Source organism: Felis catus, chromosome D2, assembly GCF_018350175.1.
Source record: "Felis catus isolate Fca126 chromosome D2, F.catus_Fca126_mat1.0, whole genome shotgun sequence".
Lineage (NCBI taxonomy): Eukaryota > Metazoa > Chordata > Mammalia > Carnivora > Felidae > Felis > Felis catus.
This window is the reverse complement of record NC_058378.1, coordinates 57,189,423-58,342,855: the sequence shown is the minus strand read 5'-3', so window position 1 is coordinate 58,342,855 and position 1,153,433 is coordinate 57,189,423. Positions and strand designations below refer to the sequence as shown.

The window sequence follows — 1,153,433 nt, the reverse complement described above, 5'->3', positions numbered from 1 at the left end:
ACATCATACAAAGTGTCTGCCATGTACTTTTGTCCCAATCATTGAATCCTCTGGAAATTCCATGGATTCTGTTTCACAGAGACTGATTTAATTTGATGCCAGTTTGGGGATTCATTCAGTTTTGATTAGAAATCTGGGAGCCCCTTCAGTTTTAGAGACAAAGTTAGTTTCCACCTTTCATAGTCTCAAGGCAAATGCTCTTTCCCAGAAATAGAGCAGCATTGATTACAAATGTTACTTCTGCCAAGAGTTTAACCTACAGGCTCAGCTGCCAATGCCAAATAATCCATGAAAGTCAGATAATCATCAAAGATGTAATAAAGGATGAGCCATCGTCTCATTAGTCAGTATAGTGTGTGGTTAGGAAGCAGGCCCAGGATCAACCTTCAGAAATAAGGCATAATGTTGTAGACAGTAAATAGTTGACTTTAGAATCCATTTGTAACGAACTCTTGGCCTGGGTTTATTAAGGCACAAAAGCAACATCTCCTGAAACAGGCTTGATATTTGTTGCTGGGGCTATGAATCATTTCAGAGTTCAAGCATACTTCCTAAGCAGTTATATTCTTGAGAAAAGAATGGTGTTCCCTTCATAGATGACTAGCAAAAGGTCCAAGCCTTGGAAAGGTCAGACATAGATTTGGGAGTAAAACTGGGTGCCAGGTAGCACTCCCGCACATTGGCATGATTCCACAGAGGAGTGTCCCAAGCCTGAGTGCTGAAGTTACAACGTTGAATGAGAAGTTGGCATCACTGACATTGCACTTCTTTCTGTAATTTCAGACCCGGATGCAGAGCCTACAGCCTGACCCAGCCGCCCGCTATCGAAATGTGTTGGAGGCACTCTGGAGGATTATAAGAACAGAGGGGCTGTGGAGACCCATGCGGGGGCTAAACGTCACAGCAACAGGCGCAGGGCCTGCCCATGCCCTCTATTTTGCCTGCTACGAAAAGTTAAAAAAGACATTGAGTGATGTAATCCACCCTGGGGGCAATAGCCATATTGCCAATGGTATTGAGCCTTCCTGTGCTGGTTCCCCCACTTTCTCAACTCTTTGGGCTTTGCTGCTGTCAATGCTTTCCAGTCTCAGCATGGTTTGGAGCTGAAGCTTTGGGCTGGGGTAGGCCAGAGTATAGGGGAGGGACTTCCAAACCTGACGTTCTCAGACAATGGGCTGCTTCAACCCCACCCCTCTTTTGGGGCACCTCAACAAAGTGTTACGGTATCTTCCCTTACCTACCAGCTTGACTTCTTTCATCTCCCTGCATCAACTTCTAATGCCCTGGTAATGTGGAGACACACTGAAATACTCCCACTGTATGTATCTTGATAGTCGGGTGGTGTCCTGCTCCTTGGGGCAGGATCTGAGGTGACCCAGCTGCCCAAGGAAGACATTAATGGAGCCCCAGCTCTTTGCATCACCTTTTCAGGATCCTAACTGACCAGTGGCAGTTTGTGTTGTTGAGGACATGACAAGGCCTCAAGTGAACTGGGGTTGAGCCAAGAGACTTCTGCACAGAAAAACCAGAGGGTTGAAGGTTATGTGAAAGTAAGGGAAGGGACAGCAGCCTGATGCTTGAGGATTGAAAACCAGACTGAGAGGATATTTGAGGGATACGGTGGTTAAGGACCTCAAGGAAAGGTCTAAATGGATAGATGTTAGAGTTTGGAGTTGGAATGGGCAGCTCAGGGGCAGCAGGATGACAGGTGAGATGGTGTGGGACAGATCTGACCACCGCCCCTCATGTTCTCCCTCCACTGGAGGCAGTTGGTGCTGGCATCCCTTGGCGACAGTGTACCTGCTTCCTGTCTGGGGCATAAAGTGCATTCATTCTCAGAAATGTCCTTATAAAATCTGGGTTGTTTTCTTTGACTCTTCTGGCCTTCTATTATACATATGGAATGTAGACTGGTAACCTTACTAAGTTGGTGGGAACAAATATCTTCATTTTTCAGAACAGGGGCTCGAGAGCAGTGGGTTCCCTCTCCCTGCTGTTGTTTAGCCTAGCCACTCCCTTCACTCTGGTGCCTCAATCAGTTGCCCTCTTCTGGCCTCATGTATGGCGATTGTTTTCTCCTTTGCAGGTGCGGCCGGTTGTGTAGCAACATTACTGCATGATGCAGCCATGAATCCAGCAGAAGGTAATGATTTCTCCACCTTTCCCCCTGTGGGCCACTACACCTGCATCTGTAGGCTTCTCCTTTATTTCTGGTTTGCGGAGGAAAGACAGGGAGCACCCCAGCCATTTTGGTGGGGAAATCCTTTTGTGTTACCGTTTCTTACCAGTAGAGGGCGCCCCCCCCATATTGTCAGTGGGTAGGAGGAGCCCCTTAGGAAGCAAATTCATTGAGCTTTAATTCATCTTTGGGGCTTCCCTGAAAAAAGATATGGCTCTACTTGGCCTATTCCTGGGCTTTCTCAGAAGTCCTCTTTGTAGTGGATTTGATCTCATCTGAAAATTTAACAGACTATTTCACTTTTCTTCAAAGAGGTAAAGATGGATTTTGACATTTAAAAATCCTGCCATTCTTATTAGAATGAAGATAGTCGAAATAGGAATGAAAGGGTAAATTGTAGAGCTCAGTTCCTGCCCGGCTGCTTGGATCTTGGCTTCTGAGTTGGAGAATGAGGTACTCAAACAAACGTGAAGGGATAGCACAGTTGCCATGCTCTTTAAGCTCCAGCTCTTTACCAGTCTGGGCAAGGCCATGGTGTGGAAAGGGCCAAAGCTAAGCTGAAGATCCAGGGCTCATACCATGTTATCTACTCGAGAGAGTAGATGTTTGGAAACTAAAGCCACAGTCTTCTTGGTTAAGAACTGTGTTTTCTTTCTGGTAGCCCTTCTCCTGAGGAGGATAACCATCCTCATGTCATAAGAGTTGGGTGCTCTGCATACCTGAGGATTGGGATTGTTAGGGCTATCTGTTCATTATCATGTTCACTGCCACTGAGTCATTTCTTCCCTGGGGTTTTATGAAAGGGTAAGATCATAATAGGTTGGTAATTTTTTCAAGAAAATCTACTGGAGTTTCTAAACCATAGATGTATCTTGTGTGTTCACTGGTTGGTTTTAAAGAAATCCTACTATAAGTCAGTCTCATTTTTTGGCCCTTTATCAACCTTTTCCTATCCCCTTCTCTCAAAAAAAGGGAAACTTTAATTTATTAGACTGATAGCTCACTCATACTTTTTTTTTTCCCCTCTCCATTCCAATGGCTGACCCGCTGACTCGGGACTCTGAATCTGGACACTCTTGCTCACCGGTTGATTGCTGGCATCATTTCCTTCCTTCTTCTTGTTGATGGCACTACCAGTGGTCAAGCAGAGGATGCAGATGTACAACTCCCCATACCACCGGGTGACAGACTGTGTACGGGCAGTGTGGCAAAATGAAGGGGCCGGCGCCTTTTATCGTAGCTACACCACCCAGCTAACCATGAATGTTCCCTTCCAAGCCATTCACTTCATGACCTATGAATTCCTGCAGGAGCACTTTAACCCCCAGAGACGGTACAACCCCAGCTCCCATGTTCTCTCTGGAGCTTGTGCAGGAGCCGTAGCTGCCGCTGCCACAACCCCACTGGACGTTTGCAAAACACTGCTCAACACCCAGGAATCCTTGGCTTTGAACTCAAACATCACAGGACATATTACAGGCATGGCTAGTGCCTTCAGGACGGTGTATCAAGTAGGTGGTGTGACCGCCTACTTCCGAGGGGTACAGGCCAGAGTAATTTACCAGATCCCCTCCACAGCCATCGCATGGTCTGTGTATGAGTTCTTCAAATACCTAATCACCAAACGGCAAGAAGAGTGGAGGGCAGGCAAGTGAAGTGAAGTAGCACACGATGCAGCCAGGGGTCCAGCACTGCTGCGTCCTGCCTGCTCCAGCCACGTTCTCGGTCTCCTGGCATGCTCCATCTGGCCTTGAGTGGAGGTGGAAGGAAGGTAGAGGGTTCTCCCCAGGTTATTGGTGTTTTGGCTAACACCAGTTCCTGCCAGCCTCCGTTGCCGCCACCTTTCCTTCCAGGCCCTAAGCAAGTGCAGCAAAGCACACCACAGTACCTTTGCTAATAACCTTTCTCCATCTTGGGCCTGATGACCTACTCTAGACTGTTACAGAGGGACAAGCAGCTCATTCCCCTGGTTCCTAATAAAAAGCCTTTAAATTACATGGTTTCATTGGATTTGTTATGCCAAAGGGGAAGTGAAATGCTTTTAAGTATTCTGACTTGAAGCATCAGTCAAGGGGTCCAAAAGGAAGGTGTGTTGTATATGTCTGCAGTCTGGGTTCTTGCTGGTTTTCATAGTGACTCAAGGCTTTGGAGCCCTACTCCCCCTCGTTTTAGTATTAAGCTCCAAGGAATCTCCCTGATGGCAGGAACAATGGCCTTTGACAGATCCTAGCTAAACAGGTGTTCTTGATCCCCACTCTTGCCTTTTCCAGGGGACAATGGCACAGCACAGAAGAGGCAGACCTCTCTGCTCTCTCAGCCCGGCCTGCCAGAGTAAAACCTGGCACACGGCACTTTGTTTTCTAATGTAGTTGCAGAACAAGAGTTATTTAGTGAAGCTGCAAGACCTAAGGATTATGTGGTAAATAATCGGACCTTTCATTGGGCCTTAAGGCTTTTACAAAGTACTTTATTTAATGTGTGTGACTATGCTTTGCTCTCACAAGGTCTGTGAAATAGGCAGTGCAAGCATCACCTCTATTTCACAGGTAAAGACAGCTCAGAGAGGCTGCCTCTTGCCCCAGTTCTCACAGTAAATGCAGAGCTGATACCCCAACCCAGATCTTTGGCTCTCAGAAGTGGATCTAATTGGGTCTCTGGCAGATGGGAAATGAATGGAGCGCACGTACCCCAACCTGCCATCCCCTGAAGAAGCTCCCTCCCGAGGACCACGTAGGCTGTGTCTGCAGACTTGCAGGGATAGGACTTTAACTGCTTTGTGGGTTGGTCTGTTCCCTTTTTTGGATATTACCAGTATATTAGCAAGTTCTTCAGTGCACAGAGTGGAAATCTACCTCCAAAAAGGTCCATCTGTCATCCTTGTTATGTCATCTGTCATTCATTCATTCACTCATTCATTCATTCAATAACTATTGAGTGTCTGTCAGATACTGGTGTTGGGGTTATGGTGGTAAATAAAACCATCCCAGCCCTCCAGGAGCTTACTGTCTGGAGAGGAAGACAGATGTAAACAGGTACCTGTAAGATAAAATGGCAAGAAACATGCATAAGGATACCCAGCCTGGCCTTGGGTGACTGGAGGTAGCTTCTGGAGGAAGTGACATCTGAGGCGATGCCTGGAAGGCAAATAAACTAAAAGGTGAAGAGAGGAGGGGAAATGTTCTAAAGACCTGGAGGTAAGGGAGAATAAGAAGTGTCCAGGGTCAGCACACAAGGGATTTGGTAGGACTGGCAGTCTGGGCAAGGCATGCACCTGGAGAGCTAAGCAGGAGCTGAGTCTTAAAAGCAATGCTAAGGAGTTTAGAGTTTATCCTGAAGGCAGCACAGAGGCATTACAGATTTTAAGCAGAGGTGTGGTGTGATCAGATTCACAATTTAAACAGATCACTTAGGCTCTCTGGGAAAGGATTAGAGGAGCAAGACCGGATGGGCAGGTAGACCTGATGGGAGACTGTCACAGTCATGCAGGCATGGCTGCACGGTGGTCTTAACCAGGACTGTGGCAAGGGAGACAGAGAAAGTGCCAGACTAGAGCAGTGTTAGGACTGTAGAAGCAATAGAAATCCATTACAGAATAAATCTTGTCCTTCCTTACACCTGACAGCCCTTCAGGTCTCTATGGAGAATCACGTCTGAATGCACTTGGAAAAAAAAAAAACAAACATCAAGAAAACAGCAGGGTCTCCTGTTCTAAGCCTTATTTAAGGAAGCCATGCTGCCCCTTTGGTTTAGTGATGGAAAAGAGAGATGTTAACAGTCCTAAATTGTGGTCACTGGAGTTTGAATCGCCTATGGAGTAAAAAGAGCATGCTGAAATCATTGCAGAGGTCATTTGAGAGGGTCTGCTAGTAAAAATGTAAGAGAGCAGCTGCCTCCCAGCACAGATGAGGCATGAGAACAAAGGGATGCCTCTCCAGACCTGTCCCTGCAGTCGGCTTTACAAAGCTCCTGTTCTGGCAGGGTATCCAGAGCACAGTGGGCACTGTGGCAATAAGGCCATTTCTCAAGAACAGGATACAGGTAATCTAAAAGAATGATAGTCACTAAAGATTCTCTCAGCTCTAATGTTGTTCACAAGCAACGAGAAAAGAATGCAAAAGTCACCTTCCAATCTCCACTTGTGCCCTAGCTGCTGGAGAACAGCTGGGTTAGAATTCGGACAGCCCCTCAGGTTCTTCAGGTCTCTCGATCCAATCACCAGAGGAGACAGAGGCGGAATAGTGTGATAGGGCTGAACATTCTTGGTTCCTGAATCCCTGGGTCAGGAACCAATCCCCATGAGAGCTATGGGCGTTGGGAGCATTCCCAAGTCTAGGTCCTCTCTGGAAAGCCAGGTAAGTCATGTGGTACCTTAAGGATCAAGAACCAAACCAGTTTAGCCAGAGAAAACTTAACTGTAGAGACAAAACTAACATGAATGAAACAATCTTAGAATAACACAAAACAGATTACAATCATGTACTGGATTATACAAAACCAACAAGATATAGGGGCACCTGAGTGGCTCAATTGGTTAAGCGTCTGACTTCAGCTCAGGTCATGATCTCATGGTCTGTGAGTTCCAGCCCCATGTTGGGCTCTGTGCTGACAGCTCAGAACATGGAGCCTGCTTCAGATTCTGTCTCCCACTCCCTCTGCTCCTCCCCCACTCACACTGTCTCTCTCTCTCTCTCTCTCTCTCTCTCTCTCTCTCTCTCTCAAAAATAAACATTAAAAAAAAAAAAACCAACAAGATTTAGAGTCAGAAAAGGTAAGTGTAGGTCAGAGTTACAGGGAAAGAGGTGGTTTTGATAAAAGGTAGAATTAAAAAATACTTTCATGGGGCTCCTGGGTGGCTCAGTCGGTTGAGCGTCCGACTTCAGCTCAGGTCATGATCTCACGGTTCATGAGTTCGAGCCCCGCGTCAGGCTCTGGGCTGATGGCTCAGAGCCTGGAGCCTGCTTCCGATTCTGTGTCTCCCTCTCTCTCTGCCCCTCCCCCATTCATGCTCTGTCTCTCTCTGTCTCAAAAATAAACATTAAAAAAAAATTAAAGCACAGGTCATGACCTCACAGTCCGTGGGTTCGAGCCCGCCTCGGGCTCTGTGCTGACAGCTCAGAGCCTAGAGCCTGTTTCAGATTCTGTGTCTCCCTCTTTCTCTGACCCTCCCCTGTTCATGCTGTCTCTGTCTCAAAAATAAATGTTAAACAATTAAAAATAAATAAATAAAATCAGAATTTAAAAAAAAAAAAAAAAAGGGGGCGCCTGGGTGGCGCAGTCGGTTAAGCGTCCGACTTCAGCCAGGTCACGATCTCGCGGTCCGTGAGTTCGAGCCCCGCGTCGGGCTCTGGGCTGATGGCTCAGAGCCTGGAGCCTGTTTCTGATTCTGTGTCTCCCTCTTTCTCTGCCCCTCCCCCGTTCATGCTCTGTCTCTCTCTGTCCCAAAAAATTAAAAAAAATACTTTCATAAAAGCCAGTACCAGTCAAATCACGCTAATTTTATAAAATTTAGAAAAATAGCTCTAATCCCATTACCCAGAGAATATGACATTTTGATGTATACATCATCCAGTATTTTCTCTATGCATTTTTGGTTAATATTTAAAATTCAAGTCACACTGTAACCAGCTTCTTTCCCATAATAGTATATGGTGCCCATCTTTCCATGCTAAATCTTGCATCACCTGAATGGAAATAGCTACACAACATTCCATTATATGAATGTACAAGAGCTTATTCTGTCAGTCGCTTGTCGCACATTTGTAATAATTTATTATCAAGAGCATTGCTGTGGGTATGAAGAATCTGAAGGACAAAAAGGAGAGCAGGGTAGGTGTGCCGAGAAGGTTCTGAGTGGGGAGACGGTTTGGCACCACCTCTCTGCAGACACTGCAGAAATCCAGGCTAGAGATGTGAGGCTGGGGCAGGGGAGGCTGGCCTGGGGAGAATGTCAGAAGTTGGATTCTTAGAAGTCATCTTGCTCAGCATACCTCCTCGAGTCCAACTTCACTCTGCAGCATCCCTGACAGGGGGCTCCCCATCCCTACTCCTGTGTCTGGGAGCTCATCTCTGCTGGAGGCCATTTGTGACACTGCTGCCAAGTTCATTGCTGTTCGAAAGTTCATTCTTCGTGGTCTCCTGCTTCCATTCTAGGATCATGTCACTGCCCTGCTTCAGTTGCCAAATTCCTCACCATGGCCGACAGGGCTTCACAGAATTTGGCTCCCACCTCTCTCTTTAACACAAACATTCCACACAAACATGAGGCATTCAAAACAAATACGTATTTTCTTGAGAATCTAAAATATTCCTCCTGTTGTCTCCATTCATTGATTTAGGAGGCTTGGTAAACAATAGTCTGTTGAAACTATCAGAAATTTCACACGATTGATGTTGGGACTGGATGTGCAGTATTTTGTGACTTCCTGCCACCTGTGACCGGTACGTAGAGAACAAGTACTGTGGGTGCTGCACACAATAATATTCCCTACATCGTCAGACGTCCAGAAACACAACCTTTACCCCACCACCCCCACAACCCACATTCACACACTAAAAACAGAGGAGAAGAATTCTTTGTATTGAGGCACCAAGGTTTCCCTGTAGTTTCCACCTATGATCTCCGTCTGCCTGCTGGAGCAGCAAAGAATCAGACTAATCCTTCTTCTCTCTGACAGCCCTTCACCAATATGAAGACAGCTGTCGTGTCACTCAGGGAGGGTCAGATTATGGGGAGCCTGAAGGCCAGGCAGAGGTGTCTAGACTTGACTTGGCTAATGAGGAGCTCTTGTGGTTCTTAAGCAGGGAGGCAGATGACTAAAGTCATGTCTGAGGACAACTCCACCAACAGCCCAGACACAGGACAACCTGGAGGGGGAGCAAGCTAGACAAAGGCACCCCAGCCAAGGGGCTGTCACAGCTAGAAAAGAGGAACCTGAGAAAGGTAGTTACAAGAAGATGAAAGAGACTTGGTGGTTTAGACATTCGAGTGGGAATGCACCTGTAAGTTGTCTTGCACTCATCTGGCCGTGTTTCGTTTCCCTACACTAGGGGGTCTATAGAGCTGTGCCTTTTTGGTATCATTTCCTGCACTGTGCTTGATAACCACCTGCTGACAGTAGAATGGTTGTGATCAGACACTGAGGTTTGCCTGGGAAAATGGTGCTGGGGTTAGGAATGAGCCATTTCACTGCACAAACATGTACTGAGCAGGTAGGGGCCCTGGGGTAGATGCTGGGATTATGGGATGGTCAGGTTTTTTGTGACAATGTGGCAAGGTTACAGTCTCCAGCTTTTCAGTCAAATACTAATCTAGACATTGCTGTGTAGGTATTTTGTGGATATGATTAAAGTCTATCATCAGTTTATCTTAAGTAAGGAAGATTATCCAAAATAGTCTGGGTGGGCCTCACGCAATTAGTTAAAAGGCCTTAGGAAAAGAACTGAAGTTTTCCTGAAGAAGAAATTCCAGCTGTGACCTGGAGCTTCAGCCTGTTCCCAAGAGTGTACGTGTATGAATATGTACGTACATATGTATGTAGATGTGTATATGTGTGTATGTAACATGGATTCAAAATTATTATCTGATTCACAGTTCATATGCAAATTTCGCCAACTGTTCCAATAATGTCTTATTTCATAGCTATTTTTTCCCCCCTGATCCAGTGTCCAACCCAAGATCACACGTTGCACTTACTGTTTATTCACATCTCTTTAGTCTTCTTTAATCTAGATCAGGTCCTCAGCCTTTTAGGAGTCTCATGAACTAGATTTTTTTTTCTTTAGATTACAAGTCAGTCGAATGGGCTTCAATTTGATTTGCGTGATGGTTCCCCACAATTAGATGCAGGCTCTGCATTTTTGGAAGATGCACCACCAAAATGATACTGAGTCCTTCTCAGGACACCACATCAGGGAGCACATGAGGTCAGTTTGTCTCCTTATTGGTATGGTTGTGTTCACCAGGTGAACCCATTGTAAAATTACTAATTTCACTTTGTAACTGATAAGTAATTTGGAGAGAGGTGCTTTCCATTTATGTAAATATCCTGTTCTTCATCAAACTTCCAAGTTTTAGCATCCACTGATGATTCTTGTCTCTGTCAATTATTACTATAATGGTTGCATAATGATTATATTCTAACTTCATCATTCTTCCTACATTTATCAGTTGATATTCTTCTATAAGGGAGAGTTCTCCCTTCTTATTTATTTATTTACATTAGTATGAGCTCATAGATTTTTTAAAGTTTTTTTTTTAATTCCAGTACATTAACATACAGTGTTATATCAGTTTCAAGAGTACAAAATAGTGATTCGCCAATTCTGTACATTACTCAGTGCTCATCATGGTAAGTGTAATTCCCTTTACCTATTTCACCCATCACCCCACCATCTCCCCTCTGGTAACCATCAGTTTTTACTCTCTAGTTTAGAGTCTGTTTTTTGGTTTCTCTCTCTCTCTCTCTGTCTCTCTCTCTCTCACTTTTCCTTTGTTCATTTGTTTTGTTTCTTAAATTTGACATATGAGTGAAATCATATGGTATTTGTCTTTCTCTGACTGATTGGTTTTGCTTAGCATTATACTGTCTAGCTCCATCCACGTTGTTGCAAATGGCAAGATTTCATTCTTTTGATGGCTGAATAATATTCCATTGTATATATACGCTACATCTTCTTTATCCATTCATCTATCAATGGATACTTGGGCTGCTTCCATAATTTGGCCATTGTAAATAATGCTGCTATAAACATATGGGTGCATGTATCCCCCTGAATTAGTGTTTTTACATTTTTTGGGTAAATACCTAGTAGTGTGATTACTGGATTATAGAGTAGTTCTAGCTTTAACTTTCTGAAGAACCTCCATACTGTTTTCCAGAACGGCTGCACCAGTTTGCATTCCCACCAACAGCGCACAAGGTTTCCTTTTTCTTCAAATCCTCACCAACACGTGTTATTTCTTGTGTTTTCTATTTTAGCCATTCTGACAGGTGTGAGGTGATATTTCATTGTGGTTTTGATTTGCATTTCCCTGATGATGAATGACATTGGGTGTCTTTTCATGTGTCTGTTGGCCTATGGGTCTTCTTTGGAGAATGTTCATATATTCTGCCCATTTTAAAAATTAGATTGTGTTTTGGGTGTTGAGTTATATAAGTTCTTTATATATTCTGGACACTATAAGTTCACAGGTTCTTATTTTATTCTATGAAAATTCTATGGTAATATTACCATTGTTATTTATTTTAATGTTCAGATTGCCCCAGATTTGACCAGTGAAGCCCCTTCTGATCCCTCTGTCCTTTTGACATATTGCCACTATCTTCTTAGCACTCCCTTGATTTCTGGAACAACATGATACTCTAAGTTCATCTTGTACTTTGCCTCTCTGAGTCCTGAAACCAGCCATTTCTCCAAGGAGCCCTGTTTCCTTTTAGTGCATAATGGTATTTAGAAAGCAAGATCTGGATGCCAGGTGTGCTCAGTGCTACTGGGTGTCCACGTCTAAGCCTTTTAGCAGATGGAACTAAGAAATATAAATCAATATTTATATCTTAATTTATTTCTATATCTGTACACACACACGCAACCATGAACTCATACAGATACCTCCAGTTCTAACTCAACACCACAAGATTCATTTTAGTCTTCCTTCTCTTTACATCTGTAACTCTCTTCTCTAACAGCAAGAACTGGCTCCCATTATCCACAGTATATTTATTCATTTGCTCAATTCTCCAGCACACAAAAAGCATTTTAGGTTTGCTAACCCATGCTACCATAGGAAAAACTCCTTCAACTAGAATTTAATTAGTTTTTGTTTGTTTACTCTCCCTGCAGTGTGGTAATGTTATTTATTTGAAATAGAATTAGGTTCATTAGTTTCCATTTGTATTCTATTTTTAGGTTGTTTTGAGGTTTTTTTTTTTTTTCCCCCTTTCCTCATCTTTGTTAATTTTTTTTAAGAGGAAAAGTATTCTTTACCTAGGGCCTGTGGGTTTGTGGATGGGCTTCATGGGGTCTGTACACCCTCTGGCTTTTATGCAAACTATTGGATATGCGTGCACCTTTCTGGGGACAGAATCCATACTTTTGAAATATTCTTAAAGTGGTCTTTAACCCAAAAAGTTTAGGGAAGTGAGAAAGGAGACCAGAAATCCAGAGGCCCTCTTTAGAAGCCTGTCACCACTGGGGAGGGGGGTGGGGGAAGTTCCACCAGATTGTAAGACTCTCCAGAGAAGACAAGTTCCTATTTATCTTATATCAGTGCCAAGTGCCAAGCATACACACAAACGCCAAGTGAACAGAAACCAAAGGAGAGAAGAGAAACTTGGGAGCTAATCTGCACATGGAGCTCAGGAGTGCTCTTTCCCGGGTAAGCCTAGAACCAAACCAGAGTACGGGGAGGTGGGTGGGAGAGGGGGAGACACAGCCTGGGCATCTGTCTATAGGTATACACAGAAAAATAAACTAGGAGGAAAATGTAAGCCTGCTGAAGAGACACTGACCCAGGGCTCTGACGTACTCCTTGCATGGCTTTCTTTTGGCTTCAAGGTCCCTGCCAAATTAGAAAATAACAGCAATTATACCTGAGTAAGATAGCTGTGAGTCATGCAGGGTTTACCCCTTGCAGGCATCAGGTGAAAGCTTTCCCTGGGTGTGGTGGGAGGTATGGACTCACCTCGGCATCAGACCTAAGATGTTTCATGGAAGGGTGGTGTCACTCCTCAAGGAATTTCTGCTGCTAAAAAGGGGCCTAGAATGTAGATGATGAATTGAAAGCCTCATGGTCAAGGACAGCCTCCTCGGATGTGTGCAGCACATCCCACTAAGTGCCAGCCGGGAATCCAAAAGAAACCAAAGACCTAGTCCCTGCCACGTGGCTCAAAGAACGTTTAGAAAGCTCTGGGCAGGAGAAAGCAAAATTGTAGAATGAAAACTGAGCCCACATAAACTGAGTGGTCTGTGGGTTGGGTAAACCACAGGAAGCTTCCCAAAGGAAGGAGCTGATGTGGACTGTGAAGGGTTGAGACTGAGGAAAGGTGAGAGAAAAGAAAAGGGTATTCTACACAGCGGTGAGAGCTCAAGGGATACGCAGAGGTATGGGGGAGAGATGGCCGATCCTGACAGCAGAAAAGGGCGGTTGCTTCAAAGACCAATATGGAGGATGCTGAGGTCATATGCCCATAAAGGACACTGTTTTTCAAGAGAAACAATGAGACGATTATGATGTTTGAGGAAGAGACTGGAGCTGAATTGGGGAGTGGCCAGATATAAGGAGGATGGCAGGGGGATTACTAAAGTCACCTGGAGGGGAGTTATCTGCCTGGGCTGGAACAGATGGCATGTCACCAGGATAATAAAAATGAAAATAAGGGGGGGGGGGCGCCTGGGTGGCTCAGTCAGTTAAGCGTCCGACTTTGGCTCAGGTCATGATCTCGCAGTTCATGGGTTCGAGCCCTGCATCGCACTCTGTGCTCACAGCTCAGAGCCTGGAGCCTGTTTCAGATTCTGTGTCTCCCTCTCTCTCTGACCCTCCCCTGTTCATGTGCTTTCTCTCTCTCTCAAAACTAAATAAATGTTAAAAAAAAAATTAAAATAAGGGGCGCCTGGATGGCTAGGTCAGTTGAGCATCCAACTCTTGATTTCAGCTCAAGTCATGATCTCATGATTTGTGAGATCAAACCCCTTGTCAGGCTCTGACTGACAGCACGGCACCTACTTGGGATTCTCTCTCTCCCTCTCTCTGCCCTTCCCTGGCGTGCGCTCTTTCTCTCTCAAATGAAATAAATAAACATTTTTTAAAAATGAAAATAAAAAATCACATTTTATATGGCTCTGTGGTGTAGGATCACATTTGCACATACAGAATCCTTATGAGCAACAATGAGAATTATTTATGATGCTTCATTGAACATCTATTATGTGCTAGTCATTGAGTTAACTGCGTGGGGGAGTCTCACAACCGCTGTGTGAGGGAAGCCATGTATTTCCTACCACTTGATACCATGCGTTGTAAATTTGCTTAAATGTGAATCTCATAAGTACCCCGTGTGTCGGGTGTGGCAGGAATTATTCCCATTTTATAGAAGAAAAGACAAATGCTAAAAAAGGTTAAGGCCCTTGCTTACGGCCACAGAGCCAAGGGATGTCAGCCAGTTCTTTGGACTCTTATTTTGGGGATCCTTATACCTTATTTTCTCCCTGGTTTCACATACGCATTTTTTTGTTTGTTTGTTTTATTTATTTTTTGGGACAGATAGAGACAGAGCATGAACGGGGGAGTGGCAGAGAGAGAGGGAGACACAGAATCGGAAACAGGCTCCAGGCTCCGAGCCATCAGCCCAGAGCCTGACGCGGGGCTCGAACTCACGGACCGCGAGATCGTGACCTGGCTGAAGTCGGACGCTTAACCGACTGCGCCACCCAGGCGCCCCTGTTTTATTTATTTTTTGAGACAGAGAGAGACAGAGCAAGAGCAGGGGAGGGGCAGAGAGTGAGGGAGACACAGAATCTGAAACAGGCTCCAGGCTCTGAGCTGTCAGCACAGAGCCAGACGCAGGGCTCAAACTCACGGACCGTGAGATCATGACCTGAGCCGAAGTTGGACGCTCAACCGACTGAGCCACCCTGGCGCCCCTCACACACCCGTTGTTAACAGAATCCTCCAGCGTAAAACACCACTTTGGCCGCGATCTGCAGCCCACTTCATTTAAACACACCAAATTCCTAGCATTGATATACCAAAGGTCAGTAATGCAGCTCATTCAAGGGTCACTCAGTTGAGTCCAGCCTGCCTGGACAAAGAACCCAAGGAACAGAAGTAGAGGTGAGGGCAAGAGGCTCAGGCCTCCGGGTCACCTCCCCATCTTTCAGAAGACATAAACACTCTCCAGTTCCCCTACCCCTGACTCAGAGAAGTGGGGGGAGACACATTCAATCTGCATTACATCAGGTTGCACAGGACAGAGTGAGGGCAAGTTCTCAAGGTCGCCATTATTTTTTCATGCTAGGGCTGGGTCTTAGGAAAGCAAACAAAATGCTGCCGGTTGCTTGGAATTAGAACAAGCAAGGTGGAAGTACCTGGGGAGACACTTTCCTAGGCTTGTACTGCACGTGCCCCTGCCAGCCACTCAGAACCTACTGCCACTCCCCAGTTGCCTCCTGCCATCATCCAATTATGGCCATGCAAGCACCGAGTTCTTCCACTTGAAGCGTTCTCCCCTTTTCCCCTCAAATCCCCTTTTCCAGCTACTTGTTTCAATGTTTCTAATCCACACAAATACATGGGCAATTATGAACCGAGATGGTTTTTGCTGGGCTCACCTTTGGAACATGTGAACTTAAGGTATATTTTACATCTGGCTAAATCCTGAGATTTCTGCTTTATCTTCTGTCTGTCTCTCCTGACTCTAAGGCTGCGTGGCACAAGTCACAGAGATGGTCACAACACAACACTGAGGGTCGGGGTGGGATGAGTCCAAGGCCCACATGAGGCTCCAGAGAGGGCTGAGGGGAGACCCCACGTGCAGAAGCCGGAAGACAGCCAGTGCCTAGGTGGGAAGCAAGTAGGCTGTTTTTTTTAGCTCCAGGTGAATATCAGGCACTGTATCTGTTCTTATCAAGTTAATGGTTTGACATGTTTTCCATCTGATCACAAGACAGTAAAACAGGCCCCAGAGCAAGATTTAGACTCGAGGGTTAACTCTGCTTGCCTGTCTCACAGGTGCTCCAAGATGATGGCTGTGTCCCTCCTGGGGACACTGCATATCCCATGGGTAATAGCAGCAGCTCTAAATACGAAATCCTTCATGCAGCATTTTCTTTGCTAAAGCTTTCATTCCACAAAATTTATTGAGCACTTCCTATATGCCAGGCATCTGGAATGTGGGCATTGTCAATGAACAACTTATAATTTTGTACTTATTACATGCTAGGCCCTGTTCATTCTCACAGCAGTCCTGTGAGTTGGCTATAAAAATGCCCCCACTGGGGCGCCTGGGTGGCTCAGTTGGTTAAGCGGCCGACTTCGGCTCAGGTCATGATCTCATGGTCCGTGAGTTCGAGCCCCGCGTCGGGCTCTGTGCTGACAGCTCAGAGCTTGGAGCCTGTTTCAGATTCTGTGTCTCCCTCTCTCTGACCCTCCCCCGTTCATGCTCTGTCTCTCTCTGTCTCAAAAATAAACGTTAAAAAAAAAAAAACGCCCCCACTTCACAGATAAGAAACCAAGGCTCAGGAAAGATAAGGAACATACCTGAACTCACACAGCAAGTATGTGACAGAACCAGCACTACAACCCAGGATTCCAAAGGCTGTGTAGCTCACCCCTAACCACCCCCCACCCCCTGCCCACCACAGGACTCTTGACAGGTGAGAGGCAGTCCTGCCTCCAGAAACCACGTCCCAGCAGGGAGACTGAAATGTAGACAAATCATGAAATTTAAGGTGCTCCTGGCTCTGGCATAAAGAAAGTGTTTTCTTTTTCTTTCTGCCTATTCCTGAGGTGGTGCTCATGGGTAGGACCCCAGGGACCATTAGAAATGTCAAGTTTAATTCTTGTCTTTCTGTGCTCACTTCTTTGTTACTCACGGGGTCAAGAGATCAGTGAGGAGGGTCCTTTTGTTCCCATTGATAGGTTAGGACTGTTACATCCACTGCCATGCTTAAACCCACGCTGCTGCACTTGGCCATTCCCTCTGCATTGAATGTGCTTCCCAGATGCCACCCGGCTCACTCTCTCCCTTCTTCCTGGCCTCTGCTCCAGGGGCACCTCCCTGGAGAGGTCTTCCTCTAACTCCTTATCTAAAATAGCTTCCTGGGGACACCTGGCTGGCTCAGAGCATGTGATTCTTGATCTTGGGGTTGTGAGTTTGAGTCCCACGTTGGGGGTAGTGATTACAATAAACAAACAAACAAAAATAGTCTCCTCTACCCCTTTATGCCTTTTACTCAGCTGTATTTCTCTTATTGAACTCATCAGTCTGAAGTTTTATTATACACTTACCTGCTTATTGTCTGTCTCCCCACATGAAGGCTGGACTTATTTCTGTTTTGGTCACTGCTCTACCCCCAGCACCTACAACAGGATCTGGAACACAATAGATAATAAATAATTTGTTGAGCAAGTGAATCAACTTAAACCTTACACAACCCTGCAAGAAAAGCATTGCCAACGTCATGAACCTCATCACCATTTTAACAATAAGGGAACAGGAGTATAAGTTACACGGCAGGTCAGGTCACACAGGACATGCCTGTGAGTCTGGATGTATGCCCAGGCCCCACTCATTCCCACACCACCCTCCTGGCCCAACATTGGCTCTCTTCTCCTCCCTTGATTCAGTCCATTGTTCTGTGGTCCAGGGACTGTTACCTGATCACAGAAGGAAAGAAACCCAACACCACCCAGGAGAGCCATTTACAATCCCTGGGCAGGGAGAGTGGCAACCTCTGAGAAGCACAGCACAGCCTCACTGTCACCACCTCCCTTCTCTCTGCCACCTAGTGTCCATCCAGGGCAGTGTGGTGGCTCACGCTCCGGTCGGCCTCCAGACAGCAAGTGGCTCAACCTCCCTTATGCTGCAAGGGACACTCTCTCCCTCTTGGCCTTTCCCTGGGAGGCCTGCAGGAGGGCACCCACACTCCTGTCTCCACACGCCCCACGTTGAGTGAAAGAATCCATCTCACTGATGTGTGGACATGCACCCCTATCGTGGGCAGCAGGCTGCTCCCAGCACTGCAAAGGTGGAGACACAGGGAAGACCCACTTTTGGGTTCCTTGTATTAAGGCAGAGGCCACCCGAGGGAGGGGAAGTGAGGGCAGGACCACAGGTTTGTGTGTGAGGCAGGGGTGTTGCTCCAGAACTTAAACAAACAAACAAACAAACAAACAAACAAACAAATGCAAGGTCTCAGGGAAGGAAGAAATGTAAAAAGCAGCTGGGAGGTCTGGGTTTGTGTCACCTCTCATAAGCTGTGTGATGTGACATTAGGGAAGTTACTTCCTTTTTCTAATGGGGATAATAAAAGAATACCAGCTCAGAGTACTTTTACGGAGTAAGAATAAATCCACTAATAAGTGGATGCATCTTAGAAACTCTAAAGTATCTATAAACCCAGAGATGTGTTACATGTATATTTTCTTATTAAAAAGGGAAAATGACTCATTATAAAAAATATAACCAATAAAATCAATATATAAAAAGTATCAAGAAGAAAATAAAATCATCTATAATTTCACTACTCATAATTGCTGTTAAAATTTCATATATCCCTTTCAATCTCTTATCCAAAGCCCATGTATGCAGATATACATTATACATGCCCATGCCCCCTCACCACAAGATAACACTGCACAGACTACACCCCAGGGCTTCTTAGAATTTTCATCATTAATTTCATTAGAGTAGTAACCTCAGTCTACACTGGAACTTTACCATTGTTCCAGCTAGGTAAGAAGTTATAGAAACTTATTGTTAGTAATTCCTCAGTCCTTTAGTTTAATAAACATACAGTTCTCTGCAACATGGTACACTGGGAAGACCATTACACCCGGAATCAGGAGATCTGGACTCTTGCCTGGGTGTGCCAGTAAAGAACAGTGTCTACTCTGGCAAGAAGCCTCTGTGTCTCAGTTTCCCCATCAGCGAAATGAAGGTGAAAATCTATGTCCTAAAGATCAGATGAGATCACAGAGGGGAAAGTGCTTAGAAAATGCATGAAGCACCCCCATATGGGAAGTCCTGTTTATACCCATTTCCACACATGGAAGTACAGCCAGTATTCCTGCATTAATCCCAATCCCCTTTGACAAGTCCTGACAGCCAAGGGCAAAGGCAACCTTGAGAGAGTCTGCTACTCTCTAAGATGCTAATGTACCATTCCCTTGGCCTCCAGCACCTATCAACAAGCCATTCCCATCTAGATCAGAGCTATGTGCCCCAAAGTGGTTGGCTGTTACCCCAAGAGGTGAGGAACACTGGTGTGCTTCCCGGTCCCAGAGTCTCATCCTTCAGGAGCCAGAGCATCCTATCTGAAGTCTTAGGGACTGGGCTCAGGAACCTGCATCGTTAACTGTGCCCCTGCCCACCAAAGACTTGGACACCCCCACCACCGCGATTCAGATGCAATCATAAAGTCAGAACTGACTGCTCAACCTCGCAGTTGGGAAGACTGAGGATCAAGGTTACAAAGCCATGAGTTGCCAAGTTGGGGCCACAGGACCAGAACTCAAATTTCTTTCTCAATCTTTCTCTACTTCTTTCTCCTTCTTTCTGTCTTCCCTCCCTCCTTCCCATCCCCCTTTCTTCTTTTCTCTTTTTATTTTGAGAAAATAGACTTTTCTCACCACATACAGTTTGGCACTGGGGTTCCCATTCACTGGGCAGTTCTGTTCCATATGGTTATAGAATTCAGATTTCTTGTTTACAAATAACATTCTAGGTTTTTTTTTCTTTTAAAGTCATAACTCTTTTAAAAATCAGTAACAAGGAGGGGCACCTGGGTGGCTCAGTTGGCTGGGCGTCCAACTCTTGATTTCAGTTCAGATCATGATCCCAGGGTCATGAGATTGAGCCCCACACTGGGCTCTATGCTGAGTGTGGAGCTTGCTTAATATTCTCTCTCTCTTCCTCTCTCTCCTTCTCTGCCCCTCCCTCACCTGAGCATGCTCTCTCTCTAAAAAATATATATATTTATTTTATTAAAAAATTTTTTTAACATTTATTTATTTTTGATAGGCAGAGAGAGACAAAGAGTGTGAGCGGGGGAGGGCAGAGAGAGAGGGGGACACAGAATCTGAAGCAGGCTCCAGTATCTGAGCTGTCAGCACAGAGCCCGATGCGGGGCTCAAACCCATAAACCGTGAGATCATGACCTGAATCAAAGTCGGACACTCAACTGAGATGTCCCAAAAAATATATATATTTAAAAATCAATAACAAGGAAAGATGGTTTGACACAGCAATGAATGACCATACTTTTCATCTGCCAGTGGGAGCTAAGATATGGGAAGAGGAAAGCAGTGATGTGGGAATGAATAGAAAGAGTCATTCATTTATTCATGCATGCATGCATTCATTTATTCATCAACATCACTAAACGTCTAGTAGGTAACTGGTGCTGAGAATTCAACAGCTTTCATTCCAAGTCAGCTCACGTCACAGCACCACCGTCTAAAAAATGAAACAGAGGACTCAGTGAGTAAGCCCTGGGGCAAAAGGGGCCAAAGCAGCTTCGAGGGAAAGAGAACACGTCCTAAGCCCAGCTTTGTTCTCTAATGTGACCACCCCTCTTGGCTTCCGTCTTCTTGGAGCAGAATCTATGGTGCAAGAGTCACATACGGTGTTTTTATTCCCAGACGGGTCACATCCTTGGCTCAAGAACAGAATTCAGGGTGGGGAAGGAAGGGGACTTCCTCCCTCCCAGAGCATCAGTGCCTGGTATGCTGGGAATGCCAGGGAGTCGATACGTGGCATCCCCTGGACAGATCAGCAGGCTTAGCAGACCACGCAGAGCCAATAAACACCATCTCCCTGGATTTTAATAAGGTTTTGAATGGGTTCACACACTTAAGTAGTCCTTGAGAAACTTAGAAAAGATGACTGAGTCTAAAAGTTTTATTAAGCAGGATGTTGGGCAAACTAGGGGTTTGGTACCCCCCAAAATCATTTTTGCCATTAATTTGCTGTGCCCCACGTGGTCTCCTGGTCATTGTTGTCTTCTTCCTCCTCCGTCTCTCTCCTGATCTTAGTGACCCTTTAAAATTGTATGACGTCTTTCAAGAGGCATATGCAGCTTTGAGCAGGGCTTTGAACTGGGACTTACATAAAGCTGGGGTCAAGGGAGGTATAACTGAATGATCTCAGCGAACAGAGGCCACTTTATGTTCCAACCTTAATGTTGAAAACATAAAACCATTCTTAAATATATGATGCTGAGTGTATGGAGAATAGAACTTCCTTCTGAAAATAAACTTTGTTTTCCACATTATACCCTGTCATGGAAGTGTGGTCCAGGCAGAGGGGAAAGCACTGCAAAGGGAGATGAGGGAGCCGAAATTGACCCCAGTGGGGTCAGAGTGGGGAAAAGTCGGAGGCACCAGCCCCCAGGCACGAGAGGACTGGGACTGAGGAAATTGCTCAGGGCTTGTCTCCCTCCTCAGTCAGCCCAGAAACTGACAACTATCCACCTGTAAGACACAGAAAACAATGGAGAACACGACAGATTTCAATCTTTACAGCCACCATTACTATGTGTCTCCTAAATGCAGAGCATTGTGCCAAGAGATTTCTCACTTTCTTCCGCTGTATGTTCTCTCCCTGGGTTTCCTCAATAATTAAGTGAGGAAGGCATGACTCCCTACTTTACAGATGATCCTTCAGCCATCGTTATGCAGCAAAGATGAGATTCCAACTCAGACACCAAGCCCCCCAACACTCAAAAGCCTATACCTTTTTTTTAAAACCACGTCATAGGGAAGATGAATGTAAGTATCTATGCCTGTGATGGCATGAGTATTTCTCATGGTTTCCCCACATATATCTTTGTTTTTGAAAAATTACTTACTTTTTTAAAAAACCATACAAGTCGTGCATAGTTAATACATTCTTATAAAGCCAAACAATTCAGAGTAGGATGAAAAGTAAGACTTCTCCTTGACATCCCCTATAATTAAAGAATAAATGTAACCAAAGCATATTGGGGAAAAAAACTTTAAGAGAAAAGAAACAAAATCTAGAGTCCTACCACTTTAATGGAGTAACTGGGAGTAATCCAGAATATTACTTTTTTCTACATATGGGGTGTTTTGTTGTGTGAAATACACTCAATGTATTTTGCATCCTGCTTTCCTCCTGTTATGTCTTGGGCATTTCTATGTCATCTGTCTGGTCTTCTTATTCCTCAGAGTTAATGACTGAGTAACATGGAACTGAGAGCCACAGTTTGCTTAACCATCCTCCTGTGGCTGAGCATTTAGATTGTTTCTAATTATTTGCTATCATCAAGTGTTCTGTGGTTAAAATCTCCATGCATTTTTTTTTTTCTTTCTCTAGTTTGGATTATTTCCCTAGCATTCCCAGAAAGTAGAATTACTGGGTCAAAGGGTGTGAACATTCTTAAGGCTCTTGATCCATAGCGCCAAATTGTTTTCCAAAAGGATTGAACCAATTTTCACTATTTGGAAGCTTGCTAGTTTCTCTGTGTGAGAAGTTCCGGGGAAAGACTTTGTTTAAGGCTTCTTATTCTGCTTAACTGAAATCACTACACTTCAATTTTGCTGTATCATACGGCCCCTTTCAAAGTCTGTTGACAGTGTTTGACCATCTGATTACTGGGTGGAAGATTTATACTGGTCTCTCTGTCTCCAGGCTCTTCCTGCCTTCAATCTGTTTTGCATACTTCAGCCAGATTCATTCTTTTGGAAACATCACTTGCCTTGTGCTGCTGCCCCCTCTCAGTAGCTCTTCAGGACTCTGTTTCCTCCGGGATCAAGTCCAAACTACTCTACTGGGCCTTGAAGACCCTCCATAATAGGGACCCACCCCACCCCCTTCCCAGCTCAATCTGATCTCTTACCACCTTCAGCAGGAGCCTGCAGCCACTTCCCATCTAGTCCCCAGTTATGCTCCATCAGCTCTTCCCTCCCACCTGGAGTACTTCCCCCTCCTTTCTCCCGGAGTCCAAATCCTCCTCTGCTTTCAGGGTACTTTAGTCTCACCTAGTCAGTTGAGAATTCTTCAAGAAGAGCCATGGAAAGTGGGGAAAGACCTAGAGTCAGGAATGCACAAAGAAGGGGAAGCAGAGGAGGGGATGCCATGCATGTGTGTCAACGGGGCCAGGATGACACAGTGGCCCCCACGTTAAAGGCATGAATGGATCTGGCAACAGAGATCAGAACCAAGGCAAAATTTGTCGTGCTATGGATAACATTTAGGCTGTTTCTAATGGCCTAAAAAAGGAATCTGTGAGGGAGCAGGGTTGTGGGCTGGTGCTAATAAAATGGTGATGACAATAATAATTATAGTATATTAGTTAGGATTAGCTTCACTTAGAGAAACTAAGACCTAAAAAATAATGGTTTAAATATGAGAAAAATTAATTTCTACTTTATGAAAAGAAATCCTCAGGAAGTCCAGAGCTGGAATGGCAGCTCCTTACTCATCAAGGACCCAAGCTCTTTAGCTCTCTGCAATCCCACCCTCGGAGTGCGACCCTCCTCCTCATGCTCCAAAATAGCAGTTGGGGCACAAGCCATCATGTCCAGAGTCTAGACCAGTAATAGGCAGAAGGATGATGAAGGACATCTCCTCTATATAGGGAGACTTCCTGGGAAGTCCCATGCAATGCTTCTGCTCAGAACTCATTGGTCTAGTCACATGGCTGCACCTACCTGCAAAGAAGTCTGCGTGTTCAGATGAAAATCAAGGTTATGTTACTAAAAGAAAGAGAATAGGTATGGGGGCACACAGGTAGCAGTCTGTGCTACTATTTATTGAAGCACTGTGGTAAAAAATTTATACTATTATCTCTTTTAATTTTTACACCAATTCTATGAGCAAGTACATGGTGGAAAGGAGAATAAACCTGGACTGTGTCTGAGTCCACAACCTGGATGGGCTTTTTTTTTTTTTTCCTTTTTGGGTTTCATGGAGACTTATTTTTCATGATATAAAATATAACAAAATAATTGGTAAATATCTTTTTTTTTTTTTTTTTTTGGCTTGGCCAAACACACACACACAGAGTTCACCTTTACAAGACTGAGTCTTATAACCTCCCCATATAGAACTCTCTGGAGTCCTTCCTCTAGTTATGTGTTTAGTTATATTTTTTAGCATATTGTAGGTATTATTTGTGAACGGTATATAAGATTTTCTCCATAGGTTGTAAAACACAACAGTTCTCAATAAATACTATTGAAATGATGTACAAAAGGGAAACAATAGCAACATATTTTTGAGGACATTCAAGGTAAATAGTTCCCACGAATGAGAGGTTAACTACCAGTTGTGAACGTGAAGGAGGGTAAGAGAGATGAAATTCCTTCTCCTTCAGTTTGTATTGTTTTGGATTGTTACTCCAGTGTTCCTGTAAAACAAATGAATGGAAAGACTGCCAGATACAGAGGCTGGGCAGGTTTGCTAACGCTGATTTTGTGATTAATTGGTATCCATGACATTAGGAAGCATGAACCCTTGGAGTTGGACGAGTATCCTGGCTCTGGTTGGGAAGGCAAGGTGAGGGCAGGGCTGGATGGTGGTGTTGGGGGGCATATTTGATTACAAAAGGAAAGCTATTTGGCAAAAGAGTTTCATACTGATAGGGAATGCTGACAGAGAAGGAAGAGAGAGCCCAGGGCCGAGACTAGTTTAAAAAAATACAGTGGACATGGGAGCAGGGTGGGTGGAGGGGCCAGTTCAGGGTTTTAGTATTTGCAGGTAAGGCAGTTTCAGCTTTGTACCAGGGACTACCCTTAGTTTCTCCCAAGGCCGAATTACACTCAACGAGCACAGCTGAAGAATGATCAGGCCCAGTAAGTGTCAACATCTTGTCTTTGTGCACTGCCTTCTGTGGCTTTGTGAGCCTGAGTTGTCTGCATGCTGCAATAAAGGGGCTTTTGCATTCTGGACGAATGACTAAGCCTGGGTGTTGCCGAGGAGGAGAGCCAGAGAAAACCACAGGGAAAGGCTAGTTCCTAGAATTTAGGCAGCTGGAGGTCAAGGACAAGGTCAGTTTTGCTCTGTGCTATATCCCTGTACCAACCTCAGTGCCTGGTCCATGCTTCCCTCTGCCCTTACCCAGGGAAGTTTTGGTGAATGAGTGAAAGAATGAATGAATGAATAAATGAATGATGGTGGCCCCAAAGTCACAAGCTAAGAAGGATCCATAAGCACCCTCCCTCTGGCGCTTTAAGATGACCCGTTGGGAATGTCAGGAAACATTTTGTAGGAGGCCCTACTTCATTACACGGGCAGGCAACTGCCAGTCAAAGCCAGGGGCTCGGTACAACAATGTGGTGGGTCTCCGGTGTAGGGTCTAGGGCCTCAAAAGGCAGAGACTGAGAAATCATTGAGATAGAATAAGGCAAAGACTTTGTACTTTGTCTCTTTTTGCCCTCTTCCTACCATATAGTAACCCCTTACTAAGCCTCAGGCATCATCCTAAATACTATACATGTATTATCTCATTTAATCTCCCTGTATTCCACAGAAGTCAACATTCACATCCTCATTTTCCAGATGAAAAAAGACTGGAACTTGAAGAGGGTTAAGTAACCTGTTCAAGGTATGACAGCTCTTAACATGGGAAAGCAACAAGCAACCCTCACTGTCCCTGACCCCAAAGCCCTCATCTTAACCACTTCACTTCCTGCCTCTGTCTGTTCCACGCTGTTCCCCATGTTCTTGCTTACTTACCCAATCAGTTTGCAAAACACATTTTGTTTATCTAAAAAACATTTTATGTTGAAATATTTTCAGATATCAACAGATATGCTGCAAAAACAATATGAAGAATCCCCATGTACTCCCCATCCACATGCCCCAAATGTTGGCCTTTTACTGCCGGGAGTAAATATTAATTACATTTTCGGACTGCCTTTTTATATTCCCTTGGGCTTAAATTTTCATTCCCTTTTTGAGGATGGCAGACACTTTCCAAGGGTGATGAGAAGGAGCAGAGTGGCAGCTGGCTGGTGGGCAGCAGGCTCCACCGACCATGTGTCAACCCTGAGCCCCTGGAACAGATGTGCCGACTCCCAGCATTCCCCCAAAGGACAAGAGGGTCATCCAGTGACTTGCCTAATGGGGAGGCTTCTGAGGAATGTCCCAGACTGCAGGCTTGAAAGATTCCTCAGCTACAAAAGATGTCTAAACAAGGGAAACATTAGTGATGACAGCCCCACAGAATAATTCCGCCTCTTACTCCCTTGCACTGTCAATTCAGGGCAGAAAGACTTAATGTGAACCTACTACTCATCAGGACTGAATTTTAAGTACTGGGGTGAATGAGAAGACCGTCCATGATGCTGCCCTTTATCAACAGGCAAGCAAGACAGTTGACTAGAAAAGACAAGGGAGCCTTGGTAGGAATTTCCCTGCTAGTAGTCAACCAGGGACCCTCAGCTGGAGAAAAATCTCACAACTATTTTGGAAACAAAATTAGAGGCTGGGAGGTTGGGGGAGGGAGGCAGGAGAAGATGGGGCAAGTTCTTGCTTGAAAACAAGATGATCCAGCTCTGTTTCCTGCCTAATGCTGGTGGTCTTTGGAAGGGGAGGGGGGGAGCTCAGGGGGAAGGGGGCCCTTTGGGTGTGGCCCCAGAAGCCAGGGGGCCAGAACACGGCAGTTCCAAAGGTGGAACTGACTAGCAATGCAGGTAGAGCCCCAGTTCAGCCCCCAAGCAAATCTACAAACTTTAAAAGGAAAAGGGGATTTGGCTAATGCTTCTGGGACAATATTCACATGCAGAGTAGAGGCGAGAGCCAGTGGAGAGGGTGGAAGAGGCTCCACTAACCCTCCCACTCCCCAGTATCATTCATTGTCCCTCTAAGCCTTCTTGGCCTTTTTCTCTTGCATGTTTTCTGTGCCTCCCTCATGCCCAGTTTCATCCTGCTTTCACTGACCCCAAAAAACCCCAGTGGGGACCAGCTGAGGCTCTCAAAATCAGACAGATTTGAAGTCCCAGCTCTGCTACTACCCAGCAGAGTGGACACCCAACCTCTCCAAGCCTCAGTTCCTCAAGTGTAAATCTGATGTGACCATTGAAGGGGATTATGCATGCAAAGCCCAACACAGCCCCCTGAGAGCAATCTTCTTTCTGATTTCTCAAGCCACCTTTCCCTCACACCTGCCTGCCCCTGATCTCTGATAATACTGATGGCCAAGGTGCTACTTACTCTCTTATTGCCTGTTTTTTTTTTTCCTTTCCCCAGGTTATAGTGGAAACAGACCAAGGGGCCTGAATCTGGATTTTATTCTAGGTTCTCTCACTTAACAGCTGTATGATCCTGGACAAGTCACTTAACCTCTCTGAGCTCCAGCTTCCTCGCTGGCAAAATAGAAATTGTACCCGCCTCTAATGAGACCATGTAGAGAAGTGCTTTACAAGAGCTGAAGCACTATATGAGATGACTCCCCTTCCCATCTCCCCCTACACCACCCCCACATCAAGCCCAACTCGGGTGGAAGGAGCACTGGACAGAGACTTAGGATGCTATGAGCTTGGATCCCAGCCCCATCATCAATTTGGAGTCCTTCAGCAAATCATGATCCTCCCAGAGCCTCAGTTTCCTCACATGTAAACTAAAGCATTTGAATAGAATATCCTTTATGGTCTCTTCTCCTATGAGCTTCCACACATTTGTTGTTGAAGGGGTCAGGAGTTTATTTTCCAACAAGAGACAGTTGGGCTTTGAGGACGTCACTGCTTCTGTGCTCAAGTCTGCTCTCACTGAATTCTTCTATTCATTTGACTGGGATCAGGCACCTCTGGGTCATGTGTGGCTCGAGGGTGTCTCCAATACACCGTTTAGGGTAATTAGTCTTTTTGACCCTTAGCAGGGGAAATGTCTCCAGTTGGGGGGAAATGAAGTTGTCAAACATGGTCCTTAAGGAGAGGGAGATTTATAGGGGGTCACATACAAAAGCACAGGAATTAAACAAACAAACAGGGAAAGAGCACTTAAAAGCTCAGACCAAACAATATATGCTGCACGCTATGCTCAGGCAGGTCAACCAGTGGTCCGAAGTCTCCCCAAGCACCACCCAGGCGTAACAGCCTGGACAATTGTTCACCTTCCAAGAAGCCTTCCCAGAAACCATAGGGTTGCAGGAAGGTAAAGCCAATGACTTCATCGAGGGGAAGAAACAGTAGTGGTCAGTACAGTCCTTGGGTGACCATTGGTTTTTAAAACTCGCCTTTGTGGAGCCCAAGATTTGGGCCCTGCTATTTCTCCCACCCCCGCTCATGGCACCCTGCCCCCTGACTGCCCCAGTCAGTTGTTCTTCCTTGTGTCCCTCCACCTCTGCTCCCTCTTTGGTCCTCTGTCAGGTAAGGTCTCCATAAAACACATGATGTTCAGTTATAGTTGAATTTTAGGTAAACCACCTATACTTTCTTTAGTAGAGTATGTACCATGCAGTATTTCAGACATAATTATACTAAAAATTATTCATGGTTTAGCAGAAGTTTAAGTGAGCATTTTGTATTTTTATTTGCTAAGTCTGGCAACCCACTTTCAAGGCATTTGTACTTGCTGTCATCTCTGTCCAGAACACCCCACCCCCACATCTTCCCTTGGCCAGCTCTTTGCCACTCAGTCTCCACTCAAACGCCTCCTCCTTCAGAGGCGCTCTCTGACCCTCCCTCTCAATTCAAAGTAGCAGCCCCGCCCCCACAGTGCCTCTCTGGCACATTCTCCTGTATTACTTTTGTCACTCTGGAATGAGTGTGTCTATCGGTTTTCTTGTGCAATGACCATTTCCTCCAGCTGGAATGGCAGACATTGCTGTGTTTTTCCCTGACTGTTCTCCATCACCCAAAAGTACCTGGCACATGGCATGCATTTAATAAACATTGGTGGAGAGAATAAATTAGTGGAATGTATGCTTTAGAGCAGTGCTTCACAAACTTGAAGAAAATCCTAGAGATTTGGGGGCACCTGGGGGGCTCAGTCCATTAAGTGTCCTACTTCAGCTCAGGTCATGATCTCACGGTTCATGAGTTCGAGCCCCATGTCAGGCTCTATGCTGACAGCTCAGAGCCTAGAGCCTGCTTCGGATTCTGTGTCTACCTCTCTCTCTCTGCCCCTCCCCCACTCACACTCCCTGTCTCTCTCTTAAAAATAAATAAACGTAAAAAAACCAACCCTCGAGATTGTGTTCAATTCTGTTAAAATCCAGATTCTGATTCAGTAGGTTGGGCACTGGCCTGAGATTCTGCATTTCTAACAAGCTCCCAGAGACGCCGATGATGCTAGTCCACAGGCTACACTTTCAGAGACAACAGAATTCTCGGCAATGACAGAAATATTCTACCTCTGCACCATCCAACATGGTAGCCAGCAGTACGGAGTAATTGAAGTGTGGCTAGTGTGACTAAGGAATTGAATTTTAAATTTTACTTAATTCTAACTAATTTAAGTTTAAATAACCACATGTGGCCAGTGACTACTCTATCAGATGACAGGGCTCTAGGGAAGAGGTTCTCAATCAATGGATACAGAGGCCCAGGGCCCACTCCAGATCAGTTAAGTCAGAATCTTTGGGTTTGGGTCTTTTTTTTTTTTAAGTTTATTTTTGACAGAGACAGAGTGTGAGCATGAGCTGGGGAGGGGCAGAGAGAGAGAGAGGGAGACACAGAATCCGAAGCAGGCTCCAGGCTCCAAGCTATCAGCACAAAGTCTGACGCGGGGCTCAAACTCATGAACTGTGAGATCATGACCTGGGCCGAAGTCAGACACTTAACTGACTGAGCCACCCAGGCGCCCCTGGGTTTGGGTCTTACAGCATTGGTTTTGTTGTTGTTGTTTTAACCACCCTCCCCGCCCTCTGCCAGGTTATTCCAAAATGAATCCCGAGTTGAGAACCCTGCCTTAGAGCTTTCGGATAAGTCATGCTTTCCTTTGCTCATTTAATCCTTGCTACAGCCTGGATAGCAGATAAAACAAATGTGACTAAACATCATCAGTCCTGTTCTAGTGGAGTTACTGAGGTTCAGGAAGATGAGGGCATTTGCCCAAGGCTACACAGCTAGTAACTGATGGAGCTAGGACCCACACAGCCCTCAGGTTTCCACATCTACTCTATGCCTCCAATTCTCTGTGGAAAAGAGGCAAATGTTTATCCATCAATTACCTTTGATTATTTTACTTTATTTTTTTAACAAATGTTTTTATTTATTTTCTATTTTTTTAACGTTTTATTTATTTTTGAGACAGAGAGAGACAGAGCATGAACGGGGGAGGGGCAGAGAAAGAGGGAGACACAGAATCGGAAGCAGGCTCCAGGCTCTGAGCCATCAGCCCAGAGCCCGACACGGGGCTCGAACTCACGGACCGCGAGATCATGACCTGAGCTGAAGTCAGACGCTTAACCGACTGAGCCACCCAGGCGCCCCTTAACAAATGTTTTTAATGTTTATTTTATTTTTGAAAGACAGAGAGACAGAGCATAAGTGGGGGAGGGGGGCAGAGAGAGAGGGAGACACAGAATCTGAAGCAGGCTCCAGGCTCTGAGCTGTCAGCAGAGCCCAACACAGGGCTCGAACTCATGAGCTGAGAGATCATAACCTGAGCCGAAGTCGGCCATTTAACTGAGTGAGCCACCCAGGTGACCCCATCAATTACCTTTGTGAAAAGAGGCACATGTCTGTCCTTCAATTAGACAGTCAGGCAAGCCCATTCTCTTTCCATAGCTGCCACCAACTTCGATCTGCCTTTAATGCCCTCTTTTTTCAGACTTTGGTCATCATTCCTCAGGGTGGCAAACTGATTAAGAATCCTCACCCTGTTTTCATCAATGATCTATAAAAGAATGGGTCCTCTCTACCAGAGAGGAAGGAAATGCCACTTTGAGTGGAAGAGGGCACCTTGCCGTGGAACTCACCACTCCCAGGGTGGGGCCTCAAGTGGAACAGACCTGCCTCTTCCTGCCACACCTGCCCACAGGTGCAGACTGAGTGGTTTTAGAGAAAGAAGCCTACAGTGACAACACGGATGACCCAGGAGTATCTCCTGAAGAGTTTAAAGACTTGCCGGGGTTTCTTGTGACAGGGATCGGATACCACTTGGGGGGGGGGGGCACACGGGAGAGTGGTTTTAGATGATCCATGGGAAAACTTTGAAAATGTTTAAAACTTGTGTATTTATTTTAATGTATATTGGGAAAAATGCAGCTCACTAAACCTGTAATTTCACAGATAGTTCTGACATAGTTCCTAACAAAATTAATTTAAGAGCAAGGGGAGCAGATTGAAAGCAAAATATTAAGGAAATAATAGGACAAGCAGGACAACATGGTGACAATGGCCTGGGTATACCCCAAGGGTGCAGTGGGACCAGGTAGACAGTATCCTTTGTGTGGAAGGTCAGAGGTGGAAGGGAAGGCTTTCCTGAAACATTCTTGTCAACAGCATGTCTTTCCACACTAAAGAAATACTGTTGCTGACGAGAAGGTCATTGTCTTGGAATCGTGGCCAGGAATGAAAACAGCACAGCCTCAAGCCCTCATGGGCCTATAGCGAGGTCCAGCTGAGAGAGGGAACTAGCAGCTTCTGCAGCCCTTTCAAGCCCCAACGAGCCTGCCAGAGACCACACTCAGCCCAACACCTCAGTGCTGCTGCAGACTCTGTGCTCATTCAGGCCCAGTGTCTGAAGTCAGGTCCTAGTGCAGGCCAGAGAGCCTGATCCCAGCTGTCCAGGTTCAAGATCTCCTCAGTGTCACCAGTCCCTGCCTGGAGCCTGGGTGGACTAAGCTCAGAGTGGTTACTGCCTAAAAGGCCACACCCATATCTACAGGGCCAAACTCAGGTACAACTCAATTCACACCTTTGTCAGTGGGACTCAGTTCCCTGGGGTATGGAGGATCCTGGACCCTAGGATGGGGAAAGGATGTGTGTTCAGTTTAATGAACTGACAGTCACACTCTGACAATGAAAAGGAACTGGATCCAGTTTTTAGGAATGAGAGTTTCCATCTTTAAAATGTCCCAAGATGGGGGGAGGTGTGAATGGGTGGAGCACAGGTATTTTTAGGACAGTAAGAATAATCTGCCTGATATTATAATGGTAGATATGTGTCATTATAGCTTGTCCCTACACTATGGACCCTGGGTGAGTATGATGTGTCAATACGTATGCATCAACAGTAACAAGTGCCACTCTGGTAGGGGATGTCACTAAAAGGGCAGGCTATGCATGTGTAAGGGCACGAGGTATGTGGGAAATCTTTGCACTTTCCTCTTAATTTTGCTGTGAACCTAAAACAGCCCTAAAAACATAAATTCTTAAAAAACAAAAACGTCCCAGGAAAATTTGTGAACACCAAAATCCACTCAAAGTAACTTGGAGGCGAGGTGGGGAGGGCAACTTCCGGAAGACCCAACTTGATTGTGGGTATAACTGAGGCAAGCTTAAACTGTTTATGTTTTCTGGGGCTTCCAGCCTCTAAGCTGAGGTCCAGGCCCAGGTGGCGCGGTGGGGGGTACTGCGGGCCTCACCAAGGCACCAGCCATCTGCTGTGAGAGCCACCTCTATAGGCTGCCACAGGACATACCGGGGATGCCCTGAAGCTGCTAATGTGCTTGTCCTTGAAGGATTTCCTTTCCTTTAAGAAAATTTGTGTTGAATAATATTAACATATAATCACAAACTGTTAACACCATGCTTGTTGGATGTGTGCCCTCCTAGGCATTTTCATATAGATACCTAGAAAAAAAAGGTGGGATTCTGTTTTACGAACTACTTTTTCCCACTTAATATATGATAGAAATCTTGCCATGTCAGAATACATAGCTCTATATAATCTTTTAATTTTTTAAAGTTTATCTATTTACTTATTTTTGAGAGAGAAAGTGAGTGAGAGAGACAGAGAGAAGCGAGAGAGAATCCCAAGCAGGCTCCATACTGTCAGCACAGACCCTGATGCAGGGCTCAAATCCACGAACCGAACTGTGAGATCATGACCTAAGCTGAAATCAAGAGTCACATGCTTAACTGACTGAGCCACGCAGGTGCCCCATATCCTTTTTTTAATGCTACATAGAATGCAACATGCTTTTTAAAAACTGGTTAAGGAAGATTGAACATTTTTTCTTTTTACTCATCTACATTTTATAATTTTTCAACCATGAAGATATATTACTTATGTAAAAAAGAAATCACACATTCTTTACAAATAGTATTGAAAAGATAATGTAACCATACTTTAAAAGTGAACACAGTGACTTTCATTTTTGGTAATTATTTTCTAGTTCTTGTCTGCTTACAAGAACCAGAGCAAGTATTTTTTCCTAGACATAGCCATGCTGAAATACTCCGTTAGCATGTTGTCTGAAACATTTGTCCATGTTTCTACAGAGCTTCCTTAAATACTTGTATCAAGGGGTGGAGGGCATGGGGGTGGTGGAAGGTGTTGGGCTATTCTACAGTGGACTATCTAGAACACAGCTCCAGGGACAGAGCCCTTAACAATCAGGTGAAGCCTCAGGACCCCTTCTCAGAATAATACTTTCCAATGTACAAAATAAAATATATAGGCTTGCCAAAGAAACCAATTATACTGAAATACAATTAGCAAAATAAAAATACGTAATATATCAATAACATACTTCTTTGTGTATTAAGGAAGTCTAATCGGTGAGTCTAATTTCTATCGTAATTTCAAAGTAACGATGGGCACAAACATTTCATGAGATCTACAACACAATAATGTGATTTGAAAACATCTGTGATTTCTATCAGTGACAAGTCTCGGCTTCACCAATATAGCTGGTCTGTTGTGTACATTCTGTAATTGAAGGAAATGCTGCATTTCATTTTATGTTGGCAAAAAATAAAGATGTCCTGAATTCTACAAGGAATAGTAGGTTCTACCTCAGTGGACATCTACTCCACAGAATTTCTATGTTTAGTAGCCTAGGAAAGGTGAAGGGAAGAAATTATTTCCAAATCTTTCCCTTTTCATTTTTTTTTTCTATCCCTTCTACCCAAACCACCAGCTGCTCCTGCTCCCCTGACTACGCAATCATTCAGAATTAGTTTAGGGGTTTCTCTCATCTCTAGCCATCAGCCCAGCCCCCAGCCACTTCCCCTCCCTGGTCATGTTCTGCACATACACAGAAAGAAGCTCGTCTTCCAACTCAACACGCTTCATATTTGCACTAGATTTAACACGTACATCCCTCCCTCTTCCTTCCTGACAGTTAAGAAGTCGTCAAACAAGTCCAGTCACTTCTGAACGAAGGAAGCTGGATAATCTGCCTACTTATTGGAGGCTGCCTAATCCAAAGAGATGTTTTTCATCACCGAAGGTGTGTTCCAGGACTCTGCAAATCCAGAGGATCAGTCTCCTTCCTTCACACAAGCATCAGCACTGGATTCATTTTTGAAATCACCGGCACCAGGTTTCAGAAATGATCTGCAATTGTACTTTCTTTTCCTTCCACTAATAATTATAACATATTGTAATTGTGTGGCAACTTATGGGTCTCAGAGTGATGTTCACGTACAGAGTACTGTTATCCCAGAGGCAGGATGTGGACCTAGAATTCCAGATTCCTAACTCATTCCATGATGCCACGATTCAGTGATTATTATTTCTGTTATGTAGCAATAAACTTGTGTTCTCCTTAGCTAAACATGAAAATCGTATGCTTTTCTTTAATATTATTTGAAGATTTAAAATACTTAAAATATTGTGGCTAAAACAAATAAAAGCAATGGGGATTTTTAAAATAAATACTCTATTTTATTTTTTTAAATACCACTCTTATTTCTACTCATTATATTCTTATACTACTTGCTTTCGTTGCCACGCCTGTGCTGCTCCACGGAGATGTGGTCCCACCCCACCAGTGCTACACTAGATGGTCACATTTAGCCAGATAGAAAAATTTGATCCAATATTCATTTCTCTAAATGATTTTTATAATTAATTTAAATGCCAGAATGCTTGTCTTCATTGGTTGTAAGCATCAGAAACCAACTCTCTCCCACTTAAGGAAAAAGAAGAAGAAGAAGAAGAAGAAGAAGAAGAAGAAGAAGAAGAAGAAGAAGAAGAAGAAGAAGAAGAAGAAGAAATTTCTTCGAAAACCATGAAGTAGCTCATAGAATCCAAGAAAACCCGAAGAATCAGGGTTTGGAATGCACAGGAACCAGAAGAGCCCATGGGATTTAGGTAGCAGGAATTAATGGGAAATAACTTTAGGGCAGAGATTAGCAAACGTTTTCTGCAGAGGTCTAAGTAGTGAACATTTTAGGCTTTGTGGGACAGTCTGTATCATAACTACTCAATCTTGTCACTGTAGCATGAAAGTCATAGACAACAAATAAATGATTTAGTCTGTGTCCCAATAAAACTTCATTTATGAAACTTTCTAGAGAGCCAGTTTGGTCCATGGATATAGTTTGCCAACTCCTTCTTTAGGATATACCTTTGATGTGGATCTTCTCTATTTTCAATCTTTACATCACTTAGCTCAAGATTCAAATTCAAGGGAGAGAGCATCATCTGAGAGCAGAACTTGGGTCACTTGCTCATTCTTTGGCCAGGGGAGAGGGCATGCCTTCACTGGCTAGACTTTGTCCAATTAGGAGGGGTGATTCCCCAATGCAAAATTAAGAACAGTCACCAGAAGAAGGGTGAATGGATGCAGGCAAAGCTGAAATAACAGATATCTATCTGTTAGTTTCTACCACTTTACTCTCTAGGGAGAGTCGAAGAAACCCAGAATACAGTGTTTTTTTCAATCAGCACTTACTGAATGAACTGTGTATGCCAGGATCCCATTTTTTCCAGTGTGGTGCTTAGAAGCAAGTCACACCTGGGGAGCCTGTTCTGTGCTTCTTTATTCTAGAAGCAAAGCGTTCCCAGTCTCCAATGTCCTGGAGTCATCCTACCTTGTGTTTCTGTCTAGCTCTATTTTGACCACCACCCCCACTTCTCCTCTCCTTACACCTTCCCCTTCTTGGCAGTGGGAGGGGGGCTCTTTGATCTTGGATCAGGTGGAAACCAGAGGAAATCCTAGATTAGGCTCTGATGGACAAAGAATGTCTACAAGCCCTGGCAGGGGGGAAATCAACTGGAATGAGATAAGAGCATGGATTTTATGTATATGAAAAAAAATTGCATATTGTGATATATCTATAAAAGTTGAGCTTATCAATGTAGGTACTGAGTAGTGTGGTTTTGATGGAGGAAAAAAAAACCACACACTGCACATGGCAATAGGTTAAGGGTGACCAAACACTGCAGTTTTCTCAGGACTAAGGGATCTTCCAAGACTTGGGACTTTCAGTGATAAAACCAGGGAAACAGTCACCCTATGGGTAAACAGTAACAACAATTTACTGTGTCAGGCACTGTTCTAAACATTTTACATTCATTTACAACCAACTCAATGAGACAGCTACTATATTTATTTCTGTTTTACAAATGAGGAAATTGAGGATCAGCTAAGGCAAGTAACTCAGCTAAGGTCACACAGCTAAGTAAGTATGGAACTGGGATTGAAACCCTGGTCTATCTGACGCCCAAACCCATGCTCTTAACCATCATAATGATTGTGTTCCTTCAAATACTTATGAAAGTAAACATATATTAGCCTTTTAGGGATTATTATGTTGAATTAGGAGGCTCTGGACAAGCCACATCTCTCTATGACCATTCCTCAAACTAGGAAAAGGTTTATAAAAAAAATTTTTTAACACATTATACTGAACAATTCTTGTAAAAAGGGTGCCTGGGTGGCTCAGTCATTAAGCATCTGACTTTGGCTAAGGTCATGATCTCACAGTTGGTCCCACATCAAGTGAGCACAAGTCCCACTTCAGGTGAGCTCCAGCCCCCTTTGGATGAGCACGAGCCCTGATTCAGGTAAAAACACGAGCTCCAGGTGAGCCCCACTTTTCTCTCTCTCTCTCCCTCCCTCTCTCTCTCTAAAAAAAAAAAAAAAGACAAAAAACAAAAACAAAAAAAACCCAATTCTTGTAAATGAAATAAAATGTTCAGAAATGGGACAATTAGGTAGCCATCTGGAAACAAAATAAAGCTGGATCCTTATTTCACACTTCATACTGAAGTAAATTTCAAATGGAGTAAATGTTTAAGTGAAGGAACGAAGAAATCAAAGGAACACTTGTAGGAAGTATGGGAGTAAAGGTGTTCTGAGTATGATACAAAATTCAGAAGCCATAACAGAAAAATTGACAAATTCAACTACATTTAAAAAATATTCCGCATGGCAAAACAAAGTCAAAAAGATAAAACCAACCAAGGGAAATATTTTCAATGCATCACAAACCAAGAATGATTTTCTTCAATGGATAAAGCCATTTGAACAAATCATAAGAAAAAAAAAATTAATGGGGGTACTTTGCGGGGTCAGTCAGTTAAGTGTCTGACTCTTGATTTCAGCTCAGCCATGATCTCACAGTTCATGGTCCGAGCTCCACGTTGGGCTCTGTGCTGACATTGCAGAGCCTGCTTGGGATTCTCTCTCCAACTCTCTCTGTCCCTCCCCCGCTTGCTCTCTCTTTCTCAAAATAAATAAATAAACTTAAAAAAAAAAAAGAAAAAAATTAATGAACAATAGAGAAATGACAAGGACAAACAGTTCACAGAATAGATGGACTCCCAACCATTTGAACATATATTCAGTTTCACTAATAATAAGAGAAATGAAAATCAAGGCTAGAATATACTGTGTCCCACCCATGGGACTGGAAAAGATCCAAAAATCTGGTAATTCTGTATTGCTGAGGGTATATCTTGGTACAATCTCTTTAAGGGGCATTTAGCAAGATCATCACAGTTGAAAATAAACCATACCATACCTTTGATTTGACAATTCCACATAAACACTCACATTTGTAAAGAAATGACCTGCAAAGATTTTTGTTACAGCATTTTTGGTTACTGAGAGCAACTTCTACATCCACCGAAAGGAACTGGTTAAATAACTGTGTTACAGATACAGGGTGGAACATTAGGCAGCCATGGAAAAGAACTATGTGGTGATAAGGAATCATCTATAAGATGTATTATTAAGAAAACAAAAAATGCAGAAAATTGTGTAAAGAATGCTACTGTTTGTATGAATGTGTCTTGAAGGAGGACAGATAATACATTGTGTATATGTATGTTGGCAAATGAATGAAATCACTGGAAAGACACACAAGAAATGACTAAGAGAGATTGGCCTTCCCTAAAGACTTACTTTTTTATCTTTTAAATTTTATAATATTTATTTTTTTTAGTATTTATTTACTTATTCTGAGAGAGAGAGAGAGAGTGCACGCAAGTGTGTGGGGGGGGGGGGGGGCAAAGAGAGAGGGAGACAGAGAATCCCAAGCAGGCTCCCAGCTGTTAGCGCAGAGCCCAATGCGGGGCTCGATCCCATGAACCATAAGATCATGACTTGAGCCAAGATGGAGAGTTGGAGGCTTAACCGACTGAGCTACCCAGGTTCCCCTAAATCTTATATTTTAATGTCTTAGCTATAAATAAGTAAACACTTTTTAAATGTAAGACAGCTCCAGGCCTGTCTTCACAGAGGTACAACCTGTGCACTTGCAAAGGGCCCTGCACTTGGTTTAATGCTCTGATGTTGCCATCTTGAAATTTTTAATAATTTTTGAGCAAGGAGCTCTTCACTTTCATCTTAACTGGGCTGTGCAAATTATTTAGCCAGTCCTGGAGAGATCCTTGGTTTACAAGTGCTACCTGAGGCAACTCAAAGACATTTTCATCTTTGTGCGGCCACTAATGCCCGTCGTTAAGCAATCAGTGTCCAAATAAATCTTTGCGACTTCAATGCCAACGACCAGAATCGTCAGTATTTTCCTGACCACTGAGAGCCACACGTTTATCAGCAGGAATACCTACTCTCAAAAGCTGAGGTTCGCTCTGCCCGAACTGAACCGGAAATGCCATCTGTAACTCTTCAAAGGCTACCTGACAATTCAGCATTTTGGGAAAGAAAGGTCTGCACCATAAAAACCTCATGTGGTTTCTGCCTGCCGAGCAGACCAAACAAGATGGCGGTTCTGTTAAAACACAGAGGTGCGAGGTATTTTGCTTCTAGGAATTCTGTCATGACAACCTCTGAGGCAAACACACACCACAGCCTTAGCTCCTACCTGGCCAGTGTTGCCATGTCTGCCCATCTCAAGTTGAAACAGTCTTTTCAATCTGGGCGGTTGCAGTGAAGGATGTTATCCACAAGGGAATGGATTTCAAATATATTTTCGTGTAGGACTAGAATAAGTGCCAGAAGCACTAAAGCAAAGTGAAGCAAGGACAAAACTCAAAGGATAAGGAGGGAGGAAACTGGAGCTTGGGCAACTGAGAAGTGCATCTACCACGCATTTCGTGTCTCAGCTGTAAAATGGGTGCGATATTACCTACTTCACCAAACCCTGCCACGGGTCCAATGAAAGAATGGATGTGAACATGCTTTGCAAATCGCTAATTAGAAGGTATCATCATCCATATTATTATTTAAGCGTATTATTTTGAGTGGCTATTTGTGTTTTTACTGCCAGTCCTGTTTGGAATGGGCAAGGGCAGCCACACTTCACACCCACAACACTAACTAAAAATACCCTTTTGCTCGGGGCACCTGGGTGGCTCAGTCAGTTGAGCAACCCACTCTTGATTTTGGCTCAGGTCATGATCTCATGGTTCATGAGATCGAGCCCCATGTCGAGTTCCTCTCTCTCCCTCTCTTTCTGACCCTCCTCTGCTTGCTCTCTCTCTCTCTCTCTCTCTCTCTCTCTCTCTCTCAAAATAAATAAACATTAAAAAAAAAAAACCCTTTGTCTCCCTAAGTACAAAAGTAATACAGGGCCCCACAGTATAAAATAAACACAACAACCTGGAAGGAAATAGGGTGACGAGTGAAAGTTCCCCTTCACCCTTCTGCCACAGAATCTTACTCCTCTGTTAACACAGTATGAATGCTTCCAGATTTTTTTAAGTTTATTTTATTATTTATTTTGAGAGAGAGAGAGAGCACAAGGCAGACAAGGGCAGAGAGAGAGAGAGAGAGAGAGAGAGAGAGAGAGAGAGAGAGAGAGAGAGGGAGGGAGAGGGAGAGAGGGAGAATCCTAAGCAGGCTCTGCACCATCACCACAATAGCCTGATGTGGGGCTTGAACCCACAAACTATGAGATCATGACCCGAGCTGAAGTTGGATTCTTAACCGACTGAACCACCCCGGTGTCCCCAGGAGATTTTTTTAAATGCATTTGAATAATTTAAAATAAACCCACTAGCACTTTGTAAGATGTATCACAACCCCCTCCGTCACCTTACAGAATGTTTGTTGCTTCTCAGGGGATAAGATCCTTACCACTAAACCCTCCACAGAAGCATAGATGACTCTAACTCCTAACCCTGCTTCATTAATTAAACTCACTAATGAAATTGCAACTGCATCCTGGCCCTTGAGAATATTCACAGTCATGTAAAAAGTAGATCCTGCCATTAAGTGTTAGAACCATTTAAAAAATCACTTTGCATATATGTCAACTCTTCCATTTTTTTTTTTTTTACAAAGACCCTCTAAGGTAGGTAGGATTATTGGTCCCATTTTTAAGACGAAAAATCTGAAGCACAGAGAGATCCAGTGGCTTCTCACACACGAGTAAGTGGCAGTCTGTACTTTAAAGCCCAGTGGTGGATGATCCTCATGCTGGGCTTTGGGGAAGCATGAACACAGCCCGAGGTACAGAAGCCAATGTTTCTCCAAGGTCACCTGCATCAAAACCCCCAGGGACTTTAAAAAGGCAGATTCCTGGGCTTCAGTCCACACCTATGGAATCAGTAGTGTGAAATGCTGCACTTTAAAACTTAAAAAAAATTTTTTTTAATGTTTATTTTTCAGAGAGAGAGTGAGTGAGGAGGGGGTAGGGCAGAGAGAGAGAGAGAGAGAGACAGAATCTGAAGCAGGCTCTGAACTCTGAGCTGTCAGCACAGAGCCCGACACAGGGCTCGAACTCACAGACTGCAAGATCATGACCTGAGCCAAAGTGGGACACTAAACTGACTGACCTACCTAGGAGCTCCTAAAACTTTTTTAAAGACAGTTTTTCGGGGCGCCTGGGTGGCGCAGTCGGTTAAGCGTCCGACTTCAGCCAGGTCACGATCTCGCGGTCCGTGAGTTCGAGCCCCGCGTCGGGCTCTGGGCTGATGGCTCAGAGCCTGGAGCCTGTTTCCGATTCTGTGTCTCCCTCTCTCTCTGCCCCTCCCCCGTTCATGCTCTGTCTCTCTCTGTCCCAAAAATAAATAAAAAACGTTGAAAAAAAAAATTAAAGACAGTTTTTCATTGTGCTAACATAAACATAACATAAAAACTTACCATTTTAGTCATTTCCAAGTGTACAGGTCAGTGGCATTAAGTACATTCACAATAATGTGAATTCACACTATTGTGAATGTACTTAACTATCACCACCATCCATCTCCAGAACCTTTTCGTCATCCCAAACTAAAACTCTGTACCCATTAAGCAGCTCCCCATTGCCCTCCCCCTCCAGCCCCTTATAACCACCATTCTACTTTCTGTCTCTATGAATTTACCTATTCTAGATATCTCATGTGATTGGAATCAAACAATATTTGTCCTTTTGCATCTGCCTTATTATCATATGGCATAATGTCCTCTTCATCTATGTTGTAGCATGTGTCATAATTTTATTCCTTTTTAGGGTGGAATAATATTCCCCCGTATGGATATACCACAGTTTGCATATCCGTTCATCTAGTGATGGACACTTGGGCTGCCTCCACCTTTTGGCTATTGGGAAGGATGCTGTTATGAACATGGGTGTGCAAATATCGCTTCAAGATCCTGCTTTCAATTCTTTGGGATGTAAACCCAGAAGTGGACTTGCTAGACTAAATGGTAATTCTATGTTTAATTTTTTAAGGAATCATAACTCTTTTCATCAGCAGCTGCGCCATTTTACATTCCCAACACCAAGGCACAAGGGTTCTAATTTCTCCAAACCCTCCGTTTTTCAATTAAAAAAAAAGTTAATGTTTATTTATTTTTTGAGAGACAGGGTGAAACAAACAGAGCATGAGCAGGGGAGGGGCAGAGAGAGAGGGGGAGACACAGAATCCAAATCAGGCTCCAGGCTCTGAGCTGCCAGCACAGAGCCCGATGTGGGGCTCAAATTCATGAACTGTGAGATCGTGACCTGAGCTGAATTCAGACACTTAACTGACGGAGCCCCCCAGGTGCCCCAACACTTGCTATTTTCTGGTTTGTTTTGTTGTTGTTGTTGTTTTTTAATGTGATACTAGCCATCCTCAGGGGTGTGAAGTGGTGGAATCTGTACTTTTAAAACATGATCGTCCACATGATCCCTATTCCTACCAAAATCTGAGAATTGCTCAACAGTCTTTAGAAATCTTAGCAGCAGAAAGGGAAGGGGCAGTGAGCCTTCTAAATCTGAGAAGCAAAGAAGGGATTTGGCTACAAATGTCATCATCAACAGTAGATTGATCAGGAAAGCTTGACCAATTCCCAAATGAAAAAAAAAATAACACCTTTTAAAGGAATGGTGTGAAACCACTGGCTAAGAAGTTGGAGGGTTGAAGAAAAACAGGGAGGTGGTTTCTGTGGTAGCCATGCTGAGCTGGCTGTTTTCAAAGCAAAGAAAAAAAGTCCTTCAAACCAAAGAGTGTTCCACAGCAGCCTTGAGCAGTGCTCGGAAATAACATATCACATTCAGCCATCCAGTCCACGAAGGGGAAAAAAGTTCCTTTCTGGCAACACGTGGCTGAGTAAGTATAGTGAGACACCACAGACGAGGGAAACTGAGGCCATTTATGATAGGACAAAAGGAGGCAGGAGAGAAGAAATCCATAAAATGGTGGAACGATGAGCCTGTGACCTTGGCTTTTGCTCCACCTGAAAGCTTCCTTAATACTTAGGTTCATACTCAACCTAATTTTGGGATGGAAAAATGCACAGGTTAACAAGTTGGACCGAGGCTGTCCAGTGATTAAATTGTGCCCTCTAGTGGTTGTTCTCTAGGACACTCGAGTCATTCAGGGTTTGCAGGCGAAGGTGAGGAATGAAAGGTGGTGCAAGTAACAGTTTTAACTTAATTCATTATGGTTGGCTGGAATGGGGACGATTTTGAAAATATTCCCCTCAACCCTACTTCCAGTGGTAATCTGGATGCTGGCAGTGCTTTCTATGGTGGAGAGTGACTGACATCAGCTGCATTTTGAGTGCTTCCATAGCCTACCGTGCTCCTCTGTACAGCAGCGAAAGGTAGGTCTTATGATTGTTGTTATTATTATTACTCTTCCCATGTAAAGGGTAAGGGAACAGAGGCTCGGGGAGATTAAGTGACTCTTCCAAGGGCATGGGCTCCACTCTTGAGCCACAGCTCCTCTCAACATAGAAGCACACAAGAACATAATGGAAAAGAAACAGTAAGAGTGCTCGCTTCGGCAGCACATATACTAAAAGAAACAGTAAGATCAGTAGAAGGAAAATCCCTATCTCCTTATTTGAGTTCTCTACCATGGCAAAGGGGAAGCAGAGATACAGACTAGAAAACAATCTTATGTAATTTTTGTACCACACAAATAATAAAACAATTTGTAGAAAAATTCAAAGATACAAATAAGAAAATAAAAGAAAAAGGAAATTATTCATAATCCCACCACGCAGAGCTATTCACTATTTGCATTTTGGTGATGACTACCTAAGACTTTTTACCATGCATATATATAGCAGTAAAGAAATAATAGTCTTTTGTTGTTGTTGTTCATTAAGGCATTGTATTGGTATGGATGTATTACATCCTTATAAAGGAATCCCAGGATTTTCTGTCCTGTGGGTTTTAGTGTTGCTCCCTCTTGGTCTATGATGCCATCTGACGTCCTTAGCACAATGAAACCAAACTGAAGGGATGAGAGCAGATTGTTCTGTCCTTTTTCTACATCACTGAATTGCATACCAAATCTGGGGTTGATCACTCCACACTGGTTTAACCTGACTATAGATTCACGACAATCCCCCCAGCTCTGTGATCATTAATGGTTTCACACCGACCACTGTAAGCACACTTGAGCATCAGTTAGAAATGCCTTTGGAGTAGTCTAGTACTGTAGAGCCTGGTGTTTGTCTCTCTTAGCAGCACTGATGCCTTTGAGAGCAGAGCATTGGCCAGGACGTTCATGCACATCATTATGGTAGCACGGAAAGACAGTAGAAAGAACATGACAGTTTTTTATACCCTACCATGCCCTTAACATATCACAACATTCTTTCTGAAGGCTGCCTTAAACTTTTTTGTAGTGGGTTTATTCATAATAGTCAAACACTAGAAAGAAGCCAAATACCCAAATGTCCACCAACCAGTTGAACGAATAATTTATGATATAAGATAAAATCTAGTGTTTACTAATCCAGCCATTTTGAGTGTACAATTCAATGGCATGAAGTACATTCACACTGTTGTGCAACCATCACCATCTATACAACTTTTCATCATCCTAAACTTTAACTCTGCACCCATTAAACAATAAATGTCTATCTTCTCCTCCTCTCAGCTTTTAGTAACCATTATTTCTATTTTCTTTCTCTACGAACGTGACTATTCTTAGTACCACGTATAAGTTAGGTTATACAGCACTGCTCTTTCCGTGACTAACTTATTTCACTTAGCATAATGCCTTCGAGTTTCGCTTATGTTATAGTGTATATCAGCATTTCATTCCTTTTTAAGGTGGAATAATATTCCATCGTATGTACATACTACCCTTTTGTGTATCTATTCACCCACTGATGGACATTTGGGTTGTGCCTTTAACTTTTCAAGTTTCTTTTCTTGCCACTTATATAATTACAAAGCCATTAGAACATCAAGGAGTGATGTGTACCTCATTTGTAAACCTGCTATATGGTGGTGGAAAGACAACATTAAGTGAGTGCTTTGAGGAAGTTACCTCTTAAATCTTTACTGCAGGTTGAAAGAATCCTTCCTATCTTAGAAGGCGCCTGCTGGGCATTGTTGGAAAAACCACTAGAAGTAAACTGGAGAGTGTTCTGTTGATCTATAGCAGACTACGGTGCGTGTTGCATGAGGTTCTGACCTTGAGACCTCAGTGAAGCACAAATGAGTTGAAACAGTCCTGAGAAGGTGACCACTGGAAAAACCAAAGTTCCAGGAAGGCATGAGTATTAGGAGGAAGACTGAAGGAACATCTTTTCAAGTTAGAGCGATTATGACAAACAAAAGTATACAATGGGTAATAAAAATGTAGTGGTAGTTACCTTAAGAGGTAGCTGAGGTTAAACTTTAACTAGGTACTCGTTCATGTCTGTGGCACGAATAGATGAATGAGTTTAAATGTATCCAGGCTCATAATAAATCATCACCCACCACGTATTCTTCATTTTAAACAGTGTGTTCATCCTCAGTTCCTTATTTGGTTTGGTCCTGATAACAACCAAGTGAGTCAGGCAGGGAAGGGATCCCTCCCCTGACTGCACAGATCAGGAAACCAAGACCCAGGAAGGCGAAGTGATTTGTGGCATTGTGGAGGGAACAGAGTTGGACTCAGAGGCCAGAGTTGTCTGTCTGGGCTCTGCCACCTGCAGCTCCGGTGACACCGTGGTATGGAGAATTGAGGAGCAGACCCCTAACCGTTAGTGTCAGATGTAGTAGCACAGAGTAACTTCTTCCTCCACTGGGTGTCCCTAGAGGCCATGTCAGAGAAGCTCAACAGATGGACCTCGGCCCAGCCCTGAAGGCCACTTCTGTGTCCACAACACTTCCCTCTGCAGCCTCAGCAGTAAGGGTTTGCCTCTGGCTGTTGTTAAAACTATGGAGCGACCCCTTCTTTTCCTCCTCTATAAAAATGCTAGGTTGGACTCTGCGGGTAACCTTTAAATTTAAGGCTATAATTCATCTCCCAAGTCTAATAATCTCTCCTTAAAACAGTTTAACATTTTTAAATCAGGGGTTATCTTACCATCAATGTCAAAAGAAACTTCCCTGCCACCACTTCCCCTGCTGGTGGGATTCTGGCTGGGCTTTCCAGAACTTGGATCCCACCACCCGTCTTTGGTGAGATAGATTCCTGACTGCTCGCCTAAGTCCCAAGCCAGGCTGAAAGCTTTGTATGTAAAAAGGGCTTGAAGAGCTAGCTGTGCAACCACAATGAGGTACCACCTCACACCTGTCAGAATGGCTAAAATTAACAACTCAGGCAATAACAGATAGATGTTGGTGAGAATGTGGAGAAAGGGGAACCCTCTTACACTGTTGGTGGGAATGCAAACTGGTGCAGCCATTCTGGAAAAACAGTATGGAGCTTTCTCAAAAAGTTAAAAATAGAACTACCCTACAGGGGGCACCTGGGTGGCTCAGTCGGTTAAGAGTCCGACTTCGGCTCGGGTCATGATCTCACAGCTCGTGAGTTCGAGCCCCATGTCAGGCTCTGTGCTGACAGCTCAGAGCCTGGAGACTGCTTCAGATTCTGTGTCTCCCTCTCTCTGCCTCTCCCCATTCTCATACTCTATCTTTCTCTCAAAAATAAAATAAAAACATTAAAAAAATTAAAAAAAATTAAAAAAGAAAGAAAAGAACTACCCTACGACTCAGCAATTGTACTACTAGGTATTTATCCAAAGGATACAAAAATGCTGATTCGAAGGGGTACATGCAGCCCAATGTTCACAGCAGTGCTATCAACAATGGCCAAATTACAGAAAGAGCCTAAATGTCTGTTGATTCATGAGCGGATAAAGAAAATGTGGTATATGTACAATGGAATACCACCTGGCGATGAAAAAGAATGAAATCTTCCCATTCACAACAACATGGATGGAACTAGAGTCTATTACGCTAAGCAAAATAAATCAGTCAGAGAAAGACAAATATGATTTCACTCATATGTGGAATTTAAGATACAAAACAGATGCACATAGGGAAGCAAAAATAAAATAAAATAAAAATAAAATAAAATAAAAATAAAATAAAATAAAAACAGAGATGGGGCAACCAATAAGAAATTCTTAAATACAAACAACAAACTGAGGGTTGCTGGAGGGGGGTGGGGGGGATGGGCCAAATGGGTGATGGGAATTAAGGAGGGCACTTATTGGGATGACCACTGGATATTATATGTAAGTGATGAATCACTAAGTTCTACTCCTGAAACCAACACTACACTGTATGCTAACCACCTTGAATTTATTTTTTTTTAATTTTTTTTAGTGTTTATTTACTTTTGAGAGAGAGAGAGAGTATGAGCGAGGGACAAGCAGAGAGGGAGGGAAGACACAGAATCCAAAGCAGGCTCCAGGCTCCGAGCTGTCAGCACAGAGCCTGACGTGGGGCTTGAACTCCTGAACCGTGAGATCACGACCTGAGCCAAAGTTGGACACTTAACGGACTGAGCCACTCAGGCGCCCCAAACCAACTTGAATTTAAATAAATTAATTTTAAAAAAGAGCTAGCTGTGCAAGGGCCATCCCACTCCCAGATACAGACATGAGAGACCTGAAAACATGTTCACACAAAAGTTTGTTCACAAATGTTCACAGCAACATTATTCATAACAGCCCCAAAGTGGAAACAGCCCAAATGTCTACCAACTGATGAATGGATAAACAAAATGTGGCATATCCATAGAATGGAATATCATTTGGCCATAAAAAAGGAAGTAAATTCTGATTCATGCTACAATATTAATGAACTTTGAAAACAATATACAAAGTAAAGGAAGTCAGTCACATAAGACGGCATATTGCATGATTCTGTAATAGGCAAATCCATAGAAACAGAAAGTAGATTAGTGTTTGCAGGAGCTGGGGGGACAGGGAATGGTAGTCACTGCAAATGGGTATGGGGTTTCTTTTGGGGGGGGTGTGATGAAAATGTTCTGGAATTAGACAGTAGCAACGGTTGCATACCTCTGGGAATATACTAAAAATTGTACATACTGAATTGCACATTTAAAATAGTGAATTTTATGGTAAATAAAACCTCAACAAAAATTTTTTAAAAGGCAAAAAAGAGTTCTGTAAATAACTGTATAGGTTATAGCTTAATTGAAAATAACAGTGGGGTGTCTGGGTGGCTCAGTTGGTTAAGCATCCAACTTTGGCTCAGGTCATGATCTCACGGTCTGTGAGTTTGAGCCCTGCACAGAGCCTGCTTGGGACTCTCTCTCTCCCCCTCTGTCTATGCCCCTCCCCCACTCTTAAAATAAATAAATAAACTTAAAAAAAATAATAGTAAAGGGGAGAGGGTTTTAGCAGCTTCCCCTTTTGACTCTGGAAAGTTGGTCAGGGAGTACCTCTTTGCCCAGAGGACAGAACAAATTCCAATAAAGCCAAAGTCTCTCAGGTTCCAAAGCTTCTAGTGGGGTGACCTGCAGTATCTGGAAAGATCCCACATTATATCTCAAGGTATCTGACATCCCTAGGTCCTTCCAAGAGAACACACTTAGTGACACATGAACGTATCCTAATGTAGCTTAAGGGTTCTCACGTGACACAGGGACTGGGCTTCTCAGTGACTCCAGTGAGCAGTCAGGACCAGTGGATGGAGTGACAAGAAGGCACAGTCTGGTCAACAAGAAGAAAGACTCCCGAGGGACTGGGGCCTTCTGAACGTGGCTCCACTGCCCGATGTCGGCTGCATTCAAGCAAGGCTGAACGAGCGCCGGGACCTGGTGTACTCATGCATTCTCCCAGCAGGGGACTCGACGATCCAATGCTGACGTTGTAGGAGTGTATATGAAGGATGAGGGAGGAAAACCGGAAAAAAAAGAAGCTGTGAAAGAGAGGGTCAGGAGGGGGCTGTTGCCAGAATTTATGACAGAGGCATCACTGTGAGGCAGCTCCCTCTTAGTTGAAGGTGGCTGTTTCTTAGCAGGTGGGCACTGAGATGAGGAAAGCATAGCGGTTAGCAGAGCCAGACTACAGACTGACCCTGTTTGAGGAGAAAAGGGGTTCAAGCTCAAACCCTCAAATACTACTGGGAAGTCCCGCGTAGTGATTAAGTGCCAGGTGTCTGGGTTCAGCAGGTCCTAGATTCAAATCCTAATCCATTACTCATTAGTTACGTGACCTTGGGCAATACAATAAGATCCCTGGACTGGCTTTTTTTACTTTCTACCTCCCAACTTTGCTCTGAGGCTTAAATAAGGTAAATAAAATCCTAAGCCCAGATATATATTAACAGTAACTGCTGCAACCTGACCTAAACACATTTAATTATGAACAAATTATTAGGTTGTTTTTGGTAGACATTATGGGATCTTGACAGCTAGCTGCTCACCCCACAACTTCACACAAGTTTTAGATCAAATTCCACCACATCTTGGGCATTTATTAGACACTCTTTTATCAGCAAGTAGACACAAAATCTGTCCTGAGAGATAATCATAACTCTTTGCTTCCAGGAGCTCCAACCAGACCTCTCATGGTTTGTTCTAGGAAACCCCATGATCTAGAAGCAGAATTAACGCTAAGGCTTCAGGCAAATTAAATTCTTTGACATCATAGCTGGACACAGGACCATGTTAGAATGTAGCCTCAGCTACCATCCAGAAAGGTGAAATGTACAGGGCTCAGAAAATTCTTTTTTCCTACCGTGCAAGGTGGGGAGTGACTGTAAACTATCTTTGTCAATGTGCATATGTTCCATACCACTGATTTTAATGATGAAAACTCATTTCTAACTGGGTTTATCAACAAGTCACATTTTCCTCCCTGTGGATACCTATCTAATACACTTATTGACCTAATTAAAATGCTCTGGTACTAACTAATGGGAGATATTAATGGCTGATGTCCTTACAGTAGCAGTGAACATTTGATCAAAAACTAGCTAAGCACTCCTGTCCTGTATATTCTTGATTAAGGCACCGACCTTCCCTGGAGCACAGTTTAAATGAGCACATATATACTAATCACATTATAGACCACAGACATCCGGGAGCTGACTGCATTTCTCCAGTGCCCCGGTACCTCTAAAATAGAGACCTGTTTTAGTAGGAACTAACCACCTAGGTTATGGAATGCCTCCTATACGCTAGTCATCCCTTTAAATCCTTTAGCTCATTTAGATTCTCAAAACAACCCTTTGAGATGTTGGCCAGGACTCCCATTTCATCAAAGAGGAAACTGAGGTTCAAGTCAGGGGGCTATAGTATATTTGGCAGAAATAAAGTGAAGAAATAAGAAATAGGAATCTTTCTGCTATAAACATGGTCCTTACCTTAGATGAGGAGCAAGAAAGAGATTAAGTATGTCCACCAAGCCTGGCAGACAGCCTTCCCATAGTAAAAAGGACCGCCCAACCTGTCACATAATCTAGCACATTTCCTTTATCTCCATTTGAGTGTTAATTTCATACTTTCAATTGACTGCAGAAGATGCACTCTCTTCCTGCTGCCTGACTTGGGACCTCGATGGTCTGCTCTTGCTGCCCTGTCCACACCCAATCCCAGACCACCTCCATCTAGAATTACAGCAAGCCAACGGCTAGGGTTACTGCACTTAGCACTGAAAGGCTGCCTCATTCCAGCCTTTTAGAGCCAGGCAGCTAATCACTCATCACTTGCCAGTTGGCTGGTGTATTTTGGCCTTGCTTTGTTTCTGTCAGGGCTGAAAACAAGCAAAGGGTGAGTGGCCATCAGGAATGGAACAGGCAGAGCAGGCAGGGCTGGAGGATCTGAGTGACATGGGAATTCAGAGATCCAACATCCCCAGGGTGTAAGGGCTTGTGGGCAGGTGTGAGTGTCTCCACAACTGACACTGTGCATGTGACTAAGGGCCTGTATGTATTGTGCCCAACTGGGATTACTGAGAGCCTACTATGTGCAAGGCATTTTTAAATGGGAACGTCGACACACTTTCGGCCTTTAAGGGAGCCCTACAATAGGGAGATTAAGAGTCCTCCTAATTTACCGCCCCCCCCCCACACACTCTCAATCAGCCTCTCCAGTCTTCATGAAACATACTCCCATTCACCTTCTCCCCTAGTCCAAGAACCGGGAGTCACCCTGGAGTCTCCCCGCCTTCCTTCATCTCTTACATCCGATAAACTGTCACATTGTACACGCGCAATCTCCTTTTCTGTCCCATTTCCATGATCCTAGCTCATCATTCCTCACTTGGACCACTGCAGTAGTCCCCTCCCCACCTCCACTAGTTTCCCTGACTCCAGGGTCAGCCCCACAACCCACCCACTCCTCACCGTAGCCAGAGTGATCTCTATAAAATGTGCATCTGACCATGTTGTTTCCCTGCTAGAAATCCTTTGGCAGCTTCCCATGCCTGCGGAATAAAGTCTAAGCTCCCCATGCATTCTGTCACTCTTTCAGTGGACGCTTGATGGGCACTCTCTGTGGCACTAGGCTAGGAACGAGTATATAGGCATGAATAAAACAGAAATGGTCTTCGTCCTCAGGAAGCTTGCAAACGAGTAGCAGGGACAAACAAAAGAAACACACAAGAACACAATATAACATCAAATTGTGATAAAGAGCTACCCAGTGAAGGAACTGAGGGCTAGAAGACAGAATCACAGTGGGCGCCTACTGGAGACCAGGCATGCAGGGAAGGCATCTCTGAAAACTGAAGGCTGAGTAGGAGGCAGTCAAGAGTGGGCAGAGTGTAAAAGAGCATACTGGGTTTTAGAAACTGAAGGAAGGTCGTGTGGCTGCACGGTGATGAGCTAGGGGCAGACGCACAGAGAATTTGGGGAGCTTGCAGGGGCAGATCGTGCCTTGTAGGCCATGGGGAAGGGTTTGGATTTCACTCCAAGTACACTGGAAAGCCACTGAAGGCTTTTAAGCAGTACGTAACTCGGTCTGACTTACATTTTCGGAAGATGACTCTGGTGGCTGCTTGAAGAATGGCCAGAGGGACACAGGGATAGAAGTAGTGTTATGTGCTGATGTGCATCCCCCCCTCAAATTCATATGTTGAAGTGCTAATCCCCAATACCTCAGAACGTGACTTTATTTGGAGAGAGAGGTCTGAAAGAGCTTTATTAAGTTAAAGCCAGTTCCTCAGGGTGGGCTCTATGCCACTATGACTGGTATCCTTATCAGAAGAGGCAATTAGGTCACAGATACACATGGGAGGGAAGACCATGTGAAGACACGGGGAGAAGAAGGTCTTCTACACAGGGAGGGAGGCCTCAGAAGAAGCCACTCCTGCCAACGCTATGATCTTAGACTTCCAGCCTCTGGAATTGTGAGAAAATACATTTCTATTGTTTAAGCCACAGATCTGTGGTACTTTCGTTAGGGCAGCTTGAGCAGACTGATACAGGTGGGATGTGTCCTTAAGAGGCCACTGAAGAAGCCAGACTGGGAGAAAGAGGATGGTGGCTCGTTCCAGAGAAGAAGGACATGAGCAAGCAGGATGATTGCAGAGAGAGTTTACAGCACAATCTACAGACCTTGGTGATGGCCTAGATGTGGGGTGAGGGAGACGGAGGGACAAAGGATGATCAGATCAGGTGGCCTGAGCAGGGGAGGGCGGTGCCCTTGGCAGAGGTGGGAAAGGACGAGGGAGAAACAGGGGTAGGAAACAAGCAAGGCTCCTTGTCAGACCTCCATGGAACATGGAGTTCCATGTTTTTGGTGACGATGAAGGTAACACTGTCCAGCTGTCCTGGCCCTCCCAAACAAAGTAGGTAACCTAACATGGGGTTTGTAAAACATTAATAGACTTTAGGGGCACCTGGGTGGCTCAGTTGGTTAAGCGTCCGACGAGTGATTTCAGCTCAGGTCATGACCTCACAGTTGTGGGATCGAACCCTATGTCGGGCTCCAGGTGGGGCGTGGAGCCTGCTTAGGATTTCTCTTTCACTCTCTCTGTCCCTCCCCTGTGCTCCCCCTCAAAAAAATTTAATAGACTTTAGTTTTTAGAACATTTTTAGATTTGCAGAAAAACCGAACAGACTGTACAGAGTTTCCCTGTACCCGTCTGCTCTGCACAGTTTCCCTTACTATTCCAACGTAAGTTTTAAAGCTAAAGGAAACTGTTCCTAGAGTCAAAACAAAACCTATGCATGTCGACTTATGTCTCCGGAACACAGAGAGAGGGAAAACTTCATAGTGATACAAGTGAGCATCACTTGTCTCCAGCTCTCTCTTAACCCCCTCTCCTACCAACTTCCCACTTCTCCTTCCACAGAAATAGTTTTACTTCACTTACACTGACTAACTCCTATTCATGCCTCAAAACTTGGCTCATCTCCTCCTAGTCCTGACCCCTCCTGCTTGGGCTAACAGCATCCTGTGCAGCACACAGGTTATCACTTCCCACCTAGAGGGAGGGAAATGTCCTGTATGAATGCACTCCCCCCACCCACCATGACACTATAACCAACTGGAGAGAAGGCACCTGCCTTATTATACCTGTACTCCTAGTGCCCAGCACAGCGCTTGGCTACAGTAAATACTCCATAAAATGTGTTTTGACTGTACAGAAAGTGATTGGTGCCATTGGAAAAAGAAAGAGAACTAAGTGCTCTGGAAATTCAGGACTTAAAAACTCAAAGCCAGTCAACAATATGGCCTGCTAATTGCATGTCATAGCCTACCGGGGGAAGAGGAGGCACATGGCTTATTGCAGAAGGTACTTAGAGGAGGCAGAAGGGCGGACAGTAACAGGAGCTGTTGTCTAACATGTCAGCAAGGGAAGCGCTGGGTGTGTGCTGAGTGCTGAAAGGAAAACAGATCATCTTCTGTGTCCACAGCCCATATCTCTGATCCCTCCATTAGCGTGACATATTGTGTGTGAATGTGAATTTGACATGTAATCTATAGACTTTAGGGTTGAATCTGATTTTGTCCACCTGGTAAGTGAGTGTTGGTTTAATGATCTCTCTTCTCCCTGGAGCTCATAATTCCATTTAAGTGGTAACTGTGTCTTATTAAGCTCTTAGAATCCTTGGAGCTCCTATAGCATCCTCACATTATATACCCTGTTATATACTTGTGTTCAACAAATAGGTTCTACTCAAGGTTTTCCCATGAACTGGCTAGTGTGACTTTGGAGAAATCGTGTAACTTCTCTGGCCCTCCATTTTCTGTCTGGGGGGCATTGACATGATCTATTCGCCTTCTCCAGAAAACTCGAGGTGGGGGAGGGAGAGCCTGGAAACAAAGCAAGGAGTGTGGAGTAGAGGATCCACCTTCAACACTCTACAATCCGAAACCTTCCCTGCTGCTGGTCTGAGGATTTCCCCCTGATGCTAATCAGATGAGTGCCTCCTTGCTGGCTTCCTTCCCACCCTCCCTCCCTGGTGCTGTAAGAACTCTGTGTGTGTGTGTGTGTGTGTGTGTGTGTGTGTGTGTGTGTGTGTGTGTGTGTTAGGGGGAAGCTTTTCTTTTTTTTTAATTTTTTTAATGTTTTTATTTATTTTTGAGACAGAGAGAGACAGAGCATGAGCAGGGGAGGGGCAGAGAGAGAGGGAGACACAGGATCCGAAGCAGGCTCCAGGCTCTGAGCTGTCAGCACAGAGCCCGACACGGGGCTTGAACTCACGGACTGTGAGATCATGACCTGAGCTGAAGTCAGACGCTCAACCAACTGAGCCACCCAGGCGCCCCAGGAAGGAGCTTTTCTTTATCAGAGATCACTGATGCACAGAAAAAGTACTATGGTTTATATACAATTTAACACAGTTGCTATTTCTATGAGAGAATTATGACTGGTTCAAGTTGTCTCATTTTTAAATACAAATAATAGAATACATAAGGCTATGGAGTACTCTTTAGTTCCATATTATAAGTCAGTTAGTGGATAAAAGGGGAAGTGAGGGAAGAAAGAGGAAGGGAAAGGGAGAGAGGGGAAGGCTGAACGACCTGCAGAGGTTTAGAGAGGAAGAGGCAGAGAGGGAGAGAGGCAGATGGGCAGAGGAAGAGGAGAGATGGGGAGAGGAGGGAAGAGGAAGGTAGAAGGAGAGAGAGAAGAATACATTCTAAAATTCCCATGATAGGCCTGCTGCTCACCAGGGCTGCCATGTCACCATGGGGTTACTTGTTCTTGCTTGCCCACAAGGGTAAGTCTCTAACTCATCACTGTCCACAAGCCAAGTTTTCATCTAGTGATGAAGCTAGCTAGTTAAGTCTAGTTAGTTAAGCTAGCTAGTTAAGCCTAGCTTCTAGTGACTTAAGAATTAAATCCTCTGTGGGAATTTCAGTCAGTTAAGGGACGAATTCTCCAGGCTATTGGGGCAGTGACAAGAACAACCTCTGTACCAGTGCCTGAGGGTGTCAACAAACCCAGTAAGAGAGCTGGAGAGAGCTTGACAGAGGCTAAGTCACTTAGTTATTGCTTAATTTTTCCTGAAACAGTGATTGTCTGGATGTCCTGTAAAGGTGGCCAGCATGTCCATTCAGTGCCGTGTTATTCGGGGAGTACAGGGATTTGTAGATGTCTGTGGTACCTACAGGTTTGGTTGTGTGGGTTGTTCACTGAACATGGGTGCTCAGTCCAAGAGACACCCATATCTACCAATCAGGCCAAGCACCTGGCAAAGCCACGTACACTTGGAGGAAGCAATGGCTTTTTCCAATTTACCCAAAGGCTTCAATGGTCCCGTGTGACCCTGAATCCATTCAGAGCAAATCTGTTATTTATCTGAAAAAATTCTGAGAGACTGTGAGCCGCTCTGGAGGCTGGATATGCACATGGGCTCCAATACCACCAAGATGGCAGTGGGAGAGGAGGGTGGGCGGCCTCAGCCTTCACCCCCATTTTATGTTTGCTCTATGGCTTGATCCTCATCACATTCCTGTGGGGGAGACGAGGCAGATGTTTCCCACTGTTACATGGCCACTGTTGCTCAGAGAGACTGAGACCTACTCAACAGCACACAAGATAAGTACATCTGGGAACTTAGCGCAATACCAGGCATAGGAGCATCAATGAACAAAGAACTGTGGACGCTAAGAATAGACATCAGTTTTATAGACTCTGAGTCAGATGCTCTTGCTGACTCTCTGAAGAGGAATTTGGGGCTGATGCCAAGTCCCTCTCCTACTCTAATTTTGGTCACTGTCAAGCATGGGTGGGTCTTTCTTAAAGGACTAGAAGGGGTGGAGGACCCAGAGAATCCAGCTCTTTTCTCAGTCCAGGGAAGCCTGGGAGACTTATGCACCTCTGAAGCCTGATTCCACATGGCCTTGGGTCCCTAGCCAACACCAGATCCTGCAGACAGGTCCTTGGAGTGCCTGAAAGGGCTGTGCATTTCCCTGTGACCACTAGAGGGCGCAGGCAGTGCACTGCATCATGGGATCAAGCTGCTAAACAGACGGGAATCAGAGCGAGAGCCAGGGTAGGGAGGCAGTTCTTAGAGGAGAGACTTCACCAAGAGCAGTTGTGGAGGAGCCAGTGGGTATCCAAATGAAGCAGCCAACACTTACCCGGTGTGTCTCAAAGCCAGTGTTTCTGGAGAAGGCAAATAAATCCATTCAATCCTCTGCTCTGATACTAGCTGAGTAACCTTAAGCAAGTTAAACTGAACCTCAGTTTACTCATCTGTAAAATGGACCTACTAAGGCTTGGGGTTGCAGAGTTGCCATGAGCCTTCTAGACTGTCTAGTCTAGACACTGGCACTTGGGCAGCTGGACTATGGATCGTTATAATAAAAATCCCACTATGTTTCTAGACTCCCAGGAATTCTGAAAAGATTTTTGAGCCCTAGAGAGAGCCCCTGAAGGGATTCCGAACTGTAACTTCCTGCAGGAGGTTGTGTTCCTCCCAAGCAGTCACACATTGTTAAAGTGTGTGTGCTCACAACCTCGGAGGTATTTTTTGTTTACATTCCCAAGAGACACTGTTGTACAGCATTAAACACAAATTGGGGGTATGCAGAGTGCAGAGCTGGGAGAGGGGATGTGGGGAAGGAAACCAGCCAGAGAGGAAAAAGGGCTGGGGATGGCTATGGGGACAGAACATTGAAAAAAGGGAGTCCGTGAAATACAGTGGGGGGAACGCTGGATTGGACACTGTCAGAAGGCCACAAAGAGGAGGGGTGACCTGGGACACTGTAAGACATTCTCCCCTCTGGGATCATTTTCTCATCCTTAAAATGGGGAGGTTGGGCTGATGTCCTTCGAGCTCTGACATTTTCTCATTTCACATGGGAAGCAGGAAGAGAATCCCAAGGGAAGTGGAAACGTGGGACAATGCCAGCATCTGCTCCTAGTCATATCTCCAGTTCATTGTTTTGTCAAATGTGTACCAAACATCCAGCATGTTCTGGGCGCTGTACTAAGGTGCTGAAAAAAAAAACGAACAGACAAGTGCTCCTTGTCCTTGAAGCCAATGATCTAGTGAACAACGTAGGGGTCTCTCCCTCTTTTTTTTTTTTTTTTTAATTTAAACCCAGTTAGTTAACATACAGTGTAGTTTTGGTTTCAGGAGCAGAATTTAGTGATTCATCACTTATATGTAATACCCAGTGCTCATCCCAACAAGTGCCCTCCTTAATGCCCATCACCCTTTTGGCCCATCCCCCCACCAACCTCCCCTCCAGCAACCCTCAGTTTGCTCTCTGTATTTAAGTGTCTCTTATGCTTTGCCTCCCTCTCTGTTTTTATCTTATTTTTGCTTCCCTTCCCCTATGTTCATCTGTTTTGTTTCTTAAATTCCACGAATGAATGAAATCATAGGATATTTGTCTTTCTCTGACTGACTGGTTTCACTTAGCATGACACACTCTAGTCCATCCGTGTTGTTGCAAATGGCAAATTTCATTCTTTTTGATGGCTGAGTAATACGCCATTGTATAGGTGCCTCTCCTCTTATACGTTCATGATGAGAGGGCAGGAAAGAGTTGTTAAAGATTAAGTAGGAGGAGGAAGAGAAGGTACTCTGGGTCTGGCTTTTATTTATTGAGTCCCTCAGGTTTATGCGGTTTGCTGAACATGCACCCAATATCAATCAGGTAATAAATTTTGCCAATGTCTGTGATGCTAGTATTTTAAAGAAGTATATACTTAACTTATATTACCCTTTAAAACTTTCTAAGCATTTTCTCCTAAATTTCATTTATATTTATTTATTTCATTTATATGTACTTCTGTGGGCAATAAAAAAAAAGCGTAAGATATGATCCTTATCCTCAGTGAGCTTAGTTTATTTTTTTTTTAAGTTTATTTATTTTGAGAGTGGGGTGGAAGGGTAGAGAAAAAGGGAGAGAGAGAATCCCAAGCAGGCTCCCTGCTGTCAGCACAGAGCCCCATGGAGGGCTCCATCCCACAAATGTGAGATCATGACCTGAGCTGAAACCAAGCATCTGACACTTAACCAACTGAGCCACCCAAGTGTCCTCAGAGAGCTTACTTTATCACTGAGGATGGAGATAATGAGACAATAAATAAAACCACTTGGATCATCAAAACTAAGTTTCGCAGCGGAGACCATTTAATCTATGTTAAGGGAATGTGATACGTAATTGCTATGAGATGTGGGAACTGGAAAAGACTTCATAGTCAGGAGACAGTGGACTTGGGATTAAGAAGGGTGAGAGCTCAGAGGTTCCCCAAGAATGAGCACGGCAGATAAATGGGTTGGGAAGAGGGACAGTAAGAAGACTGTATACATCATCTAAAAATAATGAGACATTTGGTTGATTAGGCATGGTAATGAGGGTTCACCAGTGGTCTTGAGAGTACATTTGATCCTACACGCAATGAGGAGACACAGCATGATTGAGAAAACAAAGGGACCTTTAATTAAGAGGCATGTGAAGAAAAAGAATCTGATGCTAGTGTGAGGATGAGTTTTATCAGCAATCCGCCCACGCCATGTTGACAAATTAGGAGGCTGTTGTAGTATTTAGGCTTTAGAATCAGACTTTGATTTGAACCCTGGAGACTGTCACTTAAGAACTGGGCAAGTCCTTGGGGCACCTGGGTGGCTCAGTTGTTAAGTGTCTGACTGGCTCAGGTCATGATATTATGATTCGTGAGTTGAAGCCCCATATTAGGCTGTCTGCTGTCAGCACACGGCCCACTTTGGATCTTCTGTCCCTCTCTCTCTGCTCCTCCCACCCCTCTCAAAAATAAATAAACTGTGTGTGTTTCTTTTTTTTTAAGAACTGGGAAAGTCCTTGAGCAAGGCATTTATACTCTCAACTTTTGATTTCTTAACCCATAAAATGGAGACCATGGTACTTACTTTGCATGCTGGTTACCATATTAAATGGGTCAGGATATGCAGAGCCTAGTGCCTGAAATGTATTAGGTTCTCCCGCTCCTTCTGCTCTACGTGAAGATGTTTAGGGAAATCACTCGTTGACTGATTCCAACCAAAGAGACGAGAAAAAGTAAAGGTGATGCCATTGGCAGAAGTTGAGATGTGAGTAGTCTGGGGACATGGTAATAAGCTGGAGATGACAATGGCACAGGTACAAGTAGAATTATTCCCAAAGCATGTGAAAATAGAACATCAGAGGGAGACCAAGCTAAAGCTGTAAATTCGGGGCTCCTAAGTATAAAAGTGATCATTGACGCTGGATGTGCTGACAAGCTTTAGGACAGCAAGAGTGTAGAAGAGACTTGGAAGGTTCCATTGAGTGGAGCTAGAGAAGGAAGAAGAATGACTACTCAATGGGAAAAAAAAAAAAAAGCAATCAGGACAGTACAGGGTGTCAAAACCACAATAAGACTTTCCAGAAAAAAAGTCACTATGCAAAACACTAAAGAGAGGTAATAAAGCACAAACCTGAGGAGAAGTCATTTGATCTCAAAGAATGAGTCCTAGATAGTCAAGGAGGAAATGACAGGACTTAACTCCTCGAGAGTGCTAGAAAAGGTAATCAGGTATCAGGGAAAGAGTTGAACCAGTTGACCACAAAGGTAACTTCCAACTGAGCATCAGTACCCCCCACATGGGAGGTAAGCATCATGCAGGCTGAAGGAAAGGGAAGGAGATGGTGAAGACATGTATTCACAAATCCGACCCAAAATGGGGAGGAAAGATATTTGAGGAAGGGGCACCAGTGTCAAGAGGAGACAATATGGCAAGATAGCAACATGTTTCAGGGTGAAAGGAAAGAAGACGGAGAATACCGAATTGTAAGGTAGGGGAGGGGAGCCCTGAGAACTCAGAAGAAGCAGCATTGTTTCTAGAAGTAGGAAAGAAAATATATCAAAGCTTTAAGGGGTAGTGTTACTTTAGAAAGAATGGATGTTCATCAGGGAAATACAATTCAAAACCACCATGAGATACCCCCTTACACCTGTCAGAATGGCTCACATTAACAACTCAGGCAACAACAGATGTTGGCAAGGATGTGGGGAAAGAGGATCTCTTTTGCACTGTTGGTGGGAATGCAAGCTGGGGCAGCCACTCTGGAAAACAGGATGGAGGTTCCTCAAAAAATTAAAAATAGAACTACCCTACGACCCAGCAATTACACTACTAGGCATTTATCCAAGGGATACAGGTGTGCTGTTTCAAAGGGGCACATGCACCCCCATGTTTAAGCAGCACTATCAACAATAGCCCAAGTACGGAAAGAGCCCAAATGTCCATCGACGGGTGAATGGATAAAGATGTGGTATATACATACAATGGAGTGTTAGTCAGCAATCAAAAAGAATGAAATCTTGCCATTTGCAACTACATGGATGGAACTGGATGGTATTTTGCTAAGAGAAATTAGTCAGAGAAAGACAAATATCATATGACTTCACTCATATGAGGACTTTAAGAGACAAACAGATGAACATAAGGGAAGGGAAACAAAAATAATACAAAAACAGGGAGGGGGACAAAGCATAAGAGACTCATAAATATGGAGAACAAACTGAGGGTTACTGGAGGGGTTGTGGGAGGGGGGATGGGCTAAATGGGTAAGGGGCATTAAGGAATCGACTCCAGAAATCATTGTTGCACTATATGCTAATTTGGATGTAAAGTTAAAAAATAAAATTAAAAAAAAGAAAGAACGGATGCTTATTCCTCTGAAGATGAATAAAAACATAAATTGAGGAGAGCGGCACCCATGCAGGACAGCCTCCCAGTGGGCCTCAGCCTTCTCAGAAGAGTAGGGGAAGATGAAGATTTAAATGTTCAAAGGCTTAGGAGGAGGGGACCACCTTGAGGAATACACCAGAATAGACCAGCACAGAAGAAGTGGGAGAGCTAGAGAACATCCACTGAAGAATGGCCAGGAGGCAGAGAATAGTCAAAGAAACTGAGAGTATTTCACCCGGAGAAGAAGCAAAGTCAATGGCTGGCTTCAAATATTTGAAGAACTGACACGCAGAAGGAGTGGACATCTGTGGGAATTGGAGGAGCGGCTGAGGGAAGCTGCAGGAGGAGGATTTCATGTGAACAGAAGGCAGAACTCCCTCACACATAGGGAGTAGAGAGGCGAGTGGTTCCCCCACGGGTGCTGTCCAGGAGACATGGACAGTTACGTGCCCAGGATCACATCAGGATTCAGCATCAGAAAAGAGATGGACTCTGGCAATTTCTCAGGCCCTTCCTACCAGGACAGCAGAAGTCTGTGCTGGATCTATAGGTATGTAACAAATTTAAAGAATCTCATGGCTGAAAGAATCTCAAAGCTTAAAAGTCATCTAATCCAATAACCAATTTTACTCTTGAGCCCCTTTGTTAGAGGCTCACTGAATGATCAGGGACTGTAAAACCCACCCAAACTAAGCCTGAATCCACCAGTAGCCACTGGGGGTACTGGGTTTCTAGTTACTTCTCTCATCTGGATAGAGAACTAATCTGTGGACCTCTCAGAGAACTCGAGATGTCAAGATGGTCCAGGTGAAACTTTCATGAGAGCCCTTCTTAATAAGAAGTACATGCGAAATGTTGATGAATCTTATACATAATTTTGAGTTGCTCTTGTTTATTATGTGAAAACCCTGTGTTATTATTCATATTTCAAAAGGATCCTTCCCTTTACAAAATAATTCATTTTGGGATACTTTTAGGCAACAAATTCCAGGAATAAACTTAAAAATGTATTCAATTTTTCTCCCTCCCCACAAGCAAAAGGCTCTTTGTACACAACTTTCCAAGAATTTGTGTGTCACACAAAGTGGATTCCACTGTTATTACAACATAACAAACACTTCCTCTGCTTAACTAGCAACAGACAAGTGGTTAATGATCAATTTGGTTCTGTCCAAAGGGAGTCTTCACAGAGGACATCTAATTTGATTCAGAATTTCAAGATCTGCACCAACCAGGGCTCTGTTTACCCAGGGAAGGGAGATAAAAAACATCAGAAATGGTCTGATGGCACAGGCAGAAAGTCCTATTGCGGTTACGGCTGCTTACTAGCCGAGTGGCCTAGAGAAGAGTGGTTCAATGTCTCTCAGCCTCAGTTTCTGCATGTGTAAACAAGGAATACCTAACTCACATGGTTATTCTGAGGATTAGAAAGTCATACACACACACACACTGACACATAGTAGGCAGTTTCTCCGCTGGCTCCTCAGGACTTACTTTGCTTCTCAGCAAAACGGTGAGGTAGCACACCCAAAGGTTGTTAATGCCATTTTATACAAGGCAGAGCCAAGTTGCAAACTAAAACTGAGCCAGCATAAAACCTGGCTTCTCTGCCATGGCTGCAGCCTGCCTAACAATCTCATCATCTCTTCTGGTGGGATATTCCAATAAATAACAGTAAAGGAAGAGGGGCACTGATTTTAAGAAGGCATAACGTAACAAAGAATTATGGGAAATGGATCACCTCCAAACACATGGCCCCTTCGTAATGCTCTGCTAACCCTGGTCCAGTTTCTAGGGGAGAAGGCTGATTGTGTGGGAAGTCTGCTGGCAAGGGTGGGGTGGTATAAAGGGTAAATTTAAGACCCTTATAACAACTCTCAGTCCACAAGAACCCCTCCAATCATCATCATCACCTTTACTATGGGGAAGTGGCAATTTTCATAATCTTACTTGAAAGTGAACAAAAGCCCCCTTTTAACTACATGCTCAGCACAATGGCTAAAATGAAAAAATTAAGAATTGAGGAGCATGTGGTGCTACTGCCCGTGGGAGAGAAAATAGATGCTGCCAACCTTAGAAAACTGCTTGGTACAATCTGAAAGCTGGTATTCTTTCCCTATGACAAAACGTTTGCACTCCTAGGTATATACTGAATAGAAACATTTACCACAGTCATCAAAAGACATACTAGAACCCCGCTGTCCAATACATATGGCTCTTTATATTTAAATTAATTACAATTTTAATGAAACTAAAAATCTAATTCCTCAGCCAACCACATTTCAAGTGCTCAAGAGCCAAATGTGACTTGTGGCTATCCTACTGGACAGCACAGATTGAGAACATTTCCATGTTCACAAAGTTCTATTGGATGCTGTTGGAGAATGTCTGTGCAGACAGTTCTGCAGAAAGTTCTATTGGATCCTGTTCGAGAATGTCTGTAGTAGCGCTATTCACAACAAACACCAGAAACCACCCAAAGGCTTATCAGCAGCAGAAAGTATAAATTATTTCTGGTGTATTCATACAATGGGATACTCCAAGATCTACAAGTGCACTCAGCAAGATAGATACATCTCACGAACGAAAGAAGCCAGGCACGTAAGACTACATACTACAGGATTTCGTTTATAGAATGTTCCATATCAGGCACAACTAATCTTTACTGTTAGAAGCCACAACAGTGGTTGCCCTTGGCGGTGGGGATAGTGCCAAGAAGGGAGTCTGTGGGGACCCAGGCGGAAGGAGGAGGGGGTGGGGACCCGTAACGTTCTGTTGCTTCATCCCGGGAATGGTCTCTTGGGAATGTTCGCCCCGTGAAGAGTCAGGGAGCGGTAACACGTCTTTTCTTCATGCGTTTCATACTTCCATACATTTTTCTAAACGCCTTGTCAGAAAACTTTGCTGTTATTAATGTTACCGACAGGCTGGGTTAAAAAAAAAAAAAAACAAAAACGCGTCCTGTCCGCAAAGCAAATGTGGCTTTGGGCTCAGTGCCCCCTCCCGCACAGAACTCCCCGGACTCCCTCCCGAGGCCTTCTGGATCCGCCGCACCTTTCCCGGGGTATCCTACCTGGGCGCCCAGGCGCATGGTTGGGACTGCCGGCTGCGCAGGTTTGGGCGGTCACCGCGAGGGGCGGCCAGGCTCTCCCGGGGCTCGCGGGTGCGCTCCCGCGCCAGGCCGGTCCGGGAGGTGGCGCCCGGCCCCGCGGCACCTGCGCTGCCCGCCGCCGGTCGGAGGATCCTCCCCCTTCGCGCCCGGACCTGCCGCGGACGAGCGCTGAACTCCAGTGTTGGAGAATCCGCCGGCCTCCCAGCGCTCGGGCCCTCGAGTCGGGAGAAGGCGCCGGGGAAGTCCGCTGCGGGGCCCTGAGCCCTAAACGCCGGAGGCGGAGGCTGCGAGAGAGGCCCCGAACCAACCCGGGCCCCGCACGCGCCTTTCTCCCGGGAAGCGCCCGCCCACACTGCCCCACCCTTGCGGGGTGGCGCGGCCCCGCGTCCTGCTGGCGGCGCCCGGGAACAGCGGGGCGCGGGACCCCGGGGAAGCCCTGACCTGCCGAGAGGAGCCGGGTTTCCCCTCCCGACTCTTCCTGCCACGCACTGAGGAGCTAGAGGGGGGTCGTCGCTCGGCCGCAACCTCCTTTCACCTTCCCCTTCAGTCGAATTCCCCAAACACAGCCAAGGTCCAAGCCTCTTCGAAGCTCTCCGAGCCCTGCAGGCCCCGCCGGGCTCCGCCTGCCCGTGGTGACGCGCGCCTGCGGTGTTGGGGTGGCAAATCCTCCCGCCTGCCGCGCTCCCCCTGAGGACCTGCGAATGCCGCAAAGGCAGAACAGAGTCCTGGGCTTCTAAGCATGCACAACAGCTAGCGCCGGCCTGGCCCACGCCGTTGATGCATACCAGACACTGTGCTAAGTTGCTTTTACAAGGATCACTTCATTTAATTTTCAAAGCCAAGGTGATTGGCACATAAGTGTTTACATATATAAACATTCATTTGATTGCACACTTATTTGTGTGTTGTGCTTCGGTAAAAGAAAAACCTAGGAGAGAAGTGTTACAAGTATACCCACTTTATGGGGGGGGGAAATCTAAGGTTCAGAGTGCTCTTAACTTATTCAAGTCTCTACGACTGGTTGTGGTGGTACTGAGATTAGAATGGAGAAAACCTGGCTCCGGAGCCTAGCTCTTACACCCCTTCAAGATGAGGCTTTGCAGAAAAAAGTTGCTGGCCTTAACCTATTCCACCTCTGTCACCAGTAGTACCTACCTGCTTCTTGAGCCCAGTGTGGTACCAGTCATGGGTAGGGAGGGATTATCCATACATTCAGGGAAGTAAAGAGAGTTTGAGCCAGAAGTGACTTCTAAAATCATATGATCTATCCTTCTCTGCTTTAGAGCTCAGAAACCAGAACCCCAAGGGATGACTCACTTCACCTGCTCAGAGTCTCACAAAACAATTGAAAGAAGCAGCAATTGGGGCTGGGAGAGGATATGTCTTTTCCCTGCAGAGGGAGAGGGAGCTCAGAGGGAGGTAGCTGTGTTGGTCAAGGGTTGTCACCCTTTGATGGCCAGGGCCCTAGAACCCTAGCAACTAGCAGTAAGGAAATCCTTCAGCGAAGAGATGGGAGCTATTTATACGCGGGGACTTCAGGCTCTGGAGAAGAGTAGGGAGTAGGGAGGGAGGTGGTTCAGTCTGACTTAAGTATCTCGAGACACGCAATCTTTGTGGAAGCCAATCCATAGAACCAACTCTGTTTCCTCTACCACAGTCACACGCCTCTTTTCCAAACAGGGAGGATGCAGAGTGGAGGAAGATTAACTCGGGCCAGGAGGAAACCGGGCAAGGAAGGTGGGGATCTGGCGCTGGGAGCATCTAGAGGCCATGGCCTGCAGGATACAGACTAGGTGGGAGAAAAAGGAGCTGCTTACCTAGGAAACCCCCGGTGGAGTGAGGGCAACCGCTCCTGGAGCCTTGGGTTCCTAGAGCGCAGGCGATGAGATCCAGCCTCAGAAGTGAACACTCCTAGAGTGCAGGGCAGCATCTTGATCACCTACCATACCCTTCGCCTAGCAAATATTAGAGAAGCGGATTGGGTCCCAGATGCAGGTCCCAGATTCATCACACACATCTTGGCTTTCCACCCCTCTCTGCCTGAGTCCTCACTCTCTTCCCTATCTCTGTGTCCCTCCCATGCCCTAAACTTTGTGCCCTGGTGTGTCAGGTCATCACCAAGTTCTCAGCTTCCTTTCCTACGGTTTAAACTGTAGGGTGAGGGGTGAGAATCTCTTGCAGGAAGCTGGGTCCCCAGGCAGCATTGCAGGGTACAAAGGCAGGACATATCTCTGGGATCTGCATGGGTTGTGTGTCCTCTGCAGGCAATTTCAGGTGGTTGGCCCTGCCCAGGTGGGTCAAGAGTCCAGCTCAGCATTTCCCTTGCAGCCAGGACTCAAGGCCGCAGCTCCACATCACTGGGGCCTCTGCATGTGCTGGGGAAGGTGGTGCTTAAGGACACTGGCCCCCTGATCCGATACTTACTGTGTTATCTGTCCCGGAGGAAAAAGATGTCAACCTGGTCCCCCATGACCTCACTAGGACCTCATGAGGAAGGAGAGAAACAAATAACTCTTTGCAGGACACTATGTTGTGATATTGGAAAGTACCTAAGACTCTGGTGGCATATATGAGGGAGTGATTGCCCCCACTTGGGTGGTTCAGGAAAGAAGCTTGGCCTTGAAGGAGGAGCAAGAGTTCACCAGAAAGACAGGGTGGAAGGTCATTCCATTCCTTACCACCAGGAGGGCGAGTGCAGAGACGTGGAGGTTACAATGGCAAAGCACTATTAAGACTGGCTTCCCTTTTGTCATTCAGGTATTAACTTAAATGTAATCTCAACTTGGCTTGCTCTGATCATCTACTCCAAAAAAAACCCACTCCCTTCAGCATTTGGTTTTATTTCCATTTAAAGAATTTATCTACTATTTTTCCATTTACTTGTTTGTTGTCTAACTCCGTCCCCCCCCCATGCACACTCTTTAAAATAAACTCCACAAATATAAAATTAAATTAAATTAAATTAAATTTAAAACTCCACAGGCCTGCAGACATTGTATTTTTTTTCACCATCCCCAGCATTCAGAACAGTGCAAGTGAACATATATTAACAGGTGCTCAGTAAATACTGTTGGATGGATGGATGGATGGATGGATCAGTGGTTCCAGGCTACAGGTAGCGAGAAACGTGTTAGGAAGTGAGAATTCCCTCCCCAGCCTTTACCCTAAGCAACTTATGGGAATGTAACAGCTTCAGAAAAGAGGGCTCCCTAGGAAGGGGGTTGGGGGCGTCCCGGCGGCTACAGGGGTGGTGGGAGGAGTTGCCCTAGCTCCAGGGAGGCGTAGGAGAGAAGGGAACTGGCGGCAAGGAGGTGAGGGACCGCCAAACTGGTGCACTATAACTCACGCTCAACTCCAGGGTTTTTCTGCCTCGGAAGAGGTGAAGGGAGGGAGGGTCTTCGCCCCTAGGCGCCGCCTTTCCAGCCTCCCGCTAGGCCTCTTTGGACTTGTCCAAACCTCATCCTGGGCGGTCAGCAGGTTTTGGAGGATTCCCTTGCCTGCCTGCCTCCCTCCTTTCCCTCCTTTCCTCCCCTCCTTTTTCTTCCTCCACCAGGTCTCTGCAGATTCCCCAACCCGGCGGCCCCGCAGCAGCCAAGCAGCCCCCGCCCCCTCCTGTAAGGGCGAAATTGCTAAACTTGTAGCAATAATGACCCTGCATTCAGGCCGCCGACTCCCGCTGAACGTCTCCGCGCCGCGGCCGGCCGGCCTAATCAGTGCGCCCCTCCCTGCTGCCCGCCCAGCCCCCGTCCCCCCTTGCCGCTCCCTCCCCCAGCGCACAAAAAGTGGGGAACAAAACCCCCGCGCATTTCTCCGTCCCTCTGTTGAGCAGACTGCTACACAAAGCCCCCGCTCTGAGAAGCAATGGGGAGCTCGGGGGGGACGTCAATCCCGACGCGCTGGGGTTTTTGTTCGCGCAGGGGACTTCGCCTTCCTACCACACCTTTTGTTCGGGACTCCAATAAAAAGCCATTCTTTCCGCACCTTCCCGGCCCGGAGCCGTCTTTCAGCGAGGCCCGGCCCCACAATGGCGCGGCGCTCTGAGGCCTCCCCATTCACCCGCCTTGGCACGCTCACAATCGGCCGTGTGGCAGCACAGACCTCGCACAGGCATTCTCCGCAAGTGACAAGGAGCCGCATAAAGCCGCGGCCGCCGGGGGAGAAGGGAGGGCGGCCGAGGGGGAGAACTCGGCCGCGGCGGGGCGCAGCGCCCCTGGGCGCGCTAGAGGCCCCGGCGGCGGCCGCTGAAGGAACCGCCTTCCCGCCGCCTACAGCTGGGCCAGGGGGCGAGGTTTCCTTTTCCCTGGCAACCTTCGAGGTGGGGCAGAGTCTAAGTCTTGGTCTAACGCAGGCCCAAACACTAGCCCAAGCATCTGGGTAAAACTTGTGGGGATTACAAAGCCGGGACCTCAAAAGGCCCTGAGTCTCCGACCTGTCCTCCCACAAGAGAAAAGAGAAATTAATGAACAAAACCAAGAGGACACAGACTTGCAGCCCAGGGGCTGGCCCAGGAGAGGCCAGGCCTGCGATCGCCCAGGAAAGATTGTTTTCCCTTATGCACCTTTTCATTGCCTATCCTTCTCCCCCCGTTTAAAGGATCCCTCTCCACTTTGGGGAGCGAAACAAAGTCTGCAACCAACGGTTTGGAAATATTGCACCTTGTTTATTGACTCCTGTAGTGTATGGCAGCGGGTGTGTACACGGCGTGTGGATATAGTTATAGATATATTATATGTGCTGAATACAGAATATGAAACAGAAAGGAAACCTGGTAACACCTCCGGTGGGCCACCAGCTCCCGGATTTGTTCAGACCCCCTAATGTTTGATCGTGCCTCGCTTGTTTATCTCGCAGAGTTCTACCCCCTGACAATCCGGAGATCCAGGCCGAGGTATCTGCTGCGGAGGGCAGGCGGTTGGGAAAAGGAAAACTGACTGTGGTGTGGCGCTCCGGGCCGCAAAAGGGGCAGAGGGGTGGGTAAGGCTTGGGGATTTCTCAAGCCACGACACCCATTTTTCTCTCCTTCATGCCTTCTTTTTTTTTTTTTTTTTTTTTTTTTTTTTGTCCTTGGGTTTTCTGCCGACATTTCGCGGAAGCCGCGGGAAGGCCAAGGGGAAAGAAGGCCTTCTTGGTTTGGGAGAACCAAACGGCAGCCAGAGTCCCAGCCTCTCGCACTCACTTCGGGGCCAGAGTCGGGGCCATTGTCCTCCCCGGCACCCAGCCGGAGTTTCTGCCTCAGAGACAGTCTCCGCGACCGGTCTCGGGCATCCTCCTCGCCCCTCATCCCCCTTCCCCAGGCTTCGCGCGAGCTGTGCTCCGGGGCCCTGGGGATCGAGACGTGTCTTTTGTTGTTGTTGTTGTTTTGTGTGGCTTTTTTTTTTTTTTTTTTTTAACGAGGGGACCTGGCCCTAAGGTCCATCCTTTCTCGCGCTTCAGTCCCGCGGTGCCAGGCTGCAGTGGGGCGACTGCCGCGTGACCAGCCGCGTGCCTACCAGGCCCGGATGCCCTGCAAGGTGCCCTGCGCGCAAGCAGCCCCGGTCGCCGCACCCTGGTGCAACGGCTGCGCGCCGCCGCCACCGCCAAAGCCGCCTAGGTTGCTCACGTTCACAAAGGGGCCGCCTCCGGCAGCGCTGCAGGCGGGCTGCATGGCCGCGGCCGCCGCGGAGGCCCCGCCGCCGCCGCCGCCGCCGCCGCCACCGCCTGCCGGGTACGCACAGCCGTAGCTGCCGCTGTAGGCCGCCGCGGCGGCGGCGGCGGCGGCAGCGGCGGCGGCGGCGGCGGCGGCCGAGTTCCCATAGCCATAGGCGGGGAAGCTGTTGTAGGAGTAGGCGCCCGCACCCACGCTGTAGGGCGCGCCGTAGGCTTGAGCGCCCGGCGTGACGCACGGCTTGCCGTCCCGCACCAGCACAGGCACTGCCACGCGGCGCGGTGGCGGCGGGGGTGCGTGCGCGCCCAGCTCCAGAGACTTGTCCTGCCGCTGTCTCTTGCACTTGTACCTGCGGTTCTGGAACCAGATCTTCACCTGCGTGGACGTGAGCTTCAAGCTGCTGGCGAGGTGCTCGCGCTCGGGCGCCGACAAGTACCTCTGCTGCTTGAACCTGCGTTCCAGCTCGAAGACCTGGGCTTGAGAGAAGAGGACCCGGGGCTTCCGGCGGCTGCGTGGCTTGGGTCTCTCGCTCTCCTCCGCCGCCTTACAATCCCCGGCCGCCTCCAGAGGCTTCTTCAGCTGGCAGCTTTCTGCGGAAGAAGCAAAACAAGAGCGTCTCTTAGCAGTTCCCAGCTTAACCGCGGTTCCTATCCCAGCACACTGTGGCCCTTTGGGCGGCAGCGCAGAGCATGCGGTAGTAAATGCCTGGACTTTCTGGAAAGTTTGTGGCTGCTGGCGCCATGGGACCCCGCGACATCCCAAGCACCCTCAGAACGCCCTTAGAGGGTGGAGGCACGTTCCATGGGGAGGGGTAGTTCGCCTTTATTTAGAACTTGAGCATCAGCGAGAAAGAGATTACTCTGTATTAAACGTGCGGCTCGGCGTGCTAATGACTGTTTTCAGGATGAAAGCTTGCAACTATATCATAACTATAGAGTATTTGCAAGCTTGTTAGCCTTCCACTATGTTAAGGATAGTCAAAGGTGTGAAGCATGTTGGTATTTGGGGGCTGGTGTGAGTTGCGTGAAAAATCTTTCTGTTAGAAAATGCTTGAGTGTAACGCTCCTGTATTGCCTAGGAACTTTTTTTTTTTTTGCTTTTAAAAGACAACATGCCCCCGGCTAGATGCGTGACGATGAGTGTGTTACCTTTGAGAGAAAAAAAGAAATTTGATTAACTGATTTAGACCGTATTATGTGGGTTTTAGGCCCAGAGGAACTGTCAGGAGTATAGGCCTTGCTGCTGCCACATCAGACCTCCTCTTGGGAAAGACGTTCTTTGATTCTCTCCCCTCAGAAGCAAACACTTCCTTGGAAGCTATATTCAGTTATCCTGTCTTCCCTACCCAATTCACCTCCCATCCGATGTGAGCAGCTGGGATCTAGGACTAAGTTCGGCGCGTTTTTCACTCAGCCTGCAGCCCCACAGCCTGGGACACAAAGCATAACATTATGAATTTTCAAAAAACTCTCCCGTGTGAACATACTGCACACGGGAATGGACTGGGTTCCCACGCACTCGCCCGGACTGTCCCTTCCCTCTCTGCCCGGTGCCTTGGGGTCCAGGACACTGAACTCCAAGCAGAGAAGTGAGGAAATCACTTGGCTGGTCTCTACCAAAGTTCCTGCGCCCTGCCAACACAACCTGCTTGGATCATCTTTTTTGGAGAAGAGGGACCTCTGTCCCGGCCTCAAAGAACTCGTCTCCTGCTAGGGGGAAAAGAGGAAGAGGCTCAAGCTGTCTCTCTAGCTGCCAGATCCTGACTACTGAACCCGTGTTGCTTATCGGCCTCAGGGCAGCAATTACTTTCCCTTCCTTCCCTTGGGGGCTTGCATCGCCTCTCCTCTCCGGGAGGCGGGAGGCGTAGTTGTCGGGGTCACCTCGTCCTTCTCCCTCTGACCCGGCTCGCTCGCAGGCACCTGCGCTTTGCGGAGCTGTCGTTGACCAGGGCGAGGCATGACCCCAGCCAAAGGTTAAAGGGGCGGGAAGCACTGCTGACAAGGTTTGTGGGCTGTTTGCGGGCGTTCCGCCATTGCTCCAGATGTGCAGGGGCTTTTCTTTCCCCCTCTACTCACTTTGGCTCCGGTCCCTCACGACCTCGGGCTCCTCTTCATGTTCCTTAGGCCCGCTACACGAGTCTCGCAGGACTGTGTGGACGTAGCTCTGGGGACAGAGCCCTGAGCCCCCGTGGCCATCGGCTGTGGCTAGTGAGTTCAAATAGGACAGTTTGTCGCCCTCTTCTTCCTCGTCTTCTTCCCCTCCGTCAGAAAATTGAGTCCCCTCGGTGGCGGCCAGCATGCACGGTGCGGAGTGGAAGTGGTGCTCCAAGTCCGCCTGCAAGTGCGCGCCGTGGAAGTGCTGTTGCTGCTGCTGCTCCAGATTCAAAATGTCTTTGACTGAGAAAGGGGTGGAGGTGACCGGGCTTGGTAACATCATCAGGGCCACTTAATTGTCCAGTCCAAATACTCAATAAATCCCGGCGGGGGCGGGGAAGTAGTGCAGCGGCTCCAGCTCTCCTTCTGGACTCTGCCGCTGCTGCCGAGTCGGGTTTTTGACAGACGCGGTCCCGCTCCAGTCTAAATCGCCTCCATTGGCCCGGACCTGGGGGTCTGGGTTTTGTTACAGCCACTGCAGGGACTGGAGCCGGGGCTGCGAAGCCTGTGTCCGGGGGTCGTGCGTCACGTCGGGGGCGGGGCTCTCGCCTCGGCCTCCCTCCGCATTGGCTCCGGCTCATGTGGACCACGCCCCCCGCATCCACTGTGTGGGGTGCTGTGGCGCTACCAGAAATAAAGGACTAGTATAGAGTCGTGAAGTCCAAGTCGTTGTGGGTAAGGCTGCAATGCCCCGGGTGCCCGAACTACCGATTCCCGCCCCGCCTGGCTGTACCTTCCCGGCCGGGGCCAGTTCTGGGAGGCTTCCTGTCCATGAGCCAACTGCCAGGAAGAATGGCCCAGGAGCGTGGCTTTTCCCAGCTGCTATGGGGCAAGAAAACTTCCTGGCCCATAAATACCGGCCACAGGATTCCCAAGAAGACGGATTGTTTTGTATATCTATGGATGGGCAACGTGTCTGTTCCCGACTTGTTGACTTTGCTTAAGCTGTTCCCTCCACTTGGAACGTCTTCCTTGCCCTTGTTTCCATGAATGGAAAGCTGTTCTCCAAGGCTCTGCTCAAATACTACCTCTCGGAGGAAGCGCTCCCTGATCGCCTAGCCGGAAGTCATCCCTCCCGCATCTGAACTCGCAGCGCGTGTTAGTAAAGGACGCTCGTGTCACTTATCACTTCTCACCCAGTAGTATATATTGCCGGCCTGGTGGCCCTGGGTAAACTATGAGCCCTCGAAGGAAAGGTCTCCGTTGTATTTGCCCTTGTAGCCCTTGCAGCTGCCGCGCGAAGCAGGTATGTGAGAGACAGGAGGATGGAGTTGTTAGTAAACTTGGTTGTCTGACCGCTCTTGGTTCCAATCCTGACGTAGTCAGTGGCCTTGGGCGTTTCTAAGCCTCAGTGTCTTTGCCTGCAAAGAGGAGGTAGTAATACTTATTCAGAGGTTGTTGCCAGGGATAAAAGACAAAACATGCCAGGAGTTTAGTGCAGGGCCCCACACATATTAAGTGCTCGGTACACCTCAACTACCACTATTCTGCATCAGAGATCAAGCAGTGTTTGTTGACTGCATTGGTGATGGCGTGGCTGGATTGCTGCACACACTGGGTGGCTTCTTACGATCTTGAGAGCAGTATCTGTGACCCAGCCATGGAGGCCTTCTTTTCTGCATATTCAAACCGGGAACTTGGATCTAGGCCCTTACCCTCGGAGGCGGCTTTCTAATTTCTCCAACCCATACGCCTTCTGGCGCCCTCGTGTGGCCCTGGTTGTTTTCTGGGCGAATCTGTGGGGTCCCCTGAAGGTCTGGAAACTCCGCGCCGGTGGGGATCATCTTCTGCACAATAGGCGCTCGCCAGCCACCACGCCTCGCCCAGTGAGGAGCAGCGGGAGCTACTGTGAGGCCCACAGAAAGACCTGGCTCAGCACTGGCCTTGGAAAAAACAGAGACCGGTTCCAGCCCAACCGAGGCGCCCCATATCCGGCCCTGGCCGCCCCAAGCATTTTTTTTTTTTCTCCGCCAAGATGGTGGGAGACCGGTCTCAGCTGGAAGGGGTGGATGGAAGGTGCAGGGACTGTGGACAACGCCCCCGGGCGCGGCACACACGGCTAGAGTTGGGGCGAGCCGTGGAGAGCTGTCCTGCGGGTCCCGCTGCGTTGGGAGTTGTGGGTGCCCAAGGCCAAGAAGAGAAAGGCGGGAGGGGAGAGAGGCGGGGCTGTTCGGCAGCCAGCGGAAATGGTGCGGGGAGTCAGCCCCTGGGGCCGCCCGGAGAGCTGGGATGCGGCGCGGGCCACGTGCACCCGGGAGTACTTAGGGTGGCGGCGGCCCGCGTGTCGTGGGGGAGACCCTCTGTGGGAAGAGCCTTGCCGGTGCCTCTCTTCTCAGAATTGAGACTATTGACGTCCCAGGCGGGGCCGGCTTCTCCAAACCAGGCCAGGGGCTGCAGGGAGAAGAATGCACCTGGTATTGCTGCGGATCGCAACCGCTCGGGCGCAAAGATCAAGAGAGAGAGGTGGGGGTGAGTGCGCGGCACCGTGGGGTGGGGGTCCTTGAGGGTGTGCGTCGCGGTGGCAGTCAAGCCTAAAAGAAGGAAGCTGCGCTCCAGCCGCACTCCTCCACTCCCATTCCCCGGAGCTAGACCATCTCCGACAACATTTCTGGTTCCCAAATTTTTCCAACTCTTTGAGCGTTGGTTTTGTTTTGTTTGAGTGATTTTGAGTCAGGAAAAGAAAGAAAGAAAGAAAGAAAGAAAGAAGGAAAGAAAGAAGGAAAGAAAAAGAAGAAAGCTACCCGTTGCATTTCTCCTTCCTACCTTCTCTTGCTTCTCTGCAGCACTTCGTTCTTAAGCCTTCCCTAAGTCCATTCCTAAGAACCCCCATCTTAGAACCCATGGCCGGGGGTGCTGGGAACAAGTCCATACGCCCGCTGCTGCTGCCCGGAGGCCACCCGGTTGCCCCCTCACTGAGCACGAAGAAGGCTGTCTCCTCCCCACTTGCAGGCCCACGCGGTCGGCTCTCCCCCAAAGCCACTGCCACCCCTCTCCGGCCAGGTGCCCTTGTGCTAGGCCTGAGTGGTTCTCTCCTGCAGCTTCTGACCGCTTTGTTCCTGTCCCGGCCGCCCAGGGACATAGTTCAGTTCTGCCCGGCTGGAGGTGGGTGAGGATCCAGAGCCTGGGCAGCCCAGGGGAAGGGGCCTAGCGAGTGGTTTCGGTGCCCTGTCCCCCCTTTCTCTTTTCCTCTCTAATCCGGCTCAGGGCTGATCTAGCTGGCGGGAGGAAGACTTCTACCCGCTACTTAGAGCTGGTTTTGGCCTTAACCCCCCGCTTGCGTTTAGGATGTTTCCAGCTCTGCTCTCCTGGTTGTTCAGGCTCCCTTTGGTCGGTCTGGTTCCCCTGCAGCTGAGCTACGTACCAGGGATCCCCACCAGGCCAATCCCGTCTAGGCAGCCTGCCTTTCCTGCGCCCGCAGCCTGGGCAACCGTGAGCGTGTGAGCCGCCCGCTTCGAGCTGTTGTCCTGGAAGAAAACGCCAGGGCGGTAGCTACACTAAGTTACATTACCGCAGCGGTGGGTTCTTGGGAGTTACTTATCAGAATGTGGAATCTGGGTCCAACGCGGGTATTTAGTTACCATCGCATTCTGGGGCATTTGCGTTCTCTGGTCTGAAAAGAGGATCTTTGAAATCCTGGAGTTGTGCTCCAGTAATAATAGGTTTTCGTTCCAGTCAGTTTAGCTAATTACTGTCAGATAAAGTAAATATAGCTGCAACCAAGGACACATTTGATGTTGTTTTAATCGAGTGTGTCTGCCTACTTACCTTCGGCTTTTGTCACATTACACATTTTTGAAAATCTCCCTCCTCCCATATATGATCAAAGATCATAGTAAAATGATGGCAAATTCAATGAAGGGGAAGGGCTGTATAGACGCATAAGCGATGTATAATATTATTCGTTTTCTGGAGAAAAGCCATATGCTAGCCATCCCAATAAATATATTATCAAATTAAAATGTGATGATTCTTTGAAACTGTGAAGTGTTCCCATAAGTTACTATTCTGTACACAAAAATTGCTTAATTAATATACATAGAAATACAGGCAGATAACCAATCATTTTGATTATATATGCCACTGCTTATGTTATTTCCTTTCAGCTATTCAAATAACCATTTAATGTAACCACAGTCACAAAAAAGTTTAAAGTTATCACGGCTTTCTACTCTAAATGTAGCACCACAGTCAGAAGCTCTATTAAAGCATGAGAAACAATCCCATGATGTACACAGCTAGTCAAAACTATATATTTCAGGTAGGTTTTTTTAAATTTACAGTTTCATTTTTTACTGCTTTCCCAGAAATTTCATTTTCCTTGACTTATGAAAGAAAGAAGGAAGGAAAGAAAGAAAGAAAGAAAGAAAGAAAGAAAGAGAAGAAAGGCATTTCTTCTTTTTCTGTAGCACTAAATATATTCCTGTTATTTTGTTTTCGTTGTTGATGGTGGCATGTAAGTATGTGTTTTGGTTTGATTTTTAGTTGAAGGATGTTAGAAAGCTATCCTTTTCTTTCTTTTTTTGAGCAATGTAGAGGCACTCGTGTTTTGTGAGAAGAGTAAATACTTTTTCCACTTTTAAAGAAATGCCACCTACATAGGTGAGTCCCAGAAAGCATTAAACTGATCTAATCCCTTGAGAGGAATTTTCCCCAAGTTTCTGTAATTGTGTAAGATTTTAAAATGGAGTTTTGAGCATTTTAGTGTTTTTTTTTTTCTCATGTGTTTGTATAAATGCCAGATTTCCCCAGATTGTGTTTGGAATGGAGTTTTCTAAGCAACCCACCACTTCCCTTCCCTGGGAGAAAATCAGTCCAAGTTCAATAACCCAAGTAGTTCTTCGTAAATTGCAGGCCCTTACTGAGGATGTGAGTTTCGATTTCTCAGGGAGAGGACCTTCCACATCTATCTTATGTGTATCTGCTCCACTCCAAAAAGTTTTTAAATAATGTAAATACAATGTAAATACAGCTTTTGTCAACAAAAGCGGTTCTGTTCTGCTGATAAAACACAAGGAAAAAAGCCAACTTTGTTGAATGAAAATTCAATATTTTAAAAAACAAAATACCTACATAAAGGATGCCTATACAGACATTTATTTATGCTATTTGTGTGTGCTATTTGGAAGTGCAGTGAGCAATTTTAACTTGGGGATTAAATTGGAATTCTGGAGGCATTCCTTACGTTTTATTATTTGTGTGTGTGTGTGTGTGTGTGTGTGTGTGTGTGTGTGTGTGTGTGAGAGAGAGAGAGAGAGAGAGAGAGAGAGAGAGTGAGTTTAACTTCCTTTAGCGAAATTTCAATGTCTATAGACCTTTTAAAATATAATCTAACTTCAGAAGAGCGGCTGCAGTCTTTGGCAGATTAATTCTGCTAAACCAGAGCGCCTGCCTGCTCGTGGGGATCTCTGAGCACTGAGTGTGGAAGGGCGGGGGGGATGTGGTTATCACGTTCCAAGAAGCAGAGGTTCTTCCTAACTCTTTCTAGCGCGATCTTTCCAACCCTATCTGCTCTCAACCACAAGCCACGGGACTCCGGCTTCCTAGAACGTAGAAATCTTTTCCCAAGTCTCACTGGGGGTCACGTTGAAGCGAATAACTTCAAACCGTTTGAGAACGAAAAAGACGTTTTTCTTTTGGAAAGAAATGTTTGCCACAGTCTTATCGCTTCAGTAGCGTCTTATCCTGCCCTCGCTGCGTCCAGCCTGGCGTTCCTGGTCTTTGGTCCGCACGGGGAGAGCAATGGCCAAGATCCAGGGGGAACCTTTGCTCCGTCAGTGGGCATCCGGGTCTGCTGGCTTAGCCGCCCACCTGCCCTTGGTTTCCTGAAGCTCTGGGGGTACCCACCAATTCCCACTACTCTGGCGACAGTCTCAGCTTGTCTGACTCTGCAGGGATGTTGGGGGGTGGGCAGCTGGCCTTGCTCGGAACCGATCAAGGACCCGACCTGGAAAGGACCGAGGTGCGCGAGGGCGTACAGCCACATGGACGGAAGGCTTGACTCGCCTGAGGAGCCAGGCCCAGGTCCACATCTCTGGGTCTCTGGGTTTCGCAGTCTCGCCCTTAGAGACGCCGGTGTGTCAGGTCGGAGGTCAAGATTTGGGCGGCACCGAGGCTGTGGGGAATGTAAGGCTGCCAGGCCTGACTCCGCCCTGCCAGCGTGGGCGCCACGTCGCCAAGTCGGCGCACTGTGTCCGCGCCGGTCGGGGCCGGGAGTGCTGGGCTCTGTCCCTGGCGCGCTGCTCCCCAGCCGCCGGCCAAGAGCCCGGACCGAGCAGGTCCGCGGGAGACATACGCTGGGCCTCCGTCCTTGAACTTGCCAAAGGTTCTGGAACTCCTCTCAAGCTCTCAGCACTCCCGCCAATGGGAGAGAACTACCTTCTTACCTCTCTTGGCTCCCGGCATCCAGTCTTGGCAGAGCCTCCGAGTCTGGGACCCCAGAACTTCCCTGGCAGCCTCTTACCCCTTGCAGCCACCCCTTTCCCCTTTCTCCTCCTTCCTCTTGCACTGGGCCCATCTACATCTCCACCCCTTCCTTTCCTCACTCCCCCTTTCTCCCTCACCTCCTCCTGTCATGGGCCTCCTTTCTCACTGGGTCTCCACTCCTCCCTACCTGTTCCATTCTTCCTTATTTTTTCACTCTCTCTTCCTTTCCCCCTTATCTTATCTCACCACACCCTGGCCCCCCTCTCCACTCAGAAGCTCTCCTGCATTTTTGTCCTGGCCCCTGCAGGTGTTTGATGCTGCATAGGGCGGAGTTAAACCAGTGGATGACGGCCTCACTTCTGAGTCCCGGACCGTCTCCCCCATTCTATCCTGTACTACTCTTATCTCAGGAGCTGCTCCTAATGATGCCCAAGCACTTTGGAGTTTGTGATAGGGACACTACTCTGCACCCTGCTTCAGCTTGTAGGACCTCTCCCACCCCCCAGTCCCCCAGCCCCCAGCAATCTCTGCTGAGGGCTCTGGTGGGTGTGTGGGGCTCCAGGTGGCAGGCTTGGCCACCCTCCCTGTGGAAATCCCCGCTCCAGGCAGATCCTGCGGAGCCTCCGTTTCCTACTATTGTGGCAGTCTGGAGAGGATCACAGCAGAGCTGAAGGCGACCATAAGGCCTGGGCCCCAGGCATCCCTTGAGAGCACAGATGGGGGCTCCCAGATCAGGACTACCCCCTCCCCCACCCCACATGAGCAAGATCCAGCTGAACTGATCTTTCTTTCTGTTTCTTTCCTGCCAGCCCCACTTTAGATTAGGGGCCTTGAGATCACCCCAGCTGGGAAGTGTTTCAGGGACTGCCTTAAAATGCAGGGGCCAAATCTGGGAGAAGAGAGTAGGATCCTGGCTCAACCTAGCCAGCAGTTGCAAGGACTGAGCATTCTGTAGCTGTTCTAGGCCCACCTATACTCTCTTACCCTCCCCCAGCTACTGGGTATGGGGCCAGTGGGGCCACTGAGTCACTGGCCTCCAGAGAGGTGACGGGGTCTGGGGCGCTCTCCCCTGTGAGTCAGGCTCCCATGCTGCGTGGAAGGCAGCCAGCGACCTCTACCCTTTCCCGTTCCATCTGCAACCACCATGTTTCTGAGGTTGATGACAGTTGTATCACTCTGATAAATACGGGTTTCCAACAGATGGACACAGGCCTGATATATACGTTTCTATGGACTTCTCTTTCTCCTTGAATGAAAAGGAAGGTGCTTTCCTGTGTGAACACATCAGTGCGTGCACATGTGCAAAGGCATGGGGAAGAAGGCTTTCAGGACTGTGCCCATAAGTGTAGACTCCACATTAGGGCTCTGCTCTTTCAGAGAGTGTGGTCAAAACGAGGGCTGGGCCAACACTCATTCTGAATCCCTCTCCCTCCTTTTTTCCTCACAATAGTGTGATTGCTGGTAGTGACATGAGGTTTGGAGAGAAATGTTTATATGGTCCAAGAATAAAACCAGCTTCCATGACTATGAGATGCACTATTTCCATACAGGCAATTTATGGGATCATTACAATTAGTCTAGTACAAAGTGGTCCCACAGGACCTATTTAAGCTGCAGTCAGAGAAGAGGGGATAGGTTTTATTACTAGGGTTGTAATCACTGTGTGTGTTCTTGAAAGTAATAAAACCACATTGAAATTATTCCGTAATTTAGACTTTTAAAAACTTTACATGCTCCTCCCCCATTAGGATAGTAATGAGTGGCCTGGTGTATGTTTGTGCCCCCCACCCCTGCACTGAGTGAGCACAGATGTGGGCACAGATGAATGTTCACAGCACTCACAACCAGTAATCCAGTAAGTGTGAATGTGAATGGATGCACGCAAATGTCACAAGCATGCAAGTGTAAGAGGTAGCAGGTATGACACCTTCTTCCGCAGGGAGAGCCCACAGAGTGGAGGAGGCTGGGTTTGGGGCATGGGGGGAGATGTGGCTTTCTCTAAATCAGGATCACACCTCCTGTCTCTTGGGCCAAAGCAGTGACCCTAGAGTCCAGCAGAGGTTTGGAGCCCAGTTCGGCCACTTTTGTAGTCTTGTGTAACCTTGAGCTGTCCCTCATCCTCGGTAGGTGGCAGCTTTCTCACCCACAAAAGTGGTTTGGACTTTATAAGCCTGCTGTAGGATTAAAGAAATGATGGAAGGAAAGTGCTTACAGACCTCTGAGCTTAGAGAGGGACGTAGTAAATGTTGTGAAGGTGGACTCAAGGGGTGGTTGTTAAACTCAAAGAGGGAAGCTCTGAACCTCTCCTCCACTGAGCAGAGATCAGGGAGTTGGACTCCCAGGCATTCCTTTTCCTTACTTGGGGTGTGTGTGTGGGGGGGGGGAGAGCATTATTAAACTATCAAAGTGTGTGTGTGTGTGTGTGTGTGTGTGTGTGTGGCTTTTTGTCCCCAAACAAGGAGACCAGTTCTCTTAATCATTGGAGTTTTAGGATATACTCTTGGAAGCACCAACAGCCTCTTCTTGGCTTCCCCTCTACCCACTCCCCACCCTCTGGAGCCACAGCAAACAAATCCCACACCCAGCCTGAGCTTCCCGCTCCCACAAATGCATCATTTTTTAGCAACAGTAAACAAATCCCCAAAGACTCATGTCATTGTTATCATGTTTAGATAAAGATCTGGCCAATTGGTGTTCACGCTGGAATGTAAATAAATCAGCTGCCCTGGACCTACCCCAGTGGGGGGTGGGTGTCCCTCTCCTACCCTGCCTCAGCCCACTGCCCTGCACGCCTCTCCTTTTCTCTTCTGGTGTGGGAGAACATCTGGTCTTCAAAATCGCATGGTTTCTAATCTCTTCGCTCTGTCGCAGATCTGCTGTGTGACTTCAGGCAAATCCCTTATCCTCTCTGAGCCTGTTTCCTTCTCTGTAAAGAGGAGTTAATGATTACTGCCTCTCAGGATTGGGAAGGAGCAGCGGTAATCACAGAAATAATACTGCTGATAACAGTCACAACAATAATCCTCCCATCGGGCATGTGGATAACACTGCCTACCATTCAGGGCTTTCCTACAAGCACACCATAAGGCTCAGTGACCAAGAGCCTCCCCACTCACCAACTCAAACAGAAACAGTCAGACTGTGGGCAAGCTGCCTTGGTGGGCTTGGGAGAGTCCTGGGTATGAAGATCGGAGAATGGTACCAGGCCTATTGTAAACTCTTCTCAGTGTCCACCGTTGTTATTGTTTCTGCTTCCTGCAACAGGTCTTATCTAGAGCCCTAGTAATGTAACCCCTATATAGAGGAGGAAACTGAGGCTTTGGAGAAGGTAAGGCGACTAACTCGCCCAAGGTTAAGTTCCTTGCCTTCCACACTGAGCTCTCTGTCTTTGTTCCTCTCCCTTCCCTGGCCAGCCCCAGTGTTACCAGGCTGAGCATTTTGTGAATTCCTGCTGGGTACTGGATAGCTCATCCCCACCACAAATTTTCCAAGGCCTAGGCAGTAGGCCACAGGCTCTGGGATTTCCTTGAAGCTGCCTTGAAGATAAACATGCCTTGGCGGTAGGGCTGAGCTTCGTGTAGCCCCCTCTCCTCTTCTCCCTATCAGCACGCCCTCATAGCTGCTTCCTTTCTCCCCATCTCTGTCCTTTTTCGCTTTCTCTTCACAAAGAAGAGGGCCTGCCTGCCCTCTGTTCTGCCTTCTGGGCACATGCCATGAAGTTAATATTAATCATGATAATAAACCTTCTGCCGGTGAACAAAGCATTCCACATGCATCATCTCTTCCCTATTGTTACGAGATCCCCATGGTACAGACATTATTGCTTTCTCCCCCTCATTTTAGAGTCATGGATATTGAGGCCCACAAAAATGAAATGACTTGTCCAAGGTCACAGAGCAAGTAAGAGGTGGATGCGAGACTTCCAGGCCTGTGTGCTAGATGCCATGGCAAGACTCCAAGACCTGGGTGGGCTGGAGAGAACGCCTTACTCCATCCCAACTCCAGGAACCTGGACTCCATGGCCACCTGACCTCAAGGAGAACTTCCCTTGAGCAGATCTTCCCCCACAACGTGGGTCTGGGAGCAGCTCCTCCTGGCTTGGCCCAGGAGTCCAGTGTCTGCAGCTCCGAAGCCAGAGCAGGGCCGCTGAGGCCTCTGGGAGCGCTTTGAACCACCAGCTCCTGGGCTCCCAGAACAGGCCAAGGGCTTCTCTAGGCGTCTCCCCTCCTTCTTTGTCCCGACATCCCAGGCCACTTTGCCCACGCCCTCCACAGAAGTAGGAACTTCCCACTGGAAAATCACCACAGCCCGGCGGGGCCAGGGACTCGCTGGAGCCAGGCACGTCCTAATCTGAGCCAGTGCCTGCACTTCGGGTGTGCGCCGTGCGCTTCCTGGCGGAGAGTGGTGGGTTCAAATCCTGTCTCCACTCTCTCTCTGGGTGAACTCATTACTGCTGAGCCCTGCTTTCCTGGTTTGTAGACCTGGGAGTACTAGAAGTACCTACCTCATAGAGGATTAGAGATCGCCTTTGTGAAGCACTTAGCGCGGTGCTCAGCTCACTAAATGTTAGTTTTTATTGACCCCGGGACTAGTGGAGGTTGATTTTTCCTGTTTCTGAGTGTGAGCTCTGCGCCCCTGAGCGCACCGAGGTCTCGATGGGGCAAGGTGGGGAGCCTGGTGGCACCCGGGGGCTGGACACTTAGGCGCGCGAAATTTTGGCGAAGAGCCGGGTTGACTCCCTTCGCGCTGTGTTTGGGGCCGGGCTCAGGCGGTGACGTTAACTGGAGCCCCTGGCGACATGGCGTTCTGGGCGTGAGCGTCTGTCCCGAGCCGCGTGCATGTCCAGGCCTGTGCGTGTCAGGAGCCGGGTGGCCCTTGACGCGCCTGCGGGGACCTCACCTGCGCTGGATTTAGATTTCAGCGGGGACAAGGACCTCCGGTTTACCTGACAGATGCGTGGTGTCCACGCTGTGTACACAAACCCGAGCGAGACTGGAGTCCCGGGTGTTCCGCCTCCTGCTCATCGAACAATTTTCGCTATTAATGGTTATTTTATTTATATCGTTAGAATTGTCCCCCCGGGTCTGTTTACACCAACGTCTGGCCGTCCCGGCCGCAGTGTTTGGACAGCGGATTACACTAATGGATGGCGAGCCGGGAGGGGGGTAAGAAGGCGAGGCTGGAAAGGCGCTCCGGGCCGCCGCGCGGGGTGGGCCTCGAGGGAAGAGGCACCAGGCCTCTCCGGGGCTCGACCTCTGACCTTAGGAGGGAAGGAAACGTGTCTGCTAGCGATAGGAAGCTTCGGCCTCCGGTGAGGTGGAGGCTGGAGGTGCCTGCTCCTGGGTTGTGTGTGTTGGGGGCGGGGGGACCTCTCTTCTTTCAAGGCTACTCAAAACTCGAGGTCGTCCCGCTTGGGTGCGCACACGTCAACAAGTAAACAAGACTTGGAGCTACCAGGACGGCGGCCGCTTTGATTCCCTCCTGTCGGTGGCAGCCAGCTTAGTGCTCTGGCCTCCAAATCCGGATTACGGCTGAGCCCTGGGCGCCTGGCGGCCGGCAGGGTTAGAGCTGCCTTCAAAGGGGGCCGCCCAGGAAGCGCACAGCTCCCCAAACTGAGTCCTAGGTGCGCACCCCCATGCCTAATGAACACTCTGGGGGCAAACCGAGGCCTGCGCACCCACCAAGCGCAGTGGAAAGTTCGCCATGGCAAAGCGGGCAAGGGGCATGCTCCGGGGCCCAGGGCCAGTGAAGGTTTGGGGGGATCTGGCAACCTTCAGCTTGAAAAGACTAAGCCTGGAGTTCCTGGCTTTAGAGCCAAATGTCTTTGCTACAGGACTAGGGCATAAAAATATCTAGCATTTAGTTAGCATTTACTATGCGTCAGACACCATGCCAAGGATTTGTACCGTCCCCAACAATCCTGGGAATTATGATCTCATTTTACAGAGGAAGAAACAGGCAGTTTAGGTAATTTGGGCAAGGCCTCACAGCTAGTGTGGGAGTTAGAACCCTAACATTTAATCCAGCCACAGAACTAGTGCGCTAGTTCTCAACACTTTGGGGTTGGAGCACCTGTTTGGGACCTGATGTAAGCCATGGACCCGCTCCTCGGGAGAATGATCCTGGGCTCGTGCAGCCATTTCAGGGGCTTCTCAAAATCCCCCAGGCCCGCCCATGGCCATTTGATAATTTTGGCTTTACAGGCTTTACAAATTGCTTTTGATATAATTTCTTAACAGTGAACATAGACTACGAAGGTAGTACTTTTTATATACGTTTTATAACTGAAGATTCTTGGAGCTCAGGTCACACAGATCTGGGTAAATGACGAGTTGACCTCTCAGGTCTTTGGACTCCTTAGCGTCTTCGGGTGCGCTGCTTCTCCAGTCTCCCCAGACAGTCTCCCCAGACCCTGACGTTCTCCTTTTCCTTCTCGCTTGGCTCTCACTTTTTCTCCTCCGCCCGGAGGATCTGGGTTTCTTGGGGGCCTCTGCAAGGTACTCCGCTGGTGGGGGCGCAGCGCCAGGACCCCGTTGCCCTGTGCTCTGTGGGCCGCGCTGCCAGGACGCGCGCTCCGGTAAACGGTTTATCTAAAGAGAACTTCTGTTTCTCGTTCGCTGTCGGGAGTTGCCCTGCAGCCAGCAATGAAAAATGCGCCTTTTCCCGAGACTCTGGCGCTGGTGATTTATGTGGGAACCGTCCTCACCCTCGAGGCCTGGGCTGCTCAGCCGGGCCTAGGGGTGGAGGGCGAGGGCCCGCCTGGAAAAGAAGCCGGTGCCTCGTCCCCTTCCAGCGCCCGCTTTTATGGCGCCCCCCTTCACCTCTACCTCCAGGACATTTTACAGCCGCTCCCCCAGGGAGCTGAGCGCTTTATCGCGGTAAAGTAAACACCATTATCCCAGGTCCATTAACACGGAGGTTTTGGCGTTGTAAATAGACTGTGAGAGGGAGAAGAGCAGCCCCCGCGAACTCCCTTGTAAAACGGTAAAGGTTCTCCAAGATTTATGGTTGCTGATTGACACCCCAACCTCCTAAGAAATCCCAGTCTTGGACAGAGCCAGAAGGTAGGGCATTCCCCCAACCTAGGAATCCCTCCCTGGGTGTTAGGACTTCAAGGATAGGGAGTCCCCAGGACGTGTCTAACCCAGTCATTAATTTCCTGTAAGTCACAAACCCAGGAATGCTGATTCCTTTCTGGCTGTGGATGCATGGATAAACTCCGCAGCTCCCCAGGAGCTCCTAGAGAGCAACCAGTGTGGATGGTGCCAGGGGCCAGGATGCTCGCCTTTCAGGCTCCTTTCTCATTTGTAAACCGGATAGTGCTTTCACCAGCTACTTAGGAGTCTATAAAGCACAGGAGAGTTATAACTGGTGGGCACTGCCCAAACACCCTGTCACCTGGCAGTCATTTTGCTAGTCTGTATGGTCTTGCTTTTGCTTCTCTTTCCAAAAGGGAATGCCCTCCTTATTCACTCTCGGGCCAGTCTGTATAGGAAATCAAGTAAGGGTGATGGTGCTGGCACACAGCAGAGTAGACAGTCCTTGCTCTCTGCCTCAGTTTCTCTTTCTGATGACTGGCTAGTAACCTGTTCCAGGAAGTTTCTGTTCATCGAGGGTATGATTATGATTTTTTTACCCACTCAGGTCAATATTTATACTGACAAAACAGAGGACTTTGAACTAGGAGAGGTAGCTCTGGTTGATTGAGAAAACAAAGGGACAAATTCTCCAGGCCAAGGGAAGCTTCAGTAGAACCCAGACTCTCCTAATCTTTGCCAAGGTCATTTTCAGGACACAGTCCATGCCGGGAGGCAGCTCAGTAATTCTTGTGAGATCCTCCACCTGGCTAATGAGTTGGCTTTTGGGAAGAAAGGGCAATGAGGAAAAGCAGGGAGCAGAAGGTGCCAGAAATTGTTTTTGGTCTTTGGCATAACTAGCTCTATCTAAAGGAGCTTTTAACCATTTCTTTTTCTGTGCCAAGGACCTCTTTGACAACGTTGACAAAAGTTGGTCTGGTGAAGCCTATGAGACCCCCCCCCCACCCTCAGAATAATATTTTAAATGCATAAAATGAAATACACACAATAATATTAAATTACAGTTATCAGAATATTTTTTTTTTTAAATGGTGGTATATTGGGCACCTGGATAGCTCATTTGGTTAAGTGCCGGACTCTTGATTTCAGCTCAGGTCATGATCTCATGGTTTGTGACACTGAGCCCCATGTCAGGCTCTGCGCTGATAGTACAGAACCCACTTGGTATTCTATCTCTCCCTCTCTGTCTGCCCCTCCCCTGCTGGTGCTCTCTCTCTGTCTCTCTCAAAATAAATGAATTCATTAAAAAACTAGTGGTATAGTATTATATGTGCATTTTTTTGAGAGAGAGAGAGAAAGAGAGCAAGCAGAGGAGGGGCAGAGAGAGAGAGAGAGAGAGGGAGAGAGAATTTCAAACAGGCTCCCCTCCCAGTGTGGAACCTGATGTGGTGCTAGATCTCACAACCCTGAGATCATGACCTGCGCCAAAATCAATAGTCTGACGCTTAACTGCTTAACCAGTTAAGCCACCCAGTCACCCCTGTGCTTCTTTATTAATTGATTAAATAACAAAAGCTAGTGGCAGGTCTAAAACAACCATAATTTCAAAGTAGTGATAAATACAAATTGCCTTCAAGGTCTGCAGCAGCAGTAACGTGCGGACAATATTAAGGATTTCTATTGGTGACAAAGTCACAGGTACTACTAATACTACTGAATTTGTTGCCTACGTTCAAAAGTAAAGGAAATGCTAAATTACAGTTAGAGCTAATAAAACATAGGGGTGCCTGGGTGGCTCAGTCGGTTAAGCATCTGACTTTGGCTCAGGTCATGATCTTGCAGTTTATGAGTTCGAGCCCTGCATGGGACTCTGCGCTGACAGCTCAGAACCTGGAGCCTGCTTCAGATTCTGTGTCTCCCTCTCTCTCTGTCCCTCGCCTGCTCGTTCCCCGTCTCTGTGTCTATCTCTCTCTTTCAAAAATAAATTAACATTAAAAAAAGAACTAATAAAACATAAAGATGTATTTTTCCCCCTTCAAGTTCGTGGATCTCCTGAGTGCAATCCTCAGGTCCCTTGGGAATCAATAAACTGCCAGGGTAAGAACCACTGGTCCAGGGTCAAAGTTTAGACCACTTAATCTCAAGAAGTGGTCTTTGGGTCACCTGCAACAGAATCTTCTAGGGGTGTTAGAAAATTCTGGGGCCCCTCCTGAGATCTGGGTAGACCCAGAAAAGTGTGTTTTAAACTTAATAATCAGAGGACTGTTTTCATGCAAAGTATGAGAAGAGCTGCATCAGGGCCTCACTTTGGTTGGCTGCTCGGATGTGAGAGGAAGGTCCCATGATGAGGGGTGGGACAGCAAAGTGGGGATTCTGGGTGGAAGCTCTTCCATGGAGACAACTTTGAGGTGGTGCTCATCAACTTAGGGGGTACAGCAAGCTGGGGCACAGGAGGACACCAGGGAAAGAAGCTGGAATAGGACATTTTGGTGAAGGGTTCCAACGTGATGGCAGAGGCTATGGAAAAAATCCAGGTATTAAATGGTCCCCTGTATTCCACATCAGAATAGAAACTTGCCAAAGGCCACATTGCTAGTGGCAGAAGTAGGTCTATCAGTCCACTCTACTGAAAGGCCAAGTTTAGTCCTCACAACTGCTGGTGTTGAGTTCAGGGCACAACACATGGTCAGTGGCAAACCACATCCCTGTGGCCCTATATAAACTTCTCCATCAGCTCTCTTCACTGGCTTCCTTTTTGCTTCCAGTGCTCCTGAGTTCTGAGCTCCTTTACAGTGTCTTACCACGTTAGCATATTGGGAGGTTTCATTCATTCACTCACTCAATGAATGCTACAGACCAGGCCTGGTCCCAGGTAACTATAAAAGATACATAAATGAGTAAATAGATGACTACTATCCTTAAGAGATTTTCACAGACACCTGCTCTTATCACCACCAATCTTAAGTAACCCTGATAAGCAGCAAACCTCTTTTGACCCAGGTCTGCAACCACCAGAGACAAAAGAGGTCTTACTGGAAGGGAGGAAAAGCTTACAGTATAGTGATTGGTTGGGGACCTGTCTTTTCTATTGTAAAAGGTGACTAGTTAGACCATGAGGTTTGATGAGCACCGGTATAATGTCAAAATGTTGAACCAAGTGGTTCTGAATGTAAGAAATGTGCGAGATATACCCAAACGTGACACTTGAGGATAGTTACGACATTGCTGGCCCCAGATCAAGCAAGTGATTATAACAGACAGTGCAAGAGTGAACACAACTCTACCTAACCAATTTTCACCTGGCACGAGCTTCAACAGTAACAGTACTGTTTGCCTCACTCTGTATTCTCACACATGTCTTCATCAGGGTCTCACATCACACTCTCATAGATAGCAGGTGGGTCTGTGTGCAGAATTTAGAGTTTAATAAAAACAGGAAAGAGTGGAAACGGAATAGGGTCTAGAGTCAGAAGATTTGGGTTCAGTTCTGTTCTGTCACTTAGAAAATTTCTGACCTGGGCAAATAAGTTGAATATGAGTTTTCTCTGCTAAAATGAGTAGAACAATGCCTATTTCAGAAACTTGTTGGAAGTAGTCAGATAATGTATGCTAAAGGTGCTTTGTAAACTGTAAGCCACTCTACAATGTGAATAGTTTATTATATGCTTTTGGAGCCAGACAGACCTGGATTCCAAGCCTGGCATGGACCACTTACTTGCCATTTGTAGAAGTTATCTAACTTTGCAGGCTGAGTTTCCTCATCCATTAAATGAGGCTCATAATACCCATTTCTCTGGATCATTCTTCTAAGAGTTAAATGAGATCATTGTGTGTGAAAGAGTATCCATCAGGGACGCCTGGCTGGCTCAGTTGGTGGAATGTGTGACCCTTGATTTCAGGGTTGTGAGTATGAGCCCCATGTTGGGTGTAGAGATTACTCAAAAATAAAATCTAAAAAAAAAAAAAAAAAAAAAAAAAAGAGTATCCATCATATTGTAAAGCAGTCAACAGCCATTCCCAGGTTGTTAGCACTGAGATGACAGTGACTGTGTCCTATTTATCTTTGTGTCCTTAGAATGTAGCAGAGTACTGCAAACAGTAGACTCTTAACTTTGGTTGAATGAATGATTAAGGAAGCTTTGTATATCTGTCATCAGGCACAGCATCAGCTATACTTACACAAAGTCCTCATTGACCAAGCAGAGCTACTTCTGGGTCAATTTCAACCTCAGTTTCACCCTAGTTGGCCCATTGCATTCACCCCTCTCCCTGGAGGAAGATGGGTCATGATGATACTCAGAGAGTCAGTAGTAGCAAATGGTTCCCGCACATGGCTTGGGAAAAAGATACAAGTTTCTAAATTAAATTCATCAATCAAGCAGTCAAGCAAGAAATGTTTATTGAGTTACTCCTGTGTACTAGTGCTGCTCTAGATGCTGGGCATTCAGCAATAAATAAGACAGACAGATTTTCTGTCATCAATCCTTTTATCCAGTACAAAGAGTAACACCTAGAGTTGCTGTGTCTTTACTGACTTTCTTTTTGTGATGAGTGCACTTGAGAATCTAGAGGTTGAAGCGCAGGAAAGTTGCGGTAGTGACTGTGCCAGGAAGGGTGGTCTTTGAGGAATTCAAGGATATACAAAGGACTGCCGAATCAAGCATAATGCAGTCACACACACTAGTCAATTAGGACACAATTAACAGAGGGAAAAAGAGGAAGAGGGAGAGAGGGCAGAGGGAAAATTGAATTCATTTTCTATCGTTTCTGTAACAAATTACCACAAACTTAAGGATTTAAAACAACACAAATGTATTACCTTACAGTTCTATAGATTAGAAATTTGACATGGGTCTCCCCCAGGCTAACATCAGTGTTAGCTCTTCTAGACGTTCAGGGGGAGAATCTATTTCCTTGTCTTTTCCAGATTCTAGAGGCTACCCCCATTTATTGGCTAATAGCCTCTTTCCTCCATCTTCAAAGCCAGCAATGACAGGTTATGTCCTCCTCAGCTGCCACCTCAGTGGTTCTCTCCTGACCCTTCTTCCTTAGTCAAGTCTCACTCTGACCACACTTGGTAAGGTCTCACTCCTATTAAGGTTTCATGTGATTAGGCTGGGTTCACCTGGATAATCCAAGACAATCTCCCCATATCAAGGTATGTACCCTTAATCACAGTGCAAAGTTGCCATGTGAGGTAACATATTCGCAGGCTCCAAGGATTAGGGTATGGGCATCTTTAGAGACCATTAGTCTGCCTATCAGAGAGGGAGGGAGAGAGAGAGAGAGAGCAGGTGCAGGGGGTGGGGGAGGGGAGAAAGAGGGGGGCAAGAAACATTTGCCTGGCGTCTTTTACAGAAAAATGGACTTCCAATAACTGAAAGATGAAGAAGTAAGAATGCATCAAAAAGACAAGACATAACAAGTGTTGGTGAGGTGAGGATGTGAAGAAAAAAAGAACCCTTGTGCACTTTTGGTCAAGAATGTAAACTGGTACAGCCATTGTGGAAAATAGTATGGAGGTTCCTCAAAAAATTAAAAATATAAATACTGTATAATCCAATAATTCCACTACTGGGTATTTACTCCAAGAGAACAAAAACACTAATTCACACAGATATATGCATCCCTATGTTTATTACAGCATTATTTACAATAGCCAAGATATGGGAGCAACCTAAGTGTCTATCAGTACACAAATGCACATAAAAAGATGTCACACACACACACACACACACACACACACACACACAGGAATATTATGCAGTCATATAAAAGGATGAGATCATTCCATTTGTGACAACATGAATGAATCTAGAGGGAATTATGCTAAGTGAAATAAGTCATACTAAGAAAGACAAATGCCATATAATTTCACTCATATGTGGAACATAAAAAACAAAATAAACAAATAAACAAAAAGCAGAATCAAACCTATAAATACAGAGAACAAACTGATGACTGCTAGAGGGAAGAGGGGGGTGAGGTATGGGCAAAACGAGTGAGGAGAGTGGGAGATACAGGCTTCCAGTTATGGAATGAATAAGTCATGGAAATAAAAGGTGTAGCAAAGGGAATATAGTCAATGCTATTGTAATAGTGTTGTATGGTGACATGTGTCCTGAGCATAGCATAACATATAAAGAAGTTGAATCACTGTGTTGTGATCTAATCATCTGAAATTAATATAACATTGTGTGTCAACCCTACTCAAAACAAATTTGTCAAAGAATTAAGAATGCATCTAACATTCAACATTTTCTAGTAGATCATAGTTTACTTTTGCTACACATTCAGTGGCTGTAGACATAACACATGATACTCAAAGCACAAGCCAGTGCTTCTACCCCTCTTCTCCTTCAGGGGTACTGTGCTACATGCGGGCTACCTTTGAGTGTGCAGGAAATCAACTCCTTGTTAATTATGCTTTATCTGTGTCATATTTCCAGGTTTCCATGTGATACAAGATGAACCCCAGGCAAAGCTGCAGGAGAGCTGATGTTTGTCTTTGGTGCCACTCTTGTCTTTACCATTAAACAGACTCCTCTGCTTAAAAGCTTATATGCAACTGTCTGAGGATTCCCCCCCCCCCCTTTTTAGAGGTACATATATGGAAAAAAGGCTGAAAAGAGTACTCCAAAATGATAGTATTTGTTAGGTGGTAAGATTGTGGATTTCCTTCTTATTTCTCTTTTAAACGTTGTCTACTGTTCTTTTTATCAATCAATATAAAGGTATGTTCACAAGTGTTAGCCATTTGATGGAGAACTCACTTTAAAATATGGAATTGAGAGTTGGAGAGCAAGATTTAGATTTTATACTTTTATTTCTGAGGAGACAGCTTTGCCCAGAAGTGAGGAGTGTGAAGTCTGGGTTGGAGTCCTAATTCCTCCAATGTACAACCTAGTGGACCTTGTACAAGGGACTCAGTTTCTTCAGGTGTAAAATGAGGAAACTGAATAGCTTTTATCTCATGGGGTTGCTTTGAGAATTAAATTGCAAAACTGTATACAAACCACTTAGGCTGGTGTGCCTGGCACATACCAGGCTTTCAATAAACATGAATTGTTGCCTTTAGAGCTGGAACATTCCTTAATCCAGCCCTCAAAGCAAATAGCAAATTTAATATTAGGGACAATGGGGGTGGTCATGTTCACAATTTCTGAATGTGGCAATTGTGGGTAAACAGAATGTGTTTCCATTTGAGAACCTTCAATTTGGGTGAAAAGCCCATAAGTGACTTAATTATATAGACGAATCCTATTGGTAATGCAGGATATTAACGCAAAGAATAAAAAAATAGTCTTTCAAGTTTATTCACTTATTATTTATGGAGCCCTTAATATTTTCCAGGCTCTCTGGAGGCATGCCTCTGTCCCAATAAGTTATAGTGTACAAAGAGAGAGAAGAAATGAACACAGATAGCTACAGAAAGAGGTAGAATAGATAACAGGTAGCCTGGAAGGTTAAAGAAGGAGGTTTCCCTGGAGGGTGGAGAGATTTGAGCAGGGCCTTGAAGAAGGTGGGTTTTGACGAGGTGATTTGGTGGTAGGAGGACAGTCTGGGTTATCCTGCCAACATTTTCAGGGTACAAGCTTTCAGGGTACAAGCTTTCACCAGCGCAAAGATTACGAGCATGTCATTCCCAAGAGCTATGGTTTTTGAAACAGGGCAGAGTTTTGATATACTATTATAATAGTTCCTAAAGTGATAAATACACAAAGAACTTAATAACATAAGATGCCTGTATTATACAGCCTCTCAAAAAAGGCGTGTATCAAAAATGTATTCACAAAATGATCTCAATGATGTAAAATGCACAGAAAAAAAGATGATGGGAAATACTTAAAAATGTTAATATTTATTGAATCTAGGTGTTGGAATTATGGATTTTCCCTCCCCTTCTATATAGTTATTAGTGTGTATGTGTACTAAGTACCCAGAAAGGAGTGTGCAAAACACACATTTATTAATAACAATAATATAAAAATTTATGAGCTCACCACCAAAAAAATTATAGGTGGCACAAAGTCTCCTGTGTGTTCATCCCCAAATGTATGCCTTCCTTTCCCCTTGGATAGTATTAACTATTTCCTTAGAGTTATTCAACCTATGTGTGTATCCCTAAACACAATATTGCTTAATTTGGGGGAAAAACCAAGTGTCTAACAAATCTAGCTGTGTGAGAAAAGGACAACGTTGCCACTATTTATGAAGGCACTATTTATGAAGGAGGGAAGGTGAACAGTCTCTGGGTCATAGTCCTCCTATGGCTTTCTTATTTTTGAGAGAGAGAGAGAGAGAGAGAGAGAGAGAGAGAGAGAGAGAGAACGAGCACGTACGCACAGTGCAGGACTCAATGTAGGGCTCAAACTCATGAACCCTGAGATCATCACCTGAGCCAGAGTTGGATGCTTAACTGACTGAATCACCCATGTGCCCCCTCCTATAGCTCTCTTAAAAGTTTACCTGAACCACCTGGAAGAAGTCAGTGGGCAAGACCACAAAGGAGTCCTGAACTCTAAGGGCTCTGGGACCAGGGAATCTAAGGGCTGTAGTATGAGATAGGGAGAGGATGTCCAGTCGATAAACATGCTCTGTATGTTTTGCTTCTAAGCACCAACAGTTTCTTTCTAATGCTCTGGATCCCAGAAGATGTACATGGGGTGAAACGAATGTCTTCTGTTGGCGCGTTTGGCTAGCATGGAAGAGAGAACTAGGATTTGATCCACACGTGACCAGTGCAGAATCTGGACCAGGCTTACCTGGATACTCTCTCCTCAGGTTAAAAAGATGATATAACGGCAGAGGAAATCCTGGCGATGCCTGTGCTAAGAATGTCTGGTCCTTGGATCTCATTGCTCAGCCTGAACTAGGATTCCCTCTTGGGGGAAAACCGTTCTCTTGGGATCTCCAACAATTGGGGACCTCTTAGACATTCCATTCACCCCTGTTCTAGGTTGACTTACTGGTTTACTTTATACCATGTTACTGCTTTATTTTGTTGGAGCCGTTTCCAAGAGCTTTTGAAAAAAGGGTACAAGGAAGGAAGTCAACAATTTAAGACATTGAGTATCTTAAAATGACTCTTACATTCATATTTGATTCATTGCTCAAATTGTTTCTATCTGAAACTAGTTTCTATCTGAAACTAGAATTCTTTTTGGAAAATATTTTTTCTTCAGAATTTGGAAAACAATGCTTAATTGTCTTCTAATTTCCTTGTTAGTGTTGAGAAGTTCTCATCTTAGTCACCTGTATTTTCTCTCTGGAACCTTGTAGAAACTTTTCTTTTCACCCAGTGTTGTGAAATTCCACAATAATGTGCCTAATGTGGGTCTGTCTTCATCTATTGTGTTAAGCAGTTGGTAGACCCTTTAAGTATATCAATTTGTGTCCTTTGGTTTTGGAAATTTTCTTGGATTATTTTATTGATTATTATCTTCTCCATTTTTTCCTCTTATATTATTTGAATATTGAGACTTTCGGATTGATCCTCTATTTTATTTTTCTTTTCATTCCTCTTTTTAATCTCTGACTTTTTGCTCAACTTTCTGGGACTTTTTTTATATATGTAATTTATTGTCAAGTTAGCTACCATAGAGTGTGCTCTTGGCTTCAGGAGTAGATTCCCATGATTCCTCACTTACATTCAACACCCAGTGCTCATCCCAACAAGTGCCATCCTCAATTCCCATCACCCATTCCCCCCCCCACTCCCATCAATCCTCAGTTTGTTATCTGTATTTAAGAGTCTTTTATGGTTTGCCTCCCTCTCTGTAACTATTTTTTCCTTTCCTTTGCCCCATGGTCCTCTGTTAAGTTTCTCAAATTCCATATATGAGTGAAAACATATGATATCTGTCTTGCTATGACTGACTTATTTCACTTAGTATAAGACTCTCCAGTTCCATTCACATTGTTGCAAATGGCAAGATCTCATTCTTTTTCATTGCTGAGTAGTAGTCCATCATATATATATATATACCACATTTTTATCTTTTCATCAGTTGATGGACATTTGGGCTTTTTCCATGATTTGCCTATTATAGCACTGATATAGACATTGGGGTACGGGTGCCCCTATGATCAGCACTCCTGTACCCTTTGGATGAATTCCTAGTAGCACTGTTGCTGGGTTGTAGGGTAATTCTATTTTTAATTTTTTGAGGAACTCCACACTGTTTTCCTGAGTGGCTGCACCAGTTTATATTTCTGTGAATTTTCTTGAAATAGCTTAGCTTTTCATCATTGCTTTTATTTATGCTTTTAATTCTCAAGAGTTCCTTTTAATTTTGTCCTCTGAATATTCTTTGTTGAAACACACATCCATTCTTATTTCATGATTGCAATCTATTTTCTTATTTCTCTGAAGGTAATATTGATAATCTTGTTTTGTTGTGTTTTCTTCTGTCTGCATAACTGCTGTTTCTACCAAGTTACTTTTTTTTTTTTTTCTGCTTTAGGTTTGTTTGTTTGGCTCTTTGGTTTATGTTTTGGTCTTTGCATTTCACAACAATGGCTTTCCTCAGATGTCTGGTCATGCTTAAATGGTGGTGATTAGGAATGGGCACCTAAGATGCTGATCAGAGCTTCTGACAGGAGTGGAGTTTTGGACAGTGAGCTTCACCATCGCAGTGATCTGGGTGAGCTGTCTGTTACAGAGGTCCCGTGTAAAAATCTTGAGGTATTTCCTCTTGGGCTGGTCAAATTCTCAGGGAAGAATCTTCCAGTGTCCTACCTAATGCTGCCCGTTCTGAGATTTTGAGGGATTCTCTGGTATAAACTGGATTGGTTCTCATCTTCCCCCACTGCTAGCTTGGGATTCAGTTTTCTTGATTCTGTTATCTGTCCCTACTCTTCCCATTGGGAGGTAAAAAAAAAAAAAAAACCCAAAGCACAAACAAAGGTAGTACTATGGTGGGAGGTTAAATTCTGTATTTGCCATCTAATTTTCATTTCAGAAAGGAGTCAGACATGAAAAGAGGATGCAAAAACATCAATTAAAATTAAAATTATCTACATCCTAAATGTTCAGCTAACTCTTTAATCACCTGGGTGTAATGAAGGGACTCCCAGATTACCATAACAGCAGAAGGTCAAAATTGGAAGTCACTTTAGAACTAATTCAAGCCTGACATGTGCTGAGCCAGTCACCCTGTATTTGATCCAGTAAACATTCTCTGAGCCATGTTTGCTTGACCTAATGCATGGATAGCTTGGATCCTTGAGCACACATCTCCCAGGGGAAGAGAGAACTCCCAGAAGTCTGGATCTTGAGGGATTTCAGAGGTGATCAGGGCATCAAAGCAAGCTGTACACAAGTTGCCTCATTAGGTTTTGCCTCTGTGGTAAAGTTCTGAACATTTGGGAAGGACTTGGTCCTGGAGGAGCAGATGATAGTGCGATTACAAGAAAAAATGGTGGAGGAACATCTTACCTCCTGTTGCCTCACCAGGGACAATTCAAAGCTAGAACCCCAATTTCCAAACCCATCATTAAAACCCATGCCATACAGTAAGTCAGTACAGAGTGTTGTTATTCCCAGTAGCCTCCATTGGTAAAATCATAGGAAAAAATAGGAATCAGAAGCTTCTAAAATTACTTTTGATGTTATTGTGGTTGTTCTTTCTTTAATAATTTCCCTTACCTGGTAATGTACTGACTTGGTGCCACATTCTCTCTCTCTCTCTCTCTCCCTCTCTCCCTCTCTCTCTGTTTCATTATATTATGAATGGGTATTAAATTCACATTTTTCAAATTTCAAGATGTATGAATCTCTTCTTTTGCAGTGTGCCCCAGCTCCTAGTGTCCTTGTCTAGCAGCAACCAGTGCTACATGCTTTTAAAATGTATCTTTCAAAAAAAAAGTATCTTTCAGAAGTATTTTGTGTACATACACATTCTTTTTTCTTCCTTTTTGCCTGTTGCACAGGTGGTAGCATTCTACAGTTTAACATAGTATTCCATTGTGTGAATAAACCATAGTGCTTTCTGTCAACTCATTATTGAGGAGGAGTATTTCATCTCTACTTTTTCTTTTGAAGGTTTTATTTGCTGGTCTTTTCCTCACTCTTCTTTTAAATTTCTGTTTTTTTTTAATTTTCTAAAATAGGCTATAAACATTTAGAATTTTAATTGCCAAGTTATACATTAAAAAGGTAAAAATAACTCTAACCAAATATATGAAAATGCCTATTTTGCGTTATTCACAACAGCCAAAATATGGAAACATCCCAAATGTCTATCAGCAGTTATGAATGGATAAAGATAATATAGTATATACATACAATGGAATGTTATTCATCCTTAAAAAAAAAAAAAGAAAAGAAAACCCTGCCATTTGCGACCATATGGGTATACCTGGAGGACATTATGTTAAGTGAAATAAGCCAGTCATAGAAGGACAAATACTGCATGATTCTACTTACATGAGGTGCCTAAAACAGTCAAACTCATAGAAGCAGAGAATAGAATGGTGGTTACCAGGGTTGGAGGAGAGGGGAAATGGGGAGTTTTTGTTCAACTCGTATAAAGCTTAATTTAAGCAAGATGAAAAAGTTCTAGAGATCTTCTGTACAACATAGCACCTATAGTTAACAATATTGTATTGTGCACTTAAAAATTTGTTAAGAGTGTAGATCTCATATTAAGTATCGTTGACAGACATATACACACACATGCATGTGTACGTGCAGACACAAGCAAACTTTTAGAAGTAATGGATATGTCTAGTTCTTTGTTTGTGGTGATGATTTCATGGGTGTATGCATATGTCTAAATTCATCAAGTTGTATGCATTAAACATGTCCAGTTTTTTGTATATCAATAGTACCTCAATACAGCTCTTAAAAAGAGAAAGTGCCCTTTTTTCACAGTTTCACCAGTACAAGTTGGTCTCAATCTCTGAAATATGTGTTCATCTAATAGGGCGGCTTTCTTTCTTTCTTTTTCTTTCTTTCTTTCTTTCTTTCTTTCTTTCTTTCTTTCTTTCTTTCTTTCTTTCTTTTTTTTTCTTTTTTAAAGTAAATGCTATGCCCAGCATGGGGCTCGAACTCACAATACTGAGATCAAGAGTCACATGCTCTACTATCTGAGCCAGCCAGGTTCCCCAATTATTTTTTATTTTTAAAAAATGTTTATTTATTGGGGCGCCTGGGTGGCGCAGTCAGTTAAGTGTCCGACTTCAGCCAGGTCACGATCTCGCGGTCCGTGAGTTCGAGCCCCGCGTCAGGCTCTGGGCTGATGGCTCAGAGCCTGGAGCCTGTTTCCGATTCTGTGTCTCCCTCTCTCTCTGCCCCTCCCCCGTTCATGCTCTGTCTCTCTCTGTCCCAAAAATAAATAAACGTTGAAAAAAAATTTTTTTAATGTTTATTTATTTATTTTTGAGAGAGAGCACACTCGTGCAAGTGGGGGAAGGGCAGAGAGAGAGGGGGAGAGAGAATCTCAACCAGGGTCTGTGCTGTCAGTGTAGAGCTCCATGTGGGGCTTGATCCCATGAACTGGGAGATCATGACCTAAGCCTAAATCAAGAGATGGACACAACTGACTGAGCCACCCAGGTGCCCCTTTATTTGTTTATTTTTAAATAACATTTTCCACAGTATAATTATACAAAGAATAAATGATCGCTAAATACAATTTGCAAAGTACGGAAAAACAAAATTAGACAATTAAAAGAAATAATCATAATCTCACCCAGCAACAACCAAGCTACAATCTTGGGGGAAATTTACTGCCAATGTTATAATTTATACTCTTTTATCTTCTTCTTCTTCTTCTTTTTGGAATAAATATGGTAACATACACTCTGTTTCTTAACTCACTTTTTAAAGTTAGTATCATATGATGAACTCTTTCTGTATTATCACTTCCTTCTCTGTCTTTAATGCATTAACAATTAAAAAATTGTTTATTTTTGAGAGAGAGACGGAGACAGAGACAGAGGGTGAGTAGGGGAGGGGCAGAGAGACACGGAGACACAGAATCTGAAGCAGGCTCCAGGCTCCATGCTGACAGCATAGAGCCCGATGTGGGGCTTGAACTCACTAACCATGAGATCATGACCTGAGCTGAAGTCGGACACTTAACCAACTGAGCCTCCTGGGTGCCCCAACACATTAACACTTTTTAATAAAAATTTGAAACATGTAAAAGTAGAATATCATAATGAACATACACATACACACTGACTAGATTTACAAATTATTAACATTTTCCCATTTCACTCCATTTGTTTCTTTTTCTTTGCTAAGTATTTAAACATACTTCTTGGCCATTATGAAATTTTACCCTATATATGTTTTTCTGATTTTTAAAAAGTGTTTATTTACTTAGAGAGTGTGTGTGTGCAGGGGAGGGACAGATAGAGAGGGAAAGAGAGAATCCCAAACAGGCTCTGCGCTGTCAGTACAGAGCCTGACATGGGGCTTGATCCCATGAACCATGAGATCATGACCTGAGCCAAAATCAAGAGTCGATGGTTCAACCAACTGAGCCACCCAGGGACCCTTGTTTTTCTAGATTTTAGTAAAACCATTCTTCCTCAGTTCTCTCCTGAATCTGTTATTATTCTAGATGGTTTTATATGTGTGTGTGTGTGTGTGTGTGTGTGTGTGTGTGTGTGCATACACACACACACACACACACACATATATATATATATATATATAATTATGTGATGTTATATGTGTAATTACGTGATGTTACATTATTTATCTATAATCTACACAACAGAATTATAGGGCTTCCCTGAAGCAAAATGGTAGACACAAGCAAGCTCATTGTCCTGAGGTACCCAGCACTTTTGTCCTTTTTCTAGGGACCCTACAAAACCATTCACACAAAGTGGCTGGGAACCTAAAAAGAAACAATAAATAATGAAAAGCATGTACGTTTTTAAGATTTTTTCTCAAGGCAACGTTCTCTGCAAAGTACCTAGGGAAAACCTTAATATTCTTATTTCACAGACCATAAAACCAAGGTTCCATGAAGTTGAGAACTTGCTAGAGGCTACATACTAATGCACAGGAATTCAAACTCATCTTTTTACTTCAAAATCAAATGTTCTCCCCCTCAGGAGTTTTGTATCTTTAAAAAGGACCCTAAGAGGAGTGATGGCTTTACACACAGTGATGAGTCGGTAGTGTGGGATTCTCTGCTCTGGAGGAAGATATTTTGGGAAAGAACCACCTTTCCAAAGATCAGTTTCTCCCTGTTCCATCTGGAGTGGGGGGCAAACGCATGAGGTTCTTAGGGGAGGAAGCAGTTTGGGGAGATTTTGCAAAGGGACAGCTAAATGGTTTTGGGGATTTACTGGATGCTGGGAAAGAGGAAGAGGCATAAGAGAAGATGCCAAGGCTTGAGCCTGGATGAAAGGAAGAATTTGTGCTTGGAGTTGATTTTGGAGAAAGGATGACAGTACCGTTGACTTTGACATATTACCTTTGGAAAACATCTAGATAAAGGTGTCGAGTGGTCATTTGGAGATTCAGGGTTGCAGGTCAGGAAAGGAAACTATTAGTCTGTAAAGTTGGGAATCACTGAAGTAGAGATAATGGTAGGTAGAGGTCATGGCAGGAGATGGATAGAGACAGTGGAGAGTGAGAAGAGGAGAGTGCCAAGGATGAGGTCAAATATAGGGTCATCAGGAGAAGGAAGGAGAAAACCAACAACAAATGAAGGAGACAGAGAAGAAGCATCAAAGAAGAGAATGATAGCGAGATGGTGTAATGTCACCAAAGTCTGATGAAGAGTCCCACCAAGGAAGGCAGGGCTTATGAACAGATCAAAGGTTATAGGATGGTGGAGGAGGATGAGAACTGAGAAAGGTCATAGGATGTGTTGAGAGCTGAGCGTTCATTACTGAGTTAAGTAGTTTAGGGAAAGGAAGCATCAGGTTAAAGGGTTGTGAATGGGTTGAAGTATGGATAAAATAAACATGTATCACTCCATCACCTTATGCTCCTCTGGATACATAAGGGGTCAGTGGCTCAAACCAGGACAAAGTAATGGGACACTCCTTTCTGTCTCCCTCCAGTGCCAAGTCTCAGCTTCTGTTCTCTTGCAAGTACATATTACATTCAAATCTGCTATCGTTGTTCATTTAAACTACCTTCCTCCTAAATAAAAGTACTGGCAAGAGGTTATAAAACAACGTTCTTTGCCCCTCACCCCCTATGTCCTACATAGTTTGTATGCTTCAAAATATTTATACTACCATAGTCCTGGTAATAATGAGAGGGAGGGAGTGAGAGAGGGAAATAGGGAGAGGGAGAAGAGAGGGAAAGAAGAGAAAGAGAAGAGATAGGAGAGAGAGGAGAGAAAGATAATGTGTGTGTGTAAATAAGGTATGACATTCACATAGGACAGTGCATACAAGTATACAGCTTAATGAATTTTTGTGCAGGATGTGCCTGGGTAGCCACTATCTACATCCTGATATAGAACATTTTCAGCACTCTAGGGGTGCCCTCAATGCCCTTGGCTGTGATTGCAGAGAACTGGCCCAACTCCAGGGGCGAAACCATGGTAGGGAGAAGTCCTGACTTCAATGTTTAACTGCCCCTGAAGAGCAGGATGGCATAATGTGGGAAAGTGTGGACACTGGGCTATACCGGCTTGAATCTCAGTTCCATGACTTACCAGCTCTGTGACCTTTGGCAACTTACTTAACATTTCTGAGCCCTGATTTCCCCTGTAAAACGAGGCAATAATGGTACCCACTTGAAGGGTGGTGGTGAAATGAAATGAGGCACTGAGAATACAGTCTGGCAGATAGTAAGCACTTAATAAATGTAAGCACTTTTTAAGCCCTTGGTGGGAATTCTACACACACTGCCAGAGCCAATGGAGCATATATTTGGCGGGAAGGGGGGGCATGTTGACCCTTCAAATCCCACGCTTAGCCATTTCCACTTGACAAGGAGCCAGGGCTTTCCACTGTGTCTCCCCCGTCTCTCCATAAGGTTTCTGTTTTGTCCTATGCCTGGGCACTGCACACACAGCTGAGGGAGTAGAGACGCCAAGCCAGGCTCTGGTGGTGACCTTATCAAGAATTTTCCATCATACCCACTGTGTCATCGGAAAGGCTTGCTCACTGTGCCGGCTAGTCAGCTTCCAGGGAAGTCATCAACAGGCTGGAACTGGGGTGTGTGTGACCCTTAGCTGCTCCCAGGGCTTTCCCCTTCCTTCTCCCCACCCTGGGCTCACCTCTGGAATTAGACCAGTTCTCCACAATCGCGGCCAGGGTGACAGCAAAGTGTGATGGATGGACAAGGAGCTGTGGAGTGGCAGGGTGCTTGGTCAGGAACCCAAGGCTGTGTTTATGAGAAGGAAGAGGCTGTTTCCTGGAGCAAGCATAATGCAGCTCTAAAAAAGGCAGGGGAAATACATCATGCGAGGGAGCGTAACCCTGGGAGGGCCACTGGGAATCCGAGTACCACAGAAACCCTGGCAGGTCAAGGTGCCTCTGACAAGGCCTTTTTTATAGGCCATTTGCGTGAGGGTTTGCTGCTGTTCCCTACAGAGCTGACAGCCACTCAAGGTCTCAGTGGGGAGGTTGGAAGCTAATCTTAGCTGTCATTTTCCAGACCTTCTCTACTGGCCCTGCTGATGCATTTAAAAAAGAAGTAACAAACTCTATTGTTTTTTTTCTTAACTACAAAAATGATAATTTTGGCTGTTGACTCTCATACTGCTACAAATAGATTATCAGCTCCTTTCCCTCCTTCCAAACCCAGGGCAAAAGAAAGTTTAATGGGATACCCCCAATGGTCAAGAGAGGTATGAGAATGAGTTTCCCTCAAAGAGTGCTAATATTTCTGTTTGTCTCTATGGATTTGTATCCCTCTGACTTCCCTGAAGATCAGGCTAGGCTATAAAAAAGACTCAGGATAAAATAAGCATTCTGTATTAATTTCCTATAGCTACTTAACAACCTACAAAGCTAGTGGCTTTAAACAATAGAAATGTATTCTTTTAGATTTCTGGAAACCAGAAGTCTGAACTGAGTCTTATGGAGCTAAAACCAAAATTCCAGGAGGGCTGGTGCCTTCTGGAGGCCCCAGCGGATAACCCAGTCCTTGTCTCTTGCAGCTCTGGTGCTGGGTGGGAGGCATTTCTTGGCTTGCAGCCCCTTTCTCCATCCTCAAAGCCAGCAGGTATGGCATCTTCTCTCTCTCTCCATCGCTTGCCTTTGCCTTTGCTCCGTGGTCAAATCTCTCTCTGCCTCCTTTTTTTTCCCTCATTTTTTTTATTGTGGTAAAATACACATAATATAGTTTGCCATCTTAATCATTTTTAAGTGTAGAGTTCAGCGGTATTAAATACATTTATAATGCTGTGAAACCATCACCACCATCCATCTCTATATCTCTTTTCATCTCATAAAACTCCATACTCATTAAACACGAACTCTCCATTTCCTGCTTCTCCCAGCCCTGGCAACCACCATTCTACTTTCTGTCTGTATGAATTCAACTACTCCAAGTATCTTATGGAAGGAGAATCGTACGGTATTTATCGTTCTGTGACTGGCTTATTTCACTCAGCGTAATGTCCTCAAGGTTCATCCGTGTTATAGTGTGTGTCAAAATTTCCTTCCTTTAAAGGCTGAATAATATTCCATTGTATGTGTAAACCACATTTGGCTTATCCATTCATCTGTCAATGGACACTTGGGTTGCTTCCACGTTTTAGTTACTGTGAATGACGCCGCTGTGAACATGGGTGTGCAGGTATCTCTTTGACACTCTGCTTTCAGTTCTTTTGAGTATATATCTAGAAGTGGGCTTGGATCATATGGTGATGCTATTTTACTTACTTACTTACTTAATTAATTATTTTATTTTTGAATGAGAGAGAGTACACACGCAAGCAGGGGACAGCAGAGGGAGAGGGAGAGAATCGTAAGCAGGCTCCATGGCGAGCGCAGATCCCACGATTCCGAGATCGTGACCTGAGCCGAAAGCAAGGGTCGATCACTTAACCAACTGAGCCACCCAGGCACCCCTCTGTTCTTATTTTTTTTTGAGGAACAATCAGACTGTTTTCCATAGCAGCTATACCATTTTACATTCTCACCAACAGTGTACAAGAGATTCCTTTTTCCCACATCCTTACCAACACTCGTTTCTTTCTATTGTTTTGATGGGTGTGAGTGAGGTGGTATTTCACTGCCACAGTTTTGATTTGCATTTCCATAAATGATCAATGCTATTGAGCAAGGTGCTTATGGGCCATTTAAATATCTTCTTTGGGAAAATGTCTATTCACGTCCTTTCGTCATTTTTGAATTGGGTTCTTACAGGACACTTGGGATTACATTGAAGGCCCATCTGGATAATCCAGAATAATCTCCCCATTTCAAGATCCTACAAAGTCTCTTTTGTCATACAAAGTAACATTCACAGGTTTCAGAGATTAGGCCCTGGATATTTTTGATGGCCATAATTCAGCCTATCACAACTTGTAACAACCATAGGAATTTATGGAGCATTTACTGTGTGCTAAGTATGATGTTACCTGTCTTAATGCAGGTACCCTTCTAATTCTCCAAATCTATAAAGTATGTACTGCTCCCAATTTGCAGACAATAATAGCTAATGGTCATTGGATTCTTAATATGTACAAGCTTTCTTGGACTTTGGATGTATTAACTCTTTTAACTCTCACAGCAGCCTATGAGGTAGGTGCTGTTATTATCGCCATCTTAGAGATGAGGAAACTGAGGCATAGATAGGTTAAGTAATTTGCCCAAGATCTTCTAGTATTAGAAGCAAAACGGGAATGTGAACCTAAGCAAAGAGCTACTAAACCTGCCAATTCAGCTTTGTTCTTCATACTTCCTCACAGAAGGTTTACTTGACTCTTCATGGTCTTTACTCCACTGTTGAGGTGAAAGTGGTAATGTGATCTGAGGGTCACCTGGAAGGTCAACTGGCCAAATATTAGGGTTTTTTTTTCTTTATTGCCTGGGCATATTCCTTTGCATTTGATATTGCCCCAACGCCTCCTTTGAAATTAAACATTCTTAGAGGAGTAAGATACTGAGTCATTAATATCTATGTGAATAGGTCTACTGGGTATTTTTTCTAGTAGAAAGAGAAGCATGAACTTGGAATGTTACAGAAGAGAGAGATGGGATGCTGGGGTCAAGAATCATGGAAGGGATGAAGGAATGGAGAATAAAATGGCCCAGCTTCTGCCCTGCTGAGGAGGGAGGGAGGATGTGAGAGAGCATGGCAGATGAGAGCTGGAGGGGTTTGAACCCACTGAAGCCAGGTTTGCTTCAGGACAGCCAGGCTGAAAGTGTGGAAATGAATAAAGAGCCAACATTGGAACAGGCACTTTACTGGGAAGCAAGGTGGAGAGAAGAGATGATAAAAGGGACTCAGTCCATCATATTTTTCAGCCCAATAAAATCCCGGTCTATCACTACAGTTTAGTACTTCAAGAAGTGTTCATTCAACTCTATTATGAGTATAATCATGAGGTAACACCTGGACTGCAAATTGGCAACCCAGAGGCCTAATTGTGGAAGCAATATATTTTTTAAAGTCTTTTTTTTAATGTTTATTTATTTATTTTGAGGGGGACCTCGGTAGCTCAGTTGGTTGAGCATCTGACTCTTGGTTTCGGCTCAGGTCACGATCTCACAGTTTCATGGGTTCGAGCCCCACATCTGGCTCTGTGCTGGCAGCACAGATCCTGTTTGGGATTCTCTCTCTCCCTGTCTCTCTGTCCCTCCCTGCTGGCACTGTCTTTGTCTCTCTCAAAATAAATAAATACTTTTTAAAGTTTATTTATTTTGAGAGAGAGAGAGAGAGAGAGAGAGTGAGCCGGGGAGGGGCAGAGAGAGAGGAGAGAGAGAATCCCAAGCAGGCTCCTCACTATCAGCATGGAGCTCGACATGGGGCTCGAACCCACAAACTGTGAGATCATGAGCTGAACAGTGTCAAGAATCCAGTGCTTAACTGACTGAACCACCCAGGTGCCCACTGGAAGAAATATTTTTGCCAAACAACATATAAAAAATTGAATTGGAATTTTTTTTTTTTAAGTTTGAGCATGCCCTGTCCAGGTCACCACTCTTACTTCTCACATTCTGTATTGGCACAGTCCCAGCCCCCTTCAGCGAGTAATCATCCAGTCGCTGAAGGCACTTGAGTTTACAACCTTTGGGATAAGGCAGTTTGCCCTGTGACAGAACCACTGAACTCTTAGAATGAAAGCTGTTAAGCCAAAGAAAACTATGCTTACAATCATCTTAACTCTGGAAGGTCTCACACCTGACCTTTCAGCCTCATTTGTCCACTAAGTGTACTCCATTAGAAGACCCATAAGTCAAGAATTTTACTGCTAGAAATTGTAGGGTCAGATCTTTCCTCATTTTGTCCTCTACCATTGGCTCTCCTGAGAGGCTGGAGGCCATTTTCCCCTTTGAGTAAATGGGAAGTGTTTGTCGCAATGGCTTTTAATGGATGGGCAGGATTAATCTTTAGGTTTTGCATGTACATGGGTTGTGTGGCAAAGAGGTAGTTTGGGCCAAGACTGGGACCCAGTTGCTATCAGGGGCTGGCAGGGGCTGAGGAACAAACACCGTATCAGGCGATTCTGCCCAAAGTGGTAGGATGTCAGAGCTAGAAAAGACCTGAGATTATTCATTCATTCAAAAAATATTTATCAAGTTCTAGTATTTTGCTAGGTGCTGGGGTCACCGCAGTAAAAGACAAAGTCCCTGCCTTCATGAAACTTACATCGAATAATGTAGCTACTCAGAAATCATGTCTGTAGTCTGATGCCTTTATTATACAGACAAGGACATCAGGATAATGGAGTGGACACTTGGACTGCCTAAAGTCGTGTGGCTTCTTAGTGACAAAATCAGGACTGAAAATAAGGTCTGACACTGATTTCCAGGCATTTTCTACTTTACCTCCTTTCTTCCGCCACATCTTTCCAAATGTTTTTCATCTGTCTTCATCTTCCCCCAAGTCCATCCCAAACCATCCTTCTTCTGAAGTTGGTCTTATTGAGGTCACCTGAATTTAATTATTAGTTGATTCCATATCTTAAAGGATTCAGCCCATATTTATAGAGCAGATTCCCTTATTTATTTCCAGACTTTGTTCCTTTTCCCTTTAAGTTACATTCAAAGGCTTCACCACCTATAGCAATTATTGTATTTCTTTTATTTTTTAATTTTAATCTAATGTGTTTATTTTTGAGAATAAGAGAGTGCGAGTGAGCAGGGGAGAGAGAGAGAGAGAGAGAGAGAGAGAGAGAGAGAGAGAATCCCCCAAAGTGCAGAGAGAGAGAAAGAGGATGAGAGAGAGGGAGAGAGAGTGTGGAGCCTAGAGCAGGGCCTGAGCTCACCTGATGCAGGGCTCAAGCTCACTTGATGTGTGAGATCATGACCTGAGCCAAAGTTGGATGCTCAACCAACTGAGCCACCCAGGAGTGCCCCAATTATTATATTTCTATGAAAGACTTAAACTCTTGTTTAAATGGGTCATTTTCAAGAAGAGTACATATTGTATGATTCCATTTATATGAAATTCTAGAAAATTGTAGAAAGGAGAAGTGTATCAATAGTTGCCTAGTGTCAGCGGTGGGGATTCACTACAAAGGGCACGACAGAGCTTTCTGGGGTGATGGCAATGTTCTATCCTTTTAATATGGCAGTGGTCACATAAGTGTATACATTTGTCAAGTTAATCAAACTGTGTACTTAAGATGGATGTATTTTATTGTTTGTAGACTCTATGTCCATAATGTCAATTTTTTACAAAGGGATTTTTTGGAAACAGGCTTGCCTGTCTGCAAAGAGGCAGATAGGATCTGCCAGAGTAGAGGTCTGGGACTAAAAATGCAACAGCTAGCTGGTGTGGATGATTCTGCCCTGGAGGAAGTGAGGCCAGGGCGGTGAGTCTGCTCTTGGAGCCTGTGGTCTCATTTGCCAGGTGCCTGTCATAAGGTGAGCACTGTGGTGCAGTGAGTGTGATCCTGGGGTTTCAAGATACCTCAACCGGTGAGGCCAACTATGTCTTTAGAGAAGCGTGTAAGTACGAGCACAGCTGTTCTACCTGATAGCTGATTTAAGGACTTTTCAAGCATAGTTTTTTAATCATATGTGATTTTTTTCACCATATGAGCTAAGTAGAAACCTTATCTGCTTTTTTTTTTTTTTTTTTGGCCAGAACCACCATTTTCCAGTAATTTGTCACAATGACCAACACAAAGGGAAAGAGGATAGGAACCAATGATATGTTCTTAAGGCTTTTAAGGAAGCATGGAGTTGTTTCTTGGGTCACATACGTGGGAATCTACAAGAAAGGTGATATTGTCAACATCCAGGGAATGGGCACTCGTCCCACAAATGTTACCATGACAAAACTGGAAGAGCCTACAGTGTTACCCAGCTTGCTGTTGGCATCATCATAAACAAACAAATTAAGGGCATGATTCTTGCCAAGACAATTAATGTATGTGCTGAGCATATTAAGCACTCCATGTGCTGAGATAGCTTCCTGAAGTGTGTGAAGGAAAATGCTCAGAAAGAGAAGGAAGCCAAAGAGGAAGGTACCTGGGTTCAGTGAAGTACAAATCTGCTCCACCAAGAGATGCTCACTTTTATGAGAACCAACAGAAAGGACCTGAGTTGCTGGTATCCATTCCCTATGAATTTGTGGCATAAAGGTGTTAAACAAAACAAAATGAACAGACCGTAACTATCCCATGGAAAAATCAACTCCATTAATTTTTTCTCAGCATGCTTGGGAGTAAAGAACAGAAACTGAATTCTATGTCTATCGCAGTCTATTCCTCCAGCCCCTTGAGGTATTTGACAGAATATTTTCCTGAGGTCTTGAATCAGTTTTCAAACTGAAAATAAGCATGACCCTTTCTGTCTCTGACTATGGGTGTCTGTGTGCATGTGCGCTAATAACTGGTGGCCTTGTCTTTTATACCAACTTGGGATCACCTCCAAACTCTTGGAAGTGAGAGGTTATGTTCATTTTTACAATAATATGAGTATTTACAATGGTGTCTGTGATTACTTGATAAATACTTGTGAACCATTTGATTCCCTCTGCTTTTTTAACTTCAAATTGTAACTGCAGGTTAATTTTACTTAAATTTTATTTAAAGGGATCTGTTAAACATCCTTGGTGTGCAAATCTCCCCCATGGAAGCACCACAGAGCTGATGAAATCATCCCAGAGTGTGTGTGCAATAATTAGTTCACCTAAGTAACTTAGTCTTCTCCAGCCTTACCTCAACCTCTGGGTGATGGACATACTATTTTAGGGAGTGATACAAATAGGGCTTAGTCCTAATACCTTAGATTTGCTGGGCACTTGATGCATTTCATGGTACTTTCACATGCACTATCCTCCTAACCAGCCTGGGGATATATTGGGCAGACATTATCCCCATTTTATTGCTCGGAGAGAACATGAGATTTGCCTAAGGTCATATGGTGAATCATCAGCAGAGTTGGAACAAGGACCAACAGTCATGGACAATTAACAAAGACAAAGAAAAGAAAACCTGTAGAGCTATCATAAAAACATTCATTAGACAAATATATGAGGAAGGCACCCACAATTTGCTGAGTACCTACTATGTGCCAGGCATTGCGAGAGATGTTTTATGTATATTACCACATTCAAGGTCATAGAATATGGGAGGTTGTAGATTAGGTCGGGGGGAGGGGACAAAGTTTTTTTTATCACAGGATGAGTGATATGCTCAATGCTCTCAAGTACTAGAAGGAAATCCATTCACCATCCCTTTTATAAAAATATCCCAGAAGGTAGAGGTGACTACGCCCTAGTTATTCCTCAGTCTCAGCTTCTACTTCCTTCTTAGCCTCCACCCTCATTATTGATCTTCATTTTCACTTCATCTTCAACTTCATTTCTTCTCAATTGCAAACTAATTTTCAGTCTTAACTTCTTCTCCCCAAGATCAGGGAGAATCAGTCTCAATGATTAGTAGTTGATGATAAGGAATTTCATTTTCCTGAGTAGCCCCACCTAGTCTCCAACCTGCCAGCATAATTTCTGAAATGCCATCTTCCTCACGCCAGTCTGTAGATAACTGTTTTCAAATATTTCTATTGAGTAACCTCGTGTATTGTTTTCTCCATTAATTTGTAAGCTCCCTCAGGACAGGAATTATGGCTATTCTTTGCTCTCTAGACTAAGAAGATAGCATAGTTATTTTTGCATGGTGGGAAGTTAATGTACGCTTGCTCCTGATGATGATGTGATTATACTTACACTGGGTGCACAAGATTTCCTCACCGATCATTTTCATTTGCTTTTTGCATTGATTCCAAAAGTTCATCACTCTTTTTATTTTCATTAAACATTGTTACTATTACCATTAGATTTTATTAAATGTCCTCATTTATTCATTCAACAAACACTTATTTGCTAGGTAACAGGAATAAAAAAACAAAACACAGCAAGACGGTCTTAGACTTCAAGTCCCAAGGTATCCACTAATAAATAATATGGCTGAATTTACTCTTTCAAGTGGCATGACCTGTATTTCTCTAGCATTCAATCAGGCTCCTCTATCTAATTATTTCCTCTATATGAGGAAAAAGCTTAGGTTAAAGCTTAGGATAAAAGGGGATCCCCAAAAGTACTAAGCAGTAAGATGCCAAAGAAACATTAGGAACAACTGTACCAAGTAAGAGAGAGAGAGAATGAGAGAGAGATGTGGGGGGAGAGATCTCTTCATGATTCATGATATTTATTTACTACCTTAGGATACCTCCATCTACAAATAGTTGCAAGATGCCCACGGTCAGGGAATATGACAGACTGGAATTGTGGGATTCTAACCCCATAGAATCTTGGTGAAGGATGTGTAGTGACATGTGCTGCCTTTTCTTCTCAGTGTGCCAATTTAATACTGGAGTAGGTCAGTGTATGAAAGAAAAGAGAAGTACAGGTTTTCCTTTCCTAGAACTTTCTAATTAGGAAGCTGTATTGTTGCATCTTTTAGAAGACGTCCAACTAGATCAACGTCATTTTGATTTTGAGAGCTTAAAAAAATAAAATTTGAAGTATCTCTTCCCTACATATAGCATCCATCAATGTCACTGTTTGATTATATTATCATTATTGCCATAATTATCACTGTCCGACATAGTTCACTATGGAGGTTTTGCAGTATAGATCAGAGCAGTAAATATTTCAGAATACTGAAGTATTGGATATATTCTGTGGTACATGCAGGTAAGAAGCTGGTGAGCATCCTTCACCTCATTTCTTTACCATTTCTTATCTCTTTGTTTTTCTAGATTCTTCATAATCAGAGTCTCCCTTATCTCCTTTAACTTATTTTCCATATGGTTCCTCAATTAAAACCCCTCTCACAGGTTAAGTCAAGTTTCCTTACTTTCATCCCTCCCCCACAGGATACAAATCCCTCCCTCAGTTCCCCTAGGGAGGAATGCCTTTTCTGCTTCCCAATCCTTTCCTTCCTCCAAGGTCCACTTTAGACCAATGTCCTCCATCAAAGTCCTCCCTGACAGCTCCTGCCCAGTTCCCTCTTCCTTCTCTGACCTCCTAGTACACAATGGCATGGGATAATAATAGCCCTCACTGGCCCAGTGGTTGACAAAGCACTGCACTAACTTGTGATTTTCACCAGCCCCTGAGGTTGGTAAGGAGAACTTTCTTGACCCTTCAGAGAGAATGAAAAACCATCCCAAGACCATACTGCAAGTGGCAAAACTGGAATGTCAGCTCAGATCCTGGAAGTCCAAAGCTTTTCCACTACAATCTTTTGCCTCTCTCTCACACTTCTATATCCCAAAGGTACCTGGTTCAGAGTTGAGAAAAGTTAGACACTCTAGTAACTATTTGTAGATTATTCTATTGATCTTGTCAAATATAAATCTTTCTTCCTATAGTCCAATTGCTCCCAACCCAAAATGACTGCTTCCACTTTTCATGAGCCATGAGTCTACAAAGCACCCGAAGTGGAAGTTCTCTTTCCATATTTCATCTGTGATGGGATCTGTCTCTGGGGAGTGGGGCTGGGGTTTCTTCTTCAGAGATGCCATCTGTGAGGGGCGTGGTCTCCCTGAAGAGCTAGAGATGGGGGGATATCTCTAAAGCATGGCAGAATGAGGACATGATTTCACTTGTTTGTATAAGATTTTTTTTTTGAACCAAAGAAAAGAGGTCTTTAAAAAACACTAGCAGAGAAAATCTCTCTCCTTTGGCTGAGTGACATTTCATGCCTGTTCATATCGTTATGTCAGTCTTTGAAAAATGAAGAGCTAAAGCAGTCTCTTTCCTCACTAGACAAAAGGAAGAACTGGGTGTTACCCTGGTAGGAGAGCCAAATGTGATGAGTGAGGCACTAGGATTGAGGCTGAGTCACTGGGAGGCATTGGGAGGGTGGGGGTGGTGGTCAGAGCCTTCTCCTGAGCTTTTAAAGCCAGCAAATGTACTTAGGGATGTAGTTACACACACCTGTTGGCTATAGCCAGTGCTAGTATTATCAGCATCTGGGACATGGCTCAGAGAAAACCTTCGGCTGTCTTTAGTTCTTTTGAAATTGACCTTTTCCAGATCATGTGGACTAGCGTTTTAGTTTTTAACGACTTAAAAAATAATACTTTAGGACCCAAAATTGCAAAATTGTGCAAAGAATTCCTGTGTACCCTTCACCCAGCTTCCCCCAATGATAATATCTCACTTAACCATAGTTGTTTTTGATGTAGCATCTAAGAACAAATAATTTATTATTATCAATGAGTTCCGTTGGTAGTTCTCATATGGATTCTTTTAGTTGCCATCAAATGGCAGCTGAGGCTAGAGCCATCTGAAGGTTTCTTCACTTATGTGAAGCTGGGTTTGTAAGGCATCTCTTTCTACACATGGTCACTCCAAGTGGGTAGCTCCAACTTTTTAGCACAAGGCAGTCTCAGGGTAATCAGATTTTTATATGATGTCTGGCTAGTTCCAGAGCAATTGTTCCAAGAGGTCTGGGTGGAAGTTGCAAGGCTTCTTTAAAAAAAATTTTTTTTTATTTGAGAGAGAGAGAGAGATCTTGAGTAGGGGAGAGGGGCAGAGGGAGAGAGAATATCAGGAAGGCTTGATGCTCTGTGTGGAGTCCGATGCGGGGCTCAACCTCACCACCCTGGGATCATGCCTGAGCTGAAATCAAGAGTCAGATGCTTAACTGACTGAACCACCCAAGTGCCCGTAGGAGTTGCAAGGGTTCTTAAGATTTAATCTTGAAAGTCCCAGAATATCACTTCCATATCATTCTATTGGTCAAGCAAGTCACTCAGGCCAGCCAGATTCGAGGAAATAGGAATCAGACTCTACATCACAACAGAAGTAGCAAAAAAAAAAAAAAAAAAAAAAAAAAAAAGGATAGCTATCCTTAATCTTTAACTGGAGGGCAGTTGTGGTGATCTCCAAGTGGACAATCATGCTAAGGGAGAGCTCATTAGAAATGTTATTTATGTCATTGGAAGGATAAGTCCTATGTATGAGAATTTTCATCCAGTCATAGTATCACAGCACCAGTAGGCAGTATATGCTCAATAAATGTTGTCTCACAGAGCAATTGAACCATCTTCTAAACCCATATATAGTAAACAGAAATAAATAGAGAAGTAGTGAATATCTCTGTGGACTTTTGGGTAAATCCTGTGATTGGCCTTGTCCTGGTATAGCTTCCATTCTCCAAATAGACTGGAATTTATCAGACATTTTTTGCTATATCTGTGTCTGTTATAATCTGTCTGGATTAGTTAAGGCACTGTACTAGGTGCTATGTGGGACACCAACATGGCTTAGGCATGGCTCCTGATCTCAGGAATGTTGATAACAAGTCCTCCCTACCTTTCTATTGGGGTCTTACTTTCCAGCCTAGGTGTTAAGCATGACTGGAAGAATGGAGAGGACCTGGGTGGTGAGGGGAGATGGTTGGGGGTATAATTGCCACAATTGTTGTGATGGTTAAACAGGTTACCATGGTTATTCCATGAAGGAGTGAGCAGGTTGCCTCTCAGCATCAGCCTTAGTCGGAGAGTAGGAATGGGGGCTGGCAAGTTGGATCTTGACTTTTTTCCTAAAAAATGTACCCTCTTTCATATCCGGATGTCAAATTACCCAGAGGACAATTCTTTGTGCACGCACTGTCTGGGTGGAAAGAAATCTTCACCAGGGGATGGAGAACACCCAACTCACGTAGGGGGAAGTCTTTTAGGTAGGAGCACAATGGACTTTAACGGAAGCTGGTGAAGCAAGGGGAGAGCTAAGAATGAACCCCTGAGTCGCCTGAATTAAGGGAAAGGCGCAAACCGAACAGCTCAACTTGGTTTGTGTATTGAGCACGCTTCCTGTGATCCTCTTCCTCAGATTAAAGATGATTACACTTCCAGTCCTGGGGTTGTGGGGAGGAAATTCAGTGAAGAGGAAATTAGTTGGGAATCTAAAATGGGTGTGTCTGACAATAGCAGAAGAATGGAATGTAAGGGCTCCACCTGGTGGTAGCAGAAAAGTGAAATCGGGTGTGTCTGGACAGTGGTCTTGGGTCTTGAAGAAGAGAGGAGGAGGGTTCTTCACCTGAAGAGCTCTTCCAACTCTCTGGTAAGGAGTGGCAGAATTGTGGAGTTCTGAGTTGACAGAACGGACTGGAAGAAAATTGTGCATGTCTTACTGAACAATGAAGAGTGTTATGAAGTGTAAGGGGGAAAGGCTGCCTTAAGCATGGAGGTGGAGGCCAGGGAGAAGCCGTTGGACAAATGCCATGGGTTGGGCTATGGGAAGCCCCATGGCCTGAATGTGCCATGCTCCTTCATACCTCCATGCCTTTGCCCTGTGGCTTTTTCTGCCTTGAGTACTCTCCCTTCTTCTTGGGCCTGGATGATATAAGGTTTTAAAATGCAGTGGAAGCTTCAGGACCTTTGGGGGAACTTTTCTGATCACTCTCAATTTGGATTAGGGACCCCTTTTCTGTGTCCCTTGTGATTTGGGGTTTTCATTGAACATGAATATCACGAAGTTGGGATTGTGTCTGTCTTGCTTATTGTAACATTCCTGGTGCCTAAAACTTCTAAATTCTCAATAAATACCTATTTACTTAAAGGAATATCTCTGTTGTAGCAGTTATCCTATGTAATGAAAATGTATATAGGCTTCTCTGACTCTTCTGCTAGAATATGAGCTTCATGAGAACAGGGACCTGGCTTACTCATCTCTGTATCCCCAGCACATTATCACAGAGTATGGGAAATAGAAGATGGCTTATCAATATTTGTTGAATGGATATTAGAGGGGGCAGGGGCCATCTGGGAGTACACACGAGGCTAGTCTGAGATTCTAAGCTCTGGTTCACAGAAAGATCACCAGAGAGCTTTAAAAATACTGATACCTATACCCCATGTCAGACTAATTAAAACAGAGTCTTTCAAGTGGGGCCCAAGCATCAGTATTTTTTTAAAGCTCCATAGAAGAATCTAATGTTGGAAACCTCTGGGCTAGGCTCTAAAGGAGTGTAGGAATCTAGGCTACAAGAGAATAAGGGAACATTCCAGAAAAGAGTCTCTTTCTGCTGGAGAGGGAAGGGCTTTAGTTTCCTTGCAAAACTGTTTAAGTATTAGAGCAGAAGATTCCATCTTATCACTCGATGGATTTTCTCTGGGAGAACTGAGGTAGCTAATTTGCTCTGCTTTTAAGAAGTTAGGATGTTTCTGGGGCACCTGAGTGGCTCAGTTGGTTGAGCATCTGACTTTGGCTCAGCATGATCTCACAGTTTGTCAGTTCGAGCCCCACATTGGGCTCACTGCTGTCAGGGTAGAGCCTGCTTTGGATCCTCTATCCCCATCTCTCTGCCCCTCCCCCACTCATGCTCTCTCTTTCAAAAATGAATAAAAAACATAAGGATGTTTCCAAGAATGGTCTTCACCATAATTCCCAGAATCAGTACCACCCGGAAGCTTATTAGAAATGCACAATCTCAAGCCCCGACACTCCCAAACCTACTGAATGAGAATCTGTAGTTACTCAAGTTCCCCCAGTGAGCATACGCTCATTCAAGTTTGAGAACCATTGTTTGGAAGTAGTTGTTCTCAAAGTATGGTATACCAGCATCATCTGGGAAAGGGGTTGTGGTGGGACTTGTGGTTCTCACACTTTAGTCTGCATCAGAATTACCCAACTGGTTTCTAATCTCAGATTGTAGGGACAACTCACAGTCCAAAGGGAAACTGGTAAACCCATAAACCACTTCATTCGGTAGGTCTAGGGTAGGGTAGGAGAATTTTCATTTCTAACAAGTTCCTGGTGATGTTCATGCTGCTGGCTCAGAGACAACTTTTTGGCTGCTTACAAATAAGGTTGTTATGACCATTCATGTATAAATATTTGTACAGATACATATTTTTTCTCTTCTTTTGGGTAAATGCTTTGGAGTGGAATTGCTAGATCATGTGAATTATATGTGCAATTTTTAAGAAACTGCCAAACTATTTTCGGTAGTTGTTGGACCATTTTACACTCTACCAACAGTGGATGAGAAGTTCTAGTTCCTCCACATCTTCACCAGCCCTTGGTATGGTCTGTATTTTAACTTTAGCCATTCTGATAGGTGCATGGTGGTATTTTGTTGTGATTTTAATTTGCATTTCCTTAATGATTAATAAAGTTCACCATATTTCCATATACTTATTGCCATCCATATGTACTCTTTGGTGAAGTGTGTGTTTAAATCTTTTGCTCTTTCCTTATTGGGTGGGTTAATTGCTTATCAACGAGTACTTTTCTTATTAAGTTTTGAGAGTTCTTTATTCTGGATATAAGTCCTTTATCATATATGTAATTTATAAGTATTTCCTTCCAATCATCCATGGATTGTCTTTTCATTCTCTCAGCAATGTCTTTCAAAGAGTAGAAGTTTTCAATTTTGATGATGTCCAACTTATCAATGTATTTTTTATTTTTATTTATTTATTTATTTATTTTACATTTTTTTTCAACGTTTATTTATTTTTGGGACAGAGAGAGACAGAGCATGAACGGGGGAGGGGCAGAGAGAGAGGGAGACACAGAATCAGAAACAGGCTCCAGGCTCTGAGCCATCAGCTCAGAGCCCGACGCGGGGCTCGAACTCACAGACCGCGAGATCGTGACCTGGCTGAAGTCGGACGCTTAACCGACTGCGCCACCCAGGCGCCCCTATCAATGTATTTTTTAATGGAATGTGTTTTTGGGGTTGTGTCTAAGACATCTTTACCTAACCCAGGGTCACAAAGATTTTCTCCTAGGTTTTCTTCTAGAAATGTTATGGTTTTAGGCCTTACCTTTAAATCTATAATTCATTTTTTATATGTAGATATTTTATTTTTTCATGATCCTATGTTGAAAAGACAATCTACTGAATTGCCTTCCCTTTGTTGAAAATCAGTTGTCTATAAATGTGTGGGTCTATGTCTGGACTGTATTCCGTTTCATTGATCTAATTGTTTTACTCTCATTGTCTTAATTACTGTAGCTTTACAATAAAATAATGTCAGTCCTCCCACTTCTTTTGTTCTTCTTCATTTCTTTGTATTTCCAAATGAATTTTAGAAGCAACTTTTTCAAACTAAGTTTTCATTTTCTTCCCGTTAAAAATATTTTTTAATACCCGTTTTGATTTCTCCTTTGATTCATGGGTTATTTACAAGTTGTCATTTAATTTCTAAATACTTGGGGATTTTCCAGAGATCTTTTGGTTTTTATTTATATCATAATTCATTGTGGTCAGAGAATATACTTTGTATAATTTGAGTTCTTTTGAATTTATTTAGACTGGTTTGTAACTAAGTGTATGATTTATTTTGGTGAATGCTCTATTTACACATGACAAGAATGTGGATTCTGCTGCTGTTGGGTGGAATGTTCTACAAATGTCAATTAGGTCAAGTTGATTGATAACACTGTTTAACTCTTCTCTATCCTGATTTTCTTTCTACTTTTGATAGAATTGATAAAATCAATGGTGAGAAAGGAGTACTTAAATGTCAAATTATAATTTAGGTTTGTCCATTTCTTCTTACAGTTCTATCAGTTTTCGCTTCATATGTTTTGAAGCTCTGTTATTAGGTATATCAATATTTAGGATTGCTATATTCTTTTGAAGACTTGACACTTTTACCCAGTAATGTTCTTTGCTCTGAAATCTATCCTATCTTAAATTAACATAACCAGTCAAGATTTCTTTTGCTAAGTGTTAGTATGGTGTATCTTTTCCTATCTTTTTATTTTTTTTTTCAAAAAAAATTTTTTAACGTTTATTTATTTTTGAGACAGAGAGAGACAGAGCATGAACAGGGGAGGGGCAGAGAGAGAGGGAGACATAGAATCTGAAACAGGCTCCAGGCTCTGAGCGGTCAGCACAGAGCCCGACGCGGGGCTTGAACCCACGGACTGTGAGATCATGACCTGAGCCGAAGTCAGACGCTTAACCGACCAAGCCACCCAGGCGCCCCCTATCTTTTTATTTTTAATCTATTTGTAGCTTTAGTTTTGAACTGCATTTTTCATAGAACATATAATTGGGTCTTGCTTTAAAAATATCCCGTCTAACAATCTCTGATTCTTAATTGAGCTATTTAGACTGTTGTTATTTACATGGTTAAGTTTAAGTCTACCATCTTGCTATGTGTTTTCTATTTGTTTCATCTGCTCTTTGTACCTCTTTCCTTTTTTTCCACCTTCTTTGGGATTAAGTAAATTTTTAAAGGACTCTATTTTGTCTTTGTTGACTCATTACCTATAATTATGTTTTAGTTTAGCATTTGCTTTAGGGTTTACAATATACATCTCTAATACATCAAAATGTCCCTTAAAATGATATTATACCACTTCACAAATGGTATAAGATCCTTACAATAGTATACTTTTATTTCTCCCCACCTAACCTTTGTGCTATTGTTGCCATATATTTAATTTTATGTATGTTATAAACCTGTACTATATTATTATTTTTGTTTAGAAATTCAATTAATTAGCTTTCAAAAAGTCTTAAATAATAAAAAGAAAATTTATATAATTAGCCACGAGTTAACCATTTTCAGCTTTCTTTATTACATTGTATAGACCTGTACTTCCATCTGTTATCATTTTTCCTCTATCTGAAGGACTTTCTTTAATAATTCTCTTAGTATGGATCTGCTGGCGATTCTTTCAGCTTTTATTTTAGAAGGATATTTTCACCAGAATGAAATTCTTGGTTGACAGTATTTTTTAATACTTTAATGATGTTGCTCCATTGTCTCTTTGTTTACATTATTTCCAAAGAGAAATCTACTGTTGACCTGTCTTTGTTCCTCTGCACAGCAGTGTCCTTTTTCTCTTTTTCTGGCTACTTATAATATATTCTCTTCATCATTGCTTTTGAGCAACTTGTTTATGATGTGCCTTGGTATAGTTTTTCATGTGTCTTGTGCTAAGAGTTCACTGAGCTTCTTGGATCCATAAGTTTTCCTAATGTTTGGAATTTTTTTTTTGCCATTATTTATTAAACATATTTTCATCTCTCCCTCTCTCCTTTCCTTAGACAATTCTAATGACATGTATTTTAGACTCCTTGAAGTTGTTCCAGAGATCACTGCTACTTTTTTAAAAAAATGTTTTTTAATGTTTGTTTTCGAGAGAGGCAGAGACAGAGTGCAAGTGGGGGAGGGGCAGAGAGAGAGAGAGAGAGAGAGAGAGAGAGAGAGACAGAATCTGAAACAGGCTCCAGGCTCTGGGCTGTCAGCACAGAGCCCGATGCAGGGCTCCAACTCATGAACTGTGAGATCATGACCCGAAGGCAGATGCTTGACTAAGCCACCCAGGCACCCTGTTTTTTTTTTATATAAAAAAATTTTTTTAATGTTTATTTTTGAGAGAGAGAGAGAGAGAGAGAGAGAGAGAGAGAGAGAGAGAGAATGAGCAGGGGAGGGGCAGAGAGAGAGGGAGACACAGAATCTGAAGCAGGCTTCAGGCTCCGAGCTGTCAGCAGAGAGCTTGACCCAGGACTCAAACTCACGAACTGCAAAATCATGACCTGAACCAAAGTTGGACGCTTAACCAACTGAGCCACCCAGGTGCCCCTCTGTATTTTTTTTAATTACCATATTTCTTTCTGTTTTATTTTGTATAGTTCTATTGCTGTATCTTCAAGGTCCCTAATCTTTTTTCTCATGTCTAACATGCCATTAAGCTCATATAGTGTATTTTTTCATCTCACATATTGCTGTTTACATGTCTACAAATGTGATTTGGATCTTTTTCTTTTCAAAATATATGTTCCTCCTACAACTCAACAACAAAGAACTAAATAACCCAATCAAAGAGTGGTCAAAGGATTTAAATGAACATTTCTCCAGAGATGATATACAAATAGCCAATAAGCATATGAAAAATGCCCACCACCATTAATCATTGTGAATCAAAACCACAATGAAATATCACCTCATACCCATTGGGATACATATTATAAAAATGCAACAATAGAAAATAGGTGTTGGTAAAGATCTGGAGAAACTGAAACACTTATGTGCTCTTGGTGGGAATGTAAAATGGTGCAACCACTATGGAAAATAGTAAGAAAGTTCTTCAAAAAATTAAAAATAGATTTAGCATGTGATATAGCAATTGCACTTTTGGGTATATATCCAAAAGAATTGAGAGCAGGACCTCAAAGAGATGTTTGCACACCCATGTTCATGGCAGCACTACTCATAATAGCCAAGAGGTGGAAGAAACCCACGTGTCTATCAATGGATGAATGGATAAACAAAATGTAGTAAATACATAAGTGGAATATTATTCAACCTTAAAAAGGAAGGAAATTTTGACACATGCTACAACATGGATGAAACTTATAGACCTTATGCTAAGTAAAATAAATCACAAAGAGACAAATACTATTTGGTTTCACTTATATGAGGTATCTTGAGTAGTCAGATTTAAAGAAACATAAAGTAGAATAGTGGTTGCCAGGAACAGGAGGGAGGGAGAAATGGGGAATTGTTGTTTAATCAGTATAGAGTTTTAGTTTTGCAAGATGAAAAGGTTCTGGATCTTGGTTCTAAAACAATGTGAATATATTTAACACTGCTGAACTGTACACTTAGAAATTGTTAACATGGTAAATTTTATGTTATGCATTTTTTACCACAATAAAAAATCCACAGCAAAACACAGAATAGATTATAAAGCAAAAAGATAATAAACAAGGAGTCTATTAACATAATGCCAAAATATTTTTGGAAAAAGTAAAATATTGTTCATCCCTGTAGTCTATTTTAAAAACATGTTCTGGGGCGCCTGGGTGGCTCAGTCAGTTAAGCATCTGACTTTGGCTCAGGTCATGATTTCACAGTTTGTGGGTTCGAGCTCCGTGTCAGGCTCAGTGCTGACAGCTGGGAGCCTGGAGCTTGCTTCGGATTGTGTGTTTCCCCTCTCTCTCTGCCCTTCCCCCACTCACGCTCTGTATCTGTCTCTCAAAAATAAATAAACATCGAAAAAAATTAAAAACATGTTCTTTATAAGCATATAATTAAAAATAAAACAAATGATACTTGGTTTTTTTAAATAAATATATCTTTCATGTCTTTATTTAATTTTTGAAACATGAGTAACACAGTTATAACTGTTTTAATATCCTTCTCTGCTAAATCTAACATCTATATCTGTTTTGTATCAGTTTTAATTGATTGTTTCATCTTCTCACTGTGGATTGTACTTTCCTACTTTTTTTGCATGGCTAGTAATTTTTATTGGATTCTAGGCATTTGAATTTTATTTTGTTGAGTGCTGAATATTTCTGTATTCCTATAAATATTCTGGATCTTTGTTCTAAGATTTGGTTAAATCACTTGGAAATAGTTTGATCCTTTGGGTCTTGTTTTAAAGATTTGTTAATCAGGACTGGAGCAGTGTTCAGTCTAGGACTAATTAATCCTTACTACTGAGGCAATACCCTTCTAGATACTCTATGCCTAACCCCCCCCAGCCACCCCCACCCCCCAGCCATACATGAATCTTGAGGTTTTCAAGTCCAACTGGTGAGGACAGATCCTATTCCCACCCCTGTGTGAGTGCCAATCAGTTACCTGTAATCTTTTTGGATGGTTCTTTCTCTGGCCTCAGATATTTTCCTTACATGTATGTGCTGGTCAGTCCTCAGCTGAATCCTCACGTGGGAACCCTCTGCAAACCTCCAGTACTTCCTCTCTGTCTGCCATTCTCTCCTTTCTTATACTCTGCTAGCAGCCTTGATCTCCTCAGACTCTTAGCTTTGTAATCTCAAGTCACTGAGTTTGCCTGGCTCTGCCTGGGTCCCCCTCTTTGCACTGGGACCTGGAAACTCCCTTAAGGCAGTAAGTTGAGGCAACTGTGGTGCTTACTTCATTTGTTTCGCATCTTTCAGGGATCACTATCCTCTCAATATATGGTGCCTTTCAAACTGCATTTCAGCTATTCTGTCAACTTTTTGGTTGTTTCAGATGGGGGAAACCAGTCCTCTATCTTGGGACTTCCGGAATGGGATGTCTGTATTTAAGTTTCAAAGAAAGCTTTTATTCTGAAAGTTCTTTATATGTTTAAAATAATTAAAAAGAATTGATTTTTGTATTTCTCAACTAAAACTTTCGTTTTCTTCACCTGAAAACGATTCCTGACCAAGTGAATTGCCTTCCGCTCTCATAGCAATCCCATTGCTCACTCCAAGATGTTAGAATAGAGCTGCCTCTGAATATAAACCAAGCTGCACTAAATCACTGTGTGTGTACTTCACAATGACTGGCAAAACACAACTGTAGTTCTAGGTACAGCCACTTGAATTAGAGCAGCAGCATTAAATCTTTGCCTCACTCAAGTATGGCCATTCTGTGGTTTGCTTTACAGCTGACACGTCAAAGACATTATGAGGAAGAAGATGAAACTCAAAGGTAAGATTTATAAACATAGGCTCCCTGCTCTTAGATTAAGTGTCCCTTAAGACTTCAACCTAAAGTGGATCTCTGTAAGTCAAAGTCTTGATCATGCACATGCTGATGTCTTCTATTTGGATGCCAGTGGGAATTGCTAAGTAACTATGTAAATCTGACGATAGTGAAGCACAAGCACTCATCTGACAGTGTTGAATGGGGGGAGGTGCAAAATGCAAAGTAGTAACAAATGAAAACGTCTATGCCTGTAGACATAGAGGAATGACAAGGACATTTCAGGCATGTACTGAAGTGTTAAAGTGTCAGTGCTCTATAGCAATGATGCAGACTGTAGGGATTCAGATCCTATCTGAGTCAATGATAGCTTTTTAAAGTGGGAAAAGTCACTTACCCATCCTGTCTCAGTTCCTACCGTACTATCTCATAGGGTTTTTGTAAGAATTAAATGAAATCATATGTGCAAAGCATTTACAATGGTGTGTGCACATAATAAGCTCAGTATAATGTTAGCTGTTGGTATCATCATCATTATTACTGTTGATTTCAGAATGATGTATGCAAGAGCAGGAAGGAATGTAGACTATGGAGCATTGAGAGGGAAGGTCTCCTTGAGAAGGTAGAATCTGAGCTGGGCTTTGAAGCATGGAAAGAACTTAAAACAATGGGAATGGGCAGTGATTCTGGGTGCAGGAAACAGAATGAGCTGAAGTCCAAAGGAAAAAATGTTTGAGATATGAGGAAGTCAAGCTGGCATGTATGGTGTTGCTGGGCAGTTGAAGAGTGGTAAGCCTAGAAGGGAAAAAATTTACAAGGTTTGGCAACCGTTTAGATATGACAAGTGGGGAGGAAGGGGGTGTCATGTATAACCCAGGTACAAACTGGACATCCACATGACCCAGTCTCAAAGCAACTATCATCTGAAAAAAGCCTAGCAAACAAAATTGTTTTAAAACTAAACAAGAATTTTGCTTGCCATTCTCCGAGAACATTAAAAAGCATACCATTCATAAGCTTTAAGAACAATTCTTAAACATCACTTTTGTCTTCTCAGTAATTCTTACATTTCATTAGCTCTGGAGTGTCTCATTCTCTTAACCCTTCACTTTCCATTTCTCCTGTCCTGAAACACTCAACAGTGTCAGCTCATGAGACTCTGTCTTCTATTCTCCTCGCCCTTTCCTTCTGTCTTGTCTCTGTTTATCCACTCTCCCAATTTTGAGTCATGAGGCCTAGGGGCCATCCTGAGAAAAAAGGCAGAACTCTCCTTACAGGGAAGGCTTAGCAAAGCCATCAAAGACAATATTCTCTTCATGGGTAGATGGTAGAGAGGTTTATGTCAGGGCAGAGAAGTTATGTATTAACATTCTTGTGTCAATACATTTAAAAAATCATCACACAAAGAGAACACTAAAGTTTCGAGCCTTGGTGGTAGGACAGTGAAGGGCATATCATCACAGAAATGGGGAAGCCAAGGGATGAAATAGCACTGGGGCAACATGTTGAGTTTAGAACTGGGCACGTACTGGAGCTTCAACATCGCTCCGGGTGGAGATAGAAAAAGAAAGAAAAGAAAGATCAGGGACTTAGATTTGGGCATCATCCCCCAAAATGTGATAGTTAAAGAAGTAAAAGTGAATGAGAAGGGATATATAGAGGAAATAAAGAGAAAGATGAGAACAAAAAGCAGAACTTCAGGAAGCACATGTCAGTCAGGGTAGGAGTTGGCAAGAGGATTCAGAAAAGGAGAGAGAAACCCGGAGAAACCCTGGGCCTCACCCAGACCAATTCCATCAGACTCTCTGGAGGTGGGATTCATGCGCTAACATTGTCGGCAGCAGCTTCCCAAACAGTTCCTGCGCAGCCAACATGGAAAACCATTGTTCTAGAGGCTTATGTGATGCTTGATGCATTTTAAGGTTGGGCAGGAAAGCAGTTATACAGGAATAAAATCCTGTCTTATTGGATTTAAAAACCAGAAACTCTAATATTCCCATTTTTCTGAGGAACCTGAGGCTAAAAGAGATTAATTTTGTGACCTTAAACAAGAAACTTAATTTCCAACCTCGTGCTTTCCTCTTACTGTCATAGACACAAACTCATCTCCCTCATGTTCTCTCCTGTCTCCTCGTCACTTTCAGCTCCAGTTCTCTACTGCCCCTGTCCTGAGACTTTCTGTCCCTTGTTCCACAACTGTGCATTCCTTAGGAAGGCTCTCAGTTCAGACTGAGAACACCTATAGTTCTGTCAGGTACAAGACTCACCTGAGGTACCTTCTGCAGACCAGACCACACAGGGCAGAGGAAAACCCTTTAAGGAGCTCTCTCATCGTTTTGTGAGCCTGGAGGGAAGATAAACCTCCAGAAGAAAATCTAAGTAGGGGACATGCTCTTTTCTGAGGTGCTGGAGGTGGAGCTGCCTGACTTCTAGTACAGCCCCCTCCTCAGAGCTCCCAGCAGCACCCTCTGTGCTGTTTATGAATTGGCGTCAAAGTCTGGGGCTGTGGTGGTGAGCCTGCCAGAGCTGATGAGGCCATAGCATTTGTGGGAATTCTGTGACTCCAGAAGGCAAAAGGTCAGTTTCTTTTCATTGACAGTGTTCTTGCTGCCCGAGGGTTTATCTCTGGGAATCTTGACTGGTTTCCAGGGTCAGGCTTCACCTCCATTGTTATCTGGAAACACAGGAACAGCCTTTTTGTCGGGCTAGACTGGGTTATACATTGGACCCTGTTCCTCACGGCTCTGTAATCACGCCCTTCCCCCATGAGTAAAGTTCTACACTCTTCCAAAACAGTGGGAAGAGATTTTTAAAAAGACTCAAACCTGCTCATATTCCTCTCCTACACATATATTTGAGCTTGATTTATACTCCCCTCTCCTTTTCTCTCTGGGCGCTTCAGAAGTCCCCATGAATGTGATCCAACGTTGGAATGCACTCTGGAGTTTGAGGACACGCCTGAGATACCCTGCAAACACTTGTCTTTCACCCATCCTCATACACAGAAAGGATGTGCACATATAACCCCTGAACTCACACATGACTCCACCAGTCCACAGCCACACTAAAAGTGGGCTCGAGTTACACATGTGCTTTCTTACACCTCAGCTCACACACTCCCACCTGGAGGCTTATGTACACAGGGCCTGTTCATTCCCAGTAGAGCCAACATCTGTGTTCACAGACACATCAAAAACACATCTTTGGGTTTCTAGGAAACAAATGGCAATAGAGAAGGGAAACAGGGCATCTGAAAGAATGGCTCTGCTCCTTCCTCTTCTGTCCTAAAGCAAAGCAACCAGGATCTTTTGGGCTAATTTGGTGTGCTGGGCTGCAGTGTAGACTCTTACAATAGCTCTGATCTGACTCCAAGACTAAAAGCAGCAGTCTCCTTCCCTGCCATGTCTGCTGGGTGCCTCCAGCTGTCCTGGGCGATTCTCCCTAAACACAAACTATTAGCATTTCCTGTTAAAACATTTCTAATAAATAAATGAATACATCATCTTCCCAACCCGAAGCAGGTCTGAAAGCTACTAGGAGCTCCTCCGAGCTAAGAACGGACATGGACCACCCAGCACCAGCCCACTGGCTTAGGGCCAATGCTGCTTTTGTTTGAATTCCTGTATGAGTAACTGCTCAAGCTGACGCCAGCCAAACTCAGTGAAATATTATTTTTAATATTAAATAAATAGATGGTGGGATGTGTTGATCTTTTTTTTTCCCTGTAAGTTGCAGCATCACACAACATAGAAACCGGCTCTTGTATCCAGATTTCCTCAGAGAGCAGAAAGAAGGTTGACATTGTCTTTGACCTTCTTCATGGAGCCTTTCCCCCCACCCCAGGAGACAGAAAAGACCCAGTTGGTGTTGACAGGACCCTATTTGGAGTCAGCTGGGACTTTAAATTATAGCAAAGCTTGCATAGGTTCACTAACTACTTTTGTTCATTTTTCTCACTTACTGTTTCCTTCCAATAAACAGAAAGCACATGTTCTTTATATAAAAATCAGAAGGCACAGATCAATAAGAAGCTGCTGAAATCCCACTATCCACGAAGAGATAATTACTGCTAAATTTTGGTGAATACTCTTACATTTTTATATGTATATATCCCACTCATGAATGTTGATTTCACAAAAAATGGGCTCACATTGTGTGTGTGTGTGTGTGTGTGTGTGTGTGTGTGTGTGTGTGTGTGATTTTTACACACAATTAATTTGGGGCTTCTATTTCATAGTCCCCTAAAACTCTACTTGTAAGGACTGCACAATGCTCCACCGTTTGCATATGCCACAGGATGCTCAACCAGACTCCCACTGTTGTATATTAAGCTTGTTTCCAAGTTTTTGCAATACAAACAAACTCCAGTAAACAAATCCTTGCCTAAATCTTTGCTTACATCCTTAATTATTTTCTTAGGATAAAGTCCCCAAAGTAGCATTTTGAGACTTTGGGTACATACTGCCAAATTTCCCCTCTGGAATGATTATACCAACTTACAGTGCCACTAGCAGGAACTCCAAACCTTCCCCTGCTTGTTGCCATGCTGCATATTCTTCTTCTTTATTTATTTTTGAGAGAGGGAGAGAGAGAGACAGAGTGCGAGCAGGGGAGAGGCAGAAAGAAAGGGAGACACAGAATCCAAAGCAGGTTCCATGCTCTGAGCTGTCAGCACAGAGCCCAACCTGGGGCTCAAGCTCACAAACCAAGAGATCATGACCTGAGCTGAAGTCAGATGCTTAACTGACTGGGCCACCAAGGTACCCCTGCATATTATTCTTTAAAAACAATCTTTGACAATTTGTTAGGCAAAGAAACCAAAATACAAAAACTGATCAACCTTAAATATTTAACATGAGAGGTGAACTGTATGGAACTTTTTAAGTCTCGGAGGTGAGTCCTGGTGGGTGGCTGCAATGTTGGGCAGTGAAGGGGACAGACAGAAAAGGACTGGCTGTGATGGCCTTGAGGAAGGCTCAGACAGGTGAGAAGACTCTTTAACATCAAGCAATACTGGATGAAGTCAGTTCTCTGAAGTTCCAGGGTGAGTCAAGACAAGAGGCTCTACCATGAGAGGATTCCCAAAATGTACTCTCAATGAATTTCATTTATTTGGAGGGAAAAGACACTGAGGTCAAGGAGGTTTGGGGAACGTTGGTATAAATCAGGCTAGACCTATTTTTTCATAGCAGGATTTCTCCTGCAAAATGCTAATGAGGGATGCGGAAGCTCCAAGCGTGGAGGGGTGGTTGTATACAATGGTTCCTGGTTCCTGAGCTTATTTAAGCACAGATCCAGACCCACCTTGCATCTTTTTTATTTTCCACAGTACATCTCATGGATCTAGCACTTGGTGGAACATCCTTTAGAAACCACAGACTGATGCTGTAAGTGGAAAATAGTTTTCACACAAAGGGCAGAGAATGGGAGATGGGACAAGAAAGAGGGGATGGGGGAAGAGACAATGAAGAAAACGAGGAAGCAGGAGAATGGAAGGAAAATGAGAAAAAAGGGACAGAACAGAAACACAAAGGGGAAAGGAAAGGAGAACAGGATGTAGAGAGAGAAGGGGAAAATTTAAGAGAATGAGGAAAAGAAAGAGTGGAACAGGAAGTACCAGTAGAGAGGCCCCCTAGGACTAGAACCACATCCCCACTGCTTTTAGGAGAGACCCAGGGGCCTGTAATCTCCTCCATGCTCAACTCCTGTTCAGGCCACCCCAGCCCCCAGCGTGTCACTCTCTATGGAGGGTTCTCTCTGGCATTGTTACCCATCTTGCAGCCCCTTGTTCAATGGTTGGTACTTAAAATGCAAGAATTCATTAGCAAGGGAAACTCAGAATATAGAAATAAATGGTGGCTCCTAAAAAAACCTAGAAAAAAAATAATACATAGAATAAGAAAATCCAAAAATTACTACTTCTCTTATTGATGTCGTGTAGCTTCTTGTAGCACAATAGGATGTGACCAAAACTAAACAAACATTCTCTACTCAGCCAGGAAGTCTAGTTGCCTAAAGAAACTGACAGCTTTTAAATGCCAGCTGAGCCTTTCACCCAAGAGAGCCTGCTTTCAAACAAACTGAAAGTACCAAAGTGGTAAAATAAATTCCTAAAAGCTTAAGTGCAGTGCATGTACACAGTGCTGAATCCTTTAGAATTCCCCAACAAAAAGATATTTACTTATTTAATGAAAGCTATTTGCTATTAAAAAAAAAATCTCACGTAACACATGCTAAGGTAGAAGTAGGCATTTTGAAATAAACTCATAGAGTCATCCAAATTGAAAGCCTCTAGAGTTCTCAGTAAATTTAACACCAGATTTCATTAGAACAGTGATTCCCAACCTCTTAATCACTGTGACTTTTTTTTTTTTTTTTTGGATTGTTCTTTGAAGCCACTCATTTATCTTAGGTCTTTGCTCTATTCAATTCCACAGTTATTCATGAGTTCCATGCTGGACTGTCTGGTTGGCCAATGATACTCCAAAAATTTCTGTAATTTCAAAAATGTAAGTTACAGTGACTAGTGTGATACACCTAGGGTCAGTGAATACAGTTGATACTATTCTATCCAAAAGAAAAGAAACTTGACATTTAGTTAACCTAGTCAACCTCATCAGAGGCAAGGAGTTGGCCCTTCATACTATTAAAAATAAGACATAAGCCATTATTACTGAATTTATAAATACCCCACCAATCTAAGACCCCAAGGGTGAAAATCCTTGCATTTGAGATTTTTCTGGAAACCTTCCAGCTTTCAATATTTGGTGCATACTTAAGAGTTGACTCATCTTAGGCCTCTAAACCAGGGGTGACCAGTGACAGCACATGTGTTCCTGTTCTCACTTTCTGTGCCTGTCGCAGGCGACTCTAATCCATCTCTACAAACTTTCCCATTGAATGACTTTGTCGTTGTTGTTGTTGTTGTTACTTCTTAATACAGTGTTTCAAGCAACCAGTGAATCAGAGCTGGTGCTGAAGATGAAACCAGCTTGTCTTTCCTGCTCTACCCCGTGTTTTAGGTGATTTGTTCATAAGGCAAGTGCAGGGGATACAGGCTCAGAATTCCTCTGAACAGGGATACTTGAGATTCCATAATAAGGGTGGAAGATGTAGAAATGGGAGAAACTAAGGCATGCCAAGTCACAGAGAATAAGATGACTTTTATCCCCATTGGCAGCTGATTATAAATAGCCCTTTATCATTCTTTTTGCTTTCTGTACTCCTCTTCCTAACATAGGTGCAAGGATTGGATAAACAGGTATGGAAATAAACAGGAAAGGTTAGTTCAAGAATGGGTTAGTCTAGGCTGGGGAAACTTCCAAAATGGTCTTGGAATAATACTGGTACCACCCTGCAGGGCCATGGCAATCAGAGTTTCCTGGTCTCCCAAGTCCTTTCTCTCACATTAATTCCTTGGAGCTTGCCAGCCCTGTGAGAAATGCAGAAAAGATGTCATGTTCTCTTTTTATTCATGAGGCAAGAGAAGATTAAAGAAGGTGAGTGGTTTTGCAAAGTCACATGGCTAGGAAAGGATGGAATTGGAAAAAGAACTCAGATTTGAACATTTCGAGGTCAACGCTCTTTCTGATGCATTTGTGTTACTCACATTGGGGTATAAATGGGCCAGGACAGGCAGGGTAGGGCCAGGCGATTATTTCAAAGATTTGGGATGAAATGGCACCTCTCAAGATTTTCTCACATCTTGATATAAAAAGTGTAAAGGCACATTATGAAGTAGAACACAGAATTTGCAAACTTTTTATGATAAAAATACAAGATTTTGAAGCTATTGGCTCTATGTGGACCCATTGTGGCCCTTTCCCAGACTTCTGATGATGCTTTCACTGGTCCCTTCTGGTGGTAACAAGGGAAATGGATTATCCTTCACCACACTACCTCTCACCTCTTCTTCCCTCCTCCTCCTTGTTCTTCTTTGTCATTTTTATTTACGTAAGTGATGTTGCCATTCTCAGAAACCCCCAAAGGTAGCTTGCTTGTAATTCATCTCAGAGGCCTGGGGCTGCCATGGTCAGGCCCTGGTGAGGCTCTATCCCTGGATTACAGACAGCTGCCTTCCTGCTATGTCCTTACAGGGCAGAGAGAGAGAGAAAGGCTCTCTGCTGTATCTTCTTATAAGCACACTAATTTCATCATGGAGGCTCTGCTCTCATGGCCTTGTCTGAACCTAATTTCCTCCCAAAGACCTCATCTTCAAATACCATCACATTGGGGTTAGGGATTCAATAAATGAATTTGGAGGGAACACAATTCAGTCTATAGTGATTAGTTAGGATGATTTCAATTGTAAGTAATAGAAGACCCAACTCAAGAGGCTTAAACAATAAGAGGCATTTGTTGGCCCAGATAACTGGAGGGAAATTAGGGTGAGCCCCAGGATTAGGTGATACAGATCCAGAATTAGGTGAACCATATCATCAAGGACTTTGATGTCCATAGCGTTGCCTTCATACTAACACTGTTTATTCTCTCAATGTGGGATGTCTGAAACTTTGGGCTTCCTGGTTCACCTCTGTGAACATGTCTCATTAACCAGAATTATGGTATGGACTGATTCCCAAACCAGTCACTGTGGCCAGTGTGATGGACTTTACTGATTCACTTAAACCAAAGTTCACTCCAAGAGCTGAAGGAAGATTCTGAATTCCACAGCTGCTTCAAAATCTAGGAGAGAAAGGAGCCAATCTGGGAGGTGACTATGGTGTCCACTACAAGTTCCTCTTAACAACTCTCCACTTGAACTGTTGGCTGTAGCTGGTACATGGCAAGTTCTAAGTAAGTATGATCTGTCTAACTGACTATCTGCCTGCTTATTATGAGCTAGAGTGAAGATCCTGGGAAGGGTAATAATGGGATGGACCCTACAGAAAACATGAAGGGAAAGGCTATGAATATTAAGGTCAACACCCCTCTGGGCTCTTATCTTGTGGCAACACAAAAGAATTCAAGAAAGGGATGGAGATCTCTGGTCCTGAAGACTGCATTTGGGGTTTCACTGGGTTCACACTTCATTTGCATCCACTCCTTTCTCCAGGTCTGGGAAGAGCCATATTTATATTTCTTCCACACAGAAACTGGCATCATATCATGCCAGCTTTCTAGGATCTGAGTTTTTATTTAAATCACTTTGCAAATGATTTCAGAATATAGATATGAAAATATAAATATGAATATAAATATACACTTATATATAATAATATAATAAAATAAATATATGTATGTTGGGAATTCATTATACTAAGTGTAATAAGCCAGTCACAAAAGGAAAAATACTGTGTGATTCCACCTATGAGGTATCTGGAGTGGTCACATTCATAGAGACAGAAAGTAGAACAGTGGTTGTCAGAGGCTGGAGGAAGACAGATGGGGAGCTACTGTTTAGTGGGGACAGAGTTTCAGTTTTGCAAGAGGGAAGAGGTTTGGAGATGGGTGGTGGTAACAGTTTCACAACAATAACTACTGCTGAACTGTATACTTAAAAATGGTTAAGGTGGCAAGTTTTATGTTATATGTATTTTGCCACAGTTTTTAAAAAAAAAAAGTCAGGAGTCATATGTGGGCTTCGCTTTCTTTTACCTTACTGTCACCATCATTCTTTTTTTTTTTTTTAATGTTTATTTTTGAGAGAGACACACACAGAGTATGAGCGGGGGAGGGGCAGAGAGAGGGAGACACAGGATCCAAAGCAGGCTGCAGGCTCTGAGCTGTCAACACAGAGCCCGACACAGGGCTTGAACCCATGAACCGTGAGATCATGACCTGAGGTGAAGTTGGGCACTTAACTGACTGAGCCACCCAGGCGCCCACCATCATTCTTTAATAGCCTCTTTTCTATTTCCATTATAAACATCTTACTTGAATGGCCAGCAAAATTTTTTCCCACCTCAGGCATCTGGACTTTTTTTTTTTTTTTTTTTTTAATGGTTAAATTTAGACTTTCTATTGAGGTACTCTATATTTCTTTCTAGATTTACAATGTTTTTTTTTTCCCCTAAAATGTGCCTTTCCATTTTTACCCTCCGTGACAGTAGAGTTCTTTTGCAGCTTTTTTTTCTTTTTTCTTTCCCAAATAAACTAACTTTAGTTAATTTTAGCCTAACCACATTTTGGGTAGGATTTAGCAAAAGCCAAATTCTACCACTTATTGGGGCTGTAGCCTGAATGTTCCATGCCCCCCTCCCCGGGTGCTTTCTCAAGGGTTACTTCCTCTGCCAGGCCCTTTATGAACATAATTTCACTGGGTTGCCCAGCTTCCCTAAGAGGTCTGTATATCACCACCATTATACACAGGGACACTCAGAGGGGGTTAGGTAACTTATTCAAATCTCTCAGGTGGTGTCTTTGGCTCCAAAGCTTTGTAATGTCTTTCTTTCTGTACTACACTGCCTGCACTCTGTCTTTTCCTTCTACTCCAAGGCATTAGGATATCTCTATTTCCGACCCCTTGGAGCACCGAATCCCTTTGTGGGGATTGAAAAAGCCTGCTAGTGAGAGCTGGCAGTAGAGTCCTCTGCTGTAGAGATGGGTCATCAGAGCTTTCGGACTCACCCCTTCTGTCTCCCCTGTCCAGCTGCCCAGGTCTTGCTCTCACCCCAATTCTCCAGCAGCCATCACCACACCTAACCCAATGGACACTTCAATCCTCTCCTTGAGCCAGCCTGGGTGGAGACAAATTCCCATCTTCCCTGTTTTGAGCAGAAACAAGGAGAGAACATATCAAAGGAAAGGCACATTTACTGTGAATGTAAGATGAAACGAAATCAAATTGCAACCAGGAAAGACAAAAGGAGGATCTTTTTCATAATTGAACTGCAGTCCTTCCAGAGTGGCTGAGGATTGATCTGGCTGCAGCTCTATTCCCCATCTGCCCTCCAGATCTCCTCAAGGGGAAAGAAGCCAAATTTTGACTCCTTCATCCTTCCTGGGCCAACAGTGGGTCTGGGGGCCAAACGGACCATTGCTCCTAGAGCCAGAACCCTCACATCTCTCCAACATCAAAGTGACATGATACCTGGAACCTACTGTCCTGTCTTGGAGGGGAGCTGGTAAAGGAAACTAACATATTGAGCATTAGTGTGAGAAGAGCATGGGATGTGAAGGCATGCCCACAAACAAGGCATTGCAAGGAAGAGTTAAGAGTGAGTTCAGATTCCAACAGCATCCACCACTAGTGGTGAGATCTCAGGCTGGGCAAATCATCCCACCCCTCTGTGTCCCATTTCCCTCTTATGTTGGGTATCTGAGAGGATTGAAGAGGTAAATGCACACAGCACTCAACAACATCCCAAAGTGTTCACTTTTATCAATGACCCTATGCATTAGGTGTCAGTACTCCAACTGCACCAATGAGGCAGCCTTTGAACGCAGGTCTGCTGTGGTCAGGGCTCACATTCTTTCCATTTCCCTATTGCGGTGGCCCTAGTATAAGGACTTGTTCTCACACTGTCTTGCACCATTACCAAGCTGCGCATTTGTGGAGTCCTTAACAGCCCTAAGTAAATAGCTGTTTGAATTGAATGCATGAATGCCCATGTTAGTGAAAGGAGAGGAAATGATTTGAATTTGAGAGACAGAAAAAGCATTTATATCAGAAGCAAATAGATTAATTCATTTAGACAGTCAGTTGGTTAATATTTACAGAGTATTCATAGGATACCTGGCCCTATTCATATAGGTTATACCATTGAGGATGCCTGGAGGAAGTGGGGCAGGTGGGGAGGGGGCAGAGGATTGGAGGCATGGGGAAAGTTCGTCTAAAAAAATAAAAGTCTGAATTATAATATTTAATATTAATATTACTTTATAGTCTTCAGGCAATTGTAATCCTCAAATTGAGCTAAAAAAAGTGTTAGAGAAAGTAAAAACTGATAATGTGACTTATAATAACTGTATTAATAGTTGTTATATAAAAATATTTATGTCCTCTTCTATCCCCAAATCCTGGTTACACGAATGCTTTGTATAATCTCTCAAAGCTAGTGATTTTAAATTCTAAATTAGCACAGACCCCAGGTGAAGGTTTTTATTGGATTGCTGCTATGGGCAGAAAGTACTTATAAAAAAGACACCATGCCTTGGATTGAAGGACAAGATTCTAGAGAGCAGGACTTTGTGTCTTTTAAATATTTTTCATTAACTTATTTTTAATTTTTTTAACTGTTTATTATTTTTGAGAGAGAAAGAGAGAGACAGAGTGTGAATGGAGAAGGGGCAGAGAGAGAGGGAGGCACAGAATCTGAAGCAGACTGCAGGCTCTGAGCTGTCAGCACAGATCCCAACATGGGGCTTGAACTCACAAACCATGAGATAATGACCTGAGCTGACGTTGGCCACTTAACCAACTGAGCCACCCAGGTGCCCCAGAATCTCATGTCTTGAAGGAGGTTTATGTTCCTTGATTCAATCATTCATTAGATTTATGAAGAGGACAGGCAGCAAATAGGAACCTCAAAGGTCAGAGGCATGTGCAGTTAGTTGGGGGTAACACCACCATACCTGGGAAGGCTTGATGTAGTTAGGATTGTGGGTGGATTGGTGGAGAGGGGGGAAGAGAGAGAGGAACCTGGGCCACAGATCCCTCAGTGTGGGCATCTGCAGGTTCAGACAGGTGAGGGAACAGACAGGTTGAAGCAGGTTAGATCACAGGTGACACAGGAAGAAAGGGCTCTTGGGAGTGGCTCTCAAGCATGAATCCTTGAAATAAGTGTTGAAATAGAAGTGAGATGAATCTGGAGACCTCACTCCTCTAGCAGCCAATCTTGAGTCACTAAATGGATTCTGGTTGTTGCAGAAAGGGGACTCTCGGAGGAAGTCTAGTAAAGTGCCTCCAAGCATATTTGAATCCCAATCTGTCACAGGTTGAAGAATCTTGGTGAATCACTTAATCTTTAGGCTTCTACTTCCTCATCCATAAAGTGGGGATGACAACAGTATCTGCCTCACTGGGATGTTATGAGGATTAAAGAACTTGATGAATGTCACAAGCTCAGCATTGTCCCCAGCACCTTGGTGCTCCATACCAGGCAGTGATGATTATTAGTGCACTGGAGAGACCTAGGGCTATCACTTTTGGTTTGTGAGCCCCGCAAGGGCAGGTTCTATGGTTTTATCTTTAAGTACTATTAAATTACTTAGTTGATCATTGTTATTGTTGCTAATAAAATAACATTTAGCTTTCCTGAAACACGGCTTCTGCCTCTAGTGGTGACTAATACCTGATAACAAGCAAGCTCTTTGGAATCAACTCTTCCAGGGTTTTTTCAACCAGAAAAAATAGATGGCTGAGGAATAGCCATACAGTTAAGCTGTCATGTGAGTTTTCCCCACTCCCATTGCTTGTCTTCACTTTATTCCCTGAACCCCAGATCCCAATAAAGGAGATAGCATAGATAGAAAGAAGAAAGAAATATGAAAGCAAAAATAGTTTTTGACTCAGAGGGTTGGAAGGCATTGAAGGTTCTCCAGACCAACCACCTCACAGTCAACAAAGAGTGATAACAGTGATGTCAAGAAGGAAATGGAGAGAAGTGGAAGGAGGGAGGGAGCCCTCCAGAGAGAAGCAGGGGTAAAGGATATAAAGTGGCTGGACAGAAGCTTTGCTCCTAATTACAATGTTAACAACTGATTGGTGTCATGCTGGATAGGCTGAGATCCTCGGGGAGTAGACAGGAGGTCTCTTCTCCCTATCCTCTCCCACTTAAATTTCTTAGTACTTGATGCATCTTTCCATCTTTCTTTGCAATCTTTTTCCTTTTGAAATGTCTCTCTACATCTCTTTTATTCTGAGCATAAACTTTTTTTTTTAGAAAAGTCCCTTCACTTCTTTATTTTCTCTCCCTCTGCCTCTCCAACTCTCTATCTCCTGCCCTTTTGCCCTTCTGTTCTGGTTGCTTATTTCCTTTTCTGTCTTACTTGCCATCCATCTTGCTCTAACGCCACATGTGAGTTTTTATTCATCCTCAGCCCAAGATAACTCCATCCCTTCATGGAGAGGAAGATCTAGGAAAAATCCAGAGCCCTGGGTTCTGGCCCTTCTCTTATTGTGCAGTTCTGTTATTCCTTTAGTGTTTTTAATTCTCAGTCTCAGCATTAAAAAGAGAGAATGAGCTAGGATACTGCTCAGTACTGCTCTCCATGAATTACATTTCAACTAAAGGCTTAGAAGACACAGCTTCACTGTTTAAGATGCAAGATGTTCCAGCCAATGTTATGCCACTGATGTTATGCTTTTATGGGATGAGATATTCTGGTGGAAACCCAGCCTCAGCTACTCTGCAGCCTACAGGCATTCGGACACTTTGTAATATTTGGTAGACTTTGCTTTGGAATTATGGAGACTTTGGCAGAAAGTTCCTTCAAAGTCAATGTAGTCTACCCTGTCCCCTGATGTCTGCATCCCTGAATCCAGGGAAGGGGACACTCACTATTTCCCAAGGCAGCCCAGTCCATTTCATGGCCAAGTAAGAAAGCTGAATTTTCAAAGAAAACATTCTCATGTTTGGTCATGGTGGTGGTTTGCTTAGCAAACTATCCGTCCGTGAATGACAGTTATTCTCAATTCTCAGCAGCTACAGATCATTCCCCTCCAATCAAGTTCTTTGCAAGAGAAAGGGCTCTAAAATTATCAGAATACTGGATTGTTTGTCTTCCTGAAGTTTACAGATGTAGAGATAAAAATGTGTTTGTCGTGCAGGGATCCATCCTCGTCAGCCTCATCATCAGGCATAATAATGTCTAACACTTCTGTAGACTTACTAGGCACAAGGCATTATTCTAGCCATTTGTATATATTAAATCAAGAAAATATGATTTCTCTAAATAACCTTCCTATTTCCTTCCCTAAAGGGGTTTGAATATAATGACACATCAACAAGAGGAGGAACCTAAATGTCATCTGGTCCAATCCCCAGCTTTGCTGATAAATCCCAGAGAGGTTATCTGCCTTACCTTAGGTCACCCAGCTATAGTGGTAGAATGGGACCTCAAGCGTTTTAATAACAAGCTCACTATTTAGAGCCAGGATCAAGGAAGGTATTTAGGGAACCTGAGATTCTTTTTCTGGAATACTCTGCCTCATTCTGCTTTACCTGTGGCTAGTACTCAGCCATAAAGGTGCCAAAATCACCCTTCTATTTTTCCTACCTTCTTATCTTTTCAAATAAGCCCTTCTTTGAATCTCCTTTCAGCACTTGTATCATCTGTCCTTTCATTTCCCAGTATACTTAAAAACTTTTCTAATGTAGCCAAGTGAGTTTCTCTCCAGGTTAAAGTGAGATTTCTGGTTTTGGAACAAAACAATCATTTCAACTTCATTGCCATTGACTCTTATCAGAACAATTGCCAAACATAGTTTGGTTGACTAATTCAAGATCTGTTGGATCTTTTTCCTTTGGTGGCCTGTAGGAAAGGATATAAGAAACAGTGGGAGGGCAGGTGTCATGGAGAGGAGACCTTTGGGTAGAAAAGGAGATGGATAGTATCTTTTCTGGTTACATGTTGAACAGAACATCTCTCTGGAGGGAGAAAAGCAAGCTGCCTCCCTGTTTGCTTTGATGGAAATCCATCTAAATTTTGCTTCTGGTACAACCCAGGAGCACAGTATGAAACTCTTGCCCAACTCTGACTGTGAACATTTCTTCCCAAGAAGCTCTATCTGTTTCCAATCCACATTTGGAACTAGGTCTGGCAATATTCATAGAGAGGAAAGATTTTGTCCTCTCAGAACACAGGAATATTCTATGTCAGCAGTTGCCTTTTTTCTCAATATGATTTTGGTGCATTGGTGTGTGGGCTACATACAATATTTTAAAATCATACTTGCCTTCAAATGTTGACAACTTTATAAACAGTATGGACATGGACAGATAAATCAAATTCGATTTATAACTAATGCTAAGGTAATTCCCAAACTATTTTATTGTACAGAATATTATTCAGAATGTTTGTTGGGTTTAAGTTTCTCTTGTTTTTTATTATTTACTTTTATTTATTATTATTATTATTACTTTTAGAGATAGAATGCAATTGGGGGAGAGGAGCAGAGGAAAAGAGAGAATCTTAAGCAGGCTCCACATTCAGCGTGGAGCCCGACCTGGGGTTTGATCCCACGACCCTGGGATCATGATCTGAGCTGAAGTCAAGAGTTGGACACTCAACCGAGTCATCTAGGCACCCCTTCTTTTATTTTTAATATAGACATAATTATAGTTGTATTTGTTGGGAAAAAGTAGTTGAGAGATTCGTTGGTTTTTAGTTAGGTTTTGGGCAAAAGTGTGTTTTCCTTAGTTGTACGAACTTTTCTCCACTTCCTAGCTAGAAATATGGGGTTTGTGTGCATTTTAGGGTCACACATACCTGGGACTGAATCTTCATTCTATCACTTACAGTTGTGGAAGTGTGTGTGTGTGTGTGTGTGTGTGTGATTTAGTCCTTTGAACTTCGACTTCCTTCTATGTAATAGCACTTCTCTCACAAGCCAACCTGAGTGTCAAACAAGATATTTGGAAAGCACATGGAATAAGTTTGCATAGTGCTAGGTATACCGACACTCTGTAAATGTTAGCTTCCCTGTTTGTGTGTGTGTGTGTTTGGAGTGAAGAGGGGAAACTAAGTTGACGAGTAAAAATTGGAGGACCATTCCAGAAATAAACAATCAAACTAACAAAAAAAATCAAACACAAAACAGAAAGGAACTGAGGGGTGAGAAATGGCAAAAACATTTAGAAAAATGCTATCAACAGGTATTTACTAAGCTATTTATATGTTTAGGTCCTTTACCAGGTGACCAACATGTGGGACTCAAGGATACACTCCGTTTGAAGAGATAAGATTTATTCATTTGTAAAATAGATAATGAAAATGCAAAGAAGTTGTTCCTCCTGGAGTTGAGAGGAGAGAGCAATCTCTGTGCTTATGGTATCTTTGAAGACAAGAGAGAAGTTCAGTGGTGCTGAGGGTGGGAGGCAAGGGCAGATGAGAAAACCTTGACATGACCAGCCTTTTGAGTCTTATGACAAAGGCTTGGGAATGGCTGAACAAGGTGAGACAACTGAGTTGTTGTTGTTGTTGTTTAAATAGCAGTGGTGAAAAAATGATCTTGATATTTTTTTGAACAACAGAAAATCCCAAACAAGCCTAAATGGGGCTGGATAGTCTCACTGCATTTATGCTAAGGGAGTGGTGGTAGGTGGACAAGCTGAAGCCATACAGTGCACACTCCTGGCTTCCTTATTGGGACTGAGAGATACCCATACCCTTTGTTGAGTTACTTATCCAGATCCTCCTTAAGCTCCCTTTCTTTTTTCCCAGCAGATCCCGGGAGAGATGTCCTTTCAACCCCGTGTCTCTGCTAAATGCCTTTTGGATCCAAGCAGTGGAGCCCATTGGATGACTGGACTAACTCAGAGACTATTACTGAGGCTTATTAGGCTGGCAAAAAGAATTCTAGCCAAATCTTCCAGGTTAGAAGAGAAATGACAGCTGCCCCTGAAGGGATTCCCAGGATGGAGCACAGCAACCATCCTACAAAGGGTTAATACTCCCCCTCCCCTGGCCCCCAACTTGCTGCCAGAGATCAGCTAATCTGATAATTACAGCAACAAACACAGTTTAGACAAACAAGACCTGACCCTGAGGGTTTGGAATGAAAACATTTACTCTCTCCCTCCCCAGAGAGACGGTGCCTGGAGCATACACACAGAGACACTGGGAAAATACCCCTGTGCTGGAGCGAGGGGTGAAAACATCTGTGTTCCTGAGCTGCTTGGGAAGATAGCTTTAATGGGGAGGGGGTTCAGTGGGGGAGGCGGAGGAGTGGGCAGTGGTGCAGCGGGAGGGTGTGCAGGCTGGGAGCAGATGGAACATGTACCCATAACTGGAGCTATAAGCCAATTGTAATTGATTTTTACAGCAGAGGCAGAGTGCAGGGAGAGGTACGTAGGAGACTCAGCGATTCAGAATTCTAGTGAAAAACCTGGAAAATGGCTAAGTGGGGAGAAACATCCTATGACACCAAAGTGGGGTCTATTGTTTTTATTAAAAAATGTTTTTAATGTTTATTTATTTTTGAGAGAGAGAGAGGGAGAGAGAGCACGCATGGGAGAGCGGGGGAGACACAGAATCCAAAGCAGGGTCCAGGCTCTGAGCTGTCAGCACAGAGCCTGACTTGGGGTTCAAACCCATGAACCATGAGATCATGACCCCAGCTGAAATTGAGCCTTAACCCACTGAGCCACCCAGGCACCTGAGGATCTATTCCTGAGAGCTAGAGGCGAAGAATATTCAAAACAGCCCGATTCTAAGTCAAGTTGACATCTGCCCACCAGGGAGTGAGGGGTTCATCCTTTTCTCACCCCAAAAATTTGGCTTCAAATTCTGCCAGCTTCAAAACATGTCAAACTATTTCCCCCCCCTTTTACTTCTAAATGCTGGTTCCTAGAAGAAACCTTTCCGGGTTGCTTAAACGGGAGGGGCTGATGTGCCTTCAGTCTGGAATTCCAGCAGTTACTCCTTCCCAACTCCACCCTCATCATTTCTTTCTTACACTTGGCTGATGGTGTGTCAGCCCGTAAACGCTTCCTGGCCACTTTGAGCTCTCCAAATTATGGTGAGGCATCCAAATCCTTGGGGGATTGCAGATCACTGTATGGATTACACCCAGCTAAGAGGAATAACTGTGATTGATGATAGGATCAAGGTTTAAAGTGAATTCCATAAGGTGAAAGATGGTCTAAAATCAATAAGATAGGATGTGCCAAGAATGTGATGCACCGCATTTAGGTCCAATAATCAACTGTACAAGTATGAGATGGAAAGACCTAGAAAACAATAGTTTATGTAAAAACAACAACAACAACAAAGCAAAACATGTTTTGGCCAATAACTGGTTCAATATGAGATGAGCATATTTGCTTAAAAAGTAAGTATTAATAAAAGTATTGTGATCACATTGACATTTTACTGGGTTCTTAACAAAGACTGAACAAATCTTTTTTCTTTTTTTAAAAATGTTTATTTATTTATTTTGAGAGAGAAAGAGAGAGCGAATGCATGTGTGAGTGGGAAGAGGGGCAGAGAGACAGGAGAGAGAATTCCAAGCATGCTCTGTGCTGTCAACACAGAATCCAACATGGTGCTCAATCCCATGAAACGTGAGATCATGGCCAGAGCTGAAATCAAGAGTCGGATGCTTAACCAACTGAACGACCCAGGCGACCCTCCTTTTTCTTTTTTAAGTATAACTGTTGGCTGACCAAGCACAGTGGGGAACAATTTTATTTGTCTGTGCTTTAGTTTAATTTCAAATTCAAGTCCCCTATCGCAATCTCTACAGGGTCTACTTTGCAGTTGTCAGTGGCTTCCATACCTTGTTCAGCTAGGTTCACTCGCCACATGGTTTGAATCTCCTGCAGGCCCTTGTAGGTGCTCCTCTGCTCATCTGTTGGAGAGCCCCCCAGTCCTCAAGGAGACATCCTTCTTTCCAAATAGGCCAGTCTTCTTATGGTTCTGCACACACGCTATGGCCATTTGCTCTTTCGTTCATTTGTTCCTATACCCCTTGGCCAGCCACTATGTGCTAGGCACTGTTGCAGGAACCGGGTGTTCAGTAATGAACAAGGCACGGTCCCTGCCCTCATCAAGCTAATGCTCTCATGTGGGTAGGCAAATCCTAAACAAAAACTAAAAAAAAAAAAGATTAAAAAAAAAAGGTATGAAAAGTTACCAGGTACTTGAAAAGCCTTCCACTTGCCTAGACTTCTCTGAATGTCACCTCCTGCCTCCTAATCCAGCTCAAGTGCTTTTCCCTTGAAAGCAGAAAACTGCCCCAGCTCTGTCTTCCCTGAACTTCTGGTGCCCAGGGGCTTGTAACACATAATTAACACTCAACTGGTCTCTAATTGTTTCCCCAGCTAATTTTGCCTCCCAACAGACTGTAGGAGACATAAGCTCTTTGAAGTTATAGGATATACCTTCAATTTAAATATATTCAGTTCATCTCTGTCTAGAGTGCTCTTTAAAGGGAAATGCAAAGCACAGTTAAAACACAAGGAGGTTTTAAAGCTGATTCCCAGATAACAAGAGAACTTCCAGTGTCTCTAAATTCCTCTAGAATAAGAATGTAAAGTTAGAACAATAGTTTGTTTATTTGCTGAACCTACCTCCTCCAAAGAGTCCTAGACTCTGTAAGGAGATCCTTAAAGCAACAAACATACCTTACATGGAGTAGTTGTCGGATTAGAGGGAACAGCAGGAGAGAAGCATCCACCAAGCTCAAAAAGGGAGGAAACATAAGGGCAAACAATAGCAAACCCAGAAAAATGCTCAATCCAAAGCTGAGGCCAAACAACATTCTTTGGGGCCCTCATGTTCTATAGAATAAAAGCGCCAAACTGCCCCCTACTGAAACAATACAAATGGCCATCAATGGAGGACCGCAAAGAAATAGTGGCACCTTCAAATGGTGGGCCGGCATGTGGGAGGAGTAAAAGTAGGTGAAGCGACATACACTGACATGAAGAGATGGCCACTACTACTTGCTTTAAGAAGCACATCTCAGAACAATGCAGATAATATGATCCTTTTCATTTAAGAACTATGTTTATATATGTGTAGAAAAATGCACATAGAAATATATACCAAACTATTAACAATGGTATTTCTGGGGATGGGGTTATAGGCAATGGTGTGGAGGAGAGAGACAGGCAGGGGAATTTAAGAATTTTTATAACTTCTGGGGAGGGGCCAAGATGGCAGAACAGCATGGAAGTCTTTCTTGCATCTCATGTCCATGAAATACAGCCAGATCAACACTAAACCATCCTGCACACCTAGAAAACTGATTTGAGGATTAACACAACAATCTGCACAACCTGAACCACAGAACTCAGCAGGTATGTGGCAAGGAGAGGTGAACTGACGAAGAGAGAAACAGCGGAGGGCAGGAAGCTGTTTTTGCTTGCGGACAGAGGACGGAGACGGAGGGGAGAGTATGGGAAAATCACCCCCCAAAAGCAGCTGGAGAGAAAGTGGAAAAGTGGAAACAGCCGCAGGGACTGAACAAAAAAGGGAGAAAAGAGAAAGCAGAGGGTTTAAATTCCATGAAGACTCTATAAACAGGGGGAGTGCAGAGTCCGAAACACCACAGCTCAATACCTGGCAGTGCTCTGGTGAGAAGGGTGAATCCCCAGGAGCAGAGTGAAGTCCGGAGGTCTTTGGGCCACATGGGAGACAAGGTTCCCCTGCTGGAAGGACATTTGGTGGAAGCTGTGTGGCCACCCAGTCCCAGCAGACCCCAGAGAATGGCCGCATTCGCTGGTGCTGGAAGAAGGTCATTAAGGGTGAAGACTGGTGCCAGATGTGTGTTGTGATTTTCCATAATCCCTGAAACGCTGCTGCTACACAATCGCATGAACTTTTTCTGGGGTGGGCTGGCACCCAGCCTTAGTCTCTGGGCGTCGGCAGCAGCATGGTCCCGTAAATGTTCCTGAGTGCAGCCTGCACCTGGCCTTTGCTCGGTGAGACCCTTCCCCAGAAGGTCTGAGTGTTTCAAAGCCGCGGTCCCTCAGAAGTAAGGGGTTGGGAAACACAGCCGCATCTGAGATAAAACTCAGGAGGGAGGTGCTGCCTGGCAACCTGATGGCTTGGTCGCGGAGAGTGTAAAAGTAGGGCGTGACTGGAAGCCGGAGACAAAAGGTGTATGATCACCGATCGGGGAGGACAGAGATACTAGAGACTGGGTAGCTGGGTGTCGCCATTTTCATCCCTCGGGCGCATGCGCATAGACACCTACAAGCGCGACAACAAAACCACCCCAGTAAGATAAGCAGCGCCATCTAGTGGAGAATGGAATCATCACACTAAGCCGTGCCCAACTGGGTCAACCTCGCTCTTCATGAACACCACAACTCTTTCTGCCTGCTTAGTTTGTGGACTATAAAGTGCTTCACAGTTTGACTTCTCAGGGAAAGCAATGTAATTTCAATCGTATTTCAGTCTGTTCGCTGGTCCATGTATTCAATTTTCTCTCTTTTTTTTCCATTTCATTTCTTTTTTTTTCTTAAGCACAGAAAGAGAAAAAAATCATTTTTATTTTCAATTTTTATTAAAAATATTTTTCTTTTTTTTAATATATGAAATTTATTGTCAAATTGGTTTCCATACAACACCCAGTGCTCATCCCAAAAGATGCCCTCTTCAATACCCATCACCCACCCTCCCCTCCTTCCCACCCCCCATCAACCCTCGGTTTGTTCTCAGTTTTTAAGAGTCTCTTATGCTTTGGCTCTCTCCCAAAAATATTTTTCTTTAATTTTTTTCTACTATATTTTTTACTTTCTTGTAAATCTCTCACACTCTATTTTACTTCCAACATTTCATATTATTCTATTTCATTGTATTCATTTTTTAAAATTTTCAAATGTGTTCCTTTTTTTCTTTTTCTTTTTTCCTTTTTTCTCTAATCTATCAAGCTCCTTTCAACAACCAGACCAAAGCACACCTAGGATCTAACGTCATTTGAATATTGTGTGTGTGTGTGTGTGTGTGTGTGTGTGTTGTTTTTAATTTTTTAATTTAAATTTTTTTTACTTTATTCATTCCTTTTCTTCCTTCAAAATGGCGAAATGAAGGAATTCACCCCAAAAGAAAGAGCAGGAAGAAATGACAGCCACGGACTTAACCAACACAGATACGAGCAAGATGTCTGAACCAGAATTTAGAGTCATGATAATAGGAATACTAGTTGGGGTTGAAAATAGATTAGAATCCCTTTCTATGGAGATAAAAGAAGTAAAATCTAGTCAGGATGAAATAAAAAAATGCTATAACTGAGCTGCAATCTTGAAATGATGCCACGGCAGCAAGAATGGATGAGGCAGAGCAGTGATTCAGCAATATAGGGGAGAACCTTGTGGAGAATAGTGAAGCAGAAAAGAAGAGGGAGACTAAGGCAAAAGATCACGATTTAAGAATTAGAGAAATCAGTGACTCATTAAAAAGGAACAATATCAGAATCATAGGGGTCCCAGAAGATGAAGACAGAGGAAAAGGGGTAGAAGTGTTATGTGAGCAAATCATAGGGGAAAACTTTCCTAACCTGGGGGAAGACACAGACATAAAAATACAGGAAGCACAGAGGACTCCCATTAGATTCAACAAAAACTGACCATCAACAAGGCATATCATAGTCAAATTCACAAAACACTCAGGCAAGGAAAGAATCATGAAAGCATCAAGGGAAAAAAGTCCTTAACCTACAAGGGAAGACAGGTCAGGTTTGCTGCAGACCTATCCACAGAAACTTGTCAGGCCAGAAAGGAGTGGCAGGATATATTCCATGTGCTGAATCAGAAAAATATGCAGCCAGGAATTCTTTATCCAGCAAGGCTGTCACTCAAAATAGAAGGAGAGATAAAAAGTTTCCTAGACAAACAAAAATTAAAGGAGTTCATGACTACTAAACCAACCCTGCAAGAAATTCTAAGGGGGAGTCTCTGAGGGGAGAAAAGATGAAGGAAAAAAAAAAACAACAAAGACAAGAAAGGACCAGAGAACACCACTAGAAACTCTAACTCTACAGGCAACATAGTAGTAATCAAAAATCTCCCCAAAAACAAGAGTCCAGGGCCAAATGGCTTTCCAGAGGAATTCTATCAAACATTTAAAGAAGAGTTAACACCTATTCTCTTGAAGCTGTTCCAAAAATAGAAATTCTCTTGAAGCTGTTCCAAACTCTTTCTATGAAGCCAGCATTATTTTGATTCCAAAACCCCACTAAAAAGGAGAACTATAGACCAATTTCCCTAATGAACATAGAAGCAAAAATCCTCAACAAGATATTAGCCAACTGGATCCAATAATGCATTAAAAAAATTATTCACCAGGACCAAGTGGGATTTATACCTGGGATGCAGGGCTGGTTCAGTATCTGCAAAATGTGATTCATCACATCAATAAAAGGACAAGAACCACATGATACTCTCAATAGATGCAGAGAAAGCATTTGACAAAATACAGCACACTTTCCTGATAAAAAACCCTCAAGAAAGTAGGGATAGAAGGATCATACCTCAAGATCATAAAAGCCATATATGAAAGACCCAATGCTAATATCATCCTCAATGGGAAAAAACTGAGAGCTTTCCCCCTAAGGGGAAACAAGACAGGGATATTCACTCTTACCACTGTTATTCAACATAGTGTTGGAAATCTTAGCCTCAGCAATCAGACAACACAAAGAAATAAAAGGCATCCAAATCAGCCAGGAGGAGGTCAAACTTTCACTCTTCACAGATGACGTGATAGTCTATATGGAAACCCCAAAAAATTCCACCAAAAAACTTCTAAAACTGATCCATGAATTCAGCAAAGTCGCAGGATATAAAATCAATGCACAGAAATCGATTGCATTCCTATACACCAATAATGAAGTAACAGAAAGAGGAATCAAGGAATCGATCCCATTTACAATTGCACCAAAAACCATAAAATACCTAGGAATAAATCTAACCAAAGAGGTGAAAAATCTATACACTGAAAACTATAGAAAGCTTATGAAAGAAATTGAAGAAGACACACACAAAAAAAAATGGAAAAAGATTCCATGCTCCTGGATAGGAAAAATAAATATTGCTAAAATGTCAATACTACCCAAAGCAATCTACATATTCAATGCAATACCTATCAAAATAACACTAGCATTCTTCACAGAGAACAAACACTCCTAAAATTTGTATAGAACCAGAAAAGACCCCAAATACCCAAAACAATATTGAAAAAGAAAACCATAGCTGGAGACATCACAATCTCAGATTTTAAGCTGCATTACAAACTGTAATCATCATGACTGTATGGTACTAGCACAAAACCAGACACTCAGATCAATGGAACAGAATAGAGAACCCAGAAATGGACCCACAAACATATGGCCAACTAATCTTTGACAAAGCAGGAAAGAATATCCAATGGAATAAAGACAGTCTTTTCAGCAAGTGATGCTGGGAGAACTGGACAGTGACATGCAGCAGAATGAACCTGGACCACTTTCTTACACCATACACAAAAAGAAACTCAAAATGGATGAAAGACCTAAATGTAAGACACGAAGCCATCAAAATCCTAGAGGAGAAAGCAGGCAAAAACCTCTTTTACCTCGGCCCCCGCAACTTCTTACTCAACACGTCTCCAGAGGCAATCGACACAAAAGCAAAAATGAACTATTGGGACCTCATCAAAATAAAAAGCTTCTGCACAGCGAAGGAAACAATCAGCAAAACTAAGAGGCAACTGATGGAATAGGAGAAGATATTTGCAAACGACATATCAGATAAAGGGTTAGTATCCAAAATCTATAAAGAACTTATTGAACTCAACAACCAAAACACAAAGAATCCAATGAATAAATGGGCAAAAGACATGAATAGACACTTCTCCAAAGAAGAATCCAGATGGCCATGAAAAAATGCTCAACATCACTCATCATCAGGGAAACACAAATCAAAACCACAATAAGATACCACCTTACACCTGTCAGAATGGCTAACGCTAACAACTCAGGCAACGACAGATGTTGGTGAGGATGTGGAGAAAGAGGATCTCTTTTGCACTGCTGGTGGGACTGCAAACTGGTGCAGCCACTCTGGAAAACAGTATGGAGGTTCCTCCAAAAACTAAAAATAGAAAAACCCTATAACCAATAATTGGACTACTAGGTATTTATCCAAGGGATACAGGTATGCTGTTTTGAAGGAGCACATGTGTCCCACTGTGTATAGCAGCACTATCAACAATAGCCAAAGTATGGAAAGAACCCAAATGTCCATTGATGGATAAATGGATTAAGAAGATGTGGTATATATATACAACAGAGTATTAGTTGGCAATCAAAAAGAATGAAATCTTGCCATTTGCAACTATGTGGATGAAACTAGAGGGTAGGTATTATGCTAAGCGAAATTAGTCAGAGAAAGACAAATATCATATGACTCCACTCATATGAGGACTTTGAGACAAAACAGACGAACATAAGGGAAAGGAAGCAAAAATCATATAAAAACAGGGAGGGGGACAAAACATAAGAGACTCTTAAATATGGAGAACAAACAAAGGGTTACTGGAGGGGTTGTGGGAGGGGGGATGGGCTAAATGGGTAAGGGGCATTAAGGAATCTACTCCTGAATACTATATGATAACTAACTTTTATGTAAATTAAGAAAAAACAAATAAAGAGAAAGGGGGAAAAATATTTCTGTAAAGGGTTTAATATCCAAAATTCATAAGAACCCCTGAAAATGCAACAGAACAGGACTGAACCAAAGACTTGAGCATGACCCCAGGACTGATCTAGGTGGAAGTGTGTGTGGGTGGGGGAAGGTACCAGCTCTCTTCTCTAGGATTGCTAATTATGAAGATGAAACAAACCTAGGGATGCCATGTGAGGAAAGCCTACCCTAGAGCAAAGCCAACAGAAAGAAAAGCAGTGTTAAGATGAAGAGAAAGCCTAAGCCCTGAGACCATACTCCTTGAGCTGAAGCATGTCTAAAGCCAGCATTCCAATTAATTGTCCAGTTACATGAGCCAATAAAATTTTTTTTGTTAAGCTAAAAAAAAAAAAAAAGATATTATACATGACCCACAGATGAAGCTCTTCCTTCCACTGCCATATTGAATTGTGTTATTTAGCTTTCCTTGTGCCCCTGGCCTATCCCAGTGGTTAGTATCGTGTTTTGCATGTAATAGACACAGAAGAATGTTTGTTAAATTAAGTGACACCATTAAAATATCTTTTAAATTCTTTCCTTAAAAAAGGATTTTTATAACTTCTGAGCTCTTGTACATTTTATATGTATATATATATATATATATATATATATATATATATATATATATATAGTTTTCTTAGCATGAACATCTATTGCTTTAGTAAAATAATAAACAGTTAACAAAAGCGGCCAGAGTTTTCATTAATCTGTCTTTTGGAGAAGACACACATGTTGTAGAGAACTAGATTATTACTATGTTTGGTTTGCCCCCTGGAGAATTATAGATACTCAGAGTGGTTCCTGGATTTGTACCGGTGCCCTGATAGCACATGGAAGGACCTCTGAAGAGAAAACCTAAGCATTTGCCCACAGGCTGTACATGGCTATGCCCTAGAAGACATTCTTAAGCAGAACAAAAGCATATCCAAGCCAGAGATACGGCGGGGCACACAGCAGAGAGACGAGGGGGCAACTAGAAGCCTGTTTCATGAGTTTGCTTCCTGAATGCAATTCAAGGATCCACTGAACTGATTCCTTGACAAGTTTTTGTTTTGTTTTGTTTTGTTTTGTTTTGTTTTTAAATGAATGAGCTACTGGAAAAATACGTATAAATAAGATTTTTTTAGGATTTTTTTTTTTTTTGAGAGAGAGAGAGCACGAGAGTGCGAGTGGGGGAGAGGCAGAGAGAGAGGGAGAGAGAGAATCGCAAGCAGGCTCTGCACCCAGAGGGGCTCCATCCCACTACTGTGAGATCATGACCTCAGCTGAAATCGAGTTGTACTCTCAACTGACTGAGCCACCCAGGTGCCCCTAAATAAAGTTTTTATATCAACCATAATTTTAAGTAGTAAGGGAAAACAATATTTAAGAGATGTAGGGGTCAAGAACATGGCTTTAGAAAGATAGAGACGTTTTGAATTCTGAGTTTGCCACTTACTAGCTTTGTGATCTTGGGTAAATTGAGTCACCTCTCATTGTCTTCCTCTTACATCTCCTGAGTCTCTTCTGGGGGCTCTTCCTCCTCTTTCCAGCCCTGGAATGTTGGTGGTCCCAAGGCCCTGGTCTTCCCCCTTCCCTGGGTGATAGTATCTCCCTGTGACATGCACATCAACAAATCAGGCCACACCTCACCCTTCAGCTATGTGCTCTGACTGACACCTTTCAATGGATCTCCATTTCCCACACACTAACATCCTTTAACATGCTTTACATGGCACCTCAAAATCTAGTTCTGGTTTCTCTCTCCAGTCTCACTGTTCACACATTGCCCTCTTCCCTCCCTGCTCCAATTGTACCAATCACTTTTCATTTCCTAGACTCACCATAGTATGTGTTCTCTTAACCCTGGGCCTTTATAACTACTGTCTCCTCAGCCCCAGCTCTCCTCTCTCCTCTTCTCTTGGCTAATTCATCATTCTTTAGATCTTCACTCATGCCTCACTTTTTGCGAGAAACCCTCCTTAATCCTCCTGGTCTAGGCTGTGTCTTATCACCCAACCCAGTGATTTCCTGGTACCGCACTCCTCATGCTGTACTGAATAACTTGTTGACACATTCAGATTGTTCAACAGATCATGCACACAGTGAAAGCAAGGGCTGTGTTTGTCTTGTTTGTCACTGTATACTTAGAATATAATATATAACCCCCAATCCTGGCACTCAATAGCATTATGATAGATACTTGTTGAATAAAGCACTGTTATGATTGCTATGATAATATCAGCAAGAAATAATGGTTGAAAATTGGTCTCTGGATTCAAACATAGCCCTACTGCTTAACAGTTGTGCAATGTTTGGCAAGTAAATTAGTTTGTGTGTGTCTCAGTTTCCTCATCTGTCACCCCATCTAAAATGCTTAGGTGTGGGGCACCTGTGTGGCTTTGTCGGTTGAGCATCCAACTTTAGCTCAGGTCACTATCTCACAGTTCATGAGTTCGAGCCCCACATTGGGCTCTGTGCTAACAGCTCAGAGCCTGGACCTTGCTTCGGATTCTGTGTCTCCCTCTCTCTCTGCTCCTCCCCTGCTGATGCTCTGTCTCTGTCTCTCTCTCTCAAAAATAAACAAACATTAAAAATTTTTTAAAAAAATGCTTAGGTGAAATGACAGACTAAATGAAATAATGTTTTTTGTTACAAAGCAAGTGCTCAATAAATACTGGTTATTTTAACACTTAGAAATACTTAGAGCAGTACGTGGCACATAATAAGAACTTAATAAAAGTTATTATTACTATATTTTTTGTAATGATAAAAATAATCTCTAATTAGTTTTAAAAGTTTAGATTTTTGAGTATAGATGTTCTCAAACCGCAGCATATTGGCACTTAGCAAGTCAGAATGTCTAGCAGCTATTTTCCTCTAGGAAAGTATTTGACTTCTTGGATAGAAAATTATTAGGGACATTGAGAGAGTGAGGAAGGAAAACCAATTGTGTTCAGTGGTAATAATATTTCTCAAGTTTTGCAGTACAATGGTTGGAGTTTTACGAGGCCTTTGTTCTAAATGATGGTTCTCAAACTCTGGTGAGTATCTGCATCTACTGGTAGCTCGTTAAACTACTGATCAATCAGCTCTATCCTGTGGGTGGTTCTGGGATGGGGCCTGGGTCCATGGACTTGAACCAAGCTGCCCTGGTGATTCTGATGCACGCTGAAGTTTAAGAACTTGTGATCTAATAAAAATCAACTGGTTAAAATCAACCCTTATGCCTTGTGGCATAAGAGCAGGGGGCTCTTTGTTTCAAGTCTTTGTTGGGAGTTGTCTTCTAGGGGCTCTGAATGGCTGGTCTCTGGGAGATGTCTCTCTGCAGGGAGTGGCCTCTGAGGACTACTGTTACCTGAAGAAGAATCCTGGAGACAGCTGGCTCCACTTCCAATTGAAATGGCTGCTGAGAACCGGCTCTGGGACTGTTGGCCAAGGGGGAGAGGAACTCCCCCGCAAAAAGTGCTGGGAACACCCTTAGGAGCCCTTGCTGGAGGTGCTGGTGCAGGTAGCAACAGGGAGCAGCAGTGCTTCTCAAAGTGGGGCCCCAGGATCACCTGCATCCAGAATCACCTAGAGAGTTTGTTAAAATGCAGATTCCTTGGACCCACTCACTCCAGACCTACTGAATCAAGATCTGCATTTTAAATGAACGTCACAGATTTTTCCAAGGCGTGTTAAAGTGGGAGAGCCACTGACAGACGGTTGAAGAGACCTTGAGATACCAGCGTGTTCAGTCTCTGAAGTCTGGAGCACAGTGGCGTTTCGTTTCCTTTTATCACACTCCCTTTCCCAGTAATTTGGCAAAGTTGGAGGCCCAGACACTCTGCTCAGAATCTCAGACAGACTTCTCAGATCTTAACTGGTCACCAGCCCTCAAAGACCAAGAGGAGGGTGTAACTCGGAAAAGGTTTTTGCTAATCAAAGCATAACTTCCTTGGAGTTATTAAGTGTTATGCACTTTTCTGAGGACTAGAGTGGGCATTCAGTTTCCAGGAGCTGTCTGGTTACAATGATTTTCTTTTGAGAGAAATCTCAGTTGTGGTCGGTGGGTCTTGTCTGGATCACTCTTGAGGGAGGGCCCTGCAAAGGGCGGCACGGCCGTCCTGGCTCACTTGGCTCAGGTGAGCAAAACGTTTTGTAGATGACATCTACTCTCCTTATCTGTCAAACACAGATAGATGAGCAGGGACTTGCTTGCCACAGGGGATCTTACCGCCTTGCTTTTCCCATCAAAGTCTGTCAGGATTTGTAACTTGAAGAAATGAAAGGGGGTTCAGGAGAGAGACAGTTTCTAACGAGCTGTCAGCAGGGCCCCCCTGTGGGCTGGAAGCCTTGCTCTGTGTCGGTCGGCCTCTGCACTGACTTTATTCCAATGCTATTAGGGTAAGATCCTTGAGTCTTTCTCAGAGAAAGTGGCCTGGGGCTGAGAGGGACAGATTCATAAGTAATTTCTCTCATTATACACTTCCAGTGCCTACTCACCATTTCAAAGAGGAAGAGCTATCCCAGCCGACTCTTGAGAATTTTTCCCTAGACAGGATGCACATCCCTCCTACAAAGGCTTAATCGGCATGCTTTTTGCAATTACCTAAAATGGAGGAGACCTGGCTCTCAGCAAGGCTCAGTTGTAGAGCCCTTCTGTCCTTAGTGACTTCTAGAGCTGGACAAGGGAGAATTTACATAGTGCTAATATAGACTCTTCTAGAAGTAGGATCTACTTACATGGGTGAGTTATCCAAGGAACTAGAGAGGTTGTTAGTGTCAATGCCAAGTATATCATTGGATTGGATGGTATCTAGAGAAGTCAGAACAACATAATTCCAGTAATCCCGGAGTCGAGAAGTGACAGGTTGAATAACAAAAATGCCAGGTGCCCTAGCAGTTTTTGTTTTGTGTAGGTATTATAGATATGTTTTATTTTTGTCAGCCACTATAATATTTATTATAAAATTATGCATTCAAGATTATAATATTAAAATAATAATTAGTTTAAATAGTCTATTATCCAGGATTACAAATGGTATGACAGCCAGCAGCCCTGGAATGTATTTTGAATACTTACACAAGTAGCGCATGGATACATTCTTGTAAAATATTTGGAAGCTTACACAGTGAAAAGCCCCTTACCCACCCATTCTTCTTCCCAAAGGTAACCACTGTCAACAGTTTGGTAAGTATCCCTCAGTGATCTTTCTAAACATTTACATACCCACGGATGTATATATGCACACTTATCTTTTCAGATAAATGAGATCATATATCACATGTTGTTAGGTAACTTTAAAGAATTTAACAATACATACCTTGGAGATATTCTCATGGCAGTAGATATAAGTCTTCCTCATTTGCTTTATTCGTTGGCACAGTATTGCATTATATGGATGTGCCCTGCTTATGTGATCATTCACTAATTGGCGGACACTAAAATTGTCTCCAACATGTTTGCTCTTACAAATAATGCCGCAATGAGCCTTTGTGCACATACATCTTTGTATACATATTCTGGTAGAATGGATTCCTGAAAACAGAACTACAGCTATTTTTACATGTGTTTATTATACCCTATATCTAACTCTCCTCATCTCTTATTTTTTTCCATCAATGATTCTTAACCCTACCAGTACATTAGATTTACCTAGGGAACTTTAAAAAGTTAGGGCACCTGGGTGGCTCATTTGGCTAAGTGTCTGACTTCGGCTCAGGTCATGATCTCACAGTTCGTGGGTTTGAGCCCCACATTGGGCTCTGCTGTCAGCTCAGAGCCTGCTTCGGGTCCTCCACCTCCCTCTCTCTCTGCTCCTCCCCCCCCTCAAAAATAAATAAACATTTAAAACAAATTACATAAGCCCAAGCAGCACTCTAGACACACTGAATCAGAATCTTTGGGAGTAGGACTCGGGATTTAGATTTTCAGAAAAAAATCTGAAAATTCTCATATGCAGTAAGGATGAAAGAATTGTTGACCTATACATTAAACAAAATAAAACAGAACTCTAGGGTATTTTAAGATAGAACAACCAATTATTACAGAAACAGAGTCAGTCAAATAGGAGTAATCTTTGTTTACCTCTGAAAACAGCTTTAGTAAATCAAGTTATCTAGGTGAAAATAAATAACATTAAATCTGATGTTTAATAGTTGTATTGCATTTTTATCTCCTGAAAATGCCTTTTGTTATTATTGTTTTAAATCTCAGAGCATCTTCAATTCAAAGCTGTGAGCAAGGTGGGCTGGGCAGGAATGACCTTGTCCATTTTACATTCCTGGAAGCTGATGGGGGTAAAATGATGCTTCTCAATTTTAATGTGCTCAGAAAAAAATCTGAGGATCTTCTCAATGTGCAAATGCTGACTTAGTAGGCCTGGGGGTGGGGAGCTGAGATTTTGCATTTCTAACAAGCATCTAGCTAGGTGATGCTGATGCAGATGTGGTCCAGGACCACACTCTGATTAGTAAACACCTAGATAAAAGGTAATGAGCTGAATACAATGGGGAACCCAATCCAATAGCAGACATGGGGTGTCATCAAAACAATGAACACATGACACAACAAAGAAAAGAGTGTAAGGAGAAGGAATGCAGGGTGGGCAAGGATGGAGGGCAAAGGATCCCTTCTCCTACATCCTAGAATCCCAAGCCCTAAACAGGGGCACATTCGTAAATCATTTAATAAAACCAATTAGATCTTTAAATTAAAACATATGTGTGTGTGTGTGTGTGTGTGTGTATACACACACACACACACATATATATTACTAATGGAAATTAGATTTTTCAATTGATGTTTTGGTGTTTTTGTCTTTTGGAAAAAAAGGACTAGAAGCAATAAGAAAATAATAAATTAAAGATATTATTTTTAATGGGCCATTTTTTCTTGAATACATTGGCTGCCTAAATGGATTCCAGAAATGTAAGCTTAATATGTGCAAGTTGTAGGATCTAAGAGGTGCTGCTGGGGCAGGAATTAGAAGACGGATTCTATCCATGCTGGAGGGAATGTTCTGAGAGGGGGAGAATCAGCCTCAACTACATTCATTCCCCCTATTATATACTTTCATGTCCCTTTTCCACAAAGCTACATAGCACTTACCAAGGCTGTGATGTTCATAATTTCATTTATGCAGTGTTATTATGTGTCTTCTCCATCAGATTAGAGAAGCCATGAGGACAAGGACTTAGCCTTTTTGTTCACCATGTTATCCTTAACACCTAGTGCAATGCCTGGCGGATAGTAGATGGTCAATAATTATTAATTGAATGAATTAAATGCATGAATGAATAAATCATGAAAAAGAAAAGGTAGTATTATGTTATGATTTGAAGTTAAATTAAGGTTAAAACTAAAAAAAAAAACCAAAACTCTCAAGAAGTCTATAGGTCCATTGCGTTAGCCACATGGAAGATTAAAACTCACACACACTATCTTTCCCCTCTAAATAATTTTGATCTTGTTATGTAATTCTTCTCTGTAAGCCCTTATGCCTCTTCCATTTCTAGAGCAGATGTCTTTCTGTTTAGAACTTGGAACTGTTGTATGGAAAGTTTATGATGTCAGAAAACAAATATAGTGACTTCCTCGAAGGAACAAGGACTGCCTGTGGTCTTTTAAAACACAATTCAAGAACTAGTAATACATTTTTAAATTAAATTAAATTAAATTTTATCTTAGTTTTATTTGAGAGAGAGAGAGAGAGGGAGCACATGTGAGAGCTAGTGGGGGAGGGGCAGAGATAGAGAGGGAGAGAGAGAATCCCAAGTGGGTTCCATGCTGTCAGCGCAGAGCCCAATGCAGGGCTCAATCTCACCAACCATGAGATCATAACCTGAGTCAAAATCAAGAATCAGATGCCTAACCAACTGAGTCACCCGGGTGCCCCAGTAATACATTTTAAACATTTAAAAAATATGCTCTACCTCAAAGGGATACTGCAGGATTAATTTTCAGGTATGATTTAACATAACATATTCTCTAGAATAAAAGCACAATGTAATTTCTAATAAGCATAACATCTCATTGATTCTTTCATTGGATAAATTTTTATCACGTGACTGGCAACATGGCACAGTGGAGCAGGGGCCCTAAAGCTAGACTGTATGTATTCACATCCCCACCATTGTGTAGCTGTGCTAGCTTGGGCAAATTGCTCAATTGCTTTTTGCTTCAATTGCCTCACCTGTTAAGTGGGATAATAAGACTAGCTACTTCAGCTTTTACTGCAATTTGTTAGTGTTTGTTAGTGTTACGTTTGTAAAGCACTTAGGACAGTACCTGGCATATAGTAAGCACTATATGCAGGGTTTTAAATAAACAACCCCCTGTGATGTGCCAGGCAGGTATGAAGCTCAAACTGGCCTCCAGGAAAGTAGTGAACTAGTACCTACTAAACACTTGTTATGTATCAAGTACTAATCCTTAGGCAATCTTGCATCAAGTCTTATGACAACCCTCATGGAAGTATTATTTTCATTCATTCATTCAGCCAATATTTATTGTCGGGAACTGTTTTATTTACATCCTGGGATATAGAGTCTGGGATTTACATTTTTAAAAATCACTATTTTATCAACAAGTGATTTTTAATAGTTCTCTTGATTTCCAGGTTAGCTCTAAACCACCACATTATTCTTTATTAAAAGTAGTTTCTCATAACTTCTGAAGTTTTAACTGACTGTATCTGTCGTGCTTTGGAGAACTATTTTTTTCCGGTTCTACTTATTTATTGTTAGAGACTATCTTTTTTAAAAAATAATTTATTTAGGGGCACCTGGGTGGCTCAGTTGGCTAAGCATCCGACTTCAGCTCAGGTCATGATCTCACAGGTCGTGAGCTTTATTTCTGAAGGAGAGAGAGAGACAGAGAGTGAGCTTTGGATTCTGTGTCCCTCTCTCGCTCTGCCCCTCCCCTGCTCATGCTCTGTCTCTCAAGAATAAATAAACATTTAAAAAATTCATTTATTTTTATACTTTAGCTAGATAACATACAGTGAAATTGTTTCAGAAGTAGAATTCAGTGTCTCATGACTTATATACAACACCCAGTGCTCGTCACAAGTACCCTCCTTAATACCCATCACCCATCTCCCACTTACCTCCCTCTGTCAACCCACAGTTTGTTCTCTCTGGTTAAGAGTCTCTTGTGATTTGTTTCTCGTTCTTCTGTTTTTCCTTCCTCTTCCCATATGTTCAGGTTTTGTTTCTCAAATTCCACATGAGTGAAATCATATATTTGTCTCTGTGATTGACTTATTTCGCTTAGCATAATACATTCTAACTCCATTAACGTCTCTGTATTCTTGTGAAATCTCTTTCAGATATGTTATTTTTTTCAATAAAAACTTGATTTTTTACATTATAAAATGATACATTTGTTGGAAAGTGTCACTGTTCACTATTTTTCTATTAAAGCAACACTGCAATGCACAGCTGTATACACCTCTGTACCTACCTATCTTGTCAAACTTATACGTATAAGTGTCTTTAGGATAGATCCCTAGAGGAGAAATTGCTTGGTAAAATGGTATGCCTATTTTAATTTTCACCAATATTGCCAAAATGCACTCTGAGAAAAACTTTCATGAATCAACATCCTTACCAATAGTGCATGAAAGTGCCTTCTCTCCTGTACTCTCAACAATGTCATTTATCAATATGTAAAAATTTTTGTCAGTCCGGTGGACAAAAATGGGTAAATTGGTATGGTTTCAATTTAATAGTAAGGATGATTTGGGTTATGTTTGTTTGCCATTTGTATTTATTCTTTCTTGATTCATTTTTTATATCCTTAATTCATTTTTCTATTGGTACAATGAAGCTCTGAGCATATAATAGATATGACTGATAAGCACGCTCCAAATATTTTTTCCAAGTCATCATATTTCTGTTTATGGTGTCCATCACCATACAAAGTCAGCTTTGTTTTTCTTTATGGCTTCTGAGATTGTGTCATGATTGGGAAAGTCTCTTCTACTCTAATTCTGTTTTTAAAAATCTCCTTTATTTTCTGGGGCACTTGGGTGGCTCAATCAGTTAAGCGTCCAACTCTTGGTTTCATCTCAGGTCACAGTCTCACAGTCGTGGGTTTGAGACCTGTGTTGGGCTCCTTGCTGTCAGCACAGAGCCTGCTTGGGATTCTCTCTCTCTCTGCCCCTACCCCACTCGCTCTGTCTCTCTCGCAAAAATAAACTTAAAAAAATAAAAATCTCCTTTAGTTTCCATATTTTGCTAGTAGTTTAAAATATTTAAATCTTTTTTAAAAAAAATTTTAATGTTTATTTTTGAGACAGAGACAGAGACAGAGACAGAGACAGAGACAGAGACAGAGTGTGAGCTCTGAATCTGAAACAGGCTCCAGGCTCTGAGCTGTCAGCACAGAGCATGATGCAGAACCCATGAACCGTGAGATCATGACCTGAGCCAAAGTTGGATGCTTAGCTGACTGATCACCCAGGCATCCCTAAAATATTTAAATCTTAAATCCATCTAGAGTTTATTTTTGTTTTCACTTGGTGCAAAAGAAAAAGCCAAATTTTTTTTATCTTAAATGAATGTGACAAGATAATTAACAGTTACTTATGATGAAGCTCTGTGCTTGAAAAGATGCAGTTTCTAAAAGCACATGCTACCCTGAAAGAGTCCTAGAAGCACACATATCTATAGCCAAAGCAGGGTCTTTGGGGAGGACAGTTTCCCTCAATATGCCAGTCCTCACCCATACTAGCTAAATAAAAATGCTACTGTGATACCATTAATGATTTAAAATAGTACTTTATTTTCAGTAATTAATAGAAGTCAAGATTCTGAAAATCAATTGGCAAGCGTTTATATTTTAATGTAATAGTTTCCTTCATATAAATGTTTAATTATATGTTAGATGCAAATGACTTGTGAATGTACTTTATAGAGGCACTATCCTTTCTGGCATATGTTCCCAAGTTTATAGAAAATGACTCATCTGTGGGCTAGAGAGCCACTAGGACAGAATCTCTATGAGGGCAGGAAAGATTCAAAAGAGTGGACATCTTTTGCTTTCCTTGTTCCACACATCCCTAGCCACAGGGCCATAGTCCTACATCAGTTTCCTGTTTTTGTCCAGTCAATCAATAAAGAAGCACTTTGGACACCATGAGATGTGGAAGATAGTTTTGAAGAATTCTGGATGAAAAAGTTCGAGAAATCTGTTGCTCAACAATGTGCAAACAGTTAACACCATTGTACTATACATACATTTAAAAATGGTTGATAGTAAATGTTATGTTTTTTCTTTTTACCACAATTAAATAAAAAGTCAATTCTGCCTTTTAGTTTTTGTTTTTCATCAAGCAACACTTATTTGAGTACCTATTATGTACTAAATATATTCTTATAGAGGATACCAGGAAGTATAGTTGATAGTTTCAGTTCTCAAGGAACTAACAAGCAATTGAGTTGGAGGAGAAAGTTAAGTACCCATGAAGATGAACCATCTCAGGTAATATAATGATACCACATGAGGAGAAAAGACACACAGTCTTATTTTTAGAAAAGGCAGGAATCTCTTTGGGCTACAGTTATAGAAATATTCGTTAGGTACTTAAATGCCTTTCAAAGGGCTTTAATATGTACTTTCTAAATTGACCCTTTTACTGCTAGATCTAGAAGACATTATCTCTGTTTAACAGATGAGGAAACAAAGGCTCAGAGGTTGTAATTTTTCCAAGTTCACACAGGGAGCTGGGAACTAGACCCCGTCTTCCAGCTCTTACTCCTGGCAGAATTTATTTAAATTGGCACCAAAGATTTGCTGCCAAAAACGTTTTGAGGGTTAGAGCAGAATCCAAATGTGCTATGGACACTACGGTTATATATTTGCTGAAATTAAAGATTATTCTCTCCCCTGTCATCCTGCCAAGGAGTGTGAAGTAACTTTTAGTACAAAATACGTTTTTTTTCTTGCTACTTACAGGATAGAGAAACTCAAATCACAGTCCAATAGAATGAGGACCAGATACAAGCTTTCAGTTTCCCCGCCAGATATACATAGTCCCTTAGACAGCTACAGTCTCATGAAAGACATTCCTTACCATCATGTCTGACATCATTCTTTAAGGTCATAATACAAGTGGTATAACTGAGGTAGGTCTGATCTGATCCAAGTGTGACAGAGAGGAAAGCTAACTCAGACAGCAGAATAAAGTCAGTGAATTAGGATTCAAAAGCAGTTATCAGGGCTAAGCCCATATGAGTTACACACATTTTTAAAACCACATCCTGCTAGTTCAGATTGATTTCTATCCAGAAAGTGCAGGAGAATTAGGTCTGTTCATACAATAACCCTATCTGATTGCACAGGGTCAAGCTACTGTTTATCTTTCCTAGGCAGAACCCATATCCTGAGCATACTCTATGTTTTTCACCAGTTACTTCAAGGCAATACAGGCTCTGACGTTCTTTCTACCTAATCACCTAAACAATAAGAAAAAGACTCTAATTTTTTTTTCCTCTAAAGTATTAGGTAAAAGTAAACACACAGACACTGTAGTCAAGAGTGTCTTTTATTTTCCTTCTTATGAGCACTCAGCCTTTTGCAAAAGAAAGGCAGTGCTGCCCTCTACTGCTGGATGTTGAAATGTCAGCAATACGCTTCTATATACCTCACACTAGCTGTGTGGAATAGATTAGGACAGTACATTACACTGCTTTTGACTATCTCTTTAGGAATTGTTTAAAAAGAAATATGTTCTTGGAAGGCCCATTTAATGTTTCCTTCATTATCTCTTCATCTACCTTCATCTTGTATCAAGCATAGGACGTTTGAACACGACCCAATTTAAAAAAGAAAAGGGGGGGCTCCTGGGTGGCTCAGTCGGTTGGGCGTCCAACTTCAGCTCAGGTCATGATCTCTTGGTCTTGTGGGTTCAAGCCCTGCGTCGGGCTCTGTGCTGACAGCTCAGAGTCTGGAGCCTGCTTCGTATCCTGTGTCTCCTGCTCTCTCTTTGCCCCGCCCCTGCTCATGCTCCCTCTCTTTCAAAAATGAATAAATGCTAAAAAACAAAAAATTTAAAAAAAGGATATCCCAACCTGGGTGAGGGGTTAGGGAGAGGGAAGCTTAAGACCTTCTCTAGAAGTAAGAGGCTGTATTTGTCATGCATTTAGGGAGAAACAGGACAAGAAGAGGAAATTTTCTTATGACTTAAAGTCTACAGTCTTCCCACTCTTCTGTTATTTGAAGTGTCTTCATTTGCTTTTTGCTAAGTCTATCCATTTCCTTTGTGTTTTTTGACAGGAGACAATAGTCACCTTGAAATGTAGAGGGAATAGTGGAATAGTGTTTCTAAGACACTTCGTATTCTTCAGAAAGAGATAATATGGAAACACAAAGAGTTATTATTAACATTGTTATATTTTAATTAAATATTAAGTATGCTGTCTTGTTACGTTTAAGTTGCTTTGAGATTTTACAGATATCTACAGAGACTTTTTGGAGGACTCTAAATATTTAAAAACTTGTGTTCTCTGCTTTCTTTTCCATCTTTAAAAAATTTCAGAGTGTATGCCTGCAAGAGGCCAGGGCAGAGAGATTTCAGAGTTAGTCTAACCATTACCCTACAGCTACACAGGGACCAAAGTATAACTATATAACAACAACAACAACAACTTCTACAACTGTGTTAAAAGTGTGTGTGTTTCAACACTAAGCAAAAATCTTTTCGTCCCAATTTACACTCAGCTATGTTAAGAGATTTACTCCCAAGTTTCAAAACTATTAAGAGGCAAAATTAGATTTTGATTGTGGGTGCAAAGCCTATGCATTGTTCTACTATGCAGCTCCTCATTCAAATCTCAAAGACAAGCGCTTGTAAACAACATCTGTGACGATGATGATGGTGAGAGCGAACATACTGAGTACTTACTGAGTGTCTTGCACATGTCAGTGTTTTAAATTCATTTAATTACATTAAATCATCTAATCTTCACCTTGTGAGGTAGAACTATTATTATCTCCATGTTACAAATGAGGAAGCTGAGGCATACAGAGGAAATCTAGTTCCAGAGGCCATGCTTTTAACCATATGCTATACTGCTTCTTAAGTACAAAAACTATATAGCACAACAATTTCTACATTGTGGCCTGGAATTTAATTATGTTCACCAAGTGGATAAAATCATCAATAGTTGTCACCCTATTGATATCTCTGTTATACAAATCTCAGCAGCTTTAAAAAAAGTTCTGCTCATGGAGGTGCCTGGTTCAGATGCTAATATTAGACCCTCAGGCCTTACTGGACATACCCTTCTATGAATTAGGAAGCAACAACAGAACTTCACTTGGTCCAATCCTTGTATGCTGGTGGGGAGAGGAGTCATACATATGGGAGGGAGGAGAGAAATGAGGGATGAGAAGCAAAAGTAGATGATAGTTCCACTAAGTCATGCCCAGGAAACAAGTCAGCTAATTTGAAGGAAGAGGTTGATAAGCAATCACTTTCCTTAACAACAGTGAACTCAATACAGTGAGAGAACAGCACAGCCTTAGGGTCTCTAAGCTTATCTTATTGCTCACTATTTAGCCACACAGTGGCTTTTTTTCAAGTTTATTTATTTTGAGAGAGAGAGACAGAGACAGAGAGAGAGAGAGAGAGAGAGAGAGAATGCGAACGCACAAGATGGGGAGGGGCAAAGAGAGAAAGGGAAAGAGAATCCCAAGCAGACTCCACACTGCCAGTGCAGAGCCTGATGCTGTGATCGAGCTCACAAACCGTGAGATCATGACCTGAGCCGAAGTTGGATGCTTAATGGAGAGCCACCCAGGTGTCCTAGCCACACAGCGATACTTGAACAGATCTCCTCTTGCAGCTTTGGTTCTTAAAGAAATGCTTGTTCAGCACACAAGTCAGCTTCTAAATAATATCCTACCCTTAGTAACAGCATACACCTAAATGTAACTATTCCAAAGCACTTTGCACTTGAAGTCCAAAGTGTGGAAAAACTCCTCCCTTATCTGATTTGTTCCTAAGTTTAGACCTCCTGGGTATCAGGGGCAAGATTGAGTACAACAAGCAAGTGCGGACTTGCTTAGAGGTTCATGGAGTGGCCACGGCTGACCCAGCCTGGCCTGTCTATTACGCTATGGGGCACGCTGCTCAGCCCTGAAGGCTTCAGATTTCCCAGAGAGTATGTTCTAAAGAAATTTATTCCAGATGAATAATTGGAACCCAGATGTGTGGGTTCTAAGTTCCTCCCTCCCAATTGTTTTGAAGAAAAAAAGGAAAAGGAAAGCACCCAGGAGGAAGATGGTAGTGAGGATGCTTGAGTAGACGTCATAGCAAACTCATAAGGCAGGAAGAATACTAGTCCTTCTTTCTTTTGGCCCTATTGCCTTCTCCCTGGACACTCACTTTACCTGGCTGCCTGCTTGTCTGGGCAATGTTCGCCTCTAGAGTCTTTTGCTTGATCTATCCATTCAGCAGGGAGGCAGTGTTGCTCAATTCCAAGTCAAAGTGTTAAAATTAGCAATGGCCTGGAAAGCATTTTGTTTATTTCAAGATTGGCATTTTGTGTAGAGGGGTAGCCTGCAGGACTCAAGACAGAAGGATACTGAACATAATCTAAAAGAACCCAAGATGGCCAAGGAAAAAGTTTGAGACTTGGATCCCACATAATATGTAGTTCGCCTCTTTGCTACACCAGTTAACTGTTTGCTCCTTTCCAAAATTTGGAGCAGATATTATGAAGACATGAAGAAAAACTGCATATGCCACTTTCTTTGCCCCTATAAGCGTTGACTTGGTTATGGAGCTGCTTAGATTGCCAATAAATATTTATTTGGACTTAGCTAAGTTGATGTTTAGGTGGCCATGGGTTGATTTTTTTCTCCAGGGAATGACGTAAGAAATGGCCATGATATTGTTGGCCAATGCTGTGAAACTCATGCTTTTCAAACTCTGCGGAGGTTCGGCTATAGGACACCGGTCTTGGCAGTTGCCCTTTGCCTCTGCTTTTGGCACCACTAAAAGTTCATTGTCATTTCACCTTTGGTGTTGAACTTGGAATCTTAGAGGGAAGCATTGTTAATGAAACACTACGGGCAGTTTACCTTTAAAAGCAGAGGCAAAGCTTCTGGAAAAAAGCAGGCGATACAAAGGTTGGCTGGTGTTGCACAGAGATTTCTTGGCTTGTGTTCATTACTTTGAATGGAAAATTCATTTTGAGATTTGTCCTATTATCCAGTGAACAGAGGCTGAGGTATTGTTTTCTTCTGTAATACCAAGGGAATAGATTCTTCCTTCCACCATTTACTGAACACTTACTAAGTGCAAAAAACTGGGGGATACTATATAGAGTATGATCTCTAGCCCAAAGAAGCTTACCGTCTACAGGGGTGTGGCAGATGTGCAATGACAACAATAGCTAACATTTAGGGAGTATTTCCTATATGCAGCCAAACACTTTATATGTATTAACTCATATAATTCCCACAACAACCCTGAGGACAATACTATTATCTCCACTTTACAGAGCAGGAACAGAGAGGTTAAGTAACTTGCCTAAACCTGCCCAAGTCAGTAAATGACAGAGTCAGAATCTAAACCTATGTGGTCTGGCTCTAGAGCTAGGTTCTTAACTAGGGCATTTTCTGAAATGGTAATATTGTCAACAAGGTACAGAAGCACAGGAAATGAGACGGATCTTGACCAGAATGAGGATTAAGGAAAGTCTTTATGAAGGAGGCATTTACTTTGGGTCTTGAAGATCACCAGGTGAAGACGGGAGGTGGGGAGGTACAGCCCGACTAAAAGAAGAGGCAGTTGGGGTACCAGCCAGCTGCTGACAGCGGGATCTGGTTGAGTGCGTGCGTGGGAGGAAAGCTGGAGAGGGACGCTGTGCCCAGATCCTGAAGGACCTTGAAGACCAGGCCTCCTCTGTAAGGAAAGGGGAGCCAAAAAACCTCAAAAAAGGGCTGCGAAGGGAATTCCTGGTCACTCCTCCACTTTTAGCAGGCTGTCCCTTGCCTGACACTCAGGCAGGAGGCCCACCCACATTTCCCTCAGGGGGAACAGCCGACCTGGATGGTCAAGGTCGCCCGCGAGGGCTCCGGAGCTGCACGTCCTGGCCAAGGACTCTCGTTCCCGAGCGCAGACGCCGGGGATTTGGCTGCCAGCCGCGGTCAGGTACGCGAACGCTGTCGGGCCTGGCAGCGAGAACGCCTGCTTCATGGGGACTGGAAGGCCGGTCCTCCGGGACTCCCGCCGGCCTCCTAGCTCCTTTCTTGGCCCTCGAAGGTCATGGAGGCCACTTCCAGCGCACCCGAGCCGCTCAGCTCCTCCCCTCAGCACCTGAGACCCAAGGAATGTCGTCCTCAACCATAGGAGTCTGCTCTGCCAATCAATCCTAGCCCCCGCCCCCATCTTAGCTGGCGTGCAGTGCATTGGTTGCATCATCACTGGCCTCCGATAAGATTCTTTTCTTGGATTGGCTAATAGCATACCCTCCCTCCCGTCCCTGCTGCGTCAGAAGCTCGCGATTGGTTCACCGCGTTGCCAAGTTCCGGACGCAGCTAGGCCATTGGAGGCCGCGGGCCCGCCCCTGCCGGCTGGGTGAAGGTGAAAGTCTCCTCCAGTCGCCCGGGCTAGACCGGACCGGTGGCTCTGGAAAATAGACTGGAAACTCTCTGTTGTCTCCAGTTCTTCTGCAATGGCGCCTCCTTCTGTGTTCGCCGAGGTTCCGCAGGCGCAGCCCGTCCTTGTCTTTAAGCTCACTGCCGATTTCCGGGAGGATCCGGACCCCCGCAAGGTCAACCTGGGAGTGGGAGGTAAAGATGCTGTGCTTAGGGAGTAGGAGCATCCTGGGGAGTGGAGCGGACCTAATCCGCGCCGCGGGGAGTGGGACAGGCTGAGGCCCAGCATGGCCTCAGGGGGGAGCCCCGGAGAGAAGGCAAGATCTACGAAGCTTTTTCAACCTGCCCGTTTTACAGATGAGCATATGGAGTCTCTGGGAAAAGGAGATGTGCCCAAGGTCCACAGTACAGGTCTAGCAGCCAGGACACAAACCCAGTTTTTACGATTCCTCATTCTGTGTTCTTTATACCGCATCCTTTCGCCTGTTAGTAAATGGGGTGCCCAGAGATTGGAAGGAGAGGGAGGAAGCTAGGAAGCCTGATAGGCTCGAAGTTCTGGCTGCTGGGGAATGGATGACGGAGAACTCTAAGCCTTAGGGAGCTCTGGTCTGGGTCAATAAATATTTGAGTGACTACCAGGTAACAATCAGTACTTTACCAAGCCTTGTGGGGGCGAGGAGAGGAGACTGAGGGTTGGTTTTGGCCTCAAGGATGTTAAAGTCAAGATGTGATATAATAGAAATTTAGAATACTTCTGAGACAGGTTAATGCTGCCTGGGAGGATCTGGGAAGAATATTCTGGCCTTCACAGATGTGGTAGGAATGGGTAGAGATGGTGGGAAGGAGTGGAAAGAGTGTGGAGGTAGGAGCTCGCTTTTCCCACATTCTTGTCCTCATTTCTTGTTTGTATTTCTTGGACCTTTGACAGCTCAGAACATGGGCCTCAGTTTCCCCTTCTGCAAGAAAAGGGTTTAGACCGGAGTGCCTTAGAATAACTCCAACCTTTGGTGAATTTGTTGTTTCTGTCACTGTCATTTGAACGTTTGAAGCCCCACAGACACTCGACCACATACAAAGGCCAGCCACGTTGAAGAAAATGAGTATGATGTTCTGTGCTAAGGAACACACTTAGAGGACTACAAATTTTGGAAAGAGAAAATCAAGGGTGGCGAGAAGGAGGTTCAGAATCAGGCTTCCCACAGTGTACATAAGACCTGTTAAAAAAAAGTCTTTACCAAGGAGCATGGGAGAGGAGTGAGAAAAAAGCCATTAAAAAGTATAATTTGTTGAAGCTAGGTAATGGGTAAATGGAACATCCATCATATTATTCTTGCAACTTCTGTATATGTTTGAAATTTTCCGTAATAAAGCATTTTTTAAAAAGTAAATAGTATGTAGTTTAACTCATGGAGAGAAAGTGATGTTTTCAACAGGCAGCTGAGTGGGAGAAATATTGAAAGAATGCCTTGAATTGAATTGGAATCGGGCAGTATTCAAGCTCTTAATGTAAATCCAATTTAAAACCTTCAAGTACTTATTTAGGGCCAGATATATACGTTGATGTTGATTTAAATACATCTTTTAAAATTTTTTGACTCAGTTACCTTCAAACTATCTTACAGAATTTTTGTGAGAGTTAAATACATTTAAAGTACTTAGAATAGTGGCTGGCAAATAAGTAGGAGTTATGTAAGTATTAGTCGTTTTGGCATTTCTGTTACTTTTGTTACTATTATTGTTGTTTTGGCAGCTCTTAGGTTGCATAGAAGATGTTGAATAAATTTTTCAGCTTAAGAACTGCAAAATGAAATCATTTCTGACATCCCTTAAGAAATAAACTGCTCATGCAGAGAAAAAGTGCCCTGCCAGCCCAGGCCAGAAATGATTGGCTCAGAAGTATGGTTTGTAGTTCAGGTGGTCACTTCACCTGTGACAGTGCCTTTTTCATGGTTTCCAGGAACCCAGGAACTTTACCTCCTTACCATGAACAACTGATTTATGCATTTAATCTTTTTTTTTTTAATTTTTTTTCAACGTTTATTTATTTTTGCGACAGAGAGAGACAGAGCATGAATGGGGGAGGGGCAGAGAGAGAGGGAGACACAGAATCGGAAACAGGCTCCAGGCTCTGGGCCATCAGCCCAGAGCCTGACGCGGGGCTCGAACTCACGGACCGCGAGATCGTGACCTGGCTGAAGTCGGACGCTTAACCGACTGCGCCACCCAGGCGCCCCAAATCTTTTTTAAAAGTTTATTTATTTATTTTTGAGAGAGAGCGAGAGAGCGTGCTCAAGTTGGGGAGGGGCAGAGACACAGAGAGAGAGAATCCCAAGCAGGCTCTGCACTGTCAGAGCAGAGCCTGATGCGGGGCTCAAACTCTTGATCAAGAGTCGGAAGCTTAACTGACTGAGCCACCCAGGCTCATTTAATGCTTGCAACGACTCTGAGGGTTGTTTTAGACCTAAGGAAGTTGAAGCTGAGATGGATGAAGCAGTTTGCCCCAAGTCATATGGCCATCGGTAAGGGAACTGTCCTCTATTTTGGGTCCTTCAGGTGGTCCAGAGGCTGCCAGTGCACTGTAGTGGCAGGTGCTTTGCATACAGGTCAGCCCTGCAGTTTAGTGACGTGACCTTGGGAGGGCTAGTTAAACATCCTAGGACTCAGTCTGTTAAATGAGGAGCAGGGATGGAATGACCTCTCTCTAAAATTGTACTCTAAGATTCACTAACATATTATATGTAAGATAATGATGTTACTGGCCTCATCAGTTGACTGAGGATGAAATGAATAATTATGTATGAAATGTGATATATAAGTGAAAAGTGTGATATAAATATTATTTTTCTTTTTATGATCACCTTGACCAGTTTTTGTTGTTGTTGTTTTCTTTTTTTGTGTGTGTGGATGGCAGGGGCTCAGGTGAGGGTCTCCTTCATCTTTTGAATGTCCTGTCTGTAGTTATACACATCACCAAGTATATCTTTTGTGAAGGAAATGTAATTAATCAGTGACTTTGGGGAAGCTACTTTCTCCCCCCCCCCCATGTTAAGATAAAGCTCAGTGGGAATTAACCAGCTCAAGTTCTAGTGATGTTGGATGTGTTTAAAATAAACTACAACTATAATTTTACTACCTAGTTCCTACTTGCTGATAGTTTCTCCAGAGATATTCTTCTTGCTGTTTCCATAATTTCCTTTCAGTTAAAGCAGAGCATCACATGTAAGTATGATATGCTCTGAGTTGATCATTTTAGTGCTTGTCAGAGTTTCAGACAAGTGGCTTTAAGGGCACAAGAGACACAGGTCCATCCCGATGTAGCTGAAGCAAGACATTTCTTCATAGGCTTCAGTCTGTTTATCGCATAAACTTAGATTCCTTTTGTTCCAGATAAACTGCTCTTATTTTAAGGTCTGTTGCTGTTTTTAATGTGGATTTCTAGCATCTTCACATAAAACAGTTGGATAGATGTGCTGTATTAGGTGTTTCTGAGTACTCGCTGGCCCTCTTCCCAGGAGCCTAGATGGAGAAGGGCTTTAAGAGGTGTGCATATGTGCCCGGGCTCTTGGGTAGTGGTGGGTGAGGGAAGTGGGGATGTTCAGAGGAGAGGAGGGGGGCGGTCTGATCATTGCATTCTCCCATGTTCTTCCTTTCTTCTGGAAAGCAGCACTGCTGCACTGCCCTGAAACTTGGGTGCCTCCTCTAAAAGAGGGGTGCCTGGGGCTGGGAAGCCTGCTGGCAGAGGCCCCTCACACAGTGCTCTGGGGCCTGCTTGCTTCGGGCTTTCCCTAGACATCTCTTGTCCTTAAAAAAAAGTACATGGATCCATGAGCGTAATATAGTATGACAGCCTAGCTCTTACAATTCTTTGATCTTGGACAAATTATTCAACTTTTCTGGTCTCAGTTTCCAGATCATAACATCTGTTTTATGAGTTGTTTATAGGAATTAAACAGGGGTTAAAAAAAAAAAAAAGGTGAAGCATTTAGGACAGTGCCTTGTGTGTACTAAGCATTCAGTAAGTCCTTGTTATTACTATGGCTCAGGTACCGTCGATGTCTATTAATTGTGAAGTCTTTCTTTCTATCCAGAACCTCTTCCCTGAATGCCAGACCCATGCTTAATACAGTTTGCTAGACACACCAAATTCAGCATGTTTGGAACACAACTGGTCATTTTTACCTTCCCTTCAATCTTTTCTTTTTTTTTTCTTTTCTGCTTATGTTTTATATCTTGGTTGACCCTCCCTGCCCTCCATCACCACCAGTCTTTATCCAGACTAGAGAGACTTTTGAGTCATTTGCCATCCTTCCCTTGAACCCATGTCAGTTTATTTGGTCACTGGGTTCTGTATTATCTATCTGTCTCATAAATCTTATGACTGTCTCCTCTTTTCTTTATCCTTGCCATCACTACCTTCATTCAAGATGTCATTTTTCCCTTTCTGGATTATTGCAGTAGCCTCCTGATTTAACTGTCTGCCTGTGTTCTCCTTTCCAGTTTATTTTCTACAGTGTCACTCAAAAGATCCTTGATGTACAGCTGTCAACATCACCCTGTTTAAATGCTTCCAGTGGTTTCCCCATTGAAACGACGTTCCTTAGGAGAGACTCAGAAGAGACTCCAAAGACTTTTTTAGCCCCTCCTTGCTATTCCTCCTTGGATCTTATATTCGAACCATGAAAATGCACGTCCTCAGAAACCTCAGGTCTCCAGGCCTCCTGGACCCTGCACAGGTGTTCCCGCAGTCTGGTGAAGGGGAGCAAAATTTGCCACCCTGAAGTATGGCTTAAGCTGGTTATTTTTAAGAAACTGCAGATAGAGGAGAAGCTCTGAAAACCATGTAGAAGTTGCCCTTTAGTAAGAGACATTTATAGGGGAAATATCCATTTGTAAGAGTGCCTCTCAGATGACTCTAAATATCTAGAAACTTACCAGTGGAGAGGGCTGGGCTTAAGTCTGCGTAACAATCTTACTCTTGTTCACTGTGTTTTAATGATCATCTTCCATAACTGACTCCCCACCCTTTTTGTCTCTAGCTGAAGGTGATATTTAATGTGATGGCTTTGGCCATTTTGGGGAGTTACTCAGTTTTCCTGGATATACAGGGAAAACCGAGTAACTCCCATGTATACAGGAGGTACAGGTTATTAAACTTTTTTCTCCTGTTAACCTGTCTTATGTCAATTTAATTATTAGACCACCAAAGAACCTAAAAGGGTGGAAGGGAAAACTTCTCTGCCTCTACACTAGAATGCCCTTTCCTTGTCTACCTTTTAAACTTGTATTCAACTTTCAGACTTCATTCTCTGTGAAATCTTTCCTGACTCCTTACAGGAGAATTAAGGGCTCCATGTTCTGTTTCCTTGAGGGCAAACAGTATCCTACCTATTTCTGTGTAGCTACTTGTAGCCAGTGCCTTGTTCTTGGTAGATTCAGTAATGAGTAATGAATGAGTGAATGAAAGAATGAGTGAGAAACTCCTGGCTCCAAGTAGGAATAAAAATCCCCTGGAAAGCAGGAATCATAGTTGTTAATCATGTTTGACTTCATTGCTCTAATCACAAGAGCAGTCTGCTGTTCTGCTTCATTAGGACAGTTAGGCAAGGCACTGGAAATAAATCTGGAACTGAACCTGGGAGAAACTGGGTGGTGAAGAAGGAAGGGGAGGTATCAGTTGGCCAGTTTCTCTTTTGTCCCAATATAGATGCCTCCGTGCCTCCAGTCATGTATAGGATTTTTTAGAGTAGTACAGAATATGCAGTATGGGTAAGAACAGCAGTACTGCAACTTTTCATCTTCCTATTTTATTTATTTATTTATTTAACTGTTATTAAAAAAAATTTTTTTTCAACGTTTATTTATTTTTGGGACAGAGAGAGACAGAGCATGAACGGGGGAGGGGCAGAGAGAGAGGGAGACCCAGAATCAGAAACAGGCTCCAGGCTCTGAGCCATCAGCCCAGAGCCCGACGCGGGGCTCGAACTCCCGGACCGCGAGATCGTGACCTGGCTGAAGTCGGATGCTTAACCAACTGCGCCACCGAGGCGCCCCATAGTTAACTGTTATTTTTTAAAGGATTTTATTTTTAAGTAATCTCTACAGTCAACATGGGGCTTGAACTCACAACTCTGAGATCAAGAATCACATGCTCCACTGACTGAGCCAGCCAGGCACCCCCCCCCCCATTTTATTTATAATATGTGGTTTACAAATAACATTATTATCATAAATGTAATATATATGGCATAATTATGTAATAGATATATAGCATCCCAACACAGATGTGAAGCATAATAGAACTAGTTTTTCTATGAATACCCACACTCTTGTACATCTAAATAGCATCCCTTCTGTGTGTGTAGTGAAAGGTGTGTTTGCTGTTGCTACAAGTATCATTTCCAGCAATCAGATTTGCTTTCAAAGGACAAAGATTTGGCACCAATTGAGGATATTCAAAATAATGAGATTTCTCTAATTCCAAAAGAAGAATTCCAAGAATAAGATGGACAATGGTAGCATTGTGATTATAGATAGCGTGATTCCCTTCAGGGACAACTCTTAACTTAAAAGTGGTTATTTTGACATCTCTTTAAAAAACCAGGGGCACCTGGGTGGCTCAGTGGTTAAGCGTCTGACTTTGGTTCAGACCATAATCTCACTGTTCATGAGTTCGAGCTCCACATTGGGCTCTGTGCTGACAGCTCAGAGCCTGGAGCCTGCTTCGGATTCTGTGTCTCCCTCTCTCTCTGCCCCTCCTCCATTCATGCTCTGTCTCTCTCTCTCTCTTCCAAAAATAAATAAACATTAAAAAAAAAATTAAAAAACCAGACCACCTGGGTGCCTCAGTCAGTTAAGCATCAGACTCTTGATTTCGGCTCAGGTCATGATCTCACCATTTGTAAGATTGAGCCCATTGCTGGGCTTTGTGCTGACAGCATGGAGCTTGCTTGGGATTCTCTCTCCCTCTCTGTCTCTCTGCCCCTACCCCGCTCGTGCTCACTCGAACTCTTTCTCCCTCTCCCTCTCAAAATAAATAAACATTTAAAAAAAGGAATTAAAAAAAAACCAGACCAAATCCCACCTGATAAAAATAGGCTTTTTAACTTGTTTGGAGGGAATTTAGTGGGTCAGGGGATAGTATGTGAGCATTGTGACAGTGTTACAGCCTCCTACCCAGAGACTATTGGTTGGTTAGTGGCTGTGTCAGTCTGAGCTCTGTCTACATTCTTATTACCAGTTTGATGTGCTTATCAGATCTGCAAATGACACATTCCTAGAGGGTAGAGTTAGTTGATAGAAGACAAACCCCAAATCAAAATGATCTTATAAAGTCTTGACTTATTTGTTGTATAGCTTTTGACCTGTAATTTTACATCTAGAAACATTTTTCTAAGGGAACACTCATGAATATGTGTGAAGATACAAGAACATTTATCACAGTATTTATAATATCAAATAATCAAAAGCAACACAAATATTTAATAAATCAATCATGGAAAGGAATGTTGTCTAGCCATTGTGTTACAAATTGTGTTGTAAATGGATCATAAATATGAAAAATGCCCAATTGCATTTATAATAAGAGAAATGCAAATTAAAACTACTCTGAGGTACCATTTGCATCCTTACACTGGCAAAAATTTACTCTGGTGGAGGCTGTGTTAACTGATAAAAATCCCTGTGGAGGCTAGTTTGGGTATATCTGTCAAAATTACAGATACACATACTTCTTATCCACTTCTTCCATTTTCAACCTGCATCCTACAGATATATTTGCATACATGTTTGATGACATATGTATGAGGTTGTTCATTGAAGTATTGTTTTGTAATAGCCAAAGATTGGAAACAACTCAAATGTCCATCAGCAAGACACTGGCAAAACAAATTATGGGACATGCATCAGTTATGCAGCTGTAAAAAAGAACAAAGACATTTTGTGTACAAACAGAAAAAGAAAAGATCTTTAAGTAGAAAAAGCAAGGAACAAAACAGTGTATAGTATGTTGTATGTTACCTTTTATATAAAAAGGGGGAACATAAGCTGTACTTGCTTGCAGTTTTATAGGGAAATTCTGGAAGGATACAAAAGAATGCAGCTGTTATTTATTGGGGAGTGAGGAGTTGGAACTAGGTAGATGGAGAATAAGGATGGGTTGGAGACATGTGAATATATTACCTATTATAAGAATAGTTAATGACAGTGAAACTACTCATATTTGTTAAGTGGAAAAAAGCATGTTGAAAATTTTATATACGGTGTGAAGCATGTTTTATAAAAGAATATACTAATGTAAAATAAAGCTTAAGAGGGTTGTACACCAAAATGTCCATACTCTATCTCTGAGTGCCAGGATTATATATTAATCATAATGTTTATCATTTGCTTTCTGGGTTTTTAGAAAATTTCTACAGTCAACATGTATTGTTCAGTAAATAATATCAATAACCTTTCTAAAAAGTGATTTAAAAAAAAAAGTCAGGGATTAATGTTGGACAGAAATGAGCAAGATAAAACAATCAGAATTACTCTGAATATTTCAGTTTCAGGGCGCCGGGGTGGCTCCAGGCTAAACCAGTTGGTTTAGTGTCCAACTCTTGATTTTGGCTCAGGTAATGATCTCATGGTTGTGCAATCGAGCACCATGTAGGGGTCTGTGCTGAGCGTGGAGCCTGCTTGAGATTCTCTCTCTCTCCCTCTCCCTCTCTCTCTCTCTCTCTCTCTCTGTCTCTTTCTCTCTGCCCCTCCCCCCTCAAAATAAATAAAATAAACATTAAAAAAAAAATAAAATAAAATTTTCAGTTCCAAAATCACTTCCAAAGTGTGGGTCTGTTGGAGACATAAACATTCCAGCAAAGTCAAATGACCCCTGTCAGGAATCTGCGCAGATTGTTGGCTTGGGTGCAAGCCACAGCAGCTGCCCTCTAAAGCTATAATCCTAAGATAATCATACGTTAGTAGTGGGGAAAAAGTCAGCGATAGGATAACTGGACTAAAAATACTTTTGGTGTAGAGGTGCTTAGAAATTTGCTGTAGGCAAGACTGTAAATATTATGAAATAGATACATTTAGATCAATAAACGTGTGAAACATGAAGTAGGAGGAACAGTGAAAATGGCCAGCCCTGGCGGAGAGAGGACAAAAACGTGTGCAAATATCAAATAAGTTGCTGAGTGATTGTGTAACCATTTGCTGGAATCTTCAGCCCCGGGGCATTTGCTTGCCACTTGTCCCGTTTCTGTTCTTACAGGACAAGAGGAAGAGGTGGGCCTTCTGCCATGCCCCTCTCCACATTTTATGTTAGAAGGTGCAGCATTCGTGTGAAGTAGCACCTTGCACTTTCTGGAAATCTCTTGGGGAGATGCAGAAGGAGGGAGATTCGGGGCCCATGGCTATACAGACCTCGGCGCGCCAGTCGTATCGACACAGCATCTGTAAGATGTAGCTTAGTGTGCAGAGTGCTTTCACGTGCACTCTTTCTCTCAGTCAGGCTCTCTGACGCCCCAGTTGTGTTTCAGCATTCTGTCTTTTAGAGCTCATGCGTTTAAGGGCTCTAACTTCCATAAGGGTAGGAACTATGTCTGTCCTGCCTGCCCAGCATATAGCCCAGTGGCTGGCCCAAAGCAGGCAGGCAGTCTGCGAATGAACTTTAATTTCCCTCGCAGTTCTGTTTGGTTGAAAGATGGTGGAGTGCTCCCTGTTTGCAGGGCTAGCTCTTTCTTGGACGAAGCCTGACTCCTCCTCTGTTACTAACTCTTCCCTGTCTTCCAGCTTATCGCACAGATGACTGCCAGCCCTGGGTTTTGCCAGTCGTGAGGAAGGTGGAGCAGAAGATTGCTAACGACAATAGCCTAAACCACGAGTACCTGCCGATCCTGGGCCTGGCGGAGTTCCGGACCTGTGCGTCCCGCCTTGCCCTTGGGGATAACAGCCCAGCTCTCCAGGAGAAGCGGGTGAGTTTTGGGTGAGTTTTGGGTGAGGGTGTACAGTTGACCCTTGAACAGTGTTGGGGTTAAGGGTGCTGACTCCATGCCACACTGAGTCGAAAATCCTTGTATAACTTTTGACTCCCCCAAAACTTAACGGTCTACTAGAAGCCTTATGGATAACATAAAGTCAACTCATGTATGTTGTATGTATTCTATACTGTATTCTTACAACAAAGTAAGCTAGAGAAAAGAAAATGTTATTAAGAAAATCATAAGGGGGCACCTGGGTGGCTCAGTCAGTTAAGCCTCTGACTTCGGCTAAGGTCACAATCTCACAGTTTGTGAGTTTGAGCCTGGAGTCCGGCTCTGTGCTGACAGTGCAGAGCCTGCTTGGGATTCTCTGTCTCTCTCTGCCCCTCCCCAACTTGCACATGCACTTGTGCTCTCTCTTTCTCTCTCAAAATAAATAAGTAAACTTAAAAAAATCATAAGGAAGAGAAAATGCATTTACAACACGGTACTGTATTTATTTTAAAAAATCCAGGTATATGTGGGCCCATGCATTTCAAACCTGTGTCATTAGGGGTAGACCGTATTTTCTTTAGATGCTACGCAGGGGAGAGGAGGTTGAAAACTCAGTTTGGTTAAAAGTGTCAGGTGTTATGTCTGTTGAACTGTCTCCTGACTGGTAGTGCAAACGGTGTGGCTGTATATCAAGCATGGCTTCTTTGATTGTTTTGTTTTATGCAATAGATGATCAGATTTTAGCTGCTGGGTTTGAAGCAGTCAGGGAATTTAATGAAATGATGAAGAGATCAGGGTCTGGACCCAAATCTGCCCCTTTGGCCATGGGCAAGTCATTTACCCTCTGACCCCAGCATCTCATCTACATGTTACGAAAGACTAGTTTGTGGTTCATGATCCCATTAGGAGCACTTACATAGAGGGGATCATTTAAGAGGTCTCTGACCCCCTGAAATTTTATGCAGAATTCTGTGTGTATGTGTATTTCTGAGGAGAAGGTTTTAGCTTTTATTGGATTTTTTTTTTAAGGTTTTTAAGGAATATCTATGCTATGCCCAATGTGGGGCTTGAACTCACAACCCCCAAGATCAAGAGTGGCATGATGGTGGACCAGCTGGTGGACCAACCGAGCCAGCCAGGCGCCCTGCTTTTATTGGACTTTCAAAAGGAGTCTGTGTCCCCAAAAGTTCAAGAGCCACTAGTCTAGATGCTTTCTGAAGTTCCTGCCAGTTCTAATGTTCTTTAATTCTTCTAGCCTTGACTTCATCTTCTCCCATTTAAGTGCTTCCTAGTAGGTATTCTGTGTATAGCTGGAGATATATGGAAGAACATATTTGGAAGCAGATATAGCGAAATAGGCTGTATGTGGCTGGAAGTGGTTTGGTAGAGATTCTCGGTGTTGTAGGGACTCAGAGGACAGGGATGGTGGTATGGATGGAATTGGGATGTGAGCTGAACTTTGGGGAATGAGGCCAGGACACTGGCTATACGTTAGCATCACCTAGGGAATTTTACATACATATAGGTGGGCGGACCCTAGTCCAGACCAGTTAAGTCAGAATCTTAGAGGGTACCACCCTTCCCTGCCCTTTCACTCCCTGCCCCACCCACCCCTAACTCCCTTCCCTGCTTGGGCATAGTTTTAAAAGCTCCCCAGCTGATTCCAAACTACAACCAGGGTTGGGAACCTCAAAGTAGAGGGGAAGCAAAAAGGAGGGGTCCTTTTTTTGGAGTAGAAGGAATGCAGGGACAGAGATAGGAGGTAAATGGGTCTAGGTTGTAGAGACACCTACCTGATTGGAGCTGGGAACATGTCACATAGATCGGGCAGGCTGATTTGGCACCCTGGGCAGGGGAAATCATCTGAAGGTTTGAACAGAGAAGTTACCCAATCAGAGTGTTTGAAGAAGATAAACCTGGCTGCATGGGGAAGGCTCAGGTTTTTGCAATAGTCCAGTTAGGTATTGTGCAGTTTAAACCAGCTGCCCTACTGCTCCCCTGGGCCGGTGTTGTAGTGCAGCCTTTGTGCACGGAATGGACCAATTCTTGGAATCATCTGATTTATTCTCCATCTGCAGTTACCCAGTTGCCTCCATATGCAGAATGGCAGGGTGAAAATTGAGGGTTGGACACAGGCACAGTCTTTTGTGTATCAGGTGGCAGGGAGGCTCTGAGTGAACATCCTGGAACTCAGGTCAGTGATCAGGCAAGTCATGAGTGGATTTTGGTGACTGACACTGGAACGTTGAGGAGAGTCCTGATGAAGTTTGAGAGTGGAGGACTTTGGCAGCTGGGGGTTATCTTGTGAGACGCTGCTGATAGATGGATGGAATTCTGTTTTTGACAAAGGAAAACCGAGTTTCTGTGTTGGGGACCTTCTTCCTCTGAGACTGCACATTTCTTGTACACTTAATATCTGTGTCGGGTGGATGCTTGTTTCTCTGCCCAGTGCTCCCGTTTTGATTTCATTCTGTAAGACGTGTGGAACATGGCCCTCCCTCTTTGTCTGGTTCATCCTGTGTTGTGTTTTTGATCAGAGAACAAATTTAGATGGCAGTCCATAAATATTTGAAGGCTTTTTTTTTTTTTTTTGAGGGGTGTGGAAGATGGTTTGGGATGCTCTCTTGGCATCTGCATCACCATAGGTACTGGCTGGTTCTGAGCTCTGAGTCTGTCCTTTCTCCCTGGACGTCTTCACCATCCCCAAGTTCAGCCCACTGTTCTCTCATTTGGATTCTTATAATAGCCTCTTGTCTCTAGTCCCTTCCCCATCCTATTACATTCTGCACAGTGCAGCTAGGATGATTTTCCTTAGCAAAAAAAGCTGATAATCATGTCACCTGCTCCCTGCCATACACACACACACACACACACACACACACACACACACACACACCCTTCCATTATCTACAGGGCAAATCCAGACTTTGAACTTGGCATGTGGCATATTTCATCCTGTTCTCCAGTGACTCACAGCCCCCCCCCCCCCCCGCCCATTCCCCTTGGGGTCCCTGCCATTCCACAGACTTGTAAGTCCTGCAAGGCCCGGCCAAGGGTCACTTCCATGCTGAGTCCTTAGCTTTCTCGGGCAGAGCTGAGTTATCACAGGACTTTGTTCACAGCTCAGGAATAATTGTACTTATTATGCTTACTATAATGTATAATTTTATAAGTCTGTCTCCCACAAGACCATGACTTCCCTCAGGGCAGGGATGATGGCTTACTAATTTATCTTGTAAATTTTCAGCATTTAGCTCCCAGTCTGACACATCAGAGATTCTCAGATGTTTGAATTCCCTCATTCATTCAGTCAACAGATGAGTGGTCACCATTAAGGGTAGGCACTGTTCTAGAAGCGGGAGCACAGCGGTGACCAAAAGACCCAAAATATTCTGCCCTGGCTTACTGTTATGTGGGGAGAAGGAACTGTAAACATAATAAATAAGAACATGATAGAGTATGTTAAAAGAAAATAAATGTTGTAAAAAGAAAGTAGGAGAGGCACATTAGGAGAGCTGAGGGTGGGAGTAGGGGTAGAATTGGTTTTCACTGGGGTGGTCATGGTAGAAATAGAAATGGCATTTCAGCCAGAACTTGAAGGAAATGAGGCGTGAATGAGTAAACCAGAAAACAAATAATAATCATGCCTTCCCCTAGATTTTTCTTCTCAAGATTCAATGTTACCAGGTCCATCAACCATTTTGAGGAGACCTATTTTCTATACTCGTCACTGCCTCTTACTGCTTTCTATTTTCAGACCTTGTACCGTATGTCCAGTTTTCATCTCCAGCACTGTAATGTTTCAGCTTTGGGAATTCCCAAGCCACCATCGGTAGGAGGGCTCGTAGGCCATGTGATGCTATCCCAGTTTCTCGCTTTGACTGTCACCTCTAGGAGGCTTAGGCTTTCACTGTGGCTTATCTTGTCACCGTTGTCTTCTTCATCCAGTTTGCCCATGCTTAGCACCCTGTGCCAGAGACCTGTGCGAACTGCTAGCAGTGCCCAGGTTCATGCATCATGGCCTTGGTTGCAAGCAGCTTCTGCTCAGCTTTCCTGCTCCTCATTACATCAGCAAACCGTGATCTCAGACAAATGTTGTCGCGTGTGGCAGGGATTTCTTCAGGCCATGTAGCTAAATCAAGATCACAGATTACCTACTGGCATCATTCACACCACATGTTACTGGATTTTTCTAGTTCTGGACACCCCAGTTTAGCCGCCAGGTTGGTTGCCTGGTTCGTTTTGAACTTCGCACTTGTTTCCTTCATCCCAAATGTAGGGTTTCCCTGGACTTTAGAACAGTTTGCCAAAATTCAGTTCACAGAATGACCAAATTGATACATTATTGGTTTGCCCCCAATTTCTTTCTTTTAATTGCTGATACATTTTGTGTTTCACTGAAGCCGTCCAGTATTCAGTATGTTTTTAGGGAATGATAATTTCTTGAGAATTTGATGTCAAGTGTTACATAAAAGGATTAGGTCACGTTAGTGAAGTGGATGTATCTCTTCCGAACGTGTTTTCAATCTAATCTACTGGCTTTTTGACTTCTTTTAGTTAATGAATTTGCATCTTGGAGTGGGAGAGAAAGGAAATAAAAAATTACACCTGAGAACATTTTCACTGATGTCCACGTACACCTGTCACATACCCGTGATAACTTAAAACCAGGTTCAAGGGAAGCCTTGCTCATCTGTATAAAGTGTCAACATTCCAGAATTGCCTAGGTGTTTGAAATGTGAGATAATGAATAAAGTTGACATTCAACTTAGCTCATGCCAGGTCCATGAAAAATAAATGCACATATGGCTTAACATCACTGACTAACCATCTAACCGACTTAGCCACCCAGGCAGCCCGCAAAACCTTTATAAAGTAATGGGAGGGGCCTGGTGCTCAGTGGAGATCACTGTGGAGAACACAGAAGTTGGTGTGCCCCATCTGACCGGCACTGACCGTTTTCACCCAGTCCACTGCCCTTGCTTTCCTACAGCGCACAACCATGCTCACTTCCTCGTTTGCTTGAACGTCCACTTGGCTTCTGTTTCACATTTCAGACCGTATTCTTTCACAGATGCTCAGACCTCTGAATACAAATAGAACACTGGGGAATAATAACAAGTGGTGATAATTGGTATCACTGCCTCGTTCCTGGCTCAAAGAGGATTTCTGCTAATGACTCATTGTTCATCAAAAAGCTGACTTATTCATCATGGCTGAATGAATTTTTCCTGTTACTTTTGAGAAGTATCCATTATTTCCTGTTTTACTGAGCATCAAAATCAGGGATGTCTATGATTTTCTTATCTGTCATGAAGATCATTTGGGTTTTCTGTACCTTAGTGGCATGACACATTTTATATCTCTTAACAATCTTGCATTCATGGGATGACTGTCACTTGAGAAAGGGGGTGTTTTTTAGTGTACTGTTGGGTTCATGCTGTTCATTAATGTTTATCTGGAAAGTGAGTATCAGTGTTCATGAATGAGTTTGGTCTCCCTTTTTTCTGTTTTTTTTTCCTTTGTTATCAGCATCAAAGTTTTGTTACTGTTTTAAAGAAGATTTCAGGAGCTTTTCTACTTTGTCTAGGGAGATTTTTTTTAACCTTTCTATTGTGGAAAATTCCAGATATTTACATAAATAGATAATGCAGTGTGATGAAAAAACCCCATGTATCCATCACCGAGCTTCAACAATGATCTGTATTTGGTCAATTTTGTATACCCTCCCACCCCCGTGCCAAAGGTAAGTTATTGTACAGCAAATCCCAGACATCTAAATATATTTTAAAAATTATTTTAAAATTTTGCAAATAATACATGAATGTGTTCTCCTTTTTTTAGAAAATCACTTACACATTAGGCCAAACAAAGTCCCCTTGATCACTATTCCCCCGTCCCAGGCCCCTCCCCAGAGGTTGCCAGTGTTGTTAGATTGCTGTGCCCTTCCTTTTATTTAGATAGATTTTCTCAGGTGATCTTTTTCTTTCTCCTTAATCCTTTAGACACATTGAGCAATTTATGACATTTCTCTACTGAGTCATGCCAAAGCCTACTAAGAATTGTGAGAGGGCGGAACGGAAGGCATGTAGGCAGAACAGCAGAAGCAGGGCAGGTGACTAGATCTGAAGCAAGAAGGCCTGGAATCATTCCCAGCTCTGCCTCTCACAGCCGCACAGCCCTTTGAGAGACCCCTTCTCTGCATCGATTTCCTCACGTATGAGTTGGGGATCTATAGCTTACTTCATAGAGTTGTGCAAGGATTGAACAAGAATGTGTGTGAAGGTATTTTGTAAATGGGACAACATAGGACTCTATTATTGCCCATGTGGGGTCATTTTAAGATGCAAGGAAGTTAAGGAAAGTTGTCTTGAGAGGCTGGTAACCGAGCAAAGTGCTTCACTTCCCGTAGCCTCAGTTTCCTCATTTGTAAACATGGGCAAATATAGTTGTGAGGTTTTGATAAGATAATACATTTAAAGGGCTTAGCACAGAGCAGGCACAAAGTAAGTGCTCCTTGGTACTAATAACAAGTGCTCGTTGTTTCCTAATAATCATCTGACTTCACTATTATCAACCAGTGACCTTGCTTCTCTTTCAGGTGGGAGGTGTCCAGTCTTTGGGGGGGACAGGTGCACTTCGAATCGGAGCTGAGTTCCTAGCGCGATGGTACAATGGAACAAACAACAAGGACACGCCCGTCTACGTGTCCTCACCAACCTGGGGTGAGTCCTTTAGCTGTAGTGAGAGGAGAAACAGAGGAGCCCGGGGGGGATTACCCTCATGAATGTCACCGCTTATGCAGAAGATGTAACCCAGCCTGGATCAACTGACATTTGTGGATGGCTCGAGCAGTGGATTATGGCAGTACATGAGTAACCTGATGCTCCAGTTCAGAATGGCAATACTCATTCTCAAGTTTCTTGGTAGACTTGTGTTTTAGCATATGTTGAAATTTCCCAGAGGAGGTATAAAATGTAGACACAGGAAGTCCCATTGTGGTGTAGGATATAAATTTAGCATGACTGACCAGTTGAACTTGTTCTTGGTTACAATCATTTTTCTAAGTCTTTTTTTTAATGTTTGTTTATTTTTGAGAGAGAGAGAAAAAGTGCAAGCAGGTGAGGGGCAGAGAGAAAGGGAGACACAGAATCCAAAGCAGGCTCCAGGCTCTGAGCTGTCAGCACAGAGCCCGATGCGGGGGGCTCGAACCCACAAACCGTGAGATCATGACCTGAGCTAAAGTGGGAGGCTTAAACTGACTGAGCCCCCAGGCGCCCCTCATTCTTCTTAACTCCTTACCTCGATGTTGCCCAGGGAATGTTGAACCTGTGAGGGCCCTGGAAGCTGACTTGTGTCCTTTCCAATTAAGCTTCTGTATTTGTAAAGCATTTAACTTTTTACCCCTTTGCTTACAGAGAATCATAATGGTGTATTTTCTGCCGCTGGATTTAAAGACATTCGGTCCTATCACTATTGGGACGCAGCGAAGAGAGGACTCGATCTCCAGGGTTTCCTGAATGATCTGGAGGTGGGCGATTAGATGAAAAGCAAACAGACCCCCATGGTGTCAGGAGGAGCAGGGAAAGGTCTTTGGATCAGTTGATAAGGGAGAGAGTCTGAAACATCCTACCCAAACCAGACAGTGGTTTCTGAGTTAGCACATAAGGAAGAAATATGCTGCCCCTTGCCCAGTGTGCCACTGACTCTGACAGCACCCCCACCATATTCCTGCTAGTGTGGCAGCTGACATAGCTTCCTTCCCCTCAGAATGCCCCCGAGTTCTCCATCTTTGTCCTCCATGCCTGTGCACACAACCCAACTGGGACTGACCCAACTCCGGAGCAGTGGAAGCAGATCGCCGCCGTTATGAAGGTAACTGCCTTTCCAGAGCATCTCTTGAAACATAGTATGTATTATTATTTTATGTATTCAAAAGCAATATCTGTTCACAGAAGAGTTTGGAAAATGGAGAAAAGCCCAAAGAAGAAGATAAATATTAACTGTAAATCCTATTACCCAAAGAAAGCCATTGTTAATATGTTACACATGTAAATATATTTATTTCACAAAGATGGGGTCATTTTCTTTATGCTGTTTTGTAACATACTTTGTCTTTCATTTGGATTCCTTTATGTGCCATGGAATGTTTTATAGCGCCATTTTCCATGCATGGCTACATGCCATTAGGGATTGATTAAATCAATTCATGGACATTTAGATCTCAGGTTTCTTGTTCTTCTGAACAGTTGTGTATAAGACTCCTTGTTATTATTTCTTTGGGATGACTTTCTAGATTGGAATTTCTATCTCAAAGGGTATATATTCTTCATTAATGTGTTTAAAGAATACTCACTGAGAAACTGCTATGCAGCAGGCATCTGGAGGATATAATAGTGAGCACAGCAGAGACCATCTCTGCTCTCAAAGAGCATACAGCCTGTTTGGGCAGACAGCCAAATACTGTGGGACAGCAGTGTTGATGGGGTTATGTAGAGGCACGTAGCCCAGACTTTGGTGTGTGTGTGTGTGTGTGTGTGTGTGTGTGTGTGTGTGTGTGGAAGGCAGTAGTGGCAGAAGAAGCCATGTTGAGACTTGAAGGATGAGGACAGGTGGGGGCTGGCAGGGAAGGAATGTTCCCTACAGAGGGAGGAGTGTGGTCAAAGCCCAAGGTAGAAGTCATGGCCCATTTAAGGAACTGAGAATAAGTCTCAGTACAGCAAGAGTTCTAAGGGGTTGCAAGTGAGTTAAAGGTAAATGGGGGCAAGATCCTGTGCTGAGCCATTGGACTTTATTTGGAGGGCAGTGGGGAGCCACTGGAGAACATCTATGTCATGCTGTGTTGTGAGCAGATTTGCGTTGTCTTCAGGCTACATAGCAGGGAGTGGATCCAAGGGAGGCAAGGTTAGTCAGGCTGAGAGAGCAGTTAGGAGGCTGTTGTCATGATCCAGATGGGAGCTGTTGGGGATCTGAATGAAGTCAGTGGCAGGGGCAGACCTGAAAGGATTCTCAAGCCCCCAGGAGATGGGGGTGATGGGAATCGGGATGTGATTGGATGTGAGGGATGAGCTGCTGGGGTAGGAGTGGAGGATGCACCCTGGCCTCTGGCGTGGACAGTTGGGGGCATAGAAGTGGTGTCCTCTCAGACAATAAGCATAGTAGGAGGGGCAAGTTCAGTTGTGGGGAGTTCTTTGAGGAGGTTGGAGGGGTGAGAGTAGGGACTACACGGTCTGCTTTGTCTTCAGTGCCCAGTAGACGAGGGCTGGGGTTGTCAGGGACCCCTGGGGAGACCAAGCTGACTAAGCTTATCACACCGGGAATTCTGAGGAAAGAATCCTCCACCAACATGGGACACTACGTCCACGCCTCACAAATAAGCCCTGTTTGGCAAAGCAGCATCATGATACTCTAGGAGAGTGTACTTTAAAAGAATAAGGTTTACTGAAATAGTTAGACTTATTGTTAGCTTGATAGTCTAGAATATCCAACTGCATACTGGTATTTAGCTGAACAGAGGAACAGATGTAAGTGGCAGTTGAATGCAGAAAGGGGAGAGATAGGAGAAATGGGTAGTGTTAGAAATTTTGTGCAGGCACCAGCTGGGGAAGGAAGGCTGGTGTCTGAGGTTGGTTCCAGAAGGATCTCCTGGCCTGACTCACTTTCCTTCCTCACAGCGCCGGTTTCTGTTCCCCTTCTTTGACTCAGCCTATCAGGGCTTTGCATCTGGAGACCTTGAGAAAGACGCCTGGGCTGTTCGCTATTTTGTGTCTGAAGGATTTGAGCTCTTCTGTGCTCAGTCCTTTTCCAAGAACTTCGGGCTCTACAGTGAGTGCTCTCCTGAGTTACAGCCCTGTCCCGCCCCACCCCACCCCCATCACAGCTCCCAAGCTGACTCTCATCCCTCCCTTTAGATGAGCGAGTGGGCAATCTGACCGTGGTTGCAAAAGAACCTGACAGCATCCTGCGGGTCCTTTCCCAGATGGAGAAGATAGTGCGAATTACTTGGTCCAATCCCCCTGCTCAGGGAGCGCGAATTGTGGCCTGTACCCTCTCTAACCCTGAGCTCTTTAAAGAATGGTAAGGGGCGCAAAGCCTGATGGGTGAGTTGTGGGAACATAGGACAGTAATTGTCCCATCACATTTAACCATCTCTTCCTTTTATTTTGGCAGAGGCAGGACAAAATGACTTTGAACTCTTTGAGTCACAGATATTTCTGTAGAATAAGGCTGGCACCTGCTCACACGAGCGTAATACAACACACGTGAATAACACAGAACCAGGAACATAGGAGGAAGCACTCAGTGAATGGGGAGTTTCCTCCATTCTCCCACCACCCAGGCTTCCCCCCTAATAGTTGGGAAACACAGGAAGGAATTCCTCATAGTCTAGAGTATCCAACCGCAAGTTAGTGGGACAACTTGGGGACTCTTCATTTGTATCTAGTTTGCATATATTTTGCCTTATTTTGAAACAATTTTTATGTGGTAGCTATCTACAGTCTACTTAATTAGGCCTGATAAAATACATTAGCCTGTCTGGGTCAGTCCCTAGGTGAATTCTGGGTTAAAACATGAGCAGTATCACAGCCACTATACCCATGACTAGTGCTAAATTCCCATCAGAAGCTCAGTTATTTCCTTCTGCCTGGTAAGTCTCTCTGTGGTCTTTATCTGTGGGTTTATCTACCCATCTAGGCCTCCACATACTGTCATAGCCAGGTCGTGATCTCATCTGCAGTTTATAGATTAAATTATATTTTTTAAACTTACGTGTTTCTGTGTGCCATCTGTCTTGTCTGGACTGATATTTATACTGCTGTCCACTCAGGACAGGTAATGTGAAGACAATGGCTGACCGGATTCTGACCATGAGATCTGAACTCAGGGCACGCTTAGAAGCCCTCAAGACTCCAGGAACCTGGAACCACATCACTGAGCAAATTGGAATGTTCAGCTTCACCGGCTTGAACCGTAAGTGTCCCCCCAGCTACCTGGAATGCTCCATCCTCTCATTGTTGGGTTTGGCCCCTTTACCTATTTGGTCAGCCATAAAACTGTGGGCCAGAACAAGTTAGGTTTTCTCAGTGTGTCCCACTCATCTGCAGAGCCATAACTAAGTTAGTTTCATTTTTGTGGACTGGGAAGTAACAGGATTTATAGCTTGGAGACTTGCTTTATAAAAGGTCTCTCATAAATGCTTGGGTACCTTTTGGTTTTTCTTTAATCCTAAGTATAAATATCATACATGATTATTCAGGGACCTGATTTCTTTTTTTTTTTTTAATTTTTTTTTTTTTAATGTTTATTTATTTTTGAGACTGAGAGAGACAGAGCACGAATGGGGGAGGGGCAGAGAGAGAGGGAGACACAGAATCGGAAGCAGGCTCCAGGCTCTGAGCCATCAGCCCAGAGCCTGACGCGGGGCTTGAACTCACGGAGCGTGAAATCGTGACCTGAACTGAAGTCGGACGCTTAACCGACTGAGCCACCCAGGCGCCCCAGGGACCTGATTTCTTAACACGTCTTTCCTAGTCTCCAAGCATTACCCTCAAAAAAGAGGTTACAAAGTTCTCTCTCCATTTCACAAATAAGAACTTAGGTTGGTAGCTGGAGTTCAGAGCCGATTGGAAGTCTAGCGGGCAGCCATGTGTGATCTTGGTCAGCGGTCAGTAGGGCATATCAGCCATTGGCTGTCCCTTCTGATGATAGAGGATTCATTCATTTAATATGTGATTACGGAACCCCTGCCAGCCAAGCCACGGGTCATATGGTACAGATGTGGCTGCCCACTGTGTGTGGAGCTTGTGTCTGAGTGGCTCTGGGGACAGTTGTATGCCTGACTTGGGTAGCGAGTGGGACATCAGAGGTGCTAGGAAGCACTGTAAACCAGGGCCTTCAGAGTGCCTGTGTGAAATGGGCTCAGAAAAAGCCAAAGGAAATATAAACAAGAAAGATGGTACTGTATATGGTAGACCCCGGAAATACTTTGGGGGAGAAAGAGACTACCCAAAAAGTAAAGGGATGTCTTAGTTAGCCATAGGTGTCCTCCTGATTCTGGAATGGGGCATTAGTTCACTTAGTAAAATCATCCTTTGCAATTTTAAAAAATATTAGGTATAATGGAAGTGGTATTTAGTAGCAGTATTCTAAAGGCCCAGAAGGTGGGTGTGTCTCCCCATAAGATGTATATATTACCCCACTCTCCAGAGTAGGAAATTTGTTTTATTATGAATTAGAAAACAGTGAGAATAGACGGGTGCTCATAACACGTAAGTCATATTTTTAGCACTTGGCACTACTTACTCTGTTTAAAAACATTTTTTTCCCCTCCCAACATTTTATTAAGGAAAACTTTTAAAACAGAACAGTTGGAGGAATTGTGACAGTGAACCACATATACCACCACCTGGGTTCTACAGGGCTCATGCCACAGTGCCTCCTTTATGATATTCTGTCCATCAGAACAGGGGATTGCAGCCTGTCATTTGTGGTGTACTCTAAGAGATCTCTGAAGCCCCTGAAATGATATTTTAAACATTGTGTATGTGTGTATTGGCTTTTTTCTAGGGAAAGAGTTCATAACTTTAGTTTCTCAGTTATGATGCTTCCTTTCCTGACAAAAGTGGAGAGGTTTCATCTTTATTTAAAAAAAAGAAAACAGGGTTGGGGTGCCTGGCTGGCTCAGTTGGCCGAGTGTGCACCTCTTTTAAGTTTTTTTTTTTAATGTTTATTTATTTTTGAAGGAGAGAGAGAGACAGAGTGTGAGTAGGGGAGGGGCAGAGAGAGAGGGGGAGACACAGAATCTGAAGCAGGCTCCAGGCTCTGAGCTGTCAGCAGAGAGCCTGATGTGGGGCTCGAACTCACGAACCGTGAGATCATGACTTGAACTGAAGTCAGATGCCCAACTGACTGAGCCACTCAGGTGCCCCAAGAGAGTGCAACTCTTGATCTTAGGGTTGTGAGTTTAAGCCCAACATTGAATGTAGAGATTACTCAAAATCTTATAGACAAAAAACCCAAGGTTGGAGCCCTATAACTACATCTTTACAGGTGGTGGTGTGCCTGTGGCTCTGTGGGTGGTTGAGGTTAGTCTTTATCTCCTTGGGTGACTGTAATTCACACGGTTAAAGCTGGTCAATGCTACTTCTTTTTTTTTTTTTAATGTTTATTCTTGAGAGAGACAGAGTGCGAGTGGGGAAGGGGCAGAGAACGGGAGACACTGAATCTGAACCAGGCTCCAGGCTCTGAGCTGTCAGCACAGAGCCCAACGCAGGGCTTGAACCCACAAACTGTGAGATCATGACCCGAGCTGAAATCAGACACTTAACTGACCAGGCGCCCCTGGTCAAGGCTACTTCTGAAGGTCACTTTGTTTGCAGGGGTCCAGAGTAGCACTGACTACAGGGTCCAGATTTTCCATTTCCATACAGAGGCAACTCAGCATCCTGGCTAAGAGCTCAGACTCGGGAGTTACATGGCCTGCCTTAACATCCCAGATCTACCACTGACTAGCTATATGACCTTGGGAAAGTCTTTTAACTTCCCTGTGTACCATCTATACAATGGGAATGATAAGGTTATCAAGATTGACTGAGTTAATATAAGGTGCTTAGAATACTGCCTGGCACATAGTGTTTGCTCCTGTGATTATTATGATTTTATCACTATCTTCATTGGGGCTGCTATAACAGAATAGCATAGGCTATTTATTTATTTCTCACAGTGCTGGAGGCCAGGCAGCTTGAGATCGGGACACCAGCATGGTCAGTTATGGTGGGGGCTCTCTTCCTGGTTTGCAGATGGCTGCCTTCTTGCTGTGTGGGGCTGAAGGGAAGAGAGAGAGTGTGCGTGCATGCTTGCACCAGCTTGTCTCTTCTAAGGGCATTCCTGCCAACACAGGGACTCTACCCTCATGGCGTCATCCAAACCTCATTATCTGACAGAGGCCCCAGCTCCTAATTCTATCACTTAGGGGTTAGGGTTTCAACATATGAGTTTTGGAGGGACATGAATATTCAGTCCATAACAATTATCCCATTCCCTCAAATTAATGGTGCTAATTAAGGGTGCTATTTATTTAGGGAAAAATCAAATAAAATTGTCTCTTGGCTTTGCAATAAACCAGAAATCTCTAGAGATTGTGGCATAAGGGAAGAATAGGCCGTTCCTTCCTATTTCCTGCACAAGCATTTCTACAAATACGGGAAAGCCCTCCTGTGTGTTTGAACAGGGGACCTGAGAAGTGCCAGATCACAAGCGTCTTACCAGTTTTTCAGCCTGTTGGTTCATGCACACGGCATTTGCCCAGTCCCTCTAGCACGGGGTCTGTACAATGTGCTGTGAAAAGGAAATGTTAAAGGAAGTTTGCTGCTGTGTGCTGGGATACAGGTTAAGGAAAAAGAAGCACTTCATACCAGCGTTTCGTATCAATGGGATGTTCTTAAGTCTGAGGGTTGTTTTAATAGGTTGTTCTGGTGAATGTAACGCGCAAGCTTCGGTCGGGAGGTAGTCCCAGGTGAAAATTCCTATCGGGAGGAGCTGTATTAAACTTCCTGGGGCTTAGAAAGTTAGCTAATAAGTGGTTTCCAGAATCAATTCAGCATACTTCCCTGTGTTTTAATTGGACAAAATAGCTCCTTTTATTTTGCTTCTCTGTGTTGGGGGAAAGAAGGAAACCTGAAACTGTTGTGGAATCTTTGACCCTCAATGGCTGAGAGGGTTCCTACTACTCTCATTATATCTCTTTTGGTTTTCAACAGCCAAGCAGGTTGAATATCTGGTTAACGAAAAGCACATCTATCTGCTGCCAAGCGGTCGGATCAACATGTGTGGCTTAACTACTAAAAATCTAGATTATGTGGCCACCTCCATTCATGAAGCAGTCACCAAAATCCAGTGAAGAAACACCTCCCCAACCAGCACCACCAAAGCAGTCCTGTCACCTGTGTTCCCTGCGTGTGCAAGCCTAGCTGTACGTGTCATGGATAGAGACTACGGAGGGCTGGAAGGCTGCTCTGGTGAGGCAGCCCCACATGAAGAGAATGTCCCTTGTAAAGAAATGGGGGCCAGGGATTAGAGCCCCTTAGGAGGCCAGAGCATATTAAGGTTTTAATTTACGAAGAATAAGAAGGTACTTTGATCATGACACGTAGATATCTTGCCCCCTCACTAGAAGCCAGAATGTTGCCTCTGTTGCTCATGTGCTTCTGTGTATCACTTGACTCTGCACAAAGTCTTGTCCCAAAGATCAAGTTGTCTGAAGAGCCAGCTGTGATTGTGAGTGTTGGCTGTGTCATTAAAATTCGTCATCTCTACTCAGAGTGTCTGTCTCCTGCTCTTTCTGCATGGTTGTGTCCCTAGCCCTAAGCTCTAGTTCTCTAGGGTGATCAAGGTAAGAAATAGATTTACCTCTCTCTTACACACACACACACACACACACACACACACACACACACACACACACTTAACTGACACAGAAGTTTAAGCAAACAGTATTTACCCTTGCTGGGAGCAGTGCATTCTGATGTTTTCCATTCTATTGTGTTCTAACTAAAGAAATAAAAGTTGATTGAGACCCATGGAATTGATTTTGTGATCCACTAATGGGTTGTAACTCATAGTTTAAAATGAATGCTCTAGAGGGATTTGCTAGTTGCTAAAGAGAAAAACTAAACTGCATTCTTGAAGTATGCCTCCCCTTAGTGACCTCACCTACCACAACTCTGGTAGTTTGGTGGGCTTGTCTTTCAAAGGCCAGCTGTCTTCTTCTGTACTTAAGAAACTGGACTTCATGGATTCATGGAAGGGTTGGCATCACTCAGGGTGATTCTAGAACACAGCCCCTCCCACTGCAGGTGGGATACCTCTTGGTCTGTTGAAACAATGAGAGCCACATAAATACAGTTCACATTTTCCAGAGAGTCCAAGTGACTCTCCAAATGACAGTTTTGTAGACTTTGAGTTTTAAAATAAGAGGGCTACTACTTGGAGTTTTTAAATATTGAAAGATAACTCTTATTATAACAGGATCTGCCCTTTTCTGGGATACCTTTGAGTTGTTCTAAAATTCTACAGTCCTGGGCTATGACTGGGGTCTTATCAGCTCCAGTCTGTCTCCCCCAGTGTGGAAGTCTCTTCTGTATCATCCCTGACTCCTCGTTTGCAACTGGACTGGGTGGGAGATGGATTCTTCCAGTACTTGATGAAGCATCCCATTCTACTGGTGAGCACCTTAATTAAAAAGACCTTTACCTTGACCCAGAATTTGATTTGTCTGTCCTGCTCCTCTGTCCCCTCCTCCCCTCCTTTAGACAATGGACACCACGTCTATTGGCATTTAGGTTGGACCTTTCAAATAGTTGAAAGTAGCAGTTATTCCTTGTTTTTGCTTTTCCATGAAACTCCTCCCTCCCCCCATTTTTCAGTGTTTCGGTACAGGATACGGTTTCCAGATCCTTCAGGATACAGCTGGATCCCAGGCAGTCGTTCAGAGAACACTGTGTGATTGGGCCTGGTGGGTGTGGACAGATTTGAAGAGATGACCTCACACTCATTTCTTCATTACCTCCTGTCCTATTTTCCTTTTCATCAGTGTTTGTTCTTCCTATTTAAAGATGCTGGTCATTTGTAAGGGAAGACACAAAACTGGGATCAGTAATCCTACCTGCTGTCACTCGTCTGTCATCTTCTCTAAGCACAGCTTTAATCCAGGAATTCTCAACAGGGTATAGTACCTCAAGGGAGCAAAAGAAGTCTGAGAGTAAAATGGTGTGTGGCCCTCCAAAGCACAGTCCTACCCCACAAAGTCTTAGTTCTTAGTATTTCATTTCTCTTGTTAGGGAGAATTTAAATTCAATTTTTCTCTTGGGGGAAGACACTAGTGCAAAAACTGGTTAAAAACACTTCTTTAAACCAGAACGTCCCTATGAAAATGCTGAAATATTTTTTGCATAAAAGAAAGCCCCAATCAATGGGAATTTGGCTCTCATTCTACCCTGGCATATAGGCTAGTGTTTCTCTCAGTGTGTTCCATTGTCCCCATGCTCACCCAAAAAAGGGTTTTGTGTTAAAGTTTGGGAAAAGCTGGGCTTAGTGAGTTCCATAGGTTTTGCGGTAGGGCTTCTCAGGGCCTCTTCTGCAGGTGCGCCCTGCGAAGTTCAGAGGTAGGACTGTTTTTTTTTTTCCGTTTCCTTTGCTCAGGAGGAGGACACTTACCTCCAGGGCCTGCCACTTCCTGGCTGCGTAACCTTGAGCAAGCCACTTGATGGCTCAGAGCCTGTTTCACAGACTAAAACCTTCACAGGGGGGTTTTGAGACAGAAATGAGTAAATGTATACCTAGCACAATACCTGGCACATAAAGACTTCACCAAAACAGCTGGTGTTTTCATTTATTATTGCTAGTAGGGTTAACAGACTGGAGAGTCTTAAATTGTCCACAGGCCACTAACTGACCTAAGTCTCAAATCCCAACCTTCCTTCCACAAAGATGTTAAATGCCCAAACACACCCTCTTACCTGTCTGGCTGCTCCGTCCTTGCGTTAGTTGGTTGAAAAATCAATATGCCTAGCTCTCTCCTGTTCCTTTTCTCAGCCTTTGGTTGGAAAACACTGGATTTGTACCACTTTGGTTCCTCTCCAGAGGGTCTGCAGAAGGGAGCCAGTGTGGACCAACACATTGTTTCAGGGGCTTTCCTGGGTCTGGCCCCCAAGACCTTGAAGTTGGAAGGTGCCCAGCCCAGTGCCTCACCCATCACGTGGGTTCAACAAATGCCAGCCCCTTCTCATTATCGGCTTGGTACTTCCTGTCCTCATTCACACTTGGGCTTCTCATTTGGGTTTTACTTTCCATTGCTGGCATTTGTTCCAGCAAAATCTTACCCATCTGGCCTCCAAAGTAGAGCACCAGTGCTTTCCTGTAGCCTTAAGTACAGCTTTGCACCTGGCCTTGAGAGCCTTGCCTCTTGAGGCAGGTGGGCCTCAGGTGAGACCATCCCATGTGTGCTCCGACCCAACCAGCATCTCAAATGTGAAACCGCTTGAGAACTGAGCTATTTCAGGGGCAAGAAAAACATTCCAGGAAAAGCATTTTCATTTTATTTAAAAATTATTTACAATTAAGCCTTCATGAATGCTTTATTTTAAAATCCTTTTTTTTTTTTTTTTAAACTTTTTTAACCTGAAGGAAATCTTGGGGAATAGAGTGGGGAATAGGGAGGGGAGTGGTGACAGGCTCCTTTGGGAATTTGCAAAGGGATGGGTGTATGCAACAGCAGTGGCCTGAGCCCCATGGCCTAAGCAATAATGACAGGTAGACTAGCCAGGCAGGCCCCCTTGGGCCAGTGGCCAGCTGGGCAGGAAAATTGCACAATGACAGTTCTTGTTGAAACTCAGTGTTCACCGGTTTGGGTTTGAGGTGCCCGGCACTGAGGGCTGACACTTTGCCAGTTCCTATTAGGCAAGAGTAGGTGTTGGGAGTAGGTGGCAGCTGTGGAATCATCTAGGAGTCATGCACTGCTGAGCCTCAGGCAGAACTGAGCAAGGGGTGAGAAGTCAGGCATACACTGCTGGAAAGAGCATCTCCAGTGGGAAAATCTTTACTTCCAAATGCTGTGGCCCTCTTGTCTGCAACATCTGCTCTGGTTTGGTGGGGAAGCGGGGACAAACGTGTGGGGGTGTGGTATGATACCCTAGGTTGTGCCAAGGATCTCTGAAGACTTCCACTTCTTGGCAGGTCCTAGCTTTCCCCATTGATTTGCTAGACACTAGAGAAGACCACTTGTATCTGTCTCGAACTGCCCACTGTTCACTTCACTCTGCATTGCAGAAAATTTGGGCTGAAAGTTCCACTGAGTTCAAATAGTGGTTTTTAACTCTTTGTGGGTGTGAGACATTTGAGAATCTCATGAAAGCGTTAGCCCTCTGGAAAACACACATAAGAACACATACACTAAATTCTGACAGTCGTACGGGCTTCATAGACCCTCTGAAGTCCAATAATGGAACCTCTGGGGTGACTGACCCCTAAATTAAGAACCCCTGAGTTAAAGATTCCTATGGGTAAGCATTTTCTTTTGAGATGCAAATAACCCAGAGGAATGAATTATCAGTCTCCTTCCCTCTCCGTGTGATTACTGATTGAATGGGTATGGGGGTATGGGAGTGACAGTTTGGGGGGAAAGAGGGGGTAAGCCTGGATAGTATACCCCAGGGGAAGCTTTGGAGATTGAGCAGGCACCAGGGGATCACCGGATCCCTGATTGAGGGAACTCAGGGAATGGGAGACAGAAAGGGAGACAGGTGTCCCAAAGACAACCTTCACTTATTTCTACATTTTCCCAAAGGTTGGTTGGCTGTGTGGTTAGTGGTCTGTGTGATTAGTGATTTTATTCTTGAATTAGGTATGTGGAGTTATTTCGCCACCTAGTGGCCATACTTGGAATTGACTATGCCCCATCATCCGGGTGAAAAGAGATCTAGTAAATTCTTGGAGTGAAGTACACTTAGCTGACCTGCTGGGGAGGAGTAAGGGGTGGAGTGGGGGGAACAGATGAAAAAGGACAGCGATTCTTCAATGTTCCTGTTTAATGCACATTGAAGTCCCATGAGAGCTTGCATCCTTCTTGGCTGACCTGGGCACTCTTTGGTTTGTCATGGCTATACTTGCTTTAACAGCTTAGAATTTTTCTACATAAGTTTTTGTTTGTTTGCTTTGATTTGAACTTAACACCTGAAATTCCATCTCTGGCTCCCAACTGGGTCTCTGCTCTCTGCTCCTTCTCTTCCAGAGCAGATTTATTGATGGATTGATGACTGCTGATAGGGAGCCAAAAAGATGTGTCCCTGGGCAAGACGGTGACTTGATGTTCCATCTCATTGTCTTTCCATTCCAGCTGAGACACACTTCCCAGGCTGCTAGAATCCTTATCTACAGGAAACTGGTCACCGACAGTTTTCTGTTCTGTAACATCACATGCCACCATTGCCGAGTCCCACAGCTCTAAAGTCCTGGAGAAACTCTTGGTGTATCTCCTGAACTGACCTTCATACCTGCTGCTCCAGCCGCCTATACTCCTGTCTGTCGGTGGCGCCTTCTGAGCTAAGCTAAGCATGAAATATGGCATGGGGGGAATCCCAAAGAACAAAAAGGGAGTCGGGTCCCAGAGTGGCATTGTCAGCTTGGGGTCATTTCTTCTCCAGTCCCAGACTGTGCCGTGGAGAAGATCATTTCTAGCATGTTCCACCGGAGGCCCCTCCATCCATGATGGGCACAGCAAGGCTCTGAGTCAAACTGGAGGCAACAAGGGGAAATCTGCCAAACTGACTGCTAGGGGTGAAGAGGTGGTAAGGAAAGCAGAATGCTCTGTCACCTGTGGGAGGCCTCGGGAGACACAGAAGATGGGAGGGTGGGTTCTCCCTCAAAGCTCTTGAATCTCATACACCCAGCAAACACTGTCTGCCCTGTCATGTGATCAGAGGCATTAAATTGGAGTTCTCCTCAGAGGCTCTCTCTCCGTCAGGTGACCTCTTCCTTTTTCGACCACCTGAAAAACAATTTGTAAGGATCAATCTCTGGCTGGAAGGACATTCCTTGATATGGACTCTCTCCAAAACAGATGCGGAAATGGTGGCAAAGCCCTCGACAGTTTTGCAGAAAGTAATCTGCATTGCATCCTGGTGTTGATATCAGCATATTTACATCTACCCGGGATGACATCTCCAAAAAGCCAGGCTCGTGCCAGTGGAATGGAGATTTCCTGAGGGGATTGAGTAAAGCGCAGGTAATGCCTCAGAACCAGGTCTTTCCATCTCCTCAGAACCAGGCCCAACTGCCTGGCAGACACCTCCTGTGAGAAGGCTGGTCTCACAGCCTTTGGTGTTCCATGAGCCAGGGTTTTGGTGGGTGTAGCTGGGGGCCATTCCCACACACCTACGTTCTGTAGCTTGCAAACAACCTTCTTTCTGCATTGGGGCAGGTGGGGTAATCATACCATTGTCCTCAAGGATGGAAGGGCACTGTGTTCCCAGCTCTGTTGTTTTTAGGGAGGAGTATTTTTCTGCTATTGACTTCCTTCCATGAAAGATACTGCTTTCCTTTCTACTGAGTCTCTGGGACACAAATTCTTTCTTTAAAGGACCAGACAGTAAATCTTACAGGTTTTGCAGGCCATTTGGTCCCTGTTGCAACTGCTCAACTCTGCTATTGTGGCCACAGATAACAAGTGGGTCTACGATCCAGTAAGTCTTTATTTACAAGAACGGGCAGGAGAGGGAGGCCAGGATTTGGCCGTGGCCATGGCTTGCAGACTTCTGTCCTAGATGACAGCCAACTGAATGGGATGCATCCCCCCCTCCCCCATTATCAAGGGCACAGTACTGGCCCAAGCCCTGTTACAGATTTCCATGATTATACCTCATTAGGTTCCCACAAGGAGTCAATGGTTCTTCCTCCAGCGGTAATATCCTAACATAATTTTTCTACTAACTAGCTGGTGGGAGGCTTTCATCTAGGTGAAGAGCTACTCACTCAAGGTTCTCAGCAGCTTCTTGCCCACGGTTTCCTCAAAGTCGCTACTGCAGGGGCTGGTCTCTGTGTCCAGGTTGATATTGCAACATTCACTATCTGATGCTGAGAGAAAGGAAAGAAGAAAGAACTCAAGTCTTCCCAACCTACACACCCAGGGATGTAGGAAGGGTGATTCTGAGTGATGTTCCTCAGCAGGTGAAAGTTCAAACCCAGAGCCAAGGCAGCGGTGGCTGTAACAGGAGGGGATGTCCGGGAAGCTGTTGGCTCTCATTAGTTAGCAAAGGGCAGTTTAGTGCCACAAAAGGAACAAAGAGACCAGGAGCGAGAATCTAACAATATAAATGTTATTTGGCAGGAGAGAGATGAAGAGGACAAGATGTTCTCTGTTCAGTATCTTTGCCAGACAAAAAGCACATTTGAGGACGCTGAGGTGGGGATACTTACTCAGACCCTGGGAAATCACAGGACTCAGTAACAATTAAGCACACGTCTGTTATCTTTCCCACCGAACCCAGTGGGGATTTAGAGAGGCACAGAATCTCAAAGCCAGGAAGAGGCCCAGGCCCTTAATACCAGTGAGGTAAGAACCTGACCTGGGAGGCAGAGTGGGGTGGTGGAAACAGCATTGCACGCAAAGGTATGAGGCTGATCCTGCTTTTAGTGCAGTATAGAGACCAGCCAAGTCTTTTCTTGGGGCCTCAGGGTCCGCATGCAAGGTCCCTGTGTCATACAAGGAGGATGGACTAGATGAACTCCAAAGACTATTTTCTCCATTCTTACTCCTTTGATACAATTTCTTGCTACATGATTTAGCTACTGAATTCAGTGTGTGAGGGAGAAAAAGAACACCAGTTCTAAATTCCGGTCCTTGCATGGTGCTTATGTATGTCCCAGATATTCTGAGTTAGCCACAAGTTCAAATACGTTGTTGTACTGACTGCAAAAATTGATGAGCACTTGTTGGGTCATTGCTCTGGACTCAAGGGGTCTCAGACTATGGACTGGGGCAGGTCTGGGAGGTCAGGTGTGGGGGCACAGGCACTGCTGAAGGCCTGGGGAAGTAGATCTCAGTGGGGCAAGGACAGGAGGATCTCAGGACAGGTGGGACATTGGGAGCTCAGAGCAACACCACTGCCAAGACAGAAGCGTTGAGAGACTCAGAGATGATATGCTCTCAGAACTCAGGACAAGTTCTACAGATTACCTCCTCTGGCCCAAAAGAGGGGAAGAGTGCTGCCAGTAAGAGTGCTGGCTGACTTCAGGTTCCTCATCTGTAAGGCAGGTCTCTAAGAACTACCTAATACAGAGAGCATGGTACCACGCACTGCGATACACCCTCTGTATAAGCTATTTCATTTATGCCCCAAGCTACTTCATGACCTAGCCACCATGGTTTACATCTATTAACATAAGGAAGAAACTTATCTGTTAAGATAAGGAAACAGCATCTTAGGTTAAAGTAACTTGCTGAAAATCGCATAGCTCCTAAATGAAGGAGCCAAGATCTGAATCCAGATGGAAACCTAGCTCCTAACGCCACCCTACACATGGTCTTCCTGGGAGAATGGATCGACAGGCCTGGTGAGCGGTTGGCGCTTAGAAAAGTGTGAGTTTCCCTTCCCTCGCTCACTGTGTGAGGAGGTGGTAATATTACATGGGGGCTGGGGTCCCTCCTTGATTTTCCCCGGGCCATCCCAGTGCCCGACGGTGATGACCCCAATTTCCCTGCCTGACCTGCTGTCGTAGGAATAGCTGCAGAAGACAGTGAGAGCTGCTGTGTGCTCTGTTCCTCGAGGTCCGTCATTTCTTCCTGGGTGAAGGCCATCTCCTCCATCCTCAGGTACACGACCTCGCCGGGGCTTCTCAGCCCATCTGAGCGGCTGCCTGGGGAGGATAGCAAGTGTGTGCCCATCTGCTCTGGAGAAGACCTGCGGCTCCAACTGCTACAGGATGGCAGCTCTGGGCAGGGTTGAAGGAGGAAGGTGGGGCTGCCCTCACCCTGCAGCAGCCCAGCCCATCCACCCAACGGACTTACACGGCAGGCTGTTTCTGTTGCTCAGGAGGGTGATGGCAGGGTCATCCTTGGGGGTCTGGGGTGTACCCCGGGTCGTAGGGGCTTTGGTGGAGTCTCCATCAGCAAAGGCCTCCATGTCGGGGGACTGGGGTGAGCTGTCCATGTGGCAGGCAGTGAGTGCATTCTGGTACTGCTGCCGAGTGATCTAGAAAGAAGAGGCAGAGAGGGGAGGAAGCTCAAGAGGGGCTGGACAGAGCCCTCCTTGGATGTGGTCAGCCTCTCCGAGCTCAGAAGCAGCCCTACTAGGGTGCGTTGGAACCCCTGACCTCTGTGGGTAAGGATCCATGAACCGGCTCCTTTCCCAAGCTGTACCAGCCTAGCAGTTGAGGGACAATGAGTCCCCACTGTCATTTTTATTGGCTCTGGACTTCTACGGTGCCCATGGAGGAGCCAAGCCTTCTCCTGAGCCTCGGAGGAGGTTGGAGGGCACCTTCAGGTAGCAGAGTACTTGCCCACAGAGAAGTTTTAAATATGTGCTTCCACTATTGCCAAGGGACCTCTTCCTAAGGGTCCACAGGGAGTGAAGTGAGGGAAGCTTTGCTGCTCCACGTCCTGTTGTCAGAAAGCTGGATGCTGAGGCCTGAGAGTGCACAGTCATTTCTCATTTGGACTTGGCCCGCCACCGGATGTGGGATCATGCTCCTATGTGGGAAAAGTCCACAGCAGAGGTCTCCGAGCTCCTTCATCAGATCATGGGAGTCTTCCTAGCGACTTTCCTGATGTGTCAAGCCTCACCCACAAGTAAAAGCATCTGGAGAATCAGGCTTAGCCAGACCAGAAGGGAATTCCCATAATTCCAGGAAGGAAACAACATGGATCAAATGTCTTTTCTGGAATACAGAAAGGTTTATCTGTCATCTCTGTTCTCTGGGTGTATGTTGCAGACTCATGCCTCGCATCCTTGTGTCCAGTAAAAACTGGCTAGTTTTTGTGCCACCCAGGATAGAAATGTGCTACCATGAATCCATGAATGGCACGGGGTGAAAAGTGACAATGGCACTTAGTGCCACACCATGTCTTCTCAAGCACTATGGTCACCTCAAATGTTTTCCTCCCTTCTTTACTGCATTTAGCTAGAGAACAGGCAAAACCACACACTGTTCATGTTCCTTCCCTTTCCTTTCGGGGCAGGATTGGTATTACATGTTGGAACAGTAAGGCTGCGTGCCTGGTAATAGGAGAGGGATGGTTAAGATTTCCACGTTGGAACGGAGGTGGCTTGAAGCTGGTTTGGTATCTGGCAAGGGCTCTTTTAACAGTGGCCCCTTGTCAACTGCCCACTCTCCAGCACCTGCCCTCTAGACCCTCCCTTCCCCGGTGGCTTGGATGCCTGGCCTCCCTGGGGGCTGTGGGTGATGCTCAAACTGAAGTCATGGAGTCAATCCTAGACAGCTCAGTACTCACATTCTCAGGGAGGTGACTCTCCATCACTTCTGGCTCATCCCACTTCTGCTTTCCTCATACACCTATGTTTCTCCTTTCCTTTCTGTACAGGCTGTTGCTCTGGTCATTTTTATTGAGTATTTTATTCTGCTTTATTATCCTCTGATGTTCTTTCTACATTTCCTAGATCCTATGGTCCTCTAATTACCGCAAAATGTTTAAAAATTTAGCACTCATCCTGAATGTTAGGTTATAATCTTCACCAAAATATCTAGCCTCGACAACCATTCAGGCAATGTTTTCTCATCATAAAGAGAAATCTTCTATTTCCCCTCAAGTTGGGAACTCATTACTTTGTTGGACATTATCAATCTTTTCTTCTCTGACAAACTTCAGGATGTCTTGCATGAGGATCGAGCAAATTCCAAGCACAACTAATCTAATCACAAAACACCAATTAAGAATGTATGTCTTTTTGCATTTTGTACGGGAGACCCACATGCAGAGATCCCAAGCTTCTAGCTATACTACTGCCCATTAGAGGGGACAAAGATAGTTCTCTTGATAGTTTAAAACCATTATTCTCAAATTTCAGCATCGGAATTACCCAGAGGCCTCGTTAAAAACAAGATCGCTGGGCCCCATTCTCAGAGTTTCTAATTTGCTAGGTCTGGAGTAGGGCCTGAGAGTTTGTAGGTCTAACGAGTCCTCGGGTGATGCTGATGCAGCTGGTTTGGAGACTGCACTCTGAGCACCACTGACTTAAGACCTAGTTAAAATCAAACACAGTCCTCCTACTCAGGTTTTGAATCCTTTAAAGGATCCAAATGGATAAAGTGGCAAAGTGTTAACTGGCTTTGATATTTTTCAGGCCCAAATGGCATGTTCTCTGCTTTATGGCATGCAACGATGGGGGTCTCAACTTAGCATTTGCCTAAAGTCTTCAATAGATTCAATGTTACTGTAGACTTTTACAGCCCCCTTTGTTGGGAAGTGAGAAATCAGGTTCCAAAATTTCCCCAAGAGATGTCAACTCTGGAGCCTACCCTCAGACTAAAACCTTACCTTGAGTCAATCACAGAACATCAGGCGTGTATTAGAGATTTCACCATCAATTGACTGTGATGCTGCCCATACTGATGGTTCAGCGACTTGCAGTGTTTCAGAGAAAGGATCAAAGTGACACGCTAATTATTCATGCCTCCCGGGACAGTGGTTCTCAACCTTGGCAGCACATTTGAATCACTTGGGAAGCTTTAAGATATCCTGATACCCAGGCAACACCCTTAAGCAATTATATCCAAATCTCTGAGAGTGGGGCACAGACATCTGGATTATTTAAAGCTCCCCAGGTGATCCCAATGCACACCACGGGTGAGTCCAATGCTCTGGACTCTTGGAAATGCCCCTGTAACCAATTATTATCTACACTCCCCTTAATAGTTGCCTTCACTGATGTTTGATTTTCATAGTGGACCTCCAGCTTGCATACAGGGCTGAACTAAAAAAAAAAGCTCCATGTGAAGAACATAAACTGGCAAAACTTGCAGATGAGGCCAATATGTACTATTTTTTTCTGATGTCTTCCATAGTCCTGTAGTAATCCATTTGATAAATACTTCAAGAAATTACTGCCAGGAAAAAGTTCCTTTCTCTAGAAAAATGATATACTTGATGAGAACACAAATGTCCACTACATTTGCCCTCTTTGCTTTTAGGACCAGGAAGCTCACAGATAAATTTATTATTTACTTACAGTAACAAACTCATGCCTTATTGCTTTTTCACCGAATTGGTTTGCAATTTCTTTTTAATTTCTTATTTAAAATATTATATATCATTTTTGGAATCATATATATTACTGGAAGTGCTATCAATTTCATAAAAGAGATGGAACTGATATTAGGTTTTAGGATGTGGGTGGGAGGTCTAGTGCTAGTGTTACTAACCCATAAGAGCTTGCTCTTGCAGGTAGAGGTTGGGATAGGAGGGTGGAACCTTCCATCCATAGGGTATATTATGGCTTACAGAGCACTTGGGTATGTGTTACCCCTTTGCTCTTCATAGTGACTGTGTTGGGTAGGCATGAGGGCTCTTTTGATCCCCATTTTACAAATAAGAAAATGAGGTCCAGAAAGGTTGAGGGATTGCCTCAAGTTTGACAGTTAGCAAGCTTTCAGAGTCCTAGCCAGGGCACTGTCTCCACTGTATGGGTTTTGCCTGGGAAAGTGCTATTCACTCATGGGAGCCAGGGAGGTGGCAGGGGAAGTGAGACTATGAAGCTCCAAATTTTCAGAGGGAGAAACTCCAGAGCCTAACAATGGTGCCCCTGTAACCTGGATATTGTAGTTTAAAGGCCTTTAGTCTTGCTCTTCAGGGACAACGATCTCAGCCTGGGCTCTGCACTGTGAGTGGGTGTGCCTGGCTGCACTAGGCTGTCTTTTACAATCCTTTAGAGGAGGTGTCCCAATAACTGCTTTGTAGCTTGGGGTCTATAGGCATCTGATGACCGAAAGCCAGCTGGCACACAACTGGAACCAGTGTCACCATCAAACCCAATTCTCTAATGTGTCCATGGGCTTCCCAAAGGTGGAGCTTTCTTTAGAGTCTTACAGGTTCTTCTGGCTTAAAGGACAGAAACATTTCCTAAACGACTCTTGATAAGCTCACCAGAGTACTTGATATTACTCTTTTTGGGTTAACTAGTTTAGATTTGGCTTCTAGTTTAGTCCCAGTGTTGCCACTTTCAAGCTGGCTTGTAACAGAGGCCCAGTGATAATGAGATAACGCCACTGAACCTGCCATCCAACTGTTAGAAATGACTGTTTAAAACACGTCCACATCGATCTCTCACAAGTTAACTCTATAATGGGCATACATTTCGAAGAAAAGCATCAAATCTATCATCATCTCATTTCATCTAAACTGTGCATGGCACATCATGAGGTGGGGAAGGGGCAGGAGCAATGGTCCCTCTGCCCCCGGAGTAGGAGTGAGTGGAGGTGTTGTCAAGGCAGGATGAGGTCTTAGGGAAGTAAATCCATAACTAAGAAAATAAAGTGAAAGACAAAGTAGGGGAAGGAAGGGGATTCCAAGTAGGGACAATGACAAAAGGAAGATGGAGAGGCAGAGATGATGAGTGAAGGGAAGACGGGAGGAAGGGAGAAGGAAGGGGGTGTGTTCTTGTTTGACTGTGAGATGGATTTATGGGCTCAGTTGGGACATTAGCTGTTCTGCCCAAGCTAGAAGCCTCTCAGGAGTGTTGCAAAGTGCTGTATTTAGTTTATTTCTGGACAGGTTCTGTCCAGGCCACATGCACAGTGAGCTGTACCATTCTCTCTTTGTTCTTAAGAAAAAGTGATATGTCCCTTCAGGAACCTGGGAGCAAGGATCCGGGAACTCTAACCCTCTTTAAGCATTGTTCTGGAGCAAAAGAACGAGCTGGGAATAAAACATTACATCTGGTAACAATCCTGAGTAAATGTACTCCTTCCTTATAAGGTACTGAGTTCCGTGTCATGGAGGCATTCACACAGATGTTAAATAACCACTTGTCAATGATGTTAGAGGGAAGATTCAGACAGCTACGGCCAGGACCTAACATTAGAGGGAAGAAGCATGGTTCTGCGTAGGGGGAGCAGGGTGGTTGCCCAGTACAGGGGTAAGGGCAGAGGTTGGGGGCGGGCCTATACTGTTGGTGGATGGTTGTATAGAAGGAAAGGTACTACCCACTAGTTACCTTCTCCCTAAGTCTCACAGCCTTGTTTTCACAATGCTTCCTCTTTTTAAATATATATATTAAAAAAACCCATAATCATAAACTACTGACATGTCAATCTGTCGCCTTGAAAGAAATTGTTGATAAGGCACCACTCTAGAAAATGTGTTCAGGAAACAACCTCTCACCAGCTGCATTTTCTAGATTCAAGCATTACTATTTTTTTTAATTCAGTTCTTTTATTGTTACTATTTTTTCACATTTTTGATTCAAGCATCACTTTTCATCACCTTGCTTCTTTTGTTCAACCATGTGAGAATTTCTTACTATCTAAAACAGTACTGTCCAATAGAAATATAATGAGTTGCATAAGTAATTGAAAACTCTCTTGTCACATTAAAAATAAGTAAAAACAGGGGCGCCTGGGTGGCGCAGTCGGTTAAGCGTCCGACTTCAGCCAGGTCACGATCTCGCGGTCCGTGAGTTCGAGCCCCGCATCAGGCTCTGGGCTGATGGCTCGGAGCCTGGAGCCTGTTTCCGATTCTGTGTCTCCCTCTCTCTCTGCCCCTCCCCCGTTCATGCTCTGTCTCTCTCTGTCCCAAAAATAAATAAAAACATTGGAAAAAAAAATTTAAAAAAAAAATAAGTAAAAACAAATAGAGGGAATTAATTTTAATAGTGTTTTGTTTAAGCCAACATATCCAAAACAATTTCACTTCAACACAGAATCAATATAAAAGTATTAATGAGGAATTTTGCATTCTGTGTTTGTACTAAGTCCTTGGAATCCAACGTGTACTTTGCATGCACGGCACATTGATTTGGATGAACCACAGTGTGTTTGGCAGCCCCGTGTGGCTACTGGCTACTATGTTGGGCAGCAGAGGTCTAGCAGATCAACCTGAATCTCTCTGCCCAGTTCTGATAATCCGGCCTTGTGCCCAATGGTGCTCCCACTGCTCGCACACGCAGAACCACTGGGCCAGCCCAGCTCCTCTCTTCACACTCCCTTGAATGCACTGTGCTTACTCATCTTCCATATGCCTGTTTATTGGTATCCCTCCTCCTGTTCTTTCCTAATTCTTAAAGGTCTGGTCCATTCGCAGCAATACAGTGCTTAAAATAAGTGTCACACAAACTCTTAATCAATTAGATACTACCCTGCTTTGGTCACTATTGCTTAACCTACATTTCTTCTCTCTTACTAGATTTTAAACTCATTAGGCAGAGGATATGTTTTACATTTCTTAGTATAGCCACTGGTGTCTAGATCCCTCGTTAATGCTCAACCTACTGATTGGCTCATTGAGGAAGTCAAACCACTGCTCAAAAGCCAACATGTTTTTATTCTCTCTTTATTGCTGTAGATACAGGCATTTCTTAGTGCAGCTTGAGTTCAAATTGTCTTCTCTTACACAGCAGCCAGTTAGGAACTCAAGCATCCTCTAAATTACAAAGGAATGGAGACCTGTTTACCTTGAAACTAACCGAAGTAACTGTACACTTTTGGACATTTTTGAGTTGGCAGCCAACGTGTCCAGAAGTTAACCTTCAACCAGTGTGATGACTCCTATCATTTAATGAAGTTCATCTCTTACAACACAATCTTGCAATTTAGGGATTCTGCCACCAGATGGTGATGGGGCATTTTGGTCACGGTTACACAATCTAGACTATAAGACATGGGCCAAATAGTCTTAGTTTAATGATGATATTTACCAAAAGCATTGTTAAAAAATGTATAAGGATTCTTTGGTACCTTCATTCATAATTTACTAACTATGACTAATCGTGGCTTTAATATCTCTCCCAGATAATCGTTAGATACAACTTTCTAATTTTGAAGCTTATCTTAAAGTCAAATTACTTCCGGACTTAATAACGTTCTGGAACTTTTGTTGGACATGAAAACCCCTTGCAAGCTCTCCATGCAGCCAATCACAGGAGCCTGGGCTGTGAGGACACCTCTCTTCAACAGTCTTTAGCTTCCTCAAAAGCTCCCCCTCTGTTAAAAAGGTAGGGGGGCAGGTGGGTGAGGGGAATAAAAGGGCAGCCCTAACAAGTCTATTACATCAGCATAAGGGAATTTTCAACTTTAGTCTAAGGCATCAACTTAACTTATATATACATATATAAAAATAAACAAACAAACAAGTGCACGTTCAAACAAGAGCTTGAACTCCCAAAGTTCCCTTCTATAGAATTGTTACAATTGAAGTTTTTAAGAGACTGGGGCAAGGATTTGAAGGAGGTTTCTGAATAATACTTTAATTGGTTTCTAACCTCCCCTCAACTTCTACTTTTGACATTTAGTCTTCTCAATGTCAACATGTCAAGGTGGGAAAAGGGACCATGTTCTGTGCCACTTAGCCGCCCTGGGTCACAGCAAAGTCCTCTGGCCTGACCAAAAGGATGACACCTGCACCTGAGAACTGACCTCGGGTTTGGGGTTCTCAACATCAGGAAAGACACTTCCCTTTTATGTTCCTCATTAGCTGTAGAATGTCCCCTTTCCTTATGTTCTAGGCATGGATATCCATGAGCTCATCTGTAAGTTTCAAGAAAATCCTTACAAACTCCATGCCAGGTATTCATCTTAACACATTCCTCTTTGTGGAGCTGTCCAATACATCCCCTGAAAGTGCTCCCCAATCCAGGCACACCTAGACATGTTCCAGAAAACTCTGGGCTCACCAGTTGATCATTAAATAGGATGCCTCAAATTCTCATTCATTCTCCTCCCCAAACCAGCAAGCAAAATCTTCATATTGATTTCCTAAACTTAGGATGTAAATAACATTAGGGACTGAAAGTCTATGTCGCTCCCCGCCCCAAATTCCTATGCTGAAATCTTAACCCCCAGCGAGATGACATGTGGAGGGGGCGCCTTTGGAAGAAGTTAGGTCCTGAGGGTGGAGTGCTTGCGAACGGAATTAGTGTCCTAATAGGAAGACAGCTTGCTTCCTGTCTCTGTCTCTTCCCCCATGTAAGGATACAAGGAGAAGATGGTTATCTGCAAACCAGAATGTGGGATCTCACCAGACACTGGATCTGCTGGTTCCTTGAACTTGGACTTCCAGCCTCCAGGACTGTGGGAAAGAAGTGTTTGTTGTTTAAGCCACCCAGTCTATGACTATTTGTTATGGCAGCCTGAACTAAGACAAATGCGAAGACCTAAGAAACAAACTTAATTGAAAATTCCCAGTGCACTTATAGTAGAATTAAGTGCCTTCCTCTGGCTTAAAGATGCCAGACAACATTGCTGCTGACCGTCCACTGTCATTTCATGCCAGCCTCTGTCTTTGCACGCTGCGTACCAGCACTCAGATCCACGAACCACCGAGCTCTTTCCTGCCTCTGTGGTTTCTCTCTTGAACATTCTCCTCCCCTCCCCTTTCAGGTCCCAGAAAAAATGTTGTTTTGTCAGTCTGCTCTGATAACCATTCCTAAAGGAAACCCCTTGCCAGCTCTGCCCAATCACTGTTTATCCCGCTACCTTGTTGGTTACCTTCCTACCCTTTATCACTACCTGAAATTAGGTTCTTCATGATGCGGTTACTTGTTTATTCTCTCTGTCCCCCTCCTAGCACAGAAACTCTAGGAAGGCAGGAGCTTATGGTCTTGTTCACCATAGTATCTTGTCAATATCAAGCACAGAGTAGGTATTCAGTCAATATTTGTTGAACCGCTTACTCATATTGTGACTTTCAAGTTCTTTTTCCACAAACCGTGTGACCAGTACTACCAACCAGGAAGAGCTAGCCCAGTAGAGTTTCTCTGTTCTCATTTCTTTCCTACCTCCACTTCTGAGGAAGGCCTGCAATGAGAGGGCTTCAGGACAAGGAGGCAGGGAGGAGAATCATGGACTTTAGTTTTCTGAGGTTTAACTTTAGTGTCACATTAGATTTGTTAAGTGTCCCCAGTCACACACACCCATGAGTATTGCTGGGCTAGTTGCCACAAGTTATTTCTTCCTGGGGCTCCTTCAACTCTGATTTCCCACAACTCTTCCTAAAGACTGGGGTTTTGAGGGTTTGGACTCTGGAGACAGACTGAATTCCAAAGCTTGGCTCTGCCACTCGCCAGCCATATGAACTTAAACTCCTCAAGCTCCAATGTCTTCATGTCTCAAATGGTTATGACAGTAGTACCTACCTGACAGGGTGGTGATCAGACAACCTGGATCATTCAGACAAAGGAGTCCCAAAGCGCATGCACAGAGCACCCCACAAACAGTTATTATCCCACCCCACCTTCCAGGCTCAGCCCCTCCCTTTGGTAACTTTCTATCTTTATGTTTCTATCTTCACCTCAGGGTATCTGCAGAGTTCTGGAACACAGAAAGCCAGACAGTGCACACTGCTCTCAAATTATCAGAGCTTGTGTTCTGGACAGAAGGAGAGAACCTCCTCCCTCCTTTGTGATAAATATATCTCTCATAATCCAGGTTGCGACGGGACAAGATATACCAGCTCAACTCATTGGGTGTTTTGTTGGACTTGGATAAATGGGGCTCACTCCAGGCATGTAACAGGTTGCAGAATGCTAGCAAATAAAACCTATCAAAGCACAAGAAGGAGGACATTTTAGAAGGTTTCTGTGCAACACCAATCTTCATGTGAGGTATGAAGCAATGGCCCCCCTACCCTTTAACTACAAGGCAATGAGCACTGTGGCCTCTCTCTCCTGCATGTGCAAAGTGATGGATGTTCCGAGCTCCACTGAGCTCAGTGATTGCTAAGGGTGTAATGGTTACACAAAGGGTTTTTGCTTAACATACCTGCCAAATTGCATTTTAGACTTGAAACAGAAAGACATAAAAATATACTATCTTAGGGAAAATCACAGCATGGTTTCTTCCATATACTTGGTTTATTAATCACTCGCAAATTTATCTCGGAAAAACAAATCAACCTGGTGGCAATGGCAGGGGGTTCAAAAGAAACAGTTCACTGGCAACTTGTCTCAGGCAACCTAATTCCGCACTGGTTTATGCCTCAGTTTCCCCACACAGAAAATGGGGATCAGGAGATCTTAAAAGGGTGACAAATTAGTAATCAAGCTAACCGAAAACAGGGCCCTTGTAAAGCCAGGGAACAATTAGCACCCAGCGTTATCTTGGCGCATTGGATTGCACATCCTGTCCTGCTTCCCCAGCCGGCTGGCAAGCCGGGGATGGCCCTCCCGGGACAGTTACCTTCACAAATTGCACATCGCTGAGAATGTGCACTGAGTAGTCGGGAGTGTAGAGGTTGTTGCTGCTGCTGCACAGCTGGGTGTTGCTCCCCCCAAAGTCACTGCGCTCGCGGTTTGGAGACTCAGAGCGGTTCAACCCGCTGCAGCGAGAAGGGGACCGGTTTACTGCAGACAGTGAGGGAGAGGTGAGGGAGAAAAGGCAAGGAGAGGCGGGTGGGGAGAAAAGACAGGAGAACAGAAAGAGCGATGGGGAGAGGGAGGGGGAGAGACAGAGAGAGAGAGAGAGAGAGAGAGAGAGAGAGAGAGAGAGAGAGGTGTTGTTTACTAAGGGCCCACAGGACTTCTAGGCGGTGGTAGAACCAGGCCCTCACCCTTCCCGTCAGAGCCCAGATGCTCAGTTTGTTACAGGAACTCACGGCTCCACTCTGCGCAGGCTCCTCCTGCTCCCCACAATGTCCACCAGGGAGGGGCTGGGGCAGAGGGGTCCACAGCCTTTCTCAGTTCTGGTCTTTGGGTTAAGTGCTGGAGATGAGGACCGAGCTGTGAGCATGGTTAGCTACTCCAAAGCATGAGATCCTCTATCAGGATATAAACTCTGTTCACGAACCTTGTTTTACAAAGGCGAAGGCCTTGGGTCTGACAGCACATAGAACCAACCCTTGCCATGGTGAGCCGATTTGGCAGGGATAACTCAGGTCTGCCCTAACACTGTCAGGACACTGGACAAACGGAGACCCACAGACCTATTCAATCACATGGGTACCTATTCAAATCACATGAATAAACTGTTAAAATCTGTTCTATCCTTGTCCTTCACAACTATACCTTCATAATACAACATAATGTAACGTAACGTAACGTAACGTAACGTAATGTAACATAACATAACATAACATAACATAACATAACATAACATAACATAACCTGGAAGGCCAACTCCAACTCCTTAGAGTTTTCTGCTAAAATATAAAACATAAAACAGGGTTGTATGGGGACAAATGGCCCCTACCCTAGGGGCTTCCCAGCCTCCTTATCCACCCCACCCTGCCCCCACCGGGAGGTTTAGGTGAGGAATTTCAGGATTCTGTATCTGAAATGTGGTCCTGAAGGAAGAACAAGGGCTCTCAATGGGCACATCTCTTTGGCCCTATGAACTCCTCACCTACACGGAGGGCTGGGACTAAGAAGGACTACACGGGGGTCCTCTAAAGTGTGTCTAGGGCAGGATTCCATCTAGGCCTAAGTGGGGGTGGGGGAACAGAATACTGGAATAACCCCCAGGACTTCTGTCAAAGGCATCTCAATGTTCAGAGTCAGTTTTGTTTTGTTCTGTTTTGTTTTGTTTTGTTTTGCTTTTTTTGTTTTTTTAACCACTTTCAAGAACCATTCCTAGGGAAAGTTCAATTAAGACCACATCACTTGGTTTCAAAATGGATTGTGTGAACTATCCTCCCCAGATCAATGGAAGAGAGGGTCTTGTGGTGACCCTAGCAGAATCTCAACCGCAGAATAAACCTGGAGAGACTGTCAAGCCCCCTCCACCCCTCTGCTTCCCAACAAATGCCACTCTGCATTTCTTCCCAGAAAGGGGAGGGTGTGCCGTCAGCCTCTCCTGACAGATTTAGTTCAGGGGCTCAAATGCAGAGTCCGCTTCCTCAGAGATTCCGCTCCTTGTTCTTCTAGGGCAGGACCTCGGGAATTTAATTCTGTCTCCTGAGATAATGGTGCCATCAATCAAGATAATTGATTAGCATGTATTTGGAGCTGAGTCCTTGAGGGTTGATGGTCTGTTTAGCTGCAAGCTGTTATTGTTATCTGGCAAACTAGTGCAAAGGGTAAAATAACAATAAGCTGAATCATTTTTTCTCATTAGAGCCATAACAATCGCTGCCTTGATAGGATTATAGAATTGAGGATTTTATTTCCAGCCTCCCCTTCTCAGTAAGTGCCCTTTACATATATTCTGTCACTTATACCAGGAACCTGGGGGGTGCCCTTGACTCCTGCCGCTCCCCAGTCCCACACCAGGCCCTCTCGCCTCTACTTCTGACATAATAAGCCCTTGGGTATCTATGTCTGTCCCCACTCAAGTCCCAGTTACCTGGACCACAGTCCCATCTCCCCGCTTATAAGCTTATGATACCTCAGCTGCCAGAAGCACATTAACTAAGCTTTCTTTTATTTAGTCTGAATAAAATCTAAATTCCTTGCTTCATCCCTAATGTCCCCCATGACCTGACTCCCGATTTCCTGTCTGGTCTCATCTTGGGAACTCTCTTCCCCTCCCCTGCCTGCTCTGCTCCTCTCAACCATGCAAGTGTTCCCCTTCCCTCGCCACCTCAGAGGATGGCATTTCTACTGCCCACTCTGCCCCTTTCACCCCCACCCCCACTGCTTGGCTCTCAGTCATTAGGTCTCAGCTGAAAGCCAACTTCTCTGAAGACTTTGGCTGAACTGAGGTTTCCTGTTTTCTTCTATCACTGTCCCTTGTTCATTCCTTCAAAGTACTTTTCACACATTTTAATTCATCATGTGTTTGTACTTGTTACGTCTACTCAGTTCAGTGCTAAATTCCGTGAAGGCAAAGACCTGGTCTTTTCTGGTCATTGTTGTACACCCAGTACCTAGCACTGTGCCTGGCCTAGAGTAGGTGCTCAATAAAAATGTACAGAATAAATGAATCAGCACCTAAGGGTCCACTGAAGAGGTTTTACTTAGAATCTAAATTTTGTTGGGGCGCCTGGGTGGCGCAGTCGGTTAAGCGTCCGACTTCAGCCAGGTCACGATCTCGCGGTCCGTGAGTTCGAGCCCCGCGTCGGGCTCTGGGCTGATGGCTCAGAGCCTGGAGCCTGTTTCTGATTCTGCGTCTCCCTCTCTCTCTGCCCCTCCCCCGTTCATGCTCTGTCTCTCTCTGTCCCAAAAATAAATAAACGTTGAAAAAAAAAAATTTAAAAAATTAAAAAAAAAAAAAAAAAAGAATCTAAATTTTGTTTAAAAAAAGATTTCAGAGCTCTCAAATCATCCTGGATTAGAAAGCCTTTCCTTTGCAACTTAAAGCCATTCTGGGGAAGTTGACTTCTCCAAGAAGCTAGGGGTGGATAGAAGGACACTCCAGAACTGTAGCTGGAGAGAGTCAGAGAGTGGGCAGTGAGAATCCAGGGCACCAAGAGGCCTCAGGCTTTGGCCCAGTAACTCGAGGAAGAGGCCACAGGGAAAACAAGGACTTTGTCTGTTTAATAAAAGCATGTGAAACCAGGAATCCTGGACTCAGGTCTCTAGGGCCCTACCTATCCACAGGCTGATGGCAGGCCAGACCCCCCTCCACAGTGACCAAGGACTGAGAAGGACAGTGGTGGTGCCACAAAGAACAGAGCAAAGCACCCAGGTGATTGGGCAGAAAAGTATGCATTTCATTTCTCGTTCTGGCCCCTTGAAAACAAGCTGATGGGTTCTGGTGTGGCCAGACCCTCTGTGGCTTTTCTGGGGTGGTGGCTGCTAAGTAAGTCGATGGTGCTTCCTCAGGGGAGCTGCTGTGGAAAAGCAGGGCCAGCAGTCCTGCAGGAGGGGGACTTCTTTGTCGTGTGCGTGGAGTGTGGAAAACCCTACCCTGACCTGGTGGTCAAGTACCCTACCCTACCTTACCTCAAGTCCATTTGGAACAAGGGGACAGAGTGTGAGCAGGGCTGTAGATGCAGCCTCCCTGAGAAATAACCATCTCTCCCCGATAACCATCCACTTTGCCTGGTGGGACACATTCTTGACATACCTCACATTTGCTGTTCCACAGCCTCATCCCTTATATCACAATCCCAGGCACATTCCAGAAGGATGGCAGAGAAACACAGGCCCATCTATGTACTAGACCACTTCCATCCATAGAAGGCTCTGCCTGAACCACATTCACACTGTTGGACACAGGGGCCACCACTATATCCCCGTTCCCCCCAGGGCTCTTGTCCTCACTGCCACTCTGCTGTCACTCACAGGGACCACACGTCACATGCAAGACCGCAGTTGGGCTAGGAGGAGAAACATGTTTTGTTTTGTTTTTTAAAGTCAGAACAATGCTATTGAAGGTTCATTCAAAATCCCAAAGGATTCCCAACACCAAAAGATACAACTGTCTTACAAAGGTCAGGCCTATAAAAGCAATTTTTAAAAGGAAAAGAGCCCTCATTTCATGACAAAGAAAGTCCCAGCTCATCTGAGTGCTGTGCAAGATCAGTGTTTTCGTGTCCCAGAGCCTGACATTCCTCAATAGGTAGGATGCTGATGACTCGGCATCTTGGTAATTGTGCACATACACTCAGAGGTTTCTGAGCAAGGGGAATGGAAATGCTTTTAATAAAAAAAAAGAGAAGAAATCAGTAACAGACGAGTGCCCCAGCAGCATGGCAAACTAGTTCAAGTTGTATAATTCCCCTTGGCATTTCCTAAGAGCAGGGGCCCAGTTGGGGGAGTACAGAGGAAAATCCTAACTACAGTCCGAGAGGTCTAAGAGGGGACTGATCAAACAGTGATCATAAAACTGACCACAGAATCCCTCAACAGGAGGGAACAGCCAACATATCCCTTGTTCACTGTTGCTATTATATTACACCCTCGAGCTGGCCCTGGAGAGACTGGGTGGTGGGGAGCAGGGTTTTCTGCTCTAGACTCCTAAGTGCTGGGGAGAAGTGTGATAGACCTCATTCCTACAGCCTTTTCATGGTAAGTCTACAAGGGATATCTGTCCTAGATAGTAAGCTAGAGTTACTGAGGTTGGGTGGAGAAGGCCCTGGGGTAAAATTGGGTGTGGGGTTGGAGAGGGGGCAGAAGAGGACTTTACACTGTAACTGGGGCTGGATGGAATCTCCTCTGCACCGATAGATGGGGCCCCATGACTCTATACACAGCTCTGGGACACTTGCCTCACTCATGACACCTGTACCTGGAGCAGAACCCATGATACAGAAGAATACCCCACTTCTCTTTTCAGTCTGGGGATCCAAGGGGAAAGTAGGCTTCAGTGGCTTCCTGCTTCTATCTTTTGGAGCATCAGTGAGGGGCAAGGGGGAACAGCCCTCTTTGGTCATGGTCACTGTGCCATGGGCCATCTGTGTTCCCCAAACTGGATGGGGAGCTTAATTACATAGACCTAGAATAGTACAAACTAGGAATATTAAAATTCATCATTCTGGGGTAATATTCAACATCAGACAACCAAATGCCAAAAGCTCTCTGTCAGAGCTATAATGTGAACTCTGCAAATCAGCCCGAGTTAGGAGCCCAGATGAACTCGCTCACATTACATGGAGCTTTAATGGTTCCCAAATGTTTACTACACAAAAGCCAAACCAAAGGAATATTTCCACTTACCACATTTCACAAAGTAAAAGGATTATTTTTAGAGACTCCCTATATATTCTGGGAGGAAACTGTCCCCATCGATCTCAAAGCGCATTTCAGATGGTCAGTTGAACACTGAAAAAGACTCACTGCTTCTGACCTCTCTCCTGCCTCTGTGCTTTTGTGGATTTGGAAGGATTGTCATGGGGAACTCAAAATCATCTCCCCTGAGGAAAGAAAAAATGGATGACTCTGGGAGAGGGAATGGTAACTGCAATGGAGCCGTGTACTCTCAGTGGGTTGATCAGAAGTTTACTTTTTAAATGAAAGCACCTGCAAAGCTGGCTAACTACATCACGCACTGCAAGCAATGCACAAAACCACTCCGCTCTCCTTATTTCAAACCTAAAGTTCAAATAGAAAGAAACTGCTATGGACAATGGTGGCAATATTTGGCACAGGGACTGGTAGCCTCCATCCGCTGTGAGCACCATAATTCATTAGCACAACTGCTTTCAAAATGCTAATAAGTCACAGCCCTCTAGGGGGCACAAAATGCCCATGTTCAGAGGGGCAGCCAGGTCCAGACAATAGGAGAGCGGGACCTAGAAGACTTGGATTCCATACATCACCGGGTGCTCATCAAGACAAGTGCATTCCTTGATCCCCATCACCTATTTCCCTCTTTCCTTCACCCCTTCCCCTCTGTTAACCATCAGCTGAACTGTTCTCTATAGTTAAGAGTTTGTTTCTTGATTTGTCTCTTTTCCCTTTGCTCATTTGTTGTTTCTTAAATGCCACATGTCACCATATCGTACACCTGAAACTAATATAGCACTGTACATTAACTACACTGGGATTTAAAATAAGAAAGAATTTTGCAATACATACCCGTATATATCACATACATCTTAAACTTACACAATGTTGTATGTCAATTATGTCTCAATAAAACTGGAAACTTTTTTCTTTTTTTGAGTATAGCTGACACACGGTTATACTGGTTTCAGGTGAACAATTCAGTTTATATCTGATGACAAGTTTATATCTGATGCTGTGTTCACAAGGGTAGCCACCATCTGTCTCATTACATCGCTATCACACTATCACTGACTGCATGTGAGTATGCTCTGCCTTTGATTCCTGTGACTTATTCTTTCCAATTGGAAACTTTGGTTAAGAATAAAAAAACAATTGGAAAAATTTGAAAAAATAAACGTAAAATTAAAAAATAGAGAGAGATTTGGATTCCAGTCCTCACCCTTCCACTTCGTCACCACACCTGTGATACTGATCGATGGCTTTAAGTTTTCGGAGCCTGTTTCCTTATCTATTGTTTTCCAACAATAATTCCTTCGCATCTCCTAAGGTGGTTGTGGGGATCAAATAAAATGATAGAGTTCTTTTTAAACTTAAAGGCCCTATTGATTTCCACGATTTCTCATCTCCTCTGTGTAAGATGGGGGTAAGACATAATATATGTAAATAACTGTATCTGGATCATAAATCAAGTATGGGGCCAGGCAAAAGGGGACTGGATGAAAGGAGGTGAGGAGGAAAGAATCAAAGGAGAAGCAAGGCACCCATGACTTTTCTTTCCTCTTCCTGCACAGTCACTGCTCCACTCTGCAGAGGTAAACCGAAGGTTGGAAGAAGCTGGCCATGCTGTGTGGCCTACCAGTTTCCTTCGGGTTGAACAGCCAGTCATGGAAAATGAGGGGGGGTGGTTAAAAGAGCTCTCAGGGGCAGATGGCACCAACCAGGGTTGCATTAGAAGTAGCAACAGCTCCTGAGGGGGTGTGTGTCACATAGCAGGAACGAATCACCCTCATCTTGGTCTGACAACTGGGTTACCATCAAGTTTTTCATAATAAATATCAATGAACTAGAGTGAACCTTCCTTTAACCGGAAAGTTAAAATGAACTGACTTGTCTGGTTAACTGAGGGTTATTTAAAAGGAGACTACAACCTTGCTTTGATCCTATTTGGTTGAAAAATGTGCATCTTCCGTTTCGGCTGAAACTTCCTAACACACTCTTCATTTGCTGAGACTCCCTGAGTGTGAAGGATCTTGAAGGTCCATGATGTGGTCATTTCTAATTGTGCCAGCAGGCAGAAGCAGACCAGTTAGCTGGTGAAGGCACCAGCCTGGCATCCCACATTGACTGAGCTGGCCTATGGTCATCATGAAGGCATGAGCTCTCACAAAGTGAGAAAAATTTTATTTCTTGGTGGAAGATCACCATTAAGTGAGAGAGGAAACCTTGGTGAAATCTGAGAAGGTGACTGACTTGTCTTGTACAGATAAACATGGGAACCAGATGATTTTTGATGGGAAAAATGTGATTTGGGAGAAAGCAGGAGTCAACATAAATATTTCTGAAATTGCAAACTTGGGGGCTTGGGGTGTCAGGGCATAGCCTTTTTGAAAGTTGAGGGTCTACTGTACAGATAGCAAAACATAACTGGATTCTTGATGACTGAGGTTATGGTAAGGCCTCAGAATCATACTGTAGCATTGGGATAAGGGAGACAGATATGGAGGATACAGGGAACTGGACTGTGTTTTCACATTCCAACTTTTAACAAGTAAATTCTTGGTTTCGTCATTACTTACTCCATGAGCCTAAGAGAGCAACCTCTAGAGATGAAAACAATACAAACACTTAATTGCTTATTTAGATGTATTACATTCTACTCAGTCCTTGAGTTACTATATAGTTCTGTGAGGAGCTGCTTGACCCAGTTAAAAAGAAACCCAGCATCTTTTATTTAATTAACAACAGAGGTTAAACCTAATGAAAAGTTGTTTTGAAATTTTACACATATTCTTTGTATGAGTAAGGCCAGAGAGAATATGGTCACTACTGGGCAACATTATGAGGAGGAGGAGGAGGAGGATGGGTTAGCTAAAGGCAGAGACCGCATAGAACAAAAGGTGGAGGAAAAACAGGTAGTAATAAAGAACAGTATTCCATTGTCTCTATTTCGCTCCTGCTGCACTCCTCCTCTTCCATTTTGCAGTCAGACAAATGACAGGAAAGCTCACACCATCTCTCAGCCCATCACTTCTCCCTGTACACACACAAAGACATCCCGGGGAGCTGAACTCAAGTGTCACCATTGAACCAGCAATCCCTGGGCTGTATGTGCAAATGAGTGTTACCTGTGTGGCGTGCTATGCCTTAGTCATGGCTGTGCCTGCTGGGAGAGACTAGTTCTCTCACAGGATGGTGACAGAGACCAAAGGCCTCCTGCGAACCCTACAGGATCTACGGACACCCGAAACACCCATGCATGTTTACCTGGGGAGCCCGCCAGAGAGTCCCCTCTGCTGAAGGCGAAGGTACGAGACACAGAGACAGGCACTAAAGAGTCAAGGGCCAAGGATTTGTGAGATGCAAAAGGGAAGATAAACATAAAAGAAAGACAAAGAGCAAAGTGTGTAAGTCATGCTGTTCTTGAATCTTCACAACGTTACATTTCTCCGCTTCTGAAAACAGGGAAATTGCATCCTCTCACAAAGTCACTCTCCAGAAGGAGGAACATAAAACAGAGTTTGTTGAAAGTCTTCTGAAAAGATGTGCAGTAATCTTAGAGGGAATGAGACCTGTCAAGAACAGGCAGTGTCCTGGCAGGGACTGTGTGTATGCAGCATTCTCTCTGAGCCAGCAAATGCACTGGGAGTCCAGCACCGCATCAGCACCAGGCTCTCCCAACTGCCAGACCTGTGGGAAGGCTAAAAGCAAAGTGCACGCTCCTACAAGGGGCGGCCTTAAGGAAGCGGAATCCTCCTGCCTCAGGCTCCTAGGAGCTCCTCGGTGGTCACAGCACTGGGGAAGAATGGTGCATTGCTAGGTCGAGGGGTGTTTCTGTCTGGGAATCTGTCTTCCGTGTTCTTACACGATTATTCTGAGAGCCACCTTCCTTGGGGACTAAATGAAATCAGTCTGCAGGTAACAGCACACTGAAACATGCAACTTCTGTAGCCTTATCTGCTGCACCAGATGATTTTACTGAAATTACCCATATACGCAGGGGAGTGGGAGAGCTTTATACCTACCTGATAATCATTTACTCTAACACCAGATGTCGAAGAATATTGGCTCCTAATGCAGTGAGACATACTGGAATAAGAAACTCCATAGTCTCAAGAAGCATCCTAGAGCTTCCTGGGCTGCAAATTAAATGTATACTCCACCAAACAGGTGGGAGACAGTCTATCCCTGCCTACCTCACTCTGTGGGCAGCCGTTCCCTCTACCCTGAGCTCAAGCCTGGTTCCTTCAGAGTTCTAGGCTCACTGTGGTCCTCCTGGGTTCTTGGCCATCAGACCCAAGATAGAGGAGACAGTGCTGGCTGTGTTCCCTTTGCCCTACACAGGAAAACCAGGGGGACTTACTCATAACCTCAAGTTCAATTCTGAGGCATAGGTCCCCAGGACGAGTGCTCTGGCAAATCTGTCATCCCATTTATCTCCTTCAAAGGCTAACAAAGCTACAGGCTGGCTTTGAGGACAGGGGTAGTTTGCTAGACCAAGACCCTATAAGAATGTACTGCCTTAAGCTCTCCTTTGATTTCAGGTTGACGTTCTTGGCCAGTGAAAGATGCCAGGTGGCTGGATCCCTGGGCTGAGGACGCATCTGGGACAACTGTGAGGTGTGGAGGCCCTGGCAGGTATTTCACACTGGGGAGGGCTTGGGGGGGGGGGTGGACAACAGAAAATATTTCCATACCCATACTGCTAATTCGATTTCTTTTTCCTTCTGAAGATTTATAAAGATGCTCAGAAGTGAGGCGAGGGAAAGAGTTTAATGCTACTTTTTAGTTAACCAGTTTTGAAGGAGAGGTCAGTGTTGCAAGTTTACTCCTGTCTCACTTATAAAATGGAAGGATTTTGACAGAAAGAACTAGAGACAGGAAGAAAGGGAGGGAGGAAACCAGATAACATCTTTCTACTGCTTCTAATATATACATGTGTATATATACACACACACACATATATTTTTTAAGAAAAGCCATTCCAATTAGGTGGGCTGGGAAGTCTCATGTAGCTCTTTGTTTCCACCTCCTTCGGTCTTCTGAAAGAGCCAGAACAAGGCCAACAGAGGTAAGTAACATTTAGAATCCTAGGAATTACTCCACTTTGAGCAATCCCTAATATGATGGATGGAAATCTTTAAAGAACCAAGATTTACCTGGTCCTCTAGCCCATCCCTCACCCATCCAGAGTTCTTGTTCTAAGATGATGAGCTTCCTTCATCAAACTTGAGATTTGTTGGCTTATATAAGTATATAATCTTACATTTTACAGATCTTCAGCTCATGGTGGGCTATGTCTTAGGTATGGGCAGGTACTTCAACTTCATTTCAGCCTCCTGCTGGGCTAGGTTGTGAATTACACTGTAAAGTGTTCCAAACTTTCCACACAGAAGTTGCATTCTGGAACGTGATGGGTCTCAAATGTGTATTTCATTGTGCTATGTGAACTAGTCTGGACACTGGAATGTATCTGGGTGTCATCAACTCACTGGGTAATTTGGAGCAATTCTTCAGTATCTCTGTGTTAAAATGGTATCTACCTTTCATATCCCAGGGATTGTGATATCAAACTTTGGAACCCTCTGATAAATACTGATATAGTGCACTTTGTAAAGTATCTTTTATAATGAGAGAAAACACCCCATTTGGCATTAAAATAGCCACCTTTGTAAACACCAACAGCTGAAAGCAATGCAAAATTCAGACCAGTGAATTAATAGGCAATCTAGAGAAATAATTCTTTCTGGATCACACTTACATTCCAATAAATGCCATGCCTTCTAAACGCAAGGGCAATAACTACACACATGAAACAGCAAGAAGGTAGAGCACAGAAGGGGCAGAACAGACCAGCCATCAGCCCTGGGCCAGCCCCCAACCATTCACATGCACAGCCAGCTGGCAGCCAGCTCTCTACCAGCTAAGATGTGGTGACAAGGAAAGAGATGTAGATAAGCAACATATTGCACCAGCCTGGGACTTACATCCTAAGATCTTGCAGTCACTTCCTACTGACCCCACAGACACAGCAATGACTTACTAGGGTTTTCAAATAAAGGCCAGTGGGTGAATTATATCACAGCAGAGAAGGAAAGGCTGAACCTCCACCAGAGCACACCAAACACCTGCCTTCATTCCCCAACATGTGACAACACATGGTGTCCCGCCCTGCCCCCTCCCCCCGCCCCCATACTTTGCTCCCCGTCACTCATCACTTGCCCATGAGCAGAGAAGCAGCAGAAAACATTGCAAACGCAGAAACTAAGCACCTGTGGTCTGTGGGTACCTGGCAGGAGGCAGTGTTCTTGGCAGAGCATTACAAAGAGGCTGCCAACATTTGTGTCAGCCCCAGCCCAGGCTCAAAGTGCTCAGTCCAGGTCCCCAGAGTGGGCTGAGGCAGGACTACGATGGGGGCAGATGAGGGAGGGGTTTAAGAGATACATACGAAAGACAGAGGATCCAGCCAGACTTCCAACCTTCCGCACATCGTTATCTAAGGACAGAAGGATGCAGTGTGTTTCAGAGGCAGTTCAGAAAACACGCCTTCTTATGGGAATGCCCCCTCTTCCACCCCACCCCCAGCACCAATTAACCCTGCAAAAACCAGGCGATCAGATGGAAGTGTAAAAAGCAAAAGAAACTTGTCTTTTTGGATGGAAAAATATCCACTATCCACTCCTAACACTTGATAATGTTACAGTCTACCATGTACTTCTACAAACAAACTCTCTTAATAAAAAATGACTCTTATACCCATTTTACAGAGGGGGCAACTAAAGCCTAGGAAGTTAAATGGCTTGTTCAGGGTCCCTAAGAGGAGTCAGGACTTGAACCCAGATGTTCTTTCCTATAATATTCCATTGCTTCCCCAATGACCTGAGACTTGGGAACAGGAATACCTGAGCAAGCAGTGGTCATGATGGCTGGGACACCATAGTAGGTGAAGGCTCCATTCTCGAAGCGAAGGCCTTCCTTACCAACCTCCACTTCTACTTTACCCTGGAGAAAGAAGGAACTGTGCTAAGGGTGCGTACGAGCACCTCCACTCCTGTTACTGACTATGACCCTAAGCACTTTTGTCTGGATAACAAGTGGACTTACGTTCTTATCCCAGGGAGATGTGAAGTCTGTCCAGACTCATTTCAAAAATAGTGCCTCCAACCTCAGTAGCCCTTTGCAGTGAATTAACTGCTTAGTCCATAAAGGAGCATCCAGTCCTGAATAACCAAGCTCTCTTTGCATGCTATGATGGCCCTTTCATGATGAATGGCCAGGCACCAGCTAGCCCTGGGCTCTGTAAACTGCCCCACTGGTTTAGTGGGGTCTGAGTAGACCATCTCTAAGTCTGGTTGAGACAAAATCTGATTCTGTGTGGAGCTTGTTTGTTACCAGTGATAATGACAGCTAATGGGTAGCATGTAGTGTGTGTCTATGGGCCCAGTACAGTGTTATGCACACGCATAGATTCTTGTTCACTCAGTCCCACAACCTTATGAGGCCCATACTGCTTTTATCCCTAGTTTATGGAAGAATCAATTAGAGTCTCAGAGAGATTAAATGACTTGGTCAAGGTTAGTTAGGAAGTGGCAATACTGGAATCTTAAAGCCAGATCTTTCCAATTTCTGAAGCAATACTCTTGCCACTACATTTTACTCCCTCCAGCTTTTATTTGAAAATGGTTAAGTTTACATTAAGCGTAAAATAGATTACATGAGTTTATTATGTTATATCAACAATTTAACAAGACCCTCCTTGATTTTCAGCAGTGAAAATCTCTACTTTTGGAGAAGGGGGGTCATGTTATTGAGGTTATTTGGAAGGATGCGTGTGAGGCCCATCACAGGGTCAGAGCAGACAGGCCGTAGGTGGACTGTAACAAAAAGAGGCCATGTCTAAGTCGATTGAGTTTAATTAAGATTTTAAGGCAATCACTATATTTAGGGTCCATAAGATTCTGTTGAGGAGAGATGGGAAATAGTGACAGCACTAAGGGTGGAGCCAGGCCAGAGAGCCAGCAGCGTCACAAGCTGGAACCACACATGATGTGTATTTACACCAGGCCTATTCAGGCACTCAGGCAGAAGACGATGGTACCTATGTGAGCACCAGGAAGATGCTGCACCTCTTTCATCTGGTCTTCAGTTCCCTTCCTGGTCCTATTAAGGAGGAGAAGATCTGAGAGAGTGCAAAGGCTGACATGTGGCAGAGAGAATGGATGTGTTCCACAATGCCTCCAGGGAGTGGAGCAAGGAGTGGGTGGGAGTCCGATACGGTGAGATTTCAGTGTGACAGAGGGAAGGGCTTTAAACAAGAATCATCTACAGGTTGGGGAGGGGGGGCAATGGACAGTTCCATTTCTGGGGATTTCTAAGCAGACAAGGAGGCATTTGGGATTCTATAGGACAATCGTTTTGGAAGTTCAGCCACAGAACCCCTCTGCTGGAAAAGTACCCACCCCACCCCACCATCGACACTGCTGACTGGTTAGACTAAATGCCATCAAGATCCCACCACCCCAGGACACCAGCCAATCATACTTGGCCCCTTCTGTGGGTCATGAACAAACGTCCTCCCCAACTGGCCTTGCCCTGAAGCAGCAAGCTCAGTCTTCGAACCTGGCACTGGGGAGGCACGGCCATTCCTCTCCAGCCTGGAGATGCCCTTGTCCTGCCCTGAGAGGGTCTCCAAATTTCCCACTCACCTGGAGAAGCAGCACGAAGTAGTCCACGGGGCGGTTGCGCTGGTAGAGGTAGTGTTCTGGGGCCTTCTTGTTCTTCTCGTCAAACTTTAGCTCCTGGATCACATTGGGATGTTTCAGGAGCCGGAGCAGGATCTTCTCCGAAAGGTACAGAGATTTAAAGGGTTCCACCTCTAGGGGAGATAGGGAGGGAGGAAGAATCGCAGGTGGAGGAATCAGGATGGGCAAAACCAGGGCATGTATCTAGGGCCACCTCCATTCATGTTCCTGGGCACCAAGCTGACAGGGCTCTTGTGATTCTCTCAGGTGGAAGGGGTGAGGGTGGCTCTTAAACCTGAGTGTGTGCCTCAGGTTTTCGCCATGCCCTCTGGGGAGCGTATCTCTGTGCTGGCACACTGGAGAACCAGGTCACCATTTTGGAAACGTCAGTTTTGCTACTTATTTTTTTCTTGATTTTATTTACAGTTGTACGTGGATTTAAAAAAGAAGGCAGTTTCGCCATCTGCAACAACATGGTTGAACCTGGACGGCATTATGCTAAATGAAATAAGCCAGACACATAAGGACAACTATGTATGATACCACTTACATGATGAATCTAAAATAGTCAAACTCATAGAAGCAGAGAGTAACAGCATGGTTGCCCAGGCCTAGTGGGAGGGCGACTTGGGGGAAGTATTGGTCAAAGGGTGCAAAATTTTTTATGCAGGATGAATAAGTCCTAGAGATCTCCTGCATAGCTTAGTGCCTATAATTAGCAATACTATACTGTATACTTAAAATTGTGCTAAAAGCATAGGATCTGATGCTAACATATAAAAAATAATAATAAATAAAGAGGGTGGGAGGAAACTTTTGGAGGTAGTGGATATGTTTATGGCATAGACTGTGGTAATAATTTCACAGGTGTATACTTATCTCCAAACTCAAGTTGTTTGTGCTAAATATGAACCACTTTTTGTGTGTCAATCATACCTCAATAAAGTGGTTTAAGAGGAAAGAGTAATGATAAAAAGAGCACAGATAAGTAAGCCATGTGAACAACAAAGGCTTTAATGCTATGATCAAATGAAATACAGAAAATTCAATCTGGCTTATTTGTAGGACATGTATTTGTTGAGTGAAATGAAATTCCAGGGCGCCTGGGTGGCTCAGTCAGTTAAGTGTCCGACGTCTGCTCAGGTCACCATCTCACAGTTCCTGGGTTTGAGCCCTGTGTGGGGATCTGGGCTGACAGCTCAGAGCCTGGAGCCTGCTTTGGATTCTGTCTCTCTCTCTCTCTCTCTCTCTCTCTCTCTCTCTCTCTCTTTCTCTCCTCTCTCTCTCTCTCTCTCTCTCTTTCTCTCTCTGCCCCTCCCCAACCTGTGCTCTCTCTCTCTCTCTCTCTCAAAAATAAATAAACAAAAAATTTAAAAACAAAGAAATGAAATTCCAAGTTAATAATACAGAGAGTTAATTACTGGATAAGGTCTCAAAAATGTGAAGCACTGTTGTACCCTATTTACATATTAACTAATATTATGTGGGATGTGATGTGATGTGATGGAAAACAGGCAGGCAGTAGTGAAATCTGTATTCAGAACCAGAAAACATGTTGAACACTACTTTAAAGAAGCTCCAATTTAAACTTTTCTACTTGTTGGCACCCGGAACAGTATTAGCACTCATTATATTCTCAATAAATCTATGTTGGATTAACTGACAACAGAACTTAGTCATGGGTGTGATCATTCTAAGTCAGCACCCTAATTAGGCCTGGATCAGAGACGCATTTTAGCTGCTTTACAAGAAGGAGAAATTTGTATTTGGATCCTCTCGCTTTTTTTTTTTTTCTTTCTAGAGATTTCAAGATTCACAACTGACTTCTGTATTTTAAGAATTTGAAGGTCACAAGCCTATCTGGTCCTAGGAGGTTATGGGACCCCAGGCCTTGTGGCTAAGTGGGACAGGGCCTTTCCCTCTTCAACAGGAAGATCCTTGGGGGCACCCCAGCTTCAACAGGATGGAGCTCGGCTCGTGCCAGGAAGCAGGTGGAGGAAGGGAAAAGAGCAGCAGTGGTTCCTTTAGCTCTTTTCTAGAGTAAAGGAGAGAAAAGCAGAGTTGAGTTGTACTCACTTCCACCCAAGATCAGGCCTGGGACTGAAAAAGAAAAGTACGTGGCATCCTGTGGCCCTACCTAAGGCACCCCATCCCCTGGGACAGTGGTTCTCGGTCTGTGCTGCACACTGGTTAGGTTAAGAATGATTGGTATGTGGGTTTCACCTTCTAGATTCTGCATTACTTGCCTGGGGAGGAGACACAGGTGGGCAGAGTCATACCTGTGGCCATGAAGCGGTGCGTGGCCAGCAGAAGCTGTGGGGAGATCTTCACCCTCATCTCCGAGTCGGAAAGCTTAAACAAGGAGAAGTCATGCCTCTTCCTCTCCCGGTGTGGGACCCTCTGCTTTTTCCGATTGTCGGCTGTAGGATCACAGGAGACAGGTGGCGACTATCTCAGAATCGCTGGTGATTTTTGGAAGTTTCCCCAGAGTCACATGGGACAAATAGACCCTTTGGGATCACATGAATTTCTGCAAAGTGTCAACTGTAGGTGACATCACAACTTCTTTCCCAGGAAGCAGAAGGATGTTGACTGAAGGTGGGAGACAGACGCTGCCATGTCTCAGTATTATTTACACTTAGGTGGTGTAGAGTGGAAAAGGGGACAGGCTGGCCTGGCACCCCCAAGGCTGGGGCTCTAGTGCCAGCCCCCTTCTTTACAAGCTGTGCAACCTCTCTAAGCATCAGAGTGTGTGTGTTTTAATCAATACAATGAGGTTAATAATCAGCAATAACACTTCTACGTGTGCCATGCAGTTATTATGAGACTCCAATCAGAACCTACCTGTGAAATGATTACAAAATGGCATTCATACATGAGGGACTAGCATTCTCAGCATAAAGGGGATTGGCAGAGCCCAGGAGGTTTCTGCCTCTGCCCTTCTCTCGTCCCCAGAGCTGGGCTCACCAGGTCTCTTCCTGCTGATTTAAACCACACCCTGAGCACCCAAGGCATGTCACCCAAAGGACATAGGTGGTCACCTCTTCCCACTGACAGTTCTGCTCCAACCCTAGCCTCTCCCCTAGGAGAGACTTGAGAAAAAATCAAGGGAAGAAGAAAGGAGAAGGAATGGGGAGAGCCCTATGACTTACAAAGGGGGTTCTCTAGGCAGGGCTCTCAGACGACCTAGAGGGGCCCTAGACAGTCTGTGATATTGATTGAGAATATCTGCTTTTTCCAATTTAATTTTTTCTCCCTTATTTTTTAAAGCTTGTGTTAAAAGATATTTTTTTAGGGGTAGGGAGAATGTTTTCTTTGGTCATGTGTCTTTTGCTTTCCCTTAGGTTTTGGGTAAAATTTTGAACTGTCTCACCTATTTCATAGCGCTAAGGGGGGGCAGAGAAAGGGATTTTGGGTTTTCTCCAAACTTGGCCTGGAGACAAAAAGGGCTGCAGGGAACTTTCAGTGCAGGCTGAGTGGATGCAGTGTAAATTAAAGAGAATGAACCCCAAGGAAAAGAACCAGGGCCCCAGAATCTGGCTCCCTGGTATTGTCCTTCTCCTTTTGGAGCTCACTTCAGCCCCACTGTTTGGGTTTCCTTTTAGAAGTCAGAAAGTGCCCTCCTATCGCGCTGCTGTCTGGTGGGCCTATCTTGGACTCTGGGCTGCTGCTTGAATGCTCCTTTTGCTTGGGTAGCAACAGTGGCAAGAAGCAGACCCGGCTGTCCTGTGGGTCAGGGTCAAGTGAGTAGAAACACCGTATTCCCGGTTCCTTGGCTTTCTCACAGCTTTAAGGAATCATGCCAGAAGCTTATTTATAAGGGCAGGAAAACCCTCGCCTTCTCCTTTAGATAGAGGATTGCTTAGCAAGAGAGCAGCAAATACATGTATCGGATCAATTCTTTTGTTCTCACTGGTGAGCAACCTTCGGATTTATAGGACATGCTTGCGTAACTATCCCCTCTCCCTTCTCCATCAGAATGTCACTTAACATTTCATCATTGGAGAATCATTCCTCTGATCTTCCTCTTTGTTCCCATTATTTTAACAGTGAGTATTGGGAGCATTAAAGTTGTCAAATGCTGAGGTTGTTAAATGCTGGAGGAAGGAATGTACTCATTTAGACTACTATCATTACTATTAGCCACTAACACTTTAGTGTGAATGCCTTCTTCAATATATCTCCTGAGACACTTGGGAATTTTTAATCAAGAGTGGCGGGCAGAGGTGAAGGGAGAAGGGAATGGGGGTGGGGGGTGTAGAGGTTAATCCCTATTGGAAGAAGTTGGGCCTGGCCATGGTATCACAATAAAACCAGATACTGTGACACTCTTGCTATGTTTTGTCAAGGCCTGGTCCACTTTTAACTTTGATCTCTTCTAAGTCTAAAGGGAAGGTAATCTTTCTGCACCACTCACTGCCTTACAGCATGAAAGCTTTTTCTACTGGGAGCTAGTTTCTGAATGGCTGCTTCTAGCAAATAAGGGCAGGGGTCTGGATGGAATGGGCTATCCAAGGCAAGGAAAAGGGACTGCTGTCCCATGAAGTGAAATTTGGAGAAGGAAATACTTCCTGGCCTAGGGATTCCCACAGATTTAGATAACACTCCCATCCCACAGACACAGCAAGCCTTTGTAGTGTTTGCAACCAAAGCTTTGACAAGGCTCAGTAACCAAAAGCAGTGTCACTGTCTACATAGAGTCCATATTGTTCCTGAGGGCTCAGGGGGTGGGAGGGTGAGGAGAAAGGAGATAGGGTGGGTGCTGGGGATGGGAAGGGAGAATGAGAAACCAGGCTGTAGGGCTGAAAAAGCATGAGGGAGAAGAGAAGTATCGAAGAAGGGGTATTTAAGGTTTTGGCTTAGGTTGTGTGTGGGCAATCTCATGGCAGTCTCCACGCATGCTGACGCTGCGGTGTGAGCCGACTATGGGAACAGTTCCAGGGAGTGCTAGGTTCTGCATCTAGGCGGATGAAGAGACAAAACAAAACAACACCGGGGACAAAAACAAGGGCAGAGTGGCCACCTGAGGCACACTTGGTTTCCTCTAGTTCTTTTTCCATCCAAAGGCCAGGAGGTCCCCTTCTTAATCTTGGCTCGGTTCCTGAAGGTTCTCTCCTGATAAACATCTAGCTAGCATGTTCTCAGTGACTCAGGGTGATTCAAGCCAGGGTATCTTGCCATGCCAGCACCTGGCATTTGGGGGATGACACACAGCAATGATAGGCTTGTCCTGACACCCTCTCACAGCCTATATCAAACTAAGCCAGCTCTGACAGTCTCAGAAGAAATAGGATGACCTTAGACAACAGCCAAGGCCATGCACTTACTGTAGAGGTCAGTTTCATCCAGGATCTCCGACTTAATGATCTCCTCTATGATGTCCTCCAGAGTGACGATGCCCATCACCTCATAGAAGGGGTCCCCTTCTCCCTCATTATTCACCCTCTGGACAATGGCCAGGTGAGATTTTCCTAGAGAACAAATGAAGTCCCAGTTAAGCTCTGGTACATTTTTAGAAATCTTTCCTGATGAGAAATTACACAAAGTTGCTCTGTGACCAATCTTGGGACTGAACTCATCTTAGGACCTCCTTGAAATATGAAGTTTGTATACAAGCTCTTATAAATGCAAACCTTGTACTTCTGGATCTGTCTCTTTTTTAGGAAAGTTACCTAATATACATAAAGGCAGTTACCTTTTTTTTCTTTGAACTTTCACAGATTAGTAAGTGTATCTAAGTTGAAGGAGGATGAATAATCTAATTGAAAGAATGAAAATTTGGAATCAAAAGAATTAGGTTTGAAGCCCTTCTCCTCCTCCAAACTTCCCCTATCCCTTCTCCCTAACTATTCTGGTTACTGTATGTGCAACTGACCCTAGGCAAATCATTTAACCTCTGCTGAGTCTCAATTTTCTCATCTAGAATTAGGGAATAATACCAGTACGGTGATTTTTAAAAAAATTTTTATTTATTTTTGACACAGAGAAAAAGCACAAGCAGGGGAGGGGCAGAGAGAGAGAGAGGGAGACAGAAGATCCGAAGCAGGCTCCATACTGTCAGTGCAGAGAACCCAATGTGAGGCTCAATCTCACATGGGAGATCATGACCATAGCTGGAGTCAGACGCTTAACCAACTGGGCCACCCAGGCGCCCTACCAGTATGGTGATTTTAAAACATGATTCCAGATTCTTTGATACATCTCTTAACGAAAGGTGTGGTCTCTGTCTCCTTCCCTTGAATCTGGGTGGGCCTGTGACTGAGTCAACCAACAGAGGACAGGCACATGTCTGCAATGTGACCTCTGAGGCTAGGTCATAAAAGGCACATGGCTTCTGCTGCAGAAATGCTCTAAGAAGGCTGAGGCCACCATGGTGGAGAGGGCACATGTGGACGCTTAGGTGACTGTTCGAGCTGAGCCTGGTCTTGCAGCCATCCCACCAAAAGTGCCAGATAGGTGAGCGAAGCTGTGTCCAGTGGATCTGCCATCCCAGCTGATCCAGCCCCAGCTGCTGGGTTTCCTCACCCCCACCCCCACCCCTGCCAGCCATTTGAGAGTCTTCTCCAGCTGCAGGTATAGACACTGTGACGCCGAAGTGAGCAAGTCCTGCTGTATCTTGTCCAAATTCCCAACTCAGAAAACCTGTGAGCTTAATAAAATGGTTGTTGTTTTACATTTCTAAGTTTCAGGGTGGTTTGTTAGCAGTCATGGCAGCTAGGATAACCAGTAGCCATAAGGTGATCATGGAGCTTGGGTGACTTAGTGGCTGTGTGAAAGTGCTCTGTAAACTATAATGTGTCACAGGCAGTTAATTTTTATTGCCCAACAATGAATAATAAGAGTCAACACGTATGGAGCTCTAATTATGTGTCAGGCACTATTTGGAGCACTTTGTGTGTACTGATTCATCTGATCCTCCTAACAATCCCTGAGACAAGTACTATCACTATCTCCATTTTATAGATGAAAGAACTGAGGCACAGATTGGTTAAGTGACATGCCTAAAGTTACACAGCCTATAAGTGGCAGAGCTGGACTGCAAACCCAGGTAACTGGATTTAGTCCTAACCTGAGGACTGAGTCTTACCTAACAGTCCTGCAATACTGCCTCACCTTGGTTTGTTTTTATCTGCTGATAAACACATTTCCTGGTCCTGTTTTTAAAATGCAAATCTGGGTGGTTCTTTTCCTTGGCTAAGAGACATTTAAGGAGAAAATCTAGGGTACTGACTTAGAAGATATCTTGCCAAAAAAAAAAAAAAAAAAGGAAGTTCATGCTTTATCAGTGTTATCCTTTATAAGCTTGGCCAATGCTAAAAATATCAGATAAGAGGAGTAGTCAGTTCACTGGAGGCATAATTAACCATTGAAATCTAAACACATGAACTTCTGTTTCAGATACCTCAAATCACAAGATAGCTACCTCTTGGGCTTTTTAATTATGAGATGGGTTTTGTATCGCTCAAGAATGGTCTTTAATTTCTTCTCCACCTTCAACCTATCCTTCAACTATCCCCAAACTGGTCTGATCATGCCACTACCCTGCTCAAAAACCCTCCAAATCTCCTTAATATGCACAGAATCAAATCCAGACTCATTGGTTTGGTATTATCAAGACAGCAAAATGCCCTGCTACATTCCCTACTCATTCTATACTCCAGGTGCACCATGTTAACTTCACTCTCTCAACCCTGTCTATGTGTATTTTCAAAGTCTTCGTGCACATGGTCTCCACTGGCCCTTCAAGATCCATCTCAGGGGCCAGCTCCTCAAGAAAGTCCTCAAGAAAGATCTGCCCCATTCTGAATCTGAACGCATCTCTCCTGGCCTGTTTTTGAAGCCCTTGATAACTCTGTTAGAGCATGTGTCAGTTTGCTGCTTCTCATAACTAGCAATGTATGTGTTCTCTACTGGACCATGTTTCTTCCTCAGGCCATAAGATCCTTCAGGATGTACACCAAGACAGGGTACCTTCCATATAACAGGCAGGCAAATAAATGCCTGATGAATGGAACTGAGACTGAATGAAAATCCATAGTTGATACAATAGATGATATTAAAACCAGACACTAAAACCTTTATTTTCTAAATAAAATACAATGTATTTAAGTTAAAATTTAAACTCTACACCAGTGGTTCTAAAATTATCCTTCTTTGAAACAACTGCAACTGCATTTTATAGCTTAAATTAGCTTATGTTAATTGTTAGAATGTGATCAATTTAAAGGAGTTTTTTCCTCAACACATTGTTCTTAAACTTATGGCACCTGTTCTCACTTTTATGCTAACACGTGCTAACAGATGACAGAACAAATGGCTAGTATAATGAAGAACTCGGAAAAGTGATTTCTTAAAACTATTTTCTGTAAAACTGTATAATTTTTATACTGTGGAGCTCAGAATATATATAATGCAGCCATGCAGCCATACAGCCATACTTCTGGCCGCTAAGAGATTAGTTCATATAATGGGATTAAATACTAACATTTTATGATGTTTCACAAAGAGTACCGTAACTTCCATCTGAAAATCAGCCACTGGTCTACACTTTATAAGGCTGATTTGAGGACACACCATGTGATTGCCAGGGAATAGAGATTTTAAGTCCTAATTATGTAATATTCAAGACAATACTCTTATGTACTTGATTAGAAATACTTTGTAATTCACAATTGGCCTTTCTGATTCCCTCAAATACCTATAGAGATCTACACACAAATGAAGGAAGTCATTCTTTCTTGGGAAGAGACTGAAAAGGAATCAGAAATCACATAGTCTTGTTCACATAACCTCTATTCAAGAGACCAGCTATGTCCATAACACACATACCTGAGGTCCACTCTCTCTCAAAAAGGTTGCCCTTTAAGAGACCTATTTCCCTATACTCCTGTTTCCTGGGCCCCGGAAGGGTTGGGGGTGGCTACCAGTGAAGCCAATCTTGAAACATGGAAAATGTAGTCACTTCCTCCTGCCATAGTACTTTGTATAAATCTCTCTTTTGACATTTATACTAACAACAATAATAGCTATTATTATTATAGCAGCTACCATCTGCTATACCACTCTAGGGGCGAGACATAATTTCACCATGCTGTTGTTCTCTACAAGTGATTCCCTCTACTATGATGATAAGCTTTCTGAAGGGCAACAGCTATGTTCTACTTAATCTCTATTTCCCCAGAATCGAAGAATAGCACCTGGCACAGCGTAAGAACTCCGTAACTAGCAGGTGACAAATGGATATCCATATGCAGAAGAATGAAGTTGGATGCCTACCTCACATTATGACACAAAAGTTAACTCAAAATGGATCAAATGCCTAAATATAACAGTGTAAACTACAAAACTCTCAGAAGAAAACATAGGAGTAAATCTTTGTGACCTTGGAATAGAAAATGTTTTTTAGATAAGACACCATAAATACAAGAAAACAAGAAAAAAAATAGATAAGCTGGACTTTAGAATACTTTTAGGATGTATTTAATGACTACCAGCAAATCATATATCTGATAGAGAGCTTGTATCCAGAATATAAAGTGTATGACACATAAAAACACAACTCAATTAAAAAGGGGGCAAAGGATGTAACTAGATAGTTACCTGAGGAAGATATACAACTGGCCAATAAGCACATGAAAGGATGCTCAGCATCTTCATCATTAGGGAAATGCAAATCAAAACCCTAAAGAGACAAGACTTCACACCCACCAGAATGGTTAGAATAAAAAAGATAACAGCAAATGTGGATGCGGATAAACTGGAACCCTTAGACACTGCTGGTGGGATTGTAAAAGAATCACCTGCTTTGGAAAACAGTTTGGCAGTTTCTCAAAATATTAAACATAAATTATCATATGATTCAGCAATTCCACTCTTAAGCATACACCACCCAAGTAAACTGCAAACATATGTCTTCACAAAAATATGTACACAAAGGTTCCTATTATTCCTAATAGCTAAGCGGTTGAAACAACCCAAACGTGCATCAACTGCTGAATGGATAAATAATATGTGGTATGTCCAGACAATAGAATATTATCTGGCCATAAAAAGGGAACGAAGTACTGATACATGCTACAACATGGACAAACTTTGAAAACATTATGCTGAATGAAAGAAGCTAGACCCAAGGGAGCCACACCTTGTATGATCCCATTTATATGAAATATCCTATGAATAGGTTAAATCTATAGAGAAAGGAAGTCGACTAGTAATGTCCAGGAGCTAGGGGAAGAAGGAGGTGGGGAGAAACTGTGGGGTTTCTTTTAGGGTGATGAAACGTTCTAGAAGTATACAGTGATGGTTGCACAACTGATGGTCCACTGAATTGTATACCTTTAAAGGGTGGATTTTATGGTATGTGAATTTTATCTCAATAAAGCTCTTAATTTTTTAATGTTTATTTATTTTGAGAGAGATAAGAGAGAGAGACCGAGTGGGGGAGGGGCAGAGAGAGAGTGGGACAGAGGATCCAAAGCGGGCTCTGTGCTGACAGCTCCAGAGAGCCCGATGCGTGGCTCAAACTCACGAACCGTGAGATCATGACTTGAGCCAAAGTCAGATGCTTAACCAACTGAGCCACCCAGGTGCCCCTCAATAAAGCTCTTATTAAAGCGAATTGGAAAGAAAGAACCAGTGCTTGAATGAACAGGAAGTCAGTGGGTGAGTAAAAATAGGAACTGTTTCACAAAAAGAGAATAGGCTGAAATATAAGGGCAACACTGGTTTGGACACGGGTGGTGATGCTGCTGGTAAAATGCTAGTTTAGAGTACTTGCCGTCATTTTGTGCTCTAGGACATGGCAAAGACCAAAAGTGGGCACAGGCAAGGCCATCAGGGGACTAGGAATGGGGAAGAGGGCACCACCTTATAAATTTCGGTGGCTGTGGAAAAGCTGAGCAGGGATGAGGGCTTGTCACAGCTGAGAGGAAGGAAATCTAAGAACAAAGATATCATTAAGATATAATGAGGCAAAAGGTAAGGTAATGTTTTAAATGGAAAACTCATGAATGCTACTGCTTTCTGAGGTATTATGAGGTCCGTGTCCCTGGACCATATTATTGCAGCACTGAACACCAACAGATGGGAAATCTGTGAGCTGAGTTGAAAGATATAGACACTGTGGGTTTTATGCAATGCACTTTTCTAAAACTTAAGGCTACATTTGCCTCTGTTGTAAAGAGTATATTTAAAAAGATAAATAATAAATATTTTTAAAAAAGAGTATATTTTATTCAGGTTACTGGTGTTCTACTCCTGGACTGGTAACTATAGAGTCTCTGGCCTCTGGCTTGAATCCCTAACATGTTCCTAGTGTGCAGCCTCAGCAGAATCCCCATCTCTGTCCTGATGGTTTGACTTGCCAACATACCTTTCCTAGCTTCTAGCAGCTGTGAGCTCCTTAAGCCTTGGTTTGTTTCCCTCCAGCCTGGGCTACTTTCTCCCAGCTTTGGATTTACAGCCTCTAGTTTCAATGCTGTCCACATCCTGGAAACACAAAGTAGAGAATACATGTCTATGGCCTGAGCCTTGATTGGACCACAGCGTTAGGATGGTTTTGTTTGGAACTCTATCCTCAATGAAACATAAGGGGTCAGTCATAACTTTCTGGGATCTTAAACAGGGCTATCTGGAGAGACCCTCCAAGCCCAATGTTTTGGAGTACACTTCACTAGTTCAGTGCTTCCCAATGCTAGTTGTACATGAGAATCATCTGAGAAGAGACACCTGGGTGGCTCAGTTGGTTGAGTCTCTGACTCTTGACTTTGACTCAGGTACTGATCCCAGGGAAATGGGACTGAGCCCCATATCGGGCTCCAGGCTTAGTGTGGAGGGGCTCCCTCTGCCTCTCTCCTCCACTTGCACCCTCTCTCCAAAATAAAAAAAAAAAAAAACCTGAATCATCTGAGAAGCTATAAATACATTCTAAAGACCGGATCTCACACTCTGAGAGTCTGGTTTCAACAGTATGGGGTGGGGCCATGCCATCAATAGTTTAAAATGTTCCTTAGGTGATGTTAATGTTCAGTCAAGGCTGAGAACTAATAGTTGGTTCTCAAAGTGTGCTCCCTGGACTAGCAGGATCAGCATCACTTGAGAACCGAGTTAGAAATGCAAATTGTCAACACCCACCCCACACCTAGTAAATCAGAATCTCAGGGGTTGTGCCCAGTGATCTGTGATTTTAACAAACTTTACAGCTGATTCTGATGGAGGCTGAAGTTTGTAAACCACTGGTTTATGGTTAGGCTCTATGGCGCTCTGGTTCTTTGCCTGATGACTTACTAATGAGGAAAAAAAATAAGCACTGAGATGTCTAGTAAAATCCTAGTCTCTTTGGTGTACCTGGTTTAAGTCACCAGATGCTAAGAACTTACTAAAAGACAGAAAAGAACTGCCTGGAACAAAGGGTAGTTGTAGTAGCCAGCTGATGAGTGCTCTCTCTCATGTGATGTGGTGGTTATGGTATTTTGCTGACATTGGGCAGGGAGTATGTGTTGGCTGTTTAATGCTGAGTTTGAAAATGGGTTTCTCATAGTTTTTGTATCGATCACCTCTGAAACAAGCTTGAGGTGCTGCACTATCAAGGCTTCTGATGTATCTTGGGTCAATAAAATTTCCCACTACTGAAAATCAAATTAGTCATTTCTGTTGTCCCCCAAATCCAAAGGATGAGTGCTAGTACAGGTTGCTGGTAGTAGTCTATCTCAACACCAATTGCATCAACATACCCAAACCACACGTCAGATTTCTTAGAAGGGCAACTAGGTTTTCAGGCATTGCTTTAAATTTTTTTTAATGTTTATTTATTTTTGAGAGACAGAGAGAGAGAGAGAGAGAGACAGAGTGTGAGTGGGGGAGGGGCAGAGAGGGGCAGAGAGAGAGGGAGACACAGAATCTGAAGCAGGTTCCAGGCTCTAAGCTGTCAGCACAGAGCCTGATATGGGGCTCAAACCCACGAACCGTGAGATCATGTCCTGAACGGAAGCTGGATGCTTAACCGACTGAGCCACCCAGGTGCCTCTCAGGCATTGCTTTTAAAGTAGAGGGCAGGGATGCATCTAAACATCCTGCAATGCCCAGGACAGCCCTACAATAAAGAATATCGATCGTGCTGAGGTTGGAAACCTTGCTTTAAAGAGACAGAAAGTTAGCAAGTGGCAGCAACATCACAACTATATTTCAGTATTTGAAGAAGCTGAATCATTCTCCAAGGGTCTTTAATAGATATAGCCTCTAGATGGTTTCGGCACATCACAGAGAAGAGCTCCTAAGGCCCCTGTTAGCATGCGCCTTGAAAAAAAAAAAAAAAGCGAAGAATTGATTTGCTTCCTCTCTCTTTTAAAAATAGCTACAACACTTTGGTAAGGTAACTGTTCCCAAGATAAAATATAGAAGCTAGGACAAAAGCATAATTGCTTGGAAATAGAGAACAAAGGAAAGCAGAAATCATTTTATGCTTTCATGGTTCCTGCCTCACTTATGACCTTCACCTTGTAAAACACACTGACATTTGCTACATTTTTATCCTCCCTGGTGTCACTGCAGCATCTTTCATTCATTTAGTAGACAGTACTGACTCTTTTTTCTTCCCTTGGTATATCATTCTACCTTGGGGTTACATTGAACTTGAAGCGTGTTCCTTGAAGCAGCAGCACTGACCATCACCTGGGCACTTCTTCAAAATGCAGGTTCTCAGGTCCTACCACTGACTTACAGAATCAGGATTCAGGTGGTGAGGTGGCGTCCAGACAGCCGTTTCAGTGATATCCCCGGGGAGTCTCATGCACACTGAAGGTTGAGAAGCACTGCTTCTGACACTTGCTACTCAAAGTGTGGCCCTTGGACCAGCAGCACTGGCATTGCTGAGAAGCCCATGGAGGCAGCCATTCAGCCTCCAGCTCAGCGGTCTGAGTCAGGGTCTGCATGTCCTCAGACCTCCAGATAATTCTTATGGGCTTTCATACATTGAAGTATGAGAAGAATTGGTTAAGACCCTGGTTGCTTCCCAACTTTATGGCTGACATTTTTCTGTTTCCACTGAGGATTCCTTTATCTTCATCTAAAGATAAATACATGTCAAAGTCTCTAGCTCAGTGAATCTCAACCCTGGCTGCATGTAGGAGCCACCTGGGGAGCTTTAAAACCTATTGATTACCTGGGTGCCACTCACAGAAGTCCTGATCTAACTGGCCTAGGGTACAGTGCAGGCATTGGGATGTTATGTTTCAAACTTCTTCAGGTGACTCTACTGGGCATTTGCAGTCAAGAGCCTTTGCTCTGGTCCTTGATCTTCTGTTCCCCTCTCTTCCTGATTACAGATCCCAGCAGAGCCCATCACCTTAAATATCACCACCACCTCTTTCCTGAGGACTAAATTTATATCTTAACATCAGTGTCTATTTTGAACTCCTATCCTGCTTTACACATTTTGCCTGAGCTCTCTCCTTGTCTTGTCAAAATCGCTTATCTCAACAGGAACACGTGATCTTCAAGAGCCATTATCCCCCATCTTCCTGCCGCTTCACTATAGTAAATGGTACCATTAACCTTCTAGTTACCCAGGGTCATAACTCAGGAGTCATTTTTTACTTTCTTTTTCTTTGTTTCCTATTAGGAAAAAAAATCCCCACATTCTTGCAATTCACCTTTTCTTCCTTCATTTTACCAATAAGTATTGTTGATACATGACTACTACTATGTACCAATCATTATTCTAGGCACTAGAAATGCAGCAATGAACACAACTAACAAAATCATTTTCCTTCTGTAGCTTACATTTTAGTAATTGGGGGTGAGAGATAATAAGCCAGATAAATAGTGTTACGTAAAGTCAGTATCACAGCACTAAGATGAAAAGCAAAGCAGGGAAGAGCAATGGGGAAGTGTATAGGTGTTACAATTTTAGGTAGCAGAGGGCAGGGATTAACTCCCCAAGAAGGTAGTACTTCAGTAAAGATCTGAAGGTGGTGAGGTGGGGAGCCCTGTGGATATCTGGAGGATACCTTTGCAGTAGAACAAAAAGCAAAGGCCTGTAGTAAATGGAAGTACAACTGATGTGCTTAAGGAATGGCAAAGATGCTAGTGGGGTGGCTGCTGAATGTGGGAAAGGACAGTAGTAGGAGCCAAGGTCAGGGAGGTAAGGGATAGGGTAGGTACACCTGTGATAAAGCCTGGACGGCCTTTGTAAGGACTTGGCTCTTCAAGTGACATAGTCATTGTAGAGTTCCGTGTTGGTGTGTTTTTGTTTTTTGACAAAAGAGTGATATGATCTGACTTATGTTGTTTTTTTTAGAGAGAGAGAGAGAGCATGCATCTGTATGTGCATACATGTGCAGGAGAGGGGAGGGGGGCAGAGGTGGGAGGGGTAGAGACAGAATCTTAAACAGACTCCATGATCAGTGTGGAGCTTGACACAGGGATCAATCCCATGACTCTGGGATCATGATCTGAGCCAAAATCAAGAGTCAGATGCACAACCGACTGAGCCACCCAGGAGCCCTGACTTATGTTTATGAGACTCTTTTTAGCTGTTGTGTTAAGAATGGACACAAAGTGGGTGGGGGTAGAAGCAGAGACACATCATAGGAAGTTCTGGCCGTCAACCAAGTGAGAGATGGGTGGTGGCTTGGCTGGGAGGCAGTAGGGGAGGTGGTGAGATGTAAGCAGATTCTCCAGATATGCTGAAAGCAGAGCCTACATGAGGGACTGGATGTGGAGCAACAGTGAAAGAGAAGTTTGGGCCTGAATGACAAGAATGGAACTGCAATTTCCAGAGTTTGGGAATACTGTGCAAGGAGTCAGCTTGGAAGAGGCAGCAGGAGCTCAGTTCTGAACAGTTTAAGTTTGGGATGCCTTTCAGACCTCTAAGTGGAATGTCAAGTAGGAGCTGGAACCATAAATCTGGGACTTATGATATCTTTGGGAGAATGAATGAAATAGTCATGGAAGTGAGACTAGACAAAGATCCACTTCTGAGCCCTGAGGTGTTCTAACATTTAGAGGTCACAGATGCAACATTCATGCAACAAATATTTGAGTATCTGATATGAGAAGGCCCTGCTCAGTGAATGTGATGTAGGAGGAATCAGTAAAGGAGCCTGAGAAGGAGCATCCTGAAGGCAATGAACTCTAAGAGATTTTCTCCATTACAATTGCAAGTGCACAGTCCTTAGTTTCCACCTCTGCATTGGATCCTGGACAACTGCATTAATTTCCTAACCGATCCTCCCTGTGGTTTCTCCAGTTCCAATCCATTCTATCCACCAAAACAAGATTGACTGCCCCCACAAAGCATTCATGAGCTTACTCCCCGCTTCAGTAACATGTACAAGTTACCAGGGAGGATTATTCCTGAAGTCTTCTTGCTGCCATTAATGGCCTCCATGTGTGAGGTTTTTTTTTTTTGTTTTTTTTTGTTTTTTTTGTTTTTTGTTTTTGGTGTATACCTTGCCTTCTTTCACACTACTCTATCAAAATGGATTGTGTTTATTCCCCATTCAGAAAATAACTGGTCCAAGGATACTCAGCTAATAAGTGGTAGAGCCAATATTGAGCTCAGGGAAGTGAACAGGACTCACCTAGCTGGGGTTTGTGAAAAGCTTCAGGACAAGTAAATGAGACTGGATATTTGAACTTCAAGCCTCTCAGACCCAGAGCCTATCTTGGAGGCAGCCTATGGGGCCAGTTTGTCTCTCTCCAGATTCAGGCTAAACATAACCAGAGTCCTTAGCTTAAAAATCACCATGATGACCTGGCTAAGCTTTGACTAATGGTGACATTCTCAGGTCATGAACCAACCTCAGACATGAAGAAAGACACTGAAAGGCAAATAGGCCCGCCTAAGTTGCCTAGAGATCATACAGTTCTGGGCCAGCCCAGGGGCTATGACTCAACTAGGCTGGTCCTAGGGAGGAGAGAGATGTGGCTCTCAGGGGTTCTATTCGAAGTAAGCCAGACTCCAGAGGTAACCTTAAAACCCACCCTTTTGAAGGTTCTCATTCCAGGTAAAGACAGTCTACAGCTACTCCAACATTCTCCTCCACTGTTTCTGATCTAAATCAAGCTGACTCCTGAGAGCACACCCCATTTTCCAGTTTTTGCCCTAGCGGTAACTGCCATACCTATTAAACCCTAATCTTTATAGTATCTCTGCCAAATAGGGATTGTTACTACTACTATATGGATGAGAAAATGGAGACTTAGAGAAATAGTGACTTGTCTCTAAGAAGCTCTCACTTCTGTTCATTATGTACAGTCACGTTTACATGGGTTGGATCAGAGAAAGCACTTGTTACACTAAATGACTAACTAGATACAATTCATGTAATTAGATCAGGGAGGTAGAAGGCAATGGTGGAGTGTCTTGAATGTGGTACAGGCATTATCTTCAGCCTTTGCAGTAAACTTACAATATAGTATCATCATTCCCATTTTAAGAAGGGAGATAAGCCTCATTCAGAGTCGTAGAGTGACCTTCCCTAGTCACACAGCCAGGAAACATAGAAGCCAGGATCTAAGCCCAGGTGTTTAGGAATCTATGTCTGTGGCTCCGTGGTCTGAGGTAGTTAAGTCATAGATGTGGCTTCTGATTCTGCCTCAGTCACTAACACTGAACAGGACACTCCTGTCTCCAGATCCCAGGTGCCTCATATACAAAAAGGGAAAAAATTCTATTGACTTCACATGCACGGTGGGTACAAAATGAGTTACTGTTTTGGAAAGATCTTTGCAAATGTAAAGATTAACTATAAGGGATTATCATCACTATTTTTATTATTTGTCTTTTCTGGGCCTCAGTTTCCTCCACCTTAAAATTAAAGGATGAGAGCAGGTGACCTCCAAGGTGCCTTTTTTGGCTCTAAAATTCTCTACTTTTATTAGTCTAAACAGTCCTGGGGCTACAAAAACAGTTTTGTTTTACAGGATGCTTCTTTGTGATAATATATGATAACACGGGAATTCTAATAGTGCCAATAGTTACAGCATCTCGCGTTTACAAAGCGTTGTGAACTCCTAATGTTTATCTAACGTTTACATCTTAATATTGAAGAATTCCACTGGAGTAAGATGAGAAAAAGATGCTTTGGCACATGATAGATTTTTTTTAAAAATCTACAGAATCAAATCAAATCACTTTCTATCAAATCAGGAAGAGAAGCACAAAAATGTTACCTTACCTAACCAGCCTTGTAGCAACCCCCTTGATTTGGAAAAACAAAACAGTTCCTTTCCCTAGTTTATTAAAATAAAAAGGCTGTACTTTGTAGTAATTATCTTTTTTTTTTTTTTTTTTTTAATTTTTTTTTCAATGTTTATTTATTTTTGGGACAGAGAGAGACAGAGCATGAGCAGGGGAGGGGCAGAGAGAGAGGGAGACACAGAATCGGAAACAGGCTCCAGGCTCCGAGCCATCAGCCCAGAGCCTGACGCGGGGCTCGAACTCACGGACCGCGAGATCATGACCTGGCTGAAGCCGGACGCTTAACCGACTGCGCCACCCAGGCGCCCCTTGTAGTAATTATCTTACTCTACTTCATCTAAAATAGAATAATCAATACACTTATCACAAAAAATTTTCTCGAGCCACTAAAAGGCAATTATAAAAAAGCCAACAGTGTAGAACACCATGGTAACCAGCATCACCAGGGCATGAAAACATAGTTGTTAGTCACTAGGATCTAAGCTGGTTGGCAGTTTGGCTTGCTAAGCAACACTCAAAAATAGCAGTGTAACAGCCCATTATCTGGAGATATGACTTTGCACAGCTTTGAACCTGCCCAGAAGGAACTACCCCAGGTCCATACACCAACCTCATGCACTACTAGGCTCCCAGTCAAGGCCTAAGTAGTCATTTATTCAACAAATACTTATTGAAGCTTACTATATACCAGGCACATCATTCCCAACACGTGTATTTACTTGATTTCTCAGTTAAACAGAAGCTCTGAAATAGACACAGAAAGAGTGGTTGTGTGATGGGTGAGGTTGGGGGATGGATTTGCTTGAGGCTGACTCAGAGAGAAATAGCAGCTGATAGCCAGAGCCAGAGGACAGAGAAAAAGAGAAAAAGTAGACAGTGGACTGCTTTATAATACAGCATAAAATAACTACATTCTCATGACCATGATCCTGCGTCATCAAGAAAAGATTAAGTTATATTTAGGATCCTTTCCTAAGGAAGGCAGGAATGGGCATAAAACATTTTAGAAATATCACCACCAAAAATGGTTAAAATATACAGTTTTGGCCTTTGGAGAGAACAGAAGGTATGTTTGATGAATATCCCATTCTGCCTAGTTCCCCACTTTGCTGGGAGAAAAGCAGCATTAAGATCATTGCTTTACCAGCATTCAAATACAGGGTTGGCTCCCTTTCTGCTTTTATTTTTCTAGTTCAAGCTCCTGCCTCAGCTGGAATGCCTTTTCCCTTCATAAACGCTTATCAGAATCCCTCTCCGTTGACTTCCTCAGAGTTTTCCCAGATCCTCCCAGGGAATTTCTGCCTTCTCCCTTCCCCCACAGAGGTCTGGATGCCCTTGCCTGTCTGCCAGGCTGTTTGATATCATTTCCATCAAGGCTCTTCCTACTTTCATGCTCCTGGGGGCCAGGCTCTTTCCCATATTCATATCCATAGCCATCTCCCAGAGGCCTGGCAGCCAGGCACTCAGTGAATATTTGTGAACTCAACTGTCTACACAACCCCGAGGGGTAGAGGGAAGGTTGGCTGGGAAGGTAGCACTTTCCCTAATGGATATTAAATGGCTCAGGAACCCACATGGCACCCACACTGGCCCCCTTTCCTTGGATCCTTTGCACGTCTGCTCCCTTCTGGAAAGCTCTTCCTCTAGTGAACTTCTTCTTGCCACCCTTTTAGGATTCAGCTCAAATATCACTTGGGGACAGGGAGGAGTCTATCCTTAGCCACAAGACCAGGTCAGAGCCCCTATTATATGCTCTCATGGCTCTATTTGTTCTTCAAATTACTTGTTACCACTTGTAATCAGTTACTGGTTAGTGTATATTTTCCAACTGCATGGCAAGTGCCAGGAGGGCAGGAGGCCTGATATAGAATGATGTATATGGAAGGAAGGAAGGAAGGAAGGAAGGAAGGAAGGAAGGAAGGAAGGAAGGAAAAAAGGAAGGAAGGAAGGAAAGAAGGAAAGAAGGAAGGGAGAAAGAGGGGAAGGAGGGAAGGGAGAAAGAGAGGAAAGAATGAATTGAGAAGAATCCTAATGTGGAAAGGAACAGACAGCAGAAAATAAGAAGGGAATTGAAGAGTTGTTATGGAAGGTCCAAGGGTCCCCAAATGTGGGCCTAGAGGTAAACCAGTTGAAGAAAGTACTAGGAACATTTACAGACCCCCCCACCCCCCACCGTGATACCCAAATGCTTTAAGGGCTCCAGAAACACAACCAAATGGATTTGACTGTTAAAAAATGGAATTGAGGTGAGCTACTATACTCTTCAGATAAGAGAGGACTCAACAAGGATGATAAAACAAGGAAATGGAATTTAACTGCAGCCTGTGGGATTTAGATTAGATAAAAAGTCTGACAGTGAAGGCTGTTATATTCTGGAAAAGATAACTAAATCTAAAAATGAATGCGTGAATTAGATTCTCTGTCAGGTTTTTCAGGGCCCCTTACAGCTAAATTCTACTGTTACCTGGTATTTCTTTTGCCAGGCTGAGAAAAAAAAATTATTTCAGAACCATATTACAACAATCATAATAAAAATTTTTAAAGAAAGAAATATAAATCAACAATTGAACACTTTGTATATTTAATTATTTCTACTTTTTCTTGTTCCTTTTTGTTCTGCCTCCCTCTACATGATGGACTATGCTCTGTTTACTGCTTGCTCTAATTATTGTTTAGAAGGTAAACATTCTAAATTTCACTAATTACTATCTAACAATGTTTAACACATTTTTAAACATATTACACTTAATTATATCAGCAAAATATAACTTTGAGTGAAAAGAATTTTTTATTTTCTTTTATGAAAGACAAAAAATGTAGCGCTAATGTTTTAGCAGCTTCTTATAGAATAAAACAATGGGATAATTATTCTTTTTTAAAACTTTTTTAAAGTTTATTTATTTATTTTGAGAGAGAGAGAGAGCACATGTATAACTGGGGGAGGGGCAGAGAGAGAGAGAAAGGGAGAGACAGAATCCCAAGCAGGCTCCACACTGTCAGCACAGAGCCCGATGACGGCTTGATCCCAGGAACCATGAGATCATGACCTGAGCCAAAACCAAGAGTCAGGCCCTTAACCAACTGAACCACCGAGGTGCCCTGAAGGATTATTCTTCCTGCTAAAATATCACACCTGAATTGGGAGTGATAAAGCAAAACACTGACTTTCCAACCAGATTATTCCTCAGTGAAAATGTTACGTGGCATATCTATGCCAGCAGCACTTACTGGCTGGCTGGATGTCTTTTGAACAACAGATCACATGCGGTAGAACCAAAGCTTGAAGAGGATACCTTTCAGCTCCACAGTGTCTGTCTTGTTCACCATTGTATTCCCAAGGCCTAGTACAGTGCCTGGTCCAAAGCAGTTCAATATTTACTGAATAAATGAAAGAATGAATCAACAAATGAACAAAGACTGAGTATGAAAACTGTAATAAGCCGCTTTACAGCCACATTAGTCTATAGATAGAATAACCCAACAGTATGTGTACTGTGCCATCTTTTGTTTAGGAAGATGGTGTTACTAACCCAGCAGAGCGAAATTGTCTAACTGTTAAATATTACAGCAATTGCACCTAGAGGCCTCTGACTTCAGAACAAAGCTTTATTCCTTCTCCCTGTTTTCTGCATAGGGTTGATTTTCTCCTAATAACAATCCGATAAGCAGAGTAGTGAACTTTAGAAATTAAGTTCAACAAATCTTTAAGGATCTATTTCATAAATTTGTCTTCCCAAATTATAGGACTTACTCCCAAGGAGGCTACAGTGAAAATAATATCATCATATAAAAAAAATCACTTTTAGGATTAGAACAGGATATTTTATTAGTGGAAGAAGGCAAGATCATGGGTTTTCCTCTTTACTGTCTTTTTAAGAATTAAGGTTGTTGGGGCACCTGGGTGGCGCAGTCGGTTAAGCATCCGACTTCAGCCAGGTCACGATCTCGTGGTCCATGAGTTCGAGCCCCGCATCAGGCTCTGGGCTGATGGCTCAGAGCCTGGAGCCTGTTTCCAATTCTGTGTCTCCCTCTCTCTCTGCCCCTCCCTCGTTCATGCTCTGTCTCTCTCTGTCCCAAAAATAAAAAAATAAAAAATAAAAAAACGTTGAAAAAAAAGAATTAAGGTTGTTAGTTTGGGTGCTACACTCAAAAAAAATTTTTTTTAATGTTATTCATTTTTGAAAGACAGAGAGAGACAGAGCACAAGCAGGGGTGGGGCAGAGAGGGGGACACAGAATCTGAGGCAGGCTCCAGGCTCTGAGCTGTCAGCACAGAGCCCGATGCGGGGCTTGAACTCAGGAACCACGAGGTCATGACCTGAGCTGAAGCCGGATGCTCAACAGACTGAGCCACCCAGGCGCCCCGGGTGCTACACTTTTAACATGACAAAATATTAGGAGTCATTATTTCAGGATAGTGGGATGATTACCTTCAGGTGATTTTCATGCTTTCTAAAATTTTCAGTTTTCTGTAACGAACATGCAGTATAGAAACTTATAAACTTAAGTAAAATTTTTATAAAAGTAAAATTTTATAAAAATTTTATAACCTAACCATAGTCATTCTCTTCTCCATGTTCTCACTGAATTTTTATGTTTCTGTTCTATCACTTTTATTGTAATGATTTATACACAGGTCTGTCTTATCCACATAGGTCCACAACTTGTAAATTGTAACGTTGTTAAAGTTGGAGGAAAGAGGAGTCCAACCTGCCTCCTACCTTTCCAAAGGAGAACAGTATTCTTTCACGCTGTCGGCTCTTTGGGAGCAGGGACTATATCTCATACATCCAACTCTGAGCATAGTGCTTTGAACATGAAAAAGGGTAAATAATTATTACAATATAGGTTTACCTAAAAATGTGGAGGAAACATACATGCAGCACATTTCTTCTAAGACTTAAAATTTGCCTTTGTCCTGCATCGTCCAAAATGATTGGCTGGAGATCATTAATGATTCATTTACTAGAGCTCTGCAGAGCCTTTCTATTATATTAAAGTTTAACTCCTTCAGTTATTCATTCATTCAACAAACATTTACTGAAAACTTAGCATGTTTCCTATCCATTGTTAGGTACTACAGCTACAAAGACAGATAAGATAGTCTTTGCTCATCTTGGGGGTGAGCAGCATTAATAAGCAAAAAACCAATAATACCACTTGTTAGTTCAATAAGAGAGATATGGGACAATTAACTTGGCTCAAACTGGGGTTTACAGGAGAAGCTTTCCAGAGGACGTGGACCCTGTGCTGAGTGTTAAAGGAGGAGCTGGAATAGGGATTAATCAGGCAATGCATATCGTGAGGAAAGAGACAAAGGCAAACGACAGCAGTGGGGCCATGAAATTCAGTTGCTGGAGCACAAAGCTGTGGCAGGAGTGGTGAGGGATGGGCCTGGAGGGGAGGGCAGGAGGAGGTCAGGAGAGCACAGCTTAGACTTTATCCTGCAGGCAGTGGGGAGTGCAGCAGGGTTTTAAGAAGGGGATGACGTCACCAGAGATTATTTTGGTGGCACTGCAGAGGATGGATTTGAGGGAGACAAAAATTGGAAGACACAAAATTTCTTAGGAGGCATCTGCACAGAGGAGTAACAGGTTTGTGTTTGTATTTAAGAATCTTAGCTAACATTTACAATGACAATTACTAAATATGCATTATAAAGCAATACTGTATTACTATTTCAAACAACTCTATGAGTAAATGCCAATATTATCCTCATTTGACAGCTAACAGAATAGGTAATTAGTCCCAGAATAAGTAACAGAATAAGTAACTGTCCCAAACCTCAGGCAGTCTGGCACCAAAGCTTATGCTCTTCATCACTACCTCATGTGCTTAATTTCAGTCTCTCACTTTGGATGAAAGCTCTGTGCAGACAGGAACTGTATGTCCTCCACTGTGCCTAAACGGTACACAGTAACTATTTCTTGAATAAACTCAATGACTCACCTAAGCGAAAGAAATAGTGGACTATATTATATATAGACAAGAAATATTTTAGATGCAATCTTGGCCAATTTTTGGCAGACTTTGGTGATTGTTATGGACTGAATATGTCTCTCTCCCCACCACCCAAATTCATATGTTGAAGCACTAACACCCCCCACCCACTCGGATGGGGCCTCAGAGGAGATAGTTACAGTTAAATAAGATCATATGGGTGGGGCCCTAAACCAGCAGGATTGGTATGTTTATAAGAGGAAGAGAGACAAGAACTGGCTCTCTCTGTATACATGCACCAAGGAAAGGCCATGTAGAGATATAGAGAGAAGCTGGCCCTCTACAAGCCAGGAAATGAGCCCTCACCAGAAAACAAATCAGGTGGAACCTTGATCTTGGACTTCTGGTCTCCAAAACTCTGAGAAAATAAATTCCTGTTGTTTAAGCCAACTAGTCCATGGTATTTTGTTACGGCAGCTGAAGCAGAGTAAGACAGTGGTTAGTAGCATGAGGGTGAAGGGTAAAAGGGGGGTTTTTAGCCTGGGAGACTGGAGGAGCAGCGCCACTGACTGGGGTAGAGAATCTGGGAAGTTGAAGAGGAAAGGTTGGTTGTGGTCAACGGAACAACACTAATTATTTTATACTTTGGGTTCACCTCACTCAAACATAAAAATATAGTAGAAATTAGCTACTTAAAACCATTCATTCAACAAATACCTATTCATCCCTTTGCCATGGTTGCCACTGTGTTTGTCCTGAGAATGTAAAGTAAGTAAGATTCATTCTCTGCCCTTAAGGAACTCGCAGTCCAGTTGGGGAGAAATACTGTTACCTTTTGTAAAACTACCACGCTAGCTAGAAAGACCTTTTTCCTTTTTCCCACTTCTAAAGACCTGGAGCTCATAAGACGTATAGAGGTGAAATCCCATATGGACAAGAGCTTTGAGTCACATGACCTGGATTTTAATCTGGGCCTTGGAATACTAGCTCAGTGAAGGTCCTAGGTAGGCCAAGTAACCTTTCTGGGTCTTATGGGCCTCACCTGTAACTGCAGAGTTATTTTAAGGATCAGATAAGATGGGTAGAAATGTTTTGTAAAATGCAATATACATGTTAGCAAGTATTGTAATTATAAAAGTTCCATTTCTAACCTTTGAAAACTAGAGATAAATCAGACATGGGCAGCAAGTCAGAGGTGAAAGGCCAGCTTTGAATCCTGCGGGTGGCAGGAGTTCTGGGATGGAGGCTGGATTAAGACTGGTGTAGTGGGGAAAAGAACAGATTCTGGTGTCCACAGATCTAGTTCAAATCACAATTCAGTTATCAACTGTGGAAAGTTGAGTAAGTCATGTAAGGGGTCTGAGCTTTAGTTTCTTCACCTGTAAAATGGAGTTGATAATATCTACCCAGGAGGGTTGTTCTGAGTGTGTAAAGGGCTTGGCAGGGTGCCATGCAGAGCAAGTCGCTCAATTAATGGTAATTGTTGTTCCTATTTGTCATTTTCCTCCCCTACCTCCTAATGGGTTTGTTTAGGTAGTTAAGTTACTTGAGATGCAAAGAAGTGAGGGAAACAGAAGGGCTTTTATGACTTACTTTAAAAGTTATTTTTAAAGGTAAGGAGAAGTCGTTCAGCTCTTTTCCTTTACTAACCTATGGTGCAAACATAATGTTTTTGGAAAATGACCACTGTGTTACATGGCGTGAAGCCAGAGAACACTCAGCTTGATGCTTACTTCTGGTATTTATTCTAAGTAAGTCTACCAATCACTGTTAATAAGGGTTCTCTGAAGGCAGTGCTTCTCAGACTTTAATGTACATGAGTCGCCTGGGGGATTGTTAAAATGCAGATTTTCATTCAGTGGATTTAGAATGATGCATGAAGTTCTGCAGTTCTAACATGTTCCCAGGTAAGGCCCATGTTGCTAGTTTTTGGACCGCACTTTGAGGAAGGAGAAATGCTCTGAAGGGATGTGGAAATCTCTTTCTTGGCATGGCGTTTGATGTGGGAAACAAAGGCAAAAGAAAAAAATTAAATGTCCTTACTACCTACAACCCATTGACAAGTCCTTGAAACAGGTAGAGTGACCTTCCTCTGGGAGTTCAGCTGCCTCGATGATGCCACTTTGCTAAGGGCAAAAGGCAATCTTAGCTTAACATTATCCTGACCCCCCCAGGATGCTGTAAGTCTACTTTAACACATAAAAATTCCTTTGGAAACTTCCTTACTCTCTACCCACCAAGATATGTTAGCAAACATCCTCTAGGCAAATGGCCCACTGCTGTACACTGGAAGGGTCTCATGACTGAGGATTTACTAAACAGTAATAAATGACCTTTTCCTATTAACAGCTAGCCCCCCTCGGGGTCCTGGAAACCTTGTTTCCAAAAATACCTTGAGGCTTGTGTTATCCCTAACTCCCTCCCAACTTAAAAGTATATAATCGGCCATTTTTTATGACCCCAGTGCAGCTCTTTGGGCCCACAGTCCTGTCCCCGGCTTTAATAAAAGCACCTTTTTGCACCAAATATGTCTCAAGAATTCTTTCCTGGCTGTCGGCTCTGAGCCCCAACATTTCCAAATCGTGTTCACCATAATTCCCTGCTTCTCTTTAGTGATCTGCCTAATTACGAACTAATGATACAACACTGACAAGCCTTTTTCAGACCAGATTTCAAAATTCTTCAGCAGGACTCATTTCAGATCAATATTGACTTTTTTGAGCAGCCTACCTTGTGCAAGGCACTGTGCAAGGTGCTAGGGACCCAAAGGTTAGTGAGACACAATTCCTGCTTCTGAAGACTGTCCTTACTCTGACACTACCCCTTTGTAGACTGTTAACTTTCTAAGGGCAGTGTTGTTGTCTCGCATTATTGCCTATAATGCAGAAGCTCAATAAATAGTGAATGAATGAATGAGTTTATAGTTTCCTGAAAAATGTCCTCCAGTAGCACATGACAATGAGACACTATCTTAACTGCACTCTGTCCTAACTATCACATGTAAGGGATAGATAAGTTATAATCAGGCTGATAGGCCGGGCCTTAATCCAATCTGACTGGTGTCTTTATAAGAAGAAATTATTAGAACCATAGAGATTCTAAGAATGAGCTCACACACACTGAAGGAAGACCATGAAAGGACACCGAGAGAAGCCAGCTCTCTGCAAGCCAAAAATGAGTCCTCGGGAGAAACCAAACCTGCCAACACCTTGATCTTGGACTTCCAGCTTCCAAAACTATAAGGAAACAAATTTCCATTATTTAGGCCACTCAGTTTATGGTATTTTTTATGGCAGTCCTTACAAATTAATATACAGATTTTTACAGTTTTTATGCCCAGATCCGAGACTCCCTTCTGCAGGAGTCTTACAAAATGTAAGACTAATTCTAAGAGTGGATGGATGAACCTTAGGTTTCAGTGGGAACAAGTCATACAGGGACTTAGGGGAGACAGAAGAGGGGGAAAGAGTAGGCCAGATTGGGCTAAAACAGCTATAATGTATATACATTTTCCTTCCCTTCTCATGATGCCAACACAAAGTTTACAGCTTGGATAGAAAGTCAGTTTTCAACTTTCCCCTGCTTTTCAGGCTACACTTGGATACTTAAGACAATTTTACTTCTCTAAAAAAATTGTGGCAGGAGGAAGATCCAAGATTTCTTTCTGAATGAAAGTTCTAAAGAGTGCAAATGATAAAGTAATGAGATTGAATTTTTGATAAACAGAAAGATGTGTCAAGATGTGCCAAATGGGATTCCTGCTAGCCATAAGGAAGCTACATTTGAAGCTTGATTCTAAAGTCAGGGGATTGATTTTTTTGTTTTGTTTTTAATAAACATGCTAATTCATATGTACAGATGAAAACCTCCTTCAAAATGGTCATTCTAGAAGGTTCTACACTTATTCTAACCATGTCACTGTTCTCAACTCATTTCTGGAATTGTTTTCAGGGTCTGTGAGATAGTCTTCTGAACTCAATGGTGACTCTTGAAGGTAGATTTGATTTTCAAAAACAATCAAGTGTCTTTCTGGTTAACTAGGAGAACCAGTCAAACTGTGCAATTCCAAGAAAACCCTAAAGAATCCAAGCTGATTTTTCTTGAGTGAATCGTACTCAACTCCAGAAGACAGTTTCTAAAGACAAACCCCAGACATGCATGTTATACACATGACACTGGCAGGGTGGTGACTGCTCTGAAGGAAACCCCACTCATTTACATATGCAAATTTTCTGGTGGTTCCCTTTACCAGAATATTTCCTTACACCTACATTTACCCTATCACATGGGACCCCAATTCCCAGAAGTACAAGGACCTCACCACCTTGGTCAACATTTAATCTCCAACCTGGTTACCTGACATATATCAAATGAACAGCTGATGGAAAGTTAAAGAAGAGAAAAAAAAACAACTAAGGTGTCTGTGTGATTCAAAGGGCAGAACTAGGACCCAGAGAGCAGTTCCTAAGACATAGCTTTCTGTTCCATGTAAGAAGGGCATCATCAGCAGCTGGAGCTGTCCAACAACAGAGTTAGTTTGCCCTGGAGATTGTGAGTCTCCAGCCCTGGGAAGAGTTTAAAAGGAAGGCTGCTAGCTATGGGAGGCTGTGAAGGTTCCTCCTGTATTGGGTGGGAGCTACCCAAAGACCTCCAAGGACTATCTCGAGTCCAATCTGCACAATAATACCTGCCAATTGTTAGATCCTGAAAAATACTGAGAGGGAATGAATGAGGAATATGGGGCATCTTAAGGGCCAAGTAAAAGGTTAGAGGCTGGGGCTCAGTCAGCTGCAAGGAAGGTAGGGAGAAGTGAAATGAAAATAGCTGCCATGAGGTGGGTCGGGCCTTCCTTGGGTTTTTGCTAGTTGCTTTGCAACTCTACCTGAAACTTCACATGTTTACGAAAGGGTATTACTTTTGAAGGGGGAAGCAGTTGAGAGAGGAGATAGACCACTGCTCACCCTTCTTAAACTCCTCCAGCACGGTGTCCAGCCGAGTATCATTGAAGACGCAGTGAAGGGGCCGGTTGTAGAAGCGGGTGACGGTGAGGAGCGGCGTGCAGTCGTCGGGGTCCACGAAGGCCAAGTCCTTGACAAACAGAATGTCCACAATGTTGTGCCGCTGATCGCCCTCATACACGGGGATGCGAGTGTAGCCGCTGCGCAGGATCTCCGAGACCGTGGCAAAGTCTAGCACCGCGTCAGAGCGCAGCATGAAGCAGTCCCCGAGGGGGGTCAGCACCTCTTCTACCACCTTGGTGCGTAGCTCCAAGGCGCCCTGGATGATGTTGAGCTCCTCCTTCACCAGGTCGCTGTAGGGGTCCGCGGCCCGTAGCGTCTCCAGCAGCTTCTCCCGCGTGTAGAAGGTGCTGATCTCCTGACGCAGCGCCCAGTCCAGTAGACGGCCCAACGGGTAGCACACGGGGAAGGCGGCCGCCATCAGGAGCCGAGTCAGGCACACGCTGTGCGAGGCGATGGCCAGCCCGTGGCGCGAACACACCGAGTAGGGGCAGATCTCGGCGCCCAGAAACACGGCTCCGGTGCACACGAGAGCCGGCAGCCACGGGAAGTGGATCCCTGTCTCGCTGTAATCTTCCCCAGTGCCCCCGACGCCCGGCGGCAGCGAGGCGTACAGCCAGCCAGCCAGGGCAGCGTTGGCTCCGGCTTGGCCCAGGAGCAGGGTGCAGAGCAGATGGGTCCCCCTGCCGCGCACGGCCTGCACGCGGCGCGCCTGTTCCTGCTCTGCGGCGGAGCCGCTATTCCGCAGCACCCGTAACTCCACCGGGTCCAGCGAGAGCAGGCTCAGGCGCAGGCCGCTGAAGAGGGCAGACAGGGCGAGCAGCAGGAGCGCCCCGAGCGCTCGCAGCCACGCGGGGGGCAGCAGGTCCCCGCCGGGGCCGTACAGCCGAGGGCGGACGCGCAGCAGGAAGCCGCCGGCGGCGCCGTGGTGGTGCCAGGCGCGCCCATCCCAGGCGCACAGTGAGAAGAGCTTCCCGCCACCGCCTGCACCGCCCCGCTCTGCCTCGCCCTTACGCAGCTCCCGCACCCGCACCTGGACTAAAGCCGAGCCCGCCACGCCTCCGGGTCGCAGGGGCCCCAGGACCTCCACGTCCGACGCCCAGTCGCTCTGCTCGCGGCAGCGCTGCGGCCCCGGCGGGCGCGTGGGGACAGCGCTGGGCGCCACGCCGCTCGCTCCCGGGGGCTCCTCGATAAACACGAGCCGCGGAGCCCAGTCGCCGGTGCCGTTCTCTCCCGGGGAAAGGGTAGGTGCGGGCATCGGCGCCGCGGGCGCAGCGGGCCCGGGCTGGAAATAGACGCGCAGGAGGAAGCTGGTGCCTTCCGCCGCGCGCAGGGTGCCCCCCTCCAGGGACACGCGGCCTCCAGCGGTATCCTCGGGCCGCAGGCCCAGCAGCCAAGCGGCGGCAGCCGGGGGCTGAGGGGACAGGGAGAAGAAGAGCAGGAGCACAGCGCCTCGGCTGCAGCAGTCCCGGAGCCTGACACCCACCGCTGTTGCCGCAGCCGCCATCCTGCACCCGGCGTGGTTGCACGTGATACTGCAGAGAACGGAGCGAGATCTGGAGGAGGAGCCGGAGCCGAGAACCCGGGCGCGGGCAGGTCACCACGTGTACGCCCCCTGCGTATGTGGGCTGGAGGTGGTCGGGGTTCAGACTATGCCCCCGCCCGGGGTCCCCGCGGGAGGCGAGAGATGGCCACGCATCACTGCACCGTGCATAACTCCTGACGCGCTTCGGTATATCTGAGCTGCAGTCTAAGGAAAGCTTATCTTGGAGCACGGCCTCCTGCTCCAGCAGTAGGGCGCCCCTCCGCGAACTCCTACCCGGCAGTAATTCTCTGTCTGCCCCAGTGCTTCCCGATTGGCCAGGGATATTTCCCAGCGTTTCGCTGCTTCTTCTGCCTCTTGCGTTCCCCCTTCTGGTCAAAAGATATTAGGGAGATAAGTTTTGAATCTGTAAAAATTGTGCGTTTGGTCTCAACTCCGGCTGACCTTCGAGGTTTAAAAAATTTCCAGATTACGTAAGTTCAACTCCTTGTTAAGATCCAAATGTCCATCTATAAGAAGCTGTTGAAATAAATTGTGACACTACTATGTGATGGAATACTATGCAGCAGGAAAAAAAGAATGACGTGGATCCATGTGTTTGTGATATGGAAGTATCCCCAAAGTAATCGTTGAAAAATAGCGACATGCAAAACAATATATATAACATGCTAGTTTGTATTACAAGTTAAATTTAGGGGCGCCTGGGTTGCTCAGTCGGTGGAGCGTCCCACACTTGATTTTGGCTCAGGTCATGATCCCGGGGTGGTGGGATTGATCCAGGTTTTGGGCTGGGCGCTGAACGTGGAGCCTGCTTGAGAGTCTCTCTCTCTCTCTCTCTCTCTCTCTCTCTCTCTCTCTCTCTCTCTCTCTCCCTCTCCCCAACTCATGCTCTCTCTCAAAAAAAGTTAAATTTATATGTGCATATATACACATATAAAATATTATATGCAGAAAATACACAAGAAATTTCTGAGTGTTAACTTATGGGGAGCAGGACTAGAGTGGAAGTTTGGTTGAGAGATACTTCCAAATATATATAAACAGGAAGTTGCAAAGAAAATACAGAGATCCTAGTAATCTTCATCCTGTTTTCCCCAGTGGTTATACCTTAACTATAGTATAATACCAAAAGCAGGAAATTGCCATTGGGGTAATGTATATGTATAGTTCTATCTCATTTTATCACGTGTGTAGATTTACGTAGCCATCACTGCAAATCAAAATGCAGAATTTTCTCTATCACCATAAAGCTCTGGGAGGGAGACTTTTTTTTTTTAAACTGGATTCTTTGCATTGTTTGAATTTACTAGGGCCTGTTACTTTATTTTTACTCTTATAAATTTATTTTTAAAATTTATACAGTAAAATTCACTTTTTGATGTGCTGTTCTGAGTTTTGACAAATACATATTCATGTATCATACTCAAGAATAGTGCCATCTTGGGGCCCCTGGGTGGCTCAGTCTGTTAAGCCTCTGACTCTTGATTTCAGCTCAGGTCATGATCTCACAGTTGGTGAGTTGGAACCCTGTACTGGAATTTTCTGTCTCCCTCTCTCTCTGTCCCCTGCCTCTCAAAAATAAGTAAACATTTAAGAAAGAATAGTGCCATCATCTTCCAGTATTCACTCTGAGTCTCTCTTTGTGGAACCCCTCCCTCAATCCCATCCTCTGGCAACCAATGATTTGTTCTCCCCCTGTAGTTTTCCTTTTCCAGAATGTCACATAAGTGGAATAATACAATTAAAGCCTTTTGGATCTGGCTTCCCTTATTTAGCATAGCACATTTGAGAATCATCCATGTTGTTGTGCTTATCAGTAGTTCATTTCTTTTTATGGTTGGGTAATATGCTATTACATGGATGCACCACAGTTTGTTTATCCATTTACCAGTTAAAGAACATTTGAGTTATTTATAGTTTTTGGCAATTATAAATAAAGCAACTATCAATGTTTGTGTACAGGGTTTTGTGTGAACATATGTTTTCATTTGTCTTGGGCAAATTTATCATAGATCTGTATTACTATTAATTAATTAATTTTAATTTGAGAGAGAGTACATGTGGGGGAGAGGGGCAGAAGGAGAGAGAGAGAAAGAGAGAGAGGGAGAGAGAATCTTAAGCAGGCTCCAAGCTCAGCACAGACCCTGACATGGGGCACAATCTCAAGACTCTGGGATCATGAATTGAGCTGAAATCAAGTCACTCAAATGACTGAGCCACCCAGGTGCCCCTATATCACTTTTTAATATGTAAAAGTAACAGTAATTTGACATACTACTTTTGGTGCCTTTGACTAATTTAAAAATCATTGCTGTATGTAAATTTTATTTTCCCTAGGATTTGTGAGACCCCAAAGATATTCAGAAAGATTTACAAAGGGTAAAGCTCAATACAAATGGTTCTAACTAAAAGTTACCTTGTTTTCATTACAAACTCTTATCCAGAGTGGACGTAGCCCCTTCCCAGTTTGGGACTGGACAGAGAATGTGAAATAGGATGTAGGGACTGGAAAACAAACCTGCCATTGCCTCAAAATGCACTAGATCCTGTATACCACAAGCTGCCTTTTTGCATGGGCTGCTTAAGAGACAGAAGGAAGATTTAATCTGAAGAGAGAACATTGAAGCATGTATGGGAAGTATAAGGGAAAGGGAGAAGAGGGGTCAAGCATGTGATTGTTTCTCTTAAGTATTGGCAAGAACTGTTTTCATTTTTTTCCTGACACTTAGATCTCTCTCTTCTCCCAACCTAAGTTCCTCAGCACAGAGGTACCTGCTATCCTAAGGGTTCTCCCACCTCATTTAAGCCATAGGACTTTGCCATCATTATAATACCACTTAACAGCTTTATCAAGTTTTAGTGCTACAAAGGAATTTCATATATATTATTTCATACACACACTCACACACACCAATAGTCCTGTGAAGTAGATATAATTCCACCCATTTTACAGATCAGGTGAAATGACTGGGTAAAACTTCTTTGGACTCTAGATTGATGCTCCCTCACCTCTCAGTGTTTACCAGTACCAGAATAAAACCTTTCAAAAATTAGATCAGGAATTTAAAAACCTAAATTTCTGATTATAAAGTATGACATGCTCACTGAAAATAAAATTTTAATTCAGAAGAGCATTAATAAAAATAAACTATAACCTCACCATCCAAAGGTAAGCATTGTTAATATTTTGGCACATTTCCTTTTTTATTTTCTACATAGATAACAGAAATATACACACACATACACACACACACGCCCTAGTATGTTTGTATATTTTATAATTGAATGCATATTATACATACAATTCTACTCTGCTTCTGTCACTTAATATAACAAGAGCATTTTCCTGAATATAATAAAAAATTCTTTCATAAACATAATTTTTTTTTTAATTTTTTTTTCTTTTTTTTTTTTCAACGTTTATTTATTTTGGGGACAGAGAGAGACAGAGCATGAACGGGGGAGGGGCAGAGAGAGAAGGAGACACAGAATTGGAAACAGGCTCCAGGCTCTGAGCCATCAGCCCAGAGCCCGACGCGGGGCTCGAACTCACGGACCGCGAGATCGTGACCTGGCTGAAGTTGGACGCTTAACCGACTGCGCCACCCAGGCGCCCCTCATAAACATAATTTTTAATGAATGATACTATTACTATATCTACCTGTATCTATTATATTGGGAGAGAGAGAACTGTGAGAATGAAACTATTTCCAGTGGCATCAGCTCTATTACTCACAAGTGTTAGGTGTAGGAAGGTGAATCCACTCTTCTGGGCCCATTTCCTCATCTGTGAAATGAAAGACAGTTTTAAGGCCCCTACCCTTTCATGAGTCAGTGAGTAAGGGCTAATGCACACTGGGTGAAGATAATCTAGAGAGACTGAGTACTTTTCCTTTACTGAACAGGAGATTCTGGAAAAGTACTGGGTTTCCAGAGCTCTACTATAACTGAAAGGACACCTGGAGACAGGTTTAGGCAGTATGATTCTGGTAAGGAAGATCTGCCAAAAATAGCTCCATGGAATCTGAATGTTGACTATCTTCCTAGCTTATAAAATGGGCACTTCATAGTTTATAAGAAATTCCTCACTTTCCAGAGAGATGGAGGAAATGATACTTGCTTTTAATCTCATGACTATGCTATTTCAGAATGTTCATGTTAAAATGCCTTTTGTTATTTCATTACTTGTTCATTCATTCAGTAAATTTTTGTTAGTCAACAAAGTACCAAGCCCTGTGTTAGATACTGTGCATAGACAGATACCATGGTTGCCATCATGGAGCTAAGATTCTACTGAAGGTGACAGACATGAACCAGAAATTGCTTACCTCCCTAATTAATTAATTAATTAATTACTCCTATGAAGGAGATGGTCAAAGTGCCATGTGAGTATATAATCTGGGAATTCATTTAAAGAGGAAGGTTTGTAAAGATTAAACCCCAAAATAGAATTTAATGAAAATGGAAGAATTTATACATGAGGAAGAAAAATATATTTTGTACCTTCTATCCCTTTTTGTACTACTTTAAAAATATGACAATGTATTAATACCATTCCTAATAATATTAACATTTATTGAGAGCCTACTATATGCTAAGTACATTATCCTTTTTAATCCTCAGAATAGATAAAAAAAAAAAAAAAACAAAACAACTGAGGCTCTGAATGGGTAACTGTGAAAGTCATGTCATTAATGGGTAGTGGGGTCCAATTGGATACACAGTCTGAGTCTGGAGTCTACAGGTTAAAAAACCAGGAAAACAGTAATACCAGGGAACCCTTACTTAAGGTTTATACATCAGGCATAAATAAACTCCTTTAATTCTCAAAAGAATCTTTGGAAGTAGGTATTATCATTTCCACTTTATGTGAGGAAATTAAGCTACAGACAGATTAAGTATTTTAGTAGCCAAGATTATACAACCAGTGGCATAAGCCCTATACTACACTATTTTACTCTGCACATAGTATTTCTACGTGTCACATTTTTGCCTGTTTACGTACATTGTTTTATATAGCTTGCACTTATAGTGTTCCTATAATTATAATAGTCCTTTTCTTTTCATTCATTATAGCATATTTCCTTCAATAAAAGTATTTATAAGCATTTTTTTCCTTTTTACTACCCTCTCCTCAACCTCTATTGTTATTGTGGTTGTTGTTGATTTGTTGGTTTTACCATAGGCCCAGAAGATTGAGTTAATCACTTGCCTCAGTTCATGGGCTGTAAAGAGTCCTTCTTTACTTCATCCTAATCCCCAATCCCAATACCTCCCCCTTTAGGTAGCTACTCCAATATTTTGATATGTCCTTAAACATACGTATCCTTGTGAAATATATAGTATTGGGGTTTTTTGGTGTTTTTTATTGAGATATGATTAACATATCATAAAATTCACCCTTTTAAACCAAACAAGTCAGTGTTTTTTAGCATGTTCATGAAGTTCTGCAACTACCATCACTATCTAATTCCAGAATGTTTTCATCACCCCCAAAAGATATCCTGTACCTGTTAGCAATCACTCTCCTTCTCTTGCCCCAGGGTCTAGCCTCTGCTGATATACATTTGTCTGTGTATGTGCTTTTCATTTTCATTAAATGTGCTATGGAACTTGTGTTTCCTACATTTTCACTCAACACTATATTTGTAAAATCTGTCCATGTTGCTGAATGTATGCCTGGTTTAATGTTCCTAAATGCTGGGTGTCTTCCACAGTGGATAGCCATTCCCTTGGTGGTGGACACTTAGATTACTATCAACTTCCCACTACCATGCACAAAACCACAGTGAAAACCATGGCCACTCACTACTGGACATATAGGAGATTCCTCTGGGATGTCACTGCTGTGGCACTGTTGGGTCACAGTGTATATATACACTTAATTTCACTCAGTATAGCTAGATTATCCTCTACCGATAGTGTCTGTAGTTTCCTGTTTTCCTACATCCTAGCTAAAACTTAGTATTATTCACTCTTCAAATGTGGCCAAGATGATGGGTGTGGAGTGCTATCTCATTTTAAAAATATGAATGTCTTTGCTTCCTAACAATTTTGAGCATCTCTTCATATATTTGTTAGCTTTTGGGTGTGAAATTGGGTGGAATGGGGCTAAAGTTTTGGGTTTGCATTTAAAGTATACCCACTCTTGGGGCGCCTGGGTGGCGCAGTCGGTTAAGCGTCCGACTTCAGCCAGGTCATGATCTCGCGGTCCGTGAGTTCGAGCCCTGCGTCAGGCCCTGGGCTGATGGCTCAGAGCCTGGAGCCTGTTTCCGATTCTGTGTCTCCCTCTGTCTCTGCCCCTCCCCCGTTCATGCTCTGTCTCTCTCTGTCCCAAAAATAAATAAACGTTGAAAAAAAAATTAAAAAAAAAAATAAAGTATACCCGCTCTTTTGTAGGACATACATTCAACCTTGGTTTGTATCTGAAAACACTGACCCAGCTTTACTCTGCTTAAAGCTGTGGACCCTACTCAGACAGAAGCATAATATGTAGCTTCCCAGTATAGCAGGGGTAAGGCAGTCTGGATTTGTTAATGTCCAGACTTGGGTGCACAGCATTTCTGAGATACAGGCATTTCTATTGTTAATAAGAAAAGCTTTTGCCTAGGGAAGGGAGGGCTCCCCCCGCTCCCCCCCCCAAAAAAAGGTCAAGGGGTTTTTTTTTGGAAATGATTAATCTCCAGTATCTGGGCAGTCAGAAGGTCAACCCCACATGATCATCAGCTAATCAATTTATTTAACACTGAAATCAGGTAATTCAGTGTGGGGTACTAGAGTGGGTCACAAAGATCTGGAAACAGAGGGAAACTCTAGGTAAGCAGAAAAGAAGATTGAAGATGTTTTCTTTACTGAGAAGAAATGGGGAAGATGGAATGTTACTCAGATGTGATCAGCCTGAGTATTGTTTTTCAGGATAATATGTTCTCAAATGGGTAGGGAAAAAAATCAATCTCATTGAGACAGTCTTTAATGTGGGAAAACATATATTTTTTTATTTTTTATTTAAAATTTTTTTTAACATTTATTCATTTTTGAGAGAGAGACATAGACAGAGCATGAGTGGGGAAGGGGCAGAGAGAGAGAGGGAGACATAGAATCAGAAGCAGGCTCCAGGCCCTGAGCTGTCAGCACAGAACCTGACGTGGGGCTCGAACTCACGGACTGCAAGATCATGACCTGAACCCAAGTCGGATGCTTAACCGACTGAACCACCCAGGTGCCCCTGAAAACATAATTTTTTATAGAGCAATGTTTCTTTAATTTTATTTGGCGTAATAATCGTAAAAATCACCTGGGAGGTTTGTTTTTGTTTAAACAGATTCTAGAAGAATACATAGGAAACTGGTAACAGTGGTTGCCTCTCTCAAGAGAAACTGGTTAGCTGGGAAATGGACAGGAGAGAGACTTTTTCCTTTTGATCTTTTAAATTTAGTACTATTAACATCCATTTTTGATTCAAAATTATTTATATTTAATAAAAATTCACATTCCTATTTCCATTTTGAATTTTTTATTTTTTTTACATTTATTTATTTTTGAGAGACAGAGAGAGACAGAGCACGAATGGGGGAGGGACAGGGAGAGAGAGGGAGATACAGAATCCAAAGCAGGCCCCAGGCTCTAAGCTGTCAGCACAGAGCCTGATGCGGGGCTTGAACCCACAAACTGGGAGATCATGACCTGAGCCAAAGTCAGATGCCCAACCAACTGAACCACCCACCCAGGCACCCCTCCTATTTCCATTTTGATTCTGTGGGTCAAGAATCTGCATTTTAACAAGCATCTCATGTGATTCCAACACAGCTGATCTGTTGGCTCACTTCTGGAGAAAAAGTGATACAAAGAAGTGGTTCTTAATCTTTTTTGGATTTACGCATTCCTGTGAATTTTTAATGAAAGCTATGGGCCTTTTCCCTAGAAAACTGCACATGTACTCAAAGACACAATAATGTGAGTATGTTGTGATTACAGTTATAGAGGGTTCATGGGAACCTCAGCAGCATCATGTCCATGATCCTCATGTTAGGGACCCCAATACAGAGGTATTGTTCTATACCTTGGCAAAAAGTTATTTTTATTTTTTTTAACGTTTTATTTATTTTTGAGACAGAGAGAGACAGAGCATGAATGGGGGAGGGGCAGAGACAGAGGGAGACACAGAATCGGAAGCAGGCTCCAGGCTCTGAGCCATCAGCCCAGAGCCCGACGCGGGGCTCGAACTCACGGACCGCGAGATCGTGACCTGAGCTGAAGTTGGACGCTTAACCGACTGCGCCACCCAGGTGCCCCAAAAGTTATTTTTATAAGAAGTTTAGAGACTTGAGAACAATTTTAAGTGTGTGTATGTGCGTGTGTGTATGTCTGTGTGTACGCAGGTGACCTGTGTGTGTGTATAAGACAAGAACAGAAGTGATTTCTGCTTTTGATGAAGGGGGTCCTTCTCCATTTCTAGAAGTAGTTCCTGACTAATAAAGGAACAGAAGATGGATCCCTCAACAATTCCTTCTAGCTACATCCTGTCCACAAACATGTTAATGAAATTTGCAGATGACCCTAAAAGAGGATATGCTGCAAACACCAGGAAAGCCAAAGAAATTATGTAAAACATTAGCAATATGGCAAAGAGAATGACACTCAACTTGGAAAAATTTCAGGTAGAGGCATCTGGGGAGAAGTAATTGGAAAGAAAATTTTTCATGGGGAGGGCAACACCTGGAAAGTAGTAATGGCTGTAATAGGCCCAAGGGTGATGCTAAATGGCAAATTAGATATATGTCTGTTGTATAATATTGCGAGAAAAATATGACACTGGCCTCTTGTTACAAAGCAGGGAGATAATGCTTCTTTCTGTTTGGCCCTTGTGAGATAGCACCTGGGATGCTGTTTTTAGTTTTGGACACTTCATTAGTGGAAAATTGTTGGTTAGCATTTGGGAATTTGGAGGCAAGAGACAGGAACAATTAAAAGCATTTATTTGACATGACACAACGTCACAGAGGGAAAGAGGAATAATGAAACTCTATACTTAAATTGTGTTGCTGAGAAATCAGAAGTTCTTTTCACTGTAATTTCAGCATAGAACCGTTGATCATTGGAGCAGGGAGGAAATTTGGAGATGACTTTCGGTGACATTTAAGTTCCTGGGCTGTGCTAAAATTTTGTTGGCTGAGCAGGTTGCTCTTGGGTTATGCATTTCACAGAGGTCTAGAAAGGGTCCTCTCAAAACATAGATCTGATTATTATTCTCTTGATGAAAACCCTCCAGTGGATTCCCATGGCATTTAGAATAAACCTAACTTTTTAACAGGGCCCACATTGTTCTGCTGAATATGACGTTTGCCTAAATCTTGGCTTCTACCACTCTCCCCTGGGCTTACCAATCTTCAGCCCCACTGGCGTCCTTGCTGTTTCTAGAACTTTCCAAGATCATGTTCTTTGCATTTGCTGTTCATTCCTCCAGCTTCTTGCATTATTGATTCCTCCTCATCTTTCTTCCTTTCATAAACCTGTTATCTAAAGTCCCCATCCCCACACCACCATCCAGTTTATAGCACTATCTCCATCTGTAATTATATTTCTTTACTTATTCATTTATCATCTTTCCCCCCTATTAGGACAACCTAGTAAACACTAAGAAGAGCAATTGTTGGGTCATATGATAAGGGGTAAGCTTTGTAAGAAACTACCAAAACTGTCTTCTGAGGTGGCAGTACCACTTTACCTCCCCACCCAGCAATGGATGAGATTTCCTGTTGCTACACATCCTTTCTAGCATTTGGTGCTGTCAGTGTTTTGGATTTTGGTCATTCTGATAGGTATGTGGTAGTGTCTCTTTGTAGCTTTAATTTGCATTTCCCTAAACATATATGATGTGGAGCATCTTTTCATATGCTTGTTTGTCAACTGTGTATTTTCTGTGGTGAGGGATCTATTTAAGTCTTTTTAAAATCTCGTTTTCTTACTGTTAAGATAAGACTGACAGATAAAATTGTATATATTTAAACGTACAATGTGATGGTTTGATATACATATACATTGTGGAATGATGACCAGGAACAAGTTAATTAACATATCTGTCATCTCACATAGTTAACTTTTTGTGTGTGTGCAATGAGAACACTGAAAATTTATTCTCAGCAAATTTCAAGCATAAAATACTGTATTATTAACTATAGAGACCATGTTGTACGTTAGATACTCAGAACTCATTCATTTTATAACTGAAAGTTTGATCTACGTCTCCCCATTCCTCCCTTTTCCCAATCCCTGGAAGCCACAATTCTATTCTGTTTCTATGAGATTGACCTTTTTTTTTTTTTTTTAATTTCACATATAAGTGAGATCATACAGTATTTGTCTTTCTCCATCTGGCTTATTTCACTTAGCATAATGTATTCCAGGTTCATCCATGCTGTTGCAAATGGAAGAGTTTCCTTTCTTGTTTTTTAAAGGCGGAATAATAAAAAAGGTGGAATCCATTGTGTGTGTGTATATCACATTTTCTTTATCCGTTTACCTGGACACTCAGGTTGTTTCCATAAATTGGCTATTATGAATAATGCTGCAATGAGCATAGGGGTGCATATATCTTTTCAAATAAATTTTTTTTTCTCTTCAGATAAATATCTGAAAGTAGGATTGCTGGATCACACAGTCATCCTCTCTCTTGCTCTTTTTTTTTTTTTTATTTTGAGGAGTCTTCATACCATTTACTTTTTTAAAAAATATTTATTTATTTATTTATTTATTTATTTATTTATTTAATGTTTGTTTATTTTTGAGAGAGAGAGAACATGAGCAGTAGAAGGGCAGAGAGAGAGGGAGACAGAATCTGAAGCAGGCTCCAGGCTCTGAGCTGTCAGCACAGAGCTCAACACAGGGCTTAAACTCAGGAACCATGAGATTCTGTCATGAGCTGAAGTTGGAGGCTTAACTGACTGATCCACCCAGGCGCCACCATACCACTTTCCATAATGACTATTCCACCAACAGTGCATAAGGGTTCCCTTTCTCTACATCTTCACTGGCACTTGTTATCTCTTCTCTTTTTGATAATTGCCATCCTAACAGGTATGAGGTGATGTCTTGTGGTTTTGATTTTCATTTTCCTAATGATTAGTGATGCTGAGCAACTTCTCATGTATTTATTGTCCATTTGTACATCTTCTTTGGAAAAATGTTCATTCAGATTCTTTGCCCATTTAAAAATTGGATAGTTTTTCTGCTATTGAGTTGTATGAGTTCCTTATATATTTTGAATATTAACCCTTTATCAGATATATAGTTTATAAATATTTTCTCTCGTTATGTAGGTTGCCTTTTAATTTTATAATTTCCTTTGCTGTACAGAAACTTTTCAGTTTGACATTGTTTCACTTGTTTATTTTAGCTTTTGTTGCATATGCTTTTGGTATCACATCCCAAAAAATCATTGCTAATACCAGTATCAAGAAGCTATCCCAATACATTTTCTTCTAGGAAATTTATGGTTTCAGGTCTTACATTTAAGCCTTTAATCCACTTTGAGGTTTTTTTGTTTTGTTTTTTGTTTGCTTGTGTTTTGCTAAGTGGTGTAAGATAGGGGGTAAGTTTCATTCTTTTGCATGTGGCTGTGCAGTTTTCCCAACACCATTTATTGAAAACACTATCCTTTCCCCATTGTGTGTTCTTGTCAAAGAATAGTTGACTGTCGATGTGTAGGTTTATTTCTGGACTCTCCATCCTGTTCCATTTGTGCATGTGCCTTTGTTCATGCTAGTACCTTACTGTTTTAACTACTGTATCTTTGTAATATTCTTTGAAATCAGGGAGTGTGATGACTTCAGCTTTGTTTTTTTTCAAGATAGTTTGGTTATATGGGTATTTTGTGGTTCCATATGAATTTGTTGATTGTTTTTATATTTCCATGAAAAATATATTTGAAATATTATTAAATAAATAAATTCTATCTCAGATATAATTGACATACATCACTGTAAGTGTAGGGTATAACAGAATAATGGTTTGATTTACATATATTGTGAAATGATGACTGCAGTAAGCTTAGTTCACATCCATCATCTCATATAGACACAATAAAAAGAGAAATTTAAAAAAGTACGGAGGAAAAGAAAAAAAAGAGTTTTTTTCCTTGTGATAAGATCTCTTAGGATGTGCTCTCTTAACAACTTTTATATATGTCATATAACAGTATTGACTGTAGTCATCATGCTGTACATTACATCCTTAGTATTTATCTTGTAACTGGAAATTTATACCTTTTTATCACCTTACTTCAATTCCTCCATCCCCTCTCCAGCTTTTGTATAGCTGCCCCTTTTCTCTTTTAGTTTCTGTTTGCATGGCATATCTTTTTCTTTTTCTTTTTCTTTTTTTTGATTTTTAAAAGATTATTTTCATTAGTTAATATACAGTGCAATATTCGTATCAGAAGTAGAATTCAGTGATTCATCAGTGACATACAACCCCAGAGCTCATCACAACAAGTGCCCTTCTAAATACCCATGACCCATCTAGCCCATCTCCCACCAACCTCCCTCCATCAACCCTCAGTTTGTTCTCTATCATTAAGAGTCTCTTGTAGTTTGTCTCTCTCTCTTCTATTCCCCCCTTTCCCATATGTTCTTCTGTTTTCTTTCTTAAATTCCATGGCATATCTTTTTCTACTACTTCACCTTCAGCCTATGTTTGTCCTTAAAGTTAAAGTGAGTCTTTTGTAGGCAGCATATAGTTTGGGCTGTTTGTTTAATCCATTCAGCCTCTTTCTGTGTCTTTTGATTGGAGAATTTAATCCATTTACATTTGGAAAAATTACTGCCAGATAAAGATTTACTATTGCCATTTTGTCAGTTGCTTCCTGTTTGTTTTGTAGTCCACCTGTTCCTTTCTTCCTCCTTTGCTGTTTTCCTTTGTGATTGGTAATTTTTTTTTTTGTAATAGTATGCTTTGATTCTTTTCTCTTTATATTTAGTGTAGCTACTGTAGGTTTTGCTTTGTGCTTACTATGAGACTTTCATAATACATCTTATAATGGTCTATTTTAATCCATCATCTTAAGATAAATTGCATAAAAAAGCTCTACATATTTACTTGTCCTCCCACACACATATTTTATATTGTAAATGTCACAATACAACTTTTTACGTTGGATATCCACTACAAGAATATTCAGCTATAGTTATTTTTAACACTTTAGCCTTTAGTCTTTACACTAGAATACAAAGCAATTTTTACACCATCATTCCAGCATTAGAGTATTGTAAATTTGACTATATATTTACCTTTACCATGAATTTCAAGCTTTCATATGTTTTCTGGTTACTAATTAGTATATTTTTGCTTCAGCTTGAAAAACTCCTTTCTTTTTATGGAGTTCTCCCTCCAGTTCTTGTAAGGAAAGTCTAGTAGTGATGAATTCTTTCAGCTTTTGTTTGGGAAGAGATGTATGTATGTATGTATAAAACAGAAATATGATTACATCAACCCCTGCCTCCAATGGTTCTCTATTGGTTTTAGGATAAAATACAGATCCTTTAACATGGCTTATCAAAGTCCTCTGTGGACAGCTTTCTCTTTGTTTCATCATTCTACTTCTCAGTAGTGCTAAGTGACAGAACTGGAATTTGAACCCAGATAACTGACTTCCCAGGACCAATATTCTTAACTGTTTCCTTGCATTGTCCCAACAGTCAACCATAATGAACCTCTTTTATCATCTCCCATGAACTAATTTTCTTATCTTTATATTTTGTTACATTCTGTTGCCTCTGCTTGGAATTTTCTCTACTTTTCTTGACTTGGAAAACTCCTCCTTTATTTACCCTTCAGATCTCAGCTTAGAAGTTTCCCTATCTTACATACAGCTTTACATAATTCCCAAAGTCTGGGTCAGAAGTCCCTGCCTTACATTCCTTTAAATCCCCTTTCTTCCCTTGACATACAATTTATTCATTATATTATAATGGCTAGTGTATTTACTTCCTTGACAAGAATTTAGTTTCTGTGATTTCAAGGACTGTGATTATCTTATGGGTCATTACATCCCCAAGGCCTACCACATAGTAGGCACTGGGAACATACTTATATAATAAACAGAAGGTTTACAATTCCTTTAAAGGGTATTCTCTTATTGTGGACATTTTTATATGCTTAACACTGGGGGTCGGTAAGGTAATACTAGAGTTATTTTCCTGTTAGGCTCTCTTGTGGGGGCGAATCAAAGCACAACCTGGAAAGAACTCAAAGGCAGCAGAGATGCTCAGGTGAGACAGAGACAAACGGAGGCCTGGGGTGGGTGGAAGCTGGCACCGCTTTGTTCCTAGTGTTTCCCCTCAAGGGCCTTTTTTGCCGCTGTAAAGGTATTTTGGCTAGGTGCGGCCACACCTTCCCTAGGGGGCGTCTGTGAGCCCCGGGAGGACGGCTACTTCTCAGCCAGGACCCACCCCACGGCCCGGCCCGTAACATCGCGATACCTTGTCACCAACGAAGAAGCGCCCGCAATACCTCCTCCTCAGCCCTGAATGATCCCGTTTGGCAGCTTCCCCCGGGTCATAGAAAGTTCGGGAACTTTTCTTAGGTCTTCGAATGTGCAGTGACCTCCCAACACGTGTTCACCTCTGCGCTTGTCTTTCGTGGGGCCGAGGACACCGGATTGGACCCGACAGAGCCTGCGGGAGAATGGTGGCCGCCTGACTGGAGTCCCTGACAGGAAAAATCCCTTCCAGGGAAGAAGAGCGGGTCTGCCCTCGGTGGAGGTCGTCGTGTGCCCCGCGAGGGCGGAGGGGCGGGCAGTAAGCGGGAAAGTCAGGATTGGCAAGCGCGGGAAAGCTCTGCTTCCAAACAAGAGGGACCCAGGAGGCCAGCAGTGGAGAAGAGCCCTGGGGCCGGTGGACCCAAGAGGCTGACGGACCTGACCCCCGGACCGGCCGAGGGACCCTGAGGTCAGGGAGCGGCAGGTGGTGGCCAGTGGACAGGTGAGCACCGCCTGCTTTAGAGGACTCTAGAGGGACTTAGGAGAGAAGCGTGTTTCCCGACAACATATGGAGTCCCTGTTAATAAGGAGGGTGGGGACTGAAAGCACAAGATTTGGGGTGTGGCCTTAACCGGATCAGATTTATAGTCACCTTAAAGGAAGACCGCAGAAAATACTGGTTGTATTTGGACTTAAAGTTGCTGCATTTTGGTGACTGTAGAACTGAGGAAGAGGTGAGTAGGTAGTACTCCACTGAACAACCTAATTCTGTCTTACGATGTTGATATGAAATCACCAGAGAACTATAGCACTGGGAGTGAATATCCAAGCTTATTTGCTTAGCTTGAGTCTAGAGATTTAGATATATATTTTTCTTGCTTGCCCTCCTTCTCTTCCCCTCCTCACTTGTCACTCCTTCCCTTGCTTGGTTGCCTCATCGCTCCCACTTCCATCACTTACATTTTCCCAGGCGTTAGCCCTAGAATTTTGGAGATTCGTGAACTAGGATGAAAAGAAAATCACATCTTTATTTTGTTTAACATCCATCTAAATCAACTTTTGCATTTTCATCAATTATGAAATTGTAAACCACAGAAGTATTAGCAGTGCCTGTGACTATGTCATTAGTAGAAATCCCATAGTAGTAACAGTACTTGTACATTTGACCATAGAAATCACAGATGTTGTCCTTCACATTGTGGGTACTGAGAAATATTTTTGCTTTTTACAGTGAAGTTATATGAGTTATTTGACTGGCAACCTGACCTTTTATTCATTGCATTAACATTGAAACATTTAATACTATGCCACTAATTTAAAAAATATTTTGATAAATATAATTCAATATAATTGGTTTCCTTTGCATATTTCTCATCCATTCCTAATCTTACTATAGTGCATAGAAGGAAAATTGGTGCTGATCTTTAGGAAATGAATGACCCAAACCATTGTACTTTTACAATTTAGGTGGTTTCCAGTTCTTTCTTAAAACACAATTGAAGGAGCACCTTCTATACTTGTTAATTGATAGATAATTAAAAGTAATTTTTAATAAGAGATCACTGGGATTTGGCATATAACTCTAGAGGAGATCAAAGAGTTATGTGATGTTGCCATAAGAAAATGATTACTATTCCTATTATTTATGTGAACAAGCTTTCTCAGAGCTCATATTTAAAAATAAATTTAAAAAAGGAAGGTAATTGATTTTGTACATTGACTATCAGTAAGTGCTTAGATTTATAAAGTAAAAGCTACATTTCATCTAAGATATATCATGCCAGTAAACATTTTCTTAAGCTTAATAGCTGTATAAATTTTGTTTATGCTGTTTTGCTCAATTGGGTACCACTAGTAATTGTAATGACAGTGTCATTAAAAATAAAATTTTTAATACTTTGAGTCTTAGGGTCACAGTAGGTGATACCTTGATTTTGGACTTCTGGCCTCCAGAACTGTGAGAGAATTAATTTCTGTTTTAAACAATCAAGGGTATGATAATTTGTAACAGCAGCAACAGAAAACGAATACATAGGGTATATAATATATGCAAATGTTTAGTTTTAGTAGATAATGCCAAACAGTTTTCCAGAGTGATTGCACTGATTTACACTCCCAGTAGAAATGTGAGAGTGTTCTGGTTGCTCTGCATCAAGGTTTGGGGCCAGGTATGAAAGAGTCAGCTAGTAAATATTTTAGGGTTATAGGCCATATGGACTTGTGACAAATACTCAGCTCTGTCATTGTAGCATGAAAAAAGCTGCAGACAATACATAAATGAATAAGCATGGCTGCTTTCCAAAAAAACTTTATTTACGAAAATAGGTTACAAAATACTGATCCTTACTCTGTATCCTTACCAACACTGGGTATTTTCTGTTCTTTTCATTTTAGCCATTCCAGTCAATGTGTAGTAATATTTCATTGTGGTTTTAAATCACATATCCTTGATGGCTGAAGTTGAGCATCTTTTCAGGTGTTGCCCATTTTTTTTTTAACATTTTTATTTATTTTTGAGACAGAGAGACAGAGCATGAATGGGGGAGGGGCAGAGAGAGAAGGAGACACATAATCAGAAGCAGGCTCCAGGCTCTGAGGCATCAGCCCAGAGCCCAACGCGGGGCTCGAACTCACGGACCGTGAGATTGTGACCTGAGCTGAAGTCGGATGCTTAACCAACTGAGCCACCCAGGCGCCCCTCAGGTGTTGCCCATTTAAATGTACTCTTTGGTGACATGCCTTTTAAAGTACTTTGCTCATTTTAAAAATAACAATTTGAGATATAATCCATATACCATAAAATTCATCCTTTTAAAATAAGAATTCAGGGGCACCTGGGTGGCTTAGTTGGTTTGCTGACTTTGATTTTGGCTCAGGTTATGATCCCAGGGTTGTGAGATTGAGCCCACTGTCGGGCTTCACACTGGGCATGGAGTCTTTTTAAGATTCTCTTTCTGTCCCTCTCCCCTGCTTGCACTTTCTCTCTCTAAAATAAAATTAAAAAAAATTAAAGTAACAGTTCTGTGTCATTAGTATATTCACAGAGTTGTGTAACCGCCACCACTACCTAATTTCATAACATTTTATCACCCCCCCAACACCAAAAAAACAAACCATACCCATTAACAATTACTCTCCATTCCTTCTGCTCCTAGCCTCTGGCAACCACTAATCTACTTTCTGTCTCTACAGATCTGCCTTTTCTTAACATTTCATATAGGTGGAATCATAGAATATGCGTTCTTTTGTGTCTGGCTTCTTTCACTTAAGATAATGTTCTCAAAGTTCATCCATGTTGTAACATGTCACTTCTTCATTCCTTTTTATGGCCAGCTAACATTCCATTTTGTTTACCCATTTGTCAGTGGATTGGGCATTTGGATTGATTCCAGTTTGGCTATTATGAATAATGCTGCTATTAACATTCATGTATAAGTTTTTGTGTGGATGTATGCTTTTAATTCTCTTGGGTATATATACCTAGGAGTAGAATTGCTGGATCATATGGTAGCTTTATGTTTAACATTTTGAGGGGACTGCCAGACTGTTTCCCAAAGCAGGTGAATCATTCCACAATCCTACCAGGAATATATAAGGGTTCCAGTTTCTTCATATCCTCACCATCGTTTGTTATTGTCTGTCTTTTTTCATTATGGCCACCCTAGTGGGTGGGAAATGGTGTTTCATTGAGATTTTGATTTATGTTTCCTTAGTGACTAATGATGTTGGGCATTTTTTCTTTTTGGCTTATTAGCCAATTGTATATATTCCTTGGAGAAATGTCTGTTTAAATTCTCTGGCCACTTTTTATTTGAATTGTCCATCTTTAAAACAATTTTTTAAATGTTTATGTATTTTTGAGAGAGAGAGAGACAGACAGAGCATGTGAGCAGGGAAGGGGCAGAGAGAGAGGGAGACACAGAATCCCATCTGGATCTGAGCTGTCAGCACAGAGCCTGACACAGGACTCAAATTCACGAACAGTGAGATCATGACCTGAGCTGAAGTCGGCTGCTTAACTGACTGAGCCACCCAAGCACCCTTGTCCATCTTTTTATTGTCAGATTTCTTTATACATTCTAGATACAAGTTCTTATCTGATATGTGATTTGCAATATTTTCTCCCATACTCTTTTTTTTAATGTTTTTTTTTTTTTTAATTTATTTTTGGGAGACAGAGTACAGTGGGGGAGGGGCAGACACACACACACACACGCACACACACACACACACACACACACACACACAGAATCCAATGCAGGCTCCAGGCTCTGAGCTGGAAGCACAGAGCCCAATGCAGAGCTGGAGCTTGTGAACTGTGGGATCATGATCTGAGCTGAAGTTGGACGCTTAACGGACTGAGCCACCCAGGAGCCCCTGTCTTGTCACTTTCTTGGTGGTGTTCTTTGAAGCACAGGTATGTATTTTATTTTGATGAAAACTGATTTATCTAATTTTTCTTTTGTCACTTGGGTTTTTAGTGTCATGTCTAAGAAACCATTGCCTAATTCAAAGTTACGAAGGTTTCTATCAATGTTTTCTCCTATGACTTTTATAGTTTCAATTCTTACATTTAGGTATTTGATCCTTTTTGAGATAACTTTTGTATAGGGCATCAGGCGAGGGCCCAACTTCACTCTTTTGCATGTGGATATCCGGTTGTCCCAACATTTGTTTAAGAGACTTTTCCCCATTGAATGGTCTTGATGCCATTGTTGAAAATCAGCTGACTATATATGTAAGGGTTTATTTTTGGATTCTCAGTCTGTTTTGTTGGTCTGTATCTGTCCTTACACCAGTATTACACTTTATTATTGTAGCTTTGCATTAAATTTTGATGTCTGGAAGCATTAGTCTTCCAACTTTGTTCTTTTTCAAGGTTGTTTTGGCCAGTCTGGGTACTGAAAACAAGTTTTGAGAAAAAGACAGCTGGGATTTTGGTATAGGTTGTGTTGAATCTGTAGATCAATTTGGAGAGTATTGCCAGCTTAACAATATGAAGTTTTTCAATCCACAGATGGTGGAACAGGTGATGTTCTTCCATTTATTTAGGACTTCTACAGTTTCCTTCAATAATGTTTCATAGTTTTCAGTGTACAAATTTTATACTTCTTTTGTTAATTTATTCCTAGGCATATTATTCTTGTTAATGCTACTGTAGATGGAATTGTTTTCTTAATTTCATTTTTAGGGGCTCATTGTAAGTGTATAGAAACACAATTTATTTTTATGTGTCGATCTTGTATCCTGCAACATTACTGAAATTGTTTATTAGTTCTAATTGTTTTTGGTGGATTTCTTAGGATTTCCTCTGTGTGTGTGTGTGTGTGTGTGTGTGTGTGTGTGTGTGTGTGTGTGATAATGTCCTCATGAATAGAGATCATTTTATTTCTTTTCCAATCTGGATGCTTTTAAATTCTTTTTCTTTCGTAATTGCTCTGTATAGGTTAAAACCTCCAGTAAAATGTTGAATAGAAGTGATGAGAAGAGATATTTTTGTCTTGTTTCTGGTTTAGGGAGAAAACTTTCAGACTGTCTCCATTAAATATTATGTTAGTGGTGGGTTTTATGTAGATGCCCTTTATCATGTTGAGGAAATCCCCTTTTATTTCTAGTTTGTTGAGTGCTTTAATTATGCAAGAGTGTTGGAATTTGTTATATGTTTTCTCTGTATTTACTGAGATTGTCATGTGGTTACTCTCCTTTATTTATGTGTATATGATTTATTACATTGATTTCCATGTGTTGATAGCCTTTTTTATATGTTGCTTTTTGTTTATTTTAAAGTTGAATTTTTGTTTTTTATTTGTAAGAGTTTGTTATATCTTCTTTTTGTGTCATTGCACTCTTAATGATGTCTGTTAATAAGCACAAGTTCTTATTCCTAAAATAATCCAGTTTACCATTTTTTTCTTTATGGTTAACACTTTTGTGTCTTATTTAAGAAATCTTGGTCTACACCAAGATTATGAAGATGTTTTCCTGTGTTCTTTTTCTTGAAAGCTTTATTGTTTGACTTTTCACAATTAGGTCTATAATCCATCTGGAATTGATTTTTAGGTGTTAGAGGTCAAGGTTATTTTTATTTCTATATGGATATCCAATTCACTTTTCCTTTTTTTAAAATAAAGTTTAGGGGCGCCTGGGTGGTGCAGTCGGTTAAGCATCTGACTTCAGCCAGGTCACGATCTCGCGGTCCGTGGGTTCGAGCCCCGCGTCGGGCTCTGGGCTGATGGCTCGGAGCCTGGAGCCTGTTTCCGATTCTGTGTCTCCCTCTCTCTCTGCCCCTCCCCCATTCATGCTCTGTCTCTCTCTGTCCCAAAAATAAATAAACGTTGAAAAAAAAATTAAAAAAAAAATAAAGTTTAATTATTTATTTTGAGAGAGAAAGAGAGAGAGAGAGAGAGAGAGAGAGAGAGAGAGAGAGAGAGAAAATATCCCAAGCATGGGGCTCAATCCCATGAACCATGAGATCATGATCTGAGCTGAAATCAAGAGCTACCCAGGCGCCCCTAAGTTGAATTACAGACTGTGTTACTTTTTGTGATTGGCTTCTTTCACTTAGCAAATGTTTTCTGCTTTTATCCACATTGTAGCATGTATTGTTATATTAGTTTTTGTTTATCCTTGCACCAGTGTCTTAATTCGTAGAGTTTTTAAAAAAATTAAAAAAATTTTTTTTTGAGAGAGAGAAAGAGAGAGAGAGAGAGAGAGAATGAACACAAGTGGGGGAAGGGCAGAGGGAGAGGGAGACACAGAATCTGAAGCAGACTCCAGGCTCTGAGCTGTCAGCACAGAGCCCGATGTGGGGCTCAGACTCACAAACCATGAGACCTGAGCTGAAGTTGGCTGCTTAACTGACTGAGCCACCCAGGAGCTTTTATAATGGACCTTGTTTTCTGGTAATTCAATCATTTTATTTTATTTTTTTCAAGATTGTCTTGGCTGTTGTTGGTCCTTTGCATTTTCTTATACATTTTAGAATCAGTTTGTCTATTATATATTAAAAAAAACTGGCTAGGATTTTAATTGGGATCTAGGAGGCTTTTTAGGGAAAGCAGGGCTAGGCTCCCAATAGGTCCAAAAATGACTTGTAAGAACCAGGAGAGGTGACTGGCTTTGGCTTTTATTGTGGTTAGGGGTTGAGCTAGAGTAAGGTTTTTTAATATGTAGGCCCGGGCTTGTGTATTTTAAATTTCCATCTGTACCAAAGGAAGGAGTTCATCTACATTGTTATCAGCTTTCTCAGATATGGGGTTTGAAAGCCATTAGTAGTCAAATGTCAAAAATTGGAGTCAGACTTCTTTATTATAATTCAACTCTGATATTTGACAACTGAGATGTTTCATGTTTCATTTGATTGAATTTGAACTTGTTTAAGCCATGTGGCATTTTTTTGAGACCTGCAGCCTGTGGCTGGTAAGGGAGTTACAGTTCTTGAGCTCAAGAGCCTAGTATTGTGTATTTTGAGAATTGAATTGTGTGTCTTAGTCACTGTAAATAATGTTTGGAACACCAAAGGGAATAAAAAGTGTCTTAGTGAGACCTTGTAGTGTGTCTTGCAGTGTGGCATTAGGATGTGAAGAGATATGAGCGATTTTGATACATATTTTGGGTATCAGTAAGGCATGAGATTCTGAGAGTTCTTTACCTCAAATGGGGCACTCTTGGATAAGAAATTGTTTTCTTGTACCATTTGCAGTGACCAAGAGTCTGTAAAAATGGGTAAAAGGGGCAAATTGTGACTAGGGCATCCAGTGATAACATTGCCTGAAGTTTGGCCAAGTTTGCTGACCTTTGGGTTGTATCCTTTTTATTAGTGATGTGCTATTAAGGGATGAAAAGCAGTAGTTGTCCATTAAACTCCATCATGTGTGATGGTGGTCTGCTGTCTGTAAAGTATATGAGCTCTCTTCGCTGTTCACTCGTTTGATCCCAAGGGGCTCCCCAGGTATCTGGGAGATAAGTGACCTTTTCCAGTAATGTGGCATTGTCAAGGGACTTAGAACAAGAGAGGCTACCAACTCCAGCAAATGGGGTATGCCACAGGGCTCAGATTTGTTTCTAACTTGTAGGTACTATTTCCATTTTAGCAAGGGGGCCTCACTGGTCATGCTGAATTTGTGGGTGCTACTTCCATGACCAATGGCATAATGAGCAGCTGGGTATGGGGAGTAACTAGGTTAGGGTCTGTGAGAGCCTCTGTTTCCAGAAGAGCCCAGCAATGAGCCAATAATTGCCTAATAGTGTGTAGTGTGGGGTTGAGGAGAGCAGTTTCTTGCATTGAAAACTCACGGACAGTTTATGGCTATCATGATTGGTCCTGAGCTCTAGGATCTATGAGAGGAGGTTGCTAAAGCATTTTTGTGGTAGGCAGAATAATGGCTCCAAAGATGTCCATGTTCTAATCTCTGGAATACTTTACATGGCAAAAGGGACTTTGCAGGTATAATTAAGTTAAAGACTTAATTGATATAGGGAGATTATCTTGGGTTGTCTAGCAAGGTCCAGTCTAATCACAAGACTCCTTAAAAGTAGAGGACCTTTTTGACTGTAATCAGGGGAGACTTGATTGTGGAAGAATGGTCAAAGAGGTGCAATATTGCTGATTTTGAATACAGAGAAAGGTTCCATGGGCTAAGGAATGTAGGCAGCTTCCAGAAGCTGCAAAAGATAAGTAAATGAATACTTCTCAGAGCCTCCAGAAAGAAATGTAGCTATACTGACTGCTTGTTTTAGCCTAGTGAGAGCTGTGTTGAGTTTCTGACTTAACAGAATTCTAAGATAATAGGTTTGTGTTATTTTAAGCCGCCAAGTTTGTGGTAATTTGTTACAGCAGCAGTAGAAAACTAATACACTGCTACAGTACAGGCTCTGTTATACTGGAATTTGGACAGATTCTAGAGCCTTTTGTTGGAGGGAGCTCTATTTCAGTGAGCCAGTGTGTGATCAATAGCGTAAGTAGGCTTAAGTAAAATTTGTTAGTGAGAAATAATGTTGCTTCTAGAACCTCCAAAGGCCTAAAAGCTTAACACTGTAGGTGCTGAGAGGATTAATAGCTTTTGGCAGTATCAGGAAGGAAGGCATACTTGTTTGTCCTTTTGTCTTCTATTTTATTTTTCACAAGTCCCCTAGGAGTATCCCATTTAAATTTAGTGGGATTGGCAGGTTTAAGTGTAATTTGAGCCTCAGTATCAATTATGCCACACAGATTTGCCAATTGGTATATTTCAGCAAATGTTAATGTTAATTCAGAACCTGTGTTATAGAGGCACAAAAGCCAACTGGCACTCTTTTTTTTAAATGTTTATTTTTTTGAGAGAGAGAGAGCGAGAGAGAGACAGACAGACAGCGTGAGTGGGGGAAGGGCAGAGAGAGAGAGAGAGAGGGTCCAGGCTTTGTGCTGTCAGCACAGAGCCTGACGCAGGGCTGGATCTCATGAACCGTGAGATCATGACCTGAGCTGAAGTCGGAGGCTTAACTGACTGAGCCACCCAGACACTCCATCAATTGGCACTCTGTTTTTCTTTTTGTTGTTTTTAGCAAATTTTGAATTTTCACTTGGATTAAAGTGTGAACTTCTGTTCCAGAATTTTGTTTCTGCCCTCTGTAACCATGTATGTGTGGTTTGCCAGATATATTGCTGATGTGGGAGTTATCTCTACTAAGCTTGTCTTTGTAACTTTATTTTTCAGGAGATTCTCAAATCCGTAACCATCAGGATTAGGGGCCTACCCCATGGCAATGGTAGTTTGGTTGGTTGAAGGATACTGGGCTTAACTCAAGTTAGAATTAACTCCTTGGCTGTGCCATGGGGGTCCTATGAGTGTTTTCTCCATAAATCTGAGGGTCAGGATTTTTTTTGGGGGGAGGGAAACAGAGGCGCAGCTGGCACCAGCAGACTCAGAGATATTTAAGGCATAGGGTGCTGGTGCTCTTAGGAGAGTCAACCTTAGCATGCTACATGGTGATTATGACTTTTTCACACAAGTGATGATGTCAGCTATGTATTGCACAGTATATCATTTTTTTTTCCCTCTGAGTGTTCTATAGAGTAGTGACTAACAGTTGTTTGAGATACACAACCATTGGCAATAGGGTAAGAGTCATTTTCCTGAGTCTAGTATTCATGATGGCTTATGCTAGAATTGAGATACAATTCAGTGTGAGACACAGTGATAGGTCCTGGTCAAGACATATGATCCTGGGGTACTTTAAGGAGGGACCCACTCCCATATTCCTGTTTCTAGATGTCAATTATTGAAACTCTCAATTTAAGTCAGTTAAATCTCAAATAGAAGCTTAGTAGGCATCAGAAAATGCAGTATAAAACAGCACAACGGAACTCTAAGTGCAAGTTCTCTAGCAGGCAGCAGCTTGAAGTTCATGTTCACTAGCAAACAGCAGAGCTAAAGCAAGAGAAGAAAGCTGCCCCAATCCCGCGCCCCCCCCCCCCCCCCCCCCCCGCCTCCCAGCGTCAGTGGTCATCATCTTAACATCCTGCTCACAACACCAATTTTGTTATGAGTACCCTTTAGGGGTCAGGGTCAACCCTCTCCACCAAAAATTTCATTCAGAGGTTGAGACTGGTTTTATGTGCATGAATATGAAGATAGAAAACGATGTATTATTTTCATAATGAGGCTTTCTGGAAGAGAGCAGAGCAGGCAGGTCCCAGAATGGCGTGAGAGAATGAAGAGACACTGGCTTTAGCTTTTATTGTTAAAATAAGGCAGGGATGGGGTGAGAGTAGTTACACATGGGCCAGGGCTTGTGTGATTTGAACTTCCTGCCAGTGCCAAAGGAGAACTCTTACTGACTTGCCCATAAGACTTGTCACTCTTACTGACTAGCAAGAAGGTAAAAGGGAGGGGTAGGGCCTGAAAACAGCCCCAGAGTCAAATGTTTTATTCCAGTGGATCTTTGATCAATTTTAGAAAATCCTCCATCATTATCTCTTCAGATATTGCTTTTTCTCTCCTTCTTTTGGAACTCTACATGTATGTTAGATCTTTTGGCTGCGCCCCCCATGTCCCTGCGCTCTGTTTGTTCTCTTTCTCTTCATATTCTCTCTCTCCTCTACCATCACCAGCAGTCTGTTTGTTTGTTTGTGCTCCAGTTTGGATATTTTCTATTGATTTCCCTTTGAGTTCATTTCCTGTCTTCTGATAGCTCAATCTATTTTTAAACACATCTGTTGAGTTCTTAATTTCATGTATCTTATTTTCAGATTTTTATTTTCCATTTTAGAATGTCCATTTGATTTTTATATAAATTCTACTTCTTTGTTGAAATTTTTTATCTCTTTCATCTCTTTTGTCCACAATTAACCTAATTTTCTTTAATATATCAATCATTTAAAGTCCTTGTGTGCTCTCATATCTGCTCTTATTGGTTATCAGTCAAGTGGTTCTGTTTTCATATTCTTAGTAATTTTTGTTTAAATGTCAGATGTTTTAATTAAAAAATACACCTACAGCTCACACACACACACACACACACACACACACCAACACACCAACAACTTTAGAGGTTTCAGAGTGATAGTATCATTCATTAGAGAGGTCAGATTCTAAGAAGATAGAATGGGTGTCTTATCAACTTAATCCAGTTGTGAATTTATTTAGGTCAAGACTGGTTTGCAGTCTTGGTCAGATCTAGCCTACATTTGTTTTCTTTGTTCCTAAGACATAGTCCTTCATAGCTTTTCATTGAGAGCATGGGTGGTCTAGGAAATTGCACTGTGCTTTTTGAATGTTTTGGCTGAATTCAGAATTCAGCAAATAACTCGAAGAAGAAACTGGCCTTGTATTTGCATTTCTCAAATCTTCATTTTTATCACCTCAGCCCAAGCAGCTGTCAATAATTTTGCTCATTTCTTTGTCCTATATTCCTGTATTTGGCCCAATTTCAGATCTCAGCCATTAGTCTGTGCCCCAAAATGGGAAATGCCTCCCCAAACTTCATAGACCTTTAGATCACCTCTGAATGGTTCTTTGCTCTCTGGAATTTTGACCTTGATATTCCTTATTGCCTTATCAGCTTTTTACTTTTAAATACTTTTAAATATGATACTTTTAAATATGTCATTTTAAAAAATTTATCCAAGTTTTAGTTGTTAAGTAGTAACGTTACATGCTTCAGACTACTCCATTCTACATGAAAACATAAGTGTTGAGACATCCATATTTTTATAAAGTCTTTTGGAGGGCTATGTGAGTAACCTTTGAAGGCCTGTAAACTAGAAAGTGATTAAACAGGCAGTGTGATAAGTGTTGTGACATGTTTAGGGGAGTAAGGGCTACCTGAGCCAGGGTTAAAGAAATTAGATTTGGGGAGTCAGAGAACACTTTCTAAGTAGTGTTGTCTAAGGTGATAACCTAAAGATTAAGTAGGAGTTAATCAGGCAGGGTTGAGGGTAAATATTTTGGATATTTTCTTGTAATTTCCCACTTTAGCTAGCAGATGGTACCTGGCCTATACCTCAGACTTTCCAGGTAGTCATGAGCCCTTGGAAACTGTATACCATGCTTTTGGTGTCCTGCAGTTTGCATGTGCTCATACCACACTTCCTATCTGCTGTTTTCAATTGACCCACCTTTTTGAAAATCCTTATTACCCCATATAAATTTAGGTGTTAGCTTCTTGGAAGCAGAGTATTTTAAATTGGATCTGGATTAAGCTTTGGGTTTTAATTCCATCAGCCTAGGATAGCATTATTTTAAACAAACTTCTCAGTGAAGAAATGAACTTTGGTGGGACACCAGGATAAAGGAGAGCAAAGATTTGCTAAAGTTCTTTACTGTGCTATGTCAGAGAGGATGGTGAGAAAGTGAAAAATGTTTTCACAGTCCTTGAAGTTATGAAGTAGAATGTGGTACCTGTGAAAGTTGAATTCTAAACTGGACTTTTCTGTGTCTTCAGACACCCATGTTTATCTTCTAATCCTTAAATATTATCCGGGATGGCCATAGGTAAAGCTATGAAATTATTAGGAACTTTGATGTTATAAACCTCCCCTCTATACTCTTTTTTTTTCAGTTTTACTCTTTCACCTTGGAGATCAAAAAAAAGGAACAATAGCAGTCTTTATAGTCAGATCACCAACACTTATAAAGCATTTTCATGTCATGTGCACTTTCTTTATACTCATCTTGTGAGGTCAGTCTGGCATTTTACCAGTGAAAAACAGCTCAGAGAAAGTAAGGGACTTTGTAAGGGACAATGATGGGCTTTTCTTTGTGTCTTTAGTGGGCTCAAATGGTCTGGTGGAGTCTGGAATATATTAGACCCTATTGTGAACAGATTTAATTTCATTACAGTTTTTCTTATTCTGCCATTCTGTGGTCCAGTGTTTTTAATGCATTTCTCACTACTTAATTTTTTTTTAAGCAGGCTTCATGCCCAGTGCAGAGCCCAACCTAGACTTGAACTCATGCCCCTGAGATCAAGATTTGAACTGAGATCAAGAGTCAGACACTTAAACAACTGAACCACCCAGGTACCCCTTGCACTCTTTTAGATCATGGTTTGATCTGCTGTCAGTTATTTATGAGTTTTATCTGCTGTCAGTCATTTATGAGTTTGAATAGACTGACTCAAGCAGGATTATTAGAGTTCTGTTCCCAGAAACTACTTGTTGAGATCTTCCATAGATTTAAACTGTCTTATTTTGTTTTCCCTTAAACATATGGTTTTTATTTTTTATTTTTTTCCCCAAGATTTCATTTAAATTCAAGTTAGTTAACATATGGCGTAGTATTGGTTTCAGGAATAGAATTTAGTGATTCATCACGTACATATAACACCCAGTGCTCAACCCAACAAGTGCCCCTCCTTAATGCCCATCACCCATTTAGCCCATCTCCACACTTATCTCCCTTCCAGCAACCCTCAGTTTGTTCTTTGTATTTAAGAGTCTCCATGGTTTGCCTCCCTCTCTGTTTTTATCTTATTTTTCCTTTGCTTCCCCTATGTTCATCTGTTGAGTTTCTCAAATTCCACATGTGAGTGAAATCACATGATACCTGTCTTTCTCTGACTGATTTATTTCACTTAGCATAATACCCTCCAGTTCCATCCATATTGTTGCAAATGGCAAAACGTCATTCTTTTTCATTGCCTAGTAGTATTCCATTGTATAAATATACCAAATCTTTATCCATTCATCAGTCGATGGAAATTTGGAGTCTTTCCATAGTTTGGCTATAGTTGATAGCACTGCTATAAACACTGGAGTGTATGTGCCCCTTCAAATCAGCATTTTTGGATCCTTTGGATAAATACCTAGTAGTATAATTGCTGGGTTGTAGGGTAGTTCTATTTTTAACTTTTTTTTTTAAATTTTTTTTCCAACGTTTATTTATTTTTTTGGGGGACAGAGAGAGACAGAGCATGAACGGGGGAGGGGCAGAGAGAGAGGGAGACACAGAATCGGAAACAGGCTCCAAGCTCTGAGCCATCAGCCTAGAGCCTGATGCGGGGCTCGAACTCCCGGACCGCGAGATTGTGACCTGGCTGAAGTCGGACGCTTAACCGACTGTGCCACCCAGGCGCCCCTATTTTTAACTTTTTAAGGAACCTCCATACCATTTTCTAGAGTGGCTGCACCAGTTTGCATTCCCACCAACAGTGCATAAAGATTCCCCTTTCTGTGCATTCTTGCCAACATCTTTTGTTTCCTGGATTGTTAATTTTAGCCATTTTGACAGGTGTGAGGTGATATCTCATTGTGGTTTTGATTTGTATTTCCCTGATGGTGAGTGATGTTGAGCATCTTTTCATGTGTTTGTTAGCCATCTGGATGTCTTCTTTGGAGAAATGTGTCTTCATGTCTTCTGCCCATTTCTTCACTGGATTATTTATTTTTTGGGTGTTGAGTTTGGTAAGTTCTTTATAAGATTTTGGATACTAGTCCTTTATCTGATATGTCATTTGCAGATATCTTCTCCCATTCTGTTGGTTGCCTTTCAGTTTTGTTGATTGTATCCTTTGCTGTTCAGAAGCTTTTTATCTTGATGAAGTCCCAATAGTTCATTTTTGCTTTTGTTTTCTTTACCTCTGGAGATGTGTCTAGTAAGAAGTTGCTATGGCTGAGGTCAAAGAGGTTGCTGCCTGTATTCTCCTCTAGGATTTAGATGGTTTCCTGTCTTACATTTAGGTCTTTCATCCAGTTTTAATTTTTTTGTGTCTAGTGTAAGAAAGTGGCCCAGTTTCATTCTTCTGCATGTCTCTGTCCAGTTTTCCTAACACCGTTTGCTGAAGAGACTGTCCTTTTCCCATTAGATAACTCTTTCTTGCTTTGTTGAAGATTAGTTGGCCATATATTTTGGGTTGGGTACATTTCTGGGTTCTCTATCTGTTCCATTGATCTATGTGTCTGTTTTTGTGCCAGTACTATACTGTCTTGATAATTACAGCTTTGTAATACAGTTTAAAGTTCGGAATTGTGATGCCTCCAGCTTTGGTTTTCTTTTTCAACACTACTTTGGCTATTTTGGGTCTTTTCTCATTCCATACAAATTTTAGGATTGTTTGTTCTACCTCTGTGAAGGATGCTGATGCTGGTGTGAAGGATGATATTTTGATAGCGATTTCAAAAAATGTGTAGATTGCTTTGGGTAGTATAGACATTGTAACTATTTATTCTTCCAACCCATGAGCATGAAATATTTTCCCATTTCTTTGTGTCTTCAGTTTCTTGCACAAATGTTCTATAGTTTTCAGCATATAGGTCTTTTACCTCTTTGGTTAGGTTTATTCCTAGGTATCTTATGGTTCAGGTGCAATTGTAAATGGGATCAATTCCTTGATATCTCTTTCTGCTGCTTCATTATTGGTGTATAGAAATGCAACCAATTTCTGTACATTGATTTTGTATCCTATGACTTTGCTGAATTCACGTTTGCTTTTTTTCCTATTTGCTTTGTATCTATTTTACATCTGTGTGCCCTTTAGATTTAATGGTGATTCTCAAATAGGCGTGGTATGTGTGTGTGGTGGTGGGGTAGGGAGACAGGTAGCTGCATTTCAGGTAGCTGCTTATTATACTTTACAGATAGTGGGTCACATGTACCTTGGAAAAGCATGGAACTTCTGGCCCCCTGTGCTAGCTGGCAAAACAGAGATTACCAAGTGAGTGGGGATAGAAAAGGAGAGGTGAAAATGGAGAAGGAATTTCTCCTTGAACAAGGGGTTAGAGTGAGGTGGGAGCAGACGGATATATATCAGAAACTTAAGAGGTGTGTGAGATGTTTAGGTTTATCAAAGAAGTTTGAGAAGTATTGCTCTAGAGCCCTGGTCTCCGATAAGGTAGCTACTAGCCACATGTTGCTTTTGAGCACTTGAAATATGCCTAGATTGAATCAAGATGTGCTGTAAGTGTAAAATAAACATTGGATTTCAGACTTAGTATAAAAATTATGAAACATAGAATATCTCATTAATTTTGTATTAATTATATGTTTAAGTGATATTTTAGATATATTGAGCTCTATGAAATATAGTAAAATTAATTTTACCTTTTTCTTTTTACCTTTTTTAGTAGGACTACTCGAGAATTTAAAATTACATATGTGACTCATATTTGTGGCCCTCGTTATACTTCTGTTGGGCAAAAGCACTCTAGAATGCAAATTCTGAGTGTGGAAATGCCTCTTTCATCTCTGTAATACCTAGCATCTAGCACTGCGCCAAGCGCATGATAAACACTCCTTGAATGCTTGTTTAATCATGTCTTCCCTTCCAACTAGATTAAAACCTTCTGACAACTCACCTTTGCATTTTAATGTTTTGAGTACCTCCCCATAGGCTTAGTAGAGTGTTAACACGCATAGTAGGCATTTGGAACATGTTTATTAGATGAATGAACACAATAATGCTTTCTGATGGAAACGTCCCAGATGTTTACTTCCTCTGTTATTAGCCAGTTCCCAGCTGGGTTTCAAACATTTCCAGTGTGATGTGTCTGGCTATTCCCTTTCCTTTTCTCTCCTTTCTTCTCTCTTTCCTCTCTCCCTGTCCATCTAAATTCTTGGGTATCTTTAAACCAACATGGTATGTGGTTCTGACAAGCTTTTATTTATTCCCTCAAAAGCCATTTAGTTGGTTCCCACTTGTTTCTTGCTATTTTTTCATCTTTGCAAATTTCAATTAAAGTTTACTGGAGGGGAATGGAGCCTGCCAATGGCTGGGAGGAAGATCTAGCTTTCCTCTCTCTCTGCCCAGACACCTGCACAGGCCTTTCTCAGTGGGGCTCACTACAGTGTGTTTTACTTGGCAGATTGGAACTCTCTACAGGCCATTATCTATTACAAGAAAATAAGTGAATGGGAGTGAGAACAAGAGAGAAAAGAGAGAGAATGTGAGCACAAAGCCACGGAGAGTCTGAAGATCTGGATGATGGTGCCATTCCTAGTCCTTACTAGGAATGTAATTGGGGGGAAATCTCTTCTCAGAATCTCAGGTCTTCATTTGAAAAAACCAAGGAGATAGGATAATTTCTAGAGTTCCTTTTGGCACTAACACTTAGTAATTCTCTAACCATTAATAAGAGAGGGAAGAAATGAGAAACAAATGAAGATCAGACCATTGTGAATTCAGGATGGGACCTTTATTTGTTCACTCATCCTTTGTGACTTTGTGTCTATTAGTCTAACATCAACATTGTAAAGTCTCTTACTCTTTAATCCTACTTGTTATTCTTTCTTCCTCTGGAAGCAGAATACCAATAAGAAAGGAGTTCCTCAGGGATTCGCTTTAGCTCTAATTATTTTTGGTTGTTCACCAATTGCTTTTCCTTTATTTTTTTATTGTGTTAAAATATACATAACATAAAATTTACCATCTTAACTATTTTTAAGTGTACAGTTCAGTGGTATTAAATACATTCACCCTATTGTATAGCCATCACCACCATTGTGCCCATAACTTTTTAATCTTGTAAATCTGAAACTCTATACCTATTAGACAATAACTCCCCATTATCTCCTCTCCCTGCACCTGGAAACCACCATTCAACTTTCTGTCTTGATGGTTTTGACTTCTTTTAGTACTTTATACAATATTTGTCCTTTTGTGACTGACTTATTTCACTTAGCATAATGTCCTGAATATTCATCCATGTTGAAAGATACTATAGAATTTCCTCCTTTTTAAGTTTCAATAATATTCCATTGTGTATATAGACCACATTTTACTTATCCATTCACCAATGGACACTAGGATTGCTCCCATATTTTAGCTATTGTGAATGATGCTGCTATGAACATGGGTGTACAAATATCTCTTTGAGATCCTGCTTTTGATTATTTTGGATGTATACCCAGAAGTGGAATTGTTGGGTCATATGACCATTCTATTTTTAAGTTTTTGACAAAACTCCATAACTGTTTTCCATAACTGTACCATTTTAAATTCCCTGTACCATTTAAAATTCCCCCCAATAGTGCAAAAGAGTTCCAATTTCTCTACATCTTCACTAACACTTGTTTCCTGGTTTTTTATATTAGTTCTTCTAATGGTTATGAGGCAATATCTATCTTACTATACTTTTGATTTGTATTTCTCTAATGACTAGTGATGCTGAGCATATTTTCATGTGCTTATTGGCCATATGTATATCTTCTTTGGAGAAATGTTTGTTCAACTCCTTTGCCCATTTTTGAATTGGGTTGTTTTTTTTGTTGTTGAGTTTTAGATATTGTCTATATATTCTAGATATTAATCCCTTATTAGATACAGATGATCCCCTACTTATGACTGTTTGACTTACGACTTTTGGACTTTATTATGGTGTGAAAATTGTACACTTTCAGGAGAACCCATATTTTAAATTTTGAATTTGAATCTTTTCCCAGGCTAGTGATATGTCGTGTGACACTCTGTCATGATGCTGGGCATTGACAGTGAACTATAGCTCCCAGTCAGCCATGCAGTCATAAGGGTAAACAACTGATACACTTAAAATCATTCTGTACCCATATAACCATTCTGTTTTTCACTTTCAGTATATAGTATTCAATAAATTACATGAAATGGTTAACACTTCATTATAAAATAGATTTTGTATTAGATTATTTTTACCAGTTGTAGGCTAATGTAAGTGTTCTGAGCATGTTTAAGGAAGGGTGGCTAAGGTATGATATGTGGCAGGTTGAGGTGTATTAAATGCATTTTTGAGTTATGACATTTTCAATTTATGATTGGTTTATCAGGACATAACCGCATTGTAAGTCAAGGAAGATCTGCATGTGATTTGCAAATATTTTCTCCCACTGTGTGAGTTGCCTTTTTACTCTGTGGATAATGTCTCTTGATGTACAAATTTTTAAAATTTTCATGAAGTTCAATTTGTCTGTTTTTCTTTGGTTGGCTATGCCTTGTCATAGACAAGAAATTATTGCCAAATCTAGTGTTGGGAAGCTTTCATCCTATATTTTCTTTTAAGAGTTTTGTTTTAGGTCTTGCATTTAGGTCCTTGATCCATTTTAAGTTAATTTTTGTATATGGTGTTAGGTAAATGTCCAAGTTCATTCTTTTACATGTGGATGTTCAGCTTTCCCAGCACCATTAGACAAAAAGACCCTTTCACTATTAGACCCTTTCACTATTGAATGGTCTTGGCACCATTGTCAAAAATCATTTGACCTGACATGTGAGGGTTTATTTCTGGGCTGTCTATTCTATTCCCTTGGTTTATATATCTGTCTATGCCAGTACAACACTGTTATGATTACTGTAGTTTTATAGTAGGTTTTGGAATCGGGAAATGTGAATCCTCCAGATTTGTTCTTTTTCAATATTGTTTGGCTATTTGGGGTCCTTTGAGATTCCAAAAAAATTTATGAATGAGGTTGTCTAGTTTTGCAAAAAACGTCATTGGTATTTTTGATAGAGATTTCATTGAATCTGTTGATTGCTTTGGGGAACATTCACATTTTAACAATATTAAGTATTCCAATTCATGGGAAAATGGGGTGTGTTTCTATCATGTCTTCCTTAATATCTCTTAGCAGTGTTTTGTAATTTTTGTTGTACAAGACTTTCACCTCCTTGGTTAAGTTAATTCCTAAGTATTTTATTCTTTTTGATGCTCTTGTTAATGTAATTGTTTTTGTAATTTCCTTTCCAGATCGTTCATTGTTTGTGTTTGGAGATGCAACTAATTTTTGTGTGTTGACTTTGTATCCTGCTAGTTTGCTGGATTAATTTATTAGTTCGAACATTTTTTTTTGTGGAGTCTTTAGGATTTTCTACATATAAGATCATATTATCTGTAAGCAGCGATAATTTTACTTCTTCTTTTCCAATTTGGATGCCTTTTATTTCTTTTTCTTGCCTAATAGCTTTGGCCAGAACTTGTATTATTATGTTGAATAGAAGTGGTGAAGGTGAGCCTCCTTGACTTTTTCCTAATTTTAGAGGAAAGTCTTTCAGTCTTTCACTATTGAGTATTACGCTTGCTGTGGGTTTTTCATCTATGGCTTTTTATTATGTGAAGGTAGCTTCCTTCTATTCTTATTTTGTTGACTTTTTTTTTATCATGAAAAGGTATTGAATTTTTCAAATGCTTTTTTGTGCTTCAATTGGGGTAATTCTTTGTTTTTTCACCATCATTTCATTGATCATATTACATTGATTTTCATATGTTGAGCTATCCTTGCATTCCAGGAAAAAAAATCCCACTTGGTAATGGTGTATAATCTTTTTGATATGCTGTTGAATTCTGTTTGCTAGTATTTTGTTGAGGATTTTGACATAACTGTTCATATGGGATATTAGTCTGTAGTTTTCTTGTAATATCTTTGTCTGGCTTTGGTATCAGATCATGATAACTTCAAGTGAGTTAGAATGTGTTCCCTCTTTTTTAATTTTTTGGAAAAGCTTGAGAATGATTTTTATTAGTTCTTTTTTTAAATGTTTGGTGGAATTCAGTGAAACTATCAGTTCCGGGGGTTTTTATTTTTTTGAACATTTTTTTTCTTATTAGTTCAATTAGTTATAGGTCTATTTAGATTGTCTTTTTCTTTGTAATTTAGTCTTGGTAGGTTTTGTGTTTCTAGGAATTTGGCCATTTCATCTAAGTTATTCAATTTATTGGCATACAGTTGCTCATAGTACTCTTTTATAATCTTTATTATTTCTGTAGAATAATGTCCCCACTTTCATTCTTATCTCTTTTTTCTAATTAACTTTTTGTTGCATTCATATTTTCTATTGTTTTTCTGTTCTCTGTTTCATTTATATCTGCTCTAACCTTTATAATGTCTTTCTTTCTGGTAGCTTTGAGTTTAGTTTCTTCTTTTTCTATTTCCTTAAGTTGTAAAGTTAGGTTGTTGATTTGAGATCTCTCTTGTTTTTTGTATTTGTGTTTTAATTTTTTTAATTATAGCATAATTAACATACAGTGTTATATTAGTTTCAGGTGTACAATATAGTGACTCAACAATTGTATACATTACTCAGTGCTAATTGTGGTAACTTTACTCTAAATCCCCTTCACCTATTTCAGCCATTGCCCCACCCACCTCCCCTTTGATAACCATAAGTTTTTCTCTATAATAGTTGAGTTTGTTTGTTTCTTTCTTTCTTTCTTTCTTTCTTTCTTTCTTTCTTTCTTGTCTCTTTTCTTTGTTCATTTGCTTTGTTTTTTATATTCCATATGTAAAGCACATTCATTCATATGAATAAAATCATATGCTATTTGTCTTTCTCTGATTGACTTATTTAACTTAGCATTATACTCCTAGATTCATTCACGTTGTTGCGAATGGCAAGATTTCATTCTTTTTTATGGCTGAATAATATTCCATTGCATGTGGGTGCGTGTGTGTGTGTGTGTGTGTGTGTGTGTGCCGCATCTTCTTTATCCATTCATCTATTGATGGACTTGGGCTACTTCCATAATTTGAATATTATAAATGCTGCAATAAACATAGGTGTGCATATATCTTTTTGAATTAGTGTTTTCCTGTTCTTTGGGTAAATACCCTATAGTGGAATTACTGGATAATATGGTGGTTCTATTTTTAATTTTTTGAGGAATCTCTATACTGTTTTCCACAGTGGCCACACCAGTTTACATTCCCACCAACAATGCACAGGAGTTCCTTTTTTGTCTGCCACAAGGGTTCCTTTTTCTCCATGTCCTTGCTAACATTTGTTGTTTCTTGTGTTTTTGATTCTAGTCATTCTGGAAGATGTGAGATGATATGTCATTGTGGATCTGATTTGCATTCTCCTGATCAGTACTGATGTTGAGCATGTTTTCATGTCTGTTGGCCATTTGTATGTCTTCTTTGGAGAACTATCTGTTCATGTCTTCTGCCCATTTTTAATTGGATTATTTGTTTTTTTGGTGTTGAGTTGTATAAATTCTTCATATATTTTGGATATTAATCATTTATCAGATATGTCATTTACCAGTATCTTCTCCCATTCAGTAGGTGGTCTTTTAGTTGTGCTGATGGTTTCCTTTGCTATGCAGAAACTTTTTATTTTGATGTAGTCCCAATAGTTTATTTTTATTTTTGTTTCCCTTGCCTCAGGAGACATATCTAAAAAATGTTGCCACGGCCAATGTCAGACAAATTACTGCCTGTGCTTTCTTCTAAGGTTTTATGGTTTCAGGCCTCACATTTAGGTCTCACATTAAGGTCTCACTTTAATGCATTTTGAGTTTATTTTTGTGTCTGGTGTAAGAAAGTGGTCCAGTTTCATTCTTTTGCATATAGCTGTCCAGTTTTCCCAACACCATTTGTTGAACAGACTGTCTTTTTCTCATTGCATATTCTTGCCTCCTTTGTCGAAGTTTAATTGACCATATAAGTGTGAGTTTATTTCTGGGATCTCTGTTCTGTATTTTTTATCTATGTGTCTATTTTTATTCCAGTGCCACCTTTCTTGTTTTTAATGTTAACATTTGTAGCTATAAATTTCCATCCTTGCACTGCTTTTGCTGTATTCCCTAAGTTTTGGTATATTGTGTTTTCATTTTCATTCATTTCTAAATATTTTCTATTTTCCCTTGCGATTTCTTCTTTGTTCCATCAGTTGTTTAATAGTTTGCTAATTTCCAACAATAAGTGATTTTTGCAGTTTTCTTTATGTTACTGATTTCTGATGTCATCCTTTTGTGGTTAGAGAAGAAACTTTGTATTACATTTATATTTTTTAATCTATTGAAATGTGGCCTAACAGATAGTTTATCCTAGAAATGTTCTATATGTACTTAGAAGAATGTGTGTGCTGTTGTTTGGTGGAGTGTCATGTGTGTGTCTGTTGTTGTTGGTTTTGTATTATTTAAGTCCCCTGTTTTCTTTACTTTTGTATGATTGTTCTATCCATTATTGTGAGTGGAGTATTAAAGTTTGCAACTGTTATTATAAAACTGTTTATTTCTCCCTTCAGTTCTATAGTTTTCACTTTATATATTTTGATGGTCTGTCATTAGGTGCATGTAAGTTTATAATTGTTATATCTTCTTGCTGTATTGAACCTTTTATTAATACATAGTGTATTTTTTTGTCTTTTGTAATATATTTTGGTTTAAAGTATATTTTTGTCTAATAGTGGTAGAGCTACTTCTGTTTCCTTTTGGTTACTATTTGCATGGAATATAGTTTCCCATCCTTTATTTCAACCTTTTATATCTTTGTATCTAAAATGAGTCTGTTGGGGTGCCTGAGTGGCTCAGTCACTTGAGTGTCTAACTCTTCACTTGACCTTAGCCAAAAGGCCGAGAAGCGATTTGAGTGTCTGACTCTTGATTTTGGCTCAGGTCATGATCCTAGGGTGGGATCAAACCCCATGTTGGGCTCCATGCCCAGTGTGCTTAAGATTCTCTGTCTCTGTCTCTGTCTCTGTCTCTGTCTCTCTCTGCTCCTCTTCCCCAACTCATGCACGCTCTCTTTCTCTAAATTAATAAAAAGGAAAAATAAATAAATAAAATTAGTCTGTAATAGACAATATTGAAATGGGTCATTTAAAAAAATCCATTCTGCCAGTCTCTGCCTCTTAATGGAAAAGTTTAGTCCATTCACATTTAAAGAAGGGCCTACTTCTGCCATTTAGCTATTTGTTTGCTGTGTGTCATACATGCTTTTGATCCCTTAGTTCCTCCACAGGCTTCAAATTTTGGAGGAAATGAAATCATGGTTTTAATACTTAATAGTTAAATGTACTTTTTGAATGCATGCACATTATATGATTCGGTACCAAGATGAGAGAGCTAGGTTATCACATATTAAATAGTCTTCAAGGAAAGTAGATCATTCTTGAAAAAGGTGAAGTCATTTAAGTGTTCATTAAAAAAAATTTTTTTTTAATATTTATTTATTTTGAGAGAGAGAGAGAGAGGGAGAGAGCAGGGGAGGGGCAGAGAGAGAGAGAGAGAGGGAGACACAGAATCCAAAGCAGGCTTTAGGCTCCAAGCTGTGAGCACAGAGCCTGACATGGGGCTCGAACCTATGAACTGTGAGATCATGACCTGAGCTGAAGTCGGAAGCTTAACCAACTGAGCCACCCAGGCGCCCCATGTGTTCATTTTTTAAGCAACAATTTATTAGATACTTAATATTTACAAATTACAATGCTTGGCTCTGTAGAGATATAAAATATAATAATAATGGCAGCCACTGTTTGTTGAGCAAAGATAAGCACAATGTTAAGCCATTTAAAATATTAATCCTTATAACAACCTTATGAGGTTAAGTAGTGTTATTCTCTTGTTTCCTCACTCCATCAACCAGTATTCTTGGCTCTACTTTCAAAATAGATCTCATTTCAGTTCACTTCTTGGCATCTTTACTGCTACTACTTTAGTCCAGGCCCAGTAATTTATCATGTGTCCCACTCATCTCCTTGCTTGCATTCTTGTCTCACTACGATCCTCCCTCCACACCACAGCCATCATAAACTTCTTAAAAATTTGTATAAGATTTTGTAATTCTTCTGTTAAAAATCCTTCAATGACTTTCTGGTACATGGAGAATAAAGTCCATACTCTTTACCATGACCTACAGGGTCTTACACAATCTGTTTCTTGCTTATCAAGGAATTAAAAGGGACTTTGAAGAACTTCTGTTCTAGAAAGCTGAAGAGACTTGTCAGGGTCATTCAACAATTAATGGCAAAACTAGTCAAGAATCCAACTCTCCTGGACTTGTAGTCATAGGCTCTGTGCATAACCCCAGTCTGCCTCATTTTTAGGTTGCTGGAAGCAGTCTCTAGAGGATATGCTGCTTAGAGGACCTCTGGGTCTCCTCTGACATCAATTTAAAAATATGTGGCAATGTGAATTTTCATATGTAGAGTATGGGATTTTTCAAGAAAGTCACGTATGTTGTATTTACTCAGTGGAGTTCCTGACAGCGATATGCAAATACAGAATTTATATAGTCTGCTTCCCCTGGTGACTTGCCAGTCTCTGAGGTGAGAGGAAGACATTTTATGTCTCCCATGGGTTTTGTTTGTCATAGCTTGATATTCCATAATGAAAGGAGTCCTGGGAAGGCCCATATGGGACAAATATGGAAGTTATTAAATGCTTCTGTCTTGTGTACATTGGGCATTCGTATTTACTTATGAAGTTCCTTCATGCATTGAATTTAGAACTTGCCAAAATCTATCACTCAAAAATTGGTTTGTTGAGTATTCTGATGAACTATAGTATTTGACAAAGGAAAGTTAGTCTTTTAGTTACAGTATAGGAAATTAGAACCTGGGTTTTATTTACAATTTAGGAATCTCTTTTACCTAAGTGGACTCCTCCTTCAGTAAAGAATAAAAGCCTCAATTTTTATTGAAAACTGTAATTCTTTCACCTCTGTTTTTCCAGTGCCAACATGTTCTTTATCAGAGAGGATGTTCTTGGTCTAAAAATCCAGCTTCATCCTGACTTTCTGTATGTAATTTGCTTGTAGCATTTCTCTGAGATAGCTCATTTACATGCCATCACCTTCTGTGGTATCAGTAAAGAACAATACAAACTTTTCATGAAAAAAAAGCCATTTTTTCCTTCTTCCTAATTGCTTCTGTCATCTATCGAAAAAGAACAACAGGGTTTTGGAAATGAGACTTCTTTTTTTCTGAAGATAAATGAAGATCCAGGGAGTTTGTGAGTTCAGTGACTAGGAGGGAAATAATATTTTTTACAAATTGTGATTTTGATGATGTAATCAGTTACTTTGGCATTTTGAAGTCTAGAATCAAAACAGGCATTTAAAAGAATATTTATTTTGAGAGAGAAATAGAGAGTGCATGAGAGAGTGCAAGTTGGGGATAGGCAGAGAGAAAGGGAGAGAGAGAATCTCAAGCAGGCTCTATGCCCAGCGCAGAGCTGGATGCTTGGCTTGATCTAATGATGGTAAGATCATGACCTGAGCTGAAATCAAGAGTTGGATGCTTAACTGTCTGAACCCCCCAGGTGTCCCAAAACAGGCATTTTAAAAAGGGAAATATGTGTCTAGAATATAATTCCTTTTAAACATTTCACTATTACTCGTGTCTTCCACTGCAGAATATACACTTGGTACTTTCAGTAAAGAAATAATTTGAATCTTTCATTTATTTAACACTACTGTGTAACAGCTACTTTTACTTACATACTTTAACTCATTTATTATTATTATTATTTTTATTTTAGAGAGCGAGAGAGAACATGAACAGGGGAGAGGGGCGGTGGGGGGGGGGGGAAGAGAGAGAGAGAGAGAAGAAAAAATCTTAAGCAGCCTCCATGCTCAGTGTGGAGCTTGATGTGGGGCTTGATCCCACTACCCTGGGATTATGACCTCAGCTGAAATCAAGAGTTGGACTCTCAACTGACTGAGCTACCCAGGCACCCCCATACTTTAACTCATTTAATCCCCTTACCAACTTTATGAAGTAGTTATTTTTATACCAATTTTTACTGATGAAGATATAGAAGGTCAGAAAGTGCAAGTAATTTGCCTAAGATCGCAGACTTAGTGTGGTAGATCTGGGATTTAAACCTAGATTTGTTGAATTCTCTGGTGGTGAATGCCAATTTGCCCACTCAATATTCATCCTCTCCTCTTTCATATAAACAGAATCCCAATTTTATTTGAGGCAGCAAAAGACTATTTATCAATCTTCTTTTCAGCTAGGAGTGGCCATGAGAAATAAATGGGAAATGGTTGGATGAGCCTTCCAGGAATGACTCAGCTGGGCTCCTCTTCTCATCTTCCTTGTTCCTGTCTAGAAATTAGATGTTATCACATGGATTCCAGCACCTGTTCTGTGAACATGAAGGAACCTTGAGAATGGAAGCTACATGCCAATGCTAAGGATAGTGGAGTAGAAAAATAGGAGTCTGAGACCCTAATGATAATGTGGTGCCACTGTAACAGTCCTGGACTGCCTACCTTCAGACCTTATGTTAATGAAAGAGAGAGAGAACACCCACATGTCAGAAGTAGCTGAATGCAGTTCCTAGTTAAAACAGACTTCAAGAACCATTCTACATTTACTATACTAGATCAGTACTGCTGATCCGCCTGCTAACTTTTTAATAACTGGGGGAATAGCTTTGTAAGTTTAATATAATCCATTGTCTTACTATTTAAATTATAGTGGGTGGACCAGCACCATCAGCATCACTTGGTAATTTGTAAGAACTGCATCATCTTAGGCACTTATAGACCTATTGAATCAGAATCTGTAGTTTAACAAGATCCCCAGGCGATTTGTATGCCTATTAAAGTTTGAAAAACACTAGTTGTCTTATAGTCAGTTACAAGAGGTTCTCAACTGAAAATTAATTCTACAAAGTATCCTTAAAGTATACTTACAGGTATGTAACAGATGGATAATTGGAGCAATTGTTTTTTAACTTTTTTTTGTGGCTGGGGTACCTGGGTGGTTCAGTTGGTTAAGCATCTGCCTTCAGCTCAGGTCATGATCTCACAGTTCATGAGTTCGACTCCTGCATCGGGCCCTCGGCTGTCAGTGTGAAGCCTGCTTTGGATCCTGTCTCTTTTTCTCTCTCTCTCAACAACAACAAAAAAATTAATATTTTTGTGGCTAACATCTACTATGTGCTAGTAATTTTGTTAAGCATTTTACTTGGATAGTTTCTTAAAACAGTCCCATGAAGATAGTTGTAACCCTCCTTCACTTTCTCGTCCTCCTTACCATTGCCATTTATAAGTGAAGTGAAGCCATTTATAAGTGAAGAAACTAGAGATCAGAGAGTTTAAGTAACGAGCACCCTCTCAAACAGCTAGTTTATGGCAAAACTGGGATTTGAATTTAAATCTGTCAGATTCCAAAACCTTTAAATGCATTCTTAAGCATTTAAAATAATCTCATGGTGTAATCTTTGGAAATCTCTCTCTCTCTTTGTAAATAAAATGACCTCTAATCTTTTTCCCTCACAGATTTTGATATACTGAAAGTAGTAAGTATAAGAAATAATACAAAGTTATGTATGTATGTATGTATGTATGTATGTATTTAATTTTATTTTAGAGGTGGATGAAAAGGAATGCATCAATTTTATTTTGTAATTCCTTTTATTTTCTGTTGAGGGCTTTACTTCCCAAAGGGGTATAAGTGAGGGTTACTGACTTTCATAATTTTTACTAATGTAGTGGCATTTTCAACTAACTTATACATTTGGAAACAACCATAATACTAAGTTACTTATTAAACATCAGTTATTATTGGCATTGACAGCACTATTTCCGCTAGACTTTTTATTTGAACTTACATAAAGTAATAATGATAATGTTAACAATAAAATTTGCATTTTGGAAGTTCCTAATTACCCTTCTTTAATCTTGTAGTTTAAATTTTATTTCTTCAAGTAATGTTTTTTTCTGATTACATAAGTAACATGTGTTTATTATAGAATGTTTTGGAAATTTAGTAAAGTAAACCCAGAGGGGCGCCTGAGTGGCTCAGTTGGTAAGTGTCCAATTTCTGGCTCAGGTCATGATCTCATGGTTCATGAGTTTGAGCCCCATTTCGGGCTCTGTGCTGACAGCTCAGAGCCTGGAGCCTGCTTCGGATCCTGTGTCTTTCTCTCTCTGCCCCTTCCCCACTCGTACTCTCTCTCTTTCTCAAAAATAAAACATTGAAAAAAATAAAAAAAAAGAAAAGTAAACCCAGAAATAGCCAAGTATACCTTTCAAACTTTTTTTTCTGACATACATATTGCTTTACATATATTCATTGTCAAAGTGTTATGGTTTTACTGTCCCTAATAAGTTTTGAGTTTTACATATTAGTTTTTCATAAAGTGAGGTGTACACATATTAAATTGCATTATGTAATAGACGTCTTGAAGTTTTTATCCTCTTATTAGGAATTCAAGAATTTATATTATCTTGTGCATATGACATTTCTACTATTAAGAGTCAGCTAACTGTTCCAAAAACTACCAGGGTGCACAAATGCTAAGGATTTCTATTAAATGCCTTCTAACAAACATGGAGGGCAGGGTGCTGTCTAGAGTACCCTCAGTGGTGGAAGGGCTTATAGAGATCTCACTTGATGAATAATCAACCCCCTTCCATTATTCTGTCTTTGCATGGTTTCATCCAGTGAGGCTTAACTTATTACCACATATGGCATCCATTCCATTTTTGTTGAACAGCTGTCCTTGGTAGATTTTTCTTAGATTGAGCCCAAATTGTATTTTCCTATGCTTTTTACCTTTTGGTCTTCAACAAAGTACTTCAGCTTCTTTTTGATTTTTCTCAAAGTGGGATGCAAGTGTCTCAAGGGAATGAATGAGATGATCTATGTTTTTGATTTATACTTGTGTGTATTTTTAGTGTGTCATAGTAAATATATATAATATATATAATTAATAAGTTAATAATATATGTTTGATCTATTAAAAGTCAAAAGTCAAAAAGTTTGGAGACCACTTTTCTATCCTTTCAATATCTGAAGCCTCTCTTTTGTAGTCCTTTTCCAGCAAAGAAGTCCCTTAGGGCCTTTCTTTGATTGACTTTTAAAGGTGTTGTATTTAGGTGTCTACCACCTGAATTCTCTCCTCAGAAGCTCTCTAACTTATCCTTGTCCCTCCAGATATGGCCTGCCTGGGCAGAACACTTTGTGAGGATAGACTCTAATATTACATTGCACCATGAGTTATTTAACTATATTTTTATTGTTAAACATTTATTTATTGTTTTCTTCTCATATTTAGGGTTAATGTTTATGGCCAAGGTTAGGGTTAGGATTTGGGCCAGGATGAGGGTATGTGCCTAGTAAGTTTAGAGAACTCTCCAGAGGCTTCAATTTAAGGTTAGGGGATAAGGTTAGGGCTTGGGCTAGGGTTTATGATTAGGATGAGAAGTTAGAGATTAAGATTGGAGTTAAGGGTTAGTGTTAGGGGGCTAGGGTGTTAGCAGTTTTATATTAATGAGAGAAAATGTTACTTGAACAACAGTTTATACACAGTGTTAGACATTTAGGTTCTTACCAACTTTAAATAATGCTCTGTACTAATATTTGTACACAGCTTCTTGTGTATCATTCTAATTATTTCCTTAGCATGACTTCCTAACTGGAAATATTACCTTAATAAATAACAATAGTTTTAAGGCATTTGATATATATTGCCAAATTGTTCCCTAGAAAGGTTATATCATTTTATTATTCCACTAGAAATAGATGAAAGTATTCACTTGTCATAGACTTGGCAAAAATTAGTTATATCCTGGGTATTAATATTTTATTTTACTCTATTATATGGACAAAATGAAATGGTTTGATTTTTAATTCTTTGATTCTTAGTGTTCTAATTATTTTCTGTAATTAATTTATATGGTACTGAATGCTGTCTAGTATGCACATTATTTGTTCTGAATGTTTATTGTGCTCTTTGCTAAGTACCCTTTTCCTTGATTTAGTTTTTTGGGTCAACAATAGGTAAATGGAAACATATTTATTAAGACATCCCATAGAGGTAGGTTTTGTCTCCGTAGGAATAAGAAAAACGAATCCTAATATTTGCAGGTTTGGATTAGTGCACCCATGATTTTAAAAGTAGACCAGCAGATTATCTGAAGAGAAGTATAGAAACATTTCACTGGTGTAAAGTTGGGGTTTGCTTTCTTGCAGGATCCTAGTAAAATTGTTTTTCTCTCGGTCACAACATATTCTTCTTCTTATTTTTTAATTCAAGTTACTTTCTAAGCCCTGAGTGTCTGTAATGTGTGTGTACTTTATAATTCCATAACATGGAATTATATGCTATTTCTCTTTCCACTCTCTGGGGAATATCTTGGTTTGAATGGAGAATAAATTTAGTACCAGCAGTTTTCTATCATGTTTGCTTTAAAGTTTTTTTTTTTCAATGTTTTTTATTTTATTTTTGGGACAGAGAGAGACAGAGCATGAACGGGGGAGGGGCAGAGAGAGAGGGAGACACAGAATCGGAAACAGGCTCCAGGCTCTGAGCCATCAGCCCAGAGCCTGACACGGGGCTCTAACTCCCAGACCGCGAGATCGTGACCTGGCTGAAGTCGGACGCTTAACCGACTGCGCCACCCAGGCGCCCCAATCATGTTTGCTTTAAATATTTTCTGTGTAATTAGATAAAAATCCTACCAGATGACAGTCACTATTCATTTTCTACTCTTTGTCTCATGCTTTCAGAATTGGACTGGTAACTTAAAGGTTGTGACTTTGGGTAACTTAAAGGTTATTACTTGGGTGTTTTAGTATTTCTGTTCCTAACACATAATCTGAAAATAATGCAGGTGGTTGCAGTCATCATTGTTCTGCTTTATTTTAAAGTTATAAATACTTCCCACTGTTATAGTAGGATAATATTTTTATATTACAGTATTCTTTTCAGTACCCATGTCATTTGCTGGCATTTGATTTGTTGTACTAGGGCACTTCCATTGAACTAAATGGTACCCCTGTGGGTTGAAAAGAATGAAGTTGCCTCTCTGTGTACGTGTGTCACTGTCACTGATTTAATAACCCCTGCAGAGAATAGAACTCAATATTGTTTCTTGTCTGCTGTTACTAATAGTTATATTCCTTGCCGGTTATGGGATTTTCAAGACTCTAAGCACAAATTAAAAAGAAACACAGATTTAAAAAAAAAAAAACTCTAGAATACATAAAAGAGCATTAGATGTAATTTGGATGAGGCTATGAATGCCCAGGTGAGAGCACAGGAGAAGGGGCTAATATGCTCTTTGAGACTGATACATATTAAAGGGATTAATATGTAGTGAAAAACCCTGGGCTGGAAGCAAAATTCCTTTAAAAAGTATGACTGGATAATCATACTAAGCAAGTACCCAACTATGAAATTTTAATATTTTCTGTAGGGTTTTATATGCTAATGAAATAAAGACATTTATTGATACATAGAACAGTTCTTGGGTTGTGGAGAAAGTAGGCATTAGTAGAGAAAATGTATATGAAGCACAGTGTAGTGTCTGGCTCATTATAGGTGTTAGTCAATGAAGCTACTATAATTATTATTATAAGTAGTAATATTGTTATATATATGTGATAAAATAGCACAAACTTAGTTTTATTCATTTTGCAACTAACATTTATTGGGCACTTATTGTAGGCAAAGTACTAAGTGTGATAATAAGATGAATTAGATGCTATTGTTTTGGACATAAAAACTATCATCACAAAAGATTCTAATAAAATCAAATTTTTAGTATCTCAGTTTGCTGTTTTTTTCATATATATATATGTTCATGATACCATGCACTTTTTAAAAAATTTTCTTTTTACTGTTTATTTTTGACAGAGAGAGAGAGAGAGAGAGAGAGAGAGAGAGAGAGAGAGCGAGAGCGAGCTGGTGGGGGGCAGAGAGAGAGGGAGAAACAGAGTCCGAAGCAGGCTCCAAGCTGTCAGCACAGAGCCTGATGCGGGGCTTGAACTCACAAACTGTGAGATCATGACCTGAACCAAAGTCAGATGCTTAACTGACTGAGCCATCCAGGCGCCCCAATGATACCATGCACTTTTAATCATTATTATCATTACCAGGATTTCACATCACACACATACACGTAAATACTCTCCTATAACAGACTCTTCCCTTCACTCCCATTGTAAGGGTTCTCTTATAGTCCCATGTCCTCGATATTCTGGCCTGAGGAACCTGGTTGGGCTAGTACCTGGGATGATGTTGGCTGTCCAAGGGGCTATACTATAGTCATCTTTTTGGGGGGGAAGAGGGGATGAAGAGGAGGATACTATAGCTGGAAAAAGGGATGATTCAAAGTCAATGGGCTTTATATATCCCCAGGATGGGGACTCCTAGGACTCCTTGGAATGGAGGTGGGGAAATGAAGGTGGGGAGGAAGGAGTATTCAGTAAGATGAGTCAGGATTAAATAAGGAAGGAAGGTAGAGGGCTGACTCTGGATCCTTTATGGCCTAGACAAGCAAAGCAGGTAACACTTCAGTAGGGTGACCATATGTTCCAGCTGTCCTGGGGAGTCCAGTTTATATCTTGGTCCTTGTGTACTTATTAGTAATAACTCTGTAGGTCTCAGAAGTATCCCAGGTTGGATGATAAATTATATGGTACCTACCCTTAGGGTACTAAGGCGTAGGTATCCAGAAAGTTCCCCTTGGCTCATGGCATCTACATGACCATTTATAGAGAGAACAGGATACACTGAGGAGAAATGATAACAAAAAGAGTTCACTGCAAACAGTAAGATAAACTTTAAAGATTTCACCTTAGCTTGTCTTCATCCTGATAGGAAAAATTAGAAGTTGAACTCAAAAGTAGTCCAGTTCTCCAAGAGCCATAATACTGGGTTTTAGAAGAACTGGATTCTAGATCTAACTCAGTCACCGACTTGCTATGTGACTTTTCCCCTCTGGCCCTGCAAGAGCCTAAGTTTCCACATCTGTGAAAATGAAGGACTGAATTAAATTATTTCTAAGGTCCCTGCAGTTCTAATAATTAAATGATTTATTTTTTGAATGAGAAGTAGACCAGAAATGAGTACTCTTGCAGAATTTTGTTCTAGTTTAAAAAGTTATATCCATGTAAGTGAGATTCTATGAAGTCTGTTTCCCAGCTGAGGGTTGTGTGGTTTGACTTTATATTCCATAAGGACTTTCTCCAGTTTTCTCTCTGGAAATTGAGGAAAAAAAATGTTTTTCAAACAGCTGTCGTACCATCCCTGTTAGAGAATGTCATTAAACTGCATTTAGCCTCCTGAGAAGTGATCTCAGACAGAATGGGAAACTCTGAAAACATTGAGCTGCCCCAGAGATGTTATCTCTTGCTAAGGCAGTTCTGATGCAGGAGCTAAAAGGCCCCTTTTTGTCTCTGTGTCCATTGATTGATAGATTATAGTTGGGGAGCTCCAGGTTTTAGTTTCTGTTCTGTCTCCTTGGACTTCTTGCCTCACACTGTTAACAGACGTTTAGCTATTTCTTATTTATACGAATGGTATCAGAGAAGTTGTATACAAGACCCCAAATTGGTTAGTGATTTATTTGCCTTTCTTTTCTTTCTTTTCTTTCTTTCTTTCTTTCTTTCTTTCTTTCTTTCTTTCTTTCTTTTAAATAATAGAAATTTATTCTCTCATGGTTCTGGAGGCCATAAATCCAAAATCAAGTGTCATGAGGTCTGTGCTTTTTCTTCTTCTTCTTTTTTTTAATATTTATTTGCTATTGAGAGACAGAGAGAGACAGAATGTGAGCAGGAGAGGGGCAGAGAGAGAGGCAGACGCAGAATCTGAAGCAGGCTCCAGGCTCTGAGCTGTCAGCACAGAGCCCAAGGTGGGGCTCAAACTCACAAACTACGAGATCATGACCTGAGCCAAAGTCTGTCGCCCAACCGACTGAGCCACTCAGGCACCCCAGGTCTGTGCTTCTTCTGAAGTCTCTAGGGGAGAATCTTTCCTTTCTGAAGGTGGATCCAGGTATTTCTTGGTGTGTGGCTGCAGAACTCCAATCTCTGCCCATGTTTTCGTATGGTCTTTTCCTCTGTGTCTCTGTCTTCTGTTTCTTATAAGGATACTTGTCCTTGGATTTAGGGTCCATCCAGATCATCCTGAATCACATCCTCATCTCAGGCCCTGTAATTTAAGTAACTTAATTATATCTGCAAAGATCTTTTTTTTCAAATAAGGCAGCATTCAGTCTTTTACCATATAAGGTAATAGTTATAAGTTCTGGGGATTAGGATGTGGATATATCTTTTTTTGAGGTGTGAAAATGATATTTTAATCTAAATTTTCTTTTTTTTTTTTTTAATTTACATCCAACTTAGCATATAGTGCAACAATGATTTCAGGAATAGATTCCTTAATGCCCCTTACCCATTTAGCCCATCCCCCCCTCCCACAACCCCTCCAGTAACCCTCTGTTTGTTCTCCATATTTAAGAGCCTTTATTTTCTATATGGGCTTGCTTCAGATTGGATTTTATAAATCATGTTCCTGGTATCAGAGATCGGGCACATATCCTCACTAGCCAGGGTGTCATGGCTTCCTTTTTTGTCACCATTGCTAATGGCCACTCCCTTTCTCTGTACCATTCATTTTTTTAAGAGGCTCCATCAGTTACTGGATCCTTTATTTATCTATGAGTCCCCCTGTTTGTCCATCCATCCATTCATCCATCCATCCATCCATCCATCCATCCATCCATCCATCCCTCTATCTGTCCTATTGCCCATTTTATGTGTGCCCTGCTAAAGATCTATATCATGTGACTTCAGGAGAGAAGACTTACATCCTTTGTTTCTCTGGGAAATCAGTCCTTTTCTTAGAGGTGGTTTTATGTCTTGCATCTGATTCTTCCAGATTTTAGTGCCTAGATTTAGAGCCCTATTTTCTTAGGTTCTGTTTTCCTTGTCTATAATTAGTTAAACATATATCTTTAACTTGCTTTACAGTCATTACATTTGGGCTAAAGACAGAGGGAGAAGGAGAATTCTCAGGCCATATATATATTTTTTAACTTAAAAAAAGCCCCTTTATCGTGGAGAGTTCCCAAGACTATAAAAATAGGATTATATAATGAACCCCATGTATTATCATCTAGATACAATAATTACAACATTTTGAGAACTTTTTTTCAGCTATCTTCCCTCTCTCTGCTTTTTTATAGAGTATTTTAAAGCAAATCCCAACATGTAATTCCACTTATAAATACTTTAGGATGCATCATTAACTGAGGACTTTTTCTTGCTTTTTAAACATTACCATGACAACCTAAGTTCTGTTTCATCTTTGATGCTCTAGTTTTTGCTTAAAGGGAACTTTCATAATGGGAAGAGTTTAAGGAAAGAATGAAGGGTAAGTTGGGGTATGAATATGGGGGTATGGGAGCCTAGCAGTGAAGGTTAGAATTGATGTTAAAGGGAATTTTAATTCTTCTTTTAAAACCAGATATGGGTGATCAGATTATTCAAATCCTAACTGATTACCCCTGATATCACCTTGTTATAGTTATTATTTAATCTTACTTGTAAGCATTTGCCCTTCTAGGGCTTTTCCACCCAGGCTCAGGGCTTGAGGACATTTTCATCAATATTTCATCATGTATCTCTAAAAGAGAAGGTCATTTTTAAAAAACATAACTATTGGGGCGCCTGGGTGGCGCAGTCGGTTAAGCGTCCGACTTCAGCCAGGTCACGATCTCGCGGTCCGGGAGTTCGAGCCCCGTGTCAGGCTCTGGGCTGATGGCTCAGAGCCTGGAGCCTGTTTCCGATTCTGTGTCTCCCTCTCTCTCTGCCCCTCCCCCGTTCATGCTGTGTCTCTCTCTGTCCCAAAAATAAATAAATGTTGAAAAAAAAAATAAAAAATAAAAAACATAACTATTGGGGCACCTGGGTGGCTCAGTCGGTTATGTCTGACTTTGGCTCAGGTCATGATCTCACGGCTCATGAGTTTGAGCCCTGCATGTGGGGGCTCTGTGCTGATAGCCCAGAGCCTGGAAACTGCTTTGGATTCTGCGTCTCCCTCTTTCTGCCCCTCCCCTGCTCATGCTCTGTCTCTGTCTCTCTCAAAACTAAACTAAAATTTTTTTTTTTTTAAAAACAGAACTATAACTATGTAGTTATATCACTTATAGAATCATATCACATAAAAGAATTAACATCGAGTCCTTAATATCATTATATAACCAAATTTCCAATTGTCTGATAAATACTCTGAATTTTTTTCATTTTATTTGAATCATGTTGTCATTAGGTGCTATATTTTTTAAGTCTCTCTTAATCTAAAGAGGTCCTCTTACCCCTTGCAGTTTTTTTTTTCTTTTTCTTTTTTTTTTTTTTGTGGAAGAAAATAGATCATTTGTCCTGAGAACTTCTCCATGTTTGGATTTTCCTGTTTGCATTTCCTTGATGTTTAATGTATTCCTTTGTTCTTTGTAATTTCCTGTAAACTGGTAGTTGCATTTGAGATCCAGGTTCTTTTTTCTCCCTTCGAGACTTCTTCATGGATGATGCTATGTTCTTCCATCAGGAGGCACATCACATATGATCGTTTCTCTTTTTGCAGTGTTCTTTTCCCAAGGATCTGTGATTCTGCATGGTAGAGAAATTTGTGCATTAAGGGTGCTCATTGCTGCTAGGTTGGTCATTGTTTCTAGGCTATGTTTCTACCCACTTCTAGTGGGTGGAACCAGGAAATATGATTTTTTAAGGATAAAATACATTTTGAATTCTTAGTATACTTCCAATTCAAATTTGCTACTATAGGATTTTAACTTAAACTCATCTTATTTACCTGTTATTCCAGTTTTCTTTCCTTCAATGCTGAGAGCTCTGCTTGGTTCTTAAGAATGCTAGATATGATAGTATAAAATAGAATATTACATAAAAGTTTATTTGCTTTATTTCACATTACACACATAACCATCTAAGAATAATAATACCAACACTACCACCAAAAATTATTACTATTAGAGATGTATAAATTACCAGGCTTTGAAGTCACTTAAAATGGTTCCTCTGTGTATAATTATTCCCCCACATGGGTATACATTCAGGTTGATTTGTTTCCTTTTATATTCAATTTTTAAGGGCTGCTTTGGAAATTTTTTGTTTTATAATTAATTAACATATCTATATGGTTCCAAGTCAGATCAGTAAAACAAGCTAATTATAAGTTTAATATCTCCACATAATATCTTAGTCCACTTGTACTTTGATTTTTGTCTGTCAGCTTTCTGTGTGAACAGATAACTTCTTCCCTTCCCCATTTCTTCTCCCCCAGCATCTGATTAGAAGTAATAACTTTTACTTCCAGTTAATCAGCAAAGTTATTCTACTTTTTTCATCATTTCCCATGTTTTGGATGGTTTTACTGAATCTACATTGTTAGACCGTATAGCCATTGCCTGCTATATTCTCTCCCTTACAGTTATCATTTAGTCTTAGTTCTATACATAAATATATTGTTAATATAGTTCTTAACATAGATTTCTCTCCAGTTTTTGAGTTATCTAAATAGGTAACTAAAATCTAAATCTTTAATAGATTTCTCTGGAAGGCCTCAGGAGAACAATATTCCTTGAGTTCTTATGTGTCCCTAACAGTTTTTCTGTGCATCACTTAAAAGTCAGTTTGGCTTGATATAGAATCTTTGGCTACTATTTTCTATCCTTGAAGATCTTACCTATACCATTATTGTCTCCCAGCATAAAGAGTTGCTGTTAAAAATTGACAATAAAATTGATTTCCTTTCCCTTATTAGTAATTTTATCTTTTTACCTATGACCAAAGAATATTATCTTTTTCCTCCTAGCTTTATTGAGCCAAGATATTTTCTTTACTTTTTTATCCAGTATTTTACTAGCGTATGTCTAGGTATTGGTCATTCTTGATGCACAGTGTCCTTTCAATATGTAGTTTTTTTTTTCCAGGCAAGTTTTATTGAATAATGGTTTTTCATGTTTATTTTGTTCTGCTTTGGTTTTCTTCTTCAGGATCTCCTATTATACATTTGTTAGATCTTTTCTCCCCCTGTCTATTTCTGTGTTTGTCACTTTCTCTGAAATTCTTTTAAAATTTTTTTATCTTTTTCTCTTTTTTATCTCATTATCTTTTAAAATTGAATGTTTCCTTAAACATTTTTTTACTGAAGTATAATTAACATAGAGTTGTTAATTAGTTTCAGGTGTACAGTGTAATCATTCAACAATTCTATACATTTCTCAGTGTTCATAAAGATAAGTGTACTTAAATTTTTTTTTAATGTTTATTTATTTTGAGAGTGAGAGAGAAGGAGAGAGACGAACTGAGTGTGAGCAGAAGAGGAACAGAGAGAGGGAGACACAGAATTTGAAGCAGGCTCTAGGCTCTGAGCTGTCAACAGAGAGCCCAATGTGGGGCTTGAACTCATGAAACATGAGATTGTGGCCTGAGCCAAAGTCAGACACTTAACTGACTGAGCCACCCAGGCACCTCTATGATAAGTGTACTTTTAATCCCCTTTATCTGTTTCACCCATCTCTCAATCCACCTCCCTCCTTAAGGCAATATCTTTTATATTTATTTATTCTTTCATTTCTCTTGTTCTTTATTTATAAAATGATGTTTTTCTTTTATTTTTAATTCTTTCCTGAGTTCTGTCATTCCATTTTATAGAGTTTTTCTATTTGTGATATATGCTTTTCTTCTATATCTTCTACCATTTTCTTAATTCTCTTCACTGTGATTTGAAATATTAGGTTGTAGTTTTTATGGGCATGTCTTTTCTGGAATAATTTTGTTATTTCTAAAGAGGTTATTCAACCTTTGTTCTCTTTTTTCTTACAATATTTTTGCATGATGTTGATTGTGATTCTTTTTTTTTTTTTTGTTCATTTTTATGCATAATTAGTTTGCCTGGAATTTTAGAAAGGAGAGGTGGATTAGGAGAGCTTTTCTAGCTTCATAGCCATAGAGCTTCTGTATGTGTGTGTGTGTGTGTGTGTGTGTGTGTGTGTGTGTAGGGTTAAAAAGTATGGCCTATTGCTTTTGGAGATATCCTGGTTTTGTTCCCCTTCCTCTAATTTTATCTGAGTTTTCTTTTTCCTTTACCTCAATTATCTATATGCTGTACCATGTAGATTCTTTTCCCAAAACCTTTCTCCTTATTATGGGGTTTGTTTATGGAAGGGAGTTTTGGGTAGTTGGTTTTTTGAGTTCACAGGGCCCAGAGTGCTTCAGGCTCTTCAGACTTCCCATGGATCCTTGAACCTACCCACAAGTTGGATTATACAAAATCTTCCTGGTTGTCTGTACTGTTTTTAAATATGCCTGCTACTCTTTGCCGTGTGTGTATGTGCGCTCGTGTGTGTGTGTGTGTGTGTGTGTGTGTGCGCGTGCATGTGTGAGAGAGAAAGAGGGAGAATGAATGAACATAAATCAGAATGTGTGCATATGAATTAAGGGATTTCTGTGGCTTTGGGAGCCATATTCTATATGCCTTACTCTCTATTCACAATATGCTCAGTAAACGTACACATAATTATGGGCATAGATTTAGTTTTTATACATTACTATACATTGTATAGCAAATTCAAAGTCTGTAGAGAAAATCAAATGATCAATATTGCTGAAAAATAAAATATGTTTTCTTCAGACTGTATCCTCCGTGATACAGAAGGGGGGTGCCATTTAGATTGAGGAGAGAAAGTTAAAAGATAAACTATATTGATTTAAGTGTTTATTAACTCTAAATATATGGTCCTACCCTACTTATATGCGACATAGACTGGTTTAGAATATCTGAGTAATTAACCAGGGTTGTGGGATCAAGCTCCACATTGGGCTCCATGCTGGGTGTGGAGCCTGCTTAAGATTCTCTTTCTCTCTCTCTCTCTCTCTCTCTCTCTCTCTCTCCCCCTCTTCCCCACTTGCTTGTGTGCTCTTTCTCTCTCTCTCTAGGAAAAAAAAGTTTAGCTTCTGGAATGACAGACCTAGATTTGAATCCCCCAGCTACATCTTACTAGTTACTTCCAGCAGTTTATTCTCTCTAAACTTCAGTTTTTTTCCCTCTTAAAATAAGGCTAGGAGAACCTGCCTATTAGTTTTATTGTAAAGATGAAATGAGATAATGCATTAAAACACTTTGCACAGTTCCTGGTACTTAATAAGTGCTCAAGAAAGTTACTTATTTTATATATTATTATTTATCTACATGGGTGGGTAGATGGATTTCAGACTTGAAATGATGAAGGGATTACATTGACATCAGCTTTATTTTCATATTGAGTCTTTCATATTAAATCTTCATCTGGCAAAAACAGTTTTTGCCTGTTTACCTCTGTGCATGCTACTGTGTGCCTATTCTTTCCCTTTGATAGTGTGACTTTGTTTTGATTCCATCATGCCTTGCACAGAGTGGATACTAAATAAATATTTGATAACTGCTTTGTCTTCACAGGATAGAGTAACACAGTACTTGTTTTTAAGAGAATCTGATTAAAAGCTCAGGTGGGCCATGCCCAATTTTGTATTCATGAAGTTAATGCTTTTCCATCACCTGAACTTCCAGACTTCCCAGCAACTGGGAGTTGTTTCCCTAGCTGGTGCTGGCTGTTGCTAAATTTGACATTGCTGCTTCATCTATCATTACTCTCACAAAGATGCATAGACACATCTGTGGACATTAATTTGCATGATGTTTCGGACTGATCTGTTCCATATTTTACAATTGCTTTTTCATCATCAGTAACAGAAACCCTGCAACTTCATTCCTTGTACTATTTACCCTGTCAATTTCTATCTTCTTTGGCTTTGGAACATCATTTTAATGACACAGTAATATTGCATTTTCCTTTCTCCCTTCTTTCCATGGGTTGTGATGTTAAGTGCTATGTGTTATGCAAAGAGTAGTTTTAAGAAACTGAAAACATTTCAGTACTTAATTACTAAGACATAGATAAATTTAGCCAAGAGGAGCAGAGCAGCTAGTTCTGGAAACCTCTTCTGAAATAATGGAGCTCAGGTTCTATCTGCTGTCCCCTAAAGTAATGCTTCTCAGACTTTAAATCAGAATTGTAATCACTTGAAGAACTTGTTAAAATGTAGATTGGAAGGGAGCCTGAGATTCTGCATTTCTGTTATGTTGACGCTGCTGGATCTGTGGACCACACTTTGAATAGAAAGGCCTTAGAGCAGAAGTATGATCTGACCAGATGTACAATGAACTATTAAAACACATTTTGCCTTCCGTTTACATTTTTATGGGAATTAATTGTATGGAATTTCTTAGAGCTGGCAAATTATTTATATTAAATATAAATATCAAATATAAATCAGAGGAAGAGCTAACATCATTGAGGATGGATTAGAAAGCATGCTTAAATTAGTATTAGAGGCTTATTTAGCCATTAAATATTTCTGTGACTTTGCTAGGCATTTTATTTTTACATGTACTCCCACAAATTATTATGGTAACTCTGTAAATTAGATCACTATTCCTATTTTACATATAAAGAGATTGAGATTCAGGGAAGTTAATGAACTTTCTTAAAGCTTCTTAGTAAATAGTAAAGCTAAGGATCGCTTGTTTAGCACTGCAGTAAGCTGCCTTCCGAAGATTGTTCTCCTGGGAAATGAGCTCGTATGAATATATAAACATGTCTATGGACCCCTCTTTTATATGTTTATCTGGGAAATTTTAGATAGTTTAGGTTCGTGAGTCTTTACTATAGAGTTCTGTGAAGCTGTTGCAGTGGAGACAGAAGAGGTTGTGTGAGAGTTTGTGCATATGTATGCATTTCCCTTAAATTAGATGCGATCTTGTAAGGAGATATTTGCCCCTCTCTAAAACCAGGCACCTGAGATAGATGATCTCTAAGTTTCCTTCAAGCCCAGATATCCTATGATATATGTCATAGTTTTTTTTTTTGAAAATGGATTGGGAGATAGATGGGCAATTTAAAACATTTCCACCAGCAGATGGCACTCCAACATTTCTACTACTGGCAACCCTTCGCCATTACCAAAGCAGAGAGATAGGAGAAAACCTAGAAGACAGGTTAAAAATAAGAAAAAGAAAAAAAAAAAAGACCAACTCATTAAAGTATGATATATTTATCATCATTGTGATGAAAATTACATATGTATCAAGTAACAGACAGATATATATATATATATATATATATATATATATATGGCAGTTTTCACCACAGCATTTTTCACCAAATTCTACCGTAGCACTTATCAAATGGATTTTTGTTAACCTGTTATTTTCCCAGCTAGACTGTGAGATTTCCAAGGGCAAGGATATTCTTTGGACCCCAAAGGTGGGGGAAAGACACACTACCTAGCCTATAGTCAGCACTCAATATTTCTTTTGTTTCATTTTGTTCCTTTGAATGATTACCTCATAGGCATCAGATGTGTTTGATGTATGTCCTTTGATATTTTTGTATCCTTGTAACATATATTTGTGTGTGTGTTTAATTTGTACTAATGTTATTATGCTATTATATCCTGGGTTTTTTGTTCTTATCATTCTTTTTAAAGCCCATCCATGTTCTTGTGTATACATTCAGTTCATTGTTTATAACTGCTGCCCTCATCATTTCACCTGTCCGTTTCCCTTGTGATGGACATCTAGGTGCCTCTAATTCCTCTGTATTAAAATCAGTGCTTTACTGACCACCCTCGTTCAAGTCCTTTGTGAGTCTTTTGTGAGGTGGTTGGGTAATTTATGCCCATCGTGGGATTGCTGGGTCTTAGGGAATATACATATGTAATTTCATTAGATATTGCCAGATCACTCTTTAGAATGGCCCAACCCATTTGAACTCTCATTGGGGTGCAAGAAGGTTGCATTCTCCTTGCAAAATCTCCCCACATCCACAATTAGTGTTATCCAGTATTTACATTTTGCCAATCTGATGGTGTAAAGGGAAAACCTTTTTTAAGGGAAAACATTTCTTGAATAAAGGAATAATTATTTGAGAATCTATTAAAGCTAATAGGATAAATGGTGTTTACTTGCATAATTTTCCTCCTTTGAGGATGGTCTCTCACTATCTGACTTTCATTGTCTGAACTTAGGAATAGAGTAGATTCTGATAATTTTTTTGAGATAACTCTTGCTCCTTATTACCTGAAACCTAAGAATCAAATAGATTGAAATAACATGATATCCCTTGCCATCTAAATTTGTTCTCTCGGGGCACCTGGGTGACTCAGTAGGTTAGGCATCCAACTCTAGATTTCAGCTTAGGTCATGATCTCAGGGTCATGAGATTGAGACCCATATGCTTGTGGTGGGCATGGAGCCTGCTTGGGATTCTCTCCCTCCCTCTCCCTCTGCCCCTCTGTCCCTAAGATTAATTAATTAATTTGCTTGCTGAAACTAGAAACCAAATAGAGTTGTATAGCAATGGATCCAGGATATGCTGAGGCCCCACACCAAATCAGTTATCAGAATATCTGTGAGTGTACCCAGGCATGATTATTTTTAAAAAGCTCCTAGGTGATTTTAGTGTGCAGCCACAGATGAATGTCATTGACCCTAGACTATCAAATTATTTTTATTTCTTCCTCAAAAGGAAAAACATAAAAGTATTTAAACACAGTACTGTGTTGGTTAGGCTTCAGAAAATCAAGACAGAAGTGTAACATTTAAATGTCTGATGGAAATGAAGCATACTTTCTAAAAGTTACAGCACATCATTGTCTCTAGGTGACCAAAAGAACTAGAAGAATCAGAAAATTTGGTGAGAGTTAATGTTGGTAAGGTTTAGCATAATTGATTTTGAACCAAGGAAGAACTTGGATTGCTTATATGGCAACAGAACTACTTCAAAGAGTTAGGGATCTAGATGTTAATATGGGCAGAGGTAAAATATTCAGTTGTATATACAAATAGTCTATCAACTGATTTTGATTATTGAGGAGTAGACTGAACCTGTGGTAGGCTTTCTATTGCCAATATTTGTTTAACTCTCATTATGAACTAAACACATTAGGGTATTTAAAAAGGTCCAAGTGTGCCATTAGCTTAGGGAACAGAAGAAAATGCAATCGCAGTTAGTTGCTCTTTGGGGGTCAACAAGCACACCTGTGTTCCATGCAAATGTCTTATTACAGTTTCCACTTCTCCATGTAGCTACTAAAATAGGAGATATATTGAGATAAATAAATAAGATTTATATATTTCAGCTTCTTAGAAATTATCTTTAGCATTAATTCTTAGAATTGTCTGACTAGGAAAGTGGTATAGTGGAAACTGCAGGCAAATTATAGTTGTTTGAAGGTATGTATAAACAACTTATAGTTAATGAAGTCACAGAATATGTGAAAGGCAATCTGAATTTTTGTCCTGGGACATTATATGTAAAGTTCTCGGGTATTTTCAGTAACAAACATGCCAAAAGCATAGTCTAATTATCAGTCAGTAGAACTGGCTTTCACCTCAGATTCTTCAAGAAACAGCATTTTAAACCTTTTGACTCTGTATTTCCTTACCTGAGTTATGAGGATAAAGCTTGTCCTATTTGTGCTATAAGCATAAAATAGAAGGTATACCTATAAGTTATTATATTACTTCAAAACCTTTGGTTTCAGTATATAAATTTCTTCCCACCTTATATATGCAGATTATATTTATCTCTACCATGAAACCCAACCAGTGAAAATGACAGTTGAATAGTAACTATATGCCAACAACTAAAGACATTTACCTCATTTAATTCTCAGAGCACACGTGGAGGGAAGTATATTTTGTAGATGGGGAAATTGGGGCTCAGCAAGAGTAAATGACTTGTTCAACTTGTTTACAATAAATTGTGAAACCCAGTTCACAATTTACTCTCATGTGAGAGCAGAGAGTAAATTGTAAACTGGGTTTAATCAAAGTCTATTGAACTCCAAAGCCCATGCAATTTCCAGTAAAACATGATGCTTTTCAGGACTAATCTGAATGTACAAAAGGCAAAATGGGCTAGGATGGTTGTTTTACCATCATGTGAATGTGACTAAGGACATGAATCAACTTAATCTATTTTTCTGTTACTTGGTTTTCCACCTATAGCAGTTCCTCAAATAACTGTCATCCCTACCCCCAAATATGCTAAGGGATTTTGAACTGAACTCTTTAGAGTCATTTACACTTATGGTTATGAGTTTATGTATATAATGAGGTAGAGCAATCATAGTGTTGAAATTCCTTTCCTTTTCAACTTTCCATGTGGAGAAAGTATTGTTATCCCTTGTTCCTCTAAGCATGACAGAGACAGCTTTTGTTATTCCCTAGCACTGTCCTTTGTCCACTCCTTTGCTTTCTCCTGTCCTGGTGAAAAAACGAAGAAGGCATGTAAAACTTAACTTCTTTTTTTTCCTTTTTCAGATGCTGGTCACAGGCAGAAGTGTCTGCATAGTTAAACTATGTGGTATGTACTTGTTTTATTTCTGCATTTATTGACATCATTATTAGAGTTGACCTTTTGTTTCAACTTTATCACTAAGTTCTTTATATATATCTTAATTCTTGCCTCAGTCATCAATTAAGGGGATGTATTTGTGGCAAGTATGGGGGAAAGGGAGTAAGAGATAACAAGAAACCAATAGCACAATTGTATAATATTTTGGAATTCATAAAACATTTTCTCCATATATAACCTTATTTGCTTCTTACTCTAGGGTATTATATTAGTTTTACAGGGTAGGCAGCTGACACAACAGTTAAAAATTTTATTCAAGGTCACAAAGCTAGGGTCTGGCAAAGTCAGGACTTAAACTCAGGTCTTCCAACTCCTAGTCCAAGGTTTTTTCCACTGTACATTAACAAGTTGTTAAAGGGTATGCAACATTTTAGCCACTTACAGTAGAATGTGTTGGTTAGGAACACAGACATAGGCTTTGGAGTCAGGTAGCCCTAGGTCTCAATTCTTGCTACCACTTACTGGCAGCGTCATGAGAAGTTGCTTAATATCTCTGAGTCAATTTTCTCATATGTAAACTATGTATAATAATGAATTATATTTGCCTCTCAGAGTTTTTTGAGAAGATTAAAATAGCATGTGTATAATTCTGGGTACCCTGGTGTGACCACAAGAGCTGAATAAATAAGTCATCATGAACAAGTCTACAGGCAATGATGAGACAGCAGATTGGCTGCTATAACTTCAGAGTGCTTCTCAGTTGCAGTTACTGTGGCAAGAATTTTTTCTTGTTATTTGAAATCTAGGTATAGTTCTTCCAGAAGGGGAAAATGAGTATAGACATAACTATAGCTCTGAATATGTAATAGAAAGGGAGGTGGCATTTAGAGTCAGTGAGTTTGTGAGAGGCTGAAAAAAGCATAGGAAAAGTGGGTGGAAATTACTGTAGTAAAGATGACCATCATTAAAAAGCATGCACATCTTGCAGCAATACTGTATACTATAAAGTGGAATTTGGCCATAAACACAGGGTATAGCATTAGTCCCAGTCATTAGTCCTGGTACCATATTGGTCACTGGCATATCTCTATTGGTCTGAGATGAAATGACAGAAATACTGTAGTGATTTTTCATGAAGCTAAATTTATTCAGTTTAAACACTTGCTTTTTATTTTTGAAATACCATTTCAACTTTTTTTTTGGCTGTTAAATGTTTTTTTTTCTTTTGGGAAGTAATAGTGATAAATAGTTGATAGATTTTTTAAGGTCCTTGCTAGACAAAATAAAAAGTTGGCAAATATATATCAGTTCTTCTCCACTAATATTTATTTTGAAACAGTCTAGAAATCACTGAACAAATTAATCTTCAAGATTTTTTTTACAGGTTTGGGAACCTAGACTCCTAGATATCAAAGGAATTTATCTATGAGGACCATTCAGTAACATCAGGAAGAGCATTTCCAAGGAGATGCATCTAGTTCACAATAATTCATATTTTATACTGAGGCCCAATTCTTGTCCCCTAGGAAATTACAATTTAAGACAGAACAGAGGTACAGGTGGTTGCCACTCAGCACATAGAAACTAAGGTAGAAACCAATCTAATATACAGATTAATAATGAGCTACTTACAGCATATAATTTAGGATTAGATGGGAAGTAAGACAAAAACCATGATATGGGGAAGGGAGGCTCTTTGGAAAGTGTAGCCCTGTGAAGATCTTTATCCACACTAGACCAAAGGACCAAACAATCAGGTCATCTTGGAGTCAACCAGGGCTATCTGGAACTCCTTAAATGTTATTGAATTGCTTTCTTTGCCTTGATGTCCTGAGGCTGTATATGACTAGAATTTCAATGGCTAAAGAAGACGGTTTTCATCAGGAATTTTTTTAAAAAATCACGGTTTTGTTGGTTTTGATTTTTGTACTACATACAGGTTCTGATGAGAACGTTAAATAGTGGTTAAAGTAACTAGGACACCAAACAATTATAGAATAGTTGGGTAAGTAAGCAAAAATCATGGATAAAGTTAATAATTAAGCAGTTTCTCATTGATCCCAAATTCATCCTGAGCCCCAAGAGTACATATTTTTGAAAGGTATGTTAATTATACACATCTAGTAGGTGAGTGATCTGTTTCATTTATGTGGTTGTCCTCTGGTCCCAATGAATGTGGTTTCTAAAAGTACATTCACTTGTAAGCCAGGGTGTGTTTTGGCCCTTGGAAAATCTGACTCCTTGTTAAACATAAAGAATTGGTTTTAATTCTGAGTATAGCAAATAAACTAATGGCTTCTGAATTTGTAAGATAAATATTTCCTAAAGGAGTTGACCAGAAAATACTAATAACTGGGAAAACAAATTACTGAACAGAAACCTAAAACAAAGGTACTGTGACAAGTAAAAGTCATATTATTTTCTTATTTATTTCTTCCTGAAAGCAGTACATGATTTTAGTGTGTTGAGCATGATTTGATTTACCATTAATTTATTTCATAGACATTTATTGAGTGGCTGCTAAATGTCTGGGTCTTGAGATACAAAGATAAATAAAAATCTGCTCCAGGCCGTCACCATCTTAAGGAGGTACTCAGTACACATCTTAAAATTACAATAATTTTTACTGGAACTTACACCATACCATACACCCACACACAAGAAACACATACATATCTTAAAATTTTTTTTTTTAATATTTATTTTATTTTTGAGACAGAGAGAGACAGAGCATGATCAGGGGAGGGGCAGAGATAGACACAGAATCTGAAGTAGGCTCCAGGCTCTGAGCTGTCAGCATAGAGCCAGACATGGGGCTTGAAGCCATTAACCGTGAGATCACGACCTGAGCCAAAGTCGGACACTCAACTGACTGAGCCACCAAGGCGCCCCAAAACCATACATATTTTAAAGGATTTAGTTGTGTTAGAAATTTTCAGGAACCAAAAGAAGCAGGCAGGCCTTAAGGGCCGAAGCCTACATGTAATAGTTCGGTGTAACATCTTGGTTTTTAAAATCATCTTTAAATAATATGCCTTGGATTTTCTTTCTCCTTTGGCCTTATTTTATCCCGGTCTACTTCTATGAGGTCTTCATGGCACTTCCCAGTTTAACCCAACCTAACCTCTGTATTTCTTTGTTGCTTGGTTTGAAAGAATCTCCTCAGGGAACCTCAGCTGAAGGTCATATATTCCAGCCCTTTTCAGATTCCTGAATCCTGTCTGGGGGGAAAGAAGGGGAGACAGGTTGCTATTTCAGTTTTTGTGGTCTCTGAGACTGCCATTTGCACATCCACATTTGGGGAATCTGCATTTTAGAATTTTGCCTGTTTGATGTCTGGAGGCCCTTGGGATGCTAATGCATACCCATTGTGGGTAGAATAGTGATCTTCATCTACCAAGTAGAAGGCTCATTTTTTTTTGTTTCAGAAAGAAGTTGAAAGTGGGGCCCAACCATGTCACTACAGCCAACTGGGCCTTTTCACCCTGTGCTTGGGTATGGGACCCATGGCTCTGCCTGAGAGGTGTGGGTCAGGGTCTGTGAGCTAGGGCCGGTGGTGTACCATGAGGCTCCTGGCTGTTCTGGAGCATCCAGGGACTATGTCTGGTGGGACACTGACTGTGACTCCTGGCCGAGTTTGAAAACCCTGCTGTGTTACTCTGTTCCTTTCCCTCACCATAAAGGCGCACTTCCGTGCAGGAGGGATGCCCGTGGTCGAGGGACTGGAGGGACTGGAAGGGCAAGTCTAAATGGGCTTGTGCAGCGGAGTGGCCAAGCCTTGGCTCAGATGGGCGAAGCCCCGCCCATAATATCCAAGCACCGACCAAGTGGCTTTGACTTGAACTAAGTCAGCGTATATTGAAGTCCCCAAGACACTTTCTCCTTGTCTGCAGTCAGAACGGAGCCATGCGCAGCCTGGGCCCTTTGCCCCTACCGGCGGATAAGCCCTTTGACCTGGTCATTCTTTGTATTCCTTCTGGCCACTGTTTTTCCTAACGAGGTCAGAGGATGCTTCTGTGTGGCTGCCCAGCACGTCGCAGAGGTCCATACTTGTGTCTATGAAGTGCACTCTGTGCTCTGGCAGGAATCACCATCGCTACCGCAGGACCCCCTTTGCAACTTAATCACTCTAGCTGTGGCTGCCTCAACCAAAAGGAAAGGGCCCAGCGCGGATGAAATGCTGTCCGGAGAAACAGGCGCACGGCGAGTGCGCAATCTTTACTCCAGCGCGCCCAGGGCTGGCGCTGGGGCTTTCCTGTCGGGGTGGAAGCTAGAACCGCCCTCCCCAGAGCCTCCCTGGGAGGGAAGTAAAACCAAGACGTCCCGCCCCGTACCCAAAACGTTACAACCACACAGTTTCGATCCATCTCTCCGCTTCCTGACCCTAGAGGGTTAAATCAGGAGGGTACAACGCCACCCCTTCCTCCTACTTCCCGCCTCCCCCCTCCACCCCCTTACCTTTAAAAAGTTAAAAAATGTCTGCAGTTGAAATCTCTTAAAGGGGCGGTGCTGGTGAACGAGTACTCTTGGCACGAGTCGCTGAGAAGGCTGGCTAGGGGCGTGAGTTCGCTCCACCAGCACCAAAACACTGAAAAAAAAAGAGAGAGAGAGAGAAAGAGAGCAAGAGAGGGGGGAAAAAAAGGAAAGGAAAAAAAAAACGGGGGGGGGGGGAGGCAGACAGACACACACTTTAGATAAGGACAATTAGTCACCAGTGAGACCCTGTAGGAAGAGAGGTTTAAATCAGAGGGATTTAATGAGGGTGCTCTGTGCCTTCCCTGAAGCCATGCCCTCTAGCAACTCCCGCCCCCCCTCGTGCCTAGCCCCGGTGGCTCTCTTCTTGGCTCTGTTGCTCCATCTCTCCCTTTCCTCCCAAGCTGGAGACAGGAGACCCTTGCCTGTAGACAGAGCTCCAGGTTTGAAGGAAAAGACCCTGATTCTACTTGATGTGAGCACCAAGAACCCAGTCAGGACAGTCAATGAGAACTTCCTCTCTCTGCAGCTGGATCCGTCCATCATTCATGATGGCTGGCTCGATTTCTTAAGGTAAGGCAGGGGCTTCCATGGATCATTTTTTTTTTTTTAAGTAACACCCCCCCATCCCCCATTCCAAAGGGGGAAGAAGAAGAAGAAAATAAGCCAAGCGCATCTCACAAAGAGAAGAAAAGAGGTTTTCCTTCTCCTGGAATATTTGCTGTGAGGCTTTAACTGGTGATTGAGAAAAGCAATGTTTTCTATTAAGATGCACATGTTTGCAATGCAGAAGGCATTTCAGAAACTTATCAGTTATGACTGAAAAAATGTTGTGCTTACATATATCCACAATTAGCCTCCCTGTCTCCTTCTGAAAAAGAAACAAGAGGTTCAGGGCAGTTACAAAAGTGAAGAAAAGGTCTCGAGCAACAAAGACCCGAGAGGAATGGGTGCGTGTGTGTGTGCCTGTGTGTGTCTGTGAGTGTTCAAGCGGGGGATAGCACGAAAGTGGAATTTTCCACGAAAAGATCGATTTGTCCGTTCTCTCCCACTCCCAGACAGAAAACGAATTTAGGCAGAGGCTTGAGCGGTGGGCAAGTTAGATCGGATATTTTAAGTTTTCTTTTATATACTCCGCTGTCCTCTCCAGACTTCAGGACTTTGTAAGAGGCTTTTTTATAGACCGAATGGCCCCCCAGTCCCTCCTCCTTAAATCTCCTGCGGTAACTGCATAGTTTGGTTTTTCTTTAAAGAAAAAAAAAATTCTCGCTCCAGTGATAGGGTATATAAGCAGAGCGGAAAGGGTCCTAGAAATACTCCGGGGATGTTTCAGAGGTCTGAACCTGGCACCAGCGGATTACCGAACCCCGTGGTTTGTACCATGGACTCCCCTCTTATTCAAGGGCTTGGAATCTAATTGGGCTCACTCTCTCCCTGGGTTGTTACTGTGTAGCAGTTAGACAACTAATCAGGGACAGTTGCAGTGCAAAAAATAAATAAATAAATCGTCTGCAATGTCGAATCCAAGTGTTGAGTTATTAAAAATTCCCTCCGAATGGGAGCCTCAGCTGTGGGCTCTCCCGAAGAGCCCTGAGCGCTCTCCCAGTCCCACTCTTCTGCCGGGAGGCCGCGTCCGCCGCGCGTCTTTCGTGAGTATCTTTCACTCCTTTCGAAATCCGCTTTGGTGCTGGCGCGCTCTCGCCCTTCGGTTGTGCGGGACCGCCGGGGCCTCGGCCGGGTCAGCGGACGCGGCAGGTAGCGGGAGGCGCCACGTGGAGCACTCCTTCCACGTGGAGCACTCCTTCCAAGTGGAGCGAGCGTTGCAGGAGGACCAGCGGCTGGTGTTGCTGCCGCTGCGGTCGTTTGTTTATGCCCGTGCCTCCGCTGGGAAGGCGGGAAGAGCTCCGCGCCGCCCGGCGTCCTCCTCGGGCCCTTGCAACGGAGCGCGTCTCTAAGCTCGTGTGTTGGTGGGGGGGCGACGGGGTTTTCCGAAAAACACGCCCCACCTGCACTGCACTACTCCAGCTGCGCGGACGCCCCCAGGCTTCTTTTTCCTACCTTCCTTTCTTTTTAAACCATCTTGTTAAATGCTTGCTGCAGAAAGGATTCCGGTAGGAAGCTTTTCGGGGAAGAAGCCGTGGCGGGGCGCATTTGCATTAGCTGTACAGGCTTCCGGACGGATGGTGGTTGGAAATGCCTTTTCCGCGGGGCCGCACCCGTGCCGAGGCCTCTGCCCGCCGCGGGCCCGCGCGACGCCCGGCCGGCGCCGGCCCCAGAACGCAGTCTTGGAGTCCTCCGCCAGACGTTCCCGGCCACCGGGCTTCTCGGTGCGGCAGTGCGCGGCTTTCAGGAACTCTCCGAAATTGGAGTCCCCAGCTTTTTTCTCTCATACCCACCTCCGTTATGATCCTCTGTAATTTCTCCATTTGGATTTGGATTTTCAGAACCCGAGCCAGCAAAGCGTTAAAAATAACTTACAGATCCAGATTCAAATTCTTTGGTGCTAAGAGCACTTGCACTGCTCCTTCGTCACCCCTTCCTGAAGTAGCGGTTGGCTTTTAAAACTGCTTACTTACGGAAATCCTGAAGCTAAATAAACGTAAATGCTGGTGTTCTGATGCTCCTCCAGTGCCCTCAGACGAGCAGGTCCACATTTCGGCAAACCTCACTTTTCCAAGAGTTGGCTTCCAAAGGGCGCCACGAAAAAGATGGAGTGGAGGGAGGATGTTACCCCTCCTGAGAGCCGGCTGAATTATTTTAGGGGCCAAAGAGACATTGCTTTTACCGTGCAAAGCCCGGATGGGGAAAGTTCTCAGAAAAGCAGGGATTTACCCCGGCAGTCTCTCGCCCAGTGTTAGGGAGATGGATGCAGTTGTTACACGACAGTAGTAGTAAAGGAAGATCAACTTTAGCATTAAAAAAAGAACCACCCTGACCTCAGGTACCTGCTCGGAAAGAAAGGAGGCCTGTTTCACCTTCACCACTGAGGTTGCAGTGCCCCTGGGGCAGGGGATGCAGATTCCGGCTTCCAGCCCGTAAGTTTGGCAAAAGTCGGAGCTCTGCAGTCCACGCGCTGCGCGTCTCCGCCAGGAGCGCTTTCCCGGCAGTGGCAGAAGCTGGGCGACTGCGCCCAAGCCCCGTGTTCTCAGCAGAAGTGCCCCCCCCTCGGCCCCCCACACGCACTGCATTAACAGACAGACTAACCGACTGGGAAGAAGTACCTTTGGCGAGCGGCGTCGGGTTGTCTGAGGGAGGGGGCCGCGGCCGGCTGGGCGCAGGAGGCGTAGCCCGGGGAGCCAGGCGCACGCGAGACGCCGGGGCCCGCGCGGGTGGCGGGCTGGGGCTGACACGGCCCGTGGCCTCGGCCGGGTCGCTCTCGGAGAGTGGGGAGAGAGCCGTGGTCGGCGCTCCGCTCCGGGTCGCCTCTCCTCACCCCGGATCCTTTTCTCTCTCTTTCTGTACCCCTGCAGCTCCAAGCGTCTGGTGACCCTGGCTCGGGGACTTTCGCCCGCCTTCCTGCGCTTCGGGGGCAAAAGGACCGACTTCCTGCAGTTCCAGAACCTGAGGAACCCGGCGAAAAGCCGCGGGGGCCCCGGCCCGGATTACTATCTCAAAAACTATGAGGATGGTGAGAAACGACTTACTTCCAGTCTAGCGGGATGGGGGACGTTTGAGGAACAGGAGCGAACTCTTGCTGTGTATGGGGGGGGGGGGTGGGGGAAGGTGGGTGGGTAGCCGGCTTGGAGGAGAGCCTGGTAGAAGCTCCTCTGAGAAGCTGGTAGCTGCGGGCTAGGGGACACTGGCGTGTGGCGCTTCTGACGCGATTACGCAGAGGGGGTCACCAAGTTGTCCTGGTCCAGGCTGCCGGCCTTTCGCTGGGCGGCTGCGCTCCAGGGCCGAGAAGTGGTGGCCAGAACAATTAGCAGGCTGGTCCTGTGGGGAGATTAGCGGGTTTTTTGAGAAGATTCAGACAAGTTCATAGGCTACTAAGGGATCAGGGTCACGTTTGATTCCTAAAACTCTAGAAAAAAGTGCCTTTCTGTTTTTTTTTTTTTTTCTTATTTCTTGCTTTCCTGAGATGAGGATATGGGTGATTCAGCCTCTTTTGAAACCCACTCTAAAGTTTTGTGGATAATACCTTTTAGATTGGACCTTTGTTAGGGGATGTTTGAAAATCTCCACGGTGGGTTCTCCTTCAGACTGCCTAATGTCAGAGTCGCATTTTTTTTTTTAAATGAGATTGTGTAAATGCCAGCCTTCTTTCTTGCCAGGATCGAGTAGTTAAGTGTTGGAAGGGCTTTGAAAACTCCAAATCATATTACAGTGTGAGAGACCAATCTTTTTAGGTTTGAACAGTCTCATTTTTACCAGGAAGAAATGAAAATGGCATTTTAAAGTTTTGTTTAGAGGGTATAGTATTAATATATATGAACTTTCTTTGCGGAGAGGGGGACATAAGTCTTTCAAATAGTCAGGATGGGAATTGGTGGGTCCTCAGCTACTGAGGCTGTTTAGATTGTATAAAAGAGGTATTGGTGTCCATTCTTGGAGGGTTATCTCTTCTCTGCTGTCCTTTCTCATAAGTGAGCCTCAGTTTTATTTTTAAAGGGCTCAAGGACAGGTTCTTAGAGCTCCCTGGATTTTGTCACATCTTGTCCTTGTAAATCAGCAAAACAAGGAAACGTCGTTGTATATTCTGGGGTTTCACTGAATGGGAATTCTGGAGAGATATATTTCAAGAGTGGCTGAGAAACTTTTTTTTTTTTTTTTAAGTGTCAGAATGGAGAAAGAGCAAAGCTGAGACTTCTTGAGTTTAAAGCAAGAATAGGACTTACTCATAACATTTGCCAAAGTGTATAGGAGTTTAAGGTGACATCTTTTCAAAGGTAAATGTCACTACCATAAAAATGTGGATTGCAATAGATTTTGCTGTCACTTAGCATAAAATGCTGAAAGGTAAAAGCTAATCCTGAACAGCAGCTCTGATGGTAACTTGACCCAGGGCCTTATAGCTTCCAGGGTCACTGTCAACTCTGTGCTCAGACATGAGAAGGGAGAATATTACTGGTTTTCCTGATGAAACAGCTCTGGTTTGAATCCGTGTGAACTACTTCTTTGGTTTGTGGAAAAATGTAGAAGAGCCCCAAGAACCACTGACCATTATAAATTATAGGAATTGGCCTTTTTCTCCCAAACATGTACCTAGGATTATATTACCAATTCATTGAGAACATGAGATCTGCTTAAAACGAAGGATACAATTTGTTTCCCTTTGTGCAAGGAGAAAGTGGGCATCATGGGGAGAAAGGAAATTGGCAGAAAGCCGTGCCCCATAAAACTTCATAGCATTTAGAAAAAATCAGAAATCGAAAAGATCTAAGAGGTCATCTTCAATCTTCCCACCATTTCAGGGGCCAGTACAGGATCATTCCATATGGAATCCTTTTCTTGTTTTGTCCAACCTGGTATTAAATATCTCTAGGAATGTAGTTTTTATCACACTTATGGGAAAGAGTTCTTCTGTCCCATAGGTTTCTGCCAGCATATTTATCCTGAATTTTTTTTTTTAAATACAGTATTCTCTAAATATTTGTGACTATTTCTTTTTCTTTCTTTCTTCTTTTTTTTTCTTTTTTTGCATTTTTAAGACATCTGTCTTCAAACTAATTTGTCTTTGGTGTGAGTATCAGCTTCAAAAAAAAAAAAAAAGGTTTCCTGATAGCTGTTTTTTATCTAGACTACCTGGATTTAATTCCTTTAAAACTTTCTTTAAAGTCAGTACTTCCAGACGCTAATCTGTTTTATTGCTCCTAGCTGAACTCCTTTTGATTTATGTCTCTCCAGTAATAAGATGCTCTGAACTATGTCAGTATTTGAGACCTTAGCAGAGTTAAAGAGAGTAGGAGTGCCCTATTTCTGCCCTTTGATGCTCAGATATCCTTAAATCACCCATATCGTCTTTGTTGTTGCATGTTGCATTACAGAATTTAAGGCAAAAATGTTTTCGGTAGAGTCTTAGTAATTTTGCAAACATTATACTTTAGTTGTCACTCTTTATCCAGTGATAATTATCTCATCATGAACATCTTAAAAATAATTAGGTCTTCTTAGCAAATGGCCCTGTAATAGGCACTTGGGCATAAGCACCTTATTAAAAAAAAGATGTATTGACTTAAACATGATACAGAGTAATGACATACATTTTGAGTAATAAGATACCCTACTGGCAAATTATGAAATTGAATGCTATAGTTAAGAGAATATGGAATTTGGATTTAGAAAGCCTATATTGCAGGCCTCACTCTATCACTTTTGATGGTGTGGCCCTGGGCTTGCTGCTTCTCTGTAGCATATGGATGATGATAATACCTGCTGTGCATTGCTTCTGTGAGGCTTTTAAGAAGTAATGTGTGTAAAATATTGTGTCAGTTACAAAGCACTATATAAAGACTAAGGATCTTACTTTTATTAAGGGCAATTTCAGAATATTTATAACATTTAATATTTTAAGGTGGGATTAAGGAGTGAATAAGATTTGATGAGACAGAAATTTATACAGAAGAAAGGAGATAGAATTGGGGAATTGGTAAAAAGGATTAAGTGAATGTAGGGAGAATTGTTTTTAAGGGACCCAGGTTGAGAACAGGGTGGCTTACTTTTTTTATGGTAATGAGACAAGAGACTAATCTTTAGTTTTGTTATATGCTAAGAGTAAAATGAACCAATAGTACTTGGGTAAAATACACTTTTATAGTTAATGTATTCATGTAACCACCTTGCTGTGATTTGTTGTTGTTTCCCCCTGAATTAATAGGGCAGTTAAGTCAAGTGGCTTCTATTTTCCAAATACTTTTAAGCACTTTAATGCCACTGCATTTTCTCTAACTTTCTAAAACTATTGTTTACGTATCACTTTGGGATGATCTCTGGTTACTCTTTTAATACAGTTATCTACTCTATGCTTAGGCAGCTTGAATTTCATACAAACATGGTGATGATGGAAGAAATAAAAATAGGATTGTTTTTTTATACCTTGGAATCTTACCTTTTTCCTTACCTTTTGTACACACCATTTATTATGCACATCAAAAGACAGCTTAATATCTAAAATATCATACATATTATATCACTATTCTCAGAATTTCTGATTATTTTTGGATTGCTTTCAGAAAATGTTCAAACTCCTCAACTTTACATTCAGAACCTTTCACATTTCAACTTCAGCTTACATTTTGGATCCTGTGTTTTCATATACTTTTTATTACAGTCCTTGATTTTCATGGTCTCCTTAAAGCACCCTCATTATTTCAACCCTATACCTTTGTTCAGCCAGATATCTCTGCTTCGAATGCCTTTCTCTTGGCTCTGTTCAAGTCTCACCCCCTACCCAATTCCTGAAGGCCCATTGCAAATGCCCCTTATTTTCACAAGGCCTTTCCTGAGCATGTCATTGTGTAGTGATCTCTTCTTTCTGTGGACCATTGTAGCTTTTACTCTTTATGTTGTTCTTTTTGGCTCCTTCTGCCTTGTTTTACTCTTTAACTTTTCACATGTATATGAAAAGTTTTCCTTTCCATTAAATGCTTTACCTTTTCAATTAGAATACACATCTTTATAGGAAGGGACCATATCTAATTATTGTCTATTCTGAAATGTCTAGCATTATATAGAGCTTCGGCAAATATTTTTGGATATATATTGGGTTAAGAGCACTGTTAAAGCCCTAGGAAAATGGAGGTGATTAATGAAGAAATGAGTGAATTAGTATATGAAGATTCTATTCCTTTTTTACTTTCAATGCACAATCTTATAAGTCCATTCTTAATGCTTATTTTAATGATATTCTTCATTATTTTAACCATGTACTCTTAAGTAGTCTAAGTCATCTTGGTTTCATGCTATGCATTAAATCAACCTTACCACCTGGTTTAAAGCTTTGCACTGGACCTATACTGTTTTTATATTGTATCTGTTTCTTCTTTGCCTTGACTTTTGCTTTTCCTTGTTAGCGTCTTATATAGTTTTATGCCTGATTTTCCAATTCCTGATTTAATAGTTCTTTTTCACAAACTTTGAAAGTTGTTTTTTTTAATCTCCCTCATCTTGAAGATTTTCTCTTCAGAGACCTTCTCAAATTCTAAATGATGAATGTGAGTGCACTTTATACACTCTAAGGCACTATATGACTATTATTATTGTTTGTCTTTCTCCTGAAAGTTTTCCCAGTTTTAGAGGTGAGGTCGTTAATTCTTTTTCTTTCTATTTCCTTTCCATCAATCAAGACATAAGACCTAAGAATATCACAACTGCCAAAATACATATTTGCTTTGAACTTCCCTACCTTTTACCATCTCATTTTATTTCACAGAAAGGTTTCTTGAAATTCAATTACATTTAACAGGTATTTATTGATTATCTACTCTGTTTAGTTTCATGCTGGGCAAAGAATGGCAGAATATTGAGATAGTGTCCCAAATCACCATTAGAACACAACAGTAATAATTGCTATAGGCAAGATCTACTAATCAGTGTTAAAATAAGTAGGTGAGACCTTAACATAAAACTGGATATTTGCATAACTTCACAGCATGTCTCCCATAATATTTATTAATGAGTTGTTGTGGTGGTTTTAGTTTGTGTCCACAAAATCTTCTTTGTCTAGGAGGTAGAACGTAACTTTTGTCCCTGTAAGTGTATGCTGGATTTGATGATTTGCTTCTGAAGAAGAGGGTCTGTAAAAAGGAAAAAACTAACTTGACAGTAGAGAAGCGGACAGACATCATTTCAACAAAGTGATCAAGCTTAATATAAACAGATAAGTTATGTTGATAATCATGTATTCCCTGATAAGATATGATGAGAAGGCACATCACCTTTATGATATTCTTTGCAAGAATTTCTAATTCTCTGTAATTATGAAAAACACTAGTGAAAACAAACTGAAAGACATTCTACAAAATAACTGACCTATACCCTTCAAAAGACACTGTCCCTACTGTCAATGAATAACTTAATTAGTGAGATAATGTTTATACTGATAAAACTTAAGAGTAACTCAGAGACAACATGGAAAGAAGTACTAAGTGAGACATAATAGTTTGCCAAGTGTAACAGGAAAAGTAGAGATGAATATGGGCCAGATTTCAATAGGAGTTAGGTTGGGCCTTGTGAAAGATAGGTAGACTTTAGGCAGGTAGAGACAAGAAGAGAGGACATTTAACTGAAGGGAAAGAGCATGAGGCAAAGTCTAAATATGTGTTTGTGTAGTAAGGAGACCATCCTGGCTGCACAGAAAGTACATGTTAGGAATTATCTTAGTTCATGTTGCTACAACTATGTCATTTTTCTTTAAAAAAATTTGTTTTTAATGTTTATTTCTTTTTGAGTGAGAGAGAGAGAGAGAGAGGGACAGAGCATGAGCAGGGAAGGGGCAGAGAGAGAGGGAGACACAGAATCTGAAGCAGGCTCCAGGCTCTGAGCTGTTAGCACAGAGCCCGACACAGGGCTCAAACTCACGAACCGTGAGATCATGACCTGAGCCAAAGTCGGACGCTCAACTGACTGAGCCACCCGGGTGCCCCATATGTCATTTTTCTATAGAAGCCTATTTGCACATTTTTTTGTTAATTCAGAAATGTTTGTATTTAAAAAATATAAAAAATAAAGTACATCTTAGAAATGATTCTAAGAAAAGCTCATATTATTAGAATTATGTCTAAATTAAGTTTTAAGAAGTTCTAATGTATTTTTGTTAGCTCCAAAATATGTAATTGAAGAAGAAGAACAAGGAAGTACATGTTTGAGGGAAAAAGTTGGTTGGGTCAGTCTAGATTAGATTATGAGAATCTTGAGTTTTAGGCATAGCAAAATAGTATTGTTCCTATACAAAAATAGAGGCTGTTATAAGTTCTCTTATTCCATTGAAGAGGAGAAGGACATGTTTTCAACATGGGCAGTGATCCTTGCCCTCTTTTTAAAATTACTATACATGTTCACATACTCTAGCTGAAGTGTTTTATAATTGTACTTGGTGAAGTTTGAGTTATGAATCATGATTGAATTTAAAATTGCACAATTTAAAATTTAAATTTAGGGTATATAAAAGAAAAGGCTTTGGAACTTGCTTGATAAGTTTTACATTATCCTTCTTATAGAATAATAACAGGCTAATATTTTATAATATTCATTCATTCATGAATTTACTCATTGAGCAGGCATCTAGTTCCTCTTTGACACTGAGGCTGAGAAGATGAATGGGGCTGAGGCATTAATGTCAAATTACACACTACTGATCTCTTGTCACTTTAGCAGTCGCAGCCAAAAGCAGTTGCTGGAGATTTTTAGGCTGAAGAAAAACTTCCAACTTCTTCATTTGGTATTTCATAATTTGTCTGCCAGCAACCTTAGAAGGATTTGATTCAATTTAATATTTTATTAAAGGGTGTCAGAAATCACCTGAAGTTTTATATATGTTTTATTCTGCCTTTTAGAAACAAAATGGATGCATTTTCTGTAATGTTTAAAATTTGGTACCCAAGTCCCGAGTGCTAGCTGAAGCTCACTGTGAATTTGAATATGGCATCTCACAAAGATGTAGTCATCCTCTCATTTAGCCACAACTTAATCATTGTGGCCATCTGTAGAGTGCTGAAAATGGTAGAGATTAGGAAACTCTGGGATCTGTTACAAGTAAAGGTAGCTTGGTTATTTCAGGGAATCAGAAAGTCCAGTAAATAAACCTTACAGTCACAACCACATTTGTATAATTTATCACCTGGTCGTTGGGATCAAAGGTAATGCAGACAGTTATGTGTTCCTGAACAACACAATTGTGCTACTGTTGCCAATACCAAATATCATTTCTCTTGCCAAATGAGTTTATTTTATTTTATTTAAAAAAAAATTTTTTTTTTCAACGTTTATTTATTTTTGGGACAGAGAGAGACAGAGCATGAACGGGGGAGGAGCAGAGAGAGAGGGAGACACAGAATCGGAAACAGGCTCCAGGCTCTGAGCCATCAGCCCAGAGCCTGACGCGGGGCTCAAACTCACGGACCGCGAGATCATGACCTGGCTGAAGTTGGACGCTTAACCGACTGCGCCACCCAGGCGCCCCCAAATGAGTTTAAATTCTCTCCTGTTCTCCCAAGCCCTCCTGATGGGATGAGTACTTCATAGAAGAAGAGACATTTCTTTCATGATTCCCTGGGTCTGATCAGGCTGCCAGTCACATGGTTCGGGTTCCTAGAATCAGGAGCCTCTTCTGTGAATCCTTCATCAAAATGGATTAACTTCGGTGCTTTGTAGTGCCTTAATCAAGTTTTCAGCTATCTCAGTCTATGAGGCAGTGGATTGGGAACACCGAAGGGTGTGTGTGTGTGTGTGTGTGTGTGTGTGTGTGTGTGTGTGTATGTGTGTGTGTGTGTGTGTGTGAGAGAGAGAGAGGGAGGGGGGATACTAGCATGAGAGAATTTGATGTGTTTTATTTCTTGCACTCATCTGTGGATAGTGATGTAGTCAGGGTAAATACATATTTCTAGATTAGTGGCTGGTGTAACAAGGTATAGGTACCTTGTTGAACTCTGCTGTCCTTTGGTTTCATGATTTGGTTGAGTGAGGTTCAGTTCTGTCAGTTTTCTTCAATTTAGTATAGTGAAAAACTGTAATTTTTCTTAATTTCATAACGTTTTAATATAATCAACTCTGTGCCAAGCTTAGTGCTAGGTATTGGGGCTACCAAGAGGAATAAAGCATGAACTGCAGTCTCAAAGTGCTATGGTCTTGTATATTTGTAGAATTTCAGAGTGGTCTCAGTATTATCTCTCTACTTTAGTCAGATTAATCTTTGCTTAGTCCCTCCACTTTGCTTATATATCCTCCACCTTGAGCATTCCTCTTCCCTCCTGAATTGAAAATTTTACTTGTCCTTCAAAGCTCTGCCCGTCTTTTCTCTTATTAAGCCTTCTGTTAAGCCAATCCCCATTCATCCCTCCTCATTTTCTGAATTTTTCTGAAATTCTTCTCTGAATACTCAATCTCATTTAGTCCAAGTGCCCCAGAATTGATGTTTGATTAACTTAAGCAGACATCATTTTTGTCTCTAAGAATTTACAATCAAAACACACTGGTATTGACACACATAAAAATCCATATAGAGATAACTATCAACCCACTGCATGGAACAGACACTTTAAGTCAAACAAAGTGTTTATGTTATTTACAAACCTTAATACATGTGTTTTGCTTTTTATGGCAAAGAATAAAGAGTAAAAAATGTAAGCTGCATATAGGAAAGATGGAGTACATAGCTATATGTATATATTTGTATTGAGGATGTTTGTATTGTTGGGGATTAAACCAGTGTCTTATTCTCACTTGCCCTGGAAAGGCAACAATGCCTTGAAGTATCGAAGGTGAGATTGGAAAGCTGAAAAAAGGTAAATTGCCCAGAGTTGTGGCATACTCTGAAATAAGAGTGGATATTTTTCTGTAGCTTAATGATAGTAATGATATATTAATAATATTAATGTTATTGAGTGAATATTATGTGCCAAGTATTATTTTAAGGAATTTACATGCATTAACAAATTTAATTCTCTTATCAATCCCATGAGGAAAGCACTGTTTTTTCCCACTTGACAGATGGGGAAACGAGGCACAGAGTGGGTAACTTGCCAAAGACCACCCAGTGAATGAGTTGGGTGACATCAGTTATTAAACCTGCAGGCTTAAATATCTTTTCAGGCATGTAAGACATACAAGAAATAATAACAACAAGAACTAGATAGGATACAGTCAAATGTTAAATGATGTAGGACAAGCTGTAAGGACTACAAGAGTTGAGAGGAGGTTAAGTGAGAGCTAGAGTAGTCAGGACAGGTGCCTTAGGAGGAGGGCTCTTGACCTGGCCTTGAGGATATATAATAATAATGCCAATAATAGCTACTGTTTGTTGCAGTCTTAACTGTGCTTTACATATGTTACTTTGTTTAGTTCTTAAATCAATCTGATGAGAAGCCTTGTGTGTGGGTACGAAGAACCTGAGACTCAGAAAAGATGTGATTTGCTCAAGGTCATAAAGATGAGTAGTTAGTAGAGCCATAATTAGAACCTAGTCCTGTCTTCTCTTTACCCTGCTTAGGTAGGAGAGGGGTCCCGTCTTTGACTCACTCATTGTTTTATTCATTCATCCATTCATCTGTCTGGCACTCAGAAGCCCTATGTTAAACATTGTCAGTCATTAAAAATATGTGTGCCATAGTCCTTCCCATGAGGATAATTGAAAGTCTTGTGGGTTAGAACACAAAATAGTTGTTAGGTAAAACAACAAAAGAATGTAACCATAGACACATGAACAATTGAAAGAGATGGTTGTCACACTTTATGACATATTGAAGTAATAGAACAACAACTGAGCTAATGTGGAATAGAACTTAGTAATTTCTCTGGGAAGGAGGTATTTTTTGAAATGGATGCATTGAAGAGAATAATAGAAATGGATAAATAGTGTAATTGACAAACGGGAAATGGCAGGATAAAAAGCAGAAAAATAAGTATATTTGAAAAAGTTGTTGGAAAGTTACAATCAAACTGTTGGGCAGTTTTAGAATTATTATTATTTATTTTTTTATTTATAAATGGAACTATACTCTGCTTTAAGTTCTAGGCCCAATGAAACCCCGTGAAGAGTAAGGGAATGGAGAAGGGTAAAGTTTCAAGAAAACCCTTTATACCTCCCTCTGTGTCTTTTTCTTTGAATTGAGGTTGTGTTAAATTCAAGTGGAGAACACTTTTATAGTCACTTAAAATGAAGAAACCAAGGAACAAAGAGGTTTATAATTCTACAAAAAGTCTCAGGTGTGATTTAAGTAACTCTGCTGTTAAGTGGCAGAACTGTTGTTGGACCCAGGACATTCTCAGTCTGAAGTTGGTCATTGTCACTCTCCTTATTATAGCCTAACAGCACCATGTTCCTTGTTCTTCTACCAACAAAGCTTCCAAGGCCTTTCCTCGGGATTTATATTAGCTTGAGTCTGATTTGAAAGTTTGAGAATGGGGCTATATGAAAAGTATATTTCCTTTGTGGCAGTTTCCATCTGGTTTGGTCACTTGTCACCTCATTCTGTCACTTCTCTTTCAGTTCCCTGTCTCTGTCCTCTCTCTGTCCTGCTGCCTGATTAATCTTTCTGAAGCTCCACTGTCCCCCTTTAATTGCCCAGCTAGAACACTTTAGAGACATCTCTTGTCTGCTCACTCAAGTTCTCACTCTCCTCTAGCTTTCCAAGGCCCTCGAGAGTCAGCCTCTCTCTCTGCCTTCATTTCTAACCCTTGGATTCCCCACTCTATCATCTGTTTGCCCACTTTCTACCACTTTCTGAATTCTTCCTACCTTGCAAATCTCTGCTCAAATTTGTCCTCCTCCTCTATGAATTCTTCAGTACTCAGCTCAAAGTGATTTGATTAATTTATTCCCTCATGAAACATTCATCAAGCCTGACTTTCTGAGGCTTTTATTATCTAAAAATCACTCCTTTGCCATGCTCTACCCTTAGATTTTAGATCACTGCAAGAGTGGTCATTGTATCGTTTCTTTTGTTTCTATAACATCTAGTGGAGTGCCTTTTACATAGTAGCTCTTCAGCAAATACTTGTTGACTTATTATCTGCCATTTATTTGGTAGCTTAATATACTAAAGGGAATAAGCTCTCTTATGTTCATTGTTTTTGCTTTATAAAAATATTATAGGATATTTCTGGTTAATGCTTAACTTCCTTATTCATATTTTTACTTTTAAAAGTTTATGCTTTTATTTATTTTATTACCAATCTAATATATACTCACTAATATCAATTTGATGGTACACATACTAAATTGACCCCCAGTCCCACTTTAGAGATATAGTCACTTAAAATTTTTTTTTAATGTTTATTTATTTTTGAAAGAGAGAGAGAGACAGAGCATGAGTGGGAGAAAAGCAGAGAGAGAGGGAGACACAGAATCCGAAGCAGGCTCCAGGCTCTGAGCTGTCAGCACAGAGCCTGACGTGGGGCTCAAACTCACAAACTGAGATCATGATCTGAGCTGAAGTTGGACACTTAACCAAATGAGCCACCCAGGCACCCCAGATATAATCACTTTTAATGGTCTGGCATGTAACTTTTCAGACCTTTTTCTATGTATACAGATGTATATAAACTTTTATATATATAATTGCGATCATATTGTATAACTTGCTTATATAGATAACCTTTTAGTCAGTAACCATGGTTTCTTTTTTAGTGAGTACATAATCCACGTGTGCATGAGCTGTAATTTAACCATTCTCTTTAATTCTTTCATTGATACATTTTTGCAAGAGCTTCTGTTTGCTATTTGACTATAGTTTGTAACAGAGCAGTGCTGCAGTATCATATTTCTTTCTTCATATTTGAATTTGATTTAAATTATTTATTTTCCTCTAACATCTTTTTAAACACCCTTATCCATTTTAATCCTTTTAGCTATAATACATTCTTTGAGTAAATGTCAAGAAAACAGCCACAGCAAAACTAATTCTGTGCATCAAAGTATGGTTTCCTTTAGTGAAATAAGTGCTTTGTAAAGTTTTGGATACAGATGGAAAGTGACATGCAAAATATTTTGAGTTTTTGTTCAAATGTTATATCACTGTGTGATTTGAAAGAAATCCTAGGTGAGGATTTCTTGATTCTCTTTGAATGTCACTCATCTCATTAAAGCTGCTCTGTGGATTTGAATATCAGTCAGCCAAAGAAGTGAGGTTTATGAAGACCTGGCATGATGTTTTGTTGGAAACAAACTAAAAAAGGCAGAAGGTAGCCATTTTTGAATAGCTCCCTACTCAGTTGTTTGCAGGAGAAAAATGATTACACTTTACATTTGTAATGTTCTTTAAAGATTATAAAAACATTCCTGATCCTTACCGGGACTGTGTATGGTAAGTTTATTTTAGATTTTGTCATTTTCATTTTATAAATGAGAAACAGACTCAAGGAAGTTGTTCAAAGTAACATGGTTTTTAAGTGGCAGGGCTGGGATTAGAATGCAGCACCTCTGCCTTCCAGCCGGATGCTGTTAAATGAGGCACCGTAGCTAATGACGGTCCCTTTACTCCACTACAGTGAACCAGGTGGGTGCTTGTATTCTGCAGTGGTTGGGACACTCTGAAACAAGTTGTATGGGAGGCTGGAATGGGTCTGTGGCTTTTGTGAGAGGCTGTGTTTGCTTGAAGGTGTGCTGGAGTCCAGTTTAGATTCTTGCAGTTTGGATTCTTGCATCTTTTTGAACTGGTTTTCATTAACCCCTGAACAGGCCACAGAATGCCATTCTCTGAGATGCCACCTGAATCTTAGACTCCCTTGAGACCGAGGTCCAAACCCAGGGTGAGGTTAGAACTAGCCCAGAGAATAGGACCAGGGGACTTTTGAGAGCACTCTGTGGGATGCCAGTATCTCTGAGGAGACTTCCAACAAAGAATTTAAAAGCCGACATTCATTAGCTATCACAGTGCACCCAGTGAAAGGGAGGAGGAGTCTGTTTCATTTACTATGAGCAGGCCCCCTGTGAGTAGGCAGAGAGGTTGAAATAGAGCATGAGCTTTTTGGTGATAATAGTCACTAAACCATGCACAGTTTAAAAAAATCTTTGTAATCGCCTTTGAGATAAATCTTTACGTGTCTCTCAGTGCCTTGATAGGTATTCTGTTTTCATCTGGGTGTTTATTTCCTTGCAATTGTTGAAAAACCAGATTGTGGAATTATTTGCCAGGCCATTATGAATCCCTTTGGAAGAGTAGACTCAGGTTAATTCCAGTGAGATATAAATTCAAAAGGAACTACAGGCCAGGCTTAGCCAAGTTAAAATCCATAGGTGAAACTAAACATGTAACCTAAAACTATTACAAAAATAAATGGTATTGTTTCATAGACCATTTGTAGAAGCAAATGAATGGCACCCCAGTCCAAAGGTCAGGAGTTTCAACAACTTGCAGCAGAAAACTTACACTTATTAAATGTCTTCACTAGGGGTTTTTGTGTTAGTAGATGACTGAGGTCTTTTGTTTCTTCTGTTTCCTCATGGCAATAAAGTTGAAATTTAGCAAGCTTTCAAAATGAAATTTCTCGTAGAAGGTATAACCACAGGTTTTAAGTTTTCATCACCTAAATGTGGAACAGAATGATTGAAAACTTGGGGGGGGAGGGGAAAAGAGTTGAGGACACATGTGGTGTGTATCAAGAATCAGTGTAAATCAGGAAGGTGTGGTAAGGGGGATTTCCTGTGTTACAGAACTGCTGAAATAGTCGCCCCCCCCCCCCCCCGCCCCATCGGTACATTCCAAGTAAGGGTGCTGGCCTTTTCTGACACCTTGCAGAGAAGGTTTATCCCTTACCTGACACACTGTAGTTTCCTTGAAGCTTCAATCAACAGTTTGCTGCTAAGGAAAAACTCATCCTGGGGATAATGCATTCTTTGATTGTGTCCTTTCTTTGGTGCCTCATGAGTTTGGCAGGTACCTGCCCATAGGGTGGGGCCAGACTAGTACATTTGAGCCTGTTTTTTTTGTTTTGTTTTGTTTTGTTTTGTTTTAATTCATTCTCCAGGACAGTTATTTTTTCCAGTTTCCAGGTATGATGATAATAACTACCAATTATCGAGTACTTACACATTCCAAGTACTGGGCCAAAAGCTTTTCAAAGGGATCAGTATTTTTTCTTCACAACCCCAAAAAGCAGGTACTCTTAACTGTCCCATTTGATAGAAGCCTAGAGATGTTAGTCAGTGGTTCTCAATTCTGGCTGCACATTAGAATTTGCCAAGAAAGCTTCAAAAAAATATTAGGCCCTTGGGGTTGGGCTGAGGCATTGTGATTTTTAAAAATCTCTGCAGGTGCTTCTAAAGTGCACGTTGTAGTAAGAACCTTTGGGTGAAGTGATTTGCCTAAGGTACCCAAGCTGGTCTGTTGTGGAGTTCAAATCTACACAGTCTGACTCTAAAGCCCAGGCATAGCCAGCTCTATCGTAGTGATGCCTAAATTCTTATATGCATGTAAATCACCTGGATCTAGTTAAAAATGAGATTCTGCATTTCTAAGAAGCTCCTAGGTCTTTCCTATGCTGCTAGTTTGGGGACCATACTTGGAGTAGCAAAGCTTTGCTACTAGTTACTAATATTGGTACCTATGGTCGCCAGAAGGGGAAACTGTTCACTGAAAGGCAGCAGCCTGATGAGGAACTGGGAGGGGCTTCTCATCCATTTTACTTTAGTGATGGTGACAGAGATCATGGGCTGATTATATAAACTTTTCAATGTTTTCCCAGGGCTAAATAGTACATCAACAATCTACATTTATTGAGCTCTTCCAAGGCGCTGTAAGCATTATCTCATTTAATCTTTTAAAAAAAGTTTCCTTGAGATATAATTTACATTCAGTATGGCTCACATTTAAAGTATATGCTTTAATGGCTTATAGTATATTCACAGGGTTGTGCAACCATCACTACAGTCAATTTTAGAACATTTTCATCACTCCAGAAGGAAACCTTGCACTGCTTAGTTATCTCCCCCTAGATTCTCCCCTCCCCTAATCAAGGCAACCCCTAATATACCTTCTGTCTCTGTGGGTTTTGCCTATTTATGAACGGAATTGTACAATATGTGGTTCTTTGGGACTGATTTCTTTAACTTAGCATAATGTTTTCAAGGTTTATGCTTATTGTAGCTATATTGGTACCTCATTTGTTTTTATTGTCAAATACTATCCCACTGTATGGATATGTCACATTTTGTTTATTGCTAAAAGAATGTTTTTTTTAGTTGATGAGTATAATGAAGGCTTTTTGATGCAATGCTTTTGCCTTTGGTATTTCTCACTTTCCATTTGGTCTTACTGTTGGTCTTACTGTTCTAGGCCTTCTATGAAAATGGTAACCTCTTAATGAGGGTTAGTGTCCTAATTTCTTTGAAAGGAAGAGAATAAACAGTTCCTGAGCACCTACCCTCTGCAAGGCACTTTATTTTACATCTCATTGAATCCTCACAGCAACCTTACTAGGCAGATTTTCCATATACCACCGTTAAATAGGAGGAAACTGAGTTCAGGGAGATTTAGTAACTTGTCCAAGTCTACAACTAGAATTTGACAGAGTCAGAAAATCTATGTTTTTCTGATACATGGTTGCTTCCAATCCATTTTAGAATCTCATAATACCCAGTTCAGTGATGAGTAAATAGTGGATGGTCACAACACTTATTTATGTGTATTGAATTCTTGTTTTAACACACTTTTACAACATTTAAAAGATAGAGAGAGACTAATGATCCTCTGACTGTAAAGTAATGATGCCTAAGGACTCACTCCACACTTCATCTTAGAGTAGATCTCTGTCTTTTGCATGTCTGTTATTGAATGTATGGTGGTATTTTAAAAATCAGTGTATTTTAGTGAACCTGAACATAGTATATGCTCAATAATATTTGTTGAAAGAATAATGAATGGGTTAGGTTGTGGTGGTCTGGAATCCATTAAAATGGAGAACAAGTCTTTAATTCATGTAACTTGAAGGTGTTGTCTTTCTAGGAGTTGTTTCTGGATCTGCATTTGCAATCCCCATTGACCAGAAGAGCCCTGGAGTCTAAAGAGAATCTACAAGTCTAATGTATTAAGATACTCACATGTAGAAAATAGAGGTCTTGTGAAACTTCAGCTTGCATGCGAAGAAGGAGCTCTTACATCTTGAGAGTCTTGCTGTCTTAGAGCTAGCTTGTTTACTCAAAAGGAAAAAAAATTACAAGGAACAACTAAAAATTTTACAGACAAAAGCTAAATGGACAACTTTTAGTAATTGGATATGAAGAGGACTAGAATTCCTGGATTCAGTTCCCAGCCTAGCAACTGATTTTCTACACTGCTCGCAGTTCCTGGCTTGCTCCCCTAGTGATCTCATTTGCTGTACTAGTACAGGAGAGGGCTGTGGTAAGGGCATGGAAGTGAGCATTGTGAAACCGTAATCACTTTGGTAGGCTGATGAGTTACCACCATGGAGAACAGTGTCATGCTCATCTTCTGGCAGTCTTGGTTTATTGGAAGTTGGAAGGACTCTGGAAATAACTGTGAGCAGTTTTACTGAGAAGTAAAATTTTCTTGGGAATGAAAAAATATAGGGTAGGTTTTGTTTTATGAGTATTAACCCTTGATCCCTTTACTAGTGTTTCTAGTCATAGTACTTAGAAATGAAGGGATGCTCTTTATCTTTTGTTTATTTGTTCCAAAAATAATTAATGTTTGGGACACGATGAACTAAAGGTTAACGATCATGTGCCATTGGGCCAGTCCCATTTCCAAGGCCATTTGGGAACCAATTATAAAAGGCTTTCCTTGAGAAGTGAAGTTGGATTGGGGTTTGGGATTAGATTGTGGAAGACAATTTTATAGTAAACTTGAGAGTTCAGGAGTTGGATTTTATCCTTTAGACAACAGAGAATCAAGGAAGGATTTCAACTAGGAAAATTATGTGTAATCTTTTAGGGAGACTTATCTCATGGTTCCTCACAGCACAGAATAAAAACAGTGGTAGGTTGGTAGCTGCAGAGGGACCAATGAGAGGCTGGTAAAGATAACGAAGAGTGAGATGAGAACAGATTACATTAATGAAGCAGCAGTGGGAAAGAAAAAAACAGGGAGTCATTACAAAGGAAAAATGGACAGGACAGGGAAATTGATTTGATACGGATAGTATCCTTTGCAATTAATTTGTGCCCCAGTTCTAACATGAAAGGGAGAGTTTTTTGCTTCTTATTTTTGAGATTCACTGGGATCAAACTATGCTATACACTGTGGGATTAATAGCATTAGCATGAGTCAAACTTAATTTTTAAAAATTTAGTGAGTGCAAGCAGGTTTTTGGCTCTGTGAGTTCAACTGGAAATAATCCCCTTTCCTACTGTTTATTGATTGATTTACTTACTTATGTATTTACTTAGCCTGATTCTCATACCCAAAGGCAAATAAAGCCAAATTGGATAGTTGGGGAGGGGTTAAAAAATGTTTTCCACATATTAGTACATGGGCAGAAAACACTTTTGTATTTTAGCCTTTCTCAGTATTTGTGACATATTTATATGATAGATAAGTATGGATCTAGTTAACATATAGGGGAGAATTTTTTTTCCTGTAGGTAATCTGCACTGTTAAACCTGCCCTGTTGTGCTACAGTTATATGCTCTTGCTTGTAAATAGGGACTAGGTGAGTGAGTGGATGGGACATTTCTTCTACTTCATCATCATCATGATCATCACTGTTGTCATTGTTACCATCTGTGCTATTTATTACTAATGACTTTTGTTAAATACTTAGTATGAGTCAGATGTTGTACCCACGTGATGCCTCCTATTTTACTTAATTTTCATAACCATGTTATGAGGTGGAGGTAACATTTTTATTATTGCACAGATGAGGAAATTCAGGCTCAGAGATATTAAATAACTTGTTAAAGATTATACAGCTAGTAAGTGGCAGAACTAGGACAGGAATTCAGATCACTTTGACCCCAAAGCTCTATTATGTCTAGTAAAATATTTCCAAGTACCTCCAGCAGTTATATAGGGAGCATCAGTATTAGAGTAAAAGTAAGCACTGTAATACTTTCGTAACTCCTAAAGAAAATCTGATTCTAGAGGCAAGGAATTATTTACAGATAATTGGATACAGTGTTCTAGGTGCCTATTACTTTGCTACACACTGAACACATTTTAATAAGTCAGTGACTAATAGTAATGAGTCATTATCTGCTCCAGTAGGATTGTTTTTTAATTGTGGTAAAAAACACATAACATAAAATTTACTATCTTACAACTAATATATGACTATATGAATGCAAAGTTGCAAGATAACAAAATCAACATACAAAAATCAGTTGTGTTCCTGTACACTAACAATGAACAAGAAAACAATCCCATTTACAATAGCATCAAAGAGAATAAAATACTTAGGAACAGAGTTAACTAAAAAGGTGAAACACTGAAAGCTACTCAGCATTGATGAAATAAATTAAAGAAGACACAGGTAAATGGGAAACATCCTGTGTTCATGGATTGAACGAGTTAATTTTGTTAAACTTTCCATATTACCCCATGATTTGAAGATTGAATGTAATCCCTATTAAATCCCAATGGTACTTTGATATCTATTTCTATGCTGAAATAGATAAAACAGTCCTAAAGTTCATTTGGAACCACAAGGGACCCTGAATAGACAGAAAGAAAAACAAAACTGGAAGTATCACACTTCCTGACTTCAAAATATTACATTTCTCCTAGATTGTCTCATTTGTTGCGTACAGTTTTTCATGATAGCTCTTACAATTTGTATTTCTCTGGTGTTGGTTGTTATTTTTTCCTACAAAATCATTTGTGATTTTGGGCCCTCTATCTTTCTTTTTTTTAATGTGTCTGGCTACAGGCTTATCACCTTTGTTGATCTTTCAAAGAGCCAGCTTCTCGTTTCATTGATGTGTTCATTTTTTAGTTTCTGTATCATTTATTTCTGCTCTAATTTTTATTATTTCCTTCTTCTGGTTTCGGGTTTTACTTGTTGTTCTTTTTCTAGCTCCTTTAGGTGTAAGGTTAGGTTGTTTGAGATTTTTCTTGCTTCTTGAGGTAGGCCTGTATTGCTATACAATTTCCTTTTAGAACTACTTGTGCTGTATCTCAAAGGTTTTGTATTGTTGTGTTTTCATTTTTGTTTCCATGTACTTTTTGAGTTTTTTGATTTCTTGGTTGACCCATTCATTGTTTAGTAGCATGTTATTTAACCTTCATGTACTTGTGGTCTTTCCAGATTTCTTCTTGTGGTTGATTTCTAGTTTCATAGCATTGTGGTCAGAAATGATGGCTGGTAGGACTTCAGAGGAGGTAGGTGGGAGGACAGGTGAAACAGGGATGGGGATTAAGGAGGGCACTTGTGATGAGCATTGAGTAATAATATGGAAATGTTGAATCCTTGTATTGCACACCAGAAACTAATGTAACACTGCATGTTAACTATACTGGAATTAAAATAAAAATATATTAAAAAGCTACAGTAATGAAAACAATGTGGTACTGCCATAAAGACAGACACATAGACCAGTGGAGCAGTATAGAGATCTGGAAATAAATCCACGCATATATAGTAAACTGATCTTCAACAAGCATGTCAAGAATACAAGATGAGGTAAGGCCAGTCTCTTCAATAAATGGTGTTGGGAAAACTGGATATCCACTATCTAGATGCAAAAGGACAAAATTGGATCCTTATCTTACACCAAACACAAAAATCAACTCAAAGTGGGTTTGAGACTTAAATATAAGACCTGAAACTGTAAAAACTTCTAGAAGAAAACATAGGGGGGATGCATCATAACATTGGTCTTGACAGTGATTTCTTGGCTGTGACACCAAAACAAAAGAAAAAAAAAAAAAGGACAAGTGGGACCACATCAAACTTAAAGTTTCTGCATAGCAAAGGAAACAACAAAGTAAAGATGCATCTTACAGAATGGGAGAAAATATTTGCAAAATGTATATCTGATAAGGGGTTACTATCCAAACTATATAAGGAACTACTTCAACTCAATAGTAAAAGCAAACACAAAACCAGAAATGGATACCTGGGTGGCTCAGTCGGTTAAGTGTCAACTCTTGATTTCAGCTCGGTCATGATCTAATGGTTTGTGGGGTTTAGCCCTGTATCGGGCTCTGTGCTGGCAGTGCAGAGCCTGCTTGGGATTCTCTCTCTCTCTCTGTCTCTGTGTGCCTCTCCCCTGCTCTCTCTCTCTCTCTCTCAAAATGAATAAATAAACTGGAAAAAAAACCTGATTAAAAACTGGGCAGATGACTTGAATAGATATTTTTCCACAGAAGACATACAAATGGCCAGAAGATATACAAATGGCTAATCAAGTATATGAAAAGATGCTCGATGTTACTAATAATCAGGGAAATGTAAATCAAAACCACAATGAGGTATCACCTTATACCCTTTAGAATGGCTATTATCAGAGAAACAAAAGATAACAAATGTTCGTAAGGATGTTGAGAAATTAGAACCCTTGTACACCGTTGGTGGGATGTAAAATCGTGTAGCTACTACGTAAAAACATGTAGAAGTTCCTCAAAAAATTAAAAACAAATACCATATGATCCAGCAATATCATTTCTGGGTATTTATCCAAACAAATTGAAATCAAGTCTCAAAGATACTTCATTCCTATATGTTCATTGTAGCATTATTCACAATAACCAAGATATGAAAACAACCTAAATGTCCATTGATGGATGAATGGATAAAGAAAATGTGGTATGTACATACAATGAAATACTATTCACCCTTAAAAAAAGAGAGAAATCCTGCTATATGTGATAACATGTTTGAATCTTGAGGACATTGTACTAAGTGAAATAAGCCAGTGACAGAGTAACAGACACTGTATGATTCCACTTATATAAGGTATCTAAAATAGTCAAACACATAGAAGCAGAGAAGAATGTGGTTGCCAAGGACTCAGGGGAAGGAGGCTTAGGGAGTTGCCGTTCAGTGGGTATAAAGTTATGCAAGATGACTAAGTTCTAGAGTTCTACTGTACAACATTGTGTAACATCTATAACAATATTATATTGTACACTTAAAATTTTAAGAGGGTTGGTCTCGTGTTCTTACCACAATAAAAAAAGATTTCTACATAACAATAGTATAAAATCCCAAAGTTTATTATATAAATATAGTAGGGTTTTAAAGTGTACTCTGTGACTATTTTTGGCATCTTAACTTAATAGTAAGCTCTGGAGTCCATGTCTTTAATTTCTTTAATACCTTGTGCTTTTAAAATGGTGAAGAACCACATGATTAATGGATAGATTTACTAATTATGAGGAGACTAAGGAATTTAAACTAATGGAAACTGATTTTTAAAATAACATTATCATTTTTCTTTTAAGTTTTATTTAAGTAATCTCTATATCCAACGTGGGGCTCAAATTCACGACCTTGAGATCAAGAGTTGCATGCTCTTCTGACTGAGCTAGCCATGTGCCCTGGAGACTAATTTTTTTTTTTTTTAACTTTTACTCTGTGCCAGACACTATGCTAAATGTTTATTACAGTTTGTTTTATTTAAATAGTTACAGAACCCTGAAGGGAAGTTATTACTACTTACCTTTTAATGAGGAGGCATCTGAGATTCCGAAACAGAATTGTGAGATGATATGGTTAGTAAGATTTGAAACCAGGTCTTTGTTATAGTTTTGATTGTTTTTTCTTATTCCAGAAACATATCTCTATAGCTAGTAAAAGTTATTGTGACCTTCGGAGAAAATTACCATCTTAACCACTTTTTAAAACAATTTTTTGAGAGAGAGAGAGAGAGAGAGAGAGTAAGTGAAGGTGGGGAGGGGTGGAGGGAGAGGGAAGGAGAGAATCTTAAGCAGTCTCCATGCTCAGCATTGAGCCTAACGTGGGGGCTTGATCTCATGACCTTGAGATCATGACCTTAGCTGAAATCAAGAGTCAGACACTTAACCCACTGAGCCACCTGGGTGTCCCTCGATCTTAAGCACTTTTAAGTGTACAGTTCAGTAGTGTTATGCCCAGGTAGTTTTGAGTTTATGAAAAGGATACATCCTCTTTATCTACTTCACCTTAGACAGATTCATGTTTTACAGTAGTGATTCTATATTATATTTATCTGGTATATTATTGTTTACTAAGGACGTGGCATATAGATGTCATTTAATCCTCAGACAACCATGTTGAGGGGGCACTCTTACTGTTTTCCATAAAAAAGAAAAAATAGACTTATAAATTACATAACTTGTTCAAGTTCACACAGCTATTAAATGGGTCAGAGCTGGAACTTGAACTTGGTACTTTGAACTCTATATTTGGTACTTTTTCTATTGTAACCTATTAAAGTTAGTAGAGTGTTTTTCCAAGAGTTAGAGGAAAGGAAGTTTGGTAATGCTGATGATTCAGAGATGAATAACACTATGCTTGCTTTTAAGGAACTCTTCTTGTATGAAAGACAGATAGGCACCTAATGCATGTGAAATAGAATGTTAATGTTTACCTGGAGAGATGGACAAATTCTGGTGTTAACAAGGAGCCATAAAAAACAAAGTCATCCTTAGACAGACTATAAATTTTCATCTCTCCTTATATGTGTATAGGACAGGATTTCTCTTAACTGGAATCTGAGGACTCTTGGAGAATTGTGTGTGCCTGTCAGTGTCCTCTCAGGTGTCCAGGAATTCTTTACTAGAATTTAAAATTTTTATGTCTCATCTTAATGATAACTTAATAGATACATTGATCTGGCTACATTCTAATTCATCTGGATGAACACTTCTGCCATAGGATTTTACTATCTGTATTTATTGGTTTTTAGGATTGTGTTGGTGCCAAGACATACTACCTTAATTGTCTCAGATTTATTGGGAAAGAGCAGAGGCAAACTTAATACATAAGTTGATGTGATTAGCTCAAAATCATGTCGGAGAGGGCTCTAGGAGCAAACATTTAAAATTAGATCCCATAGAAAAAAGTCGTAGGGGAATTGAATGATCCATAGGGCCTACACCACGTTTGAGATAATCATGATGATGATGATAATGACATGGATGATGATACTGATTATGATAACAGTTAATGTTTTGGGGTGCTTATTATGTCCCAGATAATGTGCACTTTACAGGTATTAGCTCTTTAACTTATCATAACTCTATAAGCTAAGCATTTTTATTCCCATATTTTCTATAAGAGGCATAACTTGTGCCATAAATCTTAGCTGTAATCAGGTCATGAATCTTGATTTGGCATCTCAATAAAGTGACACCATCCATCATGTTAAATTGCTGTGGCAATTTAAATTTTATGGATTTTTTTTGGTGGTTTCTATTTGGTTTATAAATTTGTTTTTTGTAGTTGCTTAAGAACTATAGGTAAAGGGTGATTTTTTAAATTAAATATTTACATAACATGATGAAAATAATTTAATTTTGGGGGTAGTCCATGAGAATTTCTTTTTCCTCTCTTTGTCTTTAAAAGGAGAGTTATATCTGAAAGACACTGCCAGGGAATGTTGTCGATATTCTACTCCGTCTTCTCTTGTTCTGTCATAGCAGCATGTCATTTTTTGGGTGTAGAGATCGAAATAGTGGACTGCCAACTTTTTGACAGTGCATTTCTGTTAGTAAAAAGTTTTGAGCACACCCACAAATTTTGTTGGTGAATGTATTTATTTATAACTTATATGTTTATATTATTGTATTAGTTATAATACTAATATTGCATATCCCCAAAATGGAAATTATAACATATTAATAAGTTACACAGATGTTACCTTATTTTCTCCTCATAGATCACTGGTATAGAAGACAGGGTGTTAGACTAAGATTCAGAAGACTGGGTTCTATTCCTGGCTCTGTTGTGTTGGACAAATAATTTATTATTTCTGGGCCTCTTTCTTTTTTTTTTTTTTTTCTAAATACTGGTAATATTTGTTTAATCCCACTTTTTTTACTCTTCTTTTAAAAAAATCTTAGTTACCTTTATATATGTTAAGAATATAAAATACAGCCTATAAAATTTAAATTCCAATAGAGTTAAAAAAGATAAAATAAGTTGTTGAATTTACTTTAACAAAAGAAGCATACTAATAACAATTATATCTTCTCCCCCATATTATTTGATTAGTCCTACTTTCAATTTTTACTGATTGCCACTGTTAATTGTTCCTATTGTTTCATTTAAATAGCACTCATGTTACATAAAAGTAGATAATACAGAATAATATGTTCTTTCAAATAGGTACTGTATTGGTTTACTCAGGCTGCTATAACAGTACCACAGACTGAGTGGTTATCCAAGAGAAATTTATTTCTCCTAGTTCTGGAGGCGAGAAGTCCAAGATCAAGATGTCAGCAGCTTTAATTTCTTCTGAGTCCTCTCTCCTGTTGCTACCTCTTCGCATAATTGTAATTCTGTGCATACTCTAGGCCTCTGTTCTTAAAACTTGAACTTTATAGGTTGCTTTTTCTGTAAACAAGTTACACTTTTGCTCTTTCTACACTTGGTACATGCTAGTCATGTTAGTCTACACTTGGTACATGCTAATTGTAGAAGTCAGGACATTTAAAATAATTCTTGCCAACATTACCCATATTTTATTTGTGATGGGTTAACTCCTTAAGTTTTTAGCAAAGGTTGTCCTGATGATCCTGAATGTCTATGAAATAAAATTTATCAAATATGTTTATGAAGCATTAGGTTAAAGCAAATTAATTTTTTAGGAGCTTTTAATATACTAACATGCTGTGTAAATCTCCAGAAGAGGGATAAAGTTTGTATTTTGTGAGATCAGTGCTCCACAAAGCATGCTTTGAGAAACCCTGGGTCTGAGGTTTTTTTGGTTCTTGTTTTTGTTTTTTGGCATCAGTGTGATATAGCAGTTAAAGACATTGGCTTTAGAGTCAAGCAGACCTCTATTTGAACTCTAGCTGTATGATCTTGGACAAGTCATTTAATTAAATTAATTAATTTAATTTTTAATTTTATTATTTTACTTTAAATATACACAATTTTATTTGTCAATTATACATCAACAAAGCTGAGAAAAAACATTTTCCAGGTGTACTACAGACACCACGTCAAAAATAGGTCTTAGTTTTTATATCTGTCAAACAGAAATAATGAATGGTTAACATTTATTGAGGGCTTCATTTAATCTTCACAGAAATTATGTGAAATAGGCTTGTTCTCTCATTCTCTCTACAGATGTGGCAACTAAGGAACAAAAATGTTATGTAACTTCTCCAAGGTTATTTAGCTTATAGGTGGTGAAATTAAAAAAAAATCTAACTCAGGTGGTCTGATTCTAGAACCTGTACTTTTAATTATCCCTCCATACTGCCACGTTGTATTTCGTGGAATGAAATAACAGTATATACATGTTATGATATGACATGTTAAATGACGTGATGTGTAAAGTATTACAGTGCCCAGTGCATAGTAGATACTTAACAAATTATACCTATTCTCTTCATTTAGATGAGTCATTAAATGATTGCCCCATAAAGTTGATATGAGGCAGGAAAGACTCTATACTGAATTGAGTTAGAAAAACTCCATAGGGAGGCAAGCACTGAGGGGGATTCATGTAAGGTAACAGAAGCATCTGTCTAGGCTAGTTCTCAGAAGGTTGAAGGGACTCTGCTTCCTAAGCTGGCCAGATTCTCTCTTCGGTCCCCTGTGACTAACAGGACAGTAAGAACTCCCCATCAGGTGGTGTGGTCGATTAATTCAGAATAAGGCAAGACATTCTAGGATATTTCAGGGGTCTCCTTCTATCTCAAAAAGGACCCACATGAGATGCACTATTCCCTTCAGAGCTCATTCAGAAGATTATGTGCTACATAAGCAAATATAAACAAACAGACAAACAAAGGCAATAAAAAAAAACATGCTTGACATGGAATTGTACGATGCAGTTAAGTTCTTTCAGTATACTAACTTTGATTCTTCCCAATTTAGGGTTAAGCTGCAGTCTTCATGGGGGTCTGATGTCGTTTTGTATATAGTCCCCACTATGCAATCATCAAACTTTGCAGCAGAGAGCACTTTATTAGAATTTCCACACAGTGACAAAACCACTTGAGTGAGTTCATGCTTTTTAATGAGGGCTTCTCCTCTCCTCCCAATCATGGGGTCCTTTTCTCCTCAGTTGTCTACTCTGACATGTAGAAAAGGTGCGAAAGGTAGGTGTCTCTGCCTTTTGGGAAAATGTGGGATCTTCCATTTCAACTTGCTCTCCTGCGTGTTTTGCTTTCTTGACCTGTTTATATAAATATAAGAAGCCAGAAGCCAGTGAAAATAAAACTCATGAAACTATCCATGAGACGTGGCAGAAATGGCCGTGTTGGATGATAAACAAGCTCAGCTTCAGGAAGATCTGTGGTCTGATACTCATTACTGAAAAACTCCCATTGGATGGACAGTTTGTCCAGATGAGTTAATTAATTTTAAGAGTTCTTTGTCCTCTTAGAAATATACCATTCCAGATTGGCTGAAAACATGTTTACTTTGAACATTCATCAGTAATTCTGGGTCAGCCACCCCACAGCTTGGTTTGCTTTGGTGCCAGCTGCATGTGGCAGCAAAGTTAATTAAATGTCTCTTGTTGTGTTACAAGGGGGGAAAGTCATGTGGGCGAATAGGACTCTTGCAGAGAGAAAGAAGTGAGGAATTTCCAGTTCTCAGGATTGGGAGACAGTGAGCGCAGATAGTCCATATGAATCCATAAGGAATTCAGGGGCTTTTTCCAAGGATAGCTTCTCATCTCTACAAATGAATTTCTATTTTGATGTTCTAAAAATATTTAAGCAAATTATTTCATTTGTCCAAAGACTCTTTTTCTTATCCTGGATTTACCCTGCCTTTCAAGTTCTGTTTGTGTGCTGCATTCCTTCACTCCCAGTCTTTCTCTTATTGCAGTGACTATATTAATACCTTTTTCTTACCTGAAGTTCCAAAGCACTAGGGAGGTAATATTTGTGCTGTTTTCCAATGTATCGTACTATTTGCTGGTATTTTAAGTGTGTTAATAGTTCTCTCAATTAAATTTAGGTGAGGAATTACCTTGTGAGTGGGTAGAACACTGAAATCATGCAGTAGATAGCCTTATATCATTGGGCTTCTTTCACTTAGTACAACACTTTGGAGATTTGTCCGTTTTGTTGCATGTATTGGTAGTTTCTTTGTACTGGTAAATAGTTTCCATTGAATGAATATACTATAATTTGCTTAACCACTTACCACCTGACGGAAATTGAGTTCTTTCTAGTTATTGGATATTATGAATAAAACTGCTTTGAAAATCCCTATCTTTGCATGGACGTATGTTTTTATTTCTTTGAGCTACATGCCTGAGAGTGGAATGGCTGGATTGTGTGGTTAGTGTATGCTTAACCACTTAAGGAATTGATAGTAAGTAACATTTATTGAGTGCTTACTACATGATAGTGTGCTATGCATAAAAGAAAGTTTTGAATTTTGATGAAGTCCAACTCATCTTTAAAAAAACATTTTGGAGGTGCCTGGGTGGCTCAGTTGGTTAAGCGTCCAACTTTGGCCATGATCTCATGAACTCATGATCACAATGGTTCATGAGTTCAAGCCCCGCGTTGAGCTCTGTGCTTAGAGTTCAGAGCCTGGAACCTGCTTTGGATTCTGTGTCTCCCTCTCTCTCTGCCCCTCCCCCACTCACTCTCTGTTTCTCTCTTAGAATAAACATTAAAAAAAAATAAAAACGTTTTGTGCTTTTTTGTATTCTAGGGTTTCAAAATACATTTTAAATGATCAGAATCTGCTTTTAATTAATGTTATTGTTTCGTGTGGAGTGTATCATACTTCTCCTTCCCACTCCTCATGCCATCAAATCATAATTTAATTTTAGCATATGCTAAACACAAAATTCATTACTCCTGTATTTGCTTGAATAATTCAGCTATCTCTTAAAGAAAGTAAAAATAAGAAAAAGATTTTGTTTTGCCTTCACTTATTCCATTTCTGACTCTGTTCAATGTGTTTTTTACATCCAAGTTTGTGACTTGTCTCATATTCTTTTTGCCTGAAGACTTTCTTTAACCTTTCTTAAGGAGTATGTATGCCAGCAATGAATTTGTTTGTCTGAGAAAGTATTTCTCCCTTAGTTTTGAAGGATATTTTTGCATACTGTAGAATTCTGGGTTGACCTTTTTTTTTTTTCCATTTACCACTTTAAGATGCTTTCTTCTATGCTTTCTGATGAGAAGCTTGCTGTAATTCTTATTCTTGTTCCTTTGTAGGCAGTGTATCTTTTTTCTCTGACTGCTTTCAAGATTTTATCTTTGGTTTTTAGCATTTTGACTTTGATATGCCTAGGGGTGTGTGTGTGTGTGTGTGCGCATGCGTGCGTGTTCACCCTTCGTTGTTGTTGGTATTTACCATGTAATTTATCTGAGTTTATTGGATCTGGTCATGGTTTGTTGTCTGTCACTAATTTTGGAAAATTCTTAGCCATTATTAGTTTATCTCTGTTGTCCCTTCCTTTGCCTTCCAGGATTCCAGTTATGCATAAATCATTTGATATTTCTCCTCTGCTCTTGGGTCCTCTGTTCTGTTTTTTTTTTTTCCCCACTCTTTTTTCTTTTTGCATTTTCTTTAGGTAATCTCTATTTGGCCAGTCCTCTCTTGCTTGCTTGCATTGTTTCTGACAAAAAATGTGCTTTCATTTGGAGATTATAAATATACATATATACACACACACACATATATATACACACACATACATATAGACATACACACATTATACATATATGTACATATATGTATATGTATACATATACATATATGTATAATGTGTGTATGTCTATATGTATGTGTGCATATATATATTTACTATTTTTTTCTCTTCATCTTTGGTTTTCAGCAGTTTGAATATGATGTGCTTTGGTGTAGTGTTCTTCCTATTTCCTCTTCTTGAGTTTGTCTAAGTTGTAGTTTTCGTCTAATTCAGAAGTGTTGACCATTATATTTTCAAGTATTTTTTTCTGTTCTTCTCCTGCTCCTTTTTGGCAGCAATTATTCATGTCTTAGGCTGCTTAGTATTGCCTGATGGCTCAGTGATGCTCTGTTTCTTTTCAGTCTTTTTTTCCTCTCTATATCTGTCATTTCGAATAGTTCCTACTGCTATGTATTTAATTCCATTAAAATTTTCTTCTGTAGTGTCCAAGTGATGTTAATTTGATCAAGTATAATTTTGTTTTCATTTATTACATTTTTTGTTTTTAGAAATTCAGTTTGATTTTTTTCTCATTTTCACTCTTGTGCTTTCTGTTCCTGAACATAGAGAATATATTTTTAATAGTTTTTTATAAAATCTTTGGTTACAACTTTCATCATTGTCATTTCTGTGTCTGTTTATGTTATTGATTTTCTCCTGTTTATGGGTCATATTTTCATGCTTCCTTGTTTGCCTAGGAATTTTTAATTGGATGTCAGACATTTTGAATTTTATATTTCTGGATGCTGGATATTCTGCGTTCCTTTAACTATTTTTTGTCTTTTTGGGTGGTGAATTTAAGTTCTCTGGAATCACTGTGATTTTTTCCAGGCTTTATTTTAAGCTCAGAAACAGTCTTTAGTCTGTGGCTAATTTAGCCTCTCTATTGAGACAGTACCTTTCTAAGGCGATACCTTTCTATATCCACACCCTTTTTACTTGATGTCTTGTTTGTTTTGAGGTCTTTTTAGTCTGGCTGGCCAGACATGAACATGAACTGTTCCTGGTTCTGTGTTCCACTTACTTTTTCCCAGAAGTTCTATTCCTTGCCTTGGTAGTTTTCTCACATATGGCTCGTCATTACCTAACACTGTCAGGTGACTCCATTGTAGGTCTCTGGAGCTTTTTGTGTAGCTCTGTCCTCTCTGTATTCTGTTCTGTAAAATCTAGTTGCCTTGACCTCTCTTAACTCTGAACTCTGTCTCTTCAAGTCAGCAAGACTGCTGAGTTCTGTTTGGGTCCCCCCTCCTGTACTACAGTCTGAAAGCCCTCTCTAGGTTGTAAGATGGTATGGCATCACAGGGCTCACTTTGTTTTCCCTGTTTCAAGGATCAGTGTCCTGAACTTTCTGTTTTCCTGTGTCTGAAGCCATTATTTTGTGTATCTCGGTCCTTTTTAAAGTTATTTAATGTAGGAAGGTTAACCTGATTCCTATTATTCCATCATGGCTGGATGCTGAAATTTGTGATATGATTTTAAATTTCCCTGAATCCTGTCCCCAAATATCTTCCTTAATTGCTTTTCAGGGTGCTTATAATTTTACCATTAAATAATCACTGATTTGGATCTTTTGGTATTTGAATATCCTATTAAGATGCAAAACTGCCCCATGGGAAAGGAAGCGTAATAGCACAAATAGCTCGCCAGGTACTTCTGGGGTATCTGAAAGCATAGACATGTTACAGAACTGGAACTCTTGGTACCTGGGTTTAGTCTGAGATCTACCACAAAGTACATGTGAATCCCTGGCTCAAGTTATTTAATTTGTCTGGGCCCCATTTTATCATTTGTAAAATATAAGGGAGGTGAAATGAATGATTAGTTGAAATGTGATTAGTTGGCCTCTGGTTGAAAGCAGAAGTAGGGCTATGCCTCACTCCTCAAGGGACTTACATAGAGTTGGAGAAGCACAACTAAATCTCCTTAAAAATCTAGCAAATCATAAGGTACAATATAGTAGAATATTATCTGTGGAAGTCCAGATATATTAACCTAATTGATATGTGTTCTGAAAGAATAAGATAAGGCTTTATGGTAAAGATGGAGCTAAAAGTATTCCTTGGAGGATGGGTATTTTTGGATAAGCCAAGGGGACAAAAATAATGGGAATGAGATGTTCACCTTTGTTAAAATTTTTTTGCTGTATAATGAGAGTTTTCCACAGTTGGAGATATTTCAGGATATTATTTATGAAAATGGAAGTAATTGTTCTTTTTCATACACCACTAAGAGGTAACAACAATATTTTAATAGTGGTTATAACTGTTGTGGTTATTCTGAGATGTTTGTAATATAATTTGTTCAGAGTTATGAGTTTTGCAGGTATTTTCTAGTGTTTCTTAAATAAATCCCAGATCTAATTTGTTCTCCAAATAAAATTTACTGAAGTCCCCCTGTATTACTCATCCTCTTGATTTTTCCTGTGTTCCCTACCTTGATTAATGGCATCACTGTCTAATTTGTCTCTTGAAGAACACTTTGGACTATTTTTTATTTCTTTTATAAGCCTAGTTTCCCATATTCATTTGGCTATTAGGTATAATAGTTGTCCTTAACTCTGGAATTCTCTTTCTTGCTGCCGCTGTGCTGCCATCCCTTCTTATCCCTCTCCTGAACTATTATGATAGATTAATGAGTCTCTCTTCTCCCCAGCTCTCCTAATATAAATCTCCTATTGCCATCAGAGTTATTTCTGAATAATATTTAGTAGTCACATCTCTTATTCAGATACTCTGACATCTCTTCAGAGCCTGGAAGATAAAGCTCAAACCATAAAGGCACCGATAAGTTTGCTTTTAGCCAGTTTTTTCAAGTTTCTTCCCACTCTACTGTACTCTAGTCTTAGTATTCTAAGTATAATGTGTGGAAAAGGGAATATTTCAGACAGGAAGCCAAATTAGCAAAGACATGAAAATTATAATGTACTTGGATTCTCTATCAGATAGTCATACTTATCCTTTAATAAAGACTTGGCTGAGAAGTCATCCTCCTTTAGTACACACGCTCGACTTCATCTGCCTTCCCTATATAGGCAGATTATAAGTGTTCACTTCATTGTTTCAGAGTTATTTCTGTTCTTACTTGTTTGCATAATAGGTTGTGAGCTCCATGAGGGTAGGAACCAACATTTATTCATCTTTGCATTCCTAGTGTCCAGTACAGTGTATTGAGAACATTGTAGGAGCTGATGAGTTTGTTTGAATTGATCAGCAGCATACTAGCTTAACACTGTCTCTTGAATGCCTGGTCCTTTCCAGAACTCTTAGTTCTGTAGGTCCCCTGAGGCTGCCACTAGGAGGCTCCAAAGCCGTCCACATGAGGAAATTTGGTTTGCTTCCAAGTTAGGCAAAGAACTGATGATGCTTGATAAATTCTTATCACAAGTTCAGATGTCAAAATCTTTGTTTTAATTTCTTTAGAATTCCGTTTTCTGGTTGACTTTGACATTTATCAACTTTGTATTACACATTGACCTTTGGAGAACTTATATCTAAATGGCTATAAGCCAAAGATAGTCTGTGCCAGTCTACCCATATCATGGGGAGAAGTCAACTCTCCAAGAAGCTAAATTAGTTTTTTTCAGGCACAGAATAAAGGCAAGTGCTACTGACCTCTAATCCATGCCTAAATATTTCTTCTCTTCTTCATTAAAAAGCATGTATTAACTATAATTGTTGGCTCTTCTCTTTGCCTCTTTCATTTATCTAGCTTCGAAAGATTTGAATATATCAAATTCCATCAGAAACTGCCATTTAGGATTATTGCTTCTCAGTGACCAAATATCCTATGCCATTGGTTCTAATTGGCATTCATGACTGCTGCTTTGATGCAGTAAATTCTAAACCATTTCTTAGAAGGTTGTCTCTTTAGGGGCTTCTTGAGCTTCAGTTTAGATGTGAAGAGGAAGAGAGTAGCCCAGTGGTGCAGAGCTACACTGATCTCTTCATGCACTTCTGTCTTCTCTTTTCACATCTAAATTCTGTTTGTTCTTCATGGTTGAGGTCGTCTTCTATGAGAGTTTCACCAGGATGTAATATTCTGTCTTCTTTTTGGATGCAGGCTAACTGAATGTTAGAGTTGAAAGAATTTCAGTTCATGTAGTCCCAGTATCCTACCCAATGTGTGAATTCCACCAAGTGTGGGTAAAAATACTCAGGTGTACTGAGTAAACCAGCAAAAGTTTTGGTTTGGCCAAAGCTGGTTATGTAGCTGTCATTGTCTGTGTCCATTCCTCTTCTAAAAACTAATGCCTTGTTTACTTCAAGCTGTGTGTATCACTGCTAACAGCTATTTATGATTACATAGTCCTTCTATAAGACTATTTAGCCCTTTTGTAAAGAACCAGTGAGGTCAGAAATTAATATAATACAGTATATTAACTAACTGGAATTAAAATAAAAGCTTAAAAAAAGAATCAGACCAAATAAAATATCTCTGTGGATGGAATCTCAGCAATTGCAGATGACAGAAAAGGAGTAGATGTGATACATTTTGATACTTTGTATACATTAGTATTGGATCTAGTTCTGTAGGGACTCTCACTTGAAAATAGACTTCACATTGATTGGGTGTGAGTCCTGGTTTGCAGATGAAACATCAGGGCTGTGGTCAATACTGTGAGGATGGCCTTAGAAATATTTAGTAGATGAATGATTTATGGTGAGTTGTTTTGGAAAGTCTCTGCTTATGAGTTCAGTGTACAACCCAGTTGCATTGCATGTTTTCATGAGCATACTTGAGATGGAACAATGGTGTCTTCATCTGAGAATGATGCAAGACTAGAGATATATTGCAGACCACAGAGGAGGGAGCTGGAGCAGAGACTTGAATAGTCATGGACATCCGCCAAGTATTCATATATATATTTACGTACATTTAGTAGAAATGGATAAAAATACTTACTGAGGCAAATTATGCCAGCGTGTCATTGATTCTGCTGGGTGATGTAGTGGGAAGAGCACCAATGGTTAGGAGGTCTAGGTTCTAATCTTCGCTCTGTACAAAATGCTGTGCAATCAAGATGCTGGCCAAATCGCTTCATCCTTGATATCAGTTTCCTTATCTGTGAAATTTGAAAATGTTTTACTCTCTACCCATCCCTCTAGACCAGGAGTCAGAAAAGTACAGCCTGCAGGCCAAATCTTGCTACCATGTGTTTTTTATTGGAATAGGGCCTTGCCCATTTATTTATGTATTGTCTCTGGCCGCTTTTGCGTTTTGACAGCAAAGTTGCAACAGGAGGCAGGATGGCCCACAAAACCTAGAATATTTACTGTTTGGCTTTTTATAGAAAAAATCTGTCAACCCCTGCTCTGGAAGACGTTTGAAGAAATTGGAAGGTTTTCAGCCCTTGAGACTAGGGATGCGACTGTTTTATCTGGTTGGTAGGGGCCAAGAATGTCAGATGTCCTGCAGAGCAGGACATAATAAGAAACTGTCTTACCTGAAATTCCAGTAGCTCCCTCCTAAAAATTCCTTTCCTATTTTTAAATTCTAAGGAGAGCCACTTTTTGAAAGCTGTATCGACTCTTTTAGGCCACTAAGGCAACAGTTTCCCAAATTAATGAGTTAGGAATTTTTCTAACCACTCCCCGTAACCTAAAAAGGAGTATCCACTAAGAATCTAAATCAATTTTTATGCTTAATGGTGAAATGTTAGAAGCATTCCCTCTAAAATAAGGAAGAAGCCAACAATGCCCATAAGTCACCTTTGCACTGCAGGTTCTAGCTGGTGCAGTTATGTCAAGAACTGTGAGGGTCTATGGTTTTACCCTACTTGCAAGCTAACAAGGTAGCCTTGCAGCAATAGCAGTGGACAGAATGTCAGTAAATTTTTTTGTACTGTTTTCTTGAATCTCAGTTCCCAAAAGATAATAATAAGAATGCTAGGTGAGGGGTGCCTGGGTGGCTCAGTTGGTTGGGCATCCGACTTCAGCTCAGGTCATGATCTCATGGTCCGTGAATTCGAGCCCTGCATCAGGCTCTGTGCTGTCAGTTCAGAGCCTGGAGCCTGCTTCGGATTCTGGGTCTCCCTTTCTCTCTGCCCCTCCCCCACTCACACTCTGTCTCTCTCTATCAAAAAATGAATAAACGTTAAAAGATGTTCAACGTCGCCTCTCATCAGGGAAATACAAATCAAAACCACACTCAGATATCACCTCATGCCAGCCAGTGGCCAAAATGAACAAATCTGGAGACTATAGATGCTGGAGAGGATGTGGAGAAACAGGAACTCTTGCACTGTTGGTGGGAATGCAAACTGGTGCAGCCACTCTGGAAAACAGTGTGGAGGTTCCTCAAAAAATTATAAATAGACCTACCCTATGACCCAGCAGTAGCACTGCTAGGAATTTACCCAAGGGATACAGGAGTACTGATACATAGGGGCACTTGTACCCCAATGTTTATAGAAGCACTCTCAACAATAGCCAAATTGTGGAAAGAGCCTAAATGTCCATCAACTGATGAATGGATAAAGAAATTGTGGTTTATATGCACAATGGAGTACTACGTGGCAATGAGAAAGAATGAAATGTGGCCCTTTGTAGCAATGTGGACGGAACTGGAGAGTGTTACGCTAAGTGAAATAAGCCATACAGAGAAAGACAGATACCCTATGTTTTCACTCTTATGTGGATCCTGAGAAACTTAACAGGAACCCATGGGGGAGGGGAAGGAAAAAAAAAAAAGAGAGGTTAGAGTGGGAGAGAGCCAAAGCATAAGAGACTCTTAAAAAATGAGAACAAACTGAGGGGTTGATAGGGGGTGGGAGGGAGGGAAGGGTGGGTGATGGGTATTGAGGAGGGCATCTTTTGGGATGAGCGCTGGGTGTTGTATGGAAACCAATTTGACAATAAATTTCATATATTTAAAAAATATTAAAAAAAAAGAATGCTAGGTGATACGTGTACACACAGTGGATTGTATAACAGGAGAAACCCTGAGATTAGGGAAACTGAATCTTTTATGATGAGAAGTAAACAGGCCTGCCATTTATTCTGGAAAGAGATGCTGTCTTTATTATATTGGACACTAAGTATGCCTGCCCTTTGCTCTGGAAGGAGGCACTATCTTTGTCTTCTAAGACTGTTGAGTATACAAACATCTTTGAAAAGATAATCTGGAACAAAGGCAGCTAGTGTCTCTGATTGTAAGAGAAGCAGAAATGCAAGAAGCCAATGTCTTCTAACACATGAGAAAAGTAAATTAAAGATTTGGTTACTTTGTGTGGTGACAGATGATGACTAGACTTATTGTGTTGATCATGTTGGCAGTGTACACAAATATTGAATCATTATGTTGTACACCTGAAACTAGTATAATGTTGAATGTCAATTATACTTCAACAAAACAGTAAATAAATAAAATATATAAGAATTGAGGAAGAAAAAAATTTGTTTTTATTGGCAGATGTATGATTCTTTACAGAGTGGATTCATGAACATCTATTCACAAATGGTTAGGAAAAAGTAAGAGAGTTTGCCAGTTTGCTGAGACTGCTGGATTCAAGCTCTGTATAGCAAAACGGGTTACATTTTTATAAACTAGGGACAAAAATTTAGAACATATTATAAAATAGATATTTATAAAATTAGTAAAACCATAATATCTTTGAGTAAATCTAAGAAATGTTGCACCACTTTTTATTTTTATTTATTTATTTTGCTTCATTATATCTTGTTTATTTACTTATTTATATATTTTTCTTCCTTTTTTTAAAATTTAAATCTTAGTTAACATACAGTGCAATATTGGTTTCAGGAGTAGAATTCAGTGATTCATGACTTACATACAATACCCAGTGCTTGTCACAACAAGTACCCTCCTTAGTACCCATCATCCATCTAGCCCATCTCCTACCCACCTCCCTCTGTCAACCCATAGTTTGTTCTCTGTCATTAAGAGTATCTTGTGGTTTGTTTCTCTCTTTTATCTCTCCCTCCCTTGCTATATATTCATCTGTTTGGTTTATTAAATACCACATATGAGTGATATCATATGGTATTCATCTTTCCCTGATTGACTTATTTCACTTAGCATTATACATTCTAGCTCCACCCATGTCATTCCAAATGATAAGATTGCATTCTTTTTAATGGTTAAGTAATATTCCGTTACCACATTTTCTTTATCCATTCATCAGTCAGTGGACATTTGGGCTCTTCTGTAGTTTGGCTATTGTTGATAATGTTGTTGTAAACGTTGGAGTGCATGTACCCTTTCGAATCTGTATTTTTGTAACCTTTGGGTAAATACCTAATAGTGCAATTGTTGGATCATAGGGTAGTTCTATTTTTAGTTTCTTAGGAAACTAAAGCCACTCTTTAGTTCTCCAGAGTGGCTGCACCAGTTTGCATTCTTACCAACAGTGCAAGAGGGTTCCCCTTTCTCTGCATCTTCACCAACACCCATTCTTTCTTGTGTTGTTAATTTTAGCCATTCTGACAGATATGAAGTAATATCTCATCATGGTTTTGATTTGTATTTCCCTGATAATGAGTGATGTTGAGCATCTTTTCATGTGTCTTTTAGCCATCTGGATGTGTTTTTTTTTTTTTTGGAAAAGTGTCTATTCATGTCTTCTTTCTGTTTTTTAGCTGGGTTATTTTTTTGGGGGGGGGAGGTGTTGAGTTTGATAAGTTCTTTATAGATTTTGGATACTAACCCTTTATAAGATATATTGTTTGAAAATATCTTCTCACATTCTGTAGGCTGCCTTTTAGTTTTGTTGATTGTTTCCTTAGCTGTGCAGAAGCTTTTTATCTTGATGAAATCCCAATAGTTTATGTTTGCTTTTGTTTCCCTTGCTTTGGTGTTGTGTCTAGTAAGAAGTTGCTCTGGCCGAGGTCAAAGAGGTTGCTGCCTGTGTTTTCCTCTAAGACTTTGATTGTTTCCTGTTCCATATTTAGGTCTTTCATCCATCTGAATTTATTTTTGTGTATGGTGTAAGAAAGCAGTCCAGTTTCATTTTTCTGCATGTCGCCATTCAGTTTTGCCAACACCATTTGTTGAAGAGACTGTCTTTTTTCCATTGGATGTTCTTTCCTGCTTTGTTGAAGATTAGTTGATGATAGAGTAGTGGGTTGCACCACATTTTAATACAGAACATTGTAAAATTTTATTGAAAAATGTAAAAGAAGACCCCCTGGAAATGCATAATGTCATGGATAAGAAGAGCAGGGGCGCCTGGGTGGCTCAGTAGGTTAAGCGTCCAATTTCAGCTCGGGTCATGATCTCGTGGTCCGTGAGTTTGAGCCCCGCATCAGGCTCTGTGCTGACAGCTCAGAGCCTGGAGCCTGCTTCGGATTCTGTGTCTCCCTCTCTCTCTCTGCTCCTCCCCCGTTCATGCTCTGTCTCTCTCTGTCTCAAAAATAAATAAATATTAAAAAAAAGAAGACTAAATATCTTGAAATTGTCTCCAAATTAATGAATCAGTGCACTTAAAACTCTTAAAGACTCTGTGTGTGTGTGTGTGTGTGTGTGTGTGTGTGTGTGTGTTGTGTGTAACTTCAGGGTGATCATCTCCATAGATGCAGAGAAAGCATTTGATAAAATTTAACATCTATTCATGATAAAAGCTTTTGCCAAACTAGTAAGAGTAAGGAACTTCCCTAACCAGATAAAAAGAATCTGTAAAAATACTACTGTAACATTATTCTAAATGATAAAAAAAATTAATACTATCTAAGATTGGGAAGAAGGCAGGATATTCATTGTCACCACTGTTATTCCTCATTATACTTGAAATCCTAGCCAGCACGATAAGGCAAGACAAAGAAATGAAGGGCATACTGACTAGGAAGGTAGGCATAAAATGGTCTCTATTTGCTGATAACGTGGTAATATACATTAAAAAGTTCCAAAGAATCTAGAAAAGTCCTTAGAACTAATATTGAATTTACCAAGCCTGCAGGATACCATGTTAATATACAAAAGTGAATCATGTTTTTATGTATGCACTTATAATGATCATTGGAATTGGAAATTTACCAAAAGTACCATTTATAATAGCATCAAACATTATAAATATAACAAAATATATGCAGAATATTTATGCTGAGAACTATAGAACGGTGGTGAAAGAAGTCCAATAAATGAAGAGAGAGAGATATGTTTATAGATTAGAGGACTCAATATTGTTAAGACATCACTTCTCCCTAATATGTGAGGTATAGATTCAATTCAGTCCTACCTAATCAGAATCACAGAAAAACTTTTCTATAGATGTATCTCTATTAAAATATATGAATATGGGGTGCCTGGGTGGCTCATTCGGTTGAGTGTCTGACTTTGACTCAGGTCATGATCTCACAGTTTGTGAATTTGAGCCCCACATTGGGCTTGCTGCTGTCACCATGGAGCCCGCTTCGGATCCTTTGTCTTTCCCTACCTCTCTGCCCCTCCCCCACTCACACATTCTCTCAAAAATAAACAAACATTAAAAAAATTAAAAAAACATGTAAATAATTAAATACACACACCACATATATATACATACAGGCATACACAGGAACTAGAGTAGGCAAAACAATCTTGAAAAAGAACAAAGTTGGAAGACTCACATTGCCTGATTTCAATAATTACTGTAAGCTACAGCAATCAAGAGAGTATGGTATTGGTAAAGGAAAAATACATAGGTCAGTGGAATAGAATAGAGAGCTTAGAAAAAGATGCACAACAGTACTGTCAACTGATTTTTGACAAAGGTGCAAGGGCAATTCAATGCAGAATAGAAGTTTTCAAACAAATGGTGCTGGAATGATTAGAAGTTCCTATGTGAAAAGATGAACCTTAATACATACCTCATATTCTACAAAAATTAACTAAAAATTGATCATATATACCTAAATATAAGACATGAAACTTATAAAACTTCTAGAAGAAAAGGTAGGAGAAATCTGTATGGCCTTATAATTGGCAAAATGTTTTTAGATATATCAAAAGTATGACTCATAAAAAGTTGGTAAATTTAACTTACCAAAATTAATATCTTTTGCTTGGTGGGTGAAAGACCCTACAAAGAGAATGAAAAAGTGAAGCCACAGACTGGGAGCAAAATTTTAAAATTACAAATATGATAAAGGATTTGTATTCAGAACTTACAAAGAAATCTTATAATTAAAAAAAATTAGAAATCGAATTTAAAAATGGGCAAAAAAGGGGCGCCTGGGTGGCTCAGTCAGCTAACCGTCCGACTCTTGGTTTTGGCTCAGGTCACAATCTTGCAGTTCATAGGTTTGAGTCCCACATCAGGCTCCACATTGACAGTCTGGAGCCTGCTTGGGATTTTCTCTCTCTTCCTCTCTCTTTCTGCCTCTCCTATGCTCATGCACACTCTCTCTTTCTCTCTCTCTCTCTCTCAAAATAAATAAATGAACTTTAAAAAAATTTTAAAAATGGACAAAATATATGAACATACACTTTACCAAAGAAGATATTTGGATGGAAAATAAGTATATGAAAATATGTTCAGTATCATTGTAATTGGGAAATGAAAATTAAAACCACGCCAATACAAATCAATTAGAATATCTAACAGACAAACAAAAGTGACAATACCAAGTGCTGTTGAGCATGTGGAGCAACCAGAAATCTCATACATTGCTGGTGAGAATGCAAATTTGTATAATCACTCTGGGAAAGAGTTTGGCTGTCTCTTACTATGCCAAACATATACTTACCATATGACTCTGCAGTCTCGCTGCTGGAAATTTACCCAAGCCAACTGAAAATTTATGTTCACAGAAAAACCTGAATGTGAATGTTTATAGAAGATTTACTCATTGACCAAAACTGGGAACGACCCAGATTTCCTTCAGTGGATGAATGGGGAACCTATTGTGGTACATTCATCCACTATAATAATATTCAGCAATAAAAAGGAATGGACTATTGGATGAATCTTAAATGCATTTTGTTAAGTGAATGAAGTCATATTCTGAAGACTACATGGTGTATGATTCCTTTGATATGACATTCTGAAAAAGACAAAGTTATAGGGACAAAAACGAACCAAAAAACAACATCAGTATTTGCCAGGGTGAGAATCGAGGAAGAGATTGATAAGGGTTAGCATGAGGGGATTTCTTTGGTGATCAACCTTTTGTATGGTAATATGGTCCTAGTGCATACTCAATTCTATGCAGTTGTCAAAACTCACAGAACCTGTCACACCATAGAGTGAATTTTATAGTCTTCAAATTAAAAAAAAAGTCAACCAGGATGTTGGGGAAACCATTGATGGAATGTAGATTTAGAAATGAATGTAACTGTATTATAGTGACTGGCAGCACCACATTGAAGGCTCAGAGAAAAAAGGATATGACCTAAGTAGCTTTATTTTGACTGGGTTCTGTAAGGCTAATGGAAAAAGAATGGAAAAACAAACTACATTGTAATGTACTTGGTACATTTCTCATAGATGTATAGATTAGCAATTCTGAAACTGCATGTATACTACTGTTAAACAAGGAAATAAATATATTTTAATTGAGGACAAGCAAGTTTCTCACTGTTAGAAAAAAGAAATTACAAATGAGGAAATGGGAATGCTAGAATGAACCCTTTGGTACTGAATTGGAATTGGAGACATCAATATGAACTAATGTGGTTTTTTTTTCCCTTTCAATAGGTAGATAGATACAGTAAATATAGATATATCTGTATACAGCAGTTAGTATGTACATACACATTTCCTAGCAGTGAGCACATGATCTGCATTTTAAAATATCATTCTCAATCAAATGGAACCTGGGCTCCTTGGAGAAGTCTATGATTCCAGGATTGGGGCAAGGAAAATACAAGATGTTCCTGGAACATTTGTGGTGTTAGAAAGTAAGGAAGAATTTAAAAAATTATGGGGGTATATCAAAGGACTCAAAAACTGACCCGAAAGAACTCCAAATAGCTAAAGCTGGAACAATTTTTGCAACAAAATAGATAAATATGATGACTTCATAAAATACTTGTAAGTCCATACTAATATAAACAATCAATCAATAAATAAATGGAGAAGGGATAGCTCTTCCTTACAGAATTAATAAATGTAGAAGGAATGAGAAAAATTGAAAAACACCATTGGAATACCAGAGGAATAATTGACGTAGACAAGATCCACTAATGAATGCTAAAATTAGTGGGCAGAAGTTTACAGAAATGTGCAGTATTGCGTGGCCTCAAAGTTTCTCCTATAAAATATTCATTAATTACAAAGACAAAATAGTAACTTAACGGTGAAGAAACCTGTCAGACCACCTTAACCAAGTGATCAAGGTTAACATCATCATCAACAAGACCTAAGAATACCTCTCTGGTATCCTTGTCCCAAATCCATAATTTATTCCAACATAAAATCTTTAGCCAACCCAAACTGAAGGACAGTTTATTTGAACCTGATGAGTAACTGTTGAAAAGCGATAAAATCATGAAAGACAAGGAAAGACAGAGACTGTCACTCAGTTCAGAGGATATTAAGGAGACATGGAAACTAACGCAACATGTTCTTGGATCTTGGATCAGGTTCTGGAATCCAAAAGGGTACTAATAAACTGGTGAAATATAATAAAGTCTGTAGTTTAGTTAATCGTATTTGTGCCAGTGTTAGTTTCTTACTTTTGATAATTGTCCCTTGGTTGTAAAAAATGTAAACTAATAACTTTTTTATGTATATAAGGAAACCATACACACAAACATATATACATAAATACACATACATATACAGCTGCGTAAGTATATTACTTATAGGATTTAGGTTGGTAGTTATCTTTCTGAAGGTGGCAAGAGGAAGGAGAATATTATTGCAGACAGATAAACAGAGGATTTCATGTATTTCTGAACTGTTTTTCTTTAAACAAGTCTGAAGAAAATACGGTAAAATGTTATGTAGAGATAGAGCTGAGTGAGGGTACATAGGTGTGAGGGGACATTGTACATTCCTCTGTTTAAAACATTTTACAATTAAAACAAAGTAACAATGAAGGATTTTTATTTTTCTGGAAGTGATATGCTGAATGGCTTGGAGATCTGTGGATGGATTTGTGGATGCTGGTTTGCACTGTTTGAGTTACCTCATATGAGGTACATAGTGCTAATTAGAATTGAAAAGAAGGTGACAACTCTAAGAGACATTTTAAAACTGAAGTGGATTAATTTGGTGCCTTGAAGGGACAGGGAGAAAGAAAGAAGAATAAAAGATGAGATCAGAGACTAGAAGATTAGGCTGACTAAATCAAGGAAATGAAAGGACTAGCCATTTGGAAGGAAAAGAGTGTAGGCAATGAGTACTTTGACTTGGGGTTTATAAAGGCTCTCAGCACAGAGGCTCTTCTAGCATCTGTCAACCTCTTTCAAGGGTTTGCAGAATAGTCAGGATCTTTCTTTTCCTGCTGCTATTGTAGTGGCTACGTTGAAGCCAGGAGGGAAGGGAGTGGCTCTAGTCTCATGTTTGATCCATTAGTGTGAGAATAGCCAAAGCATTCTCTCAGCACTGCGCCTTTTACTTCTGGATCTGGCAGTTCAATAGCAGCATACAAAATTATATCAAAGTTGTGCTGTCTGATCTCATGTAATCTACAGAGAAAACTGAATGTAGCCTGTAACAATGGCATTGCAGTACCAAAGTTCTAAGGTGATTCTTGTTTTGATTTTTGAAAAGCCCTATATTTCTGGTCATTTTTATTACTTTAGAAAATGTCTAATTGTATTAAAATGCACATAATAAAATTTACCATCTTAACCATATTTAAGTGTGTGATTAAATGGTTTTAAGAACATTCACATTGTTGTGCAACCATCACTATCATCCATCTTCAGAACTTTTTTCATTGTGTAAAACAAACTTTGCAGCCATTAAACAACAACTCCTTTTGTTCTCCCAGCCCTTGGCTGTGTCTACTTTCTTGTGTCTATAAATTTGACCACCCTAGATACCTCATACAAATGGAATTATTCAGTATTTCTTTTTTTGTGACTGGCTTATTTCACTTAGCATAATATCCTTAAGGTTCATCCATGTTGTAGCATGTATCAGGATTTCCTTCCTTTTAAGGCTGAACAATATTCCATTATATGTGTATACCACATTTCATTTATCTATTTATCTGTGGAAGGACTCTTGGGCTGCTTTTACCTTTTGGCTATTGTGAATAATGCTGCTGTGGACATGGGTATATTATTTTTGTAACTTTTTAACAGCTTTTTTTGAGCTATAATTTGCATATGATAAGGTTCACTCATGTAAGTATATCATTATTTCTCTGAAATGTATATAGAGTTGTGCAACCATCATCACAACCTAGTATTAGAACATTCACATGCCTGTTTGCAGTCAATCTTTGCTTTCATACAAGCCTCAGGGAACCACTGATAGCTTTCTGTCTCTGATTAGCTTTTTCTAGAAATTTTACAGAAATGGAATCATACAATACATAGTCTTTTTGTGTCTGGCTTTTTTCACTTAGTTTATGTTGTTGAGGCTTTCCAGGCCTAGCATTTATCAATAGTTTGTGTCTTTTTATTGCTGAATAGTATTTGATTGTATGGATCTACCACATTTTGTTTATCAGTTTACTGGTATATGGACATTTGGGTTGTCTCTAGTTTTGACTGTTGTGCACAATGCCACTATAAATATTCATGTGCAAGTTTTTGTGTGAACATGCTCCTTTATTTGTTTTGGGTAGGTTTCTAGGGGTAGATTTGTTGGGACGTAAGTATGTTTATGTTTATCTTTTTAAGAAACTGCTAAAGTGTTTGCAGAAATGGCTGTACCATTTTACATTCCCACTAGCAATGTATAAGGGCTCCTATTTCTTTACACAATTGCTAACACTTGTTATGGTCAATCTTTTGGATTATAGCACCTTATTGCAATTTTATTTTATATTTTCCAAATGACTAATGATTTGAGCATCTTTTCATGTGCTTATTAGCCATTTGTGTATCTTCTTTGGTGAAATATATTTTCAGATGTTTTGCCCATTTTTAACGTGGGTTGTAAGTCTTTTTATTAAGTTGGAAACATTTCCTTTATATATTTTATCATATATATGATTATCAAATATTTTCTTTCAGTCTATGTCTTAGCTTTTTATTTTCTTAATGATGTTTTAAAAAGCAGAATCTTTTACTTTTGGTAAAGTTCAGTTCATTATTTTTTTCCATTGTGAATTGTACTTTTGGTGTTACAACTGAGAAATATTTACCTAACTTAAGGAAACAAAGACATTTTCCTATATAGTCTATAAAATTTATAGGTTTAGTTCTTATATTTAGGTCTGTGATCCATTTTGAGTTAATTTTGTGTGTGTGTGTATGATGTAAAGGTCTAAGTTCTTTTTAAACTTTATTTTGGCCGGCGGGCCGCCCCTCCGCCCCGGCTCCCTCCCGCCAGTCCGTGGAGCGTGCACCGCCTCGCCGCCCTTCCTACCCTCTTCCGTGGGCCTCTCGTCTGCGCTTGGCTCCGGAGACTTCGTTCTGCTAGTCTTCTGGTGGTTTTCTGGGTTAGTTAGGCAGGTGTAGGTGGAATCTAAGTGATCAGCAGGATGCGCGGTGAGCCCAGCGTCCTCCTACTCCGCCATCTTCCAAAAGATCCCCTGTGAATCTAAACTTTATTTTGAAATAATTTTAGATGCATAAAAACTTGTGAAAATAGTACAGGAAGTTAACTAAACTGTAGGCCTTATTCGTATTTTGCCAGTTTTTACATGTATTCATTTCTTCTCTGTGTGTATAATTCCATGAAATTTTACTACATTTTTGAATTTGTGTAACCAATATAACTATCAGAATACAAAACTGTTGTACCACCCGAAAGCAACAATCTCATGCTACTTGTTTGTGATCTGTCCCTCACACTATGATTTTGTCATTTTGGAAATGTTGTGTAAGTGGAATCATACAGTATATAACAATTGGGATTGCCTTTCCTCCCCTATTTTTGGTAATTTGTGTTTTCTTATTTTGCCATTCCATCTTAAAAATTCTCAATTTTGTTCATCTGTTCAATGAAGCACTATTTTGTTTCATTGATTTTTGCTGTTGTTCCCATTTTTTATTTCATGATTTCTGTATTTCTTTCCTTATTTTTTATTTTAGAGGAAGAGAGAGAGAGCATGTGAGCAGGAAGGGGACAGACGGGGAGAGAGAGAATCTTAAGCAGGTTCCATGCTTAGCATGACGTGGGGCTTGATCCCACAACCCTGGGATCATGACCTGAACTGAAATCAAGAGCCAGATGCTCAACCAACTGAGCCACCCAGGCACTCCTATTTCATCGATTTCTATCAGAATAGAAATCAATAGAAGTCTTTACTTTCATCTTTCTGCTTGCTTGTGTTTAATTTTTTCTTATTTTTCTAGTTTCTAGGTGGGAACTTAGATTATTGATTTGAGATCTTTTTTCTTTTAATATCTATCTATCTATCTATCTATCTATCTATCTATCTATCTATCTATCTATATCTATCTATCTAGAGAGAAAGCGAGTGCCAGGGAGGAGCAGAGAGAGAGAGAGGGAGAGAGAGAATCCTAAGCAGGTTCCGTACTATCAACGCAGAGCCCAATGCTGGAGCTTAAACTCACAAACTGTGAGATTATGACCTGAGCCAAAATCAAGAGTCAGACACTTAACTAACTGAGCCACCCTGGTGCCCTTTTCTTTTCTAATACATTGTATATAAAACTATAGTTTTCTTTTCTAAGTACTATTTAGACTCTGTTCCATAAATTTTGATATCATGTGTTCCCATTTTCATTCAGTTCCAAATATTTTCTAATTTCCCTGTGATTTCTTTGATCCATAGGTTATTTAGAAGCATATTGTTTAGTTTCTTAATATTTGGGTATTTTCTAGAGGTCTTTCTGTTATGGATTTCTAATTTGATTCCAGTGTTGTCAGAGAACATACTTTATATGACATAAATCCTTTCAAATTTATAAGACTTATTTTATGGCCTAGCATAAGGTTATTCTGATTATGTTTCATGTGTGCTTAGAAAATATGTGTATCCTGCTTTTATTTGGTATGTCCTATAAATGTCAGTAAGGTATATTGACCCTTGCTGATTTTCTATCTAGTTCCAGCAAATATAGAGTGAGGTATTGAAGTCTTGAACTATAATCATTGAATTTCCCATTCAATTTAGTCAGATTGTATTTTATGTATTTTGAAACTTACTGGTTCGGTGCATATACATTTATAGTTGTTGTATCTTCCTGGTATATTGACGCTTTTATCACTATGATCTGTCTCTGTTTTATCACTCTATCTGTCTCTCTGGTAATATTTACTATCTTAAAAGTAAAAAAATTTAATGTTTTTATATATTTTTGAGAGTGAGCGAGAGAGAGACAGAGCAAGCAGGGGAGGGGCCGAGAGAGAGAGGGAGACACAGAATCTGAGGCAGGCTCCAGGCTCTGAGCTGTCAGCACAGAGCCTGATGTGGGACTTGAACTCACAAGCTGTGAGATCATGACCTGAGCCAAAGTCAGACTCTTAACCAACTGAGCCACCCAGGCACCCCAATATTTATTACATTTACTATTTACAAATTTGTCGTGCGCAGCAAAGGAAATCACCAACAAAATGAAAAGGCAACCTACTGAATGAGAGAAAATACTCGCAAATGTATCTGATAAGGGTTAATATCCAAGATATAGAAAGAACGCTTACAACTCAATAGCCAACAACAATCTGATTAAAAAATGGGCAAAAGATCTAGATGGTTTTCCAAAGAAAACATGACCAATTGGCACATGAAAAGATTCTCAGCATCACTAATCATCAGGGAAATGCAGACCCAAACCACAATGCAATATCTTTTTGTCACACCTGTTTGAATGGCTATTATCAAAAAGATAAGAAATAACAAATGTCAATGAGGATGTGGAGATAAGGGAACCATTATACACTGTTGGTGAGAATGTAAATTGGTGCAGCTACTACAGAAAGTAGTATAGAAGTTCCTCAAAAAAATTAAAAATAGAACTACATATGATCTAGCAGTTCCCCTTCTGGGTATTTATGTGAAGAAAATGAAAACTGTAACTTGAAAGAAAAAATATATGCACCCCCATGTTCATTACAGCATTATTTATAATAGCCACAATATGGAAACAACCTAAGTGTCCATCAGTGGATGAATGGATAAAGAAATTGTGAAACACACACATACATACATACACACAATATGGAATAGAAAACAATGAAATTTTGCCGTTTGTGATAATATGCCTGGACCTTGAGGCCATCATGCTAAATGAAATATGTCAGATAAAGACAAATACCATACGATCTCACTTACATGTGGAATTGGAAACAAAACAAAATACACAAGCTCATAGATACATAGAGCAGATTGGTGGTTGCCAGAGGCAGCAAGTGGGGGTGTGGTAAAATGGGTGAAGGAAATCAAAAGGTACAGTCTTCCAATTATAAAAAAAATAGGTCATGGCAATGTAATGTATAGCATGGTGACCATAGTTAATAATACTGTATTGCATATTTGAAAGTTGCTAAAAGAGTAAATCTTAGGGATGCCTCGGTGGCTCATTCGGTTAAGCAGCCACCTTTGGCTCAGGTCGTGATCTCACAGTTTGTGAGGTCAGGCCCCACGTCAGGCTCTGTGCTGACAGCTTGGAGCCTGGAGCCTGCTTTGGATTCTGTGTATCCCTCTCTCTCTGATCCAACCCCACTCACAGTCTGTGTGTTTCTCTCTCTCAAAAATAAATAAACATTAAAAAAAAGAGTAAATCTTAAAAGCTCTCATTACAAGAAAAAAATTGTGACTATATATGGTAATGGATATTAATCAGACTTATTGTGGTACTCTTTGACAACATATACAAGTGTTGAATCATTATGTTGTACACCTGAAACTGATATGTTATATGTTAATTATATGTCAATTATACTTAAAAAAAAAAAGCAGATTACTGAGAGCTTAAGAAAAAAAAAAGTTCAGGGGCACCTGGGTGGCTCAGTTAGTTAAGTATCTGACTCTTGATTTTAGTTCAGGTCATGATCTCATGGTTCATGAGATGGAGCCCTGCATGGGACTCTGTGCTGACAGCATGGAGTCTGCTTGGGATTCTCTTTCTCCCTCTCTCTACCCCTTCCCTGCTTATGCTCTCTCTCTCTCTCAAAATGAATAAATAAAAATTAAAAGAAAAGAAAAATAAAGTTAAGTGGGTTGTCTTTTTTACCCCATTCTTAGGGAGTGTTGTCTAGAAGTACTTATCCATTGTGTTAAGTAGTGTGAAAGAATGGGAAAGCAGATTAGGGCAACCTACAGTCAAAATCTGCATCTTTGTGAATCTGAGCCACAGATTCTTTGACTACAGGGAATGAGAAAGGAACCAAGTTTTTACCCTCCCAGTACAGGAGAGCAGTTATTGAAGAAAAAGGAAAATATTTTTCTTTCTTTCTCTCCACAGCAAAAACAAAACAAAAAAACCAAAACAACAACAACAACAACAACAAACATGATTAAATAACAACACAATGGGTGCCACAACCTATATTTGTCTTTAAATCTAAAATGTGTCTCTTCGGGGCACCTGGGTGGCTCAGTCGGTTGGGCGGCCGACTTCGGCTCAGGTCATGATCTCGCAGTCCGTGAGTTCGAGCCCCGCGTCAGGCTTTGTGCTGACAGCTCAGAGCCTGGAGCCTGTTTCAGATTCTGTGTCTCCCTCTCTCTGCCCCTCCCCTGTTCATGCTCTGTCTCTCCCTGTCTCAAAAATAAATAAAACGTTAAAAAAATTTTTTTAATAAAATGTGTCTCTTCAACAGCATATATTTGGATCTTCTTTCTTTCTTTCTTTCTTTCTTTCTTTCTTTCTTTCTTTTTAATTTAATTTTTTATTTTTTAAAATTTACATCCAAATTAGGTAGCATATAGTGAAACAATGATTTCAGGAGTAGATTCCTTAATGTCCCTTACCCATTTAACCCATCCCCCCTCCTACAACCCCTCCAGTAACCCTCTGTTCTCCATATTTAAGAGTCTCTTATGTTTTGTTTCCCTCCCTGTTTTTATATTATTTTTGCTTCCCTTCCCTTATGTTCATCTGTTTTGTCTCTTAAAGTCCTCATATGAGTGAAGTCATATGATATTTGTTTTTCTCTAATTTCACTTAGCATAATACATAATACCTCTAGTTCCATCCACGTAGTTGCAAATGGCAAGATTTCATTCTTTTTGATTGTCGAGTATTACTACATTGTATATATATACCACATCTTCTTTATCCATTCATCCATCAGTGGACCTTTGGGCTCTTTCCATACTTTGGCTATTATTGATAGTGCTGCTGTAAACATTGAGGTGCATGTGTCCCTTCGAAACAGCATCCCTGTATCCCATGTGTGAATACCTAGTAGTACAATTGTGGGTCATAGGGTAGTTCTATTTTTAATTTTTTGAGGAACTTCCATACTGTTTTCCGGAGTGGCTGCACCAGTTTGCATTCCCACCAGCGGTGGATCTTGCTTCTTTAAACTCAGTCTGAACATCTGTAGCTTTTGATTAGAGTGTTTAGTCCATTTACATTTAATACGGTTATTGGTATAGTTGGATCTATGTCTGCTATTTTGATATTTTCTATATTTCTTACCTTTACTGCCTTTCTTCTGTTAAACCAATTTTCTAGATTTTTAAAAATATCATTTTTAGGGGCGCCTGGGTGGCGCAGTCGGTTAAGTGTCCGACTTCAGCCAGGTCACGATCTCGCGGTCCGGGAGTTCGAGCCCCACGTCAGGCTCTGGGCTGATGGCTCGGAGCCTGGAGCCTGTTTCCGATTCTGTGTCTCCCTCTCTCTCTGCCCCTTCCCCGTTCAAGCTCTGTCTCTCTCTGTCCCAAAAATAAATAAACGTTGAAAAAAAAATTTAAAAAAAATATCATTTTTAGATTACTTATTTAATTTCTCTGTTGATTTTTACACTGCATAATTTTCTGTTATTTTCTTAGTGGCTGCCCAGGAATTACACTGTGCATCTTAGCTTATCACAGTCCAATTCAACTTAATACTAACCTAATTTTGTCAAGTTATAGCAACTTGCATCAATATGCCATATTTTCCTATTCCGTCTATAATGTCAATTTTTATATATTATATCCATATATTATAACTATAATATTGTTTTCTGTATATAATCTTATGTATTTTAAATAAATTAAGAGTATAAAAGTTCTATTATATTTACCTACATATATACCATTTCTTTTTAAAAAATCATTTTTTAATGTTTATTTTGAGAGAGAAGAGAGAGAGAGAGAGAGAGAGACAGAGCACGAGTGGGGGAGGGGCAAGAGAAAGAGGGAGACACAGAATTCGAAGCAGACTTCAGGCTCTGAGCTGTCAGAACAGAGCCTGATACAGGGCTTGAACTTATGAACTGCGAGATCATTACCTGAGCCAAAGTCAGACACTTAACCACTGAGCCACCCAAGCACCCCTGTACCATTTTTTTTTTTAAATTTTAATGTTTATTTATTCTTGAGAGAGAGAGAGAGGGAGAGAGAGAGAGAACGAACAGGGGAGGGGCAGAGTGAGAGAGATACACAGAATCCAAAGCAGGCTCTAGGCTCTGAGCTGTCAGCACAGAGCCCGATACAGGCTTGAACCCACAAGCTGTGAGATCACGATGTGAGCCAAAGTCAGATGCCTAACCAACTGAGCCACACAGGCGCCCCTCCCCTATACCATTTCTAATGTATTTTATTTCTTTGTGTGTATTTGAGTTAGCTGGTATCATTTCCTTTCAGTCTGAAAGACTTCCTTTAATATATCTTATATTGCAGATTTGCTAGTAAAGACCCAGTGTTGTTTTTTTTTTTTTTAAATATGGAAGTGTCTATTTTGCTTTCATTTTTTGAATGATGGTTTTGCTGGATTTAGAATTCTTTGTTATAAGAATTTTTTTTTCTTTCAGCACTTAGAATATGGTGTTCCACTGCTTTCTGGCTTCCATTGTTTCAGATTAGGAGTCAACCATTAATTGTGTTGCTAGTTCTTTTTTTGAGATGAGTTTTTTCCCTTTTGTTTTTAAGATTTTCTTTTATCTTGCAGTTTCAAGAGTTATACTATGATGTGTCTAGGTGTAGATTTCTTTGTAATGATTCTTTTTGTTGTACTTCTTGGATCTGTGGATAAATGATTTTCATCAAATTTGGGAATTTTTTGATCATTATTTTTTGAAATAATTTTCTTCCTTTCTCCTTTCTGTTGGATTGCTTCATTTTATTCCATAATACTCTGAGGCTTTGTTTATTTTTCCTTGGTCATCTTCTCTCTGTTTTTCTTGTTATTTCTATTTATCTGTTTTCACATTCTGATTCTTTCTCTTGCCCTTTCAGATCTGCTGTTAAAGCCCATCCTAGTGCATTTTTCATTTCAGTTTTTGTGCTTTTCAACTCTAGAATATCCATTTATTCCTTTTTTTTTAAATAAAAGTATCTGTTTCATCCTCCTATTCATTGAGTCTTTGTTAGGTTTTTCTTTAATTATTTAAACATGGTTTCTTTGAATTTTTTAAATGTATTTATAATCTGTTTTTTGAAGTCTTCATCTGCTGGGCAGTATAGAGTTAGCTCTAATTGACTGCTTTTGTTTTTATTTTTAAGTACGAGTCACACTTTCCTGTTTTTTTCCATGGCTCATAATTTTTTATTGGAAACTGAACATTTTAGATATAGCCAATCTGTAATTTTATTTTTTCCTATGAGAATTGTTGTTTTGCCTTTTTAAAATAAATTAATTTCACTTACGCTTTTAATCTTGTGCTGCCACTGATATTTCTTCTGTCTTCAAGTAGCTCCTTTCCTTGTATGATAGCTTCTGTTGTTACAGTTCTCTCATGTGAAACTAAAGTTTGTCTTTTGGTTGCTCCCATAATGCTTGGCTTTCTGGATTTATATAGAATAATTCAGTTTTCTCTTCTATATGAAGCAAGTCTTCTTTAATGTTTTCTTTGCTGGGCTCAATACTGTTTTTTCAGCTATTTTAAAAAAATGTTCTTTTTATTTTTGAGAGAGAGAGACAGAGAGACAGACAGAGAGTGAGGGAGACATAGAATCTGAAGTAGGCTCCAGGCTTTGAGCTGTCAGTACAGAGCCGGATGCAGGGCTCAAACCCACAAACTGTGAGATCATGACCTGAGCTGAAGTCAGACACTTAACCGACTGAACCACCCAGGTGCCCCTTTTTTCAGTTATTTTTAAAAAATAAAATAATTTCCCATTTTGGCACTTTTCTTTGGGTGGACTCTAGATGATTAGTATCCTATGAAACTATTACAGGTGAAAAAACATATAATGCTACAAGTAGAGTATTATAATAATAAAAATAGTAATAGCTACCCTTTATACAGTTCTTATTATGTGGCATGCATAGTGCTAAATCTTTAATGACTCTTTACAATAACAGTATGAAGAAATAGAGGCTTACAGAGTCATTGTTGTCTGTCACTTCTGTAGCTAATAAGTGATCACCAACCCAGAATTTGAACCAAGGTCTGCTTTAACTCCAACTCTTTACTTTGCTGCCCTTGGCTGGCATGGAATTCAGGGTGGCTATGTTACTCCTTGTATTCTGGATATGCTGGTTCCATTAATTTGATCTAAGAATTGCCTTAATCTTTTGGGCAGCAATATTATATATGGCAGCATATCACTGACTGACATAAAGCTTGTATTCAACTAAAATGTACAAAACTTAATAAGATCTTAAATATTTGAGCTTGTGTCTGGCCTGGACTTTCCCTCTTATGTAATTACTTTTCACTATAAATGCAGGACTTCGTGTTCTTGTCTGCGTCTTGGAGATTTCAGCCTAAGTTCTAGGTTGGCAAGGTATTTTTGAAGTTTGAATCTGTCATCTACGATATTAGCTCTTCCTCCAGATATATGTGGCCATGTACATCTTTGATAAGTATTCTTTTTTGTGTATTTACTTAGTCTTTGATACAATTTCAAATAAATCAGGAGTGAATAAAGAGTGTATACAGCATATCTATATTTTCCCCAAACATTGTTGTTGTGTACACTTCTGAAGTCTCAGACAGGTTTGGCCATGCCCATGGGTTTCTCTTCTTACTGTTGTTAAGACAATAGGGGTGCCTGGGTGGCGCAGTCGGTTGAGCATCCGACTTCAGCCAGGTCACGATCTCGCGGTCCGGGAGTTCGAGCCCTGCGTCAGGCTCTGGGCTGATGGCTCGGAGCCTGGAGCCTGTTTCCGATTCTGTGTCTCCCCCTCTCTCTGCCCCTCCCCCGTTCATGCTCTGTCTCTCTCTGTCCCAAAAATAAATAAACGTTGAAAAAAAAAAGGCAATATGATCACTGTATTTTAAGGTTCTGGTTGGAATGATGTTGAGGCTATTAGTTATAATTATTGCTTTCTCTGCCTTCTGAGCAATACATTTATTCCATAGGAAATAGAGAGTTTGGTAGGTGTTCTACTTTTGTATTAGACTCCTATTAGAAGATATCTGAATAACTGAAACTTCTCTTTACCCCATATAGTATGTTTTGGTACAAGTTTTGTAATGTTTTCTGGGAAAGTATCATACATATTTCTTTTCTGGATAGACCGCCTATGGTATGCTGCTGTTACAGTATAATTAGGTTTTTCTCTTAAGTTCCTCACTTTTATTATTTACTGTAATTTACTATTAAATTTATGAGTTTCTATATAAGAGTAACTTTTGGAAAGGTCACTGGACTTGACTTTGAAAATTCCTGGATTTGGGGACTGACCACGCAATGTGAACTTCAGCAAGTCACTTAAGCTTTGTGAATCTCAGGAATCTACATATACACAGTAGGGATAATAATATTATTCTTTACCACTTAGGATTTCAAAAACAGGTAAGGATTTTAAAAATAAGAAACTAATATTTCATATAACAAGAAATCAAAAGATGTGCGGTCTGGGACAAGTATGGTAGCTGTCATAGCTCATTAAAATCTTCTGATCTTTCAGTTCACCATCCTTAGTGTGTAGTCCTTTGCTCTCTTGCTTCTTGACTCATTGCCACAAAATAGCTACTTTAACTCTGGGCTTCATATCTATGTTTTAGACACAAAGAATGGGAAAGGCTAATAGGTTGAAGGACAAAAATCCTGGTTTTCTCTTAGTGAGGTTTTGTCACTAAAGTTAAGTCCCTCTAAGGATGTCTGCCTGCAGCTCATTGGCCAGAACTATGTTACATGTCACCCCTTGCTTCAAGGAAAGCTGAGAAATTGTTTATTTTTGTGTTTTAGTCTTTGCAGTAGAAGGAAGCAAAGAAGGGATTGGGTTTACGGTTTGGGTCAGCTGGTCAACAATATCTACCACATGCTTTCATAGGATTATTGGAAGGATTCAGTGGTACAGTGTAATTAATATGTTTCCTCTTGCTTTCTACCGGTGGTCTTAAAAACTAGAGTATGTCTTGAATTAATTTATTCTAATTTTGTATTCAAGCCTTAGAAAATCTATGAGAGTAGTTACTTGAATGTTAAATGAGTTCAGTTTTTACCTATAGTCTAGAAATTGTCATAAATATGTTTAGGAATAGATTGCATTGTTCCCAACCAGCTCTCCTGTTTTCATCCAAGGTTAAGTGAGAGCCATTCCCACATCTGGCTAATCTTTGTGTACTACACATACTAACTCTCCTTATCATGGGCTTGTATTTATATCTGGGCTTCTCTATTATAGGGCTCTGTTGATGGGTTTGAAGATTATTTGTCTACAATGATGTCTCACCTTTGATGCCACATACTCTTATTTTCTCTTTGAGCATTGTTTAAAATCTTTTCTATTGCTACCATTAACATGGGCGTTAGTTTGCTACCATTAACATGGGCATTAGTTTTTTCTTTCCAAAGCCATTGGTGTCAACAGTGGCAGAACATTTTTTTTCTTAGCATTTTCCCCTAAAATCTTTCAATTTGCTATGTAAAACTTGGAAGTTTCTAGAGCTGTTATCCAGATTGCTGCTGATAATTATTTGTTTATATGATAATAAGCTGAATTATATTTTAATTTACAAAAATAAACAAATAACTTTAGGGTATCAAAGCTCCCTGCTAATTGGGAAACATTCTAGCTGACTGTTTTTGAGGGTGACTATTTTCTGGAGAATACTTGGTCTTTGAGTAAAAATCATATTGAAGTATAAAAAGCAGCCTGTCACCAATGGGAAAATAATTGGGAAAGAAGCAGATCTGCAAAGTGACTCTAGTCCTACTCTTGTTTCCTTCACTGACTTACAAAATACTTCTAGATTTTGGGGCGCCTGGGTGGCGCAGTTGGTTAAGCGTCTGACTTCAGCCAGGTCACGATCTCGTGGTCCGTGAGTTCGAGCCCCGCTTCGGGCTCTGGGCTGATGGCTCAGAGCCTGGAGCCTGTTTCTGATTCTGTGTCTCCCTCTCTCTCTGCCCCTCCCCCATTCATGCTCTGTCTCTCTCTGTCCCAAAAATAAATAAACGTTGAAAAAAAAATTAAAAAAACAACAACAAAATACTTCTAGATTTAAAGAGTTATTGGGGCGCCTGGGTGGCTCAGTCAGTTAAGCATCTGACTTTGGCTCAGGAGAGTCATGATCTCACAGTTCATGAGTTTGAGCCCTGCATCGGGCTCTATGCTTAGAGCTCGGAACCTGGAGCCTGCTTCAGATTCTGTGTCTTCCATTCTCTCTGCCCCTCCCCTGCTCGTGTGCCGTCTCTCTCTCTCTCTCCCTCTCTCTTTCTCTCAAAAATGAAATAAAAACATTAAAAATTAAAAAAAGAGTTATTAATGAGTCAGAATGCAGCTAGAGGCACATGAAAAATAGCAGCAGAAATCCTGAGCAGCTAAGGAGAGAATGGTAGCCCTAATGTGAGCTGAATAGGCTGGCTGGTAAATTTGAAAGCAGGTCACATATCCTGAATATATATACAGGAGCTGTCACCTGGTCCTACAGCATGAAGTAGAGGAAATAATCATAGTCACTAGTTTTCAAAGTTGTATTATTTTTTTCCATGGAGAATGGTAAAAGATGTTAAGAAAAGGCCCCAGGAAGTAAATAAGTCCTGGAGGTGAGCTTAGAGGAGAATGGAGGAGTGAGCATCTTAAATGAGGTCAGAGTGAGATAAGAAAATGGAAATTGCAGAGGATTTGGAAGTGACTAGAGAAACCTACAGGATGTATCATGAAGTTGGAGACTCTTCAGGTTTATTACTTCTGAATCTCTTCATTCTGATGAAATATGGTAGTTTATAAATTCTGTCATTTTGGGTGAAACAAGAGTTTGATGTGTATATGGTTATTTGTTTTGTTTTGTTTTTGCTGCCTACCTTTATTTCTTTTTGTAGACATTGTTCGAAGTGATGTTGCCTTGGATAAACAGAAAGGCTGCAAGATTGCTCAGCACCCTGATGTTATGCTGGAGCTCCAGCGGGAGAAGGCAGCTCAAATGCATCTTGTTCTTCTAAAGGAGCAATTCTCTAATACTTACAGTAATCTCATATTAACAGGTAAGGCTATTGGAGTCGTTTGGAATCTTAAGCATTATAGATTGATGGCCTCCATTAGTTAACAACTTGACGTTTGGTAGACACTAAAGTGGGATCTAGATGAGCCCGTATCTGTCTGTCTCCATCCACTATATCCCTTTTTAAATTGTGATTACTTTTGTTTTCCTATAAAAAATATTTCTTGTAGTTTGCAGATGTATTTTGGCTTGAAGTTATAGGCAACTCAGCATGTGTGTTCTCAAAAGACAGAACCAATGAAAACCTAATGAAGCCTTATAAAAATATGACTTTTAAGATGTGTGCCAGTGGATTTGAGAGAATTACTAAATTTGGTGTCTAAGAAGCAGCTATTTTCCTCTTTCTGTGTATGCCCTTTCTGTGAACCCAGTGAACATAAAGATGAAATGTAAAAGAGATAATGATCCACAGGCTGAGCTGAGAATGTTCTATTCCTGGTGGAGTTTGAAAGTATCTGGAGAATTTGATTTTCGTTTTAAGAGCAAAGAGGCTATGAGACAGCCATACTCCCTTACATCCTTGGTTCAAGGAGGGAAGTGAATTTGTGTGAGAGCTCAAAGGAGAAAAAGCTTTTTGCAAGGCTGCCTGCAAACTTTGCTGGTACAGAGCATGTGAGTTGCATGCTTTCGTCAAGTTTTGGAGAAGATTCTAATAGCAGACTCTAATGTGAGAATAATGGAGTACTTGAGATGAAGAAGAGCGGCCTAAGTTACTTCCATTTTCTTGAGGGCATGCAAGGCATTCCTGCATTATATTGCTCCAAGTAAAGTTTAACAAATCAAAAGTGTGTGTTTTCCCGTGTTTATCAATATTTAATATTCAAAAGATGGAATGTCTGACAGACTATGAATATCTCACTTATTTTTGTAAACTCCAAGTTAGGACAATTTTAATTTTTTTTATAGGCTTCCTGGCATTTCACCAGGAATTGCTGAGTGGCAACCAAATTGTTTAACTTCTGAAAAAGCACAAGTCTCTTCCAACTTTTCTTCTTGTACCTGGTGGAAAACCCAACAGCATGAGGTGAAAGCCAGATTTAAATGTGCTTTGGTGAGCAGAGAAGAGGATTATAGATTTCATAATTATAGGCTTTGTTTTTTGCTCTTTGATAAGTTATTAAGGAGGGAAAACTTAAAAGTGATTTATAGCCAATGTATTATTTCCCTAAGTTGGTTTCCCTAAGATGGTTAGTTTAAGTTTAGATATTTGGAAAGAACATAGATTTTTATCCAAATTTCTTCATTCAGTCTCAGGCATACAGATGTACATATATTAATATTTTCCAATTCAGTTATTAGAAATATTTTTATTCCACCCTTATGTTAATTTTAGATCTATATTAAAGAGGTCAGATCTTGTGTTCTTTAATGTGGCATAGAAAGGGCTTAAGGTAATTCTAACCCTAAACTGTGGATTCAGAGTGTGGCTTGAAGGCATATTATCTTTGAAAACACAAGTGTTCTATTGAGTTCAATGGAATCTTTTCTAATTCTCAGTAACATAATCCCTTTGAATGTTTATTCGCAGTTCAAACTGTTGGAATCAACATTGTCAACTTTTACCCTGACAACTTGCTTACTTTCCACTAAACAAACTTACCCTAGAGAAGAGCCTCTTTCCTGCTCTTACTTCTCCCAAGCTGCTTCAAAGAGTCCTCAGGCATTTTCCACATTTTTCACCCAAATGCTTGTACAGAGGTGGTACCTTGCTACAGACAGAGCATTTGGTGTGCCCCAGTTTGTTTACATGAAAGTTCAAAAGGTTTTGGTTCCAGGTGTTGGGAAGAGCTGTAGCCATTTCAATTTAGCACCAGTGGTAAAACTATTTTAATGTCCTTTAACTAAGTCTTTGATTTTACACAGTGTGGTTTCCTAATTGTTATGAAGTTTAATCCTTGATTTCTTGTATAAATTTTGAGAACATGGTCTCCAGACAGCTAAACATAATATTTAAACATAACTAAACTAACTTTTGTAAATATTTCCCTTTTCAGTGATGAATGTATATTGGTAAGGAGGGTGAGGTTGAGGGGGCAGAGACCTCTCAAATGAAGTGACTCTCTTTACCAACATGTTCAGAACACCTACTCTAGGATTTCTGCTTGGTGATGTTCCACTTATTTTGTGTAACTCTGGCATAATATTTGAAATGTCTGCAATGAAAGTATTTATGTGGAACAAGATGAGGAAACTAGGCCTCCAAAATCTTAGAAAGAGATCATTTTCTTCATGACTCTGCCCTCCCCTCAACCCTTCTCAATTATTTACAGAATTTCATGTATATGAGTAGCAGTGTATCATAATAGTTTTCTGGTCAGTTAGTGGTATATTCTTTATTTTAAAATTGGTTGACTAGGATCATAGTATAGGAAAAAATAAAGCGATTGAAATATCAGATGGTTAAAAGCATGGTTAAAAATGATAGTTGTTGCCTTCCACCTCACAAGCAAGCCCCCATTCTTAGATGTTCCATCTTTAGCTGATGTGACTGTCAGCGTTGAGGTGAGAGGCATGCCTTCATTTTCTGCATTCCAGCTCATCTTCTCTCTTAAACAGCCACCCCTCAGATGAGAGCAGATTATATTCTAGCTTTGAAGGTCTTCTGACTGTTCAGTAAAAGGAAACAACCCTCCAGTACTTAGTGACAGCCCAGTTAACAGAAACTAGTAACAATTCTTTAATGTGTATATCTTATTGAAGTATTCCTCCTTATATCACATTTTTAGAAAAGTGGAGTGTATTTTTGCATGATATTAAATATGTCTTGGGGCGCCTGGGTGGCGCAGTTGGTTGAGCGTCCGACTTCAGCCAGGTCACAATCTCGCGGTCCGGGAGTTCGAGCCCCGCGTCGGGCTCTGGGCTGATGGCTCAGAGCCTGGAGCCTGTTTCCGATTCTGTGTCTCCCTCTCTCTCTGCCCCTCCCCCGTTCATGCTCTGTCTCTCTCTGTCCCAAAAATAAATAAACGTTGAAAAAAAATTAAATATGTCTTTATGTTATCATGTGAATGATTTACATAGCAATGGAAATAATGTTAGCCTTCCCTAATATAGTGGGTTTTTGCAGTGAACTCCAAGGTTTTAGGAAGGTGATGGAGTAATACCAGTAGAACATCAGTGATAGAACTGTTTTAAATGGTGATGAGTTGCATCCTGTACTTTTCACACTGACTCAACAACACGTGGATGTATCTTATCTTGTCCTGTAGCATCCAGTTTGTCCTGGAGCATTTAAGAAAGAAAGGGGATTATTCTTCCATTTCTTTGTGTTCTCATGACTCTTAATGTAATAATGTTCTATAAGTTCATTGAAAATGTCCTGCTGTTTATATGATAAATGAATTGACTTGGGATAATTTTGACATCTAATTAATAACTTTAATAGGTTCAGATTCAGTATTCATTTCCCCTCACCTTGCTCCACCCCCATACTTTTTGAGGTATAAATTGAAATTTTGTGGTGGATTCCTATAATCAAATGAAAAAGTCAGCTTTAAGGGGCAATGTATTTTCTAGGATTTTGTTTAGAACATAAGCTTCTGGAGGATAAGGAATATCATATTTTTACAGCATTCTGCACAATATATAGAACATAGTGAGTGATCTTGAAATGGGGTCAAATTAAAACAAAATTTATTTATGCTGTGAAGTCATAGTCAACCCTCTGTAACTAGGCAGCCTGAACCAAAGCCCTTATAAAAGGATGGCATTACCTAAGATGCTTTCCAGGATTCTTTTATGAGGACTCTTGCCATGTTAATTGCTGCTACTTTTTGTTTTATACACCCTCTCAGTCATTAGATTCCAAAGTGGATTGGGATCCTATGGTCAGCTTTACTGTGTTACTGTGGTAGATGAATTGAGCAAAAGAGGCTTGTACTTCCCTGTTGTGGCCCATTCTTCTAAATTTAGTTGAGCAAATCAGGGCTCAAATCAGTGGAACGAGAACTGTTTTTCAGTTCCCACAAATCATAATATTAGCTCATATTATTTCCGGTTCTTTTAAAATTATTTGCATTGGGGGCATCTGAGTGGCTCGGTTGGTTAAGTGTCTGGCTTTGGATCATGTGTGATCTTGAGGTTCCTGAGTTTGAGCCCCAAATCGGGCTCTGTGCTGTCAGATTCTGTGTCTCTTCCTCTCTCTGCCCCTCCCCTGCTCGCGCTGTATCTCTCTCTCTCTCAGAAATGAATAAATATTAAAAAAATTTAAAATTATTTGCATTGTATTCTATAGCATTGAATACAACACACTTTATTTAACCATTTCTCTATCAACGTACATTAATTTATATACATGTTGACACATTTATTTCTGTAGAATAGATTCCTCAAAGTGGGGTGTCTGGGTCAAAAGGTATGTATTTTAAAATTTTATAGAATCAAGTTTTTTGTGGTATAATTTATATGAAGAAAAAGTAAATTTTGACAAATGTATATATCATAGAGTCATATAGCCACCACCACCTCACGATAAGATTTCCCTCACTCTAGGGGTTCTCTTGTCTCCCTTTGCAGTTTCCTCCCACCCCCTACCCCCAGTCCTTAGCTGTATGTGATCTGGAATTTGTTCCTAAATGTCATATAAATGGAATAATAAAATGGTTGTGTGTCTTATTTCTTTCACCGAGCATATTTTTTTTGAGATTCTTTCACTTGTTGCATATATCAGCATTTCATTCCTTTTATTGCTGAGTGATAGATATTTCATGTTGTGAATATGCTACAACTCATTTATCCACTCCTCTGTTGTTGGACATTTGGTTTGTTTCTAGCTTTTGGTGATTATGAATAAAGCCACTATAAACATTTGTTCTTAGCTCTTTGTGTTGACATATTTTTTTCTTTTCTTTTAGGTAGGTACCTAAGAGTGGGAATGCTTGATTTCATGGTGTCTATGTAACTTAAAAGAAGCTGTCAGATTGTTTTCCAAAGTGGCTGAAACTGTCTTGCATTCTAGTAGTATGTGAGACTTCTCGTTCACCCATATTTTTTGCCAACAATTAGTATTGTATGTCTTTTAAATTTTAGCTACGCTAGTGAGTACGTAGTAGTATCTCATGGTTTTAATTGCAGTTTACCTTATGGCTAATGGGATTGAGCATCTCTTATGTGTTTATTTGCCATCTATATATCTCCTTTGGTAAAGTGTCTGTTTAAGCCTTTTGCCCATTGAAAAAAATAGTGAGTTATTTTCTTACTATTGAGTTTTGAAAGTTCTATATATATTTTGGGCTGTAAGTCCTTTTTCAGATATACGATTTGAAAATATTTTTTTTCCGTGACTCTTTATTAGTAGTTTCTTTTAGAGAGCAGAGTCTTAATTTTGATGAAGTCCAATGTATGAATTTTTTATGGTTTGCATTTAAAATTGTGATGAACCTTGCCAGATAATTTTCAGAAGAGATTATAGCAGTTTCCATTCCCACTAGCAGTAAGAGAGCAGTTATTTCCTAGCATTCTCATGAGCACTGGCTCTCAGTGCTCTTTTCCAGCTTTCTCCGCCTAACAGGTGAGAAATATTATCTCATTTTTGCAGTTTTCTGGTGATAACCAGAGAGAGTATTATTTTCACATACTTATTGTTGACTTGCATTTTGTTTTGTGAGTTACATATTCATGTTCTTTGCTCTTTTTTTATTTTTGGTGTTGATCAGTTTGTAAGTACTCTGTGAATTAGGAACGTTAATCCTTTGTCAAATGTATTGCAAACCATTTTCCTCCTTGAATATCATTTATTTTTTTACTCTTTTTAATTTAGAGCTTTAATCTACTATAACTTGAATTTATGTTTATATTAGTGTGATGTAAGTATATCACATTATTTTCTTACAAGCTATGAATGCACTGTTTTAAAAATAAAACATTCTTTTGCCACTGAACTGAAACATCATGTATGTTATATGTTATACTCCTACATATATGTGTATTTATTTGTGAACTCTCTTTTCTGTCACTTTTTCTGTTTATTTCTGTGCCAGTACTGTACTGTTTTGATATCTGGTAAGGTTTGTTAACCACTCTTCCATTTTTCCCTTCAAGGTTTTCATAGCTATTGTCATATAATTTTTGAAGGGAGTTTTTCATTTCTTCTAGTTCAAGATACTCATCACTATATTCTTTTTTTTTTTTTTAATTTTTTTTTTCAACGTTTTATTTTATTTTTTGGACAGAGAGAGACAGAGCATGAACGGGGGAGGGGCAGAGAGAGAGGGAGACACAGAATCAGAAACAGGCTCCAGGCTCTGAGCCATCAGCCCAGAGCCCGACGCGGGGCTCGAACTCCCGGACCGCGAGATCGTGACCTGGCTGAAGTCGGACGCTTAACCGACTGCGCCACCCAGGCGCCCCCTCATCACTATATTCTGATTGGAATTGAATTCAGTTTACAACCTGATTTGGAGGGGATTGATACTTTTCCGATATCAAGTTTTCCACTTAAGATTATGGGATATATCTCTTTACTTGTTCAGTTCTTGTTTTATGTCATTTGAAATATTTCATAATTTTTTTCCTGTGCTTTTGTTTAACTTGTTCTTTAATACTTTATAGTTTTGCTGATGTTGAGAGTGAACTTCTTTCTCTTTATAACTTATTTCCAGGGTAGAAATAAGCTGTTTATCAAAAACAAAGGTAGATTTTTGTCTCTTTTCTAGATTTTTTACTAAGTATTTTCCTTTAAATTTCTAAAAACCTCACAAGCAATATTAAAAAAATAGTGGTGATGGTTGCTTTTCACATGATTTCAATGAAATGACTTCATTATTTCATATATGTAAATATCTGAATATTTATCTACTAAATACTTTAAAGTCAAAGTATATTTTTCAAAATGAGAACTTTATTCATATTTATTAGTATAATATAGATAAAAATAATTTTTATCAATATTATTCTAGACATCCCTCTATCCACACACACATGTATACCTAAGTTATAAACGTTAGTAAACACACACATACCTTTTTATACAAATGAAGTAATATAATTATAATACATGCCTGTTATTTTGCTTTGTTTTTTTTTTTTTAACGCTTATTTATTTTTGAGACAGAGAGAGACAGAGCATGAACAGGGGAGGGGCAGAGAGAGAGGGAGACACAGAATCTGAAACAGGCTCCAGGCTCTGAGCTGTCAGCACAGAGCCTGATGCAGGACTCGAACTCACGGACCGTGAGATCATGACCTGAGCCGAAGTCGGACCGCTTAACAGACCAAGCCACCCAGGGGCCCCTACATGCCTGTTATTTTGTAACATTCTTTCTCTTAATGTTTTGTGAACATCTTTCTATATCAAAGAACATCTTTCAATATCAAAGAATATAGGCTCATATTCTTTTTAATGGCTACGTTAGAATTGCATTTTATGAGTATATTGTAATTATTTAACTGATCTTCTGTTGGTAGACATCATGGTTGTCTTTAATTTTTCATGATTTTAAACAATGTTGTGATGAACATCATTACATAGATTTCTTTTTATTTTTTTTAATGTTTATTTATTTTTGAGAGACAGAGAGAGAGACAGCATGAGTGGAGGAGGGGCAGAGAGAGGGAAGGAGACCCAGAATATGAAGCAGGCTCCAGGCTCTGAGCTGTCAGCACAGACCCTGATGCGGGGCTCAAACTCACAAGCTGTGAGATCATGACCTGAGCCGAAGTTGGACTCTCAACTGACTGAGCCCCTACATATATTTCTTTGTACAATTCCTACAAGTATGAGTGCTATGTCAAAGGAATGCACATTTAAAATTTTGGTACATTTAGTAAATGGACTTTTTAAAAATAGTAAATGGACTTTTAGGAAGGTCATGTCACTTATACTAACAATGAATGAGAGAAAACTCATTCATACTGTCTTTTGCTAAGGATGATTATTTTCCATCTTTTTATATGTGTTAGTAATAATTAGATAATTAGATAATAATTGAGATGGTGTGGTTGTTTCTAATTATAGTTCACAATTACTAATGATGTTAACATTTTTTTAATATTCTTTGTCATTTTTATTTCTTCTGTGAATTTTTCATTTCTTTACCCTACATTTTTATTGGGTTATTGGTCAATTTCTTATGAAATCCTTTTTAAAAGATCCTTATTAGATCCTTTTTATATATTAGTGTTAGTAATCCTTTGTCATGTATATTGCAAAAAATGCATTAAAATTTATTTTTGTTGTGCATAGTCTTTAAATTTTGTTTTTCTTTTCTGTATCTCACTTCCTTTTTGCTCACCTCTGGCAGGGTAGCAGTTTGGATCTTGTCTCTATTGCCCTTGGTTTTCCTAGCTCAGAACCAGCTTTTATGGTAGTGTTTGGTTCTGCTTTTGGTGATATTTAGGGTGTTGTATATCTAGCCTCTGGGCCACATGGCCTGCCTGAATTCTAGGTGCCCTGTAGCCCCTCTTACCACTTGTCCCTTGCCACCTCTCATCAATTCATGTCTCTGGGTGTCAGGTTAGCAGAGTTTTTTTTAATTTTTTTTTTTTTTTCCACTTAACGAGTCTAGCTCTGGTCTTCCATATCTCCCAGGGCAATTTTTATCTGCATTATCTCTTAGCAGTCAAACTACTGGCTGCCACTGTGACAGTGATGAGGTTGGCAGGTTTGGAGCATAGACTACTTTAGATATGACAGTCAGGGAAGGCCTCTCTTAGCTGAGATTTTTCCAGCTGTGTTATCAACTATTAGTATGTTCTTTTTTTTTAATTTTTAAAAAGTGTTTATTTATTTTTGAGAGAGAGAGACAGCAAGCATGAGGCGGGGAGGGGCGGAGAAAGAGAGACACACGCAGAATCCAAAGCAGGCTCTAGGCTCTGAGCTGTCAGCACAGAGCCCAGTGCGGTGCTCAAACTCATGAATTGTGAAATCATGACCTGAGCTGAAGTCAGACGTTCAACTGACTGAGCCACCCAGGCATCCCTCTCTTTCTTTTTTTCTAAGTTTATTTATTTATTTTGAGAGGGGGGAGGGTAGGGAGGGGAGAAGAGAGAGAGAGAATCCCAAGCAGGTTCCATCCATCTTTCCAGTGCGGAGCCGCATATGAGGCTCCATACTTAGGAACCATGAGAGCATGACCTTAGCCAAAATCAAGAGTCAGATGCTTAATAGATTAAGCCTCCCAGGTGCCCTGACCATTAGTATGTTCTAAGCATAAATGTTCCCATCATTAATAGGTTGGTAGTAATATGTGCATTGCTGTTTTGCTCTTTTTTTTTTTTTTTTGAGTTACTTTTGGAAATCATTGTCTCAGAGTGTGTGAAAACTAGAGGAATAGTGTCCTTATCTTGTGTTTGATTAGTAATATGAGTGTGAAAATATTTCATAAATGAATCTGCTTCATCTTTTTATTAATGAAGGAGCTGTAGTGTCTCTTGGTGCAGAAATGTGCAAGTAATTGGGTAGCTTTTAAGTCCACTAGTACGTTGGCTCAGCACGCAAACTTTGGAATCAGACAGTCTGAGTCTGACTCTAGAACAGCAGCTTACCAGCTTTCTTATCTTGGACAAGTTTTTATTCTGTCTTTAGCTTTGGTTTCCTCAAGCATAAAATGGTGTTTATATTTTACCTACCTCAGAGAATTATTTGAGGATTAAATGAGATTGTGTACATAATGCTTTAGTACAGTGCCTGGTGTATAATAAGTATCCAATATTTGTCAGATTTATTGTTATGATTAATTTACTATGCTTTCAAATGCATATATATCTCTTGGGTAGCTGAGTTTCTTTTCTGGTACTGAAATTTGTCTGTTTTTAAAATGTCCATTGACACAGTATGGTAAGATAAAACCAATCAGAAACAATTTTGAGCTCTGCTAACTTGTGGTAACTTCATGATAAATCTCCCTACTACTCTGAACCTTGAATTTTTCAGTTATCTAGGATGTGTATAAGCATCAGTAAAATAAAGCACAAAGAGTCACTCAGTCTCCTAGAAAAGAAAGGCCTGAAAATTGTGGGAAGCGTTCATAATTTTTTGGTCAAGCATTTTGAGTTCCTTGAAGTATGACACTAACTAGATGAACATTACTTGGTATTAGAATTTTCCTGATTACCCCAAAATGAAGCTCTGATGCTGAGCAGAACATAAATTAGAATGAGCCTAATGCTGTTATCAGCATAATGAAATGTCTGCATGAAAGTCAATGACCATATACAAGTGCATAGTCATGAGGTTAAATAAATAGCACATAACTAGAAGTTCCCCTTTTCTGCAGCTGCTTTATGGTTTTAAATACAAAGATATATTAAGTTGCTTGCAAGTCCTCTGTTGAACCATCACGTAAGTGAAAAAAATTTTTTTTATGAACTCAATTTCTTATTACATTTAACAGACATAAAATTACACTTCAATAAATATCAGAAAATATGTAACATAAGAAAAAAGGATATAATTATAAAAACTACACTTTACACATTAAAATCATTGTATTGACAATATAAATGATAAAGGATATCTTTTTATTTATTTTTATTTAAAAATTTTTTTTAATGTTTATTTATTTTTGAGAGAGACAGAGACAGAATGCAAGTGGGTTGGGGCAGAGAGAGAGGGAGGCACAGAATCTGAAGCAGGCTCCATGCTCCAAGCTGTCAGCACAGAGCCCGACACGGGGCTTGAACTCACAAGCTGTGAGATCATGACCTGAGCGAAGTTGGACACTCAACCAGTCAACTGAGCCACCCAGGCGCCCCTGGATATCTTTTAAAAAGTGCTCATGTTCTGCTTCTCTCAAAATTAGATTTGGGAGCATTGATTGATTTCTCTCCCAAGTTGATGGAAGCTTTGTATGAATCACAGAATTAACCTCCTTGTTTTCAGGAGTATTTGTGTTAGGAGATTATTTCTGTCTTTTCATCCATAGTCTGTAAAAGATGATATGGGAAGGAATCCTTTGAATTCATTTTTTAAAAGAATTTTTTTTAGTTTATTTTTTGAGAGAGACAGAGACAGCGCTCATGGAGGGTAGAGAGAGAATCCCAAGCAGGATCCATGCTGTCAGCACAGAGCCTGATGTGGGGCATGAACCCTTGAAACTGTGAGATCATGACCTGAGCTGAAACCAAGAGTCACTCAACTGACTGAGCCACCCAGGTGCCCCATCCTTTGAATTCATTTTAACTTTAATTTTCTTGTTCTCTCACTATGAAAGCAGTTTCTCATACGTTCCTTTATTTAGATTGATGGCATCACATCAAACATTTTATATCAATTTGATGTCATCACATCAAACAATTGAATAATAACAATTTTTTGGATTAGTGAATTAAATGCTGATAGCTCTGTGTAGGTCTGGTTGGACCCAATGGTGGATTTTAGAATGTTTAGGTCAGTGATCTCCAAGGGTTTGGGAGAGGGTGTATAGGCACATGTGCACATAAAACCCCATTGAGAGGGGGAGTTTTGCTAATAATTAATTACACAGCCATCTTGTCAGACAATTATTAGTTTTGTACATATTTTTATTCTGAGAATGGAGTGAGAATTTTCATAATTGGGAAGAATTGATAATATACATCATCTGTTAGTTTATTTTCAGTGTATTTCAACATATTGCGGCTCACATGTGCCCAGGTAAGTGGATTTAAAGAGATTTTGGAAAAGAAATTGGATTAAATATGGTTCTAGTAATGCCAGCACAAAGTAACAAAAAGAAAATTGCAAAGCTGATGATTTTTTTAAAGTTTTTATTTATATTCCACTTAGTTAACATACTGTGTGATGTTAGTTTCAGGTGTACAATTTAGTGATTCAATGCTTACATACAATCTTTGTCAGCTAGATAATGTGGTAAAAATAATATGGCAAGAAATTGTCCAAAAATTTCTGAATTATCAAGAAGACTATTTGAAAATTAAATTTACATATTTTTTTCTTTTCTTTTTAAAAACTTATTTATTGTTTAATTTACATCTAAGTTAGTTAGCATATGGTACAATAACAATTTCAGGAGTAGATTCCTTAATGCCCCTTACCAATTTAGACCATCCCTCCTCCCACACACCCTCCAGGAACTCTCTGTTCTCTGAATTTAAGAGTCCTTTATGTTTTGTTCCCCTCCCTGTATTTATATTATTTTTGCTTCCCTTCCCTTATGTTCATCTGTTTTATATCTTAAATTGCTAATATGAGTGAAGTCATATGATATTTGTCTTTCTCTAATTTTGCTTAGCATAATACCCTCCAGTTCCATCTACGTAGTTGCAAATGGCAAGATTTCACTCTTTTTGATTGCTGAGTAATACTCCATTGTGTGTGTGTGTGTGTGTGTGTGTGTGTGTGTGTGTGTGTGTGTATCTTCTTTATCCGTTCATCTTTCGATGGACATTTGGGCTCTTTCCATACTTTGGCTATTGTCAATAGCGCTGCTATAAATATTGTGAATTTACACATTATTTTTAATAATGTGTCTTATTGAAAGTTTGATAGTATCCAGATATTATTGTTAATACTATTTTAAAAATAGGAGTTAAAAGGTTTTTGAACCACCATGAAAATAAAGCAGAACTGTAAAATATTGCTTCTTTAATTTTTAGCTAATGATTAATGAAAAGTTTCTATTGTGACCTATGTTTTATACTGTAACTAAAATATAATTGTAGTAGGTGCATGTGTAATATATATATATATCATATATGTAATTATATATTATATATTAGTATTTGTAATATATATGGATGATTATGTTAAAAATATTTTACTGATGTGCAGTCAAATTTGAGACCACCAACCCATGAAGTTCTTTGTCCCTCAAAGCATCATAAGAGGGTAGATGTGAGCAGGAACTTTGGGGTTAAACAGACCCAGGTTTTGATCCTGTGCCGACAATGTACTAGTTGTGTGGACCTTGTCCAAACTACTTAATGTCATTACCATTTTAATATCTTTTTTGAAAAACATTTATTTATTTATTTATTTATTTATTTATTTATTTAGAGAGCCCCTGTGAGCAAGGGAGGGGCAGAGAGAGAGGAGGAGAGAATCCCAAACAGGGTACATGCTGTCACACGACACGGGGCTCAAACCCACGAACCGTGAGATCATGACTTGAGCTGAAATCAAGAGTTGGTCGCTTAACAGACAGCCACCCAGGTGCTCCAAGAGAAAATAGTACCTTAACATGGTCTGTGAGGTTTAGATTAACCAATATTATAAAGTGCTTAATACAAAGCCATATACTCGGTGAATATTAGCTATGTTGTTATTATAATTATTATGTTATCAACAGAGAGATTGTCCCTAGAGAGGGAATCTTTTATAAATAAGCTCATGTCTCAGATACTATCACAATGGAAAGTGAAAAAGAGCTAAATAGATTTCAAAAGAAGCAAGTCCTTAAGTGTCATGATTGTTGTCAGGACTAAAGTTTTTCATGTATCTGGTGTGTGTGTGTGTGTGTGTGAGTGTGTGTGTGTAAGGGCCTAGGCTTTGGAGGAAGTAGAATTTATTCATAGAGATTATGAGGGCATGGCACATGAACACCTTGACACACTTTTTCCCTAGAGCAACTCTAGTCTCTGTTGGGGTTCTAAAGAGAAGTTCAACCATCCTACAATTTCTTTAGTCTTTGGCTTATATCCTTTGAATGTAATGACTTCAGCTGTTATAGATTACCTGTTTCTTTCCTTAGTATGAAGAAAATTTACAGATCTGCAGATAAAGCTTCACACATAATCTGGGTGAGTGAAGGTATGGTGAGAATATGAAGTGATAAATTGTACTATGCAGCAGGGAAAAATTACATTTTGTTCATTTGAAATAGCCAGGTGGTTTGTGATTCTCAGGTGGTTTATGTTGTAGAATATATTATTGTTACAGTGATTGATGGTTAATATATTAGGGAGGTTTTTATTTTTTTAAATTAAAAAAAATTTTTTAATGTTTATTTTTTGAGAGAGAGACAGAAAGACAGAGCCCAATTGTGGAGGGGCAGAGAGAGAGGGAGACACTGAATCTGAAGCAGGCTCCAGGCTCTGAGCTGTCATGACAGCACAGAGTCTGATGCGGGGCTTGAACTCACAGACTATAAGATCATGACCTCAGCTGAAGTTGGTTGCTTAACCAACTGAGCCACTCAGGTGCCCCTTAAATTTTTTTTAATGTTTATTTATTTTTGAGAGACAGAACAAGTTGGGGAGGGGCAGAGAGAGAGGGAGACACAGAGTCCAAAGCAAGCTCCAGGTTCTGAGCTATCAGCACAGAGTCTGAAGCGGTGCCCAAAGTCACAAACTGTGAGATCATGACCTCAACTGAAATTGGACGCTCAACTGACTGACGCTCAACACCCAGTTGCCAATATATTAGGGAGGTTCTTAGAGTTGAGAGACCTGGATTTCAACTTTGCCATTTGCTTCACATGTATCCTGGGGCAAGCCTCAGTTCCCTCATTTATAAATTTGGAATCATAGTACCTGCCTTTTGTCAATATTCATTCAACCCATATCTGAGCATCTATCATATGCTAGTACTGTGGTGTCTGCTGGGATATGTAGATAAGGCATGAATTGATTCCTGCCCTCCCTGAAAGTACAGCCCAATAAGGAGACACACATGAAAACAATTGTAGCTCAGTGTTATTAGGGCTGTATTAGAGGAATAGTCTGAGTTGGCCTAGGGAAATCAGAAAGGTCTTCATGAAGGAAGTGGTGGTAATGATCTCTAAGTTTTTACTCTTAACATAAAAACTCTCGTTAGCATTTGTTTCAGAAATTAAGGACTGTTTGACAAACTAAAAGGGAAAAGCACAGGAACGGTTTTCTTCAGATTTGTTGGCACACTTTGGTGCCTTCAAATAAAAAAATTAGTTTAAAGGTAAGTAACATAGACTTTTGGAAACTAGAATTAGAGATATTATATGCATGTGCCTGTAGATGTGGTTTGGAATTAGAATTGTTGAGCAACTTGGAAGATCTCAGTCTTTCTTTCTTCTTGTTTTTTTCCCCTTCCCTCTCTTTTGCTTCTGTGAGGATATACATCAGAGCCTCACTCTGCTTTCTTCTCCAGGTTTTAATTCACACTTGTGGCTTGAACTGTCACATGAAGGCGGGTTCTGGTTTTTTGGGATTTGTATCATACAGAATTTCATTTTCCCTCTTTAAGACCAAGGATACAAAATTATGAACTCAAAATTACACATAGAAGTTTATATGGAAAGACAAAGATTGAGAATAGCCAACACAATGCTGAGGAGGAACAAAGTCAGAGGGCTGATACTACACAACTTCAAGACTTGCTGTAAAGCTACCATAATTAAGATAATGTGGTATTGGTGAAAGAATAGACAAATAGATTGTGGGATGGAATAGAGAGCTCAGAAATAGACCCATACGAATATCTGATTCGGTCTTTGACAGAAGAGGAAAGATAATTCAATGGAGAAAGGTTAGTTTTTTCAACACATGCTGCTGAAACAGCTAGACATCCACATTAAAAAAAAGAATCTAGAAACAGACCCTTTACCTTTCACAGAAATTAACTCAGAATGAATCATAGATACAAGTGTAAAACATTATAACACTTTTAGAAGATAACATGGTAGAAAATCTAGGTGACCTTAGCTTTGGTCAACAGCATGAGTTATGAAATAAAAAGTGGAAAAGTTGCAATTCCTTAAAATTAAGAACTTTTATTCTTCAAAAGACAGAGAATGACTAAGTAGGTCTAGAAATCCTATGAATCTCAATTTTTAATTTGGAATAATATATGTTTGATTCATTGAAAAATTATCTTTTCTCTCCATATATGTTGTGGTATGCATTTCACAAGTGAACTTGTATTTTAAAAACTTTTCAGAAATTTCTGGTTTATGAAAGGAAAAATGACTAATAATGAAGATTTGAATGATGCTTTTATGAATCTTTTGGGTAATTTCAATAGAATTTTTGCGTTTCCTAATCGATTAATAAAAGATGGAATAAAAAGATCATTTTTCTTCTATCACAAGAACTTAAATAAAAATGTTCATTTGATCCATTAAAGCCTTATTTTTAATTGCCAATTTCTGTATATTCTGAAAATATTTGTGAAGATAGGATTCTATACATCTTCATATAGATGAGTCTTACTCATAAATCTTACATTTCCAGTGTGTTGAAATCATACCTGTTAGAAGGGAGGAGGATACTCATTATCCTATGTTCCTAAGGCAAGGAGGACATGGTATACCTAAGGGTGGAGCTCTGCACACACAGTGAGGAGTGGTTTCCATATCTGTTCTGTGGCAGCTGCCCCTTTCTCTTCAGAGAGAGCTCTGGGCTGAAGAGCCAACAGGGAGCTCAGAATGCAATCTCCTTTTGAAGTGGGCCTGTTCAGAAGAAGACTATGTGCTAAAGCAGAAAACAGTACAGGAAACTAATGCTAAGGAGTATGCCTTTTTCTTCTAAAATAGCTTCATGATGATATTCTCTTAGGAGGAGAACCCCCCAAATTAACATTCTTGTGTCTATGAGTTAGATAATTCTACATACGATGTTTAAGAGATAAGAGATGTTTGCCTATGACTTATTTGCTAGCAAGTGATTTTTTGGAGAATAAATTGGTCTTTTCCTTAAAGATTGTTTATTTATGTTCCTGTCTCCATCACATCACTCTCTCCAGGCCTTTATTTCTTGAATCTCCATATGAGTAGATTTACAGAATGTGATTTTTGTGAACCTCACACAGCCAGTCTTCTATTCAACAGTGAGGTTTAGTACTTTTATTTCTTCCAACTTAATTGTTGTATCTGTGATGAGTCCTTCTTCTTTTTTTTTTTTTCCACGTACTGGCAATATCCAGTCTAATGTATGGAAAATTTTTCTGCATGTCTTTTTCAATCTCTTTGTAGAAGAGGCTAATGGAAGAACAGTGTCCACATTTGTTATGCAGCCAAAACACATTCTGGAGTGTCTGGGGGGTATTGAATGCTGCCATTTTGTTCCATTTTTTTTTTTCTCATAAGAAGAGGTAGTAAAGAGCTATCCCCATATAACACAAGAGCTTCCTGTTTAGCATTATCATTCCATTCTTGGAGTCACCCCATTTTTGGCTGGGAAATAATCCGTTCTACCCTGTACCAGTTGGGAATAACTCATTTGCCTGGCTGAAGTTGCCATTTCAGCATTTAGTACTCTAGGCAAGAATTCCCAGAAACTCATAAAAAGCTAACCAGATAAAACATGTTCCAAATTAAAAATAAATTTATAGCAGGAGTGTCATTAGGAATCAAGTTCAACGCTGCCACATTACAGGTAAATAAACTGAGGTTGCTTGTTCAAGGACACACAGCTGCCTAGATGAGACTGAAATCTCAGCTTTGGATTCATGAGTTTATTGCCACTCCTTCTACCCTGCAAAATGCTTTCTCTCATGGAAATGTAATATCTTCTGTCCAACTGAAAAAGAATTCTATAGTTAATTAATTTATATATGTAGTCCAAAAATTTTATTGAGGGGTAGGCACTCACATTGTGGAGGTGAATACATCAATGTTTCAGCTCCCAGAACAACCTGCTGTCTGTGGGTGCGACTGACAGGCAGATCTATGATAATACAAGGAGAGAATAAGTGCTCTACTCTCAGATGTGGGGACTTGGAGTAACTTGGTCTGAGGAATAGGGAAGTAGAAAGAAGAATATGAATTGTAAAATGAATAAGATGCAGCTTAATTTTATTGAAAATGTGATATATCATTTAACTCTTTAAGGACTACTGAGACTTCCAAATTCCTGTAGTAAAACTGTCAGTTACAGGAGTATCCAGTTTAAGAAAACTTCATGCTAAGAGCATTAAGGATACAGGATAAATCCCAATATTCATTTTTAGTGGCTTGGTGGTAGTTGCTAATATGGTCTCTTTTTAGGGTAACGATTAGATTTTAGGCATGGACAACAGAGAGAAACAATATTCCTCTGTTATATGCTTATATTTTTAATATAATTGTTTACCTAAGTGATAATATAAATTAGCCATGAAATGCTATGTAGAGAGAAATGAGAAGAAACAGATTTCTAAATAGGATGGGTATGCTGTGTGTTACTGTATTATTAAAATAAACTGATATTTTTTTCTGTAAACAATGTCTTCTCTTTTTCTTACTTGTGGGTTGCTGCAGATCATTTTCAGTGTTCCCTCTTTTCAGTTTATTCCATTAGTGTAAAGTTATGAAATACCTGTTTAGTACTTTCTTGGTAATCTCTCTGAACACAATAAACCTTTTAACAGACTCTTAAGATTCTCTCAGCACAAGTGTGTTCTCCAACTGCCTAGTTTTGTGTCTCTGTATTTCTTTGTTCTCAGCTGTTAAGATGACAGTATCTTCTTTTAACTCTTCAGTAGCTCTGAACTGTCTCTTAAAGAAGAAATAGGCAGTATCATTGTCTACTTCAGTTATTTATAATTTCTTCATTTAGAGAGGAATGTTATTTTACAGGAGTTGGATAAATTTTTTTTATGTCCTCTTTGAAAAAGCAAAACATTTAAGCTTCTAAGAAGGTCTCCTTACAGTCTAGTCTTATCTTGCTTCTCTGTGGAATATTAATATTTGCAAAAAACTAGTGGGCACCCTCTTAGAAAGATGAGTCCAGGAGATACTTAGTGTTCACTTTGTTCCCCTTCTTCATTCCAAGAAAACCTAATATGTTCAGTGTGCAAGTCCCTGAGAGATACATGTTGAATGTTCATACACAAGTTTCATGAAAATTCCAGTAATATACTCTTGGGATATTGAGTCGTCTTTTGTCAATCAATCCTTTATTAACTGAAAATCAAATGTCTATAAGGCACAGTGTAGGTGCCATGAAGAAAAAGAAGTTGAATAGATGTTCTTGATTTCCAGTGTTAAAGTGTTAAATATTGATCTAAGAATAAATGTCAGTATAAAAATATTTAAAGCTACAAAGTTAACAGCAAATGTGAAATTAAATTGTTAGTGTTGGTTAAGGTACAGGAGACATGGTTTTTTTGGGATAGGAGTCTGTGGAGAGAAAACTAACTCATTTTCTGAATTAGCTGAGAAGCGATAAAAGGCTGGAAAACCAATGACAGAAGTTAAAAAAAAATTACATTGTCATAGTAGATACTGATTAATTTATAATGGTATAGTTAGCCTTTCAGAGCTAATGGATCTGTTTAAGGGAAAATTCAAATACTGTGTTTCAAAAGATGCCTAGGGGCTGCTGGGTGGCTCAGTCAGTTGAGCGTCCGACTTCCGCTCAGGTCATGATCTCGCAGTTTGTGAGTTCCAGCCCCGCGTGGGGCTCTGTGCTGACAGCTCAGAGCCTGGAGCCTGCTTCAGGTTCTGTGTCTCCCTCTCTCTTTGCCCCTCCCCCGCTTGTACTCTGTCTCTCTCTGAAAAATAAGTAAACGTTAAAAAAATTAAAAAAAACCCACAAAAGATGCCTAGACTATTAGATTAATGTCAGAGGAAAGTATATGAAGCATGTTCAAAAAATTAGTGGAGAGTAGTAATTTCTTAAATTTAGGAGTCAGGCCAGCAAGACTAGAATTCGGACTTTAACGTCAACAGTAGGACTTTGGAAAATAACTTCTTTAAGCCTCAGCTATAAAGTGGGTATAATAATAGTATCTATTTCATAGGATTGTTGTGAGGATTGAGTAATATGTATGTTTAGAGCTTGGCACAGTGCCCAGTTTATTGTAAGTCTTCAAGTAAGTGGCAGCTATTGTAAGTATGATATAATTAAAACTTGGAAAAAATAATAGGGGTTTAAACAATATAATAATAATTAATATTATAAATAACATATTATTTATTTTATAATAACTATAATATATAATAACATATTACAGTATATGAATATTATACATAATATTTTTATAATAATTATAATGTACAATATATTTTGTAATAATATATAATATAATGAATATAATTATAAGTATTATAAATAATATAAAATTAATATTTTAATTTTGATTTTAAAACATGTTTATTTACTTTCGAGAGCGAGAAAGAGAGAGCGACCACAAGTGGGGGAGGGACAGAGAGAGACTGAGACACAGGATCGGAAGCAGGCTCCAGGCTCTGAGCTGTCAGCATAGAGCCCAACATGGGGCCTGAACTCACAAGCTGTGAGATCATGACCTGAGCTGAATTCAGACACTCAACCAACTGAGCTACCCAAGCGCTCCTATTTTTTAATTTTTTAATTTTTTAATTTTTTAATTCACACTGTTTTCTCTTACATTAAAATCAGAATTGCTCTTAACAGCAGTTCATGAGAACCCTAGCACCTTAGTCAGCTGATGCAGGTTTTAAAAAATGGTTGTGAAATATTATTGATAAGATGTCATTAAACTGTATGTAAATTGCCCCTAAATCCTTTAAAAATCTGTATCAGTAAAGTGATAATCATAATTGAAGTGGATTCTAAGATTTTTTTAACAGAGATTTCAGAATAGGTTTCTAAATGTGGTAAGTGGAGTTGTTGGCTATTTTAAACTTTTTAAAACCTAAGGTTTTCTACAAACTTCAATAGCAGTGTGAGAGGTATGTTTTGCATTCTTTAATGATTCAGGCAATAAGGTGGAATTAAGAATAAAAGGGGCATGTAAGAAGCACTCATCTAGTATATATTTTGTTATGTTGTGTTAAGGAAATCATAAGAGATTCAAGCTCTGTGAAAGGAAAGATAAAAAGCACTGGAATTGAAATCCAGCATATTTGCTAAGTATAAAAGCTCTTTAAAAATATGAAGTGCGTATTTTTCACTCACTTGTATCTTGCATCAGTATTTAATGATGAAGGGATAAGATTGAATCAGATTTGGGGTGCCTGGGTGTCTCACTCGGTTAAGTGTCCGACTCTTGATATTGGCTCAGGTCATGATCTCATGGTTCGTGAGATCAAGCCCCACATCTGGCTCTGTGCTGACAGTGCGGAGCCTGCTTGGGATTCTCTCTCCCTCTGCCTTGACCCCTCCCTGGCATGCCTGTGTGCTTTTTCTCTCAAAATAAATAAACGTTAAAAAAAAAAAAGATTGGATAAGATTTGAAAATGGAAAAGATGGGAAAGAAAGACAGGCTCAGTGGGAGGAATAAAGTCACCAACAATAAGTTATAGCTGTAGAAGTCTCCCACCCCTACTTCAGAATCTTGACAACTCCATAAGGAGACAGTGACTTTTCCTATCTGCATTTTTGGAAGACAGAAGACCTGGCACTAATTTCTAGCTCCTCTACTTATTCATGTTTTGATTTAGGCCATGCCCCTTAATTCCTGTGAACCCATTTTGTTTTAAATCTGTAAAATGGGAATAATGATTTCTGTCTAGCTAGCTCATAGGGTTGTTTTTAGATTAAGTGAAATAATGTACATATAAGTACTTTGCAAATTGCAAAATCCTATTGTGAGGGAGTACTATAATAAAGGGATATCCCTATGTGTTAGCTATATTGTGTTTAAGGAAATAGTTTATAAAGATTACTGATTCATAGAGGCACATGTACCCCAATGTTTGTAGCAGTGCTTTAACAATAGCCAAATTATGGAAAGAGCCCAAATGTCCATCAACTGATGAATGGGTAAAGATGTGGTTTATATATACAGTGGAGTACTACTTGGCAGTGAGAAAGAGTGGAATCCTGCCATTTGCAACAACATGGATGGAACTGGAGGGTATTATGCTAAGTGAAATAAGTGAGTCAGAGAAACACAGCTATCATATGTTTTCACTCATATGTGGAACTTGAGAAACTTAACAGAAGACCATGGGGGAAGGAAAGGGGAAAAATAGTTTCAAACAGAGAGGGAGGCAAACCATAAGAGACTCTTAAATACAGAGAACAAACTGAGGATTGATGGGGGGATGCAGGGAAGAGGAGAAAATCGGTGATGGGCATTGAGGAGGGCAGTTGTTGGAATGAGCACTGGGTATTGTATGTAAGTGATGAATCACGGGAATCAACCCCCAAAACCAAGAGCAAAATATATACACTGTATGTTAGCTAACTTGACAATAAATTATTTAAAAAAATATTACTATTGCAACGGTACTTAATAACTATGTACTATGCAACTGTAAAAAGAAGTTTGTAACCTTGTAGCAAAATAAAAATGTTTGACCTTGTTTTGATTTTGTTAATAGAGATAATTAGATTGTGAGAAGAGAATGCAAGAGTGTATTGTGAAAAGAAAACCATAGAACCAATTGGGATGAGTCAGTTATTTCCAGATCTCTTAGAGAAGCCTAAAAACATATTAAAGATATGGAATTTTCTGGGGTGCCTGGGTGGCTCAGTCAGTTGAGAGTCCAACTCTTGGTTTCAGCTCAGGTCATGATCTCATGGTTTGTGAGTTTGAGTCCTGTGTGGGCTCTCTGCTGACAGCGCAGAGCCTGCTTGGGATTCTCTCCCTCTCTTGCTGCTCCTCCCCTGCTCTTTCTCAAACTTAAAAAAAACATGGAATTTTCTAATATTACTGAAATAACCAGATGCCCCTTGCAATGTAAAAGAGGCTTTGCTTATTATTAGCTTTATAGGGATTCAGGAGATGTAGATGTTCTTTAATCAAAAGTATGCTTTTTTTTCCCTCTGTGGAGAAGAAAAATTTATTCCAATTTTTAGTTTTTATTTTTAAAAAATGTTTATTTATTTTTGAGAGATAAAAAGAGCATGTGTGCAAGTTGGGAGAGGGGCAGAGAGAGTGGGAAGGAGAGAGAGAATCCTAAGCAGGCTCCATGTTGTCAGCACAGAGCCACACATGGGGCTCAGTCCCATGAACTGTGAGATCGTGACCTGAGCCAAAATCAAGAGTCAAACGTTTAACTGACTGAGCCACCCAGGAAACCCTATTCCAATTTTTACAGTTCAGAGAGAACACAATTCCTGGAATATATTTCAGTGTCCCAAAGTATGGATTGTTCCCAGTTGTCCCAGTTGTAAATATTTCATCAGTCAACTCAGAAGAGATATACTAAGATGTGTGTAAAACCTATACCATATAGAAGGATGAATTAATACAGCAGAAGGGGACCACGTATTAAGAACACTCGGCTCCGTAAATTGTAGCTCTAGTATTATTTTCATTGTTGACAAAATATAGTAGAATGCTGGATAAAAGAACACATTTTTAAATTATGTACTACTGTATGTTCAGTGGAATGTTATACAGCTATTAAATTGGCTTTTTAAAATTGAAATTAAGAAAAAACCTCACCATATTACAAAACCAACTGCTGGATGATTTCAATTTTGTTTCAAAAAGGGACATATACATAATTTTGTGAAGATCTGAAGAAGATATATAAAAAATACTGTTTATATTTGAGTGATACACTATGGATGATTTTAATTTTCTTTATGTTTTTTGTATGGACTTTACTCACCCAGTTAAAAAAAGAATCTTTAGGTTAATGCAAAACCATACTATGTGGTATACAAGAAAAGTACTTAAAATTTTTTTTTTAGTGTTTATTTCCTTTTGAGAGAGAAAGAGACAGAGGCATGAGTGGGATAAGGGCAGAGAGAGAGAGAGAGAGAGAGAGAGAGAGAGAGAGACACAGAATCAGAAGCAGTCTCCAGGATCTGAGCTGTTAGCACAGAGACCGACGCAGGGCTCAAACTCACCAGGAGATCATGACCTGAGCCGAAGTCGGATGTTTAACTGACTGAACCACTCAGACCCCCCAAGAAAAGTACTTTAAAATGTGATTCAGAAAGATTGAAAATAAAAGCATGCAAAACATGTATTAGGGTGTCCACACAAAAACTAGTACACAAATATTCATAGCAGCATTAGTCATAATAGCCAAAAAGCAAAAAACAACTCAAATTTTCAAAAAGGACAAGTGAATAAAACAATTAGGTCAATGCTACAACATGAATAAATCTTGAAAACATTATGCTAACCTAGTCACAAATGCCACATTATTGTGTGGTTCCATTTATGTAAAAAGTTCCCATATAGTCAAATCAGTAGAGACAGAAAGAAATAGATTAATGGTCATTTAGGGCTGGAAGCTTGGGAAGCAATGGGGAATTACTGCTAATGAGTACAGAGTTTCTGTTTGAGGTGATGACAATGTCCTAAAATTGAACGTGGTGATGTTTGCATAATTCTGTGAATATTCTAAAGACATTGAATTATACAATTTAAATGGGTGAATTGTATGTGAATTAAAGCTGCTTAAAAAAGTATACTAGGAAAATATAAAAAAAAAGTAGGAGTCACAGTAGAAGAAATATCAGGCAAAGTGAATGTTAGGCTAAAAAGCATTAAGTAAGACAAAGCAAACTTTACCATGCTAATAGATACAAAATGCAATAACAGCTGTGAATATCTATGTACCAAATAACCCCAAACAGTTTTCCTAAAGGGGAAATTTTAGAGATAAAAGAACAAGAGATTTAAGAGATAAAAGGAAAATAATTAGAAACATTAGTATTCACTGCTTCACCTCAGTTCAACATAGATCAAGTAGACACCCAAAATATGTGTAAATATAGAAATGTATATGTATATAAATATGCAGATATACTTTTGCTTTGAAATAGGGAATATATCATCATTTTAAATGCCATATGGAACATTCTCTGAACTTGATTGTAAAAAAGTTCACAAAGAAAATCTCAATTCAGTCCCTGAAAAATAAATAGTATATAATGCAATAAAACTAGAAATTAGTGAAAGAATAACAATGAAACTCTGACCCAACCTGGAAATAAAAAATAAAACAACAACAACAACAACAACAACAAAAAAAAAACACAAAAACTCAAGAAATCTTTCTTAAACAATTCCTGAATCAAGTAGAAAATACAAACAATCTAAAGTAAAAAAACTTGTTGAAAACAATGGTAATGAAAATACTAGATGCCAGAAACTATGGGAAAGGCTAAAGAAAGTTTGGAGACTTAACTAATTATCTCAGTCAAGAAAGAATGAAAAAATGATAATCCACTGAACAGTTAACTCAAAAAATTCAAAAAAGTAAAAAAAAATATATCTATACACATTGATAATAGCATGTATTTGCATAAAGAAATTCAAGAGGAAAACAAACAAAAGCAATGATCTAGGGATAGACTCAGGCAGGGGCGTGGGATGAAAAGAGGTTGAGAGGGAAACTTTATATGCCTTTTTATGATGTTTTACTTCTTAAATTATGAGAATGTATAGTTTATTAAAAAAGTAAAGAAATTTTAAAAGTTGTTACTAGTTTTTTTCAGGAAAATATGCAAAAGCTTTAACAATTATGATAGCTAGCTAGTTAACACAGCTGTGAGAGGAATTCTTGAAATGTGGAGTGGGCTACACTTTTTAAGAAGTGTTTATTTTGGAGAATGAAGTGAGTTTGCTTGGCCAAACCTATATTATATAATTTAAGCTTCTCAGAAGTCAACAAGTCTAATTGGAACTACAAAAGCAGTGAATCTTTCTTCTTAGTGCCTGCTATGTCCTAGGTATGCTATTTCTAATTCTTACAACAACTTAGCAAAAATTGTTGGTGATATCCTCAGTTTACATCTTTTTAAATTTTTTTTTTCAACGTTTATTTATTTTTGGGACAGAGAGAGACAGAGCATGAACGGGGGAGGGGCAGAGAGAGAGGGAGACACAGAATCAGAAACAGGTTCCAGGCTCTGAGCCATCAGCCCAGAGCCTGACGTGGGGCTCGAACTCACGGAGTGCGAGATCGTGACCTGGCTGAAGTCGGACGCTTAACTAACTGCGCCACCCAGGCGCCCCATCCTCAGTTTACATCTTAAGAAACTATGCCACAAGCTTAAGGTCCAGGCTGGTTTTAAATGTTTGACTCCAAACTCAGTTGGACTCCTTCTTTCACACTACACTCTCCCCAAACTATTACTAATTATGTTTTCAGGTATCCTGAAGTTGTAGCATTTCAGAACTATTGTTGCTCAGGTTCCTGAGAATTTTCTGAATATTTTTCCTCTGAATTTTTTATTGAAAATAGTAAACTGACGTTATTTCCAAGGGTCAGTGGAGGTACTTTGGGTTGAACAAATTAGGACCACAGTCCTATCTTAAGAGTAATGGATTAGCTGAGTCATGACATTTACTGACCTGCTTATTAATGATTACAACAATAATAGCTACCACTTAAGGAGAACTTCTTATACAGTAGGCATTACATATTTATTGGGTCTTCTAATGTTTACCATATAGTAAATTCTGTGGGATGTGTAGTTGGGGGAAAAAGTTGCATGGTTAAGCCGGTTTGGGACATACTGAGTAAAACCATTTTTTCACTGAAAGCTTTTAATATCAGAGTTTTTAATATGCTGATATACATATGAATTTCAATGAGGTAGATATAGAACGTGGTTTTATTTGACCAGTAACCCTTTCTCTCCCACCTCCCACTTTCTGTACATGTCTTGAGAGTCGGATAATCTGAAGAATATACTTTCAAAAACTGTCTAAATGGGTTTGTTTGGAAACCTCAGGATTCTTAGCATTTGAGCTCATGCATGTAACAAGAACGAAAGCAGCTTTTGAGTTAGATTGAAGAACATTTAAAAGGAAAGCTCAGAGAATTAAAAACCCACAGTGAATTTTGTTTTAAGTTAATGGACAAAGTAACATGTCTTTTATTGAAAGAGAATATGGTAAAGAGACCAGAAAAAAAAAAATGATATGGCAGAACTGCAGCATCAAGAACATTTGAATTAGGGACATAATAGTGACATTCATGCCCCCATAAAAGGGTAAATTAAAAGCAGCTGGGGCAGACGAATATGCTGGCAGAGCTGTCAAGAAACCCCACAGTAGGGAATGGAGCACAGAATACCAAAAGGAATGTGTGTAGGAGACTTCATGTCCTTCATTTTTTTTTTCTTAATCAGAACTCTACTTTTTAAAAAAAAAATTTTTTTTTAACGTTTTTATTTATTTTTGAGACAGAGAGAGACAGAGCATGAACGGGGGAGGGACAGAGAGAGAGGGAGACACAGAATCAGAAGCAGGCTCCAGGCTCTGAGCCATCAGCCCAGAGCCCGACGCAGGGCTCGAACTCATGATCGTGAGATCGTGACCTGAGCTGAAGTTGGACGCTCAACCGACTGAGCCACCCAGGCGCCCTGGAACAACTCTACTTTTTAAGGAAACAGAGAATTAGGCCAAAATCACAGGAAGTAGTGGCTGTGACTTTAAAAAACTTATTTATAGATTGATGAAGCTGTGAGTATTCTAGAAATAATCATGGACTTAGAGTCTGGAGTCATGGGTTCAGTTTTTGTTCTGCAAGTACCAGCTAAGTGGCTCTGGACAAATAACTATGTTATCTGCCCTCATTTCACAAGTTTCAGGTTAAATGAGGTGTAGTGAATGTGATTTTCTGTGCTACACAGTAGGTGCTTAATAAGTTTAGTTGTAGCGCTGTGCCTCTTGGAGTATATAAAAGAAGGTTAGGATACTTTAGAATTTCTATTTCATTTTCTGATTTTATGGGATATTATTATAAGAGGCTGCCAAGGTCTAATAATTTAAAGGTAATATTTTTATCACTGTTAGCGATGTTGGTCTGTAAATAACATCTCTGAAGGCTTATTACCATCAAAAGAAGAAAAGTTTTTCTTGAATCCTTAGTTAAGGTAACATCCATGTGTTTAAATTGAAAGATTATCTGGACTCAGGGAGAGTCCTGTGGGAGGGAGGCTAAGACAGAGAGGGCTGCAGTGGGTTTTGCAGACTGAGGGCCTAAAGCATTAGTTCTCAAACATAAGTAAGAATAAAGATCCCCTGGGAACTTGTTAGAAAAATGCAGATTTATAGGCCACAGCCCCAGAGCTCTTAAGTGGAGGCAGGAAATTCCATTTTACCAATAGGCACCTCAGATGTTTTTGATGCAGATAGATCTTTGATCACACTTTGAAAATATTGAACTACAACCTATATAAAACTATCATAATAATAATGGAATAAGATACAATAATGATGTGCAGATGAAAGAATGGTTTTTAGAAAATTTATTAATATTTTTACATATTAGATCACCACATTAAATTCTTTGAAATATTTTTTCTTATCCTAGTCACATGTTTATTGGTTTATGTATTTCTCATTTAAGCATATATACTGAAATTTTATTTAACATTTATAGATATTTAAATTTATGTGAAAGGAGACTATTCTGATAATGATTTACTGCTTTGGGGAAGTCTTGTTGCAGTAGAACTTCCCAAATGCTCCAGGTACTTCTTGAGCAAGTTCTTTCATTCATTCAGAACATATTTACTCGGAATTTAGTAGGTATCAGGCACTGTTTTAATTGCTACATAATATAACAACGATCACTTTAGAAGGAAGAAAAAACTAAATGAATAAAGTATGTACTTTGTTAAATGGTGATAAGTGCTGTGGACAAAAAGAAAAGAAACGGGAGCTAGGAGTGTTAGGATAGGTATTCCATTTTAAGTAGGCTTGTGAGGGAAGAACTCACTGGGAAAGTGACATTTGGGAAAGATTTAAAGTAGTTGGGGAACAAGTCATACAAGTAATAGAGGAAGAGTGTTTCAGGCTGATGGAGTATCATGGGCAACGACCCTGAGCCATGAGCTTGACTGCTGTGTTCAGGGACACCAGGAGCCCAGTGTGGCCAGAGAAGTATGAGCAAGGGGAGTGTAGTGTAGATATGTTCAGAGAATTATTGAGAAGGGAGGTTTGGGAAGCAAGGGGTAGGAGGGGACAGATGATTTATGGTCTTGGGAATTTTTCAAGTTAGAGTAATGATTCTAAAATAATCAGAAGGCATCACAACATTCTGAGTTGGATTTTAATAATCTGGTTAAGAATTGACATACAAGACCATTACTGTGATAAAATAATTTTGGAGGGCGGGGAAAATGTCATATTCCTCTTTGAAAATCCAGTGCCTGCGAAGTAAGTATTTAATAAATATTCTGTTGAGCTGCAGTTTTGAAACCAATTGCCAGAAATGGGGTTTGGGATTTAGGGGCGAAGTGTCTGACTTTGGCTCTGGTCATGATCTCACAGCTTGTGAGTTTGAGACCCGTGTTGGCTCTGTGCTGACAGCTTGGAGCCTGGAGCCTGCTTCAGATTCTGTGTCCCCCTTTCTCTCTGCCACTCCCCCACTCATGCTCTGTCTCTCTCTTTCTCTCTCCCTCAAAAATAAATAAAACATTAAAAAAAAAAAGAATGGGATTTGGGATTGAGGTGTCCACCTGAAGAATTTTTAGAAGAAATTATTTGCAAGTTGATTTTGATAATAAATGCCAAAGTTCAGTTAAATTTTGATAATCAGTTCTTGATGTGAACTCCTAGTTCTTAGATATGAGTTAATTCAAGGCCTATGCAATCACAAAAACATTCCTTTGGGATAAAAGATATGTTTTTTCCTCAGTAATTTTTTAAAAAAATGTTTATTTACTTACTTTTGAGAGAGAGAGAGTGTGTACCTGCAAGCAGGGGAGAGGCACAGAGAGGAGGAGAGAGAGAATCCCATGTAGGCTCCATCTGTCAGCACAGAGCCTGACACAGGGCTCAAACCCACGAGCCGTGAGATCATGACCTGAGCTGAAATCAAGAGTTGGACACTTAACCGACTGAGCAACCCAGATGCTCCTCCCTTCATAATTTTTAAAACTGAAATCTGTTGTGTATATTTTCAGTTTTTTAATTATGCATGGCACCCAATTCTACAAAATAGCATGTTTGTTATCACTCAGGGTCTTAAAAAAATTGTGAAGAATTCAGAGCTTAATTCTGAGTTTCTAAATCTATTGAACTTGATGGATGGGTTGGTGGAAAGATCTAGATTGCTGAATTTGCAGTTTGTTGAGAGTTCAGATAATGGACTGTTAGGTATTGCCTGAACCTAATGGAAAGCCACGGGATTTTATTAATGAGAGTATCATTCTTATATTAGGCATTTGGAGGAATTATTCTACCACCCGTGTGGAAAATGGATAGTGTTCAAGATTAGGGGAACAGGAGACCAGAACAATGAGACTATTACAGTTGTCTGGGGAAAAAAATGATCAGGGCTAAGGATAGTGGAGCTGAAGAAGGGAGAGGCTCGAGTTATTAAGGAGATAGAATTGAAAGGTGTTGGTGACTAAGTGTGTAAGCGTGATTTTGTGTATGTGGACAAGATGGAGTGGAGATCAGATAAGAGTGATGAGTATGGGATGAGTCTCAGGTTTCCAGGTGGTTCCAGATTGCTACTTTACTAGTTTGTCTTTATTTGGATGCAAGTTCAAAGATGTCCTGGAATTATTAGGTTTACAGTTTAATTCAGTGAAAAACAACAAGTAAAAGATACCATAATTTAGTGGCTAAAGACAGACAGATTACTTTGGAATTGAGTGCAGCTTTCATTCTAACACTCTTAACAACTGTTTTAAAAATTATTAGCATTAATTAGAATCTAAGTCTTATTTTCTCTTTAACCAGGAGATGGATCTGGAAATGAAAAGTCTTTCTCTGGGCTGATCATCAGGGCAATAACAGACCGTGAAACAAAGAGGACTTAAAATCTAGTTCTTTCCTTAGGTCAGAAGGCCACACAGGATCCAACCCGGCTCTGAAGTTCTTCATTTGTTCACAGCCTTCATGCATCACTTCTGGTATTGTGTGCACATTTAAGAGAAAGGGAGCCAAAATCAGACCAATCTTAGCAAAGAGAATTTCAGCAGTCACGTTAGGAATATGCAGAGGACCATGGTCTGCCCTCAGATGCACACCCAGAATTTCCATTGACGTCAATACTTACAACTCACATGTATCCAAGGGCAGGATCTGGCCCTTAGAAATTAAATTAAATAATTCCCTGTGTGGGACGCCAGAAAGTATCATAGATCTGCTGAGAGGGACAGACTACTAACCATGAAAGGGAAGTTTTTCTGCGGTAATGTCAACACTGATGGATTAAGATGGCACAAGGATGCAAAATATGGCCCCTGTCCATTATTGTTTAAGTTTACAAACATTTATGATTTGCAAATGTGTTTTTAAGAGTACACACGATTTTTCAAATACCAGTGCATGGCTCTAGTTTTCATCGTTTCCCTGTTATATGCTTTTAAATGCAGTGAAAATAAAATTCTAAACCCTAACCTTCCAAAATCATTCTCATTCTGCAATTTTAGACTTGGAATAATACAGAGAAAACCAAACATTCTCCAAACTAGTGATACATACATTTCATCCATAGGTGGCTGTGTTTTTCTCAATGAAGATGTCTAGAGTTTGGGAATTGCTAGGAGTCTTTTGGGTTCAACAAATGGGAAAATGATTCTTTGCATGATCTTATTTGGGAGTTGGATGGAGTTTGAACTCTTGTCAATCCTCAGAAGGAGAGAAATGGTTCTCTTTTTTTTGTGTAGTAGTAAATAGAAAGGAGTCTTCGTTTTGTGACAAAGTCACAAGATGTGGAAAACATTTGTTCTTTGAGTGAAAGCTGAGATAAGGACAATTTATTTGCTGTAAGAAATCCAATTCAAATATATACAGAAGTCATCATCATTTAAACTCTTTCGATTAAAGTACTCTTGTGTATTACCATATGTGGATTATTTCATGCTGATTAATAATATTTCCTTCTTTCTAAATCTGCAGTTCAATGAAAGAAACATTGTGTGGCTTCTTTGGGCTAGTCTGAGGGCTGGCACTCTGGGCTGGAAACTGATTCCCAGCTATTCAGGTACTCAGCCTCTGCTGATAGAAGCAGACGTACTACACTGTGCACGGAAGACGGAGTGTGTAAGTTCTGAAATAGACAACATTCTGGGAAGGAATAAACTGGGATAGAAAAAGTTCACATTTGTCTGCTGTTTTGGAAAGGCCTCAAGTAGCCTTGATCATTTGTGGTGCACTTTGAGTGTGGTTTTTCCTGGTCACAGAGGTGTGGGTGGGACAATGACAGTATTCCAGACAGAGCAATAAGCCTAAACAAGGAATTAGATGAGTGCTTGCTATGGATACTGAGGAGGGATGAGATGTCTGGTATGGTTAGAACATAGAATGCTGTGGGTAGTAGTAACAGAGATAAAAAAGTTGGGAGCAACCTTTGGCCCTTGAATGCCAAACTGAGAAATTGGGATTTTGCTCTGAAAGCACTTCTCATTTCTTAGTGTTCTTGTCTAATCTCAGTCCATATCAGGATAAAATTCCAGTCATTTCTCTTCATAAAAATAGCTTCACAGATATTATCTCTAAGCCTCTTATACTCATATCCAGTTTTTATTTTTCATTTCCTATCAATGTTTTTAATAAGTATCGCTTCTTGCTCATTTAGGAAAGTTTTAATATTGAATAAATAGATTTGTGTACCAGTATTACCGATATCTTAGAAGGAATTCAAGGTGGAAAAAGATAATGTGAAAATCGTTGGGTGAGAAAAAGAGACACATGAAGAAAAAAACAGTGTTTAGATCCTATCTTTTTATTGTAGTTTCCTGTTGCTTAGAAATGAGGTAGACAACTAGTCCTGGCCTGGCCAGCTGAGGTACTGGGAAGTAATCTTGGGTCTCTGCATTAGCCCCAGCACATGGACTTGGACAAATTACTCCATATCACTGGACCTCACATTCCTTATTTTGAAAATAGGAGTTGATCTGTATAAACTCCAGGTTTCCTTCCTCTTTCATGATTTAATATTGAGCATTCATGGCTGAACTTAGCAAGAGAAACCTCCTCTTGGATTTTTCTTTGCTGCTGCTGGGCAGTGAGGCACACTAGCATACATTCTGGATATACTTACAGATTCTTGCCTTTGGCTTGCTTTGCAGGCCAAGTGAGGGGGTGGTAGAGGAGAGGAGAATAAGCAGTGCTAGAGGTAGAATAGTTGGTGGTCAAGATATACTTTGAGCTGGAGGTGTGAAGGATATAGACCAGGAGAGGGAGAACTACAAAATAAGCAATGCTGATCTTTCTCACTGCTCAGTTTGTTACTTTTTATGTACCTTCTGTGTGTTGGGCAGCACTGACTAAGGGACCAATTGGTTCATTGACTTGTTTTTGCAGCTCCTACTCTGTTAACTTCTTCAGATATAATCACACTGATTTTGCTAGCATAAATTTATAAGAGGTGCAATCTCTGGTCTTAACAGGTTTTCTTATTTTTGCTTTTGTTTCTGCTTTTTATAATATTGTCCCTTAAGGAATACAATTCAAATCATTTGCCTCCTTCAAATCAATTTCTAACCAGTGGAGCCAACCTGCCCAGCAAAAATGGTTCCCCAGGGAGACTCAGAGTTGGCTTGTTTGCAGAAATATCTAACTTTAAAAATAACTCTCTGAGTATAAGGGGGAACCCGTGCCCTGAGAAAATTTGGATCCTTGTGTGAGGGCTTTTGACCTACCTGGGAGCTAATGTGCACCAAGTGGTTTCTTAGTGAAAGGGGTCAATACATATTTGCTAGAAAAAAAACCATTTTACATCTTAATTTTCTCAAGCATTTTCTTTAGGAGGAAAAAAGCCTGAAATCATTGTCATTGCCCTTAGTTCTCTGGAATTGAAAATATGGACTTCAGTGCCCTTAAATGCACTGGTTACCAAGAAAAGCAAATGTTTCTCTGTGGCATTCTGTTGACATTCTGGGAACATTATTCTGCCTAGCATTTATTTCAGGATGGGGAGGAATGGAGTTTTATGGTCCTCTCTGCAAAGGGCACAAGCCAAACAAACCTCGGACTTTCTGACCTGGCTGTGAACAGCAGACTTTTTCCAATAGCTGTACCTTCTGTTTCAGATTGAAAAAGGGGTGACTAGGCCTGAAATGACTCTTGGGAGAAAATCTTGAGCAGTTACTTAAAAAAAAAAGCCTTTTGCACATTCCCATACAATTTTGCAGGCCTTTAATTTATTTAGACTTGCAAAAGAATAATGCCTTCTAGCTCACAGGCATTTTCAGCTTTTTGCAAAATTCTCACGTCTTTGCCATTTGTTCTTTTTTCTTAAAGACATTTTCTTATCCATTATTGACACCAAAAACGTATTTGTTGGAGGAAAAGGGTCCCTCCCAACAAACACCTCTTTCCACGCAGAAATGAATGCCCAGATGGTTGGAAAGGATGGAGAACTCTCCACTGCCCTCTGGAGTACCTACAGTGCACCCTAGAATAGTGTTGTCTGGCCTGAGGAAGAAAAGACCTTGACTGCTGGTTAGTAGTCTCTGTGCCCTGGATCTGTCTTCGCAGTCTTGTCCTTCTGTTTGTCTTTTACTCTGTGAACCTACACTGTCCATCATATATGAGGCCTTTGTGAGTTTCTGTTCTAGGTTTATTTAAATCTAAGACTTCTGATCTGTTCTCATCCCCTTTAACCTTCAAGCTTAGGCAGGCGATCTGGGGTATCATGTCATAATAAAACTAAAGGTGAAAAACATGAAAGTCCACTGTAAATTGTGAAATACTATTTAAATGTAAGATATCTTAGAAAAAGTGAAATGGAGGATTAAAAAAGTTTTTTCCTAGACATGTTATTTACCTTAGGTACTTGGAAATGTCCTATTTTTCACAGTTGCTTCTGCTTCAAAAGTTTTTGGAAATAATGATCTTGAGGTTATCTCAAGGAAAGTTCACACTTTCCTTTTGAGCAGAAATCCACTTAAATAATCTTAGAAAGATGGATACTTTTTTTCATCAAAGTCTGTAGACTTGAAGAATTCATATCTCTTTTTGGCAGTCTTTGCCAGTGTTTCTTATCCCTTGAGATATGAATTTGGATTTTCAGTATAAAGATCTCCTATAACTGAAGGTGGTTCCTTTTGTTCTGTTACAATGGAAACAGAACAGCCATTCACCATTATTAATGTAGTATTCCTTTAAATTCTTGAAGGCTCAGCTTCTCTGATGAAATGTACCTGGTTTCTTTTGATTTTAGATATAGTGACTATTTCCAAAACTTAATTTTTCTACATGTCTTCTTACTTTTCTAACTCTTGTTTTAGTTGTAGAGCCGTAAATTAGAGATCTCTAATTAAAGGCATGCTCAGTGCTGGAAGATAAAATTGTCTCTCTGTTATTCTCTTCTTTTTATGTGTTTTTATAGATAGCAATTACATATTAGAGTTTTTTGTTTGTTTGTTTTGTTTGCTTTTTGCTACCAAACGACATAATGTAATTTTTGACATTCAGATATTTTTGTATCTTGCATGTTAAGGCCTTAGTTTAGGACCTGGGCAAATATGAACTTTGAGGTTCCTACAAAATAGGGTGGAAGTAATGACATACCTAATGGTGCTTATGCTCCCTGTGAATTTGTTTTTTCATTCATTCAACAAATAATGTGTATCTAGTATGAACCCAGAAATTTAGCAGTAAACAAAGGTGACAAAATCTCTGCCCTCCTGGAACCAAAAGTCTGGTCAAGAATTTTTCACCCCCAAAGCTTTCAGTTGAAGTTCATATGGCCTGAGAATGTGGCTAAGACTGGCTATGTAAGGTGGGTGATATCAAGTTACCTGCTTAGGTATAACACAGAGTATAACACAGAATACCGGTGAATTTCTGAGGGAGCAATATCAGCCAACTGTGCAATATTCAGGGGTTTAACTGGAGAGTTCAGCCTTAGCAAAGACATTGAATAGGCTGTGCAGCAACTCTTTAGTTCTCAAAATGACAGACCCTGTCATTGTCTTTCATCTAAAGAGCTGTGGAGGAAGGATTAACCATGGCCTGTAGAGCCTAGGACCTCATGGAATAGGACTGGTATAATTTGAAAAGAGACATGCTTTAGTTCACTGTGTGGAAGGACTCTGCAATAAAACTGTGTACAAATGAATTAGTTTTAGAAAAGTGTGTCATCGTCATCATTATTTTTCACAGTAGAATAGTACTCTAGTACTACTTACTGAATAACTAATATGTCCAGATAGTGTACTAAGTAAGGGCTCTAAAGACATTATTTTTAATCTTCAAACCACCCTGTGAAGTCTCAATATCCCTATTTTACAGATAAGGAACCTAAGACTTAGAGAGTTTGTGAGTTCCCCATTTTGGATCTAGGCTAAGTGATAGATGATGTTGTAAAGAGATTGAAGCAGTAGTGGGAGGAGGTGGACCATTATTCATCTTTACATTGCACAATGTGAGTTTTAAATGCGAATGTAAGGGTATTTGACTTGTATGCAGAACCACAGAAATTTTATGATTTGTATTTTGTGGCTCACACATGCGTATGTATTTTGATCTTACCATGACAGTAGAAATGATGTGCAGTCCACTTCAACAGTTTTTACTTCACTCTTTGATAGTGCACACATTCTACCAACATTCTCTACCTTTGGCTTACTGATGAATAAGGAAGAATCAAAAGGAAAAAGAACTATGGGTTGTTCTGTCTTTCCCTTTCTTTTTACGTCCTCATTTACATTGTAAGTAGTTGGATAATATGGGGAAGGAACATGAGTAACAGGGTATGATAGGTTTCCTTGGCTGTTCCAGTTTCTTAGGATGTCACTGCATTTTTCCTGCATTCAAAGCAAGTTCTAGTTTGAATGAAAAGTGTGTCTTCTGAAGGCTATTAGTGCCTCTGCTTACTCAATCATAGACGTAAAACATGCTTATTCTGGACTCACTATGGTCTCCCTAAACTTACACATATTGTGGATCCGTCAGAATTCTGTGCTTGTAGAGATCACAAAGGCTGTCCATGAAAGAGGTGTCAGGGTGGGGTAGGGTAGGGATATGCATTTTGTGCATATTGCCTCTATTCATGTGTGTATGCTGCATTGTCCCTCCCATGGACTTGACTTAATGAATACAAGTTAAAAGATACAATCATTTAGAATTTAAGATAGTGACATTTAAACTAAGCACAGAGGTCTTATGAGCACAGGGCTTTGAATGTAAGGTAAGCGTGTTATAGAAGCTGTGTAGTGAGCATCATGAAAGCTATATGCTAATGGAACAACAAGGAACTGTGGCAGATACGCGTATTGTGTGCATCTCCTCTGCTCACACTCATGTTCCATTAGACTTCACTTATAGAACACAAGTTCAAAGATAAAATTATTAAGAATTGTAAGATGGCAACAATAGAGATTAAACCAAGGATAAGGCTCCTCTTCTGAGTGTGGGCCCTGTGTGATTGTATACATTGTATGCCTACAAAGCTGGTCCTGGCTTCTTCACTTACATTTCTGATGCCTGGGATAGGATAACTTAAAAGTTGAACTCAACTGGGCCTGTTGAATAGAGCGCCTACATATGGCCTCTTGTGGTGGTTGGGTACCAAGCAGTAGAGTACTTAGAGGGACCTTTCAGAGTACAAATATTCCAAAAGAACCAGATGGAAGCTGTTTGGCCTTTAATGACCTAATCTTGGGTATCACATAGTATCACTTCTGCCATACTGTACTGGTAGAAGCAGCCAAAAGACTACTGTGATTTAAGGGGAGAGGACATAGAGCCAACTTATTGATGGGAAGAGTGTCAAAAATCTTTTTAAAACTGCTTTAGTGATAAAGGTACGCAGGTATTTTCATACTCTTCTTTTTCTTTCCTCTTCATTCTTATTTCTTCCCATCTAGTACTTTCTCATCTCCCTTTCTCCTCTTCCTTCTCCTCCTCCTCCTCTTCCTTCTTTCTCTCTTTTTTAAACTCTCATTGCACCACACTTGTTCTTATTGTTGAATAGAACAAAACATTTAGAGAGTTGTAGAATCATGAAAGTGGGTGAGAAACTAAGAGAGAGGAAGAGAGAAAGTGGGATTAGCACCAGTCTCTCTATTTAGCTATGTGAATATATGGCAATATTTAAAAATTCCAGACACCTAGATTATCTCCATTCACTCCATCTCAGCACCACCTTCATTTTGAAGAAAGATCTGTGCTTATTATACACATTGTTATTTCTTTCTACTTATTTCTCATCTATTTGCCTTTGAATGTGAGCACTTCTACTAGCCCTGGTCTCATGTTCTCTGTACGTCATTTCCCTATCAGCTCTGCTACATTTCTTGACTCTTCTAGAATTCAAGCAACATGACTTCAAATATCCCATAATCAGCATTATATAAAAGAGATAGAAACTTATTCCAAATAAACTGAAGCAAGATGTGGCTGAAAGAGGAATTTTGGCCTATAAATGTGAAAAAAAAATCTCATTGTATATTCTAAGAGAATGCATTTGGCAAGAGCATAGACTTCAGTGGAAACTGATAGAGCTGGTTTGTATAAAGCATCTTTAACCCATCTGCCACTTGAATGATGGCTTCTGACTCAGTCTCCTTATTTCAAAGGATACCAGTTGGGTATTGCCTTAAATCTCAAACAGCATTCATAAAGCAGCACTTTGATTTGCTAAGTGGAACTAAATCAGAAACATGTAGACTTGGCATCACTCAGATTTACAAAATGATTGAGCAGTGTCAGGATAACGCCAAGCAAAACAATTTGATGAACTCTAAACATTATTTTCTCATATAACTAAGAGCACTTGGTTCCAGGCTGTCCATAGTCAATGCCAAAGATACCCTGACCCTGACAGAATCTGTGGCTTTAAGAAGGAAATGCATCATGGTATTTGTCCTCAAAGCCATTATTTCCCAAATGCTATAGACCTGGTTTATATTGTTTGCTAGAAAAGTAAGAAACAATGAAAGCATTTTATAAGTATTATTATTACTGTTTTTTGCCAATATAGTTCAAACTGGTGCATATTAAAGTAGTTTTCCACAAGGAACAATAGACTAAAACCTTAAAACCCAAATGAAATAATTTTATAATATGAAATTATCTTTTTCTTTTTAAAAGATAATTACAATGTCATGACCATACCATAGATTAGAACAGTGTAAAGAACCACTTTTCCCATAGATTAGAACAGTGTAAAGAATATGGGCTTTGAAGACAGACAGATCTGGGTTCAAATCTAGGTGAAATCATTACCACAATCAAAATAATGAATGCATCTGTATACCCCAAAAGTTTCCTCATGTCCCTTTGTAATACGTTCTTTCTGCTTCACTCTGGCTCGCCCGTCATTAGGCTACCACTGACCTATTTTCTGTCATTCTACATCAGATTGCATTAAAAATTTTTTTATACAAATGGAATCATACAATATGTACTGTTTTTTGTTGGCTTCTTTTAATCAGCATAATTATTTTGAGATTCATCCATGTTGTTGCACATGTCAATAATTTATTCCTTTTTATTGCTGAATAATTGTTGTATCACTATACCACAATTTGGTTATCCATTGACCTGTTGATGGACATCTTTTGTTTTTGTTTTTGTTTTTGTTTTTTTCAGTTTTTAACTATCACAAATACAACCAGTATTTATATTCTTATGCAAATCTTTGTATGGATGTATCATTTAATTCTCTAGCAAGTGAATGTTTAACTTTTTAAGAAACTACCAAACTGGTTTTTTTATAGTGGTTGTAATCAATTTACTTTCCATTATTATTGTATGGAAGTTTTAGTAGCTTTACATCTTTGTCAATACTTGGTATGATCAGTCTTTGTAATTTTAGCCATTTTAATAGAAAGACAGTGATATCTAATTATGGTTTTAATTATCATTTCCCTGATGAAAAATGATGTTAGCATCACTTCATGTGCTTATTTGTCAATAGTAAATGATCTTTGGAGAAGTAATATTTTGCCCATTTAAAAAATTGCTTTGTTCATTTGTAATTGAGCTTTGAGAGTTTTTCATATATTCTAGATAAAAGTGTTATCAGATATGTGATTTACAATTAGTTTCTCCTGGTCTGTGGCTTGTCTTTTCATTATCCCAACAGTGTCTTTCAAAAAGCAGAGATTCTTAATTTTGATGAAATACAGTTTATCATTTTTTTTCTTTTATGGGTCATGCTTTTGGTGTTGTTACATTATTCACACACAGAAAAACTTAAAAAAAAAGTCTTTAGGGGTGCCTGGGTGGCTCAGTTGGTTAAGCATCCAGCTCTTTTTTTTTTTTTTAATGTTTTTATTTACTTTTGAGAGAGAGAGAGAGAGAGAGAGAGAGAGAGAGCGAGCGAGCATGAACGGGGAAGGGGCCTACAGAGGGAGACACAGAATCTGAAGCAAGTTCCAGGCTCTGTGCTGAGCTGTCAGCACACAGTCTGATGCAGGGCTTGAACTCACAAGCGGTGAGATCATTACCTGAGCCAAAGGTGGATGCTTAATCAACTGAGCCACCCAGTTGCCCCAAGCATCTGACTCTTGATTTCGGCTCAAGTCATGATCTCATGGCTCATGAGTTTGAGCCCTCCACTGGGCTGTGTGCTGACAGCTTGCTATTCTCTCTCTCCCTCTCTCTCTCCATTTCTCCCTAACTGTGCCCTCTCTCAAAACAAATAAATAAACTTAAAAAAAAGTCTTTAAACATCTCTCTCTAAATTGCTGTGGGCAATAGTCCTGAAAAACCTTGCTCTGTTCTTTCCCCCAAATCTCAATACCTAGATATGTAGACTCTGTTTCTCTACCTCTATCCCAGTTTTATTAATATCCCAATCTGATTTGTCTAAGTAGGCATAGTTTTTTTTCAGTTTATCAGATAAGAGGCTGTTACAGTTATAGTAGTTGCAGTAGCTATATAACCCTCTTTAGATGAGAATAAACATGGACAATGTAAACATTAGATGAGATGATACATGACAGCACTGAGTACTAAGTAAAAGTTCTATATGGCTATCATATACATCATTGCCATTTCATGCTGATTTAGCTAATCACTTTTCAGTGTCACTTGTAACTATGAAGTTGAGTATTGGTACTATATGGATATAACTATGGTATGCATGTAATTAAGTATATAAGAAGGAAGAAGAGAGGGAATAAAAAGGGTTTTTTTGTTTTTGTTTTTGTTTTTTTGCAATATAGTCTTAAATATAAGTTTTTTTTAACTGGAAAATCACTTGTTTTCCATAGATGTAGTAACTTCAAATATGAGATATCACCTAAACCAATAAGGATGTCCAAAAACTACAGTTATTTGAGAACTGAGACACCTAGCTCCCATGACTTGGTCCTAGTATTGCCCTGCAGGCCAGAATATTTGTTACTAACCTTTTTGGGCAGAAATAGGGGAAAAGGTCCTTTATGGCTTAAAAAATGTTATCTATCTATCTATCTATCTGAGAGAGAGAGGGAGAGTGAAAGAGAGAGAGAGAGAGAGCGCAAGCTGGGGCTGGGCAGAGAGAGAGAGAGAGAGAGAGAGAGAAAGAGAGAGAGAGAGAATACCAAGCAGACTCTGCAATTTCAGCACAGAGCCCAATGTGGGGCTTGAACTCAGGAACCGTGAGATCATGACCTGAGCTGAAATCAAGAGTCAGACTCTTAACTAACTGAGCCACCAAGGTGTCCTGTTTATGGCTTTTTTTTTCAGTTATTTTTCTTTTCCTCTTTATTTTTTATTTATTTATTTATTTTTTTAATATATGAAATTTATTGTCAAATTGGTTTCCATGCAACACCCAGTGCTCAACCCAAAAGGTGCCCTCCTCAATAGCCATCACCCACCCTCCCCTCCCTCCCACCCCCCATCAACCCTCAGTTTGTTCTCAGTTTTTAAGAGTCTCTTATGCTTTGGCTCTCTCCCACTCTAACCTCCTTTTTTTTTTTTTCTTCCTTCCCCTCCCCCATGGGTTTCTGTTAAGTTTCTCAGGATCCACATAACGTTTATGGCTTTTTAAGGGAGATATTCTCAATTTTTCCATGAGATAGTCTTAAATTTTTAAAGGACTTTTGAAGTCCAGGTTGGTTCTAGAGCTTTCATAACATGTATTTGGACATTTCCAGCTTCCTATCTGGCCTTATGAATCCATCTGGAACCTGAAGATATCAGCATTAACTGAGTTCTGTGATCTTAGGTTTTGTTCTGAGCAAGTTTAGAAAGCACTCTTGGAGGAATACTGACGTCCTATGAGTTGGGAAGTATTCCCTCCTCCTCCATTTTCTGGAAGAGTTCATGAAGGATTGGTGTTATTTCTTCTTACATGCTTAATAGAATTCACCAGTAGAGTCATCTGGATCTGGTTTTGTCTTTGAGCAAAGATTTTAAATTACCAATTTAGTGTCTTTACTCATTATAGGTTCATTCAAATTTTTTATTTCTTCCTAAGGCAATTTTCGTCATTTGTGTCTTTCTAGGAATTTGTTCATTTCATCTACATTATTTAATTTATTGACATAAAATTGTTCATAATACTCCTTTATAATCTTTTAATTTCTGTAGATTCAGTGGTTATGTGCCCTTTTACATTCCTGATTTTGGTGCTCTGTCTTCTCATCTTTTTCCTTAGTGGGACTTGCTAAAAGTTTGGAAAACATTTTTTTAACCTTTTCTGAGAAGCATTTTTTGGTTTTATTTATTTTTTTCTACTGCATTTTTATCTTCTACTTAATTGATTTACAGCGTAATATTTATTATTTCCTTTCCTCTCTTTGCTGTGAATTGAGTTTACTCTTCGCTTCCTAGGTTCTAAATGTGGGAGCTTGGGTTATTAATTTGAGATTTTTTTTCTAGCAGAGACATTTGAGGTTATAAATTCCCCTCTAAATATTGCTTAGCTGAAAATGGATAAATTTATTACTGGCTATTTTTTATTTGAGAAGTTTTTTTTTATTTTTTTAATGTTTATTTTTGAGAGAGAGAAAGAGAGAGAGAGAGAGAGAGAGAGAGAGAGAGAATGAGAATGAACAGAGGAGGGGCAGAGTGAAAGGGAGACACAGAATCCGAAGCAGGCTCCAGGCTCTGAGCCGTCAGCACAGAGCCTGACATGGGGCTCGAACTCGTGGACCACGAGATCATGACCTGAGCTGAAGTCAGATGCTTAACCAACTGAGCCACCCGGGTGCCCCTTTATTTCAGAAGTTTTTAATCTTGGTTTGGCAGAGACTATCCAGATATTTGTTCTGTTTGGACATTGGGTTGAATATTTACTGCCCTATCAAAACTACAGTCTTTAGGGGCATATACACCGTTGCTGGGAATTTTGTTTTGTCCTAAACATTTGTCCTTCAGAAAAAAGTCTTACAAAACCATTTCCCCAGCTGCCTGCCTATACCTATTCTCTTTGTGCTCTGCATTTGTGATCTTCTGTGACTTATCTTTTTACCAGTTCAGTTGTTTTCCATGACCACTTGAAGCTGAAGAGAGGAGAGGATGCAAGGGATAGAGTATTCCAAATGATGAAAGGAACTGGAAGTTAGAAGGTTTGAATTTTGTTCCCACTTTACTGCTCATCAGAGTCAGACATATATTTTGGATGAATTGGAGTGATGTGATTTCAGAAATGTCAGGAAGGCATTCTTCATGCCTTCATTCTTCTTCCCATGTACCTTTGTCTAGTTGATGTTCACTCTTTACTCCTTGGCCTAGATATTTCTTCTAGAATTCTCTGACCCTTTGCACTTGGTTAGACCTTCCCTCTTATAACACTGTGTCTTAACTCTATCATAGCAAACCACACTTTAGTCTAACTACTTGTTTATTTATCTGTTCTTCCGTGTTTTCTGAGGGTAGGGCCCATCAATTTGGTTCATATCATATATAGTACCTGGCAATATTGGGTACTCATGTGTAATTTTAAAAATCAATTTCTGAAATTTAACAGTTATAGCTTTATTTATTTGTATGTTTTTTACTCATGAATTTACTTTTCAGATCCTTTCCAGAAAGCAGGCTTTGTTGGGAGGGTGCTTGGGATAATTTGGGAGGCAGTACTAAAGGAGAACCAGGAACAGAAAAGGGCAAAAAAACAAACAAACAAACAAACAAACAAAAAAACTCTATTTGCCTCTGAACTTAACATGGTTTATTGGAATTCTTGTTTTTTGATGAACTTGTAACATTTTTATGTTACCTTGAATGATGAAATGGAAAGCAATTGTGTCTAATTTGCTTATCTCACAAAATTGAGCTGGTGATCTTGTTGTACCTGAGAGAAATATGTTCAAATTTAGAATGATTTAATAAACTGAGAAAAGGGGAAGATATAAAAAGAAGGAAATTTTAGTTTGGGGTAATTACTTCAGAGGACAAGTAGGTAGTGATGGTGTCATGTCTTAAGAATAGTATTAATGTCTATAATATGCTTTAAGCATGAGAATAACAGTTAAAAAGGGTAACTAGACTTGATAAAGTTTACAAGGAAATTTTCTAGAGCTATAATTCTATACCTTAAACCTAGAATTACTGTATTTTTATGTATATGGAAGACTTGACACAATTTTTTTTTCTCGACTTAAAAATAATTTTAAGTAAGAAATTCTGGTAATAAAGAATAACACTTCACATCTGTATGTCATCCTAAATTTCTTTTGGTTGATAAGGTATATTTAAGAAAAATAACACCCTGGGGCACCTGGGTGGCTCAGTTGGTTAAGTGTTTGACTTCAGCTCAAGTCATGATCTCATGGCTCGTGGGTTCGAGCCCCACGTTGGGCTCTGTGCTGAATGCTTGCTCAGAGCCTGGAGCCTGCTTTGGATTCTGTGGTCTCCTTCTCTCTCTGCCCCTCCCCTGCTTGCACTCTGTCTCACTTTGTCTCTCAAAAATAAATAAATGTAATTAAAAAAAATTTAAAAAAAAGAAAAATAACACCTGTGCTTTGCTTTATAATCTGCAAAACATTTTCTTTTTTTTCTTTAAAGATTATGAAAGAATTTCATTCTATTGGAGAAAATTCTATGCTATGTACATATTTAATACATTATAAATGTATATAAAATATAAGGCCCCTCCTCCCCATGTTCTCTAACCCCACTTCCCTGGAATTGATACCATTAACAGCTGTATAAGCTTCCAGACCTTTTCTCTTCACATATAAACATATTTATGTGTGTGTATGTAACATTTATAGCAACGTTATGTTAAAAAACAAAATTCAGGTGAGTAAATTTGAAGATCTAATTGGTTTTATTAAATGATTCAAGAATCGGCAGCATCCCATCTAGCAAGTAGAGGGGAGCTCCAAGAGTTGCACAAAATGAAAAATTTTTATAGAAATGAGGGTGGGGTAAGAAAGTTATTAGCAAATGAAAAGGATTGTTCCAGGCAAGGTCACTTTCCCTTAGAGGGGAAAGTAGGTGGTCAAATAACCTCATTGGCACTGATCAGAAAAATTCTGACTGACCTGTTAAGACTTACATTTCGGTGAGGGGGCGGTGGGTGCCTGGGTGGCTCAGTCGGTTAAGTGACTGACTTTGGCTCAGGTCATGATCTTAGAGTTCGTGGCTTCGAGCCCCACATTGGGCTCTGTACTGACAGCTCAGAGCCTGGATCTTGCTTCGGATTCTGTGTCTCCCTCTCTCTCTCTGCCCTTCCCCTGCTCGTGCTCTGTCTCTGTCTCTCAAAAATAAATATTTTTAAAAAATTAAAAAAAGACAAATTTCTGGAGGATGTTGAAACTGCAACTAGATTAGGTATTAAGCTGTGGTATTATGACAGCCTAACTGATGCCATTTTGGACCTGTGGTTTTCTTTTTAGCCAGTATAAATATAAAATATCTATATATAGGCACACATATATATGCAACTTAGTTATTTTAATGCATATCCCGTACATATATTTTTATGAATTTATGATAGTATTTCTGATTGATAGTTTACTAGCAGTAGAATCGATGGAATAAAAAGTCACGTTTTAAATGTTACAGGCAAATTGCCTACCTAAAAGCTTTCTATTTCCTCCAACTGTGTTATAGGAGTATCCTTTTGCCCATATCCTTGCCAACATGGGTATTATTAGTCCCTTTAATTCTTGCCAAACTGAAAGGTGGTACCTCCCTCTTTAGTTTGCAGTGCCCTGATCCCCAGTGTGGTTGAGCAAATTGTATTTTTTCTGTGAATTACCTTTTAATTCCTTGCCATTTTTTCTGTGTGTGTTATTTATATTTTTCATCCTGATTTTTGAATTATTAGGGATATTAACATTTATCTTTTAACTTTGTTTATAGTGTGTCTTACAAAAGCTTCACTTGTATTTTGTCAAATCTTCAAGATTTTCACATGTATTCCCATGCAATCTTTAAACCAAATCTATGAAGATAAAAATTACTATTATCGTTGTGCAGATGAGCTAGCTGGGGTTCACAGAGCTTAAATTACTGGCCCAAGAAGGAAGAGATTCACGTCTAAGCCTACATTGCTAGAAATAGCACCATGATAAGGGAAACTAGAAAATAGGAGAATTGACTAAGGAGCCACAGAACTAAGAATGTTCCCTTCCAAACTGACTGTTCCTTATGGCTCAGCCATTGGTCAGTGGTCTTTAAGGAGACTGTGCCTAAAGCAGCAGTAACAGTTTGCAATGGACTCTAGGTGGTTCTGGTAATATGAGGTGTTTGTAACTCCTTTGGCTTAGCTTTGACACCCATTTCCCTTCCTCGCCTCTCCCTGCCAACTTTGTTTTATGGCTCTTGGCTTAGGTCTTGGATATTAATTTTGCTTACTTCATGACTGCTGGCTCTGACCATTGGCTATGCCTATGGACAGATTACTGGCTGTAATCTCAGTGGATCTCCCAGTTCCAGATTTAGGATTTTGGCTTTAGTTGAAGGCCATCGTGCTGATACTGGGCTCCTAGGCCTTTGTACCTGTGGATAACAGAGACATGGAGAGTTGGGGAAAATGCAGCAGAAAAAACTTTATTTAAAAATTCCTTCAAGGGGCACCTGAGTGTCTCAGTTGGTTAAGTATCTGACTTCAGCTCAGGTCATGATCTCACGGTTCATGAGTTTGAGCCCCGCATCAGACTCTTTGCTGACAGCTCAGAGCCTGGAGCCTGCTTTGGATTCTGTGTGTGTGTGTGTGTGTGTGTGTGTGTGTGTGTGTGTGTGTGTCTTTGCCCTTCTCCCACTCACATTCTGTCTGTCTGTCTGTCTCTCTCTCTCTCAAAAATAAATAAACATAAAAAAGTAAAAATAAAAATGCCCTCAAAATATTTAATGAGAAAATTCAGCTACTACATACCAAATATCTGTGAGAAAGTAGGGGTAGGTTGGAAGGGTGGTACATTTCATTCTTCTCTTTGACTGGAAAGAACTAGTTACAAGCAGTTTAATTATGCACAGAAAACATCATCATAGGGATTTTGGTGGCCCATTCTCCTCTCCCCCTCCAAGACCACCACAAGCTTATTATAAGCATATATTGTCACTATCTCATACCTAACCATGGGGAAAAGCCAAAATTTTCTCTTGTACTTCTCAGCGGATGCAAGTTTCTATAGGTTAAAATTTTCAATTAACAAATGCTCCTATTAAAGCATTTCTATTTTTTTAAGATATTGTTTGCATACAATATCCCACTTAATCTTTACAACAACCCTATTTAAAGATAGGGAATGTGAGACACAGAGAGTTTAATTAATTTTCCCAAGCTCACACAGTTAGGAAGTGGTATAGCAGGGCATCCAGAGTCTATGCTCTTTACTGTCCTAACCACTAGGCTGTGCTGCTTCTCATGGGCATAAATAAGAGAGAGAGAGAATATTTTCTTTAACAGTAGCAAACACTTGTTTATTATATTCTGGGACATATACTACATGCTTTATATGTAAAATGTTACTTAATCTTTACCATAGTCCTTTGTGTGAGGCACTATTATCTTCTAGATGTAAAACCTGAAGTTTAGAGGGTAAAGTAACTTGCTCAAGCCTATATAATCAGTAATGGAAAGGCTATAATGATAAAAAACAAACAACAATAAAACCCAGTTACTTTTATTCTCCTAAGCATTGAATTTACAGGCCTACAGTTGTAAGTTCAAATACTGAAAGCAACTTGCAAGAAAGTCCTGAGAGAGTAACAGAATGGACAACTCACTTGAGGACTTGGTATGGAGGCAGTGTAGTGCAATGGACAGCATATTGGACTATCTGGGAGTCCAGACTAAGTCTATACCTGTCACCAACTCATTATGTGACCTTGTGTAAGATAGTTCCCTTCTGGGTTGAAGATTTATCTATAAAACTAATGCATAGGATTAGATAATCTCAAAATAACTTTATGATTCAAATGCTCATTGATTATTGTCACAGGTAGATTATATAGAAGAGATGTTAGATTATCTTGAGGTTTGGTTTTCCCCTGCTGTCTGGGTCTGGCATTATTTTGTTTGTTTGTTTTGCATTATTTTCCAATGGATTGACTCCTTTTGCTGTGGGGCAGGCAGCTTTCTTTCCTGCCCAAGTTCACTCCCATCATCACCGTCTGTGGTGTGCCACCCCTTCCTCTCAACATCTGGGTTTCTTTTCTGAAGGGCTCTCTGTGTAACTGTATTCTGTAAATCACTGCTCCAGTCCTCAGCCTTCTCTGAGTTCCTGGATTATTTGTCTTGTGTACCTGTCACCAGATACTTAGTTTCCTTGAGTTCTTTGCTGTTGCTCATGTTGGCATTTTCTTTCTTTCTTTTTTTTCCCCCCACTTTCAGAAACATCTTTATTGTTTGCTTCTTTAAACAATTTTCTACATATATTTCAACATGGTTTGTACATCCATTCATTTTATTTTATTTTATTTTATTTTATTTTATTTTATTTTATTTTATTTTATTTTATTCTATTTTATTTTTTTCATGATAAGTGTACTCTTTAATCCCCATCACCTATTTCATCCATCTCTCTCTCACTTCCTCTCTGGTAACCATCAGTTTGTTCTCTATAGTTAAGAGTCTTTTTCACACACAACCACCACAAGGAGGATTACAAATTTATAACCAAAGGATCTCACAAAATAAGTAGGTGTTTCAACGTCTATTAAATTAAGTGAGATCCACTATAAATACTTCTAACAAAATAAACAGTGAATATTGAAAAAACAGAGTCTGTTTCTTGGTTTGTCTGTCCCTCTTTTTTCCCCTTTGCTCATTTGTTTTCTTTCTTGAATTCCGTGTATGAGTGAAATCATATGGTATTTGTCTTTCTCTGACTGACTTATTTAGCTTAGCATGAAACTCTTTAATTTGTCCATGTTGTTGCAAATGGCAAGATTTCATTTTTTTAATAGCTGAGCAATATTCCACTATATATAATACCACATCTTCTTTATCCATTTATGTATCAGTGAACACTTGGGCTGTTTCCATAATTTGGCTATTGTAAATAATACTGCTGTAAAAGTAGAAATGCATGTATCCCTTTGAATTAGTGTTTTTGTATTTTGGGGGTAAATACTCAATAGTGCAAGTACTGGATCGTCGGGTAGTTCTATTTTTAACTTTTTGAGAAACCTCCATACTGTTTTCCACAGTGGCTATACTAGTTTGCATTTCTACCACGTTTGCATTTTCTGTAGAATTTTAACACTACTAGCTCAAACTTCTAAATTCACTGTTGACTTTAAACATAAGAATATATCTCCCAATATATGCCACAAGGACATTTATTTATGTCCATATTATCATTTTAGTATATCTTTTGTGCTCTATTTCTTATGCTTTACTATAGTTGTAGTAAGTGTCTTTTGCTCTTAAGATGATCCTTATTTATTATCCGTAGGTTTTTTGGGGGGGAGTAGGTAAGGGACATACACTTTATTATTTTGGGGTATTTTTCTAATTTCGTTTTTGCTAGGCAGGAAAAAATTTTCCAACATGTTTTTGAGTTGGAATTTTTCTCATACAATTTCTCTAAGCTTTCATTTTTAGTATATCTGTGTGGGATTCTATATTGCTGTACATTTTAATATATATTAAAATATTTAAAGTGTTTGTGGTTATTATATTACTCTTCTTTGGGCCTCTTATGTCTCTACAACTAGACTGTAAGTTTTTTGAGGGCAGGACCATATCTGTAGCACCAGCTCCTGGCTTGGTACCTTTGTGTAGGAAGGGTCCCTTCAGTGAAAACTCTTGTGAAAAGTTCCATGCCCAAACTTACAAGTTATAAGCTGGTCTTGCTTTTTGCACCCAATTCTTTTTCCTCTTTGAAAATGACATATGAGTTTGTTGTTCCCAGCAAATAGTCTGCTAACATAGAGATGCTAATTTGTTTGGTGGACATATTAGTGTTTTCATTTAAAAAAAAGGCAGGGGTAGAAAGAGAAAAGAAATGTACTGCTGTCTATATTAATCTATATCATCACCAAAGTAAAGTACTAGTAGATACTTGAAAACGTTTATGGTCATCAAGAGTCTACCCTTTCTTGCCAACAAGAGTGAAGAAGATTCATAAAAAGAATAGATGAAGGACAATTTTGTAAGTTTAAAAGTGGGAAGGAATTTATTTTAACACACATGTATTTACACCCCTAGACGTCTGTGATCCTGAGAATGAAAAGTTCGCCACAGTTCCTCATGGTATAATGGAACACTTCAAGTTTGAAAATCTCTACTCTGAGTTCTTCCTGAGTAAGGAATTATGTGAGACTCCTGCTGTGGTTATTGTGTAGTTCTGGAACTGAACCTTTATTAGAGGTGCTGTTCATTGGTATTATACAGGGATTGGCAAACTGTGGCCCATGGGCCAAATATGGCCTGCTGTTTTTGACCATGATTTTTAAGCAAAGAATGGTTTTTACATTTTAAATGGTTCTTAAAAACCACAATAATAATATTTCATGACATATGAGATGTATTTGAAATCTAAATTTCATTATCCAATAATTGGAACAAAGCCATGTTCGTTCATTTATTTATTGTCTATGGTTGTTTTTTTTTGCTAGAATGGCAGAGTTGAGTATTTGTGACCCAACCCGCATGGCCCATAAAGCCTAAAATAAAATAGTTGCCAAGTTTTTATCTGGCCATTTGTAGAAAAAGTTTGCTTTATACTTTTGGTACAAGATAAGAGACCAAAAAAAAAAAAAAAAGTCAGCTGGAGACAGAAATGAGGATAGAGGCAGAATTCCTTTCCTGCTACTTTTTTATTCCTTCCCTGACCCCTTCTATTCCCCAGTAAGCTCTATCACTTTTTCTCTTGCATATACTCCCCCACTGTTCCCCACCTCCACATTCACAGGGACATATATATTGTGAGAAAAAGAAAATGAAGGTCTTTCATTTTTATGACAGTTTAGTTTGTGGTTGCTCTTAATTTTTAAAATTGCATTTTCCTTTATTTTAATTCTGAAGTTTAGACCATCTGGGGAAGAAAACTGGGGACCTCAGTATGTATGCTCTCCATTTGGCAACAGCTAAAAGTAGTGCTAAGACCAGTCAAGAGGAGTGAGACTGAAAATGAAGCTTTGTTGGCCTGTATTGAGAAATTGGGGCCAGAACTGACAGTTGGAGCACCATTTTTGCCCATTGTGCTGGGAATCCTGTTTTGTTCCACTGTACAGAAAACCTTTAGGGGTTAAACTCCTACCATTCAATTTTTTTTTTTTTTTGAGGAAACAACAACACAAAACTAGAGGCTCAATTTGGAGGAGAAGCTGAAACTGATTCAAACAAGATTTCATTAACTAATTTGGGGAGCATTTGGAGCTGTTCTGAGCTATACAATTACTTCTTTTCTCATCTCCACTGGCACTCTGAGAATCAGATCACCTGGGGAAAGCAGATTTAAAAAATTCCAGATGGTGTGTGCGATGCTCCAGCTGTGGAGAATCTCTCCCAGTCAGGCAATCTGCCTTTCTGCCGGAACCCTCTAAAACTGTGCTGCCCATTTGTCATGCTTCTCCAATTGCAGCCTTCTGGATAGCTTCTCTTTGCCTTGTCTGACTCTTCCTTTCCAGTTTTTATCATCCCCCTCCATGAGCTAATGTAGTAACATCTCTTCATTGGCTATAAATCCATAGAAGAACCCGATATAAAATATGGTTTTGTGAAGGATAATTGGAAAACATCTGTTTTTTACCCATAAGAGTCAGTGTTCACTTGTCTCATATGACGACGTGACTGTTTGTGCATGTGTGAAAAAGAAAAGAAACAGGAAGAGGAGAGGGAAAGGCTAGCATGAGGGTGAGCAAGAAAGATTTCATGCATGTGTTTTTGTAGCCAGCTGGACAAAATAAGTTCATCTCCATGTCAGCTTGATTAGAATCCTGGGTTAATGTTGAGAAAGGTTAGTCTCACTGACTTGAATGACCTTGATAGGGCTACCAAAGAACTGATTGCTTTTGGGTTGGCCCTGGCTATTGTTTTGATGATAAGTTTTGTCTGGAGTTGTTTCTAGCTTATGGTGGCAAGGCCTGAAAGCTTATAGGCATCTTTTGGTCTCCAGAGGGTTCAGGTGGATTTTCCTTAGAAGTTGAACACTATGGGAGGTGAAGAAGCAGGTAACAGATGACACTCCATGCTGTTGCTACCTGCTGTTCTTGTTGTGTCTTTTTGTAGTGAGTATGCCTTTTCTAATCTGTAGAATATTAGGTGAGTAAACTTTGAAACCTTTCATTTTAGCTGTGTTAAGAGTCTATAATTGGATTCATGTAAGGTGTATGGGTCATTTGAGTTATATTTTACTTGGTACTTGGTGCCTTTTGAAATCTAGGTGCCTTTTGGTAGGAACTAAAATTCCTCCCCCCCATATTGTTACTTTAAAATGTGAATAAAATTTATATGTCATAAAATTGCAAATATCTGAAGTGTACAGTTTGGTTGCTTTTGATAAAAGTATGCATCTATGTAACCATCACCTTAAACATGATCTAGAACATTTCCATCATCCACAAAGTCCCTTACAATAGGTCCCTTTCTGGTCCATCACATCTTGCAAAGCAACTACTGTTCAGATTTCTATCACCATAGATTATTTTGCCTGTTCTTAAACTTCATATATATTGTTTTGTGTCTAGCTTTTTAAGTTTAGCATAATGATTCCAGTGCTCATCTTAGTTATGTGTTATCAGTAGTTCATTAAAAAATTTTTTTTATTCTTTCCCATCTTGCAAGATGGTGGATGAAAAAGCCAAGAAGCCTGATAGTAAGGAGAAGAAACTTGAAGCCAAGAAAGCTGATCCTGGTGGCAAGGTTAAGAAGGGTAATCTCAGGGCTAAAATGCCCAAGAAGGGGAGGCCCCATTCTAGCTGAAACTCTGACGTAGTCAGAGGAATTGGTGAATACTCCCCATCAGCTATATATTCCAAAAAGGCCATGTACAAGAGGAAGTATTCAGCAGCTAAATCTAGGGTTGAAAAGAAACAGAAGGAGAAGGTTCTTGCTATAGTCAAAAAACTAGTTGGTGGTGACAAGAATGGTGATACTTGAGTGGTTAAACTTTGCAGAATGTCTAGGTATTTTCCTACTGAAGATGTGCCTCAAAAGCTGTTGAGCCAAGCAAAAGACCTTTCAGCATGTGAGAAAACTGTGAGATAGCATCATTTCTGGGACCATTTTGATCATCCTCACTGGGTGCCACAGAGGCAAGAGGGTGATTTTCCTGAAGCAACTGAACAGTGGCTTGCTGTTTGTGACCAGATCTCTATGTCCCTTAGTTGAGTTCCTCTGCATAGAACACACCAATTTGTTGTTGCCACCTACACGAAAATTGATATCATTAGTGCAAAAATCCCAAAACATCTCACTAATGCTTACTTCAAGAATAAGAAGCTATGCAAACCCAGACACCAGGAAGGTGAGATCTTTGACACAGAGAAGGAGAAATACGAGATTACAGAGCAGTGCAAGGTTGACCAGAAAGCTGTGGATTCACAAATTCTGCCAAAAATCAAAGCTGTTTCTCAGCCTCAGAGCCACTTCTGCTCTGTGTTTTCTCTCACAAATGGAATTTATCCTCACAAATTGGTGTTCTGCATTTCTTACCAAGAACTTAATGAAATAACTGATCCATTTCAAAAAATAAATAATGAATAAAATTTAAAAATTCTGAGTTGTTTTTCATTGTATGACTATCCCACAATCTGTTTACATTTTCTCCTGTTAGTGAACTTCTAACTTTTAGTCAGTTTTACAGAGCAGAAAGTTTTAAATATGGTAAGTCCAGTTTATCAAAAAAAAATTTTATGGTCAGTGTTCTTGGTGTTCTATCTAAGAAATCTTTGTTAACTCTCAAGGCCACAAAAAATTTCTTTCATGTTTTCTTCTAGACATTTTATGGTTTTGCTTTTACATTGAGGTCTGTGGTCCATTTCACATTAATTAATTGTGTCAAGGAAAAAAAATAATTGTGTCAAGGAATATTAATATTCATTTTTTTCATATGTTTATTCATTTATTCTGGCAACATTTGTTGAAAACACTGTCTTTTCCCCTTAATTAATACAGTTGAGTCTTTGACATATTGGTCTGTAGGTTTCTTTTTTTGTAATATCCTTGTCAGATTTTGGTCTCAGGGTTAAGCTGGGTTATAAAAATTAAGTGGAAACATTCTTTTCCCTTTTATGTTCCAAGTTTGTATAACATTAAGTCTTCCTTAAAGGTTGATAGAAATTTCTAGTGAACCCCGGTGGACATGGAGTTTTATTTATGCAAAATTTTTATTATAATTTCTTTGATAGATATAGGGCTATTCAGATTTTGTATTTCTTCATAAATTTTTAAGTCTTTTTTAAAAAAAGATTCTGCCCATTTTATTTAAGTTGTTGAATTTATTACAATAAAGCTCTTCGTAGTATTACATTAGTATCCTTTTAATGTCTGTGGGATCTGTAGTGATGCCTCTCTCTTATTCTTGATATTGTTAACTTGTGATTTTCTTCTTTTTTCTTTGTTATTGTTAGGTGCTTATTAATTTTATTAATACTTTGAAAAACTTTGGCTTTGTTAATTTTCTCTATTTGCTGATATATACTCTGATCTTTATTATTCCTTTCTTTTGACTTACTTTGGATTTAATTTGCTCCTCTTTTTTTTCTAGATTCTTAAGGTAGGAACTTAGATAATTGATATTAAATCTTTCTATTTTCTCTAATGTGTGAATTTAAAACTACATTCCTCCTTTAAACATTATTTGGTTTGTGTTCCACAAATTTTGCTAAGTAATTTTTTAATTTGAAGTATTTTTAATTTCTCTAGTGATTTTTCCTTGACCATTGGCTGTTTAGAAAAGATTTAATTTCCCTATAATAGGAGATTTTCTAGATATCTCACTTTTTATTTCTAATTTTAGTTTTCCCTTCAGAGAATTCACTATGTAAGTTTTCAACCTCCTGGTTTTTAGATTTACAGTTAATACTTTTCATCAAAATTGTCAAGTTTTGGGCTATTCTCTTCAAATATTTTATCTGCCCCAATCTCTAGGACTCAGTTATATGTTTGATCATTTCATACTGTCCTAAAGATCCTGAAGGCTCTATTAATTTTTTTTAGTAATTTCTTTGTTCTCTTCTTTAACTGGATTTTAAAAACATGCCTTTAAGTTTATTTCTCTTTCTTTTCCAGTTTTCCCTTAAGCCCTTGTGAATTTTTTATTTCCATTCTAAAATTTCTTCTTGGTATCTCTCTGTCTCTCTGTCTCTTCCTCTCTCCATTTCTCCACTAAGGTGCCTTATGTGTTATTAGTCATTAAAACTATATTGTCTTTTAATTCTCTATGTGTTTATAATAGGTGCTTTAAAGTCTTTGCTAATAGGTGCTAATAGGTGCATTAGAGTCTTTTGCTAAATCCAACATCTGGGCCATTTCTGATCTAGTTTCTATTAACTTATTTTAATTTTTGGTTGTTTATTTATTTTTGACTATGGTGATTTTTTAAATGAATACTGATATTGTGATTAAAAATAGTGTAGAGTGTCTGTATTCTGTTGTCTTTCTCTGAATGGTATTGATTTTAATTTTAATAGGCAGTTATTGGCTGGTCACCTTAAACTTTTGTAGACTTTGTTTTATGCTTTCTTCAGATCTGTGGAAAGTCCAGGATGTTTCTCAAGCTCCTCTAGCTTGTCAGGACTTAACTTTCAAACTCCATCTCCCTTGTGGGTATTATTAAAACTCGATTTCATACTTTGTTAGGGTGGATATAGAGTAGGTCTTACACTAAAGCTTGGTCCTTACTCTTATGGTATGACCTTCTACTGTCTCAGCTGAATGCCTCAGATTTATCAAAGTATTAATAGAATCTCTCCACTCTGAAAGGGCCAAGAACTATGCTCTTTCCTCTAGCAGTGCTTATTCTCTAATATCTCTGTTTTCCTCTCAACTCTATCATAACTGCTACCTGGTAAACTTTCATGGTCTTAACTCTGAACATATATAGCCATATATAGTCCTCAGGTACTTATACAGGACCTCCCACAAGGACTCCTGTAGCCTTCTCTGTACAGCCACCTTTTCTCTGTTGTCTTGCCTCATAGATTACAGCTACTTCAGCCAAGCTGAACTCTGATTTCTGCCTTCTCAGATCAGTGGGATCACTTCAACCAACTCAGGCTCTAGCTCTCTTCTTTGTAGTTGGGAAATTGTATCATTAGGGAGCTGGGTGATCATGGGATTCACCTCATGAGTTTCCTTTTTCTCAAGGATTACAGTCACGTGCCTGAAAAAGTTGCCTCACGTGGTTTGTTCGGATTTGTAGTTATTTATTTCAGGAGGGCTGATTTAGTACCGGTTACTTCAACATAGGTGGAAGTGGAAATCCAAGTCTACCATTTTGCTATTTGCTTTCTATTTGTCCTGCCTTTTTCCCACTCCTTTTTTTCTCCTTTCATGTTTTCTTTTGGGTTAATAAAATTTTTTAATGTTTTGTTTTAATTATTTTAATGACTTTCTGGATATAACTTACATATTATTTTTAAGAAGTTGTACTAAAGATCACTAAAGATTGCAGTAAATATTGATCTTTAACTTGCCGCATTCTACTTAGAGTTAAAATAGTACTATTTCCAATAAAAATTTTTATAACACTATAATTCTACTTAGCCCCCCATCCTTTGTGATATTGTTTTATATTTTTTATATCTATGAATATTATAATCCACATGATACAATATCATATGTTTTTCATTAAATAGTGAGTCATTTTTTATTGTGGTAAAAAACATACAAAATTTATCATCTTAGTTATTTTTAAGTTTATAGTTTAGTAGTGTTAACTATATACAATCAGGGTTTTTTTCAAGAAATTAATATAATATGCAAAATATCATCTGTTAAGATTATCTACGTATTTACCACGTCCACTTCCCTTTATTTCTCTTTGTGTGTATGAAGTTTCATCTAATGTAATTTCTCTTTAGCCAAAGAACTTTTCAAACTTGTGATTTTCTCAGGGAGAGAGGGAATGGCTTTAATCTTTTGCTAAGCCTATCTATTGAATTTTTTATTTCAGGTATTGCAGTGTTCATTTCTAGAGTTTTTGTTTGGTTCTTTTTCATAGTTTCTATTTTTCTGCTTAGATGTTCCATATTATCATCCATTATGAGCATCTTTTCCTCTAGGCTTGATTATATTTATAATAGCAACTTTAAAGTATTTATTTGTATGGTGCCTGGACGACTCAGTCAGTTGCGTGTCCAACTCTTAGTTTCAGCTCAAGTCATGATTCCACGGTCATGGGATTGAGCTCCATCCAGATCAGGCTCCACGCTGAGTGAGCATAGAGCCTGTTTGAGATTCTCTCTCTCTCTCCATCTGCTCCTCTCCCCTACTTGCATGCATGCTTTCTTTCTAAAATAATTAAAATTAAAAAAAATAAAGTACTTGTCTGCAAACAGTATAGAGGTTCCTCAAAAAGTTAAAAATAGAATTATATGATCCAGTAATTCCACTACTGGGTCTTTACCCAAAGAGTATGAGAACACTAATGTAAAAACATACATGCACCTGTATGTTTATTGTACCATTATTTGCTATAGCCAAGATATGGAAGCTACCCAAGTGTCCATTGATAGATGAATGGATAAAGATGATGTGGTGTGTGTGTGTGTGTGTGTGTGTGTGTGTACATATATATGGAATATTTACATATATATGTGTATATATATATGGAATATATATATATATAATGGAACATTACACAGCCATAAAAAATGAAATCTTGTCATTTGCAATAGCAAGGATAGATCTAGAGGGTATAACGGTAAGTGAGTGGTATGTTAGCCAGAGAAAGACAAATACCATATAATTTCATTCATATGTGGAATTTAAGAAACAAAACAAGAAAAAGAGAGACAAATAAAATATAGGCTCTTAAACATAGAGAACAAACAGGTGGTTGCCAGGGGGTAGGTGGGTGGGGAATGCATGAAATAGGTGAAGGGGATTAAGAGTACAATGAGTATTGTATAGAATTGTTAAATCACTATATTATACACCTGAAACAAATATAATACTGTATGTTGACTACACTGTAAATAAATAAATAAATAAATAAATAAATAAATAAATAAATAAAGTAAGTAAGTAAGTAAGTAAGTAAAATTTTGAAAGTCTGCTAATTCCAACATCTGCATTATTTTGGAGTTTTTGTTGACTACTTTTTCTTTTAATTATGGGTCACATTTTTCTGTTTCCATGTCTAGTAAGTTTTCAATTGTGTCTGGACATTATGTTTGATACTGTAGAGAATCTGGATGTTGTTCTCTTTCTTTGAAAATGGTTTTTAAAAAAAAGTTCAGGGGCGCCTGGGTGGCACAGTCAGTTAAGCGTCCGACTTCAGCTCATGATCTCGTGGTTTGTGAGTTTGAGCCCCGCGTCGGGCTCTGTACTGACAGCTCAGAGCCTGGAGCCTGCTTCGGATTCTGTGTCTCCCTCTTTCACTGCCCCTCTCCTGCTCATGCTTTGTCCCTCTCTCTCCTTCAAAAATAAATAAAAACATTAAAAAAAATTCAAACAGTTCAGTTATTTTTTGGTCACCTGGAACTAATGTAGGCTTCATTTTACACTTTGATAGAGCAGGTTTGTTTTAGTTTTTCTTTTAGTCTTAGGGTGAGACATAGTCTTTACTCTTTGGCATTACTCTTTCCTGCAGTTTTATTGGAGAGTCTAGATGTTTATCAAGCTTCTCTAACTTAGCAGAATTCAAACTCAAAACACTTTCTCCCTGAACTGGGCAGAGGCTGAAACCTTTGCTCAGCCTTTTCAGCTTTCCAGCTATTGCTCTTCCACAGACTTTTTGGAGTCTCACAGTTCAGTGGTCAGTTTATACTTAGGTTTTACACCTAAATTATAATTTTAGTCTCAGAATTTATTCATAGTTTTGAGAGTTCCCTCTTCTGTGGCTTTTTACTCTCTTGGATTTCCTTTCTCAATTTCAAGACTCTTTGCCAGCCCTAACCTTGTGCCCTGAGGATTTCTGCACCATTCTGCACAGACTAGGGAGTGCCCTGAATACATTATTGGGTAAATTATTCTATATGGCTCTTTCATTTTCTGTCTCTGGACTGAATCAATGTTGCATGAGTAATAAGAACAATGTTTCATTAAAAAAAAACAGTTGTGCTAATAGACACTTTGTCATGGTGGCAAGCCTACATGGCTCTTCTGTGACTGGCCTGGGAAATGATTGGCACACTGTATCTCACTAGTAGCCAAATGAGGATCTGTTAGTACAGATCACTGAGCAACCTGTATCACCAGGTGGTGGTGGTGGTTGTTTCTACAAGATTCCCGTGAAGAGTATGTTTGTTTACCCTTTGTTTGGTTGTAGTAAATGGGGAATGATAATTTTCCTGATGAGTTTCCCAGATAAGTGGCTTTGTGAAACCTCACATAGAATTCGTATGTCTTTTTTTCTGATTTGTACAATTCATGCGTAAGGGTTTCTGGTATATTACCCAACATATTCTATTTTATTCTTTCTGATTATAGTATTTCTTTTACCATGCTACTTTTCCTTTGGGAAACTGTAATGTCATTTACGTGGAACACTCGGTCTTCATACTTGTGTTCTTTGTCTGCCATTCTGATCCACACCTCATCTTTCTCACCTCAAGGGTGGAAATGTGGTAACAAGTTATCACAGTGATTGGTTCAAGTGTAGGCCAAGATATAAATAAGACCATATATAAAATTTTCCTCAGGATATTTCTCTTTAGCTTAGACCATGAGCTTCTAAGGCAAGAACCATGTTTACCATGCATCCTCTGTACCAAGCCCAGACCTGGAGAAATGTGAATGAATGTTGAATAGAATGAGTGGCCCTTGGCAGAGTCATGCAATGATTGTGACTTTGGCTTTCCAAGACTGGATTCTTTTTTTTTAACCTGGTAGCATCTCTCTACCGGGTATAAGTCAGATTTGTTTGTTGAAATTATAGAAAGAGTTCAAATGTCCATTGACTGATGAGTGGGTTACGAAGATGTGGTATACACACACACAGACACACACAGGAATGTTACATGGCAATAAAAAAGAACGAAATCTTGCCATTTGCAACAACATGGATGTAACTAGAGTGTATTATGCTAAGTGAAATAAGTCAGTCAGAGAAAGACAAATTCATATGATTTCACTCCTATGTGGAATTTAAGAAACAAAACAGATGAACATAGGGGAAGTTAAGGAAAAATAAGATAAAAACAGAGAGGGAGGCAAACCATAAGAGACTCTTAAATACAGAGAACAAACAGGGTTGCTGGAGGGGATGGAGGTGGATGGACTAAATGGGTGATGAACATTAAGGAGAGCACTTGGTGGGAAGAGCACTAGGTGTTATATTGTTAAGTGATGAATCACTGGATCACTGAATTCTACTCCTGAAACCATACTCCACTGTATGTTAACTAACTTGAATTTAAATCATCATCATCATCATCATCATCATCATCATCATCATAATGATAAAGATATAAGTCAGAAGTTGGCAAATCTATTCATGAAATGGACCCCACCAATATATAGTTGAGGGCGTGACTGAGAGAGAATGAATTCTCAGAGAAAGTACATTTTGAGATTAGACCCTCATTTCCCCTAGAGCAATGTAATTTTGATCTTTGAAACAGGTGTGTGCACGTGATTCCTTCATGTCTTTGTACCCCACTCTGCTCCCAGGACATCAAAAGACTCAGGAAGCTGTTTCACTAGAAATACCTGTTTCAAGTATATCAGTTCTCTATCTTGAACTTTGGAGAAGTACCATTAGTGTTATTGAAATAACATTTGCGAATTAGGAGACCTGGAGGATGTCACAGACTGGTCAGGGGGAGAGTGATTCAGGAAGTGGGAATGATGGCACATGGTTAAGATGTGTTGTTACTTTTACAACCATTTTCCTCCATTTTCTTCCTCCATTTTCTTGTTCTTCCCTCTGCTGTTCTCAGGTCCTCAGTGATCTCAGAATTATAACTCTCTTTGTAGTGGTTTTTGGTGAAATACTGTTACTATACTATGGGTTAAGTAAGAATAGACTTTTTGGAAAAAAAGTTCTAAACATTATTAAGTTCTAAACATTCAGCCTATATATGGATATTTATAAAACAACCTCCTTGTAATTTGGAGTGGTTCTCTGTCAACAAATTAAGACTCAACAAATGGTTAAGTCCCTGAAGTAGCCACCATGCTAGGGGCTTTCACATATGTTATCTGGCATAATTATAAAAACCTGTGTGCATGTAGGGAGTTATTCATCCCTATTTTGTAGAGAGGAATTTTGCCAACAATTAGAATTAAAAATAAACATCATGACTTCTGATTTCTGGTCTGGCATGTAAGTAGCTTTAGACATCTCCACTGTAACAAGAAATAAAAAAACTGAAGAAATGGAAAAATCAACTCTTTTTAGATTCGTCAGAGAAGTGAGGTCACAGGGCAAACCAAGATATACCTTGTGCTTTATTCCTTATGGATCATCTAATTTGGAACATACCCAAGTCTAACCCAAAGAAATCTGATATCCAAAAAATGAGTAATAATTGGAAAGCTGCTGTCAGATGACACCTAAAACAAACCTTTTAACAAATACCAGAAAAAATAAATAAATGAGCCTATTCACCATTAAAATTTCAATGATTCTAGGGGCGCCTGAGTCGCTCAGTCAGTTGGGTGTCTGACATCGCTTCAGGCAATGATCTCATGGTTGATGGGTTTGAGCCCTGCATTGGGCTCTGTGCTGACAGCTCAGAGCCTGGAGCCTGCTTCAGATTCTGTGTCTCCCTCTCTGCTCACACCCTCTCTCTCTTTCAAAAATAAGTAAACATTAAAAAAATAAAAATAGAATCTCAATGATTCTAGGAAAATATAACTCAAAATCCACTAATGTTCTTGTCCCTGAGTAAGACTCGGAGCCCTCTCTCTTAGAAATGGTTTGCCAGCCTCCCAGTGGAATAAAAAGCTCTCATCTCCTTCTGTTTTCCATCTTACTTTAAATCCTACTTCACAGATTTTGTTAAGGGTCAATTTGACATCCATTTCTCAAATCAGACTTCTCTAGTGCTCTCTGTGTATCTTCAAAGCACAATTCTGGAAGAAAGGCTACTAATTCAAGTTTGAAAAATGTACTCTTTGGATGATCTCAGAAGTGTTTGACAACAACTGCATTATTAGAGAAAACTGAAATAATCATGAAGCTGAGAAAGCTTATTTTATATATTGGGTAGAAAGTTAAATAAACTAGTTCTACATATTCTAACATTGGTTGGTGTCCTGACCTTTCTAAATATTCAACCAGTAAAGACATTTGAGAAGCCTAAGACTTGCTCCCTTGCTCTCTTCAAAAATGATAGATTTCACTTGAATTTTACAATGGAGTCGCAAGTACAGCAAAGGAGCAGCTGTCTTACCAGGTACAGAACAGGAGAAGATGGTTTATCAAGAGCTCTGGAAATTTTTGAGGCTTCAAAGTTTGTGGAGAAAATGAAATTTCATTTGTTTGTTTTTAAATGAAGAGTCTACATCATGATAATGGGCTGCTCTGGAAGCAGTCCTTCCCAATTTTCTCTCAGCATGCTGCTGCATGTATTTGCTTAATTCATCACAGAAATGTGTCATCAAATAAATTATAAAATTACCATTTAAAAATAAATAAGCAGTTGGAATTTTCAGGAGAATCATTTCCATGAGATTCCAAATTTTATGAACTAATGCCAAGCATTTTCAAACCAATTGTTTCAAGGATTTGAAGAAAATTTATTACTATTAAATCTTTGCCAGATGACCAGTGATAGAAAGTTAAATAGTTTCAAAATTTTTGTTTTGAATCATCAGAGATTAAGTACAATGGAATATGTTCTGGGAAATGAGAAGTAGGAATAGAACAAAGAGTTCTCAAAGAGCTTGGTGTTCTGGAAGGTTCTCATCAGAAATGGTAAGGAAGGGTGCCTGGGTGGCTCAGTCAGTTGAGTGTCTAACTCTTGATTTTGCCTCAGGTCATGATCCCAGGGGGTGGAATCGAGCCCTGCATCAGATTCCATGCTGAGTATGGACCTTGCTTAAGATTCTCTCTCTCTCTCCCTCTACCCCCCCCCCCCCCCCCACTGCCGCCGCTCTTGCACTCTCTGTCTCAAAAAAAAAAAAAAAACAAAAAACAAAAAAAAAAAACAAGAAATGGTAAGGAGAATATAGAATGCTACCAACAAAGACTCAGGGCACATAACTTCCAAATGTTGACTGTAGGATTCTGCCTCATTTCTGACTAGATTAATTACCAAGTTATCTCTGGTCAGCTAGCATTTTGGAAATGAGTGAATATATTTAAAGAAAGAGCCAAATATCCTGGGAACTAGAGTTCTCAGCCTCTTTCTTATAGTTGCTTCATAATCTGATTGTTGAGTAGAGGCCCTGGCCTGTGGACTCTTGGAATTATATGGAGATTGAGCTACACATTTTACATTTCAGAGTATGGAATTATAGCAACACATTAAGTTAGAAGTTTCTACTAAGGCATCAATATACAATAGATGTTGCATACCAAAGCAAAGTATCAGTCCAAGGTGCAGAAGGATAAACCTGGAAACTGCTCACATAATCTTAGAGACTCCTCATCTATAAGGAGGGTATTAAATTATGTATTGTTAGATATTTGAGGAGGATTTTTTTTAATGTTTATTTTTGAGAGAGAGAGAGACAGACAGTGAGTGGGAGAGGGGCAGAGAGAGAGGAAGGCACAGAATCTGAAGCTAGCTCCAGGCTCCAAGCTGTCAGCACAGAGCCTGATGCAGGGCTGGAACCCACAAACTGCGAGATCATGACCTGAGCTCAAGTGGGATGCTTAACTGACTGAACCACCCAGGCGCCTCTAAGGAGGATTTTTAAAGGAAGCTTTATTGGAGAAAGTGGTACTCTGAATCTTTTTCTTCCCACCTATCTCCCAAGAGTAGGGTGGAGAATGCTTCCCTCTTCACCTAAGGTTAAGAGAGAGGGCTACCTGAAGCACTTGATATGGATTTCCTGTCACTGGTATGGAAGAATGAAGTGAGCTGACTTCTTTCCAGGAGATCTAGAGGATGAAAGAGAGATGGCTTAGTTGCTTTCATGGTGGGACAAAGGAGAATTGCTACTGTTTTGGAATTGGCTTGTACTTCTCAGAGTACTTGGGGGGAAAGAATTCATGGATGTTTCTAGTGGGTCAGATGTGGGGTCATATATACAAGGACCAGTATAGGAGATGTCTTAGATCTAGTTTAATAGAAGTTGCTAGAAGGGCAAACAGACCTCAGCAAGGTGGACCCTATGGTATACTTGGAGCCCAAGGAAGAAATAAATGACTGCCAAAATAAAATGCAATCCTTCAAGTTGAGGGAAATGAATGTGATAGACTGCCAGCATTTGGGGGTGTGTGTGATGCTTTGAAATACCTGTAAAAGCGCTCTCACCTTCAGAGAGCATGGGTAACTTACTTAACTTCTTTAGAATCAGTTTCCTTATCTGTAAAATGAGGATAATAGTAGTAACTACTACAAAAGGTTGTTAAGATTAGATGAGATTAATGCAAGTAGAATGGGCACTTTGGTGTCTAGCTCAAAATGTTAGCTTTATAACAAGTTTAGACTTAGAAGATGTTAAATGGCAGGAACTTCTTACAAGATATGTCTCCTCAGGAAAGGGAAATGAGCAAAATTAATCTATTGGGACTTCATCAAAATAAAAATCTTCTGCACAACAAAGGAAACCATCAACAAAACTAAGGCAACCTATGGAAAAAAGAAGACATTTACAAGTGATATGTCTATAAAATTCAACACCCCCAAAATAAATAGTCCAATTAAAAATGGGCAGAAGAGGGGCGCCTGGGTGGCTCAGTTGGTTAAGTGTCTGACTTTGGCTCAAGTCATGATCTCACGGTTTGTGAGTTCGAGCCCCACATCAGGTTCTGTGCTGACAACTCAGAGCCCGGACCCTGCTTTGGATTCTGTGTCTCCCCGTCTCTCTCTGCCCCTACCCCACTTGGACTCTGTCTGTTTCTCTCTCTCAAAAATAAACATTAAGAAAAAGTTTTTTAAATGGGCGGAAGACATTAATAGACATTTTTCCGAAGAAGACATACAGATGGCTAAAAGATATATGAAAAGATGCTCAATCAACATCATTCATCATCAGGGAAATGCAAATCAAAACTAGGGGATTATCACCTCATACCAGTTAGAATGGCTAAAATTAACAACACAAGAGACAACAGGTGTTGGCAAGGATGTGGGGAAAGGGGAATCCTCTTAACACTCTTGGTGGGAATGCAAACTGGTACAACCACTCTGGAAAACAGTATGGAGGTTCTTCAAAAAGTTAAAAAAAGAACTACCTTACTATCTGAAAATTGCACACTAGGTATTTACCCAAAGAATGCAAAAATACTTATTCGAAGGGATACATGCATTGCAATGTTTATAGCAGCATTATCTATAATAGCCGAATTATGGAAAGAGCATACATGTCCATTGACTGATAAGTGGATAAAGAAGATGTGGTGTAGGGGCACCTGGGTGGCTCAGCCAACTGAGTGTCCAACTCTTGATTTCAGCTCAGGCTCAGGTCATGATCCCAGGGCTGTGGGATTGAGCCCCATGTCCAGGTTCATGCTGAGCATGGAGCATGCTTAAGATATTCTCTCTCTCTCTCTCTCTCTCTCTCTCTCTCTCTTTATCCCTCTTCCCCACCCTCTCTAAAATAAAAAAAAAAGATTTGATGTATATATACAATGGAATATTACTCAGCCATAAAAAGAATGAAATATTGCCATTTACAGTGACATGGATGGAGCTAGAGAGTATTATGCTAAGTGACATAAGTCAGAGAAAGACAGATACCATATAATTTCACTCATGTCAAATATAAGAAACAAACTCTCATAGGGGAAAAAGAGAGGCAAACCAAGAAACAAACTGGTTTATAGAGAACAAACTGATGGTTATGAGAGGGGAGATGCATGGGGGGGGGATAGGTTAAACAGGTGATGAGGATTAAGGAGTGCCCTTGTGATGAGCATTGGATGTTGTATGTAAATGTTGAATCACTGAATTGTACACCTGAAACCAATATTACGCTGTATATTAATTAACTGGAACTTAAGTAAAACCTTAAAAAATAGAATAGCAAAAATGTATATTTTTTTACAGTAAGGAAATTTAGTCATATAGATTTTAAAGTAATAGCTAATTGTGAGCTGGATTGGTTTTTAATGTTTTGCTGTTGAAAACATTGTCTACATATATATATATATATATATATATATATATATATATATGTTTATTTACTTTTGAGAGAAGGAGAGAGAGAGAGAGAGAGAGAGAGAGAGAGAGAGAGAGAGAGAGAGAGAGGACACGGGGAGGGGCAGAGAGAGAGAGAGAGAGACAGAATCCGAAGCAGGCTCCAGGCTCTGAGCTGTCAGCACAGAGCCCGACGTGGGGCCTGAACCCATGAACCGGAAGATCATGGCCTGAGCCAAAGTTGGATGCTTAACAGACTGAGCCACCCAGGCGAACCTGTCAAAATATTTTTAATAGACATCATCAATAATTATTATTTGTATTATTTTTAAAAAATTCGACACTATAAACCATGCTAAAGATATGTGAATAGACTCATTTCTTAGAGTAGATTTATTTCTGTAGAGTAGGCTTCTCATAGTGGGATGTCTAGGTCAAAGGTATATGTATTTTAAAATTTCATAAAGTCAAGTTTTTTAAGATATAACTTACATGCAGTAAAAAATGATTTTAACAAATGATTGTAGAATATAGTCATGGAACCACAACCACCATCAGGATAGAGATTTCTATCATTCTGAAAAGCTCTCTTATGCCCCTTTGCAGTCAATCTCCCGACCCCAGTCTTTAGTTGCCTTTCATTTGATATCTGTTCCTTAAGTTTTCCCTTTTCTAGAATGTCATATGAATGCAGTAATAAAATGACTTCTTTCACTTAGCATAATGCTTTTTGAGATTCCTCTATCTTGTTGGATGTATCTGCATTTCGTTACTTTTTATTGCTGGATTGTATTCTGTTACATGAATATTCTACAATTTGCTTATCCATTCATCTGTTGATGCACATTTGATTTATTTCTAGTTTTTTGCAGTTATGAGTAAAATCATTATAAATGTTTGTTCTCAGATCTTTGTATGGGCATATGCTTTCATTTCTGTTGTGTGGGTACCTGGGAGTAGAATTGCATAAGCATTTAATTGTATGTTTAACTTTTTAAGAAATTACCAAATTTTGCCAAAGTAACTACCATTTCACATTTTCATCAGCAATGTGTGAGAGTTCTGGTTTCTCCACATCATTGCAAACACTTGGTATTGTCAGTCTCTAATTATTGACATTCTAATGGGTATAAAGTGGTATCTCATTGTGGTAGTTTACATTTCCCTAATAACTGATGATGCTGCACATTTTTTCAAGTGCTTATTAACGATTTGTATATGGTGAAGTGTCTATGCAGATCCTCTACCTGTTTTTTAATTGAGTTTTTATCCTATTATTAAGTTGTGCAAATTTTTAAAAATATATTCTGAGTATAAGTCCTTTATCAGATAAGTGATTTGGAAAAACTGCTTCTTCTAAGCTGTAGCTAGGTAAAAACATTTTTTTAAAGACATCTTTTGAAGAGCCTAAGTTTTTATTTGATGAAACCCTTTTAATCCATTTTTTTTCTTTTGTGCTGGTTTATCAGAGTTTATCTTTATTTCACCTTCACGTTTATAGTATAGTTTTGATGGATATAGAATCTTTGGTTGATAGTCTTTCCCTACAGCATTTTGAATATGTCATTCTGTGTTCTGTCTTCCACTGTTTCTAATTAGAAGTCAACTTTTAATGGTATTATTATTCTTCTGTTTATGGTGGATATTTTTTCCCTTGAAAGTTTCAAAAATTTATTTTTGCTTTTGCCTTTTGAAGTTGGATTATGATGTGTCTGTGTTTGGATTTCTTTGTGTTTATCCTACTTGGGGATTCTTGACCCTTTTTGACATTTATATTAATGTATTTCATCATCCTGAGGCCATTTTCAGCTCTTGTTTCTTCAAATACCTTTTCTGTCTTACAGGTATCTGAAGTTTTCAAAAAATATTTATTTATTTGTTTGTTTGTTTGTTTATTTATTTATTTAGAGAAAGAGAGAGCAAGTGAGCACATGCACACGAGCAGGGGAGGGGTAGAGAGAATGGGAGAGAGAACCGCAAGCAGGCTCCACTCTATTAGCGCAGAGCCCGACACAAGGCTCCATCTCACAAACCATGAGATTAGGTCTGAGTCAAAATCAAGAGTGAACACTTAACTGACTGAGATACTCAGGCAACCCCATGTCTCTGAAATTTTGCTCACTTTTCTTTGTTTTTGTCTGCCTTTCTCCTTCATATTGTATTGTTTCTAGTGATCTGTCTTCTAGTTCACTGATTCTTTTGCCATCTTCAGTTTGATATTGAGCCCACTTAATGAATTTTTCATTCTAGTTAAACTTTTCAACTTTAGTATTTCCATTTAATTTTTTAAAATTTCTGTTTCTTTCTCGTGGTTATCTTCATATTTCTCTTGAACTTCCTGAAAGGCTATTTTTTAAAGTTTTTGAACATATTTACAAAAATGTTTTAATGTTTATTTTTGAGAGAGAGAGAGAGAGAGAGAGTACACACAAGTGGGGAGAGGCAGAGAGAGGGAGACATAGAATTCTAAGCAAGCTCCCCGACATGGGGCTCAAACTCATGGATTGTGAGATCATGACCTGAGCCTAAGTTGGATGCTTAACTGACTGAGCCACCCAGGCACCCATGAATATATTTGTAACAGTTGCTTTGAAGTCTTTGACTGCTAAGCCTCACGTCTAAACTCACCCAGTTAGTCTCTTTTATCTCCTTTTTTCCCCTGGGTGTTTCTTTGCATACTCTATAGTTTATTGTTGTTGCCATTGAAATCTGGGCTCTTTATTTATTGGTTTGAAAGTGAGACTTTTTTTAATGCAATATAATTAATGTACAATGTTACATTAGTTTTAGGTGTACAATATAGTGATTCAACAATTATATTTATGACTCAGTGCTCATTCAGATAAGGATATTCTTAATCTTCTTTATTCATTTCACCCATCACATCACCCACATCTCTGGCAACCACTGGTTTGTCCTCTGTATTTAAGAGTTATTTTTTGTCTCTTTTTTCCTTTGTTCATTTTTTTTTTATTTCTTATATACCATATATGAATGAAATCATATGGTATTTGTCTTTCTCTGAATGACTTATTTCACATAGCATTATACCCCCTAGGTCCATCCATATTGTTGCAAATGTGAAATTTCATTTTTTTATGGCTGAGTCATATTCCATTTTGTATATATATATACACATCTATATACCACCTCTTCTTTATCCATTTATCTAGCAATGGATACTTGGGTTGCCTGTATCTTGGATATTGTAAATAATGCTACAGTAAACAAACACAGGGCTACGTATGTGTTTTGAATGAGTGTTTTTGTTTTCTTGGGGTAAATAGCCAGTAGTGAAATCACTGGATCATATGATATTTCTATTTTAATATTTTTTGAGGAAACTCCATAATGTTTTTCACAGTGGCTGCACTAATTTGCTTTCCTACCAGCAGTGCTTGAGGGTTTCTTTTTCTCCATATCCTTACCAACAGTTGTTTTTTGTGTTTTTGATTTTAGCCATTCTTACAAGTATGAGGTGATATCTCATTGTTGTTTTGATTTGCATTTCCCTGATGATTACAGATGTTGAACCTCTTTTCATGTGTCAGTAGGTCATCTGTATGTCTTCTTTGAAAACATGTCTATTCATGTCCTTTGCCCATTTTTAATTGGATTATTTGGGCTTTTTGGTGTTGAGTTTTATAAGTTCTTTATTTATTTTGGATATTAACCCCCTACTGTATATATCATTTGCAAATATATTCTCCCATTTGGTAGGTTGCCTGTTTGTTTTGTTGATGGCTTCCTTTGCTGTGCAAAAGCTTTTTATTTTGGTGTAGTTCCAATAATTTAATTTTGCTTTTGTTTTCCTTACCTAAGGAGACATGCCTAGAAAAATGTTGTGAAGGCTGATGTCAAAGAAATTACTGCCTGTGTTTCCTCTAGGAGTTTTATGGTTTAAGGTCTAACATTTAGGTGTCTAATCAATTTGGAGTTCGGGTTTGTATATAAAAATGTAAGAAAGTGGTTTCATTTCATTCTTTGCATGTAGCTGTCCAGTTTTCCCAATACCATTTGGTGAAGAGATGGTCTTTTCCCCATTGTTTTTCTTGCCTTCTTTGTCATAGATGAATTGATCATATAAGTGTGGGATTATTTTTGGGCTCTCTATTCTGCTCTGTTGATTCATGTATCTGTTTTTGTGCCAGCACCATACTGTTTTGATGTCTATAAAAGCTGGACATTTTAGATAATATATTGTAGCAGCTCTGGACTCTGAATGTTTCCCCCAATGAACAGGTTCTGTTTTTTCTTTTTTGCTTTTTTTTTATTGTTTGTTTTTAGCAACTTGCTTGTACTTACACAGAAGAATGTGTCTTCTCTGTGGTGTTCAGCTATAGATATCCCGGCTTAGTTTTTTGTTCTTATTTTTATTATTTATTTATTTATAATTTTTTTAAAGTTTATATTTATTTATTTTGAGAGAGAGACAGCATGAGCTGGGGAGGGACAGAGAGAGAGGGAGAGAGAGAGAGAGAGAGGGAGAGAATCCCAAACAGGTTCTCCACTGTCAGCACAGAGCCCGATGTGGGGCTCGAGCTCATGAAACTGTGAGATCATGACCTGAGCTGAAACTGAGAGTTGGATGCTTTACCAACTGAGACCCAGGTGCCCCTTATTTTTATTTTTAAAATTTTGGCTTCCAAGGGGTTGCCTTGTGCCTGTGTAAGTTAGTGGTCACTTGTAGATTCAGAAGATACTGTGTCCAAGTTCCGTCAAGCTCATAAGGTTTTTACCTTCTGTTGATGAATTAGTATGTGGAAGAGTATATTCAAAGTTTATCCAGTTCACAAGTCTGCCTTCACTCTCTGGTATCCTCTGTGCATGCCTGTTGCCAAGGTTGTATGATGAGCTTATGTCTTTCATTTCCAGACTTGTTCTGTTCAGTTTCTACCTAGTCAATTACCTGCACCTGCTAAAACTGCTCTTTGGGGAGAGTATTTGCTGATGTTTTAACCCACTATTGTGGGAAACTGCACTTGTCTTGATATTTTAAGATTCTTGACCCATATTAAAAATTTGTTTCATTCTTCTGTCTGTCAGTCTGTAGGTATATGTCTACAACATATTTCTTAAAATTTTTTTAATGTTTTATTTATTCTTAATCGAGAGAGAGAGAGAGAGAGAGAGAGCATGAGCGATGGAGGGGCACAGTGAGAGAGAGACACAGAATCCGAAGCAGACTCCAGGCTCTGAGCTGTCAGCACAGAGCCCGACATAGGGCTCTAACTCACGAGCTGTGAGATCATGACCTGAGCCGAAGTTGGACGCTCAACTGACTGAGCCACCCAGGTGCCCCTCCATAAGATATTTGTAAAGGTGGACAATTGAGTCAATTATGGTGTGAGCCCATAAATATCTGAGAAAATCTTTTTGTTTTCTTTACATCTGAATGATAACTTGGCTTGGTATAAAAAGTTGTGGTTGCAATCATTTCCCCTTAATTAATTCTATAATACATGGTTGTTTTGCATTTGGTATAGAAGTGAAATAGAACTTTTGTTCCTTTACATACAATTTTTTTCTTGCTTGAATGATTTAAAGGATTTATCTTTATTGTTTCAATTTCAAACTGGAATATATCTAGGTATAAGCATTTAAAAATTAATTTGGCCTAAAATTGAAATAAATTTAATCAGAAAGACAAAATCTAAATTTGAAAAACAGTAAACTTTTACTGAAGTTTGTAAACTTGATCTGAATAAATAGCAAGGCATGCCATATTCCTGGAGAGGAGAACTGAATGTTATTTCTTCCCAAATGTTGTGTTATTTTATCTTTCATAATAGTAGGAGACACATAATAAATATATGTTTGTGTGCTCGCTTCGGCAGCACATATACTAAAAATGTTTGTCCCACATGAGTAATACAATTATAATCTGAATCTAAAAGGGTTGTGGGAGGATGAAATTTGACAACTTGAGGTTTTAAGTTCATTTATAATAGTAAATATGTGAGTATCCAAGAAATTTTGGGAAATGAATATATTGCTAATGTTTTTTGTTTTTTGTTTTTTGGGTTTTTTTTGCTAATGTTTTTATAAAATTGAGATAGATGAAAAGATCAATGCCAAGAAAGAATGAGTCTAGAAGAAAAAGTAAAATAGGGGCGCCTGGGTGGCTCAGTCAGTTAAATATCTAACTCTTGCTTTCAGCTCAGGTCGTGATCTCCTGGTTTGTGGGATTGAACCCGACAATGGGCTCTGTGCTGATGGTGTGGAACCTGCTTGGGATTCTCTCTGCCCCTCTCTTTCTTCCCCTCCCCTGTCAAAATAAATAAATAAACTTAAAAAAAGAAAAAGAAAGTAAATATATATGGAAATTTAGTATATAAAAAAGTGGCATTTCATTTTATTTTTAAAATTATGTTTATTTTTGAGAGGGAGGGACAGAACATGACTGGGGAAGGGATAGAGAGAGAGAGATAAGCAGAATCCAAAGCAGGCTCCAGGCTCCACACTGTCAGCACAGAGCCTGACACAGAACTCAAACTCACAAACTGTGACATCATGGCATGAGTTGAAGTTGCACACTTAACCCACTGAGCCACCCAGGCGCCCCAAGGTTGTGACATTTCAGATCAATGAGGAAAAATAGATTTAATAAATTGTGCTGAATAGTTGGCTATGCAACTTTAAGAAAATACATTTAGATTTTTTCTATTCTATACCACATACAAAAATTAATTCCTGATGAATTAAAAGTCTAAATATAACTTTTTCCAACTATAGAAATGTTAAGGAAATGTGGAATAATATTGTTACAATTTTGGGTGTAAACACATTATTTAAAACTTCATGATAAAAGAAATGAGTGGTAGATTTGATTACATCAGGATACTCTTCTGTTTTACAAAATACTATATACATAGTTAAAAGATTAACAACAGGGGTGCCTGGGTGGCTCAGTCAGTTGAGTGTACAGCTTCGGCTCAGGTCATGATCTCGCGGTTTGTGGGTTTGAGCCTCACGTTGGGCTCTTTGCTGACAGCTCAGAGCCTGGAGCCTGCTTCGGATTCTGTGTCTCCCTCTCTTTCTGCCCCTGTCCTGCTCATACTCCGTCTCTCTCTATCTCTCAAAAACAAAACAAAACAAAACAAAACAAAACAAAACAAAAAGATTAACAACAGATGGAATAAAACGGACATAAAATAGAGAAGATAAAATGTTGGGGAAATATGTGAAATATGGATACTGTTGGTGGGAATATATATTGGTTTAAAAATTAAGAGGCCCATTCTAGCAATCTTAAATCTGGGACCATATCTTATGGAAATAATTCCATGAATATGTTAACGTATATTTTCTTTGTAGTATATTAAAAACGCAAAATGCTGGAAGTAACTATATATGCATTAGCAGGAGAATGATTAAATAAATTTGGTACATCTATTCAGTTAAAATACATACAGCTATTAAACAAAATGCAATAGAACTATGTGTACTGGTACAGAAAGATGCCTGTAACATATTTTTTAGTGAAAACATAAATTTGAAGAACATCTGTATAGCATGATTCAATTTTTACAAAAAAATATGCATGATAAGGTATATATGTGCATATGTGCCTGCATATAATCTATAATTTTCCTGTATAATCAGAAAAAATTATGGAAAGATACATATTTTATAGTTAACAGTAGTTATATCTAGTATGTGGGTTTTAACAGATGGAGGTATACACTTACACTTGAAAATCATTTTTGGAGAGTAATTAAGGATATGTAAATATATTCAAGATATAATTAAAAGCATAAAAAGTACAACCCTGACTCTCATTATTTTAGTTTAGCTAGGTCAGAAATAAGACTATTGGATCAAAGAGCCAACTTCCTTCCTTTCCTTTTCTTCCTTCCACTCTTAGCATTAACTCTTCTGTTGTTTAATTCTAAGACTCCCAGAACTCATTTCCACTAACTTGTTCTTTTTCTCTCTGCTAATGTCCCTAGTTTGGATCTTTCATAACCCATTGTATTGCAATATGATGATCTTGCTGAAGCTATACTTGGAAAGGCCAAACACAGTATCAAAGTGCAGAGTACCTACCTCCTGCTTCAGAGGGGAAATTACAAATATATATATTTAATGTCCTTCATTTGTGTAGATTTTACATACATTATCATCTTGATTATTCCAATAATCCTGTGAATTGGAAAAGGCAAGTATTCCCATTACAACAGAGGTTTGACGTGATTGGTGTCTTATTAGAGACAGGCAAGAAAGGAAGTAAAACATAGATCTAGATATTTACTCTGTTAGAACAAGAGCATGATCAAATAGGAGTGAAATAACTCTAAAGAAGAGGTAAAGTGCTAGTGGGAATCAGAAGCCTGTGCTTTGCATATTTGATTTGCTACGTCAGACCCCTGCTTTGAGCTATTTTAAAAGATTAGTCAGAGTGGCAAACTCAAATGCCTTTAAGGATTAGACAGGAATTTAAATGAATGGAGCACAGAGTATAGGGTTATAAAGGAGTGGAAACTGCTGAACCAAAGCTCATAATATTCCTCCAAAGACTTTGAAATTAAAAAAAAAAATTAATGCTGTTAATACCAATTAAAGCAAGTCTGTTGGCCATATCCACTTTGTAACTTCTAGATTAGTTGATTTCTTTTCAAGTCTAACATCCTCTTACCCTTTTTGTAACATAGAAAAGTAATTGAATGAATGAGGGAAGCAGTTGGTAGAGGGTATTGAATTTATAATATGATTGGATTTTTAAAAACTTTTTATTTGAAAACATTTTAGTGATTAATGGTATGCAGGTAGTAACAAAGATAGTACAGAGAGGTTTGGGTATCCTTCATCTAGTTTCCCATATTAGCTACATCTTGCATAAATAACTATAGTACAACATCAAAACCAGGAAATCAACATTGGTGGGAAGTGTGTGTAAAGTTCAATGTCATTTTATCACATGGGTAGATTTGTGTAACTGTCACCACAATCAAGTTATATAACTAATCACTCCCAAATCTCCTTGTGTTACCTCTTTATAGTCACACGTACTCCTTTGCCCTCCACCCCCAATGTGTATTATGTACCACAGTTTGGTTCATTATTCATCTATTAGAGCACACTTGGGTCATTTCCAGGTTGGGGCTGTTGCAACTAATGTATGAACGATTGTGTACAGATTTTTCTGTGGATAGTTTTCTTTCTGGGATAAATACCCAGGAGTGTGATTACTGGGTGGTATGGTGAGTGTATATGTAATTTTTTAAGAAACTGCCAAACTACTTTTCAGAGTAATTGTACCATTTTATATTCTTACCAGTAATTTTTCATTGCATTCTTGCCAGCATATAGCATTGTCACTACTTTCATTTTAGTTGTTCTAACTGGTATGCAGTGATATCACCATGGTCTTCATTTGCATTTCTCTAATGACAAGTGATGTTGAACTTCTTTTCCTGTGCTTATTTGCCATCCATATATCCTTTATGTGTTGTGTTCATTTTCTAATTGGATTGCTTATTTTATTGTTGAGTTACTTTGAACTGTGTATATATCACCTTATATGGCAAAGGGGAATTTAGGTTGTAGATGGAATTAAAGTTGCTAATCAGATGATTATTCTGAATTACCTGGGTGGACTTGATGTAATTACAGGGATCCATAAAAATGGAAGACCAAAGCAGAAGAGTAAGTCAGAGAGATTAGATGTGATATGAGAAGCAGTCAACCTGTTGTTTGATATAATGGTAGAGGAAAGGGGTAATGAGCCAAGGAATGTGAATAGTCTCCAGATATTGGAAAAGGCAAGGAAATAGATTCTTTTCTAGAGCCTTCTAGAAAGGATTGCAGCCCTGCCAACACCTTCATTTTAGCTCACTGAGACCTATTGCATACTTCTTAGTTCCAGTAATAAATTTGTATTGTTTAAGCCATTTAATTTGTGGTAATTTGTGACAGTAGCACTAGAAAAATTAAATTACATAATATTCTTCTACATCAAAAAGTGTTTATCTATTATAAGAATTTTTAAAAATTTTTAAAAAGCAGAGGCATAAATAAATATTAAAACAGATAAACAGGAATTTAGAAGAGATGGGGAAGGGAGTATGTATGGATCCTGAGGTACTTAAGTGGAATCTTTGGGGTTCCATGATATTCACTTTGAATATTATTTACTTTTTATTGAAGTATAGTTTACAAAGAGTATTATATTAGTTTCAGGTGTACAGCATAGTGATTCAACATTTGTATGTATGAAATAATCAGAATAAATCTAGCTACCACCTGTCATCATACAAAGTTGCTATTCATTATTAACTATATTCTCAATGCTGTATATTGTATCCCCATGTCTTATTTATTTTATAACTGGAAGGTTTACACTTTTTATTCCCTTTCAACTAGAAGATTATTGATTTTAATGCTTAAATAGTGGTGTGTTTTTCTGATTTTGTAGATCTTCAGTTTCTTATGTGCTGATGTTTTTTTTCTCTCCACCTCTTTTCTCAAGCAGTGGGTGAACAGAAGGGGGACCTCATGATCTCAAGAAGAGAACAGGTTGAAGACATTTTCTAAACATTGCCCTATGTGCAAATATGTGTCTGTTGAATCTAGATACAACAGCTGTTTCTCACTTTCTTATGATGTGCTCCAAACATTCAGCAGTATCTATAAAAAACACCTTTAAAATGTCTTATTTATGAAGTGACAAGTGGAGATTAAGATTATTGTGCTTATATTTGAGCCAGATATATGTGGTGTGACTGATGGAGACATTCAAACTAAGGCTAAAAGCCTAGGTTGATACGTGCATATTTTGTGAATGTTGTGATTGCTCTCATACTTAATAAGGTAGTGGAAATCCCGGGAACAAAAATTACAGACTAATAGCTTGCCATATTTGAACTTCTGGCATTCTCCATAAGTCTAAAAAGTGCTGAGTCTATTCCCTTTTCATTGCTGATAGTCGCCTTTACCTTAGAGATGGACCTACTAACTTAACTGCAAACTCTTTATCCTTGTATTTGGGGGCTTGCACAGCCTTCCCTGTTTTACCTCCTATATATTAACCTATAAAAAACAAAGTATTATAAAAATTTGTTGTCTTCTGATTCCTCAACTAGCTGTATCTTTTCCATTCCATACCTCACTCTACTTAGAACTTTCTCCCATCCTTCCTCCATCCAAGCCTACAGAAAATTCACGCATTTTACAAACCCCAGCTCAAGTTCTGTCTCCTTCCATGAAGTCTCCTTTTATTTCCTCTGAATTGGAAGGAATTTGTCTGTCAGAGAGAGGTTAATTCACTTTGCTGTGTAGTATGGAAATATATACTCCTTGAGATAGGGACTTTATGAATTATTTTTTTCATTTCTTTAGGACCTAGTATAGAAATTTAGATTCTCAGGAGATATCGCATGAAGTTATATGAAATAACTGTTAGAGTAGAAAAACTAGGACCATTGACATGGATCCACCCACACAGAAAATTCTTCACATTTTAAAACCAGCTTATGGCAACTTGGTATCAATGTTTATATGTGTGTCTTTTATTTTGTATTAATGTATTTTTATTCCTAACACACAGGTTTCATGTATTTGATATGGAAATTTCAAAGAAATAGACTACTTAAGAGTAAATAGTATATTAGTCTCCTTGGTAATGTGACTTTAGAACAAAGAAGGGGAAAATTTGACTATACTATTTCTGAGCTCATCTCTTAATTAAAGAACACTCAAGAAATTATTATTCTCTCTTAAGCCTTGGGAGGCCAAGAGGGGGAAGGATGAAGATTCTTCCAAGGTTTCTTGTTCTATTGTAGGCAAATTCTTTCTTGTTGAACACGTTCTTATTTCTCCCTTCAGCTGCTCAAATTAAGCAAAAACTAGCTTTCAAGTGAAACCAGATAGGTCTTTCGTACATAACTCTCATTCCCCCATTTTCATTTATTCAAGAGGAGAGAACAAAAGATCAGCTTTGACTGTATTAATTCAGCAAATACTCATTCAACATAAATGTATATCATTTATAGATACCTAGAAGGGTGTCTGGCCCAGACATCAGTGACTAAGACAGAGTCCCTGCCCTCATAGTGCAATCATTGTAGTGGGGACATTTTCCAGGTCGTTAATCTATATTTTATCATTGAAAGTCCATGCTTTCTTATCTTTCCATTTTTCCCAAATCTTTGCTGACCTCAGCTGCCATAATGGACTTACCTCTACCTTCCTTTGTGACTTCACCTTATTTTTGCTGTTATATAGCACTTAAGAACCCATGTTGTCCGGATTCTCAATTCACTGTCATTCTTGATCTTCATATACAAATCATTGCTCTGCATGGTCAGAACTTGGAGCTTGCCATCAAAAGAGACTGAGGACCCCTGCTTCTGACCAAGAAGGAGTAATAGGGACTAGATTTAACTTCCTACCTGAAAACATCTCCAATACTGGGCAAAATAAAAGTTTTGAAAACATAGCACAGGCAACTCAGGACAGTGATCTCTAAGAAAAGGAAACAAATGTGTTAAGTTCTACAGTTATGCCATTATACTGTTTTCAGAGAGTTTTGGACTTCACTGGAAGCAGCAGGAAACCAAGGCTAAGTCCACTGGTTTTCCTGAGATGAGATTGAGCGGGGAGTCCAGGAAAGCCAAGGTGGCCAGAGTTCACATCTGTGCATAGAGAGAGAGAGCCTCAGAGATATTCAGAGGGTCCCCAGTGAGTTTTTAGCTGACTACTGACCAGCATATGTGTGAATTGAAACTGTCAAAGGCCAGGGAATGTCTGCCTAAAAGAAGAAGGGGGAATAATCTATGGGGTTACCGAGGTCTGGTAATAGCTCATATTCTTACCAGCCATAGTGAAAAATCTCACATTTAATGGGGCATTGGATAAATTACTCCGGTATTGAGCGGTATTACCTCATTGGTGGGGTAAAATAAGTGTTAGGTCAAAGGTTTCTCTGGTCTTGCTTAGCAAAACTAAAAAGCAGGCATCAAAAGAATAAAAATGATTCAAAGAGAGAGGAATTCAGGGGAGTGACTGAGTTTTTTATGTGTGTTTCAAGGCTCATCCCTGAGATGGGCATGCATGAATCTGATCCTACATACCATATTAAAAACTTTGAGAACCGAACTAAGAGCTAGACCACTGATCCAGTTTTATACTGGCTACTGGGGAAAGCACAAATGTAGAATATATTGAAATAGCACTGTAAAGTCTTTAAGAACAGAATTTTCGTTGAAATCCTTACCCAAGGAAGACTGGTTTGGACTTGTGGCCTTAAACTCATTCGGGTTGATTGACTACTAAAACAAAAATATCGACATTTTCCATAGGACTGAACAAGACCCAGAGACTTAACATCATATAATTCAAAATGCCTAGGATATATCCAAAATTACATGGTGTAGAAATAACCAGGAAAATCTCAACTTGCACTGGAAAAAGTAATAGATGCAGATGACAAGACAACACGGAAGTTGGCATTATTTATCAAAGACACTAAAGTAATATTATGATAATGCTACAACAAGTAAAGGTGGACACACAACAAATGGAAGCAAAGGGAAACATAGACTGTCACAGTAAAGAAATAGAAAATATAAAGCAGAAACAAATGGAAATTTTAGAACTGAAAAATATAATCAGTGAAATAAACTCATTTTAGTGGCTTAGTAGCAGAGTGAGATGGCAGATGAAAGTGTCGGTGAATATGTAGATAGAACAAGAGAAATTATCTAATCTGAACAAAAGAGAGACCAAAATTTGAAAAAAATGATTTAACAGATCCTCAGGGATCTGAAAGTCAATACCAAAATATCTAACATTTGTTTCATCTGAATCTCAGAGGGAAAGGAAGAGAAGTACAGTTCCAAAAAATATTTAAAGAAATAATGTCTGAGATGTATCAGAATTTTTGAAAGACATAATCCTGCAGATTCAAGAAGCTTAGAGAATTTTAAATAGTATAAATTCAAGGAAGCTACATTGGATGTGTTATCTGCTGAAAACGAAAAGCAAAGAAAAAAACTTCAAAGCAGTCAGAGAAAAATTATGTATTCTTTACAGGAGATCTACAATTTAAATAATTGAAGATTTCTTATCAGAAACCATGGTGGCCAGAAAGAAGTGGGACAGCATTATAAAAGAACTGCTAACTGCAAATTTTTTATCAGGTGAAAATATCCTTCAGAACTAAGGTGAAAGAATGGTGTTCTCAGAAAAAAACTAGAAGAATTCATTTCTAGGAAACCTCTTCTAAAGGAATTTCTAAAATAAGTTCTTCAGGCAGAAGAAAATTGGAAAGACCAGAAATGAAAGAAGAGCAACAGAAATGGTAAATTTATGTTCTGTGTATTTTACCACAGTAAAAAAATATAAAAGGATGAAGGTAGTTATATTGTAAAAACACTAATAAAAAGAAAGTTGGAGAAGTTACATTAGTATTAGACAAAATGGAGTTCAGAGAAAAGATTACCAAGGACAGAGAAAGATATTACTTAATGGTAAAAGGATCAGTTCATCAAGAGAACATAACAGTCCTAGATTTGTAGGCACCTAACAATAGAACTTCAAAATACATGGAGCAAAAAGTCAATAGGTACATTATTTAGGAAAGTTACATTTAAAATTATTGTATTTATGTAAAATTGTACAAAAGGTAGACCAATTTACAGCAATCAGATGAATGGTTGCCTGGGTACAAGAAAGTAGGTTTACCAAGGGACATAGGAAAACTTTCAGGGGTGATGGATATGCTCATTATCTTCATTGTAGTGGTCATTTCCTATGTATGTACATATTATAAAATTTATCAAATTGTGTATTTTAAATATATATATGTATATTGTTTATTATATATTAGGCTTCAATAAAGCTATATAGAAACTTAGATAGACTCTAATAAGATTTAATCTTACATACTCATCTTAATTTATAGACTCCAAATTTCTCCCTATTCCTACCATTCTTCCCTACCAAATCTTCTGTTTACCTTTTTTGGATCTCTGGAATCTTGATGCCTTGAAGCTCCTTCTTTGTTTTTGGATAGCCCCTTTCTGGCCATACATCAAGGAAAGTCAAAGTACTGAGGGAAGTTCTCAAATATCTGACCTTACCATTCCAGCTGAGAAACTACAATCTAATCTCAAGGGAGAGAGTGTGAGAGGGACAGATATTTAAAAAATTTGTTTAAGATCTTGAATCTTGAAATCACAAAACTACTAGTTATTTATAAACTTGGTCTACTGCAAGTAAGCCAATCCCCCCAACCCCCCCCCCCAAAAAAAACCCCAAACATATGAAAAGATGCTCAATATCATTAGTCATTAGGGAAATTCAAATAAAACCCCAAAGAGATTCTACTTCATGTTCACTAGGATGGCCATAATAATAATTTTCAAAATGGAAAATAACAAGTGTTTGCAAGGATGTGGAGATTCTGGAATCCTTATATAATTCTAGGAAATTGTATGCTTATGGTGAATGTGTGATGTGATATCTTTGGGATGTGGTCTGTGGTTTGTTTTAGTTGATGTCATGTGTGCTTGTATTTGTGTTCATAAAATGATCATAGAAAGGCTTTGTAAGTAAGTGCTGCCTCTAGGACATTGTAAATTTGTGAGTAATGTAAAAGAGAGAGCCCAGGCAAGTGTTAGGACTCTAGAAGAATCCTAGAAAGAAAAAAGTATTCAGAAGATTGTAAGTTGACCCTTGTACAACATGGATTTGAGCTGTGTGAGTCCACTTATACATGGATTTTTCTGGATAAATACAATACAGGACTGTAAATATATTTTCCTTATGATTTTAATAACATTTTCTTTTCTCTAGCTTACTTTATTGTAAGAATGTAGTACATAATAAATAAAATATAAAATATGTGTTAATTGACTTTATATTATCAGTAAGGCTTCTGGATCAATAGTAAGTGATTAGTAGTTAAGTTTTTAAGGAGTCGAAAGTTACACACATAATTTTGACAGTGCAATGGTGGGAGGAAGGGTCAGTGCTCTTAACCTGCATTGCTCATGGGTCAACTTTAATTAATTGGAAGAGTAAAGTGTGTATTCATAGAATCTTACTAATTAACACTTCTATGAATATTCTGAACCTTGAAAAAGATTTTACCATATGCAGTCTCATTGATTCTTATAACACCTCAGTAATGTAAGTGGCATTATCCTTTTTTTTTTAAGTTGCAATATCCTTATTTCATGAGGGAAAAAAACTACTTACATTTCATTGGACGTAATGCTAACCTTCTGAATTTTTTGCTTGGCTAAAGATCACTTAATGCTACCAAAATCAGCAAGAGATGATCCTTTTCCAACTGAGTTTTCTCTACTTTTCCTTGAAGGATAAGGTCCTTCCTAAGTCTTCTAGAACTTTTGAAGTTCAAGGTAAACACTTGACCCTATCCCTAAAATGCTTCTGGGATTACAAAGCAATTGGAAAATAAATGTTGATTTGAAGACTACTACTGTTGCTGGGAGAAAACAATACAGAGTCAGACACCTTGGGGCTCATGGAGAGAGACCTTCAGGATAGGATGTGTAGAGGTAATGGGCAGGCCATTGTGTGTCCACTATGATATGTACTATGTCAGGTATAGAGATTTAGAGAGAAAAAGGCTGCTGTGGAATGTGAACTTATAGATATGGGTGATTTGATAGTGATTTTCACTCTATGTAATCCTTGGCTGTGTTATTTTAAGTTGATGTTTTCTCATCTATAAAATAGAGATAATGATAGTGTCTTTCTCAAAAAACTTGTCTTGAGGATGAAAAAAGATCATGCATTACAAATCAGTTAATGTCAGACCTGATGTAGACTAAACAATTGGTACATATTAGCTATTAATATGAATAAATCATCATGATGAAGACAAAGATTACATACTCTAGTAGTTTAAAATCTGTTAGAGAACACTTGGAAGTGGTGGGAAGACAGGCACAGAACACTTTTAGGTAGACAGGAAAGATTTGGGGGAAAGAAAGACTCATATGGGAAAATTTCCATGAATGGACATTAGGAAGACCAGCTGTGTAGTCTGATCCGAATTAAAGGACAGGTCTTAGAAGAATAAGAGAGGAAATATCTCTACATCTAAGTAATCATGAAACAACAAGATAAAGTATTCTCTGGACTTAGGGGTGGGAGTGGAAGGAAAGAAGAGTGGCCCTAGGAAAGGAAGTAGGCATTCTTGGGTGGCTCAGCTGGTTAAGCATCCAATTCTTGGTCTCAGCTCAGGTCGATCTCAGGGTTGTGAGTTCAACCTCCACCTTGGGCTCCATGCTGGGCATAAAGTCTACTTAAAAAAAGGAAAGAAAGTGATAGCCTATAGAAGTCTTATCTGTGCATTCATCTTTATCAGGCTGCATTAGGTAAGGAAATTTTGTTTTTGCAAATAATTTATTCTAGGTCATCAGACATTGTAATTAAATAGAATCAGAATTATTTAAAAAATGTTTAACATTTATTTGTTATTGAGAGACAGAGCATGAGCAGGGGAGGGGTAGAGAGAGGGGAAGACACAGAATGTGAAGCAGGCTTCAGGCTCTGAGCTGTCAGCACAGAGCCCAACACGGGGCTTGAGCTCACAAACTGTGAGATCATGACCTGAGCTGAAGTCAGTCGCCTAACCAACTGAGCCACCCAGGCACCCCATAAAAATAATCAGAATTTAATAAATAGATATTTATTTAGCACCTCTTACATGTAAAACAATGTCTTACGTAACTTTGTTAATCTTGATATATTCATGTAAGGCAAAGCCCATATTCTTCAGGAGCTTGCTTGAATAAGCAAATGGATATGCAATGCAGATGACCAGTTTTGGATAAGAGGTACGAAAGGAATTGATGAGGAAGGAATACATTCTTTCAGAGTCATGATCTAAAGAAGAAAAATACCAGAAATCATTCCTGTTTCCTGAGTGTTGTTGGTAATAGAAAATGATTAGGATAAAATGTTAGGGGGTCTTATTTTGGGAGACTTTCCAATTTGTTTATTCACATGCTCTCTCTGCTGGAGATGGTTACACTTTGAGCACTGTATTGGTTTGTTATTGTTATGTTACAAATGACTCCAAAATTCAGTGGCTTTAAATAGCAAATATTTATTATAGTTTTTAAGTCTGAGAGTCAGCTTCCCGTAGGTTAGCTGATCTAGGTTGGGCTTGTCCTAGGCATCTTTGCTCTTTGGACTAGTGAGCTAAGCTGAACATGTTTTTAATGTGATAGCAAAACAGAAGATAGCAGGTGGAAACACGCAAGAGCTCTTAAGGCCTATGTTCAAGTCACTGTCATTTCAGTTTCATTCAGTTGGCCACAGAAAATCACATGGCCAACCAAACCTAGGGCCAAGAGGTAGGGAAGTACACTTGACCCATGGAGGTGAAGGAGAGTGAGTGAAAATTTCTGAACACTTATCTAATCTATTAGCCACAAGCTCTGAGAACACTGAAAAAGGTTTGTCAAAAATCCAAATAGTTTGGGGCCCATTACACTGATTTCTACCATGTAAGTCATGCCCCTAGGGTAGAATCAGAATTTTGAGCAAACCTTTCTATTTACATAGCAAGTTCAAATTCATGAAAACATATATGTTATTTCAGAACCACTTATTATTTTAAGAAGAGCTTATCATTCCTAAATGAAAGGCCAAATACATGATATGGCAATCCCAGGTTAACATTTTCTAGGAATGAATAGATGGGAATGGTTTCCATTTGATTTAATACAGAAGAAATTCTGAAATATAGTTAATCCTCAGGAGCCATCTTGGGCCCTTGATGCATGACGTATTTCTTTGTCTTCTGTTAAAGGATGGGGATATCGGAAGAATGGCTTCTACATCCTTTTCTTTTTCTAAAGTCTAGATTCTACACTAAGAAGGAAACTAGGTTTTTTTTTTTTTTTTTTTTTGACATCAGATGGATGGAAAACTGATTATTTTGGTTGCTTCTATAATTTTCTCTCATTCCAAAAGCCTAGAAGATTGGAATTGATTACCACTTTGCATTTAACATAACTAGATTTGAAAGCATTTGCCAGCTAGTATTTGGCAGTGGTTAGAAAATGCCTCAGTTGATACAGCTTCTAGTTTCACTTACGTGGTTTGGGTATGTGGCAGTTACTATCAGTTTCCCACCTAAAAGCCATTCCTGCCCTTCTTCCTTTCTAAAAGGGCCTCACTTTTGTTCAGGGACAGGCAGCTATATGCCTCAGGGGAAACTGATTCCTTCCCAACCTTCTGTAGGTAGATCTGAATTACTCTAAATAAATCATGGTAATTCTAATCTCTTGACCAGCGATTGACTTGGTAATGGCCAATGAAATAAAAATGGAAGGCTACTGGGGGGCTCTGGGAAAGGTTTCTGAGAAAAACAGTCCGTTTTCTGCCTTTAGACACAACTGTGTGAGGAGGCTATGCCTGCGGCTGCTGCAGCCATTTTGCCACCATTAAAGAACAGGCAGGTGTGAGGACAAAAGCCTATACTCTGAGGTCAGCAGAGCAGAAATTGGAAAGGATTTGCATCATTAAAGATAATCACTGAGCCACTGAATTAATAAAACCTAAAAACACCCCCTTCAGGACTTCTTATGTAAGATATTGTTTTTCTTTTGTTTGCTTCTGAAAATGCCCTGATTGATTGAAAGTAGGACTCTGTAGTGAGATGCCCTACATCTTGCCCTGCCTTGACCTTCAAGGAGGCAATAAATATGGTGATCAGGAACATGGGTTTTGAAATGTGCCAGACCTATGTTTAAATCCTGGCTCTTGCCCTTTGTTAGCTGAGTAACTTTGGATAAGTTATTTAACCTCTTTAAGCTTTCTTTTTTTATCATCTGTGAAATGGGAATAATAATATTAGCTATCTTATAGGTTTATTAGGATTAAGTAAGATAATGCGTTTGCAGCCTTAACATAGTATCTATCACAAACTAAGTACTCGCTAAATTCTTATTATTTATTAATGTTCGAAAATCCACTGTCTACACCATTTGTGCATTGAGCAAATATTGATTAGACACATAGTTTGTAAATTGAGTGTTGGGGACAGCTTGCTTTTCTCTTCTGGAGACAGAAATCTAAGCTGTGAGAGGAGTTATATTTATGGGAGAAAGTTTTATAGTTTACAAGAAATTGTAAAGCTCTTAATGGAGGGATCGGATAGCTAAGAGTTCTTTATTCTGTGTCCTTTTTTCCTTCTCTAGGGGAGGAGGAGTTGGACTACCCAGTCCTGCTACTCTGACTTTTGAGATAATGCTTCAGAGGACTTTGGCTGCGCTCTCCTAGCCAAGTAGCACACTCCTATGCCATAGTTGGTTGTTCTGGTTTGCCATGTCATGTCCAGGCTATGTTCATTATTCCTTAAGCTGAACTGAGTTACCCTTTTCAGCCAGTATTTAAGACCGAAGTTGGTGGTTATTCTAGAAAATCACTTAGAATGTCACCTTTCACCTACCTCCTTTTCTTTGAGGGTAGATTATCCCTAAAGCTAAGCTATGTGGACACTGCCATCTTCTACTTTTACTGGTGTAGTCTTATGTGTTCTTTACAAAAGCTTAGGATCCCTCCATCATGATGTCACCACTAGGCACCCATCCTCACCTATGCCCCTCAAAGCATAAACATACACCTATCCTGCCCTTCCAGGTATGCCTCAGCAAAAAGCAAAACATTTTATGGTTGTGGTAGGAGGTAAAAGGCTTGGAATATCCTTCTCTAGAGAAGCTGGTATAAGACTGCCTTGGAAACAGAATGTCAGGTCATCTTTCAGTCCAGGGGAAGCACCCTGAAATGCACTGGGGTACAGAGTGAAAGAGAACTGTACTGGAAGCTAGGACACTGGCATTTTATAAGAGACTGCCTTCAGGACCTTAGGAAGTCACCTGTCCTTTCCATGTCTGTTTATTCTGTCCCAGTTAATAACTGTACATTAACTTCATAATAACTTATTTAACAATAATGAATATTTAATTTATGAGTATACATTTATTTGGATAATTATTTAATGTTTTATTATATAATTAAGTGCTTCCAAAAGATCAGGGACCATGTCTAGTTCTATTAGTTATTGTAACAATAGCACAATTCCTAAATTACAGTAAGTGCTCAAAAATGATCATGTATTTAAAAATTTTTTTAATGTTTATTTTTGAGAGAGAGAGAGGCAGATTGCAAGCAGGGGAGGGGGGGTGGAGCAGAGAGAGACGAAGACACAGAATCAGAAGCAGGCTCCAGGCTCTGAGTTGTCAGCACAGAGCCCGACACAGGGCTCAAACCCACAAATGGTGAGATCATGACCCGAGCTGAAGTCAGTTGCTTAACCGACTGAGCCACCCAGGTGCCCCAAAAATGATTATTACTGAAGAAATGATTTTGTAATATGAATAGGCTCTGAGAGAGGATCCCTAAAGGTCCCTTCCTGTCCTATAAATAAAGGGAAAATTCTATTTCCTCATGCCCTCCTTAATGTGAAACTGAATAATGGTTTCTTGAGGAGTACAGATGCCATTATATTTCAGTTCCTGAAGCATCAAGATACTGGAGGCACTGGAAAGAACTTTTGAGGAAAATATGGCTATTTAAACTTGAGAAGAGTGAATTTGGCAAAGCTTGAGACTGTATGTATGTCTGTTCTTAAAGACCAATGTAGGATCATATAAAGATAAGATTATTACCTTGGACTATTTGGTCTGAATCAGGAATAAGAGAAAGTCCACAATTTTTCATGTGTTGAAATAAATTTGGGAGCTTCCATAAAGTAATTGGGAAACTGAAGAATTCTGTAGGAAAAATTGACTCCTATATGTGAGATGCCTCTGATACAGGGACATCTTGAAGTAATATGCAACTCTTGATGACACCTCTTCAACACTTAGTAAATCTGACCTTTCCTTTCATCTGTCATTATGCTGAATCACATGGCCCAGCAAGCAGCTAACACATTGCAACCAAACTTCCCAATTGCCGGCTGGGAACATGTGCTCTCTCAACTTGATTAGTGATATTACCAGTGTTTAAACCCATTTCCTGTCACCTTGGAGGGTGGAGGTTACTTGACAGGAAGTCATTCTGCTGTCATCCAGCAGGGCTGCCAGTGCAATTCTTTAAACTTACCGGTGAGAGAAAGAGGCAGCCAGCTTTACTCTGGTCTAAAGCTTTTGCACATGTTGAGTAAAGAAGGCATTTAGCATGTCATGGAAGTACCTAGTTTTGATACTAATGGAATCTGCATTTCCTTGAGATTTTTAAGTTCTCAAAGGTTTTGGCAAATGCTGACATGAAAACTGTTTCAGTTAAAAATGAGCTTATTTTGTGCTTAAAGGGTCATTTTGCATTAGCTGTGTCTTCAAGTAGATTTTGAAAAATCACCTCTTTGGGGAGTGGGCAAAAAAGAAGTCCCAAGAGGCAGCACATTTCCTCTAATAAATTTAAGCAACTTTTTCTTTGTATTGAAGATATTATTTGTCATACATTTTCCTTGTCATACTGAGCATTCCCAGACCATCATTTAAAACAGATTGGTAATTTGGCCCTTAATTTTGGCACCTGTACATCTTTTAAAGCTCTGGTCTGTGTTTGGAGACTTAACTACTCTGTAAGTTAATACCCTTTTAGGGCCTAAACACCACCATTAACAGCAAATTGGCCTCTCAGGATGCTGGATAGAACCATTTTTTATATTTATTTGTTTAATCTTTATTAGCCAAAGGTTGTCCAACAGCTCTAAGGGAGTGAATTGCCCATGAGGCTTGGAGGCATGTTAAATCTTTCCCTATAACTTCAGGGTTAGGACCATTGTAAGTACTTTGGACTGCTTGTGATTGCAACCTCCGTTTCTAGGCAGCCTTGAAAACCCAGCCATAGGTTGCTCACATTCTCTCATCTGTTGGTCTAGTAGCTCTTAAATTTTCAGAGCCAGAGGAGACCTCAGAGATCATCTGGTCAAACCACTTATTTCACACATAGGGAAACTGAAGTTCAAAGAAGGGAAGTGATTATGTAGGCGCCTATTCCATCTACTTTTCCTCCTCACTAGAACTAACTCATCCTCTGCTAGGGAGGAAGACTCTTTACAGTTAAAGAGGCTTCATTCCACATAAAATCTGGGTATGCTTGTTTTAGGACAAGACCTAAGCACAGTACCTGGCATGAAGTAGGTACTTAAAAATGTGTACTAAAAGCATATATCAAAATGGCTTTAAAGATTCCAGTCTAATGAAAAGTAACATTCTATTGAAGGAAGAGCATTTTACATTAAGAGTCCAGATTTTAAACCCTAGTAGTAGCTCATCCAAACACAAGTGATGATTGTTGAGTTGTCAGTATTCTGAAATTTTGCAGTTAGCCATTCATCTTCATGGAAGTTTTCTGTTTATTTTGAAATATTGGACTAATTTTTTGCTGATTCTTGGCTGGTAGGGGTTGGGATGAGAAAAGAATCCTAGATTCCTAGAGTTGGATCGCTTCTTAGAGGTCTAGGCCTCATCTAGGCCAATCTACTATCAAAGCCTTGCTTAATTTCCCTTTGTAAAAGGGAACTTTTCAAATTGTTAACCAGGTTTTGCTTAAAGCACTTCCAGGATAGGGCAGCTCCTCATACCATGAGGCGGTCCAGCCATCTTTGAACAGACTTAGAAAGCTATGCCTTTGAAGAAAAGTTCCTATCTTTAGCAATATCTTGCATCCTTTAAAATTTCTGCCCATTGGTGGTAGGCCTGATCTATGGAATCAGAAAAGTCAAATCTAATTCTTTCACAAGTTGGCAATTCATAAGTTGGCTTTATTCCCCAAGCTTGGAGGGTATATTGTTAACATTATTCCTGCTTCTAAGGGAAGATGAAGATTCCTAAACAGACTGATTCTGTAGTTACTTTTCTTCAAAAGTATGTTTTATATTTACTTTTTTTAATGTTTTGTGCTTACCGATTTTCAAAGTGGTAGCTAATAAACACATTTACTTTCCTTCCTAGTCTTTTGGCCTTCCAAAATGATGGTTGCTTTATGTTTTTGTTTGTTACTTTCAGCATTGATAAATATCATTTGATGTCCTCTGTAAACCGAGTAAAGAATTTCATTCCCCCCCAAATCTCACTCCATTTTGAATTCTTTCTTTTTTTTTTAATTTTTTTTTTTACATTTATTCATTTTTGAGAGACAGAGACAGAGCACAAGTGGGGGAGGGGCAGAGAGAGAGAGGGAGACATAGAATGAGAAGCAGGCTCCAGGCTCTGAGCTGTTAGCACAGAGTCCGATGTGGGGCTTGAACTCACGAGCTGTGAGGTCATGACCTGAGCCGAAGTTGGATGCCTAACCGACTGAGCCACCCAGGCGCCCTGAATTATTTCTTTATGGGAGATCAGCTGTGGTCACAAAAGAGAGGATTCTATTTTTTTTTTTTATTTGTATATTTTCTTTATTCCTTCAATGTTTTCTTCTAGACTTTTATATTTTTTTCTAAAATCACTATGAGCATGGATTAGTCTTTTGGAGATGCAAATCTTATTAATGTATATTTAGTACCTATTATTTTTTTAAATTAATTTATTGTCAAATTGGCGAACATACATGTACGTGTGTAAAGCGTGCTCTTGGTTTTTGGAGTAGATTCCCGTGGTTCATTGCTTACATACAACACCCAGTGCTCATTCCAACAAGTGCCCTACTCAATGCCCATCACCCATTTTCCTCTCTCTCCCACCCCCCATCAACCCTCAGTTTGTTTTCTGTATTTAAGAGTCTCTTATGGTTTGCCTCCCTTCTCTGTTTGTAACTTTTTTTTCTCCCCTTCCCTTCTCCCATGGTCTTCTGTTAAGTTTCTCAAGATCCACATATGAGCAGAAACATATGATATCTGTCTTTCTCAACTGACTTATTTCACTTAGCATAATACCTTCCAGTTCCATCCGCATTGCTGCAAATGGCATGATTTCGTTCTTTCTCATTGCCAAATAGTATTCCATTATATATATAAACTATATCTTCTTTATCCATTCATCAGTTGATGGACATTTAGGCTCTTTCCATAATTTGGCTATTGTTGAAAGCACTGCTATAAACATTGGGCACATGTGTCCCTATATGTCCCTATGTGTCCCTATATGATTCAGCACTCAACAGAGAGGATCTAAAGGTCTGTCATTAAGAATTAATCTTTGGGTAATTTTTTTTCTGTCCAAAATAAGTGAATGGATAGGCAATAAGAGTGTATCACTCCACTGCTCAAAAAATTTCAATCGACCATGACTGTCTTCCACTTATGTCTAAATGTCACAGTGCTACTCACAGTGTGATCCACAGATAGGCAGCATCAACATTACCTAGGAGATTATTGGAAATGAATTCCTGGGCCCCACCCAGACCTTTGTGATCAGAATCTCTGGTCCCAAAACTATCTGTTCTAGTAACTTCTCAGGGGATTCCTATGCACACTAAAGTTGGAGGTGTAGTGGTATAAACTTCTTAGACTGACATTCAGTATCTACTGAAATGTCCAAACAATCTTTCTTTCTCTTGCCTATCTACTCTTAAGCTTTGTTCAAATTCAAATATTCAATATTCCATCATAGAACCTTAAGATACTTTTCTACCAAGTTTTACTTACACCATTCACTTGACTATGAATATCTTTACTGCCTTTTATTTTATTTATTTATTTTTTTTAACGTTTATTTATTTTTGGGGCAGAGAGAGACAGAGCATGAATGGGGGAGGGGCAGAGAGAGGGGGAGACACAGAATCGGAAACAGGCTCCAGGCTCCGAGCCATCAGCCCAGAGCCCGATGCGGGGCTCGAACTCACGGACTGCAAGATCGTGACCTGGCTGAAGTCGGACGCTTAACCAACTGCGCCATCCAGGCGCCCCTTTACTGCCTTTTAAAATTAAGGTCCAACTCAAATGTGTCCTTTTCTATAAAGATATCAGAAGGTCCTGAACTATAAGTGGCTCTTCCTATTTTTTTGAACTGTCATAGCAACTTGCATCTCCCTGCACATTGCATTCTTTTCTAAATTAGAGGTATTATTTGTCATTTCTCCAAGCTTCTATCTACCTCCCTATTCCACACTGACTTAAGGAGAGGTCTCTTTTTTAACTTTCCATAAGCCTGTATTCAGAGATTAGAAAATGTTGAGCAAATGCAGTGATCTGCTATGAATGGAAAGGCAACATACTCAGAATTTAGACATCTGGGTCCATGTCTAAGCTTTGCCATCAGTCATTTTGATTTCTTTGAGCAAGTCTCTTTGTTTCTCAGAAAGTCAGTGTTCTCATCAATAAAGTAAAAGGGCTGGTCTAAATGGTTGTTTCCCAAACAATGGTCTATAGATGAATGTCAGTCTTTGATGAAGTTTTTAGCAACTTAGGATGAAATGACAAAATAAGAAAAATGTGAGTTTTAATGAGGCTGCATCTATTTAATTTTTGAGTTCCAGCTTATGTCTTTCCCACATTTCTGTTATTTAAATGTCTATAACATTATGAAACAGTACTCATAATTGATGGTAGTTGCCATGTTAAATGTCTTCATTTTGCTAAAGCAAATGACTATGAGAAAATGAGCAACACTGTTTTGGTGCCCTCATTAATTATTTTTTTGAAATGTTACTGGTCCATGAAATCCATACATATGTGAATCACTGGCTTAGATGCTCTTCAGATCTCCTCACAGGGTTAGCTTTCTGTAGTCTGTGAATTGTAGTTGGATCAGGCTTGGACATGAAACCCCAGTGGAGTACCCAGGTGCTACAGAACTGAAGTTCGGAATCCTACAAGAGACTGACTACATTGTCCCTGTGTTTCACTGTATAATCAGTACTTCAGGATGGTAGCAAGGATATGTGGCTGCTAGTAACCATGCTCTGGAGGGAGTCTGAAAGCTGGCCCTGGTGCTTGGAACTCTTTTAAGATCCTTCAGAACATCTCTAAAAGCATTTACACTGAAAAACTGCATGATTGAACCAAAGTGGAAATTTTCACAATTCCCCCTAACCCTTGAAAAAAGTTTTTGATTCATATTTGACAGGACTAGAGCTTCCAGGTATAAGTTAAGGAAGTGGTATCAGTAGCAATTCTTCTAAAATGATGCATGTTTTCAGATATAGGACTGAATTTTATTGCAATAATAAAGGGACCATTTAAGAAAAGCTTATCAAACTGTCTTCAAGATTGCTTCATTCTATTTCCATTTCAGTTGCCATATCTGTTACAGTCCCCCAAGCACTGAGTCTTGCTGCTTTAGTATTCGAGCAGACTGACTCAAGAGGCTTTCTGTATCTAATTTTACAGTAGCATATCTCTCGATTATTAACACATTAAAGGCAATATACTTCTAGCATAGAAATCTGATACTAATTGGCTTTGGGATATTTTATTTAAAAAACATTTTCCAAATGGGGCTGTGAATTGTTAAGTTTCTTTATCCAGGACTAAAGAAAACATTAATTCTGCCAGGAAAAGTTTGTCTAGCAGGGCAGAAATATTAGAGTCTTGGAGTTTACCTGTCAATCTTATATTTTCATGTCCTTTGCCTAGAAACAAGCCTACAAGCTAATTGACTTCTGTTCCTTTCCTCTTGGCCTCTCATTTTTCTGAACATGGAGACTCAAATTAAAACAAAGATAAAATTCCAAGGGAAGCTGGCATTGATCAAGGTTTGGATTAAATTAAATTAAGTGCTTTTTATTGAACTCAGCAGTATTAGTTATTAAAACCAGAAGGCTTTCCCCTGGCTAGTGTAAAAAAAGAAAACAATGACTCATGCTGCGGCACAGATTTTACTGGGAAATTCAAGCGCTCGTTTTCTCTTATTCCATTAAAACTTTTGCAGACAAACACATGTAAACAAGATCAGGAGATGGAAAGCGGTGAGGAGTCAGTCTTTCTGGGTCCTGGTGCTTCATAAGCTCTAGCTTTCAGTTGCAGGAATTTAGGGAAAACATCTGGGAAGAAAACAGGAAGCATAGTAGGATTTTCTTCTTTGGAGGGCCTAAGTCAGATGAATTGCCAAAGTGCTTCTTTGTTTCTGTAGTGACCTGGAGTTGTGTATATAGGGAAAGGGAGAGGGGCGGTAGTTAGTGTAGCATAAAGAGCATCAGCCAGAAAATTAGACCCCCAAATCCCAGCTTTAGTTCTACCACACATTGGCTGGTTGGCCTTGTGTAAAATGCTTAACCTCTCTGCTCCTGTTTTCTCTGCTGTAAAATAGGGGGCTAGTCTGTGTAGTATCTAAAGACCCTGCTCTTATTTTGTCATCTATTTCTACGTTTTCTTTTGTGCTATGGGAGACCACCATGACCTATAGTGAACACAGCAATTAACCTAGGCTAGTCCTGGCCAAATCTGGCCTGCTATCTATTATTATTATAATTATAATAACTATAATGATTATTGTAAATTAACTAAAAAATTCCATACTCTATTTAAATTTCTTTAGTTTTTACATATGTTCTGTTTCTGTTCAAGATACCATCCAAGATACCATATTACTTTTAGTTGTCATGCCGTTTTTAGATTCCTCTTGATTATGGCAGTTTCTCAGAGTTCCCTTTGTTTTTTATGACCTTGACAAGTTTTGAGGAGTGCTAATCAGGTACTTTATAGAATGTCTTTCTATTGGGAGTTGCCTGATGTTTTTCTCATCATTAGACCGGTGTTATAGGTTTTGGGAATAAAACCACAGAGGTAGAGGGCCATTCTCACTATATCATATCAACAGTATGTATTATTAACATGACCTATCACTGTTGATGTCAGCTTTGATCACATGGCTGAGGTAGTGTTTGTCAGATTTCTCCACAATAAAGTTACTCTTTATTTCCCCCCTTTTCAAACTGTACTTTTGGAAGGAAGTCCTTAGGCACAGCCCATACTTAGATGATCCATCTTTTTGAGAATGGAGTATTCTTCTGCATGAGGGATTTGCCTCTTCTCTTCCATTTATTTATTTATTTATTTATTTATTTATTTATTTAGTCATTTAGTCATTCAGTTATTCAGTCATTAATAACAGTATGGACTTAATATTTATTTTATTCTTTTGTTTCTAATCCAGTATTACTTTATCTGTTTCACTGCTCAAATTGTTCTTTCTAGCTTTGACCATTGGGAGTTCTTTCAGTTGGCTCCTATATGCCTCTGAATACTCCCATCACTGAATTTTGTTGTTGTTGTTTTTGAGCACTTCCTTTTCCTACCTGTTGTTGTAAATAAAGTTTTATTGGAACATGGCCACACTCATTCTTTAACATATTCCCTATGGCTACTTTTACACTACAAAGGCAGAATTAAATCACTGCTGCAAAGACCATATGACCTGCAAAGCCTAAAATATTTATTGACTAGAAAAATGTTTGCTAACTCTTGATTTGGACCATTCTCTCTGTTTTCCAGTAATGAATTATAGCTGAAACTTGATGGAATATAATTTCCAGGATTTTCAGATTTAACTTTATGTCATTTTTTTCATGATCTAGACCCTAGATTGTGACCTAGAATATGATCCTCATTCGGAAGTATAAATCACCAATCGTATCATCAACAAGCCTTTGCTAAATACTCAGAGATTTGGGTGGTTATGTTCCTTCAGCTATGACTGCTTCCTTGCCCAGGTACTTGACCAGCTGCAGAGTGCCTTTTCTGGTAGCAGTTTTTCCATTGAAAGGGAAGATGTAAAGATCTGGTCTATTGTGTCTTTATTACTTTTACTAACTTGGAATTCATATAACCAAGGTCTGAGTTGTTTAAATGGCTGTGTATTGATAAAATCCTTATTGATAGCACTAGATCTTCCCAAGGAAGTAGATAGGTGGAGACCTTGATGTGAAGAATGTCGACTAGAGTTTTGTATAAGGCCATCAAACTTATTTCATTGGCAAATTTACTCAAATTCGAACCAAAGCTTCCAGTAGTGAAATATGAGTGCATTAGCCCACTTCTCTTAAGTGTTCTCTAAGCCATATGCTCCGACCTATAGTGAGAGAAAATAAATCCTCCGTCTCCACAGTGGTTTAATATGTCTAAACATCTGGACTTAAACATAAATCTTATTTCAATATGGTTTTCACAGTCCAACATCATCATCTCACCAAATTAGTAAAGTTGTCAATAGAGGGTGATTAGAGAAATAGGGTGATTTATTTCAAATAATAAGAGTATTAAAGTCCCAATGAAGCAACATTAATGTTATAAATTCAAATTATAGTTCAACCTTGTAATAACACAGATAAGAGTAGAGTGGACAAGGATAATGCTCATATTCATTCTCTGGTGTATTGAGACTGATATCCTATATAACACCATGCACACAGGGGACAGGATTTGACCTGTAGTATGGCCTGATTCATATTCTAGCATAGTGGTACTTCATAATATAATTTTATTATAAAAATAAAAATTAAAATAATGGACTGAGAAAGTTAAAGTTCTCTCAGGTACCTTAAGATTAGCACATAATATAAAGTCCTGTTTCTTTCTTTGTTCACTGCCAGTCTTTTCAAATGTGTTGTCTGTCTCATAGCCTCTACTTTTAGACCATACTCTCATTAGTTGTCTGAAATCTATCATTTTCTCTGATTTCTTGCCTGAACCAGAACTCTTGAAGATCACCATGACCTCCTAATTGCCAAATCGAGTTGTTTTTTTTTCCAAGCCTTAGTTTCCTTGATCTGTGTGCAACATTCGATACTGTTTTGCACCTCTGAATGTGTGTATATGCACGTGTGTGTGTGTGTGTGTGTGTGTGTTTAAGTCCAGTTCTTAGTCTTTAGCTTTTGTCATTCTATGAAATTTTCCTTGGTGATTTTGTTTCCTACTTTGGTTCCACCTCAATGCAGAAGATGGTCAAATCTAAATCTAAATCTTTTCTCTCTCCACCAGACATTTTCCTGTGGTGTCTTGAAATCTCAAATTCAGTGTATTTTAACCTGTCATTTTTCTTTCTTAAATTTGGTTCCTATCTCCTAAATTTCTTATTTATATTAATAATACTACCGTTGTTAGGGTTGTCTGGGCCTTATCTTAGAGTGACATTTAATACACCTTTTCTCTTGTTTTCCATAGCAGTGAGTTAACAAGTGTTCATGACTTTCTCCTTGCACTGCTTTTTTTTCCTGCTCTGTCTTTCTGTAAATATTTACCTATTACTGTCCACCATGTGCTAAAAATTGTTTTCATATTTCTCTTCCTGTCCCTTCTATCTTAGTTTACCACTCCACATTTACACTGTTACAATGACTATCTCTGCTTTATTCTTTCTCTGCTAATCTATCTATTATACCCCATGCCAGATGACATTTCTTAAAAAAAAAAAAAAGTGAATCCCATAATGTCATTCAATAAACTATAGTGGCTCCCCACTATAAAGAGGATAAGGCAAAACTCTTAAGATTAATGGTACAATCCTTCCATGATTTGGCCCAGGCTTGTCTTTGGAGTGTCAGTTCCCCCTTCTTTTCTATATAATCCTCTTTTTCCAAAGCAAGCTTCTTTTAACCCTCTTAAGTACCTTTTATTTGGGCTTTGCCTCTTGCAAATCATGGCAGTTAGAGTCTGCTTACCTGAAATGCCCTCCCCATTCCATTCCTCGGTGAAATGTGCACATCTTTCAAATCCTAGCTCACATTTCATTTCCAATGATATTATATCAGTACAGAGTGGCAGCATGAAAAGGCAGCATGATATATAGATGGAAAACCAAGAGATTTGAACACAGAGGATTTACCTCTGCTAGTCATCATCTGGGTGACTTTGAACAAGTCACTTTGTCTGCCCAACCTTCTTTTCCTTATGTATAAAAGATAGAGCATACTGTTCTGTTTACAAGGATGTTAAGAAGATTAAAGAAAGATATGCAGACTCTCCAGGCATAGATGTGGCACCTAATGATTGTCTACAAATGTTTGTTGCATCTGAGTCTCCAAACCAAATTGCTATACCATTGTTTGCACAAGTCATTTTTCCCTCTGTGTATTTACTGCCCACTATGGTGAGCTATCTCTTTGTAATCTATCTCTTCTCTCTCTCTCTCTGTCTCTCTCCCTCTCCCTCTCCCTCTCTCCCTCTGTCTACTGCTTGCAGAGTACTTTGGGCATAGCACGGGAACAGTGAATATTGACTTGTATATTGTTTCCACTGATGGTACAGAATTTAACTGTAACTATGTCTCTCCTTTTCCCCCAACCTCAGTCATCCCCCCGCCTCCCCACTATCCCACATATCCTCCACACTGTCCCCACCCCCACCTCCCACATACCCTGTGATACTCAGATTCAAGCAATAATAGATCTAATTCTAGCCTCAGTTACTTCTATCTCAGTTAATTCTATCTTTGACCTGCCTTGCCGTTTGGGTAGAATGGAAGGAGGAAAGTTCAAGGACAAGTTCTTTCCTTGTTCGTTGATAATGATGAATTAATTTACAAGTTGGAATCCCTTTTGTATCCTCTGGTATCCAGGAGTTGGTGCTATAGCCTTATATTGATTGTTAAAGGAAAGAATGTACTTTTTGCATGAGTGGACCTCTTATTGTAGGATGGAACTCTGGGCACTGGGTTATCTTCAACTGGCCTTTCAAATAGTGAGTGCATGATTATCAAGCAGGAAGCATTGAAATTAAAAGCACAAATCCTTACATAATCCTGAGAAGTGATGGGGAGTTGCTGGAAGGCTGAGTGATTTGGTTCAGTTGTTGTGTATGGAAAAAATGATATGAGGTCTAGAATCCAGAACTATTTGGAGTTAAATGAAGGAGGATCTGTGTTTCCAAGGAACTGAGGCCAAGGTGTGATGATTATTTACAGGCGTGTTCATACCCTTCTTACAAGAAGCATTCATAGGGATAGTACTGGCCAAAAGCACGTGAAGAGATCTGTGGTCTTTCTTCTCTTCTGCATCTAGAATTCTCCTCTAGGTTAAACAAAAACTAACCGAGCTTTCCACTGGGTAGATACTTGAAGGCTATCACAGGGGGAAGAAAAACACTCAAAAATTTCTCCTTTGATTTGGCAAAACAAAAGTTTTCAAAAAGTTCCTGAAAGAAGAGAAGAGAGATGGCAATGTGTTTGTCTGTACTCCCATAACACACATCACAGCTTTCTCTGTTCTATTTGCTTGTGATGAAATACATCAAACTAAATGTTGGCCTTACCTTAGATACAGGATAAAGACTTTGTAAAATTTCTACACAGCTAAGCTCATGTGCAACATTGTACCTGGAAAGGAGACCTCAGAATGGAATGGTTTGGGCATAGCTAGTGGAAACATTTTTCCTGTTGTATTAGAAATAAACCAGTGCTCCTGATGGAAGGAAAAGGTACCGTGCTGTGGAACGTGCCCTCTGTGAGATGAGGCTCTGACCACTAATGACACTTGTGCTTTTCATTATGACAGAGGTGTTAACCACATCGTGCTGGCTGTGCTCCAGCCCAAGCCATTGCAGCCTCCTGCTTCTGCAGCCTTCTTCGTCTTCGCCTCAGTTGGCTGTAGAATTCTTTGCTTCCTGTCCTAAACTTTTGTGAGGTGTCATGGCTGTTAAACAGCTGCCATGTTGCAGGCCAGATGTCGCTGCACTTTAGTGCGCATGAAATGTTCCTCCTATAAAATATTAGATAGTTTAAAAATCTGTTTTGAAGGTTTGTAAAACACTTAGGATTCCTTCAGATAAGAAGGCTATTTGTATATTCTTAAATTGTGTGTGAAAAATGTGCCAAAGTATAAAATACAAAGGTTAGAAGTACTATACTTCCTCAGTCTTCTGATTGTGAAGGTAAGCTGCTGGCTATTTTGAGGGGAACTAGTAGATATGATCCAGTTAGATTTTCAAAAATCTATAACAAGATTTCTAATCAAAAGTCTTGAAATGTAGTTGTTGCATTGATTTAGGAGTGGGAAGAGTCTGTTTTGAGTGAAGTGGGGACTTTAAGAACAAGGAACAAAAAGAAGGAATAATGCATACTTAGGTTATTTTAAAAATTGTTTTATTGAGGTACAATTTACGTAGAATAAAGTACAAAGATCTTACAATAACAGTTTTCTCAGTTTTCACAAATGCATACCCTTGTGTAACCCCATCTCTGTCAGTACCCAGTATATTTCCATCACCCCCAGAAAGCTTCCTTATGCCCCTCCAGGCTGTCCTTATCCTGCCGCACCCTCAAATAACCAGTGGTCTTATTTCTATCACTGCAGATTGAATCTGACTATTCTAGGATTTCATAGCAGTAGAATTATGCAGCGTGTACTTTTTTGTGTGTGGCTTCTTTCACTTAGCGCAGCGTTTTTGAGATTTACTCATGTTGTTTTTTATATCAGTAATTTGCCCTCTTTTTTGTTGCTGAGTACTATTCCATTATGTGAATATACCACAGCTTCTTTATCTATTATCCTGTCGATGGACATCTGGGTTGTTGCCAGTCTTTGGTTGTTATGAATAAAGTTAATATGAACGTTTGTGTGCAAGGCTTTTTTTAGACATACATTTTCCTTTTTCTCATATAAATATATAGGAGTGGAATTCCTGAGTCATAGGGTAGATAGATACATGTTTAATATTTTAACAAACTGCCACACTATTTTTCAAAGTGGTTCTATCTATCACCTTACACTCCCACCAATAATATATGAGAAATTGTCTCACATCCTCTCCAACTTTAATTCTTTATCATTTTACCAATTCTAGTGGGTATGGAGAAACATCTAATTTTTCTCAACTTATTTTCAAATAATTTTGGATTTACAGAAGTTTTGAAATGTATGAAAGTTTGGATTTGAAGGTTCTTAGAAACCCTTCACCTAATTTCCTTAAATGTTAACATCTTATATACCCTGGTACATTGATCAAAATAAGAGATTGTCAGTGTTACAATACTGTTAACTAATTCACAGTTTTTATAATTCACAGTTTTTACTTGGATTTCCTTAGTTTTCCACTAATGTCCCCCCCCCCCCACTTTTTTTTTTGGTTCCAGGATCCAGTCTGGGATACAGTATTGCAATTAATATTATTATGGTTTTAATATGTACTTACCTGGTGACCAGTGATAAGCATTTGTCATTGACCGTTTGTAGGTTTTATTCTGTGCAGTGTCTGTCAAAGTGTTCTGCCTGGTTTTTCTTTGGGAGAGGGATTATTTGACTTTTTATCACTGATGTTTTTAGGAACTCCTTATTTGTTCTGGATATGGGTCCATTGTTCAATACATGTGTTGCAAATATTTTTTTTCAGTCTGTGGCTTGTCTGTTCTTTGTGGTGTCTTTTGATTAGTAGAAGTGAATATTTATCTTAAAGGGAAGTATTAATATTAGAGTTTCCATGGATCCAAAAGAGGACTCAGATTTAATAATTTTAAAATTAATCTGAAAAGAAGAACATAATTTTATTTTATTTTTTAATTTCTTATTTCTGTTTAATGTTTATTTTTGAGAGAGAGAGAGAGAGAGAGAGAGAGAGAGCGAGCACAAGCAGGGGAGGGGCAGAGAGAGAGAGAGGGAGACACAGAATCTGAAGCAGGCTCCAGGCTCTGAGCTGTCAGTACAGAGCCTGATGTGGGGCTCGAACTCAAAAACTGTGAGATCATGACCTGAGCTGAAGTTGGATGCCCAACCAACTGAGCCAACCAGGTACCCCAGAACATAATAATTTTAAAATTAATCTGAAAAGAAGAACATATAATGACTCTTCAAAGAGATAGGTTGAATTAAGTTTGTCCAGATATTGAAATATAAACCAGAAGGGGGATATATCAGAAATGAGCCTAACAATAATAATAGCAATAGTAATTGCTAATACTTGCTGGGTGCCAACTATGTAGTGGACTCTTTGTCTACTGCTTCGTAGGTGTTACCTTATTTTATTTTCACAACAATCTTATGAGGTAGGATTATTAATCTCCACATTTAACTGTGAGGAACCCAACATTAAAGAAGTTAAAAATTTGTTCAAATTATGGCTAGAAACAGTGAATTCAGGGTTTTAATCCAAATAGTCTGACCCCAGAGCTTGCAGGCTTAATTTCTGCAGCATTCTGACAGAAACAAAGAAAATCAGTAAATATCAGTATATGTGGCTATAAGCATAAAAATTAAGAGCTATGGAATACTGTTTCATGATGGGGTTGCTGTGGCAAAAGGTGCATATTGATAATTTTCTGGAAAACACTATTTTATCCTTGGGCAAAACAGGTGCCCAGAGTACCATGTGTAATTGTTTTGTTCACCAAACTTCAAAGTGATAGAATTAGAAAGGTCAACTAAAATAACAGAAGAGAGGGAGAGGTGGTGGTGATCAATATATTCAGGAATAAATATACAGGGTGTATCTTTGAAAAGTGAAGAAATCTTTCCCAGAATCCTCCCATATTAGACTTCCATTTTTATTTCAATGGCTATTCCCAAACCAATCACTGGTGAAGAAATTGGAATTACTATGATTAAGTAGTCAAGATCTACTTACCTAACGTTGGGAAGGAATCAGCTTCCTACATAGCTGTCAGGTCTCGAACAAAACTGAGACCCTTTTTATAAAGGAAGAACTGACATATGAAGCTGAGAGGGAGCATAACCAAAATGTCTAAGTACCCAGAGTATGGACAAAATGAGAATGGTTCTTAGTCACTGTATCCCAGGACTGTAGCATAAGGGGGCCATCATTAAAACTTCTTCCATTGATGGAAGCATGAATATAATAATAGGAAGAACTCTTTTATATAACTTATGGGACTTATTAACTGAAGAGGTAGTGAAGAATAAAAATAGAAATACATTCAGAAGAAAGGTTGCAAGGTTTAATGAATCGTAGTTATATGAGTTTTTTAAGGGAGCTAGCCTGTGACAGAGAGGGGACAGGGTCATTCCAAAACTTTGATGTCCAAGAGGACAACTATGTTCAATTTTAACAAATCCCACTGTAAAATTATAGGACATTCTATATGTCTGAACAACTTGTCTTTTCCAGAATATGACTATTGTATTTTTATGTGATTGTATATGCAGCCCTCTCTGGCTCTCCTCATCCTTTAAGACTCAGCTCAAAAGGTGGGTCTTTTGTGAAGCCTTACCCAGCATTTCCAGGCAGTTAGTCTCTGCTTTGTGTTCCTTGCAGTTTCTTCTATTTTAGCACAAATTTCAGAGTTTAGGCAGTCTTATAGCCTAAATTTTTACTGCTGAATAACTGGGTGGCAAATCTTGAGGCAAATCTTGAGGTCAGAGAGATCAAAGAGAGCACAAGAATGTCTAATCCTCCCATATACCCAGAACTAGAAAACTGGATATTGGTTAACTATAGCAATTCCTAATTCAAACTATTATCCCTGTTGTAAACTAAGACTCCAAGAAGTTAAATAATTTGTCCAAAGTCAAACAGCTCTAAAGAAGGATAACCAGCAGGATTTTAACCAGGATAGTATGAAGATTTTTTGACTCCTACATCACATCTTAATTTACTCCCCACTTGGCTATCACCATTGAGAATACCTGTAAGGAAGAGGGATGTTATTCCTTCCCTTTAGCACTTTGGCTCTCCTTTACACACATTGTTCTACTCTTCCTTGTGAGTCCTTTCTTGTATAATAAGTTTTTCAACTGCAGGGCTTTTCTTATTCTTCATTATGTCCTCCACAGATCTAGCACAGTATTTTTCCATATTAGGTACTCAATGAAAATGAATTAATTGAATTATATCTTACTTTGCTTCAGTGATTCAACACAGAGCTGGGCTGTGGCTTGGAAATAAAACCATCATTGCCTCAGCTTCCCTTAGATCTCCTCAGTAAATGATTGGCAGCAACATAATCTCATGCCTGTGTTCTGGAATACATTAACATTTTATATTTTAAAATGTCTTATTTTGGCCCTTTTAGAGAGTTATTACTGAAGAAGTTGTATTAAAAAAAAAAGAAACCAGTTACTATGAAAAAACAACTATTTAAATTATAGAATAGTTCTAAGGAAGGTGGAAAGCTAAAGGGGAAAGGGACTGTTCTAGTTCTCTAAAGCCCGAGGGAACACTAAACAATTTTATGTAGTAAAATATATTTTTGTCATTTTTCACATTTATTTTTAAAAAGTAACCTTCCTTTACATATGAGTCTATCCTGTATTTAGGAATATGCACTAATATATTATCTCTGTCTTTAAGAAAGTTAAGATCTGGTTGGGGAGGCAAGATAAAGTTAAACGAAACAATTGATAAAAGATGCAGTTGGTTTCTTTATACATGAGTGGAAAGAAGTCAGTGCTGTATGTCCTTAGAGAAATATTTGTAGAACCGATGAAATTAGAGGTTGAAGCCTGAATGGTCAGGGAGAGTTTTGGAGAGTGGAGTTGTCTGGGTGCAGCTTTAGTTCTGAAGCAGGTCATGCCTGCTTCAGAACTGCTCCCAAGCAGTTTTATGTGGCTAGAGAAAAATATGCCGCCTTCCTAACCAGGCTCACTTTAATTTCATGATTTCAGTCACTTGAAATAGGCCTTAGTCGTGTTCAGCACTCTTACTGTTTTTCTTGTCTATTTATTCTCCTTTTCTCCCCACTTTCTCTTCTCTCAAAACATACAATACTTCTTTCTCCCTCTTTTATCCTTTACTTTCATTCGCATAAAAACATGGATCCTTGTAAACCTAAGTCAGAGCATGCAACTCCTCTGCTCAAAACTTGCCACTGGCTTCCTGTTTCTCAGAGCCACAGTTCTTATAGTGGCCTAGAAGGCCCTGTGGTCTGCCATCTGCCACCCAGCCCACCGTGGCTACTGCTTGCTCCCTCTCTCACCTTTCTCTTACCCTCACATTTGTCACCCTCACTGACCTCCTTGCTCTTCCTCGAAAATGTAGAGTATGCTTTTATGTAAAGGTTTTTGCATTAGCTATTTTTCTGCTTATAAATTTCTTCCCTCAGATGACTGTGTGACTTGTCTCTCACTTCCTTCCAGTCTTTGTTCAAATGTCAGGGAGACATTTCCTGGCTATTTACGTAGAATACCAGTCCTCACTCTGACCTCAACACTCTCTAGCTCCCTTCTTCTGCCTTATTTCTCTCTATATTTTCTATTTTTTTGTTTATCCCTTTAGTGTCTGCCATTTCCCATTTGAATATAAGGGACTGTGTTTTGCTCTGTGTTGTATTCTCAGAGCCTACATGTTGTAGATGCTAAATTTTGAGTGAATGGGTGAATGAAATAGACATTTGAAAAATGGATATACATTTGATAGATAAAGGCTAGGAAAGTCATTCCGTGTTAGCAAATGGTATGAGGAAAAAAGTAGAGGTGGGAATATGGATGATCAATTGTAGAGATAGTATGACTGGGGCATTGGATTTGAGTTGAGAAACGGTAGGAAAGAATTTAGAAAGTTCTTTTGGGGTATATTGTGAAAAGTTCTGAAGAACAAGCTAAGGTGTTTTATATGTATGTGTAGATAATGTGAAGTGATTGCATGTTTTAGAATAGAGTATCTTTCCTATCACCAGAACAGAATCTTTTAAGCATATCCATGGAAGCTTATAATCTCTTCAGTGTCCCTGTTGCTAGGGCCCCAGAACCTTGCTTTATTTTGGAATACAGATGAACAGATTTTAATTAAATTTTGAGCTGAAAGACACATTTGACATGTTTTCTAAACTACCACGTTCCTATAAGTGCTTTTATGACAAGAACCATTGTTTAACATATTATCTGGCACCCAGTAGGAGCCAGTAAATATTGGTTGTAGGAATACTATTTGTTGAGTGGAAACAAGTCTCAAAGAGTTTGAGTGACTTACCTCAAGGTTACCCAACAGAGTGGTTCCCAACTCAAGTTTTTTGGCAACTGTTCTTCATGGTTTCTTTACAGCAAGTAATTCAAGTAGTTAGCCACATAATCCAGACTCTAGACTTAGAGTTTTTTGCCCTTAAATAATTAACTATTAAAATATAACAGTATTGGTTGAATTAAAGGTAAAAAAAGTGAAAGATATTTTGGATTAAAATGGAATGGAATAGAATTGTAACTACAAGTTACCTATTCCTAATTTATTTTTTATTAGGATTATAATATTACCTGGAATGCATAGTGAATTTCCTTTACCATGATTTTGTCTTGGCCTTTGACTGATTGGTTATTGGCAACTCTGACATTGGCCACATCTGTTTTTAGATGCTTAAACACTCTTTCTCCCTGATTCTTGACTTTCTTTTATTCCTTCTTTTTAGGAATTAATAAGATTTATTTCCTTTGCTTTTAAATATCAGGTGTTCAATGACTACCCTAAAAACCGAGCCAGGAATTTATTTGCCTGTATGTGTGTGTTATAAGTGCTGGGAATCTATTGAGTTCACTGAGAAAACTTTCTCCATAGGGCATCCCAGCTGCCCCACCCAGGTCTCAGCTCTTTCATCTGTTTTTATTGTTGTTTTCTGGTTAACTTAAATATCTTGTAACTTGGCAACTTTACATCCATCTCTCCTCACTGCCCCCAGGTTCTTTACAAGAGAGCATTTTTGTGGGCGCATTCCATATCAGTTGAAAGAGAGCTTTAGATGACATTATTCAGATCAATGGGAATTTTCTTTTCTTTCTTTCTTTTTTTTTTTTAATGACAGGTGACCTTTTATCTCGTTACCTGAATTGCTAATGGGGGCCGCACCTTTTTCTTGAAAAATATTTTGAAATGTATATTGATCAAGATGAAACAAAACCTAATTTTTGAGGGGAAAAACAGAAGAGGCATTTTCTCGCAGTTATAATTTAGAAGCAGTGATTTCAGATAAGTACAAAATTAATGAGGCCAGTGAGGAAGATGCTATTTAATCTAGGACTCACGTATTAGTTAAGGAGACATTAGGGAAAATAGAAAAGAATGTATGAATGCAAGGATAGGATTGGCTTTTTAAAAAGAGCAGTAAGGAAGAAACAATAATAGTGGTAGACACAAGATATTCAAGAAGACGAACTGGTTTTAGATATATTAGTTGGGAGGGGAGAAGGATATAGGGGTAGAAATAGCCACTATGCAGGTGACAGTAGTGGACAAGAAATTAAAAGAGATGTCAGGGGTGCTTGGGTGGCTCAGTCGGTTAAGTGTCCAACTTCGGCTCAGGTCATGATCTTGCAGTTTGTGAGTTCGAGCCCCATGATCTTGCAGTCTTCTTCTCTCTCTGCCTCTTCCCCACTTGCACTCTCTCTGTCTCTTAAAAATTTTTTTAATGTTTATTTATTTTTGAGAGGGAGAGAGACAGAGCATGAGCAGGGGAGGGACAGAGAGAGAGGGAGATAGAGAATCTGGAGCAGGCTCCAGGCTCCAAGCTGTCAGCACAAAGCCCGACGCAGGGATCGAACTCACTAACCACGAGATCATGACCTGAGCTGAAGTAGGAAGCTCAACTGACTGAGCCACCCAGGCACCCTCAAAATAAATAAACATTTAAAAAAATTTTTTTAAAGATGTCAGTATTGGAAATGGACTTTTAAACTTTCCGTAGTCGAGAGTTCTTTTACCTAAAGACTGTTTGTATCTCCTCATGGAACCAGAGGAATGAACATTTCCTGAACCCATCAGTAAATTGAATACTATGCTATCCTTTCATATATGTTATTTCAATGACTCTCACACTAACCCTGTGAGGGTATAAGCCTCATTTTCCGGATGAGAATGTTAAGGGACTTGGTAGCATGTGGTAAAGCCAGAGTTAAACTCAGTATTTTGTTTCCCAAGTTCATGTTCTTCCCATTTACATCACACTGATTCAGACATCTAGGAAGAGGAACACTGGATAGGAACTTTGGGAATAGGGATTAAGAAATACACAAGGATAGTAATTTGGGGATGAGAGGGCAGGTGGTGAGCATGAAAGAGTTAAGTTGTTGAGGAAAACAGGGAGTAGCGTAGGCAGTGTGAGAATCTGATTATTTGACAAGTAATATGTTATGCAAAACCAGGTTATATAAATGTGGATTTGATTGCACACGAGATCTTCTTTCAATTGTCCGATGGTTGGACAATTTCTCAATATTTCATATACTTAGTACATTGGAAAGTTGCCACCTAAAATAAACATATTACTATCTTGGCTAATGATTTCATGAGGGATAGCTACTGAAATTGTCAGCATTTGGAGAGGTTCTAATTATAATATCCTACTCCAAATTCGTAGTCAAACCACAGCAGAGATTAAACCATAGGGGAAAAACATTTTGACTTGTCAGCCAAAATATATAGTTACTAGACAAAAATATTGTCTTCACTGTTTATTTAATACTAGACATTGGGCTGTACAATAATGCTGGGTTCAGCTGTATGGAATTTCCAATATCCATCATTTTAACAGAGGAATAAAAAATAATAACAATGATCTACTGACATTACTAAATCTTTATGATGTGCTGACTGCTTACCATTGATTATCTCATTTAATTTTTCAAGCAAGCTATGCGATACTATTTCCTCTTTTTAGAGATGAGGCTAAGAAGTGTTGAGTTGTCCATAGGCATATAGGTCAGAATGTAACAGATATTTGAACCAAGATCTCTGACTGTAAATGCCCGACCTTTCAGTAGGCTGAGTTGGTTTCGTATGGAGAACTATCAAAATGAAGACACTTGTAGTAATAATTACCTGTCTGTGGTATTCATCTGATATGGAATGTGTTACATTTTAGTTAAGCCATGCAAAAATGAGTATCTTGCCTCTTTCTTCAAGTTTAGAATAACTTTATTCCAAGGGCAATCCAGTGTGGCTTTCCCTTTTTTTCTTTGCCTTGTAAATTCCTTCTGTAGACATTTCTCCTTTTGTTGCTTCAATATTCTTTTGGAAAATAGAGATGATGTTTGAAAAGTGTATCAATAAAAAAGGATTTCTTTCTTTATATTTGTTTCTTTTTTTAATAAACTACTGTAGTAGTTATGTTCTACTAGCTGAGAAGGATGTAACATCTTCCTGACCCTGGGTAATGTGACTGCAAATTTCTTTGGCTTTCAGCCTCACAATGATGCTGTCTTCTATGCTTTCTTTCCTTTCCTTTCCTTTCCTTTCCTTTCCTTTCCTTTCCTTTCCTTTCCTTTCCTTTCCTTTCCTCTTTTCTTTTCTTTTCTTTTCTTTTCTTTTCTTTTCTTTTTAACTGATCATATCATGAATCCACAAATTTAGCTGCTTTTCCATTTTTTCCATAGCTTTGCCACATACAATAGATATTATTTTAGCTCTGTTTGGAGTGGGTCCCTTTTCTGGAGGCACTCTGTTATTGATTCACTATCACTGAACTCAAGGCCAGCAGCACCAGAACTCATGCCTGAAGGAAGCTCATCTACTATACCTATTTCCTCTGAAAGGCACATCACAGAGTTCTTGCACTTCGGAACACTAAAGAGCACTTAAGCACTATGCTTGGGAGCCATCTTAAATGGCAAAATCATCAATAAAAGGCACAATAATGTGAAAATGTAGCATAAAATAGGCTAGGAAAAGTACACTTGCTTACAGTTTAAAAGCTGATCATCTTGTTTGGCCTCCATTGGGAACATGGGAGTCGGACATCCATTTTTTTTGTGGTTTTGCACTTGTTTGCAAATGACCACAAGAGCAACATGAGTATCGACTTTAGGGATACAAATACATTTTTTAGCAAGTGGACAGATTTGTACATACAGAATTGGCAAAAATAAGAGTCAGTTGTAATTGGATTTATTAAAAGTCACAGACATCGCTACATTCAATTTTTAGGACTTTTAAAATGTTTGAATGAATTAAGAAGAGCAGGTAACATCATAAAAGTTACCACATACTGTATTACTGTCTATTTCTCAGAGTAGACTTATAAAGGAAAACTTTGAATTTATTATCAGGTTACTATTAGAAGCCAAAGTAAATAAAATGATTATTTTCAAATCACAGAACAAGTCAGTGGTTAGTCAAAGTGCAACTTTGGTAAAATAGCACCGGATTGCCAGGTTATTTTTGCCACTTTTGTTGGTACTACCCTACACCTCTTTTTTGTTTGTCTTTTGAGGGCCTGCTGATGGAAGATGACTTCTTTGAGACTGTATAGCGTCTCCTTTATCTTTTACACCTGCTCAGAGGTACATGTTTATTTAACAAATACTTACCGAATGCTTTAGCAATATTTTCAATTTTTAACATTCATGTAATAGGTATGATGTAGTGGTTACAACCTGAGGCTTTTAAGCCTGGTTCAAAGGCTGGCTCTACCTTTTACTAGCTGTGTAGATTGGAGCATGATATTTATTGTCCCTAAATCTATTTCTCTTTTTTAAAATTTTTTTTAATGTTTATTTATTTTTGAAGGAGAGACAGTGTGGGGGCAGGGGGGTGGCAGAGAGGGAGGGAGACACAGAATCCTAAGCAGGCTCCAGGCTCTGAGCTGTCAGCACAGAGCCCGACGTGGGGCCTGAACCCATGAACCGGAAGATCATGGCCTGAGCCGAAGTCGGTCGCTCAACCGACTGAGCCACCCAGGCGCCCCATGTTTCTCTTTTTATAAAATTGGTGAAATAATAATATATTGTTTCATATATGCTGTAAATATTTGAAATATACATTCACAAATATGAAAATTTAAGAAACCTGCATTTCACATATATTATAAATAATTAATATATCATTTATATAGATAAAATAATTATTGTGTTGTGAGAATTAAATGAGATAATTTGTATAAAATTATAGCACAACAGCATGAGGAATATGGTCAGTGATACTGTAGTAGTGATGTATGGGGACAGATGGTAGCTTCACTTGTGAAAATAACATAATGTATAAACTTGTTGAATTACTTACTTTGTACACCTGAAACTACTGTAACATTGTGTGTCAACTGTACTAAAATTTTTTTTTAAATACCTACCACAATGCTAGGTACATATAAGCATTTTATGAAACATGTATTATTACAAAGAGCCTATTTTAAATGAGAACACAACAGTTCTCTAAGGCATATGGTATTTATCTCACCTCTGCTATTTATTTTATGTTTTATAATGAAGTCTCAGAGAGGTTAAGTGACTTCCTTCCAGACTCTACCACCTTTAAGTTGGGTTAGCTTTCCCTCCTGTGAATTTACAATGAATCTTCTTCTTACACTGCTAATGTATTAATTATAAGATAATGTAATACGTCATTCAGAATGACACATGGGCAGAGATCATGTTTGTTAGCTTAATTTCATAGAAGACTTCTGGTTACCCAGCTCACTGCCTGGCACAATAGTAAGTCTCCAGTGTATGATTATTGAGTGAATAGATTAATTACCAAGGTCACAATTTTTATGTAGTAAATCAGCCCTCCTATTTCCTATTTCCACTCTTATTTACAAATACTATTGGCATTATAACCATGCTTCTTAGGCACTACACTAGATTGAAAGAGTGAAGACTGTAGAGATACATAAGACACACTTTCTGTTCCAGGAATGTGTGTCTATTACAGGTAGGAGATGGATAGTATAGTAGCTTCTTTTGGCTCCAATAACAAACTACTATAAACGTGGTGGCATAAACAATAGCAATTTATTTCCTCATGGTTCTGGAGGCTAAAAGTTCAAAATCAAGGTGTTGTCAAGGGCCTGCTTCTTTGAAGGCTCTTGAGGAGTCTCTGTTCCTTGCCTCTTGGAGCTTCTGGTAGTTCCAGACATTGCTTGGCTTGTGGCTCCATCACTTCAATCTCTGCCTGTGGTCACATTGCCTCCTTCTTTTCTATCTGTTCTCTGTGTATCTCTTATAAGGACACTTGACATTGGTGTTAGGGCCCTCACAGATACTCCAAGAGGATCTCATCTTTGTTCTTTAATTCAATCTGCAAAGACCCTTTTAAAAAAATAAAGTGACATTCGTAAGTTCCATGGATTTGACATGATGGATATTTTGAGGGACCATTTTTTAGCCTACTACAGACAGTAATCACTGTCAACTCCATTTTTATGAAAGTACAAACAGTTGCTTACTTCAAGTGTGAGGAATGATTATGTTGCCAACCATAAACGGAGGGATGGCAGTATCTACAAAACACAGCTTAGCCATGCTTAAGGATTGTCTTTTTAAAGTATATTAAGTTCTGAATATCTTTCTAGCCACCGATGCTAAGTTCTTACTGAGAAATTTAATATGCATTCATCCCTCCCTGCCCCCCAACCCCCATCATAGAAAATAATGGAATACAGAGTCTATATTTTAAATTACTTGGCTACAACTCCCTCACCCTATCTCCATCATTTCCAGTCATGTGGCTTTGGGTAAGTCTTGCCTGTAAAATAAGAATTAAAATAGTACTACCACATTGGGTTATTTTAAGGATTAAATGAATTAATACACAAAAGGCATTTAGAACAGTGCCTTACACATAGTAAGTCTTTAATTAGTTGATGTATATTAACTACTCTTAACTATTGTTGTACTTGGCTTTATTGGGGATACAGGAGAAATATAAGACATGGTTCCTTTCCTTGAGGGGAATATAGAAATTTCATTTAGGGAATATCTGGAAAATATAGGACTAACATAGTTGAGTTCTGGGTGAGGGATGAGAGACCAAAATCATGAAGTCTGTTTCAGAGGTTGTTATGGTAAATCATATGTGAAATAAGGGCGCCTGAAATGGAGCTGTAGAACAGAGTAGAAAGGTTGGGTAAGTAAAGAATTTTAAAGAACAGTGGACCAAGTCTTGGAAACTACTCTACTATGTTATGGGAGAAAAAGTCTTTTTCTTAGTTCCACTGTCTTTCTAAAACCAGTATTGATTATCCTTGATAAGATTCCTTCCAGAGCTCAAGTTTTCTGAATCTGAACTCTTCTGAATTTTGAGGAAATCTAATAGGTCCAATAATTTGTTCAGGTGAACTGAGTGCTAGAAGCCTAACCTAGTTCCAGCCTGTATGTTGTCTGAATTATTCTCTGCTGAATAATCTTTCCTTATCCTCACTCACTTCTACTCTTATAGCTCTTGAAACACATGGACTTGGTGACTCTATATGAGAGAAAACTTCCCAAAAAATTACATCTGCTTACATTTTTCTTTGAATACTTACTCTCCTTCTAGTTCATTCCTCTGATAGAAATACAGACAAATAGCCAGGAAAAAGAAGGGCAAAGGTCTTGAAAAAAGCGATGGCTGTTGTTTCTCTTCTTTGAATGATTAGTGTGATCTCACAGTAGATTTTTAGTTTGTAAGTATGCAGCTGAGTACAACTGATTCAGCCAGATATAGCAACATTATAATCTCAGCATCTCTTGCAGTTTCTCTATTAAATTTAATAAAATTGCATGAAAGGCAGTCACCCAAACACAAGTGAAAATTTTAAATAATTATTTAATTATTTTATAATTACTATAATTCAGCTTTAATGTAGCTGTTATTCATTCAAAGAAGATAAATCTAGCATTTCATCTGCTCTATTGAATACCAGAATAACAAAACTGATAACGTTAAGCTTTCCCACTACTAAAGGTTTGATGTTATCTTTATTTAGCATCAGTTCCCTGCTTCCAAAATAGTACATCTATAGTCATCTTCAGTTAGTGCTTTTAGCTGGAGAGAGTAAAAGTTACCAAAGCAGTAAGGTTTTCAGTTACTTTATAATGAATATATTGGGCCCAGAGTTGAATTATCATGCCTAACATGTAACTCAGAATTTTCCATGATCTCTTTCTTTGATCACCAGGTAATTATTTTCTCTATAAAGTTGCAGTCTTTATTTTTTCTTTTCTTTTCTTTTAGAGAGAGAGAGAGTGGGGGAGAAGGGCAGAGAGAGAGAGAGAGAGAGAGAGAGAGAGAGAGAGAGAATGCCAAGCAGGCTCCATGCTCAACTCAGAGCCTGATGCTGGGCTCCATCCCAAGACCCTGGGACTATGACCTGAGCAGAAACCAAGAGTCAGATGCTCAGCAGACTGAGCCACCCAGGCACCAACCCGCCCCCCCTCCCCAATCCAATGCAGGCTTTTAAAATCCCACGTTAAGATACAGGTTTCCCCTGCTGTCTGAAAGTGTCTTTTAAGCTACTGTGCTTTTATGAAAGACCTACATTAATACCTGCTTTTGCAAACCTAAAAAAGGGGATTTTCCCTTTTACAAAATGGTAATCATTTCTTCACTTTATGCCATTCTGACTTACAAAAGGTTTCACAGGAATGCCAGACTTTCAGCTAGCAGGAGGAACCTGTATTTTATTTAGCATTACAGATTATTCTCTTTACTCACTCAAGCTCCCCTATATTTTGAACTTCTCTTTTGTTACTGTGTATGTGTGTGGTGGGGTTGGTAGTGGGGATATGGTGCATGATAAGGATGAGTATAGTTTTTTTTTATTAAATGAATTATTTTGCTTTTGCCCATTTTGCTAATTATAGGCAATTTTCAGAATACAGACAGGTAGAAAAAAGGCAATTTGCAAAATACAGACAAATTTAAAACATTACCCAAATATACTTTTGGAAAATTCCAACGACAAAAATGAGCATATTAGCCAAGTGAAAAAATGCTGTATTCTTGTTCTTATAAGTTGTTCATGTTTACTAAAGCAAATTTGGGATTTACCTTTTGATACCACTAAGATGTGATCATCAAAACCATCTAGTTCAGAAGTAATATATTTACATCGCAGGTGCTGTTTTATGTTTTGTGGACTTGGGTATTTTACTTTGGAGACAGCACTTTATTAGATGTGAGAAGTTACCTTCAGAGACAAAGATGTTTGTGGGCAGGAAATTCTTTGAGTATTCTTAGATAGCAATATATTGGAGGGATATTTTGAAATTAGTGTATCAGCTTAGCACTTTTACTTGGTTAACAGCTTTTTATGAAAGATTTTTCTTTCTTTGTGGCAAAGTTGTGACTTGTAGTTCACCTAGACAGAAGATGGCTTATTTATTCAGGTAATTTTGACATACTGGCAATCATGCTTATATAGCTCAAACAGAAAATTGCAAACACTGTCATTTTTTTGTTACTACTTTGTTAAGAGTTTTCTTGGTAAGGGTTACCACAACTGCTGATTGATGGAAGGTACAATTAACCTTAAATTTATAGTTCATTAGTGTAGTTTATTATTCTCACTTGATTTGTACATATCATTGCAAAATTATATTCTACAGTGGAAGCCTCTGCAGTTCTTGTAAGAAAAAAACATTCACAGAATTTTTTGGGTTGCTTAGTAAAATCTAGAAGAATACACACACAGTTCAACATGATGATGTTACTATTACATGACTCAGGAATCCAAATATATAATTTATCATCTTAACAAAAGATCATGTAGGGGTGCCTGGGTGGCTTAGTTGGCTAAGTGTCCGACTTTGGCACAGGTCGTGATCTCCCAGTTCATGAGTTCAAGCCCCATGTTGGGCTCTGTGCTGACAGCTCAGAGCCTGGAGCGTGCTTCAGATTCTGTGTCTCCCTCTATCTCTGCTCCTGCCCCACTCACGCTCTGTCTCTGTCTCTGTCTCTGTCTCCCTCTCTCTTTCTCTTCCTCTCTCAAAAAATAAGCATTAAAAATATATATATATATAAATCTTGGGTGCCTGGGTAGCTCAGTTGGCTGGGTGTCCAACTTCGGCTCAGGTCATAATCTTGTGGTTCACGAGTTTGAGCCCCCTTGGGCTCTGTGCTGACAACTCAGAATCTGGAGCCTGCTAAGGACTCTATGTCTCTCTCTCTCTCTCTCTCTCTCTCTCTCTGCCGCCCCCCCCCCCCATACTCTCTCTTTCTCTCTCTCTCTCTCTCTCTCTCTCTCAAAAATAAATAAATGTTAAAAAGTAAAAAAAATCATCTTTATCAAAAGTGTTTTTAATCTGTAAATAAGGAACATGCCCATATGGAGTTGTCCCCCAAAATATATATCTTATAAATACATTGAGAGATAACTGCATCAAATGAAACTACATTTCTAGGAACTAAAATGCTTTCTGCTATGTTGATAGGGGTATGACTTGATATAAAAATAACACTAGGATTATTGTCTTCCTTCTGGTGACAATCTTAAGCTTTTTAGGATGGGAGTTGTTAGGGAGTTGAGCTAAGTGAGAGAGGAGAGGAAGAAGGAAAGACAGTAGCAAAGTTGCTTTATTTATTGCATAAATGATGATGCAATGCCAAATAAACAGCCCAATGGGGCAGAATAGACATCTCAAAGAACAATCCATCTGTGTGTGTTACTTATGTATGATAAGGTGGCACCATAAATCAGTGGACCTATATGTGAACGGTAAGTCCATGAAGTTAATAGAAGAAAATAGAAGTGAATATATGTGTGATCCAAGGGCTCAATAAGTGACTTCTTGACAAAATTTTAAGGCACAAACCATAAGGCAAACAGTGGTAAATTAAAATTAAGGGTTTTTAATGCAATGAAACCTCCAGGGCCAAAGTTAAAGGCAGATGACAGAATAAGAGAATATATAGGTGATGTGTATAACCAATAAGAGATTAATATCTTGGTTATATATGAAGCTCCTGGAATCAACAAGAAAAGAAAAATAAGTGAAGGATAGGAACAGAAAATTTATTTTGGGGAAAACCCTAAAATCTAGGGAACCTGTGCTCAAAATCATTAATAATTTTGAAGATACACATTGTAAAAGCAATGGGATACTACCTTCTACCTGTTAGACCAGCAAAGTTAGAAAGTTTGATAAAGCCAAGTGTTGACAAGCACAAGGGATATGGGGACCCTCATGTACTACTGGTGAGATTATAGGCTAGTACAGACATTCTGCAGAACAAATAAAGAGTATCCTTACTCTCTGACTTTGAAATTCCACTCATGTTTTTTTACTCCAAGGAAATTCTCATGTGGGTTTATAAAGGGACATGTACAGGGTATTTGTTGAGTTTTACTTGTGGTGAGGGAGTTAGGGCAGTCTGGGTGTTCATTACTGGGAGAATGCATAGATAAAATGTGGTGATTACACAACAAGTATTATGCAACAATTAACAACCAGTTTGTTGTTATACATAGCAACATGGATGGATCATAAAAGCATTGCAAAAGAAAACAGCAATAAATAGTACAATACCATTTATATGAATTAAAAATACAAATGTTCACAAAATAATGTACATTTATAAAAGCACATGCAAAGAAAAATATGTTACACACATTTAAGTCATTGTCTGTCTTAAGGATAGGAGGACTTGAATGTGGTATGAGTATAGAGAGAAATAAAAAAATAAATGCAATAAGAGAAGGGCTTTGCAAAAATTGACAATGATGATATGTCAAGAACTGAGTATAATTATTTCTACCCTCTGCACCTGAGATGGCAAGCAAAACAACACAAAACAATGTTAGGACAATAACAGAAATTAAATAATAACAGATATTAAAAATAAAAATTATAATTCCTCTTCAGATTCACATTGTTTGAAAGAATGAAATTTGTTGTTGATGTTATTGTTGTTGTTACATTTATATTATATAATGAGTGAAATACGTTTCATTTATATTATATAATTTCATTATATTATATAATTATAATATGTTATAATTATATTATATAATTTCATTATATTATATAATGAGTGAAATAAATTGAAAAAATACAACTAATTATTTCTCAGTAACCCTGTGTTCCTTAGTTGTTATCTCCAAGGTTTAAACTGCTTTGAATCAGGGAAGTAAATATAGCTTCCATTTTGGTGGCTCTGTGCACCATATCACAAATGATTGTAATTTAATTAGAGACATCTATATAAAATACAAATTTGATTACTCCCATGGTCAAATTCTTTATTGGCTCCATTTAAGCTTTTCTGGGAGGGGAAAATGACTTTTAAAAATGTAACATACACATACTTTGGTTCCTGACTACATCTTTTTGCTTCATCTCTCTCTTCAAGCACCCTGAGCTCCATGCTATAAGAAGCTTCTTTTCTTTCACAAATGTGACATGTTGTTTGATCACCATTTGCCTTTATACATTCTGATCCTGAAATAATCCTCTTTCACTCAAGAAATTTGCAAGGTGGTTTCAGATACTTGGGGCAATTAAAAAGTCTGTTTTAGGCCAGTTTTTTGTGTTAAGCACTGCCCTGGTTCAAGGGATGTAAAGATAAGAGAAAAGGATGCATTACTTAAGTTAATGTGCTTTTTAGTATCAACGCACTTGATTGAACAGAGTTGCCAAATCATTAATTTTCCACTAATTTAACTTTATCCTTGCCTTCATTGAGCTAGAGAAGTGTCTGTAATTATAAAATGTTAGAGTTGCAAGGGGCCTCTAAGGTCAGACTAGTGCAAATTCTTGGATCAATGGTTAGGAACTAAAGACAGTATGGAGATGTGAATGGCTTAATGCCATAATACATTTTGTCTTCAATCAAGGATAACTTCTAGAACCCTCATCATGCTGCTTTTTAGTTAACCTCAAGGAAGGACCAACATGAACACTTACCTACCTAGAAAGACAAAACCAGACACATAAAGAAGAGAAGGTTAAAGTACAGACTTGTTCATTTGCCACCTTGAGACTTCTTGTGGCATTTTTCTTTTCCTGTAGAATAAGGGGAGTCTGGGCAAAAATAGTTGTTATTGGGCCTCAGACAAGTGCAACTACTAACTATCTGAAGTAGGAATGAGCAGTGGACATTTCCTTTCTAATGCTGAAGAGCAAATGGAAAAAGGAAAGGTTCATATAAAAAGCCTTGGTTTGTTAAGACTTGGCTTATGTAAACTTGGCTTTACGTAGTTTTCTGTCAGCCAAGATAAATTTTTCCTGGTGAATAAACATATACATTATGTTCAGCCTTGAGTAGTTAGTTTGTTATGTGACAAATGAGAAGACCCAATAGGAATCTCATTGGGAAGTCATATTACCCCCACCCCCTTTTTATTGTAGATAGCCACTTAATTATCTGGTAATATAAAGTGACTTTGATTTATGTAAACATGTACTTTCATAAGAGTCTCTATAATAGATGGTCCCTGACTTAGGATGGCTTGACTTATAATTTTTCGACTTTACCATGGTGTGAGAGTGATATACATTCAGTTGAAACTGTACTTTGTTTTTTAAATTTTGATGTCTTCCTGGGCTAGCAATATATAGTATGATACTGTCTACTGATGCTTGGCGGCAGCAGCAATGAGCCACAGCTCCTGGTCAGGCATGGGATCTGGGTGGGGTGGGGGGCAGCTGCAGGGGGTGGAGGCTAACAATCCATATACTTATAACCATTCTGCACCTATACAACCATGCTGTTTTTCACTTTGAGTATTCAATAAATTACATCAAGTATTCAATACTTTATTATAAAATAGGTTTCAGGTTAGATGATTTTGCCCGACTATAAAGTATTGTAAGTGTTCTGAAGACATTTAAGGTCAGCTAGGCTAAGCTAGGGTATTTGGCAGGTTAGGTGTAAATGATTTTTTGACTTAGGATATTTTTGACTTATGATGGGTTTATTGGGACATAACACCATTGTAAGTCAAGGAAGATGTGTAGTAACTTTACAGAAGTCAGGGAATGTTGATGATCAGAAACCCAAATAACATAGCTATGGGGATCCAGACAGTGCTGATTACCCAAAAGGAAAACTATGCATATGCTTAGGGTGCTAACAAAAAAAAGGTTCGCCAGAAAAATATCTTTTTTAAAAAGGCATAAAAGTGGCCACAAAGGAGAAAATTAGAAATTCGTTGGGCTTCCTTATACTTTTTTTCCTTTACAGGTTAATAATTGTTTTTATTTTTAATTACATGGTGAGAGATATGTAGGACTAAGTTTTCAGTCCTATAAAGATTTTAGTCAGTCCTTGATCTAAAAAATTCATTATTTAATCCAGGAATAAATGAGTCATGTGAATGATAGACTTGTTTCCAGTACTCTCTAAGGCCTAAGCATTTCAATCTTGAGTGGATCAGATACTCCCTCTCCTCTTGCTTCTAGCCCCTGGTCAGTTTGGAAAGACACCCACCATAATTGGGTCATTTCTGAACTCTCCCAAGTTAAAATCTTACAAGGCATCTATCCGTAACAAGTGGCAGTTTGGGGTCACTAGTGGTTACTCAACTGAATCATCATCCAAATATTTTACTTTACTTGCTTTACCAGTTCATTACTGAAATTATTTTTTTTTTTCCAAACTTAGCTTAGAGTCTGTCTGAAGCTTGACCACATGTGAAGTTTGACATTTTAAAGGTCAGCTGGTTTGAGTTATTTGTATGTAAGTCAACAGATTTGTTTTTTCTTTTAAACAGGGAAATGTCTATTGTTTTTCCACTTGAAAAACTAAATAAAACACACAAATATCTCATGAACTCTCCTCAGACTTTCCCAGAAAGAGCCTGTATTTGTGTTGAGACAAAACATAGGGAAGTTTCAAATTTAGATGGTTTGGAGACAGTTCACATTTCAGTAGCTCAAGGCTTAGATAAGGGAAAACCTGTAGAAGGAAGCCTTCCACTAGCTTTAAGTGGAGAGAAGAAAATATGACCTCCTCATGTGTGTGTTGTATTCATATCATCTTTTGAGCTTATTGGAAACTGAAGCTTAAAACGCAGAAGAAAACATTTTGGAGTCTTTTACCTTCTCCTGACTGCTCTCTCTTCTAAAGCATGGCTCATATGGCAGAGATAATCTTAGAATGTAAACCAGATCATACACTCCCTTTCATAAAACCCTAACTTTTTTTTCATAGCCCAGAAGATCCATGATCTGCATGATCTGAACTCCAGCCTCGAAGGAGGTCTACACGTAACCCCAATAGAAAATTTAAGGTAGAAGATGATTTCAATTTGTAAAACGTTTATGGGTAACAGAGTAATGTCAAGATTAGGTTTAATGACTGTTCATAAAATAGGCACTATCAGAAAGTAAAATATACCAAGACCAGTGAGATAGAGAGAGGCAGTATAAAAATCTATTGTTTGTCCACATGCAAACAAAGCCTCCTCTCTGCTCTTCTAAAGATTAGTCCCTTGTCATTAGTGACTGAGATCAAAACATCGCTCTACTTTAAGTGACTGAAATCAAACCTGTATCAGCAAGTTAGAAAGAAAAAAAAAGTCAACTGAGTTGGAGTGGGGAGGGTTAGGGAGGAAGTAGATTGAGGGAGCCTTACCATTGGTTGGTAGAATAACTGTAATTTAAAAAAGCACCACCATTTAACAGCCTCCTTTTTTTGTCACCTTGGTAGCTTTCATATTGCTACCTCTGAAGTCTTCATTGTAATATTAACAGCTATAATTCAGTGTATTACTGGCATCTTTAAAAAATGTGGCACTTTGGTAGAATATGCTCGGGGAAGGAACTACTTCTTCTTCCACCTTACTTTAGTCTGATTCCTTTCTGTTTCTCTACCTCATCTCTTTTTTTCAGTTACATAAATTGCCAAGCTGTTTGTTACTGGCCCCAGGACCTCCACTCTAGCTATTCCTTCCATCTGGAAGCCCCTCTTCCCTCTATTTGCCTGGCCAACTTTTGCTAATCCTTTAGAACTCAGTGTAACTCAGTGCTCATCAACAAGGACTTTCCATGAGTGATTGAATGAATGAGAGATATAAAGAGGAACAGTGCAGAAGAGTAGCCCTCAAGGACATGTAATACTGCTAGGGTGATACATTCTGAATACATGAAAAGTTCATGATACAAGACAAGGATAAGTTAAGAGAGTTGAGTGCTTAGAAGGAACAGTGTCTATTTTTAACTAAGGTTTTGTTATAGACTTTACACAGTAGGGTAGGTTTTGAAGAGAACTTGAAGAATGGTGATATCTGTGTAGATGTAGAGGAGGGGCACTAGAAAATGGAAGAATCTTCTTGTTTTTTTTATTTTTTATTTTTTAGTGTTTATTTATTTTTGAGAGAGACAGAGACAAAGTGTGAGCGGCGGAGGGGCAGAGAGAAAGGGAGACAGAATCCAGAACAGGCTCCAGGCTCTGAGCAAGCTGTCAGCCCAGCAGAATTTCTTGTTTGGAAGAAGTAAATATGGGAGACCGATTGGGGAAGGGAAACCTTGAATTTTATAGGTAGAAGAAACCTGATACTCATATTCAGCTGACTTCAACTGAATACCTACCATGTGTCAAGCATGTTAATTTTGCTTTTACTTAATTTTTATTTACCCCAACTATATGAAAAAAATATTACTTATCTTTATATTATAGGTAAGGAAACAGATTCATAGAGGTTAAATAACTTGCCCTCGATCACCTGATTAGCAAGCAGCAAAAACTGGTATTTTAGCCCCTTACCTCCTGACTCAGAGTCTAGTACTCTTTTCTACTTTCCTGTGCAATTTCTTACAAACAGTCCCAAAATAAGAATGTTTGGTGGAAATAGGTTTCAGAGGACCTGAATGTGAAATCTGAACTTCGTTTTTTAGCCAACAGTGCCTATTAAAGATAGCGTGATAAGGGGAATTACATGATGAAAATAGTATTTATGAATCATTATTTTATATTTATATATAAATTTATATACAATTATTTAGATAAAATTTATATATAAATTTATAAAGATTATTCTGGTGGTCGTGCGGAGGATAGGTGAGAAGTAGGAGAGTCCGTTGACAGAGAGACTAATCCACATCATTACCAAAACAATAATTGAGGGCTGTGTCCTTGGTTGGGCACTGGGGTGATGAAAAACTTTTGCGTGGATTGAGCTATGCAGGTGCTCCTCATTTAATAATAGATATGCTCTTCTTAGGTTGTGTGAACATTCACCTGTGTTTCCCATTGACTTACATTATAATGTAAAATATTTTATCTCCATCTGGCATTGAGGCTAGATAATAGAGCCTGCTGTTCCTAATGAGTGTTCTTTACTAGGTCATTAACTTTATTTTGACCTTTGGTTCCTAGTCTATAAAGGCATTTCTTAAGCCTTTTTCCAGCCTGCACAGTCCATGGTTCTGTGACTAATCCTTAATTGGAAACTGCCATCATTGCTGTTCTCCATCTAAAGAAACATTTTAACACATCTTTTTTGAAACTCCTTATGTTTCCTGTTAAGTTATGGAATGCCTCTACTCGGCAAAAGTCTAGAAGGGTCATTTATACCCATACTTCAGTATTTCTTGATGTTTCTATATATTTAGTCATTCGTGTTGCTGGTACATAGAAAACAAGTAAAACACAAACTGGCCCAAGAGTGAATATGCAGGTGAATAAGATGAAAGGCGGAGACACAATTTAATACACAAATGCATTCTCAGTGCTGAAAACAAACCAGCAAAGAAAAGAGGCTGGAAGAAAACATTCTAAAATGTTAATAGTAGATATGTGCAGATGTGGGAATTGTGGTTTATTTATGTGTATTTATATACCTCTTTGTCTTTGCTTTTTGCATCATCTAAATTATCTACAGTTAGCATATTTAACTTTTATAATCATCAAAAAATTATAAAAGTATCTTGTTATTTATGCATATCCAAAAGGGCTTTAACATGATGGAAGTTTAGTAAGTCTGTCTTGATTGTTTATTGACTGATCTTTATCTTTTCTTTTTTTTTTTTTAACGTTTATTTATTTTTGGGACAGAGAGAGACAGAGCATGAACGGGGGAGGGGCAGAGAGAGAGAGGGAGACACAGAATCGGAAACAGGCTCCAGGCTCCGAGCCATCAGCCCAGAGCCCGACGCGGGTTTCGAACTCACGGACCGCGAGATCGTGACCTGGCTGAAGTCGGACGCTTAACCGACTGCGCCACCCAGGCGCCCCTATTGACTGATCTTTAATGCAAGTAGTGAAGATTGTGTGCTGTAGAGAAATCTTATGTTTTGTTGCTCCTGAGGATTCTTAAAGTGACTCCCAATACTCTACAGCTGGGACCAAGGTGAATTAGGTTCCCAACTCAACAAACATTCACAATGTACTCTGTAACAGAGAGGGGATCTATAAAAAATGGACAAGATTTCCAGGAGCTAACTCTATTAGGGATAATGAGAAATGTACATAGCTAACTATAATTCAAAGAAGATGAATTCATGCTGTATTACAGGTACAAACAGAGCTGTGGGACCACAGATGAGGGAGAGATTAGTTTTGCCCTAGGGTAGTAGAGGGATACATTTTTAAATCTGTTTTCCAATTATATAGTAACTAGTATCTTCCACAGTTAATCATTTTCAACCCACCTACATAATTTTCCCCTTATCTGCATACCAGTTTTATAGTTGATTCATCTTTTTAACTTAAATAATTCAAATAAATGAATTAAGAAAGTAAACTTTATCTTGCTACTATAAATGGAAAACTAGTTCTCTTGCCATAAAAAGACAGTAACTAAAAATAAAGACAGTATAAACAAAATAGGGTTATTAAATTCTATGTAGGTAGTGTTGCCTGTTCCTTGGCACTGAAACCAAGTCCTTAAAAAAAAAAAAAAACCTTAACAAGTGTTGGAGACATGCTAATGACACTATAGCATGGCACTGGGACTTCTTAATAAATCAGAAAATCAGAAAAAGAATTATTGAAAATGGAATGGCTTTCTCACCCTGTGATTCAATGCTATTTAATGACTTCTCTTAACCACTCATGATACCAGTCTCACTTCTTTGGAAATACTTTGCTGATTCAACAGTCCAGATTTTAGGTCTGATAGATTTGATCTGAGTAGAAAAGAAGCAGATTTCATGGAAGAATTGGTGTCTGGGACTTTTGGCTGGTAGAATCTGAGGCAAGGATAGTCCCGTGAAAAAACTGTGCACAGAAACATACTGGTTTCTATGGTGACAGTAGAACGAGAAGGAGGAAGACTGGCTTCTATTTTACAGTTCTGTTTTTCTGCCCCAGAACTCATTTAGGCTCTAGAGGTAAGGATGAGCTGGATGGTAGTTTTCTTGTGTTTCTAAGGACTTCTTAGTTGTCTCCATCTACAGGAGGGCCTCCACCCCCTATCCTCTGTGAGTGGGCTTTAGGCTATGAATGCTTCTGCAGGATGTGAATAATTGGTGTTTTTTGAATGCAGATGGCATTTATATACTGAAAATGGTCTTCACTAGTAGGGTTTGGGGGAGTTTATCAGCTTCAGAAATACAGCCTTTCAAATGTAGATCATTGAACACATTAGTATCATTTAACAAAACATCTTGGGCACCAACAGTGCTTTGATACTTTGAAATCCAAGATAAATGCTGTCAGTCAAGACAAAGTGATATTTCTTTATGGGCTAGACCTTTGAAGAGATACGGGTGTTGGACTTGGCAACATATCAGCAGCCACTGGGACTCCTTTCCCACTGACTGTTTTTTCAGAGATAATTTTGACAAGAGACTGGAGAGAGTCCCTCTTAGTTCTCTGGGGAGTGTGAAATTACTAGATTTAAAAGATTTATCTTGTTTGCCTCAGAAGAGCTCAACCTTAAACTTGGTATGAATTGTGATTTGTAGCAGAATGCAAAGCAGTTATGAAACCACTCCCTTCGAAAGTGTGAATTCACATCTCATACTAATGTTCAGAAAGCATGATCAATACCCTAGTCGTCATCCTCTCAGAATAAGAGTCATAAATATATTGGCTGCCATATTTTTAGTGCCTTTTCTGTTTGCTGTATGCCAGACACTGTATTTTTCCCTTCATACACATTATCTTCAGTCTTCACATCAACTCTGTAAAGTAGATATTTTAGTCACTTTGCCATGGAGAACTTGAGGTTCTCATAGGTCACATAGCTATAAGTAGTGGGAGCCAGTACCTCCTAACTCTTCAAGTCTGTGTCTTTAAGTTTTGGTCCTAAATTTGACATGATACTTCAGGTGAGCTGTGATAGGAATATAATCCAGTAGAAATATTATAAAATTTTAATATTAATGTAGCTAAATTTTACATTTTCCTCCCTTCTTCCTAACCCCTATGGCACATGAGTATCACATAAGCATGAGAAGCCTAAGACTCAGACAGATCTGGTTTGAGTCCAGCCACATCACTTACTAGTTCTCAGACTTGGCAAAATATTTAATGTCTCTGCACTCAGTTTCCTTAACTGTAAATAGGTGTAATAACAGTACCTGTCTCTTGACATTATTATTTTAAATGAGATAAGGTAATTTAAGTGTTTAGCACATTGCCTAGACTATAGTAAATGTTCAATAGTAGAGTGTATGAATAATAATCATGTAATTTTCATTCATTTAATTGAAGTTTGACTGTTCCTATTGCATCACCTTCTTTTTTGTTTCATGGTTCTCTGTGTGACCTCGTTTTCCTTGTGTTTTTTTTTTTAAATTCTATTTGTTTGTTTGACTAATCCTTGACTTTAACTTGTTCTCTAGAATGCCCAGCTAGGTTCTACAAATGCATTAAAAATATGTCATATGCAAATTAATTGGCCTGGTTTAGTTATTGTATATGTATTTAAATGTATACAAGTATGTGTGTATGTGTGTGTGTGTGTATGTATATTTGAGTGTGTGAGTGAGTGACATTTGTGGAGACAATGAAAGACCTCTAAGATACTCGCCTTATAGGGCATTATTTTATTAACAACTCTACTGATCTTTTGGGAATCTAGATCCATCTTTAAACAGCTAAACTTTCTTAAAGTTCTGTGACTCCAATTGTCAAAGCTTATAGAGAACAAATGCTGGAAGATGAGACAGCCTCTCCAGCTGCTCCCTTTCTTCTCTCTGCAGATGTGAACACTTCCCACAAACCCCAATATGAAATGTGGGAGAAACAGAAGGGAAACTGTTGAGCTGTTTATTTTATTGCAAACAAAGGTTAAGAGAGTCTTTTCTGAGTATTTTTCTTGGATGCTGAGAGTGAAATCTTATCTTACTTGGCCGATTGTTTATTTTGAGGGAATTCAGGATTTAACTACCTTGAATTGTATTTCTGTTCATGACATGCTTCCACAGTCTTCTTAAAGCCCAAGCCTTCCAATGCAACAACCGAGAAAAGTTGCCAAGGAAGTCGGGGGAGGAGAGTGGGACTCAAGAACCAGAAGCCACTTTACTGATGGAGTATGTAAAATGAGAACACTGCTCAGCAGGCCTGTAGGCACCACAATGGAGCGTAGATAAATCACATGTCTTGGGCTAATCACATGTTTGATGGTCTCATATTCATCCTTATCACAGTGAGGATGACCCTTTTAAGGGGACTGAAAATACCCCAATTTGAATTCATCACTGTGACCATCATAAGGTCTAACATGCTAATCTCCTGACTTCATGTTGTAGCATCCTTTCCCTCAGTTTTTTCAGTGCCCTAGCTTTCTTTTGATTCCAGAGATATGCAGAGTTCATTCTCACTTCGGGGATTTTGCTCTTGTCCTTTTCTCTGATTGAAATGTTCTACCTCCACATCTTTTCATGGCTGTCTCCTTCTCATCATTGAGGCTTCAGGCCATGTTAGCTCCTCAGAGAGGCCTTTCCAGACCACCTTCAGCAAGAAAGATCTTTGCTTTCCAATATCTTCTCTCCCTTTCTCCCCTTGTTAGGCACATTGCCACACAGCCAAAGGGCTCTATTACCCAGCCTCTCTTACAGCTGGATGCTGTCCTTTAAGTTCTGGCCAATGAAATGTAAGACAAAGTGTAATGTGGTGCTTTGAAAACGGTACCTAAAAGGAAAAAGATATGTCCTTCTTTCTCCCCCTTTCCATCTTGTTCCCTGGAATATCAAATACAGTGACTGGGCTCTAGCAGTCATTTTGGGTCATGGGGAAAAAGGGCATTTACTAAGGATGGTACAGCAGAGATCTGGAAAGCCTGAGTCTCTGATGAATTTCTCAAATAACCCAGGGTTGTGTACTTACAGGCCTCTTTTAAGTGGGAGAAAAAGAAACTTCATCTCATTTAAGCCACTACTATCTTTTGTATATTCATCCAAACCTATACCAAGCCAATTTAAATATCCCTCCCCTGCCTACACACACTATGCTTTATCATAACATTATTCTCTGGTTTGTCTTCTTAATGGAACTTTTTAACAACTGGAATTTCTCCTTTCTTTCTTTATTGTTTGTCCCTTCCATCTAGAATGTAAGGTCTGGGAGATGGGCTTTAGCTTCCCTGTTCACTATGGTGTCTTCAGATCCAAAATGATGTCTAGTAGGTACTCAATAAAAATTATTGAAAATTATTGAAATTGTTGAAATTGTTCTGTAGGCTAAAATTCCCCCTACTTATATCAGTATTCCTTCTGTGATTCTGCTCCTATAGCTAATCAGTCTTCTTCTGATCACAACTTCTTTCTTTGGATATGGTTATGTATTTAAATAGGTCTTTCTAGTCTTAGAGTTTTATATATCATTGATATTTTGATCCATTGAGTTTTAATATTCAATTTAACCGTCATTTCTAATTTTGTTTTGAGGGGGACATCTATTATCCTCTCTAAGTACCTAAAACAATCAAATTTGAATTATTTTTAGTTTACTACAATATAACCTAAAGTATACATACATTAGAAAGAAATAGGTAGGGGCACCTGGATGGCTCAGTTGGTTAAGCGTTGGACTCTGGATTTCAGCTCAGATCATGATATCACAGTTCATGAGATTGAGCCCCACATCTCATGGGGGCAGAGCCCACATCTCATGGGGGCAGAGCCCCTCTAATAGTGCAGAGCCTCCTTGGGATTTTCTTTCTCCCTTCCTCTCTGTGCCCCTCCCTCCCTCTCTCTCAAAATAAATAAATAAACTTTAAAAAAGAAAGAAAGAAGGGGCACCTGGGTGGCTCAGTTGGTTAAATGTCCGACTTCAGCTCAGGTCATTATCTCACAGTCCATGAGTTCGAGCCCCGCGTCGGGCTCTGTGCTGAGCTCAGAGCCTGGAGCCTGCTTCAGATTCTGTGTCTCCCTTTCTCTCTGCCCCTCCCATGCTCGTGCTCTGTCTCTCTCTGTCTCAAAAATAAATAAAAACATTAAAAAAATAAAAAAGAAAGAAAGAAGGTGGAAAATGCTTGGGTTTATGTAATACTTCAAACTTATACTGCTGCTTTAAATAGAATAAAAGATTTTAATAGAATAAAAGATTTTAATTTCATTTATTTCTCACTAATGTGCTAAATGGGACAAAGTTGATGCTTTGTAGAGCTGTGTTCCCAGGATTCCAGTGACTGAACATTGATACTGGTGTTCAGCTTGTCATCTCTTTTGACTCCATTCAGAAAAGCACATGAGATTTCCCTAAAAGTGATTCAAAGACAACCACTCTTGTTATGAGAAAATACTTAGCCTACTTTGCAAGTAGTGGAGAACCAAGGAATATTTGTTAACTCCAAAATATTTCTAATGTTTTAAGGGAGGAAAATGAGGAACAATCCAGAACCAAATGGTATTAATGTGTTTAGGGAATCTGTGAGAAGAAATGATAAAATATATTGTGCTCACAGACATGAGAATGAAATCTCCACACCTGAAAGAGTGAGGGTAGATTGTGAAGGGTAAGAGGTTTCAGGGTTTTGTTGGAGCAAATATTGGAGGAGGATTATGAGAGTAGAAGGAAATGTGGAGAGAATGCAAGAAGATATTATGTCAAGGACAGAGTTGGAGAGCACAGTTATCCCCTTAGGACTCCTTTAACTCAGTCTCCTCGGCTTTCACACAAGGCTCACACTTAGAGATGCTTAGCAAATGGTATATTTAGTAGAAGAAGTATAGTCTGTCACTTCTGTGTGGGCACCAACAATGCCGTACTTTATCTCACATTTCAAAATGAAAGAAGCAGTCTCTTTCATTACATTTCTTCAGAGACATCAGTAGGCTTTCTACACCAAAGTTATAAAGACCATAGGAAAATATCTATACTGAAATCAATCTGAAGATTTCCTTTCTTTTGTAGAAAAATAAAAGCATAGGAAATAAAGAACCTTCAGAAATGTCAGAAAGTAATTTCAACCAATTGGTGACTTTTAAAACTTAAAGCTCACTGTGTTCTACCTAATGCTATTAGTGTTGTCATTTTTGAAGAAGCTTTGGTATCTTACTAAAATGAATGTTTAATCAAGAAGAGTTTTAGTGATATATTTGGTGACACTAGGGCTCTCAGTGGAGATTCTTAGGCCTTCCCATTTTCCTGCACTTCTGCAAGCTCTTAGGGCTCTTTTCCTCTATCTTCATGATTCTTTTTAATAATAATGACTACTACTTAGTGAGTGCTTATTATAGATTTGATGTTATAGTCACCACTTGGCTAATATTACATTTTTAATCCTGGCAAAAACCATGTGAATAAGTATCATGCAGATAAGTCTTATCTATCTCCCCCAATTTCTTAAATTACAAAATAGTCTATCCTTTCCACTACCTCACTGTGGACTGGTGTTCTTTTGCTCTAACCAAGTGGGCCCAGAAGTCTTAAGCAGAGCTGAGTGGTTAATATAGAATATCACAGTGCATCGACCTGGGTTGGGGGTGGGGAGAAGGGACCAGGCTCAGGCAGTGTGAACACTGAAATGGCTGTCTTCCAGGTCCCTGCTGTGTTGGACAGAAGCATGGTAAGGTATAAGCCGGCACTTACAAGGCCAAAGGGTTGCTAGTCATGGTGGCAGAACTGAATTAGACATACCCGTGTGGCTATGAGGCCAAGTCAGCAAGGTTCCAGTCACATAGAAAGACAACTATCCCATGGCCCTTCTCCCCCAAGGAGAGCATCAGATGAATTCTAATTCCTGCTGATATCTTACAAATGAAGACTTTTATTGGATATCTCAGAACTGCCAGGTCAATCCTGCTACCAGAAGGAAGATTAGCTCTCTTGCATAAGAAGCAACCCCAATGCCCACCAGGCATCTTTTTGACCAGTATGTAACTATACCTTTTGGGAGCATCTTTTTTCAACTATATAACAGTCCCTTGGACTTATTTGGAGCTCTGGCAGAAGAGGGAGAAGAGAAAGTGTGGGTTGGGTGTTATTAGTGAATGTTCTTTCTCAGAACTTATTACCACTACTGCTATGGACAGAATTGTCTCCCCCAAATTTGTATGTGAAGTTCTAACCACCAGTATGATTGTATTTGGTGATAGGGCTTTTAGGAGGTAATTAAGGTTAAATGAGATCATAAGGATGGGGTCCTAATCCTATAGAATAGGTAGCCTTATGAAAATGAAGAGCTAAGAGATATCGTTTACACACAAGCACTGAGGAAAGGCCATGTGAGGAACAGCAAGAAGGAGGCTGTCTGCAAGCCAGGAAGAGAGCTCTCACCAGAACCTGACCATGCTGGCCTCCTCGTCTTGGAATTCCAGCCTCCAGCACTGTGAAAAAATAAATTTTTGTTGTGTAAGGTACCTACTCTATGGTATTTTGTTATAGCAGTCTGAGTTGGTAAATACAACTACTTTATCATCAGAGCCTTGGTCCTCAGTTACTAGTCATTTTCTTTGGCCAGAGCAGCAGGAATTCTTCAGTTCTAAAACAAACTGATCAAAGTAATTCAGAGTTGTGAATAACTAATAACTTTAAGTTGGAGGAGGAAGGATTTATCATTTATTTTACTTTTTTAATGTTTATTTATTTATCTTGAGAGAGAGAACACGTGAGTGAGCATGCGAGTAGGGGAGGAGCAGAGAGAGAGGGAAAGAGAGAATTCCAAGCAGACTCAACATGTGGAGCCTGACACAGGGCTCACTCTCACAACCCTGAGGTCATGACCTGAGCTGGTAGCAAGAGTCAAGTGCTTAACCAACGGAGCCACCCAGGTGCCTCAGGATTTACCATTTAAAGTAAGGTTTGTTGCAGCCAGTCTCTCTCTCCTTCCCCACTCCCCCCATCCCCAGTCTTGTCACATTTTGCCAAACACACACACACACACACACACACACACACACACACACACTAAGCCTTTTAAGCAAGGAATCTTTCCTCAGTGACCCTCTGCTTTCTTGATCACCTTCTTTGTACACATATGGTATGTGGTGGGAATGGGAACGAGAGGTGATCTGCTTAGTACCTCATTTGTGAAAGGCAGGCCACCTCTGACAGTGAGTTGTTCTTTATGTCCGTGACACATGAGAAACAAAATCCTGTAAAACAGAATCCAGAAGAGGTCACTCATCATCCCCCTCTATAATTAAGAACAATGATTCAGGTTAGCAACCATTAAGTATAGAATTAAGAGTGGTTAAGGCTTTGGAATCAGCTATCTGGGCTTGAGTCTTGGCTCCACAGATTATAGCTACATCAACTTGGGCAAGTCACTTTATTTCTCCAAGTCTTCATTGCCTCATCTGTAAGATGGGGTTATGATAATAGCTATTTAAAGTGTTGTGGAGACTTAGTTGGGTAAACTATATTAAACTTGGTTATCTGAGAGAATTTGGTTATCTAAGTCATCAATAAATGTTAACTTTGTTATTATTTATTTACTAATCACCTCCGGTATAGGACACTATACTTGGAAACACACAGAGGAATAATGCTCTGTTCTTGCCCACGGGGAGCTTATAAGGATGAAAAACAGCACACAGGATTCCTATGAAATTAAGAGACCCTCATAGATAGCAAGTCTTTTAAAACATCTTCAAAATTCCTATTTTCTTAATAAAGCTACTGTCATGTTTTGCTGCACACTCAGTTTATCTGTCTTCTTAAGCCTTTTGAAGTCAGCTACACTACGCTTTTTTGCATCTTTCCTTCTAGCCCTGTGCACAATATGGCCAAATATTATACCTCATGTATTATTTTTTTTTGTCACTTCCCTGGTGCTTCTCCAAAGCAGACCCTTTTCTTGCATGCAAAGGAAGGAGACTTTCTTGGAAGAACATCTTGTCCAGAGGCTCCACGTATTACATATGGTGACTTTGTCATTTCTTTACAAAGACAGTATATTTTCTCAGAAAAAAAAAAAAAAAACACCAGCTCTGTAAGAATGATCAGCATATCTTAGTGGTACTGGGTAGGATAAAAACTCTGCTTCTCTGTTAGAGCCAGCGCTGCAGTGTTTCTGTAGTTATGCCGTTGTCCAGATAGAGTTATTGCAGCAATCAGTGTGTGTGTGAACAGCGATGCCAATAGTTAGACCAAGTAAAGGGGAAAAAGTCTTGCCACTTCTTAATGTGCTAAAAATTGCCATGCTGCTATGTGGTTTTAGCATATTGTTAGCTCATCATGTATCTCTTTTTTTATTGAATTTCTCTTTTTTTTAATATGAAATTTACTGTCAAATTTGTTTCCATACAACACCCAGTGCTCATCCCAACAGGTGCCGTCATCAATGCCCATCTCCCACCCTCCCCTCCTTCCCACCCCCCATCAACCCTCAGTTTATTCTCAGTTTTTAAGAGTCTCTTATGGTTTGGCTTTCTCCCTAACTATTTTTTTCCTTCACCTCCCCCACCATGTATCTTTTGAATTGCTCATCTTCTTGCATGAGTTATTTGAGATGGAAATGTTGATTTGTTTATTGAGTGAGCACATCAGTATTGCACTGACAAAACAAGAATGTCAATTTTAGGGAAGTTGGTACAACCACAGAGATGGTCAGAAACATTTAGAAATATTGATAACGTAGGAGGAAAATTATAATTGATTCTGTGAAAAAGGACAGTAACATTTTATCTTTTTCATTCATTTTAATTGTTCAACAAATATTTACTGTACTTCCTACTGTATTTCTTTTTTTTAATTTTTTTTAACATTTATTTATTTTTGAGAGACAGAGAGAGACAGAGCATCATCAGGGAGGTAGCAGAGAGAGAGGGAGGCACAGAATAGCAGGCTCCAGGCTCTGAGCTGTCAACACAGAGCCTGACACAGGGCTCGAACTCATGGACCACGAGATCATGACCTGAGCGGAAGTCGGATGCTTAACCGACTGAGCCACCCAGGTTCCCCCTTCCTACTGTTTTTCAATGAACCTAAGACTTTATCCATTATAAGAAACATCACCATTTGAGGTAGCAAGAATGGCCAGTTTTGAAATGTCTTACCATCTCCTAGTATTCATGCCCTTGGCTAATCACTCTGTGTGGGCAGGACCAAGTGACTTGTAAAGAATAGAATATGGGAAAACATGGCATGTCACTTCAGAGCTAGGTTGCAGAAGACCATGACTTTAATCTTGCTAAGACTTTCTTTCTGGCATTCTCATTTGCCTTCTTTCTTGCTTGTTTAGAAGCAAGCTGACATGTTTTATATCTCCTATGGAAGGGCCCATATGAGAGACCTTGAGGCAGCGAGAGCCTTAAGCTTCTGGATACACTGTACATAAAAAAGAATAAAGGAAGCAAGCTCTAGGATGGAATCAGCTGTTCTCAAAAGTTTTGTGTCCTAACTTAGTATAGAAACACTTTATCTTTTCTTAGTTTCAACTAGACATAAATGATGTTACTATATATGTGTGTGTGTGTGTGTGTGTGTGTATGTATGTATGTGTATATATATGTGTGTGTGTGTGTATATATATATATATATATATACATACACAGATATATTTAAATGTATATTTATTATTTTTTTTACTGGTATTTTTACACATTTTTTTCCCATTTGCTATGCTTCTGCCTGTTTTGTGTTTTCCCTTTTTTATGCCTTTTTCATTTAGCTGCTTTTTTCTTTCCAGGGATGCAGTTTGTTTTTATGGAAAAGATTTGTGATTACTCATTTTGTAATACTATTTAATTTTTCTGAAACTTAGGTTTCCTATGTATAAATTGGGAATAATAACATCTGCTATATTAGAAATGACTTTTTTATTTCAAGTGACATAAATCCAACTCAGACAAATTTAGGCAGCCAAAGAAAGTAGAAATTCATCAATTCTGTTAACTTCAGAAAGGAGCACAGTTGAGGAAGAGATTGCAATGTCAGGAGAACTGTCTCTTTCCATGTATAAACTCTGTTAGTCTCTGGTCAGCTTCATTTTCTTAGACCAGCTTCTTTCACTTGGCTGGAAGCTTGCTCACCACCAGGTCCTATTTCTTACATCTCGAGACACCTTTGCCACCAGAAAGGGACTGGATTTCCTTCCCAAGTTCCATTTTAATAAATGCCAAGGAAAGACTGATTGATCCATCTTGGTTTATGTTGGTTGTGGGAAAAGGCAGAGGCCAAATTTGGCAATCCTCAAGAAAACTACCTGGTTACAATGTGTGTGTGGAGTGTTATACCAGGTTTTGGAGGATGATCTGAGAGTTAGAAACAAAAATCCTTCTAAAGTACCTGGTTTATGCTTTTGTTCTTGTTTTTCCCTATGAATGTAAAAGGCATAGTCTCATCTGTATATTTGTAAAATAGAGACTCTTGTCTCTACTCTAGCTTCATCGCCAGCCAGTTTGGAGAATTGGGCAAAATGAAATATTACAGTGTAGACTATAAATGCAAAACAAGAGACTAGTATTATCTAATTCTCTCCCTTTAGATATAATTAAGTTTCCTCTAAAAAAGGTTTGACATTAAAAAAATCAATATGAAATTAAAGAGAAACTTTGAGGAGGGAAAATAATTACCCACAATCCTATTTACTTCATGGATTTTTGTATATTCTCTTCCAGGCCTCTTCCACATCACCCAAACATCTACAGAGTTATAGTTGTATTTACCTATGCTTTCTATCTTGCTTTTAATATTATGTAATAAATATTCCACATCTTTCGAGGTAGCAATCAGAATGATGACATAATGGCTACATACTATTCCATTATGTTGATGGATCATAGTTTATGCTGTACTTCCTATTTATTGGTTGGATTTCACAGTTGAATATAATTTATTTTTGACTCATGGATTTTGACATTGTAGATTCTTAGGAGTGTACTGGATTAAAGATAAGTTGTACTAACATAAAGTTGTTCACAAATAGGCAATAGTAATACTGTTTGGTAAGTGTGCAACAAATACTTGTTGCATGAGTGAATGTGTCAAAGAATGGGTTTTGTGAAATAAGCACACTTGAATATGGGAAGAGCATTTGGCTGAGGATAAAAGGAGAAGTGAAGTTATGTGCACTTGAAATTGTGTGTGTGTGAGAGAGATATTGTGTTGCAATATAAGATACCTTTGGTGTCAAGAACTTTGACTTTTTATCTGCCCAGTTCTGTGACCTTAAACAAACCCTTTACTTTCCTTAGCCTCAGTTTCTAGAGGATTCCTAAAGTTCTTTTCAAATAAAAATTATTTGATTATCCGATGACTGTGTACAGATTGTCTGACTGGAGAGAGGATATGGATACTTTCCTAATACAGATTACAGAGCTTAATAGAGCAAATTATAGTAATTGTGAGAACTTAACTGTCTTGATGGCTGCTGGAAGCTAGTGTCTGCCAAAGACAGTAAGGAACTTGTTTGATTGATAGTTTTAGAGGATAAAGAGGGTAAAGAAAGAGGGAGACTAAAGAAAGCAGAAAGAAAGAAAGAAAGAAAGAAAGAAAGAAAGAAAGAAAGAAAGAAAGAAAGCAAGCAAGCAATGAGAGAATCTTTCTGTGTCATCTACAAATGTGATAAGTAGGGAAAGCTATCGGAAGATCAAATGTGAGCCAAAGGTCGTTTTTTAAAGAGAGTGATTTATATGTTCCCATATCTGTGAAAACAATGTAGTGAATTATTACGCTTGTGCTTTGTAAACATTTAGAAGAAATAGTGATTAGTAAGAGCCACTAAGAAGAAGGCCTGCCAAAACAAATTTGTTTCCTTTTTGGGAGGAGTTAGTGGATTGATATATGAGAGAATTCCATACACAAAGAGTATATTGATTTCAGCTAATCAATTTACAAAGGCTTCCATGTCATACATCTTGTAACTAAAATGATGAATTTGCACCTAAGTGAATTTGCAGTTGATTGAGCAACCATTGTGGTGTGACAGCAAAACAATCTAAGCAATCTTAGGCTCCATTAATAGATGTGTAATGTCCATAAAAAGGGAAATAATGGTCTCCTGGTTATTAAAATTAATAGTGCACAGGAAGGTCCTTGGTTCTCCAGGTGCCCTTTCCTTTCCAAAGTCAGTACTGTGGAGAAGACAAAAGAATAGACGTACAAGCTTAAAAAGGTCAGGGATGAAGAAACTTGAAGCTAACTAGAGATTTTAGGGATGGATGAAGGAAAGAGGAAACTTTCTACTTAAGCCCAAAGGCAGGTATTGTGATAGTGTCAGGCCAGGCAAAATGAGTGTATTATGGGTTTCCTGAGGAATGGTATTATGTCTCACTGACCTTTTAAATCCATTCTTACCCTTAAAGCTGAGTGCACTATGCCTGGAACAGAGGAAATACTCAGTAAACAATTACTGAATAAGTGGTAAATGCAAATGCATGAATGGGTTGCCTTACAAGCAGAGAAGATGCCCTGCTCGTACTTCTGTCCCTCCAGACCACTGAAACAGAATAGATTGTACTTCACCCAGGGCAGTGCTATTGCCTGCAACATTGTGCAAAGAAGATACTCCAATGATAGAGTTTATAAACATCCTATCCAAATCTTTTTTTCAGATAAGGAAATGGAATCCCCAGAGACACCAAGAGACTTGTCGAAGATTCCATAGTTAATTAGGAACACAATTGGTTTAGGAAATGCTCGTCTCTTGGATCCTAGTCCAGCAAATCTTTTTCCGTCTCTTTTCTACTCTCTTGCTCCCTGCTTCACCTGTTTTATAGACAAATCCCTTAATACATTTTCCACCTGAGCACTTGTTATAAATGGACTTCTGTCATTCATTTCTGAGCATATTCCCTGCCTTCACTTTTTGCCTTCTAAACGGATCTGTATACTTATTTTTGTACTGGTTTGGCCTCTTTGCATCTTCCCTGCACCCCTTACTTCTCCCAATCTGAGATTTTGGCCCTTAATGCTATCCCAGTTATTTCTTTTTCTCTTAAAAAGCCAAGGATAATGGTTTTATAAATTATCTATTTCTGTGTAACAGACTACCCCAAAGCTAAGTGCCTTAAGCTACAAACAGTTATCATCTCAGTTTCTATGGGTAAGGAATGTGGGAGCTTCTTAGCTGGGTGGTTTTGATTTAAGGTCTCTCATGAAGTTTCAGTCAAGATATTGTCTGGGACTGCAGTCTCATCTCAAGGCTCAACATGGTGAGAATCCATTCACAAACTCATTCACATGGTTTTGGGTAGGCTTCAGTTCCTCACTGGCTGTTAGTCAGAGGCTGGACCGTTCCACAGGTTGCCTGAGTGTCCTCATGATATAGCGGCTGATTTCACCCAGAGCTAGTGAGCTAAGAGACAGGGAGGAGAGAAAGAAAAAGAGGGAGAGGGAGAGAAAAGCCATTGCCTTTTATAACCCAATCTTGGAAATGACGTACCACCTGCCACATGTTATTTGTCACACAGATCTTCCTGGTACAGTAAAGGAAGAGACTATACAAGAGTGTGCATACCAAGAGGTGGGGACCACTAGGGTCAATCTTGGAGGCTGGCTGTACAAGAATACAAAGTACTTTTTGGCAAGGAGATCCAGAAACAATTAAATTTATTTAAAAGTTATCTTAAAGGGGGAACACATTTATGTAGTCCAAAAATAAAGTATAAAAAGGTATTGCCCTTATCTTTTCCCCTTCTCATAGGTAACCATTTAAAAAATTTCTTGTATATTAATTTAGAGCAGAAGTTGGAAAATTATCTTACAAAGGGTCACATAGTAAATATTTTAGGCTTTATAGACCATATAGTCTTAGTTGCAACTGCTTAATTCTGTTGTAGCATGAAGTGCTCATAGACAATAGTTAACAAGAGAGGATGGCTTGGTGTCAATAAAACTTTTAGACGTTGAAATTTGAATGAAAAAATTTTGTGTTATGAATATTGTTATTCTTTTGATTATTTCAGCCATTAAAAAATGTCAAAATCGTTCTTAGCTTGTGGGTTGTATTAAAGTAGGCTGATTTTGCCCACTGGCAGTAGCTTGCCAACCTGTTCTAGGCTTTCTTTATGCAAATAAAAGCAAATATGAATATACAGTCTTATTTTTTCCCACTAAGAACATTAAACAATTCTGGGTCACTTCAGAGCAAGCCTCTTATCTGTAGTCTGTCAACTTTCGGTTGTTAGAAATTCTGCTGACAACTACCTGCATCTTCACAAAGCTGGGCTTTTCCTCCCTTTTTCTGGAATGAGGAAACTTTTAGTATGTAGTATTTGGATCAGTAGGGCCAGAGGAGATCTTGGATATAATTTTGTTCACTTCCTCACTCCTTTTTCTATTTTATAGGCAAGGAATCTGAAAGTCTAGAACTTTTAAATTTTATTTTAGCCAAGATAGAGCTAGTACTACAACCCTGGTCAAAAGAAAGCCTTTCTTTGCTGTAGGTCATAAACAGCAGGAAAATGGAAGATTATAGGATCTGAGGTAGTCACTGTTATTGAAGCTTCCAATTTCTCTGTTCCTTTGCCTGGCATGATGATAATGGTGTATGTGTCTGAAACTTTGTGTCTGTTGTGTTTGTTTATGAGGACACATTCAGTGTACCAAGGATATTAATAGGAATGTGGCAGGATGTTGATGGCTGCATCAGGGTCCAGGGAGGACTAAAAGAAGGGGTGGGTTTGTGGAGGAAATGTGGGATTTGATGTTAATAGATAAATAAAAGCTTTGTGCAGTTGGCTTTTTGTTTGGTTTGGTGGTTTTTTTGTTCTTGTTGTTGTTTGTTTATTTTTTGTTTTTGTTTTTAGAGTTTGGGGGCAGGGTTTCATTGTCCTGTAAAGAATAAGGATGCTTAAGGGAGGAGTTGTATTATAACTTTCATTTAATGTGTCCTAATAACTGCCTTTTTCATCCTTCACCTTGGTGAGCTTGGTGGAAGAAGCATATCTCAGATTTAAAGGTGCCTTAAAGACATGTGAATGTTTTGTTGTCAGTGCTGGGAAGTGGATGATTAGGAGGGAAGGCATTAAGATTAGAAGGTATTTAGGGAAATAGGTTGATGACAATTAAACAGATCAAACTTTTCCCACTACCTAAAAAGCTAATATGAAGCATGCCTCCTTTTTCTCATACTTCAGGCAGTGTTTGCTAATCATGAGGTTCACTAAATCAGAATCTGTTTCCATGAGTGGGTAATCTTAGCTCTATTATACCTTTTTTTTCTCCCAGTTCAGCTGTATGTGCTCTATATGTTTCAGTACTCTCTAGTCATATTATAATTTTGTTTTCTACATTTAATTCTTTTTTTCCTACCTTTAATTCTTGTTTAGACTTTTCTTCACTCCTCCTATTCACCTTTAAACCTCCTCCCACTGGCAGAAAACTAGTTTTAAAAATCACAGTTCTTCTATTATTTCTTTTCTGAGAGCACTCATTTTGTGGCTTTATAAATTCATTCAACAAGCTACTACTTCCAGGAAAAAGCCCTGATGTTTTGAGGTTTGCTTTCTAGCAGGGGAAGACAGACAATAAATAATAAACATTATCCCTGAATAAATAATAGTATTTTAAAACGGTAACGTAGCCTAATCCCACTTTCAGGAAGATGGAGTAGATGTATTTTCCGCTAGTATTCTTGTTTAAATACAATTAAAACCCTTAATATATATAATAAATATAAAAAGAAAGGTAGGAGAAGAAGGCAGATCAGGACCCAAGCAATGACATAGTGATGAATTTCTGGGGTTTTCATTTGCTTCATATGTCCCAGACTTGAGATTGAAGAAGCCAGCAACCTAAAAATGCTGATGCATGCACACAAAAAAGCCCCAACAAAACCAATTCTCTCTAGCCAAAGGATCAGTAAAGGAGCAACCTAGTAAGACAGAAAACTTTTAGACAATAACTACTCTACTCCAGCTAAACAGGACACAAAAAATTGTGTCCCTCCTTACCATGTTAACAAAGGCTGAGTGGAGATTCTCTACTCTTGTAAAGCTCTAATGCTGTTCCCCAGCACTCTTGTCAAAGCAATGTCAGATAAGTTCAAGTAGTGAACCTGGGCTGTCATTCCTCGTGACTGTTAATGAGGCGCCCCTTTCCTTTTCCACTGTGATGTCAATAGAGACTAGAGAGCTGGAACTCACACCCCCACCCAGCGGTGACAAAGAGCTCCCCTTGGGTGTCAGTGGAGGCTGATTGGGTAACCTGTACTTTTACTTCCACCTGGTAGTAATAACGCAGTGCCCTCACTTCTATCAAAGTGGTGTCCAAAAAAACCAAAAAACTAGTTAAATAAGGTTTAAAGAAGACTCAGAGTCTCATAACATAATATAAAACTGCCTAGGTTTCATTTGGAGATTATTTGTCATAGCAAGAACCATTTCTTAAATTGAATGAAAAAAGATAATAGAGTGCTATCTTAGTCAATTTTTTGTGAAGACACTAATCTCATTCATGAGGTCTCTGCCCTCATAACCTAATTACCTTCTAAAAACCTCACCTCCTCATATCATCACATTGGGAGTTAACATTTCATGATATGAATTTTGAGGGACACAGACAATTCAGTCCTTTATAGATGCCAATAATGAGATAAAAAGAGATGTTAGAATTATCTGACAAAGATTTTAAAGTAACTAGGAGAGAAATGCTTCATTTAGCAATTAGGAATATAGTTGAAATAAATGGAAAATAGAAAATCTCTGCAAAGAAATAGAAGGTATAAAGAAGAATCAATGGGAATTTTAGAACTTGAAAATACAGTAACCAGAATAAAAGAGCTCATTGGCTAGAGCAGAGTGGAGAAAACAGAGGAAAGAATCAGTGAGCTGGAAAATAGAACAATAGGAAATATTCAATTTGAGCAAAAGGAAAAAAAAAACACTTAAAAAAAGAGCAGAGCCCCAGGGACTTGTGGTATTGTAACAAATGAGCTAATAATTTTGTCATTAGAGTCCTGGAAGGAGAGGAAAAGGGAGCTGATAAAGCACTTGAAGATATAATGGCTGAAAACTTGGCAAGAGATGTAAACCTACAAATTCAAGAAGATAAGTGAACCCCACATAAGACTAGCCCAAAGAAATACACATCAAGGCACATCATAATTAAACTTCTGAAAACTAAAAACAAATTTTGAAAGCCTCTAGAGAAAAGAGACACCTATAGGGAAAAGCATTACAAACGATAGCATATTTCTCATCAGAAAACAAGGAGACCAGAAGGAAGTGGCACAGTATTTTTCAAGTTCTGAAAGAAAAGAAATGTCAATCCAGAAATCTATATCCAGTGAAAATATACTTCAGGATTAAGGGAGAAAACAAGACACATGCAGATCAAGAAAAATAAATAGAATTTGTCACCAGCAGACCTATCCTAAAAGAATGGCTTAAAAAAAGTTCTCTAAAGACAGATACCATATGTTTTCACTCTTATGTGGATCCTGAGAAACTTAACAGAAACCCAGGGGGAGGGGAAGGAAAAAAAAAAAAAAAAGGTTAGAGTGGGAGAGAGCCAAAGCATAAAAGACTCTTAAAAACTGAGAACAAACTGAAGGTTGATGGGGGGTGGGAGGGAGGGGAGGGTGGCTGATGGGTATTGAGGAGGGCACCTTTTGGGATGAGCACTGGGTGTTGTATGGAAACCAATTTGACAATAAATTTCATATATTGAAAAAAAAAGTTCTCTAATTAGAAAGGAAACGACAAAAGAAGGAACTTGGAATATTAGGAAATGAGAATATCATAAACAAAAATACATGTAAATACAATAGACTTTTCTTCTCTTGAGTTTCTAGATTATGTTTGACAGTTGAAACAAAATTTATAGCACTTTCTGATGTGGTTCTAATGTTAGGTAGATGAAATATTTTTTAAAATTATAAATGGGGGTGAGTACCTGGGTGGCTCAGTCAGTTAAGTGCCTGACTTCAGCTCAGGTCATGATCTCACAGCTCACAAGTTGAAGCCCCGCATCAGGCTCTGTGCTGACAGTTTAGAGCCTGGAGCCTGCTTCAGATTCTGTGTCTCCCTCTATCTCTGCCCCTCCCCTACTCGTGCTCTGTCTCTCTTTCCCAAAAATAAATAAACATAAAATTATAAATGGGGGATGGTAAAGGGATGTAAAGTGAAGTAAGGTTTTTATTTTTCTCTTGACCTGGTAAAATGACAACACTAATACTTATGTATATATAAGGTAATACCTAGAGCAAACACTAAAAGAGCTATACAAAGAGACAAAGTCAAGGGGCACCTGGATGGCTCAGTCAGTTAAGCATCCAACTTCACTCAGGTCATGATCTCATGGTTCGTGGGTTTGAGCCCTGCATTGGGTTCTGTGTTGACAGCTCCGACCCTTCAGATCCTGTCTTCCTCTCTCTCTGTCCCTCCCCCACTTGCACTCTGTCTCCCTCTCTCTCAAAAATAAATAAACATTTAAAAAAAGAGAGAGAGTCAAAAACACCAAAGATCAAATGGAATTCTAAAAAAATCCTTAAGTAACTCCTAACAGGGTCAGAAGAAAATAGAGAAAGAAAAAAAGAAAAATGGAAAACAAAAAATAAAATGGAAGACTTAAGCCCTAACATATCAATAAACATACTTATTAAAAGACAGAGATTGGATAAGTGGATTCAAAATTGTGACTTTTGGATGCCTGGGTGGCCCAGTCGATTAAGTGTCTGACTCTTGATTTCTGCTCAGGTCATGGTCTCACAGGTTTGTGAGATTGAGCCTTGCATCAGGCTTTGCACTAATAGCACCATTGGGCCTGCTTAGGATTCATTCTCTCCCTGTCTCTCTGCCCAACCCCAACTCCCCCAGATAAAAATAAACTTAAAAAAATAAGTAGGAATTTAAAAACATTGTGACTTTTCTACGCTGTCCTCAGAAAACTTATTTCAAATATAATGACATAGGTAGGTTGAAAGTAAAAGGATGGGGAAAGTCTACTACGCAATCATTAATCAAAGGAAAGCAGGAGTAGCTATACTAATATCAGATAATATGTCAGCTGATGGATGTGTTAATTAACTTAATGGGTGATCCCTTCACTGTTTATATGTACATCAGATCATCATATTGTGTACTTTAAATACTTATAATTTTGTCAATTCTACCTCAGTAAAGCTGAGAAAAATCAGATAAAATAGACTTCAAAGAAAGAAAATTACCAGAAGCACAGAGAGACATTGCATAGCGATAAAAGGGTGAAAACACCAAGAAAACAACAATCCTCAGTGTGTATGCATGAAATAATATATAATTGCAAATATATTAAGCACAAAAACCTGATAGAACTGAAAAGAGAAATAGATAACTCCAGTTATAGTTGGAGATTTCAAAACCTTTCTCTCAACAATTGATGTATTGACTGTACAGAAAATTAGCAGGATGTAGAAAGAACTCAACAATGCCATTAATCAAGAGGATCTAATCCTTTATAGAACATTCCACCCAACAACAGCAGAATAAACATTCTTTTCAAGTGCCCACAGAACATATGCTAAGATAGACTATATCCTGGGTCACAAGACAAACTCAACAAATTAAAAATAATTGAAACCTTATACAGTGTGTTATCCAACTACAAGAGAAACAAGATGAAGATCAATAACAAAAAGATAGCAGGAAATTCTCTAAACACTTGGAAACTAAACAATATACCAAACACTAACCAATTCATAGGCCAGAGAGGAAGTCTCAAGAGAAATTTGAAAAATCCATTGAACTGAATGAAAATACAACATTTTAGAATGTATGGGACACAGTTAAAGCAGTGCTGAGAGGGAAACCTGTAGCACTAAATGCACACATTAGAAAAGAAGGAAAGTCTTCAGTCAATAATCTAAGCTCCCAATTAAGAACATAAAAGAAAAGCAAAATAAACCAAAATTTGGGAGAAGTAAGTAAATAATAAAGAGCAGAAATCAAGGAAATTGAAAATGGAAAAAAAAATAGAAAAAAATCAATGAAACAAAATGCTGATTCTTTGAAAAGAGCAATAAAATTGATAGGCTAGTAAAACAGAAAAAGAGAGAAACACAAATCACCAATATCAGGAATGAAATAGGCTATTACTAAGCCCATGCAGACATCAAAAGTATAATAAGGGAATACTACAAACAACTCTACATGCATTAATTTGGCAACTTAAAGTAATGGACTATTTCCTCAAAAAACACAAGCTACCACAATTTACCCAATGTGAAATAGCATCTGCATAGTTGTGTACTATGAAAATTGAATTCATAATTTTAAAACTTTCAGGAAAGAAATTTCCAGGCTCAGATGGTTTCACTGTAGAATTCTATTGAAGTAACAGCAATTTTTTTGCAATTTCTTCAGAAAATAAAAGGGACCATTTCCCAATTCATTTTATTCATTTCAGTTCATTCAGTATTGCCTTGATATTGAAACTAGAAAAACAGTACATATAAAGAAGACTAAAGAAGAACATTCTTCCTTAATGTAGATGCAAAAATCCTTAACAAATTAGCAAATTTAGCAATGAGAATTCAGCAATATGTAAGAAGAATTATACACCATGACCAAATGGGTTTTATTCCAAGAATGTGAAAGCTGGGTCAATATTCAAAAAGCAATCAATGTAATCCACCATATTAACACACTAAAGAAGAAATATGATACATATCAACTGATGCATAAAAAGTATTTGACAAAATTCAACATCCATTTGTGTTAAAAACTCAAACTAATAGGAATAGAGGGGGACTTCCTGAAATTGGGAAAACACATATAAATCCTACAACTAACATTCTGCTTAATGGTGAAAAACTAAATACTTTCCCCTGAAGACTGTAAAGAAGACAAGGGTGTCTGTTCTCAAAACTCTTGTTGAAGATAATGCTGAAAGTTCTAGCTGCTGCAATAAAATAAGAGAATGAAATAAAGGCATACAGAACAGAAAGAACAAAACTGTCTCTGTTTGCAGATAATATGCTTGCCTATGTAGAATCTTCAGGAATTTACCAAAAATGAAAACCTATATTTCACATCTTATACAAATAGTAACTGAAAATGGATCCTAGACTTAAAAATAATGTAAAACTCTGAACTTTATATTTATTTGTTTGTTATTTTTTAACTAGGCTTCACGCTTATGAGGCTTGAACTCATGACTTTGAGATCAAGACCTGAGCTGAGATCAAGAGTCAGATGTTTGACTGACCACCCAGGCACCCCAAAACTACAATATTTTTTAAAATATTTTTGTCTTTTATTTTTTTAATTTTATTTTTTTAAATTTACATCCAAATTAGTTAGCATATAGTGCAACAATGATTTCAGGAGTAGATTCCTTAGTGCCCCTTACCCATTTAGCCCATCCCCCCTCCCACAACCCCTCCAGTAGCCCTCTGTTTGTTCTCCATATTTATGAGTCTCTTATATTTTATCCCCTCTCTGTTTTTATATTATTTTTATTTCCCTTCCCTTATGTTCGTCTGTTTTGTCTCTTAAAGTCCTCATATGAGTGATGTCATATGATTTTTGTCTTTCTCTGACTAATTTCACTTAGCATAATACCCTCCAGTTCCATCCACATAGTTGCAAATAGCAAGATTTCATTCTTTTTGATTGCTGAGTAATACTCCATTGTACATATATACCACATCTTCTTTATCCATTCATCCACCGATGGACATTGGGCTCTTTCCGTACTTTGGCTATTGTTGATAGTGCTGCTATAAACATTGGGGTGTATGTGTCCCTTTGAAACAGCACACCTGTATCCCTTGGATAAATGGCTAGTAGTGCCATTGCTGTGTCCTAGGGTAGTTATATTTTTAGCTTTTTGAGGAACCTTCATACTGTTTTCCAGAGTGGCTGCACCAGCTTATATTCCCACTAACAATGCAAAAGAGATCCTCTTTCTCCGCATCCTTGCCAACATCTGTCGTTGCCTGAGTTGTTAATGTTAGCCATTCTGACAGGTGTGAGGTGGTATCTCATTGTGGTTTTGATTTGTATTTCCCTGATGATGAGTGATGGGGAGCATTTTTTCATGTGTCAGATGGCTATCTGGATGTCTTCTTTGGAGAAGTGTCTATTCTTGTCTTTTGCCCATTTCTTCACTGGATTATTTGTTTTTGGGTGTTGAGTTTGGTAAGTTCTTTATAGATTTTGGATACTAACCCTTGATCTGATATGTCTTTGCAAATATCTTCTCCCATTCTGTCGGTTGCCTTTTAGTTTGGCTGATTGTTTCCTTCGCTGTGCAGAAGGTTTTTATTTTGATGAAGTCCCAGTAGTTCATTTTTGCTTTTATTTCCCTTGCCTCTGGAGACGTGTTGAGTAACAAGTTGCTGTGGCCAAGATCAAAGAGGTTTTTGCCTGCTTTCCCCTCGAGGATTTTGATGGCTTTCAGTCTTACATTTAGGCCTTTCATCCATTTTGAGTTTATTTTTGTGTATGGTGTAAGAAGGTGGTCCAGGTTCATTCTTCTGCGTGTAGCTGTTTAGTTTTCCCAGCACCACTTGCTGAAGAGACTGTCTCTATTCCATTGGATATTCTTTCCTGCTTTGTCAAAGATTAGTTGGCTATATGTTTGTGGATCCATTTCTGCATTCTCTCTTCTGTTCCATTGATCTGAGTGTCTGTTCTTGTGCCAGTACCATACTATCTTGATGGTTACAGCTTTGTAATGTAGCTTGAAGTCTGGGATTGTGATACCTCCTGCTTTGGTTTCTTTTTCAAGATTGCTTTGGCTATTTGGGGTCTTTTGTGGTTCCGTACAAATGTTAGGATTATTTGCTCTAGCTCTGTGAAGAATGCTGGTGTTATTTTGATAGGGATTGCATTGAATATCTAGATTCCTTTGGGTATTATAGACATTTTAACAATATTTTTTCTTCCTATCCAGGAGCATGGAATCTTTTTCCATTTTTTGTGTCTTCTTCAATTTCTTTCATAAGCTTTCTGTAGTTTTCATTGTATAGATTTTTCACCTCTTTGGTTAGATTTATTCCTAGGTATTTTATGGTTTTGGTGCAACTGTAAATGGGATCGATTACTTGATATCTCTTTCTGTCGCTTCCTTGTTGGTGTATAGGAATGCAACTGATTTCTGTGCATTGATTTTATATCCTGCAACTTTGCTGAATTCATGCATCAATTCTAGCAGTTTTTTGGTGGAATCTTTTGGGTTTTCCACATAGAGTATCATGTCATCTGCGAAGAGTGAAAGTTTGACCTCCTCCTTGCCGATTTGGATGCCTTTTATTTCTTTGTGTTGTCTGATTGCAGAGGCTAAGACTTCCAATACTGTGCTGAATAACAGAGGTGAGAGCAGACATCCCTGTCTTGTTCCTAACCTTAGGGGGTAAGCTGTCAGTTTTTCCCCATTGAAGATGATATTAGCGTTGGGTCGTTCATTTATGGCTTTTATGATCTCAAGGTATAATCCTTCTGTCCCTACTTTCCTGAGGGTTTTTATCAAGAAAGGATGCTGTATTTTGTCAAATGCTTTCTCTGCATCTATTGAGAGGATCATATGGTTCATCATGACATGATCATATGTTCATATGACAACATCAAAGGTTCCTTCCCTTTCTTTTATTGATGTGATGAATCATGTTAATTGTTTTGCGGATATTGAACCAGCCCAGCATCCCAGGTATAAATCCCACTTGGTTGTGTTGAATAATTTTTTTAATATATTGTTGGATCCAGTTGGCTAATATCTTGTTGAGGATTTTTGCATCCATGTTAATCAGGGAAATTGGTCTATAGTTCTCCTTTTTAGTGGGGTCTCTGTCTGGTTTTGGAATCAAAACCAGAGTTTGGAAGTTTTCCTTCCATTTCTATTTTTTGGAACAGCTTCAAGAGAATAGGTGTTAACTCTTCCTTAAATGTTTGGTAGAATTCCCCTGGAAAGCCATCTGGCCCTGGACTCTTGTTTTTTGGCAGATTTTTGATTACTAATTCAATTTCCTTACTGGTTATAGGTCTGTTCAAATTTTCTGTTTCTTCCTGTTTCAGTTTTGGTAGTGTATATGTTTCTAGGTATTTGTCCATTTCTTCCAGATTGCCCATTTCTATTGGCATATAATTGCTCATAATATTCTCTTATTATTGTTTTTATTTCTGCTGTGTTGGTTGTGATCTCTCCACTTTCATTCTTGATTTTATTTATGTGGGTCCTTTCCTTTTTCGTTTTGATCAAACTGGCTAGTGGTTTATCAATTTTGTTAATTCTTTCAAAGAACCAGCTTCTGGTTTCATTGATATGTTCTACTGGTTTTTTTTTGGGGGGGGGTCTCGATAGCATTAATTTCTGTTCTAATCTTTATTATTTCCTGCCTTCTGCTGGTTTTGGGTTTTATTTGGTGTTCTTTTTCCAGCTCTTCAATGTGTAAGGTTAGGTTGTGTATCTGAGATCTTTCTTCCTTCTTTAGGAAGGCCTGGATTGCTATATACTTTCCTCTTATGACTGCCTTTGCTGTGTCCCAGAGGTTTGGGGTTGTGGTATTATCATTTCATTGGCTTCCATATACCTTTTAATTTCCTCTTTAACTTCTTGTTTAGCCCATTCTTTCTTTAGTAGGATGTTCTTCAGTCTCCAAGTATTTGTTACCTTTCCAAATTTTTTCTTGTGGTTGATTTTGAGTTTCATAGCGTTGTAGTCTGAAAATATGCACGGTATGATCTTGATCTTTTTGTACTTGCTGAGGGCTGATTTGTGTCCCAGTATATAGTCTATTCTGGAGAACGTTCCATGTGCACTGGAGAAGAATGTATATTCTGCTTTAGGATGAAATGTTCTGAATATATCTGTTGAGTCCATCTGGTCCAATGTGTCATTCAAAGCCATTGTTTCCTTGTTGATTTTTCTTGATTAGATGATCTGTCCATTGCTGTGAGTGGGTGTTGAAGTTTCCTACTATTATGGTATTACTATTGACGAGTTTCTTTATGTTTGTGATTAATTGATTTATATATTTGGGTTCTTTCACATTTGGTGCATAAATGTTTACAATTGTTAGGTCTTCTTTGTGGATAGACCCCTTGATTATGATATAATGCCCTTCTGCATCTCTTGATACAGTCTTTATTTTAAAGTCTAGATTGTCTGACATAAATATGGCTACTCTGGTTTTCTTTTGTTGACCATTAGCATGATAGATGGTTCTCCATTCCCTTGCTTTCAATCTGAAGGTGTCTTTAGGTCTAAAGTGGGTCTCTTGTAAACAGCATATAGATGGATCTTGTTTTCTTATCATTCTGTTACACTATGTCTTTTGATTGGAGCATTGAGTCCATTGACGTTCAGAGTGAGTACTGAAAGGTATGAATTTATTGCCATTATGTTGCTTGTGGAGTTGGAGTTTCTGGTGGTGTTCTCTGGTCCTTTCTAATCTTTGTTGCTTTTGGTATGTATGTATGTATGTATGTATGTATGTACGTATGTATGTATGTATTCATCTTTTCTCCCCTCAGAGAGTCCCCGTTAATATTTCTTGCAGGGCTGGTTTAGTGGTCACAAACTCCTTTAATTTTTGTTTGTCTGGGAAACTTTTTATCTCTACTTCTATTTTGAATGACAGCCTTGCTGGATAAAGAATTCTTGGCTGCATATTTTTTCTGATTCATCACATTGAACATATCCTGCCACTCCTTTCTGACCTGCCAAGTTTTTGTGGGTAGGTCTGCTGCAAACCTGATCTGTCTTCCCTTGTAGGTTAAGGACTTTTTTTCCCTTCCTGCTTTCATGATTCTCTCCTTGCCTGAGTATTTTTGTGAAATTGACTATGATATGCCTTTTTGTTGAATCTAATGGGAGTCCTCTGTGCCTCCTGGATTTTGATGTCTGTGTCTTTCCCCAGGTTAGGAAAGTTTTCTGCTATGATTTGCTCACATAACCCTTCTACTCCTATTTCTCTCTCTTCCTCTTTTGGGATCCCTATGATTCTGATGTTGTTCCTTTTTGATGAGTCACTGATTTCTCTAATTCTTAAATCAGGCTCTTTTGCCTTAATCCCTCATTTTTCTGCTTTGTTATTCTCCATAAGGTTGTCCTCTATATCGATGATTCTGTGTTCTGCCTCATCCATCCTTGCTACCGTGGCATCCATTTGTGATTGCATCTCAATTATAGCATTTTTTATTTCATCCTGACTAGTTTTTACTTCTTTTATCTCCGCAGAAAGGGATTCTATTCTGTTTTCGACTCCAGCTAGTGTTCTTATTATCGTGATTCTAAATTCTGGTTCAGACATCTTGCTTGTATCTGTGTTGGTTCAGTCTCTGGCTGTCGTTTCTTCCTGCTTTTTTCTTTGGGGGGAATTCCTTCGTTTTGTCATTTTGAAGGGAGAAAAGGAATTAATGAGGTAGAAAAATTAAAGTTAAAAATATAAATTATAAAAAAATTAAAATTGAAATTATAAAAAATTTAAAAAATTTAAAAAATTAAAATTATTTAAAAATATTAAAATTAAAAAATTAAAAACAAAACCACAAAAAAATCGAATAAATGATGCTGGATCCTAGGTATGTTTTGGTCTGGGTGTTGAAAGTTGCTTGATAGATTAGAGAAAAAAGGGGAAAGAAAAAAAAATCATTTAAAAATTTGAAAAAATGAATACACTGAAGAAGACTAAAATGAAATGATGGAAGTAAACTAGAATTTGAAAACAATTTACACAAAAGTTAAAAATATAGTAAAAAATTAAAAATATTTTTAATAAAAATTAAAAATAAAAATGAATTTTTCTCTTTCTGTATTCAAGAAAAAGAAAAGAAACAAAAAAGACAAAAGAGAAAAAAGGAAACCATTTGAAAATTTGAAAAAATGAATATGTTTAAGTGGACTAAAATAAAATGATGGATGTAAAACAGAATTTGAAAAAAAAATTACACAAAAGTAAAAAATATAGTAAAGAAAATTAAAGAAAAAAATTTTTTTTACTTCAAGATTTTTTTTAAAGTTTATTTATTTTTGACACAGAGAGACAGCGAGCGTGAGCTAGAGAGGGGCCGAGAGAGAGAGGGAGACACAGAATCCGAAGCAGGCTCCTGGCTCCGAGCTGTGAGCACAGAGCCTGATGCGGGGTTTGAACTCACAAACTGTGAGACCATGACCTGGGCCGAAGTTGAACACTTAACTGACTGAGCCACCCAGGCACTCCAAGAAAAATATTTTTAATAAAAATTGAAAATAAAAATGAATTTTTTCTCTTTCTGTATTCAAGAAAAAGAAATGAAAAAGAGAAAAAAAAGAAAAGAAAGAAAATTGAATATAGATGGACCTGCTAACAGACTGAAATACGTCTGAATTACTTCATTTTCCCCTAGAAATCAGACTATGAAGCTCTTTATAGCCCATAAACCAAGTAGGAGGTGAGACTTCTGTTCTTCAAGAGCGAGTTTGGCCCAGTTGGGCAGGGCTTAGTGTAACGGCTGTGTTCTCCACTAGATGGCGCTGCTAGCCTACTGGGGTGGGTTGTTGTGTCGCTTGTAGGTGCTTATCGGCTCGCACAGCACGCGCAGAAGCGGTGAAAGTGGAGTCACTCAGCTACCCAGTCTCATAACGGAACTCTGTTCTCACCTATCAGCAATCCACACCTGTCCTTTGTCTTCAGCTTTCGTCCTCTCCCCTCTTTTACTGTCCGTGACCAACCCCCAGGTAGTACCTCTCTCCCAAGTTTTGTTTCAGATGTGGTTATTTTCCCTGGCCTCTTATTTCTGAGGGACTGTGGCTTTGACCCATTCCGCCCCTCTGCAGAGGGTCTCACAGAGCAATGGCTGGGTGCCGGCCGCACCCAGGAAAGTTCATGGGACCGTGCTGCTGCTGATGCCCAGAGACTGGGGCCAGGTGCCAGCCCACCCCAGAAAAAAGTTCACAAGATAGTGTAGCAGCAGCGTTTCAGGGATTATGGAAAATCACAACACACATCTGGCACCAGGCTTCACCCTTAATGACCTTGTTTCAGCACCAGTGAATATGGCCATTCTCTGGGGTCTGCTGGGCCCAGGTTGCCTCACAGCCTCTGCCAAATGTCCTTCCAACAGTGGAACCACTTCTCCCCGTGTGGCCCGAGAACCTTCTGGACTAGACTCTGCTCCTGGGGATTCGCCCTTCCCACCAGAGCACCACCAGGTATCGAGCTGCAGAATTGCAGACTCTGCGCTCCTACAGTCTTCATGGAATTTAAACCCTCTCCTTTCTCCTTTCTCCTTTCTCCCTCCTCCCTCTTTAGTTCAGTCACTGCGGCTGTTTCCAATTTCCACTTTCTCTCCAGCTGATTTTGGGGAGGGGTGCTTTTCCTGTATTCTCCCCACTGTCTCCGTCCTCTCTTCGCCTGCAAAAGCACTTCCTTGCCCTCCGCGGCTTCTCTGTCCCCAAGTTCACCTCTCCACGCCATGTACCTGCTGAATTCTGTGGTTCAGTTTGTGCAGATTGTTGTGTTAATCCTCAGATCAGTTTTCTAGGTGTGCAGGATGGTTTACTGTTGGTCTGGCTGTATTTCATGGATGCGAGACACACAAAAAACTTCCATGCTATTCTGTCATCTTGGCTCCCTCCCCCCAAAACTACAATCTTAAAAAAATAGGAGAAAATCTTCAGGATATGAGACTAGGCCAAGAATTCTTAGACTTGGCACCAAAAGCATGATCCATAAAAATAAAAAGTCATAAATTGGAGTTTGTAGAAATTACAGTTTTGCTCTGTGAGAGCCCTAATACAAGACAAAAAGACAAGCTATGGACTAGGGAAAATATTTAAAAATCACATATCTGACAAAGGACTAGTATCTAGAATATATAAAGAATTGTCAAAACTCAACAGTAAAAACCTAATAGTCCAGTTAGAAAACTAACAAAAGATAGGAATGGATACTTCACTAAAGAAGGTACATAGGTGCAAATAACCACATGAAAAGCTGTTCAATACCATTAGCCAGTAGGGAAATGCAAATTAAAACCAGGAGATGTCACTACAGACCTATCAGACTGGCTAAAATTAAAAATAGTGATAGCACCGGTGGCAATTCTGGTGAGGATGCAAAGAAACTAATGTTACTGATGAGAATATAAAGTGGCACAGCCACTCTGGAAAACACTCTGGCAGTTTCTTAAAACAAAACTAAACTAAACTAAACTAAACTAAACTAAACTAAACTAAACTAAATATGCTACCACCACTTGCCCTAGCAATTGTACTAGAAAAAATGAAGCATTATTCTAGAAAAATGAAAACATGTTCACACAAAAGCCTGTATATGATTATTCATGGAGGCTTATTTGTAATAACCCCAAACTTGAAGCAACCTAAATATCCTTCAGTGGGTTAATGGTTGAACAAACTGGTGCCTCCAAACCATAGAATGCTTCTCAGCAATGGAAATGAATGGACTATTAATACACACAAGTTGGATGAATATCCAGGGAATTATTCTGAATGAAAAAAAAAAGCTAATAACAAAGATTATTTATTATATATTTTATTTATGTAACATTCTTGAGGTTATAAAATTATAGCAATGGAGAACAGATTAGTGGTTCCCAGGGGTTAAGTTGCAAGATGAGGGGTTGGTGGAGAAGGGAGGTGGATATGGCTAAATAAAGGAGTAAATAAAGAATCCTTGTGATGATGGAAATGGTCTGTATCTTGACTCTATCAATGGCAATATTCTAGTTATGATAATGTACTATAATTTTGAAAGATATTGCTTTTGGAGGAAACTGGGTACAGGTACATGAGATGACTGTATTATTTCTTATAGCTGTATGCAAGTCAACAATTATCCTAATAAAGAGTTTAATTAAAATTAATTAATGCGATGGGAAAAAAAGTAGGACAGGATAAGGGGAAATGGGAATTCTAGATTTGCATGGAGGGGGCATGATTTTAGAGTGGTCAGAGTATGCTTCATTGAGACAGTGAGAGTGACATTTGAACAGGTTGAGAAGTTAACTACATGCCTATCTAGGAGAAAAACCATTCAGCTAGAAGGAGCAGCCAGTGTAATCAGTAGTGTGATTGAAGGACTTATAATTAACTGCTGGTATGTTGTCTGTGTCTAGGATATGAGACTCTTAAAGACTAAGTCTATGTCTTATTTGCATCTGCATATCTGGTACTTAACACATAAACATGGAATAAATTCCTTAATTCTGTTCTTAAAAACCTTGTTTTTTATTGTATAGATGGAACTCTCTCACTTTTCTTCCTAGAATTTTATTTGAAATATAACAAGTAGGATTACCCACATAACTTTGCGGTTGTGCAGGCATATTCCATCACAGAAACATATTCTTGCTCTTGGTCAGTCATAGATACATGTACTGAGAGCCTTGAGGAAAGGGCAAATCACTTTTGTCCCTTTATTTTTCTTTTCATTTCACAGAATATGATTTAGATAGGAACTTAGAATTCTTTTATTTGTACTTTCTCTTTCCATTTTTTTCTTTGCCACCTTCTCATAGTGTGTCAATTTCATGTTGCTGTCATGTTTGTACCCAGTGATTGTGAGAATCTTCTCCCTTTGTTGTCATTTATCCCATATTTCAGATTGGAACACCTCCAAAGCAAAGGCAGGCATACCTATTTTACTTAGACTGATGGCCTTTTGTAGTCTAACTGCAATATGCTAGGCTTTTAGACACCCTACCCTTCACTAAGGAGTGAAGATGGATTACAAAGAAGTAAACAGAATACCCTGTCTTGTCATTGTTGATAATCATAATAGTTGAGCATTTTATATCAGCATGTACTATGTACCAAGTGCAGTGAAAAGAACGTGACACACATTATCTCTATTAATTCTCAACTACCCTTACAAGGAAGATACTATTATTGTTCCTACATATACAGATGAGGAAATGGGGATTCAGAGAGACTGGGTGGCTTGTTCAGAGTAACAAGGCCAGTAAATAAATGGTAGAACTGAGACTTGAACCCTTGTCTGCATAGTCTAAAAATCTGAATAGGACATTACTTTAATTTTTTCATCAGTTTGGATTCCTACTTGAAACTACAGAACTCACTATAGCTAGTTTAAGCATAAAAAGAATTTATTAAAAGATATTAGGTAGCTCACAGACTCTCTGGGCATGCCAGAGAGGTCATAGGTTTAGCTCTTTCCTTACAGCTGATCACCTGATTCCACTACACAAGTCATTCCCCACAAGTTGTCACCTACTAATTAATAGTTACCAACCCTTTAAAAGAAGAGCATTAAGGTATATGGAGCATAAGGTATAAGGAGAATAATGGAAAATATTCCCTTAATAAGGTTCTCCTGCACAGATAGGAGGAGGTTTGTGTCTACCCTCATTTCAGGACACTGGCTCCAACTGCTGGGGAATGGGCTTTGAAAAGCAAAGGTCTGTGCTGATAAGTGATGTCACAGTTGGGCCAAGGAGTATGTGCTAATGAACCATGCAAAGCCCCAGTCACTAAAGTTGGGGTTTTACAGATGTGTTTTTATGGATCCTTATTTACCATGAATGTTTAGATGGTAATTGGAGCACAAATTGTCTGTTAAAATAGTTATTTCAGCTTTTCCTTGACCATCGTAATCTTCTGGTAATCCCTCTTTTGGCCCTCTCCAGCTGTCTGCCCCTTGTTCAGAGAGAGGCCAGCTTCCCCTTTGCTGCTGTGAGTGAAGGCTGAGACTCAATGTGTGGCCACATACATAGCCTCTCAGCTTTCTACTCAAAAAAGAGGCCAGATCACTTTATATGGTCACTGACTTCTCCAACGTAGAGAGCAACTCTGTCCACAACCAGAGCAGATGTTCCCACTAACAGCAATGGCATAAATAATAGTGATTTCCAGATACTGAGGACTTGGTATGTGCCAGGAATTGTGTTAAACACTCTCTCTGCCTTGGCCCATTTATTCCTCACAAGAAATGTACAAGTATACGTACTCTTATCATAATCAGTTTACAAATGATCCTAATCTTCTGGAGTTGAGGATTAGAGAGGGCAAAAAAAAAAAACTTGCCTAAGGTCACCTGGTTTGAGCACCCATTGGAGCCAGGATTTTAGACCCAAGTGTGTAGGAGTACAGAGCCTGTGCACTTAACTATAATGCCAGACTGTGTGCCTTAACTAGAATTCTTGCGTGTTGACTTTGAAGAAATGTCATCCAAATATTCTCCTGGCAGCTGGCTGAAGCTGCTTGCAGCAGGAAAGGCAAATTCTCCTGAGAAGTGGATGAACATTGTACTCCAGAGAAGACTGTTGTCTGCCTGCATGGCTGGTGCCCCTGGGACTCAAAGAGAAGATTATGATTATTTAGGTTGAGAATTCACTTGGTTCAAAACAAAATTCTTATGGATAGAGGTTTTACTATTTTTAGTTCAATCCAGTTTTTATGGGAAGTTTAATCTAATTTAACTCAATTATATGAAATGTTAGTAAAAGATGTTCTGGAAGTTAGAATGGAACATATGACCCAAGGGAGATGTGTATGTCATTAGGAATAAAACGTCTGACTATGAGGGCTGTTAAACACCGGGCCGTTGTATAATTTCTGAAAAATCCTGAGGACCAGCTACATCTCTGTCTCCCAGAGGTGGCTGAGGTGTGAGCTTCTCTGAGGAGGGTTTCACATTGCCTGGTAACTCTTATTCTTCATAAACTTACTTATAGTTCTGTGTCAGAAGGCCCCTGAGAAGTAGAGACCAAGAAAAGAATTAGGCATGCACGAATTTTATTTAGAGAAACCCCATGAAGAATAAAGGGGAAAGGAGCAGGAGTAGACAGGAAGTGCCTTCAGATGGAGATGCAGGTCTGACACTTGTGAAGGCAGCAGGAGAGGGGAAGAGAATTGGGTAGGAAGAGCTTCAGACCACAATGCAGTTCTGAGAAAGTCTTGGCCAGGCTGATGGGGAGGAGTGTCCAGGCAAAAGTTGCCCATTAGAGAAATCCTGTGTTGGGGGAATAGCCCAGCTCCCCTGCACTTTCTGTGCTCAGTTACTGCCTGGGAGCAGCACAAGGCTCAGAGGGTGGGGGTGGGGAGGGTAGCATGGGCTCAGAGTGAATGTTGCAGTGGATCTAAAGGTCAGCAGCTGGAGGCTGTCAGACATCTATGCTTCTCACAGTGGGTTCTCTTGAAGGGAGAGCTGACTGGGGTATCTCCATGTCTGCCACAGTTACATATTCCCTTGCCAGACTGGAGTACTTTCCTAAAACTTACTGTGTCAAGTGAACCAAGAAGAAAACTTTACACATCAGTGGTATTTTCTCCTAAAAGTAAATCCCCTGGCATCAAAGTGCATTGTTTATAAAAATCTCTTTGTCCCTTCCCTCCTGGACACCATATCCAGCTATCTGGCTTTTTTTTTTTTCCCTGGAATCTCTTAAAGATTTGCCATTTTGGTATCTAATAATTTTTCTAAATGTGTTAAATGTCTATTTTGATGTGAGTAGAAATAACACTCTGGTGTATATTCTCCACTTTCATTTTCCATAAATATTGATTAATCTAAAATGATTATTAATTTTTTCTCTTGAATGTATTCAAAATTTGTTCTTTGTCTCTATTCCCTGTTATTATTAGTTCAATTCTTTCATCCTCACTTCCTTGAGTTATTTTAGTAGCTTTCCATCTATTCTCTCTGCCTCTGTCTTGTCACTGTTTAGGTCACCTTCTGTATAGGTACAAAACACAAATCTGACCTGTTTAGAAAGCTTCAATAGCTTCCAAGCATTACTAGAGAAAAAAAAAAAAGAGTCCAAGCTGCCTAGCAGGGCAAGTGAGGCAATTCAAAACTTATCCCTGACCACCTTGCTAGCCCATCTCCTTCTGTTCTCCCCCATGTGCTTTCTATTCCAGTACTATGGAACCAATTATATGCCTGCCTTCTTTGTCTGCTGTACTTTTTTGTGTCCACTTGACACACTGCTGCTACTCAAAATCTGGTCAGGTGTCACATTCTTTTTGACGTGTTTCCTGATTTCTGTTCAGAACTGATCACTTCATCTTTTGTATTTCTTTTGAGTCTCCTACCAGTCTGTAATTGCAAGCTGCATGTTTTGTGTTATAATTATTTGCACCTTTTCCTCAAGGGTCCAGGTTGTGTCTTATTTTTCTTTATATCACTTGCATCTAGCACAGTGGTTGGCCCATGAGAGGCGCTCAATAAATGTTGGTGAACTGAACCAAAATTGAGTTTCTTTATTAGTCAGAAAGACTAACAAAAAAGGAAATGAAAGTTCTTTGCTAGATGCCTACCAGAGACCCTCCTTTACAAGTATTGCTAGATGTTTATTTTCCTTCCTTTCTTCATTTCTTTATTCACTCATTCATTTATCTTTAAGTTTACAGTGGTAAATAAAAACAATCCATGAGGAAAATGTTGCATATGCTTATGTCTGATGCTCATTCAGGCATCAAACTAGGGGACTTAATCCTCAAAACAGCTCTCTGAGGTAGCAAATATTATTTTCATTTTATTTATTTATTTGTTCATTCATTCATTTAAATATTATTTTCATTTTAAAGATGAAGAATTGGATGCTCTGAGAAGTGGTGGAGGTAGGATTTGAAAGCAGGAAACTGTGCTTTACAATAGCCGAATTCCAGGATTGATTTCAGAATCATCTATTCCATTCCCATTCCCACCTACTCACCCAAAGATTGCCTATGTAATTTATATTGCTGAGTTTTTTACACTCAATCTAGGAATATGATGATACCAACTTCTAAATTAGATGATGACACACAAAATAAAATTCTGAATTATCATATTTATTGAACAGCTAATGTACATTGGTAGAGCATTTGTAGTTTAGTCCTTATTTTGCCTACAAGAATTGTTTCTATTAAAAATGCTAGTGAGGGGCTCCTGGGTGGCTCAGTTGGTTAAGCGACTGACTCTTGATTTCGGCTCAGGTCATGATCTCCCAGTTCATGAGATCAAGCCCTGCATCAGGCTCTCCACTGACAGCACAGAACCTGCTTGGGATTGTCTCTCTCCCTTTCTCTCTCCCCCTCCACTGCTATGCTCTCTCTCTCAAAATAAATAAATAAACATTTATATATACATACATACATACATACACACATACTAGTGATTCTTCTTCAAATTCCTCCAGTTTACCAGCAACTAGTGGTGGTGGGGAGGGTGTCTGCATTTAAACTGACAATGATAAAATAGTCTTGGGTGGATCTGTACTTATGTGACATTTATAAATGGCTTCCTCCTTCCCTACTTCCCCCACCAAAAAAACAAGAATTGAAAAACCTGGCACAATCTGGAATAGTTGCCAAGTCCCTATGTAAGGCTTTTATTTTGCTTTTAATAAAGACAGACCACAATATAGCCCAAGGGGAACTCCAGTCAGGCCTATAGCAGCCTCATTTCCTCCCAGTAGGAGGCATGGCAAGGAACCTTTCTGAGGACAGATGCTCTAGAGCTCCTCCCAGCAGTGCTAATGTGGAAAGGGCTAACTAAGGAGAAGACCAGGGCTGAGCTCTGTGTAGACACAGAGGCCAGCCCTATTTATGTGTTAAGGCTGATCAGAATAGATGATCTGATTATCTCCCAGAGTATAAATACCCCAAAACTTAATGGTTCTATTTATGTTGAAAGAAATCAAGAAACAAACTTTGTTATGTTATTTGGAATAAATCTGTGCAGATGGTAAGCAGAGCCAGAAACTGTTTGAAGTTTTGTGACAAGCCAGGGGCATACGTGAATATGATAACTTTTCCTTTTTTCGAAAGCATTTGATTTTATCAGCTTGTTTACCTATCTGTCACAACAGAGCATTAAACCAAGAAATGCTTGCATAGACTGATATCTGAGAAATATGTTCCTGGTAGCTGAGAAGCAACAAGAGAGTCATATATCAGTTTCCTGCTCTTTGTTAAATGCAGTAATAAACTAGTTCTTCAAAAATCACCTAACTGGATGTCAAATAGAGTGTGACAGTGGACAGATTTATAGCAAGGAGTAGACATTGTCTGTGTAACAAATTGCTCTCTTGCACCAGTATTTCATGCCCTGTGCAGATAAATCAAAAGCAATTTGTCACATTCTTAAAAATTCCCTCCCATTAAGTTGTTAAACAAAGCAAATAATTGTGGTACAGAGTTTTCTATTCTTTAATCCTCAACCAAAGGACACCATTTAGGCCTCTGACAAACCTGGGTGGTTATCGCAGCCAGAGCAGAACTGGTTAAATCTTATTCTGCCTTCCAACAGGGAGCTAGAAGTAATTGCAAAATATTTCGTCCCCCTTGGCTCTGCGTGTAGATTTAAAATTAAATTGGTTCTGGTTAGCAAGCTAGAACAGGGCAACTAAATTGAATTTTCTGAGGAATGTTGTGAATCCTATGTGGAAAAAAAAAAAAGCCCCACACATACAAAGTTAGTATATTTCCCGCTGTCCTTTGTTTTGTGCTCTGCTCTCTCCTGTCCATTGTCATCCTTCCATACTCTTCTCCCTGTTGTTCAGGGCAGCCTCAGTCGCATCTCATTTAGGGTTTTAAATGCATTTGGACCCGTGTATATTTATCTGAAAGTTTCAGTCACTCTTTCAAACACTTCTCCCAAGTGCAAATTTCTCTCTTTCTTTCTCTTCTCACACACTTTTCATGGAATAAGATTATTGTCAGCATTTTGTCGAGTTTGCACAGAGGAAAAAGCAAACACAGTAACAGTAAAGACAGGTGTGTGAAGTCTTAGGCTGTTGATTATGTTTTCGAAGCACAATCACAGACTTTTGATTATGCTAACTTCCAGAGTAGATGATGACCTTCTAAAGAAGAATCTAGAATTATCTTCTAAGAACTTAAGTTTCTGTCTCTCATTTTTCTTCTTCCCTTTTTTAAGTTTATGTATTTATTTTGAGAGAGACAGAGACAGCATGGACAAGGGAGGGGCAGAGAGAGGGAGAAAGAGAGAATCCCAAACAGGCTCCATACTGTCAGCGCAGAGCCTGATGCAGGGCTCAAACCCACAAACCGTGAGATCATGACCTGAGCCGAAACCAAGAGTAGGGTGCTCAACTGACTGAGCCATCCAGGTGCCCCTCATTTTTCTGTTATTATTTTAACATCTATTTTCTTACTGTAAAACTAGTACTTCCTCATTGTAAAAAAATATGGAAAATTCAGAAAAATAAATAGAAAATGTAAAAATTATATCAGAGTTTATAAAGATAAATAGAAGTACATAGAAGAAAAAATAATCTTACCATTAAAGACAAAAGCAATGAATAATTTAACATTAGCTTCAAATTTTTTAAGTGCATATTACTTTTTATATTGTTGAGATTACACTGTGTATATGCTTTTGAACATTGCTTTAACCTTGGGAAATTGTGTTTTTTTCCTTACACTGATCTTTGGTGTAGGGGCCAGGCCTTGGGGCAATGTCTACCTCAATGTTTAGCTAGCAGGATATCTGGAATGTGATTAAATTGGCTTCAGGTGGATGTCATGGCGACAGATGGATGTCCATTTTCTAAGCTCTTCTCCCTTCATTCTTGAGTGTAGAGGGCAGATATCTTAGTGCTGCCACATTTCAGGTTTTTTAGTTTCTACCAGGGTGCTTTTCCATAGGACCTGAGCAGCTTTTCTTATTGAACATTATTTTGTATGTAAGAAGATACTGTGTCAGAAATACATCTGATGTTATAGCAAGTTACTAAGTATGGCTGTCTGGGTTAAAAATGTTTGCTATTTGGCCTTTAGTCAACATATTGGAGCTATCTTGATTTTTATTTTATAGCTCCTTGCAGGAAAATAAATGCCCCAACTGATACTAAATTGTATGGATTTGAGAAATTCATAGTTTTTTGTTCTGTTTGCCCTCTTATTTTTGTTGAGGAAATAGCAGCAGGTCTCACAATGCTGAAATCCTCCAAGTTCAGCTACTAAAATTTCATTTACCTCATTGATCTTATGAGAAAGGGGAAAATAATCTGTTTGCTTTATTCCTTCCCTCAATTATTTGTTGATTGGATGCTCTGTATGTCATTTAATATGGTACTTGCTTGCTTTTATTAAGGAACCGTCCTATCCTTTTTACATTGTTAAATACTTCTCTTACAAGAAATCTATTAAAATTTTTTGAAGATCCATCTCAGATGCTTTCATTGAGAGCTTTAATTTCATTTTATTTGCTGTGAGTCAGGTATTTCCAAGCCATGGTGAGTACTCAGTGAGCCACATCCCTGGGCTCTATCAATGGTATTTGGGCTTTTTGTTTGGGAAACTGTTTTAGACCATTTTTTCTCACAAATGAAGAGTCTTTAGGCTGGTGTTTTCTGATATTTCAGAAGGAAACCAAAAGCCAGGAATATTTCAGTCTTGTCTGTGGCAAGTTCTTTTTCCAAGTATTTTTTGGTCTGTACTTCACCTCTACTGTGCACAAACTGAAGATGCCAGAAGGGGTTATAGAGATTTATACACAGTTTACTTTGCTACATGAAGATAGATTACAAATGATTTTGTCCTGCAGTTCATCTCAACAGTTTTCCCATTAGAGCGGATAAATAATTTAAGTTGGTGATTGACTTCCAATGTGTATAGTACTGCAGTTTCAAGGATAGTGATGTTATGCCCAGAATTCGTGATCCCCAAAGACCGCCAGGGAGCCAAGTCCCATGTAAAAGCAAAAGAGCCTTTATTCGAGCTAGCTCGAGCTCAATCCCCTACCTGCACCGGCGCGGCGGTGAGATACCAGGGAGAGAGAGCGAGTTTCAAAAGGACAAAGGTTTTATTGGGGCCTAGGGGCAGTTGGTGAGGTAATGGCTGTGGCCTCAGCCAATTGGCTGGGGAAGGGTCCGAGTCCTGTTAGGCAGGTGAGCAGGAGGTTACTCAAGGGGAGGAGGTGTGGTCAAGGTGAAGGACACAGAACAAGATGGAGTCGGCCGGGGTAGGCCTGCCCTTTCAGTGACTTTGGTAATTTCAGTTTGGTTGCAGGACTTCTCAAGGTTTCACTATACACAGAAGGGATGCTTTTAGCATTTCATAGCTGATATTGTTGCTAATTAGATTATAACTCTACCATGGATATAAGTTACTTAATATAATTCTGTAATATATTTCTTTGAAATGTCTGAAATCTTTGAATAATCTTAATGTTAGCCAATGAAGTAGAAAGCAATATAAGAAAAAAGAAATACCTAAACTCACACTAATGGCATTGCTGATGATTCTGTTCTACTAGACACGATGTCTAGCTGATGTAGATGTTAGCAGTTCAGTGGGTTGGTATTAGACATGTTTATTACTGAGAACAAAGTAGCTGCTAAATACAGGACTTTTCTCTCTCCTTGCATCTTCCACAGATTTCGTGTCCAGTCAGTCCCCTAATCCTGTTGATGGTGATCTGTCTTCTTATCCTCAATACCACTGCACTATCACTGTATTTGTCACTATCATTTATTACATAATATGTAACCATATGCTATAGTAGACAGAATTTTGTATTTAATTCTTACAATAACAATTCTGCAAATGTAGGTATTGTTATCTGTATTTTACAGAACAGGAAACAAAAGTTTGGAGAGATGTAATTTCTCAAGGTCAAACAATCTGAACATGATAAAACCAGGTTTGAAGCCCGGATCCATCTGGCTCCAAAACTACTTCATCCACTGCCTTCTCTATTTGCAACAGCCTCCTAGTTTTCCTGCCTCTACCTCCCTCTCATTTCTATGTCCCACCCAAACTCTGGAGTTGGGATTGCCTTTCACAGTTGAGGCAAGAGAGTTAGAACTTTCAGACTCCCACATCAACTAGTCATTGAATGCAGGCTGCGTGACCTTGGAAGATGTGGCTCTTTATAGCCAAGGGCAATTCCTTTTTTGCAATACTACTATATTAATATTAAAGTATAGAAACATCAATGTGCCCTCAATTACCTAAACAATGAAATATAAACCTTTTAGTTTGTCTTAACCTGATCCCTGGGTCCCTACTTCATCTCTGACTATTCTTCCCCTCACTCCCTGTCTCCCTCCCAGTTCCTTATGTTTCAGCTGCTTGTGCTTCAAACTAGTTGGCATTATCTGAATGTTGCTACTCTTTAACATTTCTGTGCTATTTCAATTGCCTAGAACACACTCTCTGCCTGTCACTTCTTAGTCTGTGAACTCCTATTCATCTTCCAAGGCCCTTCCCCAGTGTTATGTCCTTTGTGAGGTCTCTCCTAGCTTTTCCAGGCAGAATTAGTCATTCTGACCTCTGTACTTATATTACACATGTAAAAATCCTTGTTTGTGCTCCTTTTTTTCCCTCCCAAGCCTGTGAACTCCTTAAGAGCAGAAGCCAAGTCTTTCTTTGTACTGTTTCCTGTAGCTCTTAGCAAACCGTCTGGCAAGGAGCACTAATTAACATGCTGCTCCTAGAAAGCTAGGAACCTTATCATGTCTTAAAGAAATACAATCCAGAGACTAGAGCAACATTTGTTATAGACCTCTTTCCCCTCTAAACCACTTCTTCTACTATTATCAATAGAATTTGGTCTACTGGAAAGATCATTGGGTATGATCAGCTGACCTGGGTTCAAGGTCTCTGTTGTGGGTCATTCTGATTCTTAAATGTGGTATGCTTTGTAGAAGCGCTTTGCGAGCTCCAAAGCAGTACACGGACATTGAGTGATAAATTGTTCTTTGGGCCTACATTGAACATTGTCCCTTCCTGCTTCTAAAGTCTTCCGTCTCATCTAGGAAGATAATGGTGCTGGATTTTTAAAAATATACATATTTTGTTATTAAATATAGCATACAAACTAAAAAGTGCCTAAAACGTATATGTACAGTCTAACAAATAGTTTTGCATGAAACTTATAACTAGCAAAGGAGCAGAGAACATTATGGGCACTCCCTGAGTCCCTCCCCAATCAGCCCCCATATGATTTTTCAAACTTTTAGCACTGGTCTCTTTATCCCTTTTTGTTGAAACTTTTTTTTTTCTGGCCACTCAGAACCCTCCTTGGATATAACGCTATACTGAACACCGTGTATCTGTCTGGCCAGGGAAAGCTTAACCTAACAAAGCAGCCCCATCTCACTGCCCCAGCTCCTATTTGGTCACCATGACTGCTATTTCCCTCCCACAACTGTCATCTTCTTTCCTTAATCCCTGGGAAGGTAAGCAGATGGTCTCCCTTTAGTCCCATTGTATCAATATAGATGTTTGCTCATGTTATTAAAATTCTTCATTAAAATCATCTTAATGGTTGCCTAATATTCTGTCACATGGATATAATTTACTAAACTATTCCTTTATGAATGGCATTTAAATTGTTATTTTGTTGCTTTTAAAAAAATTTTATAAGTAACCTTTCAGTAAACACATTTGTGTGTAATTTTTTACATTTGCATTTTACATTTCAGTTCATTGACTTAGGCTAAATTCCCCAAAGTGAAATTATTGAGTTAAAAAGCATGCATTTCAAAATACAACTTTTTTTTTTTTTTTCTGATTGTGGCAGTATTCTATGCTCCTTACTGGAATATTGGAAAATATAGGAAAAGAATAAAAAGTATTACAAAAGTTACCTTTATCAGTTACTGATGTAACAAATTAACCCTGAAATGTCAATTGTTTAACACATTAGTAGTTAATTTCTGTCTCAAAGAAAATGAATTAGGCCTCTTCTACATGACTCTCCTCAAATGATCAAGGACCCAGGAAGGTTCTTTGTGGCTACATCATTTTGTGGCTTTAAAGTCACCTTGTTGTCACAGATGATTGACAGGAGGGAAAAGAAAGTGTGTAAGATCACATATAGATTTAGGGCTGGAATTGACATTTATCTCTCCCACCCAGGTTTCATTGCCTGAACTCAGTTACATGGTTAAGGGAACCACATAACTACAAGGGAGAGGGTGTTTAGGGCAGAAAATTTGCCTTTTTTGTGCCAGGAGGAAAATAAAATGGCTCAGAGGATAATAGCATTGTTTATGGTATATTGCCCACAATCTTATCTCTTAGAAGTAATCCATGGTAATGTTTGCTGTGGTATGAATATGTCCTCCCCCAGATTCCTATGTTGAAAACTGAATGCCAAATGTGATAGAATTAGGAGGTGGGGCCTTTGGGAAGTGATTGGATCATGAAGGCTCTGCCCCCATTAATGGGATTATTGCCCTTTTAAAAGAGACCCTGGAGGGATCTATTGCTCCTTCCACCATGTGAGGATACTAAAAGAAGCTGGTAGTCTGCAACACAGAAGAGGGCCTTCACAGAACTTGACCATGTTGACATCCTGATCTTGGACTTCCAGCTTCCAAAACTGTGAGAACTAAATTGCTGTTGTATGTAAGCCATCAAGTTCATAGGATTTTTGTTATAGTAGCCTAAATGGACTAAGATAGCATGCTTAGATACATTTCCTTTTAATCTCTTTATATAAATACACTGAATATTAAATAAAAAAGCAATTATTTTGCATATATGTCTTATATCTAGTATTTATTTCCTAGCATCTTAGGGACTTTTCAATGTCATTAAATATTGTAACTTTCAGTATTTTGGGAGCTCTTGATGTATAACAACACATTGTTTTTACAAAATGTGGCACTGGCACAGTATGAGAGTGACCTGCATGGTTCTTAATTGATTCATGTCTTGCCCAATCTCTTTGGGCTTTGGTTTCCTCATTTACCCACTTTATATGATTGTTGTGAATGTTTAACAACTTAGTGCAAGCAAAGATCTTAAAAATAGTGCCTAGCACAGAATAACTGCTCAGTAAATATCATCTATTTTTATTATTATTGTGTGAAGAGACTTGAACTATCAGTCAACTATAAGTCTTAACGCTTTAACTTTGGTATCTTGAATACATTTTGCTTTCCTTTGTGTTTGGTATTGAGTTTCCCAAGCACTTTTTAAATAATTAAAAAAAAAATGTTTATTTATTTATTTATTTTGGAAGAGAGAGTGAGGGAGGGACAGAGAGAGGGAGAGAGAGAATCCCAAGCAGGCTTGGAGCTGTCAGGGAGATTGTGTGGGGCCTGATCTCATGAACCACGAAATCCTGACCTGAGCCGAAATGAAGAGTTGGATGCTTAACCAAGTAAGCCACCCAGGTGCCCCTTAAGTAATTGTTTTATTCACAAAATAGGGTGATCCCTGTCAAATTCACTACAGTGGTGAGATTTTCAATAAACACTGAATGGTCGTTAGGGATACAGGGAAGGAAAGGAAGTTATTATTTGTTGAACACCTACCATATGTCAGACACTATTTTTTTACTTCCAACTTTTTAAAATAATTTTTTAATGTTTATTTTTGACAGAGAGAGAGACAGAACATGCGTGGGGAGGGGCAGAGAGAGAGGGAGATGCAGAATCCGAAGCAGGCTCCAGGCTCTGAGCTGTCTGCACAGAGCCTGACATGGGGCTCGAACTCACAGGCCGTGAGATCATGACCTGAGCCGAAGTCGGATGCTTAACCGACTAAGCCACCCAGGCACCCCAGACACTGTTTTTTACTCTCATACTGAAGCTCATGTAATTCTCCCAGCAACTCTTTAAAGCAGGTATTATTTTTTTTTAACATTTTTTTTTCAACGTTTATTTATTTTTTTGGGGACAGAGAGAGACAGAGCATGAACAGGCGAGGGGCAGAGAGAGAGGGAGACACAGAATCGGAAACAGGCTCCAGGCTCTGAGCCATCAGTCCAGAGCCTGACGCGGGGCTCGAACTCACGGACCGCGAGATCGTGACCTGGCTGAAGTCGGACGCTTAACCGACTGCGCCACCCAGGCGCCCCTAAAGCAGGTATTATTAACTAGATTGATTAGATAAGAAAAGTGACTTTCATGTAACTATTCCAAGATCATAAATGTTAGTAAATAGTAGGACCAGAATTTAAACTGAAGTCTGTCTCCCATCAAAGTCTCTCTACTATCCCATGGTGCCTTCTGTTTATACTGTTTTCCCTGTTGCACTTGTGGTATGTTAATATGGAATAATGTGCAGTTCTAGGCCAGGCAGTGTCAGAGCAATTACAGTGACTGTTGTGAAGCACCCAAAAAAGAAATCTGAAGCACCTTTGAAAATCCTTTAAGGTTGAGAGCTTGCTTCTTTACTTTTACATCTTTTTTTTCTTTTAATTTTTTCAGTTAAGAATCAGAAAGAATCCTTCATTTTGGTTTACAAACATTCAAACAATGTACCAGCATTAAAAACAAGGGGGAATGTTGTACCTTCCTATTCTGAATGTATTGGCAGCATTGCCCTGAGACCTCAGCTATGAATGTATATCAAAACACAAATCCAATTCTCCCTCAAAATTTTACATATTAACTACTTGCCTTGCTTGCCATTTAAAACTCAGGCTGGACTGATGGAGAAACTTGGGAAAGTTTGAACACAATTGCCACTTAACTTCTTTCCCATATCCAGTCTCATCAGCTCTGCTCTCAGTTTTACTCCTGCCACCCTGATTGGGGTCTCTATAAGCTGACTCCCGACTGTAGTAATAGCCTTCGAATAGGTCTCCTTATCTTTGGTCTTTTTTCCTTCTACTTTATCTAGATCAGTCTGTGGACCAAATCTGGCCTCTTGACCAGTTTCATTGTCCTGAGAGCTACAAACAGTTTTTACATTAAAAAATTGTTTTTTTATTTATTTTGAGAGAGAAAGAGAGGGAAAGCACAAGCGGGGGAGGGGCAGAGAGGGAGGGAGGCACAGAATCCGAAGCAGGCTCCAGGCTCTGAGCTGTCAGCATAGAGCCCAACGTGGGACTCGAACTCATGAACCACAAGATCACCACCTGAGCCAAAGTTGGATGCTCAACTGACTGAGCCGCCCAGGTGCCCCAGTTTTTATATTTTTAAAGGGATGGGAAAAAGAAGAAGAATATGTGACAGATACAGATGGTCAAAAATATTTACTATCTGGCTTTTTACAGAAAAAAGTTTGCTGACCCTTGATCTAGATTATCTCTGGCAGATGAGTCTGTGGAAAAACCGCTCACAGAGGAAATGAGGTATATGGCATAATGGGATGAATACTAGCTCTTGGCGGTAGAATCTTGGGTTCTAGTCCCAGACTAACCTTCCTCTATTTGTATTCTTACTTAGAAAGGGAAGTGAAATCATATGATCTTTAAGATCTTGTCTTGACATTCTAATGTTTGGTTTAAAAAATTTTTTTAATTATATAAGTAGTTCATGTGTATGAGAAATGTTTAATGCACTATGGAATATATGTATGCATGTGTGTGTATCTTAAAAACTGCTAGATGAATCCAAACTTTTTATATACACACACATATACATACACATATAAATATGTATCTATAGTTTTCTCCAACTTAACAATACATTGTGGATATCCTAATTTGTCAGTGCATAAGATATTTCATTGTAAAAAATAGCAATACAGTGGCCTGTTAATCTTCCCTGTGTGTACCCTGGCAAATGGAAGATTCGCACTGGGGCCTTGAAAACCTTTGCAAAGAGCACTGATCTGTGCCATTCCCCAGCCATCATAAAAAGATGGTATCAAGTTATTACATATGGATGAAAGTTATTCTCTCATAACTCATAAGTCTCTTCAAAGACTTACCTTCCTCAGATATGCCATACTTATTTTTGATCCTGATCATGTTATTCTGTCTTGCTTGAATGACCTGCCAGCTGTATTACCTCACATCTATCCTGATTCTACCAACCTTTCAATGTTCATCTTTATCTCAAGGTATCTTCCTTCCTGGGAACTTTCACATTCCATTGCCCAAGCCTAATTTACTCTGTTTACAGAATTCCTACTCTCTTGATCTTTATTCTCCGGAAGCTTAAGACTTGTCTTTTACTGGGCTTGCTAACACTATTTCTGTCCTCAATTTTTTCTAAATCACTCACTTAGAGCAGTTCCTGTAAGTGAATTATACTGTTTAGTTTCTCAAAAGCTTGTAACATTCTGAAAATTTTTATTCTATTCAACCAAAAGTATAGAATCCTAGATTTTCTCGGTAAGAGGGGCGTCAGGCCATCATTTGTTTTTCTGAATGCCTTTAGGCAAAAGAGGCATCATTATGTCTGCTTAACACAGATAGCCACAGAGGCCCCCAAATATTCTATGATTGGTCAAAATCTACATCAAATAGTCATTCTTCCCTCTGGATTGATGAAAATTAAGCATCTTCTCAGATTCTAATACAGTACACAATATATATAAACAAAGAGGCAGTAATTCAGAGCATGAATTTTAGAGTCAGAAAAACCTGGGTTTGACTCCTTCATTATTCTTAGCTGCGTAATTCTAGACAGGTTACTTTATTTTTGTAAGCCTTACTTTCTTTATCTTAAAATGGGAATAATAATAGTACTTCCTCATAGCATTGTTATGAGAATTAAAAACTTAAATATACTATATAACATACTTGGCATAGCTCCTAATGTAGAATAAACTCAAATTATTATTAATGATATTAAGTGAATAAATTACCTCCATTAGCAAGTTGTTCTAATATTCTAGCACTTTTAATTATTGGCAAAATGTCTTTATGTCTAACCTATATCCTTTATTCTAAAAATTTACTTTCTCTTCTTATACTGTTGGTTTTCTCCCTTTCACTTGTCTCTGAAATAAATAATTCCAATTCCTTGCACTTTCCTCCAATGTTCCTTTCACATCTCTGACTCCTCTCCACATTTTATGTAGCCTATTCAGTTGTTGAATATTGAATTGAACACCATAACTAAGAAAGAACCTGATCAACTGCTTAGTGTCCTGGGTTGCCTAGAGACAAATGGTACTGCTATTATCATAGTTTCTTGACAGTGAAACTTCACAGCAGTGGTTCAGTATCTCCTTGGCTTGCTGGTTGGCTTTCCCAGAGGCATATTCTGAGACAGAGATTAGCATGGAGGAATGCTTTCTGGGGAGTGGTCTCAGGATCTATACTTTTTGGGGTAAGGGAGGAGGCAGAATTGGAGAGAGTAGTTGGTCTGCGATGCATGCTAAAGAAGGGCTCAGCAAACCCCGCCATACTCTGGAGTTGGGATTGCCTTTCACAGTTGAGGCAAGAGGGTTAGAACTTTCAGACTCCCACATCAACTAGTCATTGAATGCAGGCTGCGTGACCTTGGAAGATGTGGCTCTTTATAGCCAAGGACAATTCCTGGAGAGGGCATTTGGCTGAGAGTTGTCAGCCAGCAGCAAGCACTGTCAGCAGCTGGGGAAGTAAGTCCTTCAGTCCTGAAGGAGCATTTGGTAGGTGCTAGACAACATCCACAGTAGCTTGTTTTATGGAGTTGTTTCCCATGAACCTGAAGGTCATTGTCTTCCATTGTCTCTGTTGAATATCATTCTTTTAATTTCCAATTCTGTCCTTAGTTTGTGTCCTTCTGGTCTAGCCTATACAGTTATAGAGTGCATCTGATCATAGCAAAGGGCTTTTAAACCCAGGGCCAGTAACTCTCAACCTAGTCAACCAGTCTTTGTTGAATAGTGCATGTTAGTGCTATTTATAGCCAACTCTAAGAAACTCTTTATAGCCAATTGTTCTTAATGCTGATCTTGGAAGAAAGGCTACCAAAATGCCCTGGGTGATAGTTGCTGCTTCCATATGTATAGCCTGGCCTGAACATTTAAGTGTTTCTCTAGGTTATTTAAATAAAATGTCTCCCTTTTCCTAAGTTTAGCTTAGTTTTTTTTATGTTTGTTTGTTTGTTTTTCCCTTTTCTTTTCATTCTTACCTATCAGTTCTAGGCTCCCATCAGAAGTACTTGGAGGGGCACCTGGGTGGCTCAGTTGGTTAAGCATCTGACTTCAGCTCAGGTCATGATATCATGGCTGGTGAGTCCAAGCCCCACATTGGGCTGTCTGCTGTCTGCTGGCAGCACATAGACCGCGTCTGATCCTCTGTTGCCTTCTCTCTCTGCCTCTCCCCCGCTTGTGCTCACGTGCTCTTTCTCTCTCTCTCTGTTTCTCTCTCTCTCTCAAATAAACATTAAAAAAAGTAAGTACTTGGAGTAATGATAGTAGTATATTTTATGTTATTTGTGGTCTCTATTTCCCTCCTATCTCTTATCATGTCCAGATAAGTGAGAACTGCCAATAATGTATTAATGTTAAAAATTTTTTGAAAATATCTTACATTTATATGCCATTAAGATTGAAATATAGGTATGTGAGAGTTGGGACATTGAAATATTAAATGCCAAGTAGTACTATTAACTCCATTTTATTACAGAGTATTATTTGAGATTATAATTTAAGTCATTTACCTAATATAATCTGGAGAGCCAGTTTACTTTTACCATTTTTAAAAATTTCTTCACTTTATGTAGATTTATTGATTAACTTATTTGTTATCTTATATTTTCCTTGGTGTTTTTTTAAAGATAAGGGAAGGGTAGAACATATGCAGAGAATCCACAGTTTTTACCAGAAGCCACCATTGTAAAGATAAACAAATATTAAATCAACCAGAAAACACATTGTTCTTATGTCTGTGTATGTAGCTGCTTTGGCCCTCATTTGTGAGGGATTTGAATTTCAGTAGAACTTTGTTTAAGTTATCCTAGGAGAGGATATTGTACTCACTGAGATAACTTCATTTTCACCTTTTTAAAAGAAAATGCATGTTATTAATATGGGTAATGCAAGCTCATAGTTCTCACTAAAATTCCTCTTTACTTTCAAAGCCCTGCCTTTAAAGCTATGTTTTCTATCACACCTATGTTCTGTTCAAGCTTACTATCCAGTTGGCCTTTGTCTTTTCCAACCATGCTATAACCCTTCTTCCACATTACTCTCCATCTCCCCAGTCAGTCTTGAAATCATTATGTTTTAAGCTATTTCCTTTCTTCCAGAAACTATTAAAATTCCATCTGTTACTCTCAGTTATAGGGAAAATATTGTATTTATTATTTTTCTCAGATCCCAGAGTACATTATGTACTTTACCTCCAGTAATTTACAAAGAAAGTTAGACGAAACAACAATGATTTCTAAAATATGACATGTCACAGTGTAACATAATATATAGTTTACAAAACACATAATAGTTACAAAACACAATGCAATACAAAACATATACATATCATGTTTGTATTGAGTTATTATAGTAACCTTGTGAAGTGGGTGGCATTTTCTTCATTGTACGATTAAAAAATGGGACTCAGGGTAATTAAATGTCTTGTTAAAATCACAAACTTGTTAAACCTACTTCATTTAATTGAGGGTTTCTGACTCTAAGTCTAATGGCAAAAGTGTGTTCTTACTTAGCACTTTTACATGGTTCACTTGTGGTATGTATTGATTTATATCTTAATTATGTATTTACGTATTTGTTTCCTTTACTAGAGTGTAAGCTTTTTGAGGGCAGGCACCTGGTCCCTTTTTACTTTTTATCTTAGGTGCTTCACAGAATGTCTGACACAATAGAATTACTCTATATATTTGTCAAGTGAATGAATGAGATCAGAAAAGCCTCACAAATTATTGTAGTCCAAGAACAAAGGTGAAATAAAACCCCAAAGGAAAATCTGAGGAGTTTTCCAGGAACATATAAGAAAATTTTAAGTGCCTTTAAAGCAAAACACAAGAGAAAGAGTCAGTGAGGCCACTTCTTGATCATAATGTTAAAGAGGTATAGGGTAGAGGCAGACTAGATAAATTCTTTGACTTGATTTTTTATTTTTTAAACAGTTTATTTAAACAGTTTTATGCCACATAATTCACCCGTTTAAACTATACCGTTCAGTGACTTCAGGTATATTGACAAAGGGTGAGTTTGCATCTATCCCCATAATCAATTTTAGAACATTTTCGCTACTCCAAAAAGAAAATCTGCATTCATTAGCCATCATTCTCTAAACCCTCATTTCTTCTAGCCCTAGGGTACCATTAACCTTTTCTGTCTCTATAGATGTATTTATTCTGGACATTTCATGTGAATGGAATCATACAATATATGGTTTTTTGCAACTGTTTTTGTTCACCAAGCATAAGGTATTCAAATTTTATCCATACTGTAGCATGTATCAAAACATTCTTGGGGCACCTGGGTGGCTCGGTTGGTTGGGCATCTGACCCTTGATTTTGGCTCAGATCATGATCTCGCAGTTGTGAGATTGAGCCTCATGTCAGTCTCTGTGCTGGGCATGGAGCCTGCTTGGGGATTTTCTCGCTTCCTCTCTCTCTGCCTTTTCTCTCTCAAAATAAATAAATAAACGTTAAAAAAAACTTCCTTATGATGGATGAATAATATTCTATTATATGAATTTATCACATTTGTTTATCCATTCATCAGTTGATGAATATTTATAGGTTGTTTTCACCTTTTGGCTATTATGAATAATGCTATTATGCACATTGTGTTCAAGTTTTTATAAGACATATTTGCATGTCTCCTAGGTATATATGTAGGAGTAGAACTGTCAGATCATGTGGTTACTCTGTGTTTAACCATTTGGGGGACTACAAGACTGTTTTCCAAACATGCTTCACCATTTTACATTGCCACCAGCAGTGTGTGAGAGTTTCAGCTTCTTCATATCCTTGCTAACACATGTTATTATTATCTTTTATTAGCCTTGTTTTCTTATATAAGGGACTAAGAAACTAAGCAGAAAAGATTAGGAAAGAGAACCTTGCCATGTGCCAGGGGTTTATAGAGTATAAATATGTAAGAGGAATCAAGACTATAGAGTATTTTTCCTGATATTTAAAAAGTTACTTAACTGCTGTTTATTTTCAACATTTATTAGAAAATTTCATACATCACCATGTAGATTCTGTCATTAACATTTTTGTACATTTTATCATCTCTCTCTCTTCATCCCTCTCTTCTTCCCTTTCTCTATTCATCTTGGTAGTGCATTTTAACATAAATTGCAGAAATCTGTATACTTCAACCCTAAATGTTTTAGCATGAATATCATTAATGAAAGTTTATTGTTTGTATATGGGATTTTTTCGTTTCACACAAAATTTACCTAGAATTAAATGCAGAAATAATAAGCATATATTCAACGAGTTTTAACAAATGCATACACGTGTATAACCGAGGTTACAGGTTTTAAGTTAGAAGGGACCTTTGGAAGTCATTAAACTAATCTTTCCCAGCTTACAAATAGAAAAATGAATGTCCAGAGAGGGGAAATAAGTTGTTCAAAATCAAAGAAAGAGTAGAATATCAACTTAGCATACTCTGACTCACATTGTCATCCCGACCTTAGGTATTGAGCTTGTTATGATCCACTGGCAGGCCCCTAACATGGCAATGATGTTAGGCTGCAATCTCATGCTTATTGTACTTAGGTTTAAAGGAGGCAGGACTTTATATGTGAAGTAATAAAGTTCCTTTTCAGAGCACTTCATGAGACAAAATAAACACTGGAAAGGCTAGCAAAATCACGTTAATTTCTCACTTCAGTCAAATGCACCTTTATTCATATACTTTTTAGTTTGCAAAATCATATTCAAGTACTGCTTCCACTAAAACTTTATTCCAAATCTCTGTCTTTTCTAATCCTCTCACCCTATGGTATGTCTCACATAAGTAATACCTCTTAAGTCAGCATTTTGTGATTGTGGATTCAGATCCTGAGGCATCTTGAGTGCTGAAAGAAATAATTGTTGACTGTGTGGGTTGTGATTACATTAACAAATTATAGCATTTTTAAGCAACTTCGATGTTAAGTGCTCTGGAATTAAAGTCTTAGAGATTGAGGTACCTGGTGTTGATTAGCCTGGGTAAGAAAGATAAGGAAAGCTTGTAATAACTGAGGATATTACCATACACCAGGTATTTTATGAAGTGCTTTACATGCATTATCTCCTTAATCCTCATAATCCTCATAGTGCTGTTATTACGAATATTTAACAGGAGGAAACAGCCTAGAGAGGTTAGTAACTTGCTCAAGATCACTCACAAATGATATATATGGCCAGAATTAAATTCCAGACCTGTCAGATCTCAGAGCCCATGTTACAATAATTCTGCTGTACAGTCTCCAAGATAGGTATTTTTGAATATTCGAGGGCTGTCAAGAAAGATTATATATATTAAGGCAACTGCAGAGGGCAAAACTTGGGCCAAATATGGTCATTAGAGGGAAATATATTTAGACTCAGCATGGGAAGTTTTTCTGACAAAACTGTCGAGAAGTGGACAAGGCAGACTTATGTAACTATAAACTTCACACATGAGAAATATTCAGGCAAGAATAGGTGACTGTTGTAGAGAAGATAATTTGCATACAGTTGGACATTAGATTTGTACAGAGATTTCCCCAATACTGGAATCACTTGGAGGAAATCCACCCCCCCACACACACCAAGTAACTGTATTGAGGTAAATTAACATACAATAAAATGTTCCCGTTATAATTGTAAATTTTTGACAAATCTATACAACCATGTAACCACCACTAAAATCAAGATATATAACATTTCAATAAGCCTCCAAAGTACCCTTGTGCTCCTCCCTATTTAATGCCCTCTATATCCCCATCTTCAAGCAGACACTAATCTAATGATCTCATCATAGACTAATATGGTGTTTTCTAGAGTTTCATATAAATAAGATCATACTGTATGTTGGGTTTGACTTTTTTCACTCTGCATAGTGTTTCTGAGATTCATTCATGTTGTTACCTGTATCAGTAGCTCATTCCTTTTATTGCTAAATTAGTGTTCTATTGTATGAATATACCACAATTTATTTATACACTTGTTGATGGACATTAGGGTTGTTTCCCATTTTTGGCTATAATGAGTAAAACTGCTATGAATATTTATGTATACATTTTTGCATGGACTTTTTAATTTATTTTTTATTGAGGTATAATTGACATATAACATTTTTTTGGACATGTGCTTTTATTTCTCTTCAGTACATACCTAGGGATGTATGGTAAATGTATGAAACCGCCACGCCGTTTTCACCATTTTACATTCCCATAAGCAATGTATGAGAGAGAGTTCCAGATGTTCTGCATCTTCACTAGCATTTAGTATTATAAATTTTAAAATTGTATCCATTTTGATGAATATTTAGTAGTATCTCATTTTGTGTGTTTTTTATAATAGCTTTTTTGGGATAAATTGACATACAACAACTGTACCTAATTAAAGTATTCAAGTTGGTAAGTTTTGATATCCTTTGATACCTGTGAAACCATCACCACAAACAAAATAAAGAACATATTGGGATATATCTAATATCCCCAAAATTTTCTTGTGCCTTTTTGAAGTTCTTCCCTCTTTCCTTCTTGACCTTCACTCTGTCCCTGGGCAAAATTGATCTGCTTTTAATTACTATAGATTAGTTTGAATTTTCTAGAATTGCATATAAATGGAATATTATAGTTTGTACTCTGTTTTTGTTTGGCATCTGTCACTCAGCATAATTATTTTGATATGCATCCATGTGGTAATATACCTTTTTATTGCTAGTGGTATTTCATTGTATGGCTATACCACATCTTGTTTATCCACTAATCTATTGGTGGACATTTTGATCGTTTCTAATTTTTGACTATTATAAATAAAAGTGCTATGAATGTTTTTAGACAAGTCTTTATTTGTTCATATGCTTTTATTTCTTTTGGGTGATACCTAGGAGTGGAATGGATGAATCACATGGTTAGGATATGCTTAACTTCTTAAGAAACTACTAAAATGTTTGTAAATGATTATACCACTTTACATTCCCACCAGCTGTGTATGAGAGTTCCCCATTCCTTCACGTATTCTCCAAAACTTGGTATAAGCAGTCTTCTATTTTTAGCCATTCTAATAAGAGTACTTCATTATGGTTTTAATTTTATCTTCCTAATGACTAGTGATGTTGAGCATTTTTTCATGTGCTTATTTTCCATCCGTATATCTTCTTTGGTGGAGTGTTTATCCAATTTTTTAAAGCTTGAAGTTTAAAGTTTGGTTGTTTGTTTTCTTATTACTGAAATTTGAGAATTTATGTAGTCTAGATAGAAGTCCTATTTCAGTTAAATGGTTTGCAAATATTTTTCTCCCTTTGTGTCTCGTCATTTCATTATCTTGATGGTGTCTTTTAACAAGCAAAATTTAAAAATTTTGATGAAGTCTAATTTATCTTTTTTTTTTTTTTTTATAGACTGTGCTTGTGGTCTTCTCTCTAGGGCCCATGGGCCAAATCTGACCTGTTGTCTGGTCCTGCCAATGAAGTTTTTTTTAAACACAGCTATGACTACTTGTTTACGTATTATCTATGACTGATTTCAGCTACAACAGCAGGGTTGAATAGTCAGAATAAAAACCACATGGTCCGGAAAGTTTGCTTAACCCAAGACACGGTTTTTGTTCTGTGCTTTCTTGTACAAGTTTTATAGTTTTAGATTTTACATTTAGATGTATGATCCATGTTAAACTGATGTTTTTTTATGGGTAGAGAATATGGATAGAAGTTTACTGTTTTGCACATGGACCTATGTTTAAGCAAAATTTGTTGAGACAATTTTCTTTTCTCCACTTTACACTTTTGTTGAAATCAGTTTTCCATATATGTCTTATTTTATTTCTGGGCTCTGTATTATGTTCCATTTATCCATTTTTTTGATTTTTACATCAATGCCATACCTTCTTGATTACATTTAGCTTTATAATAAGTCTTGAAATCAGGAGGTATTAGTCTTCTACTTTATTCTTTTGTTTTCTTTTTTTAATTTAATTTAATTTAGTTTTAATTTTAGTATAGTTAACATACAGTGTAATATATTAGTTTCAGGTGTACAACATAGTGATTCAATAATTTCATATATCACCTAGTACTCATCACAAGTGCACTCTTTATTTAATCTCCTTTGCCTATTTCACCCCTCCCCCCCCTCACCATCTCCCCTATGTTTTTTCAAAAAATTGTTTAGGAACACCTGAGTGGCTCAGTTGGTTAAGCCTCTGACTCTTGGTTTCAGCCTCAGGTCACCATTTCATGGTTGGTGAATTTGAGCCCCAAATTGGGCTCTGTGCTGATAGCACAGAGCCTACTTGGAATTCTCTCTCCCTCTCTCTCTGCCCCTTCCCAGCTCGCTCTTTCTGTGTTTCTCTCTCTCAAAATAAATAAATAAATAAATAAATAAATAAATAAATAAATGTAAAAATATTGTTTAAGTATTCTAGGTCCTTTGTATTTCCTCATTTCTATTAAAAAAAAACAAACAAAACAGAAGCCTGTTGGTATTTTTATTGGAATTGCATTGAATTTATTGATAATTTTTTGGAGAATTTGTATCAGAATAATATAATATTAAGTCTTCCAACCTATACACATGGTATATTCTCCAGTTATTTAGGTCTTTAATAATTTTCAGTAAAGTTTTACAGTTTTCAGTGTACAAATCTTTCACTTCTTTAGCGTTTATTCCTAAATGGTTCAATATTTTGATAGTATTATAAGTGGTATTTAAAAAATTTTAATTTCTGATTTTACATTGCTAGTATCTAGAAATATATTTATTATTTTGTATTTACTTCATACCTTACAACCTAGTAGCTTTTGTGTAGATTTAATTGGTTTTTCTATGTAAACAATTTTGTCATCTGAGAAAAAAGAGTTTTGTTCCATCTTTTCCGATTTGAATGCCTTCTATTTCTTTTCTTTCTTGGTTTATTGCACTGGCTAGGATCTCCTGTCTAAGTTGAATAAAGTTGTGAGAATGGGCAGCCTTTTCTTGTTCTGAATCCTATAAGGAAAGCATTCACACTTTTACCATTAAGTCTGATATTAGCTCTAGATTGCTTATCAACAACTTTTATCCAACTAAGAATTATCTTCTATTCCTATTTTGTTGAGAGTGTTTATCAGAAATGGGTGTTAAATTTTGTCATGTTTTTTCATATATTAAGTTTATGTTATAGTTTTTCTTTAAGGTCTGTTCATATGGTTAATTACATTAATTTTTCAAATGTTGTAATAACCTTGTACTCCTGGAACAAACCTCATTTGGTCATGATGTATTATTATTTTATATATTGCTGGAATTTTCCTTTTGGAAAGTTTGAAGTTATAAATCAATCTTTAATGGATATCAAGCTATGCAGGTTTTCAGTTTCTTCATTAGTCATTTTTGACAACTTGTTTTTCAAGGAATCTTTCATTTAACCTAAATTATCAAATTGATTGGCATATAATTGTTCATAATGTTCCCTTATTACCTTTTTTTCATATTTCTAAGATCTTTAGGGATGATTCCTTTTTTGGTGCCTGATATTGGTAACATGTGTTCTTTCTTTTCCAAGATAAGTCTAATTTGTTTTATTTATTTATATTTTCAATGAACCAGACTTTGGTTTACTTACTTTTTTCTATTTTTATAATTTTAAGGTTATTTGTTTACTTTTAGAGTGACAGAGAACACTTGTGCATGTGAGCACAAACCATGAGATCATGACCTGAGCCCAAATCAAGAGTTGGATGCATAATTGACTGAGACACCCAGACACCCTAGTTTTCTATTTTTAAAATCTTTTTAAAATTTTCATTTATTTCTGCTCCTATTTTGATTTTTGCCTTTCTATCTACTTATAGTTTAATTTACTTTTTTCTTTTGAGCATTTTAAGATAGAACCTTATATCATTGAAACATTTCTTCTTTTTCTGATGAAAGCATTTAAAGCTATCAATTTCTCTTAAGAACTGCTTTACCTGTGTTCCACAGATTTTGGTATGTTTCTGTTTTCTTTTTCATTCAGTAAAAAAAAAGTTTTCTAATTTTTCTTGTCTTTTCTTCTTTTATCCATGAATTATTTAGAAATGTGTTGTTTAATTTTCATGTTTTTGGCAGTTTCCCAGATATTATGTTATTGTTCACACAAAGATTTAATACAATTGCTATAAAAATCTCAGCAAGATTTTTTTGTAGATATAGACAAGGTTATTTTCTAAAAGTTCTATGGAAAGGTAAAGGATCTAGAATGGCCAAAACAATTCTGAAAAGAAGAATAAAATGAGGGGAATAGCCTACACAAATTCAAGGTTTATTATATCACTATTAGTACTCAAGAATGTGTGTTATTGACAGAATGATAGACACATAAATAAATGGGACATAATAGATAACCCAGAAATAGACTCACATAAATATGCCCAACTGATTTTCCTTTTCCTTTTATTTTGATCAAAGTTTAGACTTACAAATAATGCTGCAAAAATAATACAGAGAATTTTGAATAGCCCTCATCCAACAACTTACCCTAATGTTAACATCTTGCATAACCACGGTACAATGATAACAACCAGGAAATTAACATTTGTAGAATTTAAATGTCACCAATATTTCCAGTAACTTTAGTTTTCTGTTCCAGGATCTTATCCAGGATCTAATATTATATGTAATTATTAATTTATCTTCATTTCCTCTACTATGTAAAATCTCAACCTTTCTTTGTCTTTCATGATTTGAACACTTAAAAATATTTTTTTAAATTTTAGTGCAGATTTAGAATTATAGAAAAATTGCAAAGTAGTATTGACAGTTCCCATTTGCACCTACTTTTTCTTATTAATAGTACAATCGTCATCATCATCATCATCATCATCATCCACAAGGATAATTCTAGCCTTCTCTCCATGTTTATTCCTTTCATTGCAGTATGGTACACCTGTTACAATTAATAAACCAATATTGATAAATCATTATTATATAAAGTTCATACTTTATTCAGATTTTCTTATTTTTACTTAATGTCCTGTTTCTGTTCCAGAATCTTGTCCAGGATACCATATTAACATTTAGTTGTCATGTTTGCTTTGGCTCTTGGCTATAAGTTTCTCAGGTTTATCTTGTTTTGATGGACTTAACAGTGATCAGGTATTTTATAGAATGTCCCTCATTTGGATATGTTTGATATTTTTCTCATGATTAGACTGGGGTTATGTGTATTTGGCAAGAAGACCACAGAGGTAAAATGTCATTTTCATCAATAATATCAAAGGTATATATTATCAACATGACCTCCCACTGTGTTTGATCTTGATCACCTGGCTGAGGTGGTATTTGTCCAGCTTCTCCACTATAGAATTACTACATCTGCCCCCCTGACACCAAATTGTACTCTATGGAAGGAAGTTATTATTCACAGCCTACATTTAAGGAATAACAAGTCAGTAATATAGATATTCCTGGAGGATAGACTATCTATATAAATTATTTGGAATTCTGAATGGGAGATCTGTCTCTTCTCCCCATTTATTTATTTATCCAGTCATTTATTTATATCAGCATGGGATGGAATGTTGGATACTTATTTTATGCTTTGACTTATAATCCAATATTACTTTATTTCATTGCTCAAATTTTTCAGCTTTGGCTAATGGGAGCTCTTTTGGTTGGCTTTTGTATCCTTTGATCATCACTATCAGTGTGTGTGTGTGTGTGTGTGTGTGTGTGTGTGCACGCGCACGCGCGCAAACTTGTGTGTATATGTGCAGCACTTCCTTGTATTCTGGCACTACAAAATACTCCAGGCTCATCTTGCATATTTCCTTCTCCAGACTGGAATCATTTATTTCTCTAAGAAGCTGTTATTCCTTTTATTGGAGGATGATTGTAGAAACCAAGATCTGGGCGCCAGGTGCCATTTGTTCCTACTGGAGTGTGTTGCTTCTAGGACTTCTCACCAAGATATCAGGAAATATACATATATGTATGCATATACACATGTCTATAAATGTGTTTATATGATACACCTTTATTTACATTACGATAAACAAGTTCATACTGATGTCTCCAACTCTGTTACCACATGGATTGTTCTAGTCTTTTCTCCTTGTTTATCTGTAAATTTCCATGCTGACAGTGAGAAATCTGTGTCACACCATCCTCCATCCATTTACTTATAATGTTCAATGCCAGTATATGCGTATAGTGGTATTAGAATTGCTAGGCCATATCCCCATGGGACCAGCTTGATCAACTGTGCTATAGCGTGTATGTATAGTCTCTTTTACCTTCAATCTTATAGACTCCACTCAGTTTTGAAGTTACTTAGATGAACATCTTTTCTCCTACTCCCTTCGGTGAAGTTATTTCAGACATTTGTAATACAGTTAGATTATATTCTCACGTTGTGCATTCCATTCCTGGATCTTCTGACCTCATAAATAATTTTCTAAAATATGCGTGAAATTTTCTAACATTTGTGCTAGGTTCTATGGGTTTTGTTAAATAGATAGTGTCATGCATCCACCATTTTAGTATCATACAGAGCAGTTTCATCACCCTAAAAAAACCACCTGTGCTGCACCTATTCAACTCTCCTTCCGTTTTCCTGAGCCCTTAGCAACCACTGATCTTTTTACAATCTTGATAGGTTTTCCTTTTCCTAAATGTCATATATTTGGAATCGTATAGTACACAGCCTTTCAGACTGGCATCTTTCAGTTAGCAATATGCATTTAAGATGTATCTATGTTTGTTTTTTTGTAGCTTGATAACCTATTTCTTTTTTTCACTGAATAACATTCCATTGTATGAATGCACCACATTTGTTTATACTTTCACTTGTTGAAGGACATCTTGGTTGCTTCCAGTTTTTGGCAATTATGACAATTAATTAATTATTAATTAATTAAGCTGCTATAAACATTCATATGCAGGGATTTTTGTGGACAGAAATGCTCAAATCAGTTGGGTAAATATCTATGAGTCTGATTGATGGATTGTATGGTAAGATTATGTTTAGCATTATAAGACAGCTGCCAAACTATCTTTCAAAGTGATACTGTCATTGTATATTCCATCTGCAATAACCTAATAACAAATGGATGTTGAGCATATTTTCATAAGCTTATTTACATTTGTATATTTTTTGATAAGGTGTCTGTTTATTGATTGATTTATGAGGTGTCTGCTTGTATATTTTGTTCATTTTTAAATCAGGTTGGTTTTTTTTTTCTTATTGTTGAGTTTTAAGGGTTCTTTGTATATTTGGATGCAAGTCATTTATCAGGTACTTTATCAAGTATGTGTTTTGCAAATCTTCCACTCTGTGGCTTTTCATTCTCTTAATGATCTCTTGCTGAGCAGAAGTTTTAATTTTAATAAAGTCTGCTGTCAATTTTTTCTTTCATGGATCATGCTTTTGGTGTTATATCTAAAACTCATTGCCAAACCCAAGGCCTCATACATTTTCTCTTATATTTTTTTCTGAAGTTGTATATATGATCCACTTTGTGAAAGGTGTAAGGTCTGTATCTAGGTTCACTTTTTTATGGCACATGGATGTGCAGTTGTTTCAGCATTATTTGTTGAAAAGACTATCCTTTCTTATTAAATTGCCCTTTTGCAACTTACTATAGATCAGTTGACTATATTTGTGTGCGTCTTAGATCCATGCTGTCTAGTCTGTTTCATTGGTGTATTTGCCTATTCTTCTGCCACTCACATGCTGTCTTGATTATAGTAGCTTTATTGGTCTGGATTACTGTAGCTTTATGTAACTTTACTGTAGTATTTAAATCAGATAGTGTGAGACTTCCAGTATTCTTCTTCTTAAGTATTATGTTGGCTATTTTAGGTCTTTTGCCTTTCCAGATAAGCTTTGGAATCAGTTTGTTGACACCTACAAAATAGCTGGTGGAAATTTTATTGGGAATCTGTAGATGAAATTGGGAAGAATTTACATCTTAACAATGTAGAGTCTTCCAATTCATGAACACAGAATATCCCTGTATTTTTATCTGCTTTGATTTCTTTCTTCAGAGTTTTGTCTTTTTCATCATGAAGATACTGTACCTATGTTGTTAGATTTATACCTAAGCATTTAATTTGGGGGGCCTTATTATATATGAAATTTTAGGGGTGCGTTGGTGGCTCAGTAGGTTAAGCGTCAACTTCAGTTCAGGTCATGATCTCATGGTTCATGAGTTTGAGCCCCACACTGGGGACTTTGGATCCTTTGTCTTCCTCTCTCTCTGCCCCTCCCCTCTCATGCACTCTCTGTCTCTCTCTCTCTCTTTCAAAAATAAATAAGCAAAATAAATACATGAAAATGTTTAAAATTTAATTTTCAATTGTTCTTTGTTGGCATATTGGAAAACAATTGAGTTTGTATATTAACATTATGTTTTGTCACCTTGCTATTTTCACCTGTTATTTCCAGGATTTTGTTGTTGATTGTTGATTCTTTGGGATTTTTTAAATACAGATAATTATCTCAACTACAAAGACAGTTTTAGTTTTTCATTTCCAATCTGAGTCACTTCTGTTGCCTTTTCTTGTTCTGATACACTTGTTTAGACCTCCGGTATAAAGTTGAATGTGTGGTAAGAAAGGATATCCTCGCCTTATTCTTTTTAAAAAAAATTTTTTTTCAACGTTTTTTATTTATTTTTGGGACAGAGAGAGACAGAGCATGAACGGGGGAGGGGCAGACAGAGAGGGAGACACAGAATCGGAAACAGGCTCCAGGCTCCGAGCCATCAGCCCAGAGCCTGACGCGGGGCTCGAACTCACGGACCAGACCGCGAGATCGTGACCTGGCTGAAGTCAGATGCTTAACCGACTGCGCCACCCAGGCGCCCTCCTCACCTTATTCTTGATCTTAGGAGGAAAGCATCCAGTTTCACACTATTAACTATAATACAAGCTCTAGGGATTTTTTTTATGATCTTCTTTATCAAGTTGAGAAAGTTTCCCTCTTTTCCTACTTTGCTATGAGATATTTTTATTGTGAATGAATGCTAGATTTTTTTCCATATGATTTTGCTGCATAAATTAATATGATCAGGTTACTTTCTTTTTCTTTTTTAGCCTGTTGACTCCGTGGATTACATTGATTTTCAAATGTTGAACTAGCCCTGCTTACTTGGGATAAATGTCACTTGGTCATGGTGTATATTTCTTTTTATGCAATGTTGCATCCATTGGCTAATATTTTGTTGAGGAGTATTACATCTATATTTATGAGAGATATTGATCGGTAGTTTTTCTTTTTGGTAATGTCTTTATCTAGTTTTGATATTAAAGTACTGTGGCTACACAGAATGAGCTAGGAAGACTTTTCTACTGTTTTCTGGGAGAGATTGGAGAATTGGTATCATTTCTTTCTAAATGTTTGGTAAATTTAGCAGTGAAACCATGTGATTCTGATGCTTTGTTTTTTAAAAAGTCACTAATAATCAATTCAAGTTCTTTAACATATATTGGCCTATTCAGATTGTCTATCTTTCTTTGTGTGAGTTTTGATAGTTTGTGTCTTTCAAGTAATTGGCCTATTTCATTTACATTATCAAATTTGTGGGTGTAGAGTTTTACCTGGTATTATTTTTCTGTTACTCTTTTAGTGTACATTGGATTACTAGTGATCCCTCCTTCTTGGATTTCTGCTATTGGTATTTTATATCTTCTCTTTTTTTTCCCTAGTTAACATGGCTAAAGGTTTATTAATTTATTGGTCTTTTCAAAGAACCAGCTTTTAGTTTCACTGTTTTTCCCTTTTATTTTCCTAATTTCAATTTCATTGATTTTTGCTCTATTATTTTCTTTAACATTTTTAATGTTTATTTATTTTTGAGAGAGAGAGAGAGAGTGTGTGTGTAAGTGTTAGTGGGGGAGGGGCAGAGAGAAAGGGAGACACAGATTCCAAAGCAGGCTCCAGGCTCTGAGCTGTTAGCACAGAGCCTGATAAGGGGCTTGAACTCATGAACCACGAGATCATGACCTGAGCTGAAGTTGGACACTTAACTGACTGAGCCACCCAGGTGCCCCAACTTTTTAGCATTTTTTTTATGTTGCTTAAGGTTTGAATTATTCTTCTTCCTATAATTTCTTAAAGTAGAAGCTTAGGTTATTGATTTTAGACCTTTTTCTCTTTCTAATACATGTAATTTAATGCTAGTCTCTTTGAGCCACTTAAAGCATCCAAACAGTGCTTTTCTTCCATCATTTTTCCTGAATTTAGACAACCAAACTTATGGTTAGAACTAGTCTAAGCTGCACAGTCTATTACATTGAATACAGAATCTCTGATGAATTCACCCATAGCCACAAATTAGCTAATCTGAAAGTATCTTTCTTTCTTCCTGATCTATCACCCTCACAATATTTTCCCCTATGTAATTTTCACAAATATACAGTTAGCAATCATTTTTGGTGTTCAAGCTTCTCTTGGGTTTGATGTTGCAGTTTGCCACCAGGAAATATGCTGGGATCTACTCCACAGAATAGCAAGCAACAAGAAATATTTAGATGGAGTCTGAGAAAAACTGTTATCCCCTTATAAGGGAACTACTTTAGAAGAGACACAACATGTGAATCTTTAAGCATGTCAGGACTAGCCATCTCAAACATGGAGGTGGAGATTCTGTCGACAATGTAGGCAGAGTGGGGTTTAGAATATCTGCATACTTAGAATTATCTGAATTTTCCTAAGCTTTTTCAATGTGTTAAATTTTACACAGAGGTCTGGTGAGGTAAGTTAATTAAAAAACACAAGATTGGATTCTGCATACAGTTTTCAACCATGCGAACTCTGTGGTTACAAGAGTTTCCTACAGGGTGATCACAGAAACTGGTGAGATCATGACCTGAGCCAAAGTTGGACGCTTAACCCACTGAGCCACCCAGGTGCCCCCTTCACTTGTTATTTTTGAGAAGTCAAACATCAATTTCATTGTTGTTCCTATGCATACCAGCTTTCTTTTCTCTCTGGCTACTTTTTTAAGATCATCTCTTTGTCTTTGATGTTTTGCTATGATGTGTCTTAGTGTAGATTTTGTTTATCTTGTTTGGTACTGTTGTTATTCTTCAATCTGAAAATTCAAGTTTTCATCAGTTCTGAAAATTTTACAGTCTTTTAAATATTGCTGGTCATCCTTGCTGTCCATTATTTCCTCTGGAGTCACTTTATACTCATGTTAGCCTTCTCATTTAAAGCTCGTTGTCTTTTAACTTCTTTTTTAGATTTTCTATACCTTTGACTTTGTATCCATCTTTCTAGGTAAATATCTTTAGCTTTGTCTTTATATATTTCATTATTTTTTGCCTTATTCTTTTGCCTTATTATTGTTTTTTTCCATTAATTTCTATTTAAATGGTAACATTTTTAATTTCTAGAAGTTCTACTTGATTCTTTTTCAAATTTGCCTCATTATTTCAGTTTTAAAAATATCCTGTATTATATCTTCAAAGATAGAAAACATAATTTTGTCATATTCTGTACCTGATAATTTTAATATCTGAAATCTTTTTGAGTCTGATTCCAATGTCTTTTGTTCTTGCTTCTTTTTGCCCATGCCTGGTTTTCCATTGTTATTATTAGGGGAGATTCTTTCAGTCCTGACCTGAAGACCTTTTCCTTCAAAGATTATTTGGATGTGGTTTTACCAGTTACCTTTGGGCACCAGCAATTCATGACCACTTTAAAATAAATTGTAAGACTGAGGTTTTTTTCAACCATACCACTAATGTGAGTTTACATTATTACATATTTATGTGAAAGTTAATTTGTGGCATGTGTTTTCAGAAAATATTCTTTTCCTCTATCCGTCTTGTCAAGATTAAGAAATGCAGTTTTCTCTGCTGTCACCTTTTATGAAATGTTTTTTTTGTTGTTGTTGCTGTTTTATGTTTTAACTTTTTTTCTAGTTTTTTTTTTTTTTTTCTGTGGTAGAACCCTTGGAGACCCCAGTTTTATGGAGGGATCTTCTATCTGACTCCATGCATTGAGAAACTGGACTTTTTCTTTAAAAAATTTATTTATTTATTTATTTATTTATTTATTTTGAGAGAGAGAGAGAGAGAGAGAGAGAGAGAGAGAGAAAGGGGGGGAGTAAGACAGAGAGAGAATCCCAAGCAGGCTCCACACTGTCAGTGCAGAACCGGACGCAGGGCTTGAACAACTCACAAACCACGAAATCATGACCTGAGCTGAAACCAAGAGTCAGATGCTTAACCGACTGAGCCACCCAGATGCCCCTGGACTTTTTCTTTTGTCCTTGTACTCAATATTATCATAAAACTAGTACTCAAAGTATCTAGGCATTGGTGGATGTTACCAGGGCTTCTGCCTTCAGTGCTTGTTTTTCTCTCTGGATTCTCTAATTTCCTCCTTTGATTTCTTTTATTTTCTTACCACATCAGTAAAGCATTTTTGAGATATTTTTATATTTTATTCAGAATTTAATTTTTTATGCACGTCAAGTAATGTTCAGGGTATCTGATTTGCTGTTTGACTAGAAATAGAGTTCAGGCATTTTCTTTTATTATTTGGTGTCCTAGCTTATGGCTTTTTTTGTTTGATTCTATAAATGCAGATGTTTGCCTGGAATGCATACTCTTTCATCTTTAGGAGAAAGGGCTATCTTTATTAGCTTTATGAATGTGTACCAGTTACTTATCCTTTTAAACCTCATTCTAAAAATGATGGTGATAATTATAGCTACTTCATAGTATTGTTTATATAAAGCACTTAGACTCGTGTATGGCATCTGTAAGTACGCAAGTTAGCTATCCCCTTCCTCCCTGTTTCAGGAACGAGGACAGCTCTACAAAGGTTTAACACCAAAAATAAAACAGAGTTAATGGCTTTTTCAACAATGTACTTCTCACTTCTGTCACAGAAGTTAGTCACAATTCTTGGCTACAGGGATAATTAAAATCATTCAGGGGAAACAAGAGACTTGTCATAAGGCAATTTATTTTAGTTGTCAGACAGAGTTAACTGGTTGATGAATTAGTTTGTGGTTTTGGAAGTTGGGACTGAAACTCAATTCAGCAGAAAAAGGCACTGGCCTGGTTGTGAATATCTTATTTGTTCCAAAAGAGATCTGTAAAGGACTGCTCAAGAAATGTCTGAGAGTTCATAAATTGGGTGCTCAGGAGAGAAAGGTTCATATTTGTTCATTTCTGGTTGATTTCCTATACCTAGTTTCATGCTTTGTACATTATAAGCACTTAATAAATATTTGCTGAATTAGGAAGATGGACTTGGTGGTGTCAGGGTAATATTAAAGAATTTTTAGTCCAAATTTATTCCAAAGCCCATTTAGAATCTTTGGAATCATGATGGGGCCTTGTTTGTTAATACTAGGTCTTGACCTTTGGCAGTTGAAGATTTGGATAATGCAACAGATACCAGGCACCTAATCCTGAGGGCCCTTTTATTTTTGATAACATTTATTTTACTTAAGTTTTACTTTTTTGTTTTCCTTTCACTTAATTTTGACAAGAATATTTTTTCAACCGTTAGCTCATATTTTTTTTATGTTCCCCACACCTAGTTTTGTGTTTGAAAGATTCATGACCACATGCTAGAAGTATAAATAATTCCCCCACACTCTTGATTTAAGAATACAACTGTTAATTCCATTACTTAAATTTCATCAATCAGTTAGAAATAAATGTTCCACATGTATGGGCTTTCAGCTGCACTGATTCTATATGGTTTTAATTATTTATTTAGTTTATTTTTTTGTTTTTCCAAAAAGGTTTTTTTAATATTTATTAGGAGCAGAGGGAGAAAGGGAGAGAGAGAATCCCAAGCAAGCTCTGCACTGTCAGTGCAGAGCCCAACGTGGGGCTCTATTTCATGAACTATGAGATCATGATCTGAGAACTGACTGAGTCACCCAGGTTCTGCTATTTAGTTTAAGTTTATTCTCTTTTTTTATTTTTTGGAGATACCAAGTTTTATTTATTTTTTTTATTTACATCCAAGTTAGTTAGCATATAGTGCAACAATGATTTCAGGGGTAGATTCCTTAATGCCCCTTACCCATTTAGCCCATCCCCACTCCCACAACCCCTCTAGTAACCCTCTGTTTATTCTCCATATTTAAGAGTCTCATATGTTTTTCCCTCCTCCCTGTTTTTATGTGATTTTTGCTTCCCTTCCCTTGTGTTCATCTGTTCTGTGTCTTAAAGTCCTCATATGAGTGAAGTCATATGATATTTGTCTTTCTTTGACTGACTAATTTCACTTAGCATAATACCCTCTAGTTCCATCCACATAGTTGCAAATGGCAAGATCTCATTCTTTTTGATTGCCAAGTAATACTCCATTGTATATGTATCTGTATATGTATATGTATATGTATATGTGTATGTGCATGTGTATGTGTATTTGTATCTTCTTTATCCATTCATCCATTGATGGACATTTGGGCTCTTTCCATACTTTGGCTATTGTTGATAGTGCTGCTATAAACATTGGGGTGCATATGCCCCTTCGAAACAGCACATTTGTATCCTAACCCTTCCATGTTTATGGGATCATTTTGAAGTTTTGATGACCTATTGTTCAAATGGTATTTTGTTGACTCTTGCTGCTGATTTGGATATGGTTCTTTGTTGTTGTTTTTGTTGTTGTTATTTTCTGAGTTCAACTGATACTTGTAGTAAGTACTTTGATGGAGTGACCAGAAGAGTTTAAAATTTAGTCCTGTCAGTAAAACAGCCATGTCAAAAGCATACCCTCTAATCACCCTATGCACACAGCTTAGAGATGTGTAAAGTTCTCCCTAGCTATTAGGATGCCCTGAGCTTGATATCCCTTTTACAAACCCAGTGAGCCAGAAGTGTCATTTGTTAATGTTATTCTTTACCTAGAAGGTTTTTTTTTGTTTGTTTGTTTCATTTGTTTGTTTTTATCTACTGAGTTAATTTTTGAAATGCATTTTATAACCATACCACACTAATACTGAAAGAAGTTTTTAAAAAGAAAAATAAAATGGTAGCTCAATTTATCCAGATACATCAACTCATTTCATCTTTGTGTATTCTTTTCCAGCTTCTATATATACATATACATACATATTTTTATAGAGTTAAAATAATAATGTATAAGAAATTTGAATCATGCTTTCTTCACTTAACATCATGCCGTACATATTTTCTCATAACATTATCTACCCCTGATAATAATAATTTCAACAGCTTCTTAATTTTTTCTCATTTTCTTACCACTTTTCAATTGTTGAACATTCAGATTGTTTGAAATTTTTTTCCTACTATTGTCAGTGATACCACAAATACCTTGTTTCTTCTTTACAATTATTTCTTAAGGATAAATCCCCAGGAATTAAATTACTGGGTCAAAACATAATAAAAAAATAATAGCTTATATGTCTTTGGTACTTGCCGTGTGCCAGGTTGTGAGTGGAACCAGCCTTTACCTGAATTTAATTTAATCTTCACAATAACTCCTTCAATAGCTACATTAGTATCTTTATCATACAGACAAGATAACTGTGGTAAACAACTTAACTAAATGGGTATTGGAACGCTGCCACTCTAAAAATTAGAGGCTGCAACTTGGAACCACTGTGTGAATCTCACTTTGTGGAGTCTCAAGTTCTGGATGTATTTTACTAAATTGATTTTCTAAAGAGTTATGTTCATTTGTAGTAGTTCTCCACCTTGCCCTGTCCAGCCAAGCTGTTAATGAGAGGACAGAATCTTAGAGGGTTATGCCTTCCTGTCTCCCCTGCACCACTGTCCACTCAGTTTTGTTAATTTAATAAAAGCAAAAGGTTACCCCATAGTTATGGTTACAGAATTTTGGAGCTGGGAGGAAAGAAACTCCTGGAATATAATTTTACTGATTAATAAATTGAAGTTCAGAGGAGTGAAGTAATTGTCCAAGACCAACCTGGGATCACTGATTTCCTGGACCCGTGCCCTTTGTAGTATACTTTGCTGCCATCCAGCTGTTTGTGTCTTTTCTTCTCTGTTCTCTTTCTTGTTCTCACTTGGTCCTTGCCCCCAGATACCAAATACAAATTTTGCAGTGTAAGCCCCAAAATAAAAGTTTAAAACTGAAATAAATCCAGTCTGTAAGACTGAATCAACTTTATTTCCACTTAATTTGTATTGAGAAGAGACAAGAGAAACAAAATCTAAAACAAAAATCCATGTTGTTTTGGAAGGGAAAGTGATTGATCTGACACTGGTATCACTGGTGAGAGTACTAATTCTGAGAATATGGCTCCAAATTACTAGTTTTTACATATTTTTAAAGCAATTCCACATTGAGAGAAGTGTCAAATTTAAATGGCTTCCCACAATTCCTTGTTTTTGTTGGAGAAATGCCTTGTTGATAGTTAACAAAAGATTTACTAAGGCCTGCAGACTGTAGAGAATATTTTTTTCTGTATATAAGTGAATTTTATGTGTCTTCATGTTTATGCCATCAAGTTTGAGGAGGAGGAGAAAAGGAGAGGGTAATTGAACACTTAATATGTGCCAGATTTGTGTTTAACATACCTTCACTTATGTAATCACCAAACCAAGGATATTATCATTCCCATTTTACAGATGAGAAAACTGAACCTCAGAGAAGCTAACTGACTTTCTCAAGTTCACAACAGATAATTAAGAGGTGAGATAGTATCTATGTGATTCCACTATGGTTTTTTTTTCTCTCATTGAAGCTCATTGATATTTTTCCTTAATTTCCTAGTACCAAAATTGGGATAGTCCATTATAAGTATCATTTTTTAATACATAGAAAAAAATAATTTATCCTTTTCTGACTTTAGCAAAGGTGATTTCTGAATAATGACCAAGGGTATTATGAGACAATTTCCTTAAGTATGAGGATGTAAGTGATTAGGCTCTACCAACATATTTCAAAGGAAAATAAAAGTAGAGATAACAGAAAGAAGACTATTTACTAAATTTCCTTCAGGGCCAATTACAGTGTCCTTCTGGGTTTTCATTAGAACTTATCCTGGTGTGTGGGTGTGTATTTAAAGGTTTATCTCTATTAATTTTTGCATCTGGTCTTTTCGTGTGTTCATATTTCCATCTCAAAATCGCTTTAATTATATTTTCCTATGTCATATTGCTTTCACCAAGACTCATATTTCCTGTTTTCTGAAGGGTGCATCTGCACCAAATTTGACAAATACTTATTTTTTGTCTCTCCTCCATGCAGCTTCTCTTACTTTCTTCTTGGTAGGTTCTCTCTTTATTTCTTCAAGATTGCATAATTTCTGCCCCTCCTCCGTTTATACTTTTTCTGTTAGTTTCTTGTCTGCCAAATTGTTTTTCTTCAAAGCTCGTCCCCATGAATATTTCTTGGATTAATCCTGTTTTACTTTGAAACTCCTGCCACACCTTGGATGCTTGCTTTGCTGACCCCGTGACTTTCATCATGCCTCTCTGTCTGTTCTTGCATCTCATTAACTAGACTTGCTGATCCTGTGTTGTCCACATGGTTCACATTTTTCAAACCAGAAACATCTGCATGGGGAGGAGACACTAATAATAAATAATTAAACTTAGCACTTTCCATGTCTTAGACCTCTTTACAAATGTTATTTAGTTACTTCACACAACAACAGAGCTAGTAGATAGTATCAATTTTTTCCCCCACTGAAGAAATAAAGGGGGCTAATGACAAAGAAATTGAGGTAAAGTGAGATTCATCCCTGGAATTTATGCAGTCATTAAGCTGATATTATGATTCCCAGATTTGACCTGAAAAAATTAACTTATGCTGTATATTTATATTCTAGAGGACATTAATTAGAGGTGATTGTGTAGATTTTTGAGATACAGGAAAACTCATTGTTTGAATCTTAATCATTTCAAATTTGTGGCTGTTTTGACTGTCAGCACTGAAGCATTTCTTTGTGGTATCTGTATAAATTTATAGAGGAACCAAAACCATAAGACTCTGCTTTGCATTCTTCAGAAAGCAGAAGATTGAAAAGGATCTGACCATATTGTCTTTATGTGGATATGACTACTTGCAAATGAGGCCCATAATTTGGAAACTGTTTTTAAACAGTTAGTTATATTATTGTATCTTCCAAATTCATGATTAATCCTATCACTCCCCTGCTTAAACAAAACAAAACAAAACAAAACAAAAACAAAAAAAAACAAAAAAACATTCTGGGGTGCCTGGGTGGCCCAACTCTTGATTTTGGCTCAGGTTGAAATGGTTTATGATCTCATGGTTTGTGAGTTTGAGCCCCATTTTGGGCTCTGCACTGACAGTGTGGAGCCTGCTTGGTATTCTACCTCTCCCTCTCTGCCCCTCCCCTGCTTGTGCTCTCTCTCTCTCTCTCTCTCCCTCCCTCTCAAAATAAATAAATAAACATTAAAAAAAAACTTTCTGGTTTATTCTCATTCCCTGCTGAATTAAGAAAGTACTTCAGGAGCCATACCTGGCTGGCTCTACATTAAATACATTCATCTTTTCTTATGCTTTTCTGATCCTTTCAACCCTTTTCTCTTTCCTAATCTCCATTTCTTATCCACTGATAAGTTTACTCATCAGGCCATTCCAGTATCTAGCACTAAGCCTGGAACAGGTTAGGAACTCAAGTTCTTTAACTCTGTTGAATGGGTGAACTTCACTATCCCTTCTAAGGAATTCTTTTATCTTCCTTCGAATCTTCCTAATTCTGTAGGAGCTTTCCCTATAGTACTCTTAGTAAACTTTGTATTCAAGTCATTAGCATGCATCTCTTCTGTGCCCTGGTGGACCTTTAACTCCCTCTGCCAAAAATTGTGTTGCCATGGTGTTAAGGCATTATATATAGTAAATCCTCTGTAAACTTATGTGGGGTTTGACATATGTGAAATTAATAAATCTTTATCAAATAAATTCTACTATATTAGATTGGCATGACTTTAATCCAAGTAACTGTGGGTTTACCTTATGTATTTTGAATGTATCTATGTATATAGTTCAAATATAGCATATACACAGAATATATGAGTATTTACGATACTTATTCTCTAGTCTTATTTTTAGAAAACCATGTGCCAGGAGATTTATGAATGAGTAATATAAGAACTCATGGCAAAAATAGTCTTAGGAGGACTAAGAACTCTTCTATAAACATCTTTATAAAATTCTTTATTTTGCGTATCTTATATTGATGCCTGCCTCACAAGAAACTTTTCAGATTCTTTTCATCCTAAAGTTTTAACAAGAAACTCATAAACTGGTTATGCTTTTTTTTTTTTTTTTTTCAGATACTATGGGTATGAAGAGGATGTTTAGTTTTCTATAGCTATTCTTTCGTTTAAACTTTCAACACCTTCCAGGTTGTATGCTCTGTCTCCAGGTATCACCATAGTGCCAGAGGTTAAAATAATTTGGATATTTTGAATGGAAACACAAAAACAAAAACTACAGATAGCCTTAATTTAACATGCGCTGCAGAAATGATTTGACATTTCCCAATTCTCCTAGGCCTTAGCTCTGTCCATGCCAAAGTATGTTTTTTGAGCCCTGGTTCTACATATATAGCTTATTTTTTCCTAACAAATTAAGCATACGGTTCTAAGTGCTGGATTTACTTTCTATAGGTTCCTTTATGTACTTCAAGTCAGCCTGGCAACATTTCTCCTCCTGCTCTGCAAACATTTTTACTTTTTAAAATTCCCAACACCATCCCTTTTTTTTCCTGGAGTATTCCCAAATTAGCTATTCATCATTTGCTCTCTTTGAAGTTTTGGATGTAGATTTTAGCATCTATTAGAATCTCCTCACCACCTCCCCTTAATTTAGTTGCTCTAAAGTACCAGTAAACAATGTAGATTCTTATGAAGATTTTCTGAAGGAGCAGAGGAAAGAATTTCTATCACTTATTTCATAACCAGTATCTTCAGAATCCCTGTTAGATATCACTATTCTTTAAAACTTCTCCTTAGGTTTGCTACCATCAAGGATTTTCTTCTCTTATTTTTTTTTCCATGAATACCTCAGCTTCCTTGGCTCCTTTCTTTACCAGAGTATCCTTGAGAATTCTTAGTTCCTTATCACTTTATTATGTAAAGTTTTTGAAGTCAAGTCTATCTCCTAACTGCAAATTTATGTATCTAAATCCATCACAGGGCTCAAAAAAAGCAAAGGCCCTTAACAGGATCTTTGTTGCTTAGGAGGCATGGTCTTCTTTTATTACTTGTGCAGTCTTACTCCAAACCCTAAATGTAAAATATTTATTTCAATTAAGTTCTGTGCTTTCCCCAAAAGAAGCTTTCTTACTATTTTCAACAGATAAAAGAATGAACATCTATATTGTTTATACATCTATATTGTTGTTACATCTAATTTTTTCATAGGAGTGGATTAAAATTAACATATTTTGGAAAAAATTCACTGGAAAAAGAAAGATACACAGGAATAGGCTACAACAGAATTCTGTCCAAAGTACTAGGTGCTGTGGAGGAATTCCTGTTGGAAGTATCTAATGAGACAACATGTAGTAAGTGCAATGTTTGGTTATTCTTATTATTTATTATTCTTGTTTATTGCTTTATTATAAATTTTGTTAGATAACAAACTAAAATGATACATGCAAGACGTTTAAAAACAAACATACTAGAACACTAATGTCCAAATGAGTTTTAATCCCTTTAAAGTACTTCTTAGAGATCAGACACACACTACAATGATGCTGTTATGAAGCTAAACATTTTTGTCCACGGAAATTAGCTTTCAGACAGTTATTTTAAGGTCTCATCAGAAGAAAATCAATTTCACTGTAATGTAATTAAGATTGGTTTTTCTACACCAAATGTAATTGGTAGTTTAGTCACAAACTTTTTTTACTAACTTCGCTCCAAATTGCTTTAGATTTACAACAGCGAGTGTTTGTTTAAAATAATGTGCCACAGGCTCAGAAGGCAGTGCCCAAGGAGAACCAGTGGTAGCAGATTTGGAATAAATATGCCATTTACTCAATACTTGTGTGATCTTGGCCAAATCATATCCTCTGGGCCTCAGTTTTCTTTAGTGTATTGAGGGGGTACTGTCTAACTCAGTCATTCAGTGATCACAGTAGAAAATCAATAGCATATAAAAGCAACAACCTGAGGCAACTTGAGTTGGCACTTCAAGACAGGGAGAAGAGAGAATGGATGTTTATCAGGAGTATGTTTTCATTTTTGTTTTTGTTTTTTGATGCTATAATTTAAATTTTAACTCGATTTGGAAAAAAATAATTCTTGCAACTGACATTTTTTTAAAAGTTTATTTACTTTGAGAGAGAGAGAGAGAGAGAGAGAGAGAGCAAGCCAGAGAGCTGGGGAGGAGCAGAGAAAGAGAGCAAGAATCTCACGTAGGCTCCATGCTGTGAGCATGGAGTCTGATGTGGGGCTCTATCTCGTGAACTGTGAGATTATGACTTGAGCCAAAATCTAGAGTCGGAGGCTTAACTGACTGAGCCACCCAGGCATCTCGTCTTATAACTGACATTTTATTAGGAGGGGCACGTCTGAAGTGTAGAGCTAAGAGTAGGTATTATATTATCTACAAGGCTATCAGAAATGAGTTATCTGGTGAATAAATGGTTAATTGTGAAATTTTTCTTTTTTAAAGTTCGTATTTTTATTTATTTTGAGAGAGAGATAAAGAGCAGGTGGGGAGGGGCAGAGAGAGAGGGAGACAGAATCCCAGGCAGGCTCCATGCTTCAGCACAGAGCCTGACTCAGGGCTCGAATTCATGAACGGTGAGATCATGACTTGAGCCCAAATCAGGAGTTGGATGCTTGACTGACTGAACCACCCACGTGCCCTTGGATATATAACTTAATGGGCAGCCAAAGTAGATAAGATACCCTCATTGTCAGAAAAATGCACAGCCATGAAAATTAGGAGCTGGCTTTCAGAATACCAGTTAAGCAGCAGCCAGGGCTAACGCTACAGGGTCCCAGAGAAACCCTCTTAGAAGGGTAGAGCAGTGGAAAAAATACAGGCTTTAGAGTACGATATGATCTAAGTATACATCCTGGCCCTGCCACTTGAGTTCGTGGCCTTAAGAAAGTGATCTCATTGCTTCCAACCTCAGTTTCCATATTCGTATGATGGGAGTAATTCCACCTGCTCAGCAGTATTGTCATGAGAAAGTGTATGCAAAACATAAATGCTCAATTAATGGGATTTTGAGTATATACCTGGTATATTCTTTGGGACTCATGAAAATGTAATTCTAATCTGTATGTCCCCACTAGTGGTCAAGGGCAGGTGAGACATAATTCTTTTGGCTACATCCCAGCATAGTTACATGGTAAGCAGTTAGGAACTACACCCAAATGAGGTTTTTACCCTTCCACATCAGGGCTATATAGAACCAGATGCTTTTTCTCTTTGTATTCACAGAAATATTGGTATTACTAGGTCTTGGTCTTAAAATAAAAAGCCTATGTTCTTTTTAGTTAAAATGACTTTGATTCTTAGGCATGTTGGAATAATTTAATAATATATCATGTTATTCATAATTTAATGACATTTAATAGCAAATGTTTCAAAGTTATGATAATTATGTTATATAATATTCTTTAATTTTTTTCCCATTTTAACCATTTTTATTTTCTTTTTTAATTATAGTTGGCATGTTATATTATGTCATATATATTATATACATATATACACATATTATATCAGTTTCTGGTGTACTGAACGTGGTGACTGAACAATTATATACATTACAAACTGCTTACCATGTAAGTGTAGTTAGCATCTGTCACTATACAGAGGTATTATAATATTATTGATTCTATTCCCTATGCTGTACTTTTCATCCCTGTGACTTATTTTAGAAAGGGACGTTGTGTCTTTTAATCCCCTTCACCTATTTCACCTGTCAACCCACCTCCTTCCCCTCTGGCAGCCACCACTTCGTTTTCTGTATTTATGACTCTGTTTCTGTTTTTTGTTTGTTTGTTCATTTGTTTTGTTTTTAGATTCCACATATAAGTGAAATCACATGGTATTTATCTTTCTCTGTTTGACTTATTTTTCTTAGCATAATTAACCCACTAGGTCCATCCATGCTGTTGCAAATGGCAAGATTTCATTATTTTTTATGGCTGAGTAATATTTTATTGTGTATGTATGCCACATCCTTTTATACATTTATCTATCAATGGAAATTTGTCTTGGCTATTGTAAATAATGTCTCAATAAATACAAGGTGTGCGTATATCTTTTCAGATTGGTGTTTTTGTTTTGTTTGGGTACATACCCAGGAGTGGAATTACTAGATCATGTGGTATTTCCAGTTTTAATATTGTTTCATTTTAATTATAAAGAGGTGGTGTATTTTTGTATGTATGTATGTATTTATGTTTAGTTTCAAGTTTTATTTAAATTCCATTTAGTTAACATACAGCATAATATTAGTTTCAGGTGTAGAATTTAGTGATTCATCACTTACATACAACACCCAGTGCTCATCACAACCAGTGCCCTTCTTAATATCCATCACCCATTTAACCCATCCTCCTTCCCACCTCCTTTCTGGTAACCAGTTCATTCTCTATAGTTAAGAGTCTGTTTAGTTTGTCTCTCTAGCTCTTTTTCCTTGCCTGTTTGTTTTGTTTCATAAGTTTCACATAGGAGTTAAATCATACAGTATTTTTCTTTCTCTGACTGACTTATTTCACTTAGCCCTGTACTCTAGCTCTATCCATGTCCTTGCAAATGGCAAGATTTCATCCTTTTTAATGGTTGAATAATATTCAATTCTATATATACACCACATCTTCTTTATCCATCCGTCAATCAGTGGACACTTGGGCTGCTTCCATATCTTGGTTATTGTAAATAATGCTTCTATAAATACAGGGGTGCATCTATCACTAATTGTATTCTTTGGGTAAATACCCAGTAGTGAGATTGATGGATCATAGGGTAGTTCTGTTTTTAACTTTTTGAGGAACCTCCATATGGTTTTCCACAGTAGCTGCACCAGTGGCTACATTGTCACCAAAACTGCAACAAGGTTCCCTTTTCTCCACATCCTCGCCAACACTTGTTGTTCTTGTGTTGTTAATTTTTGCCATTCTGATAGGTGTGAGGTGATATTTCTTTGTAGTTTTGATTTACATTTCCCTGATAATAAGTGATATCAAGCATCTTTGCAGGTGTCTGTTGGTCATCTGTATGTCTTCTTTGGAGAAATGTCTGTTTATGTCTTCTTCCCATTATTTAATTGGATTATTTGGTTTTTTTTGAGGTTTAAGTTGTATAAGTTCTTTATATATTTTGTATACTAACACTTTACCAGATACATCACTTGCAAATGTCTTCTCTCATTCTGTAGGTTGCCTTTTAGTTTTGTTGATTGTTTCCTTTGCTGTGCAGAAACTTTTTATTTTGATGTACTCCCAATAGTTTATTTTTGCTTTTGTTTCCTTTACCTTAAGGGACATATATAGAAAAACGTTGCTACAGCTGATGTCAGAGAAGTGACAACCTGTGTTCTCTTCTAGGATTTTTATGGTTTCAGGTCTCACATTTAGGTCTTTAATCCGTTTTGAATTTAGATTTGTGAATAGTATAACACAGTGGTCCAGTTTCATTCTTTAGCATGTTGTGTTCAGTTTTCCCAACACCATTTGTTGAACAAACTGTCTTTTCCCGATTGGATATTCTTTCCTACTTTGTCAAAGGTCAACCATATAATTGTGAGTTCATTTCTGAATTTCCTATTCAGTTCCGTTGATCTATGTGTCTTTTTTTTTTTTTTTTTGCCAGTACCATACTGTTTCAATTACTATAGCTTTGTAATATAACTTGAAGTCCAGAGTTTGATCCCTACAACTTTCCATTTCTTTTTCAAGATTTCTTTGCCTATTCAGTGTCTTTTGTGGTTCCATATAAATTTTAGGATTGTTTGTTCTAGTTCTGTGAAAAATGGTGTTAGTATTTTGATAGAGATTGCATTAAATATGTAGATTGCTTTGTGTAGCACAGACATTTTAACAATATTTGTTCTTCCAATCTGTGAGCATGGAATGTCTTTCCACTTCTTTGTTTCATTTTCAAATTCTTTAATCAGTGTTTTATAGTTTTTAGAGTAAGATCTTTCACCTCTTTGGTTAGGTTTATTCCTAGGTATCTTGTTTTTGGAGCAGTTGTAAATGGAATTGATTCTTAATCTCTCTTTCTACTGCTTCATTATTGGTGTATAGAAATGCAACACATTTCTGTAGATTGATTTTGTATACTGTGACTTTAATGAATTTGTGTATCACTTCTAGAAGTTTTTGGTGGGGTCTTTAGAGTTTTCTCTATACAGTATCATGTCATCTGCAAATAGTGAAAGTTTCACGTATTGCTTACTGATTTGGATGCCTCTTATTTTTGTTCTCTGATTACTTTGGCTATTAATTCCAGTATTATGTTGGATAAAAGTGGTGAGAGTAGATATCCCTGTCTTGTTCCTGACCTTAAGGGAAAGGCTCCCAGTTTTTCCTTATTTAGGATGATGTTAGCTGTGGGTTTTTTTATATATGCCCTTTATTATGGTGAGCCATGTTTCCTCTAAACCTACTTTGTTGAGGGTTTTTATCACAAATTGATGTTGTCCTTTGTCAACAAGTGCTTCCTCTACACCTGTTGAAATGATCATATGGTTCTTATCCTTTCTCTTAGTAATGAGATGTATCAAGTTGATTGATTTGTGAATATTGAACTACCTCTGCATCCCAGGAATAAATCCTACTTGATTGTGGTGAATGATTTTTGTAATGTATTGTTGGATTTGGTTTGCTAGTATTTTGTTGAGGATTCTTGCATTTATGTTCATTAGAGATATTGGCCTTTAGTTCTCTTTTTTTGTGGTGTATTTATCTGGTTTTAGTATCTGGCTAATGCTGGCCTCATAGAATGAATTTGGAAGTTTTCCTTCCTTTTCTATATTTGGGAATAGTTTGAGAAGAATGGCTATTAATTCTTCTTTAAACGTTTGGCAGAATTCACCTATGAAGCCATCTGATCCTGGACTTTTGTTTGTTGGGAGTTTTTTGATTACTGATTCAGTTTCCTTGCTGGTAATCACTGTTCAAATTTTCTATTTCTTCATGCTTAAAATTTTTTTAACATGACTTACCACCTTTAATGTTAACTTTAATTATACAGCTGAGATTGTCTGTCGAGTTTCTCTATTCTAGAGTTACTCTTTTCCCCCCTCTTCATATTGTTTTGAAAAGAAGCCACTATGTCCAGCTCACACTTAAAGGAGTGGGGAGTTATGCTTTGTTGTCCAAATCATCCTAAAATATGATCACAAATTTCCTAGGAAGCTGTAGCAGCATAATGGTAGCACCTCAGCACTAGCCATCACCTTTGACACAGAGGTAATCACACGTTAGGAGTGCTGTCATATTTGGGTACCGTCCCAGCTCCCAACCACGTGGCTTTTTTCTTTCTTTCTAGTTTTCTTTTTTAATATGAAATTTATTGTCAAATTGGTTTCCATACAACACCCAGTGCTCATCCCAACAAGTGACCTTCTCAATACCCATCACCCACCCTCCCCTCCCTTCCACCCCCCCGCCCCCCATCAACCCTCAGTTTGTTCTCAGTTTTTAAGAGTCTCCTATGTTTTGGCTCCCTCCCTCTCTAACCTCTTTTTTTTTTCTTCCCCTCCCCCATGGTCTTCTGTTAAGTTTCTCAGGATCCACATAAGAGTGAAAACATGGTATCTGTCTTTCTCTGCATGACTTATTTCACTTAGCATAACACTCTCCAGTTCCATCCACATTGCTACAAAAGGCCATATTTCATTCTTTCTCATTGCCACATAGTAGTCCATTGTGTATATAAACCACAATTTCTTTATCCATTCATCAGTTGATGGACATTTAGGTTCTTTCCATAATTTGGCTATTGTTGAGAGTGCTGCTATAAACATTGGGGTACAAGTGCCCCTATGCATCTGCACTCCTGTATCCCTTGGGTAAATTCCTAGCAGTGATATTGCTGGGTCATAGGGTAGATCTATTTTTAATTTTTTGAGGAACCTCCACACTGTTTTCCAGAGCAGGTACACCAGTTTGCATTCCCACCAATAGTGCAAGAGGGTTCCCATTTCTCCACATCCTCTCCAGCAAGTCTCATGATTTGTTCATTTTAGCCACTCTGGCTGGCGTGATGTGTTATCTGAGTGTGGTTTTGATTTGTATTTCCCTGATGAGGAGGGACGTTGAGCATCTTTTCATGTGCCTGTTGGCCATCTGGATGTCTTCTTTAGACAAGTGTCTATTCATGTTTTCTGCCCATTTCTTCACTGGATTATTTGTTTTCCGGGTGTGGAGTTTGGTGAGTTCTTTATAGATTTTGGATACTAGCCTTTTGTCTGATATGTCATTTGCAAATATCTTTTTCCCATTCCATTGGTTGCCTTTTAGTTTTATTGACTGATTCCTTTGCAGTGCAGAAGCTTTTTATCTTCATGAGGTCCCAATAGTTCATTTTTGCTTTTAATTCTCTTGCCTTTGGGGATGTGTCGAGTAAGAAATTGCTGCGGCTGAGGTCAGAGAGGTTTTTTCCTGATTTCTGCTCTAGGGTTTTGATGGTTCACATATTGGGTCACAAAACAGCCCTTCATAAGTATAAAAGAATTGAGATCATACCATGCATACTTTCAGACCACAATGCTATGAAGCTTGAAATCAACCACAGGAAAAAGTCTGGAAAACCTCCAAAAGCATGGAGGTTAAAGAACACCCTACTAAACAATGAATGGGTCGACCAGGCAATTAGAGAAGAAATTAAAAAATGTATGAAAACAAATGAAAATGAAAATACAACAATCCAAATGCTTTGGGATGCAGCGAAGGCAGTCCTCAGAGGAAAATACATTGCAATCCAGGCCTATCTCAAGAAACAAGAAAAATCCCAAATACAAAATCTAACAGCACACCTAAAGGAAATAGAAGCAGAACAGCAAAGACACCCCAAACCCAGCAGAAGAAGAGAAATAATAAAGATCAGAGCAAAAATAAACAATATAGAATCTAAAAAAACAGTAGAGCAGATCAATGAAACCAAGAGTTGGTTTCTTGAAAAAATGAACAAAATTAATAAACCTCTAGCCAGCCTTCTCAAAAAGAAAAGGGGAGATGATCCAAATAGATAAAGTCATGAATGAAAATGGAATTATTACAACTAATCCCTCAGAAATACAAGCAATTATCAGGGAATTCTATGAAAAATTATATGCCAACAAACTGGACAACCTGGAAGAAATGGACAAATTCCTAAGCACCCACACACTTCCAAAACTCAAACAAGAAGAAATAGAAAACTTGAACAGACCGATAACCAGTGAATAAATTGAATCAGTTATCAAAAATCTTGCAACAAATAAGAGTCCAGGACCAGATGGCATCCCTGGGGAATTCTACCAGGCATTTAAAGCAGAGATAATACCTATCCTTCTCAAGCTGTTCCAAAAATAGAAAGGGAGGGAAAACTTCCAGACTCATTCTGTGAAGCCAGCATTACTTTGATTCCTAAACCAGACAGAGACCCAGCAAAAAAAGAGAACTACAAGCCAATATCCCTGATGAATATGGATGCAAAAATTCTCAATAAGATACTAGAAAATCAAATTCAACAGCATATAAAAAGAATTATACACCATGGTCAAGTGGGATTCATTCCTGGGCTGCAGGGCTGGTTCAACATTTGCAAATCAATCAATATGATACATCACATGAATAAAAGAAAAGATAACAACCATATGATCCTGTCAATCGATGCAGAAAAAGCATTTGACAAAATTCAGCATTCTTTCTTAATAAAAACCCTTGAGAAAGTTGGGATAGAAGGAACATACTTAAACATCATAACAGCCATTTATGAAAAGCCCACAGCTAATATCATCCTCAATGGGGAAAAACTGAGAGCTTTCTCCCTGAGATCAGGAACACGACAGGGATGTCCACTCTCACTGCTGTTGTTTAACATAGTGTTGGAAGTGCTAGCATCAGCAATCAAACAATAAAAGGAAATCAAAGGCATCAAAATTGGCAATGATGAAGTCAAGCTTTCACATTTTGCAGATGACATGATACTATACATGGAAAACCTGATAGATTCCACCAAAAGTCTGCTAGAACTGATACATGAATTCAGCAAAGTCGCAGGATACAAAATCAATGCACAGAAATCAGTTGCATTCTTATACACAAATAATTGAAGCAACAGAAAGACAAATAAAGAAACTGATCCCATTCACAATTTCACCAAGAAGTATAAAATACCTAGGAATAAACCTAACCAAAGATGTAAAAGATCTGTATGCTGAGAACTATAGAAAACTTATGAAGGATATTGAAGAAGATATAAAGAAATTGGAAAACATTCCATGCTCATGGATTGGAAGAATAAATATTGTTAAAATGTCAATACTACCCAAAGCTATCTAGACATTCAATGCAATCACAATCAAAATTGCACCAGCATTCTTCTCGAAGCTAGAACAAGCAATCCTAAAATTTGTATGGAACCACAAAAGGCCCCGAATAGCCAAAGGAATTTTGAAGTAGAAGACCAAAGCAGGAGGCATCACAATCCCAGATTTTAGCCTCTACTACAAACCTGTTATCATCAAGACAGCATGGTATTGGCACAAAAACAGACACATAGACCAATGGAATAGAATAGAAACCCAAGAATTAGACCCACAAAAGTATGGCCAACTAATCTTTGACAAAGCAGGAAAGAATATCCAATGGAGAAAAAGACAGGCTCTTTAACAAATGGTGCTAGGAGAACTGGACAGAAACATGCAGAAGGATGAAACTAGACCACTTTCCTACACCATTCACAAAAATAAACTCAAAATGGATAAAGGACCTGAATGTGAGACAGGAAACCTTCGTGCTTCAATTTTGGGAGGTTATATGTTTCTAGAAATTTATCTATTTCTTCTAGGTTGTCCAATTTGTTGGCATAATTTTTCATAATATTCTCGTGATTGTTTCTATTTCTGAGGTGTTTGTTGTTATTTCTCCTCTCTCATTTGTGATTTATTTGCTTGAATCCTTTCTCTTTTTTTCTTGGTAAGTCTGGCTAGAGGTATATCAGTTTTGTTGATTTTTTCAAAGAACCAGCTCCTGGTTTCATTGATCTGTTCCACTGTTTTTGTTTGTTTGTTTGTTTGTTTGTTTGTTTTGTTTTGTTTTGTTTTTCAATCACTTCTGCTCTAATCTTTATTGTTTCCTTCCTTCTGCTGCCTTTAGGCTTTGTTTGTTGTTCTTTTTCTAGGTCCTTTAGAAGTGTGAGGTTACTTTGTTTATTTGAGATTTTTCTTCCTTCTGGAGTTAGGTCTGTATTGATATAAACTTCCCTCTTAGAGCTGCTTTTGCTGCATCCCAAAACTTTTGGACCATTTTTTTTTTTTTTAATTTTCATTTGTTTGCATGTATTCTTTCATTTGTTTATTTCCTGGTTAACCCATTTATTGTGTACTAGCATGTTATTTAACCTCCATGTATTTGTGATTTTTCCACATTTTTCCTTGTGGTTTACTTCTAGTTTCATAGCATTGTGGTCAGAAAAGATGCCTCGTATGACTTCAATCTTCTTGAATTTGTTGAGGCTTCCTTTGTGGACTAATATGTGATCTGTTCTGGAGAATGTCCCATGTGCACTTGAAAAGAATGTGTATTCTGCTGTTTTAGGATGAAATGTTCTGAACATATCTATTAAATCCATCTGATCCAATATGTCATTTAAAGCCACTGTTTCTTTGTTGATTTTGTTTGTATGATCTATCCATTGATATAAATGGGGTATTAAAGTCCTCTACTATTATTGTATTACTATTGATTACTTCCTTTATGTTTATTATTAACCATTTTAAGTATTTGGGTGCTCCATATTGGATTAATAAATATTTACAATTGTTATATTTCTTGTTGGATTGTTTCCTTTATGATTATATAGGGACCTTCTTTATCTCGTTACAGTCTATCTTAAAGTCTAGTTTATCCAACATAAGTGTTGCTAGTCCAGTTTTCTTTCAACATCCATTCATATGATAAATGTTTCTCTATCCCCTCACTCTCAATATGCATGTGTCTTTAAACTATTCTTTCATAGTCAGCATATAAGGTCTTGTTTTTTTTATCCATTCTGATACCCTGTGTCTTTTTATTGGAGCATTTAGATCATTTATATGCCAAGCAACTATTGATAGATATGTACTCATTGGTATTTTATTACTTGTTTTGTGCTTGTTTCTGGACATTTTCTCTGATTTTTTATTGTCTCTTTCATGGTTTGCTGGTTTTCCTTAGTTATATATTTGGATTTCTTTCTCTTCCTTCTTTGCATGTTTATTAGTGGTTTTTTAAAAAAGTTTATTTATTTTTTTGTGGCGGGGGGAGGGGCAGAGAGAAAGGGAGAGAGAGAATCCCAAGCAGGCTCCATGCTCAGCATAGAGCCCGACATGGGGCTTGATCTCATGACCATGAGATCATGACCTGAGCCAAAATCAAGAGTTGGTTGCTTAATCACCTGAGCCACCCAGGTGCCCCTATTAGTGGTTTTTGATTTTTGGTTACCATTAAGTTTTTATAAAACTTCTTCTCCATATAGCAATCTATATTAAGTTGATGGTCAATTAAATTTGAAACCATTCTTTTCTCCTCTCCTCCCCATGTTTAGGTATATGTTTTTGTATTTTATATCCTGTTTCTGTGAGCTCCTTGACTGATTTTTTTTACAGAATTATTCATTTTTACTTCTTTTGTGTTTCATACCTTCATACTATCACTTTCAGTCTCGCCTTTCCATTCAAAGAATTCCTTTCAATATTTCTTGCAGAGCTGGTTCAGGGGTCATGAACTCCTTTAGTTGTTGTTTGCATGGGAAACTCTTTATCTCTCTTCTATTCTGAATGATAGCCTTGCTGGATAGAGTATTCTTAGCTGCAGATTTTTCCCATTCAGCATTTTGAATGTATAATGCCACTCCTTTCTGACTTGCAAAATTTCTGTTGAAGAAGTATGGGTTTTCTTTTGTAAGTGGCTAACTTCTTTTGTATTACTACTTTTAAGATTGTTTTATCACTATATTTTGCAAATTAATTATACTATGTCTTGGTGTGGGGCTACTTTTGTTGATTTGATGGGATTTTGTTGATTTGATGTACCTCCTAGATCTGGATATCTGTTTCCTTCCCCAGATTATGGAAGTTTTCAGCTATTATTTCTTCAAATAAATTTTTTGCCTACTTTTGTCTCTCCTGGGACTCATATAATATGAACTTTATTACATTTGGTGGAGTCACCAAATGAGTCTCTTCTCATTTTGCATAATTCTTCTTTCTCTCTTTTGTTAAGCTTCGTTGCTTTCCATTACTTTGTTTTCTAGGTCATTAATTCATTCCTCTGCTTCTTCCAGCCAGCTGTTCATTGTATCAAGTTTGTTTCTAATCTCATTTATTGCACTCTTCATCTCTTTTTGATTCTTTTTCAACTCTTTTGTCTTTGCAGTAAAGGTATCACTGATATTTTCCATGCTTTTCTCAAGTCCAGTGAGTATCCTTATGATTGTTGTTTTAAATTATCCATCAGACATGTTACTTCTATCTATTTGGCTTAGATCTCTGATTGTGGCCTTATCTTCTTCTTTCATTTGTGAGAAATTCCTCTGTCTTCTCATTTTGTCTAAGCCTCTGCATGCTTCTCTGTGTTAGAAAATACGGTTATGTCTGCTGCTCCTGAAAGTAATGACCATATGAAGAAGAGGTCATGTAGTGCCCAGAGCCTTGTGCTTTAGGAAGTGTCTTTGGTGTGTGCAGTGTACACTCTGCTGGTGTGTTCTGGCTGGTCTACCCTTCAAGTCCGTCATCTGCAGAAGCTCTCCTGCCTGCTGTGGGCAGTGTTTGGTCCCTGGCCTGAATATGGTGAGTTTTAACTAGGTGTGCTGTTGTCTTCTTGTGAAAGAAAACCTGTCACCACCTCCACCAAAACTGAGGCTCTGCAAAATCCTATGTTTGGGAGATATGGTATGAGCAAGGGTTTGTGCTTGTCTTCTGGTAGCAGGGCCCATCATGCTGGGACTGAGGTAGGCGTGACTGAGAAGGGCGGTTCCACCAGAGTGCATGGGGAGGGGCTTAATGTAAGCAAGTTAAGCAGCCAGTGTCTGTGCTGTGCTGCTACCTACAGTTGTCTCTGTGTTTGTGCTGAGGAGCTTGGGAGCAAATGGTGCCAGCCAGCTTCTTTGTTCCTGGAGAGGTCTCTCTCTGAATGCTGTCTCTCAGGGGCATGCTCTGAGAAGAGCAAATGATCTCCCCACTGTGCACCCTAGGGACTCTTCAGATTATTCTTCCCTTGCTGGACGCCCCCATGCGGTTTTCTTGCCTTGTCTTCAAGAGCAGCGCAATGCCTTCCAGGCTCTGTCCCAGTCATGCCTGCTGACCTTTAAATCTCCAGACTATAAGCCCTGCTGGTTGTAAGAACTCATGATATTCAGCTCGTCTCATTTTACATATGAGAAAACATATTTGTTGTGTGTCCCTCTTTGTTCCTCTCTCTCTCTCACACTTCTCCATGACCATGGCTCCCTTCCATCCTCAGCAGCCAGGATCTGTTTCTCCCAACCACATCTCCATACTTCCTACCTTCTTCAGTGTTGTCTCTTCTGTCCCTTTAGGTGTGGAGTTTGTTCTGTAAGTCTTCAGGTCAATTTCTGGGGTATTTAGGATGACTTGATAGTTACCTAGTTGTATTCATAGTATGAGGTGAGCCTAGGGTCCCCCTACTCCACTGCTATCTTCCTGTCTCTTTGCTATTATTTCTTCAAATAGAATTTCTGCCTCATTTTCTCTCTCTTCTCCTTGTGGGATCCCTATAATGTGAATGTTTGATTGGGTTGCTGAGATACCTGTGTCTATTCTCAGTTTGCGTATATTTTTTTTTTTCTCTCACCCGCTCAGCTTGATTACTTTCCATTACTCTTTCCCCAGGTTGCTGATTTATTCTTCTGCTTCCTCTGGTTTGCTATTTATTCCATCTAGTGTAGTTTTAATTTTGTTTATTGTGTTCTTCCTCTCTCATTAGTTTTTTTTTTTATCTCTTTGTTAAGGGTCTCACTGATATCCTTATTTCTTTTCTCAAGTTCACTGAGTATCTTTATGAACGATTACTTTTATTGTCTATCAGCCATATTACTTATTTCTGTTTCGCTTAGGTCTCTTCCTGTGATTTTCTCCTGTTCTTTAATTTGTGGCATATCCTTCTGTCTCCTCATTTTGTCTAACTCTCTGTCTATTTCTCTGTGTTAGGAAGTCACCTGTGTCTCCTGCTCTTGAAAGTAGTGACCTTATGTAGAAGGGGTCCTATAGTGCCCTACAGTGCAATGTCCCCTGTTTACCAGAACCTGGTGCTTCAGTGGTGCCTCCTATGTGTGTTGTGTGCAGTCTGCTGTTGTGGCTAAGCCACTTTTGCCTTCAGCCTAGTCATCTGCTGTGGCTCTCTTGCTGTTGTTGGCAGTGTTTGGTCCCTGTGTGGTTAATGGACAGTCTGGGACTGCCTTGGGCTTGAGTTGAGTCATTGGAGGTGTTGTCCAGAGATGCTGTAGCACCAAATTGCAGGGTGCTTTCTGTGTTGTCCCCTGAGTAGCCTTTGTTGGTAGGTTGGGCCTGCAATCAGACCAACTGCCTGCCTCCAACCTACTCCTGGGTTGCAGTCTGACTGGTGTATGTGGTTATCTTTCCCTCTTCTCAGAGCAGGACTCACTTTGGAGAAATGTTAGCCCTTGTTTGGGCTGTTTGCATACTGTCAGGCTTGTGGCCCAGGTTTGAATGGGCTCTGGCCAAGAGAGTATTTGGAGGGAGCAGATCTGCAGCATGCATGGGGTAGGTGAGGCAGTGGTGTTAGCAGGGTTTGTGTGTGTCAGGTCCTCTGTGGTAGGGGCCCTGCAGTGCCAGGACTGAGGCAGGCCTGTCTGGAAGGGACAAATCCACAGAAGCCAGTGTGTGTGTGGGGGGTGGGGGTGGGTAGCAGTTGAGAATGCAGTGGGAGTGTTGGGGCACAGTGTAAGTTAGGTAGTAAATGTTGGCACTACACTGTTTCCTGCAGGTGGCCCTGTGTTTATACTGGGAGATGAGGAAGGAAGATTGTACCCACTATCTCCTGGTGATGGTGAAGGTGACCTCTGTCCCTCTGGGACACACTCTGAAATTAGTAGATAACTCTCCTTTCCATATGCCCCAGGCATTTTTCAAACTGCTTTTTTTATGCTGTATCTCTGCAGGCTGTTTTTTGTGCTGTCTCTTTAAGGGTGGAGACTTAGTTTCCTCTCACCCTCCCATCTCTCCCAGAGCCAAATCTGCTTGAGTTTTAAAATTCTAGGCTTTAAGTCCCACTGGTTGTAAGAACTCTTGAAATTTTGCCCCTCTGGTTTTCAAAGCCAAATGTTATGAGAATTATTCTTTCCTATGTGGGCTTCCCAGTGTGACAGTCTGTTTCTCTCTCTTCTCAACACTTGCAGGTCCCTCCCACCCAGGGATAGTTGCGCATTCTGTTTAGTTCCTCACTGCATTCCTGCCCTTCCTACACTTCCCTGTGGCCTCTTCTCTACATTTAGTTGTGGTGTTTGTTCTGCCAGGCTCTGGTCATTTTCTGGGTTATTTACGTGGATGTGAGTGTTATCTAGTTGTATCCATGGGACAAGGTGACCATAGGGTCCTCCTACTCTACCATCTTCCTAGCAATCACATAATTATATTTGAATAGCATTGTTTTGTTTTCTGCTTGTATCTGTGTTTCTAGAGCAGTTTATTATACTGGTTAGTTATTATTGTAGTTACTTGGCCTGGTTTAAAAATACCAGGTCTGCTACCTACTGGCTGTGAGGTCTTGGGTGTGCTACTTAACTTCTCTGTGTCTCTTTGCTCTCAAATATATATATATATATATATAGTGAAGGTGCTTACTTCATGGGGTTCATGTGAAGATCAAAAGAGTGAATACATGTAAAGCACTTAAAATAATATCAAGCACTAGCTAGAAAATACTCAATGAATGTTAGCTATTGTATTTAGTTTTTGCAAGTGATAATAGTTTTCCATTATAGTAGGAAATTAATTTTATGTTAAAACAAAATTTGAGAAGTAAAAAATTGATGAATATAGAGAAAGAAAATATTAAGTAAATACTAGAGTAAGTAGTAAGAGACTATAGCTAAAATCATGAAGGTGGATGAATAAACTTTGGAAAGTAGTATGCTAGGGTATTAGTTATAAGTGAGTTAACCAGTCTAGTAGAGCCACCAAGAGGCAGTTCCTCCCAAATCAAATGTTACATGGAACTACTTTGTGACCAGTGGATGTAACATACAGCCTGACACTTAACAAGAACTCCATAGGTATTTGTTGAGTATTGAATGATTACAGATAACTGGTACATAGACTAATAGAATTTCCTTGGCTAAAATTCATTTTTTCTTTTTTACTTTTTGAGGGAAATGTTGAGCCTATTTTCAGCCACCTTGTAGCCCATCTCTAAACAGACTAGGGGTTGATTTTTCTGGTTGTTTTTATAATAAGATGGCAACTTTGCCAGCTGTACATTAATATTCAAAACATATGGAATTTTTTTGCAAGCAACAGCCATAGAATATCTTTACTGCAGGCTCTTAATAGAGAGCTTTGTCCTGAAACTGTTGCCACAATCTTAGCTGAGATCATTAAAATTTGAAGAAAATGGGCCAAAGGACATGCTCTTGCTCTCTCTCTCTCTCTGTCTCTCTCTGTCTCTCTCTCTCTCTCCCCCTTTCTATGAATTCCAAGTCTGTTCTCAGATCAGATAAAACCAACAGATGAATATTTATCTGAATCTCAATACTTATTATTCTGAATATATGCTTTCATTGAGGTTTTGTTGTTGTAGTTATACCTCTGGAGTTAATTGGACATGGCTTTATTATAGGGATGCAATTGAATATTTTATAAAACCATTCCCCAAAACATTATTTCATTGTGAAATATCTATTACATAAGAATATACTATATAAAATCCCTTAGAAGATGAATTAGCATCCTTCCTTTTATTATAAAATAAAATTTATTTTGCATACTCATTGAGATTCCTCTTTCTTTTTAGTGATGGGAGACTTGGAACTAAAATTGATGTTCTTTTACAGAAACATAGATTAGTCTAGATTTTAAGGAACTACATGCTTCCTATCACTATGACTTTTATTTAAAATTTTTATTTTAATAAAATATTTTGTAGTATCTTTTATTATAAACCATCTATAATCCTGCTTAGAAGTAGAAAGTACTAGGAGGCAGTTTAAGTAGTGATAAAATGTTCAAATTGTCTGTGTTCAGATTCTGGCTTCATTGGGTTCCAGCTGTGTTATCTTGACACTTCACTTAATCTTTTTGTGCCTCATTTTCTCATTGGTTAAATGGGAATAATAATAGACACCATCTCATAACTTTGATGACATGATTAAATCAATTGGTGTAGTGCCTGGCAAACCATAACTGAAAACAAACGCTAGCTGTTTTTCATAAGTAAGAAATGTGATAAATAAGTAGTATTTATCATTATGAAAAGTAAACTTGAGAAAGAATTGAAATAGTTAAAAATTAAATGCGCATTTTTTTTCACTTTCAAAACCAATATACCAGTTATTGGTAGGATTGTGATTTGCCAAGGTGGATATGCAAAGAGTGAGGGTATTTGGGGGAGTAATTTTCATTCAACTTTTAACTTATTCAGTGTTCCCCAATGTTCATGTTCCACATGTTGCTCTGGGCCCTGGTGGTTCAGAAATAAAGTCCTAATCTAATGGAAATTAACATCTAGACTTAAGAAGGTATCAAGGGAAGAAAGCTAGTTTCAGAGGTGAAATAGAATCTAAACCACAGAGAATGATAATAATAATAATTACAAAGCAAAGTGTTTGAGGTCTAAACTTTAAAATTGACCCAGAATCTCCACTTCCAGCCCAGATGAAATAATCAGGCACCAGAATTATGCTCTTGATTTAAATAACTAGAAATCTGGACAAAATATAGATAGGTTTCAGATCTTAGACAATAGGCAGCACAGGAAGGACTGTGATCACTGAGAAAAAGGAAACAAATGTCTCCAACTTATTGCCTGGAAGTACTTTCTAGGTGACAGTCCATCATGCTACAGGATTGTTTAGTAAGGGGATTTTTTTTTTTCCCCCTCTGGGAAGAATAAAAGGTCTTCTTGAGGAAGTGATATTTATTCCAAGACCTAAAAAATTAATTTATTCATTCAACAAATATTTATTGAGCATCTATCATGTGTATGCATTGTTCTAGCTGTTAAGGTGGCAAGCTGAACAAGGTAGGTAACTTGCTCTCATGGACTTTATTTCCTGGTAGATGAATAAGAGATAAGCCAAAGTGGTTAGGGGTGATGAAATATTCCAGACTGAAAAGAGAGAAAGTTCAATGATTGAGAAGTGAGTGAGGTCCTAGTATGCCTAAGAGTTTAAACATTTAGTTTGATTATAATGAAAATAGAGGGAGTTGACAGGTAAGAAGCTAGGATGATGCTGGAGAATGATGCAGGGATCAGAGAATGCAGAGGACCATGGACCATTTTAAGAATGATGCTTTATCCCAGCAATAGTGGGAAACCGCTGATGTTTTTTTAAGCAAAAAAGAAATGGGATCAGTTTTATATTATTAAAAGATTATCCTGCTTTAAGTCAAGAATGAATTAGAATAGGCAAGTGGCAGGAAGATCAATTAAGAGGCTAAAGCAGATGCCCCAGTGAATGGTTAAGGAGACTGATTACAGTATGACAGTGGGAAGGAAAGAAGTAGACGAGTGAGACAGCTGTCTGGGAGAGAGGAAAGGAGAGAGAGAAGTGAGGGATGACTTCCCCTGTTTCTGTCTTAGCAATTGGGAGAATGATGTCCTTTACTAAAGAGACAATTCTGAAGGGCAAGATAAGTTTTATCTTTGGACATACTGCATCCGAGATGCCTATGGAATATCCATGTGGAATTGTCAAGGCAGTGAATACACAGATCTAGAGTTCAGGTGCTAGCAAGATTTGGGAAGCTTCTGCATGTAGATAGTAATGGAAGTCATGGATGTTGGTAAAAGTAGCCCATCCCCCATGATGTACCTGAGCACCTTCTGTTTGTTTTTGTTTTTGTTTACTTCTCTGTATGCTTAGTAGTTGCTTTAAGGTGTTCCACACATACCTGTGTTCTTTGTCTTTAATTTCCTTTGGAGTACTTCTACTTCTTCCTAGCTTCTGGTATAAACTTTTATACTTAGTACATGCACCCTGAACATTTTAAATAGAGAAATCATGAAGAATTTTTCCTCTTCCAACCTGTGACTGGTAAGGACCCACTTTTATCTCTGACAGGTATATCTTTCTACATTTGAGGCAATAGATTTCTTAGGAATTACAGGAATTTTGAAGGTTTTTTTTTTTTCTTCTACCATGATGTGTATCCTGGCAAAATAAATATGCATTCCCTTATTGATTCAGGCAGCCAGGAATGTAGAGCTCTGGGAAATCCCTGAAGTAATGAGCTCTGCAGTGTAAAGACCCATGTGAATCATTTTCAGGCACAAGTTGATTGAGCTTGTCCCCAAATTGGCAGTGGCTTTATGAAGCAAACATCTGTGGCCTTGGTGGACCTCAAGAAAATAGACTTACAGCTGACAATTTTTGAGTTAATAGTGGGGAACAATTGTAGTGCTGTGTGTGTGTGTGTGTGTGTGTGTGTGTGTGTGTGTGTGTGTAAGATGCATTTCTGCAGAATTCTATTATTCTATTCCAACAGGGAACATGAGTTTTACATTACGGTTGTTTGCCTTTCTGTGCATGATTTTGCCTTCAGTCTTTCTCTTGCTGAAGCTGCAGTGCTGGTGTACTCTGATGTTTCTTCAGTGCAGCTGGAGGCATGTCTTTTGGCAGAGGTTCTGTGTTTATTATAATCTCTGTGATGTGCAAAAGTAAATTTCTTCTTTAACTTTCTCTTTAAATACTTAGAATTATGAATGTGGTTTTAATTAAGGATTTCAAATAGAAACATTTCCTTTTTCTTAGGACAGTTTTCAGTTAGAATGTTTTAGGGTTTTGAGAAATACCAGATCCCCAACTCACAAAGTGCAAAAAAATAAATAAATAAATAAATAACCTCAATCTTCAGTTGCTTTGAGCTGTTATGGTGTGGCTAAGGTTGTAGGGCATGGATTTGGGTCACAGTCACAACTAAGTAACTCTTTTTCGCCCCTACACATGTCTACAGCCTACTGTCAGATTTGGAAAGTCTTCCCTATATAATGTGGTGAGTATTTTTCCTTTGTACAAACTCAATACCTTTTAGGCTCAGGTCTTATTCCAGGCCTGGCTTTTCAGATCTTACAGTCTTATGATCTTGGCAAGTCAGTTAACCTTTGTGAACCTCAGGAGCTTCATATGTATAACTCACATGTTCTGCTTTTACCAGATACAAAGTGAATATTCAAAATTAAATGACTCTATATGCTGTGCTTCCTGTTGATTATTAAATCAATCTATCTATCTATTTGTCTGTCTATTATCAATACACTTGTAATTCCATGGAAATAAGTCTGCAGAGCTTTTATAGAACTTGAGTAACATTTGGTGACTAAGAGTTGGCTAGAGGTAACAGGTAGACTTATGTTTTCACCATATATCCTTTTGTACCATTGAAATTTTTTTCACATTCAAGTATCACTTTTTAAAAATAGCAAAGTAAAATCAATATGAATAAAAGCCCCTATCTTGTGAATTGTGAGAAGTATTTTCTATTCTTAGAGTTTGCCACTTCAGATATTCCTAAGATTGCTTTGCCAGTCCTAAGTGGTCAATCTTCTTTACTGTCATTAGAAAGTCTACAATGCCAGGAAAGGATTTGTACCCTGCTGTTGTTGCTACTCTATTCCATAGTGTTTCTCCTTTATTCGAGGACAGCTTGTAGGACCCATTAGTTCCTGCCCAGAAACATAGTTTTGTTTGCTTCCAGATTTGGGCCTCCACCCTTCTCTCCCCACAGTCTCATGGCCTCAGCACAGGCTGTGAGCAGCTGCTCAGGAAGAACACAGAAAGAATGATGAAGTCATAGAATTGCTAGTGTTTCAGGAGGTCTACTCTTGCAAGAAGCTGTCAGTTCTGTTTTTATGGGTAGGGATTCCACAGCTTCCCTGGGTAGATACAATCCAGTTGAGTCAGTCTGTCTTGTGTTGTCAGTATAACATTTCTCTCGATGACTTGGATGAAAATAGAGAGTATATGTATGGCCATGAAGGTGATAAAATGAGGAACCAAATATATCTGAATAGGCTTCAACTAAATTAGATATAGCAAGATGGACTTAAATATACATATAGCCAAATGATTTATCACTTAATGGGAAAAGATATTTGAGCATCAGTCTGAATAAAAGAGAAACAGGATTTAAGGTGAAAGTGATGGGCTACCAAAATGTTAATGATTAGGCTGGCATAAAATAAGAAAAGTACCTAGGATGAGAACTATGATAATCTCTTCTATAAGACCATATATAAGCTGTTGCTTTCTGCATCAACATCTTATTTTTGAGGGGGACAATAACAAATTGCATTTGTAGGATAGTAACAAAAATGGAATCTGAATCATTGTGATAATGTTTAATTGTGATAACTAACATCTGTTTACCAGTTTCTATATATCCGACATTCTGTTAAGAGCTTATATTAGTTTTTGCTACATAACTGTGGTAGATTAGATTATTGTTTCATAAATATTCATTCCTCCCTCTCCCCAAATCCATTAGAAGAATAAATTTGCTTCCCCTCCTCTTGACTTTGAACATGGGTACTTGATTTTCTATGACCAATGATTAGCTAGTAGATGTGACAGGCAAAAGCCCAGCTTTTTTGCATGTGTTTTCTTTGTTGGGTTTGCCTTCTTTACATTCCTGCTTCTTACCATGAGATGAACATGTCTTGGGTAGGTGCTGGTCTGAGGAAGATAGGATATATTTGGAAAAGACTCAGATCCAATCTGTAGATTTTGGAGTAAGTCACAGCCAAGACCAGCATGAACTCCAGTCAACCTACAGACAACAGAGCTAAAATAAATGCTTATTATTATACTCTATTGAGTTTTGATGTGACTTGTTATGCAGCATTATTGTGGCAATACTTGATCAATATTGTAACAGACAACCTCAAAGTCTCAATGGCTTACACCAAAAACTTTTTTCTCCCTTAAAAGTCTATGAACCAGCTGTGGCTCTACTGGACTTGGCTGAGATAGATGAGGCTTAGGTTCAGATTGCAGGTTGGGTTCAAGTCTGTTGTGTATATTTTATTTTCTTAGGACCAGGGACTCCCTGGGCATGTATTCTTCATATGGAAGATCATCACAGCACAAGAAACCAAGCAAAACATGCAATCATGTTTAAGGTTCTGATGGTATCACTTATGTTACATTGGCTAAAGCAAATCATTTGGCTAAACCCATTATCACTGGGACAAGGAAGTATGCTCCACCCACAGTGGTAGTCTCTGCATACATGGAAAAGAGCATGAATGTATACTTCTAACACAGGGAGAAAGGGTATAAAATTTAGGAACAATGATTATCCAGTCTACCCTAGTTCTTGACACAGAATTTATTTTAATCTTTATGACAGTACCATTCCTATTTATCTTTCACAGTTGAAGGAAACTGAGATACAGCAATGGTATTAAGTATCCAAATATCACATAGTCAACAGGTTGTGGCTGTGGGGTTTGAACATTTGGGGTATGACACCAAAGAATGTATTCCTTACCACTATGATTCACCTCCTCCTGAACATGTCATATAAGCAATGCCTAAAGAATTAGAGCTGCTTTGCCTGGAGAGGAGAAACCATGTATTCACCATCTTCCTAACTCTAAAGAGTTATTATATGGAATAGAGAGATAAGGTACATTTTATGTGTTTTCAAAATGTAGTACCCTTGGTAGGGATAGTGGGTAAAGAGATCAAAAGGATATAAGTTTTGGCACAATTAAAGAAATCTTTTTTAACAGTCAAAAGTTCTCAAAGACAGAATGTATCCAAGAAAATACCTAGGTTAAATTTTTATTAACTGAGAATGAGTATCTACTTTTAGAACAATTTACATTTTCATAGGATTATAGAATTTTTTGGCTGAAAGGATCCTTAAAGTTTCAATCCTCTCTCAAGCTAACCTGATTCTCCATATGATACTGGAATCTTCTATATAACTTCCATGCCTAGTGGCATTAATAAAGCAGAGATTTCTGATGTTTAAAATGGCTAGACATTTTTTAGAGCTAGCTAGCTAATAAGAGCCATGCTCTGAATCAGCTATGCTCCATTCCATAATATTCCAGATGTGGGCAACAGATAACTTAGACATGGGTTATTAATGACAGTGAGGTATAAATATAATTCATTGAATTTCAATTTGTTTAAGTCACTAACTTACCTCCTTCTCTCACTCTGGAGCTACATTTCCTCCTACATTATGAAAAATGGGTAGTGTTAAGCTGGATAGTCTTTAAAGACTTTCAACTTGTCTCTGATAGTTTGTGATTCCGTGTATGAAGTATGAAAAATTTAAGGATTATTATTTGCTTATTTTAAAAATAATAGTAATTTGGTGCATCCAGAATTTAACACTGTTGTTCTTTTTTTTTTTTTTTAACAGCCCTATCTATACCTGGGCATCTAAGAGAACAAGTATGCAAAACAAAGTATGATTATCTATCTTTCTAGGTGGTACACAAGAATCTATCTTTTCTGCTCATTTATCTTCTTCATTGGATTTTGTGACAAAGTTTTTATTTTAAAGTTGATAATTAAAATTAAAAACTCATAATAAAAATAGCATTTAAATTAAAAAAAATTTTTTAATGTTTATTTATTTTTGAGAGAGAGAGACAGACAGACAGTGCGAGCGAGGGACAGAGAGAGAGAGGGAGACACAGAATCTGAAGCAGGCTCCAAGCTCCAAGCTGTCAGCACAGAGCCCAACGTGGGGCTCAGACTCATGAACTGTGAGATTATGACCTGAGCTGAAGTTGAACGCTCAACCTACTGAGCCACCCAAGCACCCCCAAAATAGCATTTAAAGTTTCTACTACCTGCTTCACTTTAAAAGAGTACTTTGTTAACAATAAAATATGCTAAAATATGTCCATAGAAAGTTACAAATTCTCATGGAATTCTTGCCCAGTAAAATGTTCTTTGATGTGATGAACTGTAAAATTTGTTGACAGGGTCACATATTCATGTCCTCCTGGGTTGATTTCATATGACCTTTCCACTATTGCAGTCTCTTACATATGTGTATAACAGAGGCTGTCAGCTGAAAGTCAGAGGATGTCAAAGACAAAAAAAATACTTGGTTGCAACAAAAGCACCACCTTACACTTTATATTTCAGGAGAGAGGTCAAGGGACCAGCCAGTGTAATGATATTTAATCCTTTTGTTTCTGCTGAATACATTGGTTAGAGAAGAAATATCAATTTCTTTGAGAAGATGTGTCTTGCTATGCTTAAATGGCATGACCTATCACAAAAATGTTCTTGTCATAACAAATTATAGCTTCCTGAAGTTTTTGTATATTTAAAACTATATAATTAATGACATAGCTTCCCATAGAAATAAATATGAAGCCTTATAACCATTATAGAAAATTTTTGGCTTCAATGATGCTTTTTATTCTCCTAATCTTATCTCAATATATTAGAATTAACTCAGGAGAAATTGCATTTTCCTAAATTAGCAGTGTGACATACTGTGGTGGTTCTCAAGCATTCTGTATGCCGTTTTATAAGATCTAATTTTCTTAATTATACTGTTAAGCTGTTTTATAAGATCTGTTTTATAAGATTTTTATAAGATTTATACTGTTAAGCCGTTTTATAAGATCTAATTTTCTTAATTATACTGTTAAGCCGTTTTATAAGATCTAATTTTCTTAATTATACTGTTAAGCATGAGTTCCACTACTGAGTAAATTGACAGAATAGCATTGTTATAAATAAAAATTATTTTAAATTGCAGAGATGGTCACTATTAAAATAACTGCACAATAGTTACCAAAACATCTTGCCCAAAATTAATGCAAATGAACAGTATAGTTCTTACCTTACTAATATCAGTGACTGGTCTGTTTACCAGCTCACATGTCACCACTATGAGGCAAATTTTAAACTGTTTACAATTCATTTGCTCTGCTAACTTTGAAATTTCTTGACTTTTTTTTTTCAAAATCTGCACATAAACTGAGGCTTTATTTCTATTTTTATATCAAACTTTTTTCAGATTTTAATAATTCAAAGTGCAATGGCACTGTACCTACATGCTGCTCATAAATGTATGTTTCCAGTAGTCATGCTGGGATTCTTTGCTGGAATATCTTTTTGAGAGGTAAAAAAGGGATTTGAGGTTTCCCACCCTGTGTTTCACATGATGGGTTCTAGTCTCAGATAGAAGATCAGCACATTTATACTTGCAGAGAGAATAACACAGGAATTACATTCTTATAACAAGCATGCGGATTCAGTTGATCAAACAGCCATATAAATGGTAGCACATACAAATGTACATACTGGTTCCTTCTTGTTCAAATGCAGTGAAACACTGATGAACCCCATCTTTCAAATAAAGGTGTGGAGGCAGTGCTGTGGCACCTGTGTTGTAGAAAGCTAGAAGGAGAATCAATCCTATCCTAACAACAACAACAACAACAACAAGATAATATAAAATGTCGTAACTTTTATTGAACCTATCAGTGAGCTGAGGTTGCAAGGAAACCATCTAGCTTGAATCTGAGGAAAGGCAGGTGCCACTAAGAAAGCACGGCTTGTATGTAGCAGAGCACAGGAAGAAGATGGGGCCATCATCAAATGGGTAAGATGAATTCAGGTGGAATTTTTAACAAATAATTAAGTACTGAATATGGCTTAACATGAAAGTGAGAACCTGTGGGAACTTCAGACACATGGAGAGTTCAGACCCAATTGCCACCTCTTCTCCATAGACCTCTTGAGTTCTCACAAGAAACACTGGCTGTAATGAAGAGACTGAAGGAGGGGAGTGGCTGCCACTGCAGGAAAGGTAAAAATTCCCATTTGGACCCTTTTCCCCTAAGGAACAGAAACCATAAGTCATTGAGAGAAGGGCAACAATAGGCGTAGGATAATTATAGCTGGCAAAAGAGAAAAAGAAAAATATTTCTATTCCCTGGTGTAAAGAAAGAAAACTATGTTGGGCCCAAACCAACTGGGGAACGAAGGATCACTAAGAAATCCCTGCTTTCAAGACCCAAGAACACAGGGCTTGCCTAAGAATGAGGACAACAGAGAATCCTACTCTCAGCCTCCTATCACCAGGGCTGCTGCTGCACTGAATAATAAGCAATATCAATATATTGTTGGAGGTGGGGATGGGGTAAGGGAAAGCTGACTTTAGAGAGTTAACAGAGACTCTCTGTAAGGCATAAGAGCACAAGGAAAAATTAAACTCATAGGTGGAGCAAGAACATTAAGAAAAATTCTCTAGCATATCAGCCCAACCCTAAGCACAAGATAAAGCTGGAGTGATTTGAAGCTGGTGTCACCTGGAGAGTAACCACCACCATCACAAAACCCTAACTCAACTGAGTTCCTTACTAGGTTGATTCACACACCCCTCCTCTCCCCCCCCCCCCATTTCAATAACCTAGCAAAGAAAGATATGCACATTTTCAAGCATAAATACTGTATACTTTAGTCTCTAAAGTTCTACACATAGTGTCTGGAATTCAGTCAAATACAAGACATACACACAAGCAAGGACCAAACAACTCTTTGTTAATAGACAAATGGGTTAACAGAACCAGATTCAGAGATGACTCAGATGTTTGAACTATGACTGGGAATTTAAAGTAACTATAATAAAATGTTTAAGTCTTGATTGGAAATGGTGGGAAGTATGAAACAGATGGGGAATTTTAGAAGAGATAGAAATGAAAACAAAGAGTTAAATGGAAATACTAGAAATTTGAAAAAATAACATGGTAAGAGAGACAAAGAATGCCTTTGATGGGTTCCTCTCACAGGCAATAAATGAATTAGTGAACTTAAAGGTATATCATTAGAAACTACCCTAACTGAAAAGGAATTTTTTATTTTTATTTTTTTATTTTTTTTTACTATGAAATTTATTGTCAAATTGGTTTCCATACAATACCCAGTGCTCATCCCAACAGGTGCCCTCCTCAATATCCATCACCCACCCTCCCCTCCCTCCCACCCCCATCACCCCTCAGTTTATTGAAAAGAGAATTTTTTAAAACTAAAAATAGAGCAAAGCAGGAAGATGGCAGAATAGGACACTAAGTTCATGTTATCCCATGGATGCACTAGAGAACAGCAACATCAGTGTAAATAACCCAGAAAATGACCTGAAGACTGGCAGAAAAAACTCTCCATAGCTAAATGTAGAGAAGGGCCCTACATGGAAGAGAGTAGGAAGGGTAGAGACATGGTCAAGAGCTAAATGGACCTGTGAAACTGTTGCAGGAGGAAAGGATGCTGTGAGGATTGAGAGGGAAGAGAAACAGACTTTCACACCAGGGAGCCCACATGGGGAAGATGAATCCCTATAACATTTGGTTTTGAAAACCAGAGGGGCCTATTTTGTGAGTTCTTAAAATCAGCAGGACTTAAGACCTGGAACTTTAAAAACCAGCAAGCTCATGAGAGAGCAGGGAGGCTGAGAGGAAACTGAGTCCCAACATCCCTACAGAGATACAGCATAGAAGCAGCAGTTTGAAAAACGCCATGGGTATACAGGAGGGAGATTTGTTTACTCATTTCAGAACTTATGCTAAAGAGGCAGGGATCATTGGGAAACTTCTCCAGAAACAAAGGAGCTGGTGGGAACCATTTCCCTCCCCCAACCCCAGCATAAACACACAGACACCTGAGGGAATCAACGCTGTGCCAACACTTGACACTGAACTTGCTAACAGTACCCCTCACCCATGTGTTCTGTGGATAGTACCCCTCCAGCCAGGCCTCAGCTCCGGGTCCTTTCCCATAGTAGACCCATGCAAACCTTGCTACAGTAGCAACATGTTTCTGTGGATCCACCCACTTCAGTCTGGCGGCAGCAAGGTCTCTCCTGATGGCACTGCACAGCCCACCCTTTGTTCTCCTACATATCAGTTCTGGTGCATCTCTGGCAAACACCAGATCTGACTGAACATAGGCTCAAGACAGCCCCAGACTAGCCCACTAACAACACATAGAACAAAACATTCCCACAACAGGCAGAGAGCCATAGAAGATGACTGAACTAAAGGCAAAACTGGCTCAGCCACAATAGCAGGGTGCATGTAACACACATAGGAGACACTTCTGAAGAGCCAGGTTCCAGCAAACAGGGGACACTGCACTGCAAGGCACAACAGGACCTTTTCTTCATAAGGCCACTACTTTCAAGAGCAAGAGATGTAGCTGATTTTCCTGATGCATAGAAAGAGACACAGAGAATTAGACAAAATGAGGAGACAGAGGAAATATCCCACATAAAAGAAAAGGACAAAATCACAGCAAGAGACCCAAATGAAATTAGAGGTAATAATATGCCTGATAGAGAATTTAAAGTAAAGATCATTAAGATACTCAATGGCCTTTTCTCAACAGTGGAGGACATCAGTGAGATCCTTAACAAAGAGATGGAAAACATAAAAAAGAACAAATCAGAGATGAAGAACTCAATAAATGAAATTAAAAATACACTAGATGGAATAAGTAGTAGATGAGAAGAAGCAGAAGAATGGTTGGGGGAACTGGACAACAGAGTAATGGAAAACCATTAAGATGAACAGGAGAGAAAAATAAAAAATAAAATAAAAACTTAGGGAACTGAGTGACACCATCAAGGATAATAAGATTCAAATTCTAGGGATCCCAAAAGGAGGAGAAAAAAGGGGCAGAAAATTTATTTAAAGAAATAACAACTGAAAACTTCCCAAATCTGGAGAAAGAAACAGAAATCCAGGTCCAGGAGGCACAGAGAGCCCCCAACAAAATCAACCCAAGGAGGTCTGCACTAAGACACATGGTAATTAAAATGTCAAAAAGTAGTGATAAAGAGAAGTTTTAAAGCAGCAAGAGAAAAGAAAAAAGTTACACACAAGGGAAACCCCATAAAGCTATCACATGATTTTTCAGCAGAAACTTAGCAGGCCAAAAGGGAGTGCCATAATACATTCAAAGTGTTGAAAGGAAAAACCTGCTGCCAAGAATGCACTGTCAAGCAAGGCTAGCATTCAGAATAGAAGGAAAAATGAAAAGTTTATCGGGAAATAAAAGTTAAAGGAATTCATGAACACTAAACCAGCCTTACAAGAAATGTTGAAGGGGAGTCTCTGAGTGGAAAGGAAAGACCATAAGTAGGAGTGAGGAAAGTAGGGAACACAAAAGCAGTAAAAATAATTATATCTATAAAAATCACTCGTGACTCAAAATTTAAAAATGTAAAGTATGATACCATATAACTAGAACATGGGGGGAGGGGAGTAAAAAATGGATTCAAACTTAAGCAACCATCAACTTGATATAGCCTGCTATACGTGTAAGATGTTATATTCAAACCCAATGGTAATCACAAATCAAAAACCAATAATAGATATACAAAACATAAAGGAATCCAAGTATATCACTAAAGAAAGCCAACTTATCATGAGAGAAGAGAGCAAGAGAAGAATAGAACAGAGCAGAACTACAAAAATAACCATAAAACAAGTAACAATGTGGCAATAAATACATACCTATCAATAATTAGTTACAATGTAAATGGACTAAATGCTCCAATTACAGGACATAGGATGATGGAGTGGATAAAAAAATAAGACTCATCTATATGCTGCCTACGAGAGACTCACTTAAGACCTAAAGACTTGTGCATATTGAAAGTGAGGGGATGTTGTATGGAAGTGTTGAAACACTATATTGTCCACCTGAAACTTCTATTCCACTGCATGTTAACTAACTGGAATGTAAATAAAAATGTAACAAAAAAAAAATAAAGGAAAGAAAGTGAGGAAATGGACAAACATTTATTATGTAACTGGAAGTGAAAGGAAAGCTAGGAGACCAATACTTATATCACACAAAATAGACTTTGAATTAATTGTAACAAGACAAAGAAGGACACTATATAATCATTAAGGGGACAATCCAAGAAGATATAATGATTGTAAATATTTATGCACCCAACATGATAGCACCCAAATACATAAAACAATTTATGACAAACATAAAGGAAGTAATTGATAGTAGTACAATAATAGTAGAGTACTTTAACACCCCACTTACACCAATGTATAGGTCTTACAAACAGAAAATTAACAAGGAAATAGTAGCTTTGAATGACACATTAGATCAGATGGATTTAACAGATATATTCATTACATTTCACCCTAAAATAGCAGAATACACAATTTTCTCAAGTGCCTGTGGAACATTCTCTACAATAGGTCACGTATCGGGCCACAAAAGAGGCCTCAACAAATTCCAGAAGATAGAAGTCATATCATGCATCTTTTTTTTTTTTTTTTTTTTTTTTTTTTTTTTTTTTACCACAATGCTATGAAACTCGAAATTGACCACAAGAACAATCTGGAAAACACACAAATACATTGCTAGTACATAATGGGTGGGTCAACCAAGAAATCAAAGAGGAAATTAAAAAAATACATGGAGACAAATGAAAATGAAAACACAAAGGTCCAAAACCTTTGGGATGGAGCAAAAGTGGTTCTAAGAGGGAGGTTTGTAACAATACAGGTCTACCTCAAGAAGGAAGATATATCTCAAGTAAACAATGTAAACTTTCATCTAAAGGAGCTAGGAAAAGAACAAAGAAGCAAAGTCTAAAGCCAGCAGAAGGAAGATAATACTAAAGATTAGAGCAGACATTAATATAGAAGCAAACATACAGAAAATAGAACTGATCAATAAAACTAGCATGTGGTTTCTTGAAAAGATAAAGAAAATTGAGAAACCTTTAGTCAGACTCATCAAAAAAAAAGTAACAAAGTAACAAAAACAAAAGAGAGAGGCCTCACATAAACAAAATCAGAAATGAAAAAGGAGAAATAAACTACAGACACCACAGAAATGCAAATGATTGTAAGGGGATATTATGAAAAGGTATAGTCAACAGATTGGGCAACCTAGAAGAAATGGATAAATTCCAATAAACATATAACCTTCCAAAACTGAAGTAGGAAAATGGAAAATTTGAACAGACCAATCACCAGGAAGGAAATTGAATCAGTAAGCAAAAATCTCCCAAGAAACAAAAGTTCAGGACCAGATGGCTGGCTGACAGGTGAGTTCTACCAAACATTTAAAGAAGAGTTAACCTGTTATTCTCAAACGAACCCAAAAAATAGAATAGGGGGAAAAACGTTCCAAATTCATTTTATGAAGCTAGCATTACTCTGATACCAAAACCAGATAGAGACTACAAAAAGGAGAACTATAGGCCAATATCTCTGATGAACATGGAAACAAAAATCCTCAACAAAATATTAGCAAAACAAACACAGCAATATGTTACAAAAATCATTCACCACAATCAAGTGGGATTTATTCCTGGGATGCAGGGATGGTTTAATAATTGCAAATCAATCAATGTGATACATCTCATCAATAAGAGAAAGGATAAAAAGCATGCTATCATTTCAGTAGATGCTGAAATAGTATTTGACAAAGTATTACATCCATTCATGATAAAATTCCTCAACAAAGTAGGTTTAGAGGGAGCATACCTCAACATAATAAAGTCCATATATGAAAATCCCACAGCTAATATCATACTCCATGTGGAAAAACTGAGTTTTTCCCCCGATGTCAGGAACATGAGAAGGATGTTCACTCTTACCACTTTTCTTCAACATAGTACTGGAGTCCTAGCCACAGCAATCAGACAAGAAAAAGAAATAAACATCCAAATTAGTAAGGAAGTCAGACTTTCAATATTTGCAGATGACATGATAGTATATGGAGAAAATCCTAAAGACTCCACCAAAAAACTAGTAGAACTGATACATGAATTTAATAAGGTTGAAGAATACAAAATCAATTTATAGATCCCTTGCATTTTTATACACTAATAATGAAATAGCAGAAAGAGAAATTAAAGAAACAATCCCATTTACAAATGCACCAAAAAGAATAAAGTATCTAGTATAAATTTAATCAAGGAGGTGAAAGATCTATACTCTTGACACCTATAAAACATTGATGAAATAAATTGAAGATGACACAAATAAATGGAATGATATTTTATGCTCAGGAATGGAAGAATAAATATTATGTAAGTGGCAATGATACCCCAAGCAACCTATAGATTTAATGCAATCCCTATCAAAATACCAATAATATTTTTCTCAGAACTAGAACAAATGATGCTAAAATTTATATGGAACCACAAAAGGCCCTGAATAGCCAAAGCAATCTTGAAAACAACAAAACTGAAGGTATCACAATCCCAGATTTCAAGATATACTACAACGTTGTAGTAATCAAAACAATGTGGTACTGGTACAAAAATAGACACGTAGATCAGTGGAAGAGAATAGAGAGCCCAGAAATAAACTCAAGATTATATGGTCAATCATTCTTTGACAAAGGAGGCAAGAATATGCAACGGGAAAAAGTCTGTTCAATAAATGGTGTTGGGAAAAGTGGACAGGTATATGCAAAAAAAAAAAAGAAAAAGAAAAAAGAAACTAAACCATTTTCTTATACCATCACAAAAATAAACTAAAAATGGACAAAAGACCTAAATGTGAGACATGAAACCATAAAAATTCTAGAAGAGAGCAGACAGTAACTTCTCTGACATTGGCCATAGCAGCATTTTTCTAGATGTGTCTCCTGAGGCAAAAGAAGCAAAATCCAAAATAAACTATTAAGACTACATCAAAATAAAAAGTATCTGCATAGCAAAGGAACCATCAACAAAACTAAAAGACAACTTATTGAATGGAAAACATATTTGCCTTTGACATATCTGATAAAGGGTTTGAATCCAAATATATAAAGAACTTACACAACTCAACACCAAAAAACCAAATCAATTAAAGAATGGGCATAAGACATGAATAGACATTTCTCCAAAGAAGACCTACAGATTGTCAGCAGACATCTGAAAAGATGCTCAACATCACTAATCATCAGGGAAATGCAAGTCAAAACCACAATGAGATATTAACTTACACCTGTCAGAACGGCTAACATCAGAAATACAAGAAACAGCAGGTGTTGGCAAGGATGCAGAGAAAAAGTCACCCTTGTGCCCTGTTGGTGGGAATACAAGATGGTGCTGTCACTGTGCAAACAGTATGCAAGTTCCTGAAAAAATTAAAACTGGAACTACCATGTGGTCCAGTAATTTCACTACTGGGTATTTACCCAAAGAATACAAAACCACTAATTTGAAAAGATATATGCACCCCTAAGTTTATTGCAACATTATTTACAATAGCCAAGATATGGAAGCAGCCCATGTCCATTGATTGGTGAATGCATAAAGAAGAAGTGGTATATTATATATACACAATGAAATAGGACTGAGCCATTAGAAAGAATGAAATCTTAACATTTGCAGTAAAATTGACAGATCTATAGAGTATAATGTTAAGTGAAACAAGTCCATCAGAGAAAGATAGATACCATATGATTTCACTCATATATGGAATTTAAGAAACAAAATAAATGAACAAAGTAAAGAAGAGAAAACCAAAAACTAGACTCTTAACTATAGAGAACAAAATGATGATTACCAAAGTGGAGATTCATGGGGGGATGAGTTTAATATGTGAAGAGGATTTAGAGTAACATTACCATGATGAGCACTGAAGAATGTATAGAATTGTTGAATCACTATATTGTACTCCTGAAACTAATATAACGTTGTATGTTAACTATATTGGGATTAAAGTTAAAACAAAGAAAAAAGGGAAAAAATATAGAGAAGAGCATTTGAGAGCTGTGAGATATGTTAAACAATCTAACATACCTATAATTAGAATTTGGACTGAGAAAAGGGGAAAACAGGGCAGAAGAAATATTTGTAGTGGCCAAGAATTTTCTGTACTTTTAAAGGAAACAAGTTCCATTACAAGGAGAACATTGCATTGAGAGATAAGGGCATCAATTGCTATAGCTATCTCACCCTTCTCTACTTTTTGTATATTTTATAGGGGATGTTTTTTTAGGATGATTGCAGGTATGCAAGAGTGGTAAAGAGAGGAGAAATAGGTTGTGGGTAGGAGTTAATTGCTTTGTCTAAGATGAATGCTATGGTTTAAGTTCCAAGCAGTTTTTTAGTTGTCCTGTTACATACTAATTTACCTCTTGGAGTTAGGGCACTTTTCTTTTAGATACTTTTTAAAAAATGAAATTGTTTCATTCAATAACTAAAGAAAATGGAACCCTTATTTTATACGTGGCACTATGCCATGACTGAAGGTGATTGAAAGATGAATGAGCCCCGTCTGTTAGGAGGGATAACAAATACTTGTTTTTATCTCTTCTCTCTTTGAGTGTTAAAAGAGAAACAGTAATCTACTTCATTTTCTGAATGCACACTATATACCAGGCACTTGGTGAAGGATCTTATGTTATATTTTCTTTTACAATCATTACAGAATTCCTTGGAGCAGATATACCCATCTTATAAAAGAGAAATTAATAAAAAGAGATGTTAAGTGCTTTGTCCAGGGTTACACAGCTGGTATAAAGCCAGAATTTGGATCTAGACAACTGAATTTCAGCTTCATCTTTTAGTTATTATGTAATACTTTCCCATCTTGAATAAAATGTCATGCAAGATTTGGAAAAGAGATACCAAATGATTAGTGGACATGTGAAAAACTCACATATGGGAGGTAATATTTGAGATGGAAACATTAAGAATGTGATATTTGAAGGAGGTGATATTTGGGATGATCTTTCACAAGTATGCCATTAGATTAGGACAGATGGGGGACTAGTTTCAAGGGAACACCATGAAAAAAGATGGCAGTGGTAAAGTACAGATCTTGTTCAGTGATCAAATGGTTGGCAAGGACTTGGGGCATCTTTTCCCAACAAGGACAATACCATTTAGAACATTATATAGTTATTTGGTCCTATATTGTAGTTAATTTATCCTGCCATTTCCCAGATGAGGAGGCTGAGATCCAAAAAGTGTAAATTACGTGTTTGATATCTTCCACACATAACTCTCATTCAAAAAAAAAAAGTATTTTCTTAATTAATTGTACTTAAGGTTTTAATTAAATTTTGGTACTTCATTAAGAGTAAGGTGTAACTGTACGTGCAGTTGATCACCCACCATAAGGCATGATTAACAACGCAACCTTGCCTTTTCCCCCCACAATTGATTTTGTGAAAGCCCTTTTTCCCTTTAAGCTTGCTTAAATATTCCAAATTTATAAATCTTAAGGCAGCCTACAGAGAAAAAGAAAGAAAGAAAAAGGCCACAAAAGTTCCCTCTCTCTTTCAGTAAATAAAATAACAGCAGCAAACAGAAATAATGAAATAAAATAAATGAGATAAATATTTTATTGTGAAGCATTTAAAAAATCAAAATAAAGGGGCACCTGGGTGGTTCAGTCCATACAATATTCAACTCTTGCTCTCAGGTTGTGAGTTTGAGCCCCACATTGGGTGTAGAGATCACTTAAAAAATAAAATCTTTAAAAATAAATAAATAAAAATTAAATGTGGGCAAAAAAGATTTTCTGAGTACCTTTTATATACTGGGGCAATAGATGTCAACAAAATAGATAAAGTCTCCTCATGGAACTTAAACTCAGAGGTAGAGCTTAACTGACATAATGTTTGTAAAGTACCCAGCAGAGTTCCTGACACATAGATATTAGTTTATTAGTTTATTTTGTGGCTCTTGTGTATATTGTATATATGACCTTATTCTGTAATTTTCCTTCTTTCCCAGAAAGGTAATAATCACTTTTATTGATCTTACAAGATGTAGTAGGATTTTGAACTGATTCAATCCTACTTTCTCTTAATAAATAAATAAGTTCATTGTGATGGCCCTTTCCTTTTAATATCATTTACTAAGAACAATGTAACATGAGGGACTTTCTATCAGTTCTATGCTGTTTTTCCAAGTAAGTATGTCTGCGTTTATCTGCAAAGTATTTTTCATCTTATCTACAATTTGTTGATAGCTCTTTTACATTTTTAAGTATTTCTCTTTCCTTTTATGCACTACAATAATTGTTTTTTTTTAATATAATTTGTTGTCAACAAATGTTGTTAGCTAATGCTGTTAGCTAACGTATAGTGTATACAGAGTGCTCTTGGTTTCGGGGTAGATTCCTGTGATTCATCACTTACATACAACACCCAGTGCTCATTCCAACAAGTGACTTCCTCAATGCCCATCACCCACTTTCTCCTCTTCCCTGTCCACCCCATCAATCCTCAGTTTGTTCTCTGTATTTCAGAGTCTCTTATGGTTTGCCTCCCTCTCTGAAACGATTTTTTCCCCTTCCCTTCCCCCATGGTCTTCTGTTAAGTTTCTCAAGTTTCACATATGAGTGAAAAGATAATATCTGTCTTTCTCTGAGTGACTTATTTCACTTAGCATAATAACCCTCCCCCACCCCCGTTTCATCCATGTTGTTGCAAATGGCAGGATTTCATTCTTTCTCATTGCCAAGTAGTATTCCATTGTATATATAAACCACACCTTCTTCATCCATCCATCAATTGATGGATATTTTGGGTCTTTTCATGATTTGGCTATTGTTAAAAGTACTGCTGTACACATTTGGGTACATGTGTCCCTATGAATCAGCACTCCTATATCCTTTGGATAAATTCCTAGTAGTGCTATTGCTGGGTCATAGGGTAGTTCTATTTTTAATTTTTTGAGGAACCTCCATACTGTTTTCCAGAGTGGTTGCACCAGTTTGCATTCCCACCAACAGTGTAAGAGGGTTCCAGTTTCTCCACATCCTTGCTAACATCTGTTGTTTCCTGAGTTGTTAATTTTAGCCACTCTGGTGTGAGGTGGTATTCAATGTGGTTTTGATTTGTATTTCCCTGATGATGAGTGATGTTGAACATTTTTTCATGTATCTGTTGGCCATCTGGATGTCTTCTTTGGAAAAGTGTCTAATTCATGTCTTCTGCCCATTTCTTCACTGGATTATTCGTTTTTCGGGTGTTGAGTTTGGTAGGTTCTTTATAGATTTTGGATACTAACCCTTTATCTGATACGTCATTTGCAAATATCTTCTCCCATTCCATCAGTTGCCTTTTAGTTTTGTTGATTGTTTCTGTTGCAGTGTAGAAGCTTTTTATCTTGATGAGGTCCCAATAGTTCATTTTTGCTTCAGAGAAATGTCGAGCAAGAAATTGCCATGGCTGAGGTCAAAGAGGTTGTTCCCTGTTTTCTCCTCTAGTGTTTTTTGATGGTTTTCTGTCTCACATTTAGGCCATTCATCCATTTTGAGTTTATTTTTGTGTGTGGTGTAAGAAAGTGGTCCAGTTTCATTCTTCTGCATGTTGCTGTCCAGTTTTCCCAGCACCATTTGCTGAAGAGACTATCTCTTTTCCATTGGATACTCTTTCCTGCTTTGTCAAAGATTAGTTAGCCATACATTTTTGGGTCCAATTTTGGGTTCTCCATCCTATTCCATTGGTCTATGTGTTTGTTTTTGTGCCAATACCATACTGTCTTGATGATTACAGCTTTGTAGTAGAGGCTAAAGTCCAGCATTGTGATGCCTTCGGCTTTGATTTTCTTTTTCAATATTACTTTGGCTTTTTGGGGTCTTTTGTGGTTCCATACAAATTTTAGGATTGTTTGTTCTAGCTTTGAGAAGAATGCTGGTGCAATTTTGATTGCGATTGCATTGAATGTGTAGATTGCTTTGGGTAGTATTAACATTTTAATAATACTTGTTCTTCCAGTCCATGGGCATGGAACGTTTTTCCATTTCTTCGTGTCTTTTTCAATTTATTTCATAAGTTTTCTATAGTTTTCAGCATCCAGATATTTTACATCTTTGGTTAGGTTTATTCCTAAGTATTTTATGGTCCTTGGTGCAATTCTAAATGGGATCAATTTCTTGATTTCTTTTTCTGTTACTTCATTATTTGTGTATAAGAATGCAACTGATTTCTGCACATTGATTTTGTATCAGTATTTCTCTTTCCCATGCTTCCATATTTCTCTTTCTTAGAATTCTATACAGAAAGACTAAGTGTTACAACAGTGACTCAATCCTGCCAGCCTAATATATTGTAATCATTGCTCATCAACCCTTAATATTCAACACCTCTTCCTAGATTTAATCCATTTCTTTTGTCAAGTGCATTCATTTGGTACCTGGTTTCTCTTATTCATTGTGGTTTTATTCATTTGCATCCTTAATCTTGTTTCCTAGGGACAGTGTATACTTTCACAGGGAATAAAGTATTTCATGTGTTCTTAGTTGTGAGTTCCTACATTTGTATAGAGTTTTTCACTTTGCAAAGCTTCTCATACATTGCCTCACTGAAGTGTCTTGGAGCTCCTGTGAAATGAATATCACAGATGTTATTTTTCCCAATATGCAGATGAGAAAACAGGGAGCCAACTGGGTTTATAGGACTGCAGCTAGTTAGTAATAGACTTGTGCCTCAAATTCAGTTTTTATTATTTCAAATCTAATGTTCTTTTAACTATATTTTCCTGCTATATTCTATGAAAAGAAATGAGCTTCCCTGAGTTTTGTTTTACCATACTGTAATGTCCTATTTCTGCTGATGCAAAAAATCACTATCTTTTTATATTCATTTTAGTGACAAATTTCAACATACAAATTAATTCAGTAAACTTTCCCATCTCTGAATCTGGCCTTTAAGCTCTAAGTTAGGACTGACTTTATTTTACAGGAGTTAGGGTTTTGGAGACAACACTTATACAAGACTATACCCTCTGACAGAGGAGTGATGGAGACTTTTCAGTTTTCCAAATAAATGGTCAACTTCTAGTGACCCATGACTCAGGTTTACCAGAGGCAGTTAGGTGGATGGCAGGCTCCTTGCTTGGGATAATGGAATCAGAGGAAATTAGAACTCTAAGTGACTTTGCTAACTTGCCCTTTCATTTCATGGATGTGTAAACTTGGGTCCAAAGAGGTGACTTGCCCCAAAGTATGTACTGATTAGTAGTAGGATCAAGACTACCATACAAAGTGTACCTACTATTAAATCCTCCTCATTAGTAACTATGGACTCTTGGGGATTTAGGCTAATGTATTGAAGACAGGGACCAGTACGGTTTACACGATCTTAGAAACATTAGTAGAATTGACATCTTAGGAGTAGTGAAGGTGACATCAGGGTATGTAGAGAATTTATATTGATTTCTGATATATTTAGGTTTGAGTCTGCCATTTTATTTGTTTTCTATGTGTCCCATTTTGCTTTGCCATTTTTCACTAACTTCTTTTACATTAATTGACTTTTTTATTATTCCATTTTGTTCTCTTTGTTGGCTTATTAGCTATAATTCTGTTTTTGTCATCTTAGTGATTACTTTTAAGGTTTAAAGCATACATCTTTAACTTCTCATAGAATACCTTCAAGTGATATTATACCACTTCATGTGTAGCATTAAGAAATACAATACTTTACATCCATTTGTCCCCTCTCAGCCTTTGTAACACTGTTGTCATGTATTTTACTTTTTTATGTCATAAACTCCACAATACAGTGCTATTATTTTTGCTTTAATAGCAAATTATCTTTCAAAGATATTTAAGTCATTAAAAATATAATATATGCTTCCAATATAGTACTCTATGTTCTTTTGTATGTATCCAGATTTTCATTTGATCTTTCATGTATCTGTAAAGGTCTTTATTTCAATTTTATCTTTTGAAATATGTTTTTGCCAGCTATACAATTCTATATTGACAGAGTTTTGGGGTTTTCTAAATTATTTTTTTGAGCACTTTAAAGATGCTGCTCCTTTCTTTTCACTTGCATTGTTTCCAGTAAAAAACCTGAAGTCTTACTTATCTTTGCTCCTCTATATGTAACATGTATTTTATTTCTTCTGGTTGCTTTTAACATTTTCTTTTTTGATTTTTATTTTTTTTAAGTTTTTATTTAAATTGCAGTTAGTTGGGGGCACCTGGGTAGCTCACTCAGTTGAGCATCCAACTCTTGATATCAGCTCAGGTCATGATCCCTGACTCGTGGGATCAAGCCCTGCATTGGGGCTGTACTGAGCATGGAGCCTGCTTAAGATTCTCTGTCTCTTCCCCTCCCTCTGCCCCTCTCCCCCACTCACACAGGGTCCCTCAAATACATACACACATACATTCATTCATACATACATACATACATACATACATAAATTCTAGTTAGTTGGGGCACCTGGCTGACTCAGTTGGTGGAACATGTGACTCTTGATCTCAGGGTTGTGAGTTCAAGCCTTACATTGGGTGTAGAGATTACTTAAAAATAAACTCTTAAAAAACCAAATTCCAGTTAAAATGGAGTGTAATATTAGTTTCAGGTGTGTAATATAGTGATTAAGCACCTCCACACAACACAAGTGCCCTCCTTAATCCCCATCACCTATATAACCCATCCCCTACCCACCTCCCCTTTGGTAACCATCAGTTTGTTCCCTATAGTTAAGAATCTGTTTCTTGGTTCATCCCTCCGCCCTGTCTTTTTTTCCCCTTTGCTCATTTGTTTGTTTCTTAAATTTCACATGAGTGAAATCATATGGTATTTGTCTTATTATTAGTTTTGAGCAATTTGATTATGATGTGCTTTGATGTAGTTTTTTTTATGTTTCGTATGCTTGGGGTTCTTTGAGGTTCTTGGATCTGTGCTTCTGTAGTTTTCATCAAATATGGAAAGTTTTCATCCACAGTATTTTCACATGACTTTATACCTTCTCTCTGTTGCTTCTTTGATTGACATTAGCTGTGTATTAGCCTTCTTAAAATTGTTCTGCATCTCACTGATTATCTTCCCATTTTTTGGATCCTTTTTTTCTCTTTGTGTTTTATTTTGGATAGTTTTCAGTACTACTCCTTCAGTTCATTAATATTTTTTCCTGAATTGTCTAGTCAACTGTTAATACCATCCAGTGTACTTCTAATCTCACATGTTGTAGGTTTTATCTTTAGAAATTTGCTTTGGGTCTTTTTTGTATCTTCCATGTCCCTACTTAACTTTCTTTCTTTCTTTTTTTTTAAATATATGAAATTTATTGTCAAATTGGTTTCCATACAACACCCAGTGCTCATCCCAACAGGTGCCTTCCTCAATACCCATCACCCACCCTCCCCTCCCTCCCACCCCCCATCAGCTCTCAGTTTGTTCTCTAAACATATAGACTACAATTACAGTAATGGTTTTAAAGTTATTGCCAATTCTAATATACCTTTCAGTTTTGGTTTGATTTTGATTAACTGATTATTTTACTTGTTTTGGGTCATGTTTTCTTGCCTCTTTGCATACCAGGGTATCTTGAATTGAATACCAGATATTGTGAATCTTACCTTGTCAGGTTCTGTATATTTTTACCTTCTCATACATTGTTTTGATCTTTGGTTCGGGATAGAGTTAAGTTACATGGAAATAGTTTGACCCTTTCATGGCTTGCTTTTATGATTTGGTTGGAGCAATGCTCAGTCTAGAGCTAATATTCTCCATAACTGAGGCACTTGACACTTATCTGCACACTGTATCCAATTTGCTATAAATTATGAATCTTTCCACTCTGGCTGGTAGAAATTAGCATTATTCTCAGTCTTAGTGAGCATCAGGCACTATTCCCTATAATTTTTGTATGGTTTCTTCCATGGCCTCAGGTAGTTTTTTCATACCTATATGCTGCTCTGTACTTAGCTGAGTACTGGAGGAGGACTTTCTCCAGATGTCTAGGGTTAGGTCTTTCTGCATGTCTCCACTCTTTGATACTCTGAACTAGGTGCCTTGGCCTCCCCAAATTCTCATTTTCATCTCTTCAAATCAAAGAGTCTTCTTCCCTGTGGCATAGCCTATAAATCCTCTCAAGGCAGAAAAAGGGGAAATTATAGTGCCCACCTTATTTGTTTCTCATCTCTCAGGGTTCACTATCCTTTGTTGTCTGATATCCAGTGTCTTGAAAATCATCATTTCATGTATTGAGTCTGGTTCTTGTACTTCATCTTGGCTGGAACAGAAGTCTATCACATTTTTCTTAAAATTTAATGTAATTAATTTTATTTTAATTTCCGAATACATTTAGTGACTTACTAATCTAGAAATATCTTAGGAATTAGTCAACATACCGTCTGTTTTTTAAATATTTAATTTTATTTTCTTTTTGTGGCCACCTAGATTAAATTAATTCTTCTAGTTGAGAAGAGAAAGTTCTCAGCTTTAATTGAAGTCTTAATTCCTCCCCAAATGATTGTTGGGATTCAGTTGAGATTTCCTTCTATGAACCTTTTTAACACCAGCATTTTATGCATCTCTTCTCATGTGACAATGGTCACAAACTGTTTTGGTAACAATTTACAAAATAATAATAGTAAAAAAAATTAATTTGACCTAGTTAAATATCATTGCTGCTTGTAAAATTACCTAGTGGTAAAGCCTGTTCTCACTTATCCTCTAAGTTGTTAAAGGAATAAATGATCTGAGAACCGTATTTTTAAAAATTTATTGGATTATTAGGAAATGAAAATTTCAAAACACTTAAAGGTATTGTTAAATAATGTACACTTAATCAGTACTGCTCAAAAATTACTCTAAAACCAAGCCAACATTTTCCAGGCTTAGTCAAATAAGAATATCAGAGTAAGAAAACCTGGAAATTTATGTAGCAGCTTTTCTGGATGCAGAATACATGGCTTTGACACTGCTATTTTTTAAGAGCAACCTGTATTTGTGGGTATCCTATTGTCTGGCCTGGGAAATGTGCCATATATGGTGTTTTCACACAGTCCTCATGTAGGCTAAATGAGTCTGACAAATTGGATAAGTTTATTTAGCCTCTCATAAGCTCACTGTCTTTATCTGTAAAAATGGGAATAATAATAATACCCATCTCAGTATAAGGATTAAATAAGATAATTCCTTAGTCTGTACATTCTCAATATGGGGCAATTTAAACCTTAGTTTTTAGGGGAATGTGTATGAAAAAAACTTTAGACATTATAATGGTTTATGTCCCTCTAAAGGGCTACAGTAATAAAACATATACAGTATATGTGTGGTATTAAAATTTCATGGAGGAGGAGGGTGATTAAATAAACTAAATGTCTTAAAGGATTCCTGGGGGAGATGATAAGGAGAAAAAGTTGAGAATCACTGCTTCAGTCTAATATTTAACCATTATCATTAGTTTGGTTTGATTGATTGATTACATCCCAGAATGCATTTTCTGTGTAAGGTTAATGTTATAAATCTAAAAACATGTGGAATACAGTTTTGGGAACCTCAGAATTAGAAGAGGTTTTTTAGTCCATTTACATACCAATTATTACCTGTAGGCCAAATAAATTTTATGTTTTTTTATCATATATATAACTTCCCAATTATGTATATGTATTTATTAATTGTATATATCAAATATATATTTATTAAAAAAACAAATATATATTTATTATGATGAATAAAAACTGAAATTCATTTAAAAGCTTTGAGTTCATAGCATCTTTCTTCATTACGTATTTTCTCAACTAATTGATTCTTTTTTTTTAATGTTTATTTATTTTTGAGAGAGAGAGAGAGAGTGTGTGAGCAGGGGAGGGGCAGAGAGAGAGGGAGACACAGAATCAAAAGCAGGCTCCAGGCTCCAGCACAGAGCCTGACGTGGAGCTCTAACATTTGTGTGTGTGTGTGTGTCTGTGTGTGTCTGTGTGTTTAACCAGGTTTATTCCTGTTTCTTAACCACTGCAATTACTGTCAAGATTTCTCAGAAATAATGTCAATGATTTGAGTATTGGAATTTCCTAGATCCTAACTACCATGTTATTTTTTTTTCCCATATTTTTCCCCCAAGCTTGGGTCTCATTGCCTGTGTCTTTTTGTGGGAATCAGTAGTCAACAAAGATTCTTTCTTTTCCTTCTCTTTTTAATTGCTGTCACATGTTTCATTCTTGAGGGAATCAGGATTTTCCTTTCCACTTATAAACAATATTATTTCCACCTCTTGTCCTAAGAATTCTAATTAGGCTTCCTTGATAGTTGTCTATTGCTTGCTGTACCCTTTGGGGACTTCATGCACAATGTAAGTGTTTTGTTCAAAATTTTCTCTAGGGATTCTGCTCTATTTTGCAAACCCTAACATATCTTTCCACAATCATTATTCCAGAGGCATAGGCAAGAATAACTGTAGATTCTAAACTGATGATCTGATAATAGCATTAAATAGCAGTTAATAGCATTAAGTTGCATATTTTGAAATTTATCATCCACATTTTAATATGAGGTTAAGAAACGCCATGAAATGGGACAAATATTATTAACCCAACCAGACAAATCTGAGGGGTAAATTAACAAGTCACACATCTAGTAAGTGGAAGTAACAGGACTTCAAAGCAGACTTTCTGAATCCCAAACTAGAGATTTTTTTAAATTTCCAAGAATTGAAATTTGGAATTGAGACCTTCAGGTATTTAACAACTTGAAGATCATGGATAAAGCTCCTTGATGCCATTTCTCCCTATTTTTCTCTCTCTGGAGGTCAGCTTGCTGCCTCTTCTCATGGGCTTCTATGCTGTCAACCTGATCTCCAGTACCCTTGGGGCTCTGGTTCCAGAATGCTAAAGACCTCACCTAGCTCCACACAGTGTTATAGCTGTCTGAGCCTTGGTTCCAACCCAGCCATTACCCCTGTTATGGATTCATATGGAACACTTTCTTGATATGTCTACTAACCACTATTTAATTAGGAATACATAAGTAATTTTTTTTCATCGTAAGCATGGGTTTCTACCTTGATATCATATTGGACAACTCATTATTCTTTAGAACACTAGAAACTTATCTTTTAAATGTTCACCCCCTGCCCCATAGATGATATTTAAATCATGAGGCATCTTGGAGTCATAAGTAACAGTAGCCACATTCTTTACCAATGGTGGCTCTAGGGTCAACCTGCTGCAATCCTGAGATGTGGCCCTCTGAGTCCTTTTTTTCCGCATCCCTCTCTTAATAGTGCCAGGGTAATTATCTTTTGGTTGTCCAGTGATTCTCTGATATGGTTGACCTCTTATGCCTATCTTCTCCTGGATTCCTCATGACCTTTTCTTGACCTCATATCCATCAAAATTTATCTTCACATTATGTCAACAGGGCAGATATTGAATGATGATTGCTTTGAGGCCCTATTTTGTTCTAGGTATAATTGATGAGCTAGTAATATAAGTACAGTACCAATGTATGAAAATGCATGAATGAGTTAACATTTACTTCAATATGGTTTCTAAGCCAAATTGTGCTCTGTGTCCTATATGCTCTGTGGTGGTACTCCAGGGGTCCCATTCCTTACCTCTCCAACTGCCACCGCTTCAATCACAAATTTTAGTTTTGTCTGTTTTATAATTTGCATTTCTGTGTAGGATTTCAGTAAATAAAATATTGAGTGAATAAAAACGATTGAAAAAGCACTGTCTTAGTCCCAAAGAAAGATGAATGTTGGGACTTCTTTTTTTTTCTGGTTAGATCTTACGATGAAAAGAACTTCTTCAAGCTCCCCCACACAAATCCCCCTATGCTGTATTTGGCTGTATTTAAGGCCTGCTTGAGATGGTTATGTGGGTCAGAGAAGAATTTCTTGATTATGACTCACTTTGAACAGCAAATTAAACCAAGCTTTCTATCTTTCGTAATGAAGATATTTTAATATATTTACCAACTCAGGAATTTTCTTCATTAGCATATTTTATTTAATATCAGAAGCCAACTGCTTCTACCTTAATCTACTCAATTAGAATGCATTTATAAAGTACATACTATGTATGATATAGAGAACTATAGTTCCCTGCCCTCAGTGAGCCTAAAATCTACATTTTGTTTTGTTTGTGCCTATGGGACGAAGGATGGGGACATATAAATTAGAAAACAGAGTAAGGAATACTTTTATAGATGTGCAGAGGGCTGATAATATAATTAATGTAGTTATTTTGAACTTGTGGGCATAGGGAATCCGGGAGAAAGGCTTCATGAAGAAGCTGGCATTTGAATTAAGTCTTAAATGTTGAAAGTTGTAAAAGGGATATATCCCATGGTTTGTGGATAATAGCACAATATTCAGGATTGTAATAGATTGCCAGGGTTTATATCCTGGCTCTCACACTTGTTAGAACTATCACTTGGAGCCAGTATTTAACTTCTTGTGGTCTCAATTTCCCCATTTGTAAATGGGCATATTAATAGTAATTATTTTACTGAGTTATTGTGAGGATTAAATAAAGCAGTGCATGTGCAGTACTTAAAACAACTAAAAAGTGCTCAATTTGCTAACTCATAAATGTTAGCTATTTTTATTTATTTATTTTTTTTGTTGGGGGAAGGATATTACAAGTTGCCTGAATGGTATAAGCAAAGGTAGGAAAGTAGGACTTTGAAAAGTTTGCTCTGATATTCAGTGCCCACCTAGCTGGAATGTCACCAGACATAGACTTGGTGTTAACACTATAGCACAATCATATTTTGAATAGTATCACTTTTTGTAAGCCAGCTTGGGAATGTAGTAATAATTTATCATGAGGATGAGCATATTTTTTCTGCAAAGGGACATATAGTGTGTGAATGCAGTGTTTTGGGTTTTGTGAGACATAGGGTCTGTGTCGCAACTCTGCTGTTATATGTGAAAGCAGCCTTTGACAATGCATAAACATATGATTGTGTCATATTCCAATAAAACTTTATATATGGTCAATGAAATTTGAATTACATGTAACATTTATGTGTCATGAAATATTAGTCATCTTTTGATTTTTTTCAACCATTTAAGAATGCAAAAGCTTTTTTCAGCTTGTGGGCCCTACATAAATAGGTTGTGGTCTGTATTTGGCTTGCAGGCCATAATGCTGATTCGAGATTTGGAATATTGTTTCCTTGGTGAAAGGATTTCTGCATTCTTATACAATTAACTTTGAAACTAACTTTTGTAATACAGCCTATTGGTAAGGTCGGGGCTATGTAACTTCTATGTTCTTTTGGAGCCCCCGTGCTGGTTAATTTAATTCACAAACAACATTATGAACAAATTTCTCAGGAATTCATTCTCCTTACAAATAATTTGTAATACCACTTCACATATACTAGTAACATGGAGTTTGGCATCCTTCCACACAATTTCAAAGAGGCCTTTTCAACAACTCTCCATCTCCAGCTTTCAGTGTCTAGTGTGGACCACTGTTCCTTCTCTATCTTACTTTTCTCTAACTTCCTAATAATGTATTAATGGAGGTTGTGGCTTTAAAACCATAGACGTCAACCTATCAAGTACAGAAATGAAATTCCTATGACAAAATTTGGTTTTCTATTAATTGACCTAAAAATGTCACAGATCTTTAAAGGATCTGGCAAGGAATCAAAACTTAATAATCACGCTTCAGGGTTTTGTTGTTGTTCTTCTTCTCATAGTCTGGTAATTGCCAGCACTTAACTCTGTTCTAGACAGTTAAGGTCATGAGTGGAAGAATACAATTTTGGAGTCAATTCTTGACTTCTATATGAAAAACCAAGTTTCAGTCTCCAGAGATAGTGATGCTAATGATTTAGACAGATTCATTCATGTAGACATTCAGCAACCACTGTTGTAGTGTTGGGCAAGCTACTTAAACTTTGTGAGCCTTAATTAGCTTGTCTGTAAAATAGGAATAATAGCTATTTTGAAGGATTATTAAAGGTTAAATGAGAAAATATATGATACCTGATAACTATTGATATTTATGACTATTAATTTATAGTTATTATTATTTGTCTCTAAGACCCATGTTTTTCCTTTATAAAACTATTTAAAAATTCAGTCTCCACTTTTTTTCCTTCTCATAATGTTTTGTGAGGTCAAATTATATTTTCTCTTCATTTCTTTGATATATTAAAATCTCAAAAATTTTCTATACTCTGCAAATGTAAGGTTTTCACTCTGCATTTCCTGTTTCTAATAATGCTTAAAAATGGTAAATGATCCAAACTGTGTTATATTGGATCTCATAGTAACTTCATTATTAATACTTCTTTATTAGGATGTGGAGAATGACATGATATAGATAAAATGTAGTAAGGAAGAGTAAAAATTTAGGGCTTTGAACCCATTCTAGGTTTCAAACTTAAGTGACCATCAACTTTAGACTGTTATATGCATATGATGTTATATATAAATCTAATGGTAACCACAAATCAAAAACCTATAATAGATACGCAGAAAATGAAGAGAAAGGAATCCAAGCATATCACTAAAGAAAGCCATCAATGGCACAAAAACAGACACATAGACCAATGGAATAGAATAGAAACCCCAGAACTAGACCCACAAACGTATGGCCAACTCATCTTTGACAAAGCAGGAAAGAACATCCAATGGAAAAAAGACAGCCTCTTTAACAAATGGTGCTGGGAGAACTGGACAGCAACATGCAAAAGGTTGAAACTAGACCACTTTCTCACACCATTCACAAAAATAAACTCAAAATGGATAAAGAACCTAAATGTGAGACAGGAAACCATCAAAACCTTAGAGGAGAAAGCAGGAAAAGACCTCTCTGACCTCAGCCGTAGCAATCTCTTACTCGACACATCCCCAAAGGCAAGGGAATTAAAAGCAAAAGTGAATTACTGGGACCTTATGAAGATAAAAAGCTTCTGCACAGCAAAGGAAACAACCAACAAAACTAAAAGGCAACCAACGGAATGGGAAAAGATATTCGCAAATGACATATCAGACAAAGGGCTAGTATCCAAAATCTATAAAGAGCTCACCAAACTCCACACCCGAAAAACAAATAACCCAGTGAAGAAATGGGCAGAAAACATGAATAGACACTTCTCTAAAGAAGACATCCGGATGGCCAACAGGCACATGAAAAGATGTTCAGCGTCGCTCCTTATCAGGGAAATACAAATCAAAACCACACTCAGGTATCACCTCACGCCAGTCAGAGTGGCCAAAATGAACAAACCAGGAGACTATAGATGCTGGAGAGGATGTGGAGAAACGGGAACCCTCTTGCACTGTTGGTGGGAATGCAAATTGGTGCAGCCGCTCTGGAAAGCAGTGTGGAGGTTCCTCAGAAAATTAAAAATAGACCTACCCTATGACCCAGCAATAGCACTGCTAGGAATTTATCCAAGGGATACAGGAGTACTGATGCATAGCGGCACTTGTACCCCAATGTTCATAGCAGCAGTCTCAACAATAGCCAAATTATGGAAAGAGCCTAAATGTCCATCAACTGATGAATGGATAAAGAAATTGTGGTTTATATACACAATGGGATACTACATGGCAATGAGAAAAAATGAAATATGGCCTTTTGTAGCAACGTGGATGGAACTGGAGAGTGTGATGCTAAGTGAAATAAGCCATACAGAGAAAGACAGATACCATATGATTTCACTCTTATGTGGATCCTGAGAAACTTAACAGGAACCCATGGGGGAGGGGAAGGAAAAAAAAAAAAAAAAAGAGGTTAGAGTGGGAGAGAGCCAAAGCATAAGAGACTCTTAAAAACTGAGAACAAACTGAGGGTTGATGGGGGGTGGGAGGGAGGAGAGGGTGGGTGATGGGTATTGAGGAGGGAACCTTTTGGGATGAGCACTGGGTGTTGTATGGAAACCAATTTGTCAATAAATTTCATATATAAAAAAAACAAATAAATAAAAACAATTAAAAATAAAAAAAAGAACGCCATCAAATCATAAGGAAATAGAGCAAGAGAATAAAAGGAACAGAGAAGAACTACAAAAATAACTATAAAGAAATGACAAAATGGCAATAGTTACAAACCTATCAATACTTTGAATATAAATGGACTAAATTCTCTAATAAAAATACAGAGGATGACTGAAAGGATAAAAAAGCAAGATCCATCCATATATGCTGTCTGTAAGAGACTCACTTCAGGCCTAAAGATACATGCAGATTGAAAGTGAAGGGATGGAAAAACATTTATCATGTAAATGGAAATAAAAAGAAAACTGAGGTAGCAATACTTAATCAGAAAAAAAATCGCTTTAAAACAAAGACTATAACAAGAAACAAAGAAGGACACTACATAACAATAAAGGGAACAATCCACCAAGAAAATATAACAATTGTAAATATTTATGCACCCAGCATGGGAATGCCAAAATAATACATAAAGCAACTACTAACAGACATAAAGGAAGAAACTGATAATGCAGTAATAATAGGATACTGTAATACCTTACAACATCAATGGATAGGTCATCTGGACAGAAAACCAACAAGGAAACTGGCTTGGACCAGGTGGATCTAACAGATATATTCAGGGAACATTGCATCCTAAAACAGTGAAATGCACATTTTTTTTCAAGTACACATTTAACATTCTCCATAATAGATCACATATTAGGCCACAAAACAAGTCTTAACAAACTCAGACAGATTGAAATCATATCATGCATCTTTTTAGAGTACAACGGCATAAAGCTAGAAATCAATCACAAGAAAACATCTGGAAAGAACAGAAATACATGGAGTAACATGCTACTAAACAATGAATGGGTCAAGCAAGAAATCAAAGAGGAAATCAAAAAATACATAGAGACAAATAAAAATGGAAACAGAATGGTCCAAAATCTTTAGGATACAGCAAAAGCTGTTTTAAGAAGGAAGATCATAACAACACAGGTCTACCTAAAGAAGCAAGAAAAATCTGAAACAACCTAACCTTACACCTAAAGCAGCTCAAAAAAGAACAAATGAAGCCCAAAGCCAGTAGAAAGAAGGAAATAATAAAGATTAGAGAAGAAATAAATGAAATAGAGACTAAAAAACAAAACAAAACATAGAAAAGATCAATGAAACCAGAAACCGGTTTTTTGAAAAGATCACCAAAATTTAGCCAGATTCATAAGAAGAAAAAAGGACTCAAATAAATAAAAACAGAACTGAGAGAGGAGAAATAACTGACACCACAGAAATACAAAAGATTATAAGAGAATATTATGAAAAAGTATATGCCAACAAATTGGACAACCTAGAAGAAATGGATTAATTCCTAGAAACATATGACCTCCCAAAACTGAATCAGGAAGAAACAGAAAATTTGACGAGACCAATCATGAGCAATGAAATGGAATTAATAATTTAAAAAATTCCCAACAAACAAAAGTCCAGGACCAAATATTTAAAGAAGAGTTATTAACTATTCTTCTCAAACTATTCCAAAAAATAGAAGAAGGAAAGATTCCATATTCATTTTTTTGAGACCAGCATTACCCTGAGACCAAAATCAGATAAAGATGCCACAATAAAAGAGAACTACAGGCCAATATCTCTGATGAACATAGATGTAAAAATCCTCAACAAAATATTAGCAAACCAAATCCAACAATACATTTAAAAAATCATTCACCACAATCAAGTGGGGTATATTCCATGGATGCAAGGGTGGTTCAATATTTGCAAATCAATCAGCATGACACATTACATCAATAAAAGAAAGGATAAAAACCATGTGATCATATCAATAGATGCAGAAAAAGCTTTTGACAATAGACAACATCCATTCACAATATAAACTCTCAAGAAAGTAGGTTTAGAGAGAACATACCTCAACACAATAAAGGCCATATATGAAAAACCCACAGCTAACATCATACTCAATGGTGAAAAAATGAGAACTTTCTTCCTAAGATCAGGAACAAGATAAGGATGTCCATTCTCACTACTTTTATCCAACATAGTGCCTGAAGTCCTAGCCATAGCAATGAGACAAAAAGAAGAAATAAAGGGCATCCAGATTGGTAAGGAAGAAGTCAAACTTTCACATTTGCAGATGACATGATACTGTATGGAGAAAACCCAAAAGACTGCACCAAAAAAACTACTAGAACTGATTTATGAATTCAGTAAGGTCACAGGATACATAATCAATGTACATAAATTCATTGCATTTCTATACACTACTCATGAACGAGCAGATCAAGAAATTTATTAAACTATCCCATTTACAGTTGTAACAAAAAAGAGTAAGATAACTAGAAATAAACTTAATTAAGGAAGCAAAAGACCTGTACTCTGAAAACTATAAAACACTGTTGAAAGAAATTGAAGACAACACAAACAAATGAAAAGATATTCCTTGCTTATGGATTGGAACAACAAATATTGTTAAATGGCTGTACTACTTAAGGCAACCTACAGACTTAATGCAATCCCTATCAAAATACCAACAGTATCTTTCATAGAACTAGGACAAATAATGCTAAAATTTCTATGGAACCACAAAAGACCCTGAATAGTCCAAGCAATCTTGAAAAAGAACAAAAAGAGATATCACAATCCCAGATTTCAAGATACACTACAAAGCTGTAAGAATCAAAACGGTGTGGTGCGGGCACCAAAATAGACACATAGATCAATGGAAGAGAAGAGAGTCCAGAAATAAACCCATGGTTTTATGGCCAATTTACAACAAAGGAGGCAAGAATATACAATGGGAAAAGACAACTCTTTCAACAAATGGTGTTGGGAAAAGTGGAGAGCTACATGCAAAAGGATGAAAGTGAACCACTTTTTTACACCATACACAAATAAATTCAAAACAGATTAAAAACCTAAATGTGAGACCTGAAACCATAAAATTCCTATAAGAAAACATAGGCAGTAATCTCTTTGACATCAGCTGTAGAATCATTTTTGTAGATTGTCTCCTGAGGCAAGGAAAACAAATAAAAATGCAAAATGAAACTATTGGGACTACACCAAAATAAAAAGCTTTTGCACATTGAAGGAAATCATGAGCAAATAAGAAGACAACTACTGGATGGGATAAGATATTTGCAATTGATATATCAAATAAGGGGTTAATATCCAAAATATATAAACCACTTATAAAACTCAACACAAAAAAAAATATGCAATTAAAAAACGGGCAGGTGACATGAATAGAAATTTTTCCAAAAATGACCTACAGATGAGCAAGAGACAAATAAAAAGATGCTCAACATCACTAATCATCAGGGAAATGCAAATCAAAACAATAGTGAGATATCAACATCTGTAATAATGGCTAAAATAAAAACCATAAGAAATAACAAGTGTTGGCAAGGATGTGGAGATAAAGGAACACTTTTACACTTGTGCAGTGACTGGAAAACAGTTGGGAAGTACCTTAAAAAATTAAAAATAGAATTACCTACCATATGACCCACTAATTCTCCTACTAGGTATTTAGCCCCCCAAAATGAAAACACTAGTTCAAAAAGATACATGGGGGTACCTGGGTGGCTCAGCTGGTTGAGTATCCGATTTCAGCTCAGGTCATGATCTCACAGTTCAGGGGTTCGAGCCCCGCAATAAATAAATAAATAAAATTATAAAATTATAATTATAAAATTATAAAATTATTTATTTTCGAAGGAGAGAGAGAATGAGAGAGAAAGAGAGAGAGAGGCAGAGCGTGAGCTGGAGAGGGATAGAGAGAGGGAGACACAGAATCCGAAGCAGGTTCCAGGCTCTGAGCTGTCAGCACAGAGCCAGATGTGGGGCTTGAACTCACGAGCCATGAGATCATGACCTGAGGTGAAGTCAGTTGCTTAACAGACTGAGCAACCCAGGGGCCCCCAATTTGTTGAACTTTTTAGTTGAGTTCTTACCAGCTTGTATGATGCCTGGCATCTCCTACACCCACGTTCTGCCCCAGGTAAGCAAGTGTAGGCATTCCATCTCTGCTAGGAAATGCATGTCTTTGCTTAAAATTGAGATTAGTTGGTGGTCCTGATATTTCTGAAGTGTCTGTGATGAGTTCAAGAAATAATTTTATAGGTTATCTGCTGTTTTCTTGTCATTATGATGGGAGTGAAGCTTTCTGTATTCTAAGAAGACATCAAAAGTCCAGTGGGTTGACACCAGAACTTTTAAAGATGTTGAATAGATTAATTTCTCTTCTTTTGTTATTTTTATTGGTTATTATAGGTGAATATTATATATAAGGAGCTCAGTGGTTTAGAATAACTTCCTATAAAACAAATATAAAAAGTTTGTTTGTCTCGTCCTTCACTAGTAGTGAATGGTCCCTCCTTCTTCAGTTCCCATCAGTCCTGGTTTTCATGTTTCTCAGTATACTCCATATATGTTATATGTCTTTCTCTTTTTCTCCTTACTAGAATTTTAGTTCCTTGAAAGCAGCAGTAATATCTATTACATATATTTGTTTTCCCCTATCATGCTGCCTATGCATAGCAATAGGTTCATACATGTTTGCTAAATTCCAGTTAAAGGAATTTACCCTTAATTATAGATCACTAGACTATTGGGTCTTTAGAGTTATTTCATTCCCTGAATGGGAAGTTGAAATGTCATAAGTTGGCCTTGAAAAGCAAAGAAATCCTGACATTAATGACTAATAATACATTTTAAAAACAAAAAAACATATTTCAGTCTTCTCTGTGTGAGTAGTACATTTAGGAATTCATAGTTGGATTTCTTGTAAGTGAACCTTGAGACAATTCTCTCTCTGCTTGATTACACAGTAAACCATTTCTCATAAAAGAATCATCAACTCATAAAATAGTCATTATGGTGTAAAGTGTGCATGAAATGTGCAATAGAAGGAAAGCAGTCTAGAGGAAATTAAGAGAAAGAGCAGAGAACATTCAGGAAAACATTACTTTCAAATTCTCATTTTTGCCTTTAATTTTTAATTCTCAAGGTAAAGGAAAGGGGGAAACTTTTTCTTGTTATATTAGTCTGGATCGCTTTTCTTAATATACTTTAAAAAACTATTAAGACACACAAGTCATCCTTATTGTCTGGATTCTTCTGATTAGCCAACCTAGAATTATAGAAAAGACCAGAGGGAAAATGAAGAAGATAAAATTATTCCCTTTAACTTGTGTAGCACTTTACAGTTTACAAAATAATTGCATGTATCTCATGTGTGAGATAGGACCTTTGGTCCCATTTTACAGATAAAGTAACTGAAGCTCAGAGCAGATACTGAGTGGCTCAGAGTCCTGCAGTTAGTAAGAAGTAGAGTTGGACCATGTCTTCTGGCTTAGCATCATAAACTGCCTCTTTCTAATTGCTCTGGATTCTGCTCTGGATTTCGTTTGGATTCTTTTATATATACATTCAAGTTCCAAATGTATGAAATAGTTTGTGTTGAGGAGATTACTATGGGTAGGTGAGGTTCATGAGGGAGACCGCAGTTTTACTACTTCCTGGCCATTTTACTCTAAACCATGCCATCTCACCAAGCCAAAACATTTTTTCTAATGATATATGTGTAGAGGAGAGGAAGAAAGAAAAGTTAATAAGATGAGACAAAAGAGAGAGAGACAGAGAGAGAGAGAGAGAAAGATCAGAAGTTCTGCTTTCTTTCTGTCTAATGTTAACACCAATGGCAGTAACATTGACTGGGAAAGCTTGAGTTAGAACTCAAATCTCAGGGAGTTTTGTTTGCTGAAGCACCTTGCTTCTCCATAGAAGAATGGAACAACTTGCTCCAATGCATTACTTGGCTTTATGACAAATAAAAGAAGGAAAGCCCCTCTGCTTTGTCTATGTTTTCTTTAAAAGCCTTCCACAAATGCTCAGAACTTTTAGGGAAAGTTGCTATTCCTTCTTATTTAGCTATGAGAATAAAATGGCTCAGCCTTCCATAAATTGCCTATTGCATAAGAATTTTTTCAGAGAAGATTAATGACAAAGATATTTATGAAAATGTCTCTGTGACTTTCATTGTAATTATTCAGATACGTGGCTTTTGCCATTTGTATTTAATTTACATTTTAAAACTTCTTTTTTTGAGCTCAGCCAGACAACATATAACCCAGCAGAGGGCTTTGAAACTGTAAACAAGTAAATAAGTGATCCAATGAATGTTATATGCATATAAGAAACTTCTCAGCTCTTGTTCAAGGAAGTCAGCAGCTCTCCAGTGGCAGGTGGGTAGAAAAGCTCATCTTACTTTCCCCAATTTCTTTTCTTTGGCTTCTTCTTTGAGTTTGTAGGTTGTTAGAAAAGATACAGGGTTATAAGGTTTGTGAAGTCTTCATCTAAAGAGGATTAGTTCCTTCAATGTAAATGAAAACGGGGGCTACTATAGCTGGACGCCAGTCTTGTTGACATGGTGGATTCAGGATAAACCCTAAATTTTTAGAGTCATTTTTAGTCTTCATTTCCTGGTTTACTTCCTAATCACAGCATCTATTTCTCACAATTCTCTTAGAAGACAAGGAAAGAGAGAAGCCTCAACAAACTGGCTTTCACTAGGTCATTCTGATTACTTAGAACATTTGGTTGTAGAGAAGAAGACTCCAGAAATAATTGGTCTGATCCCATATAGAAACTCTCTTGGAAGTAGAAGTGAGCACAATTAAAATAAAAACTAGTTTAGGCTTTGTCTTAATGACCTCAAGAAGCCAGTCTAGGGGCGCCTGGGTGGCTCAGTCGGTTGAACGGCCGACTTCGGCTCAGGGCATGGTCTCGCGGTCTGTGAGTTCGAGCTCCGTGTCAGGCTCTGTGCTGACAGCTCAGAGCCTGGAGCCTGTTTCGGATTCTGTGTCTCCCTCTCTCTGACCCTCCCCCATTCATGCTCTGTCTCTCTCTGTCTCAAAAATAAATAAACGTTAAAAAAAATTAAAAAAAAAAAAGAAGCCAACATTCTAGCTAGGCCTTAAAGGAGACGAATGTAGGATTAGAGAACTTTTTAAAGACAGAACCCTTCAAAATGTGAAGAAAAATCTGGGAAAGACCCAAGTGGTGAAAAGCCAAGGAGAAACTACAGAGAAAGTGTTGTTTCATATGAGAGATGCTTGCTCTTTTCAGAAAGAAGAACAGAAGGATCTGGAAGGATGCTACAAGAGAGGCATGAGTTGGTTATGGGACGTATTTTCTTGTGGAATACTTTTCTGGCTTTGTGCCGACAAAAATGTAAAAACCTTTCCACTTTGTAAAAATCTCTGCAGCAGGAGTTTAAGGACAGGTGGAAGGAGGGAGTGGGCAATGAGACATTCCAGAGGAAAACAGTAGCAACTACAGCATCACTAAAATTCAAAGCTTGCTCTGTTCAGTAAGGCTCCCTAAGTCTTAGGTAATGCTCTGCCTCTGTCATCAAGACCTTTTGAGGTTTAGGGGTGCCTGGGTGGTTCAGTTGGTTAAGTGTCTGACTCTTTTTTTTTTTTTTGCTTTTCATATATTTACTTTTTTCCTCAAGCATGAACCTTTCAGTTGTCATTTTATTGTATTTTGCCCCTTTAAAATTTTTACTGAAGTATAGAATACAATGTTGTATTACTTTCAGTTGTACAACATACTGATTTGACAAGTCTATACATTACTCAGTGCTCACCATGATAAGTGTAGTCACCATCTGTCACCATATGATATTGCAATATTATTGACTGTATCCCCTACACTGTAATTTTTGCCTCCATAACTTATTTGTTTTATAATTGCACAAGTGTCTGACTCTTGATCTCAGCTCAGGTCTTGATCTGAGGGTAGTGAGTTCAAGCCCCATGTTAGTCTCTGTGCTGGGTGTGGAGCCCACTTAAAAATAAAAAGACCTTTTAGGGTTTCACTTCCAAAGATTATATAAGGTCCAGATCACATGGATATCTCTCCTGTGGTAACTTTTCCCTTCCAAATTTAGCTCTACTCACCATGCATAGTTGGCTGCTTAAGTCAGGTTATTAGTATGTAAAACAATCTCAAAATGTAGACTATACCACCTTCAGATATTTAGTTTTCATCACTTTGCCAACTCAGTTTGACATGGATTTATAACAAATCCTAAATTTTAGAGTCATTTCTAGTCTACCTTTCTGGTTCACCTGCTCTAAGTCAGTATCTACTTCTTTCAGCTCTCTTGGAAGACAAGATGAGGGAAAAGCAGTATCCACCTGGTTTTATTTCAGAAAGTTATTCAACCTTTCTGAGCTTTCTTACCTTAAAAAAAAAAGACAATGATAATATCCATTTTTCAGGCTTACTAGAAGGATTAAGGTAATAATTCTAACTCATTTAACATAATACCTGGATTCCAGTAAACATTGGAGTCTACCAATTTATTTCAGATAATTACTTCTTCTAAAGTTGCTAGGACTCTTTTTATTAATTCTGTTCTCATTACTTCTAAGCTGTATTTGTCATTTATGTAAGGGCTTGGGAAAACTATTGAACAATGTTGAATAGATGTAGAATGTGCACTCCATATGGGATGATTTGTGAAGTACAGAGAGGCCTTTTCTATCAGGAAACTTCTCTATCGTTAGATTCTATTAAACTAGCCCTTCTTACAAAAGGGATGTCATTGGTATATTTGAATTCACTTCTTCATATATCAAATAAGAACAAATATTTTTGAATTCAACTTTCTTATTACTTTTAAGCCAGCTTATAGTGAATTATCATAGCTTTATATTTATCCGTCTATTTAGAAAGAAGAAAGAGTCTGCCCACTTTTCTAGTTCCCAATTTTTTTCTCCCTTTAGAAGATCCTATGGTTATATTAAAGCCTTGACTTTCATTTCCAGAGCCTGTGGTAAATCTGTTCCTTAACTTCCTGGTGATGAATACAGTACTTTCCTACCTTGGAAGACCTAGTTCATTCCTTCATTCATTCATTCACTCATTATTTTTTAGAACCGGTCAGCCCAGCTAGGTTTCCTGAACCTAGAAATGTATTGTATTTTGGAAACAGAAGAATGGTTGGCAGATATTTCAAATCTTAGCTTAATTTTTGCCTATTTACTCTGATTCTGTGTAATGATGGTGTCAATTTATACTTGCTTAGCCTTTTGCAAGATGCAGAATGCTTTCACATATATCTAGCATTATCCTTTACAAACATTTGTTATATGTGTGTATGTATATGTATACACATATGTCAAAGTATATGCATATTAATTATGCAGCCTGTGGTGGAACTTAATTATCCGGAAGGGAAAGAGGATATCCTTCAATTTCTTTTCACTCATTCATTCCTATTCTGCCTTTATCACCCATATTCTATACTAGAGGTTTGATATTGAACAATTCACTTAACCTGTTTGGACTTCACTTCTTCATTTGTAAAAGGGAGATAGTAATTCCTGCCATGTCTGAGAAAGTGCTTTGTAAAGTGCTGTGAAATTATAATGGGTTATTTTTCCTCTTCCCCATTGGACTTTGAGCCGTGGAATGGCAAAGTGTGAATTTGATCTGCTTGTATAAACCCAGGGTTCTTGGAATATAGCAGAACCTCAACAATGTCTTGTAAGAGGAAGGAGAAAGTAAAGAGGAGAGGGAAAGGCAGCAAAGGGAAGGACAGAAGGGAACATAGAGTTAAGAAGAAGGGGAGAAGATACAGGAAAAATTCTCAGTGCATTTGAACTTTCTCATCTAAGGTAAGACTGTGTTGCAGCTAAAGGAATCTAAAGGAATGTATTGGAGGGAAAGGAATGCTAACAGCCTGACTTTCCTGCCATTGTCTCAGGACTTGAGCACTCTCACCCATTTCCATGGCCTGTGAAATGTACGTTCTATTCTTTGTGTCCACAAGACTAATTCTGACCCATCTGCTTTGGTACAACGATAAAAATTGCCAGAATATAAGCAGTGAGTAAGTAATCCTTTCTTTAGAGTAAGATATGGCTTTTATGAATTTCCAGCTTTGATCTGATTCTCTTTTTTTTAACCTTACTACTCTTTTTTTCCCTTTCTTAGTTTTTAATCCCTTTGCTTACATCTTGCTAAATCAATTTTCCTTTTTAGTTTCAAATCCTGAATTAACTCCTTTAGCTGTGGACAAGTCTGCTTCATCTTAGTCTTAATCTTTTTAGGACTATTTTTTCACCATAATTATTTTGTAAATGATATGCACAGAAAACATCTAGCTAGTCCATGAAGGTTTATTAACATTTAAAAAATTGATGTGCTGGTTTCTGTTGTTCTCATACCCTAGTTGAGCTGTCACATTTATATAGAGAAAGCAAGGCTGGTCCCTGTTTCCCTCAAATAATACAGTAATCATATAGCCTGGGTATTCTGATAAAATTCTGATAAGGAAATTCTGTTTAAGTTGACAAACCAAGTATTCTGATATTAGTCTGGCAAAATATGGTCACATAGACATGACATAAGCTGGTCTACAAAGTAGATCACATACCATATGTAGAGAGAGTAATACTTCATAGAGGAAGCATTACCTAGGCAGCATTGGCACATACCTGATATGTATGTTACTGCTACCACTTATCAGCCCCTACTCACAGCATATATCAATAAATGATCACAATTCTTTTTCTAGTTGAGGTCATACTTTGCCTAAGAATCCAAGAATGTATTCCCAGTCCAGGGAAATGGGCATATAAAGTGAAATCCAATAGCAGTAACTGGAGTATTAGTTAAAACCACAGGCTTTAGTGTGTAGGCAAATTTGGGTTTAATCTCAGCTCAACCATTTATTAGCTGTGTAGCCTCTCTTTGCTTTAATTCCCTTAGCTATAAAATGGGAATAATAAATGCATCCTAGGGTGTTGTAAGTATTGTATGAGATAGTATGAAGCACTCAGTGAGGACCTGACATATAACAAGTGTTCAATAAAAGGTAGCTGTTATTGTGATTAGAAGTAAAGGAGTTACCAGAGTGCCTGGGTGACTCAGTCAGTTAAGTGTCCGACTTTGGCTCGAGTCATGATCTCATGGTTCGGTTCCTGAGTTTGAGCCCTGCATAGGGGCTCACTGCTATCAGTACAGAGCCTGCTTCGGATCCTCTGTCTCCCACTCTCTCTGACCCTCCCCTGCTCACTCTCTCTCCCTCTCAGAAGAAGAAGAAGAAGAAGAAGAAGAAGAAGAAGAAGAAGAAGAAGAAGAAGAAGTTGTAGTAGTAGTAAAGTAGTTAACAAATGCATTTTGGGAGACAGTATGACCGATGTGTGACTGAAAGGCCAGGGAACATAGATTCCACTCTTAATTCCACATTCACATAGCTCTGGGAAACCGCTTAATAATTTAGAGTTTGTATTTCCTATCAAATGTTGTTATTGAATCTGAAGGGGGATGGTGAATTGAAGAGGTAACTGTGTCAGATTGTTAAGGATATGCCTGCGCTACCTTCAGCCATCAGTATTCTTCCTTGTATTTTATACTTTCTTGAAACTTCTCTAGGTTGTTCTGTAGGTACACACTCTCTGACTTGCACAGGACATTATGGAATTCATCTCTTGCATTCATCAGTGCAAACCCTGTCATTGAAAACAATGTGTCATTACAGCAATTTGGAAGCTACCTTAGGGAAGTTCATTTTTATTTAAAAAAATTTTTTTTAATGTTTATTTATTATTGAAAGTCAGAGAGAGTCAGAGCGAGAGCAAGGGAGGGGCAGAGGGAGAGGGAGACACAAAATCTGAAGCAGGCTCCAGGCTGTCAGCACAGAGCCTGACGCAGGGCTCCAACCCACAAACTGTGAGATCATGGCCTGAGTCGAAGTCGGACGCTTAACCGACTGAGCCACCCAGGCGCCCCGGAAGTTCATTTATAAAAAGCATTTGTTTATTTGCTTTTTAAAAATCTGTTTCTCAGCTTGGGTTTCAATAGCTTATTGATTTTTTAGGTTTTACCAGAAGTTTTTTCCTTCATGATGAAGATGTTTGACTTGTAGATCAGTTATTCCAGAGATATCTCTGACGGATGCTATCCCATTCCTGGGTGCCCTAGACAACAAGGAAAAAAATGTGTGTAGGTGATAAATAGCAAGAGAGGTCTCCATGCTCAGCATACTCACATACAGCCATGTGCTGTCTTTCCAGGTTCCTTTTCATCTGAACTTCAAAACCCAGGTGATGATGAAAAAGAAATATATAACCAACTGTAGAAAGTAGCATAGCAGAGCTAAAAGATCCAGTAGACTTTGATCCTAGTTGTTTGACTTTTCTTGTTTAAATCATGTAACCACCCTGGGCTCTAATACCTTTGTCTCCTATATGAAAACATAGGTACACATTACTTATTCTTGGTGACTTGGGGGAGCCTATGGGACACTTTAGAATGTGAGTGTCATAAAAGTAGTCTGAAAAGGTGTATTCAATATTGTAATGCTATATTTGAAAAACAAAAAAAAAAAACCCACATCATTCTCATAAATAAAATTTCAGAAACTAAGACTCAAAAAGCGCTTGGTTAGTAGGACATGTGTTTAAAAACAGAGAGGAAGTCAAACCATAAGAGACTCTTATATACAGAGAACACACTGAGGGTTGATGGGGGGGACTGGGGGAGAGGGGAAATGGGTGATGGTGGTTAAGGAGGGCACTTGTTAGGATGAGCACTGGGTATTGTATGTAAGTGATGAATCATGGGAATCTACTCCTGAAGCAAAGAACACATTGTATACACTGTATGTTAGCTAAGTTGACAATAAATTATATTTTAAAAAAATAATAAAAATAAATAAATAAACAGTAAAAAAATTTAAATACATAAAATAAATAAAAAGTTTAAGAACAAATTTTGCAGGTATTTCAGACCTCATCTACATTTATTTGCCATGTAAGAGATATAGGAGTTGGTTAGAATTGGCATGTTCAAATGTGAGTATAACACAATTTCTGGCCTGTAGTAGCTAGTTAACTGGACAGTAATACCCTTGCACCTTTATTTTCTAGTCTCTGCTCCTTGAATTCTTAAATTTTTAAAAATTATTTCCTATTAATTTTAAGCCATCATTTCTAGGTAATATAGCAACTGCCACATCAACTGCTTTATGTTTTCTATTTCAAAAATCCAAAACATGAAATCTGAAAATAAAATAGCAGTTATGCTTTTAAATTTCTAACTGATGCTAAAGAATGTTCTACTTGAAAGAGTATGGAGGTTTTTCATTTTTTTTTTTTAATTTTTAAAAAATGTTTTTATTTATTTTTGAGAGAGAGAGACAGAGCGTGAGCAGGGGAAGGGCAGAGAGAGAAGGAGACACAGAATCCAAAGCAGGTTTCAGCTCTGAGCTGTTAGCACAGAGCCTGACACAAGGCTTAAACCCGTGAACTCCAAGATCATGACCTGAGCTGAAGTTGGATGCTTAACCAACTGAGTTACCTAGGTGCCCCAAAAAGGGGTGGGAGTTTTAATTCAATATTTCTTAATATAACTATCCAAAGAGAACTTAAAAATAATTCATATGTGAACATGGTCAATAAAGTCATTAGGTTTAATTTTCTTCCTAGTCAAGAAATTATATGTTAGATCTAAACAGAACGTTTTGTTTATAAAAGCATTTTTCAGATAAATATATCTGTATAGTGATCCTAGGAGGTAGGCAGGCAAGGCATTATATAGCTATCAAAAATTTCCACTGCTATTTGTTCCTTTTTAAAATTCTCAAAAGCTAGTATAAGCTTTTTACCCAGCTATTTTCTTCTTAAGCTGTATATAGACAAAATAAAATTTTTCTATCAGTGAGTTTATGATAATATATTTCTCTGCAGAATCAGCCATGACAAAAACTCATCTGATGGTGAATAAATTCTAGCCTGATAGAAAACAAAAATCTCATACCACATGCCAGGCCCAAGGCCCCTTTTTCTACATCTGTTCAAAGGGGAAGTACTTGAAATGGAAAAGAATTCCACTTGATTGGGAAACCCAACTACTGGAAATTGCAAGCTGTGATTCCTTTGCTGAGCAATCCCAAGACAATCAGTAGGAGCTTGTACTCTAAAGACTCCAGCTGCCTTCAGCCTGCAAATGACCCAGTTCCCAGCCGTATGTTAGTCCATGACACACCTGTGCACTGGCCAGGACACTCTAGAGAGTAGACGGGAAGTCCCTTGTTCAGCCTGCTCACAGCCACATCAGAGACACACACCAGGTGTGACTGGAATATAATGAGGCTCACTCAGAAACAAAACAAGCAACTGGACCAAAAACAGGATTTATGCATCCAAGTGAGGATTGTTCCTCAAAGTGGTCACCATGGAAAACATAAAATGCTGCCATTGCTCATAACACTTTTAGAATGTCTCCTTCAGAGTGGCCTTTAGAGAGTATGATCTTCTCAAGAAAATTTGTCCATTTCTTTATGCTCACATGTCAGTCTTTTAACCAAAAACTTTGTGATTTGGTAAATAAATGTGGTGGTACTCTGAAGAGAGACATTTACACAGGAGATAGACACTATCAGAGATGCCACCATTGCCACTAACCACCTGTTAGAAACAGTAAAAGGAGTTGAGAAACTGACACTGAAAGTCATCTTAAGGTTACTCACCTAATCTCCAACACTGTAGCATTGGCTTGAGTGGACCAAGAAGAGTAAAGTAATAAGCTCTCCTCCCTTGATCCCATGCTCCTAACTTAGTTTGGCAGATTACTTTCTATTTCCCTTTCTCCAGTCTTCTTCATCCCCACCTAGCTCCAAAGCTGCTCCCTTATTCCTAGTCATCTCTTATCACCTCTTCCCTCCCAGGTACAACTTTAGGAGTTACCTCCATTTCATTTGTGTCACACTTGGCAATGTTTTCAGCCAGGAAATTAGAATCTTAATGACATTTAACAACTGCCTTACCTTCCATATAAAAGAAGTAAGTATTCTTTATTTGATATAATTTTCTCATGGAGAAATGCACTGGAAGAAAGTTGGGGTTTTCAGTCAGAAGGCCAGAATAAGAATTTTGGGGTTCTCAAGTAATGTCAACAATCTAAATTTCAGATTTCTCATCTGTACCATGGGAATAGCAATACCTACTTTTCAGGATTTGTTGTAAAGATTAAATATTAGAAATATATATGTAATGTAAACCTATATAATGCCTCATACATAGTATATATTTAATATGTGGTAGCTATTAATTAAAAGTAAATGCTGAAGTTCACAGAAGATAAGTGACTTTCCCAAGGTCACATGGCTGATTGATAATCCTGATATGAACTGGGTTCACGTGTGTTGAATCTATGATTACTGCTATTCCATAGTGCTTTTTCATTTCATTAATATATCTCTGTCTTTGTCTCTGAAGCTTTCTGTGCATAGGTCAAAACTTGATAAAAATCTAAATTCTTCAATCTCCTATCTAGTTCTAAGGAAATTATTGTTGGACGTACTACTATCATTTAAATAACTATCAAAACCATATAAGAAAATGAAAGCTTCATATCATAAACTCAAGCAAAGCCCCAAACCCCAAAACAAGGAGTTCTAAATGAAGATTCTTGCAGTCTATAGAGACTGACCACTCCATACACCCTCCGTTGTTTTTAGTGGAGGCTTTAATCTTGCAAATGCCTTCTGAGGAAGCTCCTCTCCCCTTCTTTCATACTTATGAACCCAGAGAATATCGGAGCTGGAAGAAGCCTCAGAAATCCTATAGTCAACTTCCAGTTTACAGATGAGGAACCTTGGGCCCAGAGAGGTAAAGTGACTTGCCTAAGGTCACATAACTTAGAACCAGGTCAATTAATACCTAATTTATTTTATTTTTATTTTTTTTTTTTTTAATATGAAATTTATTGACAAATTAGTTTCCATACAACACCCAGTGCTCATCCCAAAAGGTGCCCTCCTCAATACCCATCACCCACCCTCTCCTCCCTCCCACCCCCCATCAACCCTCAGTTTGTTCTCAGTTTTTAAGAGTCTCTTATACTTTGGCTCTCTCCCACTCTAACCTGTTTTTTTTTTCCTTCCCCTCCCCCATGGGTTCCTGTTAAATTCTCAGGGTCCACATAAGAGTGAAACCATATGGTATCTGTCTTTCTCTGTATGGCTTATTTCACTTAGCATCACACTCTCCAGTTCCATCCACGTTGCTACAAAAGGCCATATTTCATTTTTTCTCATTGCCACGTAATATTCCATTGTGTATATAAACCACAATTTCTTTATCCATTCATCAGTTGATGGACATTTAGGCTCTTTCCATAATTTGGCTATTGTTGAGAGTGCTGCTATGAACATTGGGGTACAAGTGGCCCTATGCATCAGTACTCCTGTATCCCTTGGATAAATTCCTAGCAGTGCTATTGCTGGGTCATAGGGTAGGTCTATTTTTAATGTTCTGAGGAACCTCCACACTGCTTTCCAGAGCGGCTGCACCAATTTGCATTCCCACCAACAGTGCAAGAGGGTTCCCGTTTCTCCACATCCTCTCCAGCATCTAGAGTCTCCTGATTTGTTCATTTTGGCCACTCTGACTGGCGTGAGGTGATACCTGAGTGTGGTTTTGATTTGTATTTCCCTGATAAGGAGCGACGCTGAACATCTTTTCATGTGCCTGTTGGCCATCCGGACGTCTTCTTTAGAGAAGTGTCTATTCATGTTTTCTGCCCATTTCTTCACTGGGTTATTTGTTTTTCGGGTGTGGAGTTTGGTGAGCTCTTTATAGATTTTGGATACTAGCCCTTTGTCCGATATGTCATTTGCGAATATCTTTTCCCATTCCGTTGGTTGCCTTTTAGTTTTGTTGGTTGTTTCCTTTGCTGTGCAGAAGCTTTTTATCTTCATAAGGTCCCAGTAATTCACTTTTGCTTTTAATTCCCTTGCCTTTGGGGATGTGTCGAGTAAGAGATTGCTACGGCTGAGGTCAGAGAGGTCTTTTCCTGCTTTCTCCTCTAAGGTTTTGATGGTTTCCTGTCTCACATTTAGGTCCTTTATCCATTTTGAGTTTATTTTTGTGAATGGTGTGAGAAAGTGGTCTAGTTTCAACCTTCTGCATGTTGCTGTCCAGTTCTCCCAGCACCATTTGTTAAAGAGGCTGTCTTTTTTCCATTGGATGTTCTTTCCTGCTTTGTCAAAGATGAGTTGGCCATACGTTTGTGGGTCTAGTTCTGGGGTTTCTATTCTATTCCATTGGTCTATGTGTCTGTTTCTGTGCCAATACCATGCTGTCTTGATGATGACAGCTTTGTAGTAGAGGCTAAAGTCTGGGATTGTGATGCCTCCTGCTTTGGTCTTCTTCTTCAAAATTCCTTTGGCTATTCGGGGCCTTTTGTGGTTCCATATGAATTTTAGGATTGCTTGTTCTAGTTTCGAGAAGAATGCTGGTGCAATTTTGATTGGGATTGCATTGAATGTGTAGATAGCTTTGGGTAGTATTGACATTTTGACAATATTTATTTTTCCAATCCATGAGCAGGGAATGTCTTTCCATTTCTTTAAATCTTCTTCAATTTCCTTCATAAGCTTTCTATAGTTTTCAGCATACAGATCCTTCACATCTTTGGTTAGATTTATTCCTAGGTATTTTATGCTTCTTGGTGCAATTGTGAATGGGATCAGTTTCTTTATTTGTCTTTCTGTTACTTCATTGTTAGTGTATAAGAATGCAACTGATTTCTGTACATTGATTTTGTATCCTGCAACTTTGCTGAATTCCTGTATCAGTTCTAGTAGACTTTTGGTGGAGTCTATCGGATTTTCCATGTATAATATCATGTCATCTGCAAAAAGCGAAAGCTTGACTTCGTCTTTGCCAATTTTGATGCCTTTGATTTCCTTTTGTTGTCTGATTGCTGATGCTAGAACTTCCAGCACTATGTTAAACAGCAGCGGTGAGAGTGGGCATCCTTGTCGTGTTCCTGATCTCAGGGAAAAAGCTCTCAGTTTTTCCCCGTTGAGGATGATGTTAGCTGTGGGCTTTTCATAGATGGCTTTTATGATCTTTAAGTATGTTCCTTCTATCCCGACTTTCTCAAGGGTTTTTATTAAGAAAGGGTGCTGGATTTTGTCAAAGGCCTTTTCTGCATCGATTGACAGGATCATATGGTTCTTCTCTTTTTTTTTGTTAATGTGATGTATCACGTTGATTGATTTGCGAATGTTGAACCAGCCCTGCATCCCAGGAATGAATCCCACTTGATCATGGTGAATAATTCTTTTTATATGCCGTTGAATTCGATTTGCTAGTATCTTATTGAGAATTTTTGCATCCATATTCATCAGGGATATTGGCCTGTAGTTCTCTTTTTTTACTGGGTCTCTGTCAGGTTTAGGAATCAAAGTAATACTGGCTTCATAGAATGAGTCTGGAAGTTTTCCTTCCCTTTCTATTTCTTGGAATAGCTTGAGAAGGATAGGTATTATCTCTGCTTTAAATGTCTGGTAGAACTCCCCTGGGAAGCCATCTGGTCCTGGACTCTTATTTGTTGGGAGATTTTTGATAACCGATTCAATTTCTTCACTGGTTATGGGTCTGTTCAAGCTTTCTATTTCCTCCTGATTGAGTTTTGGAAGCGTGTGGGTGTTCAGGAATTTGTCCATTTCTTCCAGGTTGTCCAGTTTGTTGGCATATAATTTTTCATAGTATTCCCTGATAATTGTTTGTATCTCTGAGGGATTGGTTGTAATAATTCCATTTTCATTCATGATTTTATCTATTTGGGTCATCTCCCTTTTCTTTTTGAGAAGCCTGGCTAGAGGTTTGTCAATTTTGTTTATTTTTTCAAAAAACCAACTCTTGGTTTCGTTGATCTGCTCTACAGTTTTTTTAGATTCTATATTGTTTATTTCTGCTCTGATCTTTATTATTTCTCTTCTTCTGCTGGGTTTAGGCTGCCTTTGCTGTTCTGCTTCTAGTTCCTTTAGGTGTGCTGTTAGATTTTGTATTTGGGATTTTTCTTGTTTCTTGAGATAGGCCTGGATTGCAATGTATTTTCCTCTCAGGACTGCCTTCGCTGCGTCCCAAAGCGTTTGGATTGTTGTATTTTCATTTTCGTTTGTTTCCATATATTTTTTAATTTCTTCTCTAATTGCCTGGTTGACCCACTCATTCGTTAGTAGGGTGTTCTTTAACCTCCATGCCTTTGGAGGTTTTCCAGACTTTTTCCTGTGGTTGATTTCAAGCTTCATAGCATTGTGGTCTGAAAGTATGCATGGTATAATTTCAATTCTTGTAAACTTATGAAGGGCTGTTTTGTGACCCAGTATGTGATCTATCTTGGAGAATGTTCCATGTGCACTCGAGAAGAAAGTATATTCTGTTGCTTTGGGATGCAGCGTTCTAAATATATCTGTCAAGTCCATCTGATCCAATGTCTCATTCAGGGCCCTTGTTTCTTTATTGATCGTGTGTCTAGATGATCTGTCCATTTCTGTAAGTGGGGTGTTAAAGTCCCCTGCAATTACCACATTCTTATCAATAAGATTGCTTATGTTTATGAGTAATTGTTTTATATATTTGGGGGCTCCGGTATTCGGCGCATAGACATTTATAATTGTTAGCTCTTCCTGATGGATAGACCCTGTAACTATTATATAATGTCCTTCTTCATCTCTTGTTACAGCCTTTAATTTAAAGTCTAGTTTGTCTGATATAAGTATGGCTACTCCAGCTTTCTTTTGGCTTCCAGTCGCATGATAAATAGTTCTCCATCCCCTCACTCTCAATCTAAAGGTGTCCTCAGGTCTAAAATGAGTCTCTTGTAGACAGCAAATAGATGGGTCTTGTTTTTTTATCCATTCTGATACCCTATGTCTTTTGGTTGGTGCATTTAATCCATTTACATTCAGTGTTATTATAGAAAGATACGGGTTGAGAGTCATTGTGATGTCTGTATGATTTATGCTTGTAGTGATGTCTCTGGGACTTTGTCTCACAGGGTCCCCCTTAGGATCTCTTGTAGGGCTGGTTTAGTGGTGACAAATTCCTTCAGTTTTTGTTTGTTTGGGAAAACCTTTATCTCTCCTTCTATTCTAAATGACAGACTTGCTGGGTAAAGGATTCTCGGCTGCATATTTTTTCTGTCTAGCACCCTGAAAATCTCGTGCCAATTCTTTCTGGCCTGCCAAGTTTCAAAAGAGAGATCAGTCACGAGTCTTATAGGTCTCCCTTTATATGTGAGGGCACGTTTACCCCTTGCTGCTTTCAGAATTTTCTCTTTATCCTTGTATTTTGCCAGTTTCACTATGATATGTCGTAATACCTAATTTAAATGAGCGCCTGCCTTGGTAATTCCTTTCAAGCACCAAGGAATTTCTGTCTTCCAATGAAACTACCATCCTAGGAATGAAAGAGAATTCATCTTTAACCGGAATTAGAATTGAGGTAATAATATTTTCTAAAAATAGAAGAAATATATATATCTACAATTGAATCAGAAGACTCAGGATTTTTTTTTTTTACCTTTCCTTACCAGGCAGTAAAGTCATCATACAGAGGCTTTATAACCAAGACATTTGAATTTCCTTTCTCCAACCTGGAGAAGGAATAGTACACGGATGGAGATGTTTGGAGAGAAAGGAAGTTTATTATTTGTAGGTTTCTTGTAGAACTCTAGTTTTTCATGAGAGATGATGTTATGTTTACTTTCAACAGAGTAGGGGTGGGAATATCTCTTAGCAGGAAGTTAAGTTAGTGAATTTGAAGAAATTTTCACTTCTTTTTCCATCAGTCTTTATGTTATGGTTTAACTTAATTATCAACATTTTATATGGTTTAAAAATATCTCCATACTCAAACATAAGTGCCCAAATACTAAAGCCAGATACAAATAACTTTTGAATTGTTTCACTTCATTTCTGTCATATGGAGAATGTCTTGTGTTCTGTATTGTATTCTTCCCAGTATCAACCATTTCCTTTATATTCCAATATAAAATTTTATGTTAGAAAGGATATTAAATCTCAGTGACTCCAGGGGTGCCTGGGTGGCTCAGTCGGTTGAGCGTCTGACTTCAGCTCAGGTCACGATCTCACGGTCCGTGAGTTCGAGCCCCGCGTCAGGCTCTGGGCTGATGGCTCAGAGCCTGGAGCCTGCTTCTGATTCTGTGTCTCCCTCTCTCTCTGCCCCTCCCCCTTTCATGCTTTGTCTCTCTCTGTCTCAAAAATAAATAAACGTTAAAAAAAAATTTTTTTTACAAGAGTAAATTCATGGAGGCAGAGATGATAGCTATGGTGGACTTGGAGTGTGCACTGGATTGTTGCTGCTAGGTAAGCACATAAAAAGAGAGAGTATCTTCTGATGACCTACTCTGTCCTATGCCACTATTTCCATATACTAGTTCCCATTACTTCAATGCACATGAGTACATTATTTACTCATTATTTATTTCTTAAGTGTCTATTATAAGCCAGGCAAGCAGATACAGCAGTGAATAAGGAAGACTAATCCCTGGCAAAGCTCATGAATTTTCATTCTACTGGGGAAGAAATATACATTTTGTCATGTCCTTAACAACTCTCAGGTTAGCATATTACATGAGAATTATTTAAAAAGGAATCATTATGGAGAATATTCTCAGGAGGAGTGATTGCAGCACCCTTTTTACTCACAAATACAATTCTGGGGGCAAGACTGAATATGATTTCACAGATGCATTGTAACTACACAGAAGTAAGGATTAACCTTAGCAACACTATGAGTGAAAAATGTAAGTTACAGGAGATTACTTAAAGCATGAGTGTAAAAAGTCATGATATCTTTTTTATGAAGCTAACTATAACTAAAAATAGAAAATATCCTTTTTAGGAATATATGTCTGATCAACTTATATTCTTAAAAAAAGCTAAGGGAATCATAAACAAAATCAAAAACAAACAAAAACATAAACAAAAGTAGTTACCTGAGAATAACTACTGTCAAAGAGGTGGAGGGAAGGGATAAAGAAGGAGCATATAGGCAAATAAATGTGTGTTACTATCAGTGAAATACTTCTTGTGTTGAGTGTTGAGTTATAAGTGTTCATTAGTTAACTAAATAATTTAAGTGTGCCATGAATTAATAATTATGATGAACCCAATGATGTGTACTGTAGATTATAAAAATCTTTTTTCTTAATGGTGACAGACCTTTAAGTAAACATGGATATCATGATTTCCTTTCATTTTCTTAGTTCTAGGCTAAACATGCTAATTTCTTTTACCATTCTTACTTACGGTCTCATCTCAGTATGACTAAAATATTGAATTATTACCTTCTTTCCAAACATTTTTTCTTCTTCATTTCATGTTTTAGATGATGACACTATCTTCCTCTGAGTCACTCAGACCTGAAAATTTGGAATCATCTGTGAAGGTTACTTTTTCTTTTGTCTCTTTCCAAATCCAATGTTTTCAAACCCTGTACTGTCTCTCTCTGTATCTCCTCTTCTCTGTTCCCAGTGTCATCACCCTAGCCCAACTCCTAATTATCTTTCTCCTACAATATTAAAATAGCTCCCAACTTCTCTCCCCTGCTTCTAGCCTGTCACCTCCCCCATCCATCTTCACTGTGCTGTCAGATTTATTCTCCCTTCATACTTAATGGCACACCTCTGCGCATCTCAGGATACAGTGCAAGCTCAGTACCTCATTCTTCTAGATCTGCCATCTTTCTCTGCCTATTTTCAATCATATTTCCTTCACTTTTCCTTTACCCATTGTATAATCCAGCCCAGCTGAGCATTTAATTCACTTTTCCTCAGAAATTACTTCCTACCCTATCCTGTTAGGAGGTTTTCTTAATTAAAGGATAATTTGCTTACTGGAGTGAACAATGGACATGAAAATAAGACAATTTGAGTTTAAGTTCACCATCTGTACGATGTTGGACAAGTCACTGAATTTTTCCAAGCCCCAGTGTCTTTATTTGAAGAAAGAAAGAAAGAAAGAAAGAAAGAAAGAAAGAAAGAAAGAAAGAAAGAAAGAAAGAAAGAAAGAAAGAAAGAAAGAAAGAAAAAGAAATTGAACTGAAGATTGTTCTAAACTTTAAATACAAATATATATCGGGGTACCTGGGTGGCTCAGTTGGTTAAGTGACCAACTCTTGATGTCAGCTCAGGTCATGATCTCACAGTTCTTGAGATTAAGCCCTGTGTCAGGCTCTGTCCTAACAGCATGTGGAGTCTGCTTGGCTCTCCCTTTCTCTCTGCCCCACTCCAACTTGTGAGTGCATGCACATGCTCTCTCTTTCTCTCAAAACAAATAAAATTTTTTAAAAGTATGTATCTTGGAATGCCTAGGTGGCTCAGTTGGTTGAGCGCCCGACTCTTGATTTTGGCTCAGGTTGTGATCTCACAGTTCATGGGTTTAAGCCCCACTTTGGGCTCTGCACTGATAGTGCGGAGCATCCTTCAGATTCTCTCTGTCTCTACACTTCCCCTGCTCTTGTTCTTGCTCTCTTTCTCTCTCAAAACAAATAAACTTAAGTAAATAAATAAAATTTTAAAAAAGAATATATATATTTTTTTAATTTTTAATGTTTATTAATTTTTGAGAGAGAGAGAGCATGAGCTGGGGAGGGTCAGAGAGAGGGGGAGACACAGAATCTGAAGCAGGCTCCAGGATCCATCCTGTCAGCACAAAGCCCAACATGGAGCTTGAACTCATGAACTGTGAGATCATGACTTGAACCAAAGTCAGACACTTAACCGACTGAGCCAGTTGGGTGCCCCAATAATATATCTTTAAATGCAAGTGTGTATTTTTAAAATGCTTTATAAAATATTTTTTCAGGGTGACTAATTTTTTGTTGAAGTATAATTATATATAATGTTATATTAATTTCAAGTATACAACATATGATTGAACAATTCTATACATTACTCAGTATTGACCATGATAAGTGTGGTCACCATCTGTCACCATGCAATGCTATTACAATACTATTGACCATATTCTCTATGTTGTACTTCTCATCTCTATGGGTGATTTATTTTATAAGTGGAAGTTTATGCACTTTTTTTAATGTTTAATGTTCATTTACTTTTGAAAAAGACAGATAGAGTGCAAGTGGGGGAGGAGCAGAGAGAGAGGGAGACACAATCTGAAGCAGGCTCCAGGCTCTGAGCTGTCAGCACAGAGCCTGATGCGGGGCTTGAACCCATGAACCGTGAGATCATGACTTGAGCCAAAGTCGGACGCTTAACTGACTAAGCCATGTAGGTGCCACTTGTGCACTCTTATAGCAACATTACTTACAATAGCCAAGCTATGGAAACAATCCAAATGTCCATTGACAGATGAATGGAATAAAGATGTAGCGTGTGTGTGTATGTGTATGTATATTTGTGTGTATGTTGAAATGTTACTCAACCATAAAGAGGAATGAGATCTTGCCATTTGCAACAAGATGGATGGACCTAAAGGGTATGAAATAAGTCAGACAGAGAGAGACAAATGCCACATGATTTCACTTAAATGTGGAATCTAAAAAGCAAAACAAATGAACAAACAAACAAAGAGACAAACAAACCAAAAAACAGACTCTTAAATACAGAGAACAAATTGGTGGTTGTCAGAGGGTAGGTGAGTGGACGGATGGGTGAAATAGATGAGAGGGGATTAAGAGGCTTTGTAAAATATTTTAAAATGTAATTCCTTTCATTTCTGCTTCTCAAAGATGATCTTAAATGTCACTCTTAGACATTTTTACTGTCACCTCTTCCTACAACAGAAAGTAAATTCACCCTTTTTTGAACCCAAACTGTACTTTGATTAATACTTTGCTTGGGTCACTTAACTGTATACATTTTATCATTTTATTATAATCATTTATGTATATGTTAGCTCTCCTACTTAATTGTAAGGATCTGGACGACTGGGTTCCAGATCACTTCATCTTTAAATCTACCTCCTAAAACTATGTATGGAGTATTAAACACTGTAGATGTTCTATTATACTTAATGGATCAGTGATGAATTTGAATTTGATTACAAAGTTATTATTTACCTTTTTATAATTCATTTGTTTTCTAATCTCATCTTATCTTTCAAGAGCAGACTACTGGTGAGGTTTTGGAGGGATTTGAATCTGTAAGAGCCTTAAAACTGATATCAAATGCAATAGCAGAACTATGTGAGTTGAGTCACCAGACATCAATAACATGAGAAAACTATCTCTCTTAACTTCTGCATTCAAATTATCTCTCTTAACTTCTGCATTTTCAGTCTTAATGTTGCATGGTTTGGCCTTTAATTTATAAAGTTTCTGTCTTTTAATTATGCCTAGATGAATGAAGTGAGTGTTCTTTATATGGCTCATTACCTACATTAGTAAAGACATGCTATAGTAAAATATGAATCACATATTTTTCACTGGCCTGTTTCTAGAACTGATCTATTACAGTTTTATATTAACTCTCTAGATGGTTTATGAATTTTAAATTTAAAGTAGATCATAAATTTCTAAACTCCTCCATCCAGGTAGACTATATAGGGGATCCACAGATGTGCCTCTGTGTGTGTTGTCAGGAGAGCTCTGTGTCACAGGAGGTCAGCTGAGGGCTTAGGAAGCCAGTAGCATGGATAAACCAGGGGAATGGGCACTTCCCACATTCTTTTATATTCATTTGAATACCTTTCACTATGCTAGGTGCTGTGAGGACTATAGAAATGAATCAGGCCTGGATCCCTTTCTAAAAGAGATGATGAAAATGTAAAAAGATAATTATATTACAAGGTAGGCAGAAATAATACATTAAGTTCTTATGTGTCAGGCTATATGTACATTATTGTTATATTTTAATGTAGTTAATCTTTACAGTGAAAGGGTGTGAGATACACACAATTGTCTCTACTTTACAGATTAGAAGACTGAGGCTCAAGGAATAGTCATTTGTCTGTGGTCATCGAACTAGTAAGCTACAGAGCTGGGATTTAAACCTAGGTGTGACTTGAAAGTCAATTACAGCAGGATTTGAACCAGAGGTTACAGGTACAAACTACTATGGGACATGAGAGAGAAAAAATACTTCCAACTTACAGTTTTAGGGATAATTTCAACTATTTTTGAGAGGAACTTGTCTGAAGTAGGTAATATATTTTCCTGATTCCTTTTTAAAAATTATGAAATAGTTCAAACATACAAAATAATGTAGAGAATTATACAATTAATATCCATGTATCTGCTACTCATATTTGTCATATATTAGTATTTTTTTCAAATTTTTTTCAGATCTTTTTTTTTTCTTTTTTAACAAAACCTTACCTACACTTTAAGCTTTCTTTGTACACCTCCTAGATCCAGTTTCTTCTCTCTCATGTCCTGATTTTGGTATTTGTTCTGAATTTTATCTTTTTTTATTCCTATGCATAGAAAAATAGGAAACAGTAGTGCCAAGGAAATAGTAGTAGTGTCAAGTAGGTAGGATTGAATAGCAGCCTTAGCATCTCCCATCATTTTCTGGTACCTGCCCCATTCACTGAAATAAATAGACAGTTGCATTTCTCTACCTTATATAGGGTACAAATGCTCTTGAAGCTCCCATTCTAACCAGCTTACTGCCCCTAAGCCTCTCCCACACAAAAATTCTTGAGTCACCACTGATTGAAAATAACGCATAAATTTCTTAATGTTGCTAAGTCTGAGTATTCATTAATACTATGATGCCGTGTATTATGCCGTGATTATGCACGAATATTATGCCGTGATGGTATTTTGATGTATTTGGCAAGGCTAATTAAGTCCCCAGCTTTCAATCAAATGCTAATGTTAAGTATTGCTGTAAAGATACTTAGTAGATGTGATTAAGTTTATAGTCAGTTGACTTTATTTAAAGGAAATTATCCTAAGACTCTGGGTGGGCCTGATGAAATCAGTTAAAAGGCCTTAAAAAGCAAGGTTGGGACTTCTGAGGGAAGAAGAAATTCTGCTTATGGACAGCAGCTTTAGTCTGTGCCCAGTGATTACTATGGCCTGTGGTATGCATTTCAGACATGCTGGCCAGACCCCACAGTTGCATAAACCTTGTAATAAACCTCTTTATCTTCTACTGGTTCTGCTTCTTCTGGTTGAACTCTGAATGATACATATACTATATTGAAAAAAAATTCTCATAGAGTGTCTGTTTTTTGTTTCTTTGCCACTTCCTCCCTTCCTTCCTTCCCTCCACCACCCCATCCCTTCCTCCTTTTCTCCTTCCCTCCCTCCCTTTTTAAATGTTAGGTATGTTTTTATTATCTAGTATTCAAAACTTATTATTTTGAGTTGTTTCTCTGTCTCCCCTCTTATTTACTTTTATCTTCCATTATTTAACAGAGTATTGCACATAATACACAATACACATTTGCCGAATTGACAGTTATAGTCATCCCTCTCCATTTCTATTTGTCAGTTCTAAAATACTATAAGCTTATAAATCAGACAAGTATTTAAGAGAAGTGCATGAAGTAAGAATAGATAAGGTCTAAGTGAGTGTTGGAGGAACAGAATAAATGGCATGGATTTCTATGCATCTGGCTCATTAATCTGTGAGTTTTTATCAGAAACCTCTTTAAAATTTGTCAGATAATTATGTAACTGATTTCCTGAGAACCTGTTCTGTGCCAGTCTACTGCAAGATAAAAGTGGATAAAGATAGCAAAAAATTCCAGGTTCTGTGCTAGAGTTTTGCATGGGATACTTGAAGGGTCTGAAGGAGGCAGAGATTGCTTTATAACTTAGGTTACTGACTAAACACGTGAAATGTTACTTAATTTCCAAAAGTGGCTTTAGATTCCAAAGAAAGGGTGTGAGAACCCATGATTAGAGTGCAAGAACTGGAGAAGCAAATAGCTAGTATCCCATCTTCTTTCAAATATGGGCTTCAAGGTTGGTATTTTCAAGTTGTAACACATCTATTAGTAGCATAATGGTTAAGCAGACAGGCTCTGCACTCATTTCTGTCCGGGCAAGGATTGAGTAGCCCAGGAACTTGCCCTGTCTTATTGATTTTACGATGAACTCTTTAGGGCATGGGAACCCAGGGTGACTCAGTTGGTTAAGCATCTGACTTCATTTCAGGTCATAATCTCACAGGTTGTGAGTTGAAGCTGCATGTAGGTCTCTCTCCTGTCAACACAGAGCCCATTTCAGACCCTCCGTCTGTCTCTGTCTCTATCTTTGTCTCTCTGCCCCTCCCTGACTCTCTTGTTCTCTCTCTCTCTCTCTCTCTCTCTCTCTCTCTCTCTCTGTGTGTGTGTGTGTCAAAAATAAATAAACATTTAAAGAAAAAAATATGAACTCTTTAGGGCTTGATGAGTTATTATATGGTGGACACCTTTATAACAATGACCAAGGTCAAGAAGTAAAACATTTTTAGCCCCCTGAATCAGTGTGCCCCACCCCACTTGATTCCCTCCCTCCAAAGTAATTACTCTAAGAATCACTTCCTTCTATTTCTTTATACTTTTATCACCCAAGTGTATATCTCTAAACACTATATAGTCTTGCCCATTTATAAAAATATTCATGTTTTGAAGTCTCTTTTAATAAGTTCTCCCTTTATCCTTTTCGGTTCCTTATATTTTGTCTGTGGAAGAATCAAGGGCATTTGACCTGTAGAGTTTCCCACAGCCTGAATTGTGATGATGGCATAATTATGTTGCAGTGCAACATGTTTCTCTGTCCTCTGTATTTCCTGAAAATTTACAGCTGGATCTAGAGGCTTGATCAGACTCAGGTTCAATATCTTTGGCAAAATTAACAGTTCTCAACATTTTAATTTCAGGATGCTTTCATTAAAATTTTTTGGAGACCTCCACAAAAGATTTTTTTATGTAGATTCATATTTATCAATATTTTCCATATTCAAAATTAAAACTGAGATTTAAAATATTTATGTAACAACTCATTTAAAAAATAACAGTAATAAACCCATTTCATGTTAACATAAATAGCATTTTTAAATCATAAATAACTATATTCTACAGAATGAAACTAATGTCTTGTGAGAAGAATGACATTGTTTTACATTTTTTTTGCAAATCCCTTTAATGTCTGGCTTAATAGAAGACAGCTGGATTATCAGATCTGCTTTTGCATGCAATCTGTTGCATTATGTTGTTTCATTTGAAGTGTATGAAGAAAACCTGGCCTCACAAAGATATGTAGTTGGAAGTGTAAGGACCTCACAAATCCCCTGAAAGGGTTCCAGGATCTTTAGACCACACTTCAAGTCTCTGGACAAGTCTGTAGGTGGTTTTGAGTTTTTTCATTAAGAGGAACATGATGTATGGTTGCCCCTCCTTATGGTGATAGCAGCTATCGAGGTCAGGGACCAAATGGATTAAATCATTGGAGGTTGCAAAATGGTGATATTCTATCATTTATTTTTAATGTATTGGTTTGAATACTTTTATAAAAATTTGTTTCTCACATCTACTGGTTTCTCAGTGGTATAGTTAATGTAGGGAAAGTGGGATAAGTGATTCTTTTCCCTTATTTACCATTTTTCAAGATAACTATTGGTTCTCTGTCATCCTCCAAAGGTGACCAGTTGAATTTTAAAATATCACTATGGGTTAATGGATTTAAATATATTTTGTGTGGCGTGCCTGGGTGACTCAGTTGGTTAAGGATCTGACTCTTGATTTTGGCTCAGGTCATGATCTCACAGTTTGTGGGTTCGAGCCCCTCATCAGACTTCAAGCTGCCAGTGTGGAGCCTGCTTGGGATTCTCTCTCCCTGTCTCCCTCTGCCCCTCTTCCACTTGCTCTTTCTCTGTCTCTCTCTCAAAATAAATAAATAACATTAAAATGTGTGTGTGTGTGTGTGTGTGTGTGTGTGTGTGTGTGTGTGTGTTCCAATCAATTGCAATTATTATCCTTTTTGAAGCTTATATTGCTCCTTCTTTAACTAGTTGGAACCTCTTGAAATTGCCACTTGAGTCCTGGTAGTGAGGAAGCTAAGTCTTGTCCTTTTTCCACAATCAACATCTGTGAAATAAGGGGGATATCTTATAATTTGGCAACATTATTTATTTGGCAACTTTTTTTTCTTTTTTTTTATTTAGTGATACTAAAATTATCAGTAAGATCTTAGATTTGTGGAAATACTTTCACACGATTAAAATTTATTTCTTGCTTAAAGTTTGATTGAAGCATGTTAACAGCCCTCTTTCATCTTATATCATCCAATATCATTGTATCATCACCTAAGCTTACTGTGGCAGGGTTATAAAAAATCTGAGGATTGTACCAGATGCTTTAAAACTCTAGGCCCAGGGGCTCCTGGGTGGTGCATTCGGTTAAGCTATGGACTCTTGATTTCTACTCAAGTCATGATCTCATGTTGGGAGTTTGAGCCCTGTGTTGGGATCCGTGCTGACGGTGCGCAGCCTGTTTGGGATTCTCTCTATCCCCCTCTCTCTACCCTTCCCCTGCTCATGTGAGTGCTCTCTCTCAAATAAATAAATTAAAATACACACACACACACACACACACACACACACACACACAAAATTTAAAGTCTAGGCCCCACAGTGGTATGTATCACTCTTACTCACATTTCTCATTGGCTGAATTTAATCATGTGATTGCAAATTAATTGCAAGGAATACTGGGAAATGTAGTCTTAATGCCTCTGCAACATTAGGTAACTTGCTTAACATCTATGTCTTAGTTTCCTTATCTATAAAATGAGGATAATAACAAGACCTACTTTATAGGGTTATGTTAGGTATTAAGTAAGTTAGTGCATGTAAAATATTTCATACAGTACCTGATGTATAATAATTGCTCAAAAAATGTTACCTATTAATATTATTTCAATAGCAGTGTCTTAAAACAAATGCCTAATATGTTCCAGAATTCTGAAGCATGGTTATTCCTTAAAAGGTATTCTTTCAGAACATACTCAGATTCAAGAAGCACAGAAGGTTTTGGCAGATATATCCATGCTCAAAACCAGTTCCCTAATGAAGCCATCTTTTTAAAAATCACCTTGAATTGTCAAGTCAAGGAATAAAGATCCAGGAAGAAAACTAGTTGGTAGTCATGGCTTTATTTTTGCTTCTTCCCTAATGAATCATTTCCATTTTTGTCTCTAAGAGCCTCATGAGGTGTTTGGAGAGCTGTCTGCCCCTTGACTATTTGAGTATGCTTTTAAAAGTTTCCAGAAACTGCTGTTTGTTGATAAATCAGAATAATCAGAAAGAAGAGTATTAGTGAAACTGTAAAAGTAGGAACAAGATTTTATGCAGTGGTGCCAGCTGTCATCCCACTTAGAAACACACATCGTAGATTTCAATGCTTTTCAGACATCTGCTCTCCTAGCCATATAAAACAGTCGTTCTGTCAGCAAAAGTCCTGGCAAAAGAGCTCCATTATTTCAAGAATCACATTCCCAGGCCTGGTGCCTGTATCTCCATAGTTATGGACATGGAGAAGTCCCATAATATTCTTTTGAAAAATTATCCCATGATCTGGTACTTGTATACACATTTTCTTACCCCATGGCTGGAATTCAAGCTTCTTGCTTCTTTAGCTAAATGTGTAGCCCTGGATCAATGGAATCTGGGCACCCTCTCTATCTCATAATTTGAAAAGAGTAGCCACTGTCTAAATCCTTTCCCACATGGATCATGACCACAAGTTGTCTCTAATCATCTGGTGCAGATTCTTAGCTACCTCACCTATACTTAAGAATCCTCCGAGCTGAACTCATTCCTCATGACAATTATCTAAACCCTTAACATTTCAAGATTGAACCCAGATCTTACAGTTTATTTCAAGCTGTTTGTCAGCTTTCACTTGAACCTAGAAACCATTGTTGTCATTTGAACTCTTTACCATCTGACGATTGAAACCAGACCCCAAGCTGGTCTTCCAAGCTTTTTAATGACAAGAGATTGAACCCAGACCTCATTCCTGACATCCAGAACTCTTACCATTTGAGGATTAAATTCATTCCCAAATATTGTCCAAGATCCATGCCATTTGGGGACCAAACTTTAGGTCTTAGGACTTTTATCTAAGTACTTTACAGTTTCTGGATTTAACCCATGCTGCTCATATGTTATCAAAGCATTATATCAATTGGAGATTGACTACACACTACAAGGCTGACAGCCAAGCTCTTTAGCAGTTAGATATTGAACCCAGACCTCACTGAGGATTGTCTTCCAAGTTTTGTGCCAGCTGGATTTCCAGCTCAGTCTATGGCCGCCATCCAATCCCCTTATTGGTGGGGGAGAAACAGAGGTCCCCAAACCACTTTAAGCATTCTATCCCGAGGGGTCAAACCTATCTCTGGTCATTATCCAACCTCTTTACCAGCTGTGGATTGGACTCGGTTGTCAGAAACCAAGTGGAAAGATTGGTTGAAAGCCTATTTATCTTTTTCAGCTGCTAAAGATCTTGAATGATGGTATTAGCAGCTCTGAGGAACAGTATTTCTCAAAATGTGGTTTCCCACCACCTGTACCAGAATCACCTGAGGCTGCTTATTAAAAAGGCAGATTTCTGGGCTATATCCCAGTTCTTCTGGCTCAGAATTCTTAGGCCTGTGACTATGGAATCTGCATTTTTAGCAAGCACTCTAGTGATTCCCATGCACACTAAAATTTGAGAACCACTGCCCTTGAGCAAGGTCTCCCTTATCTGTTGAAGAACAATCCCAGATCTCCAGCTGCCATCCAGCTGCTCACCAGCTGGGTCTAAAATGCAGGTTCTTATTAATATACTCTATCAGTACATTACTTTATTAGCTTAGATATATAAGCCAAGTTTTTCCTAACTGTTATTCAGTTATGCTAGTTTATAGGAGGGGGACTCATTTCCCTGGTTCCCCTCCTTTAAGGGGAGGCGAGTAAGTTGAGTTGTGGTATAGCATAGCCAACTGCCACAGAGATGTTATTTCCCTCTCAAAGAGGACCACCAATACAGTATTTGCCCTGGGGGAAGTACACCAGCAGTCCTGAATGCATGTTCCTTAGGATGACACCACCCTGCAATTATAGAGAGGCCAGTATGACTTCTGTGAAGGTAAAACTGGTCCTTCTGCAGCTTCTCACCAACAGACAAACTGGTCAAATTGGCATAGCAGGTGAGACCATAAACTTCCTACCCACCCTACTTCCTGCTTTCTTGCATTCACTCTCCCATATGAAAAATCAGAACATTTAAAAATGTACTGTTTTTTAAGGAAATGCAGAGGGGTGGAGAATGAAAAACAAACAATCTAGATGTTAACATCTGGAGCAGACCAAATTAAGACATAAGAACTCATTACTGCCACAATTACTTACTAAGTCTGGGAAACTTAAACCTAAATCTGGGTTGAAATTTTTCAAGCATGCCTTAATATAAAAATAACTTGGGAAAAATCTGCATGGACTATTGTGAATCAAATTGAATTTCATGTCCACTATTGAAAATGCATGGCCCTGCTTTCCCATTGATTCTGAGAGGAGAATCATGCTCTCTAGGGCTGAAATGTTTGTGATTGCTTTTAACCAAGGGATGTTAAGTTAAAGAATATTTTAAACCATCAAGTCTTTTTCCCACACACAAGCTGGATGTTCATTTTTTTTAACTTCTTGGTTAAAGTGAAGCAAAAATTCTCATTATGTTAGAAATTTTGTTAACAAAGGTTGCTTGTATCTACATGAGCATTTTTATTATAAGGTCAGATTCAGGACATGTCAAGTGTAATTCTTGTAAATTCTTTTTCTTCCCAGGAGGTGTAACGCCTGAGTTTTAGGGTTCTGCCGTGGAACCTACTGTTTTCAGACTGAAGCCTTTTGTTTCTGAATCATAGGTGTCTTTTGCCCATTAAGTAGAGGAAGGCATGATGCTGAATGAAAGGGAGGGAAGGATGGAGGGAATTCCTACCGTTAAGGAGTCTACAGACTACTAAGCAAGATAGAGAAATCAGCAAACAAATTCAGTGCATACTTCTAAGAGCTATAGGGTTAGATATTAAAAGGGTTTTAAGAGTAAAAATAGCAAAAGCTAATGCTGCCTCAAGGGTTTTCCTGAAAACAAAGCCCACTCATGAAGTGGTTTTGATATTCAAGGCAATTTCCATCGCTTAATTTGGTCTTCAAATATCTGAACTGAATAGCTTAAGGGAATAAAATAGTAGTATGAGAATGAGAACGTGACTAAAAATTTCTCCCAGTTTATAGAATCATAAAAGATTAGGTGGGCATCTGAAGTCATCTAAAGATTAACTCCTTCATTTTAAAGAAAGTAAATGAAGTGACACTTTGTTAACCTAGTTGGCTGTCTGTGATGATAAGAGATGTTAGCACACATACAAAATCTTCAAGTACCACATGAAGGAAAAATGAGTATTCTGATTTATTTTAAATAAATTTTTTTTTGCATAAAAACATACATGCAGAAAAGTGCACATGGCATTAGTGAATAGCAAGATGCATTTTTACAGTGAGCACACCTGTGTGATAGCCATCCAGATCAGGAAGCAGAGCCTTACTAGTATTGACAAGGTCTTGCCTTGACCACTCTGTCTTACTAACCTTAATCTTTTTGAAGATAACCACTGTTTTGACTTCAAACACTATAAATCAGTTTTGCATTGTTTGAACTTAATATATATGGAAACAGAGTATATATTTTTTATGTTGGCTTCTTTCACTCAATAATATTTTTGTGAGATTTGTGTTCCATATAGCTATAGTTTGTTCATTATTATTGCTATATAGTATTCTAATATTTCAATATACCAAGTTTATTTAATGTCTATTGTTGATGAACATTTGGATTTTCCCAGTTTGGGGCTACTAATAATAGTACTTCTACACATTTTTAGATTTTAGTGAACATATGTTCACATTTCTATTGGATATATGCCTAGGAGTGAAATTGATAGATCACAGAATATTAGGCTTTATACATTGTCCAACAATTTCCCAAAATGGTTATCTAGTTTACAAACCCTTTAGCTGTTTCAGTGGTCTATATTCTCATCAACACTTAGTATCAACAGTCTTTTTCATTTTAGCCATTCTTGTGGGTACAGTGTTACCTCACTGCATTTTCCTCATGACTAATGAAATTAAGTACCTTTTCAAATGTTTATTAACTTTTGGTTATCTTCCTTTATGAAGTGTACTTGTTTCCTATTACCTGTCTTTTTCTTATTGAATAGGTATTTGGTCTTTATATATTCTGAATACAATCCCTTCTGTTCATTATATGTATTACAAACATCTTCACCTATTCTGTGTTCTGTTCACTGGCTTAGTGGTATCTTTTGATAAAAAGTTCTTAATTTTGTTGTAGTTCTATTTATCAATATTTTACCTTTCTGGTAGTGTTTTTCTATTCAGGAAATTATTGCCTACCCCATGTAAAGAATATATTCTTCTGTGTTACTGTGTTTGTTTTACCCTTTACATTTAGACCTGCAATTCCATTGAATTGATTATTTTGTATATGAGGTGAGAAAGGGGGGTAGGTTAATTTTTTTTCTATTTGCAAAACTGGCTGACAAACCACCATTTTTTAAAAAGATCATTCTTTCCCTGCTTGTCTGTAGTGTAACCTTTATCAAAAAGCAAGTATCCAGATATATTTAGGTATGCTCCTGGGCTCTGTTCTGCCTACACTTATGCCACTATCACACACTCTTATTTATTATAGATTTATGAATCTTGATATCTAGTAGAATAGATTCTACAACTTTTTTTTTTATGGGTGCCTTGGCAATTCTTGGCCTTCACATAACCATATGAATTTTAGCAGTAGCTAATCAATTTCTACAAAAAGCCTGCTCATGATTTGACTGAGAAAGCATTCAATCTATAAATCAGTTGGGGAGAATTAAGTTTTCCAGCAAATGAACATGATATATCCATTGATTAATTTATCTTTTATTTTTAGCAGTATTTTATAGTTTTCTGTGTAGATGTCTTGTACATCTTTAAATTTATTCAAATTTATTCAAAGCAATCTGGTTTCATATGCTTATGCTATTTGAAATAGTCTCATGTTTTTCTAATTTTATTTTCTCATTATTTGTTGATGGAATGTAGAAACTTATTTTTATATGTTGACATATATATCTAGTGGCTCTGCTTAGTGCACTTATTCATTCTAAAACTTTATCTACAGATTTTTTGGATTTTTTTTATGTCTATGCTAATAGAATCTATTAATAATGAAAGTTTTGTTACTTAAAGGGAGAAGTTTATCAACTATGTATTTAGTAAGTATTTAAAGAAAAAAAAAAGAAAGGAGAGAAAATTTGAGGTGACTATCATAACCAAAGATGTTCAGAAACATTGCTTTAAATCTGTGCTGTTGCAGACAGTAGCCACTAGCCATGTGTGGCTATTGAGTGCTTTAAATGTGGCCAATACCATATGTCAAAATGATATTTTTTACATATTGGACTAAAGAAAATGTGTAATTAAAATGAACTTCATCTGTTCTTTCTTTTTTACTTTTTTTACTGGGTCTACTAAAAAATTTAAATTATATTTGTGCATTGCATGACATTTGTTTTTCTGGACAATGCTTCTTTAAAGAATACAGAATAGATTAGTATTTATCAATACAGCTCGTATGGAACACCTGCATCAAATTCACCTATGGGGTGACTTGTTAAAATAGCAGATTCCTCATTACTACCACCAGAATTTCTGAGGGTGAGCCTCAGAAATCTGTACTTCTTAAAAAAGAATTTTTTAATTCTTTAAAGTAATCTGTACACCAACACAGGACTTGAATCTCAACCCTGAGATCAAGAGTCACACGCTCTACCAACTGAGATAGCCAACCACCCCCAGAAGTCTCTATTTTTAACAGTTATTCATGGGTGATGCCTATGCATAGCAAAGTTTGATAATTCTGGAGAAGTTCTTTATTCCTGTCTTTCCCATTTTCCTATGAATAACTCTTGATCCATTCATAATCCTCCCTGAACAATATTCCTTGTGGATTGAAGATGGAGCAAGAGTTAACCATAAGAAATTGTCCTGTGATTGAAACCTCTCTCATGTTAATTTAGCAATTTCCTTGGCTAATGCTGGATGGGTATATGAGAAAGAACCACACTAACAAAATGAAACCTGGAATATCTTTATTAAAATGAAACAAAGTTGGGGTGCCTGGAGTGGCTCAGTCAGTTAAGCATCTGACTATTGGTATGATCTCATGGTTTTGTGAATTTGAGCCCCTCATCGGGGTCCATGCTGACAGTGTGGATCCTGTTTAGGGTTCTCTGTCTCCCTCTCTCTTTCCCCTCTCCCTCTTGTGCTGTCTCTGTCTCTCTCAAAATAAATAAATAAACTTAAAAAAAATGAGACATAGTAGATTTTGGATTAAGGAATATTGCCATAGGTAAAGAAAAATACTGTGTGATAATAAAGAGGTTGATTTATCAAAAAGACATAACAATCTAAATGTGTATGCAAAACAGAGATTCAAAATATGTGAAACAAAATGAGATATTGAAAGGAGAAATAGACAAATTGACATTTCTACTTAGTGACTTCAATACTCCTTTCACAATAATTGATACAGTAAATGAACAGAAAATCATAAGGGTATGGAAGACCTGAAAACACTGTCACCCATCTTTATTTGATTAACATTTATAGAATATTCAATCCAACAAAATGCACTCTTTTCATGTGCACAGAAACATTCAGCAAGATAGACCATATTCTAGCCATAAATTCAGGCCAAATCTTAATAAATTTAAAAGGACTGAAATCAAACAAAATATGTCCTCTGACTAGAATGGTATAAACCTAGAAACTAATAACAAATATATCTGGAAAATTTCTCAAATATTTAGAATTTCCTCAAATATTTGTAAATTAAACCACACATATCTAAACAACCCACAGGTCAAAGAAGAAGTTATAAAGGAAATTTTAAAATATTTTACATAGAATACATATGGTAATACATTATATTTAAATTTGTGGGATGCAGCTAAAGCAGTGCTTTGAGAGAAATTTCTGGCATTAAATGATCTAAGCTTCAACATTATGGGACTATAAAAAGAAGAAAAAATTAAAACCAAAGAAAGCAAAATGATAGAAGTAGTGAAGATAAGAACAGACATCAGTGAAATTGTATACAGAATAACTATAGAGAAAATTAATGAAACAAAACCAGGTTCTTTGAGATTAATAAAATTGACAAATCTCTAGCCAGAATGACCAACGGGAAATAAAAAGAGATAAGTCACAAATTTTATGCCCCCAAATTCAAGAACTTAGATGAAATAGACCAAGTCTTTAAAAGACCTAAACTACCAATATTCAGTCAAGAAGAAATAATCTGAATAGCATTGCATTTATTAAGAAAGAAATTGAATTTTTAAAAAGCTTTCAACAAAGAAAATTGTGGGCCCATATCATTTCATTGGCAAATTTTACCAAACATATAAGTAAGAAATAATACCAATTATATACCAACTCTTCAGTAAAATAAAAGAGGAGGAACTATTTCTCAACTCATTTCATAAGGCGAGTGTTACCCCAATACAAAAATCAGACAAAGAACAGCCATTATAAGAAAATAAAAGTACAGACCAATATCCTTTGTAAACATAGAATCAGAAATCTTTAACAAAATATTGGCAAATTGAAGCTAACAATATATAAAAAAGATCAAGTGGTATTTATCCTGATAATGCAAACTGGTTTTACATTCAAAAGTATTCCTCAGACTAAATAAGAAAGACCACTGGGGAAGACAACAGAATAGGAGGACCCTAAGTTCACCTTGTCCCATACATGTGACTAGATAATAACCACATCAGTGTGAATAACCCAGGTAACCACCTGGTACAAGACTGGTACAAGAAACTCTCCACAGCTAAATATAGACAACAAGACACATCAAATAGGGTAAGAAGGGCAGAGATGTGGTCAGGAGCTAAATGGACCTGTGGGATTGTCCAAGAAAAGGAAGAAGCTATGGCCTTTTGAAGCAGGGAGAGAAAGAGACTTTCACACCAGGGAGCCCACATAGGGAAGACAAATCCCCATGACAAATGGCTTTGAAAACCAGGGGAGCTATTTTGTGAGGTTTTTTTTTTAATGTTTATTTATTTATTGTGTGTGTGTGTATGTGTGTGTGAGAGAGAGACAGAGAGAGAGAGAGAGAGAGAGAGAGAGGAGGAGGTAGGGGAGTAGCATAGGGAGAGAGGGAAACACAGAATCTGAAGCAGACTCTAGGCTCCAGAGCCTGACACGGGGCTCAAACCCACAAACTGCAAGATCATGACCTGAGCAAAAGATGGACGCTTAACTGACTGAGCCACCCAGGCACCCTTATTCTGTGAGTTCTTAAAAAAATCAGGGTTTAAAGCCTGGAACTTTAAAAATCAGCAGGATCATGAGAGAGCAGGGAGGCTGAGAGGAAACTGAGTCACTGCCCTTAAAGACATAGCACAACAAACAAGCCTACAAAGATACAGTATAGAAGCCACAGTTTGATAAATACCTGGGATATACAGGAGGGAGATTTGTTTACTAATCCCAGAGCATGTGGTGGAGGAGCAGGGATCTTTGGGAGACTTCTCCAGGAACAAAGGAGCTGGTGGGCACCATTTCCCTCCCCACCCCCTAAAATAAACACACAGACACCTGAGGAAATTACACTGTGACAACACATGACACTGAACTTGCTAGCAGTGCATCCAACCCACATGTTCTCCTGTGGACATTCCCACCCTCCAGTCAGGCTTCAGCTCCAGGTCCCTTCCCACAGCAGACCCATGCAAACTTTGCTAATACAGCAACATATTTCTGCAGATCCACCCCCTTCAACCCAGCCGCAGCAAGACCTCTCCTTATGGCACTGTACAGCCCACTGTTATGTTCTGCTGCAGATCAGTTCTGCTGCATCTCTGGCAGACACCAGATCTGACTCAACATAAGCTCAAGACAGCCCCATATTGGCCCACTAACAACACATAGAACAAAACATTCCCACAACAGGCAGAGAGCCATAGAAGATGACTGAACTGAAGGCAAACGTGGCTCAACCACAATAGCAGGGTGCATGCAGCACACATAGGAGACATCCGTGAAGAGCCAGGTTCCAGTGAAAAGGGGACACTGCACTGCAAGGCACTACAGGACCTTTTCTTCATAAGGCCACTACTTTCAAGAGCAGGAGATGTAGCTGATTTTCCTGATGCATAGAAAGAGACACAGAGAATTAGACAAAATGAGGAGACAGAGGAATATATCCCACATAAAAGAAAAGGACAAAATCACAGCAAGAGACCCAAATGAAATTGGAGGTAATAATATGCCTGATAGAGAATTTAAAGTAAATATCATTAAGATACTCAATGGCCTTTTCTCAACAGTGGAGGACATCAGTGAGATCCTTAACAAAGAGATGGAAAACATAAAAAAAGAACAAATCAGAGATGAAGATCTCAATAAATGAAATTAAAAATACACTAGATGGAATAAGTAGTAGACCAGAGGAAGCAGAAGAATGGGTTAGGGACCTGGAGGACAAAGTAATGGATAGTCATCAAGGTGAACAAGAGAGAAAAGTAAAAAATGAAAATAGACTTAGGGAACTGAGTGACACCATCAAGTGTAAGATTCACATTCTAAGGATCCCAGAAGGAGGAGAAAAGGGGGGCAGAAAATTTATTTGAAGAAATAACAGCTGAAGACTTCCCAAATCTAGAGAATGAAACTGAAATCCAGGTCCAGGAGGTACAGAGAGCTCCCAACAAAATCAACCCAGGGAAGTCCACACTAAGACACATGGTAATTAAAATGGCAAATATTCTTCAGAATAGAGGAAAAACAAAAAGTTTCCCAGACAAACAAAAGTTAAAGGAATTAATGACCACTCCAACAGCCTACAAGGAATGTTAAAGGAAGTCTCTGAGAGGAAAGGGAAGACTATAAGTATTAGTAAGAAAAGTCAGAAACTCAAAAGCAGTAAAAATAAGTATAGGTATAAAAATCACTCACGAGCTTCACAAAATAAAAGGATGTAAAGTATGACACCATATACCTAGAACATAGGTGGAGAAGAGTGAAGAATGGGCTCAAACTTGGGCAACTGTGAACTTAATATAGCCTGCTATATGCATAAGATGTTATATACAAACCTAATGGTAACCACAAATGAAAAACCAGCAATAGATACACAAAACATAAAGAGAAAGGGACCCAAATTTATCACTAAAGAAAGCCAGTTTATCATGAGAGAAGAGAGCAAGGAAGAATAGAACAGAGCAGAGTTACAAAACATGGCCATAAAACAAGTAACAAAGTGGCAATATGTACATACCTATCAATAATTACTTTTAATATAAATGGACTAAATGCTCCAATTAAAAACATAGAGTGATGGAATGGATTAAAAAAAACAAGCAAAAACCAATATGTATATATATCCTGCTTAGAAAGTACTCACTTGAGACCTAAAGACACATGCAATTGAAAGTGAGGGGAGGGAGAAACATTTATCATTGAAATGGAAGTGATAGGAAAGCAATACTTATATTGGACAAAACAGACTAAAACATTGACTTTAACAAGAGGCAAAGAAGGACACTATATAATCATTAAGGGGACAATCCAACAAGAAAATATAACTATTGTAACTATTTATGCACTCAACATGGTAGCGCCCAAATACATAAAACAGTTAATAACCAACATAAAGAAAGTATTCAATGATAATAAAATGATAGTAGTGAACTTCAACACTCCACTTATGATGGTTAGGTCATACAGACAGAAAATGAACAAGGAAGCAGTGGCTTCGAATGACATATTGGACCAAATGGATTTAACAGATATATTCAAAACATTCTGTCTCTGAACAGCAGAATACACATTCTTCTCAAGTACACACAGAACATTCTCCAGAACAGATCACATATAAGGCCACGAAACAAGTCTCAACAAATTCAAAAAGATCAAAGTCATACCATGCATCTTTTCTGACCACAATGCTAGGAAACTAGAAATTGATCACAAGAAAAAATCTGGAAAAAACACAAATACATGGAGGTTAAATAACATGCTAATACACAATGAGTGAGTCAACCAAGAAATCAAAGAGGAAATGAAGAAATACATGGAGACAAATGAAAATTAAAACACAGTGGCCCCAAATCTTTAGGATGCAGCAAAAGCAGTTCTAAAAGGGAAATTTACAGAAATACAGGCCTACCTCAAGAAGCAAGAAAAATTTCAAATAAAAAAACCTTATACTTAAAGGAGCTAGAAAAAATACACACACACACACACACACACACACACACACACACACACACACAAAACCAGTAGAAGGAAGGACATAATAAAGATTAGAGAAGAAATAAAGGAATTAGAAACATGTATATATATACATATACATACACACACACATAAAACAGATCAGTGAAACCAGGATCTGGTTCATTGAAAAGATGAACAAAATTGATCAGCTTTTAGTCAGAGTCATAAAAAGAGAGAGAGAGAGAGGACTCATTAAAAAATGAAATCAGAAATGAAAGAAGAGAAAAAACTACCAACACCAGAGAAATATAAAGGATTATAAGAGAATATTATGAAAAAATTATATGCTGCTAATTGGACAACCTAGAAAAAATGGATAAATTCCTAGAAACATATAACTACCCAAAGTTTAATCAGGAAAGAATTGAAATTTTGAACAGACTGATTCAATGAAATTGAATGAAACCAATGAAATTGAATCAGTAATCAAAAAACTCCCAATAAACAAAAGCTCAAGAGCAGATGGCTTCACAGGTGAATGCTGACAAACATTTAAAGAATTAATACTTATTCTTCTCAAAGTATTTCAAAATATAAAAGAGGAAGAAAAGATTCCAAATGCATTCTATGAGACCAGCATTACCCTGCTACCAAAACCAGATAAAGACACTACAACAAAAGAGAACTACAGGCCAATATCTCTGATGAACATATGCCAAAATCCTCAACAAAATCTTAACAAACTGGGGCGCCTGAGTGGCTCCGTCAGTTAAGTGCCCAATTCTTGTTTTCGGCTCAGATCATGATTACATGGTTCTTGGGTTTGAGCCACATGTCTGGCTCTGCACTGTGTGGAGCCTGCTTGGGATTCTCTCTCTCCCTCTCCGTGCCCCTGCTTTTGCTTTCTCTCTCTATTTCTCTCAAAATAAATAAATAAACAAACAAATAAATAAATAAATAAGCTTTATTTTAAAAATTAGCAAACCAAATCCAACAATACATTTAAAAAATCACTCACCACAATCAAGTGGGATTTATTCCTGGGATGGCTAGGGTGGTTCAATATTCACAAATCAATGTAATACGTCACATCAATAAGAGAAAGGATGAATATCATATGATCATTTAAATAGATGCAGCAAAAGCATTTGGCAAAGTAAAACATCTATTCGTGATAAAAACCCTCAACAGAGTAGGTTTAGAGTGAACATGCCTCAGCATAATAAAGGCCATATATGAAAAACCCATACCTAACACCATACTCAATGGTAAAAAACTGAGAGCTTTTCTCCTAAGATCAGAAACAAGACAAGGATGTCCACTCTCACTATTTTTATTAAATAGGAATAAAAAGTAATAAAAGATATCCAAATTGGTAAGGAAGAAGTCAAACTTTCACTATTTGCAGATGACTGTATGGAGAAAACCCAAAAAACTCCACCAAAAAACTACTAGAACTGATATATGAATTTAGTAAGGTCACAGGATACATAGTCAATGTACAGAAATTCACTACATTTCTATACACTACTCATGAAAAGGCAGATAGAGAAATTAATTAAATAATCCTATTTACAATTGTAACAAAAAGAATAAAATACCCAGAAATAAACTTAATTAAGGAAGTAAAAGGCCTCTACTCTGAACACTATAAAACATTGATGAAAGAAACTGAAGACAACACATACAAATGGAAAGATATTTCCTTGCTCATGGATTGGACAACAAATATTGTTAAATGGCCACACTACTTAAAGCAACCTACAGATTTAATGCAATCCCTATCAAAATACCAATAGTATATTATACAGAACTAGGACAAATAATGCTAACATTTGTATGGAACCACAGAAGACCCTGAATAGCCAAAGCAACCTTGAAAAAGAATGAAACTGGAGATATCACAATTACAGATTTCAAGATATACTATAAAGCTGTAGTAATCAAAACAGTGTGGTCCTGGCACCAAAATAGACACATACATCATTGGAAGAGAAAAGAGAGTCCAGAAATAAACTCACAATTATATGCTCAGTTGTCTTCGACAAAGCAGGAAAGAATATCTAATGGGAAAAAGACGGTCTCTTCAACAAATGATGTTGGAAAAGGTGGACAGCTACTCGCAAAAGAATGAAACTAAACCACTCTCTTATACCATATACAAAAATATACTCAAAATGGATTAAGGACCTAAGTTTGAAGCTTAATGGCATAAAAATCCTAGAAGGGAGCTTAGGCCATAATTTCTCTGACTTTGGCTGTAGCAACATTTTTGTAGATATGTCTCCTAAGGCAAAGAAAATAAAAACAAAAGTAAACTATTAAGACTACATCAAAATAAAAAACTTTTCACAGCAAAGGAAACAATCAACTAAACTATAATGCAACTTGTGGAATGCGATATTTGCAAATAACATATTTGATAAAGGGTTAATATCCAAAACATATAAAGAATTTATTCAACTCAACACCAAAAACAAAAACAAAAACCAAAAAATCCAATTAAAAAGTAGCACAAGACATGAACAGATATTTCTGCAGAGAAGACATACAGATGGTTAATAGAATATGAAAAGATGCTCAATGTCACTCATCATCAGGGAAATGCAAATCAAAACCACAATGACATATCACCTCACACCTGTCAGAATGGCTAAAATCAAAAACATGAGAAACAACAAGTGTTGGCAAGGATGCAGAGAAAAAGGCACCTTTGTGCACTGTTGGTGGGAATGCAAGCTGGTGCAGCCACTGAGGAATACAGTGTGGAGGTTCCTTAAAAAATTATACATAGAATTACCACATGATTGTAGTTTCCGTTGCTGGGTATTTACCTCCCCCCAAAAGAAAACACTAATTCAGAAAGATATATGCACACTTATATTTATTGCAGCATTCTTTACACTGTCCAAATTATGGAAGCAGCCCAAGTGTTCATCGACATAGGAATGGATAAAGAAGATATGGTGGATATACACAATGGAATATTATTCCTCCATAAAAAGAATGAAATCTTTTCATTTGCAAAAACTAGATGGAGCTAGAGAGTCTAGTGCTAATTGAAATACGTCATCTAGAGAAAGACAAATACCATATGATGTTACCCGTATGTGGAATTTAAGAAGCAAAACAAACGAACAAAGAACAAAAGAAGCAAACCAAGAAACAGACTCTTAACTAGAGAGAACAAACTGATGGTTACCAGAGGGGAGGTGGTTGGGGAGATGGGTGAAATAGGTGAAGGGGATTAAGAGTACATTCATTTATCATGATGAGCACTGAGTAATGTATAGAATTGTTGAATCACTATATTGTACTCCTGAAACTAACACAATACTGTTTGTTTACTAGAAATTTAAAATTAAAAAAAGAAAGGAAGACTATGAGATTATCTCAACAGATGCAGAAAAAGCATTCAACAAAATTCAATATCATTAATGATGAAAACTTTGGCAAACTAGGGATACAAGAGAATTTCCATGGTTAGCCATGGAAGACTAAATGTTTTCCCCTTACATAAAGAACAAAGCAAATATGTTCATTTTAACTACTTCTATTCAATAGAACAGTAAATAAGGAACAGAAATAAAAGGCATCCAGATTGAAAAGGAATAAGTAAAATTGTCTGTATTCACACAGAACATGATTGTACATAAAATTCCAAAGAATCCACAAAAATATCACTGGAAATGATAAGTGTGTTTAACAGGGTTACAGAATACAAGGTTAATTGAAAAAACTGTATTTCTATATCCCAACAATGAACAATTGGAAATTGAAATTTTAAAAAATAGTAGTATTTACAGCAGTGCCCCCAAACCATGTAACAATTAGGTATAACTCTAATATAATATATGTAAGATCTGCATGCTAAAAACTTCAAACCAGTGATAAAATAGATCAAAGAATACCTGAATAAATACCTGAATAAATTGAGATACTTGCTGTGTTCATGGTTTACAATATTCATTGTTGTTAAGATGTCAATCTGATGTCTAGAATGATCTGTAGAATGAAGGCAATACCAATCAAAATCCAGCAGGATTTTTGTGGAAATTAATAAGCTGATTCTAATATCTACTTGCTTGTAAGGTTGTTCTGAGGATCAAATGAGACAACCACACTTAAAGAGTTTACTGCAAAACCTAGCATGCAGCAAACAATAATATTAGCTATTATTACACAATTTTCCTTGTTCCCTTTGGCTAGTGGATATTTTTGAACTTAGACATTACATTTCCATATATATATATATATATATGTATATATATTGGCCTTCAAAATATAGTTGTGACATATGAAAGCATATATATATACATGTATATATATACATACACACACACACACACACTAAGAATTGTATCCTCTTAGGCATTCATTCTCATTCTCATTCATTGCCTCATTAATTCTACAAATATTTTTTGAACACCTACTATGTACACAGCATTGTGGTAAACTGGGGGAAAAATGAATAAACAAACACTGTGACTTCTGTCTTCATAAAGTTTTCATTCCAGTAGCAAAATAGATATTAAAACACTTTTTATACAACTCTATAATTTTAAAAATGAAAAGTGTTTTAAAAAAGTAGAGAATACCATGAATGAGATAACTGGGAGACTTAACCTAGGCTGGAAGTCTTCCTTAACAGAGCAGCGCTTGAACTGAGGTAGGGGATAAGATGAGTGGTTTAGACAGAGGGACCTAGCCATAGGCAGTGAGAGAAGGCTAATATAGCTGGGCTTATGAAGAAGAGAGGAGTGCAAGAGGCTATTGAAGAGGAAAGCAAGGGCTAGATTAGTAGTCTTTTTTAGGAGTAATGACAAGCCATTGAAGGGTTTGTATCAGGGATATGGTAAAAAGAGGATTAATCCATCCATCCCTGCTTTTCATGTGTCACAACTATATTTTGAAGGCCAGTATGTATAAGTCACTAGGCTGATTGCTGAGAATTCAGCAATGAAGAAGCCAGACATAGGTTTTAGGCGAAGCTAATGAAGTTTAGACTTTGAGATGCATCAGTTGCAAAGGCCCTTGTGAATACTTGTAATGGGACAGGAAACCAGGTTGCAACCAGATGTGTTTCTATGTAAGCTTTTCTAGCAAATTGTCTAAAGAAGTTTCATAAGAGGGAGATCTTAATCTCTAAAGTGTCAATAATTCAATAAATCTTAAATAATATTTTCATTCTAAATAAATATACATTTATACATAATTTTGTATTTATAATTTATATTCTTGAAAGAAGCTCCCTGTGTTGTACTTGTTTCAGATCGTGCAAAACCTGGATCCACCCCTGATTGCAGCCTATAAGACTATCTTACAGTCTTACAGGGGAGGCAGATTAGTAACCAATTTCAGTATACTAAGACAAGTGCTATGGTAGAGGAAGGCACAGGACCCAGACATGTGCAGAGGTAGTGAAAGGCAGAGAAAATAGTACTTGAAGGTTATAAGAATTAGTGGGTATAAAATCAAGGAGAGGTACAGATCTCTTGGTAAAAATAAGGAAGTAGTAGGAGTATCTTTGGGCCAAGCTGAAAGTTAGTAGCTACTGGCTGCCATGGAAACACAAATTGACTTCGATCATGATTTTGAAGAAAATTATGAATTTGGACCCAACTAAAGGGAAAGAAAAATCTTTTATGGTTTTCCTCCATCTGTTCTGCCTATAACAAGGAAAGATCAAAGAATTAAGTAAAAGCTTGCCAGGAAGTAACAGAAGGCAGTCCCAGATAAGGCTGGTAGGAAAACCACTTAATTAAAGTCAATGCCTTGAGAGAGTAGGTCAGATAAATGGATTTTACCCTTAATATGTAGCATGCTTTGAAGTATAGTCGTATACCTTTCTTAGTAGTCAATACCCTCAAGAATATAAGCTTCAAAGTCCCCTTAGCACTAAAGATTTTAGATATTAATATTATTAATATTATTATTTTCTTTATTTTTTACATTCACAGATGCTGGTAAAAATTCAAACCTTACTGCAATATATAGAGTAAGACATGATCGTCTACTTCTATCCCATCTAATTCCTAGGGTTAGCTGCCAGTATGATGGGTCTCTGGATATGTGAACATATATACTCATAAATGCACAGAGAGCTTTCAAAACCTCAAAATGGAGCCATATTGTACTTAGTTTATTAACTTGCTCTTTTTCATTCAATATCAATATCACCATGATATTTTCCCAGATATCATATACATATTTCTGTGAGTACAAATCAATCAATGTTAATTGTTTCTAGTGTTGTATTATATTCATGGTAGATATGTAACTTAATTTTTAAAATTTATGGAAAAAATTTTAAACATATGCAAAAAAAACCCATTGGTTTGTACCCAAGGATTGTACAATGAACCCATCATTCAATTTTAGCAATTAACAACTCATGGCAATTTTATCTATACACTCACCCACTTTCCTATTCACTTATGAATAGACACTAAAGTTATGTCTAAGATTTTGCTAAATAAATGCAACCATAGTAGATACATTTGTAAATGTATCTGTGCATGCATATTATCAAAACTTGGAACCCTAGAGCAGCAGCATGAGTGTCAATTGGGATATTCTCTGATAGAAGAGTCACCTGGGAAGGTAGATATCTGGATTATACTACATTGCAAAAGAAAAACTAAGCAGAAAACAAAAATCTGGAAGTTAGCTGTTTTGTAGAGCTGGAGGCTTGGAATGGAAATCAGTCATTAGAGATAAATGTTCTCAGTTAAGATAAACTCTATCTTTCAAGTTAAGCTAGTAAACTGGAACTTCAGAGCCATGTAGCTAGGACACTAATTGAAGATTATCAAGACTGGAACTTTATGGCACCTTTGAAGGTCTCTCTAAATGTAATAATGGGAATATAGTTTTTTATCTAGAGACTGTAAAATTAGGGATATGTGAGCTGTATTTGAGAGGGCCCAGATTGCTCTCAGATTTTGTTGGTGTGATTTCTCTGAAGATTATCAGATGTTTGCATTATTCAGACCTAGTTATATATAACATGCTTTACTAATAAAGAGGACTTTGTGTTTTCTGGCTCAGAAAAAGGATTTATGTCTTTTTAAGCTTCCCCAAGTGTTAGTTGAAGGGTTTCTTGATTCTCACTTAATTTCTAGAACAGTTCAGAATTCTGATTTCTTGACTAAACATTATATGCTAGAAATTGTATTTGATTGACCACATGAGCTGTTGCGTTAATTAGTTTGTGAAATTGCAATGTCCCCTATTAGTGGAGTTGAGAAGAGTGTGGAGCAAATAAAAGAGATACTTCTGAGGAAGAATCACTCTTCTTTGGAGTTGAATTGGGTATAGGGGATGAGGGATTTAAAAAATGAAGGATGAGCCTCTAGTTTTAGATAGGATGACCAAGAGGCTGATGGTCCCATCAATATAAACAGAGGATTTCTGTGAGGGGAAAAATAGTTTGGGGGTCTGATGATGCGTTCATAAGATTCTTAGGGTCAGAGAACTGTTGACTAAAGATGTTGATTTTAGAACACCTCCTACAGAGATGTGGACTGAAGCCACATAAATGAATTATCTACTAGAGTTTGTAAAAGAAGTCAAAACTGAGGAATAGGTCTTAAAATATCTCTGCATTTAGTATACAGAAGGATAAAGTGAAGCTAAGAAGAATCTTCCAGAGTCCAAGGAGTCTAGTCAGAGCAGTAACCCTGGAGAGGAGAGTCAGCCCTTGTCTATGTCCTCCACACAAACTCATTCATTAAAGGGAAGTCAAGGGTGTTTTCGATTTGCCCATCAATATGCTTGAATAAGTGGCTGTAATAAGTTGAGAAACTCCTCACTTAGGCTACTGGAGCTTGTTTTATTACTATTATAATTAAATACTATCACTAAGGTATAGAGAACTTCATTACTTTTCTACAAAGACCATTATCATATTAAAAACTTAACTAGGTTTATAGGTCCCACCTAAATAAGGTACAAGAAACAATGAAGAAATGTTAAGAAAATACAAATAAAATTGAGAGTCATCACAGCAGTGAAATGGAATCCATTGTGTTATCAGCACAGCTTCTTTGAGAACAGTCATATCATACGAATAGGTGGGTGAATGAACTAACAGTTACTAAGTGCCTCTTATGTGGTGTTACAGTGCTTTCCTTAAACTTCACAGCAACTTTGACAGAGAGGTTATGACACTCATGAAGAGGGCACTGAGGATTAGAGCAAAAAAGTCACATGTGAATTTGGATGGAAATTGAGGTATTAGGTATCTGATTTAAAAAAATGAGATTCTCATAATCATGGAGTGGATAGGTGGGGAGTGGGTGGAGATTTAGCTAATATAAGAATGGCAGATACAAATGGGAATGTACTGAGTGCCACCGAACTGTACACCTAAAAATGGTTAAAATGGTCATTTTTATGCCGTATGTATTTTACTCCAATAAAGAAAAAAAAATGGCAGGATTTTGAAAATATTAAAGCTAGGTTACAGGCACATGGGGATTCATTATATTCTATTTACTTTGTATGCGTTTGAAATTTTTGATAAACAAAAGCTTTTTAAAATTAAGATTCTTTAAGGGCAAATCTAATTTGTTATGTTATTGCAACATCTTTTCTGAGGCATGAGAGTTGGGGATACAAACTACATGTTACACTACAGTCACATGACAGTCTACTTATTTGAAAAATCAGTGGTGCTGTATCCATAGTGATGTTTTAATGACTTCTTTACCAGCATTCTGAGGCTCCCAACCTGAACTGTTTGCTCTCTAGTAGTGTCGATGTTGGGTAACTTTTGGAAAGTCAATTAACTTTAATCACTTAATTTTTTCCTCATTTGAAAACTAAGAGAACTGAACTGAATGACAGTCTTGTTTCTTCTTCATCTCTAAAATTCTACAGATTAGGTTTGATGGTAACTTTGGCACAAATAGAGGCATAAAAATAAAAAGGGAAGTAGCAGTCTTATTGTATGTGCTAAGTCATATAGAGGGTTTGATTTCTGGATACCATATTTTAAGATATACATTGATGGAGAAAACTAAAACTGGAGAATGACCATACTCCATGCCCTCATGATCCAGTGATCTCATTAAATTCATGTTATAGAACTTCTTGCTTAATCCCTACCCACTCTCATTCCTTCTGTTTTCTGTACAGGCTTTAGATTTGCTGGTCTTTTTCTTCTCCATCATTCCTAGTGACAAAATTTCAAACCACACCTTTCTTGTTTGTCTGTTTTTAGCTAGTATTTATGGCAAAATAAATACACTACGCTACATGATGCTCGAAGGGAAGCTCCATTACAGTGGAGACCCTTGCAGTTGCCACTGGGTGTGCACTCATTTCAGTTTCATATGTGCTCAGCAACTCCTTTTCACATTGCTTATTATCTAAGAGCCACTTATTTACCTAAATATTTAGTTTGTTTCCTTTAAACTATATACATTTATATTTGTTGGAAGTTTTTATTTGTTGGAAGTTTGTTAACATATCTTTTTCCTTATTAATAATTCACATTCTGTTTCCCATCTTTCTTCTTTAATGTAGTGGCTTCTGAGGTTTTCCTAAAGCCCTATATTCAGGGTATGAGCAAAGGGGAAAGCCTTCTTGCATTTGCATTTAAGTCAGAATTTGTCAACATTATACTTCTGTTTTTAGAATTGACATTGTATTTTTGCTGCCATCTAAAACATGAATATACATTGATCTTTCCCTAGCAAAAATACATTTTTTTCATCCTATCTCCATTGCATATTAGTAATGGAACAAACTGATGTTGTGTACCTCCTGATATACTACATTAAAAAGGATAAACTTCATCACCTGCATAACCTGAATCTAATCTCAAGGAAACATCAGACAAACCTAAATTTAAGGACATACTATGAAACAAATGGCTGGTACTTTTTTAAAATATCAATGTCATGAAAGGCAAAGAAAGAATGAGGAACAGTTCCAGATTAAAGGAGACTAAAGAGGCATGAAATTAAATGAAATATGTGATCCTGGGTTGGATGTATAAAATTTCTATAAAGAACATTTTGGGGACCATTAGCAAAATTTAAGTAAAGTCTATAAATTAGATAATATTAAATCAATGTTATATTCTGATTTTGATAGTTATTGGATATGTTAGTGAAATTTTCTTCATTTTGATAATTGTACTTTCACAATTGTCATTGATCTTAGGAAAAACACACTAAAACATTTAGGAGTTTAAACAAAAAAAGCACTTCACAGTTTTTGAGGTCTTCCATGTATAACTTCATGATTTAGCAGTCCCAGTCTGCCTCTTGGATCTCTTATAACTCATGAGCTACCTCCCACTACCTTTCATTAGGGTTCAACGTCCTTGTCTCTCTTTTGTTCCTCAAAATTTTCAAGCTTGTTCTGCCTCAAAACTTTTATACTTGCCATTTTCTCTGCCTGTAACATTCTTTTTCCAGATCTGTGTATGGTTGGCCCTGGCCCAAATGTGATACTGCCTGACCTCACCTCAAGGCAGAGTCTCTGACTACTCACACAAAAGTCGTTATCCACCCAGTCTCAATTACATTAACCTGATTTATTGTCTTCATAGAACTTCCCACTATCTGAATTTATCTTGTTTACTACCTGTCATCTCCCTTACTCCCACTGTTCTTTTTTTACCTATTTAGAATATAGGTCCATGAAAGCAGGGAATTAGTCTATCTTAGCTTGCTATAAACCCATTGTCTATAATGATACCTGACACATAGCAGGTGCTCAGTAATATTTGTCAAATGGATGAATGCATTTTTATGTACAAAGACCAGAGATGAATAGCAGAAGAACAAGAAACCAATTGTAGGGAGTGATATTTTGTATAACTACAAATTTATTCAACACCACTAGCCCAGTTGATTTTATACTAAAAAGTGTCCATGACTCCAAAAGAGTTAACACCTAAATGCTATCTGCTATAATGATAGTAGTGATTGGTTACTTTCTACCTATAGCAGAGGCCTGAGGAGCTAGGACATGATGTAAGGATTAGGGAGAATAGTTTCCAAACTTAATTGGTATGACAGGGGAGAATGTCTGAAATCCAGACTATCCTGGGGTATTCGTGAAGCCTGTTGATATGTCCCAGAGAGAGGAGGGGACTCCAGGCTGGTGGAAATAGGGCCTTCACATACTTTGAGAACACCCTGGGCCTGAGGGCCCATCCTAATGAAAGATTTTACATTCCAGTTATTTTTTTGTGTGAAGTGGGCATGTCATTATTACTTTGCCACATTTTGAGACGTGCTGGAGAAGAGCTAAGTCAAGCATTTGTTTAATAAAGGCACTAAGTAACGACATTCCTCATTTCATCTTCTTTCGACCTTTTCAAAGCCCTTCTTCAAAGCTCTTCTCTGTGAGGCTGTATTTACTCCATATTAAATGTCTCTCTGAGTAAATTCTTTGGGTAAGGGCCAGTCTTCATGGTGTTCTTGCTAATGCAAGACTTTCGAATTATCTATAAATGACAGGTCTCCTTTGTACAGTTGGTTGGAACAGTAACCACCACTCTGACCCCCGGGTGGCAGGAACCATTTCCCATTCTTGATTTTTTGTCAGAATTTGAAAGGAGCTGGGCTTCATTAGACTCTTTTAAATACATAAAAATGCCAACCACACTTTGCAGACATGATATTTTCAGACACTTGTGAGTTCAAAAATACCCTTTATTCTTTGCAATTCAGTAAAAAGGCTGTTTCCCCCATGGAGGCCTAGCCACAAAACAAGTTTGAAGTTTTCTTTTGTTTGACTTATATGGAGTTATTGGTGAATCAGCTATAGAAGCCCTTCTACGCTTTTCTCTGTTTGGGGTGGAGGAGGTAAATGGGAGAAACAAAGCTAATACTGTCTTCATGTCATTCTTCTTTATGTTTAAAGGGATCAACACAGATTTTCACACAAATAGAGACACTGATCATGTTTTTTACCTTGATGATGAAAAAAAAAGATAAAACAAATGGCTAATGATTGCACTTACTGGCTGAAAAGAAAACTGTTTTGAATTGTGTGGTTGAACTGTTTGTTTGTTCTTTTTTTTTTTTTTTTTTTAGCAGAAGTCCTTATACACCCAAAATAGGCACAGGGTTTTTATCTCTTCAATGGTACATTAATTTATAAGTTCTTCTTTTAGGTTCAGCTCAGTGTCATACTCAGCTTTGTAAAAAGCATAGATGATAATGAGCATATTTTTTCCCATACTATTCTGGAGGCAGGTAAGTTTTAACTATTACCTATCTAAGATGCATGGAAAATAGTCAAAACAGGGGAATTTCAAAGAGCCATTCTCATTTTATGCATTCCAGAAAAAATAAAATTAGATAAGTGGAAAACTTGAACTAGAAATCACATGAATGGGTATGGAATTAGGCATCAGAAAACTGGTCCATGGCTCTGTTTCTGTCTTTCTGTGACATGTGAGGCAAAGCTTGTGATCTGTCTAGGCCTCTATTCAAATATTCACTCTATGAGCAATATAAGATGAGAAATAGGTATGAAATTATTTTGAAAAGGAATAAGTGGTATAATATTGGGGGACTAATGGAATTGTTTCATTAAGTAGAAGCATCTCTGCAACACAAATGCATTTGTGCTGTAGAGATGTGGTATGAGGCCAACTGCCATTTAACAAGTGCTTTGGTAAAATAATTGAAACGTATGAATAAGGCAAACAAACCCATGTTTGAGAAGGAGTTTCCTATAAGGAAAAAAATCCCTGGTTTCCCTTCTGTCTTTCAAAGCAGATGTGCTCAACACATAGTCTGTCTACTCTCACAGCACACTGTCAGTCCTCAACACCAGGCAGTCTGGTTTCCATTTCTAACAGTTTTAGTTTTCTTGAAGTTCAGTCGTTATCTGATTACCAAATCCAACAGCCTTCTGTTAAGGCTTTGTACTGAATATCTGTGATAGCATTACATTTGCTCCCTCCTCCAGGTTCTAATGCCTGCCCCCCCAACTCCCGCCAATGAATGCCGATACTCATTATGTCTTCATATTCTAAAGGGAAAACAATGACAAGCTGTGGGAAAATGGTAGAACATGAAACATAAGCTATATGTGAAGTTGTGAAGCATAAGATATTCTCTTTGTTCTATGACAATAAAAAATTTGCAGAATCTTTGATAGAAACTCAGAAAAAAAGGAACTATGAGTGCCATCTTGTGGCAAGGCATGCCCTGCCACATACAATTTGACATACCTCACAGTCCATGGTACCACCCATCCTCCTGCCCCTCAGATATTTTAGCTGTGTTCTGCTTTTCTGTGTCATTTGGCACTGGAGTACATTCTTTTGTGAAGATTTATTATCCCTAGTCTCTAAGTCACTGAAGTAATTTTCAGTCTTTATCTTCCTTTATCTATATTCTCTACTTTTCAAGGTTCTCTATCATCATCCTATTATTTTAAAAATCACCCCTTCCTTATATCTCATTACTATTACTTCATTTTGGCTCTTGAATCATTCTGTGACTTCCCCTTATCTCTTCATGACAATTCTACCTACTTCTCTACTGACAATTTTGGCTTTACTCTAAGACTCAGTCTTTAGTATAGAGTTGCCAGATAAAAACAGGACACCCTGTTAAAATTTGAATTTCAAATAGACAACAAATAATTTGTTAGCGTAAGTATGCCCCAAATACTACACGGGACAGGTTTCTATTAATGAAATAGCGTTATTTGTATTTGTATTTGATAAATCTGACAATCCTATTAGCCTTCTCTTCTTTTCTCATTTGTGGTATTATATGGAGATATATTGTCCAGATTTCCCTTCAGAGAAGTACTTGTCACGTAGATTTGGGAAGTGATGCCAGCAGACAGCCTCTAGCTGTCAACTCCTTTAGGATTCTCCTTACTCAAGGTCAGCACTTCTCAGGACAGCCTCACATTAGTGACTGAATGAAGTGGGGGTATAAGGCCCAACCATTTTGGTCTGATGCAGGACAACTCTGACAGCCAATATTTGCCTCAGAGCTCCCCATCAGGTTGGCTGAGGCATTTCCAGCTTGCACTGCAGTTTAACTTCTTCCTCTGTCCAATCCACTTACTTCCTTTTCTTTCAAAAGTATTGATCCTTAATAAACATCCAGACTTTGTCTCAGCTTCTGCTCTTGAAAAACCCCACCTGCAACACTTATCTCTGAAGGAACTCATTTCTGTGTCTTCTGCTATGAGCCCTCCAACTATGTTGATTTTTCCCAAGTATGTGTCTATGGATAGGTCTTTCATACTTGAATTCACAGCTGCATCTTATTACCTCTCTACTTGAAAGTCTGACTGTTTTCCAGACAGAACTAAACTTGACTTTCTATTCATCCATCCAACAAATATCTCTTGAGTGCCTACCATGTTCCAAGCACTGTATCACTGGGGATACAACAATAAAGCAAACACACATATACATACCCAGCCCTCATGGAGGACATTCTACTGGGGAAGAGAGATAATAAATAAGATAAATATATAAAATTCATTATAAATTATAGAGTGACAAGTTATAAAAGAAATAAAGAAGGATGGGAAGTGTGTATGTGTATGTTGGGTTTTTCTGTGGAGAGGGGGATAGGAAATTTTAGATATGGTAGCAAGGGGAGGTATATTAACCAAAATAGCCTATGCTGTACTGTAGTAATAAATCTAAATATCAGTGGGTTAGCCCAACAAAAGTTTAGTTTTTGTTCAGAGGAAGTCTGATAGGTGATTCATTACTCCATCCAACAATTCAGGATTCCAGGCTTCCTCCATATTTTGATGCTACCCCATTGACATATAGCTTATAGGGATAGAGACAGATAGAGGTAGATCAATAGACAATAGGTGCCTTGACCCGAAAGTAACACATCACTCCTGCTCACATTCTCATTTTCAAAACTAAGTCATGTGTTACTACCCTTAAGTATAAGGGAAGTAGGAAATGCCTTCCTGTCTGCCTAGAAAAGGGAAATGATGTGGTGATCATGCCATTTTTTTTTCTGCTATAGAAGGCTTCACTGAAAAAGTGACATTTGAATAGACTTGCAGGAATTTTTCCAGAATTTTTTCTCTATTTCAAGATCTGTTCCAAATGTATTTTTACTCACAATTCTTTTCCTGTTGAAAACATGCATTTATCTTGTGGTTTTTTCTTTCATTTTCTCTATCTAAACAATCAAAAGTCTAACTCTGCTCTATAGTATTGCAACAATGTACTATATTCTATTTTTATCCCTAGACCTAACCCACTCTCCAGTCCCCAATCCGTCTTCCATGTCACAGCTGGGTGAAAGTTCTAAAGCAAAAATTATGTTGATGTATGCTTTATTTAAAAATATTTTTATTTATATGAGAAACCCAATTGTAACCATATATCCATGATTTTCCCACCAGTTACTATTATTTGCACATCGCAAAAGTTATAACAAAACGCAAGATTGAAAAAAATTCAGTACAAGTGAAATATTTTCCAATAAAAATTTAATCGTCAGCACTAATTGATAAACACCTATTTTTCTGTGAATTAGAGATTTTCTATGCTTTGTGCTTGACTATGGTTTCATTACCTATATTAGCATTTTGCAAGCTTCCTTCAGCTCTTAAATTATCTGCCTCTAATTTATAAGAAGGTATCACCTGTTTTCTGAGTACCTTGTAAATAGTTCTCAGAACCTCTTTTATAAATCTGCCTTTCGGCATCTACTATTTCTCTCTTTCCCTCTCCTTCTCTTCCTTATTTTTGTTCTTCTAAAGGAAACGATTTTAATTTTATGTAATTAAAAAAATTGCTCAGAGAGTTCCAACTTAAAGGAGGAAAAAAATGCCTTATGGGAAGTCACATATGCTTGCAGCTAATGTTTGGCTGTCTAGTAAGTCTCTTCCAAATCAAGCAACTCTTACCCTTGTATGTCAGCTTATTTTTTATTTTATTTTATTTTATTTTATTTTATTTTATTTTAATCCAAGTTAGTTAAAATATAGTGTAATAATGGTTTCAGGAGTAGAATTTAGTGATTCATCACTTACATATAACACCCAGTGCTCATCCCAACAAGTACCCTCCTTAATGCCCATCACCCATTTAGCCCATCCCCCCACCCAGCACCCGTCCAGCAACTATCAGTTTGTTCTCTGTATTTAAGAGTCTCTTATGGTTTGCCTCCCCCTCTGTTTTTACCTTATTTTTCCTTCTCTTTCCCAGTGTTCATCTGTTCTGTTTCTTAAATTTCACATGTGAATGAAATCATATGATATTTATCCTTCTCTGACTGACTTATTTCACTTGGCATAATACATTCTAGTTCCATCCACGTTGTTGCAAATGGCAAGATTTCATTCTTTTTGATCGCTGAGTAATATATTCCATTGTGTGTATATACATAAATATGTATATGTATATACACCACATCTTCTTTATCCATTCACCAGTTGATGGACATTTGGGCTGTTTCCATAGTTTGGATATTGTTGATAGTGCTGCTATAAATATTGGGGTGCATGTTCCCCTTCAAATCAGCATTTAAATTTTTTTAATGTTTATTTATTTTTGAGAGAGAGACAGACAGACAGACCATGAGCAGGGGAGGGGCAGAGAGAGAGGGAGACACAGAATCCAAAGCAGGCTTCAGGCTGTGAGCTGTCAGCACAGAGTCCAAGGTGGGCCTCAAACCCATGAACCATGAGATCATGACCTGAGCCAAAGTCAGACGCTTAACCAAGTGAGCCACCCAGGCACCTCCAAATCAGCACTTTTGTATTCTTTGTATAAATACCTAGTAGTGAAATTGCTGGGTTGAAGCGTAGCTCTATTTTTAATTTTTTGAACCTCCATACTGTTTTCCAGAGTGGCTGCACCAGTTTGCATTCCCACCAGCAGTGCAGAAGAGATCCTCTTTCTCCGCATCCTCACCAACATCTGTTGTTGCCTGAGTTGTTAATTTTAGCCATTCTGACAGGTGTGAGGTGGTATCTCATTGTGGTTTTGGTTTGTATTTCCCTGATGATGAGTGATGTTGAGCATCTTTTCATGTGTCTGTTAGCAATCTGGATGTCTTCTTTGGAAAGGTGCCTGTTCATGTCTTTTGCCCAGTTCTTCACTGGATTATTTGTTTTTTGGGTGTTGAGTTTGATAGGCTCTTTATACATTTTGGATACTAACTAACCCTTTATCCAATATATCGTTTGCAAATATCTTCTCTCACTCCATCAGTTGCTTTTTACTTTTATTGATTGTTTCCTTTGCTGTGCAGAAGACTTTTATCTTGATGAGGTCCCAATAGGGACTTTTGTTTTTGTTTTTGCTTTTGTTTCCCTTGTACGTCCAGTGACATGTCAAGTAAGAAGTTGATGAAGCCATGGTCAAAGAGGTTGTTGCCTCTTTTCTCCTCTAGTATTTTGATGGTTCCCTGTCTTACATTTAGGCCTTTCATCCAATTTGAATTTATTTTTATGTGTGGTGTAAGAAAGTGGTCCAGGTTCATTCTTCTGCATGTTGCTGTCTAGTTTTCCTGACATCATTTTCTGAAGAGACTATCTTTTTTCCATTGGATATTCTTTCCTGCTGGGTTAAAGATTAATTGACTATACATTTGTGGGTCCATTTATGGGTTGTCTGTTCTGTTCCACTGATCTATGTGTCTGTTTTTGTGCCAGTACCATACTATCCTGATGATTACAGCTTTGCAATACAACTTGAAGTCTAGAATTGTGATGCCTCCAGCTTTGGTTTTCTTTCTCAACATTTCTCTGGCTATTCGGGTCTTTTCTGTTTCTATACAAATTTTTAGAAAGAAATGCATTGATAATAATAACAAAATAGTAGGGGACTTTAACACTCTACTTACAATAATGGACATATCATCTAAGCAGAAAATCAGGAAGGAAACAATGGCTTTGAATGACACACTGGATGGGATGAATTTAACAGGTATGTTCAAAACATTTAATTCTAAAGCAACAGAATGCACATTCTTCTCGAGTGCACATGGAACATTCTCCAGAATAGATCACATACTGAGTCACAAATCAGCCCTCAACAAGTACAAAAGTTTCATATCATACCATGCATATTTTCAGACCACAACATTATGAAACTTGAAATCAATCACAAGAAAAAATTTGGAATACTTGGAGTTTAAAGAACATCCACTAAATAATGAATGGGTTAACCAATAAATTAAGGAGGAACTTTTAAAGTACATGGAAGCCAATGAAAATGAAAACATGACAGTCCAAAACCTCTGGGATGCAGCAAAGACAGCCATAAGAGGGAAGTATATAGCAATCCAGGCCTACCTAAAGAAGGAAGAAATGTCCCAAATATACAACCTAACCTTATACCTAAAGGATCTGGAAAAAGAATAGCAAAGAAAGCCCAAAACCAGCAGAAGAAGGGGAATAATAAAGATTAGAGTAGAAATTAATGATATCAAAACAAACAAACAAACAAACAAACAGTAGAACAGATCAAGAAACCAGGAGCTGGTTCTTTGAAAGAATTAACAAAATTGGTAAACCTCTAGTCAGATTTATCAAAAAGAAAAGAGAAAGGACCCAAATAAATAAAATCACGAATGAAAGAGGAGAGATCAGGGGCGCCTGGGTGGCTCAGTCAGTTAGGCATCTGACTTTGGCTCAGGTCATGATCTCACAGCTTGTGAATTTGAGCCCTGCATCTGGCTCTGTGCTGATGGCTCAGAGCCTGGAGCCTGCTTTGGATTCTGTGTCTCCCTCTCTCTGCCCCTCCCCCACTCACATTCTGTCTCTCTTTCAAAAATAAATAATAAAACATTTAAAAAATGTTTTAAAAAGTGGAGGAATCACAACCAGCACTGCAGAAATATAAACAATAATAAGAGAATATTATGAGCAATTATATGCCAATAAATGGGCAATCTGGAAGAAACGAACAAATTCCTAGAAACATATAAACTACCAAAACTGAAACAGGAAGAAATAGAAAATTTAAACAGACCCATAAAGAAATTGAATTAGTAATCAAAAATCTCCCAACATGCAAGAGTCCAGGGCTGGATGACTTTCCAGGGAAGTCTACCAAACACCTTTTCTTTTTAAGATGTTCCAAAAAATGGAAATGGAAGAAAAACTTCTGAACTCATTCTGTGAGGCCAACATTACCTTGATTCCAAAAACCAGACAAAGACCCCACTAAAAAGAAGAACTACAGACCAATTTCCCTGATGAACATGGATGCAAAAATTCTCAACAAGATACTAACAAACCAAATACGACAATACATTAAAAGAATTATTCACATGACCAAATAGGATTTATTCCTGGGCTGTAGGGGTTGTTTAATATCTGCAAATCAATCAATGTGATACACCACATTAATAAAAGAAAGGATAAGAGCCACATGATCCTCTCAATAGATGCAGGGAAAGCATTTGACAAAATACAGCATCTTTTCTTGATAAAATAAAACCCTCAAGAAGGTAGGAATAGAAGCATCATACGTCAAAATCATAATGGCCATATACAAAAGACCCACAGCAAATATCATCCTTAATGGGGAAAAACTGAGAACTTTCCCACTAAGGTCAGGAACACGATAGGGATGTCTACTCTTACCACTGTTGTTCAACATAGTAAGTTCTAGCCCTAGCAATCAGACAACAAAAAGAAATAAAAGCCATCCAAATTGGCAAGAAAGAAGTCAAACTTTCACTCTTCGCAGAGGACATGATACCCTATGTGGAAAACAAAAAAACTACACCAAAAAACTTCTAGAACTGATACGTGAATTCAACAAAAGTCGCAGGATATAAAATCAATGTACAGAATTTGGTGGCCTTTCTATACACCAATAATGAAGCTGCAGAAAGAGAAATCAAGGAATAGATCCCTTTTACAACTGCACCCAAAACCATAAAATACCAAGGAATAAACCTAACCAAATAAGTGAAAGATCTGTACACTGGAAACTATGGAAAGTTTATGAAAGAAATTGAAGAAGACACAAAGAAATGGAAAAAAATTCCATGCGTATAGATAGGAAGAACAAATACTGTTAAAATGTCGATACTAGCCAAAGCAGTCTACACATTCAATGCAATCTCTATCAAAATAACACCTGCATTCTTTACATAACAAACAATTCAGGTCCGCTTGTTAGTAAAACTTTCTAAGTTAACTCCAATGGTTTGAACTTCAAGATAAATGTTTTTCTAGTATTACTACTAGAAGTACTACTAGTAGTGTTACTACTTTACTGAACTTTTCCACTCAATAAAAGACTGGAACTGTGGAAAGCAGTACCCTTCCCGCATTTGTGTTCCCACTGCCCATATTGAATGAGCTGAATGATATGGGAGTGATCCTTCCTCTAGCTTTATTACAAATGATTCTAGCCCACCCAAGTGTCAGTTTCAATGTGTGGAAGGAACTCTGAGTCTTTTACAAGAGAGAAAGAGGGAGAGATTGAATAATTTTAAGATATTCCTGTGTTAGTGATTTCAGGCACTGATCTTCCTCAGAGCTTTTCATAATTTATCTCTGCATCTAATAAGTAAGGGAAAATGAGACACTAAGAAGTGAATTTTTCTCCCTCATGGGCTACATTCATATCTGTGCATTTAATCACTGCCCCCTGAATCCATTTTCTTCCCAGTAACCAAAATTGAGATACTGCAACTTAAAATTCATCTCTCACTTAACATCTGTTTCACCATATCATTTAGATTTTCATATGTAATTTGATATAAATCTCAAAGATGACACATTTTGGATTTTTGTTATAACATTAGTGAAGTCCATTAAACTTGACTGTGACTTGGAAATTTATACTTTATTTGACTTTTAAAATTTCTTTGAGATGATTTCTCTTAAGAGAAAACCTCTTCTATACCAGAATATATCACACAATTCTCTTGTGATTTCTGGAGGCAACTTCTTAGATTCATGGACAGGGAGGGCAGAGAGCAGATGGACATTGGACATCACCTGATTTAACAAACTGCCTTTTATAGATGAGCAAACTGAGGATCAGTGAGGATAAGGGGCTTTCCCTAGTAGTCATCCTGGAAACAGAATCCTGATGACCTGACTCCCTGTGTGTATAGATTTGGCCTTTGATGTTTTGTGTCTAATATTCTTGTATTAGGCATGCCTATGGCATAAAGGACTACATCACATTTCTCTTGATTCAGACCACCCATCAAGAAATCCTGGTAACACTGAGAGAACCTATGCCTCAAGGAAGTACAAGAAGTTAAATGTAGCTATAGCATAAAGAATAAAAAGGGGATATGACAAGGGAAGAGAAAGGATAGGGATCTTCATAAGGAATTTTCAGGTTGTTTTCCTAATGCAGCAAGGATTTTATTGAGGCTTGACATAGAGTTTTTAAAAAATGTTTTATTTTATTGTGAGGCAGAGGAAAACTATAATATAGAGGACAAATAACAAATTAATAATGTTATTAGTACACAAAGCTTCAGCCATCTCATTTTTAAAAGGTTAATAAGTTTACTCTTTGCAGACTTCCAGTATCACATAATAATGCACTTTATTGGTCTGACTGCTATAAAAACTCTGGGATATAATTCAGTTAGGTTTTCCCTTATTTTTTCTCATTGCTAAAATGAAGCCAAAGATGTCATTTGGTTATTATGAGGATTCAATGAAAATCTGCTTGTTATTGTTTTCATATTCTTTTGTGTGAAAGAAAGTGGCTGGCTTAAATTTAATTTGTCTGTTGAACTACCTAGCCACTTCCATATATAGCTTTTAAGTCTTGTGTTAAGTTGCAATATGGTGCTTAATTAGGAATTAAGCCTGCCAAGGTGCTTGGGATCAAAGTAATTGGCTTTGATAATTCAACCTTAATGACCTCTCTACCATTTTTTTTAATCTCTAAGAAATTCAAGTTGTTTTCATAACATGGAATATATCTACTTGAAGAACTGTTTAGCAGTGGTGATTGGTTGCTTTCTGTCTCGTTTTTTCCCCTTACAATTTTTATTTTGAAAATTTAAAACCAGAAGGAACGTTGAAATATTAGATCCATCAGTTGTTTACATTTACTACATTTGCTTTCTTTCTGTCACCTGTCCATCTACCTATGTAATTTTTGCTGAATCATTTTTGTAGTAAACTGCAGACATCATATTTCATCACTAAATACCTTAGCATGCGTCTCCTAGGAATAAGAACTTTCTCCTGCATAAACACAATACCATTACAAAACCTATGAAACTCAACATTTATTGATTCAGTATCATCTAATACATAGCTAATATTCTAGTTTTCCCTAATTATCCTAATAATGTCCACAGTAACTATTCCCACCCTTCTCCATCAATCCTGGATGCAAAGAAGGATCATGTTTACATTTAGTTTTCTTCTTTAGTCTTCCTTAATCTAGAACAGTTCCTTCAATTCTATTTTTGTCTTGTGACATTGACATTTTTGAAGAGTCTGAGCCAGTTTTCTTATAGAATGCACCTAAATCTGAATTTACCTGATTGTTTCCTTATGGTTAAATCCTGTTTAAATATGTTTGGCAAGACTGCTACACAGATGATGTGTAGATCTCCTTTGTAGAAAGCTTTCTGGGCGGTAGTATGGAGACAGGATTGAAGGGTGCTAAAGGGGAGTCTGTGTTCTCAGTTTTTTGGGTGAATGATATGGTGGCCTGAATTAGGGTAGAAGTGGGGACTAAGGAAGGGAAAATCTGAGAAAGGTTTAGAAGATGGACTTGATGACTAACTTTGGTTGTGGTAGGTGATAGAGAGGAAGGAACATGGGATAATTTTCACCATTACTGATAAATGACTATATCATTCATCAATTCAGAGAATATAAAAAAATATTTATTGGGATGGCTGGTGAGTATATTTTTCACAAGTACCATTTGAAACACCTGTGGATCATTCAGAAAGAGATAATTGATATGACCAGTCTGGCTGGAGTTCAGAAGATGAACCCTGCACCACAGATTTAAATTTGGGTCTAAAATATTAGCATACAGGTAGGGGTAAAGCCATAGGGATGGATCAGATTGCCTAGAGAGAGTATTAGGTGAATAGTGAGGGGGGGGGGGTGATGAAGCATTCTTAACAGTTAAGATTTGGCCAGAGCTCCTAGTCCAATGCTCTTTCCCAAGAGTTCTTAGTCTTCTCAGTATTTAAAATTTTTTTTAATGTTTATTTATTTTTGAGAGAGAGAGAAAGAGAGAGAGAGCCAGCATGAGTGGGGGAGGGATATAGAGAGTTAGGGAGACAGAATCCGAAACAGGTTCCAGGCTCTGAGCTGTCAGCACAGAGCCCGACATGGGTCTCGAATTCTGAACAGCAAGATCATGACCTGAGCCAAAGTTGGATGCCCAACCAACTGAGCCACCCAGGTGCCCCAGTATTTTAAGTTCTGAGGTTGTTTCATTGATTTGCTCTTTAGTCATCAAGTAAATTTAGAATTGTTGGTCCTTATCACAGATTTCATTTGCCCCAACCGGAGTAGAGAATCACTGGCACTGACCCCATACTCCTAGCAATCCATATTTCATCAAGGTACCCTTGAGTAAGTGTGGGGCTATATCCCCTAGAGGAGCCACATCCTATTTAAGATGGCACTACCAGACCTTCCCCACTGTTACTTGGTTCAATCCTAGAATGTGCTGAGGTACATTATGCAAATCAACCAAACACAGTAAAGATGATCATACATCAGCTGTGCATGTGCACATGTGTGTTTATGCAATCTGGATTGTAATTCTGTGATGAAATGGTTCCAGGCTAACCTAGCAGAATTAAAAAGAAATGAAGCCCAAAGAATATTCTCTTAGCTCCATTTAATGCTTTGACTTTATCAGACTTGTGTGCTGAGTTTCTGCCTGTAGTTCTCCGCACATGGAGAAAAGAGCCAGGACCCAATCATTCTTTCCCACTCTGCCAGGAAATCTTTTATACTTCCTCCACAAGTAAGACTCTAGGTCACCAGCAACATTAGGGAGTGTTTTATTGACACTTGTGGTATTCTATCTTCAAAATCTTCTCAATCCCAACACACCTCAAATCATATCTGATGAAGATCTACAAAGTGGAAATTTTTATTTGATTATCTCTACAGAGGAGACCAAGGAGATCAAGGCAATGTAAGAGGAAAAGGGAAAGCCTAAATGCTTTTTGCAAGGAAAGGGAATGCTGAGCCTGGTGGGGAAGGCAGACTATTCAGCTGCCAATACCTGTTACTTAAGGACTGACACTTTCCAGATCTCACTTCAGGGAAGGCAACACCTGATTTCACTTAAAACTGTAGCATCTGCCCTGCTGTTTTCCCCTGACCAGACCCACACCTCACCAACCAGAGCCATGATAACTAAAGAAAGGAAGATGCAGTTAATGGGTGAGGTTCTGATGAATGGGAACCTCTTGAGAGTTCTGATCTGATGGTACGGCTGACTGAAGAGGTTTCTCCCACACACTAACATGCATCAATAGTAAAGTCAAGTGCCAAGAAAGCAAGAAAGAGAGCTGACGCAATCATTTACAATTTTTTTAAATGTTTATTTATTTTTGAGAGACTGAAACAGAGCGGAGGAGGGGCAGAGAGAGAGGGAGACACAGAATCTGAAGCAGGCTCCAGGCTCTGAGCTGTTAGCACAGAGCTTTGACGCGGGTCTCGAACCCATGAACACGAGATCATGACCTGAGCCAAAGTTCAACGCTTAACAGACTGAGCCATCCAAACACCCCACACAATCATTTAGAACATGTAGCATTTTGTTTTGGTGGTTGTTGGTGTTGTTGGTTTAATAGTTGTGACTCTCTGGCTTCCGCTTTCTTGAATCACTAACATTGCAGGGCAGATAGGAAAATATAGAGCAGATAGTAATTCCTCTCTTAAATATTACATTAGCCTTGCCAAGGAGAACTGTACAAGTTGATCAGGACATTAATGTTCAATCATATTATTTTCTATTCTGGTTTTTAATGTCTTTATTAAAATACACTATAGTTTTATATGTGCACAAATACATATAGTGTGTACACACACAGATGTAAAAAATATTAAAATGTGTGTGTGTGTGTGTGTGTATATATATATATATATATATATACCCAAAAGATAATTAAAATTTCTTGATACTAATTTTAATCTAAAAGATCTCCATTAAAGCTAGATTAAGAGAAAGTTCAGAATTACAGTAAAAGCAGAAAACTACATTTTTTTCTGTTCAAACATTAATTTTTTAAAAAAGAGAAAATATTTATTCAAACATCTTTTAAATTCAGTATGTTTGTTTATTAGGGTAGTAGGGTAAATTACTAATATTGACTTTTTACTTATTTTTTTTTAATTTACATCCAAGTTAGTTAGCATATAGTACAATAATGATTTCAGGAGTAGATTCCAGTGATTCATCCCCTATGTATAACACCCGATGCTCATCCCAACAACTATTTTCCTTACTGCCCCTGCCCATTAAGCCCATCCCCCACCCACAATGCCTCCAGCAACCCTCTGTTTGTTCTTTATATTTAAGAGTCTCTTATGTTTGTCCTCCTCCCTGTTTTTACATTATTTTTGCTTCCTTTCCCTTATGTCATCTGTTTTGTATCTTAAATTCCACATAAAAGTGAAATCATGTGATATTTGCCTTTCTCTGACTGTCTCTAATTTCACTTAGCATAATACCCTCTAGGTCCATCCACCTTGTTGCAAATGGCAAGATTTCATTAATTTTGATTGCTGAGTAATACTCCATTGTATACATATATATCTTATTTATCCGTTCATCTATTGATGGACATTTGGGCTCTTTCCATACTGTGGCTATTGTCGATAGCACTGCTATAAATATGGGGATGCATGTGCCCCTTTGAAACAGCACACCTGTATCCCTTGGATAAATGCCTACTAGTGCAATTGCTGAGTTGTAGGTCGTTCTATTTTTAATTTTTTGAGGAACACCCATACTGTTTTCTGGAGTGGCTGCAACAGTTTGCATTCCTACCAGCAGTGCAGAAGAGATCCTCTTTCTCCACATCCTCACCAACATCTGTTGTTGCCGGAGTTGTTAATTTTAGCCATTCTGACAGGTGTGAAGTGGCATATCATTGTGGTTTGATTTGTATTTCCCTAATGATGAGTGATGTTAAGCATTTTTTTCATGTGTCTGTTAGCCATCTGGACGTCTTCTTTGGAAAAGTGTCTGTTCATGTCTTTTGTCCAGTTCTTCACTGGATTATTTGTTTTATGGGTGTTGAGTTTGATAAGTTCTTTAGATTTTGGATACTAACCCTTTATCTGATATGTCATTTGCAAATATTTTCTCCCATTCTGTCGGTTGCCTTTTAGTTTTGCTGCTTGTCTCGTTTGCTGTGCAGAAGCTTTTTTATCTTGATGAAGTCCCAAATATTCAATTTTGCTTTTGTTTCCCTTGCCCCTGGAGACATGTTGAGTAAGAAGTTGCTGTGGCTGAGGTCAAAGCAGTTTTTGCCTGCTTACTCCTCTAGGATTTTGATGGCTTCTTGTCTTAAATTTAGGTCTTTCATCCATTTTGAGTTTCTTTTTGTGTATGGTGTAAGAACGTGGTCCAGGTTCATTTTTCTGCATGTTGCTGTCCTGGTTTCCCAACACCATTTGCTGAAGAGACTGTCTTTATTCCATTCCATTGGATATTCTTTCCTGCCTTGTCAAAGATTAGTTGGCCATATGTTTGTGGGTCCATTTCTGGGTTCTCTATTCTGTTCCATTGATCTATGTGTCTGTTTTTGTTCCAGTCCCATACTGTCTTGATGATTACAGCTTTGTAATACATCTCGAAGTCTGGGAGTGTGATGCCTGCAGCTTTGGTTTTCTTTTTCAGGATTGCTTTGGCTATTCAGGGTTTTTGTGGTTCCATACAAATTTTAAGATTGTGTGTTCTATCTGTGTGAAGAATGCTGGTGTTATTTTGATAGGGATTGCATTGAATATGTAGATTGCTCTAGGTAGTATTGACATTTTAACAATATTTGTTCTTCCAATCAGGAGCATGGAATATTTTTCCAATTTTTTTGTGTCTTCTTCAATTTCTTTCATAAGCTTTCTATAGTGTCCAGTGTACTTGTTGTACTTGTTTGTACTTGTTGAGGGCTTACTTGTGTCCCATTATGTGATCTATTCTGGAGAACATTCCATATGTACTGGAGAAGAATGTGTATTCTGCTGCTTCAGGATGCAATGTTTTGAATATATCTAAGTCCATCCTGTCCAGTGTGCCATTCAAAGCCAGTTTCCTTGTTGATTTTCTGCCTTAGATGATCTGTCCATTGTTGTAAGTGGGGTGTTGAAGTCCCCTACTATTATGGTATTATTGTCAATGAGTTTCTTTATGTTTGTGATTAATCAATTTATATATCTGGGGCTCTCATGTAGGGAGCATAAATGTTGACAATTGTTAGGTCTTCTTAGTGGATAGACCCCTTAATTATGATATAATACCCTACTTCATCTCTTGTTATAGTCTTTTTTTTTTTCAAATCTAGAGTGTCTCATAAGTATGGCTAGTCCAGCTTTCCTGTGGCAACTATTGGTATGATAGATTTTTCTCCATCCCCTTACTTTCAATCTGAAGGTTTCTTTAGGTCTAAAATGGGTCTCTTGTAAACAGCATATAGATGGATCCATATCCATTCTGTTTCCCTGTGTCTTTTGATTGGAGCATTTAGTCCACTGACATTTAGAGTGAGTACTGAAAGATATGAACTTACTGCCATTGTGTTGCCTGTAGAGTTGGAATTTCTGGTAGTGTTCTTGTCCTTACTAGTCTTTGTTGCTTTGGTGTTTTTTGTTTCATTTCATCTTTTCTCCCCTCAGAGAGTCCCTCTTAAAATTTCTTGCAGGGCTTGTTTAATGGTCACAAACTCCTTTAGTTTTTGTTTGTCTAGGAAACTCTTTGTCTTTCCTTCTATTTTGAATGTCAGTCTTGCTGGATAAAGAATTTTTGGCTGCGTATTTTTCTGACTCAGCACATTGAATATATCCTGCCACTCCTTTCTGTGCTGCCAAGTTTCTGAGAATAGGTCTACTGCAAACCTGATCTTTCTTCACTTGTAGGTTAAGGACTTTTTTTCCCTTGCTGCTTTCATGACTCTTTCCTTATCTGTGTATTTTGTGAATTTAACTATGATATGCCTTGTTGATAATCAGTTTTTGTTGAATCTAATGGGTTCTATATGCTTCCTGGATTTTGATGTTTGTGTCTTTCCCCAGTTTATGAAAGTTTTCTGCTATGATTTGCTCCCATAAACCTTCTACCTCTTTTTCTCTTTCTTCATCTTCTGGGAGCCCTATGATTCAGATGTTGTTCCTTTTTAATGAGTCACTAGGTTCTCTAATCTTATGTCATGCTTTTTTGCCTTAGTTTCCCTCTTTCTTTCTGTTTCATTATTCTCCATAAAGTTGTCCTCTATATTGCTGATTCACTGCTCTGCTTCATCCATCTTTGCCGTTGTTGCATCCATTTGGGATTGCATCTCAATTATAGCATTTTTTAATTTTGTCCTGACTAGATTTTACTTCTTTTATCTCCACAGAAAGGGATTCTATGCTTTTTTCAACTCCAGCTAGTATTCTTATTATTGTGATTCTAAATTTTGTTTCAGACATCTTGCTTGTGTCTGTGTTGATTACATCCCTGACTGTCATTTCTTCCTGTTCATTCCTTTGGGGTGAATTCCTTTATTTCATCACTTTGGAGGAAGAAAAAGAATTAATAAAATAAAAAATTAAATTTAAAAAATTAAAAACAACACAAAGAAATCAAATAAAGGAAAATAGATCCTAGGTGTGTTTTGGTTTGGTTGTTGAAAGAAGCTTGGTAGAATAGAGAAAAAAGGGAAAGAAAAAAAAAGGAAAAAAGTAGGAAAAACATTTGAAAATTTAAAAAATGAATACAGTAAAATAGAATAAAATGAAATGATGAAAATAAAATAGAATTTAAAAATTACAAAAATAAAAAATATAGTAGAAAAAAATTAAAAATCTTTTTATAAAAATGGAAAATAAAAAATAAATTTTTTCTTTCTGTATTCAAGAATAAGAAAAGAAAAAGAAAAAAAATTGAATAAATGGACCAGTGAGCACAATGAAATACAGCTGGAATTACATCCAGTTTCCCCTAGAAGTCAAACTTTGAAGCACTTTATAGTCTATAAACCAAGTAGGTGGAGAGACTTGTGTTCCTCTAGAGCATGGTGGGTGTAGTTGTACGGGGCTTGGTGTAACAGCTCCATTCTCCACTAGATGGTGCTGCTTAGTTTACTGGGGTGGATCATTGTGGCATATATACATGTATATGTGCATGTGCGGGAGAGGTGAAAATGGCGTCACTCAGCTACCCAGTCTCTAGTGTCAGAGCTCTGTGCTCTCCCCACCAGCAGTCAAGCACCCCTCCTTTGTCTTGTCTTCCATCCACTCCCTGGTTCTATGCTGTCCACAACCAAGCCATCAGCCTGCCAGGTGGCACCTCACTCTTCAATTTTATCTCAGATTGGGCTGTGTTTCCAGACCCCTTACTTCTGGGAGCCCTGTGGCTTTGACCCACTTCAACCCCCTCGGGGAGGGTCTCGTGGAACAGTGGCCAGTGCCTGCCTGTCCGCAGGAATATTCAAGGGACCATGCGGCTGCAGATGCCTAAAGACTGCAGCCAGGTGCCAGCCACCCCAAAAAAGGTTCCTATGATCCTGTAGCAGCAGTGTTTCAGGGATTATGGTAAATCACAACACACATCTGGCACCAGACTTCACTGCCCCCTAACGTCCTTGTTCCAACACCAGCAAATATGGCTGTTCTCCAGGGTCTGCTGGGACCTTTGCCTGTGGGGAGGCTGCACAGAATCTACCAAATGTCCTCTTGGCAGTGGAATGCCTCTTCCCGTGTGATCTGAGGACCCCTCAGACATCACTGTCTGCTCCTGGGGATTTGCGCTTCCCACCAGAGCTCCATCAGGTGTCGAGCTGCAGAGTTTCTGACTCTGCACTCTCCTGTTTATAGAGTCCTAATGGCATTGAAACTCTCTCCTTTCTCCTTTCTCCCTTTCTCATTTAGTCTCTTATGGGTGTCTCTTTCTCTTTCTCTCCAGCTGCTTTTGGAGCGAGTGCTTTTACTGTATTCTCCCCCATCTCTGTTCTCTCTCCACAAGCAAACACAGCTGTCTACCCTCTATGGCTCCTCTCCCCCACCCTGATCACCTCTCCATGCTGTGTACCTGCTGAGTTCTGTGGGTCAAGTTATGTAGATTGTTGTGTTAGTCCTCAGATCAGTTTTCTAGGTGTGCGAGATGGTTTAATGTTGATCTAGCTGGATTTCAGGGATGAGAGAAACAGAAAACTTCCATGCTGTTCCACCATCTTGGCCCCTCCCACCCAAAGGCAGAAATCTTTAAAAGCACATAAATATTTATTTAGTGATTTTTTTAAACAAAAGTATTGTGTTTATTCTTTTGCAACTTATTTTTCACTTAGAAATATGAATATTTTGCTATGTCAAAACACATTTTTCTATAGTGCATTTATTGAATCGGTGATAAGGATTTATTTACTCATTTCCCCTATTATGGAAATTTAGCCAATCTCACTCTCTCTTTCCCTCAGCCATTAAACAAAGCTGTGATGAACATTCTTATGCGCTTGGAATTCAGTTCTGTAAATTCCTCAGAGAAAATATTTAGAAATAGAGTTTTTGAGTCAAAGGGTATATGCATTTTTAAAGCTTTTGATGCATGTTGACAAAATAGCTTTTTCCAAAGGAGGTGTTTAAAGTCTTATGAGGATTATCTGATCTGAAATTTTCATAAACAGAGTAGAGTTTAGAGCAGGGAATTAGAAATTACAAAGGGAGGTCATTACTGTGTATCCTAAAAGTGTCAGGACCATAATAATTGGGATAGTTGTTCTTAAACACTGTGCAAAAGTAAGTTCTCTCTACCCCTGTGGACTGGTTTAGAAAAAGAGAGTTAATCTAAAAATTGGACCTCTTATTGTCTATTAATGGTGTACTCATTGATGCATTGGTAGTTTTGGTATCTCAGTGAACCTACAGGTTCTGAGTTGCAAAGTATTAAAATCCTAGAGCCAAAGATTAAAATCAATGAACCTACAGGTTCTGAGTTGCAAAGTATTAAAATATATGGAAATAATATTATAGTAGAAAAATAATTAAACTGTAAAGGAACAGATTCTTGCCGTGTCTACTGAATTTAATACTTCTTACATAAAGAATAGCCTTGACTCTGGGTGAAGGTTCTTATACTTCTGGCTAGGATCTCAAGAACAGGCCACCAAAAGTAAGCTTTTAAATAGAAAGCAGCAAAATGGAAGTTAAGGGTCTCAACAAGAAGCAGAAATAGATCTTCCTTAATCAGTCATAATTCTTTGCTGTTCTCATTAGCTTATTGCAGCCTAATGGTAGGGCTGTCCTTGCAATTTTCATTTTTCCTAGAAGCCTCTAGTGTCTAATAAATTTCTATTCAGAGTTCCCCCTCATACTCAGCACTTTTTGCTAATGATACTTTTGCTTCTAAAATTTACACATGGAAGATCACTTTCTGTAGCCATGTCCAAGGGCTAGAACCTTTCTCTTTATTTTCCATACTCCTTCCTATAGTAAATCAAATCAATCAATCAATAATAGACATCTAATTTTCATTAGGCACAATTCTAGGACTCCATTTATTACCTGACCTTAATAATCTCCATTCTAATATGAGGGCCATGTTGACACCTTGAGTCTCCAGGTATCACTGTCCACTCAGCCCTGTACTAAATATTCCTCAGAATGTGTGGGTGCTTTCTTTTCTTCAGTGTACAGTTATCTGAGTAAATGACTATAGATACTTTTTTGTGGGGGGGCGGGAAGGAGAATCATTACCTGATGCTACAGTGTTACTCCTAAAGATCTGGCCATGTCTTCAGTCAGCAGATTCTGGATCTAAATATTGGCTCAGAACCAACAACTAGCAAGGGGTTAGGAACTTTTCATTGGGGAAATCATCCTCAACTTCCTGCTCATCCATTTTTGTCTTTTTGTAGTTGTAGATATTTAAATAATACTCTTGTTGGCTGCCCATATGAGGGATGAGCATGTCATGCTTTATTAACCATCTTCACAATTCCCTGCTGGTTAGATCCTCTTGGCTGCCCCTCTAACCTTGCTGGCCATCATAATAATTGTAACTTTTTGGGTTTTTACAGTTGAAGTACCACCACTTGAGCTCTAATCCTTTGGCCCCCATCATCCCAACTTCATGCCTATTGACAAGCCCAAACCTGACCTGTGGCTAATAGTCACCATTGAACTTATTAGTGATGCTGTACCCCTCTCACCAGCACATTTCTTTCTTTCTTTTTTTCCACCACACATTTCAAATGGCCTTGGTGGAATGGTGTCTTTTGGCTTCTTCTATGTACCCTACTCCTCTGGTGGGTGTTCCAGTCTTATTAATATATCCATTCTAGCATGACCTCTTCCCTCAGTTTCTTTTATTCTTCCTTCTACTATCTGCCAGGGCAACTCAGGCACTTCTACTCTGCTCAACATAGCCATTACTCTTTCTAGGCTTCTAAATGTTATCTCAGCAGTGAATTTGCACCATTCTCGAATCCTTGCTGGGGTGTTAAATTCCATGTTCCAAGCAGACATCCCCGAGTCAATGGATTCTTGATGATCCAGTCTTAAATTCTGGCCCTCTTGATCAGGCATCCTCAAAATTTAATCCCAGGAATATAGCCCTGGTTCCCATTGATACATGCTAGCTAATTCTCTCAACTCCTGGACTGTGGAGTATCTTAATTTCCTTAACTGGGTAGTGCTGGGCTTCAGTCCAGGCATCAGCCTTTCAGCCAGGAGAGAAGGTGGGGCATTTCTGAGGAGGAAAACTGCTGTCTTAAAGGGAAAGTCTTCTGCACTGTTCTGCAACACAGAGCAAGTGCAACCTCTTACTGGCGAAGAGGGGACCACCTTGTAAGCTCTGGGGCCTCAGGGGCATATTCAGCTCCAACATCTGGGCATCAATCCAGATATCCCTAACCCATATTTCAGGGTACTGTATTTTTCCATTCTGAGTCCTGATGTGATAACAGACCTATCTCGATTAAGCATTCAAATGTCTCTGTGAAGCCCTGTGAGGATCTGACCTTCAGTTTTCTATTTAGCTTTGTCTGCTCTTCTCCCACAGGATATAAGCATGCCTTTATAAACAAAGGTGCCTCTTGTCTCATGTCATCACCAGTGAAATCTTTAACACCCACATACCACATTCAGGATGGTATTCTTCTTTCCTACAAGGTGGTGAGTGAGCCAGTCCCAATTCCCCATCTTACTTGGACCTTTCTCATTCTTATTTGCAGTAGTTTGAGTATGTCAAGAAGCAGACACAAAGATAGGATTATATATGCCAGGGATTGGAAGCATGGGTAGTTTTAAAAGGGAAGAGTGTGCTCGCTTTGGCAGCACATATACTAAAAGGGGAAGAGAGCCTTGATGTCTGTGGAGAGAGGAAAGAAAGAATAGGGCATACAGAGTCTTAGACTATAGCACAGTTCCAAAAAAAATGATTCTGTCATGCTGATGGGAAATCCTCAAGCCAAATTTGTTTGTAGGAGTCCTGCAACTTGCTGGAATGGGCACACTTTAGTACCTTTGATCACCATGTTTAGTCACTGTCTGGGAAAAACAGCTCATGGGAAATAGAGGCTCAACATGAACACAGTTGTGAATGCAGAAGGGCAGCAGCTAGAGCAGATAATTGGTTATACTCCATGTAGAAGGATTTCTGAGTGGCATATTTCATGACACACACATACACACTCACACAGAGTCATTGCTTAAGATCAGTGAATCTTCATATTCAATACTAGCAGATGAAATTGTCTGAGGGGCTGTATCCAAAGAAAGAGGATCCGGGCATCTCCAATTCAAATTCAAAATATACGAACACACACATATATTGTACACATAGGAATCAGACTCTACCATACCATTATTATTACAATTTTTTTAATTAAAATGTGTTTGTACAACCTTTTCTGGCCTGTCTAAAAAATGACCCCCATTTGTGGTTTTGTTTCTGTGTGAATATATATGCCAGATTTCCCACAGCTGACTGATAAATGAGTCTTTGGAACACAATAAAATTATAAACTGACAACTCCCTGTAGCCATGAGAGGCGCATTTGGGCTTCCCCTAGGCACATGAGATATAGATCACCAAGTGTGTGTACTGTCACTCTTTCAGTGGCCTTGGCAAAGCAATTTGTCTGTCCATGCCATTTCTGGACAAAGATTCTTAGCAACAACGTTCCACCTTTACATCCAAAAGAAAACTAATGCAATATAAAAGTGTGGCTTTTGTATGTGACCAACATGACTAGTGCATATGTTTCTGTCTCATTATTCTATTCCATGTTGATAATCTGCTGGTTGTATCCAAGTCTATCCACAGCCTATAAATTCCTTGAAAGCAAGGACCATGTCTCATCATTGATTACACTCAATACCCAAGTGACAAAATCAGTGCCAACAAGTATTTAGTGACCTTTTCCATTAACCCTCTCCCTCCTTCTCTGGATCAGTTCTTTATTGTTCCCCATTAGAATCACAATATTTGGAGAGATGCCCCATATCTCTGTATAATCATTTCTTTTCCCTGAATTATTTAGCATCCCCACCCCTCCCTCATGGGAGAGCTGAGTCTGCCCTAGAGCCAAAATGGTTTTAAGTCAAGTAAAAAGTGTTGTACTTCTTACTGCCATATAGTAAGATTTACCACTGGCTCAATGGGACCTTTGCCAAAAAACTGGTTAGTGTGTCATCATGGCATCTTAAGAAATATCTCCCGAAGAAAATATTTTTTCATGACTAAAGAAGCCAATTTTCATAATGTCCCTAACCAGAATCATAACTGCCACCTCCACCTCCACCCCACCAGAACACGCCATATTTAGAGGCTTCAAGACACATATATGGAAGTAAGATTTTTTTTTTTATGGTTACTGACATGTTATGGAAGAGGTTGGACTGTGGATATTAATGTGATGGTATGATTTCTTGGGAATTCTTCCCAGTCTTTCAGTGATATACATTTTTTTTCAATTCAAATATGCTTTATAATTTTCAAGAAAATTGATATCTGTTTTCTTGTTTGAAATTTAAAATAGGCTTGGGAAGTAGGCAAGGCAGATACTATTATTTACACTTGAAAAATAAGGAATCTGAAGTACCACAGAGTTAAATGGTGTAACTAAGGAGTAAATTTGTTACCAGTGATTAGAAAACAGAGAGATAAAAATGGACTATAATCTTTAGGAAATAAAATACAGCAAACAATAAATATGTACTGACTACACTCTAGGTGCTGGGCACTGCAGCTAGACTCAAGAACACAAGGACAAGTAAGATCAAGGCCTCCAAGAGTTTAGAATCTATAAAGTGGTCTTAAACTCTTCCACTAAAAGACCATCTTTCATTAAAACAAATAAAAATATTTTTATTAGAGGCACCTGGGTGGCTCAGCCAGTTAAGCATCTGACTCTTGATTTTAGCTCAGGTCATGATCTCACGGCCATGGGATCAAGCTTCACTTTGGGTTCTGCAATGAAAATGGAGCCTGCTTGGAATTCTCTCTTCCCCTGTCTCTCTGCCCCTTTCTGGCTAGCATGTATTCTCTCTCTCCCTCTGTCTAAAATTAAAAAAAAAAAATCTTTTTATTATAGTTGTAAATCAACAAGGTTACAAATCAAATAGTGCAGAGTTGCTTATGATGAAAAGCAATAGTCTCCTTCTCCTTACCTTTCTGCTGCCACTTATCTTAGCCCCTCTCCAGAGGCAACCTTTTTCATTAAAATAAGTATGTTAAACCTGTTTTTAGTAATTTTATTAGGAAAAAAACGAACTACACAAAAAGTGTATAGAGAATAATGAAATAAATACCACCTACTCACCAATAACTATCTTTGTTAAGATTTAGAAGTCTTTACATATGGACATATTTGCTTCAGATCTTTATTTTTTCTAAGAGAAAACATCTCATATAGTTAAAGCCACCTGAGTGTTCCTTTCCAATCCCACTGTCCTACATCTCAACACATAGGTAACCACTAAGCACTGAATTTTTAACTTACATTTGTCCACATTTTTATTTTACTTATACCACATACATGATACACATAGATGTATATATATATATCTACCTATATACATGTAGAGAGACATATGCACACGTATATACATAGTATGTTATATAATGCTGCAATGTATTTCCATAGTGAATGTATGATGTTATGTTTATATTTTGACAATCTATATCATTCTGCAACTTGCCTTTTTTTATTCTGCTTATGTTTTTGAGATTTCTCTCTCCTAATACATGTATCTAGTTCGTTTTCTTTAAATTACTTATCAGTTCTTACTGATGGACATTTAAGTTGTTTCTTATTTATTGTTACTGCAAACAGCATAGCATTCGGTCTTTCCCCATTAAATATGAAACTAGTAGGTGAATTTTATTAAGCCACTCTATTGAGGTTTTAATGACATATAAAAACCTGTAGATATTTGATATATACAACTTTATGTGTTTAGAGATAAGTATATACCCATGAAACTATCATCACTATTAGCGCCATAATCTTATTTATTATCTCAAAAAGTTTTCTCCACCCCCTTGATTTTGGAAAGAGGTGTTGTTTGTTTGTCTTTTAGTGGTAAGAGCACTTAAAATAATATATCCCGCTTAGCAAAATTTTAAGTATACAGTATTGTTAATCAATGGCCCTGTATCATACAGTGGATCTCCAGAACTTATTTATTTTGCATAACTGAAACTTTGTACTCTTTGATGAACACTTCCCCATTTATCTCCCCCAACCCCTCACAACCACCATTGTACTCTCTGTTTCTGTTTGACTATTTTATTTTTTATTTAAAAAATGTTTTTAATGTTTATCTATTTTTGAGAGAGAGAGACAGACAGACAGACAGACAGACAGAGTGTGAGCAGGGGAGGGACAGAAAGAGGAAGACACAAAATCTGAAGCAGGCTCCAGGCTCTGAGCTGTTAGCACAGAGCCCAACACGAACCATGAGATCATGACTCGAGCCGAGGTCCAACGCTTAACTGACTGAGTCACCCAGGTGCCCTTGTTTGACTGTTTTAGATGGCACATATAAGTGAGATCATATAGGCTTTTTCTTTCTATGTCGGACTATTTCATTTAGCATAATGTCCACCAGATTAATCTATTCTAGCAACCTAAATATCCATTAACAGTTAAATGGGTAAAGAAAAGGTGGTACATGGATCTACAGCTGCCCAGAGAAAATGGCCACCCCAGCACTTTCTGGGCTCTCCCTGCAGGTGCCATACTTCAGTATATTACATCTGTGGTCAGGCTGTTTGCCAAACTTGTGAGGCAACCGTTTCAGAAAAATGGTATCAAAGGTCTGTATGCCACCGCCATTTATTCAGCATCTAAACAGAATAAAGTAGATAAGGAATTGTTGAGAGCACAATCTTGAAAGAACCCAGAATGACTGCTTCTGTTATGAATCCCTGCATAAAGTGTTCAGTGAAAGTGAAAAGCCTAAATGACATGAAAGCAAAAGAGAGGTTCTATCTCCTCACATCTAACCTGGTCAATTTGCTTGTTGAAAATGGTCACTTGAACACTATCCCTGGAGTCATTTCTGCCTTGTCAACCGCGATGAGCATCCACCCTGGAGAAGTCCCTTGCACAGTTACCACTGCACCTCCTTTAGATGAATCCACTCTATGAATTAAAAACAGAACTGAAGACCTTCCTAAGTAAAGGCCGAAATTGGAAGTTAAGACTGAACTGTCAATCATGGGTGCACTGATTGTCTGTACTGGAGAGAAATATGCTGATACATCTGTGAAAACCAAGATTCAGAAGCTAAGCAGGGCTTTGTGGGAAATTTTCTGAAAGTGTTGATTCTCTATCAGTGAAAATTCCTAACCTTGGAGCAACAATAAAATGCTTCCTGAACGACAGCAAAAAGAAAATGTGGTGCAAGCATACAATGGAGTATTTTTCAGCCTTACAATGGCAGAATTTTCTTCTTTTTAAAGGCTGAGTAATATTCCATTGTATCTATATGCCACCTTTACTTTATCCATTTAACTATTGATGGATATTTAGGTTTGTTTCCATATCTTGGCTATTGTGCATAATGCTGTAATGAAGGTGAAAGTTCAGATGTCTCTTTGAGACCCAGATTTCAATTCCTTTGGATATGTATCCAAAAGTGAAATTTCTAGATCAAATGGTAATTCTATTTTTTAAAGTTTTTTTTAAAGTTTACTTGTTTATTTTTGAGTGAGAGAGAGCATGAACACACATGTGCACACAAGTGGGGGAGAGACAGAGAGAGAGAATCCCAAGCAGGCTCTGCACTGTTAGTGTGGAGCCTGATGCAGGGCTTGAACCCATGAACTGTGAGTTTGTGACCTGAGCTGAAATCAAGACTTGGATGTTTAACTGACTGAGCCACCCAGGTGCCCTGGTAATTCTATTTTTAATTTTTAAGGGACCTCCATATTGTTTTCCATAGTGACTGCACTAATTTACATTCCCACCAAAAGTGTACAAGCATTCCCTTTCTCCACGTCCTCGCCAACACTTCTTCTCCTTTGTTTTTTTGACAATGGTATCCTAACAGGTGTGAGGTGACAGCTTATTGTCGTTTTGATTTGCATTTCCCTGATGACTAGTGATGTTGTACACATTTTCATATCCCTGTTGGCCATTTGTATGTCTTCTTTGGAGAAATGTGTATTCAGGTCCTTCGCCCATTTTTAAATTGAGTTATTTGTGGTTTGTTTCTATTGAGTTATAACATTGCCAAATATATTTTGGATATTAACCTTTTATATGATATATGGTCTGAAAATATTTTTCCCATTGTAGGTTGGCTTTTCATTTTGTTAATTTTTTTTTTCTGTGCAGAACCTTTTTAGTTTGATCTAATCTAATTTGTCTAGTTTTGCTTTTGTTGCCTGTGCTTTTTTGATGCCATATCCAGGAAATCATTGCCCCATCCAATATCTAGAAACATTTCTCCTATGTTTTTTTTCTAAGAGTATTATGGTTTCAGGTTTTACATTTAAGTCTTCAATTCATTTTGAGTTTATTTTTATGTATAGTGTGAAACAAAGGTCCAGTTTTAGTCTTTTTCTTAAATATGAAATTTATTGTCAAATTGGTTTCCATACAACACCCAGTGCTCATCCCAACAGGTGCCCTCCTCAGTTTCCATCACCCACCTCCCCTCCCTCCCACCCCCCGTCAACCCTCAGTTTATTCTCAGTTTTTAAGAGTCCCTTATGGTTTTCCTCCTTCCCTCTCTGTAACTTTTTTCCCCTTCCCCTCCCCCATGGTCTTCTGTTAAGTTTCTCTGGATGAACATAAGAGTGAAAACATATGGTATCTGTCTTTCTCTGTATGACTTATTTCACTTAGCATAACACTCTCCAGTTCCATCCTCATTGCTACAAAAGGCCATATTTCATTCTTTCTCATTGCCAAGTAGTATTCCATTGTATATATAAACCACAATTTCTTTATCCATTCATCATTTGATGGACATTTAGGCTCTTTCCATAATTTGGCTATTGTTGAAGGTGCTGCTATAAACATTGGGGTACAAGTGCCCCTATGCATCAGTACTCCTGTATCCCTTGGGTAAATTCCTAGCAGTGCTATTGCTGGGTCATAGGGTAGATCTATTTTTAATTTTTTGAGGAAACTCCACACTGTTTTCTCGAACAGCTGCGCCATTTTGCATTCCCACCAACAGTGCAAGAGGGTTCCCATTTCTCCACATCCTCTCCAGCATCTATAGTCTCCTGATTTGTTCATTTTAGCCACTCTGACTGGTGTGAGGTGATATCTGAGTGTGGTTTTGATTTGTATTTCTCTGATGAGGAGTGATATTGAGCATCTTTTCATGTGCCTGTTGGCCATCTGGATATCTTCTTTAGAGAAGTGTCTATTCATGTCATCTGCCCATTTCTTCACTGGATTATTTGTTTTTTGGGTGTGGAGTTTGGTGAGATCTTTATAGGTTTTGGATACTAGCCTTTGTCCGATATGTCATTTGCAAATATCTTTTCCCATTCTGTCGGTTGCCTTTTAGTTTTGTTGGTTGTTTCCTTTGCAGTGCAGAAGCTTTTTATCTTCATGAGGTCCCAATAGTTCACTTTTGCTTTTAATTCCCTTGCCTTTGGAGATGTTTCAAGTAAGAAATTACTGCAGCTGAGGTCAAAGAGGTTTTTTCCTGCTTTCTCTTCTAGGGTTTTCATGGTTTCCTGTCTCGCATTCAGGTCCTTCATCCTTTTTGAGTTTATTTTTGTGAATGGTGTAAGAAAGTGGTCTAGTTTCATTCTTCTGCATGTTGCTGTCCAGTTCTCCCAGCACCATTTGTTAAAGAGACTGTCTTTTTTCCATTGGATATTCTTTCCTGCTTTGTCAAAGATTAGTTGGCCATACTTTTGTGGGTCCAATTCTGGAGTCTGTATTCTATTCCATTGGTCTATGTGTCTGTTTTTGTGCCAATACCATGCTGTCTTGATGATTACAGCTTTGTAGTAGAAGCTAAAGCCTGGGATTGTGATGCCCCCCACTTTGGTCTTCTTCAGTATTACTTTGGCTATTCGGGGTCTTTTGTGGTTCCATACAAATTTTAGGATTGCTTGTTCTAGCTTTGAGAAGAATGCCGATGCAATTTTGATTGGGATTGCATTGAATGTGTAGATTGTTTTGGATAGTATTGAGATGTTAACAATATTTGTTCTTCCAATCCATGAGCATGGAATGTTTTTCCATTTCTTTGTATCATCTTCAATTTCCTTCATAAGCTTTCTATAGTTTTCAGCATACAGATCTTGTACATCTTTGGTTAGATTTATTCCTAGGTATGTTATGCTTCTTGGTGCAATTGTGAATGGGATCAGTTTCTTTATTTGTCTTTCTGTTGCTTCATTATTTGTTTATAAGAATGCAACTGATTTCTGTGCATTGATTTTGTATCCTGCGACTTTGCTGAATTCATGTGTGAGTTCTAGCAGACTTTTGGTGGAGTCTGTCGGGTTTTCCATGTATAGTATCATGTCATCTGAAAAAAGTAAAAGCTTGACTTCATCTTTGCCAATTTTGATGCTTTTGTTGTCTGATTGCTGATGCTAGAACTTCCAACACTATGTTAAACAACAGTGGTGAGAGTGGACATCCCTGATCTCAGGGGGAAACTCTCAGTTTTTCCCCATTGAGAATGATATTAGCTGTGGGCTTTTCATAAATGGCTTTTATGATCTTTAAGTATGTTTCTTCTATCCTGGCTTTCTCGGGGGGTTTTATTAAGAAAGAATGCTGAATTTTGTCAAATTCTTTTTCTGCATTGATTGACAGGATCATATGGTTGTTATCTTTTCTTTTATTCATGTGATGTATCATATTGATTGATTTGCGAATATTGAACCAGCCCTGCAGCCTAGGAATGAATCCCGCTTGATCATGGTGAATAATTCTTTTTGTATGCTGTTGAATTTGATTTGCTAGTATCTTGTTGAGAATTTTGCATCCATATTCATCAGGGACATTGGCCTGTAGTTCTCCTTTTTTGCTGGGTCTCTGTCTGGTTTAGGAATCAAAGTAATGCTGGCTTCACAGAATGAGTCTGGAAGTTTTCCTTCCCTTTCTATTTTTTGGAACAGCTTGAGAAGGATAGGTATTATCTCTGCTTTAAATGCCTGGTAGAATTCCCCAGGGATGCCATCTGGTCCTGGACTCTTATTTGTTGCGAGATTTTTGATAACTGATTAAATTTCTTCACTAGTTATGGGTCTGTTCAAATTTTCTATTTCTTCCTGTTTGAGTTTTGGAGTGTGTGGGTGCTTAGGAATTTTTCTATTTCTTCCAGGTTGTCCAGTTTGTTGGCATATAATTTTTCATAGTATTCCCTGATAATTGCTTGTATTTCTGAGGGATTGGTTTTCACTCATGATTTTATCTATTTGGGTCATCTCCCTTTTCTTTTTTTGAGAAGCCTGGCTAGAGGTTTATCAATTTTGTTTATTTTTTCAAGAAACCAACTCTTGGTTTCATTGATCTGCTCTACTATGTTTTTAGATTCTATATTGTTTATTTTTGCTCTGATCTTTATCATTTCTCTTCTTCTGCTGGGTTTGGGGTGTCTTTGCTGTTCTGCTTCTATTTCCTTTAGATATGATGTTAGATTTTGTATTTGGGATTTTTCTTGTTTCTTGAGATAAGCCTGGATTGCAATGTATTTTCCTCTGAGGACTGCCTTCGCTGCGTCCCAAAGCATTTGGATTGTTGTATTTTCATTTTCATTTGTCTACATATACTTTTAAATTTCTTCTCTAATTGCCTGGTTGATCCATTCATTCTTTAGTAGGTGTTCTTTAACCTCCATTCTTTTGGAGGTTTTCCAGACTTTTTCCTGTGGTTGATCTCAAGTTTCATAGCATTGTGGTTTGAAAGTGTGCATGGTATGATCTCAGTTCTTTTATACTTATTAAGGGCTGTTTTGTGACCCAGTATGTGATCTGTCTTACAGAATGTTTCATGTGCACTTGAGAAGAAGGTATATTCTGTTGCTTTGGGATGCAGAGTTCTAAATATATCTGTCAAATCCATCTGGTCAAATGTATTATTCAGGACCTTTGTTTCTTGATTGATTCTGTGTCTGGATGATCTATCCATTTCTGTAAGTGGAGTATTAAAGTCCCCTGCAATTACCACATTCTTATCAATAAGGCTGTTTATGTCTGTGATTGTTTTATATATTTGGGGATCCCATATTCAGTGCATAGACATTTATAATTATTAGCTCTTCCTGATGGATAGACCCTGTAATTATTATATAATGCCCTTCTTCATCTCTTGTTACAGGCTTTAATTTAAAGTCTAGTTTATCTGATATAAGTATGGCTACACCAGCTTTCTTTTGACTTCCAGTAGCAGGATAGATAGCTCTCCATCCCCTCACTTTCAATCTGAAGGTGTCCTCAGGTCTAAAATGAGTCTCTTGTAGATAGAAAATAGATGGGTCTTGGTTTTTTATCCATTCTGATACCCTCTGCCTTTTGGTTGGAGCATTTAGTCCATTTACATTCAGTGTTATTATTGAAAGATAAGGGTTTAGAGTCATTGTGATATCTGTAGGTTTCATGCTTGTAGTGATGTCTCTGGTACTTTGTGGTCCTTGCAACATTTCACCCACAGAGTCTTCCTTAGGATATCTTGTAGGGCTGGTTTAGTGGTGTGAATTCTTTCAGTTTTTGTTTGTTTGGGAAAACCTTTATCTCTCCTTCTATTCTGAATGACAGACTTGCTGGAAAAAGGATTCTTGGCTGCATATTTTTTTCTGTTCATACATTGAAGATTTCCTTCCATTCCTTTCTGGCCTGCCAAGTTTCAATAGATAGGTCTGCTACTACCCTTATGTGTCTTCCTTTGTATGTTAGGGCCTGTTTATCCCTAGCTGCTTTCAGAATTCTCTCTTTATCCTTGTATTTTGCCAGTTTCACTATATGACATGCAGAAGATCAGTTCAAGTTACATCTGAAGGGAGTTCTCTGTACCTCCTGGATTTTAATGCCTGTTTACTTCCCCAGATCAGGGAAGTTCTCAGCTATGATTTGTTCAAGTACACCTTCAGCCCCTTTCTCTCTCTCTTCTTCTTCTGGAATTCTTATGATACGGATATTGTTCCATTTGATTACATTACTTAGTTCTCTAATTCTCCCCTCATACTCCTGGATTTTTTTATCTCTTTCTCAGCTTCCTCTTTTTCCATAATTTTATCTTCTAATTCACCTATTCTCTCCTCTGCCTCTTCAATCCATGCTATGGCCACCTCCATTTTATTTTCTACCTCATTTATAGCATTTTTAAATTCCTCATGACTATTTTTTAGTCCCTTGATCTCTGTAGCAATGGATTCTCTGCTGTCCTCTATGCTTTTTTCAAGCCCAGCGATTAATCTTATGACTATTATTCTAAATTCTTGTTCCCTTATATTGCTTAAATTGGTTTTGATCATTCGTTAGCTGTCACGACTTCCTGGAGTTTCTTGAGAAGAATTCTTCCGTTTCGTCATTTTAATCAGTCCCTGTGGTAGCTCCAACCTGCAGGGCACTTCCCCTGTGGTGTCTGGAGAAACTTGTGTTGGTGGGAGGGGCCGCAGTCAGACCAGATGTGGCCCCACCACTGGGGCCACACCACAGTCAGACTGGTATGTACCTTATCTTCCCCTCTTCCAGGGGCAGGACTCACTGTGGAGTAGTGTGGCCCCTGTCTGGGCTGCTTGAACACTGCCAGGCTTGTGGTGCTGCTTCGATGGGATCTGGCCAAGGGTGTATTAGACAGGGTGGATCCACAAGGTGCACAGGGGTGGGAGGGGTAGGCTTAGCTAGCTTTGCCAGTGGTGATCCCCTGCAGGAGGGGCCCTGCAGCACCGGGAGGGAGGCAGGCCCCTCGGAGGCATGGATCCACAGAAGCACAGCATTGGGCATTTGCCCGGTGCAAGCAAGTTTGGTGACAGGAACTGGTTCCCTTTGGGATTTTGGCTGGTGGATGGGAGAGGGAGATGGTGCTTGCCAGCTCCTTTGTTCCCTGCTGAGCTGAACTCTGTCTTCTGGGGCTCAACACCTCTCCCTCCTGGTGTCCTCTCACCCTCCTGCTCTCTGAGCAGAGCTGTTGACTTATAACATTCCAGATGTTAAGTGCTGCTGGCTGTCAGAACTCATGGAGTCCGGCCCCTCCACTTTTGCAAGCCAGACTTCAGGGGATCTGCCTTGCCAGGCAGGCTGCCCCTCCACTGCCCGGCTCCCTCCCACCAGTCCGTGTAGCATGCACCGCCTCTCTGCCCTTCCTACCCTCTTCCATGGACCTCTTGTCTGCTCTTGGCTCCCGAGAGTCCATTCTGCTAGTCTTCCCGCAGTTTTCTGGGTTATTTAGGCTGATGTGGGTGGAGTCTAAGTGATCAGCAGGACAAGGTGAGCCCTGCGTCCTTCTATGCTGCTATCTTTGCCCTGTCCAATTTTAATCTTTTGCATATGGATATCCACCTTTCCCCAAAATAATTTATTGAATGGACTATCTTTTCCCCACTGCATATTCTTGGCACACTTGTTGAAGATCAGTTGAATATATGTTTATGGTCCTATTTCTGGGCAGTCTTTTCTGTTCTATTGGTCTCTATGTCTGCTTTTATGCCAGTATCATAGTGTTTTGATTACTGTCGCTTTGTAATATGTTTTGAAATAGGGACTGTGGTACCTCCAGCTTTGTTTTCTCAAAATTGCTTTGGCTATTTGAAGTCTTTTGTGGTTTCAAATTAATTTTAGGATTGTTTTTGTATTTCTGTAAAAAGTTCCATTGGGATTAGAGTGGAATTGCATTGTATCTATAGAACATTTGGTGAAGTATGGATATTTTAACAATATTAATCCTTCTGGTTCAAGAACATAGAATGTCCTTCCATTTATTTGTATCTTTTGACATTTATTTCATCATTGTTTTGTAGTTTTCAGTGCACAATATTCCTAAGTATTTTATTGCTTTTAATGCTAGTCTAAATGGAATTGTTTTCTTTATTTTTTTGGACAGATTGTTGTTATTGTATAGAGATGCAAATGAATTTTGTATGTTGATTTTGTATTCTGAGACTTTACTGAATTTGGTTATTAGTTATAATTTTTTTTTTTTGTAGAGCCCTTACTTAGGATTTCTATGTTTAAGGTCATGCCATTTGTAAACACAGAAAATTTTACTTCTTCCTTTCTAATTTAGATGGCTTTTTTTTTCTTACCTAACAAGGCCCACAGCTAATAATATACTAAGCAATGAAAAGCTGAATAATGAAAAGCTCCAACTTGCTCTAAGAGTTGGAAATTTTTTTGTAGATGCCCTTTATCAAGGAAGAACTCTTCTATTCATAGTTTTCTAAGAGTTTTTAATCATAAACGGAGGTTGAATTTGTTAAATGCTTTATCTTCATCTACTGAAATGAATGTAATTTTTCTTCTTTACCCTGTTGATTTTGTGAATTACACTGATTGAATTTTGAACATTAAATCAGGCTTCCATTACTCGGATAAACTCCATTTGATCATGTTATTTTTTATATATATTTACATTTGGAATTTAATTTGTTAATATTTTCTTGGGGATTTTAAAAATGTTTTCATAAGAGATATTTGTACATATTTTTTATTTCTTGTAATTTCTTTGGTTTTTTGGCATCAGGGTGATGCTGGTCTATTAAAAGTAGTTGAAAACTGTTCTCTTCTGTTTTCTGGTAGACATTGTGTTGAGCTGGTATTTTTTCCTTAAGTGTTCACTGATGTAGAATTGGTTTCACCAGTGAAACCATCTGAGCCTGTGTTCTTTATTGGAAAGTCTTAAACTATGAATTCAGTTTCTTTAGAATGTAATGATAGATGTATGACTATTCCTATAATATACTTTTACTGAGTGAATTTTGGTAGTTTCTGTATTTCAAAGCATGGTTCCATTTTATGTAAATGCTTGAATTTACAAGTTGTTCATAATATCTTATTTTCCTTTTAATGTTTATATGGTTTATATTAATTCTTGTCTTTAATTCTTGAAATTGGTAATTTGTGTCTTTCTCCATAGTGTTATTGGTCAGTTTTTGAGAGTTTTGTCAATTTTATTGATTTTTTCAAAGAACTAGTTTTTTATTTGATTTTATCTAGTTTTTTCAATTTATTCTTTTCTATTCATTATTATCTTTCTCTTCCTATTAGATTTGGATTCTATTTTCTTTTCTTTTTGTAGCTCATATTAATGATGTAAAACCTTTCTTCACTTTACATGAAGCAATTAAAGCTCACAGTTTTCTCTTTAAGCACTGTTTTGGTTATATCCCACAAATTTTGATATATTCTAGTTCCATTTTTACTCTGTTCAGTGTATTCATTAATTTCCCTAAAAGTTTTTTATAGTGTGGTATAATTTCCAAGTATTTAGGAGAATTTTCCAGACATCTTTCTTTTATTAATTTTCTGGGTAATACCCCTGTGTTTTCATGCATTTCTGTGAGACTGGGGCCACCTTGCAGGCAAATTGGTGAGAAAGAAGAAGGTGAAAAAATACCAGGGAATTCCTCCACATTATTTGGGCAGTGGGAGCCCATTTTTACAATATTTCTATTCAGACAGATGAATCTTTTCTCAGGGTTTTAGGTGCCTGTGTCATCACCATCACAACCATAAAATTTTCCAACTAGTCAGCCTATTGGTGGGACTTGGAGAGAAAAGGGAAATAAGGAAAAGGTTAAAGGAAGTGGGTATTTCTCTACAAATTTTCTTGCATGCAGGAACCTCTTTTCCTGGTTTCATGGCTAGAGGTAATGTTTTGTTTCTGATAATTTTTGCTTTCAACACCCATGGCACAGTTCTGCCACTTGGGACTTTTCTCAGTCAAAGCTTGAAGATAAAGAAGGAAAATAAGACCATGCAACTTGCCCTCATTACAGATCATTGTCCAGATTTTGAGTTCCGTTTACAGGCTTTTTGCTCATGTTTACTTTTCAGAGTACTTAGGTGGTTGTCTTTATATTCTACTCAGAGATTGTAGTTATAATCAGTGTGAGAAATATGCTGTAGTTGGCATCTTGATTGACATGGATGGAAGCTTAGAAGTCTTGTTTTCATTTTTTGAGGGTATTTTCTTCGGGTAAATGATTCCATATTGAAAGTTTGCACTTTGTAAACTTTAAAGGTGCTGTTCATTGTCAGTTGACTTACATAGTTTTGATTGAAAAGTGAGCTGTCAGTCTCATTGTTGATATCATGAAAGTAATATGCCTTTCCTTCACTGTGATTGCTTTTAAGTTGTTCTCTTGGCTTTGAGTTTTAGCATTGTGGCCATGATATTTCTAAATATCCTTTGCATTTTTCCTATTCACAGTTTCCTGAGCTTCTTAAATCTTTGAATTGATTTCTTTTGTCAAGTTTGGAAAATTCATGGCTATTATTTCTTCAAATATTTATTGCCCCTTATTCTCTTTTTCCACTCATATAAGACTCAATTACTCATATGTTAGAACTTTTATTCTTCAACTTAGTCCAGAATTGGCAAATGTCAGCAGAGAATAAAATGGATGCAATGATTAACTAACATCACCGGGCTCCCCATTCTATGAAATTCTTTGCTCTTTACTCTTAAATATTAACTTTAAGATTACTTTGTCAAATTATGTGATAATCTCTGGTGGAACTTTATTGTAATTACATTATACTCATATATTAATATAGGGAGAATTGGCATTTTAAAAAATACCAAGACTTCTTACCCCCAAATAAGGCATAATTTCTATTTATTCAAACCTTCTTTTACCAACAAGGTTTGTAATTTTCTCCATAAGGGTAATACACATTTTTGTTGGACATATGCCTTGTTATTTCATAGATACAGTAAAACCTTGGATTGTAAGTTGTTCTGCGAGAATTCTGCAAGATGAAAAAACATTTCTAATAAATTTTAACTTGATAGATGAATGATGTCTTAAGATATGAGTAGTACATGATGCCAAGTATCACATGATTATAACTGAGCCAGTGCTTCTCTTTCTCTCTCTCACTGTGGGATTGTGGGTGATCATCTCCCATGCTGAGATAGTCAGGCCACCTTGTTTGGCAGAAATCAGTGATTTTCAGAACATTGGAAGGTAGCCACAATTGGCAGTAGTGTATTTTTTGTCACTTCAAAGCACCTGTGAACAGTCCTTTGCTTTTCTATACAAGAATAAGCTTAGGAATGCTTTGCTTCATTCTAGGCCAGGCTGCCTGCAGATACAGACCCTTTCCTCTGCTGCCCTATTACCAGTTACCAGTTAAATACAGTATATGACAAGAGTTTATTAATACTGTACTTTAGTCAACATCTGTGTGAGCATATACAATGGTCCCCATGCAGAAAAAGGTGCAAAGAAAGGTGGTAAGGAGATATTATGGTGGAAGTTAAGAAGGAAATCATTGAGAAGTTTGAATGGGGTATGAGAGTAGAAATTGCAAGATTTTATAAGAAGTCTATGTCTGCATCTTGTCTGCAGAGAAGGAGGAGAAAAGGGTGGAGGAATTCCTCACTTCACATGAGATTAAGGACATGTATAACATGTGGAAAACAGTGCAAAATTTTGTAAAAAAGTACCACCCAAATAAGACTGTAGCAGTGCTAGCGATGAATCTGTTTAATGACAATGCAATGTCACATTTCCGTGAAATTATCAAAAGGAGGCAAAAGCAAATGTCATTGGATAGGTTTCTTGTTAAAGTTACACTAAAAGAAAAAAATTCCATTGAGCCAATATACAACAGTGATTCTGTTAGTGATAGTGAAAGTTGTCCCATACAATAGCCCTCTTCTCTCTTATCTCCCTCACAGCAGTCGTGAAGGTTTTCAAAGGTAAAAGTGCAGGCTAATTTGTTTATTTTTATTTATATTTTGTATTTTCTCTATTATTTTTTATTATATTACAGTATTGTAATCAGTTTTATGTGAATATTTTTGGGTTGTGTAACAAATCATCTGAGTTTGCATTATTTCTTATAGGGAAATTTGCTTTGATATACAACTGCTTTGGATTACAAGCATGTTTCTGGAATGAATTATGCTTGCACATCAAGGTTTTACTGTATTTATATTTATATATTCTAATATATCCATAATATGTTATCATGAATGGTAATTTTTTTCTTTTGTATTTTCAAATTGGTTATTGCTAACGTGTAAGATTATCCATCTCAACTGCAGTCACATAATACTATTTACATATATTACTATCATGTGAAAATACTTCAACAACAGTTATATTTCCTTTTTCTTTGCTAAAATTGTTGTTCTATGTCTTTTCTCCACTTTTTCTTTCTCTCTTTCTCATCAAACTTGATAGAGATTTTACTATCTTATTAGTCTTTCAAAGAATTAGCTTATGATATTATGGAATTTTCTACTGTTTTCCAATCTTTCCATATTTATCACTTTGTGATCAAATAAAATGCTCATACCTCCTTTTATTTATTTAATAACTTTGGCTCCATTGACTCTGCTGAGAAACATGAGGATTTGGCTAACTTAACAATGTTCTCTTCCCTCCTCTTTTCTTCCCAGCATTTGATAGCTTTGTGATAAAAATATATTTGATAAAGAATATATATTTTATTCATATTAATCAATTATATAAACCACTAAAATATTAATGAATATATTTAAATATATAAATATTTTAGAATATTTATCATTGTAACTTTATTTATTCATTTGTTTATTTATTTTTAAAAGTTTATTGTCAAGTTAGCTTACATAAAGTGTACTTTTGGTTTTAGGAGTAAATTCCCATGATTCATGACTTATATCACAACACCCAGTGCTTATCCCAGCAAGTGCCCTCCTCAATGCCCATCATCCATTTTCCCCTGCCCCCCCAACCCCCACCTCCATCAACTATTAGTTTGTTCTCTGTACTTAAGAGTCTCTTATGGTTTGCCTCCTTCTCTGTTTATAACTTATTTTTCCTTCCCTTCCCCTATGGTCTTATGTTAAGTTTCTCAAATTTCACATGTGAGTGAAAACATATAATATCTGTTTTTCTCTGGCTGACTTATTTCACTTAGCATAATACCCTTAAGTTCCATCCACATTGTTGCAAATGGAAAGATTTTGTTCTTTTCCATCGCTGAGTAGTATTCCATTGTGTGTGTGTGTGTGTGTGTGTGTGTGTGTGCATGTATGTGTATATACACACATACATACACACACAACTTTTTGTATATATGTATACACACATCTATATATGACATCTTCTTTATCCACTCATCAGTTGATGGACATTTGGGCTCTTTCCATAATTTGGCTATTGTTGTTAGTGCTGCTGTAAACATCAGGGAACATGTGCCTCTACAAATCAGCACTCCTGTATTCTTTGGATAAATTCCTAGTAGTGCTATTGCTAGGTCATAGGGTAATTCTATTTTTAATTTTTTGAGGAACATCCACACTGTTTTCCACAGTGGCTGCAGTAGTTTGCATTCCCACCAACAGTGCAAGAGGGTTCCCCTTTCTCTGCATCCTCACCAACATCTGTTTCCTGAGTTGTTAATTTTGCCACTCTGACTGGTGTGAGGTGGTATCTCAATGTGATTTTGATTTGTATTGCCCTGATGATGAGCGATGTTGAGCATCTTTTCATGTGTCTCTTAGCCATCCAGATGTCTTCTTTTGAAAATTGTCTATTCATGTCTTCTTCCCATTTCTTCACTGGATTATTTGTTTTTCAGGTGTTGAGTTTGTTAAATTCTTTATAGATTTTGGATACTAACCCTTTATCTGATACATCATTTGCAAATATCTTCTCCCATTCCATTGGTTGCCTTTTAGTTTTGTTGATTGCTTCCTTTGCTGTGCAGAAACTTTTTATCTTGATGAGGTCCCAACGTTCATTTTTGCTTTTATTTCCCTTGCTTTCAGAGACATGTCAAGTAAGAAGTTGCTGTGGCTGAGATCAAAGAGGTTGTTGCCTTTTTTCTCCTCTAGGATTTTTGATGTTTTCCTGTCTCACATTTGGGTCTTTCATCCATTTTGAATTTATCTTTATGGTTTAAGAAAGTGGTCCAGTTTTATTCTTCTGCATGTTGCTGTCCAGTTCTGTAACTTTAAATGACATATTTTAACTTCTACTTTTTGTTCTGTCAACTTTTGTGTTTCTTGATACCCTGTTATGTAAGATAAAGATATTAATACTGCAACTCTTTCATTTACTTCCCCTTAAAGGAATCTTCCATTTTCAGTAATACATTTACTTTTACTTTATCATTGGTGTTATTCCCATTTTGTTCTGCAATCCTTACCGATTCTCTACATTTTGCTATAGAAAGTATCCAAATATTGAAAAGCAATAAAGAGGAGCTACATAATTTTGACATAAAAGTCTTTTTTTGCTGGGACAAAACCTATGGTAGATTGGCATTTTCTATTTTATACTCTAATGTCACAACTCCTGGGCCACTCAAAGAATTTCCCTATCATCAAGGTCAAATAATCTTTTTTTTTCCTTTATACTCCTTTAACTGCTTAAGACCATATCACATTTTAGATTATTTCATATTTGAACTTAAATTTCTTATTCAGATTTTTTTGTTCTCAGTTTTTAAATTGCTTTTTTTCCCTTACAAAATATATCTTTATCACATTTACACATTTTTTTCTATTCTTTTCATTCACTGTAAAGTCGTTCCCCTCTAGGTATTCTGTATAAGTCTCATTCGTAGACTTTTCATTGTTACTCCCTGAATTTGATCTACTCCTTCTGGATCTCATGGCTTCTTCTCTTGTTTGAATGAATTGCAACCTTAAGTAATTCCCTTAAGGGAGTAGGTGGAAGTTACACTTTCTGAGTCTTTGTGTGAGAAGTCCTTTTTAATATTAAGACATTTAATGAACACTCCACATAAGACCAGTTACAATTTTGGTGTCCACTGATGAAGAAAATTAATAGGGACAGGAAGTTTATATGAATTCAGTAATGCTTTTTAAAATAATTTGTTTTGTGTTAATCCTAAAAGTATCTATAGCTATTCAAGAAATACCATTAAATATACGTATGAACATATGTTATTTATCCAGTGTAGAGGTGGAATGCTGTCTGGAATTCTGCAGTAAATTGTGCATACCCCTCAGGTTCAGAACCCAGTATGAGCTAAGAATGACTTTTATATTTTTAAATTGCTATTTAGAAAAAAAAAAGAATATGTGACAGAGATGATATGTGGCTCACAAATGTAAAATATTTACTATGTGGTCCTTCATAGAAAAAGTGATGTGATTCTTAGCTAAACTCTCATAAACCTAGATAAAAATAATCTACATGTTCTTTGTTTCACAACAACAAAATGCTAGGTTGTATTGTTTGCCAGCAGTGAGTGAGAAATCTTTTCATTCCAGAAAGCATGTGAACCAGACTCATAGAATACTGGGGATTATATGCAAAAGAATATAACTTATTTAGAAAATTTAAGCAATGCCACTGAAGACTTAATTTTTTTCACAAAAGCAGATCCTTAAGTTATGTGGTAAATAGTACTGATTAAATACTTTCAAATTTTCTTTTATTCCTTTATTTTAATAGAGGTATAGAAAAGAAATTGAGAAAAGGGCCATAATTTCTTGCCTAGATAATCTTTGTTTGTATAGAAATGCAGACTTGTTGAAAAATGAAAAATAAAAGTCTCACTCCCCCTCTTACCTTCACTTCCTTTCCTCCCAAGTTACGAGTTTTTAAGTTTTGTTTCCTTACAACAAAATGGTTATTTATATACCTAATTGTATATGCATATAGGGTTGTGTATTTGTGTATATATGTACGTGAGTATATCACTTAGAAGAGATCATATTATACCATTCTGGTCATTGCTTTTTTTTTCTTTTTCACTTTTGTTTAAAAATTTTAACGTTTATTTACTTGTGTGTGAGAGAGAACAGGCGGGGGGCAGAGAGAGGGAGACACAGAATCTGAAGCAGACTCCAGGCTCTGTGCTGTCAACACAGAGCCTGACACAGGGCTCAAACTCACAAACCATGAGATCATGACCTGGGCCAGAGTCAGGTGCTTAACTGACTGAGCCACCCAGGCACCCCATCTTTTTAACTTTTTAAAACAAAAATACATTTTGATGTTTTTCATGTGAATGTATACAGATCTGCTTTGTTCTTTTTTAACATATATTGAATTATTTTTAGCCTTATGAAAAAGTTCATCAAATTTTATGAAATCACAATTCATATGTTCGTAGAATTTTAATATGCTCTTCATCCAGCTTCCCCTAACGTTAACATTTGACATAACTATAGTATAATTATAGAAATAAGGAAATTAACATTGATATAGTACTATTAATTAATCTATAGATCTTTTTCAAATTTGGCCAATTTTCCCACTATTATACTTTTTTCTGTTCTAGAATTCCATTTAGGACACTACATTGCATTTAGCTATCCTGTCTTTCAATTTGGGATGATTGTTCCTTAGTCTTGGTGGTATTCTTTAAGGAAGAGCTGTTCCTTCTCTCCCTTTTATTTATTTAGTCATTTATTTATACAATATGACTTTGGGGTCTTGTTTTTATTCTGAAGGTTATAATCCAGTGCTATCATTATTCATTTTGTTGTTTAAATTTTCTCAACTTCGGCCACTGGGGACTCATTCATATTGGCTCTTATGACCTTTTTACATGCCTCCATCACTTTTTGAGCAGTCCTTTAATTTCTGGTACCACAAAATACTGTAGGCTTATCTTTTTAAATGTTTATTTTTGAGAGAGAGAGAAAGGGAGCGAACATGAGTGAGGGAGGGGCAGAGAGAGAGAGAGAGAGAGAGAGAGAAAAGGAAATAGAGGATCTGAAGGAGGCTCCACACTGACAGCAGAGAGCCTGATGTGGGGCTTGAACTCAAGAACTGTGAGATTATGACCAGAGCCGTAGCCAACTGAGCCACCCAGGAACCCCCCTAGGCTTATCTTATATCTTCTCTGATCCAGCTCTGGTATTAGCCATTTCTTTAAGGAACACTGGTTTCTTTTATGAGAGAATGGTATTTAGAAACCAAGATCTGGGTGCTAAGTGTGCTCATTGATACCGGAATGTTATTGCTTCCAGGCTTGCTCAGAGGACAGGAGAAGTGTGTGTGTGTGTGTGTGTGTGTGTGTGTGTGTGACCCATATACACATTTATATCTGTATCTATCCATATATACATATACTAAAAACTGTAAGTTATACTGATACCTATAGTCCAATTCAACACATGGTTTAGTCTAGCCTGCTCCTTTTCCTTCTTTGGAATCTCTTTCTGTACAATAGATTCTTTATAAGTTATTGAACAGTCCCCATTTCATAGACATTTGGATTGTTTTCAGTTACTGGCTATTAAAAAGAAAATGCAGTGATAATCTCTGTATACCTTTGGGAAATTATTATATATGTTTATAATGCCTAGCAGTGGGATGGCTTGGTCTAAAGGAACGCACATTTAAATTTTGATAGATATTTCTAAATTGTCCTCTAAGGATATTATTTGCATCTTTTAAAATCATTTACTTAAGGCCATATTTCTTAAAAACAATCCTGGCCTCTTTACTAATGTCAGTGTCTCTTTTATTCTTTTCCTGTCATACTTTAGATGGACTTCTGATGGGATCCAGAGATCCCATTATATTCGGTGGCCTTTAGTTTTACTTTTAAATTTAGTTAAGTTGATTAATGCAATAATTAGTCTCTATCACAGTCTTTTGAGAGTGTTGTAATTTTTATTCACAGATATTTCCCAAATCTCATTCTTCTTCAACAGCTTCAGTCAAATTATAGATATATAGGCTGATTTCTTTATAACCTACTTAAGGTTTCATTGCCCTAACTAAACTGGAGATATTTCTATTCATATTAAAATTAGCTCATAGCTTAAAGATGTCTTCATTCTTTGTGAAATGGCTCTGTTTTTCTCCCAGGCAATTTTCAAACTGTTCTCTCTTAATAGCTACAATTAAAATGTTCCCCTTTTTATTGGTTGTACTCACTACTCAAATATTTCCCCATTAACTGATGGTTTCTCTCTGAATTACAAGAGACAAAGTTGGTAAAGAGTTCACCTCACTCTGCTTTTTACTCTCATATTTCTTTCTGGCTTCCATTAGAAATTCCTCTGTTCTTCCAGCTTCTGGTGGATAGTCTCCTATACCTCCCCCATATTATTCACTCCAAATTGAACTCTTAAAGCAATTGGTATATTATGTGAGTGCATTTAAACAGCATGGAGCAATAGACATAATCTAGAGGGAACTTGCTACAGTGAATAATGATAACTGAGATTGAGTATTTATGGTACAAGGCAGATCATAAGTGGCATTGAATGGGCCTAAATAACACCTGTATGAGTTAGATATTTATTAAGGCTTATCATATATCAGACATTTAAATGGATGCTAAAAGGGAAGACATGATACTTTCTCTTTGGAAAATGGTCCACTATGCCTTAAGAGGGTGCGGGCAGAGTTGAACAACGATGGCATAGTTGGCTCTTGCTATAATAGGAGTTGATTGATTAACTTTTTCCTACCCCTCCTTCCTTCTCCCAATCTCCCACACTTTCTTCTTCAATGTCAAGTTTATCTATCTGTTTCTCAGGTCAAAAAGTTTGGAGTTTTCCTTAACTCCTTTTTTCCCTCATACCTTACATCTAACCCTTCAGCAAATGTTATCAGCTCTACCTTTAAAATATCCCAGGAACCCAGCCACTTTAACCACTCTACTGCTACCACCCTGATCCAAGCCAGTGTTATCCCTTGCCTGAATTATTATTATAGATTTCTAACTACTTTCTTCGCTTTCACCTTTGCCCTCTCCTCCCCCCTAGTCTCTTTTTAGCTCAACAGCTATTTTGGTGCTTTTAAAATGTGATTTGGATCATATTCAAAACCATCAGGGGCACCTGGGTGTCTCAGTCAGTTAAGCCTCTGACATTTGAGTTCAGCTCAGGTTGTGATCTCAGGATGGTGAGATAGAGCCCCTTGTAAGGCTCTGCGCTGGGGTGGAGCCTGCTTAAGATTCTTTCTCCCTCTGCCCCTCCCCAGCTCTCTCTCTCTCTCTTCAAAAAAACCAAACCAAACCAAACCAAACCAAACCAAAACACCAAAAAACCCAAAAAACACAACCCATCATTGTTTTCTTGTCATTCAGGGTAAAAGGCAAAGTCTTTATTTACAGTGGCCTTTAAGACCCTGCATAATCTGGCCTTCTACTGCCATTCTTTCTGGGGAAACCACACTGGGCTCTTTGCTGTTCTTCACATTCATCAGTCTCATACCTGTCTTGGACCTTTTGCCTGTATGTTCACTTGACTTACTCTCTTACTTCCATATGGCCTTTGCTTAAATGTTCCCTTATCAGTGAGGCTTATTTAAAATATACCACCTCTTGGGGCGCCTGGGTGGCTCAGTCGGTGAAGCGTCCGACTTCGGCTCAGGTCATGATCTCACGGTCCGTGAGTTCGAACCCCGCGTCAGGCTCTGTGCTGACAGCTCAGAGCCTGGAGCCTTCTTCGGATTCTGTGTCTCCCCCTCTCTCTGAACCTCCCCCATTCATGCTCTGTCTCTCTCTGTCTCAAAAATAAATAAACATTAAAAAAAATTAAAAAAATAAAAAATAAAATATACCACCTCCAAAAAATATATTATATATATATGTATTTTATATTTATTATTTATATATTTTATATATATATTTTATACACACACACACACACACACACACACACACACACACACCACCTCCATTGGTTCTACAATCCCCTACCCTGCTTTACCTACCCCATTGAACCCCATGGCAACCACACTAAACATAAACTCCATGGGGCTCAGACCCATGTTTTCTGTTTGGTTCATTACTATAACCTTCAAGTAGGTGCCTAAAGTAGGTGCTCAGTCAATATTTATGGAACAGATGAGTAAATCCTACTAGAAACTTCAGCCTCCAGCTGCTTAGATTAATGAAAATCTTATTTTTTTTTTGTCTGTTGGATTGTCTTCTGTCTACTTGGTTTTTAAAGTACCAAGTCCTGAGGAAACTAAGGAAAAGGACCATCATTCATATCTTAGTATGAATTCATTGATCTTATCTGTTTATAATATAAAGCCGTGATTAGCCTTATTGAAGAAATGGCTTTTTGATAAAATGAGATCTTGAATCTTGGTTTTTTTCCCCTACATTTAACTTTGGTGCTTCTCTAGTAACTTTTTTGGTTTTCTTCCTCTCTATTATTGCCACAGAACCTCAACAAATAAGTTGAATGTACCAGGATTGTTCCTTGTTCTTTACCACTCATCCTTTAAGTTTACACCCCAACCTAAATCTAGTTTCTAACCTCACTGTTTAACTGTAATGACTTTTTGTCTGAGTTTGTTTTCTTCTTAATTTCTCGTCATTATGTACTGTCATTAACTAACATCTCCTTGAAAATATCTTCTTTGGGGTTCCTTAAGATGACATTTCTGTGTTCTACTTCTCTGCCCTTTTTCCTGATCTTTATATGCAGACATTTCTTAAGGTTTCATCCTCAGCCTTTTTGTTCTTTAGAAGCCTCAAGAACTTTCACAACATCAACTATCAGCACCATATAGATGACTCCCAAGCCTATTCTCCTTTTCAACCCAAGCCCCAGCTCCTTATTTTCAGTTGCCTGCCAGACAAGGCTGCTTAGAATTCTATTTAGATGAGATGCCAGGGAGCCTGGCTAGAAGGCATAGAGGCATTGGCACCCTCTGGTGGAGAGAGTAGAAAGTCATACTTAAGTATCTGCTTGGATGGAACCTGACACCAGATATTCCAAGGAAGATTACATTGGCTGAGCATCTACTAAATGCTCTGTATTCAAATATATGTAATATTCTTTTTTAAAATATATGTAATCTTCTAATAAACTCTAGAGTACATATCCTGAGCTAGCAATAATAATTATTAGATCTTTCTTTGGGTCCTTTCAATTTCTTTTTACTTTTTAAAAATTAATTAATTAATTAATTTTTGAGAGAGAATGAACATGACTGGGGGAGTGGTGCAGAGAGAGAGAGAGAGAGAGAGAGAGAGAGAGAGAGAGAATCCCAAGCAGGCTCCACAGTGTTGGTACAGAGCTAGACGTGGGCCTCAAACTCACAAACCATAAGATCATGGCCTGAGCCAATATCAAGAGTCAGATGCTTAACTGAGCCAAACAGGTGCCCCTGGTCCTTTCAATTTCTTACTAGACCATGTATATGCACTTATATGCAGCAGACAGATTTGGCTTGTAAGAATACTTCAGCATGATTTTAAGGCAGAAAATTGCTCTCAGATAGATGCTATGAAGGATACAATGAGATACAGAACGATACTTAAGGAATTTAACAGGTTATATGGGAAAATAAGCCATTCACTCTGGAAAAGTGACTAAATCAAGCGGTAAATCCTAAGGTAAGATAATGCCATAGATGTCACAAGGCACTCAGATGCTAACAAATTGTGTAGCACCTGTTTAGAGAAGTTCAAGGTCAGTATAGGGAAATTGATGTGTTCAGGAATGGCTTCATGAGGAGGTAGGACTCAAACTTATCCTTAAGGAAATATTTCCCAAACTTCTGGCACTCTAATTCTCAATTTTTGCCATATTAACAAACCATCTATATTTTTATTTCTCCACACTTTTTCTATATTCACATCTTATTTTGGGTAAATACCTTTGCCTTGTCTTAAACCATCAGATCAATGAAATCATAGGTTGGATGTGCTTTTGTGTTTGATATATATTTGTTTTTCTAATATACATGAAAACAACATAGGAAATCCTCATTATGTAAAGGTAATTAATTCCAGAAAAAGGCCGCTTAAGGAAATCAAGTTACCTAAAAAGAATATTAGTCATTCATATTCAATTTTGATGCAAAAGTTTGATTTATAAATGACACTAAAAATTATGAAAATAAATGTAATAAATTGTAAGCTGTTATTGTAACTATGAACAGTTTCAATGAACAGGACATTATTTAATTAAATATTGAGTATTTTTCTGAGAAAATAATTTTTTTCTGACATGAGAATAAATATTAAAAAGACTCCAAAATAGACCTCTCCATCTTTTAATATTCAAATTATTTTTGAGCAGTCTATTGTGTTATCCTTGTGAATTTTCTCTTGTTCAGTTCACTGACCTAATTCTTCTGAATCCTTATTTGTTGATGGATTTGCATGTGATTTGACCAGTAATCAGACTTTATTTTCATTGATTTCATGAAATCCTGCCTCTTCTCTCAGACTTGTAACTTGGTTCTCCACTAGATTTATAATGGCTTTGCATTATATTGGAGAAATCAAAAACACTGATTTGATTAGATAGGATTTTGCCAAGTGGGAAGAATGTTTAAGTCAATTATCAGTTCAACAGTGAATATTTTGGTGTTCAGATGACTTGTTTTTGTATGCATTCTTTAATTCTAGAAGTGCTTTCTCAAACTTTTTATACCAGAGGAACACTTGAATAAATTCTCAAGTTTTAGGGTTCCTTTGGATAAAAATATCTAAATCTCATTGTATGTCAGTGAGATCATTTAGTTGTAGAAATTATTATCCAATAATAATTGCCAATGCTCATTTAAATAGATAGTGGTATTTTCCTGAGAATCTGTTTAGCCAACTTCTTAGCCTACTCTTTTGTAGGTTTCCCTTCCCCAAAAAGGATACCAACTCCAATGTAGGTCAGTGGTATAGATAGAAGATACTTCAGTTTTTCTTTTTTAAAATTTCTACTTGATTTTTTTTTTACCTTAGACAATTAGGGCTGGAAGTCTTACCACAAATTTCTATCCTACTGTTGAGTATGCTATTCAATATGGTATGTGGTACATGGTAAGTATAAGGATAGATTTGTACTAAAAATTACTTTTTAGAAAACCTTTCTTGAAGAGAAAAAGGAAAAACAAATAGTTAACTTTCTTTCCTGAAATTATCCTATCCCTTTCTTTCCTTGTCATGAATTTGCAAATTTATAAGGCAAACGTAATGTTTTTGTTAAATAACTGGATTAAGCCAAAATGGGATAAAATTTTACTAAAGGTAGACTTGTTAGGCTTACTTAAATAAAGTTTATGAATTTAATTAATGTTCTTAATATGAAAATAAATTAGCAATGTTGAATAGTAAAGTTAATAAAACTGTATGTCAAAGCAATATGAATAACATTATAGCCTAAGACACAATTTTATAGAAGACTTTGAAAGAAGCCATTTTCTTAATGAGTGGCATAGTTACAGTCACATAAGATAATTGTAAAATTAGTAAACACATCTGTTGGTTTCATGATCACTTAAAATTTTTTTTAAATGTTTATTTTTGAGAGAGACAGAGCATAAGCGGGGGAAGAACAGAGAGGGAGACACAGAATCTGAAGCAGGCTCCAGGCTCTAAGCTGTCAGCATAGAGCCCGATATGGGGCTTGAACTCACGAAGTGGGAGACCATGACCTGAGCTGAAGTTGGACGCTTAACTGACTAAGCCACCCAGGCGCCCCTCATGATCACTTTAATAAGCTTATAAATGCATTTTAATTTTAATTGCTGTTTTGGAGCTAAAAAGAAATAGTTTATTATTTTTTTATTTTTTTTTAATTTTTTTTTTCAACGTTTATTTATTTTTGGGACAGAGAGAGACAGAGCATGAATGGGGGAGGGGCAGAGAGAGAGGGAGACACAGAATCGGAAACAGGCTCCAGGCTCTGAGCCATCAGCCCAGAGCCTGACGCGGGGCTCGAACTCACGGACCGCAAGATCGTGACCTGGCTGAAGTCGGACGCTTAACCGACTGCGCCACCCAGGCGCCCCAGAAATAGTTTATTATTAAGAAATAATTGTTTATTAAATTAAGTCTATTAAAGAAATAATTATTTCTTTAATGTGAACCTATGCTTTTTGTTGTTGCAAACTACTAGACTCTGGGTTAAATGTGAGATAAATTCCCATGGATTTTATTTTTAACTAAAATGAGACAGTTTCTGTCCTTGTTCTTGGTACTTCTTAAAAACTACTTTCCCATATATGTAAGAAAATAAAAATGACAACCCGCTCCCCCTTTCCCACTTCAAAAACTGATAATGGACTCAACCAAATGATCATGGTTCTGCTTTAGAAGACTTAAGGTCTTATAACAATTGCTAATGGGGCACTTTGGCCACTCTGCATCATCTTTTGTAGAACCCTCTAGTGTTCCACAGAACTCCATTTGAGAAACTCTGCTCTAGGGACTGGGATAGTGAATACTAGATAGAGTAAGGCGAATCCTTGTACATACTTATTAACCTAATTTTTTTTCAATCTGTTTATCACTTAAAGTCATATCATCCATACCTTGCAAAACACTGTCTAAAAGGACAAGTAAGATCTGGGTATGTTAGGAAGAGGAAAAAAGGTATGCTAAATGAGAATAATGAGAGCAAAGCCTAATGCAGCAGGGGATTCTGTGATAAACAGAACTGGCTGACACCAACAAAGAATTCATTGATAACAGTAGAGAGGCCTGAAGTGGGGAGAAAATTATGGTTGAGTCATAGAGTCCTTGAAGTAAAGAAGAAGAAAGTGTTAAAAATCAACTAAGGTTTTTGTTTTTTTTTTTTTTAAGTTTATTTATTTTGAGATAGAGAGCATGGGAAGGGCAGAGAGAGAGAGAGGATCCCAAGCAGACTCCACACTGTCAGCACAGAGCTCAGTGCAGGGCTTGATCCCATGAACCATGAGATCATGACCCGGACAAAATCAAGAGTTGGGTGTTTAATTGACTGAGCCACCCAGGAGCCCCTAAAAAAATCCACTAAGGTTTGAAGGGTGAGTGAAACTGATGAAAGAAATTGGAAGAAGGATGAATCTGGAAGTAGATAGGCAAATACAGATATTGTTATGATAATTCATACAAGTGAAACTGAGAGCGAGAACCAAAATAGTGGCAATAGATATGAAGGAATGGGGTGGGTATGGGACATGTGAGTAGAACTGATGGTATCAGGGATCAAACCAACAATGAATATATTTACCCTAATGGTGTTTCCATTCTCAGAAATATTAGAAATGTGGAATTGAGTGGATTTTTTTGAAGTGCTGCTAGGCTGAGCAATTTTCCCAGACTTACCAACCAGTCATCTTTCCTGGCCTTGCCTCCCAACACCATTCCTATCATTTCATAAAGGAATACAGACCCAGCAGTGTCAGATCCTCTGATTTTTCAAGAGAAGCTAGAAATCTAGCTACTTTGTAATACCATCCCATTTTTAAATGTTCGCAATTCTATTTTTTGTTGTTGTTGTTAACAATAACATACTGTGGACTAGACTTGGTTGCTAATTTGCAACCTGTGTCTAGAATTGTGTGTGCTGCTTTCTAAATCACTTCAAAATGTACTCTGAACCAAAAGGTAATATAATCCTTCTGAAGCCTCTCTGCATAATTCCTAGCAGGAATTACTTAGCAGGAAGCTCATAGAAAGCCTTTTTGTAGTAGCTAATAATTTCCTTTTGTTGGAATGTTGATTTTAAAGTTACAAGCCTTATTCTGCTTCTTCCCAGCCAGGTCTCTAGACAAACTTTATAACTTTGCTGATTGTTCTGGACTCCACCTGATATTTGCTCTAAATGCACTGCGTCGTAATCCAAATAACTCCTGGAACAGTTCTAGTGCCCTGAGTCTGTTGAAGTACAGTGCCAGCAAAAAGTACAACATATCTTGGGAACTGGGTAATGGTAAGTAAAGATGTCATTTCCTCTGAATTGACAAGATAAAAAATAAGTTGGCCCAGGACATAGCCTCAGTTAGACCATCTCTAGCATACTGGCCCAGAAAACACTTGGGATATTTCACTTCATATTAAGGACAGCACAAGAATCTGGTAAAAGAATACTATTGGCCAAAGGATCTGAATAGACATCTCTCCAAAGAAAAAATATAAAAGTCTGAAAAACACATGAAAAGATACTCAACCACATTAGCCATCAGGGAAAACCAAATCAAAACCACAATGATAGAGTACTTCACACCCACTAGGATGCCAATAATAATAATTTTTAAAAAAGATTATAGTAACAACTATTGGCAAGAATGTGGAGAAATTGGAACCCTCATATACTGCTAGTGGGGATGTAAAATGGTATAACCACTTTGGAAAACAGTCTGGCAATTCCTCAAAAAGTTAAACGTGGTGTTGCTATATGACCTAGCAGTCCTACTCCTGAGTATATATTTAAGAGAAATGAAAACATAAGCCCACAGAAAAACTTATACACAAGTATTTATAGTAGCATTATTCATAATAGCCAAAAAATGGAAACAACCCAAATGTCTATCAACTGATGAATGGGTAAATAAAATCTGGTATAGCCATATGATGGAATATTATCTAGCCATTAAAAAGGAATGAAGTACTGACAGCCACTACAACATAGATGAACCTTGAAAAGATTATGCTAAATGAAAAAACCCAGTCACATATTTATATAAAATGCCCAAAATAGGTAAATGTAAAGAAACAGAAAGTAGATTAGTGGTTGCCAAGGGCTAGGGGAGTGAGATGATAAAAATGTTCTAAAATTTATTGTGATGATTACACAGCTGTGTAAGCATACTTAAAACCATTGAGTTATATACATTAATGTGATGATTGTATAGGTATAAATTATATCTGAACATTGCTGTTACCAAAAACAAGGGAAAAATACTGTTAGTCTTTTTTATTTTAAAGGGCATATGATATATGATACATATTTTCTGCCACTGGTTAGTGACAAAAGCCTTAGAGTTACTTCCTTAGGGAGTTTACATTTGTAATTATCAACAGTATTGTCATCTTATAGTTGATAGTATTTAGTTTACATAGCATATCCAAATACTCTTCTATTTGGACCTTAAAGTCCTAAATGAAGTGCCTAATAAAGGACATACCATGCAGGTGAGGAAATATGTTGAAAAAGGTAAAGAGAATTGCTAAAGACAGCAGGAAGTACTAAATCTATGTCAGGAACTTGGGACTTCTAACAGAAAGGGAGATACTTTCTACTACCCTCTGGTTATTTTTCTTTAGTGGTATTAAAACTTCTTGGCTTTCTTCACTTCCTTCAACTTTCCTTCAACAAATAGTTATTGACTGCCTAGTATGTGCCAAAGGCATATTATACTACACTATACTAGTTTTGAGAGATATAATAGTAAATACCAGATAAATATCCCTGCCTACATTCTAGTAGAGGAGATAGATAATAAAAAGGATTTGAAAACAGTTCATCATTATCTTCTCTCACACAATATTTTTGTCCTATAGCAATTCAAACTGAAATGCTCAACTTGACCCTATTGTTTTTATAACAACTAATTAATGCACCCCTCTGTTCAGTCCCTCCTCTCTCCTCCTACCCTTTCTCCTTCCCCCACTCTCACTCTCCTTCTCCCCCTTCCTTCCTCTTCAATTTGCAATTCAATTAACAAATGTATATACTCCTACAACCATCTCTGAAACCAATTTTAGAACATTTCCATCACTCCAAAAAGATCCCTCATGCCCATTTGCCATCAATTCCTGTAACCATGCCCAGTCTCAGAAAACTCTAATCTGTTTCTCATCTATAGATTTGTCATTTATGGACATTTCATATAACTGTATCATATAATAGTCTTTTGCATCTGACTTCTTGCACATAGCATGTTTTTCAAATTTATCCATGCTGTAGCATGTAAAAGTAGTTCATTCCTTTTTATTGCTGAATAGTATTCCAGTGTGTGACTATATATCACATTTTGCTTTTCCATTTACCAGATGATGGACATCTGGATTGTTTCTACTTTGGGGCTTTGATAGATAATGCTGCTATAAACATTCACATACAAGCCTTTGTGTGGATATATGTTTTTATTTATCTTAGGAAGATACCTGGGAGGGGAATAGAGTTACTAATCATATGGTAAATTTGTTTATTTTTGGTTTTTAACAACTGCCAAATTATTTTTCTTCTCTAACAATGTATAAGGGTTCTAGGTTTTCTACATCTTTGGAAACACTTGTTAATGTCTGTCTCTGATTATAACCTTTCTAGTGAGTTTGAAGTAGTATCTTAATATGGCCGTAATTAGCACTTCCCTAATGACAAATGATATTGAATGGCTTTTCATGTGCTTATCAGCTATTCTTACATCTTCTTTGGTGAAATGTCTACGCAAATCTTTTGCCCTTTTAACTGAGTTACCTTATTATTGAGTTGTAAAAGTTTTAAATATATTCTGGATATGAGTTCTTTGTCAAATATGATTTGCAAATATTTTCCCCAGTCTATAGCTTATCTTTGCATTTTCTTTATGGCATCCTTTGAAGTGTAGAAGTTTTGAATTTTGATAAAGTTCAATTTATCAATTTTTAATTTTATGGGTCATACTTTTGGTATCATTTCTTTGCTTAACTCAAAATCACAAAGTGGTTTTTTTTGTTTGTTTTCTTCTAAAAGTTTTATAGTTTTTGCTCTTACATTTGAGCTACAAGTTAAAATAACAAATTAATTTTTGAGTATAGCATGAAGTTAGAGTCTAAATTCATCTTTTTGCATGTGAATTATCAAGTTGTCCAGCATTATGTAAAAGATTATCCTTTCCCTATTGAATTCTCATAACACTGTTGCCAAAAATCAACCAAAAATGGATTTATTTCTGGACTCCTAATTCTGTTCCACTGATAAGTATGTCTGTCCCTATACTAGGACTACATTGTCTTGATTACAATAGCGTTGTAATGAGTTTTGAAATTGGGAAGTATAAATCATCCAACTTTGTTCTTTTTTAAAAATTGTTTTGGCCATCCTTGGTGTTTGCATTTCCACACGAATTTTAGGATCAGTTTTCTAATTTTCTCAATAAAGCCTGCTGGAATTTTAATAGAGATAACATTGAATCTATAGATCATTTGGGGGAGAATTGCCATCTTAACAATACTGAGTCTTCCTGTCCATGAACATAAATTATCTCCCCATTTATTCAATTTTTAATTTCAGTAATGTTTTGTAGTTCTTAGTGTTCAAGTTTTGCACTCTTTTTGTTAAATTTAATCTTAGATATTTTATTTTTTTTCCCATGCAATTGTGAATGGAATTATTTTCTTAATTTCATTTATGTATTGTACATGGCTAGTATTTAGAAATATGATTGATTTTATATATTGGTCTTTTATCCTCCAGCTTTGCTGAATTTATTTCTTAGGTCTTGTATTTTTTCCCCCACATGTGTGAGTCATTTAGGATTTTCTACGTGCAGCATATGTTGTCTCAGAATACAGACAGTTTTACTTCTTTCTGTACAATTGCGATGCTTTTTATTTCTTTCCTTAGCTGACTGCACTGGCTAGAACCTCTAATACAAATGTTGAATGTAAGTGGCAAGAGTACACATTCCTGCTTGTTCACAGTCTTAGGGGTAAAACGTTAAATATTTCAGCATTAAGCATGATGTTTTGCCATTAAGCTTTCAGTATTTCAGCATACTATTTATAAGATTGCAGAATTCCCTTTCTACTCATAGTTGTTGATAATATTTATCAGGAATGAGTGTTGGATTTTGTCAAATGCCTCTTTTTTTTACACCTATGGAGATGATAATGTATTTTTGGTCTTTATTAATATGATATTTTACATTAGTTGGGTTTTTTTAAGTTTTTTTAATATATGCATATATTTTTTTTTTTTTTTGAGGGAGAGAGAGAGGGAGAGAGAGTGCACACTAGTGGGATAGAGGCAGGGAGAGAGGGAGACACAGAATCCAAAGCAGGCTCCAGGCTTTGAGCTGTCAGCACAGAGCCTGATATGGGACTTGAACCCACAAACTGCTAGATCATGACCTGAGCTGGTTAGACGCTTAACTGACTGAGCCACCCAGGCACCCCTTCTTTAGTTGGGTTTTTTATATTAAATCAATCTTGCATTCCTGATGTATATCCTATTTATCCACGGTATTATAATACTTCTTATATATTGCTGGGTTCACTTTGTAACTCTTTTGTTGGGGACTTTTTGGTCTATATTTATGAGGGATATTCATCTGTAATTTTCTTTTCTTGTGATGTCTTTGTTTGATTTTGGTATCAGGAGAATAATGGCCTCATAAAATGAGCTGAGAAGTGTTCCCTCTTCCTCCGTATTCTGGAAGAGTTTGTGAAGGATTGGCATTATTTTTTCTTCAAATATTTGATAGAATTTACCAATTAATCCATCTGAGCTTTCTTTGTGGAAATATTTATAATGACTAATCCAGTGTCTTTTGTTGTTATAGGCCTATTCATATTTTCTATTTCTTTTTGAATTGGTTTTAGTAATTTGCATCTTTATCAGAAGTTTTTTATTTTATCTAAGTCATTTAATGGCATAAAGTTGTTCATAGTAGTCCCTTATCCTTTTAATTACTGTGAGGTCCTTAGTGGTGTCCCTTCTTTTATTCCTAATTTTGATACTCTGTGACTTCTCTCTTTTTTTCTTGATCAGTCCAACTAAAGGTATGTCAGTTTTGTTGATCTTTTCAAAAAACCAAACTTTGCTTTTATTGATTTTCTCTATTTTTTTATGTCATTGATTTCCACTCTAATTTTTATTATTTCAGTCCTTCTCCTTGTTTTGGGTTTAGTTGTCTCTTCCTGCTTTCTTAAGATAGAAGCTTAGATTACTAATTTGAGATATTTCTTTTTTTCTAATATAGGAGTCTTTTTATCTCCTAAACAACAAGAATTTATTTTCTTACTGTTCTGGAAGCCCAAAGTCCAGAATCTAGGTATCAGCAGACCTGGTTTCTTTTGAGGCTTCTCTTATTTGTTTGCAGATGGCCAACTTATGTGTTCTCATATGGCCTTCTCTCTGTCTGTGCATCCCTAATATCTCATTGTGGCTCTCTATTTTTTTTTTACACACCTTTTTTTAGAGCAGCTTTAGGTTCACAGCAAAATTGAAAAGAAAGTAGAGAGATTTCCCTTATATTCCCTGCTTCCACATATGCATAGCCTACCCCACTATCAACATCCCCCACCGGAGTGGTTCACTTTTTACAATTGGTGAACCTACAGTGATACATCATAATCATCCTGAGTCTATACTTTACATTATGGTTTACTTTAGTATGAACATACTATGGATTTGGGCAAATGTTCAATGACATATCCAGCACTATTGTGTCATACAAAATATTTTTACTGCCCTAAAAATCCTCTGTGGTCCATCTATATATCCCTTCCTCCTGTCCTCAACCTTTGTCAACCACTGATCTTTTTACTCTCTCCCTAATTTTGTTTCTCCTAGAATGTCATATAGTTGGAATTATACACTATGTAGCCTTTTCAGGTTGGCTTATTTCACTTAATGGTATGCATTTAAGGTTCTTCCATGGCTTGCTACCTCATTTCTGTTTAGTACTAAATAATATTCCATTGTGTAGAAGTACCACATTTTATGTATCCATTCACCTATGGAAGAAAATCTTCAGTGCCTCCAAGTTGTGGCATGAATACAGCATGAATACAGCTGCCATAAATCCATGCATAGCCAAAAGTAAAAACATAAATTTTCAGCTCTTTTGGGCAAATAACAGGGAGCATAATTGCTGCATCATATAGTAAGAGTATGTTTTGTTTTATAAGAAACCACCAAACTCTTCCAAAATGACCATATCAATTGTCATTTCTGCCAGCAATGACTGAGCATTCCTGTTGCTTCACATTCTACATAGTTTTTGGTGCTGTCAGTGTTAACAATTTTTGGTCATTCTAATAGTATAGAGTTGTATTTAATTGTTGTTTTAATTTGCATTTCCCTGATGACATATGTGGAGCATCTTTTCATATTGTTTTTATCTTTTCACATTTTTTATTTGCCATTTGTATATCTCCTTTGGTGAGGTGTCTGTTGAAGTCTATATCCCATTTTTAAATTGGGTCATTTGTTTCTTTTTTGCTAATTTTTAAGAGTTCTTTGTATATTTTAGATAACAGTCCTTTATCAGATGTGTCTTTTGCAAGTATTTTCTCCCAATTTGTGGCTTGTCATCTCATTCTCATAAAATTGTCTTTTGCAGAGCAAATACTTTTAATTTTAATCAAGTCTAATTAATCAATTATTTCTTTCATGGATTATGCATTTGGTGTCATCCCATGTGCTTTTACATACTATATTTTTATTTTCATTTCATTAAAAATATTTTCTAATTCCACTTTCTTCTTTGACTCCCGGATTATTTAACTTCCAAATATTTATAGATGTCTCAAATTTCTTTCTGTTGTTGAATTCTAGTTTAATTCTGTTGTGAGAAGGGCACATATAATTATATGACTTAATCTTTTTAAATATATGAGACTTGTTTGATGGCTTACCATATGGTCTATCATGAAGGATGTTCTATATACACTAAAAAAAGAATGGGTATACTACTGTTGAGTGGAGTGTTCTAAGGATATCAATAAGGTCAAGTTGGCTGATAGTGTTATTTAAGTTTCCTATATCAATGCTAATTTTCTGCCTAGTTGTTCTACTGATAACTAAGAATACCATATTGAAGTCTCCTATTATTGTTGGATTTTCTATTTTTCTATTTAATTTTGTTTCATGTATTTTGGTGTTCTGTTTTTGGTATGTATATGTTTATAATTGTTATATCTTCCTGACAGATTAACACTTTTATCATTATAAAATGCCCCACATTATGTCTAGTAACACTGTTGTCTTAAAGTCTATTTTGTCTGTTATTAGTATTGTCATTCCAGCTCTCTTATGGTTACTGTTTGCATGGTATATCTTTTTTCATCCTTTTACTTTCAACCTATTTGTATCTTTTACTTTAAAGTATGTCTGTTTAGTTGGATCTTAGTTTTCTTATTCATCCTGACAATTTCTGCTTTTAATTGGAGTGTTCAATCCATTTACATTTAATGTAATTGTTAATATTGTTGAATTTATATCTGCCATCTTGCTGTTTTCCATTTATTTCATTTTTTGTTCCTCTGTTTATCCTGTACTGCCTTTATTTTTTACCATTTTATTTAATTTATTATTTTTAATTTGCATCCAATTTAGCATATAGTGCAACAATGATTTCACGAGTAAGATTCCTTAATGCCCTTAACCATTTAGCATACCCCCCTCCCATAACCCCTCCAGTAGTCCTCTGTTCTCCATATTTAAGAGTCTGTTTTGTTGCCCTCCCTGTTTTTGCTTCCCTTCCTTCCCTTATTTTCATCTGTTTTGTATCTTAAAGTCCTCATATGAGTGAAGTCATATGATGTTTGTCTTTCTCTGACTAATTTTGCTCAGCATAATACCCTCTAGTTCCATCCACATAGTTGCAAATGGCAAGATTTCATTCTTTTTGATTGCCAAGTGATACTCCATTGTATATATATGCCACATATTCTTTATCCATTCATCCATTGATCGACATTTGGGCTCTTTCCATACTTTGGCTATTGTTGATAGTGTTGCTATCAACATTGGGGTGCATGTTTCCCTTCAAAAAAGCATACCTGTATCCCTTGAATAAATACCTAGTAGTGCAACTGATGGGTCATAGGGTAGTTCTACTTTTAACTTTTTGAGGAACCTCCATACTGTTTTCCATAATGGCTGCACCAGTTTGCATTCCCACCAGCAGTGCAGAAGAGATCCTCTTTCTCCGCATCCTCGCCAACATCTGTTGTTGCCTGAGTTGTTAATGTTAGCCATTCTGACAGATGTGAGGTGGTATCTCAATTGTGGTTTTGATTTGTATTTCCCTGATGATGAGTGACGTTGAGCATTTTTTCATGTGTCAGTTGGCCATCTGGATGTCTTCTTTGGAGAAGTGTCTATTCATGTCTTTTGCCCATTTTTTCCACTGGATTATTTGTTTTTTAGGTGTTGAGTTTGATAAGTTCTTTATAGATTTTGGATACTGACCCTTTATCTGATATGTCGTTTGCAAATATCTTTTCCCATTCCGTTGGCTGCCTTTTAGTTTTCCTGATTGTTTCCTTCACTGTGCAGAAGCTTTTAATTTTGATGAGTTCCCAGTAGTTCATTTTTGCTTTTGTTTCCCTTGCCTCAGGAGATGTGTTGAATAAAAAGTTGCTGCGGCCAGGGTCAAAGAGGTTTTTGCCTGCTTTCTCCTCGAGGATTTTGATGGTTTCCTTCTTACATTTAGGTCTTTCATCCATTTTGAGTTTATTTTTGTGTATGGTGTAAGAAAGTGATCCAGATTCATTTTTCTGCTTGTCACTGTTCAGTTTTCCCAGCACCATTTGCTGAAGAGACTGTCTTTTTTCCATTCCACTGATTATTCCTTCCTGCTTTATCAAAGATTAGTTGGCCATATGTTTGTGGGTCCATTTCTGGGTTCTCTATTCTGTTCCATTGATCTGAGTGTCTGTTTTTGTACCATCCTGTACTGCCTTTTTATGCAGAAGAGATATTGTATAATGTACCACTTTAATTTCTTTGTTTTTATTTTGTTTTACTTATTTTCCTAGTAATTTCTTATTGTAATATATCTGAATTCATTACAATCTATTTTAGAGTAATTCTAACTTAATTCCACTTAACTATAGAAAATTTACTCCAATAGAACTCCATTTCTCTCTGTTTTGTAGCCATTATTATTATAAACATTACATTTTCATATGTCATAAGCCCAACAACACAGTTTTATAATTTTTGTTTTTATGCAACTATTATTCAAATTCATTAAAAAAGAGTAATGGAGGGGTGCCTGGATGGCTCAGTTGGCTAAGTGTCTGACTTTGGCTCAGGTCATGATCTTCCAGTCCATGGATTTGAGCCCCATGGACTCTCTCTCTCTCTCTCTCTCTCTCTCTCTCTCGTCAAAATTAAATAAACTTAAAAAAAAGAGAGTAATGGATATTTTCAACTATCTTTTATATTTTCTATGTAATTGCCATTACTAGTGTTCTATATTTCTTTGTGTGGTTTTGAGTCACCATCTGGTATCATTTCCTTTCAACCTAAAAGACTTCCTTTCTTACTTCTTTTAAGGCAAATTTTCTCACAAGTTCTGTTCTTTGTTTTTCTGGTTAAGGTATAAATTTTGGGACGCCCGATGGCTTAGTCGGTTAGGCATCTGACTCTTGATTTTTGCTCGGGTCATGATCTCGTGGTTTGTGAGTTTGAGCACCCCATCAGGCTCTGCACTTCAAAATAAATAAACTTAAAAAAAAATCTTTAAGATGTAAATTTTGCTTTCAGTTCTGAAGGATAGATTGCTACATATAGAATTCTTGGCCAATTTTTTTTCTTTCAGCATTTTGAATATGTCATTCTACAGTCTTCTGACCTCCATTATTTCTGGTAAAAATTCAGCTGATAATTTCATTGTGTTCCTCTGTATGTGAAGAGTTATTTCAGGTCCCAGATTTTCATTTGATCATTTTTATAATATCTCTCTTCATTTATATTTGATTAGTCGATACAATCATACTTTCCTTTAATTTTGTATTGTTCCTGTTAGTTCTATGAACATATTTATGATAGTAGTTTTGAAGTCCTTCTCCCTTAGGAGACAGTTTCCATTGACTACTTTTTTTTTCTTCTTTATGGATCCCTCTATCCTATCTCTTTGCATGCTGTAATTTTTGTTGTTGTTGAAAACTATACATTTTAAATAATACGTTGGAACAACTCTAGATTCCAAATCCTCCATCTCAGAGGTTGTTTCTGTTGTTTCTTTTTTATTTGTTTGTTTAGTAACTTATCTGGACTAATAGTGTAGCATCTGTCTCTTTTGCATTTAATAGGTGCTGATATATCTTTCTATTTTTTAATCATTGTCTAGGCCAGCTTCCTAAAAATTGCCCCTGAGTCATCATAGCTTAATGGTGAGACAATGATTGATTAGAGGTTGTGCTTACCTTAAGCCAGTAAGACTTCTAATCTTTGCCAGTGGATCTGTGTGTGATTTGGGGAACACATTCCAAATTTAAACAGTTTACAATTCTCACTGACTTTTCCTTTTTGACATGCTTTGTTATGTCTCCTTTATGAATGTGCTAGGTTTCACATTCATCTGTTGGTACATGGATAGTTAGTGCCCTCTCCAGTCTACTGAGCACACACAGCTTTCCAGACTACAAAGGGTATGTGTGGGCTTATCAAGGCCCACTGTGACTGTCCTATTCCCAAAATTTCCCTGTTAAATTTCTTGCAAGTCGGCTGGTCAATTTCTTGACCCTACCAGTATCAAAACTTGTAGGTAACCAAGGTGTTGGCCTTACCTGGGGCATGTGCTTCATTCCAAATCAAGTTAGCTCTTTCTGGCAGTGGAGCTGCTGGTTTTTAGGATTTTCCTTGCCCTTTTAGAACACCAACTTAATAGAAACTGAGGGAGGATGTTGTACTCTAAATTGTTTAACCCAGCCACTTTGTTATTATTGAAAATTAAGATTTTTCTTTTGCTTTCTTTTTTTTTTTATTATTAACCATTTGTTTATTTTAGAGAGACAGAGAGAGACAGAGTGCAAGCAAGGGAGGGGCAGAGAGAGAAGGAGACACAGAATCTGAAGCAGACTCCAGGCTCTGAGCTGTCAGCACAGAGCCTGACGTGGGGCTTAAATGCATGAACTGTGAGATCATGACCTGAGCCGAAGTCGGATGCTTAACTGACTGAGCTCCCCGGACACCCCAAGATTTTTCTTTTTGGTACAATGACCATCTTTATAAAGCCTTGCTTTCTTACCATTTATATCAGTTTCCTAAGCCTGTCATGACAAATTACCACAAACTCAGTGGTGTAAAACAGCAGAAATTTAGTCTCTCACAGTTCAAGGAACAAGAAGCCCAAAATCAGAGCATTGCCAGGGCTGATTCCTTCTGGAGGCTCTATGGGAGAATCTACTCTATGCCTTGCTCTTAGCTTCTGGTAGCTACCAGCGATCTTTGGCATAACATCATCCCTCCAGTCTTTGCCTCTGTCGACACATGGCCCTCTTCCCAGTATGTCTGTGTACCTGAACCTCCCTCTCCTTTCTTTTATAAAGACACCAGTCACTTGATTTAGGGTACACCCTGATCCCATATGGCCTCATCTTAACTACATCTTCAAAGACCCTATTTCCAAATAAGGTCACGTTCTGAAGTTACAGGTGGACATGAACTTTGGGAGACAATATTCAACCCAGTATTATTCATTATAATTCATTATAAAGTATCACCCAAAATCAGTATGGTCTCTCTTTTGTGGAGTAGGAGATCTTTTGAAAGACTATTTGAAAATGAGGAGAATGGTAAAATAGCACTTGACTTTTTGTTATGATGGTTCCTTGAGTTAAACTAGTTCACACCCTCTTTTTGGCTATTTTATTCACATTGTTAAGAAAAAAGCAGAGAGATATGTGGACAGGAAAGGGTTGGCAGAGCCTTACCCTTCTCAACTCTGACTTGCATGTCTGCTTTTAATCTAGAGCCAAATAACTATCGAACCATGCATGGCCGGGCAGTAAATGGCAGCCAGTTGGGAAAGGATTACATCCAGCTGAAGAGCCTGTTGCAGCCCATCCGGATTTACTCCAGAGCCAGTTTGTATGGCCCTAATATTGGGCGGCCCAGGAAGAACGTCATCGCCCTCCTAGATGGGTAGGTCATATTTTTTAGCAGTTCGTATGACACTATTCATAAGTGTAATGGATTAATGTATTTGTATTTTTCCTGGTTACTTGTTGTCTTAAGAAAGATGGAGAGACTTTTTCCATAGTGACTTCCCCAACTCTAAATTAATGATTCTCCATCAAACAACGGAAGAACTTCTCATCTCTCCAGGCCTTCCACAGTCAGCAGGAGGTGGTGGGACTGGGGAAGGGTAATCACAATCTCTTGGGCAGGTTGGAAGGGATTACATTGTTTTAAAAAACACATTTAATATTAAAGCACTTGATAGCATTTTATATTTTTAAAAAGTCAAAATACTATTACTGTATTCTTGTGACCTCTTATAGAAAGTAAACCTTAACATAACCCTGGCCGTTGGAGCTGGATTAAAAATTTGAGAATCACTATTACTACTTGTAGATTCAAGCACTACTTAACTGATAGACTCATTAGTAGGTATTCTAGAGAATTGCTACCATGTGATTACTTTGACTGAATCTAATAATCATTTTAAGCATTGGTTATGGATGAGGCGCTATGCCCAGTCTTGCTGGTGGGCCAGGCCCAATTGAACCCATGCAGGTTATGTCCAGTTATATAGGGTCAAAGGGAATGTCTGAGGGAATGTTATGAGGAAGGCTGAAGAAGAGGAAGGCTGTATGTTGAATCCAAGACCCAAAGTGGAGATGTGACTTAAGCAGGAAGGGTGGGAACTATGAAGTGGGGAGAGTCAGAAGTTCCCCCGGAACACAGAGTATGCACCAAGACCCACCTGTTACGTGCCATCCTGTCATACTCTGGGATGAATATGGTTATTCCTGAGAATTCAAAGATGAGTAAGACATTTTCCAGTGAAGTGCACATTCTAAATGAGGTTAGATAAATGCCATATGAATACAAAGAGAGATTATCTGAGGAGAGAAACCTTTGGCTAACCTCCAGGATGGCCCTTGTGACTTAATGGCTCTTAGAACTCTCTCTCCTCCTTTTGTGGTGCCCTAGTCTTGATCTAAGGTAATTAACATAGCAGACATTATTGAAGGTTTGGGAAAGCATACAGATTTACAGTGTAACAACATTAATAACCTGAAATTTAATTTTAGGCACTTTCCTTTTTACAAAGAATCCCTAAGTCCTTACTTCAGCTCTCCTTTCCCCATCCTTCTCTTTTCTCCCCTTGTCTCTCAAGAGCAACTTCCCCTTTTTCTTACACAACAATTTCATGATTTTGGCTCCTACCCACAAATTCACTCTTGGTTTCCTTTTGCATACTTTCACTGAACTTTAAAATTACTCTGTGTGTGTGTGGGGAGGGAGTTGTGATGGAAATAGGTTGATTTCATTTTATGTATTACAATTGAGGAATAAGAATCACATGTATAGAACTTTATTCATAGTTCATAATATATAATAAAGCAAGGTGTGTGACTATCATTTTAATCCATGTAGTTATTCTTTTGGATTGTCCTTTTTCCGTAATGATTTCATCAATGTATTTCATGGTACCGAAATGCCTTTTCACTAACATGGCCTACAGGGTCAATTCACTCATCCTGCAAACGTTCCTTGAGTAACTGCTATATTCTGGGTGTTATGTTCAGAACTAGGAATGTAATCATAAACAAAAACAAATACTTTCTCTGCCTTCATGGAGTATACAGTATGGTAAGGGAGACATGGAGATTAATTAGCTGATCTTAAAATTAAGACAATAACAAGGAAAGGAACATGGTGCTATGAATGACTATAAAGGCTGGGATTTAACTGAGTTAGGAGGTCATGGAATATGGAGTCCACTTCCCCATACATCCAAAAACTAATAGGACTCCAGAGAATAGAGAAAGTCATTTAGGGAGAAGGAAAGGTACTGATAAGAACTTTTAAAAATTTTATATGCCAGAAAAAATGGAAATTTATCTTTATTAATGTGTATGTAATAAAAATACAGTGAATTATAACTTGAGACACATAAACATTCCCAGCAACTCAACCAACAATAACAAAAATGTCAGCACTCTAAATTACCAGCTCTTTTCCAATCCTCCTGGTTATACCGATATAGTTTTACATAGTTATGATCATTCTATATGCATCATTTTGAGTTCTGCATTTTTTATTCATTGCTTTATGTTGCCCTTTTATTATTTCTACATAGTTTTCATATTTGTCATTCTTAATAGCAATGAAATATTCCATTGCATTAATGTACCAAAGTCTGCTTAAACATTCCCTCACTGCTGGGCATTTGGGTTGTTTCCAGTTTTTGTCTGTAATATATAGCACAGCTATAAACATCTTTATACAAATAGGTTTTTTATTTCTTTTGAATTATATCCTTGGGCTATATTCCAAAAAGTTGTGTTTCTGGGTCAAAGTATATGATAATTTTTATGGCTTTCATATTTGTTGCCAAATTTCTTTTCAGAATGACTTCACCAGGTTGTAGGGCAGCAGTGTATTAGTATATCTTTTCCCCCAATACCCCACAGCAATGACTATAGTCATTTTTATTAATTTACTCTATTTTAATTAATGCAAGACTGTGCCACATGGCTGTTTAAATTAGAATTCTGTTAACTATGAAAAGAACTGAACATTTTCCAAATCCTTAGGTTGTCTCCTTTCCTGCTATCCCACGTTTGGTTAATGACACCATAACCATTTGCCCGAGGTGCAGACCAGGAGGCCATTTTACATTCATTCCTCTCTTTTGTTCACATACTCCATTAGTTAGTTATTAAGTTCTGTTATTTCTGACTTCTTAGTATCACTCACATCCCAGCTTCTTCTCATTTTTATTTTAAACCTTATCATTCTTTCTCTTAAATGGTTTTTCTATATGTAGTCTCAGACTCTAATTATTTCTCCATATATTTGTTCTGAGTAGTTTTCTCTTCTTTAATACAGCATGTGGTCAAATCACTCTTGCTTGAAATCCAAACACTTTCACATGCACCCCTGGCCTGTAGGGTCTAGTGCCTGCCTCACTTTGCAGCTAGGAATCAGCTATACCCCCTGTGCACAATCTGCCCTTAACTACATCAAAGTATACCTATGCCCCTTTTTAGTTTGTGTAATTTTCTCTGGAATATCACTCTCTACTCTCATTTTTCTTCTTTCCAATAGGTCTTCTCTGACATCCTCAGGCAGAATTTCTTACCACCGCCTCTGTCTTTATAATAGCATTTTTATTTTTTTTTCTCTAGCACTTATCAAATTGATGATAAATTATTTATTTATATATCTGCCTTCCCTAATAGACTGTGGACTAGGATCAGGACATGGTCTATATTTTACTCATTTAGACTCAGAACCTATGAATACAGTAGGTGTCTTATAAATGCTTATTGAATGAATGTTGACTTATTCAACAGCTGGTTCTAAATTCATTGATCTAAAAGCAGTATGCATAAATGTGATTGTGAAGCATTGTAAATCATTGTATAGTAATTTAAATAAATTATAGTGATTTATATAAATCATAATCATTAGCTTTAGCTTTACATAACCAGTTTTAAGCTTTTTTTCTTAGGTAGTTACAGGACTAAACAGGAATATCTTCTCAGTTAGGATATAACTTCACTAGGACAGCGATAGAAACATGAAGTCTCATGTTTCTTCAGGGACTAACATATTGCCTGGAATATGAGAAACAGTTTATAAAATGCTTGTTTTATTATTTCCATTTCCTCATTGGTGAACTGGCCTTTTTTAAGTCAGTGATTTGTATCTAAAGTGTAAGAATTGTTCTTTAGGGTTATATCAGTTTCCTGTTTCTCTTTAGTAAACTTGTATGCAACATCTATATAATGATAATTTTATCTGAATCTATTGCTTTTCTTGTTACTTTGAAACATGTTTTTGTTTTTTCAGAAGTTTATTTTTATTATAATTGTTCTTGTCTACTTTCTTGTTGATAGCCTTTGCTGTTTATTCCCTCATTCATTTAGGATAAAGTTACTATTTAATTTTCATCTAGGCTTTCTAATGTTTTAATTTCCCAGCTCTTTTAACTTGCAAAGTTTAACAAAGTTGGAGTTTGTTGGGGCGCCTGGGTGGCGCAGTCGGTTAGGCATCTGACTTCAGCCAGGTCATGATCTCGCGGTCCGTGAGTTCGAGCCCCGCATCAGGCTCTGGGCTGATGGCTCGGAGCCTGGAGCCTGTTTTCGATTCGGTGTCTCCCTCTCTCTCTGCCCCTCCCCCGTTCATGCTCTGTCTCTCTCTGTCCCAAAAATAAATAAAAACGTTGAAAAAAAATTAAAAAAAAAAAGTTGGAGTTTGTTGCTGTAACTGCTACAGAGTAAGGACCTAATCTATTTTTGGTTAATGTGGCAGTGTGAAGAAAAGCAGATATTCAGTGAAATAGTGTTTATTGAGGCTCTTTTTGAGGCTTTTAAATCCTAGTGAGATGACTACTAAATTCCCTCCTCAACATATATTGAACACCTACTTTGTATTTGATCCTTGCTTAAGTGCTGAGTATATATTGAAGAAAAAAGTCAAAGTGTTTCTTACCTTCTTGGAGCTTAGCAAGAGAGCCACAGTAAATAAGAAAATAAATTATTCCAAAATATGTGTAATTCTGTGAAGGAAATGATCAAGATGACTGGGGTTGAGGGTCTATTTAGACAAGGTGATCAGAAAAGACTTATCTGAAGAATAATTTATTTAAACCAAGAACAAAAGAATGAATGGGAGCCAAATGTTCAGAGTAGAGGGAAGAAAGTTCTAAATAGAGGTTCTAGGTCATGTTTGTCAATGACCTGAATCAGAAATAAGGATAAGACATTTGAGGAATAGAAAGATGGACAGTATAGTGAGAAAAAGAAGAATGGTAGATAGGCCAGGACCAGATCATTACTGGGCTGTGTATACCATGGAAAAAAAAGTTGTATATTTTATTCTATGAGCAATGAAAAATCATTACAGAGGTTTTTAAAAAAATTTTTGACGTTTTTATTTATTGAGAGACAAAGGGAGACAGAGCATGAGCGGGGGAGGGGTAGAAAGAGAGGGAGACACAGAATCCAAAGCAGTCTCCAGGGTCCGAGCTGTCAGCACAGAGCCTGACATGGGGCATGAGCCCACAAGCCACAAGATCATGACCTTTTCCAAAGTCAGATGCTTAACCAACTGAGCCATCCAGGTGCCCCATTACAGAGTTTTTGTAAGAGCAGTGACATCTACTGTATTCTTTGTGCCAAATAGATTTCAAGGTACAAAAGTAAGGGATCAGAAGAGCTCAGCATGAAGACTGTTTCACTACAAGACCATGGTAGATTGGGTTAAGGTAATGGCCGAAGAGATGGAGAGAAGTTAAGGTAGACATGATTTATTGATAGGTATCTCAGCAAGGTAGGGATGAGAGAATTAATAAAGGATGAATTCATCCTTTTGGAAGTTAACATCTCTTTCAAGGGCCATCACATGCAGAAAAGGGAGCCTTTCAAAAGGAAGTTATACCAAGAGGAACACACATTCATATTCAGGAAATACTATCTCTAGAGAAATAAAAGATGGCTTTAAAATTATTGGGTGTGCTTCACGTTCAGGATAGTGATCTGAGGACAAGCTGCATTTCCTTCTGGAACCACCATCCCAACTCCTATTAAAAATTGATTTAAAAAAGAAGTTCATAATAACAAACACAAAAAAAAGGGATCAGAAGCTGATGAGAGATTTTTGATAGATTTCTATAAGACAGTAAACAGATGGAAGCCTGTTGACAGATTAAGCAGAATGAGGAAGTGGCAACCCAGACAACATGGGCTCTGGGAAAAGATAGTCAATCCATCTAGCAGAAGGCTGAGAGTCAGGAGGGTTTGGAGTGAGAAAAGGGGACCAAGCCAAGGGGTTTATATTAAATTCTGTCTGCAGTGGAACTACACTTACAGTTCATCTCTCCCTTCCATTATTTTAAGTCCCCTAACCTGCCAATATAGAGCAAAGACAACTCAATCTATCATCTCCAAGCAAATCCCTTCACCAAAGAAATTGAAAGGATAACCTAGGGATGAGCTAGTATTGCTAAGATAGAGTTATTCCTGCATAGTAAAACACTAAGATAAAGCACTACGGGATACCCTAGCCCAAAAGCTGTCTATGCCCTACTGTACTCCCCCTCTAAAGTGAAATGTGTTGGTGAACAAGTTCTGCCCATAAAATAGAGATCCCAGTGAAAGGAGAGACTTACCTAAAAAGCCCAAATATTCAACAGCTGAGAAAAATCTGTTCATGCTACCAGAAGAATTTACTTAGTCCCCATGTTTTAAATATGAATAGATAGCCAAAGACCACAAGACATGAGAACAAAACCAGTAGAGGGGCGTCTGGGTGGCTCATTCAGTTGTGTCCAACTTTGGCTCAGGTCATGATCTCACAGCTTGTGAGTTCAAGCCCTGTGTCGGGCTCTGTGCTGACAGCCCAGAACCTGGAACCTGCTTCAGATTCTGTGTCACCCTCTCTCTCCTCTGCCCCTCCCCTGTTTGTGCTGTCTCTCTCTATGTCTCCCAAAACTAAATAAACATTAAAGAAATTTACAAGCGAAACCAGTAGCATGAAGGAGAAAATCCAATAAACAAACAAGCAAACAAACAAACAAACCCAGGAAGAATCATAATTCAAGACCAGAATTTAAAAAATAAAAACCTCTAATTAGTATCCTCATAAAGATATAGGAAGCTATTGTACTTAAAGAGTAAAAACACATTTCTGTGAAAAAAGTACCATCAGAACAAAAAGATATCTTTTGAAACTAAACATAATTGCTGAAATTAAGTCCAATTAAAGGTTAGACAGTGATTTCTTGGGTACAACACTAAAAAGATAAGTGATAAAAGAAAACATTGATTAATTGGACCTCATCAAAATTAAGTTTTGTGCATCAAATGACACTATCAAAAATGTAAACACACAGAATGGGAGAAAATATTTGCAACTCATGTAACCGATAAGTGACCTGTATCCAAGATTTATATAAAGTACTCTTACAAATTAGCAATAAAAAGGCAAATAGCCTATTTTAAAGTTGAGCAAAAGGGACTTGGACAAACATTTCTCCAACAAAGATATACAGATGGCCAGTAAGCACATGAGTGGATGCTTATATCATTAGTCATTTAGGGAAATACAAATCAAAATCACAATGAGATGGGGCGCCTGGGTGGCGCAGTCGGTTAAGCGTCCGACTTCAGCCAGGTCATGATCTCGCAGTCTGGGAGTTCGAGCCCCGCATCAGGCTCTGGGCTGATGGCTCAGAGCCTGGAGCCTGTTTCTGTATCTGTGTCTCCCTCTCTCTCTGCCCCTCCCCCGTTCATGCTGTGTCTCTCTCTGTCCCAAAAATAAATAAATGTTGAAAAAAAATTTAAAAAAAAATCACAATGAGATAACACTTCATATCCCCTGGGATGGCCAAAATTAAAAAGACATACAAGAATAAATATTGGAGAAAAGAAAAAGAATACAAATTGGAGATGTGGAGAAACTGGAACCCTCATACACTGCTGGTAGGAATGTAATATGGTGTAACTGCTTCAGAAAACAGTCTGGCAATTACTCAAAAGTTTAAACACAGAGTTACCATTATGATTCAGCAATTCCACTCCTAGGTATATACCCAAGAGAAACAAAATGTGTGTTCATAAAAACATGTATACAAATATTCATAGTGGCTTTATTCATAATAGCCATAAGGCATAAAAAAACAAAATACCCATAACTGATGAATGCATAAATGAAAAGTGGCATATCTCTACACTGGAATATTATTGGACAATAGAAAGAAATGAAATACCAATATATGTTACAACATGGATAAACCTTGAAGACACTGCTAACCGAAAGATGCCAGTCACAAAAGGCCCTACATTGTATGATTTCCTTTATATGGAATGACCAGAATAGGCAATCGATAGTTATAAAAATAGATTAGTGGTTGAGTAGGGCTGGTGGAGTTTGTGGGAAAATGGAGAGTGACTACTCATAAGTATGGAGTTTCTTTTTGGAATTAAATATTCTAGAATTAGATTATGTATAATTCTATAAATATAACTTATTGAGTTGTATACTTAAAGAGTACACTTAAATAAATTTCTATTGAATCATATCTTCAAAAAGCTTTTAAAAAGAATTCTTTTAAAGAAGTGGAGGATAAAATCAAGAAAATCTCCCATATGCAGAGCATTAGACAGAGATAGAAAATTTGAGATAAAATATTACTGTTTAGAGGATCATTTCAGGATACTCAAGCTGTCTTATAGAAGATCCAGATACAGAAACAAAGAAGAAAATTGTGGTTACAGAAAAGAAGGAAAATTTTATAACTTTTATAATGTAAAAGTAAAGGAACAAGTGACAGAAAATAGATGATGGAAGTGGAGAGAAGAAATAAATAATACAAGGGTTGATATCTCAGATAATATATGTGGAGTCAGAAAATATTGTGTAAACCACTGAAATAATAAACAAGGAGGTGGAGAAATGGGGTCTCAGTAAACCAAGAACAATGAGTTAACTCTTGGTTAGAAGGATTTAAGGTAGCATTTCCTTAAATATGTTCTGGTGAATATCACTTTTTGTAGGATATTAACATTATGTTGGGGGAGGGGGTAATAAAACATTCCATGCCCAAGTAAGTTTGAGAAATACTGGGATACACAAATATATTTTTGTGTATACACTTCCCAACACCTTTAATACATTAGTTTACATCCTGAATCTCCAAGAAGGGGATTTAGCACACAAAATTTCTTTTTTTTTTTTTTTTTTTTTTAGATTCAGGAAGAATTTTTATTGTCAATGGATGTAGAAATTTCAGAAATCTCCACTAACCACAATTGAATCTACAAATTCCATGAATTATCCAGAAGACATATACCCTAGGTTTTTTTTTAATGATTTTTTTTCAATATATGAAGTTTATTGTCAAATTGGTTTCCATACAGCACCCAGTGCTCATCCCAAAAGGTGCCCTCCTCAATACCCATCACCCAACCTCCCCTCCCTCCCACCCCCCATCAACCCTCAGTTTGTTCTCAGTTTTTAAGAGTCTCTTATGCTTTGGCTCTCTTCCACTCTAACCTCTTTTTTTTTTTTCCTTCCCCTCCCCCATGGGTTTCTGTTAAGTTTCTCAGGATCCACATGAGAGTGAAACCATATGGTATCTGTCTTTCTCTGTATGGCTTATTTCACTTAGCATAACACTCTCCAGTTCCATCCATGTTGCTACAAAGGGCCATATTTCATTCTTTCTCATTGCCACATAGTACTCCATTGTGTATATAAACCACAATTTCTTTATCCATTCATCAGTTGATGGACATTTAGGCTCTTTCCATAATTTGGCTATTGTTGAGAGTTCTGCTATAAACATTGGGGTACAAGTGCCCCTATGCATCAGTACTCCTGTATCCCTTGGCTAAATTCCTAGCAGTAGTATGCAAAATTTCTTAAACTTATTTGATCAGAGTCTTATTTTAAGAGACCATCTTGAGAGACTCGTGTACACTAACGTCTTTGGACTACACGGACTGGGAAAGTGAACCCTGATTTAGGTGAGGGATGGCAGTAGAGCAGACAATAACAAAAGAATTACTATTTGGAGAATTCAGAACGTGGACCACTTTAATAGTCTAGTTATCAGTGTACTTGCTTCCATTCTTTTCCTCTCCAATCTATTCACCACTCAGTTGTCAGAAAATCTTTTACAAACATATAATTCACATAATGTAAGTCTCTTGCTAAAGACTCTTTAATGACTTGTCATTGCTCTTAGAATAAAATTTAATCTCCTTATCACATCTGACAATGCTCTATAATGAACATTCTGGCTGCTTCCTAGCTCTTCATTCTTATTTTCTCCATCTTTCCCTTTTACTTACTTCACTCAAGCCTCACTGGCTTTGTATGTGCTAAGCTTCTCTTTATTTGAGGGCTTTCACAAGTGCTCTTCTTTCTAGAGTGTTCTCTCTGCTTGCCACATGGCTGGTTTCTCCTCATCTATCAAAGACCTTTCTTGTGTAATTTAGCTAAGTAATTCTCTATCAGCATACTCTGTTGATTTTCTTTATGGCATTTATCATAGTTTAAAACTACATATTTATTTTATGTTTATTTGTTGGTTAAAGATTACAAACTCCCATAATGAGGATGGGAAGTATGTCTGTTGTATTTACCAATGTGTATGTAGTGCTGGCAAAAAGCCTAATGCATAGCAGGTGCTCCAATTTGTTGAATAAATGAAAATGGCAGTTATCCTAAGTTCTACAGAGTAGCTAGTGGAATATTCTAACCTGAATCTATGCTAGAAAAGAAAGCTAGACAGGTCCTATAGCTCCCATGGCAGCCCAAAGAGCTGTGGAAAGCATTCTAATGTGGGCAACAAGGATAAAAGCAGAAGAGAATTAGGCAGCAAATAATGGCCTTCTCCATCACAGCGGACCACATGATCTATGCTATATGCTCAATGGTCTACAAACCAGAAACAGAAAAATTGCCTTTTTATGTCCAGAATTTCTTTTTTTTTAATTTTTTTTTTTCAACGTTTATTTATTTTTGGGACAGAGAGAGACAGAGCATGAACGGGGGAGGGGCAGAGAGAGAGGGAAACACAGAATCGGAAACAGGCTCCAGGCTCTGAGCCATCAGCCCAGAGCCCGATGCGGGGCTCGAACTCACGGACCGCGAGATCGTGACCTGGCTGAAGTCGGACGCTTAACCGACTGCGCCACCCAGGCGCCCCTATGTCCAGAATTTCTATCTTGAGTTGTGTCAAATTCTTCTACTAAGCCTAATGCTGATTTATGGACTCCACTTAACACTTCAAGCATAGATAGTAATGAAGGCTCTATAGGTAAAGATGAAAACCTCTCTGTGTTCGTATTACTGGGGTCCCATTATGACTTTTGTGAGCTGTATGCATGTTTTTTACTTCATGGGTCCCTTTCTCCATAAAGACATTGAAACAACAGTCTGTTTTCTACTATGGTGAGTAGGATTAGGGAAAAAAATAGCAGGATGGTGAAGAGCATGCACTTTGGAACTAGATGACACCCAGGTTAGTGACTCATTAGGTCATCTTGAGGAATTGTTTAAGGTCTATAAAACCTCAATCTTCTCCTCTATAAAATGGGACTAATTAAATTACCTACTCTTTATTTTGTTTTTGTTTTCGTTTTATTTTTGAATTTATTTGAGAGAGAGACAGAGAAAGTTGGGGAGAGGGCAGAGGGAGAGAGAGAGGGGGGATCTTAAGCAGGCTCCATGCTCTGTGCAGAGCCCGATGTGGGACTTGATTCCATGACCCTGGAATCATGACCTGAGCCAAAACCAAGAGTCAGACGCTCAATCTACTGAGCCTATTTCTTAGGTTTATTGCAGAGTTAAATGACATAATGAATTTAAAGTTCTTGGCGCAATTGACACCAAAAGGAATATCAGCCATAATTGTTAAGAGTAAGTATATTTCAAGGATGGAAAGGTAGGTTTTTTTCCTGTTTTATTTGCATATAACTTTATGTAGCTTTCCTAGAAGTTTAGAGAATTGAGTTGAGATGGAAACGAGAAAGATTAGTTACAAAAACATGTCAGGATAATGAGGGTGATCACAGCTCCACCTCCTGCATAGAAACCACCACATTCTCATTTGGAGTGGGAAGATGCACAGCTGGGGACAATTTAGTGTACAGGGTAATTATTAAAATGTTATTCCTAATAATTGTTCTGTTTTATTTCAACTGTGAAAGAGTTATATGACTTGACCAAACTACAAGAGGAGAGAACAATTTATTCCTCTTAGTTCCTAAGAAGAGAGTTTCCATCTCTGCCTCTAGAGAGGAAAGGCCCCCAGCATCTGTTCAGTACTCATTAACAAGGAAGCATTAGCTACTGCAAGGGTCTGCTCCCTAGCTAAGCATTGTGTTAGCGACTACTACTACTAAACTTTCTTTCTTTTATTTTTTTTTTCTGGAAAGGACTTCTTTCCTGATTAGAGAAACAACCCAATTCCTTCCCTAAGCCCAAGGCTATCAATTATTGCCATTATGATGAAGGATGTTTTTCTCTTCCTCCAGAGTCAGAGAAGTCAGATGGGGATTAGAAAAAACATTGAAGAAGGAGGCTAGAGTCCTGGGACATAGACTTAGATTTGACACAGATGGTCTTGGAAAATATTCTTCTTCACTTCCTTTTTTTCCATTTCTTTTCTCATTTTTTTTCTTCTTCTACTGTCCCTTAGAACTCTACTTTCTCTTCCAAGAATGGCCTACCCTAACAGGTGCTACTAAGATCAGAATTTGTCAAAGGTATGCCCTATGGTCCTGCTGCATTAGAAGCACCTAGAGAGTTTCTTTAAAATGCTGCATGTTTCTTAAGTTACAATGCATACCTACCAAACCAGAATGTTGGGTGATGGGACCTAGATAGGATTTTGAACAGCAACTCCAAGGCATCCTTTGCACACCAAACCATGAGAATCACTACCTTTTAGTATAGGAGAATGAGTTTTAATATCTTTGTTTTACAGATAAAGGAATGGAGGTGCACAGATGTTAAATTATTTACCAAACTCACATTTATTGAGTGTCAACAGTATACCCGGCAGTACCCTTGTTCCTTCATATTATCTTGTTAATCTTCACAAGGCCTTTGAGAAATAGGTGCTGTTACCTTCCATTTGAAATGGTTTAGGGAGATTAAACAACATGCCCAAGGCCACATGGCTCATAAGCTATGGAACCAAGTCTTAAATCAGATACCTGTCTGACTCCTTGGGCCTGTGGCCTTTCTACTCTATGGTACTTTTTTTCTTGAATCTTCATTTTTTTTAATAGAGCCACATGATCTAGCATACTAGAAAAAATAGAATCCTTTCCCACCTTAGTTCAACACTTCACTCTTCTGGACTCAGCTTCATACCAAGGCTTGAGCTTTTGGAAAGTTTAGTTTTACATGTGAAATTTATCATGACATCTTGATGCATTTTTCCTTCTTCCCACCAGGCTCCACAGCCAGGGCAAATCATATCAGGCCTTCTTTGCTTGAATCCAAGCCTTTATGACTTCCTTAGCAACATTTTAGACAGTCAAGATGTGTCTGTAATAACACTCCCCTAACCAGCACCTTCCAGCTCCAACCATAGCCTTCCAGATCTGTTTCAGCATCTTCTCTCATCATCCCCCAGTCCACTGCCAGTTGCCTTCATTTTAATCAAGCAAGCTTATTTTGCTCTTATATATTATTATCTCACATCTGCCTCCATTTTGTTCCAAACATGGTCCTATAGCCTCCCTCCTTTTAACTCCCCATTAGCAGCAAATAGGCTTCATCCTGGGGGCCAGTTCCAGGTAAAAGTGCCTGGCAACATGTCTTGAGAAGGATTCTTAGGTCAATTGTCAGATTAGTGAGACAGTATTGAGATCTATTACCAATATCTTCCATGGGCTCAGAAAAAGGGGGCAGCACTGTACACATCACAAGTTTGCTATCTCTGCATGGTTAAAACAAGGGCTTTAGACTCAGAACTAGGTTTGAATCTCAGCTCTGCAACTTATTACCTGGGTGATCTGGAGCACAGTTTCCTCATCTATAAAATGAAAGTGATAATACAAAACTTACAAGGCTGTACATTATGTAAACCACTTACCAAATGCCTGTTAATCAATAAATGATAGCCAACTTTTTTTTTCCTTTTTTTCATTCAAGTTTGCCCTTAAATTAAACCTCATGGATGTGACTTTTATTGGCAAGAAAGATTGGTTGAAGAATCTCATCCATCTCAAGTTCCTGTATATTAAAAGCTCTATAAATCTATCAAATTGAAGGAATTGTAAGCCAGAAGGGAAGCCTAAATAGAGAGTTGCACTAGTTATTAAAATCAATGAACATATAGCCATGCTATTTATCAGCTTACTGCCCATGTAATATTATATATAAATAGGAGTGGGGAGAAAAAGGGAAGTGAGGGAGAAAAAGGAAAAAGGAGGGAGGGAGGGAAAGAGAAAGAAACAGAAAGAGAAAGAGATGTATTAATATATCATTTGTTGTATGCAGTGCCTAGTATATATAGCTCAATATATAATTAGCTATGGAAAAGTAAGTGGCTTTGGACCAAATAGAAGATGCCTGGTTTGCTGTAACTCAAGATGAATAATTTTCTCACAGGTTTTTCCTAGGCTTTGTGCAGAATGGCTGTCATATCTTATTCATGCTAGTTACGTAACCAAAGTTCTCTTTGTGGACAAGGGAAAAAAGATCAGACTGCCACAGTCATATTGAAGTTTGTACCTATTTTAGACATCCAGTTCCCTGTGAAGGATTTATCCTCCTTCCTGGGAGCAAAATTCAGAATCCAGTTTTTAGGGTTGCATTCTGTGGTCCAAAAGTAGAAATCAAACCCCAAAGACCATGAGTAAAGATGTGCCTTATTATAAGAGAGAGCTGTGATATGCCCTGGGAGAGAAGGCTCAACAATATTTCAGATACGTCATATGTGCAGGTGGATAACAAAGGAAAGAAATTCTCCCAGATTTGGGATCTCTTGGGGGAGGAAAGGAACTCTCACAATGAAAGGGGATATTTTGTTCTTTTCCATAGCAGCAGATTGGCTCCAATGGGAAAGATCCTCCCAATACTGAAAGGTCTGCCTGGCACTGGCCAATTTCCTTTGATATAAGTCCTTGCCCTTTCCCTCTCTTATCCTTTGCACAACTAGGTGTCAGCATGAGGGCAGACATCTCTTGTTCTCTGAGATAATCATCCAGGATTTCTGTCTTCATAATTCAGGTGTGGAGACATCCAACTTTGGAAAACCAAGATCTTCCCCTTTTGTTATTCACATCCTGGGTCATCTTTTACTTATACATTCATAGACCTAAATCTAGGGATTAGAATGGAAGTAGATGGCTGAAAATCCTTGGATAATACCAGACACTAAACGGAATTTCACTTTCCCAGTGGTATTTCACTCCTGACAGCACTAGTCTGTGTGCATGTTATTCCACCTCTAATATTACCATTGCTGAGCATTCTGCAGCTGTGTTGAAGTCACTCATTTATGTGGTTTGGGCTAGTTTCTGAGAAACACGCAGAACTAGAGAGCAGAAGAATCCATCAATGTTAAATTTGAACAAAGAAAATGATGATCTTTTTGGACTTGTTGCCTTCCACAGTGCCAATATAGATATAAAAACAAAGTATAGAAATGATACAGATATAGGGTAGTTACAGAGAGCCCTAATTTTCAGGGAAGGAGCATGGGGGTGGGGGGAAGCCCCCAGACTCAGTAATGTCTATTCCTTGGGGTTTTGTCTAATTAATTTCCTTTATGTGTTATTTCTGTGGTTGTTTTTTGTATTTTAGTTTTAAAAATATATATCAAAGACTTCTGAAAACAGAACATTTCCCTCATTTGAGATAAATTTTTTATACTTTTCAAAAAATAAGGGTATGTTTGGTCATCTTAGTAGTATTTGGAAATGCATATTTTGTTTGACATTATTTGTGAATTAGATTTTTGCTCCTCAGAATAAGTGTAGAAATGCTTCCATATGTTTGAAGTTGGTTTCATCATTTGGCTAGGAGGGAAAAAGGAAGAACGTAGTTTATAGCAATTTTCATGTGAATACATATTTAATAATGGCATTTCCTCAAAGTTAGCTAAAACAGCTTTTCTATTGCTTCAATATACTACTAAAGATAATAATATCGTTTGTTTCTAAATATTACATTGTAATTGAAATATTCTTTAAATATAATGAAACTAAACCATATTTTACTATTTTGATTTCTTATACAAAATATGATCTTAAGTGAGGATCTGACTTTAATTTTTTCCCCCAAATAGCCACAAATCACATAGCATCATTAAAAAAATGCTTCAGGTTTTCATATACTAAAATTCTTTTCCATGTAATAAATTCGTATGTATAACTTAAAAAAATTGTTCTGTTCCATAGGTCTCCTTACTAATTCCTAATCTCTTTATTAGTTCCTAAGATCTCCTTTCTAATTCCTAGGAATGTTTTAATAATTGTGGGGTTTATGGTATATTTTATTATATGGTAGATCAAATAAATGTCCCTTCATTATTCCATTTTTAAAGAATATTCTTGGCTTCCTCGAGATGAATGTTAGAATGATTTTGCAAAGTTTCAAAAATATCTGCTGGGTTTTTTTATTAGAATTTCATTAAACCCATAAATTAGTTTAGGAAGGATAATTGATTTTCCTATCCAGGATCATGGTAGGTCTTTTCCTTTATTCAATTTAAAAATATTTCTCTGTAAACTATAATATTCTATATAAGGGTCCAATATATTTTATATTTAATTATAGATTTTATAGATTTTCTTTGAGGAATATGGGGTAGGTTGTGGGGGGAGAATATTAGCCTTACTTTGAATGTTCCTAACTCTAGTTTTCCCACTCTTTTTATACTGCTACTTTTAATAATGGAAAGTTACTTAAGGACTTAATTATCAACCTATAGCAGAACAAACTATCCAATACATATGAGGATCTCCAGATTATAGTATCATGAAGAACAAGTTTCCAACTTTTAAGACACCAAATTAGATGAGTTCTTATTTTTTAATTTTTTAATTTTTTTTTTTTTTTTTTTGAGAGAGAGAGAGAAACAGAGTGCGAGCAGGTGAGGGGCAGAGAGAGAGGGAGACACAGAATCGGAAGCAGGCTCCAGGATCTGAGCTGTCAGCACAGAGCCCAATGTGGGCTCGAACTCCAGAGCCAGGAGATCAAGCCCTGAGGCAAAGTTGGACACTTAACCCACTGATCCACCCAGGCACCCCAGGTGTCTTCTTAATTGCCTACCCAGCCCAGACCCTTTTAGCCAAGCAGGGCATTGATGATTTTTTTTTTCCTCCTAATTTTCTTGTGAATGCATAGCTGTTATCATCAATGACTATTTACTTCCAGTTCTTTGAGGGATATTCAAGAGAATTGGAATACATTCAGCAACATCAGCATCAAAAGTCTGTTCCTGGGTTGCCCATCAACTTCTTGAGTGCTCCATCAGTGTTACTCAGTGGGTCTTTTTTCATTCTTACATTCCAAGCCTCCCATCTCTCTGCAGTCATCTCCTTCCTGTTTGTCCACAGCAGTACCTTTCACATTTACCATAGCCAGAGTGATCTTCCTGAAACTCAAATCTGATCCTGATACTCCCTTATTTGTTTAGACACAGGATAAATCCAACAAATATACGTGAAGAAAGAGCCAGCTGTATTTGCAATGTTATGTTGGGTACTAGTCCTACAAAGATAAATAGGAGCTGGACTTTTACCTAGTTAGTTGTTAAGGGGGAGAGACCAGACTTGTTAGTATTATAGGCTAGCAGCTAGTGACCTGACCAGCCTGACTTCCTGTCATTCCCTTACCTGTCCTCTAACATCCAGTCATGTTGGACTCCTGAGAACACACCACCTTGCTTCTACCTTGCTTTGCTCAGGCTGTTCTTATGTCTGGCCTGCTCTTCATGGCAAAATCCTACCCTTCTTTCAATGCCATATTCAGTATCATGTGCAGTATAAAGCTTTTCTCAATGTTTATCTCTCTTATAACACCACAGAAGGTAGAGCGAACTGCTCCCTTGACTTGCTGTCCCACAGCAATTAGTTTGTACGAGTAGTACAGCAACAGAAACTCTGATAGCTGATGGTCTCTGGGTCTTTCTCCTTGGCTTTAGGGTGGTTGTAGTATGGCAGAGGCCCCTGGGCGTCACTTTTGATACCTGCTTCATCATATTCTCTTACAAATAGGCATGAAATGCTCAAGTCTGAGAGTAAGCCAACAAGTAAAGAAGGTAAATTGCTAGTATTTTCTCAAGGCAAGAATTCAACTTATTATTATTATTATTATTATTATTATTATTATTGCATCTTAGAGTTCTACTGTACTTCTTGGCCTCAGTGAAAACAGCTTGGAGGCAGCATAGAATCCTTGAAAGAGGGTAGGGCTTGGAGTCAGAGAACCTGGGTTTAGTCCACACTAGCTCTATGAATTTGAGCAAGTCACATAACCTCTACCAGATTCAGCCTTCTGCACCATAAATCAGAAATATTCACTACATACCAGGTGGTTTTGAGGCTATGTGAAATTATACCTACAAGAAGCTAAAAAACATCTTATAGTGATAAATCACTATAAATGTTAGTGTTATTTTTATTATGGTTATTTTATATGTAAATTAAGACAATTTTACATAAAATATTTCTATTTTCAAAATTTTCCAGCTTGTATTTATTGCTTTGCTTCATCATGCCCTGCTTCCCAAGAAGTGCTACTAAGAGGGGTGGCATAACTCCACAAAAATGGGCTGTTTGGGAAGTCTGGAGACACTATTGCTCCAGCCAGGAGAGAAGTTAGTAATTTGTATAATGGAATCAATAATAACCATCTTACCAAGCAAAAGAGTGTTGAGAATTATAAGAAATAACACATGTGAATGGCTGGTACTAAGTAGGTACTCATTCCCTTCAATCTCCATTTACATTTTGGTCTTACCCATCAAACCAATTCCATTCCTTGATCACGCCTATGTTCCATTTCCCATATTCTTGCTCCTGGACTACTAAATGGTACTGGAGAAAAGACAAAGCCATACAGACAAGAACCAAGCTGCCACCTCCTCCCCTTCCCCTCCTCTCCCATACTCTTTCTCCTATCGACCCCATCTCCCTCTCCTTCTTTGTCATCTTTTATAAAGTTCACTGCAATGCTAAACAGCAGTACTGGCATCCTCTCTCTCTCTTTCAGTCCTGCAAAGATTAAGTACTCTTCCACCATCATGACAAAGCAGAGCCTCTGTTTGGGCAGCACATGGCAACCCCTTTGCCATGTGTCTCCCTGCCAGATTGTGCTGGGATAGGGTAGGGTAGGACCTTCTTGACAAAACACTGTCTCCCTTCTTCGCGAAAGAGTTCTTTGGTTATGATGTATTGATGGAAAAGTGCTTCTGTCTGAAGAAGAGTTCCCCTCCAGGGTCTCAGGGTTGAAAGGAATATCTTGAAGAACTGAGAAACTCCTTTTGATTTCCTGTATCTGGGTGTAACCGTCTCAAATAGTAACAATGGCTTTGACAGCAGATGGCCTCAGAACATGTGGATGGAGATAATGGAGAAAAGTAGGTAGTTGGGTCATTCACAGACTTGAAGTTTATGACACCTTGTAGCATCTGTGAGGCCTTGTATGCTTCTTCCCAGTTCTTTGGTTTTGGTAGAAGCATAGAAGGCTGGGGGATTAATAAAGTAAGGCTTTGCTGTGTGTTTTGTGAGGAAACAGGTCTGGTTTCCCTTTTGAGCTGAGCAAATGTCAGATGACACTCAGTCCTCTACTTCACTGCTTCAGAAATAGTTAGATGTCTCTGTGTTATATGTAAGTGATGAATCACTAAATTCTACTCCTGAAACTAACATAACGCCGTATGTTAACTAACTAGAATTTAAATAAAAACTTGAAACACTAAAAAGAAAAATATTTCTCTGTGTGGTATTCAGTTTTCTACACTCAGATAGGCATGGCAGCCATCCCTGGGGTGTATTTGATAGTGCTTTATACTTACATTACTAAATTGGGTTTTGCCATGCTCTCTTCAGAAGGAGAGGACTAAGGTTTTTCAAAGGCATCTATCTATTGTGGTATCATTCTGGGAAATGTTACTGTTTATTTGTTTCCTAGCAGATTTCAGAGTCTTCAGAGAATAGAAAATGGGAGAGAGAAATTTTGTTCATGGGGAAAGTGATGTGGAAGCCATCAGGCAAGGGCTTGGGAAGACAAACATAGAGAGCATGCGGTACTGGGGTCTTGATTTCTAGATGGTAAAGGACATGTGGAGAGCTGAAAGTACCCTTACCTTCACCTTCTGTATACTTTAACTTGCAGTAACTCCAGATAGGCCATAATTGTGGCTGTGGACTCTCAGCCCAAAGATTGGCCTGATCTATGTCTCAGCTTATTTTATTTGTTCTTTCTGTTCCTTATAGATTCATGAAGGTGGCAGGAAGCACAGTGGATGCAGTTACCTGGCAACAGTAGGTATTCACCATTTTTGCTCTTACTTATTATCAGCTACTGTGAGATGAGAGATAATAAGTTGTTATGAAGTTTATACCTGACATCTAATAAGCCACTCTCTATCCTCCAAGAGAAAAAGTTAAAACTAACTCCAAAGCTGTTCTTATGATGCATACTATCTCATGGGAATATAATTTTGTTTTGTTGTTGCAAATTTTTTTTAAAAAACACTAAAAGCTCAGCTATTATGGACACTTTTAAATTAATATGTCATCAGTGAACAGGTAATGGGAATCTGAGCATGCCACCACTCATCTGAGCTTTTCCTTGAGAATAAATTTCCTTAAGAGAGGAAGTAGTGTTCAATAGTCAACATATCATGTGAAAAATAGCAACACTTCATTATGGTAATGGCAGTGGTCTTAAATAGTGCCTAGAGTGTTACTAACATGAAGCAATTTTAAAAAATGGAATATGAAGGGAATGAAGCAGCCTCAAGAGAAGATAAACCCTAGTATTCCAGGAAGAAGCTTACAGTGGGAAAGACCTGTTACCTTAAGGGTATCTTGATTTGTAAAGATAATTATCAGATACATAAATTAATTTTAAGTTTCCTTATGGTATTTGTGCTGGCATGTCAGTATCTCACAATGTCTCACCAATTTTTTACTGGAATCTTGCCCTTCCTTTTTGTAAGAAATCTATCCCACAGCATCTTCCAGGTCATCTCTCATCTAATGTAGTCCCCACGGCTCAGACATGTGCTCCTATTCTGGGCCCTCATAGCTGTCAACTATGACCACCTTTCTCAGTGACTCTAAACCTGCCTGCCTAACACATTTACTTCCTCTGTTTTAAGTGGTCACAGTATCCTTTGGGATGCGTGACAGTTGTGAAAGCAAGAACAGTGGATGAAATCTTCATTAATTATCCCAAAAGGATTTTTGACTGTTAGCAATCAATAACTTCAATCATAATGGAAAATATTTTATTAGCCATTTGTACTTAGTTTCTCTAAACATCAAGTTCTAAAGGTTTCCAGAAATTTTTATCCTCCTTCAGTTTGTTTTGTGAGTCATGGATTGAGTAGGTCTAAGGATCTTGTCTTCCTCATGTTTAAAACCCCTCAGTGGCTTCCCTTTGCACTTAGACAAAAGGCCAAACTCTCTACTCTGTCCTATAAGGAAGGTGCCTTGTGTTTGACCTCTGCTGCTTCTAGTAGTTTGACCTCTAGTACCACCCTAACCTTACTCATTCTGTCCCAACACCATAATGGTCTTTCATTTTTTTAGAAGGTTCACATGCATGTCTTCCTCAGGATCTTTGTATGTGCTATTGTCTCTGCCTAGAATGCTGTTGTCCTATTTGTTTATGTGGCTAGCTCCTTCTCATCTCTAAATACTCAACTGACATGTTATCTTCTTTGAGAGGCCTTCCCTGATGATCTTATCTGAAACAGATTGTGTTTAATTTTCTTTCTTAGCTCTTTTTTTTCCATGGTACTTTATACAACTTATATTTTTCTCTTAATTTATTATTGTAATTTGTGTGTTTTTCTGTTCCACCAGAATATCATTTACTTCCAAAATGCTTATTTAGTCTATTGTTTATTGGGCCTTTACTGAGAGAAGATAACAATATTGATGATCATAATGTGGCAGGAACTGTTGTAAACCTTTTATGCCTTACCATAACTGATCTTCACAGCAACAAAATGAGTTTGGGGATACTTTTATCTCTTACATAACTTAAAGGAAGTTGTAGAAAATCCAAACATTACACAGTAAATGGCAGATTGTGAACTTAAAGTTGAGTCTGTCTCACTCCAAGGGCTATTCTCTTAACTGTTACTACTTTGATTACACAACAATGCTTTTTTTACTGAAAACATTACATTCTACTGGGCAATTCAAATTCTCTTCACTGTCTTTAATCAAAGGCTATCTGGATAATGTAGTGTAAAGGCTGGAGCTTGAAGAATTTGCAGTGTTTATAAGGAGAAATTAAGAGATCAGTGTATGAAAACTATTGGGTAAGAATGTAAGGCTTACTCAGTTACTATGACTGACAAGGAGGATTGGAAAAAGTTTTTCTTCCATATTCAAACACTTTCCATAGCACAAATGGAATGAAGTGAGCACAGTATTTTGTTTATAGTGGAGAAATAAAATTTTTATAAATATATTTTGTTTATTAGCTATTTTTAAAATATTGGCCACTTCTCAAGATAAATGTCATGTGTTTGCAACTACTCTAAAAATACCCCCCAAAGCAGGCAAGGGGTTGTGTTTCTTTTGGCTCCAGGACCAGCACTCATCTGGGGACAACCAGTAGCACCTGGAATCCACCATTTATCCCTTCCAGCCATAGTTTTCAATCAAGACTTGGAGTAGTCATGGAACAATTCCAGGAAATCCTGGCCAGGAGAATTCAATGAAAATTAAAGCCAAATACCATGTTTCTCTAACCCTGAGAAATGTCGAGGTGAATTTCTTAATAATGTAAAGAAATCAAGAGTCATTATCAGAAAAAATTAAAAGAACAAAGAATTTGCCAATATATATCGATATATAGGTAGCCAAAAGAATCAATTCAGTACTGGAATATTGAGCTTGGAGCTTGAACAAGAACCCTGAGTCCGAAGTAATAAATAAATAGGTCTATATAGTTAGCCTATTTTGATTTGAAAGTTCATGCTCTTGGATTTTGAGTAGAAGATACATGACTTAATGATTGGTCCTGCCCAACCCAGCAAGAGTTACTGGGATGAAGTTCCAACTACAGAAGTAGTGCAGTAGTTTGTATCAGTTATCAGTGCTAAATCTGGACCAAATAAATAATAAATAAATAATACACACACACACACACACACACACACACACACACACACACACTGGAGAGCGACCAAAAGGCAGCAAAAACTGGAAAAAGTTATTCAATCCTTGAAAGAAGTGAATGATACTAGTGAGATCTGTGGTTACTTAAGAATCCATGCAGTATGTTGTGGCTAAAACTCAAACAAAATACATGATTATATTGGTTTGAGATCTCAGAAGGAATCAGAAGGTAGAAATCTCAGAAAGAAGGAGCTATGGGCAAAACACCAAATATGCACATAAACTTCCTTCAGATCTTTGCCTGATCCATGAAATGTGCATATTCAAGGGAGACTCCAAGGAGCCTGGTAGAAAATAACAACTGGAAACCTGAAAAAGTTGAACAGTGATTTCAGCTGCAATCTGTCACATGAGGGACAGCTTGGAACTTGAATTTCACAGATTTAGAGAGACTTGATAAACACCTTGTGCTTTCCAGTGAAAATTAGGAGTTATGTCTCAGGAGTAAAGTCTTGTCCTGGGACAAAGGATTTTCCCTAATTCTAATGTATAGCCAAAACAGATTCACCCTAACAAAGCGTAAACTGAAGCTGCCACAAGTTGGATGATCAGCCATTCATCCAACTTCCTGCTAGATCCAAAACAAACACTCTTCTGTTTCTATAAAATATCATCCACACTTCACAGTATACAATTAAACAATTACTAGATATGCAAAGAAACAGAAAAATGTGACCCATGGCCAAAGAATGAGTAATAAATAGAAACCCTGAGATAACTTAGGTAATGGAATTAGCCCCACATTGGGCCCTCTGCTGTCAGAGCAGAGCCCGCTTCAGATCCTCTATCTTCCTCTCTCTCTGCCCCCCCCCCCACAGCTCTCCCTCTCTTTCTCTCTCTCTTTCTCTCACTCTCTCTCTCAAAATAAATAAATAAACATTAAAAAAATAAAGAATGTTCATAGCAGGCAAAAACTAGAAACAACCCAGGTGTCCATCAGCAACAGAATAGATTAAACAAACTGTTGTGTATTCATACAAAGGAATGTGCCTCAGCAAGGTCAAAGAACAAACTAATGATATACTCCACAACATGGATGAATCTCAGAGTCATTATGCTAAGTGGAAAAAGCCTTATATTAAAAAGAACATTTATATATTGCAATTATATGAAGTTTTAAAAATTAGAACATTGCTTTTATAGGTTGTAGAGGGTAGGGATATAGATTGAGAGGGAAGGGCACACGAGGAAGTTTTTTGGGGTGATTGTAATCTTAATAGGGGATTTGAGTACATAGGAATGTGCATTTGTTAAAATTCATCAAATGACATTCTTAAGATTTGTGCATATCATTATATATGTAAAATTTACTTAAGAAAAAGAACTATAAACAGATGTTAACTCTAGTTAACAATATGCCTGATAAAGTGTTGTCTACAACTTACTTTGAAATGCTTAAAAACATAAAATGGATCAATGAATGGATAGAGTGATAGATAGATTGATAAATGTGAGATAGAGAAAGTGTAGTAAAATGTTAATTGTAGAACCTAGGTGGTAGATCTACGGTTTTCACTATACCATATATATATATATATATATATATATACACACACACACACACACACACTATATACACTATATATTTCCACCTGTCTCTGTTAGAAATTTTTTATAATAAAATATTGTGGAAAAGGCTAAATTGTTACACTAAATAATGGTATCTATTATATAATACAATAAATTGCTGTGAAAATATTTATGTGAAAAACATAAGAATTGGGAAAATGCTTTTGTTAAGTGAATAAAGTAAAATATAAAATATACAAATCATACTTCAATAATATATAAAAATTCACATAAACTCAAAAGGCACTAATAGGTTAATAGTGTTTATCTTTAGATGTAGGGAGTATTGAGACTCTTTTATTCCCATTTTTACTTTTCTTTTTTGTGTAATAAGCACATATTGCATTTTTGTTTATAATAGAAACCATCAGTACCCAGCTCCACCCTTCTCACTCCCATATTCACCTCTTCAGAAACAAATGTCACAATTTTAGCCGCTTCTATTTGTTTCCATATTTCTAAACAACAGTCTGATGCTGCTATGTCTTGATTTTTTTTCCAGTTCGAATATTATCTATAAACTTCCTACTATGGAATATGAGAATTTAGCTCTCATACCTCTCTAGCTCTTCATACGCTGAAATACTTTACTTTCCCCATCTTCCAATATTTTATATCGAAGTATTGGTTAGATCAGAGTTCAGCATTCACATTTTTATTACTATGTAAATATGACTCACAGCAGAGAATGTAGTGTGCTATGGTTATTTTCTTTCTTTCTTTCACAACTTCCTGTTTTCCCTGGAGCTAATAACTGTCTCTTTTTCATTCACCTAGTTTCCTATTAATCTATCCCTAATTCATCCCTAAACTCTGTACCAGAGGGGTAAACCTCCTCTCTCTCTCTCTCTCTCTCTCTCTCTCCAAACACCCCAGGTAGCCATCAGTTTCATCTTGTCCTTGTCCTGCTGTCCTGAAGCCATCCCTCCTCTGATCCCATCTGGACTGGGTTGATCTCAGTGCTTCCTGCACAGCTGTTGTCCTGGGATCTCCCTTCACCATCATCGTAGGGATTCCTTTTGACTCTCTTTATTTATTGGATCCATGCCTTTTTTTGAGGTTTACTCCCTCATTTTGGTGGAACATTTTTTTTTCTAGGAACTTCCTGAGAAAAGATAAATGAGGGGTAAACATGTTGAGACCTTGTATTAGAGTTTGATTTATATTTTGGATGCATACAGATTTCCCTCAGATTTTGATGCTTTAATTCCATTTTATTCTAGTTTTTCCTGTAACTGTTGAGAAATCCGATGCCTTTTTAATCTCCAGTTCTTTTATTTGCCTTGTTGTTTTTTGTTTTTTTTTTTTTTTCTCTCTTGGTACATTTAAGATCTTTTCCTTGTCCCCAGTGATCCTTTATGCAACTGTCTTTATATTCTGTTCACTAGATGTAGATCCTCTCAATCTGAAATTCATACCCTTCAGTTTGGGAAATTTTCTTGATCTTTTTTTCTTTGATAATTTTCTTCATTTTATTTTTTGTGCTTTCTCTTTCTGGAACTTCTTCTAGTCAGATATCAGGACTCCTCAAATAGTACTCTAATTGTTATATGTTTTCTCTCCTTTCTTTTTCTTCTGTTTTCTGATAAATCTACTTAATCATCTAAATTTTCTGTTGAAATTTTCATTTCTGTTATCATGTATCTAATTTCCAAAAGCTCTTTTTGTTCCTCAATCCTTCCTGTTAATGACCTCTCCGTTACTTATTTACTTATTTCTGGATGCAGTTATCTTCTGTTTTCTCTCTGAGGATATCAACTTTAGGTGTTTGTTTATTTTGCTCCTTTTCTTCTTTTCTATTCCTTCCCTCCCCACCTTCATCCCTCCCTCCTTTCCTTCCTTCTTTTGTTTCTTTCTTTCTCCAATATATTTTTTTATGATTTCTGTATTAAATTGTTTCCTCTATGTTCTTCTCTCCTTCTGCCATTTCTTTATTTTGGTTTTTGTCTTTCACATTAAAGATTTTCCTCAAATGTCAAATGATTCTTGGATCTCTACTCATATTTAAGAAAGAGGCATGTAAAGCTGATTGGACATTTTTTGTTTATGGATATTTCTTCTTAATAATGGGGGTCTATGTAGGGTGATCTGGCTGGGTTGTTACATTAGGGTACTCTTAACTGTCTATATCTGTTGGTTTTTTCTCTTATGTAATTTAGTTTTTCCAGAGAAGAATTCTCCCTTCTCTCATCTCAGAAATATAAGTCAGCAGGTATTCTCACATTTGAGGAAGGGGACTAGATATCTTATTGTTTACTATGTAGGCTTTTTACTCCTCTTGTTTGCAGTATGGTTGACCCCACCTCAACTGTGCATGGTGTCTCTGACTCTGGCTTAACGGCTGATGTGCTGCTTTATCGGAAATGCAGCAGTTTCTTAACTGTGTAGGGGGCAGTGGTCCTCCAACATTTTTGTCTCAGAACCCTTTCACTCTTGAAAAACATTGAGTGCCCAAAGTAATTTTTAGGAAAATCATATTTATAGATATTTACTATATTAGAATTGAAACAGAAATTTTTAAGTGTTTATTTTTAAATAATAAACCCATTACATTTTACCATAAAAAATGTATTTTATAAAATAACTATATTTCTCAAAAACAAAAAAAATTAAGTGAGGAGATTGGCATTATGTTATATTCATGCAGATCTCTTTAATACCTAGCTTAATTGAAGATGTGCAGACAAGTCTTCTTATATGTTCTATGGCAATATGTTGTTTGGGTTTAAGAATATGAAGAAAATTTTAGTGTGCCTGGGTGGCTCAGTCGGTTAAGCATCGAACTTCAGCTCAGGTCATGATCTTGTGGTTAATGAGTTCGGGCCCCACATCAGGCTCTGTGCTGATGGCTCAGAGCCCGGAGTCTGCTTCAGATTGTGTGTTTCCTTCTGTCTCTGCCACTCCCCACTCGCTCTCTGTCTCTCTCTCAAAAATAAATAAACATTCCAAGAAAATTAAAAAAAAAAAAAAGATTATGAAGAAAATTTTCCCTCCCAGAGATATGTATCTAGGAAAGGGAGGATTACTTGAATAACCTTTTTCAGATTATTATGGCTATTTTTCTAGATACTACACCAAAATTCAGTTAAGTGATAGTTTCCTAAAGGTTAGTTGTAGTGTGAAATATGAAGCCATACCAGTGAACTTTTCAGACTCCGATGTATAAAAGTATGTTGGTCTTATGTTTTGAATATATCTTTTACCCATGCATGATTCTGTAACATCATGCATTGATCATTTGGAAAATATTGCTTTACTGAGTTATGAGTTATACAGATCTCCCAAATGCTAACACATTTCATTATGAAACCTCAAAAAAAAAAAAAAAAAAAAAAAGCACATTCATTAATATCACCACTGACCTAATCAGAAAAGCCTTGTTAAGGTTTGGGAAGCTGACAAGCTCATGATAGCAGGTACAAATATTCTAAAATTCTAATTTTCACCTAACAGCTCAAAATTTATAATCAGCAGCAAGTTCTGATTGTTTTCATTGAAGTGACTTGCTTGTTTTGTTCATTTTTGAAAAAAAAAAATATCTTCCAAATACCCAAGTCTGAACAACTAAAATTTGCCTGTCATTCTTTTAATAAAAAAATTGTCCTATGAAAAACATGACCAGTTCAGTTTGCAACTCAGTTGCTGTTGAGGTGAAGTCTTTTATGTTTATTTCTATTTATTCATATAGAATATTTTTTTAAATGTGTAATCAGGTTAAAATTTAATAAAGTTATTAGTTTTATTACTTGATCACAGAAATTATTAAGTGAAATTGCCATTTTTGTTTTATTGCAAGTATGTGACCGTAGTCCCCAGCAGTCTGCTGCTCCTGACTTGATGGTGTACTTTTGTCCACTGTTGCTTTTGTACCATCAGTTCAAATGTCAACATAGTTTTTCCAATACAAATGAGAACCAAATAAGTTATCTAACGCTTTCTATATTTCATCTATCTATATGTAGTGCCAATACACCAAGTATATTTTAGTGTCATTCCCATGAAAGAAGACCTTTATCAATGATTAGTTGGTGTTGACATTAGATGGATACAAGAAAAAAAGCTTCATCTTTAGGCTTATACAGACATTAATATTCTGAGATATTAACTTTGTCTTCACCTTTGCAGCTAGATCTTTACTTTAACAAATTCCTGAATTGTTGAGAAGTGGCACTAGGGTGATTTCTTTCACTAACTTACCGACTTCATTCAGCAGGCATTCAGTAATATCGATTGTACAGACTCTATCAGTCCCTCAGCCATGTGGTGCACCACATGCAGTATGATTACCTACACTTTAAGATGCTTTTTATAAATTTAAAATTTAGAGAAGTCTTCAAAATAATTTTAAAATGTGATTGCAACACAAGACAACAAAGTGTTTTTATTTCCATAGTCATAAGAAAAACATTAGAATTTATAAATAACTTATTGAATGATGATGGGGTTACACAGGTTACAGAAGGTATAATAGAAAATAGATTATAAAGAATACAGTAGAAGTATGGAGAACAAACTGAGTTAACTTTTGAAAGCGTATGTACTTATACACCAAAAATATCCCTTAGAAAAGTCTAGAATAGAAAACAAGAAAATATGAGTTATATGTTTCATTAATCACCAAAGCAGTGACACTGTCACATCATATGAACTGTGGAAAACCCCACTATACACTTGTGGGAAAATGATAGTGAACATGGCAAATAATTGTGTAATTATGAAAATAGTTTTGATTTCATGGACCGCCCCCCCCCCCCGAAAGGGCCCTGGGGCTTCCCAAGAGTCCCTGGACCACATTTGAACAACCACTGATGTAGCATAAGGGTAGGGATCTGACAATCTAGTTGTTTTTCAATTGCCCTGTTTCAGTTCACCTATCCCTTCTATTCCTGATGACACCTTGTGCTTCCAGCTCTGGGGACTGATAGGGAATTCAGCCTCCTCTTCCTTCTGTTTTCTAATAACATCTTTATTGTGATATTTTTCTGTCCTATTCTCTGAGACCATGTAGGTGAATGTCCTTTTGGTTTTCTGTCTTCTTTTTTTTTTTTTTTTTTGGTCCCATTGCCATTGTTTTAGTGGGGTTTTGGGAGAGAATTCAGTAAATACCTGTTGTTCTTGTTGTTGTTTTTAATTTTTTAACATTTATTAATTTATTCATTTTAGAGACACAGAATGTGAGCAAGTGAGGGGCAGAGAGAGAGGGAGACACAGAATCTGAAGCAGGCTCCAGCCTCTGAGCTGCAGCACAGAGCCCATCATGAGGCTTGAACTCACAAGCCACAAGATCATGATCTGAGCTGAGTCAGACACTTAACTGACTGAGCCACCCAGGTGCCCCAGGAAATGCCTGTTTTTAAACCACCATATTTAACCTGAAATTCTGCTGTCTGCTCTTTTGTTTCTCTCAGATTGTTTTTTAAGTGAACCTTTTATTGGTAGTCATGAAAAGTGTGCTGAACCATGAAGGGAAAACACTACTAAATAATGTTGTATGCCTGTAATGGTCCACACACTATTTGGGGATATTTTATATATTTTATCTTGTTTCATTCTCACAATCATCTTGGGAAAAAATCATATTCCCATTTTATAAGTAAGTAACCTTTCAGATTATTCTTAGATAAAATTTGAAAATTAATTTTTGAAAAGATGTGAAATCCATTTTTAGTATTTGTCAAGTTAGGCAAGCCCAGGTGTTCTCATTGTGTGAGCGATAGCAGAGACCAACAGGATAAAATTCTATGGCTGCATTTCCCAGACATCAGTACTTTTAAGAAGCTCATCAGTTGGTTCTGACATTTAGTAAGGGTTAGGAACTACTGCCCTGGAGCTTTCTAATTGAGCATCAGTAGCCCCTGGGCACTTAAACTGCAGAGAGCACACAGTGTGTGCTTCTAGACCGGCAGCAGCAGCAGCACTTGGGAACTTGTTAGAAATGCAAATTCTCAAACGTCATCCCAGAGCCACTGGCCTGGATCCAGTATTGTGCCCTAATATGCCCTCTGGGTGATGCTGGTCACACTCTAAAGCTGGAAGCCACTGCCATCAAGATTGACTGCCTAGATCTGATCTCTAAGAATACATTTATTACCAGGGTTTTTGGCATAAAACTTTCTTCAGAAGCCTCTTTTCTGACATGTGGATGGGAGAAAAGATGTAAGAAAAATTAACCTGGGAATTGGCCTTCAGAAAATCCCTGCCCCTTGTAGTCAGAGTTAAAACTTTAAGTCATCTAATTTTCAATAAGTTTTTCTCTTATAGAGAAGTCAGCACTTTTCTCTTGTTGGTCTTAGTCTGCACTTATATATATCATTCCTCACTTCTGCTGTTGCAGAAAAACGAAATACGGTGAATCTACTACAGCTGTAGGCTTAAAGAGATCAATTTTAAGAGATCAATTCTATAATTTAGATTTTTAGCGACATTTAAAAGCATAAAAATGAACATTAAAAAAAGTCATTGCAAGTGCAACTATAGATTTGCCTACAATATAAGTAAATGTGAGCAAAATGACTCTGAGAATAGCATCTATTGGAAATTCACGGGTAATGGGACATTAGAATGACTTGTTAAGCAGAGATTCTGTTTAAAAGGAAAAAATTGAAGGAATCCATCATATCAATACTCAATTTTAGAGAAAAGAGTGCTAATGAAATGTGGACCCTATTTAGAAAAAATATAGAAGCAAGATTTAACAATGTAAGTGAATCAAAAGAGTGTTTTAAGAGTGTTAAAACTTATTTAAAACACTATTTTGGAAGCAAATAACCTATGGAGCTGTGCATTATGGTTTGTTAGAAAGAACAAGGGCTTTGAAGTCAAACAGTCCTGGACAAAATCCCTCTGACCCTTAGTAGATTTGTGGCCTTGAGGAAGAAGTAAATCCTTCAGAGGGATCCTTCAGTTTTCCCATCTATTAAGTGGAGAGAAGGCTAGGTGAGGCGTGCATGAAAAGCACTTTGCACAGTACACTCAATAGGTTGAGCTCTTACAAATGTGAGTCCCCTTCTTCCTTCCCCTTCTGTCTTTCTGTGATCCTTCTCCATCTCTCTGTGCTTTTGAAAGTGTCCACTATAGACAGATGCTTAGCACATATTCTATTACTGAACATTTTTATAGCATTCTGCAGATGCTCCAAGGCTTTGGCTTATGGTCTTTTCAGCCAAAGGAGGAAACTGGGTGGTTCTGTGGAATAATCCTGTTGTGTTTTATTGATTAATCCATTCAAAACATATTTATTGAGCACCTACCAGGTTCAGGCACTGTGCTAGATACTATGGATACACTAGGGAGAAAGGAGAGACCAGATCCTGCCCCCTGGGGAGCTTAGTAGGAGTCTAGTTAGCAAAGAGTTTATCCTTCTAGTGACCACTTTGGAAACCATGCTTTTTCTCCTTCTTCCAGAAGAGGAGGGAGAATGGGAGAGGTGCTCCTGGTGGAGGAAGTAAGGATGACAATTGGAAGAAAATCCTTGTGGGCTCGAGAGAGCTGTGCTAGACAAATATCTGCTGTAGAGGATTTAAAAAGGAAAGGATAAGCAGGGAAGAAAGCCATAAATGACATATGGAACTGGGCTGCAAACAAAATTAGAGAAAAAGGAAGAGAGAGAAAGAGAACTTTCTAAAGTGAATTGAAAATTCAAAGAGCTCTTTGTGTTAGGAAGACTATATATACACAGCTGCATGTGTGTGGTGTGTTTGTGTGTGTGTGTGTGCGTGTGTGCATGTGTGTATTTAATTTTAATTGAGCATTTTCTGGGGGCAAACTTTATGTGAAGTTCTTTACAGAAGTGATCCAGAGCACAGATTTTGCTGCCTAGCAGACTGCATTCAAATCCTTAGTACCTACTGTTTGTGTGAACTTAAGCAAATTGGTCAGAACCTCATTAGCCTTAATGACTTCTTTTGTAAATTAGGCATAATACCTATGACACAGGTAGTAGGTTCCTTATCATCAGCCAAAGGGGTATTTGTAGCTTTTCTCTCAACCTAATTCTGGAAGGCTATGTAGCCTCCATTAGTGGCTCTCTTTACCTCAGCCATTCCCGGGGTAACTGGCTTACATGGCCACTGTTGATTTGGACTACTCCTTTCTCATTTGGAGTGTACACACATATGCAAAACCCCAAAAAAGGCATGGCATTATCTCCAAGTTTCCACAGGTATCTCCTTTGCCTAAGGAGGAAAAGTTTGAAAAACACTGGTCCAGGGCCTTGTGCATAGCTAATAACATCTGTCATTCGTTAAAGCTGCCCAGGCACATTATGTGCATTACATCAAGGGCATCTGTTAAATGTATGGGCATTAAATGGGCTGCTTTTAGAGACTTACGAGGCTTGAAATCCCAGGATCTCCCCTTCTATCTTTGTGCCAGGTCCCAATCGTCCTTGTCTCAATCACCCTGGAGCCCACCCTGGGGAAATGCTAGTTGGCAACTTCATGGGAAATGGAAAAGCGTGGATGCCAGCTTCCTCACGCTTACTTTCTTTATTCCTCTGTTAAACAAGTTTTTGGCTAGTCTGGAGTCAGACAGTCTGGTTTTAAATTCGGGCTCTAACACTTATTTATCATGTACAAGACCTTTAGCTGCACTGAGTCTTAAATAGGGTTTAAATGAATAAAGGAAGTGCTGGGGGGGGGGGCGGGTGGAGAGCAAACCACAGTATTAAATAGAGTGATCTTCAAGAATGTGACATTTGAGCAGATATGAAAGAAGTGAGGGAGTCAGCTAAGCAGACACCCTAAGGAAGTGTGTTCCAGGTGGAAGGGACAGCTAGATCAAGATCTCCAAGGTGTGAGTGGGTCTTAGATGTTCTATAATTACCCACCATGGAAGATTGCTCTGAGGATAAATGCGATGACGCATGTAAAGCGTTTAGCATAATACTTACAATCAGGAGTGTTTAGTAACTTTCGATCATATGATTGCTCAATTTTTTTATGGAAGTCACATTTCTAAATGTTCAATATGTTGCAGAATCTTTCAAAATGATTCATCTACATAGCACATGAGTGGAATGGTGCCTTTTTGAAACTGGTTTTCTTCCACACATACTCTTGACTTTTATACATACTACTTTGAGGTAAAAAAATATATATATATTTATTGTCTCTGAATAAGTTCCTTCCTTGGCAACAGGCATGAAAAAGCTTTAAACTGTGTTATATTAAAATTTTTGGAAGCTAAATGGGAGATGTGACCACTGTTCCCATGTCTCCAGTTCTTTTATCTTTCCTTCATTGTTTATTATCAGAAAGGTCACTACAGTCAAAAGTACAGCCACCTTCTAGGGAGGACTTTCCAATATTTCCAGCCAGCCGAACCATTTTTCCTTTCCATGTCTCTTTTCATTTTAGAAAAAAAGAATGAAAGATTTTATGTTATTAGAATCCCATTTTGGCTGTCTCAAACTGCAAATCCTTGGAGACATTGAAGCTCTATATACATAGTGTTCTGTGTGATATATTGTGTGGGGTGAGCATGATGAAAATAAAAGGGAAGAGCACTAACTGAAAGCCTTCCATCTGCCAAACGTTGTTTTAGCTGTTTTATATAAAATTAAATCCCTGAAAGACCTGACTACCTTGCTACTCAAAGTGTGGTCCAGATCAGCAGCATTAGCATCTCCTGGGAGTTGTTAGAAATGCAGACTCTTGGGCCTCAACACAGGCCAGTTACTAAGTCAGAATCTGCATTCTAATAAGGTCCCCAGGTGTTTCATATGCACATTATAGTCTCAGAAGTATTGCCCTGACAAGGCAAAATGAGAGCAGGTATCTTTTCTAAGTACTCACAGCTAATAAGTGATGATCCAGGATTTAACTGAGGTCTGTTCACAGAGCAGAGTGCTTACTCTATCACTATACTATTTCCCTCACCAATTCTTTTTAATAGGTGTATTTTGTAATCTACTTTATAGAGAAAAAAAGAAATAGATCAGCTTCCCCTTGAACGTACTTTGAAAGCATTTGCCCCGACAGGATGTGTATAAACACCTGGTCCAAAGCAGTGGGCCTAAAAGATGAGAACTGAGTTTGTGTGTGGCTGTGGGTGGATGAATCACATGTTCCTCTGCTCTTCTGAGGTAACCTGCCTTTCTGTTGAATTAGGGAACCCAAGTGTAATTGTTGGCAGGCTTCTCCCCAGATCCTACCCTGATGAACAGAAGAATGGGGAAAGGCAGACCATGGCCTGAGGAGATGAACAATCTGGCGTAGAAGTCAGAGAATGTCTTTTTTTATGAGCAAGGAGGTATTTTTATGGTTTGCCTTGAGTGAATAGCCTCTGATGTTGGGAAAACAGACTGGGAACAGCTGGACCACACTTTGGATCAGTTGCCACAACAACTTGATACATTTGTCTCTGGTGTCATTTGATCCCTTTGAGAGCTGTATTACCTCAATGTGGATGTTTGACTTTCAGGCTTACTTTGTGCAGTAAGCACGTCTGTTTGATTGTATTCCTCAGATTACATGGAGTGTTGATTATACTCCTTTGGGAGTTTGGATTCTAGGATTACAGAACATGGTAACCTCACAAGTGACTGGATCCCAGAATCTCATAGAACCATTGTTATATTTACCACCATCAAAACTCTGATTTCCAAGGGCAAACCCTACCTGAATAGCATCTGGGAAAATTATAGAAATATTTGAAGACATCTCCAATTTTCAATTTCTGGTAATATATTCTACATTCTCATCTCAGATGATCTTTGTGAGCAATACTTTTGAAACTTGATATCCGTACAAAAGTTATTATGTTACTATCATTATTTAGTATTTAACCTTTTTCTTGGAAAAATTAAACAAGGACTACTCACCATTTGAAGGTTTGCAAAGTAGAATTGAATGCACGTATGTGATTCCAAGAGCATCTTAATCTTTTCTCTTAAGAGATTTAGAAATGACCAGTCCCTTGATGACAGATTGAGAGTGAGCCTAGCTACTGTCACACTGGAAAGGGCTGAGTGTTCTGCGTGAATCATTTACCCTGACAGACATTTGTTCTCCTTAAGAAAAGTGGCTGCTTTCTCCTCTCTTTGATAAGAAATGGTCAGGCACTTCTGTCCCAGCTCCCAATTAATGGCAGCTGAAACTAGAGGTCCTGATAAACTTCTATTACCATGTCTGTGTCCATCGTCATCACCATCACCACCTTCTCTGAAAGCCATAGGCTCTTTTCTAAAACAAAATCTCCTCTGAGAGTTCAAGAAAGCAAAGAACAACAACAACAAAATTTATGTCATTAGAAGCTATGGAGGATGGTTTTGAGCATGTGCAGAATGTAATTTCATTATAGTCTAGAGTTACATGGCTGTTTCTGGGATCAGGGAGTTTCTTAAACAGAATATACTGTTAGATGGCAGCATAACTGTGGTTTTCTGCTGGTATTTTGGTGCGGAGGTGGATGGCTGTTTCCTGTCATTTTTCCTTTGTTCCCCTCTCTATTCCCACTTCATTTCATGTAAATAAAAGGAAACAAAGAGTAACAAAAGCACCACCACCAACAAACACTTATGTTAAAGTTCCAAACTTGGCCTATAGAAGTCAAGGAATTCAAATTTTCTATAATTCTTAACAATTCACTTACATTGTAATTAGTATACTTTTTTTCAATGCTTGTTCAACTTTTACATAAGATGCTTTAATGTGAATCACATGAAAAATATGGCCAAACGTTATGAGCAGTTTAACATTTGCATTTCCTGTTCTGTGTGGGTAATTTTGTAAACCTTGGGGTTAGCCTAACAGACTAGGAGGGGGGTGAAGAGGAAGTTGGCCAGCTGGGTTTGGAAAATGCCCTTCTGGATATCTGGCATGCCCAGAGTGAAGAGATGGGTGATTTCCCAGTGGCACGGGGGACGTTTTTATTTCACGAAGAGCAGAGTTTTGCCATAAGGAGAGCATAAAGCCTCTACTCCAGACAGGGCAAAATCAGTGGTATCACCAGCAGCAGCAATCTTCCTTTGCTTAAGAAAACCAACCTAGTGAGGGAGCAGTCTATGGGCTGGTGGAACTCAAAATCTCAGGAAGGACCTCTAAATCTAAAGAGATTTCCCAGATCCTTATCCACTTATCACAGGAGCCAAATCTCTAGTGCTGTTTCTTTGGGTATAGGGTACCTTTTAAGGTAATCAATCCTTTTATAATTCTGATGAAAACTATCGATTTTCTTAGAAAAATGCATGTGTATACGCCGAAATACACACACAGTTTTAGACAAGATTTCAAGGCTTTTATGGATTCCTTGAAGCCCATCCTTGGACCTCATAAGGAATCCAAAGACCCTATGTTAAGAACTAGGTTTGGACATCTCTTCCTCCTGCCCTCACACCACACTACTAACTCATGCCCCCAAGTCCTCATTTAAAATGCTTTTGAAGTAGAACACATAAAGGCCCAACGATCATAATGTAAATTAACTTATTCTTGTGTAACAAGAGACAGAAAAGTGTTGTGGTTCTTTCTTAGTCCCTCCTCCATTACTTCACATAGTGTTTTGTATGCGATTAGTGTTCACTAAATCATGAGAGAGAAATGGAGAAGACACACGGAAGACACATATGACTATCTGAAGACATTTTATTTTATCTTATTTTATTTTTCCTGGGCCAGAGTTTGGGTGTGAGAGAACAAAAGGCACCGAAATGTTTGTCAAAGATCATGATCCATACAGTTTTATGAATTTCTCCCTCAGATTCATGGGATATTTTTAGCTGGCACATTCTCCTTCCAACACTCCTGGGAATATCTGTAAGAACAAAGCATTTTTCCTGCAGTTGTACTAAGAATTTTAATTAACAGAAAACAACACACAGCCCAAATATCAGATTTAGTGGACAGATTGCAAAAAGAGGCTGATTAATCCGGCACAACCTCATTTTTCAGAATCTATTCAATTAACAGTTGCTTTTTGCTCACTTGCTTCTGTACTCAACTTCAGTTTTCCAAGAGCTACACTGTGAGTGAGTTTAGCAGACAGACAGGAAAATCCTCTTGACTCCCTCCCAGTCTCATCACTTCCTCTTCTCTCCCCTCAGTGCTGTCTCTACCTCCCTTTACTCAGATTATAATCATTTACTGCCTCCTGGAACCCTCAAGTCATGTGGTAGCTGTTGCTTGTCTCCTGTGCTCTCTGCCCAAGGCACACACATTATTGAAGTTACAATTGCATCGTCTCCAGGAGGAAGGGAATTGATATATTTTTGTAGGAAATTGTTATTTTATTTCACTTCTTTACTTCTCAACTTCTTTGGAACTCTTAGAGCTTCTCAACCCACTCAATCTTCCCCAATGCCCTACCCAATTTTATTTCATTGTTGAATCACTGTCTTTTAAATTGTTGTATTGTTTTGTAGTACAGAAGAAATACCATCCTACTTGAAATCCAGAGATCTTAGGTTTCTACCTATAATCTGCTATTAACAAGTTGTAGAGCCTTAGGCAAATCAATTTAATTTTTCTGAGCCTTCACTTCTTCATCTGTAAAATGAGGGTAACATCATATACCTTGTAGCATAATTGTAAGAGAAAAGGGAGATAACATGTTAAAGTATTAGGTTGAGCCATATAAAATTGCCAACGTTGACTGTTTTTGACCTACAAGAAGGACAATTTCGTGTGGTTCAACCTAACATCAAATACAGACCATTGTAAATGGAGGACATTTGACAAATGTTGAATGTGAATCTGTCTCAACTGGGAGAAAAGTGTCACAATGATAATACAGGGTTGTTTTTCAGAGACCTTCCCCGATCACACTGTAAAATACATGCTTTACTCCTGAAGCACACCTTTAACAAAGTGGTATGGGGAGACAGTTCACGTCTGTTCTATATCACAACTCGCCCCTGAGGATAAAACACGAAGTTTCAAGGCCACAGTGTTTTCAGGATCTCCAGAAAAGAATAACTTCAAATACAATACCTTTAAACTTTTCAACAGTCTTACCAAAGTTAGATTGTTATATAATTAATAAAAATTATGTATAGCACATGTATTAAGAGTATTGCCTGGAACTCTGCTTTTGGTCAAAACAATATTATTTTATTTTGTAGATGACGAAAAAGAGGTTGTAAAAGGTTAGAGCATTTAATCAGTTTATCTTTATCTATAATCAATGCTTTTATTATCTTCATATATAATTATTTTATCTTTGTTATCTTTATTATAATTATAACTTTCCTTATAATTTATTATAATACATCTCTACTACTGTATAATTCATATTTATCATTAATTATATAACCATTTAGTATATTTAGTTACTAGCAGAGCATTTATTAGAACCTAGGTTTCTAGAATTTCATGTCTTCTTGTATTTCTTTACTCAGTTGGACACATACTTATTGAGTACCTGCTAGTTGACAGCTCTGTGCTCTTTCTGTTTAGTCCTGTGGTACAGTTTACTGGTTTGTATGCCAGTCGTGCTCTCCACGTGTGCCTGGGTTTACCCTGGAAAGGTCTATCTCTGAAGTTGTTTTAAGTCTGTGAAATTAGGTGCTTAAGCAGAGTCACCTCTAGGTTCCATTTTAGTTTTAGATACAATTCTAAGTAGAAGCAAGACAAGTAATTGCCAAATGTCACTATAATAATGATGCTGCTTTTTCATATTCCACCCAAAGAGGTGAAATAAGCATCTGTAAATGGATTGGAAACAAGATTGGTTCACTGTCTAATCAATTTTGTGGTGACACAATGAGGTACTTTGTAATCAGGTATTACATTTACATTGGATTGAAGTAAATAAGGAGGTGAAGTAGAAGATAAAAGAGCAGAAGAACAGGAACAGGAAAAAGATAGGAAAATGAAAACAGTAGGGAAATAACAATGCCCAAGTGTGCTTGCTGTCTTTATCTTTTGTCTCTGGTAGATTGAAACTGTTGAAACTATTTACGGTGCATTTTCTAAAAGGGCTTTTATTTTTGTTAGCATTCACTAGGAGGACAGTTAAAGGGAGATGAAAAGTGGGAATGCTAAAAACAAACTTACCCCTTAAAATGTGACCAGTTTTCCCACGGCTAAGCCTGCCTTTAGTATCCACATTAGGAGATGTTGGATTTGGGGAGAAATGCCACCTCCTTCATATTAGCTGGAAATGTACCCACCTCAGGTGGTCCAGAATGAAAGTTTTACGTGTCCTAGAATGGTTTTTTAAAAATTAAATCGCTGGCTTACTTTATGTCCTCAAGTGGTAACTTAATTAACTAAAATGTGAAAAATCAAGGAGGCAGGAAATGATTATATTTCATGCAGGTCCCAAAAGCAGTTAGTGCCAACTCTTCTAATGTCAGTTGGCCATCAACCAGCATTTCAGGGCCAGCTGGCACTGTGACTAGTGCCTCTATGCCATGTATCTCAAGACCCCAGAACCTTCACAGTTAATTGACACACTTCTTGAATATTCTCATTGCCAAGGGCCCCAGGCTTGTACTTTTAGAGCCTTAGACATAAACTTTACCACCTGACTACTTTTAGAGCCTTAGACATAAACTTTACCAGCATGGTTTATCCCTTGCAGGGCTGGCTTCATGGCTTTGTGACCTATGCAGTCACTGAGGGCTCTGTGCTCAGGACGGCCTTGCATTTGGTTTAATGCTCTGTGTCACCTTTGAAATTCTTAAACAAAGGATCTTGCATTTTCATTTTGCACTAGACTCCACAAGTTAGGTAGGCAGCCCTAATTTCTTATAACCATTTTTAGCCTTTTTTTGTTGTTGTTCTGTTTTAAAATTTTTATTAAAATGCTTGACTTTGTTGGGATTATTATCAAATATCTATCCAACCTGGTACAGCAAGGGGCATGAAGGAATAAGAAGTCAATAGCATGATTTAGTGTGATTCTGTTCTGCTTCCAAAATTTCAAGCACATTCCCCTTTCTGACTATTACTTCAGGTTAACCTTTCCTAAGTTGTTTTTACTTACAGAAACAGCCCTTTGCTTTCTTCCTGATGAAATTAATAGCTATCTGTGTCACATACTTTATTATGTGCCTTGTACTTCATGTTTATCATCTCACTTAATCCTCACAACCACCATGGAATGTTGCTACTGTTTTCCCCTTTTTAACAATGAGGAAGGCAAGGCTCAGGATTTAAAGCTACCTGGGTCTGATTGTTTGTTTGCATCCCCAGTATCCTGTTACTTGAATGTCCTTTTTTATGTAAGACCAATATTTAGTTCTACTTGAGTCCTCTCTGAATGTCTCTCAACCCTGACCTCTTTCACTTGCTTTGTCTTGTCTCCTATCTTTTCTCATACTCTTGTTAATTTTTATTCCTCAGCTCTTAGTCTTCCTCAGCCTGGACTCTCTTTCTTACTCGCTCTCTAGTCCCATTGAAAATTCTTTTTTATTTTAAGGATTTCCTCTACATCCTTAATATTTTCACAAATAATCCCTTTGCATTCTCACCTTTTGCAATTTTATGACTCTGATATCATGTCCTAAAGAATTTTGTAGGGGCACCTGGGTGGCTCAGTCGGTTAAGTATCCACTCTTGATTTTGGCTGGAGTTATGATCTCACAGTCCTGAGATCCATCGGGCCCCACCTCAAGCTCCAGGCTGGGCATGGAGCCTGCTTAGGATTCTCTCTCTCCTTCTCCCTCTGCCTCTCCCCTACTCACACTCTCACTCTCAAAAAATAAAAAAAGAATTATGTAAACCAGGCATCACTGCAAGAAAGGATTAACTATTTTGCGTACATTGTAGAGAATATTATTCTCCAAAGTAAATGAATCAGTTACAGCAGTTTTAGTATCATAGTCATTGCATATTGATTGATCACTCAGCCAACAAAGCAGATTAGATGATGTAGAATTAATGGCTTTCCTACATTAAACTTATAAATATTTATCAAACACCCCTGCATACTAATATTTTTTAAGAAAATGTAGTTGTTATTAGCATTCAATTATTTAAATTCATTCAACAAAGTTCCTATTGATTATATTTAAGAACATTGTATACCTGGCCTACTGACTGTCACCTAGACTGTCAATAATCTAGCTAGCTGCCTCTTTTCTCCCTGCCCCTTTTCTATCTCACGTCCCAGGCCCTTCCAATCAGTTGCCGGTTGTTTTGTTTGTTTGTTTGTTTGTTTGTTTGTTTGTTTGTTTTGAGAGAGAGAGAGAGAGAGGGCACAAGTGAGCAAAGGAGCAGAGGTGGGGGTGGGGGTGGGGGTGGAGAGAATCCCATGAGGGGCAGAGAGAAAGAGAAAGAGAGAGAGAAAGAGGGAGAGAGAGAGATAGAGGCAACGCTCACCAGAAGCAGGGCTTGAGCTCACCAGATGTGGGACTTGAACACCTGAACTGTGAGATCATGACCTGAGCCAACGTCAGATGCTTAACCGACTGTGCCTTCCGGGTGCCCACCAGTTATTTTTCTAAAATACTATCTGGTTATGTCATTCTTACGTTTAAAAACAGTGATTCACTTGGTGTCTATTTAATGAACACCTACTATGTGCCAGACATGTGATAGACACTAAGAATACAATAGAGAACAAAATAGGCAGAAGAACTTGCTGTCATGGTGATCACATTCTAAAGATAACTTCCCATTTTCTCCTTGGTAATGTTAACACTTTGGAGCAACATACAGAGTTTATCATAATCTAAATGCCACTTAACTTTTCAGATCTGCCCCTCTCTGTTCTTCTACCTTTCTTACCCTGGGGCATGTTGTGCTCCATTTGGGGCAATGGTTCTTTTTCCACAGCATGCATGTTCATATAGTGCTTTTTCTTCTCCCTGGGATGCCTTTCTTTCCCTTCTCTATCTTACAAAATCTTAGCTCTCCTTTATTTATTTATTTTTATTGTTTTAATTTTAATTTTAATTTTTTTAAATTTATATCCAAATTAGTTAGCATATAGTGCAACAATGATTTCAGGAGTAGATTCCTTAGTTCCCCTTACCCATTTAGCCCATCCCACCTCCCACAACCCCTCCAGTAACCCTCAGTTTGTTCTCCATATTTATGAGTCTCTTCTGTTTTGTCCCCCTCCCTGTTTTTATGTTATTTTTGTTTCCCTTCCCTATGTTCATCTGTTTTGTCTCTTAAAGTCCTCATATGAGTGAAGTCTTATGATTTTTGTCTTTCTCTGACTGACTAATTTCACTTAGCATGATAGCCTCCAGGTCCGTTGCAACGTAGTTGCAAATGGCAAGATTTCATTCTTTTGGGTTGCCGAGTAGTACTCCATTGTGTATATATATACCACATCTTCTTTATCCAGTCATCCATCAATAGACATTTGGGCTCTTTCCACACTTTGGCTATTGTTGATAGTGCTGCTATAAACATGGGGGTACATGTGTCCCTTTGAAACAGCACACTTGTATCCCGTGGATAAATGCCTAGTAGTGCAATTGCTGAATCGTAGGGTAGTTCTATTTTTAGTTTTTTGAGGAACCTCCATACTGTTTTCCAGAGTGGCTGCACCAGCTTGCATTCCCATTAGCTCTCCTTTAAAGTTAAGTTCCCATGTCACACTTTCAACTTCTTTAGTAAGCCTTTCTTAACTAATCTACCTCCCTCAACGTAGTAACTATTGATTTGTAACTTCCTCTTTCCCTTTCCTTTCTTGCTTTTTGAAACTGGAGCTTGTTCTTAAGGACTAAATTTAAAGATTCACAGAAAAATAAAAGAAGTAGTGGGCAGTACTATATTATTTGAAGATTGTTTATTCTCAATCAGTTGATTAACACTGGATGATATAGAGGGGTATTAGACAAGGTCCCATCTTCTAAGAAATTTACAATGTAGTAGGGAACATATAGTTCTTTACATGAAACTATAGCAAGAAATACAAAAGAGTAAATAATGGAGTGCTAATTTTGATGCCCCTAACTCCAGACAAGAAATTAATGACCCCATTTTACAAGTGGGGTAAGTAAGGCCCAAAGAGGTTATGTGGGCTACTCAAAGTCATGGGACCAAATAGTAACAAGACAGACCAGAACCCAGGATTTTTCCCTCCTTGTACAGAACACTTTGTCCTACACTACCATCATTCAATCCATCACCAAATCCTCTTAGTTCCACTTTCAAAATATATCTAGATTCCAAACCCTTCTAACCATTTCCACTACTACTACCAAAATTCAAAACAATTTTTATTTTTCCCCAGACTATTGCAAGATCTCCTTGTTCTTCCTATAGTTTATTTTCAATAAGCAACTAGAGGTATCCTACCATTTCTCTGCTCAAAATCCTTCAGTGTCTCTTCATCTGACTTAGAACTAAAGCCCTTAAGTTGACCTATAGGCCCAAGTTAACTGGCTCTCCTACTACTACCCTCCTACCCCCTGTGCAGTCCTCCTCCCTTGCTTACTGTTCCTTGAATATGACAGTCACGTTCTCATCTTTGGTGTTTGCATTTGCTTTTTCCTTTGTGTACAACACTCTTCCCCCAGAAATCTGCACGACTCTCATTTCTTTCAGGACTCTGCTCCAATGTCTGCTGACCAAAGTGGCCTTCCCTGGCTACTTTGTAAAAGAGCAATTTTCCCCCAGGCCAATACTCCTTGTAACTCCTTTATCCTGCTTTATTTTTTTCTTCATAACATTTATCCCCACTCTGACACATTTATTTATTTTTCCCCCCTTCTAGAATGTAAGTGCCGTGAGAACAGAGGCATTAATTCGTCTTACTCACTGGTATATCCCCAGTACCTAGAATGGTCTCTGGTACATAGTAGATCCTCAATAACGAATTGAATGAGAGAATGAAAGGATTATTGGTGAAGACTGGTGGCCTAGTCAAACTGGTTTCCAATGTGCCCAGAACATGCCTTATGTTTTCTTGACTCTTAGAATGTCTAACGTTCACACCTCTGCCATTGCATCTACTCATCCTTTGTGACCAATATTAATTCTCACATCCTCTGTAAATTTCAAATGACCTTCATCTGTCTCTAACCTCCTGTAGTTAGCATGGGGCAATTTATTTGACAACTCATCATACCTTAGTCTCTTCAATCTTTTCTTTGGAGTTCTTTGAATCTTTTAAAATTTATTTTACAAGTTTATATTATCTTCCTAGAGAGATTAGTGTTTAAAACAAGCTGTTCAAGCATGTGCTAGATGCTGATGATGCAATGAGGTCCAAAGCCATCTGCTGGACTTCCTCTCGTTCTCTCTTACTTGGGAAAGCCTATCTTTTTTTCTACTCAGGCCTTCAACTGATGGGATGAGGCCCACCTACATTATAGAAGACACTCTACTTACTCAGAGTATACCAATTTAAACGTTAATCTCATCCAAAAATACTCAACAAGTTAACACATAAAATTAACCATCAATATCTGAAAAAAGTCACCCCATTATTAAACAAGTTTGTGAAAGCCTGGATTAATTACTTTTTGTTCATTATGGTCTTCTCAGAATCTAGTTTGGACTATCAAGTTGCAGGGTGTACACCCTTTGGGACTAGTGTTCCATGCATATACTTTGGGAAAATGCTAGACTGGGGTGCCTGAGTGGCTCAGTCGGTAACTGTCCTACTTCAGCTCAGGTCATGATCTCCTGGTTCGTGAGTTCGAGCCCCGCGTCAGGCTCTGTGCTGACAGCTCAGAGCCTGAAGCCTGCTTCAGATTCTGTGTCTCCCTCTCTCTCTGCTCCTCCCCTACTCACACTCTGTCTCTCTCTCAAAATAAATAAATAAATAAATAAATAAATAAATAAATAAATAAATATTTAAAAAAAAAGAAAATGCTAGACCAAATGGTCATTAAGATTTTTTCCATTTCTTTCTTTTTTTTTTTTTTCAACGTTTATTTATTTTGGGGACAGAGAGAGACAGAGCATGAACGGGGGAGGGGCAGAGAGAGAGGGAGACACAGAATCTGAAACAGGCTCCAGGCTCTGAGCCATCAGCCCAGAGCCTGACGCGGGGCTCGAACTCACGGACTGCAAGATCGTGACCTGGCTGAAGTCAGACGCTTAACCGACTGTGCCACCCAGGCGCCCCGAGATTTTTTCCATTTCTAAAAGGTCAAAATACTAACTGATTGCTCAAGGCCACATGGCTGCATAGTATTAGAGCTTAGAACAAAACTTAGTTCTCTTAGAAATCCATTGCACAAGGCTATTTATTGCAGCTTTGTTTGTAATAGCAAAAGATTGAAAAGAACTTAATGGTTTATTAGGAAGGAATTGGTTAAATGAAAATCATGGTATATGCATGGTATTATATACCATATAGCTTAAAAAAGAAAGAGGACGTTTTTTGTATACTAATATGATACAATTCCCAAAATGTATTATTTAGGTGAGAAAAAGAAAGCTAACAACAATGTATCTAGAATACCATCTTTTGTGTAAAAATGTGTGCGTAGAGAAGAAGTAAATATATGTTTTACTTAACATTATTGATAACATTTTTTTTGCCTCCTAGGGAGAGATTTGGGTCACTAGGATATAGAGATGGGAGGGAGGCTTTTCACCATACACCCTTTGTTTCTTTTGATTTCTGAACCCTGTGAATCTAGTACCTATTTAAACAAAACTTGAATAAATGAAAAGCAACTTCAAGTGATTATAGTGAAGCAGGGATGTGAAAACCACTGGTCCATATGTTGTCCTCCTAGACCAGAACCCCTTGAGCCTTCCATTATTCAAGTTTTATCATGCTACCTCCAGTGACTTTCCTTATGCATCCTTTGAAAAAGATAATTATGCTCCCCTCCCTTTCACACAGGCTTATGATCCCCAAGGCAGTACCAGTACTGGTTATTCTGTGTCTCCCAGACCCAATACAACCTGGGAGGAAGGCTGTATCAGGGCAAAGAGGACCCAGGGAATGGCTAGCAGCCAAAATTCAAGGTGGGCATGCCAACACGAGCCCTGGTCTCTGGTGCCAATTCAGTGCACTCCTTCCTTGCATTTCAACCTTCTCCTCTGGAAACTTGGGATGATAGGGCCTGACTTACTTGTATCATGAAAGTTTTGAGGTTCAAATGAGACTATAGATGAAATGTGCTTGGCAAACACAATGGGTTCCATATATATGGAAATGAGAGATTTATTGTGGAGAGTAAACTACTACAGGTACATCTATTAACATGACAGTAAAGCACCACTGTTCCTGGTGACTGCATCACCATTCCTCATAAAGGAAGCAGAAAGTGGCCACGTCTTCTTCAGGCTCTGGAATCTGAGTGTATAAGAGATATTATGGAGAAGCTGAAGCCCAGAGACACTACTGATGCCAGGAATTACCTCCCCTGTTCAAATGAGTTCACTTGCCACTCCACTGCCAAGGTCTTTCCTGTGGCCAAGAGAGGCTATGGTGTGTAAAGGGTGACTTTTAAAAGCTGCGTTTTTAATAGGGGTGGAATAATTTTAGAATTAGAACATGGAATTATTTTCAGGGGGGTTGGAAGGAAGCCCAGTAATGAGTTGTATGACCTTGGACCAATGCTTTACCCTCTCTGGGTCTCAGTTTCCAAGTCTGTAAATGAGAACGTCCTTAGGACCATGTAGTTCTTTCCAGTTCTAAAGTGAGAAAACTACCCAGCAAAACTGGAAAAAAGAAAACAGAAACCCTAGACATTTGTGCAGTTCTTCACTCAAATTGTCATCAAATTTAAAAAATAAATTTGCAGTGAGAAAATAGTGCTGAGAACCTCTGCAGGATCAGCTCTGTCTTGTTCATTAATACATGACCATTCTTTGCCCCTCATGTGTACTTCAATTCGATCTGCTCCACGAGCAGCACTTCCTCTTTTCATTGAGACAAACAAATAAATAACCAGTCTAGTAACCAAGAATGAAATTAGTAGCAGGCAGAACAAATTAATTTTAAAGATTCTGTGACCAAATTTTAATTGAACTCATAATTTCCCTGTTCTTAGCCCATAATGCCTCACAAGTACTCAGTGGAGTTGGCCACATCTAGCTCCCAGGGAAGAAAATGCTAACAGTTGGCATCTATTGTCAGCTCTCCATTCCACCCTTAGAAAACAACCCATTTCCTTATAAAATTTCTATTTCACTTTGGCCTGGGTTTTGTTTGTTTGTTTTAACTTTAAAATTTTTTGTGTAGAAGTTTGTTCCAAGGAGACTCTTTATTGACTCTTTTTCTAAGATGAGAGGTTGGTTTATTATAAATTAAAGAGCCATTCTCTGGGCTGATGGCTCAGAGCCTGGAGCCTGTTTCCGATTCTGTGTCTCCCTCTCTCTCTGCCCCTCCCCCGTTCATGCTCTGTCTCTCTCTGTCCCAAAAATAAATAAAAAAACGTTGAAAAAAAAAATTTAAAAAATAAATAAATAAATAAATAAATAAATAAATTAAAGAGCCATTCATAGGGTCCTCTGACTGTCTTATTTTATAAGTCTGAAATAGCAGCAGAAATGATTATATGAAAAATTACTGTATCCATACTCATAATTAATAAGTATTAAAATGTTTTAAAGTTTCACTTATGATATTTTTATATAAAACGAAACATCACAGATATGAAATTGAAGTCAACCTGTTCTGCTAATTAGTCTCATGAATTCCCAGGGATAACCACTTATGTAACTTTAGATTGCATGCTGCCAGACTATATTTATTTTTATATTTTTACTAAAGCCAGGAAAATCTCTAAAGTATCTATTGTTTTGCTTTATGTGCTCTAAAGATGTACATAAATTATATCATTGAAAATTATATACAATTATATAAATATGAAGTAAAAAACCTGCTTATTCTGCAAATTTCTTTCTTTGCTCAACATGTTTTTAAGAGCTATGTGTATTATTCCATATACATTTATTTCATTTATTTTCTCTTCTGTACAGTATAATGAAAACCATTTCCTATCATAAGATCATAACGATTTATTTTTTCCTTAGATTTTTAAAGTTTTTTTTAATGCTTAGGTCTAATTCCATCTTGAATATATTTTTATTTATGAATAGGAATTAAAAATCTGATTTCATAATTTTCTTCATCTAGTTTCTGTGCATTTGGATAGATTAATTACCAAAGATCTTACCGGTTTGCTAGTGTTGTGAATGTCATCTTTTTAATACATTTTCTAATTAGTTGTATTTAGTATTTGAGAACACTGTAGATTTCATATGTTCGTCTTTTAAGTAGCTACTGTGATAAATTTTATCACTAGTTACCAAAATTTTTCAATGATGTCTTTTAGATTTTCTATTGCAAATAGTGATACATTTGTTTTTTTCTTTCCAATAGCCGTGTGCTTTTCTTTTTAATTTTTATTTTTTGAACTAGTTAATAGACCCTTCAATACAGTGTTAAATGGTAAGGACGGTAGAAGGCATCCTTGTCTGTTCTTCACTTGGATGGGAATGACTTAATTTTCATCATAAAGTATGTTTTCTCTGGATTTTTGGTAGACCGTCTTTATCAGGTTCAGAAGATTTAACATCCGGGTCCATTATTAGAGTGGTCTTATTTATTTATTTTTTAAGTAATGGAAATTGCAAATTTTCTTCCACTTTTTTTTTGATCCCCAATTGAATTTTTAAGAAAATAGTTAATAGATTTTTTAGTACATTTTTAGATTTACAGAGCAATTGCTCATAGTACATGGAATTCCCTATACCCTGCCCATTCCCACTTACTACTCCCCACACAGAGTTTCCTCTGTTAACATCTTGCATTAGTGTGGCACTTTTTTTTTTATGGTTAATGAATCAATATTGACACATTATTCTTAACTGCAGTCCATAATTTAAAATAAAACTCACTCTTTATAAAGTTCTATGGGTTTTGACAAATGCATAAAGACACAGATCCACCATTACAGTTTCATATGGAACAGTTTTAATGCCGTAATAATCCTCCAGGTTCCACGTGTGCATTCCTCCACTCCCTCCCACTGAATCTCTGGCAGTTGTTGCTCTTTTAACCGCTTCTGTTTTCTGCCTTTTCCAAAAATGTCATGTACTTGGAGTCACACAGTATGTAGCCATTTCAGACTGGCTTCTTTCACTTGACAATATGCATTTAAGATTCTTCCATGCCTTTTCTTGGCTTGGTTGCTCATTTCTTTTTGTCACTGAATACTATTCCTATTCCACTATATGGATGTACCACAGTTTGGTTATCCATTCATTTATGGAAAGACATCTTGGTTGCTTCCAGTTTTTGGTGATTATGAATAGGCTGCTATAAACCTTTGTGTATAACTTTTGTTCTGTTTTGTTTTTATCTTTTATTTTCTTTTGTTTTAATTTTTCAAATGTTTGTTTATTTTTGAAGGAGAGAGAGACAGAATGTGAGCAGGGGAGGGGGCAGAGAGAGTGGGAGACACAGAATCCAAAGCAGTCTCTAGGCTCTGAGCTGTCAGCACAGAGCTCAATGCAGGGCTCGATCCCACCAGACTTGAGATCACAACCTGAGCCGAAGTCAGATTCTTAACTGACTAAGCCACCGAGATGATCCTGTTTTAATTTTTTAATTATTATTTATTTTTATTTTTTAATTTACATCCAAGTTAGTTAGAATATAGTGCAATACTGATTTCAGGAGTACAGTCCAGCGATTCATCCCCAATGTATAACACCCAGTGCTCTTCCCAACATGTGTCTTCCTCAATGCCCCTTACCCATTTGGCCCATCCCATCACCCACAACCCCTCCAGCAACCCTGAGTTTGTTCTCTATATTTAAGAGTCTGTTATGTTTCATCCCCCTCCCTATTTTTATATTTTAGCTTCCCTTTCCCTACGTTCATCAGTTTTGTATCTTAAATTCCACTTCACATATAAGTGAAGTCATATATTGTCTTTCTCTGACTGACAAATTTCGCTTAGCATAATACCCTCTACTTCTATCCACATCATTGCAAATGGCAATATTTCATTATTTTTGAATGCTGAGTAATACTCCATTGTACACACACACACACACACACACACACACACACACACATACACATCTTCTTTATCCATTCATCTGTCAATGGACATTTGGGCTCTTTCCATACTTTGGCTATAGTTGATAGTGTTGCTATAAACATTGGGGTACATGTGTCCTTTTGAAACAGTACACCTATATACTTTGGCTAAATACATAGTAGTGCAGTTGTTGGGTTGTAGGGTAGCTCAATTTTAATCTTTTGAGGAACCTCCATATTGTTTTCCAGAGTGGCTGCACCAGTTTGCATTCCCACCAGTAGTGCAAAAGAGTTCCCCTTTCTTCACATCCTCACCAACATCTGTTGTTGCCTGAGTTACGAATGTTAGCCATTCTGACTATTGTGAGGTGGTATCTCATTGTGGTTTTCATATATATTTCCCTAATGATGAGTGGTGTTAAGCATTTTTTCATGTGTCTGTTAGCCATCTAGATGTCTTCTTTGGAGAAGTGTCTGTTCATGTCTTTTGCCCAATTCTTCACTGGATTATTTGTTTTATGGGTGTTGAGTTCGATTAAGTTCTTTATATATCTAGGATACTAACCCTTTATCTGATTTGTCATCTGCAAATATCTTCTCCCATTCTGTTGGTTACCTTTCAGTTTTGTTGATTGTTTCCTTCCCCGTGCAGAAGGTTTTTATGTTTATGAGGTCCCAATAGTTCATTTTTGGTTTTGTTTCCCTTGCCTCTGGAGACATGTTGAGTAAGAAGTTGCTGCGGTCAAGGTCAAAGAGGTTTTTGCCTTCTTTCTCCTCTAGGATTTTGATGGCCTCCTGATTTACATTTAGGTCTTTTATCTATTTTGAGTTTATTTTTGTGTGTGGTGTAAGAAAGTGGTCCAGGTTCATTTTTCTGCATGTTGCTGTCCAGTTTTCCCAACACTATTTTCTGAAGAGACTGTCTTTATTCCATTGGATAGTCTTTCCTGCTTTCTCAAAGATTAGTTGGGCATATATTTGTGGGTCCATTTCTGGATTCTCTATTCTGTTCCATTGATCTGAGTGTCTGTTTTCGTGCCAGTACCATACTGTCTTGATGACTACAGCTTTGTAATACATCTTGAAGTCTGAGAGTGTGATGCCTCCAGCTTTGGTTTTCTTTTCATGATTGCTTTGGCTCTTTGGGGTCTTTTGTGGTTCCATACAAATTTTAAGATTATGCGCTCTGTGTGAAGAATGATGGTGTTATTTTAATAGGGATTGCATTGAATATGTATATTGATTTGGGTATTAGACATTTTCACAATATTTGTTCTTCCAATCCATGAGCATGGAATATTTTTCCTTTTGTGTGTGTGTGTGTGTGTGTGTGTGTGTGTGTGTGTGGTTTGATTTCTTTTATAAGCTTTCTATAGTTTCCACTGTATAGATTTTTCACCTGGTTAGGTTTATTCCTAGGTATTTTATGGTTTTTGGTGCAGTTGTAAATGAGATCAATTCCTTGATTTCTCTTTCTGTTGCATCATTATTGGTGTATAGAAATGCAACCAGTTTCTATGCATTGATTTTAAATCCTGCAGTTGGATTTAAATGGATCAGTTCTAGCAGTTTTTTTGTGGAATCTTTTGGATTTTCCACATAGAGTATCATGTTGTCTGTGAAGAGTGAAAGTTTGACTTCCTCCTTGGAGATTTGGATGCCTTTTATTCCTTTGTGTTTTCTGATTGCCAAGGCTAGGACTTCCAGTACTATGTTGAACAACAGTGGCAAGAGTGGACATCCCTGTCGTGTTCCTGACCTTCAGGGGAAAGCTCTCAGTTTTTCCCCATTGAGGATGATATTAGTGATGGGTCTCTCATATATGGCTTTTATGAACTTGAGGTATGATCCTTCTATCCCTACTTTCTTGAGGGTTTTTTATCAAGAAAGGTTGCTGTATTTTGTCAAATGCTTTCTCTGTAACTATTGAGAGGATCATGTGGTTCTTGTCCTTTCTTTTATTAATGTGATGTATCACATTGATTGATTTGTGGATATTGAACCAGCCTGAATCCCAGGTATAAGTCCCATTTATAAATCTTTTTATTATTGGATCCAGTTGGCTAATATCTTGTTGAGGATTTTTGCATCCATGTTCATCAGGGAAATTGGTCTATAGTTCTCCTTTTTATTGGGGTCTTTGGTTTTGGAATCAAGGTAATGTTGGCCTCATAGAATGAGTTCAGAAGTTTTTCTTCCATTTCTGTTTTTTGGAAGAGCTTCAAAAGAATAGGTATTAACTATTCTTTAAATGTTTGATAGACTTCCCCTGGAAAGCCATCCAGCCCTGGACTCATGGTTTTTGGGAGATTTTTGATTACTAATTCAATTTCTTTACTGGTTATGGGTCTGTTCAAATTTTCTATTTGTTCCTGTTTAAGTTTTGGTAGTTTATATGTTTCTAGGAATTTGTCCATTTCTTGCAGATTGCCCAATTTATTGGCATATAATTGCTCATAATATTCTCTTATTATTGTTTGTATTTCTGCAGTGTTGGTTGTGATCTCTCCTCTTTCATTCTTGATTTTATTTATTTGGGTCTTTTTCTTTTTGGTCAAACTGGCTAGGGAGTTATCAATTTTGTTAATTATTTCAAAGAACAAGCTCCTGGTTTCATTGATTTGTTCTACTGCTTTTTTGTTCTGTTTTGTTTTGTTTTGTTTTGTTTCAATAGCATTGATTTCTGCCTTAATCTTTATTTTTTCCCATCTTCTGCTGGTTTGGGGTTTTTTGTTGTTCTCTTTCCAGCTCTTAAAGTGTAAGTTTAGGTTATCTGAGACCTTTCTTCCTTTTCTAGGAAGGCCTGGATTGCTATGTACTTCCCTCTTATGACCACCCTGCTGCATCCCAGAGGTTTCAGGCCATGGTGTTATCATTTTCATTGACTTCTATGTACTTTTTAATTTCCTCTTTAACTTCTTGGTTAACCCATTCATTCTTCAGTAGGATGTTCTTTAATCTCCAAGTATTTGTTGTCCTTCCAAAATTTTTTTGTGGTTGATTTCGAGTTATAGTGTTGTGGTCTGAAAATATGCACGGTATGATCTAGATCTTTTTGTATTTTTTGGGGGCTGATTTGTGTCCCTGTATGTGATATCTTCTGGAGAACATTCCATGTGCACTTGAGAAGAATGTGTATTCCTCTGCTTTAGGATAAAATGTTCTGAATATATCTGTTAAGTCCATCCCGTCCAGTGTGTCATTCAAAGCTGTTTTTTCCTTGTTCATTTTCTGCTTAGATGATCTGTCCATTGTTGTAAGTGGGGTGTTGAAGTCCCCTACTATTATGTTATTATTGTCAATGAGTTTCTTTGTTTGTGATTAATTGATTTATATATTTGGGTTCTTTTACGTTGGGGGCATAAATGTTGACAACTGTTATATCTTCTTGGTGGATAGACCCCTTAATTATGATATAAAGCCCTTTATCTCTTGTTACAGTTTTTATTTTAAAATCTGAATTGTCTCATATAAGTATGTCTACTCTGGCTTTCTTTTGTTGACCATCAGCATGATAGATTTTTCTCCATCCCTTTACTGTCAATCTGAAGGTGTCTTTATGTCTAAAATGGGTCTCTTGTAAACAGCATATAGATGGATAAGATGTTTTATTATCCATTCTGTTTCCTTATGTCTTTTGATTGGAGCATTTAGCCCATTGACATTTAGAGTGAGTACTGAAAGATATGAACTTACTACCATTGTGTTCCCTGTAGAGTTGCAGTTTCTGGTGGTGTTCTCTGGTCCTTTCTAGTCTTTGTTGTTTTTGGTATTTTTTGCTTTGTTTCATCTTTTCTCCCTTCATAGAGTCCCCCTTACAATTTCTTGCAAGGCTGGTTTAGTGATTACAAACTCCTTTAGTTTTTCTTTGTCTGAGAAACTCTATCTCTCCTTCTATTTTGAGTGACAGCCTTGCTGGATAAAGAATTCTTGGCTGCATATTTTTCCAATTCAGCACGTTGAATATATCCTGCCACTCCTTTCTGGCCTGCCAAGTCTCTGTGGATAGATCTGTTGTGAACCTGATCAGTCTTCCCTTATAGGTTAAGTACTTTTTTTCCCTTGCTACTTTCCTAATTTTTTCCTTGTCTATGTACTTTTTGAATTTGACTATCATATGTCCCATTGATGGTCGGTTTTTGTTGAATCTAATGGGAGTTATATGTGCTTCCTGGATTTTGGTGCCTGTGTCTTTCCCCAGGTTACAAAATTTCTACTATGATTTGCTCCCATAAACCTACTACCCCTTTTTCTCTTTCTTCATATTCTGGGACCCCTTTGATTTGAATGTTGTTCCCTTTCAATGAGTCGAGTTCTCTAATTCTTATATCATGCTCTTTTGCCTTAGTTTCCGTCTGTTTTTTTTTTTTTTCTGTTTCATCATTCTCCGTAAGTTTGTCCTCTGTATCCCTAATTTGCTGCTCTGCCTCATCCATCCTTGCTGCCATGGTACCATTTGAGATTGCACCTCAGTTATAACATTTTTAATTTCATCCTGACCAGATTTTACTTTTTTTATCTACACAGAAAGAGATTCCATGCTTTTTTCAACCCCAGCTAGTATTCTTATTATTGTGATTCTAAATTCTGGTTCAAACATCTTGCTATATCTGTGTTGATTAAGTCCCTAGCTGTCATTTCTTCCTGTTCTTTCTTTTGTGGTGAATTCCTTCATTTCATCACTTTGGGGGAAGTAAAAGAATTAATAAAGTAAAAAAATTAAATTAAAAAAATTAAAAACAACACACAAAAAAACAAATGAAGCTAGATCCTAGGTGTGTTTTGGTCTGGTTGTTGAAAGAAGCTTGGTAGAAGAGAGAAGAAAGGGAAAGAAAAGAGAAAAGAAAGAAAAGAAAAGAAAAGAAAAGAAAAGAAAAGAAAAGAAAAGAAAAGAAAAGAAAAGAAAGGAAAAGATAAGATAAGGAAAACATTCAAATATTTTTAAATGTATACAATAAAATAGAATAAAATAAAATGAAGTATGTAAAATATACTAAAAACTTTACAAAATATAGTAGACAAAAGTAAAAAAAATCTTTTTTATACAAACAGAAAATAAAAATAAATTTTTTAATCTTTCTGTATCCAAGAATAAGAGAAGAAAAAACATGAATAGATGAACCATCAAACAGAATGAAATCTGAACAAAATTACATCCAGTTTCCCCTAGAAGTCAAACTATGAAGCACTTTACAGTCCATACACTAAGCAGTGGGAGAGACTTGTGGTCGTCCTCTAGGGCTTGGTTTGTGCCTTGGACAGGACTTGATGTAATGACTCTGTTCTCCACTAGGTGGAGCTGCTTAGCTTACTGGGGTGGTTCAGCTACATGTGGCATGCCTACCAGTGTAGGTACATCTGCAGGGAAGGTGAAAATGGCATCACATAGCTTCCTAGTCTCTAGCATCACAACACTGCTCATGACACCAGCAACCAAGCACCCCTCTTTGTCTCCAGCTTCCATCCACTCCCTGCTTCTACACTGTCCACAACCAAGTCGTCAGTCTGCCATGTGGGCACCTCCTTCCCAAATTTTATCTCAAATGGGGCTGTTTCCAAACCCCTCATTTCTGAGGGCCCTGTGGCTTGAACCCACTCCGACCCTCTGGGAGAGGGTCTCAGCAAGCAATGGCCAGGTGCCGGCCCGCCCTCCCAGAACACTTATGCCACCATGCCACTGCAGAAACCAAAAGACTGCACCTGGGTGGTAGCCCACCTCTGAAAAATTTCCCATGATCATGTAGCAGCAGCATTTCAGGGATTATGGTAAGTCACTACACACATCTGGAGCCAGGCTTCACCACCCCCTGACGTCTTTGTTTCAACACCAGCAAAAGTGGCTGTAATTTGGGGTCCCCTGGGACCTTTGCCTATGGGTAGGCTGCATGGGCTCTAACACATGTCCTCCCAGTAGGGGAACCGCCTCTCCTGGTGTGGCCCAAGGACCACTCAGACCTTTCTCTCTGCTCCTGGGGATTTGCCCTTCCTGCTTCCCATCAGAGCACCACCAGGTATTGAGCTGCAGAGTTTCTGACTCTGCACTCCTCTGTTTATAGAGTCATAATGGTAATGAAACTTTCTCCTTTCTCCTTTCTCCCTTTCTTGTTCAGTTCCTTGCACATGTTTCCACTCTTTCTTTCTCTCCAGCTGCTTTCAGGGGGAGTGCTTTTCCTGTACACTCCCCACTGTCTCTGTCTTCTCTCTGGAAGTAAAAACAGCTCCCCACCCTCCATGGCTTCTCTCTCCCCCAGTTCACCTCTCTGATCTGCATACCTGCAGAGTTCTGTGGCTCAAGTGATGCATATTGTTGTGTTAGTCCTCAGATCAATTTTCTAGGTGTGCAAAATGGTTTGGTGCTGATCTAGCTGCATTTCAGGGATGAGAGAAGCAGAGAATTTCCATACTGCTCCACCATCTTGGCCCCTCCCTCATTTCTCTGTATGTCCAATTTATTTTCTGTATCTATCAAGATGATCCTGTGGTTTTTCTCCCTTAATATGTTAAGATTATTGTATGGACAGTTTTTGATATTGAACTATGCTTTTATTTATAGGATGAACCCTATCTATACTGGAGTGTTTTTTTAATACGTTGCTGTATTCTCTGTGTTTATATTTTTTTTCATGTTTATGTATTTATATTAAGAGAGAGAGTGTGTGACCAGGGGAGGGACGGGGGGGGGGGGGGGGGGGAGAGAATCCCAAGCAGGCTCCAATCTGTCAGCACAGAACCTGACATGGAGCTCTAACCCATGAACCATGAGATCATGACCTGAGCTGAAACCAAGAGTTGGACACTTAACCAACTGAGTTACCTAGGCATCCCCTCTGTGTGTTAATATTTTATTTAAAATTTTTGTTTCTATATTCATAAGCTAAATGATCCTGTAATTTTGTTTTCTTTTACTGTTGTTTACTGCCTTCAGAATCAGGGTTCTAGCATTCTAAAATGGTTTGAGTAGTTTTCCTTTTTTGTCTATCCTTTGCAGAAATGTATTTAATACAGGGATTATTTTTTCTTTAAGTATTTTGTTAACTTGTTTATTGAGAGCTTCTAATCTGGCCATGATGAAGTAGTTTGTATTTGACTGACCCTCGTATTAAAAACAACTCTAAAAGTTGATCAAATAATAAAATAATCTTTTGAAGGCACTGCACTATAACCAACACAGGGAGACTTGAGGGGCTGGTATCCTTAAAAGAAGGAAAATTCATGAAGTGAACCCCCTAGAATTTTTCCTAAAAATATTTCCATATTACAGCCTAGGGAAATAGAGTTTAAGCAGCAACAGCATTCTTATTAGGCTGGGAATTCAGAGTTAGAATTTGGGGCCATCGGAGTGGGTAGGTATTAAAGGGCAAAATTCCAGAGAAGAGCAAAACACAGAGAAGGAGCCAAAAAATGTGACAAAATTTCCACAAGTCATAGGCCACTTCTTCAGCTGCATGTACAAGTATACATGTACCCCTAGAAACCAAGCAAAAACCAACACCTGAGAGGCTAACATGCTGCACAAAGATTTCAGCAACCACAGGGTGATAAAGAAACCAATTGGAGCTCAAGTCCTGTCAGTGTGTAGAGGCTTTAATAAAGTCCCCTTATTTTTAGCTGTGGCTCTACAAGGCTTATACCTTAGAAGTAATGACTATGCCGGGGTGCCTGGGTGGTTCAGTCGGTTAAGCATCCAACTTCGGCTCAGGTCGTGATCTCATGCTCTGTGAGTTTGAGCCCTGCATCGGGCTCTGTGCTGACAGCTCAGAGCCTGGAGCCTGCTTCCAATTCTGTCTCTCTCTCTCTCTGCTCCTCCCCCGCTCACACTCTGTCTCCCTCTCCTTCAAAAATAAATAAACATTTAAAAAATTAAAAAAAAAGAAGTAATGACTATGCCTTAGAAGTAAGGACAGTGTCATAGAGTAAGGCAAATGTGAAGTAGACCAAACCTACTAAATAAAGCCTTAAACCAAGCTTCAACAGAATCAAGGTAATCTGCTGGTATTCTATATCCTTTCCAGAAGAAAACATAACTGTCTTTGGAGAATGGAAAATCATCCATACCCTTAAAATTTTTTCATTTGTAACATCCAAGATCCATTTGAAAATTATAGGCATGCTAAAAAATAGAACTAAATTGTATGTACACACTCAGGTGAGCTTGGAATTTAAGTTACCAGACAAGGAACTTTAAATAACTCTGATCAGTATGTTCAGGAAAATGTGAATGAAAGATGAAAAGTAGAGAATTTTAAAAGAGAACTGAAATCTGTTTTACAAAAATCAAATGCACGGTCTAGAAGTGCAAACATATCTGAAATTAAGAACCCTCTAGAGGTGTTTACCAGCAGACAGGTTATAGCGAAAACAAAAACCAAAACCATACGATTAATGAACTTGTGGCCAGATTAATAGGAAATATAACCAAAATGAAGCACAGGGGGAAAAAAAGAATGATGAAAAATGAGTGCATGGAACAGGAGGGATACAGTCAACTTTTACTATACCTAGAATTAGAGTATCAGAAAAAGAGGAGAGAATGTAACAGAAGCAAGTTTTGAAGACAATGACCAAGAAAATGTCACAAATTCAAGAAGCTCACATCTTCAAAAAGTTAACCATAGAATTACCCTATGACTCAGCAGTTCCATTCCTAGTTATATACCGCAATGAATTTAAAACAGGTATTCTTCAAACTGTAAACAAGTGTTCTTAAAAACAAATACTTGTGGGGCACCTGGGTGGCGCAGTCGGTTAAGCGTCCGACTTCAGCCAGGTCACAATCTCGCGGTCCGTGAGTTCGAGCCCCGCATCAGGCTCTGGGCTGATGGCTCAGAGCCTGGAGCCTGTTTCCGATTCTGTGTCTCCCTCTCTCTCTGCCCCTCCCCCGTTCATGCTCTGTCTCTCTCTGTCCCAAAAATAAATAAACATTGAAAAAAAAAAATTAAAAAAAAAAAAAACAAATACTTGTATGGAAATGTTTATAGCAACACTATTGACAATAGCCATAAGGTGGAAGCAGTCCAAATGGGCATGAATGGATGAATTGTGTAAACAAAATGTGGTATACCTGTTTGATGGAATAAGTACCTGATACATGACACAACATGGATGAGCTTTGAGAACATTATGCTAAGTAAAAGGAGCCAATCACAATGGATCACATATTGTATGGCTCCATTTACATGGAATGCCAAGAATAGGCAAACCCCTGGGGACAGAAAGATTAGTGGTTTCTAGGGGCTGGGGAGAGGGGGGAATGGGAAGTGACTGTTTAATGCATATGGGGTTTCCTATTGGGGTGAAAATGTTTTGGAACTAGATAGCAATGATGGTTGCACAACATTATGAATGTACTAAATGCCAAAGAATTATAAACTGTAAAATGGCTAATTTTATGTTATGCAATTTTGCCTCAATTGAAAAACATTTAGAGAAGAAGCTTATTAAGTTACAATCAGGATTCATTCATACAAAGAAAATCACACCTGAATAAATAATAGTTATACTGCTAGAAAGTGAAATTAAGTTTTTACTTACATTTTTACATTACTTAACAATGATTTCAAAGATCATCCATGTTGTGTCATGTATCAGAACTTATTCCATAAAACAGGTATACCACATTTTGTTTACAGAATTCATCCATTCATGAATATTTGGACTGCTTCCAATTTATGTCTATTGTCAATAGTATTGTTATTGAAACAAAAGTCCTTTTATTATCTTCTAGTTTCTATAGTTTTTATTGGTAAGTCAAATGTGGTAATATGGTCACTTTTTTGGAGGTAAAGTCTATTTTTTTTTGGCTGCTTTTAATATTTTTGCTTGATCCATACCTCACACCATGAACAAAAAATATTAATTCAAGAGAGATCACAGGCCTACATGTGAAGGATAAAACAATAACACTTCAGAAGAAAATAGTATATGCTCATGACCTTGAAGTAGGCAAAGATATCTTAAGTAGGACATAAAAATCATTAACCCAGGAAAAAAGATTGAATAACTGGACTTCATATCAGTCAACAATGTTCATTAAATTAAAAAAAAGAGAGATGCCATACAAGAGTGGAAAGACAAGTCACAAACTGAGAGAAGTTATTGGCCATGTAAATATAACAAAAGGTTTGCATGGAGAATATATAAGACATTCCTCCTAGTCAATAAGAAAAGAGAGTGAATTTGATCTTAAAAAAAAGCAGAATACATGAACAAGTGCTTCACAAAATTCCCTGTTTCAGGTATGGAGCAACCCTCTGAGATTTCTGGTATAAGATGTGGCCCCCAATTCCTGCCCTTGTGGCCAATGCCTGACCCAGGTTCTCTTGATTCTATTCAATTACCATTCTGATTTTGAGTCCTTATTTACTGCTACTATTTGGGACTTTCCTTTCATTTCAAGTTTAGCTAATAGTCTTTGTTTTATTTGTACAGCATCTTTACATATTTAAGATCGGAGCAGGGATTCCTAGCATACACTCAGTCATGTGCAATTACTTAGAAGTCCAAATTACATTTTTATGAAGTCAGTGTAGATTACAGTGAGTGATATCGCCTTGAATTGTTTCTAGATTCAATACTTTATATTACTATAAATTATAGTGCACACAGTAGATTAGAAGAGTTCACAGAAAAGAAAGCTAGTTAGAGTAGGAAGAGTGAAATAAAGAAATATGGGGGTTTATACAGCTGCTGGAAACGAGTGTTGGAAGGCCAAGTGTATTTTGAGCACCTTCTTTGCTGATTGCCACTAGGGACCAGGTGGGCTTTTGTTTGTTTTATATAGGCAAAGTATCTAATAATTTATCATGCTCCACTGATTTGCAAAGTTTGGATCTACTCACAAATCATATTACCTGGGATGATGGTTAAAATGTAGATTCAGGGGCTTTGCCCAGGGTCACAGAATCTACATTTAGCATACTTTGTGTGATGATGATTCATATACTTATGTATGAAAATTATTACAGATAGGTACCAGAGCTAGGTATGTTAACCCTACTAATGGTGATTGAAAATCAACTGTGGGAAACCTGGCTGATAATGTTTAGTCCAAGAGGATAACTGGTAGTTTTCTAGTGTTAGAGAATTTTAATTGTTTGGGGTGGCAGGGACTAGCAGCCTATGACCTGCAGGACAAATCCAGCCCATCATGGGTTTTTGTATAGCCAGTTAGCCTTACAAAATGCTATTTGCATTTATAAATACTTTTTAAAAATCAGAAGAAGAAGAAGAAGAAGAATACTTTGTGATGTGAACATTCTATGAAATTCAGATCCTAGTGTCCATCAGTAAAGTTTTATTGGAACACACTTATGCCTATCAAGTTATGAATTGTCTATAGCTGCTTTTGCATTACCAAATAAGAGTTGAGAAGTGGCAACAAAAACCAGATAGCCCCAAGTCCTAAATTACTTATTACCTACCTTTTTACAGAAAAAATTTGCAGGCCCCTTGGCAAAGCTATAGGCCTTCATGTACTATGTAGGCCTGTCAATCTCCCCATAATCCTAAATCAGCCTCCACTTCTCTATCAACCTCTAACCCTCTCCCCTCCTGCAACACTCCACACACACCCTGACAGAATGTCCTGCAGTGAATCTCTGGACTGTCTTCTTCATTGTGAAAGGAGAAAACAAAACTGCCCTGTTCTCATTCAGAAAGATCCCTTAAGTTCACTTACCTGTGAAGTATTCTGTGATCTTTGGAGAAAAAATGTTCTGGAAAGATCTGATTATATTAATTCAATTCCTACCAACTCTTGGGACCACTTATGAGGGCCAGCTCTAGCCCCAGGAAAACATAAAAATGTCTAAAAATTCTTAGAAGGGGAAATCCATTTACAACAAACTAAAGGTTAATAGATTCATGATTCAACCTCAAACTATATTATATCAAATAAAACATTTGACCTGACAAAGAATAGAGTGTTTTTAAAGTTGCTAGGAGAATAGGACTTCCTGAATTATTTGATAAAATTAAAGATGGATTTTGGAGAAAAGAAATAAAGCAGAAAATAAGACTAAGGGGCTTTGCTTTGCTTTGTATATATAGAGGACTAAATACATAGTTTATAAATTATTGAGTGTCTTTTCTTTTCTCACAGCTTCTTTCAGTCTTACTTCTGGTCACTTTTCTGTCTAAATAGAAAAATGAAAAAATAAATAATTGAGGAAATAAGAGTAAATAGAAAATTTAGAAGAATAATAAATCAGTGGGAAAGATTAACATTCTAAAATATGTATCAGCTGGTTTTATTCTCTTGTTAGTGATAGGCTACAAATTTGGTTCTGTGCTTCTAAGTAGGTAGCCAAAGCAAAGTAGAAAACAAAACATAGTAGTCATAAGTCAAAAACTAAACTAATTTTTCATGAGGAACATCATTTTCCTGTTGCTAAGCCTTGAGATAAATTTTTCTGGTAGGTCCTTATAAAAAGTGTACCATGTGGTGATATGGATACTGTTTTACACACACACAAACACACACACACACACACACACACACACACACACACACACACTAGACACTTTTTTCTATCCTATTCTTTCAAAGGCATGGATGCAAAACCCACATTAAGGAAAAACCATAGCATAGGGACTGAGGCAATGCAAAACAACAGTAATTTCTCAATCTCATCCATAAAAGAGAGTGTGAAAAATCAAACCCAAATAGAAAACTTACATGAGACCTTTGGGCAAGTCATTTTCTTTTGATTTGATGGATATGTTGGATATATCCCTGTATACATTTTTTGGACAATATTGTATGAAAATACAATTTCATTAATATTAACTGAAATAGGATTCTCATACGTATTGAGGGGACCCCAGTGTTATTCCACTCTTTGTCAAAGAGGAGTCGTTGATCCTTGAATCTGGAAAGGGACTTAGAAATAATTTTGATCAAAATGGCGAATATGTGGCTTCATTCCCATGGCAGACATGACTAATTGATCACATTAATACACTGATTCACAATACAAGGTAGAGGGAAGGCTATTTCTCAACACCACCGTTAATGCTAGTACTGCCAAAAGATCAGTGCTGGCCTATAAAATAAGAATATTTTTAGTGGACTTCTGGTTTTAGCCCCAGCATGGAAAGAGCTTAGAAGTTTTTATTTTCATTCATTCAACAAGAAAAAGCTGAACAATTTGAAAATGAATGACTTTTCTTGGACCCATCAGAGAATTAAGATTGTAGGGCAAACCACCACCCTGAAAATCTGAAAAACTAGGTGAATCCAGGGAATCACCAAAATTTGCTTACCTGGAACAGAAAATGCTGAAGCCACAAGCCTGTAGGAACACTTTAGTGGTAATTTTGATGAATTGTTAGAGACTTAGTGTAGACTAGCTTGAGAGTGGAGGCTATAGTCTCAGCACCTCCCCCCCTCCATACACCCCCCCCCCCAACACACACACATACCTTTTGTGGAATCCAGAATTTTCTAGTAGTTCTGGTAGGGGGAGGGTAAGAGTAATCATTATGAAATAGGACCAGAACATTCTTTCTATAACAAAAGCCAGCTCTCCAAGGGGAAAAACATAAACAGAACCTTATCCCAACTGGGGGAGGAATCCCTTTCACTGTAGCCGCTTTTAGCCTTTCTGTCTCCCCTAGAGGTAAAAAGCTATTCCACTGGAAAAAATTGTGAAGTTTATAGCCCAGAGATATAGACCCACTAAAAGACTAAGATTTACTTATAAAGTTAGAGAATACTTTCTTTCCTCTGTAGTCAACCACCTCACAAATAGGGTTCCAGTATAACAGTGAATTATAGCTGAAAAGGCTGAAAGATACAGACTCTCTGAGAAGTAATTAGGGAAGCCTGAAGTCAAGAGAGGACAATAAACAAGGACATTAGAGGAATTCAAAGCCTCTGGTACCTACAGCTATAGCAAATATGAAACATAGTCCAACTTACAGTGCAAATCCTCACACTAAAGATCTGTTTATCTCAGTTCCTATTACCCATTTCAGCATGTTGACCTTTACCAGAAAATTACAAAGCACACCAAAGGGCAAGGAAAAAACATAGTCTTAACAAATAAAACAAGCATCATAACTAGACCCAGATATGAGCTGGAATTATTAGACAGGAATTTAAAAATAACTATGATTCTTATGTTAAGGGTTCTAATACAAAAAGTATGCAACATGCAAAATTGATGGATAATGTAAGCAGAGAGATGGAAACTATACAAAAGAAGCAAAAGTAAATATTGGAAATCAAAAGCACTGTAACAGAAATGAAGAATGTCTTTAAGGTGCTCATCAGTAGACTGGACATAGCTAAAGAATAAGTGAGTTTAAGGAAAGGCCAATAGAAATTTCCCAAACTGAAATGAAGAATGGAAAAAAAAAAAAAAAAACAGAACATGTAAGAACTGTGGGACAGTGTGACATACACATAATTGTAATACCTGAAGAAGGAGAAAAAGAAAGAGATAACAGAAGAATAATGAAATAATAACGGCTTGAGGTAACTGAAATATTGAAGTAATAATAGGTGAAAAATTTCCAAAATTAACAAAAGACAAAACCATAGATCCAGGAAGCTCAGAGAATATCAAATCCAATAAATACCAAGAAACCTACACCTAGGAATATCATATTCAAACTGCAGGAAGCCAAAGAAAAAGAGAAAACCTCAAAGGAAGCCAGGGGAAAACTACACTTTACCTATAGAGGACAAGGATATGAAGTACAGTGATATGAAGCAATATGAACAAAGATACGAAGTCTCAGTAGGAAACCATGCAAGCATGAAGAGAATTGTGTGAAATAATTAAAGTCAAAAGAAAAAAACTCACCCACATAGAGTTCTATATCCAGCAAAATCATCTTTGAAATGTGAAGGGGAAATAAAGGCTTTCTCAGACAAACAAAAACTGAGGGAATTAATCACCAGCAGATTTGCCCTACAAGAAAGAATGAAAGAAGTGTTTTAGGGAGAAGAAATATAGTATAGGTCAAGAATTCAAATCTACATAAAGGAAAATTGTCAAGGAAGGCATAAATGAAGGTAAAATAAATCTTGTATTTTTCTTATTTTTAATTGATCTAAAAGATATCTGTTTAAAGTAATAATAGTAACAATGTATTAGATAATTTTAGTATATGGGTAAGTGAAATGAATGACAGCAGTACCAAAAGAGGCAGGAGGGAAAATTGAGAATAATGTTTTAAGTTACTTACAGTACATGTAAAATGTTATATTTTTATTTTTAAGGTACATTTAGATTAAAACATATATTGGAAACTCTAGAGCAACTACTTAAATTTTTGGAAAGAAGTATATTGCATGCTAAGAGAGGAGATAAAATGTAATGATATACAATGTTAAATTAAAACCAGGAAAAGAGGGGACCAAAAATAAAATAAAATAAAAAACAAAAAAAATATTCAAGGAAGAGAAAATACTCATATAGTAAATCTTAATCCCAACTATAGCAATGATTACTTTAAGTATGAAGTACAAGACACCAATTTAAAGACAGAGATGTCTGGAAAAGTGTTTTGGGGGCTAGTTGTTGAATGGTGAGGTTTGGTGGGCTGTGCAGAGATAAAGTACAGAGGCCAGGATGGCAATTTGAGTTTTGGGGAAACCAAAAGATCCCTGAAAGAGAGATGCCCCCCCGTCCCATTTTCCTATTCTTCTCGTCTTTACATAGTTCCTTCTACTCTAATTGCCCAGCATGTAACCAGAATATTAAGTGAAGTTTTACTATTTTGCTCTTAATTTAGAAATCAAGCTATCATCTTCCCTCTCAAAGAAAAAAAGAAACAGAATTTCTTTGCTTTTTATTTCTGTCTTGATTAAATTTTGGTTAAGTCTTTAAAATAAAGAGAATTCTTTAAAGGGGGGCTGTTCTTCTACCTAAAAATCTTTGTAGTCAGTTTGTTTTTTCTTCATGTTCAAACAAAAGCTCCTTTAATCACAGAGAAGACAACCTGCTAATGCTTTCCCTGATTCTCAGCCTGTTTTATGGTTTAATGATGACAGTGAATTTGTAAGATATTTGAAGGAAAAAAAAAAAAACAGGACATTTTAGGGTATGATAAAAATTTCAATTTTTTGAAGGTTTTTGAAAGGAAGGATGGTAAGGAATCATTTCTTTGTTGAGAGGTATGTGACATTTTACCTTGAAATTATGACATTAAAATTTCTACTTGCTAAATAAATCTAATCAAATCATATGTCAGGTACAAATCATGTAATTATACATTCTGAGTACTAGCCCAAGGATTTGAATTTTATTTCATGGTACTGATGTGATTTATCATATTTATTCAGCTAGAAAGTAAGTATATGTTGTGATTAAACATGATACATATCTAACTTCAAATATTGGCCTGTGCCATTTTACTAACAAGATATTCAACTTCTCTGAGACTCATTTTTCCATATGTAAAACATGAACACGAATAGATTCTACCTAGACTCCAGAATATAGCTAGCATATAGCATGAGTTCCACAAGTGTTTATTGAACAAATAATCTCATAATATTGTGTATTATAAATATATATGATGCATGACACATACTAAGCATTCAGTAACTGTTAGTTTTATACTGTCATCAGCATCCTTATCGTGAATTTCCCTATTTGATTGGAAGGGGACATTCAGCTAAAATGGAAGAGGGTGTATTATTGTTTCTAGGAGAGTAATGTCTAAGTATTTCTCCTAAACAATCAGAACTAGGTATCTTCTAGTTATAACCAATTGAAAATTTGATATTTAAGGTGTCTTATTTATTATGGAAGACTCATAACAGCCAATTATATACACCAAACTTACCTTTCATTATAGAGGCAGCAGAATGAAGTTTTCAAGCAAATAGAAACTTAGGAAAAAGTTAGTTATGCACAAGACTTTGTTGAAAATCTTCTACTTGAAGATGAAGTAGCCAAACAAAAATGGAATCATGATGGGTAAATGGTGGTAAAAGGGATTGGTTGTAAATATAAAATAAATTTAACTATTTTTATATTTAAGGATTAAGATTAAAAATTAAAATTTCTGGTATTATAGTTAAAAATAAATTATAGAAATTTTAGCTTCCAGAAAAGATGGAGTATACATACTTTTGCTTATTCCTCTATTTAGGTAAAACTAAAGCTCTAGCTATTGTTTGTAGACATGAAAAATTCTGAAAGATGGAAAGAATAAGGTAGCCTAGGAATCAGGGAACAGCACAGTGGTGAACTCCTTGGTTTGGGGTTTTTTTGTGTGTATGGTGTTTTTTTTTTCTGCATAGATCCCAGACGTGGTTCTAGAGGAGCTGGCAACCGAGAAGCACCAACAGATACAAACAAAACATGCTCCAACAAAGGCCAGCTCTCCCTATCCAGAGGTCCAGGAAAGGAACAGCCTAGCAAAATAGAAAAATTTTAGACAATAACCACTGTACTCTAGTCAAACCCCACAGAAAAACCATGGTACTGTCCCCACCCCAACCCCTGCCAGCAAAGGTCAAACAAAATGCTGAGACTTTCACCCTGACCAGACTATGAATAAGCATCTCAAAAACCCCACTGGGGTGCCATCAGTGAAGGCCTAATGAGGAGTGCTGGGGTTTTCACTTCTGCTAGTTTATAATGAAGACCCTCTCTACCATCCCACTCAGTGTTAGTGGAAACAAAATGGGGAACCTGGACTCCTACCTCCACTTGTCAGGAATGACACATCTCTTCCCCTCCCCTCTGGGATTCTGTCAGAAGATACCTACTGGAGACTCAGGACTTTCACCACTATCCGGCAGTAGTGAGGTTACTCCACCATTTGTGTCAGTGGAGGCCATGTGAGGAGCAGTAATGAGGCACTCCTACCCCTTGAACTTAGGGTAGTATATCAGTAGTATATCAGATGTCTAGTGGGGAGTTGGAACTTCTACACCCAAGCACCAGTAATGAGTTCCCCTATCTCCTGAGTGTCAGTGAGGGTCAGGTGGGGAACCTGGACTTCCAACTATACATGACAGTGATGAGGCAGTGTTCCCTTCTTACCCTGCCAGAGTGGTGTCTGAGGAGGCCAACCAAAACAGAAGAGTTAAATAAGATGCAGAGTCTTATAACACAATTCCCAAAATGTCCAGATATCATGTAAAAACTCACTTGTCAGGGAACCTGGGTGTCTCACCCAGTTGAGCATCTGACTTCAACTCAGATCCTGATCTTGAGGTTTAAAAGTCCTGCATATATGATGTATACAAGTTAGCTCAGAGCCTGGAGCCTGCTTTAGATTCTGTGTCTCCCTCTCTCTCTGTCCCTCCTCTGCTTGTGCTCTCTCTCTCTCTCTCTCTCTCTCAAAAATAAATAAACATTAAAAAAAATTTTTTTAATCATTTCTCTATCAAAAACCAGAAAAATATCAACTTGAATGAGAAAAAATAATTAATAGATGCAAACATTGAGATAACAGAAATGTTCAAATTATCTAAGGATTTTAAATCGGCCATCATAGTGGTGCCTGGATGGCTCAGTCAGTTAAGTGTATGACTTCAGCTTAGGTCATGATCTCAGGGTTTATGGGTTCCAGCCCTGTGTCAGGCTCTGTGCTAACAGCTCAGAACCTGGAACCTACTTCAGATTCTGTGTCTCCCTCTCTCTCTGTCCCTCCCCCACTCATGCTCTATCTCTCTCTCTCAAAAAAAACCTTTAAAAAATTTAATAATAAAAAAAATCAGCCATCATAAGACTATTTCAATGAGCAATTACAAAAACTCTTGAAGCAAATGAAAAAATAGACTCAGAAAAGAAGTAGGAAGTCTCAACAAAGAAATAAAAGGTATGAAGAATAACCAAATGGATGTGAAAATACAGAAAATGAAATAAAAACTCAGTGGATGTGTTCAACAGCAGAAATAAAGAGATAGATTTTTAAAAACCAGTGAACTTGAAGAAAGAATAATAGAAATTACCCAATCTGAACAATAGAACAGAGACTAGACAAAAATAAGATAAAATAATGAGCAGAGTCTCAAGGATCTGTAGGACCAAAACAAAAGATCTAACATTTGTGTCAAAACTTGTCTATCTAGCAATCTCTATCCCGCAAAAAGATCCTTCAGGAATAAAAGGGAAATCAAGACATTTTCAGATGAAGGAAAAAATAAGAGAGTTTGTTGACAGAAGACCTACCTAAAAGAATGGCTAAAGTAAATTTTCTAAAAAGAAAAGAACTAATAAAATATGGAAACTTAGGGGCGCCTGGGTGGCTCAGTCGGTTAAGTGGCCGACTTCAGCTCAGGTCATGATCTTGCGGTCCGTGAGTTGGAGCCCCGCGTTGGGCTCTGTGCTGACAGCTCAGCGCCTGGAGCCTGTTTCAGATTCTGTGTCTCCCTCTCTCTGACCCTCCCCCATTCGTGCTCTGTCTCTCTCTGTCTCAAAAATAAATAAACGTTAAAAAAAAAAAAATATGGAAACTTAGAGCATCAAATAGGAAAATTGAAAAACAGAAAGGTAAAAGTTGAATACATGCAATAGACTTTATTTCTCCTCTTGAGTTTCCTAAATTATGTTTGATGGTTGAAGCAAAAATTTTAACACTGACTGATGTAGTTGTCAATAATTGTAACACTGGCTGATATGGTTGTCAGTGTTGGAGAGACATAGGAGTAATACCCTTCTCTTTTTAAATTTTTCATAAAAACATTTCAAGGGACTAGTATCCAATATTCATTATTACTTATTATACTTTAACTTCTTTCTCTTCTATTACACTCAAATACCATTAAATTTTATCTATTTTGTTAAGAAAACAATATATAACATGATAACATTGCTCTAAAATTGTTGATATCAGTGTTTTATTATGAATATATATGAATATATATCATGTATATATATATACATAATATATATATACACACACATACAAAGCTGTCTGCAGTGATTTTCTCTGAATGTTGATAAAAGTGGTGCATTGGGGTATGGTATTATTATTAAACTTCTTTGTACTTTTTGTTATCATGTTAAAGTTTTAAAATGAGTATGTATTTTTATTACAGAATCATTGTTTTGTTTAAAAATTAGTAAACCATAAGAGACTCTTAACTACAGAGAACAAACTGAGCATTGCTGGAGGAGGGGAAGGTGGATGGGGGGATGGGCTAAATGGGTGATGGGCATTAAGGAGGAGGGCACTTGTTGGGATGAGCACTGGATGTTATATGTAAGTGATGAATCACTAAATCCTACTCCTGAAACCAATTTTATTGTATATATTAACTAACTAGAATTTATTTATGTATTTATGTATTTATTTATTTAATTTTTTTAGAGAGAGAAAGCATAAGCAGGGGAGGGGGAGAGAGAGAGGGAGACACAAAATCTGAGACACAGAATCTGAATCTGAAGAGTCTAAGCTGTCAGCACAGAGCCTGATGTGGGGCTTGAACCCATGAACCTTGAGATCACGACCTGAACTGAAGTCGGATGCTGAACTGACTGAGCCACTCAGGCACCCCTTAACTAACTAGAATTTAAATAAAAACTTGAAATAAAGAAATTAAAAAAATAAATATTATGAATCAAAAGAATACCGCAATTGAAAATAAAGTATTTAAAGGAAAATTACAATTTTATTTTTAAATATTAGTGATACTGAAATTAAATCACACAATAATGCAATACTGAAATTTAAAATATCCTGCTAGAAATGGTTTCCTTGGGGTCTCAAGTAACATTTTCTATGCAACCCAGAAACTGATTTTATGTTTACCACAGTCTTGAAATCTAAAAGATGAGTATGTCTCTCCATGTCAACCTCTTAGTCTCTCTTAACACATATATACACATATGCATGTGTATACACAGACGTATGTTCATGGTAAATAATGTCTTCAAAGGTTTTGAAGGCTTTCAAAGGCTGAGAGCCAGCCTTTCTTTTTAAATGGATAAGTGGCAATTGTCATGAAAAGAGATATATTGATGTAAGATTTTCTCTAGGTGTAATATTCTACATGGTGAATATACTTCAAGGAGGTATAGCTCTATGACACTGAATTTGCTGGGAATAAAAGTTAAATGCAGAAACTAAAATGTATAGGATGTTGGCAGGTGTAGTTACAGAAGCAGTTTCTTTGTGTGTGTGTGTACATGTGTGGGTGCGTGTGTATGTGCATGTGCACATTTGTGAACATTGGGTATCTGTACATAAGCAGTCTCATGCAAGGTAGAGGTGAACCTCTGGGTTTCTGCATATGTGATGTATGCAAATTAGAATATGTGATTTTCTTCAGAGTGAGAATGCCTAAATAAATCTACCTCAAACTATCATTGTCCCTCAAAGTGAAAACTCCGGTTTTCCACAGAAACCTACTAGAGAATACTGAATGTAGAGTTAAAAGACTGCCACCTACTGATATGTGACCTTTAGTAATTGGCCTGCCTTCCAAAGTGCAGATTCCATGTCCTCCTTGGTCAGCAGTAATTGCTTTGGTCACTGTTTTCATCCTGGACAGATATTCACCTTGCCTAGATGTAGAAGAAGAAAGATGATCTCTCCCCTCATCAACTATTAGTCGCATGGCATAAGAATTCAACCCCCTGTTGACAGTCACCCAGTTGATTCAAACTAAAATTAACTAGGATTCTCTAGGTTATTCTTTTTATTTTCATACCAGGGACCATTTCTTTCCAAAGGATGCCTCTTTATTATGAACTGCTGATCAAAAAGATTGGTGAAATGAAGTTTTGTTGTAACAAATACCTACGCACTAGTAAATAGAATACTAATTGCTTTAATAAATAAACCCCCAAATCTCAGTGGTCTAAACAGTTTGTTTTTCATTAATGTCATATCCAATCCTGATATACCTGATAGATGGCCTTATATGTGGTCATTCCAGGACCCATGCTTTTTCCATCTCATGACTTCTCCTTGGAGACTTTCCATTCCTCTGGCGGTGGGGAAAGAGGCTATATGGAAGACATGTTAATTTCTGCTCAGAAGTGATACACATCTCCATCAAGTTCAGCCCGGAAGTGATATATTACTTCTGTTCACATTGCTTTGGGCTGATTAGTCTTTTAAGCCCCTTTCCTTTGACAGTGGCAGAGAAATAATAGGTTCTGGCTGAGCAGCTGCTTCTTGGCAAACAGCTCTGCACTATAGAAGGAGAGCACCAAATTTTGGTGGTCAGTAAGCTTTCTCCACCCCATCCAGGGGCACAAGCTCTGGTGAATGTGGAGCTCACTTCATGTGCCTACCCCTCTGTCAAAGATCACAGCCTGAGTGGTCTTGAAGTGGTCTTGAAGGATAAGTCCTTCAAACGGTTGTTTTATATATTTTGTCTTGGATTTTGAGTTGTCTGTGACAGAATGGTAATTCTTACACCAGTTATTCCATTATGGCTGGAATAGGAAGTAGTTCTTGATTTTAACCCCAGGCTTTCTTTTTTTTTTTTTTTTAATTTTTTAAAATGTTTATTTATTTTTCAGAGAGAGAGAGAGAGAGAGAGAGAGAGAGCAGGAGAGGGGCAGAGAGGGAGACACAGAATCTGAAGCAGGCTCCAGGCTCTGAGCTGTCAGCACAGACCTCACAAAGCTGTGAGATCATAATTTGAGTTGATGTTGGATGCTTAAACGACTGAGCCACCCAGGCGCCCCTAACCCAACATTTCTTAAACCTGTTTGACCATGGAACCACTTTTCTTCATATAACAGTTATTAAAAGACTTTGAAAAACATTTTTGCAGGGTAAATCTATACCACCTCCATTCCTTTACTTATCTCCCCAGCTGTTTGCTTTTGTTGTTTTGGTTGTTTTTTTTTTTTATTTTGTGGTAATGTTTTGTTTTCTAGAGAAATTTGAGTTTAGCTCAGTTTTGTTCAATTGATCGGTATTGTTAAAGTAGGCAAGACTAAAGGCAGTTGGAAAGCAATTGTACTGGATTACAGGACAGATGAAGTAAACACAGTACTCTCTAGCTCCACATGGGCAGAACAGAGAAGGAGGAGTGCTTGCTATCTTTTGCTTAGTACATACAAGATCTCGGGTTTCCTACTTTATCTCTGTGAGCCACAGTTTGTAACCTGCAAAACAAGGAGTGTTCATGACGTTAAATGAGACCCATTATGTAAAATATCTAGTAAATAAGAAGTAACTTAATACATATAAGGCTCCTTCCTTCCTCTTTCTTCTATGTTCTCCTAGTTAGTAAGGCACTAACTTAATTATAGTTAAGTTAGTTGTGCTATTCTGCTACAGATATTGACAATTATATGAAAAGATGCCAGGGAAAGAATGAGGTAACCATATAGGCAGTTCCCAATAAATAAACACTGAGTCTCAAAAGTATTGCATATAGATGGTTAGGTTCTAGTAACTTAGAACTTGACATTCTTACTATTGATGCCCCACAGTTAATTGGCCATGAAGCTAATGACTGAAGCTTTGAGCCCCTCACTTATCTTGGCTCCCCAGAGTGCAGGAGATGCTGAAAGTTGTAGAATGTTCTAGGTGGAAAGGGGTAGAGCAGTTTGCTATCAGGAAGTAGTACTATGTAAGCATTTCTGATAAATTGCTGAAAGAGCTCTCAGAAAAAAAAGAGTTTGATTCTCTAAGTTTCTGGGGGGTTGTTGTGATGTATTTTGTCACTCTAAATGAATATTTACTTTTGTACCTAATTTTGTACTTCTGATTTCTTTTTCTTAAAGATGGTCCCACAAATTGTTTAAGTTTCAGAACTCAAACACATGGATCTGCTCCTTCCCACACCTTTGGTACCATCATCTGCTACTATTCTGAAAAGTCCCAGAGATGCTCTCCTCAGAGCCCACTCTGATGGCTGGAGCTGCAGATAGCTTTCCTTCTCCCTCCTTGTCTTCCACACAGCTCACCTCAACATCGCTAGTATCAAAGGTCAGCTGTTTGAGCCTCTGCCAAGACATTGTGTGTCTCTACATACACCTGGTCCACTGGGGAGAATGACCTGGGCTCAAGACTCAGGGCCCAAAGTGTGCAAGGAATTAGGAGAAAGAAAAGGTCAAATAAATGGGGCCCTTGGCAGTAATTGTGCCTCAGGGCCACACTTTTGGCTCATTGTGGATTAGCTTATTCAGGCACTCATGCTTTTATTAAATATAGTTTTTGAGTACCCATTATGTGTCTGTGGGATTTTCTGCAACCTTGACCTTTACTTGTACCATTTTTCAATGATAACATTTTTCCAGAGTACAAAACTTTATAATTCCTGAAACTTTTCGTCAGCTTGGTGACTCCTGAATGGATTTATATGAACTAGTTTAAGAAAGCTAAAGAAACGAGGGGTTGTGGGAGGTGAGGTGGGCTAAATGGGCAAGGGGCATTAAGGAATCTACTCCTGAAATCATTGTTGCACTATATGCTAACTAATTTGGATGTAAATTAAAAAAATAAAATTTAAAAAAATAAAATAAAAATAAAAAAAGAAAGCAAATTACAAATGGAGAGTAATACAAAAACATACAAACTTTACAGAAAATTATTAGAATGAGGATTTATACTCTGCATAATGTTCGCTAAGGGTTTGGTTGTTTCATGAGTGGGACATTTGTATAACAAGTTTTATTTACTTATCTGTGTGTCTTAATAAACTTAATAAACTATTAAAGTTTGAAAAAATTAATTAAAAAAAGAAAGCTAAAGAAATATCTATATTCTGTAGGATCTTTTTTTTATTTGTAACAGTTTTTCATCCAGGCTTTACCTGCCCAAAGTTGTTCAGAACACAAGATAAGAAGGTTGACCCAATTGCAAAGAAGATCAAGGATAAGGTAGCCTCAGAAAGAAAACCTAAAGGCAAGTGTGAAGAACAATGTGCTCAGCAGGAGCCCAGGATGAGGGCCTTTGGAGGAGGGGCAAATACAATTTATAAAGCCTTAGAGTGACTCAAGTCAGCCTCTCCAGTGTTTGGCTTCAAGGTGTCAGAATGGGTTTTATAGGTCAACAGCGTTGTTCTAATGATTATCCAAGTTTCTCCCCCTTCAGTGGGGAAGGCCCCAGTTTTATGGAATTACCTGCCCACTCAGCAGGCTGGGTGTTAGAATTCAGAGCAGACTGCCCCTCCTCCCTGAAAGCAGCAGGCAGCAAAATAGGTCCGGAAATTCCTGAGCATTGGGAAGCCAGCACTAATGCAATTACCTGAAATAAAAGAAGGGGTCAGATAATAAGGGGCAAAGGTTTTTCCTTTTAAAGTAAAGAGCCAGGTAAACAAAACCAGCTGCCCCTGGAGCCAACAAATTCTCCTCATTAAATGTTTTAAGAGGCTAATGGGCATAAGTAGCTAATTGCAGTACAATCCTAAAGACTAAATCTAGGGTCCTGGAGAAGGGGGAGAAGGGGGATCAGGGTAAAAACCTGGCAGGCAGAGGTAGAAAGGAGATGAGACCTGCCCCTGGCAGAGGATCCCAGATGGCCAAAATGGAATTAAAATTAAAGTAAGAATAAGATGATTTGACCTGGAGTCACTAATGTTTCTGTCAGTATCCTTGTGGGATGGGCATGGCTGGGACAGTTTTAAATTTATACACTAGTAGAATAGGATCTGGATTAAGCTTTTTAAATAACTAATTATGGGAAATTTTATGTGCATTTACTATGAAAATCTCTGAAAGGCTATACAGCAAAATGTTAATGGGTTTCTCTAGGTGTTGGGCTTAATGGTGATTTTTCGTTTTCATATTTTAATTTTATTTATGTGCATCTTCTAATTTGCCTATAATGAACACTTATTTCTTTTATAATAAATAAAGGGCAAAGTTTTAAATAAGATGAAAGGTAGTAAACTAGACATAAACATTAAGGGGGGCATGAGAGTTGGTGAAGGAACTGGTAAGAGGTTTTAGTTACTTTGTATACTCTGCCATGTTTCCCACCTCCCCAGATGTGTGCTTGATATGACCTGCCAATCTAGAGGCCAGCAGAGGGAGGAATAATGGTTGCTGGTATTGAGCCAGACAGGCTATTTGTCCACACACAAAGGTTTCAACCTCATTGCATTTGTAATAGTTCCCAGAAATGTTATTTCTACGCAGACTCTCTTGGCTTCAGCTTTTAGCTGACCAACTCAGCCACTTGTGGTTTGATCCTAAGAGATGCTGAAATTTCAAGAGCGCTTGGAGGAAGAATATGATTTACCTAAAAGTGTCCATCTAAGTGTTTGTAGAACCAACTGTTCTGCCAGGGTTTATGTGGGAGACGCCAAAGCACCTCTAATTAATGAATTTGCTTTCTCTCAATCCTTACTTTCTTCTCTGATTTATTTGGTCTTCTGACACTTTTGTAACCATTACTAAATTAATTAACTCTTTGGAGAGACTGCTTAATAGCTAAGAATCATCTTTATCTTCCCAATGAGAAAGACAAAGGAAAGCAGAGAGAGTTGCCCTCAGGTCACTGGACAGTCAGTCAGGTGGAATCCAGTCCCATTTCCTTTTATCCAGTCTTGGTTAGAAATCACCATCTTCATCATTTTTAATGATTTAGTCTTACCAAATGGTTAAGTCAGGCTATGCTTCCTCCTTCATGTGATATAGCAGGCTCTTACCATAGGCAATCACTATCAGAGAACAGAAGGTCTGTTAACAGGCAGGAATTTTTCAAATAACCACAGATTATTGACACTGAATGTTTTCTTAGAAGCATTGCATTTATGAAGGGTAAATGTAGCAAGCTAATTATCCAAGCATACCCAAGAAAAAGGCTTACGTTTTGTCAGACTCACATCAATGGTTAAATTGGCCCCTCTCTTAAAAGTGACACTAAATTATGGAGACCATAGTTCAAAGTACCATGGAAATAGTACAATATATATGTGTATTTAAGGCAGCACATGAATGTTGCTGGAACTCCAGTATTATATGGGGATTCCTTTGACATCCAAATGTAAATTTGACTCAGACTGAAGATATTAAAAAGACAATGTGGTGGTGGTCAAAGTGGGAAAAGAAAGGACTCTTAGCTGAGCCAAATGTAGACAGAGGCAGTGCCCAGGGCCATAAGCATTTTAGAGGGTCTCTGACCTCTCTGTTAACTTCTCTTATCTTCTTGGAGAACTCATCTGCAGCCATGACTTCCTCCATTACTCGTAGTTAGAAGACCCAGGTCTTTTCCTATCTCAACTTTTATCTCTACCTCCTCCTCCTATCTCCACTGGCCTATTGTGTATTTCCTCTTTGATGTTCTCTGAATCCTTGATATCTCAAACAACATCATCCGTCCCCTTGACAAACCTAAAACCTACATGTTTTTGGCATCAGTGTTCTCCAAAATATTCTCTCTCACAAGCTCCTGGTCATCACTGATTCCCTTCCTCTTTCTCTTACACTCTATAGAAGCCTTATTTTATTAGTTTTTCCTTCACAGTGTCTCACTTTTACTTCTTTCCGTGACCCAGATTCTTGCCTGCAGTATTGAGATAAGATAACCTTGTCACACTGCTTTCCTGCCTGGAGCTCTCCCCTCTCCAGTCTAATTCAAAGTCCACAGAAATAGCCTGAGACCAACTGAGAATGATTGAATCCAGCTTGTTAGGTTAAAAGTGGGGCCAAAATGCCTCTAAAAAGCTTAAGCCAAAGTTTTTATTGGAATTGCTTCCCCACATGTCACATGAAGGAGAAATTGGATTATTTCTTGGTCCAAGAAAGCAGCCATTGAGTGGACAGTAAGAGGGAGCAAATTTTAAACTTATATTAGAAGAGCCTTTCATGGATTCAAGCTGTAGTACAGTGGAAAAGTAGTAGTAGTATATGAGAGTGGGTTCTCTGTCCTAGATAATCACTTCTCAGGGATACTGTAGCAAGTTTACATGCTTTAAGCCACATGGCCATTAAGGTCTTCTCAAACTCGAAATTTTTGCAATGGAAACACCGCTCTTACCATCCCTTCGTTTGCCTCCCACCTACCAGAAATCCAGAGTCTGTTTTTGCTGTTCTGTACTTCCCTCATTCCAAATCATGCTCTCCTTCAGACAGATATTCCCCTGCTCACCTCATCTCATGCCTTTCCAGTCTAGGTTGCTGCTTCCAGTAACCTGGAGGGTACATTTGGTTCTTGAATATCTTTTATGTGCCAGGATCTATGCCCAGCATTTTTCCTGATTTAATTGGTACAGTATACCCTGAAAACTGTGGGTTTGGGATTCTTTTTAACCAACTTCAAAGAAAGGGAAACCTAATATAGGTGGTAGGTGACAAAGCTGAAACTGAGCCAGAGTTTTCTAGGTTCCAAGTTCTGAGTACTTGAGAAAAGAGACAAAAAGAAGGAGTGGAGGAATGGGAGGCCCCTCAACTAATGACTAGGTTGGGTAAGGAGGACATTCATGGGAATCCGACACATTGAAAAAGTGCATCTGATATTTTTATTTCAATAAGCATTAAACTATATGTGTTGCCAGCAAAACTTATAAATTATGATGTTTAAAATAGTTACTGAAGATTAACAGAAAAGAGGGGACAATAATATATTTGATTAAAACATAAAAGAACACTAATTACAGTGCATGTGTATCATGTGCCTAGTAATCATATAATATAGTAACAAGTATTCATGTCCTTCGGTGTGTATTAGATTAATATTGCATGAATTATTTTTAATTTTAGTATTACTATGTTTTGGGGCACCTTGGTAGCTTAGTCAGTTAAGCATCTGAATCTTGATTTCTGCTCAGGTCACAATCTCACAGGTCAGGAGATGGAACCCTGTGTAGGGATCTGTGCTGACAGCGCAGAGCATGCTTGGGATTCTCTCCTTCTCTCTGCCCCTCCCCTGCTTATGCTACCTCTCAAAATAAATAAATAAATATTTTAAAAATATTACTATGTTTTAATATACCTAGTTTCCATGTGGCAAGCTATCTAATCACACTTTAAAAAAAAATCAGTAATGCTAATAGTTAAGTACTGATAGGAAGAGGTTGGGGTTATAGGTAATGAACATGGCCATACCCAGCACTGTGTGTTGTACACAATAAATGTTTATTGGATCTGAGTCTAGTATCTATACCAAGAATGAAGTGAAAGGTCACGTCATTGTTTTGTTTTATTCACTAATGAAAGTAACCACCAAATTTTCAAAATCATGTACTTTGACATAGTAATTTTACTTTTAGGATTCTGTATTCATACATAATTTAACCATCAGTCCCCTGTTGTTTATGACCCCATCTTTGCAGCTGAAAATGAAATTAAAAAAGAACTAAGAGTTGTTGAATGCCTACTATATGCCATACACTTTAGGTTTAACTGCTTAATCATTGATTAATACTGAGAAGTAAATATGTTACCTCTTTTTTTTTAATGTTTATTTATTTTGGAGAAAGAGAGAGAGAGACAGAGCATGGGCAGGGGAGAGGCAGAGAGAGAGGGAGAACAGAATCTGAAGCAAGCAGGCTCCAGGCTCTGAGCTGTCAGCACAAAGCCCGATGCAGGGCTCAAACCCATGAACCATGAGATCATGACCTGAGCCCAAGTCAGATGCCTAACCAACTGAGCCACCCAGGTGCCCTGATATGTTACCTCTTTTAAGAATAAGAAAACTGAGGGGCGCCTGGGTGGCGCAGTCGGTTAAGCGTCCGACTTCAGCCAGGTCACGATCTCACGGTCCATGAGTTCGAGCCCCGCGTCGGGCTCTGGGCTGATGGCTCAGAGCCTGGAGCCTGTTTCCGATTCTGTGTCTCCCTTTCTCTCTGCCCCTCCCCCGTTCATGCTCTGTCTCTCTCTGTCCCAAAAATAAATAAAAAACGTTGAAAAAAAATAAATAAAAAAAAAAAAGAATAAGAAAACTGAGGCATGTAGAGGCCAATATCTTGCCCAAGTTCACACAGGTAGTAAATAGCTGATTTGGAATTTGAACTCAGATATTTCTGGGTCCAAAACCCATACTTTTTCCAACATACCAATGGTTTAAATGTTGGATTTCGTGGGAATGTCTGAGGTGGTAAAGGAGGCCAAGGGGAAGGCTGAGTAGGTGGAACTCACATCTCACCCTCACTTCAACTAAAGCACCTGCTTTACAATTAAACAAATTTTTTAAAACATTCTAATACATCATGCATTGATATGGGAATTTAAAATTAAAAATAATTTTCACATACTTCTATAATATATACTGATAGGTTGATGTCTTATTAAAAATGAGATGATCTATCATTAGCCATCAGCTGGGGAGACCTGAGTGGGATGGAAAAGGCACCCAGGAGTCATAAGCATTTATTTTAATTCAGTTGATTTAATTTGGAATTTTGTAAAAATGGGGGTGGGGGAAGTTTAAGATAATAAAGGTCACCTAAACCTGGGCCAGTCTTAGCTTAGTCTTCAGAGTAAGGATTCACAAAGAGGGGCCTCACAAAGCTGGATCAATCTGTTTTGGTCAAATGTTCACAACATACTATCAGCACAACTAACATAACCTGATAAAACCCACAGTGAATGCCGAACTTGTTCCTACTATTTTAGGAGAGGGCTGGAAGACTAAGTCATCTGTCTGATTTATTTCTTCATTCATTCATCCATTCATTTATTCTGGAGCTGGTTGGTAGGAGAGGGTTGACTACAAAGTGAACTGGAGATGAAACCTTTCAGACCCACTCACTACACTGTATCAGATTTTTGTGGTCAGTATTTGTTTTCTTATTTAAAGGTGTGGAAACCTATAAAAAATGTTTGAATATTCTTTCTAAACCTGTCACATACCTTTACTACTTTAAGGTGGGGACAGGGGTGGTATGGGATGGATGTTAAATTACTCTTCCTGGGGGAAAAAAGAGTAAGCTTTTCCTCCATTACTTAATCTGTATTATGGATTCCTGTCCACTCCTACAGAGCAAGCAATGCAGGTTCATGTGACAGAGGTTGGAAAAAAATGACTCCACAAATGGAGGTAGAAATGAAGAAAATAAAAAGGAGATTACTTGTTTGAAAAACACCCAGGGTAAAAACTTTTCAGGATGTGAAAGCCCAAGTGAACTCTGGGCTGTTTCCTCAGGCAACAGAGACCTCTGGTGAGAGAAGTGTATTTGTAGTCTCCTGTTCAAGATTTTACCTGATTCTTATTTTATTTTTATTCCAGTTGCTACATTGATGGCCGGGTGGTCAAGGTGATGGACTTCCTGAAAACTCGCCTGTTAGACACACTCTCTGACCAGATTAGGAAAATTCAGAAAGTGAGTAAAAGTCTCCTGGGAAGAAGGAGTGAGTTTGGGAGTAAAGCAAGGAAAAGGTCCTGGGGTCCCAGCTGGATGTTAGCACTGTGGGAACCAGGGTAGAAAAATAGTATAGTCCAGATCTCCCTTTCACAGCTGATGATTGTTGTTTATTGTTTTTAAAATTGAGAACAGTTTGAATGTGCCATTTCAAGGTTTCAAAGCTTCTCTATTTTAATAACAACTATTTTGTAATAGCTTGCTTCTAAATTGTGAGTTTCTTAAGGGAAGGCTAGATTTGCTTTGTTATTTTCTTTTTGCAGGGGCCTATTTGGGCCTACTTTAAAGAGAGAATGATTATGTTCATTCAGTGAAATTCTTGTCTGGGGCATTGGCCATATTTATTGGTTCTAAATAGTGTTAAATATCTCAGCCATATATACATTATTCCTAGGTGTCTTAGAATAGCCAAATAACACCTTACTTTTGTAGAAATGTGGGAGAAGCTGTATTATATTAAGTAATGGCATGTAGGTCCTAATAGCAAGGCACCTTTGGTCAACAGTTCTCACACTTGAGTGCAGTCAAAATCACCAGAGGTTGCTCAGAAGGTTTACGGTCTCACTCCTGATGTTCTGATTTAGTATGTCTGGAGTGGATCTTAGATACCTCTTTCTTAGTAGTCATCTGTCAAGTAATTCTATGCAATGCAGATAACATTTGAAATGCACTGGTTAGTTAATTCTGAACTGTGAAGACGTTCTGTCTGCAATTTCCATCTGCCTCTACAAAATGATATCACATCTTTTGTTGCCTAGTCAGGTCATTTTTCCAGGTAATGAGGACCTTTTGAACATTCAACTACATCTTGAGCAAATTAAACAAATCTTTGCAGAAAAATAGCAGTGGGTAAACCCCCATTAATATGGGATGAATGAATAAATGAATGGACAAATGAATGAATGACTCATGTATAAAATTATCTGTGAAATAAAATTATGCTTGGAGTAATCATAGAAAAGCACTTTTGATTGGTAGAATGGTAGTCTATATGCTTTTTTTTTTTTTTTTTTGGTATTCAAATCAATGTCCTGTTCAGATTACAAAAGCTTTTTCAGTCCTCTTGTTCTCAAAATGTTTTAGCAGCTAGGAAGCCTCAGGCCTTCTGGACTCCTATACCCCAGTCTATCCCTCTGGGGATCAGGTGCACTAGCCAGTATTTTTCTCTGTCACTGCCTCCTACCAAGCAAAGCCTAAGAGAACTAAATAATTTGAAATGTCTCTGCCAGTCTCTGTTTGACATTCATTTAGGTTTTAATATTTAAATATTTAATATTTACTGAACACTTAGCTAGTACCAGGCAAAGTGCCAGGTGCTGGGGATACAAAATGGAATAAGACATGGTCTCTGCCTTCAAGGAACTCAGAGTTTTAAGGTTTAACAGCTTCTTTGAGCAGGTTGCAAAACATTACTTAAGGCAGTCAAATACCCTATTGAACACTGCAGTCTACTAAGCACTTTATGCTAATCTAATATTATATATTATTCTCTAAAAGGAGGGAGGAATGTCTTTCATTCATTCATTCATTCATTCATTTGTTTATTCTTCCATCCAATAGATATTTATTGAGTGTGTACCATGTTCTAGGCATGATTCTAAATGTTTGTGTTACAACAGTATACGTGATAGACAAGTCCCTAAATTTTTGGCTTTTCTGATATTAAATGTAATGACCTGATCAAAAGGCTGTCATTGGAAGTAAAATGATTCAGCGGTATCATGGCACTGAGAGTGAGGGTTCTAACTGTGCTCTTGTAATTATTTAAGTAGAACAGTTAACTCTAGGTCAGAACTAAGACAAAGGTGTTGGGAGTTAGGTTCTTCCCTTTCTCCCCACTACCCATTACTCTCCACCACTGCGTACTTCTTACCCACCACAGAAGGTTCAAAGACTGAAATAAGTGGCTAAGCTCATCTTCTGATGTGTCCAGGCAGGGCCAAAGGAACTTAAAGAAAAGAGCTCAAACCCTGTGCACAACTGAGATTCAGACCTCTCAGAGCATGTCTAATGGACTTGGCTGGGAGGGCCAGGTGCAGTTGCAAGGAGAAACAGTGGAGCCTCTAAGAGAAATGACCTGTATAAAGAAGGTGCCTGGCAGGGGTCGGCTAGAATTAGCAGTAGAACCTGATTTCACTTTTGGCTGTTGCAGATAGAACATGCCAGAGGTCCTCTCAGGACCTAGGTTAGGGTTCTGGTTATGATGTGCTGTGCAACAAATTACCCCAAAACTTAGTAGCATAAAACAACGATTTACTGTGTCTATGGATTCTATGGGTCAAGAATCCCCACAGGGCACTATAAGGATGGCTTGTCTTTGGCTCATGATGTCTGAAGCTTCAGCTGAAAGACCTGAAGGCTAGGGTGACTCAAAGGCCGGTGACTGGAATCACAAGGCTTGTTCACTTGCATGTACTGCAGCTGATGCCAGCTGTTGGCTAGTACCTTTGTCGAGTTGATAACTGGAATACCTACATATGAACTGTCTATGTAGCCTGGGTTTCCTTCCAAGGTTCAAAAGTCAGATGCCCAAGAGAGAGAGCCAGGTGGAAGCTGTACTACCTTTTCTAACCTACCCCCAGAAGTCACAGGGCTTCACTTCAACCATAGTCTATTCATTGAGACAGTCATCAAGACCAATGGAGATTTGAGGAGAGAGGAAATAAACTCTTCTTGATGGGAGAATAGCAAGATTCTAGAAGAGTATTTAAAACCAGAATTATTTTTCGAGTCATCTTTGGAAAATACTGTCTGCCACAGTTTCATCTGCCCTGTATCATTTAGTAGCCCTTCCATCATTTCCCTGTCTAGTTTCTTTTTCCAACTTTTCTTTTACAAGCTCTCACCAGATATTGCCTTAAATGGGTATCTGCTGGAGGTGTTGCTGGATCACAGATTCCCCAAGATTTGATTTATGGGGTAGACATTCCCTTGGCTGCACAGCCTGGACCCAGTGGCTAGGGCCTCCAAGATGAGAGTCTCTCTCACCACAGCCCAGGATGTGCTAGGTACTGGTCTGCTCTGGGGAGATAGGGACTGGGAGACTAGAGAAGGGTCACCAAGTTTTGCCAGTTAAAAAGTTGCTTTAGCTGTTCCTGAAGTCCCCTGTGGGTGGGTGGGGGGTCTGGGGAATTAGAGTCCAAGATGCACACCGGCACAGACTGGCCAAACTTTTTTCTTCAAACTTCCAAAACCAGTTTATAGAGGGACCAAGTAAGATTTTAATGCATATATACCTAGAACCCTCATCTAAAATCTAAAAGTATAATCTTTGTTTCTACTCTATTTTGAGAAGCTCACAGAAATTCTAATGATCCCCCTTAGGCCTACAGTGATGGGAAAAGGGCAGATTTCCTACCAAAATCAATTCATGAAGGAGTGGTTAGATAAATCAGTGATGAGACTGTTTGAATAAGAGACAGAATATAGGATTTGAAGTCTAATGCTTGATTTGGAGTTCAGGCTTAGCTGTGTAACCATGGGTTGGGTTATTCACTTAACTTTTCTAACTTTGTTTATACATCTGTAAAATGATGGTGCTAAGAATACTCTCATCTTTCCCTTTCATGGAGATTAGGAAAGTCACATGCGGCCCTATTTTGTTGATTGCTATTGAATGCTAATCTTATTGTTATTACTATTGTTGTTTGAGTTGTTGTAGTTTTTTGTCTTTATTTTATTTTGTTTTTATTTTTATTCCATAAAAATATGGAACGCTTCACGAATTTGTGTGTCACCTTTGCGCAAGGGCCATGCTAATCTTCTTTGTATCGTTCCAATTTTAGTGTATGTGCTGCTGAAGCGAGCACTATTGTAGTTATTTTTAATAATAATTCATATGACTGGAGAAGCTTCCTGCTACCTTTATCCTCAACTTGTTCTTTGCTTTTTTTCTTCTTTCCTCTTTCTTTGAACCCTGGGGAGTATGGTAGGTGATATTTTTGGCATCTGAAAGGCAGTGACTCAATTGCTAAAAACAGCTGTGGTTTTCAAATTTGGACTGCCATTTACAGAAGAATTCTCTGTTTTCTGAGCAGTGGGCAAATTCTGGTTATATGAAAATCTACATTATGTATTTGAAAGCCAAAAGAGACAGTGTTTGGACAAGCCACTCCTTTGGATGATCTACACATTCTCTCCCTTCTTTTAGAATAAGGATAATCATCTGTACTTTGGGAGATGAGTCAGGGGAAAGAGTTGAGAATCTAACAATGTAAGCAAGAGTCAGATGGGAAAGTAAGAGATGTTTCGGATACAGTGCAGATGGTATAGTGTGGATACCTGGGCTGACTCCAAAACAATGACATAAGAACCAAGAAGAACCACTTTGGCTTAAGTCACTTGGACCCTATGATTTGTGTCTTCATCTCCTGGAGGAATCAGAAGAGGAAATAACACTTTTTGATATTATTTTCAGCAATTCAATAAGCACAGGCAGGAGTTGGTGAAATCCCAGTCATAAGGGAAGTATTTCCAAAAGTACTGTCCATATGATTGCATTTTGAATACTAAATAAACTGGACAATTTGCTTCCCTAATATTTGAAAAATTCCTTCCTTCTTCCTTCCTTTCTTTCCTTTACTTATCAACTGTTTATAACATTCTTAGTATTTTCCAGGCCCCTGAGGATTAAATGGTGAGAAAGACTTACATGTGGTCTAGACCTTGTGGTCTAGTGGAAAAATAGTTAATGAAGCAAGCAATGATAATAAGATGTGATGACTCTTATAACAGAGATGTATAGGGTACTATGGGCACCGATGGTGGGAAATACCTATCTTAGTGTATAAAAGAAGGGCAGTCCTTCTAGAGAAAGTGACATTTAGGCTAATACCTAAAGGACAGGCACCTTCTAATTTATTTAGTTCTGAGAGTCTGATCAGAGGACTACCAGTGTTAATATATATGGTGGAGAGAATGGTTTATATGGTTCATAGTATGACCATTATCGTTCTTTTGTTAATATCATCATTGCTTATGATTGCTTACAGTATTTAATGAAGATGAACTCTTTTGAAGTGTCTTTACTTTTTCCAATATATGTGAGTTGCAGGATTAAGGAAGTAGGTGAGGCAGAAGAATATTTAATCCTTTTGAAGTAATTAATACATAAAAAGGAAGCTTTTGCTCTTAGCCAACCTTCTGGTTTACCCACTTATTTGAGCCTCTTAGTATATGAAAGGGGAAGGAGATTAAAAAATAACAGTTATTCTTGAGTATGATACAATAACTAGAAGCACAACTAAAGGAAAAATGAGAACAACAGTAGTGTTAACCTTTTGTGAAGAGAAGTAGAAAATGAAAATGACATTACTAGGGTAAGAACAGTAGTATCACCACAAAAGTCAGTGTTTGATTCACTCATTTATTTGTTAAAGGTTCATTTCAGTGTGCCATTGCCTGTTTACCATAATGCCTATCACGTGGCAGGTGCTTAATAAATGTTAGTGGAAGGGAAATAGGCAGGAAGGGGAAGGTAAGCGAGCAGAGGAAAACAGTGGAGGAAGTGTAAAAGAAGTAAAGTAGTGTCTCTGTCTCATTCACATTTGGATCTGCTATCTCAGCTGTTCACATGCAAAAGAATCTAATCTGCTCCTAACTTTGCAGCATAGTGTTGACTAGATAGAAATTGATTCAGACAGCAATAAATGGGCTGTGCTTACATGTAGGCATAGTAGGAGAGTTTCTTCTGGGTATGTGTTGAGAGGTGAAGGAAAAGTCTCTTTGTTGTTCAAAATAACATTTCAGTCTGATTACTAATGCCAGATATTTCATTTGAAAAAAATAACCTTTCAGGGGCACCTGGGTGGCTCAGTCAGTTGAGTGTCCAACTTCGGCGCAGGTCATGATCTCACAGTTCGCGAGTTTGAGCCCCACCATCAGGCTCACTGCTGTCAGCGCAGAGTCTGCTTTGGATCCTCTGTTTCCCTCTCTCTGCCCCTGCCCTGCTTGTGCTCTCCACCTCCCCAAAATAAATAAGCATTGTTAAAAATGTTTTAAAAAGAGAGAAGAAAAAAATAACCTCTCATTCTACACATTAGGGAGAGGATGCAAAATGTAAATAACCTGAGAAGAGGTAAACTACACTGGTTCAAAGTCACACTAAGGTGTTAATATCAAACAGAAGGTCCTTTCCCAAGAGCAGATTTGCATGGGGGGGAGGAGAAACACAGGCCAAGGATATACTCAAGAGAGTCAGAGTACCCCAAATACAAATGGTGCCACATGAATATCTTGGAAGACATCCCTGAGTGTCTTAAGTTTTATGGGGACTGAAATTCATACAACAGGAAACTCTTTAAGAAAAAGAAAACAAAACAAAATTGCATGTTTTAGAAATATATCTGACCACATGAACACAGTACTAGGGCCCCCTTCCCAGGATACCAGCAGAGGCCTATGAGAGTGGGAAGCTGGAAGTTCAAGCTTCATGAACTTCCCAGTAAATTAGTTTCTGTGATGCCACTTGGCTGTATTTACAAATGGGACAGTATGACCCAAGGGAATCTTTGGCTCTTCTCTTTCATATAGAAGACACTAATAATAAATAGGGGAATCTAGCTGGAAAGGTATGTTTACCACAAAAGAGCTCCAAAGCTTTAGTTGTTGTCATCTTATGAACCATATCTCCTTGACTCTTAAACACAAATAATTATAAAATGTACCATAATTTAATATAGCCACGGAGTGGAGGAGAGATAGGAGATAGGATAAACAGCTGGCAAATTTCAGCTCACACGTTTCTTTTGAGATTGATTATAAAAAACGTTCTGATTTCAAAACCATTAAAATGTGAAAAATGCATCATTAACTTACAGAAATACAGTAACCATATTACTTTTGAGGATACAAATGCCATTTATTGAGTGCATCGTATATTACTAACCCATTGAAGAAACCAGTCACTTACTCAAAGCCATTAGTAGTAAAATTAGAATTCAAGGCCAGGCCCACCTAACTCCAGAGCCTACACTCTTATCCAATCCACTCTTCTTTTGTTTTTTGTTTTTTTTTTTTTTTTTTTTTTTTTTTAACATTTACTTATTTTTGAGACAGAGAGAGAGCATGAACAGGGGAGGGTCAGAGAAAGAGGGAGACACAGAATCTGAAACAGGCTCCAGGCTCTGAGCTGTCAGCACAGAGCCCAATGTGGGACAGGGACAAAGTGCAAGCAGGGGAGGGGCAGAGAGAGAGGGAGACACAGAATCCAAATAAGGCTCCAGGCTCCAAGCTGTCAGCACAGAGCCCAATGTGGGACTTGAACCCAGAAACTGCGAGGTCATGACCTGAGCCAAAGTCTGATGCCTAACTGACTGAGCTACCCAGGCGTCCCTGTGTCTTATTTTAAACAGCCTTCTCTAATGTGAAATTATTTCATTTTAGCTTATATTGTCTTCTAACATTTTTAGAATCACGTTTTTATTTACTCTGGAATCTACTTTGTAAAGGTGCAAGATAGAAATAATCTGCTTGTAAAGTCAAGTTTAGAGAGCTCCCAACCGGGTATCTAGACTATGAATCTGATTTGCTATTATCAATGCATGCAGCTAGTGTTTTCACAATTTGAAAGTGAGAGATTTTGTAAGCAATGGCAAGGATCTGGTGTGGTGAAGGAAGGGTGTGGGGGAAATGGATGTGACACGAGGGTCACATCCTCCTAGGGCTTAATTGACTGAGGTACAGACTTTGGCCTTGGTCCCCTTTCCCACCCTTCAGTATGAAAATGGCTCCAGGAAAAGGAATGGTAGGTGATCCCCACAGGGTCCTGAGAGGTCCATCTATGACCTGAGCTGAAGTTGGATGCTTAACTGACTGAGCCACCCAGGCGCCCCCAATCCACTCTTCTGCATCTACCATACCTGTTAGCCATTTATTTTGTAGCCAATATAATATTTGTATTCCTAACCACCCAGGATTAGGAAGACTTTTAAGTAGCACTGAATGTCCTGATGAAAGAACATCAATTCGATGCCACAATCGGTTGATATAATCTGGCATAGGTGTCCCAGAAGTTAGAGTCCAATGAAAGTTATATACCCCAATGTTAGGTAATGTCTCATATTACCACAGTGTTAGATAGTGGAAGAGGACTGGGCTTTTGAGGGAGTGATTTGCATTTATTCACTGGACTTCATTCTTACATCCCATGTGCACAGGCTTTTGGTCAATGCATAGTGAGTTCTGGTTATGTGCAAGGCAATCACAATGCAAAGGTATATGCTGCCCATAGACACTTGGAGGAATAGCCCTGGGGACAAATTGTGGTTTGGGGTAAAAAGCTTCTTCAGGAGGAATAGGCACCTTGAGGTGACCTTCCAATTTTCCACATGGAAGGGGGGATTATATGGTTTGTCTTGAATGAGAGAAAATTACTTCTGAGGATGATAAAGCCTGACTCGTCAGTGGGTAGACTGTCCAGTAAGCCTAGGGATTGGTTACTCATGGAAAATAACTGGGGAAGGGAGGAAGAGTCATTCTTGTGTGAGCAGCTGCTGTCCAGTCTCTCCCTCTTCTAACACTTATCCTTGATCGTAGACTCTGCTTTGGGACTCTGAAATATTCTTCCTTATTTTCTTGCATATACTAATAATTTCCTTGGCTCCCCTGTGACTTTATCTTCATTGTGTATTCTCTTATTTTAATTTTATATTTTGTTGCAATTATATACATTTGCTTTTCTGTGGTTGGAGATAATAAGAACAGAGAATTCAATTTTAAATCCTAAAAATGACACATAAACAGAAGCCACAAATTAAAAATTGATCTGATACCAAAAGAAAATGGGTAAATATGGCACTCCGGAACAGGGAGACGATAGAAAGCAATTATACAGAAAAAAAAAATTAATGAAACTGACAGGAAGTACATTAGACAAAAGAAATAAATCAGGAAGAATGTGATGAGATATTAGAATGGCTGAGCTCAGAATAGCCTAGCTTGTCTAACCTAAGAAGGACATATTAAATATGGAGGCATTTTAGTCACCCAGAAGCTTCCAGGTCTCCTCAAATAGGGAAATTCAATTAGAAAGTAGATAGAACCCTGAAGTGGAACTGTGAGGATTTGGTGTTTGCTCTTATGGTTTTGAGGTTATTATTTATCTCCACTGAAACTTGGCCTTTTCAATAGTAAAATTTTATCTCCCTCGTATATTAACAAATAAGTTATTTCATTATCTTATTATTTAATGTACTTAATAAGCAAAGTACCTGTCAAGCAACATGCCAGGTACTTAGATACTTCTATAAGGCATACAGAAAAGGAAAAAATGTGGCTTTCTCAAGTATTTCCAGTATAGTTGAAAGACAGGCAAACAGAAGATTATAATTCAGTTTAAAAAGGTCAAGGTCAGGGGCGCCTGGGTGGCTCAGTCAGTTGAGCGTCCGACTTCGGCTCAGGTCACGGTCTCGCCGTCCGTAAGTTCGAGCCCCACATCGGGCTCTGTGCTGATAGCTCAGAGCCTGGAGCCTGCTTCAGATTCTGTGTCTCCCTCTCTCTCTGACCCTCCCTCATTCATGCTCTGTTACTCTCTCTGTCTCAAAAATAAATAAACATTAAAAAAATTAAAAAAAAAAAAAAAGGTCAAGGTCAGAGATAGGTTTGAAGAACTTTGGAGCCCAAAGGAGAGATGAATTAATTTTCTAAAGGTTTGAGGAAAGTTTCACAGTGGAAGTAAGATTTGAAATAAGCCAGAAAAAAAAAAAAATTAGACAACATGGAGGAGGAGTGGGTAGGGGAGGAGGCAATTAGTAAAAACCTAAAAGGACGTCCTATAGTTGGAAAATGATAAGTCCACTCTGTGGTGAACCATAGGTCTTGTGGGGAGGAAGGGGAGAAGAGACAGCTAAGGGGTAGTTATGAAGGATCTAAGATACCAAGGTAAATGAAGCAGTTGGCATGTATCCTGTGGGCCGGTGGTTCTCATAATCATTGTACCATGTCTAACGTACTCCAAAAGACAAATGGATAAAACAGACTAGGGGTTGTGTGTAGTTACTGGCTCCTTAGCTTTTTTCCGAGTTGGAGAAACATTTCATACTTTTGGTGAATGAAAAGAATGTAATTGGGGCAACTTTGAAACCATTCTTTTTATTTTTAAGTAAATCATTCCCTAGATCGCTTTCAATATTATCATAGCACATATACCAGTTAACAACATCGACCTCTGTGAACACATGATTGAGTTCTTCTGCTGGTAACGGCCAAAATACACAAGAAGGATGGACAGAAATGCAGAGTGTTACTGAACTCTCATCTGGACCTCTAGTAAATACAATAGGGAACAAAGAGGCAGGGGCACCCCAAGAAGTGCTTTGTGCATAGGTGAGGTTTAAGAAGCTTTCTGAAGCTATTTGGCTCCTTCTAACCAGTGATTAGGGACCAGTTCTGGTTACTCAAAGAGCTACTGCTCTTCCTGAAGTCCTGGGGAAGGTTGATTTCCAAGTAGATGAGATGTTGGAATTAATGGACTCCAGGTTCTTTTGGAGGTTGGGCCTCCTGCCAGGACTGATTAGCCCAGCTGGCCTGTCCACTATTCCTGTTTTATTGCTTCCTTTCTCATTAAGGAAGGTGTTGGGTTTGGATAACCATAAACAACATGTCTGCTGCTACAGGGCCACCATCTCTTGCACAGCCAGTGGCTGAAACCAGGCTCTCAGGAGTCTTTTTTAAAGACTTAGATCACAGTTTTGGAGAAACAGGAAAAGGAAGCCCAAGTTTGAAAACATGCCACATAAATGATTATTTTCCTATTTTCCTCCTTTTTTTTTTTTAATTCAAAGTGGCAGGGAAAATAAAACTTTAAAAAGTAAAATAAAACCAGTACTGTTTTCCTCATTCTGTTTTCTCTCTCACCCCTGCTCTCTCAACATAGCCACATGGAACAGTCCTGATGTCCTCAACCCCTGAGATGGGAGGGAAGGGAGTTGGAGGCTTCCCTTCATATCAACCTGCCCCCAGCAGGCCCAAGGAGTCTGAGCAGCCACTGACCACTTGCTGAGCTGTTGTGTAGGTGCCTCATGGCTCCCTTGTCTACGTGGGCCCAAGGGCTGAAGTCTATTTAGGACCACAGAACCCTTAAAAGAGAGCCAGCCACCCAGCCCCTCTCTAACCTCACTCCAGTAATCTCAACACTTGTACTTCTTCCCCCTCCCCAGACAATGTGTTCCTTAAAATGACCTTCATTGGCACATCATTTCTCACCAGGAACTGTACCCTTGTTCTTTCCAGTCCTGCAATTTTCTCTCTTCCAGCACAGGGAGAATCATATTTACTCAGAAAACCACAGTGTTGAACTATAGCCCTCGGTTTCTTAGAGTTTCACTTTCTAAGGGAATTTTGCAGCTGGTTCCATCTGCTTGTCCTGATTTTTTTCTCTCCTCTTTTCCCCATGCTGATTTCTTCCCCAGTCCTAACCAGCACCCAGCCTCAGTACCTTCCCCACATGTCACCATGATGGTCTTCTTTGCTCATGGTAGACACACAATTCATCAAACCTCTCACCATGTCCCAAACGGTAAATGCTCAGAAAATCCTTGTTGATTTGTACCAACTACTCCCAGAACTTTTAGTATTAATACTTTCTAGGAATCTCTCCCCTGCAGAACATTTCATAATGCTGGTTTAGGTCGTATATAAAAGTTCTAGCTCACTGTGTTTTTTGTGCATATGGCTTCTCTAGACAAGGACAGGAATTACCCCTATGCTAAGAGTTCATAAGTAAACTATGAATGCTAATTATGTTAATGTGAATAATCCATGTGCCTTTTAAATTTTAAGCAGACCTTTCCTTTCTAGTTAGCATACATCTGGTCTATTACCTACCTCCTAAAACATGTCCAAAAGAAAAGTAAACAACTCCAATGTTAGATTGATCCAAGCCCAACTTGTGAGCTTTACACAGGAGAGTGGTCTAGGTTAACAGGTTAACTTTAAGAGCTTACCAACAGGGGTGACTGGGTGGCTCAGTTGGTCAAGTGTCTGACCTCCACTCAGGTCATGATCTCGGGACTGCATTGGGCTTTCTGCTATCAGTACAGAGCCCGCTTTGGATCCTCTGTCTCCCTCTCTCTCTGCCCCTTCCCCCTCCTCTCTCAAAAATAAATAAACATTAAAAAGAAGAGCTTACCAATAAGACAGACACACCTTTCCAAGTGCTTTATAAATATTAGGTCATTTAAATATCATAAAATGCTCTGAGATGGATCTTATTAATATTCTGGTTTTACATCTGAGGAAAGTAAAGCACAGAGAGATCACACCAGGCAGTAAACCACAGAATCAGGATTCAAACACAGGGAATCTGGGTGCAAAGTCCATGCACCTAACCACTACTTAGTGCTACCTCACCAATAAAAGCAATTTTTAAATTGTTTCCTTCCAAATCTCCCTGCAAGTTAGAATTCAGATGAACTTCTATTTATACAGTGTCTGTATCCCTGCAGAGTCTTATGTACACAATATTTTATAAATCCAACCATTTTCCTGAATCAAGTCCTCATTTAAAAGAGCTAGACTTTGGGGGCATCTTGGTGGCTCAGTCAGTTATGTGTCCGACTCTCGTTTTCGGCTCAGGTCATGATCTCACGGTTGGTTTGTGAGTTCGAGCCCCACGTGCTTAGGATTCTCTCTCTCTCCCTCTCTCTCTGCCCCTCCCATGAGCTTGCTTGCTGTCTCTCAAAATAAATAAATAAACTTTAAACATCTAGACTTTGAACTCCTTTTGGAATATAACTATTTTGTACAAATTTGCTGCTCTTTGTTGGGCATGCTACCTTCCAACTAAGTATTTATGACAGATGACCTCACAGAATAGGTGGTAGGAATATGATTGTCTCTTTATCTTCAATATCAGAACATTATGATAAACTTAATACATCATAAAATACTTCTGGTCTCCAAATATCATTGGATGGTGATTTGCCTTTACCATTTCTGGGGGTGTTGGATTCCATATATAAATTACCTGGTAAGCAAAGGCATAATTCCCTTTCCTTCTCTGAAATTTCCATCTTTCAGAGTTCAAGGGGCAGACCTCAGGCCTCATATCCTGAGCTTTAGCAAATAGACATGTGTTGCTCTTATCTAGATCTTTAGTACTATTGTAGGTTTTCATGGCATGCTTTTATTTTTCCTGATCTCCAAGGTGGTTTTTGCATTCAGGGTACTGCTTCCAATTCTTTGACCAGTTTAGTTGCCCTGTCTTAGGTCATATAACTTCTTTAAAGAGTGAGAGTCTCCTGTGAGCTTGTGCATGGGCAGGTTTGGAATTATATTGACTTCTTCATGTGACTAGAGCACCACAGTCTCCAGTTAAGCACTTACTCTGTGCCAGGCACTCTCCTAGGAAGTAAATACAAAAGTAAACACCATAGGATCCCTGCCCTCACAGTGAGGGACCTTTAATAAATATAATAAAGAACAAGAACTGATAGTTCAGGGTTCCTAAGAAGTAGTCCATAGATTCCTGGATTCCTTTGTTAGATCATAAATGATAGTTCAGAATCTTACCACCAAATTGTAACTCTCTTTAGCATGAGTTCATTTGAATTCATGCATCACCTTAGATGGGCACACATAAATGTTCATCTGCTACACCTGCTGTCACTTCCTGCTAATTCTCAGGATCTTCCTGTGATTGGCCTACTGTTATTTATCCTTTGACTAGTAATCAGGATCACTGACAACTCTGTCAAGTATTATTCCAGCTCATGGATGAGGAAATTGAAGCTAGAGTAGCCACAGAAATAACAGAACTTGGGGCGCCTGGGTGGCTCAGTTGGTTAAGTGGCCAACTTCGGCTCAGGTCTTGATCTTACATCTCATGCAGAGCCTGCCTGGGATTCTCTCTCTCCCTCTCTCTCTGTCCCTCCCCCACTCTCATGCACACACATGCTCTCTCTCTAAATAAACAAATAAACTTAAAAAAGAGAGAAATAATGGAACTTTAACATATTTATCTTTTCACAGTTTTCATTATAAATGTGTATATGATTTCGTCACAGCTACAGTGATCTTGGCATAAATCACTTCATATCCCTTTCTTGTTTAAATCCCTCAAATAGCTTTCCATCACACTCAGAATGAGAAACATCCATCCTTTCTTCTCTTTTTTTGTTTTATTTTATTTTATTTTATTTTATTTTATTTTATTTTATTTTATTATTTTCATCATGATAAGTGTACTCTTAAATTCCAAACCCTATTTCCCCTATTCCCCACCCCTGCCAGTAACCATCAGTTTGTTCTCTATAGTTAAGAGTCTGTTTTTTGCTTTGTCACTCTCTCTCTTTTTTATCCTTTGCTTGTTTTGTTTCTCAAATGCCACATATTCCACATTCCCCTACTCACTATACTCCAGATGGTCTTCTCTTGGTTCTACAAACAGCAGTCCTGTTTCCATATCTTGTCCTTTTCCTGTGCTGCTCCTACCAATCCATGAAGGGGCTGGTTCCCTTGTCACTCAGGTCTAAGCTCAGATACCATCTTTCCAGGGGGGTGACCTGAGTACTATCTAAAGTGTCCACCGCACCCCCCGCCCACCACCCCACACCTCCTGCCAAGTTACTTTATATCAGATTACTCTCTTTAATTTTCTTCCTAGCTCTTATTATTTCTAAATTTCTTTTTTTTATTTACTCATTCATTGTTAGTCTTTTCCCCTTGACTAAAATGTAAGCCAAAGAGAACAGAGCCTTGTCCTGTTTCACTCATTGCTGTATTCCTGCCCCTAGAATCTGTTTGGCATATAGAAGGTGCTCAATAAGTATTGGTTAGAGTGAATGAATGAATGTATTTGGTAATGCCTTAGTGTTTTGGGATGGAAACTCTTAGCCCTTTTCTAGTCCCACTTTTAGATATTTCCCTTAGGTAATTTCATCCACTCTGGTGGCTTTTTCTACCGCTCTGTCTCCCATATTTGTTGTTTATGTAATTTTCACTTACATAATCAAAGATACTCTTGACTGTTGAGGGACAGGAGCCAAGGGAACTGGCAATAATATTATAAAATACTAATACATTTTAACATTTTGTATTTAGAAGGAACTTAGATTTCATTTACTCCGAATTCATGGCTTACATGTCGATGAAGAAAGTTCAAGATAATAATAAGCCAAAAATCTCACAGCTAGTGGGTGGTAGAACCCAGAACTTCCAGGGTACTTTACTGTTTCCACAGTAGTTACCAGACTGTTAGACTCTATCTCTCCTTTTGCTAATGACACCAACACACACACACACACACACACACACACACACACACACACACACAGAGTTTTATTTTATTGAGATAAAATTCACATGACATGAAATTGTGCATACCCTTTAAAAGTGTGCAATTCTGTAGTTCTTAAGGTATTCACAGAATTGTGAAACCATCTATTTAATTTTAGAACATGTTCATCACCCCCTAAAGAAACTACATATCTATTTGTAGTCATTACCCCCTCTCCATTTCTCCCTCCATTCTCCAGCCCTAGGAAACAACTAATCTACTTTCTGTCTCTACAGACTTACCTATTTTGGACATTCCATGTAACAGAATCAGACACTATGTGGCCTTTTGTGTCTGGCTTCTTTCACTCAGCTTAATTATTTCAAGGTTCATTATGTTGGGACACCTGGGTGGCTCAGTCAGTTGAGCATCTGACTCTTCATTTCAGCTCAGGTCATGATCCCAGGATCATGAGATCGAGCCCCGAATCAGGCTCTGTGCTGAGCATGGAGGCTGCTTAAGATTCTCTCTCTCTCTCTCTCTCTCTCTCTCTCTCTCTCTCTCTCTCTCTCTGTCTCTCTGTCTCTCTCTCCCTCTGCCCCTTTCCTTTGTTCATGCTCTAGCTCTCTCTCTAAAAAAAAAAAAATTAAGTTCATCATGTTGTAGTTTTACTTTTTTGTTTTGTTTAATCCCTTTTCTCTAAGTGCCTTAATTTTAATGTCTTTTTTTATATGTTTATTTTTTTAATGTTTATTTATTTTGAGAGAGAGAGAGAGAGAGAGCAGGTAGGGGAGGGATAGAGGGAGAGGGAGACAGAGAGAATCCCAAACAGACTCCATGCTATCAGAGTACAGAGCCCAATGTGGGGCTCGATCTCATCAACCATGAGATCATGACCTGAGCCAAAATCACGAGTTGGATGCTTAACCACCTGAGCCACCCAGGTGCCCCTTAATATCTATCTTTGAACAAAAATTAAACTCTGAATATCTTGGAAGCCAAAGGCAACAAAGAAAAATACAAATATATTTGTTAGCTCTTGTTAGCTATAAAGGAAGCACAAAGTTTATCAAGAACACAGTTTTTGTAGCAATACATTTTGAGGGGAACCATCAATGCAGTCCAGTTTCACCATATGGCTCTGTCTTTTGATCATCTAAGGTATATTTCTTGTTTTCTTATTTATACTATTTCCAGTTCCCTTTGGGTTGGGCATGGTGAGCAGTATCGAGAAGGGAGAGAGAACTACCTTGTGGTGTCCTCAGTGACTCTTGTCTTTCTGGGTACAAGGGGGAATTCTTACTCAATTTTTAATAACCCTCCAATTTGACCTCCACTATTAATTCTCAGGATCTTTCTTTCATTTTTTATCACAATCCTTACTTCTTTTTTAAAAAAAATTTTAACATTTATTTGTTTTTGAAAGACAGAGAGAGACAGAGCATAAGCCAGGGAGGGGGAGAGAGGGGGCGGAGACACAGAATCCGAAGCAAGCTCCAGGCTCTCAGCTGTCAGCACAGAGCCTGATGCGGGGCTCAAACTCACAGACAGACCATGAGATCACTACCTGAGCCGAAGTCGGAGGCTTAACCAACCCAGGCGCCCCACAATCTTTACTTCTACATCAAATTGGTGAAAAATTTTTACAACTTTATTCCTGAAAAGTTCAAGCACTTTGCCAACTCTTATTCTAAAGTAGGTCTCAAATAATGCAAATACTCTAGTAGATGAGGGGAGAGGACAAGCATTATGCCTAGGGAGAGATGACAGGAGGAATATGATTGTTTGCTGATGTCTGCCTATGGGTTTTGGAAAAGGAAAGTTCTGGCATTTATGCTATGTCTCATATTATTTTTTTTTCTTTTTTGGGATCTGAGGTAAAGGGAATTAAATTAAAATCATGCTCCTCAACCACAGCAAACTATTATCATCAGTTCATGCAAAAGCCCTGCATTTGTTTTGATTTTCACCTCGATCTCTAATCTGTGCTCACATTCACCTCCCTCTTAAACATGCCTTCCTTCTGTGTTTGATACAGGTCCTTAAGAGACATGTATCTTTATAAACTATTTCATCTTATTGGATGTAACTGAGTACATAAGTAATATTGTGACCTAAATTTCATTCCGTTGGTATTTTGTTAACTCACCACTAAATCTTTAAAGCTAATTTACGTTGCTAGATTTACATTGAATCTATTGTTCTAACTGCTGCATAATGTCTTATGGTATGTATCTACCATCTTTTACTTTTCCATTCCTCCTGCAATGGAAACCTGTGTCAAACAATGACATAGTAAACATCCTCGTACTTGACTCCTTAGAGGCCTGAGGAAGAATTCCTTTGGTTTGCATGTCTAAAAGAAAAATTGGTGGCCCATTGGATCTAAATACACTGTTATCTTTATCCAACCCCCCTTGTGCATAAATGGCATCCCCATCCTACCTCCTATACTAACTATTGCTGCAGGGACTTGAGCTGGGCAGATCCACAGCTGTAACCAGCTTAGTGCTGTCGTGATACGGTACAACCTTGCTTCTTATTTCCTGCTCTGGGACTTCTCTAAGACAGAGATGCAGAACTCAGGGAACCTGCTCAACACTTATGCCTACACAATTAAATGGGGTAATGGGGAAGAGCAGAGGTTACAGTCCCAAGGCTACTCTTGACCTTTTGGAGGATAGGAGCCAAAGGATAAGTTTGCTTCCTCTTGAATTCCCTTGGGAGAAAGTTCTGAGACATATAGTTCTTAAGACTCTTACCAAGTTCCCTGTGGAATTGAGTGTAAGTTGCCAACACTGGTTGCCAGTTTGGAAACCCATCCTGGTATTGGTTTTCCCTTTTCCCTAATTCAGCCCTGCAGTTCCTCATTCCTGTTCCCTGTTATGACTTCCCCCAATGAATTACCTATAGATAAGCCTTTGTCTCAGCCTCTGTTTTTAGGGGCACCCAAAGTACATGATCCCTAAATACTGCCAGATTGCTATCTAGGGGATCTGGGCCTTAATCTGGGTAGTATGGCCACCTTCCAACTTGTGGACCAGAGACTGGGCCATTTTAAAACTTCAGAGGGCCACCTTTTAACAGGATGCTGTTCTTCTGCTTAGAAAGTTCCCTAGGTAGGATCTTTCACCCCTGGATCAGTGATTTTTTTTTTTACATTCACTGCAGTTATTCTCCAAAATATGGTTGTAATATATATACATGCCTTGGTGATTATAAAATGCTTCTCACAAACATTGACCTCTGCCTTCATGATTCATGACTTCTAATGCATGGATAGTAGACTCATCCTGGCATGTGCCATACCAGAGTATTAAGAAAATTTCCTTCAAGGGGCACCTGGGTAGCTCAGTCGGTTAAGTGTCCAACTTCTGCTCAGGTCATGATCTCACGGTTTGTGGATTCAAGCCCCACATCTGACTCTCTGCTGACAGCTCAGAGCCTGGAACCTGCTTCAGATTCTGTGTCTCTCTCTCTCCGCCCCTCCCCCACTCATGCTCTGTCTGTCTCTCTGTCTCTCAAAAATGAATAAACATGAAAAAAAACTTTAAAAAAAGAAAATTTCCTTCTCAATACTTGCTAATAGAGAGATACCATATGATTTATACTTTCCAGTGACTGGTGTTGCATTCAACTTGTGTCCTAGAAAATGCACTTGTCCTACTGTCACATTTTCACTTGGGTTTACTTAGGAAAAAAATGATCATTTCTTTGAGTGGACATGTGTCAGTGTTAGTGTGTGTGTGTGTGTGTGTGTGTGTGTGTGCGCGCGCGCGTGCGCCAGCTCATTGCATGGGGTGAGTCATCATGAAAAAAGCACAGATCATGACCATCTGGGAGCAAGGTATCAACAGAACTCCCTTAAGAGAATGTGTGTTCCTTCTCACTTGGGAGTAACTTTTAAAAATCTCATATCCCCTTCTGCTTCTGTTATGTGAACAGGTGGTTAATACATACACCCCAGGAAAGAAGATTTGGCTTGAAGGTGTGGTGACCACCTCAGCTGGAGGCACAAACAATCTATCAGATTCCTATGCTGCAGGATTCTTGTGAGTAACACATGCAATTTCATTCCCAGGGACTTTGAGGAAAGAAAGTGTGTTATTCTGCCTATTGGAGGAGGAGGTTCATTTCCTATTGAAAGTTCTTTATCTGTTCCTTTGTGAATGGGTTTAACCCATTCAACAAACAGTGATAAGTGACTTCCCTGGATCCTAAGACGTCAAGCACAGGCATCAGAGCAAAGATAGTAGTAACAGTAGCAGTAGTAGTGACCATAATAGTCATATGACCTTTATTTAATGTCTATAGTTCAAAACACAGTGCAGACAACATACAATTTCTCATCCATTTTTCACCATAGTCCTAGGAAATAGGTAAGAGTAAGATCGGAGGAACAGAAAGAGGAGCTAAGAAAAGGTGTGGGACATTAGTGCCATAATAATAATAAATACTAATAATTTTAACTATATGTGTTACATGCTTTCTGAAGCGCTCTTTCTATATCTAATAATTTAACAACCAGTGATACAGTTACTATTATTTTACAACAACCCAAAGAGGTAGATGTGAGAGCTTTGACTCAAGCCCAGGCAATCTGCTTCAGAGTCAAGCCTCTTTGCCACTACCTTAGACCATCTTCCTTTCTGCTTCAAAAGCAGTGGTAGTCATGCAAAGGAACCAGTAGTTTCTGTCCCTGGGAAGATCAGGAAGGGCTTCATGGACAAAGTGGCATTTGAGTGGGACATAGAAAGATTAATTTCTATAGGTGGAGAATGGTGGTGATAGTGGAGGAGAGCATGCTAGGCAGAAGGAACATTTCTGGCAAAGGCACAGGGGAGGGGAAATGATTCGTGTGAAGAAAGCCTCAGTAGCTACAGGGATGTAGTGAGGGTTGAGACAAGGGAGGAGTTTTCCATCAAGCATGGAAGGCCTTGAAAGCCAGGCAGAGGAAATGAAGCCTTGTTCTATACTCCATGGCAAGCCATTGAAGATTTTGGAGGAAGAGATACCATCTGACCTGTGTTTTTAAATGTTGGCTCTGAGAATAGTATGCACAAGAGTTTGGAGAGGCAGGAGATGGGAAAGTGGATTTGAAGACTACTGCAGTTATCTGAACGACTTAACACCAGAAGCGTAAAGGGCTCTGACTGGCCTGCCAGCATCATGTGGCAGGGATAGACCCCTTAGGACCACAGACTAACCAAATGCCCTGTTCCTGTTCCATTCTAGTCCTGTGGCCCTGGTTTTTTGGTTTTTTTTGTTTTTGTTTTTGTTTTTTTTTTGTCTGAGCAAGGTCCTCCTAAGAAGTGAGCTCACAAAGCCCTGAGCTTTGTGTTTCACTACTAACAGCTGTTCCTAATTATACACTCATAGTTTCCCTCCATTAAGGCTTATTTTAATACATTTATAAAAGACAAATCAAGCCAGTCAAGCAGATTGTCTTTGCAGATGGAATCCTGGCACATGCAGATGAAGATAATGAGTCAGTAAAATATATGATGATACCTTGTGTCTTCGATTCTTGTGTTCTCAGCACCTACCATTGAGTGGCACAGAGCAGTTGTTCAGTGAGCATGGTTCAAATGAATGAAATGGAATGAATCAGCATTTGATACAGTGGTTCTGAGAGTCTTCTTTCAATAATACGCTTCCCACCAGGTTTCACTGTGAGCCGTGGGGTAAGGATGAGAAGCCAGTGGCAGTTAGTACGGCAGGGAGGGGCCTCTGAGAATCAGCAGAGGAATGGCTTTTGCGCAGCCATCATAGACAGACTTTGCTGCAGGGCCAGCAAGCAGCCCAGTTGTAACTGTTTTCCTGAGCATTCTTCCCTTTAGGGAATGATGTGAAATGAGAAACACCACAGCCCTTCGGGGGGGAACTGGAAAGATATCTGAGCACCAGCCAAATATCCATAGATCTCTGTGGTCACCTTGCAATAAATCCAGATCAACAGAGTTGTTCAGGGTTAGGTTGTAGTTCAGGTATTCAGTGTGTGGTTGACACAAATCAAATGAAAACTAGCTCACTTGGCTCCTGGTTCTCTCTTACCTCTTTATCACCCATTTGCTCTCACCTCTGCTGGCAGCACCCAGCCAAGTGTCCTTCGAGTCTAGTTCTCCAAGGGACATAAATTGCTTCCTGGAGGGGAGGGGGGAATTGAAGCATTCTAAGAAGCTCCAGAAGACTAGCAAGATTCCTTGGAAAAAAGGCACCTTTCAGGCTTTTTTTCATATATGGCATAACTGAGAGCTTGCCAGGACACTTGAATGTTTATGCATGAAGCAGAATTCTCTGCTGCCAAGTATTCAAGGGTAGTTTTCCCAGTTAGGGCTTTGTGATTCTCTGATGCACCACAGATATACCCTTGGCACACTACTGTGTCTCTAGCACCCAGTAGTGTCTGCCACCCAGTAGATATTCAATAAACTTTTGTGGAATGGAAAATAATGGCCGCAGTAGTATCCTTGGTGGGATATACCAGTGGTCTTGCCACTTTTCTATACTTGTGAATGAAAGGGAGACTTGGAACACCATTTATTTCCCCTGTCAGAGTGCTTAGTATTTGCAAAAGGAAGAGGAAGACAACTTAAGTACAAACCATTTCACTCTGAAGAGTACGGGGAAGGAGAGGTTCTGGCTATAGTCCTTTTGAACGCTCCAGACCAGAACGTGCATAGAGGATATGGGTTTGGAAAGGAGGATGTATATTCTTCTCTCTCACTTTAGAGTTCCTTCAAAAACTGCCCATACTAGGAAAACAACATCAACAACAAAGACAAGCCAGATTTACTAGTCAGCATTCATTTGTTGAGTATATATTTTTTGCGGATCACTGTTATAGGGTCTGCAGAGGTCACAAGTAGGAATTTATACATTTGTATAAATGAATACAGGTATTTACATACCCAGTGCTTTACAAATGACTTACATGGTCACACAAGCATTTTCGTATCTATCCTCAATGCTGAGAACAAGGTCTGGCATTTACAGCCGATTAATTAATGTTGTTGAATGAATAATGAATGAATGAACAAATGGAATATTTTAGATTCCAAAATACATTGATATCCAGCTGCGGCTAGATGTGATTATGTGCTTACTTATCATTTCATTTCTTCATTCAGCAAGCATAGGGATAGAAGGGTGAATTAGACATACTTGTTTTTATAGATAAATACTTGTTAGATATAAATCCTATTGTATTTGTGCTACATTAGTGGAAAGAGCACTGACTTAGGAGGCATCAGTCCAGAATTCACGTGTTAGTTCTACCCCAGGACATTAATATGTGTCTCAGTGGCTAAAGGAAAAACCAAATGGGGTTGGTAAATTAATAAAAATAATAAAGGCAAATAGCTTAGCCATGTGATATTCCCAAAGTAATTTCAGTTCCCGGGTCACATGTCCCAGTCTAAACAACAACAACAACAACAACAACAACAACAACAGCAACAGTTCTATTATATAATTGTTGGGTTTTCTTTTTGATTTAAAACTTTTGATTTTGCATTTTTCTTTGTTTTGTTTTTATAACTCTAATTATCAGTAAATATTTCTTAGTTTTTATGAGAATAAAATAATTGTCAATGTGAAACAGATTTTAAAATGCTAATAATATTCATTCATAACATAAAAATTAGCAATGTGCTTTATTCTAGTAAAGAAAAAGCTTAATTCTACAAGTCACTGGTTTGGCATTCCATATGGTTTCAAATTTGGGAAATCATAGCTATGTCCCTAGTATGCTGAATGCTGATTCTCAAAGTTCCTCCAATCTAATTTTGTCCAGATCAATGTCAACTTAACAGAGTGTGAAGCACCCACATTACACTAGGAACTGAGATGAGTGTTTTGGGTACAAAGCTAAACCATTGGGTCTGTTCTCAGTTAGCTCATAACCAACTGGAAGACAGCAGAGAAGAAAGAAAGAAATTATCGTGGGCAGGCAGAGGGTATAAATAAGAGTTCTGGGAAGGTACAGAGGAAAAAGGTACTACTGTTCTGTACCAGCAGGGTTTGGAAGGAGATGGCACTTGGCTTGGAGACATGTTAACAGATGGGAAGAAATTTGCCAGATAAGGTAGGTTAGAGGAGGAGAGGAAGGGAATTCTAAGCAGAAGTTAAAACATGTATGGAGACTCAGGTGAGTATGTCAAAGCATGCTCGTTTGGGGCAGCCAAGAATAGTTTTAGAGTCAGGGAATGGAATTTAGGGTGAGAGCAGAGGGGAGAAGAGGTACAGATATACACTCATGCGCATGCTCAGGAAAGATTGTGAAATGCCTTATCTTTTACACTGGAAGACTGAAGCTCCCAGTCACATTTATCTTACATATATTCTTACAATTAGAAATTTCCCTAAGTTTCAGAATTTGGAATACAGAAGAAAATTAAATGAATAAGTGAATGAGTGAACAAATTGAATGAATAAATAATAAAGGCAGAGTTAGCAGTGGGTGTTGGAAGAACCAAGAGGGAAGTACTTTTGAAGGATAGCATGCCCTGGAAAGTGGGTATTTGGCATAGTGGAATATGTGATAATGTGTGAGCAATGCAGGTCCTTCATTGTGATATGTGTAATGGTAGCATACTTGAATCTCTGCATGGTTAATTATAGTGCCAAGGAAAATTATTATTTTATTGACTGTTGACAGTGATATATGAGGGATGCAAATGGCTGACCCCTTCTTGAACCGATAGGTCATAAGAGTATGTTAGAGTCCCAGGAAAGATACATGTATGGTGATAGGGTGCAAGCAGAGGAGTTTGAGTGACAGAGAGTATGGTGTGCATGCTCCTGTGATTGTGTCCCATGGCCGGGGGGTGGGGGGATGATAATTAGGCTTACAAGTGGCTAGGGTATTCATTTTAGTTAGTTCATTTTTTTTTTTTAATTTTACTTCTTTATAGGAGTAAGTCATTAGCAACAAAATATTCTATGACCAAGGGCAATTCATTTTCCTCCTCTGGATCTCTGCTTCTTTTCCTATAAAATGAAGAGGCTGGATTTGAAAATCCCTAAAGTGTCTTCCAGCTATGTACTCACTGCTTAAAATAATCTTCTCCTTTAAAGTACTAGGTAAATTTCATGGTGGGTATTGGTGTATATGCATGTGTGTTAGCCAATCCCGACAAAGCTTATTATATGGCACTTTTAAGATGTATTGATGTAGCATTTTTTCCTGATTTTTAGATGGTTGAACACTTTAGGAATGCTGGCCAATCAGGGCATTGATGTTGTGATACGACACTCATTTTTTGACCATGGATACAATCACCTTGTGGACCAGAATTTCAACCCATTACCAGTAAGTGTGAGATAAAGATTCCTAACTCCTTTTCCATGTGATTCAGTTGTTTTGACTATACCTTGTTCCACAATGGGAGAATTTTTCTCCTTCCTCTGTTACCTGTTAATTTCATAAATTGGACAAAAGCATTCATGTCTTTGTTCTCTTGACCCATTTCACAGACTTTTGGCTTCACTACACACATCTATATATACACACCTATGCAATATGCATGTATGTATATACATATATACATTTATATATGTATATGTATACATTTATGTATACATATATGTATACATATATGTATATGTATATGTATACATATATGTATATATATACATTTATATATGTATATGAATTTTTATATATTTATATATTTGTTTACTACCATTATTTAAACAAACCTTGTGCAGTTGAGATTCCACATCTACTTGTGGCCTGTTTGAACTCTGCTTGAGAGTGAATTTTTCCAGATTGTTTTCTTTTAATGCTAATAGGAGACATTAGTTAACGTCAGATGCAACATGTTGAAAGCAGATGGGAACGTGTTGGCCATGATCAGATGCAGTATGAACCCATCTCTTGGGAGTGGCTTAAGTGCACTTACAGTTAGGTGTTGATCCCTGTGTGATAACGAGGGGATTTGCCCAGAACACCAGCTTCTCTGGGAAAAGGAAGGCTAAAGAAGAATGGCAGGAGCAGAGAACTTCGTTTGGTTCATGCCTGGACTGACCAATCAGAGAGATCCCACTTAGTCCAGAAAGCTGCACTCATCCGAAATATTACATGGATTATCCTTTTCACAGACATCGTGGTCATGGAGAAAGGTCAGACTCCTCTCATTAGCTCACAGACTATGAGAGCTGGGGTTCCCCTTTGAGGAGATCCGGTCGCATCTCCGGTAACAGAGAAACTGAGGGGCACTGGGTGGCTCAATCAGTTAAGCAGCCGACTTCAGCTCAGGTCATGATCTCAAGGTTCTTGAGTTCGAGCCCTATGTCAGGCTCAGTGCTGACAGCTCAGAGCCTGGAGCCTGCTTCGGATTCTGTGTCTCCCTCTCTCTTTGCCCCTCCCCACTTTGTGCTCACGCTCTCTCTCAAGCTCTCTCAAAAATAAATAAATGAAAAACAAATGAAAAAAACAAAAACAGAGGAGCTGATAGTCCAGGTAGGAGGAGGGGAAGGGAGATGTAGAGCCAGCTCTAGAACCCATCCCTGCACCCTATCCAGTGCTCTTCCAACAGAATTAGTGCTGCCCTTGGGTTCACACTAAGCAAACCCAAGTGGAATCAGTGGGTGTCTGCCATTTACTTCCTTCTGCCTATTTCTACCCTGTATTCCTCTCACTCTCACCCCTGCCCTGAGCCAGGAGGCCTCCAAACCCAGAACAGAGACCAGTGTGGCACCCAACAGTACCATTTTCATGTCTCCAAAGAGTCCCTCTAGATTAGAGTACTCGGTAATGATTATATCACTGATTGTACATAACTCCAGTCAAATCACAAGTATTAAAACTGATTAGCACAGTCGCTTTTGTTCGCAGGCCAGGATACCTCTCTGAAAGTGTATGTGTTTGGGGGCGGGGTGGGGGGGCAAGCTAATGTACAGTGCAGAGGGAATTTTCAGTTTGTTTATTTGAGCTCATAAGCTTGTAGAGATAAAACAAAATAATTAGAAAAGTCTCTATGAGGTGTCAGCATTAAACAAATATAATGTCATACAAAAATAAATATTTATTGACCCATCAGGCACTGGGGAGGAGATTAATAATAAATAAATGAATAAACAAATAATAGAGTACTAGAACAAGAAGACAGTATGGGCTCTTTTGGAATGCGTGTACAGGAAGGCTTCTCTGAGAAGGTGACATTTAAGGTAAGAGCCCAATGACAAGGAACCAGCCATGCGGATTTTGTAGAGGAACTTTCAGGTAGGGGAAGGGGCTAGCATAAAAGCTCCAAGGCAGGAATGGACTGGGCATGTTTGAGGAAACACAAGGACACCAGAGTGATGGGGGTCTGACAGAGAAGGGGGAGACTGGTTGGACATGAGGCCACGTAGATCACATAGGGCTTTGTCAGTTAACAGGAGTTTGACTTTATTGTATGTAGTATGAAAAGCCACTGGAGGGTTTTATGCAGGGAAGCAATACAATCTAGCTTATATTTTTAAAAGATCTAGTATAATTAATGCATCAGCTGTTATTTGTAGTTGTAATAATAATGTACAGACCACTTTCATATATGGTACCTCAATAATGCTCCATATACGCTGTCCTCCCTCTTCTCTGTCCTCCCTTCTTGCCTTTATCCCCTCCCTTCCTCATTCAGATTTCATTCACTCCTCCTGATCATGTATTACATGCTGATAATTATTCCTGGTAGAGGGCCTCTTTGATGAACCAAACAGACAAGGTTCCTGAACCCTTGGAGCTTATAAGCTAATGAAGCATAGTGAAAAATGGAAAATAAATAAACATATAAACAAGGTAATTGCACTTGGTCGTAATTGCTCTGAAGAGAGGCTGGTGAGAGAAGTAGAACTATTTATATTTATTTTGCTGAAGAGAAACTAAGGCTCTGTGAAGATATTAAGTGGCTTGTCCAAGGTCAGACAAGTACAAGGAGCTGGGGCTCTCAGAGTTTTGTAGTTAGTTCTACATCTGATTGTCTTCTCTCTTCCTTGAGGTACTCTTTGGTGTCTGTCCTGTGGTCTGAGGCCAATACTTGCTTCATTTGGGTCTGGAGATGGAAATGGGCATCTTAAGGACCTGGAGAGAAGAAAACCTTAAGCTAAAAAAAGATGGTCTTCGGGTGACTAGACAGGCTTGATTTCCAGAGTTGGACAAACCTGGATTCCATATCAGTTCTCTGTGCACCTTTGCTGGCTGTGTGTAGGTTAAAGGTGCAAGTCCTCATGGCATTGGTTCTCCCCAAATGAGTGTTGTTGCAGGGGACTTCCTTTACAAGCTCAGCACAAGAGACCTCACTTGATAGGTGGTGGCAGCAGAGCTCACATGAGTTCATGGCAAGCTAAAGTAAGTCCCAGTGATTCAGCACAACCGCTCAAGTGAGCTGGGCAGCTGTATTCCTAGAAACACCACACTCTGATAAAGTGTAAAAGCACTTAAGGTAGCAGGCTTCAGGCTTTCTTTTTATCTTTCTTTGTGCTAATAAATTCTGCACCTTGTAAGTTGAGAACTTGATAGCTGGGAGAACTTGACCCTGGAAAAAATTTCCTAGGCTAGACCAGGGCACCAAACAGACCTTGCCAGCAGGCTCTGGAATGGGTAATGGAGACAGACCTGGGAGTCATACTGGTTGCCCCTTCAGAGAGTTGTGCAGTTGATGACCGAACATTGCCAGTAAAAACTTGTGGATTTTACGTTGTGATTAACTCTTCAAGAGAGTTTGTTGAAAGCTTAGGGGATTCATGAGTTGTGTTTTGATTGTCTTCCAGAAAAACCAGTATTCTCCATTCCAGTTTCTTCAAACCCAGCTCAGTGCATTTAAGGAAAAGACCTTATTAGCAAATACTGTTTTGTTTTCGTTTCTGTTTTGTTGCTGCTCTTAGATAAACTTAGAAAAAAGTGAGGATCTTGGCCTAATGGCTGCTCAGCCCATATCCTATTTTACGCCTCCACCTACCCAGTCAACTTTGATCCCAGCTTGTAGGATTCTAGCAGCTCTGACAAAGCCATTCCAATAGTGCTGCTCCAGTCTAAGGTAAGAGAGAAGATGAGGGTGGCCCTTTAAAAAAGAAACTTGTCTTCACAAAAGATCATTTCCAGCTACATCCCATGTTCTTTATGGTTGTTCCTCTAGAAAAGTGCCAACACTCCTACTGTTGGAGATTTTCCCTCTCCTGGGAAGAGGAGAACATTTAGTTCAGCAGCGCTTCATCACCAACTCCCACCCTTTTCCCCTGACCTGCCTGCCATTGGGAAAGAGGGAATGTGTGAGTCTCCACAGCCAGTCAGCCAGTCAGGGGCTCCCTTGGGAGTAAGTGATGTTTGTGCAGAAGAGATCTGCACATTTGGTGGACATAGTCCAGACCCCACCAGCCGTGGGCATTTCTCCTACGAGAGGGTTTTGGAATTTAGCTTGTGCTTTTTTTAAGAGCTTGATTTACAGAGCTTCCAGGGAAGGGAATGGTGAATTACTAGTCAACATCTTTTTAACTCCCACGCCAGCCGAGCAAATATAATTCAATTCAAAAAACATTGACACTTCAAATGTGTCTGGCTCTGTGCTAGGTATTCTGGGGACACAGAGATAAATAAGATATGGTTCCCTCATCTGCAGAGCTAACAGTCTGGCGTGTGTTTGTGTTTGGGGGATTACAGTTTAGTCTTCTAGAATAAAACAGAAAGCTAGTTCCCACTGGACTGTGTTTTCTCTACTGGGTGTAGTGCTGGTGATAATTATATTTGCTGTCACCTTCTTTTTGCTGATTGTCACTGCTGAATAATAATATTCAGTTCAACCCAATGCACATTTACTGAGCACTTACTGTATACATCGTTCTGTATACTAGGATATAGTCAGTGGTCATAGACTGGAATATTACTCACTAGTATGGTGGGATTGAGCCTATGGCTCTGGTTCCCACAGCAACATGCTCCAAGCCAAGCCTTCAGGTGTCATTTGGTTACTGGAAGGAAATTCTGAATCTTAATGGTGCCTGTCTAACTCTGCTGGTTAGCCTGTCACAGGGATGAGGTCCTAAGTGCTCCATCCTTGTTTTCCTTGAACATGTAAGACAGTGCCCCTGATGCACTGCACAGCCACGACACAGACACAGGATTAGCTTCAGTCTGTCTCTTTCCTGAGAATGTCCAGTTACAAACCCATGTTCCATTGATGCTAGATTAATGCACAATTTCTTCTTGTAAGAACAACACCACTTACATAGGAGGCCCCATGGGGAGCAGCAGGAGCCTGGGACTATGACAGGATTCATAGGTACTGTTCTTAACTCTGCCATTAATTAGCTGTGTATCGTTGGTACCAGTTTTTTCATCACTTAAATTGCAATAAAAAATGTCTTTTCTATCTAGCTCCAAAAGATACTGTTATGTTCCTTGTGAAAATTAGATAGGACAATAGGATTCTGATTATAGGATTCTGATTTCATATATATTTATACACATAGAAAATTACTGGAATCTCTTCATATATCTAAAAGTGGTTTTGTTTGCGTAGTGGGATTATAGACAGTTTTAATTTTCTTCTTTGTGGATTTCTTTTATATGTAAAATTGCTATAGTCAGCATTATTGCCTTTTTAATCTGAAAAAGAATAAAGGCTTTAAAAATTTTTTTTTGATTTTTATTTTAGAAATAGAAAGCACATGAAGGGGAGAGAGGGGCACAGAGAGAGAGAGAGAATCTTTTTTTAAATGTTTATTTATTTTTGTGGGAGAGAGAGAATGCAAACAGGGGAGGGGCAGAAAGGGGGACAGAGGATCGGAAGCAGGCTCCACGCTAATAGCAGCAAGCCTGATGTGGGCTCGGACTCACGAACCACGAAATCATGACCTGAGCTAAAGTCAAACATTCAACCAATGGAGCCACCCAGGTGCCCCGAGAGAGAGAGAATCTTAAGCAGGCTCCACACTCAGTGTGGAGCCCAATGTGGGGCTCAATCCCATGACCCTGGGATCATGACCTGAACTGAAATTAAGAGTCAGATGCTCAACTGACTGAGCTACCCAGACATCCCTAAGGCATTTTTTTTTATTTTTAGTATTTAAAAAAATTTGTTTAATGTTTATTTATTTTTGAGAAAGAGAGAGAGACAGAGTGTAAGCAGGGGAGGGGCAGAGAGAGAGAGAGGGAGACACAGAATCCAGAGCAGGCTCCAGGCTCTGAGCTGTCAGCACAGAGCCTGACGCAGGGCTCAAACTCACCAACCATGAGATCATGACCTGAACCAAAGTCGGCACTTAACTGACTGCACCACCCAGGCACCCCAAGGCTATTTTTTAAAGAAAAAAAAATAGTGTTTTGAAAGAACTAAGTCTTTAAATAAGTAAGCAAATATTATCCCAGCCTAATTCATTTATTATTCATGATTCATTTATTCATAAACACTCATTACACTTATGCTGTATGCTAGATGCAGTGATGGGCCCTGGGGACACTGTCCTGGCCATCAAGGAGCTTAGAGTATGGATGGAGGACAGAGGAGTCAGCAGGAACTGTGGCAGATGTACTTTAGCAGGACAGAAGAGGAACAGAAGCCAGCCTGGGTGGAGGGCAGGAATGGGACATCAAGGAAGGCTTTCTGGAGGAGACAATGCCTGAGCTGGATCTTGAAGGAGAAGGACATGTTAGCCGTAGGAAGAAGAGCTTGGGGTCTGGGGAGGATCTTCCAAACAGAGGCAATAGCATGTGCAAAGGGACAGGGCATCAATTTCCCAGAGTCGTGGCAGATGGATTATGAAAAATTTCTTAGGAAAGCTTTTCCCATTGCTGTCCAGTGGCCACACAGGGTGTGTGAAAATTAAAGAATTTCAAAGCTACAGCCCTGGAGGTGGTGGGGCGGGGGAGGTACAAACCCTAGCCAAACCAGCCTGTGACCTGTTTCTTGGTGTAGCTTCCTTTCTCTTTCTTTTCTTTCCCGTGGGAGCCATCAGGAAGATGAAAGAAGCAGAATGTACCTGTTTAGGGGTAGCTGTGATGTGAAACCCAATCCTCTCATTAGAGGCCCTGACAAAGACTTCTCCATGAGCAGCCTTTCTTTGTGGGGCCCCGCAGCCGCTGAGAGAAGGGCTTCCACCGCTGCGCCATCAATCACTGAGATCCAGGCTGGCTCATGTCAGTGGCCATAGCTCCCGGGCTGCATGCCCAGCAGGTGTGACTTGCTTCTTTCCTCCTCTGTGCCTCTAAACCCTGGCCTCTCAGCTCAGAGCTTATGGCTGCCCCATCAGACTGGGCTGGCAGCTCTTCTGCCTCAACTGCTTTAAATGGAAGCCCCTCTGATTTTGAACTATCAGTCCTCATCCTTTGCTTAGTTCTCAACCTAAGCGGTGCACATGGGATGTGAGCAACACACCTGAGCACTTACACCAGCTCAGCCTGATGCAGGCTGCCTCGGGCCGGAGAAAGAGCTCTGCGTGTGAAGTCAGAAGGCACGGGCACGGGGTGCAGCACCCTGTTTCCGGCTCTGAAAAGGGGGCCTAACTATGCTGGGGTGGGGAGTGGGGAGTATTTGAAAGCAGTACTTAAAACTATTGGCTTTGGAATCAGGCTGACCTGAGTTTCAAACCCAGCCTCACCATTTACTAGCTTAGTAACCCTCAAAAAAACATCAATCTCCCCTTGTAAAATGGGGGCAACAGAAGTGTCTGTCTCATAGCATTGCTGGAGAGGATGGGACAAGCCAATGCCTGTGTGTCTTTTACCACATAGTAAGTACTCAATAAGTGTTAGCTGCCGTTCTTGTTTATAAAGTCACTTTGTGAGCGTAAAATTCTGTAAGTCATAGCGATAATTATCATTAATGACATGACTTAGCTGTAGTGAGATAGTATTCATTTGACTATTTGTACAGATAATCTGGAAATCAATGAAAGTAGTGGTAAGTATCATATGAAAAGTAGATATTTTTGCAAAAATTAAATTACAGGAAAACTAGAGAAACAAAAAAAGGAAGCGTGATTCTTGCCCTTGAGAGGGATTGACTGCAAATGGTTAAAGACAAACTAAAAATTACGATTTATTTTCCTCCCGAGAAGACGCTGCCAACCTTTCCCAGTGAAGGCAATGAAGGCAGTAACCACACTGCAATACCAACTCTAACACCTTCATTTGGTATTTATAAATGGCCCAATAAGCCCTGGCAACCATGATATGTCACATCAAAGTGCTAATGACAGCACATTACGTGAATCACCGAGAAGCAACAATTGAAAATCTCTCACTGCCATCAACCATTTATATTGCTCCCAGATTGCAGTTCTGAGGGATTTCAGCTACGGGAAGGCGTGCGGCAACCTAAATAAATTAGGGAGAAGAAGCAATTATAGCCGCACGGCATTTGAGCTCAGGAGCGGGTGCCATCCTCAGAGCGGCCTTCACGTGATGGAGGAGCAAGGCAAGCTCTGGAAATGAGAGAAGCCGCACCTCACCTAACCTCATCAGTTCACCTAAAACACTGAGAAGGACATTGTTTAAAAATAATCTGACACGAAAGAGAGGAATGGAGGGAGGGGGGAAGAGAAAAGGGAGAAAAAATAGAATGCTCTTTGGTGGGTTGGGAAGATCCTTTGCGACCGCCGCAGTTTGACAAACTTAAGGTTATTTCTTAAGCATTCTATTGAAAACCTACGGGCACAATGAGGTCTGGTTATGTCATTTAGGAACCAACAGGACTCTGATAGAAGTGACCTGAAAGCCAAAGAGAATACATTACGTTCTTTCTAACTCAATTGTGTTTTTGTTGTTGTGTAGATAAAAGCAGGAGTCTTGTAAAATAGAGATAGAATAAATACACAGGAATTTTGTTTTTAATACCTATTTAAATATACACTGTAAATTTTTAAAAATCTATCTGTCATTAGCTACCTCACTTTCAACTATTATCAATCTCTGATTTGGTTTTAAGCATTGAAAGGACTAAATAGAACACATCATTTTGACTCACTTTAAACTTAACTTGAGCAGGCCTGTCTTCTACTCCGGAATTCACTGTTCTCGTCTTGACGTCAAAATCCTTATAGCCTCTCTTCATTAGAACGGTGAATCTCAAGCCTACGCACGTTACAGTCGCCTAGGGGGCTTCTAAAAAATACCTGTGCTTAGATTCTGATTCACTTGGTCTGTAGAGGATACCAGGTGTTGGTATTTTTTAAAGCTCCCCAAGTGATTCTAATATGCAGCCAGATTTGAGAACCACTGGGTTAGAAGTTTCTATTTACCCTGATTAAATAGAAATTATCTTCCCCTTTTCTCTTTTGTACTTAACTTTTGCTTCACCTATCAAGATATTAACAAAATTTTAATACTGTCTATCATAAATTCATTTGATAAATATTCATTGATTATTATTTGCCAGACACTGTTCTAGGTTCTGAGGACATAGAGATGAAGGAGAAAGGCAAGACCCTGCCCTTGTTGGAGATTACAGTCTAGTAGTGGAGACTAAAACAAGTAAAATAGCAAATAATTAATTACAAAGTTCAGAATGGTGTGTAGAAAGCAAGCAGGCTGCTCAGTTGAAGAATAATGGGGAGAGAGGACATAGAAAACCAGAGGAGGCAGCTGGCCATTGGGGGAGCAGGTAAAGAGCACAGCATTCTCTCAGACGGAGTAGAATCTGCAAAGGCTGCTGGTGGGGAGAGGCTCAGCGGCACGTCAGAGGTCATGAAGTGCCTCTAAGGCCACCCTGAATCCTGGTCCACCCGTAGCCAGGCACAGAGACAGCCAGTGAACTGCCTGGTTCAGTTTATCTCGGGCTCCCCCTATACCTGGTTCCTACTCTACACTTGGCAAACCATTTTGCTTCCAGTCTCTGTGAGAATCATGGTGGTGCCCCTACATCTGGGATCCTCATTGAGCCTCATGCCTACTGTATTTCTCTGCCACCGACCTGGCCATCTCCACATACAGCCCAAGTCACCTCTCAACAGGATTTGAAATGAGAATGGCGGAATAATGATACTTGCAGAAGCTGGCAGTGAACATTTAGGATTTCATCATACTATTCTATTTTGGTGTCTGCTTAAAAATTTCAGTGATAATTTTTTATGTCCTCATGCTTAGGGTGTTGTAACATACACTAAAGCAAAGCACTGTTTCAGTTGCTCTGGGACATAAAGAATAAAGACATGTTCTTTCTCTCCATGTTTGCAATCTGTTTGGAGAGATAACACATAGAACCTTGGAGAGGTAGCTGATAGGTGATGTATGTGAAGGTCTGTCTTGTTCACTCAGTATCTCCAGAGCCAGATCTCTGGGTAGGAGACATTAGTACCGGTTGGAGGGAAAAGACTAGAAGGGATAATTGGGGAAGGCCTGTGCAACATGTCAGGAGTGGACATTTGTAATATTAGTTACCCAAAGAATACTTGCTCCTAAGAAAGCTCCTTGCCCTGTGGTGCTAGAAAGGAAGGAGTGTCTTAGGACAGAAGGAAAAGCAGGAGTCCTAGATCTGATATCAGGTTCTGCCACCAACTCATTCATCCTGGGGCACTGGGTGCTCTGGGTCCATCTCAAAAGTGGTTGTTGAATGTGACCATCTGAGGTCCCCCTTTAGCTCTGATGTTTTCTGATTCGTCTTCAAGATTTCCATACCTGTATCTTCAGACAGACCTCCCAGCTGAACTTACATTAATAAAACCTTTAAAATAAAATAGCACTATTTCACTTTTAAATCATTCAGGAAGGGATCCCTCTTTTCTTAAGGCTCTTGTAGCCCTGTTATAGCAGTTATCATTTTCTTTTGTTATTAGAGTTGTTTGGTTACATTGAATTTCCTCTGTGTCAGCTTCTTGAAAACAGAAGCCACCTCTCCTACTCTCCTGTATTTATATCCCCCATAATTCCCACTCATAGGCAGTCCTTACTGAACTCTCAAGATGCTTAGTGAGTGGGATTCCAGGGGCTGCAGTGCACTGCTCAGTGATGGAAATATGGGAGGCAGGCTTTTACTGTCGGGTGTTGTGTGCACACTGGGAGACAGTAGAGCTTGGTGCTTAAGAGATGGGGCTCTGGAGTCAGACAGATCTGGATGTGAATGCCAACTCTTCTGTCTACTTTCTGCATCATGTTTTGCAGATTCTTCATCTTCCATCATCTGTATGATGGGGATACTAATGGCCTGTGCCTCATGGGCTTAACAATAGTGCCTGACACTTAGTAAGTACATAATAATATGATCATTATTACCTATTCTAAACATATGAAACTTATTCCTTGCAACTGGATGAAATTCTTACATCTTCGGAAAGATGGGAACATGTGGGAAACAGCCATCCCCAAAAGTAGGTTTACAAATTATAAATTACTATTTACAAATTGTAAGTAACATGAAAAATTTTAGTTATAATTATGTTAGTTGGCACATGTAGATTGTTTTAGAATCTTCAAAACCCTTTAAAACATCATTTCATATTCCATAAACCGGTATAATAATGGTTTTCTTCTTTGGCTTCTTTGACTTTATTATTTAAGGCCCACTATAAGTTTCCACAGCTTATTTCCATCTATTAATTCATGTGGCCTTTCCAACTCCCTGATAAGGCAGGTAGGATATACCCATCCTGCTTGGCAGAGAAGAAAAATGAGGCCCAGAGAGGTCCAGCAGCTTACCCAAGGGAACACAGCAAGGTAGAGCCAGTGGTTCTGAGTTCTGTGACTCTTCACTACTATTTCATTTTAACCCTGTGGTTATGCCACAGCTTTGTTAAGTCAAGAATTCAGGTTAATTCTATCTGCTAGCAGGCAAGGCAGATAGAAATGGCAATGAGGTAGCAGAAAGGCTGGCTTCAAGGTAAAATAAAATGATCCAGGAGATAAAACCTGGGATTTAACAGTGGCTGACTCTTGTAGATTTCCATTTTTACTGAATAATGAAATAAAAAAAAGAAAGGAACAAAATTTCAATTTCATGCAGCAGCAGGTTGGTTTCACTGCCTATATTGAATGTATTAAAAGAGCAATATAGGGCACCTTGTGGCTCAGTCGGTTGAGCGTCCGACTTCGGTTCAGGTCATGATCTCATGGTTTGCGAGTTTGAGCCCTGTGTCGTGCTCTGTGCTGATAGCTCAGAGCCTGGAGCCTGCTTTGGATTCTGTGTGTGTCTCTCTCTGCCCCTCCCCTGTTCATGCTCTGTCTCTCTCTGTCTCTCTCTCTCTTCTCAAAAATAAATAAACATTAAAAAAAGAAAGAGTAATATAGAGGGTCTACCTCTCTTAAGGCAGTTACCGTTTTGCCCCATTATTATATATGTATGTGTCTACCTCCTTGATAGTGGGACCACTTTAGAACCTTTAAAACCATAGAACCATGAGTAGTGCAGGAGCTGGACCATCCTCTAATGTTTAGCCATTTGATGATGGATAGCAGATCCAGATCCAGAAGTCAAGTAAATTGTTTGGGAGAGCCACGTTGGGACATTTGTGTTCTTATTTTTTTTAATGTTTATTTATTTACTTAGAGCACGAGCAAGGGAGGGGCAGAGAGAGGGAAAGAGAGAATCTGAAGCAGGCTCTGTACCATCAGCACAGAGCCTGACATGGGGCTCGATCCCATGAACTACGAGATCATGAGCTGAGCCAAAATCAAGAGTTAGATGCTTAACCACCCGAGTCACCCAGGCACCCTGCATTTGTGTTCTTGAGGAAGATTCCAAGATGGCTCTGAAGGACAAAAGATCATTAATGCCCCTTCGTTAATCTTACCTCCTTGGAATTACTGCAAACATGTATTGGAGGCTTTGCCATGAATATGAATTGATCCAGACCCTTGCCTTCTGGCCAAATGGAATAGGAAAGAAGGTGTTGGTGGTATCCATGACAGCATACAAAGTGCCATCAGTCCCTGCAGTGGGATTCGGGTATGGTTACAATGTCTGGAACAGCTGGGGCTGTAGGGGTAACAACTGGACTCAGTTGGTGATTATCTGCCATAAATTTCCAGGTCCTTTTCCTCTGTACACACAGGGTTATAGTATTGAGAGATATTACATCTCTAATTATCCATGCTACCTTTTAGACCTTCATCAAGTTTGGGATTTCCCTTTCACCTCCTGGGACCACTCAAAATGGAATTAGTAGGTGGGTTGGGGAATGATTTACATGTCCTACTACATGTGAATATTCCCACTAAATGTCCCACTACTTCTCCACATGTGACTCTCCTCAATCAGGACAATCCCCTATGGACATTATGAGCATTCACGGCACAAGCATGCAAAACATCAATGCCAATATATATTCAGTAGGGAATGTATGTTGGAAGCCACAACAGGACATTGAATTGGTCCCATGAGCCTTACCCACAAGGTCACTTTAGATTTATTTTCCCTACTGGGAACCTTGCCCAAATCTTATTAGTTGAATTCAAGAGCCCTCCTCCCCAACAAAATGAATAGGATAGTGACTTGGGAACTTGTATCTAACAGAGTCATGAGAGTTTGAGTTCCTTCCTCCCTGAAGTTTCTCACATACTTGAATGTATACACATGCCTCTCAGTCCCCATGGAGACAGGGAAACCTCAGTCCCACCTCTAGTCATTTTTCTTCTTAAAACAGCTAGAGTTGGGATAGAAGGGAAGGGAAGGATTGGAGCACTAAGGGAGAGAATAGCTTCCCACCAGTAAGCAAATCTTTGCATTTACATTCATTTAGGGTTTTTTTTTAAACAACAGCTTTTTGAGATAAAATTCACTTACCATAAAATTCTCTTTAAAAGTGTACAGTTCAATGGTTTTTAGTGTATTCATGGAGTAGTGCAACCATCACTACTGTCTGTTTTCAAATATTACCTGAAATGGAAACCCCATACCTATTAGCAGTCACCCCTCATTCTTTACCTCCAGCCCCTGGCAACCACGACTCTACTTTCTATCTCTGTGGATTTGCCTGTTCTAGATATTTCATGTAAATGGAATCACACAATATATGGTTTTTTTGTGACTGGCGTCTTTCACTTAGCATGATGTTTTCAAAGTTCATCCATATTATAATATGTGTCAATACCTTATTCCCTTCAGTTGCTGAATAATATTTCACTGTGTGGATACACCACAATTTATTATCTATTTATCAGTTGATAGACACTAGAGCTGTTTCTACTTTTGGCCATTGTGGAAAAATACCGCTATTAAACCTTAGTGCGTTTTTATGTGGCATGTTTTCATTTCTCTTGGGCATATACCTTGGAGTGGAATTGCTGAGTCATGCATTAACTTTTTGAGGAATTGCCAAACTGTTTTCCAAAGTGACTTCACCATTTTTTATTCCCACCAGCAGTGTATGATGGTTCTAGTTTCTCCACATCCTCACCAACACTTATTATTGTCTGTCTTTTGATTAGACAACACTGACTTTGAAGAATCCTAGTGGATGTGAAGTGGTATATTATGGTTTTGATTTGCATTTCTTTAATGACTACTGATGTTGAGTATCTTTTCATGTGCTTAGTGGCCATTTATGACTTTTCTTTGGAGAAATATCTATGCAAAAGAGGGGACTATTTGTCTGTGGTCACTTTGACCCATTTAGTTGGTGTGTGAGTAGCTATATTAGCTGCTCTTTGTCAGAAGACATAAACTTGGCAATGTAGCACACTCACTGAGAGCATGCAGCAGTAATTGGGGCTGGTGGCCAACTGCGTCTCCCAATAATCCGCTTCTTGGCTTTACATGTTCTTGGCTGAACTCAAATTTACACTTGAGGGTGCTACTCTATCAGCCACTCTGATTAATCTGATTGATAGAGACTGGGACCAAATTTGTTCCATTTGTCTCATGATTGATTGTCTCATTGATGTCTCATGATGATGATTGATATTGTATATCAAGTTGGCTAGGCCATGGTATCCAAATATTTATCCAAACATTATTCTAGATATTTCAGTAGAGGCGCTTTTTAGATGAGATAACATTTAAATCAGTAGACTTTGAGTGAAGTGTATTATCTTCCATAATGTGGATGGGCCTCATCCAATCAGTTGAAGGCTTTAATAGAAACACAAGTGAACTCCTCTGAGCAAGATAGAATTCTTCAGACTCTAATTTCAACATAGCTCTTCCCTGGGTCTTCAGCCTGCTGGCCTACCCTATAGATTTTGGACTTGCCATATTCCACAGCCAGGTGAGCCAATTACCTAAAATCAAGCTTTTGATAGAAAGACAGACACACATATACATTCTATTGGTTATTGGTTCTGTTTCTCTAGAAAACCCTAATATATATGGCATTTAATTAAAGTTGATTCCAGCAAGACCTTTATAAAATAATGACCAGGGGCACCTGGGTGGCTCAGTCAGTTAAGTGCCGAACTTCAGCTCAGGTCATGATCTCGCAGTTCATGAGTTTGAGGCCTACATTGAGCTCTGTGCTGACAGTTCAGAGCCTGGAGCCTGCTTCAGATTCTGTGTCTCCTTCTCTCTCTGCCCTGCCCAACCCCCACTGGTACTCTCTCTCATTAAAAAAATTTTTTTTAATAAATAAAATAATGAGCATATTGTATTGTAATTCACCTGTTCATCTCTTTCTTCTCCTCTCCCATGATGGGAGTTGAAAGAGACTGTGAAATGTTGGGTGCACAGACTTTATTTTAGTAATCTCTGTCTTCCTTAAATGTAGTTGGCACTCAGTAAAGGTTTGTTGAATGAGAGAGGGAATGCATGTGTGAGTGCATGATTAGAATTCTATCACCCATAGTTGCCTTCCCCAACATCTCCATCCAGCAAAAAAGTACAGCTTTCTTTGAAGGTCCATCTCACTGATCAACTCTGGAAGCTTTTCTTTAATTCTTCTAAGTGAATGTTTTCTCTCCTGCTCCTAAATCTCATTTTATCCATATCCCTTTATGCATTTAGTAGGCATGCTGTTATCTACAAATGCTTGTAGTCTTTTACAAACTTGTCATATTTCCCTTCCTAAAATATAAGTTCCTTGAGAGTATACTGATCCTTCTACCTCCAATAGCATCCAATACACCATCAGTACCTAATAAACACTCAAAAATTGTCTGCTGAATTGGGTTGTCTCAAACCAGAGTAGGGAATCACTGGTGCAAATGTGCTAATTACCCACAGCTGGTCTTAAAGGTGTTTCTGATTATTACTTAGCAGTTCAGCTTCCCTTTAGGAAACATGGCCTTTTTGCTAATGATCACTTTAACTACCACACATCTCAGTAATGACTGGTTGCCTTTAAAATGAGCCAATAACTAGATGTTTATAGACAGCATGTATGTTAAAGACCCGTGCATAGAATACACAAAAGGTTCAGAGACCCAGTAGCATGGGTGTTGAATTGTTCCAGAAATCCTAGTTCATACACCTCATTATCATTTTCATCTTCTGAGTTACCATGAAGTGAGAGCCTACTGTATGAGAGGAATGAGGTCGTTTCATAACATGTTTCTTAATCCTTAAAACAACTGGAAATACTATCTTTAAATTACTGTTGATGAAATAGGGGTCCATAGAGTTCTGGTTATTTACCCGGAGATCACTCACAGCCCATCTAATTTTCATATTTTGTTCATCTCTAAGCCCTTTGTAATCTATCTCAGGAATGTGTCTCAAAGCTAAGCCATCCACTGTTGTTAGTCTCTGTCATCATTTGGCACCTCTTTAGCTCTTGTCTGGATCATCATGGTGGCCTCATCATGTTTCTCCTGCTTATACCTTCTCCTACTTCCAGTATGTCTTCCACAGTGTTAGTCAGAGTCATGGTCATGTCATCCACCTTCTTCAAAAACCTTTGTTGAGTCCTTGTTGCCTACATAGTGCCCTGAATTCCTAAGCATGGCATTCAAGGCTCCCCATAATTTGGACTTGCCCTACTTTTATAGTCCTGTTTCCACCCACTTACTCCCAGATTACATGTCTGCTGCTAGAATCACCTATTCATTGTTGCCTTCAGCATACCCCATACTCTGCTCCAAAGCCCATTTCCATTGCTGCCTTTTCTGATGTCCCCAATAGGAATCTCCCACTCCAGTTCTCTTGTAGCACTTTGATTATGTCACACTTGGTTCTCACTATACAATGCTATCTATCATAGTTATATAAGTCAGTCTCTCCTTTTAGACAGTGACCCAAACTGAAGGCAAAGAATATTACCAATTTTTGTGCTTGGCACATAATAGGTACATAAGGAAAGATTATTAAGTTGGCTGAATTGCATTGAAAAGAGCTTGAATTTGGGGTGAATAAGTGATTAGAAGCCATGCCCCACTCTGAAGCACAGTTACAGCTGCTGCCTAAAGAGACACTGATTATAAATTCTTTAATCATTCTCTACACTGTAAGACACCAACCATTCAGGCAGCTGTGTATCAACTACAATATGAACAGAATGGCATCTCAGATATATTCTGGGTTCTTTCAATTCTGAGAAGCACCTGGAAGTGGTGGTTCCACCAACTCAAGTAAGACTTGAGAGGGGATTCAAAGAGTGAAAGAGAGGTAGCTTGCCAAATGAAATGTCTTAGAAACACCAATTTAATGACTTACATATAAATTAATCATAAACATGTGGATCAAATTTCCCCAGAAAAGGCATGTTTTGGCTCTCCATGGACCAGAAATGATTGAAAAATGATTGGAGATATTTCCTGAGCCCAAAGACGAAGAAGGAGCAGGTCTATACTTCTTTAACTGCAAATATTAGTGCAATAGATAAATTATCCAGGGGGTCTGGGGAAGTTGGAAATATGGACAGGAAATAAGAAAATGAGATTCAGCTTGAAAGTATGCTCCAGGTACATCTGGGGCAAAATAATCAGAAACAGAGAGATTTTGTTTGAGTGAGAACCTAATAAAGTTATGGAGACTACATATTCTAGGTGATTTCTAGTTGGCATGGCTCATGTGATACAAAGCAGGTCATTCTTATTCCTGAGGATGCAATAGTCCTGGACTGTGAAATATGAGATGGTACTCATTTCCCAGAGAATGTAGACAAAGCCTTTGCTTTTGATATCAAGATTTACTGGTGAAAAAGGTTTGGCTAAAATTAGACTATAACTTTTGCAGATAACTCAAGGAAATAAGTGACCACAGATAAGACTGTAGTCTTTGAGCATAGAGTCCAGAGGCAAGATGGAGTCTGAGATCCAAAGCAAAAGAAATTGAAGCTCAAGTTCCTTTCCTAGAAAAAGACATAATCTTTATGTGAAGTCATAAATGCATTTTGGACCATTCATCTACAGGAGACCTTCCTAGAAGCATTTATTCTTCCTTGCCATTTTATTTTATTTACTCTTTTATTAATGTTTATTTATTTTTGAGAGAGAGACCACACATTCAAGGGAGGGGTAGCTGGGGGAGAATCCAAAGTGGGCTCTGGACTGACAGCAGAGAGTCCATGATGCAGGGCTCAAACTGAGGATCTGTGAGATCATGACCTGGGCTGAAGTCAGACGCTTAGCTGAGTGAGCCACCAAGGTGCCCCTCTCCCTTGCCATTTTAAAACACTTCTTGGAGCGCCTGCGTGGCTCAGTCAGTTAAGCGTCCGACTTCAGCTCAGGTCAGGATCTCTTGGTTTGTCAGTTTAAGCCCCGCATGGGGCTCTGTGCTGACAGCTCAGAGCCTGGAGCCTGCTTAGGATTCTGTATCTCCCTCTCTCTCTCTCTGCCCCTTCCCCACTTGCACTCTGTCTTTCTCTCTCTCAAAAATAAATAAACATCAAAAAAAATTTTTTTTAAAAACCCACTTCTTGAAGAGATCAGACATTCGAACAGACAAAACTAAAACACAGTCATTATAGGCAAGTTCTGACCGTGGCAGGTGGGCCATGCAGTGTTTTACAAGTACATTGAAGTAAATACCAAATGCTCTAATGTCAAGGAAATGCAAAGAGGTTTCCTTTGAGTCTAGAAAAGAGTTGAGGAAAGTAACCTATTGCTTTCTAGGAGGCAGGATGTCTTATAGAAGTCTGTAGGTGTCCAATGAAATGTGAAACAAATAATAATGATTAATGATGATAACAATCTTTTACATTTGTATAATGCTTTGCTATTTACATCATGCTCCATGTAAATTGTCCTATAATCTTCTCAGTAACTATCAGGTAATATTACTATCTCATGTTTACAGATGAAGAAATGAAGAACAGAAATGACAAATAATTTGCTAGCCAGGGGCAATGTCAGGAAGTCAAGTCTGGTTCTTCTGATTCAGTATTCTGTATCTAAATAACTTAGTAGCTTATGGGTCCAACTTTATAGGAAAGGAGATTACTATAGCTTGTCGAAAGTCTGTTTGCATCATTCAAATTCCTTTGTGATTGGATTGATGAGATGGTCTAAGCACTTTATTAATTCATTTAATGCTCACAACAATACTGAGGTGACTTTATTATTACCCTTTTTAATTTTTTTAAAGTTTATTTATTTTGAGAGAGAGAGAGAGCACACATGCATGAAAGAGTGGAGGAGGAGGGGCAAAGAGAGAGGGAGAGAGAGAATCCCAAGCAGCCTCCGCACCATCAGCATGGAGCCCAGTGCGGGGTAGGGGGGCTCAAACTCATGAACCATGAGATCATGACCTGAGCCGAAACCAAGAGTCAGACACTTAACTGAATGAGCCACCCAGGCGCCCCTCATTGCCCTTTTCTAAAGATAGAAACAGGTACAGAGGGATTAAGTGACTTGCATCCTGGTTAGCAAGTGGAGGGCTCCAATTCACATCCAGGCATTCTAGCTCTAGGACTCACTCCCTAACATTGTACTAATTTTAGGAACTACTTTGTCGTAAGTATCATGTTCCCTGGTAAAGGAAAATTTATATCAGAATGAAGTTGGCATCTAGTTCCGGGAGTATCTAATCCTGGGGTACAGATTTTAACTAACTGCAAAGAGAGTTTCAAAAGTGAAAAAATAGGGAGCGATATTTAAACAGTATAGTCTGTAAATGATGTGACCCCTGGAAGTATAACCAGAGATTCCCATTAGCAGCATGGTTGCTTCTTTCTTCTTAATGGGGAATGGATAGAATGGAAAGTTATCTTTTTTGATTAGAAGAAAGAGGAAAGTCTTTGGGTTTTGGTGTTAGGCATGCAGACAGCCCTGCCTTCTCTCTTATTTTTCTACTCTTGCTTTATAGAGAAGTAGTGATCAGGGGACTTGGACCCTACAGCTGACCTTCTAATTCAGCTCATCTCTTTGTTTAAATGGAGACAAGGCAGGGAAAATTGTGAACATGTGGGTAGTTGAGTCACAGCTGCCACAAGGCTTTTTCCTGACAGGCTAAATTCTGCAGTAATTCCGTAAAGGGTTTGAGTCAAAGATGAGGATTCAAGAGGAATGGAAAGAACCATTACAATCAGAAGTGAGGATAAAGGAGAAGTCATGTGAAGCAGTGATGTGCACCAGCATGGAATGAGTGTGGTGTGAAGGGAACATAGACAACTTGTGAATGCTTCTGGGGAGAGCAGTCTGAACAGTGAGGGGACCGAGAACCAGATGGTATGACCATGGGGGAAACTCCTGGGGAAAGTAGGAGAAAGAAGGGCAGACTTGCAGGTGATGTGTGGTTGTCTTGTGACATCTGAAAGGCTGTCACACTCAAGAGAGTTTAGATTTCTTTTATCAAGCATTGATTTCTCGTAAGGCACAGAGATGTACCACTGTCTAGAAACCCAAAGGAAAAGAATTGCTACTCCTGCTAAAAGTGATGAGTCAGGATTTGAAGCCCAAGCCTGACCCTGGGTCACTTTGTCTTAACCACTGTGCTATTTTAACAAGAGGGCTTGGATTTATACTCTACAACTCAGATAATTAAAAAAAAAAAAAAAAAAAAAAAACTTTCTTTCACTAATTGATCACTCCTGGCCCCTAACTGTACTTGGGAGTAACAAAACAACAGAAATCAACTTGCCAGTTAAAGGTAGCTCAGTCTTTTCTTCCTGGTAATTTCACAGACTTTTCAGAGTTTTAATCTCTTTCTCCTTCTTTTCTTCCTCTAAGATGCCATCTGGGTACAAAGGGGTGCTGACATTATATGCTGGTAATGGGGACGGGCTGCATGGTTCCTGTGCTGTCATTGGGTTACTCAATGACCTTCAGTCATCACTCCCTAATTACTTGACACACTACCTGGTATTTACTGAGGTGTAGTGGGTGCTGCCAGGCCTCCTTGGCTTCATGCTGGCAGCAGCTGTTGAGCATTGGCATTCCTATTGCTGCATGCTCAGCTTCCCATACTCTGGGACTTCCTTGTACTATCACCAAGATTATTCTAGAACACTGGTCCCCTCGGCAGTTCTGTGTGGTTCACAGAGCCCATGGGAACTTGCAGATCCCCTGTAGCCAAGTGGAGGCCATGGCAGATAGGAAGCACTGACTCAGGCCCTCCCCTTGCAGAATCACACCAAGCCACCATTTCTGTGCCACTGTTAGCTGCCATCTGTGTTGATATGTAAGGTTACCCCCATCCGGGAACCCCGAGTTCCAAGGGGAACACATGTATGCTCTTCTGTCAGTCTCCCCTTCTTCCTGGCCTGAGAACTCAGGATGGACTAGGTCCCTTTTCTGTGATCCAGACAACTTCCTAAACATGGTCTCATCCCTTCAAAACTTTCTCTAAGTCATATCCTCGATCTTCTCCATAGTAAGGCCTCCAGTGGAACCTTATGTTCACATTGCTGAGCTTTGCTAGTTAAGAAAAGCTTTAAGAATTTGGTGGGGGCGGTGGGGGTCTACTTAACAAAATCTGTTTTCCAAGACTTTGCCTCACTGAGGTTTTTTTAGGCGAATTTGAAACTCAAAGCTGAGCACTGACCCTTCTGTTCTAAGTGGTTTATGACCTTCTAAAGAAGCTTGCATGTCCTTGATTTAATATAAAAGGAGCTGAAGGGCAAAAGATTTACAGAGAATAAAGCTAAAATTGGTTACAGAAAATAAAAACTAAATTGGTTATTTCATGTATTCTTCTGTTTCAGTGAAATACTTTATAATAAAAAATTTAAATACATTGGTTTAAGATTTTAAAATACCATTCTCATTATAGTTTACTGCCTTCTGTAGTAAAGAAAATCAACCAGAGCACGTTAGCATAAGCCTTTATTCAAAAATGCCAGGCAAGAAAAGGTTCTGAAGGAGTGTTCTAACTTGGGGAAACAAGGCAGAAGTTTTTAATAGGGCTTTAGCAGAAGGGGTTAGCCGAAGTTCAGCTGGTTTCGGGAATAGTTGGATCAAGACAGTTCTCAGAAGAGGGAGGAATTGTATGTATGAGTTAGCAGCCATTGTTTGGGCAATTTGATTTTATTAAGAGTGGAGAACAGCTGTGGGAGACAAGGACATGCTAGGGCCATAGTGGAAAATTCTCTGGCCTTAAGTGTCTCTTAATTTACAAAGTGGATGAATATACCAGTTGCTCTGTTCAGCATGTGCAAATCTGTTTTCTGAGCAACTGTTCTAATGATGTGGCCATAACCCACCTTGAGTATTCTGTCTCTCCATAACCAAATCTGCAAATTTTTTGTGACATAATGATATGGTTCAAAAAGCATTGAACGTAGTAGACTTTCAATCAATATCTGCTTGGCTGGGTTAAGAAGAGGCCCTGCCTTTGAAGAATTCACCAAACAATAAGTAAGACAGCTATAAACAAAATATCCTATCAAAATGATAGCATGTTCAGAATGTTGTGAAATTTCAGGGAAGAAAGGCATTTCTGCAGAGGGAATAACATTTTATTTAGACCTTGAAGGCTGATAATGATAATGGTTATAACAATAATATTAATATGAGCTACTGTTCACTTAGACCTATTGTGTGCTAGCCACTCTAGATACACTTTATTTCAAATCCTCAAAATATCCCACTGTCTTTATCCATCAGGCTGAATAAAAATACCATATAAAAAAAGACACCATAGACTGGCTAGTTTAAAACAATATTCATTAATTTCTCACAGATCTGGAGGCTGTGAAGTCCACGTTCAAGGTACTAGCAGATTTGGTATCTCATGAGGTCTGCTTCCTGGTTCATAGAAGGCTGCCTTTTCTGTGTGTCCTCACATAAAAGAAGGGAAGAGAGGTTTCTCTGAGGTCTCTTTTATAAGGGCACTGATCCCATTCATAAGGGCTCTACTTTCACGACCAAGTTAACTCCCAAAGGCCCGACCTCCAAATACTATCACCTTTGGAGATTAGGATTCAACACATGAATTTTAACTAGGGACAGAAAACCAGTTTACATAACACCCACTAAGATGAGGGAGAAGAATCTAGGTGTTCTGTGAACAAGATGAGGAAAAACTGGTATAACATTGAATCCCACAGTGGGGGAATTATTCTCATGTCATTGTTCTATTTAAGTCTAAGAGAAAGTTCCAGTTTGATGGAATGTGTCCATACCCCTCTCTAATCTTACCAATCTCCCATTTTACAAAGAGCCTCAGGCTTAGAGCGTTTAGTATTTCTAGCTAGAATTTACTAATGCATTTTTTCATAGTACTTATTTTTATGATTACTTTCTAATTATAGAAAATGATGCTTTCTAAAAACTTACACAACTTGATATGAAGTTTCCAATGTATACAATTATTTAAGTTAAAAAGTAAGACTTTTTTAGAGTGTCTGGGTGGGTCAGTCGACTAAGCAGCCGACTTCAGCTCAGGTCATGATCTCACAGTTCATGGGTTTGAGCCCCGCGTCAGGCTCTGTGCTGTCAGCTCAGGGCCTGGAGCCTGCTTCAGATTCTGTGTCTCCCTCTCTCTCTGCCTCTCCCCTGCTTTCTCTCTCTCTCTCTCTCTCTCTCTCTCTCTCTCTCTCTCTCTCTCTTTCTCCCTCTCTCAAAAATAAACAAACATTAAAAAAATATTTTAAAAAGTCTTTTTTAGATATTGGGAACATACTAAGGAACATCCCCTTAGTATGTTCCCAATATGATGACCAAGTGACAGTGGCCTGCATGATATTTGGGCCTCAGGCTCTATACCTTACTGACCAGGATTTCTCTAGATAAATGGTGACGATGGGAAATAGCTACTGGATGTGAAGGGAAAAGAGCACTCCAAAGAGAGGAAGGGGCTCCTAAAATGAGAAGCATATCAAAATATGATGCATTTGGAAACAATGAACAGTTTGGGGAGCTAAGGGATTTATGATGAATATTGAGGCATGGAACTGGCAATGTTATTATTCCACAGGGATCCTTTACCTCATGATTCCATAATAGAGATGTGACTGATAGTAAATAGCATTCTTGTCTTTGTTGTTATTTAATGTTAACTCCCCTTTTTTTTTGTAGGAAGCTGCCATAACCTTGATTAAAAATTAGAAAAGCTTTATTCTATGGAAGTAGGTAAGAGATGAGGATGAAGGGAATCAGCATATGCCACCCCAAAATATGCTACTTGTTGGGGGCTTAAGAAGCAATACACAGGAAAGAACTATCTGCCCCCCCCCCGCCCCGCTTCATTGGCCTAAAAGCAGGACATAAATTTCCCTTTATGAAGGTCTTCCCCTTCCCCTCTTCCATACCAGGAGGAAGAAAAGCTATGGCTATCCCAAAAGACAGTAAGTCAGCACCAAGATGGGTTGGCCCAAACAAACCTTACTAAGATAACCCTTATCTTCTATCAAGTATGCTAGTTCCCCTATATATTTATCTCCCCACGATTTACCACTCCTAGAAGCCCAATATCCTTTTCCTTTAGTCTTGCCACTTATCCACAAATGTATCATATATCACCCTTTGTTAAAATGGCAAATAACCCATAAGTCTCACTGCTTCTTTGGGTCTATACTTATTTTCTATGAACACCTCTATGCAGTAAAAATTAAAATATTAACATCAAATAAAATGTGTGTGCCTTTTCTCCTGGTAATCTGTCTTTTGTCAGTCTAATTCACAGGCCTCAGACACAGAACCTAAGAGGGTAGAGGAAAATTGTTTTTCTTCCCTCACAAAGGCCTTTTAAGCAAATGAGCCCTAATCACAAGTTTCTCAGAAGGGAAGTGGGAGAAGAATGAAACTATGTTTAGTTTGAAAAATATGCCCCCATATTGAGATATGTTGTCTCCTTTGAGAAATGTATTTTTAGGAAAATTTCTGACTTTTTCCAATCCTCTACCTCAAGTTATTTCAAGTAAAATAATAGTAAGAAAAATAGGTGAAAACTTATATGCAAAGTAAGTTATACTCATTTCCAACGATGTAAGTTAAATAGTATCTAAGAAGGATGAAACAAAAGGAGTTTGGTGACAGTTAAACCTTCTTAAGCAGAAAGCAAAGCCTAAGAGACCATTATGCTCCCTAGAGCACACTGCCCTCTTTTGCTTTATTTCTCTCTTTCACTTGTGATTTGTACAGAAAAGAGGGAGGATCTTTTAGACAGGGGAGGCAGGAAAAGAGAATTGAGGCCCTCTTATGATTTACCTGAAACACCTTGGGTGAGGTGTGGATAGTGGAATATACCAAAAGCCATAAATAATGATTGTCCTATGTGCTGTGTCACTGAGAGGCCTTAGGCTGAGGGGAGAAAAGGAGAAATAAAGCTTAAGGCAGAGGTATGTCTTTTTCCCAGGGTGGAGACAGCTTCTGCCCCTTCATTTAATCATTAACAAATCATCACTTACCAAGAAAATACCTATAGTATAAAACATTCCGCATCAAATAAATATCAGGCAATCGTTCTCTTTCAAAGAAACTACTTTAGAACAATTTTTAAAACAAAAGAAGTTCTTGTGGTATAATTTGGCACCTTTCTTGCTGATGATAACTTTCCATGGAGCAACCCAAGATTCAGGGCAACCATGTGACTTAACGCATTCTAGTCATGGCTTTGTCACACTATCACCATCTGGTAGCAACAGACCAAACTACAGGGGTTTTCTTGAGTGACTGAGTCATTAGAATATAAGAAAACTCTAGAAGAATTTGTATTCTTACAGAATATTTAAATTTTGTTTTCTGTGTTTGTGTTTCTCGTTTTACTACCACAATATTCTGTGACTTTTTTTTTTTCAATCTCCTTGGTAACACAGGAGTATTTTACTACTCATCCTTTTTCAGGTCTGAACTTTTAGGTAGGATGACAAGACGCCTGTCTACTTAAGTACTTGGGGCTGCTGGCTTCCCTTTCACAAACATCCACTGTTAGATGCTAACTTTCCAGGGTATCTTCAAAGCAACTGTTGGTTGATAAGAAAAAAATGTTTGTTTTGCCAGTAAAGAAAACACTACTTAAACAGTCTTTGTATACATTGTGTGAGCTTGGCTAGGATTGGGTAAGAATCATGATAAAATAGATTACTTTTGGTGGACAGCCAGGTGAGGATTTTGAGGTGAGGGTTTCAAAGGAGTCTTGGGTTATAAACTGCTTTTTGCTGTTATCTATCTATTGACGGGTCTTACAGGAAGTTCCTGAAATATACCATTAAATTATTTCTATATCTATCACTCTTGGGCAAGGATTTCCTGAAGCAGTAAAGTTATATTGATGAAGACAGTGGAATAGTTAAGTCAGATTACTATGGACAATGAGCTATGTAGGTATAGATTTGGTTCATACCACCAACCACCTAGCTCCTATTTCTGCCCTTACACAGCTGAAGATTCATTCATTCCAGTAAAGGCTTTTGGTCTTTAGGGTAGCACAGTGAAAATTGTCCAAGTTTTGGAGTTAATAGATTTTGCATAGCCTCGTGTTCAGCAAGGGTTCATTCTCTCTACACTCCCTTTCCTCTCTCTGCCTCCAAAGGCTTCTGTTAAAATGTGGAGAAATTGGAACCCTTATACATTGCTGGTGGGAATGTAAAATGGTGCAGCCACTTTAGAAAGCAGTTTTTGAAAATGTTAAACATAGAGTTACCATATGCCCCAGCATTTCCCCTCCTGGATGTACACCCAAGGGAATTAAAAACATATCTCCACACAAAAGCTGTACATGGATGTTCACAGCAGTATTATTCACCATAGCTAAAAAGGGGAAACAACCCAAATGTCCACCAACTGATGAATGGGTAAATAAAATCTGATATATCCATGCAGTGGAATATTATCTGACTATAAAGGGAACAAATTATTGTACATGCTATGACATGGATGACACTTGAAAACATGAAGCTAAGTGAAAGAAACCGGTCACAAAAGACCACATGCCATATGATTTCATTTATATGAAATGTCCCAAATAGACAAATATAGAGAAACAGAAAGTAGATTAGTGATTGCCTGGGGCTGGCTGGTGGCAGGGAGGGGGTGAGTGGGAGGAATGAGGAGTAACTATTAATAGTTATGGGGGTTCCTTTTAGGGGTGCTGAAAATGTTCAAAAATTGATTGTGGTGATGGTTGCACAGCTCTATGAGCATACTAAAAACCATTCGGTTGTACACTTTAAATGGGTGACTTGTGTGATATGTAAACTAGATTTCAATAAAGTTGTTTTTAAAAAAAGTTTCCCATAAAATGCAAATATTCTCTTTGCTAAGAGTTGTACTATAAAAGAATACGTTGCTGATAAAATAGAACCGATTGCTGAGAGCAAAATTCCAGAAAAGGAAGTTTTGGTTGGTGAAGAATGAGATATGGGTGCTGGGAAGGAACATGGCCTTGAAAGAGGAGTGCCTGCCTGGGCATACCCTAACATAGGCCAAGTCATGTGGGGGCGTGCACGCTCAGTGCATTTGGCACCCAGAAGGGATCACTTTTTTTAACATTCCCATTCTTCAACATGACAGTTTTTTGTAGTCATAATCAGTAATAGCATCTTCTTTTGACTCCTTGTTTAGTATTAAAACAGTTGACAATTTCACAGTGAATACATTTCTCTTTTAAAGATGTTTCTATTTAAAGAGAGTGTTCAAATTCAGTAAAAAAAAAAAATAGTGTGAGCTAAAATTTGTGTTGTCGAACAAGAAGAGTACACCTCATAGCTGGTATTCTGTTTTAGTGTTTAAATTTTAAACACAAAATCTCCAAGTGGTCCCATAAAATGACAGAATTGAAATAACTCTAGTTCTGTTTTATCATCTTTAAGGTCATGGAGCAATCACTGTTTATTTAGAGCCTGTGGTTTAAATGTAGGAATATTCAGTACCACTGGGGTTGGAGATGTGAAGTGCAGGCTGGAAGAGAGCTCACACAGTTCTGAGCAGTTTGAATTGTTACAAACTTGTTCTCCAAAGGAACATGTGTAGCCAACTCCATGTGTGTAGGGGACCCACTGAATAACTGGGAGTTCTCAGAATTAACTTCCACATCCGAATATAGTGTTTCCTAAAAGATACATTACGAAAATGTGCTAATTCGAAGCTTACACATATATTATTAAAACTTCCCAGTAACCACTGTGGTTGTTTCAAAGTCAGACCAACAAAAGACTTTTTAAGGGAGGAGTATTTTATCACTGGCAATGTTTAGAATTGTTGGCACATGGTGATAATAAAAAGCAGACTGACTTTTAGTTGGTTTTATTATTGTTTTTTAAATCTCTACATGTAATGCACCCCCCCCCCTTGATGCTTGTATGCAAGACAGCCTGCCCCTACCACCCTACACGTGGAACACCACTGAGGCTAAGTCACAAAAGTCTGTGTAGGTTAAACTGTATCCATGGTAAATGATTATGTATATATTCTAACAACTATAGTTACTGTGAATAAAATAGGTCAACTTAAGAGCAAAAAAAAAAAATTCTGTCATTTAAATCTAAATTTTCTATAAGTCTGTTATATAATCCTAGCACTGGGATTAAAAGGTTAATTTTTATTAAATCTCTGAGCTCATGGAGGCTCTAAAGTCCACACTAAGTTGTAATAAGTTAAAATGGATTTCTCAAGGTAAAAATTGGTTTTGTTTTGTTGAGAAGAAAACACTAACTTTTATAAACTATTCAGCCAGATGTTGAGCTCTTGGGGCATCTAACACACATTTTGTTTTTAAGTGCTGAAAATCTTTTAATATAAAAAATAGGACGTGAGGGGCGCCTGGGTGGCTCAGTTGGTTAAGCGTTCAACTTTGTCTCGGGTCGTGATCTCACAGTTTGTGGATTCAAGCCCTGCATCTGCACTGTCAGCACAGAACCTGCTTCAGATCCTCTGTCTCCCTCTCTCTCTGCCCCTCCCCTCCCCTCAAAAATAAACATTAAAAAAATAGGACACAAAAACAGGAATAATAATAACAAGGGAATAATTATAACAATACTCTATGAAAGCATTTGAAACTACAACTTGTAATGGCATATTGTGTGAGTTCACTCTTTTTCAACAGAAAGGTGGTATGACATATAAGAGAAATATATACAAGGAAAACAAGACCAACTGGCCATATAATCTGATTCATTAGGAATTCTAGAGATACCTTATACAATTTCCTCATATGTTAGAGATCTAAAGTTCATTTGAAAAAATGAAATATCCCATCACCCTGTCCATCCATATACTTTCCTTCCTGCCTGCCTGCCTTTCTGCCCCCTTCACTCCCCTCCCCAGCCTCTGCCACCATTCTTCATTCACTCGGTTTCTTTTATATTCCAGACACTGTGCTCAGTAGTAGATTACAAAGATAAGTAGGTTATCATTTCTGCCCTCAAAGATGTCTCTGTTTGGTGGCAAAGACAGACATATAAGCAACTGGCTATAATTGAGTGCGGTTAGTATGGTAAAAATGCACAGAGAGCTGCAGGGAAGGGGTAATTAGCTCTATCTGGGCAGAAAGAAACTCTCTACAGGAGGTGACATCAAACTGAGTTTGAAGGGCTTCAGGATTTCTCCAAGTAGTTATTCACACAGGTGGCATGGGAAGCAAGATGGAGCAGAGGAAAGACATTCTAGGTCAGAGTCCAAGACCTGATTTACTTTTTTCTTCTCATGTTCCTCAATTTTAAATTGAAGTAATTTAAAACTCATTTATTCTCAACATTTTATTGAGCACTTCATATGTACAACATTCAATGAATGGGAAATTCCAGGGTTATTGACAACTTACAAATCATGAGTTGCTTTTTAGAACTGGTTGTCAAGTTCACTTAAGTAGGATCAGCACCCATTTGAATTCTAACTCTAACAATCTCCTTTTTTTTTCCTGCTTGGCTCTGCACAAGAGCAGGTTTTGGGCAAGCAGTACTTTATAACTTTTCCCCACTTCCATCTTTCAGGTTTGAGGGGTCTTGTTAATTCTGACAGTCCATAACTTGGTTTGTAAAACCTGCTTACCCTGGCTGATTCCCTTGAGAGCAGAGTTAGGGAAGCCAGTAGCCCCCACCCCCCAGCATGTCTTTCTCCTCAGAAAGCTGTGTTAGGGTGAGGGGCATACTCAGTCTCATTGGATGAAGCACCATTGGGCACATACAAAGCCCACCTTACCTAGCCCCTGAGATTCCCAACCATAGCAAAGTTAGCCAGTTGAGAAAAGGAGAGCTGCTCCCATATGTACTTAGAGCAATGAACATTCACTCAACCCAAAACCTGGAAGTATGCTCACACCTAATTATTTTCCAAACTACCACAGCCATATCTCCCATCCCACACATTCTTCCTCTGTTATGACTTTGACATTCCCCTCTTAGAGGGGAGGGCTCTGTGTTCACTCTTCTTGAATCTGGGCATGCTACTATGATGGCCTCCACAAATAGAGTACAATGGAGGGCACGCTATATCATTTCTAAGACTAGTCATTAAAACAGATGTTCTCTGCCATGTTCTCTCAGGACACTTACTTTTATATCCCCACCTCCATGCTGTGAAGAAGCCCAAACTAACCAACACAGAGACACAGAGAGGCCACATGTAAGTGCTCTAACCAATAGCCCATCTGAGGTCCCAACCAACAGCCAACATCAGCCACCAGATAATGTGAGTAAAAGTGTTTCCAGATGATTCTAGTCCCCAGCCATTGAGTCCCTGGAATTATTATTAACATTTTATTTTCTAGATTAATCTGATACTTTTTAACCTATAAATCCCTATGACCTAGTATGCTAAAATAGCCTAGTATGTGGATTCACCATGACGAATATTTTACTTCTAGGCTTGTATTGGGTTAATTTAAGTAGGATACACTATAATGGGAAATGTCACCTAATTTCCTTTCTTCAGGCCTTCCTATTCACATCTAATGGAGGGGGAAAAAAAAGTTTGTCTAGCTATTCTGCCCCCTCCTGAGATTATAATGCTTTCATCATGGCTGGGAGTCTGACAGCTGTAAATGGAATCTAACGTGAATGATTTAAGGTAACCCTGCCTGTCAGACTATCAGTCAAGATTTGACTTGGACCCTCTTCTCTTCCTCCCACTTCCTGACTCTACTCAGCAGGACATATCGTCTCATTATCCACCTGGCTTCAACATACCCACACAGTCTCCTGTCCTTCTGTTTTTCCTGTTGGTCAGCCTAGAAGAATGGGCCCATACACAGAAGTTTCAGGAGCTTTGGAGAGAAAGAATGGGCATTTATGTGGTGCTGGGAATAATAACAACCTACCTCTGATCTGTCTACTTTTTACAGTTTCTTTTTTTTTTTAATTTTTTTTTAAAGGTTTATTTATTTTTGAGACAGAGACAGAGCATGAACAGGGGAGGGTCAGAGAGAGGGAGACACAGAATCTGAAACAGGCTCCAGGCTCTGAGCTGCCAGCAGAGCCCGACGCGGGGCTTGAACTCACGGACCGTGAGATCATGACCTGAGCCGAAGTCGGATGCCCAACCGACCAAGCCACCCAGGCGCCCCTACTTTTTACAGTTTCAAGTGCTTTATATGGCTCATGAGGATGCAGAGAAACTTGATCTGTCACACATTGCTGTGGAATGGTACAGCCACTCCGGAAAAGAGTTGTAGTTTCTTAAAAACTAAATACACAGTTACCATATAACCCAGCAATCATATTCCTGGGCACTTATCCCAGAGAAATGAAAACTTGTGTTCACATAAAATCATATACGCTATTGTTCATAGCAGCTTTATTAGTAATAGTTAACAGTCTGTTAACAACCAAAATGCCTCTCAGTAGGTGAATGGTTAAACTGTGGTACATCTAAACCATGGAATACTACTTAGCAATAAAAAGTGAACTGTGGACACATACAACAACTTGGATGGATTTCAAAGGCAGTATGCTTGGTGAAAAAAGCCAATATCAAAAGTTAAAATAATGTATGATTCATTTGTGTAATATTCTTGAATTAATGAAATTATAGAGATGGAGAACAGATTTGTTGCCAGGGATTAGAGAATGGAGGAGGGAAGCGAAGGGGTGAGTATGACTATAAAGTGGTAGCATAAGGCAGACCTTTGTGGTGAAACAGCTTTATATCTTGACTGTGGTGGTGGTCACACAGACGTACACATGGGGTTAAATGGCATATAGCTATCCACTTATCATGCCTATGCCAGACTCCTTGTTCTTATATTACACTGTAGTTACGTTAAGATGGAGTCTTTAGAGGAAACTGGGAAAGGGTACAGGAGATTTCTGTACTATCTTTGCAGCTTCCTAAGAATCTAATATTTCAAAATTAAACCTTTTATAAGTTTTTTTCTCACTCTCAAAAATCCTTTCAGACACATAAGCATTTGATATTTGTTCCCATTTTTCACATGAAGGAACTAAGTTTCAGAAGGGTTTTGACTTTCCTAAAGCCACATGGCTAAAATGATTCTGGAATTGGTTTTTCTGACTTCAATTCCAGTTCTGTCTCATTCAGGTTGTAGCAGAGCCACCTCAGTTCCAGGAGTCAGAGGCGTAACTCTTCTGTTCTGGTCTCACTAATGCTTCACTGGCTTACTTTCACACAGTTTATTCAGCTTTTTTTTTTTTTAACCACTTGAACTTAATAGATAGTGTATCATTTACGGAATCATATTTGTAGCTCTATAAATTAACTCTTTATTTATATGAGTGGAAATGTTATAGAACCAAAATAACATGAAGTATGTATTTGAGTACTAAGGCTGAACTCAAAATCTTTTTTTGTTTTTTTTTGTTTTTTTTTTTTGAGAGAGAGGAGAGAGAGGGAGTGCAGGCTGGGGAGGGGGATAAAGGGAGAGAGAGAGAATCTTTTTTTTAAAGTTTATTTATTCTTGAGACAGAGACAGAATGTGAGCAGGGGAGGGGCAGAGAGAGAGGGAGACACAGAATCTGAAACAGGCTCCGAGCCATCAGCACAGAGCCCAACATGGGGCTCGAACCCACAAACTGTGAGATCATGACCTGATCCAAAGTCAGACGCTTAACCAACTGAGCCACCCAGGCACCCAGGAAGAGAGAGAGAGAATCTTAAGTAGACTTCATGCTGTTAGCATGGAGGCCAATGCGCCACAACCCTGGGACCATGACCTGAGCCAAAATCAGGAGTCAGATACTCAACCAATTGACCCATCCAGGCACCCCAAACTCAAGATATTTTTAAAAGCCATATAGTACATATATTTGGAATTTTAGGGATTAAAAGTGTTTAAGTCTTAAAATATTTTGGGGTTTTCTTCTGCAAAATGGCAGGTCAAAGTTTGCCCCTCATTTTGTAGTCTCAGTATTTATATAACTAAAAAAAAAGAATATGAAAGTTGTTCATCCAAAATGTACATAACTCCTTCTGACTTTTTCTAATATCTTTTTTTAAAGCATATCTAGATATTAAAGATACTTGAGAAAAATCTGGGACTGGAATCTTTGTATATTTGTATATATTTTCCCCTGTTTTTGTCTACACCTAAATTGGCAGCAATTTTCTTTTTGGTGGGCCTCTCCTATACCAAGTCTTTTCAAAACATTCAACTTAGCTTTCATAGAAATAACAACTCTCTTCATATTATTAGTTTACATCATAAATCATATATATATATATATATATATATATATATATATATATATGAGAATCAACCACCATTGGCATTAATAAATGGGGGGGGGGGAGAACACAACTCTTCTTGATAGGTATTCAACTCCTCTGATGGAAGTAGGAATGTGGGCAAACCTGTGAGTGGCCTACTAGCCATGAGTATGCAGCGAGTTATTGTGCTTCTCAGAGGGATTGGAAAGCTTCCATTAATCCAGTAAATTGGTTGATGGAAGCCAGCTAAGAGGGCCTCTAGTGTATTATACTCAAAAATTGGAAGAGCAGGTTATATTATATATTGAAAAGGGGAATAGTTAAAAAATAAAGACCTCTTGGAAGTTAAAAATATGATTTCCAAAATAACAACAACAACAACAACAACAACAACAACAATAGCAGCAATAATAGAAAGTGAAGTAGAGAAAAGTCCCTGTGTATGGAGCAGGAAGAACAGACAGCAAAAATGAGATAAGACTTATGATGTGGAGAGGACTAGAAGGCCCCAGTGTCACTAGTAGGGTTCCAGTAAGAGAGAACAAGGCAAATGGAGGGGAGGAGAGGAAGTGGTTAAGAAGTAATATAAGAAAATATCCCAGACATGAATATGTCCCAGAATAGAAGGAAAGTAAAAGTCTTGATATTTTAAAGGCTTAGATAATTCTGAGCAGAATGAAAGAAAAATTATCTACATCTATACACATCACTGTAAAATTTCATAAAACCAAGAATAAGGAGAAAATACTAAAGCCTTCTAGAGAGAAAAGAGAACAAGGCTTAGATGGCATCAAATTTCTCATCAACAACATGTGAGGCCAAAATTCAAAAGAGCAATGCCTTCAGTACTAAGAAAAGGTAGTTTTTAACTCAGAAATCTGTACTTCATCTAACTTTGACTCAAATATGAGGACTAAATAGAGAAATTTTCAGACATGAAAGTCTACAAAGGACCAGCTGGGTAGCAAATCTACAGAGCTGGAGTCCAGGAAGATGGAGGGCTCCCAGAGGAGGGTTTCTGGGAGACAATGGCAATTTGATGAAGCAGGCAGTATGCTGGAGATTCTAGGGGAAATTGAAACATGATAAAGCAACAGAGCTCAAGAATAACAGAAAGGCTTTTCAAATACTCTGAGGTGGAGAGGAAGAGTGGGGGGTGGGGGGGGTGGAGAATTAAACAAGAAAGTCGTGATCCAAATATGAGCAAACTAAAAGTTGATATGATTTTCAGTGGTGGTTTTCAATATTTAGAATACACCTTTAGACAAATAATGTAAAATAATGACAGTTATAGAATAGACCATAAATATTATCAAAGCCTTGGAAAATTATACAAGTAAAGGTACAGTTGATAGAAGTTGGAAGGTGGAAGGTGAGAGAAGAGGGGGAGGGAAAGACAGGAAGATTAATGACCTTATTTTACAAAATGGAATAATAACCTGTTACTATGGCAGAAAAACAGAAAAATAATCTATTGATATGGCAAAACTGAGTGTATTGCCTACCACAGTAATGGAGACCACTACTGTAGCAAATTTTATTCTATTTTAGTTCCGAGATTCTTTAAAAATGTACAGTGAGGATAGATGGTCTGGTAATAAGACTCGTTCCCATTTCAGATTCTGCTTGCATACTAAATCTGCTATTTCTGGTTAAAAGCCATTCACAAAAAGTGAGGAGAGAGGTGGAGTCACCTCTGCTTCAGGATCCACTCCTGAATGTTGTCTGAAATTGTTAAAGAGCTTATCTTTGAGGTCTCAGATGGACTCATCCTTTCTTTACTTATAAGACCGAATTGGAGCTCCCTGTACAATTCTGGGTCTTTTAAGTCATCTTCAGGGTCTTCCCATTCTGCTTTCTCCATCTGAGTTTTTGCCTCTGAGTTGTTTCCCACTAACATATGAACGCATGGTGTAGACCTGGAGCCCTGGATTATACACAACTAAAACTGTTTTAAATTCCTCTGCAAATTTCAGTCTATCTTTTGGAAAGCTTTTTTTCAATGACTTCTCTAAGCTCAGATCCAGACCAGAAATCAAAAGCCAGGGGTGTTCCCTGTTCTGAAAGGGGTTTTACTTTAAGGGGAACTTGAGCTTTGAGGGTGTCTGGCCAGCCAGGAGAGAAGGGGAGAGGGTGAAGAAGAGAGAGAAGCAGAGGGACATGGAAGATAATAGGATGGGAGAAGAGGAAAAATGAGATGAGGGCCATTTGTTTCAAGTTGTGAGCTGTGGGGTCATCTAAAAGAAATTTTTAAGTGTTTTACATGCTTCCTTTTCCTTGGCCAAGGAATCTCTTAAGGAAATGATTTTGGAATTTAAATTTCTTTTGGATGCTTCTTCATGGCAGTCAGAAAATTTGATATTTACAAGCTTTTCATTCTGAGACGTTTCTCAAATGAGCATTTTTTTTTCCCATGTGAAAAATTCTGTAATTCTAAATTATCCTTGGTGAAATTATGCCATATAGAAAGTAAATTCATGAATCTGGACTTTGTATGCATACATAGAAGAATGGGCTCGATCTCACAACCACAAAATTGTGAACTGAGCTGATACCAAGAGTTGGTACTTTGGTCATTTTTTAAAAAGAGGAAGAAAGAAAGGAAGGCTGTTAGCAATGGAAAGTTCCAGAGAAAGGCCATAGAGAACAAGGGCTGCTTGAGAGAAAGGGTCATTGATAATCTTCTCTAAGTTTCCTCAGAGCGGTGTAGGGGGGCGGGGAATAGCGGGGGGGGGGGGGGTGAGAAGAGGAGCAAGGGGGAGCAAAGGGAATGCCTGGGCAGTGTAGGCAGAAAGAAAACAAAGAAATAGGGTAGTCCTGAGGAGGGCACTCTGTGAGAGGGAGCAGCCGGACAGAGACACCCTGCTGAGTGTCTTCTTTTCTCTCCCCTTCACTCCCTCCCTCTCTGCTTCTCCTTTTCCTCTTTCACTGGCTGTGACATGGGTCTGGAGTAGTTTTTATTACAATTTTTGGTGTATTTATTGACTATAGTTTTATGTTTCCTGTTCATAATTGAAAAAGCAGATGAGTTAAACATTTCATGTTCCTCACGAAAAAAATATTAAACCAAATTGAGTTGCTTTTTATATCTCTGTGGTCTTCAGTTGACTTGTTCTGTGGGTGAGTGGTCTTCAAAGACTCATACCTCCCCCTCCCCCCAGCCTACACTATTCCCTTTGGTAAATGTAATCCACCTTCTCAGATGCCAGAATTTTTATTGTTTCCCTGGTGATTTGTGCTCTTCTATGACTCCTTTGATTATTTTAACCTACTCTGTGATCATAAGTTGGTTACTTTGTAGCTTAGAATATAATATTCAAATTATTTCTGAACTCATTATTGCCCTTTACATATATATCTTCCAGTAAAAAGTGAAGCAGGGCTTTTACTCCACTTAGAAACTCAGGAGTCAGTTTCAATTTTTAAACAGTGACAATAAACTCCTAGGTTATAAAATCATCATATGAAAATATTAACTGGTGGTTCACACCAGGATGAACAAATGTCTAGCAGATAATTATTTACTAAAATAATCTCTTGTCTTTATTAGATGAACTTAGCTCAAATATACTATTAATAATAACAAGAAAAGATTAAGAAGCCTGTCTTCAATTAGGAAGCTGTAGGGAATTAAAGATTCCAGTGGTTGTAGGAGGCCTAAGCCAAGAAAGTCAGGAATTGGCATCATGGCAATAATATTAGACTAGAGTCAGAAAACATGAGATGTAGTTCTAGTCTCTTACTAGCTGTATGACATTAAGCAAATTAATCTCTCTGAGCTATTATTTCTTTATCTGTAAAATGGGGATGATGGTAGCATCTGCATCATAAAGCTGTTGTCAGGATTTATTGAAATAATATGAAATGCTTAGCATAATTCTTGACACATAATAAGCACTTAATAAATTTTAATTATCTTATCATCAATGTTTCTCTGACTCTTGCCACTACAAATTCACCATTGGGCTTCAGGCAAGTGACTTTGCCTATTTGGGCATCCGTTAAAATAGATGAGTTCTACTTTATCTCTGTTTTTGTGACAGTCTAGTTCTCTCTTTACCTAAGATCTACCATGAACCTCCACAGCTGTGTGGTGACCTGGCTTCTATCCCTGGATAGGTAGATAGCAGACATGCCTCCCAAGGTCATTATTATATATGCAAATTCAGTTATGCTTGGATCTTAAGCAACAACATAGTCTATTGAAAACGACTAAATTCTAAATTCTTCTCATAATCCATAATTAGCTGCTTAAACCCAGGACCCTATCTGATGCCTTTTCCTTTTCAAGGCTGTGCAAGCCTGTTCTCTTAGGGATCCTCCTCTACAATGGCCACAGAGGTAGCTGCCCAACTTCTCTTCCCTGTTCTCCCAGGAAATAGTAAAAAATTAAAAAGAAAGAGAGATAAGAAAAAAAGAGAAAGTTCCATTTTTCTCTTTTGGTTTAAGAGCTACTTCACTAATCTCCTTGTAGACCCTAATCTCCATGGAGACTACTGAGGTTAGGGTAGATCCCAAGTTTCTAGAAATTGATTCTTGCTCTTTGTGTAACCATCCTGGATAATGTAGTTCCTGGCTCCCTTTTATTTCCTGGATCCTGACAGTCTCGCTCAGTGCTCACAGTCCCCAGTCTCCCACTTTCCTTTAAATTAGTAGGAAACTGAGCACAATTTGGGATTATCCTATGGTTGAAGAAGACCTTGTTTCTGACACCAGTACACAGAGGGGATCATTCCCCCCGGGCTTTGCTCTGGGCCTAAATTTTATCTAAGGAGTTACCTGCACATTGGGTCAATTGGATGGGTCTGTGATATCTGAACAGTTCCAAGTTCTCTGGGAGCTCTCAGGGTGCCTAGGACTTCCTGACCAGCTTCCCTCTTGGGGCTTTCCAAGGAAAGCCTGATTCTCTCCCTCTCTCTGTCTCATTTCTGATGTTTTATTTTTCAGTCTTTGTTCTCTTTGGTTTCTGTTTTTCAAGGATTCTTTGGGGTGACCTATCTGGTGGAGGTAAAAAAAATTCACCCAAGGCAGAACAAAAGAGATAGAAGTTTATTGAATACACTGCAAGGGAGCAGCAGTCAGGGCAGCAAAGGGGAGACTGCCTGCCAGGACGAAGGGGTGGTGGGGGCTGTAGTTAGGGAGGGGGAAGTAAGGAGGTATGGGAACATGTGGAATTTTCCTTTTTTGGTACCTGTGCCCACTTGTAAGTAGCCCATTGGTCGGCTAAGTCTTATGGGTATTTTGAGATGGGTGGCCTGATGGGCCTGTTTGCATTCAGCCCAGTGGACATGGTGGTCCCTTTTACCTTACTTAGGTTTCCATTTCTCAAGCCTGTTGCCTAAAAGTGGCCTCTACAGATTCTGTTGATATGTCCTCTAGCTCAGAGGTTTGGTTTTGTTTTTTTCCTCAGCTGTGTTCAGTCTACTAATAAGCCCAGCATAGATGTTCTTCATTTCTATTACAGTGGTTTTTATTTATAGCATTTCTTTTTGGTTCTTTCCTAAGATTTCCATTGCTCTGCTTATATGTCTATTTGTTCTTTTTTTTTTTTTTTTTCAACGTTTATTTATTATTTTTGGGACAGAGAGAGACAGAGCATGAACGGGGGAGGGGCAGAGAGAAAGGGAGACACAGACTCGGAAACAGGCTCCAGGCTCCGAGCCATCAGCCCAGAGCCTGACGCGGGGCTCGAACTCACGGACCGCGAGATCGTGACCTGGCTGAAGTCGGACGCTTAACCGACTGCGCCACCCAGGCGCCCCTGTCTATTTGTTCTTGAATGCTGGCCACTTTATCCGTTAGAGCCTTCTGTATGTTAATCGTAGTTGTTTTAAATTTCCAGCTTGATAATTTCAATATCCCTGTCATGTGTGGTTCTGATGCTTGCTCTGTCTCTTCAAATTGTGCTTATTTTACTTTTGGTGTGCCTTGTAAGTTTTTCTTGCTAGCTGGCCATGATATACTGGGTAAAAAGAACTGCTATAAATAGATCTTTAGTAAGGTGGTGGCGAGGTGTGGGGGAGGGGCAACATTCATAGTCCTATGCTTAGGTCTCTGTCTTTCTTTGAGCCTGTGCCTCCAGACTGTGAATCTAACAAATGTTTTTCTCTCTTTTTTTTTAACTCCCTTAAGTGAGACAGGATGGCTAGAGTGGGCTGGACTTGGGTATTTTCCTTCCCTGGGTCAGTTAGGCTCTGATAAAACCCCAGCAGGTTAGGCTGTAGTTAACTAGTTTTCTCTGAGGGAAGGTCTTATTAAGAACAGTGCTTGGGGGCACCCGGGTGGCTCAGTCGGTTGAGCCTTCAACTTTGGCTCAGGTCATGATCTCATGGTTCCCAAGTTCGAGCCCCACATTGTGCTCTCTGCTGTTAGTGAGGAGCCTGCTTCAGATCCTCTCTCTCCCTCTCTCAGCCCCTCCCTCGTTCATTCTCTATCTCTCTCTCTCTCTCTCAAATAAATAAACATAAAAAAAAAAGAACAGTGCTTTGTTGTATTTTAAAATGATTCCTTCTCCCCTTCCCCTGCCAGAAGCCCAAGGATATTTTTCTCTGATATTTGCCTTGGGAACCTAATCGGGCTCCAGGAGGTAACTCTGACAGTATTGTGGGGTGCCTCTATGACTGTGTCCCCCTGGGGTTTTTAACTCTCAGAGTCAATTATAGTTCAGGTTTCCCAATAGGACACTTGTTCCCACAATGGATTCTCTCCCAAATCTCTGCTCTTGTTAGCAGTGATGACCCATATGCACCCGCTACTAATCTTGGGGGCAGGTGTTTGCACTGGGTCCTCCCCTCCCTTATGGATCCAAGAAGAGTTGTTGATATTTCAGTCTGTTCAGTTCTTACTTACTGTTAGGATGGAGTGGCTACTTCCCAGTTCCTTACATGTGGAACCAGAAACCCTAAGTCTTATGTTCTCCTTTTAATTAATTTTTAATTTTAAATAATACATGAATAAATTATCCTTGAAAATAATTAACATATTCCAAATAAGGAGAGTCTTCTTTGTATTCCATCCTCAGTCATATTCTTCTCTCCCCCTCCCTGAGGTCTGTACTTTTATCATTTTGATGTGCATTCTTCCAGACTTTATATTTGTATGTACATATTAGAGACCTTTATTAACATATGTAGATTTACCTAATTTTTTTTAAATGCCACAGTAGTCCACAGCATAGCTGCACTCTGCTTTATTTAGCAACTCCCCTTTTGACAAACATTAGGGATACCTCTGTCTTCAGGAATATAGTAGTGCTAAATGAAAGAAGCCAGTCACAAAGGACCACATATTGTATGATTCCATTTATATGAAATATCCCTAACAGGCAAATCTGTAGAGACGGAAAGTAGATTAGTGGTTTCTCAGGCTGGGGACAGGGATGGGGGAGAGTTTTGAGGAGTGATGGCTGAGGGGCACAGGGTTTTTAAAAAATTCTAAAATTGGGACACCTGATTGGCTCAGTTGGTTAAGCATCTGACTCTTGGTTTCAGCTCAGGTCATGATCTCACTCTCTCTCCTTCTCTCTCTCTGCCTCTCCCCTGCTTGCACGCACTCTTTCTCTCTCTCAAAAATAAATAAATAAACATTTTTTAAAAAATATTCTAAAATTGATTGTGGTGATGGTTGCACAACACTGTGAATATACTAAAAGCCATTACATTTTACACATTAATTGATGCATTGTATGGTACATGAACTATATCTCAAAGCTATATAAAAGAAAAATAAATATAGTAGTAATCGCATTAGATATGCTTCATCAGGACTAATTATATTAGAGGCAGCCACCAGGACTATCTAATAATGCTGGTGGTTTTTAACTTCAGTTCCTTATCTCCTTATACAGGAGGTATACTCTGAGACAAGCCTATTCTCTTCAGCAGTTAAGATATTTTTAGGTCTGGAGCACTTGGGTGGCTCAGTTGGTTAAGTGTCCAGTTTCAGCTCATGCTATGATCTCATGGTTTGTGACTTTGAGTCCCTCATCAGGCTCACTGCTGTCATCACAGAACCCACTTCAGATCCTCTGTCCCTCTCTCACTGCCCATGCCCTACTCTCTTGTGCTCTTTCTATCTCTCTCTCAAAACTAAACAAACATTAAAAAAAATTTTTTTTAAGTTTGAACCATGACCTTAAACTCAAGTAACTGCCCCAAGTTCATGCAGATCTGCTGCCCCAAAGTCATTGCCCTCTCTACTACATCATGCTGTCTTCTATGTGTTTTAGCCTTGAATATCATACTAAGGACATGAGGGCTCTTTGAGGTCAAAGCCCTTACTCAGTCTCTGTCTTGTTTGCCACTGTATGGAGGGTGCTTAGCACACGGTTGGCTCCTAGTGCATGTTGGTAGAAATGCATTCTTAGAATTCTCTGTTTTACTTTATCTGTGTAGGTCTGTCCTGAGTGTGGCCATGTACCACCTAAGGGGTCTGAGCTCCCTGTGGGGGGTTCACACAGGAGGCCTTGTAGAGCCTCTGACTAACTCCAAGAAGGGGATTTTTCTTTTTAAAGAGGATGTTAGGAAGAGTCTACAAGGAAATGTTAGGAAATTAAAATCTGTGGAATCAGCATGAAGGCCGCTTATGGATTACATTAGTCATGGAAGGTGAATTCATTCTTAAGAAAACAGAAATACAGGGGTGCCTGGGTGGCTCAGTCGGTTAAGCGTCCGACTTCGGCTCAGGTCATGATCTCACAGTCCATAAGTTCGAGCCTTGCGTCGGGCTCTGTGCTGATAGTGCAGAGCCTGGAGCCTGTTTCAGATTCTGTGTCTCCCTCTCTCTGACCCTCCCCCACTCAGGCTGTGTCTCTCTCTGTCTCAAAAATAAATAAACGTTAGAAAAAATTTAAAAAAAAAAAAGAAAACAGAAATATGTAGATGGGGAGGATGCAGTTGGCAGGATGAAAATGACAGGTACAATAGTTAGTGAAACACCTTCAGAAGGAAGAAACCCAACCCCAGTCATCCCTAATGCACATAAGTGTGTGTGGATCAGATTAAGAAGGAGGGCAAATTAGAGTAGTGGCTGAAGCAGAAAGAGGCACATTGAGATATAGTTATATGTGCATAGACACAAATAAAATTGACCTCTGGAACACACAGATGCTCTCCCTTGATAAATAAATAAATAAATAAATAAATAAATAAATAAATAAATAAACAAACTATAGCATCTTGCCTCAGTGGCAGGGGATATATGGAAAGCAGTTTGTTTTGAAATTAGAAGTAAGGCCAGGTAAGAACAGAAAAGAAATAAAGGAATTCTCTTCTTCTGGGTTAGAACTCTAGGACCTGGAGTCCAGAGCAGACAGACCAAAGTCCTCATGAGATGGACAGCTGTGAAAATTAGCCTGGCCTAACTACCAGTGCCTGAAGTGAATAGTTAAACAGGTACACCTAAACACCCTCCCTTGCCTAGTAATTATTTTGTGGGAGATTTTATGGAACTTAGTTTGGAGGCATCTTTGTGCTCAGTTCTGTTCCCAATCTCTTCATCTCGTGAAATAAGTCAGCAGTCCATGAATATTGTAACTTCAAAATTGGAATCCAATCTGGAGTAAGTAAGTCTTGAATTCAGCCCTAGGTCTACTGTGGACATGTTAGGAGACACAAGTCAGTTATCTCATTTTTCTCTTCCTCCATTTCTCTCTTTGTAGCAGAGATAATGTACTTTTATTAGTTACCCCAAGATAAATTTTTTTAAAAATATGAAATTATTTTACTCCTTGGAAACCTATTCAACGATCATCCATTAAATATTAGTCTCTTTTGTGCAAGGTACATGGCTTGAGCCTGTGCAACATGACCCCCATGCTTAATCCCACAGGATTATTGTACCAGGCAGCAAATGAACCAAGCACAGACATGCATTAGGTCTTTTCTACTTTCTTTTCTAGAAATATCTCTCCTGGAATCTAACTCTGGAATTTCCTGACTTTTCCAAGTTTAGATAATAAATCTTCCATTGCATTAGTATAACTTAATGCCTTTATTTGCCTGAATTATATTTTAAAAAGAAAGTTGTACAGTCCCACTGCCTTCAGCAAGGCTACAACATATTCAAGCATATTTCATTAGATTTATACTCTTGATATTTTACACTGTACAGCACTAAGAACTTTAAACATACAATAATTAACACTATACAGTTGAAAACAGAATCTAGGAAGGAATAGTATTTTTAAAACTGGACAGGATTTATTTCAAGCCTCAAACTTAGAGTCAGAAGATAAAAGGTGCAGTTTGAAAGAAGGGGCTCCAGTTGACCTATCCTGGTTAGTGGTCTACCCTGAACACCCCCCTCCCATCTGTGGTCACAAGGTCACATTGTGCAAAGGGCTGCTTCTATGGTAACCATCTGATGGCTCTACATTACATGAAAAGTTAAGAGAATTGGTAAATGCGGGCTGAGCAGACAAAACAATGAATCCAACTACCAGGTCACCACTAACTGCTGGTTTTTCCTATTCTAATGACCAGGTCCAAAAAAAAGGGGGGGGGGGAGGAAAGAGTTCCCACAGTGCCTACCACAAAGACAATTAAGAGCTTATTAATTAGTTAATTAAAGTTTATTATTAAAAACAAAACAAACTTCCTCATGGTTTAGAGGCAGGACTCTGAAGCAGCCAGGAGGTTCTTCTTAAAGAGGAAAATTCAAATTAGCAGACATTCATTTGAGTAGCTACTGGGTACAGTGAGTGTATCAAACTATGTGCTTAGGCCATAACAGCAGCAGAAGTCATGCCATGTAGGTATTACCAGTAAGGGCAAAATCACGGACCATAAGCTGAACAAGGAAAGATCAGGTAAGTGTGGAATAAAGCTGCTTAGAAGAAGACTTCCTTCAAGGATAAGGAATGTTCATCTCTGGCTTTGAGAGGAGGTCAGAGACAAGGAAAGAGTAGATTGGGGAGAGGATTCTTTTTGCCAGAGACAGCAAGTGAGCATGTTGAGAAGTGGCCGGTGAGATATAAAACAGCAGGTCCAGAGAAGACCTCTCAGTACTTAGGTGGGCTCAGTAAGCAATTGGGATCATGTTGGGTCCTTAATTAGGAGAGGAAAGGGAACAGAAATGGTGTATTGGGAAGTTTCTCTTACACAGCTCTTTGGGGGTCAGTGGAGTAGGGGGATCCAGGAGGCAGGAAGGTCTTCTGGGCATCAGCCCTGCTCTGACTCAGAGACTAGGAAGCTATCCTGGAAGAGATGAATGGGAAAGACTCCTAGGTGGATGAATCCCCCACGGTGGTCCTGTTAGTATCCGCCTTCACCCCCTCATCTCCACACCTTAAAACCCAGTCCGATGCAAAACAGACAGGTATAATGAAACGCAGTTTTGATAAGTGGTTAGAGAGAGGAGACTTGCCAGTGGAGACCAGGAAAGTCTTCATGGGATAAATCTGGAAAGATAAATTGGATTTTGATTGATACAATGGTACTTGAGGAAGAAGAGAGAGACAGTGAGAAGGAACATAGATCTACAGAAATAGAGGTAGTATTTAATCTTGGTTCAAAATGCTATGTGCTATGTTATGGCTCTTTATAGTTGAATTAAATTTATATTTTGTAATTTGTGTAATTTAAATTTATAATTAAATTATAATTTATATTTCAATTAAAACCAGAGAAGGACAGAAGAATGTAAAGCTAACTATAGATATTCTGACTTATTTTGTTTATATTAGCTTTATTGAGATATAATTCACATACCATAAAATTCACCCTTTTAAAGTGTACCGTTCAGTGGTTTTTAATGTATTCACAGAGTTGTGCAATGATCACCCCTGTCTAATTTTGAAACATTTTTATTATCCCTAAAAGAAATCCCATCCATACCCATTAGCAATAGTCTGACCTATTTTTAATTTAAAACTCACAAACACAATGAGAATGGAGGCTCTGGTTGTCAGGAGTTCTCTGTCTTTTCCTAGCCGGTAGAAACCTGGAATGGCTCTCATTAATCTGAGTGCCATGTCCCTGCTGTGACTAGGCTGTGGGGATGGAGATGAGAGGAAAGGTGGATCCCAGAAAGGAAGGATGCATGTGAGAACCTCAAGGGATAGAAAGGTGGGAGCTGGGCCCAAGGGAAGGAGAAGCCAACCAGAGTCAGTGTCGTAGAGCAGATAACAAGGCAGCACTTCTCCCAGCAACCCCAGGAATGTGCGAACCTCACAGGACAATCATGCAACTGCTCTACCCCCACAGACCTTCTGGGGCATGACTGAACAAGAAATAGTTTCCCCTTTTCTATCCATCCTCCTTGGAGCAGCTGGGAATGCTCATCTCCCTCTTTCTACCGTGAGGCTGCTAAGTGCCAGATCCCGAGTTAGAGACTTTCTCTGTGTTGTCTCACAGAGATAACTTAATCCCCATACCAGCCCTAATGAGGTAGATATGACTATCCCTTCACATTTGGAGACAAACAAACGTAACCTCTCAAAAGTAACTTGCTCAGGATCATATGCCTGATAGCTACTAGAAATGATTCCAAACCTAGGACTCCAACTAGTACTCGTTTAGCTTCTAGATCTTTCCTGCCACTGCCTCAGTGGGTTCAACATCCTTCTGAATCCTTCCTGACCCTCCAGGACAAAGAACCAAGATATAAGAAAGTCTACTACTTAAGTCTGATAAAAGCACTGTGGTGACTAAGGTTATAAAAATTTTTGAAGCCTTCACTAATGTTTTTGAAAGCGATGTAGTCTTCCCAGCAGTGTCTTTTCTGTTTTAGCCCTTTGCACATCTGGCATGCTAGATCCCAGATGTGTGCTTTTCATCCCATGCGGTGGGGCCACAGTACGGGATCCTGCCGGTTCAGCTATTCTCGAGAAGGCCTGTTTCTTTGACAGGGCCTGCAGGAGGTGGATAGTGGTGGTTTTGTAGCCCCTGATTTATTACTGTCTCCAACCAGAGACAAGTGCTACACAATTGGCATACACACACGCAAACACACGCACGCACACACGCACGCATGCACGCGCACGCGCGCACACACACACACACACACACACCATCCACTTGGAGAGGAGCACGGAGAAGGAAACATTCACAAGGCATCACCATTGATTTCTCTTTTCTCCCAGATCAACTGGTCTGACTTCTCCCTGTTGCCTCCTTTGCCTGTGGTCTGTCAGCTGGAGGTGATGACAAGGAATATTTCAGACTCTTTCCCCATCTGCTCCAAACACCAGGAAGCTGCAGGCCTGCTTCCCTCCAGGCCAGCTTAGAAATCCTGGTGTCAGGATAGAACAGGCTTCCAAAAGCCAACCACAGAACATTTAATACCTGTGCAAACCCCACGTAGAATTCATATGCCATAGGGTCATGGCTTTATGAGTGTTTCCATGACATGGTATTATTACACCCCAGATCTCTCACCTCATATGTCACTCAAGCATTCTCTGTCAGGAAACCAAGGATAAACATCCAAAAAGAAGATTAATATTAGAGAGACTAAAAGAGTAAAGTTCACCCAAACCATATGGTTCAGCTCAGAAGGGATGTGTGTCAGCCCTTTTCTCTATCCCTTCGCCCCTGCCTTCTACCTCATCTTGCCGCACACTCCAAACAGGAATCCCTTTACAGCAGTGGTATGTGGGATACCTGTGTCAGAGTCAGCAAGGCGATTGTTAAAAATGCAGATTCCTGGGAATCAACATTTTTTGGACATGACCTGAGAATCTACATTTCACAAGCTCCCCAAGAGATGTTTGTAAATGGCAGATCCCCATGGGACCTCCCCAAGAAGCAAACCACCTACCCTTGTTTGAATCCATGTTGTCATGTAGAACTCACTACTTACTTGGGCAGCTAAGTCTAGTGTAAGATGATTGTAATGAGGGGAAAGATCTCTTTTACTGGGCTGAATTTGACCTTCTATAATTCTCACCCACATTTCTTTCCATTTTCCTCTTCCCTCTGGAGCCACAGAGCCTGCCACCCCTCTTCCACAGAAGAGCTTTCAGAGCTTTCTGTGTCCCAGCTCAGGAAGCAGAAAACTGAATCTACCCAGTGGACTGGCAAAGCCAGTCAGGGAAGGGCACTGAAGCAAAAGGTTGTGACCTGCCAGAGTCTTGCAGAAGGCCTGGAACTGAATGTCTTGGTTAAAAGTCCAGCCTCTGGACTCCTATGAGGGGCAGGTCCAGCTACATACCCTTGGGCAAGGTACCCCTGTGACCCATTTCTTCATCAGCAAAAAAAAAGGATAGTGTTAAAAGTTTTTTGTGAAGATTAAATAAAATTATAAACATAGAGCACTCAAAAGAGTGCCTGTTATATATTAAGTACTCTATAAGTATTGAATGGAAAGAAGGCAAGGAAAAACCTTCTTCAAGTTTTGCCTGCTTGGACTTCTGCTCCTTTTTTTATATTCAACACATTGACAAAAAAGTAAAAGTTTAAGAATATAAGGTTGTTACATAAACCATGAGAACTAGTTCTCTTCCACTGAGTACTAAGTAAAACTCTGTGGGCAGCACTCATAACAGCATTCGTAACTAATTGCCATTTGTAGGGTAACTATACATCCCACCGCTTTGCCCAGGCTTGCCCCACTTTGTTTCTGTGGTAACTATTACTATTCTTTTTTTGGTAATTATTAATATTCTTAAAGATATCTGTTTGGATAATAAACTATTGAGTTGCTCCAGATATTAGATTTTCAGAAGACTTTCAATATGGGTTCAAAGCATTAAGACAGGTTACTAAGAGAGTTTGTGAAATCTCTTCCTTGGAAATATTTAAAACATGCCCATTTGGCTGGGATTATTTAGAACAACTGCAAATAAGTACTCATTTATAAATCCCTAAAGTGCTTTGCTTGGTTCAGTTTAACTAAACTGCCTTGCCCTGACTCTAGGAGGTACGTAGATAGTAAAATTAATGGAAACAACATTCTTAACTACTCAATTTGCCAAATAAGAATTGCTTTGTGCTGTGGGCTAGTGGATGTGGTTGAGCAACCATTATGAGTTTAGAGCCAGTAACATTCTGCCTCAGATTGTAAAAAAGAGATACCATAGGTTTGCAAGCTAAATCCAGAACAACTAAAAGTCTAAAATAAGAATGTAGTCTACGACTTGGGTGAGAATATTGTTAATAATGTTAACAATGTGACAGGTGCTGTATAAACATTAACACGTTTTATCCTCAAAAAGCCCCTATGAAAGTACTATTATACATATATACAGATGAGAAAACTGAGACACAGAGAGTTAAGGAACTTGCTCAAGTTAATGGCAGAATCGCAGTGTGTCCCGAGTGGTTTGGATCCAGAGCCCGTGTTCTCCACTCTGGTGCACGCTCCCTGGGAAGAGAGAACACTTTAGTGTAAATGGTGGGGATGATCGCAATAGCACTGGTTAGTTTTTTCTGAGCTGGCTACTGGTGAGAGCAGACTGCCTTGCTAGTGAGGGAAACAAACTGGTCCTCACTGAGGAAGGAATGAAGAAAAAAATAGTACTTATAGAACTTTACATGTAATCCTCATGACATCCAGAGAAGGTACTTATTGTTTCACAGTTAAGGAAAGTGAGGGCTCAGAGAGGTTAAAGAGTTTTCCCAGAACTCACTGTAACAGCAAGATTCTGACTCTGGAATCCTGTCTGACTGGGAACCCCTGGTAGTATCTGCGGAAAATGCCTGCCATCACTCGTAGGCCAAACAGGCTACAAACTTAAATATAGAAAATGATCCTAGCTCTGTGTGTGTGTGTGTGTGTGTGCGCGCGTGTGTGTACACACAGAAAAAGGATAAGAAGAAAGTATAGCAAAAATGTCAGCAGTGGTTAGCTCTGGGTAGTAGAATAATGGGTAATTTGTTTCTTCTGTGTGTATTTAGTTTCTAAATGTTGCTTAATGAACATGTATCTTTTTATAAGAGTTTTATTGGGATATAGTTTACATGCCACACACTTCACCCAGTTAAAGTGCATAATCCAATGGTTTTCAGTACCTTCACGGAACTGTGCTACCATCATCACTAGAATTGCTTTTAGAACATTTTCGTCACCCAAAAGAGAAGCCCACAATCATTAACAGTCACACCCTATTTGCCCCAACCCCTCCAGCCCTAAATAACCATTGATCTTCTTTCTGTCTCAGTTGAATTACCTATTATGGGCATTTCATATAAATTTAATCATGTAACACACAGTCTTTTGTCACATGTATCAGTACTTTATTTCTTTTTATTGCCAAATAATATTCTATTATATGAATATATCACATTGTATTTATCCACTCATCAGTTGATCTGAGTTGTGTCCATTTTTTGGCCATCATGAATATTTATGCACAAGTATTTGTGTGCATGTGTTTTCATTTCTCTTAGGTATATACCTAAGAGTGAAATTGCTGGGTCATATAGTAACTCTGTGTAACCTTTTGAGGAACACATGTATCTTTTTATTTACTTATTTATTTTTTAATGTTTATTTTTGAGAGAGAGAGAGAGAAAGAGAGAGAGAGAGTGGGGGAAGGGGCAGAGAGAGAGGGAGACACAGAATCAGAAGCAGGTTCCAGACTCCGAGCTGTCAGCACAGTGCCTGATGCAAGGCTCAAACTCACAAACTGTGAGATCATGACCTGAGCCAAAGTCGAACACTTAACCAACTGAGCCACCCAGGAGGCCCACACGTGTATTTTTTTTTAAGTAATTTGTTTTAAAGCTATGGCCCAAGGAACCACTTATATGAAAGTTGGAGCAGGAAAGACTATCTTCTTAAAGTTAGATGTTCCATATCAAGCCTCTTTTAAAATCAAATCATCCAAATAATGAAAAGAAATAGAGTAAAAAAAAATAAGAAATTTAATCCTCAAGAGAGATTGATATGTATGTTGAATCATTTGTTCATACTACAAATATTTTTGAGCATTATATATAAGAAAGGACCAGTGGATTTGAAGTCAGAAGACCTAATTACTGCCTTTTCAGGCTCTCTCTCGAAGGGTATCTGTGAGGATCTGATAGAATCAAGTGTTTTGTACACTGTAAATGTCAGTTCAACTGTGAAGGAGCTGCAGTAGGAGGGATCTCAGGGAAGCAAAGTCCTCCTGAGGTGGACCAAGAAAATGCACTCAGTGAAGAAGAAAAGGCTCAAGAGGCAAAGAAAAAGCTGGGGCCTGCATGGGGACAGGACCAGGCCTTGGTCTCAGGCTGCTCAGGGTTTATCAGGAGACCCCAAAGGGAGGGCAGGGCCCAGGACCATCTGTGAGGTGCATCTCAGGGGAAAGGCCAGTCCTGTGTGGCTCCGCTCCGTTCTCTAGCTGTTCTTTATCCCAACCAGATCTAGTCACACTTCAAGGGGACTGCGGGCTCACCAACAAAGGAACAGGGAGAAAGAAGTAGGTTGCGGCAACACCCCCAGTACCTAGACTGCTGTGGTGGTTGAGGGAAGGAGGTTTGGGGATGTAATTGACAGTAATCGTAAATAGGGCTTGAGGTGGGGAGGGGTTGCTAAGGGATTGAGACAGAGTGTGTGAGGTGAGCACGGATGAAATGGGATGTTTCCAGCTCTGCACTCCATTCTTCAAAACCTTTCAATAGTCTGTACTACCTATAAAGTGAAGCCCTTTGTGAAGCATACTCAGGTAAGTGCCAGTGCGGCTAGGAGAGAAGGTTTCACAGAGAGATGACTGGAGATGTGCTGAGTGCGGTACAGACAGGAGCGGGGATTGGTGGTGGGGCGCAAGAGCGGGCAGAGAGGAAGGGAATATACAGGGCAAAGAGTAAGCTCTACCCTAGGGACTCAGACTTGAGATAAAGAACCAATAGAGCAGATTTTATTCCTAGGAATGAACTCAGATGCCTATAGGGGCTAGCCATAGGGCATCAATGAGTAAGGAATAATGCATGCCCTATCTGATGAGAGTAGATTCTTAGAGGTGAGGCACCATGGACAGGTCTCGAAACGTTTTCAGAAGAAGCCAGAAAGATGCGTTTTTTGGTGAAATTTCCCCTTTGTGAAATATTACAAACGAATTAGGGGTTTAAAAACTTTATTGAAACATAATATATATGCATAAATGTACACATATCCTATTGGATTTTCACAAACTGAACACATTCCTGTAACCAGTACTCTGCCCAAGTATCAGAATGTTACCAGCAATTCAGAGGCACCCCCATCTGCTCCCTTCCAGTCCTTACTGTCCTTAGTAACCACTCTTGACTTCTAATATCGTAGAATAATTTTACCACTTTTATACTCTATATAAATTCAATCATGTAGTACTAAATTTTTTGTACATCTAGGTTTTTTCACTCTACATTGTATTTGTGAAAAACATCCATATTGTTGGATATAGTTATGGGATTGCTCATTCTCACTGCTGTATAGTACCCCACTGTGTGAATATACACAATTTATGTGTTAATTCTACTGCTAGAGGACATTTAGTTTTCAGTGTTTTAACTATAACACACAATACTGCTAGTTGGTGTCTTTTGGTGAACATATGTGCCCATTATTACTACGTATACCTATGAACAAAGGAGCAGAGTCATAAAATATGTGTATGTTCAGCTTTGATAGATACTGCCAAAGTGTCTATACAGATTTGCATTCCCACCAGCAGTATATGAAAATCTCCACAACCTTATCTACACTGATTTTTTTTTTTCATTTTAGCCATTCTTGTGGATGTGTAGTGGTATTGCATTGTTGTTTTGATTTATATTGTCCTGACAAATAACAAAACTGAACACCTTTTCTTTTTTTCATTGGCTATTTAGATAGACTCTTTTATGAGGTGACTGTTCAAATTATTTGCTCATTTTTCTATTGAGTTGTCTATCCTTTTCTTTATATATTCTGGATATGAATCCTTTGAGTTATACATTACTATGAATATCTTCTCCTACTCAGTCACCTGACTTTTCACTCCTTTAAATGGTGCCTTTTGGTAAACACAAGTCCTTAATTATCTAATTTATCAATTTTCTCTTTATAATCAGCATTCTTTGTGTTTTAATATTTGCATACTCCACTGTCACAAAGATGTTCTCCTGTGTTTTCTCTAAAAACTTTATTGTTTTCATCTTTCATATTTAGCTCTGCAGTCCATCTGGAATTGCTTTATTGTATGGGATAAGGTATGGTCAATAAACATTTTTCTATGTGGATATCCAGTTGTCACAACACCATTTATTGAAAAAGATCATCCTTTCCCCAATGCTCTTCAATGTCATAAACCAGGCTTTCAGATATGTGAGGGTCTGTTTCTGGATACTGGATTGCATTTCATTTGTTAGTTTGTCTATTCTTGCACCAAAACCTCAGTGTCTTAATTATTACAGCTTTATAATAAATCATCATATCTTCCAGTTTTGTCTTTTTCTTCAAGATTACATTGGATTTTGGAGGTCTTTTGCATTTCCACATGAATTTTAGAACCAACTTGTTAATTTCTGCAAAAGAACTTCCTGAAATTTTTATAGAGTTTGCATTAAATCCATACTTTAACTAGAGAGAAATAACATCTTTACAACAGTGAATTTTCCATTCCATGAATATGCTAAACCTCTTCATTTTTTTAGATTTCTCAGTTAATGTTTCATAGTTTTCAAGGTAGAAGTTAGGTCTTACACAGTTTTTATTAGATATATTCCTAGGCATTTGATATTTGTTGAAGTTATATCTTTTTTAAAGTTTTAGTTTCTATGTAGTTGTTGCCAGTATATAGCAATCAAAGTGATATTGTATGTTGACCTTATAACCAATGATCTTGCTAATAACAAATTCACTTAATTCTAATAGTTTGTAGATGCTTATGGATTTTATACATACACAACAATACTGTCAGCAAACAATTATAATTTTGTTTCTCCTATTCTCATTATTGTTCATCTTTGATTAGGGCCATCTATTTGCTAAATAACTATGTTTATGGCTGTGATGTACTGTTTCTATTGGGATTTTTTGTATATATCTCCTTCCACCAACTTCATATTCCTTTTGCTCAGGAAGCATGTACACTCCTTCCTCTGTTCTCTGTGTTCCAAGGGTCAGTGTAGCTCACAGTAAATTTCCTTAGACTGTCTGTTACTATCTGGTGAGCTCACCCTTCCTTTTATCAACACCAGTGTGTGTTGCCAGAAGTGTATGTGATAAACAATAAAAGTGGGAAGTCCACCCGGCTTCTTGTTCAACTCAATCTTTTCTGTAGTGTGGAGCTAAGTTTCTACTAGGAACACTCTCCATTTCTCTGGTGGCCCCCCTACGCCCTTAGATTTCTTAGTGCCAACCAGGATATGCTTTTAAGACTGACTTTATTCTGCCTAAAACAAACAAGCCTAACATTTAGTAAGGATGCTAATTATGGTGTATGGTGCTAATTACAGTATATTTAGTTGTTTCCTTGTTTCATTGGTAATGGACCTTCTTCTTGATGCTGCTTTTCATTCTTTTTGTTTTTGTCAGTGGGTTTTGAAGGAGGAGAATAAAGTTAAAATTCCTTTATTACATCATCTGCAACCAGATGTCCCCTTTCACATTCCCCCCCTTCACATTTTAAAAACTAAAATTTATAGTTCTTTATTATAAACATTATACATGGCCATTGTAGAAAGTATAGAAAATAAATGGAAATACACAGAAGAATTGTTAAGAATAGAGTAGTATGGACTTCATTGCTTGAGGCAAGAGCAGCAGAGACTTTGGTATAACTGCAAGACAAGAGGTGTTAATGGACAAAAGAATCCCTTAGAGAGCCAGACTGTGCCAAAATATACAGCCCTCAAAGGGGAATTTAGTTAGACAAATCCACAGGACAAGCCGAGTATGCAAACATAAACAGCCCTCAGAGGGGAGATCTGGTCAGGCAAACCCAGACAAGGCCCTGCAGGAAAGCAGAGGCTACAGAAAAGGCAGAATGTGCAAACAGCACCACTCAGAAGGGAAGCATAAAGAAGGTGGAATCCCAGGCATTAGAGGTGCTAGAAGGCTTATTAAGTTACATTTCATTCCCTGGGGCTAATGCTGGATCATTCCCAGTTAAAGATTCATTGAGTGCATTTTGCTAAATGGCTCAGAAGGGGCATGGCTTCCCAAGAGAAGACAGCTATTTTGCTGGAAGGGATCTCAGGGAGAGTCTAGGCCAGCACCTCCCAAAACTTGGTCCATGGGCCACTACTGGCATAGGAAGTTATTTTAATGATACAGAGATTTTCTTTTTACTTTGATAGTTATCTTTATTTTATGTTAGAAAGAATTATAGCTAATGCAACGAAACCACAATTTCACAGATATCCTTATTTAGGATGAGGCTAAATTTGGTGGTAATGTTATGCCTGGGCTAATTTAAAGAAAATTATTAAGCAAATAAAGTATAGGGTTGGACAGACATTGCAAAAATCAAGGTTTGGGAATTCTGTTCTAGGGAAACCCTCTCATCTCAACTCTGAGGAAACTAAGCCAGAGAAGAGACATGGCCCCCACAAGGCAGCACCGAGACAAAACCAAGTCTCTTCATTTCCAGACCAGTGCACTTTCTTTCACAAGTGACAAGGTTTCCTAGTTAATTTGACAGATTTCAAACTTGGAAGAGTTTCTAGGTATTCAACTCAACATTGCCTTCTGGCTACTATTAATCGTTATGACACATGTATATTTGTAAATAAACTCTGTCTCTATGTAGTCATTTACTTAATAAGCATTACAAAGCATTGTGGGGAGTGATGTAAGGAATACTGAAGTAAGATGATGGGGTCCCAGACCACAGTGAACTTGTAATTTCATGAGGAATTAGATGTTTAAGTATAAATAAGTATTCAAGACACAATAAAGTAAGTGTAGATACAGTAATACAAGAAAAGAATGGTGGAAGAACAGAGAAACAAGCAATTATTTCCAGGTAGAGTCTGAGAGTTTTCATGAAGTAGGTGCTACTTGAGTTACGTTTGGATGAATGAGTAGGATTTCAATGTGCAAAACGAGGGAGAGGACCTCAACGAGACACACCTGTTTGTACACCTATGTTTATAGCATTATTCCCAAAAGCTAAAATGTGGAGGCAACCCAAGTGTGCAACGACAAATGAACGGATAAACAAAATGTGATACATGCATTCCATGGACTATTATTCAGCCATAAAAGGGAAGGAAATTCTGACACATGCAGCAGCATGGATTTTGAGAACATTCTGCTAAGTGAAATAAGCCAGTTCTAAAAAGACAAATACTGTATGAATCCATTCATATGAAGTACTTCAAGAAGACAAAATCACAGAGACAGACAGTAGATAGTGGCTGCCAGGGACTGGGGGAGGAGTAAGTGGGGGGTCATTGTCTAATGGGTATAGAGTTTCCATTTTGCAAAATAAAAACAGTTCCATTTCACAAATAGATAATGGTGATGATAGCGTGTCAATTTGAATGTACTTGGTATTACTGAACTCTACATTTAAAAAATGGTTAAGATAATAAGTTTTATGTTATATGTATTTTACCACAATAAAAAACACTGGAGAAAAAAGGAAGAAAATTCTAGGCTCAAATAAACAGCAGGAACAAGATTGAGAGCTGCCTGAATATGTGGTGAATTTGGATAATGGTAAATAGTCTGATCTGGCTGGAGGCCTAGGTAGAAGAGGCAGTGTGTAGGATGTTCTGAGAGGTAAGACTTTAAGAACAGAGGAGTCTGAGTCTCGACAGGCATTGGAAGCAGTACCAAGAAAGTTGAACTTTACTCTCTAGGTGATGAAAAAAGGTAAATGGGACTGAGGAATCACATATTCCCATAGTGAGCATGACATGCCTATATTGAACACCAAGAGTACTCAAAGTTCCCTGAATCCTCAGTGAGTTCTAAGGAGAGAGACTAATGAAACAGATCATGGTACCAGATTATACTGTAAAAAGAAACAAGGGCCAGAGGACCAGCAAGACAGACACAGTTGGCTGGCCGCATGCAATAAAGGAATCTCAAAGAGGATGAAAAGCAACTCCTCAACCAGCATAGGAAGAGCCATACAGAGAAAAGAGAGAAACAGAATAGCAATCATTGATAGGGACAATTAAATTCCTCTTTCTCATTGTGACATTGGAGAGGCTTCAGCAGCCTATAGCCTTGGAAAAGAAGGAAGGCTGATGACTTCATGTGATCTGAAGATCCAGAGATGAGAGGTGAAATCAGGGCTTGAGCAATGGGATGCCAAGGCCAGAAGTAGTGAAGAGAAGGGTGATAGTAACATTATCTGGGGAAAACCAAGAGAATTTACCTGGCCATTGCCAAGGCTTGAGGATGCTGTGTGCAAAGTATAGGCTTGGGCAAGAGATGAGCCATTTACTTTAATAAAGATGCATGTCCAAGCACATAGTTGGTCCCTGAGGATCCTGGGAGACTGAAAACACAGGTAAGGGCCACCCAAAGTCCCACACGTCAACAGGGAAAGGAATAAAGCTTCATTAACAGGTAGAAAGAACAGATAATACAAGTTGAGATCACTCAGAAAGAATAAGCATCTACTTCAATTGATTAATTAATGTGTGTGAACATCATTCTCTGTTCTCACAGAGAACTTTGTGAAAGATTTCTGGTACTGTCTTTTCAGTATTCTCTCCCAGAATGCCGGGAATATATTTTCTTGAAATAGTTCATATAATCAACTACCTGTGGAATTCATGTGACAGATGCCCTGAATCAGGTGTACTGAGAGTGATCTGAAAACAAGTGTGTGTAGGCATATCAAGTTAACAATGGAGTGGGAACAATGATGAGGCTAATTGCAATAATGAGGCTAAATAGCAGAAATTCTAAAAATAATTGATATCCTTCTTTGGAATCCAATTTAATTCAAGAAATTTTTACTGATGGTTTACTGCAGGCAGAACCATTTAGTGTGTCCTAGAGAAACAAAAAGGAGAATCAGGTCCTTTCTTGACCCCTTGGGGACCTTGCAATCTAGTAGTTAATAGACATCACTGTACAGGCAGGCTAAAATATATATTATAAGGAAAGCTCATCTAGGGTGTCTTGGTGGTTCAAAGAAATGGTTCACACTTCTTATATCTCATTAAGTCTAAGATGCTGTCAATTGAATGACACACCATTATTTTATGAATCACTAAGAAAAAAAGAACTCTGAGAGTAAACTATGGTATGCCATTGATTGTAGGAGACATCCTTTTTCCAGAGATGTTAAAAATATGAAAAAAGCCATCTTCGAACTGATGAAATGTGGTAATTGAAGAATTTTGACAGATTGAAATAAAAGAAAAAGCCCACCACGCAGGGGTCCTTCTGGTTTTATACACTATGTACTTTCTTTGATTATTCACATAACTTCAATCACTGCCTCTAGGATAACTCATAAACCTTCATCTCCTGCCAGAATTTCTCCCTTAAATGCAGACCTTTATGTCCAACTTTATTTCATTCATTTATTTTACACTTATGTAGTACCTTTCATGTGCTAGGAAGTGTTCTTAGTGTTTTGTATTAAGTTCATAGAAGCCCCATAATAATAATAATTATTATTATTATTATCATTATTATTTCCATTATACACAGAGATTAACTTGCCCAAGGTCATAGAGCTAGTAAGCAGCAGAACTAGAAAAGATGGGCATGAGAGACTGCAAATCACAGGACTTGAATCTATAGTATTTATCAACTGAGTGGGGATGGAAGGTGAGAGAGAAATAAGGTTTTAAAAGGGAGATGGCAGGAGGAATCACTGTCTTAGCTCAGGCTGCTGTAACAAAATACCACAGACTACACTAGTATGTAGAATTGGGCAGATATCAAGCCAGGGTTACTGATTTGGGAGTCAGATGACCAGCTGAACTGTGGGAATGGATGGTGTTCTGAGGAAGAGATCTGGTAGAAGCAAGCTAAGGACAACTGGAGAAAAATCCACATCTAAGAGAGAAAGAAAAGAAGGCTCAGTCGAGTAGGAAGAGTTCAAACCCTCGAGAGTCACAGAAAGCAAAGAAGAGAGTTTCAAGGAGCAAGTTGTTGGTCGATGTTAAATTGCTACTTGTTAAATGCAGAGGTGGAGAAGAGTGACTTAAATAAAACCTTCACATTCACTAAGGAGAACTTCACTGGAGATGCGAAAGCACACTTGCATCTGATTAGATGGAAACTAGTGGATAGATGACTTTAAAAGAAAGCAGGAGTTGCAGATATTTTTTAGGAAGTTTGTCTGTGCTGTAAGGGAAAGCTAGAGTCCTGTAGCAGGAATGAGGACATAGATTTTCAAAATGGAATTCTGAAGTAGTGAGGGAATTGACTTGATGGAAGGAAGTCAAGATGTAAGAGGCAGATCATTAGAGAGTCAGCCTTTGAAGGAGGCCAAAGGAAAGGGGTATCCTTAACAAGTAGGGAACTTCATCCTCTGCATTGAAGGGATAATAATAACAGTATCATTGCTTTGGACTTTTGTTAAGTTTCAGGAACTATTCTAAATAGTTTATATGTAATTGATCTTATCAAAAACTCTGTAAGGTAAAACTATTGTTTTACTCATTTTACCAATAGAAAAAAAAATGAGGTTCAGAGTTTTAAACAACTTGTCCGAGGTCTCAATGCCAGTAAGTGGTATAAAGCAAGATTTAACCCCAAGAATTAAATTATCGATTCCAGAATCTCCACTCTAAACCAGTATACTGTAAAATAATAAAGATGGTGAGATTGCTAAAATGAAAGTTTAGGATCCCTGTGTCAGATAGCCTAAAACTTTGTAGTAAAATAGAATTTGAGGTTTTCTGCTGTAAGTAGGCAAAAGATGGTGAGGTTGAGGGGCTCTATGGGAACAGAATCTACTGGAAGAAATTCAATAGAGATCTAGAAAGAGATGAATCAAAATATCCATATCCTTCTTACCTGCCACAGTGAGAGAAATATGAACATTATGATAAGATTACTGTGCTTATTTTTCTTGACCCTTTGAACATGTATCCAGATGCTGAAGTACTTGACTATAGAATTAAGGGTGGGAGAATGGACCTAATGTCTCAGCTTCTCAGTGTACTAAATGGGATTCCTACAACGGAATGCCTATGCCAGTATTCAGAGGAGCTCTTGCTCTGAAGGTTAAAAATAGTAAGTATCCATCTCTGAATCTCTGAAATTATGCAGGAAGATATTGGGGAAGAGAACTTGTCCATTCATTGTCAATATTATATTTTTTGTTGACATTCATTCACTAAGAGATTCAAGATTACAGTCAGAGTTTTCTAAGAGCTATTAGATATTTACATCCTTCTTCTCTGTGGTCTTAATGTTTTATCTTCTTATGAAATCTATAACTTTCATTATATCACAGTTATTTGTGGGTATTTTTTTGTCCCCCTGTCAGGCCATCATCTTTGGAAGGCAAGTACTATGTGTTGCACATGTCTCTATTTCCAGTGCCTGGATTCTCCTCAGTGCACAATATGTCTTTAAAGTGAATTATTGTAGTGGAGAAAGACCTCTTGCCCAACTTTTTGGAAATTATATCTAATTCAAATAATTCTGAATTTAAATGAATTCTTGGACATGGACAAGTCATATTCAATATCCTCACTTCAGTTTTTATTTAAGTGATTTGTGGAGACAATTGCAGTGTTTCAGTAAATATAATGCTTCTGTGTGGTTCAGAATTTAACATATGCATCACATTTCAGGGAAGTAGGGTTCAACTTTGAAAAATCAAACTTTAATAATTAAACCCTAATGTGGCAGTATAAAGACATCCTAATGTTAAAGCTTTTTAAATTATAATTGAAAAGTAAAAAACTAATTTTTCCAACTACAATGACTCTAAACATTTATTTCATATTAAATCATTACATTAAAACCCTGTTTTAAAAATTATAAAAAGAATTAATGAAAAATTCTCTATTGAGTCATCTGAATCTTAAGTAAGAATTATTTCTAAGAGAATGGCTATTCCTCTTCACATTGTTCTTGCTTCTCCTTTATAATTTGATACAGTTTATATTATAGTCCTCAAATCTATACAACCTTAAATTCAATTATCCTCATATTTCCTTTTTACATCTAATATCCAATTATATCATAGTGGATGCATTTGGAATGGCTATGCTTTCAAACTTGCTGTTTCTAACTGGATTATAAGTCTTAATGTGCTATGGTTTAGTTGTTTTTGTTTACTTAATTTTCTTGCTGTTTAACTTTCCCTCTGTCTTGCAAACTATATTTTCAGAGAGCAAACATTATCTATTTAAGTTATTTATGTGCTTTTGAAGGAGTTTATGTTTTATATCTTCGGTTTACTGCTCCAAGATCCTTTGGACTCTGTTCTCTATTCATATGGTCTATTTTTTTAAATGCTTCTTTTGCTCTCTTCATATGCTCTTGATTTGCTCAAAAATGTGTTTAAGACACACTTGTAAATGATTTTAGAGAATGGCCAAGCCAACCATAATTGCATTTAGCCCACTACATCTCCATGGTCCAGTAATGGTCAAGGTCACAAGCTCTTTACCACATGGGCCAGTTTATGTCACACTGCTTTACAGATCACAGACCTTGCTCATGACCTTATTCAAAATTCACACAAATGTGTATTTTTAGACACAAGAAAAACTAGGAGACAATATATATGCATAAATCCAAATCCAACCCCACTACTAAAAAAATGATTTCATGTATGTGCTCTACCATTGATGGCTTATTCAACTAACACATGGTTTCATTATTTTAACAAAGATTATTTACTTGTTCCTATATTCCACATACTCTTTAATTTACTAGAGATACACAGTGAACAAAAGAGACTATTCCAGCTCTCATGGAATTTTCATTGTTATAGACCCCCACCCCTACCATAGATAATAAACATAATAACTAAGTAATATAAATAATATGTTTCATAAAGATAAGACCAGAGATTTTTTAAAAATCAAATAAGATAGAAAGTATTAGAGAGAAAGGTAAAATTTTAGAGTGGCATCTCTGCAAATATCTATTTTGTACCTGCTCTGTTCCATGTATGTGGTAAAAAGGCAGACACAGTTCTTATAGGTGAGACAGATACTGAACAAGCAATTACCAGTCTGATGAGTGATCTAAAAAGGGGAGAGTAGAGTACAACCAGGTATTATAAGGGGTGGCAATCTAAGGGTCAGGGAAAATCTCCTTGAAGAGGTGGCACTCTTTTTTTTTACTTATTTATTTTTTGAGATTGAGAGAGAGACCAAGCGGGGGAGGGGGTAGAGGCAGAGAGAGAGAGAGAAAGAGAGAGAGAATCTCTGCAGGGTCGATGCTCAGCACAGAGCCTAGTGTGAGGCTCAATTCCACAAAAATCATGACCTGAACTGAAATGAGGAGTCCGACACTCAACTGACTGGGCCACCCAAGTGCCCCAAAGAAGTGGGACTTAAATGAGACCTATTGGATGAGGAAGGAATTAGGGGATGATGAGGAAGCCCAGTCAAAGTTGTAAATTTCAGGGAGCCCTTAGACATCACTCTTTTCCATATTCTCCATTTCATATATGGGAAACTAAGCCCTAAGAAGATAAAAATATTTGCCTAAGTTACACAATGAATTAGGGACAGGGTTAGGACTAAAACCCAGAAACCCTAGAATGAAAGCTGCACAGGAAAGGGATTTCATCTGTTTTCTTCACTACTGTATTCTTAGTGCCTAGAACAGTGAACATTTATTGAATCAAAGAATGAATAAATTGCCTGATTGACTTGTCAGTGTTTTCCCCCCACTCCATCATAAAGTTCATACATAATACTGTATGAGGCCAAAAGGGCTGAATGTGATATGTGAAGTAAAACAGACACATTCCCTGTCCTCCCATATCTTGTCATATTAGACCAGCAGGTCTCAAACTTTTCGGCCTCAGATCCCCGGTACACTCTTAAAAATTATTGAAGAACACAAAGATGTTTGGGTTATATCTATAATATTTGCCTTATAGAAATTGAAACTGAGAAAAAAAATTAAATATGTATGTATTAATTCATTCAAAAATAACAATAAATCCTATTATATGTTAACATAAATAACACTTCTTATGAAAATAGTTTTATTTTCTAAGACAAAAAAGTAGTTAGTGAGAGGAGTGGCGTTGATTTTCCTATTTTTGTAAATCTTCTTGTGTCTGGTTAACAGAAGACAGCTGAATTTTCATCTACTCCTGCATTCAATTTGTTGCAATATGTTGTTTTGGTTGAACTATATGGAGAATATCTGTACTTATACAGACATGTAGTTGGAAAAGAGAAGGGTATTTAATAGCCCTTTCAGATAATTCAGATATTCCTGTGATTACTATACCAAAACTCAATTAGTAGTAGTTAATTTGCAATGTGGAATCCAAAACTCTACCAATGAACTTTTCATACTCTGTTACATTAAAATCTAGGATCTGTCTTACAGTTTGAATGGGTCTGTTACTCATGCATGATTTTGTAACATCATTCATTGATCTGGAAAATTCTGGTTCATTGAGCTATATGAATCTTCCAAATGTCATATAATTTCATTATACAATATTTAAAAATCACCTTGTTGATATCACTAGCAATCTCATGAGAAAAGTCATTTATTATTGAGAAGCTTTCAGGCTCACAGAGGTAGATACAAGTTTTCCAAAATTCTAATTTTTCACTCAAAAGTTTAAATTTTTATTATTGGCAACAAATGCTGTCATTTTCCTTGAAGTGATAGACTTACTCCATTTTGGAGAAAATGTCTGCCAAGTATCCAAGTCTGAATAATCATGGCTTGTCTGTTAGTTGTTCACTGAAACAACAGTTACATTCGATGAAAATGGCAGTTAGTTTAGCTCATAACTCAATCACAACAGTGCTTCTTGAGATAATCGTTGCAATTCAATATACACTGGAAGTGTTTTATGCCTGCTTCCCATTTTGTCACATGGAATATTAAAAAGATATGTATTTGAGGGTGGGGTGCCTGGGTGGCTCAGTTGGTTAAGCATCTGACTTGATTTTGGCTCAGGTCATGATCTCATGGTTTGTGAGTTTGAGCCCCTGTGTAAGGCTTTGCACTGATGGCTCAAAGCCTGCTTGGGATTTCTCTCTCCTTCTCTCTACCCTTCCCCCACTTGTGCGCTCGCTCGCTCTCTCTGTCTCTCTCTCTCTCTCTCTCTGTCAATAAATAAACATTAAAATAAATCAATTAAAGGGGCACCTGGGTGGCTCAGTCAGTTGAGTGTCTGTGATCTCCCAGGTTTATGGGTTTGATCTCCACGTCAGGCTTTGCACTGACTGCATGGAACCTACTTCAGATTCTCTATTCCTCTCTCTCTGCCTTTCCCTCCCCTCAAAAATAAATAGAAATTTAAAAATATTTTAAATAAATTTTTAAAGGATATGTATTCAAGGGTCAAGAATTAATAAATAATTTCTTTTTACTTTTCATCAAGAACATCTTGGGGCACTGCGATGACTCAGTCGGTTAAACGTCTGACTCTTGATTACAGCTCAAGTCATGATCTCACGGTTCATGAGATCGAGCCCATGTCTGGCTTTGAGCTAACAGCAAGAAGCCTGCTTAGGATTCTCTCTCTCTCTCTCTCTCTCTCTCTCTCTCTCTCTCTCTCTCTGCGCCTCCCCTCATGCTGGCATGTTCTCTCTCTCAAATAAAAACATTTAAAAAAAGCATCTTAAGGGGAACTGATTTAGTTGCTTTTATTTACTGCAAGTGTGTTGTAGTGTAAAGAAACTGAAGGAGACAGATGGGTGGGAGACAGAGAAGGAAAGAGAAGGAAGTGGAAGGAAAGAGTGAAGATGTGAGTTATGGGGGTGGAGAGAGCCATGAACAAAGAAAAGAGATACAGAGGTGACAAGAAAAAGGTGGGTGGAAAAGTTGCTGAAGTAGAAAGCCACCTACACTCTTCTAATAACATGAGTAAGATGTTAAAAATAGGATCACACAAACAGCTTTCTTAACATGCCTTTTAAGGAAGGGTAGGCATCATGCCTTCACTTACCAGACTGTTAAATATTGTGCAGTTGATTTGCTGATAAAATAGTTTGACAAGAGAGGACCAGAAACAGATTTCAATCTCTCCACCACTTTCCTGAGCCTAATATTAAGCAGTCACCAATTTCTTTCTCCATAGAACGAGTCATTAATTCTGGACAACAGTATTTTGTTTCTCTATTTGGTGCTGCTACCACAGAGTCAGTCTATGTCACTGGTCAACCGTGGACAATGTAGACAATGTCAAAGTACAGTAATTGGCTGTGTGTAAGAAATCATCTGCTGTGGACCCATCAATGTTTTCACTATCCCCACAAATAGGCATGCTTACTCCGTTTACTTGCATTCCTTAAGAGCCTGCTCAAGCTTTTCACTTCTTCTATTAAGCTAAACAAACCAGTTCTCTAGAGATAAATATATGTCCCTTATTAGGAAACACTAATGCAAGATCAGAAGCCATCTTAATTAAGGTCAATTGTTCTCAATCTTGGCTACACATTTAAGATCACCTGGGGAGCTTTTAAATATTCCTATTCCCAGGCAACATTCTAGACCAATTAAATCAGAGTTTTGGAGGGTAAGACCCATTTATCAGTATATTTTAACACTCCCCAGATGATTCCAGTGTTCAGCCAAAGTTCTCAACCATTGACCTGAGCCTTCTTAATGAGATATACTGGGGGACATTACAGAGACCCAGAGAATTAATAATCTGCCTTATTTGCTCTCAGCTGCTACAAGAAAGTAATGTAAAATAGTAAATACATTCCAAAATCTGCTGGCAATATTAGGTAAACCAAGCTTGAGAAAGGTTCATGACTGTCAGGATCCACAGAAAGATGTAGAAAGCCCAATGGGAGGAGGAAGCTCATAGGTGCTTGACGTTGAGATACCATTCCTCCTGGCTCCCTGCCTACCTTTTGGCCTATACTTCATTTGTCTTTGCAAGCTCTTCTTCCTCTACCCATCCTAGATCAGTATTCCCTAGGGTTCTTCTTTTCTTATTCTAAATATACCCTATGTAAGCTCATCTATCCATACAGCTTCAATTACCATCTATTCATTGGTCTTTCATAAATACATATATCTAGCCAACTTCTCTATCCTGACTTTGATCTGATTGAATGCTTCACAGGCATGTGTAAATGTAAACTCAACACTCCATTCTCCTACCCCTCTACTCTTGTGCCATAAATTTGAAAGTTCTCTTATGCCATATTTAAATTTTTTTTTTCAACGTTTATTTATTTTTGGGACAGAGAGAGACAGAGCATGAATGGGGGAGGGGCAGAGAGAGAGGGAGACACAGAATCGGAAACAGGCTCCAGGCTCTGAGCCATCAGCCCAGAGCCTGACGCGGGGCTCGAACTCCCGGACCGCGAGATCGTGACCTGGCTGAAGTCGGACGCTTAACCGACTGCGCCACCCAGGTGCCCCTCTTATGCCATATTTAAATGAATGGCACCACCATCCACCCAATTGCCTGTTCTAGAAACCTTGACATCCTTTCACCTCACTCCCTAAGTCTCCTTAATTTGTCTCTGTCCTTCAGCTTCGCCTCTCCTCAATGTATTTTCTATACTGCAGCCAAAGTGATTTTCTAAAACACATTGCCTGTTAACATCTGCTAAAACAAAACAACACAAAACAAACAGAAAACCTTTAATATATTGCCTCTGGAATAAAATTCAGAGTCATTAAAATGGTGCACAGAGTCCCACATGATTTGGTCTCTACCCACATCTCCAGCCCTATCTCCTGCCAAATTGAATTTCTTTTAGTTCTTTACATGTGGTTTATTTCTTTTTCATCTCTGGATAAACACTATTGTGTTCATTGCAATCCCAGTGCCTCCCACAGTACCTGGTACAGAGTAAGCACCCAAGAAGCACTTGTGGCATGTGTGTTTGCATGTAGGAAAGACTGAATATGTTTTTAGGTACTTAAAGCCTTAGATGGTCTCCTTTCTTATAATGGGCTAATTCACCAGCACTAATCTATTGATTCAGAATAATAATTCATCCCTTCCCTTACCTGACTCTGATCTCTATTTTTCTTGGCCTTGACTCAGCAGACCTGTCTCTGGCCTCTTATGCCATTGACCTCACTTCTTGATGTTTTACTGCTAACCCTGACCTGTCCCTTTCTTCCCAGTCTCTGATAACCAGTTCTGTCTCCACTTAATTCTGCCATAGTAATTCAGTAGGAAGGACAGTAGTATTTGCTATTCACATCAGAAACACTCTCTCTTTCCAGCATCACCTCACTGGTTTCTACTGGATTTGCTTCTTTAGCAGTTTTATTTGGGTTCTCTACTCACCCAAAATAAAGCCAAAGAAATAGTTATGTCTGAAATGATTTTTCTAATGGTAAACTGAGACTGTCCTTTCAGCATTCCCTTGGCTTTGATTCTCATTGAGCCTTTGTTTTGTAACAAATGGAACTTTTCTGCTGTCCATTTCAACTGAGGCCCCCAAAGCTAAGGTCAATGGGTATAAAGTGCCACACATCTTAAAGAGAAGGTAGAGCTAGATCACTCATGCAAGATCTCCTACGGGGTAGCCCAAACCAGTTCTGGATGCAAACCAGATGGGATCTATTGCCCATGTCATGTTGACATAGAAGAGGGACTGGAAGGCTGATGAGAGAAGATACTGTCTGTGTCTGGGAGTAGGGATGGGAAGAAAGTTCTTTCTCTCTACCCCAAGCCAAGTAAGAGAGGTCCTCAGCCCTAGAAGTGTTCTAGGAAGAGTATAAGAAGAATTCTTAGGAGGACTTGACATGTGTCCCCTGTAGCTTGACAGGCGTGGAGTCCAGTGTCTGGTTCTTGCCTGGAAAGGTCTAATAAAGAGACTAGCTGCCGTTGTCCTTAACAATTGAATGTGGTGAGAGAGCTGACCTAAAGTAGATACCACAAAAGATAACCAGTTGTCTTAAAAGAATCACACATAATAAAGAGACATATTATCAGGGTAGAAACTTAGAGGAGTTCTAAGTAGCCAACCATAAAGTCTATTGTCTGCATAAGAGAACAGCATAATATGGAGAGTCCCAGCAGGAAAATATTAGAAGAAGCCACAAAAATGTCTTACAGGAGAAGGGTCCATGATTTGGGCATCTCCCTCAGAGGGAGATTGCAATGACACTAGTCACCAGTCAATAAGGCATTTTTGCCTCCATCTTACCTTTCTTCTTCCCCTCTAGTCTTCAGTAATTGGTAAAGAAGAGGATTAAACAAACAAAAAAAAACTATGTATCCCCTCCTTCCACTGCAGTTTTCTGATTTATATCAAACCTAAACTGGTCATATATGAATCAAATTGGATGAAAGATGAAAATTTTGATATAATATTGGGCTGGACTTTTTAATACATGAAAATCAAATTATTTACTAATATTCAAAAGCTAAGAAATAAACTTTGAGATGACATTCAGGAGTAAGAAAGTGGGTCTGAAAGGCAGTGATTAAAAACAATAGTGTAAAACTGTTTTCTGTGGGTACTTCACTGAATTGAGCCCTTTCAATAAACCATTACACTTGTACTCCTAACATCTAATGGGATGGGATGGGAGACAGGGAAGTACCTCACATATGAAGTAAGCAAGGGGATAACCTGCTAAATTTTTAACAAACATGCCAGAACTAATATATCCAAATGAAAGAAGGTCTCTTCAGAAAGAGCCATTTCAGAAGGCTCTACAGTTCTTTTACTGATACTGCCTTTGCTGAAAATATCTGAAACATCTCTTTAGGTGTTGCTTCCTGAGTTTATGGCACATTCTTTGGTGCCTTATCCATGGCTAATCTTTATCCTGTAGTGGTGGGTTGGATTTTTTGACATAGCCAAATGTTACTTGGAGCCAAGACAAATTAATAGAGTGGATAATTTAACTGAGAAATTTAACTTGGGGTGAAAAAAGTCCCGACTATGACTGTGGAGTGGATTTCTTCCATGACTTTTACTGGCTCAAAAGGCAATTCCAATTTAAATATCCAAATGGTTGTGAGTCATGGCAGTGTTATTTGAGGCACCAGGTGACCGAGTTGGTGTCCAGCTTTAAGGATCAAACTGTCCTCAGTCTCTCAGGAAGAAGAAACAGGTGGTACCTGTCAGATCTTCAGAGCAGATGCCACTCATGCCCCTCAGTATCATGATTTTTACCAGTTCTTCCAATTGTGATGTCTTAGCATTTAAAGCCTTATGTCTAACCCATATTTCTGTGATTTTTAAACTATGAATTTCTTCTTGTCCTGAAAAGCTCAGTCATCCCTCAGCCTCCTTTTCTTCAGACAAAACAACAATCACAGTTGTTGGACACCAACAAAGAATCTGGTTAATTGCTCTCTGAGGACCAAGTAAAACTGTTTCACATCATTAGAAAAAAATGAAAATGGTCATTTTGAAATTCAGGATGACTATTAATGACCAACAAAATCAGTATGTTCTCCATCTGCATTTAAAGTCCTCACAAAAGGGTTCTATTGGCTTTCGTTGTTCTGTCCAATTTTGACATTTCCAGAGCCTACCAAAGTCTGCCGGACAGCTTCCTAACTCCCTCCATTCCCCAGAGTGAGGAATATTCACTGAGCTATCCCAGGCCTTCATGCTTTGCTTCAGGAAAGGCCTTTCCACTTCCTCTGCTGACCTGGTTGCTAGAGTGATCTAAGGATTTCTCCCCATCTTGAATACCAATCAGAGCCACCTCTGAAAAATCAGACCCTAATTTCATCAAAGAGTTAACTGTTGTTTGGAACTATACAGGTCTATTCAATATAAAAAACATATGTTTAAAATTGACATTTGGACCAATTTTTGCATCCATTAGGTCCCAGATTTAGAAGAATTGCATGTGATTAACATTACGAAACATAAACACTGTGTTCCAGTGACTCAAAAGAAAGCCAGGAAATTTTGTATTAAGGCATTATTATATCTTTAGAATGTCCAATTGTGATTCCCCTAAATACCTCCCCAAACCTATCTTCTTCTATAAAATTCTACTTTGCGCTGTTTAAGCCTCAAATTACTGTGATACTTGATATCACAGCTGCCTTATTTGCAGTCTAGCCCATTGGCTGCAATCTCTGTTGCCCACACTGCCCATGAATGCGTCCAGCTTTGTAACAGTCTCAGCCAAACTCTCATTGGAAAAAGTTACCGGCTGAGATCTATAGACTCATAGAACATTGAAACTAGAAGGCACTTTAGAGATCATCCACTTTCTATAACTGAGAATATTGAGGCTCCAAGAAGGGGCTTACCTGGTCCTAGGTCCTCAGTGAATATCAAGATGCCAAGGGATCAGAGTAAGTCCAGAGCATCTGCAGAAATGGAAATAGATGCAGACCCCTGGAAAAGAAAGAGCCAGGTCAGCCCTCCTCCATGAGGAGCAGTAACACCAACAGCAATAACCAGTCAAAAGAGACAAAGGGAAGCTTTTCCAGGGTCTGCAGTCTGTTCTCTAAATCCCAGAGAGTGAGAAGGCTATTGTTCCACCCTCTCAAAGGTAAGATGATCAGCTAAAGTCAGCTGCCTAGACTTGGGAAGAATCTTTTGAGATCATCTTCTCCTGATCTTTATTTTATTTAAAAAAAAAAAAAAAGTGTGGGAACTAAGGCCTCAAGACGTTGTCTGATATAAAGATTATTAGTGGCACACCTCAAACTAAAAATCTATTACTTCAACTTCCAATCTGATCTTTCCCTTGTGCTACAAGACCTAATATTATTGAGTGCTTGTTATGTGCCAGGCACTATACTAACAATGCTTTACCCAAAATATATTATTTGATCCTCTTAACAACCGCTTGAAGTACGTATTCTTATCACCTCCAATTTTTCAGCTAAGTAAAGTGAGGCAAAGAGTGGTTAAGGTACATACATGCCCAGGAACATAAAGCAGAGGCAGGATCCAGACCCATGTAACCCAGGAGTCCGTGAACTTAACCATTACCTATTCTCTTTAGAGGCAGAGGTGGTTCAAGGCTTCTGTGTTGGTTATTTGCATTGTAAACTGTCCCCTAGGATCTGATGTGCCTTCTCTATTCTTTATAACTTTGTAGCTCATAAACAATTTCCAGGAAGTATTGAAGATGTACTAGAAACTTTCAACATAGACAAAAGAAGAGAGTTTTCATCCCTTAAGCTCTCAAATATCTGAAGAACTGCTCAGCCATAAAATTTAATTAGGGACCTTCCATGTTGAAGGGGCAAACATTGCACATGGCCCTTATGAAATCCAGACAGAATTCTGAATTAAAGATATTTTTGAAAGTGGAAATGTGAGAGCCTTTTGGGTGTACTCACCTAAAAATATAGTTGCTTGGCTTAGTGTGTCACTAGAAAAAAAAACAACTAGTAGTTATTGGGTGCTTACAAATATTAACTAATTCATTTTCACAACAACCCTATGAGTCTAGGTATTATGATTCCCTTTTATGAGTGAGGAAAATTGAGGCACAGAGATGAAGTAACCTACTAAGGATTACATAATTAGGAGTCAGACAGTAGACTAGAATTTCAAAGTCAGTAGAAGGCTTTCAGTGTTGCATTTTCGATTAGGTATCCAGAAAAATCACTGCTCCATTTCCTATGTCACAGGCTATAGGTAAAAAAAAAAAAGGGGGCCAACTTTCTGAAGTGTTGATACATATTTGAAAATGAGATGTGTAAGATTGAATTTGTTGTCCTACATTTGAACAACTGGATATCTTTCCCTAAAAGGACCCTCTTTGGGGTTTTAAACTATTAATATTACTTAGTAATCAGTAATTAAATCAGTAATTCAGGCTGCATCTGCACTGAGGTTGTTAGGCCTAGAGTAAAAGAGATCATGGCAGCAGCTGGAAACTCAGGAAGTTGACAAATGACCCCAGGGGCAGAGCTGCACTTGGAAAACCCCCATGTTCTTGATGGCACTAAGTAAAAGCTTAGAAATACCCTGCTTCCCCATCTCTTCCTCCCCCAACTCCCATCACACAGAAGGGCACTCAACTGTGGAGAGGTCCTAATAGTTTCTGTTCTGAAAGCATAGACTTCTTGCTCTTCCCATTCTCCTTCTGGGAGAGGGGAAGCTAGAATGGCACCCGCTGTTTGGAGTCTCTAATTTCTTCAGTCAGGAGTAACTGTTCTTATTTCTGGGCTCCCTGTACTTCCACACATTTGCATTTTAGCACTAAATGCTTTTGATCTTCTATCATAACCACTAAGATGTCTGTCTCTTCCATGGGGTCTAGAGTGTTTTCCACGTTTGTTGTCTCCAAAGTCCACAGCACAGTGCCTGGCACAGAGCATACATTCAGTTAATGTTGGGGAAGAAAGGAAAGAAGGAAAGTGTTGAGTTGGGGGAAAATGACATAATAGAGAAGAATGGGTGACTAACATATCAGGTCCTTCTCCATGGGGCCCAGAACCCTTCCTACGACGACGTGCTCACTGAACAGTCTGTCTGCTCACTCCCCACTCTGCTCTAGGAGGCCACCTTCCCTGGGAGGCTGAGGGGCAGCACGATGCTGATGGTGGGTGAGAACAAAGGGATGCATCCTCTCCCACACCCGACACTCCAAAGTCCTGCTAGAGTTTATGTATGGAATGCTGTGTACACACTGCATGGTGGGCGGCTGGAACCCTGGAGGCAGGCAGAGGCAGAGTAGAGACATTCCAAAGGGCTATTTGCTGCCTGTCTAAAGCAGAAGTCATTGGAAACTGGTCAGATGGCGAAGGCAAGGCTTTGGATTGAGCACTAACAAAACGGATGTGTGCTCTCCTGTATGACCTCATGACACTTGCCTCAGAATCCCCATGCATGGGGAAAGGAGGATCAAGGTTACTCCACTAAAGTAGTGTTTCTCAAAGTAGAGTCCCCAGACCATCTGCATCACCTGGGAACTTGTGAGAAATGCAAATTCTCCAGGCCCCTGGGTGGCTCAGTCAGCTGAGCTGTTGAGCATCTGATTCTTGGTTTCTGCCTATTTGGGATTCTTGCTCTCTCTCCCTCTGCCCCTCTCCCCAACTTGTGCGTTCTCTCTCTCTCTCTCTCTCTCTCTCTCTCTCTCTCTCGGGAAAAAAAAAAAAAGAAAATGCAAATTCTCAGGCCCACCCCAGCCTTGCTGAATCAGAATCTCTGGGGGGTGAGGCACAGGAATCTGGGTGATTCCTTCAGGTGGTTCTTTATGTACTTTATACACCCTCACTTCCCTCAGTTGGAGGGAACAGAAGTAAGTCTGACAGGGCTTACCACCTTTGGGTGGGAAAGACCACCTACCCTACCCTCACCCTAGCCCATCTGCACACACCCTCTATTATGTCTGTCTATAAATACAAATGAGGCAGCCAGAAGAAGCCAAAAGGAGCCAGTGGGCACCAGTGTGGTCTGCAGGTTCTTTGCATCAGACGAAGCCCTGGCAATTGGTGAGGATCAAGGAGCTCTGTGTCAGAGGCATCAGGGATGATTCTAACCCTCTAAGCACTTCATAACTAAAGGCAACTCTCTGTTCCTCACTGTTAGCAGAGGAACAATAGGAGTGTTGCTTGATTTGTGGTTTTTAAGTTATAAAATGTTACAAAGGGATTAAATTTACTCTGGAAGATTAATCTTTCTAGCTGGCCAGATTGAACTTTTTAAAGCACGAAGTCTTCTGTGACCCTCTAGTTCTCTTCCAGTTAAATGCAGACTACTTTCTCTCCATACAAGGTCCTTCCTGATCTGGTTACAAATCTACCTTTTTAAACTGTCACATTCAATGCAGTTATTTGTAGCCACCTCAAGTTCATTTTTTTGTCAAAAGGCAGAGCAGGCCTCTGCCTTTTTAATCAATGAAAAGGGCTACTTACACATGTGTCCTTTACCCCAGTAGCTTCTAGCAAACAGGACCTAGTACCTCTTGGAGCAGAAACACAATACAAAGTTAAGATTTTGTTGTTAATTAATATATGTTTGTATTTTAATTTTAAGAAGTTTTTTGAATTATAAAAGTAACACATAATTATGGTAAGAAGTTCAAGCTGTATGTGGGGACAGAAAGGATTCTCTCTAAACAGAAGTATCAGCTGTTCACAGTTTCTCATATTAATTTCAGGAACTTTTCATGCATATGCAATAAAATATTTATGTGTGGCATAAGCCTTATTATTGTTGCATTGAGAGGGAGAGTGAGAGAGAGAAAGCTTGTGTATGCACAAGTGGAAGAGGGGCAGAGGGAGAGGGAGGGAGAGAACCTTAAGCAGCCTCCAAGTTCAGCCTGGAGCCTGACTTGGGGCTCGATCTCACAATCATGAGATCATGACCTGAGCTGAAATCAATAATTGGATGCTTAACTGACTAAGCCACCCAGGCTCCCCAACATAAGCCTTTTTAAATAACGTGTTCTACAGTTTGCTTTTTTAAATTTTACTTAATATATCTTGGACAGTTTTCTGTCTCTGTGCAAATAGTTCTACTTCTCAGTATTTTAAGGACATGCCATCATTTATATAACCTTTCACTTATTAATAAACATTAACGTCTATGTTTTTTTGCTATTACAACAATACCGTAACTGACATTCTTGTATTCATTTATTCATTTACTCAAATATTCATCAGTATTTATTGATTTCTATGTGTGACATACTGTCGGAAGGACTAGGCATGCATATCTGAAATATTCCCTGCCTGGTGAAACTTACAATCTAGTAGCTGAAATATATAGAATAAATGAAGAAGTAAATAGATAATCACAAACTGTGATAAGTGCTATGAGGAAAATGAAGTGTGCTGATGTAAAGTTAACTGGGAACACTTACCTGAAGGACTTTTTGAGAAATTGATATTTAAATTGGAACTCAGAGATGGTAGAGCATTTCAGGCATGTGGAACAGCATTTGGAAAGCCCTAGATAGAAAAGAACTTAGCATTTTCAAGGAATTTAAAAGAGGCTGTGGCTAAAAGGTGATGGATGAGAGAGTGGCATGAATCAACATTGGAGAAGTAGACAGAGACCAGTCATAAAATATCTTGTAAGCTATGGTAAGAAGTTTGGGTTTTATCTGAAATGTTATGGGAAACCACTGAAGAACTTTATTCAGAGGAGCAATGTGATTAGATATGGATATAGATATGGATAAATAGATACCAATATAGATATAAATGATATAGATATAGATATAGATGATATAGATATAGATAGATATAGATATAGATATAGATATAGATATAGATATAGATATAGATATAGATATAGATATAGATATAGATAGATAAGCCCACTCAGATACTCTGGAGAATAGATTGTAATGAGATGGGGTCAGGCCAGGAAGGAAACTATTTCAGTAGTACAGGGAAGGTGATGATGGCGGTTTGGGCTAAGTAGTGGCTATTGAGATAGACAGATTCAACATATATTTAAATATAATGGTAAGTGAAATGGTAGAACTGCCATGAACAACAGGAGTGGATGTTGGAATCAAAGAAGAGAGTCCTGGACAACTAATGAGTGGTGCTTCCTCACTGTGTGAGGAAGAGTGGGGGAAGAATAAGTTTGCAGGGAAGGATGAATCAAGGGTCCTCTTTGAACATGTTAAGTTTGAGATGCTTCAGAGACATCCAAGTGGAGTATCAAGTATGCAGATGAATCATAAGACTGGAGCTCAAAAGATGTTTGGACTGAAAATACAAATTTGTCATCATATTTAAAGGCGAGAGTATGAGGATTGACGACCCAGAAGAGAAGGTGGTTTTGAGATGATAGACAGAGGCTAACCTTCTTTAGGAGAAACAGCACTTCCGACTTTTTCAGGAAGGGAGTAAGATACACAGGCAACTCTGCATGGATTGGACGATGGGAAGAAAACGAGCTCCCAAATCATGTTTCCTTGTATTATTTGAAACATAAGGCAACATGATTGTCTGAGAGGAAGGAAAGTGAGTGGAGAAGAGGATTTGAGCAGAAAAGAAATGTACAAAATAGTCATCTCAGAGAATAGAAAAGCAAGCTTGACGAAGACACTAGAGAAACGTCATAGGATTACTGGTAGCACTGAGAGCACATGTGAGACAAGGGATCATATTAAAAGAGAAACCGTCTGCCTGAGTGTGTGCTTTCCTACAGCTACATTCAGCCATTCAGCTGCTTGGGTGCAAAAATGGAGAAGATGGGTGTTTAAGGATGTCTTTGTGTAGTGTAAGTCTGTAGTAAAAATACCTAGAAGTAAAATTACTAAGTCAAAGGGTACGTGCATTTTATTTACTTTTAATTTTTTTAATGTTTATTTTTGAGAGAGACAGAGCGCAGGCAGGGGAGGGGCAGAGAGACAGGTAGGCACCGAATCCAAATCAGGCTCCAGGCTCTAGGCTCCAGGCTCCAGGCTCCAGGCTCCAGGCTCCAAACTGTCAGCCCAGAGGCCCACACAGGGCTGGAACCCATGAGCGTGAGATAATGACCTGAGCCGAAGTTGGATGTTTAACCAAAGAAGCCACCCAGGTGCCCCAAGGGTATGTGCATTTTAAATGTTGACAGATATCACTACCAATCAATATATTAAAAACCACTCTTTTCAGCCTTGTTAGTCTATCTCAACAACACAAAAACAAAAGCACTAACTGGATAATAACTCAGAAGTTTCAAAACAGGCAGAAAAGTATAGTGCAATTTAAGGAGAAAAACGAAAAACTTACTTGCATAATTTATCTTGTATGTATGAGGTTGTTATTACATGTGTGTTGGTTGAGTAAATGGTGTGTGTGTGTGTGTGTGTGTGTGTGTGTGTGTGTGTGTCTTTGAAAATGGAAGGCGACCTACCTACCCTGTCCTGAGTGGACCTAAAAACATCATGATTGAGCCCGGAGTGTACCATAAGCGGTTTGCGGTTGTTCCCACTGGTTTTTCATAATGTCTTCCCGCTGTGCAAGTCTCTATCAGGGAAACAGAGTGGTCTGGCTAGAGATGGTTGGGATTTGCTATTAGTGGGGTGGAGCTGTCAAATTTATATGGCTTTTTCTTCTAAAATTATATGGCCTTCCTTTTTCATTCACAGTAACTGTGAAGCTCATTTGGGGCTGTTGCATCCCAATCACTTGGCTCCCCAAATCCTAAAGAATGCACAACACGTTGCTCAGAGGGACTAAACTTCCGGCTGACACGTCAGATGGGAAATTCCCAGTGGTTTGGTCCCAAAATTCTTTCTGGGTGTCCACATTTTCCATAGTTCTCTCCTTTCACTTACCAGTCAAAGGTTATTATAACTAATTGGGTGTCTGTCCTCCACTGACTCTCACAGGTTGATCGGCACACACTTAGCTCCACTGATGGAATCACCATGTGGCCTGGGGAACAAGTGTTGATCAGAGGACGGTCCATCCTCTTGCTCTCTGACTTTTTTTTTTTTTTTTTTTGAATTCCAGCTCTGCCTCCGGAAATGTCCTCTAAAATTCACATCATATGCTTTTTATGGTAAAATGACATGACTCAGAGAATGCATCTAGAATTCTATCTCATAAAGCTCAGCTTTCAAAACTTAAGTGTGTTGAATCAAAGCCAGTCAAATGAACTAAAAGCTGGCTGGGGGAAGACAAACACTGGAGAGTGATGAGTGGCTCTGGGCTGAACAGAGGGATGCCTGCTGTGAGGCTGTCAGGGAGGAGGAACCATTTCATTGTTACCCTTGCCTCTCATCATCATTGGGCCATCTAGAAGGCTGATGTTGAACCCACCTTAATGAGAATGTAGGTGATGCTAAATTTAGAGGCATTCCCCAAGGCATAGAAATGTAGGTGGAAAGCCCACAAAAAAAAAAAATGTTTTTGCCAAAGTTGCCATTGCTGCAATAGAGCATTCAGAGATGACCTGACCAGGCACTATATCCACCTGTCCCACCCATGAAGGGCCTCTGCTAAGCAACTCGGGAGCTTGAAGATATGGTTTATTTTACTGTCCAGGTACGTTCATCAGCTGTGTAGCTGCAGATACCTTCCCCAGGAACGACCATAGGATTCAGAGGTCCAGTTTTAAAATATGCTGGGCACTGCAGTGGCCTTGTGGCAGGAGATGGGTTAGTTATTCACACATTCTTATTGAGTGCCAGCTTTGTGCTAACACTGTGCTAGGTTCTGGCAATATGGCTATCATGGAAACAGATATGGCTTCTTGCTCTCAAGAAGCTCAGAGTCTATCTTGGGGAGAGACAAATAACAAGTAACCAGATAAATAAAATAATTACTACAGATTGTGAGAAATGCAATAAAGGTTTGGAGAAATCTGGTGAAGGGACTATTTCAGATGAAGTGACAAAGATAGATCCCCGCAAAGAAACTTAAGCAGAGACCTGAAGGATGAGAATGAGGTGGCCTCAAGAAGAGTTGGGGGCAACACTTTCATGCAAGGGCCCTAGAAGGGAGCAGTCTGGAGGATTCATGGAGCGGAGAAGAAAGCTAAGTATGGTAGTGAGGTAGGAGAAGAGGGATGTAAAGGCAGCTGGAGAGCTAAGCAGAAGCCAGATCATGCAAAGCATGAGGACCACCATGAGGAGCTCGGGTTTTAGTCTAAAAGCAATGAGCAGCCACTGAAGGGAACTGTTATGACCCAACTTAAGTTTTAGGAGGGTGACTTGAACTGTTCTGTGGAGAACAGATAGCAGGGAGTCCAGAGCTGGGGCAGAGAGCCTAGAGAGATGCTACTGTGGACCAATGAGAAACTGTGATGGCTCAGACAAGGGCATTGGCAGTGGCAGTGAAGAGCACAGATGGGGAGAGATGAGAAATACAGTAGGAGGTAGATATGAAAGGCCATGTGAATGGATCAGATGGGAGGGAGGAAGGATAACAGAGGAACAATTTTTTTTAACCTTCTGCCTCCTTTTATACAAACTCCAAGATAGCAGTATCCTCAATCACATCAACACTGTACAAACCCCAGAATGGGTTTGAGTTCTCCTAAAAACATGTTTCCATCCCTCCCCAAGAAAGGGTGGACTGGCTGAACATCTTTGCAAGGGCCTTGAATTAATATTAGCACAGTTGGACACTGGGCCCTCTTCCAGAATGCTAGGCCCCAGAAATTTGTACCACCTTCACCTCCCCCAACCCCAATGAGCCCTGATCCTAATCTAGACATGACCACATGAAGGCAGGCCTTCACCATCATTCAATTTTATGGTTAAGATTTTCTCTCCGGGCCTCTACCCTGCATTTATTCCTATTTGGAATTCCCAACCCACCCTTCTTCCCATTAGTGTCATCTGTAAACTTAATGATGACCATGTTCTGTATTTTAGCCCCCAGGTCCTTTAGAAACAATGTTCTCTGTATTTATTTTTGAAGTCATGAGCAGATGGCCATTCTGCATGAACACAGGCACTGAAATCTGAACCAAGGAAATGTGATTTTGGAATGAGACTGGTTCCCCATGACTAGTACTAAACTTTATGCTATAGAGTTTAATTTAATATTGGAGTTAGTGTTGTAATCAAAATAAAATTTACAGCAGAGTTGATCTGATACATCTAATAATGTGATTGTTATTATGCTGTGAGAGAAAGAACATTTGTATAAATGACTTATACACATTACTATTTCACAGCCCCACCAAAGATATAGTTTTATTATAAGAATTTTCCTTGTCACCCATGTGAATACAAACTCATGATAGATAAAGATTCTATCTAGACTTTAGTTCTAATCATTGTACTCACAGGGCTGAGATTTCCCTTGATATACCCAGTCCTCTGCTATACCTACACCTACACCCAGGCCCTTAAGTTTCCACATCTAACATACTAGAAGGCTAGAAAGAGCAGAAACTCTAGCTTCTGGGGCTATGGACTTTTTGCCTGAGGTATGATGACAATCATCATATTCCTATTCTGTGGGGTGATTAAGGGATGTGTAATGTTGGAAATTACATCGTAGACAACGCATTCTTAGACAATTCTGCCTTGCCCCCACGAAAGCATCCAATCTACAGAAGAGTTACATCAAAAATTTTATGTTGAAGCATTATTTATGGTCAGTATTGAAAGATGCCAAACACCACTTCCCTTGTGCTGCCAAATTCGGAAATTCTTTTATGGAGGTAAAATTTTGAAGAATCTTTCTACCAGTCTTGTCCTTCTGAGTTTAAATGCTCCTCAGCCCAGCCCAGCTCCATGTTTTCCCACAGGTAGCCCATCAGTCTCTCTCTGGTTCTTGGATTTCTACCCTGTTATTTGGGATATGCCTGTGAAATACATAAGAAGGGGATATTGCAGTGCTGCAGAGTTGTTAAGAAAAGTGAGGACTGATCATGCCACCTGCCTAACTTGCAGGAACCCACGCAAAAAGAAAATATGGAAACTCAACTGAAAAAGTGCCATTAAGCATACTAAAATATAAAGCTTTTTTCCTTTCTGCCAGTCTCTCTTCTGAATTACAGTATCTTTTATTTGCTATTTAAGTTTTTCTAAGTAAAGAACAATTAAAATTTTAAATAATTAACATGAGTTTTGCCATTTATCTTTCTATTGTGTATGTGAGACTTAAGTGCCAATGTAAGAGCATTTAAATTGCAAGAAAACTATCAAAATTGTACAATTTGTATTTCATAACTTGTACATGCATATGTATTTTGTTCTTTCAGAACAATGGACACATTGCATAAAACACACACTCACCTTGCACTCATTTCCAGACTCAATGAGCTCCCACATATCATGATCTACCCAAATTCTGTGCTCATTGGGCATTGTAAACGCTTTATGTCACTTGGGTAGCAAAGAACTACAGACACACATATTGTGCATTTCTCCTCTGCTCATGTGCATGCTCCATTGCCTCATTAGGCTTTGCTCACAAAACACAATTTCAAAGACAAAACTAAGAATTTCAAGATGGCAGTGGTAGAGCATGAAGCCAAACACAGGGCTCTTTTGAGCACAAGGCCCTTCTGAACATGGGGTCTTGTGCAGTTGCATAGATTGCATGCCCATGAAGCTGACCCTGGGACTGAGAAGGGGTAATAGGATTGGGTAGTTGGGAGAAGGCAGGTGGAACAGAACCTTGACTCTGCCAGAATAAATCCCTAACTAAGTTATGAAAGGCCCCTAACCTATTGGATTTCTGGTTCAGTCTCTATCGGTAACACCCAGAATTTTTGTTTATATCTTTGGCTAAGGGGGTAGAGAAGAGAGGAGGGAGTTCTGCCAATTTTTTCATTATAGTTGACACAGAAACTTCACTGAGGTAGAAGGGAGAGACCAGATAGTGAACCTATATGACACAGATTTTAATTCCTAATCATAAGGGAAACTTTTAAATGCATTTTCTGTGTCCCACTTTTGAAACAACTGCTGTCACTTAAAACTAAGGAATAGTAATCAGAGAAAAATAGAATAAAATTTTCCATCCAGCTTGTTTTGTGTGGAGAATTTGACTTTGTGCAATTCAAGACTTAAGTCAGTGTGCTTTTGCAAATGTCAGAATTATCAAATTATGTAATGAGATTTATAATAATGTCTTCATTCAGGGTTCAATAAGCTGTTTTCCAGCTGGCAATTTTCTGGAATTGGACTTGCCTTTGAACTTTGAAATTTTTGCACATTTCAGAAAGTCCATATTCTATTTCTTACTAGGTTTCTGTGCCAACGTTGCTATTCTTTCCAGCTTCTCCGTCAACCAATATTTCTTTATTCAAAGTCTATAAAACCCCATAAATGAAGGTCTTCAGGTTTATAATGATTGATTTCCAATATGTGAGAGTTGTGTTTGAAAATATCAAATATAAATATGAAAATATCAAATAGTTACTGAGTTGGTAGTGTGGTTTCCCATTTGCACTTATTAAGAATAGTAATATATATTGGCAAAGTACCTGTTCCAAAGGGTTCCTGTCGCTAACCCTCAGTAACTCCCTGAATAGTAAGGATAAGGTAATAGATAGAGATAAAAATCTTTTCCAGTGGTTCTGTACTGTGCCCAACCAAGAAAACTGCTTGTTGACCCTGGTCATAGAAAAACATCCAGATGGGAAAAACTGAGCCAGACTGCTGTATGGGTGACCACTTTAGTTGATTTTATTCCTAGTATATTTTCTGTTGAGAATGATCCAACTTGGCAACATGGGTTTGCCAGTTAATTATCAATCCTCCACTTTACTTGATGTCAACAAAAATGGTCACCATAATGAGAACTATACTCAAGGTACAGGATAGATGCAGGTCTCCTACCTTTTCTCTCTACTGCCTCTGTCTCCTCTAGATTCCTCGATGGAGGTGGGTTTTATTCCATAAGATCTATTTTCTCACAACCTGGAACTGCCTCACACACTGCTTTTCACAAATAGCAAAGTACCTACCAGCTTCCATTATAAGATATGGAGTACAGAAAGATTCTCTGTCCCTCCCCAGCTTGACTCTATCTATTCATATTTCTACACATATGCCCTGACTTTGGGATGCAGTAAATGCACTTTGGTGACTGTAAAGTTAACTATACTTTTAAAATCACATAAAGTCTGATATCAATGGAAATATCCTAAAAACCATTAGATATACAGTTTCTTCTTAAAAGATGGATCTTACCCTGAACCTTGAATCTCACTTTATTGGGATGTTTGGATCCACTTGAGTATGGGTCTTGTAGACCAGGATCTGGAGTCCAGACAACCTTAATGGACCCCATAAAAGCACAGACAACATATTCATATTCTACACTTAAAAAGTAAAATGTGAGGTTATTTGGGACAATTTCCTGAAAATCAGTTCTTAAATTTCTCCATAGATGTTCTGAGGGTCTAAAAAGCTGTGGTCTGCCCAGCAATTTAACTGCTGCTCAGGAGCAAAGGGAGACATGGAGGGACCAACCTAGTTGTCTGCAGCCAGCATTTCTTTTCTCAGGAAAGACCCTGAACTCAGAAGTGCCTCAAGCATAGAAAACCCTTCTCCAGCATTCAGAAAAAGTAAGCAGAGCTAGCCCCTTCTCCTCACACCAGTTGAGTTCTGGGCATATTTGTCCTGTAGACAGTGGATTGATAGACAGAACTGCTTCGGCCATGCTTTCCCACCAGTTACACATTGTAGCCATTTCAGCTGCAGCCATGCGTGCCAGATTGAATTAAATGCTTTTTAAAAAGTCTCCAAAGCAGGAAAACATCTTTCTCTGACTGGTATTTTTTTACATATTTGTTAATGAGTGTCTGCACAATAAAGATGTGGTCTGTAGCTTGTTTTCCAAAGAGAAATCCAATTTGGCTCTCATGGATATTGCTGCTACTCAGATATAGTTTAAGTCTTTAATTGAAGCAGCTGCAAAATAGCTTGTGGACAATGCACTGTTCCTGCACGGGCTTTCCTGGAGCTGTCTGGGTGGAGACCACCTTCACTTTTGTGTTCTGAATCCCCTGAGCTTGTCAGAGTGGCTGTCAAAAAAAAATGTCTCCTCTGGGGCTGGTTGACCCTGCCATTGGCCTGTGAAAGCTGTGATTAAGTCTGTGGCTGACTTCACAGACTTGATTCTTCTCTTTGTAGTCAGAAGGGTGCTAGCATTATGCCACTCTGCACAAAGAAACAAACCAACTTTTCTCCAAATGCCCTTCCAGAAATCTCTCCACTGGCTCAGGTTCTGTAGCCTGCCTAGAAGGCAGTGTATTCTTATAAAGTCTCTTCTATAAGCACTAAAATGCACTTAACTTCTTGACCTGTACAAGTATGTTGGGTACAGAAAAGTGTTGGTGGTAAAAGAGGGCAAGTTTGGGGAGAGAGAAGATCTGCCCCAGGCCACAGGGGCTTGCATCCCTCTGCCTACCAACACCCAAAGGATGAGGCAATTAAGGAGGGAGAAGTGGGACCTCAGAGTTAGCTCAAAAAGTTTATTTAGAGACCAGGGAAACTATGAGCTCTTCAAGGTGTGAAAGTGTGTCTTCATTGTTCCTGTTTGTCCAGTGTATCACAGGCGCTCAGTAAATATTGACTGATGGTGATGATGATGATATCTAAACAAAAGTCCTTCTATTACCTATTCATTCATTTCTAGTGAAGGCAGGACCTTGTCTCTGGCCTGACTCTTTAAAACTTTGGTGCACACAGGTAACGCACCCATAGCTTTAACATAAAAGTGCTGCTACTTTTAACCTTTGTCTTTTTTACCCACTTTTTCTTTCTATCTTGTTCCTGCATTTTCTCCCATATATACCTTATCCTCTACTTGTTCTCATTTGATCGGTTGCTTATTTGAGTTCTGTCTTATCCACCTTGGGCCTTGTTTTCCCCATCATTCATCCTTTCTAGAATATATTTGATATAATAGATATAATAGGTATTTACAGAAGATGATTATTAATAGTAACATCAGCCAGTATTTTTCACTGTCTACCACTCACCAGGCACTGGGCTGATCCAAAAGACCAAAATTCTTTTCGTGCATTAGTCTTATTAATCCTTACAACATCCTTATGAGGTAGGTGCAAGTATTATCCTATTTTATAGATGATGATCCTAAGGTTTGAAGGACAAGTAACTTGCCCAAGGTAGTAATCTCACCTAGGAAGTAGTAAAGTTGAACTAGAACCCCAATCTGACTTCAGTTACTGCCACCCACAGTATATCTTGCAAAATGAAGCCAGAGACGCATCCTGAGTGAAATAAAACTTCTGTACCCACAGCCCTCTCACCCTGTGGGGACACTCTTCCTGATAAAGCCCACCCACTCAAGCCCAGTCTTCCCTTACTGCCTCACAATTTGCTTCTGACCAGTCCAGGACAAAGCTATAAGTACATTCAAGAGCCTTCCCTGATTATCCCAGCATGACTTCACCACCTGCCCTCACTGTGCTCTGAGAAGAGCTGAGGGAATATTCTGGGGCACTAGACACTGAGACAGAAGCTTTCTCTTACTCCTATTTTCTGGGTCGTAATCCAAGACCAAGAGGAGAAAACATTTATGAGAAGAAACTGGTTCTGCCTGCCAGGACTGGGCCAGGCACTGCCCCAGGCTCATCTCCTCCTGAATTTTCACTGTGATCAAGCAAGGAAGGTTTTCATGGTTGAGGAACCTGCAGCTTAGAGCAGTTGAGCGACTTACAGTGAACACAGATAGATGAGTTTTACCTGGAGTTCCAGTCCAGGGTGCCTGACTCCAAAGCCTAGGCTTTTCTGCCTCTGATAAGAGCATACCCGAGGGTCCAGGAATCCAAAAGTGGTTCAGGGAGCCAGCTCTTTTGCAAAGGCAAAGATTGTAGCACAAGTTTCCATGCTTGGAAACATCATTTGACTGGGGTGAATGGAAGGAAAGTTCTTAAATGATCATTAACAAGATATTAGACATTCTTACATACCACCATCATAGATAAAGTGCAAGGTTAATGGGATGCCTCTTAATTCCACACCACATACATAAACAAGAAGCATGAATGTGTCCACAATATATTTATGAGATAGTCTATGAAATCTGGGGCTGCACCAGTGTTTTCCACTGGCCGTAGTCTAGGTCAGTGGTTTGCCAAATGAGGGAAGGTGATTTGAACCCTGAAAGGAGACTGGACAATATCTGGAGGCATTTTTGTTTGCCACAACTGGAGGAAGGGTGTGCTACTGGCATCTGGTAGTTGCAGGCTAGGGATGCTGCTGAATATCCTACACTATGTAGGACAGCCTGTCCCAAGAGAATTATCGGGCCCAGAATACCTGTAGTGCTCAGGCTGGAATCCTGCTCTGTTTTAGGGTCAGGGAAATGACCCTAAATGATTTCTCCAGATCCCAGGGATCCTAGATAAGGGATTATTCCTAGTATATTCCACTGCATCATGGATAAAAAGTTACTTCCTAGGACCAGGAATCTGTCTGAAAAGACTCACTGTTTTTTCCTTTACTCTCATATTCTGCCACACTCACCACACTTCCAGATGTGGGAGAGGGGTGTTCCCCCATACCAACCAATTATCTGACACCAGCTAGGTATCCTACAGCTCAATTTCATTCCGACACTGTCTACTTGGAATAGCATCAGGTCCCACCAAGGCTCCGTCACACAAGACTTCGCCATTTCAGATGCCAGTTTTAAATCCCAGGTTGTCCCTTGTACTTCTGACCAGCAGCCTGCTATAAGTCAAGGTTCCCGTGACTGTCTCCTCAGTTTGCTAAAACAGCTCACAGAACTCATGGAAACACTCTCTTAGGTTCACCGGTTTATTGTGTAATAAAGAATATGATAAAGGATAGAGATGAACAGCCAGGTGAAGAGATACATAGGGTGAGGTTCAGAAGAGTCCTGAGCATAGGAACTCTGTCCCTGTAGAGCTGGGGTACACCACCCTCCTGGCACATGGATGTGTTCACCAACCCAGAAACTCTCCAAACCCTGTACTTTGGTGATTTTTATGGAGACTACATCATATAGGTATGATAAAGTGTTAATTCAATTTCCAGCCCCTCTCCCCTCTCTAGAGAATAGGAAAGGGGATGTGGAAAGTGTCAAGTTTCTAATCAAGCTTTGTATTTCCAGTGACCAGCCCCCACCCAGGACCCCAGTAAAAGTAGCCTCATTAGAACAAAAGATGCTCCTATCACCCAAGAAATTACAAGGGATTTAGAAGCTCTGTGTCAGGAACTGGGGTCAAAGACCAAATATTAGCAGGAACCAAAGGTAGAGTCAAATATATATATATATATATATATATATATATATATATATATATATTTCAAATATATATATTACAAATATATATATATTTCAAATATATATATTTCAAATATATATATATTTCAAATATATATATTTCAAATATATATATTTCAAATATATATATGTATATATATTTCATAGAATCTCTCAGAAAATCAAGGAGAACCCAGTGAAATTTAACAAATCCTACTGAAAATCAGAGAGAGTTCTTAATCAGTTTTCTGTTTGCTGGATCCCAACCTAAATTGAGATTTTTGACAGCCTGCTCCTTTCCTCTTCATGCAGTGCTCAATTGATTATAAAATTTGTCCCAGCTTAGTTCTTCATATTCCAGACCTTTTCTCACCGTGAGGAGGTCTGGAAAATGCCCTTCACATCTGGGTTCAAGCTCTGCTCTGAGCTTCTAAGTGCAGCAAGAGGAGCGCAGGGCATCTTGGTGGGCACTTCAGGTGAGGAGGAGCGTGTTTACTTCTTGCCTTGCCCTGCACCTAATTTAGCCAGTGAAGTGTGGCTGCTGTTCACTAATTCTCATCGAAGCTTTCAGAGGAGGAGAAACGATGGGACTGATTTTTATCTCCATGCAGCAATGGCTCTGAATTTTTAAGGACGCTTCACCGTGAATTCACTAATCAGTAAGATAAGATGCTTTCCCCCTTTGGCTGCACACTGACAACTTACCCGTTTGATCAGGCTGGCACTTTTAATTATAATAACATTTTTAAATTATAGATTCAGAGAGCTGCAGTAGTGAGTTCTACCCACATAATTTTAGTATATTCATTCATTCATTCATTCATTCATTCATTCAACAAATATTTATGAAGCACTTACTAAACACCCAGACACCGTGCTAGTGCTGAAGCTACCGCTCCAACCCTTAGGTGCACTGCTGTATATCTCTAAGCCTCAGACCCTCACCTGTGAAAAGGAAAAATAATAGTGCTTCCTCAGAGGATTCATTGGCAAATTCAGTGAGATACTACATGTGAGACACATAGTAAGCACTCAAGAAATCATGGACCTTGTGGTGAAAAACATGAACCCTGATCTCACCGAAGGGTCCAGTGGACAATACATACAAGTCATTAGGCAATTAGCATACATTGGGAAAACTACTATAAAGAGGAACTGCAGCGTTCACAGGATCACATACAAGAGAAAACCTAACCTGGACTCGGGGCTTCAGAGAGGCTTCTAAGAGGAAATTTAGACAAAAACCCAAAGAATGTGAAAGGGTTAGCCAGGCAGGGCCTAAGAGGAAGGAGTACTCCAGTGAACAGTGCTTCTAAAGGCCCAGAGGTGTAGGAGAATGGACCTTTCAAGGAATTGGATGAAAGAAGATAGCATTACTCAGAGATAGGTTTTGTTTTCATTTAGGTGTATATCCTTCAAGTTTAACTCCACAGAGACAATTCCCCTCAAAAATGGGATTGCCCTATGTTAGTGTCTGCTCTTTTTTTTCAAGTTTTTATTTAAATTCCAGTTGGGGGGCGCCTGGGTGGCACAGTCGGTTAAGCGTCCGACTTCAGCCAGGTCACGATCTCGCGGTCCGTGAGTTGGAGCCCCACGTCAGGCTCTGGGCTGATGGCTCAGAGCCTGGAGCCTGTTTCCAATTCTGTGTCTCCCTCTCTCTCTGCCCCTCCCCCGTTCAAGCTCTGTCTCTCTCTGTCCCAAAAATAAATAAACGTTGAAAAAAAAATTAAAAAAATAATAAATAAATAAATAAATAAATTCCAGTTGGTTAACATACAGTATAATATTAGTTTCAGGTGTAGAGTTTAGTGATTCAACACTTACATACATCCAGATGGCCAACAGACACATGAAAAGATGTTCAACATCATTCATCATCAGGGGAATACCAATACCATCAAAACTACAGTGAGAGGGGTGCCTAGGTATCTCAGTCAGTTAAGCATCTGACCCTTGATTTTGGCTCAGGTCATGATCTCATGGTTTGTGGGACTGAGCCCTGCATTGGGCTCTGTGATGACAGCATAGATCCTGCTTGGGATTCTCTCTCTCCTGTCTCCTCTTCCCCCGCTTGCATGCTCTCTCTGTCTCTAAAACAAAAACAAAACAAACAAAAAAACTACAGTGAGATATATCACCACTCACACCAGTCAGAATGGCTCAAATTAACAACATAGGAAACAACAGGTGTTGACAAGGATGTGGAGAAAGGGGGACCTTCTTACACTGTTGATGGGAATACAAACTGGTGCATTCGCTCTGGAAAACAGTATGAAGGTTCCTCAGAAAGTTAAAAATAGAACTACCCATGATCCAGCAATTACACTACTGGGTATTTACCCAAAGGATAGAAAAATACCAGTTTGAAGGGATACATTCACCCTGATGTTTATAACAGTATTATCAACATTAGCCAAATTATGGAAAGAGCCCAAATGTCCATCAACTGATGAATGGATAAAGAAAATGTAGAGTGTACACACACGTGCACACGCACACATGCGCGCGTGCACACACACACACACACACACATGAATATTATTCAGCCATAAAAAAGAATGAAATTTTGCCTTTTGCAATGGCATGGATGGAGCTAGACAGTATTATGCTAAGTGAAATAAGTCAATCAGAGAAAGACAAATACCATATAATTTCACTCATATGTGGAATTTAAGAAACAAAACAAACATGGAGGAGGGAAGAGATGAAAAACCAAGAAACAGACTCTCAACCATAGAGAACAAACTGATGGTTACCAGAGGTAGGGGGATGGGTTGAAAAGGTGATGGGGATTAAGGAGGGTACTTGTGATGAACATGGGATGTTGTGTGGAAGTGTTGAGACTGCTCTTTTTCTATACACTATAATGAACATCTTTTGACATCATTAATTGTTCTTCTAAAATATAATTTTTAGGGACCGCAAAATATCCATAGTTCGATCTATTATAATTTTTTTTCAGTAATTTATTTATTGAACTTTTAATTGTTTTCAGCTTTTTTTCCCCATTAAACATAATGCTGTGATGATCATTGAACCAGTTAAGATTCTTTGGCCATAGGAAAAAGAGGGAAGGAAGAAATCTAGGGAACTTAAGCAGAGAAGAAATGGGGTAGATGAAAAGCTGAAGCACACAGCTTAGAAGGGATGGAATCCAGGACAACATGGAACCCAGGTGGCAGCACAAATGATACTCCATAGAATAAATGGCATGTTTGGCCATACCATTCAGTTGCCAGACTTCCCTGGAGACAAAGTCCAACTGGCGTAATAAGATCACTTAGTTTCCTCAAGGAGAAACAATTATGGCCGAATCATTTCCCAGTAGAAATCCAGATACTGTAATCAGAAGGGGGAGGAATTTAGGGCACAAAACCAACAATGGCTACTGCAACCATCTTACAGACAAATCTTTGCACATATTATGATTATTTCTTTGGGAAAAGTGGAATTGTTGGGTCAAAGGGTATGCAGCAATTTGAGACTCGGATGCACATTACTGTGTATTCTCAAGAAAGGTTATTTCTGGAAATTAATTTTTTTTTCATTCTGGCAAAATATAGAGAACATAAAATTTGCTAATTTAACCATTTTTAAGTATGTAGTTCATTGTCAATTCACAATATTGTGCCACCATCTCTGCTATTTCCACAAAATTTTCATCACTCTGAATAGAAATCTGTACCCATTAAGCATTAACTCCCCATTCTCACCTCCTCCACCAGCCTCTGGTAACCTCTATTCTACTTTCTGTATCTCTGAATTTATTTACTCAAGATATTCATGTAAGTGGGATCATACAATATTTGTCCTTTGTGTCTGGCTTGTTTCACTTAGCACAGTGTTCCCAAGGTACATCCACGTTGTGGCATGTGTCAGAACTTCATTCCTTTTTATGACTGAATAAGATTCCATTGTGTGGATATATCACATTTAATTCATCTGTGAATGGACGCTTGGGTTGTTTTCACCTTTTGGCTATTGTGAACAATGCTATAATGAACTTTCACTTACAAGTATCTATCCAAGTCCTTGATTTCAGTTCCTTGGGGGTGTATACCTAGGAATAAAATTGCTGTGTTGAGGTAATTCTATGTTTAACTTTTAAGCTTTTGAGGAACTGCCCAACTGCTTTCCACAGTGGCCGCACCATTTGGCAATTCATGTTTAATATTAAACACTAGGAAATGTTTCAATGACATGCTGAACTTTCATGATCTGACTATCAAAGTTGTTGAAATAAGAACAGTTTAAATGCATATTTTGCCAAAAATAACTCTCACTGAAAGCATATAATTTGGCTTCTTTTTACAGCAAACTTCTCAGTTCTTCCCCTGGCATTCTGAAGCCAGACAACATCACCTACTTATCTCAGTGAGCAGATTCAATACAGACCTTTATAATTCTTTGTGCAAGCTTATGATTGCTTGCACCTGAAGTATTCCTAGAATTCTGATTTCATACCCCAGTACTTCTGGTGCCCCTTGAGTGATGACCATCTGGGCTGCATTTCTGGTTTGAAGGTTTCCTGGGTCTTGATTCCACCCACTTCTCTGGTTTGGGCATCATACCCATTGTAATGGGCTAGAAGTTCCTCCCTGCTGCCACTGACTGCACCGCAGAGCCCCAGCTCAGCCAGTGCTTCCTCCCACCCTCGCTTAGGTCTAGGATTGATGGGGCTGAGTACAGACAAACTGTAATTTGTTTCAAAGTAGATTAAAGTCCGGCTGTAGATAAGACTGAGTAAGAGGAGCAAGGGGCAAGGAGCCAGAACCAGGGGAAGAGGGGTACTTCTAGGCCCTTCTAGTTCTACCTCTTCATTGAGCATTTTTATGTTCTAGGTGTTGTGTTAGGCTTGGGGACACAACTGTAAGAAAACACAGTCCCACCATCATGGAAGTCATAGTCTAGAAGAGAAGAGACATATGAATCAGAAAATCCCATCCATAAATTTGTAAATACAAACTGAATCAAGTGTCCTAAGAGAAACTATTTCTGTGGTTCTATGAGAACATATAACACAGAAATGTGGCTCAGCCTAGGCAGGGGATGGGGGTGGTCCAGGAAGTCTTCCCTGGGAAAGTGACCCTAAAGCTAACATCTGAGTTAAGAGTTAACAAAGTGTATTTGTGTGAGCTAGTGATCGCCCATGCTGGGGAGGGGTGTGTGGGATGGGGTTGGGAGGTAATTAGAGAAACCGGAAGGCCCTGTCTGAGGTGGGAGGTAGAAAAACATCAATGTCCTTGAGCACAAAGGGCCAGGTAGATAAACGCAGGGTGGTAAGGGGCCAATTCAAGTTAAAATCACAGTTTTAGCCACTGGTCTCTAGCCATTTGATAGTTGTGAGTAAGGTGGTAAAAAAAATTGATTGGAAGGGATTTCATTCCCTCTAGGGAGAGCATCAGGGAAAATTGTAGCTTTTAGTATTTCCAAAGATGCTTTAGTCACATGGAAACTTTCTGGATCTTCCCTGCAGCTCCCTCTCTGTGGAGGAAGTTGAAGCAGCAGGGTTCTTTCCCTTACATGTGAGCTCTGGCATGCCGCCATGTCTAATGCAAACATCCACGGTGATGTTCCACTTCATTTCTCCATGGCTCTCTAAGGTCAGATACCTAGATGAAGGTGGCTATTGGTATAGCATTTGTGCCCACTAGGACTTAACTAGGTTTTTGTGACTTTGGAAGTCAGACAAGAGGCTCCATGAAGGAAAAATATTTGTCATTTTTTGTCACACTTCAGGGCATATATACCTCCCACAAGAAGAAAATACTGAGATTAAACAAGTTTAGGCAGCTGCAGCGTGGCCTGTCAGTGCCCAGGAAATCCATGGCCTTTGAACCTTGCAAAGTTATCATTTCATTCCCATTCTGCCTTGGAAGTCCCCCACATCAGCTTCAGGAAGTGAACTTTAATTTGATCATTCATTCAATCAAACATTTATTGAGTACCAATATCTATGTTCACTGGCACTGGGGATGCAAAGGTAAGCCTTGATCTGAATGAGGTTCCTTCCAACCTTCTTTAATCTCCCAACACACGCACACGTGCATGCACACACATGCTCACACCCCCTCAAATACACACAGCCAACCCCTCCCCCCACAAACATACAAGTTATGTTTATGTTTTCTGGGCAACTTGCAATATAACTATGTACCTACTGGAATATAACTATTTTCATGAGGCTAGAAAAAAATCTTTCAAGGAATAAAGAGAAGAAAAAGCAACATGTATTAAATACTTCATTTACCAGGCACTATGACAGATGTTGCCAGATATATTATCTCATTAAACCCCTACAAGGAAACTGAGGTTTAGAGATAATAAATTACTGTCCAGGATTTGAATATGTATCTTTCAACTCTAAGCAAATTATTTCACCACTTTTGTTTCTCTGTGAAGCTTTCCCTGAATCTCCTGGTTGTAAATAATTATTTCCTCTTCTGAACTCCCAAAGTATTACAGTGGTTTCTGCTCATGTAAAGTTTACTTTAGTCAGCCTCATTTTACAAAGAATTGTTTATATGTATCTTGACCACTAAGTTCCTTGAGGATGGGAAGATGTCTTGTTCATCTTTGTATCACCCAGACTCAACAGAATACTTTGCATGCCACTAATATGTGCTCAGAAAATGCTTGTAGAAGTAAAGAATGTATTCTTAGCTCTCACTTGATTGGTCAGCACCTAGGGCCACAACCCAGCACCCCTTTCCCACCCCTAGTGTATCATCAAAGGTGTCATGGTCATGCAGTGTAAATAACCCAGTCTACAAGCCCAAGACCCAATCCAGACCTCCATAACCAGCTGCCCCTTACCTCCTTTTCAGGCTAGGGTGCATGCTTCCCAACTACAGTCCACTCTTAGGAAACCAGTCTCCTGGCTGAGGTCAATGCAAGTCCTGACTACAAGCTAGGGACTACCTGAGCAGAGAATTCTAGGGTCACAGGGACTCAGAATGTGGTTTAGAAAGAGGCATGGGCCCTTGGCTCTGTGGACTTCTTGCCCCATGGAGAAGGGTACTGCTGAAGGAGGACCAGACCTTGGCTTTCTAAAGCAAAGGTCCCCTTACCCAGCTTTAGGTTAGTGGAAATAGTAAATGTGAGAAATAGTGAGTAAAGTAAGTGAATAAAAACAGAACATTTCAAAAATGTGCATTGGGCTTGTATGCATTAAAAGTGGTAAAAAGAAACTTCAGAACTAAATTTTAGGGATGCATTAGGAAATATTTAACCAGTGCACATTTGTTAGGTATCACTATCGCTCTGTTTGATTTTCTTCCAGGTATATTCTTTGTGTATCCCTGGCAGAACTCAATGTCACTAAGCTTTTGCGGGCTGGGTTTGGGTTAGGAGGAGGTGGGTGAGGGTAGAAGGGATGCACTGCTCTTGTTGTCCTGCCATAGCCATCCCATCCTCTGGAATTAAGGATCTGAGCATTTAAAAAGCTCCAAATCCAGTTTCATGCTTATTCTCTGTATCCAATCAATCACCACACACAATCAATTTCATCTTTTAAATATTTCTCAAATCCCTCTTCTTCTTTCTAACTTCCTCACCTTAATCAAGTGATCATTTTTCTTCTAAACTAACCTCCTAAATGGTTTTCTACAATCCATTTTCTGCACAGCTGTGAGGGTCAACTTGCTAAATGGAAATTGAATAATGTCACTTTTTCTGTTAAAATTCTACAATGGTTTCCCATTTATTTTAAGACAAAATCTAGAATCCTGAGATCTACAAGAACTGGCTCTGCCGTCCTCATCTTGTAGTCAGTGCTGAGCTCCAAGCTGAATTGGTTTGCTTTCTGATTCTCAAACGTTCCAGACCCCTCCCCATCTCAGAGACTTTGCATAACCTCTTTCTCTTGACCAAAACACTTTCAAGCCCCTCCCCTCTTTCCCTCAAATCTTAAATGAAGTCTCTCACTCCATGAGAGACTTCTTTCCTCACCACCCCACCAGGGCATCACAAGTTCTATTATATTAGGCTCATAGATTCCTCCACTACCATTAGCACTATTGAAATTAATTAATTGCCTAACTCATTGGCTTAAGGACTTCTTCTTGCTAGATATAAGCTTCATAATAGCAAGAACTGTGTTTGTCTTATTCACTACTGTATATCTCCATGCCACTAACGCCTGGCATGGAGTCTTAAACATAGTGCACATTCCATAATTTTATTGTAGCACCTCCTGCAAGGAAAGGGTAAGTAGTCTTAGACCTCAGAGAACACACAGTTCAGTGATTAATCCAGTAAATTCTGCAAAATACTGTCAGTTTGTTTCTCTTTTCCCATTTGTTTTGGTTCAACTCACTCCATATACTGCATTGTCTGGCTTTCAGACAACAATTGACTTTTTGACAAATAGTAAAGAAAAAGAAAAGATTTAAAACCTCTGTCTTTTTAGTGTCACCTGTTATTAGTTTTCCCTCTCCAGCTAATAAATGGACACTATTTTTCTTCCACCTCTTCTTATGTCTGATACACTTAAAGAATGTCTGTCTGTGTCTCTCTTTGTCTCATGAAAATTGCGATGCACTCCTTGCTTTGGATGTTTTTTTTTATTATTGACATAAAAAATTATATTAGTCTTTCTTCTTGATGACTTATTGTCTGAAAAGTTATGTTTATATTCCACCTTTCTTTCATATAATGTCTTTTTGTTGTTATTGTTGTTGTTAGATATGTATGTGCATTCTTTATTTTTTCCTGTCTATGCATAAAGGTAATTTTTTCTGCCTTTTCATGTCATTTCCTTAAGAGATATTCAGGAATCATTTCATTTGGTTAGTTTTATTTGTGATTATGTAAACGGCACATATTCATAGTAAAATAAAAGAAAGAGGAGAAGGAGGGAGGGACTATTGAAGGGAGGCAGGTAGGAAATATAGTTTGATCCTGCTGAGAGCTGGCGTACGTGAGGGAGACATACACACAGAGACACAGGAAAGGTGGAGTTTTAAAAAGAGGTAGGATACACAGGGAAGTGAGAGAAGATCAAAGTGAGAGAGGAGTCTGAAAATGGCACGTGGAACTAAGTAAAGGGGAAATTTTCACATTCATCTTGGCTTTTAACCTGCCATCAACTGGCACCAACGCAAACCTTCATTACGCTGAGGGAAGAGGTGGTGGACTAGGAACACTATCACCATGAAGCCATCTCTCTATGGGCAAGACAATTCGAAGAGATGCCAGCCTATGGGTAGATTAACAAGGTCACCTTCAGAAGGGAGCTCTGGTAAGCAAATGCATCCATAATGTTCCTGTATTATCTCTTTAATATCTTACTTGGCACTTTTAAAAGATGATCAGTCCTACGTTACTTTTAAAGCAAAACAATATAATCAGTACCTTGATTCCACCACCCAGTCTCATGCTAAGACACTACTATCAGCCTCTGCATTCTCCCATTATGCCATTCCTCTGATTCCTCCTGCCCCACCCGACATGACCATTATCCTAAGTTTCATGTTTATCAATCTATTGCTTATACACCTATATACACAATGTTATTACAAATGTGTGTGCGCTTAAAATATATGTATGAGCTAAATGTAAAGAGGTTTAAAAAAAAAAAAAGCAGACATTTGCCTCCAGCATCTGAGAAACACACAGCTATTGCCTAGATCACATGCTTTACCCAAGCACACTATCCTTGAATTCTGGGGGCTGGGTGGGGTGGGATGGGAGGTGGGGAAATGAAGGCTTTTGTCTACCCATGTACAGTTTTGGAAATGGAAATGAAGAGATCATCGCAAATAGTTTTCATAGAATACCAAAAGCAGAGAAAAAAAGGGAGAAAAGGAATATAGAAGCCCTTTGAAAGTGCTTTCTCTAGAAATGGAAAATCAGTGAATTTGCCAACAGGGCAAGTTTGGGGCTTAACACCAGATTCTCCTTATTGCTATGCTTACTACAAAATGGTTAACAGAAAACTCCTAAAAATAAAATGTTTCCTGATTTCAGTCTCTGAACTGAAAACATTTCCATGTTTTCTTCTCCTTTCAAGATTTGTTTTCATTGTGGAAGATCTAAGACACTTTCTTAATAGAAAAAAAAATTACATGACTTGTGAACTTTGAAAGAAAGAACGAAACAAAAAAGAAACAAAGAAAGAAAAAAAATTACATAACTAGAAGGAGTTTATGTTTCGCTGCCTTTTGTATTTATGGATAAGAAGATTTAATATTATAAAAATGTAAACTCTTCTCATTTGAGCTGTAAATTCAATGAAATTCCAAAGTCCCAGCAGATTTTGTTTAGATATTTAACAATCTGATTCTGAAATGTCTGTGGCTGAGCAAAGGCCCAAGATTAGCAAAACGATTCCTGAAGAGTAAGATAGGAGGGGTTGCTCTACCAGACTTCAAGACATATATCCAACAATGGTAATTAAAACAGTGTGGCAGTGATACAGGACAGCAAAGAGGGATGGAATTGAAAGCCCCAAAACAAACCCATGAATATATGGAAGTTTGATATATAACACAGAGGACATTGCACATCATGAAAGAAAGAAGACACAATTTAATAAATGATGCTGATATAACTGACTACCCGCATGGAAAAATATGAAATTAGATACCTACCTAACACACCATACCCATAGATCAATTCCAGATTGATTAAATATTTAATGATTAAGAAAAAAACCTTCAAAAGTTATAAAAGAAAATATAAAATATCTATGAACCAGACATGAGGAAGGACTTCTTAAACAACACACAAAAAGAACTAGATTTTTGTGCAAAAACTAAGTCAGAAAATAACAGGTGTTGGCAAGGATATGGGTCAAGGGGAACTCCTACAGACACTGCTGGATGAAGTGTTAAGTTGGAATAATTGAAGTCATTTTGTAAAGCAGTTTGGCAATTAACCTGTAAAGTTGAATATTTGTGTACTTGTGTATGACACAGCAATTCCATTCTTAGGTCTGTACTCTAGAACAATGCTTCTCTCACTTTAATAAATGTCAGAATCACCTGCAGAGCCCCACAGTTTGGGGGCCCCACCCCTGGAGACTCTGATCCAATAGGTGTGGGATAGAGCCTGTGAATGTGTATTTCTGAGAAGCACCTGGGTGCTGGGGCTGCTGCTGGTTTCCAATCACGATTGGAGCAATACTGCTCCAGATTTCTTCTCTTATGTCTTGGGAAACAGGAATAAGAATATTCAAAGCCAGGATGTTCATAACAGCAAAAATCTGGACACAACCCAAATATCCATCAGCAGAAGAATGGATAAATAAACTGTAGTAGGTTCACACAGTAAGGTATCATACAATATTGAAAATGAACAAATATTGAAAATGAACATATAACAACCTGGATAAATCTTAGAAGCATAATGTTAAGTGAAAAAGTATGTCACACAAAATTATATACAGCATGATACCACTTTTATAAAGCTAATAAATTAAATAATATATTGCTTTGGAGCAATTATATGGATAAAATTAAAATATGAAGCAAGAGAATGAAAAACACAAAAATGGAAAAGGGAAGAATCACATAACTAGATGCCATCATGTGGGTATTATGGTAGTTTTTCAGGTGGGTGGTGGGTTCTCATATGCTTCCGAACTCTCATGTAAGTTTTATGTACATGAAAAATTGTTGGAAACGATTTGATGAATTGATGGAAAACATATACATAGCACACATCAAATGGGAAAAATTTTTTAAATGAGTGCCAATCAGGTAAGCTAAATGAGACAAGATTACAAGGAAAGTAAAATTGTAATAACGATTAAAATACTCACTGCACTTAGCAGATGACAGAAATGATCCTGGGGAAAATGTAGAAGACAAACCTGAGATGTCCTCTTGCAGAGTGAAAGCAAAAATGAAAAACAGTGAGAAAGGAGATGACAGAAGTGCAGGACTGAGGATGGAAGGCTAACAGATTCCTAAACCAAAGATTGGAACAAACAGAGAGAAAAAGAATTCAAAGCTATACTTAAAGAAAATTCTTACAGGTTAAAAAAAAGGCCTTAGTCTTCCTGAACAAAAGTACTCCCCAAATATCAGCAAATTAATGCGGAAATCCATATTGACATATTCCTGGTAAAAGTTCAGTTATCAAGAATAAAACATGACTTCTATAAGCATCCTGGCAGAATATAAAAGAAAGAAAATAAACTGGCTAGATAAACATAGAATAAAATTCACACTAGCCTCAAATTTCTCTGTAACAACGAATGCTACAAAAAATGATTTCAAAGTTTATTTGGAAAAATAAGTGGATATGACTAACTTAAAAAAGTTTGACTGAAGAAAGAAAAATTATGAATGAAATGAACTTGAAACTCTAGATACTGAAATGTAAACTATAATAATGAAAATGATGTAAAATGGATAATATATTACAAGTTAGAATGCATATATTATATATATATTTTTACATATATATAAAAGTTGGTATGTGAGAAAGATGGGTTTAGGAATAGGTTATCAACTTTATGATGCTACAACTAGTTGTAGACTAATTTAGAAAATAATTAGTACCATACAGCAAAATATTTTTCAATGAATTAAGAGGTTAAATTTTTAAATAATTATAAAAAGAACTAGAAGAAATATCAGTGAAGATTGATCTGATCCTTGTGTGAGGAAGGGCTTTCTAAAAATACAAGAAGTGAAAGAAATCAAAAGATTGATATATTTTCCTATAATTTTTTTTTTAAATTGGCCATGTCAAAAAAAAATCATAAAAAGTGATAAAAAGTAAACTACAAATTTGGGTGGAATATTCGTTCCATATACATTCCAAAGATTCTTACTAATAATGTTAAAAGATATATTATAAATCAATGTGAAAAAAGTGGATATCCCATTGGAAATTGGGTGACTATCACTTCATGAAGTTTACTTCAAATCAAAAATACAGAAATTATAGTCAAATAGGAGCAGATTGAACCGTGATTTTTTTCATTTATATGATTGACAATGATAAAATACTTGGCATTTTAAATATTAAGATGCCATAATTAACAGCCATTCTGAGGACACTTAGTATGAATTAAGGTAGATGGTTGGACAAGGCTTAGAGCTCACTACTCAGGGCAGATTTAGAGCTATTCTGGTGGCAAAGGGGCTTTGAGACTTTATCCTTATTTATGCACTTCAACAGACATTTTTAGGCAGCTGACATTATAGATGACCACACTAGAGGGGGAAAAAACGAGAAGATCATTAAAAGGTTTCTGCCTGGAAAGATGAAGGCTGAGAAAATACGCGTGATGTCTTTAAGGCCTTGAGTAGCGTGAATGCACTGAATGGCATGATTATGGAATTCCAGAACTGGGAGGGGGAGAGAGGGGCGAGGAAGCCCCTAAACAAATTAGGAACCCCTTTTTTACATGATGAGTTATGAACACTGAAGTCATTGCCCCATAATTGGATATAAGAGCAAATACGAAACAAGTACAAAATACAAAATATATCTTGTATCAAGAGTAAAAACAAAATATGATAATAGCAAATGCCATAGAAATTAAGGCAGCAGTGAATAGGCATTTGTAAGTTCAAATATATGTGTGGGCCACAGATTGAGTATTTATTAATCAGTTACAAATGGATGCTGGAATGGTTAAAAGCATCACATTCTTTTATCTTAGAATTATTCTTTTTATTTTAGAACTATTGAGAATGACCAAGGATTAGCACCATGGTTTGCAAACATTCTTCTGTTGGTGTTTCTGACGCTGGAATCCAGAACCCTGGTCTTTTGCCTGGAGGACCTTCATCTCCCCTCACCACACTAATCGCCTTTAGTGACAATATTTGGAGGATGACATTTTGGATTCTCATATTGATGACAATTCTAAAGATTGGAAATCTTCTATTCTACAGTTAAATACAGGTCATAGACCATTATGAAAGTAAAGTCATAGGAAAAGAAGGTTAAAAATGGAAGGCCATACCAGGTTATTATTTCATATGTGAAAAACTTTGATTCATTTGTTTTGTAGGCTGGTCTGAGTCCACCCCACTTACCCCATTTGGTCATTTGAAAAGGCCACTTGAGACAATGCCCATTTCATTATCAACCCAAGGTGAGCACTACATTGGGTTGACATGCTTACAGGATTAGGGTCTCATTAGTTGTGGTTCACTGTACCCCTGGTAAGAAGTGGTTTCTGGTATTGGTATGTTTACTCAGGACACTCAACTTGTATCTTTCTCTGACTCTCCATCTCTCTGTTCTTCTCAGGACTACTGGCTCTCTCTCCTTTACAAGCGCCTGATTGGCCCCAAAGTCTTGGCTGTGCATGTGGCTGGGCTCCAACGGAAGCCACGGCCAGGCCGAGTGATCCGGGACAAACTAAGGATTTATGCTCACTGCACAAACCACCACAAGTAAGTCTTCAGGAAGATGTCACAGAAAGCCACTCACAAGGGGCTTCAGGCTTTGGGCCCCTCTTAAAATTCCATAACATTTGGGGACCCCTGTAAGACTTACTGTAAACTGCTTCTGGAATCGTTACTCCCGCTTTTTGCGGGTTTCATATGATCTCTGATAAAAAGCTTTTTTCCAAGTAAAACCATTTTCTCACTCTCAGAGGATTTATGCACAAAAAGTTCATAAAAATACATGCCATTTGTTCATTTACTTCTTCATCCAACAAATTTTTATTGAGCATTTTCTCTGTGTCAGTTGATGTCATGCCCATGAGGCGTTTTTTGTGTACCTATGCCTGAACCAAGGCTAGAGATATAAAATTTCTTCCCTCTGATCCACCGGCAGAGCTTGAGGAAATAAGTCTACATTTCTAAGGTGCACACTTGAGAGCTATACCACTAGGAAACTAGCCCTAGACCAGTGTGTCCCAAGCTGGAAGTGCCCAAAGGTAGTCATGCCATCTTTAGAACCATTTTCAGAATTTCAGAAATCTTTCCAGCTACTTTAAATGTTAAGAGGTTAGGGCGCCTGGGTGGCGCAGTCGGTTAAGCGTCCGACTTCAGCCAGGTCACGATCTCACGGTCCGTGAGTTCGAGCCCCGCGTCAGGCTCTGGGCTGGTGGCTCGGAGCCTGGAGCCTGTTTCCGATTCTGTGTCTCCCTCTCTCTCTGCCCCTCCCCTGTTCATGCTCTGTCTCTCTCTGTCCCAAAAATAAATAAACGTTGAAAAAAAAATTTAAAAAAAAAAAATGTTAAGAGGTTAATAAAATCTAGTCTTCCTTTTTTTACAGGGCTAGACTCAGAACAATCAGTGTGGTAATCCTTCTCTTTTTGATCTGAAGCACTGGTTGTCACTACAGTTGTCTGTAAACAAACAAAAAAATAATTATCATTAGATAAATAAATTTTTGCAGCTAAAATATTTTAAAACATGAAGATCATAAGGTAAAAATTGAAAAGTGAGCCTAAGGCCAAACCCATCTGACCAAATATGGCTTTCTTACATCACTTCCTATGTAAGGAGCAGAGTAGGCAGCTTGGAAAAAGAGAACTCTTTCTCTTAATGCAGAGAAACCCTGGGGGTGGGGGAGAGGGAGGAAGAAGCAAGCACCTCCAGCCAGACCTTCATTCCAGGGGGCCTATCAGGCGCTGATCATGGGCAGTGGATAGCACAAAGAGCTCCAGTGGTCAGATTACAATAGACGCTCCTTCCCCTTCCTTGATGAGAGAAGAGCCAAGCCAATTAATTTATCATGATAAGGTTTTTCAAAGAATCACTCTGAACATAGCAGGGCCAGGGGCCAGTTGTCTTGTCTATAGATACAAGTGCCTATTGTGGATGAGAGGAGGCTGGTTTGGGCAGAGGCCAGAGGCTTTCAACGTCCCTTTTGCTCAACAGGAAGCTCAATCCAATACCTGACAGAGAGTGACTACTTTATGGCTTTGGCTGGAGTTATCTGATCACCACACAAGGAAACATTGTATTCCGTGTCTCCACCCTGGCCCTGAGGAAATCACTCAAAAGGCGGACCCCAGTTTCAAGAGAGAAAAATTACCCTTGGCACCTTTTGTCTCTGTTGCGAAGAGCATCAATTGTGCCCTGTTTACAATGGGTCTGAGGAACCAGGGGGAAAATGTCAGTAGTCATGGGCTTAGCAGAATTTAGGTGTCCTCACAGAGGGCTCCTCACGTAGTCCCATCTCAGTGCTCAATTCTTTGACATTCTTGTGGGAAGTTATCACGAATATTCCAAATATACCGTGAACTCAGGGCCAGTGTCTCATTCATTGTTCTATTTATTCTTAGTGTCTAATATGGTGACTGGCATGAAGAAAATCTCAGTGAATGTTTGATGAATGAATGAATGAATGAATGCAGACATAGCGCATCAAGACATCACTGAGGATTTCCAGTTCTAGCCTCTCTTCCCCTTTGATATCAGCACAGCATCCTGAAGGAGGTGGTGTGGTAGAGTGGTTAATTATTCTACCATTCACTAGCATGAGACCTCAAATAAGTTACTAAAATCATATGGATCTAATACTCTCCCTACATCACCAGTGCACCTCTACTTTCTATGGGAACTCACTTCGAACCTCGCTGGGGAAACAGTGCTGCTATGCTGCTGTCAGTATCATCCCTCTTCTCCATTAAAAAAGAAAGACAAGACTTGACTAATCTATTGCACATATGGCCTTAACAATAATAATAGGGGTGAAGACCTTTATGTTCCTATTAGAAAAGTAAGCCCACAATGGACGCACTGAGCTCACTGAAGTTGCAGGTCTCTTCCATGTCTGTGAATGTTCAATGCCCCAGACAGGTAAGCACAGGGATAGGACAAGTGTCTCTGCTCCTTCTCCCTGGGAAGCCATGTGCCCTGTATGTGCCCTCTCATCTTCCACAATAGTCATGAGGAAACACTACTGATTCACTTAGTTTATTCATAGCCAATGAGGTCAAGGTCACAGAGTGGGCATGTTGGCTTCCCACTATTCAATCTTGACCAGTACTCTGAAAATATATATCCTTGGCCAAAACAGGGATTGGGTGAGAAAGTATAAACTTATCAGCAGAACGACCCAAAGAGAGTGTCTATTCAAACAACTCCTACACTCCAGTGTATATTGAACACTTGCCACATGCCAGGCATCTTGCCAGATATTTGTACTATACACAACTAACAACACTAATAATACAAACAATTTTACATTTGGGAAGAACCCTTAGAGATCTTTTGGTCTGGTGTCCTATACAACAGAAATTCCTTTTACAGCCTCCTTGATGGACAGTTATGCAACCTCTAATTGAATACCTCCTTGCCCTTCCTGGCAGACTTTTGCATTGTGGTTTGGTTTTGACCTAGGAGAGTGTTGTGTTTTAGGCTGGATTTAGGATAAAAAGTTAGGTATGCATACCAACACGAGCAGGTGCTTTCCTGCCTTCTTTCCTAGAATTAACAGATGAGGAGCCTGGCAGCGTGGCAGTTCTCGCCTTACGTCTTCTTGTTCAGAGAACAAATAAGTTTTGACTGGGAAACCTTGTTTTTATAAACCATTCTGCTGAAACAATGTATGTTTCTGGGGAGGAGTTGAGGTCCTTAGCCAAGTTCAGAACCAATTGGAACCTGGTGGATATTGAAGCAAAATTGAGCCTTTTGGGGTTCAAGTTTGTTTATTATTGGCAAAACACGACTTCCTGTTTTTTAGAAGAATTTTTTTAAAGACTCATAAAAAAGGTTCCTGAGGCTTCTTGGACATCAAATAGCTCTTACAAAACAATATTTTGATGAGTTAAGTGTAAATGAATCAGAAACATGTGGATTAAATTTCCCTTAAAATACACAGGGGCTTTGAAATTAGGGGAAAAAATGTTTGGCAAAACATGGCCTGACTTTTACCGAACCCAAAAACTTTGAGTTAGAATTGGAGACAATGGACCAACCCAGTTTTCAAACACATGGACTTTCACTGGAAGTGGACCATGGATTCCAAAGCACCGTCTTCTCTTCCCTTTCCTCTGTCTCTCAGCTTCACTGGAGGCATTTCTAGAACGGTGACTGTTTTTTATCTGGACGTCAAGATGCACCTCTCCATATGATGTCCCCTACCTCTTATATCCAGGATACTCCACTTTGAGCCTCCCTTCCCTGACTCACTTCCTCCTACCCCCATGGCATCACAGAGAAGATGTCAGGCAGCAAAAGAACAGCCAAAAAGATGCACTCCAGATGCATGGATTGTCTGCTGGTGAAAAAGTCTCACCACAGTGAGACTTGGAGTAAGATAGATGTTCCACCAGAAAGAAAGGGACATTTGCTAAGAGAACCAAAAGCCACCTGGACTTGACATCAGAAGACGATCAACTGCCTGTCAGCCATGCTTTCTGTCAGACCCCATCTTCTTAGGGAACAGATACTCCTCCAAGCTTACTTTTCTGTGGGCAGAGAATACATATTCTTCAGGAATCTGTATTCTTGACACAGGACTCTCAGGTTGGTGCTGCAGTCTCCACCCAAGAATGTGGCTTCACAGCCAGAAGACCTCTGCCTAATGCCTTTGCCCATCAACCAGGCAGAAAAAGGGACAGTTGAGGTAGTCTTCAATGCCAGTTCCTACCTGAGGAGGCTCTGTGCATTCTGTGAGAGCCTCTGCACATTGGTCTGTGAGCTGGCTTTCAGTACAGGTTTGTCTCCCCCGGGGGAACTATGGAAATGGAAATCAGACCATTGCCAAGCAGCTTGAAAAGACAGCTTTCCCTGCAGCTATGCTGTGATTTCAGGTCTCCCTCCCACCCACCACTTCCCCACATCCCACCCTTCTCCTCTGCAGTCTCCCAGGGCTCATTCTGCCCCAGCTCTGCAGAGGAGAAACTTGTAAATGCAAGCACACAGCTTTCCCCCCTCCACTGCTAGCCTTTGAGAAAGTTATCTGCTGGTAGTTAGCAAAAGAGCTTACCACAGCCTGGCAAAACTGGCACCCATCCATGCCTACTTTTGCTCACACTCTGAAGCCCAGAGTGCCTGTAATTAATGGTGTTTGCCTCAGTTTCCTCAGCTAAGCTAAACCTAAAGCCCACCCACCAATGGAATATAGTTGGCGTTCTTTTAACGATGGTAACGCTGACACAGGCTAGCAGCATCTCTCTTCTGAGCTCTAGTGACACAAGTTTGCTCAGTAAATGGGCATTCTCTTCTGACCTACTCAGTTGGCTCTAAAAGTTACTTCACATGATTCAGAATATTGAGAAGAAGGACCAGAGGAGGAGGAGCCAGAAAGAAGTCATTTAACAATCTATCAGAATATCAGTGCAGGCATCCAGAAAGCCTTGAACACAATAATGTGCCCTCCTACAGACACAAGAAGAACCATCTGACACACAGTCAGTGGAATATACTTTGGGAATTATTCTCATAAATAAACTTAATGGATTACTCTAAGCATGTGGTTTCCAAACCCAACTCATCTGCCAAATATCCTAAATATATATGTATATATCCTAGCCCCCATCACAAATGGATGGAATCAACATCTCCAGGATGAGCCCTGGTAACTGTATTATTAAAAAACAAAACAAAACAAAAGCAACCCAAGTTATCATGTTGACCTGCCCTTAGTCACTCAACTCTTCATTAGCACCTTTAGAAGCAGAGGTGAGTGACCCAGAGGCTAAGGGATGCTGTTTCTGCAAGGAATGATATTTTCCTCTGGGCAAAGTTGACTTAGAGTTTCTCTGAAATCCTCCTTTGAAGGCAGGACTGGGTCATTTCTTCTGTTTCCTCTCATTAACCCATCCAGATGGGGCCCTAGGGGACCCCTTAGAAACAAAGTCTTTTTTCCTACAAGAAAGAAGGAAATCATTATAGTTTTGTTGATACATGCTGGAAGGCTCTTGCATGTAGGCATACAGTTCTTCCAGGCTTCTGAACATCCTGTGCTGGTTTAAAAGGATTCCAAAATGTGAGTAGTTTTATAATCTTGGTCTAGGTAAAACAGCAAAAGCAGAAATCAAAAAGATCGATAAATTTGACTACCTAACAGTTTTTAACTTTTTTTTTTTTTTTTTTTTTTTTTGAGAGCTAGCACATACAAGTGCGGGAGGGTCAGAGGGAGAGAGAGAGAGATGATCCTAAACAGGCTCCGTGCTCAGTGCGGACCCTGACGCAGGGCTCCATCCCACGACCCTGGGATCATGACCTGAGCTGAAATCAAGAATAGGATACTTAACTGACTGAGCCACCCATGTGCCCCAAGTTTTTAACTTGTATACATCAAAATAAAATATAAACAAACTGAATTGGCCAAAGAAACCTAGGGAAAATTTTGCAACATACATGCAGACAAAGGATCACCATCTTTAGTAAATAGTTTTTATAAATCAATAGAAAATGGGCAAAGGACATGAATAGTCAGTTCACACGAGAGATGAAATGGCAAGCAGGCAAATGAAAATAATACTGCACCTCTGCACGAATGTTTTAAAAATACAAATTAATACAACATTGAAATCCCACTATCACCTCTCAGGTTGAGAAATGTGTTTTATTTTATTTTATTTTATTTTATTTTATTTTATTTTATTTTATTTTATTTTATTTTATTTTATTTTATTTTATTTTTAATGTTCATTCACTTTGGGGGGTAGGGAGAGCAGAGAGAGAGAGGGAGACAGAATCCAAAGCAGACTCCAGGCTCTGAGCTGTCAGCAGAGCCCAATGTAGGGCTCAAACTCACAAACTGTGAGATCATGACCTGAGCCGAAGTCGGACACTTAACCGACTGAGCCACCCAGGCACCCGAGAAAGGTATTTTAAAATGTTAATATCCATTATTCTTAAGGGTATGAGGAAATGGGTGCACTTATAGATAGCTGCACAGAGCAAATTGGTATAAGCTTTCTAGAGAATTAACATCAATATTAGCAAAATGTGTGTATCAATCAGGATGAGTGAGGTGATGCTGTGATAATGGAGGACCCACAAATCTCCAGGGCTTTCCATAAGGAAGTGTATGTCTCATTCATGCTACTTGTCAGCCATGGCTCAGCTGTAGCTCTGCTCCACATCCTCCTCATTCCAGGATGCAGGTCAATAGAGTCACCTCTGTCATGAACATCGATGGTCTTGTGACACAGCAAAAACACATGGCAAAACACAGGCTGCCTCTTAAAGCTTATGCCCAAAGATTTTAACGGCACATTTTATTGGCCAAAGCCAATTGTGTAATCTCTAGGGTTCAACAGAGCAGGGACAAAAAATCTTCCCACAGGGAGGGGCATCACTGGAAATGAAGCAGAGATTTGGTTAAGAACCATGCAATGTGCATTCCCCTTGACCCAACATGTCCAACTTCCAGGATTGTATCCAAAATAATGGTGATATGCAAAAGTTTATATAATGGAATCTGTAATTTGAAATGGCAAAAATTTGAAAACAATGTAAGTCCCCAAATGTAGGGGGTTAACTAAACAAATTATGTAACATTACTATGATTGAAGAATTTAGCATTCTTCTATAAGTATAGAAGGAAATACAATAACATAATAACATGGGAATATGTTTAAGATGTTCACAAAGTGAAGAAACAATATGGTCCCAATTAAATGAAAACTGAGAAATGTATATGTATGTGTGAAAGTACTCTGTAAATATTTGAATTAATATTGAATTAATAAAACAAAAAATACTGGAAGGATGTTTACCAAAATTTTATCATATCTCAAGATATTTGGATTATAGGATAATTTTATGTTTCTTCTTTGTATGTCTTTGTATTTTTCCCTTTTTTTCTGCAATCGGCATGTTTTACTTTCATATTCAGAAAAAAGATATTTTGTTTTCTAAAATCATTTTAATACATTTAAACAAAAACAAAAAGAGTTTGGTGGGAAGCAGGTATCTTCTTTGCAGGAAGCCACAATAACAAGGGCTTCCTGTCTTTGAACGTGTAGGTGACCAAGAACTATAAAATAAGTGCCCTTTCCTGAGGCAGTCCTGTTTGGTGCAGTCTATAAATTATTTAGCAGTAACTAACTGACAACTTTATTTCCATCTTTCCCTTCTCTCTCTCTCTCTCCCTCTCTCCCTCTCTCCCTCTCTCTCTCTCTCCTTCTCAGCCACAACTATGTCCGAGGGTCCATTACACTTTTTATCATCAACCTGCACCGATCAAGAAAGAAAATCAAACTGGCCGGGACCCTCAGGGACAAGCTCGTGCACCAGTATCTACTGCAGCCCTATGGACAGGAGGGCCTGAAGTCCAAGTACGTGCAAACCTGGAAATAGCCTCAGAACAAGTGCAGCAGGAGCTGGGAGGGGAAGGAGCTAGAACTGCCCCTTTGGTGTTGCTAATTCATTTGGGGGCTCAGTGGAATGGAGTCAGGGGACTGCTGACTCAAACCCCTCCCTGTCTCTAGGCTTAGATTCCTCAACCGTGGAGTCAAATGGTAGACACAATATTTCTCAACAAGGGCATTTTTGGTATCTGGGCAAGACAATTCATTATGAAGGATAATCTCATTTCAAGCTACTTATTAGCATCCTTGGTCCCTGCCCACTAAATGCCAATAGCATCCCCTAGTCATGTGACAACCAAAAACTCTGGTAGTTGAAAACCATGCCCCTTTCATCTGTAACATTCTGTAATGCTATAACTCCTTATTTGTCAGCATCTACAAACCTCATGGCATTAGAAGGAGGAGCACTGGACAAAGGGTTGAAAGTTCAGAGTTCAAGAGTCTGTTCTGCCCCTAAATGTATAACTTTAGATCCATCACCTCTTGGATCTCAGTTTCCTTATTTGAATGTTTGAAGAGAAATTATATTTTGAGGGCTCTGTGGTCCTTCAAACTCTATAAATATATGATTCTGTGATACTCCCTACCTCCCTCCATCTCTGCCAGAGACTATTGACAACACCGACCTCTGCCAAGAGAAAACAGCTCTAGGCCACAGTGAGAAGAGCCTGGTCACAGGCAAGGCCACTTCAGCTCCCCGAGTAAGGCCTCCCAGGCAGGGTATGGGATGCTGTACAGACTGGGAGCATTCCTATTGCATTTTTAATGTTTACCAAGTTTAACAAAGCTGTAAACTTGGAGCAGGTGGCTTGCACTCCCACAGCTGCCCACAACTATTTGCGCTATAATTGTTCGCTGTTTCACTGCAACCTTGGTGGCTTGCATTTGGCTTCCAACTGTATGTGCAATGGGAACAAAACACAATCTGGGAAGTCACTTATTGAGTCTCTTCAGGCCACCCTAGATCTGTATTTTCAGTCTTGGTTCACATACTGGCTCTTTTCTTTGGCTACATGTACATTGCATCTACTTTTCTTTCCTCTCAATCCTACCTGTATTAGGAGATTCTCTTGAGTATTTTATCCACTCTCTTTCTATTTCCCAGTAGTTCATGACCAGTGTGCTGAACTCCTGGTCTTCATCTCAGGCAGGAGAACCAGTTCTGGTCCCAGCTTCACTAAATAATTATTGACCTGGGCAGATCCTCTAATCCTAATCCCTTGGCCTCAGTGTTCTAATCTGCAAAATTCAAGTGTTGCTGTATATTTGGTGGGGTCCCTTCCAGCTCACAAATTCTCACCCTGGGTCTGATTTTCTGAGGACCATGAATATGTTCAAGTCTCCCACTGCCACTCACTAATGACCTGCAAAGTTATTTCTGGCAGAAGGGCTGACACCTCAGCAGTGATTGTGATATTCAGGGTCCAGTGGAGCCAGTGAGACTAGGAACTGAGCCTGCCCAGCGTTGGAAAGTCATGTGTACTGCGTGGAAGGAACTGGCCAAATGCTTTAGTCCAACAGGCCATTTGCTGGCTGTGTGTCCTTGCACAAATTACATAATCTGCAAGTCTCAGTTTCTTCATCTCATGTGGGGAGGAGTAAATAAAGTAATCTATGTAAAGTTTCTGACACATAATAAGTGTGCAGTAAATGCCCATTGTGTTCCTTTTCCTCAACTCAGGACTCTAGTTCGTTGGGGAGGAAGAGGGAAAAAAATTGCTCTCTTTCTGACATCTCTAAGATGCTCTTCCAAAGCAGAGTCTTCTCAGTTTTTTAAGATAATATGCTGCTAAAACACTTGTTAAGATTATAAGAATGGTACAGATGGAAATCCATGAAACAGGAGGAGATGGTAGTCAGAGGGTAGGATCAATTTATGAGCTTGTTCCCCCACCAACCGAGGGCACAAGCCTCAAACCCTGTTTACCCCACCCTAAGTCCCTACCTCCAAGATTATGAACCTGGCCACACCTTGGCCCTTCTGCTTGTTCCCATCCTTAAGAGTGGTTGAAGCAACTCCCACTGGCTACTGATATCACATACATTCCAATTATGCCGTCTTGTACCCCACCTTGTCACCACCTTGATGAGTTGTGTTACAGCTTTGTTGAGAATGTCAGAGGAATAGAGAAAAAGAGAATTTCATTCCACAGGAGTCCTGAAGAGGGATTTGGTAACGCCCACTGAGATCAAATAACAATGCCACGCCATTGAAAGAAGAGGGAACTGGACTCAGAAGGCCTGGATATGAATCCAGTTGCTACCATTTAACTGGGCAAACCTCAGCTCCCTTACCTGTCAGATGGGGGTTATTGTGAGAATCAAATTAGAGCATATGGGTGAAATGAAACCTTCTACAAATGAAAATTTCACACACCCATTCACATGCGTATGTATATAGGCATAAATACATGCACATATGATTTTACATATATCATGTTAAAGAGAGTTTTGGACTGGGAGTTAAGAGAACTGGATTCCAGACCTAATCCTGCCTCTACTTCCCTGTGAAAATTTGAGCCCTTCACTTAATGCTCTAAGCCTGTTTCTCTCCTGTAAACTACTGCTAATTTGGCACCTCTCCCATTCTAGACCTCAGTGGCTCTGACCCTGTGCCGTGCCATCCTGAACTGTTAGCTGCCAGTAGGGGCTACCAGGTGCACATTCAGTGCCCCCAGTGCTCTGCTCCATAACTACAAATAAGTGCAAGAGCCTTCAGTCGTTCTGAGATAGGGGTCTCACAGGAAGGGTGTGGTTTTGGTGAAGCATACTCTGCAGGAGAGGATGAAAGGAAATGCGAGGAAGTGATTTCAGCCTTTGGTGTCTCCTTCTCTGTTTTATAAGCCTCTAGGGCCAGATTCTGTGTTCTGTGTCTGCTAATTCCTTGTTGCAGCCTGGAGCCATATTAGCTCAGAAGAGGCTGGAAGGCTCTGGGAGCAGAGGAACCTGTGATTGCTCTTGTCTGGAGGAACCAGAAAGAGGATATGGAGCAAGTCAGTGTGCCATATAAGCCAGTTAGACTTTTTGGCCTGGGGTTTCAGGAGTAGAGAAATGCCAGCAAACTTTTATGATTGGTTGAAAACATGGGGTTATTCTCATTCTCTTGGAACTGCCATCAGGACTGGGTATATTTGAAATCTCTGAAAAGATATTTCCACATGATCTTGGGGGTCAAGTACTGTCAGGTACTGGAAGCACCCTTAGGGCCACAATCAGGCATAGTCTAGGCATCCAAGTCCATAAATGAGGGTTCCTGTTTCTCATTTCAGTGAGTAAACCAATCATAGGACCTGCTACTCAAAGTCTTTAGGTGAGAGATAGTTAGTCTCAAGTCTTTAGGTGAGAGATAGTTCTCATTCTCAGAATCAGACAAAAGGTGGGTGCCCTCTACCCCATAGGATAGGAGAAGGGAAACTTAGAAAACTGAAGTGTGTACAAGAGAAGGGTACTCTGTGCCTGGAATACATATGCTTTAAAGATGGCTGAAGGAAATAGGGAGATTTAATTCAGAGAAGAAAAATAAGGTAAGTCATGAGGACTTTCTTCAGATATTTCAGGGATTAAGTGAAAGAAAACAGATTTAGCCTAGAATCCTCTAAAATGACAGCAAACCAGGAGTACAATTTAAAAGAGAAAGATTTCACCACAAAAAGAGCTCATTTTCCAAAGGCTTGCCTGGTCTGACTGAGGACAGGGTTTCTTAGGAGGTAGCCTATTACTCAGAGAGTGAGCGGCCATGGCCATCTCAGAGGTGCTCCAAGATTCTCACTCAGTGGGAGGTTGAGCTAAAAGAGTTCTGCTTCCCATTGAACTCTAAAATTCAATTATTCTCTTCCATTCTCCTTCCCCCACTCCCACTTCAATTTTGGAGCCTGTTGTCTCCATGGTCACCAGCCAAGTAGCTTCCTCAGGCCACTAAAAGGCCACACAAAGAGCCTGTGCTGTAAGAGGGAGTGGCAGTAATATTTTCTCCAGAAAATCTCCAGCTGCAAGTCCCTCCTCTGTCCTGTTCCCTGGTTTCTCACCTTTCTGAGAGAAAGACTGACCATTTACACCCAAAACAATATTAGTTCCCATTCTGGATAAGTCAGAGAGCACCTTTGGGGCATCTCTGTCATCCACAAAGGAGAGAATCTGCCCAGTGCCCCATGTGCACACAAAGCAGTAAACATTGTCCTCTAGAGAATTATTTCTACCCAAGACATAAATATCGCTAATGTCTTTCAACAAACAGGGAAGCAACATGAAGTTGGGCCAAAGAAGTCAACTTATATCAAAAAGCAGGACTCATGTTTTTAGGGAAAAGTCAAACCAAGAACAGGTGTTTGGTCACATCCCAGTGCCCTGCCCTATGTATCTTGTTCAATTCCAATTTGAAGGGGAAACTATCCAAAAATTAGAAAAGAAAGAAGCAACTTTCATCACATTGAGTATTGTATTCTAACACAGAAACCTAAGGGAATCAGTAGATGTAAAGAATCTTGGGAAGAATGACATTTTGAAGTGATCTGGTTCATTCTCCATACCCTTAGATAGATAGTCTGTGGCAAAGCCAACTAGACTAGAGGATGCTCTAGGTTTGAAGACCTCTGGGGAAGGAGTGCCCACAATTTCAGTCCTGTCTGAACACTTAATTTTATAAGAACACTGTGGCCTACTGTAGCTTGGACTTTATAGATAAAAATAAATGGTTTTAATAGCCATTATGTCATTTGACATTCTGAAGAGCCCCATGAAGAAAATTGAACAATTCCTGCCTCCCTCGTACTTTAGAGTTGAAGAAAACAAGTCTTAGAGCATTAAGTGACTTATTCAAGAGTCACACAACTATTGAGGCACCTGGGTGACTCAGTTGGTTAAGTGTCCAACACGGGCTTGGGTCATGATCTCATGGCTTGGCTACTGAGTTCGAGTCCTGCCTGCTTGCAGTCTCTCACAAAACTAAATAAACATTAAAAAAGAGAGAGAGAGAGAGGAGAGTCACACAACTATTAAGTGATAGAGCTAGAAAGTATCTAGCACCCCATTTTCCTGGCCCCAAATCCAGTGCACCTTCCTCAATTCTGTGCTACCCCAACCAGTCCAGCAATATAAAATTGTAATGACATACTGACAAATACTCAGTACAGATAACCCTGTCACAATACTGTTTGGTTTCATTTCATCGTAGGCTCTTCACAGAATGGATGTGAAGAGTATCAGGTTACGCAACAATATTCTCTCTCCTAGTCTAATTCATCCCAGTTCTGTCAACTTTTCTTCACAAGTCCTAATTTCAGAGCCTTCTTGAAAATTTTTCTCTGAGCTGCTTCTAAGATACTTTTTCCTAGTCATAGAATATTTTTTAATTCAAATTTCATTGGATTTTCTTGAGAGAGAGAGGGAGAGAGGGCTGGGGAGGGGCAGAGAGAGAGTGAGAGAGAGAGAGAGAGAGAGAGGGATAGAATCCCAAGCAGGCTCTGTGCCATCAACACAGAGCCCAATTTGGGGCTTAAACCCATGAATTGTGAGATCATGACCTGAGCTGAAATCAGGAATTGAACTCTTAACCAACTGAGCTACCCAGGTGCCCCTCCCCCAGTCATAGAATTTTGATAAAGCTATTTTTTTTTCTCAGCCAAATTGGGGAATTCCCTTGTTTCTTCTATGCTCTTATCAAACAAAAGGATTATTAAATGCCAGCAGTAACTATAAATTGCCTTAATTTGGGGCCTATAAAAATTAGTCTTGACTTATTATATTCTGACCCCATACACATAGGCACCTCTAGCTAGCTCCACTTCACCTAATGGAACACAAGCCCAGAAGTACATCTCTGAGGGAAAGATGCTGACATGGGAGGCTTCACATATATCTTCGTCCATTCATCACCTTTTATTGAGATCCTACTTTGTTCCAGACATAACTTGTTCCCCTTCAGCAGTCTAACCTGCCTCAGGAATCCCAAGTAGACAAATCAGGGGGAAAAGTCTGAACATAAAGTTCAATCAAATTCTCTCTCTCAGAATATCTCCTGATCTTCCTAATGCCAGCCTACATCATCAATAGCCTTCAAGAAATATTTAATATGGGGTGTTTGGGGGAGGGGGAAGGGGATTTTGAGGTCCCTGTCCTAAAGGAGTTCATCTCTCTTATTAGAAACAAACAACTAACAGGAAGCATGGGTGACACATGAGAGAGGTGTAGAGTATTTCTGCTTTGGGGCTAGTAGGTTCCATATTAAATGTTTAAATTTCCTATCTGCATGAGCCTCTCCTTCAGCTGCCGTGATTTTAGCTGAAAGAAACTTAACACTCCTATGAACCCAGAATCTTATTGCCTATTCTGTGAAGAAATTAACATCTTTTTTTTTCTTTTTCTACATACTGCTTATTTTTTCCATCTCTTCGGGATATGACTTTTGCTTTGATTTCACCCTCATTAAATCCTATATCAAAGAAAAACATTGGCATCTAACTGCTTGCCTTTAGAAGGGTGTCATTTGATGTTAGCCAAACAGAATAGTTCTGAAAATACTCAAGTTGACTCCCAGGTGCTGAGACTTTTAAAAATATCTTCATGTCCCTGTTGGAACAGACCACATTACGATACTTCATCTCCACATTCAGAGCTTGGCGAGTGTGAGGGTTGAACTAGCTACCACCTGACCTATCACAATCTCTCTCTAATGATGACTAGAAGTGCCACATCTATTTTTGGATATGGACAGATCTGGTAAAAGGAGCTTTGGGAAAAGTCTTAACCCTAAGAATTCTATACCAAGACTTCACCCACACACTCAGAAACAAAACCTGAAGACCTGCTTTCTGGGACCAAAGGGCCATTATTCCACTTACCTCAGCGGACTCAAGACATCTAAGTGTTGAATTTCTATACTGTTGCTATTAGTTGGTACCTGGAGTTTTTGAACTCCGTTCAACCAGATGTACTCCCTGCAGGTTTCCATTATCTCCACTTGCCTGGGATCATTTAAATTAGATTCTTCTTAAAATAAACCACTCTATGAAAGTTCTGTAGTTATTAAAAGATGACTTTATAGAGGAAAAATTTGGAAATACTCTTTGAGATCAAGAAGTTTCCTCTATAACGTCCCTGACAGAAAGCCCGTCAGCTTCTGTTTATTGAGACTGCTCATGTCATGAGTCAGCCCACTCTGGGACTAGACAGTTCTGATTGTGGGAAAGATCCTCCTTGTATGTGGCCAGAGGGTGTTTTCTTCCCATTTTACCCTTGCTTTGGAAAAATTAAGCAGAGTAAATCTCTACCTTCTTCATAACAGTTTTTCAAGGTCTCCCTGTAGAGTTCTAGCCTCCAAGCAAATACTCAACTCTTTCAACAATTCCTCAAATGACCTGGTTTCCAGACTGCTCACCTTAGAACCCACTGAGCTATAGAACCTTATCTCCTATAATTAGCTCTTCAATGTTCTTACCTCAGACAAGCTTAGTTGTGGAGGTCTGAGAAGGAGTAGGAAATGTGAGCATTTTGTTATTTCGGATATACCTCACCAACACAGAACAGTATTATTTTTAAATTGTTGCCAACTTCATAATGAAAAATATATTCTCATCTTCATTTGTATCTTTGAGTATTATTAGTAAGCTTGAAAGTTTTTCATGTCTCTTATTTTTTCTTTTATTAATTTTCTATGTCTTTTGCTTATTTTTCATTTGGGTTATTATCTGTTTGTTAATGATTTGTAAGTTTTTTCTAACATAAGGCAGTTTTCCCTTTGCTAACTATCACATATGTTAAATATTTTCCCCAGTATTTTATTTGCTGTCTTTCCAACTATTTCAGTTTTAGGGTATTATCTTGACATACAGAAGTATTCCCTTTTTATATAGTTAAATCTATATATCTTTTGCTTTGTAGTTTCTTCCTTTCCATTTATATGTCTATGTATTTATGTTCCTAGAATCAGATGAATATGTATCTTTCTTCTAGTTTCTTTTTTTGTTTCATTTTTTATATGTACTTTTTTAATGCCTTTGGAATTTGTTTTGATGTTCTGTAAGAGGTAAGAACCATCAATAGTGCTGTTCAAGCTGAAAGTGTGTGAGGAAAGCTATTAACCCACACAGGTGCTGGTTTTAAAAAGTCAGAAAAAAAGAGGATCCCTTTTTTAAATGCAAGCGTTAGAATGGAGCCCTCTTTTACCTGGAGGAAAAGGCCCTGCTCTGCAGACACAACCATATCATCTTTAGCCCTTTTAAAAGGGCACTCAGAGCCCCTTAGGAGGAGAGATAAGCAGCAGAGGCTGGAGCAAGAAAGGTGCCTGGGATTGGAGAGATTTAGGAGCTGGCCTTGAGCGAACAGGAAGGTGGTACCCAGTCTGACCAGCAATGTTCAAGTTAGTGTTTCAGTTCAGAAAGTCTGAAACGGACACTGTACAAGTAGAAATACAAATATATATATGAGTATGTATATTTATAAAAATATCACACGTAAGTCTCTGAGTCAGTCTGTAGAAAAAAATAAAGAGAAGTGACTATATAGAGAAATGAGCCTTACAAATATTTAGTTAATGTAAGCTTACTACTCATTGAAACTTAGAGAATTTGGATTCTTTTAACCCATGTGCTCATTTCAGGGTGTCCTGTGGTTCAAAAAGAGATAGTAGCCATAACCAAGGTATATAGCATTATCTAAGTAAATAATTATAGACGTAATTTGGAAAATATGGTGAAAGAACTGAATAATATACTTAATCCCCCCCCTTTCCTCTTGCCTGGAGAGAGCTTGAACCACCTTTTGTCTGTAGGGAACTCTCCGTGCCACAGCCCAGGACCTGAAAGAAACCTAAATGCCTTTGAGAACTTACCCTTCAAGAAAAGCACAATGTTTTTCTTTTTCAATGTTAAACGCAGAGTTCATTATCTGTGCAAATGCTTCATCTGATTCGGTTCTTAATTCCTCTCGTAAAGTGCGACGTGCACACTTCTGTGCTGTGTTTTGAGGAACATGTTCATCTCACTAGTGTGCACACTAGTTTCCCCTCTAGCACACACTAGAGGGAAACATGAGATGAAGCAGTTCTTTTGAAATAGCAAAAATGCTCACTTCAGACTGTTAAAAAAAAATTGCCTTTGAAAAGTTCACATCTGACTTTTAGGATAAAAAACCAGGGCCTGTTGACACAGTACTCCAAAACAGTGAGAAAAGCTCTTTTTATTCACAATAAACTCGGAACGTAATGGTTAGAAAGCTGTGTGATTCCCCTCCACCCCCAGCTGCAAACATATCCCCACTCTTCCTTCTACCCCTGGTGCTCAGCCGTGGCTGCACTTCGAATCACCTGAGAGCTTTAAAAACCCCAATGCCCAAGCCACACCCCAGACCAATTAAACCAAAATCTCTGGCCTGGGACCCAGGCACCAGTAGTTTTTAAAGCTCTCCATGTGATTCAAATCTGTGGCCAAGGTCGAGAACCACTGTCCCTCTAGAAAAATACTGGAGCAAAATCCCAGCTGATTTGCATCTTTGATTTCACCCAGATTCTATTCTTCATTTAGGCACTAAGCCATTTTGCCAAAGGTGTGAACATGCCATGAGCCCCCGGGAGTTGTCTATGACTAAGTAGAAGGATGTGTACGGTTCCCCAAAGGTTTTATTGTTTGTTTTGTTTTAACTCCCAGATTAGTAATGTACAGATCACTGTGCAGATTAGAGGATTATAAAATGCTTTTATACTTTACAGTGACTTGACATCTTAAACCAAGATGTTTAGGAATTCAGGGTTTTCACTTTGCACTCAGGGTTATTTTCTGAGAGTTTTTCATTTGCCCTCGGCTCCGGAATACATTTTCTTGCAGCCCACTCCCAGCAGCTGGGATCTCTGCACAGCTGCCCATCAAGGCTGTGGTCTCCCCTCCCCACCTTCGCTCACTTGGGAACTCTGGCTGCAGGCAGAGATTTCCATTCTGTTCCAGATAACCCAGATGAAACACTGGTAAATGAGCACCTTAGGCTAAAGCTCACGTTTCCAAGCAGTGGCTTCTAAACTGAGGGGCAAGGAAGCAGAATATGAAGGCAGTTCCGCTGGACTGAGAAGAAATGGCCCTTTTCTTCTCCCTTCTCCCCACCCTCCAGAGGCTGTGGTTTGGGAGACAGACGAGACATAGGAAACTGAAAAGTCTTAATCTAGCTCATCCCTGTGGCAGGGCCTGGGCCCTGAATCAGGATTTCTTTGGCCGCCAAGCATCAGGAACATGTGGCTCATTCCAGAATAGGCGCTTGGAGCACCGAACTATGGACCAGCTGCGGAAAACACCAATAGTCACTTGGCAGACTACCTCTTCTCTGCTCACCTTTGCAAGAATGATTCAGAGTCACTGCACACTTTGCATTTTGACATCTGTGGGCCCTGGAACAGAGCCTGTGACACCTGGAATGTCCTATTTTTCACTTTTGAGGGTGCACCAGTGCACCTGATATTACAGGGAACACTTTATCAAAATCCCATAAAACTGAGATATTTATCCCCTTGATTTAACATATTTGAATAGGTATCCAGGGAGCTGTGACTTTAGAATGATGGAACTAATTCAGGGTGTGGCTTATGGACTTGATCTCATACTTTTACATACGGAAAACCCATCTGTGCACGTGTGCATGTGCGTGCACACACAACTACACATGCACACACCTGCCCTCCTGACTCTTCATCTCACCTGCAGACTGCCCGTAAAGGGTACACTTCTCACCCCCACACTGCCTCTTCCAGCTCTACACAGCTAGGGCTCGGGGAACCTGGTCTCTTGCCACAGAGGAGACTGAGACAAGAAGATAAGGCAGACTACAAGAGGGTAAATATAGCAGAGGGGAGTGTAAGGAAGGGAGAGATGAATTCTGACCTGGCAATCTGGGAAGTCCTCAAGGCTGAGGCCCATTAAGCGGGAGCTGGAAGGATGAGCCATACATCTAGGAAACGCTAGACAGAAGGAGATTCCAGACAGTGGGATGAGCTTACTAAAGATTCAGAAGTATAAAAGTTCAAGGCCCATTTTATTTGAAAGGGGTGGGTGGTAGCAAATCATCTTACATGACTGGAATACTTTGTAGGGTGAGGGGAAGGGCCACAAAAATATAATAGAGCCAGAACGCAGAAGACCTCGAAATCCAGGCCGAGAATTGTGATTTTCCTCATCTCTCTCCTTGTATAATGTATTAATTATGGTGTGTCTGACCATGCATTTGCATGTTTCTGGGCTTTCTGTCTTCACGGGTAAGGTTAGGACTACGCCTGCTACAATTGAATTTGTACAATGCAGAGAACAGTAGGGATATGAATAATGCCCCTTACACACCACTCATGAACGTCAGGGATCATGGCACTGATTCTTTACAACAGGAAGGGAACCAAGTTAACCACATATTAAAGTCTCCCCATAGTTTTTATAGCTGGTTCCTATTGTGTCCTGTGGTTTGAGTGTGATATGCCTATGACATGGAGCTTTGAGATGGTCACAGAATCAGATTTTCTTCCCAAAGTGCCCCCAGATGATTTGCTCATCTGTTGGGAATTAACAATATCAGTATAAATCCAGGTTCCTTAGCTGGTCTCTCATCTTGTCTGCCAAATGTGCTAAGTTATTTTAAGCCATTAGAAGCACGTGGTAGAATCCCATTATGGCTTGGACCATTATTACACAGACTTGGATAGAACACAGATCAAATCATGACCCCCAAACCTGACTGCAAACAGGAAAAGCCTATATCTCTCACAACTCACCTATAAAATCCCCTAGCTCTGCTTGCGTAAAGAAGTCCCAGTGTTTGCTCAGTGTTGGCTCAGAAGCCAGATCAAAACTCCTCACTGTTTCAGTAGACCCCTCAAAGAACAGAATGAAGGGCAAATGATCATATCAACCTCAAAACGCCTCAGTGGCCAGGAACTTCATTATATGATGTGGGCTCTTGGGGGCGTGAGGGAAACAGGAAGTTTTCGTCTCCATTTGCTCTCTCTCTTACAGTCTCCTGTAACTAACACTAGAGAAAGAGATTGGGGTGTCCAGTCAGGAGAACTCCTTAGAGAGGTTGACTGGGTGGAACTCAACAAACATTAATTAGAATGACTCTCAGAAGCAAGAAGGCACCAAACCACATGCTACTGAAAAGTAGGATGAGAACAGCTGGGTCTAGCATGCAAAATGACTCCAGCACACAGATAAAACAAAGCTGAGAAGGACGCGTGCTAAAGAGGGAGCGGCAGATAATGGGCCTCTCTTCCAGCTGGGACTATCAAATAAGGCGCCGTGAAGGAGGCCACATCCAATGGGGCTTGGAGGGAAGAGTGGACTTTTTGACAGATTCTACCACATTCCAGGCAAGGCAAAGAGCAAGCAGGAGGAAAGCTTCAGGGCACACTTGAAAGTAATCCTCCCTAGAATCCCTGAGGCAGGAGCACCCCCCCCCCCCCCCCAGAGAGGGTAATGAGCATCCTTCAGCCTTTGCTCCAGCGGGCAAGTGAGATGGGGTGACACCAGCCTGCGGCACTCCTGAGCAGCCCTCATCAGCGGGGTAGCGATCCCTCATGGCCATTTCACAGGAACTTCCTTTCTAAGCTACCCCAGATGCACAGCCGCGCCTGGAGCCGGGGAGAGAGGAGCAAGGCCCCTCTGTCCTCGAACTTCCAGGCTCTAACCTGCCCCTGACCCGGAGAAGGGCAGGGCAGCTGCGCATACCAGCTTCCTAACTCAGCGAGGGGGCCGCGAGGGGGGCAGCTGGGCCTCGGGGGCCTGTAAAGCGCACACAGGTGCGCGGCGGGCGGGGAGGCCGGGGCGCCGGGAACCCGGCCGGGAGAGTGGGGCGCCGGGTCGCGCGGGCGCCGCCAGCCCCGCACCTGCGCGGACCCCCTCCCTGCACACTGGCGGAGAAGCCCGCACCCCGGCGGGAATCGAAGCCCGGATGCGCATGATTCCTTAATATTGGCCACATTCGGGTGGGCCCCTTGCCAAGTGGACCGCAACGAAGTTTTTGTTGGGATGTGATTGACCCGGTGGTTTCTTCCTCCGGGAGGCCAAACGCTCCGGGCCCTGCGGGGACGGAGTGCCGGCTGTCGCGGCTACGCTCAGGTTCTGGCTTCCCCGGAGCCACTGCAGAGTCGGCTCTCCGGCACTGTTGTGTAGAGCAAGAGTGCCCTCTAGTGGCACCCAGGGGAGTACTCTGTAAGGAGAGTCCGGCTTGGAGGTGGGAGGGTAGTAAGGAGCAAGCAGAGCTGGTGCCCACTCTCCAGCACACACTCAGATTCTTACACATTCTCCTTCCTCTCCCTCCTTCCTCCTTCTCCCCTGGCCGCCACTCCTTCTTTCCCGCCTTCCCCCTCTCTCATAGTTTAACGATCCAGAAACTGAGACCAGAAGGGACTGTTCACGTGTTCAGGCCTGTACCTTTCATTCCGCAAGTCTGCAAGTCTGCAAGACTCCGGTCTCTGGCCCTCCAGTCCAGTATCTTTTCTTTCTGGGTTCGTCTGCCGGCATATTTATATCCAATCCTTCTATTGAGTACCTGCTATGTACGTTGGTATAGGAAAAGTGCAGGGACGAACAGGACAGACACATGGTCTTCTGTCTAGTGGACTGATAAGCAGTCAGCAATGCCAGTACCCTGTGATGAGGGCAGAGACCCAAGAAGTATGGGGTAGCACTTTGGAGCAGCACCTGACCTGAAGGACAGATGGGAGGAGTTAGCCAGAAAAAGGAAGATGGAAGTGGGAGGGAGTAGAAGGCTCCAGGCAGCAGGAACAACATGTCCACAAATTCTGAGATCAGAGATTTGTTGGGAGAAATTGCAGCATGGAATGAGAGGAGGTGGTGGGAGTGGGGAGCTGGAATGGGCAGGGCAGGGACTAGGGCGAGCCTCTCTAAGGGGCTGGAGAAGTGGGTAAAAGGCTTTGCTTACGGGGTCTTGTAAAGGCTTTGGACAGTGTTTTAAGATCAGCAGGGAGCTACTGAACCCTAGGTAGGTGAATGTCATGATCACAGTTCTATTTGTGCAGGATCATTCTGAGTTTGACATTAAACACTGCCTCAAGCTAGATGTTAGGCTCTGGACAACCACCTAAAAAAAAGACAGGAGGAACCTTAGGTTTCATCTAGTCTGTCTTACACATGGAGAGAAGAGAAGACAAATCACTCCCTCAAAGTAGCTGAGGCAGAACGATTATCTCTAAGTCCCTTCACCTCCCACTCAAGGTCCCAAGTATACCTGCTAGAAGCATACACAGCTCCCAAGCCTGCTCCCAATAATACACTGGCTCCCCCAGTCTCTGCCCCCACAAAAGGTCAGCCAGGGCCAGGCCAGAGTCTAGCAATCTTCATATATCTTCAAGACTGGCAAGGGGTATGCTCACTAGACCTGCTTCTCTGGGACCTCAGAATAGTTGAAAGCTTGCTTCTGTATCCAGGGCCAGCGAGAAACAGGGCAAGACATGATGACCAGAAACTGTAGACAGGTGGTGGGGGGAAGGAGGGTGACCTGGGCAAGGGGCTCCCATAGAGACCTGGAGAGCAGAGGGCTTGACTCCACACTGACACATTGAATCCCATTTCAAATAACATGCAAAATAAAGAAAACAAATTTAGGAATTGAAAAGTAACTCAGACTTTGTAAAAACAGATGGTGATAAAATGCAGTTGTCCTAATATTTGGATAATTTAAATGCCTTCAGCAGCTAGGGAATTAAGAAAAATAATTCAACATAGGCTGGATCATTTAGCATTTGGTTTGAAAAGTCATGAGCAGTAAAGGAGGTCCCAAAATATGATGGAAATATGATAAGGAAAGGTTTTGAAATAAAGAAACATGATCTTGGTGAGTGCCATCTGGAATTGGAGCACCACACGAAATAGTAGAGAGAGGTGTCAGAGGACTGAATTTGAGACCTAGCTTAGCCACCTATTAGCTATGTGACCTTGCCCAGACCACTTAACCTCTCTGACCTCACCTCAATAATAAAGTTACAATAATAATAATAATAACTGCCCCATGTACTTCACAGGGCTCTTTAGCAATCTCGAGGGAGCATTGCAAATCTCACTCCTACCACTTACTGGCTGTGTAACTTAGTTGAGGCACCTCTAAGCGTTGATTTCCTCATGGATAATATAGGGATGCTAACCCCCGCCTTAGTTAGTCATTGGAAGGACTAAATGCAATAGTCAAAGGAAATCATAACAAAATGCCTTTTACATAGACATTGTGTACTAATCAGTGACTTTCATCATCAACGTGATTGTTTTTAAACTTACAAATTTTTCACAAAAATGAAAGATTATTGTAATATTTAGCATAATGTGACTTCATTGGGTAACAGGATAATTATTAAAAGAAAAATGTAAGCAGGAAAAATAGAATGGAGGTGGTAAAGCACATGGTCTCTCTTTATAATGGAGGGACTTTATAGATGAGGATGTATGGGGACTCAGGGTCTCAGGAAATTAACTCATGTTGGCTTAGCTAAGAGATGGTCATATAGATCTTTTTTAAGGATAAAAAATACTATCCATGATCAATGGCCTCATGTCAGGTTGGGATAAGTTATCTGGTGAATGACTGAGAATCAGCGATAATTCAGGTCTTATCTAACATCTCCAGAACCACTGAGAGTGAGAGTAATTGGTAGGTTAATGAAATCTGTGAAGACACTCCACGAACCTCCAGGGAGCCTCTCTCAAGCTGGAGAAACTCCACCCCAGAAGATCAGAAGTAATGCAAAAGAGCCTCAGAGCTCATTCACTTGTCCCAAAATATTTTGTCCCTCTATGCCAACCACCTTGTTAGGCACCAAGGATTTAGGGGTGGAAGACGTGATCCCTTTCCTAACCAAGCTCACAGCCCAGTGAAGGAGAGAGTAAGACACTACAGTTCAGTGAGATGGTTATTGAGAAGTTTGGGATACACAAAAGTCCAGAGTTGGGGCTTCTGCCCAGCCCAGGGATCAGAGAAGGTTCCCCAGAGGGGACAGCACGTGAGGAGTTCTGCAAGGACCCAGTGTGTTTAGTCTAGCAGGGGAGGAGGGTGGGCTGTGCTCCAGGAGGAAGTCCCACTGCATATGTGGGACTGCAGGGTGTTGAATTCAGTCACTCCAGGTGAGGGCGTAGGCCTTGCAAAGGACTAGGGTTCCTCTGTGATGTTGGCACATGTCATGGCCCTCCCCCATTATAGTTAGTGTCCTTTTAAATCTCTTGCTTGAAAAAAGCACATCATGTCCCCCTCCTCCCAACAAAAAGTCTGTTAGGAATTTTATAACAATTTTAAATGAACTTGTGTCTTATCAATCCCAAATGTACTGATATTTACACTTGCAAAATATTTACTATACTTTCAAATGAAGTTGTGTACTTTATTCCCAATTGGAAGTGGGAACTTACACTCCCAAATGTGTCTACTTACATTTTCATCTGAGAAATATTTATTTCGTTTATGTGCAAGACTTAACTATCTTTTCATTGGGAAACAATCTTTATTCATGATTATAACTGCCAACTCAGCCCATACCCACCCCCTGAGGTCAGTGAGCCACAGTTAACAGGGGAGTAAGGGGTGCTGGCAGGATCTGAGACTGAAGAGCTAGCCAGAGCTAGGCCTCGTCGTCCATGTGAAAGCAGAAGAGATGGGGAGATGCCGGAGAGGTTAAAGCAGTGACAGCAATTGATTGCTCTGTCAGCACTGTGGCAGGCGGCAGGAGGAAGGCGAGGCAGGGGGCAAAGAGATGGGTTACATGGCAAGTTCTGAACTAGAATAGTAGCAGTGCAGGGAGACAAAGCAGATATGAAAAATATTAAAAGGTAGAATTGATTGGACTCAGTGGCCCTGACAGAGAATTGGGGGCAAAGTCCCAGATGCCCAGCTTTCTGGCTTAGGTAATTGGATAGATGGTGTTACCAATACAAAAAAGGCAGAGAAAAGGACAGGGTTTGAGGAGAAGATTTTGACTTTGGATTCTATAGAGACTTTGAAGTTCCTGTGGGACAGCCAAGGGGAGATACACTAGTTAGAAGGATTTAGGTCTGGTTTGGAAGCATTGATGATAACAATCAAAGTCCTGGGTGCGGGTAAGCGCACTCAGTGGGAGTGTGCAGTGTGGGAGAATAAGAGATCCAAGGACAAAGCACCAGCACCCGAGAGACAGGTAGAAGCCAGTAGTTCCCCTTCAAAAGGCAACCACATGCAGAAATGAAGGATCAAGAGAATGCATGGGGGGGGGGGTGTCCCATGGGAGCTAAGGGAAAAGAGGGCTTTAAGAGGAGCCATGAACTTGTCACTCCCAAAAGCAGTCAAGTACAAGGACCAGTAAGTGTCCCGTAACTACAGCAAAAAGAATTAATAACAAAACACCATCTCCCACTTACGGGTTCGTTATGCTCTCAAAGCACCATCATACTTTGTATTTCATGTCTCTGGCCCTGCAGCCTATAGCAGTTGCAGAAATGAGAAAACCTCAGGAAGGGAGGTGAAGAGATTTGCCAGACCATCTAGCAAGTCAGTGATGGGGATCCTGGAATTAGAGATCGGTCCAGAATCTCAACTGTGCTCCCTGGTTCCACCCATACTCGGGTTAGCTTTTGAAATAACCAGTAAGGAATCAGAATGGGGCCTGTTCCAGGATAGCAATATAGAAATTCAAAGGCTGGCTTGTTTGTCACACTGTGTTGCACTTTCCAGAACCCAGAGATACCAGTGCTCTGGGATCACACAAAGTTAAATTCCTTAGCGGGAGGGGCTGGCCCCCAACTCCATATGTAAGAGGGACCACTGAAGGTTTTCAGGTAGAGCAGGGATATCAATTGAGTATTCATTGGAAAGATTAATTACATTATTGAACTTTTATTTGATGGTGAATATGTCTGGTTGTTGGATATTCACACCACCTGAAATAAAATAATGAGAATACACTGTGAAGACCTGTTCTGGCTTTTTTTTTTTTTTCTCCTCATCCTGCATCCCACTCCAATGAGTAGATGAGTAGACAGACTGTCTTCACCAGAGAGGGTCACTCACATTTGGATCAAAAGCCCCTTGCAGATTTGATGAGGTCAACACTTACCAGATCTCGGTTCTCCTACTTCTACACTTTTCCAGAGGCAGGCCTGGCTCTCCAGTCCCCTGCTCCCTCTTTCATTCCTCAGTCATACCGACAAGAGGAGGGTGGCTGTTCCTCTGTCAGATCTGGACCAGGCCCAAACTTACCCATGCGGGACAGATCTGGACCTACCTCCCTGCCTCACTCTCTGCTGGGAGCAATTCACAACACACTCCTCTCTGGGAGTTCACTGCTCTGTTGGGGAGAGGTCTGCTTATCTCTCTCTAAACCTATCATTCATAGCACACAAGGAACATGAAACAAAGACCTTTATATCAGTTTCTAACATTTCATTCTCTTTACAGCTCAGATTATATCACTGCAATGTTATCACGTCGGAGATTGGGCAAGGCCCCAAAATAGCCATCACTATGCAATGTTGATTTTCTCAGGGTGACTCACAGCCTTATTTCCAGCTGGTGGCCTGGCTCTAGCCTTTTCTTCTGACCCAGAAAACTGAGCTTCCATCTGGGTACATAGCTGTACGAGTCATTCTGGGTCAGGAACAGCTGGGAAGTTCTCTGGATTTTGTACCACAGGCCAAGGATGGGTGATGAGTTATTTCCCTTTCTCCTAAGTGTGCTCCGTATGTGGCCCTCTTTCCAGGATTGGAGATGGCTGGTGCACAGGAAGAATAAAAGCAAGCGGGATGGGTGAACTCAAATTTTAAAAAATGCGTACTTTATCACTTACTCCATTGTGCTGCTAAAACAGAAACATCCGTTCAATATTTGATAAGAAAACTCAGACTAGAAAAAGGAGTCTCTAAATGTCTCTGTCCTCCTTCAGAACAACCCTAGTCAAGTGACATGATGTTAATTCTCTAATCTCTCAAATAAATTAAAGATAGCAGTTAAATAGGAGATTTCAGAGACCATCATAAGCCTTCGGATCATTCCACAGGAAAAAATTCTTTAGGTGTAAAGTCAAACAGATTTGCTATTGTGATTTTTAAAATAGGCCTAAGACACTTTTCAGCTTCTGCATCATGGACTTCTCATTTGTCTAAATGCTGTGTCTCTGGAACTAGACTTCCTGTGTTCAAATCCTGGCTCCCAGCACTACAAGCTGTGTGACCTTGGACAAGTCATTTAGCCACTCGAGGTAAAATGGGATAATGGCAATTTCTTTCTCAGGGCATTGCTGGGATTTTTTAACGAGTTTTTAGAAGTAAAACGCCCAGGTGAGCACTTGGGCACAGCAAGTGTCAGTAAGTGACGGCTGGGCAAGTATCAGACAGGCTCTGCTGGGATGATGAATGACAAGCCCGTGCTATTTGTCTTCACTGCAGGTCAGTGCAGCTGAATGGCCAGCCCTTAGTGATGGTGGATGATGGGACCCTCCCAGAACTGAAGCCCCGCCCCCTGCGGGCCGGCCGGACATTGGTCATCCCTCCAGTTACCATGGGCTTTTATGTGGTCAAGAATGTCAACGCTTTGGCCTGCCGCTACCGATAAACCACCCTCACAGTCACAAGCTACCAGCAGGCCTGCTGAACTGCTTTCCACTCTCCTGCCCTAACAGTGTCCTTATTTTTCAGACATCTTCTTAGCAACAAAACAGTCTCTGCTGCCCAATCCTGCTGGAATCAGCACAGACTTGCTCTGCAAAGAGACAAATGCCGTAGCATGAGCTTAGCCTAGGTAGGCCACATCCGCCCCGAAGGAAAATGTAGACTTCACCCGTACCTATGTAAGGATGAAGGTATGTGTGTAGACCTGTATGTATCCATGTACACGTACCATGAAAACAAGCTGACGGCACGCTCCCAGGACCAAGGAAACAACTCTCCGTGATCCTGGTCACATAGCAATAGAACTATGGCTCTGAGCCTGTGATGGCTGCCCTCCGCAGAAGATGAGGAAAGAAATAACCAGGTGGGCCTGAAAGAGCCCAGCCCTCTCCCAACTCCTTTCCTTGGCCTGTTCCCTTCTGTTGCCCTGGGTTTCCTACCACCTCTCTTCCCACAGGGGAACAAGTGGGTGGGTCAGCGCCGGCCTGCTGGGCGAGCTGTTTATGTCGTTTCCTGGCTGATGTATGAGTGTGCGCATCTGGGCTTCTGACAGTGGCATCCATCACTCGCTATTCCTCTGGGAAACGGGTGCTTCCAAAGTAAAATTGCAATCATACTCCAGATTTTGTAAAAGGGTTCTACTCCTCTGTGAATCCAGATTCCCCTTGGGTCGGAATGGGAGTCAGGTAACAATATTCATGGAGTGGAGAACAATGTATTAGGCACCACAAAAAGCAATCATCATCCGTCATGTGTCTGGGAGGGAGAGAGTTTTAGTACGAAGAGAAAGCACGCTGAACCACCACAGACGCATGCACACATGCACGCACACCCCTACTGAACAAGCAAGTAATTAGACCTGCATCAAATCTGAGAGAATCTTAAGAGCTTGTAGAGCAAGCCCTTCATGGCTTGTTTGACCAAAACCATAAAAAACTGTATAAATCAAAAGTCATTGGATCTAACCTTTCTGCCTCTTCCTAAGTAGCTGTGTGCCTCTCAATGGCATTTACTGGGCAGAAATCTAATCTGGTCATGAAAGATGACCAGGTCTGTGCTATCCCGGACCAGCCAGTGTGAGCACAGAACAAAGTTTTCAGCTCACCACCTGGGGCAAGGGGGAATCTGGAGGTGGAGGTCTGGTGGGGAACTGTGGGGTGGTGGGTGGGAAGCCCCTGAGTTGGGGAGGGGGAAGCAGACTGATTTAAAGTTCATGATAAAGACCTTCTGTATGATTCAAGGGGTGAGACTCAAATAAGCTGCCACTGAAATGACTGTCTTTTTGCGGGTTTGATTTTCTTTCCCAGGATAAAGGACATGAATGGCGCTTTTTCAAAGGAGGAGATATTTGACAACGTCAGAGGGTTCCAATTAAGAGAGCAGTCCGGTTTCTGCTGTTGAGAGAGGGTAGGAGAGGAGTGGAGGGGCAGGGTTGCTGAGGCCAGGGGCCAGGCGGATGCCTAAGATGCCCAAAGGGCTTAGGACAGGGCCAGGTCTGAGGTGAGACTTGGGAGGAAGATTACACAAGGGAGGAAGTCCAGGAGACTCAGCTGGGAGAAGCGGGCATTTGGGAGAGGGAAGCCCACAGGCGCATTCTATTAGGCACGAGGCAGAGAGTGGACTCGGTTTTGAGGTGTTTGTCAGCAGGTGTGGGAGGACGACAACACAGGAGGTTGGTGCCACCGCCAGCACAAAGGGGGGCCAAGGACTGGGCTGGACCCGGTCAGTGGGTGTGCTCTGCCTGGAAGCAACGGGGGCCTCCTCTTCTCGGGAAGCAGGCACCTTCTGCCGAAGGCTCAGCTCTGCAAGGGGAGGAGAGAGAAGTGCCAAGACCCGGGATAGAAAGCAGGGAAAGCAGAGTCAGAGGACAGCCCAAGTGAGGAAGAGAGAGGAAAAGAGACAAATAAGTTGTTTCTCCAAGCTTTAAAAAAATGTGCGCAGATATCAAAACCTCTTCTATGTGCCGTACAGGCATAGCTGCAAGCGCCTGCTGATGACGCAAGTAAGGGGCTGTCTCTGCGGGCCTGGGCCCGGGCCTGGCTAGTTTGCTTTACGAACATAGTAGCCCCCTGAAGCAGTCACCAGTTTCACCCCCACCTTCCTGTGAGCACAGAGAGGTTCATAGCCTACCTGGGGCCACCCAGGGGAGTGGGTTGCTGAGCTCAGAATAATCCAGAGCCTGCTCATTTAACCAGCAGGCCCAGGGGTCGCCCGCCTCACAGCCTCACTCCCTTACCTTTCCACAGGTCCTGCTAATTCACTGCAGCAAACCTCCAGAGCTCTGTGCAAGCACACTCTGTAAATAGTGCTCGTTCTTCACTAAGCTTCTAAGCTTGCAGAATACAGGCAGTTTCTGCTTCTTTTATCTTTCTCTGTGTATTAAATGCTCCCAAGAGGTTTAAGTTTTGTTTTCTGGGTTTTTTTTGGGTTTTTTGTTTTTTTGTTTTTGTTTTTATTTTTTTTTTTAGTTAATAAAGGGATAAGGGAATCACTGAAATGTATCTTTGGGGTCCTGCAATTCTAACTTTGCAACTGTCTCATGGAAGAAGTATTTGCATTATTCAAAGGATACTGAGAAACTCACAATAACATCACATTCTGCAAGGATTTCGGTACAGGGCATCTGTCCTGACTTTTCCATTTTGGAGTGGAAGATGATTACTAAATCAGTAGGGATCACTTCTTATAAGGGATTCCCCGATCACACTCCCCCCCCCCAAAAAAAAAAAAAAAAACAGCCCGTGGCAAAACTCAGCATCACAGTGCACATTAGGGGAGCAGGCTTGCCAGGCTGGGCCCTGGAACAAGAGAGTTCAGCCACCAGCCTTCCAGATCAGACTTTTCCTCCTAAAACAAGACATGGCCGAGATCATCTAAGACTTTAGAACCACTTTACTTTAAACTGAAGAATGGCCTTGCAGAAATGCTTATTTGAAAGCATAATAAAAGTATAATGAGAAGTCTGTGCCTTTTGTTGAAACGATTTTCTGCTCTTCCTGCCTCTAGGAATGATTTTCTTTCTCCTTTCTTATCACAAAGGCTCAGAACAAATTCTCATTGTTATTTGAAGAAAGAGTCTCAATTCTTCTACTACCCTGAAAAAGCTGCGACTGTGGGATATTAGCTTATCTTTGGCCGGAGAAACGCTTGAAAATCCCAGAACTGGGCTACAATGAGACTAAGTAAGGCCCAGCACTCCCAGAACCGCAATTCCCAATGGCCCACTCGCCTTTGTAGCCCCAGCCCTTCCCCAGTAGTTGTCCAGTCCCCAGGCAGATGGGTCCAAGCCATGTACCCTCCAGAATGGCAGAGGTCATTGGTGGATTCCATCTGAAAGGCCCCTGCTGGCCTTTAGCACTAGGAGTTGCTGAGGCCTCCTGAGGTGGGAGTGGGAAGGGCCCCGCAGGGTTGTGACCTGCCGAGCTGCCCAGTGCTCCAGGCCATGCCCAGCCTCTGCAGGTGTGCTCTGCCCTTGCACTCCAGGCCCCTGTGTCTGAGAGGGACGCGGCTGCTGGATTCCCCTTGGAAATCCACTGAGAACGGTTTTATTTCGGAAAACAAGAGGGCAGTGTTTAAATCCAGCAGAAGCAAAGGTGAACCAGGTGGATACCGCTGGCAGTAAAAACACCAGGACAGAAGAGGACTTTAAAAATGTGAAGCATCAAGAGAGCAGCCAAAAATAATAGACATCTGGCTTGGAGAAGGCAAGGGAAGAATACATAAACATTTATGTAGCAAGGCTCTTCCACTATCCCTTCTCTCCAACCTCAGTGCCCCTGCCCAGCCTGGACACTGCTCATTGCTTTTCCACTAACTTCTCTCCAGTTCCATGGCCTTCCCTCTGCCACAGACGCCCAACCCGGAGCGCAGGGAAATCTGCTGTACTGAGAGGGAATTAAATCTTGATTGTAGAATTGTTTGCAATCTTTTCTTGGGATGTGCCAGAATTGCAAATAAGACAGTAAGGGGCACTCACAGATAAACAGTTTTTATAAAGCCCAAACAACTGGAGTTTTATAATCACTGCTTCTGAGTTCCACTAACAGGGACACAGAAGCTTCTGTAACTACCTTCCCGGGCCCTGTCCCGGGTGGTGACTGGGGAAGACCAGAGAAGTGATTTGTCCAAGGCCATCTAGATAAGCAGAGTCAGAATCAGATATCGAACCCACATCTATTGAACTCCAAAGCCTGCTCTCACTGCATTGTGCTCTCTCTAATTGGACTGGTGGTGGCCACCTTTTTCTCACCTCCAAATTGCCCACAGCTAGCCTTCTTACCGGCCTGTGTGTGTCTACAGAGAACCCTAGCAGGGCCTTCGCCCAGAACAGCTGGTGTCAAGTATGGGAAAGCCAACTCGCAGTTCTGATGAGTAGTGAGTAGGGCCATGAGCAGCCTGTGCTGTAAATGGAATCTGTTTTTCTGTAGAATAAAGGACCAGCCTTACCACCACCACCCACCACAGGTGATGATTCCTGATATTTCTAAGTCTTGGAGGTGAGTGGCAGAGCCAGTCAGCACCCACACATGCACTGCCTGTGAGATCATTGCTCCTCCTGCCCCAACTACTAAGAGATTTGGAAGTTTCTTTTCTTCCCAGACTAGATAATAAACCCATTAACTATTGCCTTAGGGGTAGAACTTGCAAAGACCACTCTAAAACAAGAAAGCTAAAATACAAGAAACCAACTGCTTTCATACCCACTTCCTTCCAAACACCCGAGAGCCCCACCCCCGCCTGGGAGCCCTGGGGCATTTGCCAGGAGCTGACCAAGTTCCAAATGACTGGCTCATGAATAAATCCCATGTCCTATGCTCCCAGCAGAGAAAAGGAGGCCCTTCTTTATAGCCCACATCATGAACTTTTCTAATTATTATTCATGAAAATATTCTAGGATTTTTTTCAAGTTGTAAATGTTACGTAATAAATTATATTTTTGGAAGAAGCAAAAAGAAACCTAAGTTTTATTCATCTAAAAGTTGGCAAAGAAAGTGCAGGAACATCTCCCAGGAAAAATTTCTTCTCTGCAGGGGATTTTAACAGGTGTTAATATTTGCTTCCAAAAAACAGATTATATTAAGGTTTATATGAGCTTGGCGATTGCAGAGAATTTGGGTCCGTGAGGTAGTTTCTATTTTGAGGTAACACTCTGTTAAGTAATAAAATGTGAATACTCTAACTTTCTGTTCTCAGGGTGTTCTGTGGGGAGAGGGGCCCACTGTCGTCCACACTACATTTTGACCTAATGAACTAACACATGATGGGTATCGTTGATTTCATGATGTGCTGCTCTCTCCCGCTTCCCTCTTCCACACAAGCCCTGCTTCAAGTACTCTAAGTGGAAATTAAGTTTTATTTTTTAAGTTAGATGTCATTGATGATGTTTGAAGTAACTGTTAACTGCAATAACAGATAAACCCCAGAGTCTCAGTGGTTTAACATCAACGACGTTTATTTCTTGCTAACAGATCGTGTAAAGGTCAACTGGTGGTAGTGGGGTAAGTAGTGGTTCCATGCACATAGTCCGTCAGGGATCCAGACTGGCAGGCTGTGTGCCATTTTAGCACTTGGCCTCCAACATTGCTATGGGCGTCAACATGCAGCGGGAAGACAAGGAGAGTGTGTAGAATCACATGGGAGTAGTTTGGGGGACCTAACCTAGAATTAGCATAAATTCCTTCCACTCAATTCCATTAGCCATAAGTCAATTACACGATCCCATCTAGATGCTGGGGCTTCAGAAATAAAGTCCCTGACTGGACAGTCACTTCTCAACAACAATTATATTTTGTTGCTATAAATGGAATGTCTTTGATCCCCCCAAGATTGGTATGTTGAAACCTTACCCTATGTGATAGATTCCCAATGTGATGGTATTTGGAGGTGTGGCCTTTGGGAGGTGATCAGGTTGTGAGGGATGAGCCTTCATGAGTGGGATTATAAGAGAAACCCCAGAGGGCTCTTTTGCCTCTTCCACGACTTGGGGACACATCGAAAGTGGGCTCTCAGCAGACGCTGAAGCAGCTGGAACCTTGATCTCGGACTTCCCAGCCTCCAGAACTGGGAGGAATAAATTTCTGTTGTTTATAAGCCAAGCAGTCTATGGTATTTTTGTTATAACAGCCTCAACAGACTAAGACATTCATGAAAAAGGAGCACAAAACTTTGATGGACAGCTAGGAAACCAGAAAATTTATCAATGATGTTGGGTCCCTCTAATTGAGTGTCATCAAGTGAGTGTTACAGACCATGTGTGAGGATACCTAAATTCAAAGGATTTTTTTTTTTTCAACGTTTATTCATTTTTGGGACAGAGAGAAACAGAGCATGAACGGGGGAGGGGCAGAGAGAGAGGGAGACACAGAGTCGGAAACAGGCTCCAGGCTCTGAGCCATCAGCCCAGAGCCTGACGCGGGGCTCGAACTCACGGACCGCAAGATTGTGACTTGGCTGAAGTCGGACGCTTAACCGACTGCGCCACTCAGGCGCCCCTCAAAGGATTTTTTTTAATACTTCAGAATGACCTAAAGAAGCTTTCTTTTGCCTCTTTCCATTCCCTTAAGTCTTGCTACTCCTAGTACTTGGCTGAATTTTAGCAGAAAACCATCTGTGTTGTTCCACCACTATCCAGTTAGGATGCATCTAGTACTGGATGCTCTGCCCTCTACTAACAACATTAGTGGCAAACATGTGGGAAAACCTAAATAAGTATAAAATAATAATAATAATGTCTCATGAGATTTAAAATACAGAGAAAATTAAAAATGCATTACAATAGCATACATTTTAAAAGCAGGCAAAGGGAAAGTATTCTAGCATCCTTTCATTTTCAAGGAAGAGGTAATTTATATTAAACTTTCATAAGTTAAGGAAGCATGTTTTAATCTCTAGGGTAACCACTAAAAGAATATTAAAAGAGTGTATTATTTCTAAGTGAATGAGGGAAGGAGGGAGAGTAGAATCAAAATTAAAAAAATAGTTGATTTATGGGCACCTGGGTGGCTCAGTCAGTTGAATGTCAGATTTTGGCTCAGGTCACGATCTCATGGTTTGTGAGTTCGAGCCCCATGTCGGGCTCTGTGCTGACAGCTGAGAGCCTGGAGTCTGCTTCAGATCCTGTGTCACCCCCTCTCTCTCTTCCCTTCCCCCGCTCACGTTCTCTTGTTCTCTTTCTCTCTCCCTCTCTCTCTCTCTCCTCTCTCAAAAATAAACAGTAAAAAAAATTTTAAAGATAGTTGATTTAAAAGAAAGCAAGAAATAAAAGAAAACAAAGAACAGGGGGACAAATAGAAAACAGTGAGATGATAGATTTGAACACAAATCTATTCTATTTGAGAGAGAGAGCACACACAGGGAGGGGCAGAGAAAGAGGGAGAGGGAGAATCCCAAGCAGGCTTCACACCAAGTCAGCACAGAGCCCGACACAGGGCTCCATCTCACAAATCACGGGATCATGACCTGAGCCAAAACCAAGAGTTGGACGCTTAACTGACTGAGCCCCCCAGATGCCCCTAGTTTTGACTTTTAAAACCACTAATTGAAACAGTATTAAATTGATTACCAAACCTTTTCCATCCCTTTAAATTCTGCACTCAAGGTGAGCATGTCATTCTCCTCACCCCAGTCCTGGTCCTGAAGCCAATAAAGGAGAAAAAATAGAATCATAAAAATACTTGATAAATTTTCTTAAAGGCATACAAGGAGGAAAAAAGGAACAAAGAAAAGATAGGACAAATACAAAACAAATAGCCAGATAATGACTGACAGACTAAACCATAGTAATAATCACATTATATGTGAGTTGTTCTTAACATACAAGCTGACAATTCAGCCTGGCACAGATTGTCATTCTGGGTAAAAAATAAGACCCAACTACACGCTGCCTGCAAAAAAATTGTGCTTTACATATGAAAACATGAGTAGGTTAAAAGTAAAGGATAGAAGATCACATATGCAGGGGAGGTAGAATGTCTGCTCTACCTCTCAGGGTTTCTGGCTGAGGCTGCCATAAAACAGAGAAATAGGAGACAAGCACAGAGATTTTATTTAGTGATTTTTAACATGAACATGGGAGCCCCCACAGGAAAAATCAAGACCTAAAGAACTGGCTAGGCCTCAGTGTGTATATACTACGTTGAAGAAAGATTGGCAATTGTGGGAAAGTAGCTAAACTCTATGGGGAGACTAAAGAAAGGTAAGAGTTAGTTTAACCGGGTCTCTTTGCACAGATTTCTCTTTGCCTAGACTTTCCCTCTTTGGTGAGAAGAAAGCTCCTTTCCTCCTGGGATAGGGAGGGCCTCTTTCCCATGGGAGTTTCATCTCTTGCTTGCAGAAAGAAAAGGAAAGTCAGCGTGCTTTTAGCTCACAATCATCAATATACCAGAGCGGTGTATTTTGGGGGAGCATGTCCTGAACTCTGCCACAGGCCATGTGGGCACTAATCAGAATAAAGCTGAAGTGACCATACCATTCTCAAACAAAGTAGATTTAGTGCAGTGGATAGTGTCAAAGATTAAAAGGTAATTTCCTAATGATACAGGGGCTAATTCGTTAAGGGAACAAAACAATCATAAATGTTTATGTATCAAATAACAGAGCTTCAACATATATGAGGCAAAAGCTGGCAAGACTGGGAGGGGAAAGAGACAAATCCATAATTACACTTAGAGAATTCAGTACCATTATCTCAATATTTGATAAAGTGCGCAGAAAATCATTAAGAAGACAGAAGACTTAAATGTTGCTCTCAACCAACTTGACCTGACATTTATAGATCACTCAACCCAACAAAAGAAAAATACCTACATATTCTTTTCTAGTACACCAGGAACATTCACCAAGATTTACCATATCCTAGGCCATAAATAAATTGAAAAGGAGTCAAGTCATACAAAGCATATTCTCTGACCAAATGGAATTGAAATAGAAACCAATAACAGAAAGATACCCAGAAAACCATCAAATAGTTGGAAATTAATAACATACTTCTAAATAATCCATGGGCCAAAAAATAATCGAATGAAAAATTAGACAGCATTTTGAACTAATTGAAAATGAAAATAAAACATATCAAAAGTGGGAGCTGATAAAAAAATAAAAGTGGGAGCTGATAAAACAGGATCTTGGGGGAAATTTATAGCAGCAAACTCCTTTTTTAGAAAAAAAGACAAAAGGTCTCAAATCAATGGGTCAGTTTCTAAGAAACTAAAAAAAAAAAAAAAAAATTAAATCCAAAGTAAATAGAAGAAAGGATATAGTAAATAGCACGGAAATTGGTGAAATAAAAAACAGAAAAACCAATGAAAATTGCTGAAACCAAAATCAGTTTCTTCGAGAAAATCAATAAAATCCTTAGTGTGACCTGAATCCTTCTAAATTTATTGAACAGAATAGAGAGCCCAGAAATAGATCCACACATTTATAGTCAATTTATTTGAGACAAATGTGTCAAAGTAATTTAATGGAGAGACGATATTTTTTTCAACAAATGGTGCAAGAAAAATTGGATATCCATATGCAAAAAAATGAACCTGAAGATTTCTCTCATACTTTCTACAAAAATCAACTTGAAATGGGTCATAGACTTAAATGCAAAATAAGCTGTGAAGCTTCTGGAAGAAAACAGGAGGAAATCTTTGTGACTCTGGTTTAGGCAAAGATGTTTTAGCCAGTGCACAAAAAGCACAAAGATTTCTGTTCTTCAAAAGTCACTGTAAAGAAAATGAAAGACAAAGTCACAGACTGGCGCAAAAAAAAAAAAAAAAAAAAAAGCAAAACAGACAGCTGATAAAGAATTAATATCCAAATATATAAAGAAATCTTATAAGTAATAAGAAGACACACAATCCAATTTTAAAATGGGCAAATCATTTGAACACTTTACACATGGCATATAAACACATGAAAAGAAATTCAACATCACTTGTTATTAGGAAAGTGGAAATTCAAACCCCAGTAGGATATCACAACACACCTACTACAATAGCTAAAGTTATAAAGGACAATATCGAGTGCTAAGGAGACTACAGAGCAGCGAACTCTCAGCATTGCCAGAGGGATGTAAAATGGTGCCTGCACTTTACCATACAGTCCATACAGATATTTACCATACAGCCCAGCCACCCTACTCCTAAATATTCACCCAAGTAAAATAAAAACTTATGTTGACACAAAATCCCGGACATAATTACAAATGGGCATACAGGATTAAATCGGAATTGAAAACATCTGTGCCAGAAGTGATACCATTAAGAAAACAAAAACCAAACCATGTAATGGGGGAAAGTTTTTTGCAAATCACGTATCTACTAAAGGATTTGTATCCAGAATATATAAAGAACTCTTACAACTTGATAATAAAAAGACGATTAATTTTAAAATGGGAGAAGAAATTGAATTAGTGACTTTTCTTGAAAGAAGATATACAAATGGCCAAAGAGCACATGAACAGACGCTGAACATCATTAGTCATTAGGAAAACGCAAATCAAAATCACGAGATATCACTTCACCTCCCCCAGGATGGCTAAATAAAAACAGACAATAAGTGTTGGGGCAGATGGGGAGAATTGGTACCCTCATACATTGCTGGCGGGAAATGGAAACTACTAGCGGTTAGAGTGAATAATAACATATCCATTTGATGGAATTTATTCAGCCACTGAAATTCCTGCTTTTGAAGAACCTACCACAGGAGAGAATCAAGGGGAGTGTAGCAGGATGAAGAGTGCACAGCCAGAGGGATCTCAACCATGGACTGCGGAGAGCCATGTCTGTGGCAGGTAGGTGCTGCAGAAGGGCAGTTGGAAGGTTTGGGCCCTAAGGTGAGAAGGGGGGGGGGGGGGGAGTAGCGAGGCTCCCTTTGTCTGCAGGTGGTGGGAGCATTATTTCCTGGTCCCTGCCTTTCTTTCCCCAAGGTGTATGCAAATCTGCCAGACGGCCAGTCCGCACAACTCATCCCCTGCTGGGCTGCACCCACAGCCCCCTGGCAGCACCAGGGCACTGAGGGGTGACTTCCGAAGTAATTTACTCCCTTCCATGATCTTCATCAGCAACCCCACACTTCAGCCCTTCTAATTACACAAATTTAAGAAAATCTTGAAAACGCTAGTTCTAAACAAAGCCCCTAAGGTACACCCCACCCCCAAACGGATTGAGAACCTTTATAAAGAAATTCAAGGGTTGGCACTGTGGGGACAACCAGGCCCTTCTGCAGGCCGTGTCTTCTCCTCAGGCCACGGAAAACAGTCACGGAAGGCAGCTAAAGCCAGAGGGTGGGAAGGAACCTTGCGGGAGCCAGGAGAACTGGGTTCTGATCCTAACTCAGCCCCTCTGCAAGTTAGTTGTTCTTCTTGGGCCTGGCTTTCGTCCTATGTGAAACGGGGCTAAAATGAGCCTGTCCCTAATGCCTCGGTGGGGAATCCCTAGAGCTCAAGCCAGCGGAAGGGCAAGCCCAGTGTCCCTGACGGCTGTGGGCGACACCCCCCCAATTCCGCAGGCCTCGGCGCGCTCCTCGACCGCAAGAAGAACGTGGCCGCTGAACGGCAGGCGCCCGGGCCGAGGGAGCCCAGAAGCCAGGCGGAGCGAACTGGCCCGCGGGCACAGGGGACGCCGGGCGGGGGCGGGCTCGAAGTCCGGGGAGCCCGCCCTCCCGTCCAGCCCCTCCCGGGCGGGGGTGTCACGCGGGCGGTCACGTGGCTGCACCCGGAAGCGCGCCGGCGAGCCCGGCGGTCTGGCGGTGAAGGGCGGCTAGCCGGTACGTGGTCCGAGCGCCGCCCTCCCGGTCCCTCCGCGGGCTGCGGGGCTCCTTCCGAGGCCCCCCGCGCGGCCCTCCCGGAAGTGGGGGCGGGCCCCACCCTCGCCGCACCGGCCCCGCCCCGCTGGCCTTGGGCCCACTGCTTCTCCTAAGTTTCTGCAGCCACGGAGTTGGGAGGGAACCCCAAGCCGGGCCTTCTTCCCAGGGTAGCTGTGAGCTTCGCGGGGTTTTGGGAGGGGTTGCATAAAGTGTGGAGTGCGGGGCAGACAGGAAGGCTGCCACGTCTCCTGGGCCCTCCAGCCCGGCAGGGGCAAGGCGGGGGGCCCAGAGGGAGCGGAGCGGGTTCAGGCGCAGAGGCCTTAGGGGCGGTTTGCTGGGGAAGGTGGCGAAAATGGGGGCTGAGGGTTTTCGCCAGGTTGGCCCGACGCCACCTGGGCCTTCAGTGAGTCCTGTGTTGCCGCTTTAGAGCAGGATAGAGAGAACAGGGAAATCATAAAATGACACCAGTAAGGTTCTCTTTCAACAGCTTTTTGGAATAAAAAAGGAGAACCTAATGTCCACTGAAAAGCATTTCCATTTTTTCTGGGAATATGTCATTTAGGCCAGTTATGCCGGTGATGTGGCAAGTCTCACTTAGGTTGCAAAAGATGCTGAGCCCCTAAAAACCCTTTTGTGCTTATTTGCTTACAACGTTTGGTTTCCTAATTCGGTTACACCTTTATATTGTTCCTGCCTCTTATCAAAATGTGAATGATTCTGGAACCAGTTTAGTTCACCCTGTTATTTGACAAAGGGAGGCCGGGAAATAAGAATAGTAAATAAGCCCACGTCCATGTAAGAGTTTGCTAAGGAATTCCTGCCTGGTTATTCTGTCTTTTCGCTATAACCGTATAGGAAGGCAGAGCAAGGGTTTCTGTTTCACAGCAGGAGTTTGAGGCTCAGAGAGGGTTAAGTGCCTTGGTCAGCCAAAACTAGAACCCCATCTCTGGCGCCTTTTTTATTGGTTTATTTCATCCTCCTGGGATATCACTCCCCTTCTCCTGGGACTGCTTCCCTGTGGGCCTGGGACGGCTGTGCTGTGTGTCCAGTGACTCATAGCAAGCCCCTTGGGGCTGCTCAGGGCAGGTTTGCAGACCACACCATGGCTCTGAGTGACCCACGTGAAATGAGAGCGCCTGGAAGGAAACAGTAGGTGGGAATTAATGTTTGTGGGTGTCTGCTATGTCCAAAGGACTGTGCTGGCCGGTTCCTGTTCCCCATTGTGGGAGGCCAGGGGTGAGCGGGATACAGGCACCGGGCACCTCCTAAGCAGACTGCCAAAGGGCCAGAGAGAGACCTTCACCAGCCTGTCCTCCCAGAAATGGGCAGCAGTCAGATGAAAGGCTCTGCTTGCTTGCCCTCATGACCTCTCTGTTTTAAGCATTTACAGGACCTGAGATGCCGTGCTGCCGCTCTCCATAAGCTAGTCACCGAGTGTGTCTACTGCAGCCCTTTCTGAACCCCTGGCTGTCTGGAGGCTCTGCTGTGCTCCTTGCCAAGGTAGATGATCCTGCCCGACCTGGCAGGTGGCACCCACCCCAGGGCTGCTTTGGGGCCATGGGAGGTGCACAGCATGAGGCGGGCAGTAGACTGAGCTTTCCCTGACTCCGCAGAGCCCTCCCCCAGCTCTTCCTCCTGATGTCACCTTAGCGTATCTTCTCCTTCCTCCCCTGCATCCGGGCTGTCAAGGCCTGTGACTCCCAGCTATACCTCTTGAGTCAGCCCCTTCCTGTCCTGGCCTGCGCCAAGGAGTGGACCCTCGTTACCCCACACTAGGACAGCCGGCCTCCATCACCTTAACCTCACCCATCCGTGACCAGTGTGTCACTCCCCACACCCTTCCCAGCCTACAGGGGGCTCTCTGCTCCTGGCCACACATTCTGCAGCCCTCCATTGCCCAGCACACACACTCCCTTCCCATCAGGCTGGCCCCTTGAGCCCCTGTCTTTGTCCCCCTCACCTGGGTGTCCCAGAACAGTCTCTTCCAGGCCCACCTGCCCTTAGCCAGCAACCTTTACTTCATATTCAGTTGCCCTCCGTGTCTCTGCCTTGTGTTTTGTGGTTCCATGGGAATAGGCTGCACTCTTTCACTGGGGTGGAACCACCTTGAGGCCAGGTGCTCTGAGTTAGAGTTGATAAAGCAGCCGGAGATGTGGGAGGAATTCAGTAAGTGCCACTAAGCTGGGCACATAGGGGATCCTGAAGAGTGTGACGGAGTCCCAGACCTCAGGATACTATGATCCTGTGGAAATTGGACATCTACCCGTGGGGCAGTCAGAGCTAGTCATTGTCACATCTTAGCACACAGATAGCGTGATCATGCCCGTGTGGCTCACTGAGGCACAGAAGATGTGAAGCCCCTGCCTGGGGTTTTCTCAGTTGTAGACAGCTGGCCTGAGAGCTCTGGCCTCACCAGGCGTGGTCAGGCTGTGCCAAGGGTTGAGAGGTCAGTGTCTTGCTGTGCCCCAGGAATGAAAGGCATAGTGTGGGAAGCTCTGGGTTAAGAATCTCCCCACTGATGAATAATGAAACACATTTTATATAATCAGGCATTAAAATGTGCCCCACAGAGGGTGTGTGGGGGGTGGGGGTGGGGAAGGTGCTTTGGAAGAGCCAGAGACGCTGGGGGATGAGGCTGAGAAAGCTGCAGCCAAGCAGGTGCGAGAATGCACGGTGGACAAGGTTAGGCAGCCTCTGTTTCTACCCAGAGCACAAGCAGCTTGTTAATAAAATTATGTAATCCTGAATCCACTCCTCATGGGCTTTGAAGCTTGTCTTCTGGAAATATGTTTGCCTTGGGGATATCTCTGAACTGCCTGAAGGGAGGTGCACTAGCCTCCCTGCATTCTAGGCCAGGCACTGACCATCTGCCGTGAGCCATGATACTGCCTGCCTCTTCTATGTCCAGATCGAGAGCTGGGTCCTTCCTTATGCTTGGTGCAGGTAGGCCCATGGTAAGTCTGACACTTTGGTGAGAGGCTGGAAAACACAGAAGCAAGAGCCCGAGCCTTAGGCCTGGGTTTAAATCCCAGTGGCTCTGCCACGCCAAGCTGTGCTAGGTCCTGCTCTAAAAAAATGAGAATAACTAAAGATTCCTACTTCACCAGGTTGTGGTGAGGGTCTGACGAAATAACACCAGGAAGGCCCCTGTAGTTGTGCCGGCTCAGTAGGTATCTGCTGGGATTGTGATCGTTTTCATTACTCAGGCCGAGCTTGTGGATGAAGGGGCCAGGAGGTGACCTTGAGCTTGCTTCTCCCTGTCAGATGAAGTGTGTTTTGGTGGCCACAGAAGGTGCAGAGGTCCTCTTCTACTGGACGGATGAGGAATTTGAAGAGAGTCTGCGGCTGAAATTTGGGCAGCCGGAGAATGAGGGAGAAGAGGTGAGTGCAGGGCAGGGGAGGATGGGAGACAACAGCACAGAACTACCAGGAGGCGGGTGAACCTGTCCACCCACTCCTGGCCCAGCCTGAGGAACTAACAGGGTGGTGCGTGTGGCCCAGCATCCTAAACACCCAGCTGCTCATCCTCAGAGGTTGGCCTCTTGATGCTCTCGAGTTAGTGACCTCACCCCTACTCCACCAGGGCCCCCCTAGGCTACATGAGAACAGGAGGAGGAGGTAGAATTTTAATCACACAACAGAGAAATTTGGTGCCCTCGCCTTCTCTACTTAAAAAGTTTAGCATAAGTTTAACACATTAATTTCTTAAATAACTATGCTAAGGTATAATTGGCCTACTATACAAAGTGTACAGTTTGAGATACACACACACACACTTGTGATTCTATCACAATCAATAAAATAAACATACCATCTCAAAAGTGTGTGACCCCTCCCTCACCTCCCCCAACCTGGGCAACCACCAATGTGCTTTCTGTCACAGTAGATGAGTTTGTATTTTATAGGCTTTTATATAAATGTATTTTATAGGCATGCGGTATATTCTCAGGGTTGGTTTGGTTTTGGTCTGGCTTCTTTCAGCATGATTTTGAGATTCATCCATGTTGCAGTATCTATCAATACTTTATTCCTTGTCGTTGCTGAGCGGGAGGTAGTCTATTGTATCAGCACACCACAGTTTGTATATCCGTGTACCTGTTGATGGTGACTGTGTCCAGTTTTTGACTCTTAAAAATAAAGCAGCTGTGAACATTCACGTTCAGGTCTTTGTATGGACATCGCCTTTCACTTAAAATACCTAGGGCACAATGGCTAGATCGTGTAGGTATATGTTAACTTTTTAAGAAACTAGCAAACTTTTCCACAGGGGTTGTATCATTTCATAGTCCACTTCTCATGTATGAGAGAGCTCCACTTCCTCCATATCCTTGCTAACCCTTGGCAATAGTCAGTCTTTTTCATTTTCACCATTCTACTAGGTATCGATTGAAATCTCATTGTCTGTTAATTTTCATGTCCTAATGATTGATGATTTTGACATCATTTCATGTGTTTATTTGCCATCTGTATCTTCTTAAGTTGAAATTGGTCCAAATTTTGCCCATCTATTTCTTGGGTAGGTTATTTCTTACTATTCTTGATGAGTTTTGAGAGTATTACGTATTTTGGATGCAAGTCCTGTATTAGGTACAGGTTTTTTGCAAGTATTTTCTTCCACTCTGTGTTGCCTTCGCATCCGCTAACCAGTATTTTGCAAAAAGCAGAAGTTTTCATTTGACAACTCCAGCGTATCCATTTTTTTGCTTTTAGGGATCATGTTTTTGGTGTCATATATAAGAAATCTTTGCCCAACCCAAGATCTCAGAGTTTTCCCTGTATTTTCTTCCGGAAGTTTTATCATTTTAGGCTTTATGTTAGGTCTGATGATCCATTTTGAATTTTTGGATATGATGGCAATTATGGATTAAAGTTTATTTTTTGCATATGAATATCCAGGGCAACACTGAAATATTACAGCTTGGAGATAGTTGTCATTTTCCACTAATAATTTCTACTCTATGTTTTAAAGGGGTAATTTATCTTGGACATTTTTTCCAGGTGAATTTCGTATTAAAAATCTTTGCAGGGGAAGCAGTAGAGAGCGTTCTTGCATTTCTGCAGCAGCACAGACTGGTGGCCTGCCAGCCCCCTCCTCGCTCTGCTGAGCTTAACTACCCGTTGAGCCAGTTCCACCTCAGCGGGTTAATCCACTTCAACATCACCGATATTCTTGTCACAGTCTTTAGGAATAAAGATATCAGAGATCATGACATTTTAGTGGTTTTATTTAAGCTAAAAAGCAAGTCTATTTGTTAGGCTCTTTTATTTTTAGCAGTCAATACATATAGTTTTTTTTAAGAATTTTTATATATTTTAGTTCTTTGCTATTTCGGCCAGGTAAATGTAAGAAGCAAACCATCAGTAGACCTCTATATCTCTGGAACCTGCCATAATATTGACATAAAGGCACACAGTATAGAGATGAATGAATAAATAAAATAAAAGAAGCAAATTATCTGCTGGTGTTTATCTTCCTCTTTATCAAAAACCTTGGAAAGGAGCAAAATCCTGATTTTTCAGTTCCTAAATGACTAATGTAAAGAAAAAATTGTCTTTAAAGTTTTATTTTTTATGTATACGACACATTTTTTTTCTGATTCTATAAATAACATGAATTAATTGTAGGAAATTTGGAAATACAGAGAAATGGTTTTTAAATGACCCATAATTCTAGCACCAGACCTATTAGCTTTTCTATGTATTTCCTTTGGGTCTTTATCTTTTATATGTAGTTGGGATCATACCACATTTACAGTTTTATTTCCTGTTTTTTTCCATTTGCCATTATATCAAAAGCATTATTCTTTTGTGTTAAATAGTCTCAAAAGCATAAATCTTAATGGAAGCATTATATTCCAGTGTATAAATAAATGTATCATTTATTTAACCATTTTTCCCATCCTGGGCATGTATATTGCTTCTACTTTGCTAAAACTATTGCTGTAGGGAACATTTATGCTTGAATTTGATCCCACATCTCATTATTTCCTTAGGATAATTTCCTATAAATAGAAACGTTGATTCAGAAGCCATTCAAAGATAATGTACCACTTTATAATTCCAAGTAATAGTAATTCCCTTACACTCTGCCTACGCCAAATATTTTCATCTTCCCCAACCAAAAAAAAAAAAAAATTCTTGCTTTGCTACACCTGCAGAAGAAGCTGCTACTCTAAAAATGAGTTGCTGTACACACAATCTAGATTTTTAAGTGACTTTCTATTAACGTAATTTGTTGATGACAGTCCAAGAAAATTGTGGCATGTGAATAATTTAACAAACATTTGCCTATGTGGAGGGATACTCATTCAACAAATATTCATTGAGAACCTACTATGCTCCAGCCTCCGGGGGTGAAGCCATGAACATAGCGTGATCCTGCTCTCGTGGAACTTTGGGCCAAAGAGGGAGGGCAGACAGTGAACCCAGTGGCAAATAAACTCATGAGTGCAGGTAATGATAAATGGGCTGAAGAAGTTAAACAGAGAGAGAGGTGGGGAGCAGTGGGGGCAGGGTGGCCTGGTGGTCAGGAGCCATCTGAGCTGGGGCCTGAGTGATGGGCAGAAACCACTGCTAAATCCTGACTGACAGACTCCCGCAGCAGCTGGACACAGCTTGGTTCCCGAGCGCTGAGGAAGTTGGGAGAAAATACCCGCCACGGTACTGAGTCTTGGCCCTGTTGTAAATGCTGTACTTTGCCCCTGGCCGGTTGCCTGTTTTTCTTTTCAAGACAAGGTCTTACTCCTCTCCTTTCAGATTTCTCAGGCTCAGAGTTGGGACTTGGCTTTCTCCATGATTCAGGTCTCCAGAGATCACTGTAGGGAAGGTCACCTCTTCTTTCTTGTCATTCCAGTATGGAGGGTTTGAGTGGTGACCGTTCTTCTGGCTTCATGCCAGTTGTAGTTGCAGATTGTCACCAAATTTGTCCAGTTTTTCTTTGGTTTTGTTTATTCCTTCTTTGCAAGGCAGAGAGAATGGTTGAAGGAAGATCTTGTAGAAGTAAAGGTTGGCTTGTGATGGAAATAGGGAAAGTATGGAAGCATAAAAAGGGGGCAAATCACTCATATTCTGTCTGCCAGGAGGAATAACTTTAATAGTGTTGCCTTTCTTAATATTTTCTCAATACTTTGTTTTTTCTATGCATTTTAAAATACAGACCATTCACTTTTTTTGTTTTAACATGACATCATAGCAGAGGAATTTTCCATGTCATTGAAACACTCCAGTATTTTACATAGCTATATATTCTTCCACCATTAAATGGACTGTTATTTATCTGTTTCCCAGGCACTGGGCATTTACACTTTTTACAGTTGTTCGCTGCTGTAAATGATTCCATAGTGAACGTCTATATGCGTGTGTCTTTGCCCCATCCCAGATCACTTTCCTTAGGATATGTTCCCCAACGTAGACCTACTGCCAACAAAAAGCATGGACTTTGGGTTATGTAGGGAACTTCCTTAGAGTCATTCAGTTCTCCCATTAAATGCTCCAGACATTCCACTGTGGAGATGTGGCCTAATTCCTTAGTGTTTCCTTCTAGATTCAGAGCCTGAACAGCAGAGGCCTTGCTACAAGGCTTGGGTCTTTTCCGTGCCTTTGTCCCCATGGTCTGGCACTCTGAGCAGTGTGACTTCCTTCCCCTCATGCAGCTTCCCGCCGTGGAGGACCAGCTCAGCACCCTGCTAGCCCCAGTGATCATCTCCTCCATGACCATGCTGGAGAAGCTCTCAGATACATACACCTGCTTCTCAACAGAAAATGGCAACTACCTGTATGTCCTTCACCTGGTGAGCGTGTAGCCCTGGGGCCCATGTTCCTCTTCCCTCAGTTCTGTGGGCTGTCCACATGCCTCTCCCTGATCTTGAACTTTAGACTCCTTCATAAGGCAGAAATTGCGCCCTCTCAAAGTCCCCTGGGACCTAAGCCTCCCCTCGCTGTCCTCAGGGATCAGGACAGGGAGGGGTCCCCTGGGGCTGGCTGACATCAGCCCCCTCTGCCTGCAGTTTGGAGAATGCCTGTTCATTGCCATCAACGGAGACCACACGGAAGGTGAGGGCGACCTGCGGCAGAAGCTGTGTGTGCTCAAGTACCTGTTCGAAGTGCACTTTGGTCTGGTTACGGTGGATGGCCAGCTCATCCGGAAGGAGTGAGTCCTCGTGGCGGTCCCCTCTAGATCCTTTGCTAAGCACCCTCTCGAGGCTGTGCAGGGTGTGTCCGGCCTCTGTGAAACTGGCCAGTCACACTCTCCCCCTGGCTCCTTCCTGGTACCTTCCCGGATCTCTCAGGCTGGCTTCGTGTCATATGTCTGTGTGTGAAGGAAACCGAGAAGTGAAGTGATTTGCTTGGGTGCCCGACTCCTGATTCCGTGCCCATCCCACTCTATGGCCCCGGCCACAGCCCGGACTCGGGCCTTCTGTACCTAGAGGGCCCTCCCACTCATTTGTTCATGTTGCGTGAGCTCGCCTGGCCCTGACGGTCTTCTAGGACTATGCCCCTTTGGTTGAAGGTTGGGACAAGCAGCTTTCTCACGGGTCTTTCCTGCTCTGCCCCCAGGCTGCGGCCCCCAGACCTGGAGCGGCGCATGCAAGTGTGGGAGCATTTCCAGAGCCTGCTGCAGACCTATGGCCGCCTGCGTGAGCAGGAACAGTGCTTCGCCGTGGAGGTGACTACTGGGTGTGGGAGTCCTCAGGCCAGAGGAGTGTCAGGTCAGAGGGCTGTGTAGCTTTCAGACCACGTTTTGACACACACATTCCCATCATGAGTGAGGTCATAGGCAGACCCTCAACCTCGTGCATTTAGAAGGTTGCGCCTTGTTGTGGCCACGTGGTGGGTTGGACACCCTGATGGGGTTTCCTGAAATAAAACAGATCCTAGATACAACAGACTTTTTCATGTCATTCTGAGCTCACAGTAAATTGTGGAAATTTTAAAGGTCCCCTCAACTCTGACCATCCCCTCCCCCCAAAAAAGTTATACTGAGCTGAAACTAGAGTGGAAAGCAGTGATAAATAAGCAGCACTAAAGGCAAGATTGCCTGAGTGTAGATGGTGATAACACCACCACCAGAAGACTAACTTAGGCCAGCAGCACTGGGGACTGAGCCCAAGACTCCCTGGTCAAGCCCGGACCTGAGGAGTTCAAATGGTCACTGCCGGTAGACTCCCGGGCTCCCCGTAGAGACAAGCACAAATTCTCTCCAGCGTGGCGGTTCTCACACTCCACTGTTCATCCGAATCATCTAGAGGGCTTGCAAGATAGGGGTTGTTGGGCCTCCCTTTTCTCATAGTTGGGGGGGGGTTGGTTCTAGAATTTGCATTCCTGACAAGTTCACCAGTGACGCTGATTATGCTGGTCCAGGAACCACCCTTTGAAAGCCACTGCTTTAGAGGACAGGTTAAGAGCAAACGAATATGAGCTCACAATTAACAGTCAGATGCACAGGGAAATGAGCCACCACGAGTGAGAGGAAAATCAATCACCGGTAGATTTAGATCCCAAGGAGCTTGATATCCTGGAATTATTAGGTACAGAATATAAAATAACTGTGAAATATTTAAAGACATAAAAGCTGGAAGAGAACCCATATAGATATTTTAGAAATGAAAACATAATTATTAAAATAAAAATCTCAAGGGAGGGTTAAATAGTAGATGAGACATAACTAGGAAGAGAATTAGTGAACTGGAAAATAGATCTGAAGGATTCATTTTCACGCCCCGCTTACTCACTCTTCTGATAAATGTATAGTACCCACTGTATTCTAAGAGGTGTGCCAGGCCCTGGGAATAGAGATGAATAAAGACACAGTCCCTGCCCTTGAGAAGAGATGAGGCAGACATATATACCTGAACATCCAACAAAGCATTCTGGTTGTGCCATATTGGGTTTCCTGTCAAAATCCAAGGTGGCACGAAGGATGACATGGTCACCTCTTTCGGAGACATCCAGAAGAGCTTCTTGTAAGAGCTGGCCTAATGCAGTTAAGATAAGATCCAAACTCCTTCCTGAACCTACCAGGCCCTGTGTGATCTGCCTCCGTGGATCTCACCCCAGCCTCATCTCGTGCCTCTCTGGCCTTGCTCACTGGGGACTGACCCCCTGGGACTTCTTTCCATTTCAAGAGTGCTTGACATTTAATTCTGTCTAGTAGTCATTAGCTACATTTGGTTATTGAACATTTGAAAGGTAGCTAGTCCAAATTGAGTTCTGCCGTACATGTAGAATACAGACTGGATTTTGACGACTTAGTACAAAAAAAGAGCATCAAATGCCCCATTAATAATGCTTTTATATGTTGAAATGGCACGATAAATTACTAATATTAATTTCACCGGTTTCTTTTTACTTTTTTAATGTAGATTACTAGGAAATATTAAATTATGCATAGGGCTTGCCTTATATATTGGTTGGACGGCACTGTTCCAAACTCTCTCCCCACCTCAGGGCCTTTGCATATGGTCTGTTCTCAGCTTGCAGCATTCTCCCCCTCCACTCTCTCTGATAGGATTTCTTGTTCTTTAGATAGCAATTTAAAGGTCCCTTCTGCAGGGACATTTTCCTTAAATACCCTACCCAAGTAGGTCTCTGCTGTTCATTACCGTGTGTTTCCTACACAGCACTTATTAGAATTGGCTTTAATCTTGTCTGTTTCCTTGCATATTATCTGTCTCATCCACTGGAGTCTAGTGACCAGACCATAAACTGCAGGAAGGCAGGGACCGTGCTGGTCTGAGTCTCCCCGTTCCCAAGTGTCTGTCACAGAGCACGCACTCAGCATGGACTGAGCGAATGTACCCACCAGCCAGGACCTGGAGCAGGAGAGAGTGGTCGGTGACGTGGTTTCCTTTCCCTGCTCACCCTTGGCCAGGCTGTGGAGCGGCTGATTCACCCTCAGCTCTGTGAGCTGTGCATAGAGGCCCTGGAGCGGCACGTCATCCACGCTGTCAACTCCAGCCCTGAGAGGGCCGGCGAGGAGGCCCTGCATGCCTTCCTGCTCGTGCACTCCAAGCTGCTGGCTTTCTACTCCAGGTGAGCCCTGGTCCCAGCAGGCAGTGACCCAGAGGCCCCCCAGCCCCTCCTCCTTGCCCCTTATTCCTCTACCTGAAAAGCACCACCTCCCCAGCCAAGAAGACCTTCAAGACCCATCTCTTCCATGAAGCCTCCCCAGACTCTTCAGTTTGTGACCCCTCTCAGCTAATTCCCTTCTCTGAATTATGTCTTTCTGGAACACTGTCTCCAAATCTGAATTTTAGAACTTCCTGACATGCTGTTACTGGTCCCTGGTGATTTCTCGTTGGTAGTTTTTCTTCTTTAACACAACCAAGTTTTATTTTTAGAATTAATGAATTGGTTAGTTTTATCTGCACCTTGCCTTTCTCCAAGAAGGATGCGGTCAGCTGACATGATCCCAAACTCCTTGAGGTCAGGAACCGCACTACGACGCCCTGCCCCATGCGCCACTGCCCCGTGCCCCAGGCACGTGCTGACAGCTGCCGCCTGTTCTCTCTGCAGCCACAGTGCCAGCTCCCTGCGGCCAGCCGACCTCCTCGCCCTCGTTCTCCTGGTTCAGGACCTCTACCCCAGTGAGAGCACAGTGGAGGATGACGACCCTCAGGTCTTAGACCAGCTCCCTGGGCAGCTCCAACCCCCCCCCTCTGGAGCACGCTGGGCAGGCAATCTAGGGAGGCCATAGTTCAGGGTCACAGTACTGGTCCTGGGGTTGGGCTCGACTTCTGCTGCTTTCAGTTGTAACAGGAATTCTAGAATGCGGTTTAGTCGGTGGAAAGTGCAGATTTTTGGAGTGCTTGCCGCTCTAAGCCTCGTGTGCCTCATCTGTGCAGTGGGACAGGGTTTGGAGGAGTGAAGGGGACAGTTTACCTAGAGCCCAGCAGTGCCTGGGGCGTCTGGTAAGTGCTAGCCAGCACCTTCGCTTGCCGCCATCCCCATTATCCTCAGTGGTGGTGGTTTGATTGTCAGTGTTGGAATTTCTGTAATTTCTGTAGTCTGGAGACAGATCAGGCTACCTAGAGTTGAAACCTCTGTGGAAAGTGAGCTCGCCCGTGGCTGCCTTGTTGTGGGGGGCACAGAGGGTTAGAGGCTGTGCTCTGAGGTGTTGGGCTCTGTGGGGAGGAGCTGGTCAGACACGCTCTAACTAGGTCTTCCTTGACTATGGCAGCCTTGTCCACGGAGGCCCCGGAGCAGCCAGAACATCCCCATGCAGCAGGCCTGCAGCCCTGGTTCTGCAGCCCCCACCAGGAGGAGTTCTGCAGCAACCGTTTGTGGTGGACCCACCCTGTGGAGGGGAGAGGGGCTGGGGTTGAGCCGCCTGTGGGAGGCTCTCCTGGCTGTCAGCCCAAGACACCCTCTTGCCTCCCCGCCCCCCACCCTCACCCCACGCAGGACACAGACAGCTTCTCCCTCCCTGAGGAGTACTTCACACCAGCTCCTTCCCCTGGAGAACAGAGCTCAGGTGAGGCCCGGGGAGGAGGAGGAGGGGAGGGGGGAGGGGCCCATTGGCATCACCTTGTGAGGGCACAGGGGCAGGTGCAGAGATTCCTAGAGCCTGATGCTTCCTGTGGGTCCTGCTCTGTCCACCAATCCCCGCCCCCGCCCCCCCCCCCCCCCCCCCCCCCCGGCTCTGGCATGAATTCAAGGATGGCCCTTCAAATGAGTCCTAAAGCTTTTTGTGACAAATTGATTTCATTTAAAAATTTATTTACCATAAGGTATATTCTCTGCTTTTATTTTCTTGTAATCAATTAATAAGTAACTATAATTAATAATCATTTGATTTCAAGTATAATGACTTAAATTATAAATAGAAACATTTCTGTACTTTGCTGTTTTTTCCAGAGTATTTGGGTGGGTAAACAATAAAAAATATATATATATTCAAAATGTTGCTAACAAAAAAAAATTGACAACATTGCTTAGAAAAAACAGATAAGCCAAAATCTGTACTGTTATAGTCCCTCTGAATGGGCTCACACTTATCTGTGAATTTCTTAGCGGAAAAGGAAGGATCATATGGTTCATTTCACCTGATAGAAAAAAGCCATGATTTCAGGAGAAGAAACTTCTCAGGGACTGAGTTTTGAACGGAATTTACTGTGTGGTACCCTTAAGCCACCAGTTTTCAACATTGGCTGCACATTAGAATCATGCAGGCAGCTTCAGCCAGACCAGTTAAGCTATATAGTCCACAGACTGGGCCCCAGGTGTGAATACTTCTAGAAATTTCCCCCAAGAAGCCAGTGAGCATCAGAGTGGGAACCAGTACTCTGCACAGATTTAAGTGAACAGTGGTTCTCAGCCCTGCTGCACAGAGGGCTGGCTCACCTAGGGATCTTTAAAAACTGCTGAAGCTGGGCCTGCCTGTGCCAGAGATTCTGACTTAATTGGTCTGGGATGTGGCCTGGGCATCAAGACTTTTTAAAGGTCTCATGTGCAGCCACAGTTGAAAACCAGTGGGTTAGATGTTCTTAACTTTAACTCCTTGGATGGGCTCCAGGGAGCCTGGGACCCCTGAGGTCATGCACCACCTCCTATAGGCTTGCACATTTCTGAGGGTCCTTAGCTACCCTCAGCTCTCTGAGCTCTCCATGAGCCCAGAGCACATTGAGAAACACTGCTTTGGGGTGATCATGGAAGCTCCTTTCTTCTTGCTGCTCCCTTCCCTCATTCATCACAATCCTCCTCCTGGCCTCTTTCTCAGTGGTTAGTCTTTATGCCTCAGAGCTGTAAATAATGCCATTTCAAAGTGCTTGGAACTCACCGCTTACAAATGGCTTGAGTTGTACTCATTCATTTGTAAATCAGGTGTTTGAAAACATACAAACAGGCTTCCCTAGAGAAACATGATTATAGATGACCGTTATTTGCAATGAAGTATAAGGGAGAAGGATGTTATTACAAGCATGTAATATTTCAGACAGGTAGTGGGTTCAGTAAGTTTCTGTGAGCTAGGCTGGCAAAGGAAATCCAGCTCATTTCCCTACACATAGTAGGTGCTCCGAGTTTGCCAACTGAGTAACTGGGGAAATGTGACTGCCGCCTCCTGGTGAAGAGGCGCTGTGATAGAGACCTGAAGGAGTCTGGAGGGTGGAGTGGAGGAGGGGATTAAGGGGCCCACGTTGGGAGGGGGGTTGCTGAGGAACACACCTGGCGCCATTGCCAGGTCCATCCTCAGGAGCTTGGACCCAGCAGCCGGCCCTGGGATGAGCTTTCTCTTCCCCAGGCTGCTTTAGCCCTGAGACTGCAGAATTCACCCTGCACTTCCGGTTTGGGGTCCCTTGAGCAGGGCCATGCTGCTCCGGCCCATACTAAGTGCTCTTGTCCCTGCCAGGTACTCCGCCCCATCCTCCCCTCCTGACATGCTGCTGGGCCATTATTCACATTTTCATGTTATTCATGTTATGTTATTACCTATGTCCTGTAGGCAGCACTGTCTGGCTGGATGGGGGCACCCCACCCACTGATGCTCCCCAGATCCAGGTGAGTTTTTCCTGGGGCAGGGGTGGGGGGGGTGGACAGAGCTCATCCCAGAGTCAGGGGCCAGGCAGGTGCTGGGCGAAGGGTGACCTCAGCTCCTGAGAAATGCCACCTTCCTCACACTTGTTGGGAGTGAAAGTCCAGCTTAAGTTTTAATACTTTTTTAAAATTAAATAGTAAATATACTTATTGTAGAAAAATTGGGAAATACAAAAGTATGGAAAGAGTAAAAAAGCACTCTGAATCCTCTCCCAGATGTTAAGTACTATTATGATTTGGGGGTGTTTCCCTTCTAATCTTCCCTATGATTTTATATACGTGCAATCACATATGTACGTGTACTTACACACTGCATATTTTTTTTTTCATTTACCAAATCTGAATCCTAATGTACTTCATTACACTTTTTTCCTTAAACGTTTTTCCATTTACTTAGCACTGGTTTTTAAGGATTGTTTAAGAGTCCATCATATGCCAGGGTGCCTGGATGGCTCAGTCGGTTAAGCATCCGACTTCGGCTCAGGTCATGATCTCACGGTTTGTGAGCTCGAGCCCCATGTCAGGCTCTGCGCTGACAGTGCGGAGCCTACTTGGGATTCTCTTTCTCCCACCTCTTTCTCTGCCCCTCCCCCATTCTCTCTCTCTCTCTCAAGATAAATAAACTTAAAAACAAGAAGTCAGTCACGTGCCCGTGCTCCTTATTTAGCAGAGCGGCGGCACAGCTGGTGTGCTGTCTCCAGTTATTTTGCTGTTCTAGCTAGGACTGCTGTGCCATCCTGATAGACAACGGCTTGTGGCATCTCTGCTGATCTCAATGTTCTGCTTTTTCCCCACCAGAGGCTTTCTTACTCATTTAGTAAGGCTGGAGTCCGGCTCATTTAGCCCATCTATGCCTCAATTTTCCTCCATGGTACTGGCCGACCGATGCCCTGAGGGTGGGTAGAATAACAGCGTTATTGAAATGCTTCTGTCCGAGTGAAGGCTTGGGAGGGAGCTCCCCCCACCCCCATTTTTCCTGCCTTTTCAGTGTCTCTTCTACCACCTTCCCCAGACCTGTTGCCCATGGCCCCTGCCTGCCCTCCAGACCTGACTCTGGGCAGCAAGGCTCAGAAGAAACAGGGAGACAAATAGTAGCAGCCCTGGAGCCGCTGGGGCCGCTGTGACAGAGCTCGGGGACTTTTAAGAACTGGATTTCTTGGAGCTGATATATTTATCCCCATGGTTCACAAGGAGCACAGAGAATGGGCAACCATGGGTAGGTATGTGAGGCAGAGGCCAGGCGGCTCCCCCACCGATGGCTTTTGTCTCCACAGATCGCTGAAGACACCCTCCAGACCCTGGTCCCTCACTCCCCGGTCCCTTCCAGTCCCAGAAGGATTTTCCTGGATGCCAGCGTGAAAGAGAGCTATTGCCCTATGGTGCCCCACACCATGTACTGCCTGCCCCTGTGGCCCGGCATCAACATGGTGCTCCTGACCAAGGCACGAGCAACCCCCACATGCTTCGGCAATGCCCCAGCCTGGGCGCCTTCCCCACAGGCTGCCCCGTTCATCCTGCCCTGTGCTCCTTCCCTTAGTGCCCCAACACCCCCCTGGCCCTGGTCCTGTACCAGCTGCTGGACGGGTTTTCCCTCCTGGAGAAGAAGCTGAAGGAGGGGCAGGAGGCCGGGAGCACCCTGCGGTCCCACCCCCTCATGGGGGACCTGCGCCAGAGGATGGACAAGTTTGTCAAGAATCGTGGGGGGCAAGAGATTCAGGTGAGACCTGATTCCCAGACATGCCGGCCTCCGGGAGAGGAGGCAGGGCCTTCAGGAGCCTCTAGGCCTTGGCCCTGCCCCACCGTAGGTGTGTAACCCTTGTTTCCCCCAGTACGAAATGATAGCAGAAACTTACGGCAGCATTTTCAGAGCATTTTCACGGGAGTTTGGCACAACACGAATTGTAATTCCCATGGTATAGAGGAGAATGGAGCTCACCTAGATGATGGTTTGGCCGAGATTACTCAGCTGGTGGGACCAGAGCCTGGCCTTAGGACTCTGTGAGGGCTGGCCGCCTGCCCGTGGCACCCCTCCCATTGTGTCAGGTCACACGGAAATGCAGGACACAGCCTACCACCCTGGGTGGGGCAGGGGAGGAGGCTTAGAGCCCAGGTCAGAGATGAGGTCTAACGATGCTACGTAAGCAGTAGCAACAGCACAGGCTATGCCGGGAGCCTAGAGGAAGTTCAGGAGGGATAGACCACCCAGGGGACACAGCTGGTGGTGCTTGGGTCCGTCTGAGGACCTGAGATACGCTGTGGCTACAGTGCACGTGGGTCTGAAATGAGAAGAAGGATCAGAGGAGGCCGAGCAAGTGAGCGGAGCCGAGACCCAGGCAGACCCAGGTACCTCTGAGGAGTCTGCCCAGCATCTTGCCATGCTGCGGGCCATCACAGCACTGGGTTAGAATGCAGAGTCCCCATTTGAGGAGCTCACCCACCTCAGCACCCCGGCGTCTGCCCTGTGTCCACTCCTCTTTGGTGCACTCACCTGTCACTCGGAGAGTATTACTTTACATGTCTGTACCAGCTAAGCAGTGAGCCCGGTGCCTGCCACACAGATACTGCTCTTTAAAGAAGTGCCTGCTGAGTGAATAGAATGGTGTGTTAGGGGGTGCAGAGAGCTGGGGGGGACCTGGTGGAGAGCCAGCTTTGACTGTGTGAAGGCAGATGTGCTCTGAGCCTAAATACAGAGCAGTCAGGGAGCGTGGGTCCCTCTCAGAGCTCGACATCGCAAGAGTCTCCCCTGGACCGCACTGTGGGGACATCATCAGGAAGCTGATCTGTCTTCTGTCCTCCTACAGAGCACCTGGCTGGAGTTCAAGAGCAAGGCCTTCTCCAGGAGCGAACCCGGATCGTCCTGGGAGTGAGTGGGGGCCTCTGAGGATGGGGGGAGTCGTGTGGACAGAGGGACGGTTTCCTCCAGGCCAAGAGGCAGAGAATGCTCAGGAAGGTGCTTATGAGGGCCGAGGGGGCTTCAGGACAGTGGAGTCCGGTCCTTGACGCTGGAGGGAGGCTGGGAAGCAGAGGAGTTACAGGTGGAGGCGAGAGCCTGGAGAACTTAACGTGGGACAGAGGCTCAGCATCGTGCCCAGCTCCAGCACTGAAGGGCGCACTTCCCTCATTTCTCGATAAAAAAAAAAACTATAGGGGTGGGGGGGAGATTCTAGAAGCTTCAACCCAAGTACACAGGCACCACATTGGCGGAAAACTGGGGAGCTGCCCTGTCCCTCTGAGGGCAAGGGTGTGCTTCAGCAGCTGTCTGTTGCCCGTCAGGAGCAGGGGCGACTCCTGGGATGAAGGGCGGTCCTAGGTGTGTGTCCTCGGCACACCTGCGACGGCCCACCCTCCAGGGCCCTTCGTGCTGTCATGCTCTCCTCTCTCGGTGTCCAGGCTGCTTCAGGCATGTGGGAAGGTGAAGCGGCAGCTTTGCGCCGTCTACCGTCTCAGCTTCCTGTCCGCGGCCCCGGGCCGGGGAGGCCCGCATCTGCCCCAGCAGCTGCAGGACCAGGTGCAGACGCTCATGCAGTAAGTGTGGGTGTGGCGCCTGGGTCACCAGAGTGGGAGTTGGGGCCCCGCACCACACCCTGCCTCCCCTGCTTCCTCGGCAGAGAAAAGCTGACGGACTGGAAGGACTTTTTGTTGGTGAAGAGCAGGAGGAACGTCACCATGGTGTCATATCCTGATGCCTGAGCCCCAAGAAGCCCCTCACATCTGCCTGTCCCCACCACCTGCCACTCTGAAGGACTGCTGGCTTTCTGGAAGGAGTGTATACATTCCACCGCCTCAGCTTCTTCAAAGAAAAATGATAGATGTTGTCATGGGTGTCTTGTCCGTAGGAACACTCCAAGGCTGAAACTTCACAAACCCCTGCTGTCCCACAGTTGCTTCATAGCTTCAGAGAGCGTTTATGTTGACGTCCAGCCAGCGGAGTGGTAACAGGTGTTGCAGGCGGGCAGGGGTCCTGGGGTCAGGGAGGTTTGAGAGGCCATGTCTTCCTTAGAAGTCACAGTACACAGTGGGACATGAAGGCTCTGAGGAGGCCTGCACCAAATACGTTTATCCCTGTTTAAAAAACCATCTGCAAGACCTGTTTGACCCTTGTATTCTGGAACACTAGTTTTATCAAATACTAATTTTCCCTGGAACTTTACATAAGGAGTCTTTCCTGTATTAAGATCTCTAAAGTGTCAGGCCTTCAATCTCCCAAGACTCTTGCCTGTGGTATGCGGGTGAATGGGATGACAGAGGCCCTCGTTAGCCAGCAGCCACCACCCTGCCATGTTGGCTGTTCCCCTCTCCAGTGGGAACCTTCCAGCTTCACAGGTGATGTGTGGAGAGATGAACAAAACCACGCCGAGGTGTTTGGGTTGGGTAGTCAGCTAGGCTCATTCATTAGCTAGGTAACTCTGCTCTCACACCAGCCTCACCACATGTAAGATTTAAGCTCATCCCTCATGAAAATGATAAAATACAAACAATACCCTATTGCTCTTAGGTCCAGAATTCCCTGTGTTGAGTGTGCTAGTATCAAGGGATCCATTTTATTTGCATCATAGAATTTCTCAGCACTGGGGAGTTCAGAGGTGAAGAGATCCAGGAAAACAGGGACACTAGGGGTTGACTGACAGGGCAACCTGTGGGGAAAGGAGGGCTTGGCGGGCCTGGTCTCCTGACTCCACTGCTTAGCCTTGCTAGAATCCTAGGTGGAGGACAGAGTAGCACCTTCCCTGGTCCCTGGCTTTATGAGCACCTTAACTCTGACCTTCACCTACCTAGAAGACTTCCCAGGCTTGGTGCATTTCATCTATGTGGACCGCACGACCGGCCAGATGGTGGCCCCTTCCCTCAGCAGTAGTAAAAGGACTTCATCAGAACTGGGCAGGGGACCGCTGGCCGCCTTCATCAGAACCAAGGTAAGCATTGCCCGGCCCGGGTACTCTTCACCCCTGTCGGACAAGATGTGCGGCCTGCCCCCTGCTCAGGAAGGACTGATGCCCCACCCTTGGGGCTCCCGTGAGGCCCCAAGCGCACCCCGCCCCCCTTAACCGGTACCGTACTCTTCTGTCAGCATCCACCCCCAGCTGCCCGTGGCTTCCTAAGGCTAGCAGCCGGTCTTTGTCACTCTAGGGCCCTGGCCCTCGGGGCCACGTGGGCACCTTCCTGGGTGTCTTCTAATATGCTGCATAAGCACATCTGGGCAGTGGGTCCATAGGGGGAAATGACCAGGACTTAACATTGTGCTTGGCTTAAATAAATTCCAGTAAGTATTTGCTGAATTAACTCACGTGGGAGGACGAGACACAAGGTCAGTCAGTTTGGATACAGGATTTAACAGGAGGTGGTTTGTACTGAAGAACCATTCCCTGGGGGGTCCTGTATTCATTCTCCTTAACTGACTATTTCATAGCAAACTAGTACAGGTATGTTTATATACTATATATATAGCATGTAGCATAGTATATAAATATATATTAGAGTTGTCTAAAGAAAGTATATGCCAATGGTTAAAGAGGGCAACAGAAGGCCTGTGCCGGCTCTGCCTTTCCCTGGCTGTGGGGCTGAGGTATTACTTAGTCTGAAGTTCTGTGTCCTCATCTGTAAAAGGCTAGTGATACTATTGACGTCCTGGAGTTGCAGAGATTACAGATGCGTGAGATGCTGCATGTTGACTGTTTAGCACAGTACGTGGCACAAATGATACAATTCATTGAGCATTTACTGGTACCATCCTCTTCACCCATCTTTCTGGAAGTTGTTGGAGTTCTCTCGCCGCATTTCTTTTCACTGTTTTTCTGTGCAGCTCGTTGTCCTTGGTTATAATTGCATATTCTGTGTATGCCGTGTGTTTACCCACATTTTCACTTCACTTTCCATCTGATGCATTTCCTCATGTCATTAATTCTTTATAAACATGATTTTTAACAAGTCCACAGTAGTCCATCATGTGAACGTAACATAATTTCCTTAGCCATTTCCCCAACGTTGAGCATTTAGATTGTTTCCAGGCTTTCGTGGTCATAAATAATTCTGCAGTGCACACCTTTGTGCGTCCATCTTTGTCCTCATCTCTGATTCTTTTCTCAATATGGATTCCCAGAAATGGAATTATTAAGGCAAATGGGAGGAATGTTTTTAAGGTTATTGATACCTGTTGTCAAATTGCTTTCCTGAAAAATATAGCAAATCCATGTATTTGTTTGCAGATGTAATTAGACATGACATTGTGGTCTGGCTTGCAGTGAATCATGTACACCTTCCGCTAAGCTCTTTGGTGAGAGAGCTCATCAGGCCTTTTGCAGCCCTGGGAAATGGGGGACCCAGGCTGTCCAGGCTGCCCTCCCGTGGGCAGTTCACAGGCAACATTAGGAAGTCCTTGAATGAGGCAAGAGAATATCGCCCGGGAGATGTAACCCATATGAGCACCCGGTCACTGTGTTTCTGTCGAACTCCTTGGTGAACCCTAGTTGGGACTTCACCCCTGAAGCAGAGGACATGCCTGACTCAGGGTACTCAGTGTGTTCCAGCAGTTCACCAGCACCTTCCTGGCACAGAACCTATGCCAGAGTTGCAGGCCCTGGAGGGGATGGGGTGGGGGGGAATGGGTGGCCACACCTTCATTTCCTGTTCTACTAACTTAACAATGCCCTTGGGCGATTTTTAGGGTCTGGTGATCAGTTTACTAACGGATGGCTTCGGTGTAAAGTTACTTCACGTGTTTTTATGTATATTTTATTGTCACAGTGTTTGGAGGGGTAATCCGTCCTAGTCCATCCATCCAATAATTTATTTCTGAGCTCCTGCTCTGACCCAGGTCACGCCCTGACACTAAGGAAAAGGGGGAGAAGGAGCAGCCGCTGGCCTACCGAGAGAGAGCTCCTTCTCTGAGTGCTTTTCTTCCAGAGGCAAGAGCCTGAGTGAGCCCTAGCCCCACTGTGGGGAGGGGGCTGGCCCCGCAGGCCATGGTGGGCAGGGCAGCTTCGAGCACTTTCCCTGTTTCCCCAGGTCTGGTCTCTGATCCGGCTGGCCCGCAGATACCTGCAGAAGGGCTACACCACGCTGCTCTTCCGAGAGGGGGACTTCTGCTGCTCCTACTTCCTGTGGTTTGAGAACGAGATGGTGGGTGTGGCCTGGCCCGGGCCGGCCATCCTGAAATGCTCTTCTCTCTGCTGACTCTGATACTCTTCTTTTGCTCTCTGTTCAGTCCCTCTGTCTCTTCATCAATTCTTGTCCCTAGTGGGACTGACAGGGAAGCACAGCCTTTGGGACCCGGATCTCAGAGGCCCCACTTTCATGTGCGCCTTGTGACCCCTCCACCAGCCGTCTGAAAAGCTCAGGCCGTCAGGCAAGGCAGCGTCCAGGTAACACGTGGACGAATGGGTGTGTGCCCCTTGAGAAGGGCTGCTCGGGGTCTGGTGATCAGCTGACAGCCGCTCTTAACGAAGCGTGGCACACTGTCATTCCCAGGGTAAAGGCGGATAAACTGAGGTTCAAAGCAGTGAAGCAACCTGCCCGAGGTGAAGATGACAGTATGGCCTCCTATTCCCGTATTTCTCTCTCTAGACTCACTGTTTCAACAGTGTAAGCACAGGTCATGGGAGCTTGGTGTCTCTCTCTTGCTCTCTCTTCTCTTTCCTGTTTCTCTTTGTTTTGTGTTCCAGCTCTGTAGGGGCCATTCCTTCTGGCCTGAGAGCGATGGCCAGTGCTTTCCGGAATGTAGGGTGCTTACTGGGTCCCTCACCACTCTTCTGGCAACCTCACATCCTCCCATGGGCCATGGTTGGGGGCGAGTATCACTGGCCCCATTTTACAGATCGAGACACTGATGCCTGGAGATTAAACTCCGTGGCCAGAGCCACCAGGATCATAGATGATGAAGCCAGAGCCCAGACTCGGCTCTCCTGACCTGCAGGCTCCTCTTTGCACTCGGTGCCCAGGATGTGTGTACAACCTTTACCTGGGTTTCTAGGGGGAGACAGGGCTTCGTGTGTGTGGCTGGCATGACAGAGTGACAGACTGAAGCAGAAGTGTGGGGGACAGAGCTGGCTGTGGGGGCTGCCTGCACCTGTGCCGTCTTGGGCAGCCACTTAATACGCCAAGGGCACCTCACCCACACGATGGGCCCCACAGTGCCCACGTGGGCATTGGAAGGAACCCCGTGACCAGGACTGGGACACAAGCTGCCCAGCAGGTCTTAATTTCCTTCTCCTCCTCATCCTACCCTGGAGATTTCTGTCACTTCCAAAACAGGGAGTTGGGCCTTTTGATAATGTGTTGCCCTTCCAGACCCTGCATGACACCTCCTTGGGTCGCCTTCCTGGCAGCCTTCCTGAACCCATGCTGGCCACTGACCCAGGTGCTCCCATTGATGGAAGTGAGGGCTACCACACGTGGACCAGGCAGGACGCTCGGAACTTTATATACGTCACCTCCAGTGTTCACTGGGCGGTTACTGTTATTCCTACTGCACAGATGAGAAAATGATGCAAAAAGAGGTCCAAACAGCAAGCACTCACCAAGCAGGGCTGAGCCAGTCCTTGAACATGGTGTCTGACTCGTGCCCATGTTCTTTCCACCGTACCTCCACCTCCCATTCAAGACGTTTCTCCTCCTCAGGGGTACAAACTCCAGATAATAGAAGTGCCCGTCCTCTCGGATGACTCGGCCTCCATCGGCGTGCTGGGAGGAGACTACTACAGGTGACCCCAGTTTACAAGACTGTTGGGAAGAGTGGGTGCCCAGATAAGTGCCACTCCCCCATAGAGGAGCAGCTCCTCCTTCAGGAATGCCCCCCTAGAAGCTCCTTCCTGCCCAGCCCCGTGTTCAGTGAGAGAGGGGTGGGTGCGGAGCACACCCAGGTTTCTGCCCGTCTCCTGGTTCCCACACTCTCGGCAGCATCTGCCGGCATCCGCGCTGGAGCCCTAGGGCTTCCCCGCTGGCTCTGTGGCATCCCTTAGCTTGGACACTGCCATCACCAGACCCAACGGGGAACCCCAGGGGGTGGCCCGTGCAGCCTGGGGCTGATCCTCCTGTGGTTAGGTCAGCGAGGGGCGGGAAGGCTTTGCCAGCCAGGTGCTGGGGCCTCGCGAGGTGGCAGTGCCTGTGCGGTGCTGGGAGAGGCCCCTGGTTCTGGGAGGGCTGCCGCGGCCTCATACCTGAATCCTGTCCCCCGTCTTCCTCCAGGAAGCTCCTGCGCTACTATAGCAAGGGCCATCCCGCTGAGGCTGTCAAGTGCCACGAGCTGCTGGCCCTCCACCTGTCGGTCATCCCCACAGACGTGCTGGTGCAGCAGGCCGGCGAGCTGGCCCGGCGCCTGTGGGAAACCTCCCGCGTCCCCTTGCTCTAGGCCAGGGCACAGTGCTCCGGCGCGGTCTGTGTGTATCCTGGTCCCCTCGTATAGCACTCACCTAGGGATAGCACAGTCCCCGGGGTCTCTTAAACCCCTTAGAGTAGTCTCCCCTCCAAGTAACAAACCCCCAAATCCTTGTCTCTGGAGGAGGAGGGAGGCCAGAGAGGGTCCCTTGGTCTCCTTAAAACAGTAGTGGCTGCAAGGTTAGAACTGGGTCGGCTGCTTTCAGAGCTGCCTCTCCATCTATGCCCAGGAGACAGGAAGTCCCCAGTGCCTGCAGGTGTCTGAAGATGCCTCCTCATGCTGTTGGAGTGGAGAAAGAGCTCCCTCAGGAAGCCATTTCCTTCTCCAGATGAAAGGTGCCGCCCTAGCCGGGCTGCGATTCACGCTGTGCCTCTTCCTCCCTACCACCCTGGGCAGGTTTCCTCCACCGATAGCCCCTACCTCTCAGGGTGGCCGTGAGGGCTGCCGGACACGTGGCAGGTGCTCAATAAATGCTGGTGGTGGTGGTTCAAGCCAAACGTGCCTGGGCTCCTGGGCTGTCCTTGGTGCCCAGCAGTCTGGCCCCTTTGCACCCTGCTCTGTCTCGACTCCTTCCCAGCTCCCACTCAGAGGTTTGTGTCACTTGGGCCTGTGGTTCCCAGGTATAGGTTTTTGAAAACATGCCAGCCGACCCCTGTGTGCCCTGGGTTGAAAACCCCAGCCCCGGGTGGTGCAGTCCCTCTCCTCTAACCTAGAAGCTCCCACCCCAGGAGACACACAAGAACAAGAGACCACCAGAGCCCTGGGACTGGGGAGCGTCCGCCGCAGGGATGAGAGAAGCGCCATGGCAGAAGTAGGCACCCAGGCCCCCCGTATGACATGCTGACAGCAGCCAGGCCTTCGGGTCTCTAGTCTTGAGCCGAAACTCATGCAGAGAAGACTGTTCTTTTCTGTTAAGGGAATAGCTGGTGGAGGTGGAGGTGTGGGGGGAGGACAGAGGTACTGAAAGAGCTAGAAGGACATCTCACACTAACGTCCTCAGAAGGTGGCAGTGAGGGACATTGTCAGCTGAGGTGACTGGGTCTGCATTCCTTCATGATATCTTGACTTAATGAATGGAGATTTCAAACCTCAATTGTGTAAGACCCAGAAGAGCACGAAGGGGAAAACTAAGTGTAGAAGCCCACTGCTCTGTAGGGTATCCACTTTTGTCCCCTGATAGTTTTCCTTAAATTTGAGCAGCTACATGATGTGACACATCTGGTTTAACCAGTCCCCTGAATGTTTCGATAACACTGGGGTGGACATCCTGCATCAGATTTCAGCAGAGATTCACACATGGTGTAAACCTGGAGTGTCAGGGTGTCTCAGTCACAAGTAGAAGGTTCCACAGAGAGCTCTCCTACTCAGATGCACCTTCTCCACAAATTCTCCCAGTTTTAAGATGCATTTCTAATAGTGGGTTTCTAGAATACTGACAGATGTCATGGCAGTACAGACACTCAACTCCTACGGTGCTTTTTTCCTACCGTAGAGAGGTGGCCTGCTAGCCAATGGGCAGAGAACAAAGGAGCACCTGATACAAGGCAGGCCAGAGGGTACCAAGGAAGGGTGTTAGCTGAAGATCTTTGCAGATGTGATCTTTAATCCTTGAGGATTTGGGGAAATGGGAAAGGTGCCAAAGGACAGAAGACAGATGACCAGGCCTTCAAAAGAAAAAGGTGAACCCCCATCCCTTGCAAGCTTCTGAGGCAGCCTGTTGAGTTCAGGGTGCTCAAGTGTCTGGGAGAGAACACGCAGCTCTCGGGGGGACCCCAGCGACAGATGTGGCCCTCATTGTACTGAGGCTCTGGTCACGGAGACCCTGTGGGGTTGCCTGGGCCTGCGGTGGGTGTCGAGCCCCTCATCATCCTGCCGGCAGAAGGCTGTGGCCCTAGAGCAGTCTCACAGCACGTCCTCTGGACTTGTTCCGCAGCAAATCCCAGACATTAAACCCCTTGATGAGAAGCAGGACAGTGCTGGGGAGGGGGCCCTGCCAGCACACTCTCTGCCTGCATGACCTCCCCGGTCCCTTCTCTGAGCCTCAGTGGCCCTGGTCCATAAAATGGGGTTTCTAGGGTTTCCGTGAGAGGCTGGGGACTGTGGTCGGCACAGCCCCCCGCACATGGGAGCCCTAGAGTTAACCGCACAGTGCCTGTTCTACGTTTTGGAGGTGGCACGACTTCTGCCCGGTGAATGGATGACCTCCCGAGACTCTGCCCTGTGTGGACTCTGCAGGCTGCATGTCCTCTGAATAGTCCTGGCCCAGAGCCAAGTACGGCAGCTGGACTGCAGCTCCTCCTCTTCCTGTTCTCTCCCTGCCCCTCCCCCTGCCCGGGCAGCACAGAAAGCTGATTGTAAGCAAATTCCTGGCCTAGTACTGGGCAGAAATGGCTGCAAGTGGCCGAGGACTCAGCCGGGTCTTAGGTGCCTCTTCTTGCCCTGCTTGGAGAGGAGCTCATTGGGAAGCCAGAGGACGCCTAAAGCCTGAGTACGATGCCGTGGTGATAGGAGCAGGTAACCAGGGTGTGCTGGAGCTGAGGGGCAGGAAGGCGGCCCTGCTCAGAGCCCGGGGGGTGGGGGAGTGGAGTTGGGGGCCCACTCCCAAGCCCCACCCCTCCCTCTCCTCTGTCCACAGGATGGCCAGGGTTTGGGCCAGAACAGAGTCGGGGGGCGGGGCAGGGGTGGAAAGCCCACTTAGTCTGCGAGCAGGCACCAAGGTTGTGGGGCTGGCTCTGCCATCAACTTGCTGTGTGGTCTGGGGCAGACTCTTGCCCTCTCTGGGCTTTGGTGTTCCCTTCTAGAATGACCAGAGAAGAATAGGTGAGCGCAGGGGTTTCCATGTATCTCCTGCAAAATTAGCCCCTTGGCACCACATTCTTAGAAAGCGTATGGTACACAAGGATTGGAAAGAAAGAGCCTTGGGATAACAGACCCATGACATCCAGTCATACCAAGTGCCCTGACTTCTGGTCGCCACCACTTCACCAGTAAGACCTTGTATCCCCCAAGGAAACTGGACAGTTCTATAAAGGGGGGTTAGGGAAAAATAGAAATGAGTCGCATGTCTGCAGAGGCTAACAGCCCCTGCTGTCTTTCTTGCACATCTGCTGCACTTCGCTGACCCCCAGGCTACAGAGTGTCTGATTCTGACACGTGACTGTGTGAGGGCGTGGGGCTGGGAGAAGGTTACCTTTGCTCAGATCCTTCCATTCACACTCCCTAGGGGCCTCTTCTGGCATTCTCTCCCACTGGGCTTAGACAGACAATGGCAGGATTGAAAGAAGACGTTTGTTACACAGTTTTAAAGCTGCATCCTGTTCTGACATCTCTTCATTTTTGTATGTTCTAAGAGCAGTCATGGCCAGTTAATGTTTTTAACAGTCACCTCTCCAGGGAAAAATGTGTGCAAATATATATACGTAAGTTTAGTATAAATACTGAAATGAAAGAAGCATAGCACACGATTTTACAAATAAGATACGCAGTACTCTAAATTCCAGGTGGCCAACTGGCTGTCTTCAAATTTCTGGGATTTTTTGCTACACTTAGCAACCTTCTGGTTCCTACTGACAAATAAGGCTAATGCCCAAGGGAATGTTTGACCTTTTGATTGACTTCAAAGAGTAGAAGTGAAGCAAAGCAACAAAGGTACATCTGAACTTGACTTGTTCCATGACGGGAGAGACTTCGCTCAAACAGATCATGTTTTTCCCGTTCTGGGAGAATACTTTCTTAATTCTTTGTGCTTTTTCACGATGGAACAGCCAGGGACACAGCACACGGTTGGGTTTCATCTGCATTGTTAGCGTTTTCTCCATTGCTTTCATAACTCTAACCATCAACAAAGCAATACATGGAGCCACGATATGTAATGTTCACTGACTTTCATGGTGCAAATACTCCCACCATGGCCGCCTTCAAGTTACCACGGTGACGCGGTTGCATGTGAATTTGGAAAAGAGTCGCAGCAGCCCACTGTGACACTGTGACACAGTGCAGCCTGCTGACGGCTGCTCAGAGGTAAAAAACCACAAGAGCATAGGTAATTGTGACACACAGTAATATGATGTGGGAAGTTGACAAGTTTTGAGTATGTATGACTTTTGTTTATAATTTATTTCACCATAAATTTATATAATTTAAATTGTAGCAATGGCTATGTTTGACAACTGTCACAAACCTCCTGGCTGGGGGGAAACCAGCTGTAGACCTAACTGGGTGCAGTAAATGGCACTGCGCCCCCCCCCCCACTCCCTTTCTGCCCTTGGTGACGGCACACCCCTGCTGCCTTCTGGCAGGGACAGTTGACTCCAGGTCACCAGAAGCCAGGGTGAATAGCCCACATGTGTGTGAGTCTCAGGTGTGAGTTTTTGCTTGCCATTGTTTAATTGCTACACATAAAGGGAAGCCCCGTTTAAGGGCATTTGGGGACCAAGTAAGGAACAGAGTGGCCATCTTCCGAGAGAAGGGTTATCTCTGCTCCCTGAGGTCACACCACTACCTGGGAGCCACCTTGAAGATGACCCTGATTAGTCACTTGACTAAATATGCCTAAGAGTGACCCAAGGAGCTTGTTAAAATGCAGTTCCTGGGCCTTGCCCCTGGTGATTAGGATTCAGTGGAAGTCAGCACATCTGACCAGAATTTGGAGTGGGCCTGACGCGGGCGGCTGCAGGCCACATTTGAAAGTCCGAGTCCAGAGCAGCTTCCCTCACGAGCCCCATGTGCCTGGCTATCTATGGATCCCTGGAGTCAGGCTGGAGGTTATCAGAGCCTGTAGCTTAAGACCCCCTCACAGGGGAAGGAGAGGTCACCAGAAGCCACAGGAGGGCCCAGGCAGGACTGGGGATGGACTAGTGGAGGAAAGAGGGTCCTGGGCTGATGGAATCTTGACCTTTGTCATTTGAGGTTTGTGCACCTATGGGCTAACGCGTGATGACTGAACTGGACCGAGTTGCCTGGAAGCTTTTATTCAGTTTCTGAGATTTATGATCACTACTCAAGAGACAAATAGCTACCATTTATTGTGGGCCTGCCCAGGGTCAGGTGCTTTACATATATTATTGGTTTTTCTCCCTCCAACACTGCAAGAAGCCCAAAGCTCATGGCAGGTCAGAGTGACTCTCCGAGGGCCATGTTCTGTAAATAGCAGAAACCAGGTTGAGCCCAGGACAGTTTGGCTTTAATTTGATGTATATATTAGAGAGCAGGACTTTTCAAACTGCAGGTTGCAACCCATTCATGAATCCCATCCAGCATGTTTTTTAAACCTTATTAAGAAACTTTTCAAACAGTAGGTTAACTCATCTTTCCAAATGAAATATAATTAAATGGATCTTCACATGCTTATCACGTGGATGAGTTGATATTGTTCATGAAGCTTTTGTCTGTTAAATACATTTCTAGGTGGGTTGTGTACCAAGTCACAGTGTAAAACACACTTCCTCCTGTGGCTCATGGTCAAAGGGAGTTGAAAAGCTCTGTTTTAGAGATTCCTTTAATGGAAGAGAAGTTGGCTCAATGACTTCTCAAATTCTGGGAGTCTCTATGTGGAAAATGTAAAACAAAATCAGCTCAGCCATGAAGAAATCCATCATGTGGGTCATTGCTGCCTCCTATTTATGGATGTTTGTCAAATTAATGGCTGAACGTTTTATTTGAGTGAACGCCGGGTTCAGGTTGGTGCTCAGAGAACATAGTCTTCTACTGACATCCCTGAAGACTCAGAGTGACCTTCTGTCACCAAGGAGGAATGTGTGCCAAGTGTTCCAGACAAGGCCTGTCCCCACTACTTGAAAACAACCAGGGCCTGTTCTCTGCCCGACAAGGGATTCTTCATCAGCAGCTCCGCGTTATCCTGAGAGTGAGGGAAGAAGAGGCCCTCCCACCCCACCGGCTGTGCTTGGCTCTGATGGCCACATCAGAATGACCCTGGGGGCTTGTGAGAAATCCGTCCCAGGGCCCGCCTTCACCCTGCTGAGCTGACTCTGGGGAGGGCTTCTCGGGTGGTCCTGAAGCTTCTCGAAACAGGAGAAGCACTTGCTACCAGGGGGGCCTGGTGTGCAACATGGGATCCCAAGTCAAGTTTAGGGCTCCTAACCCAGGGGCAGCCCTCCTAAGATCTTTGGAAAGAAACTTAAACATGTAAAATAGCAAAGTTCACCCAATCAGCTGGCACTCCTTAAGCTGTGTTCAGTGACTTCATTTTGAACTGTTCCCATCTTACTCCAGGAATGTTGGTGGTTGACAAAGAGTCACGTGACTAAAGCCTTCCGGGGCACTACAGTGAACCACGCTTGGGGAGAACAAGCCACATTGGACAGCAGCCGTCCACATGCCCAGCACGCACCTGGACAGCCGGTGATTCCACACCTGACAAGGAGGGTTTGTCTGCCTAGCAGCATACCAGCCACGCTCCCCTTCTGTCCCTGCCACGGAAACCGTGACTCTCCCTCACCAGTCACTTGCTCATCCCCAGGTGCTGGGAAACCCAGCAATGCGAGGCTTCGTGAGATAGCTTTTGTCTGATGACTGTGGATTTCTCCTCACCCATCACTCCAGCATGGAGCCACTGGCCAGGCCAGGGTGACGGGACATTTTTCGAGCCAGGACAAGAACCAGGGTTTTCTGACTCCCCACAGACCAGGTGTTTTATGGCATCAAGCTAGATGCTGTTGCAACATCCAACTCTCTGCTACCTCCCCAGGATCTTGACGAGCATGGGGACAGGGATGGGTGACCACGTTCCTCAGGTATATGTCTGTCTGCTTGCTGACCACTGCTCCTCTCCTCCTCTTTCCCTTGTCTCATTGCAGGACACAATGGGCTGGTGGCTGTGAGTACCTCCCCCTCTGCCCCACTTCATGACCCCTGGACATGAGGTTGTCGCCGGAATGTGAGGAAGCAGGCAGGGTGTGGGCCACAGGAGACATGGGGAGGCAGGCTAGCCTCCTCTCCAGGGCACTGATCGGTGGCTGTCAAATGGATTTCTTTGGTAGTTAAGGAGAGTATCAGAGGCTCTCTTTCTTCTCCTCTCCATAACATATGTGCATTTCCCCCATGACTTTGGGAGAGTCAGGGAGCTTTCAGAAACAAGATGATGAAGAGGTGGGAGCATATGTAACTGACATAGGCTGGGAGACATGTCAGAGCCTGGGGAGCTGAGGCCTGGTGGGTGGGGCCCTCTGACTACAGATGAGGGGGCGGTCCTTGCGTATATAGTCCCTGTGCTGCACAGCTGGGTCTCCACCATGTGTCACCCTGAAGTACCCAGCAGCCACACAGCCCCAGGTATACCCTGGAGACAGCGAGCAAGCCAGGCTAGCAGAGGAGGCAGGGCCCTGCCACAACACCACTGGCTTCTAGGTCCAAAGCTGAGCCAGGTCAGGGCTATCCTGAGGCTGTGCTTCTCAAACTCTGGTCCCTGTACCCCTAGAAAGCTAAAGTGTGTGCTAGAGGTGTTTACAAGACAAGCACGGTACATCCTCCTGAAGCAGAGGCTGCTCTAGAATATCCATACGGGAGGACTTCGCAATGCTGGGGACAGGGGGCCGTGAGACTTGCGTGAAATCTTAATCTTTTTCCCTGACATATTAGTTTTACTTGAACGTTTTACAGGGAGTGCTATGTAACTCAACTGATGAGTAATTTAAAACATTGATTTTATGTTAATATGAACACAGGCTCATCCCCCAGCTCTGCCACTTTCTATCTGTGAAGGTCAAGGCAAGTCATTTAGGCTCTCTCAACCACGGTAAAAGAATAAAAATGCCCAGTCTCAGAGTTGCCATAAAGCCAGCAAGTGACATGCCTTAAGGACCAGCCACACAAAGCCTCACAGATGGGGACTCTTGTTATTGGAGGTTCCCAGCCCAAGGGAGGTTGGTGTCAGTGCCCTCCAGCCGAAGACCCACCCAGACGCAGCCCTGCCATTCAGGGAGTTGGGTGATGACTGGCTTCGGGGGGGGGGGGTGCAGCTCAGGAGAAGGGGGTTAAGAAGAGCCTATTCTAGGATATGAACTCTGGTTGGATGATCTGGGGGGCAAAAGAGGGGTTTGCTCTAGACTGGATACTGTCAGAGCAGGAATGCCCCTGCGACTAGCATCTCGATAAATCTTATCTATGGGGAGAGGGACCAGTAGGAGGAGAGGATAACTGGTAAGGAAGCAGCAACCACTAATTTTGGCCAAGAGAGGAGGCGGTGTTGGGTATCTTGTGGGTGACCCAGAGCCCTTGTTTTATGTTTGTACTCAGACAAAATTGTGAGATGGGCTTGTTCTGTCCCATTTATCATGGTCTCAGTCTGAGGTGGTCATTCTGTGAGGCTGCTCAAGTGTTATGGGAGAGTATGGTTTACGGCCAAGGGCCAGGCGGCTTCCCAATGCCAGAGTGGCTTTTTTTCTTCCACACTGAGATGTGTCAGGAGTATAGATCCTGAGTCCAGACCATCTGGGTTCAATTCCCAACACCTCTACTCTGTGAGCCTGAGGCAAGCTACCTCCTTGGGCCTCAGTTTCCTCATCTGTGAAATGAGGAGAATCATAGCACCCGCCCCTAGGGTTGTGAGGTGGATTAAATGGGGTGATGCACTCACCGGGTCTGGCACAGAGTCATTGCCAAGTAAACTTTTAGAAACAAGCTTTCTGAGTTACACCGTTTCTGTTGTTATCTTGGCAGGGATGGTAGTGGGAGGACCAGCACTGCAGGTCTGTAGACTCAGGGCCAGTTCAGTTTAACAGATACTTATTGATCTCCCACGAAGTGCTAGGAAAAATTAATAAAATCCCTGCAATATTTGTCCCCTCGCCCCCCAAATAAAGCTGTGCTATAAAGGTAGCTTCCTCTCTTGGGCACGTGCTGTGTGTCAGGGATCAGTGCGTGAAGCAGGCCAAGGGGTGTTACCATCATCAGGCCCGTATTTGCACTGGAGGAAACAGGCCAGATGGATTAGGTGCTGAGGCCGCTCCAGCAGAAAGAGGAAGTAGAGCTTGGCGGTCTAGCTTGGTGCTCACTGGGCAAGCTCACGCGCTGCCTCTGTGCTTCTGAGGAGGCACGAGGCTTACCCTCACCTAGAGGAGATGGGCACCCTGAGCGGGCCTGGGCAGGGTGCAGTGTGACTTCCCAGAGCCACCCAGGCCATGCAGGAGGGAAGCTCACCTTCAGCTGGGACATGGAGGGGCAGGACCAGTCATGTTGCATCTTGCAAGACATCTGGGAAAGTGCACATTTACGGAGGAAGCAAGGGGAATGGCATCCCCAGAGGCGAGAACAGCATGAGCCTAGGGTTAGCACGCTGGCCCTGTAGCGAGGACCCTGAGCTGGCAGGTGGGCCCCAGCGATGAAGGGAAGACCCTGTGTACCCCCCAGGCGGCGTACCTGCAGAGACTGGGGGTGAACACGGCAGTCTTCGAGAGACGCCCAGTGATTGGAGGTGCAGCTGTCACTGAGGAGATCATCCCAGGTGAGCCCTGAGAGGTGGTGTGGGGGTGGCAGAGAGTGACCAGTGGTGGCCACCGGTGACTGTCTTTATCGGATTCCATTTCAGGGTTTAAGTTCTCCCGAGCATCCTACCTCCTCAGCCTGCTGAGGCCACAGATTTACACCGACCTGGAGCTGAAGGTAGAACTGCACCCCCCGCGCCCCCCCCCAGTTCTACCCATGGCCTGATGGTGGGGGAGGGGCGGTTCCAGCTTCCCCACCTGGGGTGAAGCCTCCCTATTTTGTACCCACGTGGTTCCCTGCACCTGGGTTCTCTCTTCTATCCAAGGGTTTGTCTACCCACATGCTCTCTTTGGTGCATTCCCGCAGATGGGTTTTGTGAAGCCTACCCAGTGCCTTAAAAATGGGAAATTTCACATAAAACTTGGACATCTTTTGAAGAACAAGCCTTGTCAACACCAGGCCCATGTTCCTGCATGCAACACTGGCTGGTGCCTTGCACAGGACTGGGGTTCCAGCTCTGCCTAGCCCCATCACCTCCTGGCATGTCACCTGGCCCTCGCTGGGTACCTGCCTGAACCCCTCCCTGGGCCTCTGACAAGAGCCCGGTTTCTTCCCTCATTAATCTTTAGATCCTGTTACCATTCTCAGTCTCTTGAGCAGGAAGTTGGACCCCAGGGATTTTCAGTTCCTCTGGCTCCTGGGCTGCTTTGAGGGGTCCTGAGAACGCTGACTGGCCCCTAGATGACTCCTCTTAGTCAGCTTAACCTTGGGCCACAGGCTGACCCAGCTCTGCCCCTGTCCTTGCAGATCACTGCCTCTTTTGTAAACCCGGTCCCCGCATTTCTGGAGCCCACTTAGCTTCTCCCTGCTTGTGCCTGGGTCACCACTACTCAGGGAAAAGGATCCTGTGTATCATCCATACAAGAAGCTGTGAGCACTTTAGCATCAACTTTGCTCTAAATTGAAAGTTTGAAATTAATAAGATCTTCAACCACTATTGCCTACTTAGAGAAATCACGGCCAACCAGGCAGGACCGGATGAAATCTAGCCAAGGCCTGGGAAAGGGTCTCTGGTCCGCAGTCCACACCAGATTAGAGCTGAAGGCAACCTGCAAACGCACGCATTATACATAGTGGCAGATGTGGCTGCAGATGGGGACTGTGGGTAGACCCTCCTTTTGAAAAATCTAACTTCTGAAAACTCAGGATGACAGCATGGAAATTTCCACGAGTATTCTCTTTATAGAAGTTACTCATTTGAAAATGTTTTCTGTCATAGGGTTCCTTTAACTAGAAACTCCCAAGCGAATTGAGTGTATGACTTGACCCCTAACCTTAGGCTGCATTAATAGGAGCGTGGTGCCCAAATCATGGGACAGAACAGTCCTGCTTCGTGATGCACAGAATTAATCCCGGGCGGAGCCTGGAGGGGTGAATAGGACACTGGCAACCTGGAAGGCATCTACAACAGGGCAACTGAAGTCGTTCTAGGAATGTCCTCTTTCCAGACAACAATAAAGAACAGTTTAATTACCAGTGTCACAACCTGGGCTACAAGCTCTAATGCTCTATCAATTGGGCTGCACCTGTGAGACAAGAATTGTTTTAGTGTTCCCGTTTTATGACGAGGGAACCGAGGTGCTGGGAGGTTAAGTTCACACACTGGGAAATGACAGAATTTGCATCAGGTCTACCTGCCTCCTGCTCCCTGTTCTTGAGGTCCAATGTGCCGCCACAGGCATCCTGATAGCGATCCTGCACGTTACAGTTTGCAATGGACAAGGTCACAGGCAGGAGCTCTCCAGGTGGGGCCTGGGCAGAGGACAGGGCTGAGCTTACACACCCTGGGACCTAACAGTTTTGAATCCCTGCTTGGTGGTTTTATCAGCTGCCTCCCAGCGCCCCGTCTTTCTCATCTGTAAGGTGGGGATGGTGATAGTACCTACACGGTGAGGCTATTGTGGTGGTTTTAATAGGTTCGCTCATCATTAGTGCAGTGCCTGGGGCATGGTTAGTACTCAATAATTGTCAGCTAGCACTATAACTCCCATGTAGCAGCTGAGAAAACTGAGGCCGCAGAAAGATAAGGCAGCCGACCCGGGGACCCGGGCCGGCCACTGCCTATCAGACCTGGCCACTACAGGCCTGTCCCCGGTTAGACTAAGCCCTCACCTAAAGTGTGAGGCTAGCCTTTCGTGCCACTGTGTCTCTTCCATCCTTGAGCCAGAGGGTGGTTTACCCCACCCACTCGGGGCCTCAATGGGGCCTGCGTTCTGGATCTTAGTTTCCCCAGCTGTCAACAAGAACATCAGATTGGATCACCTCCCGGGTCTATCCACTATCCTGGTTTGCTTTGATAGCCACCCCACATTAAGCAGTGGAATCCAGGCTGGGAGGGCAGAGTTCTGCCCTGGGGGTCTTTTCTCCCGCATCAGCCAGGGGCTGCCTTATCCTGCTCTTCCTGGGCCAGCCTTGACCTCGTTCAAGTGGCAACCCCTTGTCCTCCCTCCCCTTCCTCTCTGTTCTTCCGGGCCTTAACCAGATCAGTGTGCTCCCACTTTGCTCCCTGGAAACCTGATGCAAGGCTCTCAAACTTTCAGGTCTGTCAGAACAATGTGGGAAACTGATGGGACCCTGGGGGACCTTGATTTGAGGGCTGATTCTGCAGGACTGTGCTGGGGCCCGGAACCACACCCTTTGAATCTCCCTTACCTCTGGTCCCTCATATACACCTTGTCCCTTCCTAGTGATTTCCACCCAGGATGCTATGCATGCTGAGAACACTTGTGGGGAAATCAGAAGAAGGGCTTTGTTTTTATAAGAGAACCGCACGATCTGAACCAATCTAATGGTGATTCAACATCCCTCTTCTGATTCTGACACCACATAATTAAAGCCATCAAGAATGGCAAAGGTTCAATTGATGAGAAAGTCCTGAGTCAGACAAAAAAAAAAAAAAAATCATATTCAATTAGTTCTACTTGAAATAACTCTTGGGTCCCTTATCTGGGGTGGGTTATTGATTCATTCATTCAGTAAACATTTCTGAGCCCCTTCCCTGTGTCCCGCACTGGGAGAAGCCCTTGGGGACACTGTGGTGAATGGGGGCAGCAAGGCTTCTGCCTTAGGAAGGGAACTTCAAGTAGAGGTAGGTGTTGCCTAAAGAAAGGAAAACAAGACAATATGGTAGTGAAGGCCAGAAGTCCAGCCTGGACTGGCAACCAGGAAAACTTCCCTGAGGAGGTGACATTTGAACTGACATGCGGATGCTAAGAAGTCACCAGCCTTGTGGTCACCTGAGCAGAGAATGTTCCAGTCAGAGGGAAGTAGAGGTGGACAGGCCCAAGGCAGAAGAAAGTAGACTGTGATGGCAGAGGGACAGCTGAGGGTGTGGGAGAGGGGGTCCGGATCAGTTGACATAGGGCCTTGTAGGCTGTGAAGGAGGGACTGCATTTTATTCTGAGTGCCATGGGCAGAAGAAGTGGAGGGATGGAGTTTATGACTTCATGAAAGGTCAGTCCGCCTGCTGGGTGGTATGGAATGTGGTAGAAGCGGCTGTGGTCTCAAGGAGATGGGTGAGGCGGTGGCTGCGGTAGTTCACAAGATGGTGGCTTGGGCTGAGGGGCAGTGGAGATGGAGAGAAGTAGACAACTTCTGGAGACTCGGCCAGTGAGACTTGGTGAGTGTTGGGATGAGGGGAAAGGAAAAGGAGAAACTAAGGATACTTCCTGGGTGAGAAAGACTAACCTGAGAGAAACCAACCTGAAATTTTCTCCAGCTTGGATCAAATACATTTCCCCATGTTGGTGTTAGAAAGGACTCTGGAGGTCTTCCAGCCCAAACCCCTACCAAACCTTTGGACTCACCTCCACAGAATGCTCTCCCCATGGCGATCCCACCATCTGGAATATCTCTGGCTTAGGGAAATGTCAGCTGTAATTGTTGGAGAGGGCTTTTTTGGTTTCCTTGTGTTTTCCAGAACTTCTACTCACAGATCTTGTTTCTGTCTCTGGACATGTACCTGGTCTGCAACATGGCATTCATTTATTCAGTCAACAGAATACGTATTGATTGCATTATATCTAGGTGCTAAGGATATAGCACTGAGAAAAGAAACTATGTCCTTGAGCTCATAGAGCTAAAATTCCACTTGGGGGAGACTGGGTAACTAAGTATGCAGTTAGCCAGGGGGCAGTAAGTGCTTCAAAGACAAATAAAGCAAGACGAGGGGGCAGAAAGTGCTGGGCTGGTAAGGGAGGCCTTGCTGCTCAGGTGACATGTGAACAGAGCAGTCAGAGAGGAGAGGGAGCTGGCCAAGGATCTGGGAAAGAAGTCTCTAGGTGCCAAATTCATCAGGTTAAACACATTAAATACGTACAGCTTTTGGTATGTCACTCATAACTCAATAAAGTGGTTTCAGAAAAAAACAAGTCTTTAGTTGGAATAGTAAGTCTTATTTGTGGGGCCAGCTCAGGCCCCTTGTGTTTGATCTGTACCTCCATTGAAGAAGTAGATGTGCTCTTGGAAAGTTCTGTTTGCCAGTCAAATATTTGTAAGTCAAATCATATTTTAAATGCATCAAGGGAACTTCCATTTAAAGTGACCCTGGAGTAAATGAGTCTGCAAAGTAAATAAAATTTTTTGATGTGAATAATTTATCTACCTCGTAAGTATGGATTTTCACATAACCATTGCTTTATTGTGTCTTTCTAAATTTTAATTATTTATTTCTGAAGTGGGGGCAGTTATAGACTAGTGCTGAGAGTCAGAGCTTTGGAGTCACAGAGATGTGGTTTTGAAACCCAGATCCACCTCCCAAGGTGACCTTGGACAAGTTATGTCACTGCCCTGTGCCTCTGTTGTATTCGTAAAATGAGGACAATGTACTTAGAGTTGTTGTGAGGTGATCATTGTAAACCTTAGTACAGTCCTTGGCACAGGGTAGCTTGGTGTGGTGTGGTATAGTGTGGTGTGGGATGGTGTGGTGTAGTGTGGCATGGTGTGGTATGACATGTTGTGGTATGGCGTGGCCTGCCAAAGAGTGCCTGGGCAAGCACGCTTTTTATGCACTTACATTAGAAAATGTAAGAACCAGTGCCACGTGCCTCGGGGAACTGTTTGCAGAGACCTAAATTGTTGCAAACCCAATCAGGGAAGGGTCAAGGGCAGAGGCCACAGATCCCTTAAAATGTTGCTTTGCTATGTGTGTCCTGCAGAAACACGGGCTGAGGCTTCATCTTCGGAACCCCTACTCCTTCACCCCAATGCTGGAAGAGGGCACAGGGAACAGAGTCCCCAGGTCCCTTCTTCTGGGCACAGACATGGCGGAAAACCAGAAGCAGATTGCCCAGTTCTCGCGGAGAGATGCGCAGGTAGGGAAAGGGACTGGCAACGGGTCTCCTCCTCCCTTGCCAGCCTGGAGGTGGCTCCTGAAAGGAATTGGGCCTGGTCGGAGTCACCCTAGAGCATGTCGTCCAAAGGCCACGAGGGCTGGGACGGGCCACCCCACCTACCCTAGGAGGGCTTCGGTCTGTGGTAGCCTCTGATCCGAGCCCTTCAGAGAGAAGGGAATGGAAGACAGTGATTAAGGCCGGTGGAGACCGGAGACCCTCAAACTATGAGGCCACTGTTCAGGTGGTCTCTGCTGGCTGAATTTCAAAAGGGAATCCACCGGTATGTACTTCTACTACGGTGCTTTCCATCTTTCCTGCTTACAACTAGAACTCCAGGTGGTTATCAGTATTAAGTCCATGAAAGCCAAAGAAGAGGAATGAAGGGAGGATCAGAGACAATTATGGATAGAATGAATTGGATCAGGAATTTAGGACAAGAGATTTGTAATATTCATTCGATCTGGCATTAATCCCCAGGCAGCCCAAGGCAAGAAATTGTCCAGGATGGCATGCCGGTCTGCTGGAAGGAAGGACATAGGTCTGATGGAGAATGCATAGCTTTCCCTTGGGATTGCATTATAAGGAATTTGTTGGGTACCTTCATGTATATGAGTCATTGAATAATCTTTTTTTTTAATGTTTATTTATTGTTGAGAGAGAGAGGAGGGGAGGGGCAGAGAGAGGGAGAGACAGAATCCGAAGCAGGCTCCAGGCTCTGAGCTGTGAACACAGATCCCAATGCAGGGCTCGAACTCACAAACGGTGAGATCATGACCTAAGCTGAGGTCAGATGCTTAACTGACTAAGCCACCCAGGTGCCCCTTGAGTCACTGAATGATCTTATGGGCCTGGTGTGACTGGTGTTGCAGATATAGATTCTTTAAATGGACATATTTTTGTACCAAGCCTAGACACAAGCTGAGGCATAGTATTAACTCATGTCTCAGTGAGGACAGTAAGGAGAACCTAGGTCAATACAATCCGTGTGTGTTGCTTTTTGTACTCTATTGTTGAGTAAAACCAAGAGAACTGCAGACACACAGAATCTCTCTTCAGCCAGTGGTTTCTAAGCCTGGCCGATGAGCAGAATCACCTGGGGAGCTTGCTTTTTCAAAGTGCTTCTCTTTTGTGCAGCGGGTTGGGGACGCCTGCCTCCACCCTCTCCTCTAAACCCTGACCATCTCAGATGCACCAGAGAGGATTCAGGACAAGGCCACGTCCCCAGGCCTATAGGACAGTGGCTGAGGCCTTGCATGCTAGTGACCACAGGAACAGGAGGCAGAGGCCACATCCCGGGGTGGAAAGTAAGGAAACCGAATTCCGGTTTTATCTTTTCATGTTGTCACATTAAAGGCCTACTGTAGAGAAGGCTGCTAAGGTCATTTTTATCAAGACTTCTCAAATGTACTTCCACACAGAACTTTTCCTTCTGTAACCTTATTAAAATTCCATGGATATATTCATGAGTATAGATGAACCAAAAATTTAAAAGTTGAGGGCTGAGGATTGAGACAGGGCCCTGGTGGCAGAGGCCTCCATCCCAGCTCCTGTCACCCACCCAGTGAAGGAAGGGTGGGTGTCCTAACCACTCTGTTGAAATGGATTCTGAAAAGAAAAAGAGAAAGAGAGAAATGGACTTGGCTTGGGGGGCTTGTGGGGCGATGGGGAGTAGGCTTCTGTTTCTGCATAGGACAAGAGGATGGAGGGGATTTGCAGGCCAGGAAACAATAGTCATCATGCTGGAATACAGGGGAAGGGATCTTTTACCAGTAATACACGGGAAGACAGGACTGAGAAGAGAAACTTTAAAGTGGTTTCACGGTTTATCACAGAAACCACATCCTAGGATACTTGCCAGTTTTCTGTGGCTGACAACTGGTCTTGGCCAGCATAACTCTTTGTCCCTGCCACCACCCTACTGGCTCATGTACTGCTCAGGATTTCTCCGACCTCCCCTAGTGCTGACATCAGCTCACAGACCCAGAACTGGGAGTAATTTGCCTGAGGAGTCACGGAGGCCTGGCTAGGAGCAGCAGGCCACATGGGGGTGGCATGGAGGGCAGAGCAGTGGGGCAATGTCCTTGTGGGATTCTAAGCAATGGGGCCTTGACTCAGGGCTCTCTGTTCCAGGCGTTCCCCAAATATGAGGCATTCATGAATCGGTTGGCATTAGCCATAGACCCTCTGCTGGATGCAGCGCCAGTGGACGCGGAGGCCTTCCAGAGGGGTTCCCTGCTGCAAAGGCTCAAGTCGCTCTCCACCCTCAAACCCCTGCTGCAGGCAGGTAAGTCCAAAGTGCAGGCATCTGGGTATGATGAGTGACCTTTGGGGACTCGAGCCCATTTTCCTGATGATTGGACCAAAGCCTGAGCCTTCTTCGGCCTGCCACCTGCCACCAATTAATAGGGGCTGTCCGAGTACTCTGGGGAGAAGGTTTTCACCCAGCCCACCCTAGAAACAGAGCCTGAGAAAAGGCTTATATGCAAATAGTTCATTTTGAAGGGTGACCCCAAGGAAAGGCGGAGTGCAACTGGAAAGATTTCCAGCGGGAGACGCTGCAGAGTTGCATGGACAAAGTGTGTGGATTCGGGGAGGAGTGAAGGACTGATCAGAGCCAGTAGAATCTATCACAAATGCCAGAAGTAGACACTGCCTCTCAGATGACCAGTCCAAGAAGCTTCATGCGACGAAATGTATTAAGCAAGTGCTGTGTGCCAGACACTAAGCTAGGCACTGGGGCTACAACAGCTAAAGATCACGATCCGTGTCCTCGGGGCCCTCCTGCTCCATGAGCCTCCGGCGGAGTGTGAATCAGCCTGAGAGCAATGGCCTGGCCTAGCTGGCTGCCTCCCAGGGTATGGGCCTTACAGAGTTCGGAGTAAGGGAATAAGGTACAAGTTAACATTTTTCCAAAAATAATTCTAACAGCTAAAATGTATTAAGTGCCTATGAACTTGCAAATGCTTTACATATGTCACTCAGTCCTCACAGTAGCTCCTGGGATATGAAATATTACTCCCATTGTACAGATAAAGAGGTAGGAGCAGAGATATCACAGATTGGACTGACTCTTTCTTGCCTATCTCAGCCTATGTGTTATGGGTCTTCTCTTTTAGGTCGCGTGCTGGGAGCCCAGTTGCCCCAGTATTACCAGGTCCTCACAGCTCCAATTACAAAGGTGAGGGGCTCCCCACCCTCAGGCTGGACCCCACATTGAGGGGGACTGTCCTCCCCAGGTCCCTATGCCCTTCTCCCTGACATTTTGCGGTCCTAGGTGCTGGATCAGTGGTTTGAGTCCGAGCCTCTAAAAGCCACTCTGGCAACGGATGCTGTGATCGGAGCCATGACAAGTCCCCACACTCCGGGGAGTGGGTGAGTGTGGGGTGTGGTGGTAAGGGGCGCAGCGAGAGCAGAGTGAATCCCCCACAAGTGCTAACAGCTGCTATTACCGCTCACCGAGCTCTCTGGGTGAGCCGGGCATGAACCCAAGCTCCCATCTAACCCTCAGAGCAACATCTGAGAGCCATGGCTCAGAGAAGGGGCAGGTCTTGCCTGAAGTCACACAGCTAGTGGTTACAGAACTGATTTCCAGCCCACGTTGTCTGACCCTCCAAAATCCTCCTTCTTAGCCACTACTCCTTACTGTTTCAGCGAGAAAAGCCTCTCTCCCACTGTTATATCTCAACATGAACAACTTCCCACTCTCCTCCTCCTCCCCCACTTTCTCCTTCTTTTCTCTCTCTCCCTTTCACTCCTTCTTCTCTGTCTCTCCTCTTTTTGTCTCTTCTCCTCCCACAAAGTCCCATTAGCCCTCCCCCACACACACAAAGTTCCTTTCCCTGGGTTCCAAGACACACACGCGCGCGCACACACACACACACACACACACACACACACACACACACCTTGGTGAGGGTGGAACGCTATAGGTGGGGGCTGTGTTGACAGCCTGATCCAAGAGGGGGCAGGCAGACACAGTGAAGTCTGTACCTATGGGATGAGTTAATGGCCACTTGTAGGAGCAGGAACGGAGGGTGTGTGGGGTGTGTGTGTGTGTGTTTGTATGTGTGCGTGTGCGTGTATGTGTCTTGGGATAGAGGATACTGCCAAGTGTTGGACCATTTCTGGTGTATCACAAGATGCAGCTAGAAGCTGTCAACGTGGCTTTTCTCTCAAAAGATGAGAACCACCCTTGGAAGTGGTTTTTCAACACACATTAAGCCAGCTCTGAATTCCCCAGGGCCATGGAAGAAGGGGGTTGGCAGTGGTTGCCATACTTTGGCCAACTCTGTCATCCACCAGCCAATTTGGATGTTCCAGCTGGTGCCTTCTGTCCTTTTCTCTGTAGGTCTCCAGGAGGCCTAGCTACTGCCCAGTTTATGAAGTGTGCCTTTAAGTAATTTGTTTCTTCATTAATTCTTTCAGTCAATATTGATGGAGCCCTTCCCTGTGCCAGGACCTGGGGCCAGGTAGTGAATGGAGCTGAAATCCTAATAGGAGAGGTAGACACAGAGCAGATGATGATACCGGAGTTCTGTGAGGGTTAGGATGGGGGTAAAGCAGGGAAACAATGCTGTCCAGGGTCAGAGAAGGTCTCCAGGAGGAAGGCATGTTTAATCTGAGACTCTCAGGACAGGAGGAATTAGGTAAACAAACACGAGGGAGGAAGGGGCCTTGAACCTGCCAAAACAGCATGTGCAGACACTGGGGGCTGAGCACAGATGATGCGGGGGTTTGCTTTGGCAGGAGTGCGGACCGCAACAGGGAGCATGGTGAGGGAGGAGGCTGGAGCCCTGGAGGTCATTTTCAGAGACTGGCAATGACCCTGAGAGCAACACCAAGCCAGTGAAGGCATCAAAGGAGAGAAGTGACAGGACTCAGCTAGGTTTTGAGATTGGGCTCCAAGCCTGCAGGAAAGAAAGGGTGGGAGAAAGTGGTCCAACTAGAAGAATATCAGTGCAGCACTTTAGGGATGAGAGGAGAGGCCTGGATCAGGGAAGAGGCCTCAGGGAGCAAGAACTAGAAAGTTCTTTGGGAGGCAGGGTTGATGGCACCTGATGGCATGGAGGCAGTGCCCATTCAAAGGTTGTTGGGAAAGGCAGCACAGGGGGAGGGAGAGGCTAATGGCACCAGAAAGAAAGGTCTATTTGCATCTAAGCTCTGGGATTAAATTCCACCTCCAACCACTGATCCCAGTGGTCTGTCCTCAGGTATGTGCTGCTACATCACGTGATGGGGGGCCTCGAGGGGATGCAAGGGGCCTGGGGCTATGTCCAGGGTGGCATGGGTGCCCTCTCTGATGCCATCACCAGCTCAGCCACTGCACATGGAGCAAGTGTCTTCACTGAAAAGGTGAATGTCCCCCTACCCCTTACCCTGATTATTTGCAAGGATCTCAGTATAGAACCAAATGTCAAATTCTGAAGGTCCCTCCTTTAACTGAGGCACAACGTGGGGCTTGGAATCAAGGGGCTGAATTTATGTAGCCTGTTAATGGCTGGGCAGCTGTCAACCAGGCCCCTGTTCTTCGGACCACCTCCTTTGAATTTTCTGGCCCCTAACCCCATTTGGGCTGAGCCTTTCATTAGAGTGAGTGGGCTAAGTCTTCACCACTTTGCTGCAGAGCCCAGCAGGGTGGCTTCAGGCTGAGGAAGCTGGCAGTACCCCAGAGCAGCACAGACAATGGAAATCCTCCAAGATCCAACTGTATTTTTCTTCCTGGGGGGTTTCTGGGGCCTCACTCTGGTGGGCTCTAGGCAGTGGCCAAAGTGCAGGTGAGCAGCGAAGGGCACGTCCAAGGAGTGGTGCTGCAAGACGGCTCGGAGGTGAGGAGTAAGGTGGTGCTGTCCAACGCATCTCCACAGGTCACCTTCCTGAAGCTGACACCACAGGTAAGGCCTGAGGGTGGAGGCAAGCTGTCCGCCAACATGGGGGGTGTTGGTCAAGGGAGCCAGGACTGCATGAGGACGGGAGATGTAAGTGCCAGGTATCTGCACTGGGGGAAGCCATCTCTTCCTTACCCAACAGGCAGGTAGCAAACAGGGAAGAAGCCTCATGGGTGGGAAAGAAGGTCCGAAGGAATGAGATGACCTAGGCCATGCAGCTGGTGATTGGCAGAGCCGGAGCTAGAACCCGGGTCTGACTTTTAATCCAGAGTTACCCTACTACCCTGATTCCCCCTCTAGCCAATGCTAATTCCAGCATCTGTGTCAATTATGGCCATATGGATGCTCAGCTTGTGGGCATATATTAAGAATACTGATTTAGCACACAGAACTAGAGAATTCAGTTGAACTTGGCTGAGTTCAGCCGATCTGGGCTTGCTCATGCACCTTCCATCAGCTGTGGGTCAACTAGTGGGTCCTGTTCACCTTGGCTGGCTTTGCTCATGTGCCCAGGTTGGCTGGCTGGGGCTAATCCAGGACGATTTCCGCTGGAATGACCAGGTTGACTAGCTCTGCTCCATGTGTCCTTCATCCTCCAATGTAAGTCCAGGCATGTTCTCAGGGTCTGGCCGAGGACAAAAGTGAGCAAACTCATTCATGCAGGTGCTTTTCAGGCTTCTGTTTGCATCCTACTTCCTAACATGAACTTGTCACAAGCGCAGAATCACAGTGGGAGGATGTTACAGAGGTGTGTGCATCTAGGGAGGGGTGAGGATTGGGGGAAATTTTTGCAGTTGATCACACCTTCCCTGTCACCAGAAGATATGATAATATGTATATGAGTATGGAGGTCCCAACCATTCTTGGGACTACCTGGGGGGGGGGGGACAAGATACCACTTTTTCTGAGTAATTCCACTAAGAAAATTCAACAAACATCTGTTCAAAAGCATCTTGTCAAGACAATTCTGAAATAACCAAGATTTACAAGAGCTTGGAGACCAGAGGAGAAAAGGGGCCTGTAGCCCACTGGCCGTATCCAAAGCAGGAGCTGGTGTGGGCCATATTCATTGCTCTGGCAGAGCTCAAAGGAAGAAGTGGTTAGTGTTAAGCTGGAGGGGATCCAGGCTGACTTCACAGAGGAGGTACTTTGGCTGATCTCTGAAGGATGGAGAGGATTTCTGGCAGTAGAGGTTGAGGGACCATCCTGAGCAAAGGAAGAAGGCAGCCCCTTGGGGCCTCAGCCATCCTCAGGCGTTTTCATGGAACCTTCTTCCAGGAATGGCTTCCTGAGGAGTTCATGGACAGGATCTCCCGACTAGACACCCAGTCACCTGTTACCAAGATCAATGGTAAGAGGCACACCAGACTGCAGAGCTGTCTCTTCTGACATTACCTGAGTGAGAAATTTCCAAGTCTGGGAAGAACTGGCCTACATCATCACTTCTATTCTCTGCCCTCCAGCCTGCCCCCTAGTTTGAAGGTGAAACACTCTTTCATACTTTTTCTTTGCAGTCCATCACTTGGGTGAGCAGGGTGATGGGTAGAAAAGGAGGATCCTGGGATCTGAGGACATGGGCCTTTGGGCCCTCATCCTCCTCTTTGGTCCATCAGTGGCTGTCGACAGGCTGCCTGACTTCCTGGCGGCCCCCAGTGCTCCCGGGGGCCAGCCACTGCCCCATCACCAGTGCTCCATCCACCTAAACTGTGAAGACACCCTCCTCCTCCACCGGGCCTTTGAAGATGCCATGGATGGCCTGCCTTCCCACAGGTGGGTGGCCGCTGGGCTTTGGTGTCCCCTGTTACAATCTTACACGCATGGGCCAGGTGAGGGGTGGGTGAGGGGTCTGTCTAGACATGGCAAGGATTGCCTCTTCCTCCTGGTGTTAAACATTCACAGTGTCTCAGAATCTGCCTAAACCCATACTTAAGTCCAAGGATAGGAAGTACATCTAGACAAGAAGCCTGTGGGCCAGGGCAGGTAAGGAGTAAAGAGTAGGACGTGGTTCAGCCAAGTGTCACGTATTAGCAGGAGAGCAAAGGACTGCAGAGAAAACAGCACTGGCCTTGGAGAAGAATTGCAGAAAATGCTTTCTGGGAGAGAAGGGGTTTCTCTGATTTGGCAGCCCCATCAATGGGCACACACTCACCCAATTCCCCTGCTCCATATTCTCTTGTCTCTGATAAGATGCTTTCATAGAAAACTTCTAACAAGCATTTCCTACCTCCCATCTCAGCTGTCTCTCCATCCTTCTGGGAACAGGCAGGGACCTTAACAGGAGCAAGTATCTCTCCATAGTGTCAACTTCCACCAAAGCCTGTTGAAACCTTTTCTGGGCGGGACTCTGTTGAGTACAGGTTGGGGGAATTGGAGGTCAGGCAGGGGCATGAAACGGACACAGAGCTTATCGTAAGGCAGGCACATAAATATTTATAGCATGAGGTAAAGAGGACAAGTGCCCTGAGAGAAGGGTAAAAGGCAATGCCCATTTATTCATTCATAAATATTTTGGAGCCCCTACTCTGTAACAGGCTTAGTCCAGGAACCTGGGCACAGAGCAGCAAGCAAAGTCAACATGGCCTCTGCCCTGAGGTCACTGACCTTCTGTGGTGGAAGACAAGACAATCAACAAACATGCACTGATAATATGGAGAAAAATAGGTCAGAGGAAGGGAGGATTTGCTAGCCTTTATAAGAAGGTCAGGAAAGAAAGGCATCTCTGATAGCATGGCACCAGAGACCCAAAGAATTGAGAATAAAAATCTTATCAATATCTGAGGGAAAACACCCAGGTAGAGGGCAAGTCAGGTGCAAAGGCCCTGGGGCAGGATTGGAGTGGTGTGTTGCAGGCACAGGGATGTGACCAGAGAGGCCAGAGGAAGAGAACCTGGGAGTGAAGGGGGGGGGGTGGTCCCAGAGCAACGGCTGCTGTATCCTGCTGGGCCCTGGAAGCTACTCCTGGCTTTTACTCCAGGCAAGTTTGTGCAGAGCCTGACTTACATTTTGGAAAGACCCCTCTGACCACTGTTTGGAGAAAAAAAGGCATCTGTTGCAATTGGTTACTATTGCAGAATCCAAGAGACAGAGGACTGTGGCCCAGACCTGGGTAGGGGTGGTGGAAGTGACAAGAAGTAGCCAGATAGGGGTACCTGGGTGGCTCAGTCGGTTAAGTGTCCAACTTCGGCTCAGGTCATGATCTCATGGTTCATGAGTTTGAGCCCTGCATCGGGCTCTGTGCTGACAGCTCAGAGCCTGGAGCCTGGTTCGGATTCTGTGTCTCCCTCTTTCTCTGCCCCTCCCCCACTCATGCTCTGTCTCTCTCTCAAAAATTAATAAAACATTAAAAACATTTTTAAAAACAACAGCAGCAAAAGAAGTAGCCAGATACTGGGTATTTGAAGGTGAAGCTGGCAGCATCTGCTGTTGGACAAAAGTCAGGTGTGAGCAAGAAAGAGGAGCCACTAAAAGATGGTGTTTGTCTTTACGAAGAAGGGGAATCTGGTGTGTCTGGCTGGGGAGGAGCAGGCTTTAGGCATTCGGGTTTGGACAGGTTACTCTGGAGCTGCCTACTGGACATCCAGGTTCAGAAGACACATTGTAAATGAGGGATGCAGGGAAAAGGCCATTTCACGTGGCCTGAAGGTGGTCAGATGTGGAGATTAGAGGGAAAACGTGCCCCAAGGAGACGGGGCATTGTTAGCAGGGGAGGGGGTGGGAAACCGCTCAGGGCTCTGTCTGCTGGCCGCAGCCCCGGACGCTCTGATTTCCCAGCCTGCTCAGGGAAAGGTGACCGGGGATGAAGTCCGGCTACCTGAGCATCTGCTGCCGTAGGCCTGGCCCCTTCCCTCATTTGTTTGTGCTGCCCGCTGGGCCCTGGAGACCTGAGAGGCCTGGCAGAGCCCAGGCTGTAGTGGAGGAAGGTGGGGACAGGCACCCATTGGGGAGGGAGGCTAAAGGGAACCAGAGGCCCTGGGGTGGCGGGTGGGGAGGCTGGTGAGGGACTGGGAGCTCCTCTGGAGCATTCTGGACTGTCCTGGGGGACACGGAACCCGTGCAGGCAAGCAACCACCACAGTCTCGAAGAGACAGTGACCTTGGCACCAGGTTACCCCGGGCCTTCCTTCGTTATGTCCCTGGCACCTCAGAGAAGCTCCCAGCCCTTCCTTCAGGGAAGCTGCTGTTCTTTGCCCCTGACCCTCTCTCCTCCCCCATGTGGCAGGCCTATGATCGAGCTCTGCATCCCTTCCTCGCTGGACCCTACCCTGGCTCCCCCCGGCTGCCATGTTGTCTCGCTCTTCACACAGTACACTCCCTACACGCTGGCTGGAGGCAAGGTGTGGGATGAGCAGGAGAGAAACGCTTATGCAGACAAAGGTAAAGAGGGCCAGACCATCCTGTCTCCAGAGTGACTGGTGGCCGTGCAGCTCCAACGGACCCCTCTCCTCCTATCTGTGCATTCAGGATTAACAATGCCAGGTCCTGCCCCAAAGGGAGAGAAGAACCCAAGGGAACCCAAGTCAACACAAGGAGTGCCTGCTAGGGTCCAGCACTGGGCTAAGAAAGCCTGAAAGACACGATTCCTGTCCTTAACGTTACTCACAGTCCAGTCGGGATTTGGGGGGATAAATAGAGAAACCAGTCTTACAATACAACTTACTCTGTGAGTCGAAGAAGGAAGGTATGTGCCAGAGAGATAAGGAAGAGACATTTGAGCTGGGTTTTAAAGGAAGAATGGGAGTTGGCCAGGCAGCAATGGGCATTCCAAGCGAAGAAACAACTTGAGCAGAGCAAGGAGGTGAAGAAAGCTTTGCATATACACGGGAGACAAATAACTTTGTGTTTAGGGGTGGGATGAGCAGGTGGGAAAGTGGGGTGGACCCAGAGGCCTTTGTAATGAATTATTTACTTGCCCATGGACTGTTTATGTATTTTTTGCTTATTGAGATATAATTTGCATATGATAAAAATAGACCCATTTTAAGTGTGTAGTTTAGTGAATTTTCATACATTTGCCAAGTTGTACAATCATGGCGTCTCCTCTTCTTCCTGCTCACACCATCTCGTTTCTCTGTTGTTCTGTAATCAGTGTTTGACTGCATCGAGGCCTACGCCCCTGGCTTCAAGGGCTCCGTGGTGGGCAGGGACATCCTCACACCGCCTGATCTGGAGAGAATTTTTGGGCTTCCTGGAGGGGTGAGTATAAGGCATCCCTCATCACATTCTTCTCCCTGCACCCCCACTCTCTGGTCTGCCCACTTGGTTTTATCTTGTCTGTCCACACCCAGCCCGTATCGAGAAGGGAGGACAGTGCAGAGACCACGGTGGAGAGGGGACAGAGAAGTGGTCAGACCCAGGGAGTGGGGAGGAGTAAGATCAGACAGGAGAGGCAGTGCCTGCTGAGAAGGTCACCAGGATGTCCCCTGTCTGGACATCCATGGCCACCTCTCCCATCTGGCTTTCTTCAGAGGAAGCTCCCCTCTTAAGGTAGCAGGTCCTTGGACTTTCCTCTCTGATTTATCAAAGCCTTGTTGAGACTGGAGGCAAAGGGACCAGTTAGGAGGCCAGGTCCATACTGCAGCCACCAACTTCACGTGGCTCTTGGTGGTTTCAGTGGGTGAGGCCAAACTGAGGCGGGCTGTACACATAAAACACCCACCAGCCTGCAAAGGCTTAGGACAAAAAAAATGGAACACATCTCATTAATAATATTTGTATTGGTCACATGTTGAAGTGATAATGTTTTGGCTCTGTTAGGTCAAATAAAATATATTATTGACTTTCATTTCACCATTTTCTTTTTAAACTTTAATGTGGCTCCTAGAAAATAAAAATTGCATATGTGGCTCATGTTATGTTTTTATTGGACAGCGCTGGTCCAGATCTAGAGTGCGGGAGGCCAGACGGTGGGAAGGGAACAGAGTGGATGGATATGGGAGGCATAGGGCAGGCTGAACTGAGAAGTCTCAGTGTAATGTGGTCAGGGTGGAGGTGACGTGAAGGGTCCACCTGGAGGCCCAGGCAGGGAAGGTGATGCCGCCCACCGAGGTGGGGAAGGTGGAAGAGAGCAGACTTGGGGGTAGGGGAGGAGGAGCCCAGCTTGGGACATGCTGACGTGGTTAGCTGGAGGGACGTCCAGCAGGTGTGATCTTCTTGTCCAGACCTGCCCTGCAAGTCTGACCTTCCCCTTCCCCTTGCTCCCCCTGCCCCCACACCTTCCCAGCTGCTCGGACCCCAGCCAGGGGAGCAGGACCAAGCCTGAGTACCCTGTCCCTGTCTGCCATCCACTGTGACTCTGCTGGGGCTTGGACCCCTGGGACCCAGGCTCAGGTGGGTGTCTCGGCCAAGGAAACATGAGCCGGCTGCCAAAATAGGTCAAATCCTCCATTTTTCAAACAGACTGAGGAGGATTTGTAGTCCTCGGCAAACACTTAACATCTCCCTCTTCTTTCCCTCTCACACTCTGAAGGTGCTCCTCACCTTTCTTTCCTCCTGAAAAATGCCTCTGGAAAACTCCATCCCCAGCCCAAGGACATGCAGCTGTCCTCTCTCTCCCCTCCCCTTTCCAAGAAAACATGCCGGAAGGAAAAGAACCTTCCTTGGAGAAGGGGAGGGGAAGAAACCTGCAAAGGCCGGAAAGACCATAACACTCCTATGTCAACGACTGTGGCCCTGCCTCCCGCAGAACATATTCCACTGTGCCATGACCCTGGACCAGCTCTACTTCGCCCGCCCCGTGCCCCTGCACTCCAGCTACCGCTGTCCTCTCCGGGGCCTGTATCTCTGTGGCAGCGGTGCCCACCCTGGTGAGTGACGTGGGCCCTCTTCCCTTGTGCGGGCTGTGGGGGCTGGCTGGATGGCAGAAGCTTGCTGACGGGGGAGAAGGGGGGCAAGGAGAGATGGAGGGGAGCAAGGAACTCCCATGAGAACAGGCCATCCCCCATATTGGGGATTCTCAGTGCACAGGAAACAGGTGGGAGGAGGGGACCCTGCCAGCTGGCCACACCCTCGGGGTAGCTCCCACCTCCTCCAAATGAGGTTTAAAAATTTGCCCCAGAGGCGGCTCTCCAAATGCCAACTTTGGTTGTGGAAGACCCGTGTCCCTGAATTCCCCCTCCAGGTGTCAGACCAGTGGGAATTGGTAACATTACGTTTCTTAATTTAAAAATTCTTGCCTGCGTCCATTCCAAGCCTCGCTGACCTTGCCAGGGCTGCCATCCCCTGTGGACACGCCCCAGAGAGGTCTGAGCTTCCACCCCTTGCCCCTTGAACCTTTAGTCTGACGCTTTAGTTTCACGCCCGGAGGGTCTCCATCCAGCGCGTTGGCTTTCCAGACTGAGGGGGCAGGTGCTTGGACTGTGCACTGGGCCCCCTGCCCAGAGTTCTGAGCAGGAAGCCTGGAGGCGAGCCCAGAATCTGTCTTAATAGTCGTCCTAGTTCTGATGCTCACGTCTCCAGCACCGCCCTGCAGGTGCCCATGCTCTGCTTCCTTGCTGGCTTCCCCATGAGCTCTGGCCCCGCCTGCTCCCTGGGGACGGTCGTGAGCACCGCTTAGGTTCACGGGAGACTCCCTTCCAGGAGGAGGCGTCATGGGAGCCGCGGGACGCAATGCAGCCCATGTCGTCTTCAGAGACCTCAAGAGCATGTGACCCTGAACCGACTCTGACCCAGGACAAAGAATCTACCCTTGAGATTTTAAGTCCCCATTGGGTCAGTTTCCCAGGATACGGCAGACAAGCCCTCATGCTCAAGGCACTATTTTAGGAGAAACGTACAGGTTACATTTGATACTTGTTAACCTGGTACCCATGTCTTCATGAGTGAACCGGTTTTGTGTTATTAAAAACAATGTTTTAGATAAGTGGTTTGCGTCTTTTCTATACATTACTGTATATTTTGTATGTTTTAGTAGATGCAGAGATATAGACACAAATATAGATAGATACAGATATAACCACCTCATTACTTAATCTTGCTCAACTCAGATTTTTCATCTGTAAAGGACTGGCTCTAAAGATCAGGTAGGACAATAGGTCATACTTTAGTCCAGTATTTGGCACACACCATACACATTCAGGGCACGGTGATGGTCCAGCTGCTAATATTATCCATGAAGGTCCTATTGTCATCTTTGTGTTCTGAGGAAGGGCGTCTCTTCAATGTTCTTTGCTTAGCTTAGCACCTAGAACTGAAAACAGCCTGCTGGAAGCAGTGTGACCAGGACAGAGCAGAGTGATCTTCGGGTCCACTGGGCTTTTCGCACAAGAACGGCCGCCAAACTAAGTACGGCGCCCTGTTCGGCGTTGACAAACTGAACTTCTGAGCTTGTTGAAAATTTGATTCTGGTCTGGGTTCTGAGATTTCCGTCTCTTACTTGCCCTCAACCCCACGTGCTTCATCCCAGGGCCCAAAAAATGTTTTTCCCAGGGGAAAACATTTGGAAGAAAGGGAGGGAGGTAGAAAAGGAAGGAAGTGAGGAAGAAGGAACGTGTGGGGCTGAGGGCAAGTGCTGGCTGAAATCTCTGGTGAGACCACGTCTTCATTTTCTGCAAAGTCAGCTGCCTTGTTTACCTCTCACCTGGTCTCAGCACACCGGCCCCTTCCCAACTGCGGGCATGAGGAGAGCAGAACTGAATAACAAATAGGAACCTGCCAAATCCCCAGAGGCCTGGGGCACATCACATCCAGCTTGGCGTTTCAAAATACCAATGATTGGGGTATTGTTTTGTTTTTTATTTTTTGGTGAACAGAAGTCACAAAAGCTTGTAGGAATGTAGGAAATTTCAAAAAATACAGTAAGAACATAAAACTCAAAAATAATCTTACCTGCAGAGAAAATCGCCATTACCATTTACAGTATTTTCTTGGGGTGCCTGGGTGGCTCAGTCGGTTAAGTGTCAGACATGGGCTCAAGTCATGATCTCATGGTTTGTGAGTTCGGGCCCCGCATGGGGCTCTGCACTGACAGCTCAGGGTCTGGAACCTGCTTGAGATTCTGTGTCTCATTCTCTCTCTGCCCCTCCCCCACTTGTGCTCTGTCTCTCTCAGTCTCTCAAAAGTAAATAAATGTAAAAAAATTTACAGTATTTCCACATAGTCTTTTAGATAATAGGGATCATATTCTGTATTCAATATGTGGGTTTTACATCTTTATTTTCTTAAAATGTTTTTCGATGTTTATTTATTTTTGAGATAGAGAGATAGAGAGCAAGCAGGGGAGGGGCACAGAGAGGGAAACAGAATCCCAAGCAGGCTGCATGCTGTCAGTGCAGAGCCTGATGCGGGGCTCGAACCCACGAACCACGAGATCATGCCCTGAGCTGAAATCAAGAGTTAGACGCTTAACTGACTGAGCCACCCAGGTGCCCCATTTTTATTTCCTTTTAATTCACATCATGAGCACTTTTCAGCCATAAAATTATCTGAAAACATTATTTTTAATAGCTGCCTAATATTCTCATTTAAGGATATACCATAATTTATTATGGAACATTGGGTTCAGCTTTGGCCTTGATTGCTAGCTAGCACATACTCTTTTTTTTTTTTTTTTTTTTTTTTTTTTTGCATCCAAATTAGTTAGCATATAGTGCAACAATGATTTCAGGAGTAGATTCCTCAATGCCCCTTACCCATTTAGGCCATCCCCCCTCCCACAACCCCTCCAGTAAGCCTCTGTTTATTCTCCATATTTAAGAGTCTCTTATGTTTCATCCCCCTCCCTGCTTTTATATTCTTTTTGCTTCCCTTCTCTATGTTCATCTGTTTTGTCTCTTAAAGTCCTCACATGAGTGAAGTCATATGTTATTTGTCTTTCTCTGACTAATTTCACTTAGTCTAATACCCTCCAGTTCCATCCACGTAGTTGCAAATGGCAAGATTTCATTCTTTTTGATTGCCGAGTAATACTCCATTGTATATATAAACCACATCTTCTTTATCCATTTATCCGTCAATGGATACTTGGGCTCTTTCCATACTTTGGCTATTGTTGATAGTGCTGCTATAAACATTAGGGTGCATGTGTCCCTTCGAAACAGCACACCTGTATCCCTTGGATAAGTACCTAGTAATGCAATTGCTGGGTCATAGGGTAGTTCTATTTTTAGTTTTTTGAGGAACCTGCATACTGTTTTCCAGAGTGGCTGCACCAGTTTGCATTCCCACCAGCAGTGCAAAAGGGTTCCTCTCTCTCCACATCCTCGCCGACATCTGTTGTTGCCTGAGTTGTTAATATTAGCCATTCTGACAGGTGTAAGGGGGTATCTCATGGTGGTTTTGATTTGTATTTCCCTGATGATGAATGACGTTGAGCATTATTTCACATGTCAGTTGGCCATCTGGATGTCTTCTTTGGAGAGTGTCTATTCATGTCTTTTAGCACATACTCTTTTACCATGTCTACTTCTACTTGAATGACTCACCATCACGTCTCTCAGGGTGCAGCTGCTGTCCAGGCAAACATTCCCTCAAGGAGAAGGAGCTCAGGGGACAAATGGAAAGGAGAGAAAGAGCATCTTAGCACAAAGAGGGAAAGTTCCCCACCGTTTAGTGACTTCCCGTCTCTGCCTTGTGTCTGTGGAAGGTAACATTTGGCCCAGACCAAGATACAGGATCGATTGATCTGGCTCGGCACTACAGGTAACCTTGGCTCCTACAAGCCCCCAGCATGCCCTCCGGCTGAGCAAGGGGGATCAAGCTTCCCCTAAGTGATGACTGCAAATTGGCCGTGGATCTGGCGATGGGCCCCTTGTTGACTTCAGAATGTAAAACTCTTACAAGGATAAATAAGTCAGTGCCATATCATTACCTGATTTACAGTTGCCCGTTTCCCCAGAGCAGTAGGGAGCACTTCCTCTGAGGCACAATCGTGTAAAAACCCGAAGTGCATGTGAACCTCACCTGGTTAAGTCATTAGGTAACATGCCAGCCCCTCCTGCTCTCATGGCCCCTGGGTGATGGTGTCCGGAGTCCGGGTGAGAAGTGAGGTTTATAGCTCTGGGAGGAATTCAGGCGTCCTCGTCGGAGAGATGACAGATGTGGCTGGCCAAGCCACCTGCGGGCCTAGTGAATGTGCATTTTTCTCACACATGTTCTGTCTGCAAAGCATTGGACGATGCTGGGTTTTCCGTGGGACGCAGATATTACTTACCTCCATGGTAAAAGCAGAGATGAGACTTGTCGGAGCATAGGGCAGCATTCTGTGGGCGGTGGGGTAATGTAAAATAAAAAGGAACATGAAATGCAAATGAGAAGAAACTCAAATGGGCAGCAAATCTGAAAAATATTCAACCTCACCAGGAATCAATGAAATGCAATTAAAACTAAACTATCATGTTTTACCTGTAAAATTGAGAAAAATTATTGTAATAGAAAATTACTAGTGTGGGCAGAGAAGACACTCTCATAAATTGTTGGCAGCAGCATAAATTTGTATTTGATAATTGGATTCAAAACCGAGCATCTGGAAGTCAACCCATTTGGTGGGTTATTCAACCTCTTGTCACCTACCTTAAGGAAGGTATCAGAGATGCCCATAAGGGTTTAGGCGTAAGCACATTCACGCAGTGTTACTTGCAATGGCAAAATATCAGAAACAGCTTATATGTCCCAAAATAGAGAATTAGTTAAAAGAGTCATAATAATTGCATGTGATGGTATCCCTAATACATATGTATGTGTATGTATACATCTACGTATAAGAGATGTATGTATAACATATATATCATACATATACTGACAGAGATACAGAGAGACTGGCAGATAGAAAGACAGAGATGGGGGTGGGGGGGCACCTGAGTGGCTCAGTTGGTTAAGCGTCTGACTTCATCGCAGGTCATGATCTCCCAGTTCATGGGTTGGGGCCCCACATCAGGCTCTGTGCTGACAGCTCAGAGCCTGGAACCTGCTTCAGATTCTGTGTCTCCCTCTCTCCCTGCCCCTCCCCCACTCACACTCTGACTCTCTCTCTCTCTCTCTCAAAAATAAACATTTAAAAATTTTTAAAAATAATTAAAAAGAAAAAAAGAAAGATGGAGAAGAACAGAAAACAGAGAGACAGATGAGAAAGATCCAAGTACACCCAAATGTTAGCAATAGCCTGAAGTCTTCCTGGCCACTTGGTGGCAGTTTGGAAAATGTTTCTTTTTAGCTTCATACAACCTATCTCAGCTTAAGAACAAGCCCAGAATAAATGGATGGGGCTTTGACATTTTGTTTAAAATGATGAACCAGGCCGGATCTCAATGACTTGTGAATTACTTGTACATTGATGTATATTTATTGATCATAAATCAGGATTTCAGACATGGTCAGGGTCTGAGATTTTCTTAGTGGGAGGGTGGGGATCTCCCTCCCCTAAAGTGCCATTAACATCACAAAGGGGAAGGGCGGCAGCGTGTTGTCAGTGTTTCAACAGTCCAATAGAAACCCTGCGTTCTTGTAAGGAGACTACAGAGGTGAACCCAAACCTGGACTATCTTTGGCCTTATCTGAAATTACATCAGCTGTGTTAGGCAGGTTGTCAGATCAGCAGCTCAGTAGCTGGTGAGATATGTCCTTGACTAATAAGAGAACTGGAAGATGAATTAAATGATACTGAGCCAACAACATTTGCTTAGTAGCTTGGTAGGCAGAAATCTTCCAAAACAATGGGTGTCTTAAGAAAAAGTAATAAAGAGCGTTGTCAATAGTGAAAAAGTGCCGGAGCCAGACCTCCACTTTCTCCACAGTGCCAGTTGGCCTTTCCTCCTCTTTGATCTTCCAGCACCTCTGCAGGAAGTGTAGGTCTGGTCACACGCTGCTGTGCGTAAAGGGGCTAGAGATGCCTTCTTCATAGAGGAGAGGGGAGGATTATATATATAAACATAGCTCACCAAAATATGTGTGCCCTCCAACCCAGCAATCCAGTCCCTGGTATATATCCAACAGAAGTGCTGCGTATGTGTGTTCATTAAAGACCCACACTAAGCCACTCACAGTGGCACTGTTTGTAACACCTCCAAACTGGAAACTACCTACATGCCCATCAACAGTAGATTGAATAAGTAAACTGTGCTATATCCACACAATAGGAGCCTGTTCAACAATGAGAAATGAACAACCTAGAACCACATGCCACAATACTGTGTTGAGTCAAGAATACCAGACACAAAATGGTACAGGCTGTGGGATACCGTTTATTAAATGTATAAAAACAAGGAAAAAAAGTAATCTGTGCTGTTAGAGATCCACCTTTGGGAGTGTTAGGGACTGGAAGGGAGACTGAGGAGGGCTCTGGGGTGCTGGTAATAGTCTGCTGTTTGGTTTGAGTGATGGTTACATGCATATGTTGTCTACAAAAAATTCATGGAGCTCTACACTTAGGATGTTACAGTTTTCTGTATGTATATTATACTTGAATAGAAAGTTAAAAAGGAAACTAGCTTTTTTTTCCTGGAACAAAATGATATTACTTATTGGCATCATTACTGTAAAGCTCTTACTAACTGGCAAAGCCCTAGCTCTGAGTCTAGACTAGGATGAGAAGGTAAGAAAGGAAAAAAAGAGGGGAAAGAACAAGAAGGATGTGGTGGACAGACCCTCAAGTTGCCTCTACCCACGATCCCTACTTCTGGTGTTCATGCCCTTGTGCGACCCCTCCAAGTGTGGGCAGGACCTGTGACTTGTTCCTAACCAACAGAATATGACAAAGGTGGTGGAATGTATGTGATTGTGTCACAAAAGATAATGATGCCCATCTTGCAGGAAGCTCTCCCTCCCTTGGTGGCTGTGGGGAAGCAGGGACCACATTGGGAATCCCTACATGGCAAGTAACTGAGGTGGTCTCTAGGATCTGAGAGCAGCCTCCAGCCAACAGCTAACAACAACAACAACAAAATCCTTAAGCTCTCAGTCCTATAGTCTGAAGGAACTTAATGCTGCCAACAGCCATGTGAGCAGGGAAATGGATCCTTCCCCAGTTGAGTCTCCAGATGACAGTGCAGCCCTGGCCAATGCCTGGATGGCAGCCCTGTGAGACCATAAGCAGAGGATCCAACTAAACCTGCCTGGAGTTCTGACCTATAAAAATTGTGAGATAATAAATGGGTGTTGTTTTAAGTTTGTGGTAGTTCGTTACACAGCAGCATATAATATAAGAGAGGTCAAACAGCCAGATCTGGGTACAAAATGTAAGTGATGATACAAACTTAAGTTGTGGACCTCGATTTCAAAATATTTCCATTTAAAATGATCCTGTGATATGGAAGTCTCTCAATGGGGCTAAGCTTGCACTCAGCCATCACTGAGGTCAACAGTCAGACACACCTGGGTTTGGATCCTGACTCTACTGACATTTGAACTTGGGAAAGTTTCTTTACTCTTCTGAGTCTCAGTTTCTTTTGATGAATGCGGATTGTGATATTTTGCATGGCACAGGCACACAACAATGACTAGTTTTCCTTCTTACAAAATGACATGTTGCCTCACTCAGAAGCAGAGTGTTCAGACAGGATGAGAGGCATTCTGGAGCATTCTGGGCCCACCTGAAGCAAAGGACTGAAATTAAAGCTACCACATGGAGAATTGCAACGAGATTTCCTTCGGTTTCAGGTTTGGAGATCCCTCAGAAAGAAGGCCCCCAAGTTAAGAGCTTCCATTCTGAGACAGCACACACACACACACACACACACACACCCCTCTACAATAAACTACACCAACTCACACACACAGATCAATATGTCAGGGCAAGAGAGAAGGAAGCAGGCAGGGCAGATTGCCAAAGACAGAATCGGTGTGTGGGCTGTTGAGCTGTATTTCTGGTCCAATAAATCAATCTGCCTTGAAAGAGTTCCTCCGACTCCATGACTGTAATTGGAACTACCTTCCTCAGGGGCTGTTTGTTACGTTCAAGGTCAGGTGACAAGTACAGGTTTTCAGAGTCAGGCACAGTCAATCTTCACCTGCCTCTGGGAAGAGCTCTGTTCTATCTGGAATATCAGCTAAAAATGAGTCCATCTGTGAGCTGTTGAAAACTTGGTAGAAATAGAATTGAGTTAGCCTCTGATTTCTCTCCTTGTTTTATTTCTAAACTCACTTCAACATTCTCTCTAGGATGCCTCTGCTAAAACCAACATCTCCATTAATTTGCAATTTGTTGAATCTTGCTGTAGCAGAAGCATCTGGGCACCGGTCCCCCCAAAAACAGAAAATACTAACTGGTGCTGTTTATTGAGTCCTGAATGTGTCAGGCACTGCACCAACCATGCATCTCACATGCATTACTTCACTTAAAGCCACAACAAACCCAGGAGTCAGTTACACTAGCTGTCTGCGTTCATAACTGAGGACACAAGCCAATGACATTAACATGCTTACCTCAGGTCACAAAGCTGGGAGTTGACACAGTCAAGATTTGAACAGAGGTCTTTCTCACACCAAAAGTCATGTTCTAAGCAAGAAGCTACACTCTGGATCCAACTAGTAGACAACTGGTTATATTGTAATCAAGTCCCACTAATTGTTGACTGATTTATGTATAGGACTGTACATGAATGTGAAGCAATGATCCCTAGTCTCAAAGCATTTACACTGTAGTTGGGGGAGACAAAGAACACGCATATAAAGAATCATGAACATCTCCAGAGTGATGTGATTCTGCACAGAGCACACCAATGAAATGTGACAGAGAGACAGCTGCCTGTGAGCAGGTAGGCTCAGGGAGTGTTTCCTCCAGCAGAGGGGCTTGAGCTGAAGTGAGATTGCCCTACACTTGGTGGGCGAGGAGGCTTGTTAAGCCAAAAGGATGAGGAGGGCATTCTGCTTCCTCCAGGGTGCTGTGTGGCAAAGGCAGGGGGGTGAGAATGGGCAGATACAGTGGCTGTGTTTCCACTGGAGAAGCCACGTAAACAAGCTGGGGAACACACAGTTGGCTGGGAAGAGGATCTGCGAAGAGCAATGATGGAAAGTAGGCGGGGCTGAAGGCTCAAGATATTGGGAACCTTCACGTCTGGCTGAGGGCAGGCTTCGTTCTACAGACAACATGGAGTTTGAGAAGACGTTGGGGATTTTACACAAGTTGGAGAATGCCCAGTCCCTTAACTTATTTAAGTGGCCACATTCACAGTGTTGGCAGAGACCATCCAAGGCAAGTTTTGGGCTTCCCTCACCCCTTCTCTTGGCTCTCTCCTGAAGCACTCACGTGACCTGTTCAGAAATGGAAGTGAACCAGGAATGGAACATTGATCCCAGGAGGCTAGAACCAGTTTTTCAGACCATCACACCAGGCTGTGTGCCCCAGCCAGGAGCTTGGCATAGGGGGTGTCAGCAGGAAGCCAGCAGAGATTCTTCTGGTCTCTGTAGAAAGCCCTGTCACCAGCAGCCTCAGTGCCAAAGCCTCCTTGTTCACCCCCTGCCACAAGAAATCTGTGAGATCCTGTCTATGCGACCCGGATTTGGGGAGCTTCAGTTGGCAGCCCCTGATTTTTTGTTAGAGGTGTTTGTAACATCTTGTAAGTAATGACCCCCAGCTGACCTGCATTTCGTCAAGGTTCGGGGCAGGTGAAATCCCAACGGCTGACTTTCCCCTGGAGCAGGGGAAGAGACTCATCTGCACCCTGCATGAACTGGAGCAGCCCATATTCGGAGTTGGGAAGAAGGTTAATAATAGTAAACAAACTTCCTTGAAGGGATGGCCTAAAGGGGAACTAGTTATTAAGAGGGAAAAAAAAAAAAAACCAACACCACTGCTTTTATAGTAACTCTTCTCAGTCTATAATGAGAAAACCTCCCTTCTGTATAAACGACCCCCTAATGTGAGTCACCCCAAGACCCAACTCTTCGTCCAGGAAGCAGGAGCATAATGGCGCAGTCAGGTGTAAATTATAGGAGCCCGCCAGGGCAGGAAGCAGGGTGAGTTATAATAGTAGAGTAAATTAATTTCACATAAGTGAGATTAGCAGTTAAATAAATAGCAGCCCCACCACTAACCCCGTCTGGAATGCTGAGCGTCTGTCCTCTGCCAGGGGGCAGAAACCTTATGGCTGAGTAGGAATTAGGTCACAACATGGTCGCTACCCACTTTTAAGGACAACTCCTCTAGGAATGTAAGGCAGAAAAATGTTTGTGTTAGAACAGCATTCCAAGTTAAAAAAAGATGAGATGTGACCTGCCTCCATTGATGGTTCAGCCACCGCTCATGGTGGCCCCGGTGCCCCATGAGTCATCAGAGACCTAAATGCAACCTGAGCAGTGGGGGAGGGATCACCCAGGATTTGGGGTAAATTGGGGGCAATGAGGTCTACGGATGGACCCATGAGGAGCTTCCGTTCTAGGCTGAGAACTTGTTGGTTTTATTTTTAAGTTGTCAATCTCCCGATTGCTTGCTTGGGCTTTTTAAAGCTTTGGCCCTCTCATAATTTGACAGTGACCTCTGTTCAGGTGAGTGGAGTGCCAGGGTTTGGGGGACCGCAGAGTCTGTGGGCTGTGGTGTGGACACCAGGGTTTGAGCTCATTCAGACGAAGGCAGGTGGGCTGGAATTTCAACACAGCCTCCTGATATACAAGGTAGGGTCAGTCATACTTCATGGAGCTGTTGTGAGGTCTAAATTACATTAAGTCAAAAGCAAAAGGCCTCTAATCCTAGTTCTGACATGCTGAAGAGGAACAGTAAATAAATGGCAGCTCTCCTTCCTCTTTTTCCCCATGATACAGTAGAGCCAAATAAGAAAGTCCATATTGGACACCATCCAAAGAAGACTGTATCAATGATGAAATCTTCCTAAGGTAGGGGAGAATGAACAATGCTTTAGGTAATTCTCAGTAAGGACCTCTAGGAGTGTTTCATGAAGCTGTGATTCTTTCTCTGCATTTGTTTAGGACCTTGAACCAAGTCAAAGTGGACTCCCAGTGTTGACTGCAGCAGGGAGGGGCATTATCATGAGTCCTTTACACAGCTTCGTAAACTTTTTTGACTATACCCACTTGGACGGAGCCAAAGATCACCAACACCCCACCTATTCCATGTCTCTTCTGAATTTGGTAAATTATGGGGATGGGGTTCAGGGGAAGGAGATGAGAATTGCAGAGGAACCAGATGAATCAGTGGTACTGAACTTGTTGAACATGCAACATTCGTGACTCATTTCCTATTTATGTGAGAAGAACCTGACATTTTCTACTTGATTATAAATGAATGCCCTCTGGCCTCAAAAATAACCCTACTAATTTTAATTTTACTCTACTAACCTGGAGTGTAAGATAAAAATTGTTAGAATAGCATAAATCCACAGACAAGCTAGACACCAATGAAGTGTCCCTAAATAATAGGGGAACAATCATGCCAGCCTGCCTAGATTTTCCTGGTTTTAGCACTGAAAGCTCTGCATCCCAGAAAAACCCTCTGTCCTGAGCAAATTGGGATGACTGGTCACTCTACCATACCAGCCAACTGTAAGGGATTATGTACATATCTCCGTTAGCAATATGGATATATGAGCCATGGCTTGCTGAGTTGCAATTCATTTATATACAATGTCTAGATAGTGGGCAATTTTATAGGCCAAAAATATCCACTCAGGACAAACAAAAACCTGTCATCTGACTAAAATGGATAATGAAGGCACAAAATCAATAGTAATTTATAAATAAAAAGTATGAATAATAGCAACTGAAAGCCACAACAGCTCATAACAACTGCTGAAAAACCAACTGAAAAGAATCCTTCCAAAAATTGGAGAAATTCCTATGCAAAGTAGAGGAGGAAAAACAAATTTGAGTCCTTAGCAAACTGTACAAACACTAATTTTAGTTTACGAATACCAAATTTTTGTGGGTTACTGGCAAATAGCCTTTAGTTCTATGTGAGGAGGAAAGTCCAAGAAACATGTCTGTGAGTCACCTGTAGGAACCACAGAACAGATTTGCATTCTTGGATCAGTTCAAAGTTATCAGAATGACATGTAATTTCTACCAGGATATTTTGGCCAACACCTTGGAAGTCGCTACTTCAGGCGCCTGGGTGGCTCAGCCAGTTAAGCGTCTGACTTCGGCTCAGGTCATGATCTCACGGTTCGTGAGTTTGGGTGCCACATAGGGCTCTGTGCTGACAGCTCAGAGCCTGAAGCCTGCTTCGGATTCTGTGTCTCCCTCTCTCTGTCTGCCCCTCCCCTGCTTGTGCTCTCTCTCAAAAAAATGAATAAACATAAAAAAAATAAGAAAAAGAAAGTCACTGCTTTAGCTTGTTTAATAAATGAGAAAACCAAGGCCCAGACAAGTTAAATGACTTTTCCAAAGCTATAATTGTCATGAAGGCACACAAAAAAGATTTTCTGCATGTTATTGAGCTGTGTAAGGAAGGCAGAATTGTAGGATTTTTAGATAGTCTGTCATATATGGTCATCTCTCCAGATGTATCTGAAATAGTGAAAAGATAAATTCAGTTGGCCTCCACAAGGATGTGTTGAAGCTCTCACTCCCAGTATCAGTAAATGCAACCTCCCTGAGATAGAGGGTCTTTGCAGACACATCAGGTGAAGATGAGGTCACTAGGTTGGGCCCTAATCCAATATGACTGGCGTCCTTATAAGAAGAGGGAAATTCACACACACATGCACACGCTCACGCGCACACGTACACGGGACCGTGCTATGAGAAGATGCGGACGCAAGAGGGAAGTGGAGCTCTGAGTCAGGCAGCCACGAACCGAGGAGCACCTGGGGCTACCAGACCCCAGAAGAGACCTGGAAGGATCCTCCCCTAGCGGCCTCCGAGCACTCATGGCCCTGCTGGCACCTTGATTTCAGACTTTGAGCCTCCATTCCATGAGAGAATAAATCTCTGTTGTTTTAAGCTGTCTAATTTGTGAAATTTTGTGACAGCAGCCCAGGAAACCATTACAGGACCCCGAAGTGGCTCCCAGCTCCCAGGGACTGGGTATCTCCCTTCTCGCACCTCTCCTGACAGCTGGTTGGGAACAAAAGAGAAGAGGCCGTCCTCATCAGCCTCTTTATTGTGTCCTTCCTGCCTGCCACAGCAGCATCAGAGAGCTTGGGGCCTCCCTACCCACTGAGTGGCACACATCTCAATCACGGAGAGGGTGGCATAATGTCAGTGCCTGTATCTGGGCACCAGGAGGGTGAGGAAACCCTGGTGGGCACCCCCTCCCTTCTCCATGAAGGCACTGTTCTGGCCACGTGCTTCCAGCGTGACCACTTGACATTTTCCTGTTCACACGCCATTTGACAAGGGCAAGAAATTTGATGAGCCATCCTGCCCTTCGCTGTTTTTCCTAGGACAAAAGCAAAGAGCTCATCAGATTACGGGGGGAGGGCTGCCACCTCAGAAACTGAGAAGTTTGCACATTATCTCGCTTTTTTGCCTAACATCTTTTTTAGATGCAACACGCAGACTTGGTTGGTTTTCAAATTACTGTGCCCATAAACTTCCACCCAGAGAAGAGAGTAAGCTTCCCCAGGGTGGGGGTGGCACCAGCCAGTGAGGCTGATAGCTATAGTCACCAGATGCAGAGTATGATCCTAATTTTATAAAATAAATGTACTTAAATGTCTATCTGCATATGAAAGTATCTGGAAAGAAAACACCAAAATGTTATCTATCCAGGATAGAATTATGAATGTTTTTATTTTATTTGACTTTTATTTCTTTTCTAATATTGCTACATTAAACAACAAGGAATGATGTAAGAAAACTAGCCAAAGAAAAATTCATCCGTGATTACAGCTCTTGAGCACAAATACTATGAATATTCTGGTGCCTGATAGAGGAAAACTCCAAGAGTTATAATAACATAGCTGCATGTGATATATAACACGAATCTTTTCTTCCTCCAGCAAGGTATAAAGAGAGCTTTTTTTCCAGCGAAGCACTTTTTTCCCTAGTTGGGATCATCCTGTGTTTACAAAAGTGTGGTTTCACTTAAAGTCATAACAAGCATTTTCCCATGTTGTTCTAAACACTTCCATCCACAATAATCATAATACCTAATAGGTGCATAGAGTCGCATCAGATATACAAACCTTCATTTACCTGGTGTTTCCTTGTGTATGTGTGAACCTTCATCCAGTCTGATTTGCCATCATGGAATGGCAACTCCCCTTCTGCTAAAGATGAGATAGTTTGCAGAAATCGGTTGAGAGCCAAGATTCTCCTAAATGTCTGGCCCATAACGCTGGCCCAAGGGAGGAGGGGTCTTGTTGTCCACCGCCTGCCTCCTGTGCTCCTGCCAACACTCGTGAGTTGGAGATCAGCCGAACTGGGTTGAGGTTTGGCCAATTTTTGGATTTAGGTCTGTTTTGCCCTGTGCCCTCCAGGTTGTCACCAGACACTCCTGCTATTTTTCACTTTGCTACTAACCTTGTGGGACTGAAAGCGATTTTTGATATCAGTTGATATTGAGTCACAAACATTATTTTTGCTACCAGGTCTCCACTTTCCTAATCTACCAGTGATATTTTCAGCTTGAATCCTTCCCTTCCCTCACTCACGTGGCATCCCTGTCTTTCTGCAAGGAGGCAAATATAGGGCATGTCACATCGCTCCTCATTCCTCTCCTGTGGCCAAATCACCAAATGGTCACCACATTCTTTCCAGCAAAGCCTGGCCATGGCACTGATTGGCATGGTGCCTGAGATACAAAACTATGTCGTGCCAGGACCCAATAATGTGTAGGGCCTCTTCTAGCGCTGATATTCTGTGAACCCGACCCAAATCTCTCCACATTCCTCTTTTTAATTTAAAATCTGAAATGTGTAGAATTGCAAATGGAAGGTACAGATCTTGACGCGAGGAATCTTGGTACAAGGAAGGGAGTCTCCCAGGACTGACCAGCGTGGAGCAGGAACAGCCTAGAAGCTCGAGTAAGAGGATCAGCAGCGCCCAGATGATAAATCCAAACCAGGTAAAAACGGAAACACTTCCTTAACCGCGCTTGGCTGAGGATTTTCACCAATCCTTGGTGAGGAGTGACTGGAAATTAATATCAGAAGCCCGCTGTGTATCCGTAGTTCACAGTATATAATTATAGTTAAGTTTACTTAACAGTAAGCTGTCTATAATACTCATTCCATAGTGTAGGTTCAGACAGTCACAAACAATTCTTTTGTTGTCTTTAGAAATTCTACAATAAAAACCTTAGTGGATATCATTATAATTATAAATCTGTACTGGAAGTTGGCCTAAGTGACTCTGGCAAACAAGATTCCAATTCCCAAAGTGAGGGGACCAGGTTAACAAACCCCTTTCCAGAATGCTGCTTTTGCTCTTCTTATTGCTTGCTTGCTTGCTTGATTGATTCATTTATTTATTTGAGAGAGGAGAGAGAGAGAGAGAGAGCTTGCATGCAGGTGCGCACAAGCAGGGGAGAGGCAGGGCGAGAGGGAGAGACAGAATCTTAAGCAGGTGCCCAGCATGGAGCCTGACGTGGGGCTCGATCTCATGGCTGTGAGTTCATGACCCGAGCCAAAATCAACAGTCAGACACTCAACTGACTGAACCATCCAGGTGCCCCCTGAATGCTTTTAATAAAGCTTAGTTCTGGCTGAGGGTGCTACATGGTGCAGCTTTGGAGGGCACATGTGTGTAGGCATTCTTTCATTTCACAAGCAGTTACTGACTCTTGCAATGGGGCACGCGCTGTACTAGGTTTCAGCAATACAGCACAAAATAAAAGAGTCCATAACCTCAAAAAGCCTCCTGGAAGTGCATAAGCAATGAAGAGATGAGAGGGAATAGGGTTTTAAGAAGAGAAGGTCTGGAATAATCACTAAGGGACATGGATGAGGAAGACAGTGAGAAATTAGTAGAAGGCCTAATGTAAGACCAGGCCCATACTGGGACAGACTAGATCCCTGGAACCTGTATTAACACTTAGAATAAAGAGATGAGAAGGATTTCTTTTTGTTTCATGGTCCGGGAGCATAAATAGCATAAACAGTGAGGTTCCGGAGGATTTGGTTGGTTTCGAACATCAAGACATCAGATGGCAAGCCCCTGTAGTGCGTGCGGATGGCTTGAAGTGGGCATGTGAGTGAAGACAGGAATTCGCATCCTTCCGGGCAGGGGAGGTGGAGCTATTAGCAGCCACGATTGAAGTGCCCATCTCGGAGCACAACTGCAGGAAGGACAGCCAACAAGACGCAGGCAGGCAGGGAGCGCTCCATCGGGTCCCATCCTTGTGCCATCCCAACCTGCGAAGGCAAAGACGGGCTGCCCGGAGGGACCCCACCTTTGTTAATGCTCAGCCTCAGGATCCTAACTGCCAGAAAGGGTTTAGCAGTTGGATTCTCAGTGAAGGAGACGGAGCTTAATCAGCTGCAAAATTGCTGGTGGAATCTAGAACCCCGCCCTCAGGCCATTTGGCCTTCGGGTGTGTGACGGAGGCTAGCAGAGCCTCAGCTATTCCCAATGCTTGAGGTTGAGAGCGATCAGAAAGTCCAAAAGATTGCATCCTCCAGACTCCCATCCCCCACCCTCAAACCTCCACTCAGGTCCTATGGCTTGCAGCCGCTTTTCTGGGGGCTTATCCCAAGCAGCCTGGCCTCACTTGACAACAATGAAAATTGTAACAATGCCTCCTTGTATCTGGATATAGCTCACGGCTTACAAACTTCTGACAATTTTTGGCTCATTTGAGAGAACAACGCAGAGTACACAATATTATTCCCCCATTTTAGAGCAGAACAAATTGAGGCTCAGAGAATAGGTGGGTATTTTCTCGGCACCTGACAGCTGGTGAATGGTGCTAAGACTTCCAGCCCGAGTCGCTTGACTATAAAGACCCCTGCAGTATGAGTGGTCTTTATGAGACAGTGTATCTACACAACCAATGAGAAGCTGTTGATTGGTCTTCAACCTTGTGGTTGAATCTTGTAAGTTTTTTTTGGAGAGAAGGAGATACGCTCCCTCCCAGCAGCCAGGTGTGGAGTATGCGGGGCCCAGCCCATCTCTGCTAGAGAGAAGGAGATGGTAGCCATCCCAATGGCATGACTTAGAGTCAACCTGCAGAGCCTGCCCCAGCCCCAACTCGGTTTGGGGTGGCTAGAATCTTAGCTCCCCATACCTGGAACATTCTGGTGTAGTGGTCATCCGCTGTTTGGGCACTCAGCATCTTTCTTTTTCATTTGCTAATTGCATTTGGAGTTAGATGTCTCTCCCTCATGTGTGTCATCTCAGGTCTCTTGTCTTCCTGGCTTACAGGTACACATGAGGTCCCAGGACAACCAATCAGGCTCTCTCCTGGGATTTTGACAATTGCAGAGCAAAAGGGAAATAATTAGAGCAAATTTATTCCAGGGGCAGGGCCCCAAGGAAGCTATTAGTTTCTCCTGCCCAGACCTTAGATCACTCTGGTTCTTGTCCTTTTTGAAGCCCTGCTCTCCTACATCCTACAGGATTCTGAGCCATCCGGTGGCCCTCCAAGAAAAACCTTTCCCACCTAAGTCTCTGTGTCTTGCAACCAGAGAAGAATTGATGGCCTCCATCTTCCTTCTACTCCCCATGCCCTCTTTCTCCTCTATCTCCCTCTTGGGGGAAGTAGAATCATATAAAGGAAAGAGCCTTAGAATCAAAGTCAAGAACTGAGTTCAAATCTAGTCTCTGCCAAGACTTTGACTTACCAGCAAGTTAAAAGGGAGTTACAGGAGCACAGGGCACTATCAATGGTGTTTTTGTCAATAGATCGTGAGACATCGGGTCCATTAAAAATAGCTCCTAAGATAAGGAAGAATTCATAAAAGAATAAGGAAGGAATTCATAAAATAAGGAAGAATAAGGAAGGAATTCATAAAAGCTGAGTGTAAAACTGTTTATCCTGAGGGAAGAAGACGGAACTAGAGCAGGATCCACAGTCCTGCCTTGATCTGTAAGAGGATCTTTGTCCTAGACACTTTGCAAGAAAAAGAAGGCAGGTCCAGAAATAATTCTCTATGAAGAAGAGTAAACAAGCTGGCACCCTGGGCACCAACCAGACAACCACCCCTTTTCTCCCAGGGGTAATAGAGGGCACTGAGTTTGTGAACATACTGAGGGTGGGTTCAGGTGAAGTCGGAAACTCCAGCTAGGTCGGGCTGGCTCCGAGTCGGGTGCTGTGTTTGGGACCGAACAACCCTTTCCTGTTGTGCATTTGTCTCCTGCCTCACACTGTGTGTAGAAAGAGGGGTCACTGGGGCTGTGTGCAGGCCTCCTGTGTTACCTAGAGGGATGCATTGGTCCCTGGGTGGTAATTAGCCTTCAGGGAGTCAGCAGGCTGCTGAAAGATCAGGGAGGACCTGACTCAGACTTTTGAAATGTGCAGGCAAAGCCCCAGGACATAGTGGACTTGACCCTGCCTATTTGGGTCACTGGCCACCATCATGCTCTGTGCTCTTCTCTGCCTTCTTCCAATTGAGTTCCTTTCCACTGAACTTGAAAGCGGCATTTAAAATTTTTTTTTTGGTCTTAGATGGTAATGAACTATTGACTTGGCCCCACACAGCTTCTGACAGCCTTCAAGGCTGGAGCTTCTTAGGTGGGAATGACAGAAGTTCCACTGGTTTGTCCTGACCTGCTGGTCTTTTGTCCTCTGATCTGTTACTGGTTAGATGCGTGTGCCTAGGTGAGCACTACAGATTGGCCTTCATCGATAGGCTCTCTGAGATTTTAGATCAGATGAGAACTATCTGAATTTGGCCATGAGTGTGGCCCATCTCGAGTCGCGTTTTTACCCTAGCACTTTCAAAATTGTTAAAATTTTGTGTGTGAAAATGCGGAGGTTTTGGTGACTGACCAGTGAGTCCTCAGAGAGCAAAGCCTGACGTTGAAGAGGGCAAGAAAGAAGAGGTATTCTGATGCCCCCATTGCTGAGGCCATCAGCTCTGAACACTGGTCCCAAAGAACACATTGCTTCCCTTATCCCTCCTTTTTCTCTTCATCTACCATTGTGAGGGATAGAGAACCATGGACACCAGTGGATGTCATTGCTAGTGACTAATGTCTGCCCAGAGACTGACTGTGCCCTCTTAGGTAAGGAGCAGGATCTACTTGGTAGCTCCATTGAGATATTTGATTTGGGTGGACCTCAGTGTTGTCTCAAGCATGTTCTTACTGTGATTAACTTATGTTTCTCTCTGAGGGGTAGGTTCCACCTAGCTCCCCGGCTACACATGTTTACATCTCTGCTCCCACATTTGCTAACTGCATGGGCAAGTGATTCAGTGTCTCCGAGTGAGCTTGCTCCTCCCTAAATGAGGGAGCCAGTGCTTCAGAGAGCGACGATGATTAAATAAGACAACAGGTAAAGCATCTGGCACAGTCCATGACATACAGTAGGTGCTTAATAAATGTTAATCCCCTTCCTGTGGTTGGTTGATGGTAGAAATAGCTACTTTGTTCCCTGACTTCAGTCCCCATGGAAGTGCCCTCCCCTTCTCAGTCTGGGCTTGGCCACGTGACTGTCTTTAGCCAGTGCGACAGTAGCAGATGGAACACAGAAACTTGAAGGGTGCTTGCATAGGGGAGCTTGCCTTCTTGCTGCTCCTGGAAGCCCTCTGCCACAACTCTGTGACCGACGCTGTGCTGGCCCAGTGGAGGGGGAGTGACCACAGGGAGGGGATTGACGTGGCCCCACCACTTGCTATTAGCTTTAGCTTGCACAGACAGAAGTCTTTAGATAATTTACTTCAAACTACCATTGATCCTCCAAATGTGCAGTATTTTAGGGTTAGTCTCTTATTGGTCCCTCAGCTTTAGCTCATGTTGGAATTCTTTGGACAAGATGATTGACTTAATATTTGGATTTTTGTTCAGCTGTCTTGCATCTTGTAGATTTGCTTCTCAGATGCCTAAAAAAAATGGCAAAAATTAAAGTTTTGGAAAAGAAACTTTCTGAAAATTAAGCTAAATTCACTATCCAGACAAATCCATAGACCATGGAGAAGAAAATGCCCTGATGTCCATTTGGCCAGGCAAACTCAGTAAGGGTCTAACTCAGGAGAGTTAGACTGGGCCAAGCAAGGCCATTGCCCAGGGCAGACAGGGCAGACAGGGCAGCCCTGGCCAGAGGTAGGTTCAGGGCACACATCCCAGTCACAGTGGTTCTGCTAGTGCTGATGGGGCAAGGAGGCCAGAAGCAGACAGTTGGGCCGTAAGGCCACAGTCTGGGAAAATTCAAAATACCTGGGAAGTAAAGAGCCAAGAGGATCATATTAAATGGTTTTTAGGACAAGAACCATGTTTACTGTGAATGATTTGGAGGCTTCCCCAATTTCATCATCTTGGAGCAGTTGACTTTTGGTTTTTGAATTATCAGAGGCCCCCTCAAGGCTTGGCTGAATATGATTTTAGCAGATTAGTGAATGGGTGGGTACTAATGAAGCACCAACCATATCTCATGGTTGGGCTAGGCACTCTGAGGAATGTAAGAGCAGGCTAAGGCCCCTGCGCTCAAATGGCTTTGCAAGGTCCCTTGGAAGCCATGCCAACCAGATCCAGAAAAGTATATTTAGAACAGTGAGTGCAGGAATAAGTGGGAGTTGAATTGTTCTGTACTGATTTCTGAAGGAGAAAGGCTTAATTTAGACTGTAAGGAATGGCTATAATTTAACAACAAATAAACTTTTTGGCTTCCCATCAAGACAGGACAGTGTGAAAGAATGCCATGATTGATGAGTGAAGTCTGCATGAGCACAGGAATGGAATCTATTTACCATCTCTGACCTAGATGATATTTAAAGTCCCTTTGATCTTTGATGGTCCGTGACTAATGGCATGTGTTTTAAGATACAGCCATGGCACCGAGAATTCCTGATACTTAGGGTGGTCATGGGAGGGCAGAGACAGGGATTATACTTTTCTTGTCTAGATTTCTCACCCAGAAACCTGAGAAATTGGTTAGTCTAGTCTAGAATCTTCCCCACTGCAAACATGCTGGTCACTATAAACAGACAAACAAACAGCCAGAAGTCTCAGAAAAAAATGGATGGTGGGCGCCTGGGTGGCGCAGTCGGTTAAGCGTCCGACTTCAGCCAGGTCACGATCTCGCGGTCCGTGAGTTCGAGCCCCGCGTCGGGCTCTGGGCTGATGGCTCAGAGCCTGGAGCCTGTTTCCGATTCTGTGTCTCCCTCTCTCTCTGCCCCTCCCCCGTTCATGCTCTGTCTCTCTCTGTCCCAAAAATAAATAAAAGACGTTTGAAAAAAAAAAAAAAAAATTTTAAAAAAAAAAAAAAATGGATGGAAAGAAAAGTAAGGGAATGATTAACATAAAATTCAGAATTACTGTCAAGAGGAGAGAGGAGAATTCCATTGGGGAATGCATACAAGAGTAATATTCTTCGTAATATTTTATTTTTAAAGCTGGCTGGTAAGTACTTGAGTGAATGGTATGTGAATATTTTTTGTATATTCACTGAGCTTGCAGCTATCACCACAAGCAATTTTAGGACATTTTCATCACTTCCGAAAGAAAGCCCATTTCTCCCTAAGCCCCACCGCTCTAGACAACCAGTAATCTACTTTCTATCATGTGGATTTGCCTATTCTGGACATTTCACGTAAGTGCAATCATGCAGTATGTGTTCTTTTGTGATTGGCTTCTTTCACTTAGCATAACATTTCAGAGGTCTTCCTTGTGGCAGCGCATCAGTACTTTGTTCCTTTTTATTGCTGAATAACATTTCATTGTATGGATATACCACATTTTATGTATCCATTTATCAATTGGTAGACATTTGGGTTGTTTCCACTTTTTCACTATAATGAATAATGCTGCTATGAACATTCATGTACAAGTTTTTATGTCAACATATATTTACATTTCTCTTGGATATATGTCTAAGAGTGGAATTCCTTGGTCATATGGTAACTCTCTGTTTGCATTTTCCTCATGACTAGTGTTGAGCATCTCTTCATGAGTTTATTGACTGCATGTATATTTTCTTTGGAGAAATGTCTATTCATATCCTTTGTTCATTTTTTAGTTGGGTTGTTTGACTTTTTATTATTGAATTGTTAAGAACTCTTTATATAGTCTAGGTACAAGATCCTTTTTTTTAAGTTTATTTATTTTGAGAGAGAGAGACAGACAGACAGAGCATGAGTGGGGGGGGGGGGTCAGAGAGAGGTGGAGATACAGAATCCGAAGTAGGCTCCAGGCTCTGAGCTGTCAGCACAGAGCCCAACATGGTGCTCGAACTCATGAACTGTGAGATTATGACCTGAGCTGAAGTTGGACGCTTAACCAATTGAGCCACCCAGGCACCCCTACAAGATCCTTTTCAAATATAATTTATAAAAACTTCTCCCATTCTGTGTGTTTTGTGTTCATTTTCTTAATCTCAACAGATCAGACTTTGATCTTGAAGCACAAAAAGTTTTCATTTTGATGGCATCCAATTTATCTATTTTTTCTTTTGTTCTTTGTGCTTTGGTGTCATATTTAAGAAACCATTGCCTAATCCAAGATCAGACAGATTTTCTGTATGTTTTAAGAGTTTTATAGTTCTAGCTCTTCCATTTGGTCTTTGATTCATTTTGAGTAAATTTTTGCATATGGTGTGAGGTAAGGATCCAACTTCATTCATTTGCATGTAGACACATTGTATTTTATGACAATGTCAGAAGTGACTTACCATTTTTTTTCCTGCCATATTCTGTTGGCCATAAAGGCCAGTTCTGGTTACAATGTAGAAAGAGGCTATATTTCCTCCTCTGGTCATGAAGACCAAGAGAATCATTGGGCACCGTCTTGGAAGCTAGTTACCACACTACAGACTTTTAATGTTTATAAATCAGAGAAATCCCTTATATTACCTTTACTGAATAACAGAACAAGATTACAAAATATTCCCTCAGCTACAATTGATAGCTATTTATTCCTCTGTTATTGATTTACTTTCTTGTATGTCCTGGTAATAAAATTTATCATTTCTTGAACAAATTACTTGGTCCCTTGCACACAGCCAATTTTCCTAGCCATTATTTCTAGTCCCCACTTATTGCTGGGTATTAGAAACAGGATTTTTTTGCTGATTTTACATATTTATTGATTTAAAAAAACCTAAGGAGAGAGAGGAGTTAAGTGACATGTCCCAGGTCACCCAGGAAGTGGTAGTCGAGTTCTAAAACCTTGGTTCATCAGACTTCAGAGTCCTTCCTTTCCCCTCCTCAACCATTGTCCAAAAAGCACCTGGGTATGCACATCAGGGCCGGGCCTCTCCTATTTCTCTGCTCCCTCCATGCACAACACGGTCATTCCACAATCACCTGTTCATTCTTAAAATCAGTCTCCTTGAAACACTCAGAAATGAACACTGAGGAGCCATCAACATTAGTTTGTACTAGATCGAGCTGCAGAACTTGGGGAGTGGGGGCTATGGGGGGCGATGGGCCCTGTGGGGTCTGCTCTGTTTAGCCGCAGTTCTTGTTGCAACAGCAGAACTCTAAGGTGTGGTGCCAAAATTCAAAATATAATCGAAGTACATTTTTATTTGCCTTTTATAATTTATTCTGAATAGCTGAGCTCCTTAATAGTTATCCAAAGTGTATTTTCCTTTAAAAGCACACTTTAAAATGTTTCACAGCATCCAATATGATTTTATTGCATCTTGGAATCCAAATGTTTTCTAAAATTAATGTCTGGTTTTATGACTCAAGACTATCAGAAAATAAGCCTAGTTACATTCAAAAATTACATTACTGAATTCTTTTATGTGTTCCCATTCCAAAAGGAGGTGGGACAAGATTCTCTCCCTCTCTCCCTCCCTCCCTCCTTTCCTCCCTCCCACCCCCACCCCCACCTCCTGCCCCTGCATTTCAAAGAGAGTCTGAGAGTAACTGATGGGCACAGAGACAACAGAATATTTTTGGCCCCCGAAGAAATTTAAAACCACTCTCAAACATTACGTTCCTTGTACCTTTTTGGGAAGATGAGATATTGCAATCTGGGGCTTTTTCACTGTTTAAGCGTTTGCCATTAAAAAACAGCTGCTGTTTTTCTCCTTTAAAACACACACACCAAACCTCACAGGCAGGGGGTTCTCCCTGTGCTCCAGTCATTTCCATCCCACCTCCTAACCCCTGGGGATTTTATGTTTCTGAGACAGGCAACACATTGGAAATCTAATTCACCTAGCAAACTTCAGGCAGACATAGAGAAAGCAAACATCGCCATAAAAGTGGCTCATTTATTTTGCTGTATTTAGTTGCTTCGTAGCCCTCAGGTGGCTCTCAAGTCCCTCCAGGTCACAAAAACAAGTCTGTAGCTTTAGAGGGATGCCTGCAGCTCCAGCAGGCCTTATAAATGCAAACACAAAGGCCCCCTTGTTTGCAGGAGATAATCTGTGAGGCTGGAAGGCAGCAACTGGTTTAGGAAGCTCCTAACTGGCCTTCCTGCCTCCAATCTCGCTACCTCTGCCCAGGCTGCACTCCACAGAGAGACCTTTCTGAAGTGCCTAGCTCTTCTCTTCCCGGTTTAAAATCTCACTGATGGCAGGAAGGGAGACAACCAGGCTTTCTGAACCTCCTGAAGTAGTCTTGGAAAAAAAACAAAGAATCAAACTTACCTCTGATAACATCTCTAGCTCTAACTCCCAATTTACAGGAAGCATGCGGATAAAGGCACATGTTTCATGACACCATTGGCCTGCCGCCCACAAAATCCAGATTATGGAAGACTCTACAGGACAAATGACCAGGTTTCGTCAACAGAAAATTGCAAGGGGAAATAAAAAGAGATGAAAGGGGAACCTTTGAATTAAAGGGACTTTAAAAAGCTATCTACAAATTTTATATGAATTAAGTAAACTATTTTAAAAAGGGAAGGGGGGAGAAATGTGAACACCTGACTGGATATTTGATGATATTAAGGAAATATTGTTAAACATTTTAGATGACTTAAGAGTATTGTGGCTGTGTTTGGTTTTTTTAAGAGTCTTGGGGTGTCTGGGTGGCTCAGTCAGTTAAGGATCTGACTCTTGACTTTAGCTCGGGTCATGATCTCACGGTTTGTGGCATTCAAGTCCCACATCAGCTCCATACTCACAGTGCAGAGCCTGCTTGGGATTCTCTCTCTCTCTCAAAATAAATAAACTTAAAAAAAGAGAGTGTTTATATTTTAGAGACACATACTAAATATTTATAATCAAAACAATGTGATGTCTGAAATTAGCATCAAATTAATTCAGGAGGGGGAAAAGGGAGGTACAGTGGAAACTAGACTGACCACGAGCTGGACCTTGTTAAGGGTAGGATATTGAGTCCTTTATATTGTTCCCTCTACTTTTGGTATGTTTGGAAAACCTCTGTAATAAATAATATTTTTATTTTTTAATTAAAAAAAATTTAATCTTTATTTCTGAAGGAGAGAGAGACAGAGTGTGAGCAGGGGAGGAGCAGAGAGAAAGGGAGACACAGAATCCAAAGTAGGCTCCAGGCTCAGAGCTGTCAGCACAGAGCCCGACGCAGGCCTCGAACTCACAAACCGTGAGATCATGACCTGAGCCGAAGTCGAATGCTTAACCGACTGAGCCACCCAGGCGCCCCTGTAATAAATAATATTTTTAAATGGGAGCAATGTTCTGATGGGTTCCCAGGGTCTATATCAGCAGTGATGCATCTCATTGAGACTCTGATGAAATGTATAGTTTCCACTCAAAAAAATGCATGCACACTCAGATATGTCCATACAGTTTGGGAGACCACAGACCCCTGTGATGCCACTTACACTTCTGGACTTCAGGATCAAGTATATTAACCAATGCCCTTTGTGGTCTGGCCCCAACTACCTCTTCAGCTTGGCCCCTACTGCCTTTCCAGCTTCTCTCCACCACCTGCCCCAGGCATTGCCCACTCTCGCTCCTCCAGGCCTCTACTCCTGAGGTCCCCTCTGTCTGCAGAAGACCCTTTCCTAAGAAGGCCCACATCAAATCTCCCCTCCCCTGGAGTTCTCTGGACCAGCAACACACCCACTGCCCTGGCCCCTGCCCTCTCCAGCGGGCAGCTCACTCACCAGCCCCATGTCCAGCCCTGTACTAGGAGCCTGGACTTACAGGTTTGTTCCTGTTATACCGTGAGGGCGAGTTCCCCCGGGGCCAATTCACCGTTTTCTTTTCTATGCTGAAAGCCCAGAGCTTTGCACACAGCCAATAAATGTTGGTTAAAATGAATTCAATGGAAAATTTAAAGCCCCAGGGTCAGGGGAGAGCTAATGGGATCTCACTAGCTCCAATACTACATGTCAAAGCAGGCGAATGAATAAAACGCTGAGCTCACTGCCTGCAGGTCTTGGTCACATTTGTCAGGTGGGAAGTCTGTGCCCCAGGGTGGCAGGGGTGGAAGGGGGACTTGGCCCAGTCCAGCACCCAGCAAGGCCTCAGCCCACAGGGAATCCACTCTTGATCTCAGCTAAAAGGTAAAGCCTGCCAAAGCCTGGGGGCCCATGTGAGTCCCATATCTAGCACTTCATTCTATCCCCGGACAACCTGGGGAGAACGTGTCTGTGGGGTGACGAAGGGGTCCTTCTGGACAAGGGGCAATCACGCTGCTACGGAAGGTGTGTGCTGGCCTAGAAGCCTGGTGCCTGTGCATTCACACCACCTGCCACCCTCCAGGTCTCATCCCTCCTGTACTTCTCGGCTGCAAATACATTCCCGAGTTAAGCCTCATTCACCCTTCAGGGTAAATAAGTGCAGTCTACTCGGCTGAAGTGAGATGGGGAACTTTGCACATTTGAGAGACAGTCTGAGACCCGAGGCTTCGGGAACTGCGAAAGCCAGACGCTACGGAAGAAAGAGCTCAGAAGGGGAAGGGCCCAACCAGGAGAGGTGGGCAAATGTTAAGTCTAGGGCAGACTCTAAGAAACTAGTGAAACTAGTTTCACTAGTTAAAAGTAGGAAAGAAGCCACCAGGCCCCAGAGGAACAAACCGGGGGCTCGGTCAGGAGCAGACAGGGCCAAGGACAAAGTCAAAAGGTAGACCCCAGGGGCTAAGCCCCCACTGCCCACCATTTGCCTGCTCTTGGTATTTCTTTTAAGAGGTTTAGCCTCTTCCACTTTCTAAAAGGCACCGCCGGGCTTGGAAAGATAGGAGAGGGCCAAAGGGGAATCGTGTGACTTTTCTGAGCCTGCATCGATGTCTGTGGGCAGCTGCGAACTAAGACTCTATTTGCCTTTCCAGGGACCTTGGTTGCCCTTCCTGCTCTGGAAAGGAAGGGCTTTCTTGAGTGAAGTACTGGGGAATAATCCCAGGCACGGCACCTGTTGTCTCAGGCGCTTTTCCCCTTCACCCTCTGAGGGAGGTAATGTCATTCCCATTTGATAGTTGGGAAAACTGAGACTCAGCAAGGCAACGGAGGGGTCACGTCTGTTTCGGAGGAAACGTGGTTAGCAGGGATCAGAAGCCAGGTCTGATGTGCTTACAAGCCCAGGGTCTGTCACGACCATCCTCTTAGAGGCTCCGGTCTGCTTCAGGGAACATGCTTGTGCCTCAGTTTCCTCTACCAGCCGTCACCACTGATGGTAGTGCTGCTCGAACACCAGTCCCGGCATCGAATACAAGCTCTGGAAGATGTGACATGGTATGGAGCAGGGAAGTGACTACCAGGCTCACCCCAGGAGGTGAGTGTGGGCTTGGCCAGCCTTTGCTCTCTCTCCAGCTCCCCTCCCCTCTGGATGCTGAGACACCAGTTGCCTGGAGAAAGTTCCAGAGTCCTTCCTCTGTGTCCAGGGCTCCTGTATCCCTGGGCAAGGTTTCTGATATGAAAATCCCTTCTTTCCCCTTCTGTCAGTAGCATCTTAGAGGGGACCCCCAAATCGTGTTGCAGCCGCAGTCCTGCCCACATTCTCCGACAGATCTGGAAATTGCTCTTCTTACCTTCTCATTATGTCATTAGGATGTGGTTGTGACTTGCCCCGTTTCTTCCTTCAAAGCTCCTCGCCTCATTCGCCTCCTCCCTCCTCCGGGACCTGAGGCAGGAAGTGCTACAGGGAGAGCAGAGGCCTTTCCTCCCCCTCCTTTCTTGTCTGCAAGTCGTTAATTCTTACTATTTGTTCTCTCCTTTCTGCTTTAATCACAGACCTCCGTGGCCTGATGCACATACTTGCCATGTTTCCGCTTGGCTCTTTGAAGACTTTCCTGGGCTCTTCCTGAGCCTCCTGAAGCTGTTCTGTCCAGAGCTCATCCTGTGTGGGTTTCAGTTATTCCCTCTGTTGCGATTTTAACTCCTCTCCAGCAATTCCAGGCATCTGGAGCATGGCTCCTTTCTTCTCCCCCAGGAAAATGCCCCCAGGCTGCGGACCTCTGTTTCTCCATCTGTCGTGATAGCAATTTGAACTATAATGTGGGAGGTGTCCAGCGTTCAAAGCCCGCTCCCTGCCCCAGGTGACCCTCCCAGCAACCCCAAGCCTATTTCACAGTCGGGAAACAGGTTCAGAGACTGTCCGAGGTTGCTTGGCCCCCATGTGAGCCACTGTGGTGCCTGCATTTTGGAAGTGCCTGCTCCTTTTGCCTCATCAGTTGTGACCAGCAAGAGCCCAGGAATGTAAGATACATTGTTACTCTGGGAAGACCTAGTTGTGGACACGTGTGGATTTCTCAGATTGAAGTCCAAAAGCATTGTTCCATGCCCACCCAAGCACCGTGTGTTTCTGTATATGCTCAGCAACCATGAAAGGGGAGAATTGGGGTCACCTGCTTGTTACTCCTGCAAAGCCTGGGTGCTATCTGCCCTTCTTTGTCTTAAGTCTCTAGGCTTCAGGTCTCTTCTGCTTTGTGGGAGACAAATGAGAGGAAAAAATGGAGGTGAGAGCCCCTCCGTATGCTTGTCTGCCACCAACCTTCCCCCCCCCCCCCGCCCCACCAGTGGGGCCTCGTCCAGCAGCGCTCCCACATCCTTCCCACCTTCTCAAAATCTAGAGGTGTCTTCCCTGCAGAGTGCATCAGCCCCTGCATTTTATGGTTACCACAGATAGAGTCTATGTGTTCCTTTCTGAACATTTTAAAACACTTTATACCATGTGTGACTTGCACCCGAACATCCTCGATACCCTTGCCCCTGCCTGTCTACCTCCCCTCCCCTCCTGAGCCTCTACATCTTTCCTGATTGCCTGTAATTTCCGGACTTTAGCCCTAGCTCTTAACACCTGTAGAATTTACCAATGTTTTAAGTTCTTCTTTTTTTTCTTTTTAATGTTTACTTATTGCTGAGAGAGAGAGAGAGAGCAGGGGAGGGGCAGAGAGAGAGGGAGACATAGAATCCGAAGCAGGCTCCAGGCTCTGAGCCGTCAGCACAGAGCCCGACACGGGGCTTGAACTCACGAACTGCGAGATCATGTCCTGAGCTGAAGTCGGATGCTTAACCAACTGAGCCACCCAGGTGCCCCGGGTTTTAGGTTCTTCTTAACTGACGCTTTCCTTCTTGACTGCAACAGACGCGGGACATTGTCTCATCCTCGCTGTAGCTGAACTCCATGGCTTGAGCTACCACATCTTTCAGAGACAGGATTTCCATCCGGGCTGAGGTCATGAGCTTGGCCTATCCCCACAATCCAGAGCCTGTGGCAGCCAACAACAGCACCCGTCTTAGTCTGCTCTGGCTGCTGTAAGAAATTACCATAGAGCAGGAGGCTTACACAAACATTTATCTCTCACGGTCTTGGAGCCTGGGAAGTTCAAGATCAAGATTTGGTGTCAGGTGAGGGCCCACTTCCTGGTTCATAAGAGGCCATCTTTTCACTGTATATCATCACATGATAGAAGGGGAGAGGGAGCTCTCTGGGGGTCTCTTTTGTAAGGCCACTAATTCCAGTCATGAAGGCTCCCCCTGACCTAACCACCTCCCAAAGACTCCATGTCCAAATACCATCACGTTGGGGATTAGGTCTCAACATATGAATTGGGGGGGCACACAGACATTGAGTCTTGGCAATACCTGCAATCTACGCTTGCTACCCTCTGGGGCCCTCTGTGCCACCCTCTGTGGGACTGGGGAGCGCCCAGGTCACACAGCGAGACAGTCCTTCCTGGCACGGGGTTCTCTCTGTATCACTTTCCCCCCAGTCCTGGGGCCTCCCTGAGAAGCCAGAGCACATGGAGTGTCTGTCTCGTGGGCATGGGGCGGGGGTGGGGTCTGCCCGTGGATGCATTGCTCGGAGACAGCTCCCGCAGAGATAGGATGAAGGCAAAACTCTCTGGGAGACAGTCACGTGCCCTCCACCAAGGGTCATGGTGATGACCGCCAAAGGAGAAAAGGAAAGCAGGGTCAGAAGACAGAGCTATGGAATCACAGAGTAAGGTAGTTCAGGAAATTAAATTGCAAAACTGATTCGCCTCAGGGAAAAAAAAAAAAAGGAAACTATGTGAGGTGATGGATGTGTTAATTAACTTCATGGGGGGATCTTTTCATAATGCATACATCTATCAAATCATCACTTCGTACACTTCAGTTATCTTACAATTGTATTTGCCAATTTTACCTCAATAAAGCTGGAAAAAAAATAAAACAGACAGACAAATAACTAATAAAACTCTATTCATAGCTATTCCCACCCCACCTCTTCTTTACCTTTCTGGTTTGGTATTTTTTTTTTTTTATCTTGAAATAACTACAGATTCCCAGGGAAGTTGCAAAATAGTACAAGGATGTACAAAACTTCATTTTGCAGATCTTTATTTCAAAAGAAAGCACAAAACTTTACCTAGTTTCCCCAAATTCTTACGTAATTATTGCACAATCTCCAAACCAGGAAACTGACACGGAGCCAGTGTGTGTCTCTGGTTTGATGCCATTTGTCATGTGTGGGTTTGTGTAAACACCACCACAATCAAGACACAGAGCTATCCCATCTGTATGAAAAATAGGGCTTCCCTTCTAATGGGGTTCTAAACATGTTGCAGGTGCTATGCTAACCAGAATCTCCTTTACTTCCTCTAACACCCTATACACCCAGAGAGAGCCTATAACTGTCTCCTGAATTATTAATTATGATAAAGAAAGCTGAAGCACAACATGAACACATTTCTTACTGAGGGTCTCCCCGCTAGTAAGTAGCAGGGAGAACGGACTCAAGTCGGGGTCTTCACGTCTCCGTCGCGCAGCTAACCATTCAGTACCTCCTCAGGGCATGGGTCTGGAGCCCCTTTCGCCTACACCCGTTGAGTACCAGGCTAGCCTGGACACTTTGGACATAGGGACTGAGGAGAATATCATCCCTGCATCTGCCTTGTCTGATCTCGTCGCCAGAACTTGACACTCTTCTGGTTCACATCAGCAAACATTTAGTGTGGAAGACGGTTTGTGGCAGAAAATAGAAAGACAACATAATTTAAGGAGAAGTCTACCCTAAATGGAAGAATGGATTTGTAAGAGGACAGGATTAAGTAAGAAGAATGTCTTCTCCGGGTTAGCAAGGAAGGGCAAGCCGAGGTGGGAGCCGGAGGCCGAAACAGAAGAAGGGTGAGCCATGTAGCATCGGGTTGGAAGGGCACGGCCAAAACTCCTTGGGAGAGGGGTAGGAGAGCTGAAGCATCTGGAAGGTGTGCTCAGCCAGGGGCTACAGATACACAGTCCCGCAAATCTCCCTCTTTTCCCCACCACCGCAGCTGTGATGCTGTTCAGAGCAGACTCCAGGGTACTTGCCTCAGTTCCTGCCTCATTCCTACTCCATCCTGTAAAAGAACTTTCCACCTGCAGCCTCATTTGCCATGGAGATATTGAAACTGGATGCTGTGTTTCACCCCCACTGGTTCCAACCAGACAAAACCGAAAAAGGACTGTGAACTGTGAGCAATCCCAGTGTGCTGTGCCCAAAGGAAGACCCTCCTCAACCGTGAAAAGTGATTCCTTTTAACTCACCTTGCACAGACTAATGGATTCATCATCATATATTTGATAGTATGGATTCATTGATTCATCACATCTGGACTTATGGATTCAGAGTATGGGTTTATCACATATGGACTTACGGGGTAGATTTACTCCACCCTATCCAGGCTGTAAGCTTTATTCTTCCATTAGCATATCTACAATGAAACTCCCTTTTCTAGGACATCAGCTCCCCAGACCATTTTCCACCCTGGAGCCACTCTGTGAATCTCTCCCCTTGTGTGAGTTCCCTCACAGAGCAAGCGGATTATCTCTCATTTAGTTGGTCACTGTTGTGGCCTCTGTTTCTCCTTTAACAATGTATTTCCCTCCTGCTCAGGCAATCACTTCAGAATATAAGGGGGATGATGATGTGTATTACAGAGAAATCTCAAATACGGTTTCTCTCTTTCTTCCCCCCAGCGTGGTTTCTTTACATCTGAAAGAAATGAGTTGTAACATATCATGCCTGATCATGACAAACGTGGTTGAGCATGAATCAACCCCCACCATTTTTCCTGCAGGATGCGTCACATTTTTAAAAGTCAGATGCAAGGATGTCTGAGACTCTAGGAAGTTAACTGTGGTCAGATTCTCTGTGTAGTCAGTGTGGCTGCTGGCAGAATGTCACTAATTTTGAAATGCCTTAAGGTGGTTTCCACTTGGCAAGCCAGATCACTGCTGTTTAGTGAGATGGTGCTTTTGGAAGTGGCTTGTTGTGGCCATCCACGCAGCCATTACTTACACGTAACCTCTTTCCCTTCTTTTTTTATGGCTCCAACATTTTATAGTTACATGGTAATCGCATTTTTTCTACTCCCTTCTCCACTAAGCTCAGCCCAGGCAGCGATATGTTTAAGAGCCTCCTCTCAGCACGAAGCAAGGATGCCTGAATTCTTAGCTGACAGCAGCTTGCAGACTTGGAAGCTTTCTCTCTGTTATCCTGGAGAATGTGGGCTTGTTTGAGGTCAGGATGCGGGAAGTATCTGTGTTGGCCAGACCTGCTGGGTCCCCGGGGAGCCATACCTCAACAGCAAGAAAAATGTATAGTTCTTGCTTAGTTGCGAGTCCAGATGTGCACACTCTGAAGAGACAGCACGCTGAGCAGTGTTCAAGGTGAACACTCAGGGCAGCTGCTGTTCAGAAGCAAGGCCTGTAATTCGGCACCACACACCCTCTCCTGCCGTTTGTCTGGAATTGATATTGTTGGTCAGGGTGTTTTGAGATAGGCTATAAATCTCTCCCTGCCTCTGATTGGATCTCGCAAACTACCCACACTCATGGGACAAGCAGGTAGGTTGGCCCCTCCGTGGGGTACCCCCAGCCGTCCTTCAAGAGGGTGGCCTCAGGGAATGAATTATGGCCCCGGGGCCATGATCATTACTTGGAAATTCTGCACATGGAATTGTTACCTATGCGGGGCCCAGAAGGGCAGAAGAACTTAAATGTTCCAGCAGATGGGTTGATTCACTTAGCTGCGATCCAGAAATTCTATGGAGAAGAACATGCGAAGTTCTTGGACGTGAATGTCAAGAGACCTAGGACAGGCTGGTGTTGATGGGTGAGGACCACTCTTCCACCAATCCAAAAGGCAACTGATAAAACAGTGGGAACCTCAAGTTCAATGTCCAGAGGAGGCGGGACAGGTGGTTTCTGTTATGGCTGTTGTTTTTTGCTTCCGAGTGATCACACCATAGATGTTCTTGTCTCAAGATAAGAGCGTCTTCTTTTAAATCTAACATCATCTAGGATAAAGTTCTGCTGTGTCCCAGATACCCTACATAAGACTTCTCACTTAATCCTCATAATAGCCCTCTGTCATAGGTGTTGTGATCCATGTTTCCCAATGGCTACAGGAGCGTCTGGATGGCTCAGTCGGGTAAGCAGACAACTTTAGCTCAGGTCATGATCTCTTGGTTCGTGGGTTCGAGTCCCACAACAGGCCCTGTGCTGATAGCTCAGAGCCTGGAGCATGACAGCTCAGAGACTGGAGCCTGCTTTGGATTCTGTGTCTCCCTCTCTCTCTCTGCCCCTCCCCTGCTCATGCTCTATTTCTCTCAGTGTCTCAAAAATTGAATAACAATGTTAAAATTAAAAAAAAAAAAAAAACCAATGGCTACAGTGAAGCTCATAGAAAGCCAAAGATTATGCCCAAGACCTCTCAGCTGGTAAGTGGCAGAATAGAGTTTCAATTCTTCCATCCTTCTTGAAGTTACTTTACCTCTAAAAGGATGCATTAATCTGTATGGTCTGCTATAACAAAATATCATAGACTAGATGGCTTAAACAACATTTATTTCCTCATAGTTCTGGAAGATGGGCAGTGCAATATCAAGGTTCTAGCCAATGCATTTACTGGTGGAGCCCCTCTTGCTGGCAAAGAGGGCTCCCTGCTGTGTCCTCCCTGTTGTGTCCTCACACCACAGAGACAGAGAGAAAGAGAAAGAGGGAGAAAGAGAGAGAGAAAGGGAGAGAGAGGGAGCAAGAGGGGAAGAGAGAGAGAGAAAGAGAGAGTGTGCACACGCTCTGGTGTCTCTTCTTACAAGGACACTAATCCTGTTGGATCAAGGTCCCACCCCATGACCTCATTTAACATCAGTCACTTCCTTATAGGCCCCATCTCCAAATACAGCCACACTGTGGGTTAGGACTTCAACATGTGAATTCATAACAGAGGGCTATCAATCCCTGCTTGATGGGAGTATGTTGAGGTTATGCATGAAAAGCCCCCATATCCAGCTGTCTTGCTTACACCTGTTCTAAGGAGAACAGGTGGAGAACTGTACCTGGGAGGGTCTGCTGAGAGGGGTGGCTGAGAACTGGGGTTACTGGAGTAGAAGGCTAGACCCAGGCCACGCATTCCGGTGAGATGCATAAGTCTGGCTGGAGAAGGAGCAAGTGAGCCGTGGGTCCCTCTGAGATGGTGTGGGTGGTCTGAGGTTCCCCAGAGGGGACTTGGGATTGGACATGGAAGAGATTCTCAAAGAAGCAAAATGGCAGAGGTCCCTCTTTCTTTCCCTCCTTCCCCTTCCCCCTTTCCCTTTCTTTCCCTTTTCCCTATTATTTTATATGATTTATTTATTTTGGTCTTTGCCTCCAGAGTCTGACAGGTGGGATTAATTGGGGCCACAGAGACCATCTTCTACCTTATCTAGTATCATAGCAGCTCATTCACCTATAACATTAATGCCACAAGTTCATTCAACCTCTTCTTGAATACCTCCCCTGACAAGAAACTCACCATCTCCTGAGCCAGCCCATTTTCAAATATTTGTAACTGAATCGAACTCCATCTCCCTGCAGGCCCAGGTTCTACCTGTTGGGGCAACACAAACAGTGGCAGCCCATTAGACGACATTCAGAACAAATCTCTCTACTCAAAATTCATGGTTCCTCTACGTGTTCTTCATGCCCAGTGTTTCTACCCATATCTCCACCCCTAAGATGAACTGGCCAGTTTCTAAAATATATTTTATTTCTACACCAGCAGCAAGTTCTAATTAAACAAGCACACGTTCACCGGAATTAAGCCCATTTTAACTACTCCTTCCATCGCTTCCTTCTGGACCAGGGAGCTGCTGTTCGTACACTCGAAAACTACCTCATGAGCATCATCTATGTGCCCAGACTTCCCAAGACATCAGGACTACAGCTGAGTGACATGGTCAGAATTCCTGCTCTCCCAGAGCTTTGTGTCTAATAGAGGAGACAGATCAACAACTAAGAACGTGAGGTAGGAAATGCCACAAAATAATAACATTTTCCTTCATGGTCAAACTATAGTTTTCCAGTCTAGTGAACACGTATCTTGAGCAAGGCACTTTGCTGATTATGAAACAAGTAACCTTGTGTGCAAGTACAGGGCTTTTTTTTTTTTTTTTTTTTTGGTATAGGTTTCATACAGCTTTATGATTTTTCTTTAAAAATGTTTTAACGTTTGTTTATTTTTGAGAGAGAGAGAGAGAGACAGAGCACGAGTCAGAGAGGGGTAGAGAGAGGGGGAGACATAGAGACACAGAATCTGAAGCAGGCTCCAGCACAGAGCTCTTCGCAGGACTCGAGCTCTTGAACCGTGAGATCATGACCTGAGCTGAAGCGGGACACTTAACCAACTGAGCCACCCAGGCTCCCCTAGCTTTATGCTTTTGGAGCCTCACAAGAACCTGGTAAAGTAAACAAGGATGTGCACTATTTTGAGGATTAAGCCCATTTTGCAAAGGAGAAAACTGAGGCTTGTTTTAGCAGCAACCTGGCAGCTGGCAAGGGCTTCCCAAGCTAGCTCTTCTTAGGGCATTAGCAGCACTGGATGTCAGTTTTTGACAAATGCATGCATTCATATATTTATTTGATGCCTTTCGTGGTTTAGAAGATGTCTCTTGCATCGCGCCATCATAATCAGCCTTTGTAGGAAGGACATTGATGTGGGGAGCCAGGAAGAGGCTTGCCTGGATCGGGGGACATCATCACAGAGCAGGGTCAGGAAGTGCAGGGTGAGACATCTGGGGAGGTCATGCGGCCACTGTTGGACAGCCAGGACTTTGGGGCCAGCGGGAGCCCCGGGGGGGGGGGGGTGGTCAGGCTGAGCCACAGGGGCTGCGGGAGGAGCAGAATGAAACGTCTCCTAACAATTGAGGAGGCGGCTGCATTTGGCAGTCTGCTAAATGAGGTGACAAAAAGTGCTTCTGGCTCCCTTGGCTGAGTCTCCGCCTTTGCCTTAGCGGGTACTCTCAGCCCTTCCTTCCTCCTTGCACCCACTAACCACGGACAACTCCGAGCACAGTGCACCCATCTTTCTTCAGATTTCTCATTGTTAGTCTTTTAGGCTTAAAAACAAACAAACAAACAACAACAACAATCCTACACAGGACATGTTTTATTCATTCTCTGATTGTTTCTTTAATCATTCTGCTGTGTAACTTCTCTGAGATGCACACGAGTATGGATATATATATCACCAACCCCTCGTGCTTGCGGAGTTGGCTAGACCAGGGCCCAGACAGGGAAGCTCTTGCCACAGAGATGGTGCACGGCTCCATCAAAGACATCGGATAAAACAGGGGTGGCGGGGAGGGGGATCTGCACAAGAAACCAGAGAAAATCGAAGGAAACCCTGACTTGCACAGGAGGGAATGCAGGTGCTGGACTCCAGGGAGCAGAAGCCCCTCATCTTCTTCCCCACCTCCCCCCCAGGCTTGGCAGTGGGCTGCTGACTCTGTAGAAGGTCATCCTTTCTGAAACAGCTTGCCCCCCATCCCCCACCCCTGCCCTCCCCACGGCAGAGACTCAAAGGTAATTAGTACTCTTAGGAAGACAACAGCGTCTGCTCGCCCCTGAGTGAGCTCCTGAGCCACACTCTCCACGGTTAGACCTCTTTTTTCTATCGTGAGCAGCTTGATTTGTCCTTAAAATGACATGTGGGATGACAGTAAAATGTAAACCAGGGGGGTAAAGAACAAAGTAAAAATGTAAATCCGAGGAGTCCAATTCAGACAACCTTTGGTTTCATGGCATTTGATGTGTTCTTTAATTAGACACGCGTGACTGAATCCCTGTGAGGCCATTTCCTCGTCTGCAACATGACGGGAGGGGGTCAAATGATCCCTGAGATCTCCCCGAGCTCAGACATACCGGGTTCCCCTGATGAAGCTGCTAGAGAAATGAGAAAGCCGAGGAATGCTTGCAAAGAATTCTTCAAAAACGCTCGAGGTTTTCAAGTCTTGCTAATTTCGCCTGCTCTCATAATCGCACTTCCCAGTTTCCAGTGTTTTCACTTATATGAGCTCCCTCGTTAAGTCCTCATGGGGGCTGCGCGCAGTCTCCCTCCACCGACGATGATACGGCTCCGTGCGTGGAATTAACTGAGTTGACCAAGGTGACGTGCATCCCAGAACCAGCACGGAAACCCAGGCTGTCTGACCCGGACGCCCTTGTTGTTCCTTGTCTGGGCTTGAACCTGCCACATCATCCCGCTTTGTTCACTTTATCTGTTCCTCATCTCCCACTCTCTCAACGTTCGACCTTGACCCCAGCCTGTGGGTCGTATTCATCCTCTGTCCACGTGGGACTGGGCTTGTTCTCTTTTTATCACTTCTGGGCTCCCTTCGTCACCACAATCCATAGTTAGCCTCAGATTGTGTTTGTTTTTGTTGATCCGGGCAATACTCAGCTCAGACCTGGTGTGCAATGGTGTGACTGGTATCCATGAGAAAGGAATTCAAAGATACCGCACAAAAGAATTATGCACACACAGCAAGAGGGTCTTTCTGCCACATCTCTGAACAGGAAAATCAATTCAACAAATATTTATTGAGCACTTACTCTGTGCAAGGCATGGTCTGTATATTAAAAAGAAAAATGGTACAGCCTTGAGGTGGTGGAGAAAATAAAAACATGGTTCAACCAATTTGTAAATGTCTGAGAGACTACAGGGAACAAGGTAGGCTCCGTAAAGTGCTTGTCCAATCAGACTATCTCTATTTATTCCAAAATAAGAATAATGACATCTCGAAGGATATGTCATCCCTCTGGACAGCGGTATGACTTCTGTTCCAGAAACCAAACAACGAGCTACATCAAAAAGTGGCACTGTGCCTGGGGGAACGAGCCAGGTGATCAGAAGGCAGCCCAGGGAGGTGGCCACGGGCAGGCACATGGCTGAGGGCAGCTCCCGGTGAAGTGGCTTCCAGGGTTGAAGGCAAAGCTTAGTTGGGAACACTTGCGCTGTTTGCTTCTCCTTGGCCAAGTTTCCAGGAGTCCCTTCCCCTTTCCACTTTTAGTACTCAATTTGGCTCCATGTGTATCTTACGTGTTTGTTTCCTTACGGAAGGACCATTGTCCAGACCTTGGCACCGAGAACTCAGAGATTAACTCAAAGCTCTTAGGGTAGTACTTGACTGACCGAAATTGGAGACAAAGATGAAAGAAAGCAGATGGTGACTAGGCCCCTGAAGAATACCCCCCTTAGCAGTCAGGCTACAAAAATGTGCCTTCAGGGCATCACACGAAGTCATAGGACTGCAGGGACATGGGACACTGAAGTCCCCAACACCATTTCCAGAAGAGGGCACTGATCTCAAAACTCAGCACTGGTCATCGTTCCCCATGCTGGCCGACCAGCGGGTGGTTGGGCTACCGCGCCCATTAGCACACTGTCTCTCAATGCTCATTTCCAAACTGACTTCCACTCTGTGATCATAGTGTCTGGCCCTCGGGGCCATAACGAACAAGCATAGCGCCTCCATTTTTCAGGGTCTGGGAACCTAACGTAAGATTAAGAGCTCCTAGACTGTAGGGACCAAATTAAACATTTGAGATCCTCTTACGATTATGAAAGAAAGACAGCTCCCTCTATAAAATTCGAACCACAGACTCTCCCTTCACCCCTTCCCTTAGGATAGCTGCTACGAATAGTTTGGTAGGTATGCTTCCAGACCTCTTGTTATGCATTTCCATTGATCAAGGGTGTGCTTTCCACTTTTAAAAAGCTCTCTCTGGCTGCAGGGTGGAGAATGGACTCCTGGAGGAGCCAGGAGCAAAAACAGGAAGCCCACTAAGACGAGGTGGAAAATAATGGCTGTCTCGGCAAATAGGGCAGCAAGGGGGGTGGAGCCAAGTGGGCAGATGCAGTGTATTTTGGGGAGGTAGAACCAGTAAATAATTGTTCAGTGACTCACTGAACCAATGTTTGAGGTGACCTTCCTTTTGCGGTGCTCCACTTTTGTCCACCTTCTCCCTGGCAACGGTCAGAAAACCAGAGAGCGTTAAAAATACATCCAAGCTTCCCCTCACCTGCCATCTAAACACTGTCCCTGGACAGCAGAGCAAACGATAGCGCGGGGAACGGCCACTGCTCATCGCAGAGGAAACTTTTCCTTTCAAACCCCTATTTTTAAACACTGAGCTCTTACTAGAAAGTGACCTTCCAGCGTGTACGTATATTTAGTTCTTGATGGTTTCCAACCCAAGGCCAGAATTTGAAGAGGCCGGATATTTGGGAAAATCACCAACTCCTACCACCTTTTGAATTGCCCCAGATTTATCCGTGGGGTGTGAGCCTATTTGCAGATTTCTTTTCTCTTCCCACTTGTTTTTAAGTTGCTGAGTTGTCCCTATACATAGTCAGGGAAGAGGCGGGCTTTGCCACAAAAATAACCACTTAGAGAAACAGAGCAATTTGGAATGAGCGAAAATAGATCTTTGCGGTAAACTTGAGTGTCTCATTTTCGGTATTGATTTCAGTGCCCTCTCGAGTGTGGTTTTCTGGAATCGCAGGTGGAGGCAGGTCCTGGCACCACCCTTGTTTATTTCCTGGTCCACACGACACACGGTGGCCCTCTGGTCACTTACATTTAGGATGTTGAAATAAACCCAGGGACCAGATTTATTTTCACGCGTGGTCAGAAAACCTGTAGGTGCCACGTTCATCATGGCCCCATGGATGTCTTACACTGTACTTCAGACACCACAGAACATCCCATTTTCTTTTACAAATGTGATTCTTACCACTAGGGGCTACCTGAATTCCTTTCGCTTTCGTGTTCACCGTGCAAGTGACTTTTGGAAATTAGTGGCATTGCTTTCAGAACAGTAGTTTTCAACCACACCACACCTCAGACCTAGGAATCCCTGGGGATGGGGCCTGGGCAAGTGTAATGTGAAAAGGCAGCCTGGTTTGAGCCTTTTCAGTCCTACTGCTTTGGAACCATCTGCACTTGCATGCTACTGGGACACCGGGAACATCTGAGTAATCAAAATGCAAGTGGTAGAAACCCCAGGCCACGGCAAGTCTGTGCCTAGAAACCCTAACAGAGACCTTAAAGAAGCACTCCATGGACCTGTGTCTCTCACTGGGAAATACTTTGTCCACTATGTGTGGAAGAAAAGGACATCCCCCCCAAAACAAATCAGTAACAGATAAGATGGATGAATCTCAAAATAATTATGTTGAGTAAGAGAAGCCAGACCCCCCCCCAAAAAAAATAAATAAATAAATAAATAAGTGTATATAGTAGGATTCCATTTACAAAAATCCTAGAAAGTGAAAACGAATCTATTGTTACAGAAAGCAGATCTTCATTTGTTGGGGGACAAGGAGGGAGGAGGGTAGGGATTAGAAAAGGGCACAAGGAAACTTCTTGGGGTGATGGATATTTTCATTATCTTCATTGTGGTGATGATTTCATGAGTAGATACATATGTCAGAGTTCATCAGATTGTACCCTTGAAGATGTGCAGTTTATTGTACATTAGTCGTACTTCAAAAAAGATGGAAAAAAGTAAGACTTCTCCAAAATAATTAGATGGGCTATGCTGTTCTTTACTGCTGAGCCTTAGGAAGAACATCAGACTACAGGAATAGCTCATCTTCAGCACCATGCAGAGCCAGTGCCAAGCCTTTACATGCATTATCTCATTTAATCCTCATAACAGCCTTAGGAGGAAAAGCAGATGTAGAGACAATGAGTAGTTTGCTCAAATTCCTTCAGTGCATAAGCGATAGATCTGCAGTTGGGCTCATGTCAAAATGACTCCACAGCCTAATCTCTTAAGTCCAAAGAAGTATTTAGTCCTGGCTTTGCCACTAAACAGCCAAATAACTGAGTTGGGAAGGTCCCCAAGCAAATATCCTTTTGAGGGCCTGAACACCCCTTAAGCGTATCTCTTTATAATCTCTTTATAATAAGAGATATTTCCCTTTGAGGGGGAGGATTCACCAAATTGTTTCCAAAATTAGTTAAAGCCTGCCTGTAAGTCTTAAATAAAAAGCTGATGCCATTTAACTGTAAGTGGCAATGTGAATGTAAGAGTCACTATTTTGAAATGTAAAAATGCATTTGACTTTCCACTTCGTACTTAAAAAAAAATGGGTGGGTTCCTGGGGCCCCTGAGCGACAGTCTCTCACAGCCACCTGTCAGGGCAGCTGAGGTAACGGGCTACCCACATGGTCAGTGCTGCTGATGCTAAACACAGGGAAGAGCTGCTCCTTGTCCATACCAGAGGAGAAAGTACAGAATCTTAGGGCTCTCAGCTCTTCTCCATATCCCGGTGCTCCATCCTGCCTGGAGGAGGTAAGAAGCTTTTCCTTCTTTTCACTGGGTCTTGGGCTTGTGCCCACACCTCATAAGCCTGCAAATATCCAAGTCTCAGCTTTCCCCTGTTAGTAGGAAAAGAACCCGCTGCTAACTTCCCCCTAAAACTAAAATAGTAGCACTTCATCAGACAATGCCATGACCTTGAGAAAGTCACTTCATTCTTCCCTGCACCAGTTCCTTCAGCTACAAGAAAAATAACATTCATTAAAGACATCAGGCAAATCATCTAACCTCTCTGTGCCTCGTTTTTCTCATCTGTGAAATGGGACTACACGTAGTTGTCTCGTGTCATAGAGTCATTTGACTTATATAAGCATTAAATGAAATACTGTAAGTAGGGGCGCCTGGGTGGCGCAGTCGGTTAAGCGTCCGACGTCAGCCAGGTCACAATCTCGCGGTCCGGGAGTTCGAGCCCCGCGTCAGGCTCTGGGCTGATGGCTCAGAGCCTGGAGCCTGTTTCCGATTCTGTGTCTCCCTCTCTCTCTGCCCCTTCCCCGTTCATGCTCTGTCTCTCTCTGTCCCAAAAATAAAAAAACTAAAAAACTAAAAAAAAGAAATACTGTAAGTAAAGTGCTCAGAACAGAACCCGATACATAATACACACTGTTAAGCTGTGACTGAATTGTAGTAATGACATTCATTACTCTGCCAATTACAAAGAGCTTTAGGTGTTAATTTTATACCCATGTTTACAGAGGAGGGACCCAGTATCCAAGAAAGTTAAGTACCTTGCTTAGTGAATGAAAACTAGAACTTGAGCCTGGAATTGGCCACCACCACCCCCCCCCCCCGACTCTAGCATTAGGTGATTCTTCTTCTTTTTGACACCAGCAATGTTAGTTCTGTGATATCCTTCCTACAGGTCTCCCAAATCCCACTTACAACTCTTGGATTGTCATGGGGGGTGAAGAGAGAGTGGGCAAAAGGATCCCCACTGTAGGACATCACCTCCTGTTGGCCAGGAAGCGGAGGTGAGAGTGGCAGCAGGGACCCCCAATGCCCCTGTTGGCAAGTCAGCTAAACCTCAGGAGCTTCCCTAGTTAACACTTTCCTTCTGCTCATGTGCAGTCCACCGCCTCCAGCAAAAGAGGTTAATTTTCCACTTGCAAAAGTATCTTCAGTGAGTGAGTCTGAAAACTTTCTTCTGATTTGAACTCTGAAGCTATTTGGAACCAGATGTAAAGCATCCCCAGTAATCTTGAATCAACAGCAATCCTGAAGGACACTCAGACACTTGATTTAGAAGCATCTTTGTGAACCAGACTAAAAATCTGGGATAGCAATGCCAAAGCTATAACTTCTGAATCTTCTTTATTTACTACTGCAAAATCCCAAACCTTATCTGTCAGTTCAGTGGTCTGGTTAAGAGGAACATTTCTCAGGGACAAAAATGTTGAACTGAGTTTGCCTTCAAAATTGAAAGAGGGAAAAACAGCTAGTGTGTGCTCATTGTCAGTGCCTTACTACTCAGAGTGTTGGTTTCCTGGTACAAAAACAAACAAACAAACAAACAAACAAAAAAACCCAAAAAACAAAAAACAACCAGAAAGCCACTTGGGCTAATTTAAGTAAAAAAGTTATGGAAAGAGTGAGGGGAATCTAAAGGTCACAGGGTTATATACTAATATCCATATTCTTTTTCTTAAAGAATATATTCTTAGAGTTGCATACGCTTCGGGCCCCACAAAAGCCGGACTGTTCCTGTGCTCCATGCTTTGGTTCTCTGCAGAATGGCCTCCTCTTCTGGCCTACCTACCTGTGTGCGGTGTCTGAGGCGGCTGCCTGGGGCCAGACTCTGTGTGCCATTCAGTACAAGGCCTGGGTACCTCTTCTGGAGTTACCGCTACCTTTAGCTCAAGTCCTGGGTGGAAAGGATCTCACCAGTTATTGGCCAACCAATGCCTTGACTCTCCCCCATCCAATCACTTGGAAGAGTGTAGGGGAGGGGAATCCACTGGTATAAAAATCCAACTGTTCTTTTAGCATAGCCTTTGAGTGAGGCGGATTCCCAGAGAAGGTGGCCCCAGATTGTGTTAACCACAGTGAGAAGCAACCTATAGCGAAAGACCCTGAAGAAAATAATCAAAGTTTCAAATTCCTCTTCTTCCTCTTCTTTCTCTTTCTTTCCTTTGTCTTCCCTTGGAGGTGGCAGTATAGCAGAGGCTGCGAGGCAGCAGGACCAAGGGGGTGGAGCCTGGCCGAAGGGCAAGGAGGCTGCTATGGGCTGAGATGGGGGAGGCAAGGCTGGAAACTCAGAGGCTGCTGGCCTCGTTGGGAGATGGGAGACATAAGGGGCAGTGAGTGGAAAAGTAAATATATTGAGGCTGATTGGAGCTCAGATTTTCACTGGTGGAGAAGGGATTTTCAAGTAGGGAACAGAGAAAGACAGAAAGAATCCTGGGCTGTGGTTGGAAGTGTCGGTGTAAACTTGTGGTGGGAGAAAGAGAGAGACAGAGACAGAGAGAAAGAGATGATGGACAGAGACAGGTAAGCAAGCAAGTAAATCAGAAGGGGTGGCTCTTCTTTACCTTAAGATGTCAAACAGACAAAAGTAGAGGGGACAATGGCAATTATCACTGTTTGGCAGTGATTGTAGGGGTTGCTGGCAAAGTCATGAACAAATGCTAAGGCTGGGTAGAGGTTTCCTGAGGAATAAGATATTGGCATAACCCTAGACTATTTCCCCAACCGTATTTTGTGATTGAAAACTACTTGTCAACCACAGAGGGGGAAGTGGTGAGTTGACAGGAGAGAAATCTGGCAGGCACCACCTTGACCAGATAGAGGACTGAGGATTCATCCCAGCGATGTGAAGAATTGACCACAAGCCCCCTGATGAGATGCGCCCCCCACCTTCATTTCTCTGCTTTCCCTGTTAAAACACATGGCTTGAGTCTGGGCACGAGGAAACATTGGAAAACCCCAATGAGAAATCCAAACTCTTTATAAACAGTCAAGGTCAAGAACGAGAGGAAAAGACTGAAGAACTGTTCCATATTGAAAGGAAATAAATGTGATAAACAGAGGCAGCGTGTGATCTTGGATTTGGTCTTAAGCCAGACAAGAAAAGGAACCATTGCTGGAACAGTGGCAAATTCGGGATGACACCTATGAGTCCGATGGTCCTGTGGCAGCAGTTAGCTCCTGATTTGGAGGATTTGTGGCTGTTACCGAGGAGAGTGCCCTTGATTTAGGGAAGTACACGCTGAAGTAAGTACTCAGGGGTATGAAGGATCATGTCTGCAACTTGTCCACAAATAGTTCAGGAAAAGAATGATGATAATGAGTAGATACATGGAGACAGAGACGGTGGAGCAATGGGGTAACACGCTAACAGATGGGGAATCTGGGTAAAGGCGTAATAAAGGAAGTATGTATTTACAGGTATATAAAGTATACAGAGAAGGCATCTAAAGGAAATTCCTGGTACTCTTCTTGCAATGTTCCTAGAAGTTCGAAAGTACTGCAAATTATAAAAATGTGTTTAAAAAGCAACCGCGGCCTAAAATTTCTTTTTTTTTTTTTATTTTTTTTTTCAACGTTTATTTATTTTTGGGACAGAGAGAGACAGAGCATGAACGGGGGAGGGGCAGAGAGAGAGGGAGACACAGAATCGGAAACAGGCTCCAGGCTCTGAGCCATCAGCCCAGAGCCCGACGCGGGGCTCGAACTCCCCGACCGCGAGATCGTGACCTGGCTGAAGTCGGACGCTTAACCGACTGCGCCACCCAGGCGCCCCCGCGGCCTAAAATTTCTATCCATGCCCCCAGACTCTTCGCAAAAGGAAGGGAATGCGTCTTCACTGAGCTGAGCAGAGTCTCTTAAAAAGTGCTAGCCATTATCCACGTCAGTGAAGCGACTACATCCCCCTCTTCTGCTGACCACTGCAAAAAATGACAACAATAACAACAACAAAAAGCAAACTAAAATAAATTTTTAAATCTCTCCTGAGAATAAGTGAGAAACTGGTCCTGCTTTGGTAAGACAGTATGAAGTAATCTTTTGTTCACATACTCAAAAGCAAACAACTGATGCACGCCAAAAATAGAAAGCATTTAAAATTTTACAAGTGCCTCTTGTGGTGCGCCTAGGTGACTCCGTTGGTTAAGTGCCCGACTTTGGCTCAGGTTATGATCTCCCAGGTTCGTGATTTCGAGCCCCGCGTCGGGCTCTGGAGCCTGCTTCGGATTCTGTGTCTCCCTTTCTCTCTCTGTCCCTCTGCTGCTTGTGCTCTGTCTCTCTCTCTCTCTCTCTCAAATGTATAGATCAATATTAAAAACAAAAGTGCTTCCCTTTTGGGATGAGCGCTGGGTGTTGTACGGAAACCAATTTGACAATAAATTTCATATTAAAAAAATTAAAATGTAAAAATTTAAAAAGTGCCTCTTGCAACAGTTGGAGCTGATCAGTGCCGAGCAAAGTCATTGTCCTTAATATTTTCATCTACTTCCGTCCTGTTACAAACATCGACACCGAAGGAGACAGCGTGGCGGAACATAAGGACCTCACGCGTGGGAGTCAGACGTGGCTGGGCTCGAATTCAGACTCCCCTTCTCAGCTGTATGTCTTCAGGCGGGTTGCTCAACCCTTCTGTGCCTTGGTCTCTTCAACTGACTGTAGGGTGTGGATAAAAATAGCAGCTTCCTACGGTCACGGTGAGGCTTGAGGAGACATCATATTCCAAGCATTCTGCATTTGAAAGGCCCTCACTAAATCCCTGTCTCCTCACTTTCTGTGAAACACAGAAAAACTTCAAGGCCCACCTGCATCCCTCGGCCAGGCTTTGAGAACCACGTCCACAGAGAGGAGGCACTCTGTCAGCTTCATTTGCATCTCACAACAGCCAGGACTCCTGTCGGCTGTGATCTCTTGCCTTCACCCGAATGACATTTTTTTCTGCCTGTCTTTATTTCAACCAGACATTCCTTCATCTCACAGCACAAAGTCCAGGCAACACTTCTGACATGCCCAAATTTATTCTTTTCCCTGGAAGACATTTCCCTTCACTCCTCATGGCTTATAAGCTACGGAGACCAAGAGGAAAAATGTTTGTCCATCGCAGCCTGTCTGCAGAGAGGAGCAGCACCATAAGAAATTGGACTGAGATGAATCTTCAAAGGGCCGAACTTAATAGCAAAAAGCCAAATAAATCTCAAGGAGCGGATACACAAGACCCAGGACAGTGCTTTGGGTCCTTGTCTCTTAGAGGCTGGTTTATCTGGGAAAGAATGTGTCATCTTTTAAAAGCCAGCCTGATGTCAGGCCCAGCAATTGCTCTTGGTCTGTCCTCTCATCGGTTTTCATGCACCGTAGGGGGATGGCTCAGAAGCTGCTGGGTGGGGACAGGGCCTCATAACCATCTCGTGGCCGATCCCTTACCATCACATCGGTTGGGGTGAGAGAGGCAGGAGAGAAGGATGGACCCGCTGGGGTTTCAGGCTCTCACACGAATTGCTTCAAACCGAGTGGGGGACAGAAAGGAAAGGACCGTGTAGACAAATGGCCTAGAGATGCTCTGATTCTGTTCAGAGCCCACTTACTCTCCTGAAGTGGCGAAATTCTTCCAAATATGCTTCTTAAAGAGCATCCCGACACTAAGGAGATGCTTCTAGTTTTCCTCCAGAATACAGAGCTATGAAACAGTACTGCTCTTTAAAAGTGCTTCTCCCCCTTTGTTCTCATTACCAAAGACATACATGAAATTTTAGTAAATATAGATAAGCCCAAAATAGGGGGAGGGAAAAGAAAGCAAAATAATCCATAATCTTACTGATGTCAACATTTTTCTTGTTTCCCCCAAAATGAATGGTCCTGTGCCTGATCTTTTACAACCTCCATTTTTCATTGAACAAGAACCTGCAAAGCATTATCCCCTGCCATTAAAAGCCTTTCCAAGCTATTCTTTGTGGTAGTTGTTCTACGTTCCTTAGGGACGCAGTGTATTTAACTAAATCTCTAATGGTGACTATTTAGGTTGTTTCCACATTTTACTATATAGATAATGCTGTAAGCAATACTTTCACAGCTCAGTCTTCACGTGCAGCCATGATTATTTCACTAGAATAAGTTCCCACAGACAAAATTAGCATAGCAATAGTAAGCACATTTTATTTTTTAAATGTCTATTTATTTTGAGAGAGAGAGCAAGTGGGGGAGGGGCAGAGAGAATCCCAAGCAGACTCTGCACCCACAGCCCAACACAGGGCTCAATCTCATGAACCATGAGATCATGACCCGAACCAAAATCCAGAGTCAGACGCTTAACCAACTGAGCCACCCGGGCGCCCCTAGTGTGCACCTTTTAAAAACTTTTGCGACGTACTGCCAGTTTTCCTGCCCGAAAAGTTGTACCAGTGAAATAACACATTCTTGCTTGCAGAAGATTGAAGCTGCCAGTGTCTTCCATCACTTTCTTTACCTCATTGCAGAATTACTGCATGTGATTTGTTTGTACAACTTGGAAAAGCGGGGTTAGGTTTAGTAGCTCTTGAGAGAAGTAGAAGCAGGGATGGAGAGCATGCTTTTCCTAAAAGTGCGGACGCCCACCTGCTTGCAAGAGCACTGTTGAAGCAAACGTGGGCTGTGGCTGGTGGTTCCCATCCACCACTAGGACCTCCAGAATCAGGATTTACAAAGCAAGCTTTCTCCTTCTCCCCCGCCCTCGCCCCTCCCTTTTCTGTTTACAAAAGTTACACAAGCTCAATCCTAAAGATTTGGGGAGTAAAGCAAATTATTCACAAAAGAATCCTCCAAGTTTCCACCACCCAAAGGTTAGCACCAAGAACATTCCAGATTTCCATTCAGTCGTTTGCCTTTGCGTGTATGTTTTACCCGCGTAAATGAAATAATACTGCTTTTATTCCGTGTTGTGGTCTGTGGTCACATTTTGTCCTTTACCAGAGAGCGTCAATGGGGGAGCACTTTCTTAGCCCACTCCCAGGGGGAAAGCCACACATCTCCCTCAAGCCCTTGACCTCTGGCCTTGACCCTGGCCTTCTGGGCCTGCCTCTACAACAATCTGTAAGCCATTAGCAGGGGCTACATGAAATCTAGAAGGGCTCATCACTAAGACCTCAGCTTTTATCCAGGGTCAGTATAATAAACCACCATCTGAAGAGTGTTTCTGCATTTCCTGCAGAGGTCTTTGAAGAGAGTGTGTATTATGTGCCTCCCTGTCCTTATATTGAGATTCTCGTGATAAATTTGTGCTCACATTGAGTGTCAGGGAAAAGTTTGCCTCTCCTGACAAATGGCTCTACTTCCTTTCATCCAATAACTCATCATATCTCCCCTTTCGCTTTAGCTCAATTTAATGCGCAATTGCAGTAACTATCTTCTGCTAGGTTTCTGGTTTAATCATTTCCTCCCTTCATCCATATGACTTTGGATATTTCATCTCTAATCCCACTGTCCAGGGCCTATATTTTTAATTTCCAGTCATCTCAAATTTCTTTGGAAGTTGGTAGGAGCACTGGTCATAAATAAACAAATAAGAATCTTGACCTGTAGGTCATCTCTTTAAGGTCACATCTGCCTTAGTAATTAATAATTCCCTTCATTAACTCCAAGTTCCTTCCTGGTATTTCCAGGCGGCTGCACTCAGAGATATTATAAGATACAGTTGGGTACATTAGGCTCGAATGAGAGGAATTGGATTATGTTAGGAATAAATTATAATATGTTGGTGTCACTTAGTCATTTTCCTGTATAACTGAAGTCCTGGGAAGCCTCTCTGGTCAAATGCACTTCTTACTGTTGTGACAGTACATTATTTCCTTGCAAGGACGGTGGCCTGGACACTGCCGTGCCCTCCCACTTGGCGACTGTTGAAGTAAAATGCAAAGGGCCTTATTGGTGTGTGTCTCTCACTTTGGTGTATGTCACCGTGGTGCTTTCTCTGTCTCCTAAATTCCCCCCATCAGGGCCCACCCTTTAGGTGGTAGACTAGAGACCACAGTGCTTTGCCCCTTCCCTGCAAATCCACCCTTACTCTGGCCTCCACATGGGCGAATGCCCTTCCCTATTGTTTGACGTCATGCTTGTCCCTTCCCGTCAGGCGGTTCACTTTGGCCAATAGAATAGGGGCAGGAGTGACAGGGTACCACTTGCAAGCCAAGGCCTTAAGAGGCCTGGCAGTCTTCCACTTGCTCCCTGTGCTTCTGCCGTGGCTGTGAGAAGAGCTTTGGGAAACTGCTGCCCCTTCGGCCTGGGGTCCATATGAAGCAGAGCTTCCCCAGGTAACTTATAGACCCACGAGCAAAGTAAGTACTTATTGCTGTGTGCCACTGAGATGCTATCGTTGTTTGTTATGCACAAAAGCTGACTGATGCACTCTGTGACAGATCCTTCTGGGAAGATCTCGTTCTTTTCTTGCCCTTCTCCCTTGGCCTTGATTCTGGAGACCATTCGGTTGATCCCCTGGTGCCCCGGAAATTCGACTTAACTCTCACGTGCTGTCCCAACCTGCCTCAAGCACCCCAGCTGAGGCACGAGTCTCGAGCCCCCTGCTCATCCCATGGCTAGAATCTCTAGGACAGGCAGCTGTAGAACGTGTGCCCCTCTGTCCCTGGAATCTGGGTCCTCGACACTAGAGATAGTTAACTGTTACCGAGTGTGTGCTAACAACGCCAGAGGCCCTGCACTAAGTGCCTTCAGGTGTTAGGTCAGATACTCCTCAGATTTCTGTGTTAGGCATTAGCTTCCTGTCTGCTGTACACATGAGGAGGCAGATGCACTCAAAGGAAAGGAACTTGCTCAAATCTCCTGGGAGATGGAGGGGGAGCTCAGACCCACCTCTGTGCTGCTGCAGAGCCCACATCACGCCGTCACCCTTTTAGCTGCCTAAATTGTGTGAATCACTCCGTGCCATCCCAGCCAGGCTGGCAGACAGGGCAATCTCGGTCCTGCCGGGCTCTCCCCGTCTCCACGCTCGGGACCTGAAGGCTGGCTGAGGGGCCGTGTCCTGGGACGGGTAGCTGCCATTCTCACCATTGCTCCCTCCCCCGACTCCAACCGCCCCCCACCCCGCAAGTGGCCTCCTACATGGGAGTCGTGACAGGAACCTTCATAGGACCCTCTTGCTGTGTGCTGCTGAGCAGGAGCAAGGCCTTAGGGAGTGGAGGCTAGAGAAGCCAGAGGCAAGGGAAAGATGGATCATCAGGGAGGCTATCTAGAAGCTTCAAGGAGGTGTTCCACGTGGCTTGTGTGAAGGATCACACTTGCCCTTCCAAGTCAGTGCCTAAGCCCCCACTACAGCCCCTAAGCATCGAACCCCAGTGAGGTAGAGCTGGATAGGGCCCTGAAGAACTTTGGTTACAGAGGGGCAAACTGAGGCCCATTTCTTTACACTGCAGGATCTCACTCCTCACTTCCCAGCAGCATCGGCAAGAATTACACTGCCAAGGTAGCATGGTGGTCCCCTTATTAAGACTTATGAGGGGCGCCTGGGTGGCTTGGTCGGTTAAGCGTCCGACTTCGGCTCAGGTCATGATCTCACGGTCCGTGAGTTCGAGCCCTGCGTCGGGCTCTGTGCTGACAGCTCAGAGCCTGGATCCTCTTTCAGATTCTGTGTCTCCCTCTCTCTCTGCCCCTCCCCTGTTCATGCTCTGTCTCTCTCTGTCTCAAAAATAAATAAACATTTAAAAAAAATAATAAAAAAAAAAGACTTATGATAAGCCTTTGTCTTTAACTTAATTTGAGATCATATCCCTTAATCCGAATTCTGCATCATGCGCATTACTGTTAGTGTGATAATTCATTCAGCTGACACAGGAATGTGCCTGACTTCCACCAACCAGACCCTCTCTGGGTCCTACACGATCCAAGGTGCACATCTTGCTTCAGACACGCTTCCAGATCTTTTGTTTAGGTGTATATATTTACATCATGAAAACCTGTCCCTCCCCCACTCCACAGCCCCAGGGACAGTTGAATTTGCCCCTCCCCAACGAAGTCTCTTGGGATGGGAATGTGTTTCTGAGCAGACATGTGCCAATGTCATCCTGAAGAGAAGGGGCTCCTGTCCCTTTCGCTTGTTTTCCAATTCCCACAAGTCCGCTTCCCACCTTGCAATGAGGTGTCTCCCCTGAGAGATGACGTTTTCTTCCTAAGAGACTAACTCCTTGGAATGGAGACCAAAGGAGGGCACTACTTGTGGTTGAGTGCTTCATCTATCTTTTATCAACCCCTGGGAGAAAAGAGGGTCAGTCACTGCATTCATATCTTTACCCTCGCCCCTGACATCTGTGCCTCCACAGTGATCTTAAGCACCCGAAATTCCTCTCAGGGAGGGAGGCCTGAGACCCACTCAGTAATGTCCCCAGAGGCCACCACTCAGCTGTCTCTCAGCTGGGAACACGTGTCCCCACTGTCCTTCGACAGGTCTGCCAGAGGTGACGGGCTTGCGGTCCTCCGGCTTTCGGAGCTGCCCAGTGCCTCTCTCACCCCTCCCCTGACAGGTGTAAATTGGCTCACAAATCCTGCAATTCGTTTAGCCCATGCTCCGCCGAGTTTCCTCGGCGATTTTCTGGTTTATTGCCCGTTGCCTGGTTGCTAAGATTCCTTGTAAATTTCATCGCCCTCTGCTCTGCTCTACCATTTGTCCAGGCTCCACATGGAAGCTGTTGTCCCGGCATGTGCCCTGCGCTGGCTGTGAATCGCTCTAAAGTCGAAACTCTGCTGCAGGCAGGCCGCCACCTGAATGGCAAGGAGGCGGCGCGGTGAGACAAAACCCCAAGGGCGCAGAGCTAATTTATGCCACCCGGCAGAACTCATCTTTCTTGCCTGTCTCATTCCGGAGGAGGAATCAATATATTGAGGTGGTGGGATCGCTCACTGCTCTTGAAATGTTTCTCGACGCCATCCCATCACACTCTAGGGACTGCAGATGACTGAAAGACAGACAGATGGCCCTCCACTGGCACTACAGAGACTGACAAGATGTGACTGGGAAGAGGCTGAAAGTACAGGCTCTCCTTAGATATTCTAGGTTCAGATGCAAGCTCTTTCACTTCCTGGCTGTGTGACCTTCAATAAGTTACTTAAGCTCTCTGTACTTTAATTGCTCTTCTGTAAAACAGAAGTAACAAGAACACCTACTACATTGGATTGTTGTGAGGTTTAAATGAGATAATACTTATAACTCCTACTCCCTGGCATATAGTAAGTGCTCAATAAGTGTTAACCTATTATTGCTAATATCATCGACAACATCATCATCCCGAAGCAGCACGTTGGAAGCCAGTGAACATTGCACCCTTCACGTCCCTTCACCCGACTGATCTGTTCCAAGCTGCAACACCGTTATTCTGACGACTCCGTTGGCTCCATGTGTCTTGTTAGTTCTGTCCCTTGTCTGCCTTCCTTTCCAGCTTCCTCTGGTTGGCACGGTGGCTTCATATTTTCTTGCACCCTGTAATTGGAAGAAGCCAGCCACTCATCATAATGAAAAGAGGGGCTTTTGCCCCCACCTCTTCAGAGAAGAACTATAAATCACACATCACATTTCTGTAGATGCCATAGAGCTATATAAATTACAGGCAATGTTTTTCCAACATGTACATAGGAGCCTTTATATAGATAAAATATTTATGTAGGTTCCTATAGAAAGGCTACTGTGCATTCTCCTGACACAGACCATTTCTCAGGTGTTCTCAGCGGCCACCAGAGTCCAATGCTGGGGGCTTAGAAGCCACTTTTGGGGAGTTGTCACAGGAACTCAGAGGTGGAAGAACCCTCAGGAGTTACTGGACCCAAACTCTCGTCATGTCCGGGAGTCCCATTTCCAACAAACGCTAGTCGAAGGATACTGCGGATCTCCACAGAGAGAACTTGTTTGTCGATGGGCAGCTCAAGATATTAGACAGTTTTTTTTAAATTTTTTAAATGTGTATTTATTTTTGAGAGAGAGAGAGAGAGAGACAGAGAGACAGAGAGCGAGTTGGGAAGAGGCAGAAAGAGAGAGAGACACACACAGAATCCAAAACAGGCTCCAGGCTCCAGGCTCCGAGCTGACTGTCAGCACAGAGCCTGACATGCGGCTCAGACTCACTAGCCATGAGATCATGACCTGAGCCAAAGTCGGACGTTCAACCAACTGAGCCACCCAGGTGCCCCTAGACAGTTGTTTCCTAAGTCGAACTGACATTTGTCCTCTCACAACTCCTCACCTCACACCCTCTTGGACAACATTGAAAAAGAACAGACCTTTTCAACACAACAGGCTTTTTAAATATTTGAGTCTCCCCTCCCATCTTTCCCTCGCCCTGCCTTCTCCAGGCTAAAGAAACTAAATTCTCTCAAGTATTCCAGGTCCAGCTTCTGGACTCTTCTCCGTCCTAGTCACTCCCCTCAACCACACAATGGGTGTGTGCACTAGCATTAATCTGCTCCTTAGAGTGAGGAGCCCAGCCTGGAATGCCGTCATCTAGATGTGGCCTGACCAGCCCAGTGGCTCTCACGTCCCTTACTATGATACCATAAGGAATTCAGATTCGTTCTGTAAGTTAAGATTTGAATTGGCTTTTCAGCTGTAGCTTTGACAACTTAAACCTCGTCCGGGCTTTGTTCACCAAGACTGATACTCAGCCATGGCTCCCCTAACCTGCATTTGCAAAATTGATTTTTTTAACATAGAATTGGAACTTTATACATTTGTTCCTTGCAGTCTTTGGCTTTGCATCTCCATTTCCTCGACCAAGCAGGGATGCATGCATAACAGGGATGGCCTCAACCACTCCAGCACTTAGAGAAGCAGGAATCTTTTTTTTTTTCAATTTTTTTAATGTTTATTTATTTTTGAGAGAGAGAGAGCACACAAGCAGGGGAGGGGCAGAGAGAGAGGGAGACACAGAATCTGAAGCGGGCTCCAGGCTCCGAGCTGTCAGCACAGAGCCTGATGCAGGGCTCAAACCCACAAACCGTGAGATCATGACCTGAGCCAAAGTCAGACACCGAACTGAGCCAGCCAGGTGCCCTGTGAAGCAGGAATCTTAACAGTGACCCTGCGTCACTTATTTCTCCTTCCCCATCCTCTACCCTGGTGCTGTGTATGCAGTAGGTGCTCGGTAAGAGCTAATTCTGCATCTAACCTGTCATGTCACCCCCAAATCGCAAGCTCAGATATGTGAAAGATTTGGAATATTGCCAGGTACTGTAAAGATATCAGTTACTGTTAATGTTGCTCTTATTACAGTGACTGAATGTCTATGGAAGTCAAGAGCCAAGGTTGTTTTCTCCACCTCCATAGTGGCTGGAATGATGTCTTTCACACAGCAGGTCCTCCATAAAATTTGTCGGTTGAATTGAACTGCAGCAGCTTGCCCAGCATCTTAGATGTAGACTTAAAAGAAGAGAGTCTAAACCTGGCACAGAAGGTTCTAGCCAGGTTGTGACAGGAGTGATGAGGGTATAGGATTAAAAGGAGAAGAAACAAGAGAAATGGGGACCATACTGAACTTGAAGGGGCTCATTTCCCAGGTTTCTGCATTGGGTCAGCTATCACTGCACAAGCAGTCCATGGCTAAATGGCTTCAAAGCAACAAGCATTTATTATTGCTCATGAGACCGTGGGTCAGCTGGGCAGGTCAAAGCCAGGCTCGGCTGGCCTTGACTGAGCTCCATCATGCACCTGCAATCAGCTAGCGGGTCAGCTGGAGTCCCCTCATGCACATGTCTGGCGGTTGGCTGACTGTAGGCTGGGGTGATGGGGTGACTGGGTTGTGTGTGTCTCAGCATCCAACAAACTAGCTCCTACTTATTCACTTGGCCCCTCAACAGAGTTCTTTTTTTATTTTTAATGTTTATTTATTTTTGAGAGAGTGTGTGTGAGCAGGGGAGGGGCAGAGAGAGAGGGAGACACAGAATCTGAAGCCGGCTCCAGGCTCTGAGCTGTCAGCACAGAGCCTGACATGGGGCTGGAACTCACAGACTGTGAGATCGTGTCCTGAGCTGAAGTCGGACGCTTAATCAACTGAGCCACCCAAGCGCCCCATAGAGTTCTAAAGAAAAGGCAGAAATGCCCAAGATGTCTTGAGGCCTTGGTGCAGAACTGGCCACTGTCACTTCCACTGGCTAAAGTAAGTCACAAGGCTACCCCAAATTACAGAGTAAGGGTGGGGGAACCTCCACCTCTGCATGTGAGGGGCCGAGAAATTACATTGCAAAAGGTGCATATATAGGGAGGTATGAAGAATTTGGGACATTTTAATAATCAATTTACCCCTTCCTTGCTTCCTTCCTTCAATCCTCTCTTGCATCCTCCCTTCCTTCCTTCCTTCCTTCCTTCCATCTATACACACTGCCAGGATATTGACTATAGGACAGAACCATGCTAAGCGTTGGAGACATGGCTGGGAACGTACATGTTAGTGCCAAGAGCCCTAGACCTCAGAAAGGGCTTCCAATCTGAAGAAAGCCACCACTGAGGCAGATTAGGAGGAGGGCTGCCGATAGCCACAGAGTTGCTTCCATGGGCGTGAGCAGCCTCTGTCTTGCTCTGGCCACAGGAAGATGGTCCCCGTGCAGATGCTCCACTCACAGCCATTTGCTCTTGTGACCAGGCTGAACCCTGATGCCCAGTCAGCATTGCTGCAGCTGCTGCCAGCATCCTGAACAATTTATGAATTCAGTCAGTCACCGTGAGTGTTGCCACACCGCATGTCAATCTAGCCCTGGCAAGGACATAAACAACCTGATGGGCCTCTTGAGGATTCGAGGAGCCCGGCTGCTAAGTTAGCTGCAGAGCTTTCCCAGGGTGACTCGGGACAAGGCGAGGACCGCCAGGCCGGGCGCAGCCTAGGATAGAAAGCCCTGTGCAGAGCTCTTGGCAGGGCACTATTATAGCTCAGTTTTATGAGCTCTTAAATCTCCACATTTACTAAAATGAGGGAGCCCGGCAGGAAGATTAAGCACTGTTGGGCTCTTTAAATCATCAGCACCAGCCATCCTGGGGGCTAGATTTGTTTTAGGCCCTGGCATGATCTCTGTGTCAAAGACCCAGGGAAATGAGCGGTAGTTAAGGGCTTGGACTCCTTGCCAAGTTCTGCCACTTACCAGCTGTATGACCTTGAGCAGGTGACAGAACATCTCTGCGCCTCAGTTTCCTCTTCTGTAGGTGGGGCTGTAAGCACTTGAAAGAGAATGCCTAGGAAGTTCAAGGGTGCTATTATGTGATGCAGTGACCCTGGGGACTTTTGGTAGCTTCCAGCCCCGGGAAGAACCCCTCTCTGCCCACCTCACTCCACCGTGACCTGGAATGCGGGAGGCCCAGGACTCACGCTTCTGTAGAAGCCCTCAACTCTTACTTAACCAGTCAGAAAAAGATGCCCTGACTCAACCTTGGATGGCCCCGGCCCTGGGATGCTCCCTAATCACTCAGAGTTGCCTTGGGGCCCAGGGTAGAGATAGCCACACTGCTTCATGCTCCAAACTTGCTGAGTGACTCTGGACAAGTCACTTAACCTCTCTGAGCCTTATAATGCTCCCAGGGACTTTGGCAGAATAAATAGTGCATCAGGCTGAAAGTCCTTTAAAAACTGTAAATCTCTGTGCAATTCATTCATTCATTCAACAGTCACTGAACACCATGAACCAAGCTCTCTGCCAAGCTTTGGGTATGGAAAGAAGAGCGAGCCTCCCTCCTCACCAGGTGCTCAGCGCTGTGTGAACAAGCAGGCAGGTGGCAAACTCTTGTCATCAGGACAGGGTCTGGGGGAGCCTGGGGGACAGTAGCCAGTGTGCCTGGGTGTCAGGGAGCCTTCCCGGAGGAGGCAAGAACAGCTAAAGCATGACCACCCAAAGGGTTAAGCCAGGCCAAAGAGGCTGAGGGAGAGCAGCAGGGGAAGGACAGGAAGGATGAGGCTACCACGTGGAAGGTGACCGTGATGGGCAACTGCACGCTGACTGGTTGGGGCCTGGGGGAGCAGATAAGTGAGTTTACGGAGGGCCTTAAGGGGCGGGCTCAGGGTGCTGGATCCAACCTGAGGTCATGGGGTGTCCATCGACAGTGGCAGCAGCAGCAGCAGCAGCAGGGGCTCTTGGAGGCGCTAACTGTGCCCACACATGTCCTGAGCCAGCCTGTCCTGAGCGCTTACTACGCGCAGAGCACGGCGCTAGCACACGTCCCCTCCCGCGCAATCACCCTAAAGGTAGAGCCTTTATCTGCACTTTGCAGGTGAGGCAACTGTGATCCAGCCTGAGGCCACCCAGCGAATCAGAAGCAGAGCTGGCTCCAGACCCCGGCAGTGATGCGTGACTGCCTCTGGGGGGATCACAGGTGGAGGCCGTCCCCGCTGCTCTCCCCAGGACCCTCAGAATGAGCGCCTCCTGGGGCAGCCCCTAACAGGGGCTTGCTCATCTACACCTGCTGCGCTTCTCACTCCCGCTCACGCATCTCCAGCTCTGAGAACAGGCACCACCTGATCCGAACTTAACCTCCCCCTGGGACCTAGCATGGAACCTGCCAGTAAACTCCGTCCCCAGGGAGGGCACTTTGAAATCCTCTTCATTAGACTCCTAATGTGGGAAATTAAAACTATGAGCTTGAAGCTTTTCAGGACAGCAAATAATATTTACGGTAATACTGTTTCAGAAGATCAAATATTTATAATAGGGTAGACTCCATCATGCTACCCGTCGTCTGAGCTTCTGGGGCTGCAGCAGCTGCATTATGGATGGGACCAGTCATTAAAGCGCTTTCAAAACCATTTGTGCTCCCGAGTGCTCCTCTCCAAGGGGCAGGGCTTGGCCCAGTGCGAGGCCCAGGGCTCAGTGAGCCAGGGTTCCTTCCATAGCTACCAGTGACTGCAGCGGTGTCCGCCCTGTCCCCTCCTTCTCCGTCTAGGGGAATGCCTCCTGCTCAGGTTCTAGGTATCCCATGGTGACCTTTCCCACCATTACAGCCGATCCCGTAATTACCACCTTTCTTTCTGGATTCCCACCTAAGGGTTCGTTCCTCAAAGAGCAGGCAGCGTGTATTTTCAGCATGCTGTTTCCTTGGGGTCTAGCACAGAGCCTGACACATGGCAGGGGCTGAATTAATTATTACCAAAGGAGCACCATGCCCCCAATCTCATAATTGTCTTTAAGAGCCTATGGTGGATCCATGAAAGAGGGATTTTGCTGAATCTTTTTTTTCTCTAGCTATGTTTTCTGCATAAGTTTTCTTGTAAGATACTCCATTTTACAAGGGAGTATTTTTTTTTTTTTTTTGTCTGATTTAAAGTCATTTCTTCCAGGTCCAGAGTGTGTCCCTTGCCTACCGGTTCCCTTTTAACCAGTTTCTTCTTTCTCATCCTCATCTGATAATATTATTAAAAGAATTTTATTATTTTTTAAAAATGTTTGTTCATTTATGTATTTTGAGAGAGAGAGAGAGAGAGAGAGCAAGAGAGAGCACGAGCAGGGGAGAGGCAGATAAAGAAGGAGAGAGAGAATCCCAAGTAGGCTCCATACTGTCAGTGCAGAGCCCAACGCAGGGCCGGGCTCAATCTCACGGACGGTGAGATCGTGACCTGAGCTGAAATCAAGAGTCAGATACTTAACCGACTGAGCCACCCAGGCACCCCAAAAGAATCTTATTATTTGTACAGTCTAATCATTCTTTTTCTTTCTCTGTCTTCTCATCCCAAATCAACACCCTCTTGGTCTTCTGGAAACTTTTCCAGCTGTCTCTGATTTGGGGATATCCAGTGACCAAGATGCAGGCCACACTCCACTATGGCTAGTTCACTGCTGAGTTCACAGGTAGAACAATGTTTTCTGGCAGGAGGCCAAGCAACGTCCAGGCCTTTGCAGAATGTCTCCCTGTAAATAACTGCAGAGACTCCGCAGGGACCCCGGGTCCCTTTTCTGGGTGTTATTTGACAGCTCAGTAGGATGTAATTTAGGTCAGGGAGACAATGGTCCTGATCCCAGGATAGTCCCTTCCCCAGAGGGTACTTCCCAAGGCAACTGACCAAGAAGTGGGGTGTATGGACTCTAGAGCCTAAGGCCAACATCTGTGATATGTCCCTTTGCATGGACAGGCGGAGACAGATGAATCAAAGTGCAACCAGGGAGTAATGGGGCTATGCATGGCTAATGAAATGAAGCTGATTTTCTGGTTTTGCTCTGAAGGCCAAAAGAGGTCTTCAGGAGTGTCTCATATTAACCCTATTAGACATGAAGTCTAATGAGATACTTTTTGAAAATTTTAAATACCTTACATTTATCAGTTTGCCTGTACCTGTGATAGTTTCCACCTCCCCAAATACTGATGAATTAGTGACAAATGGCTTCTTTCAAACATCCTGCTTACTTATGTGTTCGATGATTTTACCCTTTATTATAGATCAGTGGTTCTCAAACTTGTCCATGTGGCTGAGCACCTGGAAGTTAAGGGCTTTTTGCGGAACACCATGAAATACTGATATATTTAATCCCATTATATGAGCCAGGAACAATTTTACTAGCAGAAAATATGACTATATTAATGTGTGCAATATAATATCACAACCACAAACACACGTGTCCCAAAAGAAAAAAAAGCTGCCAGGCTGAGACTGGCTGTGTGCACAATTTCTCTTTAGTATTTGCTCAGTATTGTTCATTCATGCTGTTATCTTCGGAGGCTGGCCCAGCAGGCCAACAGCAGTAAGTACCAAAGCCTTAAGAAGGGACTTGAGGATGGGGGTGAGAAGACCGAGCCGGTGTGAACAGGAATCCAGTCCATGAGGGTCAGAAGGCCCCTTCCCGCCACCCTGACAGGGGGCTATGGTGTCCGCAGTGCCCCAGAGACTCCGGCAACCCTTAGCCTTGAGGCTACTGAGATCTCTGGCTGAAGCCCTAGGTTCCAGGGTGAGTTGCCAGAGGCGGAGGCCAAACCCTTGCTATCTCGTGTACTTACACAACCTTAAGTTGCCTGGGCAAATCCCTCCCTTGTGACCAGGACAAGCCAGATAAGCGTAACTGGAAGGATGGAGAGGCAGGAAGTCACCACCTGACAACCCACGTCGTGCCGAAGAGGCTCCACCCGGATAGTCTAGGATGATCTCACCCCTGGCCTGAGCACATACCACCTGAGGAAGGTGAGAGGCTCTTGATTTTTATTCCCTTCTTCCCCACAACAGCCCCACCCTGTGCTCTGAGAGCCCCAATTTTTATGGATTCCGGTCTTCCACCAATGTCTTCATCACCTAGTTCTGAACCCCTCCTATCAGTTTCCTAGGGCTTCTGTAACAAATGAACACAAACTTGGGGTCCTAAAACAGAAATTTATTTTCTCGTAGTTCTGAAGGCCAGACATCCAAAATCAGTATCACTGGGTCAAAATCAAGCAGGGCTGCACCCCCTGCAAAGGCTGTAGGAGAGAATCCTTGCCTCTTCCAGCTTCTGCTGGCTCCACGTGTTCTTGTGTTTGCGTGATTCCGTTCCCTGCTTCTGTCTTCTTCTTCTCCTCTTCTGTCTCTTATAGGGTTTGGGGTCCACCCAGATAATCCAGGATGATCTCATCTCAAGATCCTTAATTTGATCACAACTACAAAGACCCTTTTCCAAATAATGTCACGTTCGTAAGTTCTGGCAATTAAGACATGAACATGTCTTTGAGAGTAGGGGCTCAATTCAGCTCCCTACACCCAAGACAAGATCACCCAAGATTATCAGCAGGGATGATGCTAGCTCACCCATACAGCCCTCCGCTGTGGATTCCCTTTCTCCCAGTCTGCTTCCCCATCCCACTCTTATCCTCAGTCTTAGCTTAGATTACCGTAGGATCTAGATCGTGCCTGGAGCCGATAGCAGCCACCCCAGGGAAGGAAGAGTCCCACCAACAGGTAGACCTAAGAATTGCATTTGGCTTCTCTCCCATCTCATTCTGAGACCAGCATACTTGACCTTCTAGAAGGAAGTAGATTTTCCATACCGATTGCGATTTACCCCAAAACGAAAAATAAATTATTTGTTTAGTTTATCTCCTTAAGGCTAGCTCCTGAGATTTCCAGGGCCCCTGGAAAGTCTCAGCCCCTCTGCCCCTGGGGAAATATTGTCCTTAAGACTGTGAAAATAATAAAGCAGGTGACGCTTGAGAACTGAGTTCCACCTCTGGGTGATTCTTCCAGGTGCAACACAATGGAAAGATGAAGCCTCTGCCAAATCTAGACAGAACCCCACCCAGAGGAATTCCACTAGGGCGGCGAGTGACGGTCCCCAACTTCACCCCTCCAATCCTGTTCTGCTTTGTTGCTTCTGAAATGCTTATCATCTGCCAGAGGATTACCATTTCATGTGCTGCTTGTCACCAGGCTGTTAAACTTCTTGCTCTCATATATCCATTTTGGCCATTTGGATTTTCCATCTCATTGTCTCTTATCTGCAATGCGGAATTGTGAAGAAGCCTCAGAAGCTCTTTCCAATCCCAACACAGTTTTTCTTCTCCTTTCAAAAGGTGAAACTGAAGCAAGGTGGCGAGAGCCCCGGTCCTGGACCCCTCACACCCTCAGGGCTCAGGACGGAGGGATCGCTTGTGGAGGGACCCACCTCCGGCACGAAGCAAACAGCATGACCTCAGTGCATCTCAGAGAGCAGGGAGCAGGAAATTCTGACACCACTCCTAGGTGAACCTCAGCATCACTTCCTGGCCGAGTCGTTAGGAAATTATCTGGTGTGTGTGTGTGTGTGTGTGTGTGTGTGTGTGTGTGTTTTATGTCTTGTGTCTCACCAGACTGTGAACTCCCAAGGACAGAGATAATAATAGCACTAATAGCTACCATTTATTCAGCTCTTACTATGTGCCACGCACTGTTCTAAGCATTTAATGCACATGACCTCGTCTAATCCTCATTACAGCTCGGTGAGCTGGGTACTGCTGCTGTCTTCATTTTGGACATGAGGATGCTGATTTGCAGGGAGGTTAAGTGGCCCAGGGATGGAGCTGGAGTTGGAATCCAGTCGGACCGACTCAAAACCTCTGTTTTTAACTCCCAGCACCAACCACAGTGCCTGTCACACAGTAGGCACTTAAGAATAAGTGATGAAAGGAGCGAGTGGAGACACGGATGCCTTCTCCCTGCTTCCCCGCTCTGCCCAGGCTCAGCACCTCCACCCCGTCAGCTCTTCTCAGCACAGAGCCCGCAGCCTGGCCTTTCCAGCCAGGCCTCAGATCTGTGCCTGGTTCCTGCTGAAGAACCCGGCCCCGTGCCTTCTGTGTTGCTGCCATGTGATTCCAGGGGGTGGGGAAGAGCTAGTCACAGCTCTGCACGGTGAAAATCCAGAAGACAAGAGGAGAGAGAAACCAAGGTTCTCTGCTGAGACTACTGTGGGTGCGGCCATCACAGGCGTAAGACAGGTGATTGGGGTCACCTCATGAACCCATTTCCCCTTTCATGGTTACCCCCCACCTTTCCCTTTGTAGATCACCTGCCCCTGGCCTTGGCTGCTGAGGAAAGAGGCATAAAGTAGATGTGAGAGGCCTGGTCCCCAGGGTGCCCCCTGAGACCTGGTGTACCTGGATCTTTCCAGGAATCAGAGCCTCAGAGAGCAGAGGGCTCCTAAGGATGACCAAGATGTAGAGGGACAAGAGGGCCTTTGGAGCAGGCAGACTTGACGCTCCTTCCCAGCTGGGTGGCCCCAGAGAAGTCTCAGCATTCAAAGCTCGCATTTCTTCATCTGTAAACACAGGACAGTAAGACCTTAATTATGAGGATTGATAAAATACAAATACGTAAAGGGCCTAGCTGGTTCTCTCCAGGCCTGGCCTAGGGACTGACCTGAGTCTTTCCCCTCTGGCCTCCGGTGGGTCTGAAACACAGCATTATATGGAATGGTGCTTCTGTGCACAGGCCCTAGGGCCAGATGTCATGCCTTAGGGCCTTTGCTCTGAAGCTTGCTGGCTGCATGACTTCACAAGTTTTCTCTATGCCTCAGTTTCTCCTGCTGTAAAATGAGGTGTTCACTTTTCTCTCCTTCACAGTTGTGAGGGTAAAATGAAGCAAAGGGCCGGATAAATGTTCCTGTGACTAGTAATGTCACAATGGCAGTAGGGGTGGCATTTTCAGGATGACCCCAACCTCATCACCAGAAATAGTGCACTGTCTTCTGCAAGTACTGGAGTAAGAAGGGCCCTCCTCGTTCTCTACTTCTCACTCTGGAGCACCAGACATCAAAGGCCCTAGGAAAGAATCTGGAGTCCCTAGAACCCTGTGCCCTCCTTCAGAATATTCAGAGCCCCCGACACCCTCCACAGAACACTTCTGCCCTCGCAGAGATTCAGGGACTCAAGTTCAGGGCTCTGTAGAGAGACAACAGGGCAAGAACCCCAGTTCCATGACACGTAACCATAAACTAGTTACTTAACCTCTCTGGGTCTCAGTTTCCTCATCTGTAAAGTGTGGGGAATCATAGTATCCAACCTCCTAGGGTTGAGGCTTAAATGAGATAATGCACGTAACCCATTTAGAACAGACCCTGACAAATCACGAGCCCTCGGTAGAGTCTGGCTCTAACCCTTTCTATTTGTACCGTGCTTTACGCTGGTTATAAAATGTTTTCGCATACAGTCTGTCCTTTTGACAATCTAATCGTAATGGCAGACCCCCGGAGCCTTCAAATTCAAGTGCTAGACGTTCCAAAGTAGGAATTATCCCTGTTGGACGAAGAACTCAAAGCTCAGAGAGAACACATGACAGGCCCAAGGCAGGGCCAAGCCTTATGACACCGGAGAGCATCTTCTTAATCGTGGTGCCAGGCTATTTCCCAACCAAGGAAAAAAATGTCACCACACCCATGGGGCCATTTAATATTGTTACAGCCCTGGGGATCTAAGTCACCTCTTTGCCCTGGATCTGCTGGGTAAACAGCTCGGCTACGTGTCGCCTCTGAGAAGAGGCCACTGTTATAAGGCCAAAGCTTGGATGTTGACATGCTGCAAACAGCTGCCCACCCATTTTCATCCTGCAAATAAATGCCTGGAGTCTGGCCAGGGCCAGGGTGACCTCAGTATCGATGAAAGCAGAACCCTGTTGACAACCCGCACCCCAAGCTGGAGGCAAACGGCCCCTCCTCTGTTGTTTTCCAGTATCTTCTCCCTATTAAAATGCAGGCTGCGTCAATCCCCTGTTGGAAATTGTGCTTTTGCATATATAATGAAAGCCGTGACCGTTCTCATGTTCCCCAAACACCCGTCTGCTGACCCGAAGGATCCCGTTAGCTAAAAGTCTCAAAGGCCTGAGTAATCCCTCAATTTCAAGAGAGACCCCTTTAAGAAAGCAGCCAAAGCTAAAGCCAGGCATTTGCAGACACGTCTTCTGGAGGAGAGCAAAGAGTGACAAATACCAATAGCCCCAAACAGAGATCCTTCTAGTTTGTTCTAAAAGAAGAGAATGTGTTCATTAGCCTCCCAGCCCCACCATGGAGTTGCCCCAGGCCACCGTGTCCCAACGTGAGCTCCGTGGAATATTCCAAGGATGTGAATAAAAACAACCCACCAGGGGCAATAAGGCATTGAAAGAGGGGGTGCCATTGTCAAATAAGTTTGAGACACTGTGGACTAAAGAAAGTTAAACTGGTGTCCTTCCTTCTCAAGCCTCTGAAAACGCTAATGGGGGTGAGCTGTAAGAGAAGGATCCAGAACGCAATGCTTCCCAAACATGTTTGACAAGCATCACCATCTCCCGCCCCTGTGGCATGGAACCACACAATGCGGTGGTTCCAGAAATGCCCGGGGCCCCATCCCGAGAACTCCATAAAGGCAAAGCCCGCCTTCTTCATCGTTGCTTCCCTAAAGCACCTGGCACCACACCTGTCCTGCAGCGATAGCAATAAAAGTTGGTTGAGTTTAATTGAATTCTAAAGCCCCTTTAATTCTAAAGCTGTTTGTCAGCGGCTTTGCAAGGTCTTTGTCCTTGGAATTCTAGCAACGGATTTTAATGCTCCCAAGTGTCCCTGAACACTCGGAGCAGGGTCTACTTTAGCCCCAATTAAATGCAGCTTAAATTCCTGCCCAGAATGTTACTGGCTTCCGAGAACTCTTCCCTGGTATACCCGGAGAGAAGCAATCGGCCACACGAGTTCCCAAGCCAGCTCCTCTTTTTCCTCGCGCGTAGCCTCGAGCAGGGCACACATTCCGCTTCTCATCTGAAAATGTAAACGTGATCACTTCCTAGGCTCACCCTGAGGATTTACCGAGAGAATGGAAGGGGCACACCCGGCACACGGTGGGCCCTCCTATCTCTATAGGAGGGCTTCCCAAAGTCTAAGTTACAGAGACAGGGGCAGCCTAAGAGGTGGGGCAAGATCCTTGCAGAGGGAAACACAGACCTTTGACAATTAGTACGAAAGCCAAGAAAGGGCTTGACAGTGTGGACTCCACAAATGACGAAGGTGGACATACCCCAGGGCCCCAGCCGTGAGTTCCTGGCTGAGGTAGCCCGGCTCACAGAGGTCCTTTGCAGGAAGGAAGGCATTTACACTGACTCAAAACCGCAGAATGCCTGGTACTTGGCCTGAGGTTTTAGCAAATAATTCATAACCCTCATCACCAAACCGGCTTCCTGCTCAGAGCACTTAAACGTACGCTGTGCAGTCATCAGCTTGGGGCGGGCAAAGAGGGACAGACACATCTGCCCCAGGGCCCCCACTTGGCCGCTTAGTAGCTGTGTGATCTGGGGCACGCTAAGGTCTTTGAGCCTCATTTTCCTTGCCTATGAAGTGGGAATCATGAGTGCCATCTCCTAAGAATGTTATTATACAGATAAAATGAGCTAGAGCAAAACGAAAAGACTTTATAAACCGTGTAGTGTCCTGCCTTTCAAAGAGACGCTGTTTTGATGCTATTTCTTGGGAAAAGTCCCATGACATGCCCAGGGCATCCCATGTGTCACAGGGGCTGCCCCAGGCGAGGAGGCTCTTCTCTCTGCATCCTGCAGCAAAGCCAGTGCCACCCTTCGGGGACAGGTCGCCGGTGACCTCATCCCTGGAGATTTTGCTGACTTTCAGCCCAGCGCTCCTACAACCTGGATGTGTTCCCTTCCTTCTTTAAATAAAAGTGACCTTTACTGAGCACATACTACAAGCTGAAGGTGGCACCGGGTGCTGTACATCATCGGGTCTTCGCACAGCCCAGTGATTTGTGAAAGAGTATCTTCACATCACAATTAGGGAGACAAAGACTCGGAGACCACACTGGGGAGAGGGAAAGAGGCAAAGGAAGAGAAATGATCTGTTTTCAAGGCGGGTGTCAGTTACTACCTGGTCAATGAATGGAAATGATGAATCATCAGCCACTAAATAACTATTATAAGCATTAGGTAGCAACAAAAGAAAGTGATTGTGTAATGATAAAAAAAAAAAAAAAAACCCAAGAGCAAAATCCCAGGTACACCATGGCTCCAGCTGAGGAATTATACTCCTAGGTATGAGTAGTGGGCTTTTAGGTTGATTTCAACATGAATTAATCGCGTCTTGTAAGTAGGGAGCAGAGGGCACAGGTGTCCACGTCTGGGGAGCACAGTGAAGGTTAAGATTTCCCAGTGAAATGAAGGACTGGAGGTGCTGGTGGCAGGAACCAGCATTTCCAGGCGAAGGGACTGACTGAGCAGAGATCTGGGGTTGGCCGGGTCCAGAGGGTTAAATAGAGCACAGAGCACGAGGAAGGAAATTGGGAGGATTGAGCAGAGACACCAGAGCATCGACGTGCTTCCCCATCCCTGGGTGTTTGCTTTGCTTTCCAGGCAGCAGAGAGCCGTGTTTCTGAGCATAGTATGACACACGGAGCTGTCTCTCTTCCCCGGTGTAAAAAGGGTCCAAGGGTTACCCCCAGGGGGGGTCTCTTGAAGAAAGAACTCTGCCAGCTCCCCTCTCTGAGGGTGGATTTGAGCCCTCTGTCTCTCTCTAGGAGTTAAGACCCGGGATATCCTTACCAGGGTCACTGGCCAGCTCCGCGGAGGTTAGCTACCCAAGGCCCAGCTTTTCTATGCTGGACTCCGAGGCCCGAGGGAGCCTGGTAGCAGAAGCTGGTTCAGGGGCGGCCATAAGAGGGCAGGAGAGTGCTGGTAATGGGCCGTGTGCCCTGCAGCAGCCTCTGTGGCGTGCAGGCCTGACTTACAGTAGGAGGCCCTAGGAGCCCTGCAGGCTGGCAAAGAGGGGTGGAGTGGGGTGGGGAATGGGAAAGAGGGGGAGAAAGGAGGGGGGCAGGGCTAACACCGCTCCAGGAGGCAAACGCCATGATGAAGACTGGACTACGTCAGAGACTTCCGTCGGATTCCCAGCTGAACCACTTCCTGGCTGTATGAGCCTGGATGTGTTAATTGACCTCTCTGTGCCTCATTTCCTCTTTGGCAAATTAGGCAACGTTAATAGGGAAGTCAGGGAGGAAGAAGGTGCGGGGAAAGGGCGGCATCAGGGTGGCCCAGTTGGTTAACCGTCCAATTCCTGATCTTGGCTCAGGTCATGATCTCAAGGTTTGAGAGATCGAGCCCCACTTTAGGCTCTGACAGCGTGGAGCCTGCTTGGGATTCTCTCTCTCCCTCTCTCTCTGCCCTTCCCCCGCTTGCACTCTCTCTGTCTCCCTCAAAATAAATAAACATTTAAAAAAAGAAGAAGCACGGGGGTGGGGAGACAGTCCTGCATTGATCCTAAGGCACTGGCCAATGCCTGTCTTACATACAGGTGCATAGATGGAGGTTTGAATGTGGTCCGGGGTGGGGGTTTCTCTCACCTTTACTGGAAGAAAGTCCACTGGGGTCACTTGCCTGCAGACCCCTGCCCCCCTCCTCAAGGGCCTCTCTCTGCTGCTGGACCACACTCCTTACCCTCTTCCCTTCCCTCACCCCTGTTACTTTCCCAAGCAACCCAAGCGAACTTGCCCCCACCCCAACCCCTGACTGCCAGGACCTGCCAGAATGTGCCTCCAAGTGTGAGGGTCCCTTCCAGGAATTCCTTCCAGCTTTAGGGCCCCAGATGTGACCTAAGAACCCTGCGTGGGCCACTTCCCCAGAGTAGACTGAGTCCAGAGTCTATGAGACACATGCACACACAGAGTCTCAGGGCACAGACCCCACAGAAAAAGGCTTCTCTGGGGAGCTGCCTGGATCAGTCAGGGCTCTAATCTCATTCCTTTTCTGTCTCCTACATGTCCCCACTTTTGTCCCTTTAGGATTTTGCTCCCCAAGCTGCAAGGCTAGGGAGGAGGGTGCCAGGTCCCCTGTCACCGACTGCCCCGAGGGATGCACACAGAGTGACATTGGGGAATGGAGGCAAAGGTCACTCTCCTTTGCGTTCCCAGCCTCCGACAGGGGCCTGCCAGTTTACCTTAATACGTATTTGTGGACCACGGGTCATCAGATTATGTTCCTACTACCTGGTGACAACTGGGGACCGCTGGCTTCCTTGCCCTCACCCCAGATCATGCAAACAGAAGCAGTTGGTCCCAGGTTGCCTCCCCAGTAATCTCTAGGTCTTTGCAATTAGGGGGTCATGGGCCCCTTTGAGAATCAGTTAAAAGCAAAAGACCCTTCACCCGAAACTAACATAACATTGAACATGAAGGATACTAAAAAAAAAAAAAAAAAAAAAAAAAACACCATAGACCCTTTCCCCCCCAAAAAAAGCCATCTGCCCATTCTTTTCTGCACACGTTTTTAGAGAACTTATGGATCCCCCAACCAAGGACCACTCATGGGCCCTTCTGGGCAAGACCCCCTGCCCCAGCTCCCGGGAGAGCTGCTCACCCTGAGAATCAGCAGATCAGGACTGGAAAGGACTCTGAGGACCAGAACAGACTGCGAACTTAAGCAAATGAGCTTACTTCTATGGGCCTCTATTTTCCCATCTGTAAAATGGCGGCAATGATAATAGCTCTGCCCACCTTATCAAGTTGTTTAAGGCCCACATGTGCTAGGGTGCAGGTCAGAAGCACAGTGGCTAATTCTTTTGGGGACAGCCTCCCTTCTAGGCCCTGAGGGGGTGCGTAACCTCGACCCTTCCAGAGCTAATGCTAGAGGCCCAGGCATCTTATCTAGGGCATAAAAGGAAGGACTGTATCCTCCACCCCAATTCTCTCATCCCTCAAGCTCTGTCTCCAAGAATGCCACGGGCCGCCCAGGCTAGAGCCTTGGGCTTCTCCCTCTCCCCACCCCCCTGCAGCCACTCCATCACCCCTTAGACATCTCTCAATTCTGTCCTGCTCTCGCTCACTCTTTCATCTGGATGATTCCAACAGCCCCCTGTCCACAGCCTTGCCCCTCCAATCCCTTCTCAACAAAGTATCAGGTTCTTCCTAAAACACCAAAATGATCGTGTCACTCCCCTGCTTAACCTCCTCCGTGGCTCCCATGGCCTCCAGGATAAAAACCGCACAGCTTAACATGACCCACAAGGTCTAGCCCACCCCTCCGCTTACCTCTCATACTCTCCAAGGGCGTGGGGCTCCTGGATGTGTACTGCTCTTCCTAGATCCTCACCCCCAGCCCTGCCTTCTCTTCCCCATCTCCTCCCTGCCCTTCTCCAGCTCCCAGGTGCCCATCACCTCTCCACCTGAACCTCACATGTTCTGTTGAGCCTTCCTGTCCCCTCTCGCCAGGGCCAGGTCAGGAGCCCCTGCCCGGTGCCCCTCTGCTTCCTCCGTCCCCCTGTCAAAGCACAGACCACTTTGGGTTTTAGTCACTCATTGCCCCACTCAGTCACCAGCTCCACAAGGACAGGGACCAAGCCAGAGCCATGGGAGCCCCAACCCTTAGCAGTACCTGGCCTGTGGTAGATAGATGCTCCAGAAAAGTCTGTTGAATGGGCGCATGGATGGTTTATACAGGAATAGAAGCCATGGCCCACCCTGGAATGCTCAAAACTGCACTGTTTTGCCCTCTTCTCTGCTCTCCTCTGCATGACCCATTCCTTTTCCTATAGAAAACCCTGATCTCAGCACTGAGCTGCGAAAAACCTTGGAAGCCAAGTGACTGACAAAATAAAAATAAGCAAGCTAACATTTGAATGCCCCAGGCACTCTGCTAAGCTCTTTACATGGGGACACTTGATGGAATCCTCACCAGCAGGCATACGAACTACTGTCCCAATTCACAGACTAGGATGCCAAGGCGTGGGAAGTTCAGGAGTTTTCCCAGGCCCTTCCAGCTGGCTCCCACATCCTGGCTGTCTGACCTGACAGCCCATGACTTATCCCTCCCCTCCACTGACTGGTCTTACCCAACCACCCCTAGGTCACGCAGCAGATTTGTAGGGATCTGGGATTGCAGCTCAGACCTCCCCACTCTGGGCCCAGCTCCTCACCCCTGTCATTCTGCCTTCTCTGGACATCCCTAAGCCCAGAGGATGCCACCCTTTGCCTCACCCTTAACTCCCTACTGCCTGTATACCCTGAGGTTCTCCCTGATAGCTGAGCTCCTGTACCAAGCCTGCGAGACACCACAGGCATGCACACGAGGCCCCCACTCCCTCCAGCTCTTGCCCCTGAGGCTGCAGCTGTCAGCAAGGAAGGCTCACCATGGAATGAACCCAGTTCTCCAGGGACTTGACTGGGACTGTTTCAGCTGCTGGGATCTCATCTCAAAACCCCCCCCACCCCCGCCACAAGCCCTGTTTCGAGTTGCATCCCATCCCCCCTTCTTCGTGTGCCCTTTCCCTGAGCTAGAAGGCTTCAGAATACCCAGCGTAGAGGTTTCCCAACCGTGCCCTGGGGGTGGGGATGTGGGGTTCCTGGGGAGGTGCCTCCAGGATGGGGGACAGAGAGGGGCTCTGGGCCCCCTTCTCCACTGCTACTCGAGAGGTCCAGCTGTCAATCTGTTTCATGTTACAGAATTCCATGTATGCTTTCGTTTGAACAAAGGGTTCTTTCTGAGTGAGAGAAAGCCTTCAAGTCCAAAGTGGGATCAAACCGTCAGCAGGCTCTGCACTCCCTCCAAGCCTCGGTCTTCACATTAGTGCCAGCGAGACAGACTCCATCCTGTCTCCTGTTGTCACCTTGCAGATATTTATAGCATCACCGTGTCCACCAGAGAGCGTAATGGGCTTTTTAGGCTAAACCAATTAAACTCTCCTCCCGTAAGTCATGTCTCCTGGATGGCTTCTGCCGCCCTTCTCTGAACTTGTTCTATCTTCATTATCTCGGCTCTTTATGGCGGTGGGGGGGACGGCATGGCCCGGGAGTTCACACATGGGTTACTGGGGGATGTCTGCCTCTCTTTCCAGCCCCAGCTGCGTCCTTCTGCCCAGCAGCCCTTCTCGGTCCCTGGCCACGTGGATGTGCTGCAGACCTGGGCAATGCTGTCCACCCCTTTGTAAAATGGGAAGCAGGAGATACGCAGAAGATACTTAAGAAGGGAACACTGACCTTTTCCTCCTTTCTCTCTTTGCTCCTTCTGATCTACAAATATCAAGCGTCTATGCTGTGGGCAACACACCGGGCTGGCCCCTCAAGACTGCTGCATGCAAAGCTGATTGAGTTCCGGGATGGGCCCCCAAGCCCTATGGTCTGGTGGAAGCTGGAGCGAAGCATTTCCCAAGGGTTGATTGTGAGCCCAAGGACTCATGAAGATAGTGTAAGGGATCTAGGAGCTTAAAGGCAATGATATTATGTTCCCATTTCTTGACCAAGTCAAAAATAAAATATTTGCTTTTTTAAATGGGATGGCACGAGTGCTCTGAAGGCATGCCAGGAGAGTGCACCCCTGACTCAGCTGAGATCAGGGAAGCTTGCCCATGACTCGATCCCCAGCTCGTTGGCTCATCACATAGCTGACCACCGAGAACCATCCTGGTGGCTTTCACCATCATGCAGTATTAAATTCTTTCTATGTTTAGTCATAATCAGCTTAATTGACACCCAGTATGGACCATTGGTTTAAGACAAGAAGCATAAGGAACATTGAGATGGAAATATGATATCAAGTTAATGAGGAACATAAAAAACAGAATAATTCTCAAAAATTTCCCAGTACTCCATAAACCATTGTCAAAAAGGGCAAACACACCGTGGCAATTATAGCCAATTTGGCTTTTTTTATTTATTAAGAATAATGATGATCCACTCCTGTAATGTGTTTTTGAAAAGCGCTTACAGACAGCAGTTTCGAGCTTTCTCTTTAGTCTCAATATGCAATGGAAGTGAACCCTTTACATTTAAAACCAGCAAGTTGATTTTTCAAAACACAAAAATTTCAGTAACAAAAGCTTACAGCTTTTTATGCTGCAACTTATAATTACAACTTGCATTTTAAAATATATTTGGTCTCTAAATGAAACATGAAATTACAGTTTTGTCAACAAATCACCTTTTTGCATAATTAACTTAAAGCAAATTAAACATTATTTATCACTTACTCAATGGGAAAATGCACAAATTCATTTTTAAACATTATGGATATAATTAAAGAGTCATTAAAATAAACTTTATAATACAACCTTTAATAATACCCCGATCTAAAACTATATTATTACATTTTTTAAAAATCACTCTTTTACATACCACAGAAAAATTACAGAATTTTTTTTAATTTTTTTTAATATTTATTTATTTTTGAGACAGAGAGAGACAGAGCATGAATGGGGGAGGGGCAGAGAGAGAGGGAGACACAGAATCGGAAGCAGGCTCCAGGCTCTGAGCCATCAGCCCAGAGCCCGACGCGGGGCTCGAACTCACGGACCGCGAGATCGTGACCTGGCTGAAGTCGGACGCTTAACCGACTGAATTATTTTGAAGGCGCCCCCAGAATTATTTTGAAAAATTCATTAATGTTGTCCTCTAAATCTTTCCAGCTTTTTTCTTTCTGGGTTCCATGATAGATTTGCATTTGCAGGCCCCCTGTAGTTAGATAAGGTTGTATGCCTCCTTCTGGCCAATGAGTTAGGAGTAGAAGTTCCTAGACCCTCCAAAGTTCCTTTTCCCTCTGGCTCAGTGACTGGCAACATTTGAGATGGTGGGTATTCCATCATTTGGGCTCCCCAGGCCACGATGATGAGCACAGCACTCTTATTGTCCCATAATGGACACGTTGACTGAGTAAGAAATAAAACTGTTTTAAACCACTGAGATTTGGAGCCTGTTTGTTATTGTATCTTACCCAAGCCTATCTTGACTGATATAATTCACACGTGGGAATATGTGAGATCATCTATCACTTCATTCCTAGATAATATCACTAGGAATAATAGTACCATGAGTCAAGCTTGGGCCTTGGGGAAAAACATACCTGTGTCTGAATCCTGTGGCTTAGGCAAGTTACTTTACTTCTCTGAACTTAGCTTCCTCATCTTTAAATTTCTGCATAATACCTACCTCAACTGGCTATTAAAAAGATTAGAAATAACATATAGAAAAGGTCTTGCACCAAGTCTAACATATAGACACTTCAGAAATAGAAGCCTTGGGGCGCCTGGGTGGCACAGTCAGTTAAGCATCCGACTTCAGCCAGGTCACGATCTCGCGGTCCGTGAGTTCGAGCCCCGCGTCAGGCTCTGGGCTGATGGCTCGGAGACTGGAGCCTGTTTCCGATTCTGTGTCTCCCTCTCTCTCTGCCCCTCCCCCGTTCATGCTCTGTCTCTCTCTGTCCCAAAAATAAATAAACGTTGAAAAAAAAATTAAAAAAAAAAAAAGAAATAGAAGCCTTTATAGATACGTCAGTAAACTTCTTTTATCTTCCCAGCATCTGTCTGTGCCCCTTTCCTGTAGCAAACTACTTCTCTCCCTCTCTAATCATGTGATTCCAATGAGACCACCAATCACAGTGGCTTGTGTCCTGGCTGAGAGGACAAGCATGCAACCAAGTCCTCATTAATCTTCTTCTCCATTCACAGTGATGGGTCAAAGGGCCACCCATTTGCCTGGGCATGTGACCCAAGCAGGGCCAATCAGGACTCTTCCATGGGATTTGCAATAAGGACGGGGAGAGAAAGGTTTCATCCTCCATAGAGAGTGACCAATGATGTCATAAGCCTGGAGTTGACAGCAATATTATTTCCTACTGCAAGGATAAAATTCTTCAATGAAAGAGAATGAGGTCCCTGTGTAGAGAGAAGAGCCAAGAGAGGCAGTGATTGGGGGGAGGGGGGAGGAGGGAGAAAAAAAGAGAGATAGGAAAGGAGGGAAGGATGGAGAAGCGGGGGGTGGAGAGAGAGACAGAGAGAGATGAGTTCTCATCATAGTTGTGCCCTGGATCCATCAGCCTTGTCTGATGCTAGCAAATACCTCTTTATTCCTGGTTATATGAGTCAATAAATTCCTCATGGGTTAAGCTAGTTTGTGTTGAGTTTCTGCTGTTTGCAATCCAAAGCATATTGATGAGTTGAGACATGCACTCATAACACGTAAGATGTACACACACAACCATAGCACAATCCAAGCAGAATGTAATAAGCAACACAGAAAACATACCAGAGGTGAGCAAAAATACGGAAGAGAGCAGTCGAGTCTAACCGGCTGAAGCAGGTGATGATCAGGAAGGGCTTTCTGAGGGAGGTAGCATTTCAAGCAAAACCTCCAAGAAGGATAACCTGTCAATGGGTGTTGTATTTATTTATTTTACCTTTTTAAACACCGAGAACATACATCCTCTCCCCCACCTCATCTCTTTCATACCTGGACAATAAATCTAGAAGATGATGTGAATTCTCCCTACTTTCCTGTGATCAAAGATGAAATTAGTGTTAAGGAAAACATGTAGAAAGTTTCCAGAGAGATTTTTCTTAAGCTCTGCAGTTTCTCCACATCTCCCACTACCCCAAATACTAATCAGGTATCAGCAAAGAAACAGGTACTGAGGATATACAGGTAAACAAGGTTGACACACCTCCCAACCTCATACAGCTGATAGTCCACTGGGAGAGGGTGAGGGACAAGAGGCAAGACATCACAAATGTTGGTGAGAGCCATGAGACAGCTCAGCAAGGGAGGATGAGAAAATAATGGGGGTAGAGGGTGTGGCATCCGTCTTACATAAGATATCCAAAGCCTTTCTAAGGAAAGCCCCTCATTTTCCTTCAGAAAAGGAGACAGTAGGGGCACCTGAGTGGCTCAGTCGGTTAAGTGTCTGACTTTGGCTCGGGTCATGATTTCACGGTCTGTGAGTTCGAGCCCCACGTGGGGCTCTGTGCTGACAGCTCGGAGCCTGGAGCCTGCTTCGGATTCTGTGTCTCCCTCTCTCTCTGCCCTTCCCCCCACTCATGTTGTGTGTGTGTCTTTCAAATATAAATAATAAAACATTTTTTTAAAAAAAAGAAAAAAGAAAAGGAGACAGTCACAAATGAAAGGAAGCTCATCCAGCAAAGGGACCAGTGTGTTCAGAGGCTCAGAGGTGGAAGGAGTAGAATGTTAGGAGAATTGGAAGAAGAGCAATGTGGATATGGCGTGATAAGGACAAGGAGGCTGGAGGGGATGAAGCCAGTGAGACGGCCAAGGACTCAGTCTCATGGTCTTGACAGCCATGGAAGGAATTGGGGCTTATTTTATAGGTGTAGAAAATGCCTACAAAGTTTCAAGCTGAGGGATGACAAGATCTCTCCCATCCCCATCACTTCAAGCCCAAATCCTAACTTTTGCCCCATCAGCCCCACGTGGAAGGATCTGAGGACCTCACTCACCTATTTCCTCCAAGCTCCTCCTGGAAGCCCCGTGTCTATCCTGGTGACCGGCCCCCATTGTCCTGGTGTGTAAGCTCCAGACTTGATTACTTGCCCTGCAGACCATTTTCTCTGAGACTGGGGCCTCTCTGTTCACATCACTTCTCCTGAGCTAGAGTATCTCAAAGTATCATCCTAGAGCATCTGAATCAGAATCACCCAAGGAACTTGTGCAAAACCAACTCCCAAGAGAGGCTGATTGAGCAGACCTGGTTTGTAGAAGCTTCTGAAGGCTTCAGAAGAATATCCTAGTATGTGGTGGGGTCTCTTTCTCCTCGCACGCCTCCCCAGGACTGACTCTGCTTGCGGGTTCTCCTGCTTCACCTTCTTTCTGGGCACCCAAACATAGACCACCTGCCCAAGGTTCCCCCAGCTTCCCAGACTCTGAGTAGCCAAGGCCCATCTGCCAGGCCCATACCCCAAGTTATTTCTTGTGGGACGTCGTCCTGAATGCTGGACATCTGTCTGAACCACCAACACCTGTCACTGAGTCCTCCTCCCCAGGGCCCCTGGTTGGTCAACTTTTCATCCCTTGCTGCTTGGGATCCCCAAGCCCCATAGGCAGATCTACCTCCCACACTGGCTCATGGCTAAACACATGGGTTTTATGGATGGACAGGCCCGAGTTGGAATCCTGGCATTGCTAAGGACCAGCTGGGTGGCTTTAGGCGAGTTTCTCTCTTTCAGTTTCAGTCTCTCAACTGGGAAATGAAGCTAACAGTGACTATCTTACCCTTTTGCTATGAAAAGTAAATGAAATAATACATTTAGCAGTCCCCAGGATATAGCCAGCACTCAATAAATGTTAGCTACTGTTGCTATTATTACCATGCTTACTATTATTATTCCTGGCTAGGTGTGATTTGCTTAACAACCAAGTTACCATTCTTTTAAATGATGATAGAAGTCTCCCTCCTGACATAAGCTTCTTCTCCCTGCTGTCCCTCCCTGAGTGAGGACACTGGCCCGGGTGCTGTCACATGGTGTTTCAGGAGATAGGAAATGGCAGGAAGTGATTCCCTCCCAGGAACCAGTTGTCCCTTCCCCCAGGGGGGAGCACATGGCCTGTGCTGAATTTTTGGGATGAAGGCGGTTTGAGCCCTTGTCCCCTCTTCCCATTTCTGCTGCCCTGGCTAAAATCTATTTTTATCAGCTTTGTACTCCCCTGAGCTGAGATATTTGGCTGCAGGGAACAGCTTCTCCAGGGGAAAAAAAAAAAAAAAAAAACTCACATAACCTCTAAGCCTCTCTCTAAAATCAATTGCAAGAGTGGTTCTGCTGCTCTGGCACCTTTGTGTGCTCCAGCTGGGAGACCAGCTGTCTGGATGCTGGGGCTGAGGAGCTGGGCTGAGGCATGCAGCCCCCGGATGGGACAGGAATGCGTTTTCTTCCAACACAACGGTCTGGGGTGGCCTGAGAGCTCCAGGTTCCAGGGACCAGGCCAAGGTGGACACAAACCCACATGTGGACCATCTCCTTTCCTGGCACCTATGGGCCATGTCAGGAAGTGAGCTGCCCAGAACCGCACCTATTAGAGTTGGCAAGGGCCGCAGAAATCCTCTCTTGAGGCCTCTCTATTGAACAGCTGGGGAGCGAAGGCTGGAGAAGGAAGGTGCTCTCTGAGCCCTCCGTGAGGCGAAGCCACGGCTCCTGGCCTCACAGTGACCTCCCTGGGGGACTCACTGACGAGGCTGCTCAGCCAGGTCATCTGTTGCCTAGAGTAACAGCCACATCTGGCTGCACCAGCGTCCCTCTCCAGCCATCTGGTTGGCCCCTGGTCCACTCTGTTTACTGCCAGCATCGCCTTCCTGTTTGTTTTCTTATGGGAAGAGCCAGAGGGGCCAGGCAGGGCCACAGCTATTAAACAGCCTTTCTGAAGAGCAGACTGTTATTCCAGCAGCTCTGGAATGTCTAGAAGGATGAAATGGAACTAACTGCTATTTGCAAAGATGGGGAGTGAACTGGACCTGGCTTCAGCCCTGTGTATATTATGAGGTCAGAGTTCTTAATACCACATCCAAGATTTCAAAGCACGTGTGCATCATTTTCACACCCTCCCAATGCCCCTGAGAGGTTAAGATCAATGGCCTTTACAGCCACCACAGTCTATAATGATCAGTTTGAGAATCAACCAGTTAACGGAGCAGCCTGGTCTCTGGCTCTCACTCTTCCCATCTTGAATGGAAGGTTTGGAAACCACTTTAGTTTCATGTTTCCAGGCCAGGCACAACCGACAGAATGAGATTTACTCTATGTGAGATGCAGAAAGTACCTCAAAATCTGTGGGGTTTCCAAAGAGAGGGCCACTCCAGTCTACACAGCATCTTTGTGCAAAGCAGACAAAAGTTCTCCTGCACAACTCATTTTGCTTCCAGTTGTTAAAAAAAAAAAACTGTTGTGATATATTGATTTTGTTATCACAAGATACCTGATTGCCAGGAAATGGTCATAATTCGTTTACAAACCTGCAATGTACACGTCATGAAGGGAGCCACTACAGTTGCGTGATGCATCACCTGCATGGCGGTGCGCAGTGGCCTGGGGCAATGGCTCAGCACTGCCTCTTACCTCAGACCCTTCCAAAATGGCCCCTTTGAGGCCTTTGATTCTCTTTTTCCATTCCCTAAACAGCTGGCTCAGCCTGGGATGGACAGCTTGTGGTGACCCGTAAACTCAGTGAACAGATTGAGGGGGTCCTATGCTAGACCCTAAGTGCCTCCTCCACCCTCCCCACACAAGGAAATGGCCAGAGGCCCCAAGGCAGAGGTAGGAGCTCAGGCCAACATCTGCTTGGAACAGAAAGAGTGGGTCAGGAGGCCGGGAGCTCTTCTGGTGTTGAAGGGGTGGTAGGGTATAGAGTGCCAGGCCAGCACAGGGGAATGTAAGGAGAGCAATCAATGGGGTCCAAAGCTAAATGCATCCAACAGCATTGAGACCCTGCCCTCTAGAGAGGGCCTTTCTCTAAGTAGAGAAAAGAATATCCTAATTTTTCCAGATGGAGAACATGAGAGGGGAGAGTAGATTCCTGGGTATGATTCTCCCACACACACTGAGGGCAGAACTATCATACTCCAAAATACTCCCCACCAAAATTTCTCCAATCAGGAGGAGAAGAGATAAGTCAGACCCTGGGGGCGTGGGGGGGGGGGTGTTAAATTTATCTCTACCTTCCTTTCAAAACCAGAAAGAAGGCTTGGCTCCCACTTCCCCTCACTCACCCTACCCCACCCTCCATCTGAGCCTTCACCCTTGTCACTGCCTCTGGGCTCATTATCTGCCCACTGATATTCAGAACGATTTCATTAACGTCATCACAAATGCAGTCATGAAGAACGTATTAAGGAAGTTGGAACCAGCCAATGCTTCCCACAAAAAACCAACTTAAAAACCAAGCAAAAGATCCATTTACAGTGTCAAAGAAAACCCCAAATGCATATGGTTGAAGAAATATTGTTGCTTTGGTCGATGCAAAGGGTGCTGCCAGAGAAGCTGCAAGAAAATTATTAATATCTATTTTTGGGAAACGTGGATTAAAAATAAACAGCCGTAGTTGAGGGCAGACATGTGACGATGGAGTGAATGTGAAAGGCAAGTGCAAGGATGTTCAGTCACAAATTTCGAGCCTGAATGATCAAGCTTTATTTGTTCTCTGTATGGCTCATAATTTTAACCTTTTATTATGCAAAGCAGCCAGTTTGGTCTTACATTGCCAAAGGAAGCTTGGCATGATTAACAGATCACATTTGTCAATCACTTCATCTATGAAAAGGTGGGCTGGCTTGAAAGAGATGTTTTAAGTTATTTTCAACTCTTTGGACATGGAGACTTGGGCACCCTAAGTCAGCATTCTTGCCCAAAAGCTGATGCAGAGAAAAATTTATGGTGGGGAAGGAGGGTACAGAGGATGGTCGAAGATAATCCCTGGGATCCCAGGGAGGAAACCCTCCCTGCATGCCAGTGAACAGCCTTCAGCATCCAGAGGTTCAGGGTAGGGGTTGGGCTGCCAAGCAGGAGGGTTTAGTTTTCCTTGCTCCTTAGGAGCTCTCCAGGGTCCTGGACAACCTCTGCCTGAAACTGCCTGACCCACTGGACCCTCAGGCCATGAGTTGGGCTGTAGCCTCTGCCTTCCTGGCTTTTGCCCTCCAGATACCAGCTACACCTAATATGAACATCTGGCCAGTGTCCGCATTCTCGTCAGTCTTACATGACATGAAAAAGCAGAATGGTGACTTGAAAGAAGCTAGATTTTCTAGTCAGACATGGTTTTGAATCTCAGTTCTACCACTCATTATGTGAGTTGAAAAAGTTAACTCTTCTCCTTGAGCTTCAACTCTCCTTTCTGTAAAATTAGATAATAACACTTGCCTTCTAGGGTCGTAAAATTTTTAAAAGTTGGTGAGTAGAAAATACTTACCTTGTGTCTGACATAAAGCAGGTCTCAATAACAAATGCATTCCATTACTATGCATATTACCTCCATCGGTGTTCATATGCTGCTTTAGCAACCTATCAATCCCTGGATTGGTGACCCTATTACCTGTTCATGAGTTAGGACCCAGTGGTGCAAGCAACAGAAAATAGGCATGGGCTTATGTACAAAAAAAGAAAGGGGGGGGGGGGTCGTGCATTACAAGAACATGGTAGTATCTAATGGCAGCCAAGAGCCTGAGTGCACCACACCTCCATAGGGTTGTAAACTGGGAGTGGTTGTAAACTGGGAGGTCACTAGGGACCTCACCATCTCCCATCTCTGCTCCCCTCTGGCATCTCCTTATTTCTTCTATAGGCAATTGTCTCTGTTCTCCCATCCACTTGGCAGAAAATGCACTCTAGTGTTCATGAGTATTCACTTCATACACTGGTTCCATTTTCTCAGTTCTGATTCCTGTTTGTTGGAATAGAAAATAAGATTGGGCCTATTTGGAATGACCCTTGATTCAAACAAGTCAGACTAGGGGGAGGTCACCCAGCAGGAGCATGGCTACTGGTCTGGGAGGGCCCTTCCCAGGAGAGACAGAGTGAACACACATCCGATGTTGTCACTTGAGTTTCCAATACAAACCACCTTCAGTTATTGGTTGGTTTATAAAGCTGCTAAATTGTTTTATGATAGATTATGGATTAGATACAGATAGATGATATAGATGATATAGATATAGACACAGACACAGATATAGGTATAGGTATAGATATAGATAGATAGAGTTTTGGAAATGATAGAGGCAAAGGGATGTCAGTCTCATATTTTTAAAATGTGTTTTTCTTTTCATCAGACTCACAAAGAATAAAAACCTAAAGGTTTTTCCAGAGGGAAACTTACCAATGCTACTCAATAACTTTCACTATGTGGGGCCATGGTGGGAAATATTGAAGATATAAGCTTTGCCTAGAAGCCCCCAAAAGCATGCCATCCTGGTCCCTGGCAGGGGAAGATGTCAGAGTGACCAGGCCTCTTGATTTCTCTGTCTGTGTACCAGAGGCCACATGACCCCGAAAGAGATACTCCTGGCCAAGAAGAACTGTCATACATAAAACTGAACCTAGAATCTGTGTCCATACAGCCTGTTCTAAGATAAATGTTCAGCCTCAAAACGCTGAACCACATAACCTCATTCTCCATGCTCTTCAGACCCTTCTCTGCACCCTTTTTTCCTACCAGTATCTATTAACAACCTTGCAGCAGCCTCTGTTCTCTCTATCTAAGCAGTGCTTCTCAATTTAGCTGACTATTAGAATCATGTAGAGAGTGTTTAAAATGTGGAGATCCTTAGACCACCCCCTCCCTTCCCAGGGACTGTTTTGAAAGCTGGAATTAGGGTTGTGGGGGGGGGGGTGGAATGAGGAGGAACTTATTTTTAAACAGCTTCCACCGTGATTTGGATTTAAATCAGACTTGAGAGCCCTGAACTAGGGTAAACAAGTCTCCTAGCACAAACGTAAGTTGAGGCTCTATTATGCTATGCCCGGGGGGTAAAGGCTTTAGATATGATTTCTAAGAACTTCGTTTGCTTCAATCCTCAAAGGGAAATGATGGTTTTCCTTCATGCTACACTAGCAAGCTCGCCAGAGTGCAATGCCTTGGGGAGCACCCCAGGTTGATCAACAGAACGATTGCTTCTCTATCGTGAAAGGTGATGCCTCAAAGTCCCCAAAACCCTGCAATTGGAGAACAGTGCTTTAGTGAAAAACAGCTACACGAATGCCTGTGGGGCAGGGACTGGCCTGTGATGACAGGGACGTACTCCACACTGAGCCACTGCTTACATAATCCAACAGCCAGGAGTAATAACTAAGGGTCAGTTGGTAATGGGAAAGTGAGAGCCCCCAGCCCAGCTAAGAAGGACAGAAAGGCTTTGAGATTGGATAAGAGAGGGCAGTTAGGATCAGCAGAGAATCAGAGCAGCTAGACCACAAGTAGAGAATATGGAAGAGCTTAAGGGGACAGGGAAGCTTGGAGAAAACTCAGGGCTAAATCAGAGGAAACAGAGAACTAGACAGAAAACACTAACTTCTCAGGAAGTCTAAGAGAGAAGGGTATTGGGCAGAAACAAGCTGACCACAGCTGCCTACAGAGACTTGTAGACTGAGTAATTTGGGGGGAAATTTCAGAAAAGCTGGGAGCTCTCCAGAGGCAGAGAACTTGGCCTTAGCCAAAATTTGCCTCTAATAAGCTGTGAGACCTAGGACAAGCTGCTGAGCCTCTCCAGGTCTTGGTTTTTCCATCAGTAAAATGACAGAGTGGGAGTAGTGGAACGCCAGGTCCTATTCTAGCTCTGAGACTGGGTGATGTTGTCACTGAGTGGGGGAAGACTCAACCCAAGCTGTGCTGTGAGCTGGCATGTCCCCCTCACCCCAGGCTGGGCCCTGTGGGGATGCCACCACACTGAGGGTACCGCCCCTAATGACCAACAGTGGGCACCAAGGGAGGGTGGCATCCTGTGAGGGAGCCATGGACGTTGGGAGCCCCAAGGGGTGTCACAGACATTTGGGGAGCAGAGGAGTCTCAAGCATAAGGAGACCTGAGGCCAGACCAACATTCCCATCATGGGCTTCTCCCCATAGCCCCACCTCAAGGATCTCAAGGAACCCTGCAAAGAGGGCTCACTACTTCTAACGACAGAAGAGAAACCGTAGGGGCATCTGGGTGGCTCAGTCGGTTGAGTGTCTGACTTCGGCTCAGGACATGATCTCACAGTTTGTGGGTTCAAGCCCCGCATTGGGTTCTGTGCTGACAGCTTGGAGCCTGGACCCCGCTTCGGATTCTGTGTCTTCCTCATTCTCTCTGCCCCTCCCCTGCTCTCTCTCTCTCTCTCTCAGAAATAAATAAACATTAAAAAAAGAAGAAGAATTTCCGATTCTGTGTCTCCCTCTCTCTCTGCCCCTCCCCCGTTCATGCTCTGTCTCTCTCTGTCCCAAAAATAAAAATAAATGCTGAAAAAAAAAATTAAAAAAAAAAAGGGGTGCCTGGGTGGCGTAGTCGGTTAAGCGTCCGACTTCAGCCAGGTCACAATCTCGCGGTCCGTGAGTTCGAGCCCCGCGTCAGGCTCTGGGCTGATGGCTCAGAGCCTGGAGCCTGTTTTCGATTCTGTGTCTCCCTCTCTCTCTGCCCCTCCCCCGTTCATGCTCTGTCTCTCTCTGTCCCAAAAATAAAAATAAACGCTGAAAAAAAAAAATTTTTTTTAAAAAAAGAAGAAGAAGAAGAAGGGAAACCCTAACTCTGCTCAGGATCGGGTTATGCAGGCCAACCCAGGGATCAGGGTTTTTGCTTTGGGCTGGAACAGCCCCATCACAGCGTGGTAACTGGCTACACTGACAACCACCCACGCCTTTGGTGGATAAAAAACAGATATAGAATTACAAGTTCCTCGTGCAGTCTGTTTGGCAGCTGTGGGGTCTGCATCAGTCAGTGTCTGGTGGGGAAAACAGAAACCACAGAAGTTATTTTAGCAGAGAGGATTGAATCTAGAGAATTGGTTAAAGCCGTATTGGATGAGGAAACAGAGTGAGAGTGACTAACTACAGATGCAGCCATCGCCCCCAGGGCAGGAGCGAAGGGACAGCCAGGGTCACCAGAATGTGGGAGCCTGGAAAGGGGGCTGCGTCAGGACGAGCTGGGGGCCAGATATCTGTTGCCCGACTGATGTGTCTGAGCAGGCACAGGGAGGTTCATTCTAGAAGTGTGCCAGAAAGTCTAGAAACTGGAACTAACTTCTGCTGCCAGGATGCAGAACTTTCGTTTGGGAGAGGTTCACAGGAACCGGAAGCAAATCCGGAAGGAGCAAGTCCCAGTTCCCTCCTCCTCTTGCCTTCTTGTCTCGCAGAACCTACCGGTGACCGGCTGGCAAAGGGAACATGTGGTTTGCAGAGGCACAGCTGGGGCACCACAAAGCTGAATGTCCAAGAATGGCACTGGGCTGAGCAACCACGTGGGGCCGTCTTTGTGGCAGCCGTGGGTCCACGGCACGAGGGGCAGAATTCAGGAGGCCAGGGGGGCAGTGTGAAAACTCAGCTAAGGCTTGCTTTGATGTGATGCTTAGGGGCCCAGGGAACTGCTGGGGCCCTGGTGGCTGGGTTTCGGGGGAGACCCAAGCCTCGGATGGCAGTGGTGCCTCAGTAACTCAGGGCTGGACAACCCCATCCTAGAGATAGGAACCGGAAAGGGCTGGCTTGCAGCCTCATCCCTTTCAGTCTCCACACTTGTTCCTCTGAGGGAAGCGGGAACGGACCGGAGGAACTAACTCCTCCCTGCAGATGTGGGTGAGAAAGGAGCATCCCTCACCCCCAGGGAAAACCCTGTCCTGGGAAACGCCCCCGGGGCACGGGGCGGGGGCAGGGGGGAGGGCAAGGCTTCCGCCTCCACCAGATACTGCCCTTGCCGAGTCAAACCCACTCATCTCTGGAAGGCGAGGTCCTAGAGAGGTGGCAGTGTGTGGGAGGCACGGGTAAAACTTTGCGTTGGCCCTTTTTGACCGTAGGAGTGCCGAGTCTGGGAAGACCTGCCTGTGTAGAGTAGGTGCAGAAATGTAGCCCAGAGGAGCGGCCACACTGTGTCCCTCAGCCTTTACCACTCACTCCGGTGTGGTGGCCGGACCTCCCACCGCCAGCACCACCAGCCTGCTCCCCCCAAGTGCCAGCAGGGAAGGAATCGGCGGCCCTCGCAATGCCTGCTGGGGTGTGAGCTCCCAGTTCCCTTGCTCCCAGGTGCGCTGACGCTGAGGTGCCTGTCCCCACTGTGTCCGGCAGAATTAGATCCCCCTCCTGCCTCCCGTGCCTCCCTGTCCCACCCCGACAGCAGTGTTGCCTGAGGTCACCTCCTGGGCCTCATCATCCACATCTGGGGACTAAGACACCCAGCAAAAGGTGAAAAGGAGACGGCCTCGTGCTCAGAGAGGAGCTGGCCCCACTAGAGGACCAGCCAGGGGCGATGCATGGGCTCCGGCCTTGCCCTCTGCAGGTGGCCCCAGAAGCCCCCGCAGGAAGTGCCCACAGCCAGGCCGCCCTTTGGAGTCTGGCCTGACACTCAGGCTTGAGGTTTCTCTGAGTGAGGCTGTGGCTGGGCTTCGGTTGGTCTGTTTACCCCGAGACTCCGTCACACCCATATCTACAAGACACCCTGGGCTTTGAGCTCCGAGCATACTTTTGAAAAGGGAACATCTGGGTCAGACAGTCACCATCCGAGCAAGGTTTCAAAGGACTTTCCATTCCCCAAGCCCTTCCCTTTGAACCTGGCCAAAACTTTCCTCCCCGGCTGATATTCCTTCCTCAGAATGATAGCCCGAAGGTGAAAAATGCAGGGCAGCGCTCACCGCAAGCGGGTGGAGTTGTTTTTGAGTCTGATGAGTAAGCGAGGAAAAGTACTGGCAGCTGAGGCTGGCAGCCCAGTCCTGCCTGAGATGGCCCGGCTCAGTGCCAAGGGCTTGCCAGCTGCTCATGCCACGAGCTGCTGCTCAGAGAACTCCCCTCTGGGAACCACAACTGGTTAAAGTCACCACCCTGGCCCTTTCTCCCCGTGCCTCCCGATATGACCCTCTGGTGCTCGGACCATCCACAGAACTCCAGCTCAGAATTGCGACTCGGCCCAGACAGGGCCGGAGGGCAGTGCCAGCATTTGCACCACCGCCCTGGGTCTCTTCCCTGCCTCCATGCCCACGTGCCCTGGGCTCCTGGCTCAGTTAGCCAATTCAGGCTAATTCCATTTGGGGGGAACTTTTCCCAGTGGCAGGTGGAGTGACTGCACGTTGTTCTATGTGTGTGATTTGGGGCATGGGAGCCGAGGGTGGCCTTTCTTTCTCTGGGACCCTAGGGAGGGAGCATAACTCAAAGGAATAACCACATGGAGGTCACATCTCTGTCCCCCACAGCCATCTGCTGCTCCCAACATCCAGAGGGAAAAGGGCTTTGGAGCCTCTTGGCTAGTCTCAGAGGAGCCCAGAGAGAGCCCTGGAGCCTGCCGGTCCCACCAGCCCAACCCCATGGGGGAAGGAGGCGGACAATTAGTGTGGACACTCCTTAGAGAGTCGAGGGAAGTGCCACCAATAGACTGACCCGCTGACAGACCGGGGTCTGGAGCAGGGCTGTCCTGCTGGTTTGGAGAGCTAAAGGTGGGGTCCCGCAGGATGGACCCCAGAACCCCCTTCTTCCCCGTGAAGTCCCTCTTTCTGGTACAGTCAGAACTAGATGTGTTCCAGCACAGAAGGGTGCACAGTAACACGTGGATAGATTCACGTCCACCACAGTCAGGACGCAGGATGGTTCCATCGCCCCCAAAACTCATGCTGCCCCTTTGTAGATTTACTCTCCCCCCACCATAACCCCCGGCAACCACTGACCTCCTGCCGAGGTAGAGAGGGAAACCCAATGAGCCGAAACAGAAACGAAGTCCTGCGGTGAATTCTGTGGTGGGTCATTCCCCAAAACATCAGGTGTGCATAAGGTCAAGAGCACCTCAGGTGGGGGCTTCAGGTGGACGCAGGGGAACAAGAGCATCAGCAAGGAAAGACTGGCCTTCATCACAGGAGAACTGAGTCTTAGCCTGGACTTAGCTGTGTGCCTGTCGGCAGGCTTCTTAACTTCTCTGAACCTCAATTTACTGGGATTGATGCTTGCAGGTTTGACAAGGGTGTTTCAATTGTGAGGTGGTCAGGTCTAAATCAAGGCTTAGGCCCCGAGTGTGCCTACCTCCCAGCCATGCTGGAAGAGAGAACCTCTCTTGAAATATGGTAGAAAAGTTACTTTGTAGCCGTGCAAAATCTGTGCTGCCCAGCTAAGCAGGGTCTGGTGGTGGGTGATGGCGGGAGAACAGTTCTTGGACATAAGGGTCAGGGAACAGATCTGATCCACAGGACAGAACTCCCTTCTGGTGAAAGTGGTGAGTAAATTTGAACTTTCTCTCTGGACCGCCCCTGTACCTCTGTTCTTCCTTACTTCCCTAAATTTGGACCTCCAGAATCTAACCCTCTACCCCCCCAGCTCAATGGCAGGGAGATCTCCAGAGCAGATGGTCGGGAGATTAGGCTTTGAACCAGGAGGCCAACTTCAAGGCTGAGCCACTTTTTGGCTGGCTGGCCACGGACAAGCCCCTCGACTTTGCTGGCCTCACTTTCCTCATCTGTAAGTGGGGGTGATAACAGCGCCTCCGTTGTGGGACTGTCCTGAGCGTCCAATGAGGCGACACCTGTACAACCCTTAGTGAGGGCCTGGCATGTTTTCGGGAAAGTCAGTTTGTTGCTCGGTTGTTGTTATCGTTTTTTTAAACTTCAAGGAAGGATGCTGGACCCCAGTTCCCTAAACTCTCTCCCAGCTCTGGTGTTGATTAAAACAGAGTGAGCCCTGCTTCATCTTTCTGGAAATCTAAAGTTATGCAGAACTGATTTCTGGGATATGAGGGCTACCCTGGAAGAAGGGCCAGGTCTAGCCTAGTTTTCACCACTGAATCCAGACTGACTTCAGCATCCGTATTATTGATTGTGGACCGGAAATTCTCGAACTCCTCATCGCTGGTGGAAGGAGTCAGGTCAAGGGCTCTTGGAGGCTGACCAACGAGCCAGAGGAAGCCTGGGGTCCCGATCTCACCTGCAGACATCTGTCACTCACGCCCCCTTGGGCTCACAATCTCCAAACTCGTGTTTTAAGTCATGGAGGTTTTTTTCTGGACTTGGCCACACGCAGGGAGGGGACATTCAACCCTCCCTCAACTCGTAAATGTACAAACAGACTCCATTTTGCCTCACAGGTACCTGAAAACTGCATAATAAAATGTATCGTTGTAAAGCAGCCCACATTTTCCCAGAGGCCCAGGGTTGTAATTGGTGGCTACTGGTCTGATCAGTGGTGACTTAACAGCAAATTTATACCCCCAACAATGTCATAAAAGCAAATACTGTATGTCTCCATAATCACTTACGATATTCCAGCTATGCTCCAAGTCCTATAAAATGGGCATAAATGTACTGAACACTTTATTACATGAAGGGAACCAATGGCCTATATGCAATATATGTGCAGCTATAAAAAATACAACTATGTCATAAATTTGAACTAAAACCAATATTCCAGACTTAATGGACATCAATTACATATTTAATTAATGCCAGTTTTCCCCACTTGCTTTGAATTCCAAATGAATTTGAGAAGGATGATTTGGGCAGCTCAGATCACTTTTGAAAACTGCCCAGGGAAGTCTGAGTCCCTCGACATGTGAAGGTCCTAGAGGAAGCAGCGGCATTAAGTGTGAGTGAGTGAGTGCGTGAGACAGAGAGGTGGTTGTTAAGAAAGGCGTTGGGGCACCTGGGTGGCTCAGTTGGTTAAGCGTCCCACTCTTGATTTCGGCTCAGGTCATGATCTCATGGTTCACGAGATCAAGCCCTGCATAGGGCTCTGTGCTGATAGCTCTGAGCCTGCTTGGGATTCTCTCTCCCTCTCTCTCTGTCCCTCCCTGCCCCCCTGCAAAATAAATAAATAATTAATTAAAATAAATAAATAAATAAATAAAGTAGAAGAATGGTGTTAATCCCACAGAAGAGCCAAAGGGCTACCCCACACTACATGCCTGCAGCCTCACCCGCCCCCCGAAAGAGAAGCTGCCCTGCCCGGTCACCCTGCAAGGCTGGTGGCCAAGCTGCTTGAACCAGCTGGGAGTCTCCGCTAAGTGCCACGCAGGAGGCTGTTGGAGACGCCTTCCCGCCCAGTTTGTATCCCTCTGGATAACTACCTGCTCCTCAAACCCCACCACAGCTTGCTCCTCCGTGAGACCCCCTCAGATGACGCCTGCTGCCAGCCTCCCCTCCGGCCTTCATGCTCCCCAAACACTCGTACATCCCCCTCCTGTCGGGTCCCTTGCTCCAGGTAGTGCTACAGCCAGCAGCCCGCACGTGTCCTAATCCGGGGCCACTTCGGTACCGCTACTGTGACCAGCAAGGGGATTCTGAAGGACTCGGGTGCCTTCTCCCCTCTTTTCTTCACAAGTTCCCTGCGTGATGTAAAGCTTGCTGCGTCTTCTCCACAAGTCAAGAGGACACCTCGTAGCTGATGGCTAGAACTAGCTGTGCAGAGGCCTCCGAATGTCTGAAACAGGACAGAAAACCTGTCCTGGTCCCAGCCTCCATGTTCTCTAATTCAGCAAATGACAGCCTAGCCCTTCCTCTGACCCAGCCACAGGCCCCTGAAGCCTTCCACCTTTCAGCAGCTGCTGAGGGTGCTCAGCTGTGGGTTCTGACGGCTTTCACCCTGCCGGGTCAGCCTCACCCAGGCGCTGGGCTAACCCACAACACAACCATCATCAAATGACGAGGCGCTCACTCCCTGGTGGCAGTATTCTCGCCTTCAGGTGCATGGGAGTCATTCAGCAGGGCGTTTGTTGAGACTGAATGGTGGGCCAGCCGGAATTCCTGATTCAGAAGGTCTGGGGTGGAGCCTGATAACTGACATTTCTAGTAAGTTCCCAGGTGATGTTGAAGCTGCTGGTCTGGGGAACACACTTTGAGAACCGCTGCCTCACAGGGTTTGGAACTGGTTCCTGCTGCCCTAGTTTTGGGTGAGATGAGCCTGAGGGAAGTCCCTAGTTACTTCACGTCCACTGCCAAGTCTTACTCCTTTCTTTTTGCAGCTGGTTTTATGCAGCTGACAGGGAAGGTTCCCAGCAGGGCTGGTGGCTGGTCACCTGGCTGCTGAGCTAAGGGTGGGAGGGAAGCTTTGCAGAGTTGTGACTGGATTTGCTTCAAGGGGCCACCGGCATCGGAGTCACCATAGCTTGAATCCCCTCTCGTCCCTGGCACAGGCTACCTATCCCCTTTATTTCAGTGCTTTGTGTCCTTTGGAAGGTCACCGTCCACTTTGCAAATCTGATGAAAGCAATGGGTTCCTGTCCCTAGAAAAACATATATACAGACAATTTTGCATGCAAGTTGGGGGAACATCACAGATGCCCCCAAAGCCCACCAAGGATCTCAGAATGAGGGCCCTGCTCTAACTCAGTGATCCTCAACCTTCACCGTGCAAGGTCACCTGGGAATCTAAAAATACAGATGTCCAGAAATACCCATAACCACCACCACCTCAGAGATTTTGATGCAATAGTCTGGGGTAGTATGGAGGCTTGAGTCTTTTTTAATGTGCGGCCAAATTGAAACCACTGCAACCTGCCTCCTTCCTTTTGACCAGCCCCTCTTCCCTTTTCCACACTGCCTAGACCCTTCTCAAGGCCCTTTTGCTTAGTGAGGCCCCAGGCCAGTCCTTAGCCCCTATTGCTTGCCTTGATGAATATGGGTGGATGGGATGGCTTGGTGTCTGTCCAGGGTCATCTCTCTTCAATTATCATCCTCACAAGGGTTCACGGTCAATCTCTAGGCTGTAGCTGTGTCTTCTCTGAGAGGGCATCTGGCGCAGTCATCCCCATCCTTCCCACCTGGGAATAGCTGTATGCCCCATTAACTGGGCATCTCCTTCCCACTTAGATTCAGATCAGCGATAGAAGGAGCTGCTATTCTGTCCTGTCTTCAGAAACAATTAAGATGAAAAAGTGTCTCAAGCAACCACATGGAAAGGTCGACTTGAGCACAGGGTGTTCACACGCCTATGAGAATCACAATGTCAGGGGTAACATCCCAGGAGGGTACTTTAAGACTTCCAAGACGCAGGACTCCATAATCAATACCTGGAGACAGCATAGGCGATTGTAAATTGATTAAATGAAGTGCTTAAAAAGAACAATCACAGTCTAATTATCACTCATGGCTGACTCGAGGTATACTCTAAAGTTGTAAAGCACCATCTGTGGTTTCTCCCTACTCCTTCTGAGGAACTAAGCAGGAAGAGGTAGAGGTTGGGGTGGGGAATCGGGGGAGAGGAGGAACAGTGAACCAGCTCTTGTCCCTTGCCTAGGCAGCTGGGGTTTCTGTTTACCCAGCGTCATTTCCCCTTTGTGGTACCAGCACCTCATGTTCCCTTAGAGGACCTAGGCCCCCACATTCCTTGATATCTTGGTTGCACTGCCAAACTTCCCCCTTTCCACCTCCACCCTTTTGCCCCTTAGCATTATCTGCTCCAGTCAGACCTTCTCTGTTTGAATTTCTACTGGAGCGACATGAGCTGAGACCATTTCACTGGCAGCAATTGTAATCAACTGCCCTTTAGTTCTGGCTAATAACCAGGTCCCCTGCACTATTAGTCTGTTACCAGCCTGGATTGTTCAGCTTTTCCTGTATCCTTGCAATAAATTCCGTTATTTTTTTAAATTAGCCAAAGTGTGTGTCTATTGTTTCTAAGCAACACAAGCTAACCATGTGACCCAAAAGGGTCCTACTAGGAAAGGTCCAAGGGGTGAGAGATAAGAGGCTGTATCCTGTGTCTTCTACCAGGGCAGGGTGGGGGCAAGCAAGCCACCCCAGAGCTAGCCTGAGTGTAGGCACCATGCAGGTCAAGGCCATAGTGAGTGGGTACAAATCCTGTAGGTATGGCCAAGTTCAGCCATTGACTCAGCAATGGGGCAGCTGCTCCATCTTTGCAGTGTTTGGTCCTCTTACAGCAAAAGTTTCCACCTGTGGCTGGTGTTATGGTTTCCTGAAGTTGCCATAACAAATTGCTACAAACTATGTGACTTAAAACAACAGAAATACATTCTCTCAAAAGAGGTCTGACATCAAGGTGTTGGTAAGGCCATGATCCCTCTGAAGGCTCCAGGGGAGAGTCTTTCCTTGCTTCTTCCAGATTCTGTTAGTTCCAGAAGTTTCCTGACTTGTAGTCATATAATTTCAGTCTCCAATTTCATTTTTACCTGGACTTCTTTCCTGTGTTCATGTGTCTCAAATCTCCCTCTCCTTTCTCTTATAAAGATATTAGTCATTGGATTCGGGGCTACCCTAAATCTAAGATGCTCTCATTTCTATGTCCTTAATTGCATCTGCAAAGACCCTTTTTCCAAATAAGTTCACCCTCATAGATTCTGGGAGTTAGGACTTGGACATATTGCATTTGGGGCCACTATTCAACCTGCCACAGCTGGTATCTGGGAATGGAATCCAGTCCATGCCTACCCCCACCTTGCATCAAAAAGCAGGTTGTATGCCATGGGAGAGTCAACACTAGAAGAAGTCTGGTTGACTAAGAGGCCAGTAAAGTTAGAATCAGGTTAGGAGCAACTTTGGCACAATAGTCAGGGGTATGTCACAGAGTAAAATATACTATAGATCAAAGATTCCATACTCACTGCAAGAGAATAGAGCAGATGCGTTTTCTGCACCATTCCACATCCCCATAGGCAACCTCCATGATATAGAAATCAGAGAAAGAGGTGGTAAATAAATGCCCTACACATAAAAAGACTGTGAAAGGTGGAGAGAAGAAGGCAAACTAGCCAAGGACCTTGGGACCCAAGGAACAACATGATGGTGAGTTCCCTGAGGTTTTTTGTTGTTGTTGTTGTTGTTGTTGTTATTGTTTTGTTTTGTTTTGTTTTTTGCCTCAAACATCCCAGACTTGTTACTGAAGAAGCCAGCAACCTGGCAGCACCAACAGACACAGACCACAAAGGCCCCAGCAAAAGCCTACTGTCTCTAGCCGAAGGATCGGGAAGCCTATCTAGACAGAAAACTTTTAGACAATGACTGCTCTACTGCAGCAAGTACCATAGAAAAAAAAAGAACTGTGGCATCATTCCCCCACAACCTGAGAAACACACACACACTAGCAAAAGCCAAGTAGAGAGTCTAGATTTCCACCCTTACCTGGTTGTAACAAGACATCTAATCCCCACCCACATGTAGGGTGGAATAATAGAAGGTTGAATAGGGACCTGGGACTTGCATCTATACTGAGTATGTGTATGTTTAAAAAGTTTCAGAAAAAAGAAAAGAAGAAAGAAAGAAAATATAAAGAAAGCTAAAAGAAAATTTTAGAACAGAAAAATACAATAAACAAAATTTAAAATCTCAATGGGTTAACTCAAGAACAAAATGGAGAGGACAGAGGAAAGAATCAGTGTATTCAAGGATAGAAAAATAGAAATGACCTAATCTGAAAAACAATAAAGAAGATAGAATTAAAGAAAGAAGAGGAGTGAACACAGCCTCAGGGAACTGCAGGACTATAACATAAGATCTAATATACATCATTCATGTCACTGGAATCTTAGAAGAGGAGGAAAATGAGGGCAGGACTGAAAAACTACTTGAAGAAGTAATGTTCCAAACTTAGCAGAATGCGTAAACCTATAAATTCAAGAAAATGAACAAACTCCAAATGGGATAAACCCAAACAAACTCATGCTGAGGCACATCATAGTCAAACTTCTGAAAACTAAAACAAAAAAATCTTGAAAGCAGTGAAAGAAAAATGACTTTACTTATAAGGGAAAAATAGTTTGAATGACAGTAGATTTATCATCAGAAACTAAGGAGGCCAGAAATAAATGGCGTATTTTCAAGAAAGAAAAGAACTGTCAAGATAGAATTTTATATCCAGCAAGAAAAATTCTTCATGAATGAAGGGGTTAGTCAAGGCCTTCTCAGATGAAGAAAAACTAAGAATCTGTTGTCAGGAGGTCTATCCTAAAAGAACAGCTAACAATTTTCTAAACAGGGAAATGATAAAAAAGAAAGCATTTGAAACATCAGGAGGGAAGAAGGAAAAACAAAAATAAAAAGATGGGTAAATACCTATTTTCTTCTGTTCTTGAGTTTCCTAAATTATGTTTGACAGTTGAAGCAAAAGTTATAACACTGTCTGCTATGGTTGTAAATTTATATAAAGGACATATTTAAGACAACTGTATTGTAAGTGGAAAAGGGGAAAGAGACATAAAGGGAGATAAGGTTTCTACAGTTCACTCTAACTGGGAAAATGGCAATACCAGTAGACTTAAAAATTAGATATGTTTAATGTAATATCTCAAGCAACACTAAAAAATGCTACACAAAGAGATACTTTCAAAAACACTACAGATTAATCAAAATGGAGTTCTAAAAAAATGTTCAGGTAGCAACAGGAAAGCAGGGAACAGAAAAGGGAAAAACAAACAAAAAACCCCAGACCAAACATAAAACAAAACAAAAACAAAAACAAAAACAAAACCCCCAAAAAACAGAACAGCAGACTTATGCACTGATATATCAATAATTGCATTAAATGTAAATGGTATAAATACACCAATTAAAAGGCAGAGATTGACAGAATGGCTTTAAAAATATGACTCAACTTATTTTGTCTACAAGAAACTCATTTCAAATATAATGATATAGGTAGTTGGAAGGAAAGGGTAGGAAAAAAGATATCACTCAAGAATTAATCAAAAGAAAGCAGGGGTAGCTATATTAATAACAGATAAGGTACAGTGTAGAGCAAAGATAATGACCAGAAACAGAGAGGGACATTATATAATAATAAAAGGGCCAATTCACCAAAAAGACCAATCCTAAGTATGTATGTACAAACAACAGAGCTGCATATATGTTAAGGAAAACCTAAAAGAAAAAAAACAGATAAATCTACAATTATAGTTGGTGACTTCCACATTCCTTTTTTGACAATTGATAGAACAACCAGACAGAAAATCAGTAGGATATAGAATTCAACACGACCATCAGCCAACAGAATCTAATTGACATTTATAGAACACTCTACCTAATAACAGCAGGATACACATTCTTTTCAAGTGTCCTTGGAACACATACCAAGATATACCATATCCTGGGCCACAAAACAGACCTCAACAAATTTTTAAAAAATTAAATCATACAGAGTGTTATCTGACTATAATAGAAACAAATAGAAATCAATAACAGAAATATAACTGGAAAATCACCAAATACTTGGAAGTTAAACAACACACTTCTAAAAAACTCATGGATTCATGGGTCACTTTCTCAAGTGAAAAAAATACCTTGAACTAAATAAAAATGAAAATATAACAAAACTCATGAGACAGAAATCAAGCAGTGCTGAGAGGAAAATTTATAGCACTAATGCTTACATTAGAAAAGAGGAAAAGTCTCAAATCAATAATATACCTCAAGAACCTAGGAAAAGAACAAAATAAACACAAATCAGAGGAAGGAAATAATATGGATAAGAGCAGAAAATGAAAACAGAAAAACTATAAAGAAAATCAATGAAACAAAAAGTTGATTCTTTCAAAAGATCAATAAAATTGACAATCTTCTAGCAAGAAAAAGACAAAGAGAGAGAATATACAAATTACCAATAGCAGGAATAAGGCAGGATTATAACACCCTGCACACATCAAAAGGATAAGAGAATACTGTGAACAACACTACACACGTAACTCTGACAACACAGATGAATTGGACCTACAGGTAACATCATATTTAATGGTTAAAGGGTAAAAAAACTGAATGCTTTTCCCGTAAGATTGGAAATAAGACAAAAATATTCATACTTACCCTTCTCTTCATCTTTTTACTGGAGTTCCAACAAAATGCAATAGGACCAGAAAAAGAAAGAAAAGGCATACAGATTGTAAAGGATGAAATAAAACTGTCTCTATTCACAGATGACATATTTTTCTATGTAGAAAATGCCAAGGAATATATAAGGTATTAGAATTGAGTTTAGCAATTTCACAGGATACAAGGTCAACGTGTTAAAAATGGTCTAATTTAAAAATGATATTAACTTTTATATAGTAGTGATGATCAGTTGAAAATTTAAAATGTTTATGTGCCATTTGTAATATTATCAAAATGTGGAATACTTAGGCATAAATCCAACAACCATATGTCATATGCGAGATCTGTAGGCCAAAAACTACAAATTATTAATTAAAGAAATCAAAGAAAAGTAGAGAACTATATTGTGGTCATGTATTAGAAGGCAATCTTAAAATATCACTTCTCAAACTGATGTATAAATTCAGTGCAATTCCAATTAAAATTCTGGCAGGCTTTTTTGCAGAAATTGGCAAGCTGATTCTAAAATGTACATAGAAAGGCAAAGGAACTAGAATAAACCAAAGCGATTTTGAAAAAGAACAAAGTTGGAGGACTCATACTCTCTGATATAAGACTTACTATAAAGCTGTAATAATCAGCACAGTGTGTTACTGGTGAAAAGGTAGGCCATAGGCCAGTGAAACATACCAGAGTTCAGGTGACACAGCACAGAAACATGGGAGAGGGGTGGCGGGGAGTGGGGGGGTGGTGCAGGGGGTGGGAGGCATTCTCCTCACTCTTGAGGGAAGGTAGCACCATTCTGGGCCTTGAAAGGTGTCAACTTTAGAAGCCTCAAGGGCTAGCCCCTCTGGCTTGGAGCTCAGCATTTTTCCCAGTGAGAACTAGCCACAAATACCTGAAAAGTTTTCAAAGTTCTCAGGTAATGGACATCAATGGCGGGGTGGGGAGAGTGCAAAGCTGGAGTGGAAGATTAAGGGAGATGCTGCAGTCTAACCCTAGTTTATAGCCTGGTTTATTATGAGCACATGTTGACCACCTGCCAGAAATTTCTAGTTGCAGACTGGGTGAGAATTTGGTTGGGGGCAGGGACAAGAACTGCCCATAAATAAGAACAAATGCTGGAAGTGCTACCTAAATAATAGAGACAAGAATCTAGAAAATGTGACTTTTACCATTGGTATGACCCCAGTAGCATGCAGAGCCTGGGAAATTTGGGTTATGTTTACTTTTCTAGGTTTCCCAAAGTGGCTACATAAATAATAGGCGCTCAATAAACACTTGTGGAACAAACAAATAAATGATCTTGTCTATACAAACAGATTCCACTGGCTGATGTAATTCATATAATGATATAAATATAATTCATAACTTATGTGACTTACATTGAGGGTAGGAACTGGGTTTTTAACTCTCTGCGTCCTCAACAAGCCTAGCAAAGTGTTCTCTGTACAAGTATGATGGACCCGTGCCCGATATTTAGTACAAGATAACACCCCAACTTGAATGAGACGCATTCACGTATTAGCTCTGGTTCACTAATCCCTGCCAAAGGCACGAGGCGTTACACCAAGTTCCCATCACACCACCTCACCACAGCGACAGTAATTCAGAGTGCTGGTGGGCAGAAGCTTATGCTCATTAATTGGTAATTAGGAGAGGAAATTATTTCCCCTAAGAAGTTAAGTTTCTGCTGATATCTTGGTGGAATATTCCTTCTCTCCCACTTTGTTTACTGGCACTCAATGCTAAAAGGAGACATAGCTTATCTACATTTTTTCCTGGGTAGTTCAGTCACACTTTAGAGGTCAAGCTGTCCTAAGAAAAGTGATTTTCAGTTAATGGTTAGGAAATGAAGCTTTTCTTGTCCTTTCTGGGCAGTTTCCCTTGTGAACAAATTAACAACCTTGCAGCTTCTTAACTTTTTTTTAGCCACTGGCGTGTCCAGACTGGTCTAGGAGGAAGAATTGGTCCTAACTCAAGATATACTATGAATTATGAAAGCCAGGACCAGCTCCAGGAGGAAGGAGGGGGCCTCTGGCACAAGCTCTAGGTCCCTTCCGCCTGCCCGGAGCTGATGGGCATCAATGACACCTGTTGGCCAACTGGTCTCCCGGAAGATCTCAGATTTCAGGCTGATGGTCACAATGGCATAGATGTTTGTGGTATGGAAATGACAGTGAAATTCCTGTCATCCAGGAAGATCCTACCAGAATCTAGAGGTTGGCCTGACCACCTATTCCTGGCCCACATGGGTAGGGCCCCTGAGGACAATAATGAGGAATCCCTCCACCACCACCCCAGTGATGTTCTCCTTGGGGACGCAGACGTCCTTGTAGAACTCTGCATAGGACAGAAGATATGGCCCTCCCACCCTACCGTGAAAGGATGTAGAAGACTGTGACCCCCCAGGGCTCAGCCCATCATATGTGGAGGAGTGTCTTCATAATACGAGAGGACCCCAAGAGGGCTGAGCCCACCAGGCACATCAGGGACTCTAAGGAAAAAGGCATCCACCACAGGGCTCTAGACTCTGTCAGTGCAAACATTTTCCAAGCATATAGTCTAGAGAGGTGGTTCTTGAATATTAACAGGCATTAGAATTATCTGGAAGACATGTTGAGACACAGATGCTGGGGCCTCATCCCCAGAGTTTTCGGTCTGAGGTGGGGCCTGAAAACTGGCATTTCTAACAGGTTCCCAGGAGATGCTGGTGCTGCTGGTCTAGGACCACAAAGAACTGCTGGGCTAAAGTGTGAGATTGCCAGACCAGCCTCTTGCTCTGTCTACTGTTGTCTGAATAGGCCCATCAATAAGCCCTGTCTTCCGGTGGGGCTTGTCCTTCTCCCCTGCAGCCCCAATCCTCACTTCTGGTGTGGTCTTTGATGCCAACGTCTCCCCATCTCACCTCCAGGCCTCTGGCCCTGGTCTCGGCTCAGCTCCTGCTTCATCCAGGGATTTCCCTTGACCTCTATCCTGGCAGGTTCCCACCGTCACCTCCCCTGGCAGGCCAGGTCAAGGGAATTCTCCACCCAGACAGCTCCTTGCCGCCTCCCCTCATTCCTGAAAGATGAACATCGGTTACCTGAAAATTAACCCTTTGGAGTCTGTCAGTCCCAGCCTTGAAGGATCTTACATTCTAGCCAGAGGGAGAGGACCATTCCTCACAAAGAACCTTGAAAATATTTGTAAAGTTCTAAATCAACAAACCGGATGCAAGAGAATACAAAACTGTTCAGGTCACGTGTACCTCTCTGTAATCCATAGCTCTGTTCCTGAACTCATATTTCCCACTGACTGCCTCAGTTAATTCCAAAGTAATTCACGAATGGTTGATCCGGGGCTAGAAGTGGCTCCTAGCCTTCGTTTTGGCTCTGCCCCCAAATGGTCAATGATCTTCCTAAAGAAGCTAAGGAGAGGCGAGACCCTGGGCTAGCAGAGATGCTGTGCAGGCCTCGAGGTTTCCAGGCCACCCCACTGAGGCCCTGTTGCCCTCATCTGCCACAAGACGCTGGGGGAAGTAATGCAGTGACTGTATTCATTGTTTCTAAAGATCCAGGAAAACAGTGTGGAATAAGAAATGTTTTTTAATTTAACTCGTCTGGTGTTGCCTGAGGAAAAAAAGGGGTTCAATTACAGGCGGGTGAGAAGGGCAGCCCAGCTTCTGTGAGATTCTGAAGGGGCCTGGGAGGCTTCAGGGCCGCAGCTCTGAGTCTTCATTCCGTCTCATTTCCCCCAGAACTTATGACTTTAATTTACCTGAACGGAAACACGTCCAGGCGCTGTGCCCGTGTTAGCTGCTGGAACAGGCCAAGTGAGGGTATGCAGGGAAGAGGGGCAATGAGAGGGGACCGGGGAAGGGCTGGCGGGGGGTGGGGGGCGGTGGGGGTAGTTTGGACAGGCACACGTGGCTGAGAGCGGGAGGTGGGGAGAGAAAGGGAGAAGGGTGAACAGGGTGCGGGAGGTCCTGGAGGGGGGAGGGACCTGATGATGGGGAGAACACTGGTGGTGACCCTTCTCAGGTGAGGGCTTCGCTATGAGAAGAGGGCTAATATAGTGAGAGACAGAGGCAGGAGTCGAAACAGGCTAGGGGGCAGAGGGGAGTGGTAAACTCTTGGTAGCAAATTTGAGCTGGGGATCCCAGAGACAAAGGCAGAAAGTGGAGAGTCTAAGTCGGGTTCTCTTTCTATCCACAGCCTACAGATTATTTAAGATCCTCCCTGTCCGCCCCCAGAATACCCCTTCCCAGACCCTCCACCACCACCCCCGCCCCCAGCAAAGGTATGAATCTGTGAAGTGTTAAATACCAGCTCGAGAGGGCACCAGCAAAGATCAAGATTCCTACAGCCTGGCTCTAATCAGTGCCCCCCACCCCTGCCCCTGCTCAGAAGGCCTCAGTGCCCCCCACCTGCCGAGGTGAGGCCCCACCTGACTCTGGGGCTGCATGACCCACAGCTCTCTAAACACCACAAGAGTGACTAGACATCCCATGTCCACCCTGAGGCCCACCTCTAAGCCACATTCCCATTTCCATGTGGCACCTCCTGGTCCCCACCCATACACACAGCTGTCCTCAGACCTGGGCAAGCACTCCCTGCTCTGGTCCTCCATGTATCAGAGGGCATCCGTGTGGCTCTTGTCGAATCATACACCTCCAGACAGGACACAGAGTTTCCAGGGCCAAGGGGATGTGCCCACTGGAGCCCCCACCCCATTTCCAAACCCATGCTCCAGAAATTCCCTGTCCAAGAGGCCAAGGCTGCTTCCAGCCCTTCCTCCAGAGTGCAGACCAAACCTCTAGGCTGTGCACTGCGGCTCAGGGCGGCCAAGGGGCAACGGCTGTGGAGGTCTGGACAGAGCCTGGTGTGTGCGTGTTCCCGTCACAGCAGAGGGTCCCTTGCTGTGTGGGATGGAGCAGAGGTGGGAGAGGAAGGGGGTGGGCCACATCGGGGCTCAGGGACAGGGGTAGATGCTCCCCATAATAATATGTTCCATACCAAACTCTAGGGGGTAGAAAGATCTGGATTCAAGATCTTTCCAAAAGTGTTATTTGTCAAAGCAGGAAGATAGACCACGTTTTATTTAATGAGGAGTTAGATTTTTAACTCCGAGACATGTGATAGGAGGCCCCCTTTGACTCATGCCCAGGCCCTGCAAATGCTGAGGTGGGCCTGCCCAACTCCAAATGTTATCAAGTAGTAACAATTTTTCTGAAGCTTTCAGAGGAACAGTGTGGGGGAAGGTGACATTGCATATCACAAAGCAAAACTTCATAAAATATCTCTTTAATCAGCTCTGTCTTCCTCCAAATTTCCTCTCCCCATAGCAGCCAGCTCATCTCTCTCTCTCCCCAGGAACCATCTCCCAGGCCAGCCTCTCTCTTGGCAGCCCACCCCTGCTAGATCCACCTCCTCACTTCCCCACCCCCAAGCTTCTCAAAATCTCAGCTCTCACCTCTTCCCTTGGAACAAAAGCCCTGCACCTGGTTAAACAGCCCTCAGGAAAGGAAAAGTCTGTCCTGTGTCGAAATGGTCAGTGCCCTTCCATGTGCCCTGCCTTCTGCATCCCAGTCTACTGTCCATCATCACCATGTCTGTGAGTCAGCTCCCACCAGGTTAGTGCACAACCGAGGGCACAGACTGTATCTGCTTCAGCTCTAAGACTCCCCCAGCACCTGATACTTGGAGAGCGTTCATGTAAACTTTCATAGGCAAATTAGTAGAGGAGCTGGGATACAGCGAGGCCTAAAGACAGGTAGAATATAAAAAATGAAGTCAAAAGGGGAAAGGAGGAAAGGGAAAAGGAGGAAGAAAAGTGGATCCTCCATATCCTGTGGGCAACAGTGAGCCACTGAGGATTCTTGAGCTAAGGCACAACAAGATCAGTCTGCTCAGGAGTCACTGAAGTCAGGGACAGCCAAGATGCAGGAAGAGAGGAGAGCAGTTTGGCCCTTGGATGTCAGAGGGCCAGGGTACAAAGGCAGCACAAATGGATGCAGAAGGCTGTACCCTGGACTGGGCGAAAGGACTTGCCTGAGGCCGCACAGTTCAGACAGTCAGAACAAGAATTCAGGTCCCGCCATTCCCAAACTGTACAGTTTCTGCCATACTGAGTGTCAAAGGAGGTGGGGCCAGACCGAGTCTCGAGGGCCACCGAGGAGGAAAGCTTGTCCAGCAGCCATGGCCCTGGGTACACTCGTCAGGTTCCCCCCGGGCTTCTGGGAACATCCCAGGTCACAGCTCTCTGCAAGAGATTTTGGCCTTCCCATTTGGCAGGAAAGCACAGGCCCTTATTTGGGTGGGTTTGAGGAATACCCCGTGGGGAAGAGACTCCTCTTAGCTACTGTTCAGCCTCTCAGCTCCTCACCCTGGGAGGGGCGGGCAGATGGTGATGCTTATGCCCTGGGCCCTGGGGGCCTGGGGGAGGGCAGATGGGGTAACTTCTGACATCCCGTGCTCCATGGCTTCCAAAGCTTTACTCATGACTATCCCACTTTCCTACCTCTCTACTTAGTGAATTTGCAGAGTGATAGAGACAGACCCACAATCAGCCAAGGCACTTCTTCCATGAAGCCTTCAATCCTCAAACTTCCCCACTTGGTACCCAGGGCACAGAGCTAACTGTATGTCTGCTACAATTTACCACTTGCTACCCTCTGCAGATAAGGACTGTGTGGTTCTGGCCAAATCACTTAACCGCTCTGTGCCCAGTTTCATCATCTGTAAAGGAGGGTGATGAAAGTGTTGTCCATAGGGATTTTAAGAGGATTCAGTGAGATGATAGAGTAACTGCTCTGCACCTGTTAGTTGTTCTGATGATGACAATGCCTCATCTGTTGGTTGATTGTCTCCCCCCCGCCCCCCTGCAAATTCCCTGAGGACAGGGATCATATCTGCTTGTTTGTGCCCCCGCCCACACACACACTGCCCAGTCTAGCTCAAGGACCAGCACGAGGCAGGCCCACTTACTCAATCTGCCAGCATATAGTGAGTGTTTGCTATGCACTGAGCCATGTGACAGAATCTAGGTTTAGAGATATATAAGAAATTCCAGGGCCCCCAGAGTTGAGGCAGACACAGACCTGTATATCAAGAGGTTCTTGGCTCTGGCTGAGGCTGTGAGTACAGTCAGGCACGAAGGAGGAAGCAGGCAGTCTCCATCAAGTCAAAGTTTATTGAGATGAACTGAATTGTCCCATTTGACCCCCACAGCAATCGAATTTAAGGGAGAGGAGATAGCCACTCAGCTGTGAAAATCCCACCACCAGTAAGCCATAGGGCTGGGCCTGGGACCAAACCTGTTACTTCAATAAGAGAGCCTCACAGTGACCCCCCCCCCCCCGGGAGATTCCTCCTTTTACTGCTCCCTAGCCTCAGCTTCTGCCCAGAGTCTTGTAGGTCAACGGACTTCCGGGCAACACATCCATTCAGTCCCTGGGCTCTAGCCCGGGCCAGCCACGGGGCCTCCAGGGTATTTTTAGTTCTGGGCAGCCAGGCCTGGGCGGGTGATTGGCAGCAGGTGGAGCCCACGTTTTCCGATCCCTCTGTGTTGTTCCTGGCTCAGCATGAGAGGTGGCTGGGCATGAGGAGGGGGCTGAGGCATACCTGGCACCCCAGCCCACAGCTGCCTCATTGTCCCCAGGGGTGGGGCTGGGCTGCTGCTGCCACTGACCCAAAGCTGGGAGCATTCTTTCCTGTTGATTCATGCAGGGAATGCTTTGGGCCCTGTTGGGGCGGGGCAGGGGCACTGGGGGGACATCTGGGACGTGGGCGGCCAGGGGTGGACAGTAGTCCTCTAGCAGCCAGGTCAGTGTGACCTGGCTGTCACCCAGGGATGAGAAAGGTCCACCTTGCTATCCTAGCCCTTATCACATTCTGCCCTGTGGTCGTGTTTGTTTACAGGTCTGCCTCCCCTACCAGACGGGGAAGCCCCCTCCCACCCCAGCAGTGTCTAGCACCCCAGCACCCTGTCTAGCAAGGAGGAGAAAATCGATAAAGATCTGCTGAAAGAGGCTTTGGAAGGACACTCAGACAAGGTTGGGGGAAGGGGGGGTACCAGGCTGTACTGATCTGGACCTAGGGAGGAAGCTAGGAGGCTGGAACTCTCTGCCCATTTTATAGATGGTGGCACTGAGGCACTGGGAGGGACCAGGACTAAGGGAAAGAATTTGGAGGAAAGAGGCTGGGATTCAGGTGCCTGGGAGCTCAATTAAGGTGATGGAACTCCCCTCTCTCAGCCTTTTTTACTTTTGTCTTATTCTATAGTTTCCTGCTCCCCATGGGGAGCGCGCGCGCGCGCGCGCGCGCGCGCGCACACACACACACACACACACACACACACACACACACACCACTTACCCTCCAGCTATGGGCCTGTCAAGGGCCAGGACTTGCCTCATTCAACTCTGTAAGGAGTTGTAGAGGAGGATTTAAGTTCTCCCAATTACTGTTTATAACTGGGGGGAGCAGGTCTTGTCTCTTGGGGCTCAGCGTTCACAACTGTACAATGGGCAGAACAGAGACCTAGTGTCCACGAAATACTCAATAAATCTAAAGGGACCAGGGCAAAGGAGTGGACCTGTTACTCCAGACACCACACCATCCGGAGCTCCCTTGAACTGAGCGCCCCTCTCCCTCGCTGGCCGCCCCCCACCAAGGGAGTCTAGTGGTCCCTATGACAGTGAGGCACTCCCTTGTGAAGGATACTGTGCTCTGGGCACTGACACCTCCCGCGACTCACTAAATGGGGGGATTCTGGGGGGCAGGCATGTCACTCGGCTTTGCAGAGGAGGAAACTGCGCCTGGGACAGGGACTCCCGAGGCCACAGGCACGCCCAGGCAAACGCAGCGCGCTGGTGCCGCGCCGCCGGTCTCTCGCGGGGACTCTGATCCTCCCACAGTCTCTCCTGCTGCAGCGCGCCAGCTTCCTCCAGGGGAAACAGTTGAGCCCTCCCGGCCCCCCCCCCCCCCCCCCGCCCCGCTGCCCCCTGCAATTTCATGACCCCAGGACTTCCCGGGCCAGAGGAGTGTGAACGCCCGCTGCGCGCTGGCCCGCGGCCCGGCGGGGGGCGGGGGGCGCAGGGCCAAGGGGCCGACAGGGCCGGGCTCCCGCGTCGACAGGGCCGCCCGGGGGCGGGGCCTCTGGGGCCTCCTCCGCGGGCGGCCGGATGGGGGGCGCCCGCAGGCAGCAGCCGGATAAAAAGGCCCCAGGGCGCCCAGGGAGGCCCGTAAGCGCTGCTCGGACGCGGAGTCCGGCCCCAGCCCCAGCCCGACCGTCCGTGCTCCAGCTGGTGAGCCCCCCCCCCCGCCCGTCCCCCCACCCTGCGCCTGGCCCCTGGCCCCGGGTCTGTCTCTTGCCGTCCTGTCTGTCCCACTTCTGTCTCTCTGTGGGGCTTCAAGCTTCTGAGGGTTCCTGAAGGCTGGGGTCTGGGAGGGATAGGGGTCCCATGGACAGTTGGCCTAGTCCCCTAGTAGCTCACCAACCTGCTTCCAGTGGAAGTGACCAAATTAGGGAGCTTGGCCCAAGGCCCGCCTGGGGTGGTGCGCCCTGGCCTGGGGTGCTTGCGTGTCTTGTTTGTGAACACGCTGAGTGTAACCATTTCTCTGCCCTCTCACCCAGGAAGGAGGCAGGGGAAGGGGCAAGGTGGGTTCCCATGTCATTCCTGTGACTTGGGGGACAAAGAGGCAGGGTGGAGCGAGTCTCTTCAACTAAATAAACCAGAGCTGGCTATGCTAGGGGGTGGGGAGGCAGAGGATGAGGGTGGGCAGAGGGCTTTGACTGCCACACGGCCTGGGCCTGGATGGTAGAGCTCAGAGCCATTTGCTGGCACTGCTTCAGGTCACCGTAATCAGTGATCCCAGGGAGGGACCCCATCCCCAAAAGCCAGAGAGAAGGGCTTCAAGTGACCCTGAGGCTGGTGCCCATGAGGGCAGCACCCACCCCATGCTCTCTCCAGAACACCCTTGAGCATTTCCAGCCCATCCTAGAGGGGCCAGGTCAGGCCAGGTGCCAGAGTCCCCTGGTAGCACCTGGAGCAGGTGCCTTTCCGCTTCAAGCTTCAAGCTGGCAAGGTCCTGGATCTGTCACTTGGTTGCACTCAGTGCTGGCACCAACCCCAGTGCCCTCACACCACGGCTGGGCCATCAATCAGCCAGCACCAGGGTGGAATTTCATTCATCTCCCTGCCTCCCTTTCTCCTTCCCCTCCTCCTCCGGCATCCATCTCTCTTGTGGCTGAGAGCCTGGCTTCTGGAGCCTGGCTTCCTGGGTTTGAATCCCAGCTGAGCAAGTTATTTAGCTTCTCTGGGCCTCAGCTTCGCATCTATAGAGACAAGTATTCCATGGATAGTTTTAAATGTACTCTAATAATTAATTATTATTATTAACCACCCGCCACCACTACCACCACCTTCCTACGCTGTGCCCTTCTCCTTCGCTTGCGAAAAGAACTGCCACTTTTGAGGCTGTTTCCTTCTCTGAGGGAGGCTTCCCAGCCTGGTCATGTTCCCTATGCTGGGCACTGGAGGAAGAGTTCCGGGGAGACACTGTGGAGGCTGGCTGTGGAGATAGGGAGCAAACACCTAGAGTGCTAGGAAGGTGAGGGCCCGGGAGGGCTCCATGGAGGGGCAGCATTTGAGCTGGGTGTTGGAACTGAACAATCAGGGACAGAGGGAAGGGTCTTCCAAATAGAAGGGGCAGTGAGAGCAGAGGCTTGGGATGTGGAAGCAGAGAATGGAAGCGTATGTTTGGAGAATGGTGAGAAGGCAAGTTTGGGGTGAGCAGAAACTACAGGGGGCCCTGCAGTAGTGGGAAGGCTGGGAGGAGGGACTCTCAGTTCCTGCTTGGTCCCATCTACCCCCCTGGGAGCTCTCCTGGCAGCAAGCCTCACCCCGCCCCCATCCCTGGGTCCTGCAGCAGAAGCCTGTCCCCGCCTCCAGGCAGGCCCCTTGGTGAGAAGGGAGCCTACCGGCCCTGGACTATGCTCAGCCTCCAGTAAGCTCTCCGTGGTGCTGTGGGACATCAGCCACAAGCCACACAGCAGACCTGCCTGGCCCACCCCTTGGCCCATCACTAGCAGGACCCCTGGTGCTACACCCTCATTTTATAGGTGTTGCATCTGAGTCCCAGAGAGAGGGAAGCCCCTAACTCAAGTCACATAGCCATTTGGTGGCAGAGTGAGGGCTCCCAGGGGATGGGGGCAAGGGCAGGGGGCGGGGTCATCTCTCAGGTCCACCCCAGTGGGTCCTATCAGCTGGAGGGCCCTGAACCCAGTCCTTCTCACCCTCTCACCATCTGTGGAAGGTCCCTACCCACAGTGACTTGGTTTTGGCTCAGTCCCTAGCTGTCCACCTCCTCCTTAGGGGTGCTCAGAGGAGGCAATGGCACACCCCAAGCAGCAGAGAGCAGGCTGCTCACGGTGACAGTGGGTCGGGAGCCCCACAGGCCCCAGAGTGAGGAGTCACATGAAGAAAACAGTGTTTAAGTCTGGAAAGGAAGTGCAGGAGGGATCCCGGTGGGAAGAGACTTAGTGGTGAAGATGGAGAGGAGATAATACCCCGCCCCAGGGAGGGGAGCAAGGAGAACCTGGGCTCCGAGGGAAAAGGGGCACATCTGGAGAACGTCACAAAGAAGGGTACTGGGAACTTGCTGATGACTTAGGGTGTAGCCTCCATTCCTTTATCCAAGAGGGGCTGCGACCAAGCCAGACCAATGGTTCTATAGTGGCTGTTACAGTTACTGTTGATAATAGTTACCTGTCAATGGAGAGCTTCTCTTCTGAGGGTTTAACATGTATTCATCATTCATCTAATCTGTACAAGAATCCCACGAGGTAGGTGCTATTTACGACCCCCATTTTACAGAAGCAAAACTGTGGCACTGAGAAATTAAATCACTTGCCCGAGACGACCCAGAAACTAATTGTTGGAAGTGGAATGTGAACCCAGGAGGTCTGACTCCTGGTCTGTACGTGTACACGCTGTGCAGTGTCATCCATGCGGCCGTGATATTTCCTGGTGTCACCTACATACATAGCTGGCACTTATCTGGGCACTGGGGGCACCGTCCCCACGGAGCATCCTTCCTGAGCCCATCTAGTACACTCCTAGGAGCCCCCTCCACCCAGCTCTGGGCTCACCAAAGCAGGAGGATCAGTGGCTGAAGGGGGAGGGGTTGTGGGCAGGAAGGAGCAAGGACTGACTCCCAGCCAGACTACCAGTCTGTGGGGACAGGAGTGGCGCGGGCCCTGTGAGGCCCTCCCTGCTGAGACTGATCGGCTATGCAGTCTCCTAGTGGCAGCGGTGGCCGTGGAAGAGGGGGTCTCCCCAGAACGAGCTCTCTCAAGACTCAAGCACTGAACAGGGAGTCAAGGACCCAACGTTCTCCACCCTGTTCCAGGCCAGCCTCAACCCCTCACCAGCTGCAGAGCCTGGCGGCGGAGAAGCCTCAGCACTGGTGGCTGTGGACACTCTGGCAGCCCTAACCAGCTCTACGCTTTCCCCTTTGCTCCTCCCCTACCCTGTTCCCGGGACCCAGGCTGCTAATGTATGAGGGGGAGAAGGCCAGCCCTTAACCTCAGCCCCCTCTAGGGACCCAAAGAGCACCTGATGTGACTACAGGAACCCTGTCTCTGGTGTGTGCTCACTGCCTCAAACCCTCCCGTGGCCCTTCACTTCCTACAGAATGAAGAGCAACCCTCTCGTGGTGCCCAAGGCCCTTGCTTATCTGGCCCCAGCCTGTGCCTCCACTCTTGCCCCCTCCAGGCCTCCAATACTACAGTACCGGGGAAAGAGAGGACGCTTTCTGCTCTTGCCCTCTTTCCTCTTTTACCCCCTCTTCTGTCTACCTGCAATACCCCTTTCCCCACAGAGGGAGAACTCTTATTCAGCCAACAAGGCCCTGATTAAGTATCCCCTCTCTGAGAGCCTTCCCTGCTTCCCCTTCTCTGAGCTTCATGAGAGCAGGGGGGAAGTGTTTGATG

At 40.6% G+C, this 1,153,433-nt stretch overlaps 9 protein-coding genes, 9 long non-coding RNA genes, 1 other non-coding gene and 2 pseudogenes across 53 annotated transcripts in view; 9 read left to right on the top strand and 12 right to left on the bottom strand.

Moving 5' to 3' along the window:
* SLC25A28 (solute carrier family 25 member 28) overlaps positions 1-4,174 on the top strand; it is a 9,868-nt gene extending 5,694 nt beyond the window's left edge. For all 3 annotated transcript variants that reach the window (XM_019813687.3, XM_019813689.2, XM_019813688.1), the window contains 3 exons: positions 784-1,012; positions 2,087-2,143; positions 3,317-4,174. In XM_019813687.3, coding sequence (XP_019669246.2) covers positions 784-1,012; positions 2,087-2,143; positions 3,317-3,834 — 804 coding nt within the window. In that variant the 3' untranslated portion in view covers positions 3,835-4,174. The remainder of the gene's footprint in view (positions 1-783; positions 1,013-2,086; positions 2,144-3,316) is intronic.
* Positions 4,175-63,504: 59,330 nt separating this feature from the next.
* LOC123380775 (translation initiation factor IF-2-like) lies at positions 63,505-65,938 on the bottom strand. Its single transcript, XM_045039979.1, has 3 exons — positions 65,826-65,938; positions 63,970-64,827; positions 63,505-63,823 (listed from the first exon to the last, which is right to left on the bottom strand). The coding sequence occupies exons 1-3, from the start codon at positions 65,936-65,938 to the stop codon at positions 63,721-63,723; spliced, it is 1,074 nt and encodes a 357-aa protein (XP_044895914.1). The 3' UTR covers positions 63,505-63,720.
* Positions 65,939-68,647: 2,709 nt separating this feature from the next.
* On the bottom strand, positions 68,648-72,479 carry NKX2-3 (NK2 homeobox 3). Its single transcript, XM_023240825.2, has 2 exons — positions 71,728-72,479; positions 68,648-70,242 (listed from the first exon to the last, which is right to left on the bottom strand). Exons 1-2 carry the CDS (start codon positions 72,086-72,088, stop codon positions 69,494-69,496), a joined length of 1,110 nt encoding a protein of 369 aa, XP_023096593.2. The 5' UTR covers positions 72,089-72,479; the 3' UTR covers positions 68,648-69,493.
* A 796-nt stretch (positions 72,480-73,275) lies between these two features.
* Positions 73,276-142,201, top strand: LOC109492635. Of its 2 annotated transcripts, none has more exons than XR_002736899.2 (3): positions 73,276-74,274; positions 123,193-123,236; positions 140,562-142,201. It is a non-coding gene; the product is annotated as an uncharacterized LOC109492635 (long non-coding RNA). The 2 variants fall into 2 exon arrangements; XR_002736898.2 differs by having other exon boundaries at positions 140,559-142,201.
* An 8,743-nt stretch (positions 142,202-150,944) lies between these two features.
* On the bottom strand, positions 150,945-162,414 carry LOC111557113. 5 transcript variants are annotated; one of them, XR_006587216.1, is made up of 5 exons: positions 156,582-157,199; positions 154,795-155,009; positions 154,214-154,286; positions 152,844-154,079; positions 150,945-151,100 (listed from the first exon to the last, which is right to left on the bottom strand). It is a non-coding gene; the product is annotated as an uncharacterized LOC111557113 (long non-coding RNA). The 5 variants fall into 5 exon arrangements; XR_006587215.1 differs by lacking the exon at positions 150,945-151,100 and adding an exon at positions 161,431-162,414 and having other exon boundaries at positions 156,582-156,712; XR_006587217.1 differs by lacking the exon at positions 150,945-151,100 and having other exon boundaries at positions 152,844-153,652; positions 153,974-154,079.
* A 3,753-nt stretch (positions 162,415-166,167) lies between these two features.
* Positions 166,168-166,953, bottom strand: LOC123380875. Its single transcript, XM_045040541.1, has 2 exons — positions 166,533-166,953; positions 166,168-166,389 (listed from the first exon to the last, which is right to left on the bottom strand). Exons 1-2 carry the CDS (start codon positions 166,951-166,953, stop codon positions 166,202-166,204), a joined length of 609 nt encoding a protein of 202 aa, XP_044896476.1. The 3' UTR covers positions 166,168-166,201.
* A 95-nt stretch (positions 166,954-167,048) lies between these two features.
* On the top strand, positions 167,049-192,351 carry GOT1 (glutamic-oxaloacetic transaminase 1). The gene is made up of 9 exons (XM_011287481.4): positions 167,049-167,279; positions 176,856-177,037; positions 183,639-183,762; positions 184,456-184,568; positions 184,808-184,912; positions 186,712-186,862; positions 186,949-187,114; positions 187,866-188,008; positions 191,797-192,351. The coding sequence occupies exons 1-9, from the start codon at positions 167,162-167,164 to the stop codon at positions 191,934-191,936; spliced, it is 1,242 nt and encodes a 413-aa protein (XP_011285783.1). The 5' UTR covers positions 167,049-167,161; the 3' UTR covers positions 191,937-192,351.
* A 2,815-nt stretch (positions 192,352-195,166) lies between these two features.
* On the bottom strand, positions 195,167-256,272 carry CNNM1 (cyclin and CBS domain divalent metal cation transport mediator 1). Of its 4 annotated transcripts, XM_023240821.2 has the most exons (12): positions 254,144-256,267; positions 230,369-230,512; positions 227,321-227,461; positions 225,006-225,175; positions 223,203-223,302; positions 222,749-222,796; positions 219,568-219,630; positions 210,935-211,098; positions 200,598-200,781; positions 200,297-200,446; positions 198,563-198,664; positions 195,167-197,579 (listed from the first exon to the last, which is right to left on the bottom strand). In XM_023240821.2, exons 1-12 carry the CDS (start codon positions 255,705-255,707, stop codon positions 197,500-197,502), a joined length of 2,910 nt encoding a protein of 969 aa, XP_023096589.2. In that variant the 5' UTR covers positions 255,708-256,267; the 3' UTR covers positions 195,167-197,499. The 4 variants fall into 4 exon arrangements, with proteins under 4 accessions (XP_023096589.2, XP_023096590.2, XP_023096591.2 ...); XM_023240822.2 differs by lacking the exon at positions 219,568-219,630 and having other exon boundaries at positions 254,144-256,264; XM_023240823.2 differs by lacking the exons at positions 210,935-211,098; positions 219,568-219,630; positions 223,203-223,302 and having other exon boundaries at positions 254,144-256,272.
* Positions 256,273-270,193: 13,921 nt separating this feature from the next.
* On the top strand, positions 270,194-981,252 carry HPSE2 (heparanase 2 (inactive)). 6 transcript variants are annotated; one of them, XM_045040537.1, is made up of 14 exons: positions 270,194-270,718; positions 316,511-316,553; positions 321,422-321,590; positions 324,488-324,645; positions 381,720-381,881; positions 734,754-734,927; positions 746,633-746,804; positions 766,811-766,858; positions 828,224-828,317; positions 847,516-847,622; positions 852,769-852,883; positions 953,058-953,203; positions 960,859-961,005; positions 980,415-981,252. In XM_045040537.1, exons 2-14 carry the CDS (start codon positions 316,511-316,513, stop codon positions 980,578-980,580), a joined length of 1,701 nt encoding a protein of 566 aa, XP_044896472.1. In that variant the 5' UTR covers positions 270,194-270,718; the 3' UTR covers positions 980,581-981,252. The 6 variants fall into 6 exon arrangements, with proteins under 6 accessions (XP_044896472.1, XP_023096587.1, XP_044896473.1 ...); XM_045040538.1 differs by having other exon boundaries at positions 270,637-270,950; XM_023240819.2 differs by lacking the exon at positions 321,422-321,590 and having other exon boundaries at positions 270,197-270,718.
* LOC109492631 lies at positions 319,648-324,488 on the bottom strand. The gene is made up of 3 exons (XR_002146570.3): positions 324,239-324,488; positions 321,003-321,132; positions 319,648-319,765 (listed from the first exon to the last, which is right to left on the bottom strand). It is a non-coding gene; the product is annotated as an uncharacterized LOC109492631 (long non-coding RNA).
* Positions 350,295-361,623, bottom strand: LOC123380872. Its single transcript, XR_006587212.1, has 3 exons — positions 361,504-361,623; positions 358,288-358,447; positions 350,295-350,898 (listed from the first exon to the last, which is right to left on the bottom strand). It is a non-coding gene; the product is annotated as an uncharacterized LOC123380872 (long non-coding RNA).
* Positions 430,849-439,248, top strand: LOC123380871 (annotated as a pseudogene).
* Positions 475,925-481,482, bottom strand: LOC123380873. Its single transcript, XR_006587213.1, has 2 exons — positions 481,312-481,482; positions 475,925-476,201 (listed from the first exon to the last, which is right to left on the bottom strand). It is a non-coding gene; the product is annotated as an uncharacterized LOC123380873 (long non-coding RNA).
* Positions 493,634-506,800, bottom strand: LOC109492630. Its single transcript, XR_002146569.2, has 2 exons — positions 506,576-506,800; positions 493,634-493,949 (listed from the first exon to the last, which is right to left on the bottom strand). It is a non-coding gene; the product is annotated as an uncharacterized LOC109492630 (long non-coding RNA).
* LOC123380874 lies at positions 551,632-580,679 on the top strand. Its single transcript, XR_006587214.1, has 3 exons — positions 551,632-551,773; positions 576,035-576,098; positions 578,714-580,679. It is a non-coding gene; the product is annotated as an uncharacterized LOC123380874 (long non-coding RNA).
* LOC102901441 lies at positions 708,693-709,502 on the top strand (annotated as a pseudogene).
* On the bottom strand, positions 783,874-810,581 carry LOC109492632. Its single transcript, XR_002146571.3, has 2 exons — positions 810,434-810,581; positions 783,874-784,060 (listed from the first exon to the last, which is right to left on the bottom strand). It is a non-coding gene; the product is annotated as an uncharacterized LOC109492632 (long non-coding RNA).
* Positions 832,059-832,165, bottom strand: LOC111557143. Its single transcript, XR_002737002.1, has one exon. It is a non-coding gene; the product is annotated as a U6 spliceosomal RNA (small nuclear RNA).
* An 8,797-nt stretch (positions 981,253-990,049) lies between the features above and the next one.
* Positions 990,050-992,296, bottom strand: LOC123380870. The gene is made up of 2 exons (XR_006587211.1): positions 991,324-992,296; positions 990,050-990,346 (listed from the first exon to the last, which is right to left on the bottom strand). It is a non-coding gene; the product is annotated as an uncharacterized LOC123380870 (long non-coding RNA).
* HPS1 (HPS1 biogenesis of lysosomal organelles complex 3 subunit 1) lies at positions 992,287-1,024,800 on the top strand. Of its 20 annotated transcripts, none has more exons than XM_045040526.1 (21): positions 992,430-992,596; positions 993,811-993,929; positions 995,636-995,810; positions 1,000,082-1,000,219; positions 1,000,436-1,000,578; positions 1,000,986-1,001,094; positions 1,003,300-1,003,460; positions 1,003,944-1,004,046; positions 1,004,608-1,004,706; positions 1,004,832-1,004,901; positions 1,006,870-1,006,925; positions 1,008,236-1,008,403; positions 1,008,499-1,008,678; positions 1,009,763-1,009,824; positions 1,010,352-1,010,486; positions 1,010,570-1,010,635; positions 1,011,730-1,011,874; positions 1,013,964-1,014,077; positions 1,015,575-1,015,657; positions 1,016,142-1,016,332; positions 1,023,147-1,024,800. In XM_045040526.1, the coding sequence occupies exons 3-20, from the start codon at positions 995,649-995,651 to the stop codon at positions 1,016,302-1,016,304; spliced, it is 2,157 nt and encodes a 718-aa protein (XP_044896461.1). In that variant the 5' UTR covers positions 992,430-992,596; positions 993,811-993,929; positions 995,636-995,648; the 3' UTR covers positions 1,016,305-1,016,332; positions 1,023,147-1,024,800. The 20 variants fall into 20 exon arrangements, with proteins under 20 accessions (XP_011285787.1, XP_019669224.1, XP_044896467.1 ...); XM_045040527.1 differs by lacking the exon at positions 1,023,147-1,024,800 and adding an exon at positions 1,016,561-1,016,881; XM_011287485.3 differs by lacking the exons at positions 992,430-992,596; positions 1,023,147-1,024,800 and adding an exon at positions 992,287-992,390 and having other exon boundaries at positions 995,694-995,810; positions 1,016,142-1,016,881.
* Positions 1,018,030-1,044,907, top strand: PYROXD2 (pyridine nucleotide-disulphide oxidoreductase domain 2). Its single transcript, XM_003994289.4, has 16 exons — positions 1,018,030-1,018,845; positions 1,023,147-1,023,166; positions 1,025,698-1,025,791; positions 1,025,876-1,025,949; positions 1,030,989-1,031,144; positions 1,033,296-1,033,449; positions 1,034,282-1,034,343; positions 1,034,440-1,034,537; positions 1,036,376-1,036,517; positions 1,036,922-1,037,056; positions 1,038,329-1,038,401; positions 1,038,664-1,038,820; positions 1,041,269-1,041,423; positions 1,042,136-1,042,242; positions 1,043,732-1,043,852; positions 1,044,625-1,044,907. Exons 1-16 carry the CDS (start codon positions 1,018,719-1,018,721, stop codon positions 1,044,693-1,044,695), a joined length of 1,746 nt encoding a protein of 581 aa, XP_003994338.1. The 5' UTR covers positions 1,018,030-1,018,718; the 3' UTR covers positions 1,044,696-1,044,907.
* The last annotated feature ends 108,526 nt before the right edge of the window (positions 1,044,908-1,153,433 follow it).

What these genes read in the sequence shown, in the direction of transcription:
- LOC123380775 (XM_045039979.1), bottom strand. Translation starts at nt 65,938, where the DNA reads ATGCTGCCCTGCACTCTAGGAGTGTTCACTTCTGAGGCTGGATCTCAT. An exon ending in CTCCACCGGGGGTTTCCTAG is followed by an intron (nt 64,828 to 65,825) that starts GTAAGCAGCTCC and finishes AATTAAATGAAG; the next exon opens with TGATCCTTGTAAAAGCAACT. An exon ending in CCATGCGCCTGGGCGCCCAG is followed by an intron (nt 63,824 to 63,969) that starts GTAGGATACCCC and finishes TTTTTAACCCAG; the next exon opens with CCTGTCGGTAACATTAATAA.
- NKX2-3 (XM_023240825.2), bottom strand. Translation starts at nt 72,088, where the DNA reads ATGATGTTACCAAGCCCGGTCACCTCCACCCCTTTCTCAGTCAAAGAC. An exon ending in CGTGAGGGACCGGAGCCAAA is followed by an intron (nt 70,243 to 71,727) that starts GTGAGTAGAGGG and finishes CTTCTTCCGCAG; the next exon opens with AAAGCTGCCAGCTGAAGAAG.
- LOC123380875 (XM_045040541.1), bottom strand. Translation starts at nt 166,953, where the DNA reads ATGCTATTAGCCAATCCAAGAAAAGAATCTTATCGGAGGCCAGTGATG. An exon ending in GGGCGACCTTGACCATCCAG is followed by an intron (nt 166,390 to 166,532) that starts GTCGGCTGTTCC and finishes CTTTCCTTACAG; the next exon opens with AGGAGGCCTGGTCTTCAAGG.
- GOT1 (XM_011287481.4), top strand. Translation starts at nt 167,162, where the DNA reads ATGGCGCCTCCTTCTGTGTTCGCCGAGGTTCCGCAGGCGCAGCCCGTC. An exon ending in GGTCAACCTGGGAGTGGGAG is followed by an intron (nt 167,280 to 176,855) that starts GTAAAGATGCTG and finishes CCTGTCTTCCAG; the next exon opens with CTTATCGCACAGATGACTGC. An exon ending in CGTGTCCTCACCAACCTGGG is followed by an intron (nt 183,763 to 184,455) that starts GTGAGTCCTTTA and finishes CTTTGCTTACAG; the next exon opens with AGAATCATAATGGTGTATTT.
- CNNM1 (XM_023240821.2), bottom strand. Translation starts at nt 255,707, where the DNA reads ATGGCGGCTGCGGCAACAGCGGTGGGTGTCAGGCTCCGGGACTGCTGC. An exon ending in ACTTCGTGCTGCTTCTCCAG is followed by an intron (nt 223,303 to 225,005) that starts GTGAGTGGGAAA and finishes TTCTTTCTCCAG; the next exon opens with GGTAAAGTAGAAGTGGAGGT. An exon ending in AGCTATTCCTACGACAGCAG is followed by an intron (nt 198,665 to 200,296) that starts GTCAGGCAGGGA and finishes CCTTTCTCTCAG; the next exon opens with CATCAGATAGTGAATGTTGC.
- HPSE2 (XM_011287482.4), top strand. Translation starts at nt 321,301, where the DNA reads ATGAGGGTGCTCTGTGCCTTCCCTGAAGCCATGCCCTCTAGCAACTCC. An exon ending in AGATTAGGAAAATTCAGAAA is followed by an intron (nt 828,318 to 847,515) that starts GTGAGTAAAAGT and finishes TTATGTGAACAG; the next exon opens with GTGGTTAATACATACACCCC. An exon ending in CAGGAGGGCCTGAAGTCCAA is followed by an intron (nt 961,006 to 980,414) that starts GTACGTGCAAAC and finishes TCTTCACTGCAG; the next exon opens with GTCAGTGCAGCTGAATGGCC.
- HPS1 (XM_045040526.1), top strand. Translation starts at nt 995,649, where the DNA reads ATGAAGGGGCCAGGAGGTGACCTTGAGCTTGCTTCTCCCTGTCAGATG. An exon ending in ACCTGTATGTCCTTCACCTG is followed by an intron (nt 1,000,220 to 1,000,435) that starts GTGAGCGTGTAG and finishes CTCTGCCTGCAG; the next exon opens with TTTGGAGAATGCCTGTTCAT. An exon ending in ACATGGTGCTCCTGACCAAG is followed by an intron (nt 1,008,404 to 1,008,498) that starts GCACGAGCAACC and finishes TCCTTCCCTTAG; the next exon opens with TGCCCCAACACCCCCCTGGC.
- PYROXD2 (XM_003994289.4), top strand. Translation starts at nt 1,018,719, where the DNA reads ATGGCTGCAAGTGGCCGAGGACTCAGCCGGGTCTTAGGTGCCTCTTCT. An exon ending in TCTCGCGGAGAGATGCGCAG is followed by an intron (nt 1,031,145 to 1,033,295) that starts GTAGGGAAAGGG and finishes TCTCTGTTCCAG; the next exon opens with GCGTTCCCCAAATATGAGGC. An exon ending in TTTTTGGGCTTCCTGGAGGG is followed by an intron (nt 1,042,243 to 1,043,731) that starts GTGAGTATAAGG and finishes TGCCTCCCGCAG; the next exon opens with AACATATTCCACTGTGCCAT.